The following is a 1,153,433-nucleotide window of genomic DNA, read 5'->3' as shown; positions in this document are numbered from 1 at the left end:
TTGCAAGTGTTGACCTGATTAAACACTTTACTCACAACGGCCTCAGAGAGCGAGATCCCCCAATCTTCTGGGTCTCACACCCGGCACAACGTTATTGTCAAAGCGTGCATAAAATGTATTGAGTTCGTCTGGTAGAGAGGCAATGTTGGGCAGATCACGGTTGGGTCTTCCTTCAAAACAAATCAAATTGTATTGGTCACATACAGTTGAAGTCGGAAGTTCACATACACCTTAGCCAAATACATTCAAACTCAGTTTCTCACAATTCCTGACATTTAATCCTAGTAAAAATTCCATTTTAGGTCAGTTAGATGACCACTTTATTTTAATAATTTGAAATGTCAGAACAATAGTGGAGAGAATTATTTATTTCAGCTTTTATTTATTTCATCACATTCCCAGTGGGTCAGAAGTTTGCACACACTCAATTAGTATTTGGTAGCACTGCCTTTAAATTGTTTAACTTGGGTCAAACGTTTTGGGTAGCCTTCCACAAGCTTCCTACAATAAGTTGGGTGAATTTTGGCCCATTCCTCCTGACAGAGCTGGTGTAACTGAGTCAGGTTTGTAGGCCTCCTTGCTCGCACACGCTTTTTCAGTTCTGCCCACAAATTTTCTATGGGATTGAGGTCAGGGTCTTGTGATGGCCACTCCAATACCTTGACTTTGTTGTCCTTAAGCCACAACTTTGGAAGTATGCTTGGGGTCATTGTCCATTTGGAAGACCCATTTGCAACTTCCTGACTGATGTCTGGCGGTGTTGCTTCAATTTAGCCACATAATTTTCCTGCATCATGATGTCATCTATTTTGTGAAGTGCACCAGTCCTTCCTGCAGCAAAGCACCCCCACAACATGATGCTGCCACCCCCGTGCTTCACGGTTGGGATGATGATGTTCTTCGGCTTGCAAGCCTCCCCTTTTTCCTCCAAACATAACGATGGTCATTATGGTCAAACAGTTCTATTTTTGTTTCATCAGACCAGAGGACATTTCTCCAAAAGGTAAGATCTTTGTCTCCATGTGCAGTTGCAAACCATAGTCTGGCTTTTTTATGGCGGTTTTGGAGAAGTGGCTTCTTCCTTGCTGAGCGGCCTTTCAAGTTATGTCGATATAGGACTCGTTTCACTGTGGATATAGATACTTTTCTACCTGTTTCCTCCAGCATCTTCACAAGGTCCTTTGCTGTTGTTCTGGGATTAATTTGCACTTTTTGCACCAAAGTACGTCATCTCTAGGAGACAGAACGTGTCTCCTTCCTGAGCGGTATGACGGCTGCGTGGTCCCATGGTGTTTATACTTGCGTATTATTGTTTGTACAGATGAACGTGGTACCTTCAGGCATTTTTGAAGGTAGGCCTTGAAATACATCCACAGGTACACCTCCAATTGACTCAAATTATGTCAATTAGCCTATCAGAAGCTTCTAAAGCCATGACATCATGTTCTGGAATTTTCCGAGCTGTTTAAAAGCACAGTCAATTTAGCGTATGTAAACTTCTGACCCACTGGAATTGTGATACAGTGGATTATAAATTAAATAATCTGTCTGTAACCAATTGTTGAAAAATTACTTGTGTCATGCACTTGCCAAAACTACAGTTTGTTAACAAGAACTTTGTGTAGTGGTTGAAAAATTAGTTTTAATGACTCCAACCTAAGTGTATGTAAACTTCCGACTTCAACTGTACTTAGCAGATGTTATTGTGGGTATAGCGAAATGCTTGTCCTTTGTAATCCGTAATGGATTGTAGCATCTGCCACATGCGGCAGGCATCAGAGCCTGTGTAATATGATTCCACCTTATTCCTATATTATACTTTTGCTCGTTTGATGACTCTGCGGAAGTCATAGCAGGACTTCTTGTACTTGTTCCTGTCCTCAGCCATAGCCTCAGGGTTGTCTGTGATAGCCCAGTGTTGATATAGGTCTTTTGATTGGGGAAGCAGCAAACCTTAACTGAGGGGATAACGTAGCCGATGCAATTCATAGTGAAACCGGTGAATGAGGTTGTTAGCTCGATGTTATCGGCGTTGTCCCAAAACATATTCCAATCAGCGCTACAAAGCAGTCCTATAGGATCATCTCTGATTCTGGAGACCATTTCTCAACGGAGCGAGTCATGAGCAATTCCTGTATGAGCTTCTGCTTGTAAACAGGAAGCAGTAGTACGGAGTCATGATCTGATTTGTTGAATGACGGACGAGGGAGGGCCTTGTATGCTTGCTTGTGGGTAGAATAACAGTGGTCTAGGAATGTATCACCACTAGTGGCGAGGGAGACGTGTTGATGGAAGTTCAGGCATCACGTGTCTTAATGATGCAGAATTAAAATTGCCAGCAACTGGAAAAGCAGCCTCTGGATGTATGTTTTCCTGCTTGGTTATAGCCTCGTACAGTTCGTACCATAGGGGGTACCTTGTCCGAGAACCATGTTTCACAAAAGCAGAAAATATTGAAGTTTCGAGAGTCCCTTTGGTAGCAAATCCGCAATCGGAGGTCATCCATCATATTATTGAGTGCATGGAGATAAGATGGAGGGAGGAGAATGGCTTGTTCTCCTTTTGCCTTAATCTTGCTAGAATCCCCCCTCTCTTGCCTTTGTAACGTTGGCATTTCCTCTTGGGTAGCCCGGAAATTGGGTTTGAATTACTGAAAGAGCCAAGGACGAGTCATGAGTCGAAGTTGAAACTAGTATTGTGGTAAGTAACTGCCGATCTGATGTTCAAAAGTTGTTGTTGGTTGTAAGAAATGACACGGCCATTCAGTACGGCGCCATCTTTAAGTCAATTGCTCAATTAACTCAGGAACCACACCTGTGTGGAAGCACCTGCTTTCAATAGACTTTGTATCCCACATTTACTTAAGTGTTTCCATTATTTTGGCAGTTAAACTGTACTTCAATCATATACCTTTGAATAATCACATTTTTGGGGGGATCGAAACATTTCTAAAATAATGTCTAAACTGTAATCCTTAACGGTGAAACTGCCACTTCCGTTTGGGATAGGCTATTACAACAACAAAGTTATTGAAAACAACACACTTTTTTCTTTCGACATCATTGCACGCACAATAGAACAGCAGAATATGCACTGTAATTTCTTAATTTTTTTCGCTGCACGACACCTCACCGCTGTTTCGTCAACAAAACAAAAACAATAAAAGGTGCTGGGCAAACGGTGCCGCTGTTTCCCCTAATGTGGATTCCATCTTTAGAGGCGATTGTAAGATCAATACCTGAATAAACAGACTAGATTACTTGTAAAAGACGGAAACCTCTCCAGGTACTTATTTTAAAAGGGAACACGCCATTCCCCCACAATTCATTGCCAGCCAGGTATTGTAGCACTGGTCTTTCAAAGGCACTGCCATGACAGACAGAACACAACGATCAGAGAGAGATAAGAGCTCACCTGGCTGTGTGTGTGTGTGTGTGTGAGAGAGTGTGGGGGGTAAGCCAAACCCTCACTTCCTTCCAGGTAGTGAGGTTTTCGCTTGGCTGCCAAATGCTGGTGCGTGTGTGTGTGTGTGTGTGTGTGTGACCTCCTGCAAAGAGAAAACAGACGACTGACCACACACAGCTTTGTCCACACCTTTGAACGTGGCGTGCATGTGTGTGTATGAGCATAGAACCCTCGGCATGGCCAGAGCTAGACAGGTGGTCCTCCAGGGAAAACACAACCCATCCCACAATCTACCACTACCTACAGCAGTCCACTAACACATAATGGGCTATTCTAGAATTGGCTATTTCATCTTTGGTGGGACTACAAGTCAAGAAAAAAGTTATTTCTACTACCACCTGTTTTCTTTCACCAGCACCCAATGTTAAATCATTTACCTTCTAATGTACTACTATAAATAATGTCCGCATCACACAGGATCTTAGAAAGCTGTTCATTATAATATAGGGTCAACACACACAAACGATAACCCAACCCCCCAGGAGAGAGATAGAGAGAGACATGGGCTTGAAAGACGGACTTGGCTGAGGAAGGAGACAGAGAGATGGGCTTGGCAGAATTGGCTAGCTGAGTATGAACATTATGTGTGTGTATGTGTGCGTGCGTCCGTGACCGATGTTTGGGGTGGGGAATTCTGATTCCAGCGGTCTTTCTCCACAGCATACAAGGAATGCTGCTGAAGCCACAGTGTTTAGGTGTGTGTATGTGTGTGTAACCCTATCGTCTGGCCCAAGTCCAGTCCAGCACAATATCCAGTACAGTAGTCTACAATACAAGCCTCCTGTCTGGGCCAAGCCTCTGAACCCCTACGTGCAACCCAACTCTCTTCGGAGACTAGGGCCCCTCTCTGTGCCTTATCGATCACCCACTCCCCCTGCCTCAGACACGGACCCTGAAAATGAGTACACATGCTAACAGAGTGTAATCCAGTCCAGCTATGAATCAAACAAGATGAGGTGAAAGATGAGTAGAACTGGAAAGTGATAGGGAGAGAGCCATGCAAAATTATTGCATTCCTTTCTGACTGATTGGAGAATAGTCTGGGTGCATCTCAATAGTCTAGTTGATTCCTCTTCTACTCTCCTTTCCTTCATTGTACTGATATAAAATAACCTGGGTATGTACAGTTGGTACATCCAGTAGGCATGACCCCACTATACCTTGCTCCACTTTCCTGTCTTTGTGGGTCAGCACACATGAAGGAAACAAGAAGACGAGGGGAGAAGGCTACTTTAAGCCATCGAGACATGTCCCATGCCTATATCTGCCACTAGCTCTGAACACTGGAAAGCACAGTGTTCTTGAACAGCCTCTAGGAGCAGTGTGGGTTGACAGATCCTTCCTCTGGCCTAGCCAGTCACTCTCAGCCTGCTGAGTCTGATCTCAGACTGAAGGGAAACGTGTAATAAAATGGGACTACTCCATCAAGGCAAACTGTAACTCACTTTATGGGCTCAGAGTGAGGCTGGATGAAAAGAGCAGATAGGGAGACCCACACAGATCCAATGTCCACCATTAGAGCCATAAAGAAAGCCATCTACAGGGTTCAAACATTTATAGTAAAAAGAATAACTGGAATGCATCTTGTCAATTCTCAATGGCTTCTAGGGATGGGCATGGTTAATAGAATATCCAGATATTTGAACGGATGTTAATATTCATTTGTAAATCATTTTTGAAGGCCTATTTTAACAATGCAAAACCTTTGTCTCAATTAAATTCAACGTTTATGTACGGCGCTCTGAGATACTGCTGCTTAAGATGTCACGTGGCTTTGACAGTACATTTTTTTTAGTTACTGTAAGTAGCCTACGAACTGAGGACGCACAAAGTGGTTGTATTATTTTCAAGCTCATTTTCTCTCTCATGGGCTACGGGATATGGGTTGCATTTTACATGAAAAGGCATTTTACTATCATAGATCATTTAGCCCTCCAGTCAGCCCTGACAACTGTCTACTATTTTCCCCACTTTAAATAGCAATTAGCCTAGTACAGGCGTGCACCAATGGAGGGTCCACAAGACCTGACACAGATCAATGCAAAACACTCACCAGAAAACGTATTTTAAACATTTTAAACATCAGACCACTCTTTCACTGTTGCTGTTAGCCTAGGCTACTGTTAGCCAAAGACTACCGATATAGCACCCTGAAAACAACTACGCACTGTCTGCTGTTGTGGCATTTTTTATTTTTATTTTACTATCCGGATATCTGGAAAAAAATGCAGGATATTATTCGAATATCTAAATAATTTCAAATACCCATCCCTAATGGCTTGTAATGAAAAGTGCAGAATGGCCATGTAGATATTGTGTAGAAGAGCCAGCAAGTCCACATGTTCCATAACAATAAGACTTTAGTTCACGACATGGAGCTCGTTACATTTGAAAATGTCTGAGTTTGCCAATATAGTAGAGTTTGTATTTATTTATTTTTATTTCACCTTTATTTAACCAGGTAGGCCAGTTGAGAACAAGTTCTCATTTACAACTGCGACCTGGCCAAGATAAAGCAAAGCAGTGCGACACAAACAACAACACAGAGTTACATATGGAATAAACAAACATACGGTCAATAACACAATAGAAAAGTCTATATACAGTGTGTGCAAATGAGGTAAGATAAGGGAGGTAAGGCAATAAGTAGGCCATAGTGGCGAAATAATTACAATTTAGCCATTAAACACTGGAGTGATAGATGTGCAGAAGATGAATGTGCAAGTAGAGATACTGGGGTGCAAAAGAGCAAAAAAACTAAAACAGTATGGGGATGAGGTAGTTGGATGGGCTATTTTAGATGGCTATTTTAGATGGGCTATGTACAGGCACAGTGATCTGTGAGCTGCTCTGACAGCTGGTGCTTAAAGTTAGTGAGGGAGATAAGTGTTTCCAGCTTCAGTGATTTTTGCAATTCGTTCCAGTCATTGGCAGCAGAGAACTGGAAGGAAAGGTGTCCAAAGGAGGAATTGGCTTTGGGGGTGATCAGTGAAATATACCTGCTGGAGTGCGTGCTACGGGTGGGTGCTGCTATGGTGACCAGTAAGCTGAGATAACACAGGGCTTTATGTATGGCTTGCAATAGGGCATTGCCATCAGTCCAACACTGACCTATAAAATAATTGTCTCAAACAAGCACGCATACACAAACACTTGAGCACACACACACACACACACACACACACACACACACACACATCCTGTCTGTGGGAAGTCTTGTTCTGAAGAACAAGACTTCCCTCAGCAGAATGTGACTGGCTATAAGACGCCGCCTTAAAATGACCAATTTGTCATCATCCACCATGTTGTCACCCTGTCCTTTCTCCAGACACTGGAGAACAACATCCTAGAAGTTGCTAGTAGTTCCTAGAAGTTGCTAGTAGTTCCTAGAAGAGTTTGGGCCTGGGTCAAACATGTGTTTCAGCCAGGGAAGATTTTTAGGGCGATTCATTCTGTCCACAAAACAGTCTTCACAGTGCGTTAAGATGGACAATAGATGGCTGTTTTGTAGACAGATGATGTGACACTTAGTAGCTCAAGATTGATTGGTGTGGGTTTTAAGAGTCACAAACGCACACACTCAAACGTGCAAAATTGCACGTGTGAGACACACAACAACAAAACCAACATTAAATTGTTGACTTGAAGGCAAGACCATGCTAGAACCGAAGCGGACAACCTGTGGTTGTGGTTGAATTCTCTCCCTCTGGCTCCTTTTTGGAAAGAGAATAAAACAGAAAACACAGACCCCTCCATTCAGTGTGATTTATCCGTATGGCCGAGCCCTCTTTACCGGCTGCAAAGGCCCCCTTCCGGGGTGCCCAGCGGGATGCCTGAAAGTGGTGTGTGAACCTCTCCTGTCTCCTTTAGCTGAAAAGGGAGGGATGAACAATGGCCCTCGCTAGGCACTCATTCCGAACAATCGCTCTTTTTTCCTCTAGCTCTCCTTCTCATTTATTACTCATTCCTCATACCTCACTCCATCAGAGTATCATAGTTAATAAAAGTACTTCCTTTGCTACCACCACCCTCTCCCTTCTTTTTCTCACTCCGTATCTCTCCTCTCACTGGTTCTTTCTCCTTTCCCATGTCCCACTCGCTCTCCTATGCCACCCTTTCCCCTCTCTCCCTGCTCCCACTGCCTTTCGTTGGCAATAGCGAGGAAAACAGACTGAATCGAAAGGAGGAACAGGAGAATAGAGGAAGGAGAGACTATGAGAAAGCTGCGCCTCACATTTTTCGGGGTTCTCAGGACCCCAAATGACCCTCCTATTTCCCAAATTGTCAAAAAGTGGATGACCACCCCTCCCCCACAAGCTCCATATGTCCCCCCTACCCAATCCTGTGAAAAGTCCTCTGCTGCCTCAAAGGTTTGGACCGAGCAAATGAGCGAGAAATATTTTAGAGAACTAATAACATAATTGTCATTGCTGCTATAATGACATCAACGTTGATTTACGATGAGGCCCAATGTGCGATTTTAATTTATGAAAACAATCAACTAGGCCTAAAGTGTGCACGCAGAGTTGGCTGTATGAATCATGATGGTCCACATTCACATCTCTCCCCCAGTGCAAAAGCTACTAGTGACCACACAGTCTGTGTGGAATGTGTAGCTAATCTGTTAGCACGGCGCTCTCCCAACCAGGCCAAGCCAGGAGACACCAAACCAAAGGCACCCACGCACGCGTACGGGCACACACACACCTGGCATCAACAGCAACCATTACTTATTTTAATTCTCCCCTTATATCACTGCAATCCTCACTTGGCCCCTTCTGTTGAAGGCTCCGGAGAGAGGACAGTTTAGACACAGGAAGTTACCACTGGAGGCCATTTTGTCCATTCACCGCTGGCTCCTACAGAGCTATTGAGCATTCACTCCGCACCTCCACATCCCCGACAGGCACAACAAAAAGCATTTTAACGAAAACCCTCCCTGTGGTTCCCACACTATTTCACCTGTCAAACACTCACAAAACAGGAGGGGAATGCCAAACACTCCTCTGGGGCACCTCAAGCGCACCTCCCGCCAGCCTAGGACCAATAGAGACATTGTGGTCCCTCTTTCAGACCAGGGACACTATATCTTTGGACCGCCATACCTCCCTTTTCTCCAGGGTCCAAACAGCAAGGCCTGAAAGGGGCAAACGTTCTTTAGCACCGCTGTGAAGGGCATGACCACAACTGGCAGGATGTTGGGGGGAAGTTGGTGGGAAGTAGTTCTTTCCAAATAGAAAAGGATGAAAGAATAAGAGGAGTCTTCTGGAAAGAGGGATAGAATAGCTTTAGTGGGCAAACAATCCAAATACAGGAATGACTATGTAAGACGGGAGAGAGATCGTGAAAAAGGAGGGAGCAAAGCAGGAGATATCCGCTGTTTAAGACAGTTCAGTAATCCCCTGCAAAGTCCAGGTCCGTCACAGATGCTGTGTGTGATCATTCCTTTAATCCCATAGAGCTTCAAAGCATATAGAGTTACCTGGAAATACATCCATAAAACACAGCACTGAGCCATTTTCACAGAATCTCAGTGCAATCAGTATGAAAATAGAGGTTACAATTTGTTCTATTTGTCCTTCAACTAGGGTTAGGCGATGTCAACCTTTGATTTAAGTTCGTCCTAAATCATGATAGGACAAACTTAAATCAGCTTTACCAATTTTTTACCAGCATGTCACATGCAACCAGGGGGGAAAAAAACTCTAGACCACCTTCACTCCACACACAGAGATGCATACAAAGCTCTCCCCCGCCCTCCATTTGGCAAATCTGACCACAATTCTATCCTGATTCCTGCCTACAAGCAAAAACTAAAGCAGGAAGGACCAATGACTTGCTCAATATGGAACTGGTCTGATGATGCGGATGCTAAACTACAGGACTGTTTTGCTAGCACAGACTGGAATATGTTCCGGGATTTATCCAATGCCATTGAAGAATACACCACCTCAGTCATTGGCTTCATCAATAAGTCCATCGACGATGTCGTCCCCACAGTGACTGTACGTACATATCCCAACCAGAAGTCATGGAATACAGGCAACATCTGCATCGAGCTAATTGCTAGAGCTGCCGCTTTCAAGGAGCGGGAGACTAATCCGGACACTTTAAGAAATCCTGCTATGCCCTCAGACGAACCATCAAACAAGCAAAGCGTCAATACAGGATTAATATTGAATCCTACTACACCGGCTCTGACGCTCGTCGGATGTGGCAGAGCTTGAAAACTATTATGAACTATAAAGGGAAACCAAGATGCGAGCTGCCCAGTGGTGCGAGCCTACCAGATGAGCGAAATGCCTTTTAGGCTTGCTTCGAGGCAAGTAACACTGAAGCGTGCACGAGAGCACCAGCTGTCCTGGATGACTGGGATAATGCTCTCGGTAGCCGATGTGAGCAAGACCTTTAACCTCTTCACTATAGGGGGAAGTATTTTCACGGCCGGATGAAAAACGTACCCAAATTAAACTGCCTCCTACTCAGACTCAGAAGGTAGGATATGCATATTATTAGTAGATTTGGATAGAAAACACTCTGAAGTTTCTAAAACTGTTTGAATGATGTCTGAGTATAACAGAACTCATATGGCAGGCAAAAACCTGAGAAAAATCCAACCAGGAAGTTGGACCTCACATGGTTGTAGTCATTTCAAATTATGTTCTATCTAAACTACAGTGTCTGTGATGTCATGTTGCACTTCCTAAGGCTTCCACTAGATATCAACAGTCATTAGAACATTGTTTGAGGCTTCTACAATGCAATTTGATTGAATAATACCCGGAACAGTAAGTGGTCGACCTGGTGTCATTGACTTACTTTGTGCGTGCTCACGTAGGGCTAGCCATTTTTATTTTTGTTCTGTAATGAATCTGCTATTGTCCGGTTGGAATATTATCGAAATTCTACGTTAAAAACACCCTAAAGATTGATTGTGAACATGGTTTGACATGTTTCTACAAACGCTGAGGGAACTTTAGAACTTTTCGTTGACGGTGGATAGATGCATTTTGGAATGGTGATCTAGACGCACCATCAAAACGGATTTATTTCGACATAAATTATGGACTTTATCGAACAAATGAACATTTCTTGTGGAAGTGGGAGACCTTCCGAGTGCATTCAGCCAAAGATCAGCAAAGGTAAGATAATATTTTTAACATATTTCAGCGTTTTGTGGATGCCGTGGCTGGACGCTAACTGAATAGCTTGGGGCTCAGTACTCAGAATATTGAACAATATGCTTTCTCCATAAAGTTATTTTGAAATCTGACAAAGCGGTTGCTTAAAGGAATAGTTCATCTATACTTCTTTAATTAATTGTTATTTATTTTGTCAACGTTTATGATGAGTATTTCTGTAAATTATGGTGCCCATTCACCGTAAATTTTGGGGTGAATACCTTTTCTGAACGTCACGCGCCAATTTAAAATGTTTTTTTTTTGATATAAATATGAACTTGATGGAACAAAAAATGCATGTATTGTCTAACATAATGTCCTTGGAGTGTCACCTGATGAAGATTGTCAAAAGGTTAGTGCATAATTTTTGCTGGTTTTGTGCTTTTGGACGGCTACCCTTGCTTGGAAAATGGCTGTCCTTGCTAGGAAAATGGCTGTGTTGTTTTTTTTTTTTGCTGTGGTGGTATCCTAACATAATCTAATGTTTTGCTTTCGCTGTAAAGGCTTTTTGAAATCGGACAATGTGGTTGCCTTCAAGAGAGGTTTATCTTTCAAATGGTGTAAAATAGTCGTATGTTTGAGAAAATTGAATTGAGGTATTTTAGTCGTTTTTGTATTTCGCACCATGCGATTCCATTGGCTGTTGGCTAGGGGTTTCACTGGCGGAACAGGGTTCCGCTAGCAGAACGCCTAGATGTAAGAAGTTAAACAGGTCAACATTCACAAAGCCGCTGGGCCAGACGGAAGACTAGGATGTGAACTCAAAGCATGCGCGACCAACTGTCAAGTGTCTTCACTGACATTTTCAGCCTCTCCCTGACCGAGTCTCTGTGCCCAAGGAAGCGAAGGTAACCTGCCTAAATCATTACCGCCCCGTGGCACTCACGTCGGTAGCCATGAAGGGCTTTGAAAGGCTGGTCATGGCTCACATCAACACCATCCTCCCGGATACCCGAGACCCACTCCAATTTGCATACCACCCCAACAGATCCACAGATGACGCAATCTCAATCGCACTCCACACTGCCCTTTCTCACCTGGACAAAAAGAACATCTATGTGAGAATGCTGTTAATCGTACAGCTCAGCATTCAACACCATAGTGCCCACGAAGCTCATCACTAAGCTAAGGACTCTGGCACTAAACACCTCCCACTGCAACTGGATCCTGGACTTCCTGACGGGCGGCCCCCAAGTGGTAAGAGTAGGCAACAATACGTCTGCCACGTTGATCCTTAACACTAGTGCCCCTCAGGGGTGTGTACTTAGTCCCCTCCTGTATTCCCTGTTCCCCCACGACTGCATGGCCAAACACGACTCCAACGCTATTATTAAGTTTGCTGACGACACTACAGTGGTAGGCATGATCACCGACAACGATGAGACGGCTTATAGGGAGGTCGTCAGAGAACTGGCAGTGTGGTGCCAGGACAACAACCTCTCCCTCAATGTGAGCAAGACAAAGGAGCTGATCTTGTACTACAGGAAAAGGCGGACCGAACAGGCCCCCATTAACATCGACAGGGCTGTAGTGGAGCGGGTCGAGAGTTTCAAGTTCCTTGGTGTCCACATCACCAACGAACGATCATGGTCCAAAATAACCAAGACAGTCGTGAAGAATGCACGACAAAACCTTTTCCACCTCAGGAGACTGAAAAGATTTGGCATGGGCCCCCAGATCCTCAAAAGGTTCTACAGCTGCACCATCGAGAGCATCCTGACCGGTTCCATCACCGCCTGGTATGGCAACTGCTCGGCATCTGACCGTAAAGGCGCTACAGAGGGTAGTGCGAATGGCCCAGAACATCACTGGGGCCAAGCTTCCTGACATCCAGGACCTATATAGTAGGCGGTGTCAGAGGAAAGCCCATAAAATTGTCAAAGACTCCAGTCACCCAAGGTATAGACTGTTTTCTCTGCTACCACACGGCAAGCGGTACCGGAGCGCCAAGTCTAGGACCAAAATACTGCTGAACAATTAATACAAATCACTACCGGACAATTTACATCGACACCCCCTCCCTTTTGTACACTGCTGCTACTCGCTGTTTGTTACCTATGTATAAATCACTTCGCCCCCACCTACATGTACAGATTACCTCAACTAACCTGAAACCCCGCACACTGACTCGATAACGGTACCCCCTGTATATAGCCTCGTTATTCTTATTGTGTTACTTTTTATTGTTACTTTTTATTTTAGACTACTTGGTAAATATTTTCTTCTTCTTGAACTGCACTGTTGGTTAAGGGCTTGTAAGTAAGCATTTCACAGTAAAGCCTACAAACCTGACTCAGTTACACCAACTGTCAGGAGGAATGGGTCAAAATTAACCCAACTTATTGTGGGAAGCTTGTGGAAGGCTACGCGAAATATTTGACCCAAGTTAAATAATTTAAAGGCAATGCTACCAAATACTAATTGAGTGTATGTAAACTTCTGAAAACTGGGAATGTAATGAAAGAAATAAAAGCTGAAATAAATCATTCTCTACTATTATTCTGACATTTCACATTCCTAAAATAAAGTGGTGATTCTAACTAGCCTAAGACAGGGAATTTTTACTAGGACTAAATGTCAGGAATTGTGAAAAACTGAGTTTAAATGCATTTGGCTAAGATGCATGTAATCTTCCGACTTCAACTGTACATTTAAACAATTCCTGACATTGAGTCCTAGTAAAAATTACCCGTCTTAGGCCAGTTAGACAGTACTTACCGCTAGACAGTATTTGAGGTGTTTTTCCAGTCTCTCTACATAATTATGAGTGATGAGACAGTGTTTCAGAAATATTTATGCACTATTGCTGTATTTTAGAATTATTGCGTCGGCAGAGTTTAATGAAGTCATTGGTTGACTGAACCTGCTGTCCAGTGTTGTGTTCGAGACCACCTAAAACGAGACCAATTCAAGACCAAGACCAGAGCAAATCGAGTCTGAGTCAAGACAAAAACCAGGGGGGGGGGGGGGGGGGGCGAGTCAAGACCGAGACCAGAAGGGGGACAAGGGTCCGAGACCAGAAAAATGCGAGTCCAATTCAAGACAATGATTGTAATTTTGTCAAATCACCACCATAGTAAGAGTTCAGGCCTTCTACGGGCTAAGGATTTATAAAATATTAATAATTGTTATTATTAATTTCAATGATGTTCTGATTTAATCTCTTCAGTTTTTGTTGCAAAGGAAAGGGTAACACTGAAGTCTCTGGGGAGATAAATCTAGCTAGCTAAGTCAGTCATTAGTCAGTCATTGGCTAGGCCATCAGAAGCTAGATGAAGGCATCGGTCATTCAACTGTATTATGGCAACATTTTGGAGTGACAGTGGAATCAACTAATCACATTTTGACTTAATGGGTGGGACCATTTTTACAAAAAAGTATGGAAACTTCTGCCTTCTTGAAGGCCAACAGGTCACTGCGCAATAGCGAGCAGTAGTTTTCCCAGTCTAGCTAGCTAGCTTTTGTTGTCGGCTAGTTTGCAGCGGCTGCAGCAGGTGTTATCAAAGAGGATGTTGTTACAAATTAGTTAGCTTTTCCCTTTAAGAATAACTTTCAACAAGAAGCTAAGTTTTAAATGATCATCATCTGGTGAGTGGAACTGTTTTTTTATTTCAGCACGCATGCTGTTGTTGGCCATCTTATTGAAAATAACTTCTGTGTGAAACATTGTTGCATTTAAAGTGGAACTGAAAGCATTCTAGCAACATGAAATCTTACTAAAATCTGGTCATTTACATCCCCAGGAAGAATGACACTTTAAACATTTTCTGACAAGTGACCACTTAGATATGGTCATTTTCATGTTTTCATAAATCCTTAGAAAGTTTGGGAAAAACGTATACTAAGACATTTGTGAAAATTCTATAGCAATACAAAGTGGGAAAGCAGCCGTTTGGAGAATTAATAGACACTGCAACAAATAAAACCGAGTCTACACAGACCAGTGCCAATCAGAGCTACAGTAGGCCTTTATACAAACAGTTATGCACATCAACATCTAATGCTAGCCAAAGCAAGATAAGCTAAACTCTAACAAAGATAAAAGATATACCCTCTCAAACTTGTTCAGCTCATTGTCCGTCCAAATTACATTGCTAAATGATGGGGAACAGTAGCCTCTCGTTTTTCTGCAGCTTACCTGCCAATGCATGCTTGTCCCAACCAAGCGAACTGGCTAAAGTTGGCTAGCTTACTAGATAGCTACTTCCAAACACACGTGAGAGAACACCATTTTACTCACCGCAGCAGAGCTGGTAAGGCTGTTTACATGTTATATAGAGCGTTTCTTGACTAACTATCACTTTTTTTGCCTATGTTTACTGACACTAGCCATATTCAGCGGGTGTTGCGCATTTGTAAATTCATCAGTTTTGAGCTCTGGCACAATCAGATGAGATTGCTCTGAAATCGGAGTAGATAGCCAGAGTGAATTTGCAAACGCAAGAGATATTCTAACTGGATAATAGTTGTACAAGTTCTTGCTAGTTAACCAAATGACACCTGCATCTCTAGCTGTGTATAGCCACCAAAAAATGATGAGGAGAAAAAGTCAGTCACTCACCCACTCCTCCAATGGCATGACATCCTCCAAGTAGCTAGCTAACGTTAAGCTCTGAGTTTTTTGCTTGCTGCATAAATAGATACACTAGCCCTGCCACATTATGATTGACTTGTGATCAATGCCCTTGCTAGTTTGATTGTATTGACATTCCCAGCCTTAGTTACATTTGTCAGGTTTTGTCCAGAATATTGAGTCATTGAAACAAACAGTGCATCCCGAATGGAGGCAGCAAACAATGTTCCAGGCCAGCTGTGATTGACAACCTGATAGCAATAGTGTTTGAACTACCAAGGTAATGTATTGGTGAATTATATTAATCATGCATTGAACATGAACAATGCCTTAGTGTACGTCATGGAACGTTGAGTAAAATATAACCAATTTTTATAATCTCTTATAAAGTTGTTTTTGTAGCATAAACTGGGAATTTACATTTTTTGACTGATATAACGATTGACTGTTTGTTTCATATCTGAAAATGTGTTAAAGCGCCGTCAGTTCCACTTCAGGTCACCGGTTACGTTGTGTGCTAAACGTGAAATGTTTTTTTTGCAATTGGAAGTAACAGTTGTACATTTTTATTGGGAAATGCTTAATGGTTGTGTTTTTGTATTCTTATGATTGGGACTTACTGGCTTATGTCTGAGTTTATGGACAGCTTATATTTTAACATCATGCTGAGTGTTTCCAATACATAGACTAGGGAGGTTTTCCAATGCCTCGAAAAGAAGGGCACCTATTGGTAGATGGGGAAAAAAAGTATATGTACACTACCGTTCAAAAGCATGAGGTCACTTAGAAATGTCCTTGTTTTGAAAGAAAAACATTAAAATAACATCAAATTGTGTAGACATTGTTAATGTTGTAAATTACTATTGTTGCTAGAAAAATAGATTTTTTATGGAATATCTACAGAGGCCCATTATCAGCAACCCTCACTCCTGGGTTCCAATGGCACATTGGGTTAGCCAATTTTATAATTTTAAAAGGCTAATTGATCATTAGAAAACCCTTTGCAATTATGTTAGCACAGCTGAAAACTGTTGTTCTGATTAAAGAAGCAATAAAACTGTCCTTCGTTAGACTAGCTGTGTATCTGGAGCATCAGCAATTGTGGGTTCGATTACAGGCTCCAAATGGCCAGAAACAAAGAACTTTCTTCTGAAACTTGTCAGTCTATTCCTGTTCTGAGAAATGAAGGCTATTCCATGCAAGAAATTGCCAAGAAACTGAAGATCTCGTACAATGCTGTGTACTACTCCCTTCACAGAACAGCTCAAACTGTCTCTAACCAGAATAGAAAGAGGAGTGGGAGGCCCCGGTGCACAACTGAGCAAGAGGACAAGTACACCAGAGTGTCTAGTTTGAGAAACAGACGCCTCACAAGTCCTCAACTGGCAGCTTCATTAAATAGTACCTGCAAAACACCAGTCTCAAAGTCAACAGGGAAGAGGCGACTACGGGATGCTGGCCTTCAAGGCAGAGTTGCAAAGAAAAAGCCATATCTCAGACTGGCCAATAAAAGGAAAAGATTAAGATGGGCAAAAGAACACAGACACTGGACAGAGGAACCCAGCCTAGAAGGCCAGAATCCCAGAGTCCCCTCTTCACTGTTGAGGTTGAGACTGGTGTTTTGCGGCTACTATTTAACGATCATCCTTGAGGTGTTTCTACAACTTGGAGTCCACCTGTGGTAAATACAATTGATTGGACATGATTTGGAAAGGCACACACCTGTCTATATAAGGTCCCACAGCAAACCAAGCTATGAGGTCGAGGGAATTGTCCGTAGAGCTCCGAGACAGGATTGTGTCGAGGCACAAATCTGTGGAAGGGTATCAAATCATTTCTGCAGCATTGAAGGTTCCCAAGAACACAGTGGCTTCCATCATTCTTAAATGGAAGAAGTTTGGAACCACCAAGACTCATTCTAGAGCTGACCGCCTGGCCAAACTAAGCAACCGGGGGAGAAGGGCCTTGGTCAGGGAATTGACCAAGAACCTGATGGTCAATCTGACAGAGCTCTAGGGTTCCTCTGTAGCGATGGGAGAACCTTCCAGAAGGACAACCATCTCTGCAGCACTCCACCAAATCAGGCCTTTATGGTAGACTGGCCAGACGGAAGTCACTCCTCAGTAAAAGGCACGTGAGAGCCCGCTTGGAGTTTGCCAAAAGGCACCTAAAGACTCTCAGACCTTGAGAAACAAGATTATCTGGTCTGATGAAACCAAGACTGAACACTTTGGCCTGAATGCCAAGTGTCACTTCTGGAGGAAACCTGGCACCATCAGTACGGTGAAGCATGGTGGTGACAGCATCATGCTGTGGGGATGTTTTCCAGAGGTAGGTACTGAGAGACTAGTCAAGATTGAGGCAAAGATGAACAGAGCAAAGTACAGAGAGATCTTTGATGAAAACCTGCTCCAGAGCATTCAGGATCTTAGACTGGGGCGAAGGTTCACCTTCCAACAGGACAACAACCCTTAGTACACAGCCAAGAGAATGCAGGAGTGGCTTTGGGACAAGTCTCAATGTCCTTGAGTGACCCAACTAGAGCCCGGAATTGAACCCCATCGAACATCTCTGAAGAGACCTGAAAATAGCTGTGCAGCAACGCTCCCCATCCAACCTGACAGAGCTTGAGAGGATCTGCAGAGAAGAATGGGAGAAACTCCCCAAATACAGGTGTGCCAACCTTGTAGCGTCATACCCAAGAAGACTCGAGGCTGTAATCGCTGCCTACGGGTCTTAATACTTAAGTACATTTTATATTTCAATTTATAACTTTTTATACATTTGCAAAAATGTAAAAAAAACTGTTTTTGCTTTGTCATTATGGGGTATTGTGTGAAGATTGATGAGGAAAAAAATATAATTTAGAATAAGGCTGTAACATAACTGTGGAAAAAGTCAACGGGTCTGAATACTTTCCAAAGGCCCTCTATATAGTGAAATGGAGCAGCGGTTAAATTTCCCTTTAAGATCATTTGACTACACCCAAACCAGATAAAAAATTGCAATCTGAGGAACTGTGAGGTATTGAACGGTAGTGTGTGTAATATAATAATGTAGGCCTAATAATAGATTGAACACAGCGCTCCTCCTTCTGTCTGGTCGGTATTAGAGATATAACGCTTCAGTGGCTTTCTCTGTTACTGCTCTCTGTCTGATTTGCTAGATCTGTAGCACACGCACACTTCCCATTTTCCACTACGGGGGTGGGGAGTGTGTATGCGTTTTATAGACTAGTAGCACTAACTGCAACTACATCGAAGAGAGGACAAAATACACTGCCGAAAGCTTACGAGCTTTACAAATTAAAAAACATACTCAAACTTTAACAGCACTGCAAAACAAAATACACTTCAGCTCCTCTCCAAACCCACGTTAGCTAAACACTCCCACAGTATTGGGGCAGAGGGTGAGTTCTCGCTCTGTATTCTAACTGGCTTTCTATACCATTTACTCTAACACAGCCTTTCAAAACGACTCAACAACTGACACCGAAATGCAGTCAAACACTGTTTCAAAAGGATATTAAATCAGTGTTTCTGTCTCTAGTTGCTTGTGTTATGATTGAGATTTCATGTCACGGTGATGATATCCACACACTCAATGTGAGGGATTAATTACATTTGGATGTCATTATGACTGTTTAGAGAATAGAAACATCTATGAGGAGATAGCAACACACTGCTCATTAAAGTTGCATTAGAGACCTCAGCCTGCTAATCATTCAGTCATACCCTTCCTACAGCCCTAACCCCACAAGCCTCATCAAAATGATCTTACAAGACAACCAAGATCAGCTTTACCAGCTTTTTGTGGGTACGTGTGTGTTACAGGTCAGTTTGGAGACTAATGAGTGTGTGCCTTCCATAAGGCCTTTTCTCATTGGCAATCTGGTTGAGACATTAATAACATGAATCAGGATTATAACTCAATGGAGGTAATTTGGCCCACGGCATTATGGTCATCCATTATTGTGTGACGTGTGTCATTGTAGAGCTTTACTATGGGGAAACACCATACAGAGAGAGAGAGGAGGGTGGAAAGCAGTAGGTGAACAAAGAACAGCAATGTTTATCCAATTTTTTATTCAGAACTCTTCACACACACACACACACACACACACACACACACAGACAAGTCATTTGAAATCCTTGTAAAAAAAAAAAAAAAAAAAAAAAGAATAATATATACATCATTATTTCATTCAGACACACACTTAACCAACCAATCAAATCAAATCTTATTGGTCACATACAAATGGTTAGCAGATGTTATTGCGAGTGTCGTGAAATGCTTGTACTTCTAGTTCCGACCGTGCAGTAATATCTAACAAGTAACCTAACAATTTCACAACAACTACCCTATACACACACAAGTGTAAAGGAATGAATAAGAATATGTACATATAAATACATGGATGAGTGATGGCAGTGCGGCATAGGCAAGATGCAGTAGATGGTATAGAATAAAGTATATATGAGATGAGTAACGTAGGGTATGTAAACATATACAAAGTCGCATTGTTTAAAGTGACTAGTGATACATTAATTACATCAACAACAAAAAATATGATTAAAGTGGCTAGAGATTTGAGTCAGTATGTTGGCAGCAGCCACTCAATGTTAGTGATGGCTGTTTAACAGTCTGATGGCCTTGAGATGGAAGCTGTTTTTCAGTCTCTCAGTCCCAGCTTTGATTAACCTGTACTGACCTCGCCTTCTGGATGATAGCGGGGTGAACAGGCAGTGGCTCGGGTGGTTGTTGTCCTTAATGATCTTTTTGGCCTTTCTGTGACATTGGGTCGTGTAGGTGTCCTGGAGTGCAGGTAGTTTGCCCCCGGTGATGGGTTGTGCAGACCTCACTACCCTCTGGAGAGCCTTGCAGTTGTAGGCGGAGCAGTTGCCGTACCAAGTGGTAATACAGCCCGACAGGATGCTCTCGATTGTGCATCTGTAAAGGTTTGTGAGTGTTTTTGGTGACAAGCTAAATTTCTTCAGCCTCCTGAGGTTGAAGAGGTGCTGTTGCGCCTTCTTCACCACGCTGTCTGTGTGGGTTGACCATTTCAGTTTGTCCGTGATGTGTACACCGAGGAACTTCAAACTTTCCACCTTCTCCACTACTGTCCCGTCGATGTGGTTAGGGTGGTGCTCCCTCTGCTGTTTCTTAAAGTCCATGATCATCTCCTTTGTTTTGTTGACGTTGAGTGTGAGGTTATTTTCCTGACACCATACGCCAAGGGCCCTCACTTCCTCCCTGTAGGCCGTCTCGTCATTGTTGGTAATCAAGCCTACCACTGTAGTCTCGTCTGTGAACTTGATGATTGAGTTGGAGGCGTGCATGGCCATGCAGTCATGGGTGAACAGGGAGTACAGGAGAGGGCTGAGAACGCACCCTTGTGGGGCCCCAGTATTGACGATCAGCGGGGTGGAGATGTTTCCTACCCTCACCACCTGGGGGCGGCCCATCAGAAAGTCCAGGATCCAGTTGCACAGGGCGGGGTCGAGACCCAGGATCTCGAGCTTAATGACGAGTTTGGCGGGTACTATGGTGTTAAATGTTGTAATCGATGAACAGCATTCTTACATAAGTATTCCTCTTGTCCAGATGGGTTAGGGCAGTGTGCAGTGTGATTACGATTGCGTCGTCTGCGAACCTATTGGGGCGGTAAGCAAATTGGAGTGGGTCTAGGGTGTCATGTTTGTGATAAAGGTGACCAAGACATTTCCTATTTTCTTGCCAACTAAATAAAAAAGGTTTAGACGTAAGAACGCATCAACAGAACTGACCTAATTCAAAGTGCCACACTCTCCCCTCTGCCCTTTCTCTTTGTAGAATAGAACCAATCCCTCCCCCACCCCTCCATCTCTGTGGTCTATCCTCGCCCAAACAGTGATGCCCCAACAGTGATTAACAGCTCTTCCCGAACCAGGCTGATGTTTACCTCCTGGCTGTTAACAGGCAGATGTGATTAAAAGGCTTGGCCTGTCTTTGTCTGTCTGTCTGACACACACACACACACACACACACACACACACACACACACACCTCACCATGCGGGCAGAGCAGACACCCGTGGCAAGGCAAGGAGATTGGAGAGAGAAGACACACATAGGGAATGGCTGAGTTGTGGGTGTAAACACTGGGACACTGGGCTCATGCTTAGGGCCTGTTAGGACTCGTACCTTAGCTACCTAGCAGACACTACAAGCATGTAGGTATAACTACGACCTCAGGGAACCCAAGCCCTAGGCCCATGGGTGAGGAGTGAGTCTGGGAATTTTTATCTTTCAATTCAGCTTTCTTTGATACAATCACTTAATCAATCAAAGAAATCCATTTACTGTCCGAGACAGGAAATCCAGAGGCACGATCAACATACTAAGGTTTGAGGAGAGGGAGGAAGATGAGAGAGCAGAGACAAATTTGATAGAAAGAGGGAAGGTCGATCCAGTGGTATTGACAACCATAATAGAATTTGAACGTACACTATAGAGTTGAAGTTGGAAGTTTACATACACTTAGGTTGGAGTCATTAAAACTCATTTTTTCAACCACTCCACCAATTTCTTGTAAACAAACTATAGTTTTGGCAAGCCAATTAGGACATCTACTTAGTGCATGACACAAGTAATTTTTCCAACAAGTGTTTACAGACAGATTATTTCACTGTATCACAATTCCAGTGGATCAGAAGTTTACATACACTAAGTTGACTTTGCCTTTAAACAGCTTGGAAAATTCCAGAAAATTATGTCACGGCTTTAGAAGCTTCTGATAGGCTAATTGACATACTTTGAGTCAATTGGAGGTGTACCTGTGGATGTATTTCAAGGCCTACCTTCAAACACACTGCCTCTTTGGGAGCAATTTCCAAATGCCTGAAGGCACCACGTTCATCTGTACAAACAACAGTACGCAAGTATAAACACAATGGGACCACGCAGCCGTCATACCGCTCAGGAAGGAGACGTGTTCTGTCTCCTAGAGATGAACGTACTTTGGTGCGAAAAGTGCAAATCAATCCCAGAACAACACCAAAGGACCTTGTGAAGATGCTAGAGGAAACAGGTACAAAAATAATCTATATCCACAGTAAAACGAGTCCTATATCGACATAACCTGAAAGGCCGCTCAGCAAGGAAGAAGCTACTGCTCCAAAACCGCCATAAAAGCCAGACTACGGTTTGCAACTGCACATGGGGACAAAGATCGTACTTTTTGGAGAAATGTCCTCTGGTCTGATGAAACAAAAATAGAACTGTTTGGCCATAATGACCATCGTTATGTTTGGAGGAAAAAGGGGGAGGCTTGCAAGCCGAAGAACACTATCCCAACTGTGAAGCACGGGGGTGGCAGCATCATGTTGTAGGGGTGCTTTGCTGCAGGAGGGACTGGTGCACTTCACAAAATATATGGCATCATGAGGCAGGAAAATTATGTGGATATATTGAAGCAACATCTCAAGACATCAGTCAAGAAGTTAAAGCTTGGTCGCAAATGGGTCTTCCAAATGGACAATGACCCCAAGCATACTTCCAAAGTTGTGGCAAAATGGCTTAAGGACAACAAAGTCAGGGTATTGGAGTAACCATCACAAAGCCCTGACCTCAATCCTATAGACATTTGTGGGCAGAACTGAAAAAGCGGGTGCGAGCAAGGAGGCCAACAAACCTGACTCAGTTACACCAGCTCCTCAGTTACACCAGCTCTGTCAGGAAGAATGGGCCAACATTCCTAAAGAAAATAATTTATTTTTTATTCCATACATTTTCTCTGACAGCCAAAAGTACTCGTTACATATTGAATGCTTAGCAGGACAGGAAAATGGTCCAATTCATGCACTTATTTTTATTTAGTTTATGTCACCTTTATTTAACCAGGTAGGCCAGTTGAGAAAAAGTTCTCATTTACAACTGTGACCTGGCCAAGATGAAGCAAAGCAGTGTGACAAAAACAACACAGAGTTACACATAAACAAACATATAGTCAATAACACAATAGGAAAAAAAATTGATTTAGTTTTTCGAAAAATCTATGTACAGTGTGCCTGCCCATAAGAAATTAAAGTTAGATGGGGAGATATAAGACTCCAGCTTCAGTGATTTTTGCAATTCGTTCCAGTCATTGGCAGCAGAGAACTGGAAGGGAAGGCGGCCAAAGGAAGTGTTGGCTTTGGGGATGACCAGTGAAATAGCACGTGCTCCAGCAGGTATACGGGTGGGTGTTGCTATGGTGACCAGCGAGCTGAGATAAAGTGGGGCTTTACCTAGCAAAGACCACCAGGAGCCAATGGGTTTGGCGACGAATATGTAGTGAGGGCCAGCCAGCGAGAGCATACAGGTCGCAGTGGTGGGTAGTATATGGGGCTTTGGTGACAAAACGGATGGCACTGTGATAGACTACATCCAATTTGCTGAGTAGAGTGTTAGGGGCTATTTTGTAAATGTCATCAAAGAACATGTGGTCATCCCTACTGCCTCTGATCTGGCAGACTCACTAAACACAAATGCATCATTTGTAAGTTATGTCTGAATGTTGGAGTGTACCTCAGCCTATGCGTAATATAAAAAACAAGAAAATGGTGCCATCTGGTTTGCTTAATATAAGGAATTTTGTTTGATTTACACTTACTTTTGATACTTAAGTATATTTATAACTAATACTTTTAGACTTGTGCTTAAGTAGTATTTAACTGGGTGACTTTCATATTTACTTGAGTAACTTTCTATTAAGGGATCTATACTTTTACTCACTTTTTCCACCCCTGTCGTCGGGAGCTTCATGAAACACGTTTCCATGGCCAAGCAGTCGCACACAAGCCTAAGATCACCATGCGCAATGCCACGCAACGGCTGAAGTGGTGTAAAGCTCAACGCCATTGGACTCTGGAACAGTGGAAACGCGTTCTCCGAAGTTATCAATTACGCTTCATCATCTGGCAGTAAGACGGATTAATCTGGGTTTGGCGGATGCCAGGAGAACGCCACATAGTGCAAACTGTACAGTTTGGTGGAGGAGGAATAATGGTATGGGGCTGTTTTTCAAGGTTCGGGCTAGGCCCCTTAGTTCCAGTGAAGGGGAATCTTAACGTTAGAGCATACATTGACATTCTAGATGATTCTGTGCTTCCAACATTGTGGCAACAGTCTGGGGAAGGACCCTTTCCTGTTTCAACATGACAACGCCCCCATGCACAAAGCGAGGTCCATACAGAAATGGTTTGTTGAGATCAGTGTGGAAGAACTTGACTGGCCTGCACAAAGCCCCGACCTCAACTCCATCTAACACTTTTGGGATGAATTAGAATGGCGACTGCAAGCCAGGCCTAATCGCCCAACATCAGTGCCCAACCTCACACATGCTCTTGTGGCTCAATGGAAGTAAATCCCCGCAGCAACGTTCCAATATCTAGTGGAAAGCCTTCCCAGAAGAGTGGAGGCTATTATAGCAGCAAAAGGGGGGACCAACTCCATATTAATGCCCATGATTTTGTAATGAGTTGTTTGATGAGCAGGTGTCCACATACTTTTGGTCCTGTAGTGTAGCTGTAATTACACTCCTTAGGAACGAAACAGCCAGCAAGTCATCACTCCATAAAAAACTGTCAATAATAAGTGTGCAATACATTCCCCAAACTTCTTCTCAAAGTTCTTACACTCCGTGTGAACAACAAAATATAGAATAGAATGGCGCTGGAGGAAATAGCGACTGTTTTACGGGCTCCTGACAAATTGTGCAATAGTTTTTTGTTTTTTTTACAATGTTTCAGCTGTTGTTTCTTCTGGACATCAGAAGTGCTATCACTAACCTCAATTTGGACGAGGACTTCTACTTCAATGAGTCAGAGGTGAAAGACATTGATTATGCCGGACCAGGCCTAAATCCCCGACACTCGAAGGAGGCGGCGGCGCTATAGCATGCGGGACACCTTACGAGACACTATCGGTGAGTGGATAAATCACCTCCACCCTACCCTTTGTTCTATTGGTGAACGTGCAATCACTGGAGAATAAACTGGATGAGCTCCATTCGAGACTATCCTGTCAACGTGATCTTAAGTATTATAATATCCTATGTTTCTCTGAGTCATGGCTGAACAAGACATGGTAAATATGAACCTAGCTGGCAGGACAGAACCGCAGCATTAGCCCCAGTGGTGAGCTGGTTCTCTATCATTTCTATTTTTTCCCCTGCATTGTTGGGAAGGGCCCGTAAGTAAGCATTTCACTGTTACTCTACACCTGTTCTTTGAGGCATGAGACGAATACAATTCTGCAAACTGGATCAGCTTCTCTCCCCCAAATCCCCCTCTCTCACTGTCTTCCACATCCTGATCCACTGACGTTTACTACCACTATGCCTTTAAAAAAAAAGAGTGAGGGAGGGAGAGGACCAGAAACAGAGAGCAAGAGGAAGAGGGTGAGAGAGACAGAAAGAGAAGGGGGTGCAGAAGGATAAAAGAGACACAGAAAGAGCTAAACTGTCCTACTTCGGAGAGAACCTCAACCTCTTACCCTTTTTTTTGTTTTGCCTAAAATGACATACCCAAATCTAACTGCCTGTAGCTCAGGACTTAAAGCAAGGATATGCATATTCTTGATACCATTTGAAAGGAAACACTTTGAAGTTTGGAAATGTGAAATTAATGTAGGAGAATATAACACAGATCTGGTAAAAGATAATACAAAGAAAAAAAACATGCGTTTTCTTATGCTTAATATGGTTTTAAGATTTTGGCCACTAGATGGCAGCAGTGTATATGCAAAGTTTTAGACTGATCCAATGAACCATTTCATATCTGTTCAAAATGTTTTATCAAGTCTACCAAAATGTGCCTAATTGGTTTATTGATACATTTAAATACATAACTGTGCACTCTCCTTAAACAATAGCACGTTATTCTTTCACTGTAATAGATACTGTATTTTGGACAGTGCAGTTAGATTAACAAGAATTTAAGCTTTCTGCCCATATAAGACATGTCTATGTCCTGGGAAATGTTCTTGTTAGTTACGTCATGCTAATCACATTAGTGAACGTTAGCTCAACCGTCCCGCAGGGGGGACACCGATCCTGTAGCGGAAGAGAAGTGCCCCCCCCCCCCCCAATAAATAAATAAATGACGGAATATTCCAGACTTTGATTAAAGAGGGATCAGAGAGGACTCCCCCACCATCCCTCCCTCACTCACTCTCCACTCCACAGGGCAGGGGGGGTGAGGTGGGTGCCAGCCCTTTAGAGATGAAAGAGGAAGGCTTTCATGACACGGCATTAGAGCAATAGAACGTGTGGCACGCCGATTGATGTGTCTTAGCAACGGCGTGGTAAAACAAGGTTAGGAGCAGGCACTAGGTAGAGCAGGAGAGGCAGACAGAGAGAGAAATGAGGAGGGGCGGAGGGTAATAAACTCACTTTCTTTCAATGCTCTTGTTGTTCCTTTTCCTTTCCAAATGAGGCCTTTCAGAGATATTTTTGGAAAAGCAGCTTTGAAAAAAGAAAGAAAATAAGAAAAAAACGGATATGCTTCAGCAGCATGGTAGCTCCAGCAGTAGTTGTGCCACAGCCTCCCTGTAGCTGTGCCACACACACACACACACACACACACACACACACACACCAGAAGAAGAGCGGCAGTGTCTTTAAGATCAGGAGGGAACAATTAAGTGGGATGAGATGTAGAGTGATGTAGTGTGAACTCCCCGCTGTTCCTTCTCGGTCCTTCCCCCCCTAACAGCCTCCTAAAGAGAGACAGATCAAGCCTCAAAGCTTTAGAGATGTTCCCGGCTCCCCCCTCTGCGGCTCCCCCTCTGACAGCGCAGATGAAGAGGATCTGTAACAAAACACCCCATTGTCCACACAAGATAATTCCTTAACTTAGAGACACCTAGTTAGGCTACTGTGCTACTGCAACTATGAATGAATGATGGAGGGCCTTTTGTTGATCATATGCAGATTGGGGGATAGAGTCGTTATTACTGGACCTTTCTTACTCGTCTGTCCGTAAAATCTTTCTGTCAGTCTCTTTTCTCTGTCAATCTCTCACTTTATCTGCCTCAGTCTTTTCTCCGTCTCTCCCTGTGCAGTTGTCCCTGGAGATGCTGATCTTGGGTTTAGCATTTTCCCCACTAATAGTTAAGTTTCTATTGGGGGAGGGGACGTTAATCCTAGATCTGTACCTATGGGAAATTTAGAGAGCCATAGACAGGCCCTGGGGTTATTTTCGTTGTCGCTCTTTCTTTGGGTGAATAAGTAAAGTGAAGTGGTTTCTGTTAAGAAAGGAGGGAACAAGAAGACTAGGATGTCTATGGTGTAGTCCAGTATATGAAGGGACATTTTAAAGGAAGTTCAGGATTTTGGAAATTAAGCCCTTTATCTTCTTCCCCAGTCAGATGAACTCATTGATAGCATGCTAGCTATTCCTGTAAGCTTCCAGTCATTGCGCTAACACTAGTTAACTATCTACAACTTTCTTCATACTAGACCAGATACATAAAAATGGTATCCACGAGTTAACTTTACTCTCAGAGCTGTTCCAAAGGTTCAACGATTCTTTGACTCACATACCGCCGTCCCTCACTCCCTCCTCAGGGTTTTGTATGAGTGTGTGTGTTGTACAGTAAATAGCTCACATTATCAGCTGTTGGGCTGGCAGTGTTTGCTCATGAGAATGTGTGTCAAAGGACAATCATGCACACACGTACACTAACACATACAAACGCTAAAATGGACAAATACTAACATTTCTTCAGGTCTACATCTTGACGATCTCTGGCACATTGAACCCACAATATTGGTATTGCCAGTACTGTAACCAATTGAGCAATATGGAAAACACAAGGCAACAACACAAGGCAACAATATCTCTTGCACTCGCACACACACATACAGACTTAGATGTTCAGATGTTTATGGCCCCTCCTAGGATAATCCCCCTCCTCATGTCCAGATATACCACTCCTAAGGATTACCCACACAAAGCAGAGAGCTCCTTTATCCAGCAAAGGTATTACCCTGCCCAGTCCTGTACAGACAAACACACACCGCTGTAGCTGGAAGCAATTAGGTGCGTATCTCTCTCTAGTGGGACACACATTTTCACACACACACACATACTCTCTGCCCACATACGTGTACACACACACCCACCTCATAGCTATCCCATTACATTTTGGGATAGGGATTATGGTCAGGGGTTGGTTGCTGAAATGCACCTAACAGAGAGCAAGGGACCCCTCTCCAACTCTAATTACTGCTCCTCCCCCTCACCTTCACTGCCCTTCGCTCCGTTCTTCCCCCTCTACCCCCCACCAGAAACCATTCTCTTCCCAATGAACTTGAGCTGAAGTTAAACGCGTGGTCGCTCTAATAGGCAGCCATGGTTGTGTGTGATCACTAACCACAACAGCCCATCCCCCTAAAGCTGCTCTCCTCTTCCCTTCTTTCCCTTCCTCCTGGCATTCCGAACTCAGAAGGGAACATCTTGGGCCACTGGGCTGGGACTGGATAAACAGTATCTCTCTCTCACACACACACACACACACACACACCTCACTGTCTCAACATTGCAACATAATAATTAGGGATGCAGCAATATGCCATTTTTGGCCGATACCGATATCTGATATTTTCCTTGCCAAAAAAACTAAACTAACCGTCTAAAAAAAAATTGCGGCCTTTTAAGTATTCTAGTACAGTTAAATTGTTAACACACACACAAACAGATGCAGCGGTCTAAGGCACTGCATTTCAGTGCAAGAGGCATCACTACAGTCCTTGGTTCGAATCCAGGCTGTATCACATCCAGCCGTGATTGAGAGTCCCATAGGGCGGCGCAGCGTCGTCCGGGTTTGGCCATCATTGGAAATAAGAATTTGTTCTTAACAAGCAGGATTTCATCATAAATGTCAAGCAGTGAAGTTTCAGCTCTGTCTGTCCGTGGCCTCTCTTCCTCGGTGCGCACTGTCACTGTGTCCATTTCCATCTTGTCCAGCTGTGTATGTAACATTTCACGTAAACCCTGTTTCTTGTCTGCGGTCCTTGTACCTATCACCGAGAATGGGGGCGACACAGTCAAGAGGCTCACAGAGAATGCCACCGAATCGCTTGTTCACAGCTTCGAATACGTTTTAACCCCACGGTCTGTATCACGTCTGCTGCAGATGCAGTTGATGAGCTTATTTCTCGAATGAGTTGTTCGAATGGTGCTAGGGGTGTGTTCATGTTTCCAAGTTTTGAAACATGTTCTCAAATGCCATTGAAATGACAGCAGTGGCATGAGAACCAGCACCTGTGTAATGATCATGCTGTTTAGTCAGCTTCTTGATATGCCACACCGGTCAGGTGGATGGATTATCTTGGCAAAGGAGAAATGCTCACTAGCAGGGATGTAAACAAATTTGTGGACAAAATTTGAGAGAACTAAGCTTTTTGTGGGTATCGAACATTTCTGGAATCTTTTATTTCAGCTCTTGAAACATAGGACCAACGCTTGACATGTTGCATTTAGATTTTTGTTCAGTATACTTCTATGCAAATTAAGTTTAGTAGGTTTTCCTTAACTTCTTGCGGCTCATTGGGACGCTAGCGTCCCATCGGGCCAACATCCGGTGAAATTGCAGAGTGCGAAATTCAAATTAATTTCCTATAAATATTTAACTTTCATGAAATCACAAGTGCAATACATCAAAATAAAGCTTAGCTTGTTGTTAATCCAGCCGCCATGTCAGATTTCAAAAAGGCTTTACGGCAAAAGCAAACCATACGATTATCTGAGGACAGCGCCCAGCACACAAATGCATAACAAATCATTTTCAACCAGGGAGTTGCAACACGAAAGTCAGAAATAGCGATATAATATATGCCTTACCTTTGAAGATCTTCTTCTGTTGGCACTCTAAAAGGTCCCAGTTACATTACAAATGGTCCTTTTGTTCGATAATGCCCTTCTTTATATCCATAAAAACTCAGTTTAGCTGGCGCGCATCAGTCAATAATTCCCTCGGTTTCCCTCCTTCAAAATGCATACAAAATGAATCCCAAACGTTACCAATAAACTTATCCAAACAAGTCAATCAACGTTTATAATCAAAGCATACGTACCCTAATACCCAAATAAACGATAAAATTTAAGACGGAGAATCGTTATTGTCTTTACCAGAGATAAACAAAAAGAACGCGCTCTCTCGGGCATGCGCTTGGAAACACTACAGCCAAAATGGGAGCCACTAAGAAAAACTACAACTTCTCCCTCATTTTTCCAAAAACCAGCCTGAAACTCTTTCTAAAGACTGTTAACATCTTGTGGAAGCCCTAGGAACTCCAATCGGGGACGATTTCGCCCTATTATAAAAGTGCCAGCCATTGAAATCAGTGGTATGCTGATTTGTTGTTGTTGTTGTTGGATTGTCATCGGGGTTTCACCTGCCATTTCAGTTCTGTTATACTCACAGACATTATTATAACAGTTTTAGAAACTTTAGAGTGTTTTCTATCCAAATCCAATTATATGCATATCCTAGCTTCTGGGTCTGAGTAGCAGGCAGTTTACTTTGAGCACGCTTTTCATCCGGACGTCAAAATACCGCCCCCTATCCCAAAGAAGTTAAAAATGGTGTATGTTTTAGCACCACAAGAGAGACAGGACACTCTACAGCTGCTGCCAGCTGCCAAACGAGAGAACAGTGTATTGTGTTTTGTGCTTAACTCTACGTGCAGAAACACACTTTTGTGAGAAAAAAAACATTTTATGCAATTAAATGCGTAAAAATAAAACAATTCAAAAGTGTAATTAACGCGTCAACTTTGACACCTTTGTATATAGACACCATATTAGAATCCTGTGACAGTCTACACAGATCCAGTTCTTTATATGATCCTTTACTGGATTCCAGTCTCTAGCGTCCCCTCTGCTGGGTCCAGTTTTTCCCACTGCTCAGTGCCTGGCTGGGGTCCCTGGAGTCCATGTTTGTGCTCTGGCCCTTTCATTTGTCAGCCCAGGCAACTGCTGGGCCCACAGTCTTTCTCACAATCCATCGCTGCTCTGCACCAATTCCACAATGCTCCGCAGGGGACCGCAGGACCCAAACAAAAGCCCCTGGGCAGCCCGGACCGCAGTTAAACATGTAAAAAAAAAAAAAAAGTGGAGAATTGTTCCTTTTTTTATATCCTGGCTTCCTCCTCCCCATCTACTCACTCACTTCACAGGAGGGAGAAGAGAAGAAAAAAGTCTTACCCCAGAAATATGGAAGGAAGAAGAAAAACAGGCAGGAAAGAGACGTTTTGATTGATTAGAGTCTGGGGCAGAAGAAATGCTACCGTCTCGCATGAAACACTGAGGCAGAGAGAGACAGATCTTTCAGTCTAGTTTAGGAGATTTCTTAAAAGCCAGCCAGCCTCTTTATAGACACACACCTCTACAAGGCACTCTGTCAGTGATTCAACAGTGTGTGCTTTTCTGTAAACAGTTGCTGTGTCCCAAACATCCCGAACCAGTGTCTGCCACCGACCAAGAGAAACAAAACACACAGCAATGCTAGTGAGTCACTGTGATTGCAGTAAAGCACCCAATCCACGCGGTTTCCCCCCTTTTAGTTGATCATAACCCAATGAACCCTTAAAAGGACAAAGTACTTTTAAGGGACCTTTCGAGCCCTTTTGCCAACTGTTTTTCAGTTGGCAGCAACTGGATGATGGTTACGCTGCACCTAACCAAAACAACTTGGGTGCAACACTGCTTTTGAACGTCTAAACACAGGGACAACAGAAAATTGTGAAGTTAACCCTGGCCCTGTGCATTGGTGATAACAGAGGCGTGACCCCTCACTCTCCCCCCCTCCCTCTTTCCTCCCCGCTGCCTGTCGTCCCCTTTTGATGATGAAGGAATGGGAACAGGTGGTGCAGTGGCTCCAGACACACAGACACGTGTGTAATTGTCATGACAGAGGGATTACTGGGCCTGGCCATGTCACCTGTCGTTGAAACATTAGCCCCCATGACTCATACTGACTGGACACACACCAGACACTGGTCTGAAGACATATTGGACACACACACCAGACACTGGTCTGAAGACATTTTGGACACACACACATACCATACACTGGTCTAAAGTGCATCCTTTTCTGAATCTCCATGGCTTACTGTGATGTCCATGTGAGAAGGTTTGCCTGCTTGCCATGATCATGTAGCACAGTATTTCTGAAGGATGTTGCTGACAGGTTCCTCGATTTAGTCATTTCTCAACTTAAGTGCTAGTTTTAAGTGGCCATCCAAGAAGGAAGAACCATAGCTTGTCAGTACCTGTATCAAACCCTTGATAAACCCTGATGTAGTACATATACATCAGGGAATATGCTTCACAACCAGATATCTGCAGGAAAGAGTTATCGCCAGGACTCTATCCTATAACCCCAGGTGTGGGTTATGTAATTTGCCTGACCCTTCAGGTCTGTATCCCCCATCTAGTGTAGAGCTCTGGGGGTCTGTAAGCATTGCTAACTGAGATGCCAGAGATCTTGTGTAATCCGGTTTGCAGCTAAAGGCCAGCTTTCCCTCTCCTAATCTACTACTAATAACCCTGCCAGATAACCACCACCTCTGTCTATTAGCCTAACCCTTTTCCTCACTCACACCATCTTTTCTCCTTCCTTCCCTCTGTGTCCCTCACTTCTGTTCTAACACCTTGCCTTCTGTCCCGACCTCTCAATCTTGGTTTCTCTTGTCCTGTCTCTCAGCTGTTATCACACTTCTACCTTGCCCTCTGCTCTGTGTTAATCTTTCCCCTGCCTTTCACTTCGCCTCTCATTCTCTGTATGCCTATCTCTCTCATCTATGCACACCATTTTCCTGCTGTGGATGATTTTTCTTTTTTTTTTACTCTAGCCGATCTCTCTCTCTAACACACACACACACACACACATAGGACAGACAATTGTTAAACCAGAGCCCAACAAAAATCTGCCTTCTTTACAAAGAAAGCCAGTTTCCTCTGCTCAACTGGACTACATGGGCCATAGAAATAGAATTACTAGAACGGACATTCTCATTCAATTAATTTCCACAATGGGGGTGACTGGCGCCGACATTGAGTGTACCTATAGGGGTAAAGCAGCAAGTAAAACTGCATTTTCATAAAATAGGGCAATTAATTTACATGTCTTTTCTACAACACTATATTTACATAACATCAAACTATACCTCTGCCTCACTCCTGTCCTCGTGCTTTGGAAGGGGACTGTTGTGTTTTTGTAATGGAGATATAATAGTATCATTTTGGGGAGGGCCCAGAGGCTGAGAGAACAGCCTGATTGTATGTGATGTTGTCGTCCATCATGTCTATTCCTGTCCACAATATCTATATCCTGTGAGGTGAATGTGCCAGGTTAGGGGTGAATGTTTATTGGTCAAGTACACAGATTTGCAGATGTTGTTATCGCAGATGCAGTGAAACGGTTGTGTTTCTAGCTCCAACAGTGCAGTAATAATACAAAACAATTCAAACAAAATCCAAAAGCAAAAAAGAAAGAAATTAAGAAACATCAGAATGAGCAATGTCAGAGTCCGGAATATACAGTACATACGGGAAGCTGTTGAGCATGAAAAACCAGTAACGTTGCAGTTCTTGATACACTCAAACCGGCACGACTGGCACCGACAACCATACCCCGCAAAAGCACTTAAATCTTTTGTCTTTCCCATTCACCTTCTGAATGGCACATATACACAATCTATGTCTCAATTGTCTCAAGGCTTAAAAATCCTTATTTAACCCATTTCCTCCCCTTCATCTACACTGACTGAAGTGGATTTAACAAGTGACATCAATAAGGGATCATAGCGTTTACCTGGATCCACCTGGTCAGACTATGTCATGGAAAGAGAAGGTGTTCCTAAGGTTTTGTACACTCAGTGTATATACACTCAATGGACAGTGTATTAGGTACATCTCCCCGCTCACGAAAATGGTTAGCTCCTACAGACAGTGAGTCACATGGACGTGGCTTTCTATACAACGCATGCATGCAGGCAGAAGCATTCAGATACTGTTTGATTGAACGTTTAAATGGGCAAAACGATTGACATAAAAATTTGAGTGTGGTATGAACATCTGTGCCAGGTGCGCCGTTCCAGTATCTCAGAAACTGGCAGGCCTCCTGGGCTTTTTAGGCACGACAGTGTCTAGGGTTTACAGAGAATGGTGGACAACAAAAATAATCCGGTCAGTGGCACTCCTGTAGGCGAAAACAGCTTGTGGATGAGAGAGGTCGAAGGAGAATGGCAAGAATTGTGCAAGCAAACAGGCGGGTCACAAACAGGCAAATAATGGTGCAGTACAACAGTGGTGTGCAGAACAGCATCTCGGAACATATAGCTCATCGGTTCGGTCACGGGTGGGCTATTGCAGCAGACGACTAAACCAGGTTACACTCTTATCAGCTAAATACAAGAAGAAGCGGCTCCAGTGGGCAAGCAATCGCCAACACTGGACAATTGAGGAGCGGAAAAACATTGCCTGGTCCGGTTCCGGTTGCGTCATGCTGATGGCAGAGTCAGGATTTGGCGTAAGCAGCATGAGTCCATGGCCCCATCCTGCCTGGAGTACAGGCTGGTGGCGGTGGTGTAAATATTTTTTTCCTGGCACACGTTATGTCCTTTGATACCAATTGAGCAACGTTTAAATGCCACACCTTGTAGAATCCGTGCCCCAAAGAATTCAGGTTGTTCTGGAGGCAAAGGGGGGTCCGACCCGGTACTGTATGGGTGTACCTAATAAACTGGCCATTAAGTATACAATGGTGTGAATACACAGTATATGAATAGGGTGGTCATCCAAGAAGGAAGGACCATAGCTGTGGCTCAGAGCACCTGTCTCCGGACACAAGAGCAAAGGGACTTTAACTCTGATCTTATTTACAGGCGCACAAGGGGTCCTACAGCTGGGGCTGTTCAAACAGAAGGCCGGTGCAGAATGCCCTTTGAGGGGGCCGGGCTGCATTGACTCTGGGGAAGAGAGAAGGGCTGACAGGTCAGTCTTAAAGCAAAAAAAATGGGGCCAGGATCAGAGAGAACTGAGAGAGGGGGTCTAAACACCCTGTTCCCCCCCCACTATCTCCTCAGGGAATAGCATTTTGTAGAGACAATGGCCCTCTGCTGTTGAATTGAGGGAAGAGGAGTGAGAGCTGGCTAGGGGGAAGTTGAGGGAGAGAGGTGAAGAAAAGGGGGGGGGCTCTCCCAGCTGTCACAGAGCATAGCAGAAGCGTGTATCTCTCTTCCACCTCTTGCCCCCATCCCCACTGGTGGAGGAAAATGTGCTAAATCAGGGAATTATACAGCCCCGTTCTGAGCTCGGGGGCCAGGGGGGATGATGGGGATCAAAGCCCTCTGGAGGGGAACACAACAGTTCCATCCAGCTGGAAGCTTCCCTCTTGTTAGCTCTTAGAAGGGGTGGAAGGGTATGGGGTACAGGCCATGAGAGGTATGGCAGCGTAGGGGGTAAAGTCAGATGTGATGTCGTTTGAGCCAAAGAGCAGATCTGTCACGCCTGTCACGGTTGCTTAGGGATGAGGCGGACAGAGAGGAGCTGATGAGCTGAGAAAGAAGGAAAGACAGAAGACTAGCTACAAAGAGAGCTGAGGAAGGAGACAGGAAAGGACTGGAAAGTGTCAAGAGAAAAGGACAAAGGGGTAGAGGTGTAAAAGGGTAGAGAGAGGCGTGAGTGTGTGTGTGTGCCATTGCACGTGTGTGTTGTGTGCACATTTGTGTTTTCAGACCCTGTGCAGACTGACCATCAGACTTCAAACACCATTAGAACAGCAGAAAAAAAGACACCCGGTCATCCAATTTATGGTCAGCATGACCCCGCCGTGGCCTTTCACTCCTTGTCCACTGACCTGGATGTTATGTCCATTTGGGGCGGCCATTTCCTGACTATAAAGCGGGGAGCGGAACTGAGGGAGACTAAGGGGGTGTGTCGGGGTGGGAGATGGAGGAGTAGAATCATCAGCTACCAACAATGACAACAACTGTGTCCAAGTACAGCTCAAACTTTCACAGAGGTCAAACTCTGCACAGCTCGTAAAGACCCCATGTCACGGTTGTCTTCGTCCTCTGACGAGATAACGAAATCGTCATCGGAAAATGTGGACCAATACGCAGCAGGTTCGTGAATGCTCATCTTGATTTTTATTCACTACAAAAATGAACATACAAAAATAACAAAATACGAACAACTAACAGTCTGTCAAAGCATAGTGCTTACACAGAACAATCACCCACAAAACACAAACACAAACACACCCTCATTTATGAGACTCTCAATCAAAGGCAGATAGAAAACACCTGCCTTCAACTGAGAGTCCCAACACCAATTCACCAGACATAGAAACAGACATACTAGACTCCACATAGAACTACCTAGACATAAACCAAACCCCGGACATACTAAATCAAACACCCTTTACACAAACACACCACCCCGAACCACATAAAACAAATACCCTCTGTCACGCCCTGACCAAACTACAAAACAATTAACCTTATATACTGGCCAGGACGTGACAGTACCCCCCCCTTAAAGGTGCTACCCCAGAAGCACCTTAACACAAAAAAAATTACCCCCAAACAATACCCAAAAGAAAATTCCCCCTTACTAAAGGGAGGGAAGGGAGGGTGGCTGCCGTCAACGACGGCACTGTGCTACACCCCCCCTCCCCAACCCACCTATATTGGAGGCGGCTCCGGCTCAGGCCGTTCCAGGCTGTCTGGGCAGTCTGGCAGCTCGGGACGGTCAGGGCAGTCTGGCAACTCGGGACGGTCAGGGCAGTCTGGCAACTCGGGACGGTCAGGGCAGTCTGGCAACTCGGGCAGGTCAGGGCAGTCTGTCAGCTCGGGGCAGTCTGGGCAGTCTGGCCACTCCGGCAGTTCAGGGCAGTCTGGCCACTCCGGCAGTTCAGGGCAGTCTGGCCACTCCGGCAGTTCAGGGCAGTCTGGCCACTCCGGCAGTTCAGGGCAGTCTGGCCACTCCGGCAGTTCAGGGCAGTCTGGCCACTCCGGCAGTTCAGGGCAGTCTGTCAGCTCGGGGCAGTCTGGGCAGTCTGGCCACTCCGGCAGTTCAGGGCAGTCTGGCCACTCCGGCAGTTCAGGGCAGTCTGGCCACTCCGGCAGTTCAGGGCAGTCTGGCCACTCCGGCAGTTCAGGGCAGTCTGGCCACTCCGGCAGTTCAGGGCAGTCTGGCCACTCCGGCAGTTCAGGGCAGTCTGGCCACTCCGGCAGTTCAGGGCAGTCTGGCCACTCCGGCAGTTCAGGGCAGTCTGGCCACTCCGGCAGTTCAGGGCAGTCTGGCCACTCCGGCAGTTCAGGGCAGTCTGGCCACTCCGGCAGTTCAGGGCAGTCTGGCCACTCCGGCAGTTCAGGGCAGTCTGGCCACTCCGGCAGTTCAGGGCAGTCTGGCCACTCCGGCAGTTCAGGGCAGTCTGGCCACTCCGGCAGTTCAGCGCAGTCTGGCCACTCCGGCAGTTCAGCGCAGTCTGGCCACTCCGGCAGTTCAGCGCAGTCTGGCCACTCCGGCAGTTCAGCGCAGTCTGGCCACTCCGGCAGTTCAGCGCAGTCTGGCCACTCCGGCAGTTCAGCGCAGTCTGGCCACTCCGGCAGTTCAGCGCAGTCTGGCCACTCCGGCAGTTCAGCGCAGTCTGGCCACTCCGGCAGTTCAGCGCAGTCTGGCCACTCCGGCGACTGTTGACTGACGGGCAGCTCCGACGACTGTTGACTGACGGGCAGCTCCGACGACTGTTGACTGACGGGCAGCTCCGACGACTGTTGACTGACGGGCAGCTCCGACGACTGTTGACTGACGGGCAGCTCCGACGACTGTTGACTGACGGGCAGCTCCGACGACTGTTGACTGGCGGGCAGCTCCGACGACTGTTGACTCGCGAGGCTGGGTTTACGCACTTGCCGTTTAGTGCGGGGAGCGGGAACAGGACGAGTCGGACTGGGTGGATGCACTTCCGGGTCCGCACGAGAGACAGGAGCTGGAAACCCAGGGCTATGGAGGCGCACAGCCGGTCTAGATCTTACCTCCTGCACAACCCGCCTTGGCTCGATGGAACTAGTAGCCCTGCACGAGCGGAGTGCTCGTACAGGGCAGACTGGGCTGTGCAGGGGCTTGATGGTAGCCGTGCGTAGAGCGGGAGTTGGGTAGCCTGGTCCTCGGAGGCGTACCGGCGACCAGATGCGCTGCGCAGGCATCCTCCTACCAGGCTGGATGCCCGCTCTAGCACGGCACCTGCGAGGGGCTGGAATAACTCGCACCGGACTGTGCGTGCGTATGGGTGAGATATTGCGCTTCTCAGCGAAACATGGCGCTCCCCACCTCATACGCTCCTCCATATAACCACGGGTAGCTGGCTTCCGGCTCTTCCTTCGCCTAGCCAAACTACCCGTGTGCCCCCCCCCAAAATTTTCTTGGGGGTGCCTCTCGTGCTTCAACGCCAGTCTTGTCCCTCGGAAACGTTCCCGGTCCATACCAGCCTTACTCCTATCCTCTCTCTCGCGTACCACCTGTTTCCAAGGAAGGCGATCTTTCCCTGCTTGGATCTCCTCCCAAGTGTAGGAGCCTTCTCCCTCCAAGATCTCCTCCCAAGTCCATCTCTCTCGTTTGTCCTCTTCGAAAATCCTCCGCTCCTTCCTCTGCTGCTTGGTCCTTTGGTGGTGGGTGATTCTGTCACGGTTGTCTTCGTCCTCTGACGAGATAACGAAATCGTCATCGGAAAATGTGGACCAATACGCAGCAGGTTCGTGAATGCTCATCTTGATTTTTATTCACTACAAAAATGAACATACAAAAATAACAAAATACGAACAACTAACAGTCTGTCAAAGCATAGTGCTTACACAGAACAATCACCCACAAAACACAAACACAAACACACCCTCATTTATGAGACTCTCAATCAAAGGCAGATAGAAAACACCTGCCTTCAACTGAGAGTCCCAACACCAATTCACCAGACATAGAAACAGACATACTAGACTCCACATAGAACTACCTAGACATAAACCAAACCCCGGACATACTAAATCAAACACCCTTTACACAAACACACCACCCCGAACCACATAAAACAAATACCCTCTGTCACGCCCTGACCAAACTACAAAACAATTAACCTTATATACTGGCCAGGACGTGACACCCCAAGCTCTACAGCCCCCAAACAGATTTTTTTTAATTCTCCCTTTATTTTACCAGGTTATTCTCATTTAGATTAACAATCTATTTTACAAGAGACACCTGGCCAAAATATCAGCACACAAAGTTGCAGACACATTTACAACATAAAACACAAAGCACTACAATTAAAAAAAAAAACATACATTTACACATTGAACAGCAAGATGGTTTGAGAAAGTGTGGTGCAACTAGGGGTCAAAACATTGACAGCCCCCCACTTAATTTTCCAGCATAGGTTAAGCACTATCTTTAAATTAATGTAAAGGGACAAGCTCCTGTAATTTCAGGACCTTTGAAACTTGTTCCAAGTGGAAGGGGAAAAGAACTGGAAACCTTTTTTCCCTAGCTCTGTATAGGCCTTAGGCACAATCAACAAAACACAGTCATGTGAGCGCAGGCTATAGTTGTCATTTGTCTGCGGGACAATGTAGTTGCACAAGTAAAATGGGAGCAGTCTCAATATGGCCTTACGTTTTTATTCATACCAAAGATTTAATCTCCGAACAGCTAAGGAAGGCCAGCCCACTCTCATATAGAGAGTACAGTAATGAGCGAGGGCTTTGGAGTTAGTAACAAACCTCAGTGCCCAATGGTACATGGTGTCCAGCATACGTAATGATGGCACAGGGGGATATATGTACACGATCTCACCATACATCAATTACAGGAACAAAAGTACCTCATTACGAAGAGAAAAAAAGCTTTTTCACAAGACCTTCGATGTGGGGTTTAAGGTGACAATAGTCTATCAAGAAACAAGTACTTGTAAGTTGCTACTATTTCTATTTGCTTATCCTGCATAGTGACTACAGTCATGGCCAAAAGCTTTGAGAATGACAAATATTCATGTTCACAAAGTCTGCTGCCTCAGTTTGTATAATGGCAATTTGCATTGCATTAATTGCAAAGTCCCTCTTTGCCATGCAAATGAACTGAATCCCCAAAAAACATTTCCACTGCATTTCAGACCTGGCACAAAAGGACCAGCTGACATCATGTCAGTGATTCTCTCGTTAACACAGGTGTGAGTGTTGACGAGGACAAGGCTGGAGATCACTCTGTCATGCTGATTGAGTTCGAATAACAGACTGGAAGCTTCAAAAGGAGGGTGGTGCTTGAAATCATTGTTCTTCCTCTGTCAACTGCAAGGAAACACGTGCCGTCATCATTGCTTTGCACAAAAAGGGCTTCACAGGCAAGGATATTGCTGCCAGTAAGATTGCACCTAAATCAAACATTTATCGGATCATCAAGAACTTCAAGGAGAACGGTTCAATTGTTGTGAAGACGGCTTCAGAGCACCCAAGAAAGTCCAGCAAGTGCCAGGATTGTCTCCTAAAGTTGATTCAGCCGCGGGATCGGGGCACCACCAGTACAGAGCTTGCTCAGGAATGGCAGCAGGCAGGTGTGAGTGCATCTGCACGCACAGTGAGGCAAAGACTTTTGGCGGATGGCCTGGTGTCAAGAAGGGCAGCAAAGAAGCCACTTCTCTCCAGGAAAAACATCAGGGACAGACTGATATTCTGCAAAAGGTACAGGGATTGGACTGCTGAGGACTGGGGTAAAGTCATTTTCTCTGATGAATCCCCTTTCCGATTGTTTGGGGCATCCGGAAAAAAGCTTGTCCAGAGAAGACAAGGTGAGCGCTACCATCAGTCCTGTGTCATGCCAACAGTAAAGCATCCTGAGACCATTCATGTGTGGGGTTACTTCTCAGCCAAGGGAGTGGGCTCACTCACAATTTTGCCTAAGAACACAGCCATGAATAAGGAATGTTACCAACACATCCTCCGAGAGCAACTTCTCCCAACAATCCAGGAACAGTTTGGTGACGAACAATGCCTTTTTCAGCATGATGGAGCACCTTGCTATAAGGTAAAAGGGATAACTAAGTGGCTCGGGGAACAAAACATCAATATTTTGCGTCCTTGCCAGGAAACTCCCCAGACCTTAATCCCATTGAGAACTTGTGGTCAATCCTCAAGAGGCGGGTGGACAAACAAAAACCCACAAATTCTGACAAACACCATGCATTGATTATGCAAGAATGGGCTGCCATCAGTCAGGATGTGGCCCAGAAGTTAATTGACAGCATGCCAGGGCGGATTGCAGAGGTCTTGAAAAAGAAGGGTTAACACTGCAAATATTGACTCTTTGCATCAACTTCATGTAATTGTCAATAAAAGCCTTTGACACATATGAAATGCTTGTAATTATACTTCTGTATTCCATAGTAACATCTGACAAAAATATCTAAAGAAACTGAAGCAGCAAACTTTGTGGAAATGAATATTTGTGTCATTCTCACATTTTTGGCCACGACTGTCCATGGAAGAGTCAGTTATACATCTTAGATTTTGTGAAAACTATCAACCTTGTATTTTCAGCATTAAAAAGCAACTTCAGCTGACTGAGCCGAGTATGGAAAATAGTAAACGCTCTTCAAAGGCCTTATTCAGTGTTGCTGCGCAACAATAAATAACTGTCACCAGCATAACAATTTAAACTAGCATGACACATTTCTACCAACATTATTAATATAGACAGTAAACAACAGTGGTCCATGAACAGAGCCCTGTGCCACCCCATTCTGGAAAGTTAACATATCAGATGACTTGCCATCAGTTCTATCTGACAGGTAGCTTTTGAACCATGAGAATACCTGACCATCCAATTCTATGATGACAAGTCTTTGAAACATTATGCCATGATCAATGGAAAGGGAAAGGAAAAGCGGGATAGGGGAACAGTGGGTTCAAATGCCCTTGACAGATCGATGAAAGGGCAGACACAGTGCTTTTTCTTGTCCATGGTATCAATTATATCATTCACAACTTTTGTTGCTGCAAAAAAAAGTGTCATGCCATTTTCTGAAACCTGATTGAAAATAAGATAAAATGTAATTGACACATAATTTGTTCAATTTATTTGATATAAGGGTCTCCAAGATTTTAGCTAGGACCGGTATCTTAGAAATAGGCCTGTAGTTATTCAGGTCAGAGGTTTCTCCTGCCTTTAACAGGGACAGAACGTATGCCAACTTCCAAACATTAGGGATGACATTTAGCTCAAGGGTGAGATTAAAGAGGTTAGGGTTTAGGGCTCAGCAATAAAGTCAGCTGCAAGTTTCAATAGATTTTGATCTAGTTTGTCAGGACCAGCTGCTTTTTTGAGTCAATACCTTTATGTACCTCAGAAACAGAAAATGGGGAAAAACTAAACCTCCGGTCATTTTTCACTTCTACAACAACAAATGCATGATTATCTGCGTTTGACACGGTCTTAAAAAAAAACTGAAGAAACAAAATTATCATTAAAACAGTTTCAACATTTCAGCTCTGTCAGATACAATTTAAATAAAAGGTAAAAAAGTACAACATTATTTGAGTCCTTAGTTACACATGGTGGCAAATCATAGTTACAGTTTACATTCAATTACTTTCCAAAAAGCGTCATTAAGGTTTTCACTTCTTGTTAAGAGCTGTACATGTGTTTCTTAAGAACCTCAACCTGGAGCAATCAGGATCAGAATTTGTTCTCCGAGCAGTGGCCCATCCTTGGTTCATTTCATGTATAAGCTTAGACAGCTCCTCAGAGTACCAGGGGTTGTCCCTTCCTTTAACTTTGTAGCTCTTTAAAGGGGCATGTTTATTGGTTATTTCCAGGAAATTGTCACAAAAAAAACTCCAAGACAATTCAACATCAGGAATAGAAGCCATCCTGCTCCAATCCTAATAATACATACATTTGAAGTCGGAAGTTTACCTACACTTAGGTTGGAGTCATTAAAACTTGTTTTTCAACCACTCCACAAATTTCTTGTTAACAAACTATAGCTTTGGTAAGTCGGTTAGGACATCTACTTTGTGCATGACACATGTAATTTTTCCAACAATTGTTTACAGACAGATTATTTCAATTATATTTCACTGTATCACAATTCCAGTGGGTCAGAAGATTACATACACTAAATTGACTGTGCCATTAAAAAGCTTGGAAAATTCCAGAAAATTATGTCATGGCTTTAGAAGCTTCTGATAGGCTAATTGACATCATTTGAGTCAATTGGAGGTGTACCTGTGGATGTATTTCAAGGCCTACCTTCAAACACACTGCCTCTTTGGGAGCAATTTCCAAATGCCTGAAGGTACCACATTCATCTCTACAAACAATAGTATGCAAGTATAAACACCATGGGACCACGCAGCCGTCATACCGCTCAGGAAGGAGACACGTTCTGTCTCCTAGAGATGAACGTACTTTGGTGCAAAATGTGCAAATCAATTCCAGAACAACAGCAAAGGACATTGTGAAGATACTGGAGGAAACAGGTACAAAAGTATCTTTATCCACTGTAAAACGAGTCCTATAATCGACATAACCTGAAAGGCCGCTCAGCAAGGAAGAAGCCACTGCTCCAACACCGCCATAAAAAAAGCCAGACTACGGTTTGCAACTGCACATGGGGACAAAGATCGTACTATTTGGAGAAATGTCCTCTGGTCTGATGAAACAAAAATAGAACTGTTTGGCCATAATGACCATCGTTATGTTTGGAGGAAAAAGGGGGAGGCTTGCAAGCCGAAGAACACCATCCTAACCGTGATGCACGGGGGTGGCAGCATCATGTTGTGGGGGTGCTTTGCTGCAGGAGGGACTGGTGCACTTCACAAAATAGATGGCATCATGAGGCAGGAAAATTATGTGGATATATTGAAGCAACATCTCAAGACTTCAGTCAGGAAGTTAAAGCTTGGTCGCAAATGAACAACAAAGTCAAAGTATTGGAGTGGCCATCACAAAGCCCTGACCTCAATCCTATAGAAAATGTGTGGGCAGAACTGAAAAAGTGTGTGCGAGCAAGGAGGCTTACAACCTGACTCAGTTACTATACTAATTGAGTGTATGTAAACTTCTGAACAATTGGGAATGTGATGAAAGAAATATTTTTTTTTATAAATAATTCTCTACTATTATTCTGACAATTCACATTCTTAAAATAAAGTGGTGATGCTAACTGACCTAAGACAGGGAGTTTTTACATGGATTAAATGTCAGGAATTGTGAAACTGAGTTTAAATGTATTTGGCTAAGGTGTATGTAATCTTCCGACTTCAACTGTATCATGTAAAAACACTTGTTCAGAGAAGTGTTCAAAAAAATTGTGGGAGAAAACAAGGCCTGGTCTTAGGGACCTTAGTGTTTCTTAGCATAGTGGTTACTCACAACATTAGAAAAGACACCAATGGCAACATATTTGCGTGGGACATTAGTCAAGAAGAGCTTAATAAGGTTTGATTTCTCAGGACACTACAGATTAGGACGTGTCAAGGCATTTATCAATTGAGTTACACAGTAAGCCTTGACATTGTCAGAGGCAGGCTTTAACCAATCCCAGTCTAGATCCCCACCAATAATTATTTCGCTGTACTTTAGGTTCGCCATGCAATTTGTGAAAGATACCATGGACTCGCTCAGGGCTGATGGAGGTCTATAACATCCTACCACAGTAAGGTGGCAGTCTTTCAATACCTCAACATTGACCGCAATCATTTCAAATTGTTTGCACACAGATTGAGAGCAGCAATACATTTGAAATAAATAGCATACCTTTAGCGGGGACAGATTTACTCAGCCAAGTTTCAGCTATTACAAATGTTACCGTGCTTCTACACCTGCATTGCTTGCTGTTTGGGGTTTTAGGCTGGGTTTCTGTACAGCACTTTTGAGATATCAGCTGATGTAATAAGGGCTTTATAAATAAATTTGATTTGCATTAGTAGTCTCAACCCCAAACAAGCTTTGAACATTAAAATGGACTATACCCAGACCAGTCCTACTTTTTAAAATCAGACTGCATTTGCAAACATTGTAGACTCCTGCCAGGACCAGGGTTTGGTTGAATGTTCTCAGATATCAACAACAATAAAACAACCAAACATCTCAGTTTAGAGTCTTTACACAGTCACCTTCTTAGCATTTAGTCTACTGAAAAAGTCAGAAACAGTGTCCCCCGATACAACTAAATAAATCATTCAGCAACAAGCTGTGAAGATGTTGTAGGATAACCAAGTGCTTTGTAGACAGGAGAGAAGGGACTTGGCCATAGTGAAGCAGTGTCCGTGGCGGTCGTTGGAGAGATTCTCTGCGGTGATCGCACAGGGTTTATGGATTTAGTCACCCAACTCTGCTAACCACAGAAGGTGAGTAGATTGGCTACTGGTGATATACTTTCCATTTTGACCATTGTGGATAAAGTTTACTGGATAAAACCACAAGAAAGGTCGGCAGTCTAGCCAACTACTGTCGGCACAGCTCTGATTGACATGTGTATTGGGTTGCAAGGTAGGTGACTATCGAACACTGTGCGAGAGGCCAGGCAGACGAGTGGAGGCCACTTGAGTGCGGGGAAGAAGAGATTCCACGTAGACTATGGGATGTGAGGATGGGCACTGGTGCCCAGTACGGGTAGGGGTTTGGAGAGAGTTTTATCCCCGCTTGGTAGTCCACTGGTAGATGGAGCCGAACAGAAACAGCTCCTGCACTGTGTAGACTGGTGCCTACTCCATAGGAAGAGTGTAGGATGACTCAGGTTACCAGATAGCTCACAGAAGCAGGACTAGACCCAGGTATCAGCAGATCGCCATCCAGGCCCAAAGTTCACAGAAGGGCCACATGAAAGTACACTGGAAATTTCAGAATGTTTTTGTAGCCCTTTGGATTCCTAGTTTTCTTGCCAAATCAAGACCATGAGATATAGGCCTCATTCAGTGGTGTGTTTCCATGTGACTGCATTCAGCAAAAAGTCCAGAAATAAAAAATGCATCCGTCTTGGCCTTTCAATGTATAAAATATATTTCTACCCTCTACAATAAAATACAATTTTGGGTTAGGGTGACTTTAAAAAACAGACACATTTTACTTAAACACCGGATAACAAACATTCCCAGTCAGTCTGTGTGGAAAAAAAACATCTCCCTTAGATTAGCTGAAGACAGACGGGGCTGAAAAACAGCTGGGCCTGTTCACAAACAAAAACAACCAGGGTCCTGGATAAAATCGGATACGATATGGAAACATGTAACCACAGAGAGGAAACTACTTCTACTACATCAAGTGATGTTTTCTGACCGGATATGTAGGCTACACCCTACTAGTTTCTTCATCGTGCCATTGTTATCAGTTGCAGGCACTCTGTGGTTTCTAGTCTAGCTCCAGGGGCCATCAGAATAGTTGTACCCACGAGACAGAGCTCTAAATTGGAAACGGCTGGATGACACAGTGGCCCTAGTCTGGAGCCGGTCTGAAGCCTGCCGTCATTTGAGGCTTTGATCTCGAATCCTGTCAAGGTCAAAGTGGGCGACCAAACAGAGTCAAAACCAGAGATTGAGAGAGAACCAGACAACATGTAACAAAAAAAAAATCAGGGAGAGAGCATTTAGAGTGTAGGTGAGTGTTTGGGAGCCTTCCAGTATCAAGTGCCCTCCATCCCTTATCTTCCAGCCCCATACCAGCTCCCCATAATACAGCCTCAAAAGTTCAGCCCAGGAGATAACACTCATGCCACACTATCATTGGAATGGTATCAAATACATCAAACACATGGTTTCCAGGTGTTTGATGCCATTCCATTTGCTCTGTTCCGGCCATTATTATGAGCCGTTCTCCCCTCAGCAGCCTCCACTGCTGGACACGCATAAAAATGGTATTCACAAGTTCATCTGACTCTGGGGAAATAGATAAAGGGTCTCATTTCCAAAATCCTGAAGTATCCCTTTAAACAAGGGCAACAGTGTGATTTACCAATGGAACTGTGTGTGTGTGTGTGTGTGTGTGTGTGTGTGTGTGTGTGTGTGTGTACACACGTGTGTACATGGTGAATTACAGGACTACTTCACTGGATGTGGGAGTGTGGCCTTCACTGAAGAGTGAGTGGGTGAATGAGTGAGTGGGTGACAAAGACCAGTGAAAGAGTGATTAGATTCACACAGGAAAACACTATGTCTACTGATTGTCTGGCTCCTTCTACTCCACTTCTTTTCTTTTCCTCCCCCCTCTAGAAACGTGTCTATCCTACAGGACATGGGTTCAGTAAGTGGGTTGGATGTCCCCCTGGTCCCCACTGAAGTCTAAGAGAGACTGGGACTTGGTCCATGACTGAGACTCAAGTCTATTAGATCCAAGTGTAAGCGTGTGTGAGTGGACTCACTTTAGTAGATGGAGAGAGGAGCAGGCATGGCACAAAAGGTGGCAAGTGACAGCATTGGATGACTGTTTTGTTCAAGAACACAATGACAATGAAAACCTTGGCAAAAACTGAACCAGTTACTTGTGTAGACAAAGATGCAGCAAGTGATGTATTGGAGGCTTATATTTATCATTCTTTCATTTGATGTTCTCCTCTATTTCCCTCTTCCTACTCCTCTCTAGCTGCCTTTCACACATGTTTCTCTCTCTCAATGAGGAGGAGGCATCAGGGTGGTAACGGCATAAACAGGGCAAACCAAATATCTCACTACACCACCCAAACCACTGATAAAAGTCCAATCGACTACAGTGTGTGTGATGGGTTGTTGGGAATAGTATAATATGCCTATATAAACCTGAACATGGAGATATTCAGAAACTGAGTCAACAAGAATTGATTTGAATAAGGACAGGTAAACTGTTCAGGTAAACTGACCCTATTCAACTGACTTCAGTCTGACTTTTTTTATATGGCCAATAGATTTCCAATCAAGACTCAGCCAGAAGAGGCACCGACTGGAACAGGAAATGTGTGTGTTTTGAGTATGCTGTATTTGTGAATGACAGAGCTAGCTACTGTTTAGGGCCTGTCTCTCCCTGTAGTGAATGATGTCTCTGTGCTGGGTCTGTGTGTCTTCTGGCTGATCAGAAGCACGAGGCCAGGCAAGGTCTCATTGACTTAGCTCTGGGTCTTGTTGAATGAGGTGCTTCATAGAGAAAGTTGATGATAGAAATGTAATGTATAGAGCTGACATGATTCCCTACACAAGAAAGAGATGCATTACAATGTATGTCTATCTGGGAATAAGGCCCTAACATTTCACCAATCATGTGATTTTTTCAGGTGACATGTCTGTGGATCCTTCGCTGTGATTTGTGCCCTAAAGGGTAAGGGGTTATCAGACAATGGCATGTGATTCGACAATGAGTGTGTGTGTGTGTGTGTGTGTGTGTGTGTGTGTGTGTGTGTGTGTGTGTGTGTTTGTTTGTGTGGCATGAACAGCAACATTCACTCGTGACAAACCACAGTCACAAGGCGAAATCGCCCAGACCTTTACAAGAGGCTCCTTTCAACAGGAGTCACACACGCACTTTCATAGGTACTTGGAGGTAAATAGGGGTGGTTGAGCTATAGATAGATCTAAACTGGGTGTACTATCCAAAATGACTCCTAAAAACAAATGCTACCCTGCTGAACAGAAAATAGTTGTTTGTGCAAGGAGCTAGCGTTCTGGAAATGAGGCTTGTCATCATGGTGAGCTGCAGGTGTCAGTGACAACCTCAACACACACACAGACATAGGTGGTCAGCTTTAGTTCAAGGGTATGGGGATAGTTTGCATTCCAGTCCTCTCCACTGCATAACCAGACACTATTTATCTTTGTGTCCCTGCGTCCCCTCCCAGAGCAGTTGGTCCAGGGATGCCGCACAGTGAAGGGCTAAAAACCATCCCCTTCTGACAGTAAAGAGTGTGATGGGGGGAACAGAACTGACCTACCAGGCTAAGAATAGCTTTCACCCAAAACCACCACAGGAGGAAGAGCATTGACATCAGCTTCCAATAATTGTCATACTAGCCAGGTATTAGCATATATATATATATATATATATATATATATATATATATATATATATATATATATATATATATATATGTGTGTGTATGAGAGATTGAGTGTGTGTGTGTATTGTATTAGAAAAGCAACCAGCATAGCTAAATAAATTAGATTTCTGTTTTACAGGCCATAAATCCAATTATATCAGGCCCTGGCACCAGTCAGGCAGTGGACTGTCTACCTTATACCCCCAGAGGGTAAGAGCAGGGTCAGAGGTGCCAGCATCAGCTGTGGGAGGGTGTGTGTGTGAGACGGCCTGCCAGGGAGACCTACACTACAAGACCAAAAGTATCTGGACACCTGCTCATCAAACATCCCATTCCAAAATCATGGGCATTAATATGGATTTGGTCCCCCCTTTGCTACTATAACAGTCTCCACTCTTGTGGGAAAGGTTTCCACTAGATATTGGAACATTGCTATGGGGACTTGCTTCTATTCAACCACAAGAGCATTAGTGAGGTCGGGCACTGATGTTGGGCAATTAGGACTGGCTCGCAAGTCGGTGTTCCAATTCATCCCAAAGGTGTTCAAATGCGGTTGAGGTCAGGGCTCTGTGAAGGCCAGTCAAGTTCTTCCACACCGATCTCAACAAACCATTTCTGTATGGACCTCTCTTTGTGCACGGGGACATTGCCATGCTGAAACAGGAAAGGGCCTTGCCCAAAATTTTGCAACGAAGTTGAGAGCACAGAATCGTCTAGAATGTCAATGTATGCTCTAGCGTTAAGATTTCCCTTCACTGGAACTAAGGGGCCTAGCCTGAACCATAAAAAACAGCCCAAGACCATTATTCCTCCTCCACCAAACTTTACAGTTGGCACTATGCATTGGGGAAGGTAGCGTTCTCCTGGCATCCACCAAACCCAGATTCGTCCGTCGTACTGCCGAATTACTTTTATTTAAGTACTTCACACCACTGCCCAACGAACAATGCTTCCACAGGCAGTTTGGAACTAAGTAGTGAGTGTCGCAACCGAGGACAGACAATTTTCACACGCTACACGCTTCAGCGGTCCCGTTCTGTGAGCTTATATGGCCTACCACTTCGTGGCTGAGCCGTTGTTGCTCCTCGACATTACTACTTCACAACAGCACTTACAGTTGACCAGGGCAGGATAGTCATTTTAAGAAATGGCTGGTTGGAAAGGTGGCAGACTATGACAGTGCCACATTGAAAGTCACTGAGCTCTTCAGTGAGGCCATTCTACTGCCAATGTTTGTCTATGGAGACTGCATGGCTGTGTGCTCAATTTTATATACCTGTCAGCAATGGTTGTGGCTGGGACCCATAAGTCCACTAATTTGAAGGGGTGTCCATATATATATATATATATACACACACTGCTCAAAAAAATAAAGGGAACACTTAAACAACACAATGTAACTCCAAGTCAATCACACTTCTGTGAAATCAAACTGTCCACTTAGGAAGCAACACTGATTGACAATAAATTTCACATGCTGTTGTGCAAATGGAATAGACAACAGGTGGAAATTATAGGCAATTAGCAAGACACCCCCAATAAAGGAGTCGTTCTGCAGGTGGGGACCACAGACCACTTCTCAGTTCCTATGCTTCCTGGCTGATGTTTTGGTCACTTTTGAATGCTGGCGGTGCTTTCACTCTAGTGGTAGCATGAGACGGAGTCTACAACCCACACAAGTGGCTCAGGTAGTGCAGCTCATCCAGGATGGCACATTAATGCGAGCTGTGGCAAGAAGGTTTGCTGTGTCTGTCAGCGTAGTGTCCAGAGCATGGAGGCGCTACCAGGAGACAGGCCAGTACATCAAGAGACGTGGGGGAGGCCGTAGGAGGGCAACAACCCAGCAGCAGGAACGCTACCTCCGCCTTTGTGCAAGGAGGAGCAGGAGAAGCACTGCCAGAGCCCTGCAAAATGACCTCCAGCAGGCCACAAATGTGCATGTGTCTACTCAAACGGTCAGAAACAGACTCCATGAGGGTGCTATGAGGGCCCGACGTCCACAGGTGGGGGTTGTGCTTACAGCCCAACACCGTGCAGGACGTTTGGCATTTGCCAGAGAACACCAAGATTGGCAAATTCGCCACAAATTCGCCACTCTTCACAGATGAAAGCAGGTTCACACTGAGCACATGTGACAGACGTGACAGAGTCTGGAGACGCCATGGAGAACGTTCTGCTACCTGCAACATCCTCCAGCATGACTGGTTTGGCGGTGGGTCAGTCATGGTGTCGGGTTGCAATTTTTTTGAACGAAAACATGTGCTCGCCAGAGGTAGCCTGACTGCCATTAGGTATCGAGATGAGATCCTCAGACCCCTTGTGAGACCATATGCTGGTGCGGTTGGCCCTGGGTTCCTCCTAATGCAAGACAATGCTAGACCTCATGTGGCTGGAGTGTGTCAGCAGTTCCTGCAAGAGGAAGGCATTGATGCTATGGACTGGCCCGCCCGTTCCCCAGACCTGAATCCAATTGAGCACATCTGGGATATCATGTCTCACTCCATCCACCAACGCCACGTTGCACCACAGACTGTCCAGGAGTTGGCGGATGCTTTAGTCCAGGTCTGGGAGGAGATCCCTCAGGAGACCATCCGCCACCTCATCAGGAGCATGCCCAGGCGTTGTAGGGAGGTCATACAGGCACGTGGAGGCCACACACACTACTGAGCCTCATTTTGACTTGTTTTAAGGACATTACATCAAAGTTGGATCAGCCTGGAATGTGGTTTTCCACTTTAATTTTGAGTGTGACTCCAAATCCAGACCTCCATGGGTTGATAAATTGGATTTCCATTGATTATTTTTGTGTGATTTTGTTGTCAGCACATTCAACTATGTAAAGAAAAAAGTATTTAATAAGATTATTTATTTCATTCAGATCTAGGATGTGTTGTTTAAGTGTTCCCTTTATTTTTTTGAGCAGTGTATATATATATATATATATATACATACATACATACACACACACACACACACACACACACACACATATATATATACATACATACATACATACATACATACATACATACATACATACATACATACATACATACATACATACATACATACATACATACATACATACATACATACATACATACATACATACATACATACATACATACATACATACATACATACATACATACATACATACATACATACATACATACATACATACATATACACACAAAAAAGTATCTGAGTAGAGGACTATGGGTGCCTGGCGCCAGCAGAGCCTCTATTCTGCCCGCCGCTATGGCTACCCGGCAACTGGACTGAGCTCTACCACCTGTCACACACACACCCAAGGATATAAACACTGACGCGTGCACACAAATCAACACAAACACACCGGCAGAATATCAACTTTGGGACGACCTTCAAGAGCAGACCAGCGAAGCAGAACTCACAGTTTAAATATTACCCTATCCATGACACTATCCCTGACCTTGAATGCTATCCTAAACAGAGCCGTAACAGAAACGCTGTAGGAGGGAGGCTGCACCAAGGAGGTAGCAAAAACAAAATAAGCAAATGTGCTATTAGTGTCCCCTCTGCAACACTTATGAGACTGGGCCCACAAAGCATCCCTATTAAATGAGCAATTTCAGAACAAGGGTTTCCCAAACCCGGTCCTGGGGGCCCCCCTGGATGCACCTTTAGTTTTTTTTTCATAGCACTAAACAGTTTATTCAAATAATCAACTCATCATCAAGCTTTGGTTATATAAATCATATGTGTAGTGCTAGGGTAAAAACCAAAAGGTGCACCCAGTGGGGGGCCTCAGGACAGATCTCTAGCAGAGAGAAAGAGAGGGACCACTAACTGACATTGTCCAGGGGTGTGAGAGTGTGAGAGCAAGTGATCAAGCAAGTGTGTGTGAGTGGACACATGTACACGAGTGCATGAGAAAGTGTGCATTTGGTTTAATTTCAGGGCGTGGGGTACACATGCCAAAGCCTTCAATACATGCCAAAGCCTTCAACAGCCATCAAAGTCACCTTACCTAACCTCCAATGCTACAATCCTGTGACCCCAGCATCAAATGAGTCACGGTTCCAATAGAGAACCACCTCTGTGCATCGCATCCAGCTTTAAAGATGCAGTCCGGCATCATAAGCACTTACAAAGCATGTTAAAAATTCCAATTCATACAACATCATAAGAATTACTTCAAATTATCAAATTGCTCTGAGCATCACTCTAACCCGGTGTTTCTCTGCATCACAACACCCACAAATCCCCACCCCCTTTATCAGCCCAATGAAAGCTGGAGATAAGAGCCTGGGATAATTATAAAAGAGTAGGGAGGGCCATCTCTCCACACTGTAAAAAATTAAATAAGCTTATATATTTTTTTAATCCCCTGCTTGCCTGCCATTCCCTTCCTCTCCATGCTAGATAAGTGCAGGAACAGAGAACCACTGTGCTGCTTTGTTCTGCATCACCTGGCTGATCAGTATGCCAGTGTCTCTACCCAGGGCTGTGCTAAATATGCCACTACTACCCCACCACAGCGAGACAGCGAGACAGCGAGACAGCGAGACAGCGAGAGAGAGAGAGAGAGAGAGAGAGAGAGAGAGAGAGACAGCGACAGCGACAGCGACAGCGAGAGAGAGAGAGAGAGAGAGAGAGAGAGAGAGAGAGAGAGAGAGAGATGATTTGCCTATATGATTCAGGGCTCTCTGAGGTTATAAGAGCGATGGCTTGGCAGTGGCAAGGAGTGGAAATAGGAAAGGGAGAAGGAGCAGATGGATGGTGGATGAAGAGAAGATGGATAGAGAGTGGCAGAGAGTGAGACAGACGCTTGCTAGAGCCCCCCTATTCTTTGCCCCCACCTCCTCACGCCCCTGCCTTGGTGCCTTCTCTGGTCCGCTCCGGGCTTTGATCAGGCCTGTTTCTGATTAAGCTTTGCCCCAGATTTCCTCTCCCTCCCGGGCTAACACCTGGATGGGATCTCCGACCAGCAACAGCCTCCAGGGCCTAGAAAACAACATCCCAGCCAGCCCTAGTCCACTTGGAACAACAACCTTCACCCCTTCAAACCCTTAATCTGATAGGTAAAAGTAGAAAACATGCCCTTAATCCGGCAGCAACTCAAAAAAGGAGTAAGGATTGGGTGCTTTAATGTCTCATGGATTTCATCCAATGTTTGTAACTGACTTGGGAAAGGCGACTTCTATGAGGTAAAATATTGAAATTATTTGCCTGCATTAAATGCTAAATGTATAGCCTATAAATTTCTCAATATAGCGAGTCCATTAGCAGCAACTCCATTAGCTTCAGAAGGCCTCTTGACTGCTATGCACTTGCTACTGAACTCAAGAGGCCGTCTACACTACGTCTTCCAAGAAAACAATTATCCCCACATGAGCATGTGGCAGCCCTGTTGTGTGTGACTGTGACAGTAAGCAGACACATGGGGCCAAGGCCTCCCAGTTAAACACATTAATTCACATTACTCACAGAGCAGAGGAAACTAGCCTCCCAGAGAAGCCATTCTAGCTCATTACAGAGAATTTGAGTGGGCTCTCTGGACTAAAGGAAAAGACAATTAGGCTAGCATTTTCAAGTGGGCTTCACTAAAATAAAATAAATTCAAATAGTGTTTTGAGAGGGCTAAATGTGTACAAAGACTAAATGCAGCATAGCCTCAATTTAGTGGATCTCAGGAGAAACCAAAATGACTAAAATGGTTTTATATCATCATCATCGTCAGCACACAGCAACAACAACTACATCACCATGCTGCAATAACAAGAGTGTTGCAGGTCACACTGCGACCTGATTACATCTCTCGCTCTCTGTATCCTCTCCAAGTTTGGGCTGTGTCCCAAATGGCACCTTATTCCTAATATAGTCAGAGATCTGTATATAATGACGAGATGTTCTCCCCCCTAACAATGGGAGTCCTTGTCCCAAAAGGCGGGAAGGCAGGTGGTCTGCTTGGTCTGCTTATTAAACCCATAGAAACGCATTGAATAACACTGTATTCCCCGTGTGGACAGACTTTGACAAGAGTATTTGTATTTTGCATTTATTATGGATCCCCATTAGCTGCTGCAAAGGCAGCAGCTACTCTTCCTGGGGTCCCCTACTCTACTACCACATATCTACAACACAACATCCATGTGTGTAGTATGTTATTATGTGTGTATGCATGTGTCTGTGCCTAAGTTTGTGTTGCTTTACAGTCCCCACTGGAGGAGGAATAATGGTATGGGCTGTTTTTCATCTAACACCTTTGGGATGAATTGGAATGCCGACTGCGAGCCAGGCCGAATCGCCCAACATCATGCCCGACCTCACTTGTGGCAAGTCCCCGCAGCAAATGTTCCAGCATCTAGTGGAAAGCCTTCCCAGAAGAGTGGAGGCTGTTATACGGACCAACTCCATATCATTTTTTTATTTAACTAGGCAAGTCAGTAAAGAACAAATTCTTATTTACAATGACGGCCTACCAGGGAACAGTGGGTAAACTGCCTTGTTCAGGTGCAGAACGACAGATTTTTACCTTGTCAGCTCGGGGATTAAATCCAGCAACCTTTTGGTTACTGGCCCAAAGCTCTAACAACTAGGCTACCTGCCGTCCCATATTAATGCCCATGATTTTGGAATGAGATATTCAACGAGAACACATACTTTTGGTTATGTAGTGTATGTGTGAAGCTAATGCGTCTTGAGTATAATATATAAATAAATGCTGAGACAAGAAGAAGGGGAGGGGTGTGTGGTGAAGATGTGCAGTGCTTTCAGAAAGTATTCATAACCCTTGACTTATTCCAAATGTTCTTGTGTTACTACCGGAATTCTAAAATGTATTAAATTGTATTTTTCTTCCTCACTCATCTACACACAATACCCCATAATGAGAAAGTAAAAACATACTTTTAGAAATGTTGGCAAATGTATTGAGAATGAAATACAGAATCTCTTTTACATAAGTATCCAAGTATTGAGTCAATACCTTGAAGAAGCACCTTTGGCAGTGATTACAGATGTGAGTCTTTCTGGGTAAGTCTCTAAGAGCTTTCCACACTTGGATTTTTTGCAGTGTTACTTTAGTGCCTTGTTGCAAACAGGATGCATGTTTTGGAAAATGTTTCACCCTGTTAATTAGGTTAGTATTGTGGAGTAACTACAAATGTTGTTGATCCATCCTCAATTTTCTCCTATCACAGCCATTAAACTCTGTAACTGTTTTAATTGGCCTGATGGTAAAATCCTGAGTGGTTTCCTTCCTCTCCGGCAAGTGAGTTAAGGACACCTTTGTGAGGCATCGGAAAACATCCCTGGTCTTTGTACCCCACACATACAATTATTTGTATGTGTGGGGTACAAAGATAAGGTAGTTATTCAAAAATCATGTTAAACACTATTACTATTGAAGCTAATTTTTACTCCTGAACTTATTTAGGTTTGCCATAACAAAGGGGTTGAATACTTATTGACTCAAGGCATTCCAGCTTTTCATTAATTTGTACAAATTTCAAAAAACATAATTCCACTGACCTAATTGATTATTGTGTGTAGGCCAGTGACAAAACACCTCAATTTATTGTATTTTAAATGCAGGTTGTAACACAACAAAATGTGGAAAAAGGTCAAGGAGTGCGAATACTTTCTGAAGGCACTGTAAATTATCTAGCTTGCAACTGTATGTCTTACCGTTTCAGCAGAAGAAATGCAAACTCTGGGCTGGTTTTGAATCCCTTAAACTCCCGTAGTTCTTTCCAATGTGTGAACGCAAATCCAAGGCTTACTCTCGTCTTGGCCCGGGCTCGATCGCTTTCCCTTTTTGCTTGTCTGTTCTCCAAATTTCTGTTTCTTTGGCTTAGATGGAGTAGTTGCTGCTGGGTCAGGTTGTTTGCCCCTGGCATCTGACATGTCTGTAAGCTAGCTATCTAAGATAGCCAAGTATAGGCCATAGACCTGCTGTCCATGTGGCAGGTGATCTCACATTCGTTGACTTAACTTTCTATTATTATTTTAATTCAGATTTTATGATTAACCATGTGACAATGATTTTGAGAAATGAAAACATTATTATTGAAATTAAACTGTTCAACAAAAATGTGCATATGAAAAGCATAACTGGCACGCAGAATGGTAGGCTAAATTGTAAGCTTACCCAAACTGTAAGTTCACCACCGATGAAGTCTTTGTAAAATAATTGCCTCCACATTTCAGTGGTCGGATTTTGCGAATAGGCTACTTTGAAGCAAGGTAAGACATGCCTCATAATATGAAATAAAACATCCCAGGTTACAAACAATTAAGTATGTTTTCAAAATGCATACTGCCTGCAGCTCACATTGTAAAGTGGTGGGTGACGCACTGATAGCCTGATGCCTGTACTTCAATGGTGAATGGGAGGCGAGCATCAAATACTACACTATAGTTGAGAAATAAAAACAGTATCTCTTTTTTAAATTGTGCGTAATGAATGGGCTTATGAAAGCACGTTTTACTCCAGCAACAACCAGCTGAGGAGCTGCAGGTGAAATCCCACTCAAAATAGGCTCTGTATGCTGTGCCCGTATGATAGTTGTTGGAAAAATAAGACACATAACCAACAAAAATACACACAGGCCAATATAATTGTTCAATTATTCAAATGAACCTATAGACCGATAAGCATGACGGTCAAATGTATTTACATCAACTGAAATTTCCATCAATAAATAAAAAGCATTATTTTGTAATGGGATTTGTTTTTCTCCCAGTCATTTTGGCCAGGAACAGTTTAGTTTATCATTGGCTTTTCATGTATTTGTTTAGTTTTTTTTGGGGGGGGGGATGGGGGGCAAAAGCTGGCAATTGGCGGCTAACAGAAACCCTTGCTACCCAGCGCTCTTTACTTCTACATTGCCATCTACATCCCTCTTTTTCTTTCTTCTTCTCTATCTTTCGCTCTTTCTCTGGCTTTTCTCCTCGTTTATAGGCCAGAGATGTCACCATTGTAGCCTCTAGTCTACTGCTCTTAGCAGGGCTGACACACAGACCTGTGGCCATTTGTCACCATGGTGAAGTGACAGAGTGTGAGAGATGAGAGGAAACACATTTAGCATTTCTGCTCGCCAGTGTAGAGAGCGCAAGAACAACAGAGGAAATGCAGAGATGGCAAGAAAGGATAAAGACAAAACTGTCACAGTCTCTGTCATGGACAAATGCAAGCCAATCTAGGGACAAATCATGTGTTTAAAAAAGGTGAAAACAGTAACATGATCGGCACTTGCTAAGACTACTACAGCAGCACACAGAGAGTAGAGATAGTAGCATAACATTTCACCACATTTCCAATCACACCATCATAGACAAAAGTGACTAAGTAACACTATCTGCTAGTGGATTCCGTTGGCAGTGTTATGAAACAAGCGGGTGGACGAGTGATGTAGTATTGTAGTCTCCAGTCAAGGCCAACTCTAATCAGTCAGTGTAATTGCTGGGACGGACTTTGAGATGCAGAAATATTTGTCTTTGCTCTTCATCCAGCGTTCAACAAAAGCGGGGCGAGTCGATCTGGGGGCGGGCAGTGTTCTGCCCTCGCCCTCTGAGCAGCCAAGCAGAGAGGAGCAACAGAGGGGTCACAAACAGAAGAAAGTTTCAGCTGGAGGGGGAGGGTGACATGATGGTACACAAGTCCCTGGTGGCAGACTGAGTGCTGTGAGTACACCGAATGGGGCTCTCCTCTGATTACTAAGACCCTCTCGTAAGAACAACAACCACTACAGAGACAACTCTAAACCAGTTCCTTTGAGACCCCTTAATATATTGGGCTTCAACCACTCGCCCAAGAGTGCCTCTAATTGGCAGTAGTGGCGCTGCCAGGATTGGGGGAGTAGAGGAGGCGAGAGGAGGGGAGGGAGAGGGAAAGAGGAGGGAGGGTGCTTCATTTCAATTTGAGAGTCCCATTGTTTTAATAAGTACATTCCGCCACCCCCCTCTTTTCAACTCCTGGAGTCCCCTTCAGAAAGCCCACACTCCGCCAAGTCAAAAGGCGGTGTTTTGCCCGTGAGAGCGGCGAGGGGTTGGGGTTGTTTTGATACTTTGTCCTCCCCATCTCCTGTGAAAGGCATGTCTGGATGGGCCACTCCAGTTCATTAGGGAGTGTATGCCTTTCAGCCGTGTCCCCACTCCAAACCCAGGCCTCAATGGGGCCTCCAGACAGAGCCCCCTCATTGTTTGTTTAATAGAGCTTGTTGCTCAGGGCCCCCAGCCCTCATCCAGAGTAATGCTGGTTCATTTAGTGTTCGTGGGGTGAGTGTCAAATGACTGCGGACGCGCAAGGAGAGAGGCAGACACCAATAACTTGCATGCATTTTTCAAGGCTACCAAAGCCCTCTACGGCCCATCAAAACAGGGCCTTGCACCACTCCAGTCAAAGGACAGGACCGAAATCTTTAAAAACAAGGATACAATCAACTCCTACTGACAAGGACACCATGACGATGCGGTAGATGATTCTGTCTTCAGTGACATCCGCGAACACCCTACTGCTGAAGAACCAACCAATCTTGAAGTGGCCAAAGCTGTCAAGCAGATGAAAGAGAACAAGGCCAGCGGGCCAGACCAGATACCTGCTACAGACATAGAGGAGAATGTCTACTAGAACACCTGCATGTCAGGATTTGGAATGAAGACCTTCCCAACGAACTGTAAGAAACCATCATTGTTACCATCTTCAAGAAAGGGGACAGGTCAGAATGTGGCAACTACAGGGGAATCTCAATCATTTCTAACGCATGCAATAACCCCCTTGACAAAATACTCCTCCCTGAATCCCAGTAGACCTGGCCTGTGCACCAGCCAGACAGTTGTTTGGCTAGCTGAGTTTCTACAGCACACGGGATAGAGTTTTCAAAACAAGTGGCCATTGATGCAAATAATTATGCAAATAATTATGATTCTGCCATGTAGGTTACTTTGTATGTACCTTTTAATTGCCTTTCAATTTGCCAGAAAGGCAATCATTAGTAGTCCTAGGCCCTACGCGCAACGCACACAGCAGGGCTCGACATTCAGGTAAATTTGCTAGTGGCACACCGGACCAGTGCCAACTGAAAACTACTGTCTCGAATAAAAAATATATATATACTGGCAGGGGTCAAGATCTGACAGGAAAACAAATGATAAGTGCATCATTTCAATAGCAGGTGATTTTATCTTTCATTTTAGAGCTGAGAAAGTAGCCTATACAGGGTTCATTTTAGAGGTCGACCGATTAATCGCCATGGCCGATTAATTAGGGCCGATTTTCAAGTTTTCATACCAATCGGTAATCGGCCGATTATGGCTGATTACATTGCAATCCACGAGGAAACTGCGTGGCAGGCTGACCACCTGTTATGTGAGTACAGCATCAAAAGGACCTTGTGGCTGCAAGGAGCCAAGGTAAGTTGCTAGCTAGCATTAAACTTATCATATGAAAACAATCAATCTTCACATAATCAATAGTTAACTACACATGGTTGATGATATTACTAGGTTAACTAGCTTGTCCTGCGTTGCATATAATCAAAGCGTTGACTGTTAATTTATCATAGAATCACAGCCTACTTCAACGTCGCCAAACAGGTGAGGATTTAACCTGTTTGGGATAGGGGGCAGTATTGAGAATTTTGGAAAAAATATGTGCCCATTTTTAACTGCCTCCTACACCAACTCAGAAGCTAGAATATGCATATTATTGTTCGGGTTTGGATAGAAAACACTCTGAATTTTCTAAAACTGTTTGAATGGTGTCTGTGAGTATAACAGAACTCCTATGGCAGGCAAAAACCTGACAAGGTTTCAAGCAGGAAGTACCCTGTCTGACAAGGAGTCGTGCGTCTTGCATCTGTTTATTGAAAAGTAAGGATCTTAGCTGTAACGTGACAATTCCCAGGGCTCCGATAGGCTCTCAGAACCCGGGAAATACCTGAAGGTTGATGAGGCAGCCTCAGGCTGAAACACATTATCGCCTTTGGTAAGTGGCGGCTCAGAGGACCTTTGAATGAGGCGCGTGCACGATTCGCTCCTGAGGAGAAATTTTATTCGGCTGTTTAGGCTCAATGCATATTCCCGGTCGGAATATTATCACTTTTCTACGAGATAAATGGCATAAAAATTGGTTTTAAACAGCGGTTGACATGCTTCGAAGTACGATAATGGGATATTTAGACATTTTTTGTCACGCCAATGCGCCATGCGCGAGACCGTGATGTAGCATTCTGATAGTGTCTAGAACTCACGAACAAAACGTCGATGTTTGGATATAACGATGGATTATTTGGGACCAAATCAACATTTGTTATTGAAGTAGAAGTCCTGGCAGTGTATTCTGACGAAGAACAAGCAAGGTAAGAACATTTTTCTTATAGGAAATGTGATTTTGGTGGAGGCTGACCTGGGTGGGTGTCTAAATAGCTAGCCCTGTGATGCCGGGCTATGTACTTAGATTATTGCAAAATGTGCTTCATCCGAAAAGCTATTTTAAAAATCGGACATATCGAGTGCATAGAGGAGTAATGTATCTATAATTCTTAAAATAATTGTTATGCTTTTTGTGAACGTTTATCGTGAGTAATTTAGCAAACTGTTAGTAAATTCCCCGGAAGTTTGCGGGGGTTATGCTTTTTCTGAACGTCACATGCTAATGTAAAAAGCTATTTTTTGATATAAATATGAACTTGATTGAACAGACATGCATGTATTGTATAACACAATGTCCTAGGTGTGTCATCTGATGAAGATCATAAAAGGTTAGTGCTGCATTTAGCTGTGGTTTGGGTTTATGTGACATGATATGCTAGCTTGAAAAATGGGTGTCTGATTATTTCTGGCTGGGCACTCTGCTGACATAATCTAATGTTTTGCTTTCGTTGTAAAGCCTTTTTGAAATCGGACAGTGGGGTTAGATTAACGAGATTGTCTTTAAATAGCTGTAAAATAGTCATATGTTTGAGAAATTGAAGTAATAGTATTTCTAATGATTCAAAAATCGCGCCACTGGATTTCAGTGGCTGTTACGTAGGTGGGACGAGTTCGTCCCACATGCGCCAGAGAGGTTAACAAAAGCGCATTCGCGAAAAAAGCACAATCGTTGCACAAATGCACCTAACAAAAACATCAATGCCTTTCTTAAAATCAATACACAGAAGTATATATTTTTAAACCTGCCTATTTAATTAAAATAAATTAATGTTAGCAGGCAATATTAACTAGGAAAATTGTGTCACTTCTCTTGCGTTCTGTGCAAGCAGAGTCCGGGTATATGCAACAGTTTGGGCCACCTGGCTCGTTGCGAACTGTGTGAAGACCATTTCTTCCTAACAAAGACCGTAATTCATTTGCCAGAATTTTACATAGTTACGACATAACATTGAAGGTTGTGCAATGTAACAGCAATATTTACGGAAACAGTTCCGTATTTCACTGAAAGAATAAACATTTTGTTTTCGAAATGATAGTTTCCGGATTTGACCATATTAAAGGACCAAAGGCTCGTATTTCGGTGTGTTTATTATAATTAAGTCTATGATTTGATATTTGATAGAGCAGTCTGACTGAGTGGTGGTAGGCAGCAGCAGGCTCGTAAGCATTCATTCAAACAGCACTTTACTGCGTTTGCCAGCAGCTCTTAGCAATGCTTGATCCACAGCGCTGTTTATGACTTAAAGCCTATCAACTCCCGAGATTAGGCTGGCAATACTAAAGTGCCTATAAGAACATCCAATAGTCAAAGGTATATGAAAAGTCAAAATGGTATAGAGAGAAATAGTCAACGCGCCATAATTCCGATAATAACTACAACCTCAAACTTCTTACTTGGGAATATTGAAGACTCATGTTAAAAGGAACCACCAGCTTTCATATTTTCTAATGTTCTGAGCAAGGAACTTAAACGTTAGCTTTTTCACATGGCACATATTGTACTTTTACTTTCTTCTCCAACACTGTGTTTTTGCATTATTTGAACCACATTTAACATGTTTCATGATTTATTTGAGACAAAATGTATTTTGATGTATTATCAGGCCACTGATGGGGATGACTAGCCCGGAGGGTTTCCAAAACCTCCCCTGTATGTTGAGCCCTGACACACACAGACAGAGGCATTCCCGAGCCGTTGTTGCCTCTTCAGAAAGTTGGTTGTGAACCAAAAACAAACGTGACCAGTTAAAAAAATGTTCACTGGCACTCTTGCGACCAATTAAAAATGTGTCGCACTGCCAAGTCAAACTTTTGGTCGCAGTATCGAACCCTGCATGGCCGCTATACATGGCCTTCTTCGATCTGACAAAGTTATTTGACTCTTAACCGTGAGGATTTGTGGAGCTTCCTCCTGAGATAGGGCTGCCCTACTAAATTTGATAACATCCTCCGCCTCTTGCATGACGGTATGAAGACTGTCAATCTCTCTGGTAGTGAAACCACAGAGCCAATTGAGATAAGGACTGGAGTAAAGCAAGGCTGCATCATTGCACCAACCCTCTTCTCCATCTTCCTGGCAGCAATGTTCCACCTGACAGAGACCAGACTATCCAGAGGCATGCATATCACCTACAGGACAGATTATATCAACTATTTCAGAGCCAAGTCAAGAACCACAACCACTTCTGTTGTAGAATTTCAGTATGCAGATAATTCCCAAGTGAGTCCCTGCTCAGAAGCTGATCTCCAGGCCATGGTTAACATAGTTATAGAAGCATACAGCAGGATGGGTCTAACACTCAACACTCAACACCAGCAAAACAAAGATCCTCTTCCAGCAAGGTCCGGGAGCACCCCTGCCATCTCCCAAAATCACTGCCAACAATGCATTACTTGAAAACGCCCCCAGTTTCACATACCTAGGTAGCCACCTTTCCACCAATATCCTAATCGATGAAATCCAACACGGGATTGATGGAGCTAGGTCTGCCTTTGGCAAACTCAGAAACAGGGTCTTCGAGGACCACAACATTACCACCAGGAGATGGATGTGCAACAACGCCGTGATCACCCCTATCCTGCTATACGGTGTAGAAACCTGGACCGCATATCGAAAACACATCAAACCCCTTGAAAAATTCCACCAACGCTACCTCAGGAAAATACTTATCAGCTGGGAAGACAGACAAACCAACATCAGTGTCCTGGAACAAACCAACTCCTCCAGTATAGACGCCATTGTAATGAGAAATCAACTCCTATGGGCAGGTCACCTTATGAGGATGAGCGACTCAAGGCTTCCTAAACAGATCTTCTACTCCCAGTTCAGGGATGAACCCTGTGCCCCTAGTGGTCAGAAAAAGTATTTCCATGGCAACCTCAAAGGACACCTCAAGATTTTTATTTCATTATTTTATTTAATCTTTATTTAACCTGACAAGTCAGTTAAGAACAAATTCGTATTTACAATGACGGGCTACTTGTAAAGCCCCCCCAGCCCAACCCTCCCCTAACCCGGACAATGCTGGGCCAATTGTGTGTCGCCCTATGGGACTCCTAATCACGGCCGGTTGTGATACAGCCCGGGATCAAATCCGGGTCTGCAGTGACGCCTCTAGCATTGCGATGCACTGCCTTAGATCGCTGCGCCACTCTGGACCCTAAGAAATGCCATATGAATCCAAATAACTGGGAAATCCATGCCCTTGACAGATCTTCATGGAGGTCCAAAATCATCAACAGAACTCAACGCTGAGGCCTAAAGAAGAGAACTAACAGCCGAAAAGAGAGCACGCCGCAAAGCACAAGACATCCCTGCCCCCACTGAGACAAGATCTGCAAGTCACGGATCGGCCTGTTCTGCCATCTCGTGTGTGTGAGAAATAGGAGGGAGAGAGGGAAAGAAAGAGAGAGACAAAGAGAGAAAGAAAGAGAGCGAGCGCAGAGCTGTCCCGTCCCATTTACAATTAACAAAAATATAAACACAACATGTAAAGTGTTGGTCCCATGTTTTATGAGCTGAAATGAAAGATCCCAGAAATGTCCCACACGCACAAAAATATTATTTCTCTCAAATGTGGTGCACAAATGAGTGTACATCCCTGTTAGTGAGCATTTCTACTTTGCCAAGATAATGCATACACCTGACAGGTGTGGTATATCAAGAAGCTGATTAAACAGCATGATTAGTACACAGGTGCACCTTGTGCTGGGGAAAATAAAAAGGCCACTCTAAAATGTGCAGTTCTATCACAGATGTCTCAAGTTGAGAGAGCGTACAATTGGCCTGCTGACTGCAGGAATGTCCACCAGGGCTGTTGGCATAGAATTGAATGTTAACTTCTCTACCATAAGCCGTCTCCAACATCATTTTAGAGAATTTGGCAGTATGTCTAACCGGCCTCACAACCGCAGACCATGTGTATGGCTATGGCGTTGTGTGGGCAAGTGGATTGCGGATGTCAACTTTGCCACTGAGTGCCCCATGGTGATGTTGGCGATATGGCATGGGCAGGCATAAGCTACAGACAACGAACACAATTGCATTTTATCGATTGATAATTTGAATGCACAAAAATACCACGACAAGATCCTGAGGCCAATTGTGAGGCCCATTTTTTTGTAAGGTATCTATAACCAACAGATGCGCATCTGGATTCCCAACCATGTGAAATCCATAGATTAGGGCCTAATGAATTTATTTCAATTGACTGATTTCCTCATATGAACTGTATCTCTGTAAAATCGTGTTAGTTGCATGTTGCGTTTGTATTTTTGTTCAGTATATTTCAATTAATACATTAATACTGGACCTAACTTTTTCCACATAGCACACTTTCTCTAACCACACAAATCCTCCTCCCTTTCTGTCATCCGCACGCACGCACACATGCACACACACGCCTCAAGGCTTAGGGTCAGTCCTACATACCCAATGTTGCATGCCTCCTCGCCATTTCACCCCTTAAAGCGGATCCCAGCTATAATGATATTATTCACCTACCGGGTTCCTGCGAGAGGGAGGGAGGGAGAGCGAGGGTCCTAGAGGGATGAAAGATGGGTCCTTCATCCTCAGATAAACACTAGTCTTATATTAACCTCAAACTCCAGAGGCGTGAAAGAAACCCTCTATTTCAGCACAATTTGCAGGCAAGTAGAGAGACTGCTGTATCCATGTCAGGACTCCTGCAGGGTAGGGGGCAAAGATTGTGCATGAAGCAGCAGGAATACTTCTAGGTGAATAGGCAACAGAAAGACCTTCGGTTGATATGAAGAGGGGTTCACAGGAGTGAGGAGGAGAGGTGCAGAAAAAGGGATCCACAAGAGATGAGAGTAACAGAATGGGGTATGACGGAAAGAATGATAAGGTTCAGACATTTATTGGGATATGATGAGGTAGGGTACACATAATATTAAAGAGGACACTTTATGGGTTAAGCAGTGGAGGTAGAGGTAAATAGCAGTGTGTGTGTGTGCGGCCAGCGCTGGCCCAGTCATCAAGGAGCAGAGGAACTGCCCTGACACCAAATAAAGGAGAAAAATACTTATCCCTCTCTTTCTCTACTTCTCACTATCCCTTTCTATCCTTATGGGACTGACTATAAGGGGGGAATGTTTGTAAACAGTCACGCAGAGTGCACAGAGCCACACACTCACCCTGCCATCGTCGGGCTGTGTCCAGTCACCCAGTCTGTTAAAGGGGCCGTCTAGCTCTTGGTCTCTCCAGAGTTATTTATATACTGACCTCTTAACCTATTTGCTGTATGGCTCCACTGTATGGAGAGAGTTAGAGATAGCCAAACCCACCCCCCTCCCCCAAATCCCTGTTCCCCTGGTCCTGTCTAATGTCCCCTACAGGGCCCCTGGCTTGTAGAATGCCCCTCACCCCCTCCTTGGATACCCCACCTCACGTGACATGTGGGGTGACCACATGTGACAGTGTTCCTGCGCTGACAAATTGGTCTGATGTTTTTATTTCCCTTTCACAAGGCCAATTTCCATGGCATGCCTGTGTGTGTGTGTGTGTGTGTGTGTGTGTGTGTAGCCCCCACTGTGTCAGTTAACTGAGTTCATTGGACACAATGATACACAATCTCCTGTACTTTCACGAGACAGACAGAGAGAGAAAGACAGAGACTTAGAAGGACACTGGCATCAGACATTGCTCAATGTGTCTTGTTTCTGTCTCGTCCGGGGGTCCCATGATGTTTTTTTATATGCTGTGACAATGCCAAGGCATAAGTAGATTCCTTTCAATGCGTGGTCGAAATGTGATTGAGATGCAGAGACGCCTTTTACCGCAACAATACGCCAATGTCCCTATCGTTTCACACAAATGTCTTCATCTGACACGCACAGCATAATGGCTGGACAATAATTACATTTTCTGCACCATACCACCGTGGGAGAGAGAAACAACACCGAAGAGAAAAGGAAAGAAGTGCGTCATCCAACTCTCATGCGTTCTCTCTAAATCAGAGACACAGAAATGAAGCGCCTCCAGAATTCAATTACCTCGCATGTGTGCTTATGTCTCCCTTTCTCTCAGTTCTCCTCTCCTACCCAAGCCTCTCTTCTACTCTCCTTGTCTCTTCTACCCTCTCATCCACCCTGCCTACCCTCTCATCCACCCTGCCTATCCACCCATCACATTCACCCACGCAGGCCAGGCCACAAGTACAATATAGGGCAGTGCTTGATATCCACTGTTGGGGTTAGCTGTTAAGTTAATTAGGACAATATTCCCAATAGCTCACTCATAGTGACCAGGGTTAGCCTGTATTTCTGTCTGAGAGTGTTGTGTCTAGCTGTTTGCTTGTGTCCTCCAAAAGGGGGACATATGTGAAGCGCTCCTAGACTGCCCCTGCAAGGGGTAGTAATTGAAATACGCCCGGGGGCGGGTGTTGTGCAGCGGTGTGTACCGAAACCAGACACCACAGAAGAAGAGACTCTCAGAGAGGGAGCACGGCATCGCAGGGAACCCAGGTGATTTATGGGAAGGTGGAGGAATGGGAGAGGGTTTAAGGGGGGAGGAAGGAGGCATTAATACACACAATGTGCAGCAGTCTAGGGGTGTAGTTTACACACCCTCTTCCCCCCCTTGCCCTCAACCTCAAAATCAGGAGAAGGAACATGGCCCCTGGGGCAGGTGGGGAGCAAAGGGAAGGGGGTGTGCTGTGTAGCTCTGAATCGTGAAATCATAGGCTACCTCTATACTACCTCCGGGGTGCAATTCCAGAAAGCACACAGGGGGTATCAAATACCCCATTCTACTTTCCCCTAGTGAAAGCTAAACCCAGGACTGCACCAACCTAACCAGCTAGACCAGCAGGGAATGCGCACACACAAACAAACCAGACTTGGGTGCAAATACATAGTACTTGTTATTTAAATAGTTATTTTCTGAGTATTTGAGTATGTTCAAATAATGTGGCCAAAACAACTACTTCTATTTGAGATATTTGTAAATATTTTCAAATACTTGTATCTAAATACATCATTTCAAAACCCCCCTAGGACCAAACAGACCTGGGTTCAAATGCATGAGTATTGAAAAAATAACAGATAAATAAAAATATATTTTTTTTTTATATTTTGAACTGAGTACTTTTCAAATACATATATTTAAAAGGCTAGGGGGCAGTATTCGGAAGTTCGGATGACTGACGTGCCCAAAGTAAACTGCCTGTCACTCAGGCCCAGAAGCTAGGAGATGCACATAATTGGTAGCATTGGATGGAAAATACTCTGAAGTTTCTAAAACTGTTACAATAATGTCTGTGAGTATAAGAGAACTGATATGGCAGGCAAAAACCTGAGGAAAATCCATCCGGAATGTATTTGTTATTTTTGGGGGTCACAGTTCTTTCAAATGCTTGTCTATGGGATATTCAAAAGGAATACCTACCAGATTGCAGTTCCTATGGCTTCCACTAGATGTCAAAAGTCTTTAGAAAGGGCTTCAGGCTTGTTTTTTGAAAAATGAGTTAGTAGTTGTAGTTTTTCAAGGCGGTTCTCATTTGGACTATAGTCTTGTGTCGTGTGTGGATGAGTGCGCACACTTCGTTATTTATCTCTGGTATTGAACATATTACATTCCGTCTTAAATTGTATCATTTATTTACATATTAGGGTACCTGAGGATTGATTAGAAATGTTGTTTGACTTGTTTGGACGAAGTTTATTGGTAACTTTTGGGATTCCTTTGTCTGCATGTTGAACGAGTGGATTACTGAATCAAACGCGCCAAGTAAACTGACTTTTTTGGGATATACAGAAGGACTTTATCGAACAAAACAACCATTTGTTGTGTAGCTGGGACCCTTGGGATTGCAAACAGAGGGAGATCTTCAAAGGTAAGTGATTTTATTTTATCGCTATTTCTGATTTTTGTGACGCCTCTGCTGGTTTGGAAAATGTTTAATGCTGGTGTATGCGGGGCGCTGTCCTCAGATAATCACATGGTATGCTTTCACCGTAAAGCCTTTTTGAAATCTGACAAAGTGGTTGGATTAACAAGAAGTTAAGCTTTTAAATGACGTAAGACACTTGTATTTTCATGAATGTTTAATATTACGATTTTTGTATTCTGAATTTCGCGCTCTGCAATTTCACCGGATGTTGTCGAGGTGGGTGCTAGCATCCAAAGAGGTTGACTACTTGTATTTTCAAAGAAAAACATGCCAAAATACTGACTTTGAAATGTCGTAAAGTAATTAAATGTATCCTAAATAGTATTTGAACCCAGGTCTGACACACACACACACACACACACACACACACACACACACAGAGTATCAGACATACTCCTGTGACTCTGAAAACCTGGGATTAAGATCCAGTAATAAAACCCTTTCTAGCCGTTTCTGTGGGAAAATCTAAAAGGAGTCGTTTTAAATAAAAGCGTCAAAGTGGGAGGGCAACCTGCATGCAAACTCTGCCGTGGACACAGCCTCAATCACCGCGCAGAGTTCCATATCCCCACCGCTTTGTGTGTGCAAATACAATCACAAGATATACAGAAATCATAGGTCACAACTGAAAGAATAAGAAATGTGGGTATCAAAATGCGTAATTTTACTATTCCGTTTTCTTTCTTATCAAAATAGTAGTAGCCTTCCTTTCCAGAGCCCGTTTTCATGATAGCAATGGAATTTAGGCTTACGAGTGTTTTCAACGATGCATCTTTCCCACAAAGGCAAACACCATGCGGAGAGAACGTTCGCTAAATGCGTCATTGAGACATGTGTCGATACTTGAAAAGGCAGCGCTGCTCTCGGATTAGCTTTCCCCATTCAAATCTTACCTTAACATTGGAATTATTCCACAATACTGACGATGGATCAGCTCCTAGAGAGACCACCTATGGCTGCAAATATTGAGGCGGCTTATTCTAATACTTACCCTTTAATAATATACAAAATCAAGATTTGGAACATTATAGCACACGTTAGGCTACACATCATGAAATATATTGAGGCAGTAGCCAAATAAAACTCAATTGAACGATCATGAAATTGATTTCAATATAATTTAAATATATAGGCCTATACTGTAGGTAGGCTATTTATATATTTGAATGCAGTCATCTTTTCATTCTTCGCTTGATTGTCACAATTGCAAAGACATTGGCAACTTTGTATTTGGAGTCATCCTCATTGTGAAGTTATCGGTGGTCACTGAGACAGATAAACAACTTTATTCTGTTTAGCGGAGATCTTCTGTGTATAAAGTGACGCAGTAGGACAAAAACGCATATAACGACGTACTTATCTGTTCTACGAGTGGTCTGAGGCAGTCTGTAAATAACGAGTGTTTTCATGTGCAACTTTAGTAACGATGGTTTTGCGAAACAGCTCAGAGATTTAATGATGCTCCTACGAAGTTTCTAACAATGAACTTAGCCTTAAGATGCATTTGGGAAACCGGGCCCAGTCCGATATGGGATGTAGCCTAAAGCCCAAATCAAACGAAAAGCGTATGTTTACGCGCATGAATGAGCGTGTACATGCTGGAATTAGAATGCACAGTAGTGAACAAAGCTGATAAAGTGAGAGGATAAATTGCCAGAAATAGACTGTTTGTGCATTATGTCTGGAATTGTGAAATGTAAAGTTAAGTGTCTATTTAGTGTTGATATGTTTAGCTGCCAGTGGCAATAATACATATTTGAGAACACTAACTTTATGCTTACCTTTGCTGATTTCATGTCCTACGGCTAGGGAACTCCGTTCAAGAGAAAATACTGTTATGTAGAAAGACTAGCTAAATTGTTTATAAACTGCTAGGTGTATTAGCGACAACTCTCCTCACGTTCGTGAGCCAACATAACAGGAAGCAGGTACAGTGGCTCCAACAGGACATACCAGGTGAGTCAAAAGGAGCACACCCTTGTGAACAGTAGTTCACAAGGGCTGCACAGCGAACATAACAAATACGTTTTATTATGGATTCTCATGACAATTAAGTTGGCATATGCTACGCAGTGTATGTGTATTGACGCTCTCTACTCTCGCATGCATATTGACGCCGTTTCGGCTTAACTGCTATTTTCAAACCCAGTACACCTGAAATTCTACCACGGGTGTTATTAAAGACTTTGCATGACTTTGAGCTGTGGTGTTGTCATATGTTACAGGCCAGGGAGTAATCAGACACACGCACGGGACACTGGGGTTGAGGGGAGCAGACATAATGAAAAGGTCTAGCTGCCCCAAACCCCAGAGGACTGATCAGAACCAGTCAGGCAGCCTAACATTTCTTTAACTGCTCTCCTCTCACTCAATTTCTTCTAACCGCTTGGTTATTCCTTTCCAGTTATCTCCTCCCCTTTCCTCCCTCCGAACATTTATAATCCTCTCCCCTTACACATTCACTCTTCCTCCCCTTCCATCGTCTAATCACTAACTAAAATATGGCAGAGAAAATTACTTAATCGATCAATATATTTTCATATCAATTGGCCTCCTGATACTATTAGACCAATCCAGACTGAGGAAGAGGACTTCTTGATACACAGAGAGAGGATTAATTAACCTCGGCCCTACCCACTTCATATGTATATACCGTATTCTAGTCTAGGCCTATCCTATTTAACTATTTCTGTACATATACTATTCTACACTACGTATTCATAAACAGTTGAAGTCGGAAGATTATATACACCTTAGCCAAATACATTTAAACTCCGTTTTTCACAATTTCTGACATTTAATCAGAGTAAAAATTCCCTGTCTTAGGTCAATTAGTATCACCCGGTTTTAAGAATGTGAAATGTCAGAATAATAGCAGAGAAAATAATTTATTTCAGCGTTTATTTCTTTCATCACATTCCCAGTGGGTCAGAATTTTACATACACTCAATTGGTATTTGGTAGCATTGCCTTTAAATTGATTATCTTGGGTCAAACGTTTCAGGTAGCCTTCCAGAAGCTTCCCACAATAACTTGGGGGAATTTTGGCCCATTCCTCCTGACAGAGCTGGTGTAACTGAGTCAGGTTTGCAGGCCTCCTAGCTCGCACATGCTTTTTCAGTTCTGCCCACAAATTTTCTATGGGATTGAGGTCAGGGCTTTGTGATGGCCACTCCAATACCTTGACTTTGTTGTCCTTAAGCCATTTTGCCACAACTTTGGAAGTATGCTTGGGGTCATTGTCCATTTGGAAGACCCAAGCTTTAACTTCCTGACTGACGTCTTGAGATGTTGCTTCAGTATATCCACATAATTTTCCATCCTCATGATGCCATCTATTTTTTGAAGTGCATCAGTCCCTCCTGCAGCAAAGCACCCCCACAACATGATGCTGCCATCCCCGTGCTTACTTCGGCTTGCAAGCCTCCCCCTTTTTCCTCCAAACATAACAATGGTCATTATGGGCAAATAGTTATATTTTTGTTTCATCAGACCAGAGGAGATTTCTCCAAATAGTACGATCTTTGTCCCCATGTGCAGTTGCAAACCGTAGTCTGGCTTTTTTATGGCGGTTTTTGAGCAGTGGCTTCTTCCTTGCTGAGCGGCCTTTCAGGTTATGTCGATATAGGACTCGTTTTACAGTGGATATAGATACTTTTCTATCTGTTTCCTCCAGCATCTTCACAAGGTCCTTTGCTGTTGTTCTGGGATTGATTTGCACAAGCATCATGTCTGGAGGAAACCCGGCACCATCCCTACAGTGAAGCCTGGTGGTGGCAACATCATGATGTGGGGATGTTTTTTAGTGGCAGGGACTGGGAGACTAGTCAGGATCGAGGAAAAGATGAATGGAGCAAAGCACAGAGTGATCCTTGATGAAAACCTGCTCCAGAGCGATCAGGACCTCAGACTTGGGCGAAGGTTCACCTTCCAACAGGACAATGACCCTAAGCACGCAGCCAAGACAACGCAGGAGTGGCTTCGGGACAAGTCTCTGAATGTCCTTGAGTGGCCCAGCCAGAGCCCGGACTTGAACCTGATCGAACATCTCTGGAAAGACCTGAAAATAGCTGTGCAGCAACGCTCCCCATCCAACCTGACAGAGCTTGAGAATATCTGCAGAGAGGAATGGGAAAAACTCCCCAAATACAGATGTGCCAAGCTTATAGCATCATAGCCAAAAATACTCGAGGCTGTAATGGACTGGCAAAGGTGCTTCAACAAAGTACTGCGTAAAGGCCTGAATACTTATGTAAATGTTATATTTCCATTTTTTATTTGTAATTCATTTGCAAAAAAAACTCTAAAAGCCTGTTTTTGCTTTGTCATTATGGGGTATTGTGTGTAGATTGATAAGGGGATTTTTTTTTTTTTTATAATTTTAGAATAAGGCTGTAACCTAACAAAATGTGGAAAAAGTCAAGGGGTGTGAATACTTTCCGAAAAGCACTGTATATTTATACTCCGGACTCTATATTACTTAATACTTTTTAGATTTGTGTGTATTGTTGTGTACTGTTAGGAACACAGGCATTTCGCTACACCCGCTATAACATCTGTTAACCTGTTGGGGATAAGGGGCAGTATTTGCACGGCCGGATAAAAAACGTACCCGATTTAATCTGGTTACTATTCCTGCCCAGTAACTAGAATATGCATATAATTATTGGCTTTGGATAGAAAACACCCTAAAGTTTCTAAAACTGTTTGAATGGTGTCTGAGTATAACAGAACTCATATGGCAGGCAAAAACCTGAGAAGATTCCTTACAGGAAGTGGCCTGTCTGACCATTTCTTGCCCTCCTCCTATCCAGAACAGGGGATCTCTGCTGTTACGTGACACTTCCTACGGCTCCCATGGGCTCTCAGAAGGCGGGAAAAAGCTGAACGATGTAATTCCATCCCCAGGCTGAAACACATTAGCGCGTTTGGCAAGTGCTCTATCAGAGGGCCATCAGACTGAGGCTCGTGCATGAGGGGATAGCATGCTTTTACTTTCACTCTCTTTGTATTAAAAAAACAATTTCCCAGGTCGGAATATTATCGCTTTTTTACGAGAAAAATGGCATAAAAATTGATTTTAAAACAGCGGTTGACATGCTTCGAAGTACGGTAATGGAATATTTAGATTTTTTTGGTCACGAAATGCGTCGTGCTCGTCAACCTTATTTACCCTTTCGGATAGTGTCTTGAACGCACAAACAAAACGCCGCTGTTTGGATATAACAATGGATTATTTGGGACCAAACCAACATTTGTTATTGAAGTAGAAGTCCTGGGAGTGCATTCTGACAAAGAACAGCAAAGGTAATAACATTTTTCTTATAGTAAATCTGACTTTGGTGAGTGCTAAACTTGCTGGGTGTCTAAATAGCTAGCCCTGTGATGCCGGGCTATCTACTTAGAATATTGCAAAATGTGCTTTCACCGAAAAGCTATTTTAAAATCGGACATATCGAGTGCATAGAGGAGTTCTGTATCTATAATTCTTAAAATAATTAATGTTTTTTGTAAACGTTTATCGTGAGTAATTTAGTAAATTCACCGGAAGTGTTCGGTGGGAATGCTAGTCACCTGCTAATGTAAAAAGCTGGTTTTTGATATAAATATGAACTTGATTGAACAAAACATGCATGCATTGTATAACATAATGTCCTAGAAGTGTCATCTGATGAAGATCATCAAAGGTTAGTGCTGCATTTAGCTGTGGTTTGGGTTTATGTGACATTATATGCTAGCTTGAAAAATGGGTGTCTGATTATTTCTGGCTGGGTACTCTGCTGACGTAATCTAATGTTTTGCTTTCGTTGTAAAGCCTTTTTGAAATCGGACAGTGTGGTTAGATTAACGAGAGTCTTGTCTTTAAAATGCTGTAAAATAGTCATATGTTTGAGAAATTGAAGTAATAGCATTTCTAAGGTATTTGAATAACGCGCCACGGGATTCAACTGGCTGAGGTTAAATATGTGTATGTAACCAATACAATTTGATTTGCGAAGACATACCCAGGACAGTGTGGGTTATATTGAACTTAGTTCAATAGGTTCTCCATAATAAAGTGCTTAGCGTGATGGAGCTTTGATATTCATCAGAATCATCACCACATCACTGTGATTCACTATGCAGTCATAAAATCAAGTACAAACAATATTAAACTGGCGGGTGGGGTGATTAACTAAAATCTGAAATACAAAGAAAACGGCCTCCCGAGTGGCGCAGCGGTTGAAGGTGCTTGAGGCAGCACTACAGCCCCGGGTTCGATCCCAGCCTGTGTGACAGCTGGCCGTGACCAGGAGACCCATGAGGCTGCGCACAATTGGCCCAGCGTCGTCCAGGTTTGGGGAGGGTTTGGCAAGCGAGCAGTGTGTCAAGAAGAAGTGCTTGGCAGGATCGTGTTTCAGAGGACACATGGCTCTCGACCTTCGCCTCTCCCGAGTCCTATGGGAGTTGCAGCGATGGGACAAGACTAACTACCAATTGGATATCACACATTTTTAAATGCTAAGAAACAAAAGAAAATAATATTCAATCACTAGGCCTACTTAGAGCCATGGAAATTAGAGGTCGACCGATTATGATTTTTCAACGCCGATACCGGTACCGATCATTGGAGGACCAAAGAAAAGCCGATGCTAATTAATCTGCCGATTTTTTTATTTTTATTTGTAATAATGACAATTACAACAACACTGAATGAACACTTATTTCAACTTACAATACACCAATCAAATCAATTCAGCCTCAAATAAAATAATGACATGTTCAATTTGGTTTAAATAATGCAAAAACACAGTGTTGGAGAAGAAAGTAAAAGTGCAATATGTGCCATGTAAAAAAGCTAACTTTCAAGTTCCTTGCTCAGAACATGAGAACATATGAAAGCTGGTGGTTCCTTTTAACATGAGTCTTCAATATTCCCAGGTAAGAAGTTTTAGGTTGAGGTTATTAAAGGACTATTTCTTTCTATACCATTTGTATTTCATACCTTTGACGATTGGATGTTCTTATATGCATTTTAGTATTGCCAGTGTAACAGTATAGCTTCCGTCCCTCTCCTTGCCCCTACCTGGGCTCGAACCAGGAACACATCGACAACAGCCATCCTCGAAGCATCGTTACCCATTGCTCCACAAAAGCCGAAGCACTTGCAGAGCAAGGGGAACAACTACTCCAAGTCTCAGAGCGAGTGACGTTTGAAACGCTATTAGCGTGCACCCCGCTAACTAGCTAGCCATTTCACATCAGTTACACCAGCCTAATCTTGGGAGTTGATAGGCTTGACGTCATAAACAGCGCAATGCTTGAAGCATTACGAAGAGCTGCTGGCAAACGCACGAAAGTGCTGTTTGAATGAATGCTTACGAGCCTGCTGCTGCCTACCATCGCTCAGTCAGACTGCTCTATCAAATCATAGACTTAATTATAACATAACACACAGAAATACGAGCCTTTGGTCATTAATATGGTCGATTCCCGAAACTATCATTTCGAAAACAAAACGTTTATTCTTTCAGTGAAATACGGAACCGTTCCATATTTTATCTAACGGGTGGCATTCCAAAGTCTAAATATTTCTGTTACATTGTACAACCTTCAATGTTATGTCATAATTATGTACAATCTGGCAAATTAATTACGGTCTTTGTTAGGAATAAATGGACTTCACACAGTTCGGAACAAGCCAGGCGGCCCAAACTGCTGCATATACCCTGACTGCTTGCACAGAACGCAAGAGAAGTGACACAATTTCCCTAATTATAAGAAATTCATGTTAACAGGTAAAATTAACTAAATATGCAGGTTTAAAAATGTATACTTGTGTATTGATTTTAAAGAAAGGCATTGATGTTTATGGTTAGGTTTGGTGCAACGACAGTGCTAAATCATCACCCGTTTGGCGAAGTAGGCTGTGATTCGATGAGAAATTAACAGGCACCGCATCGATTATATGCAACGCAGGACACGCTAGATAAACTAGTAATATCATCAACCATGTGTAGTTAACTAGTAACAACTTACCTTGGCTTCTTGCTGCCCTCGCGTAACAGGTAGTCAGTCTGCCACGCAGGCTCCTCGTGGAGTGCAAAGTAAGGCAGGTGGTTAGAGAGTTGGACTAGTAACCGGAAGGTTGCAAAAACAAATCCCCGAACTGACAAGGTAAAAATCTGTCATTCTGCCCCTGAACAAGGCAGTTAACCCACCGTTCCTAGGCCGTCATTGTCCAAAAATACCGATTTCCGATTGTTATGAAAACTTGAAATCAGCCCTAATTAAATCTGCTATTCCGATGAATCGGTCGACCTCTAATGGAAATGTCAACAATAGACACAATGTCTGTAAATGAGTTACAAGATATGGGGCTCGTAGATTTCATAGTTTTATGATAGTCAATAATCAAGCAAAGCATGACCTGAAACCTCCCTACCCAAAGATAATGGAATAGACCACAGTTGACATTGACAACGTCACTCTGTAAGGACAGCAGACTTCACTATAAATAGGAGAAGGCTCATCCGAGGGGCCTTTGTTTTCAGCGAGATATCAAATCTTATCTGGCTGGCATTTGGGAGCCAGTCTGCCGCTGACATTTAGAATTCTGTCACAATTACTGCCGGGTCGCATATCAGAGCACAACATGAGCAACAGCTGTAGAGGCACACTTTTTGCCATTTTGTCAGATGAATAGATTCATGTCAGCAGAACGATACATACATAAACAGCTGCCTGCAGTGTATGTGTGTATGTGTGTATGTGTGTGTGTAATAGAGACAGAGAAAGTGACAGAGAGCGAGAGAGAGATTCCTGCCATGGCCTAGAGTTTCTTTAAAAAGGAGTTCCCGGCATGTCGGTGAGGTCCTCACACATTCCAGCCCGCAAGGCGGCTGTTCTGACATGTTGTAAGCTAAGGTGTTCGTGGAAACTTGGATGACGAAAAAAAAGCACTGGCCAAACCAATTACTGGTGGTCTGACAGGGGGTGGGGGTGTAGCCTAAAAATGCTAACAATCACAGCAAGGCACTGAATTGTTACCCAGAAACAAAAAAGCAACCCAGAAAATGGCTAAAAATAGCCAACATTAAGAAAGCAATTGATGTTTATGGTTAGGTACACATTGGTGCAACGACAGTGCTTTTTCGCGAATGCGCTTGTTAAAATCACCCGTTTGGCGAGGTAGGCTGTGATTTGATGATAAATTAACAGGCACCACATCGATTATATGCAATGCAGGACAAGCTAGATACACTAGTAATATCATCAACCATGCGTAGTTAACTAGTGATTATGTTAAGATTGATTGTTTTTTATAAAATAACTTTAATGCTTGCTTGCACCTTACCTTGGCTCCTTGCTGCACTCGCATAACAGGTTGTCAACTTGCCACGCAGTCTCCCCGTGGAGTGCAATGTAATCGGCCATAATCGGTGACCAAAAATGGTGATTACCGATTGTTATGAAAACTTGAAATCGGCCCTAATTAAATCGGCCATTCCGATTAATTGGTCAACCTCTAATTTTTAGGATATGAAAAATTATTTTATCTAACAAAACGACACTTCATGTTATCTCTGGGACCCTTTGGATGATAAATCAGAGCAAGATTTCAGAATGTAAGTACACATTTCACCTTCAGAGGTGAATTTATCAAACCTATCGCGCTGAAAAAAAGTGTTTTGTTGTTCGCTCTCCTCAAACAATAGCATGGCATTTTTTCGCAGTAAGAGCTACTGTAAATTGGACAGTGCAGTTATATTAACATGAATTTAAGCTTTCAGCCGATATAAGACACTTACATGTACCGACATTTGTTGTTTCTCTAAAATCTGCAATCGTGACACAAGACGCTGCATGATTTACAACTGTCCCGTACCGGAGCGCCACATGTACTGATCACATCTTAACTAATGTTTCAGAAAACTGCTCTAAAGCATTATCCATGCCCATTGGATGTAGTGATCCTAATATAGTAGCCATATCTTGGAAAACCAAAGTTCCAAAGGCTGGGCCTAAAATAGTGTATAAGATATCATACAAGAGGTTATGTAGTGAATCAAGGTTGAAAGAATATTTACTGGTCTGTTGTGTATAATGAGGAGCAACCAGACGCCACAATTGACGCTTCTTCCAGGTACTAATGAGTATGCACCCATTAAGAAAATTACTCTAAAAACTGCTAAATCCCTGTGGTTTGATGAAGAATTTAAAAATGGTTCTGGTTGAGAGGGGCGAGGCAAAGGGAATGGCAAATAAGTCTGGCTGGACAGCCGATTGGCATACGTACCGTAAATTGAGAAATCATGTGACTAAACAGAACAAAAAAAAGAAACTGTACTATGAAACAAGGATAATTGATATGAAGAATGATAGTAAAAACTTAAGCACCTTAAATGAAATTGTCAAAAAAGCAAACTAAGCTCAAGCCATTGAGGCTGATGGCTCATTCATCACAAAACCCTCTGATATTGCCAACTACTTTAATTACTTTTTCCATTGGCAAGATTAGGAAATGTAGGCATTACACGCGAACAAACTCTGAACCTTCACATTCATGCATTACCGACCAAATTATGAAAGAAAAGTATTGTTTAACAAATAATCAAAGCTTGATCATTAGTTGAATATTTGAATCAGCTGTGTAGTGCTTCGGAAAAAAACAAAAAGGTGCACCCCTTGGGGTCCAGAGGAAAAGAGTTTGGGAAACACTGCTGTAGGCTTTGATTAAAGAGATGGAAAATACGAGTGCTACTCAGAATTAAGATTCAAAGATGTCTGCAGAAACAATGGGGCTATGACATGGTACCTTGAGTTTAAAAAATATATATTTTGGTTATTGAACTACAGTAAGTGAAGTGGATTTACACTCAATAACTGAATTACACGATGGGTCCCTGATCTGTACTACAAAGAAATGCATTATTATGGATATGAATGTCATTCTCCTCATGTTTCACAAGTTTGGACAAGTTTGGACATCGCAGCGCAGCAGACCAGAGCACAGTCGTTTTTGCCCTAGCAATGTTTTTTTGCCCCAGTACAATACAGCACAACAGAGCAGTGTAGAGTACAGTGCAGAAGAGTAAAGTAGGGTTCAGTAGAGTATAGTAGAGTACAATCTACTGTACAATCTACTGTGCTCTACTCACTCAATTGTCCTATCCTGTACTAACTTGTGAAACATACAGTACCAGTCAAAAGTTTGGACACACCTACTCATTCAAGGGTTTCTTTATTTTTACTATTTTCTACATTGTATAAGAATAGTGAAGACATCAAAACTATAACACATATGGAATCATGTAGTAACCAAAAAAGTGTTATAAAAAATACATTTTGATTTGTTTTTGAGATTCTTCAAAGTAGCCACCCTTTGCCTTGATGACAGCTTTGCACACTCTTGGCATTGGCATTCTCTCAACCAGCTTCATGAGGTAGTCACCTGGAATGCATTTCAATTAACAGGCGTGCTTTGTTAAAAGTTAATTTGTGGTATTTCTTTCCTTCTTAATGTCTTTGAACCAATTAGTTGTGTTGTGACAAGGTAGGGGTGGTATACAGAAACTAGCCCTATTTGGTAAAAGACCAAGTCCATATTATGGCAAGAACAGCTCAAATAAACAAAGAGAAATGACAGTCCATCATTACTTTAAGACATGAAGGTCAGTCAATGCGGAAAAGGTCAAGATGTTTGAAAGGTTCTAGTGCAGTCGCAATAAATATCAAGTGCTATGATGAAACTGGGTCTCATGTGGACTGCCACAGGCACACTTAACCAGCATGGCTACCACAGCACTCTGCAGCGATATGCCATCCCATCTGGTTTGCGCTTAGCGGGTCTATCATTTCTTTTTCAAAAGGACATTGACCCAACACACACCTCCAGGCTGTGTAAGGGCTATTTGACCAAGGAGAGTGATTGAGTGCTGCATCAGATGACCTGGCCTCCAATATCACCCAACCTCAACCCAATTGAGATGGTTTGGGATGAGTTGAGCGAAGGAAAAGCAGCCAACATGTGCTCAGCATATATGGGAACACCTTCAAGACTGTTGGAAAAGCATTCCAGGTGAAGCTGGTTGAGCATGAAAATGGCGCCGACAGAGAGGGCCGCCTCAATTCTAGTCCTTAGGAACCTAACACATCACTGGGGGCAAACTACCTGCCCTCCAGGACACCTACAGCACCCAATGTCACAGGAAGGCCAAAAATATCATCAAGGACAACAACCACCCGAGCCACTGCCTGTTCACCCCGCTACCATCCAGAAGACGAGGTCAGTACAGGTGCATCAACGCTGGGACCGAGAGACTGAAAAACAGCTTCCATCTCAAGGCCAACAGACTGTTAAACAGACATCACTAGCACAGAGAGGCTGCCTACATAGACTTGAAATCATTGGCCACTTTAATAATGCCACTTTAATAATGTTTACATATCTTGCATTACTCATCTCATGTATATACTGTATTCTACCCTATGTATTCAGTCTCTCCAGGAGTCCACGATTCTGCGACCGCATAATTCAATGCATAATCAACCAATCAGCGCATATTACGCGAGAGCTCGCAATTTTGACCAATCCCCGCACTTTTAGCGCATAAAAGGGTCCAATCAAAAGCGGGTTCATAATGTTGACCAATTACTGCACTGTTACTGTAGAAAATGGCCCAATCCAATCACACGTCAAAAGTTTTTTCCCCCTGGCCTGTTAGCGTATTCACGTGCGAAGATGATGGCTGATTGGCAGTGTAATGAACAGAAATCATTTGCCAACAAAAATAACAGCTAAAGACCGTGCAAAACTATTTCCAAATGTTTTACATTAAAGTTTTGTTTTGCACTCCGTGCAACGTTCTTCTGGAACACAAGAGAAAGTCGACAATCAGTCACTTCGAATCAGCAAAGCATATGAGAATGTCAGAACAGTACCCACAGCAGCGGCAGATCACCATGACTGAAGAGGTAGCTGGGAAGACTGTGGCAAGTGCTGAAAGAATCAATGTGAGTAGCGTTTCACTCAAACTTTTGTTCCACTAACCTTGGCTTTAGTAGGGTGGCCGGCACTCTGCTCTCCTCAGTCTGTCTATGGAGTGCGCTGCTCAAAGCACTGAGTGCAATTTGTCAGCTTTGCCGTTTTAAACTCTTTAAAACTTAATGTACCACAACCAACGACTCTGCAGTGGAGCAATTGATATGGAGGAGGATAGGGAGGATGAAATGGATGATTACATTGAGATATAGGCCTAGATGAGCTAGGCCCTTGGTCACCCCCCCCCCCCCCACGGAGGGACCGTCTATTGCATCTTAGCCTATGCCGCTCTGACATTGCTCATCCATATATTTATATATTCTTATTCCATTACTTAGATTTGTGTGTATTAGGTATTTGTTGTGGAATTGTTAGATATTACTTACTAGATATTGCTGCACTGTCAGAACTAGAAGCACAAGCATTTCACTACTCGCAAAAACATTTTCTAACCATGTGTATGTGACCAATAATATTTAATAATGCCAAGAGTGTGCAAAGCTGTCACCAAGGCAAAGGGTGCCTACTTTGAAGAATCTAAAATACACTTTTTTGGTTATTACATGATTCCATATGTGTTACTTCATAGTTTTGATATCTTCACTATTATTCTACAACGTAGAAAATAGTAAAAAATTAAGACAAACCCTTGAATGAGTAGGTGTGTGCAAACTTGACTAGTACTATACATCTATGATATGTTCAGATTTGGTCCAGTACGGTCTGTCTGTGGATGTTAAAAAAGTGATTTTCCTGTGTTTTATATATATTTCCACACTATGTAATTGGAATAATAGTGTGAAATTGTGAAAATTATGATAATGCCCTTTTAGTGCAAGAGCTGTTTGAAAATACTTTTTTTGTGGGATGGAGTTTTGGCATGCCTGGCGACAATCACCAGGCGGTATAAGTAAATAGACCAATAATAAATAGCTAAACCGCTCTGCCAATAACAGCTAGGTTTCAGGTTCCATATCCCTCCCATTAGGCTTGTCCAATTAGGCCCCTCACTCAGACCAGTCCCAGACAGTCCTAGGCAAAATTCTTGCTTGAGAAATGGATCTTTGCTAAGAAGCTATTTTTGTTTATTTTTGCCCATTTTAATTGAAAACAATCACAGTAAGATACTTCAATTGTTACCCATAAATTTGATAGACAAAAACGGCTACATCGGACCTTTAACATCAAAGGTAATGTGGACTGACCAAATTTCAACTACTTCCATGGACGTCCGATGTCGATCGGTGCTCAGTGGGTGAGGATGCTGGTTACAGTAAATGGAACGAGAGGGCATGGGTAGCTGTCAGTAAGAGCTAGAGCTCCGTTAACTGGAGAGAGAAGCAGAGAGAGAGAGAGAGATGTGTGGGCGGTCCAAAATAATTGTAACACTCTTGGTTTAACCACCAGATGACAGAAAGAGAAAGAAAACAGTTATGAGCGGCAGGTAGCCTAGTGGTTAGAGCGTTGGACTAGTAACCGAAAGGTTGCAAGATCGAATCCCTGAGCTGACAAGGTAAAAATCTGTCGTTCTGGCCCTGAACAAGGCAGTTAACCCACTGTTCCTAGGCCGTCATTGAAAATAAGAATTTATTCTTAACTGACTTGCCTAGTAAAATAATAAATAAATAAAACAGTATGCCAGTGGAAGCAGGAAGCAGGTGACTATTATGACTTCACAGTGTAGCCAATTCAGCTGCAGTAATACTTTTTTTGTAATTACGTTACTAATTTGGTAACAGAATTAGGGTTGGGTGGTATGCAGATTTTCATATCATCAATCTGGGATTGATGGGATTGACCAGGTAGAGTCTACCAGAATGATAACAAAATTAGCACAAGTAATAGCAAATTTCCATAGAGGCTGCTAGCTAAATATGCTAATGAGCGATACTTATTTAAACAAATTGCAAAGACAGACAATACAGCTCATAAAGTTATACATATATATCCAGGACATACCACATTTCTTTTTTTGAGTTGACATTTACAAGTGAATGTGAACGAGAGACATGTGACCTACAGTATTTCTGATACCTTTAGGACTTTTTCGAGTATTTTTTTTCAAGATGACTTTTCCATCTGTTTATCCAGAAAACAAATCCTTAATTTTTAAGATGGAAATGAATCTATGCCTTCATTTCCCAAAAATATAGACTCTTAGCTTTTATTTGACATGCTCCTATGAATTTCATATGTTGGTGCTCAAGATTCCTTCTCAATGGAAATGCCCAGAAGCAAAAGTGATTCCGTTACCCAAGAATAGCAAAGCAACCTTTACTGGTTTAAACAGCCGACCAAGCAGCCTGCTACCGAACAAGCAGCCTGCTAAACAAAACAAAAAATGGTGTTTGACCAGAGACAATGCTTTTTCACAGTAAACAAATTAACTGGCTTTCAGCACTCTTATAGGGAAGGGCATTCAACATCCACAGCACTAACACAAATGACTGATGATTGGCTGAAAGAAATTGATAATGAAATGTTGTGGAAGCTGTTTTGTTAAGATTTCAGTACAGCTTTTGACATTATCAATAATAGTCTGCTGCTGGAAAAAACATGTGTTATGGCTTTACATCCTATGCTATGTCGTGGAGCGAGAGTTACATATCTAACAGAACAGCGGGTGATCTTTAATGGAATCCTCTCTAACATAAACCAGGTAGAGTCTGGCATACCTCAAGGTAGCTGTCATGGCCCCTTACTTTTCTCTATTCTTAATAATTACCTACCACTAGCACTGAGTAAAGCCAATGTGTCTACAGTATGTACGATGATGACTCAGCATTATACACATCAGCTACCACAGCAAGTGAAATCACTGCAAAAAGAGCTGCAGTTGGTTTTAGAATGGATGGCAAGTAATAGCCTATGCTAGTCCAAAATACACTATATATACACACACAAAAGGTATGTGGACACCCCCTCAAAATAGTGGACTCGGCTATTTCAGCCTCACCCATTGCTGACAGGTTTATAAAATCGAGCACACCGCCATGCAAACTCCATAGACAAACATTGTCAGTAGAATGACCTTACTGAAGAGCTCTGTGACTTTCAACATGGCAATGTCATAAGATGCCATCTTTCCAACAAGTCAGTTCATCAAATTTCTGCCCTGCTAGAGCTGCCCCGGTCAACTGTAAGTGATGTTATTGTGAAGAGGAAAAGTCTAGTAGCAACAACGGCTCAGCTGCGAAGTGGTAGGCCACACAAGCTCATAGAGCGGGACCGCTGAGTACTGAAGCTCATAGCATGTAAAAATCGCCTGTCCTCGGTTGCAACACTCACTACAGAATTCCAAACTGCCTCTGGAAGCAACGTCGGCACAAGAACTGTTCGTCGGGAGCTTAATGAATTGGGTTTCCTTGGCCGAGCACCCGCACACAAGCCTAAAATCACTGTGGGCAATGCCAAGGGTGGCCTAGAGTGGTGTAAAACTCACCGCCATTGGACTCTGGAGCAGTGGAAACAAGTTCTCTGGATTGATGATTCTCGCTTCACCATCTGCCAGGAGAACGCTACCTGCCCCAATGCATAGTGCCAACTGTAAAGTTTAGTGGAGGAGGAATAATGGTCTGGTCTGTTTTTCAACATCAGTGCCCGACCTCTAATGCTTGTGGCTGAATGAAAGCAAGTCCCCAGCAATGTTCCAACATCTCGTGGAAAGCCTTCTCAGAAGAGTGCAAGATGTTATAGCAGCAAAAGGGGGACCAACTATATTAATGTCCATGATTTCGGAATGAGAAGCAGGTGTCCACATGGTGATGTAGTGTATATCCAAAACTAAAAGTCAAATAATTGTATTTGGGATAAACATTAGTTAAACCCTAAACCTAGGGCTGACCCCCATCTGATTTGCACCTGTCTCAGTGGACTAATCCATTGAGGAGGCCGCGGGGATGCTATGGTCCAAGAAGAAGGAGAGTGTGGCTAAGATGAACAAGACACTTCTCTCTCCAGAATGCTCTCTCTCCCGCCATTTTGTTCACATTCATTGTTTCATAACTTCATTGCGTGAATTGTTAGATTGATAGACAGTAACAATTCCCCATTCCATATACTGTATCACCAGTAGTAGCCTACACTTACCGTTAATTCCCATTATTTCTCATCTACAATGTTTGTTTGGTTATGGTAATTCCTGTTAATGTATTCAATACATTATTAGTCATTTACCGTTGTCATTATTTGAGTGGACACATTGTTTGCAGAGCTCACAACCTATGCTACACTTGTGAGAAACAAGTTTTGGTTTATTTCATTCCATTTACGAGTTGTCAATTTATTCATTGCTTTGTGTTTGGAGTGCTCCTGTCAATGTTGAGTAAGGATGTGCACTTGATTACGCATATAGAAGTAGGCCTAGGCTATCTGGCCTGCGTGCAAATGTAGGCCTATAAATGTGCCCATTTGGGGATGTCTGATAGTATTTCAGATTTTCTTAACTCACCACAACTAATGAGTTATGGAACTTCTAAAATTATATATATTTTTTGCCTCAAAACAGCAAGTAAACAAAGTTTATTTTTAGAATGACAATAGTTCCTCAATGTATTTAAAAAAATATGTTCAACTCTTTCCCTTTCGATAACCATTCGTCATGAAAGGGAAAAATGTAATGCTCTGATCCAACGGAAACATCATAAAATACCCGATTACTTCTTATCCCTTGCAAAATAACCTTCAGCTGTGTCTGTCCCGAGCTCACTGGTGTGGGACAACTCTGAGGGCCCAGAAAATGTTATACAACGTGGCAAGTTTGCTCGCGTGGTCGGACCGGACACAGTTGATAGTTGATACGTTTCAAGTTCGTTGCACAGGCCATGCATAGCCAATGTGATTTATCGGATATGTATTCTTATCAAGATATGTTCTACCTGCAGGCTGCAATTTTTTACATCCTAGGCAATGGCAATATTTTTGTATCATTTTCATATAGATTTAGATAGAATTTAGATTAACCACATGATAATGATTTTTGAGATACAAAGACTATTATAAATTAAAATGTTCCATGAAAATGTGCATATGTAACCATTGTGAAATGGCTAGTTAGTTAGCGGTGGTGCGCGCTAATAGCGTTTCAATCGGTGACGTCACTCGCTCTGAGACTTGAAGTAGGGTTTCCGCGGCTTTTGTGGCGCGATGGGTAACGATGCTTCGTGGGGTGTCAGTTGTTGATGTGTGCAAGGGTCCCTGGTTCGAGCCTAGGTTGGGGCGAAGAGAGGGACGGAACCTACACTGTTACACATACGCAAATCAGTAGAAATGGTAAAATAAATTGGCACTCCCCCTGGTGCAGCCTATTTCCACACAGTAACGGCAGAATCTGCAAAGGCCAGCAGCTGCGGGGGGGGGGGGGGGGGGGGGGGGTACAGGTTATTTTCTTCTGGTTAGGCTCTCTCTGGATCCCTTGAGTCATTTCTGTGTCTTAATTATTTAATCAAACAGCATGCTTAAAGCATCAGACAATCTCAGGACATATAGTTTATTTCCTTAAAACACATAGGGTTAAAATGTAATGTTAAAATACAGCTTTGAACATTTCGACCAATTGATTGGTTGAAAGAAAAGACGACTCTCAGTCTACAAAGATTTTTTGTAGTCGGGGACAGCTCTACCTAAACCTCAACTAAATATTGTAATGAATAATGTGGCAATTGAGCAAGTTGATAGTAAACTGCTTGGTGTAACCCTACATTGTAAACTTACATGGTCAAAACATATTGATGAAAAGGTAGCTAAGATGGGGGAGGTCTGGCCGTGATAAAGCACTGCTCTGCTTTCTTGACATCACAATCAACAAAACAAGTCCTACAGGCCCTAGTTTTATCAGACCTGGACTACTGCCCAGTCATTCTGCCACAAAGAAAGGCAAACAACAGTTGTCCCAGAATAGAGCAGCACGGCTGCCCCTTAAATGTACACGAAGAGCTAACATCAATGACATGCATGTAAATCTCTCCTGGCTCAAAGTAGAGGAGAGATTGACTACATCCCTGCTTGACTTTGTGAGTGGTATTGACGTGTTGAACACTTAAGACACAGTTCAGACACCCATACATAACCCACAAGACATGGTCTCTTCACAGTCCCCAAGTCCATAACAGACTCTGGGAAACACACAGAACTACATAGAGCCATGACTACATGGAACTCTTCCACATCAAGTAACTCAAGCAAGCAGTAAAATCAGATTTTTTTTAAACAGATAAAACAACACCTCATGGCACAACGTGGGCTGTGACACACACACACACACAGTAATATTGGTGTATTGTAGTATTGTACATATTATATAGTACATTTGTAATAATAGAGTAATAATGTAATAAATGTCTTGCTTGATGATTTAAAAAAAAAAATGATGTAGACTGTTATGTTTCGTCGTGATGTAGGCCTACTTGTTTTAATCCTGTTTGGACCCCAGGAAGAGTAGCTGCCGCCTTGGCAGCAGCTAATGAGGATCCTAATATATATAAATACAAATACATTATGTTCTGTAGAAGGTTAAATATGATACATTCTAAACATGTCCCTCATTCAGACATCCACAGTCATATGATCGGTATGCGGCTGATTGTACATGTAGAAGGTATTAGCTTCTGCTGCTTTAAACAGCGGCTGTCCGGAATTTAAGGCAAATTGAAGACGTGCATACTCTCGTTAAATTAAACCTGTGCGGAGGATGAGTAGGTCCGTGACAAGGATTTAATCTTTGCTCAAGTATAGGCTAGCGGTAATGTGTAAACCGACAACAAAAACATTGACAGACTGTAAACAATGCGAGTGATGCAGAAAAAAAAAGTCTGCAATAGCCTATAATAGGCTAGTTATTGGTCTTTCAAAAACAAAGCAAGCAAATATCACTATTCCACCAATGGCCTAAAATGTACGTATTTGCCTTATTGTCAGGCTAGAAGGCTAATGTGACGCCTGATTGACGGACCTATCAGTCTTTGTGCAATGAGATCCATTATTCCGACTGTATTTTGATAGGGCTGCATCATGTCACATAAAAAAAAGTTATCCCCACAATTATTCTGTCTACATTTATGCAAAACATTAACTTTTGTTATGAAACTCATGCGTATTTCAAAGCAATGGACTAGAATTGAGGGCTGAAAGAAAACAAAAAACGACACGGTTGTTTGGATATCATAACATTCACTCTTCGAATCATCCTCCCGCAGACGGATATTAAACAGTGGATCCAAGATACGAGGACGTTTTTTACGAGATGACATGTTAAAATGCAACTTACCTTGACTGCGAAGAAAGAAAGTTATCATGCTACACAGCACCACAGAGACCTGCATCTTTGATTCCCTTCTCTCGCTCGCTCTGTCTTTTTCTTTCTTATTTGCTGCAAATATTTCGGTATTATCGAAATATCAAAGAAGAGCCTTCAAATCAACAAAGACTAAACTCATAACTATGTTCATAGCATGGCTGTATTTTGGTATTTAGTCCCCGCTGATACGACGAGCCAAAGTTAAAGTTTCGCTCTGCGCCCTGGAACATACGGTCTTCAACATGTTGTACTGTGCTCTAGATCCGATACTGGAGTGATCAAAAGGAGCAGTGGACTGTACCAAACGCAACAAGGGGGAGGTTCGGCTAGAAAGCGCACCGTTTCGACAAGAAACAGACAAGCTAGTTCATTTTACTTTGATATAAGATATGCTTTCATTTCAGCAACAGTATTTCGGTGTGTGTGTCCTCCGAAATGTAACTGTGTTCCCTAAGCGAACACTATATTGTTGCAAATCAACCCAGTGATTTGTAGTTTGCGTTGCCCTTGGTTTCTCCTCGGTGTGTCATTTCTAAAGTTACAATGTATTTTTAAAGGTTGGTGGTCAGCAAATCAAAGGGTGCTTTCAAGTAACCTAGAAAGGAACTGGACGCATGAGTAGCCTAACTGTGCGCCCCATTTGCAGCACATGTTTCTCTCGGTTGAAAATGCAGACGAAAACTTGAGGCTATGGGAAATCTGGTCAGCTTCCTCTTCGATGTTGCCAAAAGGATTGCAACCCCAAAATGGTCAGGAGCCGGTAGGCTCTAGGAAGTTTGGAAGTCATATGCAGCGTGTTGCAATACCACGCACACAATGTTTAGTTTGAATGGAACTTAACAGTTCACCCCGGAAGGCAAAAACAGCATGCGTTGGCTATAAAACTCAACTCCATGGTTAAGGAAGTTTACATTAACTCTGGAGTCGAGCAGTGGCGAAGGTTTGTGGAATTCATATAGAGCCAGATAGCTGCCAAAAGGTCGAACGTACATATCGTTAGGATCATAAGAAAAGCCATGCATGAAACGTTTAAATTAGATCTGTAAAATGTGCAAACCCTAAGTTATTAACAATTATACGTTAAATTCTTACATCTCCCTTTAATCAGTTACAGATCTTTTTTTATGTTTATTTAACTTGGCAAGTCAGTTAAGAAATTCTTATTTACAATGACGGTCTACCCCAGCCAAACCCTCCCCTAACCTGGACAAATGTGCGCTGCCTTATGGGACTCCCGGTCACAGCCAGATGTGATACAGCCCGGGATCAAACCTGGGTCTGTAGTGACGCCTCTAGCACTGCAGTGCAGTGCCTTAGACCGCTGAACCACTCGGTCCCCAAACTATGTACAAACTTTTGTCAGGAATGTGGCATCTGCAAAGGACATGAACCGAACGTAGCTTGTCAATCAAGCAACTCAAGCCCAGACGTTAGAGTTGCTTTGCAGCTCCCGGTTTCATTTCCAAAATAAATGTCCAGAGCTTGTTTCAGATTGGCATTCGATAACAACGTTATACCAGTAGATGGCATAGTATAGGCTTGGGCCAAATTACTTGTGTGAGAATAATACTATAACGACCCAGAAAAGCCTTGTCTTGAATAACCACCTGAGCTGCAAAATAGAAAGTAAATATGATTTAGGCTAATTTCACTATCTAAATATGCCATGCTGTTGTGTTATTTAATGGCAATATAATTGCATCATTTATTTTTATAGCAGCGTCAGGCTACTGTGGTGATCGTGTAACCTAATGAATCACACTTTTTCCTGTATTTGGGAGCACGGACTGTAGGCCTTTTTTTTAGGCATTTTGACTGTTGTATTTGCAAATTCCACTCCGTATGTAGGCTTGTTATAGCCAAATGAAACATTGAATTATTAAAGTGATAGGCTAAAGAACTTTGGAGAATTTAGATCATTTTTAATACACACATGGATTTCACTAAACAAATGGATAAGACTGTTCTATTCTCTTTGATTTAGTTCCTATTGCATCTCAGACAAATGACAGAATAACCACTGCAACAGAGTTATTGTAAAGCGTGAGAATAAACTTATGCCAGACTTAGCCTATGTTTAACCTTGCCCTTGTTAATTTCAAAGTCCAAATGTTCATGACCCGATTCATATAAATCATGTCAAATTATTTTAAATTAATATTAACCCCCCTTACAGAATATGCTTTGGCAAGATTTTGATAATGAAATTCACCTGTCTGGACTAGGGGGCAGTATTTTCACGGCCGGATTAAAAATGTTCCCAATTTAAACAGGTTACTACTCTGGCCCAGAAACTAGAATATGCATATCATTAGTAGATTTGGATAGAAAACACTCTGAAGTTTCTAAAACTGTTTGAATGGTGTCTGTGAGTATAACAGAACTCATATGGCAAGCAAAAACCTGAGAAAAAGTCAAGCAGGAAGTGGAGGATCTGAGAATTGTAGTTCTTCTTTCTAGTCCCTTTCGAAACAACAGTATCTGTGGGGTTGCGTTGCACTTCCTAAGGCTTCCATTGGCTGTCAAAAGCCTTCAGAAAGTTGTTTCAGCCTTCTCCTGTTACTGGGCAGATAATAGGAGCTCAGTTACTGAGTGGACTGCCTGTGGACAAAGGGATTAGATATGCGCTGTCACGCGAGTGTGTCGTTCCTTCTTTTTCTCCTTGAATGAATACACTATTGTCCAGTTGGAATATTATCGCAATTTTACGTTAAAAATACCATAAAGATTGATTTTAAACAGCGTTTGACGTGCTTCTAAGTATGGTAATGGAATATTTTTACTTTTCGTCTCTGGTACCGCGCTCGCGCGTTATGCCTTTGGATAGTGCTCTTAACGCACAAACAAAACTGTGGTATTTGGACATAAATATGTATTATTTCAAACAAAAACAACATTTCTTGTGGAAGTAGCAGTCCTGGGAGTGCATTCTGACGAAGATCAGCAAAGGTAAGATAATATTTCTAATACTAATTCTGAGTTTAGGTTGCCCCGAACTTGGCGGGTGTCTGTATAGCTCGCTGTGATGGCTGAGCTATGTACTCAGAATATTGAAAAATGTGCTTTCTCCATAAAGCTATTTTAAAATCTGACAAAGCGGTTGCATCCAGGAGTAGTCTATCTATAATTCTTTAAATAATTGTTATATATTTTGTCAATGTTTATGATGAGTATTTTTGTAAATTGATGTGCACATTCACCGGATGTTTTGGTGGGAATACATTTTCTGAACGTCCCGCGCCAATGTAAAATGCTGTTTTTGGATATAAATATGAACTTTATCGAACAAAACATACATGTATTGTGTAACATAATGTCCTAGGAGTGTCATCTGATGAAGATCGTCAAAGGTTAGTGCTTCATTTAGCTGTGTTTTGGGTTTTATTGACATGCCCTTGCTTGGAAAATGCGGTGTGATTATTTTTATCTATGTACTCCCCTAACATAATCTAATGTTTTGCTTTTGCTGTAAAGCCTTTTTGAAATCGGACAATGTGGTTACATCAAGGAGAAGTGTATCTTTAAAATGGTGTAAAATAGTTGTATGTTTGAGAAAGTTGAATTATGACATTTTGTTGTTTTTGAATTTGCCGCCCTGATATTTCACTGGCTGTGTCCCGCAGGTGGGACACTAGCGTCCCACTTAGCCCATAGAAGTTAATTGAGAAATATTCTATAAAAAAAATATTTTGAGTGGCAAAGACTCCAGTGGTCATACATAATTCATATATTCACCAAACATTATTATTATATGTTTCATTATTCCTGCTATATACTACTGGTTATGATTGCAGACAGAGCCCTGAGAATTGGATTGTGCAATATTGAATTAGTCATATTTTGATACGGTGCATGCATGGGGATGTCCACGTCACCCAGAGATATTCCCATGCTGTAGAGATGCACCTAGCGGACTGAAACTTCACTGTTGTAGGCATCATACAGAACGTGCTATCCAGACGTGCACTGGCAAGCAAATCAATTACATTAGCTACCGAAATTTGAAGTAAACTCAACTGAGGAGTAATAGAGAATGGAGACTTTAACTTGGAAAAAGTGCAGAATACCTTTTTCCGGTTTCACTGACTTTCAGGTTTTTGATACTGTGTTATGCTTGTTTGTGTAGCACTCCTCACAGGGAGCTTGGTGTACATTGTTTTGTGTGTGAGATGAAACTGTCAAAACTCTGAAAGGTATTATTGTACGTCAGAATTGCAACAATTTCAAATATTTTACTGAGTTACAGTTCATATAAGGAAATCAATCAATTGAAATAAATGAATTAGGCCCTAATCTATGGATTTCACATGACTGGGAATGCAGATATGTATCTGTTGGTCACAGATAAAATAAAAAAAATTAAGGAAGGGGATCAAAAAACCAGTCAGTATCTGTGACCACCATTTGCCTCATGCAGCGCGACATCTTCTTAGCATAGAGTTGATCAGGCTGTTGATTGTGGCCTTTGGAATTTTGTCCCAATCCTCATCAATTGCTGTGCAAAGATGCTGGATATTGGTGGGAACTGGAACACGCTGTTGTACACGTCGATTCAGAGCATCCCAAACAAGCTCCATTTTTTATATTGTTTTTTTAACCTTTATTTAACCAGGTAGGCTAGCTGAGAACAAGTTCTCATTTACAACTGCGACCTGGCCAAGATAAAGCCAAGATAAAGCAAAGCAGTGTGACACAAACAACAACACAGAGTTAAACATGGAATAAACAAACATACAGTCAATAACACAATAGGAAAAAAGTCTATATACAGTGTGTGCACGTGAGGTAAGGTAAGGGAGGTAAGGCAATAAATAGGCCATAGTGGACAAATAATTACAATTTAGCAATTAAACACTGGCCAGCTAACGAGAGCATACAGGTCGCAGTGGTGGGTAGTATATGGGGCTTTGGTAACTGGCACTGTGATATACTGCATCCAATTTGCTGAGTAGAGTGTTGGAGGCTATTTTATAAATGACATCGCCAAAGTCAAGGATCGGTAGGATAGTCAGTTTTACGAGGGTATGTATGGCAGCATGAGTGAAGGATACTTTGTTGCAAAATAGGAAGCCAATTTTAGATGTAATTTTGGATTGGAGATGCTTAATGTGAGTCTGGAAGGAGAGTTTACAGTCTAACCAGACACCTAGGTATTTGTAGTTGTCCACATATTCTAAGTCAGAACCGTCCAGAGTAGTGATGCTGGACGGGCGGGCAGGTGCTGGTAGCGATCAGTTGAAGAGCATGCATTTTGTTATACTTGCATGTAAGAGCAGTTGGTGGCCACGGAAGGAGAGTTGTATGGCACTGAAGCTCTTCTGGAGGTTAGTTTATACAGTGTCCAAAGAAGGGCCAGAAGTATACAGAATGGTGTCGTCTGCATAGAGGTGGATCAGAGAATCACCAGCAGCAAGAGCGACATCAGAGAAAAGAGTTGGCCTGAGAATTTAACCCTGTGACACCCCCATAGAGACTGCCAGAGGTCCGGACAACAGGCCCTCTGATTTGACACACTGAACTCTGTCTGAGAAGTAGTTGGTGAACCAGGCGAGGCAGCCATTTGAGAAACCAAGGCTGTTGAGTCTGCCGATTTAAGAATGTGGTGAATGACAGAGTCAACAGCCTTAGCCAGGACGATGAATACAGCTGCACAGTATTGTCTCTTATCGATGGAAGTTATGATATCGCTTAGGACCTTGAGTGTGGCTGAGGTGCACCCATGACCAGCTCGGAAACCAGATTGCATAGGGGAGAAGGTACGGTGGGATTCGGAATTTTCGGTGATCTGTTTGTTAACTTGGCTTTCGAAGATTTTAGAAAGGCAGGATAGGATAGATATAGGTCTGTAGCAGTTTGGGTCTAGAGTGTCTCCCCCTTTGAAGAGGGGGATGACCGCGGCAGCTTTCCAATCTTTGGGGATCTCAGACTATACGAAAGAGAGTTTGAACAGGCTAGTAATAGGGGTTGCAACAATTTAATCTGATCATTTTCGGAAGAGAGGGTCCAGATTGTCTAGCCCTTCTGATTTGTAGGGGTCCAGATTTTGCAGCTCTTTCAGAACATCAGCTATCTGAATTTGGGTGAAGGAGAAATGGGGAGGCTTGGGCAAGTTGATGTGGGGGATGCAGGGCAGTTGACCAGGGTAGGGGTGACCAGGTGGAAAGCATGGCCAGCCGTAGAAAAATGCTTATTGAAATTCTCAATTATCGTGGATTTAATCAGTGGTGACAGTGTTTCCTAGCCTCAGTGCAGTTGGGCAGCTGGAAGGAGGTGCTCTTATTCTCCATGGACTTTACAGTGTCCCAGAACTTTTTGGAGTTTATGCTGCAGAATGCAAATTTGTTTGAAAAAGCTAGCCTTTGCATTCCTAACTGCCTGTTTATATTGGTTCCTAACTTCCCTGAAAACTTGCATGTCGCGGGGGCTATTCGATGCTGATGCAGTACGCCGCAGGATGTTTTTGTGCTGGTCAAGGGCAGTCAGGTCTGGACTGAACCACGGGCCATATCTTTTCCTGGTTCTACATTTTTTTGAATGGGGCATGCTTATTTAAGATTGTGAAGAAAGCACTTTTAAAGAATAACTAGGCATCTTCTACTGACGGAATGAGGTCAATATCTTTCCAGGATACCCGGGCCAGGTCTATTAGAAAGGCCTGCTCACTGAAGTGTTTTAGGGAGCGTTTGACAGTGATGAGTGGTGGTCATTTGACCGCAGACCCATTACGGACACAAGCAATGAGGCAGTGATCGCTGAGATCCTGGTTGAAGACAGCAGAGGTGTATTTGGAGGGCAGGTTGGATAGGATGATGTCTATGAGGGTGCCTGTGTTTACGGATTTGGGGTTGTACCTGGTAGGTTCATTGATCATTTGTGTGAGATTGAGGGCATCAAGCTTAGATTGTAGGATGGCCGGGGTGTTAAGCATGTCCCTGTTTAGGTCACCTAACAACACGAGCTCTGAAGATAGATGGAGGGCAATCAATTCACATATGGTGTCCAGGGCACAGCTGGGGGCAGAAGGTGGTCTATAGCAAGCGGCAACAGCAAGCGGCAACACCTTTCCAGACTTGTTTCTGGAAAGGTGGATTTTTAAAAGTAGAAGCTCAAATTGTTTGGGCACAGACCTGGATAGTAAGACAGAACTATGCAGGCTATCTTTGCAGTAGATTGCAACTCGGCCCCCTTTGGCAGTTCTATCTTGTAGGAAAATGTTATAGTTAGGGATGGAAATTTCAGGGTTTCTGGTGGCCTTCCTAAGCCAGGATTCAGACACGGCTACGACATCCGGTTTGGCAGAGTGTGCTAAAGCAGTGAATAAAACAAATTTACGGACGAGGCTTCTAATGTTAACATGCATGAAACCAAGGCTTTTATGGTTACAGACAGAAGTCAACAAATGAGAGCACCTGGGGAATGGGAGTGGAGCTAGGCACTATAGGGCCTGGATTAACCTCTACATCACCAGAGGAGCAGTGGAGGACTAGAATAAGGGCACGGCTAAAGGCTATAAGAACTGGTCGTCTAGTACGTTCAGAACAGAGAGTAAAAGGAGCAGGTTTCTGGGCGTGGTAGAATAGATTCAATGCATAATGTACAGACAAAGGTATGGTCGGATGTGAGTACAGTGGAGGTAAACCTAGGCATTGAGTGACGATGAGAGAGATATTGTCTCTCGAGACATCAATTAAACCAGGAGAGTTCACCGCATGTGTAGGAGGTGGGACAAGAGGGTTAGCTAAGGCATATTGAGCAGGGCTGGAGGCTCTACAGTGAAATAAGACAATAATCACTAACCAAAACAGCAATGGACAAGGCATATTGACATTAGGGAGAGACATGCGTAGCCGAGGGATCATAAGGTTCAGTGAGAAGCTGGGCAGGCTGGAGACCTGTTGTTTTGCCTGCCCGCTGTTCAAGTAATAAACTTTTGTTACTTCGACACTGTCTGTATCTGGGTCTTCCCTGAACCGTGATACACTTAACCAGCATGGCTAACACAGCATACTGCAGCGATATGCCATCCCATCTGGTTTGCCCTTAGTGGGACTATCATTTGTTTTTCATTCCATTAAACTGTTGAAACCAATGATGTAAACACAGTCTACAAATTATTAAGAACACCTTCCTAATATTGAGTTTGGATTTCACATCCCACCAAAGCAAAACATGATTGTTAGCTTCTGGTCTGTGTCCTGGTGTAGCTAGCTATGGATGGAGACAGGGATCTAGCGTTTCTAGTTCAAAATGATTGAGTAAAATTGTCATTTGAGCAGCTGCTGAAAATCAAGGAGAATTGGAGGCGGACTCCAAAATTGTGCAGGGGAGAGTAGCCGCGGGGTGGGTCACAATCTTTCAACACTGAGAATAGTGGGGCTAGCTGGGAGTAGTAAGTTAACCTCTCTGGGCCAGTGGGACGCTTGCGTCCCACCCTAATCAACAGCCAGTGGAATCGCGTCGCGCGAAATGCAAAACCTCATAAATGCTATAACGTCAATTTCTCAAACATATGACTATTTTACACCGTTTTATAGATACACCTCTCCTGAATCGAACCACGTTGTCCGATTTCAAAAAGGCTTTACAGCAAAAGCAAAACATTAGATTATGTTAGGAGAGAACCCAGCCAGAAATAATCACACAGCCATTTTCAAAGCAACTAGATGCATCACAAATACCCAAAACACAGCTAAATGCAGCACTAACCTTTGACAATCTTCATCAGATGACACTCCTAGGACATCATGTTACACAATATATGCATTTTTTCAATAAAGTTCATATTTATATATAAAAACAGCATTTTACATTGGCGCGTGACATTCAGAAAATCTTTTCCCTGAAATGCTTCCGGTGAATTAGCGCTACAATTTACAAAATTACTATTCGAAAACATTGTTGAAATTTAATATTGTCATTCAAAGACTTATAGATTAACATGTCTTCAATGCCACCGCTTTGCCAGATTTAAAAATAACTTTACTGGGAAATCACACTTTGCAATAAACAACGTGGTATGCCCAGCAAAATAGGCTAGGCTATACATGTTGGAGCCATCTTGGAACGATCAACCATCAAAAATACTATTGTAAATAAAACCTTACCTTTGATTATCTTTATCAGAAAGCACTTCCAGAAATCCCAGGTCCATAACAAATGTAGTTTTGTTCAAAAAAGTTAATCATTTATGTCCCAATTGTTAGCGCGCTCCGAAGGCTACTGAAAATGTACCGTGGTGAGTCGGACTTGTCGTCACGAATGTACAAAAAAAAAATATTTAAGTTCGTTCAAACATGTCAAACGTTGTATAACATAAATCTTTAGGGCCTTTTTCAACCAGAGCTTCAATAATATTCCATGGGGACGGTTGCATTGTCTTTCAAAACGTTTCGAAAGGGGAGGGTAGCCATGGGCAGCCGCATCATAATGGTAAATGGCCCTCCACCTGTGACCACTTTCCACAGCCTCTCTTTCAGTCAATTTTGATAGTAGGAGACTCAAACCACTTTGTAAAGACTGGGGACATCTAGTGGAAGCCTTAGGAAGTGCTAAATGATTCATAAGCCCCTGTGTGTTTCAATGGCAAATGTTTGAAGTGATATCCACACATCAGATTTCAGTTTCCTGTCAGGATTTGTCTCAGGGTTTTGACTGCCATATGAGTTCTGTTATACTCACAGACACCATTCAAACAGTTTTAGAAACTTAGGGTGTTTTCTATCGAAATCAAACAATTATATGCATATTCTAGTTACTGGGCAGGAGTAGTAACCAGATTAAATCGGGTACGTTTTTTATCCGGTCGTGCAAATACTGCCCCCTATCCCCAACAGGTTTTAAAGATGCTGTTTTTCTGGCCATGCCTTCTATTTGACGAGAGCACATATTTGCTCAACAACCCTGAAATTAAAGCTCTTTGGTCGAGTCCGGATCAACAAGGTTTTCGACCAGGCCGCAGTAATCAGATGCGCAACGAACAGGTGAAGAAACATTCTGTTTAGCTCACATAATATAATTGTAAAGTATGCAGTAAGGTCTGTAATTATATTAACGTGGCGAAACACATGTAGACATTAATAAATTCAATTCTATAGCTTCCCAAAACATTTTTACTCTGGTGGGGGAGTGCCAAGATGGAGGCGCGGTGGCTTCAAAACAGCACGTGCCAAACATTTTATAGGAATCTTCTCCGTAAATAGAAAATATTAATTCATCACATGCATGAATCGATTCTAGATCCAGATTACCCCGGCCCTGCGCCTAGCTTCAGATTATTTGAATAACCGTAACAAAGACAGTACAGTATGAAGATAGGCAGAAATGGCCTCTCCAATAGAAATCCTTGTTCACACTTGCCATGGCAACGTTGGCTAGCTAAGCTCATGCACAGAAACACGTCATTGGGTCTAATGGTCGTCTTACATCAAACTGCACATGTGCAGGCTGTCAAATCAAAGGCACTCCTTCAATTTAACTTGGTTGTTAACCTCTTGGGCTCACCCTAGGATAGGGGGCGCCACAGCGCATTTTGAAAAAATTTGTGCCCATTTTCAACGGCCTACTAATCAAACTCAGAAGCTAGGATATGCCTATAATTAATACTTGTGGATAGAAAACACCCTAAAGTTTCTAAAACTGTTTGAATGGTGTCTGTGAGTATAACAGAACTCATATGGCAGTCAAAACCCAGAGACCGATTGAAACAGGAAGTGGAATTCTGAATTGTTTACTCAACTTCACATCTTTGCCTATTATTCACACCGTGAGCTATCGTTCATTGAGCACTTTCTATTGCTTCCACTAGATGTCCCCAGTCTTTACAAAGTGTTTGGAGCCTTCTACTGTCGAAACTGAATGAATGAGACGCTGTGGAAATTGGTCACAGTAGGAGGGCCATCACCATTGTGACGTCGGCGGCCCTGTCTACCCCCTCCTTTCGAAACGTTTTGAAACACAATACAATCGTCCCCCTCGAATCTTATTGGCTCTCTTGTTGAAACAGGCCCTGAAGATTTATGTTTTTACAACGTTTGACATGTTTGAACGAACCTAAATGAGGAAAAAAAGTTTTTTTTTCGAAAATGCTGTCCCGCACCCGACGGAGCAGTTGGATACAGCCTTCAGACGCGCTAACAACAGCAAGCTAATGGAACATAAAGGATGGACTTTTTCGACCGAAAATACATTTGTTGTGGATCTGGGATTCCTGGAAGTGCTTTCTGATGAAGACAACTAAAGGTAAGGGATTATTGACAATAGTATACAAGATTAGATGTGATATGCGATTGTTCCAAGATGGCGCCGAGCTAGGTTTACCAGCTAATTTTCTGAGTATCGCATCCCCTTTTATCGCAAAGTGTGATTACCCAGTAAAGTTATTTTTAAATCTGGTATGACAGGTGCTTTCAAGAGATATTCATCTATAATTCTTAGAATGACAATATTACATTTTAAAAATGTTTTCGAATAGTAATTTAGTAAATTGTAGCACTGTTTCCCGGGATGCATTTGAGGGAAAATAGTTAGTCAACGTCAGGTGCCGATGTAAAATGCAGTTTTTATATATAAATATGAACTTTATTGAACAAAAGAATGCATGCATTGTGTAACATGATGTCCTAGGTGTGTCATCTGATGAAGTTTGTAAAAGGTTAGTGCTGCATTTAGCTGTTTTTTGGTTATTTGTGATGCATGTGGTTGGTCGGAAAATTGCTATGTTGCTACTTTTACCATGTACTCCTCTAACATAATCTAATGTTTTGCTTTTCCTGTAAAACCTTTTTGAAATCGGACGACGTGGGTCGATTCAGGAGAGGTGTATCTATAAAACGATATGAGACAGTCCTATATTTGAAAAAATATATATTACATTTTGTTATGCTAATGTCGCTAGGAGTTTTTCGCTGGATGTTGATCCCGCTTGCAGGACGAGGCGCTCAAGAGGATAACATAATGTCCTAGGATTGTCATCTGATGAAGATCATCAAAAGTTAGTGCTGCATTTAGCTGTGGTTTGGGTTTATGTGACATTATATGCTAGCTTGAAAAATGGGTGTCTGATTATTTCTGGCTGGGTACTCTGCTGACATAATCTAATGTTTTGCTTTCGTTGTAAAGCCTTTTTGATATCGGACAGTGTGGGTAGATTAACGAGAGTCTTGTCTTTAAAATGGTGTAAAATAGTCATATGTTTGAGAAATTGAAGTAATAGCATTTCTAAGGTATTTGAATAACGCGCCACGGGATTCCACTGGCTGTTGAGTAGGTGGGACGATTTCGTCCCACATACCCTAGAGAGGTTAACTCCTGGACTCTGATCTGGTTTTGACCTTTTGCCTGTCCACAACTATTCTCTTGCCTACCCCTTTGGATTAATAAACATTGTAAGACTTCAACCATCTGCCTTCTGTGTCTGCATCTGGGTCTTGTCTTGTGCCTTGATAGTACGAACTGGCCATGACAGACCCAGCAGACTTGGACCAGCACCGCCACGCTGTCTCCCTGCAGGGAGCCACCATTAGGAGACATGAGGAGTTGGTACAGGGCCTTTTGGAAGTGCTCAGGTCCTTGACGGAACGCCACGACCATGGGTTAAAGCCTATTATGGAGAAAATCAGGGAGTTAGCTCAGAGGCTGCCTGCCACCTCTGCAAAATTCCAATCACCCCATTAATTTTTCCACTATTTGTGGAATTTGTACAGCCTATCCCGGCTCCCCAAGAACCCCGCTTACCACCTCTGGAGTGATATTGGGGGAATCCTGGTACCTGCCTGGGTTTTCTTTCTCATTGCACGCTTATCTTTGAGATATAGCCATCTTCGTTTCCTTCAGACCGATCGAAGATGGCGTATATAATTATGCTAATGTCGGGAAGGGTGCTCTTCTGGGCTACGGCAGTTTGGGAACAGCAATCTGCCATTTGTGGTCATCTGGAGGAATTCATGACAGAAGTGAGAAAGGCATTTGAATCTCCGGTTCCCGGGCGAAAGGCGGCCAGTAAACTGCTTGTCATGCATCAAAACTCCCGTAGTGTGGCAGACTATGCGGTGGACTTTCGCACGCTGGCCGCCGAGAGTGCCTGGAATCCGGAGTCTCTTTTCGATACTTTTCTGCACGGATTATCTCAGGAGGTTATGGATGAGCTAGCTGCTCAGGAACTGCCGGTGGACCTCGACTCCCTTATCCCCTTAACCATTCAAATTGATGGACGCCTAAGGGAACGCAAGAGTGAGAGGAGATCTGGTCTCGGGCACACTCGTGCACCCGATAAGGCGCGTTCACCTCCTATGGAATCCGGAAGTTTCTGAAGGCAGCTCTTCCGAGATGAGTCGAAGCCACCCGAGCTCTCTCGTAAATCTACGACAGGTGAGTTGGATACTCCTGAGCCTATGCAGTTGGGAAGAACTAGGCTATCAGTTTGGGGGCGTTCACGGAGGATGACTAATGACTGTTGTCTGTACTGTGGAGGGGCAGAACATTTTATAGCTACCTGCCCTATTAGGAAACCCCTGTCTGTAGTGGGTACCAGTACTATGGTGAGTCAGACTGGTAATTCCCATCACCCGCACACCCCTTTTTGCTCTTGTGCTGTGGGGAGACCAATCTAAGTCTCTCCAAGTGCTCGTTGACTCTGGGGCTGATGAAAATCTTATGGATGCCACGATAGCTTCGGCGCTTGATATTCCCACTCAGCCTCTCTCTGTGCCCATGGATGCTACGGCACTGGACGGCCGCTCTACAGGGGAAGTCACCCATAGTACTGTGCACGTTCAATTACGGGTTTCTGGTAACCACAGTGAGACAGTACAGTTCCTCCTCATTACCTTCCCCATTTTCCGGTGGTTTTGGGATTTTCCTGGCTTCAAAAGCACAATCTGATGATTGGACCACAAGCTCCATCCTGCGTTGGAGCCCATTTTGCCATTCACACTACCTTCAAGCAGCACAGCCTTCCTCAAGTCATCTTCCTCAGGATGTTAGCAAGACTGTGGAGGTCTTTGCTATTCCCACAAAATACCATGACCTCCTGGAAGTGTTCAGGAAGGCACGTGCTTCTTCCCTTGCCCCGCACCGTCCTTATGATTGTGCCATTTGATCCAGGCACTACACCACATTGGGGCTGATTGTATTCTCTGTCTGGACCAGAGACCAAAGCTATGGAGGAGTACATAGAGGAGTCTCTGGCCGCTGGGGCCGTCCGTCCATCTGCATCTCCTCTTTGTGGAGAAGAAAGACAAGACCCTGCGTCCGTGCATTGACTACCGGGGACTTAATGACATTACTGTCATTAAGTCCCCCACATTACCACCATATTTTCCAAGTTGGACCTTCAAAATGCCTACCACCTGGTTCGGGTATGCGAGGGGGATGAGTGGAGGACAGACTTCAACACTGCCAGTGGACATTATGAGTACCAGGTCATGCCATTTGGACTCACCAAAACCCCCGCTGTTTTCCAGGCTTTGGTCATTGATGTGCTTCGGGACATGCTAAACCGGTTTGTGTTTGTGTACCTTGACGACATCTGTGGGTTACAAAAGAAAGAAACAGGGAATTTAGTCTTATGACCACAAGTATTAGCATGCTCACGAAGTGACCGGAGACAAGACACACCATAATGAACGTTGGCCATGCATAATAGATCACCTGTAGATTCGTCACGAAATAAAAGTAAAATTAATGCCAATGTTCTATGGTCAGAGGCGATAGGACAGCCATCCTTTGCTTTTAACTGTTCATCGGCACGTTTTGTCCTTAACTTCCACAATCAGTCAGTGTACAGATGTAGGATCTTAATTTCATCACCCTGTTGCAGGAAAACACTAGAAGAGCAGCCTGCTGGTGTTAGTGGGTGGATAGGGACATTAACCTGATTAAGGAGGGATATCACACATGGCAAAAAATGTCTAGTCCAGTTTCTTCTGCAAGCAGTTGCCCTAAAACTGCCCCCGGAGGGGAGTAGTTCAAAGTCAAGGTGCAGGCGGTGGCTTGGGTCTGAAATGGTTTTGTGAGTCTTGCTGAGGGCCCTAACCTTGAAGATTTCATCCAAGCCTGTCTGACTCCAAATACCTTGCTTACTGTGGTGATAATCTTTCTCAGCATGTTCTTTTGGCTCACAGTGGCATTACCAAACCAATGCAAAATGTAAAAATACTCTCAATGAAAGATTTGTAAAAGTCCGTATAGTACAGTCAATATAGAATGAGATCCATGAAAAGAGACTGGTGCACAGAGCTTGCTATAGATGTATGACTGCTTTATCGTGTTTAGAGGGCTGGTGTGTAATATATATGACCTTTTCTGCATCGACTTGCAAAAGTACATTCCTCCCTGGGGTCGCCTATTAACACAGGAGCTTTTTCATTTCCTGGGCTTGAGCAGAGAGGTAGCTAAAGTAAATAAGACTCCGCACACACACATTGGAATTGCTGAAAGTTGATTAGCACTAAATGGTTTTCAATTCTCACTAGTCTTGCTCAGTATAATAACGCGTTTATTGAATGATAGTTGAGATCATGTTCTAATTTGCCATATACCTGATGAAAAAGAGTGCCACCAACTCGTGATCGACTCAGAGGTGCCAGTTTAGAATAGAGACAATCAACCCCGGTGTCCCTGCTCAGAGGAATAATGACATAACAGGAGACATACTCAAGTCAGTCATTTATTGCCTTAATAAAACACACACACACACATAGCATTGAACAGTAGATAGCGATGGTGATAATGGTAAAGGTGGTAGAGCATGGTGTGTGCAATGCCAGGGTTGTGGGTTCGATTCCCACGGGGGGCCAGTACAAAAAAATGTATGCATTCACTTCTGTAAGTCGCTCTGGATAAGAGCGTCTGCTAAATGACTAAAATGTAAAATGTAGAAGTAGTTGTGATAGTGGTAAGAATACACAGGCTGTACTTACAGTGATTACTAAAGCAGTGTAGACTTGTATGCTAATGTATTAGCAGCAATGTACATAAGGTGCTATACAACGAGCAAAGCAATGGAACATAGCCTCTAATAAGGTGATTAGCATAGCATACACAGTTGATAAGAAGGAATAAATAATCAATAGCAGTGCAATTGTAACTGGTGTGAAATGGCTAGCTATTTAGTGGTGCACACAAGTAGTGTTTCAATCGATGACGTCATTCGCTCTGAGACCTTGAAGTTGTTGTTCCCCTTGCTCTGCAAGGGCTGCAGCTTTTGTGGAGCGTTAGGTAACGATGCTTCGTGGGATGCAGTTGTTGATGTGTTCAGAGGGTCCCTGGTTCGAGCCCAGGTTGGGGCAAGGTTAGGGATAGAAGCAATACAATTACACTATGTTAACAGTAAACAGTAGATAAATACCAATAAATAGAGTAGAAAGTGCAGTAAGCAGCTAATAGCAAAGGCACACAAAGCTGCAGTAATAATATTTAGCAGACACTTTTATCCAAAGCGACATACAGACGTGTGCATAAAATGTACAAATGCGTGGTCCCGGGAATCAAATCCACTACCCTGGTGTTACAAGCGCCATGCTCTGTAAAGGACCACAGTAAATAAGCACTATACAATACACACTATTTACAAAGGTGAGTTGGCATTCTAACAATGCTAGCCTGTTGTTAACATGAGCTGACTGGTGCCCAATATCGGGGGCCAAACTATATTTTTTTATATATTTATAAAAAAATAATCGTTGATTAAAGCAAACACTATACAGTACATCTGACTGCATCAAATAAGGTATCATTCGATAGGCCTCAGTCCTGTGCTTCAAATTAGTGATCTTTGCTACACCCAACTTTACTACATAGCAAAATGACATCACCGTCCATGTTAAAGTTTATTTGGCTCATGAGATTTAAACGTCTCTATATGGACTTCCGCATTGCTGTCTTAAACCCTTAAATTTGGTACCAATGTTTTCATCTTGAGCAGGGGATTATAAAAAAACTACTTTCGGCACTGTAGGTCCTGACAACAGCTTACCAGACCTGAAAGTTAAAAATACAAGAAATGTTTTAATAGATATGTGTGTGTTTGTCTGATTTAGACACAGATTATATCAAATGAAAAGGATGATCAATACATGTCTTTGGTGTATTGTTTGTCCGTGTCCAACAGAAGGGGCCACACCACAGTCACATTCATGTAAGTAGTACATGTAAGGGTTCCATGTGGTTCAGTTGGTAGAGCAAATACGAAAATACAAAATGTAGGAGTAGTACTGCAATTTGCAGATTTTGTTTTACCATTGCTCATAATTTCATGATACATTTGAACAAGAACAAGTAAACCTTCTTGTGCTGTCATGCACCCTCTGTTTGAAACAATAGTTGGAAAGGATTCACAGGGTGAAAAGACAAGTTCATTCACAAATTACATTTTCATAAACAAAATTATATGATTCAAAAGATTTTGTAAAGCAAAAATAATATTTGTATGATGTATTTGAGCCTGTGCTATGCCAATTGAGTAAGTCTGACATGGAAGTGAGGAACCGCTGCGACTATTTGTAGTCTTTTAGTGGTTCTGGAGGCAGAGGCCAGTTTAGCTCCAATAACATCCTATGTTATGGTGATACCACATGAAATGACTGAAAACTCTAAGATCATTAATGTAATGGGTAAACTAATAGAACCCACTAACAATATGCAAAGCACAAAAGAGGGCCATATCAATAGTTTACTATCACACATAGTTGTAACACAATAATAACACTGTAACACTATCATACAGTATAATAGCGAAAATATTTGCTAATTACACAAACATTGCAAGCATGACATGGTTGGCTGGAATAGGGCTCTTATATGTCATGCAATAGCACAACACCATGTTGGTGAAAAGTGTCCAGTTTATAGTCCAGTGTTGTACTCTTCGGCTGAAGTATAATCCACCTGTCTGAAGATCTTGGCCTGTGGCCAGGTGGGCCGGGTCAAATGTGGTGACGGACAGGTCAAGAGTTCCAATGAGAGGTCACTGGGGAGACCTGCCCCATGGCAGGCCATCTAATAGAGATGGAAAGAGGCCTCATCATTGTATCTGTGCCATTGTGGTGTCTGTGACAGCATGGGCAGCGCCATTGAGGCAGAAGTAGTCAATTTTCTTCTTCACGATTGGCTGATCCCTCCTGATGACAGGGACAACAGGAGGGATCAGCTAATGAAGTTGTAAGTCCCACCCAGTTGACTACATTAAAATGATGGACGTCCTCAATGGCTCTGCCTATGCTAAAACGGCCTTTTGGCCACTAGAGGCCTCCATTTGTATTTGTATTTATTAGGGATCCCCAAGGCCACACTACTGAACAGTAGTCTAGGTGCGACAAAACTAGGGCCTGTAGGACCTGCCTTGTTGATAGTGTTGTTAAGAAGGCAGAGCTGCACTTTATTATGGACACACTTCTCCCTATCTTAGCTACTGTTGAATCAATATGTTTTGACCATGACAATTTCCAATCCAGGGTTACTCAAAGCAGTTTAGTCACCTCAACTTGCTAAATTTCCACATTATTCATTATGAGATGTAGTTGAAGTGTAGCGTTTAGTGAAGGATTTGTCCCAAATACAATGCTTTTAGTTTTGGAAATATTTAGGACTAGTTAATTCCTTGCTACCCATTCTGAAACTAACTGCAGCTCTTTAAGTGTTGCAGTCTTTTCAGTCACTGTAGTAGCTGATGTGTATAGTGTTGAGTAATCTGCATACATTGACCCAGTGGCATGTCGTTAGTAAAGATTGAAAAAAGCAAGGGGCCTAAACAGCTACCCTGGGGAATTCCTGATTCTACCTGGATTATGTTTGAGAAGCCTAAACAAATATATTAAATTGCCTAAATAAACTAGTACATTTTATAAATAAATGTCTTGAAAATATGGGAAACCTTTTTCCCCTCCATATCCTCGCTGGAATCTTTCATTCAGTTTCTTCTTCACATCAGCAAAGAAGGACTCCATGCTTCAGAAACTCACTTTATATAGAGGGGCTATCACTCTTTCACACTGTGGTAAATAAAGCCAGTTTGCTATTTATAATTATTTCTGTCGGTTTTTAAAGGGAGAGAAACCGAAAGCCCACGTGCCTATTTTTTTGAAAATCGCCAGTTCACATGTCAAGTGTAATCAACTTCGGGACCACCCGTCAGCAATTTACCACAATCTGCCACCTCATCACAAATGGTCGCGGCATAAGCTCAAAACTTTTAATTGAGGAACCACTGTTAGTCAGAAGGATCTGTGTAGGGGCAGGACGTGTGCCGCTTTCCAGATCTTAGGGATAACACAAGAAACAATTGTCAAGTTAAAAATACAGGTTTAATATTCAACATTGAGTAGGGCAGAGAGCTGTAGTAAGGGATCAAGTGAATCAGCCCCTATGGATTTATATCGATCTTTAGCAAGGCCCTTAGTACATCATAGACATAAAACGGTTGGAATGAAAATAAAGAATGTGTATCTGGGAGTATATCATTCTCTACAATATGTTTCAAGCTGAATAAAGGACTCCCTCTAGTGGAATTCTAACCCCTTTAAACATTGTGTCTTTGAGCTACAGACCTCTGTGTGATTAACGGGGGCTGAACTAGAGTGATGTTTGTGAGACAAGGGCGGGGCCCTGGGCAGGGACTTTTTACAAAATGGCTGTTGAGTCTGGTTTGAGCTACAAACTATTAAATGCTATCTATGAATCGCTGAGACTCTCATGAACACACACATTGTCATGCCCTGACCTGAGAGAGACGGTTTATTTCTCTATTTTGTTAGGTCAGGGTGTGGGGTGGGCATTCTATGGTTTATATTTCTATGTTTTGGCCAGGTATGGTTTCCAATCAGAGGCAGCTGCCTATCGTTGTCTCTGATTGGGAACCATACTTAGGCAGCCCTTTTTCCCTCTGAGTTGTGGGATCTTATTTTTGTACTGCTCGGTAAAGCCTGCAAGACGTGACGGTCGTTTACCATTGTTTATTATTTTGTTTAAGTGTTCTGAGTAAAAATAAATATCAAGATGAACACTTACCACACTGCACCTTGGTCTACTCCTTTGGACAACCGTTACACATGTGTAATATGTTTTGCTCTATGACGCTCACAAGCTACACAAGAGCCATTAGAAGGTAAGGGGTTCTTCTACATACAAGATCATAGAAAATCCCAGGACATAGTGTTTATAATAAGCTCACATAGTCGCTGCCACAAACTCCAAACTCAACACAGTTGTCACTGACTAGTTGGATATTCATTTCCAGGGAGTAAACCATTTCTGTACTTACGGCATTCATATAAATTCATTTTTATCAGGTTTTGCTTCTGCTGACCTTATGAATGCAACTATTTATGTAAAAAAAAAAATCTACTTGTAGCCCTGGTTATCCTGAAAAGAAAATGGTAAAACACATCATTGTGAGGCTAATTATAAGGGCTGGACATGCAGATAAATGAAAATCTGATTAATGAAAAGTCTATTTTAGCTGGGGTCTAGGGGCTGGTAGTGTTAAAAACACCACACATTTATATTTTGTCTATTATGGGAATGGAGGCTGTAATAACCTTCTGGAGCAATAAGGGGGGTGGAGTTTTGTTTCAAAGATTTGACCACTTTCCAGAAGTTAGCTGGATTTAAATGACTGTCAGATACACAATTCAAGAAGTACTGTATGTCGATTTTGCTTTTCTAACCAGAGTTAGACCTTTATTTCTCAAATGTCTGAAGGATGGCAGTCAGATGTAGAATCAGTCAATCTTGCCTTAGCCCAAGCTACATTTCTTTGCCGCTAAGCTAGCTTTGCTATGTAGAGAAGTTTTGAAGTTGAGGACCCTACTCCCCTCCTGACTGACTCGCAATCTCAAGATGGTCAGCCAATTCAGTTCTAGGCATAAGCTGACAGTAACAGCAGCTAGCTAGCATAGTTTGGGATAGCTGTGGCTGGCTAACCTATCAAGCAAAATTATAGTTCTCTGTCAAATCACAGTTATGCCAAGTTAGCAAGAACCAATGTGTTTCATGACACTCGTTCTACAACACTTTGCTATGAAAGTATCTTGCAACTTAGTTTCAAAGTTTCATCATGTCATGTAAAGACATGTTGCCGTGGAAACGAACTGCAAGTTGAATGCTCCAGTCTTCAGTCAGCTCAGCTGTCCTACAACACAATATTCTAATTCTATAACTTGCTAGTTTTGTCTCGTCTCATCCCAGGGGACAAATCCCAGAACTACTAATATCCCTACAGGTGTAGGCTACATGTGGACATTGCACAAACGTTGCCCAGCTTGAGTGTACATTTATTAACTACAAAAAATTTATGGATGTGTTTGTGTTACAAAGAAAACATTATCTGCTGTAAATATATTGATGTGCTTAAAGACAATATGCTGTTTATTATCTATGCATCGTCACTTTACCCCTACCTACATGTACAAATTACCTCGACTAACCTGTGCCCCCGCACATTGATTCGGTACCGGTACACCCTGTATATAGCATTGTTATTGTTATGTGATTTTTATTTTAAAAAATGTACATTTGTTTATTTATTAAATATTTTCTTAACTCTTTTTCATGAACTGCATTGTTGGTTAAGGGCTTGTAAGTAAAAATTTCACAGTTTTATTTTTATTTTATTTCACCTTTATTTAACCAGGTAGACTAGTTGAGAACAAGTTCTCATTTACAACTGCGACCTGGCCAAGATAAAGCAAAGCAGTTCGACACATACAACTACACAGTTACACATGGAATAAACAAACATACAATCAATAATACAGTAGGAAAGAAAAGTATATATACAGTGTGTGCAAATGAGGTAAGATAAAGAAGGTAAGGCAATAAAATAGGCAATAGTGGCGAGGTAATTACGATATAGCAATTAAACACTGAAGTGATAGAAGTGTGCAGAAGATGAATGTGCAAGTAGAGATACTGTGGTGCAAAGGAGCAAAATAAATAAATAAATACAGTATGGGGATGAGGTAGTTGGATGGGCTATGTACAGGTGCAATGATATGTGAGCTGATCTGACAGCTGGTGCTTGAAGTAAGTGAGGGAGATGAGTCTCCAGCTTCAGCGATTTTTGCAGCTCATTTCAGTCATTGGCAGCAGAGAACTGGAAGGAAAGGCGGCCAAAGTAGGAATTGGCTTTGGGGGTGACCAGTGAGATATACCTGCTGGAGCGCGTGCTGCTATGGTGACCAGTGAACTGACATAAGGCGGGGCTTTACCTAGCAAAGACTTGTAGATGACCTGGAGCCAGTGGGTTTGGCAACGAGTATGAAGCGAGGGCTAGCCTACGAGAGCGTACAGGTCGCAGTGGTGGGTAGTATATGGGGCTTTGGATTCGAACCAGGGTGTCTAGCACTGAGATGCAGTGCCTTAGAGCACTGCGCCACTCGTGATGAATGTGCCATCTGATTCAATTAATTATGGAGCCGAGTTGGCTTTTTGCTTACTTTTAAATAGATACGGCATATTGAATTGTGTAAAAATGCAGGAAATTAGCTTTAGATGCCCAAAACTGTTTTTATTCTGTCAGAGCAGCTTACCAATCACTGTACCTGTACCACAGCCAATCAATAAATAGCACACCCAACTACCTCATCCCCATATTATTACTTACCCTCTTGCTCTTTTGCACCCCAGTATCTCTACTTGCACATCATCATCTGCACATCTATCACTCCAGTGTTAATGCTAAATTGTAATTATTTTGCCTCTATAGCCTATTTATTGCCTACCTCCCTACTCTTCTACATTTGCACACACTGTACATAGATTTTTCTATTGTGTTATTGACTACGTTTGTTTATGTGTAACTGTGTTGTTGTTTGCTGCTTTGCTTTATCTTGGCCAGGTCGCAGTTGTAAATGAGAACTTGTTCTCAACTGGCCTACCTGGTTAAATAAAGGTGAAATAAATACATAAAAAAAGAAGCAAAGAGGCAAAATACAAGTTGGTTTGTTTTTTTCTCTGTTCTTTTTTGTTGTTGTACTTTAACCATAGGAATTTTGTTTGCATAGAGTTTGCATAGACCCTGTGATTTTTTTGGGAAAATAGTAAGCTAGAATATCCATTCAGACTGTTCAGCTAATTGGGTCATTGTAGAATAAACAGTTCACAGAGTCCATTTACACAACAGGTGTTGCAAATCACTCAACAGGTATACACACAGACATTTTCACACACGCACGTGCACACAAACACAGCCACAGATACTCACACACACACACTTAGGCACACATGCACATGCACAAGCATACCCACACATGTAAGACTTTTAAAAGAGAGTAATCATGCAAATCCAAAGAGCAAATACCCTGTTCATTTTAGCCAGAAGCTGAACATAAATGGCTGTAGCCAAGGTTTGGAGGCTGCTTTATTACTGCACGGTAGCGTATTGACACAGCTGCAGGCCCCACCCTCTACAGATGTCCATATCGCTAACAGAAAGGAGGGTTGCATTAAAAGGAAACCTGCACAGCAACCAACCGGGGAGACATTATGGGGGCCCCTATAGAAAAACAAGCAGGCCTCACACGATAGCGTGTACTGGGCTATTGTGTGTATTGTTGTAAATGTACATGGTGGAAGAAAAATATAAATAAATGCCGTGTGTGTGTGTGTGTGTGTGTCACAGCTCTCTGGCTGTTGCAGGGTGGGGAGTGTCATTGCCTGGAAAGATGCATAGCAATTCCAAGTTATATTTTGGAGAATATAAAGAGTGAGAGACGGGTGGAGAGAAAGAGAGAGCAGGGGACAGAGCAGAGAAATAAACGTCTGCCTATTTATGGAGACTCGCTGTGAGAGACTGACTGGCTTTGTGTTTGAGATGGAACATGTGGATGAGAGAAATTGTCACATTATGCCTTGTGAAGACTCTGGCTTGTCATTTTGTCATATTCAGACAGCAGCATTTTTTAAAGGAGAAAGCCTTGGGCTGAAGTCAAGCACACATCAATCAGTGGGTGATTCAGAGAGTAAACACTCAGGTGTGCAAACATGCACACATGGACAAACATACGCCCATACACACACAGCCATACACACACACATGCACCTACCTCTTAAAAGGTATTGATTTTCAAATCAAGAAGCAAAGTGTGTGGAGGGTTCACAGAGTGACCTTGACCCCTCTTTTCTTATTTTCTTTCAAATAAACACTTGAACGAGGGAGAGAGGGAGTATGTGAGGTAGAGAAAGAGAGGTATCCAGCAGAGAAAATTACAGATTATGTTTTGGAGAGACCAAATCGACAGTTAGACGTGGAACTGTCGCCAGAAGTCCTTAAATTCAATGGTGGACAATCTGCACTGGAGTGGCATTACAACGAACACCCCCTGGCAGATGAAGTGGCATTGCGAATTTGAGAAACATGCATAGAATTTGTCCAAACGGACAATGGAACAGGAAGTTACCAAAACACAGTAGAAGATGGTTTTCGCCGATGGCTTTATGGGATATCAACTTGTAAACGATTTCAGTACCCATTCCTATAAATGAGTACTATTTTAATAGTAATGTTGAATAATTCAACATAGAATGTGAAGTCCATTGTGTAATGGTAATGACGTTTGTTTATGATGAATTATTATTAGGGTTAAGGTCGCTACAGTATTTTTAACCTAGGTTTTAGCTAGCTAGCTGCTCTGTGTAAGATAGATTGACTTACTAGAAAGTAAGAGAAACAAGTTGAGGAAGAATAACCGAAATAAACATGTTTTATTATCGCCTAAAACAATATGTTTCTCTTGTCTTGAATGAAAAGGTCATATTTGCAATCTCCCAAAATAATTGCGATCTCTTTGACGAGAGACAAGCGCTCCTCCATCTTGCGTTACGACACACTAGGCTTGTTCTATCAGTGGGGAGGGAAATTGTGTTGAAAATTACGTAAGGCAAACAGAATGGAATTTAATTGTGAACAGGGAGTTAGTGCCAACATGGCGCACATTCGAATAGTCAAACCAAGTTTGCCAGTCTCTGTGTATCTAGGGCTTCAGTCCCTCTTTCACTCCTTCAGTTCAACAATGCTGAGAGGTGCCATGTCTCTCCTTTGTACTCCTCTCTTGTCTCTTCATAGAGTTCTACACCAGACAATCATCTGGCATTTACAGTTGAAGTCGGAAGTTTACATACACCTTAGCCAAATACATTTAAACTCAGTTTTTCACAATTCCTGACATTTAATCCTAGTAAAGATTCCCTGTCTTAGGTCAGTTAGGATCACCAGTTTATTTTAAGAATGTGAAATGTCAGAATAATAGTAGAGATAATTATTTATTTCAGCTTTTATTGCTATCATCACATTCCCAGTGGGTCAGACGTTTACATACACTCAATTAGTTTTGGTAGCATTGCCTTTAAATTGTTTAACTTGGGTAAATCGTTTTGGGTAGCCTTCCACAAGCTTCCCACAATAAGTTGGGTGAATTTTGGCCCATTCCTCCTGACAGAGCTGGTGTAACTGAGTCAGGTTTGTAGGCATCCTTGCTCGCACACACTTTTTCAGTTCTGCCCATACATTTTCTATTGGATTGAGGTCAGGGCTTTGTGATAGCCACTCCAATACCTTGACTTTGTTGTCCTTAAGCCATTTTGCCACAACTTTGGAAGTATGCTTGGGGTCATTGTTCATTTGGAAGACCCATTTGCGACCAAGCTTTAACTTAAAGTTAAATTGAAAAAGAATAATGGGTCTGTACATGTCAGGGCCAACTGAAATACAGAGGTCAGATTTACGAGGCTCAGCATTGATCTAGAATGATATTTAAATACAAGTATCACACGAGATCAGTAGACCAGTTAGGGATAGATGGGCCTCTAGGTTGTAAGAACGTGAATGGAGGAACAGTAAATCACAGTAAGGGTTTGGTAAACATGGCAGTGTTTCTAACTGGTCAGGCTGGAAGGGGTGGATGTCAATATTTGTGGTCTGTGCTATGACACGTTCTAGCCAAGGAATGGTTGTAAACAACAGTTTTTGAGAACGGCCTAAAATCAGATAAGTGTCCATAATCCATAATCATGTAAACAACATAAGTGAGTTTTAAAAGCTCAAATATGGTGTGTCTCTCAAATGGTCGGATAGAGCTTTCCATAGGCGAAGGGCAAGGGAGCAGAACGCTCGGTCCCCCATGGTCGGGTGATGTGTCTTGGGCACCTGAAGCAGAGGGGAGTGGCTTGTGGATTGGGGTAATGTGGGCTGACTCCTTTATCTTGGTCAGAAGTCTGGCAGCACTGTTTTGGATTAACTACAATTTGTTAACTGATTTGTCTGTTTACCAAAACAAGTGACGGGCAGACGGTTTGCTGTTTTTAAAATCCCAGACTGTAGCTTTAATGTCTGAGATACATAAAACATTGGGTTCCCGCTTCAGGGTACCAGTACTGAGTCAATGTGCGGGGGTACAGGTTAGTCAAGGTAATTTGTACATGTAGGTAGTGGTGGAGGGGCGGTGTCAATGTAAATAGCCCGGGTGGCCATTTTGATTAATTGTTCAGCAGTCTTATGGCTTGGGAATAGAAGCTGTTTGGAGCCTATTGGACCTAGACTGATCGCTCCGGTACCGCTTACCGTGTGGCAGCAGAAAGAACAGTCTATGACTTGGATGACAGGAGTCTTTGACAATTTTGGGGCCTTCCTCTGACACTGCCTAGTATATAGGTCCTGGATAGCAGGAAGCTTGGCCCCAGTGATGTACTGGGCCGTACGCACTACCCTCTGTAGCACCTTATGGTCGGATGCCAAGCAGTTGCCATACCAGGCAGTGATGCCACCGGTCAGGATACTCTTGATGGTGCAGCTGTTCAGCCCTCCTTTTCCTGAAGTCCACAATCATATCCTTTGTCTTGCTCACTTTGAGGGAGAGGTTGTTGTCCTGGCACCACACTGCCAGGCCCCTGACCTCCTCCCTATAGGCTGTCTCTTCGTTGTCAGTGATCAGGCCTACCACCATTGTGTCATCAGCAATCTTGATGGTGTTGGAGTCATGCTTGGCCTTGCAGTCGTGGGTAAACAGGGAGTACAGGAGGGGACTAAGCACGCACCCCTGAGGGGCCCCCGTGTTGAGGCTCAACGTGGCAGATGTGTTGTTAACTACCCTTATTACCTGGGGGTGGCACATCAGGAAGTCCTGGATCCAGTTGCAGAGAGGGGTGTTTAGTCCCAGGGTCCTTAGCTTAGTGATGAGCTATGTGGGCACTATGGTGTTGAACGCTGAAGTCAAAGAACAGCATTTTCACATAGGTGTTCCTTTTGTCCAGGTGGGAAAGGACAGTGTGGAGTGCGATTGAGATTGCATCATCTGTGGATCTGTTGAGGCAGTATGCGAATTGGAGTGGGTCTTGAGTTTCTGGGATGATGGTGTTGATGTGAGCCATGACCAGCCTTTCAAAACACTTCATGGCTACCGACGTGAGTGCTACGGGACGGTAATCATTTAGGCAGGTTACCTTCGCTTTCTTGGGCACAGGGACTATGGTGGTCTGCTTGAAACATGTAGGTATTACAGACTCGGTCAGGGACATGTTGAAAATGTCAGTGAAGAGACTTGCCAGTTGGTTTGAGCATGCTCAGACTACACGTCCTGGTAATCCGTCTGGCTCCATATCCATAGCCTTGTGAATGTTGACCCTTTTCTCAGTACTTTGTTGAAGCACCTTTAGCAGCGATTACAACCTCGAGTCTTCTGGGGTATGACAAGCTTGGCACACTTGTATTTGGGGAGTTTCTCCCATTCTTCTTTGCAGATCCTCTCACGCTCTGTCAGGTTGGATGGGGAGCGCCGCTGCACAGCTATTTTGAGGTCTCCAGAGATGTTTGATCGGGTTGAAGTCCACTCCTGCGTTGTCTTGGCTGTGTGCTTAAGGTTGTTGTTCTGTTGGAAAGTGAACTTTCACCCCAGTCTGAGGTCTGGAGCAGGTTTTCATCAAGGATCTCTCCATACTTTGTTCATCTTTCCCTCGATCCTCACTAGTCTCCCAGTCCCTGCCGCTGAAAAACATCCCCACAGCATGATGCTGCCACCACCATGCTTCACTGTAGGGATGGTGCCAGGTTTCCTGCAGACGTGACGCTTGGCATTCAGGCCAAAGAGTTCAGTCTTGGTTTCATCAGACCAGAGAATCTTGTTTCAAATTTGTTGCCAAACTCCAAGCGGAATGTCATGTGCCTTTTACAAAGGAGTGGCTTCTGTCTGTCCACTCTACCATAAAGGCCTGATTGGAGGAGTGCTGCAGAGATGGTTGTCCTTCTGGAAGGTTCGCCCATCTCCACGGAGGAACTCTGGTGCTCTGTCACAGTGACCATCAGCTTCTTGGTCATCTCTCTGACCAAGGTCCTTCTTCTCCGATTGCTCAGTTTTGCCAGGCGGCCAGCTCTAAGAAGAGTTTTGTTGATTCCAAACTTCTTCCATTTATGAATGATATACGCCACTGTGTTCTTGGGGACCTTCAATGCTGCAGCCATTTTTTGATACCCTTTCCTAGATCGGTGGCTCGACACAATTCTGTCTCGGAGCTCTACAGACAATTCCTTCGACCTCATGGCTTGGTTTTTCTCTCTGACATGCACTGTCAATTGTGGGACATTATATAGACAGGTGTGTGCCTTTCCAAATCATGTCTAATCAACTGAATTTACTACAGGTGGACTCCAACCAAGTTGTATAAACATTTCAAGGATGATCAATGGAAACAGGATGCACCTCGGCTCAATTTCGAGTGTCATAGCAAAGGGTTTGAATACTTATGTAAATAAGGTATCTGATTTTTATTTTTAATACGTTTGCAGAAATTTCTGAACCTTTTTTTGCTTTGTCATTATAGGGTATTGTGTGTAGATTGATGAGGAAAATGTTTTATTTAATCCATTTTAGAATAAGGCTGTAATGTAACAAAATGTGGAGAATGTCAAGGGGTCTGAATACTTTCCGAATGCACTGTACAGTCACTCTGGGGATGATGTCGTTGATGCACTTATTTATGAAGCCGGTGACTGAGGTGGTATACGCCATTGGATGAATCTCAGAACATATTCCAGTCTGCGCTAGCCTGTAGCATAGCATCCGCGTCAACTGACCACTTCCATATTGAGCGAGTCATTGGTACTTCCAGCTTTAGTTTTTGCTTGAATCAGAATCAAGAATAAGGAGGATAGAGTTATGGTCAGATTTTTCAAATGGAGGGCGAGGTAGAGCTTTGTACTCGTCTCTGTGTGTGGAGTACTGTTATTGCCAAATAGACACACACCCCCACCCTTCGTCTTACCGGACGTAGTTGTTCTGTCCTGCCGATGCACTGAAAACCCAGCCAACTGTATATTATCTGTGTCGTCATTCAGCCACGACTCAGTGAGACATAATACATTACAGTTTTTAATGTCCCATTGGTAGGATAGTCTCGAACGGAGCTCATCCAGTTTATTCTCCAGTGATTGCACGTTGGTCAATATAATGGATGGTAGAGGCGGGTTACTCACTCGCCAAGAAATTCTCACAAGGCACCCTTATCTGCGCCCCCTGTATTTCCTTCTTTTCTTCATGTGAATGACTGGGATTTGGGCCATGTCTGGGAGCAACATTATATCCTTTGTGTCAGACTCTAAATACAGTTTGAGGTGAGAAATCGCTGTTCTGATATCCAGAAGCTCTTTTCAGTCATAAGAGATGGTAGCATCAACATTATGCACAAAATAAGTTACAAACAATGCAAAAAACCACACAAAATAGCACAATTGGTTAGGAGCTCGTAAAATGTCAGCCATCCCCTCTGGCGCCATTCTATTCTGATGTCTCGGCGATGTGCAAAACGCTCTCCACACTACATATTCCCAACACATTTTGATATGTCAGCCACATATTCAAATTACTGGGAAAGGAGCACTTTGTAGCACAAGCACAAAAAAGCTTGTGATTTTACATGAACTACTTTTATTGTATGCTGGCAGTGGCAATGTTACCAAACAACATGGTTATAATGAAGTTGATAGTGACAACCTATCTCACATTCCATATGACAACCAGCCCTAGCAACTGATCTCACTTTTAAATCTTAATCTCGCCCTGAGAGGTAATTCTACTCTACAAAGCCATATCAAAGGGTTTCTTCTGTATATACATTTCACTGGGATTTTACCAAGAGCACAACTCTCACCCCCACCCCGCCCCAACCAGAACCCTCAGAGCCACCCCAGCGCCTCGTGCTCTCTCTCTCTGGGTATGCTCTGGAAGTTGTGGCTCTCTGAGCTTGGAGCCTCTGGCGATGTGAGTCATGGAAGATCTAATGGCTTTCTCTCATCGGCTTCTCTCTCACGCTGTAAAGTTCAAAGACAAGATGCCAATGGACCAGGTGCTGGAGTGTGTTTTTTTAAAGGAGTAAGTGTATATAGGTGTGTGTAAAGGAGCGTAAGTATATGTGTATGGTGTGTGTGTGTGTCTACACTGTACTGTAAAGGCGAATGTTTTTGTCTGTTTGCAGTGTTGAACAAGTCCCGTGAAAGAGTAGCATGTGTGTGTGTGTGTGCGTGCGCGTGCGTGCGTGCGTGTGTGTCTCTTGAAAATACAATTGGAAACACTGGCTATTTTAGAACACTAAAGTTGTTTTGGACTGAAAAATACAATGTACAATTTCAGAGAAAGCCCTTCTCATTTTTGATGGAACAACCCTGCTATCAAAACCAGTCTTCAAACTTCAAACAGCATGCGACACAAGCAGAGACCCGGAGGCGGCAAAGCTGTGTGTGTGTGTGTGTGTGTGTGTGTGTGTGTGTGTGTGTGTGTGTGTGTGTGTGTGTGTTTGATTGTGCGTGTGCATTTTTGTGTATGTGTGTGTGTCCATATGTAAATGAGGCCATTGTATGAGAAGAACATATAGAGCTGAGCATCCACAAAATTAAACCCTAGACAGAAAAGCACTGTACTTAGCCAACCCACATGCCAGCCTCCGGAGCCCAGACACACACCACACTAGTGTGTGTGTGTGTGTGTGTGCGTGCATGTGTGCGTGTGTGTGCGGAACAGCCCTGCACCAAGTTGCTGGGCCGAGATCCAGAACTAACCAGCACTAGAGAAACCGTAGAAGTAAAATAGTATAGAATATGCTGTTATAGCCCAGACTATGAGTTCTTCTGTCATTGCAACGCAATACAAAAAACAGCATAGTTATGGTAAGCAACTTATTTCTACAAAAACAGCGTATGTAGCATTGATAATGACTGAAACATTTATTCTAGTGTCAAAATTGACTACAAAGTGTAAATAGGATAATTTTGGTCATAAAGTCAGAATCGTCCAAAACTAAATTTTGTGAGATTTGTAAACAAGTTAAAGGGAAATTTCACACTGGCTCTGCATATAGTCATTACTATATTAACAACATTATGTTTTTGTCATAAACATTATGTTTTTGTCATAAACATCAACATTATCCAAATCCCAAGCTATTACGAGCGCATTTTCATTTCACTGGTAGAAGTGGGATGTTTCGACTTACTGTGTATTCTTCTGATCATAGTGAACCACAAAGTCCGGCATTCATAGCGAATGCAGATACCACCTCGCTAGGTAGATGGGGCGTGCCCACAAACTTAGTTGGTGGCATTTACTTCGATCGACCAACACACAGTAATCTCAAAATTTCTATATTTTTTTATTTACGTTTGCTTTTCGCTAATGTTTGTCATCATACCAGTGTGGTGTTCTGTGTCTGGCTGTGCTAATTACAAAGTAGTGTGAAAATTATCTTTCACCGTTCTACCTACCAGAGATTTACCCCGATGCTGCCAGTGGCTTGTGGCTATCAAGAATGATGCTTACGGTGACCAAAGATCATAGGGATTTTCAGGCTGACTAGATGGGGAATCCATTTAGACGACAGCTGAGAATTGATGCAAAACAATCGTTTTTTCACTTCACAACAACACTGAAGATTCTCGATTAGAGGTAATGTAACATTAGCTAGCTTGCTAACCTAGTTGGACTAGGCAAGTTATCTCGCTAGCTAACATTAAAGTCCTGTATTGAACTTTGAAAGACATCAGATAAATCAAAGAGCTAGCTACCTATCTTTTGGATACACTCTGTCAATCAATTCTGCCTATGCCATGGTAGTGTCAAGCACCCAAGCTAACTGGCTAACATTGACTAGCTTGCTAGCTACTTCCAGACACAAATGAGAGAATAGCTCACTCTGACCATTTTACTTGCCCTAGCTGAGCTGGTTAGACTGTTTTTATGTTATCAAGAGGGTTGGTGACTGCAACTGTGCTGCTGGAAACAATTGAATTACTCTTTTTTTGCTAACGTTTACTGACACTGGCCATATTCAACGGGTGTTGAGCGTTGCTAAATTCATCAGAGAGAAAATCAGGCGTGAGAGAGAAGCTGATGAGAGAGCCAGTAAAAGTGAATTAACCAGCTACATGTATCAACAGTTGTCACATTGGCATCATGAACATTCTATTGAAATGGTTACTTGCATAGTAGAGTATTTTGTTCAGACATGTAGCTTGCTATTTATCTAAACAATGAACCATAATCCCAACTCATGACGTTACTACCCTGCATGAATCTGTAGGTAGCTAACCAACCAGGTTCAATGTTAGCTAGCTAACATTAGGCTATAACTAGCAAAGCAAATGGCTCTGAGATACGAATAATAATGCTACACAGATCATACACAAAACATTAGCTAGCGAGCCAGCCAGCTAACGTTAGCTAGCTAGCTAACAGTACGCTTTAACTTGAAAATGGAAAAGATGGCGCCGAAGAACATGGCTGACGTTTTACATTCTCCCAACCAATTGTGCTATTTTGTTAGTTTTTTTGCGTTTTGTGTAACTTATTATTTTACTTATTTTGTACATAATGTTGCTGCTACTGTATTAGGGCAAAACTAGGCCTTAAAATAAGATCTTATAAGATATGTAATGTATTTTAATTTGCGTAAGAACTCACTTGGTGAGGGACACACAGAACTGCCTCTTCCTATACACAGACTACGTGCTGAAACTCAGTCTGGGCACAATTTAGAAATTTGGTAGTGCATTTGCAGTTTTCCATCCGTTATGTCAGTCAGCCCATGTCAGATAAGCATATTTTTTGTATGGCCAGGTAAGATAGTATGGCCAGCTATGTAAACCTTGTAGTAGGCCTAATCATCACCAAATTACCGACCGGGTCAATAACAGGGTGTGTCACAGCCGGTCTTGCACAACCGGTCGTGAACAACTTCTGGTTTAGGGGAGGGGTAGATTGGCAGGGCATTCCTCGTCTCATCACGCTCTAGCGTCTCCTTGTGGCGGTTCGGGCCCCTGCAAGCTGACTCAGGTGGACAGTCGAACAAGTGTTTCTTCCGATGCGTTGGTTCGGCTGACTTCCTGGTTAAGCGAGCAGTGTGATAAGAAGCAGCACAGCTTGGCAGGGCATGTTTCGGAGGACACATGTAAAGATCTTTGACTCTCCCGAGCCCGTTGGGTGACAAGGTCAAAACTACAAATTGGATACCATGAAATTGAGAGAAAAAGGGGGTAAAAATAACCAACCGGGCACACAGGGCATGTGCTCAGGGGTTCTGACCTTCAGGGGCCCCCATTAGTTTTGTTAGTCACTTTCACACATATATCATGTGAACATGGCATTAGTCATGGTAAAATGTGTAGAATTGAAGGAAATTAGCTTTAAAACTGCAAAACCTTCTCTCCCCCCATGGCAAAATATGTAGATTTGCAGGAAATTAACGTTAACACTGCAACAACAACAAAAATATCCACTGCCAAGACGGGGGAAACTAAAATGTTTTGCCCGTAAGGTGGGGTGGGGGCAATCTCGCTTAGGGTCCCCCTTTGGACATGCAGTATGGGGAGATAAGATTTCACAGTGGAACAAAGAAGCTGTTCCCACAAACTCCTACACCCCCAAAATGGGTGAATTAAACAATATTTATATTTTTGAGAATGTGTAACCGGTTGATGGGGAAGCAAAGCATGACCATGTCGAATTTGTTTCATTTGGTGACCTCATAAAAGACAGCAGACACACATTACTGATTCTTTGTTTGTATACACTTCTCAATTATGGGGTTTGCATCTGAATGTTGTATAAAATAAATGATTGAGTATAGGAATATTTTTTGGAAAGATAGCAATGTGATCTTAGTCTTCTAAAAATGAGAATTGTTTTTCATAGTAGCTTAGGATCAGTCAGTGTTCACACCCCCACGAGCACAGATATTTACATCTTCGTTATGGAACGCCCTCTTTTCTACTCTAGTATAAAACCCACTTCCGTCAAAATTTACATCAGATCAGAAAACATGGAGCTGTCGCTACATGTTGAAATGGTTGGCAATTTAAATATAGTCAGGATAACATAGGGACGAGGTCCCCACATTGGAATGGCTATCACTCTATACACCAAGCAGACTAACGCATGAGCCGGATGTTGCAAAATGGTTTAAACTACAACTCTACAAAAGCACAAAACCAGAGAACGTGGAGATCATCTCCACACTGAAACGGTGAAGAAATCTACAAACTAAAGACCAATTATTCAGGCTGCAGCTGTTTAAATACTTTAGTCTGGTAAACGCATACGATCTAAGAACGACCGAATGGTACTCTGACGTATTCATTATAACAAGCTACAACTCTGAAAGACTTTGATCTCTGGTGGACAAACCAGAGACTTTCTGTTGACAATCTATCCAGCAGACGGACCGGTGATCGCAGAGAGGGACAACAAAGTCATACACTCATAAATATGTAAATTGCTATTTATTTTCGAATGAGCAGTTGTTCATGTTCAAAGTATAAGCATTTCCATGAGTGTAGTGTATGTACAGGGGTCCACTCTGAATTTCCTGCTCTTGAGCTGGGCCCACCCCTTTCCTTTGTCTACCAAGACATTATATCGGCTTAGCCCACTAGGGACTTTTCAGTGTATCATGTCAATAACCAATGTATAACTATTGTGTGTGTGTTTATGTAATTCTGTGATTGATTAGTTAGTTTATAAAAAAATAAGCCAATTTGTATATCGCTGATTCATGATTTATGATGCTAGGGTTCGTGCAGATATCCAAAGGTTTGCGACATTCAGGAATGAGATTGATGAGGTAATAATACATTACTAGAAGACTGTAATCGATAAGATATGAAAGAGTTAATTTGGGAAATAGAGACTCTATAAACATTTTCCCGTGGTGCCCCGACTTCCTAGTTAATTAAAATTACATGATTAGTTTAATCACGTAAGGAATAATTACAGAGAATTACAGAGAATTTTTGGTAATATAACAGTCTTCACATTTAATGACAGCAAGCGCTATGACAGTGGTAACACTACAATTCACTCAAAAAGGGAAAGCACAATGGGAAATATGCAAATTAGGCTTTACACCATACAGTGTTAAAACCCCACCCAAAACACCAATGTAGCAAATTCGTGGGGTATCCTCAACTGAGACTCAAACATGGGTCCAGCAACTGTCAATCCATCAACTTAACCATTACACCAAGAGTTCCGTATCTCTTAACAAGGTTGCTCAGTGTTGGTTTAACGATGCAACAATATTACCTACAGCGCTTAATAATTATAGTCACATGCTGCTTTGTAAGCCTTTAAAAAGACTTCAAATAAAATCGAATAAAATTGTATTGGTCACATACTGTCAGGTGCGTCATAAAAGGTGGACCAAAACGCAGCAGGTATATGAATACTCATCTTCTTTTATTAGAAGAAAAAAAAACACTTATACAAAAACAATGACGAAAAACTGTCCTGTAAGGCTACACAGCTATACACGGAACAACTACCCACAAAACCCATGGAAAAACACCCCAACTAAATAGGACCTTCAATTAGAGGCAACAAGGAACAGCTGCCTCCAATTGAAGGTCATCCCAATAAACTAAACATAGAAATATAAGAACTAGAACAAACATAGAAATATATTAACATAGAACATAACCAAAAAAACCGAAACACACAAAACAAACACACTCCTGCCACGTCCTGACCAACTACAATAACAAAATGACCCCTTTTCTGGTCAGGATGTGACAGTACCCCCCCCCCCCAAAGGTGCAGACACCGAATGCACCTTAACCATAAGACACAAATAAAACCCCACAACAAAAACCCCAAAACTACAGGGAGGGAAGGGAGGGTGTGCAAACCAATACTCCCCCCTATGGAGGTGGCTCTGGTTCTGGCCCTAGTCCCCAACCTAACCTGTCCACCCCCGCTGAAGGCTGAGGCGCGTCGCTGGAGACCTCGGGCTGAGGTGCGTCGCTGGAGACCTTGGGCTGAGGCGCGTCGCTGGAGACCTTGGGCTGAGGCGCGTCGCTGGAGACCTCGGGCTGAGGTGCGGCGCTGGAGACCTCGGACTGGAGGGCGACTCTGGCTGTGCCGGTTCCGGACTGGAGGGCGACCCTGGCTGCGCCGGTTCCGGACAGGAGGGCGACCCTGGCTGTGCCGGTTCTGGACTGGAGGGCGACCCTGGCTGCGCCGGTTCTGGACTGGAGGGCGACCCTGGCTGCGCCGGTTCCGGACTGGAGGGCGACCCTGGCTGCGCCGGTTCCGGACTGGAGGGCGACCCTGGCTGCGCCGGTTCCGGACTGGAGGGCGTCTCTGTCGATTCCGGACTGTAGGCCGTCTCTGTCGGTTCCGGACTGTAGGACGTCGCCGGAAGCACTGGACGGGGAACTGTCGCCGGAAGCTCTGGACGGGGAACAGTCGCCGGAAGCTCTGGACTGGACAGGCGCACTAAAGGCCTGGTGCGTGGGGCTGGCTTTGGAGGTGTCAGACTAGGGACACGCACCTCAAGGCTAGTGCGAGGAGCAGGAACAGGACATACTGGACTGGGCTGACGCACTGGAGGCCAGGTGCGTGGGACTGGCTTTGGAGGTGCCAGACTGGTGACACGCACCTCCAGGCTAGTGCGAGGAGCAGGAACTGGAAACACGGGGCCTTGACTACGCACTGGAGGTCTAGAGCGCATAACCTGCACAACCCGTTCTGGCTGGATTGTTACCATAGCTTGGCATGGGCGGAGTGCTGGCACAGGGCGAACTGGGCTGTGCTGAGGCATGAAGGCTGCCGTGCGCATAGCTCGGTGCCTTCATGATCCGTTGCTCCCCATAATAAGCACGGGGAGTTGGCTCAGGTCTACGACCTGACTTAGCCATACTACCCGTGTGCCCCCCCAACATTTTTTTGGGGGACTGCCTCTCGGGCTTTCTTGCCAGCCGTGTTCCCACATAACACTCCCGGTCCTCTCCAGCCTTCCTCCATGGTCCTTCTCCAGCTAGTATCTCCTCCCAGGTCCATGACTCCCTATAGCTCCTTTGCTGCTCCTTTCTCCGCTGCTTGGTCCTCGTTTGGTGGGTAGTTCTGTCAGGTGCGTCGTAAAAGGTGGACCAAAACGCAGCGGGTATATGAATACTCATCTTCTTTTATTAGAAGAAAAAAACAAAACAAAACACTTATACAAAAACAACGACGAAAAACAGTCCTGTAAGGCTACAGAGCTATACACGGAACAACTACCCACAAAACCCATGGAAAAACACCTCAACTAAATAGGACCTTCAATTAGAGGCAACGAGGAACAGCTGCCTCCAACTGCAGGTCAGCCCAATAAACTAAACATAGAAATATAAGAACTAGAACAAATATAGAAATATATTAACATAGAACGTAACCCAAAAAACCCTGAAACACAAAACAAACACACCCCTGCCACGTCCTGACCAACTACAATAACAAAATTACCCCTTTTCTGGTCAGGACGTGACACATACACATGGTTAGCAGATATTATTGTGAGTGTAGTGAAGAGCTTGTGCTTCTAGCTTCAACACTGCAGCAATATCTAACAAGTATTATCTAACAATTCCAAAACAAATATCTAATACACACAAATATAAGTAAGGAATGGAATAAGAATATATAAATTTATGGATGAGCAATGTCAGAGCGGCATAGGCTAACATGCAACAGAGTGTAGAATACGGTATATACATATGAGATGAGTAACGCAAGATGTGTAAACATTATTAAAGTGACGAGTGTTCCATGTATTAAAGTGGCCAATGATTTCAAGTCTGTATGTAGGCAGCAGCGATGGCTGTTTTAACAATCTGATGGACTTGAGATAGAAGCTGTTTTTCAGTCTCTGGGTCCCAGCTTTGATGCACCTGTACTGACCTCGCCTTCTGGATAGTAGCGGGGTGAACAGGCAGTGGCTCGGGTGGTTGTTGTCCTTCATGATCTTTTTGGCCTTCCTGTGACATCGGGTGCTGTAGGTGTCCTAGAGGGCAGGTAGTTTGCCCAGGGTAATGCATTGTGCAGACCGCACCACCCTCTGGAGAGCCCTGCGGTTGTGGGCGGTGCATTTGCCGTACCAGGCGGTGATAAAGCCTGACAGTATGCTCTCAATTGTGCATCTGTAAAAATATGTGAGGATTTTAGGTGACAAGCCAAATGTATTCAGCCTCCTGAGGTTGAAGAGGTACTGGTGCGCCTTCTTCACCATACTGTCTGTTTGGGTGGACCATTTCAGTTTGTCAGTAATATGTAAGCCGAGGAACTTAAAACGTTCCACATTCTCCACTGCTGTCCCGTCGATGTGGATAGGGGGGTACTCCCTCTGCTGTTTCCTGAAGTCCACGATCATCTCCTTTCTGTTGACGTTGAGTGAGAGGTTATTTTCCTGACACCACACTCCGAGAGCCCTCCCTCCTCCCTGTAGGCTGTCTCGTCGTTGTTAGTAATCAAGCCTAGTACTGTTGTGTGATCTGCAAACTTGATGATTGAGTTGGAGGCGTGCATGGCCACGCCTATCATGGGTGAACAGGGAGTACAGGAGGGGGCTGAGCACACACCCTTGTGGGTCCCCAGTGTTGAGGATCAGCAAAGTGGAGATGTTGTTTCCTACCTTCACCATCTGGGGGCGGCCCGTCAGGAAGTCCAGGACCCAATTGCACAGGGCGGGGTTGAGACCCAGGGCCTCAAGCTTAATGATGAGCTTGGAGGGTACTATGGTGTTGAATGCTAAGCTATAGTCAATGAACAGTATTCTTACATAGGTATTCCTCTTGTCCAGATGGGATAGGCCAGTGTGCAGTGTGATGGCGATTGCATCGTTTGTATACCTATTGGGGCGGTAAGCAAATTGAAGTGGATCTAGGGTGACAGGTAAGGTGGAGGTGATATGATCCTTGACAAGTTTCTCAAAGCACTTTGTGATGACAGAATTTAGTTCTAAAGTGCGATAGTCATTTAGTTCAGTTACCTTTGCATTCTTGGGTACAGGAACAATGGTGGCCATCTTAAAGCATGTGGGGACAGCAGGCTGGGATAGGCAGAGCCACCTGTCTGCGCATGCTCTGAGGACGCGGCTAGAGATGCCGTCTGGACCAGCAGCCTTGCGAGGGTTAACATGTTCAGAACTGTCAGCAGACATGCTCAAACTTAATTCACATAACCATAGACCAGCTAAACTGGTACAACACTTCCACTGATGGGTGGCCTAAAATAACTAACTGAAAACCGCGTGCCCCCCACTAAGCCACACCTCCAATATAATGAGACCTCAAAATATCCTGTCAGTAAGATGGCACAGGTGGATTCAATATTATACACAGCAAATTCTCCAGTGTTGAATCAACACTGAGTGTTACATTTAAGACTGTTCCAGTGTCACGGTTGTCGTGGGTTAAGGAGGACCAATATGCAGCAGGACTGGTTTTGTTCATTCTGAACATTTATTAACTCAAAATGATTACCAAAACAACAAAACAAACTCACGAAATACTGACAGTCTTCTCAGGCTCATACATGCTAGACAAAGAACAATCTCCCACAATTAAACAGACAAACACACCCAACTAATATAGGACTTCCAATCAAAGGCAACACCACACAGCTGCCTTCAATTGGAAGTCCACCCCAATTAACCAAACATAGACATACAACTAACTAGATCAACATAGAAATACGTAAACAAGGAACAGTGCCCAAAAACCCCGGAATACTTAAATCAAATGCCCTACAACAAACACACCACCCCTAACCACATAAAACAAATACCCTCTGCCACGTCCTGACCAAACTACAATACCAATTAACCCTTATACTGGCCAGGACGTGACATCCAGTGTCTATACGGGTCCACACTTTTCATTGTTAAATGATAACTTAGTGGTGATGTGGTTACACTTTCTCAGTGTTCAGAAATTAACACCTGTAGACTGTATGTAAGAAAGGCACTATTGTGTTCCCTAAGGTCCATTACAGGCTCTTTTAAGGTACAAATGGCAAGGGTACAATTATGTTTCTATAACTAAATGTACAATGGAACAGTGGGACTCCTCAGGGGAGGAAAGGGAGGACCATCCTCCTCAGTGAATGTCATTAAAAATGTTTTTGTGAAACATTGAAAAAGTTGTCCTTTTTAGATAAAACTATACTAAATATATTCACGTCACCAAATAATTGATTAAAACACTGTTTTGCGATTAAGATCTACAGAAGCCTCAACAGCACACTCTGGGGTAGCACCATGGTGTAGTCGGAGGACAGCTCGTTTCCGTCCTCCTGTGGGTACATTGACCTAGGAGGATCTTGGTTTTCACCCCCTACCCCATACTTACACAGTAATTATAAAAATTTCCGGAGGACGTCCACAAAGCTCTTGCAGAATTAACTGGCATGGTGTCCACCCATAAATCTAGTACTGAAATTATGAGCTACAGCTAGCTAGCACTGCAGTGCTTAAAATGTGGTGAGTAGTTGACTCAAAGACAGAGAAAGACAATAGTTGAACAGTTTTTAACTAATTAATTTCTTCAAAAATGAGGGAGAAGCGAGAGAGATAGCTATATTTCATTTTTTTTACGGACTTCACTTACTTAGCGAGCGAATGCAGCTAGCAAGTTCAGCCTACTCAAACACCCGGCTTAAACAGAGAGGGATGCTACAGTATGTTAGCTAGCTGGCTTTGGCTATCCAAAACTGTAACTCTTTCAAGTCAAGGTAAGCTTTTGGTTGTATTAATTTATTGCTACCAAGGCAATCTCTCAGTGATGTTCTATCTATTCTCTGGGTCATTTCATTTTTTCATGTGTATCTGAGTTATTGGCGTTCAAGCAGGCAGAAATCTGGTCAGTTTGACGTGATAAAGTTGCTCTAGCTAAACTGGAGGTTAATAGCAATATGACTTTTAGATCGCAAAAACATCTATCATATGTGTCAGATTTCAATACTGGCCGATGTCATAACTCGGGAGGATGTCTTCTCTCGAATGAGCCATTGATCATATTTTTGCGATATTCCTACCTCTATAAATTTGTAATTTAACAGAGGGTCTAGCACAATTTTCCAATTTGTCTGCCTCTTTAGTCCAGGGTGCATACATGGTGCTGTTGCCAGAGACATTATAGAAAGGAGATAGGAATGCAATGAATGAAGGAATGCATAACTTCCCAACCCAACAGACTGTCGACCAATCGTGTTTACTATGTTGCATGAAGCGGTTGCTGAGCCAATTGTCACGCCATTGTGTCTCAAAGTCAGTGTATATGTCGAAAAATGTGCCTATTTTCCTCGAGAGTACGTAATGTCATTATTCCAAAGCTATAAGATACTCCAGAGAGCAAGTTAATTATGTCACATCTTCGAAAATATTTGTAATGTTGTTAACGAAATTTGTGCTAATGGTTGGGTTTTTGAGCTAGCGCCCAATCGACTCCCATTCACTCCTTAAAGGAGAGCGCTCTTTTTCCCAGAATCGCTTAGAATTCAATAAAAAATGTATCTCTTTTTATTTTACCACTACAATCTGTTCGTTGGGCGAAACTGGAAAAAAACTACTTGTAGAAAGTAATCATCCGCACCTCAATGGTGTCAACTGTGCTTATATCTGCGTAATGAAAAAGTAGGGAAAAAGTGTAAACTTCGGACTATTTCTGTTCTAGCGATCGATGACAAACGAGCTCGCTGCCCAGACTTACATAATTACAAAGAAGAAACTCTCCTGATTAAAATGGTGCCCATGTAACAGTTTTTTGTTTCCGTCCCTCTCCTTGCCCCAACCTGAGCTCTAACAAGGGACCCTCTGCAAACAGACAATAGCCAATAGAAAAAATCTAAATATACACATTGCGAGATATTTGGCAAAATAGACAAACATGCCTATATTTCCCCCATAGGAAACAATGGGAAGACCGCAGAGTTACAATATTATTTTTGTTGTTTACATTTTGTTGTTTACATTTTAACTATAAAACAACGTGAGCAGGTCTCATTGCCAACAATTGCGAAGCAGGCATTATGACGTTGAACAATAAGCTGGGAATAGAACGTTCGGAAGGCGATTTGATGCCACGGTGCTCAATAGAACTAATTGGAGCTGGCAGGGTGAAAAATGCACTAAAATAAGGCCTGTTTTTTTGTGATTACTTCAAAACGACGGCAAGCAGCTGGGAAATATGGTCATATTATGAAACTGGGCTCCACGGGGGATGCAATGAACTAGTTTTTATCAGAATGTGTCCAGCCTACTATCTACACGGATTTCATAGCACTCTCGTCTGAGTGTACCAGAGCGCAGAATAATTACTTTACGAGCGCTCAACACCCTTTGAATATGGCCGGTGTCAGTAAACATCGGGAAAAAAGCGTAATTAAATTGTTTCCAGCAGCACATTTACAGTCACCAACACTCTGGTTAACATGAAAACTGCCTTACCAGCTCTGCTAGGGTGAGTAAAATTGTCAGAGCAGGTCTCATTTGTGTCTGGAAGTACCTAGCCAATGTTAGCTTAGGTGCTTGACTGCCGTTGTAAGGCCAGAACGCTCAAATCAACCCTGCTCCTCGGCCCGAACGTCCAGTGTTCGGTCCGAGAGCGAAACGGTCGGAATTTGCAAACTGACAATTTTTCTCTGAATGGAAACACCATAATATTAATCAAATTAATTAAGCCAAATTTCTTAAACTCAATCCCATATACTATGTTATTACAAAAAAAGGTTTTAAATTCTCTGGTAATGCCAATACGGAATACTATTAAATGCTTCTCAAAGATACCCTCTGGTGGTCAAACTAGAAGTTACTTGCAGTAACAGAAGAAATGGCTGAGAATTAAATGACGTGCCACAGAATGCTGCAGCAGCACGCAGGGTGTGCCGCAGTATGACGCAACTTTCAAAGGAGGAACCACAGTAGCTAGCCAGCCAGCCCATAGAGAGAGCATTGCATTGTGGATTTTGTAGTGGACATGAGCTGCAACAGATTTTCACAACGATTTTCCATGTTTCTACCAACCTTATTATAACCCCAAAATTCAAAATGTGTTCACAAAAAAATATTGTTCTCACATATTAGTGTTATTTAACACTGTAAATTAAAGGAATGAGTGGTTTTTGGTGTATTTTTCCTTTAAGTAAAAATACTTTAAAGTACTACTCTTTTAAACTTTATTTTACTATTTATATTTTTGGCAACTTCTACTTTTACTTGAGTCATTTTCTATTAAGGTATCTTATAAAATTAATCTTTTACTCAAGTATGACAATTGGGTACTTTTTCCACCACTGAATGGATGTACTGTTCCAATAGCGTACCACTACAATGACAGCCGTTTGCACCCCTTTAAGTACAATTCGCAACCTTTTCGTCTGAGAGACCATTTAGACTGGCGAGAGAGGCACATGCTTAACTGCTATCCTTCATTTTCTTTCTCTCTCTCTCTCTCTCTCTCTCTCTCTCTCTCTCTCTCTCTCTTTGTCATGGTTAGCTGCTCTGGCACCACTGGCCTGTGGTATTCGTTTGGCTTTCAGTGTTTTCATTTGATGCTGAAATATTAATTAGAGAGAGGTAGCCATATGAAAGAGAGAACAGGGAACTAAAATGGTTGGCTCTCATAATAATAATAAGGGAGAAAAGAGCTGAGGGAACATCAATGATACAGACAGGCAGGGAGAAAAGAGCTGAGGGAACATCAATAATGCAGACAGGCAGCGAGAAAAGAGCTGAGGGAACGTCAATGATACAGGCAGGCAGGGAGAAAAGAGCTGAGGGAGGGAGCATCAATGATACAGACAGGCAGGGACAAAAGAGCTGAGGGTGCATCAATGATACAAAAACATCAGTCAGATACTGGTAAACAGGCCCGGAACTCTTAATTGGGCACGGCGTCTCCTCCTCTTTAGTTAGGCTGGATAATCCACAATCAAAGTGTAGCGTCCACCTGGGTGATGCTTCGACGGCTGTAAAACTCAGAGCCAGAAAAGACCACCACACCTTGACAGTAGTCTGGAACAGTCCCCTACAAGGCAAGCCTCTGCCATTCCCTCAGACTGCAGTCCATATCTTTCCAGGAACAAAAAGCCGGTGATGTGATGCATCCTTTCAAATACCATTAGGCAGCTACCTAGCTAGGTAGCCAAGCCAAATAAACTGACTTGCCGTCATCAGGCCTGCAACTCCGGGGGTTACCACCAGATATTTCAGATCTACCCTCAAGTTAACAAGACAAAAGAAGTTCATTTAAAATGCAATTAAAAACACTTGAAAATATGAACAATATTTACAGTGCTCTCTGCCTAGGCGACCTACCAGCGCCATGGCAACCAAGGAAATGTCCTATTACAATATTTACTTTCATTCTTGCTTTTCTTATCCAGCTCCTGTTCCACATGATAATTATTCTCTTTTCATTGTGTGAATGAGCCTCACATTTTAACGCTTTGTATGTATCCTGAATTTTGGGGAAGGAGGAACTATGTGTGTGCCCTGAAAACACCACTTAGAAAAGGTTCATATGACAGCTCCTCCTTTTTGTCATTCCTACACACATACGGGGACTATGAAGAGACACACACAAAGGTACAGACACATGCATACACACACGTTGTGATATTGTTGTATGGTGGTATTGAACATTTTGTGTTGTGGATATGTGGTGGTGTAGGGAGGTTATATGATGTACTGTTTTATCTTTAGCTCATTCAGTACAAACATAGTTCATTGTTTTATCTTTTGTTTTATATGTAATGTGGGTGCTTTGGTGTGTTTGGACCCCAGGAAGAGTAGCTGTTGCCTGGGCAGCAGCTAATGGGGATCCCTAATAAATACAAATACAAATATACAATATACACACACACACTCACAGATTATTTTGTTATTCCTAACCTGAAGCCATTGCACTTCCCTCCTGTGACATGCCAAAAGTGTGTCCTGACTCGTGTACATACAACGTTCGAACGCATCTGTGTTTTTTTGGTAACTTTAGAGTGTTTCTTAATGCATGCTATACCGTTTCAGATTCACCCTGGAGTCTAATAGATTACAAATATATTAAACCGTGAACAACATGTGTTGTAAAATTTTTCCTTGGTTATGGACAAGATGGGTGGGCCATTCATTCCATCCTATTTGGAGAAACAAAAACTGTTTATAGATGGTTTCATATTGAATATGGATTTATTTCATTAAAAGGCAGCGGACTTTGACTTATTTGGTATTTACAGTGGAATTTGGTGTGGACAGCCAAAACATTGCCCTGAGTTTTGTCTCTCGAAATAAGACTCTTCCTACAGCTCTCTCTCTCTCTCTCTCTCTCTCTCTCTCTCTCTCTCTCTCTCTCTGTCCTCCTCTCAGGAGTAGGATTATGTTTTTCTGAAGGTGAAAACGAACAAAAGCAACAGAGCCCTGCAAGCAACTGAGCGTCCACTGCCAACACATTTCGCATCACAAATTTAACAGATGTAAAAGAGGTCTTAGATAACTTTCACGAGCAAACACACACACACGCATACATACACACATACATACATACATACATACATACATACATACATACATGCACACACACGCACGCACACGCAAACACAAACAGAAAACTCACTCAGTTTAAACCAGGGTCTAGCATATGTTAAATTAAGCTAAGTTTGCCTTTTAGCCGTTTCTCATTGGAGACTATAACCAGGTTGCAAGCCGCAGACTGCGTTATTGGACTGCGTTAGTGTCCTATATGCAGTTAATTTATTTATGAAAAAATATATAAGATTGACCTATAATTATTTACAATATGAGTAAAATAGTTTTCCTTCCAAAAATGGTAATTTAGTATGTTTAAAATCAGCTTTTCTGTACGCCCTTGCTTGGGCCTGTTCACAAACAATAGAATGCTATGCCCCATGTGCTGTATTTTTTTTAAACCAAAGAAGGCAGAAGCAGGCTGCAGCTTTCAAAACAAGTCAGGTGTGGATGGACTTCGGAGTAAACTCATGATGGAACTACTAGGGCACTTTACTAGAACAACAATAAATACAGGCCAGTATTTAATGCAAATCAAATCAAATACATTTTTATTTGTCACATGCGCCGAATACAATACAACTTTACCGTGAAATGCTTGCTTCCGAGCCCTTCCCAAAGATGCAGAGTTAAAAAATAATAATACAAATAAAATAGTAACACAAGATAAATAAAATACCCAAGAATTAAGCTATATACAGGGAGTACCAGTACCAGATCAATGTGCAGCGGTACAAAGTATTTGAGGTAGATATGTACATAAAGGCAGGATAATGTGACTAGGCATCGGAATAGATTATAATAAGAGTAAAATAGAAAACAGAGTAGCACCAGCAAATGATAAGTGTAAAAGTGAGTGTGCGTGTGTAATGTGTATGTACAGTGGGGGAAAAAAGTATTTGATCCCCTGCTGATTTTGTATGTTTGCCCACTGACAAAGAAAGGATCAGTCTATAATTTTAATGGTAGGTTTATTTGAACAGTGAGAGACAGAATAAAAATAACACACTCTTAAAGGGAGTGCTCCGAACCGCAGCTTGTTACCTGTAAAAAAGACACCAGTCCACAGAAGCAATCAATCAATCAGATTCCAAACTCTCCCACCATGGCCAAGACCAAAGAGCTCTCCAAGGATGTCAGGGACAAGATTGTAGACCTACACAAGGCTGGAATGGGCTACAAGACCATCGCCAAGCAGCTTGGTGAGAAGGTGACAACATTTGGTGCGATTATTTGCAAATGGAAGAAACACAAAAGAACTGTCAATATCCCTCGGCCTGGGGCTCCATGCAAGATCTCACCTTGTGGAGTTGCAATGATCATGAGAACGGTGAGGAATCAGCCCAACTACACGGGAGGATCTTGTCAATGATCTCAAGGCAGCTGGGACCATAGTCACCAAGAAAACAATTGGTAACACACTACGCCGTGAAGGACTGAAATCTTGCAGCGCCCGCAAGGTCCCCCTGCTCAAGAAAACATATACATGCCCGTCTGAAGTTTGCCAATGAACATCTGAATGACTCAGAGGACAACTGGTGAAAGTGTTGTGGTCAGATGAGACCAAAATGGAGCTCTTTGACATCAACTCAACTCACCGTGTTTGGAGGAGGAGGAATGCTGCCTATGACCCCAAGAACACCATCTCCACCGTCAAACATGGAGGTGGAAACGTTATGCTTTGGGGGAGTTTTTCTGCTAAGGGGACAGGACAACTTCACCGCATCAAAGGGATGATGGACGGGGCCATGTACCGTCAAATCTTGGGTGAGAACCTCCTTCCTTCAGCCAGGGCATTGAAAATGGGTCGTGGATGGGTATTCCAGCATGACAATGACCCAAAACACACGGCCAAGGCAACAAAGGAGTGGCTCAAGAAGAAGCACATTAAGGTCCTGGAGTGGCCTAGCCAGTCTCCAGACCTTAATCCCATAGAAAATCTGTGGAGGGAGCTGAAGGTTCGAGTTGCCAAACGTCTGTCTCGAAACCTTAATGACTTGGAGAAAATCTGCAAAGAGGAGTGGGACAAAATCCCTCCTGAGATGTGTGCAAACCTGGTGGCCAACTACAAGAAACCTCTGACCTCTGTGATTGCCAACAAGGGTTATGCCACCAAGTACTAAGTCATGTTTTGCAGAGGGGTCAAATACTTATTTCCCTCATTAAAATGCTAATCATTTTATAACATTTTTGACATGCGTTTTTCTGGATTTTTTTGTTGTTATTCTGTCTCTCACTGTTCAAATAAACCTACTATTAAAATTATAGACTGATCATTTCTTTGTAAGTGGGCAAACGTACAAAATCAGCAGGGGATCAAATACTTTTTTCCCACACTGTATGTGTGTTTGTGTTGTGTCAGTAAATCCGTCGTGCCTGTTGACAATGCTCCATTTCAAGGTAATTTCAGATTAAGCCGACACCTGCAGTGTTTTACCGTGGCATTTACTGTGTTGATGACAACCTGCGATGGGATTAGATCCCAGCTTAATTATTCCCCAAATGTGAGTTGTTTCTGTCTATTGCGTTGTCATTTAGCCTGCCATATTTTGTTGTTTGGTTAGCTAATTAGTTAGCCACAGTTGCTAGCAAGTAAGCTAATAACTGCTGAAATATCAACCAGCAGGCTAGCCAAAAATCCAACTCTAGGTTCAGATTGTTCTCTTCGAGTCAGAGCAGGCTGTAGCCAGGATTAAGCCAGTGCTGAGCCAGTGCAGAATAGGGCTTGAAAATGTACCACAATCCAGGGATGCAATATGGCACTGTACTCCGAAGGGCAACAGTATCCCAACTGACAAATCGAAGAAAGAAAAATACTGCTCATGTTTAATTAAAGTGCCATTTTTGTCCTCATGCTAGCTAGTAGAATCAACCACAGCCATTTTGGAATGACACGTTGCGTTGAACAACGAAGGATAGTCAGCCAATCAGCTCGTTTGTTGTTCAACACGATGTGTCATTCCAAATGTCTAACCTCTGCGCAACAAAGTTTTGATAAATAATGTGGAAAAAAACATCCATATGAACATCAAAAGCTGCTATTTATTGCTGACCAGTAATGAGCATTGTGTTAAAAGCTCTGAGTAATGGGCCTCCCGGGTGGCTCAGTGGTCTAAGGCTGTGCCACCAGAGATTCTGGGTTCAAATCCAGGCTCTGTCGAAGCCGGCCGCGACCGGGAGGACCATGGGGTGGCGCACAATTGGCCCAGCGTCGTCCGGGTTAGGGAGGGTTTGGCCGGCAGGGATATCCTTGTCTCATTGCGCACTAGCGACTCCTGTGGCGTGCTGGGCGCAGTGCATGCTGACCAGGTTGCCAGGTGTATGGTGTTTCCTCTGACACATTGGTGCGACTGGCTTCCAGGTTGGATGGGCATTGTGTCAAGAAGCAGTGTGGCTTGGTTGGGTTGTGTTTCGGAGGACGCGTGGCTCTTGACCTTCGCCTCTCCCGAGTCCATACGGGAGTTGCAGCGATGAGACAAGACTGTAACTACTACCAATTGGATACCATGAAATTGGGGAGATTTTTTTTTTTTAAAGCTCTGAGTAATGAACTGTTTTTGGCACAATTAAGTTGAAAGCCCCAAAGGCCTCAGAAAGTCTTGTTTCCCCATCACTAGTTATTGTGACGACCCTCCCGCTCTGTCTGCTGTATTTTCTCTCTTTGCTCTTGTTCCTTATTAGGATGCCAGTGGGCGGAGTTGGAAGGGTCGTCAGCTTGATGGGAAACACCTGGGCTCGGGTGTGTCCCAGGATAAAGACAACTCTTCCACAGTCATTGAGGAGACTCTCTCCATGCAGACACCTTGTTTTTGGTTGTGCTAGTTATGGTATCTAATAAATATATATTTTTGATACTCCTTGTCTCCACGTTGTCTCCCTTTTGTTGCGAACTCTGAGCCGGTCCTCAGACCAATGTCCCAACAGCAAGTAGAACAAGCGTTTCCAGGGTGGGCAGGGCCTGGAAACTAACCAAGAGACTCTCTCCACACAGACACTTTGTTGATTTTGGTTGTGTAGTTTTGTGGCTTTTTGGTTATTTGCTTTGGCACCTTTCAACACAATGCATTATTACATTCAGGTATGCAAAACACTCACTTACACTACTGATTACTGATTACACACACCATTGTTAATTATTTAGTTACTTTATTTAATAAATATATATTTTGATACTCCTTGTCTCCACGTTGTCTCCCTTTTGTTGTAGTGTCTATGAAAGTCAAAGTCATTCTTTCATGTCACTGGAAAAGTTCAAGTTGCACTTCAAATCAAATTTTATTTGTTACATGCTTAATAAATAACAGGTGTAGACTAACAGTGAAATGCTTACTTTCGGGTCCTTCTCAACAATGCAGAGGGAAAACATTTTAAATAATAGAAAAATTATGCAGCGAGGAATAAATACACAATGAGTAACGATGTCTTGGCTATATACTGTACATATACTGTAAATCCTTTCCGCCTGCTGAGGGGGAAGAGGCGTTGTTGTGCTGTCATGGAAATTCAACACAGGGGACACTCAAAGTTAATCTTCAATGAATCATTGTTTAACAGCAAGTTGGAGAGGTCACAGTCAAACTTAGATGCTTAAAGTACTGGTCTTAAGTGAGCTCCACTGAGACAGTCCCGTTAGTTCTCTAATATACTGCTTACACAGACAAGTTATTTTACATTATTCATCATTAACTTTATTTTACATTTTTAACCTTTATTTAACTAGGCAAGTCAGTTAAGAACAAATTCTTATTTACAATGATGGCCTACCCCTGCCAAACCCGGACGACGCTGGGCCAATTGTGCGCCGCCCTAGGGGACTTCCAATCACGTCTGGTTGCGATACAGCCAGGAATCGAACCAGGGTCTGTAGTGACGCCTCTAGCTGTTCTAGCAGGGACTGAATACCTCCCTCTGCAACTGGATGCTGGACTTCCTAGCTGTTCTAGCAGGGACTGAACACCTCCCTCTGCAACTGGATATTGACGCTGAGAACGTGCCATTGATATACCCTCGGTCCCTGCGGCCTTGCAGAATGGATTTCTACCTGCCTCCCCAGGTAGCCTAGTGGTTACCTTACATCGGTCTCTGAGAACGAGATCACCCAATCCTCATGCGTGGCAGGGGGACCACGTGTCTTAATGACGCGGAATGAAAATCGCAGGCATCCAGAAAAGCAGTTTTCCTGCTTGTTTATAGCCTCGTAGAGTCAGTTAATTATTGTTATTATTGTGTTATTACCATGTCATAACTTTTACCCACTTTTAAACCACTGCTTATACTCCTGCTTATATTTATTTTAAGAACACTCTACATTGAAAAAGTATACTTACCTTATTTTACCTGGAGTGAACTTTTAATACATGCATACTGACCTGGAGGGAATTCTCAAACATAATCTTTATTTTTTAATTTTGTTTTTTATAATAAACAAAAAAACATGTATACTTACCCAGAAAAGCCTTAAACAGAAATAACTTTACCCGAATACTTAACTGAGGCAAAATTGCTTTGGTGCCCACTGTGTTGCTGCTATGGAGAGGACCTGTGCGTAATCCTCTCTGCCTGCTCCTATTGGACAATGGAGACATAAACAACATCAACAACCACAACCAAATACTCACTATCACAAAGAACCACCTAATCTCCTATTTTTTTTATTTCTAATAAAGATATTCAATTCCTCCCCAAACCCAAACCCTTAACAAATCAAATCAAATTATATTGGTCACATACACGTGTTTAGCATATGTTATTGTGGGTGTAGCGAAATGCTTGTGTTTCTAGCTCCGACAGTGCAGTAATATTGAACAACTTAACAACATATACCCAATACACACAAATCTAAGTAAAGGAATGGAATGAATAATATATAAATATATGGACGAGCAATGTCAGAGCGGCATAGACTAAGATACAGTAGAATAGAACAGAATAGAGTATATACATATGAGATGAGTAATGCAAAATATGTAAACATTATTAAAGTTACTAGTGTTCTATTTATTAAAGTGCCCAGTGATTCAAGTCTATGTATATAGGCAGCAGCCGCTAATGTTCTAGTGATGACCATTTAACAGTCTGATGGCCTTGAGATAGAAGCTGTTTTTCAGTCTCTCGGTCCCAGCTTTGATGCACCTGTACTGACCTCGCCTTCTGGATGATAGCGGGGTTAACTAGCAGTGGCACGGATGGTTGTTGTCCTTGATCTTTTGGGCCTTCCTGTGACATCGGATGCTGTAGGTGTCCTGGAAAGCAGGCAGTTTGCCCCCGGTGATGCGTTGGGCAGACCGCACCACCCACTGAAGAGCCCTGTGGTTCCGGGTGCTGCAGTTGCCGTACCTGACGGTAATACAGCCCCACAGGATGCTCTAAATTGTGCATCTGTAACAGTTTGTGAGTGTTTTAGGTGCCAAGACAAATTTATTCAGCCTCCTGAGGTTAAAGAGGCGCTGTTGCGCCTTCTTCACTACACTGTCTGTGTGGGTCGACCATTTCAGTTTGTCAGTGATGTGTACGCTGAGGAACTTGAAACCGGTCCGTATCCTACTCCCAACCCTACCCCCTAAATCTAAACATTTTTAATCGGGTTCACATCCCCTATCCAACTCCTCCCTCAATTAGATGAAGACAAAAGGAGAACTCCAACACCCCTCCCCCTTATCCCTTGCCAAACCTTATCCTCAACTGGACAGACACACTGAGAAGAGGGGTAGAAAAGGGCTGGAAGCCCTGAGCTATCCCTACAAGACCCAAGTCTCTTTACTTTACTACAGGTTATAGAAAAGAGAAGAACTGGGTCCTACCTACAGTGCTATTAGAAAGTATTCATACATCTTGACTTTCCACATTTTGTTGTGTTACTGCCGGAATTATAAATTGATTACATTTGTCACTCATCTACACACAATACCCCATAATGACAAAGTGAAAAAATGCTTTTAGAAATGTTAGCAAATTTATTGAAAATGAAATACAGAAATACTGTGTATCTTTTACATAAGTAGTCACACCCCTCAGTGAATACTTTGTAGAAGCACCTTTGGCAGCGATTACAGTCTGTTTGGGTAAGTCTCTAAGAGCTTTCCACACTTAGATTTTTTTGCAGTATTACTTTAGTGCCTTGTTGCAAACAGGATACATGTTTTGGAATATTTTTCACCCTCTTAATTAGGTTAGAATTGTGGAGTAACTACAATGTTGCTGTTCCATCCTCAGTTTTCTCCTATCGCAGCCATTAAACTCTGTAACTGTTTTAAAGTCACCATTGGCCTCATGGTGATGAGTTTTCCTTCCTCTCTAGCAGCTGAGTTAGGAAGGACACCTGTATCTTTGTAGTGACTGGGTGTATTGATACACCATCCAAAGTGTAATTAATAACTTCACCATACTCAAAGGGATATTCAATGTCTGCTTTTTTTTAACCCATATAACAATAAGTGCCCTTTTTTGCGAGGCATTGGAAAACCTCCCTTCTCTTTCTGGTTGAAATTCAATGCTCAACTGAGGGACCTTACAGATAGTTGTATGTGTGAGGTAGAGAGATGAGGTAGTCATTCAAACATCAGCAAATTTTTACTCCTGAACTTATTTTGGCTTGCCATAACAAAGGGGTTGAATACTTATTGACTCAAGACACTTAAACTTTTCATTCCACTTTGACATTTTGGGGTAATGTGACACAAAATCTCAATGTAATTCATTTTATATTCAGGCTGTAGCACAACACAATGTGAAAAAAATCAGGGGGTGTGACTACTTTCTGAAGGCACTGTACTGTCACAAGCAGACAGTGCCCAATCCAAATCGACACATAGACCCTGTGCACTTGTGTAGATCTGAGACGATTTGATTGGTATAAGCAATATGGTGAAACTTCCACAGGGCAGATTGAAGCTATCATCATATTCTTTCCTAACAAATCATTGTCTAGAGGCCAATAAGGGATTATTGGGCCATTTACTTAGTGTACACTCTGTCATGACGTTGCCCTCTCTCTGGGAACAGGGAGCACAGTTGACCCCCTCCCCCTTGCACCATCCCCCTACCTACCTCTCCCTACCCAGGCCCTGTGAAAACGGTTGTAAAATTCGAAAGGAGAATGTCCTGCCGCAGGGCCCAGTTGAGACACAGAGGGGTTTCATAGAGAGACAAAGAAAATTCTTCCAACTCACAGAATTGGGGAACCGAACAACATTTATTTTCTGGAGAAGGTATAAGAGATCGGTGAAGAATCCAGCTACGACTGGTCCGCTTGGTACAATTTTGTGATACTCAGAAGAGACAATATAGCCATATTACCATAATACTGTTTATATAATAGCCTCAGCTATGGGACTTGCACAGACAGACAGGACCAGGCGTCATGTGACAAGCCTGTTCTATGTTCACGTATAAAAACCCCACCCTGATTTTCTTTCATCAGACCAGGCCTCCCCTCCATTACGAGTTGGCCAATAGGTTTGACCATCCAATTCCTCTACTGAAAGTTAACTACACCACGTGGTTAACTTTTAGACTATCGATAGTCTAAAGAATAAGAACAAGTCTTTGATATTAATTATTAGTCTGCAGCTAAGTACTCGATATCATCGAACGCGAAGACCGACGAAACATCCATTCTATAACGACATTAATGAATGTCGCTTTGAAAGATCCATTCTAACCGAGAGAGAGAGAACGAGAACAAAACTCTCCAACAGAACAGAACTCTCCAACAAGGATCCCGACGACACACTGAGCGTAAATATATATTGATTGCAATTGTTCCCGAATTAGTGAGCGTTCATGTGCAAAGTATTAGCATATCAATTGTTAATATTAATGAACTCTGTGTGCCTTCTCAGCTGCCCTTTATGACCCTTTGATTAACAAGACACCAGCCATGCCTGTTTTGCCCACTAGGGCACATTCCTCTACCATTTCTTTGTAACGATAACTACTGTTTGTATGCTTTCTGTGAATTACTTAGTTTAGTAAATAAATGATTTTAAGACAATTGATGTATGGATGACTTTTAGTAAAGGCTGGATTCATGCAGATACAACAATTTACGACATTTGGAATGAGACTGGAAGCGAGGTAAAATACACCATTTAAACCAGAAGATAATCGGCCTATACTATAATATAATATATAATGTTATAATATAGGAAAGTTATATTAGGAAAATTATAACTTTGTAATGTGAATATTTTCCTTGGTGCCCCGATCTCCTAGTTAATTACAGTTAATCAGTTTAATCGCGTGATAATAATTACAGTGAGTTATTTTGATAAACATGTCTTCAGTTTAGTGGTGCCCAAAGACACGACAACTCCTTATCACCTATCCTGCATCAACCAGTACATGCCTCATAGCAGAAGTCCAATCCCACCACAGTCCAATCTCCAACACAATGGGGTGGTAGTCCTTTCTTGCAGTCAAATTACCTAGTGGCCTCATGGTTGAAATGTTATTAATATTTTTCACAATTGCATAATTAATAAACACATAGTTTTAACACCGAAATTCGGTGTTTCTATGTCAAACCTTTTAAAAATATATATTTTTTGTCTTCAGTGATGTACTGTATATAAAGTGTAATAAACCAAATGTAATACATTTAAACTCTGACATGGTACATAACCATGTGTTTGAGGTGTATAGTTTTCTTTCAAAGTAGATTTGTTTAAGACTATCAAGAAACACTCCGTGTGACACTGATTTAGCCCACTGCAGTAAAAGGTTTTAAGACAGGCCACACAACAACAACAGAGCAATGGGGACTGGGGAAACTTCAACGGGGACACATTTCAAAGTATTACAGTACAGTTCACATTTTCAAATATTTCGACCAATGGCTATTTTTTAGCCTATTTTCTTGCCAAGGTATATAATAAAATTGGAATGTGAAGTTTTATTTACCCTGTACCTATTTGTTTATCTTTTATTCCACCTTGATTTCTGCTCTTATTATTTAATTCCCTCTTGAATAAAACAGGATGATTTTGCTCAGTTCTACATCAGTTCAGTGTCATACACTCTGATTGGTCCATGATGTGGGTAGTTGTGGAGTGTCAGGTGGGTGTGACATAGTCCACTGACATCCACACAAGAAAGAGAGAGGACAGGAGACAGACTGTGTAAGGGAAGGTGAGGAAGGGGTGAAGGGGGAGTCATTCTTTGAAAGCCCAGCCACAAAGTAATTTTCTTCTTCAATTCAATTATTTTTTAAGGCCAAATCTCAGAGGTTAAAAATCTACCCGTGCTGGAAGGATCTGTAGGAAAAACAGAGGGTGAAGCCCTGAGCTCAAATTAAAATATCACTTAGTTAAATTCTCTGGGTTTCATCCTGTGGTTGCACATACCTCTCGCTCTATCACATCCCTGACCTTCTCATCCCAACCAACCTCTCTACGGCTCTAAGCAGGGTCAAGGGGAGTGGATGTCCCCAGTACTCCTGGAAATTCATTAATGAGCATTTATGTACTGCATATACTGTGTGACCTCCAACATAACTGCAAATGCCTCTTAACCTCAAATATCCCCTTTTTATGTTTGTTTAAAAAAATACAGTTCTGTCACATTCATATGTAGTTTAATGTATAATGCATACAACATGAATAATGTAAATGTCATGTCCTGACCAGTAAAAGGGGTTGTTTGTTATTGTAGTTTGGTCAGGGCGTGGCAGGGGGTGTTTGTTTTGTGTGTTTCGGGGTTTTTGGTGTATTTTCTATTTCTATGTGTTTATCTGGTTTTTCTATTTCTATGTTGGGTTTTGGAACGACCTCCAATTAGAAGTAGCAGGTTGTCGTTGCCTCTAATTGGAGGCCATATTTAAGTGGTTTAATTTTCTCTTGTGTTTGTGGGTGGTTGATTCCTGTTTAGTCTATACACCTTATGGGACTGTTTCGTCGTTTGTTTTGTGTAAGTGTTTTTGGTTTTCCTTCGAATAAAAGAAGATGTTCAATATACCCGCTGCAGTTTGGTCCACTCCATACGACGAATGTTACAGTGACATATGTAGCATTGTGTTTTGTGGTAGGCAATATTCCATTATCTGACAGGTGTACCCGTGTGTATATATGTTCAACCAGCTGACTTACTCCTAATTACTTTAATTTGATTTAAATCAACCCTTTCTTTTTTGGGGGATTATCCATGACATCCATTAACAATAGCATCCTGACACTACAGGTCATCTGATTGTGCGTCCTATCTTGACAGGTGATTTAAAGGAAGCCAGAATGTGTGTGTGTGTGGGCGTGCACATGCCGGTGCATGTGGCGTTGCCTGAGGCTAAATAGTTTGATTGACACATACTGCAGCTGAGCACACCCTAATCAGTCCAGAGGTAGCATGTCTCCTGAGTAATGTTTGACAGGACTGTTTTCATCAACATCAGTTTAGACTCGGTGCTGATTCCTGATATTGTATAGTATTGTTCCATTTGATTTGCAGTAATGCCTTTGTTGAAACACAACCTGGTGTTTACATCCAAGTCAAAAACATGATAAATATTAAAGAGGCTAGCCAGGATATTGAAAATTATGTTGGTATTTTTAAACCTGTTTTGGAAGGTTTAAAAATATGTATGGCTAATATATGCACATTAAACCATCTGTATTTTATATTTATATTTATTATGAATCTCCATTAGCTGTTGCCAAGGCCCCTACTCCACTAACACATATCTACAACACAAAATCCATGTGTACGTCTGTGTATAGTGTGTATGTTATCGTGTGTGTGTATGCATGTGTCTGTGCCTATGTTTGTGTTGCTTCACAGTCCCCGCTGTTCCATAATGTGTATTTTTATTACCATATTAAATCAAATTTTACTGCTTGCATGAGTTACCTGATGTGGTCATGGCTCTATGAAGTACTGTGCTCCTCTCATAGTCTGTTCTGGATTTGGGGACTGTGAAGAGACATCTGGTGGTATGTCTTGTGGGGTATGCATGGGTGTCTGAGCAGTGTACAAGTCGTTTAAACAGACGGTTCGGTGATTTCAACATGTCAGTTCCTCTTACAAATACAAGTAGTGATGAAGTCAATGCCTCCTCCACTTTGAGCCAGGAGAGATTGACATGCATATTATTCATGTTTGCTCTCAGTGTAAATCCAAGGGCCAGCCATGCTGCCCTGTTCTGTGCCAATTGCAATTTTCCTAAGTCCCTCTTTGTGGCACCTGACCACACGACTGAACAGTACTCCAGGTGCGACAAAACTAAAGCCTGTCAGACCTGTTTTGTTGATAGTGCGGTTAAGGTAGAGCAACACTTTATTATGGAAAGACTTCTCCCCATCTTAGCTACTGTTGTATCAATATGTTTTGACCATGACAGTTTACAATCCAAGGTTACTCCAAGCAGTTTTGTCACCTCAACTTGCTCAATTTCCACATATTTATTACAAGATTTAATTGAGGTTTAGGGTTTAGTGAATGATTCGTCCCAAATACAAAGCTCTTAGTCCTAAATATTTAAAAAACAAACTTATTCCTTGCCACCCATTGTGAAACTAACTGCAGCTCCTTGTTAAGTGTTGCAGTCATTTCAGTCACTGTAGTAGCTGATGGGTATAATGTTGAGTCTACCCCATACGTAGACACATGGCTTTACTCAAATCCAGTGGCATGTCACTAGTAAAGATTGAAAAAGTAAGTGGCCTAGACAGCTGCCCTGGGGAATTCCTGATTTTACCTGGATTATGTTGGAGAGGCTTCCATTAAAGAACACCCTCTGTATTCTGTTAAACAGGTAACTCTTTATCCACAATATAGCAGGGGATGTAAAGCCATAACAGATAAGTTTTTCCAGCAGCAGATCATGATCGATAATGTGAAAAGCTGCACTGAAGTCTAACAAAAGAGCCCCCACAATCTTTTTATCATCAATTTCTCTCAGCCAATCATCAGTCATTTGTGTAAGTGCTGTGTTTGCCTTGAATAGAACAGACTATATGGGATTGATTTTTAGAAATGTAGCTTAATTAATTTGATAATATATTGGATAACAGATCGGCTCTCGGAACTCATTGAGGTGGTTTCTAAATGAAAATACTTGCAGATCAATAAAATGTCCCTGTAGATCTAATTCAATTTAGAGGATTGGAGGATTCTAAATTAATATCTAAGGGGCATTTTTTGTTAGGGAAAATCTGGTCTGTGATATTGAGTTAAAAATGTAAAACCTTACAGAGAATATTTAAGGGGCTTTTATAGAATTATAATGCAGGGTTAATAATAATAATAATAATTGTTGGATAACAGATCGGCTCTCGGAACTCATTAAGAGGTGGCTTCTATCTTCAATATAATCATTCATTCAGAAGGTTAAACTCATAGGTTTTAGGCCTGCAGTAGGTTATAATAATCTATGCCTCCTGGGAATGTTAAAAAGTTAAAAAGTTATGGGTGGAGTTATGTCTGTCAGAAGTATTAAAATCGACTAATGTTAGCCTTTAAATGCTTTATTACCCAAATGATTAAAGTGTGTGTGGGCGCCGGAGAGAAACAAAATGGTGCAGTTTGAGGCCATGAGGCGGAGAGTGATGAAGGCGCTGGAGATGGGGGGTGTGAGCAGGTGCGTCTTGGCAGGTGTGATGTAGTTGTCATTTGTATGTATATGTTTTGTATTGTCAAAAAATATCAAATAAATTAGTACAAAAAAAGAATAAGGAAAAATAAAGCGCATAACACGCATCTGATTATTCATTATGTATAGGATTTGTTTTGTTTACATTCTTCATTGTAACCACAATGTCACAAGTAATTGAACATAGACAACATGAGGAGATTAACTTGGTCAAAACATTTCTTTATTAATGACTATCAGAAATTATGTTGGTTCTTATTTATTTCATTCTGTTTCTTCTTATCATCAGCAAAGAAGGACTCCGTGTTTCAGAAACTCACTTTATATAGAGGGGCTATCACTCTTTCATGCTGTGGTAAATAAAGCCAGTTTGTTATTTAGAATTATTGATTTCTGTTTTTAGAGGGAGAGAAACCAAAAGCCCACCGTGCCTATTTTTCGAAAATCGTCGGTCCACATATCAAGTGTGATTTCCACATTGTATTTACCTAAGTTCTCTCTTAAGTCCAGGACCACCGACAGTTTTTGTTGTTGTTGCCTGATGCAGGACTAGTGCCAGAGAAGAGAGACTCTCAGACTGAAAACACCTCCATTAATTTACAAAAAGATAGTCAACTTGTGCCACAGTTTAGACTAATGATAGATTAGCGTTCTAACTCCCAACTGTGATAGTGTGGTGCAATGACAGAATGCCACCATCTAAAACTAATGGTCGCATCATAAGCTCAAAACCTTTAAAAGGAAGAACTACTGTACATTCGGGAGCAGCTTAGTAACATCATTTACTCAAGCTCCAGGATAGGAACAGTCACATTTCTTAGCATGGAGCTGCCCTAAATCACGGCTGGCGAGAAGGACGAGGAAATCCGCCCACTCCCATGCTTCACAGGGTTCTGAGAACCCTTTAAGGATGGGTGAAAGGCAGGATAACTTGAGCCTGGAGCAGGCCTCCGACAGATGGAGAAGCCCCGCTCGATCCAGAGCAGGGACGGAAGGTTGCCGATGTCAACTTCGAAATCGTAGGGAAAGGAGTAGGCACAGCGGCCGCAGACAAAGGTACCCCCAGTAACGGAGTTGTAGTAAGATCAGGCTCCAGAGCGGTGAAACAATTCATTGTTTGTATCCGCTCTGGGCGTCTCGTTGGGAGTGTAGACTGCTTTGCGGGAGGCCGCTGTCTTCGGCTTCCACGGCTCGTGACATGCGACCATCGTTGATTGCCATGCTCCTCTTGCTGTGCTCCTTCGATTCCGCTATCAGGTGATGAGAGGCAGCAGATGGCTCCCCTGGCGAACGACCTTCGGGAAACACCAACCAGTCGGATAACAAAGTATCAGGTATGGGGTTCTTTCCTGCTCATGCGTTCTCATTTCAACACCAAACCCACCACTGGTGTGATTGGCCAAAAAGCTCTATTTTCATGTCATCTGACCAAGGCACTGATTCAAATCCAAGTGCCAATGCTGTTTAGAAAACTTCAGGTATTCACATTTGTTGGATGCCATGAAAACAGAGCTCTTTGGCCATGCACACCAGCTGTGGGTTTGGTGTCGAAATGGAACCTACTGGAAAATATGGTGGTGGAGCTTTGATGTTATGGGGCTATTTTGCCTCCACTTGTCCTGGGGCCCTTGTTAACCTCTTATGGCTAGGGGGCAGTATTTTCACAGCTGGATAAAAAACGTACCGGATTTAATCTGATTATTAGTCCTGCCCAGAAACTAGAATATGCATATAATTATTAGCTTTGGATAGAAAACACTCCAAAGTTTCTAAAACTGTTTGAATGGTGTCTGTGAGTATAACAGAACTCATTTGGCAGGCAAAAACCTGAGAAGATTCTGTTCAGGAAGTACCTTGTCTGACCATTTCTTCCCCTTGTTGATTCTCTCTATCTATTACAAGGGATCTCTGCTGTTACGTGACACTTCCCACGTCTCCAATGGGCTCAGAGCCCGGGAAAAACCTGAATGACGTAATTCAAAGCCCTGGCTGAAACACACGAGAGCTTTTGCTAAGTGGTCTATCAGCAGACAAAAGACTTAGGCGCGTGCACTGCCCGCCCCCGCCTTTCTGTTTTTCCCTCTATTTACAGACAGGCAGATTCCCGGTCGGAATATTATCGCTTTTCTACGAGATAAATTGCATAAAAATTGATTTTAAACAGCGGTTGACATGCTTCGAAGTACGGTAATGGAATATTTTGAAATGTTTTGTCACGTTATGCGCCATGCGCACGACCGTGATTTAACCTTCTGATAGTGTCTAGAACTCACGAACAAAACGTCGCTGATGGAACATAACGATGGATTATTTGGGACCAAACCTACATTTGTTATTGAAGTAGAAGTCCTGGGAGTGCATTCTGACGAAGAACAGGAAAGGTAAGACCATTTTTCTTAAAAGAAATATGATTTTGGTGAAGGCTAAACTGGGTGGGTGTCTAAATAGCTAGCCCGTGATGGCTGGGTTATGTACTTAGAATATTGCAAAATGTGCTTCACCCGAAAAGCTATTTTAAAATCGGACATATCGAGTGCATAGAGGAGTTCTGTATGTATAATTCTTAAAATAATTGTTATGCTTTTTGTGAACGTTTATCGTGAGTAATTTAGTAAATTCCCCGGAAGTTTGCGGGGGTATTCTAGTTCTGAACGTCACATGCTAATGTAAAAAGCTGTTTTTTGATATAAGTATGAACTTGATTGAACAGACATGCATGTATTGTATAACATAATGTCCTAGGTGTGTCATCTGATGAATATCATCAAAGGTTAGTGCTGCATTTAGCTGTCTTCTGGGTTTTTGTGACATTATATGCTAGCTTGAAAAATGGGTGTCTGATTATTTCTGGCTGGGTACTCTGCTGACATAATCTAATGTTTTGCTTTCGCTGTAAAGCCTTTTTGAAATCGGACAGTGTGGTTAGATTAACGAGAGTCTTGTCTTTAAATAGCTGTAAAATAGTCATATGTTTGAAAAATGGAAGTTTTCGGATTTTAGAGGAATTTGTATTTCGCGCCACGCCCATCATTGGATATTGGAGCAGACGTTCCGCTAGCGGAACATCTAGATGTAAGAGGTTTTAAGGTCAACAGCATTATGAACTTTTACCATATATACAGTATCTAATGAAGATATGTTATGTTTTATGTTCCATAAATAAATACATTTAAATAATTTGACTTTGACTTTAGAGTATTTTGTAACACAAAATGTGAAGAAGGTCAACGGGTTGAAGAGGTGTTCACGAGTCCAAAATTTGAACCTGACCCAAACGGAATAAATAATAATAATAAATAATAAATTCACCTTATTAGCGTGAAATAATACTGAATTCAATCTTCCATAAAACAAGAGGCTAAAGATGCAAAATGTGTCACAACATCGACGGAAGGTGGCGCCCCTCGGCAGTCGTCGTCGCCGGCCTACTAGCTGCCACCGATCCTCTGTTTATTTTCTGTTGGTCAGGTCTAGTTTAGGTTTGCACCTGTTTAGTACTAGTTCATTAGTGGGGGGGGGGGGGGGGGGGGGGGGTATTTAGTCTTTCTGTGTAGGTTTGTTTTTGTGCGTGATTATTTTTCGTCAGGTTGTACGTCTGGGGAACAGGTGTTTTTCCCCTCTGCCTGTGGGTTTTGTGGCAGCGGGTTTTGGGCTGCGTCCCTACGCTGTGTTCAGGCTGTTTATGGGCATTTGTTTTACTGTGCCCTGCCCTACCTGTTTTTGGCAAGTGTGGATTATTTATTAAACGTTCACGGACTTGTGTCTCCTGCGCCTGACTTCAACCCTCATGCTTCCTTGAGCATTCTGACAAAATGTAAAAATAAGTAAGTCAGTCTGCATCTGACACACTGTACCTTGAGGTGCCTAAACACATCACAGACTGAGAACTATAGTGTTGTCCAGAAAGGTCCTGTTTATAACTAACAAAACCCCCCAATCCAGGGCAGCACTAGCTCCAGACCTCTAAGCCTCTTCTGGTGGCCCCCAAAAAAACTGAACTCTGGAAACTGAACAACAAACTATATCATCTGTTCAGCGTTACAGCCAGACACAGATCAATATTTTCACTGTAATTCACTCAACTGTGTTATTACTGCTTCAACACTAGAGAGGGAGAGGAAGGAGGGAGAGAGAGAGTGGGAGGGAGAGAGGAGTTAGAGAGAGAAGAAGATGAGGGGAGGGTGAGAGGGAGGTTGGAGGGACACCTGTGAGAGAAGAATAGAGAAGACGAATGCCAGATTGTGAAAAAGTGTTAAAGAAGAGTTTGTAATACTGTTATTTTTCAGATATTTTTCTGCTCAAGAGGAGAGTTTGTGGGAAGTCTTGTTCCCACTGCGCTCATTTGCAGCCCATCTAAAAAGTAAATGCCTCATGCATTGTTTGTTTTTATTTGGAAACTGCGTGGGCCGCTGGTAAAGAAATCTCACCTTTGCTGTTTTGGCAGTACACAGTACGATTTCTGAAGCAGCCCTTATGGCTTATAAAAGGGTCAATAAAGAGACTGGGATGGCAATGAAAACACTTGCATTTTACTAATATATACAGTACTCATAACACACAACATCTGGCTCTGATCTGTGTGGCCTGGCTGATAAAGAAGGAAAAGGGGGGTGAGAACAGAAGCAGAAAGAGAGAATAATCTACACTGAGTGTACAAAACATTAGGAAAACCTTCCTAATATTGAGTTGCACCCCCTTTTCCCCTCAGAACAGCCTCAATTTGTCGCGCCGTGGACACTACAAGGTGTCGAAAGCGTTCCACAGGGATGCTGGCCCATCTTGCCTCCAAGCCTTCCCAATGTTGTGTCAAGTTGGCTGAATGTCCTTTGGGTGGTGGACCATTCGTGATAAACACAGGAAACTGTTGAGCTTGAGAAACCCAGCAGCGTGGCACTTCTTGACACACTCAAACCGGTGCACCTGGCACCTACTACCATACCCCGTTCAAAGGCACTTAAATATGTTTTCTTTCCATTCACCCTCTGAATGGCACACATACATAATATGTCTCAAGGCTTAAAAATCCTTCTTTAACCTGTCTCCCCCCCTTGATCTACACTGATTGAAGTGGATTTAACAAGTGACATCAATAAGCGATCATAGCTTTCACCTGGATTCACCTGATCAGTCTACACTATGTCATGAAAAGAGCAGGTGTTTCTAATGTTTTGTACACTCAGTGTATGTAGCCTCTTTGAAATCACAGGGAAAAAGAAAAGGGAGAGAAAGGGAGAGAGTGAGTGTACATTGTATGTGAGAGAAAGAGATTAGGAGAAACCTGGGAGAGCGAAAGAAAAGGAGAGGACTTTGTATTTATCCTCTGGTCTCTAGTATGTGGGCTTCATAGGACAGTGTGCAGAAACACATAAAGCTTCACCCTCACTCTTTGGAGCAGTCTAGGCTCGCACACACAGGTATGCATGCACATGTTAAAACACACAGACACACTCACACCAGCATGTGCACACACATGCATGCAAGCTGGCACTACTCATGCAGAGCTATGCACTTTATCATTTCAGTACATAACCCAACCCACCCCTGGAGTGTTACCCCTACGATTTACAGCTAACACACAGTGGGCACGGACGCATGCATGCACACCCACACACACTCCACCACTAGTATAATTTACTACAGTCTGATGGGGTGTATGCATACATTCTCCCTGTCCTGCTCCATGGCACACTTTTGCTGTCCTCCCAGGCCCTACTTAATTTACTGCCGTGGGCTAAACCAGAGTCGCACAGTGTTTCTTGGTAGTCTTAAAAAAATCTACTTTGAAACAAAAGTATACACCTCACACACATGGTTGAGGCTTAAAAAAAGAAGACACCTGTACCATGTCAGATATAGAGTTGAAATGTATTAAATTTGGGTTTGCATTCCAATGTTACACTTACATATATCACAGAAGACTGAAATATAACAAAACTGCTTGACAAAGAAACACTGGATTTTCAGCTGGCTTTTTAAAATAGTGTATAATTATAAAAAATATTAATTGCATTCCAATTGCAGTTGTGTGACAATGAGTGTTTTTGATGAGTGTGTCCACATGAAAACGGTTGTATGTTAAATGTGTCCGGTTAAAATGTTTTCAGCAGGGTTTAGAACCCGTTCAGGGAACAGAAGCGAAAATAGGAAAATAATGACATTTTCTGAGTTAGGAAACAGAACGAAAGTAATCTCTAGTGTTATGGAACAGAACCATATTTATTTTTTCAAATGTTGAGAACCGGTTAATAATGTTATTTTTTGTTGCAAAAATATTCCTAAAATGTAGAATATCTACCACAGTATTGTTGAATACTAATTTCTGATTGGCTAGAAGGGCATTCTAGAATGGACATTAAAACCAGATAACGGGACAGTTGGAAAAGAACTCGGGACACCTTGCAATCATGACACAATATGCGCCTACACATGCAGACCGTAATTGCTACAAAGTTACAGAAAGCTAAACCAACAACTACACAAACTGAAATTGGATACATTGTAAATGCAGGTCCAACGATGAAAAAACTTAGCTAGCTATCTATCTAGCTAGAATTGATTTTTTTTTCTTCCAATTTTTTTGTTGTTGGAGCATCTGATGACCTAACGGGCGAGTGATGAACATGAATTTCTCTGGTCCCCTCTGCCGCTAAAGCTGTCAAATCCTCCAACGTTTCTAGTTTGACCAGCTGTGTTCAGAAACTGATATTTTTGAATTCGGTTGTCATACTGTATTGGCAGGTTTGCTAGCAATTAACTATTTAGCTAGCTTCTAGCCTAGTGTTTGATATGCAATGTAATGAACAGTCAGTGTTGATGAGTTTCCTGTGTCGTCCATTATTTCCAAGGTAATGTACATACGTTGGCGTATGCAAAACACCAGTCTCAACGTCAACAATGAAGAGGCAACTCCGGGATGCTGGCCTTTGGATGTACACACCGAGCTATCTGTTTGAACTACTAGCACACAGCTCGGACACCCATGCATACCACACAAGATATGCCACAAGAGATCTTTCACAGTCCGCAAGTCCAGAACAGACTATGGGAGGTGCACAGTACTACATAGAGCCATGACTACATGGAATTCTATTCCACATCAAGTAACTGATGCAAGCAGTAAAATTATATTTAAAAAAACAGATAAAAAAACACCTTATGGAACAGTGGGGATTGTGAAGCATCACAAACATAGGCACAGACACATGCATACACACACGATAACATATGCACTATACACACACGTACACATGGATTTTGTACTGTAGATATGTGGTAGTGGTGGAGTAGGGGCCTGAGGGCACACAGTGGGTTCTGAAATCTGCGAATGTATTGTAATTTTTTTATATTGTATAAACTGCCTTAATTTTGCTGGATCCCAGGAAGAGTAGCCGCTGGGGATCCATAATAAATACAAATACAATTCATAATAATTGTTTGCCAAAATAATTTATTGTCAAAAATTTACATTTTGTAATGCCAATCCTGGTAACAATCTAGGTAGCAATCCTTTGTAGGAACAGCCAACATTATTATGTGTATAATACGTTAATTGTGGAAATAAATTGTGACTAGTTTCAGGAAACTAGGCGTATGTCGCATGTCACTACTTCACAGGAGCAGCATTCGAACATAATCATTTTCTTTTTAAAATCTAAATTAGTTTTTTGGCCAGAAATGCCTTCTGGAACTAAATAACAAACTTGTATCGCATCCATAAATAGATTAAAGCAGACATCAAGGCAAAGGGTGGCTATTTTGAAGAATCTCAAATATTGTCACGACTTCCGCCGAAGTCGGTTCCTCTCCTTGTTCGGGCGGCGCTCGGCGGTTGGCTTCGCCGGTCTTCTAGCCATCATCGAACCACTTTTCATTTTCCATTTGTTTTGTCTTGTCTTTTCACACACCTGGTCTCAATTTCCCTCATTACATGTTGCGTATTTAACCCTCTGTTCCCCCCATGTCTTTGTGCGGAATTGTTATTTGTAAGTGCAAATGTACCCATTTGTTTGTTGTTCTGGATTCCGGTGGGTTTTATGAATAAAACTGCTCCGTTGATTTCCCAGTTTTGCTCTCCTGCGCCTGACTTCCCTGCCGCCAGTTACGCACTCCCTTACAGAATTCCGCACCGCTATGGAGTCAGCAGGAGCAGGTGCCCCTGGTATAGGGGTGGAGGAGCGCTTCCAGGAGCACGCGGCGATGCTCCACCATCTTGGCACTGCCATGGACCGCGTTGTCCAAACAATGGACCGCTGGGAGAGGCAGGGAGTTCTTCCAGCGCCTCCACCAGCACAACCGGGGTCTCCACTACTCGCCCCCCATTCTTCTGGTCACAATGGGATTTGTCTCGCCCTTCCCCAGGAATACGATGGGACGGCTGCACGCTGCCAGGGGTTCCTGTTGCAGCTCGACCTATACCTGGCAACCGTCCAAGAGGGTGTCCGCCCTCGTCTCGTGCCTATCTGGGAAAGCCCTGGAGTGGGCCAACGCCATGTGGGGAGAGGGAGATGCGGTGTTGGACCATTTCGAGGAATTCACCCGCCTCTTCGGGCAGTCTTCGACCACCCGCCCAAGGGTAGAGCGGCGGGTGAGCGCCTCTTCCATCTGAGGCAGGGGACGAGGAGCACCCAGGAGTTCGCCCTGGAGTTTCGGACCTGGCCTCCGGCGCGGGATGGAACGACAGGGCCCTGATTGACCATTATCGTTGCAGTTTGCGTGAGGACGTCCGTCGGGAGTTGGCCTGCAGAGACACCACCCTCACCTTCGACCAGCTGCTGGACCTGTCCATCCAGCTGGATAACCTGCTGGCTACCCACGGACGTCCAGATCGGGGTCTGTCGGTTCCATCCCCCCGGCACCATTCTCACCCAGAGCCCTCTGTTGCACATATGTTTTTGTATGTTACTTTTTCTGAGTTTTCCCCGCATTCCCAGCATAAGGCGCTCATCGATTCAGGTGCGGCTGGGAATTTTATAGATAGATCGTTCGCCCATAGTTTAGGGATCCCCATTGTTCTCATGGCTGTGCCCTTCCCCGTTCACGCCTTAGATAGTCGACCATTAGGGTCAGGGTTGATTAGAGAGGCCACCGCTGCTCTGGGCATGGTGACGCAGGGGGGTCACAAGGAGAGAATTAGTTTCTTCCTCATTGTCTCTCCTGCGTTTCCCGTGGTGCTAGACCTACCCTGGTTAGCTTGTCATGACCCCACAGTTTTTTGGCAACAGAGGGCTCTCACGGGGTGGTTGCGAGAGTGCTCGGAGAGGTGTTTAGGGGTTTCTGTTGGTGCTACCACGGTGGAAAGTCCAGACCAGGTCTCCACCATGCGCATTCCCCCTGAATATGCCGATTTGGCTCTCGTCTTCTCCAAAAAGAAGGCGTCTCAATTACCACCCCATCGACGGGCGATTGTGCAATAAATCTCCTGGTAGACGCTGCACTTCCCAGGAGTCACGTGTATCCCCTGTCTCCGAATCCCTGCGTCAGGGGTACTTTCGGTCCTCCACTTCACCCGCCTCCTCGAGTTTCTTTTTTGTGAAGAAGAAGGAGGGAGGTCTGCGCCCGTGTATTGACTATCAAGGCCTGAACTAGATAACTGTGAGGTTTAGTTACCCACTACCGCTCATAGCCACAGCGATTGAGTCAATGCACGGGGTGCGCTTCTTCACCAAACTAGATCTCAGGAGCGCTTACAACCTGGTGCGTATCCGGGAGGGAGACGAGTGGAAGACGGCTTTCAGTGCCACCTCAGGGCACTATGAGTACCTCGTCATGCCGTAAGGGTTAATGAATGCGCCATCAGTCTTCCGAGCCTTTGTAGACGAGATTTTCAGGGACCTGCATGGGCAGGGTGTAGTGGTGTATATTGAGCAAAACATTTAAACGTGTTAACCTTCGCAAGGCTGCAGGCCCAGACGGCATCCCCGGCCACGTCCTCAGAGCATGCGCAGACCAGCTGGCTGGTGTGTTTACAGACATATTCAATCAATCTTTATCCCAGTCTGGTGTCCCCATATGCTTCAAGAGGGCCACCATTGTTCCTGTTCCCAAGAAAGCTAAGGTAACTGAGCTAAATGACTACCGCCCTGCAGCACTCACTTCCGTCATCATGAAGTGCTTTGAGAGACTAGTCAAGGACCATATCACCTCCACCCTACCTGACACCCTAGACCCACTCCAATTTGCTTACCGACCCAATAGGTCCACAGACAACGCAATGGCCATCACACTGCACACTGCCCTAACCCACCTGGACAAGAGGAATACCTATGTAAGATTGCTGTTCATCGATTACAGCTCAGCATTTAACACCATAGTACCCTCCAAACTCGTCATTAAGCTCGAGACCCTGGGTCTCAACCCCGCCCTGTGCAACTGGGTCCTGGACTTCCTGACGGGCTGCCCCCAGGTGGTGAGGGTAGGTAACAACATCTCCACCCCGCTGATCCTCAACACTGGGTCCACACAAGGGTGCGTTCTCAGCCCTCTTCTGTACTCCCTGTTCACCCACGACTGCGTGGCCTTGCACGCATCCAACTCAATCATCACGTTTGCAAACGACACTACAGTGGTAGGCTTGATTACCAACAATGACGAGACGGCCTACAGGGAGGAGGTGAGGGCCCTCGGAGTGTGGTGTCAGGAAAATAACCTTGCACTCAATGTCAACAAAACAAAAGAGATTATCGTGGACTTCAGGAAACAGCAGAGGGAGCAGCCCCCTATCTACATTGACGGGACAGTAGTGGAGAGGGTGGAGAGTTTTAAGTTCCTCGGCGTACACATCATGGACAAACTGAAATGGTCCACCCACACAGACAGCGTGGTGAAGAAGGCACAGCAGCGCCTCTTCAACCTCAGGAGGCTGAAGAAATTCGGCTTGTCACCAAAAAAACTCACAAACTGTTACAGATGCACAATCGAGAGCATCCTGTCGGGCTTTATCACCACCTGGTACGGCAGCTGCTCCGCCCATAACCAGAAGGCTCTCCAGAGGGTAGGGAGGTCTGCACAACGCATCACCGGGTGCAAACTACCTGCCCTCCAGGACACCTACACCACCCGATGTCACAGGAAGGCCAAAAAGATCATCAAGGACGGAAACCACCCGAGCCACTGCCTGTTCACCCCGCTAACATCCAGAAGGCGAGGTCAGTACAGGTGCATCAAAGCTGGAACCGAGAGACTGAAAAACAGCTTCTATCTCAAGGCCATCAGACTGTTAAACAGCCATCACTAACATTGAGTGGCTGCTGCAGACATACTGACTCAACTCAAGCCACTTTAATAATGGGAAAATGTATGTAATCAATTTATCACTTGCCACTTTATATTATTTATATTAGATCATGTTTACATAACCTACATTATTCATCTCATATGTATATACTGTACGCCATACCATCTACTGCATCTTGCCATCTTGATATAATTAGATGTATCACTAGCCACTTTAAACAATGCCACTTTATATAATGTTTTCATAACCTACGTTACTCATCTCATATGTCTATACTGTACTCTATACCATCTGCTGCATCTTGCCATCCTGATGTAATGTATCACTATCCACCTTAAACAATGCTGCTTTATATGTTTTCATACCCTACAATACTCATCTCATATGTATATACTGTACTCCATACCATCTACTACATCTTGCCTATGCCATTCGGCCATCAATTATTTATATATTTTTTATGTACATATCCGTATTAATTCCTTTACACTTGTGTGTACAAGGTAGTTGTTGTGGAATTGGTAGATTACTTGTTAGATATTACTGCATGGTCGGAACTAGAAGCACAAGCATTTCGCTACACTTGCATTAACACCTGCTAACCATGTGTATGTGATAAATAAATTTGATTTGATTTGATGACATTCTGATATACTCCGCTGCACGTGCCGAGCATGTGTCTCTGGTGCGCAGGGTGCTTGGTCGCCTGTTGGAGCATGACCTGTACGTCAAGGCTGAGAAATGCCTGTTCTTCCAGCAGTCCGTCTCGTTCCTAGGGTATCGCATTTCCACCTCAGGGGTGGAGATGGAGAGTGACCGCATTTCAGCTGTGCCTATTTGGCCAACTCCCACCACGGTAAAGGAGGTGCAGCGGTTCTTAGGGTTTGCCAACTACTACCGGATGTTTATCCTGGGTTTTGGTCAGGTAGCGGCTCCCATTTCCTCACTGCTGAAGGGGAGCCCGGTACGTTTGCAGTGGTCGGCTGAGGCGGACAGGGCTTTTGGTCACCCGAGGGCTCTGTTTACCTTGGCTCCCGTGCTGGCCCATCCGGATCCCTCTTTGGCGTTCATAGTGGGGGTGGACGCGTCCGAGGCTGGGATAGGAGCTCTCTCAGCACTCGGGTACGCCACCGAAACTCCGCCCCTGTGCCTTCTTCTCGAAGAAGCTCAGCCCGGCGAAGCGAAACTATGACGTGGGGGACCGGGAGCTGTTGGCTGTCGTCAAGGCCTTGAAGGCGTGGAGACATTGGCTTGAGGGGGCTAAACACCCTTTTCTCATCTGGACTGACCACCGCAATCTGGAGTACATCCGGGCAGCGAGGAGACTGAACCCTCGTCAGGCAAGGTGGGCCATGTTTTTCACCCGTTTTGTTTTCACCCTGTCCTAAAGACCAGGCTCCAGAACGTGAAGTCAGATGCACTGTCTTGGCTGTATGACCCAGAGGAGCGGCCCATGGATCATACTCCCATACTTCCGGCCTCCTGCCTGGTAGCGCCGGTGGTGTGGGAGCTGGACGCGGACATTGAGCAGGCGTTGCGTGCAGAGCCCGCTCCCATCCAGTGTCCTGCTGGGCGTCTGTACATCCCGTCTGCTCTCCATGACCGGTTGATCTATTGGGCCCATACATCACCCTCCTCTGGTCATCCTGGGATTGGTCGGACAGTGCGCTGTTTGAGCGGGAGGTACTGGTGGCCTACCTTGGCTAAGGATGTGAGGGTTTCACCCCGAGAGTAATGGGCAGGTGGAGAGAGTAAACCAGGATGTGGGCAGGTTTCTGCAGTCTTACTGCCAGGACCGGGGGAGTGGGCGGTGTTCGTGCCCTGGGCCGAGATGGCACAGAACTCGCTCCGCCACTCCTCCACTAACCTCTCCCCCTTCCAGTGCGTACTGGGGTACCAGCCAGTTCTGGCGCCTTGGCATCAGAGTCAGACCGAGGCTCCTGCGGTGGACGACTGGTTCAGGCGTGGGAAGCTGCCCGTGTTCACCTTCAGTGGGCCGTGCTGTGCCAGAAAAACAGCGCAGACCATCACCGCAGTGAGGCCTGGCTCTCGACCCGAAACCTGCCCCTCCACCTGCCCGGCCGGAAGCTGGGCCCGTGGATTGTGGGGCCATTTAACCTCTTACATCTAGACGTTCCGCTAGCGGAACACCTGCTCCAATATCCAATGATGGGCGTGGTGCGAAATACAAACTCCTCTAAAATCCGAAAACTTCAATTTTTCAAACATATGACTATTTTACACCATTTTAAAGACAAGACTCTCCTTTATCTAACCACACTGTCCGATTTCAAAAAGGCTTTACAGCGAAAGCAAAACATTAGATTATGTCAGCAGAGTACCCAGCCAGAAATAATCAGACACCCATTTTTCAAGCTAGCATATAATGTCACAAAAAACAAAACCACAGCTAAATGCAGTACTAACCTTTGATGATCTTCATCAGATGACAACCCTAGGACATTATGTTATACAATCCATGCATGTTTTGTTCAATCAAGTTCATATTTATATCAAAAACCAGCTTTTTACATTAGCATGTGATGTTCAGAACTAGCATACCTACCGCAAACTTCCGTGAATTTACTTAATTACTCACGATTAACGTTCACAAAATACATAAATTATTTTAAGAATTATAAATACAGAACTCCTTTATGCAATTGCGGTGTCAGATTTTAAAATAGCTTTTCGGCGAAAGCACATTTTGCAATATTCTGAGTAGATATCACGGCTAGCTAATTTGACACCCACCAAGTTTGGCCCTCACCAAACTCAGATTTACTATAAGAAAAATTGGATTACCTTTGCTGTTCTTCGTCAGAATGCATTCCCAGGACTTCTACTTCAACAACAAATGTTGTTTTGGTTCGAAATAATCCATAGTTATATCCAAATACCTCCGTTTTGTTTTTGCGTTCAGGTCAGTATCCGAAGGGTGACGCGCGAGTGCATTTTGTGACAAAAAATGTCTAAATATTCCATTACCGTACTTCGAAGCATGTCAAACGCTGTTTAAAATCAATTTATATGCTATTTTTCTCGTAAAATAGTGATAATATTCCAACCGGGCGACGTTGTATACATTCAAAGAGAGAAAGAAAAACATGGAGAATTCACATGAACGCGCATCTCCAGTGTCACTGTTCTCAGCCTGACCACTCACAAACTCTGTTGTATTTTCGATAGAGATGCCGCAGAAGGAGAACAAATTGTCAGACAGGGCACTTCCTGTATGGAATCTTCTCAGGTTTTGGCCTGCCATTTGAGTTCTGTTATACTCACAGACACCATTCAAATAGTTTTAGAAACTTTAGAGTGTCTCTGCATTCGAAAACTTCCGGTGAATTTACAAAATTACTCACGATAAACGCTCACAAAAAACATAATTATTTTAAGAATTATAGATACAGAACTCCTTTATGCAATCGCGGTGTCAGATTTTAAAATAGCTTTTCGGCAAAAGCACATTTTGCAATATTCTGAGTAGATAGCTCGCCATCACGGGCTAGCTAATTTGACACCCACCAAGTTTGGCGTTCACTAAACTCAGAATTACTATAAGAAAAATTGGATTACTTTTGCTGTTCTTCGTCAGAATGCACTGCCAGGACTTCTACTTCATCCACAAATGTTGTTTTGGCTCAAAATAATCCATAGTTATGTTCAAATATCCTGTTTTGTTCTTGCGTTCAAGACACTATCTGAACGGTGATGCGCGGACGCATGTCGTGACAAAAAAAATTCAAAATATTCTATTACCGTACTTCGAAGCATGTCAAACGCTGTTTAAAATCAATTTTTATGCAATTTTTCTCGTAAAATAGCGATAATATTCCGACCGGGAGACGTCTTTTTCGTTCAAGGACTGAAAATGTAAAACGGACTCTTCACATGCACGCGCACCCCCGTCTCATTGTTCTCAGATCGACCACTATCCAAATGCCCTACTGTTTTTCAGCCTGGGACTGCAAAGTCATCATTCAACGTTCTGGCGCCTTCTGAGAGCCTATGGGAGCCTTAGAAAGTGTCACGTTACAGCAGAGATCCTCTGTTTTCGATAAAGAGGGTATAGAAGGCCAAGAAATGGCCAGAGAGGGCACTTCCTGTACAGAATCTTCTCAGGTTTTGGCCTGCCATATGAGTTCTGTTATACTCACAGACACCATTCAAACAGTTTTAGAAACTTTAGGGTGTTTTCTATCCAAATCAAACTATATGCATATTCTCAAATTATATGCATATTCTAGTTTATGGGCAGTAGTAATAACCAGATTAAATCGGGTATGTTTATGTGAAAATACTGCCCCCTACCCTAGAGAGGTTATTAAGAAGCATTTTATAGTCTTCAATATTGTCTGTACTAGATAATTTAAAACATTTTTGTAAGAACATAGTATATGGGATTGATTTTAAGAAATTTAGCTTAATTAATTTGATTAATATTCTATTGTTTTTATTCCAAGAGAAACGAAACCCTCAGGGTTTCCTTTAGGAAAATATGGCCCATTACAACGTGGTGGTCGGTAGTATGCTACAGTACTAAGAGAATAACATTTCCACACCCTAATTGTAGTCTAACCAATACCCAAACGGAGCTTCAGTGAAAATAAAAAATTATTTATCAAGACCAGTCACCATGTTTGTCTCAGATCAGCACGAATCAGTACTGAAATAGTTGACCACAGCGGGTAGGCTATTGATTCAAATCCTATTACTTCTAACTTCAATATGCTTTTTAAATAAATAAGACCTACACCACTTGTAAAAGCACATTACTAAACACTAGAGACTCATGTCGCCTATGGTAGGCCTACAGTTTGTTTTTCAATAACGTGACTCTCCGCCAATAATTATATTTAGAGGATTGGAGGATTCTAAATTAATATCTAAGAGGCATTGTTCGGTTAGGGCAAATCTGATCTGTGAGAATATCTGAGGGGCTTTTATATAATTCTAAATTAATTAATAATAATAATCGCTTTGTTTAAAAAATAACAATATTTTGGAGATTATTTTGTTTTCAAATAACCTAAAGCGAGTGAGAAAATGGCCATTCTTGAACATGGGGTGAGACATTCTTACTAATTTGTAAATAAAGACAGTTTGTTATTTAGCATGATTTATTTCTGTTTTTAGAGGGAGAGAAACCAAAACCCCACCATTGCCTCATGGGTCTCCCGGTCGCTGCCGGCACGGGTATCTAACCAGCATCTGTAGCAATGCAGTTTGCAAACTGATGCAGTGTCTTAGACCGCTGTGCTACTCAGGAGGCCCCATCCACAAAATGTTTAATGCTGATCAATTTCATTTCACAAAGTATCAAAATACAGAGAGGTGTTGGCAAGAGTCTATTGTCCTGCAAACAACCCATAATGGGCCATTATAATACATGTTGTCCAGGTCAGGATAACCAAAACATTTTTTTATTAAAGACTGTCAGAAAGAATGTTGGTACTTACAGGATTTATTTAGATTCAAAGCCATGAATGAGTGAGTCACTCAGCTTTATGTAGGTGCCGAGGCAATATGTCTGCGAAATCAACTTGATTATTTAGCAGACATCACTTGCTTATATTCAGTCAACACATATATCTTAAGAATATCTTGGAATATAATTGAACATTTTCGTTTTCTCTTTGAATAAAAACCTTAGCGTAAACAACAGTTTTAATAAGTAATACTGACGAGTAGAAACAAAAAAAAGAAGTGTATTTTTCAGGGTGTGCGCGGGCAGGACAGAGGACTAGCAATTCATACACTATTGTAATAAATTCAATCATCCTCATCATTCAGTTCACTGAAATGCAATTTTGATGTCGTGCACAATTATCAGTTGCTATTTGGTTTATGTCGCCCATTCATTGTCAGTTAGAGACACAAAATCATAATCAGTGCTCTAAATCCCCCTTGCGCTGGTCTTGAGCAATGAAGCAGTGACGCAGGTTACCATACTAGATTTCTTCAACTGCAGTCGCAAAAACCATCAAGCACTATGATGAAACTGGCTCTCATGAGGACCACAGTAGGAAAGGAAGACCCAGAGTTACCTCTGCAGCAGAGGATAAGTTCATTAGAGTTTACCAGCCTCAGAAAACAGCAGCCCAAATAAATAATTCACAGAGTTCAAGTAACAGACACATCTCAACATCAACTGTTCAAAGGAGACTGCGTAAATCAGGTCGAATTGCTGCAATGAAACCACTACTAAAGGACACCAATAATAAGAAGACACTTGCTTGGGCCAAGAAACACAAGCAATTTACATTAGACCAGTGGAAAACTGTCCTTTGGTCTGATGAGTCCAAATTTAAAAATGTTGGTTCCAATTACCGTGTCTTTGTGAGACGGAGATTAGGTGAATGGATGATCTCCGCATGTGCAGTTCCCACCGTGAAGTTCCCACCGTGGAGGAGGAGGTGTGATGGGGTGTGGGGGTGCTTTTCTGGTGACACTGTCAGTGATTTATTTCGAATTCAAGGCACACTTAACCAGCATGGCTACCACAGCATTCTGCAACAACATGCCATCCCATCTGGTTTGCGCTTAGTGGGACTATCATTTGTTTTTCAACTCATCCCAAACCATCTCAACTGGGTAGAGGTCGGGTGATTGTGGAGGCCAGGTCATCTGATTCAGCACTCCATCACTCTCCTTCTTTGTCAAATAGCCCTTAAACAGCCTGGAGGTGTGTTGGGTAAACTCCTTGGTCAAATAGCAGCCAACAAGTGGACAGCATATGTGGGAACTCCTTCAAGACTGTTGGAAAAACCTTCCAGGTGAAGCTGGTTGTGAGAATGCCAAGAGTGTGCAAAGCTGTCTTCAATGCAAAGGCTGGCTACTTTAAAGAATCTCAAATATAAAATGTATTTTTAATTTTACCCAATTGGTAGTTACAGTCTTGTCTCATCGCTGCATCTCCCGTACAGACTCGTCGGGAGAGGCGAAGGTCGAGAGCCGTGCATCCTCCGAAACACAACACAGCCTAGCCGCATTGCTTTTTGACACAACGCCCACTTAACCCGGAAGCCAGCTGCACCAATGTGTCAGAGGAAACACTGTACACCTGGCAACCATGTCAGCGTACATTGCACCCAGCCCACCACAGGAGTTGCTAGAGAGTGGTGGGACAAGAATATCCCTGCCGGTCAATCCCTCCCCTAACCCGGACGACGCTGGGCCAATTGTACGCTGCCCCATGGGTCTCCCAGCTGCTCACGGCTGCGACAGAGCCTGGACTCAAACTAGGATCTCTAGTGGCACAGCTAGCACTGCGATGCAGTCAGTGCCTTAGACCACTGCACCACTCAGGAGGCCTTATTTTGATTTGTTTAACAGTTTTTTGGTTACTACATGATTCCATGTGTTATTTCATAGCGTTGATGTCTTCACTATTATTCTACAATGTATAAACTAGTAAAAATAAAGAAAACACCTTGAATGAATAGGTGTGTCCAAACTTTTGACTGGTACTGTAATTCCACTTTGACTCAGAAGTCCCTCCTTGGGATAATGAGGTATTGTGTGTAAAACAGCGACACAAAATCTAATCATAACCCATTTTAAATTCAGGATATAACACAACAAAATGTGGACAAAGTTAAGGGGTGTGAATACTTTCTCCAGGATATGTAACTGTGTTTTACTTTTGAGTCGTTAGGACCTCCCCAGGACGTCATAAAATGGTCTCCTAAAGTCGTCAAGATGTTGTGACATGGTCCCCTGAAGTTTTTGTCTAGTTCCCTGTTGATCCCAGGGATGTCCCCGAGGATGTTTTAAGGACATTCTTTGGATGTTGTGTCATGATCCCCTCAACTTACATATTTGACACTTTACATAAATTATAGCATTGTGTATGCTTATTCATACTGTCATAATTATTTATCATGTCCTTATCTGGGATTTGGACTCACAACCACTTGGTTCAGGGCATTCCGATCTTCATGCTAAGGACACCTTGGACCATCATGTGACAAAATCCTCCAGGGGACCATGACACAATGTCCCAAAAATGTCCTAAAAACCTCTCAGGGACAAACCAGGAACTATAAAAAGGTCCCTCAGGAAACGCTCCCTTGGGACCATCACGTGACATCCTGAGAACTAGTAAAATGGAAGTCCTGAGAATGTCCTAAAAAGGGATTGACATGGTCCTCAGTCAATCCCTGGGAACGTACAGGGAACTAGACAAAAGTCCCTCCTTGGGATCATCATGCAAAATTCTTAGAATGTTCTCAGAACGTCAGTGGAATAACATCACGCCGAAACCCATAAGGGTCTTAACTTCTTGCGCATATCATCCCGTTAGCGGGATCATTTTCCAGCGAAAACTCCTAGCGACATTAGCATAACGAAATTCAATATTTTTTTTTTCAAATATAGGACTGTCTCATATCGTTTTATAGATACACCTCTCTTGAATCGACCCTCGTTGTCCGATTTCAAAAAGGTTTTACAGGAAAAGCACAATATTAGATTATGTTAGAGGAGTACATGGTAAAAGTAGCATCATATGAATTTTCCGACCAAGCACACGCATCACATATAACCAAAAAACAGCTAAATGCAGCACTAACCTTTTACAAACTTCATCAGATGACACACCTAGGACATCATGTTACACACAGCATGCAATCTTTTGTTCAATAAAGGTCATATTTCTATATAAAAACAGCATTTTACATCGGCACCTGACGTTGACTAACTATTTTCCCATAAAATGCGTCCCGGGAAACAGTGCTACAATTTTATAAATTACTATTCGAAAACGATTTTTTTTTATATTGTCAATCTAAGATTTATAGATGAATATCTCTTGAAAACACCCGTCATAACAGATTTTAAATTAACTTTACAGGGTAATCACACTTTGAGATAAAAGGGGATGCGATACCCAGAAAATGAGCTAGAAAGCCTAGCTCGTCGCCATCTTTGAAAAATCGCACATCACATCTGATCTTGTATAATATTGCCAATAATCCCTCACCTTTAGTTGTCTTCATCAGAAAGCACTTCCCGGGATCCCAGGTCCACGACAATTGTATTTCCGGTCAAAAAAGTCCATCCTTTATGTTCCATTAGCTTGCTGTTGTTAGCGCGTCCTAAGGCTGTAATCAAATGTTGATACGGGCGCGGGACCTGCCTAACGAAAAATGACTTTTTTGACTGCTGTAGGTTCGTTCAAACATGTCAAACGTTGTATAACATTAATCTTCAGGGCCTGTTTCAACAAGAGAGCCAATCAGATTCGAGTGGGACGATTTCATTGTGTTTCAAAAGGTTTCCAAAGGTGGGGGCAGACACGGCCGCCGACGTCACAATGCCCACTGACGAAGAACATCAAAGGTAATCAAACTTTTCTAATAGTAAATATGATTTTGGTGAGTGCTAAACTTGGTGGGTGTCTAAATAGCTAGCCCTGTGATGCCGGGCTATCTACTGAGAATATTGTAAAATGTGCTTTCACCGAAAAGCTATTTTAAAATCGGACATATCGAGTGCATAGAGGAGTTCTGTATCTATAATTCTTAAAATAATTGTTATGTTTTTTGTGAACATTTATCGTGAGTAATTTAGTAAATTCACCGGAGGTTTGCGGGGGGTATGCTAGTTCTGAACGTCACATGCTAATGTAAAAAAGCTGTTTTTTTTATATAAATATGAACTTGATTGAACAAAACATGCATGCATTGTATAACATAATGTCCTAGGGTTGTCATCTGATGAAGATCATCAAAGGTTAGTGCTGCATTTAGCTGTCTTCTGGGTTTTTGTGACATTATATGCTAGCTTGAAAAATGGGTGTCTGATTATTTCTGGCTGGGTACTCTGCTGACATAATCTAATGTTTTGCTTTCGCTGTAAAGCCTTTTTGAAATCGGACAGTGTGGTTAGATTAACGAGAGTCTTGTCTTTAAAATGCTGTAAAATAGTCATATGTTTGAAAAATTGAAGTTTTCGGATTTTAGAGGAATTTGTATTTCGCGCCACGCCCATCATTGGATATTGGAGCAGGTGTTCCGCTAGCGGAACATCTAGATGTAAGAGGTTATTAACAGAAAACTAAGAGTCTCAGAGTGGTTCCACCCAACCTGTAGTAGAATGGGCTTGGTCTGATATTCCACCTGACCAGAGCCAATGGGGCTTCCATCGAAGGGTTGAATCTGCAGAGGGATGGGACATTTCACGCAGGGGATCTGTAACTCTCTGGCGAAGTCTTGAATCAATTAAATAATCTGTGGCCCTGGAGTCCACAAAGGCTTGAATCTGGTGCTGATGGTTGTCCCAGTGGAGGATTGCGGGTAGTAACAGATGGTGACTGGGTAGCCGGAAGGTAACTGCACAGCTCGTCAGGGTCTCCCCCTGTCCTGGCGAGCCCTGGCATTTCGTGTCAACCTTGGGCAGGTAGCACGGAGGTGGCCGAGAACGCCGTAGAGGCAGCAGCCTTCGTGCATGTGCCTGTCATGCTCCTGTGGGCTCAGACGTGTGTGACCCAGCTGCATGGGATCCTCCAAGCTGGGCTTGGTGGGCTTGGAGTGCTCAGGAAACTGGAATGCTGAATGGTGTCAAAAGGGCGCTGTCTCACCCGTTCAGGGACTCAAGGTCCTTTCCCAGTTCCCAAGTGGCCAGTTCATCTTAGATGGAGTTAGACAGACCCTGGTGGAAAGCGGTGACCAGTCCCTCCATATTCCACCCACTCTCGGTGGCGAGGGTCCGGAACTCAATGGTGAAGTCAGCCACTGGTCTGGCCCCTTAGCGGAGGTTGAACAGTTAGCTGGCCACTTCTCGTCCGCCGACTGGGTGGTCAAAGACTCGTCCCAGCTCGGCAGTGAAGGCTACTATGGATCTGCAAGATGGTGGCTGCTGTTCCCACACAGCTGTTACCCACGCCAGGGCCTTGCCCAAGAGATTATGTAGGCCAGGTATTCCCAAACAGTTTTTCTCCACATCTTCAAACTGTCCATTTATATTTTCCAACAGGGCTAAACATTTGGGTGAGGTTTTTTTCTCGTCTGAGTAGCCTCGTTTCACTGCCACAAATAAAATTAAACCATCTAGTGTTCAGTGAAATAACAACACAATGTCAAATACAGGTAGCCTAGTCAAATCATTAACATCCAATCACATTAACTGTTACTCTCTCGCGGGAATTCCACTAACATTCCGTATGTAGCCAAACATAGCTGCTGCTCATTCCGTTTGCTCAAAAAATTATAAATGGTTAAAAAAAAGTATGGCCTGCATCCATAGAGACACATACCAGCTCTACTGGTGGTACTACCACTAGTACTACACCTGCACCTGTCGACGACACAAGTTGTTCTGCTTCCACGAGCACATCCAAAGCTAGCATCAGTAATTCTACATTTGTTGTTAGCCCAGCTAGCATGGACACTGACTGTTGTGAATCTGATGCAGCCGAAGAGCTACTGCCCCCTTACCCGGGAAAGCACCGAACAACAGACATGGACATTGGACCATCGAAGAGGCGCAAATATGATGAGAACTACATTGATTTGGGGTTCACTTATATTGGGAGTAGTGCTTTTCCTCAGCCACAGTGTGTTATCCTGTTGAGGACATGATCCCAGTATTGGGATTTATTGTCAAGAGACCATGGCGGGAAATTCAAAACTGCAAGAATCTAATAATTTCAATTTCTCAAACAATCAACTATTTTTCACCATTTGAAAGATAAACATCTCCTAAATCCAACCACATTGTCCGATTTCAAAGAGGCTTTACGGCGAAAGCATAAAGTTAGGTTATGTTAGGAGAGTACATTGAAAATAGCTGTGTGTAATGTTTTGTCAATTCAAAGACAGGCGTCACCAAAAGCAGAAAACCAGCTAAAATTATGGACTAACCTTTGACAATCTTCAGCAGATGACACTCCTAGGACATTATGTTATACAATACATGCATTTTTTGTTCCATCAAGTTCATATTTATATCCAAAAACAGCATTTTACAGTAGCGGTGAAATTCAGAATTTTTTTCTCCCTGAAATGCTTCCGGTGAATCAGCGTTACAATTTACAAAATTACTATTCGAAAACATTGGTAAATTAGAATATTGTCATTCAAAGAATTATAGATTAACATCTCGTAAATGCTACCGCATTGCCAGATTTCAAAATAACTTTACTGGGAAATCACACTTTGCAATAAACAAGGTGCTAAGCTAAGAACAATAGGCTAGGATATACAGGTTAGCACCATCTTGTAACCATCTAATATCAATAATAATATTGTAAACAATCCCTTACCTTTGATTATCTTCATCAGAAGGCACTTCCAGGAATCCCAGGTCCACAACAAATGTGGTTTCTTTCGACAAAGTTCATAATTTATGTCCAAATAACTCCAAGTTGTTCCATGTTGTTAGCGTTCAGTAGGCTCCTCAAAAGTAGGGCGTGGGGGGAAAGTCACGACGAAAAGTAAAAAAAAAATCTATATCCGTTCGTTAAAACATGTCAAACGTTGTTTAGCATCAATCTTTAGGGGCATTTTTAACGTGAAACATCAGTAATATTTCAACCCGACCTCTCCTGTGTCTTGAAAAACGTTTTGAAAAATGTCTCGCCTTACATGAACGCGCAGGTGCGCGCAATAATGAAGTGACGACATCGCAGGGACGTCAACTTCTCTTCCTTGTCATCTGGTCTCTGTTCATCATAGACGCTTCAAACAACTTTATAAAGATCATTGACATCTAGTGGAAGCCGTAGGAAGTGCGAAATGTATCCTTTGTCACTGTGTGATCTATTAGCAATGACTCGAAAATAGTACAGCCACAAAATTCTCATTTCCTGGTTGTATTTTTCTCAGGTTTTTGCCTGCCATATGAGTTTTGTTATACTTACAGACACCATTCAAACAGTTTTAGAAAATTCAGAGTGTTTTCTATCCACATCTGTTAATAATATGCATATCCTAGCTTCTGAGTTGGTGTAGGAGGCAGTTAGAAATGGGCACATATTTTTTCAAAATTCTCAATACTGCCCCCTAGCCCGTAGAGGTTAAATGTGTAAAAGTATTATCTCACAACTCGATGAAACCTTCACTCTTGCGCAGACATTTAGAAACAAAACATGCCAATTTGAAAAATAAGCCACAGGAGTTTTTTTTCGAGAATTACCTGGTTAAATAAAGGTGAAATAAAATAAAAATAAACCCCTTTTGTTATAACAAATATCGGAGCTCAACCACCTGCCTCCTGTGTCTGCATTTGGGTCTTGCCTTGTGCACTTATATTATGGGGGGTCAATTAAGGAAGACATCCTCTTCTGCAAACCACTGGAAACCAGGACAACAGGAGAGGATCTTTTTAAAGTACTGGACAGCTTTGTGACATCAAATGGACTTTGTTGGTCAAGATGTGTTGGTATCTGTACTGATGGTACAAAAGCCATGACAGGGAGACTTGGTGGAGTGGTAACGCACATGCAAGCAGTTACTCCCGATGCCCCTTGGGTACACTGCAGCATCCACCGAGAGGCACTTGCAGCCAAAGGAATGCCTGACAGCTTAAAAGACGTTTTAAATACTAGAGTAAAAATTTTCAACTATGTAAAAGCAAGGCCCCTGAACTATCGTGTATTTTCTGCACTATGCAATAATATGGGCAGCAACCATGTACCGCTTTTACAACATACAGAAGTGCGTTGGTTATCAAGGGGCAAAGTATTGACACATTTTTTTGAATTGAGAAACGAGTTTAAAGTATTCTTTACTTTATTCTTTATTTTCACTTGTCTGACTGCTTGCATGATGACGAGTTTCTCACACAACTGGTCTTTCTGGGTGATGTTTTTTCTCGTCTGAATGATCTGAATCTAGGATTACAGGGACTCTCCGCAACTATATTCAATGTGCGGGACAAAAATGAGGCTATGATTAAGAAGTTGGAGCTCTTCTCTGTCTGCATTAACAAGGACAACACACAAGTCTTTCCATCATTGTATGATTTTTTGTGTGCAAATGAACTGAAGTTAACGGACAATGTCAAATGTGATATAGCGAAGCACCTGAGTGAGTTGGGTGCGCAATTATGCAGGTACTTTCCCAAAACGAATTACACAAACAACTGGATTCGTTATCCCTTTCATGCCCTACCTCCAGTCCACTTACCAATATCTGAACAAGAGAGCCCCATTGAAATTGCAACAAGCGGTTCTGTGAAAATTGAATTTAATCAGAAAACACAGACAGATTTCTGGATTGGGCTGCGCTCAGAATATCCTACCTTGGCAAATCGCGCTGTTAAGACACTGATGCCCTTTGCAACCACGTACCTACGGGAGAGTGGATTCACGACCCACACTAGCATGAAAACTAAATACAGGCACAGACAGTGTGTGGAAATTTATTTAAGACTGAGACTCTCTCCAATACAACATTGCAGAGTTATGTGCATCCTTTCAAGCACACTCTTCTCATTAACCTGTGGTGAGTTATTCACAATTTTTGATGAAAAAATAAGGTTTTATATGTAAGATGGTTAAATAAAGAGCAGAATTATTGATTATTATTATGAAATTATTATTTGTGCCCTGGTCCTATAAGAGCCGGGTTGTGACAAAAACTCACACTCATTCTTATGTTTAATAAATGTATTGTTTAGTGTGTGTGTGATGGCAGGCTTACAATGATGGCAAAAAACAACATTTGAGAGTGCGTTGACCCTAGTGCTAGAGGGGGTACGCAGCTAGAAGTTGAATGTTTTAAGGGGTACGGGACTATAAAAAGTTTAGGAACCACTGATGTAGGCGATCATTGCCCGATGGCTGTGGAACGAGGAGGACTGTAGCTCGAACACCAGAGAACACTGAGTGAGGAACCCCTTGCATTCTCCCGGGTGGCCGTCATACCGCTCAGGGGCTGGGATCTTAGGTTCCTGGTGCAGGTTCCCTGGAGGTGAGACCTGGGCATTGGCTCCTCCTGAGTTGGGGGCATGCCGTGGTTGGAGGGACTCAGCAAGTGCTCGAAGAAGAGCTGTTCTTACTGCCGTCCTAACAGTGCTCTTTGGTGGGCTACCACATTCCGGATCTGGGTGATCTCTGCTGGGTCCATGTTGTGGCAGAAACTTGCTGTGACATGGTGAGGTTGGACCCAGGTGCAGAGAAGAGACCAGACGAGGAATCAGTGGTTAAGGATAAACATAAATACTTTACTGAGAAACTGTAGTCGCAGGATTGCAGTATACTAGAAAAACAACAAACACTAAGTCTCGCAAACTCACTCAGGAAACAACCACACACGGATAACAATTCAAGCTTCTTCAATGGACCACAGAAAACACACCTCTTTTAACAGGGACACAATTGTGAAATAATAAGACACACAGTCCAATAAAAGTCTCTAGGGAGGTCTTTGCCGCCCTCTGGTGCCAGGAGGAACCATGACAGACAGCCGTGATAATCACGGATGAGAACTCTCTATCATGTCAACAATCTGCATATATAGCTTTAGCTAGCTAACCTGAGCTAGTTGAAATAAAGGCATTGGGCATCTTGTGGGGTTTATGCGGTGTAGCTACATGATGCTATCGTTAGATTCCATTAGTACAAAGAAGTTAGACTACAGAAGATGTTAGCTAATTAGCCTTGTTAGCTAGCTTGAACATTGAACACACTAAGGTTAGCAGCTAATGTAACTAGCAGGCTAAAAATGTATCTCAATACTGACCAGTCCATGAGAACTGTTGCCATTTTGGTGTCACTCTTCCACCATTCAAAATTAATTCTAATGTTAATCCGGTTTATGGATTGCTCATGGACAGTCTTTTTCTCTTTTGGGATCGAGTTCATTAAAATCCAATAAGAGAGAATGATGCTTGTTGGCTTCGTCTGCATGCTCTTTTTGTTTCTGGCAGATGTTAGGATAGGTTGCAAGTGACTTTCAGCTCCTCTCCAGCTGCAGGGCAGCAGAGTCAATTGAGTATGCGTGATAACGTAAAGATACACCTAGCCCAGATGTCCACCCCAAAGCGGCTCAGGGCTCAACCCCCTTGTTTTTGTTCAAAGTAAAAACATTACAGAAGAAGAAGAGCGGCATGCGGTCACCGACGACCTGCGGATTCCAGCTTTAAGCCTACCGTTTATGTTTCACAAAGCTATAGACCTAAGGTGTCATAATGCTGCTGTTTAGAATGCAGGCTGTCGGCAATAATATGTGACTCACCACCTGGATTCGTGCTTATGTAGAAAAACATTTAAATTGGATTTTTTACATTGGTTAAATGTAGAGACTCAGAGCTACAAAATCGTATATCATATACTGCATTTTTGAGGAACAATGGGAAAGTTATTCTGCTTTGAAAGTTGATACACTTGTAAACTCACTTTTGAGAAAAGGGCCTTTGAATGTTTTGGTACCTACTGGAGAGCTCTACATCCATTCAGCATTGTTAAGCCAGTCCCACCCATCTCTTAAGGATTCATATTTGAGGTCATGTGCTAAACTCCTCCTTTGGTCGTCTCTCCTTCCAGTTCTCAGCTGCCAATGATTGGAACGAACTACAAAAATCTCTAAAACTGGAAACACTTATCTCCCTCACTAGCTTTAAGCACCAGCTGTCAGAGCAGCTCACAGATCTCTGCACCTGTACATAGCCCATCTTTAATTGAGCCCAAACTACTACCTTTTCCCCTACTGTATTTATTTATTTTGCTCCTTTGCACCATATTATTTATATTTATATTTTAACTTTAACTTTCTTCAAACTACAAATCTACCATTCCAGTGTTTTTTCTTGCCATACTTTATTTACTTTGCCACCATGGCATTTTTTTGCCTTTACCTCCATTATCTCACATCATTTGCTCACATTGTATATAGTCTTATTTTTTTCTACTGCATCATTGATTGTATGTTGTTTTACTCCATGTGTAACTCTGTGTTTTTGTATGTTGTCGAACTGCTTTGCTTTATCTTGGCCAGGTCGCAATTGTAAATGAGAACTTGTTCTCAACTTGCCTACCTGGTTAAATAAAGGTGAAATAAATCAATAAAATAAATAAATAAACAGTAGGTAGTGTAGTAAAGATTAAGACTAAAAGTGGTAGTAGCCTACAATAAGGAATAATTCCAGGTAAACAGAAAGTGTCCAGATGTCACCCAGTAAAATATTACTTGAGTAAAAGTCTAAAAGTATTTGGTTTTATACTTAAGTATCAAAAGTATCAAAAGTAAATGGAATTAAGTTTCAAAAGTAAAAGTATAAATAGTTTCAAATTCCTTAAACGAATAGCCAGTGGCACACTCCAACACTCAGACATAATTTACAAACGAAGCATTTGTGTTTAGTGAGTCTGTGTGGTATGTCACAAAATCATGTTACGACCACACATATCAATATTTATTTTACATATCAATATTTTGCTAAGTCTTGCTAAGTGGATAGATCTCTACAGAAGGTGTAAACTCTACCGCCAAAGGGTTATTAGCATAGTAGCAATATCAGAAATAGATAGTGTCAATATAAATAAAATAATATACAGTATGTACACAAACAATATCAATAACGATAGTGATAGACGAGGTAATTGTTTGGATAAAATCATGGGTAAAGTGGCTGAGCAACAGGATAACAAAAAAATTGTAGCAGCAACGTATGGCGTGTGTGTTAGGAGAGAGTCATTTGAATAGAGGCACTGCAAATGCTGATGACTGGTCCGTCAGAACCACGCATGAACAAGGGAGTCTATATTCGGAGAGCCTGTTTCTGTCCTGCCCTTGACTTTGGTGCAGGGCATGTGATGTCGCAAAACTCCCTGATCTTCTCAAAAATATATGTTGTCTAGCTGTGTTCAGTCGCGCAGCAGCTGGCTCCCCAGAGAAAACTGCAGGTCTTGACTGGTGGTCTTGCAGTCAGCAACCATCTTTTGGTAGACAGACCGCTCAGTCTGAACAAGCAGGAGATGCTGCTCTTGCTTCTTCAACTTGGCTGACTTAACTTTTGATGGGAGCCATTAGACCATTATCCTTGTATGACTGGTGGAGGAGAGTCAGGTGTGTTCTACTGATGCTGAAAGACAAATTCCAGATATTAACGTCACACACACTTCATACATATAAGTTAATGTTAGCTAGCAAGCCAGCCATCTAATCTCCGCTAACGTTAGCTAGCTACCAGCAAGCTTTAACTTGGGGTGTTTTGTTTAGACATGTAACATTAATGTTAGCTAGCTTGCTAAAAAATTAACTAAAATCCCAGTCCATAAAGTAACGTTAGCAAGCCAGCCATCAAACTCCAGCTGGCTAGCTAACAGCAAGCTTTAACTAGCAATACAAACCAATAGTCATAGCTAGCTAAAGTTAACCAAACAGGTTCAATGTTAGCTAACAAGCCAGTCATGTAACCTCCACTGACATTAGATAGCTAACAGCAAGCTTTAACTTCGGGTCTTTTGTTTAGACATGTAACATTAACGTTTGCCAGTTAGCTAAAAAATGAACTGAAAGCCCAATCCATAGAGTAATGTTAGCAAGTCAGCCACTGAACTCCAGCAGGCTAGCTAACAGCAAGCTTTAACTAGCAATACAAACCAATAGTCATAGCTAGCTAAAGGTAACCAAACAGGTTCAATGTCAGCTAGCAAGCCAGCCATCTAACTTCGTTAGATGCTCAGCCCCCTCCTGTACTCCCTGTTCACCCATGATTGTGTGGCCACACACTCATCCAACAATATTTATGAGATGAGTCTCATAAGTATATACTATATTCTATTCTACTGTATCTTAGTCTATGCCGCTCTGACATTGGCCGTCCATATATTTATATATTCTTAATTCCGTTCCTTTACTTAGATTTGTGTGCATAGGGTATATGTTGGGAAATTGTTAGATATTACTTGTTAGATATTAATGCACTGTCAGAGCTAGAAACATAAGCATCTCGCTACACCCGCAATAACATCTGCTAAACACGCAACCAATAACATTTGATTTGATATACAAAAGTATGTGGACACAGCTTTAAATTAGTGGATTCGGCTATTTCAGCCACACTCTTTGCTGACAGGTGTATACAATCTAGCACACAGCCATGCAATCTCCATAGACAAACATTGGCAGTACAGTGGCTTTACTGAAGAGCTCAGTGACTTTCAATGTGGCACAGTTATAGGATGCCACCTTTCCAACAAGTCAGTTCGTCAAATGTCTACCCTGCTAGAGATGCCCTGGTCAACTGTTAGTGCTGTTATTGTGAAGTGGAAATGTCTAGGAGCAACAACAGCTCAGCCGCAAAGTGGTAGGCCAAACAAGCTCACAGAACGGCACAACCGAGTGCTGAAGCGTGTAACGCGTAAAAACCGTCTGTCCTCGGTTGCAATACTCACTACCGAGTTCCAAACTGCCTCTCGATGCAACATCAGCACAATAACTGTTTGTCAGGAGCTTCATGAAATCGGTTTCCATGGCTGAGCAGCCGCACACAGCCTAAGATCACCATGCGCAATGCCAATTGTCAGTTGGAGGGGTGTAAAGCTCACCACCAATGGATTCTGGAGCAGTGGAAACGCGTTCTCTGGGGTGATGAATCACCCTTCACCATCTGGCAGTCCAACGGACAAATTTGGGTTTGGCTGATGCCGGGAGGACGCTACCTGTCCCAATTCATAGTGCCAACTGTAAAGTTTGGTGGAGGAGGAATAATGATCTGGTGCTGTTTTTTGTGGTTTGGGCTAGGCCCCTTAGTTCCGGTGAAGGGAAATCTTAACGCTACAGCATACAATGACATTCTAGATGATTTTGTGCTTCCAACTTTGTGGCAACAGTTTGAGGAAGGCCCTTTCCTGTTTCAGCATGACAATGCCAACATGCACAAAGCGAGGTCCATACAGAAATGGTTTGTTGAGATTGGTGTGGAAGAACTTGACTGGCCTGCACAGAGCCCTGACCTCAACCCTATCGGACACCTTTGGGATGACTTGGAACGCCGACCATAAGCCAGGCTTAATCGCCCAATATCAGTGCCCGACCTCACTAATGCTCTTGTGGCTGAATGGAAGAAAGTCCCCGCAGCAATGGTCCAACATCTAGTGAAAAGCCTTCACAGAAGAGTGGAGGCTGTTATAGCAGCGAAGGCGGGACCCTCTCCATATTAATGCCTATGATTTTGGAATGAGATGTTCGGCGAGCAGCTGTCCATGTACTTTTGGTCATGTAGTGTATATTATTATAGCAAAGACATACTGTATGAATGTAAAAGCTAGATTTCCACAATGTTTGCCGCAATGAGAGAAGTTAGTTGTACTCATTCTTTATACTCTCCTGTTTTTATTAAGTTCTGTCCAGGATTTCTAGGATTGTAAACTCAAATGTACTTTTAGTTTAGAATCATTACTGGGATGCTTTGTTGAAGCAGTAGCAAACAGATACATAATTGACACACACACACACACACTCTCTCTCTCTAGGACATGTGAATGTTATGAATAACGATTACCATATGTGAGACAGGTGGTTGGGAGGCTTGCATCTGGCTGTATCTGTCTCTGTTACATGTCCCTGTTATCCCTCCTTGCTCCACGTTCCCAAGTCCCACTGGGAGGAAGCATCCCGATTCTGTCAGGGTACCTGGCTGACAGGAGGATTCAAACCGCTACCGGAGAGAGTTCAGAAGACAGAACCATGAGGGAGTGAGGGAAGGAGGGAGGGAAGGAAGGGAAGGAGAGAGAGAGAGGAAGTGACATAGATAAGTGAGAAGGAGGGGGAGAGAAAGAAAAGAGGAACATGGAGATTGAGGCTAAAGACGGGGGGCAGGAAAAAAGAAAGCAACAGAGGGAGACAGAGGTAAAGACAATATTATAAACAGTGTTAAATGTAAAGTCATCTTCCAGTTAGTATTTTAGATGTCCAAAATGACCAATGAAATGGGATGTAGCTAACAACATATCTGCGTCCTAAATTGACAGATTTTCTCTGGAACAGTTACTGCATGGATGATTCTGAAGATGCTACACCAAGAAACACGTGTCAGAGAGGGATTCCAATGGCAAACAAATCCCTTTTAGTCTCTTTTGGGTACAAACACTCATATTTTTAAAGAATAACACTGCCTTATATAGCCATGGCTGTCTGTGTAGTGGACAGCATAGTACAGTAACTCCACTGCTGTTCGTAATTTATTGACTTACTGACAAGCCAGCATGTTTATGGAATAAGTGAAAGAGTGAGAGAACTCAGTAAACAATTAATTAAAAAGGGTAATAAAAGAGAGAGAGACAGAGAGTAAGAGGTGTGTGTGTGTGCTTGCGTGTGTGTGTGTGTGTTTGCAGTCTGTCTATCTTTCTGCAAGTCTATCTGTGCGTGAATGTGTCTGCCTACCCATGTTACATGCCCTGAAGTAGCTGTCTCAACCTGACCTTAGAAGCCAGCTTAGATATACAATACCAGTCAAAAGTTTGGACACACCTACACATTCAAGGGTTTTTCTTAATTTTTACTATTTTCTACAATTTAGAATAATAGTGAAGACATCAACACTATGAAATAACACATATGGAATCATGTAGTAACCAAAAAAGTGTTAAACAAATCAACAAAGGGCTATTTGACCAAGAATGAGAGTGATGGAGTGCTGCATCAGATGACCTCGCCTCCACAATCACCCAACCTCAACCCAATTGAAATGGTTTGGGATGAGTTGGACAGCAGAGTGAAGGAAAATCAGCCAACAATTGCTCAGCATATGTGGGAACTCCTTAAAGAAAGTTAGAAAAACATTCCAGGTGAAGCTGGTTACTACATGATTCCATATGTGTTATTTCATAGTTTTGATGTCTTCACCATTATTTTACAATGCAGAAAATAGTAAAAATAAAGAAAAACCCTTGAATGAGTAGGTGTGTCAAAACCTTTTACTGGTACTGTATGTTTCATGATTAACTACTCATGGTGTGATTGTGATAAGTTACAGAAACTCAAGTTATTTTGTTCACCGACCTAGAATACCTCACAATCAAATGCCGACCGTCTAACCTTCCAAGATAATTCTGTTTGATTATAGTCATTGAATCAGATGGCTCATTCATTACAAAACAGACTGATATTGCCAATTACTTTAATGATTATTTCCATGATTAGCAAACTTAAGCATAACATGCCAGCAACAAACACTGACACTACACATCCAAGTATATCTGACCAAATTATGAAAGATAAGAATTGTAATTTTGAATTCCGTAGTGAGTGTGGAAGAGGTGAAAAATGTTGTCTATCAACAATGACAAGACACCGGGGTCTGACAACTTCGATTGGAAAATTACTGAGGATAAAAGCGGACAATATTGCCACTCCTATTTTCCATATCTTTATTTTAAGCCTACTAGAAAGTGTGTGCCCTCAGGCCTGGAGGGAAGCAAAAGTTATTCCGCTACAAAAATAGCCGACCAATCAGCCTGTTACCAACCCTTAGTTAAGTTATGGGAAAAATTGTGTTTGACCAGACACAATGCTATTTTACAGTAAACAAATTTACAACAGACTTTCAGCACGCTTATAGGGAAGGACATTCAACAAGCACAGCACTTACACAAATGACTGATAATTGGATGAAAAAAATTGATGATAAAAAGATTGTGGAGGCTGTTTTGTAAGACTTCAGTGCTGCTTTTGACAGTATCGATCATAGTCTGCTGCTGGAAAAACGTTTGTGTTATGGCTTTACACCCTCTGCTAAATTGTTGATAAAGAGTTACCTGTGTAACAGAACACAGATGTTGTTCTTTAATGAAAGCCTCTCCAATATAATCCAGGAAGAATCAAGAATTCCCCAGGGCAGCTGTCTAGGCTCCTTACTTTTTCAATCTTTACTAATGACATGCCACTGGCTTTCGTTAAGGCAAGTGTGTCTATGTATGCGGATGACTCAACACTATACAAGTCAACTACTACAGCAACAGAGATGACTGCAAAACCTAAAAGCTTTGTATTTTGGACAAACCATTCACTAAACCATAAACCTCATGTCACGTCCTGACCAGTTTAGGTATATTTTGTATTGTAGTTCGGTCAGGACGTGGCAGAGGGTATTTGTTTTGGTTGGTTCGGGGTGGTGGTTTGATTAGAAGGGTGTTTGTTTTATTATTTCCGGGTTATGTTCTATGTTTTTCTGTATTTCTATGTTCTCTAGTTTATATTTCTATGTTAGGTAATTGAGTGTTGGACTCAATTGGAGGCAGGTGTTTGTAGTTGCCTTTGATTGAGAGTCCTATATATAGGTATGGGTTTTGTTTGTATTTTGTGGGTAGTTGTATTTCGCACTGCTAGTTGTCGTAGCCTGTCAAACTGTCGTCTGTCGTTCTCTTTGTTTATTGTTTTTTCCGTGTTCACATTTATTTAATAAATAATAAAGATGAACATGCAACCCGCTGCTCCTTGGTCCTCTCTCTCCTACGACAGCCGTTACACCTCAACTAAATGTTGACATAAATAATGTGGAAATTGAGCAAGTTGAGGTGACTGTCACGGTCAAAACATATTGATACAACAGTAGCTAAGACGGGGCAAAGTCTGTCCACAATAAAGCGCTGCTCTACCTTCTTAACAGCACTATCAACAAGATATGTCCTACTCGCTCTAGTTTTGTTGCACCTGGACTACTGGTCAGTCATGTGGTCAGGTGCCACAAAGAGGGACTTAGGAAAATTGCAATTGGCTCAGAACAGGGCAGCACGGCTGGCCCTTGGAGTGTACACAGAGAGCAAACATAAATAATAATCATGTCAATCTCTCCTGGCTCATCACTACTACCTCCACTCTTCAGAGGACAAATATATTTTAGTTTTTTCCAGCTTTTCTGCTACATATACATACATTTTACATATACATTTTGCATACACATTTTGCATACACATTTTACGTACATGGTACTTTTATATAAAGCAGTCACATAACAATAATACATTACCAAACAAACTCTTTAATCCCAACCCTCAACCATTCTCAGCCCATCCCACCTATCAGCATAGACTGCCCTCGTTTGCTTTCCATGTGCCATATCTTTTTCAATTGTGCTGTGATGTTTTACATACTTTTAAACCTTTCTAATCGTATAGTATCCACAGATTGTGAGCTAAAGATGAAAACCATTCCTATGAGTATTATTATATTATTTATTGACTGGCTGACTATGTTTTTCCAAATCACCCAACACTGCTATTTGTAAGGTTAATTTTAAGGGTATGTTGTGATTTTTATACCATTCCTGAACCTATGACCAGAAACAAGCTACATAGGGGCAATACCAGAATAAATGATCTACTGATTCTGTCTCTTCGCAGCAAAATGTACAGAGCTGAGATTGTTCTATGCCCCTATATATAGCATTCTGTTGGTGACAAGAATTTTACATAATAATTTATGTAAAAAAGTGTTGAATCAAGTGTAGTTTTTTGTACCAGTTCATAAACCATGTGCCATGGATTTGGTACGTTGAAAATCTCTTCCCTTTTATTTTGCAACCTGTATGGCACAGCTGTCAACATTTTTGTTCTCAAATGAAACTGGTATATTTTTCTATTTATGCCAGTTCCTTTCAGCCAATTTGTATCTTTAATATATGGCAGGCAAACAAGTCCCTACCTTGTCCCTTTTCCACTTCCATTTTTGTGGTAATGCTGCAATCACTTGGTTGTAAATTTGGATTGAGCAGATTTTCACATATATTTCCCATAGCTGCATATGTGACATAACTCCTCCATTTCTATTCCAAATATAATTAATACATATAGTACACTTTTTTAAAACAGTTTTTACATAAATATTTTTTTTAAATGAATCAGTATATTTGAGTTTAACATTTGTTGTAATATTTGTTCTATCTTTTCTGGAGGATAAAACTGAAATTGGAACCAGCTTTGTATGTCTTGTTTAAGAAAGAGCGATAATTTAAACAAAATTTCATTTTCAATTAGACGGAAATGAGAAGTTGCAATCTGTATGAAGGCAAAAAGGCAATTTCTGAACAAAGGATGAGACTTTCTTAATAATCTACTGGAGAACCATTTTTGGTTTAAGTCTAACTTATGTATGAGTGATGCTTTTGGTGAGAGGTTTAAAGCTTTAATATTTAATATTTTTAGCTCCCCCAAACTCCTATTCATTATATAAATAGGCACGTTTAATTTTGTCTGGTTTAGCATTCCAAAGAAAATTTCATATTTTTTGCTCATAGGATTTAGAAAACCAGTCATCTGGAGTAGGAAGTGCCATTAGTAAGTAAGTAAACTGTGATTATCAAGAATCAAGGTAAGACCCAGATGCAGACACGTCGAATTGACAATGGTTTAATATTCCAACAGGGGCAGGCAATAGACAGGTCAAGGCAGGCAGGAGTCAGTAAACCAGAGGTGGGGCAACGGTACTGGACGGCAGGCAGGCTCAGGGTCAGGGTAGGCAGAGGTCAACAATCCAGAGGTGGGGCAAAGGTACAGGTCGGCAGGCAGGCTCAGGGTCAGGCAGGCGGGCTCAGAGTCAGGACAGGCAAGGGTCAAAACCAGGAGGGCAAGAAAAAGAGAGACTGGGAAAAGCATGGGCCGAGAACAAAAACGCTGGTTGACCTGAAAAACAAGACGAACTGGCAACTGACAAACAGAGAACACAGGTATAAATACATAGGGGGTAATGGGGAAGATGGGCGACACCTGGAGGGGGGTGGTGTCAATCACAAGGACAGGTGAAACAGATCAGGGTGTGACAGTGATAGGACCAAATAGTTAATCAATGTGATTTTTCCATAAATAGACAAGAATTTACCTCTCCATGGTTGCACAATCATATCTATTTTTGCTAACTTTCTATTGAAATTGATTGTGGTAAGTTCATTTATATTTTTTGAGATGTGAATACCAAGTATATCGACTTCACCATCCGCCCATTTTATTGGTACACTACAAGGTAGTTTAAACACTGTATTTTTTTTACGATCCAATACATAATATGGTACACTTGTCATAATTATGTTTTAATCCAGAGAGGCTAGAAAAGTGATCAAGATCTTCAATGAGACTGTGCAGGGATCCAGATTGTGGAATTGTGGGCATACATTGACACTTTTATCCCCTGGATTTCTAACCCCTTGATGTTCTTGTTGGATCTAATTTTAATAGCTAGCATTTCAATGCCCATAATAGATAGATATGGAGACAACGGACGTCCTTGTTTAACTCCTCTTAAAAGCTCAATACCTTTTGAGAAGTAACCATTATTTACTACTTTACATCTGGGGTTGCTGTACATAACTTTAACCAATTGTATTTTTTTTATTTCACCTTTATTTAACCAGGTAGGCCAGTTGAGAACAAGTTCTCATTTACAACTGCGACCTGGCCAAGATAAAGCAAAGCAGTGCGACAAAAACAACAACACAGAGTTACACTTTAACAAACGTACAGTCAATAACACATTAGAAAAATATATGTACAGTGTGTGCAAATGTAGAAGAGTAGGGAGGAAAAGCAATAAATAGGCCATAGAGGCGAAATAATTACAATTTAGCATTAACACTGGAGTTATAGATGTGCAAATGATGATGTGCAAGTAGAGATACTGGGGTGCAAAAGAGCAAGAGGATAAATAACAATATGGAGATGAGGTAGTTGGGTGTGCTATTTACAGATTGGCTATGTACAGGTACAGTGATCGGTATGCTGCTCTGACAGCTGTTGCTTAAAGTTATAAAGGGAGATATAAGACTCCAGGTTCAGTGATTTTTGCAATTCGTTGCAGTCATTGGCAGCAGAGAACTGGAAGGAAAGGCGGCCAAAGGAAGTGTTGGCTTTGGGGAAGACCAGTGAAATACACCTGCTGGAGCGCGTGCTACGGGTGCGTGTTGCTATGGTGACCAGTGAGCTGAGATAAGGCAGGGCTTTACCTAGCAAAGACTTATAGATGACCTGGAGCCAGTGGGTTTGGCGACGAATATGTAGTGAGGGCCAACCAACGAGAGCATTCAGGTCGCAGTGGTGGGTAGTGTTTGGGGCTTTGGTGACAAAACGGATGGCACCACGTGCTCTCACCACTGGTGTCCCCCAGGGCTCTGTCCCCCAGGGCTCTGTTCTAGGCCCTCTCCTATTCTCACTATACACCAAGTCACTTGGCTCGGTCATATCCTCACATGGTCTCTCCTATCATTGCTACGCAGATGACACACAATTAATCTTCTCCTTTCCCCCTTCTGATAACCAGGTGGCGAATCGCATCTCTGCATGTCTGGCAGACATATCAGTGTGGATGACGGCTCACCACCTCAAGCTGAACCTCGGCAAGACGGAGCTGCTCCTCCTCCCGGGGAAGGACTGCCCGTTCCATGATCTCACCATCACGGTTGACAACTCCCTTGTGTCCTCCTCCCAGAGTGCTAAGAACCTTGGCGTGACCCTGGACAACACCCTGTCGTTCTCCACTAACATCAAGGCGGTGACCCGATCCTGTAGGTTCATGCTCTACAACATTCGCAGAGTACGACCCTGCCTCACACAGGAAGCGGCGCAGGTCCTAGTCCAGGCACTTGTCATCTCCTGTCTGGATTACTGCAACTCGCTGTTGGCTGGGCTCCCTGCCTGTGCCATTAAACCCCTACAACTCATCCAGAACGCCGCAGCCCGTCTGGTGTTCAACCTTCCCAAGTTCTCTCACGTCACCCCGCTCCTCCACTCTCTCCACTGGCTTCCAGTTGAAGCTCGCATCCGCTACAAGTCCATGGTGCTTGCCTACGGAGCTGTGAGGGGAATGGCACCTCCGTACCTTCAGGCTCTGATCAGGCCCTACACCCAAACAAGGGCACTGCGTTCATCCACCTCTGGTCTGCTCGCCTCCCTACCTCTGAGGAAGCACAGTTCCCGCTCAGCCCAGTCAAAACTGTTCGCTGCTCTGGCACCCCAATGGTGGAACAAGCTCCCTCACGACGCCAGGACAGCGGAGTCAATCACCACCTTCCGGAGACACCTGAAACCCCACCTCTTTAAGGAATACCTGGGATAGGATAAAGTAATCATTCTAACCCCCCCCCCCCAAAAGATTTAGATGCACTATTGTAAAGTGGTTGTTCCACTGGATATCTTAAGGTGAATGCACCAATTTGTAAGTCGCTCTGGATAAGAGCGTCTGCTAAATGACTTAAATGTAAATGTAAATGTAAATGATAGACTACATCCAGTTTGTTGAGTAGAGTGTTGGAGGCTATTTTGTAAATGACATCGCCGAAGTCGAGGATCGGTAGGATAGTCAGTTTTATGAGGGTATGTTTGGCAGCATGAGTGAAGGAGGCTTTGTTGTGAAATAGGAAGCCAAATCCAGATTTAATTTTGGATTGGAGATGCATAATGTGAGTCTGGAAGGAGAGTTGACAGTCAAACCAGACACCTAGGTATTTGTAGTTGTCCACATATTCTAAGTCAGAACCGTTCAAAGTAGTGATGCTAGTCGGGCGGACAGGTGCGGGCAACAATCAGTTGAAGATCATGTATTTAGTTTTACTAGCATTTAACAGCAGGTGTTAGAGTGTTGTATGGCATTGAAACTTGTTTGGAGGTTTGTTAACTTCTTGAGGCTACCTGGGACGTTAGCGTGCCCCCCGTGGCGCACCCTATCAACAGCAGGTGCATTTCAAGAGCGGCAAATTTGAAACCAAATAAATGTACAAATTCAAATTTCTCAAACATACAACTAACTTACAGCCTTTGAAAGATAAACATCTTCTTAATCTAACCACGTTTACTGATTTCAAAAAGGTTTTACGGGGAAAGCATAAAGTTAGGTTATGTTAGGAGAGTACATTGACAATAGCGGTGTGCAATGCATTGTCGATTCAAAGACAGGCTTCACCAAAACCATACAATCAGCTAAAATTATGCACTAACCTTTTACAATCTCCATCAGATGACACTCCTAGGACATTATGTTAGACAATGCATGCATTTTTAGTTCTATCAAGTTCATATTTATATCTAAAAACAGTGTTTTACTATGGCGTTGATGTTCAGGAAATCGTTTCCCTCCAATACCGGCAGTCAAGTCATGACAACAAAATAATTAATTAATATTAGAAAACATTGCTAAAATATTATATTGTCATTCAAAGAATTATAGATTTACATCTCTTGAACGCAATGGACTTGCCAGATTTAAAATTAACCTTACTGGGAAATCACATTTTGCAATAATCTGAGCACTGCGCCAGAAAAATACGCATCGCGATACAGACTAACCGCCATGTTGGAGGAATCTAAAATCGAAAATACTATATAAATAATCCATTACCTTTGATTCTCTTCATCAGATGTCACTTCCAAAGAGTCCCAGGTCCATAACGAATGTAGTTTTGTTCAAAAAAGCTCATCATTTATGTCGAAAAACCTCCGTGTTGTAGCGCATGATCTAAGCCAGCCGGACTTCACTTCACTTCAAGAACGGAAAAAATATATTTCCGTTCGTTCAAACATGTCAAACGTTGTATCGTATAAATCATTAGGGCCTTTTTTAACCAGAACATGAATAAAATTCAAGGCGGACCATTGGGTTTTCTTTTAAAACGTTTCGGAATGAGAGTACCCACCATCAAATCGCGCGCCAGATGTCTAATGGACCATCACGTTCCATGGCTCTTATTCGGTCAGATCTCACTGTAGAACACTCAAAACACTTTGTAAAGGCTGGGGACATCTTGTGGAAGCAATAGGAAGTGCCAGAATATTCCTCACCCCCTTTGTTTTTCAATGGCATAGGCTCAAAGTCAATTCAACACATCAGGTATCCACTTCCTGTCAGAATCTGTCTCAGGGTTTTGCCTGCCAAATGAGTTCTGTTATACTCACAGACACCATTCAAACAGTTTTTGAAACTTTAGGGTGTTTTCTATCCATATATAATAAGTATATGCATATTGTAGTTACTGGGTAGGTGTAGGCGGCAGTTAAAAATGGGCACATATTTTTTCAAAAAATTCTCAATACTGCCCCCTATACCCTAACAGGGTAACCCCTTTACAGGCGAATCCCGTTAGCGGGATCAATTTGACAACAGCCAGTGAAATAGCACAGCGCCAAATTCAAAAAACAGAAATCTCATAATTCAAATTTCTCACACATACAAGTAGTATACATAATTTTAAAGATAAGATTCTCGTTAATGCAACCGCTATGTCAGATTTTTTAAAATAGCTTTTCGGCGAAAGCACATTTTTCAATATTCTGAGTACAGAGCTCACCATCAAAGCAAGCTATACAGATACCAGCAAAGTTCTGGAGTCAACTAAACTCAGAATTAGTATTATAAATATTCACTTACCTTTGCTGATCTTCATCAGAATTCACTCCCAGAATGCATTCCACAAGAAATGTTCATTTTGTTCGAAATACTCCATATTTATGTCCAAATACCTCCGTTTTGTTCATGCTTTCAGATCCCTATCCAAAGGCATAACGCGCGAGTGTAAATCCAGACACGAAAAGTCAAAATGTTCTATTACCATTTGTAGAAACATGTCAAACGTTGTTTACAATCAATCCTTAGGGTCTTTTTAACATAAAACGTTGATAATATTCCAACCGGACAATAGCGTAATCATTCAAGAAGAAAAAGAATGAGCGGCGCGCTCGCGGGCTCACGCATAACCAAGTCCTTTGTCCTTAGGCAGTCCACAAATTGACTGAGCTCCTATTTTCTGCCCAGTAACAGGAGAAGGATGAAACAAGTTTCTAAAGGCTGTTGACAGCCAATGGAAGCCTTAGGAAGTGCAACGTGACCCCACAGACACTGTAGTTTCGATAGGGATTCAAAGGAAGACCTACAATTCTCAGATTTCCCACTTCCTGGTTGGATTTTTCTCAGGTTTTTGCCTGCCATATGAAGTCTGTTATACTCACAGACATCATTCAAACAGTTTTAGAAACGTCAGTGTTTTCTATCCAAATCTACTAATAATATGCATATCCTACCTTCTAAGTCTGAGTAGGAGGCAGTTTAATTTGGGCACGTTTTTCATCCGAATGTAAAAAATACTGCCCCCTATCCTTAACAGGTTTTAAGCATGCCTTGAATTCTAAATAAATCACAGACAGTGTCACCAGCAAAGCACCCCCACGCCATACCACCTCCTCCTCCATGCTTTACGGTGGGAAATACACAGGTGGAGATCATCCGTTCACCCATACCGCTTCTCACAAAGTCACGGCGGTTGGAACCAAAAATCGCAAATTTGGACTCCAGACCAAAGGACACATTTCCACCTGTCTAATGTCCATTGCTTGTGTTTCTTGGCCCACACAAGTCTCTTCTTATTATTGGTGTTGTTGGTTCCACTTTTCTGGGCTCTGTTATTTACTTAACAAATAAGGAACACTCAAAATGTGCACTTATAAATCATTTTATTTTTTAGCAAAATACAGCTCTAGACAGAAGTCAAAGACATACAACTGATGTCTCTCCTGAGTTCTGCCCTGAACAAAAGAAAGACAGGATCTTACATACCCAAGATTGCACCTTATGGTGTGATCTCCTATGTCAAAACCTGCATTTGCAGCTAAAAGAACAAGTTATTCTTAACACAAGGTTTCTGAGAACCTGTCTCAGTGGCATGCAAATCTGCCCTTGTTTCAGAGAAAAACAGACACTGTCTCTCTGTGTCTCGCTATCACCCTCAGTCCCTTTTTTCACCTTTTATCACTGAAAAAGCTGCGGGTTTTGGCAGAGAGCTAGACACAGACAGAGGCCTCAATATTCAGCTATACATTGAGCATAAGTACAATGGCACGTAAGCAAACTAAAAACAACATAATCAATGGTGGGGGTCTTTAGAAGACCCCCATAATCAATTTTAATCCTTCAGTGTCCTTTAGTAGTGGTTTCTTTGCAGAAATTTGAACATGAAGGCCTGATTCACACAGTCTCCTCTGAACAGTTGATGTTGAGATGTGTCTGTTATTTGAACTCTGTGAGGCATTAATTAATTTGGGCTGCAATTTCTGAAGCTGGTAAGTCTAATGAACTTATTCTCTGCAGCAGAGGTAACTCTGGGTCTTTCATTCCTGTGGCAGCCCTCATGAGATCCAGTTTCATCATGATGGTTTTTGCGACTGCACTTGAAGAAACTTTCGAACTTTTCCGTATTGACTGACCTTCATGTCTTAAAGTGATGATGGACTGTCGTTTCTCTTTGCTTATTTCAGCTGTTCTTGCCATAATATGGACTTGGTCTTTTACTAAATAGGGCTATCTTCTGTATACCACCCCTACCTTGTCACAACACAACTGATTGTCTCAAACGAATTAAGAAGGAAAGAAATTACACAAATTAACTTTTAAGAAGGCACACCGGTTAATTGAAATGCTTTCCAGGTGACTACCTCATGAAGCTGGTTGAGATAATGCCAAGAGTCTGCAAAACTGTCATCAAGGCAAAGCGTGGCTATTTGAAGAATCTCAAATACAACATATATTTGTTTAACACTGTTTTTGTTACTACATGATTCCATATGTGTTATTTCATAGTTTTGACATCTTCACTATTATTCTCAATGTAGAAAATAGTAAAAATATAGAAAAACCCTTGAATCAGTAGGTGTTCTAAAACATTTGACCGGTAGTGTATAATAATCTATTGAGCTCACAAGCTACAAATTAATCTATTATTATGGTGGGAGATTATAATACGGTTTTAAGTACCTCAATGGATCGTAAAGGAAATCACTCTTCAAACTATCACCCTCAAGCACAAAAGGAGATCATGAAGATCATGGATACATTAGAACTAGTGGATATATGGAGGCTGAAAACCCCTGACCTAGTGAGATATACATGGAGGCTTAATCAAGCTAGCCGTATTTATTACTTCCTAGTCTCATTCTTGCTGGCATCAAAAGTAAAAAAATATTAATCGGAAACCAAATGAGATCGGACCACCTAGCTGGCCTCCATATAACTCTTCCACCTGGATGGGGATTTTGGAATTTTAATCAAAGCTTATTGGATTTGTTCCTAACTAAGACAAAATAATTCATAATTTACTTTTTTTGCACAACATTCTGTAGGTACAGCACATCCCCTTATTGTATGGAACACTTTTAAATGTACTTTTAGAGGCCATTCAATACAATACTCATCATTAAAACAAAAGCAGTTTAGGTCAAAAGAGATTAGACTAATAAAGGAAATAGAGGAAGAAACAGCGGAGGTACATGGCAGTGGACACTGTACTATATAGGCACAAAATAGGTTAGAGGAAAAACAAAAAGAAGTGGAGGTACTTATTCAAGAACGATCAAGTGTAATGTATTACAAAAATAAAGCGAATTGGAAGGAAAATGGTGAAAAATGCATGAAATTGTTCTTCAACATAGAAATGATACCAAAAATAATTATTACAAATGATCCATGATTCACCAAATTACATTTTGAAAGAGGAAGCAAAATATTTTCAGAATATGTATTTTTTTCAGTCGCCTCCATTTCCACTGAATGATGTTAACTGTAAGGATTTCTTTCCTAATAATAATATTAATGTAAAATTAACACATTTACAGAAAGACCTGTGTGAAGGCCAACTTACAGAAGAGGAACTTTGAGGCAATAAAATATTTTCAGTCTGGAAAAACACCAGGGCTTGACGGAATACCAGCAGAGGTATATCAGACCTGTACTCAAAGATCCATTATTAGCATGTTTTAATTACTCCTATACAAATGGTAGACTTTCAGGTACTCAACAAGAAGGTCTGATTTCATTACTACTAAAACAGGACCCATGTGGTAAGTATATAGATCTAGTCCGTTTAAAAAACTGGAGGCCTCTAAAACTTCAATGTAGTGATGCAAAGATTCTAGCGAAATGCATAGCATATCGAATAAAAAAAGGTTTTACAAGATATTGGTCATCCTGATCAGACTGATATACGACAATTATTTGAAACAATTGATCATTATGAAACATCAAAGATATCAGGCCTGGTCTTCATAGCAGATTTTGAAAAGGTGTTTGATAAAGTACGACTGGAATTTATATATAAATGCCTGTATTACTTTAATTTTGGTGAATCTCTTATACCACGCTCAAGGTCCTAAATAAGATCATAACCACCATCGATAAAAGACAGCACTGTGCAGCGGTCTTCATCGACCTGGCCAAGGCTTTTGACTCTCAATAACCGCATTCTTATCGGCAGACTCAATAGCCTTGGTTTCTCAAATGACTGCCTCGCCTGGTTCACCAACTACTTCTCAGACAGCGTTTAGTGTGTCAAATCGGAGGGCCTGTTGTCCGGACCTCTGGCAGTCTTTATGGGGGTGCCACAGAGTTCAATTCTCGGGCCGACTCTTTTCTCTGTATATATCAATGATGTCGCTCTTGCTGCTGGTGATTCTCTGATCCACCTCTACACAGACAACACCATTCTGTATACATTTGGCCCTTCTTTGGACACTGTGTTACTAAGAGGTTTACCAGCATGGCAATGAAAGCATTCTGCGGCGACACTTCATTCCATCTGGATTGCACATAGTGGGACTATCATTTGTTTTTCAACAGGACATTGACCCAAAACACCTCCAGGCTGTCAGGGCTATGTTACCAAAAGGAGAGTGATGGAGTTCTGCATCAGATGACCTGGCCTCCACAATCCCCCAACCTCAACTAAATTGAGATGGTTTGGGATTAGTCGGACCGCAGAGTGAAGGAAAAGCAGCCAACAAGTGCTCAGCATATGTGGGAACTTCTTCAAACTGTTGGAAAAGCATTCCAGGTGAAGCTGGTTGAGAGAATGCCAAGAGTGTGCAAAGCTTTCATCAAGACAAAGGGTGGCTATTTAAGGAGTTTCAAATATAAAATATATTTTGATTTGTTTAACACTTTTTTTCTTACTACGTGATTCCATATGTGTTATCTCAGTTTTGATGTCTTCACTATTATTCTACAATGTAGAAAATAGTATAAATAAAGAAAAACCCTTGAAGGAGTAGGTGTTCTAAAACTTTTTACTGGTAGTGTATATATACTGCTCAAAAAAAATAAAGGGAACACTTAAACAACACATCCTAGATCTGAATGAAAGAAATAATCTTATTAAAAAAAAATCAATGGAAATCCAATGTAACAACCCATGGAGGTCTGGATTTGGAGTCACACTCAAAATTAAAGTGGGAAACCACACTACAGGCTGATCCAACTTTGATGTAATGTCCTTAAAACAAGTCAAAATGAGGCTCAGTAGTGTGTGTGGCCTCCACGTGCCTGTATGACCTCCCTACAACGCCTGGGCATGCTCCTGATGAGGTGGCAGATGGTCTCCTGAGGGATCTCCTCCCAGACCTGGACTAAAGCATCCGCCAACTCCTGGACAGTCTGTGGTGCAACATGGCGTTGGTGGATGGAGCGAGACATGATGTCCCAGATGTGCTCAATTGGATTCAGGTCTGGGGAACGGGCGGGCCAGTCCATAGCATCAGTGCCTTCCTCTTGCAGGAACTGCTGACACACTCCAGCCACATGAGGTCTAGCATTGTCTTGCATTAGGAGGAACCCAGGGCCAACCGCACCAGCATATGGTCTCACAAGGGGTCTGAGGATCTCATCTCGGTACCTAATGGCAGTCAGGCTACCTCTGGCGAGCACATGGAGGGCTGTGCGGCCCCCCAAAGAAATACCACCCAACACCATGACTGACCCACCGCCAAACGGGTCATGCTGGAGGATGTTGCAGGCAGCAGAACGTTCTCCACGGCATCTCCAGACTCTGTCACGTCTGTCACGTGCTCAGTGTGAACCTGCTTTAATCTGTGAAGAGCACAGGGCGCCAGTGGTGAATTTGCCAATCTTGGTGTTCTCTGGCAAATGCCAAACGTCCTGCACGGTGTTGGGCTGTAAGCACAACCCCCACCTTTGGACATCGGGCCCTCATACCACCCTCATGGAGTCTATTTCTGACCGTTTGAGCAGACACATGCACATTTGTGGCCTGCTGGAGGTCATTTTGCAGGGCTCTGGCAGTGCTTCTCCTGCTCCTCCTTGCACAAAGGCGGAGGTAGCGGTTCTGCTGCTGGGTTGTTGCCCTCCTACGGCCTCCTCCACGTCCCCTGATGTACTGGCCTGTCTCCTGGTAGCGCCTCCATGCTCTGGACACTACGCTGACAGACACAGCAAACCTTTTTGCCACAGCTCGCATTGATGTGCCATCCTGGATGAGCTGCACTACCTGAGCCACTTGTGTGGGTTGTAGACTCCGTCTCATGCTACCACTAGAGTGAAAGCACCGCCAGCATTCAAAAGTGACCAAAACATCAGCCAGGAAGCATAGGAACTGAGAAGTGGTCTGTGGTCCCCTCCTGCAGAACCACTCCTTTATTGGGGGTGTCTTGCTAATTGCCTATAATTTCCACCTGTTGTCTATTCCATTTGCACAACAGCATGTGAAATGTATTGTCAATCAGTGTTGCTTCCTAAGTGGACAGTTTGATTTCACAGAAGTGTGATTGACTTGGAGTTACATTGTGTTGTTTAAGTGTTCCCTTTATTTTTTTGAGCAGTGTATTTTCAAAGAAGTGTGGATCATCATTATTTGGCCCATATCAATTAATTAGCCAGATCTGTTTTTGGTCCAATAGCATATTTAAAATAATCCATCTTCCTTGCGGATCTGTTTGCACAGTTTGAACAATCGGATCAACATTTGTATTAATTAGTTTAATCACCCCTTTTGAGTTTCTTTGCCAATGATAAAAATATATTTTGCCCTCCCAGTCCTTTTTCTTGTGGAATGAGTTTTCTATAAACTATATATATTATATTCTTTCACTTTTAGCCATGTAAAAATGTATGTTCTTGACTGTAAGTAAAAATGTGTCTTCACATCACAATGCCCATAAAGGAATACCAAAGTTTAACCTGTCTGGGCTAGGGGGCAGTATTGAGAATTTTGGAAAAATATGTTCCCATTTTTAACTGCCTCCTACACCAACTCAGAAGCTAGAATATGCATATTATTGTTCAGGTTTGGATAGAAAACACTCTGAATTTTCTAAAACTGTTTGAATGGTGTCTGTGAGTATAACAGAACTCCTATGGCAGGCAAAAACCTGACAAGGTTTCAATCAGGAAATATCATGTCTGACAAGGGGTCGTGCGTCTTGCATCTTTTTATTGAAAAGTAAGGATCTTAGCTGTAACGTGACAATTCCCAGGGCTCCAATAGGCTCTCAGAGCCCGCGAAAAACCTGAAGGTTTACGAGGGAGCCTCAGGTTGAAACAGATTATCGCCTTTTGTAAGTGGATGCTCAGAGGACCTTTGAATGATGCGCGTGCATGAGTCGCTTCTGAGGAGAAATTTTATTCGGCTGTTTAGGCTCAATGCATACTCCCGGTCGGAATATTATCACTTCTCTACGACATAAATGGCATAAAAATTGGTTTTAAACAGCGGTTGACATGCTTCGAAGTACGGTAATGGAATATTTAGACATTTTTGACACGCCAATGCGCCATGCGCGAGACCGTGAAGAAGCATTCTAGAACTCACGAACAAAACGTCGCTGTTTGGATATAACGATGGATTATTTGGGACCAAACCTACATTTGTTATTGAAGTAGAAGTCCTGGCAGTGTATTCTGATGAAGAACAAGCAAGGTAAGAACATTTTTCTTATAGGAAATGTGATTTTGGTGGAGGCTGACCTGGGTGGGTATCTAAATAGCTAGCCCTGTAATGCCGGGCTATGTACTTAGATTATTGCAAAATGTGCTTCATCCGAAAAGCTATTTTAAAATCGGACATATCGAGTGCATAGAGGAGTAATGTATCTATAATTCTTAAAATAATTGTTATGCTTTTTGTGAACGTTTATCGTGAGTAATTTAGCAAACTGTTAGTAAATTCAACGGAAGTTTGCCGGGGGTTATGCGTTTTCTGAACGTCACATGCTAATGCAAAAAGCTGTTTTTTGATATAAATATGAACTTGATTGAACAGACATGCATGTATTGTATAACACAATGTCCTAGGTGTGTCATCTGATGAAGATCATCAAAGGTTAGTGCTGCATTTAGCTGTGGTTTGGGTTTATGTGACATTATATGCTAGCTTGAAAAATGGCTGTCTGATTTTTTCTGGCTGGGCACTCTGCTGACATAATCTAATGTTTTGCTTTCGTTGTAAAGCCTTTTTGAAATCGGACAGTGGGGTTAGATTAACGAGATTCTTGTCTTTAAATAGCTGTAAAATAGTCATATGTTTGAGAAATTGAAGTAATAGTATTTCTAACGATTCAAAAATCGCGCCACTGGAATTTCAGTAGCTGTTACGTAGGTGGGACGAAATCGTCCCACATACCCCAGACAGGTTGACTCTGACACAGCCATGGCACAATAGCAAAGAATACATGCAGTACTGACAATCCAGAGCGAGTAAATCTGTAAAACCAATCCTCTCTCCACCCACACAGATTTTTTTTTTATTCCAGGGTCGTTGCTCTATCACCTCGGCTGTTTTACACCTAGGCATATATCATTAGGATCAATAATATAAACGGTAGCATAAATAGCTTATATAGAAATATATAATATACCTCTCTCTCGCTTAGAGAAGTGCTTCCATAAGCCAGTTATTGTGTTACTTTCTACTGTTAACTTTAATCAGTTTATCCCAGTCCGCCACACACTAATAGATACAACTACCCTGTTGACAATACCTAATCAATTTGCCGGTGTGTATCGGAACAATAATCATCCTTTACATTTTTTATATTGAGATACATTTTTTAAATGTTTAAAATTATCTTAAAAGCTAATTGTTACGATTCACATCTGCGAACAAGGACCGCACTATATAACAGCTTTTAAGTCATAATATACCCGACCTCTACCATTAGCCCATATCATATCAAACAAAACAAAAAACAACCTTGGTATATATAATGTACAATCTTCAAATTAAATAAATAAACAATCATAAAGAAAAAAGGCGAGCCTTACCCATCTTCACCTTCCCAAAATCAAAACCTGATATTAAGTCCATATAGACCAAAGTTCCATATTGCCTAAATAGAAAAAGAATAAGTTCATCATACCCATTCTGCATTACCATAAGTCCAACCTTATTTTAAGTCCACATAGTCCATGGTTCCATACTGCATTAATTTAAAAAAGGCAAAAAAAATTGAGGGTAAAAACAAATCCAATTTGTAAGTCGGTCTGGAGAAGAGCGTCTGCTAAATTACGTAAATGTAAATGTAAATTAATCCATATTTGTACTGTGTAATGCAGTGCAAATATGTATCGGGGACTACTTCAACAGGAGGTAGCTGTCACTCATAGCCACGTTGTAATCTTCGAGTCCTTGAACATTTGGTTGTTAACCTGTCTGGGGTATGTGGGACGATTTCGTCCCACCTACGTAACAGCTACTGAAATTCCAGTGGCGCGATTTTTGAATCGTTAGAAATACTATTACTTCAATTTCTCAAACATATGACTATTTTACAGCTATTTAAAGACAAGAATCTCGTTAATCTAACCCCACTGTCCGATTTCAAAAAGGCTTTACAACGAAAGCAAAACATTAGATTATGTCAGCAGAGTGCCCAGCCAGAAAAAATCAGACAGCCATTTTTCAAGCTAGCATATAATGTCACACAAACCCAAACCACAGCTAAATGCAGCACTAACCTTTGATGATCTTCATCAGATGACACACCTAGGACATTGTGTTATACAATACATGCATGTCTGTTCAATCAAGTTCATATTTATATCAAAAAACAGCTTTTTGCATTAGCATGTGACGTTCAGAAAACGCATAACCCCCGGCAAACTTCCGTTGAATTTACTAACAGTTTGCTAAATTACTCACGATAAACGTTCACAAAAAGCATAACAATTATTTTAAGAATTATAGATACATTACTCCTCTATGCACTCGATATGTCCGATTTTAAAATAGCTTTTCGGATGAAGCACATTTTGCAATAATCTAAGTACATAGCCCGGCATTACAGGGCTAGCTATTTAGATACTCACCCAGGTCAGCCTCCACCATAATCACATTTCCTATAAGAAAAATGTTCTTACCTTGCTTGTTCTTCATCAGAATACACTGCCAGGACTTCTACTTCAATAACAAATGTAGGTTTGGTCCCAAATAATCCATCGTTATATCCAAACAGCGACGTTTTGTTCGTGAGTTCTAGAATGCTTCTTCACGGTCTCGCGCATGGCGCATTGGCGTGTCAAAAATGTCTAAATATTCCATTACCGTACTTCGAAGCATGTCAACCGCTGTTTAAAACCAATTTTTATGCCATTTATGTCGTAGAGAAGTGATAATATTCCGACCGGGAGTATGCATTGAGCCTAAACAGCCGAATAAAATTTCTCCTCAGAAGCGACTCATGCACGCGCATCATTCAAAGGTCCTCTGAGCATCCACTTACAAAAGGCGATAATCTGTTTCAACCTGAGGCTCCCTCGTAAACCTTCAGTTATTTCGCGGGCTCTGAGAGCCTATTGGAGCCCTGGGAATTGTCACGTTACAGCTAAGATCCTTACTTTTCAATAAAAAGATGCAAGACGCACGACTCCTTGTCAGACAGGGTACTTCCTGCTTGAAACCTTGTCAGGTTTTTGCCTGCCATAGGAGTTCTGTTATACTCACAGACACCATTCAAACAGTTTTAGAAAATTCAGAGTGTTTTCTATCCAAACCTGAACAATAATATGCATATTCTAGCTTCTGAGTTGGTGTAGGAGGCAGTTAAAAATGGGAACATATTTTTCCAAAATTCTCAATACTGCCCCCTAGCCCAGACAGGTTAACAAATAATTTATCGACCACTAGACAAACATTCTGCTTCTCATGGGGACATTGTTCATTAAGTCACTCATAGCCACGTTGTAATCTTTGAGTCCTTGAACATTTGGTTGTTAACAAATAATTTATCGACCACTAGACAAACATTCTGCTTCTCATGGGGACATTGTTCATTAATGGAGAATGGGGTGCTCTTCAATTTCCTACCCTGTTGTAGCAAGGCAATTTTCATTTTGTAGTGGGTTAGCATAGCTACAATCGGACGTGGCCTTCCCTCTGCTCTGTCACCAAAATGGTGAGCCCTTTGAAAATCAATTGTTTTCACCTGTTCGTCCGTCATCTTGAGATTACGTTTCATGAACACCTTCACTTTTTCCTCCATTGACTGATAGTTTTAATTTTCATCCTCCTTTATTCCCATTATAACAATATTATTTTTCATACTTCCGCACTTTAGTTCAAGTAATTCGGCTTTCATTGTTTTATTATCATACCGTAGCCTCTCTGTAGTGTCTTTTTGGGAGTCCACGGCAGTTTTCAATATGTTATTTTCCACTCGTATTTCTTCCATAATTTTATTACTATAATCCATTCCTGTTTTTAAGCCCTCAACCTCCCCCAGTAGCCCAGTGTCGTGTCTTTGGGCACCATTAAACTGAAGATATGTTTATCAATTAACTCCCTGTAATTATTATCACGCGATTAAACTGATTAATCGTTTAATTGTAATTAACTAGGAGATCGGGGCACCAAGGAAAATATTCAGATTACAAAGTTATAATTTTCCTAATATAACTTTCCTATATTATAACATTATATATTATATTCTATTATAGTATAGGCTGATTATCTTCTGGTTTAAATGGTGTATTTTACCTCGCGTCCAGTCTCATTCCAAACGTCGTAAATTGTTGTATCTGCACGAATCCAGCCTTTACTAAAGTCATCCATACATCAATTGTCTTAAAATCATTTATTTACTAAACTAAGTAATTCACAGAAAGCGTACAAACAGTAATTATCGTCACAAAGAATTGGCAGAGTAATGTGCCCTAGTGGGCTAAACAGGCATGGCAGCCTGTTAAACAAAGGGTCATAAAGGGCAGCTGAGGAGGCACACAGAGTTCATTAATATTAACAATTGATATGCTAATCCTTTGTACATGAACGCTCACTCATTCGGGAACAATTGCAATCAATATATATTTACGCTCAGTGTGTTGTCGGGATCCTTGTTGGAGAAATTTTGTCCTGTTGGAGAGTTTTTGTCCCGTTCTCTCTCTCTCTCTCGGTTAGAATGGATCTTTCAAAGCGTCATTCATTAATGTCGTTATAGAATGGATGTTTCGTTGGTCTTCGTGTTCAATGATAGAATTTCTAGCTGCAGACTATTAATTAATATCAAAGACTTGTTATTATTCTGTCGGTCTCGATAGTCTAAAAGTTTAACCACGTGGTATAGGTAACTTTCAGTAGAGGAATTGGGTGGTCAAACCTTGGCTCTCTCTTCTGAGGTAAGCTGGTCTGAAGAAAGTAAATCAGGGTGGGGTTTTATACGTGAACATAGAACAAGTCCCATAGCTGAGGCTATTATATAAACAGTATTATGGTAATATGGCTATGTTGTCTCTTCTGAGTATCACAAAATTGAACCAAGCGGACCAGTTCGTAGCTGGATTCTTCACCAATCTTTTATACCTTCTCCAGAACATAAATGTCGTTCGGTTCCCCAATTCTGTGAGTTTAAGAATTTCCTGTGTCTCTCTATGAAACCCCTCTGTGTCTCAACTGGGCCACGTGGTAGGAGATTCTCCTCTAGAATTTTACAACCCCTTCACACAGGGCCTTGGTGGGGGAAGGTAGGTTGGGGGATAGTGCAAGGGGGGGGGGGGGGGGGGGGTCAACTGTCTTCCCTGTACTCAAAGAGGGCAACGTCATGACACCAGGCAATAGATACCGTTTTTTAAGCTGCTCGCTCATGCTTGTAAGCAATGCTCTATCTTCTGGAGACGTAGTTATAAAAACGTCTCCCTCCAATATTACATTTGTAATTTTAGATGACGGCTTCTCTTCAGTTTAGCTCACAGAACTCAAGGAAAGGTCTTCTCTTGTTCTCTTCAATGCATCTGTTTCTTTTTTGAGCATATCAAAATGCTGATCAATAAATAGTTCCAGATTTTCTATATTGTCCAGAATGTTTGTTTTCGCAGTCCTCAATTTTTATGATTAATTCATGGGACAAGCTGTGCCTAACACGCTACCACCTGCCACGTCATGCCACCTGCCCAGACCAGAGCAGCACGGCTGTCCCTTAAATGTATACGGAGAGCTACCATCAATGACCTGCATATCAATCTCTCATGGCTCAAAGTAGAGGAGAGATTGACTGCATCACTACTTGTTCTTGTGAGAAGCATTGACATGTTTAAACGACTATCACACAGCTCAGACACCCATGCAAACCCCACAAGACATGCCACCAGAGGTGTCTTCACAGTCCCCAAGTCCAGAACAGACTATGGGAGGTGCACTGTACTACATAGAGCCATTACTAAATGGAACTCTATTCCACATCAGGTAACTGATGCAAGCAGTAGAATCAGATTTTAAAAAACTGAAAAAGAATACACCTTATGGAACAGCGGGGACTGTGAAGCAACACAAACAGGCACAGACACATGAGTACACACACATGATAACATACACACTATACACACACGTAGACATAGATTTTGTGTTGTAGATATGTGGTAGTGGAGTATGGTCCCGAGGGCCCACACTTAGTGTGTTGTGAATTCTGTAATGAATGTATTATGTTTTTAAAATTGTATAACTGCCTTAATTTTGCCGGACCCCAGGAAGAGTAGTTTCTGCCTTGGCAGCAGCTAATGGGGATCCATAATAAATACAAATAAAACAGTCACAGCCGTGTATATTCCCCCTCAAGCCGACACCATGACGACCCTCAGGGAACTACACTAGACTTTGTGCAAACTGGAAACCACATATCCTGAGACCTAATTTATTGTAGCTTGGGATTTTAAGAAAGCAAATTTAAGGAAAACGGTACCGAAGTTCTATCAACACATTGACTGTAGTACTCATGCTGCTAAAATGCTCAACCACTGTTACTCCCCCTTCCGGGATGCCTACCAGGCCCTCCCCTCAAATCAGATCATGACTCCATTTAGCTCCTCCCTACCGAGAGGCAGAAACTCAAACTCAGCATTGAAGGTTTATTCAATTCTGGTCTGACCAATCGGAATCCATGCTTCAAGATTGTTTTGATCACGCGGACTGGGATGTGTTCCGGGTAGCCTCTGAGAATAACACTGACATATACACGGACACGTGACTGAGTTCATCAGGAAGCGTATAGGGGATGTTGTTCCCACTGTGACTATTAAAACCTACCAAAACCAGAAACTGTGTATAGATGGCTGCAATTACTCTGAAATAACACGACATACACACAAAGGTCAAATAACTGGGAGCTAAGTCTTTATTTGATTCATTCATCTCTTTAAGACATTAGTATCCGACTTTCGGTTGTCGCAGATGCACCTCTCCTGACTTTACTTCTTGACATTGGTCTACAGTCAGTTGCTTTAGCCTTACCTAGCTGCCATAGACCACCAAGTGATAACAGACAAGTGTTATCTCTAGCAATCAATTACCGGCACCAGTGGGCAAATTGTTTGTTTGTATATCAATATTATTTGTTTGTATATTGCAAATAGCCAGAGGTTTTGCTTTCTGATTTATTCTACAATTCAAACATGGAAATGATCCCAAACTCCTGTTCCACCTACACCGAAAGAGGACAACGTGTCCAATCTACTATGCTTAACCTGTTGAGGATCTTATCCCGATCTTATCCCGGTATTGGGATTCATTGTCATGTGACCATGGCGGGGAATTCAAAACTGCAAGAGTAATCATTTCAAAAAATCAAATAATCAACTATTTTCCTCCATTTGAAAGATATATCTCCTAAATCTAACCACGCTGTCCGATTTTCAGAGGCATTACGGAGAATGCATAAAGTTAGGTTATGTGAGGAGAGTACATTGACAATAGCTGCGTGTAATGTTTAGCCAATTCAAAGAAGGGCATCAACAGACAGAAAACTAGCTAGAATTATGCACTTACCTTTGACAATCTGCATCAGATGACACTCATAGGACATTATGTTATACAATACATGCATTTTTAGTTCCATCAAGTTCATATTTATATCCAAAAACAGCATTTACAGTCGCGGTGAAATTCAGAATTTTTTTCGGCTCGAATGCACCCAGTGAATCCAGCATTACAAATCACGGAATTACTATTCGAAAACATTGGTAAATTATAATATTGTCATTCAAAGAATAATATATTATCATCTCGTAATTGCTACCGAAGGGCCAGATCTCAAAATAACTTTACTGGGAAATCACATTTTGTATAAACTGGGTACTATGCTAACAACAATAAGCTATATGCTAAGCTAAGCTAAGCTATACCGTTAGCATTAGCATCATCTAATATCGATAATAACATTCTAAATATCCCCTTACCTTTGATTATCTCCATCAGAAGGCGCTGCCAGAGATCCCAGGTCCAGAACAAATGTGGTTTCTTTTGACAAAGTTCATAATTTATGTCCAAATAGTTAGCGTTCAGTAGGCTCCCACAAAATGAGGTGGGCAGTGTAAAGTCACGTCGAAAAACTAAAGAAAACCTAGTAAATAATCTATTTACGTTTGTTTAAACATGTCAAACGTTGTTTAGCACTAATCTTTTGTTCCATTTTTAACGTGAAACATCAGTAAACATCAGTAATATTTTCACACAACCTATCAAGTGTCTAGAATAAACGATAATGACAAAGGCACTCTTCTCAGATTCATGCGCAGGCGCAAAAAATGAAGTGATGACGTGTCAACTTGTAAGCTTTCTAATTCGGTGTGTATTTATCACAGATGCTTCAAACAACTTTCTAAAGATCGTTGACATCTAGTGGAAGCAGTAGGAGTTGCGAACTGAATCCTTTCTCACTGTGGTATCTTTAAAACAATGACACTAAATAGTACAGTCACAAAATTCTCTTTTTTTTATCTATTTTTCACAGGTTTTTGCCTGCAATATGAGTTTTGTTATACTTACAGACACCATTCAAACTGTTTTAGAAAATTCAGAGTGTTTTCTATCCGAATGTGTTAATAATATGCATATCCTAGCTTCTGAGTTGGTGTAGGAGGCAGTTAAAAATGGGCACATATTTCTTTCAAAATTCTCAATACTGCCCCCGTGGCCCGTAGAGGTTAATGAGCACAAACAAAGCAACTGGGATGGATAACCTTCCTGCAAGATTCATAAAGAATAGTGCTTGTGTCACTGATAAAATCATAACGCATATTGTAAACCTTTCTAATAGTAGTGGTACATTTCCCAAGGATCTCAAAACAGCTCGGGTGGTTCTACTCCACAAGAAGAGCAGTAAAACAAATGTTGGAAACTACAGGCCTGTGTCAATCCTCAGCACCTTATCCAAAGTTGTTGAGAGATTCGTTTTTAATCAACTCGAGGGATACCTTCTTGAACACAAACTTCTTTATGAACTACAATCTGGCTTTAGAACAGCTCACTCCACTGATACATGCCTTATCCACCTTTTTGACCACATTAAGCAGGAAAGTGAGAAGTGGAACTATATAGGTCATGTTAGACTTGCAGAAAGCTTTTGACACTGTGGACCATTATATTCTCCTGATGAAACTGAAATGCATGGGTCTAAATTATGTAGCAGTGAATTGGTTTAGATCTTATCTGACCAACAGAACACAAGTACGTAATGTTGGTGATGTTCTGTCAGAGGCCAAATAAATATCCTGTGGAGTACCGCAGGGATCAATTTTAGGGCCTCTCTTATTTCTTACATACGTTAATGATATGCCAGATAAAGTAAAGTGCAAACTCTTGCTTCATGCTGATGATTCAGCCATACTGGTATCAGGGAAGGATACAGTTTACATAGAGGAGACCCTGAGTAAGGAATTGCATTTTGTTAGAGATTGGTTGTCTGACAACAAATTGTCACTACTTTTGGGAAAAACTTTATCGATTATGTTTGAAACAAAACGTAGATTGCTTAGGGCTGACAAGATAAAGGATAAATTGTGCATGCAAGGAGATTGAATCTAAAACAAGTGTACCTTTTCTTGGTGTGTCCCTAGATCAATCCCTTTCTAGAGACCTGATTGCTGCTAAAATTCTTTCTAAAATGGCAAGCAAATGTAAATGTTTATATCATAACACGAGATATGTTAACATTAAAGTTAAGAAACTGCTTGTCTCAACCTTGATTTAGTGTCAATTTGATTATGCCTGCTCTGCTTGGTATAGTGGGCTATCAAAAAAGCTGAAAAAGAGAATGCAGGTCATGCAAAATAATGTTATCAGGTATATGCCGAATGTCCCCCCTACGACACACATAGGGGTACAGGAGTCCTGGGAGGTGGGCTTGTTGCCATTGGAGTCCAGAGTGGACCAACTTAAATGTATTCATATGTTTGACATTTTAAATGATCGTGCCCCAGGTTACATGAAAAACCACATTGACAGGGTCTATAACCAACACAGTCACAATACCAGAGCTAGTGTTATGTCTTGTAAAATCCAAAGAGTAAACAGTACTGCGAGGAGCACATTTTTCCATACAGGCATTTGTCTATGGAATAGCCTTTCCTTGGAGATCAAGCAAATAAAAAGTTAAAATAGCTTTAAAAAGCAGGCAAAGTCTTTCATTTGAACAAGGTTTCCTAAGTAAGGGAAACCCCTTCACTGCCCCTTGTGCCCCGTACTGCTGGTCAGGTGTATTAATTTTAAGGATCGGTATGATGTGCAATTAATAGATTGTTTTAATGTGAAATGAATATGGTTGATTTTTTAGGTAAGGGAAAAGTGCAGTGAATAGTGCCCCTTTTTAGGATGTCAATATAGATTAATGTATTTATGGTTGTTTGTAATTTTGTCTTGTCTTTTAATCATTGTATGTGTTATTGTTTTTACCATCGATACCACTTTGGAAACAATCGTTTTAATTAATACTTTGAAGTGATATCCTCTGGGTCCACATTGTTGTGCATTTTGTTGTATATGTCTGTTGCCCAAAATAAATGTAATTAAATTTGTACAAAACTGAAAGCTCGAACCACCGCATTTAACCATGGCAAGGTGACTTGGAATATGGTTGAATACAAACAGTGTAGTTATTCTCTCCGTAAGTTAATCAAACAGCCAAAATGTCAGTACAGAGACAAAGTAGAATCACAATTCAACGGCTCACACACAAAACGTATGTGGCAGCGCCTACAGACAATCCCGGATGACAAAGGGAAAACCAGCCATGTCGCGGACACCTACATCTTGCTCCCGGACAAGCTAAATACCTTCTTCACCCGCTTTAAGGATAACAGAGTGCCACAGACGCGGCCCGCTCCCAAGGACTGTGGGCTCTTGTTCTACGTAGCAGATGTGAGTAAGACATTTAAGTATGTTAACCCTAGCAAGGCTACCGGCCCAGACGGCATCCCTAGCCTCGTCCTCAGTCCTCAGAGCATGCGCAGACCAGCTGGCTGGTGTGTTTACAGACATATTCAATCTCTCCCTATCCCAGTCTGCTGGGATAGGGAGATGTCCACTCAAGATGTCCACCATTGTTCCTGTACCCAAGAAAGCTAACTGAACTAAATGACTGCTCTGAGAGACGAGTTAAGGATCATATCACCTCTACATTACCTGACACCCTAGACCCACTTCACTTTGCATACCGCCCCAATAGATCCACAGACGATGCAATCGCCATAGCACTGCACACTGCCCTATCCCATCTAGACAAGAGGAATACCTATGTAAGATTGCTGTTCATTGACTACAGCTCAGCATTCAACACCATAGTATCCTCCAAGCTCATCATTAAGCTCGGGGCCCTGGATCTGAACCCCGCCCTGTGCAACTGGGGCCTGGACTTCCTGACAGGCCGCCCCCAAGTAGTGAAGGTAGGAAACAACACCTCCACTTTGCTGATCCTCAACACAGGGGCCCCACAAGGGTGTGTGCTCAGATGCCCCTCCTTTACTCCCTGTTCACCCATGACTGCGTGGCCTCGCACACCTCCAACTCAATCAACATCTCCAACTCAATCCAATAATCCAAGATGGCGTAGCAGTCAGACGTCTTTGTCTTTGTCCTGTCGTGTCCATTGTATATATCTTTTTACATCTTTTTAAAATATTTTCCTAAACCTCAACTTCTAAATACTCTCCTGCAACCCGCCTCACCCAATGTGGCGTGGATCAGTTTTTTTTCAAAAGTATTTTTATTCACTTCGGATCTGGAATCCCTCAACTGAAGCTAGCCAGCTAACTACCTACCAGCTATCAGTCAGCAAACCATTGCTAGCGGTCATCAGCTAACCTTTAGCTCGGAAAGCTCTTGCCAGTTCAAGCAACGTGACTCAAACCAGAGCATAACAGACCAATTATTATTTTGATTTTTTTTCCCCCCATATCCCCGGATTCCTACCGCAAACTCTGAACATTTTCATCTGGATCTTCGCAACTAGTTATCCGCAATCCTGGGTGACTACTCCTGGCTAGCGATTCCATCCCGGAGCAAGCACCAATTAGCCTGAAGCTAGCCCAGCCAGGGCTCCTGTGCTACCACCGAAGCCCACTCCTGGGCTACAATATCCGGACCCCTTCTACTGCCGGTATGGGGCAAGGAACCCCGCCGATCCTCTACGACTGGAATACCGACATAATCTGCCCGAGGATTCTAACAGGCCCCACAGGCGCGACGTCCGCTGAAGACCCATTCTGCTAACCGCTGCCTACTAGCTACCTAGAGCTACTTGGAACCCTACTAATTCCACGACTGGTCTATCGACGTCACCGCACGAAGAGGCAAAAACAGACTTATCCCCATCGCAACGATCCCCAAAGGCTAACTTGCTAGCCTCGGTCTGTTAACTGCTAGCTTGCTTGCCCCGGTCTGCTAACTGCTAGCTTGCCTCCCCCAGCCTGCTAACTGCTAGCCCCAGTCTGCCAACTGCTTGCTTGCTAACCCGGTCTTCTAACCGCTAGCTTGCCAGCCCCGGTCTGCTAACTGCTAGCTTGTTTAGCCCCGGCCTACTAACTGTTAGCTTCTTAGCATCAGCCTGCTAACTGTATGAATCGCCGTGTCCCCAGTCAGCCCAACCACTCACTGGACCCATATGTTCACTTGGCTACGCATGCCTCTCTCTAATATCAATATGCCTTGTCCATTACTGTCCTGGTTAGTACTGTCTTATTTCACTGTAGAGCCTCTAGCCCTGCTCAATATGCCTTAACCAACCATGTTGTTCCACCTCCTACATATGCGATGACATCACCTGGTTTAAATGTTTCTAGAGACTACATCGCTCTCATCATTACTCAATGCCTAGGTTTACCTCCAATGTACTCACATCCTACCATACATTTGTCTGTACACTATGCCTTGAATATATGCTATCGTGCCCAGAAACCTGCTACTTTTACTCTCTGTTCCGAACGTGCTAGAATGCCAGTTCGACAGCCTTGTTTTCTCAAATGATTGCCTCGCCTGGTTTACCAACTACTTCTCTGATAGAGTTCAGTGTGTCAAATCGGAGGGCCTGTTGTCCGGACCTCTGGCAGTCTCTATGGGTGTGCCACAGGGTTCAATTCTCGGACCGACTCTCTTCTCTGTATACATCAATGATGTTGCTCTTGCTGCCGGTTATTCTCTGATCCACCTCTACACAGACAACACCATTCAGTATACTTCTGGGCCCTCTTTGGACACTGTGTTAACTAACCTCCAGACGAGCTTCAATGCCATACAACTCTCCTTCCGTGGCCTCCAACTGCTCTTAAACGCAAGTAAAACTAAATGCATGCTCTTCAATTGGTCACTGCCCGCACCTGCTCGCCCGTCTAGCATCACTATTCTGGACGGCTCTGACTTAGAATACGTGGACAACTACAAATACCTGGGTGTCTGGTTAGACTGTAAACTCTCCTTCCAGACTCACATTAAGCATCTCCAATCCAAAATTAAATCTAGAATCGGCTTCCTATATCACAACAAGGCATCCTTCACTCATGCTGCAAAATATACTGTCGTAAAACTGACCATCCTACCGATCCTCGACTTCGGTGATGTCATCTATAAAATAGCCTCCAACACTCTACTCAACAAACTGGATGCAGTCTATCACAGTGCCATCTGTTTTGTCACCAAAGCCCCATACACTACCCACCATTGCGACCTTTACGCTCTCGTTGGTTGGCCCTCGCTTCATACTCGTCACCAAACCCACTGGCTAGAGGTTATCTACAAGTCTCTGCTAGGTAAAGGCCCACCTTATCTCAGCTCACTGGTCACCATAGCAGCACCCACTCGTAGCAGGTATATCTCACTGGTCACCCCCAAAGCCAATTCCTCCTTTGGTCGTTTTTCTTTCCAGTTCTCTGCTGCCAATGACTGGAACGAACGGCAAAAATCTCTGAAGCTGGAGACTCATATCTCTCTCACTAGCTTTAAGCACCAGCTGTCAGAGCAGCTCACAGATCACTGCACCTGTACATAGCCCATCTGTAAACAGCCCATCTATCTACCTACCTCATCCCCATACTGTATTTATTTATTTATCTTGCTCCTTTGCACCCCAGTATCTCTACTTGCACATTCATGTTCTGCACATCTACCATTCCAGTGTTTAATTGCTATATTGTAATTACTTCGCCACCATGGCCTATTTATTGCCTTACCTCATTTGCACTCACTGTATATAGACTTTTAGTTTTCTTTTGTTTTACTGTATTATTGACTGTATGTTTTGTTTATTCCATGTGTAACTCTGTGTTGTTGTATGTGTCGAATTGCAATGCTTTATCTTGGCCAGGTCACAGTTGAAAATGAGAACTTGTTCTCAACTAGCCTACCTGGTTAAATAAAGGTGAAATAAAAAAAAATCTAAAATTAAACGTTTGTAGACGACACAACAGTATTAGGCCTGATTACCAACAATGACGAAATAGCCTACAGGGAGGAGGTGAGGGCCCTTGCGGAGTGGTGCCAGAAAAATAACCTCTCCCTCAACGTCAACAAAACAAAGGAGCTGATGGTGGACTTCAGGAAACAACAGAGGGAGTACGCCCCTGTCCACATCAACAGGACCACAGTAGAGAAGGTTAAAAGCTTCAAGTTCCTCTGTGTCCACCCACACAGACAGTGTGGTGAACAAGGCGCAACAGTTTCTCTTCAACCTCAGGCGGTTGAAGAAATTTGGCTTGGCCCCTAAGACCCTAACAAACATTTACAGATGCACAATTGAGAGCCTTGTTGGGCCATATTACCGCCTGATACGGCAACTGCACTGCCCGCAATTGCAGGGCTCTCCAGAGGGTGGTGCGGTCTGCCCAACTCATCACCGGGAACACACTGCCTGCCATCAACCACCCGAGCCACGGCCTGTTCACCCCGCTACCATCCAGAAGGCGAGCTCAGTTCAGGTGCTTCAAAGCTGGGACCGAGAGACTGAAAAACAGCTTCTATCTCAAGGCCATCAGACTGTTAAATAGCCATCACTAGCCGGATACCACCCGGTTACTCAACCCTGCACCATAGAGGCTGCTGCCCTATATAGACATGGAATCACTGGTCACTTTAATAATGGAACATTAGTCACTTCAATACTGTTTACATTGCTGCTTTACTCATTTCATATGTATATTCTGTATTTTATTCTACTCATCCTAATATTGATATATTTCTTAATTCCATTCTTTTACTTTTAGATTTGTGCATATTGTTAGATACTACTGCACTGTTGGAGCTAGGAACACTAGCATTTCGCTAAACCTGCAAAAACATCTGCTAAATATGTGTATGTGACCACTAACATTTGATTTGAACAAGAATTTCCTACTAATAGTTGGGGCTGTTTGTTTACTTTCCTCAATGTGTTTTGGATCATTTGTCTATTTGATAATAAGTAAATCCTTCAAGCCTCTATATCTTCTGGCTGGTAATTGGGCTTCAATAGGATCGCTTACTTTTCTGAACAGATAGACTAAACATGTAAATATTATACTGAAGATCTATCTATCTGAAGAGTGAAAAAGACAAAAAGAATTACTGAAATTCTTAATATTATAACTCCTAACAACAAATCTAACGACCGCGTTGTAGGCCTCATGACAGGTAGCACTTTATTTCACGCTCAGAAATGATCACCCACTGGACACAGAAGTCAGTTCAACGTCTCCCAGTGGGCATACGACATGATAAAGACGTCTTTCAATGGTTAATATCTGGTCGGGACGTCTTATAACCAGATCACAACAAGATTAAGTTGTATTTTTCATAACGTCTTTTTGACATCATGAAAAAGACGTCTTATTTTGGTTGAAATCTGATTGAACTACTGACCAGTTATCTAAATGCTACTCAATTAATATACACTAATCTACACTGAGTGTACAAAACATTAAGGACACCTGCTCTTTCCATGATAGACTGACCAGGTGATTCTAGGTGAAAGCTATGATCCCTTATTGATGTCACTTGTTAAATCCACTTCAATGAGTGTCGATGAAGGGGAGGAGACATGTTAACTTCTTACATCTACACGTTCCGCTAGCGGAACGTCTGCTCCAATATCCAATGATGGGCGGGGCGCGAAATTCAAACTCCTCTAAATCCGAAAACTTACACTTTTCAAACATATGACTATGTTACAGCTATTTAAAGACAAGACTCTCCTTTATCTAACCAAACTGTCCGATTTCAAAAAGGCTTTACAGCGAAAGCAAAACATTAGATTATGTCAGCAGAGTACCCAGCCAGGAATAATCACACAGCCATTTTTCAAGCTAGCATATCATGTCACATAAACCCAAACCATATCTAAATGCAGCACTAACCTTTGATGATCTTCATCAGATGACACACCTAGGACATTGTGTTATACAATACATGCATGTCTGTTCAATCAAGTTCATATTTATATCAAAAACCAGCTTTTTACATTAGCATGTGACGTTCAGAACTAGCATTCCCACCGAACACTTCCGGTGATTTTACTAAATTACTCACGATAAACGTTCACAAAAAGCATAACAATTATTTTAAGAATTATAGATACAGAACTCCTCTATGCACTCGATATGTCCGATTTTAAAATAGCTTTTCGGATGAAGCACATTTTGCAATAATGTAAGTACATAGCCCGGCGTTACAGGGCTAGCTATTTAGACACCCACCCAGTGTAGCCTTCACCAAAATCACATTTCCTATAAGAAAAATGTTCTTACCTTGCTTGTTCTTCATCAGAATACACTGCCAGGACTTCTACTTCAATAACAAATGTAGGTTTGGTCCCAAATAATCCATCGTTATATCCAAACAGCGACGTTTTGTTCGTGCGTTCTAGACACTATCCCAACGCTAAATCTCGGCCACGAGCATGACGCAAAATATGACAAAAAATTTCGAAATATTCCATTACCGTACTTCGAAGCATGTCAACCGCTGTTTAAAACCAATATTTATGCAATTTATCTCGTAGAGAAGCGATAATATTCCGACCGGGAATCTGCCTGTCTGTAAACTGAGGAAAAAACCAAAAGCCGGGGGCGGGGCGTGTCACGCGCCTAAGGCTTAGTCCATTGACTGACCACTCAGCATTTGCTCTCGTGTGCTTCAGCCAGGGCTTTGAATGACATCATTCCTGTTTTTCCCGGGCTGTGAGACTCCATTGTTGACGTGAGAATTGTCACGTAAGAGCAGAGATCCTTTGTAAACGACAGAGATAATAAAGAAGGGCAAGAAATGTTCAGACAGGGTACTTCCTGAACAGAAGCATCTCAGGTTTTTGCCTGCCATAGGAGTTCTGTTATACTCACAGACACCATTCAAACAGTTTCAGAAACTTTGGAGTGTTTTCTCTCCAAAGCTAATAATTATATGCATATTCCAGTTTCTGGGCAGGACTAATAATCAGATTAAATCGGGTACGTTTTTTATCCAGCCGTGAAATTACTGCCCCCTAGATGTAACAGGTTATACCCCTAGATTCTAAATCTAAGTAACATAATAAAAAAATCCCCATCAAAATATTTCTAAACACTTCTACATTCATGTGGATGGTACCATGATTAATTGATTGGTGGGTCCCCTGCGGGACGGTTGAGCTAACATAGGCTAATGTGATTAGCATGAGGTTGTAAGTAACAAGGAAATTTGCCAGGACATAGACATATCTGATATTGGCAGAAAGCTTCAATTCTTGTCAATTTAACTGCACTGTCCAATATACAGTAGCTATTACAGTGAAAGAATACCATGCTATTGTTTGAGGAGAGTGCACAGTTTTGAACATGAAAAGTTATTTATAAAAAAATGAGGCAGTCTTGATACAAAATTTTGAACAGAAATGCAATGGTTCATTTGATCAGTCTAAAACTTTGCATATACTCTGCTGCCATCTAGTGGCCACCTGGGCTGGAATAATACATTATGGCCTTCTCTTGCATTTCAAAGATGATGGTACAAAAAAGTTTTTTTTTTTCTTTGTATTAACTTTTACCAAATCTAATGTGTTATATTCTCCTACATTCCTTTCACATTTCCACAAACGTCAAAGTGTTTCCTTTCAAATGGTACCAAGAATATGCATATCCTTGATTCAGGGCCTGAGCGACAGGCAGTTAGATTTGGGTATGTCATTTTAGGCGAAAATTTAAAAAAAGGGGCCGATCCTTAAGAGGAATGAATCGTGAACATTGATGATTCAGAAAGTTACATGCTAACCTTTCAATATTACAATAACAGGGGAGGTTAGCATGTCTTGTTGGTATGGTCTTTTACCCTCTATAACTGCACCGGCAGCATAGAGAAGAAAAATACATGATTAGAATTGATCATTGATCGCATGGTGCAAAAATGAATGCAATTAATTGATTATTGAATGTTATTGATGGACACACAGCTTTGTAGAACCAAGGTTACCAAGAACCAAGGCTAGAACCAAGAACCAAGACTACACAGCCTGCCTCTGCTCAACACTTGTGAAAAAAATCGTTTTGGGGGGCTCCTGCAGTTCAGAATGATATTGTCTTATCTCCCTCGCGGCTGTCAAGTTATCCTGCTGAGTCATTCACAATGCTCCCAAGTGGTGCAGTGGTCTAAGGCACTGCATCTCAGTATAAGAGGTGTCACTACAGTCCCTGGTTCATATCCAGGCTGTATCACATCCAGCTGTGATTGGGTGTCCCATAGTGCAGCGCACAATTGGCCCAGCGTTGCCGGGGTAGGCGTCAAAATAAATATTTTTTTCTTAACTGACTTGCCTAGTTAAATAAAAAAATATATAAATATATATCAGTAAAAGGTATCAATAAATGTTATTTGTATGGCTAGCAATCACAAATGTACATTGTTTGAAGCACACATTTATAAGTCTCAGTCCCAAATGACAGCTCCAATAAGCCTGCGGGGAATGAGAATCATAACTCTTTTGAGTTTTCAGTTCATCGTTTGGTGGGAGGGGATCCTGCGTGCTCTGGCCATTACTCAGTCCCTCCAGGATTTTGCATTTTTTTGTGTGATTTCTGCAACCAAAAATGCTTGATTTTGCGGCAGCTTTTCTGAAATTCTGCGATACATTTTGCAATGTTGTTTTCATGTTAATTTCATATAAAGCAATAAAAATCAAATGTGCTCAGTTTTAGGATGATTTTAAGCAGAATACATAATACAAAAACAATTAGAAACATTTGAAGTGCTACATTTTGTTTATTTTCCTGAACAAACAGCTATTTTTCTGAACAAAAAAGGGGTGGAAGCTAGCTCAAAGTCCCAACATAAAAAAATGCATGCCGCCATAATCTGTAGGCACTAAAAAAGTTTAAACTAGGACAAAAGAAACACCTAGGGTCCAATCTGCAATTAAGACATATTATATCTCAAGTTAATCTTACATGAAAACAATTAGAGACAAAGTGCTCTTTTGGGCTCTTTCTTTTTTTGAACAAACACAGCTCTTTTTCTGAACATAACGAGAGGTGTGAGGTGACCTAGCGAGGGCCAAGCTCATCTAGGCCTATATCTCAATGTAATCATCCATTTCATCCTCCATTTCATCATCCCTATCCTCCTCCATATCAATTGCTCCACTGCAGAGTCGTTGGTTGTGGTACATTAAGTTTTAAAGAGTTTAAAATGGCAAAGCTGACATATTGCACTCAGTGCTTTGAGCAGCGCTCTCCAGAGACAGACTCATGAGAGCAGAGTGCCGACCACCCTACTAAAGCCAAGTTTAGCGGAGTAAAAGTTTGAGTGAAACGCTACTCGCCTTGATTCTTTCAGCGCTTGCCACAGTCTTCCCAGCTACCTCTTCAGTCATGGTGATCTGCCGCTGCTGTGATAACTGTTCTGACATTCTCATATGCTTTGTTGATTCGAAGTGAATGTTGATTGTCGACTTTCTCTTGTGTTCCAGCACAACGTTGCACGGAGTGCAAAACAATTTCCCCCCACTTTCATGTAAAACATTTGGAAATTGTTTTGCATGGTCTTTAGCTGTTATTTTTGTTGGCAAATGATTTCTGTTCATTATACTGCCTATCAACAATCAGCCATCAAAAATGACGAACCCGCTATTGATTGGACCCTTTTATGCGCTAAAAGTGCAGGGATTGGTCAAAATTGTGAGCTCTCGCATAATATGCGATGATTGGTTGATTTTGCATTGAATTATGCGATCGCAGAATCCTGGAGGGACTGATTACTGAATCAAATGAATGAAATGAGTTGAAAGATTCATTATTTTTATAGAATGTTGACTGAATAGGTGTCCTAATTAATGCTCTTAAGTAAATGCGGGTCCTGATGCACTGGCCATATGCACGCATGAATATTCATGATGATTCTGAACAAGCCCTGCCTGCTCTGGCCTAAACACTGCCTTTCTTCTGCCCTCATTATTCTGATGCGCTGAAAAAGAGCAACTAGGCAAAGAACAAAAGGGGAGTGCAAAGTCACACTACAGCAGAGAAACTTCGGACTCCCTGCGACCAAGAAGGCAACACAAGCAAAATGAACTTAAGGGCATTAAAGTATACACTGCAACATATTTTAATGAATGTCAGACCTACTGAAACTAATTGCAGAATGGAAGAGGAACAGAAGTAAAGCTTTAAAAATGAGCATTTCAAACAAGGAAGTTGAGTGTCTACATTCTAACGCATACTGAATGTCACTCTGTTACAGACTTCATTATCCTGCCTTCTATGGCAAGAGTCCAAAAACAGGAGGGCTTTGTCACTCATCAAATGAACCAATGTGTGTGTGTTGTGCGTGCGTGCGTGCGTACATTCTTGCTTGCCTGCTTGAGGGTTCATCCGTGTTTGTGTGTGTGTGTGTGCGCACACACGGTCTGACTATGTGTGTAACCAGGTTTCGCTACGTGTGTGTGGCACACATAGTTGCACTTTTCTGTGCCTTGTTTTTTAGTATATCGTTATCATGATATGTCACTGATCACTAATCTCTCAGACTGAATAAGCCACAGCATGTCCTGTGAAACCAGCTCTTCCAGTCTAGCATACCAGAGAGACATCAAGGGAATCAGCCTGAGGCTGCAGCTATAGACCCCTGTGCATACATACACAACACATATAGCTAAAAAATTACTTTAAAAAAACACATATAGCTACGCTGCTCAACAAGTTCTCCTTTTATGGCAGCAAGCACAATTGATTTTCTTGTTACACTGCAAGACAATGGAGTGACAAAGTCAAAGGAGCATCAACGGGTAACAAATAAAGCAGTGCTGTTATACACAGTGTGCCAGAGTAAGTCTGTTGCGGTGACCGTATTACAGCAACACTGGTGGTCACGAGTCACGAAGGCAGTCAAATTCCACGTGACCATTTAGTTACTGTAATTAAGCTTCTCCAAGCTCTGATGGTGCTGATGGTCATTAGTAGCCTACCAAAATTACTAACTACCTGGTACTCAGCACTCTATTGTCCCTCTAATCACTCTGACATCAATGCAAATGTAATCGAAAATCTAATCAAACACTTCACGAGAACCCATGAGCTTATGTTGCCCAACATTTCAGTAGGCTCTGCAATTGCGTGAGAAAACAGAGTGATGGCCTCTATAAAAAAGAGGAGGATCCCATCAGTGTTTTTATAGGCTAGGCCTACTATATTTATTTCTCAACATTCCTAATATTAAGCACATTGCTTTTCTTTACAACAGGAGTATAGACTACCTGGCTGGCATGAAAATGAACCATGGGAAAGGTGTCCTCCATTCACTATTTAAGTGCAGAGATTACATTTATTTTTAACCCCTGTTTCGAGACAGGTGTATATTCTAAAACAAAACAAATTCCACACGTATATTATTAAATCAAGAGAAGTCTGATGGGTGACAATATTAGCCTATCACTTGTGAATGATATATTATCACTTATGAATACTGATGCCCGGCGTAATTGTACCGATCATAATCTGCTGCTGGAAAAACATATGTGTTATCACTTTACATCCCCTGCTATATTGTGGATCGAGAGTTACTTGTATATCAGTCCACAAAGTGCGTTCTTTAATGGAAGCCTCTCCAACATAATCCAGGTAGTCAGGCATTCCCCAGGGCAGTTGTCTAAGCCCCTTACTTTTTTCAATCTAATGACCTGCCACTGGAAACGAGTAAAGCCTGTGTGTCTACGTATGCAGATGACTCAACATTACAAACATCAGCTACCACAGCAAGTGAGAAACAACGTCCATGAAGTGACTAACTTGCTTGTAACAGATTACATTCATATTCTGACTATCTCTGAAACTCACTTAGATAATACATTTCATGATACAGTGGTAGCAATACATGGTTAAAACATCTACTGAATACAGAAATGCCAATGGGGGCACTGTTGCAGTCTATATTCAGAAACACATTCCTGTAAAATTTAGAGACAATCTAATGTTAAATACTGTTGAAGTAATATGGCTACAGGTTCATCTGTCTCACTTAAAGCCCATTCTTGTGGGAAGCTGCTATAGACCACCAAGTGCTAACAGTCAGTATCTGGATAATATGTGTGACATTTTTGTATGTATTTTTTTAGAGGGTGGATCAGCTTTATTATTGCGGATAGATTTTTGCTTCCATCAATGTAATTATCTGCATCATTTCCAATCCCCAATATCTTTTTTGGTAAATATATACATACATACACACACATGTGTGAATATATATATATATATATATATATATATATATATATATATATATATATATATATATATATATATATATATATATAGTTGAAGTAGGAAGTTTACATACACCTTAGCCAAATACATTTAAACTTTTTAATCCTAGTAAAACTTCCCTGTTTTAAGTCAGTTAGGATCACCACTTAATTTGAAGAATTTGAAATGTCAGAATAATAGTAGTGTACAGAGAATTAATTATTTCAGCTTTTATTTCTTTCATCACATTCCCAGTGGGTCAGAAGTTTACATACACTCAATCAGTATTTGGTAGCCTTGCCTTTAAATTGTTAAACTTTGGTCAAATGTTTCGGGTAGCCTTCCACAAGCTTCCCACAATAAATTCGGTGAATTTTGGCCCATTCCTCCTGACAGAGCTGGTGTAACTGAGTCAGGTTTGTAGGCCTCCTTGCTCGCACACACTTTTCAGTTCTGCCCACAAATTCTCTCTAGGATTGAGGTCAGCACTTTGTGATGGCCACTCTAATACCTTGACTTTGTTGACCTTAAGCCATTTTGCTACAACATTGGAAGTATGCTTGGGGTCATTGTCCATTTGGAAGACTCATTTGCGACCAAGCTTTAACTTTCTGACTGATGTCTTGCAATGTTGCTTCAATATCATCCATATCCCTCCCTCATGATGCCATCTATTTTGTGAAGTGCACCAGTCCCTCCTGCAGCAAAGCACCCCCACAACATGATGCTGCCACTCCCGTGATTCACGGTTGGGATAGTGTTCTTCGGCTTGCAAGCCTCCCCCTTTTTCCTCCAAACATAACGATGGTCATTATGGCCAAACAGTTCTATTTTTGTTTCATCCGACCACAGGCATTTCTCCAAAAAGTACGATCTTTGTCCCCATGTGCAGTTGCAAACCATAGTCTGGCTTTTTTATGGCGGTTTTGGAGCAGTGGCTTCTTCCTTACTGAGCGGCCTTTCAGGTTATGTTGATATAGGACTCATTATACTGTGGATATAGATACTTTTGTACCTGTTTCCTCCAGCATCTTCACAGGGTCCTTTGCTCTTGTTCTTGGATTGATTTGCACTTTTCGCACCAAATTACGTTAATCTCTAGGATACAGAACGTGTATCCTTCCTGAGGAGTATGATAGAGGCGTGGTCCCATGGTGTTTATACTGGCGTACTATTGTTTGTACAGATGAACGTGGTACCTTCGGGCATTTGGAAATTACTCCCAAGGATGAACCAGACTTGTGGAGGTCTACAATTCTTTTTCTGAGGTCTTGGCTGATTTCTTTTGATTTTCCCATGATGTCAAGCAAAGAGGCACTGAGTTTGTAAGGTAGGCCTTGAAATACATCCACAGGTACACCTCCAATTGATTCAAATGATGTTAATTAGCTTATCAGAAGCTTCTAAAGCCATAACATCATTTTCTGGAATTTTCCAAGCTGTTTAAAGGCACAGTCAACTTAGTGTATGTAAACTTCTGACCCACTGGAATTGTGATACAGTGAATTATAAGTGAAATAATCTGTCTTTAAACAACTGTTGGAAAAATTATTTGTGTCATGCACAAAGTAGATGTCCTAACCAACTTGCCAAAACTATAGTTTGTTAACAAGAAATTTGTGGAGTTGTCGAAAAACAAGTTTTAATGGCTTCAACCTCAGTGTATGTAAACTTCCGACTTCAACTGTACATAGGCGTACAGAGGCCCATTATCAGCAACCATCACTCCTATGTTCCAATGGCATGTTGTGTTAGCCAATCTAAGTTTATCATTTTAAAAGGCTAATTGATCATAGAAAACCCTTTTGCAATTATATTAGCACAGCTGAAAACTGTTGTGCTAATTAAAGAAGCAATAAAAACAAAACTTCTTTAGACTAGTTGAGTATATGGAGCATCAGCATTTGTGGGTTCGATTACAGGCTCAAAATGGCCAGAAACAAAGATCTTTCTTCTGAAACTCGTCAGTCTATTCTTGTTCTGAGAAATGAAGGCTATAAATCCATGTAATATAGCCTACACCTTCACAATAAATTCATTATTTATTATAGACAGGTCTAAAGAAACATGATATGAAGAAAATGTGGTCTATTTCAGAAGAACAGAATAGCATACTCTGAGTTGTCCTTATATTAGGTCCTGATCTGGCTGTTGACTACACTAGTTCATTTAGCAGACAAGATTTGCTTAGAATTCCGTGGCAGTATTTTATAGTATGAAGAATCCAACTGAACAAAACTGAATAAAATAGAAAGGATGTTTTCTGCAAACGATTTGAGTGACTACGCACATGTGGCTATCCTGTGTTGAGCGGTTAACAAATAAATAGGTATTCCTATATGCTTAATTTAGAATTATTAATATAACTTTAGTTGTTCTATAAACATTGTGCTAGATTTTTTGATTTTTCAGACATTGTAAGGCTGCATGATGCGACTCTAATGATGATTTGAAAAAAGTCACTTGAAAGGCATGAGCTCTGCTTTGTTTTTTTGTGCAGGCTTTACACACTTCATCAGTCTCTCATTCACAATTTCACAAGCACTTGATAATGCCTTGAATTTCCCGGTGGCATCCCATTGTGTGGCTGCAATGCCCCCTAAAAAAATACATGCCTTTTGCAGTCAGTGGACATTGTGACCTTCAACCTGATTGCTGCACGCTCCATCACACAGGTCTTTCTCACAGGCTCCAAGTGAAGACAAACACATCGGGGACACAACTGCATGCATCCTTATCCAATTCTGAAATGCATGTTGAAGATATTGGAAGAACTGTCTACATTTACTTTTCGTCCGCCAACAAGATGATTAGGCCTAACGAACAGCAAAAGCACTAGCCCATGTCAATCTACTATCCCACATAGTACAAAGGTCGACCCATTCTATTCTGTTCGAGAAATAAATATTCCAAACATTGCCTAGGACAGTTGTTGGATGCGATAGATCCCAAATTAATACAACCACTAGCATTAAAAAAACGATTTTAAGAACTTATTTGGCCACTATGGCTAGACTACTATGATTAGAAAAAGTTGCAAATAAATGCATTGTTTCTTATGCTGGGGATCATTCGTAAGTGCTAATATATAATTCACATGTGATAGGCTAATATTGTCACCCAATATACGTGTGAAATTTGTTTTGATTTAGAATGGACCATTATCATGCACCTCTATTGAAAAAATACATGTCATCTATGCACTTAAATAGTGAATTGAGGACACTTTTCCCCATGGTTTATTTGCATGCCAGCCAGGTAGGCTATACTGTTGTAATATAAACAATGTGCTTAATATTAGGAACTTTGAAAAGTAAATATAGAAGGCCTAGCCAATAGAAAGCTGATCCTCCTCTTTTTAGTAGAGGCCATCACTCTGTTTTCTCACGCAATTGCATAGCCTATTGAAATTTTCCGCAACATGGGCTCTGATTAAGTATTTGATTACATTTTCAAAAACATTTGCATTGATGTCAGGGTGATTAGAGGGACAATAGAGTGCTGATTACCAGGCAGTTAGCAAGTTTGGCAGGCTACTAATGAACATCAGCAGCATCAGAGCTTGGAGAAGCCTAATTACTGTGCCTGAACGGTCACATGGAATTTGACTGCCTTCATGACTCATGATCGCCGGTGTGGCGGTAATACAGTCACCACAACAGCCCTACTATATACAAAACAAGTCCTACAGGCCCTAGTTTTGTTGCACCTGGACCACTGCCCAGTCATACGGTCAAGTGCCACAAAGAGGGACATGGGCAAATTACAGTTGGCCCAGACCAGAGCAGCACAGCTGTCCCTTAAATGTATACGGAGAACTACCATCAATGACATGCATATCAATCTCTCCTGGCTCAAAGTAGATGAGAGATTGATTGCATCACTACTTGTCTTTGTGAGAGGTATTGACATGTTGACAGCACCGAGCTGTCTGTTCAAACGACTAACACACAGCTCAGACAACCATGCATACCCCACAAGCCATGGTCTCTTCACAGTCCACAAGTCCAGAACAGACTCCGGGAAACATACAATACGACACAGAGCCATAACTCTATTCCACATCAAGTAACTCAGGGAAGCAGTAAAATCTGATTTAAAAACAGATAAAACGACACCTTATGGAACAATATGTACTGTGAAGGGACACACTAACAAGCACACAGACACGCATGTGCACACACACGCTAGCACATGTACTCTACACACATACATCGTAATATTGTTGTATGGTGGTTTTATCAATTTTGTCATGTGTAATAATGTTATATGTTGTACTGTTTTGTTTTAATTTTTTGTGTGATGGAAGTACCGTACACTGGTTCCTCCTTTAAAAGTTGCAGCGTACTGCAGCACAACTTGCGGGCTGCTGCAGCATTCTATGGCACATTATTTAATTGTTAGTGCTAGTGTGACCACCAGAGGGCATCTTTGAGAAGCATTTGATAGTCTTCCATATTGACATTACCAGAGAATTTAAAACCATTTTTGTAATAACATAGAATATGGGATTGATTTTAAACAACAAAATGCACAACAATGTGGACCCAGAGGATATCACTTCAAAGTATTAATTAAAACGATTGTTTCCAAAGTGGTATCGATGGTAAAAACAATAACACATACAATGATTAAAAGACAAGACAAAATTACAAACAACCATAAATACATTAATCTATATTGACATCCTAAAAAGGGGCACTATTCACTGCACTTTTCCCTTACCTAAAAAATCAACCATATTCATTTCACATTAAAACAATCTATTAATTGCACATCATACCGATCCTTCAAATAAATACACCTGACCAGCAGTACGGGGCACAAGGGGCAGTGAAGGGGTTTCCCTTACTTAGGAAACCTTGTTCAAATGAAAGACTTTGCCTGCTTTTTAAAGCTATTTTAACTTTTTATTTGCTTGATCTCCAAGGAAAGGCTATTCCATAGACAAATGCCTGTATGGAAAAATGTGCTCCTCGCAGTACTGTTTACTCTTTGGATTTTACAAGACATAACACTAGCTCTGGTATTGTGACTGTGTTGGTTATAGACCCTGTCAATGTGGTTTTTCATGTAACCTGGGGCACGATCATTTAAAATGTCAAACATATGAATACATTTAAGTTGGTCCACTCTGGACTCCAATGGCAACAAGCCCACCTCCCAGGACTCCTGTACCCCTATGTGTGTCGTAGGGGGGACATTCAGCATATACCTGATAACATTATTTTGCATGACCTGCATTCTCTTTTTCAGCTTTTTTGATAGCCCACTATACCAAGCAGAGCAGGCATAATCAAATTGACACCAAATCAAGGTTGAGACAAGCAGTTTCTTAACTTTAATGTTAACATATCTCGTGTTATGATATAAACATTTACATTTGCTTGCCATTTTAGAAAGAATTTTAGCAGCAATCAGGTCTCTAGAAAGGGATTGATCTAGGGACACACCAAGAAAAGGTACACTTGTTTTAGATTCAATCTCCTTGCATGCACAATTTATCCTTTATCTTGTCAGCCCTAAGCAATCTACGTTTTGTTTCAAACATAATCGATAAAGTTTTTCCCAAAAGTAGTGACAATTTGTTGTCAGACAACCAATCTCTAACAAAATGCAATTCCTTACTCAGGGTCTCCTCTATGTAAACTGTATCCTTCCCTGATACCAGTATGGCTGAATCATCAGCATGAAGCAAGAGTTTGCACTTTACTTTATCTGGCATATCATTAACGTATGTAAGAAATAAGAGAGGCCCTAAAATTGATCCCTGCGGTACTCCACAGGATATTTATTTGGCCTCTGACAGAACATCACCAACATTACGTACTTGTGTTCTGTTGGTCAGATAAGATCTAAACCAATTCACTGCTACATAATTTAGACCCATGCATTTCAGTTTCATCAGGAGAATATCATGGTCCACAGTGTCAAAAGCTTTCTGCAAGTCTAACATGACCTATATAGTTCCACTTCTCACTTTCCTGCTTAATGTGGTCAAAAAGGTGGATAAGGCATGTATCAGTGGAGTGAGCTGTTCTAAAGCCAGATTGTAGTTCATAAAGAAGTTTGTGCTCAAGAAGGTATCCCTCGAGTTGATTAAAAACGAATCTCTCAACAACTTTGGATAAGGTGCTGAGGATTGACACAGGCCTGTAGTTTCCAACATTTGTTTTACTGCTCTTCTTGTGGAGTAGAACCACCCGAGCTGTTTTGAGATCCTTGGGAAATGTACCACTACTATTAGAAAGGTTTACAATATGCGTTATGATTTTATCAGTGACACAAGCACTATTCTTTATGAATCTTGCAGGAAGGTTATCCATCCCAGTTGCTTTGTTTGTGCTCATTAAGCATAGTAGATTGGACACGTTGTCCTCTTTTGGTGTAGGTGGAACAGGAGTTTGGGATCATTTCCATGTTTGAATTGTAGAATAAATCAGAAAGCAAAACTTCTGGCTAGAGCCATAATAGTATTGCGCATTGCGTGTTGCAATATACAAACAAATAATATTGATATACAAACAAACAATTTGTCCACTGGTGTCGGTAATTGATTGCTAGAGCTAACACTTGTCTGTTATCACTTGGTGGTCTATGGCAGCTAGGTAAGGCTAAAGCAACTGACTGTAGACCAATGTCAAGAAGTAAAGTCAGGAGAGGTGCATTTGCGACAACCGAAAGTCGGATACTAATGTCTTAAAGAGATGAATGAATCAAATAAAGACTTAGCTCCCAGTTATTTGACCTTTGTGTGTATGTCGTGTTATTTCAGAGTAATTGCAGCCATCTATACACAGTTTCTGGTTTTGGTAGGTTTTAATAGTCACAGTGGGAACAACATCCCCTATACGCTTCCTGATGAACTCAGTCACGTGTCCGTGTATATGTCAGTGTTATTCTCAGAGGCTACCCGGAACACATCCCAGTCCGCGTGATCAAAACAATCTTGAAGCATGGATTCCAATTGGTCAGACCAGAATTGAATAGACCTTCAATGCTGAGTTTGAGTTTCTGCCTCTCGGTAGGGAGGAGCTAAATGGAGTCGTGATCTGATATGCCAAAGGGAGGGGAGGGCCTGGTAGGCATCCCGGAAGGGGGAGTAACAGTGGTTGAGCATTTTAGCAGCATCAGTACTACAGTCAATGTGTTGATAGAACTTCGGTACCGTTTCCTTAAATTTGCTTTCTTAAAATCCCAAGCTACAATAAATTAGGTCTCAGGATATGTGGTTTCCAGTTTGCACAAAGTCTAGGGTAGTTCCCTGAGGGTCGTCATGGTGTCGGCTTGAGAGGGAATATACACGGCTGTGACTATTTTATTTGTATTTATTATGGATCCCCATTAGCTGCTGCCAAGGCAGAAACTACTCTTCCTGGGGTCCGGCAAAATTAAGGCAGTTATACAATTTTAAAAACATAATACATTCATTACAGAATTCACAACACACTAAGTGTGGGCCCTCGGGACCATACTCCACTACCACATATCTACAACACAAAATCTATGTCTACTTGTGTGTATAGTGTGTATGTTATCATGTGTGTGTACTCATGTGTCTGTGCCTGTTTGTGTTGCTTCACAGTCCCCGCTGTTCCATAAGGTGTATTCTTTTTCAGTTTTTTAAATCTGATTCTACTGCTTGCATCAGTTACCTGATGTGGAATAGAGTTCCATTTAGTAATGGCTCTATGTAGTACAGTGCACCTCCCATAGTCTGTTCTGGACTTGGGGACTGTGAAGACACCTCTGGTGGCATGTCTTGTGGGGTTTGCATGGGTGTCTGAGCTGTGTGCTAGTCGTTTAAACATGTCAATGCTTCTCACAAGAACAAGTAATGATGCAGTCAATCTCTCCTCTACTTTGAGCCATGAGAGATTGATATGCAGGTCATTGATGGTAGCTCTCCGCATACATTTAAGGGGCAGCCGTGCTGCTCTGGTCTGGGCAGGTGGCATGACGTGGCAGGTGGTAGCGTGTTAGGCACAGCTTGTCCCATGAATTAATCATAAAAATTGAGGACTGCGAAAGCAAACATTCTGGACAATATAGAAAATCTGGAACTATTTATTGATCAGCATTTTAATATGCTCAAAAAAGAAACAGATGCATTGAAGAGAACAAGAGAAGACCTTTCCTTGAGTTATGCGAGCGAAACTGAAGAGATGCCGTCGTCTAAAATTACAAATGTAATATTGGAGGGAGACGTTTTTATAACTACGTCTCCAGAAGATAGAGCATTGCTTACAAGCATGAGCGAGCAGCTTAAAAAACGGTATCTATTGCCTGGTGTCATGACGTTGCCCTCTTTGAGTACAGGGAGGACAGTTGACCCCCTCCCCCTTGCACCATCCCCCAACCTACCTTCCCCCACCCAGGCCCTGTGTGAAGGGGTTGTAAAATTCTAGAGGAGAAACTCCTACCACATGGCCCAGTTGAGACACAGAGGGGTTTCATAGAGAGACACAGGAAATTCTTTCAACTCACAGAATTGGGGAACCGAACGACATTTATGTTCTGGAGAAGGTATAAAAGATTGGTGAAGAATCCAGCTACGAACTGGTCCGCTTGGTTCAATTTTGTGATACTCAGAAGAGACAATATAGCCATATTACCATAATACTGTTTATATAATAGCCTCAGCTATGGGACTTGTTCTATGTTCACGTATAAAACCCCACCCTGATTTACTTTCTTCAGACCAGCTTACCTCAGAAGAGAGAGCCAGGGTTTGACCACCCAATTCCTCTACTGAAAGTTACCTATACCACGTGGTTAAACTTTTAGACTATCGAGATCGACAGAATAATAACAAGTCTTTGATATTAATTAATAGTCTGCAGCTAGAAATTATATCATTGAACGCTAAGACCAACGAAACATCCATTCTATAACGACCTCCTCAGCTGCCCTTTATGACCCTTTGTTTAACAGGCCGCCATGCCTGTTTAGCCCACTAGGGCACATTACTCTACCAATTCTTTGTGACGATAATTACTGTTTGTACGCTTTCTGTGAATTACTTAGTTTAGTAAATAAAGGTTGAGGCCTTAAAAACAGGAATGGATTATAGTAATAAAATTATGGAAGAAATACGAGTGGAAAATAACATATTGAAAACTGCCATGGACTCCCAAAAAGACACTACAGAGAGGCTACGGTATGATAATAAAACAATGAAAGCCGAATTACTTGAACTAAAGTGCAGAAGTATGAAAAATAATATTGTTATAATGGGAATAAAGGAGGATGAAAATTAAAACTATCAGTCAATGGAGGAAAAAGTGAAGGTGTTCATGAAATGTAATCTCAAGATGACGGACGAACAGGTGAAAACAATTGATTTTCAAAGGGCTCACCATTTTGGTGACAGAGCAGAGGGAAGGCCACGTCCGATTGTAGCTATGCTAACCCACTACAAAATGAAAATTGCCTTGCTACAACAGGGTAGGAAATTGAAGAACACCCCATTCTCCATTAATGAACAATGTCCCCATGAGAAGCAGAATGTTTGTCTAGTGGTCGATAAATTATTTGTTAACAACCAAATGTTCAAGGACTCGAAGATTACAACGTGGCTATGAGTGACAGCTACCTCCTGTTGAAGTAGTCCCCGATACATATTTGCACTGCATTACACAGTACAAATATGGATTAAATTACATTTACATTTACGTAATTTAGCAGACGCTCTTCTCCAGACCGACTTACAAATTGGATTTGTTTTTACCCCCAATTTTTTTTGCCTTTTTTAAATTAATGCAGTATCGAACCATGGACTATGTGGACTTAAAATAAGGTTGGACTTATGGTAATGCAGAATGGGTATGATGAACTTATTCTTTTTCTATTTAGGCAATATGGAACTTTGGTCTATATGGACTTAATATCAGGTTTTGATTTTGGGAAGGTGAAGATGGGTAAGGCTCGCCTTTTTTCTTTATGATTGTTTATTTATTTAATTTGAAGATTGTACATTATATATACCAAGGTTGTTTTTTGTTTTGTTTGATATGATATGGGCTAATGGTAGAGGTCGGGTATATTATGACTTAAAAGCTGTTATATAGTGTGGTCCTTGTTCGCGGATGTGAATCGTAACAATTAGCTTTTAAGATAATTTTAAACATTTAAAAAATGTATCTCAATATAAAAAATGTAAAGGATGATTATTGTTCCGATACACACCGGCAAATTGATTAGGTATTGTCAACAGAGTAGTTGTATCTATTAGTGTGTGGCGGACTGGGATAAACTGATTAAAGTTAACAGTAGAAACTAACACAATAACTGGCTTATGGAAGCACTTCTCTAAGCGAGAGAGAGGTATATTATATATTTCTATATAAGCTATTTATGCTACCGTTTATATTATTGATCCTAATGATATATGCCTAGGTGTAAAACAGCCGAGGTGATAGAGCAACGACCCTGGAATAAAAAAAAATCTGTGTGGGTGGAGAGAGGATTGGTTTTACAGATTTACTCGCTCTGGATTGTCAGTACTGCATGTATTCTTTGCTATTGTGCCATGGCTGTGTCAGAGTCAATTGTAAGTTAAACTTGGGTATTCCTTTATGGGCATTGTGATGCGAAGACACATTTTTACTTACAGTCAAGACGATACATTTTTACATGGCTAAAAGTGAAAGAATATAATATATATAGTTTATAGAAAACTCATTCCACAAATATAGATGAGGTTGGGTGGAAAAAGGACTGGGAGGGCAAAATATATTTTTATCATTGGCAAAGAAACTCAAAAGGGGTGATTAAACTAATTAATACAAATGTTGATCCGATTGTGCAAACTGTGCAAACAGATCCGCAAGGAAGATGGATTATTTTTAATATGCTATTGGACCAAAAACAGATCTGGCTAATTAATCTATATGGGCCAAATAATGATGATCCACACTTCTTTGAAAATATATACACTACCAGTAAAAAGTTTTAGAACACTTACTCCTTCAAGGGTTTTTCTTTATTTATACTATTTTCTACATTGTAGAATAATAGTGAAGACATCAAAACTGAGATAACACATATGGAATCACGTAGTAGGAAAAAAAGTGTTAAACAAATCAAAATATATTTTATATTTGAGACTCCTTAAATAGCCACCATTTGTCTTGATGAAAGCTTTGCGCACTCTTGGCATTCTCTCAACCAGCTTCACCTGGAATGCTTTTCCAACCGTTTGAAGAAGTTCCCACATATGCTGAGCACTTGTTGACTGCTTTTCCTTCACTCTGCGTTCCGACTAATCCCAAACCATCTCAATTTAGTTGAGGTTGGGGGATTGTGGAGGCCAGGTCATCTGATGCAGAACTCCATCACTCTCCTTTTGGTAACATAGCCCTGACAAACTCGAGGTGTTTTGGGTCATTGTCCTGTTGAAAAACAAATGATAGTCCCACTATGTGCAATCCAGATGGAATGAAGTGTCGCCTCAGAATGCTTTCATTGCCATACTGGTAAACCTCTTAGTAACTACCTAACATTAGGGTCTAACGAACAAAGCAAACAGCTGTGGGATACCAATAATAACGTCAGCTAGGGAGCCAGCCAGCTAACATTAGCCAGCTAGCTAACAGTACACTTTAGCTTGTGTTCCTGTTAGGAGAGAATACCTTTTATATACCAGCTTTGTTGAGTGGAACAAACTACCACAACAACTCAAAGCCATACCAACCATAACCACTATGTTGTGAAATACATTACCTTTTTCTGGCCCGCAAATAGATTTTGATGACAAATAAGCCCAAAACGAAATATGTGCAGCCCTCTGTTGAATTTTGAAAAATAGCGACGTGGCCCTTGAGCAAAAACTATTTCCCTCTCTTTAAATTATGCATAAAATGACATTAAAAAGAGAAGAGAAGCAAGGAGGTGTCATCAAAAGAAACCGAGCCTGGATTATACCCCTGGGATATTAATGTGCTGTGTTTTCCAGTTCCTCTTCCTCTTTCCCTAATTCCTAAAAAAATTAAGGTAAATTCCAACTCGTTTTGCTGACACTTCGTGACACACCTATGTTTCTCAGTGTGTGTATGTCTGTTTGTCTGTGTCTTATATGATTATCTCTCCTTGCTTCTCTTCTCTTTTTAATGTCATTTTATGCTTAATTTATAGAGATTGGGGTAATCTCTGGATTTCAGATTAGCTCACCACCGTGCCAGTGCTAAACAATATGATCCTGTCAACCATGGCTCAGGGCAGCCAAGTTGTCAAAAAATCCTGAATAATTCATGAATAAATAAAGTGAAGGAATTTACACCGCAAGCTGAGATGTTAGTATAGGCCATGACAAAAGCCTGGGGGCACAGTGGAGGGCTAGCCTCCTCTCGCTTCTCCTAATCAGCTGCTGTCCATCACATTGTCCCCTGATCTGGTGGATCAGTTCAACTGGTGAACAGGTGGGCTACCTCCAGCCCCCACTTGCACTAAACAGACACAAATTATCTGCTTTAGCTAGGCTACCTCCAGGGTACCATTTAATTGGTAGTCACTAGCAGACACCCTCAACATTGTTTTTCTGCAAACAATTCTGAGACAGAGATGGGGCTTCTGGAAGTCACCTTCCCCCAAACTCGGGTGTTTGCAAGTTTCCGACGGATTAGTTAATCCACACATGCACGCACATACACAAGTACACACACACACAGCCCTCCTCACAAAACCTATCATTTAGCAGGGCGAGTGTTGAGAAGTCTGTCACTCCTAGATAAGATAAATAAGCGGTAGTTAGCTAACTGTAGGACACAGACCCCAGGGTGAGGCAGATTGGGGATTGCTGTGTGTGTGTGTGTGTTTGTGTGTATGTCAGTGTGTGTGAGTCATTGAGTGTGTGTGTGATGTTGCAGTGCTGGTGATCTGTTTCCAATTAGTCTCCTCTCTCTCTGGTAGCGTGACCAATGTCCCTGTCGGCCAGAGCAGACACAATGTGCTGGACCTTGGTGCCCTGAGACAGTAGACACTGGGGACAGGGAATCGGAGGCAGGGAATCGGCTACACTGGAAACTGGGAATCGGCTACAAAGAACACTATAGGGTTAAAATACGGAATGGGGACAAACACTATTAAGGATAACTGATGCTGGGGTCGACCATCAGGAATGGTTCATGAATAATTCTATGGGGGTCCCATCAGGCAAAAACATACTCATTCTCACACAAACATCCACAGATGTACACACAAACCCATGCACACACACAGATGCATGCACACCAGTTGAGGCTATTCAAAGGAGGAAGGGGAGGATCCTCCTCCTAAGTACGTTTCATAAAAATAGTAAAACAATTTTAAAAAATATATCCTTTTTAGGTAAAACTATACTAAATATATGTCACCAAACAATTGATTAAAACACACTGTTTTTTAATGAAGGTCTACAGTAGCCTCAACAGGACTCTGTAGGGTAGCACCATGTGGTAGCCGGAGGACAGCTAGTTTCCATCCTCTGGGTACATTGACTTAAAATACAAAACCTAGGAGGCTCATGGTTCTCACCCCCTTCCATAGCCTTTCACATTAATTATAACCTCCGGAGAAAGTAGCTCCAACCTATCAGACATGTTGTCCACCGAATCAAAGGATCAGAGAATTAATCTAGTACTGAAAGCATAAGCTACAGCTAGCTAGCACTGGAGTGCATAAAATGTGGTGAGTAGTTGACTCAAAGAGAAAGACAATAGTTGAACAGTTTTACACAAATTAATTTCTTAAAAAATGAAGATGAGGCAAGAGAGGGAGCTGGATATAGTTTATATTTTTTTCCCCTTTAACTTACTTAGCGAATGCAGCTTGCTAGTTTAGCCTCCTCAAACACCCAGCTCAAACTGAGAGGGATGCTATGTTAGCTAGCTGGCTATCCAACACGGGAACTCTTCCAAGTCAAGGTTAAGCTTTGGGTTTTATACATTTTATTGCAACCGGGGCCTGCCGGTGTAACTGCTAAACTGCTTGCTGACTATACTGTACTGCATGATTGTTGCGGGTTTAATATAGTACCTATATTGATTATGATGTTAGCTAATAACGGTGCCAATGATGTAGGCCATGTGTAGTGGTTAGTGGTTACATGAAAATTTGGCTTTGAAATATTTTTTCTCCTGGTCACAGAAAGCTGATGTGTGGTGCAAATACGAGAAGGAATTTTAGCTACAACATTCAAAGTGATCCTGCTTGTCGTATGTGGCTGCTATGAAAGTGAACTGTGTTTGTGTGTGTGATCAGGGGTGTATTCATTCTGCTGATTCTGTTGAAAAACTCTTAAACAGAACGAAACGGGGATAAACTTACCAGAAAATGTCCAATGGAAACTCGTTTGAAACTGTTGGACTAATGATTACACCCTTGTTCAGCTAGATGCAGGCAAGAGTGTGCAAGGCGGTATTGAATGTTCACTGTCGGTCACCTTGATTACTCAAATTTCTCTCAACCTGTGTTGTAAACTTTCATTCATTGGCAGGTTGTAGCAACCTCATGATGGTTATAGAGAACATCTTTGTATCATGTAGTAGCCTAAAACTATCAATGTTACATTTAGCTGGGTGAATGGAATATGAATGGCAGTCATCCAATATGCTGTAATAGAAATAAGGCCATGCTCATTAAACAATATCTCTGTCATTTTAAATGGCACCGACCATCCCTGATGCACACACATTAAAAACACATACACTCACGCAGACTGTTATGCACGCCTCTTGGACGGAAAGCAACACCCTGCTACACTCAACTCCCCGTGGAGTGAAAGAGGTATGGGATTGCAGGTGCGGGTAAAGATGACAGAGGCAGAGAATTTTACTGTTAACAGGGAATTTATTTCCTTCACATGGTAAGGTGGGGAAAAGGGGCTGGACGGAACCAAAGAAAATAAAGTAAAGTTAGAGCCCCCTCTCCTACCTTACCTATCTTAGCACCACCTGGCACGCTAAACAAAATACAGGAGATGGTCCACCCAGGTCTTACCTAGTGTGCATAGACATAGTAAATACTACAGGTATATGTATGCCTGCAGGCCTCTTGCCTAAACACTCCCAAAGTGCCTTCCCCCTGGGAACAAAAAAATTGAATAATTACCAACGTAAGTAAACAATTTTAATAAACCCCCACAAAACAAAGTCCTATACACAAACCTCTGCAGGACCAGCTACAAAATACTGGCAACAAATTATACTAACCACAACAGGACATACCAAGAAGCTCTCTTTCCTAACAAAGGAACATTGGCTTATGAAGCTGAAGAAGGAGTCTGTAATTGAAGACAGCTGTATCCCCTGACGAGAGGGCGGGGTCAGAGCTCCAATTAGCAATGGGGCCGACCAATCAGCTGCTTTGGACTTCAGGAAGCCATTTCCTGAAATACACACATAAACACATACAAACCCACAACAACACAGAATCTGGGGAACGTAACACACACACACACACAAGCGCCCTCAGTTTCAATGGGCCTGATGCCACTGATGTTCACCTTGCCTAGGAGCTTTTTAATGTGTAAGTATAATTGGTCTTCAGTAAAGAATTCCTTCTGTAGTTAAGTAACGTGTTGTTATTTTTCTGCATGTCTATATACAGTACAGAATCTATGTTCCCACAACCCTCTAGAACGACACAGGAGGCAGATGGTTAGAGTCTCTGATATTTATTAGAATACAAGGGGCAGGCAATAGGCAGGTCGAGGACAGGTAGAAGTTCATTAACCAGGTCAGAGTCCGAAAGGTATAGGGGGCAGGCAGGCTCGAGGTCAGGGCAGGATGAATGGTCAGGCAGGCAGGCAGAACAGGTCGGAACCAGGAGGGCTAGAAAACAGAGACTAGGAAAAACAGACGCACAGAAAACCACGCCGGTAGGCTTGACAAGACAAGGTGAACTGGCAACAGACAAACAGAGAACACAGGTATAAATACACTGGGGATAATGGGGAAGATGGGCGACACCTGGAGGGGGGTGGCGACAAGCACAAAGACAGGTGAAACAGATCAGGGTGTGACACACTATGTTTCTAAGTAACTAAGCAATTAGCAAGAGAAACACTTTTTTTCCCATTCAACCCTTAGGAGAGGAACTGAGGCAAGAGTGTGATCCTGCCTGGGATGAAGAGCTGTTGGGACTCACTACCTGCCACAAAAGGGGAGATTGATGTCCATCTGATCTGTGTATTTGGATTTATTAGAGATCCCCAGATCCCCCAGCTAAGCTTCCTTGGGTAAGGTAAAATGATGGCAGTTATACAATTTTAATAACATTACAATACATTCATTACAGATTTCACAACACACTGTGTGCCCACAGGCCCCTACTCCACTACCACTCAACTACAGTGGGGGAAAAAAGTATTTGATCCCCTGCTGATTTTGTACGTTTGCCCACTGATAAAGAAAAGGATCAGTCTATAATTTTAATGCTAGGTTTATTTGAACAGTGAGAGACAGAATAACAACAAAAATATCCAGAAAAACGCATGTCAAAAATGTTATAAATTGATTTGCATTTTAATGAGGGAAATAAGTATTTGACCCCCTCTCAATCAGAAAGATTTCTGGCTCCCAGGTGTCTTTTATACAGGTAACGAGCTGAGATTAGGAGCACATTCTTAAGTCTGTGTAAGCGTTCAACCTAGCTCTGCCAAGTTGCATCGGCTCCAGAAAAGGCGAGCCTGCAGACCTTGGAGACTCTTTGGGAAACTCTGGTATGCTCAGATTCTCCCAGTGACATAGACATGGGGGACTTCCGGGGTTCTTCGGAGACAAGGTGGGATCCTTGGGCGAGCGATTGGGACCAGAATCAGACCTCCTCTCCCTCCAACATTCCTGTAGCTGCCCATCGATCCGGATGGTCAAGGCGATGAGCGAGTCGAGATCCTTAGGCAGCTCCCGGGCTGTGAGCTCATCCTTAACCTCTTCCGATAATCCATGAAGGAATGTGTCAAACAGGGATTCAGGGTTCCAGGCACTCTCGGCAGCCAACATGCGGAAATCAACCGCATAGTCCGCCACACTGCGGAAGTTTTGGCAAAGCTGGAGTAACTTCCTGGCAGCCTTTCTCCCGGACAACGGAGAATCGAAAACCCTTTTTTACCTCAGCCACGAACTCCTCCAGGCTGAAACACATGGCAGATTGTTGTTCCCACACCACCGCAGCCCAGGCGAGAGCCCTCCCGGACATTAGCGTTATGAGATGTCCTATCTTCGAGCGATCCGAGGGGAAGGACGAGGGCTGCAGCACTAAGATGAGGGAACACGCCCGACAGGTTCCTGACCCTACAGCGAAGCGTTCCGGGGGAGGTAATCGGGGTTCTCGTGAAGCCGGGGTGGTCTGGAGAGACGCACTGCTGACAGCAGTGTTACTGAAGGGCTGGGCAGTTACTGTCGTGGCCGGCTGCCTCACAGATAATCCGCGGAATTGCTCCAGCAATGCATTCAAGGCACGGTCATTGCGTTCTGTCAAGGTCTGGAATTGTTCCATAAGACCTCAAAGTAACTCCTTGCACCTCCCAGACGGTGTTGTGGAGCTGGTTCGAGTCTGCTGGGTCAGTCATGGCCAGTTTGTACTATCAGGCCTCAGGATAAGACTCAGATGCAGACAGTTCGAAATAACAAGTGTAGTTACAAAACAGGGGGCAGGCAAATGACAGGTCAAGGGAAGGCAGAGGTCAGTAATCCAGGGCAGAGTCCGAAAGGTGCAGAACGGCAGGCAGCTTAGGGTCAGGGCATGCAGAATGGTCAAGAACCGGGAGAACTAGAAAACAGGAACTAACGAGAAACAGGAGCACGGGAAAAAACGATGGTAGGCTTGACAAGACAAGACGAAATGGCAACAGACAAACAGAAAACATGTATAAATGCACAGGGGATAATGGGGAAAATGGGCAATACCTGAAGGGGGGTGGAGACAAGCACAAGACAGGTGAAACAGATCAGGGTGTGACAGTCGTCATGTATTCATTATCTTTAACTGGCTAGATATTTGCAGTTTGCATTTTTCAGTAATGATTAACATGGTTAAACAGTCCTAAATCTCTGCTTTATTTGGCATTTTGTATAATTTGAATTTTTACACATACAGTGACTTTTTCCCAAAAAATGTTTACGTTACAGCCTTATTATAAACTTGATTAAATATAATAATTTCCTCAGCAATCTAAACACAATACCCCATAATGACAAAGCAAAAACAGGTTTTTAGAAATTGTTGCACATTTATTAAAAACAAAAAACAGATACCTTATTTACATAAGTATTCAGACCCTTTGCTATGACACTCGAAATTGAGCTCCAGGGCATCCTGTTTCCATTGATCATCCTTGAGATGTTTCTACAACTTGATTGGAGCCAACCTGTGGTAAACTCAAATGATTGGATATGATTTGGAAAGGCTCACACCTGTCTATATAAGGTCCCTCATTTGACAGTGCATATCAGAGCAAAAACCAAGCCATGAGGTAGAATGAATTGTCCGTAGAACTCCGAGACAGGATTGTGTCGAGGCACAGATCTGGTGAAGTGTACCAAACCATTTCTGCAGCATTGAAGGTCCCCAAGAACACAGTGGCCTCCATCATTCTTAAATGGAAGAAGTTTGGAACCACCATGACTTTTCCTAGAGCTGGCCGCCCAGCCAAACGGAGCAATCGGGGGAGAAGGGTCTTGGTCAGGAAGGTGACCAAGAACCCAATGGTCACTCTGACAGAGCTCTAGAGTTCCTTTGTGGAGTTGGGAGAACCTTCCAGAAGGACAACCATCTCTGCAGCACTCCAACAATCAGGCCTTTATGGAAGAGTGGCCAGACCGATGCCACTCCTCAGTAAAAGGCAGATGACATTCCGCTTGGAGTTTGCCAAAAAGCAACTAAAGACTCTCAGACCATGAGAAGCAAGATTCTGGTCTGATGAAACCAAGATTAACTCTTTGACATGAATGTCATGTGTCACGTCTGGAGGAAATGTGGCACCATCCCTACGGTGAAGCATGGTGGTGGCAGTATCCACCACCACCAAATCCACAGATTTTCTATGGGATTAAGGTCTGGAGACTGGCTAGGCCACACCAGGACCTTAATGTGCTTCTTCTTGAGCCACTCCTTTGTTGCCTTGGCCGTGTGTTTTGGGTCATTGTCATGCTGGAATACCCATCCACGACCTATTTTCAATGCCCTGGCTGAGGGAAGGAGGTTCTCACCCAAGATATGACGGTACATGGCCCCGTCCATTGTCCCTTTGATGCGGTGAAGTTGTCCTGTCTCCTTAGCAGAAAAACACCCGCAAAGCATAATGTTTCCACCTCCATGTTTGACGGTGGAGATGGTGTTCTTGGGGTCATAGGCAGCATTCCTCCTCCTCCAAACACGGCGAGTTGAGTTGATGCCAAAGAGCTCCATTTTGGTCTCATCTGACCACAACACTTTCACCAGTTGTCCTCTGAATCATTCAGATGTTCATTGGCAAACTTCAGACGGGCATGTATATGTATTCTTGAGTAGGGGGACCTTGCGGGCGCTGCAGGATTTCAGTCCTTCACGGTGTAGTGTGTTACCAATTGTTTTCTTGGTGACTATGGTCCCAGCTGCCTTGAGATCATTGACAAGATCCTCCCGTGTAGTTCTGGGCTGATTCCTCACCGTTCTCATGATCATTGCAACCCCACGAGGTGAGATCTTGCATGGAGCCCCAGGCCGAGGGATATTGACAGTTCTTTTGTGTTTCTTCCACTTGCGAATAATCACACCAAATCTTGTCACCTTCTCACCAAGCTGCTTGGCGATGGTGTTGTAGCCCATTCCAGCCTTGTGTAGGTCTACAATCTTGTCCCTGACATCCTTGGAGAGCTCTTTGGTCTTGGCCATGGTGGAGAGTTTGGAATCTGATTGATTGATTGCTTCTGTGGACAGGTGTCTTTTTTACAGGTAACAAGCTGCGGTTAGGAGCACTCCCTTTAACTTCTTGGGGCTATGTGGGACGTTAGCGTGCCACCCGTGGCGCACCCTATCAACAGCAGGTGCATTTCAAGAGCGGCAAATTTGAAACCAAATAAATGTCAAAATTCAAATTTCTCAAACATACAACTAACTTACAGCCTTTGAAAGATAAACATCTCCTCTTACATCTACACGTTCCGCTAGCGGAACGATTGCTCCAATATCCAATGATGGGCGGGGCGCGAAATTCAAACTCCTCTAAATCCGAAAACTTACACTTTTCAAACATATGACTATTTTACAGCTATTTAAAGACAAGACTCTCCTTTATCTAACCAAACTGTCCGATTTCAAAAAGGCTTTACAGCGAAAGCAAAACATTAGATTATGTCAGCAGAGTACCCAGCCAGAAATAATCACACAGCCATTTTTCAAGCTAGCATATCATGTCACATAAACCCAAACCATATCTAAATGCAGCACTAACCTTTGATGATCTTCATCAGATGACACACCTAGGACATTGTGTTATACAATACATGCATGTCTGTTCAATCAAGTTCATATTTATATCAAAAAACAGCTTTTTACATTAGCATGTGACGTTCAGAACTAGCATTCCCACCGAACACTTCCGGTGATTTTACTAAATTACTCACGATAAACGTTCACAAAAAGCATAACAATTATTTTAAGAATTATAGATACAGAACTCCTCTATGCACTCGATATGTCCGATTTTAAAATAGCTTTTCGGATGAAGCACATTTTGCAATAATGTAAGTACATAGCCCGGCGTTACAGGGCTAGCTATTTAGACACCCTGCAAGTTTAGCCTTCACCAAAATCACATTTCCTATAAGAAAAATGTTCTTACCTTGCTTGTTCTTCATCAGAATACACTGCCAGGACTTCTACTTCAATAACAAATGTAGGTTTGGTCCCAAATAATCCATCGTTATATCCAAACAGCGACGTTTTGTTCGTGCGTTCTAGACACTATCCCAACGCTAAATCTCGGCCACGAGCATGACGCAAAATATGACAAAAAATTTCTAAATATTCCATTACCGTACTTCGAAGCATGTCAACCGCTGTTTAAAACCAATATTTATGCAATTTATCTCGTAGAGAAGCGATAATATTCCGACCGGGAATCTGCCTGTCTGTAAACTGAGGAAAAAACCGAAAGCCGGGGGCGGGGCGTGTCACGCGCCTAAGGCTTAGACCATTGAGTGACCACTTAGCTTTTGCCTTCCTGTGCTTCAGCCAGGGCTTTGAATTACGTCATTCCTGTTTTTCCCGGGCTATGAGACCTCATTGGAGACGTGTGAATTGTCACGTAAGAGCAGAGATCCTTTGTAAACGATAGAGATAATAAAGAAGGGCAAGAAATGTTCAGACAGGGTACTTCCTGAACAGAAGCATCTCAGGTTTTTGCCTGCCATAGGAGTTCTGTTATACTCACAGACACCATTCAAACAGTTTCAGAAACTTTGGAGTGTTTTCTCTCCAAAGCTAATAATTATATGCATATTCCAGTTTCTGGGCAGGACTAATAATCAGATTTAATCGGGTACGTTTTTTATCCAGCCGTGAAAATACTGCCCCCTAGCCATAACAGGCTAATCTAACCACGTTTTCCAATTTCAAAAAGGTTTTACGGGGAAAGCATAAAGTTAGGTTATGTTAGGAGAGTACATTGACAATAGCTGTGTGTAGTGTATTGTCGATTCAAAGACAGGCGTCACCAAAACCATAAAATCAGCTAAAATTATGCACTAACCTTTTACAATCTCCATCAGATGACACTCCTAGGACATTATGTTAGACAATGCATGCATTTTTAGTTCTATCAAGTTCATATTTATATCTAAAAACAGCGTTTTACTATGGCGTTGATGTTCAGGAAATCGTTTCCCTCCAATACCGGCAGTCAAGTCATGACAACAAAATAATTAATTAATATTAGAAAACATTGGTAAAATATTATATTGTCATTCAAAGAATTATAGATTTACATCTCTTGAACGCAATGGAGAGATCTAAAATCGAAAATACTATGTAAATAATCCATTACCTTTGATTCTCTTCATCAGATGTCACTTCCAAAGAATCCCAGGTCCATAACGAATGTAGTTTTGTTCAAAAAAGCTCATCATTTATGTCCAAAAACCTCCGTGTTGTAGCACATGATCTAAGCCAGCCGGACTTCACTTCACGAACGGAAAAAATATATTTACGTTCGTTCAAACATGTCAAACGTTGTATCGCATAAATCATTAGGGCCTTTTTTAACCAGAACATGAATAAAATTCAAGGCGGACCATTGGGTTCTCTTTTAAAACGTTTCGGAATGAGAGTACCCACCATCAAATCGCACGCCAGGTGTCTAATGGGCCATCGCCGTTCCAAAGCTCTTCTTCAGTCAGATCTCACTGTAGAAGACTCAAAACACTTTGTAAAGGCTGGGGACATCTTGTGGAAGCAATAGGAAGTGCCAAAACATTCCTCACCCCCTTTGTTTTTCAATGGTATAGGCTTAAAGTCAATTCAACACATCAGGTATCCACTTCCTGTCAGAATCTGTCTCAGGGTTTTGCCTGCCAAATGAGTTCTGTTATACTCACAGACACCATTCAAACAGTTTTTGAAACTTTAGGGTGTTTTCTATCCATATATAATAAGTATATGTATATTGTAGTTACTGGGTAGGATTAGTAACCAGATTAAATCGGGTACATTTTTTTATCCAGCCGTGAAAATACTGCCCCCTATACCCTAACAGGTTAACACCCAGAGTTGTCTGTATTGCGGAACTGCCGGTCAGTATGTGTATGTCTACCTGTCCATTAAAATACCAGGCTCATCAGTAGGTACGAGTACTCTGGTGGGCCATATGGATAATTTTTCTTCTCCCCTTACTCGCACCCTCTTCATACCATCCTGCTGTGGGGCGACAGTTTAAATCTCTCTGGGTTCTCATTGACTCTGGGGCCGACGAATGTTTCAAGGACGCCACCCTGGTGTCTGAGCTGGGCATCCCCACTTAGCCCCTCTCCATTCCCATGGACGTTAGAGCACTGGATGGGTGCTCTATAGGTAGGGTCACCCACAACACTACTCCTATCCACCTGTGTGTGGGAACCACAGTGAGTCTTTACAGTTTATGCTCATCAAGTCTCCTCAGGTTCACATGGTACTGGGGTTTTCTTGGCTCCAGCTCCACAATCCCCTTATCAACTGGACTGCTGGTACTATCATGGGATGGAGCCCGTTCTGCCATGCCCATTGCCTGCAGTCGGCACAGCCTGCCCCGGGACGTCTTCCTGTGGGCTCGGAAGAAGCCTCTGAACTCTGACGTTCCCGCGGTGTACCAGGACCTCTGGGAGGTTTTCAGCAAGGCCCGGGCCACTTCGCTTCCTCCTCATCGACCCTATGACTGCAGGATCAATCTTCTCCTGGGCACTACACCACCCCAGGGGGACGGCTGTATTCACTGTCGGGTCCGGAGACCAAGGCTATGGAGACGTACATCGAGGACTCCCTGGCTGCAGGGGGGTATCCGTCCTTCTGCCTCACCTGCTGGCGCAGGGATCTTCTTTGTGGAGAAGAAGGACAAAACCCTGTGCCCATCATCGACTACCGGGGGCTCAATGACATCACAGTTAAGAACCGCTACCTGCTATCACTCATCTTATCGGCTTTCAAGACGCTCCAGGGGGCAACCATCTTCTCTAAGTTGGACCTGCGGAATGCCTACCACCTGGTACGGATACGGGAAGGTGACGAGTGGAATACAGGATTCAACACTAAAAGCGTACACTATGAATACCTGGTGATGCCATTCGGTTTGACCAATGCTCCTGCTGTGTTCCAGGCCCTGGTTAATGATGTTTTCTGTGACATTGTTTGTTTACCTCGAAGACATCTTCATTTTTCCCGCTCAGTACAAGAACACGTTCTCCACCTCCGACAGGTCCTCCAGCGTCTCCTGGAGCACACGCTTTTTGTCAAAGCCAAAAAATGCAAATTCCATCGCACCACCATCTCCTTCCTTGGATCCATAATCGCTGCTGGGAATGTGCAAATGGATCCCGGACAGGTGAGAGCGGTGGTGGATTGGCCCCAACCCACGTCCAGAGTGCAGCTGCAACGCTTCTTAGGATTTGCCAATTTCTATTGCAGTTTTATCCGGGGTTACAGCACCCTGGCTTCCCCCCTGTCAGCACTCACCTCTCCCAAGGTCCCGTTCACTTGGTCCCCAGCTTCTTACTGGGCGTTCCTGGACCTTAGGGCTAGGGGGCAGTATTTACACGGCCGGATAAAAAACGTACCCGATTTAATCTGGTTACTACTCCTGCCCAGTAACTAGAATATGCATATAATTATTGGCTTTGGATAGAAAACACCCTAACGTTTCTAAAACTGTTTGAATGGTGTCTGTGAGTATAACAGAACTCATATGGCAGGCAAAAACCTGAGAAGATTTCATGCAGGAAGTGGCCTGTCTGACAAGGTGTTGTTGTTCTTGCCTCTGTTTATTGAAGACTCAGGATCTTAACTGTAACGTGACACTTCCTACGGCTCCCATAGGCTCTCAGAGCCCGAGAAAAAGCTGAACGATATCGAGGCAGCCCCTGGCTGAAACACATTATCGCCTTTGCCAAGTGGCCGATCAGAGGACAAAGGGCTTAGGCGCGTGCCCGAGTTCGACCCCATGCTGTATTTTCTTACGTCTGTTTACCTAATTGCAGATTCCCGGTCGGAATATTATCGCTTTTTTACGAGAAAAATTGCATAAAAATTGATTTTAAACAGCGGTTGACATGCTTCGAAGTACAGTAATAAAATATTTAGAAATCTTTTGTCACGAAATGCGCCGTGCGCGTGACCCTTATTTACCATTCGGATAGTGTCTTGAACGCACGAACAAAACGCCGCTGTTGGAACATAACTATGGATTATTTTGGACCAAACCTACATTTGTTATTGAAGTAGAAGTCCTGGGAGTGCATTCTGACGAAGAACAGGAAAGGTAATCAAACTTTTCTAATAGTAAATCGGAGTTTGGTGAAGGCTAAACTTGCTGGGTGTCTAAATAGCTAGCCCTGTGATGCCAGGCTATCTACTTAGAATATTGCAAAATGTGCTTTCACCGAAAAGCTATTTTAAAATCGGACATATCGAGTGCATAGAGGAGTTCTGTGTCTATAATTCTTAAAATAATTGTTATGCTTTTTGTGAACGTTTATCGTGAGTAATTTAGTAAATTGTTAGTAAATTCATCGGAAGTTTGCGGGGGGTATGCTAGTTCTGAACGTCACATGCTAATGTAAAAAGCTGGTTTTTGATATAAATATGAACTTGATTGAACAAACCATGCATGTATTGTATAACATAATGTCCTAGGTGTGTCATCTGATGAAGATCATCAAAGGTTAGTGCTGCATTTAGCTGTCTTCTGGGTTTTTGTGACATTATATGCTAGCTTGAAAAATGGGTGTCTGATTATTTCTGGCTGGGTACTCTGCTGACATAATCTAATGTTTTGCTTTCGTTGTAAAGCCTTTTTGAAATCGGACAGTGTGGTTAGATTAACGAGAGTCTTGTCTTTAAAATGCTGTAAAATAGTCATATGTTTGAGAAATTGAAGTAATAGCATTTCTAAGGTATTTGAATATCGCGCCACAGGATTCAACTGGCTGTTACGTAGGTGGGACGATTTGGTGCCACCTGCCCTAGAGAGGTTAAGCACCGCTTCACCACAGCTCCCATATTGATCCATCCGGACCCGTCCCATCAGTTTGTGGTGAAGGTAGATGCATTGGATGTCGGAGTGGGGGCTGTCCTGTCCTAGCGTTCTGCCCTGGACCTTAAGCTGCATCCCTGCACCTTCTTCTCCCATTGTCTTAATGCCACGGAGAGTAATTATGATGTATGGAATCGAGAACTACTCGCAGTGAAGAGGGCATTGGAGGAGTGGAGACACTGGTTAGAGGGGGCGGAACTTCCATTCATAGTGTGGATGGACCCCAAAAACCTGGAATATCTCCGTACCGTCAGGCGTCTCAACTCCAGGCAAGCTCGATGGGCCCTGTTGTTCACACCACCCTGGGTCAAAGGATCCACTCCGCTATAGCCCTGCATCTACACCCTCTGACCCTGAGACAATCCTTCCTACCTCGTGCCTAGCGGCTACCCTCGTCTGGGGAATAGAGAACCAGGTCCATGAGGCACAGCTTCCCAGAAAGACCCCGGGGGGGGTGTATTTTCTTAAAACTGCATTGTTTGTTAAGGGCTTGTAAGTAAGCATTTCACTATAAGGTTGTATTCGACGCATGTGACAAATAAAATCTGATTTGATCTAAGCAAAGAGAAATGACAGTCCATCATTACTTTAAGACATGTAGTTCAGTCAATGCGGAAAATGTCAAGAACTTTGAATGTTTCTTCTAGTGCAGTCGCAAATACCATCAAGTGCTATGATGAAACTGGCTCTCATGAGGACCGCCACAGGAAAATTAAGACACTGAGGTACCTCTGCTGCAGAGGATAAGTTCATTAGAGTTACCAGCCTCAGAAATTGCAGCTCAAATAAATGCTTCACAGAGTTCAAGTGACCGACACATCTCATCATCAAATGTTGAGTTGTGTGAATCAGGCCTTCATGGTCGAATTGTTGCAAAGAAACCACTACTAAAGGACACCAATAAGAAAAAGGAGTCTTTGACAAATTTTGGTGCTTTCCTCTGACACCGCCTAGTATATAGGTCCTGGATGGCAGGAAGCTTGGCCCCATTGTACTGGGCCATACGCACTACCCTCTGTAGCGCCTTACGGTCAGATGCCGAGCAGTTGCCATACCATGCCGTGATGAAACCGGTTAAGATAATTTTGATGGTGCAGCTGTATTACTTTTTCAGGATCTGGGGACCCATGCCAAATCTTTTCCATCGTCGGTGGATCTATTGGGGCGGTAAGCAAATTGAAGTGGGTCTCGGGTGTCAGGTAAGGTAGAGGTGATATGAACCTTGACTAGTCTCTCAAAGCACTTCTTTATGACAGAAGTGAGTGCTACGGGGCTACAGCCAATTAGTTCAGTTACTTTTGCTTTCTTGTGTACAGGACTGTCATGACGTTGGCCTGTGGGTAAGGTTTATGACCCCCCCATAAATACCTTTCTCCCTTCCCCTCTCTTACTGACCCTACTGAAGGACTGCTGTCCTGTTAAATATAGAGAGTCTGGGAACATCAAACAAATGGGGAAAGGAACCATCTTTTGATAATAAAACCAGTTGGAAATATGCTTGATAACGTAATGAGTATGTATGTCAGTTCATTGTTATCTGAGACATTATGATTGATGACAGGACGACAAACTGTACCTGAGAAAGTATACACCCTCTAGTTATCAGAGTCACATGGAATTGTTATGCAATTGAAATGTTTGATATTGAAATTGTTTGTTAGGAGATTAAATGTAATTTTAGCTTCCAAATGAGAGAATTGGGTTTTCATAAGGAAAGTGCCCTGCCCGATCAGTGGCCAACCCTGTGAAGTGACAGGGGTTATAAACGATGAAACACCTCCTTCCCTCCTCTCCACTATATAAGCCTTTGACGAAAAGACATTCACATGTTCCAGTACGGGAGGTCTGCAGCCTCTATGTCAGAAGGACACACATGTTAACTAAACCATATCAAGGACAGAACTAAGCCAACCTCGGCGTGAGCTTTGATGGCGAATGGTATGAACTTTGAGCTTATTCACTACAGAAGTGATACTTCCTAGCCGTTGAGTTAGCCGCTGCTAACGTGGGCTAGGAAAGGACGGACGACGGATCCAGTCTAACAACCAGACGAAGATACCACCACGTATCCAATTTACCACCATTGACATTCTTCCACTACAGGAAGATCTGTTGGCCAACCCGGCCAGCATCTACGACCAATCTACCGAAGCGCAGCTCAGAGTAAATATTTATTGCATTTTCCTTTTCCAAATGGGCGGTAATTTAGAATGCATAAGATAATGTATTTACGATAGCATAGCTGCTGTTTCTTTGTTCCTAAGTCTTCCCGTCCTTTCATTCAAGCCCAACCCCCCTTTCTTTGTGTAACCAGCTTTCATACAGGTTCCGTTCACCAGGGGTGAATTCTGTATGACATCATTGTATTCTGTGTATTTGTAATTCTGTGTGATTAGTTAGGTATTTAGTAAATAAATAATTAAACCCAATTTTGTATTGCTGATTCAACTTGTTAGCCAGGGTTCGTGAAGATAACCAAGAATTTACAACTTTCATTATGAGACTGAAAATAAGATAAGGGTTAATATTGACTGCTATCGATGTAAAATATTACTAAGTATTTTAAGAGTTTATTCGGAAGATAACAGCTCTATAAACGTTCTTCTGTGGTACCCCGACTTTCTAGTTAATTACATTTACATGATTAGCTTAATCAGGTAATATTAATTACAGAGAAATAATTTTATAAGTTAGCATGTCATATCACTTAATCCGGCATAGCCAAAGACATGACAGGAACAATGGTGGCCATCTTGAAACATGTGGTGACAGCAGACTGGGATAGGGAGAGATTGAATATGTCCCATAAACACTCCAGCCAGCTGGTCTGTGCATGCTCTGAGGACGCGGCTAGGGATGCCGTCTGGGCCCGCAGCCTTGCGAGGGTTAACACGCTTAAACGTCTTACTCACGTCGGCTACGGAGAAGGAGAGCCCACAGTCCTTGGCAGCGGCCTGCATTGGTGGCACTGTTATCCTCAAAGCAGGTATTGAAGATATTTTGCTTGTCCAGAAGCAAGACGTCGGTGTCCGCGGCATGGCTGGTTTTCCATTTGTAGTCCTGGATTGTCTGTAGACTCTGCCACATACATCTCGTGTCTGAGCCGTTGAATTGTGACTCCACTTTATCTCTATACTTACGTTTTGCCTGTCTGATTGCACTGTTTGTATTCTGCCATATTCCCAGTTTCCATGCAATGGTTAAATACGGTGATTTGCGCTTTCAGTTTTGTGTGAATGCTGCCATCTATCCACGGTTTCTGGTTAGGGTAGGTGTTACTAGTCACAGTGGGTACAACATCTCCTTTACACTCCCTGATAAACTCAGTCACCGTATCAGTATATTCATCAATGTTAATCTTGGAGGCTACCCGGAGCATATCCCAGTCCTCGTAATCAAAACAATCTTGAAGTGTGGATTCCGATTGGACAGACCAGCGTTGAATAGTTCTTAGCACAGGTACTTCCTGTTTGAGTTTCTGCCTATGGGAAGGGAGGAGCAAAATGGAGTCGTGATCAGATTTGCGATGAGAATTCAGGGGAGGGCCTTGTAGGCATCCCGGAAGTTGGAGTAGCAGTGGTCAAGTGTTTTAGCAGCGCGAGTACTGCAGTCAATATGTTGATAGAACTTCAGTAGCGTTTTCCTCAAATTTTCTTTGTTAAAATCCCCAGCTACAATAAATGCGGCCTCAGGATATGTGGTTTCCAGTTTGCATAACATCCAGTGAAGTTCTTTGAGGGCAGTCATGGTTTGATTGTAAGGTATTCTAGGTTGTTTGAACTAAAGGACTTGAGTTCCTGTATGTTATCACAATCACACCATGAATGATTGTCAGAGAGTCAGCATGGCACAATCATCCTCCAGAGCATTTTCTCACTGACCTTTGTGCATAGCGCTATTACCTTCAGGGCAGCAATGTTGAGAGCAGTAGCAAAACTTTTTCAGTTTTTCATGATACCTTTAACCTCTCTTGTGTATGTGGGACGCTAGCGTCCCACCTGGCCAACAGCCAGTGAAATTGCAGAGTGCTAAAATTCTAAATACACTATTCGTAATATTAAACATTCTTGTAAATACATGTGTCTTACATCATTTAAAAGCTTAACTTCTTGTTAATCCAGAAGCTGTGTCAGATTTCAAAAAGGCTTTACGGCGAAAGCAAACCATGCAATTATCTGAGGAGAGCACCCAGCTAACAAAAGTATTACTAGCATTTTCCAACCAAGTTTTAGCGTCAGAAATAACAATAAAATAAATCACTTACCTTTGAAAATATTCCTCTGGTGGCAAGGCCAATTGTTCTAGCTCCACAGTGAATGTTAGTTTTGTTTGATAAAATCTATTTTTATTGCCTAACACAAAACATTTGTAAACCACTTGCATCGTGATTTCCGTCTCATTCAACTATGGACGAAACATTCGGGTTAAATACAGACACTAAACACACGTTTATCCAGTCATGGTTGGTTTCATTGCAATCCTCTGTTTATTAGTAACACAATCACACTTGATGGCTCTTTTCCTGGGACGTATTGACCGAAACAAACCGATTTGAAGACACCAATCAATGACCTCATTGGGCACCAATGGTAGGAGCGGTCTATCGTTGATTGACTGTATTTTGGCCCAATGACCACTGATCATCTTGAAATCTAGCTTGGGAGATAGCCAATGAGCTGAGGTAAACGGCAATATGTAATGGTTATACGTTCGTAGACCAGCCTTTGTCATAAAAGAGGTTCATTCACCATTGCAAATCCAACTTGACGAAGCCACGAGTGTTACGCATATCAGTACATAGTGAAGAGCATTTTCAGCAATTTTATATATTTAAATTATGGCGAATAAATCAGGAAAAGCTAAAACAAAGTCTAGATATACAGATGTAACCCAAATTATAGAGGAAATTGACAGAGAAAGTGAGACCGAGTTGCTTCAGGAAGATGAATCTTTCAGCGAGGCAAGTTTTGACTCCCAGGCGGAAGACATGTTTCTGCACCGAGAGGATGCCATGCTGGACTGGTAAAATCTAATCATGCTAATGTCGTTGTTTGAAATGAATATCAAATATTATTCATTTGAGATTTTTGAGATTTTCTTATTTTATTTGCAATATATAAAAATATCATCAGTAATGAAATTTGTAATGAAATGTGTAAGGTATACATTGGCTATACATTGTGTGTGATATTTTTTTACATTTATGTTATGTAAACATGGAATGGAACAGCACTTCACCATAGTGATTATGTTCCCTGTACTCTATATAATACATCTGTTTATTTTACGTGTTGATACAGGGCTCATACGTGAAAGTATTCTTACTGAAACTATTTTTTTCCCACAGTGGCAGTGATTCTGATTATGCGCCACCAATGTCTAGGTGTCCATCCCCCTCTGAAGCTTGTTCATCCAGCCGGACCCCTGCTGTCTCTGGCTCCACACCTACCCGGCCATCTTGAGGTTTGAAGTCAGTGACAAAGAAGTGGAGGTGGGGAAGACAGAAACCTGCAGACAGAGGGCCAGAGGGTCGTTGGCAGTCTGTGTTGGAAGATGATGTGGAACCAATTCTACCAGTTTTTAGACCAAAAAGGCAGCCAGGACCTCAACTAGACATGACTGCAAAGTACAGCCCCCTTCAACCTTTTCAACTGTTTTTCACCTCATCAGTTGTTGATTCCCTGGTGTCGAACACCAATAAGTACGGGGCTAAGAAGCAGGCAGGAAAGAAAGCGTCATGGAAGCCCATTTCCATGTCAGACCTTTTCTGCTTTCATTCACTGGTCATTTACATGGGGCTGGTGAAGGGACTACTGGAAAACGTCAGCTCTCTATCAACTGCCTTTCCCCACCACTGTCATGTCTTCTAAAAGGTTTCTGACTATCTCACGGGCGCTTCACATCAGTGACCCAGAAGTTGATGGGGAGAATGACAAGAAGAGGCACAGCAAGGTTTAATAGGCTCTGCAAAATCAAACCTCTCTACCCCAGCATCGTTGAGGCCTGCAAGACCTATTTTCAGCCTGCCTAGAACCTGTCCATCGATGAGAGGATGGTAGCCTCAAAGGCCAGAATCAGCCTCAAACAATACATGCGTAACAAACCAACCAAAAGGGGTTACAAACTGTTTGTTTTGGCTGATTCTATGTGTGCCTACACTTGCAATTCTTTTGTTTATGAGGGGAAAAACAGTTTTGCTACCGGTAATGGACTGAGTTATGATTCCGTTATGGAGTTATTGGATTTTCAACTGCTGGGGAAGGGCTACAAACTGTATGTGGACAACTTCTACACAAGCCCTACCCTATTTACAGACCTGAGGAAGCGGGATGTGTGGGCTTGTGGCACCATTCGGACCAACAGAGTGGGCTTTCCGAAAACAAAGGTGAACGACATGCCTAAGCGGGCTGAGCGGGGTACCATGCGATGGATTCGTGAAGATGGCCTGCTCTTTGTAAAGTGGATGGATACCAGAGAGGTGGTCATGTGCACAACTATCCACAAGTCCTTCAGTGGCGATCACGTTGTCAGGCGTGTGAAGGTCGGTAGCGGGTTATGGACCACAAAAAAATGTCCCCATTCCAGCTGCTGTGAAGGACTACAACAAGGGCATGGGAGGTGTGGACCTGTCAGATGCACTGATAGGATACTACAATGTTCTCCACAAGACCATGAAATGGTACATGACATTTTCCTATCATTTCATTGACATAGCTGTGGTGAATGCCTTCATCCTCTAGAAGGAAATGGCCAAGAGCTGTGGACAGCCCCCCATCTCACAGCTAGCCTTCAGCGAACTGCTCATCCAGGAGCTTGCTAGCTACAGCAAGCCCACTGTAGCACCTTCTGTCCCCTCTACCTCTGTCCCTTCTGCTCCAACCAGTGGTGTTCACCTGCCCAGATTCATCTCTGCAGGCATGAATGTGCCTCAGGGTAAAAAGGGCACAGTAGGGAGACGTCATTGTGTCCTTTGTCACAGGAAATGCCCCATTACCTGCACCACCTGTTCAGTAAGCCTCTGCTTTACAGCAGAAAAAGACTGCTATGGGCCATGGCACCAGCATCACAATATTGTGTAGAGGACTGAGGGTCTTCACAATATTGTAAATAGAAAATGTGTAAATAGTTACCCTTGTAATTTTTGATTTTTAAATATACTGCTCAAAAAAATAAAGGGAACACTTAAACAACACAATGTAACTCCAAGTCAATCACACTTCTGTGAAATCAAACTGTCCACTTAGGAAGCAACACTGATTGACAATACATTTCACATGCTGTTGTGCAAATGGAATAGACAACAGGTGGAAAGTATAGGCAATTAGCAAGACACCCCCAATAAAGGAGTGGTTCTGCAGGTGGTAACCACAGACCACTTCTCAGTTCGTATGCTTCCTGGCTGATGTTTTGGTCACTTTTGAATGCTGGGAGTGCTTTCACTCTAGTGGTAGCATGAGACGGAGTCTACAACCCACACAAGTGGCTCAGGTAGTGCAACACCGGCCCGTCGGATAACGACAAACCTCAAGACCGAGATGCATCCAACAAGCGAGAATGCCGTCCAGCCACCGGCGTAGAAAAGGTAAACATCCCACTCCGCGTTTTCCCAAGTTTCTTACATAGGCTGGCTACCTGCGTGATCAAGGAAGCCACCTCAAGCCTATAATCCTCGGCAAGCAAACAATTGCCACATTGGAACCCTGACTGATCCAGTTTGTCCGAAAAACAAAGCGCAGTAGACACAGCACTGGAACCATTCATTTACATCCTCAGACATAGAGGGCTCCATTGGAAAACTAATCTGGGACTAACTTTGTTAGCTTGATGGCTAACGTTAGCAGCTTAGCTAGGTTAGCGGCTCTTTCAAGCAGACTTTAACTCTCAATGGCACACACACACAATCCATGTCTCAATGCTTAAAAATCCTTCTTTAACCTGTCTCCTCCCCTTCATCTACACTGAGTGAAGTGGAATTAACAAGTGACATCAATAAGGGATCATAGCTTTCACCTGGATTCGCCTGGTTAGTCTATTTCATGATAAGAGCAGGTGTTCCTAATGTTTTGTACACAGTGTATATGTTATGGAGGTGTGATAGCGTGCTGTGTTTGTTACTTTGCATGTTTTTTGGCAGCATAAATGTCTGAGTTTGTGTGTATGTCTTACTGTGTCTGTTATGTTTGATGTAGAGGTGTGTGTGTGTGTGTGGTGTGTGTGTGTGTGTGTGTTTGTTTCCAGAGAGAGTCTGGCTGAGGGTTTATTGAAAATGTGAGGTCTACTAACACACTGAAATATTTTGGGTAGCTCATCCAGGCCATCACACACATTCCTGACTGAAAGGCGCACAAAGGAGCATTGTGCCTCAAAGCTGGATCTGAGTCATATCCTCACAAAAAGTAACTTACGCACGCACACACACACACACAATTGGCCTGAAGCCATACATTGTGAAGCTTATTGAATGACAGGTTTAATACCAGCTGTAAATGCTTCTAGACTGTATATCCAGAGAGGGGGTTGCAGAGATAAATGACTGACTCTCACAATGGACAGGTGTGAACTTCAAAAGGATGAGATGAGAGAGGTGAGAAAGAAGGGTGCTGTGGTAGTTCTCCACTGTTATGTGACGCTAGTTGTGGCCGTGTGTGTGTGTGTGTGTGTGTGTGTGTGTGTGTGTGTGTGTGTGTGTGTGTGTGTGTGTGTGTGTGTGTGTGTGTGTGTGTGTGTGTGTGCGCACACATCCGAGTGTACACATCTGTGTGCGAGTCACACTCCAAACCTGTCAACTCTTCACACAGCCACTACATCTTTGAATGTCTTCAAAAGCATTGAGAACACGGGCTACCTACAGTTGAAGTCGGAAGTTTACACACAATTAGGTTGGAGTCATTAAAACTCGTTTTTCAACCACTCCAGAATTTTGTTGTGAACTAACTATAGTTTTGGCAAGTCAGTTAGGATATTTACTTTGTGCATGACACAAGTAATTTTTCCAACAATTGTTTACAGACAGATTATTTCACTTATAATTCACTGTATCACAATTCCAGTGGGTCAGAAGTTGACTGTGCCTTTAAACAGCTTGGAAAATTCCAGAATATTATGTCATGGCTTTAGAAGCTTCAGTGCCGCTTTGGTTGACATCATGGGAAAATACAAATAAATTAGCCAAGACCTCAGAAAAATAATTGGAGACCTCCACAAGTCTGGTTCATCCTTGGGAGCAATTTCCAAATGCCTGAAGGTACCACGTTCATCTGCACAAGCAACAGTACGCAAGTATAAACATCATGGGATCATGTAGCCGTCATACCGCTCAGGAAGGAGACGCGTTCTGTCTCCTAGAGATGAACGTAATTTGGTGCAAAAAGTGAAAATCAATCCCAGAACAACAGCAAAGGATCTTATGAAGATGCTGGAGGTAACGGATACAAAAGTATCTATATTCACAGTAAAACGAGTCCTATATTGTCATAACCTCAAAGGCCGCTCAGCAAGGAAGAAGCCACTGCTCCAAAACCGCCATAAAAAGCCAGACTACGGTTTGCAACTGCACATATCGTTCTTTTTGGAGAAATGTCCTCTGGTCTGATGAAACAAAAATAGAACTGTTTGGCCATAATGACCATCGTTATGTTTGAAAGAAAAAGGGGGAGGCTTGCAAGCCGAAGAACACCATCCCAACCGTGAAGCACAGGGGGTGGCAGCATCATGTTGTGGGGGTGCTTTGCTGAAGGAGGGACTGGTGCACTTAACAAAATAGATGGCATCATGAGGAAGTAAAATTATGTGGATATATTGAAGCAACATCTCAAGACATCAGTCAGGAAGTTAAAGCTTGGTCGCAAATGGGTCTTCCAAATGGACAATGACCCCAAGCATACTTCCAAAGTTGTGGCAAAATGGCTTACGGACAACAAAGTCAAGGTATTGGAGTGGCCATCACAAAGCCCTGACCTCAATCCTATAGAATATTTGTGGGCAGAACTGAAAAAGTGTGTGCGAGCAAGGAGGCCTACAAATCTGGCTCAGTTACACCAGCTCTGTCAGGGGGAATGGGCCAAAATTACCCAATTTATTGTGGGAAGTTTGTGGAAGGCTACCCAAAACATTTGACCCAAGTTAAACAACTTAAAGGCAATGCTACTAAATACTAATTGAGTGTATGTAAACTTCTGACCCACTGGGAATGTGATGAAAGAAATAAAAGCTGAAATAAATAATTCTCTCTGCTATTATTCTGACATTTCACATTCTTAAAATAAAGTGGTGATCCTAACTGACCTAAGACAGGGAATTTCCACTAGGATTAAATGTCAGGAATTGTGTAAAACTGAGTTTAAATGTGTTTGGCTGAGGTGTATGTAAACTTCAGACTTCAACTGTACATTAGGTCAGATATCTAATCATTGTTGAAATTATTAGAAAGTTTCTGTTTGTGGACTGTCAAGAATAAGCTATTTTAAAACATGTGTTATCTTTTATTTCTATGACCACCAGAAAAGTGATTCACAGTGATCAAGATATTTCCGGAAGGCGAACCATAAAACCTAGAAAACGTTTCCCCTGCTGGGAAGACGGGTTCTGGATATGCTCTATATGGGGGGAGTATACTGTACACCTGTTGTATATGGCAATACCATAAAAATATAACTTATATTTTTCCCCCATGGGCTGCTCAAGAAAAAGGTTTGAAGTACGTGTGATAGTAAGCAATGCCCCCTCAAGTGCTTGACAGAGCCTGTGATTTTGCCTGTGACATAGAACTAGGTCAGTATTCTGGAGCTGACTGGGAACAACATCTGGAGAAGAAGCCAGTTCTACAAACAAGTACCTATTACTCCTCAGCCTATACTAGAATAAAGCCAAAACAAGGCAACATTAAACATGTCGTCCCCCATGAATGATGCAGTGCCCCCCTTGGACCAATCAGTGTAAATATGTAAATTATGTTTCTCTGTGGCAAAAGACCCATCATTCACCCAAGTTTTATCAAAATTGGGCCTGTGGTGTCTGAGATATTGTGTGTAAGGTACTGTCGTGTCTTTGCTATGCTGGATTAAGTGATATGACATGCTATTCTATAAAATCATTTCTCTGTAATTAATATTACCTGATTAAACTAATCATGTAAATGTAATTAACTTGAACGTCGGGGCACCACGAAATAATGTTTATAGAGCTGTTATCTTCCGAATAAACTCTTAAAGACCTGGTAATCTTTTACATCAATAGCAGTCAATTAATAATTCTCACCTTATTCAGTCTCATCTGAAGTCGTAGACTTCTTGGTTATCTTCACGAACCCTGGCTAACAAGTTGAATCAGCAATACAAAATGTGATTTATTTATTTATTTACTAAATACTTAAACAATCACACAGAATTACACATACACAGGATGGGTCATACATTGATTACTAATTATGTCATAAAAGAAAACGTCACTAGCAGACGGAACAGATTTGACGGCTGGTTACACAAAGAAAGGGGGTTGGGTTTTGAATGAAAGCGCGGGAAGACTGAGGAACAAAGGAATTTGGTCTCTGATCGGACCTTGTAAAGCTATGCTATCGTAAATACAGAATATTATGCATTCTAAATAACCGCCCATTTGGAAAAGGAAAATGCAAGAAATATTTACTCTGAGCCGTGCTTCAATAGGTTGGTCGTAGATGGAAGGCTGTGTTGCCCAACAGAGATCTTCCTGTCGTCGTGTGTTTGGTAGAAGAGATACTTTGTCCATCCTTTCCTTGCCCACGTTTACAGCTGCTGCTGCTCACTCAACGGCTAGGAGGTATCACTTCTTTAGTGAATAAGAGTTCAAAGTTCATACCAAGTTGCCATACTTTAACCTGTTTAGGATAGGGGGCAGTATAAAAAACGTACCCGATTTAATCTGGTTATTACTCCTGCCCAGAAACTAGAATATGCATATAATTATTTTATTTGGATAGAAAACACCCTAAAGTTTCTAAAACTGTTTGAATGGTGTCTGTGAGTATAACAGAACTCATATGGCAGGCCAAAACCTGAGAAGATTCCATACAGGAAGTGCCCTCTCTGACCATTTCTTGGCCTTCTATAGCCTCTTTATGGAAAATAGAGGATCTCTGCTGTAACGTGACATTTTCTAAGGCTCCCATAGGCTCTCAGAAGGCGCCAGAACGGGGAATGATGACTCTGTAGTCCCTGGGCGAAAAACAGTAGGGCCTTTGGAAAGTGGTCGTTCTGAGAACAATGACACGGGCGCGCGTGTGCATGTGAAGACTCCATTTTCTATTTTCAGTGTTTGAACGAAAACAAGGTCTCCCGGTCGGAATATTATCGCTATTTTACGAGAAAAATCGCATAAAAATTGATTTTAAACAGCGTTTGACATGCTTCGAAGTACGGTAATGGAATATTTTGAAATGTTTTGTCACGATACGCGCCGGTGCGTCACCCTTCGGATAGTGTCTTGGACGCAAGAACAAAACGCAGCTATTTGGATATAACTATGGATTATTTGGAACCAAAACAACATTGGGTGTTGAAGTAGAAGTCCTGGGAGTGCATTCTGACGAAGAACAGCAAAGGTAAATCCAATTTTTCTTATAGTAAATCTGAGTTTGGTGAGTGCCAAACTTGGTGGGTGTCAAAATAGCTAGCCATGATGGCCGGGCTATCTACTCAGAATATTGCAAAATGTGCTTTCACCGAAAAGCTATTTTAAAATCGGACACCGCGATTGCATAAAGGAGTTCTGTATCTATAATTCTTAAAATAATTATGTTTTTTGTGAATGTTTATCGTGAGTAATTTAGTAAATTCACCGGAAGTTTTCGGTGGGTATGCTAGTTCTGAACAAAACATGCTAATGTAAAAAGCTGTTTTTTGATATAAATATGAACTTGATTGAACAAAACATGCATGTATTGTATAACATAATGTCCTAGGAGTGTCATCTGATGAAGATCATCAAAGGTTAGTGCTGCATTTAGCTGTGGTTTTGCTTTTTGTGACATTATATGCTAGCTTGAAAAATGGGTGTGTGATTATTTCTGGCTGGGTACTCTCCTGACATAATCTAATTTTTTGCTCAGTGACTTTCAACTGCGGGTCAAGCGGGTAGAGGTGAGGAGGAGGATTATTTAAGAAACTGTTTGAAAAGGTGGGGTTTCAGATGTTTTCGAAAGATGGACAGGGACTCTGCTGTCCGAGCTTTAGGGGGAAGCTGGTTCCACCATAAGGGTGGGAGGGCCATGAGAACTGAGGTGGCAGAACTGAGTGCTCTGGTTGGGGTGTAGGGTTTTGAGCATAGCCTGAAGGTAGGGAGGGGCAGTTCCTCTTGATGCTCCGTAGGTAAGCACGAAGGTATTTACTTGGATGCGGCTTCGACTGGAAGCCAGTGAAGTGTGTGGAGGAGCGGGCTGACAAGCTTGGCCTGTTGAGGAGTGACGGAGTCCATCCTAGCTGGAGGGGTGCTCTGATCGTATCTACAAACATAGACAGGGCTCTAACTCCTCTAGCTCCACAATGAGATAGGGTGCAGGCCAGGCAGCAGGCTGTTAGCCAGCCTGCCAGCTTAGTGGAGTCTGCCACTAGCACAGTCAGTGTAGTCAGCTCAGCTATCCACATTGAGACTGTGTGTCTGTGCCTCGACCTAGGTTGGGCAAAACTAAACATGGCGGTGTTCGCCTTAGCAAACTCACTGGAATAAAGACCTCCTCCATTCCTGCCATTATTGAAAGAGATTGTGATACCTCACATTCTTGTGGGCCGGTGGCAGAATTCGGTATTTTTGATGACTGACGTGCCCAAAGTAAACTGCCTGTTACTCAGGTCCAGAAGCTGAGATATGCATATAATTGGTAGTATTGGATAGAAAATATTCTGAAGTTTCCAAAACTGTTAAAATAATGTCTGTGAGTATAACAGAACTGATATAGCAGACGAAAACCCGAGGTGAATCCATCCGGGAAATGTTTTTTGGAGCTCACCACTCATTATAGTGACTGTCTATGGGAATATCAAAGGAATACCTCCCAGATTGCAGTTCCTAGGGCTTCCAGTAGATGTCAACAGTCTTTAGAAAGAGTTTCAGGCTTGTTTTCTGAAAAATGAGCTAGAATTTGTAGTTTTTCTAAGTGGCTCCCATTTTGGCTGTAGTGTTGTGGCGCTCGTCGGTGAGGGTGTGCACTTCGTTATTTATCTCCATAATGAACATACTACATTCTCTGTCTTAAATTTGATCATTTATTTACATATTAGGGTACCCGAGGATTGATTAGAAATGTTGTTTGACTTGTTTGGACAAAGTTTATTGATAACCTTTGGGATTCATTTGTATGCATTTTGAACGAGGGAAATCGGAACTGAATCCAGCGGGCCAACTAAACTGACATTTTGGGGATATAAAGAAGGACTTTATCGAACAAAAGGACCATTTGTTATGTAGCTGGGACCCTTGGGATTGCAAAAAGAGGAAGATCTTCAAAGGTAAGTGATTTATTTTATCGTTATTTCTGACTTTCGTGATGCCTCTGCTTGGTTGGAAAATATTTGTAATGCTTTTTTATGCGGGCACTGTCCTCAGATAATCGCATGGTGTACTTTTGCCGTAAAGCCTTTTTGAAATGCTGTCGTTTCCAACTACAATAGTCATTTACAACATTAACAATGTCTACACTGTATTTCTGATGAATTTGATGTTATTTTAATGGACAAAAAAAATTGCTTTTCTTTCAAAAACAAGGACATTTCTAAGTGACCCCAAACTTTTGAACAGTAGTGTATATATATGGTGAGGAGCCTGTGATTTTAGTATGGGAACTGGTAGAAAGATATATATATATATATATATATATATATATATATTTATATATATTATAATTTGTAGAAATAAGTAGATAAGTAATTGGAACATTTGTGAGAAGAAAATAGTAACAAATAAATAAAAATAAAAGATGAATTCAGAAGTTCCAATTGCTAAGGTAATAGAGTTATTGAGTGATGGTGTTTGGTATTTTATTAGGATCCCCATTACCTGTTGCAAAAGCAGCAGCTACTCTTCCTGGGGTCCACACACAACATGAAACATAATACATAATTATATAATACAGAACATCATTAGACAAGAACAGCTCAAGGACAGAACTACATATATTTTTAAGGCACACGTAGCCTACATATCATTGCATACACACAAACTATCTAGGTCAAATAGGGGAGAGGCGTTATTTGAGCAATATGAGATGGAAGGAAGTTCTATGCAATAAGGGCTCTATATAATATTGTATGTTTTCTTGAATTTGTTCTGGATTTGGGGACTATGAAAAGACCCCTGGTGGCATGTCTGGTGGGATAAGTGTGTGTGTGAGAGCTGTGTGTAAGTTGACTATGTAAACATTGTGGGATTTTCAACACATTAATGTTTCTTATAAAAAGAAGAAGTGATCAGTTTATCAGTCTCTCCTCAACTCTTAGACAAGAGAGACTGGCATGCATAGTATTTATATCAGCCCTCTGATTACAATGAAAAGCAAAACATGCCGCTCTGTCTCCTAAACTTGTTGACCCAAGTATTGTAGGTTTTTCTCTAAAAACAGTACAATGTAACCCTACTTTGGGGATTAAAGTCATTTTAGAAGAAGCTGCTACTCCCTATTGGGAAAAATCCAGGGTTCCAGTTTATGAGTGGGAGGGGGAACAAAAACACTGTGTTGAAGTGAGTAACATATATTCAGTGTACAGAACTTATATTTTCAGCACTCGGGAGGTAATTTTTTGTAAAAACTGGTGGAGACAGGGTAAAAGAGCTTTGTGGTAACATGGTTACTTCACCTGAAAACTCCACAGATTGGTGGGCACAAGCAGTAAAGCAGTTTGGTGAGGATGCTGTGAAGAGAGCAAAAGCATGAATATGAGTTGTCACCATAAGTTTCCAGTATTTCCAGATACAGGGAAAGACGTCCCTCAGGACATATTGAGGGAGGTAATTATGGGATGTTTTGCACCAGGGCTGAAAACACGTAGTCAAAAGTCTCTGAAACAAAACACTCTGGTACAGAAACATAACCATGTTACTAAAGAATTAACAGAGGCCAAGAAAAAGCTTGAATGGACTCAAAGAGCTAGGAAAGGTGGTTAAGGAGGCTAAAATATTGACTTGTGAAATTGAGGACATGCAAAGAGATATGTGGGGGGAAATTGAAGAGGGAAGGAATGCACTACAGGCTGCTGAGAGAGCAAGGCCTAATTATGCTCAGCCTCTCCAGTATCCTGACTTAACAGCTCTTAAGGTAAAATATGGGCTAGCCCAAGCAGATATGGCCGAGGCAGAGCCCCAGGCCTTATAGAGAGCAAGTCCACATGTCCTCACATTGATGGGAGAGGGTTATTTTGAGGAGAATCAAAGACGTAAAAACCAATCCCTGTATTGTAAACTGAAAACCAGTGCATTAAGGGGGGAAATGAGCGGGAGGGGGCGGCAGTACGCCTAATACGATACACAACAGAAGTATCGTCAACCAATACGGTACCATCCTCATCAGGGGGCATTGTACCAACCATTTAAACCTAGTGATGTCAAAGATATATGTAAAGAGGCACCTTCCCCAGTAAAATTTCCATTCGAATATTTGGAGTGTATACGAAAAATTTGTGCTGCAGACGCATTACATCCTTATGATGGATATATCATTCACAGAGCCTGTCTTCCTAGAGAGATGGTGCTTCAGATTCCTGTACGGTTTGTTAACGTGGGTGACAATGGATATAATCAACCAAGACCAGTGGGCTGATACAGCCACAGCGCTAGAAGTTGCTGTAAAAAATCTGTTGTGTAGGCCTGATCCGAACAATGTCACAGCATATGTAGAGAGGAGGGAGGAACGGGTGCGCGAATATGCACTAAAACTGAAGGAGACCTCGAGCACATATCTCCAAATTGATGATCCAGATACTGTAGTAGGGAGACTGCAAATCCTGGTGGGTCTTCTGCTAAATGTCAAATCTGCTGTATTGGGAGTGGTAGATGCCCATGGTGCATGGACAGCCATAATTTCAGCAGTGGTGCGGGCAGAGTCAGGGCTAGAACAAGTGGGGGGCCAAATCAGAGGAGTGGGGATAAGTCCCCAGCTGGTGGGGGGGGGGATCCCAAGATAAGGCAAATTGGCAGCCTAGCATGAAGAGGGAGAGAAACTATAAATCTGGAAAGCCTGCCAGGGGTGAAGAAATTGGTTGTTTTAAGTGTGGGAGTATGACACACTGGATAACAAAGTGTCCCAAATGGACTGGTGGAGCAATTTGCCAGTCTAACAACAGGGCAGAAAAAGGCCCTGATAGGAGCAGCCAGAGGGAGGAAGGATGATTCTGAAGCATAGGGGTGGTTGACCTCTGTGCGGTCAGTGGTAATAAAAGGCATTGATGGGTTTTATATGGAAGGTACCGTTGGAGGTCGCAGGACATTTAACTTTCTTATAGATACTGGTGCTGAAATGTCACTGATTCTTTTACTCTATCACAGAACATTTTGAATTTGAGGTTGAAGCACCCTATCATGGAATTTCAGGAGTGCAACAAACAGCACGTGTCACTATTCCAAATCTGTAAATATTTATACTGATTCAAGATATGCGTTTGGGGTTGTACATGATTTTGGGGGTAATTTGGCAACAAAGTGGCATGATGACAGCTGCCGGTACTCCCATAAAGATTGGCACAGAAGTGTTACAAGTTTTAGAGATGTGTCTGGAACCACAAGATATAGCAGTCATCAAATGTAAAGCTCCCCAAGTAGGTGAGGATAAGGTTACAAAAAGGTAACAGGCGTGCCGATATCGCTGCTAAAGAAGCAGCAGGACAGCCGGACCCAAAGGTGCGAATGTGCACGGTCCACGTACATAAGAGATGTCCTGCAATGAGAGGACAGAGCTGTCTGTTGTGCGATACAGTGGACCGCACACACAACTATCATATAGATCCAAAATATTGTGTCATATGTCAGAGGGGAGATTGTGCAGTGTGTGCGGGACATCCATGTACAATAGTGGGGGACAAACAAAGAGAGCTGCTGGAAATGCAGGAAGCCACTCCTGGCAGAGTTAAATGGCAGTGGTTAGAGAGACGAGCAGAGGTGACACCGGAAGGCCTGTGGCGCATAAAAAGTGGGGACAGCTGGTGGCTCCACCAGCCATCTGAGGGACACTAGCAGAGCTATATCATGGGATCATCCATGATAGCCCTTCCAAAATGATGCATAAATTGAAACAGACTTGGTGGGCGCCCAAAGCGTTTGAGGATTTCACAAGGAGGTGTGTTGTATGTGGTCAATGTAATGCAGCACCCGCATTACCCACACCACACAAACATATTCCTCTTCCTGAAGAGCCGTTTTTCAACTGGCAAATAGATTTCATAGGGCCACTACTGGCAAGCCAGGGAAAGAAATACGGTGTTGACACATTCACAAAGTGGGTAGAGGCATTTCCGACAGCTGCAGCCACTGCAGGGAATGTGGTGAAGGCCCTATTGAGGGATATCATTCCCAGATGGGGGGGGGGGGGTGTCTGAATCTGTAGATTCAGACAGAGGGACTAATTTTACCTCAATGGTGGTACAGGCCATGTGTAAGGCTTTTTAAAGATGAAACAATCCTTCCACACTCCATACCACCCTATGGGAGAGGCAATTGTTGAACGCAGCAATAAAACGTTGAAGGAGAAACTCACCAAGGCATTGTTGTCGGAGCAAGGCTCATGGGTAGACCATCTACCCGCAGTTCTGATGGCTACCAGGGCGGCGACAAATGCTAGGACTCACTTGTCTCCATTCGAGATAGCCATGAATAGATCCATGAGGGTACCAGGGGTGCCAATATTTCAGTTGGAGCTAAGTGATCTTCAAGTGATGGGACACAAACTTCTAAACTATTGTAAACAACTTACACTTCTGTTGAGTTCTGTATCTTCCCAGGTGAAAGAGGTCCACCGAAGACTCCCTCAGGATTGGAAAGCACACTCACACCAGCCGGGAGACAAGGTGTACTTGAAGGTCCATCAACCGGGTAACTTTTAGCCCAGGTGGACCGGACCCCACACTGTCCTACTAGTGACTGACACAGCAGTGAAGGTGTTGGGAAGGAAGGCCTGGATCCACGTGTCCCAGGTGAAAGCTACACCAACACCTACTGACTTGGGAAAGGCCGAGCAAGATGGGGAGAATAGTGCAGGTTTTGATAGAGGAGATGATGGAAAAGAAGCAGGAGTGTAGATCACACTGTGAAAGGGCAATAATCTGTGGCATAGGGCCATTTTTAGTTGGGGTAGTGTTTGTGGCGGCTGCTATGGGGGGTATGGCTATGCTGCAGGATGAGAGATGTGATCCAGATCTGAGTAATGGTAATTATTACCCACCAGTCCCTACTGTAGCACAACATAAGGAGGCAATAGATAAGCTGGCCAGGAAAACGTTAGGAGAGGACTGGAAAAAAGGCAGAGAATATCTCAAACTCAATCATAGATCTAACGGTAAAGCTGGTGACGAAAGTCCCTGACAGTGACATTGTTAAAGCGGTAACAATACTTACTGCTGTTACCTTGGGGGTAATAACAAGAGAGACTTTTAAGGTTGTGGGAGGTGCTGTAGGAGCAGCATGGTATTGGACTATTGATCACATAAGGTGTATTTTGGAGTATGCAACATGGACATTGTTGGCAGTTACGGGGTTAGCTCTGATGGCATTGTTAGGATTCCATATAGTAAAAGCTTTGCTGTTGAAATGCATCTATAGTGCGGATCTGCCACAAGAGGAGGTGAAATTGATTCAGGCTACAGCTCGTGTCTTTAGGGTAGCTTTAGGAGGTGAACGCAGTGAGGAGGACTTGGCTGAAAAACCTCTCTTGTGATCCTGTAGCCCTTGATGGAAGACTGAGGAAAAGCATAATGGAGATATTTAGAGCCCTACTTTTTGTGGACCTAAGCAGAAAAGTATATCAGTGGGCATAGGGTTCAGGGGTAGCAGGAGATCGTGTCAGTCGGGTTTCTCAAGCTGTGTTCAGAGATTTCGTTTATAAATGTATCTACATCGAAGCTTTGGATAATCAGTAGAATATAGGATTGTTTTAACTCATTCGTGTTTTTTGTATTTGTTTTGTGTTTTCTAGTATTTTCTATTTTCTCTATCTATCAAGTCTATCACACTCTCAAGTCTGGAGAAAACCTTAAGAAGAACAAAGTGTACAGCAGGCAGTTGAAATTATTGTTTAGTGATATGAAACAATAAGAAGTGTTTATGGTTTAATAGGGGGGACTGATGGATTATGTTAAAATGTAAAGTTGTTCGAAGTTAAACTATAGTTTGTTTGTATACTGTTTAGTGAATTATTACTGAGAGTATTAATGGAGTTTAGGCCATGAAACTGTGTAATTTGGAAAGGTTGACCTAATCAGATGAGGAAATTGCCTAGGATCAGAGAGCAGGGTCAGGCCCAGGACAAGAGAGGACAATGGACATTCCAGAGGGGAGATATGGGAAACTCATTGGGGTCATAAAATGTATAGCTGGGGAGGTGACTAAAAGGCGGGAAGAGTATAAGATGTGTTGTGAACTTTCTAAATGGATGCACTCAGCTGACGGCATCCTTGGTAATAAACACTTGAGCTTTTGTTCTCAATTCGTTATTGCAAAGAGGTTGCAATAGCCAAGGACTAGATAAAGTACTTTTTACCACTACATTCACCACTTTCTCAAAAGTGGGGTTACAAGTTTATCAACTGTCAAAGCAGAATAACTTTCTCATTTTCCTCAACTGCAGTCTATGATATACCAGTCTCTACTTTTATCCAATGTAAAAGAGAATCAAAAGCAATGTAAAAGAGAATCAAATGCAATTACAGTGAACTCCAGGGCAGGGCCCATCTGTCTATTTTAATTTCTGAAATGTAATCAGTGGGGAAGAGAATCCACTAGATTGGTATTTGAGAAATTATATTTATTCTGGACATTATAACTTTGTGTTTGGGAAAAACACACCAACTCAATCAATACAAATCACTTAGCGATCAGAGAGCTTTATCAAATGCTAATTATTGAGTGTGTGTGTGTGTATAAGCCCCCGACAGCTGAATCAGAACTTTAGCAGCACACCTCGTATGCCATCTATTCATAGTGCCCTTCGTTTTGTTTCAGGTTACAGTTTTGATACCCATCACTACATCCTGTTTTAAAAGGTTGGCTAGACATCGCTATAGACCCATAGATCTCTACATGACTCCCATTGTGTTTACAAGGCCCTACTTCATAAGCGTCTGTCTTATTTAACTTTGCTGTTGAAGTATAGACACCTGAGTTGCCTAACCCGTTCACAGGATTGGTTAACTCTTGAGGTTCCTAGGGTCTCCACCAAGCTAGGTAAATCTGCTTTTAGTTTTAATGCCCCGTATTTCTGGAACAAAATTCAAAATACATTTCATCTTGATGTTCTGGTGCTGTTCGGACAATTTAAAGTATTGATTAGGGACTTATTTGTGGAGGAATGTAACTGTGCTTCTGGGTGACTTGTGATGTTTTATTTGAGCTTACCAGGACTGTTTTTGTATTTTAATATATACTACCAGTCAAAAGTTTGGACACCTACTCATTCAAGGGTTTTCTTTCTTTTTTATTATTTTCTACATTGTAGAATAATAGTGAAGACATCAAAACTATGAAAATAACACATATGGAATCATGTAGTAACCAAAAGGTGTTAAATCAAAATACATTTTACATTTGAGATTCTTCAAAGTAGCCACCCTTTGCCTTGATGACAGCTTTGCACACTCTTGGCATTCTATCAACCAGCTTCATGAGGTAGTCACCTGGAATGCATTTCAATTAACAGGTGTGCTTTGTTAAAAGTTAATTTGTGGAATTTCTTTCCTTCTTAATGAGTTTAAGCCAATCAGTTGTGTTGTGACAAGGTAGGGGTGGTATACAGAAGATAACCCTGTTTGGTAAAATACCAAGTCAATATTTTGGCAAGAACAGCTCAAATAAGCAAAGAGAAATGACAGTCCATCATAACTTTAAGACAAGATTTTCAGTCAATCTGGAAAATGTCAAGAACTTTTAAAGTTTCTTCAAGTGCAGTTGCAAAAACCATCAAACGCTTTGATGAAACTGGCTCTCATGAGGACCGCCAGCTGAAAAAAAAGACCCAGAGTTACCTCTGCTGCAGAGGATAAGTTCATTAGAGTTACCAGCTTCAGAAATTGCAGCCCAAATAAATGCTTCAAAGAGTTCAAGTAACAGACACATCTCAACATCAACTGTTCAGAGACTGCGTGAATCAGGCCTTCATGGTCGAATTGCTGCAAAGAAACCACTACTAAAAGATACCAATAAGAATAGACTTGCTTGGGACAAGAAACATGTGCAATGGACATTAGACTGGTGGAAATCTGTCCTTTGGTCTGATGAGTCCAAATATGAGATTTTTGGTTCCAACCACCGTGTCTTCGTGAGACGCGTAGTAGGTGAACGGATGATCTCCGCATGTGTGGTTCCCACCGTGAAGCATGGTGGAGCAGGTGTGATGGTGTGAGGGTGCTTTGCTGGTGATACTGTCAGTGATTTATTTAGAATTTAAGGCATACTTAACCAGCATGGCTACCACAGCATACTACAACAATATGCCATCCCATCTGGTTTTGAATGTTTTTATTGAACCTTTATTTAACTAGGCAAGTCAGTTAAAAATAAATTCTTATTTACAATGACGGCCTACATCTGCCAAACTCGGACGACGCTGGTTTGCGCGTAGTGGGACTATCATTTGTTTTTCAATAGGAGAATGACCCAACACTGTCTGTGTTGGTGGACCATTTCAGTTTGTCAGTGGTGTGTATGCCGAGGAACTTGAAGCTTTCCACCTTCTTCATTGCGGTCCCATTGATGTTTATATTGGGGGTGCTCCCTCTGCTGTTTCCTGAAGTCCACAATCAGCTCCTTTATTTTGTTGACGTTGGGTGAGAGGTTATTTTCCTGGCACCACACTCCCAGGGCCCTCACCTCCTCCCAGTAGACTGTCTTGTCATTGTTGGTAATCATAATAACATCTGCTAAACATGTGTATGTGACAAATACAATTTGATACATCTCCAGGCTGTGCAAGGGCTATTTGACCAAGAAGGAGAGTGATGGAGTGCTGCAGTAGTAGACCTAGCCTCCACAATCACTCGACCTCAAACCAATTGAGATGGTTTGGGATGAGTTGGACTGCAGCGTGAAGGAAAAGCAGCCAACAAGTGCTTAGCATATGTGGGAATTCCTTCAAGACTGTTGGAAAAGTATTCCAGGTGAAGTTGGTTGAGAGAATGCCAAGAGTGTGCCAAGCTGTCATCAAGGCAAAGGGAGGCTACACTTAAAGAATGTCTAATATAAAATATATGTGACCCGATTCAGGAAACTAGGTGTATGTCGCAAGTCACGACTTCACAGGAGAGCAGTTTTAACGGTTTTTTTTATTTTTATCAAAATGTTTTTTTTTGTTGCAGAAATGCCTTCTCAAACATGTGAACTTTCATGTGCCTTAATATCAAACTTGTATGGCATCTATAAATACGAATAAAATTGTTAAATTACGAGCCCTGTTGGTTGGCTGAGATAATGAGTGAGCTGGACATGCCAAGAGATCAGTTTGGATTGGTCTTCCATATAGCACGTGTCTGTCTATTGGAGCTTGTCAGTATGTCTAAGTAATTGTGACGAACGTGGCTTTTACATTTTTTTTACCACAGAGTAAAACTGCATAAACCTAATGTCAAATTAAAGTGTACTGTTAGCTAGCTAACGTTAGCTGGTTGTTTTGTTAGCTAACTTTATGTGTATGCTCTCCACTTTCTGGAGGACCGAGTTTTGAAATCAGTGGAATTCAAGTATGATAGCTAAGGAGATGGAGAAAACACCAGTCTGGATTACATCTTCAAACTAAGGGCAACCATGCATGGTATCAGACAGGAGACGTGTCCAACCATGGTAGTCTAGCGAGCTACATTTTCAAATGTTACACATTTCTAATTTTGACAGAAAGTCATTTAATTTCAATTGTACTGTTAGCTAGTGTCATGGAATTATTCAGTCAAATACTGGAGCATGTGCGTTCAAATAGACTTTTAATAATTAATATAACAAAAGCCAAGCTAATTCATGAAGTAACTCCCTTCCAGTCTTGGCACAGGCTTCTTATGCATTTGTCCTCCTTATGTCATACTCATAGTAACTCCTCTTAATGGCTCATCCCCTCTGGCATTTAGCCACCATTATCATATTGCCTTCATATTAGGAAATGGAACATGTAGAGCCACAGAAATAGTTTTCATGCATGTAGGACCATAGCAACAGACCTTGGCACTCTACAAGAATAACCATACATGTCATCCTGCTAACTCCTCTGAAAGGGACACCCCTGTTCTGGAAAAGACCCAAGAGGTGTAACAATAGCAACAGTACATAGTTGGCCATAACAGTTACAGGAGTAACCGTGTCCAACCCCCAGGTCTAATGGTGTCTAATGACCCAGAGCACAAAACTAGTGCACTAGTTTTGCTGGCTCTTTCTGAAATAAATAATTGCCACATATGTACTGAAAAATTCACAAGATTAGCAAACATTAGCTGGCTGGGTCGCTAGCTAACGTTATGTGTATGATCTTATTATTTATAGATCAGACTTTTGCTTGACTAGTCACAGCCATGGAACTGGTTGGTTAGCTACCTGCAAATTCATGCAGGGTAGTAACGTCATGAGTTGTGATTATGGACCATTGTTTAGCTAGCTAGCTAGCTACATGTCTTAACAAAAGACTCTATGCAGGTAACGTAAACTAACTCACTTTTGTACATCCCGCAATTCCATACAATTGACCTTATTTTATGGCCATAAAAACGTAATACTTCCAGGTCAACTGTAATATGAATACCACTGTAAAGCACAATTTCTTCCCTTTCCAACAAAATCAAAGAGGAGACCGCCACGCTGCATGTTTCTGCATGATTTACGTAGGTGATGGAGCTTCGCCGGGCCTTTTTAAAAATGGCGGATGGAGATCGAAGGCTACGAAGTGATAGTGAAAGGGGGAAATATGTTGTGTAGGGAAACAGGTTTTTTCACCCAATTTGTCCAACTAATTGACTTTAAAATGTAAATAAAACAATATAGAGTTTATGTAATGTCTCATTGCATACCTGTTGAAGGTTTGCGTCTAATTTGAAGAGGTGTTTAGGGCTGCGCTAACGTTAGCCTCACAAGTAAACTGCAGCTGTTCCGGCATTTGAGTCTCATGATGACGCGCAAAATGAACCATTGATTGAATGAACTATTGATGAACTCAAGAGTAATTAACTTACACTCACCATTGATTATGTCTTGATAAGTAAATAAATCCGGTTAAATAAACAATATTAATATAAAAAAGAAATAACTAACAACAGTTGTAACACCAACTCACCTCTGTCCTCTCCCTCCATCCTAACTTAACATACAAGAAATTATGCTCTTTCCATGACATACGTATGCAATAACATTATGTTGGATTACATGGAAATGTTATCCAAATTTGTGAGTCCATTTCCTTGGAAATATGTTAATTAATTATGTTGCATGAACACCCAAAATACTCCTTTCATTTTATTTTGACAGGAAATGTCTGGAAAGGGAAAGGCCCAACAAGAGCAAAAGAAACCGTGCCGCTACACTCCCGAACAGCTACAGGCTGCTGTCAAGGAGGTGAAGGCAGGGAGGAGCCTGAGGGAGGTGGCTCGTGAGTTTGGTATACTTCACACCACTATCCAGGACAAAGAAAAAAAATGCCAATGCCCCTCACCCAAACCTTGCAATCACCCCAGATGAGGAGGCCCAGCTGCTATCCTATATCCTGTGAGCGGGCGCCCTCCTCCTCGCGCGCCGAAAGACTGAAAAAGTGTGTGCCAGCAAGGAGGCCTACAAACCTGATTCAGTTACACCAGCTCTGTCAGGAGGAATGGGCCAAAATTCACCCAACTTATTGCGGGAAGCTTGTGGAAGGCTACCCGAAACGTTTGACCCAAGTTAAACAATTTAAAGGCAATGCCACCACATACTAATTGAGTGTATGTCAACTTCTGACCCACTGAGAATGTGATGAAAGAAATAAAAGCTGAAATAAATCATTCTCTCTGCTATTATTACTATTATTCTGACATTTCACATTATTAAAATAAAGTGGTGATCCTAACTGACCTAAGACAGGGAATTTTTACCAGGATTAAATGTCAGGAATTGTAAAAAACTGAGTTTTTAAATGTATTTTTAAATGTATTTGACTAAGGTGTATGCAAACTTCCAATTTCAACTGTATGTGTGTGTGTGTGTGGTGTGTGTGTGTGTGTGTGTGTATGTGTATATAAATATATAAATATAAATATATATATATACACAACAAGGAGTCATCAGGCCAGGTAGTCTCTTTTACAAATGTGCCCTGTATAATATAAAAAAACACAATACACACATTTTATTATATACACTGCTCAAAAAAATAAAGGGAACACTTAAACAACACAATGTAACTCCAAGTCAATCACACTTCTGTGAAATCAAACTTTCCACTTAGGAAGCAACACTGATTGACAATAAATTTCACATGCTGTTGTGCAAATGGAATAGACAACAGGTGGAAATTATAGGCAATTAGCAAGACACTCCCAATAAAGGAGTGGTTCTGCAGGTGGGGACCACAGACCACACACACACACACACACACACACACAGAAACACACACGCACAATTTCTGTAGGCCGTCATTGTAAATAAGAATTTGTTCTTATTAACTGATTGGCCTAGTTAAATGAAGGTTAAATAAAAAAATAAAACAATTCTACATGCATCCAATTCGGACCTCAGAAATCTTCCTGCTACCATGTGAATGCAGGGAGATATCTGGGGTGAGATACGTGAAAGACATGCACCTGATGCACGTGCACCTGCTTACATATTTGTAGAATATTTTTACTCCAGAAAGGATATGTGTCAACATGCTGACATATCTAAGCCTTTATACTCTGGCATGAACGAATCCACATACTTTCAGAAATGTCTCATATCTGTAGTCATTACCTGATCAATTTATTTATTTATTTTTACCTTTATTTAACTAGGCAAGTCAGTTAAGAACAAATTCTTATTTTCAATGACGGCCTAGGAACAGTGGGTCAACTGCCTTGTTCAGGGGCAGAACGACAGATTTTTACCTTGTCAGCTCGGGGATTCAATCTTGCAACCTTTCGGTTACTAGTCCAGCACTCTAACCACTAGGCTACCTGCTGCCCCAGCAGGTATCCGTATAATAAAAAATGTATAAAAAAAATCAATAGATATCCTTACATGATATGAAATATTCATCCTTGTATGTCTGATAAAAGGGACCGCCCTGTTTGTTATAGACGATGAATTCAATGGGTCAAGATTTGGTCGTCAGCGGCGGTCCCTCGCAGTCCAGACCCAACGTGTTGGTTTGTGATCCACTTCAAACTGTCAATGCATAAATCATGAATCAATATTGTGTCGATATTGAAAGAAAATATTGTCATTTCACTAACCATACAACCAGGTAGCTACTCTACCTGCTTCCTTCATGACGAGAACAAGCTAGGTAGACAAGTTGCTAGCTAGCCAAGTTACTAAGTTAGCTAGCTAGCTTATATTAACCTGTAATACAAAATACGGCTAAACTTTTTAAAACGTTAGCTGTCACCACATAGCTTGATAGGGGGTAAAAAAAAATCCCTAAAGGGAAGGCAATGTCATTATTTGTTGGCTAGCTAGGCTACCAGTTAGCCTTTACTGTTGACTAACCCCATTCCGTACAAATTTGGGTAATCGTGGCATTCAAACAAGGCTGCAATGAAAACTAATGGGACTGTAGCGACTGTGTTGGCATCAAAATTCAGGGTGTGAACTATGTTTCTATTCAAGCGTTGATTGACATGGTAATGGCCCGATAGTATTGGAGAAAAGTTGAAAAAACTGACCCCTCTGACGCTGTACGTTAAATTGTGACGTGTCATGACGTAACGTACAGCGAGCATAATGCAACTCATTCTGTGTCGTACAGCCTCTCTCCACCAGGTGTAGCGCTTCACTCAGATTAAAAACAAGAAAGGGCCGGTGTCAGTAAACGTTGGCAAAAAAGCGTAAATTGTTACAAACAAAATAGTTGCAGTCACCAACGCTCTGGATAACATAAAAACAGCCTAACCAGCTCTGCTAGGGTGAGTAAAATGGTCAATGAGCTGTTCTCTCATTTGTGTCTGGCAGTAGCTAGCAAGCTAGCCAACAACTGCTGTTGTTAGGACAGAACGCTCAGATCAACCCTTAAATAGATGGGTGGGCTAAAGCTTAACCTCTCTGGGCCAGTGGGACGCTTGCGTCCCACCTACTCAACAGCCAGTGGAATCCCGTGGCGCGTTATTCAAATACCTTAGAAATGCTATTACTTCAATTTCTCAAACATATGACTATTTTACAGCATTTTAAAGACAAGACTCTCGTTAATCTAACCACACTGTCCGATTTCAAAAAGGCTTTACAACGAAAGCAAAACATTAGATTATGTCAGCAGAGTACCCAGCCAGAAATAATCAGACACCCATTTTTCAAGCTAGCATATAATGTCACATAAACCCAAACCACAGCTAAATGCAGCACTAACCTTTGATGATCTTCATCAGATGACAATCCTAGGACATTATGTTATACAATACATGCATGTTTTGTTCAATCAAGTTCATATTTATATCAAAAACCGGCTTTTTACATTAGCATGTGACTAGCATGTGACTAGCATTCCCACCGCACACTTCCGGTGAATTTACTAAATTACTCACGATAAACGTTCACAAAAAACATAACAATTATTTTAAGAATTATAGATACAGAACTCCTTTATGTACTCGCTATGTCAGATTTTACATTTTGCAATATTCTGTGTAGATAGCCCAGCCATCACAGGCTAGCTATTTTGACACCCACAAAGTGTGGTACTCACCAAACTCCGATTTACTATTAGAAAAGTTTGATTACCTTTGGTGTTCTTCTTCAGAATGCACTCCCAGGACTTCTACTTCAATAACAAATGTTGGTTTGGTCCCAAATAATCCATAGTTATATCCAAATAGCGGCGTTTTGTTCGTGCGTTCAAGACACTATTCGAAGGGTAAATAAGGGTGACGCGCCCGACGCTTTCGTGACAAAAAAATTCTAAATATTCCATTACCGTACTTCGAAGCATGTCAACCGCTGTTTAAAATAAATTTTATTTGCCATTTTTCTCGTAAAAAAGCGATAATATTCCGCCCGGGAGTGGTTGTTTTCGTTCAAAGAGAGAGAAAGTAAACATGGTGTCAGCTCGGGCACGCGCCTCCAGTCTCATTGTCCTCAGATCGACCACTTACAAAATGCGCTAATGTTTTTCAGCCAGGGCCTGCAAAGCCACCATTCAGCTTTCTGGTGCCTTCTGAGAGCCTATGGGAGCGTTAGAAAATGTCACGTCATGCCAGAGATCCCCTGTTTTGGTTAGAGATGATCAAGAAGGCCATGAAATGGTCAGAGAGAGCGCTTCCTGTTTGGAATCTTCTCAGGTTTTGGCCTGCCAAATGAGTGCTGTTATACTCACAGACACCATTCAAACAGTTTTAGAAACTTTAGGGTGTTTTCTATCCAAATCAAACAATTATATGCATATTCTAGTTACTGGGCAGGAGTAGTAACCAGATTAAATCTGTTACGTTTTTTATCCGGCCGTGCAAATACTGCCCCCTATCCCCAACAGGTTAACCTGTTAGGGTATAGGGGGCAGTATTTTCACGGCTGGATAAAAAAATGTACCCGATTTAATCTGGTTACTAATCCTACCCAGTAACTACAATATGCATATACTTATTATATATGGATAGAAAACACCCTAAAGTTTCAAAAACTGTTTGAATGGTGTCTGTGAGTATAACAGAACTCATTTGGCAGGCAAAACCCTGAGACAGATTCTGACAGGAAGTGGATACCTGATGTGTTGAATTGACTTTAAGCCTATACCATTGAAAAACAAAGGGGGTGAGGAATGTTTTGGCACATCCTATTGCTTCCACAAGATGTCCCCAGTCTTTACAAAGTGTTTTGAGTCTTCTACAGTGAGATCTGACCGAATAAGAGCCTTGGAACTGTGATGGCCCATTAGACACCTTGCGCGCGAGTTGATGGTGGGTACTCTCATTCCGAAACGTTTTAAAAGAGAACCCAATGGTCCGCCTTGAATTTTATTCATGTTCTGGTTAAAAAAGGCCCTAATGATTTATGCGATACAACGTTTGACATGTTTGAACGAACGTAAATATATTTTTTCCGTTCGTGAAGTGAAGTCCGGCTGGCTTAGATCATGTGCTAACAACACGGAGGTTTTTGGACATAAATGATGAGCTTTTTTGAACAAAACTACATTCGTTATGGACCTGGGATTCTTTGGAAGTGACATCTGATGAAGAGAATCAAAGGGAAACGATTTCCTGAACATCAACGCCATAGTAAAACGCTGTTTTTAGATATAAATATGAACTTGATAGAACTAAAAATGCATGCATTGTCTAACATAATGTCCTAGGAGTGTCATCTGATGGAGATTGTAAAAGGTTAGTGCATAATTTTAGCTGATTTTATGGTTTTGGTGACGCCTGTCTTTGAATCGACAATGCATTACACACAGCTATTATCAATGTACTCTCCTAACATAACCTAACTTTATGCTTTCCCCGTAAAACCTTTTTGAAATCGGACAACGTGGTTAGATTAAGGAGATGTTTATCTTTCAAAGGCTGTAAGTTAGTTGTATGTTTGAGAAATTTGAATTTTGACATTTATTTGGTTTCAAATTTGCCGCTCTTGAAATGCACCTGCTGTTGATAGCGTGCCACCCGTGGCGCACCCTAACGTCCCACATAGCCCCAAGAAGTTAAGAGGGTGTGAACGATGCTGAATGGGTGAAGACGAAGAGCTCTCCAGTAGTAGTACCAAATATTCAAAGGCCATTTTCTAAAAAGTGAGGTTACAACTTTAACAACTTCCAAAGCAGAATTACTTTCCCATTGTTCCTCTACTGTAGAATATTATATATCATTTTCTAGCTCCAAGTCTCTACTTTTGTCAAATGTAAAAAACACAATTTCAAATGTTGCTACATAAGACCGAATCGAGCCGGTCGGTCAACAGTTTTCGTAGTGACATTAACATTCTATTGAAATGGTTACTTGCATAGTCGAGTGTTTTGTTAAGACATGCCACTGGCTTTGAGTAAAGCCAGACTCAACACTACACGTCAGCTTCTACAGCAACTGAAATGATTGCAACACTTAACAAAGAGCTGCAGTTCGTTTCGGAATGTGTAGCAAGGAATAAGTTAGTCCTAAGTATTTCCCAAACTAAAAGCATTGTATTTGGGACAAATCATTCACTAAACCGCAACTACATCTCATAATGAATAATGTGAAAATTGAGCAAGTTGAGGTGACTAAACTGCTTGGAATAACCCTGGATTGTAGTAAACTGTCATGGTCAAAACATATTGGTAAAACAGTAGCTAAAATGGGGAGAAGTTTCACTATAATAATGCACTGCTCTGCCTTAACACTATCAACAAGGCAAGTCAGACGGCAGACACAGGATGGTGGCGGAGAAGATTGCAGGCGTTTTACGTGCCTCCAGCCGATTAGTTTTTTTTGTTTGCTTATTTGCGTTGTTTAACTTATTCTTTGACTTATTTTGTACATAATGTTGCCGCTACCGTCTCTTATAACTTCTAGACATCAGGACTGCGATTACTCACCACGGACTAGCAGAATCCTCTTTTTCCTTTCACAACTCTGACGAGCCCGACGTGAAGGATACGCTGCTTCCTTGGGAACAGGCCCCGATCCCCGTGATCTGCGTGAAGAGGAGGCGGAGGAAGAGGGGCCGAAGGTCCGGCTGCTTTCTGAGAATTCACAGGCGATCGAATAAACCCCACTTCCCTCCATTCTGCTAACAAACGTGCAATCTTTGGACAATAAAATCGACGAGTTACGCGTAAGATTAAACTACCAATGGGACATTTAAAAACTGTAACAGCTTATGCTTCACGGTGTCATGGCTGAACGACGACAACTACAACATACAGATGGCTGGTTATACGATGTACCGGCAGGATAGAACAGCGGCGTCTGGTAAGACAAGAGGCGGCTGTCTATGTGTTTTTGTAAACAGCTGGAGCACGATATCTAAGGAAATCTCAAACTATTGCTCGCCTGAGGTAGAGTTTCTCATGATAAGCTGTAGACCACACTACCTACCGAGAGAGTTTTCATCTGTATTCTTTGTAGATGTTTACATACCACCACACAGTCAGAGGCTGTCTCCTGGAGGCGCTACCAGGAGACAGGCCAGTACATCAGGAGACGTGGAGGAGGCCGTAGGAGGGCAACAACCCAGCAGCAGGACCACTACCTCCGCCTTTGTGCAAGGAGGAGCAGGAGGAGCACTGCCAGAGCCCTGCAAAATGACCTCCAGCAGGCCACAAATGTGCATGTGTCTGCTCAAACGGTCAGAAACAAACTCCATGAGGGTGGTATGAGGGCCCGACGTCCACAGGTGGGGGTTGTGCTTACAGCCCAACACCGTGCAGGACGTTTGGCATTTGCCAGAGAACACCAAGATTGGCAAATTCGCCACTGGCGCCCTGTGCTCTTCACAGATGGAAGCAGGTTCACACTGAGCACGTGACAGACGTGACAGAGTCTGGAGACGCCGTGGAGAACGTTCTGCTGCCTGCAACATCCTCCAGCATGACCGGTTTGGCGATGGGTCAGTCATGGTGTGGGGTGGCATTTCTTTGGGGGGCCGCACAGCCCTCCATGTGCTCGCCAGATGTACCCTGACTGCCATTAGGTACCGAGATGAGATCCTCAGACCCCTTGTGAGACCATATGCTGGTGCGGTTGGCCCTGGGTTCCTCCTAATGCAAGACAATGCTAGACCTCATGTGGCTGGAGTGTGTCAGCAGTTCCTGCAAGAGGAAGGCATTGATGCTATGGACTGGCCCGCCCGTTCCCCAGACCTGAATCCAATTGAGCACATCTGGGACATCATGTCTCACTCCATCCACCAACGCCACATTGCACCACAGACTGTCCAGGAGTTGGCGGATGCTTTAGTCCAGGTCTGGGAGGAGATCCCTCAGGAGACCATCCGCCATCTCATCAGGAGCATGCCCAGGCATTGTAGGGAGGTCATACAGGCACGTGGAGGCCACACACACTACTGAGCCTCATTTTGACTTGTTTTAAGGACATTACATCAAAGTTGGATCAGCCTGTAGTGTGGTTTTCCACTTTAATTTTGAGTGTGACTCCAAATCCAGACCTCCATGGGTTGATAAATTGGATTTCCATTGATTATTTTTGTGTGATTTTGTTGTCAGCACATTCAACTATGTAAAGAAAAAAGTATTTAATAAGATTATTTCATTCATTCAGATCTAGGATGTGTTATTTTAGTGTTCCCTTTATTTTTTGAGCAGTGTATATATAATAATAATATATATATATATATATATATATATAATAAAATATGTGTATTGTGTTTTTTGGACTGGTTAGTGCATTGGTGGGAGACTTGTTCAAATTTGAGTGTACATGTTTTTTGTAATTGACTTCTGATGTCTTGATTGGATGGGGAAACTGTTGGGGATACTAGGGATACTGTTTGATTGTATTATTATTGATTGATTGAATTTAGTCCCTCGGTGGCTCAGTTGGTAGAGCATGGTGTTTGCCACGCCAGGGTTGTGGGTTCGATTCCCATGGGGGACCAGTATGGAGAGAAAATGTATGAAGTGTATGCATTCACTACTGTAAGTCGCTCTGATAAGAGTGTCTGCTAAATGACTGAAATGTAAAGTGTATTTAATGTGTATTTTTGCATGCAGGGCTAATTTGTAAAATAGACTTGGGTCTCAATATGACTGCCTGTTAAAATACAGGTTAAATTAACATGATAGATATGTTGTAGAATATTACCTTTGATTGCGGTGAAAGAGCGGACAGTGGACCGCTGGCTTGTGTACTTGACTAAGGGGACTAGTGTCCTCAAGTGGTGAAAGAGTGATGTGATCCTCTTGTGTGGATTTTAAACATGGAACACACTTATTAAAATCCCCCCCAAGAAATCATCAAACATTCTTTACACCTTGGTATAAAATACATGTTTTGGCCATAGTTTCATATGTCATAAGAGTCCTTTTAGTCAAGTTGATTTGTGTCCATATTACACGCCATCTGTTGTGTTGATGCATGCATCAGACTTGATTTTGGGGTGAAATACTATCTTTAAGTGCCTGCTCAGATAAGAAACCTCAGTGTCTGCCTCATACATAGGTAAAGCAGGGATGGTGAGATGGCAGCCTGCTCTGATAGGACCAGATGGTGAAGGTGTATGAATAATGCAAGACTGTCTACATTCAGACAGGACCTGGCTGATCCGAGGTCAGATGAAAGACACAGCTGGCTTCTGCTGAGTGTTAAACGTTGTGTGCCCTCAACCTGTCTCCCCCATTTTGTCTCCACCCCCTGTTGTGTCATCGCTCAGTACCACACACTGAGGGCCTGACAGGGATACCTGGAGGTGAGGGGGGGAGTAAATTAAGATACTTTTCAAGCTCTATCTCTGACTCTCGAGGTGACCCTTCAACTCTCGTGGACAGACTGCGTAAACATAAATGGTACTGTAGATCTGTCATGATACAGGATGCAAGAGATAACAAGCAGCATTAGTTCCGGTGCTTTTGACAAATGATGATTTCTCAGGTGTTAGTATCTTTTGAATTTCGAAACGGGAGTTTCAACATTTTTGCCTAGCAAAAACAGAAGAATCCTTGATAAATTCTCAGCTATGATCTTTCTTATCTACAAACTGTATTCAAAATGTTCATCAGTCTAGTTTTAGACCAGGACATCTCTGCTGCATGTTATAGTAAATTATGTAGTACATTTTAATGGATAAGAAACGGGTTGGAACTGAAGTTTATTTTCCAATCATTTCGTTCTGTACAGAACAATTAATTTTTTTGTTCAGTTCCACTTTTCCGACCTGGAAAATAAAGTTCTGAACTGGTTCTAACCCTAAAAAAGTACTGGTTTCTATGGCGGAACTTTAAATGTGTGAACTTCTGGGATTTGGACCAGAGCGAAGCTTGTGTGTGCAGAGCGACACTAGAATTTTAAAACATGTCCGTTTTGTAGTTAATAAATCCAATGTGAAATGCGATAACTATAGTATCCGTTACTAGCATTGAAAAAGTATATCCACTCTTCTTTAATAAAATCATTTCTGAATCATGCTTGTAATGTCTGTAAGCTACAGTAGCCTAAGCTTCGGGAAGGGGAGTGGCACATTGCATACACACGCGCACACACACTGGCAAAGATTATAGTTAGCTAGCTAGGTAGTCTTGTTATGTTAGCTTCCAAGTCAGCTAGCTATCTATGCAGGTTCTTAGCTTGCATAACTTATGTGTGTATAATTATAAGGGATAATTCTGTCAAAATAGTTACGTTTACAGAATGGGTAATTCCGGACAGGCTGATCAGATTCAACAGCAGCCTCAGAGGCTGGTAAATCAGGATGCTGCCTTTTAGGCTGTTTCATAAGCAAAGCTCTTTGCAGACAGTTTAGCAGTCAGTGCCTTATAGGCTGATGCATATATGATCCAGTGTGTTTAGCTTAATTCCCGGCAGGCTGATAAGATTCAATAGCAGCCTCAGACATTGATAATTCAGGATGCTGCCTTCTAGGCTGTTTCATAAAGCTCATGGCAAGCATGTCCACATCCCCAGCTACCATGTCCACCTCCCCAAAATGAACCGAACTGAGACTATCTCTAGAGGTGGTCTGAGTCTGGTTGGCTTGAATTCCGTGGTCTGGTTTCTTTTTTAGGGCAATGTGAACACAAAGCTCCCCAGGTCCGCTTGTCATTATTACTGCACCACACACTAGAGTACTGCAACACCGTTTCCCTTGCCATAACCCCTCACACTGGTGCCACAAAAGAGAGATGATGATGTGCAGGTTCGGAAAAAACATGTACTGTTTTTGCACATTGATTAGTGATTGTCAAGTATGCACAGAAATTCCAAAATATGTGTGGTTTTTAGTTCAATATTACTTGTTTGCAATATGTGATCTATACTGTAGGCTAAGAGGGCTTCATAAGCTGTTTATTTGATTGTGGGGTTTAAACACTGTGAGAAGACAACATATTTTGTGAGAATTACAACTTAAGGTAGAAAATCAATTATAGCTCTTAAAGGAGGAGTAGCCTACATTGGGTGTACAATTTTCAATTACAACATTATTTAATCAGCAGTTATTGTTCTATTTATTCTGTTACCAATAGTATTTACATGTTAATATTATCTTCTGATTACAAGTATTATGTCTCATATTTTAACTAAATGCAATCTATTTGCTTCCAAAATACAATATCTAGCTGTCCAATAACACGTTCTGATGGAATGGCTTGTCCTGCACTTTGTAAAAACCCAGAGTGCATTGAGTGAATGTTGGGAAAAAGATCTTGGTTCCTTTCTAAACATAGCAATGTGAATGCAAAGATGACTTGAACCACAAAATAGGTGAAGTGAGATGGCAAATGAGTTGAGTCCACATTCAAAGGTTCCTTTTAAAGAGGACTACAGTGCCCTCTGTAATTATTGGGACAGTGACCCTTTTTTTGCTGTTTTGGCTCTGTACTCCAGCACTTTGGATCTGAAATGATACAATGACTATGAGGTGTTGTTGTCAAGTACAGACTGGCACTTTAATTTGAGGATATTTTCATCCATATCGGGCGAACCATTGAGAAATTACAGCACTTTTTGTACATAGTCCCCCCATTTTAGGGTACCAAAAGTATTGGCACAAATTAATTTATATGAGTATTAAAATAGTCAAAAGTTTAGTATTTGGTCCCAAATTCCTGGCACGCAATGATTACACCAAGTTTGTGACTCTATAAACTTGTTGGATGCATTTGCTGTTTGTTTTAGTTGTGCTTCATATAATTTTGTGCCAAATAGAAATCCATATCAAATAATGTATTGGGTCATTTTGGAGTGACTTTTATTCTAAATAAGAATATAATATGTTACTTATCACTTGTACATTAATGTGGATGCTACCATGATTACGGATAGTCCTGAATAAATCGTGAATAATGATGAGTCAAAGTTACAGACGCAGAAATGTCATACCCCCAAGACATGCTAACCTTTCACCATTACAATAACAGGGGAGGTTAGCATTTTGGCGATGGTATGATATTTGTGCGTCTAACTTTCTCACTCATCATAATTCACGATTCATTCAGGACTATCCGTAATCATGGTATCATCCACATTAATATAGAAGTGTTTAGAAACACATTCTATTCTTATTTACAATAAAAGTGACTCTAAAATGACACAATGCATTATTAAAAAGTGCTGTACTTTCTAAATGGTTCACCCAATAGGGATGAAAATACCTTCAAATTAAAGCTCACTGTCTGCACTTTAAATCCAAAGTGCTTGAGTACAGAGCCAAAAGAAGAAAACATGTGGGTAATACACAAGCAGGAGTATATATATGGAGTAATTGCTAACATTAATCATGTTACAGTGTTCTACAATGTTTTCCTTGTATGTAATGAGGCACATGAGTGTCAAAATAAGACCTAATAAACTTTGTTTACACATTGGAATTAGCTGAAGCTGTTGATCTAGGGGCCAACATGGGGAAGTTTGCTGCCACCCACATCCCCTCCAACTTCATGCTGTTGGACAACAGCAACAAAGAGGTTGCCATCAGCAGACCTGCCGATTTCAAGTAAATATACAAGATGTAGAATGATGGGTAGACAGTAGAGCATGAATAATCACCTTTATTGATCACATATATTGAAGTTCCTTCTGCAAGGAATTTGACTTGGTGTCTTTGATGCCACATACAGTTACATAATGATACACATGGTACACATGGTACATTGGACAAACAGGACCTCATAGTGCAGATGAACAACAAGTGCAACAACATAGACAATAGACTGTACACAGTATTTGCAGCAGTTTGTGGTGGAGGTAAGTTGCAGAAAGTGTCCAAGAAAGTAGTTTCTAGAGGTATCATGATATGAGAGGAGTGAGTGTGTAGCAAGCATTAAAATACTACATATACTGTAGGTGGGGTAGGTGTAGACCAGGAGGAAATGTCATATTTTAGGGGTGCAGGGTGTTTTGTCTATGTGGTTCTGTAGAACAACTCTGCCAACGAAGTTGTTGGGTGGTTCTGGTAGACTGGTTTTGTTTTCCTGAGTAATTGCAACAACAAAAAACAATTATGAGTAGCACCAATACACTGAGGCAGCTGACCGTGGCGCCAGCCTGATGTACTCTGTCTGCAAGTGAGCAGTAATACACACACAAACACACATACCAAGCCTGGTTTTAATGTTGCACACAGACCAGGCTGTGCAAGTTTTAATTTGAGATCTCTAAACTGGACGTGCTACGTTGTCCTGGACTCACTCACACTCTCTCGGCCTTGGCCTGCAAATGTTCAGGATCTGCCGCTCGATTCTTGAAAGGGCGGCAGACTCTGAAATATAAAAATGTAGTGGGCCAGCACAGGGCAATCCGTAAAGATCTGAGGGATGGGACTGGAGAAATGTAAGCAGTGTTGGTTTACTGTACATATACTTTGTTTACAAACAATGGAGTTAAACAGGTGTATATTTTGGGTTCTGATATGAGGTATGACAGTTGAACTACACCCATGAGGCATTTAAGTTATATTCTTCAAGAATCAATGGGTACATACCATTCATTTGTAAGTGTTCTTTCTTAAATATTCTGTTCTTTGTTCTTAAAGAAACATTTTTGATCAAGCTAATCTTCTCATATTTTGTGTGGTAAACTGCTAGCCTATGCCTATATATCTAATGAAAATATTGTAGCATAATGTTGAAAGGCTGCCGATGTATTGGTTTTAATGCATTTGATGAACCATTTAGCACTAGCCTGCCCAGCCCTGTAACATTTGCACCATTGATGACAAATTTTAGTGATATGCAGGTTGACAATGGGAAGACCTTAATTGCATACTCCTCACAGATCAGAATAATTCAGTGTGCAGTGTCACTTTTGCATGCCTGATATTTACCTGAGGGAGTCAGGAGGGTAACCTACCTGAGCGGAGGCTCTATTGTGTTGACACAGTCCGGGAAATTGTGCAGTCTGCCATGGGAGGTTGGGAAACGGGCTCCGATCCATGTTAACTCATGAATTTAAAATAAAACTTACCTTGCACATACTTACCTGTCCTGGTCTTCTGTGTTGGGGTTGTGTGTTGGATAACATTAAATCCTGTGTTGGTTGGAGTTAAAAGGGGTTCACACTAAACTGTGACAGCTCCTCAAAGAACCAAATTGAAAACGACACTCCTTCAGGCGCTGTATGATTAGACTCAGCAGCTAAACTATGTAATTCAACAGTATTATTCTTATAGACTGCATGTTGTAAGTTTTATTGGAAAATGGACCTACTATTATGTAGCCTACCATACATAATATGCAATTTTGTACAGGTTTCATGAAGTATATAGTTTCCCACATAGTATTCTAGCAGCAAACAATATAGGTTATTTTCCTGTTTGTCACCAGATATCCCTTCTTGATGGATAAAATGGGATCTGGTTATGTAAGTGCAGAGAAATACAGCATGTATGTTTCATAATGTACAAAAACTAAATTCATTTCAGTATCACCAAGTTAACTAGTCTTTGGTTATAGGACGCTTTGTATCGGACTTTGAAAAATCGATTTAAGAAGGAAAGGTGCCCACTGATCCATGACGAGAAGGTGCATGAAGTGAGGGCCAAGTTTGCTGTGACGGTCTGGCAGGAAGCGCCACATGTCACATCCGCCGACGGAGCCGAGCCAACTTGAACATATACAGTTGAAGTCAGAAGTTTACATACACTTAGGTTGAAGTCATTAAAACTCGTTTTTCAACCACTCCACAAATTTCTTGTTAACAAACTATAGTTCTGGCAAGTCAGTTAGGACATCTACTTTGTGCATGACACAAGTAATTTTTCCAATAATTGTTTACAGACAGATTATTTCACTTACAATTCAATGTATCACAATTCCAGTGGGTCAGAAGTTTACATACACTAAGTTGACTGTGCCTCTAAACAGCTTGGAAAATTCCAGAAAATCATGTCATGGCTTCAGAAGCTTCTGATAATTTATTTGTCCAACGGTACACCTCCAATTGACATCATTTGAGTCAATTGGAGGTGTACCTGTGGATGTATTTCAAGGCCTACATTCAAGCTCAATGCTCTTTGCTTGACATCACGGGAAAATACTAAAAAATCAGCCAAGACCTCCACACGTCTGGTTCATCCTTGGAAGCAATTTCCAAATGCCTGAAGGTACCACGTTCATCTGTACAAAGAATAGTACACAAGTATAAACACCATGGGACCTTTGGTGCGAAAAGTACAACTCAATCGCAGGACAACAGCAAAGGACCTTGTAAAGATGCTGGAGGAAACGGGTACAAAAGTATCCACAGTAAAACGAGTCCTATATCGATGTAACCTGAAAGGCCGCTCAGCAAGGAAGAAGCCACTGCTCCAAAACCACCATACAAAAGCCAGACTACGGTTTGCAACTGCACATGGGGACAAATATCGTACTTTTTGGAGAAATGTTCTCTGGTCTGATGAAACACAAATAGAACTGTTGGCCATAATGACCATCGTTATGTTTGGAGGAAAAAGGGGGAGGCTTGCAAGAACACCATCCCAACCATGAAGCACGGGGGTGGCAGCATCATGTTGTGGGGGTGCTTTGCTGCAGGAGGGCCTGGTGACCTTAACAAAATAGATGGCATCATGAGGAAGTAAAATTATGTGGATATATTGAAGAAACATCTCAAGACATCAGTCAGGAAGTTAAAGCTTGGTCACAAATGTGTCTTCCAAATGGACAATGACCCCAAGCATACTTCCAAAGTTGTGGCAAAATGGCTTAAGGACAACAAAGTAAAGGTATTGGAGTGACCATCACAAAGCCCTGACCTCAATCCTATAGAAAATGTGTGGGCAGAACTGAAAAAGCGTGTGCGAGCAAGGAGGCCTAAACCTAACTCAGTTACACCAGTTTTGTCAGGAGGAATGGTCCACAATTCCCCAACTTATTGTGGGAAGCTTGTGGAAGGCTACCCAAAACGTTTGACCCAAGTTAAACAATTTAAAGGCATTGCTACCAAATACTAATTGAGTGTATGTAAACTTCCGACCCACTGAGAATGTGTTTTTAAAAGGATTAAATGTCAGGAATTGTGAAAAACGGAGTTTAAATGTATTTGGCTTAGGTGTATGTAAACTTCAGACTTCAACTGTATATAAGGTAGTTGTTGTGGAATTGTTAGATTACTTGTTAGATATTACTGCACTGTCGGAACTAGAAGCACAAGCATTTCGCTACACTCGCTTTAACATCTGCTAACCATGTGTATGTGATCAATAAAATGTTATTTGATTTGATTTGTACTGTCTTAAATTCTATTTCTGTATATATGAATTACAAATCAGCCTTTAACTATTTAAATCATGTTTCTAGTAGATTGCATAGTTACAATGTGTAACCATTGATGTCCCAGGACCAAAATTGGTAAACACTGTTGAAGTGTATAATTCTAATACATACATGCAGACACAGCATAATTCAAAGACTGGAATTTGATACTCCTGGTATTGGATATGACTGAAAAATAATCTCAAAGACATTCATACCTAAACTGCACCTTTATTTGCCAAGGTAGAATACATAATCAGTGAATATATTAAATGTACAGGCTACAATGTGGGGATCCCATGCATAATAACTACATGTATATGGCTTGCATCCTTGGCACAAAGTTTTATTATACTCTACTCAACCATAGGTTTCATTAATGTAATTCAGACTGTTTTGAAGTTGACAACTGGCTATGGTAGCTGAGGTTCATAGTTAGGTTCTGAACTAATATATATACCTAATGTTTTAGGGTCCATACACAGATCAGCTACATAGCTAGCTACACATCCATTGGCATACAGGTATTTTTATCCTCCACTGCACAATAAGCAAGAAAATAGCTAGCTAAGTTACTTAATCTGCATTGCATGGCAAATATCAGCAAGGCAAGTTTACAAAATTGTACATTCAATTTGCAGTAAATGCTTTAGCTAGCTAGATTCTTTACATCCACTGTTTCACAAGACGACCGCCGGGTTTGCTGGTTGTTTCAGGAGTCCCTAAAACAGGTGTGCCCAACCTTCTTTGACATGAGATCTACTTTTTCATTTGCCAGCCTGATGAGATCTACCAGTCTCTAAATCTAAACCAACCAACACAAGTATAAAACGTAACCCACCACAGAGTATGGACCTGTGTAACAGTCGTCCTACGTACGTAGTGGACCAAGGCGCAGGGGTTGAGTGCTCATAGTGACTTTATTTAACACTGAACAAACAAAACAATCGCTCGAACATGATTGCAGGCTAAACACACAGCTATGCAACAACAACTTCCCACAAAAGGACAGGTGAAAACAGGCTACCTAAGTATGACTCTCAATCAGCAACAACGATGTACAGCTGTTCCTGATTGAGAGCCATACCAGGCCAACAAAGAAATACACAACATAGATAGAGCATAGAAATACGAAATATAGAACATAACCCAAAACCCCCGGAATACTCTAACCAAACACCCTTGTAAATAAACACATATACTAACAAACCCCGAACCACATAAAACAAATACCCCCCTGCCACGTCCTGACCAAACTAAAATAACAAATAACCCCTTTACTGGTCAGAACGTGACAACCTGCCGCTATGATACCTATTTGAAAAAAGTCAGTCCGGGAAAGAATCATCCCATTTGCACAATGCAATGAACCCACTAATGCGGCCTATCATAGCGGGTGCCCCATCGGTAGTAATGGAGATAAGTTTACAAAAGTTGGAATTTGTTAGCAAACTCCATAACAGCATGAAAAATATCTTCGCCCCTTGTATCTCCTTTCAGTGGCAAAATGGCGAGTAGTTCCTGCTTTCTACTCACACTGTCAAATACCATTCTGATGAAAAATGCATAACTGTGCCACATCTACTATATCTGTGGACTCGTCAAACTGGATGGAATAACACTCGCAGTTGTCAATATCCTTCTTCAGTTGATCCTCGAGGTTCTCCGCTATTCTCTCACATCTTCTTGTCACCGTATTTCTGGACAACTGAATGTCATTGATGGCAGCCATAATTTCAGTCTTATTCTTAAAATCCCCAAACAGCGAGTCTGCAGCCTCAATAACTACTTCCTTGATCATCTCCCCCTCTTTGAACATATTTTTATGCTTAGCAAGAACGTGACTCAAACGATAAGATGCTATGGTTGCCGCCTTCCCTTTGGTCACAGGCCTTGTGAAAATTGACTGCTGCGCTGCCAGTTGATTTTTCAATTCTTGTACCTTCCTTCTTTGTAATTCAGTCTTTTCTGGAAAATCTCTTTCCTGGGTTTTGTGTGTGGTTTTAAAATGTTGTTCTGTTACCTTTCTTTGGGATAGCGATGCTATTATGGCAGATGAGGTACACACATTTTGAGTTTGACATGACAAAAAAATGATCCTCCTTGTGGAAATGATTCGTTTTCATTTTTTTTGTATCCTTCCCTTCACTCATTATTTCTGCTGTCGACCACACAACTTAAGAACGAATCTGACTACAAAGTTAGCTAGCTACCTGCCTGGCATCACGATGACTTGGAGTTGGCGGGCGGCATCTGACCGTGCTAACTAGGCATATGTCAATAAGTGGGTCATATTTTATGTAAATCACGTGACTTTTCAGACATTGCTGTGAATGGAGCACTGTCAAACGTTAAAACAGACAGAGATTATAGGCATTGATTTGTGTGGCTGAATTTTAGTAGATGTATAATCATCTCACAATCAACTGGCAAGCACTCAGCGATCAACCAGTAGATCGACTGGTTGGGCACCCCTGCCCTAAATGACTAAACAACCAGAATTACAATTGTATACTCATGTCACAACACCCATAAAGCTAGCCAGCTAGCTGGCTAATGTTAGCTAGTCAGCTAGCTTGCTAAATCGCGATTTTTGTAAACTGACTTGATGATAAAAAAATATGCATAATTGTTTGTCTCTACATTAACTAACATATTCCTCTTAACTGTTCTTTTTTTGCATGATTCGTTATGACGTTATAATCACTTACATTTACTTCCATCCTAGTATTTTTGTCAGCCATCTTTGCTGAAGAAAGTCTCCAGCCTTGGGTTGTTTAATGGTTTAGGGACTCCTGAAACAACCAGCAAACCAGGCGGTCGTCTTGTGAAACAGTGGATGTAAAGAATCTAGCTAGCTAAAGCATTTACTGCAAATGTAATGTACAATTTTGTAAGCTTGCCTTGCTGATATTTGCCATAACGTAGCTAGCTAACTATTTTCTTGCTTATTGTGCAGTGGAGGATAAAAATACCTGTATGCCAATGGATGTGTAGCTAGCTATGTAGCCGATCTGTGTATGGACCCTAAAACATTTGGTATACATATTAGTTCAGAACCTAACTATGAACCTCAGCTATCATAGCCAGTTGTATCAACCTTAAAACAGTCTGAAGGACATTAATTAAGCCTATGGTTGAGTAGAATATAATATAACTTTGTGCCAAGGATGCAAGTCATATATACATGTAGATATTACCATGCACGGGATCCCCACATTGTAGCCTGTACATTTAATATATTCACTGATTATGTACTCTACCTTGGCAAATAAAATTGCAGTTCAGGTATGAATGTCTTTGAGATTATTTTTCAGTCATATCCAATACCAGGAGTATCAAATTCCAGTCTTGGAATTATGCTGTGTCTGCATGTATCTTTACCAATTTTGGTCCTGGGACATCAATGGTTACACATTGTAACTATGCAATAGACTAGAAACATGATTTAACTAGTTAAAGGCTGATTTGTAATTTCTATATACAGAAATAGAATTTAAGAAACAGTACACTACACTTCCTATGCATCATGTAAATACTCAAAACACATTCATCTCAATATCTAATTTCCATCATATGCATTGATCTGATAAACACAGGATAGGTGTAGTATTTCATCAAATGAGACTTAATTTGAACCAGTAGAGAATGTGAAACGCTTTATTGAAAGAAGTTCATTATCCAAGTGTTATAAATACATGCATTATAAATATTATAATTGTAATATATTATAAATGCAAGTTCAATCTTTACTTCAATGCACAGCTGTTGTGCATTATAAAAACAGAGAAAGAAAGAGGTGGCGAGAGAGGTGTAAAAGACAGAAAGGGAAAGAACAGAGGAGCAGGGAAGGCAGAATATGATTAATGAGTCACAGTGCTACCCTAATATTCTCTCAGTTCATCACAGTTACATAATAGTTTCTCTAGTCAGCCCGAAGGTTATCTTAAGAACGGGTAAGGTGGCGATGACGGGACTGGGGGTTGGCATCCTCTCTTACATCAAAACATTCCTACAGACAAGAGACAGATGGAGAGAGAGAGAGAGAGCATGTTTAAGCCTTGTGTTTAAAAAAAACACTGACAGTCATCATAATCATGAGATGAAATGCAAAACTGACCTTGGATCATTAACTCTGGGACTACTCCATCTCTATCTGTATTTCAATGTAAAGCATCTCTTTAATAATACTTCCTGTTGGCCTGACCAAGTGACCTCTCACCTCTGATCATGCTGTGCCCTCTATGTAGCCAGTTCAGATGCAGGAGGGATTCACCGACACAGCTGATAACCTAGAGGATTTAGGGAGAAGGGGAGAGAGGGATGAAGTGAAGGAGAGAGACTGTTATTGAGAAAAAAAAGATTGTTAAAGAGACAGTGTTCAACAGGAATCTGTGTGTGTGGCCTCACCTGGTGTCCACACTAAGTGGCTGGAGAGTACTTTATACTGAAATACATGCACAGACACACAAGGACAAACAATATAGCATAGTTATAGAAATAATGAAGTGTTTTACTATTCTCCATGGTTGGCCCTCTTGCCTATTCTTTGAAGGTGGAAGTAGCCACCGTTATACACGTTAGCCTGCTTACTGCACAACACAATCCATCAATCACATTGATACATCAGTGTGTAGGTGTGGGTTATAGGGTGTCTAATTGTTTAAAATAGTCTGTTTTGTTTTTGTACAGACAGCACACCCTTACCTAAACAGCACCCTCACCTGAGAAGTAGAAATCAAAAGGGAGAGTTACTGGGAATTGAATAACTGCAGTTGACATAGCTAAGTAAATGGAAGAATACTCTAATTGCAATGTGGATGGCTCTTAAAAGAGCCTTTGGTTGTGCATAGTGTAGTCTAAGGTGTTGCCAGGGAACAGCACCCTCTTCGAAGAAGTTGGAGGTGAAGATCTCACGCACAAAGATTGCCTCTCTTGCTGTGTTGTTGGACCCCATCCTTGACACATCCTGCTGAGCACCAGACTTTCTCCTCTGGCACACAGTGGCGAGCTGCAGATCCCCTCCTGTTCCTCATGTCCATCCTCATGAAGTTATGCAAGACACAAGTAGCCTTCACACGCCTGAATTCCTCCAGGAGGCAGTCCCAGATGGCCCTGGTCACCCAACCTTGCAGTGCCCTACACAGTAACTGTAGCCAATCGTTTTGAAAGAATCTCCAGTTACAAGGTATCTATAGGAATATGGAAGATAGTGTCATTATTAGACTTTTACATCACCAGGTAATTGTGGATTACTAAAGTATAATATCCCTTATAACAAATCATGATAACATTGGATTGATAGATGCATGTGCACACACGTGCATGTGCAGCATGTGTCAATAACAGGATCATATCAAGGATAGCATCACAAATGAATACATAAATGTCACTTGAAGCTTGATGATGAGTTGATCATTTGAATCAGCTGTGCAGTGCTAAGGCAAAAACTAAAATGTGCACCCCTTTGTGTCCCCAGGACTGAGAACCACTGCTCTTCATTGGGACCTCTTCATCTGTAGACAGGCTTTCATAGCTCTCTTTATCTTTATCTGAGGACAGAAAACCTCACAAGAAACAGACTTCATTATACTCAAATTACACTGCACTGAATATTATGTTACTATTATCTCGGTCCTCACTTCTAGGGACTGGAACTATGCAAAAGTTACTCCCCGATCCAGAATAGCCTACTCTCTCACTTTGACAGTTGGAGCTGCTAACATTATCCTTTCACCCGCCTCCATGGCTGTTAGCTAGCTACCTACAAATGCATTTGGAGTTTGTTTTTTACAGTGATAAATATATCAATATAGCTAACTAATATGAAGTTAGTTTGCTGGTGATATTTAACTACTTAGCCAGCTATCTATACAGTATGTAAAGTTGGCTAGATAGCTAGCTAGCTAACGAGCTAGCTCATTTAGCAGCTCATTTGAGTTAGCCTGCACTGTAGCTAGTTAGCTAATAACACATAGTTTCTTTACATTTTCAAAATGTATTTACTTACTTGAATAAGTTCTCCCAGTCATGTGGACAATTGTGATCAGGGCAGCAAAGTTTGTTTGTCACCAGAGTGTTTTAGAGCATATTACTATTTACCAATTTAATAACCAGGCCTACATACAAATGCTGCTATATGCTGCCAGCACGCCCACAAAGGAGTTACAATTGGTGGCCTTAGCAGCACACAGCAATTTACCGCTTGCTACATGCCACATTTGCACCGCCCAAAGGTCCCACGCCCTCTCCGCTTCTCACCGCTTTCCTTCCATTGAAAATGAATGGGAAGCTAGTGTACATGGGGCAAGGGAAATGGAGTCCCTAGAGAAAACAAGAACAAGATGGGTGTCAGGAGTGGGGCAGCAGTATTATCATAAGGAGATTTATACTTGGAAAACGGAGGAGGAATGGAGGGAAAAAGAGAGTGAGAAGAGGTCAAAGAGAGAGAGGGAAGAAGAGGGTGAGCTTGAGTCAGATAAAAATGGTGGAAAAGGGGGAGATGGTTTGTTAAAGAAGAATGGTGGAAAGTGTAAGCAGAGGGAGTTGAAGACAGGAGGAGAAATGGCAGTGAATGAGGGTGTATCGGAGGTGGTAGGTGTGCTGAAGTTATCGGAGACCTAGGTATGCACCAAGGATCAGGAAAAAGAAGAGTGTATGACAGTAGGAGTAAAGTTTATGGAAAAAGTGGACTCTTGCCTTTTGGCTGATCCATTTGTGGTTTCACGGTGGGTGAAAAAAGAGTTGGGTCATGTGGAATCGGTGAGGGTAACCAGAAGTGGTCTAGTGATAATTGTTTGTGTTTCTGTTGGGCTGAGGGAGAATGTGCTCTGAGTAAAACGAATGGGGGCAAGAAAAGAGAATTGTTTCGTTCTCAAGAAAAGGGCACGAATGAAAGGAGTGATAACTGGGGTAGCAGTAAATATAAAAATTGGCCAGCTGAGGAGAAAGATTCCCGGTGTATGTGATGCTCGTCGTTTGATGCAACGCAGACAGGGTGGCGGGAGTGGGGAAACAGAAGAGTTGAGTCTTTGCCCGACAAAGTGAAGTTAGGATATATAACTTATCCTGTACAAGCGTATGTGCCGAATACATTACGATGTTACAGGTGTCAAGCTTATGGGTATGTGGCAGCAGTGTGTAGGAGGGAGGGTCCAAGGTGTGAGAAATGTGCAGAAGGGCATGAGACAAAGGAATGTGTACAGTGGTTCCTCCTTTTAAAGTTTCGTCATACTGCAGCCCACCTTGCGGGCTGCTGCAGCATTCTATGGCACGTTAGTGCTCGTCTGACCACCAGAGGTGTAGACCTTACAGTGAAATGCTTACTTACAGGGTCTAACCAATAGTGCAAAAAGGTATTAGGTGAATAATAGGTAATTAAAAAAATAAAACAACAGTAAAAAGACAGGCTATATACAGTAGCGAGGCTATAAATGTAGCGAGGCTACATACAGACACCGGTTAGTCAGGCTGATTGAGGTAGTATGTACATGTAGATATGGTTAACGTGACTATGCATATATGATGAACAGAGAGCAGCAGTAGCGTAAAATAGGGTTTGGCGGGTGGTGGGTGGCGGGACACAATGCAGATAGCCCGGTTAGCCAATGTGCGGGAGCACTGGTTGGTCGGCCCAATTGCGGTAGTATGTGCATGAATGTATAGTTAAAGTGACTATGCATATATGATAAACAGAGAGTAGCAGCAGCGTAGAAAGAGGGGTTGGGAGGGGGGGGCACACAATGCAAATAGCCTGGGTAGCCATTTGATTACCTGTTCAGGAGTCTTATGTCTTGGGGGTAAAAACTGTTGAGAAGCCTTTTTGTCCTAAACTTGGCAGTCCGGTACTGCTTACCATGCGGTAGTAGAGAGAACAGTCTATGACTGGGGTGGCTGGGGTCTTTGACAATTTTTAGGGCCTTCCTCTGACACCGCCTGGTGTAGAGGTCCTGGATGGCAGGCAGCTTAGCCCCAGAGATGTACTGGGCCATACGCACTACCCTCTGTATTGCCTTGCGGACAGAGCCTGAGCAATTTCCGTACCAGGCAGTGATGCAACCAGTCAGGATGCTCTCGATGTTGCAGCTGTAGAACCTTTTGAGGATCTCAAGACCCATGCCAAATCTTTTTAGTTTCCTGAGGGGGAATAAGCTTTGTACTGCGCTCTTCACGACTGTCTTGGTGTGTTTGGACCATTCTTGTTTGTTGTTGATGTGGACACCAAGGAACTTGAAGCTCTCAACCTGCTCCACTACAGCCCTGTCGATGAGAATGGGGGCGTGCTCGGTCTTGGTTACGTTGAGGGATAGGTTGTTATTCTGGCACCACCCGGCCAGGCCTCTGACCTCCTCCCTATAGGCTGTCTCGTCGTTGTCGGTGATCAGGCCAACCACTGTTGTGTCGTCTGCAAACTTAATGATGGTGTTGGAGTCGTGCCTGGCCATGCAGTCGTGGGTGAACAGGGAGTACAGGAGGGGACTGAGCACGCAACCCTGGGGAGCTCCAGTGTTGAGGATCAGCGTGGCAGAAAGGTGTTGCTACCTACCCTCACCACCTGGGGTAGGCCCGTCAGGAAGTCCAGGATCCAGTTGCAGAGGGAGGTGTTTAGTCCCAGGATCCTTAGCTTAGTGATGAGCTTTGAGGGTACTATGGTGTTGAACGCTGAACTGTAGTCAATGAATAGAATTCTCACACAAGTGTTCCTTTTGTCCAGGTGGGAAAGGGCAGTGTGGAGTGCAATAGAGATCATCTGTGGATCTGTTTTGGCGGTATGCAAATTGGAGTGGGTCTAGGGTTTCTGGGATAATGGTGTTGATGTGAGCCATTACCAACATGGCAAAGCACTTCATGGCTACGGACATGAGTGCTATGGGTCTGCAGTCATTTAGGCAGGTTGCCTTTGTGTTCTTGGACACAGGGACTATGGTGGTCTGCTTAAAACATGTTGGTATTACAGACTCAATCAGGGACATGTTGAAAATGTCAGTGAAGACACCTGCCAGTTGGTCAGCACATGCCCGGAGCACACGTCCTGGTAATCGGTCTGGCCCCGCAGCCTTGTGTATGTTGACCTGTTTAAAGGTCTTACTCACATCGGCTACGGAGAGCGTGATCACACAGTCGTCTGGGTCAGCTGATGCTCTCATGCATGCCTCAGTGTTGCTTGCCTCAAAGCGAGCATAGAAGTGGTTTAGCTCGTCTGGTAGGCTTGTGTCACTGGGCAGCTTGTGGCTGTGCTTCCCTTTGTAGTCTGTAATAGTTTGCAAGTAATGCCACATAAGACGAGCGTCGGAGCCGGTGTAGTTTGATTCAATCTTAGCCCTGTATTGACGCTTGCCTGCTTGATGGTTCGTCGCAGGGCATAGCAGGATTTCTTGTAAGCTTCTGGGTTAGAGTCCTGCACCTTGACAGCGGCAGCTCTACCCTTTAGCTCAGTGCGAATGTTGCCTGTAATCCATGGCTACTGGTTGGGGTATGTGCGTACAGTCACTGTGGGGACGATGTCCTCGATGCACTTATTGATAAAGCCAGTGACTGATGTGGTGTACTCCCCAATGCCATCGGAAGAATCCCGGAACGTGTTCTAGTCTGTGATTGCAAAACAGTCCTGTAGTTTAGCATCTGCTTCATCTGACCACTTTTTGATAGACCGAGTCACTGGTGCTTCCTGCTTTAATTTTTGCTTGTAAGCAGGAATCAGGAGGATAGAGTTGTGGTCGGATTTACCAAATGGAGGGTGAGAGAGAGCTTTGTACGCGTCTCTGTGTGTGGAGTACAGGTGATCTAGAATTTTTTGCCCTCTGGTTGCACATTTAACATGTTGATGATTTTGGTATAACTGATTTAAGTGTCCCTGCATTAAAGTCTTCGGCCACTCTGGGTGAGTGGTTTTCTGTTTGCTTATTTCCTTATGCAGCTGACTGAGTGCGGTCTTAGTGCCAGCATCTGTCTGTGGTTGTAAATAAACAGCCACGAAAGATATAGCCGAAAACTCTCTAGGCAAGTAGTGTGGCCTGCAATTTATCACAATATACTCTACTTCAGGCGAGAAAAATCTAGAGACTTCCTTAGATTTCGTGCACCAGCTGTTGTTTACAAATATGCACAGACCTCCCCCCCCCCCCCGTCTGCTGTTCTATCTTGCCGGTGCAGCGTATATCCCGCTAGCTGAATATCCATGTTGTCATTCAGCCACGATTCTTTGAAACATAGGATATTACAGTTTTTGATGTCACGTTGGTAGGATATTCGTGATCGTACCTCGTCTAATTTATTGTCCAATGATTGCACGTTGGCGAGTAGTATTGTCCTGACCAGGCGTCCGGCTCTTTGTCCTCTGTACCTGCGTCGCTTCCTCTTGCAAATAATAGGGATGTCGGCCCTGTGGGGTGTTTGGAGAATTGGAGAATGTCTTGTGCGGCCTCCTTGTTAGCCTTGCAATAACCAAGTGGTGAGACACATAGCCCTCTATATTTAAATGTTACATGTACACTCAGATAGGTGTCTGCGTCACATACAGTCAGAAATCACTCACAGAGGCACACACAACTTGCATTTCTATGACCATCGGATCCACCTCAGTGTTCACTATTCATGGAGGAAGACCACAGGACCACAGATATTAGGTTCCTCCCCGCCGCAAAACCATTTATTTCTCTCTGTTAGAGTGGAACGCTTATGGAGAGATGTTTGGATTGCTGTGACATGTCAGTACAACAACTTGCTGCACAGTTTGGAGGAAGAAGGCTACCTTGACCTGTCGAATTCTATCCACCTCTTCTGTGTGGTATATGTGTTCCTACCTTGTCTGTGGGCAGATCTGCAGCATTTCAGAGAGAGTTGGAATAATCACCCTTTAAGTACAGAGGCGAACCTGACACCTCACCAGCGGTTGCCTTAGCACTACACAACTGATTAAAATGATGAACGAACTCATCATCAAACTTCAAGTGATATTTATGTATTCATTTGTGATCTGGTAATGTAAAAGTCTAATAGTGACATTATCTTCTATTGTTTGTCCTCATGTGTCTGTTTTTCAGCATAAAGTACTCTGTAGCCACCAGGTGAGACTACACACACACAGATTCCTGTTGAACACAGTCTCTTTAACTACCTTATTTTCTCAATAACAGTCTCTCTCCTTCACTTCATCCCTCTCCCCCTTCTCCCTAAATCCTCTAGGTTATATCAGCTATGTTGGCATCTGAACTGGCTGACACAGAGGGCACAGCATGATCATAGGTGAGAGTATTATTAAAGAGATGCTTTACATTGAAATATAGATAGAGATGTAGTAGTCCCAGAGTTAATGATCCAAGGTCAGGTTTGCATTTCACCTCCTGATGACTGATGGTGTTAGAATAAAAAAAAATGCAAGTCATTTTATAACATTTTTGACATGCGTTTTTCTGGATTTTTTTGTTGTTATTCTGTCTCTCACTGTTCAAATAAACCTACCATTAAAATTATAGACTGATCATTTCTTTGTCAGTGGGCAAACGTACAAAATCAGCAGGGGATCAAATACTTTTTTCCCTCACTGTAAGTGAAATAATCTGTCTGTAAACAATTGTTGGAAAACGTACTTGTGTCATGCACAAAGTAGATGCCCTAACCGACTTGCCAAAACTATAGTTTGTTTACAAGAAATGTGTGGATTGGTTGAAAAACCAGTTTTAATGACTCCAATCTAAGTGTATGTAAACTTCCGACTTCAACTGTATATACGACTTGCATCCTTGGCACAATAAAGTTATTATATTCTACTCATTCCATAGGCTTCATTTATGCCATTCAGACTTGAAGTCGATACAACAACCAGGATAGCTGAGGTTCATAGATGGGTATGAATATTAGTTCAGAACCTAACGTTTTAGAGTCCATACACAGATCGGCTACATACTGTAGCTAGCTGCACATCCATAGGCATACATTTATTTTTATCCTCCACTACACAATAAGCAAATAAACAGTTAGCTAGCTATGTTACTTCAGCTGCATTGCATGGCAAATATAAGCACTGCAAGTTTACACAATTGTACATTCAATTTGCAGTAAATACTTTAGCTAGCTAGATTCTTTACATCCACTGTTTCACAGGACGACAGCATGGTTTGCTGGTTTTCTCAGGAGTCCCTAAAACATTAAACAACACAAATTCCAATTTCATACTCATATCATAACACTAGTCAGCTAACTTGCTAAATAGCGACATTAACATATTTCTCTCAATTGTAATTATTTTGCTTGATTCGTTATGACGTTACAATTACATTTGCTTCCACCATAATGTTTTGTTAGCCATTTTTGCGAAGAAAGTCACCAGCAACGGATGGCTCGCGTCAAATTCATCATTGGACCACTCGATTTGATTGATCATATAAAACCTTGGGACCCAAATGCATAATGAGTTCTCTAACTCCCCCTTGCGGTGGTCTGGAGCAATGAAGCCATGACGCTGGGTACCTCTAAGTCCCGTGGTATAAGCTCACAACTTTTAAAGGAGGAACAACTGTAGTATGGGGGAAAGTAGTAGAATGTGTTAATTGTAGGGGTGCCCATGGAGCTGGAGATCAGCAATGTCCCGTGCGAGAGAGGCAGGTTGAGGTTTCCAGGGTTAGAGTAGTGCAGAAGTTGTCATATTGCAATGGTTATCAATTGTACTGCAGGGATGTACCGAAAGTCTTAAGGTTGTGGTGGCAGCTGCAGAGAGGTATTTGGATGTGCGAGACTTGACATCAGAAGAGTTACAGGGTGATGGCATGAGGTAGAGTAAATACATTTAATTAGTGGAGTAGGGTGGTGTTCATTTTATTTTCTATAATTTTGAAACGAGTGAGTGTAGTGTTAGATGGTAGGGTATTTATTTAGTACATTTTTATTTTTCAAGCAAAGTATAAGGGAGTTGTACCCCAGTCTTAGTAGGTGGCGGTAATGCAACAAATTGGATGCCAACCGCCGTTAAATCTCATAGAAGAAGAAGTACACACACGCTGCGGCGGCGGGGGGGGGGGGGTGTCACGTTTAAATCATCCAATAATCGAGCGCGTTCTACGTTTACACTTTCACAACCAATCACGGGTAAGCTTTGTGAAACTGACATTTTCAAATTAGATAATTTCTCACTGTGGTGGGTGTTCAGGCAGGGCAGCTGTTGTGCAGAGAATTAATACATTTTTTCCCCATTGCCTTTCATTTCGCAAACGATTAGCTACATATAGCACAGACGAGTGAGGTAAGATTGGCATTGCTTGAACTAACGTCCCTAGTTTTAGGTTGGTGTTTCATTATGCGTTTAACTAGCCTGGTAAAGTCGACCCGGTAGTTTACGTTAGCTAACAGTAGCTAGGTTATAAGACTACAGTAGATGTGAAGTGTCTTAATGTTACAATACTTAACTTGTGAGCTAGCACTACTGCTGTCTAACGTTAGCTAACTAATTAACTTAAGTAACTACTATCTAACGTTACGTTAACAGCAGCACAATTACCGTTCACTAAAGTTCTTAACGCCGGTGTTGTGCCGAAAATCTCCCTCCCCCGCCTTTCGCGTTCTTCATTGCTGCGACTTGCTTGCTAGTTGAGAATTCTGATCTTCATTCCGTTGTCAGTTTAGCCTACATTTCACTGATCTTAGAAAGCGTTTTTGTCGGTTTGGCCAATTGTATGTGGCGGTTCTAGCTTGTATGGCCCCCTTGGCGCCGCTGCCCATGTCGCCCGTACCCAAATCCACTACAGTATTTTGTATTAGTCTATAAATAAATCTCTCTGCCGAAATTCGTCATCTCTCCCATTTCTTATTCGACTAGTATTTTTGAAAGTGTAAGGATAATTCAACCATAGTAGTTCTGAAATGTTTGCTTGCCAACATGTTACTCCCTTCTCTATGTTTAATATAACACATACATGAATTATTCATTTCGGTTGCCTATCCTGACGTGAAGTTTGTTCTATAGAAAGTATTTGACTGATGTGTGCCACAAAGTATTTGACTCTTGCCGCAAAATTAAGGAAATTAGAGGGGGGGGGGGTAATTCTGTCAGGGGGGAGATTTTCGGGCACAACACCAAGGTCCTCTACTCTGACAATTATTCCACTGATGAATTACTAGATACGACCTGTGTTTACTCTAATCTAGTCAGCATTGTAAATTAGGCCATTTTTATTAAGCAGGGCAAACCCGTTGGCAAGTTTTATTAAGCAATCAAACCGGTTTTGGTTATTTGTGATTCATTTTGATATAGCAATCGCAGCACGTTTTGTCATATCACTTTTTGCCTGATCAAGTACAATGCCATTGGAAATTACTCTGAACATACATTGCATTTGGAAAGTTTTCAGACTCCTTGACTTTTTCTAAATGTTTACTTTACAGTCTTAACCTAAAATTGATTAAATTGTTTTGATATGTTGGTAATACTGTAAATCCCAGGATGCGAGAAGGATGGTATGACAATGTGAAAATCTGCATACCACCCAAGCCTACTGTCAACATTAATTTACAATGGCGTTGTACTTAATCAGGTAACCGCTGAATGACTCCAAAAACATAATTTGACTTTGATATACCAGAAATCATCAAAATGGGTTTGCCCTGCCTACAACTGTTGGCCAGTGTTGGAATCTGGCTTGTTTTTGTCAAATGACAAAATGCATGCAAACTAGTCTGATAAGTCTTCATACTAGCCATGTCAGAGAAATGAATATTTCTGGCTAACTATTCTAGCTAAGGCCCTTACAATCTTTATTTGTTGCAATGAATATGTGCAAGTGTTTTCTCCTTTCCAACAGTATCTAGCTAGGTTATATCATTTTGAAGTGAATCCACACAAATCATCATGGGAGACGACAGTGACTGGATGAAGTTACCAGTCGATCAGAAATGTGAACACAAGGTGATTCTCATCAGTTATTCTTTGGCATCTTCTGCTCCTTTATGGTCCCTTTTGTGATACAGGTTGAAGGTTGGATTTCAGTTGGTTGTTGGTAATGCACCATAAAAGCAAATTCACAACATTAGCTCTGCTTTATAGCTAACGTTACTCTAGCACCGTTCCACTTTTAACCCCTTATTGGCCCTCCTTGCTGTCCCAGGTATGGAAGGCCAGGCTGAATGGGTATGAAGAGGCCCTGAAGCTCTTCCAGAGAATTGATGATAAGAGTCCAGAATGGGCCAAGTACCAGGGAATCATCAAGAACTTTGTGACGGACTCAAACTCAGTGGCCCAGCTCAAGGGACTGGAGGCTGTTCTGGCTTTTGTAGAGAACGCACACATGGCTTCTAGGTAAGCGGATGAAAAAAAACTAAATATTGTGTAGGACTAGGTTATTATGAATTAATCATACAGAAATATCAACTCCACTTTCAACAACTCCAAAGCAATTGTCTGTCTATGGTGTGGGAAGTGCTGACTCGTTGTCTTTTTCTATTATCAAGACATCTGTTGGTTACTAACTGGTTTATCTGTCGACTAGAACTCATGACTAAAGAGGCTTCATGCATAGCTTTTATTTTTACCAATAAGACTAGGAGTAAAATGTCCCTTGGCTCTTAGGACCAATATTCTACTCTGAGATGTTTTGTGGATACGGCACAGGGAGTTTTTCCTGACCAACTAGGCCTATGACCTGGATTATTTCCATCTGGTCAGGTAGAACTCCTGTATCCTAGTTCTTGAGAAATATTTTTGTTTTAACCTATCTATTGTTGCTCTACAGGACGGTGGGTGAGGTGTTGTCAGGTGTGGTGTGTAAGGTATTCAACCAGCCTAAGGCGCGGGCCAAAGAGCTGGCCTCAGACATCTGCCTCATGTACATAGAGATTGAGAAAGCCGACATCGTACAGGAGGAGCTCATTAAAGGATTAGAGAACAAGAACCCTAAAGTAGTCGTCGCTTGTGTGGAGACCATACGCAGAGCACTCTGGTGAGACACAGCGCTGGAGTAGTAGAGAAGGAATGTGTTTTTCTCCCTTATCCTGGATAAGCACTAAATACTGGTACTTTTAAATACTGGTGGTGATTGAGGAGACATGACATGTTGGATCTTTTACCAAAGACTACACACGCCCAATTTTGGCATTAAGACCTGCTCATGTTTTGCATGTACCACCTGCTTTGATTAGATGTAACTCAAAACAACAATGAAACTTCATTAATGTGCTTGTCTGCTTCCTTAGTGAATTTGGATCCAAGACTGTGACCCTAAAGCCCATAGTTAAAGTGTTGCCAAAACTCTTTGAGTCCAGAGAAAGGGCAGTCCGACATGAGGCCAAACTGCTGGCTGTGGAGGTCTACAGGTGGATCAGGGACTCATTACGACCTCCTCTTCAAAACATCAACTCTGTACAGGTGAGGGTTAAGGGTTGATCCAAACATGGTATTTCATTACCTGAATGCGAAGAGCGGATCAGCGTTGTTGCTGTGCATTGGAAAGTCTTCCACGAAGATGTCTTTGAAGAGTGCTTTGGACAGAATCTCCCAGGTCATCTTTGCTCTAGGGCAGGGATTCCCAAACTCAGCCCTGGGGCCCCTCCTGGGTGCATGTAATGTTTATTTTCCATAGCACTACACAGCTTATTCAAATAATCAAAGCTTGTTGGAGAGTTGGTTATTTGAATCAGTTGTGTAGTGCTAGGGCAAAAAACAAAATGTGCACGGGGGGGTCAGGTCAGGTTGTTAAAAGCTGCTGTGTGTATGTATGTAACCTGACCAAATTCTTAGAAATTTAGTTAAAGATCTGCCATTCTCATTGAAAGCATGTCTAAGAAACGGTAGATCTGTTCTGTGCACTTTCTGTTTCCCGTTAAGTATTGTTTTTGCTTCATACTTTCGGTATTGTATACCAGCTGAAAATACAATATTTTTGATTATAGAAAAGAGATTTCACAATGATTCTCTACGCAATGACTGCTTGTTTTGTCACAAACTGAAATTAGGCAAACTTAGTATTTTAGCAACCAGGAAATAGCGGTGATGTATGCGTATTGCACTTTTTAAAAAAAATGTTTTTGTCTTGGTTACTCACTATGCTGGGGAATTCAGACTGCAAGGCCCTTTTGCTTTTGACAAACTTGATCATTCTTGTGGGTGGTGTCTTTATACAGGAGCCCTTTTTTTGTAAACAAGCATATCCCACTCTACCTGTGTATATGTAAGCCAATGTCTCTCTCCCCACATGTCCCCAGTTGAAGGAGCTGGAGGAGGAGTGGGTGAAGGTGCCGTCATCGGCCCCCAGACAAAGTCGTTTCCTACGCTCCCAGCAGGACCTGAGGGCCAAGTTCGAGGAACAGCAGGCCGTGGCAGGGTCCGACGGAGACTGGGAGGACGTAGCAGACTCTGCTCCTCAGGTGGACCCCTATGAGCTTCAGGACCCAGTGGAGATCCTCTCCAAACTGCCCAAAGACTTCTTCGTGAAGATTGTAAGCACATACCTTACTGAGCATGGCCGTTATTTGGGCGGTATCCAGATTCTCATACCGTCCTTCTCATCCTGGCATTTATGGTATTATCGGTTTAGTACACATGGGTGCGCTAATGCACGACACTAGAATATACACAGACAAGTCATTTGCTAATACAACACCTTCAAGTAAACATTTTAGATCACATCCAGCAGTCAATATATTTCTGAGGCAGCTATTTTCCATTTTTCATGAGTGCTAGGACTGGCTTTATTCATACGGCAGTGGAAAACTCAACATTATTACCTCCTGAAAGTATGCTAGCCATTTACATATGACGGTCATGTGGCGGAAACTAGCGCTGAACAAGTTTTTATTTATTTTTTGGCAGCAGTCAACCCAGCCAGCCAAACATTTCGCTCTTTCTCATTCAGCTGCATACCTGTCTCATCGTTATGCAACAGCATAATTGGTTCTAGGGGTACAGTCATGTCCGAGAGAATATACAACACTTTCCTTCAACTCATAATCCACAGGACAATCCCATAGCATATGTTTGTATATGCCAAGTGAATTGAGGTTACATAGGTCACAGTATGGGCTTTGAGCCTGTTTTGCATGAAATAATTTTGCCAATCTTAAAAAATAATGAAAAAATCTGTTTTAGGCTAAGGCTCTAACATAACAATGTGGAGAAAGTAAAGGGGTTTGAATACTTTCCGAAGGCTGTGTGTGTATATAGGAGAATGTCATCTGCATATACAGTGGTTCTTACTTTAAAATGTTTGACTTTATGCCACAACCATTTTTGATAGATGGTGGCAGATTGTGGTAAATTCTGTCATTGCACCACACTATCACAAGGGGGAGTTAGAACGCTGATCTATCAGTAGTCTAAACTGGCACAAATTAACTGTCTTTTTGTCTTTTAAGTCAGTTCCTCTTCTCTGGCACTAATGCCCTGAGAGTACAATGGGGGAGTTACACTTGACACGGAATGACAGTCCAGCGAGGATTTGTCAGCATAAAGCTGTGGGACTCATTCATGGGGATATGAGAGGAAGATTTAATCAGTATAGGAGAAGCAATTACATTCTGATGTTGTGCTAAAGGCTTTAGCAACAAAATGAATAACGTTGGGGATACATAGGGAAGGGACTTGAGTGTATGCCATTTGTAGAAACCATCGCAACACGGTTAGCATAACACAAACCATATCGATGACATTATTTCCCAAACCAAATTTCTACAAGACCACAACTACTGCCTGTCAAAAGCCTTCTCAGCTTCTAGAGACAGCACAATGTGTCCTGCTGTTTTGATTTAATGTATTACATGCATTAATCAACTGACATAGTCAACTGCAAGGTGACGTTTCATACAACCTGACAGGTCGATTTGAATCAACTTATCCAAACACTTTTCCATCCGTAACGCCAAGACAAGATATCGGATGATAATTTGCACATTCTGTGATCTTTCTTTGTCAGTAGAGGGCTTCCGAGTGGCGCAGCGGTCTAAGATTCTACATTTCGGTGCAAGAGGCGTCCCTGGTTTGAATCCAGGCTGTATCAGATCCGTCTGTGGTTGGGAGTCCCATAGAGCGACGCACAATTGGCACAGCGTTAGCCGGGGTAGGCCGTCATTGTAAATAGTAATTTGCTCTTAACCTACTTTCCTAGTTAAATTAAATTGAGATTAATGCAGAGTTGGTATGCTCTTGAAAAAAAAAAAAAAAAACTTGTCAATGTCCGACTCCAATAATACCGTTCCTAAAATCCCCAAAATCTAGTAACACTTCAGGTGGAATGCCATTTGTTCCAAGTGACTTACCCTTTTTTTTTTCTTTTTTTTTTGGCACCTTTCAGTGCTGCCTCCAGTTCTTGTAATGAGAGAGCTCGGCTCAGATCCGCAGATTGCTTCTTATACAATACTGACAAATCAAGATTATGTAAAAACGGCTTGCTTTTGTCTAGTTCCAACTGGATAGAAGATTTATGTAACTCCTGGTAAAAACACTGAAATGTTGCATTAATTTCCTGTGGAACAGAAAGTAAGCCTTTTGACGGGGATTGAATATTCTATAGAAGTACAAGATTCACTTTGTTTAAATTAAGGCTAGAAGCTTGTTTTGGTTGCTCCCATTTAAAATAATAGTCCTACCTCCCTCTATGCATGAACTCAGCTCTCCTCTTTTTAAATCATTCAGTTCCAGTTTAACCACCTTCAAATCATTGACATTATTTGAGTAATTCCTTTTTGGGGTCTTTTTTCAAGTGATTTACATTTTACTTGATTCTGTGATTCCTGGCTTTGAGGTGAGATGCCAAATATTATGTAGTCTGATAAACCCTTTAGTAGCCGTCCATGTAAACCTTGGGTCCTCTACAGAGTCCTTGATAAACTTTTTTTAAAGAATTCAACTATTTTGGCTTAATTCAGCCACAAACGATTTGTTTTGAGGAAGGGTTGTATTAAAACGGCAATGTTTTATTCACTTTAAAGCTCACATCCACTTGTGTAACCAGGGGATTATGATCTGAAATAGTCGCAGGCAATATTTCATTTGGCATGACGCACATGCATAGAGTGCGCTTGAATAGAAAACAATCAATTCTACAGCATGATTTGTGATATGCAGGAAAAACATGCCTGGATTTAATGCCCGGATTCTAAACTCGCCACTCATCAGCGATATTGAGATGTTCTGTCATTGCATTCAACGCTAATGATGCTGATTGTTGGGCATGTGAAAGTTTGCGTGGATCTATCAAGCTTGAGATTGAAAACTGCATTCATACCTGCCCTTATGACCAATTCGCATTGAAAGTGGTAACAATTCTTTGGTAAGCCCAGGGAAAAAGCTGTCCTCAAACAGCAGGTGCATAGATACACACATGCTACTTTCTTGCCCTATATAGACGTGCAAATGTAAGCTAAGCGGCCTGAAGTGTCCTTGCCAGTCTTTTTGTTAACTAAAGTTAATTCCTTTTAATAAAAATAACTGCGCCTTTGGACTTAGAGGCTCCACTAATCGAAGCAGCAACTTTACACACCTTATCCTGTAAGTGAGCGATATCTTCTACTCGCAAATGACATTCCTGGGTAAAGGCATTAAGTCTAAACATTTAGTTCTCTTTTTATATTCGCATTCAAACCAGACATTCAGGCATAGGAGACAGCTTAACCATTGTCAAAAACAAACCTGACAATTACAGGTTGAACTAAGTGGTTCAGATTTGCCTTCGATAAGCAGTGACATGTAACCGAGATAAGTACCCACCCACCGCCAGACATCCTCTCTGTTTCTGAGAAATGAAACATCCACATAACGTATGTCTTCAGAACTCAGGCCTAAATTAAAGGCCATATAACCAAGCGAAATTACACTTGTGAAGCTGTGCAGCCAAACTTGAACACAAACTGTCTACAGTGGTTTAGGGAAATGGATACACAATGAGGTGATAAACATTAATCACCCCAAAAGCTAGCAACATCAACCCCCCCTACTAATCACGTTCCAACTTCAACATGCCTCCATTTCAGTATCGTTGAAACATTAGGTAGCCCAATTTGCTACAAATCCATGAGTTCAAACAGTGAACCATATTTTTTATAATCCGGTACTAAGTAATGAAATCCAATAGTCAACCGGTTGAACCAGCCTCCAGCTCCGCTAGTGACCTAATATTAAGCCTTATCTCCAACCGTGAAAGAAAGCGTCCTACATATTTTGGGGTCCCGGTACTAGAAGTTCTTTTCCAAAACAAAGATAAGTTGCGTATTCAAATTAACATTTGGTTCATCTTTACCTCCCAGTTGCTCCCGTTTCATGGGGGCTGTAGACCTGTTGCTGGGCAGACTTCTCTGAAATTCCTGCATCTTTTGCTGAGATGGAGAGCTGCTAACTATTGAAAGTAAGTCACAGGGTGGTGGGATAGATCATAAAAGAGGGCTTGCCCTGCAATGTATGGTTCTCCTGGCATTTTGGATGGAGGCATTCTTTCTTGCTTCACTCGCTCCTTGTAGAATAGCATTGGTGTCTGAGAACCTTGAACACCATGGTCTGGGGGTTGTCCTTTGCATTTTGGTTGTAGATCCTGTGGGCCATTTACATTTGAATCGAAGTAGTACCAAGTGATGGAATTCATTTGGGAAGGATTTCTTGCGTGAAAGCAATTGCATCACCTCCCGGTCTGTAGCAATCCCCGTGACCATCACGTTATTATGTCTGTCTTGATCCTCAAGCGATGTAATTTTGAACCGCATCTTCTCAAGTTCCAAAGTGCAGAAGTTCACATCCCTTTTTAAGCCCCTTGCCTCGGTCTGAATGTGTTTCACCTTTTCTATTAGCGCTCAGACTCATCCCATGGGGTGTCCAACTTTTCTTGCAAGGTAGCAACTTGTTCCCTCACTCCTTGAATTGCTGCACCAATAGCACATGTAACCACCGCCTCCATCTGGTCTTGTTCAGCTAAAGCTAGCATCGGTGGTAACTTCAGTTTTCTGGTGTTTAGTTGCCATTTTGGTGTTTCTTGACCCTAGACTTTTCTACTGACATTTAAACTAGAAAGTATAAAAAGTTGAAGTAGATAACCTGAGTAAAATGAGGACTTGTCGGCAGGAGCTTCAGTCTTCTGATCTTTGCAGGTCATGTGAGCTGGTGTACACGCTGTTTGTGGAGTATTGAGTCGCTAGGGCAACGGGCCTGCTTGCTCTGATTGTAGAAGATGGCGGAGGAGTAGATGGGCTGACAGGTGGGGGGGAAAAAAAAAAAAAAAAAACGCAAGGACATCAAGATGCAGAACTCATCCAAATGGCTTTGACCTCTCAAACGCGGCAGAAAGCCAACGCAATATGATGCCCCATCTTATTAATTCAGCCACTTACTTAGATAACTAGCAAGTTAAACTTAGGTTGTTATTCTGCATATCGCGCAGGGAAAGAATATCTCATATCTTGATGCGTTTTGTAAACGCAGATCTAAAATGCTTAATGTAATTTGTGCTTGGCATCAGAATAATTTTGTGCTTGTTGCACTTTTCCACTCAGATAAGAATTTTCGGTGTAGCCAGTCTACTCTTCTCTGGTAAAATGTTAAATTAACTTTAAGCAAAACCATTAGGAAATGTAGCTGACTACATTCTTTCTATGATAAACATAAATATGATGGCAACGCATCGTTTTTGCAACAGGACCTTGCGTGCTCATTTTACTTGTGGCTGCCGGCCAAATAGTTGTACTTCCATTGTCATCTGATAAATTCAGCTATTTTTCTGCCTAATGTGTTGTGCTAATATATTTTCTGTGAAGGGAAACTGTAGTTGCATGTCCCCGATCACTATTGATGCAAAAAAACGCTTGGCTTTCAATGTAAAATGCGACCCCTGGTCTATACATAGCTGGACTCACCTGCTCCTGCTTTCTCTCATTGTGCTATTTACAAACACGTGATTGTAAGCTTCATAATGTGACTGGTGAAGTGATGAACGCAATCTGCTTCATCTAACATATTGCAAAATTTGACTGCAGGTATTTACTTAAAGTAGGTACAAAATATTACTTTTTAGCTAACGTCAAATAGTTTTGACTGTTGGAAAAACCATCCTGTGGCTATTTCCAAATATTCCCAAGCCTCAATGGCCGTGTCCGGATTCCCATACTTGTGGCCTAAATAGTAGGCCAAAATGTTTGCCAGGATGTCGTATGCATTTTGGCTTTTCATCTAATATGAATTCGCTCTTGAGGAACCGAATCTTCTTTGGACAACCGCTGATAATCAGATAAAGGGACGGGCTGTATCAAAATGAATGAATAGCGGGACGCGCATTTAGATGACACATTTGCAGTATGGGTGAGCCTAGTATGTTATTTGTTGCTTACCTGCGCAAAGCTTACACAAACTAAAGCTGTGGAGCTGATACTCAATTTGTCATTGTTGTGTATTGGATCTGTGACTGAGTCTCCCTCTGTCACTGTAGGAGGCAAAGAAATGGCAGGAGAGGAAAGAGGCCCTGGAGGCCTTGGAGATACTGGCTAAACACCCCAAACTGGATAATGGAGACTATGGCGATGTGGTTCGAGCACTCAAAAGGGTAGGCAACTCTGAGTGAGTGAAGTTGCAGTATGTATACAGTGCACTGACTACCCACTTAAACTCTCAATTGTTTGTCTATTTGTAGGTCATTGGTAAAGACACCAATGTCATTCTGGTGTCACTAGCTGCAAAATGCCTGGCTGGATTGGCCCTCGGTCTCAGGAAGAACTTTGGGACGTATGCAGGCAATGTAAGTTCTACATTTAGACGGTTACTGAGAAACTAGAGATGCTTAAGATATTGCTTTACTGTGTAAGACTTCACCGGAAACGGTTTGCTAATCTCCAATTTTGACGGATTTCGTTATTTTTAAAATGTTTATTTTCCTCAAGGTGGTGCCAACTATTTTGGACAAATTTAAGGAGAAGAAACCTGCTGTGGTCCAGTCCCTGCAAGAGGCCATCGACGCAGTCTTCTTGACGGTGAGTAGGCAGATTATTCAAACTGATTATCCTTTTGGTTCATAGCTTACTATGCACTTTAAATCTGTGTTAATGCTGTGTGAGCCTGTGTTATTGAAGGATCTGCACCAAACACAACATATAATTGACTGTTAATAAGGTGAAATCTGTTTGTTGCTGGTCTCTTTGGTCCTTTGTATAGGCCTTGTGCTAATCAGGTTAATTTTTTCCTTTCTATAGTTGCCATTTGAGAAGCAGATGTATGCTAGTCTACATGGTCAATGCATGTGATTCTCTGTGGGCAGCATGTACACCTATTACAGAATTTCCTACAATTTACTCCAGCTTTTTAATGTGGATCGATGTTTAATTAGTCAAATGTAATTAAGACTCCATTAGAGTAGCAAATCCAACCTTGATCCATGTTCATTGGTAAGAGTTAAGCTATTTGCTTTTTGAATGTGTCTGAAGTTAGCCAAATGTCATTTGTGTGATTTCTAAGATGACAGACAAGCCAGCATATCTTTCATATCACTTTACCCACAAATTGATGAAGGGTAAAACAAAAAAGTGAAATAGAAAAACAGGGTAATGGTTTTGCTCTCTTCAGACCACTCTCCAGAACCTGAGCGAGGACATGCTGGCCGTGATGGACAACAAGAACCCGTCCATCAAGCAGCAGGCCTCTCTGTTCCTGACCAGGAGTATCCGTCTTTCAACCCCTTCCACCCTGCCCAAGAGCCTGCTCAAACCCCTCTGTGCTGCCCTGCTCAAGGTTGGTGTCACCCATCCTGTAGGCCTGTAACTGTACATGTCCACTGGGGGGAAATATTATGTGAACATGCAATGTTCCGAGTTAAACTTGACAAATGTTCACAAAATAAAGGAATATTAAGGTTATTGGTCAGTCGGGTGAAGAATTATACACCACTAACATAGGGCTGGGCAATATGGCCAAAATATCATAAGTATTTTGTTTTTCAATAATACAAGTTCTAAATTTGCTTTGAATAGTTCGTGACCCTAGGGTGGCAACACATGCATTCAATGGTCTTTCTCCATTCTGATTGTTTTTTTCTGTTAAATTATTTTGGGTTGAAGTTGAATTAATCAATTCCTGCACTCATTTGAGAATTTCCATACTGCTATGTAGGGCTGCATGATATGTGTGAACAATGTAGGCCTTATTTTTAGCCAAACACTTCGGTGAACTGTTGGAATCATGGAAATAGAATGATTATTCTATAGTTAGAACATAGTAGTGGGGACTTTGCCATGTTAAAACACTGTATTCAATGAAAAATGCCAGGGAGGAGTTATTGTAACAGGGTATGAACCTGTGTTTTCTAGGGGACCCTATAATCTTTGGCTACATTGAATGTTTTCTCTTAGCTACTTCATGTAGCTAACATATTCATGCTTTGTGTAGTCCTCTTTGATTTTAGAAGATACTCTTGCACAAACATGCAGATTTAGGTCTACAGCACCGCTGAAGTTTAAAGGCTGTATAGCTAATAATTGCTCTGACTCAGCTAGCTAATAAACGTACTAACTAGTGATTAGCATTAGCGGGTAACACAATTTTGGTCAAATTTGCTAAGAAAAGACATACTAGTGGTTTGCAGATGTAAGAAACACGAACTAATAGTGTAATTACAGACCGCTAGTGGATTTATATTAAGAAAAGTGAAAAGCATTGTCAACAATGTTGCATGTGCTGCATTGACCATGCACACTGAACACAAGTGTCATGTTTGAGGAACAACAAATGCACTCCTTGAGGGGCGGGGCTAGGTCTGTGTGGAAAGCGGCATGTTTAGAGTGAGCGGAGCGAGGTGACTTAAGTAGCGAAGTAAACTATAAAAACGGACGTTACACACGGCGTATCCCATTAAACAAATCAAACATTTAAATACAGTTATAGAAGGTAAAGTTTAAACACATTACCGGTATATCGTAAAATACGGTATACTGCCCAGCCCTATCCCCACACTTATTTCTATAAATTCCCATTTAAATATGGCTCTGTCTGGATGTATGACATATTGTGGGTTGTTTCTTCATGGCAGCAAGTGAATGACCCAGCTCCAGAGGTGAGAGATGCTGCGATCAAGGCTCTAGGCACGGCCATGAAGGTGGCTGGAGAGAAAGCTGTTAACCCCTTCCTAGCAGACCTCGACAAACTCAAGGTTGACAAGGTGAGGTGTGTGTGTGTGTGTGTGTGCATACAGTTGAAGTCGGAAGTTTACATACACCTTTGCCAAATACATTTAAACTCAGTTTTTCACAATTCCTGACATTTAATCCATGTAAAAATTCCCTGTCTTAGGTCAGTTAGGATCTCCACTTTATTTTAAGAATGTGAAATGTCAGAATGATAGTAGAGAAGGATTTATTTCAGCTTCTATTTCTTTCTTCACATTTCCAGTGGGTCAGAAGTTTACATGCACTCAATTAGTATTTGGTAGCATTACCTTTAAATTGTTTAACTTGGGTCAAACGTTTCGGGTAGCCTTCCACAAGTTGGGTGAATTGTGGCTCATTCCTCCTGACAGAGCTGGTGTAACTGAGTCAGGTTTGTAGGCCTCCTTGCTTGCACATGTATTTTCAGTTCTGCCCACAAATTTTCTATGGGATTGACGTCAGGGCTTTGGCCACTAATACCATGACTTTGATGTCCTTAACTAGTATGGGCTATGCGGGACACAGCCAGTGATGTAGCATTGCGGAAAATTCAAAACAGCAAAAATCTCATAATTCAAATTTCTCAAACATACAACTATTTTACACCATTTTAAAGATGCACCTATCCTTAACCCAAACACGTTGTCCGATTTCAAAAAGGCTTTATGGCGAAAGCAAAACATTAGAATATTTTAGGACAGTGCCTAAAAAATAAAAGCCACACAGCCATTTTCCAAGCAAGGACAGGCGTCACAAAAACCAGAAATAAAGCTAAAATTAAGCACTTACCTTTGATCTTCATCAAATGGCACTCATAGGACTTCATGTTATACAATACATGTATGTTTTGCTCATATTTATATCCAAAAATCCAAGTTTTAGAAACTTCTGTGTTTTCTATCCAAATCTACTAATAATATGCATATCCTACGTTCTGAGCCCGAGTAGTAGGCAGTTTAATTTGGGCACATCATTCATCCGAATTTCCGAATAATGCCCCCTGTCACTAAAAAGTTAAACCATTTGGCACACCTTTGGAGTATGCTCTGTCAGGATGGATGGGGAGCGTTGGTGCACAGCTATTTTCAGGTGTTTCCAGAGATGTTCATTTGGGTTCAAGTCCGAACTCTTGCTGGGCCACTCAAGGACATTCAGACATTTCCTGAAGCCACTCCTGCGTTGTCTTGGCTGTGTGCTTAGGGTCGTTGTCCTGTTGGAAGGTGAACCTTTGCCCCAGTCTGAGGTCCTGAGCACTCTGGAGCACATTTTCATCAAGGACCTCTGTACTTTGCTCCTTTCATCTTTCCTTTATTCCAGACTTGTCTCCCAGTCCCTGCTGCTGAAAAAGATCCCCGCAGCATAATGCTGCCACCACCATGCATCACCGTAGGGATGGTGCCAGGTTTCCTGCAGATGTGACGCTTGGCATTCAGGCCAAAGAGTTCAATCTTGGTTTCATCAGACCAGGGAATCTTGTTTCTCATGGTCTGAGAGTCTTTAGGTGCCTTTTGGCAAACGCCAAGCTGGCTGTCGTGCCTTTAACTGAGGAGTGGCTTCCGTCTGGCCACTCACCATAAAGGCCTGGTTGGTGGAATGCTACAGAGATGGTTGTCCTTCTGGAATGTAATCCCATCTCCAGAGCAACTCTGGAGCTCTGTCAGAGTAACCATCGGGTTCTTGGTCACCTCCCCGACAAGGCTCTTCTCCCCTGGATTTCTCAGTTTGGCTGGGCGGCCAGCTCTAGGACGCTGTAGGGGTGGTTCCAAACTTCTTCCATTTTAGAATGATGGAGGCCACTGTTTTTGGGGACCTTAAAGGCTGCAGAAATATTTTGGTACCCCCCCAGATCTGTTTCTCAACGCAATCCTGTCTCGGAGCTCTACAGACAATTCCTTTGAACTCATGGCTTACTTTTTGCTCTGACATGCACTGTGAACTGGTGTGTAGACAGGTGTGTGCCTTTCCAAATCATGTCCACTCAATTGAATTTACCACAGGTGGACTCCAAGTTGAAGAAAATCAAGTACAATCATACATTTGCAAAAAAGAAATACCCATTTTCGCTTTGTTATAATGGACTATTGTGTGTGGATTGCTGTGATTATTTTTTTTTAAATTTAATTTTTTAATCCAGTTTAGAATTAGCCTGTAACGTAACAAAATGTGGAAATAGTCAATATTTGAATACTTTCCGAAGGCACTGTGTTTGTTATCTCCACTGTTAGTATGGATAAATGGTTTTACTCTTTTCAGGGCTCCAGAATGTTTTTCCCTCTGGTGCCACTAACATTTTCAGTTGGTGGTACCAGGCCATGATTTGGTCGCACCAAATTTGTGGTGTTACTCAATTAAAAAATGCAACTTATTCACAGTGCTACTGAGATGTTATGATTCAAGAAATACGTTTATTTAAGCAAGCAGGAATACATGATCAATGTATTTTGATTTGCACCCCAAAAATGTAAAGCTTTGAATTAAGTGACATTTTTGAATTGGCAGCTCGCAATTTAAAAGAATTGTCCCAAGTGAATGGATGCAAAACAATCACTTTGGAGCCCTGCTTTTGGCCAACTTCAAATAAAATGGCTGTTTTCAGAGCCAGTTTATTGTGAAAATGTTTGTTGTTTACATAAATCAGAATTCTGTTTTAGATAATCATTGTTATTGACGTTGGGCCATCCTGTTGCTCAGATTGATAATATCCAAGTGTGTTCTCTTAATGCTTTTTTCCTCTCAAAGATTAAAGAGATTGCATCCAATGTGGAGCTGGCAGGAGGAAAGGGAGGAGCGGAGAAAGGGAAACCTGTCCCCAAGGCGCTGCCACAGTCTGAGGCCCCAGCCAAACCCTCAGGGCCCCCGAAAAATGCCCCTGTGTATAAGGTGAGACGGCATGACCTGGCTCTTATTGTATGTTTCATGTCTCCGTAGTGGGTTTGCATGTCACGGTGGTCCTTGTCAGGTTTGTTACACAATGTTTGAAGGTCTCTTAGAGGGGTTCAATTGAACTTTAATCATTTGGACAATATAAACTACAGTAGAGGAGCTTGTTTTTCACTCAAACCAATAGAGCTTGAAAACCAGTGAAATCCATGGGAAAGATGCTAGATCCACTAAACCAGTGACTACCTAGTACCCGGAGCCCCAGGGACAGTTTATTTTTGTTAAGCACAGAGCTTCAATATAAGGCTGTGGTCAAAACCATGACAGGTGGGGTTAGTTTAATGTTGAAGCTGGACTTAAGGACAACCTCCTGTTAATGTTAGTGCAATGAATACAGTGTGGGACAATAATCTCTGACTATGTGGTCATCTATGCTGTTCTATTCCACAGCAGTGGCTCCTAAATGGTGGGTTGCAGCCTGTGTTTGGTCATTGCTAACGGCTGGATTGTGGTTTTCCTCTTTAAATTGCTCTCAATGTGCTTTTTAATTGTTTCCCTAATGTGTTATTTCCTGAATGTAAAATACAATGATCAGTTTATTCTGAAATCTGGTTTCATCTGTTGTCTCGGATGTTGGCGTTGCTAAGAAAGGGAAGCCTGGGACAGAAGGTGGAACAGGAGCCAAGAGTAAGAAGCCTGCCGAAACCAAAGAGATCGTGGAGACTGAGCTCTCGGTGAGTACTCACATCTTACTGATTTTGAAAAAATTAATTACTCAATATTAAATAGATAAAAGTTGCAAATGACAGCCCATCCCCCCCTATGGTGCACTAATATTTAGCTCTGGAATAGGGTACAATTTGAAACTGAGCTCTAGTCAAAAGTACGTGTTGACTGTGTTCTTAGGTGGAGGTGTGTGATGAGCTGGCTGCAGCAGTGCTGCCTGCCTCCTGCGTGAAGATGCTGGACAGCTCCAACTGGAAGGAGAGGCTGGCCAGCATGGAGGAATTTTACCAGGTCAGCAGCATTTGTTTTCATGTTCTCTTTGTTTCTCCCTCTACTCTATTTCAACATTTGTTCTTGCATTGTAAGTCACTTGAGTAGCCTTGCACCAGCCTTGGCTTGTGTGAGTAGGAATGGCTCATAGGAGCATATCTCTTGTTTCTGAGTCGTGAGGCAGCTAGATGTACAAGTACACCTCCTGGACAGGATGCTAATCTATCACCCCCAATCCATCTCCTTAATGCTGAGTGCCAGGCAGACTCATCAGATCTAGGATTTAATATTTTACAAATATTCCTTCTTGAGAATAAATCTATTTTTCTCCCGGGTAACCCGGTATTTCCCACAGACTAGAAGTGTCATTCTAAAGCATATAAAAATACAGAACAAACAATTATCCTAGAAACCGTAGACATTCCAATTTGCATACCGCCCCAACAGATCCACAGATGATGCAATCTCTATTGCTCTCCACACTGCCCTTTCCCAGCTGGACAAAAAGAACACCTATGTGAGAATGCTATTTTGACTACAGCTCAGTGTTCAACAACATAGTGCCCTCAGCTCATCACTAAGCTAAGGACCCTGGGACTAATCACCTCCCTCGGCAAATGGATCCTGGACTCCCTAACGGGCTGCCCCCAGGTGGTGAGGGTAGGTAGCAACACATCGGCCATGCTGATCCTCAACACGGTTGCATGCTCAGTCCCCTCCTGTACACCCTGTTCACTCATGACTGCACGACTCCAACACCATGTTTGCCGATGACACAACAGTGGTAGGCCTGATCACCGACAACAATGAGACAGCCTACAGGGAGGAGGTCTGAGACCTGGCTGTGTGGTGCCAGGACAACCTCTCCCTTAACGTGATCAAGTCTAAGGAGATTGTGGACTACATGAAAAAGAGGACCGAGCACACCCCCATTCTCATCGACGGGGCTGCAGTGGAGCAGGTTGAGAGCTTCAAGTTCCTTGGTGTCCACCACCAACAAACAAACATGTTCTAAGCACACCAAGACAGTCGTGAAGAGGGCACGACAACGCCTACCCCCCCCCCCCCCCCCCCGGAGACTAACGTTTTGGCATGGGTCCTCAGATCCTCAAAAGGTTCTACAGCTGCACCATCGAAAGCATCCTGACTGGTTGCATCACTGCCTGGTATGGCAACTGCTCGTCCTCCGACTGCAAGGCACTACAGAGGGTAGTACGTATGGCCCAGTACATCACTGGGACAAAGCTTTCTGCCACCCAGGACATCTATACCAGGCGGTGTCAGAGGAAGGCCCTAATAGGCTATAGCCACACTAGTCATAGACTGTTCTCTCTGCTACTGCACGGCAAGCAGTACCGGAGTGCCACGTCTAGGTCCAAGAGCCTTCTAAACGGCTTCTACCCCCACATCAAGACTCCTGAACATCTACTCAAATGGCTACTCAGACTATTTGCATTGCCCCCACCCCCTTATTTTACACAGCTGCTACTGTTATCAATGCATATTCACTCTAATAACTCTACCTACATGTACACTACCCTTCAAAAGTTTGCCGTCGTTTCGAAATGTCCTTGTTTTTGAAATAATCATTTTTTGTGCATTAAAATAACATCAAATTTATCAGAAATACAGCTTAGACATTGTTGTAAATTACTATTGTAGCTGGAAACGGCAGTTTTCTTTTGTTTTTTAACCATCACTCCTGTGTTCTAATGGCACGTTGTGTTCGCTAATTCAAGTTTATCATTTTAAAAGGCTAATTGATCACTAGAAAACCCTTTTGCAATTATGTTAGCACAGCTGAAAACTGTTGTGCTGATTTAAAGAAGCAATAAAACTGTCCTTTAGACTAGTTGAGTATCAGGAACATCAGCATGTGTGGGTTCGATTGCTGGCTCAAAATGGACAAAACAACTTTTTTCTGAAACTCGTCAGTCTATTCTTGTTCTGAGAAATTAAGGCTATTCCATGCAGGAAATTGCCAAGAAACAACGCTGTATACTACTCCCTTCACAGAACAGTGCAAACTGGCTCTAACCAGAATAGAAAGAGGAATGGGAGGCCCCTGTGCACAACTGTGTAAGAGGACAAGTACATTAGAGTACATATTACCTCAACTAACCGGTACCCCCTGTACAGTGGTTCGTCCTTTAAAAGTTGCAGCGTACTGTGGCGCAGCTTGCATGTTGCCGCAGAATTCTATGGCATGTTATTTAAGTGTGATCCACTGGTACCAGTAATGCTAGTTAGTGCTAGTTTGACCACCCAGAGGGCATCTTTTGAGAAGTATTTGATAGCCTTCAATAATGGTTGTACAAGAGAATGCGGGCACGTTGGAGACCGGGGTTCAATTCCCCAATGGGGAGGAAGGAGAAGGCTGTCCTTGTTATTAACTGACTTGCCTAGTTAAATAAAGGTCACACACAGAGCATATAATTTCTACACCCTAGTTTTCTAGTCTAACCACTACCCAAATGGAAATTCAGTGAAAATAAAAATCTCATTGATTTAGCAAGACCAGACCCCGTGCTTGTCTCAGAGTAGCGCGAAACAGTGCTAAAATAGGTGTAGGCTATTGCTTCTAACTTAATATTCTCTTTAAATAAGACCTAATCCACTTAACAGCACATTACTCAACACTTGTGAGACTCATGTCGCCTACAGTATATCGAAATATGACATGACTCCCTGCCAATAATTAGAGGATTGGAGGATAATTTATTCCCATAGTAATTTATGAATCATAACTAAATAAACATCGGCATTTTGAAAGATTATTTTATTAATGAATGCGTAGAGATGCCATTATTAGTTACAATGTTTTAGATTGGGTATTGAACCAGCATCTGTAGCAACAGCTTGAACTGCTATGCCGTGTCTTAGACCGTTGCGCCACTCAGGCGCTGTACGTGACCGGTCAGGAGTGGCCTTCAGTAAGAGCAAAATATTCCTAAAAGAATAATAACCTTAGTGTAACAACAGTTTTAGTAAGTAATACTGAAGTCGTGCACAATTCAGTTTCTATTTAGGTTTGTCACCCATTCATTGTCACACAGTAGGACCCAAAAGCGTAATTGGTGCTCTAACTCCCCCTTGCGCTGGTCTGGAGCAATGAAGTGGTGACGCAGGGTACCATAATAAACCACAAATTGCCTCTAAGTACTGCAGCATAAGCTCGCAACTTTTAGAGGAATCACTGTGTATATAGCCTCGCTATTTTTGTTTTACTGCTGCTCTTTAATTATTTGTTTGTTTTTTCTTAACTGCATTGTTGGATAAGGGCTTGTAAGTAAGTAAGCATTTCACTGTAAGGTCTAGACGTTGTATTTGGCGCATGTGACAAATAAAATTTGAACTGGCTATGCCATATTGCTGTGGGCTACACTAGTTAATTTAGCAGACAAGATTTGCTTAGAATTCCGTTGCATTATTTTATAGTATGAAAAATACAATTGAACAAAGCTGAATAAAATAGAAAACGTCCTTTCTCCAAACGATTTGATGGCGTGTGCACATGCGGCTTTTCTGTGAGCGGTTAACAAAGTAACAGGTTCTCCTATATGCTTAACTTAGTTATTTATTCAACTTTAGTTGTGTTGGGCTATATGTTTGGATTTTGAATACATTCTAAGGCTGCATGAAAGGCATGTGCTCTGCTTTGTTTCTTGCACATAGTTCATCACCCTTTAACAATTTGACAAGCACATGATAATGCTGTGAATTTCCCAGCGGCATCCCCCTAGTGTGGCTGTGATGCCCCCTAAAAAATCCATGCTGTTTGTAGCCATTGGCCATTCTGCCCTTGGGCTGATTATAATGATTAGAATTCCCTTCTCCCGGCTGTGTGTTCCGAAGTGCCTCACTCACATGGTTCTTCTCTCAGGCCTCTATCTCTGTTCCGAAGTAGGCTACAAGTGAAGACTGACACATTGGGGATGCAACTGTGTGCATCCTTATTGAATTCCTGGCAACAAGATGAGTAGGCGTAACGAACAGCAAAAGCACTAGCCTACGTCCAGGGATGCAAACCTTTCAGTGGATTTCACTGTTTTGAAACCAAAATAGGTGACCTACGTGATTTATGTAGATGAGAAAAGTATATAGAACGAGTGATTCGCGTTTGGACCAATACTGGCTATATCTAAGGCTCAGCCAATCGTTCACATAACAGAATGCAGCACGCGACTGAAGAGACAATTTGCTAGTTACAGCATCAGCGAGTGGAATGGCAGTTTGCCAGATACATCAGCGTGTCCCCTGAACGATAAAGAAAAGGTAACATTAGGTGAGAAGCCTGACCGCGGAGATGGGGGTGTGACGGTATTGAATGAGCTGTAACCGAAAAACTACTGGCATTTGAAACGTTTGAGGTGAAGGAGAAAGTGTGTTGGAACGTTGAGCAGCATTAACCAAAATTATCTGATCAGTTAAATTGCCTATGGTATTGTGTAAAAATTAGCTGGCTAATAGTCAGATAACTAACATTGGCTAACTAACGTTACATCAGATTAGCTAACGTTAGTAACCTAACCAATTTGATATAGTATTAACTGGTATACGACTCCTTGCTGTTCCTCTAGTTAAAATGCGTTCGTTGCTTACTGGACCCTGGCAATCTGTGAAATGTTACCTAGACAACGAGCTATCTGAACTGTTTTTCCTCTACAGTACTATGTGGTTAATTTTCTAAATAAGAGAATTAGGTCAAAATGAGGTGTTGCTTGTTAAACGAGTGGATTCAGGGATCAAGTGTAGCTGGAGCTGGGCCTGGCTTTGACTTAAGCTGGATGCCACTAGATAGGTTGGACAATTTTTAACAATGCTTTTTTTTCTGATAACTAGTTCATTGCATCCGCAGTGAAGCCCATTTTCATAATATTACCATATGTCCCAGCTTCTTGCCGTAATTTTGAAGTAATCACTACTAAAATGGCCTTATTTTAGGTCGTTTTTAACCCTGCCAGCTCCTATTACTCCTCTTTTGAGCAACGTGGCACCAACTCGACTTCCGAACGTTCTATTCCCAGCCCATTGTAAAACGTCACAATGCCTGCTTTGCTATTGTTGGCACTGAGACCTGCCCACGTTAAACTCGGAGGCTTATTATTAAACGTTTACTGCTACTTTGTGAGCCAGCTCACTGTTCGCCTGGGTACACGTTGTTGTGACCCATAGGATTAACAATGGCTGGCGCATAGCCATCAAATGTTAAACATTTTCTGATCATAGTTAACCATATTTTCTTTAAGCAAAAGGTGTAAACCTAAACAAAACACGAGTCCTTGTTGTTTTTCAAGATTTGGCTGCTTTTTAAACAGCTAAAAATAAGAAATAACACATTTTTTGGATGTGTTGTTTCTAAATGGCTGCTGGGTAATTTGATATGCGTTGAAATTTGTTAAGTAGGCATTGAATGGAGCGAATGCTAGCAGGCTCATGGCGTTGCAAACGAAATGGATAGGTCTAGCTCCTTGATCAGCATCTGACGCATTTGCTACCTCAGCTTATGAACCTAACGTGTCACGAATGAGTTATGTAGTACCCACAGAAGGCCACAGGGAGGAGCAAGAGCTATAAACCCATACTGTTTTTTGCCTTTAAATCCCAAAATCTTGGTATAACCTATTTTAGCCCCAACCCTGACTTGTAACACAATACACCTAAAGCTGTGCCTTAGGCATGCTGCAAGGAGGCATGAGGACTGCTGATATGGCCAGGGCAATACATTGCAATGTCCGTACTGTGAGATGCATAAGACAGTGCTACAGGGGGACAGGACGGACAGCTGATCGTCCTCGCAGTGGCAGGCCACGTGTAACAACACCTACGCAGGATCGGTACATCCGAACATCACACCTGCGGGACAGGATGGCAACAACCGCCCGAGTTAGATCAGGAACGCACAATCACGCCATCAGTGCTCAGACTGTCTGCAATAGGCTGGACTGAGGGCTTGTAGGCCTGTTGTAAGGCAGGTCCTCACCAGACAACACCGGCAACATTGCCTATGGGCACAAACCGACCGTCGCTGGACCAGACAGGACTGGCAAAAAGTGCTCTTCACTGACGAGTCGCGGTTTTGTGTCACCAGGGGTGATGGTTGGATTCGCGTTTATCGTCGAAGCAATGAGCGTTACACCGAGGCCTGTACTCTGGAGCGGGATCGATTTGGCTGACTTCCTGCAAGACAGGAATGTCAGTGTTCTGCCATGGCCAGCGAAGAGCCCGGATCTCAATCCCATTGAGCATGTCTGGGACCTGTTAGATCGAAGGGTGAGGGCTAGGGCCATTCCCCCCCCCCAGAAATGTCTGGGAACTTGCATGTGCCTTGGTGAAGAGTGGGGTAACATCTCACAACAAGAACTGGCAAATCTGGTGCAGTCCATGAGGAGATGCACTGCTGTACTTAATGCAGCTCGTGGCCACACCAGATACTGACAGTTCATTTTGATTTTGACCCCCCCCTTTGTTCAGGGACACAATTCCATGTCTGTGGAACTTGTTCAGTTTGTCTCAGTTGTTGAATCTTATGTTCATACAAAAAATACACATGTTAAGTTTGCTGAAAATAAATGCAGTTGACAGTGAGGATGTTTCTTTTTCTATGTGTGTATGTTGAAGTCGGCAGTTTACATACACCTTTGCCAAATACAGTTACACCCAGTTTTTCACAATTCCTGACATTTAATCCTTGTAAAAATTCCCTGTCTTAGGTCAGTTAGGATCACCACTTTTTATTTTAAGAATGTGAAATGTCAGAATAATAGTGATTTTATTTCTTTCATCACATTCTCAGTGGGTCAGAGGTTTACATACACTCAATTAGTATATGGTAGCATTGCCTTTAAATTGTTTAACTTGGCTCAAACGTTTCAGCAAGCCTTCCATAAGCTTCCCACAGTGAATTTTAGCCAATTCCTCCTGGCAGAGCTGGTGTAACAGTCAGGTTTGTAGGCCTCCTTTCTTGCACACGTATTTTCAGCTGTGCCCACATTTTATTTAGGGTTGAGGTCAGGGCTTTGTGATGACCACTCCAATACCTTGACTTTGTCCTTAAGCCATTTTGCCACAGCTTTGGAAGTATGCTTGGGGTCATTGTCATTTTGGAATACCCATTTGCGACCAAACTTTTACTTCCTGACTGATGTCTTGAGGTTGCTTCAATATATCCACACAATTTTACTTCCTCATGATGCCATCTATTTTGTGAAGCGCACCAGTCCATCCTGCAGCAAAGCACCAACATGATGCTGCCACCCCCGTGCTTCACTGTTGGGATGGTGTTCTTCGGCTTGCAAGTCTCCCCCTTTTTCCTCCAAACATAACGATGGTCATTATGGCCAAACAGTTCTATTTTTGTTTCATCAGACCAGAGGACATTTCTCCAAAAAGTACGATCTTTGTCCCCATGTTCAGTTGCCTTTTTTTATGGCAGGTTTGGAGCAGTGGCTTCTTCCTTGCTGAGTGGCCTTTCAGGTTATGTCGGTATAGAACTCGTTTTGCTGTAGATATAGATACCTTTGTACCCGTTTCCTCCAACATCTTCACAAGGTCCTTTTGCTCTATTTCTGTAATTGATTTTCACGTTTTGCACCAAAGTACGTTAATCTCTAGGAGACAGAATGCGTCTCCTTCCTGAGCGGTATGACGGCTGCGTGGCCACATGATGTTTATACTTGCATACTATTGTTTGTACAGATGAACGTGATACTTTCAGGCGTTTGGAAATTGCTCCCAAGGGTGAACCAGACTTGTGAAGGTCTACAATATTTTTTTCTGGGGTCTTGGTCTATTTCTTTAGATTTTTCCCATGATGTCAAGCAAAGAGGCACTGAGTTTGAAGGTAGGCCTTGAAATACTTCCACAGGTACACCTCCAATGGACTCAAATGATGTCAATTAGCTTATCAGAAGCTCCTAAAGCCATGACATAATTTTCTGGAATTTTCCAAGCTGTTTAAAGGCACAGTCAACTTAGTGTATGTAAACTTCTGGCCCACTGGAATTGTGATACAGTTAAATAATCTGTCTGTATACAATTGTTGGAAAAATGACTTGTGTCATGCACAAAGTAGAGGTCCTAAACGACTTGCCAAAACTATAGTTTGTTAACAAGACATTTGTGGAGTGGTTGAAAAACGAGTTAATGACTCCAACCTAAGTGTATGTAACCTTCTGACTTCAACTGTATATATATATCGTATTTTGCCTGTTTCTTTTGGGAGGGAATGCGCTAACCTCAACTCTAGTATACATATATTATGTAATCATCTTAATATCTCATAACAGTAATAGAAAACACAGAGACTGCCTCAACAGCCTGTGAATAAATTACACCATGCAACCCTCGGAGTTAACAAATGTACCTCATGTGCCCTTCGTTTGCGCGAGAAGGCAGAGTGATCGCTGCCGCTGACAGCACAAGCTTTTGGCAGAGCTTGTGGAGCTGGCTACTTGTGCGAGAAGGCAGAGTGGCTAGGTCATGGTTGATGAATTTGACAGTGAATGTAATAGGAAAATACGTTTCTCGACCAGAGGTGACTGAATTAATGTTCAGGATTATTGATAGTAGTTATTGGAATAGTAATCTAGTATAATTTCAAAACATGAGCATGAAAATAATGATCTTGAATCATAGTAATTCAGTCATCTGTTAATGCTGTTTCGGTCCTTCTCTTGCATTAGCAGTGTGGAAAGGGACAGGAAAGTGCGTGTCGGGAGTTTTTCTGAGGGTGTGGGAATTTGTACATGCAGGAAGAACTGATCTTCTTAAATGTCATTTGTGGTCTTATGCTCATCTATTGGGTTGATTTAGTTACTGCAGTCAATTTGTTTAAAAAAAAAACTGATCATATGATCAAACTTCATATACCTAAGGTCACTGAATAAGGTGTATATCATTACTGAAATGGTAATTACTCAAATGCTTAATAAAAAATATTTGCTAGTTCATTTAATCAATTACGATCAAAATAAAACATTTACAGCATAACAATTAAACTGATGGTCCATACGCATATACAAACACCATAGATTAAGTTAAAAACAATTTTTAAAACACTTTCTTTACATAAATACCATTATTTGAGCTCCCCCCATTAATCCGCATACTCTTCTTTCTAATTATGTAAGGCTGGGCAGTGTATTTCGTTGTTATCGATCGCTATCCCCGAAATACTATTTGCCCTTGGAACGCTGAACTCCCCCCATTTGTTTTCCTATGGAGAGGCATGCTGGTATATTTCGCCAGTTATCTCTCAATGTGTATATTTAGATTATTTTTTTTCAAGTTGGACACCATTTTCATCTATTCTTTCTAATTGTGACTGTTGTAAATGAGAACTTGTTCTCAACTGGCCTACCTGGTTAAATAAAGGTAAAAATAAATAATTACACTGCCCAGATTTACGTATCTCATTATCATCGATCGCTAGAAACAAAAATAGTCCTAAATTGCAATTTGTTTCCTACTTCCTCCTTATGCAGACATAAGCGCTTTTGACACCATAGAGGTGCGTATGTTTACTTTCTACACAAGTATTTATTTCAGTTTCGTCCTTAAAACAAATTGTAGTGGTAATATAAGAAGGAATCACTTTTTTTTGTGCCTTTTTTAGGCTAAATGGATTTCTAAGCATAATTCCAGTCAAAATAGGCTCAATGTTCGATTCAATTAATTTTGCTTTGGGCTCGCTAGTGTTCCAGCTTAGCCAATGTTCTATTGCCATTTTTTCAGCCTTGGGTTAATTTGGACTCGTTCTATTGTCCAGCCTACTATAGTTGAAAGAAACACCACACACTTTACCTCTTTTTCTCACTTTTTCAATACAGTGGATAAAAAAGGGTATGCCAGGTGTACTCTGCCTGAAAGAGATTATGCCATCAAAGGGTATCATGTTCTGCTGGCATATTGTAGAACAGATGTCCACAGGCAGAAAGTGTACAATGTAATGTGCAGTGTAGCCCAAATATTGTTTCTGTTGTATTGAACTTGACAGTAACACGTGAGGGGGCATTATTAAATGTTTAACTCGGTGAACATTGTTTTTGAACACGTATCCTTGTGCACTTGCTCGATGTCTACTATAATAGAGCAAAAATAGGATGCCTGTTTCATTCCGTTTCTACCTAAAGATTTTTTTCCCACAAGTGCAATATTTAGATTGTGTGGTCACAAGCATTCTATTATAAAGGCTGTCACGGCTAACTGCAATATTAGTGTATATTTGGTGTCATTTACAGTAAAGTCTAGGCAACAAATAACATTGGATTGCTTTCTTTTCACTTTTTAGCTATGAGTTAGGCTCACATGAACCACTTATTGTACACAGACTGATCATGTAGATCATATTCTTTGTTTTATTAGTTAACCTGCATTTCCCCGTAGCAGGGATTTATTTAATTTTTTTGCATTTTTCAGTGCAAAAAAAATACTAACCTTTTTGGGCCCTCACCAGTTTACATCTACTATCCCCCATAGTACAACATTTGACCTATTCTATTGGTCAACTTGTCCTTCTGTATGAGAAAAAAATATTCCAAACATACTTTGGGATGCCATAGATCCCAAATTGATACAACCAATTAACCAAAAAAAAATTAAAAGAAATGAAGGTGACGCAACAGATCAGACTGTTTTAGCTTAAAATGTTGATAAACTATTTGGCTATTTCTTCACATAAAGTGCAGCAATGCGCATGTAGTAGTAGGCTACAAGCGCTAATGTTCCAATATGCAACCAATTAGCGGGCAAACACCATTCTCAAGTGATAGGCTAATATTGTCACCCATCAGACTATTCTTGATTTTAATCTTTACATATACTAAATAATATGTGAAATCAGTTTTGATTTAGAATGGACCATTATCATGCCGCTGTCTCAGGGTAGGGGGAAAAAAATGCACGTCATCTATGCACTTAAATAGTGAATGAACGCTTTTAGTTAATTTTCATGCCGGCCAGGTAGGCTATAGTCCTGTTGTGAAGAGGAGCAATGTGGTAGGCCTAGCCTATAGAAATTTGACATCCTCTTAAAAATAGAGGCCAACAAAACCTATTTTCTCACACAATTGCATAGCCTATAGAAATGTTGCCTAACATGAGCTCTTGGGCTCTCATGAAGTGTTTTGATCTGATAACATGTGTTGTCAGAGTGATTAGAGGGACAATAGAGTGCTGACTAACAGGCAAGTTTGGTAGACTAATAATGACCATCAGAGCTTGGAGAGCCTAATTACCGTGACTAAACAGTCACGTGGAATTTGACTGCAGTCAGGACTCTTGACTGCCGGTGTGGTGGTAATAGTCACCGTAACAGCCCTAGGTGGTACCATCATTTGACTCATGCAGCGTGACACGTCTCCTTCGTATAGAGTTGATCAGGCTGATTGTGGCCTATGGCAGGTTGTCCCACTCCTCTTCAATGGCTGTGCGAAGCTGCTGAATATTGGGAGGAACTGGAACACTCCGTCGATCCAGAGCATCCCAAACGTTTTCATTGGGTGACATGTCTGGTGTGTATGCAGGCCGTTGAAGAACTGGGCCATTTCATCTTCCAGTAATTGGGTACAGAGCCTTGCGACATGGGGTCATGCATTATCATGCTGAAACATAAGGTGATGGCGGTGGATGAATGGCACGATAATGGGCCTCAGGATCTCGTCACAGAATCTCTGTGCACTCATATTGCCATCAATGTATTGCAGTTGTTTGTAGCTTATGCCTGCCCATACCATAACCCCACCGCCACCATGGAGCACTCTTCACAATGTTGACATCTGCGAAAGTGTACGCCATACACGTTGTCTGTGGTTGTGAGGCCGGTTGGAAGTACTGCCAAGTTCTTAAACAACATTAAATTCTCTGGCCATAGCTCTGGTGGACATTCCTGCAGTCAGCATGCCAATTGCACGCTCCCTCAACTTGAGACATCTGTAGCATTGTGTTGTGACACAACTGCATATTTTAGTGTCCTTTTGTCCCCAGCACAATGTCCACCTGTGTAATGACCGTGCGGTTTAATCAGCCGATATTGAGGTGGAAAGTGGCAGAGCTGCAGCTCTTGTCAGACCAGGAGATTTTCCGTAAAATGTCTAATCACAAAAACGTCTGTAGTGTTGACTGGTGTGCCCTACCACAATAGGGGAGACTCACGAACACGATCGTGTTCTCCGTTTTGCTCTACGACCCCCACAAGTGTCATGGGACTTGTCTGAAGGTAACCCATACAAATGAATGGTAATTTTATGTTAACAAAAATAAGGGGTTAAATGTGTAAAAAATAATTACTTCTTGGGCCTAGGATAGACACATGAATAAATGGCAAGACACCAAGGAATATATATTTTTTCTCTCCATTTAACTTAAAAAAAAATTTTTTTACTTTTTTTACATTTATTTTTTTGAATGTGCTATTCAATCTGTTTCTATGGGCCACAGTAGTAATGGCCAAATTCAATATTTTATCCCAAAACATTTTGGGGATTTGTTGAGGGGTCCTAAAATACAAAATCAAATGGCTAAATGATCCATGGTATGACCTTAAAACAATTCCATATGTCAGCTTAAAACAGCATCTTCAGTTTAAAGATGCACTATGCAGAAATCTCTCCGCCATTTCCTGGTTGCAAAAATTCATAGTTCACCTAATTTCAGTTTGACAAAACTAGCAAGTATAGTGGAGTCATTGTTCAATCTAAACTGATGTGAAATATTGTATTTTCAGCTGTTTTGAAGCTGGTGTACAAAACTGAAAGTAAGACACACATTTTTACTGAAATAGCACACATAGAACAGATATACCCCTTAGACTTGTTTTAAATGAGTGACAGATCTATAACTCACATTTCTATATGAATTTGGTAGGGTCGCCCCCAAAAAGTTACATTTTAGCTTAAAACAAATCCAGATGGAGATGTAAATTAGTCCTTTATTACTGTAACATAAGCGATGCTGCAGCAAATGTAGACCTACCTGTCACAATAGTACATTTTTTGTTTGGTATGAGATGCATTGTGATTAACAATGCAAATAGAGAGAAGGCTATAGAAGCCAGCCTAACATTTTTAAGTTCCATTTCACTTCCTGATGTTCATAAATAATTTACCCGTTACTCACATTTATCCTGGGAAATGAGTAGGTTTGACCGGGAGATCTCAGTAACCCGGTTCCCACTATTAAACCATAATTGGGTCCCATTTTTACCGTTTTTGCTATGACTCGATCAAACTCCTAACCTAATCTCATTGCGGACACTACCCACAAGGCCACTGAGTTGGTACAAGAACAGCCCTTAGCCATGGGGTACAGTATATTGGCTATATACCCCACACCTGCTGGTCTTAATGCTTAATTGAGAGCCACACCAGGCGCTACACATTCAAAGACATCCTTTATGAGTGCATGATGCTAACCCCTCTGTTCTGACTTCTCCCCTCCAGGTTGCGGAGCAGATGGACATCAGTGTGATGCCATGTCAGGCTCTGGTCCGCATGCTGGCCAAGAAACCTGGCTGGAAGGAGACTAACTTCCAGGTACCTAACAAACCTACCACGCTCAACTGGGGGTTGTCCATAGACAGTAGATTTGGCTCTCCATAAGAGCCAAGTGTTTTGGCTCTCTATAATTGTTTACCGTGCCTCTTGCCAATGCAAGATTATATTTAATGGTATAGTAGTTGGCTAGTGATAAGACCCACTGCAGGCGATCAAAACTATCTATTTTATAATACACATTCACAATATCAACTGTCCAAACATGGCAACAGGATGACTTCACCTCCATACTGGATTTAAAATTTGGTTCATGTGCGCTTATACAGGCTACAAAATGTTCAGTGTTGTGACATGCCTCCAGGTGATGCAGCTTAAGCTCCAGGTGGTGGCAGTGGTGGCCCAGAGGGGCAGGTTCTCTACGACGTCTGCCTCTGTGGTGCTGGATGCCCTGGTGGAGAAGATGGGAGACGTCAAGTGTGGAGGGAAGGCCAAGGATGCCCTAACGGCCATAGGAGAGGCCTGCTCTCTGTCCTGGATTGCTGAACAGGTAATAGACTGGATATACTGAACATGGCCAGGGTCATGTTCATTAGGGAACACAACAAAATGTTTTGTAACTAAAGGAAAATGAATGTATTGTCCACGTCTGTGAATGCCAAGTAGTTGAACTGGAACCAATGGCTTGCTTCAAAATGTGCTTTTGTTTTGGTCAGTGATTATTTCAAGAAAGGAGGGAAGGATTCTGGTGAACTCTGCTTGGATAACAAACTGTTACCAACTGATGCAGTTTGTTGATTTTGTTTTTTCTCACTGGTATTACCTGAAACCATTGATTAAGTTTGAACCAAACTGCAGACAAATCCACTAACCACTCTGACCACTCCAGGTTAAAGGTCGACCGACTATGATTTTTCAATACTGATTATTGGAGGACCAAAAAAAAGCAGATATCCTATTAATCGAACCATATTAAAAAAATAATAATAATGATGACAATTACAACAATGCTGATTGAACAATGAACACTTATTTTAACTTAATATAATACATAAAATCTTTTTAGTCTCAAATAAATAATGAAACCTTTTCAATTTGGTTTAAATAATGCAAAAACAGTGTTGGAGAGGAAAGTAAAAGTGCATTATGTGCCATGTAAAAAAAAAAAAAAACAGCCAACGTTTAAGTTCCTTGTTCAGAACACGAGAACATATGAAAGCTGGTGGTTCAATATTCCCAGTTTAAGAAGTAGTAGTTATTATAGGAATTATGATGCATCGAGTATTTCTCTCTATACATTTGTATTTCATATACTTTTGACTATTGAATGTTATTATAGGGACTTTAGTATTGCCAGCCTAATCTTGGGAGTTGATGGGCTTGAACTCATAAACAGCGCTTTGCTTCAAGCATTGCTAAAAGCTGCTGGCAAACGCAGCGAAGTGCTGTTTGAATGAATGCTTTCGACCCTGCTGGTGCTTACCACCGCTCAGACTGCTCTATCAAATCATAGACTTAATTATAATCAACACACAAATACGAGCCTTTGGTCATTTAATTTGGTTAAATTTCAAAAACAAAACCATTTATTCTTTCAGTGAGATACGGAACCGTTACGTATTTTATCAAACGGGTGGCAACCCTGTCTAAATATTGCTGTTACATTGCACAACCTTCAATGTTAGCCAGAATTTTACATAATTATGACATAATTAGTCTTTGTTAGGAAGAAATGGTCTTCACACAGTTCGCAACGAGCCAGGCGGCCCAAACTGCTGCATATACCCTGACTCTGCTTACACAGAATGCAAGAGAAGTGACACAATTTCCCAAGTTAATATTGCCTGCTAACATGCATTTCTTAACTAAATATGCAGGTTAAAAGAATATATACTTTGTGTATTGATTTTAAGAAGGCATTGTTTATGGTTAGGTACATTTGTGCAATGATTATGCTTTTTTTGCGAATGCGCTTTTGTTAAATCCTCACCTGTTTGGCGACGTTGAAGTAGGCTTTGATTCTATGATAAATTAACAGTCAACGCTTTGATTATATGCAACGCAGGACAAGCTAGTTAACCTAGTAATATCATCAACCATGTGTAGTTAACTAGTGACTGTGGTGATTGATAAGATACGTTTAATGCTAGCTAGCAACTTACCATGGCTCCTTGCAGCCACAAGCTCCCTTTGACGCTGCACTTGTGTAACAGGTGGTCAGCCTGCCATGCAGTTTCCTCGTGGATTGCATTGTAATCGGCGTCCAAAAAGTCTGTTATGAACTTGAAATCTGTCCTGATTATTCGGTCGACCTCTACTCCAGGTTGTGTCATTGGCCTTTGCCCAGAAGAACCCGAAAAACCAAGCTGAGACACTGAACTGGCTGGCCAATGCCATGAAGGAATTTGGCTTCACAGGGTAAGTTATCACTCAGGTCTTATATTCCATTGGAGTGTTGTCAGTGCTTTCTTGTCTCATTCATGGTATTGAATCAATCAAGCATGTCCTCCTCTCCTTTTCCAGAATCAATGTGAAAGCTTTTATCAACCACGTCAAGACTGCTTTGGGTGTCTCCAATCCTGTGAGTGTTACTGCTGATTTCTATTTGTTGAGTCTGTCTTGCTTTATTTGTCTGCTGCTATTTGGAAGCAGTCAGTCAGTTTGTATGGATTATTGTTCAAAACATTTTTACTTTAACGTTTCCTTAGATTGACATTTTTGGGTCCTCATTCCTTGATCTTATAGAGCTCTCTGGTAGATGAATTGGTTCACAATTAAGATATTTAAAAACGGTGAAACAAATGACTGCCTTTTTAACTTTTCACAGGCTATACGAGCAGCAGCCATCTCTCTGCTGGGGGTGATGTACCTGTACATGGGCGCCTCACTGCGTATGTTCTTTGAGGACGAGAAGGCAGCACTGCTCGCTCAAATTGACGCAGAGTTTGAGAAGGTAGTATTTTAGTTGACATCTTCATAAATATCTCTAGCTTACTTGACACTTGGAGTACCTGGTATGTTGTATCTATCCTTACATGTATCTACCAAATAATGTGCCTTTTCTATCAAATACTTTTGTTGTTGTGAAATTGAATTATAGCCTCTTAAATGCCTACAATAATTTCACATGAGATATTATCAGTGCAAGAATGCCTACTTGTTTATTTTACACTGTTTCCAGGCGTAACTTAGTTTCCATATTGGCTCTGTGATTGACTCATCTTGGTTCTGCTGCGTCACAGATGCAGGGCCAGACTCCCCCTGCCCCAACTAGAGGCTCCATCAAAAGGACAGGGGGGCAGGAGGAGGGAGAAGAGGCCAAGGAAGAGGGGGGTGCAGGTGACATCATGGACCTCCTGCCTCGCACTGACATCAGGTTAGCACATCGATGTACTAGAGCAGTATTTCCAACCTTATCCTTGGGGACCACCAGAACTTTTTGTTTTAGCCCTAAACTGGCACATCCAATTTCAATTAGTCAAGGGGTTGATCATTAGTAGACTAATTGAATCAGGTGGGCCAGTGTAAGGCTGCAACAAAAATGTGTAACATCTGGTGGTCCCTGATAAGAGGGTTGGGAAACACTGTACTAAAGAACTTCTCTAGCTTTGCAATAGCTGCTTCTGTGAGTGCATGAGTAGCACCATTTATTTAACTGTATGGGTTAGCGTCACACCAGATGCCCCATCTAAAATTAGGTGGTGCACCTGAGTTTTTTTTCTTCTGTTAAGCAAACATTTAAATAAAAAATAATAATAAAAAGCCCCGGGTAGAATGATACCAAGACTGTCAGAGGTATTGTCCTTCAGGCAGCCATTGTTCTAAGGTTAAAGTAATGTGGTGGCATTTATACTGTTGCTTTCACAAATCCAATCTTGTCAGATCAGTTCTTAGATGAGAACTGAAAGAACTGGGTGCATTTCATCACGGTCAAAGAAATGGCTCTTCTGACATGTTCTGTTTCTCTGTAGTGATAAGATCACAGAGGACATGGTATCGAAGGTGGGCGATAAGAACTGGAAAATCCGTAAGGAGGGTTTGAATGAGGTGGCTGCAGTGCTCTCTGAGGCCAAGTTCATCAAGCCCAGCGTGGGAGACCTACCCATCACACTGAAGGGACGCCTCAGTGACTCCAACAAGATCCTGGTGAGTGTTACATCCTGAGTGTTTCTCTAAATGGGAGTGTTTAAGGTTTACATTGCAGAGATGCGGGACGACTACCGTACCGTCGCTTAGGCCTAAATGTGAATTAGAGTTTAGAGCAGTCTGACCACATGTCAGTTTCCCTTCTCTGATTCTCCAGGAGAATCTTGTTGTGCAATGTGCTGTGACTTTACATTGGTGGGTGCTGCGGATGATCATTAATCTCACCAGTATAAATTGCATGTCAGACGTGTGTGTGTGTGGGGGAGGAGTACTGCTGGGACTGTCATTTCCGTGTCTCCAGAATTGACACATGAATTTAAAAAATAATAATCCGTGCTTCGTCATTACTGCCTTGACGGGATCATCATGTGACCAGTTAAATGATTCTGCGTGTGTGTGTGTGCGTCTTTCTGTTTCAGGTCCAGCAGACCCTGTCGATTATGCAGCAGATGGCCATTGCCATGGGCCCTGCCCTCAAACAGCATGTCAAGACCCTGGGCATACCAGTCATCACTGTGCTGGGGGATATTAAGGTACACACGTCACAAACACCCCTTCTCTCTATCAGACTGAAACGCGCACACACGTATGGTCAAACCCACACTTCTCATTGTCTTTCCCCAGAACACAGTGCGTGCTGCGGGCATGGCCACCCTGAACTCCTGGGTGGAGCAGACGGGTATGAAGGTGTGGCTGGAAGGAGAAGAGCTGTCTGAAGAGCTGAAGAGGGAGAATCCTTTCCTTAGACAGGAGGTGTGTGTGGGGGGGTGTTATGGATAGGGTTTGTGATTTGAAGATTTTAGTACACATTATCATTATGTCAGTAATACAGCTGTTACATTTGTTGCCCTGTATTTCTTATTTGCAGCAGGTCATTTCAAAGTGAATGGTCAGAGGTGCCCTCTAAAACAGCCAGTTAAAAAAGCGTGAGTGACACCTGATTTAATCTCCCGCTCCTTCCTCCCTCAGTTACTTGGCTGGCTGGCAGTGCATCTGCCCACCATGCGCTCAGTGCCCTCCGATCTCATGCTGTGTGTACCCCCCCTGTTGGGCTGCCTGGAGGACCGCAACGTTGACGTAAGGAAGCGAGCCCAGGATGTCCTGCCTGTCTTCATGATGCACCTGGGCTTCGACAAGATGAACAAGGCCACAGGCAAACTGAAGGTAGGGGACTAAGGAGAGCAACTGCATGTCTTGTTTTTATTCTACTGTATGTACAGTGCATTTGGAAAGTATTCAGACCCCTTCACTTACTCTAAAATTGAATAAATTGCTTTTTACACACACTACCCCATAATGACAAAGCGAAAACAGGATTTTAGACAATATTGCAAATAAAATAAATACCTTATTGAAAATTGAGATCAGGTGCATCCTGTTTCCATTGATCATCCTTGATGTTTTTACAACTTGTTTGGAGTCCATCTGTGGTAAATTCAATTGATTGGACAGGATTTGGAAAGGCACGCCTTTTTATATAGGGTCCCACAGTTGACAGTGCATGTCAGAGCAAAAACCAAGCCATTAGGTCGAAGGAATTGTCTGTAGAGCTTCGAGACTGGATATTTTCAAGGCACAGATCTGGGGGAGGGTAGCAAAAAATGTTTGCAGCATTGAATGTCCCCAAGAACAGTGGTTTCCATTCTTAACCTGTTTAGGATAGGGGGCAGTATTTTCACGGCCGGATAAAAAACGTACCCGATTTAATCTGGTTATTACTCCTGCCCAGAAACTAGAATATGCATATAATTGTTTGATTTGGATAGAAAACACCCTAAAATTTCTCAAACTGTTTGAATGGTGTCTGTGAGTATAACAGAACTCATATGGCAGGCCAAAACCTGAGAAGATTCCATACAGGAAGCGCCCTCTCTGACCATTTCTTGGCCTTCTATAGCCTCTTTATCGAAAACAGAGGATCTCTGCTGTAACGTGACATTTTCTAAGGCTCTCAGAAGGCGCCAGAACGGGGAATGATGACTCTGCAGTCCCTTGGCGAAAAACAGTAGCGCATTTGGATAGTGGTCGATCTGAGAACAATGAGACGGGCGTGCACGTGAAGACACCATTTTCTTCTTTAAGTCTTTGAACAAAAACAACGTCTCCCGGTCGGAATATTATCGCTATTTTACGAGAAAAATCGCATAAAAATTGATTTTAAACAGCGTTTGACATGCTTAGAAGTACGGTAATGGAATATTTTGAAATTTTATCACGCTATGCGCCGGCGCGTCACCCTTCGGATAGTGTCTTGAACGCAAGAACAAAACGCCGCTATTTGGATGTAACTATGGATTATTTGGAACCAAAACAACATTGGGTGTGAAGTAGAAGTCCTGGGAGTGCATTCTGACGAATAACAGCAAAGGTAATCCAATTTTTCTTATAGTAAATCTGAGTTTGGTGAGGGCCAAACTTGGTGGGTGTCAAAATAGCTAGCCTGTGATGGCTGGGCTATCTACTCAGAATATTGCAAAATGTGCTTTCACCGAAAAGCTGTTTTAAAATCGGACACCGCGATTGCATAAAGGAGTTCTGTATCTATAATTCTTAAAATAATTATGTTTTTTGTGAATGTTTATCGTGAGTAATTTAGTAAATTGTTAGTAAATTCCCCGGAAGTTTGCGGGGGGTATGCTTTTTCTGAACGTCACATACTAATGTAAAAAGCTGGTTTTTGATATAAATATGAACTTGATTGAACAAAACATGCATGTATTGTATAACATAATGTCCTAGGAGTGTCATCTGATGAAGATCATCAAAGGTTAGTGCTGCATTTAGCTGTGGTTTTGTTTTTTGTGACATATATGCTAGCTTGAAAAATGGGTGTCTGATTATTTCTGGCTGGGTACTCTGCTGACATAATCTAATGTTTTGCTTTCATTGTAAAGCCTTTTAGAAATCGGACAATGTGGTTAGATTAACGAGAGTCTTGTCTTTAAAATGGTGTAAAATAGTCATATGTTTGAAAAATGGAAGTTTTGGGATTTTTGAGGAGTTTGTAATTCGCGCCATGCCACATCATTGGATATTGGCGAGGCGTTCCGCTAGCGGAACATCTAGATGTAAGATGTTAAGAATCGTACTACACCGGCTCCGACGCTTGTCGGATGTGGCAGGGCTTGCAAACCATTAGACTACAAAGGGAAGCACAGCTGAGAGCTGCCCAGTGACACAAGCCTACCAGATGCGCTAAAGTACTTCTATGCTCGCTTTGAGGCAAATAACACTAAAACGTGCATGAGGGCACCAGCTGTTCCGGAAGACTGATCACGCTCTCCACAGCCGACGTAAGACATTTGAACAGGTTACCATTCACAAGGCCGCAGGGCCAGACGGGTTACCAGGAAGTGTACTGTGCACATGGGCTGACTAACTGGCAAGTGTCTTCACTGACATTTTCAACCTCTCCCTATCCGAGTCTGTAAAGCCAACATGTTTCAAGCAGACCACCATAGTGCATGTGCCCAAGAACACGAAGGTAACCTGCCTAAATATTGTATGTTTTTTTTAGTTGAGAACAAGTTCTCATTAACAACGGCGACCTGGCCAAGATAAAGAAAAGCAGTTTGACATGTACAACAACAGTTACACACTTTCTACTGTATGTTTATTCCATGTGTGTGTGCAAATGAGGTAAGGCAAAAAGTAGGCCATGGTGGCGAAGTAATTACAATATACCAATTAAACACGAGTGATAGATGTGCAGACGATGAATGTGCAAGTAGAGATACTGGGGTGACAAGGAGCAAGATAAATAAATACAGTATGGGGGTGAGGTAGTTGGATGGGCTATGTACAGGTGCAGTGATCTATGAGCTGCTCTGACAGCTGGTGCTTAAAGCTAGTGAGGGAGATATGTCTCCAGCTTCAGTGATTTTTGCAGTTCGTTCCAGTCATTGGTAGCGGAGAACTGGAAGGAAAGGCGGCCAAAGGAGGAATTGGCTTTGGGGGTGACCAGTGAGATATACCTGCTGGAGTGCGTGCTACGGGTGGTTGCTGCTATGGTGACCAGTGAGCTGACATAAGGCAGGGCTTTACCTAGCAAAGACTTGTAGATGACCTGGAGCCAGTGGGTTGGTGACGAGTATAAATCGAACGCCAGCCAATGAGAGTGTACAGGTCACAGTGGTGGGTAGTATATGGGGCTTTGTTGACAAAATGGATGGCACTGTGATAGACTGCATCCAATTTGTTGAGTAGTGTTGGAGGCTATTTTATAAATAAAATCGCCAAAGTTGAGGATTGGTAGGATGGTCAGTTTTACGTGGGTATGTTTGGCAGCATGAGTGAAGGATGCTTTGTGACCCGTAGCACTCACGTCTAGCCATGAAGTGCTTTGAAAGGCTGTTCATGGCTCACATCAACACTATTATCCCAGAAACACTAGACCCACTCCAATTTGCATACCGCCTTAACAGATCCACAGATGATGCAATCTCTATTTTACTCCACACTGCCCTTTCACAGCTGGTCAAAAGGAACACCTACAGTGGGGAGAACAAGTATTTGATACACTGATTTTGCATGTTTTCCTACTTACAAAGCATGTAGAGGTCTGTAATTTTTATCAGAGGTACACTTCAACTGTGAGTTGAATCCAGAAAATCACATTGCAAATTATTTACTTAAAATTCATACATTTTATTGCATGACATAAGTATTTGATACATCAGAAAAGCAGAACTTAATATTTGATACAGAAACCTTTGTTTGCAATTACAGAGATCATACGTTTCCTGTAGTTCTTGACCAGGTTTGCACACACTGGAGCAGGAATTTTGCCTCACTCCTCCATACAGATCTTCTCCAGATCCTTCAGGTTTCGGGGCTGTTGCTGGGCAATACGGACTTTCAGCTCCCTCCAAAGAATTTCTATTGGGTTCAGGTCTGGAGACTGGCTAGGCCACTCCAGGACCTTGAGATGCTTCTTACGGAGCCAATCCTTAGTTGACCTGGCTGTGTGTTTCGGGTCATTGTCATGCTGGAAGACCCAGCCACGACCCATCTTCAATGCTCTTACTGAGGGAAGGAGGTTGTTGGCCAAGATCTCGCGATACATGGCCCCATCCATCCTCCCCTCAATACGGTGCAGTCGTCTTGTCCCCTTTGCAGACAAGCATCCCCAAAGAATGATGTTTCCACCTCCATGCTTCACAGTTGGGATGGTGTTCTTGGGGTTGTACTCATCCTTCTTCTTCCTCCAAACACAGCGACTGGAGTTGAGACAAAAATAGAGCTTTTTGGTCTAATCAGACCACATGACCTTCTCCCATTCCTCCTCTGGATCATCCAGATGATCATTGGCAAACTTCAGACGGGCCTGGACATGCGCTGGCTTGAGCAGGGGGACCTTGCGTGCGCTGCAGGATTTTAATCCATGACGGCATAGTGTTACTAATGGTTTTCTTTGAGACTGGTCCCAGCTCTATTCGGGTCATTGACCAGGTCCTGCCGTGTAGTTCTGGGCTGATCCCTCACCTTCCTCATGATGATTGATGCCCCATGAGGTGAGATCTTGCATGGAGCCCCAGACCGAGGGTGATTGACCGTCATCTTGAACTCATTCCATTTTCTAATAATTGCGCCAACAGTTGTTGCCTTCTCACCAAGCTGCTTGTTTATTGTCCTGTAGCCCATCCCAGCCTTGTGCAGGTCTACAATTTTATCCCTGATGTCCTTACACAGCTCTCTGGTCTTGGCCATTTGTGGAGAGGTTGGAGTCTGTTTGATTGAGTGTGTGGACAGGTGTCTTTTATACAGGTAATGAGTTCAAACAGGTGCAGTTAATACAGGTGATGTGTGGAGAACAGGAGGGCTTCTTAAAGAAAAACTAACAGGTCTGTGAGAGCCGGAATTCTTACTGGGTGGTAGGTGATCAAATACCTATGTCATGCAATAAAATGCAAATGAATTACTTAAATCAGAAAATCACATTGTATGATTTTTTTTTTTAGATTCCGTTTCTCACAGTTGAAGTGTACCTATGATAAAGATGACAGACCTCTACATGCTTTGTAAGTAGGAAAACCTGCAAAATCATCAGTGTATCAAATACTTGTTCTCCCCGCTGTATGTGAGTGTTATTCATTGACTACAGCTCAGCGTTCAACACCATAGTGCCCTCAAAGCTCATCACTAAGCTAAGGACCCTGGGACTAAACACCTCCCTCTGCAACTGGATCCTGAACTTCCTGATGGGCTGCCCCCAGGTGGTAAGGGTAGGTAACACATCTGCCACGCTGATCCTCAACACGGGCCCCTTGGGTGTGTGCTCAGTCCCCTTCTGTACTCCCTGTTCACTCATGACTGCATGGCCAGGCACGACTCCAACACCAAGTTTGCCGATGACACAACAGTGGTAGGCCTGATCAATGACGAAACAGCCTATAGGGAGGAGGTCTGACCTGGCCGTGGGGTGCCAGGACAACGTCTCCCTCAGTGTGATCAAGACAAAGGAGATGATCGTGGACTACAGGAAAAAGAGGACCGAGCACGCCCCCATTCTCATCGACAGGGCAGTAGTAGATCAGGTTGAGAGCTTCAAGTTCTTTGGTCTCCACATCACCAACAAACTAACGTGGTCCAAGTACACCAAGACAGTCGTGAAGAGGGCACAACAACCTATTCCCCCTCAGGAGACTGATTTTTTTTTTTGGCATGGATCCTCAAGGTTCTACAGCTAAACCATCGAAAGCATCCTGACTGGTTGCATCACTGCCTTGTATGGCCACTGCTCGTCCTCCGACCGCAAGGCATTAGAGGGTAGTGCGTACAGCCCAGTACATCACTGGGGCCAAGCTTCCTGCCATCCAGGACCTCTATACCAGGTGGTGTCAGAGGAAGGCCCTAAAAATAACCAAAGACTGCAGCCACCCTAGTCATAGACTGGTCTCTCTGCTACTGCATGGCAAGCGGTACAAGAGCGCCACGTCTAGGTCCAAGCGGCTTCTCAACAGCTTTTACGCCCACGCCAAAAGACTCCTGAACATCTAATCAAATGTCTACCCAGACTATTTACATTGCCTCCCCCCTCTTTTACACTGCTGCTACTCTGTTATCTATGCATAGTCACTTTAACTCTACCTACTGTGGCAAACCTCTTCAAAGCTAGGAGCGTTTGTCACAAATTAAGTGAGAAACTGTCACCAAAGTCAGCCCAGAATTAAAGTTCTTTCGAACATGACAGTACCTGTGTGTTTGTTTCTCTGTCCTGGTCCACCCAGGCCGCAGGTAAGGTCAAGGATAGCAGGGTTCGGTACACAAATCTGGTTCTCGGTAGGTCCAGGTCTAAACGCCAACAGGTAAGTCCAAAACAGTCCAGCTCGTACACGGTAAATCCAGCCAATGTAGAATGTCTCTCTCTCTATGGTTCATAGATCCTTCCCGCTCTCTCTCCCTCTTCCTGGTTTTTCTTGACCTTTTATCTGTGGGTCGGCTCCACCTTCTGAGGGTTCCCCTTGCTTCTGGGAATTGTAGTTTTGGCAGTCGGCCATTTTGTGATCTGTAGTTCTGATCGGGGTGGCCATTTTAGTGATCGGGCAGAGCCCGTTTATTAGTTCTGCCCTCACATATCTGCCATTTATCACTCGACCCCCTTCTTTGCCACACTACATGTACATATTACCTCAATTACCTCGACTAACCGGTGCCCTCGCACATGGACTCTGTAGCGGTACCCTGCATATAGTCTCGTGATTTACATTTTTCTGCTGCTCTTTAATTACTTGTAACTTTTTTTTATTTCTTATTCCTATTTTTAAATGTTTAACTGCATTTTTGGTTAGGGGCTTGTAAGCATTTCACATTTCATGTGTTTTTACGCGATATTCCAAATACCTGTATCGCAAGAATCAAGGATAATTTTTTTATGGGCATTTGTCTGCTTGTTCTCATGTTATATTTTCTACATTGTAGAATAATAGTGAAGACAACTATGAAATGACACATGGAATCATGTGGTAACCAAATAAATATATTTGTTTTTGAGATTCTTCAAAGTAGCCACCGTTGACGACTGCTTTGCACACTCTTGACCTTCTATCAAACAGATTCATGACATAGTCACCTGGAATGCATTTCAATTAACAGGTGTGCCTTAAAGTTAATTTGTGGCATTTCCTTCCTTAATGCGTTGGAGCTAATCAGTTAGGTAGGGGTGGTATACTGAAGATGGCCCGATTTGGTACAAGACCAAGTCCATATTATGGCAAGAGCAGCTCAAATAAGCAAAGAGAAATGAAGGTCAGTTAATCTGGAAAATATCAAGTACTTTTTAAGTTTCTTCAAGTGCAATTGCAAAAACCAAGCGCGATGATGAAACTGGCTCTCATGAGGACTGCCACAGGAAAGGAAAACCCAGTGTTACCTGTGCTGCAGTGGATAAGTTCATTAGTTACCAGCCTCAAATTGCAGCCCAAATAAGTGTTTCACAGGGCTTAAGTAAGACACCTCTCAACATCAGCTGTTCAGAGGGGACTGCGTGAATCAGGCCTTCATGGTCAAATTGCTGCAAACAAATTTCTACTAAAGGACACCAATAAGAAGAGGAGACTTGCTTGGGCCAAGAAACACGAGCAATGGACATTAGACCGGTGGAAAGCTGTCCTTTGGTTGGAGACCAAATGTGAGATTTTTGGTTCCAACTGCCGTGTCTTTGAGACTCAGTTTAGTGAACGGATGATCTCCGCACGTGTGGTTCCCACTGTGAAGAATGGAGGTGTGATGGTGTGGCGGTGTTTTGCTGGTGACATTGTGATTTATTTAGAATTCAAGGCACACTTAACCATCATGGCTACCACACCATTCTGCAGCGATACACCGTCCCATCTTGTTTGCGCTTAGTGGGACGATCATTTGTTTTTCAACAGGACAATAACCCAACACACCTCCAGGCTGTGTAAGGGCTATTTTACCAAGGAGTGATGAAGTGCTGCATCAGATGACCTGGCCTCTACGATCACCTGAACTCATTCCAAACCATCTCAATTGGGTTGAGTTGAGTGAAGGAAAAGCAGCCAACAAGTGCTCAGCATATGTGGCAACTTCTTCAAGACTGTTGGAAAAACATGCCAGGTGAAGCTGGTTGAGAGAATGCCAAGCTTTCATCAATGCAAAAGGTGGCTACTTTGAAGAATCTCAAATAGAAAATATATTTTAATGTTACATTTTTTTGGTTACTACATGATTCCATATGTGTTCATAGTTTTGATGTCTTCACTATTCTATAATGTAGAAAATAGTAAAAAAATTAACTCTTGAATGATACTGTATATTCTGAATCACATAAATCATTTAGATTTTAATCAAATTTTAGGCCATATCACTCGACTTTTAAAAAGGCTTTTTCCATCAACAAAACACCAAATTATGGAATTTCTCATGGAGATTGACACTTGTAGAATCTAAGCCAAGGCGCATTGATGCTATTCTGGTGGCTTGTGGTGGCACAACAACCTATCAAGACAATGTTGGTGTCTTCTTTATTTTGGCAGTTACCTGTATCTTTAAATCCACTCCCAATGTGCTTGCAATTAACACGGTCTTGAAGTTAATTGATGATTAATACATTTCTTGTCTAGCCTGCCTCTAAGGACCAGGTGGTGGCCATGCTGGACAAGGCCAGGGATGTGATGCCTGCTAAATCAGCTGGTCCTGCTAAAGCTGCCCCCACCAAGCCTGTATCCAGCGTCCACCCAGCCAAAGCCCTTGCAGGTGGGTTCACATACAGCACTAAAGGAATTATATAATCCAGGGAGGGGCCAAAGGCGGACGGAATGAGGTCGTGGTGAATTACGTGACTGTTTAGTGTTCTTTATGCTGCCTTAGTGTTTCATTTTGAAGTACTAATGTGGCCCTCGAGCCTTGATGTTGGCCATCACTGAGCAATAAGTAGAAATTGATTAGCTTTCTTTCCTTCAATCCGGACCTCAAATATAGCTAACACTAAAAGCAAAACAACTCCACTTGTACTGACCCATAGGCATCTCTAACAAAATTGCAAGTTTTTTTGTGCGAAAAGCCTCTTCTTTAAAGCCGTGTTTCTCTCCCTCGCATCCCCTTTAGCTTTGAGCAAAACCCAGGCTCCCTTTGAAGAATATGCAATTGCCGACCCAAAGAAAGCCAAGCCAGGGGCACTACCGGCCAAAGGAAAGGTGAGTGAGTCAAAGCTGTTCTCGTGTTCACCATTTTAGGAGCGTCACCAATAGCCATATTTGTGTTACATGTACTGTACATTATATCTCAGGTAGTTAGATCATGGTGCTAGAACATGCCAAAGTTGCACTTTAATTCTCCCTTGGATGATGGCCACCTAGGCAGTGTGCTTGTTTTATATTGATCATAGCAGTTTTAATCAACAATTTATTTTTGAAGAATCAGTCACTTAAAGCTGTGGTCATCCAGAATGGAGGGGTTTCTTTACAATGTTTATTAGAGCACGCTGTAGCAAATCTAGCCTTTGTTGTACTGCAAGTCCAGGTACTCTCCATTTTATTAGTTATGTTCCATTTCATGCCAAATGAACACGACCCTAATGTTTTGTGTGGCTGGTGGAGGACGCCACTCGTTGGCTCCGCAGGAGCATTAACATCAGTCTGGACAAGGAGCCTAGTGCCAGTCAAGCTAAAGACTCAGCCAGGGGGAATAACTGTAAACAGCAGGTACCTCAGGCCTCTGCCTGAAAGGAAATGCACTTGTAAGGGTACTCGTACTGTACTATCTGCTACTGTTGATGACATGCATGTTTCTTTTCGACAGGGACATGGATTTCTTTTTATGGCACACACACTGTCATTAACGGAATCGTGCACACATCTCCACGATCATCTCTTTTTCCAGGCACACATTGTTAGAGGTGGACACACAACTGTGCTTATTTGGTGCATTCTTGCCTATTAGTCAACTGTTCTCACCCCCCCAAATTCCTTTAAGGGTCAGTTTCCAGTCCCCCATCGCCCTGCTTTGATGCTCCTTTGAACCTATATCCCCCACCTCTAGGCTGCTGTTGGGAAGAAGGGTAAAGAAGAGGAGGACAAGTCTGGTCCCATCTTCACCATGGTGCCCAACGGCAAGGATCTACGTGTCAAAGACGAGAAGAGCTTGAAGGTGTGTATGTAATAGAGCTGTCCCCGACCCCAAAAAAGATCTTGGTTGACCGAGAGTCGTCTGTTCTTTCAACCAATCGATATGGTCAATTTTTTTTACATTTTCCAGAGACACACCCTGTTTTTAATAAACTATATGTACTGAGCTTGTTTTGTGAAATAATTAAGACACAAATGACTCGAGGGAGCCAAAGATCAAGAGCCTTTTTTTATTTTTCTTGTTAACTTAATGTTCAATTGGTTTGTCATATTCGTTATCAAACTATTGTATGCAAACCGCTGTTTACAGTTTGTTCCATTTTATTTGGTGTCATCCTTTACATCAATGAAATGCTGCCGTACTGCAGACCTTTAGACATTTTGTCTTAAGTAGGCCTTATAAACAACTACCGGTAGGTAAGTGTTAGGCTACAATTAGGCTAATTTGTGTGTGTAGTCTACAAAAAAAATCTGGTTGGTTCAGCAAAAGGAAGTTGCCACGAGCAGCACCACAGATGTTGAGATGAGTGAGATGCAAGAATTCGCTCTGTCATTCACAGCTTGGTTAGCCAGGGCACCAAAACAGCAGAAGTTGATCATCATGCCCACTATGCTGTCTACTTTCTGCATCTACGTCATATCGCTGAGTGCCTTTAAATGAAAGTGAATGCTGGGCATTAATGTTAATACTGTACAAAAATATAAACGTAACATGTAAAGTCTTGGTTTCATGAGCTTATTTCTCAAATTGTGCACAAATTTGTTTAAATCCCTGTTGGTGAGCATTCCTTTGCCAAGATAATCCATCGACCTAACCGGTGTGGCATTTCAAGAAGCTGATTAAACAGCACGATCATTACACAGGTGCACCTTGTGCTTGGGGCAATAAAAAGCCACTCTAAAATGTGCAGTTATCACACAACACAATGCCCCAGATATTTTAAGGGAATGTGCAATTGGCATGCTGACTGCAGGAATGTCCAGTGGATGTTAATTTCTCTACATTACGCCGCCGCCTCCGTCGTTAGAAAATTTGGTAGTGAGTCCAACCGGCCTCACAACCACAGGCCACGTGTATGGCATTGTGTGGGTGAGCGGTTTGCTGATGTCATCTTTGTGATGACATCAGTGCTCCGCGGTAGGGTTTTGTTATGGGCAGGTATAAACTGTGGTCAACTAACATCTATGGCAATCTGAATGCGGAGATACCGTGACGAGATCCTGAGCTACGTTGTGATGCCCTTTTTTTAAAAATGTTTTTAAAGTGTCTGACCAGATGCATATCTATATTCCCAGTTGTGAAATCCATAGATTAGAGCCTAATTCATTTTAATTGACGGATTTCCTTATGAACTAACTATAGAATCTTAATGTTTGTTTATTTTTTTCAGTATAGTAAACCATACAATTCTGATAACACATTTATAATATACTTATTAGATTTGCACCTTTGTCTTAAATAATATAACCATATACAATTTCAATAGCACATGTCTTGGTGTGCTATGGATTATTCAGTTGGCTGAGACAGGCGCAACTCAGATGGGTGTTGTGTGCCTAAAATAAATATTTCCAATGTCTGTCAATTAAATGTGGTCAGTCCTAGTGTGTGTGCATCTATGGGCAAAAGTGCTTGGTGGTGAATATTCAGAAGTGTAGTTCACGTTTGCAATTTGAATAAACTGAGTTAAATCTATCCCCTGTGTTGTAGACGCTAAAGTGGAACTTTGGTTCTCCTCGCGATGAGTATGTGGAGCAGCTTAAAGTTCAGATGGCTCCCTGTGTGGCCAAGTGGCTTCAGGAGGAACTCTTCCACTGTGACTTCCAGCACCATATCAAGGCCATCAACTCCATGATAGAGGTGAGACCATATGCATACATAGACTTCTAGTACCAACTCTGAGCTTTCACTGCCAACAGGTGAGCTACATTCTGACCCAGATATAGTAGAATTTAGTCGGGGCACCCTTAGTCGGGGCTGCTAGCAGGGGCACAGGTGTCCCGTACCTCTCTGGGGACAGCAATGTGCAAATGGGCCGTCTGGCTCACCCCCAATAAACACACCACCACCAAAACACACAGACGTACTCCAGCATCACGATAAATCAATCAATGAGTACAATTACATGCAGTGTATGCTTGTGCAATATACCTGGGAACACTATGCATACAAAAGTATCTGGACACTCCTTCAACTTAGTGGATTTGGCCATTTCAGCCACACTCGTTGCTGACAGGTGTATAAAATCGAGCACAAAGCCTCAATCTCCAAACATTGGCAGTAGAATGGCCAATACTGAAGAGCTCAGTGAATATCAATATGGCACCGTCATAGTATGCCACCTTTCCAACAAGTCAGTTTGTCAAATTTCTTCACTTCCGCAAAGTGGTAGACCACACAAGCTCACAGAACGGGACCGCCGAGTGCTGAAGTGCATAAAATTGCCTGTCCAAACTGCCTCTGGAAGCAATGGCAGCACAATAACTTTTCCTCTGGAGCTTCATGAAATGGGTTTCCATGGCCAAGCAGCCGCACACAAGCCTAAGATCACCATGCGCAATGTCAAGCATCGGCTGGAGTGGTATAATGCTCCTTGCCATTGGACTCTGGAGCAGTGGAAACGCATTCTCTAGAGTGATGAATCACACTTCACCATCTGGTAGTCCGGACGAATCTGGTTTTGGCTACCTGCCCGAATGCATAGTGGCAACTGTAAAGTTTGGTGGAGGAATAATGGTCTGGGGCTGTTTTTGTGGTTCGGGCTAGGCCCCTTAGTTCCAGTGAAGGGACATCTTAATGCTACAGCACATTGACATTCTAGACGAGTCTGTGCTTCCAACTTTGTGGCTACAGTTTGGGGAAAGCCCTTTCCTGTTTCAGCATGACAATGCTCCTGTGCACAAAGCGAGGTCCATGCAAAAGTGTATTTTTTTCTGAGATTGGTGTGGAAAGACTTGACTTGCCTGCACAGAGCTCTGACCTCAACCCCCATCAGTTTTGGGCTGCGAACCAGGCCTAATCGCCCAACATCCGTGCCTGACCTCACTAATGCTCTTGTGGCTGAATGGAAGCAAGTCCCTGCTGCAATGTTTCAACATATAGTGGAAGACCTTCCCAGAAGACCTTCCCAGGCTGTTATAGCAGCAAAGCGGGGACCAACTCCATATTAATGCCTATGATTTTGAAATGGCATGTTTGACCAGCAGGTGTCCACATACTTTTGGTCATGTAGTGTATTTCGAAATGCCAACGGTATAATTTTCAATATAACGTTGAAAAAGCAGTGGCGTTACTTCATAGTTAAAACAAATGTAGTGTATGTATAACTAAGACATCTAAGGTGTCATTATATGCCACTCGGGCTCCAGCTTTGCATTTGTTTTGCTAGCTAAGGGGCTAGATGTCAAGATCACGGTTCTTGGTTACAGCAGAGACAATTCTTGCCTGAGGACCAGTCTGATTAGCTAACATTCTACTCCTTCTCATTGCCAACGAGACTGTTCATATTTGGAGATGGCAGAAAGGCCATTCTATCATTAATGAGCTCGGAGTTGATCCTGATTCGATAATCCTCACCGCTTTCCTCCAATCACAACGATTATCCATGTAATGGAACGCTCACTTTTTTTCTCTCTCCGTAGGAAACGTTAATATCTGGTTTGCTAAGCAAGTTTTATTTTTTATCCAGTCTGTCAAAAATAACTGGCTCATGTAAATTCCCAAACTAAATAAATACTGCAATTCCACCCACAAAACCTCCTTTTTGCTTTGATTTTAAACCTCAAAATACAACTTGCCTTGTTTACAGCTAAGTGTTCCTTTTTGTCATTGTTATAATTGGAATTATAACACAGCATGGCAGCAACACATGATGACAACATGGTAGCAGCACAAAACAGGGTAAAAACATTGTTGGGCACAGACAACAAAACAAAGGGCAATAAGGTAGCGATGACAATACATCACGCAAAGCAGCCACAACTGTTAATGAGTGTCCATGACCTGAGTCCTTGAGTGGAGATAAAACTGTCTAATTAGAGTGTTTTGTTGCAGCTCGATCCAGTTGCTAGCTGCAGCGAACTGAAAAATGAGCGAACCAGGGATGTGCTTTTTGGGACCTTTTAACAGAATGTGACTGGCAGAACGGGTGTTGTACTCAGCTGCCCCCTCATTCTCCACATACAAGACTGTATCTGCATATAAATGGATGAGAGCTTCCTACTGCCTGAGCTATGTTGATGTCAATTGAGAAGTGATGTGCCTAGGATCAAGTCTTGGGGTACACTCTTTTTTTGGGGGGGGGGGCTCAAGTTTAAGGAGTTCCTTTATGAATGAATAAAGTTAACCCTCTACCTTTCTCTCTTTCCTCCCATCATCCCTTGGGCAGTGTCTGGAGGAGGAACACGAGGCAACGGTGGCCTGCCTAGACCTGGTCCTGAAGTGGTACACGCTGCGCTTCTTTGACACAAACACCAGTGTGCTGATGAAGGCCCTGGAGTACCTGAAGCTCCTTTTCCTCAGCCTCAGCAAGCACAACTACCACCTCAGTGAACAGGAGGCCAACTCCTTCATCCCCTACCTCATCCTCAAGGTCCGTCACTGGGGGATCAAAGCTAAGTCCCAAATTACACCCAATACCTATATAGTGCACTACTTTTACCAGAGCCCTATGGGCCCTGGTCAAAAGTAATGCGCTACATGGCGAATAGGGTGGCGTTTGAGACTCAACTTGTTTCACTGATAACTTTTTCACGGAGCTGTGCTGGCCTGGGTATAGATCTGTTATATACTATAAGGGGTTGTTTATTCGCTACCAACATATGTAATTAGCTGTGGTGGGGTGTGAGTGATAAATTGCACTCTGGCGTGGCGCTGGTTGCAGTAGCACAGGCGTCTCGTCCCGCACTTCGCTAGGGACACCATGTGCACAGGGGCCATCTGACTCACCACCCAACATTTTTTTTTCTAGTTAATCAACTCTAATCTGACAAGTATTCCTACAATTGGGCGGCGCACAATTGGCCCAGTGTCGTCCGGTGTAGACTGTCATTATAAATAAGAATTTGTTCTGAACTGACTTGCCTAGTTAAATAGGAGAGGGGGAAACAGTCCCAGATTGCACTTGAACTGCTCTGACTGGTCTTTAACTCTAACCCTCCTGAGTGTTTACTTATTTGTTTGCTCTGTTGCCCCCCCCCCCCCCCCCCCCTCAGGTGGGGGAGTCTAAAGACGTGGTTAGGAAGGACGTGCGAACCATCATGGGCATGCTGTGTAAGGTCTACCCTGCCAGCAGGATGTTCCCTTTTCTCATGGAGGGAACCAAATCCAAGAACTCCAAACAGAGAGCCGGTGAGATGACATAATACTCTGGGCATGGAATGAGAGCATCACCCCTTGTATTAGAATGTTTCTCTAGCTTTATCTGTATTTTGGTCTTGTAAGTCTTTCTAAAATGTATTAAGACACACTGGGTACATACGACATCTGGCTTAAACCACCGGGTTAAACCTTACGGAACTTCTTTGGGCATGCGCAGTTTTATTTCCGGTAACAGGATGTGATCGAATAGCTTCAGTACCTTGCTCATCATTCCATGCACGCTTTCATGACCTAATTGATTGCGTCGATAACAACTGGCCTGGTGGCTCACTGTGGGGAGGGTGGCTAATGGCTGTAGAATATTTTCGCAGCTTGAATCTCAAATTAGTTTTTTTTTTTTTTTACTTTCTGATGTATACTGAAGAAAAATAAATGCAATATGCAACAATTTCAAATATTTTACTGAGATACAATTCACATTCATCGTTCTGCCCCTGAACAAGGCAGTTAACCCACTGTTCCTAGGCCATCATTGAAAATAAGAATTTGTTCTTAACTGACTTGCCTAGTTAAAGGTAAAATAAAAAAATATTAGGAAATCAGTCTATTGAAATAATAAATTCATTAGGACCTAATCTATTGTTTTCTCATGACTGGAAATAATTATGCATCTGGTCACAGTATATTTAAATTAAATAAAAAAATAAAAAAGTGCCTCTCAATGGGCCTCAGGATCTCATGGTATCTCTGTGCATTCAAATTTCCATGGATAAAAAAAATGCAATTGTGTTTGTTGTCTGTAGTTTATGCGCTGACAGACATGGCAGCTTTGCTTCTAGCTTCTAAGCAGTATTTTGTTTTTGTGTGTTTTTTATTACATTAGTAGCCCAGGAAATGTTTTATTACATACAGCCGGAAAGATCTTTTGGAGATCAGAGAGGTGGTAACTCACCAGCATTACGACCAGGAATATGACTTTCCTAAATTGGATCCTTTGTTCATACCCCCCAAGGCAATTGAAATTATATCAGAGGCTGCTCCAAGATGCCATCTGTGGAGAAGAGGTATTCAGAGTGGACTTCTAGTCTGACTCAAGACATGCACACCATCAACCGCTTCCGAGTATATTACTCGCTAATGTTCAGTCTCTGCACAATAAAGTAGATGAGCTCAGGGCGAGGATCTCCTTCCAGAGAGACATCAGGCATTGTAACATAGCCATGTTTCAGTGAAACAGAGTATCTCGGGATATACTGTCCACGTCCATACAGCCAGCTGAGTTCTCAGTACATCGCGCAGAAAGGAATAAAGAACTCTCCGGGAAGAAGAAAGGCGGGGGTGTATGTTTCATGATTAACTACTCATGGTGTGATTGTGATAACATACAGAATCTCAAGTCCTTTTGTTCACCTGACCTAGAATACCTCACAATCAAATCCCGACCGTAATATCTCCCAAGAGAATTCTCTTCGGTTATAGTCAGCCGTGTATATTCCCTCAAGCCGATACCACGACGGCCCTCAAGAAACTACGCTGTTCTTTGTGCAAACTGGAAACCACATAACCTGAGGCCGCATTTATTGTAGCTGGGGATTTTAACAAAGCGCTTTCAGCAAATTTGCGATCTAAGTTCTACCAACACATTGGCTGTAGTACTTGCTCCGGGTTGACCTACAAGGCCCTCCTCCGCTCTTCCTTTGGCAAATCAGATTACAACTCCATTTTGCTGCTGCCATTCTATTGGCAGAAACTCAAAGGAAGTACTCGTGCTAAGGTCTATTAAATGCTGGCTAGACCAACTGGAATCCATGCTTACTTTGATCACTTGGACTGGGTTATGTTCCGAGTGTCCTCTGAGAATAACATTGACGTTTACACGGACATGGTGATTGAGTTCATCAGGAAGTGTATAGGTGATGTTGTTCCCACTGTGGCTAACACCTCCCCAAACCAGAAAATGTGGATAGATGGCAGCATTCGTGCAAAACTGACAGCGTGAACCACCGCATTTAACCATGGCAAGGTGACTGGGAATATGGTTCAAAACAGTGTGTTTTTCCCTCCGTAAGGCAATCACAGGCAAAACGTCAGTACAGAGACAGTGGAGTCGCAATTCAGCGGCTCAGACACGAGACGGACTACAAAGGGAAAACCAGCCACGTTGCAGACACCCCGTTTTGCTCCCGGACAAGCTGAACACCTTCCTCCGCTTTAAGGATAACACAGTGCCACCAACGCGGCCCGTTTTCTGTGGTTCTTTGTGGCTGACGTGAGTAAGACATCGCAAGGCTGCCGGCCCAGACGGCATCCCTAGCAGCGCCCTCAGAGCATGGGCAGACCAGCTGGCTGGCGTGTTCACGGATATATTCAATCTCTCCCTGTCCCACTCTTCTGTCCCCACTTGCTTCAAGATGTTCACCATTGTTCCTGTTCCCAAGAAAGCAAAGGTCACTGAACTGACTATCGCCCCGTAGCACTTTTGTCATCAGGAAGTGCTTCGAGAGGTTACTTTACGTGACACCCTAGACCCACTTCAATTTGCATACCGCCCCAATAGATCCACAGACGATGCAATTGCCATCGCACTGCCCGATCCCATCTGGACAAGAGGAATACCTATTGAGGATTGCAGCACTCATCACTCTCTCTTGGTCAAATAGCCTTTACACAGCCTGGAGGTGTGTTGGGCCATTGACCATTTGAAAAACAAATGATAGTCCCACTAAGCGCAAACCAGATGGGGTGGTGTATTGCTGCAGAATGCTGTGGTAGCCATGCTGGTTAAGTGTGCCTTGAATTCTAAATAAATCAGTGTCACCAACAAAGCACCATCTCACCTCCATGCTTCAATGGTGGGAACCACGCATGCAGAGATCGTCCGTTCACCCTACTCTGCGTCTCACAAAGACACAGCGGTTGGAACCAAAAATCTCATTTGGACTCATCAGAACAGGACAGATTTCCATTGCTCGTGTTTCTTGGCCCAAGCAAGTCTTTTAGTAGTGGTTTCTTTGCAGCAATTTGACCATGAAGGCCTGATTCACACAGGTTCCTCTTAACGGTTCATGTCTGTTATTTGAACTGATTAATGTATTTGTGCTGGAATTTCTGAGGCTGGTAACTCATAATGAATTTATCCTCTCCAGCTGAGTTAACTCAGGGTTTTCCTTTCCTGCGGCGGTCGTCATGAGCCAGTTTCATCATAGCGCATGATGTTTTTTTTTGACTGCACTTAAAGTTCTTGAAATTTTCCGATTGACTGACCTTGTCTTAAAGTAATGATGGACTGTCATTTTCTCTTTGCTTATTTGACATCTTGCCATAATATGGACTTGGTCTTTTACAAAATAGGGCTATATTCTGTATACCACCCCTACTTTGTCACAACACAACTGATTGGCTCAAATGCATTAAGAACAAAAGAAATGACACTAACTTTTAGAAGTTAATATGCATTATGATTTAAAATGCAAACATTTTATACAGTTTCTCACTTAACTATACAAGTAACTCGTTTGCTGCACGGACATAACAAATAGCCAGCAAGGCTATTGATCCTGGAAGAGATTCTCTGCTGTCACCAAGCGAATGCTTGATTTTGGAAGAAGCTAACCACTTAGCTAGATAGCTAACAAGCTACTAAATTAGTAAGTCTTAAATGTTTTTTTTTTGTCAAATACTTTTAAAAATAACTTTAAATGCCTTAACCTAGGACTACATACCACAAAGTTCATCTTCAAAGGCAACGTTAGCTCATTTTATTTCAAAGATGGTGTTCTCTATCAGTCTAACTCCCTGGAATTATGTCTCTCCCGTCCTCAGAGTGCTTGGAGGAGCTGGGTTGTCTCATTGGATTTTACGGCATGTCTGTCTGCCAGCCGACTGCCGCCAAGTCCCTGAAAGAGATTGCTGTACACATCGGAGACCGAGACACGTCCGTCCGCAACACAGCCCTCAACACCATGGTGACGGTCTACAACGTCTGCGGCGAGCAAGTCTACAAACTCATCGGCCATGTAGGTTTCACTCCGGAGTCTCACTCTTTAACGCGTTATATGGGTGTAGTTTATCTAGGGATGTGAGACGACACACATACACATTGTCACTTCCAACGACAGATCACGTCTATCAACGGCATAAGAGTTGCGCTAGTTCTGTATGTACACGGGCCATCTGACCCGCCATCCACCATCAAGATAGACTTGTCATGTTCAAGCAATGGTATTAAAGATGAGGCCCGCGTCACAAGTCGTTTCAATGCAGCACGTTGGTGATTTGAGTAAAACAAAAACGTATATAAATGTAGGTCCATTATCATTTCTACATGGTCTATTTTTCTATCCTGCTTGCTAACAATTACCAAAATGAAAGCTAGACAGTCAGGAAGCATAAAATTCCAAGAACGATGGATAGAGGAGTATTTTTGGCAACTTGACGGTGAGGAAATGTAAGCAATTTTGAAGTCCTTGATTTGAAAATAACAGCACTCGTCCAGCCTGACTTAACTGTCTCTCCCTTGAATGTTTAGAGAAGCCGTTGCTCATGTGCTAGCAAATGCATACCAACATTGTTCATGCTGTCCATTTTATGTTCTTGTGTCAGAAGTCAGAAGTTTACATACACTGAAGTTGAAGTCATTATTAACTTGTTTTTCAACCACTCCACAAATTTCTTGTTAACAAACTATAGTTTTGCCAAGTCAGTTAGGACATCTACTTTGTGCATGACAAGTAATTTTTCCAACAATAGTTAGACAGATTATTTGACTTATAATTCACTATCACAATTCCAGTGGGACAGAAGTTTACGTTCACTAAATTGACTGTGCCTTTAAACAGCTTGGAAAATACCAGAAAATGAGGTCATGGCTTTAGAAGCTTCAGATAGGCTAATTGACATCATTGGAGTCAATTGGAGGTGTACCTGTGGATGCATGTCAAGGCCTACTTTCAAACTCAGTGCCTCTTTGCTTGACATCATGGGAAAACCAAAATAAATCAGCCAAGACCTCAGAAAAATAATTGTAGACCTCCACAAATCCTTGGGAGCAATTTCCAAACGCCCGAAGGTACCACATTGATCTGTACAAACAATAGTACGCAAGTTTAAACACCATGGGACCACACAGCCGTCATACTGCTTAGGATGGAGACGCGTTCTGTCTCCTTGAGATTAATGTACTTTGGTGTGAAAAGTGCAAAGGACCTTGTCAAGATGCTGGAGGAAACGGGTACAAAAATAATCTATATCCACAGTAAAATGAGTCCTATATTGACATAACCTGAAAGGCCACTCGGCAAGGAAGAAGCCACTTTCTCCATACTTTTTGGAGAAATGTCCTCTGGTCGAATGAAACAAAAATAGAACTGTTTGTCCATAATGACCATGTTTGGAGGAAAAAGGGGGACGCTTGCAAGCCGATGAACACCATCCCAACCATGAAGCACGGGGGTGGCAGCATCATGTTGTGAGGGTGCTTTGCTGCAGGAGGGACTGGTGCACTTCACAAAATAGATGACATCAGGTTGAAAATGATGTGGATATATTGAAGCAACATCTCAAGACATCAGTCAGGTAGTTAAAGCTTGGTCGCAAATGGGTCTTCCAAATGGACAATGACCCCAAGCATACTTCCAAAGTTGTGGCAAAATGGCTTAAGGACAACAAAGTCAAGGTATTAGTGGCCATCAAAGCCCTAACCTCAATCCCATAGAAAAGTTGTGGGCAGATCTGAAAAAGCGTGTGCGAGCAAGGAGGCCTACAAACCTGACTCAGTTACACCAGCTCTGTCAGGAGGAATGGGCCAAAATTCTCCCAACTTATTGTGGGAAGGTTGTGGAAGGCTACCCGAAACGTTTGACCCAAGTTAAACAATTGAAAGGCAATGCTACCAAATAATACTAATTGAGTATGTAAACTTCTGACCCACTGGGAATGTATTGGAAGAAATAAAAGCATAAATAAATAACTATCTCCACTATATTATTTTGAGATTTCACATTCTTAATATAGTGGTCATCCTAACTGACCTAAAACGGGGAATTTTTACTAGGATAAAATGTCAGGAATTGTGAAACACCTTAGCCAAATACATTTAAACTCAGTTTGTGTCAACTTCTGACTTAAACTGTATAGAAAACAAAAAATCAGTGCAGCTGGGCTTGCTTGCGCTTTCTCTTCTGTGTGTGTTTTTGGTCTGTTGCGTGTAATATATCTTAGCCTATTCATTGATGATAAGCCTTCCTTTACTGAAGTTGCAGTACATTCCAAACCAAGAAATTGTTAATGCAGCATTCAATTGCGAGACAACTTTTGATTGTTTATTTAAATGGGACTTGTGCACGCTTCTGCCTGGTGGCTGTCCTGCCTCCATTGTGCCCTGGCCCTCGCTAGCTCGCTATGAAGATGCAAGTGTTCTGTGTTGGAAGTACTAATCGTTTTTCTCTTGTTTCAAAAATACTGAATCTTAGAGGAGTTGATTCCTAGCAGATGTTTTCTTTATTCTAAATGTTTTAAGTCACAGTATTTAACAAACTTTAAACTACTTTTTTAGGAGAGAGTGGCCTGTGCGCAAGCAGCTCTATTATTTGATTGACAATTCTGGTCACCTAGTGATGGACGTTAAATGTCGCTTCTGCAGCGGGACTTCGTGTCATTTAAAAAGCTGCGGTGTACCCTTGCAGACAAACATGCCGTAGCCAAGCCAATTTCAAGGGTAAATGACTGCGGTGGGTAACTTAATTGCCTAGCCCTGGTGGTCATATATGAAATGGGACCATTATTCTGCCTTGTGAATTGACATGGAATTTTATGGCGGTTTAAACCTCACGCAAAGTTGTACATTTGTCACATCTCTGTCAAATTATGTGCATACAAGTGTTGGTGTCATATCCTACTAAGTGTTTCTGAGGGGATCGGTTGGTGCAGGGCTCTGCACAGATTTGTGTTTTGTCAATGTTTCTGCACAGTCCAACTGCTATGTAGCCATTGTCGATCAGTCCGACTGAGCTTCGTCCTCTTTAGCTGTCGGAGAAGGACATGAGCATGCTGGAGGAGAGGATCAAACGCTCAGGGAAGGCCTCCACAGCCCCTACCCCCAAACAGGGGGAGGAGAAGGCTCTGCCCGCTCACCCCAATGCCAGCCTCCTTCAGAAGCCCTCCAACAGAGCGCAACCCCCTGTAAAACTCAGGTACGCAACCTTCCCCTCAATTAATCTGTACCGAGAATACATCATTTGTATCTCTAACTGTATTCGCTTCACCCTCCTTTTTTTCACTTATGTTTCCACTACCTTATTTGACTGTTCCTTTGACATTGAAATATTTTCACAAAAAGATGAAAGCTTTCAGTGGGTTAATTTAAGTAATACTGGCACAGACATGATTTCAAATGTTTTGCTTTTTTTGTCTGCCATTATGTTCTCTTCCCCCCCTTCCAGTCAGATCCGTCTGAATGCCCTGGTCCAGTCCCAGCAGGCTGAGCCCTCCCATGTTTGCCCTGTTGGGGAGTTCCATCTGGACCTGGATCTGCTGGAGCAGCTGGAGAGTGACCAAACCTCTGTTGTGCTGCCTGATCTGGTTAAACACAAACTAGGGGACTTGCTAGAACCCGTTATCATCCCAGAGCCGAAGTAAGTTTACTACACACCCCTTTGTCAGCAAGCTGGTTGACCTGGTGCAACATAAACACACAGGTACACTATATATACAAAAGTATGTGGACACCCCTTTAAATGAGTGGATTAGGCTTTCAGCCAGTGCCCAACCTCACTAATGCTCCTGTGGCTGAATGTAAGCAAGTCCTAGCAGAAATGTTCTAACATCTAGTGGAAAGCCTTTCCAGAAGAGTGGAGGCTATTATAGCAGCAAAGAGGGGACCAACTCCATATTAATTAGAGGTTGACTGATTAATCAGAATGGCCGATTAATTCGGGCCGATTTCAAGTTTTCATAACAATCGGAAATCTGTATTTTGGACGCAGATTATAAAAAAATTTAAATATTTTTTTATTTAACTAGGCAAGTCAGTTAAGAATATTCTTATTTTCAATGAAGGCCTAGGAACGGTGGGTTAACTGCCTTGTTCAGGGGCAGAACGACAGATTTTTACCTTGTCAGCTCGGGGATTCAATCTTGCAACCTTACGGTTAACTAGTCCAACGCTCTAACCACCTGCTTTACATTGCACTCCACGAGGAGACTGCCTGTTACGCGATTGCAGTAAGAAGTCATGGTAAGTTGCTAGCTAGCATTAAACGTATCTTATAAAAAAAAAATCAATCATAATCACTAGTTAACTGCACATGGTTGATGATATTACTAGTTTATCTAGCCTGTCCTGCGTTGCATATAATCGCTTAGGTACATGTTGCTCCAACCATAAACATCAATGCCTTTCTTAAAATCATTACACAAGTATATATTTTTAAACCGGCATATTTAGTTAATATTGCCTGCTAACATGCATTTCTTTTAACTAGGGAAAATGTGTCACTCCTCTTGCAAACAGAGTCAGGGTATATGCAGCAGTTTGGGCCGCCTGGCTCGTTGCGAAGACATAATTCTTCCTAACAAAGACAACCGACTTCGCCAAACGGGGGAGGATTTAACAAAAGCGCATTTAAATCAATACACAGAAGTGTATATATATTTAAACCTGCGTATTTAGCTAAAAGAAATCCAGGTTAGCAGGCAATATTAACCAGGTGAAATTGTGTCATTTTGCGTTCATTGCACGCAGAGTCAGGGTATATGCAACAGTTTGGGCCGCCTGGCTCGTTGCGAACTAATTTGCCAGAATTTTACGTAATTATGACATAACATTGTAGGTTGTGCAATGTAACAGGAATATTTAGACTTAGGGATGCCACCCGTTAGATAAAATACGGACCGGTTCCGTATTTCACTGAAAGAAAACTTTTGTTTTCGAGATGATCGTTTCTGGATTCGACCATATTAATGACCAAAGGCTCGTATTTCTGTGTTATGTTAGACTTAATTATATTTGACAGAGCAGTCTGACTGAGCGATGGTAGGCAGCAGCAGGCTCATAAGCGTTCATTCCAACAGCACTTTTGTGCGTTTGCCAGCAGCCCTTCGCAATGCATTGCGCTGTTTATGACTTCAAGCCTGTCATCTCCCAAGATTAGGCTGGTGTAACCGATGTGAAATGGCTAGCTAGTTAGCCAGGTGCGCGCTATCAGCGTTTCAAACGTCACTCGCTCTGAGACTTGGAGTAGTTTTTCCCCTTCCTCTACATGGGTAACGCTGCTTCGAGGGTGGCTGTTGTCGATGTGTTCCTGGTTCGAGCCCGGATAGGAGCGAGGAGAGGGATGGAAGCTATACTGTTACACTGGCAATACTAAAGTGCCTATAAGAACATCCAATAGTCAAAGGTATATGAAATACAAATCGTACAGAGAGAACTAGTCCTATAATAACTACAACCTAAAACTTCTTACCTGGGAATATTGAAGACTCATGTTAAAAGGAACCACCAGCTTTCATATGTTCTGAGCAAGGAACTTAAACGTTAGCTTTTTTACATGGCACATATTGCACTTTTACTTTCTTCGCCAACACTGTTTTTGCATTATTTAAACCAAATTGAACATGTTTCATTATTTATTTGAGGCTAAATTGATTTTATTGATGTATTATATTAAGTTAAAATAAGTGTTCATTCAGTATTGTTGTAATTGGCATTATTACAAATAAAACAAATCGGCCGATTAATCGGTACCGGCCTTTTTGGCCCTCCAATAATCGGTATCGGCGTTGAAAAATCATAATCGATCAACCTCTAATATTAATGCCCTTGATTTTGGAAAGAGATGTTAAACAAACAGGTGTCCAAATACATTACCAAAAGTATCTCATAACCCAGGTCTGAGTTGACAAATGCTGCAACTCAGCAAGTAAGTCTTGCCAAAGTAAGTTAGATACACACTCACCCACTGCATGTCAGAGCCCAAGCACTCCACTACACTTGTCGTCCTGTGCCTCTGTGACGATGTCCTTCCTCCACAGGCTTCACCCAGTTCCCACCCACTTTGATGAGCTGCATGCAGGCCCCTCTACCATCAACCTGGTTATCTCCCAGGTGGCCTCTGGTGATATTAACACTAGCATGCAGGCCCTTGCACAGGTACACACACAATCTTTCTGCTACAACTCCAATGTCCAACGCCAAAGTTTTATTTGTGTACACAGATGTGCGAGCCTGGCTGTGGCTATACACACATGAATGCACCCACATGCTCACCCATATCTCTTTTTCTCTCACCCTCACTTACACAGTTGTATTTCTATTACCTTCTCTCCTCGCCCCCTGTAGATAGATGAGGTGCTTCGTCAGGAAAGCATTGCGGAGGTGATGGTTGGTCACACAGATCAGTTCCTCATCGCTACCTCCCTCCAGCTCCGTCTGGCCCACAGCACACACATGGCTGACACACGCCTTCCCAGGGAGGACATCTTCAAACTCTACAGCTGTGCCATTGGAAACATGCTTACAGTGAGTATGGGACGAAAGGTGTGTGTTAGGGCTGTCATAAAATAAATAAATGAGTTGTGTTAAAAGCATGATTTGCTGTAATTGAGATCTTAATTTGAGATTGTTCATATTTGGCCCTGAAGCTGTTTCAATTAAACAAATATTTCATTGAGTTGTAGGTACTATATATACAAAAGTATGTGGACACTTCTTCAAATGGGTGGATTTGGCTAGTTCAGCCACACTTGTTGGTGTATAATAGCATGGCTGTGTGCTCTATCTCCATAGACGAACTTGGGCAGTAGAATGACTTTACTGAAGCGCTCAGTGACTCAACGTGGCATCGTCATAGGATGCCACCATTCCAACAAGTCAGTTCATAAAAATTCTGCCCTAGAGCGGAACCAGTCAACTAAGTGCTGTTATTGTGAAGTGGAAACGTCTAGGAGCAACAACTGCTCAGCCGCAAAGTGGTAGGCCACACAAGCTCACAGAACGGGACTGCCATGTGCTGAAGAGCGTAAGGCATAAAATCGGTCCTCAGTTGCAACAGTCAGTACAGAGTTCCAAACTGCCGCTGGAAGCAACGTCCGCACAAGAACTGTTCGTTGGCAGCTGCACATGAGCCTAAGATCACCATGTGCAATGCCAAGCGTCGGCTGGAGTGGTGTATAGCTTGCCGCCATTGGACTGTGGAGCAGTGGAATCGAGTTCTCTGCAGTGATGAATCACGCTTCACCATCTGGCAATCCAGTGGATGACTCTGGGTTTGACGGGTGCCAATAGAACGCTACCTGCCCGACGGCATCGTACCAAATGTAAAGTTTGGTGGACGAATAATGTTCTGGAGCTATTTTTACATGGTTCGGGCTAGGCTCCTTAGTTCCAGTGAAGGGAAATCCTAATGTTACAGCATACAATGACATTCTGTGCTTCCAACTTTGTGGCAACAGTTTGGGGAAGGCCCTTCACTGTTTCAGCATGAAAATGCCCCCATTCACAAAGCGAGGTCCATATAGAAATGGTTTGTCAGGGCCTCATACTTTTGGTAATGTATTTTTATTATAGGGGTTAGAAAACAAAATAAACTGTGTTCTAAGACAAGTCTGATAGAAAATGTCATACAGCTATTATAGGTTATCCGTTTTCTTCAACTTGTACTAGTTACAAGCTGCTACTATACTACAATTGGAATAATTTGCCTAAAGGGTTGGAGGTAGAGGAGGCCTCTCCGTCTCGTTACGTAGGAGGGGTGCTCTGATTTTGCATATGGGGAATTAGTGATTTACTGAAGCCTTGCATCACTACAGGGGTCCTGGCTGCTCCCACTTATCTAGCCTTCACATGTCCCTAGGTCGTTTGTCAACTGCTGCTTTAGACTGCGTACTATTTGATTATCTTCATAGTATTCTGCCATTTCGTAGTGAATTGCTGAAAAGAGAACGAGCAAATGCTCTCAAATGATGAGAAAATAACCTTACATTGCTATTTTGACTGCTTGTTTGATATGCTTGCCTAAATATCTGCATGTAACTCAGCAGCTAAGAAGACTGCCTGGGTAAAAGTTCTCCGTCACTGTGCTGGCTTTCCGTCATGGATTCAGGTGGTTGTTTTTGAGACCAGTTTAGATCCGCAATGAAAATCATGTTCTACGAATTGTATTCCCAACAGCGATGTGTAGCCTGCTGGCAAAGTCATTCAAAGGCTATGCAACTTTGCAGTTCCATTTTTTTCCCCATGTTATTAAAACAAAATCAGACAACCCTATAGTAGAATAGTTAACCTACTTGCCTAGTCGGCAGGTGTTTTCATGCAAGTTAAATAATCCTCCAGAGGCGTATTCAAGTTGCGAGAGCCATAGGGAGGGAAACGTATTCTGACAAGCAGTCAGGGGAAATGATTCTTAATGAAATCGTGAGAACACTTAAAAGCTGTTTTCTCTGTTTTCCATTGCTGACTTATTTACTCCAATTGTGCAAATGGCATTGTTTTACAAATTCAGTTAGAACTGGAGTTTCAAGCATGGTTTAGACTTAGAGATTGTAGTTAACCTCTCTAGGGTATGTGGGACGAAATCATCCCACCTACTCAACAGCCAGTGGAATCCCGTGGCGCGATATTCAAATACCTTAGAAATGCTGTACTTCAATTTCTCAAACATAACTATTTTACACCATTTTAAAGACAAGACTCTCGTTAATCTAACCACACTGTCCGATTTCAAAAAGGCTTTACCACGAAAGCAAAACATTAGATTATGTCAGCAGAGTACCCAGCCAGAAATAATCAGACACCCATTTTTCAAGCTAGCATATAATGTCACAAAAACCAAAACCACAGCTAAATGCAGCACTAACCTTTGATCTTCATCAGATGACACTCCTAGGACATTATGTTATACAATACATGCATGTTTTGTTCAATCAAGTTCATATTTATATCAACAACCAGCTTTTTACATTAGCATGTGACGTTCAGAACTAGCATACCCACCGCAAACTTCCGGTGAATTTACTAAATTACTCACGATAAACGTTCACAAAAAACATAATTATTTTAAGAATTATAGATACAGAACTCCTTTATGCAATCGCGGTGTCCGATTTTTAAAATAGCTTTTCGGCAAAAGCACATTTTGCAATATTCTGAGTAGATAGCTCACCATCACGGGCTAGCTATTTTGGCACTCACCAAACTCAGATTTACTATAAGAAAAATTGGATTACCTTTGCTGTTCTTCGTCAGAATGCACTCCCAGGACTTCTACTTCCTCCACAAATGTTGTTTTGGTTCAAAATAATCCATAGTTATGTTCAAATATCCTCTGTTTTGTTCTTGCGTTCAAGACACTATCTGAACGGTGACGCGCAGACTCATATCGTGACAAAACATTTCAAAATATTCCATTACCGTACTTCGAAGCATGTCAAACGCTGTTTAAAATCAATTTTTATTCGATTTTTCTCGTAAAAAAGCGATAATATTCTGACCGGGAAACCCTGTTTTCGTTCAAAGACTCAAAGATGAAAATGGAGTCGTCTCGTGCCCGCGCACCCCCGTCTCATTGTTCTCAGAACGACCACTTTCCAAATGCGCTACTGTTTTTCAGCCATGGGCTGCAAAGTCATCATTCAAGGTTCTGGCGCCTTCTGAGAGCCTATGGGAGCCTTACAAAGTGTCACGTTACAGCAGAGATCCTCAGTTTTCAATAGAGTGTAGAAGGCCAAGAAATGGTCAGAGAGGGCACTTCCTGTACAGAATCTTCTCAGGTTTTTGCCTGCCATATGAGTTCTGTTATACTCACAGACACCATTCAAACAGTTTTAGAAACTTTAGGGTGTTTTCTATCCAAATCAAACAATTGTATGCATATTCTAGTTTCTGGGCAGTAGTAATAACCAGATTAAATCGGGTACGTTTTTTTTTTATCCGGATGTGAAAATACTGCCCCCTATCCTAGAGAGGCTAAGTGAGCGGTAGTTGCAGAAATCGCATGAGCTACGGCAAGAAAATCTGGAACGGCAGCCACTGTCAATACATTTTTATTAAACTGTAACCTAGACAGCAATGAATATCACAAACATGGTTGTAGCTATTTAATTATATCATTGCCCATTCCTGTTTTTTTTTTTTTTTTTTTTTTTTTTTTTCATATTTAATATTCAGTCTGTTTAGATATTTCATAGACTTATGTGATTGTAGTTGAGTAATTTGGCTGTGTTCAGCCACAAATGAATACACTGCATTTAAGGTGATTGAGAGTAAGACTAAGACAATGTATTTGCACCTTATTTCCGTCTGGGTCTACTTATATAATAGTGTACATTATACCATCTCTCCCTAGTTGTTTGGTGTGGCGCGGCTGGCAAGGGAAGCCTCCATGGGGGTGCTTAAGGACCTTGTCCAGGGTCTGGTGACAGTTCTGCTGGATCCCCGGATAGAGGAGAGCCAGGAGGGACAGCAGCTCATCCGCTCAGTTAACATGCTGCTGAGACGAGTCTTCGAGGCCTCAGACCAGACCAACATACTCAGGTGTGTGTCGGGAGAATTCTCACTATTTGAATTTCATAAACTGAGTAAACATTAAGTTTCCTTTTTTTAGATAACTATAGTAAATATATTCACGTCACCAATTCACTGATTAAAACACTGTTTTGCAGTGAAGCTCTACAGTAGCCTCAACAGCACCCTCTAGGGTAGCACCATGGTGTAGCCTCAGGACAACTAGTTTCTGTCCTGGGAACATTGACTTCCATACAAAACCTAGGAGGCTCATGGTTCTCACCCCCTTCCATTGACTTAGCGATTTTATAATGACTTCCGGGAAAAACTTAAGGACAAGCAGCAGCACTTAGCTAATGCAGCTAATTTGGCCTACTCAACAACCAGACTCAGAAATTGTATTTGTTAGCTATCAAACACTGCAACTTCCAGGTTAAGATAAGCTTCTGGTTTTATGAATTTATTGTTAACAGGGCCGGCCAGTGTAACTGCTTGCTGTACACTACTGCGTGATTGTACACATGGATTGGATTGTGGGTTTACTAACGCGTTCTAGTTTGTTGACGAAGATTAATACGGTGACAATGTAGGCTGGTTAGCCATTATGGTATGAATGTTTGGCTTGGATAGGTTTTTGCGCCTGCTCACAGACGGTTGTGTTGTGCACTGAAGACCAAGCGAAGGGTAAAGGTGAGAAGAGGGAAGCGCGTAGATGCAAGTAGTGATGCTGTATGTGGCTGCTATGGAAGTGAACTGTGTGTGCGGGTGATCAAGGGTGTATTCATTCCGCCGATTCAGTTGCTAAACGGAAGGAAACAAAACGTGAAGGGACCTACCTGTATTTGTCCAATAGAAACTCGTATTTGCAGCTGTTGGGACAAATGATTACACCTCAGATCAGCTAGATGCAGGCTTGTGTGCAAGGCGGTATTGCATGTGTCACTGTCGGTCACCTTAACTACTTACATTTCTCTCGACCTGTAACATAACATTATACGTTATAACACATCCAATATGCTCAATTGGAAATAAGGCTATGGTCGTCTCTTCCCCCCCAGTGTGTTTACTGCACACTGGAGAAAACGGACTTGTAACAATCTAATTGTATTAGTGTATTCACTTGTATGATGCAGAATTGAAGAGGACTGATCAGATAGTCTTCTGGCAGTTACTGTTGTGTTTATTAATGTGCTGTCACCTCTTTCTCTCCAGTGCTCTTCTGGTGTTACTGCAGGACAGCCTCCTGTCCTCTGCTGGCTCCCCCAAATTCTCTGAACTCATCATGAAGGTAGAACTGTGTGGTCCAATTTGTGAAAAACATACAGTTGAAGTCCGAAGTTTACATGCACCTTAGCCAAATACATTTAAACTCAGTTTTTCACAAATCCTGACATTTAATCTGAGTAAAAAGTCCCTGTTTTAGGCCAGTTAGGATCACCACTTTGTTTTAACAATGTGAAATGTCAGAATAATAGTAGAGAATTATTTATTTCATCACATTCCCAGTGGGTCAGAAGTTTACATACACTCAATAGTATTTGGTAGCATTGCCTTTAAATTGTTTAACGTGGGTCAAATGTTTCGGGTAGCCTTCCACAAGCTTCCCACAAAAAGTTGGGAAAATTTGGGCCCATTCCTCCTGACAGAGCTGGTGTAACTGAGCCAGGTTTGTAGGCCTCCATGCACACACATGCTTTTACAGTTCTGCCCACAATGTTTTTTGTGATGACCACTCCAATACCTTGACTTTGTTATCCTTAAGCCATTTTGCCACAACTTTGGAAGTATGCTTGGGGTCATTGTCCAGTTGGAAGACCCATTTGCGACCAAACTTTAACTTCCTGACTGATGTCTTGAGATGTTGCTTCAATATATCCACTTAATTTTCCTACCTCATGATGCCATCTATTTTGAAGTGCACCAGTCACTCCTGCAGCAAAGCACCCCCACAACATGATGCTGCCACCCCTGTGCTTCGCGGTTGGGATGGTGTTTACATTTACATTTAAGTCATTTAGCAGACGCTCTTATCCAGAGCGACTTACAAATTGGTGCATTCACCTTATGATATCCAGTGGAACAACCACTTTACAATAGTGCATCTAAATCTTTTAAGGAGGGGGGGTTAGAATGATTACTTTATCCTATTCCAGGTATTCCTTAAAGAGGTGGGGTTTCAGGTGTCTCCGGAAGGTGGTGATTGACTCCGCTGTCCTGGCGTCGTGAGGGAGCTTGTTCCACCATTGAGGTGCCAGAGCAGCGAACAGTTTGGACTGGGCTGAGCGGGAACCGTGCTTCCTCAGAGGTAGGGGGGCCAGCAGGCCAGAGGTGGATGAACGCAGTGCCCTTGTTTGGGTGTAGGGCCTGATCAGAGCCTGAAGTTACGGAGGTGCCGTTCCCCTCACAGCTCCGTAGGCAAACACCATGGTCTTGTAGTGGATGCGAGCTTCAACTGGAAGCCAGTGGAGAGAGCGGAGGAGCGGGGTGAAGTGAGAGAACTTGGGAAGGTTGAACACCAGACGGGCTGCGGCGTTCTGGATGAGTTGTAGGGGTTTAATGGCACAGGCAGGGAGCCCAGCCAACAGCGAGTTGCAGTAATCCAGACGGGAGATGACAAGTGCCTGGATTAGGACCTGCGTCGCTTCCTGTGTGAGGCAGGGTCGTACTCTGCGAATGTTGTAGAGCATGAACCTACAGGATCGGGTCACCGCCTTGATGTTAGTGGAGAACGACAGGGTGTTGTCCAGGATCACGCCAAGGTTCTTAGCACTCTGGGAGGAGGACACAAGGGAGTTGTCAACCGTGATGGCGAGATCATGGAACGGGCAGTCCTTCCCCGGGAGGAAGAGCAGCTCCGTCTTGCCGAGGTTCAGCTTGAGGTGGTGATCCGTCATCCACACTGATATGTCTGCCAGACATGCAGAGATGCGATTCGCCGCCTGGTTATCAGAAGGGGGAAAGGAGAAGATTAATTGTGTGTCGTCTGCATAGCAATGATAGGAGAGACCATGTGAGGATATGACGGAGCCAAGTGACTTGGTGTATAGCGAGAATAGGAGAGTGCCTAGAACAGAGCCCTGGGGGACACCAGTGGTGAGAGCGCGTGGTGCGGAGACAGATTCTCGCCACACCACCTGGTAGGAGCGACCTGTCAGGTAGGACGCAATCCAAGCGCGGGCCGCGCCGGAGATGCCCAACTCGGAGAGGGTGGAGAGGAGGATCTGATGGTTCACAGTATCAAAGGCAGCAGATAGGTCTAGAAGGATGAGAGCAGAGGAGAGGGAGTTAGCTTTAGCAGTGCGGAGAGCCTCCGTGACACAGAGAAGAGCAGTCTCAGTTGAATGCCCAGTCTTGAAACCTGACTGATTAGGATCAAGAAGGTCATTCTGAGAGAGATAGCAGGAGAGCTGGCCAAGGACGGCACGTTCAAGAGTTTTGGAGAGAAAAGAAAGAAGGGATACTGGTCTGTAGTTGTTGACAGACGAGGGTTCGAGTGTAGGTTTTTTCAGAAGGGGTGCAACTCTTGCTCTCTTGAAGACTGAAGGGACGTAGCCAGCGGTCAAGGATGAGTTGATGAGCGGGGTGAGGTAGGGGAGAAGGTCTCCGGAAATGGTCTGGAGAAGAGAGGAGGGGATAGGGTCAAGTGTTCTTCGGCTTGCAAGCTTCCCCCGTTTTCCTCCAAACATAGCGATGGTCATTATGGCCAAACAGTTCTATTTTTGTTTCATCAGACCAGAGGACATTACTTCAAAAAGTACGATCTTTGTCCCCATGTGCAGTTGCAAACCATAGTCTGGCTTTTTTATGGTGGTTTTGGAGCAGTAGCTTCTTCCTTGCTGAGTGGCCTTTCAGGTTATGTGGATATACTTTTGTACCTGTTTCCTCCAGCATCTTCACATCTTTGCTGCTGTTCTGGGATAGATTTGCATTTTTCACACCAAAGTACGTTCATCTCTAGGAGACAGAAAGCGTCTCCTTCCTGAGTGGTATGACGGCTGCGTGGTCCCATGGTGTTTATACTTGTGTACTATTGTTTGTACAGATGGACGTGGTACCTTCAGGCATTTAGAAATGGCTCCCAAGGATGTGGCGGTCTACAAATATTTTTCTGAAGTCTTGGCTGATTTCTTTTCATTTTCCCATGATGTCAAGCAAAGAGGCACTGAGTTTGAAGGTAGGCCTAGAAATACACCTCCAATTGACTCAAATGATGTCAATTAGCCTATTAGAAGCTTCTAAAGCATGACATAATTTTCTGGAATTTTCCAAGCTGGTTAAAGGCACAGTCAACCAAGTGTATGTAAACTTCTGACCCACTGGAATTGTGATACTGTGGAATAATCTCTGTAAACAATTGTTGGAAATGTTACTTCTGTCATGCACAAAGTAGATGTCCTAGCCGACTTGCCAAAACTATACTTTAACAAGTAATTTGTGGAGTGGTTGAAAAACGAGTTTTAATGACTCCAACATAAGTGTATGTAAACTTCCGACTTCAACTGTACCTATTTGTGTCAACTTAATATTGCTTCCTTTTTCTCCACTGTCCTGTTTTTTTTTTTAGTTATTGTCACATGGACTAGTATATTGAAATGCCTTTCTTGCTCTTTCCCAACAATGAGGTTATGAAATTTCAGTACTCTTATAAAAAAAATTAAGTAAAGTAGAACAAAAACACAAGAAATAAAAATAAGAGCACAAAGTAAGCTAAATACAGGGTCAGTGCCAATACAATATTTTCAATGTGCAGGCATAATGGAGTGGTAGGGTAGACATGTATAGGGGTAAAGTGACTAGGCATCACAGTGTACACCGTACAAAACATTAGGAACACCTGCTCTTTCCTTGACATAGACTGACAAAGTGAATCCAGGTGAAAGCTATGATCCCTTATTGATGTCACCTGTTAAATCCACTTCAATCAGTGTAGATTAAGGGAAGGAGACAGGTTAAAGAAGGATTTTTAACCCTTGAGACAATTGTGTGTGCCATTCAGAGGGTGAATGGGCAAGACAAAATATTTAAGTGCCTTTGAACGGGGTGTGGTAGTAGGTGCCAGGTGCATTGGTTTGTATTTATTATGCCAAGGTAGCAGCTACTCTTCCTTGGGGTCCTACAAAATTAAGGCAGTTACACCATTTTAAAAACATAATACATTCATAACAGAATTCACAGCACACTAAGTGTGCGCCCTCAGGCCCGTATTCCACTGCCACATATCTACAACACAAAATCCATGTCTGTGGCGCAGCGGTCTAAGGCACTGCATCACAGTGCAAGAGGCGTCACTACAGTCCCTGGCTCGAATCCAGGCTGTATCACATCCGGCCGTGATTGGGAGTGTCATATGGCGGCGCACAATTGGCCCAGCGTCTTCCGGGGTAGGCCGTCATTGTAAATAAGAATTTGTTCTTTACTTAAACTAGGCAAGTCAGTTAAGGTTCATATATAAATAATATTCACTCAGCAAAAACAGAAACAGACCTTTTTCAGGACCCTGTCTTTCAAAGATAATTCGTAATAATCCAAATAAGTTCACAGATCTTCATTGTAAAGGGTTTCCCAAGCTTGTTCAATGAACCATAAACAATTAATGAACATGCACCTGTGGAACGGTTGTCAAGACAGTCACAGTTTACAGACGGTAGGCAATTAAGGTCACAGTTATGAAAATTTAGGACACTAAAGAGGCCTTTCTACTGACTCTGGAAAAACACCAAAAGAAAGATGCCCAGGGTCCCTGCTCTCTGCGTGAACATGCTTTAGGCATGCTGCAAGGAGGCATGAGGACTGCAGATGTGGCCAGGGCAATAAATTGCAATGTCTGTACTGTGAGATGCCTAAGACAGCGTAACAGGGAGACTGAACGGACAGCTGATCGTCCTCGCAGTGGCAGACCACGTGTAACAACACCTACGCAGGATCGGTACATCCGAACATCACACCTGCGGGACAGATGCAGGATTGCAACAACTGCCCGAGCTACACCAGGAACGCACAATCCCTCCATCAGTGCTCAGACTGTCCACAATAGGCTGAGAGAGGCTGGACTGAAGGCTTGTAGGCCTGTTGTAAGGCAGGTCCTCACCAGACATCACCGGCAACATTGCGTATGGGCACAAACCCACCATCACTGGACCAGACAGGACTGGCAAAAAGTGCTCTTCACTGACGAGTCGTGGTTTTGTCTCACCAGGGGTGATGGTCGGATTCGCGTTTATCGTCGAAGGAATGAGCGTTACACCGAGGCCTGTGCTCTGGAGCGGGATCAATTTGGAGGTGGCAGATCCGTCATTGTCTTGGGCATTGTGTCACAGCATCATCGGACTGAGCTTGTTGTCATTGCAGGCAATCTCAAAGCTGTGCGTTACAGGGAAGACATCCTCCTCCCTCATGTGGTACCCTTCCTGCAGGCTCATCCTGACATGACCCCTCCAGCATGACAATGCCACCAGCCATACTGCTCGTTCTGTGTGTGATTGCCACTGGAATGTCAGTGTTCTGCCATGGCCAGCGACGAGCCCGGATCTCAATCCCAGTGAGCACGTCTGGGACTTGTTGGATCGGAGGGTGAGGGCTAGGGCCATTCCCTCCCCCCAGAAATGTTTGGGAACTTGCAGATGCCTTGGTGGAAGAGTGGGGTAACATCTCACAGCAAGAACTGGCAAATAGGGTGCAGTCCATGAGGAGATGCAGTACTTAGTACAGCTGGTGGCCACATTAGATACTGACTGTTACTTTTGATTTTGACTCCCCCCCCCCCCCCCCCCCCTTGTTCAGGGACACATTATTCCATTTCTCTTAGTCACATGTCTGTGGAACTTGTTCAGTTTGTCTCAGTTGTCTTATGTTCATACAAATATTTACACATGTTAAGTTTGTTGAAATTAAACGCGGTTGACAGTGAGAGGACGTTTTTTTTTGCTGAGTTTATATATATTAGTGTGTTTGCACTTATGTTTGTTGCTTCACAGTTCCCGCTTTTCCATAAAGTTTATTATTAAATCTGTTTCTACTGCTTGCATTACCTGATGTGGAATAGAGTTCTTTGTAGTCATGGCTCTATGTAGTACTGTGTACCTCCCATAGTCTGTTCTTGACTTGGGGACTGTGAAGAGAGCTCTGGTGGCATGTCTTGTGGGCTCTGCATGGGTGTCTGAGCTGTGTGCTAGTCATTTAAACACACAGCTCAGTGCTTTAAATGTTTCAATACCTCTCACAAATATAACTAGTGATCAAGTCAATCTCTCCACTTTGAGCCAGGAGAGATTGACATGTATATTATTGTTTGCGTTCTGTGTACATCCAAGGGCCAGCTCTGCTATCCTGTTCTCAGCCAATTGCAATTTTCCTAAGCCCCTCTTTGTAGCACCTGACCACATGACTGAACAGTCGTCAATGTGCCACAAAACTAGGGCCTGTAGGACCTGCCTTGTTGTTAGTGCTGTTAAGGTAGAGCAGCGCTTTATTATGGACACACTTTTCGCCATCTTAGTTTCTGTTGTATCAATGTTTTGACCATGACAGTTTACAATCCAGGGTTACTCCAAGCAGTTTATTCACCTCAATGTGCTCATTTTCCACATTATTCATTACAAGATTTAGTTGAGGTTTAGGGTTTAGTAAATGATTTGTCCCAAATACAATGCCTTTAGTTTTGGAAATATTTAGGAATAACTTATTCATTGCCACCCATTCTGAAACTAAGTGCAGATCTACGTAGTGTTGCAGTCATTTCAGTTGCTGTAGTAGCTGACTCGTATAGTGTTGTCATCCGCGTACATGGACACACTGGCTTTACTCAAAGCCAGTGGCATGTCATTAGTGAAGATTGAAAAAAGTCATCTACCTGGATTGTTGGAGGCTTATTAAAGAACACCCTCTGTTGTTTAATCGACAATATAACAGGCTGACTACACCCCTCGTGTCGTGTGCGTGAGCATTTCAAAATAAATTGAGAAATCTGTATTAAATGATTGCACCCACACTGCTTGCGTGCGCCAACGAGCGTCTGCGTTGCCATGGGCTAAAATAGAATTAAGTTCTATTTGTGACGCAGATCGCGCTGCAAGTCCAGCCTCTCCCATCTCATTGATTTATAGAAGCAGATACCCACGTGCCATCTCATTGGTTATACCCACGTGGGTGACAAAGACGAACGAGGTCAGTGGCGGTAATGCACCTAATTTATGAAAGTTGCCAATCGCAATATAAAGTCAAGAGAAGAAAAGTCCTGGAAGGAGGAGAGATGACTAGAAAATATTTGGTTGACCTTTTTATGTGTGGATTAATTGGTGGAGTAGAGGACCTTGTGCATTTCAGGTAAAATAACTCAATGTTTATATCCTAGGACAAGTTAGCTAGCAACAGCAAGCTAGCAAGTGCAAACTAGCTAACTAAATTGCCATAAATGTTTAATGCTTTTTGACCTGCCCCCAAATTAATGTAATTGGTTCAGTTTGTTTTGATATTTTAACCTGCGTGTCGTGATCGCGTTTGGTGTGGGGGGACAAAATAAATGTATGCACGATGGCGCACGCGTGCAGCCAGTTTGGGTTCCGTGTTTGGGGATGTAAAGCCATAACACACAGGTTTTTCCAGCAGCAGACAATGCTGGATAATGTCAAAAGCTGCACTGAAGTCTAACAAAACAGCCCCCACAATCTTTTTATTAATATCTCTCAACCAATCAGTCATTTGTGTAAGCGCTCTGCTTGTTAATTGTCTATCGCAATTAGAGGTCGACCGATTTAATCGGAATGGCCGATTTAATTAGGGTCGATTTCAACGCTCTAACCACCTGCCTTACATTGCACTCCACGAGGAGCCTGCATGGCAGGCTGACTACCTGTTACGTGAGGGCAGCAAGAAGCCAAGGTAAGTTGCTAGCTAGCATTAAACTTATCTTTAAAAAAACTATCAATCTTAACAATCACTAGTTAACTACACATGGTTGACGATATTACTAGTTTATCTAACGTGTCCTGCGTTGCATATAATTGATGTGGTGCCTGTTAATTTCTCATCGAATCACAGCCTACTTCGACAAACGGGTGATTTAACAAGCGCATTTGCGAAAAAAGCACTGTCGTTGCACCAATGTACCTAACCATAAACATCAATGCCTTTCTTTAAAATCAATACACAAGTATATATTTTTAAACCTGCATATTTAGTAAATTTTTGCCTGCTAACATGAAATTGTCACTGCTCTTGCGTTCGTTGCCTAGCTCGTTGCAAACTAATTTGCCAGAACTTTACGTAATTATGACATAACATTGAAGGTTGTGCAATGTAACAGGAATATTTAGACTTAGGGATGCCACTCGTTAGATAAAAATACGGACCGGTTCCATATTTCACTGAAAGAAAAACCGTTTGTTTTCGAGATGATAGTTTCCGGATTCGACCATATTAATGACCTAAGGCTCGTATTTCTGTGTGTTTATTATAATTAAGTCTATGATTTGATAGAGCATTCTGACTGAGCGGTGGTAGGCACCAGCAGGCTCGTAAGCATTCATTCAAACATCACTTTCGTGCATTTTGCCAGCAGCTCTTCGCAATGCATTGCGCTGTTTATGACTTCAAGCCTGTCAACTCCCAAGATTATGCTGGTGTAACCGATGTGAAATGGCTAGCAAGTTATCGGGTGCGCGCTAATATCGTTACAAATGTCACTCGCTCTGAGACTTGGAGTAGTTGTTCCCCTTCCTCTACATGGGTAACGCTGCTTCGAGGGTGGCTGTTGTCGGTGTTCCTGGTTCGAGCCCAGGTAGGAGCGAGGAGAGGGACGGAAGCTATACTGTTACACTGGCAATACTAAAGTGCCTATAAGAACATCCAATAGTCAAAGGTATATGAAATACAAATTGTACAGAGAGAACTAGTCCTATAATAACTACAACCTAAAACTTCTTACCTGGGAATATTGAAGACTCATGTTAAAAGGAACCACCAGCTTTCATATGTTCTGAGCAAGGAACTTGAACGTTAGCTTTTTTGCATGGCACATATTGCACTTTTACTTTCTTCAACACTTTGTTTTTGGATTATTTAAACCAAATTGAACATGTTTCATTATTTATTTGAGGCTAAATTGATTTTATTGATGTATTATATTAAGTTAAAATAAGTGTTCATTCAGTATTGTTGTAATTGGCATTATTACAAATAAATAAAAAATATCGGCCGATTAATCTATCGGTGCTTTGGCCCTCCAATAATCGGTATCGGCGTTGAAAAATCATAATCGGTCGACCTCTAATCGCAATAAGCATGATGAAAGTCTGTCAATTTGTTTACTGTAAAATAGCATTGTATCTGGTCAAACACAATTTTTCCCATAACTTTAAGGGTTGGTAACAAGCTGATTGGTCGTCTATTTGAGCCAGTGAAGGGGATTTACTATTCTTAGGTAGCGGAGTGACTTATGCTTCCCTCCAGGCCTGAGGGGGCACACTTTCTAGTATGCTTAAATTGAAGATATGGCAAATAGGAGTGGCAATATTGTCCTCAGTAATTTTCCATCCAAGTTGTCAGACCCTGGTGGCTTGTCATTGTTGATAGACAATTTTTTCACCTTTACCACATTCACTTTATGGAATTCAAAATTACGGTTCTTGTCTTTTCATAATTTGGTCTGATATATTTGGATGTGTAGTGTCAGCATTTGTTGCTGCCATGCCTAATTTTGCTAATCTTGGCAATGGAAAAAAAAAAAAATATATATATATATATATATATAAAAGTAGCCTTCTGATTCAATGGAGCTGAGTTTGCCTTTTTTCCCAAAGTAATTTCTTTGTTTCATTGGGTAGTTTATTCTTCTTAAGTTTAATCACGTTAAGTGATTAGTATGTTTGCCAATCGGTTGTGCAGCCAGACTTATTTACCGTTCCTTTTGCCTCATCCCTCTCAACCATAAAATGTTTAAATCCTCGTGGATTGATGAGGAATTGAAGTTTTTAGTTTTCTTAATGGGTGCATCCTTATTAGTAACTGTTTGCTAGGTATTGTCTAAGTGAGTTTCAGAGATGGTCAGAATATCAATGTCATCTATTACTAGAAAGTTATTGATTTCATGAACCTTGTTTCTTAAGCTACGTATGTTAACGTGGTTTATTTTGAGAACTTTTCTTGCATGCTTGCTTGTTTTCATTGCTTTACTGGGAAGCTAAGCAGAAGTAGATATTCTCATGTTATTTATGTTAGTGGAAGGTGAGTTACACAGTGGACTTCCTGCTTTTGCACTCTGCCTCAGTGCTAAAAGCATAAATCTGGTTCATAGACACATGATTGCTCCATACAATAGCTGTAGGATCAGCAGAGGCATTTAGGGAAGTTAGAGGGACAAATGAGGTTACTTACATTGTCTACCAATGTCCCTGGTATAATGTACATTTGCTAAAGCATTATGATGACTCAGCGACACAATGGTAGGGATTAATGCAGCCTTAATGCTGTGAAAGGATCCAGGAACCCAAATGATTTGGTTGGATCCCATCCTCCTTCTAAAATGTATTGAAATTGTCAACAAAAGTTGCACCCATCTGACCTGCAATTGTCACAGCCAATTGTGAAGAGAATTTTGCTAAAGCGTTCAATTCCACGATTGAGGGCACAGTGCCAGATATGATGGGTCTTTAGTGTCTAGCGGAGAGACAATCAGCTCTCAGGTTTGAGTGTCAAGAACTTCAACACAGCTGGGTTTTATCACGCTCAACGAATTCCATGTATGTAAGAGTGGTCCACCCACCCAAAAGACGTTCAGCCAACTTAACTGTGGGAAGCTTTGTCGTCAACATGGGCCAGCATCCCTGTGGAATGCTTTCGACCCGTTGCCATGTCAAATTGAGGCTTTTCTGAGGGCAAAAGGGAGGGGTTGCGCAAAACTAAATTCAATATTAGGAAGGTGTTAATGTTTTGTATACTCAGTGTATGATAAACAGAGTAGCAGCAGCATAGATGACTGTGTGTAAGCACATTAAGTGTGTGCATAGTGAGTGTTTGTGTGCCAAGAGATGGTTAAAAAATGAAATGGAACGTCATTTCTGATGGTCCGTTTTTTTGTTTTGCTATTTAGTAGTCTTATGACTTGGGGATTGAAGCTGTTCAGGGGTCTGTTGGTGTTAGACTTGATTCTCCGGTACCGCTTGCTGTGCGGAGGTTGAGAGAACAGGCTATGGCTTGGGTGGCTGGAGTCTTTAACAATTTTCTGGGCCTTCCTTTCACACTGCCTGAGATGGAGGTCCTGGATGGCAGGGAGCTCAGTCTGTGATGTGCTTGGGTGTCCGCACCACCAAGTACATCACTGGGGCCGAGCTCCATGCCATCAAGGACCTGTGTATGATTATGTGTATGTAATCTAAACCTCTCTCTCTCTCTCTCTCTCTCTGTGTGTAGTGTCTGTGGCGTTTGATCAAGTTCCTGCCAGACACCATAAGCAGTCTTACTCTGGACAAGATCCTGCTGGATGTGCACAACTTCATGAAGCTCTTCCCCAAAGACCGCCTACGGCAGCTCAAGACTGACATGCCCCACCGCACGCTCCAAACTCTGCTACACACACTCTGCCGCCTGGCAGGGCCCACGGTTGGCACACACACTATTAGATTCCCCTTTGCATCCTCATACTTTTGTGTGTGTATATAGTGTATGTGGATTTGTCTATTTCAGCCACACCTGTTGCTTAAAAGTGTATAAAATCGCGATTAACATTGGTAGCAGAATGGCCTTACTGAAGAGCTCAGTGACTTTCAATGTGGCACCGTCATAGAATGCCACCTTTCCAACAAATCAGATGACCGGGGCAGCTCTAGCTGGGCAGAAATTTGATGAACTAAGTGCTGCTGTTGTGAAGTGGAAACGTCTAGGTGCAACAACGGCTCAACCGCAAAGTGGTGGTCCGCACAAGCTCACAGAACGGGGATGTTGTAGTGGTAAAAATCGTCTATCCTCTGTTGCAACACTCACTACCGAGTTCCAAACTCCCTCTGGAAAAAACGTCAGCTTAAGAACTGTTTGTTGGGAGCTTCATGAAATGGGTTTCCATGGCCAAGTAGCCGCACACAGCCAAGCGCCGGCTGGAGTGGTGTGAAGCTCACCACCATTGGACTGTGGAGCAGTGGAAACACATTCTCTGGAGTGATGAATCGTGCTTCACTATCTGGCAGTCTGACGAACTGTAAAGTTTGATGGAGGAATAATGGTCTGGGGTTGTTTTTCATGGTTCGGGCTAGGCCCCTTAGTTCCAGTGAAGGGAAATCTAATGTTATAGCACATTGACACTCTAGACGTGTCTGTGAATCCAACTTTGTGGCAACAGTTTGGGAAGGAACTTTCCTGTTTCAGCATGAGAATGCCCCCGTGCACAAAGCAAGGGCCATACAGAAATGGTTTGTCAAGATCGGTGTCAAATAATTTGACTTCCCAGAATAGTGGAGGCTGTTATAGCAGCAAAGGGGAGAACAACTCCATACTAATGCCCATGATTTCAGAATGATATGTTCGCATGTGTCCACATACTTCTGGACATGTACTGTAATTTGCTTATTTAAACACCATTGGATTCTCGTTTGGATCCTCATAATTTGCTTATTGAAAATTTCTGTGCCTTACACCCTAACTGCAATTTAACGTGTTATTCATTGCATGTACACTGCTTGCTCGTGTCAGCAACCATCTGTTGCAAAACACTGAAATATATCTTGGTTCTATTTGAGACACTCGAAGCACTGCAAGTCCCGCCTGTCCTATCTACTCATTGGTTTTCACGTGGGTGTTTGGAAGATGAACGAGGATATTAATCAAAGATGACTAACTAGGTTTCCCCTTATCTGTGGCTTAATTGTTGGATTAGAGAAACCCATGATTTTGTTTGACCGAGTCAAAATTCTACAAAGGACCAAATGCATTTCAGGTAAATTAACACCCCAATGTTTCTCCCAGGACACAATCTAGCTAAATGTCCATTTGATGTTTCATGCGTGTTTCCACCTGCCCCCAATTTAATATAATTGATTCTCAGATATTTTAACCTGTCATTATGGTAGATGGACAAAATCATCATAAACGTGATGGTGCACATGCAGACAGTTTACTCAGGTTGTTGGCTTTCGTGATTGCCCAATTATGTCATGATTACATGCGTGTTCACGGACTTGGCTCGATACCTTTTACTAAAATTTGATTTCAACATTTATCCCAGTAGTTTTGATTTTTGTTTGTGTTGAATGTTTCTTTTCCATGAACAGATCCTGGATCACCTGTCACTGATTGAGGACAAGAGTGAGTCTGAATTGGAGGCTCATCTGAAGAGGGTTGTCAAGTCTGCCAAGACAGACAGAGAGACTGCACACACGGTACACTCCTACACATCTAGTTTGTTCACGGGCTCTCTTTCCCTCATGACAGATGGTTCTACATTTTCATCAAGGACACTCTGAATGCTGCTTGTTACTGAGTATAAAGCCGCATATCTTCTATTTGTCGTCTCCTAAAAGGTTCCCAAATCAAAGGATGCAGAGGTGTTGGGGGAGATCTTCAAAAAGATCTCTTCCAAGGAGAACAGCAAAGAGGTGAGGTTCAGATTCCCATGTAATTACTGTCAGACAATCTAACCCAATGGCAAACTAGCCAAGAACGTTATCTACAAAATATAGGCCTTAGGGATGATTTGGTTTGTCATCAGCCGTGTGTGTGAGAGAGCGGGTCTTCCTACCCAGTGTGATTGGTCTGGGTTTTTCCATGCTCTGCCATAGTGTTTTCCTGACAGCGTGACTCTCTTTAATTGTGTGTGTAGGGTGTGTCTAAGCTGTGGGAGTTTAAGCAGAGACACCCTGAGGTGGACCTTGCCTCCCACCTGAAGAAGCTGCCACAGACATTTCAGACCTTTGTAGAGCACAGCCTGAACACACTCTGTTTAGAGAGAGGAGACAAGGCCAGGACACCATACCCAACCACAGGTACACACAACAGAGAGGGTCGGCATAGAGGATATAGCCCCTCACCACAGGTCTACACACATGCTTCTCAACACCACCTGTTCTAACCTATTATTTATCCTCATTAGGTGTGGGTCTGGACCCTACTCCTGGCAAAGACGAGCTCAGACCCTCAGTCTACCAGGAGCGACTCAAGATACTCCGACAGCTGCATGGCCTGGAGAACAACAAGGTACAGTATTTGCAAGAAGGGATGCGAATTCCGGTAAATTTTGCTGCTGACTAATCGACCCCCATTAACCGGTGAATTTTTCAGTTTAAAATGGGGGGGGTTGTCTGAACTGCATATGGAATTATTTTATTTGACAAATTCTGTCAATTAAAAAAATATATTACACAAACTTCCTGTTTCCAACCCATCTGTGATTTTATTAAAATTGTATGTACAATATGACTTCACTTAAATGAACTGTGGATGGAAATGTGGTTACTGAAACATTTTTTTGTTCTAGTTTGTTCCTGTTATTGTAAATAGTTAGTGGATTTCTCTCCTTTTCCCCCTCTCCCGTGTAGCCTCAGCAGAGGGAGGGTGAGGACGAGCGCACCGCTCTTATCTCCAAGCCCCCCGTGGCCCCCTCTATGGATGTGCTCCAGAGCAAAATGTCTCAGATCCTCCACAACCGCCGCCCACAGAGCCCCGCCCGGCCCGCTGACTCCGGTTCCACAGGCAACCTAGCTGAGCTCATGAAGAGACTAGAGAAGATCAAGGGCAACCAACAATAAACTAGCCTGGGTGCCAATCTGTTTCTGCTCTTGTCAACTCCTTATGAAATTGTCATGCCAAACATCACGTTTGGCTTGACAATGACAAAATAGTTCAATAAGGGTGCAATCGTCAAAACAGACGTCTACTCCACCAGCATCCCTTATTAAGAGGGCAAAGGACAAATGCACAAATGGAGTGTTTGTGAGGTGTACGCGATCAGTCATTGCTAATGAAGGTGAGGTGTGTGGTGAATGTGATGCAATGTTTGTATGTATTTTTTGTATTTTATAAATAAAGTTTGACATATCTTCAATTGTTCTTCATGTTCAAGGCTGAAAAAGGTAGGAGTGAAGGTCAAACCGAGTGACCGTTTTTATTTTTGTACTCCTTGTAGCAAGAGATCTTACGTTTTCAGCTGCATTTGACCACATTCTTATAGTTCTTTAAGCGCTATCAGTGGGCAATTCCAAAATAATTATGTGCGAAGGAATAATTATATGAATGTATACATTTTTGTTGTGAAAGGATCAACTTGGGCGACGGACAAATTCAGCCTTTAGGCAATATTGGGGTTTGTCTGTCAGTCAGGGTTTTGCTATACAGTACATTTTGGTGGTGTGCCCCTGCCCAGTAGTGATGGGAAGTTCGGCGTGTTTTACTGACTCGGATCTTTGAAAAGAACAAGTCTTTAGGCTCATTTAGAGGCCATAATGCGCAATGAACTGAACTTCAAATAATGTTCAAGCCTCTCGTTCACCATAAGGGGCTTATTGAAGCGGCCGTTTGTGACACTTGTAAAAGCGTGCTGTTTGTTAATTGCTTGGAATATAAGGTCTAGTGGCTGCAACCGGACCAGATTGTACGTTGAAAAATATAAATGCAACGTGAAGTGTTGGTTTCATGAGCTGAAATAAAAGATCCTAGAAATGTTCCATACGCACAAAAAGCTTATTTCTTAATTTTTGTGGATAAATGTTTACATCCCAGTTAGTGAGCAGTTCTCCTTTGCCAAGATAATCCATCCACCTGATAGGAGTGGCATATCAATTAACTGATTAAACTGCATGATCATTACAGATGCACCTTGTGCTGGGGACAAAATGCCACTAAAATGTGCAGTTTTGTCACAACACAATGCACACGTCTCAAGTTGAGGGAATGTGCAATTGGCATACTGACTGCAGGAATGGCAACCAGGGCCCTGTTTCAGAAAGCGGGTTTAGTGAAAACTCAGAGTTGAAGGGAACTCTGGGTTTTTGGTTTCACAAAGCCAGTTCAGCTTAACTCTGAGGTAGTTACTATGGCAACATACGCCGTGAAGCTAACCTGCTTGCTGGCAGGTTTTCGACTAACCCGGAGTTTCTCCTCTTTAGCTAAAGCCTGCAGACTGAAGGTGTCAGACATGGCGTGCCCTTTTCTTGAAGAGCCCAGTTGATATTGAAGCACGAAATCACCGTCAGAAGAGTGATCAGACCCCGCTTGGATGTTTTATTCCCTGATTATCTGTTTGAGCGTTCATGTTTTTCTGCATAATCGATCATTCACCTGAACAATATTCTCAGCCCTCATAACGTTCATATGACACATCGTGGACATGCTCTCAGTTCGGAACAAATTCTTTGTTGCACTTTGTTTTTTGGACAACGGGAGTTTTCTATATAACATCCGTGACGCTAAGCATATTTCCAAGGCAACCGTCTTTGACTGCCAGAAATGTGACTCTTCCACTGAACCGTTTACTGTACACTTGTGTGGTGTTCCCAAGTCACAGACCCACAAGAATTGAAGAATTCCACAGAATTGCAGGGATCAGTCCAATTATTTATTTATTATCAAGCTTTGAGATTTGAAGCACTAATCACTTGATTTTATATATTTTAGGGTTTCCAGGTGTGATTGGCTGCATAGTTGGCACTCATATTCCTGTCACAGCTCCTTCAGTAAATGGAGATTGTGAATAGGAAGTCTTTCCACAGCATTAATGTGCAGGTAGGCCTAAATAGTAGCCTTTAACATTCCAAATGAAAGATACTTCACAATACAGCTACTGCAGCTAATTACTGTTCTGCACTGAAGATCTGTGTTATGTGATGCAGCCCACATCAGCAACGTGGAAGTAAAGTGGCCTGGGTCTGCATGACTCGCAAGTTTTTTGTGAGTGTACTGAGCTCTAGATTTGCCCGTGGTGAGTTTAAATAGCTATATCCTATTAAAATCAATATTGTTTCCTGCTATTGCAACTGAAACTTTAAACTGTATTATCATAGTTTGATGGTTACCTGCTCAGTGACAGGGTACCCCTGCCGAGACGAGCATTCAATGCCACACAGCTCTCCTTCCGTGGCCTCCAACTGCTCTTAAATGCATGCTCTTCAACCGATTGCTACCCGCACAACTAGCATCACTACTCTGGAAGGTTCTGACCTAGAATATGTGGACAACTACAAATACCTAGGTGACTGGTTAGACTGTAAACTCTCCTTCCAGACTCACATTAAGCATCTCCAATCCAAAATTAAATCTAGAATCGGCTTCCTACTTCACAACAAAGCATCCTTCACTCATGCTGCCAAACATACCCTCGTAAAACTGACTATCCTACCAAACCTTGACTTCGGCGATGTCATTTACAAAATAGCCTCCAACACTACTCAGCAAACTGGATGTAGTCTATTACAGTGCCATCCGTTTTGTCAACAAAGCCCCATATACTACCCACCACTGCGACCTGTATGCTCTCGTTGGCTGGCACTCGCTACATATTCGTCGGCAAACCCACTGGCTCCAGGTCATGTCTTTGCTAGGTAAAGCCCCGCCTTATCTCAGCTCACTGGTCACCATAGCAACACCCACCCATAGCACGCGCTCCAGCAGGTATATTTCACTGGTCATCCCCAAAGCCAACACCTCCTTTGGCTACCTTTCCTTCCAGTTTTCTGTTGCCAAAGACTGGAATTAATTGCAAAAATCACTGAAGCTGGAGACTTATCTCCCCCTCTAACTTTAAGTATCAGCTGTCAGAGCAGCTTACCGATAACTGTACCTGTACACAGCCAATCTGTAAATAGCACACCTAACTACCTTATCTTCATATTGTTAGCTTTTTCCTCTTTTGCACCCCAGTATCTCTACTGGCGCATCATCTGCACGTCTATCACTCCAGTGTTAATGCTAAATTGTACATTTCACCTCTGGCCTATTTTTTTTCCTTACCTCCCTAATCTTCTACATTTGCACACACTGTACATAGATTTTTATATTGTGTTATTGACTGTACGTTTGTTTGTAACTCTGTTGTTTTTATCGAACTGCTTTGCTTTATCTTGGCCAGGTCGCAGTTGTAAATGAGAACTTGTTCTCAACTAGCCTACCTGGTTAAATAAAGGTGATTTATTTTTTTCATTTTTTTAAGTAATGTGCAAGTACCTTTGCAAGCTCCTTGTAGTTGCCCTTGTCGGCAGAACTTTCCTCGTCGTGTCCTCTAAAAGCAAATTCATGCATGCCCAAAAAGGCAGGGCTGTTGATAAGCCGCTTGAGAGCATCCCTGTTTATTCTTACTTTCTCGTTGTGTTCCACAGTTTGAATATTCAGAGCTTCATCCTAGTCGATGCAGCTTTTTCCCAGAAGCTTGAATCTGATGTGGGCATTTATATGCTCCCTGCTTTTGTTTTGCCGTTTAGCTAAACGATTGATGTTCTTCGTGTCACTGTACTCACCTTTCAAACCAACCAAGGCTGACTTTCCAAAAAGCAGGCAAGGCCAGCAATACAGGCGGCTTGATGAAAAGCTCCCTGTTAACCAGCTATACTTTTGATACCAGTTAGTATTGAACGCCCTCACCTTTTCATCCTTCATGAAACTGATCTCAGGCAAAGGTTGACCCTCACTTTTGATTCGCACATTTTCCGTGTACCCCAGAAAATGAAATGGGTTTTTCAACAAGTCCACAACATTTTTGGCAGTGTTGGCCATTCTACCATTCTAGTGGAGGAAACTGGACACAAAAATAGTTATAAAACCAAGAAAATAATTCATAATATACCTCCTCAGTCTCCTGTAATTTGAATAATATCCCCCAAAATGCTCAATTATCACTTATCACTTTTCATTCTTAATCTTTATCCAACAATGTAACCAAGCTTCTCAACACACAGAACCCCCATAATGCTCTGTGGCACAATCCCAATACAACTCACTAGGTTCATTCTCTGATCCTAATTCTATGATTGGATGGACAACATGTCAGTTCATACTGCAAAAGCTTTGATTGGTTGGAGGACATCCTAATTGCAGTGGTCATAATTACCATGTATGTCTATGGAAAGGGGTGAGGCCTACGAGTCTCCTACGTTTTGTATTGAAGTCAATATAGCCAGAGGAGGACGGAAGCTAGCTGTCCTCCAGCAGCAACATGGTGCTACCCCAGACAGTGCTGTTGAAGTTACTGTAGACCTTCATTGCAAACAGTGTATTTTAAATCAATAATTACATTTCACTGAAGAGGATGGTTCTTCCTCCTCTGAGGAGCCTCCACTGCTTCGCACGGACACTTTCTGTTTGAGTTTCTGCCTATAGGAAGGGAGTAGCAAAATGGATTCGTGATCAGATTAGCCGAAGGGGGGTGGGGGGGGCCTTGTAGGCATTTCCATAAGTTGAGTAGTAGTGGTCCAACGTTTTTTCAGAGCGAGCAACTACAGTCAATGTGTTGGTAGAACTTCGGTAGCGTTTTAATCAAATTTGCATTGTTAAAATCCCCAGCTACAATAAATGCAGCCTCAGGATATTTGGTTTCCAGTTTGCATAAAGTCTAGTGTAGTTTTGAGGGCCATTGTGATATCAGCTTGAGGGGGAATGTACACTGCTGTGACTAACTGAAGAGAATTCTCTTGGGAGGTAATACGGTCGGCATTTGATTGTGAGGTATTCTAGGTCGGGTGAACAAAAGGACTTGAGTTTCTGTATGTTATCACAATCACACCATGAGTAGTTAATCATGAAATATACACCCCCGCCTTTCTTCTTCCCGGAGAGTTCTTTATTCCGGTCTGTGCGATGTACTGAGAACCCAGCTGGCTGTATGGACGTGGACAGTATACTCTGAGAGCCATGTGTCTGTGAAACAGAGTACTTTACAATGCCTGATGTCTCTCTGGAAGGAGATCCTCGCCCTGAGCTCGTACTTTATTGTGCAGAGACTGAACATTAGTGAGTAATATACTCAGAAGCGGTGGATGTTGTGCACGCCTCCTATGTCTGACGAGAAGTCCACTCCGGAAACCTTGTCTCCGCCAGTGGTGTTTTGGAATAGCCTCTGGAATAAGTTAAATTGCCCTGGGGGGTACGAACTAAGGATCCAATTCGGGAAAGTCGTATTCTTGATCGTAATGCTAGTGAGTTACCGGCACTCTTATATCCAAAAGTTATTTCCGGCTGTATGTAATAACACAAAACATTTCCTGGGCTAGTAATGTAATAAATAACCCACAAAAAAAACAATAACTGCAAAGTTGCTTAGGAGCTAAAAGCAGAGCTGCCATCTTTCAGATACAGTATCTGATGGCAAACATTTAGGTTAACTTTATCAGGTCTATTGCACCGCACAATAGAGACTTGCAGATGGATATAGAACACTATGGACTCAAACAATGTGCGTTGAGAGTCGGGAAGCAGTTAATAAATAAATGAAACAAACACGTAACACAAACAACACACAGACTTGACCCAGGAACAGAAACAGTAAAGCCTGGGAAAGGAACCAAATGGAGATGAACATTCGATGCCATACAACTCTCCTTCCGTGGCCTCCAACTGCTCTTAAATGCAAGTAAAACTAAATGCATGCTCTTCAACCGATCGCTGCCCGCCCATCCAGCATCACTACTCTGGACGGTTCTGACTTAGAATATGTGGACAACTACTAATACCTAGGTGTCTGATTAAACTAAACTCTCCTTCCAGCTTCCTATTTCGCAACAAGGCATCCTTCACTCATGCTGCCAAACATACCCTCGTAAAACCGACCATCCTACCGATCCTCGACTTCAGCGATGTCATTTACAAAATAGCCTCCAACACTACTCCAGAAATTGGATTCAGTCTATCACAGTGCCATCTGTTTTGTCACCAAAGCCCCATACACTACCCACCATTGCGACCTGTACGCTCTCGTTGGCTGGCCCTCGCTTCCTACTCGTTGCCGAACCCACTGGCTCCAGGTCCTCTACAAGTCTCTGCTTGGTAAAGCCCCGCCTTATCTCAGCTCACTGGTCACCATAGCAGCACCCACCCGTAGCACACGCTCCAGCAGGTATATCTCACTGGTCACCCCAAAAGCCAATTCTTCCTTCGGCCGCCTTTCCTTCCAGTTCTCTACTGCCAATGACTGGAACGAACTGCAAAAATCACTGAAGCTGGAGACATCTCCCTCACTAGCTTTAAGCACCAGCTGTCAGAGCAGCTCATAGATCACTGCACCTGTACGTAGCCCATCTGTAAATAGCACATCCAACTACCTCATCCCCATACTGTTTATTTTTCTTGCTCCTTTGCACCCCAGTATCTCTACTTGCACATTCATCTTCTGCACATCTACCAAGCCAGTGTTTAATTGCTATATTGTAATGACTTTGCCACCGTGGCCTATTTATTGCCTTACCTCCCTTGTCCTCCCTCATTTGCACAGGCCAGGTCTCAATTGTAAATGAGAACTTGTTCTCAACTTGCCTACCTGGTTAAATAAAGCTGAAATAAAATAAAGTTTTTTTAAATGTTTTATTTCACCTTTATTTAACCAGGTAGGCCTTTTTTTTGCCTTTACCTCCCTTATCTCACCTCATTTGCTCACATTGTATATAGACTTATTTTTCTACTGTATTATTGACTATGTTTGTTTACTCCATGTGTAACTCTGTTGTTGTGTGTTGAACTGCTTTGCTTTATCTTGGCCAGGTCGCAGTTGCAAATGAGAACTTGTTCTCAACTAGCCTACCTGGTTAAATAAATGTGAAATAAAAAATAGAATAACATTTTATTTATTTATTTTATTGGGACGCAAACGTCCCACCTTGCCCAGGAAGGTTAAGATTATCATTTAGGACCTTGAGCGTGGCTGAGGTGCACCCATGACCAGCTTTGAAACCAGATTGCATAGTGGAGAAGGTGTGGTGGGATTCGAATGGTCTGTAATCTGTTTGTTGACTTGGCTTTCGAAGACTTTAGAAAGGCAGGGTAGGCTAGATATAGGTCTGTAGCAGTTTGGGTCTAGAGTGTCACCCCCTTTGAAGAGTGGGATGACCGCAGCTGCTTTCCAATCTTTGGGATTCTCAGGCCACACGAAAGATGTTGAACAGGCTAGTAATAGGGGTTGCAAAAATTTCGGCAGATCATTTTAGAAAGGGTTCAGATTGTCTAGCCCAGCTGATTTGTAGGGGTCCAGATTTTGCAGGTCTTTCAGAACATCAGCTGACTGGATTTGGGAGAAGGAGAAATGGGGAAGGCTTGGGCAAGTTGCTGTGGGGGGTGCAGTGCTGTTGACCGGGGTAGGGGTAGCCAGGTGGAAAGCATGGCTAGCCGTAGAAAAATGCTTATTGAAATTCTCTATTGTGGATTTATCGGTGGTGACAGTTTCCTATCCTCAGTGCAGTGGGCAGCTGGGAGGTGCTCTTATTCTCCATGGACTTTACAGTGTCCCAGAAATTTTTTGAGTTTGTTGCAGGAAGCAAATTTCTGCTTGAAAAAGCTAGCCTTTGCTTTTCTAACTGCCTGTGTATATTGGTTTCTAACTTCCCTGAAAAGTTGCATATCATGGGGGCTGTTCGATGCTAATGCAGAACGCCACAGGATGTTTTTGTGTTGGTTAACTTGTTATGGATAGGGGGCAGTATTTTCACGGCCGGATAAAAAAGTACCCGATTTAATCTGATTATTACTCCTGCCCAGAAACTAGAATATGCATATAATTATTAGCTTTGGATAGAAAACACTCCAAAGTTTCTAAAACTGTTTGAATGGTGTCTGTGAGTATAACAGAACTCATTTGGCAGGCCAAAACCTGAGAAGATTCCAAACAGGAAGCGCCCTCTGACCATTTCTTGGCCTTCTACACTCTCTTTATAGAAAACTGAGGATCTCTGCTGTAATGTGACACTTCCTACTGAGAGCCTATGGGAGCCGAAGGCGGCAGAACGGTTAATGATGACTTTGCAGGCCATGGCTGAAAAACCGTAGCGCATTTGGATAGTGGTCGATCTAAGAACAATGAGACTGGGGTCGCGTGCACGAGCCGACACCATGTTTTTATTTTTTCGTCTTTGACCGAAAACGACTCCCGGTCGGAATATTATCGCTTTTTTACGAGAAAAATCGCATAACTGATTTTAATCAGCGGTTGACATGCTTCGAAGTATGGTAATGGAATATTTTGCATTTTTTGTCACGAAATGCGCCGGGCGCGTCACCCTTCGGATAGTGTCTTGAACGCACAACAAAACGCCGCTATTTGGATATAACTATGGATTATTTGGAACCAAACCAACATTTGTTATTGAAGTAGAAGTCCTGGGAGTGCATTCTGACGAAGAACAGCAAAAGTAATCAAATTTTTCTTATAGTAAATCTGAGTTTCGTGAGGGCCAAACTTGGTGGGTGTCAAAATAGCTAGCCCGTGATGGCCGGGCTATCTACTCAGATTATTGCAAAATGTGCTTTCACCGAAAAGCTATTTTAAAATCGGACATAGCGATTGCATAAAGGAGTTCTGTATCTATAATTCTTAAAATAATTTGTTTTTTGTGAACGTTTATCGTGAGTAATTTAGTAAATTCACCGGAAGTGTTCGGTGGGTATGCTAGTTCTGAACGTCACATGCTAATGTAAAAAGCTGGTTTTTGATATAAATATGAACTTGATTGAACAAAACATGCATGTATTGTATAACATAATGTCCTAGGAGTGTCATCTGATGAAGATCATAAAAGGTTAGTGCTGCATTTAGCTGTGGTTTTGTGTTTTGTGACATATGCTAGCTTGAAAAATGGGTGTCTGATTATTTCTGGCTGGGTACTCTGCTGACATAATCTAATGTTTTGCTTTCGCTGTAAAGCCTTTTTGAAATCGGACAGTGTGGTTAGATAAAGGAGAGTCTTGTCTTTAAAATGGTGTAAAATAGTCATATGTTTGAAAAATGGAAGTTTTCGGATTTTCGAGGACGTTGTATTTCGCGCCACGCCCATCATTGGATATTGGAGCAGGTGTTCCGCTAGCGGAACGTCTAGATGTAAGAGGCTAAGGGTAGTCAGGTCTGGAGAGAACCAAGGGCTATATCTGTTCCTGGTTCTACATTTCTTGAATGGGGCATGCTTATTTAAGATGGTGAGGAAGGAATTTAAAAAAATAACCAGCCATCCTCTACTGATGGGATGAGGTCAATATCCTTCCAAGATACCCGGGCCAGGTCGATTAGAAAGGCCTGCTCGCTGAAGTGTTTCAGGGAGCGTTTGACAGTGATGAGTGGAGGTCGTTTGACCGCTGACCCATTACGGATGCAGGCAATAAGGCAGTGATCGCTGAGATCTTGGTTGAAAACAGCAGAGGTGTATTTAGAGGGCAAGTTGGTTAGGATGATATCTATGAAGGTGCCCGTGTTTACAGCTTTGGGGTGGTACCTGGTAGGTTCATTGATAATTTGTGTGTAATTGAGGGCATCAAGCTTAGATTGTAGGATGGCTGGGGTGTTAAGCATGTCCCAGTTTAGGTCACCTAGCAGCACAAGCTCTGAAGATAGATGGGGGGGGGGGCAATCAGTTCACGTATGGTGTCCAGAGCACAGCTGGGGGCAGAGGGTGGTCTATAGCAGGCGGCAACGGTGGGAGTCTTGTTTTTAGAAAGGTGGATTTTTAAAAGTAGAAGTTCAAATTGTTTGGGTACAGACCTGGATAGTAGGACAGAACTCTGCAGGCTATCTCTGCAGTAGATTGCAACACCGCCCCATTTGGCCGTTCTATTTTGTCTGAAAATGTTGTTGTTAGGGATGAAGATTTCAGAGTTTTTGGTGGTCCTCCTGAGCCAGGATTCAGACATGGCAAGGACATCTGGGTTGGCAGTGTGCTAAAGCAGTGAATAAAACAAACTTAGGGAGGTGGCTTCTAATATAAACATGCATGAAGCCAAGGCTATTACGGTCACAGAAGTCATCAAAAGAGAGCGCCTGGGGAATAGGAGTGGCGCTAGGCACTGCAGGGCCTGGATTCACCTCTACATCGCCAGAGGAGGAGTAGGATAAGGGTACGGCTAAAAGCTATTAGAATTGGTCGTCTAGGACATCCGGAACAGAGAGTAAAAGGAGCAGGTTTCTGGGGGCGATGTAGTAGCCTCAAGGTATAATGTACAGATGTATAATTCACATCCTATGGTAGGATGTGAATACAGAGGAGGTAAACCTAGGCATTGAGTGATGAGAGAGAGATTGTCTCTAGAAACATCATTGAAACCAGGTGATGTCATAGCATGTGTGGGTGGTGGAACTGAAAGGTTGGATAAGGTATAATGAGCAGGGCTAGAGGTTCTACAGTGAAATAAGCCAATAAACACTAACCAGAACAGCAATGGACAAGGCATATTGACATTAAGGAGAGGATGCTTAGCCGAGTGATCATAAGGGTCCAGTGAGTAGTGAGGTTGGTTGGGGTCACGGCGATTCAGACAGCTAGCCGGGCCATGGGTAGCAGGCTGGCAGAAGATGGTCTGTTTTTAGCCACCTCGTGCGTTTCCATCGGTAGAATAGTGGGGTTCCGTGTGGTAGAGGGGACCAATCCAATTGGCAAAATAGTTAGTGGCCCAAGAAAATTGTCCGATAGACCTATTCAGATGGCTGCTAACGATTAGCGGGCCGCAGATGGGCGTTCAGGTTACGTTGCGACGGAGGGGCCAGTTGGAAAACTTCCATATATAGGGAACGTAATCAGGGAAGTGATGGAGTCCAGGTGAGTCTGATGATGCACAGGGGTGTGTAAATATGGTGACAGGTGTATGCCATAACGAGTAGGCTGGTGACCTAGAGGCCGGAGAGGGAGCACCTGTGACAGTACCCCCTCGCGGACACGCGGCTCCAGCCGCAGGACACTGATCAAAATGACAATCCCGGGGATCAGGAGCGGACCGGTCACCGCTGAAGATGCGCGGGAGCCTGTCGCCAGCTGGGGCACGGGAGCCTGTCGCCAGCTGGGGCACGGGATCCTGACAGACCGGCTGAGGCAGGGGAGCCTGGCGATCCAGCTGAGGCATGAGAGCATGACGAGACGGTGGAAGCAGGGGAGCCTGGCGTTCCGGCGACGGCATGAAAGCCCGTCGAGCCGGCTGAGGCAGGGGAAGCCTGGTAATATGTCTGAGACATGAGAGCCTGTAGCAGCTCCCGGACCTGACGTCATTCCCCCGAAACAAAAAAAGCTTCAAATGTAAAGTAAAGTGACAGATGAAATGAAGTACGCAATCTATTTTATCTCCTAATGTATTGCACTGCAGGTATTTACTTACAAAGTATCTACAAATGCTAAAATGTATACCCCCGTTATAAGGTATAAACGCTGCCCAAGCCTACTGTAGATGCATAGCCGGGAGAAGATGTTTTAAATTGGCTGTCCTTCCACGACCCAGGAGCAGTGGTGTAAAGTACTTAAGTAAAAATACTTGAAAGTACTACTTATGTCATTTTTTGGGGTATCTGTGCATTATTATTTATATTTTTCACATCCAAAAGTACTCGTTACGTTATAAATGCTTAGCAGGGCAGGAAGTGGTTTAATTCACGCATTTATCAGGAGAACATCTCTGGTCATTCCTACTGCCGCTGATCTGGCGTACTGACTTATCAATGCTTTGTTAGTCAACACTCAGACATAATTTACAATCAGTAAATAAAAATGTCAAAAAAAGTGCCATCTGGTTTGCTTAATATAAAGAATTTTGAAATGATTTATACTTTTACTTTTGATACGTAGTATATTTTAGCTATTACATTTACTTTTCATACTTAAGTATATTTAAAACCAAATACTTTTTGACTTTAACCCAAGTAGGATTTTACTGGGTTACTTTTACTTGAGTCATTTTCTATTAAGGTATCTTTACTTTTACTCAAGTATGACAATTGTGTACTTTTTCCACCACTGCCCAGGAGGGAGGCTCGGACACTGGCCCTCAGCGCCACTTTCTCCTTCCTCGTCACACCCCTACCCAGTAGCTGTCCTGGAGGCTTTTGTTCCACCCTAGCAGTACCAGAAATAGCAACCCCTAACCCCAATGAGCCTTTTCATTAAATAATACTGCTCCTGTAAGGTAATATTTTCGTAACTGATATATTGCACTGGCTTCCTAAAGGTTTTCAGATTCAGATTTTAATAATCGCATATACAGGGATGCAGGTTTGATTGCAGGGTACAGTGAAAATGTTAGGCTTCGAGCTCCAACATGCAGGACTAGTGAAATAAAATAATGAAAATGGTAATAAAACAATAGAAATAGCACTATATACATAATAGTAACTGTGGCAATGATGAATAAATACATTTCAATAGGGGTGGATGCAGAGAAAAGACTTGAGGGGGTGTGGTGGAATGTCCATAGGGGGAGCAGCAGCATGATCATTAAGTGAAATAAAACCCCAAAAGTAATTATATATAGGGGGGGGGGGAGTAGCATGGTCAGGGGGGAGCAGGTAGCTGACTAGTGGTGGTGATTCAGCAGCCTCATGTTCTGAGGGTAGAAATTATATCAGTTTTTGCCATGATGCTCCTATACTGCTTGGGTCTGAGTGATATTGGTGATATTTATTACCCCTCTATGGGAAGAGGCTCTCACGAACACGTACATGTCAGTTGTTTTGCCACAGGCCTCACAAGACTCGTCTGAAGGTCCCCCGGTACCAGTTGAACAAATGAATGGAAATATGTGTTTGGAAAAATTTTAATAAATTCCTCATCATTCATATATCTCTCAGATATAGGACAGACACTTTAGAACAAACTTCCTTTTGATGCTATTTTGGGACAATTTGTTCCATGTAGTGAATCAGTTATTCAGTTATGCATTTGTATGGGCTAATCGCGGTAAGGCCAAAACACATTTTTCATCAAATACATTTTTTACATATTCTTTTTGATACTTCAAGTGGTCTTAAAATTCTAAATCAAATAGCATCCAAAAATCTGGAAAGCCGCATACGTCACGCCTCTGCATAAAGCTGGAGATCTGTCCCAAGTTGGATAATTATCGCCCTATATCTAAACTTCATGTGCATGTTAAAGTTCTGGAGAACCTGGTGAATTCCCAGCTGAAAGACTTTCTCTAAAATAATTGTTCTATCCCCAAACCAGTCGATTTAAAGTTGTCGATATCCAAAAACCTGACATTTAAGTTGGGTTTTTAATTCAGGAATAAATAGTGTTTCTCTGTCAGTCACCTTGTCCAAGGGATTTAAAAAAAATCTGTGCTTGATTATAGTGACATTGTTTACATGCCAGCGCCCTTACAGCCAGTGCCCTTAACATACTTAACACTGTATATCACGGGGCGCATAGATTTCTAACAAATGCCAGACCACTCATTATGATCTATACGACATGGTGAAGTGTCCCTCCCTTCTGACAAGAAGGCTAAAACATTGATACATCTTGGCGTACAATGCAGTGCTTGGACTATTGCCTACTTTTCTGTGCTCCTCACTTATACAGTATATCCTTGGTCTTGAAACAAGCTGCAAAATACTTTAAAACTGGAGGAGAGGGTATCACTTGAGTTTAAAGCTCTGATAGAGGAAAATATTGACCATTGTGATTGTTTTTAATGTATTGTATTGTGTCCGTGTTTAATGTACACGCTGACTGCTTCCTGCTGACCTCTTGCCAGATCCCACCCCTAAAGGTTAAATTAAAAAAAACACACACCACCACCAACACTCCCATGCATGCACAAACACTTACATGCACACACACACCACCACAATATTGGATGTGGAAATGCCTTTAGTAATGTTGTATTGAATAGTGGAGAGCCTTGGTAGTGCTCAGAGCTGTACTAATCTTCCCTGTTCTCCTCTGCCATGCTCTAGAGTACAGTCATGATGGATGACCTTCTATTCCTTGTGTCACACACTCCCATGCATGCACACACACACCACCACCACCACCACGTTGGTTTCCAATTAATAACTTATCCTTATAAATGGACCTAGTCGAGAACCAGGCTTCCCTAATACGAGAAAGCCTGGGGAAATTCATGGCAGAAATATAGCAAAATAGGGGTGGAGACCCAGTGTTAATCTTTTTACAGTCTTTGGTGAGAATGGCTAGCAAATCACTGATTTAAAACCACATCAAAATATGTTGTTATGTCTAAGAAAAAAAGATGATCTACAACCAAAAAGGTTTCTTCAGCTGTCCCCATAGGAGAACCCTTTGAAGAACCCCTTTTGGTTCCAGGTTGAACCCTCTCCACAGAAATATTGACCATTGTGATTATTTTTAATGTATTGTGTTCTTGTGTTTAATGTACACGCTGACTGCTTCCTGCTGACCTCTTGCCAGATCCTCCTTGAAAAAGAGGTTTATAACCCCAAGGCTATTTTCCTGGTTAAATAAGGGTTCTCCTATGGGGACAACCTCAGAACTCCTTTGGAGTGTGGAGCACACTTCTGGCAGAACATAATTACCTTTTACCTCCAGGTTTTCTGCAATGTTGCAAACTAGCATACGGAACAACTCCGCAGAATGTGTCCTTCCCGGTCTGAAAACAGTGACAAACATAATACGTAGCACCAACGGGCATGTGGGGGAGGGTTCTTGAAATGTAACATCCACTCAAAATATTGCTGCTGGGAGCCAGCGGACTATTCAAACCAATTTTGCAATACAAAATTCTCCAGACCTCCAAGGGATGTGTGACAACGACGTGATTTTGGAGGTATGGCAATGTGAGACTTGGACCAGTCGAATCCAGTAATGGAAACTTTCCCAACCTTATCCCCTAATCTCCCGCACAACATATTTTCTACTGATCAATCTTAGTTTGAACGCCTATGAGGTAAAGTAATTCTGAATGTCATTGAGGGGTGGGGTGGAGGGCGGTAGTGTTAGGTGTCAGATTCATTTGTCAAACTTTTTTTGACGCAGATCCTTATTGTGTGGAGGCGGGGTAGGTCGGGGTGGGGGGACATTAGTTATCTTTGAAGGGTGTTGCATCTGTGATTTATTCCGTGCTGCAGTAGAGATTGCGCAAGAGCATTATAACGTCATTATTGCTTGAAGTGTGACCCAATTTCTTTTTTCATCCTCCCTTTCATTCTCCTCCTCTTCTATTGTCACCCAAATCCAGATGAAGTGTAGCTGAGCATATGGGGCTTTATCTGACTTTTCATTACAGGTTATCTAATCAGACTCAGCCACCATAACACGCCTGTCACAGCCGCTCTGTCTGAGAGTGGGAAGGAATCAACAGACTGGAGGAGGGAGAGAGGAAGGAGAGAGAGAGAGAATAGTAAAATACAGAGGGGAGAATGGGAGTCGGGAGGGAGACAGGAGTAAGGGAAGTGAGAGAAGATAGGAAGAACAGAGAGTAGAAGGGAGGTCAAGGAATGGAGACAATTGTGAGACAAAAGGAGAGGGAAGGGAGGAAGATGAGAGGAAAAATATAGAAGGGAGGGAGACAGAGGGGATCGAGGGAGATCGGAAGAGAAGGAGACATGACAGAGATGGTAGTGGGATGGGAGAGACAGGAGAAGCAAGGGAGGAGGGAGAACAGAGGAGCGAGAGAGGGAGATGGGAAGAGAAGGAGACATGAGAGAGACCGTAGTGAGATGGCAGACAGGAGAAGGGAGGGTGATATGGGAAACTGGAGGAAGATGGGAGTCGGAAAGGAGACAGGAGCAAATCAAAGTGGGATCGTTCTTTGTGGGAAGAGCATGCAGCGGACATCATACAGGAATCACTTGACTTTTGGCTGGCAGCCAACACACACGCATCTAAGACACATACAGGGTCGCACTCTGACAATCGGAGAGGGGGCAGAATACTGTGGGCTGACTGCACAGAGGTGCCAGGGCAGAAGGTTCTCCATGGGGGACCAGGGTGTGTGTGTGTGTTGGGGGGAAGGGGGTATCCAAGCTCCATTAGCCAGGTATAGACATTGAGTTATCAGATCTTCCCATCCCTGCTCTATTTTGGCTCACCTCTCAAAAGCTACAAATATATACGCATTCACATAGCAAATCTACTCTTGAGTTGGGCTCGGGAATGGAATAACTATTGAACAACTGAGCTTCAAATCGTATTGGCCACATACACATGGTTAGCAGATGTTATTGCGAGTGTAGCAAAATGCTCTCAAATGTGCATCTGTAGAAGTGTGTTAGGGTTTTAGGTGACAAACCACATTTCTTCAGCCTCCTGAGGTAGAAAGAGGTGCTGTTTCGCCTTCTTCACCACACTGTGTCTGTGGGTGAACCGTTACTTTAAGCACACTGTTTGTCTATTGTTGTGACTTTGATGACCAATTTATGCAGAAATCCAGGTAATTCCAAAGGGTTCACATACTTTTTCTTGCCACCGTACGTATCATTTAGCTATTTGATTTTAAGTTTTAGGACCCCTTTAGGAATAAAAAAAATGCATAAAGAAATTATTTGATGAAATATTGATTTTGGCCTTTACTACTAAAGCCCATAAACGCATTGAATAACATGCATAAATGGCTAAAAGGACAATAAAAACAAATCTATAGAAACAAGGTTCTGAATTGTCTGTCCTAAATCTAGGATATATAAAAAAAACTCTGGAAATATATATATTTAACCCCTTTTTTGGGGTAGGCTCAAAACTACCTTCATTCTTCCCTTTGTTGTTTTAAAACCGGTACTAGTTACCTTCAAACAAGTCCCGTGACACTTGTGGGGGTCGTAGAGAAAAACGGAGAACATCGTGTTTGTGAGAGTCTCCCCTTCGTGAGAGTGGTCGTAATAGTTTGTAGGTCAAACCATTCAGACGCTACAGACGTTTACATGAGAAGACGGATTTTCGGGATGACTCTTGGTCTGACAAACATCACTCTAGCTCTGCCACCTTTAACCACAGAGTGAGACAAGTACACAACACATTCAGACAAAAAAAGCTGTGAACGAATGACTTTAGTCCAAGCAGGGAGTAAAATAGATGTACAGTACCAGTCAAAGGTTTGGACGCACCTACTAATTCCAGAATACATCAAAACTATGAAATAACACATATGGAATCATATAGTAACCAAAAAAGTGTTAAACAAATCAGAATATGTTTTAGATGGGAGATTCTTCAAAGTAGCCACCCTTTGCATTTGACAGCTTTGCACACTCTTGGCATTCTCTCAACCAGCTAAACCTGGAATGCTTTTCCAACAGTCTCGAAGGAGTTCCCACATATGTTGAGCATTTGTCTGCTTTTTCTTCACTCCACGGTCCAACTCTTCCCAAAACATCTCAATTAGGTTGAGGTCGGGTGTTTGTGGAGGCCAGGTCATCTGATGCTGCACTCCATCATGCTCCTTGGCGTCAGGACGTTATTGTTAATGTGATGACAAGCTATTCATCGTATAATTAACTATGTTTATAATTACTTGATTAAATGAATCATGTAACCATTAACTCAGTAAGGGGCACCACGGGAAAAGTTTGTTTAATGATTTACCATTTCCCGATTTATCTCAAAGAATATCAGAATATCGATTTCATAGCAGTCACTAATTACTTCACTTCATCAGTGTCATTCTGAATGTCGCATAATTGGTAAATCTGCACAAAACCAGGTCTCACTAAATAATTCCGTACCACAGAAATTGAGTTAATTATTTATTTACTAACAAGCTAAATGATAACATAAGACATACACAAACACACACGCAGTCTAGGCTAATAATTAGGACTTAATACAATGGCAACAGGTCCCTACCGGACCAACACAATTTGACACGTGCTACACAAGATGGAGATTTAAAGAAAGAGAGAAAGTGCACGAGAGAAAAGCACACTTGGAAACATTTGTAAACAATGCCTTGTTTAGCCCTAACACCTTGCCTCGAAGTACCGCTGTCATGGGTCAGAATTATAATGAATGTATTTACGTGTTGAAGGTCTCCATTGGGTATCTCTTCGTGAACCGAGTTCCGCTTAGTGGGATCGGTTTGGCTGACGCCCTTTTCTTTCGATGGCCGTGTCTCCTTCGTTACCGGGTGAAAGTCTCTGATTGTCCATACGATGTCACAATGTCCTTGCTCTTGGTTGTCTGTTTCCTTGCACTTGTTCTGTGAGAGTAGTCTTCTTATGACGCTAATCAGCCGTGTCGACGCTCCCAGCTTGGGTAGGAGGGCTGTGTAGACAACCGATGATTTGAAGAGAATAACCGGTTGGTCCTCCTTGAATTCACCTTCTTAGAAACATACATTTTCTTTGTCTTCAACCTCGTGTTGCGTTTCGGGGTCACGACTAGTCGTAAACCTCGGCTGCAGTGCATGGTAAACTAAGTATGCATGTAAATTCTTAACTCGCATGTTTTATACCCTTGGGTCACAAAGGGGCATTTCCGTCTTTATGACATGTTATCTGGGTTCCCTGGGGCGTAGCTCGTTACAAGGCAAGGTATTAGAACTTACTATGATCTCGTTTAGACAACTACAATCACAGTTCATCGTTACAAAACATTATCTTTGATCTGAATATTTTCTATACAACGCACAGTATATAAACATCATGTACATATTATGAAAACTTCAAGTTACAATGTTTTAGTTATAATGTCGTCATTTAACTTTTAATAACATAACAAAAACGACATTCATTTTCATATTCCATGCATCATTGTTACTACCATTATCGCTGATGAAATATACTGCTCAAAAAAATAAAGGGAACACTTAAACAACACATCCTAGATCTTGAATGAAAGAAATAATCTTATTAAATACTTTTTTCTTTACATAGTTGAATGTGCTGACAACAAAATCACACAAAAATAATCAATGGAAATCCAATTTATCAACCCATGGAGGTCTGGATTTGGAGTCACACTCAAAATTAAAGTGGAAAACCACACTACAGGCTGATCCAACTTTGATGTAATGTCCTTAAAACAAGTCAAAATGAGGCTCAGTAGTGTGTGTGGCCTCCACGTGCCTGTATGAACTCCCTAAAACGCCTGGGCATGCTCCTGATGAGGTGGCGGATGGTCTCCTGGGGTTCTCCTCCCAGACCTGGACTAAAGCATCCGCCAACTCCTGGACAGTCTGTGGTGCAACGTGGCATTGGTGGATGGAGCGAGACATGATGTCCCAGATGGGCTCAATTGGATTCAGGTCTGGGGAATGGGCGGGCCAGTCCATAGCATCAATGCCTTCCTCTTGCAGGAACTGCTGACACACTCCAGCCACATGAGGTCTAGCATTGTCTTGCATTAGTAGGAACCCAGGGCCAACCGCACCAGCATATGGTCTCACAAGGGGTCTGAGGATCTCATCTCGGTACCTAATGGCAGTCAAGCTACCTCTGGCGAGCACATGGAGGGCTGTGCGGCCCCCCAAAGAAATGCCACCCCACACCATGACTGACCCACCGCCAAACCGGTCAAGCTGGAGGATGTTGCAGGCAGCAGAACGTTCTCCACGGCGTCTCCAGACTCTGTCACGTCTGTCACATGTGCTCAGTGTGAACCTGCTTTCATCTGTGAAGAGCACAGGGCGCCAGTGGCGAATTTGCCAATCTTGGTGTTCTCTGGCAAATGCCAAACGTCCTGCACAGTGTTGGGCTGTAAGCACAACCCCCACCTGTGGACGTCGGGCCCTCATACCACCCTCATGGAGTCTGTTTCTGACCGTTTGAGCAGACACATGCACATTTGTGGCCTGCTGGAGGTCATTTTGCAGGGCTCTGGCAGTGCTCCTCCTGCTCCTTCTTGCACAAAGGCGGAGGTAGCGGTCCTGCTGCTGGGTTGTTGCCCTCCTACAGCCTCCTCCACGTCTCCTGATGTACTGGCCTGTCTCCTGGTATCGCCTCCATGCTCTGGACACTACGCTGACAGACACAGCAAACCTTCTTGCCACAGCTCGCATTGATGTGCCATCCTGGATGAGCTGCACTACCTGAGCCACTTGTGTGGGTTGTAGACTCCGTCTCATGCTACCACTAGGGTGAAAGCACCGCTAGCATTCAAAAGTGACCAAAACATCAGCCAGGAAGCATAGGAACTGAGAAGTGGTCTGTGGTCCCCACCTGCAGAACCACTCCTTTATTGGGGGTGTCTTGCTAATTGCCTATAATTTCCACCTGTTGTCTATTCCATTTGCACAACAGCATGTGAAATTTATTGTCAATCAGTGTTTCTTCCTAAGTGGACAGTTTGATTTCACAGAAGTGGGATTGACTTGGAGTTACATTGTGTTGTTTAAGTGTTCCCTTTATTTTTTGGAGCAGTGTATAATGTTCCAAAGTTAATTTATTGCATGTTACAGTTATGAGGTAGATTCTCCATAAGGCACACACATTCCAGTCTCTCACATCAGAGACGAGGAAGGATTTGGGCTGCTGCCTTATGATTTACAATGGGTGTGAGGTCATAAACCCCTCCACCCCATCAATCCCTCTATACCTCTTTGCCTCTGCGGGATGGAGGCATATTTCTATAGAACCGCGATCCATTGTAACCTGATCCTCACAGGCTAGTCATGACATTGGTCAAGTAGCCCTTACACAGCCTGGAGGTGTGTTTTGGGTCATTGTCCACTTGAAATTACACTAAGTGCCAACAAAACAAAGGAGATGATCGTGGACTTCAGGAAACAGGAGAGGGAGCACCCGCCTATATATATCGAAGGGTTAGCAGTGGAGAAGGTGGAAAGTTTTTTAAGTTCCTGGGCGTACACAGACAAACTGAAATGGTCCACCCACACAGACAGTGTGGATTTCTGTATTTCTGCATAAATTGGTCATCAAAGTCACAACAATAGACAAACATAGTGTGCTTAAGACAGTGTGGTGAAGAAGGCGTAACTGCACCTCTTCAACCTCAGGAGGCTGAAGAAATGTGGCTTGTCACCCAGAACACTGACAAACTTTTCCAGATGCAAAATCGAGAGCATCCTGTTGGGCTGAATCACAGCCTGGTATGGCAACTGCACCGCCATCAACCGCATGGCTCTCCAGAGGGTGGTGTGTTCTGCCCAATGCATCACCGGGAGCAAACTACCTGCCCTCCATGACACCTACAACACCCGATGACACAGGAAGGCCAAAAAGATCATCAAGGACAACAACCACCCGAGCCACTGCTTGTTCACACCGCTAGCATCCAGAAGGCGAGGTCAGTACAGGTGCATCAAAGCTGGGACCGAGAGATTGAGAAACAGCTTCTATCTCAAGGCCATCAGAATGCTAAATAGCAATCACTAACTCAGAGAGGCTGCTGCCCACATTGAGACCCGATCACTGGACACTTTAATAAATGGATCACTAGTCACTTTTAACAATGTGTCATGACGTTGGCCTGTGGGTAATGTTTATGACCCCCCCCCATAAATACCTTTCTCCCTTCCCCTCTCTTTCTGACCCTACTGAAGGACTGTTGAATAGCCTTTGTTAAATATAGAGAGTCTGGGAACATCAAACAAATTGGGAAAAGGAACCATATTTTGGTAATAAAACCTGTTGGAAATATGCTTTGGAACTTAATGAGTATGGATGTCAGTTCAGTTGTCACCTGAGACATTATGACTGATGACAGGACGACATAAACTATACCTGGGAAAGTATACACCCTCTAGTTATCAGAGTCACATGGAATTGTCATGCAATTGAAATGTTTGATATTGACATTGTTTGTTAGGAGATTAAATGTAATTTTAGCTTCCAATTGAGAATTGGGTTTTCATAAGGAAAGTGCCCTGCTTGATCAGTGGCCCGCCCCTGTGAAGAGACGGGGGTTATAAACAATGAAACACACCCTCCTCCCCTCGCCACTATATAAGACAATGACACAATGTAACCAGGGAGTTCCACTACGTGAGGTCTGCAGCCTCTGCATTACAAGGACACACATGTCAAGTACAGAACTAAGCCAACCTCGGCGTGAGCTTTGGTTGTGAATGGTATGAACTTTGAACTTATTCACTACAGAAGTGATACTTCCTAGCCGTTGCGTTAGCAGTGGCCGCTGTAGACATGGGCTAGGAAAGGACGGACGGCGGATCCAGTCTAACACAGACGAAGATACCACAACGTATCCAATTTACCACCAGAGACATTCTTCCGAGGACAGGAAGATCTCTCTTGGCCAACCCGGCCTACTATCTACGACCAATCTACCGAAGCTCAGAGTAAATATTTATTGCATTTTCCTTTTCCAAATGGGCGGTAATTTAGAATGCATAAGATAATGTATTTACGATAGCAAAGCTGTTTCTGTGTTCCTCAGTCTTCCCGCTCTTTCATTCAAGCCCAACCCCCTTTTCTTTGTGTAACAAGCCGCCATGTCGGCTCCGTCCACCAGGGGCGTTTTCTGTATGACATCATTTGTATTCTGTGTATATGTAATTCTGTGTGATTAGTTAGGTATTTAGTAAATAAATAATTTAACCCAATTTTGTATTGCTGATTCAACTTGTTAGCCAGCGTTCGTGAAGATAACCAAGAATTTACAACTTTCATTATGAGACTGAAATAAGGTGAGGATTGAGATGACGGTTATCGATGTAAAATATTACTAAAGCTTTTAAGAGTTTATTCGGGAGATAACGGCTCTAACGTTCTTCCGTGGTGCCCCGACTTTCTAGTTAATTACATTTACATGATTAGCTTAATCAGGTAATATTAATTACAGAGAAAGGATTTTATAGAATAGCATGTCATATCACTTAATCCGGCATAGCCAAAGACACGACAAATGGCACTTTAAATAATGCCACTTTAATAATGTTTACATATCTTAGTACCCATATCACATGTATATACTGTATTTTATACCATCTACTGCACCTTGCCTATGACCGCTTGGTCATCGCTCATCGATATATTTATATGTACATATTCTCATTCATCCCTTTAGATTTGTGTGTATTAGGTAGTTGTTGGGGAATTGTTAGATTACCTTTTAGATTTGTGTGTATTATTAGGTAGTTGTTGGGAATTGTTAGATTATTTGTTAGATATTTCTGCACTGTTGGAACTAGAAGCACAAGCATTTTGCTCCACTTGCATTAACATCTGCTAACCATGTGTATGTGACCAATACAATTTGATTTGTGGTACTTCTACATGGTACACCTCATTTAAAGCTGTATAAACATCATCCCAATACACTTTCAACTTTGGACATGACCAGCATGTATAATGTCTCACTTGTTCCTCCTAGAGAATGAAGGATCCATTTTACCTGTTATATGTGGTGTTCTGAAGAATCTTGTAATAATCTTTCATTTAAATTCCCTCCAGGTAGTTTGAACATAGCATGAAATTTGCTCTGAGGCCCACTATGTCTCTACTGATATTTCCTGCTGTATTTCAGCTTCCCACACATTACACCGGTTTTAAGGTCTCTGCACTGGCTGCCTATGAGTTTTAGAATTAATTTGAAGATTCTTCTATTGGTTTTTTAAAATCAATCCACAATTGTGCACCCCAATATGTCAGACATGCTTTTAAGTTATGTACCCAGTAGGTCCCTCAGGTCCTCTGGCACTAATGTGATCTTAAAACATATTTTTAGCTTTGCTTTTTCTTAGAGTGATTTTTAGTTGTTCAGTTTGTGTCATTCTTTAGTTTATCTTATGTTTGTTCCTCTGTCCAGTGTCTGTGTTCTTTTGCCCATCTTAATTTTTTATTTTTATTGGCCAGTCTGAGATATGGCTTTTTCTTTGCAACTCTGCCTAGAAGGCCAGCATCCTGGAGTCACGTCTTCACTGTTGACGTTGAGACTGGTGCTTTGCGGGTACTATTTAATGAAGCTGCCAGTTGAGGATTTGTGAGGCGTCTGTTTCTCAAACTAGACACTCTAATGTACTTGTCCTCTTGCTCAGTTGTGCACCGGGGCCTCCCACTCCTCTTTCTATTCTGGTTAGAGCCAGTTTGCGCTGTTCTGTGAAGTGAGTAGTACACAGCATTGTGCGAGATCTTCAGTTTCTTGGCAATTTCTCGAACGGAATAGCCTTAATTTATCAGAACAAGAATAGACTGACCAGTTTCAGAATAAAGTTATTTGTTTCTGGCCATTTTGAGCCTGTAATCGAACCCACAAATGCTGATGCTCCAGATACTCAACTAGGCTAAAGAAGGCCAGTTTTATTGCTTCTTTAATTAGAACAACAGTTTTCAGCTGTGCTAACATAATTGCAAAAGGGTTTAGCTAACACAACATGCCATTGGAACACAGGAGTGATGATTGCTGATAATGGGCCTCTGTACGCCTTTGTAGATATTCCAGCTACAATAGTACAACATTAACAATGTCTACACTGTATTTCTGATCAATTTGATGTTATTTTAATGGACAAAGAAAATAGCTTTTCTTTCAAAAACAAGGACATTTCTAAGTGACCCCAAACATTTGAAAAGTATTCTATATAAAAAATGATTTGATAAAATATGGAATTTGGCCTTTACTACTACTACTACTATAACCTCCCCTTTCCATAGTGGGGTCATATTAGTTTGTAGCTCAAATGGTTCAGATGCTACAGACAACTTGGCACATCAGCGTAACCAACTTCAGACAAATCCTGTGACACTTGTGGGGGTTGTAGAGCAAAACGGAGAACACCATCGTGTTCGTGAGAGTCTTTCCTTTCCATAGACTGATAGTTTTGTTGTAATAGTTTGGTCGCAGGGTGGCCAAACCGTTCGGACGCTACAGACCCTGCTGAGCTCGGCCACCTTATATCTCTAGATTAAACTGACGGATTTTGATGGGGATTTTTGTATCATGTGCGTCAATAGACTCGTAATAAGATATATTGATTTAGTTGCTGGTTTTCTATGATATTTTTCAAATATGAGAGGGCTACTCACAGTGTAGGGAAGGGATCACAACAGTGTTTGAATGAGGGTATGAGGCAAGACTTGATATCCTCAGAGTCTTGACTTCAGGATAAGACAGGGGTTGATGTCTTCAGAGGCTTGACTTCAGGACACGATAGGACAGGGGTTGATGTCTTCAGAGGCACGACAGATTCATTATGGATGGAGGGTGTTGGAGAAGAGCTCAACTCTTCTGCTGAGGGCAGGACAGGATTTGACTGGGAACACAAAAAAACAGTACACAACACAGTTAGACAAAAGAGCTATGAAGTAATGATTTCAGTCCAAGCAAGGAGTAAAATCTCATTTATGTGTAGTAATGTGATTGTGTTAGTGAATTTCACTGACTGTTCATACAGTAATGAAAGAAAATTGACAGGGCTATGCACAGCTCTTGGAGAGGAAACATTAAATTCTCCATTGGATGAGGGCATATGGGACATGGCTTCAGGTCATGTTAGGAGAGAGTTGACACTGGTAGTAGAGTGGTCACCACTTCTTAATCAGGGAACATGAGGGGTATTAGCTGTGAAAACACAAATAGCAGATGCATGGACTTACACATTAATCTGAACTGAAAATGTAATCTAGTCTACATACAGTAACGAAGAGGGGTTTTCAATTATAATTTTTTGCTTATGTTCTGATTTAGTAGGGGGGGGCAAGACATTTACATTTTAGTCATTTAGCAGACGCTCATATCCAGAGCGACTTACAGTAGTGAATGCATACATTTCATTAAAAAAAAAATTCTCCCATACTGGTCCCCCGTGGGAATCAAACCCACAACCCTGGCATTGCAAACACCATGCTCTACCAACTGAGCCACACAGGACAAGTTTGGGAAACATTTTTGGGGAAATCCTTTTGTCCAGGTGGGAAAGGGCAGTGTGGAGTGCGATTGAGATTGCGTCGTCTGTGGATCTGTTGACCCGGTATGCGAATTGGAGTGGGTCTAATGTTTCCGAGATGATGGTGTTGATGTGAGCCATGACCAGCCTTTCAAAGCACTTCAAGGCTACCAACGTGAGTGGTACAGGGCGGTAATCATTTAGGCAGGTTACCTTCGCTTCCTTGGGCACAGGGACTATGGTGGTCTGCTTGAAACATGTAAGTATTACAGACAAGGTCAGGTAGAAGTTGAAAATGTGTTCAGTGAAGACACTTGCCAGTTGGTCCGCGCATGCTTTGTGTACATGTCCTGGTAATCCGTCTGGCCCCGTGGCTTTGTGAATGTTGACCTGTTTAAAGGTCTTGCTCATATCGGCTATGGAGAGCGTGATCACACAGTCGTCCGAAACAGCTGGTGCTCTCATGCATGCTTCCGTGTTGCTTGCCTCGAAGCGAGAATTTAGCTTGTCTGGTAGGCTCGCGTCACTGGGACGCTAGCGGCTTGGTTTCCGTTTGTAGTCCATAATAGTTTTCAAGCCCTGCCACATCCGATGAGCGTCAGAGCCGGTGTAGTATGATTCAAACTTAATCCTGTAATGACACTTTGATGATTTTTCTGAGGGCGTAGTGGAATTTCTTATAAGCGTCCGGATTAGTGTCTCGCTCCTTGAGAGCAACAGCTCTAGCCTGTAGCACGATGCGGATGTTGCCTGTAATCCATGTCTTCTGGTTGGGATATGTGCGTACGGTCACTGTGGGGTCGACTTCGTCGATACACTTATTGATGAAGCTGGTGACTGAGGTGGTATACTCCTCAATTCCATTGAATCCCGGAACATATTCCAGCATGTGCTAGCAAAACAGTCCTGTAGTGTAGCATCTGCGTCATCTGACCACTTCCGTTTTGAGCGAGTCACTGGTAATTCCTGTTTTAGTTTTTACTTGTAAGCAGGAATCAGGAGTATATAATTATGTTCAGATTTGCCAAATGGAGGGTGGGGGAGAGCTTTGTATGCATCTCTGTGTGGAGTAAAGGTGGTCTTTTGTTTTTTCCCCTCTTGTTGCACATGTGACATGCTGGTAGAAATGAGGTAAAATGGATTTAAGTTTGCCTGCATTAAAGTCCCTGGCCACTAGGATCTTCTGGATGAGCATTTTCTTGTTTGCTTATGGTTTTATACAGCTCGTTGAGTGCGGTCTTAGTGCCAGCATCAGTTTGTGGTGGTAAATAGACGGCTATGAATAATATAGATTTTAACTCTCTTGGTAGTGTGGTCTACAGCTTATCATGAGGTACTCTACCTCAGGCGAGCAATACCTCGAGACTTCTTTAATATTAGACATCACGCACCAGCTGTTATTGACAAATAGACACACACCTCCGCCCCTCGTGTTACCAGATGTAGCTTCTCTGTCCTGCCAATGTACAATAAACCCAGCCAGCTCTATATTATCTGTGTCGTCATTCAGCCACAACTGAAGTTTTTAATATCCCGTTGGTAGGATAGTCTTAATCGTAGATCATCCATTTTATTTTCCAATGATTGCATGTTGGGCAATAGAATGTATGTTAGTGGAGGTTTACTCACTCACCTATGAATTCTCAGAAGGCAGCCTGACCTCCACCCCCTTTAACTTCATCTTTTCTTTACGCAAATGACGAGGATTTGGGCTTGTTCTCGACAAGGCTATATCCTTCACGTCGGACTTGTTAAAGAAAAATCATTGTCCAGTTCGAGGTGAGTAATTGCTGATCTGATGTCCAGAACCTCTTTTCGGTCATAAGAGTTGGTGGCGGCAACATTATGTACAAAATAAGTAAAAAAATAAGTTAGACAAAGCGAAAAAAATGAACAAAATAGCACAGCTGGTTAGAAGCCCGCAAAACGGCAGCCATCACTTCCAGCGCCATTATACAATCAATATTGCCACACAAACAGTATGCTGCTGCTGCTACTCTGTTTATTATATATTCTGATTGCCTCACTTTTACCCCTACCCACATGTACAGTGGCTTGCAAAAGTGTTCACCCCCCTTGGCATTTTTCCTATTTTGTTTCCTTACAACCTGGAATTAAAATATATTTTTGGGGGGTTTGTATCATTTGATTTACACAACATGCCTACCACTTTGAAGATGCAAAATATTTTTTATTGTGAAACAAACAACAAATAAGACAACAAAACAGAACTTGAGCGTGCATAACTATTCACCCCCCCAAAGTCAATACTTTGTAGAGCCACCTTTTGCAGCAATTACAGCTGCAAATCTCTTGGGGTATGTCTCTATAAGCTTGACACATCTAGTCACTGGGATTTTTGCCCATTCTTCAAGGCAAACTGCTCCAGCTCCTTCAAGTTGGATGGGTTCCACTGGTGTACAGCAATCTTTAAGTCATACCACAGATTCTCAATTGGATTGAGTTCTGGGCTTTGACTAGGCTATTCCAAGACATTAGGGCTAGGAGTCCCGCTGGCGGGACAACTTCCGGGGGAAACTGGAGGGCACGCAATTCAAACAAATAATCATAAATAATATGGATTTGAAACATTTATGTACATATAAGTGTCTTATATTGGCTGAAAGCTTAAATTCTTGTTAATCTAACTGCACTGTCCGATTTACAGTAGCTATTACAGCGAAAACATCCCATGCGCCAAATGAGTAATCCACTCATTCAACATGCAGAGAAAGGAATCCAAAAATCTACCCCAAAAATTTGTTTCAAGAAGTCAAAATACGTTTCAATGTACACCTCAGACACCCTAAAATGTAATCAGACTATAATATTTCTTACGAAAAGAAGTATGTTCAATCGGAAACCGATTTTAGCAGGTGCGTAATTTCTTCAGGGGGCGGCCAAACACAAATTTCCAAGACTGTGTCCTTCTGCTAAAACTGATATTTATTAATTTTTTTTCAAGTTACAAGCCTGAAACCTTGAACATAGACTGCTGACACCCTGTGGAAGCCATAGGAATTGCATCCAGGGAGCTAATTTTCAATATGACCTTTTACTTGCAATTCTAAGAGGATGGTCTCTCTCTCAAAATAAATTTTTTCTTTGGATTTTCTCCTACCATATCTATTGTGTTATATTCTCCTACTTTATTTTAAAATTAATACAAACTTCAAAGTGTTTTCTTACAAATTGTACCAATTATATGCATATCCTGGCATCAGGGCCTGAGCTACAGGCAGTTTACTTTGGGCACGTCATTCAGACAGGAAGTGGATAAAAAAAGGGGCCTAGCCCTAAGAAGTTTAAATTACAGGTTGTAATGCAACAAAATAGTTCAAACACCAAGGGGGATGAATACTTTTGCAAGGCACTGTACATGCTCTATTTACCTCAATTACCTCGTACCCCTGCACATTGACCCGGTATTGGTACTCATTATTGTTTTTATTGTGTTACTATTACCTTTTTATACAGCAAATATTTGGCTTACTTTTTTAACTCTGCATTTTTGGGACTGGTAAGTAAGCATTTCACTAAAGTCTACACCTGTTGTATTTGGCACATGACCAATACAATTGTATTTGATGATTTGTATTATTCACCCAATTTCAAACATTTTGAATAATATAATATATTTTAGGGAAAAATTATTATACACCAACAAACCAACTATTAACACATCTCAGTGCTGACTCCACACTACAGCGTGTGACAACTATAATAATACATTATTTTGACCAGCAGGTGCCGCTAGTGTACCATGTCTTGATCAAAGCCTTGGGTAATGAACCTATTTTCCACACAATTGGCTAGAAAGCTTCCATGCTTCATTTCGCCATCATTATTTTGCAACCCTACCTGCAAGTCATATTATGCTGGCTTGCAAAGTGATGCTTAGGCTCTATTGGAATCCAGACAGATTTAGGATATCTCAGAGTTGGAATTTGTATTAACTTGCAATCTGCTTTCAGAACGACTACCAGAACATTGTGAGGACAACCAATTCAGCAACGGATGCGAAAAAACGAATTAACTAATTGTATTATTATAGAAAGAATTATGTAATTTATCTTTGAGTAGCATAACATTAACCAATCAATTAAAGATATTAAAAACAATCCTAAAAAAAAATCTACCTGCAGTAGAGCATGATAGGAAATATGATAATGATGCGTGGGAACGTTTTAATCTCCACAGAGTAAAATTGACACAATCACACTCTCAACACTGGTTGTTAAAACCAACTTTGAGGTTATTTTACACCAATGAGTGTTAATTTAACACCTTAATCAACACTAAACATTTGCTGTGCATGAAAAGTAGTGCACCTAACCTAAGATCTGGTGTTTGGAGGGTGTTTGAATGTAAACCCAATGTAAGTGTTATGATAAACAGAAAGTGTTTTAAAACATAATTGAAGTACTCTGAAACACCCAAATTGGTTCTTCAATCTGAATATTGGTGCTGTTAAACACTTTTTGGGGTTTCAGTGCATGGTTTATATCCTAAATATTGAATCTTACTTAATATGTTGCTCAAAATGTTTTATTGATGTGTTTGACAGGTCATCATTGTAAATAAGATGGTCTTAACTGACTTACCTGTATAAAAATAAAGGTGACATTTTTTAAGAAATTGGAGAGGGAAATGGAGTGCACTGCAATGCTTGCTGTAAAACCTCTAGTTACTGCTGGTGGATTGAGCACTGAAGCTTCATTGTGACCTACTATATACTAAACTCAGCAAAAAAGAAACGTCCCTTTTTCAGGACCCTGTCTTTCGAAGATAATTCGTAAAAATCCAAATAACTTCACAGATCTTTATTGCAAAGGGTTTAAACACAGTTTCCCATGCTTGTTCAATGGACCATAAACAATTAATGAACATGCACCTGAGGAACGGTCTTTAAGACACAAACAGATTACAGACGGTAGGCAATTTAGGTCACAGTTATGAAAACTTAGGACACTAAAGAGGCCTTTCTACTGACTCTGGAAAAACACCAAAAGAAAGATGCCCAGGGTCCCTGCTCATCTGCGTGAATGTGCCTTAGGCATGCTGCAAGGAGGCACAAGGACTGCAGATGTGGCCAGGGCAATAAATTGCAATGTCCGTACTGTGAGACGTCTAAGACAGCGCTACAGGGAGACCGGACGGACAGCTCATCGTCCGCAGACTGTCTGCAATAGGCTGAGAGAGGCTGGACTGAGGGCTTGTAGGCCTGTTGTAAGGCAGGTCCTCACCAGACGTCACCGGCAATAACGTCACCTATGGGCACAAACCCACCGTCGCTGGACCAGACAGGACTGGCAAAAAGTGCTCTTCACTGACGAGTCGCGGTTTTGTCTCACCAGGGGTGATGGTCGGATTCGCGTTTATAGTCGAAGGAATAAGCGTTACACCGAGGCCTGTACTCGGTGTAGCGGGATCGATTTGGAGGTGGAGGGTCCGTCATGGTCTGGGACGGTGTATCAAAGCATCATCGGACTGAGCTTGTTGTCATTGCACGCTGTGCGTTACAGGGAAGACATCCTCCTCTCTCATGTGGTACCCTTCCTGCAGGCTCATCTTGACATGACCCTCCAGCATGACAATGCCAACAGCCATACTGCTCGTTCTGTGCGTGATTTCCTGCAAGACAGGAATGTCAGTGTTCTGCCATGGCCAGCGAAGAGCCCGGATCTCAATCCCATTGAGTATGTCTGGGACCTGTTGGATCGGAGAGTGAGGGCTAGGGCCATTCCCCCAAGAAACTTGCAGGTGCCTTGGTGGAACAGTGGGGTAACATCTTATGGACTGCAAATCTGGTGCAGTCCATAAGGAGGAGATGCACTGCAGTACTTAATGCAGCTGGTGGCCACACCAGATACTGGCTGTTACTTTTGATTTTGACCCCCCCCCCCCTTTGTTCAGGGACGCATTATTCAATTTCTGTTAGTGTCTGTGGAACATGTTCAGTTTATGTCTCAGTTGTTGAATGTTGTTATGTTCATACAAATATTTACAGTTTGCTGAAAATAAACGCAGTTGACAGTGAGAGGACGTTTCTTATTTTGCTGAGTTTATATTAGGCCCAGCCTTTGGAATTTTGGTTTTGCTAGATATGGCTACTATACTGTGATCACTACATCCAGTGGATCTGGATATTGCTTTCAAGCACATTTCTGTAGCATTTGTAAAGATGTAATCAATACATGTTGATGATTTCATTCCTATGCTGTTTGTAACTACCCTGGTAGGTTGAGTGATAACCTGAACCAGGTTGCAGGCACTGGTTACAGTTTGAAGCTTTTTTTTGAATGGGCTTCTTGTCAATACTTAAATCACCCAGAAAATATACCCCTCTGTTGATATCACATACATTATCAAGCATTTCACCCATATTATCCAGATACTGACTGTTAGCACTTGGTGGTCTATAGCAGCTTCCCACAAGAATGGGCTTTAGGTGAGGCGGATGAACCTCTAGCCATATTACTTCTCACACCCTGATCTGTTTCACCTGTCTTTGTGATTGTCTCCACCCCCTTCCAGGTGTCGCCCATCTTCCCCATTATCCCCTGTGCATTTATACCTGTGTTCTCTGTTTGTCTGTTGCCAGTTTGTTTTGTTTGTAAAACCTACCAGCATTTGTTTCCCTGCTTCTGCCTGTTTCTTGCTCCTGTTTTCTAGTCCTTCCCGGTTTTAACCGTTCTGCCTGCCCTGACCCTGAGACTGCCTGCTGATCTGGACCCTTTACCCCTTCTCTGGATTATTGACCCCTACCTGCCTTGACCTGTCATTTGCCTGCCCCTGTAATACACTTTTGTTACTTCAACACAGTCTGCATCTGGGTCTTACCTTAATGTGTTAACTTCAACAGTATTTAACATATCCTCTCTAATCTTTACAGGACTGTGGTTCTAAACAGTGACACCTCCACCACTGTCATTTCTGTCTTTTCTTTAAATGTTATAACCTTGTATGTCTACCACTTTATCATCAAATATATTATCTGAATTTCAGAGATGGTCAGAATATGAATGTCATCTGTTACTAGCAAGTTATTAACATGGGTCATTGCTTGTTTGCATTGCTTTACGGGGAAGCTTAGCAGCAGTAGATATTCTCATGTTATTTATGTTAGTGCAGGGTGAGCTGCACACGGTGGACTTCCTACTAGGGCACACCGCCTCAGTGCTAACAGCATAAATCTGGTTCATAGGCACATGATTGCTGCATACAATAGCTGTAGGATCAGCAGAGTTATTCAGGGAAGTTAGAGGGACATAAATTAGGTTACTTTTACATTGTGTCTTCCAAGCCCCTGGTATAATGTACATTTGCTAAAGCATTATGACGACTCAGCGACACAATGGTAGAGATTAACTGAGGTGGGCTTGGGTCATTGATAAGTCATTGTCTCAATGCAGCATGATAATGCTGTGAAAGGATCCATGAACCCAAATGATTTGGGAGGATTCCATCCTTATAGAATGTGTTTTCTTTCTAGAAGGAATCAACATTTTCAACAAATTGAGCTGCAACGATCACATAGTCAGTTGTGAAGAGAAAGAATCATGTTAAAGCGTTCAATGCCACGATTTACAAAGGATATGATGTATCTTTTATCAGTGTCTAGCAGGCCTCTGACAGATGGAGAAGCCCCCCCCCCTCATACCAGAGCAGGGATGGAAGGTTGCAGACGTCAACTTCAAAATTGTAGGGGAAGGAGTAGGAGGCACAGCTTCCGCAGACACAGGAACCACCAGTGACGAAGGTGCAGGAAGATCAGGCTCCAGTGTGGCGAAACTATTAGTTCTTTGTGTCTTCTCCGGGCCTTCGTTGGGAGTGTAGACTGCTGAAGGCCTCTGTCTTCGGCTTCCACGGCTTGAGACATGCAACCATCGTTGATTTCCATGCTCCTCTTGCTGTGCTCCTTCGACTCCACTATCAGATAGGGGAGGAGAGGCAGGAGATGGCTCCCCTGGCGAAAGAACTCCGGGCAGCACCGGCCAGTCAGATAATGTAAAACAACAACGTGGAGATGTGCGAACGCTGTCCAGGCACCAGCGTAGAAAAGGTAAACATTCCATTCTGCATTTTCCCCAGTATCTCACGTAGGCTGGCGACCTGCGTCATCAAGGAAGCCACCTCAAACCTATATTCCTCGGCAAGCAAACAATTTCTGCATTGGAACTGTGAGTGATCCAGTTTGTCCCAAAACAAAGCGTAGTAGCTACAGTGGGCTCCATTGTAAAACTCATCTTCAACTAACTTCATTAGCAGCTTAGCTAGGTAGTGCTCCCCGTCCCTGGTAAGGTGATGCAAAATACTTGATTAAGAGCTCTATTCAATCAGATCTGTTTTAGCCGACATCTGCATAGAGGTTGTTTTAGTGGTGTCAGAGGTGGAACAGCTTTAGAGCTGTTAAATCCACAAGTGGCTCCTGGCATTATACCTAAAGTGGACATTACCATTGGCTGAACAGAGTTCCATTAAGAGAAATCCCATGCAGCCTTGTTTACAAGTTCGAACACTAGAATGTGAGATGTACACCTCGGTTAGGATGATAGAAATCCTCATTATTTTAGTTGAAATATTTTTCAATTTAAACATAATTATTTCTATATAGCCTACACTTTCTCATTCTGAACTTCTAACATGAGTGGAGCGGGTGTGGCTTCATGTCTATGATCGCAAGACCAGCTGCTCATTGATTTGACATCTCCAAAGAAGTTCCAAGTTATCTTTACTCCTTGTGTATTTATTATTACGACATGTTGTCACAGGTGTCGTAGGGTGTAGACCAAAACGCAGCGGGAAAATGTACACTCTTCTTTTTATTAGTGAAGAAGGAAAACACAAACAACGTATACAAAACAAACGAACTAGACAGTCTCGTCAGGCACACAGCAAAACAAGAAACAATCTCCCACAAAATCCCATGACAAACACTCCTAAATATAGGACCTTCAATCAGAGGCAACGATAGACAGCTGCCTCCAACTGAAAGCCCCAATCCCCATTAACAAAACATAGAAATACAAATGCCTAGACAGAATATAGAAATAAACTAACAGAATGATAACCCAAAAATCCCGGAATACATAAATCAAATACCCCTCTACAAATACAACCACCCCGAACCATATAAACCAAATACCCCCTCTGCATGAACACATACACAAACACACCCTGAACCACATAAAACAAATACCCCCTGCCACGTCCTGACCAAACTATAAAAACAAATTACCCCTTTACTGGTCAGGACGTGACAGTACCCCCCCCCCCCCCTCCCAAAGGTGCATATCCCGGATGCACCTTACAAAAAAAACTACACAAATAAACCCTTAAACTAAAGGGAGGGAAGGGAGGATGGCTGCCGTCACCGACGGCTCCCGTGCTACACCCCCCTCCCCAAACCTCCTACAGTGGAGGTGGCTCAGGCTCAGGCCTTAGTCCACTACCTGACCAATCCACCCCCACTGAAGACCTCTCCCTGAAGCCAGTCACTGCAGACCCTGGACTGTACTCTGGGAGCGCCGGGCTGTAGGGCGACTCTGGGAGCGCCGGGCTGTAGGGCGACTCTGGGAGTGCCGGGCTGTAGGGCGACTCTGGGAGCGCCGGGCTGTAGGCCGTCTCTGGGAGCGCCGGGCTGTAGGTCGACTCTCTTGGTTCCGGACACTCTGGATGAGGCACTGTTGCCGGACACTCTGGACGAGGCACTGTTGCCGGAAGTTCTGGACGAGGCACTGTTGCCGGAAGCTCGGGACTGGGCTGACGCACTGGAAGCCTGATGCGTGGGGCTGGTAGTGGAGGTACCAGACAGGGGACACGCACTTCAGGGCTAGTGCGGGGAGCAGGAACAGGTCGTACTGGACTGGGCTGACGCACTGGAAGGCTAGTGTGTGGTGCTGGTACTGGAGGTATCAGACTGAAGACACGCACTTCAAGGCTAGTGCGAGGACCGAGAACAGGACATACTGGACTGGGCTGATGCACTGGAAGCCTGGTGCATGGTGCTGGCTTAAGATGTGCCAGACTGGAGACACACACCTCACGGCTAGTGCGAGGAGCAGGATACACTGGACCGTAGAGGCGCACTGGCGGTCTCGAGCGCAGTTCTGGCACCGCCCGTACTGGCTGGGTGCCCACTTCCCCCTGGCAAATGTGGGTGCTGGCACTGCGCACACCGGCCTGAAAATACTTGGCCTCGCCACAGTACGCATTAACCCGAAGCACGGGACCTGTCCAGTCATAGGTTGCTTAACAAAAGCATGGGGATTTGGCTTGGGGCTTAATCCTCGCCCAGCCAAACTACCCGTGTGCCCCCCCAAAAAATGTATTGGGGCTGCCTCTCCGGTTTGAACGCCAACCGTGTTCCCCTGTAACATTCCCGGTCCACTTTCACCTTCCTCCATGGGCCCACCCCGGCTTTAATCTCCTCCCAGGTCCATGACTCCCGACAGTCTATCTGTTGCTGCTCCCTCCTCCGCTGCTTGGTCCGTGTTTGGTGGGAGATTCTGTCACGGGTGTCGTAGGGTGTAGACCAAAACGCAGCGGGAAAATGTACACTCTTCTTTTTATTAGTGAAGAAGGAAAACACAAACAACGTATACAAAAACAAACGAACTAGACAGTCTCGTCAGGCACACAGCAAAACAAGAAACAATCTCCCACAAAATACCATGACAAACACTCCTAAATATAGGACCTTCAATCAGAGGCAACGATAGACAGCTGCCTCCAATTGAAGGCCCCAATCCCCATTACCAAAACATAGAAATAGAAACGCCTAGACAGAACATAGAAATAAACTAACATCGAACGTTAACCCAAAAAACCCCGGAATACATAAATCAAATACCCCTCTACAAACACAACCACCCCGAACCATATAAACCAAATACCCCCTCTACATGAACACATACACAAACACACCCTGAACCACATAAAACAAATACCCCCTGCCACGTCCTGACCAAACTATAAGAACAAATAACCCCTTTACTGGTCAGGACGTGACACATGTTTTACTTTTTATTTATCTCTGCATTGATGGGAAGTAAGTAAGCATTGCACTGTTAGTCTACACCTGTTGTTTACAAAAGCATGTGACAAATCAAATTTGATTTCTCAGTTGGCACTAGTTTTGGTGTCATAAGGCATTCATACTGTTTCATATATTTCCGAATCAATGGGTAAATATCAACAATTTAAATGACAATTGAACAACATCCAGACTGTAGATTTAAAGTTTGTCTATAGTTCATTGAACTTGTTTCAACACCTTTCAAATGCACAGTGTGACTGGAGTAACTACAGGATAAATGCCTGCATACATTTCAGATGCCACTAATAATACTGTATAAGCAACACATATGTGGTTTCTAGCAACATTAAAATGACATGGGCTTTTACATGATATAAAATAAAGTGTGGAGTGCAGCTGCCAGGGCATGTGGACATTAGACTGTACTATTTAATATTCAGTCACCTCCCACAGGCTTAAATGCCCCAGAGAGGATGTTACACTATTTTCAGCTTTTCTCTCAAATGTGTTACACCTGGCACAGGGACACATTTGTTTTTCCTGTTGTCTGGGCTTAAAATACTGAGGAGGTGATCTTCTAGTATTGTCTTCTGAGTGTGTATGTGGGGGGTGGGAGCAGGGGTTTAAAGTGTAGTGAATAGAACAGGAGCAGTCTATTGTATACCAGTAGTTGTCATGTTGTACTCAATTTGTGAAGATAAAGCATGCATTGCCAGGTGTTTTTCCCCTGTTCACCAGCAAACCCATCCATAAACGGTAGATACTGTGCTTGGTCATGACTGTTTATGGTAAACTGAGAATAAAGAAAGAGAAAGGAGAATGTCTGTTTTGAATTTCTCTATGGTTACATGATTTCCTCTTTCTTCATTATTTTACTCTCATAGCCTTGCTCAGGGGTACTCTCATCCAAGCCTTGAGATCCGCACGTAGCACTGGTTTCCATCTTTTCCCTCTAATCAGTAAATAATTCAAGCCTGTGTCACCAGGTCAGTGAACTCTGGTCAATCAATGACATCAATTCATAGTTCAATTCAAATTTTATTGGTTGCGCACACATACACTACAGCAAAGGTGGACACCTGCTCGTCGAACATCTCATTCCAAAATCATGGCCATTAATATGGATTTGGTCCCACCTTTGCTGCTATAACAGCCTCCAGACTTCTGAGAAGGCTTTCCACTAGATGTTGAAACATTGCTGCTGGGACTTCCATTCAGCGAAAGAGCATTAGTGAGGTCGGGCACTGATGTTGGCTGATTAGGCCTGGCTCGCAGTCGGTGTTACAATTCATCCCAAAGATGTTCGATGGGGTTGAGGTCAGTGCTCTGTGCAGGACAGTCAAGTTCTTCCACACCGATCTCGACAAACCATTTCTGTATGGACTTCGCTTTGTGCACGGGGACATTGTCATGCTGAAACAGAAAAGGGCCTTCTCCAAACTGTTGACACAAAGTTTGAAAGCACAGAATCGTCTACAATGTCATTGTATGCTGTACCATTAAGATTTCCCTTCACTGGAACTAAGGGGCCGCGCCCGAACCGTGAAAAACAGCCCCAGACCATTATTCCTCCTCCCCCAAACTTTACAGTTGGCACTGTGCATTGGGGTAGGTAGCGTTCTCCTGGCATCCACCAAACCTAGATTCATCAAACGGACTGCCACATGCTGCTCGGCCATAGAAACCCATTTTATGAAGCTCCCGGCAAACAGTTCTTGTGGTGACATTGCTTCCAGAGGCAGTTTGGAACTTGGTAGTAGGTGTTGCAACCAAGGACAGAACATTTGTACATGCTTCAGCATGCGGTGGTCCCGTTCTGTGAGCTTGTGTGGCCTACCACTTTGCAACTGAGCCGTTGTCACAGGTTAGAGGTCATCATGGAGTGTTGTCCCTGAGGGTGCCACTGGAGGGTATCCTTATGTTTCTAGTGTCCAGGTGAGCCTGATTGGGATTATTGGGTTCACCTGATTTATGACTATTTAGGTTCCTCTATGGAACTGGGCCGGTTGCTCAGGTCTCTTGTCTTGTTTTGTGTTGTGCACTTGCTTTGTTGTTTTTCCTGTGAATACTTCAGTAAACATTCTGGATTTACCCTCACCTCTGCTCTGCCTGCTGTGTTTCTCTGCACCTGCGTCCGAGTTTGTATCAGAGTTATTGTCACACGTTGTTGCTCCTAGAAGTTTCAACTTCACAATAACAGCAGTTACAGTTGACCGGAGCAGCTCAAGCAGGGCAGAAATTTTACGAACTGACTTGTTGGGAAGGTGGAATCCTATGACGATGCCACTTTGAAAGTCACTGAGCTCTTCAGTAAGGCCATTCTACTGCCAGTGTTTGTCTATGGAGATTGCATGGCTGCGAGTTCGATTTTATACAGGCTGAACTAGCCAAATCCACTAATTTGTCTACATACTTTTGTATATATAGTGTATTTTGCAGATATTACAGCTGGTGCATTGAAATGCTTATGTGCCTAGCTCCAACAGTGCAGTAATACCTAACAATACAAAACAATATACACAAATCCCGAAGGAAATATTAGAACTAGCAATATCTGATTCTGGACTAGAAATATACACTACCGTTCAAAAGTTTGGGGTCACTTAGAAATGTCTGTTTTTTTCATTTACAACATTAACAATGTCTTCACAGTATTTCTGATCAATTTTATGTTATTTTAATCGACAAAAAATGTGCTTTTCTTTCAAAAACAAGGACATTTCTAAGTCACCCCAAACTTTTGAACGGTAGTGTATATGATGGTGTATATAGACATTATTGACAGAATATGAATAGAAAAGTGTGTACAGCAGTAGTTATTAATGATGAGCCTGACTAGAATACAGTATATGCATATGAATTGGGTAAAACAGTATGTAAACATGATTAAAGTGACGAGTGTTCAATAACTATGTACATAGGGCACTCTAAGGTGTAGGGTTGAGTACCGGGTGGTAGTCACCTACTAACAGTGACTAAGGTTTAGGGCAGGATACTGGATGGAGGCTGGCTAGTGGTGACTCTTTAACAGTCTGAAGCTGTTTTTCAGTCCCTCGGTCCCAGCTTTGATGCACCTGTACTGACCTCGTCTTCTGGATGGTAGTGGGGTGAATAGGCCGTGGCTCGGGTGGCTGAGGTCCTTGATGATCTTCTTGGCCTTCCTGTGACACCAGATGCTGTAGATGTCCTGGTAGGCTGGCAGTGTGCCCCCAGTGATAAGTTGGGCATTTTAAGGGCTAGATTGTCCCCATTTGGAAAGTAATTTTGTACAGGGGTATAGCTCAGCACAAAATCCCAGGTTCTATCATTATACTAGGACATACTGTACTTATTAATCCAGAGACCCAACTTTGAATAGCCCAGGCCTAGTTCATATATCACCAAACATGGAGTGAGTATTAACCTTTGAAAAATAAGAATTCCCCTGAATTCACTTATTGGATCTTGGCTAGTTCTTCACATCAGGAGTCATCTTCTCCATCAATGGAGAATGATCTGTCTGAAAACAGGCAATGCATCTATAATCCTTTTATTACTGGCCTTTTCAGCAGCTGCTTTCTCTATCTGCCACCACTATCTTCAACTAACTTTCTCAACTATGACTGAATGGCCCCTGTAGGAATTGAATCCACAGTTGAATTGTCACCACATTCGTTTCTTGGGCATTTGCAGATGAATTTCATCAGCGAGTGCAAAGATCAATTTAAGATTACTATAGACTGGGAATGTGTGTTGGTTATGTAAGTGACTGAGAGAGAGTTTAGCTTCTGATTTTTGGCTTAGTATTTTCCTGACAAAGGGTTGCATTTCACACAGTTTTACTAAATTGTTAACATTTTTAATATGACGTTTCATCTCTTTGACTTGCTCTTTATACTTGTTGGCATTTGCTTGATGTAAATGCTGTACATAGCCAGGAGTGTTTGTGCATGTAAGAATTCTGTAGAAGAAAATACCAACACCAACTCATCCTATCAAGGGTTCTTTTCAAAAGAAAACGTCTTGGAAAATATAGATTTTCTATCCTTCTACCACTGGAGGCAATTAACCAGAGAGACACAGGTGCGTTGGTATGTACAGTATGTGTGTGCAGGTAGAAGATGTGGCTTGTTGGTCACAGATACCTTAAAAAAAAGTAGTGGATCAGAAAAACAGTATCTGGCGTGACCTTATGCAGCGTGACACATCCCCTTCGCATAGAGTTGATCAGGCTGTGGAATGTGGCCTGTGGAATTTTGTCCCACTCTTCAAAGGCTGTGTGAAGTTGCTGGATATTGGCTGGAACTGGAATGCGCTCTCGTCCATGTCAATCCAGAGCATCCCAAACATGCTCGATGGGTGACATGTCTGGTGAGTATGCAGGCCATGGAAGAACTGGGACGTTTTCAGCTTCCAGGAATTGTGAACAGATTGTTGCGACATGGGGCCTTGCATTATCATGCTGAAACATGAGGTGATGGCGGCGGACCTCGTCACGGTATCTCTGTGCATTCAAATTGTGTTTGTTGTCCGTAGCTTCTACCTGCCCATACCATAGCCCCACTGCCACCATGGGGCACTCTGCTCACAACGGTGACATCAGCAAACCGCTCGCCCACACAACGCCATATGTGTGGTCTACGATTGTGAGGCCATTTTGACGTACCGCCATAATCTCTAAAGTGGCATTGGATGTGGCTTATGGTAGAGAAATTAACATTCAATTATCTGGCAACAGCTCTGGTGGATATTCGTACAGTTAGCATGCCAATTGTTCGTTCCCTTGAAACTTGAGACATCTGTGGCATTGTGTTGTGTGACAAAACTGCACATTTTAGAGTGGACTTTCATTGTCCCCAGCACAAGGTGCTTATGTGTAATGATCATGCTGTTTAATTAGCTTCTTGATATGCCACACCTGTCAGATGGATGATTATCTTGGCGAAATGCTCACTAACATGGATGTAAACAAATTCCTGCACAAAATTTGAGAGAAATTATATTTTTGTACATATTTTATTTCAGCTCATGAAACATGTTGCATTTATATTTTTGTTCAGTGTAGATCAAGTTAGATCAAACAAACTTAATTAAAGGTCAACTGCCCCTTAGAACCAACTTCTCTGGTTTTAAACTGCCTATGTGACATTGATATGAGTGAGAAACATTCATTAGTGTCAAAATTGACTAGAAAGTGTAAATAGGATAATTTTGGTCATAAAGTCATAACGTTTTGTGAGTTCATCACGACTTACTGGAGGCTATGGATTACGTTCATGCCCGATTGCCTGGTGACCACTATTAAGAGAGAAACAGATGTGCTGATTGCGCTCTGTAATCTGCACGCTCTCTATTGAATCATAGCAGCCCAGAACCTCCAGACAGTGAGACAGACCTGCCCAAGACTTGTTTACATAAGACAACACATCGCCAATGTTATGCTGAAATTACCCTTGGCTCTAAGCCCTTTATGGAGTGGCCACTTGCTGATGTGTTTGATAATGTCAATCACTCGAGTCTGCCACTTTTTTGGGCATAATGAGAATTAAGACGATCAGAGCGCAATTGTATCCCAACTGCAAGTTGTCAATATTCCAAAACCCATTCGTGACCTGTTTTGTATCATGATTCCCAATGAAACACTGCCAGACAGATGCACACTCTGGTAATAGATAGTGATAAAAGTAGAAAAAAACTAAACTGCACCGAAGCACACACATCGGCACACGCCATTGACCTGATAAACTGATTGTGGCCTGGCTGCTCAATGTGCCTGCTAGTTATTACTTGCTTGCTTCATTGACAAATACAGAGTTGGTGATTTTGGGCACTGATAAACAGTGTGTAGCTTGTGTGTTATTTACGATAGTTTGACTGCTTGCAGATGACAAAGTTGTAGACATGTTATTGTTCTCATAAATCAGTCCTGAGCTCGCAGCCAGACTTTCCCAACTCGATAGACTGTACAAGGTGTTGGAAACGTTCGTTGCTCAATTGGTATCAAGGGACATCATGTGTGCCATTAAAATATTCCCCACACCAGTACACCACCGCCACCAGCCTGTACCAAGCAGGATGGGTCCATGGACTCATGTTGCTTACTCCAAATCCTGACTCTGCCATCAGCATGACGCAACAAGAGTCTTTCTTGAATTTGTTCTGAATTTTGGGACTGTGAAAAGACCCCTGGTGGAATGTCTGGTAACGCCAAGAAATGTAGTCTCCTCAACTTGTTCAACAGTCACAGCATTCATTACCAGATTCAGCTGAGGTCTAGAACTTAAGGAATGATTTGTACCAAATACAATGCTCTTAGTTTACAAATTGCCCCCAAGGATAAACCAGACTTGAGGTCTGGGCTGATTTCTTTCGTTTTTCCCATGATGTTAAAGACAGTCATCTTAGTGTATGTAAACTTCTGACCCACTGGAATTGTGATACAGTGAATTATAAGTGAAATAATCTGTCTGTAAACAATTGTTGGAAAAATTACATGTCATGCACAAAGTAGATGTCCTAACCAACTTGCCAAAAGTATAGTTTGTTGAAATTTGTGGAGTGGTTGAAAAACAAGTTTTAATGATTTCAACCTAAGTGCATGTAAACTTTCGACTTCAACTGTATGAATGGTATGTGATGTTAGCAAGTTATTGATTTCATAAACCCTATTTCTAAGGCTACATATATTAATATGGACTATTTCCAGCCCTTTCCTGTGTAGCGTATCAGAGATATAATACTGAAAAGAGTAAACAAAGCAAGAGAAAAATATATACATTCAGTCCATAAATCAATTTGTGTGTGTGCGTGTGCGTTGCGGGGTTGAAGCTACGAACCCATAGGCTTGGCTCTCATCCCTTCCAGGCTTCTGGGAGGGAGGGTGGACAATGAGCCTGTCATAGCGGATGTAAGCAATGTCCTCACGCGCTCTGGCAGCTTTCATGGCTGGGATCAGTTCTTCCCTCTTCTGGCACAGCTCCACCTCAATCTTCCTGTGGTCCATCTTCAATTTCTCAGAGATAATTTCCCTCACTTTGTCCTCAGACTCCGTCCAGGTTTTGTGGAGATTCTGCAATTCCGTCCACAACCATGTTGTTCCGCCTCGAATGGTCACTCGAGATTTATCAGTCATTGTTATCATGGATTCACACACAGAACTGATGTCTTCTCTCAATGACTTACAGATTGCTGTCATCTTGCCGTTCTCCTGTTTCAACCCATCAAGCTAACCCTGGGAGAACTGCAAACTGTTCTTCGGGTCCTCGATCTCTCTGGTCAGGTCGTCCATTTTTTTATTAGTAGAATCCACGTAGATTTGGACAAAACACTTGAAGCTATTTTCTTGTTGTTGTAACAACTGCTTGTACAGTGGTTGCTCTACTAAAAGTTTTGAGATTATACTGCGGGACTTAAAGGTAATTTGTGGTTTAGTACGGTACCCTGTGTCACTGTTTCATTGCTCCAGACCAGTGCAAGGGGGAGTTAGAGCACTTATTATGCTTTTGGGTCCCAAGGTGCTAATGTGTCTCTAACTGACAATGAATTGGTGACATAAACCAAATAGAAACTAATAATTGTGCAGAACTTAAACATTTAATTTCAATTAACTGAATGATGAGGATGAAGAAGGTGATTGAAATTAGAACAATAGTGTAGGAATTGCTATTCCTCTGTCCTGCACGCACACCTGGAAAAATACACTTATTTTTTTGTTACTAATCAGTATTACTTACTAAAACTATCGTTACACTAAGGTTTTATTCTAAGAGAAACAAAAATGTTCAATTATATTGAACTCCCGACCGGTCACGTTGTGTGCTATTAGCAGGGCAATAGACTCTTGCCAACTCCTCTCTGTATTTTGATACTTTGTGCAAGGCAATTGATCAGCCGCGACCGGGAGACCCATGAGGCGACGCACATTTGGCCCAGCGTCGTCCGGGTTAGGGGAAGGTTTGCCGGCCGGGATGTCCTTGAAAACAAAATCATCTCCAAAATATAGTTATTTTTTAAACAAACAATTTAGAATCCTCCAATCCTCTAAATGTAATTATTGGCGGAGAGCCATATAGATTGCTAAATAGTTGGATAAGAGATTTTCGATGGCTTATGGAATTGACAATTTTCCATTCCTCCTGAACAATAGTGTAAGAATTGCTATTCCTCTGTCCTGCACACACACCCAAAAAAAGACATGTATTTTTTTTGTTCTACTTGATCAGAACAAGCTGTAACTGGACTGTAGCACATTACTTACTAAAAATTACATGAAAAGCGCACATTTGTAAATCCCAAACTCTAAAAGTAATTGGAAAGGTACATACAAATTATTTGTGACATTGTGGTTGCAATAAAGAATGTAAACAAGATATAAACAAGATGCTGTGTTTTATTTACAGTAGTGATGGACAGCTGGAGGCATTTTGAAAACAGGTTTTCATAGCCCATCATGCAAACAATGTTTCCTATTAACAGGACAATAGACGCTTCACAGCCCGGCTACTGTAGGTGTGAAAATACCCCAATTTGCAATGTATTCGATGCTTAAATACTATAAAGTGTTACATTTCTAACTCAAGACCTCATGCATCCGCAAAACGTCGGAGAGCCATATAGATTGAAAAATAGTTGGGAAGACATTTCAATGAATATGGTTTATGAATTGACACGAAACTCTTCATAACCCGGCTACTGTAGTTGTGAAAATCCCCCAATTTTGCCCTAACAGTTCTTCATCAACATCTTTATGCTTTAATTAATAAAATAATGAGATAAAAGACATTAAAAATGTAGATGTTTATTTAAACTACATTTTAGTTGCACTTCCCCCCAGCTCCACGAACACAGGTAAAACCTTGCTGAGATGATCAATGCATTTTTTGCCTTGGTGTAGCATCAATTTCTCAATCCAAAATGTATTGATGGACTTAACCAGTTAATCTTTGCTTGTAGGCTTGGTAGAGTTGCAGATTAATGTTTTCAGTTGATGCCAAACAAGTTCGATCGGGTTTAAATCAGGAGACCTATACATGTAGAGATGAAAAAAAATAATCTCGAGCCATAATACCTGAAAAAGGAGGCAACAGTGAATTATTGTGGAACACCTAGCAGTCCGTGAGAAGTAGGCTACAATATTGTATGTACCTTAGCATTATTAGGCCTACTTTACAGTATTGTAGCCTACTGTACCTGTTCTTTTTCCCGGGCTTTCGCGTTCGGTGTAACACAGGCATCTGATGATAGTGTTTGCGAATAGCACTGTACGTTACCAAAATCCCCAAGTCTACCAGTAATTTTGAAATGTCTCCAGCAGATTTTCCGTTCCTCCTGAAAGCCCCAATCTGCTCACTTAAATGAATAGAGATCCTGGTCATGGTGCTACAGTATGTTGTTACAGCATAATCAAAGTAATCAAAGGTATTTTTGTTTCAGTGCATTTTCTTTCAAATAAATGTATATAGCCTATCAATGTGTTGGCATACTGTGTAATAAAATCGCTAATTAAATAAAGGTTAAATAAAAATAAAAATGGTGTACTAAAAACGTGAATGTGTTTTTGCAGAGCATACAACCATCTGTGGAGATCAGTGGACAAAGGGCTGGACAACGGGCCGCACCGAAAAAACTCATGCTTGCCAAGAAAGTGGTTAGTTTTGCTAGATTTTTGATATGTGTACGCAGCATTTGTGTGTTGGAGTCACTTTTAATTCTTAATTGATCTACCATTTCAATCATAGGCCACTGTAATCGATGGGGGCTCAAGGCGGTACCATTCTACTCATCTGATGAAGGTGCACATGAATCATCAGATTCAAACTTTGAAGACCGAGATCGAGTCATTAAAGGCAGACCAGCAGAAAGAAAAACATTATCTGAGGGCAGAGATATGGGTGACAGCTGATGCATTGGTCCAGAGCCAGGTGGTATTGTCAGAGAGTCACTAGTCATTGGCAGAGAGGGCGAGGAACGAGATGGAGTCACAATCCATGCCAGGCACACCTGCGAGCTCTGGAACTCCACCTCCGACAGGCAGAGTCAGCATACGTGACGGGTTCATCAGGTTGTCGATTCACCCTGACATTTCCATTCCTCTTCTGACAACAGAACTTGACGAACTGCTCACCAGGCACAGCAAGAGCCGTCCAGACCGTTATGCTGTTCTGCTATTCCAAGGATGTGTAACCGAAGAGAGATACCACGAGTTGACACAGAATACCAACTGGGATGGATCCCGAGGCAAATGTGGCTTACCAGTGAACCTCCGTGTGTTCCTCATTAATACTGTGTCTCAGAAGTTTCTGTCCATGACTGATACAAACCGAAAAAAGCCTTAAAGACAGAGTTAATGAGTACTTGAGGTCACCGAGAAAGTCTGGACATGGCCTGCTCTCCCTTATGTAAGGAATTAGGCACTTTACCGTGTTTACTACAGTATGTACTGGAGGCTATGTTTACTTGTCAGACTGCACAGTAGCCTAATAAACAAATGCAGGCGGCTTCTATCTTCAAAATGCTTTAAATGCTTTATTATCCAAATGTTTAAAGTGCATGTGGGCGACCTCCTGCATCCGCAAAATTTCGAATAAACCATATACTGTACAGTACTGTATTTCTTCATCAGCATCTTTATGTTTTCGTTAATTAATAAAATAATTATAAAAATACTCTTTCAAAATGCAGATGTTTATTTCCTTATGGATACATAACGAATTACTATGGGAATAAATATCACTGAATGACAGAAATATTGGAACAAAGTAGGCTAATGAAGGTAAACAAATTGTTGCTTACTGGAAAATACTCTTTCAAAATTAATGGAAGACAGCGCTGCTCTGAGACAAGCATGGGGACTGGTCTTGATAAATTAACAAGATTTTTTTATTTTCACTGAATTTCCGTTTGAGTATTGGTTAGACTACAATTAGGGTGTGGAAGTGTTAGGATTATTTTGCTCTTACTGTAGTACTGTAGCCTACGCCCGACCGGTCACTTTGTACAGCACTATTATGGGCTATATTATGGGTACAATAGACTCTTGCCAAAAAGGAGGTTAGGGGAACTGTATCGTCAAATGTATTTCTTAGTTAGGCTGGCTGTATTACAACTGGCTGTGATTGGGAGTCCCTTAGGGCGGCGCACAATTGGCCCAGCATTTGTTCTTAACTGACTTGCCTAGTTAAATAAAGGTCACATTGTACAGCGCCATATTTTCCTGACGGAAACCCTGAGGGTTTCGTTTTTCTTTTTTTCTTGGAATAGAAACACCATAGTGTTAATCAAATTAATTAAACTACATTTCTTAAAATCAATCCCATATACTATGTTCTTCCAAAAAACGATTTATGAGGCGATGGTGGCTTTCGTTTCTCTCCCTCTAAAAACAGAAAAAAAGAATTCTAAATAACAACCTTGCTTTATTTACAAATTAGTAAGAATATCTCACCTCATGTTCAAGAATGGCCTTTTTCTCGCTCACTTTTGTTTATTTGAAAACAAAATAATCTCCAAAATATCGTAATTTCTTAAACAAGCCATAGAAAGTTGGTTGCAATTTCAGTTTAATCCACCCTTAAAGACAGAACAAATAATACAACAAATATTGTGGTTAAACTCAAATATACTAATTGATAAAAAAAAATGTTATCAATTGGAACCTTTAAAATGTGGAAGGGGAAAAAAGCATTATTATTATTAACCTGTTGGGATAGTGGGCAGTATTTTCACGGCCGGATAAAAAACGTACCCGATTTAATATGGTTACTACCCCATGCCCAGCATATAATTAGTAGATTTGGATAGAAAACACTCTAAAGTTTCTAAAACTGTTTGAATGGTGTCTGTGAGTATAACAGAACTCATATGGCAGGCCAAAACCTGAGAAGATTCCATACAGGAAGTGCCCTGTCTGACAATTTGTTCTCCTTCTGTGGCATCTCTATCGAAAATACAGCATCTGTGCTGTAACGTGACATTTTCTAAGGCTTCCATTGGCTCTCAGAAGGTGCCAGAAAGTGTAATGGGGTGTCTGCAGTCTCTGGGCGAAAAACAGCAGGAGTATTTGTGAGTGGTCAGGCTGAGAACAGTGACACTGGAGATGCGCGTCCACGAGACGACTCCATTTTTTTCTTTCAGCCTTTGAATGAATACAACGTCGCCCGGTTGGAATATTATCGCTATTTTACGAGAAAAATAGCATAAAAATGGATTTTAAACAGCGTTTGACATGCTTCTAAGTACGGTAATGGAATATTTTGAATTGTTTTGTCACGAAATGCGCTTGCGCGTCACCCTTCGGATAGGGACCTGAAAGCACGAATAAAACGGAGGAATTTGAATATAACTATGGATTATTTGGAACCAAAACAACATTTGTTGTTGAAGTAGAAGTCCTGGGAGTGCATTCTGACGAAGAACAGCAAAGGTATTCCAATTTTTCTTATAGTAAATCTGAGTTTGGTGAGGGCCAAACTTGGTGAGTGTCAAATTAGCTAGCCATGATGGCCGGGCTATGTACTCAGAATATTGCAAAATGTGCTTTTGCCGAAAAGCTATTTTAAAATCTGACACCGCGATTGCATAAAGGAGTTCTGTATCTATAATTCTTAAATAATTGTTATGTTTTTTGTCAACGTTTATCGTGAGTAATTTAGTAAATTCACCGGAAGTTTTCCGTGGGTATGCTAGTTCTGAACATCACATGCTAATGTAAAAAGCTGTTTTTTGATATAAATATGAACTTGATTGAACAAAACATGCTTGTATTGTATAACATAATGTCCTAGGAGTGTCATCTGATGAAGATCATCAAAGGTTAGTGCTGCATTTAGCTGTGGTTTTGGTTTTTGTGACATGGGTGGGACCAAAATGGGTGTCTGATTATTTCTGGCAGGGTACTCTCCTGACATAATCTAATGTTTAGCTTTCGCTGTAAAGCCTTTTTGAAATCGGACAATGTGGTTAGATTAACCTGTTTGGGATAGGGGGCAGTATTGACAATTTTGGAAAAAATATGTGCCCATTTTTAACTGCCTCCTACACCAACTCAGAAGCTAGAATATGCATATTATTGTTCAGGTTTGGATAGAAAACACTCTGAATTTTCTAAAACTGTTTGAATGGTGTCTGTGAGTATAACAGAACTCCTATGGCAGGCAAAAGCCTGACAAGGTTTCATGCAGGAAGTACCCTGTCTGACAAGGAGTCGTGCGTCTTGCATCTGTTTATTGAAAAGTAAGGATCTTAGCTGTAACGTGACAATTCCCATGGCTCCGATAGGCTCTCAGAACCCGGGAAATACCTGAAGGTTGATGAGGCAGCCTCAGGCTGAAACACATTATCGCCTTTGGTAAGTGGCGGATCAGAGGACCTTTGAATGAGGCGCGTGCACGATTCGCTCCTGAGGAGAAATTTAATTCGGCTGTTTAGGCTCAATGCATATTCCCGGTCGGAATATTATCGCTTTTCTACGAGATAAATGGCATAAAAATTGGTTTTAAACAGCGGTTGACATGCTTCGAAGTACGGTAATGGAATATTTAGACATTTTTTGTCACGCCAATGCGCCATGCGCGAGACCGTGATGTAGCATTCTGATAGTGTCTAGAACTCACGAACAAAACGTCGCTGTTTGGATATAACGATGGATTATTTGGGACCAAACCAACATTTGTTATTGAAGTAGAAGTCCTGGCAGTGTATTCTGACGAAGAACAAGCAAGGTAAGAACATTTTTCTTATAGGAAATGTGATTTTGGTGGAGGCTGACCTGGGTGAGTGTCTAAATAGCTAGCCCTGTGATGCCGGGCTATGTACTTAGATTATTGCAAAATGTGCTTCACCCGAAAAGCTATTTTAAAATCGGACATATCGAGTGCATAGAGGAGTAATGTATCTATAATTCTTAAAATAATTGTTATGCTTTTTGTGAACGTTTATCGTGAGTAATTTAGCAAACTGTTAGTAAATTCCCAGGAAGTTTGCGGGGGTTATGCTTTTTCTGAACGTCACATGCTAATGTAAAAAGCTGTTTTTTGATATAAATATGAACTTGATTGAACAGACATGCATGTATTGTATAAACACAATGTCCTAGGTGTGTCATCTGATGAAGATCATAAAAGGTTACTGCTGCATTTAGCTGTGGTTTGGGTTTATGTGACATGATATGCTAGCTTGAAAAATGGGTGTCTGATTATTTCTGGCTGGGTACTCTGCTGACATAATCTAATGTTTTGCTTTCGTTGTAAAGCCTTTTTGAAATCGGACAGTGGGGTTAGATTAACGAGATTCTTGTCTTTAAATAGCTGTAAAATAGTCATATGTTTGAGAAATTGAAGTAATAGTATTTCTAACGATTCAAAAATCGCGCCACTGGATTTCAGTGGCTGTTACGTAGGTGGGACGAGTTCGTCCCACATGCGCCAGAGAGGTTAACGAGAGTCTTGTCTTTAAAATGGTGTAAAATAGTCATGTTTGAGAAATTGAAGTTAAAGCATTTATGAGGTATTTGTATTTCGCGCCATGCTCTACCATTGGATATTGGTGAGGCGTTCCGCTAGCGGAACGTCTGTCCCTAATTAACCCTGTTTTTCACAAGCATAGAAGGCTGTGAATTCTGAAAGCAATGTTTCTAGGATGGGCTATTAGCAGGACACTATATATTGTTCATATTGGTCATGGCTCCCGGGGGGCGCAGCAGTCTAAGCCACTGCATCTCAGTGCAAGAGGCATCACTACAGTCATTGGTTCGAATCCAGTCTGTATCACATCCAACCGTGATTGGGAGTCCCATAGGGTGGCGCACAATTAGCCCAGCGTCGTCCTGGTTAATAGCACCATTATGGGCTATTAGCAGGACAATAGGTACTTTGTGCAAGGCAATTGATCAGCATTAAAAACTTTGGAGTGGCGCAGCGGTCTAAGACAATGCATCGCAGTGCAAACTGCGTTGCTACAGATGCTGGTTCAATACCTGTGCCGGCCGTGACCGGGAGGCCCATGAGGTGACGGTGGGCTTTTGGTTTCTCTCCCTCTAAAAACAGAAATAAATAATTCTAAATAATAAACAGGCTATATTTACAAATTAGTAAGAATATCTCACCCCGTGAATAAGAATGTCCTTTTTCTCGTTCACTTTCGGAAACGAAATCATCTCCAAAATATCGTAATTTTTTAAACAAAGCTATTATTATTATTACTGTTATTATTATTAATTCGTTAATTTAGAATTATATACAATTATTGGCGGAGAGTCACATCATTGATGTAGGCCTACCATAGGTGACATGAGTCTCACTAGTGTTGAGTAATGTGCTGTTAAAAGTGGTGTAGGTCTTATTTATTTAAAAAGCATATTGAAGTTAGAAGCAATAGGAGTTGAAGCAATAGCCTACCTGTGTGTGATCAACTATTTCAGCACAGTTACGCACTGCTCTGAGACAAGCATGGGGACTGGTCCTGATAAATCAATTAGATTTTTTTTTCACTGAATCTACGTGTATTGGGTATTGGTTAGACTATTGGGTATTGGTTAGACTACAATTAGGGTGTGAAAATGTTATGCTCTTAGTGCTGTAGCCTACTCCCGACCATCATGTTGTGCAGCGCCATTTTCCTAACGTATAGTTTCGTTTAACATTTTTCTTGGAATAGAAACACCATAATATTAATCAAATTAATTAAGCAAAATTTCTTAAAATCAATACCATATTCCATGTTCTTACAAAAAAGGTTTTAAATTCTCTAGTACAGCCAATATTGAAGACTATCAAATGCTTCTCAAAGATGCCCTCTGGTGGTCAAACTAGCATTAACTAGCATTAATGGCAACAATAGCTGACAATTAAATAATGTGCCATAGAATTCTGCAGTAGCCCGCAAGGTGTGATGCAGTATGACTCAACTTTTACAGGAAAAACCATTGTAGGTATCTTTTTGTTTGTTTAAAAGATCCTTCACATGTGATAGAGAGACACCACTGTCCTCAACGGTACTCCCGCCGGCTTTGGTCATTGTCATGGTAGCTAGCAACGTTGGTTGCACTCTTACTCCTCGCAGTTGCAGACAGGGCAGGTCACGGGGAAGATTGAAAACAAACAAACAGCAGGGATCTAGACAGCCACAAACCTGGGACAATCCGTGTTCCCAGCCACAATGGCTAACCACATCGCAGGCTGCGTTCAAGAAAACCATGCTAGCTTGATATGCCGCTAGCTAGCAGCTAGGCTAGCTGCGACGCCAAATAGCTCCTCAGACCTGTCCTTGGTTGGCAGGATCACTGGAAAGGGACAAGCAGTCCCAGCAACTGATGCCAACTGCGTTGCGGGATCCAAAATAAGAAGCTAGCTAGCTAGCTACCAATAACTTTGTATAGCAAGCTACGGCCATGTGACTCACTATCTTTAGGAGCGATCCATTTCGTAAATAGGGTGGTGTACCTAATAAACTGACCGTTGAGTGTATGTTCTAATTAGAGAATGCCCCATTGATCTTGTAAGACAATGGGAACTGAACATTAATACGTTGCACTCTCTCTCAACCAGTGGCATCTAAATCCATTGCACCATATTCCCCCAGACCACAAACATCTCTTTCTCTTAATCCTATCCCTTTATTTTTTCAATTGAAATGATCAAGATAGAGAGAATTGGACCAAGACTAAGAAGACTATTGGCCATTACCAGATAATATAATGCGCATATGTTTGGGGGTGAAAGCTGTTCAATAGAGATAGGCCCCAGTGTTTGTAGAATGAGCTTTTTTATTGCTCAGGATGTGGGGCTGTGATGGGAGAGATAACATCCAATCCCATAAAAGATGAGGGTAGTGTCCCTCCCAAGTATAGGAGCCCAAGGGACAGACCTTAGGCTGCATCTCAAACAACACCCCATTTTCCATGTAGTGCACTACCTTTGAGAAGAGCCCCATGAAGTACCCTCATTATGTATGTCCCAAATAACACCTTATTCCCCTTATAGTGCCTTATGATTGGCCAATATATTGATCCACATGGGGAAATAGGGTCATTTGGTGAGCAGCAACAGAAGAGAAGGATAAATCAATGGGCATCACCTCCAGTGATGAGGGGGGAAAAGGAGATATACTTAATGAGGGTAATTCATCACGTCACAGGTCGGATAAAGTGGGATTACATGCTGCCTTGGAATCTCTGTCCATTTCCTAGGAGACATGGTTAAATTGACCTATGATCTCATCGTCTTTATTCAACGTGACATGTTGATTGTGTGCAAGTGTGTGTGTGTTTGTGAATCATCTGATTGATTTGATCATACATGAAATGAAGGGCAATTATTAGCGCATTATTTTGCAAAGTTCTCTTGTATACTGTGTAAATTAAATCAACTGAAATGTTTCATTTTGTTTACGCATCTGCCAACCAGGGGAACTGTCACATAGAAAAACAGCCTGCGGTACAGAGGCCAACATCTGTCTGCCTCTGTGTGGGCCTTTGATTTGTGTTTGCTCCAGATGGCCCATCATGTATTGCTGTTTAACACCGCAGACCCTGGATTACACAGAGGATTCCTGCCTCCAGTCAATGGGAAGACTTTACAGCTGCACAACATTGAACGCCAGATAAATTAGAACTCCTCAACATGGTTACAATGCACCAACAGTCTCTCCTGAGAATTACTCCCCCTGCCCTATACGTAGCCTAATGAAAGAAAACTCTAAATGTTAAATTGAAATAATTTTGTACTAAACTAAAATATGGGAACATAGATATGCATCTGTTGGTCACAGATACAGTATCTTAAAAAAATGGGCCTCACAATGGGCCTCGGGATCTCATCACAGTGTTTTTTTGCATTCAAATTGCCATCAGGTAAATGCTACGTTGTCCGTAGCTTATGCCTGCCCATACCATAACCCCACCGCCACCATGGGGCACTCTGTTCACAACGTTGACATCAGCAAACCGCTCTCCCGGTTTGCGGGTGTGAGGCCGGTTGGACATACTGCCAAATTCTCTAAAACGACGTTGGAGGTGGCTTATGGTAGAAAAATTAACATTCAATTATCTGGCAACAGCTCTGGTGGACATTCCTGCAGTCAGCATGCCAATTGCACGCTCCCCTCAAAACTTGAGACATCTGTGGCATTGTGTTGTGTGACAAAACTGCACATTTTAGAGTGGACTTCTATTGTCCTCAGCACAAGGTGCATTTGTGTAATGATCATGCTGTTTAATCAGCTTCTTGATATGCCACACAAGTCAGGTGGATGGATTCTCTTGGCAAAGGAGAAATTCTCACTAACAGGGATGCAAATACATTTTTGCACCAAGTTTGACAGAAATAAGCTTTTTGTGTGTACAGTAACTTTCTGTTTTATTTCAGCTCATGAAACATGGGACCAACACTTTACATGTTGTGTTTATATTGTGGCATTAGCAGGTCCACTCCTTAGCTAGGTAATTCATTTGATCAAAGAGGAGCCGGTTGAACCAGAGAACTGGGTTTTATTGTCCTCGGAATACAGGCTAATACAGGGTTAGGGGGCTTGCCCAAAACAATAACTGCTGTATCTGGCTCACTAACCAGCTAATACATTTGTTTCCATGGAAGTTGTGGGAAAGTATGTTTTTGGTTTCACATTGGTTGTGGAATGAAGTCATACGTTTCCTGACCGTTCTGAGAACAGAAGTGAAAATGTTGCCTATTTTTAGGTTGCAGGGAGGTTCTGAGAATGTTTTCATGAGAGGTTTTGTTAACGCTCTATGGAAATTAGAGGTTATTTTGAGATTTTTGAAAAACGTTTTTAATTAAAACGTTCACTGAATGTTTAATAACACTGCTAGCTTATTTTGGGTTAACTTTTTTGAACTACAAGCAAAGATAGGACAAATGGAAATTAATTTCCTGAGGCATTAGTCATGCAAACACATGTATTTTTTTATTGTGACATGTGACGTGACTATCATTAATGCGATGACGATTATTTTATCATATCAATTAACTATGTTTAATTATTACGATGATTCAATTAATCATGTAATAATTAACTTATTAGCAATCTTGGGGCACCATGGAAAAAGTTTGTTTAACCTCTCTAGGGCAGGTGGCACCAAATCGTCCCACCTACGTAACAGCCAGTTGAATCCTGTGCGATTTTCAAATACCTTAGAAATGCTATTATTTCAATTTCTATTTTACAGCTATTTAAAGACAAGACTCTCGTTAATCTAACCACACTGTCCGATTTCAAAAAGGCTTTACAGCGAAAGCAAAACATTAGATTATGTCAGCAGAGTACCCAGCCAGAAATAATCAGACACCCATTTTTCAAGCTAGCATATAATGTCACAAAAACCCAGAAGACAGCTAAATGCAGCACTAACCTTTGATGATCTTCATCAGATGACACACCTAGGACATTATGTTATACAATACATGCATGTTTTGTTCAATCAAGTTCATATTTATATCAAAAAACAGCTTTTTACATTAGCATGTGACGTTCAGAACTAGCATACCCCCGCAAACTTCCGATGAATTTACTAACAATTTACTAAATTACTCACGATAAACGTTCACAAAAGCATAACAATTATTTTAAGAATTATAGATACAGAACTCCTCTATGCACTCGATATGTCCGATTTTAAAATAGCTTTTCGGTGAAAGCACATTTTGAAATATTCTAAGTAGATAGCCCGGCATCACAGGGCTAGCTATTTAGACACCCAGCAAGTTTGGCACTTACCAAAGTCAGATTTACTATTAGAAAAGTTTGATTACCTTTGCTGTTCTTCGTCAGAATGCACTCCCAGGACTTCTACTTCAATAACAAATGTAGGTTTGGTCCAAAATAATCCATAGTTATGTTCCAACAGCGACGTTTTGTTTGTGCGTTCAAGACACTATCCCAATGGTAAATAAGGGTCATGCGCACGGCGCATTTCGTGACAAAAGATTTCTAAATATTTCATTACTGTACTTCGAAGCATGTCAACCGCTGTTTAAAATCAACTTTTATGCCATTTTTCTCGTAAAAAAGCGATAATATTCCGACCGGGAATCTGCAATTATGTAAACAGCTGAAAGAAAATCCAGCACAGGGTCGAATCGGGCACGCGCCTAATTCCTTTGTCCTCTTATCGGCCACTTGGCAAAGGCGATCATGTGTTTCAGCCTGGGGCTGCCTCGTCATCGTTCAGCTTTTTCCCGGGCTCTGAGAGCCTATGGAAGCCGTAGGAAGTGTCACGTTACAGCTAAGATCCCCACTCTTCAATAAACAGAGACAAGAAGAACGACTCCTTGTCAGACAGGCCACTTCCTGCATGAAACCTTCTCAGGTTTTTGCCTGCCATATGAGTTCTGTTATACTCACAGACACCATTCAAACAGTTTTAGAAACTTTAGGGTGTTTTCTATCCAAAGCCAATAATTATATGCATATTCTAGTTACTGGGCAGGAGTAGTAACCAGATTAAATCGGGTACGTTTTTTATCCGGCCGTGTAAATACTGCCCCCTAGCCCTAACAGGTTAATGAGGTACAGTTTCCCGAATTAACTCAAGAATATCAGAATATATCGTCATCATATCAGTCATCCATGAATTATTATTACCTCATTCTGAACATCACATAATCCGTTAAAACTGCACGAACTGTAGTCTACATGATGACTCAGCGATACACAAATTGGCTTAATTATTTATTTACTAACTAAATAATCACACAGAATTACATAAACACACACACACAGGATAGATTATACATTGATTACTAACATAATGCGATGAAAAGTCCCTAGTGGACTAACCCAATATGATGGCTTGTTACCCAATGAAAGGGGTGGGAAAAGAAAGAGCGGGAGAAGGAGAGACAAAGGAACTATCGTACATACAGTTGAATAATACGCTCATTGTAAATATGGATTTTTAGCATCCTAACAACCGTTCATTCGGATTTAGAAAAGCTACACATATTTACGCAAGTATGTGTTTGTTGTGTCTCTGTTGAAATCGCCCGGTCCGTCTATGGGAGTAATTCGACAGAAATGCTCAGGTAGTTTAAGTCTCTGGTTGTCCGTTAGATTGGATCCTTCAGACGTTCCAATGTTCATTTCACGGGATCTCCCTTGTGTTTTTGGTCAAAGTTCTAGACTACTTTACATTACAGCTGCAGACTTTGAATGTCTAGTCTTCACCTTCACACTGTTGGTCATGCGGGTCTTCACGTTCTCTGGTCTGTTAGAGTCTAACCATTTCCACGGGTAGCCTACGCTCCATGCTTTCTGGTCTAGTGGTTGATTATTTAGGGTACAGCTAAGACCACTTTCCACACCGGCAACAACCCGGCATGTTTTGGTCTGTATTTAAATTGCAACCATTTCAATGTGTAGCTACCGCTCCATGTTTTCTGGTCTAATGTAAATTTTGTTAGGAGTCATTTTAAAGGCCCTCTGGAAAAAGGGGCGTTCCATCCTTTTGGCATAATGTCTGTGCTCATGTGGGCGTGGTTACTTACTGGGTAAAACTTTACATGAAAAACAATTATATAATTTAGAAGGCTAAAATCACATTTCATCTTCTCACAAATAGTTTCATATTTAATCATGGAAGTTTTACAACATTTAGATGTAATTCTGACATATACATTGTGAAATCTCTTAAAGTTACAATGTTTCTGTTATAACATCTTTAATGATATCACCAAACAATACATTATCTGACATTATTGTTCTTTAAGTCCCACCGACCATTTCCCACATTCTTTGTGCTATGAATATTGTTTCATTATCCACTTTTGGATGTTGTAGTTTTGGAAGGAAGAATCTCCTTGTAACAAAAGGGTTCTTTCCCCTCAATACTAGATGGACAGGGAGAGACAGTTCCTGCAAAAACTGGCCAACTCCCCCAGGAGAGGGGGGTCTTGAAACCTTTGGTTAGCCAGCTGCCAGTTCGACTTGTCTCATCAAGCCGACCAGCATTTTTCTCATACTCCTGTTTTTCTCCGTGTTTTCTAGTTTTCCCGGTTTTGACCATACTGCCTGCCCTGACCCTAAGCTTGCTTGCCGTTCTGGACCTTGTGACACAGCCCTGGATTACTGACCTATGCCTGCCCTGACACTGCCTGACGTTCTGTACCTTTCGGACTCTGCTCTGGATTACTGACCTCTGCCTGCCCTTGACCTGTTGCTTGCCTGACCCGTTTTTGTAATAAACATTTGTTACTTCGAACTGTCTGCATCTGGGTCTTATCCTGAGGTCTGATACCTTCATGGTAGAGTGGCCAGATAGAAGCTACTCCTCAGTAAAAGGCACGTGAAAGCCCACTTGAAGTTTACCAAAAGGCACCTAAAGACTCTCAGACCATGATAAACAAGATTCTCTGGTCTGATGAAACCAAGATTGTCTCTGAATGTCCTTGAGTGGCCCAGCCAGAGCCTGAAATTGAACCTGATTGGACATCTCTGGAGAGACCTGAAAATAGCTGTGCAGTGACGCTCCCCATCCAACCTGACAGAGCTTGGGAGGATTTGCAGAGAAGAATTGGAGAAACTACCCAAATACAGGTGTGCCAAGCTTGTAGCATCAAATCCAAGAAGACTCGAGGCTGTAATCACTGCCAAAGGTGCTGTGTAAATGGTCTGAATACTTACACTACCGTTCAAAAGTTTGGGGTCACTTAAAAATGTTCTTGTTTTTGAAAGAAAAGCACATTTTTGTACATTAAAAAAACATACATTTGATCAGAAATATAGTGTAGTCATTGTTAATGTTGTAAATTACTATTGTAGCTGGAAATTGCAGATTTTTACTGGAATATCTACATAGGTGTAGAGAGGCCCATTATCAGCAACCATCACTCCTGTGTTAGCTAATCCAAGTTTATCATTTTAAAAGGCTAATTGATCATAAGAAAACCCTTTTGCAATTATTTTAGCACAGCTAAAAACTGTTAGACTAGTTGAGTATCTGGAGCATCAGCATTTTTGGGTTCGATTACAGGCTCAAAATGGCCAGAAACAAAGACCTTTCTATTGAAACTCGTCAATAGATTCTTGTTCTGAGAAATGAAGGCTATTCCTTGTGAGAAATTGCCAAGAAACTGAAGATCTCATACAAGACTGTGTACTACCATCACAGAACAGCGCAAACTGGCTCTAACCAGAATAGAAAAGGAGTGAAAGGCCCCGGTGCACAACTGAGCAAGAGGACAAGTACATTCGAGTGTCTAGTTTGAGAAACAGATGCCTCACAAGTCCTCAACTGGCAGCTTCATTAAATAGTACCCGCAAAACACCAGTCTCAATGTCAACAGTGAAGAGGTGACTCCGGGATGCTGGCCTTCTAGGCAGAGGTCATCTGTCCAGTGTCTGTGTTCTTTTGCCCATCTTAAACCTTTTCTTTCTGAGATATGGCCTTTTCCTTGCAACTCTGCCTAGAAGGCCAGCATCCCGGAGTCGCCTCTTCACTGTTGATGTTGAGACTGGTGTTTGCGGGTACTATTTAATGAAGCTGCCAGTTGAGGACCTGTGAGGCGTCTGTTTCTCAAACTAGACACTCTAATGTACTTGTCCTCTTGCTCAGTCTTGCACCGGGGCCTCACAAATGCTTACTTACCCTTAACCAACAATGCAGTTCAAGAAATAGAGTTAAGAAAAGATTTACTTAATAAACTAAACAAAATTTTTTAATTAACAGTAAGACAATAAAATAACAGTAACGTGGCTATATACAGGGGGTACCGGTACCGAGTCAATGTGAGGGAGTATAGGTTAGTCCGCCCACAGTTGCCATGTGTTGTGGACATGTTGTCAAGTCTGCATATGGGTGGAACGTATGCACACTTGCTCGGCATCGGAGTGAAAATGGGCTTACATAAAGTTAGGTGCAAACATGTAATGCATTCAACTATATTGCACAAGATGGAAAGAAATGGATTACATACAACAAACGTACAACATGATGGTTGTGACTGGTGTGTGGTGAGTAGCTAGCTAGCTATGATACCATGATGTAACTAGCTCAATACATCGCCTCTCCCTAATGTGATGTAATGTCATAGAGTTGTTTGGGTTAGCACTTGCTCTCGATAACTCAGGGCAGAATTCTGCGCAGTGGTGACCCGTCATTTTTTTTGGCTTGCCTGTTTTGCATGTCATTTTGGCATTAAAACATGTCACATATCAGTTTGCAAACAATGTTAAAAAAAAAGAATAATAATTGAGTTAATAAAGCCACGTACAAACATGGTCTGTTTTTTGTTTTCTTGTGTAAGGCAGCTCCAAAATGCAGGTGTTTCAGCCTAGCTCAGTGCTTTCTGTGGGGGTGGGACAGCTAGCGGAAAATACGGAGCATAGGGGTTGGTAATGTTTTCTAGCTGCGTCGTGATTGGCTCAGTTTTCTTTCACTCTTGGAGACACTACGTCACCCCCAAGTCTAAGGGTAGAGCTTGAAAATTCAAGCCCCTTGGGTGCTGCCATAGAGTTATATTAGAAGTGCCCATCCAAGAAGGCTCAAGGTCATTGGCCACAGATAAAATGATGTCAAACAACGTTATATCTACAGTAGCTTTGATTGCACTGATCATGTCAACATCATACTTTCAATATCTTAGCTAGCAGTCATCATCATGAATCAAGTCGACAATCTACTGGCAAATCCTTTTTAATTCTTGTCATGTGAAAAAACAACAATGAAGCGAAATTATAGTTAAAACGTATTGGTGCTCATTGGCCATTGGACATAAACATTACAATAGAAGTTGGAAATCGCAAATTCAACAATGAGTGGTTTGGAAGGAATCAGTGGCTAACTGCAAGCATTGCAAAGCAATCACTAGCCTGCTATTTAGTGGCTGTGTGGTCCCAAGTCTGGGTTTAAGGGTTTCTTTTCTAAGCTTAAAATGATAAACATTCAACATTGGCCTTTCTGTCAATGAAGCATGATTTGTGTGGCGCTCAAAACAACTCTTACTCGGAACTGGGAAATCTGACTTCAGTGACTTTAAGACAACTGGAAACTTGGGGAAAAACGAGCGCTAATTGGGAAAATATGTTTTGAATGGTCATCCAACTTGGAATTGTAAGTCGGGAACTCGGGCCTCTATCTAGAGCTACGACCTGAAGATAACTGATGTCAGCATGATTGAAAGCACCATAAATTCAGAGAATGCCAGACTTTGATGACAAAGCTTGATGACAAGATTTGCCCACTGTCCTGTTGAAATGAGCACAGCACATTGGAACAGGGTCCAAAAATGTCTTGTATGCTGCTGTATAAATTATGTAACATGCCATGGAGATATGTATACTGTAACTAAGAAAGTAATACTAAGTGTACGTTGTCTCGTAAGCTGTTAGTAGCCCATGTGCCTCACCCTAGTAATTTGGTCTATTTTCCCCTTAAATTCACCTACTGTTCTGACTTGGTGGTGCACATGTAGCCTATAGCCTGTTTTAGAGAAATGTAATCATTGAAAATTGTAAGAACTTTCATTGTCGGCTTATATGCTCCCTGTATTTATCCTACGTCCCCATTAACAATCCCCATTAACAAAACATAGAAATACAAATGCCTAGACAGAATATAGAAATAAACTAACAGAATGATAACCCAAAAATCCCGGAATACATAAATCAAATACCCCTCTACAAATACAACCACCCCGAACCATATAAACCAAATACCCCCTCTGCATGAACACATACACAAACACACCCTGAACCACATAAAACAAATACCCCCTGCCACGTCCTGACCAAACTATAAAAACAAATTACCCCTTTACTGGTCAGGACGTGACAGTACCCCCCCCCCCCCCTCCCAAAGGTGCATATCCCGGATGCACCTTACAAAAAAAACTACACAAATAAACCCTTAAACTAAAGGGAGGGAAGGGAGGATGGCTGCCGTCACCGACGGCTCCCGTGCTACACCCCCCTCCCCAAACCTCCTACAGTGGAGGTGGCTCAGGCTCAGGCCTTAGTCCACTACCTGACCAATCCACCCCCACTGAAGACCTCTCCCTGAAGCCAGTCACTGCAGACCCTGGACTGTACTCTGGGAGCGCCGGGCTGTAGGGCGACTCTGGGAGCGCCGGGCTGTAGGGCGACTCTGGGAGTGCCGGGCTGTAGGGCGACTCTGGGAGCGCCGGGCTGTAGGCCGTCTCTGGGAGCGCCGGGCTGTAGGTCGACTCTCTTGGTTCCGGACACTCTGGATGAGGCACTGTTGCCGGACACTCTGGACGAGGCACTGTTGCCGGAAGTTCTGGACGAGGCACTGTTGCCGGAAGCTCGGGACTGGGCTGACGCACTGGAAGCCTGATGCGTGGGGCTGGTAGTGGAGGTACCAGACAGGGGACACGCACTTCAGGGCTAGTGCGGGGAGCAGGAACAGGTCGTACTGGACTGGGCTGACGCACTGGAAGGCTAGTGTGTGGTGCTGGTACTGGAGGTATCAGACTGAAGACACGCACTTCAAGGCTAGTGCGAGGACCGAGAACAGGACATACTGGACTGGGCTGATGCACTGGAAGCCTGGTGCATGGTGCTGGCTTAAGATGTGCCAGACTGGAGACACACACCTCACGGCTAGTGCGAGGAGCAGGATACACTGGACCGTAGAGGCGCACTGGCGGTCTCGAGCGCAGTTCTGGCACCGCCCGTACTGGCTGGGTGCCCACTTCCCCCTGGCAAATGTGGGTGCTGGCACTGCGCACACCGGCCTGAAAATACTTGGCCTCGCCACAGTACGCATTAACCCGAAGCACGGGACCTGTCCAGTCATAGGTTGCTTAACAAAAGCATGGGGATTTGGCTTGGGGCTTAATCCTCGCCCAGCCAAACTACCCGTGTGCCCCCCCAAAAAATGTATTGGGGCTGCCTCTCCGGTTTGAACGCCAACCGTGTTCCCCTGTAACATTCCCGGTCCACTTTCACCTTCCTCCATGGGCCCACCCCGGCTTTAATCTCCTCCCAGGTCCATGACTCCCGACAGTCTATCTGTTGCTGCTCCCTCCTCCGCTGCTTGGTCCGTGTTTGGTGGGAGATTCTGTCACGGGTGTCGTAGGGTGTAGACCAAAACGCAGCGGGAAAATGTACACTCTTCTTTTTATTAGTGAAGAAGGAAAACACAAACAACGTATACAAAAACAAACGAACTAGACAGTCTCGTCAGGCACACAGCAAAACAAGAAACAATCTCCCACAAAATACCATGACAAACACTCCTAAATATAGGACCTTCAATCAGAGGCAACGATAGACAGCTGCCTCCAATTGAAGGCCCCAATCCCCATTACCAAAACATAGAAATAGAAACGCCTAGACAGAACATAGAAATAAACTAACATCGAACGTTAACCCAAAAAACCCCGGAATACATAAATCAAATACCCCTCTACAAACACAACCACCCCGAACCATATAAACCAAATACCCCCTCTACATGAACACATACACAAACACACCCTGAACCACATAAAACAAATACCCCCTGCCACGTCCTGACCAAACTATAAGAACAAATAACCCCTTTACTGGTCAGGACGTGACACATGTTTTACTTTTTATTTATCTCTGCATTGATGGGAAGTAAGTAAGCATTGCACTGTTAGTCTACACCTGTTGTTTACAAAAGCATGTGACAAATCAAATTTGATTTCTCAGTTGGCACTAGTTTTGGTGTCATAAGGCATTCATACTGTTTCATATATTTCCGAATCAATGGGTAAATATCAACAATTTAAATGACAATTGAACAACATCCAGACTGTAGATTTAAAGTTTGTCTATAGTTCATTGAACTTGTTTCAACACCTTTCAAATGCACAGTGTGACTGGAGTAACTACAGGATAAATGCCTGCATACATTTCAGATGCCACTAATAATACTGTATAAGCAACACATATGTGGTTTCTAGCAACATTAAAATGACATGGGCTTTTACATGATATAAAATAAAGTGTGGAGTGCAGCTGCCAGGGCATGTGGACATTAGACTGTACTATTTAATATTCAGTCACCTCCCACAGGCTTAAATGCCCCAGAGAGGATGTTACACTATTTTCAGCTTTTCTCTCAAATGTGTTACACCTGGCACAGGGACACATTTGTTTTTCCTGTTGTCTGGGCTTAAAATACTGAGGAGGTGATCTTCTAGTATTGTCTTCTGAGTGTGTATGTGGGGGGTGGGAGCAGGGGTTTAAAGTGTAGTGAATAGAACAGGAGCAGTCTATTGTATACCAGTAGTTGTCATGTTGTACTCAATTTGTGAAGATAAAGCATGCATTGCCAGGTGTTTTTCCCCTGTTCACCAGCAAACCCATCCATAAACGGTAGATACTGTGCTTGGTCATGACTGTTTATGGTAAACTGAGAATAAAGAAAGAGAAAGGAGAATGTCTGTTTTGAATTTCTCTATGGTTACATGATTTCCTCTTTCTTCATTATTTTACTCTCATAGCCTTGCTCAGGGGTACTCTCATCCAAGCCTTGAGATCCGCACGTAGCACTGGTTTCCATCTTTTCCCTCTAATCAGTAAATAATTCAAGCCTGTGTCACCAGGTCAGTGAACTCTGGTCAATCAATGACATCAATTCATAGTTCAATTCAAATTTTATTGGTTGCGCACACATACACTACAGCAAAGGTGGACACCTGCTCGTCGAACATCTCATTCCAAAATCATGGCCATTAATATGGATTTGGTCCCACCTTTGCTGCTATAACAGCCTCCAGACTTCTGAGAAGGCTTTCCACTAGATGTTGAAACATTGCTGCTGGGACTTCCATTCAGCGAAAGAGCATTAGTGAGGTCGGGCACTGATGTTGGCTGATTAGGCCTGGCTCGCAGTCGGTGTTACAATTCATCCCAAAGATGTTCGATGGGGTTGAGGTCAGTGCTCTGTGCAGGACAGTCAAGTTCTTCCACACCGATCTCGACAAACCATTTCTGTATGGACTTCGCTTTGTGCACGGGGACATTGTCATGCTGAAACAGAAAAGGGCCTTCTCCAAACTGTTGACACAAAGTTTGAAAGCACAGAATCGTCTACAATGTCATTGTATGCTGTACCATTAAGATTTCCCTTCACTGGAACTAAGGGGCCGCGCCCGAACCGTGAAAAACAGCCCCAGACCATTATTCCTCCTCCCCCAAACTTTACAGTTGGCACTGTGCATTGGGGTAGGTAGCGTTCTCCTGGCATCCACCAAACCTAGATTCATCAAACGGACTGCCACATGCTGCTCGGCCATAGAAACCCATTTTATGAAGCTCCCGGCAAACAGTTCTTGTGGTGACATTGCTTCCAGAGGCAGTTTGGAACTTGGTAGTAGGTGTTGCAACCAAGGACAGAACATTTGTACATGCTTCAGCATGCGGTGGTCCCGTTCTGTGAGCTTGTGTGGCCTACCACTTTGCAACTGAGCCGTTGTCACAGGTTAGAGGTCATCATGGAGTGTTGTCCCTGAGGGTGCCACTGGAGGGTATCCTTATGTTTCTAGTGTCCAGGTGAGCCTGATTGGGATTATTGGGTTCACCTGATTTATGACTATTTAGGTTCCTCTATGGAACTGGGCCGGTTGCTCAGGTCTCTTGTCTTGTTTTGTGTTGTGCACTTGCTTTGTTGTTTTTCCTGTGAATACTTCAGTAAACATTCTGGATTTACCCTCACCTCTGCTCTGCCTGCTGTGTTTCTCTGCACCTGCGTCCGAGTTTGTATCAGAGTTATTGTCACACGTTGTTGCTCCTAGAAGTTTCAACTTCACAATAACAGCAGTTACAGTTGACCGGAGCAGCTCAAGCAGGGCAGAAATTTTACGAACTGACTTGTTGGGAAGGTGGAATCCTATGACGATGCCACTTTGAAAGTCACTGAGCTCTTCAGTAAGGCCATTCTACTGCCAGTGTTTGTCTATGGAGATTGCATGGCTGCGAGTTCGATTTTATACAGGCTGAACTAGCCAAATCCACTAATTTGTCTACATACTTTTGTATATATAGTGTATTTTGCAGATATTACAGCTGGTGCATTGAAATGCTTATGTGCCTAGCTCCAACAGTGCAGTAATACCTAACAATACAAAACAATATACACAAATCCCGAAGGAAATATTAGAACTAGCAATATCTGATTCTGGACTAGAAATATACACTACCGTTCAAAAGTTTGGGGTCACTTAGAAATGTCTGTTTTTTTCATTTACAACATTAACAATGTCTTCACAGTATTTCTGATCAATTTTATGTTATTTTAATCGACAAAAAATGTGCTTTTCTTTCAAAAACAAGGACATTTCTAAGTCACCCCAAACTTTTGAACGGTAGTGTATATGATGGTGTATATAGACATTATTGACAGAATATGAATAGAAAAGTGTGTACAGCAGTAGTTATTAATGATGAGCCTGACTAGAATACAGTATATGCATATGAATTGGGTAAAACAGTATGTAAACATGATTAAAGTGACGAGTGTTCAATAACTATGTACATAGGGCACTCTAAGGTGTAGGGTTGAGTACCGGGTGGTAGTCACCTACTAACAGTGACTAAGGTTTAGGGCAGGATACTGGATGGAGGCTGGCTAGTGGTGACTCTTTAACAGTCTGAAGCTGTTTTTCAGTCCCTCGGTCCCAGCTTTGATGCACCTGTACTGACCTCGTCTTCTGGATGGTAGTGGGGTGAATAGGCCGTGGCTCGGGTGGCTGAGGTCCTTGATGATCTTCTTGGCCTTCCTGTGACACCAGATGCTGTAGATGTCCTGGTAGGCTGGCAGTGTGCCCCCAGTGATAAGTTGGGCATTTTAAGGGCTAGATTGTCCCCATTTGGAAAGTAATTTTGTACAGGGGTATAGCTCAGCACAAAATCCCAGGTTCTATCATTATACTAGGACATACTGTACTTATTAATCCAGAGACCCAACTTTGAATAGCCCAGGCCTAGTTCATATATCACCAAACATGGAGTGAGTATTAACCTTTGAAAAATAAGAATTCCCCTGAATTCACTTATTGGATCTTGGCTAGTTCTTCACATCAGGAGTCATCTTCTCCATCAATGGAGAATGATCTGTCTGAAAACAGGCAATGCATCTATAATCCTTTTATTACTGGCCTTTTCAGCAGCTGCTTTCTCTATCTGCCACCACTATCTTCAACTAACTTTCTCAACTATGACTGAATGGCCCCTGTAGGAATTGAATCCACAGTTGAATTGTCACCACATTCGTTTCTTGGGCATTTGCAGATGAATTTCATCAGCGAGTGCAAAGATCAATTTAAGATTACTATAGACTGGGAATGTGTGTTGGTTATGTAAGTGACTGAGAGAGAGTTTAGCTTCTGATTTTTGGCTTAGTATTTTCCTGACAAAGGGTTGCATTTCACACAGTTTTACTAAATTGTTAACATTTTTAATATGACGTTTCATCTCTTTGACTTGCTCTTTATACTTGTTGGCATTTGCTTGATGTAAATGCTGTACATAGCCAGGAGTGTTTGTGCATGTAAGAATTCTGTAGAAGAAAATACCAACACCAACTCATCCTATCAAGGGTTCTTTTCAAAAGAAAACGTCTTGGAAAATATAGATTTTCTATCCTTCTACCACTGGAGGCAATTAACCAGAGAGACACAGGTGCGTTGGTATGTACAGTATGTGTGTGCAGGTAGAAGATGTGGCTTGTTGGTCACAGATACCTTAAAAAAAAGTAGTGGATCAGAAAAACAGTATCTGGCGTGACCTTATGCAGCGTGACACATCCCCTTCGCATAGAGTTGATCAGGCTGTGGAATGTGGCCTGTGGAATTTTGTCCCACTCTTCAAAGGCTGTGTGAAGTTGCTGGATATTGGCTGGAACTGGAATGCGCTCTCGTCCATGTCAATCCAGAGCATCCCAAACATGCTCGATGGGTGACATGTCTGGTGAGTATGCAGGCCATGGAAGAACTGGGACGTTTTCAGCTTCCAGGAATTGTGAACAGATTGTTGCGACATGGGGCCTTGCATTATCATGCTGAAACATGAGGTGATGGCGGCGGACCTCGTCACGGTATCTCTGTGCATTCAAATTGTGTTTGTTGTCCGTAGCTTCTACCTGCCCATACCATAGCCCCACTGCCACCATGGGGCACTCTGCTCACAACGGTGACATCAGCAAACCGCTCGCCCACACAACGCCATATGTGTGGTCTACGATTGTGAGGCCATTTTGACGTACCGCCATAATCTCTAAAGTGGCATTGGATGTGGCTTATGGTAGAGAAATTAACATTCAATTATCTGGCAACAGCTCTGGTGGATATTCGTACAGTTAGCATGCCAATTGTTCGTTCCCTTGAAACTTGAGACATCTGTGGCATTGTGTTGTGTGACAAAACTGCACATTTTAGAGTGGACTTTCATTGTCCCCAGCACAAGGTGCTTATGTGTAATGATCATGCTGTTTAATTAGCTTCTTGATATGCCACACCTGTCAGATGGATGATTATCTTGGCGAAATGCTCACTAACATGGATGTAAACAAATTCCTGCACAAAATTTGAGAGAAATTATATTTTTGTACATATTTTATTTCAGCTCATGAAACATGTTGCATTTATATTTTTGTTCAGTGTAGATCAAGTTAGATCAAACAAACTTAATTAAAGGTCAACTGCCCCTTAGAACCAACTTCTCTGGTTTTAAACTGCCTATGTGACATTGATATGAGTGAGAAACATTCATTAGTGTCAAAATTGACTAGAAAGTGTAAATAGGATAATTTTGGTCATAAAGTCATAACGTTTTGTGAGTTCATCACGACTTACTGGAGGCTATGGATTACGTTCATGCCCGATTGCCTGGTGACCACTATTAAGAGAGAAACAGATGTGCTGATTGCGCTCTGTAATCTGCACGCTCTCTATTGAATCATAGCAGCCCAGAACCTCCAGACAGTGAGACAGACCTGCCCAAGACTTGTTTACATAAGACAACACATCGCCAATGTTATGCTGAAATTACCCTTGGCTCTAAGCCCTTTATGGAGTGGCCACTTGCTGATGTGTTTGATAATGTCAATCACTCGAGTCTGCCACTTTTTTGGGCATAATGAGAATTAAGACGATCAGAGCGCAATTGTATCCCAACTGCAAGTTGTCAATATTCCAAAACCCATTCGTGACCTGTTTTGTATCATGATTCCCAATGAAACACTGCCAGACAGATGCACACTCTGGTAATAGATAGTGATAAAAGTAGAAAAAAACTAAACTGCACCGAAGCACACACATCGGCACACGCCATTGACCTGATAAACTGATTGTGGCCTGGCTGCTCAATGTGCCTGCTAGTTATTACTTGCTTGCTTCATTGACAAATACAGAGTTGGTGATTTTGGGCACTGATAAACAGTGTGTAGCTTGTGTGTTATTTACGATAGTTTGACTGCTTGCAGATGACAAAGTTGTAGACATGTTATTGTTCTCATAAATCAGTCCTGAGCTCGCAGCCAGACTTTCCCAACTCGATAGACTGTACAAGGTGTTGGAAACGTTCGTTGCTCAATTGGTATCAAGGGACATCATGTGTGCCATTAAAATATTCCCCACACCAGTACACCACCGCCACCAGCCTGTACCAAGCAGGATGGGTCCATGGACTCATGTTGCTTACTCCAAATCCTGACTCTGCCATCAGCATGACGCAACAAGAGTCTTTCTTGAATTTGTTCTGAATTTTGGGACTGTGAAAAGACCCCTGGTGGAATGTCTGGTAACGCCAAGAAATGTAGTCTCCTCAACTTGTTCAACAGTCACAGCATTCATTACCAGATTCAGCTGAGGTCTAGAACTTAAGGAATGATTTGTACCAAATACAATGCTCTTAGTTTACAAATTGCCCCCAAGGATAAACCAGACTTGAGGTCTGGGCTGATTTCTTTCGTTTTTCCCATGATGTTAAAGACAGTCATCTTAGTGTATGTAAACTTCTGACCCACTGGAATTGTGATACAGTGAATTATAAGTGAAATAATCTGTCTGTAAACAATTGTTGGAAAAATTACATGTCATGCACAAAGTAGATGTCCTAACCAACTTGCCAAAAGTATAGTTTGTTGAAATTTGTGGAGTGGTTGAAAAACAAGTTTTAATGATTTCAACCTAAGTGCATGTAAACTTTCGACTTCAACTGTATGAATGGTATGTGATGTTAGCAAGTTATTGATTTCATAAACCCTATTTCTAAGGCTACATATATTAATATGGACTATTTCCAGCCCTTTCCTGTGTAGCGTATCAGAGATATAATACTGAAAAGAGTAAACAAAGCAAGAGAAAAATATATACATTCAGTCCATAAATCAATTTGTGTGTGTGCGTGTGCGTTGCGGGGTTGAAGCTACGAACCCATAGGCTTGGCTCTCATCCCTTCCAGGCTTCTGGGAGGGAGGGTGGACAATGAGCCTGTCATAGCGGATGTAAGCAATGTCCTCACGCGCTCTGGCAGCTTTCATGGCTGGGATCAGTTCTTCCCTCTTCTGGCACAGCTCCACCTCAATCTTCCTGTGGTCCATCTTCAATTTCTCAGAGATAATTTCCCTCACTTTGTCCTCAGACTCCGTCCAGGTTTTGTGGAGATTCTGCAATTCCGTCCACAACCATGTTGTTCCGCCTCGAATGGTCACTCGAGATTTATCAGTCATTGTTATCATGGATTCACACACAGAACTGATGTCTTCTCTCAATGACTTACAGATTGCTGTCATCTTGCCGTTCTCCTGTTTCAACCCATCAAGCTAACCCTGGGAGAACTGCAAACTGTTCTTCGGGTCCTCGATCTCTCTGGTCAGGTCGTCCATTTTTTTATTAGTAGAATCCACGTAGATTTGGACAAAACACTTGAAGCTATTTTCTTGTTGTTGTAACAACTGCTTGTACAGTGGTTGCTCTACTAAAAGTTTTGAGATTATACTGCGGGACTTAAAGGTAATTTGTGGTTTAGTACGGTACCCTGTGTCACTGTTTCATTGCTCCAGACCAGTGCAAGGGGGAGTTAGAGCACTTATTATGCTTTTGGGTCCCAAGGTGCTAATGTGTCTCTAACTGACAATGAATTGGTGACATAAACCAAATAGAAACTAATAATTGTGCAGAACTTAAACATTTAATTTCAATTAACTGAATGATGAGGATGAAGAAGGTGATTGAAATTAGAACAATAGTGTAGGAATTGCTATTCCTCTGTCCTGCACGCACACCTGGAAAAATACACTTATTTTTTTGTTACTAATCAGTATTACTTACTAAAACTATCGTTACACTAAGGTTTTATTCTAAGAGAAACAAAAATGTTCAATTATATTGAACTCCCGACCGGTCACGTTGTGTGCTATTAGCAGGGCAATAGACTCTTGCCAACTCCTCTCTGTATTTTGATACTTTGTGCAAGGCAATTGATCAGCCGCGACCGGGAGACCCATGAGGCGACGCACATTTGGCCCAGCGTCGTCCGGGTTAGGGGAAGGTTTGCCGGCCGGGATGTCCTTGAAAACAAAATCATCTCCAAAATATAGTTATTTTTTAAACAAACAATTTAGAATCCTCCAATCCTCTAAATGTAATTATTGGCGGAGAGCCATATAGATTGCTAAATAGTTGGATAAGAGATTTTCGATGGCTTATGGAATTGACAATTTTCCATTCCTCCTGAACAATAGTGTAAGAATTGCTATTCCTCTGTCCTGCACACACACCCAAAAAAAGACATGTATTTTTTTTGTTCTACTTGATCAGAACAAGCTGTAACTGGACTGTAGCACATTACTTACTAAAAATTACATGAAAAGCGCACATTTGTAAATCCCAAACTCTAAAAGTAATTGGAAAGGTACATACAAATTATTTGTGACATTGTGGTTGCAATAAAGAATGTAAACAAGATATAAACAAGATGCTGTGTTTTATTTACAGTAGTGATGGACAGCTGGAGGCATTTTGAAAACAGGTTTTCATAGCCCATCATGCAAACAATGTTTCCTATTAACAGGACAATAGACGCTTCACAGCCCGGCTACTGTAGGTGTGAAAATACCCCAATTTGCAATGTATTCGATGCTTAAATACTATAAAGTGTTACATTTCTAACTCAAGACCTCATGCATCCGCAAAACGTCGGAGAGCCATATAGATTGAAAAATAGTTGGGAAGACATTTCAATGAATATGGTTTATGAATTGACACGAAACTCTTCATAACCCGGCTACTGTAGTTGTGAAAATCCCCCAATTTTGCCCTAACAGTTCTTCATCAACATCTTTATGCTTTAATTAATAAAATAATGAGATAAAAGACATTAAAAATGTAGATGTTTATTTAAACTACATTTTAGTTGCACTTCCCCCCAGCTCCACGAACACAGGTAAAACCTTGCTGAGATGATCAATGCATTTTTTGCCTTGGTGTAGCATCAATTTCTCAATCCAAAATGTATTGATGGACTTAACCAGTTAATCTTTGCTTGTAGGCTTGGTAGAGTTGCAGATTAATGTTTTCAGTTGATGCCAAACAAGTTCGATCGGGTTTAAATCAGGAGACCTATACATGTAGAGATGAAAAAAAATAATCTCGAGCCATAATACCTGAAAAAGGAGGCAACAGTGAATTATTGTGGAACACCTAGCAGTCCGTGAGAAGTAGGCTACAATATTGTATGTACCTTAGCATTATTAGGCCTACTTTACAGTATTGTAGCCTACTGTACCTGTTCTTTTTCCCGGGCTTTCGCGTTCGGTGTAACACAGGCATCTGATGATAGTGTTTGCGAATAGCACTGTACGTTACCAAAATCCCCAAGTCTACCAGTAATTTTGAAATGTCTCCAGCAGATTTTCCGTTCCTCCTGAAAGCCCCAATCTGCTCACTTAAATGAATAGAGATCCTGGTCATGGTGCTACAGTATGTTGTTACAGCATAATCAAAGTAATCAAAGGTATTTTTGTTTCAGTGCATTTTCTTTCAAATAAATGTATATAGCCTATCAATGTGTTGGCATACTGTGTAATAAAATCGCTAATTAAATAAAGGTTAAATAAAAATAAAAATGGTGTACTAAAAACGTGAATGTGTTTTTGCAGAGCATACAACCATCTGTGGAGATCAGTGGACAAAGGGCTGGACAACGGGCCGCACCGAAAAAAACTCATGCTTGCCAAGAAAGTGGTTAGTTTTGCTAGATTTTTGATATGTGTACGCAGCATTTGTGTGTTGGAGTCACTTTTAATTCTTAATTGATCTACCATTTCAATCATAGGCCACTGTAATCGATGGGGGCTCAAGGCGGTACCATTCTACTCATCTGATGAAGGTGCACATGAATCATCAGATTCAAACTTTGAAGACCGAGATCGAGTCATTAAAGGCAGACCAGCAGAAAGAAAAACATTATCTGAGGGCAGAGATATGGGTGACAGCTGATGCATTGGTCCAGAGCCAGGTGGTATTGTCAGAGAGTCACTAGTCATTGGCAGAGAGGGCGAGGAACGAGATGGAGTCACAATCCATGCCAGGCACACCTGCGAGCTCTGGAACTCCACCTCCGACAGGCAGAGTCAGCATACGTGACGGGTTCATCAGGTTGTCGATTCACCCTGACATTTCCATTCCTCTTCTGACAACAGAACTTGACGAACTGCTCACCAGGCACAGCAAGAGCCGTCCAGACCGTTATGCTGTTCTGCTATTCCAAGGATGTGTAACCGAAGAGAGATACCACGAGTTGACACAGAATACCAACTGGGATGGATCCCGAGGCAAATGTGGCTTACCAGTGAACCTCCGTGTGTTCCTCATTAATACTGTGTCTCAGAAGTTTCTGTCCATGACTGATACAAACCGAAAAAGCCTTAAAGACAGAGTTAATGAGTACTTGAGGTCACCGAGAAAGTCTGGACATGGCCTGCTCTCCCTTATGTAAGGAATTAGGCACTTTACCGTGTTTACTACAGTATGTACTGGAGGCTATGTTTACTTGTCAGACTGCACAGTAGCCTAATAAACAAATGCAGGCGGCTTCTATCTTCAAAATGCTTTAAATGCTTTATTATCCAAATGTTTAAAGTGCATGTGGGCGACCTCCTGCATCCGCAAAATTTCGAATAAACCATATACTGTACAGTACTGTATTTCTTCATCAGCATCTTTATGTTTTCGTTAATTAATAAAATAATTATAAAAATACTCTTTCAAAATGCAGATGTTTATTTCCTTATGGATACATAACGAATTACTATGGGAATAAATATCACTGAATGACAGAAATATTGGAACAAAGTAGGCTAATGAAGGTAAACAAATTGTTGCTTACTGGAAAATACTCTTTCAAAATTAATGGAAGACAGCGCTGCTCTGAGACAAGCATGGGGACTGGTCTTGATAAATTAACAAGATTTTTTTATTTTCACTGAATTTCCGTTTGAGTATTGGTTAGACTACAATTAGGGTGTGGAAGTGTTAGGATTATTTTGCTCTTACTGTAGTACTGTAGCCTACGCCCGACCGGTCACTTTGTACAGCACTATTATGGGCTATATTATGGGTACAATAGACTCTTGCCAAAAAGGAGGTTAGGGGAACTGTATCGTCAAATGTATTTCTTAGTTAGGCTGGCTGTATTACAACTGGCTGTGATTGGGAGTCCCTTAGGGCGGCGCACAATTGGCCCAGCATTTGTTCTTAACTGACTTGCCTAGTTAAATAAAGGTCACATTGTACAGCGCCATATTTTCCTGACGGAAACCCTGAGGGTTTCGTTTTTCTTTTTTTCTTGGAATAGAAACACCATAGTGTTAATCAAATTAATTAAACTACATTTCTTAAAATCAATCCCATATACTATGTTCTTCCAAAAAACGATTTATGAGGCGATGGTGGCTTTCGTTTCTCTCCCTCTAAAAACAGAAAAAAAGAATTCTAAATAACAACCTTGCTTTATTTACAAATTAGTAAGAATATCTCACCTCATGTTCAAGAATGGCCTTTTTCTCGCTCACTTTTGTTTATTTGAAAACAAAATAATCTCCAAAATATCGTAATTTCTTAAACAAGCCATAGAAAGTTGGTTGCAATTTCAGTTTAATCCACCCTTAAAGACAGAACAAATAATACAACAAATATTGTGGTTAAACTCAAATATACTAATTGATAAAAAAAAATGTTATCAATTGGAACCTTTAAAATGTGGAAGGGGAAAAAAGCATTATTATTATTAACCTGTTGGGATAGTGGGCAGTATTTTCACGGCCGGATAAAAAACGTACCCGATTTAATATGGTTACTACCCCATGCCCAGCATATAATTAGTAGATTTGGATAGAAAACACTCTAAAGTTTCTAAAACTGTTTGAATGGTGTCTGTGAGTATAACAGAACTCATATGGCAGGCCAAAACCTGAGAAGATTCCATACAGGAAGTGCCCTGTCTGACAATTTGTTCTCCTTCTGTGGCATCTCTATCGAAAATACAGCATCTGTGCTGTAACGTGACATTTTCTAAGGCTTCCATTGGCTCTCAGAAGGTGCCAGAAAGTGTAATGGGGTGTCTGCAGTCTCTGGGCGAAAAACAGCAGGAGTATTTGTGAGTGGTCAGGCTGAGAACAGTGACACTGGAGATGCGCGTCCACGAGACGACTCCATTTTTTTCTTTCAGCCTTTGAATGAATACAACGTCGCCCGGTTGGAATATTATCGCTATTTTACGAGAAAAATAGCATAAAAATGGATTTTAAACAGCGTTTGACATGCTTCTAAGTACGGTAATGGAATATTTTGAATTGTTTGTCACGAAATGCGCTTGCGCGTCACCCTTCGGATAGGGACCTGAAAGCACGAATAAAACGGAGGAATTTGAATATAACTATGGATTATTTGGAACCAAAACAACATTTGTTGTTGAAGTAGAAGTCCTGGGAGTGCATTCTGACGAAGAACAGCAAAGGTATTCCAATTTTTCTTATAGTAAATCTGAGTTTGGTGAGGGCCAAACTTGGTGAGTGTCAAATTAGCTAGCCATGATGGCCGGGCTATGTACTCAGAATATTGCAAAATGTGCTTTTGCCGAAAAGCTATTTTAAAATCTGACACCGCGATTGCATAAAGGAGTTCTGTATCTATAATTCTTAAAATAATTGTTATGTTTTTGTCAACGTTTATCGTGAGTAATTTAGTAAATTCACCGGAAGTTTTCCGTGGGTATGCTAGTTCTGAACATCACATGCTAATGTAAAAAGCTGTTTTTTGATATAAATATGAACTTGATTGAACAAAACATGCTTGTATTGTATAACATAATGTCCTAGGAGTGTCATCTGATGAAGATCATCAAAGGTTAGTGCTGCATTTAGCTGTGGTTTTGGTTTTTGTGACATGGGTGGGACCAAAATGGGTGTCTGATTATTTCTGGCAGGGTACTCTCCTGACATAATCTAATGTTTAGCTTTCGCTGTAAAGCCTTTTTGAAATCGGACAATGTGGTTAGATTAACCTGTTTGGGGATAGGGGGCAGTATTGACAATTTTGGAAAAAATATGTGCCCATTTTTAACTGCCTCCTACACCAACTCAGAAGCTAGAATATGCATATTATTGTTCAGGTTTGGATAGAAAACACTCTGAATTTTCTAAAACTGTTTGAATGGTGTCTGTGAGTATAACAGAACTCCTATGGCAGGCAAAAGCCTGACAAGGTTTCATGCAGGAAGTACCCTGTCTGACAAGGAGTCGTGCGTCTTGCATCTGTTTATTGAAAAGTAAGGATCTTAGCTGTAACGTGACAATTCCCATGGCTCCGATAGGCTCTCAGAACCCGGGAAATACCTGAAGGTTGATGAGGCAGCCTCAGGCTGAAACACATTATCGCCTTTGGTAAGTGGCGGATCAGAGGACCTTTGAATGAGGCGCGTGCACGATTCGCTCCTGAGGAGAAATTTAATTCGGCTGTTTAGGCTCAATGCATATTCCCGGTCGGAATATTATCGCTTTTCTACGAGATAAATGGCATAAAAATTGGTTTTAAACAGCGGTTGACATGCTTCGAAGTACGGTAATGGAATATTTAGACATTTTTTGTCACGCCAATGCGCCATGCGCGAGACCGTGATGTAGCATTCTGATAGTGTCTAGAACTCACGAACAAAACGTCGCTGTTTGGATATAACGATGGATTATTTGGGACCAAACCAACATTTGTTATTGAAGTAGAAGTCCTGGCAGTGTATTCTGACGAAGAACAAGCAAGGTAAGAACATTTTTCTTATAGGAAATGTGATTTTGGTGGAGGCTGACCTGGGTGAGTGTCTAAATAGCTAGCCCTGTGATGCCGGGCTATGTACTTAGATTATTGCAAAATGTGCTTCACCCGAAAAGCTATTTTAAAATCGGACATATCGAGTGCATAGAGGAGTAATGTATCTATAATTCTTAAATAATTGTTATGCTTTTTGTGAACGTTTATCGTGAGTAATTTAGCAAACTGTTAGTAAATTCCCAGGAAGTTTGCGGGGGTTATGCTTTTTCTGAACGTCACATGCTAATGTAAAAAGCTGTTTTTTGATATAAATATGAACTTGATTGAACAGACATGCATGTATTGTATAACACAATGTCCTAGGTGTGTCATCTGATGAAGATCATAAAAGGTTACTGCTGCATTTAGCTGTGGTTTGGGTTTATGTGACATGATATGCTAGCTTGAAAAATGGGTGTCTGATTATTTCTGGCTGGGTACTCTGCTGACATAATCTAATGTTTTGCTTTCGTTGTAAAGCCTTTTTGAAATCGGACAGTGGGGTTAGATTAACGAGATTCTTGTCTTTAAATAGCTGTAAAATAGTCATATGTTTGAGAAATTGAAGTAATAGTATTTCTAACGATTCAAAAATCGCGCCACTGGATTTCAGTGGCTGTTACGTAGGTGGGACGAGTTCGTCCCACATGCGCCAGAGAGGTTAACGAGAGTCTTGTCTTTAAAATGGTGTAAAATAGTCATGTTTGAGAAATTGAAGTTAAAGCATTTATGAGGTATTTGTATTTCGCGCCATGCTCTACCATTGGATATTGGTGAGGCGTTCCGCTAGCGGAACGTCTGTCCCTAATTAACCCTGTTTTTCACAAGCATAGAAGGCTGTGAATTCTGAAAGCAATGTTTCTAGGATGGGCTATTAGCAGGACACTATATATTGTTCATATTGGTCATGGCTCCCGGGGGGCGCAGCAGTCTAAGCCACTGCATCTCAGTGCAAGAGGCATCACTACAGTCATTGGTTCGAATCCAGTCTGTATCACATCCAACCGTGATTGGGAGTCCCATAGGGTGGCGCACAATTAGCCCAGCGTCGTCCTGGTTAATAGCACCATTATGGGCTATTAGCAGGACAATAGGTACTTTGTGCAAGGCAATTGATCAGCATTAAAAACTTTGGAGTGGCGCAGCGGTCTAAGACAATGCATCGCAGTGCAAACTGCGTTGCTACAGATGCTGGTTCAATACCTGTGCCGGCCGTGACCGGGAGGCCCATGAGGTGACGGTGGGCTTTTGGTTTCTCTCCCTCTAAAAACAGAAATAAATAATTCTAAATAATAAACAGGCTATATTTACAAATTAGTAAGAATATCTCACCCCGTGAATAAGAATGTCCTTTTTCTCGTTCACTTTCGGAAACGAAATCATCTCCAAAATATCGTAATTTTTTAAACAAAGCTATTATTATTATTACTGTTATTATTATTAATTCGTTAATTTAGAATTATATACAATTATTGGCGGAGAGTCACATCATTGATGTAGGCCTACCATAGGTGACATGAGTCTCACTAGTGTTGAGTAATGTGCTGTTAAAAGTGGTGTAGGTCTTATTTATTTAAAAAGCATATTGAAGTTAGAAGCAATAGGAGTTGAAGCAATAGCCTACCTGTGTGTGATCAACTATTTCAGCACAGTTACGCACTGCTCTGAGACAAGCATGGGGACTGGTCCTGATAAATCAATTAGATTTTTTTTTCACTGAATCTACGTGTATTGGGTATTGGTTAGACTATTGGGTATTGGTTAGACTACAATTAGGGTGTGAAAATGTTATGCTCTTAGTGCTGTAGCCTACTCCCGACCATCATGTTGTGCAGCGCCATTTTCCTAACGTATAGTTTCGTTTAACATTTTTCTTGGAATAGAAACACCATAATATTAATCAAATTAATTAAGCAAAATTTCTTAAAATCAATACCATATTCCATGTTCTTACAAAAAAGGTTTAAATTCTCTAGTACAGCCAATATTGAAGACTATCAAATGCTTCTCAAAGATGCCCTCTGGTGGTCAAACTAGCATTAACTAGCATTAATGGCAACAATAGCTGACAATTAAATAATGTGCCATAGAATTCTGCAGTAGCCCGCAAGGTGTGATGCAGTATGACTCAACTTTTACAGGAAAAACCATTGTAGGTATCTTTTTGTTTGTTTAAAAGATCCTTCACATGTGATAGAGAGACACCACTGTCCTCAACGGTACTCCCGCCGGCTTTGGTCATTGTCATGGTAGCTAGCAACGTTGGTTGCACTCTTACTCCTCGCAGTTGCAGACAGGGCAGGTCACGGGGAAGATTGAAAACAAACAAACAGCAGGGATCTAGACAGCCACAAACCTGGGACAATCCGTGTTCCCAGCCACAATGGCTAACCACATCGCAGGCTGCGTTCAAGAAAACCATGCTAGCTTGATATGCCGCTAGCTAGCAGCTAGGCTAGCTGCGACGCCAAATAGCTCCTCAGACCTGTCCTTGGTTGGCAGGATCACTGGAAAGGGACAAGCAGTCCCAGCAACTGATGCCAACTGCGTTGCGGGATCCAAAATAAGAAGCTAGCTAGCTAGCTACCAATAACTTTGTATAGCAAGCTACGGCCATGTGACTCACTATCTTTAGGAGCGATCCATTTCGTAAATAGGGTGGTGTACCTAATAAACTGACCGTTGAGTGTATGTTCTAATTAGAGAATGCCCCATTGATCTTGTAAGACAATGGGAACTGAACATTAATACGTTGCACTCTCTCTCAACCAGTGGCATCTAAATCCATTGCACCATATTCCCCCAGACCACAAACATCTCTTTCTCTTAATCCTATCCCTTTATTTTTTCAATTGAAATGATCAAGATAGAGAGAATTGGACCAAGACTAAGAAGACTATTGGCCATTACCAGATAATATAATGCGCATATGTTTGGGGGTGAAAGCTGTTCAATAGAGATAGGCCCCAGTGTTTGTAGAATGAGCTTTTTTATTGCTCAGGATGTGGGGCTGTGATGGGAGAGATAACATCCAATCCCATAAAAGATGAGGGTAGTGTCCCTCCCAAGTATAGGAGCCCAAGGGACAGACCTTAGGCTGCATCTCAAACAACACCCCATTTTCCATGTAGTGCACTACCTTTGAGAAGAGCCCCATGAAGTACCCTCATTATGTATGTCCCAAATAACACCTTATTCCCCTTATAGTGCCTTATGATTGGCCAATATATTGATCCACATGGGGAAATAGGGTCATTTGGTGAGCAGCAACAGAAGAGAAGGATAAATCAATGGGCATCACCTCCAGTGATGAGGGGGGAAAAGGAGATATACTTAATGAGGGTAATTCATCACGTCACAGGTCGGATAAAGTGGGATTACATGCTGCCTTGGAATCTCTGTCCATTTCCTAGGAGACATGGTTAAATTGACCTATGATCTCATCGTCTTTATTCAACGTGACATGTTGATTGTGTGCAAGTGTGTGTGTGTTTGTGAATCATCTGATTGATTTGATCATACATGAAATGAAGGGCAATTATTAGCGCATTATTTTGCAAAGTTCTCTTGTATACTGTGTAAATTAAATCAACTGAAATGTTTCATTTTGTTTACGCATCTGCCAACCAGGGGAACTGTCACATAGAAAAACAGCCTGCGGTACAGAGGCCAACATCTGTCTGCCTCTGTGTGGGCCTTTGATTTGTGTTTGCTCAGATGGCCCATCATGTATTGCTGTTTAACACCGCAGACCCTGGATTACACAGAGGATTCCTGCCTCCAGTCAATGGGAAGACTTTACAGCTGCACAACATTGAACGCCAGATAAATTAGAACTCCTCAACATGGTTACAATGCACCAACAGTCTCTCCTGAGAATTACTCCCCCTGCCCTATACGTAGCCTAATGAAAGAAAACTCTAAATGTTAAATTGAAATAATTTTGTACTAAACTAAAATATGGGAACATAGATATGCATCTGTTGGTCACAGATACAGTATCTTAAAAAAATGGGCCTCACAATGGGCCTCGGGATCTCATCACAGTGTTTTTTGCATTCAAATTGCCATCAGGTAAATGCTACGTTGTCCGTAGCTTATGCCTGCCCATACCATAACCCCACCGCCACCATGGGGCACTCTGTTCACAACGTTGACATCAGCAAACCGCTCTCCCGGTTTGCGGGTGTGAGGCCGGTTGGACATACTGCCAAATTCTCTAAAACGACGTTGGAGGTGGCTTATGGTAGAAAAATTAACATTCAATTATCTGGCAACAGCTCTGGTGGACATTCCTGCAGTCAGCATGCCAATTGCACGCTCCCCTCAAAACTTGAGACATCTGTGGCATTGTGTTGTGTGACAAAACTGCACATTTTAGAGTGGACTTCTATTGTCCTCAGCACAAGGTGCATTTGTGTAATGATCATGCTGTTTAATCAGCTTCTTGATATGCCACACAAGTCAGGTGGATGGATTCTCTTGGCAAAGGAGAAATTCTCACTAACAGGGATGCAAATACATTTTTGCACCAAGTTTGACAGAAATAAGCTTTTTGTGTGTACAGTAACTTTCTGTTTTATTTCAGCTCATGAAACATGGGACCAACACTTTACATGTTGTGTTTATATTGTGGCATTAGCAGGTCCACTCCTTAGCTAGGTAATTCATTTGATCAAAGAGGAGCCGGTTGAACCAGAGAACTGGGTTTTATTGTCCTCGGAATACAGGCTAATACAGGGTTAGGGGGCTTGCCCAAAACAATAACTGCTGTATCTGGCTCACTAACCAGCTAATACATTTGTTTCCATGGAAGTTGTGGGAAAGTATGTTTTTGGTTTCACATTGGTTGTGGAATGAAGTCATACGTTTCCTGACCGTTCTGAGAACAGAAGTGAAAATGTTGCCTATTTTTAGGTTGCAGGGAGGTTCTGAGAATGTTTTCATGAGAGGTTTTGTTAACGCTCTATGGAAATTAGAGGTTATTTTGAGATTTTTGAAAAACGTTTTTAATTAAAACGTTCACTGAATGTTTAATAACACTGCTAGCTTATTTTGGGTTAACTTTTTTGAACTACAAGCAAAGATAGGACAAATGGAAATTAATTTCCTGAGGCATTAGTCATGCAAACACATGTATTTTTTTATTGTGACATGTGACGTGACTATCATTAATGCGATGACGATTATTTTATCATATCAATTAACTATGTTTAATTATTACGATGATTCAATTAATCATGTAATAATTAACTTATTAGCAATCTTGGGGCACCATGGAAAAAGTTTGTTTAACCTCTCTAGGGCAGGTGGCACCAAATCGTCCCACCTACGTAACAGCCAGTTGAATCCTGTGCGATTTTCAAATACCTTAGAAATGCTATTATTTCAATTTCTATTTTACAGCTATTTAAAGACAAGACTCTCGTTAATCTAACCACACTGTCCGATTTCAAAAAGGCTTTACAGCGAAAGCAAAACATTAGATTATGTCAGCAGAGTACCCAGCCAGAAATAATCAGACACCCATTTTCAAGCTAGCATATAATGTCACAAAAACCCAGAAGACAGCTAAATGCAGCACTAACCTTTGATGATCTTCATCAGATGACACACCTAGGACATTATGTTATACAATACATGCATGTTTTGTTCAATCAAGTTCATATTTATATCAAAAAACAGCTTTTTACATTAGCATGTGACGTTCAGAACTAGCATACCCCCGCAAACTTCCGATGAATTTACTAACAATTTACTAAATTACTCACGATAAACGTTCACAAAAAGCATAACAATTATTTTAAGAATTATAGATACAGAACTCCTCTATGCACTCGATATGTCCGATTTTAAAATAGCTTTTCGGTGAAAGCACATTTTGAAATATTCTAGTAGATAGCCCGGCATCACAGGGCTAGCTATTTAGACACCCAGCAAGTTTGGCACTTACCAAAGTCAGATTTACTATTAGAAAAGTTTGATTACCTTTGCTGTTCTTCGTCAGAATGCACTCCCAGGACTTCTACTTCAATAACAAATGTAGGTTTGGTCCAAAATAATCCATAGTTATGTTCCAACAGCGACGTTTTGTTTGTGCGTTCAAGACACTATCCCAATGGTAAATAAGGGTCATGCGCACGGCGCATTTCGTGACAAAAGATTTCTAAATATTTCATTACTGTACTTCGAAGCATGTCAACCGCTGTTTAAAATCAACTTTTATGCCATTTTTCTCGTAAAAAAGCGATAATATTCCGACCGGGAATCTGCAATTATGTAAACAGCTGAAAGAAAATCCAGCACAGGGTCGAATCGGGCACGCGCCTAATTCCTTTGTCCTCTTATCGGCCACTTGGCAAAGGCGATCATGTGTTTCAGCCTGGGGCTGCCTCGTCATCGTTCAGCTTTTTCCCGGGCTCTGAGAGCCTATGGAAGCCGTAGGAAGTGTCACGTTACAGCTAAGATCCCCACTCTTCAATAAACAGAGACAAGAAGAACGACTCCTTGTCAGACAGGCCACTTCCTGCATGAAACCTTCTCAGGTTTTTGCCTGCCATATGAGTTCTGTTATACTCACAGACACCATTCAAACAGTTTTAGAAACTTTAGGGTGTTTTCTATCCAAAGCCAATAATTATATGCATATTCTAGTTACTGGGCAGGAGTAGTAACCAGATTAAATCGGGTACGTTTTTTATCCGGCCGTGTAAATACTGCCCCCTAGCCCTAACAGGTTAATGAGGTACAGTTTCCCGAATTAACTCAAGAATATCAGAATATATCGTCATCATATCAGTCATCCATGAATTATTATTACCTCATTCTGAACATCACATAATCCGTTAAAACTGCACGAACTGTAGTCTACATGATGACTCAGCGATACACAAATTGGCTTAATTATTTATTTACTAACTAAATAATCACACAGAATTACATAAACACACACACACAGGATAGATTATACATTGATTACTAACATAATGCGATGAAAAGTCCCTAGTGGACTAACCCAATATGATGGCTTGTTACCCAATGAAAGGGGGTGGGAAAAGAAAGAGCGGGAGAAGGAGAGACAAAGGAACTATCGTACATACAGTTGAATAATACGCTCATTGTAAATATGGATTTTTAGCATCCTAACAACCGTTCATTCGGATTTAGAAAAGCTACACATATTTACGCAAGTATGTGTTTGTTGTGTCTCTGTTGAAATCGCCCGGTCCGTCTATGGGAGTAATTCGACAGAAATGCTCAGGTAGTTTAAGTCTCTGGTTGTCCGTTAGATTGGATCCTTCAGACGTTCCAATGTTCATTTCACGGGATCTCCCTTGTGTTTTTGGTCAAAGTTCTAGACTACTTTACATTACAGCTGCAGACTTTGAATGTCTAGTCTTCACCTTCACACTGTTGGTCATGCGGGTCTTCACGTTCTCTGGTCTGTTAGAGTCTAACCATTTCCACGGGTAGCCTACGCTCCATGCTTTCTGGTCTAGTGGTTGATTATTTAGGGTACAGCTAAGACCACTTTCCACACCGGCAACAACCCGGCATGTTTTGGTCTGTATTTAAATTGCAACCATTTCAATGTGTAGCTACCGCTCCATGTTTTCTGGTCTAATGTAAATTTTGTTAGGAGTCATTTTAAAGGCCCTCTGGAAAAAGGGGCGTTCCATCCTTTTGGCATAATGTCTGTGCTCATGTGGGCGTGGTTACTTACTGGGTAAAACTTCCATGAAAAACAATTATATAATTTAGAAGGCTAAAATCACATTTCATCTTCTCACAAATAGTTTCATATTTAATCATGGAAGTTTTACAACATTTAGATGTAATTCTGACATATACATTGTGAAATCTCTTAAAGTTACAATGTTTCTGTTATAACATCTTTAATGATATCACCAAACAATACATTATCTGACATTATTGTTCTTTAAGTCCCACCGACCATTTCCCACATTCTTTGTGCTATGAATATTGTTTCATTATCCACTTTTGGATGTTGTAGTTTTGGAAGGAAGAATCTCCTTGTAACAAAAGGGTTCTTTCCCCTCAATACTAGATGGACAGGGAGAGACAGTTCCTGCAAAAACTGGCCAACTCCCCCAGGAGAGGGGGGTCTTGAAACCTTTGGTTAGCCAGCTGCCAGTTCGACTTGTCTCATCAAGCCGACCAGCATTTTTCTCATACTCCTGTTTTTCTCCGTGTTTTCTAGTTTTCCCGGTTTTGACCATACTGCCTGCCCTGACCCTAAGCTTGCTTGCCGTTCTGGACCTTGTGACACAGCCCTGGATTACTGACCTATGCCTGCCCTGACACTGCTGACGTTCTGTACCTTTCGGACTCTGCTCTGGATTACTGACCTCTGCCTGCCCTTGACCTGTTGCTTGCCTGACCCGTTTTTGTAATAAACATTTGTTACTTCGAACTGTCTGCATCTGGGTCTTATCCTGAGGTCTGATACCTTCATGGTAGAGTGGCCAGATAGAAGCTACTCCTCAGTAAAAGGCACGTGAAAGCCCACTTGAAGTTTACCAAAAGGCACCTAAAGACTCTCAGACCATGATAAACAGATTCTCTGGTCTGATGAAACCAAGATTGTCTCTGAATGTCCTTGAGTGGCCCAGCCAGAGCCTGAAATTGAACCTGATTGGACATCTCTGGAGAGACCTGAAAATAGCTGTGCAGTGACGCTCCCCATCCAACCTGACAGAGCTTGGGAGGATTTGCAGAGAAGAATTGGAGAAACTACCCAAATACAGGTGTGCCAAGCTTGTAGCAATCAAATCCAAGAAGACTCGAGGCTGTAATCACTGCCAAAGGTGCTGTGTAAATGGTCTGAATACTTACACTACCGTTCAAAAGTTTGGGGTCACTTAAAAATGTTCTTGTTTTTGAAAGAAAAGCACATTTTTGTACATTAAAAAAAACATACATTTGATCAGAAATATAGTGTAGTCATTGTTAATGTTGTAAATTACTATTGTAGCTGGAAATTGCAGATTTTTACTGGAATATCTACATAGGTGTAGAGAGGCCCATTATCAGCAACCATCACTCCTGTGTTAGCTAATCCAAGTTTATCATTTTAAAAGGCTAATTGATCATAAGAAAACCCTTTTGCAATTATTTTAGCACAGCTAAAAACTGTTAGACTAGTTGAGTATCTGGAGCATCAGCATTTTTGGGTTCGATTACAGGCTCAAAATGGCCAGAAACAAAGACCTTTCTATTGAAACTCGTCAATAGATTCTTGTTCTGAGAAATGAAGGCTATTCCTTGTGAGAAATTGCCAAGAAACTGAAGATCTCATACAAGACTGTGTACTACCATCACACAGAACAGCGCAAACTGGCTCTAACCAGAATAGAAAAGGAGTGAAAGGCCCCGGTGCACAACTGAGCAAGAGGACAAGTACATTAGAGTGTCTAGTTTGAGAAACAGATGCCTCACAAGTCCTCAACTGGCAGCTTCATTAAATAGTACCCCGCAAAACACCAGTCTCAATGTCAACAGTGAAGAGGTGACTCCGGGATGCTGGCCTTCTAGGCAGAGGTCATCTGTCCAGTGTCTGTGTTCTTTTGCCCATCTTAAACCTTTTCTTTCTGAGATATGGCCTTTTCCTTGCAACTCTGCCTAGAAGGCCAGCATCCCGGAGTCGCCTCTTCAACTGTTGATGTTGAGACTGGTGTTTGCGGGTACTATTTAATGAAGCTGCCAGTTGAGGACCTGTGAGGCGTCTGTTTCTCAAACTAGACACTAATGTACTTGTCCTCTTGCTCAGTCTTGCACCGGGGCCTCACAAATGCTTACTTACCCTTAACCAACAATGCAGTTCAAGAAATAGAGTTAAGAAAAGATTTACTTAATAACTAAACAAAATTTTTTAATTAACAGTAAGACAATAAATAACAGTAACGTGGCTATATACAGGGGGGTACCGGTACCGAGTCAATGTGAGGGAGTATAGGTTAGTCCGCCCACAGTTGCCATGTGTTGTGGAATGTTGTCAAGTCTGCATATGGGTGGAACGTATGCACACTTGCTCGGCATCGGAGTGAAAATGGGCTTACATAAAGTTAGGTGCAAACATGTAATGCATTCAACTATATTGCACAAGATGGAAAGAAATGGATTACATACAACAACGTACAACATGATGGTTGTGACTGGTGTGTGGTGAGTAGCTAGCTAGCTATGATACCATGATGTAACTAGCTCAATACATCGCCTCTCCCTAATGTGATGTAATGTCATAGAGTTGTTTGGGTTAGCACTTGCTCTCGATAACTCAGGGCAGAATTCTGCGCAGTGGTGACCCGTCATTTTTTTTGGCTTGCCTGTTTTGCATGTCATTTTGGCATTAAAACATGTCACATATCAGTTTGCAAACAATGTTAAAAAAAAGAATATAATTGAGTTAATAAAGCCACGTACAAACATGGTCTGTTTTTGTTTTCTTGTGTAAGGCAGCTCCAAATGCAGGTGTTTCAGCCTAGCTCAGTGCTTTCTGTGGGGGTGGGACAGCTAGCGGAAAATACGGAGCATAGGGGTTGGTAATGTTTTCTAGCTGCGTCGTGATTGGCTCAGTTTTCTTTCACTCTTGGAGACACTACGTCACCCCCCAAGTCTAAGGGTTAGAGCTTGAAAATTCAGCCCCTTGGGTGCTGCCATAGAGTTATATTAGAAGTGCCCATCCAAGAAGGCTCAAGGTCATTGGCCACAGATAAAATGATGTCAAACAACGTTATATCTACAGTAGCTTTGATTGCACTGATCATGTCAACATCATACTTTCAATATCTTAGCTAGCAGTCATCATCATGAATCAAGTCGACAATCTACTGGCAATCCTTTTTAATTCTTTGTCATGTGAAAAAACAACAATGAAGCGAAATTATAGTTAAACGTATTGGTGCTCATTGGCCATTGGACATAAACATTACAATAGAAGTTGGAAATCGCAAATTCAACATGAGTGGTTTGGAAGGAATCAGTGGCTAACTGCAAGCATTGCAAAGCAATCACTAGCCTGCTATTTAGTGGCTGTGTGGTCCCAAGTCTGGGTTTAAGGGTTTCTTTTCTAAGCTTAAAATGATAAACATTCAACATTGGCCTTTCTGTCAATGAAGCATGATTTGTGTGGCGCTCAAAACAACTCTTACTCGGAACTGGGAAATCTGACTTCAGTGACTTTAAGACAACTGGAAACTTGGGGAAAAAACGAGCGCTAATTGGGAAAATATGTTTTGAATGGTCATCCAACTTGGAATTGTAAGTCGGGAACTCGGGCCTCTATCTAGAGCTACGACCTGAAGATAACTGATGTCAGCATGATTGAAAGCACCATAAATTCAGAGAATGCCAGACTTTGATGACAAAGCTTGATGACAAGATTTGCCCACTGTCCTGTTGAAAATGAGCACAGCACATTGGAACAGGGTCCAAAAATGTCTTGTATGCTGCTGTATAAATTATGTAACATGCCATGGAGATATGTATACTGTAACTAAGAAAGTAATACTAAGTGTACGTTGTCTCGTAAGCTGTTAGTAGCCCATGTGCCTCACCCTAGTAATTTGGTCTATTTTCCCCTTAAATTCACCTACTGTTCTGACTTGGTGGTGCACATGTAGCCTATAGCCTGTTTTAGAGAAATGTAATCATTGAAAATTGTAAGAACTTTCATTGTCGGCTTATATGCTCCCTGTATTTATCCTACGTCCCCATTAACAATCCCCATTAACAAAACATAGAAATACAAATGCCTAGACAGAATATAGAAATAAACTACAGAATGATAACCCAAAAATCCCGGAATACATAAATCAAATACCCCTCTACAAATACAACCACCCCGAACCATATAAACCAAATACCCCCTCTGCATGAACACATACACAAACACACCCTGAACCACATAAAAACAAATACCCCCCTGCCACGTCCTGACCAAACTATAAAAACAAATTACCCCTTTACTGGTCAGGACGTGACAGTACCCCCCCCCCCCCCTCCCAAAGGTGCATATCCCGGATGCACCTTACAAAAAAAACTACACAAATAAACCCTTAAACTAAAGGGAGGGAAGGGAGGATGGCTGCCGTCACCGACGGCTCCCGTGCTACAACCCCCCTCCCCAAACCTCCTACAGTGGAGGTGGCTCAGGCTCAGGCCTTAGGTCCACTACCTGACCAATCCACCCCCACTGAAGACCTCTCCCTGAAGCCAGTCACTGCAGACCCTGGACTGTACTCTGGGAGCGCCGGGCTGTAGGGCGACTCTGGGAGCGGCCGGGCTGTAGGGCGACTCTGGGAGTGCCGGGCTGTAGGGCGACTCTGGGAGCGCCGGGCTGTAGGCCGTCTCTGGGAGCGCCGGGCTGTAGGTCGACTCTCTGGTTCCGGACACTCTGGATGAGGCACTGTTGCCGGACACGTCTGGACGAGGCACTGTTGCCGGGAAGTTCTGGACGAGGCACTGTTGCAGGAAGCTCGGGACTGGGCTGACGCACTGGAAGCCTGATTGCGTGGGGGCTGGTAGTGGAGGTACCAGACAGGGGACACGCACTTCAGGGCTAGTGCGGGGAGCAGGAACAGGTCGTACTGGACTGGGCTGACGCACTGGAAGGCTAGTGTGTGGTGCTGGTACTGGAGGTATCAGACTGAAGACACGCACTTCAAGGCTAGTGCGAGGACCGAGAACAGGACATACTGACTGGGCTGATGCACTGGAAGCCTGGTGCATGGTGCTGGCTTAAGATGTGCCAGACTGGAGACACACACCTCACGGCTAGTGCGAGGAGCAGGATACACTGGACCGTAGAGGCAGTCACTGGCGGTCTCGAGCGCAGTTTCTGGCAACCGCCCGTACTGGCTGGGTGCCCACTTCCCCCTGGCAAATGGTGGGTGCTGGCACTGCGCACCACCGGCCTGAAAATACTTGGCCTCGCCACAGTACGCATTAACCCGAAGCACGGGACCTGTCCAGTCATAGGTTGCTTAACAAAAGCATGGGGATTTGGCTTGGGGCTTAATCCTCGCCCAGCCAAACTACCCCGTGTGCCCCCCCAAAAAATGTATTGGGGCTGCCTCTCCGGTTGAACGCCAACCGTGTTCCCCTGTAACATTCCCGGTCCACTTTCACCTTCCTCCATGGGCCCACCCCGGCTTAATCTCCTCCCAGGTCCATGACTTCCCGACAGTCTATCTGTTGCTGCTGCCCTCCTCCCGCTGCTTGGTCCGTGTTTGGTGGGAGATTCTGTCACGGGTGTCGTAGGGTGTAGACCAAAACGCAGCGGGAAAATGTACACTCTTCTTTTTATTAGTGAAGAAGGAAAACACAAACAACGTATACAAAAACAAACGAACTAGACAGTCTCGTCAGGCACACAGCAAAACAAGAAACAATCTCCCACAAAATACCATGACAAACACTCCTAAATATAGGACCTTCAATCAGAGGCAACGATAGACAGCTGCCTCCAATTGAAGGCCCCAATCCCATTACCAAAACATAGAAATAGAAACGCCTAGACAGAACATAGAAATAAACTAACATCGAACGTTAACCCAAAAAAACCCCGGAATACATAAATCAAATACCCCTCTACAAACACAACCACCCCGAACCATATAAACCAAATACCCCCTCTACATGAACACATACACAAACACACCCTGAACCACATAAAACAAATACCCCCTGCCACGTCCTGACCAAACTATAAGAACAAATAACCCCTTTACTGGTCAGGACGTGACACATGTTTTACTTTTTATTTATCTCTGCATTGATGGGAAGTAAGTAAGCATTGCACTGTTAGTCTACACCTGTTGTTTACAAAAGCATGTGACAAATCAAATTTGATTTCTCAGTTGGCACTAGTTTTGGTGTCATAAGGCATTCATACTGTTTCATATATTTCCGAATCAATGGGTAAATATCAACAATTTAAATGACAATTGAACAACATCCAGACTGTAGATTTAAAGTTTGTCTATAGTTCATTGAACTTGTTTCAACACCTTTCAAATGCACAGTGTGACTGGAGTAACTACAGGATAAATGCCTGCATACATTTCAGATGCCACTAATAATACTGTATAAGCAACACATATGTGGTTTCTAGCAACATTAAAATGACATGGGCTTTTACATGATATAAAATAAAGTGTGGAGTGCAGCTGCCAGGGCATGTGGACATTAGACTGTACTATTTAATATTCAGTCACCTCCCACAGGCTTAAATGCCCCAGAGAGGATGTTACACTATTTTCAGCTTTTCTCTCAAATGTGTTACACCTGGCACAGGGACACATTTGTTTTTCCTGTTGTCTGGGCTTAAAATACTGAGGAGGTGATCTTCTAGTATTGTCTTCTGAGTGTGTATGTGGGGGGTGGGAGCAGGGGTTTAAAGTGTAGTGAATAGAACAGGAGCAGTCTATTGTATACCAGTAGTTGTCATGTTGTACTCAATTTGTGAAGATAAAGCATGCATTGCCAGGTGTTTTTCCCCCTGTTCACCAGCAAACCCATCCATAAACGGTAGATACTGTGCTTGGTCATGACTGTTTATGGTAACTGAGAATAAAGAAAGAGAAAGGAGAATGTCTGTTTTGAATTTCTCTATGGTTACATGATTTCCTCTTTCTTCATTATTTTACTCTCATAGCCTTGCTCAGGGGTACTCTCATCCAAGCCTTGAGATCCGCACGTAGCACTGGTTTCCATCTTTTCCCTCTAATCAGTAAATAATTCAAGCCTGTGTCACCAGGTCAGTGAACTCTGGTCAATCAATGACATCAATTCATAGTTCAATTCAAATTTTATTGGTTGCGCACACATACACTACAGCAAAGGTGGACACCTGCTCGTCGAACATCTCATTCCAAAATCATGGCCATTAATATGGATTTGGTCCCACCTTTGCTGCTATAACAGCCTCCAGGACTTCTGAGAAGGCTTTCCACTAGATGTTGAAACATTGCTGCTGGGACTTCCATTCAGCGAAAGAGCATTAGTGAGGTCGGGCACTGATGTTGGCTGATTAGGCCTGGCTCGCAGTCGGTGTTACAATTCATCCCAAAGATGTTCGACGGGGTTGAGGTCAGTGCTCTGTGCAGGACAGTCAAGTTCTTCCACACCGATCTCGACAAACCATTCTGTATGGACTTCGCTTTGTGCACGGGGACATTGTCATGCTGAAACAGAAAAGGGCCTTCTCCAAACTGTTGACACAAAGTTTGAAAGCACAGAATCGTCTACAATGTCATTGTATGCTGTACCATTAAGATTTCCCTTCACTGGAACTAAGGGGCCGCGCCCGAACCGTGAAAAACAGCCCCAGACCATTATTCCTCCTCCCCCAAACTTTACAGTTGGCACTGTGCATTGGGGTAGGTAGCGTTCTCCTGGCATCCACCAAACCTAGATTCATCAAACGGACTGCCACATGCTGCTCGGCCATAGAAACCCATTTTATGAAGCTCCCGGCAAACAGTTCTTGTGGTGACATTGCTTCCAGAGGCAGTTTGGAACTTGGTAGTAGGTGTTGCAACCAAGGACAGAACATTTGTACATGCTTCAGCATGCGGTGGTCCCGTTCTGTGAGCTTGTGTGGCCTACCACTTTGCAACTGAGCCGTTGTCACAGGTTAGAGGTCATCATGGAGTGTTGTCCCTGAGGGTGCCACTGGAGGGTATCCTTATGTTTCTAGTGTCCAGGTGAGCCTGATTGGGATTATTGGGTTCACCTGATTTATGACTATTTAGGTTCCTCTATGGAAACTGGGCCGGTTGCTCAGGTCTCTTGTCTTGTTTTGTGTTGTGCACTTGCTTTGTTGTTTTTTCCTGTGAATACTTCAGTAAACATTCTGGATTTACCCTCACCTCTGCTCTGCCTGCTGTGTTTCTCTGCACCTGCGTCCGAGTTTGTATCAGAGTTATTGTCACACGTTGTTGCTCCTAGAAGTTTCAACTTCACAATAACAGCAGTTACAGTTGACCGGAGCAGCTCAAGCAGGGCAGAAATTTTACGAACTGACTTGTTGGGAAGGTGGAATCCTATGACGATGCCACTTTGAAAGTCACTGAGCTCTTCAGTAAGGCCATTCTACTGCCAGTGTTTGTCTATGGAGATTGCAATGGCTGCGAGTTCGATTTTATACAGGCTGAACTAGCCAAATCCACTAATTTGTCTACATACTTTTGTATATATAGTGTATTTTGCAGATATTACAGCTGGTGCATTGAAATGCTTATGTGCCTAGCTCCAACAGTGCAGTAATACCTAACAATACAAAACAATATACACAAATCCCGAAGGAAATATTAGAAACTAGCAATATCTGATTCCTGGACTAGAAATATACACTACCGTTCAAAAGTTTGGGGTCACTTAGAAAATGTCTGTTTTTTTTCATTTACAAACATTAACAATGTCTTCACAGTATTTCTGATCAATTTTATGTTATTTTAATCGACAAAAAATGTGCTTTTCTTTCAAAAACAAGGACATTCTAAGTCACCCCAAACTTTTGAACGGTAGTGTATATGATGGTGTATATAGACATTATTGACAGAATATGAATAGAAAAGTGTGTACAGCAGTAGTTATTAATGATGAGCCTGACTAGAATACAGTATATGCATATGAATTGGGTAAAACAGTATGTAAACATGATTAAAGTGACGAGTGTTCAATAACTATGTACATAGGGCACTCTAAGGTGTAGTGGTTGAGTACCGGGGTGGTAGTCACCTACTAACAGTGACTAAGGTTTAGGGCAGGATACTGGATGGAGGCTGGCTAGTGGTGACTCTTTAACAGTCCTGAAGCTGTTTTTCAGTCCCTCGGTCCCAGCTTTGATGCACCTGTACTGACCTCGTCTTCTGGATGGTAGTGGGGTGAATAGGCCGTGGCTCGGGTGGCTGAGGTCCTTGATGATCTTCTTGGCCTTCCTGTGACACCAGATGCTGTAGATGTCCTGGTAGGCTGGCAGTGTGCCCCAGTGATAAGTTGGGCATTTTAAGGGCTAGATTGTCCCCATTTGGAAAGTAATTTTGTACAGGGGTATAGCTCAGCACAAAATCCCAGGTTCTATCATTATACTAGGACATACTGTACTTATTAATCCAGAGACCCAACTTTGAATAGCCCAGGCCTAGTTCATATATCACCAAACATGGAGTGAGTATTAACCTTTGAAAAATAAGAATTCCCCTGAATTCACTTATTGGATCTTGGCTAGTTTCTTCACATCAGGAGTCATCTTCTCCATCAATGGAGAATGATCTGTCTGAAAACAGGCAATGCATCTATAATCCTTTTATTACTGGCCTTTTCAGCAGCTGCTTTCTCTATCTGCCACCACTATCTTCAACTAACTTTCTCAACTATGACTGAATGGCCCCTGTAGGAATTGAATCCACAGTTGAATTGTCACCACATTCGTTTCTTGGGCATTTGCAGATGAATTTCATCAGCGAGTGCAAAGATCAATTTAAGATTACTATAGACTGGGAATGTGTGTTGGTTATGTAAGTGACTGAGAGAGAGTTTAGCTTCTGATTTTTGGCTTAGTATTTTCCTGACAAAGGGTTGCATTTCACACAGTTTTACTAAATTGTTAACATTTTTAATATGACGTTTCATCTCTTTGACTTGCTCTTTATACTTGTTGGCATTTGCTTGATGTAAATGCTGTACATAGCCAGGAGTGTTTGTGCATGTAAGAATTCTGTAGAAGAAAATACCAACACCAACTCATCCTATCAAGGGTTCTTTTCAAAAGAAAACGTCTTGGAAAATATAGATTTTCTATCCTTCTACCACTGGAGGCAATTAACCAGAGAGACACAGGTGCGTTGGTATGTACAGTATGTGTGTGCAGGTAGAAGATGTGGCTTGTTGGTCACAGATACCTTAAAAAAAAGTAGTGGATCAGAAAAAACAGTATCTGGCGTGACCTTATGCAGCGTGACACATCCCCTTCGCATAGAGTTGATCAGGCTGTGGAATGTGGCCTGTGGAATTTTGTCCCACTCTTCAAAGGCTGTGTGAAGTTGCTGGATATTGGCTGGAACTGGAATGCGCTCTCGTCCATGTCAATCCAGAGCATCCCAAACATGCTCGATGGGTGACATGTCTGGTGAGTATGCAGGCCATGGAAGAACTGGGACGTTTTCAGCTTCCAGGAATTGTGAACAGATTGTTGCGACATGGGGCCTTGCATTATCATGCTGAAACATGAGGTGATGGCGGCGGACCTCGTCACGGTATCTCTGTGCATTCAAATTGTGTTTGTTGTCCGTAGCTTCTACCTGCCCATACCATAGCCCCACTGCCACCATGGGGCACTCTGCTCACAACGGTGACATCAGCAAACCGCTCGCCCACACAACGCCATATGTGTGGTCTACGATTGTGAGGCCATTTTGACGTACCGCCATAATCTCTAAAGTGGCATTGGATGTGGCTTATGGTAGAGAAATTAACATTCAATTATCTGGCAACAGCTCTGGTGGATATTCGTACAGTTAGCATGCCAATTGTTCGTTCCCTTGAAACTTGAGACATCTGTGGCATTGTGTTGTGTGACAAAACTGCACATTTAGAGTGGACTTTCATTGTCCCCAGCACAAGGTGCTTATGTGTAATGATCATGCTGTTTAATTAGCTTCTTGATATGCCACACCTGTCAGATGGATGATTATCTTGGCGAAATGCTCACTAACATGGATGTAAACAAATTCCTGCACAAAATTTGAGAGAAATTATATTTTTGTACATATTTTATTTCAGCTCATGAAACATGTTGCATTTATATTTTGTTCAGTGTAGATCAAGTTAGATCAAACAAACTTAATTAAAGGTCAACTGCCCCTTAGAACCAACTTCTCTGGTTTTAAACTGCCTATGTGACATTGATATGAGTGAGAAACATTCATTAGTGTCAAAATTGACTAGAAAGTGTAAATAGGATAATTTTGGTCATAAAGTCATAACGTTTTGTGAGTTCATCACGACTTACTGGAGGCTATGGATTACGTTCATGCCCGATTGCCTGGTGACCACTATTAAGAGAGAAACAGATGTGCTGATTGCGCTCTGTAATCTGCACGCTCTCTATTGAATCATAGCAGCCCAGAACCTCCAGACAGTGAGACAGACCTGCCCAAGACTTGTTTACATAAGACAACACATCGCCAATGTTATGCTGAAATTACCCTTGGCTCTAAGCCCTTTATGGAGTGGCCACTTGCTGATGTGTTTGATAATGTCAATCACTCGAGTCTGCCACTTTTTTGGGCATAATGAGAATTAAGACGATCAGAGCGCAATTGTATCCCAACTGCAAGTTGTCAATATTCCAAAACCCATTCGTGACCTGTTTTGTATCATGATTCCCAATGAAACACTGCCAGACAGATGCACACTCTGGTAATAGATAGTGATAAAAGTAGAAAAAAAACTAAACTGCACCGAAGCACACACATCGGCACACGCCATTGACCTGATAAACTGATTGTGGCCTGGCTGCTCAATGTGCCTGCTAGTTATTACTTGCTTGCTTCATTGACAAATACAGAGTTGGTGATTTTGGGCACTGATAAACAGTGTGTAGCTTGTGTGTTATTTACGATAGTTTGACTGCTTGCAGATGACAAAGTTGTAGACATGTTATTGTTCTCATAAATCAGTCCTGAGCTCGCAGCCAGACTTTCCCAACTCGATAGACTGTACAAGGTGTTGGAAACGTTCGTTGCTCAATTGGTATCAAGGGACATCATGTGTGCCATTAAAATATTCCCCACACCAGTACACCACCGCCACCAGCCTGTACCAAGCAGGATGGGTCCATGGACTCATGTTGCTTACTCCAAATCCTGACTCTGCCATCAGCATGACGCAACAAGAGTCTTTCTTGAATTTGTTCTGAATTTTGGGACTGTGAAAAGACCCCTGGTGGAATGTCTGGTAACGCCAAGAAATGTAGTCTCCTCAACTTGTTCAACAGTCACAGCATTCATTACCAGATTCAGCTGAGGTCTAGAACTTAAGGAATGATTTGTACCAAATACAATGCTCTTAGTTTACAAATTGCCCCCAAGGATAAACCAGACTTGAGGTCTGGGCTGATTTCTTTCGTTTTTCCCATGATGTTAAAGACAGTCATCTTAGTGTATGTAAACTTCTGACCCACTGGAATTGTGATACAGTGAATTATAAGTGAAATAATCTGTCTGTAAACAATTGTTGGAAAAATTACATGTCATGCACAAAGTAGATGTCCTAACCAACTTGCCAAAAGTATAGTTTGTTGAAATTTGTGGAGTGGTTGAAAAACAAGTTTTAATGATTTCAACCTAAGTGCATGTAAACTTTCGACTTCAACTGTATGAATGGTATGTGATGTTAGCAAGTTATTGATTTCATAAACCCTATTTCTAAGGCTACATATATTAATATGGACTATTTCCAGCCCTTTCCTGTGTAGCGTATCAGAGATATAATACTGAAAAGAGTAAACAAAGCAAGAGAAAAATATATACATTCAGTCCATAAATCAATTTGTGTGTGTGCGTGTGCGTTGCGGGGTTGAAGCTACGAACCCATAGGCTTGGCTCTCATCCCTTCCAGGCTTCTGGGAGGGAGGGTGGACAATGAGCCTGTCATAGCGGATGTAAGCAATGTCCTCACGCGCTCTGGCAGCTTTCATGGCTGGGATCAGTTCTTCCCTCTTCTGGCACAGCTCCACCTCAATCTTCCTGTGGTCCATCTTCAATTTCTCAGAGATAATTTCCCTCACTTTGTCCTCAGACTCCGTCCAGGTTTTGTGGAGATTCTGCAATTCCGTCCACAACCATGTTGTTCCGCCTCGAATGGTCACTCGAGATTTATCAGTCATTGTTATCATGGATTCACACACAGAACTGATGTCTTCTCTCAATGACTTACAGATTGCTGTCATCTTGCCGTTCTCCTGTTTCAACCCATCAAGCTAACCCTGGGAGAACTGCAAACTGTTCTTCGGGTCCTCGATCTCTCTGGTCAGGTCGTCCATTTTTTTATTAGTAGAATCCACGTAGATTTGGACAAAACACTTGAAGCTATTTTCTTGTTGTTGTAACAACTGCTTGTACAGTGGTTGCTCTACTAAAAGTTTTGAGATTATACTGCGGGACTTAAAGGTAATTTGTGGTTTAGTACGGTACCCTGTGTCACTGTTTCATTGCTCCAGACCAGTGCAAGGGGGAGTTAGAGCACTTATTATGCTTTTGGGTCCCAAGGTGCTAATGTGTCTCTAACTGACAATGAATTGGTGACATAAACCAAATAGAAACTAATAATTGTGCAGAACTTAAACATTTAATTTCAATTAACTGAATGATGAGGATGAAGAAGGTGATTGAAATTAGAACAATAGTGTAGGAATTGCTATTCCTCTGTCCTGCACGCACACCTGGAAAAATACACTTATTTTTTTGTTACTAATCAGTATTACTTACTAAAACTATCGTTACACTAAGGTTTTATTCTAAGAGAAACAAAAATGTTCAATTATATTGAACTCCCGACCGGTCACGTTGTGTGCTATTAGCAGGGCAATAGACTCTTGCCAACTCCTCTCTGTATTTTGATACTTTGTGCAAGGCAATTGATCAGCCGCGACCGGGAGACCCATGAGGCGACGCACATTTGGCCCAGCGTCGTCCGGGTTAGGGGAAGGTTTGCCGGCCGGGATGTCCTTGAAAACAAAATCATCTCCAAAATATAGTTATTTTTTAAACAAACAATTTAGAATCCTCCAATCCTCTAAATGTAATTATTGGCGGAGAGCCATATAGATTGCTAAATAGTTGGATAAGAGATTTTCGATGGCTTATGGAATTGACAATTTTCCATTCCTCCTGAACAATAGTGTAAGAATTGCTATTCCTCTGTCCTGCACACACACCCAAAAAAAGACATGTATTTTTTTTGTTCTACTTGATCAGAACAAGCTGTAACTGGACTGTAGCACATTACTTACTAAAAATTACATGAAAAGCGCACATTTGTAAATCCCAAACTCTAAAAGTAATTGGAAAGGTACATACAAATTATTTGTGACATTGTGGTTGCAATAAAGAATGTAAACAAGATATAAACAAGATGCTGTGTTTTATTTACAGTAGTGATGGACAGCTGGAGGCATTTTGAAAACAGGTTTTCATAGCCCATCATGCAAACAATGTTTCCTATTAACAGGACAATAGACGCTTCACAGCCCGGCTACTGTAGGTGTGAAAATACCCCAATTTGCAATGTATTCGATGCTTAAATACTATAAAGTGTTACATTTCTAACTCAAGACCTCATGCATCCGCAAAACGTCGGAGAGCCATATAGATTGAAAAATAGTTGGGAAGACATTTCAATGAATATGGTTTATGAATTGACACGAAACTCTTCATAACCCGGCTACTGTAGTTGTGAAAATCCCCCAATTTTGCCCTAACAGTTCTTCATCAACATCTTTATGCTTTAATTAATAAAATAATGAGATAAAAGACATTAAAAATGTAGATGTTTATTTAAACTACATTTTAGTTGCACTTCCCCCCAGCTCCACGAACACAGGTAAAACCTTGCTGAGATGATCAATGCATTTTTTGCCTTGGTGTAGCATCAATTTCTCAATCCAAAATGTATTGATGGACTTAACCAGTTAATCTTTGCTTGTAGGCTTGGTAGAGTTGCAGATTAATGTTTTCAGTTGATGCCAAACAAGTTCGATCGGGTTTAAATCAGGAGACCTATACATGTAGAGATGAAAAAAAATAATCTCGAGCCATAATACCTGAAAAAGGAGGCAACAGTGAATTATTGTGGAACACCTAGCAGTCCGTGAGAAGTAGGCTACAATATTGTATGTACCTTAGCATTATTAGGCCTACTTTACAGTATTGTAGCCTACTGTACCTGTTCTTTTTCCCGGGCTTTCGCGTTCGGTGTAACACAGGCATCTGATGATAGTGTTTGCGAATAGCACTGTACGTTACCAAAATCCCCAAGTCTACCAGTAATTTTGAAATGTCTCCAGCAGATTTTCCGTTCCTCCTGAAAGCCCCAATCTGCTCACTTAAATGAATAGAGATCCTGGTCATGGTGCTACAGTATGTTGTTACAGCATAATCAAAGTAATCAAAGGTATTTTTGTTTCAGTGCATTTTCTTTCAAATAAATGTATATAGCCTATCAATGTGTTGGCATACTGTGTAATAAAATCGCTAATTAAATAAAGGTTAAATAAAAATAAAAATGGTGTACTAAAAACGTGAATGTGTTTTTGCAGAGCATACAACCATCTGTGGAGATCAGTGGACAAAGGGCTGGACAACGGGCCGCACCGAAAAAACTCATGCTTGCCAAGAAAGTGGTTAGTTTTGCTAGATTTTTGATATGTGTACGCAGCATTTGTGTGTTGGAGTCACTTTTAATTCTTAATTGATCTACCATTTCAATCATAGGCCACTGTAATCGATGGGGGCTCAAGGCGGTACCATTCTACTCATCTGATGAAGGTGCACATGAATCATCAGATTCAAACTTTGAAGACCGAGATCGAGTCATTAAAGGCAGACCAGCAGAAAGAAAAACATTATCTGAGGGCAGAGATATGGGTGACAGCTGATGCATTGGTCCAGAGCCAGGTGGTATTGTCAGAGAGTCACTAGTCATTGGCAGAGAGGGCGAGGAACGAGATGGAGTCACAATCCATGCCAGGCACACCTGCGAGCTCTGGAACTCCACCTCCGACAGGCAGAGTCAGCATACGTGACGGGTTCATCAGGTTGTCGATTCACCCTGACATTTCCATTCCTCTTCTGACAACAGAACTTGACGAACTGCTCACCAGGCACAGCAAGAGCCGTCCAGACCGTTATGCTGTTCTGCTATTCCAAGGATGTGTAACCGAAGAGAGATACCACGAGTTGACACAGAATACCAACTGGGATGGATCCCGAGGCAAATGTGGCTTACCAGTGAACCTCCGTGTGTTCCTCATTAATACTGTGTCTCAGAAGTTTCTGTCCATGACTGATACAAACCGAAAAAGCCTTAAAGACAGAGTTAATGAGTACTTGAGGTCACCGAGAAAGTCTGGACATGGCCTGCTCTCCCTTATGTAAGGAATTAGGCACTTTACCGTGTTTACTACAGTATGTACTGGAGGCTATGTTTACTTGTCAGACTGCACAGTAGCCTAATAAACAAATGCAGGCGGCTTCTATCTTCAAAATGCTTTAAATGCTTTATTATCCAAATGTTTAAAGTGCATGTGGGCGACCTCCTGCATCCGCAAAATTTCGAATAAACCATATACTGTACAGTACTGTATTTCTTCATCAGCATCTTTATGTTTTCGTTAATTAATAAAATAATTATAAAAATACTCTTTCAAAATGCAGATGTTTATTTCCTTATGGATACATAACGAATTACTATGGGAATAAATATCACTGAATGACAGAAATATTGGAACAAAGTAGGCTAATGAAGGTAAACAAATTGTTGCTTACTGGAAAATACTCTTTCAAAATTAATGGAAGACAGCGCTGCTCTGAGACAAGCATGGGGACTGGTCTTGATAAATTAACAAGATTTTTTTATTTTCACTGAATTTCCGTTTGAGTATTGGTTAGACTACAATTAGGGTGTGGAAGTGTTAGGATTATTTTGCTCTTACTGTAGTACTGTAGCCTACGCCCGACCGGTCACTTTGTACAGCACTATTATGGGCTATATTATGGGTACAATAGACTCTTGCCAAAAAGGAGGTTAGGGGAACTGTATCGTCAAATGTATTTCTTAGTTAGGCTGGCTGTATTACAACTGGCTGTGATTGGGAGTCCCTTAGGGCGGCGCACAATTGGCCCAGCATTTGTTCTTAACTGACTTGCCTAGTTAAATAAAGGTCACATTGTACAGCGCCATATTTTCCTGACGGAAACCCTGAGGGTTTCGTTTTTCTTTTTTTCTTGGAATAGAAACACCATAGTGTTAATCAAATTAATTAAACTACATTTCTTAAAATCAATCCCATATACTATGTTCTTCCAAAAAACGATTTATGAGGCGATGGTGGCTTTCGTTTCTCTCCCTCTAAAAACAGAAAAAAAGAATTCTAAATAACAACCTTGCTTTATTTACAAATTAGTAAGAATATCTCACCTCATGTTCAAGAATGGCCTTTTTCTCGCTCACTTTTGTTTATTTGAAAACAAAATAATCTCCAAAATATCGTAATTTCTTAAACAAGCCATAGAAAGTTGGTTGCAATTTCAGTTTAATCCACCCTTAAAGACAGAACAAATAATACAACAAATATTGTGGTTAAACTCAAATATACTAATTGATAAAAAAAAATGTTATCAATTGGAACCTTTAAAATGTGGAAGGGGAAAAAAGCATTATTATTATTAACCTGTTGGGATAGTGGGCAGTATTTTCACGGCCGGATAAAAACGTACCCGATTTAATATGGTTACTACCCCATGCCCAGCATATAATTAGTAGATTTGGATAGAAAACACTCTAAAGTTTCTAAAACTGTTTGAATGGTGTCTGTGAGTATAACAGAACTCATATGGCAGGCCAAAACCTGAGAAGATTCCATACAGGAAGTGCCCTGTCTGACAATTTGTTCTCCTTCTGTGGCATCTCTATCGAAAATACAGCATCTGTGCTGTAACGTGACATTTTCTAAGGCTTCCATTGGCTCTCAGAAGGTGCCAGAAAGTGTAATGGGGTGTCTGCAGTCTCTGGGCGAAAAACAGCAGGAGTATTTGTGAGTGGTCAGGCTGAGAACAGTGACACTGGAGATGCGCGTCCACGAGACGACTCCATTTTTTTCTTTCAGCCTTTGAATGAATACAACGTCGCCCGGTTGGAATATTATCGCTATTTTACGAGAAAAATAGCATAAAAATGGATTTTAAACAGCGTTTGACATGCTTCTAAGTACGGTAATGGAATATTTTGAATTGTTTTGTCACGAAATGCGCTTGCGCGTCACCCTTCGGATAGGGACCTGAAAGCACGAATAAAACGGAGGAATTTGAATATAACTATGGATTATTTGGAACCAAAACAACATTTGTTGTTGAAGTAGAAGTCCTGGGAGTGCATTCTGACGAAGAACAGCAAAGGTATTCCAATTTTTCTTATAGTAAATCTGAGTTTGGTGAGGGCCAAACTTGGTGAGTGTCAAATTAGCTAGCCATGATGGCCGGGCTATGTACTCAGAATATTGCAAAATGTGCTTTTGCCGAAAAGCTATTTTAAAATCTGACACCGCGATTGCATAAAGGAGTTCTGTATCTATAATTCTTAAAATAATTGTTATGTTTTTTGTCAACGTTTATCGTGAGTAATTTAGTAAATTCACCGGAAGTTTTCCGTGGGTATGCTAGTTCTGAACATCACATGCTAATGTAAAAAGCTGTTTTTTGATATAAATATGAACTTGATTGAACAAAACATGCTTGTATTGTATAACATAATGTCCTAGGAGTGTCATCTGATGAAGATCATCAAAGGTTAGTGCTGCATTTAGCTGTGGTTTTGGTTTTTGTGACATGGGTGGGACCAAAATGGGTGTCTGATTATTTCTGGCAGGGTACTCTCCTGACATAATCTAATGTTTAGCTTTCGCTGTAAAGCCTTTTTGAAATCGGACAATGTGGTTAGATTAACCTGTTTGGGATAGGGGGCAGTATTGACAATTTTGGAAAAAATATGTGCCCATTTTTAACTGCCTCCTACACCAACTCAGAAGCTAGAATATGCATATTATTGTTCAGGTTTGGATAGAAAACACTCTGAATTTTCTAAAACTGTTTGAATGGTGTCTGTGAGTATAACAGAACTCCTATGGCAGGCAAAAGCCTGACAAGGTTTCATGCAGGAAGTACCCTGTCTGACAAGGAGTCGTGCGTCTTGCATCTGTTTATTGAAAAGTAAGGATCTTAGCTGTAACGTGACAATTCCCATGGCTCCGATAGGCTCTCAGAACCCGGGAAATACCTGAAGGTTGATGAGGCAGCCTCAGGCTGAAACACATTATCGCCTTTGGTAAGTGGCGGATCAGAGGACCTTTGAATGAGGCGCGTGCACGATTCGCTCCTGAGGAGAAATTTAATTCGGCTGTTTAGGCTCAATGCATATTCCCGGTCGGAATATTATCGCTTTTCTACGAGATAAATGGCATAAAAATTGGTTTTAAACAGCGGTTGACATGCTTCGAAGTACGGTAATGGAATATTTAGACATTTTTTGTCACGCCAATGCGCCATGCGCGAGACCGTGATGTAGCATTCTGATAGTGTCTAGAACTCACGAACAAAACGTCGCTGTTTGGATATAACGATGGATTATTTGGGACCAAACCAACATTTGTTATTGAAGTAGAAGTCCTGGCAGTGTATTCTGACGAAGAACAAGCAAGGTAAGAACATTTTTCTTATAGGAAATGTGATTTTGGTGGAGGCTGACCTGGGTGAGTGTCTAAATAGCTAGCCCTGTGATGCCGGGCTATGTACTTAGATTATTGCAAAATGTGCTTCACCCGAAAAGCTATTTTAAAATCGGACATATCGAGTGCATAGAGGAGTAATGTATCTATAATTCTTAAAATAATTGTTATGCTTTTTGTGAACGTTTATCGTGAGTAATTTAGCAAACTGTTAGTAAATTCCCAGGAAGTTTGCGGGGGTTATGCTTTTTCTGAACGTCACATGCTAATGTAAAAAGCTGTTTTTTGATATAAATATGAACTTGATTGAACAGACATGCATGTATTGTATAACACAATGTCCTAGGTGTGTCATCTGATGAAGATCATAAAAGGTTACTGCTGCATTTAGCTGTGGTTTGGGTTTATGTGACATGATATGCTAGCTTGAAAAATGGGTGTCTGATTATTTCTGGCTGGGTACTCTGCTGACATAATCTAATGTTTTGCTTTCGTTGTAAAGCCTTTTTGAAATCGGACAGTGGGGTTAGATTAACGAGATTCTTGTCTTTAAATAGCTGTAAAATAGTCATATGTTTGAGAAATTGAAGTAATAGTATTTCTAACGATTCAAAAATCGCGCCACTGGATTTCAGTGGCTGTTACGTAGGTGGGACGAGTTCGTCCCACATGCGCCAGAGAGGTTAACGAGAGTCTTGTCTTTAAAATGGTGTAAAATAGTCATGTTTGAGAAATTGAAGTTAAAGCATTTATGAGGTATTTGTATTTCGCGCCATGCTCTACCATTGGATATTGGTGAGGCGTTCCGCTAGCGGAACGTCTGTCCCTAATTAACCCTGTTTTTCACAAGCATAGAAGGCTGTGAATTCTGAAAGCAATGTTTCTAGGATGGGCTATTAGCAGGACACTATATATTGTTCATATTGGTCATGGCTCCCGGGGGGCGCAGCAGTCTAAGCCACTGCATCTCAGTGCAAGAGGCATCACTACAGTCATTGGTTCGAATCCAGTCTGTATCACATCCAACCGTGATTGGGAGTCCCATAGGGTGGCGCACAATTAGCCCAGCGTCGTCCTGGTTAATAGCACCATTATGGGCTATTAGCAGGACAATAGGTACTTTGTGCAAGGCAATTGATCAGCATTAAAAACTTTGGAGTGGCGCAGCGGTCTAAGACAATGCATCGCAGTGCAAACTGCGTTGCTACAGATGCTGGTTCAATACCTGTGCCGGCCGTGACCGGGAGGCCCATGAGGTGACGGTGGGCTTTTGGTTTCTCTCCCTCTAAAAACAGAAATAAATAATTCTAAATAATAAACAGGCTATATTTACAAATTAGTAAGAATATCTCACCCCGTGAATAAGAATGTCCTTTTTCTCGTTCACTTTCGGAAACGAAATCATCTCCAAAATATCGTAATTTTTTAAACAAAGCTATTATTATTATTACTGTTATTATTATTAATTCGTTAATTTAGAATTATATACAATTATTGGCGGAGAGTCACATCATTGATGTAGGCCTACCATAGGTGACATGAGTCTCACTAGTGTTGAGTAATGTGCTGTTAAAAGTGGTGTAGGTCTTATTTATTTAAAAAGCATATTGAAGTTAGAAGCAATAGGAGTTGAAGCAATAGCCTACCTGTGTGTGATCAACTATTTCAGCACAGTTACGCACTGCTCTGAGACAAGCATGGGGACTGGTCCTGATAAATCAATTAGATTTTTTTTTCACTGAATCTACGTGTATTGGGTATTGGTTAGACTATTGGGTATTGGTTAGACTACAATTAGGGTGTGAAAATGTTATGCTCTTAGTGCTGTAGCCTACTCCCGACCATCATGTTGTGCAGCGCCATTTTCCTAACGTATAGTTTCGTTTAACATTTTTCTTGGAATAGAAACACCATAATATTAATCAAATTAATTAAGCAAAATTTCTTAAAATCAATACCATATTCCATGTTCTTACAAAAAAGGTTTTAAATTCTCTAGTACAGCCAATATTGAAGACTATCAAATGCTTCTCAAAGATGCCCTCTGGTGGTCAAACTAGCATTAACTAGCATTAATGGCAACAATAGCTGACAATTAAATAATGTGCCATAGAATTCTGCAGTAGCCCGCAAGGTGTGATGCAGTATGACTCAACTTTTACAGGAAAAACCATTGTAGGTATCTTTTTGTTTGTTTAAAAGATCCTTCACATGTGATAGAGAGACACCACTGTCCTCAACGGTACTCCCGCCGGCTTTGGTCATTGTCATGGTAGCTAGCAACGTTGGTTGCACTCTTACTCCTCGCAGTTGCAGACAGGGCAGGTCACGGGGAAGATTGAAAACAAACAAACAGCAGGGATCTAGACAGCCACAAACCTGGGACAATCCGTGTTCCCAGCCACAATGGCTAACCACATCGCAGGCTGCGTTCAAGAAAACCATGCTAGCTTGATATGCCGCTAGCTAGCAGCTAGGCTAGCTGCGACGCCAAATAGCTCCTCAGACCTGTCCTTGGTTGGCAGGATCACTGGAAAGGGACAAGCAGTCCCAGCAACTGATGCCAACTGCGTTGCGGGATCCAAAATAAGAAGCTAGCTAGCTAGCTACCAATAACTTTGTATAGCAAGCTACGGCCATGTGACTCACTATCTTTAGGAGCGATCCATTTCGTAAATAGGGTGGTGTACCTAATAAACTGACCGTTGAGTGTATGTTCTAATTAGAGAATGCCCCATTGATCTTGTAAGACAATGGGAACTGAACATTAATACGTTGCACTCTCTCTCAACCAGTGGCATCTAAATCCATTGCACCATATTCCCCCAGACCACAAACATCTCTTTCTCTTAATCCTATCCCTTTATTTTTTCAATTGAAATGATCAAGATAGAGAGAATTGGACCAAGACTAAGAAGACTATTGGCCATTACCAGATAATATAATGCGCATATGTTTGGGGGTGAAAGCTGTTCAATAGAGATAGGCCCCAGTGTTTGTAGAATGAGCTTTTTTATTGCTCAGGATGTGGGGCTGTGATGGGAGAGATAACATCCAATCCCATAAAAGATGAGGGTAGTGTCCCTCCCAAGTATAGGAGCCCAAGGGACAGACCTTAGGCTGCATCTCAAACAACACCCCATTTTCCATGTAGTGCACTACCTTTGAGAAGAGCCCCATGAAGTACCCTCATTATGTATGTCCCAAATAACACCTTATTCCCCTTATAGTGCCTTATGATTGGCCAATATATTGATCCACATGGGGAAATAGGGTCATTTGGTGAGCAGCAACAGAAGAGAAGGATAAATCAATGGGCATCACCTCCAGTGATGAGGGGGGAAAAGGAGATATACTTAATGAGGGTAATTCATCACGTCACAGGTCGGATAAAGTGGGATTACATGCTGCCTTGGAATCTCTGTCCATTTCCTAGGAGACATGGTTAAATTGACCTATGATCTCATCGTCTTTATTCAACGTGACATGTTGATTGTGTGCAAGTGTGTGTGTGTTTGTGAATCATCTGATTGATTTGATCATACATGAAATGAAGGGCAATTATTAGCGCATTATTTTGCAAAGTTCTCTTGTATACTGTGTAAATTAAATCAACTGAAATGTTTCATTTTGTTTACGCATCTGCCAACCAGGGGAACTGTCACATAGAAAAACAGCCTGCGGTACAGAGGCCAACATCTGTCTGCCTCTGTGTGGGCCTTTGATTTGTGTTTGCTCCAGATGGCCCATCATGTATTGCTGTTTAACACCGCAGACCCTGGATTACACAGAGGATTCCTGCCTCCAGTCAATGGGAAGACTTTACAGCTGCACAACATTGAACGCCAGATAAATTAGAACTCCTCAACATGGTTACAATGCACCAACAGTCTCTCCTGAGAATTACTCCCCCTGCCCTATACGTAGCCTAATGAAAGAAAACTCTAAATGTTAAATTGAAATAATTTTGTACTAAACTAAAATATGGGAACATAGATATGCATCTGTTGGTCACAGATACAGTATCTTAAAAAAATGGGCCTCACAATGGGCCTCGGGATCTCATCACAGTGTTTTTTTGCATTCAAATTGCCATCAGGTAAATGCTACGTTGTCCGTAGCTTATGCCTGCCCATACCATAACCCCACCGCCACCATGGGGCACTCTGTTCACAACGTTGACATCAGCAAACCGCTCTCCCGGTTTGCGGGTGTGAGGCCGGTTGGACATACTGCCAAATTCTCTAAAACGACGTTGGAGGTGGCTTATGGTAGAAAAATTAACATTCAATTATCTGGCAACAGCTCTGGTGGACATTCCTGCAGTCAGCATGCCAATTGCACGCTCCCCTCAAAACTTGAGACATCTGTGGCATTGTGTTGTGTGACAAAACTGCACATTTTAGAGTGGACTTCTATTGTCCTCAGCACAAGGTGCATTTGTGTAATGATCATGCTGTTTAATCAGCTTCTTGATATGCCACACAAGTCAGGTGGATGGATTCTCTTGGCAAAGGAGAAATTCTCACTAACAGGGATGCAAATACATTTTTGCACCAAGTTTGACAGAAATAAGCTTTTTGTGTGTACAGTAACTTTCTGTTTTATTTCAGCTCATGAAACATGGGACCAACACTTTACATGTTGTGTTTATATTGTGGCATTAGCAGGTCCACTCCTTAGCTAGGTAATTCATTTGATCAAAGAGGAGCCGGTTGAACCAGAGAACTGGGTTTTATTGTCCTCGGAATACAGGCTAATACAGGGTTAGGGGGCTTGCCCAAAACAATAACTGCTGTATCTGGCTCACTAACCAGCTAATACATTTGTTTCCATGGAAGTTGTGGGAAAGTATGTTTTTGGTTTCACATTGGTTGTGGAATGAAGTCATACGTTTCCTGACCGTTCTGAGAACAGAAGTGAAAATGTTGCCTATTTTTAGGTTGCAGGGAGGTTCTGAGAATGTTTTCATGAGAGGTTTTGTTAACGCTCTATGGAAATTAGAGGTTATTTTGAGATTTTTGAAAAACGTTTTTAATTAAAACGTTCACTGAATGTTTAATAACACTGCTAGCTTATTTTGGGTTAACTTTTTTGAACTACAAGCAAAGATAGGACAAATGGAAATTAATTTCCTGAGGCATTAGTCATGCAAACACATGTATTTTTTTATTGTGACATGTGACGTGACTATCATTAATGCGATGACGATTATTTTATCATATCAATTAACTATGTTTAATTATTACGATGATTCAATTAATCATGTAATAATTAACTTATTAGCAATCTTGGGGCACCATGGAAAAAGTTTGTTTAACCTCTCTAGGGCAGGTGGCACCAAATCGTCCCACCTACGTAACAGCCAGTTGAATCCTGTGCGATTTTCAAATACCTTAGAAATGCTATTATTTCAATTTCTATTTTACAGCTATTTAAAGACAAGACTCTCGTTAATCTAACCACACTGTCCGATTTCAAAAAGGCTTTACAGCGAAAGCAAAACATTAGATTATGTCAGCAGAGTACCCAGCCAGAAATAATCAGACACCCATTTTTCAAGCTAGCATATAATGTCACAAAAACCCAGAAGACAGCTAAATGCAGCACTAACCTTTGATGATCTTCATCAGATGACACACCTAGGACATTATGTTATACAATACATGCATGTTTTGTTCAATCAAGTTCATATTTATATCAAAAAACAGCTTTTTACATTAGCATGTGACGTTCAGAACTAGCATACCCCCGCAAACTTCCGATGAATTTACTAACAATTTACTAAATTACTCACGATAAACGTTCACAAAAAGCATAACAATTATTTTAAGAATTATAGATACAGAACTCCTCTATGCACTCGATATGTCCGATTTTAAAATAGCTTTTCGGTGAAAGCACATTTTGAAATATTCTAAGTAGATAGCCCGGCATCACAGGGCTAGCTATTTAGACACCCAGCAAGTTTGGCACTTACCAAAGTCAGATTTACTATTAGAAAAGTTTGATTACCTTTGCTGTTCTTCGTCAGAATGCACTCCCAGGACTTCTACTTCAATAACAAATGTAGGTTTGGTCCAAAATAATCCATAGTTATGTTCCAACAGCGACGTTTTGTTTGTGCGTTCAAGACACTATCCCAATGGTAAATAAGGGTCATGCGCACGGCGCATTTCGTGACAAAAGATTTCTAAATATTTCATTACTGTACTTCGAAGCATGTCAACCGCTGTTTAAAATCAACTTTTATGCCATTTTTCTCGTAAAAAAGCGATAATATTCCGACCGGGAATCTGCAATTATGTAAACAGCTGAAAGAAAATCCAGCACAGGGTCGAATCGGGCACGCGCCTAATTCCTTTGTCCTCTTATCGGCCACTTGGCAAAGGCGATCATGTGTTTCAGCCTGGGGCTGCCTCGTCATCGTTCAGCTTTTTCCCGGGCTCTGAGAGCCTATGGAAGCCGTAGGAAGTGTCACGTTACAGCTAAGATCCCCACTCTTCAATAAACAGAGACAAGAAGAACGACTCCTTGTCAGACAGGCCACTTCCTGCATGAAACCTTCTCAGGTTTTTGCCTGCCATATGAGTTCTGTTATACTCACAGACACCATTCAAACAGTTTTAGAAACTTTAGGGTGTTTTCTATCCAAAGCCAATAATTATATGCATATTCTAGTTACTGGGCAGGAGTAGTAACCAGATTAAATCGGGTACGTTTTTTATCCGGCCGTGTAAATACTGCCCCCTAGCCCTAACAGGTTAATGAGGTACAGTTTCCCGAATTAACTCAAGAATATCAGAATATATCGTCATCATATCAGTCATCCATGAATTATTATTACCTCATTCTGAACATCACATAATCCGTTAAAACTGCACGAACTGTAGTCTACATGATGACTCAGCGATACACAAATTGGCTTAATTATTTATTTACTAACTAAATAATCACACAGAATTACATAAACACACACACACAGGATAGATTATACATTGATTACTAACATAATGCGATGAAAAGTCCCTAGTGGACTAACCCAATATGATGGCTTGTTACCCAATGAAAGGGGTGGGAAAAGAAAGAGCGGGAGAAGGAGAGACAAAGGAACTATCGTACATACAGTTGAATAATACGCTCATTGTAAATATGGATTTTTAGCATCCTAACAACCGTTCATTCGGATTTAGAAAAGCTACACATATTTACGCAAGTATGTGTTTGTTGTGTCTCTGTTGAAATCGCCCGGTCCGTCTATGGGAGTAATTCGACAGAAATGCTCAGGTAGTTTAAGTCTCTGGTTGTCCGTTAGATTGGATCCTTCAGACGTTCCAATGTTCATTTCACGGGATCTCCCTTGTGTTTTTGGTCAAAGTTCTAGACTACTTTACATTACAGCTGCAGACTTTGAATGTCTAGTCTTCACCTTCACACTGTTGGTCATGCGGGTCTTCACGTTCTCTGGTCTGTTAGAGTCTAACCATTTCCACGGGTAGCCTACGCTCCATGCTTTCTGGTCTAGTGGTTGATTATTTAGGGTACAGCTAAGACCACTTTCCACACCGGCAACAACCCGGCATGTTTTGGTCTGTATTTAAATTGCAACCATTTCAATGTGTAGCTACCGCTCCATGTTTTCTGGTCTAATGTAAATTTTGTTAGGAGTCATTTTAAAGGCCCTCTGGAAAAAGGGGCGTTCCATCCTTTTGGCATAATGTCTGTGCTCATGTGGGCGTGGTTACTTACTGGGTAAAACTTTACATGAAAAACAATTATATAATTTAGAAGGCTAAAATCACATTTCATCTTCTCACAAATAGTTTCATATTTAATCATGGAAGTTTTACAACATTTAGATGTAATTCTGACATATACATTGTGAAATCTCTTAAAGTTACAATGTTTCTGTTATAACATCTTTAATGATATCACCAAACAATACATTATCTGACATTATTGTTCTTTAAGTCCCACCGACCATTTCCCACATTCTTTGTGCTATGAATATTGTTTCATTATCCACTTTTGGATGTTGTAGTTTTGGAAGGAAGAATCTCCTTGTAACAAAAGGGTTCTTTCCCCTCAATACTAGATGGACAGGGAGAGACAGTTCCTGCAAAAACTGGCCAACTCCCCCAGGAGAGGGGGGTCTTGAAACCTTTGGTTAGCCAGCTGCCAGTTCGACTTGTCTCATCAAGCCGACCAGCATTTTTCTCATACTCCTGTTTTTCTCCGTGTTTTCTAGTTTTCCCGGTTTTGACCATACTGCCTGCCCTGACCCTAAGCTTGCTTGCCGTTCTGGACCTTGTGACACAGCCCTGGATTACTGACCTATGCCTGCCCTGACACTGCCTGACGTTCTGTACCTTTCGGACTCTGCTCTGGATTACTGACCTCTGCCTGCCCTTGACCTGTTGCTTGCCTGACCCGTTTTTGTAATAAACATTTGTTACTTCGAACTGTCTGCATCTGGGTCTTATCCTGAGGTCTGATACCTTCATGGTAGAGTGGCCAGATAGAAGCTACTCCTCAGTAAAAGGCACGTGAAAGCCCACTTGAAGTTTACCAAAAGGCACCTAAAGACTCTCAGACCATGATAAACAAGATTCTCTGGTCTGATGAAACCAAGATTGTCTCTGAATGTCCTTGAGTGGCCCAGCCAGAGCCTGAAATTGAACCTGATTGGACATCTCTGGAGAGACCTGAAAATAGCTGTGCAGTGACGCTCCCCATCCAACCTGACAGAGCTTGGGAGGATTTGCAGAGAAGAATTGGAGAAACTACCCAAATACAGGTGTGCCAAGCTTGTAGCATCAAATCCAAGAAGACTCGAGGCTGTAATCACTGCCAAAGGTGCTGTGTAAATGGTCTGAATACTTACACTACCGTTCAAAAGTTTGGGGTCACTTAAAAATGTTCTTGTTTTTGAAAGAAAAGCACATTTTTGTACATTAAAAAAACATACATTTGATCAGAAATATAGTGTAGTCATTGTTAATGTTGTAAATTACTATTGTAGCTGGAAATTGCAGATTTTTACTGGAATATCTACATAGGTGTAGAGAGGCCCATTATCAGCAACCATCACTCCTGTGTTAGCTAATCCAAGTTTATCATTTTAAAAGGCTAATTGATCATAAGAAAACCCTTTTGCAATTATTTTAGCACAGCTAAAAACTGTTAGACTAGTTGAGTATCTGGAGCATCAGCATTTTTGGGTTCGATTACAGGCTCAAAATGGCCAGAAACAAAGACCTTTCTATTGAAACTCGTCAATAGATTCTTGTTCTGAGAAATGAAGGCTATTCCTTGTGAGAAATTGCCAAGAAACTGAAGATCTCATACAAGACTGTGTACTACCATCACAGAACAGCGCAAACTGGCTCTAACCAGAATAGAAAAGGAGTGAAAGGCCCCGGTGCACAACTGAGCAAGAGGACAAGTACATTCGAGTGTCTAGTTTGAGAAACAGATGCCTCACAAGTCCTCAACTGGCAGCTTCATTAAATAGTACCCGCAAAACACCAGTCTCAATGTCAACAGTGAAGAGGTGACTCCGGGATGCTGGCCTTCTAGGCAGAGGTCATCTGTCCAGTGTCTGTGTTCTTTTGCCCATCTTAAACCTTTTCTTTCTGAGATATGGCCTTTTCCTTGCAACTCTGCCTAGAAGGCCAGCATCCCGGAGTCGCCTCTTCACTGTTGATGTTGAGACTGGTGTTTGCGGGTACTATTTAATGAAGCTGCCAGTTGAGGACCTGTGAGGCGTCTGTTTCTCAAACTAGACACTCTAATGTACTTGTCCTCTTGCTCAGTCTTGCACCGGGGCCTCACAAATGCTTACTTACCCTTAACCAACAATGCAGTTCAAGAAATAGAGTTAAGAAAAGATTTACTTAATAAACTAAACAAAATTTTTTAATTAACAGTAAGACAATAAAATAACAGTAACGTGGCTATATACAGGGGGTACCGGTACCGAGTCAATGTGAGGGAGTATAGGTTAGTCCGCCCACAGTTGCCATGTGTTGTGGACATGTTGTCAAGTCTGCATATGGGTGGAACGTATGCACACTTGCTCGGCATCGGAGTGAAAATGGGCTTACATAAAGTTAGGTGCAAACATGTAATGCATTCAACTATATTGCACAAGATGGAAAGAAATGGATTACATACAACAAACGTACAACATGATGGTTGTGACTGGTGTGTGGTGAGTAGCTAGCTAGCTATGATACCATGATGTAACTAGCTCAATACATCGCCTCTCCCTAATGTGATGTAATGTCATAGAGTTGTTTGGGTTAGCACTTGCTCTCGATAACTCAGGGCAGAATTCTGCGCAGTGGTGACCCGTCATTTTTTTGGCTTGCCTGTTTTGCATGTCATTTTGGCATTAAAACATGTCACATATCAGTTTGCAAACAATGTTAAAAAAAAAGAATAATAATTGAGTTTAATAAAGCCACGTACAAACATGGTCTGTTTTTTGTTTTCTTGTGTAAGGCAGCTCCAAAATGCAGGTGTTTCAGCCTAGCTCAGTGCTTTCTGTGGGGGTGGGACAGCTAGCGGAAAATACGGAGCATAGGGGTTGGTAATGTTTTCTAGCTGCGTCGTGATTGGCTCAGTTTTCTTTCACTCTTGGAGACACTACGTCACCCCCAAGTCTAAGGGTAGAGCTTGAAAATTCAAGCCCCTTGGGTGCTGCCATAGAGTTATATTAGAAGTGCCCATCCAAGAAGGCTCAAGGTCATTGGCCACAGATAAAATGATGTCAAACAACGTTATATCTACAGTAGCTTTGATTGCACTGATCATGTCAACATCATACTTTCAATATCTTAGCTAGCAGTCATCATCATGAATCAAGTCGACAATCTACTGGCAAATCCTTTTTAATTCTTGTCATGTGAAAAAACAACAATGAAGCGAAATTATAGTTAAAACGTATTGGTGCTCATTGGCCATTGGACATAAACATTACAATAGAAGTTGGAAATCGCAAATTCAACAATGAGTGGTTTGGAAGGAATCAGTGGCTAACTGCAAGCATTGCAAAGCAATCACTAGCCTGCTATTTAGTGGCTGTGTGGTCCCAAGTCTGGGTTTAAGGGTTTCTTTTCTAAGCTTAAAATGATAAACATTCAACATTGGCCTTTCTGTCAATGAAGCATGATTTGTGTGGCGCTCAAAACAACTCTTACTCGGAACTGGGAAATCTGACTTCAGTGACTTTAAGACAACTGGAAACTTGGGGAAAAACGAGCGCTAATTGGGAAAATATGTTTTGAATGGTCATCCAACTTGGAATTGTAAGTCGGGAACTCGGGCCTCTATCTAGAGCTACGACCTGAAGATAACTGATGTCAGCATGATTGAAAGCACCATAAATTCAGAGAATGCCAGACTTTGATGACAAAGCTTGATGACAAGATTTGCCCACTGTCCTGTTGAAATGAGCACAGCACATTGGAACAGGGTCCAAAAATGTCTTGTATGCTGCTGTATAAATTATGTAACATGCCATGGAGATATGTATACTGTAACTAAGAAAGTAATACTAAGTGTACGTTGTCTCGTAAGCTGTTAGTAGCCCATGTGCCTCACCCTAGTAATTTGGTCTATTTTCCCCTTAAATTCACCTACTGTTCTGACTTGGTGGTGCACATGTAGCCTATAGCCTGTTTTAGAGAAATGTAATCATTGAAAATTGTAAGAACTTTCATTGTCGGCTTATATGCTCCCTGTATTTATCCTACGGTTCTGACTTGGTGTACAGGGAAAACACTATAATAATGGCCCATGTTCTGAAGTCTGTCGTTGGACATTTCAAAAGTGCTGAACAAATAGCTATATTGACTATGTCTGTCCTAGCTCGCTCATTAATGTCTTAATCGAAATTATGGATTACCTCTTATTCGCTTGTGGTCCCCTTATGTCATAGTTTGTACATCTCAATTGTCAGTAGAAACCACATTTGTTTATGCAAGTTATGTTTTTTTAAAAGGCAGTTAATGAGGCTGAATGAACTGGTTCGCTGCCAGACAAGGCTCCGCTGATAGTCAGGTGTAGCAGTGGTAAGATGTTGGGACTGCTGTTGGGACAGCTTTATGTAGGCCCTAACAGTTTGTGGGCACTGTTTGTCACCGTTATAGTGCAATTAATGTATTGTTTAGTGTTGTGTTGTGTAGTGGCTTTGCTGGCATGCATCCCACATTTTTGTTTTTTGTTTGTATTTCAATGAGATACTTAATTTCAACCAGTGGAGAATGTGAAACACTTTATTGCCGTGTCTCCTAACCAACCTTGGGCCCCTAGTTGGCCCGAATGTTATCTTAAGAGCGGGTGAGGTGGCGATGACGAGACTGGCTTCCTCTCTCACATCAAAACATACCTGCAGACGAGAGAGCATGATTAAGCCTTGTTTTTTTTTATTCTAACACGGTCAGTCATCAACTTCTTAGGGCTAGGGTGCAGTATTGAGAATTTTGAAAAAAATATGTGCCCATTTTTAACTGCCTCCTACACCAACTCAGAAGCTAGAATATGCATATTATTGTTCAGGTTTGGATAGAAAACACTCTGAATTTTCTAAAACTGTTTGAATGGTGTCTGTAAGTATAACAGAACTCATATGGCAGTCAAAACCCTGAGACAAATTCTGACAGGAAGTGGATACCTGATGTGTTGAATTACCTTTAAGCCTATGCCATTGAAACACACAGGGGCTTATTAATTGTTGAGCATTTCCTATGGCTTCCACTAGATGTCACCAGTCTTTACAAAGTGTTTTGAGTCATACTGTGAGATCTGACCGAACAAGAGCCATGGAACGGTGGTGGCCGATTAGACTCTGGCGCGCGAGTTCATGTTGGGTACTCTCGTTCCAATACGTTTTAAAAGAGAATGCAATCGTCCGCCTTGAATATTATTCATGTTCTGGTTAAAAAAGGCACTAATGATTTATGCTATACAACGTTTGACATGTTTGAACGAACGTAAATATTTTTTTCCCCCTCGATCATGAAGTGAAGTCCGGCGGGCATAGATCATGTGCTAACAACACGGAGCTTTTTGGACATAAATGATGAGCTTTTTCGAACAAAACTACATTCGTTATGGACCTGGGATTCCTGGAAGTGACATCTGATGAAGAGAATCAAAGGTAATGGATTATTTACATAGTATTTTCGATTTTAGATCTCTCCAACATGGCGGTTAGTCTGTATCGCAAAGCGTATTTTTCTGGGCGCAGTGCTCAGATTATTGCAAAGTGTGATTGCCCAGTAAGGTTATTTTTAAATCTGGCAATCCGGTTGCGTTCAAGAGATGTAAATCTATAATTCTTTGAATGACAATATAATATTTTACCAATGTTTTCGAATAGTAATTATTTAATTTGTTGTGCTGATTTGACTGCCGGTTATTGGAGGGAAACGATTTCCTGAACATCAACGCCATAGTAAAACGCTGTTTTTGGATATAAATATGAACTTGATAGAACTAAAAATGCATGTATTGTCTAACATAATGTCCTAGGAGTGTCATCTGATGGAGATTGTCCAAGGTTAGTGCATAATTTTAGCTGGTTTTCTGCTTTTGGTGACGCCTGTCTTTGAATTGACAAAACATTACACACAACTATTGTCAATGTACTCTCCTAACATAATCTAACTTTATGCTTTCGCCGTAAAGCCTTTTTGAAATCGGACAACGTGGTTAGATTAAGGAGATGTTTATCTTTCAAAGGGTGTAAGATAGTTGTATGTTTGAGAAATTTGAATTATGACATTTAATTATTTTCAAATTTGGCGCTCTTGATATTTCACCTGTTGTTGATAGGGTGTACCAGGGGTGGCACGCTTGCGTCCCACATAGCCCCTAGAGGTTAAATCAGGAGGTGAAATGCAAAACTGTCCTTGGATCATTAACTCTGGGACTATTACATCTCTGTGTGTATTTCAATGTAAAGCATCTCTTTAATAATACTTCCTGTTGACCCGACCAAGTGACATCTCAGTTAGCTGTGCCCTCTGTGTCAGCCAGTTCAAATGCGGGAGGGGTTCACTAAAACAGCTGATATATATATGCCATCATCAGAGTCCTTCTTCGTAGGTGTCCGCTATGACTTCCTTTGTATCGGAAAAAAGTTGCTTTAAGAACAATTATTTTTGATTGAAAATAAAAAAAGTTTTGCTTTCAACAAAAAGACACAAATGTACCTCCATAGCATATAACAATTTTCCTGTGAATAACCACACCTTCATACAAACGTGCTATTGTATGCAGAATTCTTGACGCACAACTGAAGATGCTGCCATATCCTGCCAGCACGCCCACAAGCGAGCCACTCAGGAGCAGAATGATGAGGAGGGCTAATAGCTGAACAATAGACTATTCAACCTTTACTAAATAGCCGAGCTAAGTGTGAAAAATCCCCCCTCCTATCACAGACCAGATTTGCCCTAACGACCAAAGGGTAGCTTGCTACTCAATGTAATAAAGTAATGACTTTTCAAATAAGGTACCTTACACGTTATGTTGCCTGACAATTCGTTAGCTACGCTGTCCTTACGAACCACATAGAATATCATTACAGCAGTATGTACCGGTATGTTAGCTAGCTACCTAACGTTAGTAGTTATACATAAAAACTTGCCAGTATATTAACTATAGGCTATCTAACTACCCAACGTTTATTGACTTGATTATTCTCGTCATTCTTAGCTTAGCTAAATGGTAGAGTTGTTGTGCTTTCTAAATGGACATTCGGGTGCTTTTGTAAATTCGCTCTGGCTATCTATAGGCTGGACAATAGATCAAGTCAAAATTCACCCAAGGCTGAGAAACGGCTTAAGAACGTTGGCTACACTGGAACACTAGCGCGAGCCCATAGCACATTTATGGAATCGAACGTTCGCAGAGCCTGTTTTGACTGGAGTGATGCTTTGAATTCCATTAAAAATGTATCCCTTCTTATTTTACCACTACAATCTGTTCGTTGGACGAAACTGGAAAAAAACTACTTGTGTAGAAAGTAAACATCTGCACCTCGATGGTGTCAACAGTGCTTATGTCTGCGTAATGAAAAAGTAAGGAGAAAATAAAAACTTCTGACTATTTCTAGTCTAGTAATCGATGACAAACGAGCTCGCTGCCCAGACTTACATAATTACAAAGAGGAGATTCTCCTGATTAAAATGGTGCCTGTGTAACAGTTTTGCTTCTGTCCCTCTCCTCGCCCCTACCTGGGCTTGAACCAACGACCCTCTGCACACATAGACAACAGCCACCCTCGAAGTATCATTACCCATTGCTCCACAAAAAAACCCACCCTTGCAGAGCAAGGGGAACAACTACTTCCAGGTCTCAGAGCGAGTGATGTCACCGATTGAAATGCTATTAGCGCGCACCCCACTAACTAGCTAGCCATTTCACACCGGTTACACCTGACTTGAAATTTTTTAAAATATACACATTGCCAGATATTTGGCGAAATAGACACACAATCCTATAAAACTGCACATTTTAGAGTGGACTTCTATTGTCCTCAGCACAAGGTGCATTTGTGTAATGATCATGCTGTTTAATCAGCTTCTTGATATGCCACACAAGTCAGGTGGATGGATTCTCTTGGCAAAGGAGAAATTCTCACTAACAGGGATGCAAATACATTTTTGCACCAAGTTTGACAGAAATAAGCTTTTTGTGTGTACAGTAACTTTCTGTTTTATTTCAGCTCATGAAACATGGGACCAACACTTTACATGTTGTGTTTATATTGTGGCATTAGCAGGTCCACTCCTTAGCTAGGTAATTCATTTGATCAAAGAGGAGCCGGTTGAACCAGAGAACTGGGTTTTATTGTCCTCGGAATACAGGCTAATACAGGGTTAGGGGGCTTGCCCAAAACAATAACTGCTGTATCTGGCTCACTAACCAGCTAATACATTTGTTTCCATGGAAGTTGTGGGAAAGTATGTTTTTGGTTTCACATTGGTTGTGGAATGAAGTCATACGTTTCCTGACCGTTCTGAGAACAGAAGTGAAAATGTTGCCTATTTTTAGGTTGCAGGGAGGTTCTGAGAATGTTTTCATGAGAGGTTTTGTTAACGCTCTATGGAAATTAGAGGTTATTTTGAGATTTTTGAAAAACGTTTTTAATTAAAACGTTCACTGAATGTTTAATAACACTGCTAGCTTATTTTGGGTTAACTTTTTTGAACTACAAGCAAAGATAGGACAAATGGAAATTAATTTCCTGAGGCATTAGTCATGCAAACACATGTATTTTTTTATTGTGACATGTGACGTGACTATCATTAATGCGATGACGATTATTTTATCATATCAATTAACTATGTTTAATTATTACGATGATTCAATTAATCATGTAATAATTAACTTATTAGCAATCTTGGGGCACCATGGAAAAAGTTTGTTTAACCTCTCTAGGGCAGGTGGCACCAAATCGTCCCACCTACGTAACAGCCAGTTGAATCCTGTGCGATTTTCAAATACCTTAGAAATGCTATTATTTCAATTTCTATTTTACAGCTATTTAAAGACAAGACTCTCGTTAATCTAACCACACTGTCCGATTTCAAAAAGGCTTTACAGCGAAAGCAAAACATTAGATTATGTCAGCAGAGTACCCAGCCAGAAATAATCAGACACCCATTTTTCAAGCTAGCATATAATGTCACAAAAACCCAGAAGACAGCTAAATGCAGCACTAACCTTTGATGATCTTCATCAGATGACACACCTAGGACATTATGTTATACAATACATGCATGTTTTGTTCAATCAAGTTCATATTTATATCAAAAAACAGCTTTTTACATTAGCATGTGACGTTCAGAACTAGCATACCCCCGCAAACTTCCGATGAATTTACTAACAATTTACTAAATTACTCACGATAAACGTTCACAAAAAGCATAACAATTATTTTAAGAATTATAGATACAGAACTCCTCTATGCACTCGATATGTCCGATTTTAAAATAGCTTTTCGGTGAAAGCACATTTTGAAATATTCTAAGTAGATAGCCCGGCATCACAGGGCTAGCTATTTAGACACCCAGCAAGTTTGGCACTTACCAAAGTCAGATTTACTATTAGAAAAGTTTGATTACCTTTGCTGTTCTTCGTCAGAATGCACTCCCAGGACTTCTACTTCAATAACAAATGTAGGTTTGGTCCAAAATAATCCATAGTTATGTTCCAACAGCGACGTTTTGTTTGTGCGTTCAAGACACTATCCCAATGGTAAATAAGGGTCATGCGCACGGCGCATTTCGTGACAAAAGATTTCTAAATATTTCATTACTGTACTTCGAAGCATGTCAACCGCTGTTTAAAATCAACTTTTATGCCATTTTTCTCGTAAAAAAGCGATAATATTCCGACCGGGAATCTGCAATTATGTAAACAGCTGAAAGAAAATCCAGCACAGGGTCGAATCGGGCACGCGCCTAATTCCTTTGTCCTCTTATCGGCCACTTGGCAAAGGCGATCATGTGTTTCAGCCTGGGGCTGCCTCGTCATCGTTCAGCTTTTTCCCGGGCTCTGAGAGCCTATGGAAGCCGTAGGAAGTGTCACGTTACAGCTAAGATCCCCACTCTTCAATAAACAGAGACAAGAAGAACGACTCCTTGTCAGACAGGCCACTTCCTGCATGAAACCTTCTCAGGTTTTTGCCTGCCATATGAGTTCTGTTATACTCACAGACACCATTCAAACAGTTTTAGAAACTTTAGGGTGTTTTCTATCCAAAGCCAATAATTATATGCATATTCTAGTTACTGGGCAGGAGTAGTAACCAGATTAAATCGGGTACGTTTTTTATCCGGCCGTGTAAATACTGCCCCCTAGCCCTAACAGGTTAATGAGGTACAGTTTCCCGAATTAACTCAAGAATATCAGAATATATCGTCATCATATCAGTCATCCATGAATTATTATTACCTCATTCTGAACATCACATAATCCGTTAAAACTGCACGAACTGTAGTCTACATGATGACTCAGCGATACACAAATTGGCTTAATTATTTATTTACTAACTAAATAATCACACAGAATTACATAAACACACACACACAGGATAGATTATACATTGATTACTAACATAATGCGATGAAAAGTCCCTAGTGGACTAACCCAATATGATGGCTTGTTACCCAATGAAAGGGGTGGGAAAAGAAAGAGCGGGAGAAGGAGAGACAAAGGAACTATCGTACATACAGTTGAATAATACGCTCATTGTAAATATGGATTTTTAGCATCCTAACAACCGTTCATTCGGATTTAGAAAAGCTACACATATTTACGCAAGTATGTGTTTGTTGTGTCTCTGTTGAAATCGCCCGGTCCGTCTATGGGAGTAATTCGACAGAAATGCTCAGGTAGTTTAAGTCTCTGGTTGTCCGTTAGATTGGATCCTTCAGACGTTCCAATGTTCATTTCACGGGATCTCCCTTGTGTTTTTGGTCAAAGTTCTAGACTACTTTACATTACAGCTGCAGACTTTGAATGTCTAGTCTTCACCTTCACACTGTTGGTCATGCGGGTCTTCACGTTCTCTGGTCTGTTAGAGTCTAACCATTTCCACGGGTAGCCTACGCTCCATGCTTTCTGGTCTAGTGGTTGATTATTTAGGGTACAGCTAAGACCACTTTCCACACCGGCAACAACCCGGCATGTTTTGGTCTGTATTTAAATTGCAACCATTTCAATGTGTAGCTACCGCTCCATGTTTTCTGGTCTAATGTAAATTTTGTTAGGAGTCATTTTAAAGGCCCTCTGGAAAAAGGGGCGTTCCATCCTTTTGGCATAATGTCTGTGCTCATGTGGGCGTGGTTACTTACTGGGTAAAACTTTACATGAAAAACAATTATATAATTTAGAAGGCTAAAATCACATTTCATCTTCTCACAAATAGTTTCATATTTAATCATGGAAGTTTTACAACATTTAGATGTAATTCTGACATATACATTGTGAAATCTCTTAAAGTTACAATGTTTCTGTTATAACATCTTTAATGATATCACCAAACAATACATTATCTGACATTATTGTTCTTTAAGTCCCACCGACCATTTCCCACATTCTTTGTGCTATGAATATTGTTTCATTATCCACTTTTGGATGTTGTAGTTTTGGAAGGAAGAATCTCCTTGTAACAAAAGGGTTCTTTCCCCTCAATACTAGATGGACAGGGAGAGACAGTTCCTGCAAAAACTGGCCAACTCCCCCAGGAGAGGGGGGTCTTGAAACCTTTGGTTAGCCAGCTGCCAGTTCGACTTGTCTCATCAAGCCGACCAGCATTTTTCTCATACTCCTGTTTTTCTCCGTGTTTTCTAGTTTTCCCGGTTTTGACCATACTGCCTGCCCTGACCCTAAGCTTGCTTGCCGTTCTGGACCTTGTGACACAGCCCTGGATTACTGACCTATGCCTGCCCTGACACTGCCTGACGTTCTGTACCTTTCGGACTCTGCTCTGGATTACTGACCTCTGCCTGCCCTTGACCTGTTGCTTGCCTGACCCGTTTTTGTAATAAACATTTGTTACTTCGAACTGTCTGCATCTGGGTCTTATCCTGAGGTCTGATACCTTCATGGTAGAGTGGCCAGATAGAAGCTACTCCTCAGTAAAAGGCACGTGAAAGCCCACTTGAAGTTTACCAAAAGGCACCTAAAGACTCTCAGACCATGATAAACAAGATTCTCTGGTCTGATGAAACCAAGATTGTCTCTGAATGTCCTTGAGTGGCCCAGCCAGAGCCTGAAATTGAACCTGATTGGACATCTCTGGAGAGACCTGAAAATAGCTGTGCAGTGACGCTCCCCATCCAACCTGACAGAGCTTGGGAGGATTTGCAGAGAAGAATTGGAGAAACTACCCAAATACAGGTGTGCCAAGCTTGTAGCATCAAATCCAAGAAGACTCGAGGCTGTAATCACTGCCAAAGGTGCTGTGTAAATGGTCTGAATACTTACACTACCGTTCAAAAGTTTGGGGTCACTTAAAAATGTTCTTGTTTTTGAAAGAAAAGCACATTTTTGTACATTAAAAAAACATACATTTGATCAGAAATATAGTGTAGTCATTGTTAATGTTGTAAATTACTATTGTAGCTGGAAATTGCAGATTTTTACTGGAATATCTACATAGGTGTAGAGAGGCCCATTATCAGCAACCATCACTCCTGTGTTAGCTAATCCAAGTTTATCATTTTAAAAGGCTAATTGATCATAAGAAAACCCTTTTGCAATTATTTTAGCACAGCTAAAAACTGTTAGACTAGTTGAGTATCTGGAGCATCAGCATTTTTGGGTTCGATTACAGGCTCAAAATGGCCAGAAACAAAGACCTTTCTATTGAAACTCGTCAATAGATTCTTGTTCTGAGAAATGAAGGCTATTCCTTGTGAGAAATTGCCAAGAAACTGAAGATCTCATACAAGACTGTGTACTACCATCACAGAACAGCGCAAACTGGCTCTAACCAGAATAGAAAAGGAGTGAAAGGCCCCGGTGCACAACTGAGCAAGAGGACAAGTACATTCGAGTGTCTAGTTTGAGAAACAGATGCCTCACAAGTCCTCAACTGGCAGCTTCATTAAATAGTACCCGCAAAACACCAGTCTCAATGTCAACAGTGAAGAGGTGACTCCGGGATGCTGGCCTTCTAGGCAGAGGTCATCTGTCCAGTGTCTGTGTTCTTTTGCCCATCTTAAACCTTTTCTTTCTGAGATATGGCCTTTTCCTTGCAACTCTGCCTAGAAGGCCAGCATCCCGGAGTCGCCTCTTCACTGTTGATGTTGAGACTGGTGTTTGCGGGTACTATTTAATGAAGCTGCCAGTTGAGGACCTGTGAGGCGTCTGTTTCTCAAACTAGACACTCTAATGTACTTGTCCTCTTGCTCAGTCTTGCACCGGGGCCTCACAAATGCTTACTTACCCTTAACCAACAATGCAGTTCAAGAAATAGAGTTAAGAAAAGATTTACTTAATAAACTAAACAAAAATTTTTAATTAACAGTAAGACAATAAAATAACAGTAACGTGGCTATATACAGGGGGTACCGGTACCGAGTCAATGTGAGGGAGTATAGGTTAGTCCGCCCACAGTTGCCATGTGTTGTGGACATGTTGTCAAGTCTGCATATGGGTGGAACGTATGCACACTTGCTCGGCATCGGAGTGAAAATGGGCTTACATAAAGTTAGGTGCAAACATGTAATGCATTCAACTATATTGCACAAGATGGAAAGAAATGGATTACATACAACAAACGTACAACATGATGGTTGTGACTGGTGTGTGGTGAGTAGCTAGCTAGCTATGATACCATGATGTAACTAGCTCAATACATCGCCTCTCCCTAATGTGATGTAATGTCATAGAGTTGTTTGGGTTAGCACTTGCTCTCGATAACTCAGGGCAGAATTCTGCGCAGTGGTGACCCGTCATTTTTTTTGGCTTGCCTGTTTTGCATGTCATTTTGGCATTAAAACATGTCACATATCAGTTTGCAAACAATGTTAAAAAAAAAGAATAATAATTGAGTTAATAAAGCCACGTACAAACATGGTCTGTTTTTTGTTTTCTTGTGTAAGGCAGCTCCAAAATGCAGGTGTTTCAGCCTAGCTCAGTGCTTTCTGTGGGGGTGGGACAGCTAGCGGAAAATACGGAGCATAGGGGTTGGTAATGTTTTCTAGCTGCGTCGTGATTGGCTCAGTTTTCTTTCACTCTTGGAGACACTACGTCACCCCCAAGTCTAAGGGTAGAGCTTGAAAATTCAAGCCCCTTGGGTGCTGCCATAGAGTTATATTAGAAGTGCCCATCCAAGAAGGCTCAAGGTCATTGGCCACAGATAAAATGATGTCAAACAACGTTATATCTACAGTAGCTTTGATTGCACTGATCATGTCAACATCATACTTTCAATATCTTAGCTAGCAGTCATCATCATGAATCAAGTCGACAATCTACTGGCAAATCCTTTTTAATTCTTGTCATGTGAAAAAACAACAATGAAGCGAAATTATAGTTAAAACGTATTGGTGCTCATTGGCCATTGGACATAAACATTACAATAGAAGTTGGAAATCGCAAATTCAACAATGAGTGGTTTGGAAGGAATCAGTGGCTAACTGCAAGCATTGCAAAGCAATCACTAGCCTGCTATTTAGTGGCTGTGTGGTCCCAAGTCTGGGTTTAAGGGTTTCTTTTCTAAGCTTAAAATGATAAACATTCAACATTGGCCTTTCTGTCAATGAAGCATGATTTGTGTGGCGCTCAAAACAACTCTTACTCGGAACTGGGAAATCTGACTTCAGTGACTTTAAGACAACTGGAAACTTGGGGAAAAACGAGCGCTAATTGGGAAAATATGTTTTGAATGGTCATCCAACTTGGAATTGTAAGTCGGGAACTCGGGCCTCTATCTAGAGCTACGACCTGAAGATAACTGATGTCAGCATGATTGAAAGCACCATAAATTCAGAGAATGCCAGACTTTGATGACAAAGCTTGATGACAAGATTTGCCCACTGTCCTGTTGAAATGAGCACAGCACATTGGAACAGGGTCCAAAAATGTCTTGTATGCTGCTGTATAAATTATGTAACATGCCATGGAGATATGTATACTGTAACTAAGAAAGTAATACTAAGTGTACGTTGTCTCGTAAGCTGTTAGTAGCCCATGTGCCTCACCCTAGTAATTTGGTCTATTTTCCCCTTAAATTCACCTACTGTTCTGACTTGGTGGTGCACATGTAGCCTATAGCCTGTTTTAGAGAAATGTAATCATTGAAAATTGTAAGAACTTTCATTGTCGGCTTATATGCTCCCTGTATTTATCCTACGGTTCTGACTTGGTGTACAGGGAAAACACTATAATAATGGCCCATGTTCTGAAGTCTGTCGTTGGACATTTCAAAAGTGCTGAACAAATAGCTATATTGACTATGTCTGTCCTAGCTCGCTCATTAATGTCTTAATCGAAATTATGGATTACCTCTTATTCGCTTGTGGTCCCCTTATGTCATAGTTTGTACATCTCAATTGTCAGTAGAAACCACATTTGTTTATGCAAGTTATGTTTTTTTAAAAGGCAGTTAATGAGGCTGAATGAACTGGTTCGCTGCCAGACAAGGCTCCGCTGATAGTCAGGTGTAGCAGTGGTAAGATGTTGGGACTGCTGTTGGGACAGCTTTATGTAGGCCCTAACAGTTTGTGGGCACTGTTTGTCACCGTTATAGTGCAATTAATGTATTGTTTAGTGTTGTGTTGTGTAGTGGCTTTGCTGGCATGCATCCCACATTTTTGTTTTTTGTTTGTATTTCAATGAGATACTTAATTTCAACCAGTGGAGAATGTGAAACACTTTATTGCCGTGTCTCCTAACCAACCTTGGGCCCCTAGTTGGCCCGAATGTTATCTTAAGAGCGGGTGAGGTGGCGATGACGAGACTGGCTTCCTCTCTCACATCAAAACATACCTGCAGACGAGAGAGCATGATTAAGCCTTGTTTTTTTTTATTCTAACACGGTCAGTCATCAACTTCTTAGGGCTAGGGTGCAGTATTGAGAATTTTGAAAAAAATATGTGCCCATTTTTAACTGCCTCCTACACCAACTCAGAAGCTAGAATATGCATATTATTGTTCAGGTTTGGATAGAAAACACTCTGAATTTTCTAAAACTGTTTGAATGGTGTCTGTAAGTATAACAGAACTCATATGGCAGTCAAAACCCTGAGACAAATTCTGACAGGAAGTGGATACCTGATGTGTTGAATTACCTTTAAGCCTATGCCATTGAAACACACAGGGGCTTATTAATTGTTGAGCATTTCCTATGGCTTCCACTAGATGTCACCAGTCTTTACAAAGTGTTTTGAGTCATACTGTGAGATCTGACCGAACAAGAGCCATGGAACGGTGGTGGCCGATTAGACTCTGGCGCGCGAGTTCATGTTGGGTACTCTCGTTCCAATACGTTTTAAAAGAGAATGCAATCGTCCGCCTTGAATATTATTCATGTTCTGGTTAAAAAAGGCACTAATGATTTATGCTATACAACGTTTGACATGTTTGAACGAACGTAAATATTTTTTTCCCCCTCGATCATGAAGTGAAGTCCGGCGGGCATAGATCATGTGCTAACAACACGGAGCTTTTTGGACATAAATGATGAGCTTTTTCGAACAAAACTACATTCGTTATGGACCTGGGATTCCTGGAAGTGACATCTGATGAAGAGAATCAAAGGTAATGGATTATTTACATAGTATTTTCGATTTTAGATCTCTCCAACATGGCGGTTAGTCTGTATCGCAAAGCGTATTTTTCTGGGCGCAGTGCTCAGATTATTGCAAAGTGTGATTGCCCAGTAAGGTTATTTTTAAATCTGGCAATCCGGTTGCGTTCAAGAGATGTAAATCTATAATTCTTTGAATGACAATATAATATTTTACCAATGTTTTCGAATAGTAATTATTTAATTTGTTGTGCTGATTTGACTGCCGGTTATTGGAGGGAAACGATTTCCTGAACATCAACGCCATAGTAAAACGCTGTTTTTGGATATAAATATGAACTTGATAGAACTAAAAATGCATGTATTGTCTAACATAATGTCCTAGGAGTGTCATCTGATGGAGATTGTCCAAGGTTAGTGCATAATTTTAGCTGGTTTTCTGCTTTTGGTGACGCCTGTCTTTGAATTGACAAAACATTACACACAACTATTGTCAATGTACTCTCCTAACATAATCTAACTTTATGCTTTCGCCGTAAAGCCTTTTTGAAATCGGACAACGTGGTTAGATTAAGGAGATGTTTATCTTTCAAAGGGTGTAAGATAGTTGTATGTTTGAGAAATTTGAATTATGACATTTAATTATTTTCAAATTTGGCGCTCTTGATATTTCACCTGTTGTTGATAGGGTGTACCAGGGGTGGCACGCTTGCGTCCCACATAGCCCCTAGAGGTTAAATCAGGAGGTGAAATGCAAAACTGTCCTTGGATCATTAACTCTGGGACTATTACATCTCTGTGTGTATTTCAATGTAAAGCATCTCTTTAATAATACTTCCTGTTGACCCGACCAAGTGACATCTCAGTTAGCTGTGCCCTCTGTGTCAGCCAGTTCAAATGCGGGAGGGGTTCACTAAAACAGCTGATATATATATGCCATCATCAGAGTCCTTCTTCGTAGGTGTCCGCTATGACTTCCTTTGTATCGGAAAAAAGTTGCTTTAAGAACAATTATTTTTGATTGAAAATAAAAAAAGTTTTGCTTTCAACAAAAAGACACAAATGTACCTCCATAGCATATAACAATTTTCCTGTGAATAACCACACCTTCATACAAACGTGCTATTGTATGCAGAATTCTTGACGCACAACTGAAGATGCTGCCATATCCTGCCAGCACGCCCACAAGCGAGCCACTCAGGAGCAGAATGATGAGGAGGGCTAATAGCTGAACAATAGACTATTCAACCTTTACTAAATAGCCGAGCTAAGTGTGAAAAATCCCCCCTCCTATCACAGACCAGATTTGCCCTAACGACCAAAGGGTAGCTTGCTACTCAATGTAATAAAGTAATGACTTTTCAAATAAGGTACCTTACACGTTATGTTGCCTGACAATTCGTTAGCTACGCTGTCCTTACGAACCACATAGAATATCATTACAGCAGTATGTACCGGTATGTTAGCTAGCTACCTAACGTTAGTAGTTATACATAAAAACTTGCCAGTATATTAACTATAGGCTATCTAACTACCCAACGTTTATTGACTTGATTATTCTCGTCATTCTTAGCTTAGCTAAATGGTAGAGTTGTTGTGCTTTCTAAATGGACATTCGGGTGCTTTTGTAAATTCGCTCTGGCTATCTATAGGCTGGACAATAGATCAAGTCAAAATTCACCCAAGGCTGAGAAACGGCTTAAGAACGTTGGCTACACTGGAACACTAGCGCGAGCCCATAGCACATTTATGGAATCGAACGTTCGCAGAGCCTGTTTTGACTGGAGTGATGCTTTGAATTCCATTAAAAATGTATCCCTTCTTATTTTACCACTACAATCTGTTCGTTGGACGAAACTGGAAAAAAACTACTTGTGTAGAAAGTAAACATCTGCACCTCGATGGTGTCAACAGTGCTTATGTCTGCGTAATGAAAAAGTAAGGAGAAAATAAAAACTTCTGACTATTTCTAGTCTAGTAATCGATGACAAACGAGCTCGCTGCCCAGACTTACATAATTACAAAGAGGAGATTCTCCTGATTAAAATGGTGCCTGTGTAACAGTTTTGCTTCTGTCCCTCTCCTCGCCCCTACCTGGGCTTGAACCAACGACCCTCTGCACACATAGACAACAGCCACCCTCGAAGTATCATTACCCATTGCTCCACAAAAAAACCCACCCTTGCAGAGCAAGGGGAACAACTACTTCCAGGTCTCAGAGCGAGTGATGTCACCGATTGAAATGCTATTAGCGCGCACCCCACTAACTAGCTAGCCATTTCACACCGGTTACACCTGACTTGAAATTTTTTAAAATATACACATTGCCAGATATTTGGCGAAATAGACACACAATCCTATATTTCCCCCATAGGAAACAATGGGAAGACCGCAGAGTTCCAATATTATTTTTGTTGTTTACATTTTATTGTTGACATTTTAACTATAAAACAACGTGAGCAGGTCTCATTGCCAACAATTGTGAAGCAGGCATTGTGACGTTGAACAATAAGCTGGGAATAGAATGTTCGGAAGGCGAGTTGGTTCCACGGTGGACCCCCACCCTGCCACACTGGGTAGCACAGAGCAACACTTTAAGGGGCATTGCACTAATAATGGCACTGACTAGGGAAACGTTCCCTCTGTTCTTAGTGCTAGTCTGCACGTTCAAACTAAAACAATGTAACTAATAATGGCATCTTTATGCTTTCGTTAATAAAATAATGATAAAAATACTCTTTCAAAATGCTGATGTTTATTTAGTTATGGATCCATAACGAATTACTATGCGAATAAATATCACTGAATTAGAGAAATATTGGAACAAAGTTGTCTAATGAAGGTAAACAAATTGTTGCTTACTGGAAAATATTATTTCAAACAAACACGATCACATTGTACAGCACCATTATGGCTATTAGCAGGTAGCTGGACAGTAGACTTGCCTAGAAGGAGGGTAGGGGGAGAATTCTATTGTCAAATGTATTTATTTGTTAGGTTGGCTATATCAAAACCGGCCGTGATCGGTTGCAATTTCAGTTTAATCCACCAGAAAAGACAAAACAAATAATACAACAAAAAGTATTATTATTATTATTATGTATCACATCCGACCGTGATTGGGAATCCCATAGGGCAGCGCACAATTGGCCCAGTGTTTCTCTCCCTCTAAAAACAGAAATAAATGTTTTGGCCCTTACAAATATTATTTTGCCCATTATTCAGATTACAATCACTCACTTTTGTTTTTTGAAAACGAAATAACCTCCAAAATATCGTTATATATTATCAAGTTGATGGCACAGTCATATAGCGGCACATACATAAAGCTGAGTGACTCACTCATTCATGGCTTTGGATCAAAATAATTAAGTACTAACATTCTTTCTGATAGTCTTTAATAAATAAATATTTTGGTTATCCTGATCTGGACGCCATATACAGTATTATAATAGCCCATTATGGACTATTAGCAGGACAATATACCTTTACGAACAACTCTCTGTATTTTAATACTTTGTGGATGGGGGCTCCGGAGTGGATGGGTGCTCCCGCAGTGCAAAAGGCTTTGCAAAATGGTTTTCATTTAGGATCCTCCAATCCTCTATATGTAATTATTGGCAGAGAGTCATGTCATATTTTTCGATGTACTGTAGGCCTTATTTATTTAAAGAGCATATTGAAAATAGAAGCAATAGGATTTGAAGCAATAGCCTACAACTATTTAAGCACCGTTTTGCGCTGCTCTGAGACTAGCATGGGGACTGGTCTTGATAAATCAGTGAGATTTTTATTTTCACTCAATGTCCATTTGGGTATTGGTTAGACTACACTTATACAATTAGGGTGTAGAAATGTTATGTTCTTAGTATAACCTTTATTTAACTAGGCAAGTGAGTTAAACCTTCCCAAGGTCTATGTTGTACACAGTTGTCTGTATGAAGGTGTACATGTTGCGCAGCAGTGTATTGTAAGCAGTAGCAAAAACAAAGTGAGTCTTGAAAAGCTCATCGAAGGCATCAAGAGCGCTCATTGACTTGCAAGGCTCGCTTGTCCAGGATGATGAAGTAAGCATGGATGCCGTTCTTCCTGGTCCCGACTGCAAGAAGATATGTTGGCTGCTCTGGTCAATCACATCAAGGAGCTCCTGGATACTGGTTCCTGCCTGAAGATGACAAAAACAAACACCATCATTAGTTCATCATAACGGCTGCAGCACTGTCCATGAATAAGAATACCAATACAAACCTTTTGGAATATCACAAGATGATGTTCAGCTTGGGATGCAGACATCTTTCCTGGTCTTTTGCGGCCTTGTGATGAAGGAGGAGTCAAATGGAGCAGGAGAAGGATGGAGGAAATGTCACCGTCCCATCCTAAACAAAGAGATCCCGATTAAAATGGTAAATTCCATCAGTGACATTAACATTTCAGAGTTATTTGAAATATAAATGACAAATTATGATCATCTAACCATCAGCATTTGTGTCAGCTCCCTCATCAACTGCAGATTCTGCCATCTGGATCAGCTCCTGAAGTTCAGCTCCCTGAGTAGTCTTGCTTAGGGTCTTGCTTGGCATGATGATCTTTTGCTTCAATGTAGTTGGCCACCTCTCCAAAACCTTGGCTGATGTTCCCTCTTCAAACAGCAGCACAAAATCCTGTTCAATCTGAAACAAATAAGACAAAAACATTAATTATATGCATATTCTCGTTTCTGGGCAAGAGTAGTAACCAGTTTAAATCGGGTACGTTTTTTATCCGGCCGTGAAAATACTGCCCCCTATCCCAGACAGGTTAAACTTACCCATGAGTCTCTGTCATCGGCGAAACAAGAATGTTGATCATCTTTTGTCTGGTGCAGTCAGTCAGGCTTTTAGTTTTGGAGTATTCCTTGATGACAACCTCTCCACCAGGCTTTTTCTTCAGTATGCTCTCTATTAGCTGTTAAAAAACAGCAGTTAAAAATCCATTTAATGCCACTTGAATTGAAGAATGAGTTACAAACGTAAATGTTTTGCTTTGTCATCAGATCTTTGATGCTTTCGTGAGGGGCTTCCATCCTTGCTCAAAATGATTGTATCAACTGACTCATGGTTTGAACCACCCATCACAGAACTGGCAGAGACAGGACTCATCAGGGAAGATTCTGAAATACACAAAGATGACAATACAGGCATGTCAAATGTATGGTTATATTAAAAGTGATGCCACAAGTAACTAAGACTTGAAAACCAGCACATACCTTTAGCATCATTGTTCAGTGTGAGCTTGAAAACACCAAGATCTGGCCATGTCACCACCACCTCAAACATATCAGCTTTGCCTCTGATAAACTAGTAAGTGGGATCTATACATTTCAGGAAAGCTGTGACAAACATTAAAACAACAACCTACAATTATAATTGCAATCGTAATGGTAAGAATAATCAGACTGACTGGTATGAAAACAATACGTTTATTTCCAATCACAAATTAAAAGTTTACCTTCAATCAAAAGGTCTTCAAGTGTCAGGTCAATGATCTTGACATAGTTTTGTTCACCATTGAATTTCATCCTGATCAGCATGACTAGGTCTGAAAGCAGTTAATGGTATGAGATAAGACCAACATGGATGAAAAAGCATAGCTTAGTTCCAGTGAAGGGAAATCTTAACACTAAAGTATACAATGACATTCTAGACAATTCTGTGCTTCCAACTTTGTGGCAACAGTTTGGGGAAGGCCCTTTCCTGTTTCAGCATGACAATGTCCCCATACATAAAGCGAGGTTCATACAGAAATGGTTTGTCGAGATTGGTGTGGAAGAACTTCACTGGCTTGCACAGAGCCCTGACCACAACCCCATTTTACACCGTTGGGATGAATTGGAACGTCGACTGCGAGCCAGACCTAATCGCCCAACATCAGTGCCTGACCTCACTAATGCTCTTGTGGCTGATTGGAAGCAAGTCCCCGAAGCAATGTTCCAACAACTAATGGAAAGCCTTCCAAGAAGAGTGGGCTGTTATTGCAGCAAAGGGGGACCAACTCCATATTAATGCCCATGATTTTGGAATGAGATGTTCGGTGAGCATACTTTTGGTTATGTATATATATGTATGTGTATGTATATATGTGTGTATATATATATATATATATATATGTATGTGTATGTGTATGTATATATATATATATATATATATAATGTATGTATGTGTATATATATATATATATATATATATATATATATATATATATATATATATGTATATATATGTATATATGTATACACACATATACACATATATATACATTTTGTCATATTTATGTGATAAAAATGTCTGCCATTTACAGGGGCGGTACACCAACATTTGAAATGTACTTCATTTTATTGACAAAAACGGATGTATACATTGATCTTGAGAGACAATGTCCAATATAGCTTAATTTTATTTATTTACTTACCCCACAGCCAGCATTAGCATCATTGCAGGTGCAACAATGGGAGTGGCATGGCTTATGGCAGGATGATTCAGAAAGCATGCCCAAATCCTCAAAGTCACTTTAAACCTAATGTTATAGTAACCCAAATACCATAACAAGTTGCACATATAGACTATTGGAGGATATTATATGATTTTTGGTATTTATATAACATTTCCTGCAGATTTAAAATGTTTTATTGAAAAATACACACCAATACAACAATATGTGTACATTGAGGGTAGCTGGTTTCTGTTAGCAGAGTTCTGAGCTGTTCTGACTCCAAGTAAGCATATATGTAAGGTCATACCTAGTTACAGTATAACCATTTATAATCATAGTCGGAACATAAGGTGCTCCATCTCTGCAGGTGATCTGTTTATCTGACCATTCTTGATAGACACGGTTCTTGACACACTCAAATTGGTGTGCCTGGCACCTACTACCATACCCCATTCAAAGACACTTAAATATTTTGTCTTGCCCATGAATGGCACACATTCACAATCCATGTATCAATTGTCTCAAGGATTAAACATCATTATTTAAGCTGTTTCCTCCCCTTCATCTACACTGATTGAAGTGGGTGACATCAGGTGACGTCTATAAGGGATCATAGTTTTCACCTGGATTCACCTGGAAAGAGCTGTTCTTGTGTTATTACATTCTTAATGTTTTGTACACCCAGTGTATGTTGGTAGTATGAAGGTTGCAAAGTTTTCTCTCCACCAACATAAGGCAAGAGGGGTGTGAACAGTTTGGGGTCGCCTGGGTTGCAAAGTAGGGGGTTGTTATTACGCTGATAAATGACAATATCAATCCGGACCTTTGCCACCTACAAAATGTGTGTGATTGGACCTACTCAAATAGTAGTTGAGTACCCCTGCTCTAGCCTATAAGCAATATAGATGTTCCTTCCCAGTAGATCAGAGTTTGTATCCCAAATGGCACCCAATTCTCTATTTATTGCACTACTTTTGACCAGGACCCATAAGGCTTGGGTAAAGAATAGTGCACCAAATAGGGAATACAGACAATGTGTACCTGTTGTAAGCAGACTCTGCTTTGCAGTGTATGTGTGCATGCGTGTGTAGTTGTTTGTATGTGTGTTGGTGAGTGTATGTGTTTCAATGCATGTGTTTCAATATGTGTATGTGTGTGCATCAGTTTCTTTACTCCAGTTGGTGTGTTTGTGTGTGCCACTGTGTGTTTTTCCTTATGTTTGTGGCGCTGTTTATTCCAGTGTCACAGTGTGTGTTCTGGGATTTTGGGGCTGGAGGCGATTCTATTCTCCCACAGCAGCTGTGATTGGAGCTCCCAAACAGGCCAGTGTGGGCTCCCAGCACTACACCCCTGAATGGGAGGCAACAGCAGGTGCCCAGAGAGAGGGGAAGGCAGACGAGCCTGCTTCCACAGATAAACTTCACCAGTTCTGGTCAACAATGGGATCTGCACAATACAACTGCTAATGCACTACTGTAGGCTGAAGCACTGAGATTTAACTGAATCTTCGCCTCAAGATCACACATGCCCTGATCAGATGCCTTTATCTGTGATTGCCTTGGTTATGTACACAAATGGGATTATAGCGGTCATCAATGTGGTATCCATCTCCAGAGTGCTGCAAGTGTGTGGAAGTCCTTATTTCTATATCCATTTGGAGAAATAAGACAGTGGGGGCGTCGTGAGGGAACAAACTGTTGGCCATCTTTCCTCCGATGCTGCAAGTCCCTTTTGTTTCTGCTGATGGGAAATGTCATTGCTTAAAGCCCAGCCTGCATGGCAGAGTTGTAGAATTGATTTCTGTGAAGGTCACTGAATGTGTTATCCTAATCAGGAAGACACAGCTGCCTTTAGTCATCCGCTGGGTAGGCCGGCACAGCCAGTGGTGGAACTACAAATGTTCAATTCACAGACTCTGCTGTTCCGCTACAATGAGAATGTGGCCGGAATGCTGGTGTTTTTCTTTTTCACTTGAGAAGAGCTGGGTCGTTTGCTTACGGCATAGTAATATGTCAGCTATTCAGCAAAGACATAGGAATGCGAAAGCTATTGCCTTACCAACAGTATTGGGAGGAAATTGCCCCTTAGTTCCAAAATGCTGTAGAATGGCAGGAAATAGACATTTGGGAAAAATTACCACCTCTTAACACTTGGGGAGCAGGTAATATGTGAATACCCATCCCGGACAAGCAATTTGTCCTGCTGTCTCGCTAAACAATATTGTAAATCAAATGTTTTAGGTTAGACTTTGGCCCAGTTTAAGTGAAATTAATTCAAAGTGTATTAAAATGATTTTAGGTCTGCTAGTTAACATTTCAAACTGCCTGCATTTTTGTGACCTTTTTGTTAGAGAACATTTAAAATAAGGTGGAATCTTCATTTTGAAGGCCATTACACCCCAAAAAAATGTGAAATAGAAAACTATACTCCCTCATTCCTCACATCACTTTTATGAGTTTAGTTGAAATAGAAGCACCTTTGTATTAAGTCTTGCTAACACACTGATTTATCGGCTTTACATGATCAAAGTTGGGTGCAAAGAACTGATATTGTTTATAATTTACGGAAAGTTGTGGACATTTCTACCTCATAAAGCAAGAAGCATTGCTCTATATTTATGAGTATAGCAACAGGGAAAAGCATTTAATTTTATTCCTGAGGATAGTCTTGGTACCCTGTCGCATTACCTTTGCATTTAGATCGATGACAAGTTGCCATTTAAAACACATGTACATGAGCTAACGAAGAAACTGATCATTAATAAACTGGGCTTCTTCTACAGAAATAGATTGTGCATTACACTTGAAAGTAAGAAAAACATTGTTTAATCGATTTTCCTGTAAGCCTTAGACTATGGCGACAATCTATATGAACACAGCTGCCACTTCTTTAAAACCATTGGGTGCTGTTTATCATAGCGGACTCCGATTTATTACGGGTGACCGATTTTGCACACATCACTGTGATCTGTATCAGAAAGTTGGCTGGCCATCTCTGGTAATGCAGAACACAACATTGCCTTCTGTTTATTTACAAATCGCTCATGCAAAAACTACCATATTACCTCACATCACTCCTAACCTATAGAGGTAGAAAATAGCTCACAGGAATGGCTAACTCTTGAAATTCCTTTTGTCGCTACCAATTCAAATTCATGGCGCCAGAGGAGATGGCTGCCATTTTACGGGCTCTTAAGCAATTGTGCTATTGTGTGTTTTTTCGCGTTATTTGTAACTTATTTCGTACATAACGTTTCTGGCACCGTCACTTATGACCGAAAAAAGCTTCTGGACATAAGCACAGCGATTACTCACCTCGTACTGGACAAAGACTCGTTAAAGAAAGCTTTAATGAGTCAGACGCAATGGATTTACTTCAGACACCCAACAAGGCCCTCATCCCCGTCATTTGCAGAAAAAAGAAAAAAAGATATTGGGGACATAGGTCGGGGTGCCTTGTAAGGATACAACGGCAAGTGGGTAATCTGCCTCTAACACCAGTCCTATAAGCCAACGTACAATCATTGGATAACAAAATGGATGACCTACGATTATCCTACCAACGGGACATTAAAAACTGAAATATCTTATGTTTCACCGAGTCGTGGCTGAATGACGACCGAACAGGCACATCCCAGAACACAAGGGCATTGACAAGGGCAAGGGCAAGACCTCAGCCCAGTGACCCGTCAACTTCAACTGGACCACAGTCAAACTCATGACTTACCGCTGCTGAAGAGGCTACTCATTCAGGATTTTAGATGGTTCATATTATGCTTTTTATCCAGGATAAAATACAGCTGGCATGGTTTATGCTGCATCGGCAACACAGAACAGCTGCCTCCGGTAAGACAAGGGGTGGCGGTCTGTGTATATTTGTAAACAACGGCTGGTGCACGAAATCTAATATTAAGGAAGTCTTGAAATTTTGCTCGCCTGATAAGCTGAAGACCACACTATTTACCAAGAGAGTTTTGATCTATATTTTCTGTAGCTGTCTATTTACCACCACAAACTGATGCTGGCACTAAGACTGCACTCATCGAGCTGTATAAGGCCATAAGCAAACAAGAAAATGCTCAACTAAAGGCAGGGCTCCTAGTGGCTGGGGACTTTAATGCAAACTTAAATCAGTTTTACCCAATTTCTACCAGCATGTTACATGTGCAACCAAAGGGAAAATAAACTCTAGGCCATCTTTACTCCACACACAGAGATGTGTACAAAGCTCTCCCTCGCCCTCCATTTGGCAAATCTCAGCATAACTCTATCCTCCTTATTCCTGCTTACAAGCAAAAACTAAAGCAGGAAGTACCAGTGACTTGCTCAATACGGAAGTGGTCAGATTACGCAGATGCTAAGCTACAGGACTGTTTTTCTAGCACAGACTGGAATATGTTCTGGGATTCTTCCAATGGAATTGAGGAGTACACCACATCAGTCATTGGCTTCATCAATAAGTGCATTGATGATGTCGTCCCCACAGTGATCATACGTACATACTCCAACCAGAAGCCATGGATTACAGGCAACATCCACACTGAGCTAAAGGGTAGAGCTGCCGCTTTCAAGGAGCAGGACTCTAACCCGGGCGCTTATAAGAAATCCCGCTATTCCCAGGACTAAGAATGAATCGAATTACATCGGCTCCGACGCTCGTCGGATATAGCAGGGCTTGCAAACTATTACGGACTACAATGGGAAGCACAGCCACAAGCTGCCCAGTGACACGAGCCTACAAGACGAGCTAAATTACTTCTATGCTTGCTTCGAGGCAAGCAACATGAGAGCATCAGCTGTTCTGGACAACTGTGTGATCACAATCTCCGTAGCCGATGTGAGTAAGACCTTTAAACAGGTCAACATTCAAAAGGCCGCAGGCCCAGACGGATTACGTGTACTCTGAGCAAGCACAGACCAACGAGCAAGTGTCATCCCTCACTGACCATTTTCAACCTTTCCCTGACCAAGTCTGTAATACCAACATGTTTCAAGTGGACCACAATAGTCCATTTACCCAAGAACACCAAGGTAATCTGCCTAAATGACTACTGACCTGTAGCACTCACGTCTGTAGCCATGAAGTGCTTTGAAAGGCTCACAGCAACACCATTATCCCAGAAACCCTAGACCCACTCCAATTTGCATACCGCTCCAACAGATCCACAGATGACACAATCTCAGTCGCACTCCACACTTCCCTTTCCCACCTGGACAAAAGGAACACCTATGAGAGAATGCTATTCATTGAATACAGCTCAGCATTCAACACCATAGTGCCCTCAAAGCTCTTCACTAAGCTAAGGACCCTGGGACTAAACACCTCCCTCTGCAACTGGATCCTGGATTTCCTTACGGGCCGCCCCCAGGTGGTAAGGGTAGGTAACAATACATCTGCCACGCTGATCCTCAACATGGTGGCCGTTCAGAGATACGTGCTCAGTCCCCTCTTGTACTCCCTGTTCACCCATGACTGCATGGCCAAGCACGAATCCAACACCATCATTAAGTTTCCCGACGACACAATAGTAGTAGGCCTGATCACCTATAACGATGAGACAGCCTATAGGGAGGAGGTCAGAGACCTGGCAGTGTGGTGCCAGGATAACGACCTCTTCCTCAATTTGATCAAGACAAAGGAGATGATTGTGGACTACAGTAAAAGAAGGACTGAGCATACCCCCATTCTCATCGACAGGGCTGAAGTGGAGCAGGTTGAGAGCTTCAAGTTCCTTGGTGTCCACATCATCAACAAACTATCATGGTCCAAACACACTAAGACACTCGTGAAGAGGGCACGACAGCACCTATTCCCCCTCAGGAGACTGACAAGATTTGGCATGGGTCCCAGACCCTCAAAAAGTTCTACAGCTGCACCATCAAGAGCATGCTGACTGGTTACATCACTGCCTGGTATGGCAACTGCTCGGCCTCCGACTGCAAGGCACTACAGAGGGTAGTGTGTACGGCCCAGTACATCACTGGGGCCAAGCTTCCTGCCATCCAGGACGTCTATACCAGGCGTTTTCAGAGGAAGGCCCTGAAAATTGCCAGACTCCAGCCGCCCTAGTCATAGACTTTTCTCTTTGCTACCACACGGTAAGCGGTACATGAGCGCCAAGTCTAGGTCCAAAAGGCTTCTTAACAGCTGGAGAATCCCCAAGCCATAAGACTCCTGAACAGCTAATCAAATGGCCACCCGGACTATTTGAAATCTCCCCCCCACCCCCATTTTTACACTTCTGCTGCTACTTTATTATCTATGCATAGTCACTTTACCTCTACCAACATGTACATGTTACCTCAATTACCTTGACTAACCTGTGCACCGCACATTGACTCTGTACCGGTACCTCCTGTACATAGCCTCGCTACTGTTATTTTCTAGTTGCTCTTTAATTATTTGTTATTTTTCCATTTTCTTCTTTTGTTATTTTGTATTTTTCACATTTTTTTTTTACTTCAGTTTATTTTCATAAATACTTTCTTCACACTTAATTTTCTTAACTGCATTGTTTGTTAAGGGCTTGTAAGTAAGCATTTCACTGTAAGGTCTACACCTGTTGTATTCAGCACATGTGACAAATAGAATTTGGTTTGATTTGATTTGATTTCCACTGGTTACTATAGTCTTTAGAATCCCATCTCAGTTCACGCACTCCACTCACAATGATATACAGTACATTCGGAAAGTATTTAGACCCCTTGACTTTTCCACATTTGGCTACGTTACAGCCTTATTCTAAAATGTATTAAATAAATAAAAATCCTTGTCAATATAAACACAAACCCCATAATGACAAAGTGAAAACAGTTTTTTTTAAATGTTTGCAAATGTATAACAAAAAAAGAAATATCACATTTACATAATAATTCGGACATTTTACTCAGTACTATGTTGAAGTCTTTAGCATTTTGTGTTCCAGATTTTTTTGGTGTAGGCTACTGCCAAACAGTCCCATACCGAAGACTAGTTTTAAAATATGCTTTACTATGTGTGTCATCTGTCCGGGACAATTTGTGCCGGCTCTACGCATCAGACCTCCAGTACGCCCCCACAGTCCGTTACGTCTTGTGCCTGCTCCTCGCACTCGCCCTGAAGTGGGTGTCCCCAGTCCAGAGCTTCCGGCGACGGTTCACAGTCCAGAGCTTCCGGCGACAGTTCACAGTCCAGAGCTTCCGGCGACGGTCCCCAGTCCAGAACCTCCCGCGACGGTCCACAGTCCGGAACCTCCCGCGACGGTCCACAGTCCGGAAACTCCCGCGGGGGTCCACAGTCCGGAGCCTCCAGCGGGGGTCCCCAGTCCGGAACCTCCCGCGACGGTCCATAGTCCGGAACCTCCTGCGACGGTCAACGTTCCGGAGCCTCCAGCGGGGGTCAACGGTACGGAGCTTCCAGGCAAGGCGTCCAGTCCTGCTCCAGGGCAGGAGCCTCCCTCTGCGCCGGTGCCCAGTCCAGGCACGGCGGCCAACTCAGCTCCATGGCCGGAACCTTCCCCTGCGCTGATGCCCAGTCCAAGCACGGCATCCAGTCCAGCTCCAAGGCCAGAGTCTTCTTCTGCGCCGGTGGCCAGTCCGGGCATGGCGTCCAGTCCAGCTCCAAGGCCGGAGCCTTCCTCTGCGCTGATGCCCAGTCCAGGCACGGTGGCCAACTCAGCTCCATGGCCGGAGTCTTCCTCGGCGTCAGTTCCCAGTCTGGGTGCGCCGTCCAACCCAGCTCCATGGCCAGGGCCCTCCTCTGCGCCGATGCCCAGTCCGGGCACGGCGTTCTACCCGGCTCCATGGCCGGACCCGTGGTCTGGGCGGGGGCAAAGACCCACACCGGAGCCGCCACCAACACTAGTCACCCCCCCCTACCCTTCCCAGTTGGTTTCAGGTTTTGTGGCCAGAGTCCGCACCTTTGGGGGGGGGGGGTACTGTCACACCCTGACCATAGAGAGCCTTTTTATTCCCTATTTTGGTTAGGTCAGGGTGTGACTGGGGGGTGTTTCTATCTAGGGTGTGTATTTCTTTGTTGGCCTGGTATGGTTCCCAATCAGAGGCAGCTGTTTATCGTTATCTCTGATTGGGAATCATATTTAGGCAGCCATTTCCCCACTGTGTTTTGTGGGATCTTGTTTTGAGTTAGTGCATGTAGCACCTCTGAAGTTACGCATAGTTGTTTGTTTCCTTTTGTTTTTTGTAAGTTTCACTAAATAAAATATGTGGAACTCAGAGCACGCTGCGCCTTGGTCCATCTCTCCACACAGCCGTGACACCTTTGATATTTTTTGGGGACTATCTGTTCAATTTAGTGAATCTGTTATTCATTGTGCTTGTATGGGCAGTAAGGCCAAATATAATGTTAGACAGGGCTTAGACTGTTTCGTACCAAACATACGGGATTAAATGCATGTTCAAAATAACAACAAATGCATCCTGATCTTTATTATACCTCTCAGAAATAGGACAGACACTTCAGAACAAACTTCCTTTAGATTTGTTTAGGACGATCTGTTTTCCATGTAGTGAATCTGTTATTCAATGTGTTTGTATGGGCAAATAGCAGTAAGGCCCAAAACATGTTTTCATAAAAAAGACATGTTGCTAGCTAGCATGCTTGATACATTATTTTATTTTCTTATTTAACTAGGCAAGTCAGTTAAGAACAAATTCTTATTTACAATGACGGCCTACCCAGGCCAAACCCTAACCCGGACGATGCTGGGCCAATTGTGCGCCACCCTATGGGACTCCCAATCACAGCCGGTTGTGATACAGCGTGGATTCAAACCAGGGCCTGTAGTGATGCCTCTAGTACTGATATGCAGTGTCTTAGACCACTGACCCACTCAGGAGCCCCAAAAATACTTCAGTTTAAATAGTGGATGCTGGTACTAACAGTTTTGCCTGTAGTTTCAGTAGAAAAGTGGGTCAGATTATTTAAAAAGAGGGATTCATCAACCACGTCAAGGCCAACCTCCTCTGGCTCAACATAACCCTCATTCAACCACACTGATGTGGTTGGTTGTCCTGTTGAGCAGCCCTTATCTATTCGAGACACAAGACCTAAAGGTGGATATTACTTTATGCCCATCCTCTAAATGGGCATGCGATTTCCAGACCCTCTTTAATGTGAGATACCAAATGAGAAATAAAAGTGATCCAGTCTTCACATCTGACTTGATCAAGTATAACTTCACATGTCAAGGATGTGTCCAAACCTCTAAATTGAGAGTCTCTCATGGTCTAAACACACAAGAGCATTCAGGTGCAACACATTGAATGCCAGTGTTGGGTGCATTACTATGCAATTTCATATTCTGGGAAAATTCTAAGATGGTATTACTCTCACGTTCACAAGATTTACAATGATCTTTTCTTTTACATGTTCCTTTTCAAATGCTATACATTTCCAAGCTAGGATCAATTTAAATTACAACATTTTGTGAGATTAAGCTAGAAGCAATAGGCTTATTAGAAAAATATAAATCAAGAGTAAACCTGCAAGAAATGAAAAAAAGCCTGATAAACAATGTAGCTTGGTGATTGAAAGTAGGACATCACGGTTCTGTTGAACTCCAAGCTAAAGCAGCAGTAAATTAGTTGTGGGACTGCTTAAATACAGTGAGCTGTTGTGCGTTTGTTTTAGCAAACAATGTTAGTTGTCTGTCGACTTCGGCTACTATAGGCAAAAAGACAAGCACACACTTTTGGTACAAAATGTTTATTTGTCGTGGTGTTATGAATATAATGTGATTGGGAACACAAGGACAGCTTGTGCTAGTAAGTTTGTGACTGCACCCAGGAGTCATGTGCGCTCAGTTGACCTGAACACTTTATCCCTCCTTAAGGTGCAAGTGAAATCGGGTTAATAAAAAACATAATATTCCCATTGGAAGGTGACTACTTTTACGTAGCTAACGAGTTGAATGAACAGAAATCCATTCATTGAGTATCCGTTTCACGCTGCTCTGTCCCAAGTTAGCTGGCTAACTGTAAAATATAGTTATGGATCCGCTTTTTTACAACATGCTAATGTGGCAATGAGTTGAAAAGTCAGGGCTAGAAGCAGAACTAATGTGCAATTTCATGGCATGTACTGAATCAAATCCAAGATTTGACTCACACGTTCACAAAATGACTGCAACATTTCCCTTTCCCCAACTAGCTATGCATTTCAAAGTGAGGAGAATGACACTGACAGAAAATAATCTATTACAGATTTAGCTAAGAGGCAATGTTAGAAAATATTCAACAAGTAGTCTAGACTAACATTAATTTAAAAAATCTGTCCAACATATGAAAAAGCCTGATAAGAAATCTAAAAAAGTATAGCAGGTTTCGTTTCACGAGCCTGTTGAACAGTTTTCACTAGATACCATAGCTACAAAGTCAATTTTATACATCATAAAAATTTATGAAAACCAAAATTAGTTTTTGGTCTTAATTTAAGGTTAGGCATAAGGTTAGCAGTGTGGTTAAGGTTAGGGATACAGTTAGGGTTAGATTTTAAATCACATTTTAAGAAGAGAAATTGTATAAATATATATTTTTTTATACCGAAAGCAGTAATATACTGACTGTCATTTAGTATTGGAACAGCTTATAATGCAATGAGCTATTGCGTTTAGCCTAGCCTAGCTAACATTACTAGCTAGTACTATTTGCAAAAAATACAATGATTTTATTCACAACATTTAAGACCCGATTCCACTGGCACTTAAAATTAGGGCCACATTTGAGCTGGCTTGAATGGAATTCGAGCTGAGTCGAGGGAAACCCGGGTCAGCGCAGCCCAGTTTCACAACCCGGCTGGTGATGCCGTTACTATGTAACCACCAAGCTGATTTCTGCTGGATGCTGACACATCGTTTAGCTTGTCTGGGCTTGTTGCTGTTAGCTAGCACATGGACAAGCAGTAGTGCAGTAGTCAGACATGACATGAATTAACACCATAGCTGGAGCCTTCATTCATTTTTGCACGACACAAACATTTATGAGAACAGTCAGCCCTCAAATGCTAGCTACCTAACTTATCTAGCAATCAGAGATGAAACAAGCTAGCTAGCTAGCTAATGTGTGCTAGCAGTAATGTGTTCTGGCCAGGTAGTATTGAAAGCTAGCTAGCTACATCTTATCAAACCTGTCGTCTGGTTTGCTTGGTTAGCTAGTTTGTTAGGGATCAGTGTACCATCTACAGTTGTAAATCATGTAGCGCAATGTGTTAAGAACGTAGTTGGTACATATAAGTGTCTTATATGGGCAAAAAGTGTAAAATCTTGTTAATCTAACTGCATTGTCCAATTTACAGTAGCTATTACAGCGTAAAAATGCCATGCTATTGTTTGAGGAGAGTGCAGAACAACAAACACTTTTTTCACCGCGACAGGTTTGATACATTCACATCTGAAGGTGAAATATTTACTGACATTCTGAAATCTTGCTCTGATTTGTCATCCTCAGGGTCCCAGAGATAACATGTAGTGTCGTTTTGTTAGATAAAATCATTTTTCATATCTTAAAAAGGTCCATATAGTATGCACGATCGATTTTGTATCTCCGCTCGTTCAACTTGCAAAGTCAGAAATCTGTGAAAATCGAACGCTAAATGTTGTTTCAACCAGTCAAATTACGTTTGTATATATTCCTTAGACACTCTAAAAAGTAACCAGCCTTTGCTAGATCAGTCTGCATTCAGTCAATCCATTGGGAAAATTTTTTAGCTAGGAAGGCGTCATTCGGCATCATTACGCGCTGATGACACAGGCGGTGTCCACTTGATTGACTGTATCTTTGTTAAATGAGCACCTAGCATTTTCAAACCAAGCTAGCTAGATAGCCAATGAGCTGTGCTTTACGGGAGTATGCGGAAACCCTTTGTCCGTTGCACAATCTCTCAGCTAATCTAGCGTGCCAGGAGGCTAATTCCATTTGGACATTTATGAAAGAATATGTCGAAGCGCGTTACGCATATCTGTGAGTTATGAAAACTAAGTGTTTTGCACATTTTGAACCTACAATATGGCTACTAATACTGGAAAAGCTAAATCAGTCCAGGTATACAGATTTTGGATGATATTCTATCAGAAATCTACCAGGAAAATGGCATAGACAATAGCTAAAGGAGAGGATGCTAATGTTACCTTAGACTGGTAACTGGTATATTTATATTATTTTATATTGTAAATCCGAAAGCCACAACATATCAAAGTCAACATACACTGCTCAAAAAAATAAAGGGAACACGTAAACAACACAATGTAACTCCAAGTCAATCACACTTCTGTGAAATCAAACTGTCCACTTAGGAAGCAACACTGATTGACAATAAATTTCACATGCTGTTGTGCAAATGGAATAGACAACAGGTGGAAATTATAGGCAATTAGCAAGACACCCCCAATAAAGGAGTGGTTCTGCAGGTGGTGACCACAGACCACTTCTCAGTTCCTATGCTTCCTGGCTGATGTTTTGGTCACTTTTGAATGCTGGCGGTGCTTTCACTCTAGTGGAAGCATGAGACGGAGTCTACAACCCACACAAGTGGCTCAGGTAGTGCAGCTCATCCAGGATGGCACATCAATACGAGCTGTGGCAAGAAGGTTTGCTGTGTCTGTCAGCGTAGTGTCCAGAGCATGGAGGCGCTACCAGGAGACAGGCCAGTACATCAGGAGACGTGGAGGAGGCCGTAGGAGGGCAACAACCCAGCAGCAGGACCGCTACCTCCGCCTTTGTGCAAGGAGGAGCAGGTGAAGCACTGCCAGAGCCCTGCAAAATGACCTCCAGCAGGCCACAAATGTGCATGTGTCTGCTCAAACAGTCAGAAACAGACTTCATGAGGGTGGTATGAACGCCCGACATCCACAGGTCGGGGTTGTGCTTACAGCCCAACACTGTGCAGGATGTTTGGCATTTGCCAGAGAACACCAAGATTGGCAAATTCGCCACTGGCACCCTGTGCTCTTCACAGATGAAAGCAAGTTCACACTGAGCACATGTGACAGACGTGACAGTCTGGAGACGCCGTGGAGAACGTTCTGCTGCCTGCAACATCCTCCAGCATGACCGGTTTGGCGGTGGGTCAGTCATGGTGTGGGGTGGCATTTCTTTGGGGGGCCGCACAGCCCTCCATGTGCTCACCAGAGGTAGCCTGACTGCCATTAGGTACCGAAAGGAGATCCTCAGACCCCTTGTAAGACCATATGCTGGTGCGGTTGGCCCTGGGTTCCTCCTAATGCAAGACAATGCTAGACCTCATGTGGCTGGAGTGTGTCAGCAGTTCCTGCAAGAGGAAGGCATTGATGCTGTGGACTGGCCCGCCCGTTCCCCAGACCTGAATCCAATTGAGCACATCTGGGACATCATGTCTCGCTCCATCCACCAACGCCACGTTGCACCACAGACTGTCCAGGAGTTGGCGGATGCTTTAGTCCAGGTCTGGGAGGAGATCCCTCAGGAGACCATCTGCCACGTCATCAGGAGCATGCCCAGGCATTGTAGGGAGGTCATACAGGCACGTGGAGGCCACACACACTACTGAGCCTCATTTTGACTTGTTTTAAGGACATTACATCAAAGTTGGATCAGCCTGTAGTGTGGTTTTCCACTTTAATTTTGAGTGTGACTCCAAATCCAGACCCATGACTTGATAAATTGGATTTCCATTGATTATTTTTGTGTGATTTTGTTGTCAGCACATTCAACTATGTAAAGAAAAAAGTATTTAATAAGATTATTTAATTCATTCAGATCTAGGATGTGTTATTTTAGTGTTCCCTTAATTTTTTTGAGCAGTATATAATACACATTGGGCTCCCAACTGGCACAGTGGTCTAACACACTGCAGTACCTGGTTCAAATCCAGGCTGCATCACATCCGGCCTTGATTGGGAGTCCCATAGGGCGGCGCACAATTGGCCCAGCGTCGTCCGGGTTTGGCCAGGGTCATTGTAAATAAGTCATTGTAATAAGAAATAAGTCATTGCGTCATTGTAAATAAGAATTTGTACTGACTTGCCTAGTCAAATAAAGGTTAATTTAAACAAAGTATTAGTTCACACACTCCACCACAGTGTTATCCACTCTATATAATATATGTTTATAGATGCTTTGTTGTTTATTTGATGTATTGCTAAAATAAAGGTTTAATAAAATAAGTAATAAACTTGAGTTCTTACTGATTTTTGTTGTGGTAAAGACTGACTTCAAAGAGACCACATTCAAGTCCTCCATCCCCCACTTATTCTGATTGCTGCTCTTTCTGGCTCCACATCAAACCCCCTCCCGGCCATCTAGAGGTGTGAATACCCAGCCAGCATACAAGTAGAGGATGGTAAGTGCTTTACAGCAGAAAAAGACTTGGGACTTGGGACCAGCAGCACAATGTTGTGTAAAGCGGGTTCTAGATTCTGTAATTGTAAATAGTGTTTTTTTGTATTACTTTTACTTTGTGTGGTTTGTGGTGTGTTCACTTATGACATTAGATCAGTGTCGGCTGTTAACTTGGCCCTTATCTTAAATATTTCACTTCTGTGTTTGGAGACATTGGATCAGCATTCTTTTTGCGTTTCCTGTTAGTACATTTTATGTAGGGAAGCTAAGGATTCATAATGTATGACATTCCTGGGAGTGTGTAAACTTGTATTTTCTATTAGCATAGCATTTTTGTATGTTTTCTATAGTTATATTCTTGAAAATCTATCAATTTACCAATTCGGCCACTTGGGTATATTTGAGCAAATCGTGAAGGACACCTAGGTGACTTCATACTAAATGTCATGTAGCTTGCTCATTCTTTAAGTTATCAGTCTGAAACTTTGCACATATACTGGTGCCCTCTTGTGGACACCATCTAAATTACCATTCCAGCTTCCTTGCTGAATGTATGACCTTTCTCTTGCATTTCAAAGATGATGGTACAAAACAAAATACAAAAACACCGTTGGTTCTTTCTTTATATTTTCTTCTACCAGATCTAATGTGTTATATTCTCCTACATTCATTTCACATTTCCAAAAACTTAAAAGTGTTACCTTTCAAATGCTATCAACAACATGCATATCCTTGCTTCAATGCCTGAGCTACAGGCAGTTAGATTTGGGTATGTCATTTTAGGTGAAAATTGAAAAAAAGGGTCTGATCTTTAAGAGGCTAGCTAGCTAGCTATTTGCAATACCATGGAAAGCAAGGGATTAATCTAGATAGCCTGTTATGCTAGCAACCACGCTAACCATTTAGCTAGCTAACATCAGCAAGCTAAATACATGGCTCTGAGTCTGGCGGGCACTGGCAGGAGTATGAGGTAATGTTAGTTACAGCATGGTGGGGGTGAATTAAATTAGCTAGCTAACAAGCAACATTAGCAAACCCAGCTGCAGTCACATATTGGCTACCTAGCAACATGACATAATTTCTCATTTCTGGAGGCAGTGGAAATCCAATTTGAGCTAGCCCACCAAGGCCAGCCCAACCTGAGTTGACCTCAAAGTGCCAATGGAAATGGGGCTTTAGTCGTAGTGAACATCATACGAAAGGCCGTTATGTGCCATTAGCTTGCTCTAGTAGTATGCCTGCACCCTCGTCACATTCGCTATACACTGAACACTTTACCCCACTCCTTCACAAGGTACAAGTGAAATCTTGTTAATTCATAATACAAAATATTTCCATAGATAGGAAGCTAAGTATAAGTATTGTTAAACTGTCACTAACCAAGCTGGTATCTGAATGTGAATTTTTGGCTTAAAAATGTGTTCCACCAGCTTGCTGTCAACATGCAGTAGTTCCCAGTTCCCACAATGCTGTGTGATTAGCATTTTTACTGTAGAAGCAAAACCCCAAACTATCCAAAGTGCATTGCGATTTATAGTAATTCACAGCTTATCAGTAAAACTGTAATTTATTGTTACGTTTTACTGTATAAATACATCATTTTGTTATACACTAGGGTGCCATTGAGGATTTCCTAAACTGGACAAATTGTTACAGCTGTTGATAAATCATTGATAATAATCTGCCATTTTTTTTTATGTCATTACATTAAGACATACGGGGGGACCATAGCTATATTCAATAAAATTAAGGAGTTGATATAAAACCTATTTTTAACCCTTTATCATGGTGGGTGTCTTGACAGATTTGTCTAAAATCGTGTGCCATAAAACATTACTTTTCTGTCCTTCCATTTATGGCAGTGTAAATTGTATTTACATCATATATTAAAAGCATTAATCCCTTAATTATTTAGCTAAGAAGTGCTAAGATGACATATGGAATTATTTTAAGATGGTAATACTATGGATCGTCTAGCTATTTGATTTTGAATTTTAGGACCCCTTTAGGCATCAAAAATAGAAAAATAATTGGATAAAATATTGATTTTAGCCCTTACTGCTAAAGCCCATAGAAAATCATTGAATAACACATTCATAAATGGCAAAAAGGACAGTAAAACAATAAATCATAAGAAACAAGGTTTTGAAATGTCTGTCCTTAAAACCTGTTGGGGCTAGGGGGCAGCATTGAGAATTTTGGAAAAAATATGTTCCCATTTTTAACTGCCTCCTACACCAACTCAGAAGCTAGAATATGCATATTATTCAGGTTCAGGTTTGGATAGAAAACACCCTAAAGTTTCTAAAACTGTTTGAATGGTGTCTGTGAGTATAACAGAACTCCTATGGCAGGCAAAAACCTGACAAGGTTTCATGCAGGAAGTACCCTGTCTGACAAGGAGTCGTGCGTCTTGCATCTGTTTATTGAAGAGTAAGGATCTTAGCTGTAACGTGACAATTCCTAGGGCTCCAATAGGCTCTCAGAACCCGGGAAAACAGGAATGGCGACGAGGTGGCCTCTGGCTGAAACATATTATCGCCTTTTCCAAGTGTCCCATTAGGTGTCAATGCAATGAGGCGCGTGCACGATTCGCCCCCGTGGAGAAATTTCAGTCGGCTGTTTAGGCTCATTGCAGATTCCCGGTCGGAATATTATTGCTTTTCTACGAGATAAATGGCATAAAAATTGGTTTTAAACAGCGGTTGACATGCTTCGAAGTACGGTAATGGAATATTTAGAAATTATTTGTCACGCCATGCGCAATGTTCATGACCGTGATTTAGTATTCTGATAGTGTCTAGAACTCACGAACAAAACGCCGCTGTTGGAACATAACGATGGATTATTTGGGATCAAACCTACATTTGTTATTGAAGTAGAAGTCCTGTGAGTGCATTCTGACGAAGAACAAGAAAGGTAATAACATTTTTCTTATAGGAAATGTGATTTTGATGAAGGCTAATCTTGCCGGGTGTCTAAATAGCTAGCCCGTGATGGCTGGGCTATGTACTTAGAATATTGAAAAATGTGCTTAATCCGAAAAGCTATTTTAAAATCGGACATATTGAGTGCATAGAGGAGTAATGTATCTATAATTCTTAAAATAATTGTTATGCTTTTTGTGAACGTTTATCGTGAGTAATTTAGCAAACTGTTAGTAAATTCCCCGGAAGTTTGCAGGGGGTAAACTTTTTCTGAACGTCACATGCTAATGTAAAAAGCTGTTTTTTGATATAAATATGAACTTGATTGAACAGACATGCATGTATTGTATAACATAATGGAAGTGCTGATATCTCTATCTTAAACTGATGGTCTTGATGGGGATTTTGTTGTTACGTACATTAACTTAGATTGGCAGTAGAATGGCCTTACTAAAGAATTCAGTGACTTTCAACGTAGCACCGTCATAGTATGCCACATTCCCTACATAAGGAACGCGAATGGCATTCCCCATATGATTGATGAGGATCTCCATATTGCAAATGTACGGTCCCTTACTAGACATTCACAGGTATTATTAAAATAGGCCGATGGACTCAGGTTGTCCCCCAGGGCCCGGTCTTCCGGGAAGTTATCAAATAAAGTATCTAGGACATTTGGATTCCGCGGTATAAAATTGTACTTTTTTTGCATTTTTCTGCTGTACCAGAAAATTCTGTATATTGTGTGTGTATATATACAATATCTTGTATATTGCAAATCGACAAAACATTACCAAATGGACATGGCCGTTTCTCGTAAATGGAAAAGACTTTGAAGACGAAACTCGGTGAGCACAGGTTTGGCTAAGTGTACTTTTAGCCCAGAAACAATATAGCATTGAGGTCTCAACGCTCGTTGAGTTAATGCACATTTTCTGGGATTAAATGTCGAAATCGGTAATACAGCGCAAATTTGACCACTTCATGTCAAAGTACATAAACCTACAGTGTGCGGAAAAATAAAACCAGCCATTTATATATCGTAATTTACGAGAAATTGTACAACGTCCGTTTGATGATGGTTAAACAAATGTGTTATTTTCCCCCAAATAAGTTATAAATCCAGTTGCAGCGTGTTAAGGCGGGTTATGGAGCTCTAAGTGATTTATGTGCTTTTCTGTACTCACACACACACGCAGTCAATGTGGAGTGACACAGTTTGTCGTGAGTAATTTAGTAAATTCACCGGAAGTGTTCGGTGGGAATGCTAGTTCTGAGTTTGGTATATTTATATCAAAAACCAGCTTTTTACATTAGCATGTGACTAGCATGTGACTAGCATTCCCACCGAATACTTCCGGTGAATTTACTAAATTACTCACGATAAACGTTCACAAAAAACATAACAATTATTTTAAGAATTATAGACACAGAACTCCTTTATGCACTCGCTATGTGCGATTTTAAAATAGCTTTTCGGTGAAAGCACATTTTGCAAAATTCTGAGTAGATAGCCCGGCAGTCACAGGCTAGCTATTTTGACACCCACCAAGTGTGGTACTCACCAAACTCCGATTTACTATTAGAAAAGTTTGATTACCTTTGCTGTCTTCGTCAGAATGCACTCCCAGGACTTCTACTTCAATAACAAATGTTGGTTTGGTTCAAAATAATCCATAGTTATATCCAAATAGCGGCGTTTTGTTCGTGCGTTCAAGACACTATCCGATGGGTAAAGAAGGGTGACGCGCCCGACGCGTTTCGTGACAAAAAAATTCAAAATATTCCATTACCGTACTTCGAAGCATGTCAACCGCTGTTTAAAATACATTTTTATTCTATTTTTCTCGTAAAAAAGCGATAATATTCCGACCGTGATTCGTTGTTTTCGTTCAAAGAGAGAGAAAGTAAACATGGTGTCGGCTCGTGCACGCGCCTCCAGTCTCATTGTACTCTGATCGACCACTATCAAAATGCGCTAATGTTTTTCAGCCAGGGCCTGCAAAGCCACCATTCATCGTTCTGGCGCCTTATGGGAGCGTTAGAAAATGTCACGTCATGCCAGAGATCCCCTGTTTTGGTTAGAGATGATCAAGAAGGCCATGAAATGGTCAGAGAGAGCGCTTCCTGTTTGGAATCTTCTCAGGTTTTGGCCTGCCAAATGAGTTCTGTTATACTCACAGACACCATTCAAACAGGTTTAGAAACTTTAGGGTGTTTTCTATCCACATCAAACAATTATATGCATATTCTAGTTACTGGGCAAGAGTAGTAACCAGATTAAATTGGGTACGTTTTTTATCCGGCCGTGCAAATACTGCCCCCTATCCCCAACAGGGGACGCTGTGAATTCTGGGCCGGGCTCTGAAATATGTGATAGTTGGCTTCTAAACGAGTTGGACAAATTGGGTTTGGTTTCAGTATGTATCAGTTTGGTGTCAGAGGGATATCTTATTGACTGGTTGACACTGACTTGATGGCTGACTTTTGTCCATTTCCAATAAGTTTAAACAGTGATGAACCATCACCAAATGGACAGGCTGAAATCAACACTGAAAGTGTTGGCAAATGGCATCACCGTATTCTCTAGGCCGTGCCGAGTTCAACGAGGTGCCCCACTTGACAGTAGCTCGCTCTGTCTGACTGCAGCGACCGTCCAATAAAGTAGCCCCAAAATGAAGCATGACCTAAATTTGAGGTGCTTTTGGGTGACAGCGGCAGAACCGCTGATGCTAGAAACACAATTCAACCACAGGAACGTTCCTAAGGTCCTCCTGATCTGTGCAAGCCTAACATTGACCGTGTGGAATTAACCCTTAACAACGTAACGTGTTTACATTTTTTAATGGTTTTAACAGAAGGCACGATTAATTTTGGGCCGGCACTGAAATATGTGAAAGTTGGCTTCTAAAAGAGTTGGACAAAGTGAGTTTGGTGTCAGTATGTATACGTTTGGTGTCAGTATGATATCTTATTGATTAATGGCTGACTTGATGGCAGTATAATATATTGGCATTGTACATTTTATATTGCAAATGGACAGTGTACATTTCCAATGTATTTATTGAGGGATTTACCATCTCCAAATGGACAGGCTGAAATCAACACCAACGAGTGATGGAGAGGAACCACTATCGCTGCTTGGGTATCCCGAGTTCAATGAGCCAGTCAATTGGGTATTTCTGCATTAAATTAGAACATTACCAATTCGTGTTGGTAAATGCTCATTGAAAGACATTGCAAATTCACAGTGTAGATTTCCAATGTATTTAATGAGGGATTTACCATCACCAAATGGACAGGCTGAAATCAACACCAACGAACGATGGAGAGGAACCACTATCACTGCTCGTCCAACCAGAGTTCAACGAGCCAAACAATTGGGCATTTCTGCAATATATTAGAGCATGTCCAACTCGTGATGGTAAATGCCCATTGCAAGACATTGCAAATAGACAGTTTACATTTGTCCATTTCCAATGTATTTAATGAGGGATTTACCATCACCAAATGGACAGGCTGAAATCAACACCAACGAGCGATGGAGAGGAACCACTGTCACTGATTGGCCATCCCGAGTTCAAAAAGCCAGTTAACTGGGCATTTCTGCAGTATATTAGAGCATGTCCAATAAGGTAAATGCCCATGGTAAGACATTGCAAATGGACAGTGCACAATTGTACATTTCCAATGTATTTAATGAGGGATTTAACATCACTAAATGGACAGGCTGAAATCAATACCAAAGAGAGATTGGACAGTGTCCATTACACATATGCTGCATAGTCAGTGTGAACATGCTCTTCTTCAAGTTGACTGTGTCCATTGCCAATGTATATCCATAAGGACTTCACATTACGAAATAGACATGCTGAATCAACATCAGCGAGAAATTCTTACTTCCTATGACTTCATATGATCAAACATGGCAAATATACCTTCTAGGTTGATTCAGGGCTTAACATAGTGAAATATATCTCTTGGTCAGTATATATGCCATTTGGACATTTCTTATGCCATTTGGACATGGTTCACTGACTTCTGGGTTTGGAAGCCGACTTCCTATGATCATATATGGCAAATGGGCATATCATCCTGATTTGGTACTTTCAATACTTATATATGCCATTTGGACTTTTCTTATGCCATTTGGACATGGTTCACTGACTTTTGGGTTTTCGGAAGCTGTCTTCCTATGATCATATATGGCAAATTGACATAACATCCTGATTTGGTACTTTCAATACTTATATATGCCATTTTGACATTTCTTATGCCATTTGGACATGGTTCACTGACTTTTGGGTTTAGAAGCTGACTTCCTATAATCATATGGCAAATGTACAAAACATAGGCCTTATGGACAAACTCAGTAAAATAAGACAAATGTATGTCCATACGGATACTACATATGTGTAATTGAGAAATATTTTGTTCAGATTTTGACATTTTCACCCTTGGGACCAGACTTTGTGACCATTTCCCATATGAAAATCTACAGTGGAGCGCGCTCGCCATCTTTGGAGTATGACACATGTTCCATTTCAATTTTTTTTTTACCTTTTATTTAGCTAGGCAAGTCAGAACACATTCTTATTTACAATGATGGGCTAGGAACAGTGGGTTAAATGCCTTGTTCAGGGGCAGAATGACAGATTTTTACCTTGTCAGCTCGGGGATTTAATCTAGCAACCTTTTGTTTACCGGCACAATGCTCTAACCACTAGGCTACCTTTCGCCCCTATACAATACTGACCTAGTATTGACCACTTGAAATGTGTTTTTGATGAACTGCCGTCCATTTGAGTGGTATTTGCGATTGTGTATATGGTTCGCCCAATGCCAATAAGATGCCATACATTTTTGTCCATTTCATGGGGGTCTTCCCTTACCAACAAGTCAGTTTGTAAAATTTCTGTCCTGCAAGAGCCGGCCTGGTAAACTGTAAGTGCTGTTATTGTGAAGTGTAAACATCTAGGAGCAACAACGGCTCAGCCTCAAAGTGGTAGGCCACACAAGCTCACAGAATGGGACAGCCACGTGCTGAAGCGCGTAGCATGTACAAATCATCTGTCCTCAGTTGCAACACTCACTACCGAGTTTCGGAAGTGCCTCTGGAAGCAACAACAGCACAAGAACTGTTTGTCAGGAGCTTCATGAAATGGGTTTCCATGGCCGATCAGGCGCACACAAGCCTAAGATCACCATGCGCAATGCCAAGCGTCGGCTGGAGTGGTGTAAATGCCACCATTGGACTATGGAGCAGTGGAAACGCATTCTCTGGAGTGATGAATCAATTCCAGAAAGATGGTTTAACAAATTCTGGATTTCTGGCTTTTCTTAACCAGATAAGGTAGTCCAGGATTTCTTTCTTTCATAATGGCTGCTCGTTGAAGTTATTGGGCTAAGCGAAGCGCACATTGGTTGATCTGACAACTGGCGCATGCACGCAACATTCAAAATGTCCTCACGTCGAAGGCAAAATAAACTATAGTTATGGAGTCAAAAGACTTAGCCCAATAAGTCTAGAACAACAACATACAACGAATATGTTCACATTTTTACCCCAAAAAAGAATACATCCAACTCCGGAAAAGCCAGAGAGGTGTGATGGAACATTTTATTTTGGTCGTTTTCTATTTTATACATTTCTGTGTTCTATGTTTGTGCTTTTCTAATAACCGTTTTCTTTCTTCATGCAAGTTACTCATTGAACGAACCCTCACTATTGGTATCTGCAATTTGGCAGTACGTCCAGACCCTTGTTTTGAGAACGATATCTCAGTTTCAAGGTCTCAGCTTAGAGAGAAGAAGCCTTGTGAGGTATTGGTCTGTCACATGCATGACCCAGTATTGGTCGGTCACATGAATGAAGTGGATGTTAATGATTAATTAATTATGAATAAGCTAAATCATGCAAATATGACTTGTCTGCAGTATATAAGAGAACTAACAGAACTGCCCCGTTAGAGCTCACTTCAGACCAGTACTTTATGCATCTACGTTTGACTGTGACCTCTCCAGCTTGCTGACAATTAAGAGTGATCCATTTACGATTGACTTCGAGTGTCCCTGTTTAAGAATTTCCACAACAGAGGGAGCCTGGCAGAAAATTGCAGACAGAGTAAATGCTCAAGTAAAGTGGCACGATTCCAATATCGAATAGGCCTAGCTTACACACATGGGTGATTAGTAATAATGCTTTCACTTTATAGAACACTTTTATTGCAACGCTGGTAATATTAAGTGTCAAGGCTATGGCCTAATATGTAAATTGTAGTAACAATGTCATAATTGTAATGGTATGCCCATTCCATAGCATATATAGGATGAATAATAATTTATTTAATTCTCGGGCAACTGTGGTCTATGTTTAGTTGCAACCCCATGGGAGTCACAGGTCATCTGACAAAATAAGTAAGGAAGATCATAGAATTAAATGTGTTTCTGAAAATGATTTGGTTTGGTGAAATTGTAGGCTACAGTAACCTGTTACTTAATGCAGTGAAAATAGCCTCCTTCATTTGGCCCAGAGCAACTTTGAATTGGAGATATGTGTCCCATCTATAGCACCAATGACATTTGGAAAATGTATCATGTTATCATGTTTATTAATGTCAGGCCCTGATCTGTTTCACCTGTCTTTGTGCTTGTCTCCACCCTCCTCCAGGTGTCGCCCATCTTCCACATTATCCCCTGTGTACTTATACCTGTGTTTTCTGTTTGTCTGTTGCCAGTTTGTCTTGTTTGTCAAGCGTACCAGCGTTGTGTTCCTGTCAGCTCCTGTCTTTCCCAGCCTCTCTTTTTCTTGCCCTCCTGGTTTGTGACCCTTGCTTGTCAGGACCCTGTACCTGCCCACTTGACCACTCTGCCCATCCCTGAGCCTGCCTGCTGTCTTGTACCTTCGCTCCACCTCTGGATTACTGAACTCTACCTGTTCCTGACCCTGAGCCTGCCTGCTGCCCTGTACCTTTGCTCCCACTCTGGATTAACGACCCCTGCATGCCTTGACCTGTCGTTGCCAGCCTCGGTGGTTACAATAAACATTGTTACTTCACACAGTCTGCACTTGGGTCTTACTTTGATTCCTGATAATTCATTTGCAAAGCATCGCTGGTGGTCAACTGACCGCAGCCTACTGTACCTAGTTCAACGTCGCCCACACATAAGAAAACTTCCAGTGGCAAAAAATTGCTAAGAAGCAATACACAGAGTTTGTATAGCAGTCAAAGCAAAACCGCGTAGGGTTACATTTGCTATATATGGGTTGAGTAAATTGACCAGCTATATGAGTGATTGTGCGGAAAAACAATAATGTCAAGTGGATTTTCCAAGAAGGGACAGGCCATAGTGACGAATAAGAATCTTATTGGCGGAGACGTCCTGTATTTATTCATCAGGACAGGCTAAATCTTGTTAAATCACTAATCCGGCTTTCTGGAATACCCCTCGGATCCCATGTTTCATGAGCTGCAGTAATATGCACAAAAATCATATTTCTCTCCAATTTTGTGTACTAAATTGTTTACTTCCCTGTTAGTGAGAATTTATTTCTCATTTGCCAAGATAATTCACCCACCTGACAAGTGTTGCATATCATAAAAGGGATTGATCAAATCAAATTGTATTTGTTACATGCGGCGAATACCACAGGTCTAGATCTTACAGTGAAATGCTCACTTACAAGCCCTTAAGCCCTTAACCAAAAATGCAGTTTTAAGAAAAAAATAAGTGTCAAGAAAGTGTTTACTAAATAAACTGAAGTAAACAATAAATAAAACAAATAAATAAGAGAATAGAAAAATAACAAAGAATTAAAGAGCAACAATAAAATAACCGTAGTGAGTCTATATACAGGGGGTACCAGTACAGAGTCAATGTGCGGAGGCACAAGTTAGTCGAGGTAATTGAGGTAATATGTACATGTGGGTAGAGTTATTGAAGTGACTATGCATAGATAATAACAGAGAGTAGCAGCAGTGTAAAAGAGGGGGGAGGGCAATGCAAGTAGTCTGTGTAGCCATTGGATTAGATGTTCAAGAGTCTTATGGCTTGGTGGTAGAAGCTGTTTAGAAGCCTCTTGGACCTAGACTTGGTGCTCCGGTACCGCTTGCTCTGCAGTAGCAGAGAGAACAGTCTATGACTAGGGTGGCTGGAGTCTTTGGCAATTTTTATGGCCTTCCTCTGACACCACCTGGTATAGAGGTCCTAGATAACAGGAAGCTTGGCCCCAGTGATGTACTGGGCCGTACGCACTACCCTCTAGTGCCTTGCGGTCGGAGGACAAGCAGTTACCATACCAGGCGGTGATGCAACCAGTCAGGATGCTCTCGATGGTGCAGCTATAGAACTTTTTGAGTATCTGAGGACCCATGCCAAATCTTTCCAGTCTCCTGAGGGGGAATAGGCGTTGTTGTGCCCTCTTCACGACTGTCTTGGTGTGTTTTGAACATGATAGTTCGTTGGTGATGTGGACACCAAGGAACTTGAAGCTCTCAACCTGTTCCACTACAGCCCTGTCGATGAGAATGGGGGCATGCACGGCCCTCCTTTTCCTGAAGTCCACGATCATCTCCTTTGTCTTGATCACATTGAGGGAGAGGTTGTTATCCTGGCACCAGACTTCCAGGTCTTTGACCTCCTCCCTACAGGATGTCTCATCATTGTCGGTGATCAGGCCTTCCACTGTTGTGTCGTCGGCAAACTTTATAATGGTGTTGGATTCATGCCTGGCCATGCAGTGATGGGTGAACAGGGAGTACAGGAGTGGACTGAGCACTCACTCCTGAGGGCCCCCGTGTTGAGGATCAGCGTGGCAGATGTATTGTTACCTACCCTTACCACCTGGGGGCGGCCCGTCAGGAAGCGCAAGATGCAGTTGCAGAGGGAGGTGTTTAGTCTCAGGGTCCATAGCTTAGTGATGAGCTTTGAGGGCACTATGGTGTTGAATGGTGATATCCTTTTGTCCACGTGGGAAAAGGCAGTGTGGAGTGCATTAGACATTGCGTCATCTGTGGATCTGTTGGGGCAGTATGCAAATTGTAGTGGGTCTAGGGTTTCTGGGATAATGGTGTTGATGTGAGCCATGACCAGCCTTTCTAAGCACTTCATGGCTACAGACGTGAGTGCTACGGGTCTGTAGTCATTTAGGTCTGTAGTCATGTACCTTGGTGTTCTTGGGCACAGGGACTATGGTGGTCTGCTTGAAACATGTTGGTATTACACACTCGGTCAGGAACTAGTTCAAAATGTCAGTGAAGACACTTGGTCAGCGCATGCTCGGAATACATGTCTGGTAATCCGTCTGGCCCTAGGGCCTTGTGAATGTTGATCTGTTTAACTTCTTAAAGTGTAGGGGGCAGTATTTTCACGGCCGGATGAAAAACGTACCCAAATTAAAACTGGTTAATACTCTGGCCCAGAAAGAATATGCATATTATTAGTAGATTTGGATAGAAAACACTCCTAGCTTCTAAAACTGTTTGAATGATGTCTGTGAGTATAACAGAACTCATATGGCAGGCAAAAACCTGAGAAAATCCAACCAGGATGTGGGAGATCTGAGAATTGTAGTTCTTCTTTTGAATCCCTATCGAAACTACAGTGTCTGTGGGGTCACCTTGCACTTCCTAAGGCTTCCATTGGCTGTCAAAAGCCTTCAGAAAGTTTTTTCATCATTCTCCTGTAACCGGGCAGAGAATAGGAGCTCAGTCAATGAGTGGACTGCCTGAGGACCAAGGACTTGGTGATGTGCGAGCCGATAGCGCGCCCCTCCTTCTTTTTCTTCTGGAATGAATACGCTATTGTCCGGTTGGAATATTATCGCATTTTTACGTTAAAAATACCATAAAGATTGATTGTAAACAACGTTTGACATGCTTCTACTAAAAAAGTCAAAACGAACATTTTGACTTTGTGTCTCGAATTACGCTCGCGCATTATGCCTTTGGATAGTGACCTGAACGCACTAACAAAACAGAGGTATTTGGAGATAAATATGGATTATTTCGAACAAAAACTACATTTCTTGTGGAAGTGGAGTTATGGTGACCCCAGAACTTGGCGGGTGTCTGTATAGCTTGCTTTGATGGCGAGCTATGTACTCAGAATATTGAAAAATATGCTTTCGCCGAAAAGCTATTTTAAAATCTGACACAGCGGTTGCATCAAGGAGTACTGTTTCTATCATTCTTAAAATAATTGTATGTATTTTGTCAACGTTTATGATGACTATTTATGTAAATTGATGTGCTCATTCACCGGAAGTTTTTGGTGGGAATACATTTTCTGAACATCATGCGCCAATGTAAAATGCTGTTTTTGGATATAAATATGAACTTTATCGAACAAAACATACATGTATTGTGTAACATGATGTCCTAGGAGTGTCATCTGTTGAAGATCGTCAAAGGTTAGTGCTTCATTTAGCTGTGTTTTGGGTTTTTGTGACATATCTCCTTGCTTGGAAAATGGCTGTGTGGTTATTTTTGTCTATGTACTCTCCTAACATAGTCTGTTTTGCTTTCGCTGTAAATCCTTTTTGAAATCAGACAATGTGGTTACATTAAGGAGAAGTGTATCTTTAAAATGGTGTAAAATAGTCGTATGTTTGAGAAATTGAAATTATGATATTTTTGCTGTTTTTTATTTCGCGCCATTCTATTTCACTGGCTGTTGAATAGTGTGGGACGGTCACGTCCCACCTAGGCCAAAGAAGTTAAAGGTCTTACTCAAATCGGTTAGAGAGTGTGATCACACAGTCATCCGGAACAGCTGGTGCTCTCATGCATGCTTCAGTGTTGCTTGCCTCGAAGTGCACATAGAAGTTATTGAGCTTGTTTGGTTCGCTCGTGTTACTGAGCAGCTCATGGCTGTGCTTCCCTTTGTAGTCCGTAATAGTTTGCAAGCCCTGCCACATCGGACGAGCGCCGGAGCTGGTGTAATAGTATTCAATCTTAAGTTCTGTATTGATGCTTTGCCTGTTTGATGGTTCGTCGGAGGGCATAGCAGGATTTCTTATAAGCGTCCAGGTTAGAGTCCCGCTCCTTAAAAGCGGCAGCTCTACCCTTTAGCTCAGTGCGGATGTTGCCTGTAATCCATGGCTTCTGGTTGGGGTATGTAGGTACGGTCACTGTGGGGACGATGTCATCGATGCACTTATTGATGAAGCCAGTAACTGATGTGGTGTACTCCTCAATGCCATCAGAATAATCCCAGAACATATTCCAGTCTGTGCTAGCAAAACAGTCCTGTAGCTTAGCATCTGCGTCATCTGACCACTTCCGTATTGAGTGAGTCACTGGTACTTCCTGCTTTAGTTTTTGCTTGTAAGCAGGAATCAGGAGGATAGAGGTCAGATTTGCCAAATGGAGGGTGAGGAAGAGCTTTGTACGCATCTCTGTGTGTGGAGTAAAGGTGCTTTTATGTCGCACATCCACTTCTGCGGTGAAAAGTGACAGAGCTGGAGCGGTGTTTGTCAGGACATGAGACATCCCGAAAATCCATCTTCTCACAAAATTGTCTTGACAGTTTTGCCTAACAGTCCTACAAAAGCGATGTTGTTCTCCACTTTACTCTACAACCCCCACGAGCGTCTTGGGACTCATATGAAGAGGGTACAGCCAATCTTCCATCTTCTGTCTGTTGCGTCCGAACAGTTTGGATTACACACTAATATTACCCCTCTGTGGAAGTTGAGACTCTCATGAACATGTATATACCCTCACAAGACTCGTCTGAAGGTCCCCGTACCAGTTGAAAAAAATTATAAAATACAGTATATATGGAGACTGTTAAGTGACAAAAATAAGGGGTTAAACACATGTAAAAAAATAAATAAAAAGGAACAAATGCTTCCTTATCTGTCTTATATCTCTCAGTTATAGGACAGACACTTCAGAACAAACTTCCGTTACATTTTTTGGGGGGACAATCTGTTGTTCCATGTAGTGAATCTGTTATTAAATGCATTTGTATGGGCTAATAGCAGTAAGGCCCAAAAATGTAATAAAAAAAAAAAGATATCCATATTTTTGTAAACTTCAAGGGGCCTTTAAATTCCAAATCAAATTGCTAAATGCTATGTCCTTCTGAAAACATTTCCACATATCTTAGTAGACCGGTTTAGACATAATGCATATCTGTATTCCCAGTTATGTGAAATCCATAAATTAGGCCTCAATAAATTCATTTTGATTGACTCATTTCCTTTATATGAACTGTAACTTAAATTGTTGCATGTTGCGTTTATATTTTTGCTCAGTGTAGCTTTTGTTTTGATGACTGTTAGCAAGATGGACAGACTATAATGTAGGTCCATAATAATTTCTACACAGTTTGTGTGGAAAACTCTACTTCTTCCAGTCAGATCTGGCCTTGTTTTCGGATGGCAAAACTGCTGCAAGGTGGCAGTGCTCCACCCCACTCCTCAGAAGTGTAATTTTCCAGTTACACCTCTAATCTCTCACAGGACCCCCTGATCTGTCAATTGTCACCTCTGACCAAGGGCCCACTTTGGCCCTTGGCCCATTACAAGGCCGGCACCAGTATATAAGAGGTGATCAGGCCCAGGCCGGGCCAGATTCAGTATACCTCTTTTTTTTTAACTTTTACCCCAATTTCATGGTATCCAATTGGTAGTAGTTACAGTCTTGTAACTCCCGTACGGTCTCGGGAGAGGCGAAGGTCAAGAGCCATGCATCCTCCGAAACACAACCCAACCTAGCCGCACTGCTTTTGGTGACGCCTGACCTTGAATTGAAAATGGATGTTTGTACTTTTGTGGCTATGTACTGTCCTAACATAATCTAACTTTATGCTTTTGCCGTAAAGCCTCTTTGAAAATCGGACAATGTGGTTAGATTAAGGAGATGTTTATCTTTTAAATGGTGTAAAATAGTTGATTGTTTGAGAAATTGAAATTATTAGATTTTTGATGCTTTGAATTTCCAGCCTTGCTAGCAATCCCGTCTCAGGGTTCATTGCTAACCCGTGGCCTCAACAGGTTAACCTCTTATGGCTAGGGGGCAGTATTTTCACGGCTGGATAAAAAACGTACCCGATTTAATCTGATTATTAGTCCTGCCCAGAAACTAGAATATGCATATAATTATTAGCTTTGGAGAGAAAACACTCCACAGTTTCTGAAACTGTTTGAATGGTGTCTGTGAGTATAACAGAACTCCTATGGCAGGCAAAAACCTGAGATGCTTCTGTTCAGGAAGTACCCTGTCAGACCTTTTATTTTCTTTCTTTGACATCTCTTCCAAAAACTAAGGATCTCTGCTGTTACGTGACACTTCCCACGTCTCCAATGGAGTCTCAGAGCCCGGGAAAAACAGGAATGACGTAATTCAAAGCCCTGGCTGAAACAAAGGAGAGCAAAAGCTAAGTGGTCACTCAGTGGACTAAGCCTTACGCTCGCGACCCGCCCCGCCCCCGGCTTTCGGTTTTTCCCTCAGTATACAGACAGGCAGATTCCCGGTCGGAATATTATCGCTTTTCTACGAGATAAATGGCATAAAAATTGGTTTTAAACAGCGGTTGACATGCTTCGAAGTACGGTAATGGAATATTTAGAAATTTTTTGTCACATTCTGCGCCATGCTCGTGGCCGAGATTTAGCGTTGGGATAGTGTCTAGAACGCACGAACAAAACGTCTTGATGGAACATAACGATGGATTATTTGGGACCAAACCTACATTTGTTATTGAAGTAGAAGTCCTGGGACTGCATTCTGACGAAGAACAAGCAAGGTAAGAACATTTTTCTTATAGGAAATGTGATTTTGGTGAAGGCTAAACTGGTTGGGTGTCTAAATAGCTAGCCCGTGATGGCTGGGCTATGTACTTAGATTATTGCAAAATGTGCTTCATCCGAAAAGCTATTTTAAAATCGGACATATCGAGTGCATAGAGGAGTTCTGTATCTATAATTCTTAATTAAATAATTGTTATGCTTTTTGTGAACGTTTATCGTGAGTAATTTAGTAAAATCACCGGAAGTGTTCGGTGGGAATGCTAGTTCTGAACGTCACATGCTAATGTAAAAAGCTGGTTTTTGATATAAATATGAACTTGATTGAACAGACATGCATGTATTGTATAACATAATGTCCTAGGTGTGTCATCTGATGAAGATCATAAAAGGTTAGTGCTGCATTTAGCTGTGGTTTTGTTTTATGTGACATGATATGCTAGCTTGAAAAATGGGTGTCTGATTATTTCTGGCTGGGTACTCTGCTGACATAATCTAATGTTTTGCTTTCGCTGTAAAGCCTTTTTGAAATCGGACAGTGTGGTTAGATAAAGGAGAGTCTTGTCTTTAAATAGCTGTAAAATAGTCATATGTTTGAAAAATGGAAGTTTTCGGATTTTAGAGGAGTTTGTATTTCGCGCCCCGCCCATCATTGGATATTGGAGCAGACGTTCCGCTAGCGGAACATGTAGATGTAAGAGGTTAAACTCAAGGCCCTAGCCTATGAGCCCATTCAATCCATCCCCCGGGTGGTTTGATGTTGTTTTTTTTATCTCAGGGAAAAACAATCTCAATCAACATTGAAATGACTCAAATCTAATCAAAACTAACTCCATTAAAGCAGTCCAGTGGTTTGTGTGTTAATCCTTTCTCTAAAATAAGTTATACTGCCTCCCGGGTGGCGCAGTGGTCTAAGGCACTGCATCACAGTGCTAGATGTGCCACCAGAGATTCTGGGTTCCAGCCCAGGCTCAGTCGCAGCCGGCTGTGACCGGGAGGCCCATGGGGCGGTGCACAATTGGCCCAGTGTTGTATGGTGTTTCCTCCGACACATTGGTATGGCTGGCTTCCGGGTTGGACATGCATTGTGTTAACACATATCCTCTATAGCCTCTCTTCCTGTCTCAATAGTCCTGCTCACAGTGGGGTGGAGCACTCCCACCATCTCTCCCCTTTCCTCATGTCTCTCCATGGTCTCTCCTCACCTCTCTCTATTTTCTATCTTCTATCTATTTCCTATTTTCTATCTCCAGAGTCTCCTCACATCTCTCAATATTCTCCCCTCATTCTACCACCTCCTTAATCTCAGCACCCAACTCCTCCCAGTCTCTCCTACAGCACACTCAAGGCACCATGCTCAAGGCATCTGTTTATGCCTTGCCGTACTGTAAGATTCCCACATTGTACTCTCTCACCTTCTGTCTCCTTTTACTTTAGTCTCTGACTCTATCTCTCTACCATCCAATCCACGCAGACATTATCAGCCCCTGATAAACTGCAGCTCGGCTGAGTGGTTCTAATTGACACAGAATCCTCTTGTTCCCCGCTATCTGACATCCAGCAAAATATGCAATGAGGAGAACAGAGATGAGAGCTGGAGTTGTATAGGGTGGCCATATTTACAACTACAGTGTGACCTGTGTGAAAACTGGCTCCATCTTATCTGTATTAGGTGTGATTAAAGGAACGGCATGCCTCGTACAGGATTGCAGGTCACTGATAAAAGGCTTCCATCTCCAGAAGTCATGTGAAAATTAACTGTCACCTGCTACCACATTCTCTGAGGCTGCTATCTGATATGACAAGGACATTTTTAATACGATTGATTGAGTCTTATTTGAAAGGGAAAGGGCTCATTGATACATTTTCAGTTTTACTGGCGATGGGAGAGTGTGTGTCTGTTGACTGTGAGGGGAAAGGAAGGAGGTGGAGGTTATTACTTTGTGACAGTCCCAATCCTCTATGATCCCTCTAAGCACTCACCTGCTTCATTTGGAAAGGATAAAGACTCCCCTACACTCTTGAGAGACTGGAGGTATACCACTGTCAGTACCCTATTCTGCCTCTCAAACAAAGAGTTCTCTGGAGAACCCTGATAAACTACTGTGGATCCAAGTCATACACTGTGATTAAGTGAGGGTTTGATGCTTCTATAATTACTAAGTCATTATCTATTAGATTAAATCTTGGCTGGTGAATATTTAAAATTGTATCATGAGGCTATCTTTGGAAGATTATCTTCATTATGACCTCTTCGGATGACGCAAATATTTTTTGTTCTTAACGCCCATGTTAAGAATGTTAAACAAGTGTTCCAAAACTTTTTGGGCCCACGATCCCATTTTGATATCAGAAAAATGTTTGCAACCCCACCATGTTAAAAAAGGGATATAATCAACACAGCCAGTGTTACTTTTTTATTTGAGTCTATGACAGTCTATTGACAGTATTTAAATCTGAATGAAGTATGGTTTGAATTGACTGAAATTCATCAGAGGTATTGGGAAGTTCAGCAAGACATCAGGGAACATCAGGGAAGATCAGGCAATAAATGTGTATGATCTTCCATTTAGAAAAAAACAGTCATTGCTTTCCCCCCAGTAATTTTGTGCTGATTTGGTGCCAAGTCACGTCCACTCTGTTCTAACGAGTCCTGCACGTCTTGTTGAGGTGAACAGAAGACACATACAGTGCCTTCAGAAAGTATTCACACCCCTTTTCCCACATTTTGTTGTGTTACAGCCTGAATTTAAAATAGATTGGTCACGGGCCTACACACAATACCCCATAATGTAAAAGTGGAATAATGTTTTAGATGATTTTTTTTACAAATTAATAAAAAATAAAAAGCTTAAATGTTTTGAGTCAATAACTATTCAACGCCTTTGTAATGGCAAGCCTAAATAAGTTCAGGAGTAAAAATATGATTATCAAGTTAAATAATCAGTTGCATAGACTCACTCTGTTTAAAATAATAGTGTTTAACAAAGTTTTTTTCATGAATACCTCATCTCTGTACCTCACACATAAAATTATCTGTAAGGTCCCTCAGTTGAGCAGTGAATTTCAAACACAGATTCAACCACAAAGACCAGGGAGGTGTTCCCATGCCTCGCAATAAAGGGCACCTATTGGTAGATGGGTAAAAATAAGGAAAGCAGACATTGAATATCTTTTTGAGCATGGTGAAGTTATAAATTACACTTTGGATGGTGTCACTACAAAGATACAGGCATCCTTCCTAACTCAGTTGCTGGAGAGGAAGGAAACCGCTCAGGGATTACACCATGAGGCCAATGGTGACTTTAAAACAGAGTTTAATGGCAGTGATAGGAGAAAGCCTAGGATGGATCAACAACATTGTAGTTACTCCACAATACTAACCCAATTGACAGAGTTAAAAGAATAAAGCCTCTATGGAATACAAATATTCCAAAACACACATCCTGTTTGCAACAAGGCACTAAAGTAATACTGCAAAAAAATGTGGCAAAGCTATTCACTTTTTGTCCTGAATACAAATTGTAACGTTTGGGAGTACCACTATCCATATTTTCAAGCATAGTGTGGCTGCATCATGTTATGGGTATGCTTGTAATCGTTAAGGACTGGGGAGTTTTTCAGGATAAAGAAGAAATGGATTGGAGCTAAGCACAGGCAAAATCCTAGAGGAAAACCTGGCTCAGTTTGCCTTCTACCAGACACTTGGAGATTATTTACCCTTTCAGCAGGACAATAATCCTAAAACACAAGGTTGCTTATCAAGAAGGCAGTGAATGTTCCTGAGTTTCTGAGTTACAGTTTTGACTTAAATCTATTTGAAAATCTATGGAAAGACCTGAAAATGGTTGTCTAGCAATGATCAGCAACCAATTTGACAGAGCTTGAAGAATTCTGAAAAGAACAATGGACAAATGTTGCACAATCCAGGTTTGGAAAACTCTTAGAGACTTACCCAGAAAGACTCAGCTGTTATCGCTGCCAAAAGTGCTTCTTCAAAGTATTGACTCAGCGGTGTAAATACTTATGTAAATGAGATATTTCTGTATTTTATTTTCAATACATTTGCAAAAATTCCCAAAAATGTTTTCACTTTGTCATTATTGGGTATTGTGTGATAAACTTTGAATTCAGACTAACACAACAAAATGTGGAATAAGTCAATGGGTATGAATACTTTCTGAAGGCACTGTACATGTTCCTAATAGCTACAACTCAATCAGCTCTATTTGTCGCAACAGATAGAGGTTACTCACATAACCGTGGTTCTATGAATTAAGCGAATTCAGTTGACTTCAGATTTGATTCGATTTTTTTGTTAGTTTCTCTTACGGACCCATTTCCAAATCAAGCCACCCAACCCCAATTTTGGTTAATGCTGATGTAAAGCCTACCAACTTGTTTTACTTGTGTTTGTCTGACAGAGAACCACCCATGCATATGTATATTGAAAAGACCTGCTACATACTGTAGACCTACTAGAGAAGTTCTGAGTTTCCACCCAGAGAAAAATATCCTGGAGCTGCAGGAGATAAGCTTGGCTTCACTTCCTTCCTCATTGACTGAGGTGTGTGTGTGTGTGTGTGTGTGTGTGTGTGTGTGTGTGTGTGTGTGTGTGTTTGTGTGTGTGTGTGCGCGCATGTCCATTTGTGTGTGTCTGATTGCATGAACACATTGTGTGTGTCTGTGAGCTCGGCTTCCCTCGTCTCTCTTTGATTAAGGAGGACTTGCAGGGCCTCAGCCTTTGAAGTGGAGCCAGACCCATACAGGGGAGTCCTGGTGCTACCTGTGTGTGAAAGGTTAGGTACCAGAAGGGTATCAGGGCTACTTGTGGGGAAGCTGCTTAAACCCTCAGGGGCATCAGGCTACAGGGACTAAGCCAGAATGCATGTGGAATGGCATCCAGCCAAAACATCTGGTCAATCAACTCTCCAAAAGAGATACAGAAAACAACGAGGCGGAGGAGTGAAATGAAACGACAGTATATAAAGTGGTCTACATACCTTTGTTTTGAATATATAAGAAGATATTATGGTAGTACCTGCACGAGTTGTTGCTGAAGCACCTTATAATCTCCAAGATTAATTTGATGTTTAAAGATGTACCTAGGTGATGGAGAGGCTGTTTAATATGTTCAGTCAGGATTAATTCCGGTGCTTTCCTAACCCAGCTCCAGTCTTTTATGTTGTGTGTCTCCTGGACTAATAGAATGGCCATTCTTCCATTGATGGAACATCTCCCATAAGATTTGGGAGGGCTTCTCTCCTTTTAAATCATTCCCATAGCAGGGCCCAAGACTGTCCGGGCATATTATTGGGAATGACTTAAAAGGAGAGAAGCCCTCCCAAATCTCCTGGGAGATGTTTCATCAATGGAAGAATGGCCATTCTATTAATCCAGGAGACGCAGGTTCCCACCTCATTTAGACCCTTTCATTGTTTCCATATAAAACTCACAACAGCAGCCTCCTGTGGATTGAATCTGGGGCATGCTGATTTTCCTCAAAGATACAGTCTTCAAAGGCTTTTTTTGTGCTTGATTCATTATTCCCATGCATCAGCTGTCTAACATGGCAGTCAGTGAAAAACAAAACAAAAACCAGCCATAGACCATTCATTTCTATGTATTTTGTTCAACAACTGAGGTGTAGTTCTTGGGCATTCATAGTCTTTTCGGTGAGCTGCATCACTTTGCTCCGTTCATATAAAAGAGACGCATCATTTGGCCGCCAAAAGGCTCTTCATTCAAAATGCTTGTAAATCGACCAAGAATCATGACCAAAATGCAAATCTCTAATGTATACCAAAATAAGTAGGCTACCATTATGTCAGATCGTGATGTGCACTTTAAAATACATCTACCTGGTTAAAAATGGAATATAACTTTGCCATTCCTTAAAAGGACATATTTGGGTGTTTTTGGAGCCTTTGTTCATGTTTTTTGAGGGGGGCGCCATACTACACAACAAGGATTAGGAAATGATTTGCTGTTTGGGGGAAATTTCTGAAACGTGAAATTACAAAAAAGGTGTCTGGAGATTTGATTGTAAAAAATAACATTTACTCACCATAGTCTAGGAGTAAGGTAGGAACGTTGACTGAAGGATCCGCTTTCTACTTAACACATTTAATCCCATCGGTCACAATAGGCTCAAAAGAAGTTAAAGTTGTAATTATTTACAAATAAGTAATACAGTGAGGGAAAAAAGTATTTGATTCCCTGCTGATTTTGTACGTTTTCCCACTGACAAAGAAATGATCAGTCTATAATTCTAATGGTAGGTTTATTTGAACAGTGAGAGACAGAATAACAACAAAAAAACAGAAAAACGCATGTCAAAAATGTTATAAATTGATTTGCATTTTAATGAGGGAAATAAGTGGAGGTGGAGAGAGCAGGTGGAGAGAGTAAATCAGGATATGGGTAGGTTTCTGTGGTCATATTGCCAGGACCGGCCGGGGGAGTGGGCAATGTTCATCCCCTGGGCAGAGATGGCCCAAAACTCACTCCGCCACTCCTCCACTAACCTCTGTCCTTTCCAGTGCGTACTGGGGTATCAGCCGGTTCTGGCACCGTGGCATCAGAACCAGATCGAGGCTCCTGCGGTGGACGAATGGTTCAAGCGCTCGGAGGAGACCTGGGACGCCGCCCATGTGCACCTACAACAGACCGTGAGGCGGCAAAAAGCGAGCGCCAACCGTCATCGCAGCGAGGCCCCGGTGTTCGCACCGGGGGACAGGGTCTGGCTCTCGACCGGAAACCTGCCCATCCCCCTGCCCTGCCGGAAGCTGGGTCCGCGGTTTGTGGGGCCATTTAAAGTCCTGAGGAGACTGAACGAGGTATGCTATAGATTACAGTTTCCCCCAGATTATCGCATTAATCCCTCGTTCCATGAGTCTCTCCTCAGGCCGGTGGTGGCTGGTCCACTCCAGGAAGCTGAGGTGCGGGAGGTTCCTCCACCCCCCTGGACATCGAGGGGAACCGGCGTATGCTGTTCGAGCCATCCTGGACTCGAGGCGTCGGGCGAGGGGCCTTCAGTACCTCATGGAGTGGGAGGGGTACGGTCCGGAGGAGAGATGCTGGGTGCCGGTGAAGGACGTCCTGGACCCTTAGTTGCTGCGGGATTTCCACCGTCTCCATCCGGATTGCCCTGCGCCTCGTCCTCCGGGTCGTCCCCGAGGTCGGTGTCGGCGCGTGGCTCCAAGGGGAGTACTGTCACGACTTCCGCCGAAGTCGGTCCCTCTCCTTGTTCGGGCGGCGTTCGGCGGTCGACGTCACAGACTTTCTAGCCACCGCCGATCCACTTTTCATTTTCCATTTGTTCTGTCTTTGTCTTATCACACCTGGCTTCACTCACCAATCACTTGTTTATGATTTAACCCTCTGTTCCCCAAGTTGTATTTGTGAGTGATTTTTATTTGTTACGTGGATGATTGTCAGGCGGTGCACTTTTGTTTTAGACTGTGCTTTTGGCACTTGTATGTGTTATGTGCTGTAAGTTGGTAACCGGTATTAAAGTGTGCCTGTTTATGATACTCCGCTCTCCTGCCCTTGACTTCGCCTCCCATATACACGCACTACAGTACACTACTGTTCAAAAGTTTGGGGTCACTTAGAAATATCCTGGTTTGAAAGAAAAGCACATTTTTGCCCATTAAAATAACATCAAATTGATCAGAAATACAGTGTAGATGTTGCTAATGTTGTAAATGACTATTGTAGCTGGAAACAGCTGATTTTTAATGGAATATCTATATAGGCGTACAGAGGCCCATTATCAGCAACCATCACTCGTGTGTTCAAATGGCACATTGTGTTAGCTAATCCAAGTGTATCATTTTAAAAAGGCTAACTGATCATTAGAAAACCCTTTTGCAATTATGTTAGCACAGCTGAAAACTGTTGTCCTGATTGAAGAAGCAATAAAACTGTCCGCCTTTAGACTACTATCTAGTATCTGGAGCATCAGCATTTGTGGGTTCGATTACAGACTCAAAATGGCCAGAAACAAATAAATTTCTTCTGAAACTCGTCAGTCTATTCTTTTTATGAGAAATGAAGGCTATTCCATGTGAGTAATTGCCAAGAAACTGAAGATCTCGTACAATGCTTTGTACTACTCCCTTCACAGAACAACTAGAATAGAAAGAGGAGTGGGAGGCCACGGTGCAAGACTGAGCAAGAGGACAAGTACATTAGTGTCTAGTTTGAGAAACAGACACCTCAGAAGTCCTCAACTGGCAGCTTCATTAAATAGTACCCGCAAAACACCAGTCTCAACGTCAACAGTGAAGAGGCGACTCCAAGATGTTGGCCTTCTGGGCAGAGTTCCTCTGTCCGGTGTCTGTTCTTTAACCCACCTTAATCTTTTATTTTTATTGGCCAGTCTGAGATTTGGCTTTTTCTTTGCAACTCTGCCTGGAAGGCCAGCATCCTGGAGTCTCGATTGTGCATCTGTAAAAGTTTGTGGGTTTTAGGTAACAAGCCAAATTTCTTCAGCCTCCTGAGGTTGAAGAGGCGCTGTTGCACCTTCTTCACCACGCTGTCGGTGTGGTTGCACCATTTCAGTTTGTCCGTGATGTGTACGCCGAGGAATTGAATAAAATGTTCCACCTTCTCCACTACTGTCCCATCGATGTGGATAGGGGGGGTGCTCCAGTAGGCTGTCTCATCATTGTTGGTAATCAAGCCTACCACTGTAGTGTCGTCTGCAAACTTGATGATTGAGTTGGAGGTGTGCATGGCCACGCAGTCATGGGTGAACAGGGAGTACAGGAGAGGGCTGAGAACGCACCCTTGTGGGGCCCCAGTGTTGAGGATCAGCTGGGTGGAGATGTTGTTTCCTACATTCCCCACCTGGGGGCGGCCCATCTGGAAGTCCAGGAAATGTTTGCTCAGGGCAGGGTCTCAAGCTTAATGATGAGTTTGGAGTGTACTATAGCGTTGAATGCTGAGCTGCAGTCAATGAACAGTATTCTTACATAGGTGTTCCTCTTGTCCAGATGGGATAGGGCAGTGTGCAGTGTGATTGCATCGTCTGTGGACCTATTGGGGCGGTAAGCAAATTGGAGTGGGTCTAGGGTATCAGTTAGAGTGGATATGATCCTTGACTAGTCTCTCAAAGCACTTCATGATGACAGAAGTGAGTGCTACGGGTTCAGTTACCTTAGCTTTCTTGGGAACAGGAACAATGGCGGCCATCTTGAAGCATGTAGGGACAGCAGACTGGGATAGGGTTTGATTGAATATATCCTTAAACACACCAGCGAACTGGTCTGCGCATGCTCTGAAGACGTGGCTAGGGATGCCGTCTGTGCGTGCAGCCTTGCAAAGGTTAACACGTTTAAATGTTTTACTCATGTTGGCCACGGAGAAGGCTAGCCCACAGTCTTAGCGGGCCATGTCGGTGGCACTTTATTGTCCTCAAAGCTCAATAAGAAGTTGTTTAATTTGTCTGGGAGGAAGACATCGATGTCCGCGACTGGGCTGGTTTTCTTTTTGTAATACGTGAATGTCTGTAGACTCTGCCACATATGTCTCGCGTTTGAGCCATTGAATTGTGACTACTTTGTCTCTGTAGTGATGCTTTGCTTGTTTGATTGCTTTACAGAGGGAATAACTACACTGTTTGTGTTCAGTCATGTTTCCAGTCGCCTTGCTATGATTAAATGCGGCGGTTCGCGCTTTCAGTTTGGCGTGACTGCTGCCATCAATCCACGGTTTCTGGTTAGGGAAGGTTTTAATAGTCACAGTGGGTACAACATCTCCAATTCACTTCCTAATAAACTCACTCACCGAGTCAGCGTATACATCGATGTTATTGTCTGTGGCTACCCAGAACATATCCCAGTCCACGTGATTGAAGCAATCTTGAAGCGTGGAATCCGATTGGTCAGAACAGTGTTGGATAGACCGAAGCACTGGCGCTTCCTGTTTTAGTTTCTTCCTATAGGAGGGGAGCAACAAGATGGAGTCATGGTCAGATTTGCCGAAAGGAGGGCGGGTGTTTGGCCTTGTATGCATCGTGGAAGTTAGAGTAGCACTGGTCCAGTTTTTTGCTCGAGCGGGAACAACAATCAATGTGAATTCATACCCCTTGACTTATTCCACATTTAGTCGTGTTACAGCCTGTTCAAAATGTATTAAATAGAAAACAAATGTTTACCTCACCCGTCTACACACAATACCCCATAATGACAAAGTGAAAATATGTTTTTAAAAATGTTTTCATATTTATTGACAATGAAATGCAGAAATATATCATTTACATACATTACCAGTCAAAAGTTTGGACACCTACTCATTCAAAGGTTTTTATTTATTTCTGCTACTTTCTACATTGTGTAATTATTGTAAAGACATCTGTCACGTCCTGACCAGTAAAGGGGTTATTTGTTCTTATAGTTTGGTCAGGACGTGGCAGGGGGTATTTGTTTTATGTGGTTCAGGGTGTGTTTGTGTATGTGTTCATGTAGAGGGGGTATTTGGTTTATATGGTTCGGGGTATTTGATTTATTAGTCCAGGGTTTTGGTTATTGTTCTATGTTAGTTTAGATCTATGTTCAGTCTAGTCGTTTGTATTTCTATGTTTAGTTAATTGGTGTTGCGGCCTTCAGTTGGAGGCAGCTGTCTATCGTTGCCTCTGATTGAAGGTCCTATAAATAGATATGTGTTTTGTCATGGGATTTTGTGGGAGATTGTTGCTGTGTATAGCTTTGTGCCTTACCGGCCTGTTCTTTGTCGTCGTGTTTTTTGTTACGTGTTTGTTTTGGTTTTTCCTTCTTTGTCCGTTAATAAAAGATGAGTATACATTTTCCCGCTGCGTCTTGGTCTAAACCCTACAACACCCGTGACAACATCAAAACTAGGAAATAAAATATATGGAATCATGTAGTAACCAAAAAAGTGTTCAACACATCTAAATGTATTTTATATATGAGATTCTTCAAAGTAGCCACCCTTTGTGCAAAGCTGTCATCAAAGCACTTGGCATTCTCTCAACCAGCTTCATGAGGTAGTCACCTGGAATGATTTTCCAACAGTATTGAAGGAGTTGCCACATATGCTGAGCACTTGTTGGCTGCTTTTCATTCACTCTGTATTCCAACTCATCCCAAACACTCTCAATTGGGTTGTCGGGTGATTGTGGAGGCCAGGTCATCTGATACACCACTCCATCACTCTCCTTCTTGGTCAAATAGCCCTCACACAGCCTGGAGGTTTGTTTTGGGTCATTGTCATGTTGAAAAACAAATGATAGTCCCACTAAGTGCAAACCAGATGGGATGGCATATTGCTGCAGAATGCTGTGGTAGCCATGCTGGTGAAGTGTGCCTTGAATTCCAAATAAATCACTGACAGTCACCAGCAAAGCACCCCACACCATCATACCTCCTCCATGCTTCTCAGTGGGAACCACACATGCAGAGATCATCCGTTCACTTACTGTACTCTGCGTCTCACAAAGACACGGCTGTTGGAACTAAAAATCTCAAATTTGGACTCATCAGACCAAAGGACAGATTTCCGCCGGTCTAATGTCCATTGCTTGCGTTTCTTGGCCCAAGCAAGTCTCTTCTTATTATTGGTGTCCTTTAGTAGTGGTTTCTTTGCAGTAATTCGGCCATGAAGGCCTGATTAACGCATTCTCCTCTTAACAGTTGATGTTGAGATGTGTCTGTACTTGAACTCTATGAAGCATTTATTTGGGCTGCAATCTGAGGTGCAGTTAATTGGTGATTTCTGAGGCTTGTAACTCTAATGAACTTATCCTCTGCAGTAAAGGTAACTCTGGGTCTTCCTTTCCTGTGGGTCTTCCTATCCTTCATGAAAGCCAGTTTCATAGTAGCTTGATGGTTTTTGAGAATGCACTAGAAGAAACTTTTAAAGTTCCAGAAATGTTCCACATTGACTGACATTCATGTCTTAAAGTAATGATGGATTGTCATTTCTCTTTGCTTATTTGAGCTGTTCTTGCCATAATATGGACTTGGTCTTTTACCAAATAGGACTATCTTCTGTATACCAAACCTACCTTATCACAACACAAATTAACTTTAAACAAGGCACAACTGTTAGTTTAAATGCATTCCAGGTGACTAACTCATGATACTGGTTGAGAGAATGCCAAGCGTGTGCAAAGCTGTCATCAAGGCAAAGGGTAGCTACTTTGAAGAATCTCAAATATTGTCACGACTTCCGCCAAAGTCGGTTCCTCTCCTTGTTCGGGCGGCGCTCGGCGGTTGGCGTCGCCAGTCTTCTAGCCATCATCGATCCACTTTCCATTTGTTTTGTCTTGACTTCTCACACACCTGGTCTCAATTTCCCTCATAACATGTTGTGTATTTAACCCTCTGTTCCCCCCATGTCTTTGTGCGGAATTGTTTATTGTAAGTGCATGCGCACGTTTTCTCTGGTGCGCGACGGGTTTTGTACTCATTTGTTTGTTGTTCTGGTTTCCGGTGGTTTTATGAATAAAACTGCACCGTTGATTACCCAGTTTTGCTCTCCTGTGCCTGACTTCCCTGCCGCCAGTTACGCACTCCCTTACAAATATAAAACATATTTCGATTTGTTTAACACTTTTTTGGTTATTTCATGATTCCATGTTTTTTGATAGTTTTGATGTCTTCACTATTATTATACAATGTAGAATATAGTAAAATGAAAAAAAACCCTGGAATTAGTAGCTGTGTCCAAACGTTTGACTGGTACTGTAAGTATTCACACCCCTTTGCTTTGGCGCTCCAAATTGAGCTCAGGTGCATCCAATTTCCTTTGATAAGTAGTGAGGCATATACATATTTAGGGAAGGGTATAAAACAATTTCTTGAGTCTTTTTAATTTCCAAGAGCACAGGGAAATTGAAAACATATGGAACTACCAAGACTGCATTAGAGCTAGCTGTCACAGCAAAGTGAGCAAGAAGGACCTCAGTCAGGGAGCTGACCAAGACCCCAATGACCACTCTGACAGAACTGCAGAGTTCCTTGGATGAGATGGGAGAACCTGTCATAAGAACAACAGTCTCTACCGCACTTCACCAATCTGGGCTTTATGGGAGTGTGCCCAGATGGAAGCCACTCCTGAGAAAAAGCACATAACAGCATACCTGGAGTTTGCAGAAAGGCAGAGACACAGAGCTACAAAATGGTATATCAAACACTGCATTTTTAGAAACAATGGGAAGTAATTCTGCTTTGAAAGTTGATAATCTTGTAACCTCACTTTTGAGAATATGACCTTTGAATGTTTTGGTACCTACTGGAGAGCTCTTTGTCTACACCCATTCAGCATCGTTCACACCTTGTTAAGCTTTAGCCCCATCCATCTCTTTAAGGGTTGACCCGAGCGTTCTGTCCTAACAGCAGTCAAGCACCCAAGCTAACTGGCTAACATTAGCTAGCTTGCTAGCTACTTCCAGAAAGAAATGAGAGAACAGCTCACTGACCATTTTACTCACCCTAGCAGAGCTGGCTGTTTTTACAATTTACTCTTTTTTGAAAACGTTTACTGACACAGGCAATATTCAACAGGTGTTGAGCATTCGTACGTTCATCTGTTGTTCTGCGCTCTGGCACACTCAAACGAGAATGCTCTGAAATTGGAGTAGATTGCCAGAGCGAATTTACCAGCTACGTCTATCAACAGTTGTCGCAGTGACATTCTATTGAAATGGTTGTTTGCATAGGAGTCTTTTAAGAATGTTTTATTTAACTAGGCAAGTTAGTTAAGAACAAATTCTTATTTGTGATGACCCGGACAACGCTGGGCCAATTGTGCACCACCCTATGGGATTCCCGATCACGGTTGGTTGTGACAAAGCCTTGGAACGAACCAGGGTCTGTAGTGACGCCTCTAGCACTGCAATGCTGTGCTTTAGAACACTGTGCCACTTGGGAAGCCATGTAGATAGCTAGCTATGTAGACAATGAACCATAATCCCAACTCATGATGTTATTACCCTGCATGAATCTGCAGGTAGCTAACCAACCAGTTTCAATGTTAGCTAACTAACATTAGACTATAACTAGCAAAGCAAATGGCTCTAACATACGAATAATACGATCATACACGTAACGTTACCTAGCGAGCCAGCCAGCTAACATTAGCTAGCTAGCTAACAGTACACTTTAACTTGAAATTAAAACAACTTTCTGTCAAAATTAGAAACGTGTAATATCTGAATGTTATTAAGGCACATGAAAGTTAACATGTTCCATAAGGAATTTCTGCCCAAATGTTTTTTTTTCAAATTGCATTTTATGTTCAAATATCTCTCCTGTATAGTAGTGACCCATGACATGCACCTAGTTTCCTGAAACAAGTCACATATGGCAAAAGATCCTGTGGTCTGATGAGACAAATTGTACAATTTGGCCTGATTGCAAAGAACTGTCTGGAGAAAACCAGGCACAGCTCATCACCCGTCTAACACCATCCCTACCGTGAAGAATGGTGGTGGCAGCTTCATGCTATGGGGATGCTTTTCAGGCACAGGGACTGGGAGACTGGTAAGGATAGAGGGAAAAATGAATGAACGGAGCCAAATGCAGGCAAATCCTTGATGAGAACCTGCTTCAGGGTGTATATGACCTTAGATTGGGCGTCCCATAGGGCGGCGCACAATTGGCCCAGCGTTGTCCGAGTTTGGCTAGTGTAGGCCATCATTGTAAATAAGAAATTGTTCTTAACTGACTTGCCTAGTTAAATAAAGGTTACATTTTAATAAAGGTTACATTTAAAAAAATCTTTACTTCTACTCAAGTATGACAATTGGGTACATTTTCCACCACTGAGCAAAACTACCAAAACTCTTTCTGATGGTAAACCTGAGCAATTGAAAAAAAATCTAAATGATGTTGCCCTTGGTCTGGGATTTTGGAAAATATTTAAGTCCAAATAGCGCTCCTGTTTAACAGTTCGGACAACACAGTGAGGGAAAAAAGTATTTGATCCCCTGCTGATTTTGTATGTTTGCCCACTGATAAAGAAAGGATCAGTCTATAATTTTAATGGTGGGTTTATTTGAACAGTGAGAGACAGAATAACAACAAAAATATCCAGAAAAACGCATTTCAAAAATGTTATAAATTGATTTGCATTTTAATGAGGGAAATAAGTATTTGACCCCCTCTCAATCAGAAAGATTTCTGGCTCCCAGGTGTCTTTTATACAGGTAACGAGCTGAGATTAGGAGCACACTCTTAAAGGGAGTGCTCCTAACCACAGCTTGTTACCTGTAAAAAAGACACGTCCACAGAAGCAATCAATCAATCAGATTCCAAACTCTCCACCATGGCCAAGACCAAAGAGCTCTCCAAGGATGTCAGGGACAAAATTGTAGACCTACACAAGGCTGGAATGGGCTACAAGACCATCGCCAAGCAGCTTGGTGAGAAGGTGACAACATTTGGTGCGATTATTCGCAAATGGAAGAAACACAAAAGAACTGTCAATATCTCTCGGCCTGGGGCTCCACGCAAGATCTCACCTTGTGGGGTTGCAATGATCATGAGAACGGTGAGGAATCAGCCCAGAACTACACGGGAGGATCTTGTTAATGATCTCAAGGCAGCTGGGACCATAGTCACCAAGAAAACAATTGGTAACACACTACGCCGTGAAGGACTGAAATCCTGCAGCACCCGCAAGGTCCCCCTGCTCAAGAAAGCACATTTACGTGCCCGTCTGAAGTTTTCCAATGAACATCTGAATGATTCAGAGGACAACAGGGTGAAAGTGTTGTGGTTGGATGAGACCAAAACGGAGCTCTTTGGCATCAATTCAACTCGCCGTGTTTGGAGGAGGAAGAATGCTACCTATGACCCCAAGAACACCATCCCCAACGTCAAACATGGAGGTTATGCATTGGGGGAGTTGTGGACATTATGCTTTGGGGGAGTTTTTCTGCTAAGGGGACAGGACAACTTCACCGCATCAAAGGGACGATGGATGGGGCCATGTACCGTCAAATCTTGGGTGAGAACCTCCTACCCTCAGCCAGGGCATTGAAAATGGGTCGTAGATGGGTATTCCAGCATGACAATGACCGAAAACACATGGCCAAGGCAACAAAGGAGTGGCTCAAGAAGAAGCACATTAAGGTCCTGGAGTGGCCTAGCCAGTCTCCAGACCTTAATCCCATAGAAAATCTGTGGAGGGAGCTGAAGGTTCAAGTTGCCAAACGTCAGCCTCGAAACCTTAATGACATGGAGAAAATCTGCAAAGAGGAGTGGGACAAAATCCCTCCTGAGATGTGTGCAAACCTGGTGGCCAACTACAAGAAACTTCTGACCTCTGTGATTGCCAACAAGGGTTTTCCCACCAAGTACTAAGTCATGTTTTGCAGAAGGGTCAAATACTTATTTCCCTCATTAAAATGCAAATCAATTTATAACATTTTTGACATGCGTTTTTCTGAATTTTTTGTTGTTATTCTGTCTCTCACTGTTGAAATAAACCTACCATTAAAATTATAGACTGATAATTTCTTTGTCAGTGGGCAAACGTACAAAATCAGCAGGGGATCAAATACTTTTTTCCCTCACTGTATTTCCTTTTTGTCGCTGGTTCAGCTAGCAGAGAGATTTACTGACATAGGCCATTGTGGGAAGAAGGTAATATTGTTTTCGATTTCCTTTTATTGCTGGCCTTCTGTTAACTACAGCTTGGCCAGTGGATACCTAACCCACACATGCCCAAATGAACACCAAGATGCCCTGGCGGACTCAATCACAGAAACCAGGACAAGGCTTTCACCCATTGACTCATGTTTATTTATTTTACCTTTATTTAACTAGGCAAGTCAGCTAAGAGCAAATTGTTATTTACAATGACAGCCTACCCCAGCCAAAGCCTGACCCGGACTCCCAATCACAGCTGTTTGTGATACAGCCTGGAATCGAACCAGTGTCTGTAGTGACACCTATAGCACTGAGATGCAGTGTCTTAGACCGCTGCTCCACACAGGAGCCCATGTAATGGCTGTTATCTCTTAGACATATTTTATTGTTGATGAATATGTTGAACATTTTATCTGAAATATTGCAATGTTTCCATCACTACACCCCAACAACTACAGTATTCCTAACATTTGACCAGAGCCCTATGGCCTGTATAGTACACTACTTTTGAATGGGCTGCCATTTGGGAGGCAGGCACTGCATTCCCTGGTCAAAGTAGTGTACTATACAGGGAATAGGATGCCATTTAGGAGGCAAACACTGCATTCACTGGGCCTGAACTTCATCAATGAAACATACTGTGCCTTGTCATCTGCTCTGCCATAGGATTCAACAAACGATCTGCCTACTCCTCAAATGCCGCTACCACTCAATGACATAATTCCACTGCAAGCAAGACACTATGTTTCCATCCACAGTTTTTATTGGAGTAAAGTCATAGAATATTTTTAAATGCCAATAGATCATTTTTGTTCCACATGGTGGGACCTTTACTGTCGGTAAAATTAATTATGCGAGAATTTGTAGTGGAAATGCCATTAGGCGCACATTTTGATATAATAACCATCATATCGAAGTAAACTTGGAGTCACACTATGATATGTTGTGTGGTCCTCCCTAGGGCTGTGGCGGTCATTTTGTCAGCCAGGGAATATCAAGCAAATAATGGCCGGTCTCACGACAATTAACCATTAATCAGCATAAACATGTTTAGCATCTTCTGGCTTCCACGCATAGACTACAATCCACTGATGCAGACCTTTGGAACATCTACATTTTAAAAAGTCTAATAAATCCATTTAATATAGCCTACACCATCACAATAAATGCATTATTTATTTTAAACAGGTCTAAAGAAACATGATATGAAGAAAATGTAGTCTATTTCACAAGTACAGAATAGCATAGTTGTCCTTATGTTAGGCCCTGATATGGCTATGCCATATGGCTGTGGGCTACACTAGTTAATTTAGCAGACAAGATTTGCTTAGACATTATTTGTATTTTATAGTATAAAGAATACAGTTGAACATAGCTTAATAAAATAGAAAGGATATTTTCTCCAAATGATTTCAAAGGAAGTGCACACATTAACAAAGAAACTGGTCCTCCTATATTCTTCATTTAGAGTTTTTTATGCAACTTTAGTTGTGATACAAATGTTGGGCTACATTGTTCGATGTTTAATACATTCTAAGGCTGCATGATGGGACTCTAATGATTTGAAAAAAGTCGCAAGCTGCACACACTTCATCAGTCTCTCATTCACAATTTGACAAGCACTTGATAATATTCTCACCGGGCCTCAAAATTCCTGGCGGCATTCCCTTGTGTGGCCATAATGCCACCTAAAAAATCCATGCCCTTTGCAGCCAAAGTGTCAGTTGTGCCCTTGGGCTGAATATAATAGGCTAATTATAAATACCTTCTCCCTGCTGCCATTCTCCGAAGCACCTCTCACTCACATGGCTCTCTCAGATGTGGCCAATGCCCATCATGTGATTGGTTCCTCTTATCGAATTCCGAGGGGCATATTGTTATTACACATTTAGCCTACTTTTCGTCAGCGAACAAGATGAGTAGGCCTACTGAACAGCAAAAGCAATAGACTATGTGAATCTACTATCCCCCATAGTACAAAAGTTGACTTAACTTCTTTGGGATAGGGGGCAGTATTTTCACGGCCGGATAAAAAAACGTACCCAATTTAATCTGGTTACTACTCCTGCCCATAGAATATGCATATAATTAGTAGATTTCGATAGAAACCACTCTGAAGTTTCTAAAACTGTTTGAATGGTGTCTGTGAGTATAACAGAACTCATATGGCAGGCCAAAACCTGAGAAGATTCCATACAGGAAGTGCCCTGTCTGACAATTTGTTGTCCTTCTGTTGCATCTCTATCGACATTACAGCATCTGTGCTGTAACGTGACACTGTCTAAGGCTCCCATTGGCTCTCTAAAGCCGCCAGAAAGTGGAATGGGGTGTCTGCTGTCTCTGGGCATAGTACAACAGCTCTGTTTGTGAGTGGTCAGCCTGGGGACAGTGAGACTGAGATGCGCATTCAGGAGACTTCTCCATGTTTTTCTTTCTCTCTCTGAATGAATACAACGTTGCCCGGTTGGAATATTATCACTATTTTACGAGAAAAGTAGCATAAAAATTGATTTTAAACAGCGTTTGACATGCTTCTAAGTACGGTAATGGAATATTTTGACATTTTTTGTCACGAAATGCGCTCGCGTGTCACCGTTTGGATAGTTACCTGAACGCATGAACAAAACGGCGGTATTTGGATATAACTATGGATTATTTGGAACCAAAACAACATTTGTTGTTGAAGTAGAAGTCCTGGGAGTGCATTCTGACGAAGAACAGCAAAGGTAATCCAATTTTTGTAATAGTAATTCTGAGTTTAGGTTGTCCCAAACTTGGTGGGTGTCAAATTAGCTAGCCGTGATGGCCGAGCTATGTACTCAGAATATTGCAAAATGTGCTTTCGCCGAAAAGCAATTTTCAAATCGGACATAGCGATTGCATAAAGGAGTTCTGTATCTATAATTCTTAAAATAATTGTTATGTATTCTGTCAACGTTTATCGTGAGTAATTAAGTAAATTCACCGGAAGTGTTCGGTGGGTATGCTAGTTCTGAACATCACATGCTAATGTAAAAAGCTGTTCTTTGATATAAATATGAACTTGATTGAACAAAACATGCATGTATTGTATAACATAATGTCCTAGGAGTGTCATCTGATGAAGATCATCAAAGGTTAGTGCTGCATTTAGCTGTGTTTTGGGTATTTGTGATGCATGGTAGTTGCTTGGAAATGGCTGTGTGTTTTTTTTGTGACTGTACTCTCCTAACATAATCTAATGTTTTGCTTTCGCTGTAAAGCCTTTTGGAAATCGGACACCGTGGTTCGATTCAGGAGAAGTGTATCTATAAAATGGTGTAAAATAGTCCTATGTTTGAGAACTTTGAATTATGACATTTTGTGTTTTTAAATTTGACACTGATTTGTCACTGGCTGTTGAATAGTGTGGGACGATTTCATCCCACCTCCCCTAGAGAGGTTAATCTATTGGTCAACTTGTCCTTCTGTGCAATAAATAAATATTGCAAACATACTCTGGGACAGTATGGGATGCGATAGATCCCAAATCAATACAACCACACACATCAACAAAAACTTTTAAAAGCAATGAGGCTGACCATTTAGCTTAAAAAGTTGATAAACTATTAGGCTATTTTTCACATAAGCGCAACAATGCACACAAGGCAGTAGGGTATAAGTGCAAATGTTTAAAAATGCAATCAATTAGCGGGAAAACACTGTTCTCGAAAGTAACGGTAAATGCGATTTTGCATGTAATGCTTTATTATAAAGGTGCATTTTATGGTACAAATTATCTTCCCCAAACTCCTCCCACTAGACTCGGGAAACCATGCAGTTTATTAGGCTACAGATTAAATAAATTATGATGAACTTCACAATTTGGTGAAAGTGAACAGTGATCTTGATGCTTCTTTACAATAAATATTGAAGGTGATATTCTGGTGACTTGATGCTTGACTGCTGTTTGACAAATACAAATACTCTTGCTTTTATACATAATAATGTAGAGTAGCCTACACGCACAGTATCTGCCAGCTGTTGATTAGAGCGCACATGCCAAAACCAGAGGAGGCACATTTGCTATTTAATGCAACAGTGTTTGTGTCAAAGCTATTGGTAGAATTGAAAATGGGATGGAAAAACACTGAACTTAAGATTTTTATTCGGTACATGAAAACTTAAGCGAAAAACTACATTTATCTTCACTATGTCATCACACTCTAATATTTATCTGCAACAAGTCCGTTGGCTGGAAACACACCACTAGTGGGAAAATGCTAATATTTTCTTTATTCAGATTCTAGAATATTTGCATGAAATTCTGTTGCTAATTGGATGGAAACCTAGCTACTGATTGGGAATGCGAGCAGTTCCCTTTTGCAACAGTATATAGGTTTCCATCCAATATTCGAAAATCTGCATAAAAACAATATGGCATTTTCGCACCAGAGATGTTTCCATCAAATTGACTTGTTATGGATAAAATGCTGTGGATGATGACGTAGTGCACATAAAAATTACTTTTACAGTTACCAAATAAAAAATACAAGTTAACCTCTATGGGCTACACCTACTCAACAGCCAGTGTAATCCCGTGGCGCGATATTCAAATACCTTAGAAATGCTATTACTTCAATTTCTCAAACATATGACTATTTTACACCATTTTAAAGACAAGACTCTCGTTAATCTAACCAGACTGTCTGATTTCAAAAAGGCTTTACAACAAAAGCAAAACATTAGATTATGTCAGCAGAGTACCCAGCCAGAAATAATCAGACACCCATTTTTCAAGCAAGCATATAATGTCACAAAAACCCAGAAGACAGCTAAATGCAGCACTAACCTTTGATGATCTTCATCAGATGACAACCCTAGGACATTATGTTATACAATGCAAGCATGTTTTGTTCAATCAAGTTCATATTTATATCAAAAACCAGCTTTTTTACATTAGCATGTGACGTTCAGAACTAGCATACCCCCGCAAACCTCCGGTGAATTTACTAAATTACTCACGATAAACGTTCACAAAAAACATAACAATTATTTTAAGAATTATAGATACAGAACTCCTCTATGCACTCGATATGTCCGATTTTAAAATAGCTTTTCGGTGAAAGCACATTTTACAATATTCTCAGTAGATAGCCCGGCATCACAGGGCTAGCTATTTAGACACCCAGCAAGTTTAGCACTCACCAAAATCAGATATCCTAGAAAAGTTTGATTACCTTTGATGTTCTTCGTCAGAATGCACTCCCAGGACTTCTACTTCAATAACAAATGTAGGTTTGGTCCAAAATAATCCATAGTTATGTTCCTTCAGCGACGTTTTGTTAGTGCGTTCTAGACACTATCCCAATGGTAAATAAGGGTCATGCGCATGGCGCATTTCGTGACAAAAGATTTCTAAATATTTCATTACCGTACTTCGAAGCATGTCAACCGCTGTTTAAAATCAATTTTTATGCCATTTTTCTCGTAAAAAAGCGATAATATTCCGACCGGGAATCTGCAATTAGGTAAACAGCCGAAAGAAAATACATCACGGGGTCGACTCGGGCACGCGCCTAAGCCTTTTGTCTGCTGATAGACCACTTAGCAAAAGCGCTCGTGTGTTTCAGCCAGGGCTTTGAATTACGTCATTCAGCATTTTCCCGGGCTCTGAGGGCCCATGGAAGCCGTAGGAAGTGTCACGTAACAGCAGAGATCCTTTGTAATGGATAGAGAGAATCAACAAGGGGAAGAAATGGTCAGACAGGGTACTTCCTGAACAGAATCTTCTCATGTTTTGGCCTGCCAAATGAGTTCTGTTATACTCACAGACACCATTCAAACAGTTTTAGAAACTTTGGAGTGTTTTCTATCCAAAGCTAATAATTATATGCATATTCTAGTTTCTGGGCAGGAGTAATAATCAGATTAAATCGGGTACATTTTTTATCCGGCTGTGAAAATACTGCCCCCTAGCCATAAGAGGTGAAATAAAGGTGAAATAAATAAAATAAATAAATAAATACATTTGAAAGTATGTGCATTGCACAATACAATACAAATTGATTTTAACCTGAGATGAATCTGCCAGCAGTTTGATGGTATATTTGTTTTCTTTATAATGAGGAATTAGTCGTAGACTCATCACACACATAACAACGAGAATATTTCACCTAGGGCTCGGAGTCCTGTCCACACCGTGCATAAATGCCATAACCGCTGAATAAACGTAGTTGTTTCAATGTTAGCGCATGCTTGTGTCGATGCAGGTAACCTGACAATTTTAACACTGCACATATTGGGTTCATCCCAAATGACAATCAATTCTATACATAGTGCACTAATTTTGATCAGAGCCCTATCACAGCCCCGTGCGCAAAAGTAGGCACAGTAGGGAACAGGGTGCCATTTGGGATGCGAAATTACCTGCACTGGAGAAGCAAGGAGCGTGATTAATGGTATCCAACAAGGACAGCTCCCAGGAAGAAGATGGGTTGGAGTGCTTATAAGAAGCCCTCAGTATCCCAGTGGTGAGGGCGAGATGGAGGGACAGATTGATCGAGTTAGAGGGAAGGGAGGAGAGCGAGGAGACGGACACATGTCAGGGGTTTATGAGTTGAATGTAGGCTAACAGCGTGAAGTCCCGAAAAAAATACACATTCATGAGGACCTGACTATGATTTAGCTGGTTAAAGAAATCCGCCTGATTCAATTAATCTTAGCTTCATTATCATAGACCTTTTCTGTTGTGAAAAATACTGCATCTGATTATCTGCAAAAAAGAGCAAAGGCTGTGTAAGAGAGGATGATTCGTAACAAATAGGCTATGTAATTACATGTAGCCTACTTGTTAGAATCCCAACTCTTATTACAGGTCCCCAGCGTCACCTCCAGAATTGGACGTGTCTATCGTCTCTGAAAGGGGAGGATGAGGTTCATTTTCGCCGCGCAAACATATCGTCTATAGATTAATTTGAATCCAGGAGGATGGCTAATGTGGACTTCGTCAAGGTTTGTGAATAATATCGCCTATTGAATAGATGGCAATAGTATTTAGAGTAAATTCAAGATAATTTACGTGCGCGCCGAAAGAACCCCTATTTCCACGATGTGGAACGCTCCGAGCCTCTGCACCCAGCAACCGTGAGACGAGCGCAGTTTGCAGACAGACCCGATCAAGTGGATTGCCAGCGAAGCGATCGACAGCGGATATTTCTGAGGAAACTGTACAGTTCAACTTCACACAAATGGATATTTACGTGGCTTTGTTATCCGTAGTGCTCATTGCGAAACCAGGTAGGTGTCACACTGGGACATATGCAGTTAGTTTACCTATTTTTTAGGTATCATTATCAGCTCTGTCAGCAATAGCTTTTTAATGCGCACCCACCCTTTCCTTCTCCGTAGCCTAATTAGCCTAATTAAGCTTCTCGATCGTTATTTTGTCTCTCAAAGGTTTTTTTATTCATAATTTTTTTTTTTTATCAATTTGCCCCTCATCGATTTTTTTAAATAAATCACATGTTTTTTTAATTCGTTTTATAGTACAGATAAATAGCATAGTTATAATCTTCTAAATCGTAGGGTTTGTTGTTGTGTCAGACCACATCTGTATAACGCGCAAAAGTCTCTACAGAAATGACAGGTGTCGCACAGGTTGATGCAGCAGTCAATTTGTTCCCACGCAACAATAAGCCTAACATTTGGATTATGTAGACTTTCATTTAAAATTATCTGTCACTATATGGTATCTGATGTCTAGTGCCATGCAATTTACGCGTTTTGTCTCTGATATGATTGCCACTGTACCTTGGTGAAGGTGCTTTGAAATCGCATGGATTCAATCCCCATGTATTTGACTGTGTTGCAGTTCGTTGTGTCATGCAGACGCTGAAGTTTGATTCTCAAACTCAATCATTAAAGAAGTGCCTTGCTTATATACGTTATACACATCATATAGGTGGGAGGATGTGTGATAGTAACTGTGCACCCAATGTGTGACAATGTCTAAAGAATATTTCCCCCCTACAGTTATCGGCTTTGGAATAGATCCCGATTACCAGATAGATATCATCAATGAACTTGACTTCGCAAATGCAATTTATGGAATTACCCAAGTGGCAGGGCTTCACAACAATAGCAAAGCCTTCTTATTTCGAGGTAATGTATACATCCTTTCTCTATTTGTGAATTAATTGATTGCTAGATCACTGTTTGATTTATCAGTGAAATGTGTTTTAATTTGTCGTGGAATCCTGAGAACGTTTGGTAAACTAATTTCATTTGTAAAATGTAGGTTACCCAAGCTCGGACTCATGGTTGTAGCATTATGCAGAATATGTTAGGTAAAATGTTGGTAACAAATGGTGAACTAATCATCATCACATCACCAATGTATTGTAACAATCCTCACGATATGAGCCATATTATAATTCCTAACAAGTGGCCCAATGTGTAGGGTGCTTGCCTTTCACTGCACTGCCTCGCCGTTCGCTACATTGGTGTCAGAAGTTGGATGGCAGCCGAGAGGTCATCGTAACGCACAGCCCGGACATATGAAGGGACTGAGAAGTCAAAATGCTTGGCTCGTTTGCCTTTGTATTTTGCATTTGTATTTATTAGGGATCCCCATTAGCTCCTGACAAGGCAGCAGCTACTCTTCCTGCGGTCCAAACACATTAAGGCACTTACACATAAAACAAAAGATAAAACAGTACATCATAACATTATTACCCAACTATATATCTACAATACAAAATGTATGTGTGTGTAGAGTGAGTGTGCTAGCGTGTGTGTGTATGCATGTCTGAATCTGTGTGTGTGTCTCTTCATAGTCCCCACTGTTCCATAAGGTGTATTTTTGTCTGTTTTGTTTTTATCTGATTCTACTGCTTGCATTAGTTACTTGATGGGGAATAGAGTTCCATGTAGCCATGGCTCTACGTAGTACTGTGCGCCACCCATAGTCTGTTCTTGACATGGGGATTGTGAAGAGACCTCTGGTGGCATGTCTTGTGTGGCATGAATGAGTGTCGAGCTGTGTGCTAGTAGTTTAAACAGACAGCTCGGTGCATTCAACTTGTCAACATTTCTTACAAAAACAAGTAGTGATGGAGTCAATCTCTCCTCCACATTGAGCCATGAGAGATTGACATGCTAGCTCTCAGTGTACATTTAAGGGCCAGCAGTGCTGCCCAGTGCTGCCCTCAGTCATTTTCCATCTAAGTTCTCAGACCGGTGGCTTGTCATTGTTGATAGAAATAAATATAAAAATGAACGTCTTCCACACTCACTTTATGGAATTCAAACTTACAACGCTTTCATAATTTGATTAGTTACACTTGGATGTGTATTGTCGGTGTTTGTTGCTGGCATGTCATGCCTAAATTTGCTAATCTTGCCAATTAAAAAATTATTAAAGTAGTTGGCAATATCAGTGGGGTTTGTAATGAAATTCAATAAATGATGCAGCTGAGTTTGCATTTTTGCCCAACATGTAATTTAAGGTGCTCCAACACTTTTTTACCATCATTCTTTATAAAATGTATCTTTGTTTCATAGTATAGTTTCTTCTTCTTTTTATTCAGATTAGTCACATGATTTCTCAATTTGCAGTACATTTGCCAATCAGTTGTGTAGCCAGACTTATATGCCATTCCTTTTGCCTCATCCCTCTCAACCATACACTTTTTCAATTCCTCATCAATACAAGGGGATGTAACAGTTTTGTAAATGTAATAAGCATTTTCCTAAATGTGTCAAGTGCAGTGTCTGGTTGCTACTCATTACACACCACAGACCAACAAATATTATTTACATCAATAACATAGGAATCACTACAAAACATATTGTATGACCTCTTATACACTATATTAGGCCCAGCCTTTGGAACTTTGGTTTTCCTAGATATGGCTACTATATTATGATCACTACATCCAATGGATTTGGATACTGCTTTAAAGCAATTTTCTGCAGCATTAGTATAGATGTGATTAATACATGTTGATGATTTCATTTCTGTGCTGTTTGTAACTACCCTGGTAGGTTTGCTGATAACCTGAACCAGGTTGCAGGCACTGGTTACAGTTTGAAGCCTTTTCTTGAGTGGGCAGCTTAATGAAAGCCAGTCAATATTGAAATCCCCAGAAAATATACCTCTCTGTTTATCACATACATTATCAAGCATTTCACACATACAGTATTAACCAGATACTGACTGTTAGCACTTGGTGGTCTATTGCAGCTTCCCACAAGAATGCGCTTTAGGTGAGGCAGATGAACCAGTAGCCATATTACTTCAACAGTATTTAACATGATATCCTCTATAAGCATTAAAGGAATGTGGTTCTGAATATAGACCACAACACCGTCCCATTGGAATTTCTGTATTTTCTGTAGCTGTTATAACCATGTATTGCTACCGCTGTATCATCAAAGGTATTACCTAAGTGAGTTCTGACCTCACGTGCATAAAACTCACGCTGGGCCGACCATTTGAGATATTTGGATCTCACGTATGAAAAGGTTAACCAGGCCTCCTATTCAGACTTGAGTTTGTTAAGAATGGAAACAGAAACTGTCTCCTTTACCTAGAGCTAGCAGCAGGATCACACCTTCTGGTTTCATAGTGTTATTCTTATCATTGCATGTGTGTGTGTGTCTGTGACAGCAGGATCACACCTGGTATATCATGGTGTTATTCTTGGTGTTGAACAAGGAAGCTCCAGGGAGCATCGTTCTGATAATTACTCCCCATTTAATTTGTCCCTGGCAGCAGATGCTAATCCCAACCTGGTTCGCTGTGGTTCAGCCGAGCTGGGTTCAAAAACTATCTTAAATTGTTCAAATACTGCTACTGTTTACTTGAGAATGCAAGATGGGCGGGTTTGCACATTCACAACTATTCTATTGGTTCCATTGAGCATTGCAAGCTTAATCAAGCCCAGCTAAAGTATTTTAAATGATTTTAAATAGTATTTGAACTCAGGTCTGTGGCTCAACAGTGCACGATTGGTGCGGCACTGCTCCATCCAAGCGAAATAAGGTCATGACAACCAGAAGCTGGTTGAAGTGATGTCATTATGATGTAATTTCAACCTGTTTTGTAAACTGAATTCCTGCTTAGTGTTACCAACATTACTGTCTCAAAGAATTGGATTGGTGCAATATTAACATTACTTTTTAACTATCTAATCATGGCATGGGGTTGTTCAATGACTGACATTTTTTGTTGTTGATTAAAATCTATCACTTCATGTTTTCAATTAAGAGAGACAAATAATCATGTTGTTTTGCAAAACTCTATATATCCGACTCACTCTCAAGGAAATAAGTGGAACTGCTAGGTTGTACACTGTCAAATGTAACAAAAAACTACATATTTAATAAAGAACTGTAAAAATGATACATTTGTGACAAAAATCTACAAAGTTATATGAGATCTATATGTAAAACATTTACATTTCACATTTTAGTCATTTAGCAGATGCTCTTATCCAGAGCAACTTACAGTTAGTGCATTCATTTTAAGATAACTAGGTGGGACAGCTACATATCAGAGTCAAATATACAAGGATACAAAAATTCCATTCCAGCTAAACAAAGGATATATAGCATTTAGTAAAAAACTCATTTGAATTCCTATCTAAAGTCTATTAATTAAAAATCTAAGATCAGTAATACAGTCGGAAGTTTACATACACCTTAGCCAAATACAGTTGAAGTCGGAAGTTTACATACACTTAGGTTGGAGTCATTAAAACTCGTTTCTCAACCACTCCACAAATTTCTTGTTAACAAACTATAGTTTTGGCAAGTCAGTTAGGACATCTACTTTGTGCATGACACAAGTAATTTTTCCAACTATTTTTTTCAGACAGATTATTTCACTTATCTCACTGTATCACAATTCCAGTGGGTCAGAAGTTGACATACACTAAGTTGACTGTGTCTTTAAACAGCTTGGAAAATTCCAGAAAATGATGTCATGGCTTTAGAATCTTCTGATAGGCTAATTGACATCATTTGAATCAATTAGAGGTGTACCTGTGGATGTATTTCAAGGCCTACCTTCAAACTCAGTGCCTTTTTGCATGACATCATGGGAAAATCAAAAGAAATCAGCCAAGACCTCAGATTTTTTTTTTTAGACCTTCACAAGTTTAGTTCATCCTTGGGAGCAATTTCCAAACGCCTGAAGGTACCGCGTTCATCTGTACAAACAATAGTACACAAATATAAACACCATGGGACCACACAGCCGTCATACCGCTCAGGAAGGAGACATGTTCTGTCTCCTAGAGATGAAAGTACCTTGGTGCGAAAAGTGCAAATCAATTCCAGAACAACAGCAAAGGACCTTGGAAAGATGCTGGAGGAAACAGGTACAAAAGTATCTATATCCACAGTAAAACGAGTCCTATATCGACATAACCTGAAAGGCCGCTCAGCAAGGAAGAAGCCACTGCTCCAAAACCGCCATAAAAAGCCAGACTACGGTTTGCAACTGCACATGGGGACAAAGATCGTACTTTTTGGAGAACTGTCCTCTGGTCTGATGAAACAAAAATAGAACTGTTTGGCCATAATGACCATCGTTATGTTTTTAGGAAAAGGGGGGAGGCTTGCAAGCCGAAGAACACCATTCCAACCGTGAAGCACGGGGGTGGCAGCATCATTTTGTGGTGGTTCTTTGCTGCAGGAGGGACTGGTGCACTTCACAAAATAGATGGCAGGAAAATTATGTGGATATATTGAAGTAACATCTCAAGACATCAGTCAAGAAGTTAAAGCTTGGTCGCAAATGGGTCTTCCAAATGGACAATGACCCCAAGCATACTTCCAAAGTTGTGGCAAAATGGCTTAAGAACAACAAAGTCAAGGTATTGGAGTGGCCATCACAAAGCCCTGACATCAATCCCATAGAAAATTTGTGGGCAGAACTGAAAAAGCCTGTGCGAGCAAGGAGGCCTACAAACCTGACTCAGTTACACCAGCTCTGTCAGGAGGAATGGACCAAAATTCACCCAAATTATTGTCGGAAGCTTGTGGAAGGCTACCTGAAACGTTTGACCCAAGTTTAACAATTTAAAGGCAATGCTACCAAATACTAATTGAGTATATGTAAACTTCTGATCCACTGGGAATGTGATCAAAGAAATAAAAGCTGAAATAAATCACTCTACTATTATTCTGACATCTCACATTCTTAAAGTGAAGTGTTGATCCTAACTGACCTAAGACAAGGAATTTTTACTAGGATTAAATATCAGGAATTGTGAAAAACTGAGTTTAAATGTATTTGGCTAAGGTGTATGTAAACTTCCGACTTCAACTGTATGTAATCATATAGTGCTTTGAAAGGCTGGTCATGGCACACATCACCGCCATCATCACAGACACCCTAGACCCACTCCAATTTGCATACTGCCCCAACAGATCTACAGATGATGCAATCTCAATTGCACTCCACATTGCCCTCTCCCACCTGGACAAGAGGAATGCCTATGTGAGAATTCTGTTCATCGACTACAGCTCAGTGTTCCGCACAATTGTCCCCTCCAAACTCATCACCAAGCTTAGGACCCTGGGACTGGGCACCTCCCTCTGCAACTAGATCCTGAGCTTGCTGACTGGCCGACCCCAGGTGGTGATAGAAGGCAACAACGCCACGCTGACCCTCTTTCAATGTCAACAAGAACAAGGAGCTGATAGTGGACTACAGGAAACAGGGGGGGTGCACAGCTAATGGCAGCAGCTAATGGGGATCCATAATAAATACAAATACACCCCCATCCACATCATCGGGGCCACAGTGAATAGGGTCAAAAGTTTCAAGTTCCTAGGTGTCCACATCACTTAACATGGTCCTCCTACACCAGAACAGTTGTGAAGGCATGGCAACACCTCTTTTCCCTCAGGAGGCTGAAACCATTTGGCATGGCCACTCAGATTCTGAGAAACTTCCAGCTGCACCATTGAGAGCATCACTGTCTGGTATGGCAACTGCACCGCCAGTGCCCGGAAGGCCCTACAGAGGCTGGTGTGGATGGCCCAGCGCATCACTCCTGCTATCATTCACTTTTCACTTTTCAACTTGTATATCCTACTACCACTTTTTGTGTATAAACCCACCTCAACCACTCCAGTACCCCTGCCAATTGAATAAGGTACTGGCACTGACCTGTATATACTTTTTTATCCATTGTCACTCCATTGTTGGGAATTAGCTCTCAAGGTAAGAATTTCACTGTACTGTTTTGACCTGTTGTACCCTGTGCACGTGGTGAATACATTCTGAAACTTGAAACGTTATGTCTTTATAATACGCTCACTGCTGACCTGGAAGGAGAAGGCTATAACGTATACACGCACACGCAGCCTCACATACTTACTCCCTATGGACCCTGGTCAAAACTAGTGCACTATATAAGGAATATGGTGTCATTTGGGAAGCAGACCTGTTCTCCGCGGGCCAAGGCTCCACTCCTGTTCCTCATTGCAAATTAAAAGGGCCATCTGTACCATTGAGTAGAGACAGGAAGGATGTGCCAGTGTGTGTGTGTTAGGGTTGGGCGATTTTACAATTGCATCGTCTATCGGTGATGTTTGACAGCCGTCGTCGATGGTGATGACATCATGAAGTCACAAATGATGGTTTAGCATATTTGAACTTGACTGCACCGCCGGAGTCTGGCAGCACATAACAGCGCAGCACAGTGAGTACACAGCAGGGTGGCATGCCAGATGGTCTATTCCCTATTTGCCATAGCCTGAATGTTCAATAAATACGGACTATTAACATTGTTCTCTTGCACTATGTAAATTGTAAAAAGAGTGGAGAGCATTGCATGGCCTAGGCATTGCCTCCTCTTCATGATCAACCATCGAAGGAATCTATATGCGGAGTTCCATCTCAGAAAGTTGTTTGCGAATAACCTAAATAAAAACATATTACAGTTAAAATTACACTGCACCAAATCCCCTAGTTTCAGACTCCTAATTATCTCCACCGGGAAAAAAAATAAGCACAAGTGTTCGAAAGCTAAATAATAAAAATAAAACATAAGTAAAAAATAAATCCCAAACCCCCTTCCAAAACATAAGTAATGAAATAACTAAACAAACAAACAAAAAAATATTGCAAGCTCTCCTCAACAGTGCAATACATACATATATAACAATAATACACAATATTTATTTTGTTACTATAAGTTATAAAGATTAGTAAAAAGTCAGGGTGGGTGAGTGAGTTGGAGTCGGTGAAAAAAGTCTCTTGAGAAGCAGGTGTGAAGAGTCAGTGAAAATAGTCTCTAAGGTGCAGGTGATTGTCTGTGGTCAATTGCACAATCAGATGTTCTGGGTAGGGCTGCGGTGAAAGTGGACGGTTGCTCCGGTTTTTGTTCTGATGGCACTTTTCTCCCCAGAAGCGTGTTTGGCCCATCTTCTCTGGTCTGTTGATGGAATCGGGTCCTCAAACACATGGGACCGCAAGGGTGGGGAGGTTATTAAAAATGCATCCAGGTCCTCTGGGTCTGTTTCCACATCAGACATCATGTCTTCAGTTGTCTCTGCAAATTACTACTTCTCTTCAGCAGAGAGTTATTTTGACCGACTGCCCAGAGCCTGTGAAATTACAGGAGACAATAAATGATTCTGCCCAATAAACAAACGGTCTTGAATACTGGCATCTCAAAGCTAAAAAGCTGGTGCTTCTGGCATCAGTCTTTCATTCATATCAGCCATCGTGTTGTAGTCCAGCATCTGATTCAGCCTGACCATGACATCAGTGCTAGCTAGCTAGATTGCTTTGTTGAAAATAATATGACTGCTTCTTACTTTGTTACGGAGTCGCATTTGGAAGGTTGTGGCAGTGGGGTGTAGAGTATTGCATAATCTGAGTATCGTTATAAACTTTATCCGAAACCATTTCCATGGCTTGGTTCAACGAGTAGAAATTCCAGGAGTTGTTCATTGTTAGCTACAAGAATATATACAGTGGGGGAAAAAAGTATTTGATCCCCTGCTGATTTTGTACGTTTGCCCACTTACAAAGAAATGATCAGTCTATAATTTTAATGGTAGGTTTATTTGAACAGTGAGAGACAGAATAACAACAAAAAAATCCAGAAAAACGTATGTCAAAAATGTTATAAAATGATTTGCATTTTAATGAGGGAAATAAGTATTTGACCCCTCTGCAAAACATGACTTAGTACTTGGTGGCAAAACCCTTGTTGGCAATCACAGAGGTCAAACGTTTCTTGTAGTTGGCCACCAGGTTTGCACACATCTCAGGAGGGATTTTGTCCCACTCCTCTTTGCAGATCTTCTCCAAGTCATTAAGGTTTCGAGGCTGACGTTTGGCAACTCAAACCTTCAGCTCCCTTCACAGATTGTCTATGGGATTAAGGTCTAGAGACTGGCTAGGCCACTCCAGGACCTTAAGGTGCTTCTTCTTGAGCCACTCCTTTGTTGCCTTGGCCGTGTGTTTTGGATCATTGTCATGCTGGAATACCCATCCACGACCCATTTTCAATGCCCTGGCTGAGGGAAGGATGTTCTCACCCAAGATTTGACGGTACATGGCCCCGTCCATTGTCCCTTTGATGCGGTGAAGTTGTCCTGTCCCCTTAGCAGAAAAACACCCCCAAAGCATAATATTTCCACCTCCATGTTTGACGGTGGAGATGGTGTTCTTGGGGTCATAGGCAGCATTCCTCCTCCTCCAAACACGGCGAGTTGAGTTGATGCCAAAGAGCTCCATTTTGGTCTCATCTGACCATAACACTTTCACCAGTTGTCCTCTGAAGCATTCAGATGTTAATTGGCAAACTTCAGACGGGCATGTATATGTGCTTTCTTGAGCAGGGGGACCTTGCGGGCGCTGCAGGATTTCAGTCCTTCACGGCGTAGTGTGTTACCAATTGTTTTCTTGGTGACTATGGTCCCAGCTGCCTTGAGATCATTGACAAGATCCTCCCGTGTAGTTCTGGGCTGATTCCTCACCGTTCTCATGATCATTGCAACCCCACGAGGTGAGATCTTGCATGGAGCCCCAGGCCGAGAGATAGACAGTTCTTTTGTGTTTCTTCCATTTGCGAATAATCGGACCAAATGTTGTCACCTTCTCACCAAGCTGCTTGGCGATGGTCTTGTAGCCCATTCCAGCCTTGTGTAGGTCTACAATCTTGTCCCTGACATCCTTGGAAAGCTCTTTGGTCTTGGCCACGGTGGAGAGTTTGGAATCTGATTGATTGATTGCTTCTGTGGACTGGTGTCTTTTTTACAGGTAACAAGCTGCGGTTAGGAGCACTCCCTTTAAGAGTATGCTCCTAATTTCAGCTCGTTACCTGTATAAAAGACACCTGGGAGCCAGAAATCTTTCTGATTGAGAGGGGGTCAAATACTTATTTCCCTCATTAAAATGCAAATCAATTTATAACATTTTTGACATGCGTTTTTCTGGATATTTTTGTTATTATTCTGTCTCTCACTGTTCAAATAAACCCACCATTAAAATTATAGACTGATCCTTTCTTTATCAGTGGGCAAACGTACAAAATCAGCAGGGGATGAAATTATTTTTTCCCCCACTGTATATATGTTTTAATTACCACCAGTAGAACCCTCCAGTGCCTTGAAGTGTTATGCAGAGTTTTCAAATTGCGTTCATTTGATTTTGTCATTTTCAACATTCATGCCCTCACTTCTGGTTTTGTTTGTTTGATTGGATTGTTTACTTTTCAAACACTACACCCTCCCTTCTATTCCCAAGCATTTGATTGGCTGATGAGTTTGTGCCAGTGTTGAAAATACACTTCCTGTCCCATCAAAACAGAAACGATATGGTCGCTCCATATACTTGAGTAAAAGTAAAGATACCTTCATAGAAAATGACTCAAGTAAAAGTTAAAGTCACCAAGTAAAAAACTACTTGAGTAAAAGTCTAAAAGTATTTGGTTTTAAATATACTTAAGTATCAAAAGTAAATGTAATTGCTAAAATGTACTTAACGATCAAAAGTAAAACTATAAATCATTTAAAATTCCTTATATTAAGCAAAGCAGACGGCCACATTTTCTAGTTTTTATTTATTTACGGATAGTTTCCACTGGATATCATAAGGTGAATGCACCAATTTGTAAGTCGCTCTGGATAAGAGCGTCTGCTAAATTACTTAAATGTAAATGTTAGGGGCAATCTCCAACTCTCAGACATAATTTACAAATGCAGCATGTGTTTAGTGAGTCTGCCAGATTAGACGCAGTAGGGATGACCAGGGATGTTCTTTTGATAAGTTTGTGAATTAGACCATTTTCATGTCCTGCTAAGCATTCAAAATGTAACTTTTTGGTGTCAGGTAAGATGTTTTGAGTAAAATGTTCATAATTTTCTTTAGGAATGTAGTGAAGTAAAAGTAAAAATTGTAGTGAGTTAAAAGTAAAAATAGTTAAAAATATTAACAGTAAAGTACAGATACCCCATAAAACGACTTAAGTAGTACTTTAAAGTATTTTACTTTACACCACAGCTTTAACACTAGAACTGCCTGACCTTTCAGCCTATACGTACCTGCTAGAGAATGTTATGAAATGCGTCACTTTTAGCATAAACTTCTGATGCATATCAATCCATAATGTGCACAAACATAAGCACCAAGGCTAGATAAATAGTGCATAAACAATTGTAAAGCATGAATTGCATGAAGAAATATTAGTGGAAATATATCCATGTAAAAATATAACAATTGTTGTTTATTTAGATAGAGTCAAGGATATGTTTCACAAAGTCCTAGTGAAAATGTAGGCCTAATGCAAATTTTCGACACTTCCAGCCAATAACGCATCAACATTCTAACAATCTAATAAATCCATTTCATATATGCTATCGGAAGAATAATAATGAGGTTGGGTTTATAAAAGGCTTAGCTAACATGGGCCTATGGCAGTTCGAGTGTTAAAGAGGTCAAGTTGGGGCCTCCCGAGTGGCGCAGTGATCTAAGACATTGTATCGCAGTGCTAGCTGTGCCACTAGAGATCCTGGTTTGAGTCCAGGCTCTATCGCAGCCAGGCCGTGACCGGGAGACCCATGGGGCGGCGTACAATTGACCCAGCATCGTCCAGGTTAGGGGAGGGTTTGGCCGGCAGGGAGGTTCCTGTCCCATCGCGCACTTGCGACACAGCATATTGGATGACTCTCATTCATATTCCATATACCAGTTCAATGTAACAGCAATAGGTTTAGGCTCCTAAATGATACTCACATTTTTCCTATACCCATCATGAGGTTGCTACAACCTAGCCTATGAATTAAAGTTTACAACGTAGGTGCACACAGGTCGAGAGACAAATTTGAGGAGAAACATGGAGACAGTGACACTCATTACCACCTTGCACACTCTTGCCTGCAACTGGCTGATATAAGGTGTAATCATTAGTCCAACAGTTGCAAACTAGAGTTTCTATTGGACAAATTCAGCTATGTTTATCCTCGTTTTGTTCCATTTGCTTCCGTTTAAGGAACGTTTTTCAACAGAACCGGCGGAATAAATACACCCCCTGATCACGCGTAAACACAATTCACTTTCATAGCAGCCACATTGTATTCCTTCTCGCATCTTTGCGCTCTCCTCGTCTCACCTTTTCCCTTCTCTTGAGGACTTCCCTTCTCTTGTGCACAACACATCAGCTGTATGTGACCAGGCGAAAAAAGATATGCTGGGAGAGGTTATAAGCACTGATCAAAGTAGAGGTTTAAGCTCTTCATTTTTATTTTACATTTTTAATTTCACCTTTATTTAACCAGGTAGGCCAGTTGAGAACAAGTTCTCATTTACAACTGCGACCTGGCCAAGATAAAGCAAAGCAGTGCAACAAAAACAACAACACAGAGTTACACATGGGATAAACAAACATACAGTCAATAACACAATATAAAAATCTATTTACAGTGTGTGCAGATGTAGTAATATTAGGGAGGTAAGGCAATAAATAGGCCATAGTGGCGAAATAATTACAATTTAGCATTAACACTGAAGTGATAGATGTGCAGATGATGATGTGCAAGTAGAGATATGGGGTGCAAAAGAGCAAAAATAAATAACAATATGGGGATTAGGTAGTTGGGTGGGCTATTTACAGATGGGCTGTGTACAGGTGCAGTGATCGGTAAACTGCTCTGATTGATGATGCGTAAAGTTAGTGACGGAGATATAAGTCTCCAACTTCAGTCATTTTTGCAATTCGTTCCAGTCATTGGCAGCAGAGAACTGGAAGGAAAGGTGGCCAAACGAGGAGTTGGCTTTGGGGATGACCAGTGAAATATACCTGCTGGAGCGCGTGCTACGGGTGGGTGTTGCTATGGTGACCAGTGAGTTGAGATAAGGCGGGACTTTACCTAGCATAGACTTATAGATGACCTGGAGCCAGTGGGTTTGGCGACGAATATGAAGCGAGGGCCAGCCAACAAGAGCATACAGGTCGCAGTGGTGGGTAGTATATGGGGCTTTGGTGACAAAACGGATGGCACTGTGATAGTCTACATCCAATTTGCTGAGTAGAGTGTTGGAGGCTATTTGTAAATTACATAGCCAAAGTCAAGGATCGGTAAGATAGTCAGTTTTACGAGGGTATGTTTAGCAGCATGAGTGAAGGAGGCTTTGTTGCAAAATAGGAAGCTGATTCTAGATTTAAGAGTAGTTGGAGGCCACAGACAGAGTGTTGTATGGCATTGAAGCTCGTCTGGAGGTTTGTTAACACAGTGTCCAAAGAAGGGCCAGAAGTATACAGAATGGTGTCGTCTGCGTAGAGGTGTATCAGAGAATCACCAGCAGCAAGAGCGACATCATTGATATATACAGAGAAAAGAGTCAGCCCGAGAATTGAACCCTGTGGTACCCCCATAGAGACTGCCAGAGGTCCGGACAACAGGCTCTCCGATTCATGTGTACTATAAAGTGTTAGGCCACTGACAGACAGATGGGCGCATTCAACCAGATGTAGAGCTAACACCAGGCATAGTAACACAGTTGTTCTCTTGTAATGTGCTTGTTGATCTAGCACATGAAAACACACACATTTCTCATATCATGGCTCATGTAAATTGGTTCCTGAAACATCTGAATCAATATAATTTCAAGCCCCCTGTTGAGGTTTGGGGCAAGGCACAGTTTATTCCAGTTCAGAGAATTATGAAGCGCATTGCATATTGCTGGTAAAAAGTGGAATTTGCCAGGATTACAGAGACAGTAACTGTGGTAGTACCAGTTTCAAGAAGGGCTGCTTTTTAGGGATTTTGTATTTGTGTTTGTTTTATTAATGATCCCCATTAGCTGCTCTCAAGGCAACAGGTACTCTTCATGGTGTCCAAACACATTAAGAAACTTACGTCACACAGAAAACCAAAAATAGGGTAACCGTTGCCTTGGCAGCAGCTGATGGGGATCCGGAAAAAATACAATTACACCACAACATATCTACAATGCAAAATGTATAATACAAACATACAACAATATTACAATGTATGAGTGTGTGCTAGCGTATATGTGTGTGTGTGCCTTTGTGTGTGTGTGTGTGTGTCTCCTCACAGTCTGCGTTCCATAAAATGTAGTTTTATAAAAATGTTATCTGATTTGACCTCTTACATGAGTTACTTGATGTGGAATAGAGTTCCATGTAGTCATGGCTCTGTGTGGTACAGTGCGTTTCCCGGAGTCTGTTTTGGACTTGGGGATGTGAAGAGACACCTTGTGGCATGTATTGTGGGGTATGCATGGGTGACTGAACTGTGTGCTAGTCGTTTGCACAGACAGCTCGGTGCTTCAACATGTCAATACCTCTAATATAGACAAGTAGTGATTCAATCTCTCATCTACTTTGAGCCTGGAGAGATTGACATGCATGTCATTGATGTTAGCTCTCCATGTACATTTAAGGGCCAGCCATACTGCTTTGTTCTGGACTAACTTTAATTTGCCTATGTCCCTCTTTGTGGCACTTGACCTGACTGGGTAGTAGTCCAGATGCAACAAAATTAGGGCTTGTAGGACTTGTTTAGCCTACTTGGAGGTGAAACTATGAGAAGTAAAGGGGGCTAGCATTGGGAATTTGCGAGCAAAGCAACTGTTTATTTCTTAAATTGTAGCGATACATTTTTTTTGAGTTTTCATCATTGTTTGTGTTTCATACTTTTTATATGTTTTATTGTCCGTTTTTTTTATACAGAACTTTGCATTGTACTGTGAAACTGCTTGAGGTGTTAAAATCACATTTGTAAACCAGCCTTTTTAGCTTGGACATTAATCAATGACGCCTTTGTGTTTTATATTCTTTCATAACATTTGATGTCTTTTATTGCCATACTTGTGTTTTTCATTTTATTGTTTTAAGTGTGTTGCTATTTTAAATACACTTCAAGTAAAGTTTGATGTTGGATCTTTCATTGATGATTGTATGAATTAACTTTATAATCTATCATTCTTAAGACATTTTTTAAATGTCTGAACTTGGTTGTAGGACTACTAAATAAATGTTTGGAGTAGATTGCCTGCTGAGGTGAACTGAACTGGGGCGTGATATGAGTACAATAGACAAGGTGTTAGAGGCTATTAGCATGTGTAAAGAACTATTACCTTCCCGAGCCGACTAATCAAGACTGGTCAAACTCTGTTTTTATTCTGACTTCTCAATACTGAGCTTATACTTCTTATCATTTAAAGATAATCTGATTTACATGTTCATACTCGGAAACAGGCTATTTTACGCAGTGTGAGTGAGAGAACAAACAATTCCAGGATAGACTAATCAAATAGGAAGTTTAAACAGCTGCTTAACTTGACCAAAGTGTTTGCAAAATAAGTTGTGCCATCGGAAAATCCCTCTTTGCAAATCAAATAGTGTAATGGCCGTCGAAGGGAGTAGACCAAGGCGCAGCGGGTTGAGTGCTCATTTTTAACTTTTATTGAACACGTAAACAAAAACAAGAAATGAACGACAGCTTAACAGTTCCGTCAGGTACAAAACGCTAGACTGAAAACAACCACCCACAAACACAAGCTGAAAAACCTCTACTAAATAGGACCTCCAATCAGAGGCAACAAGAAACAGCTGCCTCCAATTGAAGGTCAAACAAAAACCCTAAACATAGAAATAGAAAAACTAGACACAGACATAGAAATATTCTAACATAGAACATATACCAAAACCCCTGAAACACAAAACAAACACCCCCTGCCACCCCCTGACCAAACTACAATAACAAACAACCTCTTTTACTGGTCAGGACGTGACAAATAGTCAATAATAAAGGCCTACATATAGGCTTCTGTCAATAAAAGTTGCAGTAAATGTTACTTTGACAATTTAAACTTGTAAACCAATATTTATAATATTGTCTAAGTGTTTATTAATGTCCTTGAATTGCTCAAAGGGCAATTTAGCCTATAACATTCTTTATAACACTTGAATGAACATTGGCTTAGGCTAAAAACGAGTAGGTCTATTATCCTTAGGCTATGCCTTTTGCTTATCGAACTGTAAAAATCCTAAATATAAAAGAAGAAAAAAACAAATTATTATTTATATAATTCTTTATAACACTTAAAAATTATAAAAATTAATAGGCCTATTAGGATATGACTTTTGCCAATCGTACTGTACAAATCCAACATTTTGGCCTACAAGTTACAAAATAAAGTAGCCATAACAAAATAAGTATGAAAATAATATTTCAAAAAAGGTGCATCAAGAATTAAATATATGCTACATTTCAAATTAAATTAAAAAGTGCAATGAGGAAATATTAGGTCTCGTATTTTTTCTTTTTTTTTTACCATGTCTTAGGCCTACCTAAAGATTTCTCTCATATTCATCTTTCCTACCCCCGAGTAGCTAACTCAGCAGGATGATGGACTTGTAAATGTTGACAGAGGTTTATAGTCCATCCATCCTTTTCCCTGATAATATCTTTGCATAATCTGCAATTGACACCTTTATTAGCATTTGGCCTGAAACCGAAGAACTGCCAAACAGACAGACAGGCTTTTCTTTCCCACCAGTCAGGCATAGTTTTTTTTCCTTACAGATTTAGCGTAAAGCATGCTATACTATCAATCTGATCTCATAGTTTCACTTTGTAATTTTCCGTAATTGGATGAATGTTTTTTTTTTTTTTACACATTAATTCTGCGTGGTGTCGTGACGTTGTATTAGTTAATGTGACGACTGTTGCTCATCGAATGATTAACGGTTTATAATTACGTGATTAAATGAATTAAGCAATGAATCAAGCAATTATTAACTCATTAACCTGGGGCACCATGGGAACATTGTTTTGATTGAGTTTCTATTTCCCAAATTAACTCAAAGGATATCAGAATATCGATTACAACAGTCGCTAAATTAATCAATTTCCTCTACAGTCTCATAATCTGAACGTCGTATAATCCGGGAATCTGCACGGACCCGGGCTTTACCACTGAATTTACCACACCAATCTTAGTTGATTATTTATTTACTAGCAAGCTAAAATGATGATAAAAATGCACATACACAAAACACAGTCTAGCTATTGATTAGGACTTAGTATAACGGGCCAACACACTATGGCGCTTGTTACCCAAAATGGGGATTTTAAAGAGAGAGAAAGAAAGGAAGTACACGAGAGAAATATACATTTGGGTTCATTTGTCAGCCATGCTTATTTAAAATTAGCCTTGCCCCGAACTGCCGCTCTTATGGGTCAGAATATAATGATGTAATTACGTGTTGGAGATCTCAGGTGGGAAGCTCCGCGTGGGTCGTTTAGGCTTCTAAATGACGCAGTTCTCCGGCGCAACTCTCTGGTTGTCCTCACGATGTCAGTGTCCTTCTTGGCTAAGTGGTCTGATCCTCACCCTTGATCGGAAAGGGGTCTTCTGAGGACAGACAGCTCTGTAGCACAGAGCTCACAGCTTCGGCTCGAATGGTGTCGATACCACGATTCAATGGAGAGTGGAGGCTGGGTGGTTCGGCTTGAATTCACCCGCTTAGACACAGCTACTCGTCCGTAGCTCGTGTAGAAAAATATTTCTTTGTCTTCAACCTTGTGTTTCGTTTTGGGGTTCGTCGACTTTGTTAGACCTTAGCTGCAGCTTGGGGTCAATAGTCTCCTATGTTAATTCTTCACTCTCCTGTCTTATACCCTCGGGTCAGAAGTGGGTGTAACCGCCTTTAGGGCAATTCTCTGGGCGGACCAAGTAAAGAGGGCAAGGCTTAGATTTGGCTAAAAATCCGATTTTAGACACTAACTTCACATTTCATCTTTACCAAAACATTCTGTTTGATTTGGATATTTTCCAAACAGCGTACAATGTATAAACATCAGGCATATACTGGGAAAACTCTTAAAGGTACAATGTTTTCATAATAACGTCATCTCTTAACCTTTAAAAACAATACAAAAGTTACATACATTTTAATATTCCACCTCTCGTCATGACCACCATTGTGGCTGACGGAAACCATTGTTCCAATGTCCCTTTATTGCATGTTTAATGTTCTGAGGCCAGTTCTCCATTGTTAGGACAAAGGAATTTCTCTGTGGCCTAAGTTTTATTATGGGCGTGAGGTGTCATAAACCCCCACATCTTCAGACCCCTAGATCTCTCCTCCTCTGTTGGGGGTTTGGGAGATAATCTGTAGGGTGGTGGTCTCCTGTACCCTGACCTGATCAGGACAGTCATGACAGTGGTTACATGGTTAATTCTGAGTGATTAAGGTTAGGGCTATGTGTTGGGGAAGGCTTAAAACAAAATAATTAAAAACAATGCACTGTTTTGATTAAGTATCATTAAGTACTCTCCCTGCTCACTAGAGAATTGTGAACTGCTGTGGCACAATGGTCTAAGCAGCACACTCTGTATCTGAGTATTTCTATGGACAAGAGAAACATAGCCCTACCAATTTGAAAATCATTCTGCAGCCTAGACTAGAAAATAAAATAACTAGGCCGAACACATCTTTGTTTTGAACAATGATTTAATTACATTTTTTGTGGCAAATTAAATAAGAATAATGACATTATGCACCAAATCACAGTTCTGGTATAACCAATGTGTCCTTATATGGCATTCTTCCCGCAAATTGACCCTCCATGCGCAACACGTGACTTCCACTGTTAAGGTTGGAGTGGCAGAGGATTTGACCAAAATCAAATCAAAGTTTATTTGTCACGTGCGCCGAATACAACAAGTGTAGACCTTACAGTGAAATGCATACTTACAGGCTCTAACCAATAGTGCAAAAAAGGTATTAGGTGAACAATAGGTAAGTAAATAAATAAAACAACAGTAAAAAGACAGGCTATATACAGTAGCGAGGCTATAAAACTAACGAGGCTACATACAGACACCGGTTAATCAGGCTGATTGAGGTAGTATGTACATGTAGATATGGTTAAAGTGACTATGCATATATGATGAACAGAGAGTAGCAGCAGCGTAAAAAGAGGGGTTGGGGGGTTTGAGGGGGCACACAATGTAAATAGTCCGGGTAGCCATTTGATTACCTGTTCAGGAGTCTTATGGCTTGGGGGTAAAAACTGTTGAGAAGCCTTTTTGTCCTAGACTTGGCACTCCGGTACCGCTTGCCATGCAGTAGTAGAGAGAACAGTCTATGATTGGGGTGGCTGGGGTCTTTGACAATTTTTAGGGCCTTCCTCTGACACCGCCTGGTGTCGAGGTCCTGGATGGCAGGCAGCTTAGCCCCAGTGATGTATTGGGCCATACGCACTACCCTTTGTAGTGCCTTGCGGTTAGAGGCCGAGCAATTGCCGTACCAGGCAGTGATGCAACCAGTCAGGATGCTCTCGATGTTGCAACTGTAAAACCTTTTGAGGATCTCAGGACCCATGTCAAATCTTTTTAGTTTCCTGAGGGAGAATAGGCTTTGTCGTGCCTTCTTCACGACTGTCTTGGTGTGTTTGGACCATTCTAGTTTGATGTTGATGTGGACACTAAGGAACTTGAAGCTCTCAACCTGCTCCGTCGATGAGATTGGGGGCGTGCTCGGTCCTCCTTTTCCTATAGTCCACAATCATCTCCTTAGTCTTTGTTACGTTGAGGGATAGGCTGTTATTCTGGCACCACCCAGCCAGGTCTCTGACCTCCTCCCTATAGACTGTCTCGTCGTTGTCGGTGATCAGGCCTACCATTGTTGTGTCGTCTGCAAACTTAATGATGGTGTTGGAGTCGTGCCTGGCAATGCGGTCGTGGGTGAACAGGGAGTACAGGAGGGGACTGAGCATGCACCCCTGGGGAGCTCCAGTGTTGAGGATCAGCGTGGCAGATGGGTTGCTACCTACCCTCACCTGCTGGGGGCAGCCCGTCAGAAGTCTAGGATCCAGTTGCAGAGGGAGGTGTTTAGTTTCAGGATCCTTAGCTTAGTGATGAGCTTTGAGGGTACTATGGTGTTGAACGTTGAGCTGTAGTCAATAAATAGCATTCTCACATAAGTGTTCCTTTTGTCCAGGTGGGAAAGGGCAGTGTGGAGTGCAATAGAGATTGCATCATCAGTGGATCTGTTTGGGCGTATGCAAATTGGAGTGGGTCGAGAGTTTCTGGGATAACGGTGTTGATGTGAGCCATTACCGACCTTTCAAAGCACTTCATGGCTACGGACATGAGTGCTACAGGTCTAGTCATTTAGGCAGGTTACCTTTGTGTTCTTGGGCACAGGGACTATGGTGGTCTGCTTGAAACATGTTGGTATTACAGACTCAATCAGGGACATGTTGAAAATGTCAGTGAAGGCACCTGCCAGTTGGTCAGCACATGCCGGAGCTCACGTCCTGGTAATCCGTCTGGCCCCGCAGCCTTGTGAATGTTGACCTGTTTAAAGGTCTTACTCACGTCGGCTACGGAGAGCGTGATCACACAGTCGTCCAGAACAGCTGATGCTCTCATGCATTCCTCAGTGTTGCTTGCCTCGAAGCGAGCATTGAAGTGATTTAGCTCATCTGGTAGGCTCGTGTCACTGGGCAGCTCGTGGCTGTGCTTCCCTTTGCAGTCTGTAATAGTTTGCAAGCCCTGCCACATAAGACGAGCGTCGGAGCCAGTGTAGTATGATTCAATCATAGCCCTGTATTGACGCTTTGCCTGTTTGATGGTTCGTCGCAGCTTCCGGGTTAGAGTCCCGCCCCTTGAAAGCGGCAGCTCTACCCTTTAGCTCAATGCGGATGTTGCCTGTAATCCATGGCTTCTGGTTGGGGTATGTACGTACAGTCACTGTGGGGACGACGTCCTCGATGCACTTATTGATAAAGCCAGTGACTGATGTGGTGTACTCCTCAATGCCATCGGAAGAATCCCGGAACATGTTCCAGTCTGTGATAGCAAAACAGTCCTGTAGTTTAGCATTTGCTTCATCTGACCACTTTTTTATAAACTGAGTCACTGGTGCTTCCTGCTTTAATTTTTGCATGTAAGCAGGAATCAGGAGGATAGAGTTGTGGTCGGATTTACCAAATGGAGGGCAAGGGAGAGCTTTGTGCGCATCTCTGTGTGTGGAGTACAGGTGATCTAGAATTTGTTTTCCCTCTGGTCGCACATTTAACATGTTGATGGAAAGTTGGTAGAACTGATTTAAGTTTCCCTGCATTAAAGTCTCCGGCCACTAGGAGCTCCGCCTCTGGGTGAGTGGTTTCCTGTTTGCTTATTTCCTTATACAGCTGACTGAGTGTGGTCTTAGTGCCAGCATCTGTCTGTGGTGGTTAATAAACAGCCACAAAAAGTATAGCTATCTTGCCGGTGCAGCGTATCCATGTCGTCATTCAGCCACGATTCTGTGAAACATAGGATATTACAGTTTTTGATGTCCCGTTGGTAGGATATTCGTGATCGTACCTCGTCTAGTTTGTTGTCCAATGATTGCACGTTGGCGAGTAGTATTGACGGTAAAGGCAGCTTTCCCACACGCCTTTTCCGAGTCCTAACCAGGCATCCAGTTCTTTGTCCTCTGTACCTGTGTCGCTTCCTCTTGCAAATAACGGGGATGTTGGCCCTGTCGCGTGTTTGGAGAATGTCCTGTGCATCTTGCTTGTGGAAGAAACAATCTTTGTCTAATCCGAGGTGAGTGATCGCTGTCCTGATATCCAGAAGCTCTTTTTTGCCGTAAGATACGGTTGCAGAAACATTATGTACAAAATAAGTTACAAATAACAACAACAGAAAACACATAATAGCACAATTGGTTGGGCGCCCGTAAAACTGCTGCCATTTCTTCCGGCGCCATTTTAACCTCTCTAGGGTATGTGGGACGAAATCGTCCCACCTACTCAACAGCCAGTGGAATCCCGTGGCGCGTTATTCAAATACCTTAGAAATGCTATTACTTCAATTTCTCAAACATATGACTATTTTACACCATTTTAAAGACAAGACTCTCGTTAATCTAACCACACTGTCCGATTTCAAAAAGGCTTTACAACGAAAGCAAAACATTAGATTATGTCAGCAGAGTACCCAGCCAGAAATAATCAGACACCCATTTTTCAAGCTAGCATATAATGTCACAAAAACCCAAACCACAGCTAAATGCAGCACTAACCTTTGATGATCTTCATCAGATGACACTTCTAGGACATTATTTTATACAATACATGCATGTTTTGTTCAATCAAGTTAATATTTATATCAAAAACCAGCTTTTTACATTAGCATGTGACGTTCAGAACTAGCATACCCACCGCAAACTTCCGGTGAATTTACTAAATTACTCACGATAAACGTTCACAAAAAACATAAATTATTTTAAGAATTATAGATACAGAACTCCTTTATGCAATCGCTATGTCCGATTTTAAAATAGCTTTTCGGCAAAAGCACATTTTGCAATATTCTGAGTAGATAGCCCAGCCATCACGGGCTAGCTAATTTGACACCCACCAAGTTTGGCCCTCACCAAAAAAGAATTTGATTACCTTTGCTGTTCATCTTCAGAATGCACTCCCAGGACTTCTACTTCAATAACAAATGTTGGTTTGGTTCAAAATAATCCATAGTTATGTTCAAATATCCTCTGTTTTGTTCATTCGTTCAAGACACTATCCGAAGGGTGACGAAGGGTGACGCGCCCGACGCGTTTCGTGACAAAAAATGTCTAAATATTCCATTACCGTACTTCGAAGCATGTCAACCGCTGTTTAAAATAATTTTTTATGCGATTTTTCTCGTAAAAAAGCGATAATATTCCGACCGGGAAACCCTGTTTACATTCAAAGACGAAGAAATAAAAACATGGTGTCGCCTCGTGCACGCGCCTCAGTCTCATTGTTCTTTGATCGACCATTATCCAAATGCGCTACTGTTTTTCAGCCAGGGCCTGCAAAGACATCATTCAGCGTTTTGCCGCCTTCTGAGAGCCTATGGGAGCCGTAGGAAGTGTCACGTTACAGCAGAAATCCTCAGTTTTCAATAAAGAGAGTGTAGAAGCCCAAGAAATGGTCAGAGAGGGCGCTTCCTGAAAGGAATCTTCTCAGGTTTTTGCCTGCCATATGAGTTCTGTTATACTCACAGACACCATTCAAACAGTTTTAGAAACTTTAGGGTGTTTTCTATCCAAAGCCAATAAATATAAGCATATTCTAGTTTCTGGGCAGTTGTAATAACCAGATTAAATCGGGTACGTTTTTTTATCCGGCCGTGCAAATACTGCCCCCTACCCTAGAGAGGTTAAGACAAAGGGCAGGATGTAGATAATAGGGCCCAGCATAGCTCTTTACACGTACCCTTATACAGGTTGAAAATGGCAGATTTGGACACTGATGTTTGATGTATAGTTACAAGATGACGTGGTGTTATACTCTGGGTTGTCCTGAACAGAATTAGCCTAGGTTTGTTGTATTGTGAGTACAATTTGCTGCGGACCACGCATCTGAATACACTCATGACTCCATTCTATGCTCACCAAAATTATGATCTGCTTCTGTGAATTGCCTTGTGAAAGCCTAACATAGTAAGATCATATTTTATATTTAGCTAGACATGTTGGCAATAGAACAAGCTTTCAAATTATGCCCACCTGACCCAGATTGTGATTTCCAATGGACCGTTTTGGGATTGCGTAAACAACAACAGTAATTGTGTAAAGGCGGGGAAGCAGGGCTGTGTTCTAAACAAAACAACCACAATTGTGCTTGCTCTAGTTCTTCAATGGCACAGCTCGAAGAGCTCAAAAAAGCACCTTATAGTTGAAGACTCTTCTTTGAGTCATAAAAGTGTATTGAAAGGTGTGTGGCTACTTGGAAACACTAATTAGGCCTCTCACTCAAACCCTTGAATATTTTTGTTGTCTTATGTTGCACATTGAACATTTTCCAAAGATATTCTTATCACGTTACTAAGTGTATCCAGTGTATTTTCAGATTTCGTTATCAACAAATGCTGCAAAAAGAACACAAGATGTAAAATGCACATAAAATCAGTTTGGATTCAGTCTTGTGTCAGGTGAATTTTTGTGTCATCTTTAATCTAATAATTTTCACAATCCAAACTGCTCCCTTTTAATTGCTACCATGGTTATGCATATGCTTTTGCATATCTCTTCTGTAAGAAACATTTCAATTTAGCCCTATCCATTTAGGCCAATTCCCACAAGTGTAAGGGGTTAAGGGAGATGTAGTGGGACCAATACGTGAGGTAGGATTGTATGTGATGAAATGTTTGCAATCACGTTCAAACTGGCTGACATTTGTGGTGGATTTGGGATTACAGTATATTCAATCTGACACTGCCTCACTCTCCATTCCTCTCAGAGTTGGATTCCTTGTTTAGTTTACTTGTCTCACAGATATTCATTGACTAAAGGACCAGGGGCCGTATGTATCAAGCTGGTTTAGCATCAACTCCCCCTGTCCATTTAATCTTATTCATTGTGATCTTAAAGGCTAAACTGATCCTAAATCAGCACTCCTCTGAGACGCTTGATACATATGGCCTCAAATTAGTGATACATTATTATCTGCTATGAAGTGAATCTGGCCAGCTGGATTGGTATGTGTTGGTGGTGACTCAGACAGTGGCCTAAAAAGAAGGGACTCCATCGGTCAGCCAGTTTCTCACTACATTGGCAGGATTCCTTCTCTTCTCCTTGACTCATCCTTCCACCAGGGCACCATAGCAGTAGACACTATGTAGGGGGACACACTGGCCATATCCAAAATCTGTCTTGCCTACTACTTACTAAAACTACATAGGCCTATTATGTAGTAATCGTACTACATACCATTTAGAACGTAGCCTACTGTTTAGTAAAAACGAATGCAGTGGACCACAAATATCAACACCCGTCATGAGAATGGATAATCTAATGCACAATTGTGTTGATTCACACCATTCGTTCATTTATGTTCAGCGAGTTTCCTTATCTGATTATCAGATGATTATCAGCTGTTGTCAAACACAAGTGACTCAGAAAAGACAATTTTCTTCCTAAAAAGTGTGCAGTGAATTCTACTAGATAAAAAGTTGAAATGAGTATAACATCCTGGCATTTAAAGCATACTCGATTTTCACATACTATAAAACAATTTTTGCATACATTATTATATTCCTACTATTTAGAACGCACATATTGGTATTTGGACACGGCCACTATCTGTCTCAAATTACACCCTATTCCCTATATATAGTGCATTAATTTGACCAACGAGGAGGCTATTTAGCTAAACTGGGCAAAAGAAATTGCATTAAAAAGAGTGCACTATAGAGAATAAGGTGTCATTTGATATTTGAACAAAGCGAACCACCACATTTAACCATGCGAACCACCACATTTAACCGTGGCAAGGTGACTGGAAATATGGTTGAATACAAACAGAGTACTTATTCCCTCCATAAGGCAATCAAACAGGCAAAACGTCAGTACAGAGACAAAGTGGAGTCGCAATTCAACGGCTCAGACTCGAGACATATGTGGCAGGGTCTACAGACAATCATGGATTACAAAGGGAAAACCAGCCACGTCGTGGACACCGACGTCTTGCTCCCGGACAAGCTAAACTTCTTCTTTGCCCTCTTTGAAGATAACATAGTGCCACTGACGTGGCCCGCTCCCAAGAACTGTGGGCTCTCGTTCTCCGTGGCCGACGTAAGACATTTAAATGTGTTAACCCTCGCAAGGCTGACGGCCCAGACAGCATCCCTACCCGTGTCCTCAGAGCATGCGCAGACCAGCTGGCTGCTGTGTTTACGGACATATTCAATTTCTCCCTATCCCAGTCTACTGTCCCCACTTACTTCAAGATGTCCACCATTGTTCCTGTACTCAAGAAAGCAAAGGTAACTGAACTAAATGACTATCTATCATGAAGTGCTTTGAGGGGCTAGTTAAGGATCATATCACCTCTACCTTACCTGACACCCTATCCCATCTGGACGAGAGGAATACCTATGTAAAAATGCTGTTCATTGAATATAGCTCAGCCTTCAACACCATAGTACCCTCCACGCTCATCATTAAGCCTGGGGCCCTGGGTCTGAACCCTGTGCAACTGGGTCCTGGACTTCCTGACCGGCTGCCCCTAGGTGGTGAAAGTAGAAAACAACACCTCCACTTCGCTGTTCATCAACACAGGGCCACAAGGGTGCATGCTCAGGCCCCTCACGTACTCCCTGTTCACCCATGATTGCGTGGCCACGCATGTCTCCAACTCAATCATCAAGTTTGCAGATGACACAACAGTTGCAGGCCTGATTACCAACAATGACAAGACAGCCTAGAGGCAGGAGGTGAGGGCCCTGGCGGAGTGGTGCGAGGAAAATAACCTTTCCAACAACGTCAACAAAATGAAGGAGCTGATTGTGGACTTTAGGAAATAGCAGAGAGAGCATGCCCCTATCCACATCGACGGGACAGTAGTGGAGAAGGTGAAAAGCTTCAAGTTCCTCGGGGGACACATCACCGACATTCTGAAATGGTCCACCCACACAGACAGTGTGGTGAAGAAAATGCAACAGCGTCTCTTCAACCTCAGGAGGCTGAAGAAATTTGGCTTGGCCTCTAAGACCCTCATAAATGTTTACAGATACACAATTGAGAGCATCCTGTCAGGCTATATCACCGCCTGGTACGTCAACTGCAGTGCTTGCAACCGCAGGGCTCTCCAGAGGATGGTGCGGTCTGCCCAACGCATCACCGGGGGCACACTGCCTGCCCTCCAGAACACCTACTGCACCCGATGTCACAGGGATGCCAAAAAAATAATCAAGGACATCAACCACCCGAGCCATGGCCTGTTCACCCCGCTGCCATCCAGAAGGCGAGGTCAGTACAGGTGCTTCAAAGCTGGGACCGAGAGACTGAAAAACAGCTTCTATCTCAAGGCCATCAGACTGTTAAATAGCCATCACTAGCCGGCCTCCGCCCGGTTACTCAACTCTGCGCCTTAGAGGCTGCTGCCCTATGTACATGGACTCACTGGTCACTTTAATAATGGATAATAATTGATTTTATTTGTAGTATACTATAGTAAATACCACAGCATACTACAGTCTGCAAAAACACTACACTAAATATAACTGTATTATTTGTTTATGTGGGTCAGTCAGTGCCTGGTCCTGTGCCAGTGATAGCGTGGAGGCTGAGTGGAGCGGGAACGGTGGATGCGGATCACACCGGCAGGACTCTGGCACCAACTGAGAGAGGTTTACAAGCCTGCCATGGGGGGCAGCCACTATCTGAACTTGTCCAATTATACTGAACAAAAATATAAACACTAAATGCAACAATTTCAAATATTTTACTGCGTTACAGTTGATATAAGGAAATCAGTCAATTTAAGTAAATTCATTAGACCCTTATCTATGGATTTCACATGACTGGGATTACAGATATGCATCTGTTGGTAACAGATACCTTAAAAAAGGTAGGGGCGTGGATCAGAATATCATTCGGTATCTGGTGTGATCAGCATTTACCCCATGCAGTACGACACATCTCCTTTGCATAGATTTGATCAGGCTGATGATTGTGGCCTGTGGAATGTTGTCCAACTCCTCTTCAATGGCTGTGCGAAGTTGCTGGATATTGACGGGAACTGGAGCACGATGTCGTACACGTCAATCCAGAGCATCCCAAATATTCTCAATGAGTGACATGTCTGGTGAGTTTGCAGGCCATGGAAGAACTGGGACATTTTCAGCTTCCAGGAATTGTGTACAGATCCTTGCGACATGGGGCTATGCATTATCATGCTGAAAAATGAAGTGATGGTGGCAGATGAGTGGCTTTTTAATGTCCTCAGCACAAGTTGCACCTGTGTAATGATCATGCTGTTTAATCAGCTTCTTCATATGCCTCACCTGTCAGGTGGATGGATTATCTTGGCAAAGGTGAAATGCTCACTAACAAGGATGTAAACAAATTTGTGCATAACATTTAAGTGAAATAAGCTTTGTGTGCGTATGGAACATTTCTGGGATCTTTTATTTCAGCTCATGAAACATGGGACCAACACTTTACATGTTGCGTTTATAGTTTTGTTCAGTGTAGAAACCCTCGATTTGGTGTTCCATTGCACTACGCTTTGAAACATTTCGTTACGATGTGCCCTAATGAACACGTCCATGACCTGTTTTGTGTGTCTCGTGCCTCATGGATGGAGATTTTGCTTGTGTACTTGCAAAACGAGTTTGAGTTTGTTAGTGGACATATCCTCCTAATGTTTCAAAGATTTGCTGTGTTGAACGCACCTCTGGGTTGGGACCACATCCAGGTAAATGGGTGACATAATTTTTCTTGCTTAATACTGAGTGTGTTTTAGTGTTAATCTTTACATTGAATAATGCTTACGATGCTATGCCTTTCTTTGTCATTAGAGAAGGCATTCATTTAAAAAGAGAATCATATTGGTGAACAGTACTGTTTTGGTGAAAGTCGGCAGTGTTTCAGGCCGTGCCTCAGACATTGTGTGTCCCAAATGGCCCTATGCGCCCTGGTCAAACGTAGTGCACAACATTGGGAACAAGTTGCCATTTGGGACGCAGACACTTTTCTGTCATCTTTTCCCCTGCTAGCTGATGCCTAAACCTTAGCAGGCAGACAGGATGTCGACTGTGAAAGCGGCGAACATGCCGTTCCCTGATTGCGTTCTTTCTCTTTCATTCCCCAGATGTGGGGAGAGCAGTCCACGCGCCCGCCCACATCACAGAGAAGGTGGTGGAGCTCTTCAGGAGTAAAAGTGAATTTACCTTCCTGGCCTCCATCCAGCAGAAGTTATCTACGTCAGGAGTCATCTTCTCCATCCATGAATCTGAACACAGGTAATGCATATTTAATCATTTTATTACTGGCCTTTTCAGCAGCTACTTTCTCTATCTGCCACCACTATCGTCAACTAACTTTCCCAGCTGTGACTCTGAATGGCCCCTGTTGGAATTGAACCCACAGATTACTTCTTGCAGCATTCATTGAGCATTTGCAAGACGAATTTGATCAGCCCGTTGAAAATATCAATGTCAGATTACTCTGCTTTTGTGAGTGATGGAGGGAAAGGAGTGGGAGATGTGTAACTTTCTGACTGCATGCTTTTCTGCTTGCATGAATTGAAAAGAAAAAATGAGTTGCCCGCTTAAACTGGTAAATGACAGAAGGAAAATCATACTTGAAGGATGAACAGACAATGTAGTCATTGATAATCCAGCATTTGTACAAAGTGCACACTGACATGTTGCTTTAACCTTAATTCCCCCTCCAGCCATTTCAAATAACTTCAGTCACAAACGTATATTATCTCTGTATTTTGTGTGTATTTGTGTCTGTTTGTGAGTTGTGCCCTTATTACAGTCAACACACATATACAGTAAGCTCCAAAAGTATTGGGACAGTGACAAATGTGTTGTTATTTTGGCTCTGTACTCCAAAACTGTGGATTTGAAATGATACAATGAATGAGAACGTTACAGAGGCATAAATATCATCCCCCACAAAAATACTAACCTCCCCTCATATTGTAATGGTGAGAGGTTAGCATGTCTTGGGGGTATGATATTTGATTCATTCAGGATTATCCATAATCATTGTAGCATCCACATTAACGTAGAAGTGTTTAGAAACATATTATATTCTTATATACAATAAAAGTGTCTCCAAAATGACACAATACATTATTTACCATTCATTTCTATTGGACACAAATAGACAATACCCTCAAATTAAAGCTGGCAGTCTGCACTTTACCCTCAAAGTCATTATATCATTTAAAATCCAAAGTGCTGGAGTACAGAGCCAAAACACCAACAAAAATTGGAGCTCACTATATTTTATCTTGAGAAGAATATATTGGAATATAACACGATAACATAGAAAGGATATTTTTCACAAAGTATTGCTGAGTGTGCATGTGTGAAACCATTTGGCAGCAATTACAACTGTCTGTCTTTTTGGGTAAGTCTCTAAGAGTTTTGCACACCTGGATTGTGCAATATGTGCACTTTATTATTTTCAAAATTCTTCAAGCTCTGCAAAGTTGTTGTTCATTGCTATACAGACATTTTTAAGTCTTGCCATATAGCAGATTTAAGTCAAAACTGTAACTCAGACAATCAGGAACATTCACTGTCTTCTTAGTAAACAACTCCAGTGTAGATTTGTTCTTGTGTTTTAGGTTATGGTCCTGCTGAAAGGTGAATTTCTCTCCCAGTGTCTGGTCAGAAGGTTTTCCTCTAGGATTTTGACTGTGCTTAGCTCCATTCCATTTCGTTTTATCCTCACTCTAAAAAATGCTGGGTTACGGGCCTCCTGAGTGGCGCAGTGGTCTTAGGCACTGCATCGCACTGCTAGCTGTGTCACTAGAGATTCTGGGTTCGAGGTCCGGCTCTGTCGCAGCCGGGCGTGACCGGGTGACCCATGGGACGGCGCACAATTGACCCAGCGTCATCCGGGTTAGGGGAGGGTTTGGCCGGCAGGGATGTCCCTGTCCCATCGCACACTAGTAACTCCTGTGGCAGGCTAGGTGCATCGCACGCTGACACGGTCGCCAGGTGTAAGGTGTTTCCTCTGACACATTGGTGCAGCTTGCTTCCGGGTTAAGTGGGCGTTGTGTCAAGAAGCAGTGTGCCTTGGTTGGGTTGTGTTTCCAAGGACGCACGGCTCTCAACCTTCGCCTCTCCCGAGTCTGTATGGGACAGATACTGGTGGACAAGGAGGCATACAAGCAAAGGATGGAGACGACCCTCTCTTCAGGGAACTCAAGGGTGGCCTGGCAAGGGATTAAAAAGACTGATGTTTTGAAGTTGTTCTGGGGATGTAAGGCACACAAAAGCCCAGGTACGAAGAGTTGAACAATTAATTTAGCACAGACATGGAACAGGACAGGAACATGGTGAGCACCGGGTAACAATGACATACAAACGTTAACTTGTTATGGATAGGGGGCAGTATTTTCACGGCCGGATAAAAAAACGTACCCGATTTAATCTGATTATTACTCCTGCCCAGAAACTAGAATATGCATATAATTAGAAAAAACTCCAAAGTTTCTAAAACTGTTTGAATGGTGTCTGTGAGTATAACGGAACTCATTTGGCAGGCCAAAACCTGAGAAGATTCCAAACAGGAAGCGCCCTCTCTGACTATTTCTTGGCCTTCTTGATCATCTATATCCAAAACAGGGGATCTCTGCTGTAACGTGACATTTTCTAACGCTCCCATAGGCTCTCAGAAGGCGCCAGAACGTTGAATGATGACTTTGCAGGCGATGGCTGAAAAACAGTAGCGCATTTGGAAAGTGGTCGATCTGAGAACAATGAGACTGGGGCGCGCGAGCACAAGAAGACTCCATGTTTTTATTTTCTGTCTTTGAACGAAAACAGGGTTTCCCGGTCGGAATATTATGATTTTTTTACGAGAAAAATCGCATTAAAATTGATTTTAAACAGCGTTTGACATGCTTCGAAGTACGGTAATGGAATATTTTGAAGATTTTTGTCACGAAACGCGCCGGGCGCATCACCCTTATTTACCCTTCGGATAGTGTCTTGAACGCACGAACAAAACGCCGCTATTTGGATATAACTATGGATTATTTGGAACCAAACCAACATTTGTTATTGAAGTAGAAGTCCTGGGAGTGCATTCTGTCGAAGAACAGCAAAGGTAATCCAATTTTTCTTATAGTAAATCTGAGTTTGGTGAGTGCCAAACTTGGTGGGTGTCAAAATAGCTAGCCATGATGGCCGGGCTATCTACTCAGAATATTGCGAAATGTGCTTTCACCGAAAAGCTATTTTAAAATCGGACACCGTGATTGCATAAAGGAGTTCTGTATCTATAATTCTTAAAATAATTGTTATGTTTTTTGTTAACGTTTATCGTGAGTAATTTAGTAAATTCACCGGAAGTGTTCGGTGGGAATGCTAGTTCTGAACGTCACATGCTAATGTAAAAAGCAGTTTTTTGATATAAATATGAACTTGATTGAACAAAACATGCATGTATTGTATAACATAATGTCCTAGGAGTGTCATCTGATGAAGATCATCAAAGGTTAGTGCTGTATTTAGCTGTGGTTTTGTTTTTTGTGACATTATATGCTAGCTTGAAAAATGGGTGTGTGATTATTTCTGGCTGGGTACTCTGCTGACATAATCTAATGTTTTGCTTTTGCTGTAAAGCCTTTTTGAAATCGGACAGTGTGGTTAGATAAAGGAGAGTCTTGTCTTTAAAATGGTGTAAAATAGTCATATGTTTGAAAAATGGAAGTTTTCGGATTTTCGAGGACTTTGTTTTTCGCGCCACGCCTATCATTGGATATTGGAGCAGGTGTTCCGCTAGCGGAACGTCTAGATGTAAGAGGTTAATGCAGAAGCTGGGAACAGAGCGTTGGAACAGACAGATATAGGGGAGGTAATAACACGGGTGATTGAGTCCAGGTGAGTGTAATGAATCGCTGATGCGTGTGACGAGGGAAGCAGGTGTGCATAATGATGGTGGCAGGAGTGCGCAATGCAGGGCAGCCTGGTGCCCTCGAGCACCAGGGAGGGAGAGCAGGAGCAGGCGTGCCAGTACCCCCCCCCCCCCCCCCCTCTAGGGGCGCCACACGGCATCCCACCTGGACGAGCATGACGGGCCGGCCAAGGCATGGGCGCTGGACCAGCCGGCTGGAGCGTAGAAGCCAGACGAACCGGCAGAGGCATAGGAGTCTGGCGAACTGGCAGAGGCATAGGAGCCTGACGATCCGGTTGAGGCGTGCCAGCCTGATGACCCCGCTGGAACGTGGGAGCCTGGTGAGCCGGCTGTGGCGTAGACGCCTGGCGAGCCGGCTGAGGTGTAAAACCCTTGCCACCTGCTGAGGCTTGACGTGGGATGGGCGCTTTTCTTCAGCCCTAGCTGGCTGAAGAAAACCTCTTCAGCCAGCTAGGGCGTGGAAGCCAGACGAGCTGGCATAGGCACCCCCGGTTTCATCAGCCCAGCAGAGGAGTTGATGATGTCATTCTTACTATCCTCAACATGGTACTTCCTGAGCCATCAGTCACAGCGGGTCAAAGTAGGTCCCCACGTGTCAGAGATACACACCACCAGCACAGGCTCTCCTCAGGGATGTGTCCCCACTCCTGTACATCTTGTACACTAATAGTTGCACTAGTTCCCATCCTGGCACCTCGTTAAGTGTGCGGATGACACTGCCTTGATCCGCCTGTTGTATGATGACGAGGAAAACCATGGCCCGGTCCTAAATGACTTTGTAGAGTGGTGTGACGAATCACACTTGGTCCTCAATATCAACAAGACCAAAGAGATGTGCATAGACTTCAGGAAGCGTACAACACCTACCTCTGCAACATCTATCAGAGGTCAGAACATTGAGATTGATGGGGAATACAAACATATGGGTGTCCTCTTGGACAATAAGCTTCAGTGGAGTAAATGTACAGATCTGATATACAAAAAGAGTCAACAGAGACTGTACTTTCTTGAAAAGTTGTGATCTTTTAATGTTCACTGTACTATACTGACTTGCTTTTGCAAATCTTTCATTGAGAGTATTTTAACTTTATGTTTTTGTTGTTGGTTTGTCAATGCCAATGTCAGCCAGAGAAATATGCTGAGAAGAATTAACACCACAGCAAGCAAGGTACTTGGAGTCAAACAGACAGGCCTGGATGAGATCTTTAAGTTCAGGGCCCTCTGCAAGGCTCACAAGCCACCCCCTGTATCCTGACTTTGAATTACTCCCCCCTGGGCACAAGTATGGGAAAAACAGAACTAGACAATAATTTGTGCCAGGTGTGATAAGTTAAGTACATGTGCTCTTGGATAGCACAACATTTTTGCTCCAGGGACTGAGACGTTTCTCACCATTGAACTGCCCAATACAACGGCCGGAGAAGGGGATGGAGAAATCCACCCAATTCTACCCCTCACACATTTCATGGAACCTTTCACAGGCCCACGAGAAGCAGGATAGCGTACGCCTGCAGCTCCCGGCAATAGGTCCAGACTTCCCACAGCAGGAAGAGCCCCGTCAGATCCAGACAGAGGGAAAGGAGACAAACTCGACGACGAGGCCGCTGTTGGAGTCAGCACAGATGTCACAGATACAGGCAGACCCAGCAATGAAGGCGGAGGTAGATCAGGCACCAGGGCGGCGAAGCTAGTCTTCATCTCTATCTGTTCCGGACCTCTCGCAGACACTCTAGTCCATATAGCAGCGTGCTGCTGCCTTCGGTTTGCACGACTTGTGACATGGGACCAGCACTATTGGAACAAACCTCTTGATGTTCTCCATCTACTCCTCCACAAGATGGAGGAGGAGAAGCAGATGGAGATGACTTCCTTGGCAGGCAAGTTCCAGGTAGCACAGGCCATTCGGATAGGGACAGACGACAAGGCGGTGACCTGTATAAAAATCTACACTGAGTATATCAACCTGCCTTATGATTTCATGCCCTTACAACTGGTACAAGGTTCACATGTTACGATTATACTGAACAAAAATATAAACGCAAGATGCAACAATTTCAATGATTTTACTGATTTACAGTTAATAAACTCAGCATAAACTCACTGTCAACTGCGTTTATTTTCAGCAAACTTAACATGTGTAAATATTTGTATGAACATAAGATTCAACAACTGAGACATAAACTGAACAAGTTCCACAGACATGGGACTAACATAAATGTAATAATGTGTCCCTGAACAAAGGGGGGGTCAAAATCTAAAAGTAACAGTCCGTATCTGGTGTGGCCAACAGCTACATTAAATACTGCAGTGCATCTCCTCCTCATGGACTGCACCATATTTGCCAGTTCTTGCTGTGAGATGTTACCCCACTCTTCCACCAAGGCACCTACAAGTTCCCGGACATTTCTGGGGGGAATGGCCCTAGCCCTCACCCTCCGAACCAACAGGTCCCGGATGTGCTCAATGGGATTGAGATCCGGGCTCTTCGCTGGCCATGGCAGAACACTGACATTCCTGTCTTGCAGGAAATCAAGCACAGAATGAGCACTATGGCTGGTGGCATTATCATGCTGGAGGGTCATGTCAGGATGAGCCTGCAGGAAGGGCACCACATGAGGGAGGAGGACGTCTCCCCTGTATCGCACAGAGTTGAGATTGCCTGCAATGACCACAAGCTCAGTCTGATGATGCTGTGACACACCGCCCCAGACCATGACGGACCCTCCACCTCCAAATCGATCCCGCTCCAGAGTACAGGCTTCAGTGTAACGCTCATTCCTTCAACGATAAACGCGAATCCAACCATCACCCCTGGTGAGACAAAATTGCAACTCATCAGTGAAGAGCACTTTTTGCCAGTCCTGTCTGGTCCAGCGACGGTGGGTTTGTGCCAATAGGCGATGTTGTTGCCGGTGATGTCTGGTGAGGACCTGCCTTACAACATGCCTACAAGCCCTCAGTCTAGCCTCTCTCAGCCTATTTCGGACAGTCTGAGCACTGGTGAAGGGATTGTGCATTCCTGGTGTAACCCGGGCAGTTGTTGTTGCCATCCTGTACCTGTCCCGCAGGTGTGATGTTCGGATGTACCGATCCTGTGCAGGTGTTGTTACACGTGGTCTGCCACTGCGAGGACGATCAGCTGTCCGTCCTGTCTCCCTGTAGCGCTGTCTTAGACGTCTCACAGTACAGACATTGCAGATGTGGCCAGGGCAATAAATTGCAGTCTTCATGCCTCCTTGCAGCATGCCTAAGGTACGTTCACGCAGATGAGCAGTGACCCTGGGCATCTTTCTTTTGGTGTTTTTCAGAGTCAGTAGAAAGGCCTCTTAAGTTTTCATAACTGTGACCTTAACTTCTTATGGGCAGGTAGCGTCCCACCTGGCCAACATCTGGTGAAATTGCAGAGCGCGAAATTCAAACTACAGAATTATAAATATTTAACTCTCATAAAATCACAAGTGTGATACATCAAACTAAAGCTTAATTTCTTGTTAATCCAGCCGCTGTGTCAGATTTCAAAAAGGCTTTACGGCGAAAGCACACTATGCGATTATCTGAGGACAGCAACCCACATACAAAGGCATGAAAAACATATTTCAACCAGGCAGGTGCGCCACAAAAGTCAGAAATAGCAATATAATAAATGCCTTACCTTTGATGATTTTCTTCTGTTGGCACTCCAAAAGGTCCCAGATACATCACAAATGGTCCTTTTGTTCGATAATGTCCTTTATATCCATAAAAACTCAGTTTAGCTGGCGCACTTCAGTGAATAATCCACCCAGTTTCCCTCCATCAAAATGTATACAAAATGAATCCCAAACGTTACTAATAAACTTTTCCAAAGAAGTCAAACAACATTTATAAACAAACCTCAGGTACCCTAATACGTAAATAAATGAAAAAATTCAAGTCAGAAAATCGTTATTGTCTTTCCCGGAGAAAAATACCAAAGAACGCGCTCTCTTCCACGCATTTGGAGACACTACAGTCAAAATGAAAGAAACTGAAAAACTGCAATTTCTGACTCATTTTTCCAAAAACCAGCCTGAAACTCTTTCTAAAGACTGTTGACATCTTGTGGATGCCCTAGGAACTGCAATCTGGGAGGACTTCACCTTATAATAAAAGTGACAGCCATTGAAAATAGTGGTAGGCTGAATTTTTCTTTTTTTGGGATGGTTTGTCCTCAGGGTTTCGCCTGCCATATCAGTTCTGTTATACTCACAAACATTATTTTAACAGTTTTAGAAACTTTAGAGTGTTTTATATCCAAATCTACCAATTATATGCATATCCTAGCTTCTGGGCCTGAGTAACAGGCAGTTTACTTTGGGCACGCTTTTCATCCAGATGTGAAAATACTGCCCCCTACCCAAGAGAGTTTAATTGCCTACCGTCTGTAAGCTGTTAGTGTCTTAACAACCATTCCACAGGTGCATGTTCATTAATTGGTTGTGGTTCATTGAACAAGCATGGGAAACTGTTTAAACCCTTTACAATGAAGATCTGTGAAGTTAATTCGTAAAAATACAAATATCTTTGAAAGACAGGGTCCTGAAAAAGGGATGTTTCTTTTTTTGCTGAGTTTATAAGGAAATCAGCCAATTTAATTAAAATGATTAGGCCCTAATCTATGGAGTTCACATGACTGGGAATACAGATATGCATCTGTTGGTCACAGATACCTTAAAAGGTAGGTTTGTGGATTACAATACCAGTCAGTATCTGGTGTGACCACCATTTACCCCATGTAGCGCTACGCATCTCCTTCACATAGAGTTGATCAGGCTGATGATTGTGGCCTGTGGAATGTTGTCCATCTCCTCTTCAATTGGTGTGCAAGTTGTTGGATATTGGCGGGACACACTGTCATACACGTTGATTCAAAGCATCCCAAACATGTTCAATGGGTGACATGTCTGGTGAGTATGCAGGCCATGGAAGAACTGAGACATTTTCAGCTTCCAGGAATTGTGTACAGATCCTTGCGACACGAGGTGATGGCGGCAGATGAATGGCATGACAATGGGCCTCAGGATCTCGTCACTGTGCATTGAAATTGTGATCAATAAAGTTTGAGTTCGTTGTACGTAGCTAATGCCTGCCCATACCATAACCCCATCGACACACCATGGGGAACTCTGTTCACAATGTTGACAATCGTCAAACCGCCTGCCGCATAACACCATACATGTGGTCGGCGGTTATAAGTCCGGTTGGACGTACTGCCAAAGTCTCTAAAACGATGTTTGAGGTGGCTTATGATAGGCAATTGAACATTAAATTATCTGGCAACAGCTCTGGTGGACGTTCCTGCCCTCAAAACTTGAGACATCTGTGGCATTGTGATGTGTGACAAAACTGCATATTTTTTAATGCCTTTTATTGTTCCCTGCACAAGGTGCATCTGTGTAATGACCATGCTGACTCGACTCGACTTGGCTTGGTCTTAGAATGCACGACTTGGAATATATTTCCACCCCGCCCATCTGAGCGCAAATGAGCTGATATAAGACAGGTAAATTGCCATACATGGCGTTAGGGCTGGAAAATGCCAGTGTGCCAGTTTTTACGTGACAACATTGCTAACTAATATGGGTTTGACAATAGCGCCTTAATTAACGCCAGCCAAAAATAGAGCCTTATGTGTTAATTTGTGTGTGTTAGTAACTGCTGGCTGCAACTCCTAATGTGTGTTTGTTTGTGTTACAACGGCTGGCCCCAGTGACAAAACTATACAGGTATCTTATCCAAGTCATCTCAAGAACAGGAGGCTGCAATTACAACAGGTATGAACTGATCAAATATGCTTGGAAAGTGGAGACCTCATAGAACGTTAAAAAGTAAACAGTACTGGAGACAACTTGCAGTTTTAGAGACACGTTGCGTTGACTAACAATAAATATTTGTGGTGGCTAATTAATGGTGAATAAGTTAATTGTTTCCTCCACAGCCAAGGTGATTACCTAGCCAGCTTAATTTGTTTACATTTAGTTAGCGATTCTAGAGTTTGTACACAACTTTACTAGCTACAGTAGTGCTGCCGTGTCCGACCTGGGTTAAAAAACGTACATATTTAAGTCTTATTTTATTTGCGTTTGAGTATTTTCAAATAATGTGGCTGAGTCAACTATTTCTATCTGTAAAATTTGAAAGTGTTTTTTATTTCCTATAAATACTATATGTAGTAGAATGTAAAAATGTAATCTGTTTTGTTTGCATTCAACTTTGCATTCAATGCAAATGACTCGACCGGATGACAAGTACCAACAGTATATTCATGTGCCTGTATGGTGTACATTTTAGGGACAGTCTCACCCCTCCTACACTAAATTGTCAACCCATCCTCACAGCTATCTCCTCCTTGATGCTGAGGGTAAAAATAATCCTAAAATGTACACTGTACTCTTATATTTTGTTTAATTCTTTTGATACATTTTCTTTTTTTCTTTTTAGAGGGTAGATCAGCTTTAATATTGCAGATATAGTAGATTGCAGCAACCATCAATGTAATTGTCTGCATCACTTCCAATCCACCATATATTTTTTTGCATATATATATATATATATATATATATATATATATATATATATATATAGGACCAGTCAAAAGTTGGACACACCTACTCATTCAAGGGTTTTTCTTTATTTTACTATTTTCTACATTGTAGAATTATAGTGAATACATCAAAACTATGAAATAACACATATGGAGTCATGTAGTAACCAAAAAAAGTGTTATACAAATCAGCTTTGTACACTCTTGGCATTATGTCAACCAGCTTCACCTGGAATGCTTTTCCAACAGTCTTGAAGGAGTTCCAACATATGCTGAGCACTTGCTGACTGCTTTTCCGTCACTCTGCGGTCAAACACATCCAAAACCATCTCAATTGGGTTGAGGTCAGGTGATTGTGGAGGCCAAGTCATGTGATGCATCAATCCATCACTCTACTTCTTGGTCAAATAGCCCTTACACAGCCTGGAGGTGTGTTGGGTCATTGTCCTGTTGAAAAACTAATGATAGTCCCACTAAGCGCAAACCAGATGGGATTGCTGCAGAATGCTGCGGTAGCCATGCTGGTTAACCTCACTAGGGTAGGGGGCAGCATTTGGAATTTTGGATGAAAAGCGTGCCCAAAGTAAACTGCCTGCTACTCAGGTCCAGAAGCTAGGATATGCATATAATTGGTAGATTTGGATAAAAAACACTCTAAAGTTTCCAAAACTGTTGGAATAATGTCTGTGAGTATAACAGAACTGATTTGGCAGGCGAAAACCTGAGGACAATCCATCAAGGAAGTGCTATTATTTTGAAATGGCTGTTTTTCCATTGAAAGCCTATCCACCATACAAAGACTTATGACCCAGTTCATGATCCCTATGGCTTCCACTACATGTGGCCAGTCGTTAGGCATTGTTTCAGGCTTTTACTATGAAAAATGAGGGAGAAACACCACTTTCAATGAAAGGACAGTGGAAATTTCCAGACATGAGTCCAGCTCGTGACCAGGAGCGTACCTTTCTTGTTTCTCCTTTTCTATTGATGAAGCTATTGTCCGGCTGAAATATGATCGATTATTTATGACAAAAACAACCTGAGGATTGATTATAAACATCGTTTGACATGTTTCTACGAGCTTTTATGGTACTTTTTAGATTTTTCGTCTGTCTGTTGTGAACGCGCTTTGTTCCAATGGATTACTGAACAAAACGCAACAACAAAACGGAGGTTTTTGAATATAAAGAGGGACTTTATTGAACAAAACTAACATTTATCGTGTAACATGGAGTCTTCAGAGTGTAACCATATGAATATGATCAAAGGTAAGTGATTAATTCTATCGCTATTTCTGACTTTTGTTACTCTTCTACTTGGCTGGTTACTGTTTGTAATGGTTTGTCTGCTGGGCGCTGTTCTCAGATAATCGCATGATTTGCTGTCGCCGTAAAGTCTTTTTGAAATCTGACATGGTGGTTGGATTAACAAGAAGTTAATCTTTAAACCAATGTATAACACTTGTATGTTTCATGAATTTTTATAATGAGTATTTCTGTTTTTGAATTTGGCGCTCTGCAATTTCACTGGATGTTGGCCAGGTCCCACACCCCCTAGAGAGGTTAATCTGCTGACTGTTATTTATTTTATCAACTAACTATGTTTAATTGATACTCAATTATATTAATCTTGCAACAATTAACTCATTAGGAATTTGGGGCACCACAGGAAAAGTTATTTAATAAGTTACCGTCTCCCGAATATATAGATATCATAAGTCACTAATTAACCTGTCTGGACTAGGGGGCAGTATTTTCACGGCCGGATGAAAAACGTACCCAATTTAAACAGGTTACTACTCTGGCCCAGGAACTAGAATATGCATATTATTAGTAGATTTGTATAGAAAACACTCTGAAGTTTCTAAAACTGTTTGAATGGTGTCTGTGAGTATAACTCATATGGCAGGCAAAAACCTGAGAGAAATCCAAGCAGGAGGTGAAAGTCTGAGAATTGTAGTTCTTCTTTTGATTCTCTATCGAAGCTCAGGTGTCTGTGGGGTGACATTGCACTTCCTAAGGCTTCCATTGGCTGTCTAACGCCTTCGGAAAGTGGTTTGAGCATTTTCCTGTCACTGGGCAGAGTATAGGAGCTCAGTTACTGAGTGGTCTGCCTGGCAACAAAGGGATTGGATATGCGCGTTCCCGCGAGCGCGCCCCTCCTTCTTTTTCTTCTTGAATGAAAATGCTTTTGTCCGGTTGGAATATTATCATAATTTTACGTTAAAAATACCATAAAGATTGATTTTAAACAGCGTTTGACATGCTTCTAAGTACGGTAATGGAACATTTTGACTTTTCGTCTCTCGTTCTGCGCTCGCGCGTTATGCCTTTGGATAAGTGATCTGTATGCACGAACAAAACAGAGGTATTTGGACATAAATATGGATTATTTGGAACAAAAACAACATTTATTGTTGAAGTAGCAGTCCTGGGAGTGCATTCTGACGAAGTTCAGCAAAGGTAATACAATATTTCTAATACTTATTCTGAGTTTAGGTTGCCCCGAACTTGGCGGGTGTGATGGCTGAGCTATGTACTCAGAATATTGAAAAATGTGCTTTCTCCGTAAAGCTATTTTAAAATCTGACACAGCGGTTGCATCCAGGAGTAGTCTATGTATAATTCTTAAAATAATTGTTATGTATTTTGTCAACGTTTATGATGAGTATTTTTTGTAAATTGATGTGCACATTTACCGTACGTTTTGGTGGGAATACATTTTCTGAATATCCCGTGCCAATGTAAAATGCTGTTTTTGGATATAAATATGAACTTTATCGAACAAAATATACATGTATTGTGTAACATGATGTCCTAGGAGTGTCATCTGATGAAGATCGTCAAAGGTTAGTGCTTCATTTCGCTGTGTTTTGGGTTTTATTGACACATGTCCTTGCTTGGAAAATGGCTGTGTGATTATTTTTGTCTATGTACTCTCCTAACATAAACTAATGTTTTGCTTTCGCTGTAAAGCCTTTTTGAAATCTGACAATGTGGTTAGATTAACGAGAAGTGTATCTTTAAAATGGTGTAAAATAGTCGTATGTTTGATAAAGTTGAATTATGACATTTTGTTGTTTTTGAATTTTCCGCCCTGAAATTTCACTGGTTGTGTCCCGCTAGCGTCCCATCTAGCCCATAGAAGTTAATCATTTCCTCATATCAGTCTCAATCTGAACGTAGTAGACTTCGTAAATCTGCACAAACCCGGATCTCACTGATCATTCCGTACCACACAAATTGAATTGATTATTTATTTACTAACAAGCTAAATGATAACATAAGATATATATAAATATATATACACACACACACATACACATACACATACACACACACACACACAAGGCAGGGTAGCCTAGTGGTTAGAGCGTTGGACTAGTAAGTAAAGGTTGCAAGATCAAATCCCCGAGCTGACAAGGTAAAAATCTGTCGTTCTGCCCCTGAACAAGGCAGTTAACCCACTGTTCCTAGGCCGTCATTGAAAATAAGAATTTGTTCTTAACTGACTTGCCTTGTTAAATAAAGGTAACAATAAAATAAAAAAATATATGGTATAGGTTATTGATTAGAAACTTAATACGATGACAACGGGTCCCTAGTGGACCACGACAGCATGAGATTTAAAGAGAGAGAAAGAGAAGCAACACTTGGATACGTTTGTATACTACACTTAGTTTAGCCCTAATACCTTGCACCGAACTGCCGTTCCTTTGGGTTAGAAGTAATGTAATGTTGTATTTATGTGTTGAAGGTCTTCCTGTGTTGGGCCCTCTTCGGATGGCCTTGTCTTTCGTTCTCAGGTGTAAGTCTCTGATTGTCCACAAGAGGTCACAATGTCCTTCTTCTTAGTTGTTGGTTTTACTTGCACTCATTCTGGAAAAGTGGTCTCCTGAAGACGGCTAATCAGCCTTGTCGATGATCCCAGAGTGGCGATGAAAGCAGTGTAGGACACAATGATTTGAAGAGAATAACCAGATGGTCCTACTTACATTCACCTTCTTAGATACAGTACTTAGAACAGCTACTCAACCGTAGCATTGAATGTTAAGAGGTTCCTTTGTCTTCTTCTACCTCGTGTTGCAGTTTGAGGTCGTGACTAAGGTGGACCAAGCTGCAGTTTATGGTCAGTCTAGTCTGGTATGTTAATTCTTAACTCAATCCTTTTATACCCTCGGGTAGAAAGGGAGTTTACATCATGCTGACACACTCTCTGGGCTCCCTGGGGAGTGGCTAGTTATGAGGCAAGGTATCATATTTTACTATAAACTCTTTAGAGAACTAAAATCCCAATCTTATCGGCACAAAAACATTCTCTTTATCCTTGATATTTTCTACACAACGTAAAGGGTGTAAACCTGATATTCACTGTGTAAAACCTCTTCAAGTTACAATGTTTTCGTTATAACATCTTTATAATAATTTTAATGGCATCACAAAATAGACATTCAATTTCCATATTCCATCTCTCATCATTCCCAATATTCGGATGTTGAAATATATTGTCCCAGTGTCCATTGTTTTATGTTGAAGTTTTTGGGCGGCAAGAGTCTTTAGGTCACAAAGAGATTTTTACCTTCTCAATACTACAATCACTGCTGACCCGGAGCGAGTAGTCGTGCTGCACTTCGCTCCGCAGGTAATATTACATTTCATTACATTACAACGGTTTGATTTGTTTGATCTGAGCAATTTTTAGCTAGCTACATAGCTGTCTTTGTATCAAAGACAATTGTGTAGTTTAGAGTAATTATCGAGGTTAGCTAGCCAGCTATTTTCGTCCGCCGCGACGCCGTTCTCCAAACTTAGTCAACACTGCTAGCTAGCCAACCTTTACCGACTAGCAGCACTGTAGAAACTAATACATTACAACGGAACGATTTGAAATAGTGTAGTGTTAGCTAGCTACATAGTTGTCTTTGTCATAGTTTGATAATTGTGTAGTTTAGAGTAATTATCGAGGTTAGCTAGCCAGCTATTTTCGTCCTCCGCGATGCCATTTTCCAAACCTAGCCAACTTTTACCGACGAGCAGCATTGTAGAAACTAAATACATTACAAAGGAACGTCTTGATTAGTGTTATGTTAGCTAGCTACATAGTTGCCTTTGTATCATGATAAAGGTGTAGTACTGAAACTATCGAGGTTACCTAGCCAGCTACACTTTCAAACAAAGTCAACAACGCAGCCACTGCTAGCTAGCCTACTTCACCAGCCAGCAGTACTGTATCATTTTAGTCATTTTAGTCAATAAGATTTTTGCAACGTAAGCTTAACTTTCTGAACATTCGAGACGTGTAGTCCACTTGTCATTCCAATCTCCTTTGCATTAGCGTAGCCTCTTCTGTAGCCTGTCAACTATGTGTCTGTCTATCCCTGTTCTCTCCCCTCTGCACAGGCCATACAAACGCTTCACACCGTGTGGCCCCTGCCATTCTAATTTGATGGCCCTCGCGTTCACAACCCACGTGGAGTTCCAGGTCTCCGGCAACCTCTGGAACTGCCGGTCTGCGGCCAACAAGGCAGAGTTCATCTCAGCCTATGCTACCCTCCAGTCCCTCGACTTCTTGGCGCTGACGGAAACATGGATTACCACAGATAACACTGCTACTCCTACTGCTCTCTCCTCATCTGACCACGTGTTCTCGCACACCCCGAGAGCATCTGGCCAGCGGGGTGGCGGGACTGGAATCTTCATCTCTCCCAAGTGGACATTCTCTCTTTCTCCCCTGACCCATCTGTCTATTTCCTCCTTTGAATTCCATGCTGTCACAGTTATCAGCCCTTTCAAGCTTAACATCCTTATCATTTATCGCCCTCCAGGTTCCCTTGGAGAGTTCATCAATGAGCTTGACGCCTTGATAAGTTCCTTTCCTGAGGATGGCTCACCTCTCACAGTTCTGGGTGACTTTCACCTCCCCACGTCTACCTTTGACTCATTCCTCTCTGCCTCCTTCTTTCCACTCCTCTCCTCTTTTGACCTCACCCTCTCACCTTCCCCCCCTACTCACAAGGCAGGCAATACGCTTCACCTCATCTTTACTAGATGCTGTTCTTCCACTAATCTCATTGCAACTCCCCTCCAAGTCTCCGACCACTACCTTGTATCTTTTTCCCTCTCGCTCTCCTCCAACACTTCTCATTCTGCCCCTACTCGGATGGTATTGCACCGTCGCAACCTTTGCTCTCTCTCTCCCGCTACTCTCTCCTCTTCCATCCTATCATCTCTTCCCTCTGCTCAAACCTTCTCCAACCAATCTCCTGATTCTGCCTCCTCAACCCTCCTCTCCTCTCTTTCTGCATCCTTTGACTCTCTATGTCCCCTATCCTCCAGGCCGGCTCGGTCCTCCCCTCCTGCTTGTGGCTTGACGACTCATTGCGAGCTCACAGAACAGGGCTCTGGGCAGCCGAGCGGAAATGGAGGAAAACTCGCCTCCCTGCGGACCTGGCATCCTTTCACTCCCTCCTCTCTACATTTTCCTCTTCTGTTTCTGCTGCTAAAGCCACTTTCTACCACGCTAAATTCCAAGCATCTGCCTCTAACCCTAGGAAGCTCTTTGCCACCTTCTCCTCCCTCCTGAATCCTCCTCACCCCCTTCTCCCTCTCTGCGGATGACTTCGTCAACCATTTTGAAAAGAAGGTTGACGACATCCGCTCCTCGTTTGTTATGTCAAACGACACCGCTGGTCCACTTTCTACCACTGGTCCTGCTCACATTGCCCTACCCTATGCTTTGACCTCTTTCTCCCCTCTCTCTCCAGATGAAATCTTGCGACTTGTGACGGCCGGCTGCCCAACAACCTGCCCGCTTGACCCTATCCCCTCCTCTCTCCTCCAGACCATTTCCGGAGACCTTCTCCCTTATCTCACCTCGTTCATGAACTCATCCTTGACCACTGGATACGTCCCTTCCGTCCTCAAGAGAGCGGGAGTTGCACCCCTTCTCAAAAAACCTACACTCGATCCCTCCGATGTCAACAACTACAGACCAGTATCCCTTCTTTCTTTTCTCTCCAAAACTCTTGAGCGTGCCGTCCTTGGCCAGCTCTCTTGCCATCTCTCTCAGAATGACCTTCTTGATCCAAATCAGTCAGGTTTCAAGACTGGACATTCAACTGAGACTGCTCTTCTCTGTGTCACGGAGGCTCTCCGCACTGTTAAAGCTAACTCTCTCTCCTCTGCTCTCATCCTTTTAGACCTATCTGCTGCCTTTGATACTGTGAACCACCAGATCCTCCTCTCCACCCTCTCCGAGTTGGGCATCTCCGGCGCGGCCCACGCTTGGATTGCGTCCTACCTGACAGGTCGCTCCTACCAGGTGGTGTGGCGAGAATCTGTCTCCGCACCACGTGCTCTCACCACTGGTGTCCCCCAGGGCTCTGTTCTAGGCCCTCTCCTATTCTCGCTATACACCAAGTCACTGGGCTCTGTCATATCCTCACATGGTCTCTCCTATCATTGCTATGCAGACGACACACAATTAATCTTCTCCTTTCCCCCTTCTGATAACCAGGTGGCGAATCGCATCTCTGCATGTCTGGCAGACATATCAGTGTGGATGACGGATCACCACCTCAAGCTGAACCTCGGCAAGACGGAGCGGCTTTTCCTCCCGGGGAAGGACTGCCCGTTCCATGATCTTGCCATCACGGTTGACAACTCCATTGTGTCCTCCTCCCAGAGTGCTAAGAACCTTGGCGTGACCCTGGACAACACCCTGTCGTTCTCCACTAACATCAAGGCGGTGACCCGATCCTGTAGGTTCATGCTCTACAACATTCGCAGAGTACGACCGTGCCTCACACAGGAAGCGGCGCAGGTCCTAATCCAGGCACTTGTCATCTCCCGTCTGGATTACTGCAACTCGCTGTTGGCTGGGCTCCCTGCCTGTGCCATTAAACCCCTACAACTCATCCAGAACACCGCAGCCCGTCTGGTGTTCAACCTTCCCAAGTTCTCTCACGTCACCCTGCTCCTCCGCTCTCTCCACTGGCTTCCAGTTGAAGCTCGCATCCACTACAAGACCATGGTGCTTGCCTACGGAGCCGTGAGGGGAACGGCACCTCCGTACCTTCAGGCTCTGATTAGTCCCTACACCCAAACGAGGGCACTGCGCTCATCCACCTCTGGCCTGCTGGCCCCCCTACCTGTGAGGAAGCACAGTTCCCGCTCAGCCCAGTCAAAAATGTTCGCTGCTCTGGCACCCCTATGGTGGAACAAGCTCCCTCACGACGCCAGGACAGCGGAGTCAATCACCACCTTCCGGAGACACCTGAAACCCCACCCCTTTAAGGAATACCTAGGATAGGATAAAGTAATCCTTCTAACCCCCCTAAAAGATTTAGATGCACTATTGTAAAGTGGTTGTTCCACTGGATATCTTAAGGTGAATGCACCAATTTGTAAGTCGCTCTGGATAAGAGCGTCTGCTAAATGACTTTAATGTTAATGTAAATGTACTGCTGGGCAAGAGAGAGAAAGTTCTCTCTAAATTTACGACCGGCTATTAAGTCATAAAACCAGCCAGAGAGAGGGGGGTCTGGCTATCTGTCAGCCATTGCCAGTTCATCTGGAACCTTTGATCCTCACCAAGGAGAGGGAGTCATGACACTCTTATTGGTGTCCTTTAGTAGTGGTTTCTTTGCAGCAAATCGACCATAAAGGCCTGATTCACGCAGTCTCCTCTGAACAGTTGATGTTGTGATGTGTCTGTTACTTGAACTCCGTGAAGCATTTATTTGGGCTACAGTTTCGGAGGCTGGTAACTCTAATGAACTTAACCTCTGCAGCAGAAGTAACTCTTTGTCTCCCTTTCCTGATAACCAGTTTCATCTTAGCGCTTGATTGTTTTTGCGACTGCACTTGGAGAAACTTTCAAAGTTCTTGGAATTTTCCGTATTGACTGACCTTCATGTCTTGAAGTAATGATTCTTGCAATAATATGGACTTGGTCTTTTACCAAATAGGGCTATCTTCTGTATACCACCGCTACCTTGTCACAACACAAATGATTGGCTCAAACCCATTAAGAAGGAAAGAAATTCCACAAATACATTTTTAACAGGGCACACCTGTTAATTGAAATGCATTCCAGGTCGCTACCTCATGAAGCTGGTTGAGAGAATGCCTAGAGTTTGCAAAGCTGTCATCAAGACAAAGGATGGCTACTTTGAAGAATCTCAAATATACTTTTTTGGTTACTACATAATTCCATTTGTCTTATTTCATAGTTTTGATGTGTTCACGATTTTTCTACATTGTAGAAAATAGTAAAAATAAAGAAAACCCTTTAATGAGTAGGTGTGTCCAAACATTTGACTGATACTGTATATATACATATACATACACATATTATACATACATACATACATACATACATACATACATACATACATACATACATACATACATACATACTTATACAGTACCAGTCAAAATTTGGACACACCTAGTCATTCAAGGGTTTTTCTTTATTTTGACTATTTTCTACATTGTATAATAATAGTGAAGACAACAAAACTATGAAATAACACACATGGAATCATGTAGTATCCAAAAAAGTGTTAAACAAATCTAAATATATTTTATATTTGCGATTCTTCAAATTAGCCACCCTTTGACTTGATGACAGCCCCATGGGTCTCCCGGTCGTGGCCTGCTGCGACAGAGCCTGGACCTGAACCAGGATCTCTAGTGACACAGCTATTACTGCGATGCAGTGCCTTAGACCACTGTGCAACTTGGGAGGCCCTCCGCACATGGAATCAATCATTCTGTTGTTGACGCCAAATTGTTGTGGAAAAATTCTCATATAGGGACACTCAGTCAATCTCTAATGAATCATTGTTTATTGTCAGCGCGCTGGAGAGGTTCCAACCAACTCGATGCACCATAGTACACATGTCAATCAGGAGCTCTCCTGGGGCAGTCACAACTGTTGTCTTATATACGGCTATACACAGACAAGTTATATTTGCATGATTTAGCATAATTAATTAATCAATACCGTTTTGTTTCATTCATGTGACTGACCAATACTGTGTCATAACATGTGACAGACCAACACCTCACGAGGCTTTTCCTCTCTAAGCTGAGACCTTGACACTGAGATATCTTTTGTTTGTTATCAAAACAACATTTGGGCGTACTGCCAAATTGCAGCTACTGATAGGTGTGATTTTTACAGTCAGCCACTTGCATGAACACAGAAATTGGTTTATAGAACAACATATAAATAGCACAAACATTAAAATTCCTATTACACAGCTTTGCACACTCTCGGCATTTTCCTAACCTGCTTCATAAGGTAGTCACGTGGAATGCATTACAATTAACAGGTGTGCCTTGTTAAAAGTTAATGCGTTTGAGACAATCAGTTGTGTTGTGACAAGGTAGGGGTGGTATGCATAAAATAACCCTATTTGGTAAAAGACCAAGTCCATATTATGGCAAGAAGAGAAATGAAAGTCCATCATTACATTATTAAGACATGAAGGTCAGTCAATATGGACATTTTCAAGAATTTTAAAAGGTTCTTCAAGTGTAGTTGTAAAAACCATCAAGCGCTATGATGAAACTGGCTATCATGAGGACCGACACAGGAAAGGAAGACCAGAGGTAACTCTGCTGCAGAGGATAAGTTCATTAGTGTTAACTGCACCTCAGATTGCAGTCCAAATAAATGCTTCACAGAGTTCAAGTAACAGATACATCTCAACATCAACTGTTCAGAGGAGACTGTGTGAATCAGGCCTTCATGATCAAATTGCTGCAAAGAACCCACTACTAAAGGACACCAATAAGAAGAAGAGACTTGCTTGGGCCAAGAAACACGATCAATGGACATTTAACTGGTGGAAATCTGTCCTTTGGTCTGATGAGTCCAAATTTGAGATTTTTGGTTCTAACCGCCATGTCTTTGTGAGACGCAGAGTAGGTGAACGGATGATATCTGCATGTGTGGTTCCCGCCGTAAAGCATTGAGGAGGAGGTGTGATGGTGTGGGGATGCTTTTCCGGTGACATTGTCTGTAATTTATTTAGAATTCAAGGCACACTTAACTAGCATGGATACCACAGCATTCTCCAGCGATACGCCATCCCATCTGGTTTGTGCTATCATTGTTTTTCAACAGGACAATGACCCAAAACATACCTCCAGGCTGGGTAAGGGCTATTTGACCAAGAAGGAGAGGGATGGAGTGCTGCATCAGATGACCTGGCCTCTTATAAGCTTTCGGGTTAGAGTCCCGCTCCTTGAAAGCGGCAGCTCTACCCTTTAGCTCAGTGCAGATGTTGCATGTAATCCATGGCTTCTGTTTGGGATATGGCCAGTGACTGATGTAGTGTACTCCTTTTATTCCTTGTGTCACTATATATATATATATATATATATATATATATATATATATATATATAACATCTATTGTATCTTTATCTTGAATTCTGGAAAATGACCTGTAAGTAAGCATTTCACTGTTAGTCTACACCTATTGTTTACGAAACATGACAAATAACATTTTAGTTGATCTGATTTAGATTTTCTGTATATACACTATACAAACCACTGGCCTATATTCAGACAATCCCGCTGATTGAATCAGAAACCCTGTCTTTGATGTCTGTAAATGCAGAATAATAACACTCTCCAGTAATGCTAGTTCATTTGCTCTGACTTAATTGTTTAAGGGTAACACGATTTCTCACACAGGAGGGAGCAATGGTTGCTATGGAAACAGTTGAAGAGGAACAGGGGTCATTCATTCGATAGTGATGATGGGTTTTGAAGTTTCTCCTTCATCTCCTCTTTTATTCATCTTCTCCATTTAGGAGCATACCTTTAGTGGTTATATAATGTATGGGCTTTTAAGATTAGCATGTAGTGAAATTAAATACAAATTAGCACCTCACAGTAAAGGCTATAGTTATATACTGTTGAAAAAGCTTATTCATGAGAAAGGTCCTAAACTGTATGTCGGCTATTGTGTTTATGTCATAGTCGTGTTTGTAGGTGGCAGGGAAGTCAGGCGCAGGAGAAACCAACTTGGTTAAACTGGAGTATTTTAATTAACAAAAAAACTAACTCCAAAACCAAAGTACACAAATAACATGGGTAAAAATAACCCGTCGCACACCGATACAAAATACACGCGTACATAACTCACAAACAATCACTGACAAGAACATGAGATACACAACATGTAATGAATGGGATTGGAACCAGGTGTGTAGGAAGACAAGACAAAACCAATGGAAAATGAAAAACTGATCAATGATGGCTAGAAGACCGGTGACGTCGACCGCCGAGCACCACCCGAGCAAGGAGGGGCATTGACTTCGGCAGAAGTCTTGACAGTTTAAATAAATATACTCATTTTGTGCAATGTATCTCCCAACGGGTACAATCTTTTTAAATAATGTCATTGTGACATATTTTATAATCTCTCATGGCCAGACTACGTACCATAACTGGTATCGTAAAGGTATCGTAGGGCCCTATAAAAAGAATGAGAACAGAATGATGGAATCCAGACATTGAAACCGATTTCAGCAATATTCAAAAATATGAATTTATAAGATTAATTAAATATTTTGACCTTAAAAGAAAATGTATTGATTTGTTCAAGTTTCTCACAAGATATGAAAATAATGCATCAGTGATTCGTATTTCCTGCAACTTTCTAACAAAGCAATGACATGGGATGCCCCTGTCTGTGGAGTGCGCACATTGTCTATCACTGTAGCCAGTTAGCGATGCTAATGATAATGGTGTGATAATAGTTCTACCAATCTGTTTTACGGCCTCTGCATTATAATACATCATGACTGATCCTATATCTCTGAGCCTCTCTAGCCTCTCTCTATACCTGGATTCCACCAAATGCTGCACTGTGTTCTCCCCCACAATTACAGCACTTAACCTTCACATTTCTTCCACATTCACCGTAATCATGTGCCCCTCCACACTTGGCACATATTTTCTTTCCTTTACACTGAGCAGCTACGTCCATTCTTTGGCATTTAAAACACTGCAGTGCATATGGGACTAATTCTCTAACATTGAAACTAAGGAATCCTATCTGTGCTTTTCCCGGCAAGACTTTCTCAAACCTCAGCATCACTGATAAGCTTTCACTTCTTTGACCCTCTTTCCTACTGATCAACCTTTTGGCCTCAATCATTCTGCCTCCCTTCACATTTTCTTTGATATCATATGTGGAGATAGATATTGGGACCGCAGTGATGACTCCTCTCAATCTACCATAAGCACCAGGGACATGGCTTTTAATCTTCTTCCCTCTAAGCTTTTCCATTTTCAGATTCTTCTCTTGCTGAGCCTGGCTACCACACAATATTAACAATATACCATTTCCAATGAACCGAGCTCATTTCACTTCACCTACCTCTTTCTTTACACCATTATCTAGTCGGATAGGGTGTAAGTGAGGCCCTGTGGTCTCATCAAACACTATCACCACTTTCCACTCCAACACATCATTACTCTTGCTTCCTACCTTGGCCCTCTTTATGCTTTCTTTACTAGATGCTCTACTGCTTTCTGTATCATGATCTCTCTTCTTCCTATGTCTTTCCATTACCAACCATTCCGGTCAATCTGGTTGTTGGGCAGTTGATTAAACTTAATAAATTTTCTGCCTCTATTGTTCAAACAAAACGTCCCGCAACAGCTTTTCGACATCTAAAAAGTAGTATTAGTTGAAGAAAGTGAGTTGGAATCGGCTCTTTGGCTGATAATCGTGACGTACATTCCATGCGACAATCTGTTCATGCAAAAAATAACAAAATAAACGCTTAGAAAGTGTTTTTAGGTAAAAAAGATTGGACACACCTATTCATTCAAGGGTTTTTCTATATTTTTGGTACTGTATTTTAGATTCTTTAAAGTAGCCACCCTTTGCCTTGATGACAGCTTTGCACACTCTTGGCATTCTCTCAACCACCTTCACCTGGAATGCTTTACCAACAGTCTTGAAGGAGTTCTCACATATGCTGAGCACTTGTTGGCTGTTTTTCCTTCACTCTGCGGTCCAACTCATCCCAAACCATCTCAATTGGGTTGAGGTCGGGTGATTGCGGAGGCCAGGTCATCTGATGCAGCAATCCATCACTCTACTTCTTGGTCAAATAGCCCTTACACACCCTGGAGGTGTGTTGGGTCATAGTCCTGTTGAAAAACTAATGATAGTCCCACTAAGCGCAAACCAGATGGGATGGCGTATCGCTGCAGAATTCTGTGGTAGCCATGCTGGTTATTAAGAGTGCCTTGAATTCTAAATAAATCACTGTCAGTGTCACCAGCAAAGCACCCCCACATCATCACACCTCCTCCTCCATGCTTCACGGTGGGGACCACACATGCGGAGATCATCCGTTCACCTACTCTGCATCTCAGAATGACATGGCAGTTGTAACCAAAAATCTCATATTCGGACTCATCAGACCAAAGGACAGATATCCACTGGTCAAATGTCCATTGCCCATGTTTCTTGGCCCAAGCAAGTGTTTTCTTCTTATTGGTATCCTTTAGTGGTGGGTTCTTTGCAGAAATTTGACCATGATGGCCTGATTCACGCAGTCTCCTCTGAACAGTTAATGTTGAGATGTGTCTGTTACTTGAACTCTGTGAAGCATTTATTTGGGCTGAAATCTGAGGTGCAGTTAACTCTAACTAACTTATCCTCTGCCGCAGAGGTAACTCTGGGTCTTCCTTTCCTGTGTCGGTCCACATGAGAGACAGTTTCGTCATAGCACTTGATGGTTTTTGCCATTGCACTTGAAGAAACTTTAAAAGTTTTGGACATTTTCTGTTTTGACTGACCTTTATGTCTTACCAAATTGGGCTATCTTCTGTATACCACCCCTACCTTGTCACAACACAACTGAATGGCTCAAATGCATTAAGAAGGAAAGAAATTCCACAAATTAACTTTTAACAAGGCACACCTGTTAATTGAAAGGCATTTCTGGTAACTTCCTCATGAAGCTGGTTGAAAGAATGCCAAGAGTGTGCAAAACTGTGGAAGTTTTGCTAATGTCTGTGTAGCAACCAGATAACCAAAAGATGATATCTTTCCCAAGACGTCTTGATAGCGAAAAATGCATCTATACCCGGTTGTAATGGACCAGTTGGTTGTAATCTGGTTATATGATGTCTTGTCAGACAGAAAACCAGTTTAGGGAATGGAGGATACCTAGTCAGTTGTACAACTGAATGCATTCAACTGAAATGTGTCTTCCGTATTTAACCCAACCTCTCTGAATCAGAGAGGTGCGGGGGGGCTGCCATAATCGGCATCCACGTCTACGGCGCCCGGAGAACAGTGGGTTAACTGCCTTGCTCAGGGGCAGGAGGACAGATTTTTACCTTGTCAGTTTGGGGATTCAATCCAGCAACCTTTCGGTTACTGGCCCAATGCTCTAACCGCTAGACTATCTGCCACCCCTTTTACCAGACATAATTAAGACATCACATGTCAAACGTTGCCCGCTGGCCTTGTGAATGAATGTACTCTATTTACAAACAGCTCATATTGTAAAGGGACAACAGAAACCTGGATTAGGCAGGTTCTGGTTCTGATTAATCCGTTCATGAATAGATGCCAGCTGCGAATGAAAATGCAGGCAGATTTGCATGCATGTGAATGGTTGTTGTAATGCCCAGCATTGAGGTTGGTGATCTCTGAGAGGTGGCAGTTGCCTGAGTACAGAGTACATGTGTTGATTTAATGGTGGCTCTTAAACGTTGAGGTCTGCCTGTCTGTCTGTTTCTCTGGAACAGCTCCTGAACATTAAAGTGAGAACAGGTTCATCACATGACCTTGGAAGTGTTCAGTCACACGGCTTACGTCCCAAATGGCACCCTCTTTCCTATTTAGTGCACTTCCTGTGGGCCCTGGTCAAAAGTAGTGTGTTATATAGGGAATAGGGTTCCATTTAGGATGCAGGAACACGCTCTGAGGGTTTACAACTTAATTAATTCACGTCATATTTGAGTTAATCTCCCTTCGTTTGATCCACGGCCCATTGAAACCACGGCCATATACATTCTTTTTCTGTGCGTCGCATGCCAGTACTGTTTGGGATAGCTATCACGAGCTGCTCTCAGTTTTTTGGCAAACTGAGAATTGGGAGAGGGATAAATCCAGCTTCCCAGAACGGAGCCTCACTTGGTATTCTACATAGCGGGTTGGTTGTATCCTCACTGGGAATAAATATGGATGGGGTCTGGCTGGGCTGATGTGTGTGTGCGAGTTGGGACACTGTGTGTGTGTATGTGTGCGTGTGTGTGTACATATGTGCATTTGCGTGTGTGGTGGACTCTGAGGATTGGAAACGGGAAAATGGTGGTTGTTTCAAGGGGCCAGTGTGCAGAAGTTTTTGAGGAAACAGAAATGTCACGGCTGGCTGGCTACGGTTCCCTGGGTGCTGGCTGTGGCATCCTGGCTCTTAATTTAGCGCAGCTGATCAGAGCCTGAGTGCAGGGGGTAAGGAGATGTCTGGGCCTTGGTCATTACGCCCCATTGAAGGTTTATGGTGCCGCTCCTCCCTGTGTGTGCAATGCTGGACAGGTTTAGAGACAGATTGCTTTAGAAACACACTCCCACACTCCTCCTCTCATTCTCCTCTGGGTGCTGACTCTCTCTTCTGCTTTACCTCTGCACCTCTCCTGCTGTCCTTTTAAATGTTTTTCTTCTAATTTTCTTGTTCTTCAGACAGGCAGCAGACTCTTCTCGTCAGTTCTCTTCAGACCATTTGTTTTCTTTGGTTCTGTTCTCTTTGGTTCTCTTCTCCTCTTCTCTCCTGTTCTTTTCTCTACTTTCGTCTTCTCCTGTCAGTCGAACCGCGAATGTCTTTTTAGATTATTATTTTGCCATACGCGTTATTACCTGGCTTGTTTTCCTTTTGATTTTTGTATCAAAGACTTTATTCACATGTTTTAAATCAGGCATTATGATAACAAACAGCTCCAAGATGCCCATTACCCCATTGCCTTCACAAAAATATTGCATACAGTTGAATGTAAACTACAGGTCAAAAGTTTTAGAACATCTACTGATTCAAGGATTTTCTTTATTTTTACTATATTATACATTGTAGAATAATAGTGAAGACATCAAAACTATGAAATAACACATATGGAATCATGTAGTAACCAAAAAAGTGTTAAACAATTCAAAATATATTTTATATTTGAGATTCTTCAAATAGCTACCCTTTGCCTTGATGACAGCTTTGCACACTTTTGGCATTCTCTCAACCAGCTTCACCTGGAATGCTTTTCCAACAGTCTTGAAGGAGTTCCCACATATGCTGAGCACTTGTTGGCTGCATTTCTTTCACTCTGCGGTCCGACTCATCCCAAACCATTTCAATTGGGTAGAGGTCGGGGATTGTGGAGGCCAGGTCATCTGATGCAGCACTCCATCACTCTCCTTCTTGGTAAAATAGCCCTTACACAGTCTGGAGGTGTGTTGGGTCATTGTCCTGTTGAAAAACAAATGAAAGTCCCACTTAGCCATGCTGGTTAAGTGTGCCTTGAATTCTAAATACATTTCAGACAGTGTCACCAGCAAAGCACCCCCAAACCACAACACCTCTTCCTCCATGCTTTACGGTGGGAAATACACATGCGGAGATCATCTGTTCACCCACACCGCGTCTCACAAAGATACGGCGGTTGGAACCAATAATCTCCAATTTGGATTCCAGACCAAAGGACAAATTTCCACCAGTCTAATGTCCATTGCTTGTGTTTCTTGGCCCAAGCAAGTCTCTTCTTATTATTGGTGTCCTTCTATTAGTGGTTTCTTTGCAGATATCAACCATGATGGCCTGATTCACACATTCTCCTCTGAACAGTTGATGTTGAGATGTGTTACTTGAACTCTGTAAAGCATTTATTTGGACTGCAATTTCTGAGGCTGGTAACACTAATGAACTTATCCTCTGCAGCAGAGGTAACCCTGGGTCTTCCTTTCCTGTGGCGGTCCTCATGAGAGCCAGTTTCATAATAGCGCTTGATGGTTTTTGCGACTGCACTTGAAGAAACTTTCAAAGTTCTTGAAATTTTCCGTATTGACTGACCTTCATGTCTTCAAGTAATGATGGACTGTCATTTCTCTTTGCTTATTTGAGCTGTTCTTGCCATGATATGGACTTGGTCTTCTACCACATAGGGTTACCTTCTGTATACCCCCCCTACTTTGTCACAACCAAACTGATTTGCTCAAACACATTAAGAGGGAAAGAAAATCCATAAATTAACTTTTAAGAAGGTACACCTGTTAATTGAAATGCATTCCAGGTGACTACCTCATGAAGCTGGTTGAGAGAATGCCAAGAGTGTGCAAAGCTGTCATCAAGGCAAAGGGTGGCTACTTTGAAGAATCTCAAATATAAAATATATTTTGATTTGTTTAACACTTTTTTGGTTACTACATGATTCCATATGTGTAATTTCATAGTCTTGATGTCTTCACGATTATTCTACAATATAGAAAATAGTGAAAATAAAGAAAAACCCTTTAATGAGAAGGTGTTTTAAAACTTTTGACCTGTATGTTGAATATTAACACACCACATTCCCCCATTGCATCACCTCATGGCCCCATGCTAAATCCTTCTCCATTTTCCTCAGGGGCTGTAAGCACTTCAGTGATCTCTGAACTCTGCCTGTAACCTTTGCCCTCTCCTCCCTTGCAGTTACTTTGAGCTGGAGAGCAGTGGGCTGAGGGAGGAGATCCGCTACCACTACCGCTACAAAGGCAAGCCTCGCTCAGAGTCCTTCCCCTACCGACTAGCCGATGGCCAGTGGCACAAGATAGCCCTCTCCATCAGCGGTACACATCTATTGCTGCATGTCGACTGCAACAGGTAAAAGACACACACACAGGCATAAACAAATGCATGCGTATGCATGCACACACACCTATTGGTTAACATACAATCTAGCCATCTCCATTAGGGCTACAAGTACACTCCATACTACCTACAAGTACAAGCAGTAATACAGACTGAAAGTCAGGCAATGGAAGCATCAGCTTGAACCAGCTTGAACCTTATATAACTGGCAACACTCGTGTCACCTTTAGCCTAAAATGGCATCTTTGCTAGCAGGATGTTACCAGAGGTGAAACCCCTGATACTGCTGTGAACTAACACTGTAGAAACTCACAGGTGGATGCACACACACCTACACACGTACACTAATGCACTTGTGCACATGCAGTAGGTCACACACACACGCACACATACGTATACACACAAGCACCGCAGCTTCCACCACACACAAAAACACACACACACACACACACACACACACACTCAAGGCAGTTAACCCACTGTACCCTGGGCGCCGAAGACGTGGATGTCAATTAAGGCAGCCCCCCGCACCTCTCTGATTCAGAGTTCGGGTTAAATGCGGAAGACACATTTCAGTTGAAGGCATTCAGAGTTACAACTGACTAGGTATCCCCCTTTCCCTTTCACTCACTCACTCACTCACTCACTCACTCACTCACTCACACACACACACACACACACACACACACACACACACACACACACACACACACACACACACACACACACACACACACACACACACACACACAGGGGCATGTTGAGAGGCTGTGATATTTCCAGCTGTCTCCCATTGCCACGTTCCCTTTGAGCATTCGCCGAGTGTCACAAGTTTCCCTGAGAAGTGACACCACTGATAAGCTCTGTGAGCTCATCAAGGTAAATATTTGTAAACACCTATTGTTGCTCTGGTGACAGGCTGCAGACAGTATGGGGTAAGCGAGGCAAGCGGTAGACTGTAGGGTTCTGTATTTGTGTCACATCTACACATGCACATACTTATGCATGCACATGCGTGAGCACACACACCCACACACACACACATTTCCCCCCCCAAGTTGTCAGATTTAAAAAAATATATATATATATATATATATATTTCATTGTTGGACATAAAACACCAGGAAATGAGCTCCAAGTGATTTTAATGTAAAAAAAACATTTTCAAATGTATTTCCACACATAATAGAGAGGTTTGAAGTAATTATGTTTTAGTCAAACATTATATCTGTTTGGGCTTTTTGCAATCAATTTGCAGTCTACAAATCATTTCTAATTATGAACTGGGTGCTTCGAGCCTTGAATGCTGATTGGCTGACAGCCGTGGTATATCACGGGTATGACAAAACATTTATTTTTAAAATGGCGCCGAAGAGGATGGCTGACGTTTTATGGCATCTTACCATGAGGTGCTACAGAGGGTAATGCGTACGGCGCAGTACATCACTGGGGCCAAGCTTCCTGCAATCCAGGACCTATATAATAGGCGGTGTCAGAGGAAAGCCCATAAAATGGTCAGAGACTCCAGTCACACAAGTCATAGACTGTTTTCTCTGCTACCGCACGGTAAGTGGTACCGAAGCACCAAGTCTAGGACCAAAAGGCTCCTTAACAGCTTCTACCCCCAAGCCATAAGACTGCTGAACAATTCATCAAATGGCCAACTGACTATTACATTGACCCCCCCATCTCCATTTGTTATGTACACTGCTGCTACTCGCTGTTTATTATCTATGCATAGTCACTTCACCCCTACCTACATGTACAAATGACCTCTAACCTCTACCTCCGCACACTGACTCGGTACCAGTACCCCCTGTATATGGCCTTGTTATTGTTAATTTGTGTTACTTTTTATTATTTATTACTTTAGTTTATTTGGTAAATGAACTGCACTGTTGGTTAAGGGCTTGTAAGTAAGCATTTCACGGTATGGTCTACACTTGTTGTATTCGGCGCATATGACAAATAACGTTTGATTTGATTGTAATTATATTGGTAACTAGTTCATAATAACAATAAGGCACCTCAGGTGTTTGTGGTATATGGCCAATATACCACGGCTATTGGCTGTATCCAGGCACTCCGCGTTGCCCTGAATGCCAAGCGTCACATGTGGAGGAAACCTGGCACTATCCCTACGCTGAGGCATGGTGGGGGAAGTATCATGCTGTGGGGATGTTTTTCAGCTGCAGGGACTGGGAGACTAGTCAGGATTGAGGGAAAGATGAGCAGAGCAAAGTTGTATATTTTATTTAACATTTATTTAACTAGGCAAGTCAGTTAAGAACAAATTATTATTTACAATGATGGCCTACTCCGGCCAAACCCAGACGACGCTGGGCCAATTGTGCGCTGCTTTATGGGACTCTCAATCACGTCCGGATGTGATGCAGCCTGGATTCGATCCAGGTCTTAAAAATGAGGATATTCTGGGAGAGAGAGAAAGAGATAGAGAGAGCGCATGGGAGAAAGTGAGAGAGTAAGGGAGAGTCAGAGACAGAGTTGGGTAGAGCAACAGCAATGGTATTGTAGTGTGTCTGATAAACGCCTCTTGCACTGACATGCAGTGTCTTAGACCACTGCACCACTCGGGAGCTCAAGTACAGAGACACGCTTGATGTAAACCTGCTCCAGAGCGTTCAGGACCTCAGACTGGGGCTAAGGTTTACCTTCCAACAGGACAACGACCCTAAGTACACAGCCAAGACAACGCAGGAGTGGCTTCGTGACAAGTCTCTGAATGTCCTTGAGTGGCCCAGCCAGAGCCCGGACATGAACCCGAACAAACATTTCTGGAGAGACCTGAAAATAGCTGTGCAGTGACGCTCCCCATCCAACCTGACAGAGCTTGAGAGGATCTGCAGAGAAGAATGGGAGAAAATCCCCAAATACAGGCGTGCCAAGATTGTAGTATCATAGCCAAGTAGACTCGAGGATGTAATCGCTACCCAAGGTGCTTCAACAAAGTACTGAGTAAAGTGTCTGAATACTTATGTAAATGTGATATTTAAGTTTTTAAAAACCTGTTTTGCTTTGTCATTATGGGGTATTATGTGTAGATTCAATCCATTTTAGAATAAGGCTTTAACGTAACAAAATGTCGAAAAAGTGAAGGGGTCTGAATACTTTATTTGTGATCTTGTTATTTTTTGTCCCACCATTCAGCTCCACGAAACCCTTCCCATCTATCCCTGAACACCATCTAGTTTTGATTTTTATTTGCCATGTATTTTTAATCTGTGCTGTGATGTTTCACAAAACTTCTGAACCTTTCTATTTTTATAGTATCTAAAGATTGTAAATTAAAGAAACATTTTTGCTAAGAGTATTATTGATTGTAGAGGTCAACCGATTATGATTTTTCAACGCCGATACCGATTATTGGAGGACCCAAAAAAGCCGATACCAATTAATCGGCCGATTTTTATATATATATTTGTAATAATGACAATTACAACAATACTGAATGAACACTTTTATTTTAACTTAATATAATACATCAATAAAATCAATTTAGTCTCAAATAAATAATGAAACATGTTCAATTTGGTTTAAATAATGCAAAAACAAAGTGTTGGAGAAGAAAGTAAAAGTGCAATATTTGCCAAGTAAAAAAGCTAACGTTTAAGTTCCTTGCGCAGAACATGAGAACATATGAAAGCTGGTGGTTCCTTTTAACATGAGTCCTCAATATTCCCAGGTAAGAAGTTTTAGGTTGTAGTTATTATAGGAATTATAGGACTATCTCTCTATATACCATTTGTATTTCATATACCTTTGACTATTGGATGTTCTTATAGGCACTATAGTATTGCCAGCCTAATCTCGGGAGTTGATAGGCTTGAGGTCATTAACAGCGCAATGCTTGAAGCACAGCGAAGAGCTACTGGCAAATGCAGGAAAGTGCTGTTTGAATGAATGCTTACGAGCCTGCTGCTGCCTACCACCGCTCAGTCAGACTGCTCTATCAAATATCAAATCATAGACTAAATTATAATTATAATATAATAGCACACAGAAATACGAGCCTAAGGTCATTAATATGGTCAAATCCAGAAACTATCATTTCTAAAACAAAACATTTATTCTTTCAGTGAAATGCGGAACCGTTCCGTATTTTATCTAACGGGTGGCATCCCTAAGTCTAAATATTGCTGTTAACATTGAAGGTTGCGCAATGTATGTCATAATTATGTACAATTCTGACAAATGATTATGGTCTTTGTTAGGAAGAAATGGTCTTCACACAGTTCGCAACAAGCCAGGCAGCCCAAACTGTTGCATATACCCTGACTCTGCTTGCACAGAACGCAAGAGAAGTGACACAATTTCCCTAGTTAAAAGAAATTCATGTTAGCAGGCAATATTAACTAAATATGCAGGTTTAAAAATATATACTTGTGTATTGATTTTAAGAAAGGCATTGATGTTTATGGTTAAGTACACATTTTTTATTCATTTTTATTTCACCTTTACTTAACCAGGTAGGCTAGTTGAGAACAAGTTCTCATTTCCAACTGCGACCTGGCCAAGATAAAGCATAGCAATTCGACACATACAACACAGAGTTACACATGGAATAAACAAAACATATAGTCAATAATACAGTAGGAAAAAAAAATCTATACAGTGAGGGAAAAAAGTATTTGATCCCCTGCTGATTTTGTATGTTTGCCCACTGACAAAGAAATGATCAGTCTATAATTTTAATCGTAGGTTTATTTGAACAATGAGAGACAGAATTAGATTTTTGCTACATATACAGTCATTGCCAAAAGTTTTGAGAATGACACAAATATTAATTTCCACAAAGTTTGCTGCTTCAGTGTCTTTAGGTATTTTAGTCAGATGTTACTATGGAATACTGAAGTATAACCACAATCATTTCATAAGTGTCAAAGGCTTTTATTGACAATTACATTAAGTTGATGCAGAGTCAATATTTGCAGTGTTGACCCTTCTTTTTCAAGACCTCTGCAATCCGCCCTGGCATACTGTCAATTAACCTCCGGGCCTCATCCTGACTGATAGCAGCCCATTCTTGCATAATCAATGCTTGGAGTTTGGCAGAATTTGTGGGTTTTTGTTTGTCCACCCGCCTTTTGAGGATTGACCACAAGTTCTCAATGGGATTAATGTGTGGGGAGTTCCCTGGCCATGGACCCAAAATATTGATGTTTTGTTCCCCAAGCCACTTAGTTATCAGGAGCTTCATCATGCTGGAAAAGGCATTGTTCATCACCAAACTCTTCCTGGATGGTTGGGAGAAGTTGCTCTCGGAGGATGTGTTGGTACCATTCTTTATTCATGGTTGTGTTCTTAGGCAAAATTGTGAGTGAGCCCACTCCCTTGGCTGAGAAGCAACCCCACACATGAATGGTCTCAAGATGCTTTACTGTTGGCATGATACAGGACTGATGGTAGCGCTCACCTTGTCTTCTCCGGGCAAGCTTTTTTCCGATTGCCCCAAACAATCAGAAAGGGGATTCATTAGAGAAAATGACTTTACCCCAGTCCTCAGCAGTCCAATCCCTGCACCTTTTGCAGAATATCAGTCTGTCCCTGATGTTTTTCCTGGAGAGAAGTGGCTTCTTTGCTGCCCTTCTTGACACCAGGCCATCCTCCAAAAGTCTTTGCCTCACAGTGCGTACAGATGCACTCACACCTGCTTGCTGCCATTCCCGAGCAAGCTCTGTACTGGTGGTGCCCCGGTCCCGCAACTGAATCAACTTTAGGAGACGGTCCTGGCTCTTGCTGGACTTTCTTGGGCACCCTGAAGCCTTCTTCACAACAATTGAACCGCTCTCCTTGAAGTTCTTGATGATCCGATAAATGGTTGATTTAGGTGCAATCTTACTGGCAGCAATATCCTTGCCTGTGAAGCCCTTTTTGTGCAAATCAATGATGACGGCACGTGTTTCCTTGCAGGTAACCATGGTTGACAGAGGAATAACAATGATTTCAAGTACCACCCTTCTTTTGAAGCTTCCAGTCTGTTATTCGAACTCAATCAGCATGACAGAGTGATCTCCAGCCTTGTCCTCGTCAACACTCACGCCTGTGTTAACGAGAGAATCACTGACATGATGTCAGCTGGTCCTTTTGTGGCAGGGCTGAAATGCAGTGGAAATGTTTTTTGGGGATTCAGTTCATTTGCATGGCAAAGAGGGACTTTGCAATTAATTGCAATTCATCTGATCACTCTTCATAACATTCTGGTGTATATGCAAATTGCCATCATACAAACTGAGGCAGCAGACTTTGTGAAAATTAATATTTGTGTCATTCTCAAAACTTTTGGCCACGACTGTGCATACATGTTATATATACATTTAACAAATATATTTTACATACACATTTTACATACATGGTACTTTTATATAAAACAATCACATAACAATAATACATTACCAAACATATGCTCTTTAATCCCAACACTCAGCCACTCTCAACCCATCCCACCTATCACCATAGACCACCCTTGTTTGGTTTCCATGTGCCATATATTTTTCAGTTGTGCTGTGATGTTTGACAAAATGTTTGAACCTTTCTAATTGTATATTATCCACAGACTGTGAGCCAAAGATGAAATCCTTTCATATGAGTATTATCATATTATTTATGGACTGACTCTGGCTTTCCAAATCGCCCAACACTGCTATTTGTAAGGTTCATTCTTATTGCATGTTGTGATTTTTTAACCATTTCTGAACCTGTGACCAGAAACAAGCTACATAAGGGCAATACCAGAATAAATTATCTATTGATTCTGTCTCTTTGCAGCAAAATGTACAGAACTGAGATTGTTCTATGCCCCATATATATAGCATTCTATTGGTGGCAAGAATTGTATATAATAATTTAAATTGAAAAACTCTAAGTGTTGAATCAAGTGTAGTTTGGATGTAATGATTGTGTGCTAGGTATATGGGACCAAATATTAAACTTTTGACTACAGATTTGTCCCAATACTTTTGGTCCCCTAAAATGGGGGGACTATGCACAAAAAGTTATGTCATTTCTAAACAGTTCACTCGATATGGATGAAAATACCTTAAAATTAAAGCTGACAGTCTGAACTTTAACCTCATAGTCATTGTATTATTTCAAATCCAAAGTGCTGGAGTACAGATCCAAAACAACAAAACATGTGTCACTGTCCCAATTTTTTTGCTCCCTGTATGTGCATACTGTATATGCTCATATGGTGCCTGGTCTTAAATATTTATCCAGTCATTGTAAGATCTGACATGCGACTGCAATATAGTTAGGCAGGAACTCCACCAGTGTGTGTTGATTTGGTGAATGCACTCAAGGTCCAACCTAATCTATAAACGGGACTGCCAGAAGGTCAGATTGAGATAAAATTATATGTCGTAATTGCTCTTCTTCCTCGCAAGCATCCCTATCCCACCCAAAAATCTGTCTCTTTTGTTGCTAGGAATCCGTTTCGCTAATTTAGAAAATAACATTGGCTAAGCCGGTCACATGGTGGTCCTTCTAAACTGGAGAAGTGTCTTCATTTACCCTTGTTGCTCCGAAGGTCACATTAGTTTTGGCTTAACATCTTGCAAAAATATTAGAATCCTTGATAAATTCTCAGCTACGATCTTTCTTATCTTCGAACTGTATTCTGAATGCTCATCAGTCTGGTTTTAGACCAGGACATAGCACCATCTCTGCTGCATCACTTGTAGTAAATTATATAGTAAATGCTATGGATGAGAAATAACATTGTGCTGCCCTCTTTATAGACTTCTCCAAGGCCTTTGATACTGTTGATCATACGCTGTTAATACAGAGGTTATTTTCTATTGGTTTAGATCACGCCACTTGCAATTTGTTTCAGAACTACATAGCTGATAGATCACAATGTACATCTGCTGACAGGTCAAGTTTCCTTCACAGAACAAAAGGTGTTTTGCAAGGTTCCATTCTGGGCTAGGTACTTTTTAATATTTTCACATCAACAATATTGCACAATATTTCACCTTTATGCAGATTTTACTGTTATCTACTATATTGTCTCCTCTGTGAACCAGGCTTTATCTGACTGCTTTTAATGTCATAGAAAAAGCACTTGTTGACCTTAAATTACTATTGAATCAGAGAAAAACAAACTACTGTATTTTGTTTTCTAGAGCCCACAACATTGACTCCACAGATAAAAAAATCTGCACCTTGAATAGAGCCCAAATTGAGCATATCCCTTTTTACAAATACCTGAGGATTTTGGATCAACTGTAAGTTATCTTTTAAAACGCATATAGATTAGTTAATTAAAAATTACTTTTGCAAGGCACTGTATCTATCCTAGATTATGCCAACATTATCTACATGAATGCAGCTGCCACTTCATAAAAGGAGTTAAATGCTGTCTAAACAAACAACAAAGAGGCCAAAGATAACCCTGAAGGAGCTGCAAAGCTCCACAACGGATATTGGAATATCTGTCAACAGGACCACTTTAAGCCGTACACTCCACTGAGCTGTGTTCTATGGAAGAGTGGCCAGAAAAAAGCCATTGCTTAAAGAAAAAATTAAGCAAACACATTTGGTGTTCGCCAAAAGGCAAGTGGGAGACTCCCCAATCATATGGAAGAAGGTACTCTGGTCAGATGAGACTAAAATGTAGCTTTTTGGCCATCCAGGAAAACACTATGTCTGGCGCAAACTCAACACCCCTCGGACTGGGAAACTGGTCAGAATTGAAGGAATGATGGATGGCGCTAAATACAGGGAAATTCTTGAGGGAAACCTGTTTCAGTCTTCCAGAGATTTGAGACTGGGATGGAGGTTCACCTTCCAGCAGGACAATGACCCTAATCATACTGCTAAAGCGACACTCGAGTGGTTTAAGGGGAAACATTTAAATGTCTTTGAATGGCCTAGTCAAAGCCCAGACCTCAATCCAATTGAGAGTCTGTGGTATGTCTTTAAGATTGCTGTACACCAGCGGAACCCATCCAACTTGAAGGAGCTGGAGTAGGTTTGCCTTGAAGAATGGGCAAAAATCCCAGTAGCTAGATGTGCCAAGCTTATAGAGACATACCCCAAGAGATTTGCAGCTCTAATTGCTGAGAAAGGTGGCTCTACAAAGTATTGATTTTGGGGGGGTGAATAGTTATGCACGCTGTTTTTTGTCTTATTTCTTGTTTGTTTCACAATAAAAAATATTTTGCATCTTCAAAGTGGAAGGCATGTTGTGTAAATCAAATGATACAAACCCCCCAAAAATCTATTTTACTTCCAGGTTGTAAGGCAACAAAATAGGAAAATTGCCAAGTGGGGTAAATACTTTCGCAAGCCACTGTACATGTTGAATGCCTTCGTTCGTTGTCTATCTCAGTCAGGACTAAGCCCTCTCGGAAAGTTGTTTCGATGGGCTCTCCCGGGAGTGTAAGTCTCTGATTGTCCACCAGAGGTCACAATGTACTTCTTAGTTGTCTGTGGCTTCAATGATTCACCAGTGATCGTCTGAGGTGAGCTTCTCGCCTCTTTTCTTCCTCAGGTAGATAGTCAAAGTTCCACACCACTTTACACACGTAGCTGCAGACTGGCAGTGTTTCTGGTCTGGTAGGTGAGGTTATCTTCTTCATCTAGTTTTGAGGTTGAGAGCTTTAGAGTTTCTAACCATTTCAACGTGTGGATCACAGTCTCACATCTTTTGGTCTAAAGGGGTTATTCTACATTCAGCTCCCGACCACTTTACACGCCAGAAGCCACCCGGCAATGTTTTGGTCTGGTGTGAATTTTGTTACCTAGTCCTTTTAACCTGTTAGGGTATAGGGGGCAGTATTTTCACGGCTGGATAAAGAAATGTACCCGATTTAATCTGGTTACTAATCCTACCCAGTAACTAGAATATGCATATACTTATTATATATGGATAGAAAACAACCTAAAGTTTCTAAAACTGTTTGAATGGTGTCTGTGAGTATAACAGAACTCATTTGGCAGGCAAAACCCTGAGACAGATTCTGACAGGAAGTGGATACCTGATGTGTTGAATTGACTTTAAGCCTATGCCATTGAAAAACAAAGGGGCTGAGGAATGTTTTGGCACTTCCTATTGCTTCCACTAGATGTCAGCAGCCTTTACAAAGTGTTTTGAGTCTTCTACAGTGAGATCTGACCGAACAAGACACTTGGAACGGTGATGGCCGATTAGACCCCTGGCGCGCAAGTTGATGGTGGGTACTCTCGTTCCGAAACGTTTTAAAAGAGATCCCAATCGTCCGCCTTGAATTTTATTCATGTTCTGGTTAAAAAAGGCACTAATGATTTAAGCTATACAACGTTTGACATGTTTGAATGAACGTAAATATATTTTTTCCCCTCGTTCATGAAGACAAGTCCGGCTGGCTTAGATCATGTGCTAACAACACGGAGCTTTTTGGACATAAATGATGAGCTTTTTTGAACAAAACTACATTCGTTATGGACCTGGGATTCCTTGGAAGTGACATCTGATGAAGAGAATCAAAGGTAATGGATTATTTACATAGTATTTTCGATTTTAGATCTCTCCAACATGGCGGTTAGTCTGTATCGCAAAGCGTATTTTTCTGGCGCAGTGCTCAGATTATTGCAAAGTGTGATTTCCCAGTAAGGTTAATTTTAAATCTGGCAAGTCGATTGCGTTCAAGAGATGTAAATCTATAATTCTTTGAATGACAATATAATATTTTACCAATGTTTTCTAATATTAACCTCTCTGGGCTATGTGGGACGATTTCGTCCCACCTACGTAACAGCCACTTCAATCCAGTGGCGCGATTTTTGAATCGTTAGAAATGCTATAACTTCAATTTCTCAAACATATGACTATTTCACAGCTATTTAAAGACAAGAATCTCGTTAATCTAACCCCACTGTCCGATTTCAAAAAGGCTTTACAACAAAAGCAAAACATTAGATTATGTCAGCAGAGTACCCAGCCAGAAATAATCACACAGCCATTTTTCAAGCTAGCATATCATGTCACATAAACCCAAACCATATCTAAATGCAGCACTAACCTTTGATGATCTTCATCAGATGACACACCTAGGACATTGTGTTATACAATACATGCATGTCTGTTCAATCAAGTTCATATTTATATCAAAAACCAGCTTTTTACATTAGCATGTGACGTTCAGAACTAGCATTCCCACCGAACACTTCCGGTGATTTTACTAAATTACTCACGATAAACGTTCACAAAAAGCATAACAATTATTTTAAGAATTATAGATACATTACCCCTCTATGCACTCGATATGTCCGATTTTAAAATAGCTTTTCGGATGAAGCACATTTTGCAATAATCTAAGTACATAGCCCGGCATTACAGGGCTAGCTATTTAGATACCCACCCAGTTCAGCCTCCACCAAAATCACATTTCCTATAAGAAAAATGTTCTTACCTTGCTTGTTCTTCATCAGAATACACTGCCAGGACTTCTACTTCAATAACAAATGTTGGTTTGGTCCCAAATAATCCATCGTTATATTCCAACAGCGACGTTTTGTTCGTGAGTTCTAGAATGCTTCTTCGCGGTGTCGCGCATGGCGCATTGGCGTGTCAAAAATGTCAAAATATTCCATTACCGTACTTCGAAGCATGTCAACCGCTGTTTAAAACCAATTTTTATGCCATTTATGTCGTAGAGAAGTGTTAATATTCCGACCGGGAGTATGCATTGAGCCTAAACAGCCGAATAAAATTTCTCCTCAGAAGCGACTCATGCACGCGCATCATTGAAAGGTCCTCCGAGCAGCCACTTACAAAAGGCGATAATATATTTCAACCTGAGGTTCCCTCGTAAACCTTCAGTTATTTCGCGGGCTCTGAGAGCCTATTGGAGCCCTGGGAATTGTCACGTTACAGCTAAGATCCTTACTTTTCAATAAAAAGAGGTAAGACGCACGACTCCTTGTCAGACAGGGTACTTCCTGCTTGAAGCCTTGTCAGGTTTTTGCCTGCCATAGGAGTTCTGTTATACTCACAGACACCATTCAAACAGTTTTAGAAAATTCAGAGTGTTTTCTATCCAAACCTGAACAATAATATGCATATTCTAGCTTCTGAGTTGGTGTAGGAGGCAGTTAAAAATGGGAACATATTTTTTCCAAAATTCTCAATACTGCCCCCTATACCAAACAGGTTAATTAATTATTTTGTTGTGATGACTTGACTGCCGGTATTGGAGGGAAACGATTTCCTGAACATCAACGCCATAGTAAAACGCTGTTTTTAGATATAAATATGAACTTGATAGAGCTAAAAATGCATGCATTGTCTAACATAATGTCCTAGGAGTGTCATCTGATGGAGATTGTAAAAGGTTAGTGCATAATTTTAGCTGATTTTATGGTTTCGGTGACGCCTGTCTTTGAATCGACAATACATTACACACAGCTATTGTCAATGTACTCTCCTAACATAACCTAACTTTATGCTTTCCCCGTAAAACCTTTTTGAAATCGGACAACGTGGTTAGATTAAGGAGATGTTTATCTTTCAAAGGGTGTAAGTTAGTTGTATGTTTGAGAAATTTGAATTTTGACATTTATTTGGTTTCAAATTTGCCGCTCTTGAAATGCACCTGCTGTTGATAGGGTGCGCCACGGGTGGCACACTAACGTCCCACATAGCCCCAAGAAGTTAAGCAGTGGTCGGAAAGGGGCGGTTCCATCACACTTACACTATTTCTGAACTCATTCAGGGCGTGGCTTGTTACTGTGCAAGGTATTCTCAGAAACAATTATCTTATTAGAAAACTAAAATCACATTCCTATCTTAACCTGTTTAGGATAGGGGGCAGTATTTTCACGGCCGGATAAAAAACATACCCAATTTAATCTGGTTATTACTCCTGCCCAGAAACTAGAATATGCATATAATTGTTTGATTTGGATAGAAAACACCCTAACGTTTCTAAAACTGTTTGAATGGTGTCTGTGAGTATAACAGAACTCATATGGCAGGCCAAAACCTGAGAAGATTGCATACAGGAAGTGCCCTCTCTCATTTCTTGGCCTTCTATAGCCTCTTTATGGAAAATATAGGATCTCTGCTGTAACGTGACATTTTCTAAGGCTCCCATAGGCTCTCAGAAGGCGCCAGAACGGGAATGATGACTCTGCAGTCCCTGGCAAAAAAAACAGTAGCGCATTTGGATAGTGGTCGATCTGAGAACAATGACACGGGCGTGCGCGTGCACGTGAAGACACCATTTTCTACTTTCAGTCTTTGAACGAAAACAACGTCTCCCGGTCGGAAATATTATCGCTATTTTACGAGAAAAATCGCATAAAAATGTATTTTAAACAGCGTTTGACATGCTTCGAAGTACGGTAATGGAATATTTAGAATTTTTTTGTCACGACATGCGTCCGCGCATCACCGTTCGGATAGGGACCTGAACGCACGGACAAAACGGAGGATATTTGAACATAACTATGGATTATTTTGAACCAAAACAACATTTGGGGTTGAAGTAGAAGTCCTGGGAGTGCATTCTGATGAAGAACAGCAAAGGTAATCCAATTTTTCTTATAGTAATTCTGAGTTTAGTGAACGCCAAACTTGGTGGGTGTCAAATTAGCTAGCCCGTGATGGCGAGCTATCTACTCAGAATATTGCAAAATGTGCTTTTGCCGAAAAGCTATTTTAAAATTTGACACCGTGATTGCATAAAGGAGTTCTGTACACAATATAATTCTTAAAATAATTGTTATGTTTTTTGTGAACGTTTATTGTTAGTAATTTAGTCAATTCACCGGAAGTTTTCGGTATGTTTGCTAGTTCTGAACGTCACATGCTAATGTAAAAAGCAGTTTTTTGATATAAATATGAACTTGATTGAACAAAACATGCATGTATTGTATAACATAATGTCCTAGGAGTGTCATCTGATGAAGATCATCTAAGGTTGTGCTGCATTTAGCTGTGGTTTTGGTTTTTGTGACATTATATGCTAGCTTGAAAAATGGGTGTCTGATTATTTCTGGCTGGGTACTCTCCTGACATAATCTAAAGTTTTGCTTTCGTTGTAAAGCCTTTTTGAAATCGGACAATGTGGTTAGATTAACGAGAGTCTTGTCTTTAAAATGGTGTAAAATAGTCATGTTTTTTTTAAATGGAATTTATAGCATTTTTAAGGTTTTTGAATATCGCGCCACTCGATTCCACTGGCTGTTGACTAGGTATACCCGAGAGAGGTTAACAAAAATTGTTTCATAATTTCAGACTTCATACCTGTAGTGTAAATACTTTTCAAGTTACAGTATTTCCTTTATAACCTTACTCATCACAAAATGAAAAACAATATGACATGATTATTCTTTAGGTCCCCACTGACCATTCTTAATATTCTAATCTTAGAAACATTGCTCCAATATTCACTTTTTTGGATATTATAGTTTTGGCGGCAATAGTCTTCTGGGGGACAAACGCACGCCTTAACAGAGTGTTAAGGTGTCAAAACCATTATTGAAAAAAATATATATTGAAAAAATGAACTTGCTATGGCTTTGCATCTCTTGCCATCACATGGTTGGAGAGTTATTTATCCAATAGAACCCAGAGAGTGTTCTTCAATGGAAGCTACTCTAACGTCAGATATGTATAGTGTGGTGTCCTTCAGGGCAGTTATCTAAGGCTGTTCATCTTCTCTGTTTTACAAAGGATTTGCCACTGGTCTTACACAAAGCTAGAATGACTATGTATGCAGATTATCCCACACTCTACATTTCAGCACCCAATGCCAGTGAGCTCACTGAAATTTTAAATAAGGAGTTACAGTCAGTATCAGAATGGGTGATTGGTAATAAACTGGTCTGAAATACATCTAAAACTAAAAGCATTGTATTTGTTTCAAAACATTCTCTCTAAGACCTAAACCTCAACTGGAGTTGTGCATAAAGGGTGTGACCATTGAGCAAGTTGAGGAAGCTAAACTCCTTGGTATAACATTGGATGGTCAATTATCATTGTCAAGTCATATTGACAAAAATGTTGAGAAGATAGGGAGGAGTCGGTTATAAAAATATGTTCTACGTTTTTGACACAAAAATCACTGTACTACTTGTTCAGGCTCTGGTCTCATCTTGATTATGTCTGCTAAAATGGTCAAGTGCAGCAAAGAAAGAACTAGCAAAGCTAGTCTGCATGCCAATCTTTCCCGGTTGAGGGTTGATGAGAGATTAACTGCTTCTCTTCTAGTTTTTATGAGAAATATTACTATGAAGAAAATGACTGAATTATCTGTGTAATCAAATAACATTCAGCTCAGACACCCATACTGTCACACCCTGATCTGTTTCACCTGTCTTGTGCTTATCCCCACCCTCTCCAGGTATGCCATTTTCCACATTATCCCCTGTGCATTTATACCTGTGTTTTCTGTTTGTCTGTTGCCAGTTCGTCTTGTCTCTTCAAGCCTACCAGCGTGTTTTTCGGTACTCCTGTTCACTTTAGTCCCTGTTTTCTAGTTCTTCCAGTTTTGACCATTCTGCCTGTCCTGAGCCTGCCTGCCATTCTGTACCTTTTGACACTGCCCTGGATTACTGACCTCTGCCTGCCCTGACCCTCAGCCTGCCTGCCGTTCTGTACCTTACGGACTCTGCCCTGGATTACCGACCTCTGCCTGCTCGTGACTTGTCATTTGCCTGTCCCCTGTTTTGTAAATAAACATCTGTGCTTCGAACTGTCTGCATCTGGGTCTTACCCTGAGTTCTGTTAGTACGAACTGGCCATGACTAGCCCAGCAGACTCGGACCAGCTCCGCAATGCCGTCACCTCCTAAGGAGCCACCATTGAGATACACAAGGAGTTACTTCAAGGTCTTATGGAAGGATTCCAGAACTTGGCGAAACACCATGACCGTGCCTTGAATACATTGCTGGAGCAATTTCGCGGATTGTCTGTTAGGCAGCCAGCCATGACATTAACCTCCCAGCCCCCCAGTAATCCCGCTGTCAGTAGGGCATGCCACCCCAGCTTCCCGAGGACTCGGCTTCCCTCCTCCGGAATGCTCCGCTGGAGAATCAGGAACCTGTTGGGTGTTTCTCTCTCTGTGCATACCGCATACTGCTGATGTCCAGGAGGGCCCTCGCCTGGGCTATGGTTGTGTGGGAATAACAATCTGCCGTGTGCTTCAGTCTGCAGGAGTTCGTGGCTGAGGTGAAAAAGGTTTTTTGATTCTCCGTTGTTCGGGAAAGAGGCTGCTTGGAAGTTACTCCAGCTTTGTCAAGACTCCCGCAGTGTGGCAGACTATCGTGTAGATTTCCCCATGTTGGCTGCCGAGAGTGCCTGGAATTCGGAATCCCTGTTCAACACGTTCCTCCACGAATTATCGAAGTAGGTTAAAACCTGTTAGGGTATAGGGGGCAGTATTGAGAATTTTGGAAAAAATATGTGCCCATTTGTAACTGCCTATTACACCAACTCAGAAGCTAGAATATGCATATTATTGTTCAGGTTTGGATAGAAAACACCCTAAAGTTTCAAAAACTGTTTGAATGGTGTCTGTGAGTATAACAGAACTCATTTGGCAGGCAAAACCCTGAGACAGATTCTGTCAGGAAGTGGATACCTGATGTGTTGAATTGACTTTGAGCCTATGCCATTGAAAAACAAAGGGGGTTAGGAATATTCTGGCACTTCCTATTGCTTCCACAAGATGTCCCCAGCCTTTACAAAGTGTTTTGAGTATTCTACTCTGAGATCTGACCGAATAAGAGTCATGGAACGTGATGGCCCATTACTCACCTGGCGCGCGAGTTGATGGTGGGTACTCTCATTCCAAAACGTTTTAAAAGAGAACCCAATGGTCCGCCTTGAATTTTATTCATGTTCTGGTTAAAAAAGGCCCTAATGATTTATGCGATACAACGTTTGACATGTTTGAACGAACGGAAATATATTTTTTCCGTTCTTGAAGTGAAGTGAAGTCCGGCTGGCTTAGATCATGTGCTACAACACGGAGGTTTTTGGACATAAATGATGAGCTTTTTTGAACAAAACTACATTCATTATGGACCTGGGACTCTTTGGAAGTGACATCTGATGAAGAGAATCAAAGGTAATGGATTATTTACATAGTATTTTCGATTTTAGATCTCTCCAACATGGCGGTTAGTCTGTATCGCAATGCGTATTTTTCTGGCGCAGTGCTCAGATTATTGCAAAGTGTGATTTCCCAGTAAGGTTAATTTTAAATCTGGCAAGTCCATTGCGTTCAAGAGATGTAAATCTATAATTCTTTGAATGACAATATAATATTTTAGCAATGTTTTCTAATATTAATTAATTATTTTGTTGTCATGACTTGACTGCTGGTATTGGAGGGAAACGATTTCCTGAACATCAACTCCATAGTAAAACGCTGTTTTTAGATATAAAAATGAACTTGATAGAACTAAAAATGCATGCATTGTCTAACATAATTTCCTAGGAGTGTCATCTGATGGAGATTGTAAAAGGTTAGTGCATAATGTTAGCTGATTTTATGGTTTTGGTGACGCCTGTCTTTGAATCGACAATGCATTACACACAGCTATTGTCAATGTACTCTCCTAACATAACCTAACTTTATGCTTTCCCCGTAAAACCTTTTTGAAATCAGAAAACGTGGTTAGATTAAGGAGATGTTTATCTTTCAAAGGCTGTAAGTTAGTTGTATGTTTGAGAAATCTGAATTTTGACATTTATTTGGTTTCAAATTTGTCGCTCTTGAAATGCACCTGCTGTTGATAGGGTGCGCCACGGGGGGCACGCTAACGTCCCACATAGCCCCAAGAAGTTAAATACAAAGCTGCCTACGGATCTCGACTCGCTCATCGCCTTGACTATCCAGATCGATGTGTGGCTACGGGAATGTAGGAGGGAGAGGAGGTCTGATTCGGTCCCACTCGCTCGCCCAAGGATCCCACCTCGCCTCCGAGGAATCCCGGAAGACCCAGGCATCTAAGTTTCATAGAGAATCTGAGGTTACCCGAGTTCCTCCGAGAATCTCCGAGGTCTGCCGACTCGCCTCTTCTGGAGCCGATGCAACTCGGCAGAGCTAGGTTGTCTCCAGCCGAACGTTTACGCAGACTTAACACCAAGAGTTGTCTGTATTGCGGGACTACTGGTCATTACGTGTCTAACTGTCCATTAAAAGACCGGGCTCATCAGTAGGTATGAGTACTCTGGTGGGCCATATGGATAATTTTCCTTCACCCCTTACTTGTACCCCTCTCCATGCCATCCTGTGGTGGGGTGACCACTCTAAATCTCTCCGGGTACTCATTAACTCTGGGGCCGATGAGATTTTCATGGACACTACCCTAGTGTCAGAACTGGGCATCCCCACTCAGCCCCTCTCCATTCCCATGGACGTTAGAGCGCTGAATGGGCGCTCTATAGGCAGAATCACCAACAATACCACTCCTATCAACCTGCGGGTGTCAGGGAATCCCAGTGAGACTATGCAGTTCATGCTCATCAAGTCTCCTCAGGTACCTGTGGTTTTGGGGTTTACATGGCTCCAGTGTCACAATCCCCTTATCAACAGGACAGCTGGTGCAATCATGGGCTGGAGCTTGTTCTGCCATGCTCGCTGTCTGAAGTTGGCGCAGCCTGGCCCGGGAAGTCTTCCTGTGGGCTCGGTAGAAGCCTCGAACCTCTCCACCGGCGCAGTACCAGGACCTCCGGGAAGTTTTCAGCAAGGTTTTCAGCACTTTGCTTCCTCCGCATCTACCCTATAACTATGTGACCGACCTTCTAATGGGCACTACACCACCCAGGGGATGGCTGTATTCACTGTCGGGTCCGGAGACCACGGCTATGGAAATGTACATCGAGGACTCCCTGGCTGTAGGGTGTATCCGTCCTTCTGCCCCCCCACCCGCTGGCACAAGGTTCTTCTTTGTGGAGAAGAGGGACAAAACCCTGAACCAGTGCATCAATTACCGGGGCCTCAATGACATCACGGTTAAGAACTGCTACCCGCTACCACTTATCGCCTCGTCTTTCGAGCCGTTCCAGGGGGCTACCATTTGGATCTGCAGCACACCTACCATCTGGTGCGGATACGGGAAGGTAATGAGTGGAAGACAGCCTTCAACACGTCTGGCGGACACTATGAATACCTGGTGATGCCATTCGGTCTGACCAATGCTCCTGCTTTGTTCCAGGTCCAGGTTAACAATGTTCTCTGGTTCGTGATTGTCTACCTCGATGAAACCCTTGTCTCTTCCTGCTCAGCTCAAGAACACGTTCTCCAAGTCCGCCAAGTCCTCCAGCGTCTCCTGGAGAACCAGCTTTTTGTGAAAGCAGATAAATGCGAATTCCATCGCTCCACCATCTCCTTCCTTGCATACATCATCTATGCAGGTAATGTGCAAATGGATCCCGGAAAGGTGAGAGCGGTGGTGGCCCCAACCCACATCCAGAGTGCAGCTGCAATGCTTTCTGGGATTTGCCCATTTCTATCATCCTTTTATCCGGGGTTACAGCACCCTGGCTTCCCCCCTTTCAGTTCTCCCCTCCCCCAAGGTCCCGTTTGCGTGTTCCCCAGGTGCTGACTGGGCGTTGCTGGACTTTAAGCACCGCTTCACCACATCTCCCATATTAATCCATCTGGACCCGTCCCGTCTGTTCGTGATGGAGATCGATGCTTCAGACGTCGCAGTTGGGGCTGTCCTGTCCCAGCGTTCTGCCCTGGACCTTAAGCTGCATCCCTGAGCCTTCTTCTCCCATTGTCTTAACGCCATGGAGAGGAATTACAATGTGGGAAATCGAGAACCACTCGCGGTGAAGATGATGTTGGAGGAGTGGAGGCACTGGTTAGAGGGGGCGGAACATCCATTCATTGTGTGGACGAATTACAAGAACCTGGAATATCTCCGCACCGCCAAGCATCTAAACTCCAGGCAAGCTCGATGGGCCTTACTTTTCACTTGGTTCAACTTTACCATCTCCTACAGCCCGGGGTCCAAGAATGTTAAGTTAAATGCTCTTTCACGCCGCTATAGCCCTCTGCTATGGCGGGTTTCACACCCAGTCTAATGGCTAGTTGGAGCGAGCCAATCAGGACCTGGAGACGACTCTTCGATGCCTCGTCTCTGCCTCGTCTCTGCCAATACGCCCGCAACACCCTCCCCTGCTCAGCCACTGGTCTTTCACTTTTCGAGTGTTCGATGGGTTATCAGCCCCCGCTCTTCCCTGAGCAAGTGTTAGGTATGCGTAACTGGCTGTAAGGGAGTCAGGTGCAGGAGAGCAGAAGTTGGGTAGCCAAAGGAGCCTTTTATTTTGGCGAACAAAACACATGGAACTAAGAACACTAAACACAATATGGGTTGACCTAACCCAGCGTAAACCAGTCTAGCGTGCACATACACGAAACAACAAACAATTCCACACATAGACATGGGGGTTATATACATGTCTAAAACTGAGGGAATTGAAACCAGGTGTGTAGGAAAACAAGACAAGACATATGGAAAAATTAAAGGTGGATCGGCGATGGCTAGAAAACCGGTGACGTCGACCGCCGACTGCCGCCCGAACAAGGACAGGAACCGACTTCGGTGGAAGTCGTGACAGTACCCCCCCTTGACGCGTGGCTCCAGCAGTGCACCGACACCGGCCTCAGGGACGACCCGGAGGGCGAGGTGCAGGGCGGTCCGGACGGAGACGGTGGAACTCCCGCAGCATTGAAAGGTCCAACACGTCCTCCACCGGAACCCAGCATCTCTCCTCCGGACCCTCCCACTCCATAAGGTACTGAAGGCCCCCCGCCCGATGCCTCGAATCCAGTATGGAGCAAACGGCATACGCTGGGGCCCCCTCGATGTCCAGAGGGGGCAGAGGAACCTCCCGCACCTCAGACTCCTGGAGCGGGCCAGCCACCACCGGCCTGAGGAGAGACACATGGAACGAGGGATTAATACGGTAATCGGGGGGGGGGGGGAGCTGTAACCTGTACCACACCTCGTTTAGTCTCCTCAGGACTTTGAATGGCCCCACAAACCATGGACCCAGCTTCTGGCAGGGCAGGCGGAGGGGCAGGTTTCGGGTAGAGAGCCAGACCCGGTCCCCGGGTGCGAACGACGGAGCCTCACTGCGGTGACTGTCTGCGCTGGCTTTCTGGCGCAGCACGGCGGGCTGAAGGTGAACATGGGTGGCGTCCCATGTCTCCTCCGTGCGCCGGAATCAGTCGTCAACCGCAGGAGCTTCGGTCTGACTCTGATGCCAAGGTGCCAGAACCGGCTGGTACCCCAGTACGCACTGGAAGGGGGAAAGGTTAGTGGAGGAGTGGCGAAGTGAGTTCTGGGCCATCTCTGCCCAGGGCACGAACGCCGCCCACTCCCCTGGCCAGTCCTGGCAGTAAGACCGCAGAAACCTACCCACATCCTGTTTAACTTTCTCCACCTGCCATTTACTCTCAGGGTGAAAACCCGAGGTAAGTCTGATCAAGACCCCCAGATGTTCCATGAATACCCTCCAGACCCTCGAAGTGAACTGGGGACCCCGATCAGACACTATATCCTCAGGCACCCCGTAGTGCCGGAAGACGTGCGTAAACAAGGCCTCCACAGTCTGTAGGGCCGTAGGGAGACCGGGCAGAGGAAGGAGACGGCAGGGCTTAGAGAAACGATCCACAACAACCAGGATCGTGGTGTTTCCCTGTGATGGGGGAGATCGGTCAGGAAATCGATCGACAGGTGCGACCATGGCTGTTGTGGAACGGGTAAGGGGTGTAGCTTACCTCTGGGCAGGTGCCTAGGAGCCTTATACTGAGCGCACACCGAGCAGGAGGAAACATAAACCCTCACGTCCTTGGCCAAAGTGGGCCACCAGTACTTCCCACTCAGACAGCGCACCGTCCGACCGATGCCCGGATGACCAGAGGAAGGTGACGTGTGGGCCCAATAGATCAGCCGATCACGGACAGCAGATGGAAGGTACAGACGCCCAGCGGGACACTGGAGGGGAGCAGGCTCTGCACGTAACGCCTGCTCAATGTCCGCGTCCAGCTCCCACAGTACTGGTGCCACCAGGCAGGAGGCCAGGAGTATGGGAGTGGGATCCATGGGCCGCTCCTCTGTGTCATACAGCCGGGACAGTGCATCTGCCTTCATGTTCTGGGAACCTGGTCTGTGAGAAAAGGTGAAAACAAAACGGGTGAAAAACATGGCCCACCGTGCCTGGCGAGGGTTCAGTCTTCTCGCTGCCCGGATGTACTCCAGATTGCGGTGGTCAGTCCAGATGAGAAAAGGATGTTTAGCCCCCTCAAGCCAATGTCTCCACACCTTCAGAGCCTTGACGACAGCCAACAGCTCCCAGTCCCCCACGTCATAGTTTCGCTCCGCCGGGCTGAGCTTCCTCGAGAAGAAGGCACAGGGGCGGAGCTTCGGTGGCGTACCCGAGCGCTGAGAGAGCATGGCTCCTATCCCAGCCTCGGACGCGTCCACCTCCACTATGAACGCCAAAGAGGGATCCGGATGGGCCACCACGGGAGCCGAGGTAAACAGAGCCCTCAGGTGACCAAAAAGCCCTGTCCGCCTCAGCCGACCACTGCAAACGTACCGGTCCCCCCTTCAGCAGTGAGGTAATTGGAGCCGCTACCTTACCAAAACCCAGGATAAACCTCCGGTAGTAATTGGCAAACCCTAGAAACCGCTGCACCTCCTTTACCATGGTGGGAGTCGGCCAATTACGCACGGCTGAAATGCGGTCACTCTCCATCTCTACCCCTGAGGTGGAAATGCGGTACCCTAGGAAGGAGACGGACTGTTGGAAGAACAGGCATTTCTCAGCCTTGACGTACAGGTCATGCTCCAACAGTCGACCAACCACCCTGCGCACCAGGGACACATGCTCGGTGCGTGTAGCGGAGTATATCAGAATGTCATCAATATACACCACTACACCCTGCCCGTGCAGGTCCCTGAAAATCTCGTCTACAAAGGCTTGGAAGACTGATGGAGCATTCATCAATCCGTACGGCATGACGAGGTACTCATAATGCCCTTAGGTCGTACTGAACGCCATCTTCCACTCGTCTCCCTCCCGGATACGCACCAGGTTGTAAGCGCTCCTGAGATCTAATTTGGGGAAGAAGCCCACCCCGTGCATTGACTCAATCGCAGTGGCGATAACTGTACCTCACTGTGATCTGATTTAGGCCTCGGTAGTCAATACACGGGCACAGACCTCCCTCCTTCTTCTTCACAAAAAAGAAACTCGAGGAGGCAGGTGAAATGGAGGACCGAATGTACCCCTGACGCAGGGATTCCGAGACATATCTTTCCATAGCCGCCGTCTCTGCCTGTGACAGGGGATACACGTGTCTCCTGGGAAGTTCAGCATATACCAGGAGATTTATCGCACAATCCCCCCGTCGATGGGGTGGTAATTGAGTCGCCTTTTTTTTTGGAGAAGGCTAGAGCCAAATTGGCATATTTGGGGGGAATGCGCACGGTGGATACCTGGTCTGGACTTTCCACCTTAGTCGCACCAACGGAAACCCCTAAATACCTCCCTGAGCGCACTCGCGACCACCCCGTGAGTGCCCTCTGTTGCCATGAATTGGTGGGGGTCATGACGAGCTAACCAGGGAAGGCCTAGTACCACGGGAAACGCAGGAGAGTCAATGAGGAAGAGACTGATTCTCTCCTCTTGACCCCCCTTCGTCACCATGCCCAGGGGGATGGTAGCTTCCCTAATTAACCCGGACCCTAATGGTCGACTGTCCAGAGCGTGAACTGGGAAAGGCCTATCCACTGGAACAATAGGGATCCCTAACCTATGGGCGAATGCTCTGTCGATAAAATTCCCAGCCGCGCCTGAATCAACGAGCGCCTTATGCGGGGAAAACTCAGGAAAGTAAACATACACAAACAGGTGTACAATAGAGGCTCTCTAGATGAGAGTGGTGCAGGCTGACCTGGGGCGACGCCAGAGTGCCCTGCCTGCTGCCTTGACCCCTAGATGAACCAACCCGGCACCGACCAGCAGTGTGACCTCTGCGGCCACAGATGGTACACGTGAAAGCCCCTCCTCTGGCCTCCGAGTGCAGCACCTCCGTAGGCACCGGAACGGTGGTGCTGGGAGAGGGAATCAACAGAGCCATCTCTGGACGTCCGCGGGTGACCAGCAGGTTATCCAAATGAATGGACAGGTCCACCAGCTGGTCGAATGTGAGGGTGGTACCCCTGCAGGCCAACTCCCGACGGACATCCTCGCGCAGGCTGCAACGGTAGTGGTCGGTAAGGGTCCTGACGTTCCATCCCGCTCCTGCGGCCAGGGTCCAAAATTGCAGGGCGAACTCCTGGACGCTCTGGAAGCGGGTGAACTCCTTGAAGTCGTCCAACACCGCATCTCCTTCTCCCCACACAGCGTTAGCCCACTCCAGAGCTCTCCCTGAGAGGCACGAGACGAGGGCGGACACCCTCTCCTTCCCGAGGGAGCCGGGTAAACTGTGCCCAGGTATAGGTCCAGCTGTAGCAGGAAACCCTGGCACCATGCCGCCGTCCCATCATACTCCCCGTGAAGGGCAAGTTGCATCCCACTGGGACCGGGTACAGGAGGGACGAGTAGTGGTAACCCCTGTTGTGCTGGTGGAGGCGCTGGAGGGACTCCCTGTCTCTCCCTAGCGGTCCATGGTCTGGACGACGCAGTCCATCGCGACGCCGAGATGTTGTAGCATCGCTGTGTGTTCTCTGACGCGCTCCTCGACTCCTATAACTGGGGTACCTGCTCCTGCTGACTCCATGGTGTGGTGTGGAATACTGTTAGTTATGCGTAACTGGCTGTAAGGGAGTCAGGCGCAGGAGAGCAGAAGTTGGGTAGCCAAAGGAGCCTTTTATTTCGGCGAACAAAACACACGGCACTAAGAACACTAAACACAATATGGGTTGACATAACCCAGCGTAAACCAGTCTAGCGTGTACATACACGAAACAACAAACAATTCCACACACAGACATGGGGGGAACATATACATGTCTAAAACTGAGGGAATTGAAACCAGGTGTGTAGGAAGACAAGACAAATGGACAAATGAAAGTTGGATCGGCGATGGCTAGAAAACCGGTGACTTCGACCACCGAATGCCGCCCGAACAAGGAGAGGAACCGACTTCGGCGGAAGTCGTGACAGCAAGAGGTCAGCATATCCTCGGCCCAGATGTTCATCCGCCACTGTCGCCATACCTGGAAGAGAGCCTGGTCTGCTCTTCTCAAACCACCTAAAGGAATCGACGACAGGCGGCCTGCCACCGGACCCCTGTCCACTCGGGATCTGCCCCTCTGGGTGGAGTCCCGCAAAATTTTCCCTCTGTTTTATCAGCCCTTTCCCCATCTCTAAGATTCTTAGCCCCTCTGCTGTTCATCTTCTGTTGCCTAGCACCTTCCGTATTCATCCCACTTTTCATGGATTAAACCTCTGTCTCACAGCCCCCTGTCTCCTGAGCCTGCCCGCCGTTCTGTACCTTACGGACTATGCCCTGGATTATTGACCTCTGCCTGCCCTTGACCTGTCGTTTGCCTTCCCCCTGTTTTGTAAATAAACATCTGTGATACGAACTATCTGCATCTGGGTCTTATCCTGAGTTCTGAGTTCTGTTACATACATACCTGGTGCCATGTCTTGTGGTGTGTCTCCTCACAGTCCCCAAGTCTAAAACGAATTCACAGAAATGCAGTTTTATAGAGAGCCATGATCGCATGGAACTCCCTTCCATCTCCAATTACTCAAGCAAACAGAAAAAATACCCTTAAAAAATGTATTAAACAACAACTCATGGAACGGTTGGGACCGTCAAATCAAATCAAATGTATTTATATAGCCCTTCTTACATCAGCTGATATCTCAAAGTGTTGTACAGAAACCCAGCCTAAAATCCCAAACAGCAAGCAATGCAGGTGTAGAAGCATGGACTGTGAGGGGACACACACAAATACATGGACACACAGACACACTAACACATAATAATTTTTGTTGTATTGTTTGTATAATTATTTTTGTTCTATTGTTTGTATATCACTATCTGTGTATCAATGTTTTGTTACTTGTCTTTTTTGTTGTTGTTGCCGACTCCAGGAAGAGTAGCTGCTGCTTCTGCAAAATGAATATCGGTCCATATAAACACATACAAATGCAGAAGTATGAGATACCATACCTGCTACAGATTTAGTTTAAACAGCTTTTAGTTTTTACACAATCTTCAGGATACCCTAGAGTTGGATGCACTGGTGCCTTTCAGGCAGTTCAGTGTTGGTGGAAGACCTTTTCACAGAGGAATGTACTTGTTTTTGTACTTTTGTGTTTCCTGTACACCTTGATTGTATTTGTTTCTCTAATTTGTTAATATGTAATTGCTTGCTGCTTTTGTGATGCAGGTCTCCCTTGCAAAAGAGCATTTGGTCTCAATGCCACTAGGGATGAGTTGGACCGCAGAGTGAAGGAAAAGCAGCCAACAAGTGCTCAGCATATGTGGAAACTCCTTCAAGACTGTTGGGAAAGCATTTCAGGTGAAGCTGGTTGAGAGAATGCCAAGAGTGTGCAAAGTTGTCATCAAGGCAAAGGGTGGCTACTTTGAAGAATCTAAAATGTAAAATATATTTTGTTTTGTTCTAATATGTATATTTATACAACATAGAAAATAGTAAAAATAAAGAAAAACCCTTGAATGAGTAGGCATGTCCAAACTTTTGACTGGTACTGTACTTGCAAAATCATAAATATTCAAATAAAATAAAATCTACCTGCAATAGAGCATGCTGGGAAATATTATAATGATGGGCATGCTTTTGGTTCAACTCTGATTATTAACACCAACACTGCGGTTATTTTACACCACTGTGAGTTAATTTAACTCTTGAATTAACACTAGAAATGTTACACTGAGATATCACTAGTTAACACTGGGCATTTTGCTGTGTAGGGTTGTGCTAACACTGTGCAGCCAGCCAACACTAACATTCAGTACAGCTGGGAAACAAAATAAAAAATAAAATCCCACTGAGAACCAAGCTCCAGCTAACTGAGACAGCATAACCACCTATGCACTGGTACGTTGTCCATTTTAAGACAGAGTTGTGTGACTTTGTCCTAATATGGACACCATATGCAGGTGCTGCTCACACGGACACATGCACAATCCAAAGCATCTCTCAGTCTATCCATATTTATTGGAGCAGATGCTCCAACAGCATGAGGACATTATAATGAAGAGGCATTTACGTGGCCTGAATTAACCATATGCTTGGCTAGCAACACAGACATCTCCACATTATTAATCTATGTATATCTGATCTATGAATCATAGTTTTCTCAATTGTGATGCGGAAAAGATACTACATCCTTTTTTTGTATTTTTGAGTTTGGTATCACTTTACTTATAGTGTTGATAATGTAGCGTTCAGCATAAGGAGTCTTAACGAATGGGTTGGTAGGACAACATCTCTAGCTTTAAAATTGAAGTATGCCAGATATACCCAGAAGATTGAGGTTTGAGTATTTGAAATTAATACCTCTTAAATGTAATAGCAAAGTATATTGATTTTCGCCTAAATAGACATAGCCAAAAGTAACTGCTATTCATGTGTAATTACATGATTCTGATATGCAAAAAAATGGGTATATTTGGAAAGAAGACATCTGGGAGATTGAGGAAATTATCAGAAGATAGATAGGAGTTACATACTTCAGAATACACAAGATCCAGCACACAAACAGTTTTTTATTTTGAAAGACATCTTTCATTGACAAGCTATAAGTGAATTTTTGATGACTAGAGCTGGAAACACATCAGATGGCTTCCACAACGTGAACAATATCAGCTAAAAACAATGGGATTGATAGATCTAACAACTAGAAATGGGCAGATGTTTTAGTAAGTGATGTCAGGTGTGGTCACGGGATGTTTCCAAGTGTCCCTGAACCTCTCCAAAGTGGCATATGTCTGTAAAACTGATAATTCCAGTGATATTACATATTTGCAATCCCTAAACGCTATTTGTTCAGTATAAAAACACAATTTCTACCATATCAACCTCACTCAAACAGTGTGGTGGTGTTATGGAGTATCCAGGGTACATTCAAGTGTCCTTTCAACCTCTAAAGTGTCTGAATGTGGTAATTGCACTGTTTTTGCACACTGGATGTTCTAAAAGTTATTGTTCACTATAAAAACTACATTTCTACAACACCAACCTCTCTCAAACATTGTGTTGGTGTTGGGGGAAATACAAGGGATATGGATGCCTACAGCACGTAAGCAGGCAACATCATATTTTTGATGCGCAAAGATATAGTCACTCGGTGGACATTTGTTCCTACCAACCTAAGGATTCATTTGATACCCCCCATGTAGCTATAGCTCAAACACAGACCAAATTGAAGCTAACCTTGTAAGATGTTTGCTGTTTGTTGAAAACATTGTCTAAAATAAAAATGTTGACTCTCGGAGCTGGTGATCAATAACGGTAGGTCACAGGCAGACAAATAAGAAATCCTCATGATCTGTGGAGTCCCGGCTTTCTGTGTGTATCAGCGTATTCTGTGTTTATTTCGTTAATGCTTCACAACACTAACTGGAACGTAGGTAGCTGCCATCTTGAAATGAGGTCATCGGCTGGGCCTGCCCTTATAAATGTATATGCCCATATATGGTAGTAAGTCTTACCAAAGATTTGAAGGCAGCCAAGATACGCAGCTTTCCTCAGACAGCCTGCTTTTGCAGATAGGGTCTACCGTTCTCATATCAGACTGAATTGAATAAAAACAATCCAATAGGCTCTTCAAATATGGGGACTTTACATTTAATGTTGCTAGGGTGCCATTAATCTTCATATTGACATTCAAAGGCTAGGTACAGTACATGAATTCATTTTAATGAATGAATGGAATGAATCATAGTGTAGCTTCTCTCTCTCTCTCTCTCTATCTATCTCTATCGCTATCTTCCAAACTTGCATCTCTCTGTGATTTGTGATATCAGCCCCTCGCTCTCTCTCTGTAGTGGGTAGTAGAGTTGTATGCCTGCAGGCCCTGTCGCATGACCAGGTCATTCTTTTATTACTGTGAATTACCATTCATTACACGCATACACATACACACACACACCACCACCACCGTTCAGGGATGCAGACGGCATCAGTATCAGTATGCTAGGCTGCTGTGAGCTGTACTGAACGATGACATGCATGCTGAGATGATCAGAGATGGTTTAGATTGGGGTAGGCTTCACTAATCTAGGCTGGATTGGAATATACTTTGCAAAACTGAAGCAGCTGGACTGATCTGAGGTATAGCTTCCTCAGGTAGTTGACTGAGGTAGCTAACAGGTTATACTGTGCTGAGGTACAGTATAACTGAGGTAGCTTGACTGCTCTGGATTGGACTGGAGTTTTGAGGATACCAGCAAGGCACTAAGTGACTCTTATCGCCATCTGCATATTTGTATACTATTCTACTTAGGTGGTAAAATATTGTCTGCTTTGTACAAGCATTAAGGTAATGAGGTATAGCAGACATTGGAACATTCACCAACTGAAAGATCCCCTAATGGTGGTAATACGATAGTCCGCTTTTGTCTCGAGCAAGAACAGAATGACATTGGGCTTTGTTCATTAAAGAAATCAGTGGGGTGTAAGATGTCTATGTGGTGCTTTATCTTCACCTGCTAACAAGATCGTCTGATAGGAACAGGACACAGTTCTGCCTGGACAAAACTACTATTAGGACAAGAGTGGAGGCATTACACAGGATAATGGGGCGTTGGATTAATGAAACTTCAATCTGTGACACTTAAGGCAGTGTGTGTGTGTGTGCTTGTGCAAGCTCATACTGGGCACAAATGTTCCTGTAATGTGATATGTGATTGCTGTGTGACTGTTGGTGGACCAGGTGTAGGGATTTATTTTCTGTGAAGGACAGTCACAGTTAGTTTCTTTAGAGCAGCATGCATGCTTCATCACTTAAATTCTACAGCAGCTGGGTCACAAAATATGAGTGCAACTACGAAGAATAATAATGAGATTTCATCCATAACATTGGCACCAGTTGTCCTTGGGAACCCAAGGACGGGAGTTCTTCAGGGAACAGTTCTTTCCTCGCTATATTAATAAAAGCCCATTGTGAAGCTCTCATTTGACAGAGAGCACAATACTAAGCACTGAAATAACACATTATGTGCGGTCACCTCAGGTCCGCAATCAATGGCCGACTTCAGCAGAACAACTTCAACAAGATCAATGATAGCTCCTCCTACACCAGCAATCTCTCCTGATAATGACTCCCCCTGCCTTACGCAGAGCCTAATGAAGGAAAACTTTAAATGTCAATGACTTTTACATTTAAAACCCTTTTTCTGCTATTGGTTTTGCGTTTGTGCGCCACATGCCAGGTCAGAAGGGCACTGCTGGCCCCTCGCTTGCCTTGACGAACCAAGTAACACAAAACCACTCCATATCCTGCATCCCCAGCCTGACTGGCTCCCTTGTGAGGAGGAGAGAGGTGATGTCTTGGAGGAGGAGATGAGAAAAGCATGAGGTCCTGGAGGAAGAGAGTAGAGAGGGATGAGGTCATGGAGGAGAAGAGTAGAGAGGGATGAGGTCCTGGAAGTGGAGAGAGGGATGAGTTCTGGGAGGAAGAAAAGAGGAATGAGCCGAGGTCTGGGAGGAGGAGAGGAGAGAGAGATGAGATTTGAGCGGAAGGAGAGAGGGATGAGCCGAGGTCTGGGAGAAGGAGAGGAGAGAGTTTGAGGTCCGGGAGTGTGAGTGTGTTACGGAGATAACGTGTTGCAAGCTCACTCCACATCTAGCTCTGTCACATGCGTTTGTGATGAGAGTACCACTGGTTCGAGCCCTGTAAGGGGACAGGGACAGTGGAGGAAGCGATGCTGTTAGCATCACATTGACGTCAGTTTCACATGCATACACACACACACACACACACAGTATTTATGTTAAATGTATTTAAAATACATATTTCAATAATCTTTTGTCATTTGTATTTCATTTTCCTGAACTACAATTCAATGTATTTTGTAACAAGAAACTTGAGAGCTGTAATTTGTATTTAAAAATAAAATAATAATAATCTATATGTTTTCTGATTCAGCTTTTAATGACGTTCAGCTTAAAATGTCTTCATAAAGCATCATAAAGTGTTACAAAGCATCTATAAACGTACAGTATGTCATACTTTATGAAGGGTTCATAAATGTGGCCTAACTATGTGACATAATCACCCGTATCAAATGTGATAACTCACTAAGTCAGAAATGATAAACATGAGCTTTATAATGGGTAACATGTTGTGCTGAAGGATGGCATATGCTTCAAAGTGATGTCAAGACAAAGGAGATGATTGTGGACTACAGCAAAAGGAGGACAGAGCACGCCCCCATTCTCATCGTAGCTGTAATGAAGCAGGTTGAGAGCTTCAAGTTCCTTGGTGTCCACATCATCAACAAACTAACATGGTCCAAGCACAACAAGACAGTTGTGAAGAGGGAAGACAAAACCTATTCCCCCGCAGGAGACTGAAAATATTTGGCATTGGTCGTCAGATCCTCAAAAAGTTCTACAGCTTCACCATCGAGAGCATCCTGACTGGTTGCATCACTGGGTCCAAGAGGCTTCTAAACAGCTTCCACCCCCAAGTCATAAGACTCCTGAACATCTAATCAAATGGCAACCCAAACTATTTGCACTGCCCACCCCCATTTACACTGCTGCTACTCTCTGTTTATTATCAATGCATAGCCGCTTTAATAACTCTACCTACATGTACATTTTACCTCAATTACCTCAACTAACCAGTGCCCCCTGCACATTGACTCTGGACCGGTACACCCTGTATATAGCCTCGCTACTGTTATTTTACTGCTGCTCTTTAATTTGTTGTTCCTTTTTTTTTTTAACTATATTGTTGGTTAAGGGCTTGTAAGTAAGCATTTCACTGTAAGGTTTGTGACAAATAACATTTTATTTGTTTAATTTCATGTTAGTCACATTACACCTTATCTCGTTCCCAGACGTTTCCGCCCAAATGCGCGGAAGGTCTAGTGGACAAACGCATCAAACTTGGCCTTCATTAGTTATTGTTAGGTTTAAAATCTAATTTAAGAAGATAAATTGTGGTAATGGGCACGGTTAAAATCAAATTTTAAGGAGATAAATTGTGGAAATGGAATGTATATATTGTGTATATATTGTGTCATTTCATGGGGCTCTGAATAATACAAAGTATTGCTGGCCTTTTACTTCACCCATTCCATCAGCGACCGTATCAAATCACATGTGCGCTTACTGCACTACAGAAAACCCGCTAACCAAACAACAGTGCAGGGCATGCACACTGAATTAAAGGGCAACTACACTCAAAAATCAAAGTTTCTTAGAAGTTTCCCAAACCTCAAAAGGCATCCCCTTATGTGGTTTAAGCATTGTTGTGAACACAAAAATCAAATGTTGTTTTTCTATTAAAAAAATGGGGCACACCCGAAACCTAGAAAGAATCTAAACAAGAAAACAGAATTTGGGGGAAAAAACAGAAGTAGGCAAAAAATAAAAAACGATTTTAAAAGGCCCTACCAAAGTTTTTTTTTGCTGTGCATGACTTCATTTTAGAATGTGTGCCATCTTGCAGCACAGCATTTTGGGGGAAGTTGAAGTCAGGTTCAATATTGACTATGCACCCAAGAGGGAAAGAGGTTGGGCCATCCTAGAAATGTTGATATATAATGTAATGTATAACATATAGCAGACACTTCTATCCAAAGTGACTTAGTCATGCGTGAATGCATTTTTAAGTATGGGTGGTCCGGGAATCGAACCCATTATCCTGGCGTTGTGATGCTATTCCAAGATGCATGACAGGGTTATAAATGCTTTTTTGAAACCTCAATTTAATATGTTTTATAAGGCCTTAATTAATCGATACTTATACCACCATTTATAAAGCACAGGGTTATGTCGACATCGGTGGTTGTCACACAGTTATGCCACACTTATGAACCCTTTATAAAGCATGTCATATGGTTACAGATTATTTCTAATACATTTATGTAGTGTTTATGAAGGCTTTATGAAGCCCCCCCAAAAACAAGGCCCCCCCAAAAAACTGTGTGCTTAGTTGTTCATTTTCACATTTACCTTTTGGTCATTTAGCAAACACTCTTATGCAGAGCGACTTACAGGCAGTGAATTCAACTAAGGTAGATAAAAAACACATCACGGTCATAGCAAATAAAACGTTTCTATAACCATTACTGAGAATGTTTTGGTTGTTAAGGGCTTAAGGGCTATTTGCTTATGTATTTTAATTAAATACAACACTTTGCAAATGTAAGATGTAATTTTTGGATACGTTGGTCTTTATTTTATTTTGTAATTGTATTTTGTGATTTTTGTTAATCCCTACGCACGAACACACACAACAGCCTCTCCATCGTCCACACGTTCACAGCAGTAGCTAGCACAGAGCAGAAATCATCCAGTAATCCAGAGAGGACAGGAGCAGATTAGGTCATTTTTCAGGTGAAGTAATTAAAGATGTGGTTGACAGCAGAGGCAGGGCCTCAATGTCCCTCAGGAGTATGTTGACAAAGCCACGTTATGCTGTATCTCGAACTACATGGCCAAAACCAAACCTGCCTCCTGTACAGAGATAGATATGGAGAAGGAGTGGGGGCGGTGGGATTTGGGTAATTTTATTCATTAAACATGATACATCTGACATCTTTTAGGATGTGCTCTAGTTTTAGGGGAATATCTTTTCTGCTTCCCATCTTCAGTGAAGATGTGTTGGTCCTCAGGTGGGAATGTTTTGAAAAACTATTTTCTCATTGGGGTCTAGTACAGAACCCTGATCCCACCAGTTTGGCAGAAATAGAAAAAAGTTCCTTTGCCCCGAAGCAGGGCTATTCAATTTCAGGGCCAAAACAGCTTTGGAGTTCATCCAGTTTTTATTTTTTATTTCTCTTCTTCTAACCAGGGACTGATTCAGATCTGGCACACCAACTGAGTGAACTGAGTGAACTCTCTGGCCAATCAGTGACATGAATCAATCAATTTACGACCGGGTAGAAAATATATCTAGCAGTACTTCATTTGGCCCTCCAGGCCTGGAGTTGAATTGCACTGTCCAATAATATGATATCTAATTATGTGCTCAGAGATTGTGCAACTGTATTGTACAGAACAAACACAGGGAGCGGTAGAAGCTGGGAACATTTCAGACATGACGAGTTCAAGGGGAATGTGATTGTTTCACCAAAGTAAACACCTCTATTGAATCCCATCAGTCCTGTTTCCCTGGATCCTGCGATAAATGTTATTGTTATCATTTGTTTACCACAAATAAAAGTTCAAGGAAAATGCTACCTGGGGTAAAGCAACATTCCATTTAGTGAATTCATGACTGCCTCCTTCCCAACCACTATCCACAACTATCTTTCAGTGGTGTTGCCCCCTTTCAATTTGAATGACTGGCAGGGCAGAGGCAAAGCCTTCTCATAGTGCACCACTTTGCCAGTCCTCTAGGCATTAGGCAGAGACTGACAGATTCCCTTTTTGGGAGAAGTGGCTGCTTGTGAGATTGCTGCACCAGCTAAAATGTCTGGGAGCGCTGCACCTTCCTCGAGACACAGAGCACTTTGACAGAGAGACTAGGGCTGCATCCCAAACTCTATGTGCCCTAGTCAAAAGTGGTGCACTAAATTGGGAATAGTGTGCCATTTGGGATGCTGACCAGGCACTGAGAGGCAAAGTGCAATTACACCAGCACCTCTGCAGAGAAAGCACTCAACCCCCATAACTTAGTTGTCAGTGTTGTGTACGATCAGGAAATTGTTCCTTGGGTTCATGAAGGTGAATGTTTGATATATGTGACCCGATTCAGGAAACTAGGCGTATGTCGCAAGTCACAACTTCACAGGAGATCTGTTTGAACGTAAAAACTTTTTTTTTTATCAAAATGCCTTCTCGAACATGTGACCTTTCATGTGCCTTAATATCAAACTTGTATGCCATCTGTAAATACGAATAACATTGTTAAATGACAAGCCTAGTTGGTTTAGCTACAGAAAAAGTGAGCAACCTTAACCACTAGCCATGATTGGCTGAGATAATGATTGGGCTGGACATGCCGAGAGATGAGTTTGGATTGGTCTGCCATATAGCACACGTCTGTCTACTGGAGCTGGTCAGTATGTCTAGGTAATCGTGTCAAACGCGTCTTTTTTAAATGTATTGCATAGTAAAACTGCATAAACCTAATGTCAAGTTAAAGTGTATAGTTAGCTAGCTATCTTTAGCTGGCTGGCTTGCTAGCTAATGTTATGTGTATGCTCTCCACTTTCTGGAGGACCGAGTTTTGTCAGTGGAATTTGAGTATGATAGCGATGGAGATGGAGAAAACATCAGTCTGAATTACATCATCAAACTAAGGGCAACCATGCATGGCATCAGACAGGAGATGCCTAGTTTCAAACCATGATGTATACTGGTAACATAGTCTAGCTAAATATTACACTTTCAGATATTACATGTTTTTAATTTAAAATGTACTGTTAGCTAGCTAACGTTAGCTGGCTGGGTGGCTAACTAACGTTATGTGTATGATCTTATTCTTCGTATCTCAGACACATTTGCTTGACTAGTTATAGCCATAGAACTTGGTTGGTTAGCTACCTGCAGATTCATGCAGGGTAATAATGTCATGAGCTGTTTAGCGAGCTAGCTAGTTAGCTACATGTCTTAACAAAAGACTCCACTCTAATTTTGACAAAGTATTTTCATTTCCAGTTAGTGTACTGTTAGCTAGCTAACATTAGCTGGCTGGCTCACTAACTAACGTTACGTCATGCATTGGGATTCATTGTTTACGCCCAGTTGTGCTAAAATAATTGCAAAATTGTTTTCTAATGATCAATTAGCCTTTTAAAATGGCTAACTTGGATTAACTAACGCAACGTGCCATTGGAACACAGGAGTGATGGTTGCTGATAATGGGCCTCTGTACGCCTAAGCGTTCGAACAGTAGTGTATGTATATGGATATATATTTACCCCAAAAATATATGGGGGTTTGGAAATTATGCAGACAATTACATTGATGGAAGCAACAATCTATTCACTTTTCTTTCAAAAACAAGGACATTTCTAAGTGTCCCCAAACTTTTGAACGGTAGTGTACTGTATATAGAAAAGCTATTTTTTGCTGTTGTATTATTACAATCCATAACAGGGCTAGAATTGTATGTTTCATTATTTGCCTCCTCTATGAGAACTTTGTAATTTTTTAGAATAGCCATGGAGTAGTCTTTGTGTCTCTGAACAACTCGTTATCAATATACAGTTTATCTACCACGCGAACTACGCGTTTCCCTTTCAATCAATTTTCCTTGAAAATTGGTTACAGAACTTTGCGATGTTCCACAATTTCCTTCGGGAACTGGTCATTCATGCCTATTTTCGTGCCAGCAAGTCTTTTACCCAGGCATTTAACCATTATTTTATCTTTAAAGAAAGCAAATTTGGCAACAATTGGGCGTTCATACCTCTGCCCTCTCTGTCCGAAGCGGTGTACACGTTCAAGTTGGATTTTGTCAATAGCTTCCCGTGGGATCTGAAGTGCAGTAAGGAGGAACTCTCTAAATACAGATTTAGGAACTTCTCTTTCTTTCTCTTGGATACCTGCATGTACCAGATTCTCTCTCATGGATCTAGTCTGTATGTCAAGTAAGGCTTCTCTCAGAACGACGTTCTAATTTTTAAGTTCATTAACTTCGGTTTCAATCTTATTTTTTTTATTTTTTTTTTACTTTGTTTATTGCATTTTCAATACCATCATTTAGAAAATAATTGCACTTGTAAGTTATTTGGTAGTAGTATAAAACAACACATCAAAGACAACAATACTGTCATGGGGGTCGTAAGGAGTGGACCAAAATGCAGCGGGTAAAGTGCTCATCTTCTAATTTATTTAAAGAAAACACTTAATCACAAAATAAACAGACGACAAAAACAGTCCAGTAAGGTGCACAGACTATACTGGAAACAAGCACCCACAAACACAAGTAAAAACGAACACACTTAAATATGGCCTCCAATTAGAGACAACAACAACCAGCTGCCTCTAATTGGAGGTCATTGAAAAACACAACATAGAATTTGAAAAGCTAGATAAACACATAGAATTAGAAAATATAGAACATAAACCAAAAACCCCGAAACACACAAAACAAACACCCCCTGCCCCGCCCTGACCAAACTACAATGACAATTAACCCCTTTTACTGGTCAGAACGTGACAAATACAGCAAAACATAGAGAGACTGATGTAAAAAATACAAAAAAATTAAATTTAAAAATACAATAGAAAAAATAAAAATAAAAAAATAATAAGGAAAAATATCTATTTTTATACAATTGTTATGGGTCAAATAGTACAGATAATACTGTCCTTAACATCCGAGATGTCGTGTATGCACATACCTGGCCTCTTATGTCACCAATATATAAATATACATCACTCTGGAACTGCAGGGAAATGTATTCGTTTAACATAAGAAAAGAAGGGAGCCCACATTGCAGAGAATTTGTCTACAGACCCATTGAGTGTGTGTTTAATTTTTTCCAATTTTATGTAATTCAAAACAGATTTAATCCAAAGAGCATGAGAAGGGGCTGCAGAGGATTTCCATCTAAGTAAAATTAATTGTCTCGCTAACAAAGTGACAACGGCAATTATATCCTTATTAACCTCTCTTGGGTAGGTGGGACGTGACACACTATTCAACAGCCAGTGAAATAGCAGGGCGCCAAATTCAAAACGACAAAAATCTCATAATTCAAATTTCTCAAATATAGAACTATTATATCCCATTTTAAAGATAAGATTCTCGTTAACCTGTTATGACTAGGGGGCAGTATTTTCACGGCCGGATAAAAAACGTACCCGATTTAATCTGATTATTACTCCTGCCCAGAAACTAGAATATGCATATAATTATTAGCTTTGGATAGAAAACACTCCAAAGTTTCTAAAACTGTTTGAATGGTGTCTGTGAGTATAACAGAACTCATTTGGCAGGCCAAAACCTGAGAAGATTCCAAACAGGAAGTACCCTGTCTGACCATTTCTTGGCCTTCTTGATTATCTCTATCCAATACAGGGGATCTCTGCTGTTACGTGACACTTCCTACGGCTCCCATGGGCTCTCAGAAGGCGGCAAAAAGCTGAATCGTGGCTTTGCAGGCTCTGGCTGAAAAACATTAGCGCATTTGGATAGTGGCCGGTCACAGTACTATGAGACTAAGGCTCGTGCACGAGTCGACTCCATGTTTACTTTCTCTCTCTCTTTGAACGAAAACCACCACTCCCGGTTGGAATATTATCGCTTTTTTTACGAGAAAATTGGCATAAAAATTGATTTTAAACAGCGGTTGACATGCTTCGAAGTACGGTAATGGAATATTTGGAATTTTTTTGTCACGAAATGCGTCGTGCTCGTCGCCCTTCTTTACCATTCGGATAGTGTCTTGAACGCACGAACAAAGCGCCGCTGTTTGGATATAACTATGGATTATTTGGGACCAAACCAACATTTGTTATTGAAGTAGAAGTCCTGGGAGTGCATTCTGACGAAGAACAGCAAAGGTAATAAAAATTTTCTTATAGTAAATCTGACTTTGGTGAGTGCTAAACTTGCTGGGTGTCTAAATAGCTAGCCGTGATGGCTGGGCTATCTACTGAGAATATTGCAAAATGTGCTTTCACCGAAAAGCTATTTTAACCATAGCGAGTGCATAGAGGAGTTCTGTATCTATAATTCTTAAAATAATTGTTATGTTTTTTGTGAACGTTTATCGTGAGTAATTTAGTAAATTCACCGGAAGTTTGCGGTGGGTATGCTAGTTCTGAACATCACATACTAATGTAAAAAGCTGGTTTTTGCTATAAATATGAACTTGATTGAACAAAACATGCATGTATTGTATAACATAATGTCCTAGGGGTGTCATCTGATGAAGATCCTCAAAGGTTAGTGCTGCATTTAGCTGTGGTTTGGATTTATGTGACATTATATGCTAGCTTGAAAAATGGGTGTCTGATTATTTCTAGCTGGGTACTCTGCTGACATAATCTAATGTTTTGCTTTCGTTGTAAAGCCTTTTTGAAATCGGACAGTGTGGTTAGATAAAGGAGAGTCTTGTCTTTAAAATGGTGTAAAATAGTCATATGTTTGAAAAATTGAAGTTTTTGTATTTTTGAGGAATTTGTCATTCGCGCCACGCCCATCATTGGCTATTGGAGCAGGTGTTCCGCTAGCGGAACGTCTAGATGTTAACCTGTTGAGGCCAGGGGGCAGTATTGAGAATTTTGGAAAAAAATATGTGCGCATTTTTAACTGCCTCCTACACCAACTCAGAAGCTAGAATATGCATATTATTGTTCAGGTTTGGATAGAAAACACTCTGAATTTTCTAAAACAGTTTGAATGGTGTCTGTAAGTATAACAAAACTCATATTGCAGGCAAAAACCTGTGAAAAATAGATTAAAAAAAATGAGAATTTTGTGACTGTACTATTTAGTGTCATTGTTTTAAAGATACCACAGTGAGAAAGGATTCTGTTCGCAACTCCTACTGCTTCCACTAGATGTCAACGATCTTTAGAAAGTTGTTGGAAGCATCTGTCATGAATACAGACCGAATAAGAAAGCTTACAAGTTGACACGTCATCACTTCATTTTTTGCGCCTGCGCATGAATCTGAGAAGAGAGTCTTTGTCATTATCGTTTATTCTAGACACTTGATAGGTTGTGTGAAAATATTACTGATGTTTACTGATGTTTCACGTTAAAAATGAAACAAAAGATTAGTGCTAAACAACGTTTGACATGTTTAAACAAACGTAAATAGATTATTTACTAGGTTTTCTTTAGCTTTTCGAAGTGACTTTACAGTGCCCACCTCATTTTGTGGGAGCCTACTGAACGCTAACTATTTGGACATAAATGATGAACTTTGTCAAAAGAAACCACATTTGTTCTGGACCTGGGAACTCTGGCAGCGCCTTCTGATGGAGATAATCAAAGGTAAGGGGATATTTAGAATGTTATTATCGATATTAGATGATGCTAATGCTAACGGTATAGCTTAGCTTAGCTTAGCATATAGCCTATTGTTGTTAGCATAGTACCCAGTTTATGCAAAATGTGATTTCCCAGTAAAGTTATTTTGAGATCTGGCCATTCGGTAGCAATTACGAGATGATAATATATTATTCTTTGAATGACAATATTATAATTTACCAATGTTTTCGAATAGTTATTCCGTGATTTGTAATGCTGGATTCACTGGGTGCATTCGAGCCGAAAAAAATTCTGAATTTCACCGCGACTGTAAATGCTGTTTTTGGATATAAATATGAACTTGATGGAACTAAAAATGCATGTATTGTATAACATAATGTCCTATGAGTGTCATCTGATGCAGATTGTCAAAGGTAAGTGCATAATTCTAGCTAGTTTTCTGTCTGTTGATGCCCTTCTTTGAATTGGCTAAACATTACATGCAGCTATTGTCAATGTACTCTCCTCACATAACCTAACTTTATGCATTCTCTGTAAAGCCTCGGAAAATCGGACAGCGTGGTTAGATTTAGGAGATATATCTTTCAAATGGAGGAAAATAGTTGATTATTTGATTATTTGAAATGATTACTCTTGCAGTTTTGAATTCCCCGCCATGGTCACATGACAATGAATCCCATTACCGGGATTAGATCGGGATAAGATCCTCAACAGGTTAACCCAACCACATCGTCCGATTTCAAAAAGGTTTTACGGAGAAAGCATAGCATTAGATTATGTTTGCACATCACCTTGACAAGAAAAACCACACAGCCATTTTCCAAGCAAGTAGAGAAAAACCAGAAATACAGCTAAAATTAAGAACTAACCTTTGATCTTCATCAGATGGCACTCATAGGACTTCATGTTACACAATACATGTATGTTTTGCTCGATAAAGGTCATATTTATATCCCAAAAAAAACATTTTACATTGGCCCGTAATGTTCAGAAATGTTTTTCCTTCAAAAACTCATCATAAACGTTGATAAAATATTAAAATGTTATTCAAAGAATTATAGATAAACATCTCCTTAATGCAACCGCTGTGACAGATTTCAAAAAAGCTTCACGGGGAAAGCACACTTTGCAATAATCTGAGTACGGCGCTCAGAAAACAACATCAGGCAATACAGATACCTGCCATTTTGGAGTCATCTAAAATTATAAATATTCACTTACCTTTGATGATCTTCATCAGAATGCACTCCCAGGAATCCCAGGTCCACAATAAATGTTGTTTGTTCGATCAAGTCCATAATTTATGTCCAAATACCTCCTTTTTGTTAGCGCGTTCGGTAAGCTACTCCAAATGTAGGAAGTGCGCCGAAAATTTCACTACCAAAAGTCAAAAATAGTTATATTTACGTTCGTAGAAACATGTCAAACGATGTATAGCATCAATCTTTAGGGCCTTTTTAACATAAATCTTCAATAATATTCCAACCGCACGATTCCAATGTCTTCAAAAATGTAATGGAACACAGCTAACTCTCACGTGAATGCGCGCCACTAAACTGATATTCTTTTCTGAGTCACCAACTTCCCGGCCTTCTCGTTCACTCTCTGTTCACTGTAAAAGCCTGAAACAACGTTCTAAAGACTGTTGACATCTAGTGGAAGCCTGAGGAAGTGCAAAATGAACCCTAAGTCACTGTGTACTGTAAAGGCAATAACTAGCCTCAGATTTCCCACTTCCTGGTTGGATTTTTCTCAGGTTTTTGCCTGCCATATGAGTTCTGTTATACTCACAGACATCATTCATCATTCATCATTCATAACATGCATATCCTACCTTCTGGGCCTGAGTAGCAGGGAGTTTAATTTGGGCACGCTTTTCATCCAGAATTCCGAATGCTGCCCCCTACCCTAGAGAAGTTAATTTTGGTCAATTGTAAGGAAACCCCAAATAGTGCAATAAAAGGGTCTGGCTCGATCTGTGTGCCGCTTAATTTTGAAAGTGTATTAAAGAGGTCTTTCCAGACAAGAGATGGGCAACACCAATACATGTGTACATGATTAGCAGGAGACTGATTACATCATACACAATTAGGGTTCACGTCATTGTAAATTTTGGATTATCTTGCTTTGGTCCAGTGGGCCCTATGAATGAGTTTGCATTGACTGAGGCCGTGTCGAGCGCAAATAGAAGAGCTTTGTACCCTTTTGAGTGCCCCTTCCCATAGTTCATCAGATATTTCCTCACCCTGTTCCTCCTCCCATGAGGACTTAATATTGTTTAATGAGATGACTTGTACTGAGCAAATTTGACTATAGATTATTGACAAAGTGCCTTTCAGAGTAGGAAGTGGGACAAGAAATGTGTCGAACTGGGTTTCACCAGGAAGGGTGGGGAATCCTGGATCTATGCTGCGGATGTAACTCCAGACTTGTAAGAACCTAAAAAAATGATGTCTGGCGAGACCAAATTTAGCTGATAATTGTTCAAACGTACTAAATGTATTGTTAATATACAGATCTCTGAATCTTTTAATACTGAGACTAGACCATGTTGAGAAAGCACCATCAACCATAGATGGGGGAAAAGCTGGGTTTGAGGCTACCGGAGCCAAAGAGAGGTTGTTTGAAACCCAAAGTGGTACCTAAATTGATTCCAGATCTTGAATGTTGTTTTGACACATATATTTTTGGTGAATGAGGAGTAAGGGCCTGTAACGGAGGAGTGAGCGAGGGAAGACAATGATGCCTTTATAGACGAGGCAGCCTATATCTCTAGCCAAATTGGGGGTGGGAATATCTCTCTGCTCTGCAACCAGTAGTGAATGATCCTAAGGTTAGCGGCCCAATAATAGATTCTGAAATCTGGTAGAGCTTGACCGCCGTCTGGTTTGGGCCTCTGCAAAAGCTGTTTTCGCATCCTGGGGGGCTTTTTGTCCCATATAAAGTGTAGTATTAGGCCATCAATCTTTTTGAAAAATGTATTGGGAAGAAAAATCGGAAGGCACTGATAAAGATATAAGAATTTAGGGAGAGTATTCATTTTAATAGAGAGTTGTAGCAAAGACCAGCGTTCCAAATCGTCCTTAGTACGGGTTAAAAGAGGAGCGAAGTTGGTTTGAAAAAGGTTTTCAAATCTGATTGTGACATGTACCCCGAGATAAATAAAACTATTGTGAGCAATTTTAAATGGCAAGTTATGTAAAGGGATTCTTTTGCGGCCATATCCAGCGGCATCAATTCGCTTTTACTGAGATTCAGTTTATACCCTGATAAGTGACCGAAGGATGCAAAAGTGGCAAGGGCAGCAGGAACAGAGACAGAAAAGTTGGATGTGTATAATAATAAATCATCTGCATATAAGGACAGTTTGTGTTCGTGTCCGTATCTGACTATACCTTTGATGATGGGGTTGGAGCGAAGTGTTATTGCAAGTGGTTCTACGGCGAGGGCAAACATTAAGGGACTTAAAGGGCAACCCTGGCGTGTCGATCGTTGCAAAGGGAAGCAGTCTGATTGAGTGTTATTAGTCCTGACAGAGGCTTGAGGGGTTGAGTACAGAAGTCTTATCCAAGCCATGAATTTGGAACCAAAGCCGAATTATTTAGAGTGTAAAAAAGGTATTTCCATTCCACCCGATCAAACGCTTTCTCCGCATCCAGGGATATAATGGCTGCAGAGGTATTGACGGCAGAAGGATTATATATAATATTAAATAATCGTCGAAGATTGAAGAATTAGTGTCTATTTTTAATAAATCCTGTTTGATCTGGTGAGATAATTGATGGGAGGACTGTTTCCAGACGCGTTGCCAGAAGTTTGGCTAGAATTTTATAGTCAACATTTAGCAGGCTAATTGGACGGTATGATGCAGAATAAGACAAATGGTTGCCTGAGTGAGAGTCTGTGGAAGAGCACCATTTACAAATGCTTCATTGTACATTTCAATTAGAATAGGGGCTATTTTGGAGATAAAGTTTTTATAAAACTCTGCTGAGTAGCCGTCAGGCCCTGAACTTCTCCCAGATTGAAGGGATTTGACAGCATTAGACAATTCTTCAACAGGGATCGGCTGCTCTAATTTTTTTTACTAAATCCCGGCTGACAGAAGGCACAGCAAGAAATCATCCAATTCCATTGTGTCCGCTTTACTTTTTTGTGTCCGCTTTACTTTCAGAAGTATATAGTGACTGGTAAAATCTCTTGAACTCATCATTGATCCCCCTAGGATCTAATGATATCCCAGATGATGTACGAATTTTAGGAATCTGAAATGATGATGATAGTTGACGTAACTTGTGAGCTAATAATTTACTGGATTTATCTCCTTGTTCATAGTAAGTGTTCCTAGACTTGACAAGCAGTTCAGTAACCTGGTCTGTAAATAATGTGTCAAATTTTGCTTGCAGAGTTAAACGTTCCTTATAAATATCCGGGGATGGTGAAACGGCATGAATGTCATCTAATTGGGCAATACAGCGTGTTAACATAGATAGCCTATCCTTTTTCCGTTTTTTCTCATGTGCGGTGTAAGAAATTATTTCACCTCTGATATAAGCTTTCAAAGTTTGCCAGAGAGTAGACTGTTACTACTTCCATAGTAACAGGAGCGTGGTCAGATACAACAATTGGATTATATGAATATGAAGATATGGAATGGAGGAGCCTGTCATCTACAAGGAAGTAGTCTATGCGCGTAAAAGTGTGGTGAACTGATGAGAAAAAAAAGAGTATGCTTTTCCAGCTGGATTAAACATTCTCCAAGGATCTGAAACTGCAAAATTCAGACATAAAGGTTCGGACAACTCTAGCTGAGGTTGATAAGTTTAGTGGAGGATTGATACAAATGTGGGTCTAACCAACAGTTAAAGTCACCACCTAAGATCAACATACGGGAAGACATATCTGGGAGTGTAGAGAAAACCAATTTGAAAAAAAAATCACCATTGTCCCAATTAGGAGCATAAATATTAACAAGAAGTACCTTTGTATTGAGCAGCCTACCACCTACAATTATGTATCTACCATGGGGATCTGCAATCACATTAGAACATGTAAAAGGTACTGATCTGTGAAGTAAAATAGCCACCCCTCTTGCCTTACTCTGAAATGAGGAATGGAACACCTGACCCACCCATCTGCACCTAAGACTTGAGTGTTGTGATACCTTCAGATGAGTTTCTTGGAGAAAGTTGATGTGAGCTTTCAATTGATGAAGGTGGTGTAGCACCTTACTACGTTTAACTGGGTTATTAATGCCCCTACAGTTCCAAGTGAGAAAATTAAAGCCATTCCCTCCAGCAGGATGGGCTAAACTAGGCTGTTTTAAGAGAGAGAGGACGTGTAAAGGACAAGGTACAATGTAAACTGAAGATCTTAGTTGAACCTAAAAGCGCAAATTTAAAAAACAAAGACAAGCGACGAGGCACAAAAGACATATAAAAACTATATACAAATAAAGAGGGAAAACCCCTTCCCTCACACCCTCCCTTGCCGAAGCATCTCCCCAACTGAGATGCAAGCAAAACCCTAAATACCAACATTTTTTAGAGCAAAGCATTTATAACTCTTACTCCGTGCTACCTGAGATTTGTGACCATTTAACTAGAGTAAGCCAAACATACATAGATTGCTCATTGGCGAAAATCTGATATCAACTTTGGAGGGGACAATTACATGACATTTTCTCAAGAGCAATTCCTGAGGGGGACACCAAAAGTAGTGCTGTAACACATAGCCTACATTGTAATATGGTAAATGTATATTGAGGAACCAAAGAAATAAGGTGTTTGCCGTACTCCTAACTACCGGTACCCAAAACTACACAACTAATCACAACAGCAATACCATTGCCTTTAACAAATCTTAGTTCAGTCACCAGTTTAAGTTGAGAGTCGGGGGTATCCATGGCATTTTCCAATTATGTTCCTATTTTACAAGTAAAAAAAATGGAGAACCTTTCATAATGTTGCCAAACAAAGACTTACCTGAGACTCCCTGTCTCTGCCAGTCTGTCCCTGCATATCTGTCCCCAACTCTGCTGTCTGTGTGCCATCTGTTGCCTGCTCTGCCTAATGACATCATTGTGAAACATTTCCATTAGAATTTCATTTCTTTCTTATGAACATTTTATCAACTAGTCTTTGAGATATTAGGCTACTAGGGTTCTTACTATGCGTTTTGGTGTATTGAAAAATACTCTGATGTCCGTCTTTTATTTTTCTGTCATTTTTCTACCTGGCTGGCTGGCTGGCTACACACACACACAGTGTGTAGGTTATTTACAGTAGGAGATGGGCTTCTATCATCTTCAATCATTCTATTTGGGCTTCGATCTAAAAGGTAGCTAGCAAATGTGAAACGGATTAAAATGACAAGAGTTGACAGCTGTATGAGTTCACCATTTACACAACATATGCTGCAACCTTTTGTAATTTTAATAGTTTGTTTCATATTGTCTGGCTTCCAACAATAGCTGAATTTGCAAAGCTAGCGAGCACCAATTCAGTTTCAGTGGTGTTTGCTATAATCTTTGCTACCCGGGTTAAATAAAGGTGAAATAAAATAAATAAATAAAAGTTCACTTGCGACAATTTAGCTTTTGCAACGAGACCATTAAATATATTTAAGACAATGGTAGAAGAGAGTGTAGTTCTGTTCAGTTTGGATTTCAGTTTATCGCTAACCTTATCACAGGGACTTTGAAGCACTAACTTACATCATCTGCATGCTGATTCCATCTTTGACGACACCACATAAATGGAATAGGTACTAGCTAGCTTAATAGTTAATATTTGCGCGCTAGCTCTGCATATTCAGCTAGTGTGTGTGCGCGATTGACTGGATTAACCTCACGTCAGTTACGTAGCAAGCTAAGGAACTGGCAGTGGATCAAACCATTGTGAGGCAAAGGGTGGGGGGTTGCAATCTTTTGAAACTTAAAAACGCGCTATTAAGTGTCTATAATCAGCACAATTGCTTTCATTGCGTATTATTAATATTATTTAAATTACATAGTTATGTTTCAGTGATATATTGGGGGACAAATCATATTTTTCCCAGGATGGGGGGGGGGTCGTGTCCCCCCCGTCCCCCCCGGGATTTCCGCCCCTGAGATTGGTCCTTAACTGAGTCTGAGGAAAACTAACCTTGGTTAAGAGAGGTTTAACAGCAATACAGATGGTAAAACTATGACTGAACCATGAAAACAACCAGATATTGGCATTAGAGGCGGCAACCTGGGTTAGAAATGTTTATTTTTTATTTTTTTAAGAATGACATTCAAATTGGCTTCATTAGCAAACCATTCGGCCTGCTAACTAGCCTGCTAACCAATCATTTGTTCCACACCATGCGGTACAACAGCTGCTTTCACGTTCTTGTTGATGAAATCTGCCGCTAAAGCCAGGTCCTCGAATCTGTGCGTGGAGCTGTCCGATAAAGTCAGTCTCAGAACCGCAGGATAGATGAGGCCGAACTTCGCGCCCGGGCAGGCGCGTAGCTGGCGCTTCACAGCTCTTAGGCTTCTTAGCCACGTCTGTGGTGTAGTCCGCAAATATCGAGAGTCTTTTAACCTTATAGAGGAGAGGGGATGCTTCTCCCGATCTCCTCAGTATGTCATTGCGGACGTGAAAGAAATGCTCGGCTACGCAGAATGCAGTGGGCCCAGTCTAGCAGTGGCTTCTCCTCCAGACCGAGCAGCTCCTGAAGCAGCTAGGCCATGAACTCCGTGGGTCTTGGGCCTTCCACTCCCTCTGGTATTCCCAGTAGACAAATGTTGTTCCTCCGCATTCTACTTTCCATATCTTCGCATCTATTGTCGAGGTATGCCACCTTAGTTATCAATGAGCCAACGTTAGCCTCTAGCTCGCTAATGCGAGTGCTGTGGTCTGTAGCACCTTGTTCCAAATCCAATAAGGCCACTCCGTGTGCGTCGAGCTTATTCTGTATATTCTCGCTAGATTTTTTTAAGCTCGTCTTTGACCATTGATATCTCTGACCTGAGATTGGTAGAGAGAGAGTCAATTTTGCTGAAAATATTGGTTTTGATGGTGCCTATCAGGGATTGTAGCATCTCCACAGTCAGTGTTTCCGTGGGGCTGGCATTAGCAGCGTCCGGTGCGGGGGTGAATCAGGAGAGGGCACGGGCTTGCTGCGGCCTGCTCTCGCTCTTCGACCTTTACCATTCCCGGTGGTGAAAATATTAAATCGTCTGTGTCTGTAGAAGAGTCACGTTTTTGTTTGAAATAGGTTCCCCTGTCTTACTCTCCATCATGTTTGGGTGTTGCTTGTTTTCGTAATATTTGTTGATAAATTTCTCCAGTCTTAAGATTTGTTTTGTGTTGTTATCCAGATTGAAGGTTATTACCCACCAGATTGTGTAGTGCTAATATTTAGTCTAACCTACAGATATTGAATATTATGTTTTTATCTTGCGGTATCTACATAGCTGTGTTCCTCCATCTGATTATTATTGTTGCATTTATTTGCATATGGAAATGGTACTAGGTTTTAAATCAGCCTACAATCCTGGCTGTCCCGACTAGTGACCACTCTGCAGAGTTGCCTCCGGAAAAAGTCACCTGCTTTTGTTGGACACGATCCATCTGCATTTAATAAGAGAAAGAGAGAGAAAGAGAGAGAGAGCACAGGGCTTTTAGATCTACATTTGTAGCATACTCTAATGAGAGAGGTGGCAAATAGAGAGACAATAAACAATTATTTTTCACTGGATGAGGGGCAGGTCTGTGGTGGAATTATTGTAATCAAAAGGAGAATCTTTTAGATTTCTTCAAAACAATCAAACTTTATTATTTAATTACTGCAGTAATGGAGCTGGTCGATAATCACCCCTGGAGGTGATCACTGAGAACTCAACCAGCTGGTTTGAGCCACAGCATTTTATAGCAAAGTCCATCCTCCTTCAGTCTACATGACAAACAACAGATGTATGGAATGGGTCACAGGGTTAAGATTTGTATGAAAGATACTTATATATTTCGCAGCAGACAGTATCTCATTGTGTGGAGACCAGGGTCTGGCCCTGGAGTTATCTCTCCCTGGTACTGTATAGAACAGAAACATTAACTCATGCTCTGGAATGTGGTATCAACCAAAGACATCGTAAATCCTCTTGAGGCCCATCCTCAGTAGAACACACACAGATGAGCGTTCTAACAATCCCTTATTCTGTTGCATAAAACAACCATTTGATGCAATAACAGCATTATAACATAATCTTGTAATTTCCACCATAGGTCGCAGGGGATATACAGTAGGGGTGCATCCCAAATTACAACTTATTCCCTATTTAGTCCACTAGCTCCCAACATACTGTACATTATTTACCACAGCAACAGCGATTGGGCTAAACATGAAGCAGCAATCAGCAGCATCGAGCTACTGCTGCGACACACACGCACACGAGCGTGCGCACACACACACACACACACACACTTGTTATGTCTGACAGGAAACTAAGAGGTTTTCGCTGTGCATTACAGGTGAAAGAGTTCCTAAAACTAATTGTAATTTTCTACTGTTTGTTAATCTGGTCACTCTTACTGATCATTCTGTCCATATCAAAGGCATATGAAAGCCAAAGTACTAGCTCAGACAGACAAGCCATATTTGTTCAAGATCTTTTATCGTAACCACATTCAAAATGTATCATTTAGCTGACAATTCACTGTCAAAATGGAATGGACTTCCAAGTCTTTACTACAAACCATTATTTGGCCATGTCACCCTGGTGCTCTGTTTTAATTGTGAAAACTGATGGACTGCTCCTTTAAGCCCAGAAGAGACCGTCTGTCAGGGAGCTCACAGCTTTAGTTAACAACCTCTTGGTGACTGGGAGGGGGAAGTGGAGCTGAATGGCTCTGGATGTTTGGCTTGATAATGCTTAACTCCGTTTGTGTCTCCAGTCAGCAGACAGAGCAGAAATCCAGCACAGAGCCAGGGTACAGGTATCAATAGTGTGCGTTACGAAGCTGTGGGGTGAGACTGTCTGTCATGCTTGAGGAGAGCTGCTCTGCTCCACATGTCTACTCTCTGATTTCCCCTGGAGGAAGAGAAGGGTGCCAACATATACACACTCTCGCCTCTCAACTATTAGATTAGCTCAGTGTTATTCACCCTTATTGGATCAGTGTTCATGTCCAGACCAGAATAGCCTCACGCTTTCCCTCTGTGTGTGTGTGTGTGGGCGTGTGTGCGTGTGTGTGTGCGTGTGTGTGTGTGTGTGTGTGTGTGTGTGTGTGTGTGTGTGTGTGTGTGTGTGTGTGTGTGTGTGTTTCAAGTTTTATAAGTTGTATGTACGAGGTACACATGGTATACACCATCCAACGAAATACTTACTTTCAGGTTCTTTCTCAACAATGCAACAACAATAACAAATATTAAAAGTTAAGAATTCAAACATAAAATGTGATGTGTCCATGTCTGTGTGGGTGTGTGCGTGAGTGAGTGCATGTGTGCCAAGGTGCAGGAGAGTCAGAGCAGGTGATCAGTCCAGTTCAAGTGTTCAGCAGTCTGATGGCTTGTAGATAGAAATAGTCTCTGAGCCTGTTGGTATCAGACCTCATGCTCCGCTACCATCTGCCCAACTGTAAAGGAGTGAACAGAGCAATTCCCATACTAGGCCATGATGCAGCCGGTCAGGACGATCTCGATGGTGCAGTAGTAGTATTTGCAGAGGTCCCGGGGTGGCATGCCAAATTTCATCAACCACCGTAGGAAGTAGAGATGCTGTAGCGCCCTCTTGACACGAGTGGTGGTGTTGTTGGTCCATGTCAAGTACTCAGTGATGTGGATGGCGAGGAACTTAAAACGACTGACTCTCTCTACTGCAGTTCCGGTAATGTGGATTGGGCATGTTCCCTTCTCTGCATTCTTAAGTCAACAATCAACTCTGACGTTGAGGGAGAGGTTGTTGTCCTGGCACCACAATGCCAGTTCACTTAACTCCTCTCTATAGGCTGATACGTCGTTGTTGGTTATCAGGCCTACAACTGTGGTGTCGTCAGCAAACTTGGTGATGGAGTTGGTGTTGTGCAAAACCATGCAGTCGTGGGTGAACAGGAATTACAGCAGAGGGCTGAGGACCCCCTAGGGGGCCCGTGTTACTGACAGTTGTGGCTCCTTTGCGTGATGTATTGTTGTCTTTACCTTCTTGACCTTTGTGCTGTTGTCTGTGCCCAATAATGTTTGTACCATGTTTTGTGCTTCTACCATGTTGTGTTGCTACCATGTTGTTGTCATGTTGTGTTGATACCATGCTGTATTGTCATGTGTTGCTGCCTTGCTATGTTGTTGTCTTAGGTCTCTCTTTATGTAGTGTTGTGTTGTATCTCTTGTCGTGATGTGTGTTTAGTCCTATATTTATATTTTATTATTATGATCTTTTTATATTCCAGGCCCCGGCCCCGCAGGAGGCCTTTTGCCTATTGGTAGGCCGTCATTGTAAATAAGAATTTGTTCTTAACTGACTTGCATATTAAATAAAGGTTAAATTAAAATAAAAAATAGTCAGTGTGGAGGAGGTGTTGTTGCCAATCCTCACAGCCTGTGGTCTGCCCATCAGGAAGTCCAGGATCCAGTTGCAGAGGGTGGTGTCCAGACGCAGGGCTCTGAGCTTGGTGTCAAGCTTGGAGGGAACAATAGTGTTCAATGCTGAACTGTTGTCAATGAACAGCATTCTCACATACAGTGCCTTCAGAAAGTATTCATACCCCTTGACTTATTCCATCGTGTTGTGTTACAGCCTGAATTCCAAATGTAAAGTTTCACCATCTACACACAATACCCCAAAATGACAAAGTGAAAATATGTTTTTAGACATTTTTGCAAATGTATTGAAAATGAATACAGAAATATCAAGTATTCACACCCCTTTGCTATGACACTCCAAATTGAGGTCAGGTGCATCCAATTTCCTTTGATATGAAACACTAAAGCATGCATGAGAGCACAAGCTGTTCCGGACGACTGTGTCATCATGCTCTCAGTAGCCGATGTGAGCAATACCTTCAAAAAGGTCAACATTCACAAGGCCGCGGGGCCAGACGGATTACCAGGATGTGTACTCATAGCATGCGCGGAACAACTGGCAAGTGTCTTCACTGACATTTTCAACCTCTCCCTGACCGAGTCTGTAATACCTATAGACCACCATAGTCCCTGTGCCCAAGGAAGCGAAGGTAACCTGCCTAAATGACTACCGCCCCGTAGCACTCACGTCGGTAGCCATGAAGTGCTTTGAAAGGCTAGTCATGGCTCACATCAACACCATCATCCCGGAAACCCTAGACCCACTCCAATTTGCATACCGCTCCAACAGATCCACAGATGACACAATCTCAGTCGCACTCCACACTTCCCTTTCCCACTTGGACAAAAGGAACACCTATGTGAGAATGCTGTTCAATGACTACAGCTCAGCGTTCAACACCATAGTACCCACAAAGCTCATCACTAAGCTAAGGGCACTGGGACTAAACACCTCCCTCTGCAACTGGATCCTGGACTTCTTGACGGGCCGCCCCAAGTTGGTAAGGGTAGGCAACAACACATCTACCACGCTGATCCTCAACACGGGGGTGCATGCTTAGTCCCCTCCTGTACTCCCTGTTCACCCACGACTGCGTGGCCAAGCTCGACTCCAACACCATCATTAAGTTTGCTGACGACACAAGGGTGGACAACAACCTCTCCCTCAACGTGAGCAAGACAAAGGAGATGATCGTGAACTACAGGAAAAGGAGGGCCCCCATTCACATCGACGGGGCTGTAGTGGAGCAGGTCGAGAGTTTCAAGTTCCTTGGTGTCCACATCACCAACAAACTATCATCGTCCAAACACACGAAGAACGTCGTGAAGAGTGCATGACACGTTACATCCATGCAGAAATGCATGACAGGAGACTGAAAAGATTTGGCATGGGTCCCCAGATCCTCAAAAAGTTCTACAGCTGCACCACCACCTGGTATGGCAACAGCTTGGCATTCAACCATAAGGTGCTACATTTACATTTTAGTCATTTAGCAGACACTCTTTTCCAGAGCGACTTACAGTAGTGAATACATACATTTCATTTGATGCATTTGTTTTTGTACTGGCCACCCATGGGAATCGAACCCACAACCCTGGCGTTGCACACACCATGCTGGCGTTGCAAACACCATGCTCTACCAACTGAGCCACAGGGAAGACAGAGGGTAATGCATACAGCCCAGTACATCACTGGGGCCAAGCTTCCTGCCATCCAGTACCTATATACTAGGCGGTGTCAGAGGAAGGCACACACAATTGTTGTTTTTACAGTGTTGCTATTCGCTGTTTATTATCATTGCATAGTCAATTTACCACTACCTACATGTACAAATTACCTTGACTAACCTGTACCCCCACACATTGACTCGGTACAGGTATCCCTTGTATGTAGCCTCTTTATTGTTCTTTTATTGTGTTAAATATTTACTAAATAAATAAAATAAAAAGTAACTATTTCTTGAACTGCATTGTTAGTTAAGGGCTTGTAAGTAAGCATTTCACGGTTAGGTCACCTGTTGCATTCAGCACATGTGACAAATAAAATTTGATTTGATCATACTTGAGCGGTCACAACAACTTGATTGGCAAATGTAATTGTTTCGACATGATTTAGAAAGAAACACACCTGTCTATATAAGGTCCCACAGTTTACAGCGCATGTGAGAGCAGAAACTATACGATGAAGTTGAAGGAACTGACCATAGATGTCCGAGAGAATTGGGATGAGGCATATATCTGGGGAAGGGTATAAAACTATTTATTGAGTGTTGAAAGTTTCCAAGAGCACAGTGGTCTTCATCATCACCCTAGGAAGCTCTTTGCTACCTTCTCCTCCCTCCTGAATCCTCCTCCCCCCCCCCCCCCCTCCCTCTCTGCGGATGACTTCGTCAACCATTTTGAAAAGAAGGTTGACGATATCCGATCCTCGTTTGCTAAGTCAAATGACACCGCTGGTCCTGCTCACACTGCCCTACCCTGTGCTTTGACCTCTTTCTCCCCTCTCTCTCCAGATGAAATCTTGCGTCTTGTGACGGCCGGTCGCCCAACAACCTGCCCACTTGACCCTATCCCCTCCTCTCTTCTCCAGACCATTTCCGGAGACCTTCTCCCCTACCTCACCTCGCTCATCAACTCATCCTTGACCGCTGGCTACGTCCCTTCCGTCTTCAAGAGAGCGAGAGTTGCACCCCTTCTGAAAAAACCTACACTCGATCCCTCCCATGTCAACAACTACAGACCAGTATCCCTTCTTTCTTTTCTCTCCAAAACTCTTGAACGTGCCGTCCTTGGCCAGCTCTCCTGCTATCTCTCTCAGAATGACCTTCTTGATCCTAATCAGTCAGGTTTCAAGACTGGGCATTCAACTGAGACTGCTCTTCTCTGTGTCACGGAGGCTCTCCGCACTGCTAAAGCTAACTCTCTCTCCTCTGCTCTCATCCTTCTAGACCTATCTGCTGCCTTTGATACTGTGAACCATCAGATCCTCCTCTCCACCCTCTCCGAGTTGGGCATCTCCGGCGCGGCCCACGCTTGGATTGCGTCCTACCTGACAGGTCGCTCCTACCAGGTGGCGTGGCGAGAATCTGTCTCCGCACCACGCGCTCTCACCACTGGTGTCCCCCAGGGCTCTGTTCTAGGCCCTCTCCTATTCTCGCTATACACCAAGTCACTTGGCTCTGTCATATCCTCACATGGTCTCTCCTATCATTGCTATGAAGATGACACACAATTAATCTTCTCCTTTCCCCCTTCTGATAACCAGGCGGCGAATCGCATCTCTGCATGTCTGGCAGACATATCAGTGTGGATGACGGATCACCACCTCAAGCTGAACCTCGGCAAGACGGAGCTGCTCTTCCTCCCGGGGAAGGACTGCCCGTTCCATGATCTCGCCATCACGGTTGACAACTCCCTTGTGTCCTCCTCCCAGAGTGCTAAGAACCTTGGCGTGATCCTGGACAACACCCTGTCGTTCTCCACTAACATCAAGGCGGTGACCCGATCCTGTAGGTTCATGCTCTACAACATTCGCAGAGTACGACCGTGCCTCACACAGGAAGCGGCGCAGGTCCTAATCCAGGCACTTGTCATCTCCCGTCTGGATTACTGCAACTCGCTGTTGGCTGGGCTCCCTGCCTGTGCCATTAAACCCCTACAACTCATCCAGAACACCGCAGCCCGTCTGGTGTTCAACCTTCCCAAGTTCAACCTTCCCAAGCTGTCATCAAGACAAAGGATGGCTACTTTGAAGAATCTCAAATATACTTTTTTGGTTACTACATAATTCTATTTGTCTTATTTCATAGTTTTGATGTGTTCACGATTTTTCTACATTGTAGAAAATAGTAAAAATAAAGAAAACCCTTTAATGAGTAGGTGTGTCCAAACATTTGACTGATACTGTATATATACATATACATACACATATTATACATACATACATACATACATACATACATACATACATACATACATACATACATACATACATACATACATACATACATACATACTTATACAGTACCAGTCAAAATTTGGACACACCTAGTCATTCAAGGGTTTTTCTTTATTTTGACTATTTTCTACATTGTATAATAATAGTGAAGACAACAAAACTATGAAATAACACACATGGAATCATGTAGTATCCAAAAAAGTGTTAAACAAATCAAAATATATTTTATATTTGCGATTCTTCAAATTAGCCACCCTTTGACTTGATGACAGCCCCATGGGTCTCCCGGTCGCGGCCTGCTGCGACAGAGCCTGGACCTGAACCAGGATCTCTAGTGACACAGCTATTACTGCGATGCAGTGCCTTAGACCACTGTGCAACTTGGGAGGCCCTCCGCACATGGAATCAATCATTCTGTTGTTGACGCCAAATTGTTGTGGAAAAATTCTCATATAGGGACACTCAGTCAATCTCTAATGAATCATTGTTTATTGTCAGCGCGCTGGAGAGGTTCCAACCAACTCGATGCACCATAGTACACATGTCAATCAGGAGCTCTCCTGGGGCAGTCACAACTGTTGTCTTATATATGGCTATACACAGACAAGTTATATTTGCATGATTTAGCATAATTAATTAATCAATACCGTTTTGTTTCATTCATGTGACTGACCAATACTGTTTCATAACATGTGACAGACCAACACCTCACGAGGCTTTTCCTCTCTAAGCTGAGACCTTGACACTGAGATATCTTTTGTTTGTTATCAAAACAACATTTGGGCGTACTGCCAAATTGCAGCTACTGATAGGTGTGATTTTTACAGTCAGCCACTTGCATGAACACAGAAATTGGTTTATAGAACAACATATAAATAGCAAAAACATTAAAATTCCTATTACACAGCTTTGCACACTCTCTGCATTTTCCTAACCTGCTTCATAAGGTAGTCACGTGGAATGCATTACAATTAACAGGTGTGCCTTGTTAAAAGTTAATGCGTTTGAGACAATCAGTTGTGTTGTGACAAGGTAGGGGTGGTATGCATAAAATAACCCTATTTGGTAAAAGACCAAGTCCATATTATGGCAAGAAGAGAAATGAAAGTCCATCATTACATTATTAAGACATGAAGGTCAGTCAATATGGACATTTTCAAGAATTTTAAAAGGTTCTTCAAGTGTAGTTGTAAAAACCATCAAGCGCTATGATGAAACTGGCTATCATGAGGACCGACACAGGAAAGGAAGACCAGAGGTAACTCTGCTGCAGAGGATAAGTTAGTTAGAGTTAACTGCACCTCAGATTGCAGTCCAAATAAATGCTTCACAGAGTTCAAGTAACAGATACATCTCAACATCAACTGTTCAGAGGAGACTGTGTAGTACGACCCTGCCTCACACAGGAAGCGACGCAGGTCCTAATCCAGGCACTTGTCATCTCCCGTCTGGATTACTGCAACTCGCTGTTGGCTGGGCTCCCTGCCTGTGCCATTAAACCCCTACAACTCATCCAGAACGCCGCAGCCCGTCTGGTGTTCAACCTTCCCAAGTTCTCTCACGTCACCCCGCTCCTCCGCTCTCTCCACTGGCTTCCAGTTGAAGCTCGCATCCGCTACAAGACCATGGTGCTTGCCTACGGAGCTGTGAGGGGAACGGCACCTCCATACCTTCAGGCTCTGATCAGGCCCTACACCCAAACAAGGGCACTGCGTTCATCCACCTCTGGCCTGCTGGCTCCCCTACCTCTGAGGAAGCACGGTTCCCGCTCAGCCCAGTCCAAACTGTTCGCTGCTCTGGCACCCCAATGGTGGAACAAGCTCCCTCACGACGCCAGGACAGCGGAGTCAATCACCACCTTCCGGAGACACCTGAAACCCCACCTCTTTAAGGAATACCTGGGATAGGATAAAGTAATCCTTCTAACCCCCCCCCCCTTAAAAGATTTAGATGCACTATTGTAAAGTGGTTGTTCCACTGGATATCATAAGGTGAATGCACCAATTTGTAAGTCGCTCTGGATAAGAGCGTCTGCTAAATGACTTAAATGTAAAAATGTAAATGTATCATTGGGAAATTGAAAAATATTAAACTACCCAGACTCTGCCTATAGCTGGCCGTCTGACCAAACTGAGCAACCGGGTAAGGACCTTGATAAGGGAGGTGGCCAAAAACCCAATGACCACAGAACTACAGAGTTCCTTGCCTGAGATGGGAGAACTTGCCAGAAGGACAACATAAGATAAGAAACTACTTCAGAGTGTAAACTACCTTAGACTGGGGGCGAAGATTAACGTTCCCACAGGATAATGACCCCAAGTAGACAGCCAAAGCAATGCTGGAATGGCTTCAGAACAAGAATGTGAAAGTTCATGAGTGGCCCAGACAAAGTCCAGACTTGAATCCCATTGGAAATCTGTGGAAAGGCTTGAAGATTGCCTTTCACCACCGCTCCCCATCTAATTTAACAGAGCTTGAGAAAATCTGCAAGTAAGGAATCTAGATGTGCAAAACTGATACAGATATACCCAAGATGAGTCAAAGCTGTAATCGTCGCCAAAGGTGCTTCTAGTGGTGGTTATGTAAATGAGATATTTCTGTATTTCATTTTCAAAACATTTGCAAACATTTCTAAAAACATGTTGTCACGTCCTGACCAGTATAAGGGGTTATTTGTTATTGTAGTTTGGTCAGGGCGTGGCAGGGGTGTGTTTGTTTTGTGTTGTCAGGGTTTTTGGGTTGTGTTCTATGTTTTCTATTTCTATGTTCTATTTTCTAGTTTTTCTATTTCTATGTCTAGTTTATTGTTTTGACCTTCAATTAGAGGCAGCTGTTCCTTGTTGCCTCTAATTGAAGGTCCTATTTAGTAGGGGTGTTTTTCATGGGGTTTTTGTGGGTAGTTGTTCTTTGTATAGCCTAGTAGCCTTACAGGACTGTTTCGTTGTTGTTTTTGTATACATGTTTATTTTTGTTTTCCTTCTTCAATAAAAAAGATGAGTATACATATTCCCGCTGCGTTTTGGTCCAATCCCTACGACACCTGTGACAGAACTACCCACCACAAACGGACCAAGCAGCAGAGGAAGGAGCAGCAGCAGAGCTCTGTGGAGTCATGGACATGGGAAGAGATTTTGGATGGGGCAGGACCGGCGCCCAAAGGAGGAGCTGGAGGCAGCCAAGGTGGAGCGGCGCTATTATGAGGCATTATACGCACCGAGAGGCAAGTGCGAGAGGCAGCCCCAAAAGATGTTTTGGGGGGGGCACGCGGGTAGTTTGGCTGGGCCTAGGGTAAGCCCTAAACCAACTTCCCGTGTTTATTATGGGGAGCGTTTGGCAGTGAGAGCACCGGTGTATGCGGAAGTGCCCACGATCTCGCCCATGCGCACAAACAGTCCGTTGCGAGCGATCCCAGCTCCTCGCAAGTGCCGCGCTAGAGTGGGCATCCAGTCGGGTAGGAGTATGCCTGCACAGCACATCTGGCCACCAGTGCGCCTCCTAGGCCCAGGCTACCCTACGCCTGCTCTACGCACGGCAGCCATCAGGCCTCTGCACAGCCCAGTTCGCCCTGTGCCAGCACTCCGCTCGTGCAGGGCTACTGTTACCATCCAGCCAGGACGGGTTGTGCAGGCGGTGCGCTCCAGACCTCAGGTGCCTACTCATGGCCCGGTGTATCCAGTTCCTGCTCCTCGCACTAGCCCTGAGGTGCGTGTCTCTAGTCTGGCGCCTCCAAAGCCAGCACCACGCACCAGGCCTCCAGTGCGTCAGCCCAGTCCAGTACGTCCTGTTCCCACTCCTCGCACTAGCCGTGGGGTGCGTGTCTCCAGGCTGGTACCTCCAGTACCAGCCCCACGCACCAGGCCTCCAGTGCGTCAGCCCAGTCCAGCTCGTCCTGCTCCTGCTCCTCGCACTAGCCCTGTGGTGCGTGTAAATAGTCTGGCGTCTCCTAAGCCAGCCCCATGCATCAGGCTTTCAGTGCGCAGTCCCCGTCCAGAGCTTCCGGCGACAGTTCCCCGTCCGGAGCTTCCGGCGACAGTTCCCCGTCCGGAGCTTCCGGCGACAGTTCCCCGTCCGGAGCTTCCGGCGACAGTTCCCCGTCCGAAGCTTCCGGCGACGTCCTACAGTCCGGAACCGAGAGAGATGTCCTACAGTCCGGAACCGAGAGAGACGGCCTACAGTCCGGAACCGAGAGATACGGCCTACAGTCCGGAACCGAGAGAGACGGCCTACAGTCCGGAACCGAGAGAGACGGCCTACAGTCCGGAACCGAGAAAGACGGCCTACAGTCCGGAACCGGCGCAGCCAGAGTCGCCCTCCAGTCCGGAGCTCCCAGAGTCGCCCGCCAGTCCGAGGTCTCCAGCGATGCGCATCAGCCCGAGGTCTCCAGCGACGCGCCTTAGTCCAGAGACTTCGGGAGGGGTAATATATAATAACCAGTTAGCGGGGGTGGATAGGTTAGGTTGGGGAGTAAGGCCAGAGCCTGAGCCACCTCCTTAGTAGGAGGTTGGGGAGGGGGTGGGTGTAGCACAAGAACCGTCGGTGACGGTGGCCACCCTCCCTTCCCTCCCTTTAGTTTGGGATTATTTTTGTTTTGGGTTTGTTTTTGTTTAAGGTGCGTCCGGGGTCTGCACCTTTGGGGGGGGTACTGTCACATCCTGACCAGTATAAGGGGTTATTTGTGGCCTCCCTGTGGCTCAGTTGGTAGAGCATGGTGTTTGCAATGGTGTTTGCAACGCCAGGGTTGTGGGTTCGATTCCCATGGGGGGCCAGTATGAGGAAAAAAATAAAAAAATGTATGAAATGAATTGAAATGTATGTATTCACTACTGTAAGTCACTCTGGATAAGAGCGTCTGCTAAATGACTAAAATGTAATTTGTTATTGTAGTTTGGTCAGGGGTGTGTTTGTTTTGTGTTGTCGGGGGTTTTGTTCTATTTTCTAGTTTTTCTATGTCTAGTTTATTGTTTTGACCTTCAATTGGAGGCAGCTGTTCCTCGTTGCCTCTAATTGACGGTCCTGTTATTTAGTAGGTGTTTTTCATGGGGTTTTTGTGGGTAGTTGTTCTTTGTGTAGCCTAGTAGCCTTACAGGACTGTTTCGTCGTTGTTTTTGTATACGTGTTTATTTGTGTTTTCCTTCTTCAATAAAAAAGATGAGTATACATATTCCCGCTGCGTATTGGTCCAATCCCTACGACACCCGTGACACATGTTTTCAATTTGTCAATATGGGGTATTGTGTGTAGATAGTTGGGGAAAAAAGTAGATTTAATACATTTGGAATTCAGGCTGTAACACAACGAAATGTGGAATAAGTCAAGGGGTATGTGTCTTTTTGTTGAACAAACATTTTGTGGAAGGTACTACACCATGCACAGACCCCCTCGCACACTCTGTTGTCGAGATACGTTGAGTTTCCTTGTAGCTCTATTTGGCGGCAAAACTGTGAAGCCAGCTGTATAGCCTATTTCTGTTTATGAGTCTTTTATTAAAGAATGTGAAACAATGTTGTTTCTGTTTGATCATCTTCATTAAGTCATGCATAGCTTTTCTTTATATGGCCTAAAATAAAATGTGTTCATATGGGAACAATATTATCTCTAGGTTATAGCATACCGAAGTATGATCAGTTAGGAAGAAAAAAAAGATTTAATGCGGAAAAAATTGATCTGGTAAAAGGCTGACATTTCATTTAAAAAAGATTCTCACATGACTATAGAAATGAAACCATTGTGATTTTAAAGACACAAAATAACAATAGTTTATGATTAAAGGATTAGGCTATACTGGGCTCTCACCGTCATTATTATTATTCACATCATTCCAATGCAATCAAGTCACAATTATCAGCTTTGGTATAGACATCAATGACGACACTTTCCGAGTGATGAGAGACACATTGGTAGGCCTACCAGCGGAAAATGAAAATGATTATGCAATTTCAACCAGAGAAATCCAATGTTTATATAAAATGTCTGCCTTATCCCCTACATTTTAACAGTCTTAAAAGTATATTTAACAAAGGACAACATCACAAAATCTATTTGGCCTATGTCATTTCATTTAGTCTCATTATGATACTGAAAATGTTGAGTATTTCAAAAGAACAGAATACCATATTTTGAGTTGACAGTATAGGCTATTATGCTAAATATCTATCTGAGGTACAACTTTAAGGCAAGGGCATCTTTTAAAATTGTTTTGATGCTCACCTCATGTCTTTATAATATGAATAAGGACCCTGTTTTGAAATCAGTATTTGTCCTTCATTTCCATCTGTTCCCATTGTCAATTAAAAAAAAATATGCATGAGAGATTCACAAGATTATAACATTGGAACATTGTATTGTTGTAAAATGCTTCCCTGCCCTGTCTGGAAACACACATTCAAATAACGTTCACTTCTCATCGCTCTCATTGTTCCCATTTTCAATAAAAAAAATTGCATGAGTGATTCACAAGACTATAACATTGGAATGTTGTAAAGTGCTGCCCTGACTGCCCTGACTGGCGAGGACACTCAGTTGAAGCCATTGAATAAAATGAATTACAAGGAATTAAAGCTTATTTTCTTTTGAACCTGTATAAAAAATTCTATAGGCTTACATTTTTACCCTTTCGACTATCCTTTTCGTAACATATGAGACATCAAAACATTCTAAAAATACTTTGTGCGCTATCACAATAGCTGTTCACTTTACTGTCCTTCTGAAGCTTATTTTCTGAATCAGCTGATGATAGTCAAAACAGGGTTAAATTCAATGTCAAATTTTTATTATATTATTACGTATCTAGGCCAAATTAATTACCTTTGAAACTATCCTCTTTGAAATGCCGGATCTGAATAAATGGGTTGAATGGGTTGCTTCGATAGTCCAGCAATCTAATTTCAAGTCGTTCATACACTAATAATCCTAATATTCTGATTAAAAATATCTGCTACCCTCAACATTCATTATTCTCAGAGGAGCAGAGCAAGCAATGGAACCCGAATATATCTTCTCTGTGCGTGGAAAAAATATCCTTGCGCATGAAGGCTACACATACAGACAGGAACTACAGACCACAAATAAGTCCTTCCCGAAGTGCACCGAATATGATGCTTTTGAATGCCAAGGTCACACTGACGGGGTTATCTTCAAGTTATCTGGAGAAAACAACCATAACCCGGACAATGCTCGGATTCGGATCCGAACGCTGATGAATGGCCAGAAGAAGAGAAGCCTGGAGACCCAGGAAGAAACTGACCAAGTTGTGGACCGTGGTACACATGGATTGCCTGCATATATTTGGGGAGGCATGTATGAATATGAAGAAGTTGATGCAGAGGCACCCCCTGTACTTAAATCCCTCTCTGAACTCATCATCCCTGACAGCTAAAAGGGCTACGAAGAAGAGATGTTCCTCCTGCATGACAGTGGACCCAGGCCAGACAGAGTTCTGATCTTCACCCTGGTTCAGAAGAACACCACAACTGGACACTTCTTTGTGACACTTATCCATTTCAACCCTTTCAATGACTCCAAAATCCATGGACATGGACATTTGTTCTTGAACATGGTTTTTATGCAGCTGTCTTGTCATTGGAAATAAATGTTTTAGGCCTACTTATTTTTGCCCTTTATTTTTTTTTTAATTGCGACAATTTTTTGTTGACAAATTAAGGTTTTATAGTGAATGGTTGGTGTAAACATGTTTAGGCCTACTTATTTTTGACCCATATTTCTTGGTATTTTGCAAAGCTTTTTCGTTAATAAATATATGTTTTATAGTGGTTGGTGTTAATGGATGGTGTAAAACTAGATAAAACGAAAAAATATAGGCTGTTTTCAGCCTTCAGCCCTGATTAACAAATTTAAATAGGCCTAGGCTACAAAATTCTGACCATATGAACAACCTTCATTTTAGGCCATAACTGAATATTAAATATTCTGCCCATATGAACAAATGTATTTAACATATTTATAGCTAAACATGATTTAATGAAACTCCGTAAACATCCACATTTAATAACAAATGAACACAATAATATGAACACAATAATAGTTAACATACACAACATTGTTTCACATTCTTTAACAACAGACTCAAACACAATCACACAATAGGCTACAGCTGGCTTCACAGCTTCTCCAGCGCTTCACAGCTTCCCTGTATTGTAGCCTCATGCAGACAAAAGAGTAGCGGAGTTTGTTCTGCTGCAGTGTTCGCAGTAAAATATTGTAGGTGTGCTTCGAGGGGTATGAATACTTTCTGAAGGCAATGTAGCTGTTCCTTGTCTCTGTGAATAGCGATGGAAATGGCATGTTCTGTGGATCTGTTGGATCGTAGGCAAATTGGAGTGGGACAAGTGTCCCTGGCATGCTGGCCTTGATGTGGGCCAAATCAACAGTGAAATGCTTACTTAAGTGTAGGCTTTGGCGGTCTACCATATATACTGTTTACCAGGGTATTTGGAAATAGTCAGGGGATGGTTTTTCAATACCGTCAATAGTGTCAAGACATGAAAGTATTAATATGTAGGCTATGTGCGCTGTTTTTAATTTATGTAGTTCTGTCCTTGAGCTGTTCTTGTCTATTAATGTTCTGTATTATGTCATGTTTCATGTTTTGTATTAGCTGCTGAGTAGCTGCCGCTTTCGCAACAGCTAATGGCGATCCTAATAAAATACCAAAATATTTCTTTGAAGTTTTTAAAAGAAATGTGAATACGTATTTGTAGCAACTTTTTAAGTAAATGCCTGCAGTCAACTTGTGCATCACTTCACCTGTTCATAATGAAGCTTACTGGTAGTCCCTAGTCACGTGGTATTTGTTTACAAGCACACAATGACGAGCAACTAGAGCCTTGTGAGTCACTCACTGTTGTGCAGCCAGGTGATCTAGGTGATCTAGTTACAGTATGGAATTCACAACTAAATGTTTGCCAGCTAGATATCTTATAAATATTAAGTTAACTGTCTAAAATGTGGTAAATTCTCTGCAGTTGTGCATTTGGTTAATAATTTAGTAGCTTGTTGGCTATCTAGCTAAGTCGCTAACCCTAGCTTCTTCCAAAATCAGGTTTAGCTTGGTAACAGCACAGAATCCCGTCCTGGATCAAGAGTACCAGTACCAAGTCGATGTGCGGGGTACATTGTAATTGAGGTAGCAACATACATACAGTGGCAAGAAAAAGTATGTTAACCCTTTGGAAATACCTGGATTTCTGCATAAATTGGTCATACAATTTGATCTGATCTTCATCGAGGTCACAACAATAGACAAACACAGTTTGCTGAAACTAATAACACAAACAACTATACGTGTTCATGTCTTAAATTGACGGACAGACAGCCTTACATTCTCCTGCAAATATCTTGATAAACTTGGGAATTCATTTTCCCGTCGATGATAGCAAGCTGTCCAAGTCCTGAGGCAGCAAAGCAACACCAAACCATGATGCTTTCTCCACCATACCACCATTCCTCCTCCATCCACCAAAACCAGTTGGAATGAGGTTTTGATGTTGGTGTGCTGTGCCTTTTTTTCTACACACATAGTGTTGTGTGTTCCTTCCAAACAACTCAACTGTAGTTTCATCTGTCCACAGAATATTTTGCCAGTAGCACTGTGGAACATCCAGGTGCACTTTTACAAACTTCAGACATGACATGCAGCAATGGTTTTTTTTGGACAGCAGTGGCTTCTTCCGTGGTGTCCTCCCATGAACACCATTCTTGTTTCGTGTTTTACTTATCGTAGAGTCGTCAACAGAGATCTGAGCATGTTCCAGAGATTTCTGTAGGTCTTTAGCTGACACTATAGGATTCTTAACCTCATTGATCATTCTGCGCTGTGCTCTTGCAGTCATCTTTGCAGGATGACCACTCCTAGGGAGAGTAGCAACATGCTAAACTTTATTCATTTATAGACAATTTGTCTTACCTTGGACTGATGAACATCAAGGCTTTTAGAGATACTTTTGTAACCCTTTCCAGCTTTATGCAAGTCAACAATTCTTAATTGCTTGTTACTTTTATCTCTTATTCTTATCAATATGTATTTTTAAACTGCATTGTTGGTTAGGGGCTCGTAAGTAATCATTTCACTGTAAGGTCAACACCTGTTGTATTCGGCGCATGTGAGAGGCGCATGTGACTAATACAATTTGATTTGATTTGATCAAGCGTCACAAATAGAATCAAGTTCTATTTTAGCGCCTGGCTATGCAGACACTTGTTGACGCATGCGAGTAGTGTGGATGCAATGATTGAATAACAGGTATGTGTACATTTATTTTGCAATGCTCACGCACGCGGCACGAGTGGTGTGGTCAGCATGTAAACTGCTTGGAGTAACCCTGGATTGTTAACTGTCATGGTCAAAGCATGTTGATACAACAGTAGCTAAGTCTGTCTATAATAAAGCACTGCTCTCCCTTTTTAACTGGTGACTGGTGCTTCCTGTTTGAGTTTTTGCTATTAAGCAGGAATCAGGACGATGGACTTATGGTTGGATTTGCCAAAGGGAGAGGTCCTTTTATACGTTTCTGCGTATGAAGTAAAGGTGATCTAGAGTTGTGTTGCCTGTAGTTGCACAGGTGACATGCTGGTAAAAATTAGTTTAAAACGGATTTCAGTTTTCCTGCATAAAATTCACTTGCTACAAGAAATACCGCCTCTGAATTTGCATTTTCTTGTTTGCTTATGGCCCTGTACAGCTCGTTGAGTGCGGTGTTAGTGGCAGAATTGGTTTGTGGTGGTAAGCAGACAGCTACGAAAAATATGGTAAATAGTATGGTCTGCAGCTTATCAAGAGGTACAGTGGGGGGAAAATAATTTGATCCCCTGCTGATTTTGTACGTTTGCGCACTGACAAAGAAAGGATCAGTCTATAATTTTAATGGTAGGTTTATTTGAACAGTGAGAGACAGAATAACAATAAAAATATCCAGAAAAACGCATGTCAGAAATGTTATAAATTGATTTGCATTTTAATGAGGGAAATAAGTATTTGACCCCTCTCAATCAGAAAGATTTCTGGCTCCCAGGTGTCTTTTATACAGGTAACGAGCTGAGATTAGGAGCACACTCTTAAAGGGAGTGCTCCTCACCGCAGCTTGTTATCTGTAAAAAAGACACCTGTCCACAGAAGCAATCAATCAGATTCCAAACTCTCCACCATGGCCAAGACCAAAGAGCTCTCCAAGGATGTCAGGGACAAGATTGTAGACCTACACAAGGCTGGAATGGGCTACAAGACCATCGCCAAGCAGCTTGGTGAGAAGGTGACAACATTTGCTGTGATTATTCGCAAATGGAAGAAACACAAAAGAACTGTCAATATCCCTCGGTCTGGGGCTCCATGCAAGATCTCACCTCGTGCAGTTGCAATGATCATGAGAACGGTGAGGAATCAGCCCAGAACTACACGGGAGGATCTTGTCAATGATCTCAAGGCAGCTGGGACCACAGTCACCAAGAAAACAATTGGTAACACACTACGCCGTGAAGGACTGAAATCCTGCAGGGCCTGCAAGGTCCCTCTGCTCAAGAATACATATACATGCCCGTCTGAAGTTTGCCAATGAACATCTGAATGACTCAGAGGACAATTGGGTGAATGTGTTGTGGTCAGATGAGACCAAAATGGAGCTCTTTGACATCAACTCAACTCGCCGTGTTTGGAGGAGGAGGAATGCTGCCTATGACCCCAAGAACACCATCTCCACCGTCAAACATGGAGGTGGAAACATTATGCTTTGGGGGTGTTTTTCTGCTAAGGGGACAGGACAACTTCACCGCATCAAAGGGACGATGGACGGGGCCATGTACCGTCAAATCTTGGGTGAGAACCTCCTTCCCTCAGCCAGGGCATTGAACATGGGTCGTGGATGGGTATTCCAGCATGACAAGGACCCAAAACACACGGCCAAGCAACAAAGGAGTGGCTCAAGAAGAAGCACATTAAGGTCCTGGAGTGGCCTAGCCAGTCTCCAGACCTTAATCCCATATATAATCTGTGGAGGGATCTGAAGGTTCGAGTTGCCAAACGTCAGCCTCAAAACCTTAATGACTTGGAGAAGATCTGCAAAGAGGAGAGAGACAAAATCCCTCCTGAGATGTGTGCAAACCTGGTGGCCAACTACAAGAAACGTCTGACCTCTGTGATTGCCAACAAGGGTTTTGCCACCAAGTACTAAGTCATGTTTTGCAGAGGGGTCAAATACTTATTTCCCTCATTAAAATGCAAATAATTTTATAACATTTTTGACATGCGTTTTTCTGGATTTTTTTGTTGTTATTCTGTCTCTCACTTTTCAAATACACCTACCATTAAAACCTGTTAGGGACAGACGTTCCGCTAGAAGAACGCCTCACCAATATCCAATGGTATAGAGTGGCGCGAATTATAAATACCTCAAAAATGCAAAAACTTCAATTTTTCAAACATATCACTATTTTAAAGACAAGACTCTCCTTTATCTAACAACATTGTCCGATTTCAAAGAGGCTTTACAACGAAAGCAAAACATTAGATTATGTCAGGAGAGTACCCAGCCAGAAATAATCACACACCCATTTTTCAAGCTAGCATATATGTCACAAAAACCAAAACCACAGCTAAATGCAGCACTAACCTTTGATGATCTACATCAGATGACACTCCTAGGACATTATGTTATACAATACATGCATGTTTTGTTCAATCAAGTTCATATTTATATCAAAAAACAGCTTTTTACATTAGCATGTTTTGTTCAGAACTAGCATACCCACCGAAAACTTCTGGTGAATTTACTAAATTACTCACGATAAACGTTCACAAAAAACATAACAATTATTTTAAGAATTATAACCAGATTAAATCGGGTACGTTTTTTATCTGGCCGTGAAAATACTGCCCCCTATCCCAAACAGGTTAAAATTATAGACTGATCATTTCTTTGTCAGTGGGCAAACGTACAAAATCAGCAGGTGATCAAATACTTTTTCCCCCACTGTATTCTAAGGTGAACAAGATCTTGATACTTCCTTAACATTAGAGATTGCGCCTCAACTGTTGTTAACAAAGAGACACACCCTCCCCCTCTCACCTTAACCGAGTCTAACGTCTGATCTTGACGATGCATAAAATTATTTGGCAGTTGTATATCCATGCCCTCGTTCAGCCACACCTGCCTCCTCTGTCCAGAACCTCACTATTCTCTGTGTTGGTGGTACAGGACGGCAGGCAGTGTTCAGGGGCAGGCAGAGTGGTCAGGCAGGCGGGCTCAGGGTCAGGGTCAGGACAGGCAAGGGTCAAAACCAGGAGGGTGAGAAAAAAGAGAGATTGGGAACAGCAGGAGCTGAGACACAAAAATGCTGGTTGACTTGACAAACAAGATGAACAGGCAACAGAGAACACCGGTATAAATACACAGGGGAAGATGGGTGACACCTGGAGGAGGGTGGAGACAATCACAAAGGCAGGTGAAACAGATCAGGGGGTGACACTTCTTAATGCATTTGAACCAATCAGTTGTGTTGTGACAAGGTAGAGGTGGTTAACAGAAGATTACCCTATTTGGTAAAAGACCAAGTCCATATTATGGCAAGAACAGCTCAAATAAGCAAAGAGAAACGACAGTCCATCATTACTTTAAGACATGAAGGTCAGTCAATACGAAACATTTCAAGAACTGTAAGTTTCTTCAAGTCCAGTCGCAAAAACCATCAAGCGCTGTGATGAAACTGGCTATCATGCGGACCGCCACAGGAAAGGAAGACCCAGAGTTACCTCTGCTGCAAAATATATGTTCATTAGAGTTAACTGCACCTCAGATTGAAGCCCAAATAAATGCATAACAGAGTTAAAGTAACAGACACATCTCAACATCAACTGTTCAGAGGAGACTACGTGAATCAGGCCTTCATGATCAAATTGCTGCAAAGAACCCACTACTAAAGGACACCAATAAGAAGAAGAGACTTGCTTGGGCCAAGAAACACGATCAATGGACATTTAACTGGTGGAAATCTGTCCTTTGGTCTGATGAGTCCTAATTTGAGATTTTTGGTTCCACCCTCCGTGTTTTTGTGAGACATAGAGTAAGTTAACAGATCTTCGCATGTGTGGTTCTTACCGTGAAGCTTGGAGGAGGAGGTGTGATGGTGTGGGGATGCTTTGCTGGTGACACTGTCTGTGATTTATTTGGAATTCAAGGCACACTTAAACAGCATGGCTACCACAGCATTCTGCAGCGATACGCCATCCCTTCTGGTTTGAGCTTAGTGGGACTATCATTTGTTTTTCAACGGGACAATGACCCAACACACCTCCAGGCTGTGTAAGGGCTATTTTACCCAGAAGGATAGTGATGGTGCTGCATCAGATGACCTGGCCTCCACAATCACCCGACCTCAACCCAATTGAAATGGTTAGCTATGAGTTGAACCGCAGAGTGCTCAGCATATGTGGGAACTCCTTCAAGACTGTTGGAAAGGTGCCTCAGATGAAGCTGGTTAAGAGAATGCAAAGAGTGTGCAAAGCTGTCATCAAGGCAAAGCTTTGCTACTTTGAAGAATTTAAAATGCTGGTTACTAGATGATTCCATATGTGTTATTTCATAGTTTTGATGTCTTCACTATTATTCTACAATGTAGAAAATAGTAAAAATAAAGAAAAACCCTTGAATGTGTTGCTGTGTCCAAACTTTTGACTGGTCAAAAATCACAAAATGCATTTTCCAGTGATTGGACATTAGCCATCAGGATACTAGGAAGAGGAGGCCATGTAGCCCGTCTTTTCAGCCTATCTTGGAGTTCCCCTTTCCTTCCTCGACGGTGTAATTATTGCACAAGCATTCTGAACAAAGTCATAATTAACGCAAAAATAGCAATAAAAAAGCAGTCGAGCAGGAACCAGCAAGACGCACGCCCAAGACGCATTCCTGTGTGTGTGTGTGTGTGTGTGTGTGTGTGTGTGTGTGTGTGTGTGTGTGTGTGTGTGTGTGTGTGTGTGTGTGTGTGTGTGTGTGTGTGTGTATATGTGTGTGTGTGTGTGTGTGTGTGTGTGTGTGTGTGTGTGTGTGTGTGTGTGAGAGAGAGATTTCAGAATCTGACTGTCTCTCTGTTGATTGTTTGTTGTTGGCAGGATTTATGAGCGAGTGATAGACCCACCTCAGATGGATCTGACCCTGGGCAGTGGAGTGTGGCTGGGTCAGCATAGCCACAAGCATGGCCTCTTCAAGGTAAAACAAACCTACTTTCACCACCATATACACGATCACTGTAACCATATAACCTCAACCACGCAAAGGTAACAGTCTTCACTATCTTGTCATTCTATGGACGAAAGTACCATGCTTTCTCTCCGAAAGTAAGATTTTTCTAGCCTTACCCTGAATTAAGAGTAAATAGCGCATTTACATTTAGCATTTTAGAATCTGAGAGTAAATAGAGCCGAATACATTGATAGAAATCCCTTTGTCCATGAGAGATTTACATGGTTATTAAAACTTCACGCCAGGGTAAGCCTACACGAAACATAGCCCTTATTTTAAGTGTTTCTAAAATCCCATATGGGGAAAAATGAATGGTGGAAAAATGATTGGAACCATTTCCCTCTTTGACCGCTAGGTTTTATGGGTATTATAATACCTCCACTGTGGGGCTCTATTTATCACCATCAATAACAACACTATGCTATGGTAAGACTATATAATGCAACCTCAACATAGCCTTATTATTGAGAGAGGGGTAGGGAGAAAGAGGAAAGGGATGTGGGGACAGAGAGAAAAATAGGGAGGGGTAGAGAGATCAACTGACCAATATTCCTCCATCTTACACCCGCCCGCTGAGCAGTCGATGGCCTCTCTTCTATCTTTATTTCGTCTCATGTATTGATCAGCAATACAGCGTAGAGCCTGAATAGATGATCCCATGCCTCCCAGGCCACCCACAGTCTGTCAGTGCCTGTGTCCATTTTGGACACAGCCAGTGTCATCTTCTATTCTCCACAGCATCTGTAGTACCCATTCCTTGTAGTATGCTCTCTCTACCCATATGATGATTACTGGGCCCAATCAAAGCATAAAGAACTCCCCTTCTCTTTCTCGGAGGACAAAAAACTCAGTTTTTAAAGAATTCTCTCTGTAATCTTGCTTTCAGGCAGTCTGCCTGAAACCAAGGTTGAAGCAGTAGCTGTCTAGCTCCAGTCTAAGGTTCAGCAGCGTTTAAGTTAGAGTTGATGGGAAAAAAGAGCAGAGACAGATGGCCTAGAAACCTAGAAACGTTCAAGGTGTGACTGTGGATGAGAGAGGAGGGGATTTGTTTTGCTGTGTTCAGAGTTTGATTTGGTGCAGGAAATGTGCTGGAAATTCAATCATACCTATATTTTTATTACAAACACTTATTCACAGCTCATGCTATAGCTTTTTTTAAAGCATTAATTAAGGCCATATTATGCATTCCTAATCCATTACACACAGCTGTTTCTAAAATCAAATAAATTGGCTTTACAGTAAAAAAGTAAATAACAGGCCTCCCGAGTGGCACAGCAGTGTAAGGCACTGCATCGCAGTACAAGCTGCGTTACTACAGATGCTGGTTCGATACCTGACTGTGTTGCAGCCAGGAGACCCATGAGGCGACGCACAATTGGCTCAGCGTTGTACAGTTTAGGGGAATGTTTGGCCGGCCGGGATGTCCTTGTCCCATCGCGCTCTAGCGACCGACTACTGTGGTGGTCTGGGCGCATGCATGATGACACGGTCGCCAGGTGTACAGTGTTTCCTAACCACACATTGGTGCGGCGGGCTTCTGGATTAAGCGTGCATTGTGTCAAGAAGCAGTGCAGCTTGGTGGGGTTGTGTTTTGGAGGATGCATGGCTCTCGACCTTCACCTCTCCCATGTCCGTACGAGAGTTGCAGCGATGGGACAAGACTTAACTACCAATTGTAGTTCTTAACCGGTTGGCTATACCCGTTCCGCCAGCGGAACATCTAGCCAAAATCCAATGGAACAGCAGGGCGCGAAATACAAAACATCAAAAATCGAATAATGTCAATTTCTCAAACATACGACTATTTTACACCATTTTAAAGATACACTTCTCCTTAATGTAACCACATTGTCCGATTTCAAAAAGGCTTTACAGCGAAAGCAAAACATTAGATTATTTTAGGAGAGTACATAGACAAAAATAACCACACAGCCATTTTCCAAGCAAGTATATGTGTCACAAAAACCCAAAACACAGCTAAATTAAGCACTAACCTTTGACGATCTTCATCAGATGACACTCCTAGGACATCATGTTACACAATACATGTATGTTTTGTTCGACAAAGTTCATATTTATATCCAAAAACAGCATTTTACATTGGCGCATGATGTTCAGAAAATGTATTCCCACCAAAACGGCCGGTGAATGACCACATCAATTTACAAAAATACTCATCATAAACGTTGACAAAATATATAACAATTATTTAAAGAATTATAGATAGACTACTCCTGGATGCAACCGCTGTGTCAGATTTTAAAATAGCTTTACGGAGAAAGCACATTTTTCAATATTCTGAGTACATAGCTCAGCCATCACAGCAAGCTATACAGACACCCGCCAAGTTCGGGCCCACCTAAACTCAGAATTAGTATTAGAAATATTCTCTTACCTTTGCTGATCTTCGTCAGAATGCACTCCCAGCACTGTTACTTCCACAAGAAATGTTATTTTTGTTCGAATTAATCCATATTTATGTCCAAATACCTCCGTTTTGTTCGTGCGTTCAGATCATGTTCCATTACCATTCATAGAAACATGTCAAACGTTGTTTGCAATCAATCTTTAGGGTACTTTTTACGTAAAATTGCGATAATATTCCAACCGGACAATAGCGTATTCATTCCAGGAGAAAAAGAAGGAACGGCGCGCTCGCGGGATCGCGTATACCCTAACCCTTTGTCCATAGGCAGTCCACTGATTGACTGAGCTACTATTATCTGCCCAGTAACAGGAGAAGGCTGAAATAACTTTCTGAAGGCTGTTGACAGCCAATGGAAAGCCTTAGGATGTGCAACGTGACCCACAGACACTGTAGTTTCGATAAGGATTCAAAAGAAGAACTACAATTCTCAGATTTTCCACTTCCTGGTTGGATTTTTTAAAGGTTTTTGCCTGCCATATGAGTTCTGTTATATTCACAGACATCATTCAAACAGTTTTAGAAACTTCAGAGTGTTTTCTATCCAAATCTACTAATAATATGCATATTCTAGTTTCTGGTTCAGAGTAGTAACCAGTTAAAATTGGGTACGTTTTTCATCCGGCCGTGAAAATACTGCCCCCTATAGCGAAGATTAACACAACGTCCATTTCTTTATTTCTTGAGGCCCCCATTATTAGTCAAATAATTATAATTTTGTGCTCAAACCACAACTTAGACAGTCCCAATGGGCTAAAGATCAACCCATCTGGCATTTGCTCGAACTGCCCTATGGCCATGGTTTAGATACAGTAGCTTATCTTATAGAGAACTACTACATGCTACTCCAAGGGAACATTATTGTAACACTCTCTACACTGTAAATGCTGACAAGTGTCCTAACCTAACTATATTTTGTACACTGTACAAAATATAGACATCGTTGTTCGTTGACGAGTAGAAGAATGGTCACACTTAAGTTCACTTTTCTAGATATTTGACTTAGGACAGCTAATCAGCCGTACCAGTGATTTTCTGGGAGGTGAGCTTCACACCTCCATCTCGTGTTGGTATTCAGGACCACTTCCAAACCACTTTACACATGCAGCTGCAGCCTGGCGATGTTCTGGTCTGGGAGGTGAGTTTATTTTCTTCACCTCGTGTTGAGGTTCAAAGTTCCAGCCATTTCAAACGTGTAGCTCCCATTTCATGCTTTTCTGGTCTAAATGTTAATTTCTTTACCAATCCTTTTATGCACTCTGGTCAGAAGGGATGATTCCGTCAGGCTGACACGCTCTCTGACCTCACTCTGGGCGTGGTAACTTACTGTGCAAAGTTAATAGGAGGCAAATCCTGTTATTGCTCCTAACGTTTAAGGGCCGCTGCCCCTTCAGGCAGTACATACCGTCTAAACCCACAAATATGGAATCAAGATCTGGGCTGCCTGTGATGTTGCTTCATCATGTGCTTGGAACTTGCAAGTGTATACGGGGAAGCCAGATGGAGGAGCCCCTGAGAAGAACCAAGGGATGTGGGTTGTCCTGGACGTGACACAGCGAGTCCGTGACCACAACATCACATGCAATAACTTTTTTACTTCGCACAAGCTGGGACAGGAGCACCTCAAGAGGAAGCTGACCATGGTAGGAACAGTACAAAAACACAAGCCAGAGCTCCCATCTTAGCTGTTTAACTTCCTTGGGATAGGGGGCGGTATTTTGACGTCGGGATGAAAAGCGTGCCCAAAGTAAACTGCCTGATACTCAGGCCCAGAAGCTAGGATATGCATATAATTGGTACATTTGGATAGAAAACACTCGACAGTTTCTAAAACTGTTAAAATTATGTCTGTGAGTATAAAATAACTTATTTGGCAGGCGAAACCCCTTGGACAAACCATCCAGGATTTTATTTTGGAGTTCACTGTGTTTTCGATTGGTTTTCTATGGTAAACTAGATTTATGAGCTACCTGGTTGCAGTTCCTATGGCTTCCACTAGGTGTCAACAGTCTTTAGAAATTGGTTGATGTTTTTACTTTGAGAAATGAAGAAGTATGGCTATTCAGAATGAGAGTCAAGCCAAGTGGACTGTTTTGTTTGGGGCGCGCGACCTGTAGCTCGCTCCACTTTGATTTTATCCGCTTTGAACACAGTATATTCCGTCTTAAATTTTATCGATTATTTACATTTTAGGATACCTAAGGATGGATTAGGAAAGTTGTTTAAAATGTTTGGACAAAGTTTACAGGTTATTAGATCATTTGTAGTCATGTTGGGCGAGTTGGAACCAGTGTTTTTCTGAATCAAACGCGCCAAATAAATGGCCATTTTGGAGATATAAAAAAGGAGTTTATCGAACAAAAGGACCATTTGTGATGTTTCTGGGACATATTGGAGTGCCAACAGAAGAAGATCTTCAAAGGTAAGGCATGAATTATATCGTTATTTCTGACTTTTGTGTCGCCACCTGCCTGGTTGAAAATGATTGTTATGCATTTGTATGGTGGGGTGCTGTCCTCAGATAATCCCGTGGTTTGCTTTCGCCGTAAAGCCTTTTTGAAATCTGACACCGCAGCTGGATTAACAAGTTAAGCTTTATTTTGACATATTGCATGTGTATTTTCAAGAATGTTAAATATTTACAATTCTGTAGTTTGAATTTGGCGCCCTGCACTTTCACTGGATGTTGGTCAGGTGGGACGCTACCGTTCCACCTAGCCTAGGATCGGCCCTTTAATTACAATTTTGCCTAAAATGACATACCCAAATCTACCTGCCAGTAGCTCAGGACCTGAAGCAAGGATATGCATATTCTTGAAACCATTTGAAAGGAAACACTTTGAAATTTGTGGAAATGTGAAATTAATGTAGGAGAATATAACACATTAGTTCTGGTAAAAGATAATACAAAGAATCTTTGAAATGCAAGAGAAAGGTCACAATGTATTTTTCCAGGTTAGGCGCAATTTCGAATTTGGCCACCAGATGGCAGCAGTGTATGTGCTACGTTTTAGACTGATTCAATGAACCATTGCATTTCTATTCAAAATGTTGTACCAAGTCTGCCCAAATGTGCCTAATTGGTTTATTGATATATTTACAAGTTCATAACTGTGCACTCTCCTCAAACAATAGCATGGTATTCTTTCACTGTAACAGCTACTGTAAATTTGACAGTGCAGTTAGATTAACAAGATTTTAAGCTTACTGCCCATATCAGACATATCTTTGTCCTGGGAAATGTTCTTGTTACTTACAACCTCATGCTAATCACATTAGTCTACGTCAATTATTCAATTTTTTATTTCTTCTTCTGTGACCTCAATGTGCAATGTCTGTAGAGATACATCAGATCAAGCTTGGACTGTGCTATGTAGTAGGGAGTTGTAGTTTCCAACAGGCCAATATTCTACATAGTTTAGCGCCAAAAATTTGGTAATTAACTACAATGACCATAACCCATTGCACAACCGCTTAAAGTTGTCCGGTCTGTGTGGAACAGACATGGAGACTGACCGCCTGTGTACACTACATTTACATTTACATTTTAGTCATTTAGCAGACGCTCTTATCCAGAGCGACTTACAGTAGTGAATGCATACATTTCATTTTTTTTTTTTTTTTTTTCATTTCATACATTTTTTTTTTTTCTTCGTACTTGGCCCCCCGTGGGAATCGAACCCACAACCCTGGTGTTGCAAACACCATGCTCTACCAACTGAGCTACGGGGAAGGCAGAGAAGGGAGAACGCGCAATTGCTAGCGATAGAAACCAGTTGCTTCAAGAGCCTGAAAATACATGATCTAAATGATTTATAGTTGATATTCAACAGTCATAAAAGTATGCCTAATTTACTTTGAAGAACTACTAAAATAGTGATTTTGTCAGACAGCATAGGCAGCAGCTCTATAGACATGAGATGCTGACTTGGAATTAAATAATAAAGTAATGAAATAAAACAAATATTTTGTTGAAGTAATCTGAATAAATAACGATTAATGAGTGATAAACAGTAATGGACAGTCACTATCATCATCGCATTTTTATTAATTGTTTTATTCTGTGTTACAGCATTTAAATGTGAAAATGTGATACTTTTTAATAATCGAACCGAAACTCTCTCTCTCTCTCACTCACTCACTCACTCACTCACTCACTCACTCACTCACTCACTCACTCACTCACACATATCTTCCCCACAGGGTACCATTCAGGACGTGAAATTCATTTTTGCTCCAAACGGCTACATCACACAATGTCCCAACCTCAATCGCAGTAAGTAGAGTAACTGTTGTTACCCTTAGCTCTCGGCCCGTATTTATAAAAGTAAGAGTGCTACTCTAGGATCAGTTTAGCCTTTTAGATAGTGATGAATACAATTGCATTGACAGGGGAGACCTGATCTTAGATCAGCACTCTTACTCTGATGTACTTTATGATTACAGGCTAGGTATGATTAGCTTGTTGTTGGGGATATATAACGGGTTATTCCAACATGTTCTTTGGTTATAACTGTTCCTGTAGTCTTCTTCATTTTGTATGAAAAGTGAAGAGGTACTGAGAGACAGTGGAGATGGCATCCTGAAATGTCTCATTAGCTCACTGAATAAGCCAGTGGAACTTCATTTCTGTTTTCGCTCTCCCTCTTTCTCTCACTCATTCCCTCTTTCTGTCTCTCTTTCTTTCTCTCTCGCACACACACACACACACACACACACACACACACACACACACACACACACACACACACACACACACACACACACACACACACACACACACCTTTTCCCTTATCTTTGTCATTATAACCTTCCTCCCTCTTTCTCTCTCTCTTTCTCTCCATCCCTCCTGTTTATTGTCAAACAAATGAAGATGCAGGGCTTGTGTTGTGCATTTGTGGCGATGCTACTGTCTCTGTTGCTGATCAATAAGGCATGTAATCATAGTCTGTCACTACACTCATCGATACTCTTGTGAACCAGCACTCGCGTCGCAGCCGAGAAGCCGATACAGCACTATTAGATACAGGACAAAAGCTGCTTAATATTAATATAGAAGTATACTTTTCTTTCTTCAAACATGCATACAACATTGTGTAAAGTGTAATTATCCACAATCCTCTAAAAACAGAGCCACGTGGCAAGATAGGAAGTGCAAGGAGATTAAAACCAGACTTCCAATTAGTTCAATCACTCAATTTTCTCTAGCTTTGGTTATTGTCATAAAATATAGTTATATTTTGAGCAACAATGTTTTGGTAAAATGTGTATAAATGTACCCCTTCTCTTTTTTTCTTCTTTTGCCTCCTCTCTACCTCCTTCCTTTTCTCTTGACCTTTACTCTTTTATCCCCTCTCCTACTCCTGTCTTTCTTTGTCCCTCCTTTTCTCCTGTTGAGCCTGTCCGACATGCAGTGATTTCCTGAGCCTGGTGCAAGGCATCATGGACCTTCAGGAGCTGCTGGCCAAGATGACCCTGAAGGTGAGAGTGACCACCCATAAAAAAATAGCATTTTGACCACAAACAAGCGACCTTATAAGTGATGTGGTGTGATGCTTTATGTCCAAACATTGTACCTGAGAGACCTTAGTCAGAGGACATGAACATGCACACACAAAGCCTCGTATCAAAGCCCTCTCTTCCTCCTCCAGAGGTCATACAATAGACACAGACACAGACACACACACACACACACACACACACACACACACACACACACACACACACACACACACACACACACAGGGTAAGTATGATCGGAGGTCACAGTGGTGTCATTAAATGGCAGCCGTCTCGGCCCTGCGGGACACTAACAGGTGCTGAACATTATGTTCCTCTCAGCACGACCCACAACAGTGTGTGTGTGTGTGTGTGTGTGTGTGTGTGTGTGTGTGTGTGTGTGTGTGTGTGTGTGTGTGTGTGTGTGTGTGTGTGTGTGTGTGTGTGTGTGTGTGTGTGTGTGAGAGTGTGTGAGAGTGTGTATGTGTGTGGGTGTGTGTGTGTGTGTGTGTGTGTGTGTGTGTGTGTGTGTGAAGCAAGGACAGCCCACCAGCCAGCCCTGGGCTTGGTGTCATCCCACTGTAAATAACCGTCTCCTTCATTTTAATTGACCCGAAGCTCTCATTTTGTCAATATCCCAATTGGCACCCTGTTCCCTATTTTGACTAGGGCCTATATGGTTCTGGTCAAAGGTAGTGCAATATATGGGGAATAGGGTGGCATTTGGGGCTACAGCCTGTCTGACTTCCCTGCTTATACAGCAACGCAGCCGGTAGAAATGGCACTTTCCTCCCCGTGTGTCTGTAGACGAGGGAGGGAGAGATAGAGAGGTGGAAGGGAAGAGGGTGATGAAGGTGGCAGATGAATAATTGCTAACCTCTTGGTTCCCGGCTGGCTGTATAATATAAAGTGTCACGGAGAGTGAGCTGAGAATAGAAGTTCCATGCATGAATTAGCAGTGTGTGTGTGTGTGTGTGTGTGTGTGTGTGTGTGTGTGTGTGTGTGTGTGTGTGTGTGTGTGTGTGTGTGTGTGTGTGTGTGTGTGTGTGTGTGTGTGTGTGTGTGTGTTTGTGAGAGATAGATGTCACGTCCTGACCATAGAAAGCTGTTAGAAACTATGGTAGAGTAGGTCAGAGCGTGACAGGTTTTTTTTTTCTAGTTTAGATTTTCTATGTTGTTATGTTCTAGTTTTGTATTTCTATGTTGGGCTTTGTTTGGGATGATCTCCAATTAGAGGCAGCTGGTCATCGTTGTCTCTAATTGGAGATCATACTTAAGTAGGTGTTTTTCCCACCTGGGTTTGTGGGAGATTGTTTTTGAGTAAGTGTGTTTTGTAACGCTGTTTTGTAACGCTTCATCACGGTTTGTTGTTTTGTGCATTTAGTTTATTTGTATGTGTTGCATAGTTTCACAGTTTAATAAAGAAAATGTGGAACGATACACGCTGTGCTTTGGTACGTGACAATAGAAGAGGTTGCAGAGGAGCTTAGTCAGAGCCTATATGCATATTTTGTGCTGTTGATGACATGAAATGGATGACACACACACTTTATGACAATCTTGTAGCATGTCATATCTTGCATAGAGTATACTGCAAGTGTAGTCTATTTTCTTACGTCTTCAATATATTTTCCCAGAGTACGTACGCATGCATATATGCTACTCACGCAGGCATGCACGCATGCACGCACGCACGCACGCACACAGATGATTGGTATGTCCCATCGTGCACCTATGATGCTGGTGCTATGGTGCTGGGGAAGCCAGCCTGTAGTGGTCTTGTATTTTAAAAATGTAATGTTAGGTAGTTCCTCACCCTGGAGTCCCCTCAGTCTATGGAGGAACGATCTAACATCAAGTTGTAAAATACTGAACTTGGCCTTTAAGCGTCACCATATTATTTTGAAATTGTGTTTCAAATATTGTGCTTTTGGACAGCTCCTGTCTCCAATGCTCACGGCTCAAATTCCTGTTCCGTCAGAACATGGAGCACCTTTCAATCGACGGGTTGATCAGAGCTCATGCCTTAATGACCTCATCCTCAGTGGATTAGTGTGGCCTGGAGCCTGGGGCATGAGATGTGTAAGGTCCCACTAAGGAGGATGGGCCCATCGTCTTACCCTATAGATGTTACGAGGTAGTAAAAGGGACGCAAACCATTCTCACCACTGAGTGTGTTGTTGACGAAACAGAGGAGAGACACGGAGGCTCGGCTGGCTTAACTAGCCTAGCTAGTCTGGAGCCTCAAATGGAGGACTCTAACAAACATTTTCAACACTGCAGGAGCTGTAATTATTTTTGCTTTATTCCGGGACAATGTCGACCGTCCGGATTTTCAATGTAGCAACTGTTTGCTTGCAGAGGACTACAGGAGCGAAGTGGCTACTCTTAGCAAACAAGTGGTGAACCTACATAAGCTACTGGGGAATCCACACCCGCCTACTTTTTCTTTCTCTTCTACCCAGTAGCCGGATGCAACTCTGGCCTGGTGGAAGTGTCGCCACCCTGTCGGCTCTCCACAGTCGTCTGGACGGTACTCTGCAGGGATCCCTCCCTGAAGGGGTCTCCCCATTCCGTGAGGAATGGAACTAGTAGGATGCTCCTGGATGACTTGGTGGATGTTCCTGTTCTCAATCCAACTAACCAGCCATGGAGATATGTCACTCACTGTGGAAGTCAAAAACAGTGTCCTCTGGCAACGGGGGCCTCCTTGGAGTTGTTAACCTATCTGGGGCATGTGGGATGCTAGCGTCCCACCCGTGGGACACACTATTCAACCGCCAGTGAAATAGAATGGCGGCAAATTCAAAACAACAAAAATCTCATAATTTAAATTTCTCAAATATACAACTATTATATCCCATTTTAAAGATACAGTTCTCGTTAATCCAACCATATTGTCCGATTTCAAAAAGGCTTTACCGCGAAAGCATAACATTAGATTATGTTAGGACAGCGCCTAAACAAGAAAAACCACACAGCCATTTTCCAAGCAAGGAGAGGCGTCACAAAAACCAGAAATACAGCTAGAATTAATCACTAACCTTTGACGATCTTCATCAGATGACACTCCCAGGACTCAATGTTACACAATACATGTATGTTTTGTTCGATAAAGTTAATATTTATATCCAGAAAACCCATTTTACATTGGCGCGTGATGTTCAGAAAATGTATTACCTCCAAAACATCCGGTGAATGAGCACATCAATTTACAAAAATACTCATCATAAACATTGATAAAATTTACAACAGTTATTGAAAGAATTATAGATACACTTCTCCTTAATGCAACCGCTGTGTCAGATTTCAAAATAGCTTTACGGCGAAAGCACATTGTTCAATATTCTAAGTACAGAGCTCAACCATCAAAGCAAGCTATACAGTTACCCGCCAAGTTCTGGAGTCAACAAAACTCAGAAAAAGTATTATAAATCTTCACTTACCTTTGCTGATCTTCGTCGGAATGCACTCCCAGGACTCCCACTTCCACAAGAAATGTTCGTTTTGTTCGATTAACTCCATATTTATGTCCAAATACCTCCGTTTTGTTCGCGCGTTCAGATCACTATTCCAAAGGCATAATGCGCGTGTGAAAAACCCGAGACGAAAAGTCAAATAGTTCCATTACCATTCGTAGAAACATGTCAAGCGATGTTTACAATCAATCCTTAGGGTCTTTTTAAGATAAATCTTAGATAATATTCCAACCGGACAATAGCGTATTCATTACAGAGGAAAAAGAAGGAACGTCGCCACGGTTGCCTGCGCAGTAAACAACTCATTGGTCCCAGGCTTGAGACAGCTCTTATTTTCTCCCCAGTAACAGTAGAAGCATGAAACAAGGTTCTAAAGACTGTTGACATCTAGTGGAAGCCTTAGGAAGTGCAAAATGACCCCACAGACAATGTAGTTTGGATAGGGAATCACTTGAAAAACTACAAACCACTTCCTGGTTGGATTGTTTCTCAGGTTTTTGCCTGCCATATGAGTTCTGTTATACTCACAGACATCATTAAAACAGTTTTAGAAACTTCAGAGTGTTTTCTATCCAAATCTACTAATAATATGCATATCCTACCTTCTGGGCCCGAGAAGCAGGCAGTTTAATTTGGGCACGTTCTTCATCTGAATTTCCGAATACTGCCCCGTCACCAAGAAGTTAAGACCAGACACAGACCAGAAACAGCTTCGCGGGCCTGGATCCAGAGGTTCCGGCACCTTCTTCCCTGGAGGCTTAAGATTCGAGATCAGATCCGGAGGTACCTGTGCCTTAGTCCTCTGTTCTGTCTCCCTCTCCGGTGGCTTCTACTTCGTGTTCAGATCCTCAGAGCTCCCACCCTCATCTGACCGTGAGGCTGTCTGAGGCTCCTGCCCATTCATCATCCACGATGGATACTACAGATGGCTCGAGTCCATCGGGCCCCAACTCCCTTCAGTCCTCAAGGGGTTTGCAAAACACTTGAGCTTTTCTCAGCATTTCTGAGAAAAAGAAGGTGCAAGTTTTATTATGGTACAACACTATCATCAACTGTTAGATGTTATTTTTAAGGTGTAAACCTCAAAAGGCCTCTCTGTATCTTCCCTCTCTGTGGCAGCTGACAGGGTGCCTTCATCATCCTCCTGTAATGAAAATTAACAATTTTGGTGTTCTCCTCTAATCCATTACGAAAAATCAGTGGAGTATTAAGAGTACTTACAACTGCATGGAGGTCTGTTATGGCAGAAGGCTCCACCAGACAGATTAACCCATCAGAATCTGGTAGAAGATGAAGATTAGACAGTTAAATTATAACTTTGCCCAGAAATGTACACCACCTAATTTGAATTTTGTTTTTACAACAGTGTGCATCACAATTTTTCAAATATACAGTGGCTTGCAAAAGTATTCATCCTCCTTGGCATTTTTCATATTTTGTTGCCTTACAACCTGGAATTAAAATAGATTTTTGGGGGGTTTGTATCATTTGATTGACACGTTGGAGATGCAAAATATTCTTTCGTGAAACAAACAAGAAATGAGACAAAAAACTAAAAACTTGAGCGTGCATAACTTTTGCCCCAAAGTCAATACTTTATAGAGCCACCTTTTGCAGCAATTACAGCTGCAAGTCTCTTGGGGTATGTCTCTGTAAGCTTGGCACGTCTCGCCACTGGATTTTTGCCCATTCTTCAAGGCAAAACTGCTCCAGCTCCTTCAAGTTCGATGGGCTCCGCTGGTGTACAGCAATCTTTAAGTCATACAACAGATTCTCAATTGGATTGAGATCTGGGCTTTGACTGGGCCATTCCAAGACATTTAAATGTTTCCTCTTAAACCACTCAAGTGTTGCTTTAGCAGTATGCTTAGGGCCATTGTCCTTCTGGAAGGTGAACTTCCGTCCCAGTCTCAAATCTCTGGAAGACTGAAACAGGTTTCCCTCAAGAATTTCCCGGTATTTAGCGTCATCCGCCATTCCTTCAATTCTGACCAGTTTCCCAGTCCCTGCCAATGAAAAACATCCCCACAGCATGATGCTGCCACCACCATGCTTCACTGTGGGGATGGTATTCTCGGGGTGATGAGAGGTGTTGGGTTTGCACCAGACATAGCATTTTCCTTTATGGCCTAAAAGCTCAATTTTTGTCTCATCTGACCAGAGTACCTTCTTCCATATGTTTGGGGAGTCTCCCACATGCCTTTTGGCGAACACTGAATGTGTTTGCTTATTTTAATTCTTTAAGCAATGGCTTTTTTTCTGGACACTCTTCCGCAAAGCCCAGCTCTGTGGAGTGTACCGCTTAAAGTGATCATATGACACTTAAATAAAGTCCACCTGTGTGCAATCTAACTAATTATGTGACTTTTGAAGGTAATTGGTTGCACCAGATCTTATTTAGGCTTCATAGCAAAGGGGGTGAATACATATGCACGCAACAGTTTTCAGTTTATTATTTTTTGATATTTTTTTAAACAAGTTATTTTTTTCATTTCACTTCACCAATTTGGAATATTTTGTGTATGTCCATTACATGAAATCCAAATAAAAATCAATTTAAATTACAGGTTGTAATGCAACAAAATAGGAAAAACACCAAGGGGGATGAATACTTTTGCAAGGTACTGTATAACTCAGAGTCACCTTAAAATAGATTATTATGTCTGAAGGACAACTAGGAATCTGAAAAGTAACAGCAGTCAATTACAAAGAATTGTACCGCTTCAAGAAAATCAGGGTGCCAAGTTGTGTTAAGATGGATGGGTGGGCGTTATTGAGGTAACACTGGCAAAAGGATGAATATACAGTGGGGAGAACAAGTATTTGATACACTGCTGATTTTGCAGGTTTTCCTACTTACAAAGCATGTAGAGGTCTGTAATTTTTATCAGAGGTACACTTCAACTGTGAGAGACAGAATCTAAAACAAAAATCCAGAAAATCACATTGTATGATTTTTAAGTAATTAATTAGCATTTCATTGCATGACATAAGTATTTGATCACCTACCAACCAGTAAGTGGCCATTTTAGTAATTATTCAGCAGTCTTATGGCTTGGGGGTAGAAGCTGTTAAGGAGCTTTTTGGTCATAGGTTTGGTGCTCCGGTACCGCTTTCCGTGCGGTAGCAGAGAAAAACAGTCTATGACTTGGGTGACTGGGGTCTCTGACAGTTTTATGGGTTTTCCTCTGACACCGCCTATTATATACAGTTGAAATCGGAAGTTTACATACACCTTAGCCAAATACATTTAAACTCAGTTTTTCACAATTCCTGACATTTAATCCTAGTAAAAATTCCCTGTCTTAGGTCAGTTAGGATCACCACTTTATTTTAAGAATGTTAAATGTCAGAATAATAGTAGAGTGATTTATTTCAGCTTTTATTTCTTTCATCACATTCCCAGTGGGTCAGAAGTTTACATACACTCAAATAGTATTTGGTAGCATTGCCTTTAAATTGTTTAACTTGGGTCAAATGTTTCGGGTAGCCTTGCACAAGCTTCCCACAATAAGTTGGGTGAATTTTGGCCCATTCCTCCTGACAGAGCTGGTGTAACTGAGTCAGGTTTGTAGGCCTCCTTGCTCGCACATGCTTTTTCAGTTCTGCCCACAAGTGTTCTATGGGATTGTGATCAGGGCTTTGTGATTTTTGTTTCATCAGACCAGAGGACATTTCTCCAAAAAGTATGATCTTTGTGCCCATGTGCAGTTGCAAACCGTAGTCTAGCTTTTTTATGGCAGTTTTGGAGCAGTGTCTTCGTCCTTGCCGTGCGGCCTTTCAGGTTATATCGATATAGGACTCGTTTTACTGTGCATATAGATACTTTTGTACCTGTTTCCTCCAGCATCTTCACAAGGTCTTTTGCTGTTGTTCTGGGATTGATTTGCACTTTTCGCACCAAAGTACACTCATCTCTAGGAGACAGAACATGTCTCATTCCTGTGCGGCATGACTGCTGCGTGGTCCCATGGTGTTTATACTTGTGTACTATTGTTTGTACAGATGAACGTGGTACCGTTAGGCGTTTGAAATTGCTCCCAAGGATGAACCAGACTTGTGGAGGTCTACAATCTTTTTTCTGAGGTCTTGGCTGATTTCTTTTGATTTTCCCATGATGTCAAGCAAAGAGGCACTGAGTTTGAAGGTAGGCCTTGAAATACATCCACAGGTACACCTCTAATTGTCTCAAATGACATCATTTTCTGTAATTATCCGAGCTGTTTCAAGGCACAGTCAACTTAGTGTATGTAAACTTCTGACCCACTGGAATTGAGATACAGTGAATTATAACTGAAATAATCTGTCTGTAAATAATTGTTTGAATAATTACTTGTTTCATGCACAAAGTAGATGTCCTAACCGACTTGCCAAAACTATAGTTTGTTAACAAGAAATTTGTTGAGTGGTTGAAAAAAAACTTCAACTGTATGTAATCAAGATATATTAGTGTTTTGTTTTTCATAATATTTTTTAAAAATGTTAGATTTGCGTTTGAAGGTAGGCCTTGAAATACATCCACAGGTACACCTCCAATTGACTCAAATGATGTCAATTAGCCCATCAGAAGCTTGCAAAGCCATGACATAATTTTCTGGAATTTCCCAAGCTGTTTAAAGGCACAGTCAACTTAGTGTATGTGAACTTGTGATACAGTGAAATAATCTGTCTGTAAACAATTGTTGGAAAAATGACTTGTGTCATGCACAAAGAAATTTGTGGAGTGGTTGAAAAACGAGTTTTAATGACTCCAACCTAAGTGTATGTAAACTTACGACTTCAACTGTAGGTCCTGGATGGCAGGAAGCTTTGCCCCGGTGATGTACTGGGCTGTATGCCCTACCCTCTGTCCAAAATGGCAGCATATTCCCTTTTCAGTGCACTGCTTTTGACCAGGACCCATTTTGGGACTCAACCTAAATCAATGGAGCACACTGTTTCTTAAGCACTGTGTGTGTGTGTGTGTGTGTGTGTGTGTGTGTGTGTGTGTGTGTGTGTGTGTGTGTGTGTGTGTGTGTGTGTGTGTGTGTGTGTGTGTGTGTGTGTGTGTGTGTGTGTGTGAGGTATATGCTGAGGGTACACCCTAAAAAATGCTGGCACTGGGTAAATATATGACAGAACACACAGTGGGTTATTTTGACCAAGCCAGTTGGTTTGCGTGAATTGGGTGGATTTTTATTAACTTTCATGATGGGTTCACGCAGCAGCTGTGTCTTTTTAAGGTATTCCATAGGCTATTTTCAGGAGGCATGACCTATTAGGGGCGTGGCTTTCAGATAGTTATTTTTGGCCACCCGTGAGAGGAAATGTTCCTGTTAAGGTTGTACACTGCAAATGTATAGTTCCCTTCAATATTTTTGCAAATTATTCCTTTAAATTTAAAATGAATAACATTACTATTTATATAATGTAACAAAATGGTATCATTTAAGATATGCAAAGGCTCTTAAAGAACTCATACACATGTGTAAGTCTCATTAAAGCTAGAAAAGTGTCAGTATTCAAACTTAGCATGTAATAATGATACAACAGAACAGATGAACTGGAATGACATTTACTCTCACGGGTGGCCAACAATAACAATCTGAAAGACACGCCCCTACTAAGCCCTCCCCCCACCCCTTCAATCTTGTGATCTGACCCACTGGGTCATATCTCACTAACCCAGTGTGAACAACCCAACCTTGCACTTTTTAAAGAAAACAACCCAGCTAAGTGACCCAATACCTTCAACCCAGAAGTTGGGTATTCCAAATATTCCAGAATTTTGTAAATTAAAGGTAGTGTAGATTAAAGGTAGGGTGACTAGAAAATAATAACGGTTAATTCTGAAACACTGGGGGCTAAACACACCAATGTCCATTTCTATGTGTAGTCGGTTGCTTTTGCATTTTTTGTCCTCTTGCTGGTTGAATTGGATTATAGTGCTGCGATATTTAAAATTATGATGATGTGTATTTATCTCTGTGTGTGTGTCATGTGTCTGTGTGTGTGTGTGCATGCATTTGTACGTGTCCAGCTGAACTACGCAGAGTCCAGGCTGACCCAGCTGGAGGCCTGCCGCTGTGAGAGGACGTGCAGTGACAACGGTGTGGTCTACAGAGACAAGGAGCTATGGGTGGAGCCAGAGAACTGCAGGAACTGCGGCTGCATGGTGGGCATCCCACAGATACAATAACTTTATCTTTCTCCTCACAATAGTAGATAACTTCACCTCACACTAGTCAATTTGTATATTTTTGGGATATTCATGTCAGTTCAATTTACAAAATAAAAAAACATTTAAACATGTACAATGTTTCAATTCACAAAACAAAAAATATACAAATAATGATAATGATGGTGTCACGGTTGTCGTCGGTGAAGGAGGACAAAAACGCAGCAGGTATGTGCAGGCTCATCTTGATGTTTATTTACTTTCCAAAATGAACATACAAAAATAACAAAAAACAAAACCACGAACAACAAAACAGTCTGACTAGGCACAAGGCTAAGCACAGAACAATCACCCACAAATAACAAACACACCCTAATATATGGGACTCTCAATCAAAGGCAGTTAGACAACACCTGCCTTCAACTGAGAGTCCCAACCCCAATTAACCAAACATAGAAACAGACATACTAGACTAAACATAGAATACCTGAAAACCAAACAGTGCCCAAAAACCCCGGAATACTTAAACCAAATGCCCCTTCAACAAAACACACCACCCTGAACCACATAAAACAAATACCCTCTGCCACGTCCTGACCAAACTACAATACTAATTAACCCTTATACTGGCCAGGACGTGACAGATGGGCAATAAATAACAATATTAACAATTAGTATTTCTTCTTTCTCTCATTTTTTCCTCTAGTTCCTCCCAAAGTTAATGAGCTTAATTGTGTCCACAACAAGGGCAATGTAATAGGGTTCAATATGATAAAAAAATTGATGTACTAAAATAGAATATAACCTAATATTGAACACATGTACAATACCTGCCTCAGAGTATACAGTATAAGTCTCTCTATCTCCCTGTCTCTCTCTCACCAATTCAATTCAATGGTCTCTATTGGAATGGCAAACATACAGTTTATGTTTACATTGCCAAAGCTAGTGAAATAGAGCAGAAACAAAAAAAGGGAAATAAACAATCAAAAATATTTTTTTCTCCCTTTTGTTTTTAGTTCCCAAAAGTTTAAAAAGAATATAGACATTTCAAATGTTATATCGTTGGCAATGTTGTAAACATGTGCAAATAGTTGAAGTATTAAAGGGAAAATAAATAACCAGATAAATATAGGTTGTATTTACAATGGTGTTTGTGCTCCACTGGTTGCCCTTTTCTTGTGGAAACAGGTCACAAATCATGCTGCAGTGGTGGCACACTGTTATTTCACCTAATAGATATGGGAGTGTATCAAGATTGGATTTGTTTTCAAATTCGTTATGGTTCTGTGTCATCTGAGGGAAATATACAGTATGTCTCTGATATAGTCAGAGTTGGCAGGATGTTAGGCAGTGCAGCTTGGTTTCCACCTCATTTTGCGGGCAGTGGGTACATAGCCTGTCTACTCTTGAGAGCCAGGTCTGCCAATGGCGGCCCCTCTCGATAGCAAGGCCATGCTCACAGAGTCTGTACATACAGTAGTCAAAGCTTTCCTTAATTTTGGGTCAGTCACAGTGGTCAGGTATTCTGCTGTTGTGTACTCAATTTAGGGCCAAATATATTTTTGTTGATGCTTTCCAATGAGCCAAGTATTTATCTTTTTGTTTTCTCATGATTTGTTTAGGTCTAATTGGGTTGCTTTTCTGGGGCTCTGTGGGGTCAGTTTGTGTTTGTGAGTAGAGTCCCCGTATCAGCTGGCAGATGGGACTCTTCTCCAGGTTCATCTCTCTGTAGGTGGGCTTTGTTATGGAAGGTTTGAGAATCACTTATTTTTAGGTGGCTGTAGAATTGAATCACTCTTTTCTGGATTTTTATAATTAGCGGGGGCAACATTGTTTAGGTGGAATGTGTATTTTTTGGAACACTGTTATTTTTGTCTTACTGAGATTAACTGTCTGGGCCTAGGTCTGACAGAATCTGTGCAGAAGATTTAGGTAATGCTGTAGGCCCTCCTTGGTTGGGGACAGACGCACCAGACAATCTGCAAACAGTAAACATTTAACTTCAGAGTCTAGTAAGGTGAGGCTGGGTGCTGCAGACTGTTCTAGTGCCCTAGCCAATTCATTGATATAAATGTTGAAGAGGGTGAAACATGTAACAAATTATGGAGTCACGCATGATTCACCGAATACTATTGTGAAAGAGGAAGTAAAGTACATTAGAATATGGTTTCATTTCAGGCTCCTCCATCTCCACTAACCTAAGATAATTGTATGGATTTTTTCCCTATTAATAATGTAAAATAACATCTGTACAGAAAGACTCATCTGAAGGCCAAATTACAGAGGAGGAACTTTTTGATGCAATTAAAGCCTTTAAGCTTGGGAAAACTCCAGGGCTGGATGGCATTATTAGCATGTTTTAACCACTCCTATATAAATGGTAGATTATCTGACATGTAACAAGAAGGTCTGATTGCATGATTACTGAAACAGGATCCAAGTGGTATATATAAAGATCCAGAAAAATTGGAGGCATCTAACACTTCAGTGTTGTGATGCAAAAATTTTAGCTAAATACTTGGCGCATAGAATAAAATAGGTATTGTCAGATATTATTCATCCTCATCAGACAGTTTTTTTACATGGATGATATATTGGAGATAATATAAGACAAGTACTGGGAACAATAGAATACTATGAAATATCTTGGAAACCAGGCCTGATTTTCATAGCTAATTTTGAGAAGGCTTTTGATAAAGTATGACTATGAGTTTATACAGTGGGGGAAAAAAGTATTTGATCCCCTGCTGATTTTGTATGTTTGCCCACTGACAAAGAAATGATCAGTCTATAATTTTAATGTTAGGTTTATTTGAACAGTGAGAGACAGAATAACAACAAAAATATGGAGAGAAACGCATGTCAAAAATGTTATAAATTGATTTGCTAATTGTGAGAAAGCTCTCTTAAAGGGAGTGCTCCTAATCTCAGCTTGTTACCTGTATAAAAGACACCTGTCCACAGAAGCAATCAATCAATCAGATTCCAAACTCTCCACCATGGCCAAGACCAAAGAGCTCTCCAAGGATGTCAGGGACAAGATTGTAGACCTACACAAGGCTGGAATGGGCTACAAGACCATCGCCAAGCAGCTTGGTGAGAAGGTGACAACATTTGGTGCGATTATTCGCAAATGGAAGAAACACAAAAGAACTGTCAATATCCCTCGGCCTGGGGCTCCATGCAAGATCTCACCTCGTGGAGTTGCAATGATCATGAGAACGGTGAGGAATAAGCCCAGAACTACACGGGAGGATCTTGTCAATGATCTCAAGGCAGCTGGGACCACAGTCACCAAGAAAACAATTGGTAACACACTACGCCGTGAAGGACTGAAATCCTGCAGCGCCCGCAAGGTCCCCCTGCTCAAGAATACATATACATACCCGTCTGAAGTTCACCAATGAACATCTGAATGATTCAGAGGACAACTGGTGAAAGTGTTGTGGTCAGATGAGACCAAAATGGAGCCCTTTGGCATCAACTCAACTCGCCGTGTTTGGAGGAGGAGGAATGCTGCCTATGACCCCAAGAACACCATCTCCACCGTCAAACATGGAGGTGGAAACATTATGCTTTGGGGGTGTTTTTCTGCTAAGGGGACAGGACAACTTCACTGCATCATTTGACGGGGCCATGTACTGTCAAATCTTGGGTGAGAACCTCCTTCCCTCAGCCAGGGCATTGAAAATGGGTCGTGTATGGGTATTCCAGCATGACAATGACCAAAACACACGGCCAAGACAACAAAGGAGTGGCTCAAGAAGAAGCACATTAAGGTCATGAAGTGGCCTAGCCAGTCTGTGGAGGGAGCTGAAGGTTCGAGTTGCCAAACGTCAGCCTCGAAACCTTAATGACTTGGAGAAGAGGAGTGGGACAAAATCCCTCCTGAGATGTGTGCAAACCTGGTGGCCAACTACAAGAAACGTCTGACCTCTGTGATTGCCAACAAGGGTTTTGCCACCAAGTACTAAGTCATGTTTTGCAGAGGGGTCAAATACTTATTTCCCTCATTAAAATGCAAATAATTTGATAACATTTTTGACATGCATTTTTCTGGATTTTTTTGTTGTTATTCTGTCTCTCACTGTTCAAATAAACGTACCATTAAAATTATAGACTGATCATTGCTTTGTTAGTGGGCAAACGTACAAAATCAGCTGGGGATCAAATACTTTTTCCCCCCATTGTGTATAAATGCCTTGAATATTTCAATTTTGGATAATCTCTTATAAAATGGGTTAAAGTCATGTATAGTAACCCTAGGTGTAAAATAGTAGATAATGGCTACATCTCAGAAAGTTTTAAACTGACAGGAGGAGTAAAACAAGGTTGTCCACTATTGGCATATCTATTTTTTATTGCCATCGAAATGTTAGCTGTTAAAATTAGATCCAACAATAATATTAAGGGATTAGAAATCCGTGGCTTAAAAACAAAGGTGTCATTTTACTCTGATGATTTGTGTTTTCATTTAAAACCACAATTAGAATCCCTCCACAGCCTCAAAGAGGATCTAGATACTTTTGCTAATCCCGAAAGAAGGAAATGATCTCACTCCAATAAATGTTCATAGAAAGTTAGCAAAAATAGATAAGATCTTGCAACCATGGAATGGAAAATACCTGTCTATTTGTGGAAAAATCACCCTGATTAATGCTTTAGTCACATCACAGTTTACCTATTCGCTTAAGGTTTTGTCTACACCTAGTGACCTGCTTTTTAAATGACATGAACAAAAAATATTACGCTTGCGTCCCACCTACTCAACAGCCAGTGTAATCTCGTGGCGCGATATTCAAATACCTTAGAAATGTTATTACTTCAATTTCTCAAACATATGACTATTTTACACCATTTTAAAGACAAGACTCTCGTTAATCTAACCACACTGTCCGATTTCAAAAAGGCTTTACAACGAAAGCAAAACATTAGATTATGTCAGCAGAGTACCCAGCCAGAAATAATCAGACACCCATTTTTCAAGCTTGCATATAATGTCACATAAACCCAAACTACAGCTAAATGCAGCACTAACCTTTGATGATCTTCATCAGATGACAATCCTAGGACATTATGTTATACAATACATGCATGTTTTGTTCAATCAAGTTCATATTTATATCAAAAACCAGCTTTTTACATTAGCATGTGACTAGCATGTGACTAGCATTCCCACCGAACACTTCCGGTGAATTTACTAAATTACTCACGATAAACGTTCACAAAAAACATTAATTATTTTAAGAATTATAGATACAGAACTCCTTTATGCACTCGCTATGTCCGATTTTAAAATAACTTTTTGGTGAAAGCACATTTTGCAATATTCTGAGTAGATAGCCCGGCCATCACAGGCTAGCTATTTTGACACCCACCAAGTGTGATACTCACTAAACTCCGATTTACTATTAGAAAAGTTTGATTACCTTTGCTGTTCTTCGTCAGAATGAACTCACAGGACTTCTACTTCAATAACAAATGTTGGTTTTGTTCCAAATAATCCATAGTTATATCCAAATAGCGGCGTTTTGTTCGTGCGTTCAAGACACTATCCGAAGGGTAAATAAGGGTGACGCGCCCGAGCGTTTCGTGACAAATAATTTCAAAATATTCCATTACTGTACTTCGAAGCATGTCAAACGCTGTTTAAAATCAATTGTTATGCTATTTTTCTCGTAAAAAAGCGATAATATTCCGACCGAGAGTTGTTTTCGTTCAAAGAGAGAGAAAGTAAACATGGTGTCGGCTCGTGCATGCGCCTCCAGTCTCATTGTCCTCAGATCGACCACTTACAAAATGCGCTAATGTTTTTCAGCCATGGCCTGCAAAGCCACCATTCATCGTTCTGGCGCCTTCTGAGAGCCTATGGGAGCGTTAGAAAATGTCACGTTATGCCAGAGATCTCCTGTTTTGGTTAGAGATGATCAAGAAGGCCAAGAAAAAGTCAGAGAGAGCACTTCCTGTTTGGAATCTTCTCAGGTTTTGGCCTGCCAAATGAGTTCTGTTATACTCACAGACACCATTCAAACAGTTTTAGAAACTTTAGGGTGTTTTCTATCCAAATCAAACAATTATATGCATATTGTAGTTACTGGGCAGGAGTAGTAACCAGATTAAATCGGGTACGTTTTTTATCCGGCCGTGTAAATACTGCCCCCTATCCCCAACAGGTTAAAGGGCCTATTTATACACTGCTCAAAAAAATAAAGGGAACACTTAAACAACACAATGTAACTCCAAGTCAATCACACTTCTGTGAAATCAAACTGTCCACTTAGGAAGCAACACTGATTGACAATACATTTCACATGCTGTTGTGCAAATGGAATAGACAACAGGTGGAAATTATAGGCACTAAGCAAGACACCCCCAATAAAGGAGTGGTTCTGCAGGTGGTGACCACAGACCACTTCTCAGTTCCTATGCTTCCTGGCTGATGTTTTGGTCACTTTTGAATGCTGGCGGTGCTTTCACTCTAGTGGTAGCATGAGACAGAGTCTACAACCCACACAAGTGGCTCAGGTAGTGCAGCTCATCCAGGATGGCACATCAATGCGAGCTGTGGCAAGAAGGTTTGCTGTGTCTGTCAGCGTAGTGTCCAGAGCATGGAGGCGCTACCAGGAGACAGGCCAATACATCAGGAGACGTGGAGGAGGCCGTAGGAGGGCAACAACCCAGCAGCAGGACCGCTACCTCCGCCTTTGTGCAAGGAGGAGCAGGAGGAGCACTGCCAGAGCCCTGCAAAATGACCTCCAGCAGGCCACAAATGTGCATGTGTCTGCTCAAACGGTCAGAAACAGACTCCATGAGGGTGGTATGAGGGCTCGACATCCACAGGTGGGGGTTGTGCTTACAGCCCAACACCGTGCAGGACGTTTGGCATTTGCCAGAGAACACCAAGATTGGCAAATTCGCCACTGGCGCCCTATGCTCTTCACAGATGAAAACAGGTTCACACTGAGCACGTGACAGACGTGACAGAGTCTGGAGACGCCGTGGAGAACGTTCTGCTTCCTGCAACATCCTCCAGCATGACCGGTTTGGCGGTGGGTCAGTCATGGTGTGGGGTGGCATTTCTTTGGGGGGCTGCACAGCCCTCCGTGTGCTCGCCAGAGGTAGCCTGACTGTCATTAGGTACCGAGATGAGATCCTCAGACCCCTTGTGAGACCATATGCTGGTGTGGTTGGCCCTGGGTTCCTCCTAATGCAAGACAATGCTAGACCTCATGTGGCTGGAGTGTGTCAGCAGTTCCTGCAAGAGGAAGGCATTGATGCTATGGACTGGCCCGCCCGTTCCCCAGACCTGAATCCAATTGAGCACATCTGGGACATCATGTCTCGCTCCATCCACCAATCGCCACGTTGCACCACAGACTGTCCAGGAGTTGGCGGATGCTTTGGTCCAGGTCTGGGAGGAGATCCCTCAGGAGACCATCCGCCACCTCATCAGGAGCATGCCCAGGCGTTGTAGGGAGGTCATACAGGCACGTGGAGGCCACACACACTACTGAGCTTCATTTTGACTTGTTTTAAGGACATTATATCAAAGTTGGATCAGCATGTAGTGTGGTTTTCCACTTTAATTTTTAGTGTGACTCCAAATCCAGACCTCTTATGGGTTGATAAATTGGATTTCCATTGATTATTTTTGTGTGATTTTGTTGTCAGCACATTCAAATATGTAAAGAAAAAAGTATTTAATAAGATTATTTCTTTCATGCAGATCTAGGATGTGTTGTTTAAGTGTTCCCTTTATTTTTTGGAGCAGTGTATAATGAATCTGAATTTTCTTTTGGGGGGGCAGAAATTATTAAATATTAAAGCATTAGACCTCTCACTAAAGGCATCAGTCATACAGTGCCTTGTAAAAGTATTCATCCCACTTGTTGTTTTTCCAATTTTGTTGCATTACAACCTGTAATTTAAATGGCTTTTTATTTGAATTTCATGTAGTGGATATACACAAAATATTCCATATTGGTGAAGTGAAATGAAAAAAATTACTTGTTTCTAAAAATGTCTAAAAATAAAAAACTGAAAAGTGGTGCATGCATATGTATTCATCCCCTTTGCAATGAAGCCCCTAAATAAGATCTGGTGCAATCAATTACCTTCAGAAGTCACATAATTAGTTAAATAAAGTCCACCTGTGTGCAATTTAAGTGTCACATTATCTCAGTATATATACGCCTGTTCTGAAAGGCTCCAGAGTCTTCAACACCAATAAGCAAGGGGCACCACCAAGCAAGCGGCACCATGAAGACCAAGGCGCTCTCCAAACAGGTCAAGGACAAAGTTGTGGAGAAGTACAGATCAGGGTTGAGTTGTAAAATAATGTCAGAAACTTTGAACATCCCACGGAAAACCATTAAATCCATTATTAAAAAATGGAAAGAATATGGCACCACAACAAACCTGCCAAGAGAGGGCCACCCACCAAAACTCATGGACCAGGCAAGGAGAGCATTAATCAGAGAGGCAACAAACAGATTAAAGATAACCCTGAAGGAGCAGCAAAGCTCCACAGCAGAGATTGGAGTATCTGTCCATTGGACCACTTTAAGCCGTACACTCCACAGAGCTGGGCTTTGTGGAAGAGTGGCCAGAAAAAAAGCCATTGCTTAAAGAATAAAATAGGCAAACGCATTTGGTGTTCTCCAAAAGGCATGTGGGAGACTCCCCAAACATGGAAGAAGGTACTCTGGTCAGATGAGATTAAATTGAGTGTCATGTCCTGACCCTAGTAAGATGTCATTTCCTATAGTAGTGTAGGGCAGGGTGTGACAGGGGGTGTTTTTGGGCTGATCTATGTTTTCTAGTTCTGTTTAAATTCTAGTTTTCTATTTCTATGTTGGATTGTTTGGGGTTGATCTCTAATTGGAGGCAGCTGATCCTCATTTGCCTCTGATTAGAGATCATATTTAAGTAGGGTTTTTTCTCATTGTGGTTCGTGGGTTATTGTCTTTTGAGTAGTGTGTCGTCCTCTCTGCGTCACGGTTTGTTGTTTTCCTATTTTCCAGTTATTAGTGTATTGCATTCAGTTTCACTTTTAATAAATATGTGGAACTACGAAAACGCTGCATCTTGGTCCGCTCCTTCAAACAGCCGTGACTTTGAGCTTTTTGGACATCAAGGCAAACACTATGTCTGGTCCATCGGCAGGGACTGGGAAACTGGTCAGAATTGACGGAATGATGGATGGCGCTAAATACAGGGAAATTCTTGAGAGAAACCTGTTTCAGTCTTCAAGAGATTTGAGACTGGGACGGAGGTTCACCTTCCAGCAGGACAATGACCTAAGCATACTGCTAAAGCAACACTCGAGTGGTTTAAGAGGAAACATTTAAATGTCTTGGAATGGCCTAGTCAAAGCCGAGACCTCAATCCAATTGAGAATCTGTGGTATGACTTAAAGATTGCTGTACACCAGCGGAACCCATCCAACTTGAAGGAGCTGGAGCAGATTTGCCTTGAAGAATGGGCAAAAATCCCACTGGCTAGATGTGCCAAGTTTATGGAGACATACCGCAAGAGACTTGCAGCTGTAATTGCTGCAAAAGGTGGCTCTATAAAATATTGACTTTGGGAGGGTGAATAGTTATGCACGCTCAAGTTCTGTTTTTCTGTTTTTCTGTTTTTCTGTCCCATTTCTTGTTTCTTTTACCAAAAATATTTTGCATCTTCAAAGTGGTAGGCATGTTGTGTAAATCAAATGATACAACCCCCACCAAAATCTATTTTAATTCCAGGTTGTAAGGCAACAAAATAGGAAAAATTACAAGGGGGGTGAATACTTTCGCAAAGCCACTGTAAAAAAGTTACTTATATCCGAAATGTTTCTCTAGTAAATTAGTAAGAATGTCACACCCCGTGTTCAAGAATTGCCTTTTTCCCTTTATTCAGATTACAACTGCTCACTTTCGGTTATTTCAAAAAAAAATCTCCAACATATTGTTATTTTTTAAACAAGCCTTAGAAATTTGGTTGCAATTTCAGTTTAATCCACCTGAAAAGACATAACAAATAATACAACAAATATTGTGGTTAAACTCAAATATACTAATTGATTAAAAAAATTAAATAATTCAATGACGTTTTTAAGAAAGGTATAATTTTTGTAAATCATATCATAAATAGGACTGGTGGAGTTATGTCACACATGCAGCAACACAGACGTATGGAAATGTCTGCTCTACCCAAAATTACAACCAACTAATTGCAGCATTACCACAAAAATGGAAGAGGCATGTAGAAGGAGGGTAAAGTAAGGAACTTGTCTGTTGGCCCTGCATTAAAGACCATAATTGGTTAAAGAAAATTGTGATAAATTAAAAACATATACCAATTTCATTTAAGGACCAAAAAATGGACAGCTGTGCTGTATAAATTGCAAAATAGTTGGGAAGACATTTTCGATGTACCGATTCCATTGACATGCAAAACAATAACGGATTCAAAACTTCTAATTTTTCAATTTAAATTATTATTCAAAAATCTTGCAACCAATAGAATGTTAAATATATGGGGGATACAATCTTCTCAGCTCCACAGATTTTGCTGCGAGGTGGCAGAGTCATTAGATCATTTATTTTGGTACTGTCCATATGTAGCTCGTTTTTTGTCACAGGTCCAGGAATGGCTGAAGAATTGCAACATTTACCTGGAACTAACGCTGCAGATGGCAAAAGTGGGTGATTAGAAAAGTCATAGTCAATTAATCAATAATATAATAATTATTTTAGCAAAAAAGTTTCTTTAATTTACAATCTGTGGAAGCTATGAGAATAGGTGTGAAACATCACAGCACAGTTGAAAAATATATGGCAAATATAAATCCAATATGGATGGTGTTAAGAGACAGATGGGATTTTATTTACCTTTTATTTAACTAGGCAAGTCTGTTAAGAACAAATTCTTATTTTCAATGACAGCCTAGGAACAGTGGGTTAACTGCTTGTTCAGGGGCAGAACAACAGATTGGTACCTCAGGGATTTGAACTTGCAACCTTCGGTTACTAGTCCAACACCAACACACTAGGCTACCCTGCTGCCCCAGTTGAATGGAGTTGAATGGAGCTGAAGGGTGGGACTAATAACAACAAGATGACCAATGTAAAACATACGGGGTCTGTAAAATATAGGTTCAGAAGTTTTGTGATATAACACAGTTATGTAAAACATACGGGGTCTGTAAAATATAGGTTCAGAAGTTTTGTGATATAGCACAGTTACAAATAGAAGTCACACTGGATGGACATCAGAAATAGAGGACGGACTAAAAACAAAGAAAATATAACTATTGTAAAATAGATTGTGTCTGTAAAATGTGTATAATATGTTTAAACTGAAGGTAGAAGCCTAAGTGTTATTGTTTATTAGTTTACTCCAATTGGGGGATGGGTGGTAGTGTTTGCGGGGAGCAATAAAGGTATATTCTAAAAAATGTATGTGTGTATATGTATGAATGTTTGTGTATACATACATATATATATGTATATGGATATTTACCCCAAAAATATATGGGGGATTGGAAATGATGCAGATAATTACATTGATGGAAGCAACAATCTATCCGCAATATTAAAGCTGATCCACCCCTTAAAGAAAAGGTATTTGGTTTCAAATATACTTAACTATCAAAAGTAAATGGGAAATGTATAATTTAAAATTCCTTATATTAAGCAAACCAGACAAACATGTTCTTGTTTTTTTTTAATTGACGGATAGCCAGGGGCACACTCCAACACTCAGACATAATTTAAAAACGAAGCATTTGTGTTTAGTGAGTCTGCCAGATCAGAGGCTGTAGGGATGACCAGGTATGTTCTCATTATAAGTGAGTGAATTGGATAGTTTTCCTGTCCAAATGTAACCTGAACTTTTGGGTGTCAGTGAAAATGTATGAAGTAAAAAGTACATTATTTTATTTTGGAATGTAGTGAAGTAAAGGTAAAAGTTGGCAAAAATATAAATAGTAAAGTACATGTAATACCCTTGTTTGAACCAGGTATTGAGTTTATTTGTTATAATTAATTGGTTATATATTTAAAAGATGATTGGAAGAAATATTTATTTAATGTATAAGTGAATAGTTTGTTTTACTTTGAAGTGTACGTTTTGACCAATAAGGTCGCTTGTTAAGTTGTGGCCAATGGGAGTTGACCTGGTTAACGGGAGGCCTGGGAAAAAAAGAGAGGGAACAAGACGTTGATGAAAGGATGGACGTTTTACCTTAGGACGGTTGGTGAAGAAAAGCTATAAAAGAAGACGACAGAACTAGAACAAAACCCATACTTACTAAGACATGTTTTATTTTATAAAAGAGTTGTTATAATGTTGTTAAAACTTAGTAAAGACTGAAGCTACCGTCTTGTCGTGGAGGTATTTGCCAGCATTGAGGTTAGCCTAACATCGTGTGACACCGGGAGATAAGTGCTTGGGAAGCTTAACGAGTTCGTGTTCCCATGGGATATCGGTTACGGCTAAGCAGTACTCTCTGCATGGGTAGCTGTGCTTGCCTTGGACTTTGTGAGGAAACCTGCATGGAACTGCCATACTTCACTGAGGGAATATCTACCAAGTAGTGAGTAACCACAACGTGAGGTGCTTCAGGATATTTTTGGGTGTTGTCATTTTTTTGAGCTCCAACGCGCGCCAACGGTTTATTTAGGCAAACTTGAAATAATTTGGACACTGTGCATGACTCATTGGGGATTATTTTTTTTTTTTATTTTGATTTGTCTGAAAATGTATTTGTGTTTTAAAATGTTTTAATACACATATGGAACGTTATGTATATTGCCTTGGTGGAGTCATTGATTGTTTCAATTGAATTTAATGCATGGGATGGTTTATCCTGATTCAATAACAGAAACCTATAATCATTTCATCTGAAGTTAATACCCTATTGTCATAACCCTAGATAGTTTACAATAGGAATTCTTATTGGAGATGTCCTTCTCACCTAACATCCCATGCTGCTGAGATACTCTGCATAAGTTAATATTGTGAGAGTCTTTCGAGCCTGGTGAGAGGGTTACATACAGATACCCCCCAAAAATGACTTAATTAGTACTCTGAAATATTTTAAATAAGTACTATAAACCACTGTCAGAGTGGACAGGCTGTTCTCATTCTGCCCCCAGGATTCTGCCCCCAGGAAGAGAGAGAGACAAATTTTCTGTGAAACTGTGACAGATATTTTGATGTAAGAAATACATTATTTCCCACAATTACACAACAATACGAAGAATTAGAAAATTTAAACGATGAAGACAAACTTAAATACATAATTGGGGAAAAAAACTAAATGCTGTGTTTTTAGCAGCCAAATTTGTGGCCTCCTGCCACAACTTGAGGGACAGACAGTGAGAAGTATAGCGTAATTATTCATATTTGCTTATTCTTTATTATTATTTGTTATAAATGCTGTTAATATGAATATCAGTATCATCATTATTGCTTAATTACAATTTGTCTAGTATTTTCCGGGCTTTAACCATCAGAGATTACCACCATGACTTCCTGCTATGAGTCTATTACAGAGTCCGGTTTTTATGATTGAGTTTGATGGTTTGATTATGTGATTTGCACAAATAACAGATAAGTGAGGACTGCTAAATGAGGACATGATTTTTGAAAGCAGTATGTTTGTCTCTATGTTTTACACTCTGTTTTACAATCGTCTTGTTGGCAGTGCCACAGACACGCACACACACTGGGATGTTATCTGTGTGTTTTAGGGTAATCTCTTGTCTCTACAGAACGGAGTAGTGGAGTGTCGCAGGATATTCTGTCCCCCCGCCAACTGCTCAGAGGACTCTCTCTCCGTGCATGTGGAGGGCACCTGCTGCAAGAAATGCCGACGTGAGTACTGTCATCCATCCTTGACCACAGAGTGAGGAGACAATGTGCTGGAGGACGGCGCTCACATGGGTCTAGAACCAGGCTGTGTATCGTCTGAGAATAGGGACAGTGTATCCAGTGGAGTTATTGTTTTAGAGTGTGGCACACCTTAAGAAAAAAAAGGATTTGATTTGTTCCTAAAGGGATACAAACGCTTGTAACGGGGTGGTGCACTGTATGGTACTTCCTTTGTACCTTTAGTTATAGGTACTGTCGTGTCTTTGCTATGCCGGATTAAGTGATATGACATGCTATTCTATAAAATCATTTCTCTGTAATTAATATTACCTAATAAAACTAATTATGTCAATTTAATTAACTAGAAAGTCGGGGCACCACAAAATAATGTTTATAGAGCCGTTATCTTCCGAATAAACTCTTAAAGACCTGGTAATATTTTACATCAATAGCAGTCAATTATTAATCGTCACCTTATTCAGTCTCATCTGAATGTCGTAGAATTATTGGTTACCTTCACGAACCCTGGCTAACAAGTTGAATCAGCAATACAAAATTTGGTTTAATTATTTATTTACTAAATACCTAAATAATCACACAAAATTACATATACAGAGGATGGATCATATATTGATTACTAATTATGTCATACATGAAAACATCCCTAGATGACAGAACCAATATGACGGCTGGTTACACAAAGAAAGGGGTTTGGGTTTGAATGAAAGCGCGGGAAGACTGAGGAACAAAAGTTGTGGGTCTCTATCGGACCCAATGCAGCTATGCTATCGTAAATACAGGTTCTTCTGCATTCTAAATAACCGCCCATTTGGAAAAGGGAAATGCAAGAAATATTTACTCTGAGCTGTGCTTCGATAGGTTGGTCATAGATGGTAGGCCGTGTTGTCCAGCAGGGATCTCTTGTCCTCTGAAGAATGTCTGGTGGTAGAGTGGATACGTTGTAGTACCGTCATCGTGTGGTATAATAGATACTTTGTCTGTCCTTTCCTAGTCCACGTTTACAGCTGCTGCTGCTAACTCAATGGCTAGGAGGTATCACTTCTCTAGTGAATAAGAGTTCAAAGTTCATACCAAGTTGTCATACTTTAGGCTCATGCTATATTCTGGCTGGTATAGTCAAAATTCATCCTTCCAACGTGTCGATCGTCACCTCCACGTTGAAATGTGCCCTTTTTAACGTATGGACAGCAGTTTTCACGTCACCGGAAACATGATGCTAATTTTGTTAGGTTATTGTTGTTCAACCATTCGCAACCAGAGCTCACGCTGAGGTTGGCTTAGTTCTGTAGTTGATATTAGCCATTTTTAACGTATGGACAGCAGTCCTCACGTCCTCGGGAACAGAAATGTTACATTTTTGTAAAGGGGCTTATGTAGTAGGGAAGAGAAGGGCGTGTTTCATAGTTCACAACCAATGTCTGTGCACTTGGGCGGGGCCACTGAGTGAGCCAAGTTTTTACTTTATGAAAACAATTCTCTCATTTAGAAGCTAAAATTACATTTCATCTGTTCACAAGTAGTTTCATATTTAAACGTTTAAATTGCACAACAATTCCATGTGAATCTGATAACTAGAATGTGTAGACTTTCCAAGCTACAGTTTATGTCATCGTATCATCAATAATAATGTCTCAGATGACAACTGATCTGACATCATATTCTTTAAGTACCAATGCATATTTTCAACTGGTTGGATTACCGAAATATGGTCCTGTTTATCACCCTTTAGATGTTACCAGACTCTCTATTTCAACAAAGGGCTTTCCAAAAGTCACTCTGTAGAGTTGAGAGAGAGGAAAGGGGAAAGGTATTTATGGGGGTAATAAACCTCACCAACAGGCCAACGTCATGACAGTACAGTGCCTTCAGAAAGTATTCATATCCCTTGACTTATTTCACATTTTGTTGTGTTACAGCCTGAATTCAAAATTGATTAAATTGATGTTTTGTCTACACCTATCTACACACAATACCCCATAATGACCAAGTGAAAACATGTTTTTAGAACTTTTTGCAAACTTATTGAAAATGAAATACAGAAATATCTCATTTATAACCCTGAGTCAAGACATGTTAGAATCACCTTTGGCAGCGATTACAGCTGTGAGTTTTTCTGGGTAAGTCTCCAAGAGCTTTGCACACCTGGATTGTATAATAAACTCAGCAAAAAAAGAAACGTCCCATTTTCAGGACCCTGTCTTTCAAAGATAAGTCGTAAAAATCCAGATATCTTCATTCTAAAGTTAAACACTGTTTCCCATGCTTGTTCAATGAACCATAAACAATTGATGAACATGCACCTGTAGAATGGTCATTAAGTCACTAACAGCTTACAGACGGTAGGCAATTAAGGTCACAGTTATGAAAACTTAGGACACTAAAGAGGCCTTTCTGCTGACTCTGAAAAACATCAAAAGAAATATGCCCAGGGGCCCTGCTCATCTGCGTGAACGTGCCTTAGGCATGCTGCAAGGAGGCATGAGGACTGCAGATGTGGCCAGGGCAATAAATTGCAATGTCCGTACTGTGAGACGCCTAAGACAGCGCTACAGGGAGACAGGGCGGATGGCTGATCGTCCTCGCATTGGCAAACCACGTGTAACAACACCTGCACAGGATCGGTACATCCGAACATCACACCTGCGGAACAGGTACAGGATGACAACAACAACTGCCCGAGTTACACCAGGAAAGCACGATCCCTCCATCACTGCTCAGACTGTCCCCAATAGGCTGAGAGAGGCTAGACTGAGGGCTTGTAGGGCTGGTCTTCACCAGACATCACCGGCAACAACATCACCTATGAGCACAAACCCACCGTCGCTGGACCAGACAGGACTGGCAAACAGTGCTCTTTACTGACGAGTTGCGGTTTTGTCTCACCAGGGGTGATGGTCGGATTCGCGTTTATCGTCGATGGAATGAGCGTTACACCGAGGCCTATACTCTGGAGCGGGATTGATTTGGAGGTGGAGGGTCAGTCATGGTCTGGGGCGGTGTGTCACAGTATCATCGGACTGAGCTTGTTGCCATTACAGGTAATCTCAACACTGTGTGTTACAGGGAGACATCCTCATGTGGTACCTCATGTGGTCCCCTTCCTGCAGGCTCATCCTGACATGACCCTCCAGCATGACAATGCCACCAGCCATACTGCTCATTCTGTGTGTGATTTCCTGCAAGACAGGAATGTCAGTGTTGTGCCATGGCCAGCAAAGAGCCCAGATCTCAATCCCATTGAGCACGTCTGGGACCTGTTGGATCGGAGGGTGAGGGCTAGAGCCATTCCCCCCAGAAATGTCCGGGAACTGGCAGGTGCCTTGGTTGAAGAGTGGGGTAAAATCTCACAGCAAGAACTGGCAAATCTGGTGCAGTCCATGAGGAGGAGATGCACTGCAGTACTTAATGCAGCCGGTAGCCACACCAGATACTGACTGTTACTTTAGATTTTGACTCCCCTTTGTTCAGGGACACATTATTCAATTTCTGTTAGTCACATGTCACATGTCTCAGTTGTTGAATCTTGTTATGTTCATACAAATATTTACACATGTTAAGTTTGCTGAAAATAAATGCAGTTTGCTGAGTTTATTTGTACATTCATCTTTTAAAAAATTATTGGTTGTTGATCCTTGCTAAACAGCCATTTGCAAGTTTTGCCATAGATTTTCAAGACGATTTTAGTCAAACCTGTAACTAGGCCACTCAGAAACATTCAATGCCATCTTGGTAAGCAGCTCCAGTGCCTTCACACCCCTTAACTTTTTCCACATTTCCACTTCACACTGAGATTTTGTGTCACTGATCTACACACAATACCCCATAACATCAAGGTGGAATTTTTTTGATACATTTAAAGCTGAAATGTCTTGAGTCAATAAGTATTCAACCCCTTTGTTATGGCAAGCCTAAGTAAGTTAAGGAATAAAAATGTGCTTAACAAATCACATAAGTTGCATGGACTAATTTGGTTCTCAATAATAGTGGTTAACATGATTTTATAATGGCTACACTATCTCTGTACCCCACACATACAATTATCTGCAAGGTCCCTCAATCGAGTAGTGAATTTCAAGCACAGATTCAACCACAAAAAACAGGGAGGTTTTTCAATGCCTCAAAAAGAAAGTCACAGATTGGTAGATGTGTAAAACATTAAAAAGGCAGAACACTGAATATCCATTTGAGCATGGTGAAGTTATTAATTTCACTTTGGATGGTGTGTCAATACACCCAGTCACTTCCTTACTCAGTTGCTGGAGAGGAAGGAAACTGCTCAGAGATTCCATGAGGCCATTGGTGATTTTGCAACATTTACAGTGTTCAATGGTTGTGTTATGAGAAAACTGAGCATTATAGTTACTCCACAATACTAACCTAAATGACAGAGTGAAAAGACGAAAGCTTGTACAGAATCAAAATATAAACAAGGCACTTAAAGATGCACTATGCAGAAATCGCTACGCCATCTCCTGGTTGCTAAAATTCTAATAGTTCTCCTAATTTCAATTTATGTGACTAAAGAAGGAAGTATAGTGTAGAGAATCATTGTACCATCTAAACTGCTGGGAAATATATTTTCCATAACCAAAAATATTGTATTTTCAGCTGTTTGTAGTTGGTGTAAAAAAAACAAAGTAAAAACGGGAAACAGAAATAGTGCAAATAGAACAGACTATTCTTACACTTGCTTTCAATGTAACTCACATTTCTATGTGAATTTTGTCAGGTCGCCCAAAAAGTTACATATTGCAGCTTTAAGTAATACTGCAAAAAATGTGTCAAACTTTTGTCCTGAATACAAAGCGTTATATTTGGGGCAAATCCAACACAACACATCTCTGAGTACCATTCTTCACATGTTGGTTGTAGCTGCATCATGTTATGGGTGTGCTTGTCATCGCAAGAACTACAGAGTTTTTTTTAAATCAAAATAAACGGAATACAGCTATAAGCACAAGCAAAATCCTAGAGACAAACCTGGTTCTGTCTGCTTTCCAACAGACACTGGGAGAAGAATTAACTTTTTGGCAGGACAAGTCCAAATCTACATTGCAGTTGCTTACCAAGACGACAATGAATGTTCCCGAGTGGCCTACAGTTTTGACTTAAATCGGTTTGAAAATCTATAGGATGACTTAAATGGCTGTCTAGCAATGATCAAAAATTAAATGACAGAGCTTGAATAATTTAAAAAAGAATAATGGGCATATATTGTACAATCCAGGCGTGCAAAGCTCTTATGGCCCTATCCCGACTTCAGAATTTATGCCTTTCCTACACACACCTTTCCTACGCACTTCTCAGTATTTGGTATACAGACTTTCCTAATTAATTTGCGTAATGCACTCTGCAGGTGTGGCTAGCTTGCACGCTCTGAATAAATTTATTTCAACTGCTGAAAACCCTCCCACTTGTTGGCCAACAGATTTTCTCATGTTTTTTTCATTCAATAGGGTTTTCAGTACATTTATCTTAAGGCATCCCTTTAAATATGGTGCACCTTTGATTAGAATTTTGGTGACAAACTCAAATCAAATGTTATTGGTCACATACAAATGGTTAGCAGATGTTATTGTGAGTGTAGCGAAATGCTTATGCTTCTAGATATGACAGTGCAGCGGTATATAACAGGTAATATCAAACAAGTCCACAACATCTAACAAATTTCCCAAAAATACCTAATGCACACAATCTAGTAAAGGAATGGGATAAGAATATATAAGTGTAAAATATATGGATGAGCAGTGACAGAGAGGCTGGACTGCAATAGATAGTGAAGGATACAGTACACATTATATCCAGTTAAAGTCAGAGGTTTACATACACCTTAGCCAAATACATTTAAACTCAGTTTTTCACAATTCCTGACATTGATTCCTAGTAAAAATTGCCTGCCTTAGGTCAGTTAGGATTACCACATTATTTTAAGACTGTGAAATGTCAGAACAATAGTAGAGAATGATTTATTTCTGCTTTTATTTCTTTTAACACATTCCCAGTGGGTCAGAAGTTTACATACACTCAAATAGTATTTGGTAGCATTGCCTTTAAATTGTTTAACTTGGGTCAAACGTTTCGGGTAGCCTTCCACAAGCTTCCCACAATAAGTTGGGTGAATTTTGGCACATTCCTCCTGACAGAGCTGGTGTAACTGAGTCAGTTTGAAGGCCTCCTTGCTCGCACAGGCTTTTTCAGTTCTGCCCACAAATATTCTATGGGATTGAGGTCAGGGCTTTGTGATGGCCACTCCAATACCTTGACTTTGTTGTCATTAAGCCATTTTGCCACAACTTTGGAAGTATGCTTGGGGTATGCTTGGGGTCATTGTCTATCTGGAAGACCCATTTGCGACCAAGCTTTAACATCCTGACTGATGTCTTGAGATGTTGTTCCAATATATCCACGTAATGTTCCTGCCTCATGATGCCATCTTTTTTGTGAAGTGCACTAGTCCCTCCTGCAGCAAAGCACCCCCACTACATGATGCTGCCACCCCCATGCTTCACGGTTGGGATGGTGTTCTTCGGCTTGCAAGCCTCCCCCTTTTTCCTCCAAACATAACGATGGTCATTATGACCAAACAGTTCTATTTTTGTTTCATCAGACCAGAGAACATTTCTCCAAAAAGTACAATCTTTGTCCCCATGTGCAGTTGCAAACCATAGTCTGGCTTTTTTTAATGATGGTTTTGGAGCAGTGTCTTCGTCCTTGCTGAGCGGCCTTTCAGGTTATGTCGATGTAGGACTCGTTTTACTGTGCATATATATATACTTTTGTACCTGTTTCCAACAGCATCTTTACAAGGTTCTTTGCTGTTCTGGAATTGATTTGCACTTTTCGCACCAACGTATGTTTATCTCTTGGAGACAGAACGCGTCTCCTTCCTGAGCGATATGACGGCTGTGTGGTCCCATGGTGTTTATACCTGCGTACTATTGTTTGTACAGATGAACGTGGTACCTTCAGGCATTTGGGAAATGCTCCCGAGGAACCAGACTAGTGGAGGTACACAATTGTTTTTCTCAAGTTTTGGCTGATTTCTTTTGATATTCCCATGATGTCAAGCAAAGAGGCACTGTTTTAAGGTAGGCCTTGAAATACATCCACAGGTACACCTCCAATTGACTCAAATGATGTCAATTAGCCTATTAGAAGCTTCTACAGCTAGGACATCATTTTCTTGAATTTTCCAAGCTGTTTAAAGGCACAGTCAATTTAGTGTATGTAAATTTCTGACCCACTGGAATTGTGATACAGTGAATTATAAGTTAAATAATCTGTATGTTAACAAGTGTTGGAAAAATTACTTGTGTCATGCACAAAGTAGATGTTCTAACCGACTTGCCAAAACTATAGTTTGTTAACAAGAAATGTGTGGAGGGGTTGAAAAACGAGTTTTAATGACTCCAACGTAAGTGTATATAAACTTCCGACTTCAACTGTACATATGAGAAACGTAATGCGAGATATGTAAACATTCTTAAAGTGCCATTATTAAAGTGACTAGTGTTCTATTTATTAACCTCTATAGGGGGTGTGGGACGGTAGCGTCCCACCTGGCCAACATCCAGTGAAATTGCAGAGCGCGAAATTCAAAAATACTAAATTCAAATATTTAACATTCTTGAAAGTATATGTTATACATCAAAATAAAGCTTACCTTCTTGTTAATCCAGCCGTCGTGTCAGATTTCAAAAAGGCTTTACAGCGAAAGCAAACCATGCGATTATCTGAGGACAGCGCTCAGCACGCAAAACATTACGTACAGTTACCAGCCTAGTAGATTAGTCACAAAAGTCAGAAAAGCAATAATATTAATCACTTACCTTTGATCTTCGTATGGTTGCACTCACAAGACTCCATGTTACACAATAAATGTTTGTTTTGTTCGATAAAGTCCCTCTTTATATCCAAAAACCTCAATTTTGTTGCCGCGTTTTGTTCAGTAATCCAATGGCTCAAATGCGGTCACAAGAGGCAGACAAAAATTCCAAATAGTATCCGTAAAGTTTGTAGAAACATGTTAAACGATGTTTATAATCAATCCTCAGGTTGTTTTTAGCCTAAATAATCAATAATATTTCAACTGGACAAAAGCTTTGTCAATATAAAAAGGAAACAAGAAAGGCGTGCTCTCGGTCGTGCGCAGTAACCAGCTCTGAGGACATCCCAGTGTCCTCTTCCTCATTTTTCAGAATAAAAGCCTGAAACAATGTCTAAAGACTGTTCACAACTAGTGGAAGCCATAGGGAACGGAATCTGGGTCCTATCCCTTTAAATGGTGGATAGGCTTTCATTGGAAAAACAGCCAGTTCAAAGTAATGGCACTTCCTGGATGGATTTTCCTCAGGTTTTCACCTGCCATTTCAGTTCTGTTATACTCACAGACATTATTTGAACAGTTTTAGAAACTTTAGTGTTTTCTATCCAAATCTACCAATTATATGCATATCCTAGCTTCTGGGCCTGAGTAGCAGGCAGTTTACTTTGGGCACACTTTTCATCCGGAGGTGAAAATAGTGCCCCCTACCCTAATGAAGTTAAAGTGGCCAATGATATCAAGTCTGTCAGTAGGCAGCCGCCTCTCTGTGCTATTGGTGGCTGTTTAACAATCTGATGGCCATGAGATTGAAGCTGTTTTTCAATCTCTGTCCCAGCTTTGATGCACCTGTACTGACCTCGCCTTCTGGATGGAAGCGGGGTGAACAGGCAGTGGCTCGGGTGGTTATTGTCCTTGATGATATTTTTTGCCTTCCTGTAAAATCGGATGTTGTAGGTGTCCTGGAGGGCAGGTAGTTTGCCCCCGGTGATGCGTTGTGCAGACCGCACCACAGTCTGGAGAGCCTTGCATTTGTGGTCGGTGCAGTTGCCGTACCAGGCGGTGATACAGCCTGACAGGATCTCTCGATTGTGCATCTGTAAAAGTTTGTGAGTGTTTTTGGTGACAAGCCAAATTTTTTCAGCCTCCTGAAGAGGCACTGTTGCGCATTCCTCACCACGCTGTCTGTGTGGGTGGACCATTTTAGTTTCTGTGATGTGTACGCCGAGGAACTTAAGACTTTCCACCTTCTCCACTACTGTCCCGTCGATGTGGATGGGGGGGTGCTCCCTCTGCTGTTTCCTGAAGTCCACAGTCATCTCCTTTGATTTGTTGACGTTGAGTGTGAGGTTATTTTCCTGAAATCCTGAAATCCTGCATCACACGCAAGGTCCCTCTGCTCAAGAAAGCACATATATATGCCCGTCTGAAGTTTGCCAATGAACATCTGAATGATTCAGAGGACAACTGGGTGAAAGTGTTGTGGTCAGATGAGACCAAAATGGAGCCCTTTGGCATCAACTCAACTCGACGTGTTTGGAGGAGGAGGAATGCTGCCTATGACCCCAAGAATACCATCCCCACCGTCAAACATGGAGGTGGAAACATTATGCTTTGGGGGTGTTTTTCTGCTAAGGGGGCAGGACAACTTCACAGCATCAAAGGGACGATGGACGGGGCCATGCACCGTCAAATCTTTGGTGAGAACCTCCTTCCCTCAGCCAGGGCATTGAAAATGGGTCATGGATGGCGATTCCAGCATGACAATGATCCAAAACACACGGCCGAGGCAACAAAGGAGTGGCTCAAGAAGAAGCACATTAAGGTCCTGGAGTGGCCTAGCCAGTCTCCAGACCTTAATCCCATAGAAAATCTGTGAAGGGAGCTGAAGGTTCGAGTTGCCAAGCGTCAGCCTCGAAACCTTAATGACTTGGAGAAGATCTGCAAAGAGGAGTGGGACAAAATCCCTCCTGAGATGTGTGCAAACCTGGTGGCCAACTACAAGAAACGTCTGACCTCTGATTGCCAACAAGGGTTTTGCCACCAAGTACTAAGTCATGTTTTGCAGAGGGGTCAAATACTTATTTCCCTCATTAAAATGTAAATCAATTTAAAAAAAATTTGACATGCATTTTTTTCTGGATTATTTTGTTGTTATTCTGTCTCTCACTGTTCAAATAAACCTACCATTAAAATTATAGACTGATCATTTCTTTGTCAGTGGGCAAACGTACAAAATCAGCAGGGGATCAAATACTTTTTTCCCTCACTGTAGTTAAAGTGACTATGCATATATGATAAACAGAGAGTAGCAGCAGAGTAAAAGAGGGGTTGGGGGCACACAATGCAAATAGTCCGGGTAGCAATTTGATTACCTGTTCAGGAGTCTATGACTGGGGTGGCTGGGGTCTTTGACAATTTTTAGGGCCTTCCTCTGACACCGCCTGGTGTAGAGGTCCTGGATGGCAGGCAGCTTAGCCCCAGTGATGTACTGGGCCAGACGCACTACCCTCTGTAGTGCCTTGCGGTCGGAGGCCGAGCAATTGCTGTACCAGGCAGTGATGCAACCGGTCAGGATGCTCTCGATGTTGCAGCTGTGGAACCTTTTGAGGATCTCAGGACCCATGCCAAATCTTTTTAGTTTCCTGAGGGGGAATAGGCTTTGTCGTGCCCTCTTCACGACTGTCTTGGTGTGTTTGGACCATTGTAGTTTGTTGTTGATGTGGACACCAAGGAACATGAAGCTCTCAACCTGCTCCACTACAGCCCCGTCGATGAGAATGAGGGCATGCTTGGTCCTCCTTTTTCTGTAGTCCACAATCATCTCCTTAGTCTTGGTTACTTTGAGGGATAGGTTGTTATAATGGCACCACCCGGCCAGGTCTCTCACCTCCTCCCTATAGGCTGTCTCGTCATTGTCGATGATCAGGCCTTAGTTTAGTGATGAGCTTTGAGGGTACTAGGGTATTTGAATGCTGAGCTGTAGTCAATGAATAGCATTCTCACATAGGTGTTCCTTTTGTCCACGTGTGAAAGGGCAGTGTGGAGTGCATTAGAGATTGCATCATCTGTGGATCTGTTTGGGTGGTATGCAAATTGGAGTGAGTCTAGGGTTTCTGGGATAATGGTGTTGATGTGAGTCATTACCAGCCTTTCAAAGCACTTCATGGCTATGGATGTGAGTGCTACGGGTCTGTAGTCATTTAGGCAGGTTGCCTTTGTGTTCTTGGGCACAGGGACTATGGTGTTTGATGGTGTTTGATGGTTCGTTGCAGGGCATAGCAGGATTTCTTGTAAACTTCCGGGTTAGAGTCCCACCCCTTGAAAGCGGCAGCTCTACCCTTTGGCTCAGTGCGATTGTTGCCTGTAATCCATGGCTTCTGGTTGGGGTGTGTACATACAGTCGCTGTGGGGACAACGTCCTCGATGCCATTGGAAGAATCCCAAAACATGTTCCGGTCTGTGAAGCATCTGCTTCATCTGACCACTTTTTTTATAGACCGAGTCACTGGTGCTTTCTGCTTTAATTTTAGCTTGTAAGCAGGAATCAGGAGGACAGAGTTGTGGTCGGATTTACCAAATGGAAGGCGAGGGAGAGCTTTGTGTGCGTCTCTGTGTCTGGACTACAGGTGATCTAGGATTTTTTTTCCCTCTGGTTGCACATTTAACATGTTGATAGAAATTTGGTAGAACTGATTTAAGTTTCCCTGCATTAAAGTCTCCGGCCACTAGGAGCGCCGCCTATGGGTGAGTGGTTTCCTGTTTGCTTATTTCCTTATACAGCTGACTGAGTGCGGTTTTAGTGCCAGCATCTGTCTGTGGTGGTATATAAACAGCCACGAAAAGTATAGCTTAAAACTATCTTGGCAAGTAGTGTGGTCTGCAATTTATCACAGTATACTCTACTTCAGGAGAGCAAAATCTAGAGACTTCCTTAGATTTTGTGCACCAGCTGTTCGATGCTAATGCAGTACACCACAGAATGTTTTTGTGCTGGTCAAGGGCAGTCAGGTCTGGAGTGAACCAAGGGCTATATCTGTTCCTGGTTCTAAATTTTTTGAATGGGGAATGCCTTTTTAAGATGGTGAAGAAAGCACTTTTAAAGAATAACCAGGCATCCTCTATTGACGGAATGAGGTCAATATCCTTCCAGGATACCCGGGCCAGGTCTATTAGAAAGGCCTGCTCGCTGAAGTGTTTTAGGGAGCGTTTGACAGTGATGAGGGGTGGTCGTTTGACCGCAGACCCATTATGGATGCAGGCAATGAGGCAGTGATCGCTGAGATCCTGGTTGAAGACAGCGGAGGTGTATTTGGAGGACAGGTTGGTTAGGATGATATCTATGAGGGTTCCTTGATCATTTGTGTGAGATTGAGGGCATCTAGCTTAGATTGTAGGATGGCCGGGGTGAAAAGCATTTCCTAGTTTAGGTCCCCTAACATTACGAACTCTGAAGATAGATGGGGGGCAATCAATTCACATATGGTGTCTAGGGCACAGCTGGGGGCAGAAGGTGGTCTATTGCAAGCGGCAAGTGGCAGCGGCAGCGGTGTTTCTGGAAAGGTGGATTTTTAAAAGTAGAAGATCAAATTGTTTGGGCACAAACATGGATAGTAAGACAGAACTCTGCAGGCTATCTCTGCAGTAGATTGCAACTCTTCCCACTTTGGCAGTTCTATCTTGTCGGAAAATGTTATAGTTAGGATGGAAATTTCAGGGTTTTTGGTGGTCTTCCTAAGCCAGGATTCAGACATAGCTAAGACATCTGGGTTGGCAGAGTATGCTGAAGCGGTGAATAAAACAAACTTCAGGAGGAGGCTTCTAATGTTAACTTCTATGGGCTACGTGGGACGCTAGCGTGAAATGTCAGGGCGGCAAATTCAAAAACAACAAAATGTCATAATTCAACTTTCTCAAACATACAACTATTTTACACCATTTTAAAGATACACTTCTCCTTGATGTAACCACATTGTCCGATTTCAAAAAGGCTTTACAGCAAAAGCAAAACATTACATTATGTTAGGAGAGTACATAGACAAAAATAATCACACAGCCATTTTCCAAGCAAGGACATGTGTCAATAAAACCCAAAACACAGCTAAATGAAGCACTAACCTTTGACGATCTTCATCAGATGACACTCCTAGAACATTATGTTACACAATACATGTATGTTTTGTTCGATAAAGTTCATATTTCTATCCAAAAACAGCATTTTACATTGGCGCGTGATGTTCAGAAAATGTATTCCCACCAAAACGTCCGGTGAATGTGCACATCAATTTACAAAAATACTCATCATAAACGTTGACAAAATATATAACAATTATTTAAAGAATTATAGATAGACTACTCCTGGATGCAACCGCTGTGTCAGATTTTAAAATAGCTTTACGGAGAAAGCACATTTTTCAATATTCTGAGTACATAGCTCAGCCATCACAGCAAGCTATACAGACACCCGCCAAGTTCGGGCCCACCTAAACTCAGAATTAGTATTAGAAATATTCTCTTACCTTTGCTGATCTTCATCAGAATGCACTCCCAGGACTGCTACTTCCACAAGAAATGTTGTTTTTGTTCGAAATAATCCATATTTATGTCCAAATACCTCTGTTTTGTTTGTGCGTTCAGAGCACTATCCAAAGGCATAACGCGTGAGTGCGGTACCAGAGACGAAAAGTCAAAATGTTCCATTACCGTACTTGTCAAACGCTGTTTAAAATCAATCTTTATGGTATTTTTAACGTAAAATTGCGATAATATTCCAACCGGACAATAGCGTATTCATTCACGGAGAAAAAGAAGGAACAGCGCACTCGCGGGATCGAGCATATCCAATCCCTTTGTTGCCAGGCAGTCCACTCAGTAACTGAGCTCCTATTATCTGCCCAGTGACAGGAGAATGCTCAAACAACTTTCTGAAGGCTGTTGACAGCCAATGGAAACCTTAGGAAGTGCAACGTAACCCCACAGATACTGTAGTTTCGGAAGGGACTAGAAAGAACTACAATTCTCAGATCCTCCACTTCCTGGTTGACTTTTTCCTCAGGTTTTTGCCTGCCATATGAGTTCTGTTATACTCGCAGACACCATTCAAACAGTTTTAGAAACTTCAGAGTGTTTTCTATCCAAATCTACTAATATTATGCATATTCACGTTTCTGGGCCAGAGTAGTAACCTGTTTAAATTGGGTACGTTTTTCATCCGGCTGTGAAAATACTGCCCCCTAGCCCAGACAGGTTAACATGCATGAAACCAAGGCTTTTATGGTTACAGAAGTCAACAATTGAGAGCACCTGGGTATTGGGAGTGGAGCTAGGCACTCAGGGCCTGGATTAACCTCTACATCACCAGAGGAGGAGAAGGATAAGGGTACGGCTAAATAACTGGTTGTCTAGTACATTTGGAACAGAGAGTAAAAGGAGCAGGTTTCTGGGCACGGTAGAATACATTCAAGACATAATGTACCGACAAAGGTATGGTAGGATGTGAATATAGTGGAGGTAAACCTATGCATTGCGTCACGATGAGCGAGATATTGTCTCTAGAAACATAATTTAAACCAGTTGAGGTCACCACATGTGTTGGAGGTGGAGCTAAAGGGTTAGCTAAGGTGTATTGAGAAGGGCTAGAGGCTCTACATTGAAATAAGGCAATAATCACTGACCAAAACAGCAATGGACCAGGCATATTGACATTAGGGAGAGGCATGCGTAGCCGAGTGTTCATAGGGGTCCAGTGAGTAGCTCGGCGGGCCGGAGACGCGCCGATTCAGACAGCTAGCAGGCTGCTGCTAGCAAGCTAGCAGATGGGCCTTAGAGGGACGTCGCAACGGAAGAAGTCTGTTGTAGCCCCCTCATGCTGTTATGTCGGCAGACTAGTCGTGATGGATCAGCAGGGCTCCATGTGGTAAAAGGGTCCAGGCCAATTGTCAAAATAGGTATAGTGGCCAAAGAATTTGTCCGAAGGGCCTCTTCAGCTAACAGTCCGATATGCTCTAGACAGCTAGCAGGCTAGCAGATGGATATTCAGGGGATGTCACGAGGGAGGAGCCAGTTGAAAAAAACCCTTGTGCAGATTACGTCGGTAGTCCAGTCGTGATGGAATCGGCGGGGCTCCATGTCGGCAGTAGAAGGTGTCCAGGCCAATTGGCAAAATAGGTATTGTAGCCCAAGGAGTGGCTGATTAAGCCCAAGGAGTTATTAATTGCACCATCCACAGTGTAATTAATAAATTCACCATGCTTAAAGGGATATATTTAGTGTCTGCTATTTTTATTTCTAATCATCTACCCCATAGGTGCCTTTCTTTGGGCTCCCGAGTGGCGCAGCGGACTAAGACTCTACAGACATCCTAGTTCAAATCCAGGCTATATCACAACCGGCTGTGATTAGGAGTCCCATAGGGTGGCGCACAATTGGCCCAGTGTCGTCTGGGTTTGGCCAGTGTAGGCCGTCATTGTAAATAAGAATTTGTTCTAAACTGGCTTGCCTAGTTAAATAAAGGTTCACTTTTTTTTTAAATTACAAAAATAATAAATAAATAAATAGTGAGGAATTGGAAAACACTCCTTGTTTTTGTGATTGAAATTCACTGCTCGACTGAGAGACCTTGCAGATAATTGCATGTTATTGCACACAGAGTGAATCCATGGAACTTATTATGTGACTTGTTAAGCACATTCTTACTTCTGATTTTATTTTTTACATAATTATATTTTGACATACTGGCGGCCATTGACACAAAATCTCAGTTTAATCAATTTTAAATTCAGGCTGTAAAACAGCACAATGTGGGAAAACTCAAGCGGTATGAATACTTTCTGATGGCACTACTGTCACGAGCGGAATGAACAGTTTAACCTCTACGGGCCACGGGGGCAGTATTGAGAATTTAGAAAAAAATATGTGCCCATTTTTAACTGCCTCCTACACCAACTCAGAAGCTAGGATATGCATATTATTAACACATTCGGATAGAAAACACTCTGAATTTTCTAAAACAGTTTGAATGGTGTCTGTAAGTATAACAAAACTCATATTGCAGGCAGAAACCTGAGAAAAATAGATAAAAAAAAATGAGAATTTTGTGGCTGTACTATTTAGTGTCATTGTTTTAAAGATACCACAGTGAGAAAGGATTCAGTTCGCAACTCCTACTGCTTCCACTAGATGTCAACGATCTTTAGAAAGTTGTTTGAAGCATCTGTGATAAATACACACCGAATTAGAAAGCTTACAAGTTGACACGTCATCACTTCATTTTTTGCGCCTGCGCATGAATCTGAGAAGAGTGCCTTTGTCATTATCGTTTATTCTAGACACTTGATAGGTTGTGTGAAAATATTACTGATGTTTACTGATGTTTCACGTTAAAAATGGAACAAAAGATTAGTGCTAAACAACGTTTGACATGTTTAAACAAACGTAAATAGATTATTTACTAGGTTTTCTTTAGTTTTTCGACGTGACTTTACACTGCCCACCTCATTTTGTGGGAGCCTACTGAACGCTAACTATTTGGACATAAATTATGAACTTTGTCAAAAGAAACCACATTTGTTCTGGACCTGGGATCTCTGGCAGCGCCTTCTGATGGAGATAATCAAAGGTAAGGGGATATTTAGAATGTTATTATCGATATTAGATGATGCTAATGCTAACGGTATAGCTTAGCTTAGCTTAGCATATAGCTTATTGTTGTTAGCATAGTACCCAGTTTATACAAAATGTGATTTCCCAGTAAAGTTATTTTGAGATCTGGCCCTTCGGTAGCAATTACGAGATGATAATATATTATTCTTTGAATGACAATATTATAATTTACCAATGTTTTCGAATAGTAATTCCGTGATTTGTAATGCTGGATTCACTGGGTGCATTCGAGCCGAAAAAAATTCTGAATTTCACCGCGACTGTAAATGCTGTTTTTGGATATAAATATGAACTTGATGGAACTAAAAATGCATGTATTGTATAACATAATGTCCTATGAGTGTCATCTGATGCAGATTGTCAAAGGTAAGTGCATAATTCTAGCTAGTTTTCTGTCTGTTGATGCCCTTCTTTGAATTGGCTAAACATTACACGCAGCTATTGTCAATGTACTCTCCTCACATAACCTAACTTTATGCATTCTCCGTAATGCCTCTGAAAATCGGACAGCGTGGTTAGATTTAGGAGATATATCTTTCAAATGGAGGAAAATAGTTGATTATTTGATTTTTTGAAATGATTACTCTTGCAGTTTTGAATTCCCCGCCATGGTCACATGACAATGAATCCCAATACCGGGATAAGATCGGGATAAGATCCTCAACAGGTTAAGGAGTGAGTCAAGCGCAGGAGACGGAGGTCCGTGACAACAAACTTAATTTAATAAGTCCACGGGCAAGATTCATATACAGCTGGGAGCATAAAAGTCAGAAAGAATGACTAAACGAAGCTCCGCGCAAAAGGCAGACGGGGCACAGCCCGACAACCCTAATGCCTAGATAATATACGTAACACCACACGTAACAACGAACAATCCCGCACAAATCCTAGCTAAACACAGACAGACTAAATAACCCCCCCACTAATGACAAACACAAAACAGGTGCAAACAAAAACAGACATAACTAATAGACACTGAAACACAGATCGGTGGCAGCTAGTAGGCCGGCGACGACGACCGCCGAGCGCCGCTCGACCGAGGAGAGGCGCCCCCTTCTGTGGATGTTGTGACAAATACACATAATTGTACCCCAGTTCATACATCAGATAGTACCTTTCTTCCAAAAGCTGGCTTTTAGAAAAGGTACATTTGGCCTTTATAGGGAACCACCAACATGACAAAACCATGTGTTCCTTGAAAGTGGGAGAAACATACCTCTAACAAAGGCCACATAAACTGGTCAACACTTCCTCTGATGGGTGGCCTAAAACAGCCAACTGAAAATCTCACCCCCACTAAGCCACGCCTCCAATATAATTTCCAGGTGTGCCTTGCCTTTGAGTAAATTGTAGAGTTATTGTAGAGTTATACTCTATTTGTTAGTGACAGAGACATGGTTGTAGTATACATTCATTTTCAGTCCTGTGGCCTTCACCAAGTGAGTTCCTACGTGAATGCTACCATTACAATTAAACTCTATGACAATACATACAGGGCATTCAGAAAGTATTCAGACCCCTTCCATTTTTTCACATTTTGTTACGTTACATATTTTGGTACCCTTTGCGATGAGACTCGAAATTGAGCTCAGGTGCATGCTGTTTCCATTGATCATCATTGAGATGTTTCTACAAATTAATTGGAGTCCACCTCTTGGAAATTCAATTGATTGGTAATGATTTGGAAAGGCATACACCTTTCTATATAATGCCTCACAGTTGACAGTGCATGTCAGAGCGAAAACCAAGCCATGAGGTCGAAGGAATTGTCCGTAGAGCTCTGAGACAGGATTGTGTCGAGCCACAGATCTGGGGAAGGGTACCAAAAAATGTCTGCAGCATTGAAGGTCACCAAGAACACAGTGGCCTCCATCATTCTTAAATGGAAGAAGTTTGAAACCACAAGACTCTTCCTAGAGCTGGCCGCCCAGCCAAACTGAGCAATCGGGGGAGAAGGGCCTTGATCATGGAGGTGACCAAGAACCCGATGATCACTCTGACAGAGTTCCAGAGTACCTCTGTGGAAATGGGAGAACCTTCCAGAAGGACAACCATCTCTGCAGCACTCCACCAATCAGGCCTTAATGGTAGAATGGCCAGACAGAAGACACTCCTCAGTAAAAGGCACATGATGGCCCACTTGGAGCTTGCCAAAATGCACCTAAAAGACTCTCAGACCATGAGAAACAAGCTTATCTGGTCTCATGAACCAAGATTGAACTCTTTGGCCTGAATGCCAAGTGTCACGTCTGGAGGAAACCTGGCACCATCCCCACTGTGAAGAATGGTGGTGGCAGCATCATGCTGTGGGGATGTTTTTCAGCAGCAGGAACTGGGAGACTAGTTGGGATTGAGGGAAAGATGAACGGTGCAAAGTACAGAGAGATCCTGCTCCAGAGCGCTCAGAACCTCAGACTGGGATGAAGGTTCACTTTCCAACAGGACAACGACCCAAAGCACACAGCCAAGACAACGCAGGAATGGGTTCGGGATGAGTCTCTGTATGTCCTTGAGTGGCCCAGCCAGAGCCTGGACTTGAACCTGATCGAACATCTCTGGAGAGACCTGAAAATAGCTGTGCAGCGACGCTCCCCATCCAACCTGACAGAGCTTGAGAGGATCTGCAGAGAAGAATGGGATAAACTCCAAATACAGGATTGCCAAGCTTGTAGCATCATACCCAAGAAGACTCGAGGCTGTAATCGCTGCTAAAGGTGATTCAACCAAGTACTGAGTAAAGGGTCTGAATACTTATGTAAATTTCATATTTCCGTGTTTTTTTTAAATGACAACTTCCTTAACATTTTAAAAACCTGTTTTTGCTTCGTCATTATGGGGTATTGTGTGTACATTGATGAGGGGAAAAAAAAGTTAATCCATTTTAGAATAAGGCTGTAACGTAACAAAACGTGAAACAAGTCAAGTGGTCTGAATACTTTCCGAATGCACTGTGTCTCATGAGGGCCTTATTTTGAGGCCTAATTTTACCCTAATACAGTTGCCTGAACCTAATGATTTACACATCGAACATGCCAGTAGGGTAGAAAAATGTTGGAAGCTTTCCCAAATTTCCCAGAATTCCTGGTTGAAGGATTCCCTGCTTATTCACTCCCAATTCCAGGAACTTTCCACCTGGGATTTCTGGAAAACCTGGTAAATGTACAATTATTTTGCAACCATACCTGCAAGTCACATACTGGTTTGCAAAGTGATGTGTAATTCCTATCAGACTCCAGCCACAGTTAGGATAACCAACAGCTGGAAATTTGTTCACCCTTAACCTGCATTCAGATTGACTACCAGTAATATAAATATTGTGAGGAGACTACCTAAGCCATTTACACTGGAACAATTATTTCGCTAACGGGTGCAACAAATCTAACTAAGTGATAGGATTAGTTTACAAAAATGTTATTCATTTTTGTGTGGCATAAGATTAATAAATCAATGTACATGCAAAAACACAAATTAAAAACAATTCATAAAAACCAACCTCTTTTAGCATGCTGGGAAATATGATAATGATTATGGTACAGATTAGCCTTTCTAGGGTACCAGTAACAAACCCATTAGTTCCTTTTATGTGGCAATAATTCATCAGTGTACCTTATGGTGGGTACAAATATTTACCTTTTTTCAATACATTGCTTTTCCACTAAACAAAGGTACAGATCAGTATGATCAATAATTGAGGGTACACAAAATATGTTTGTACCCAGGGAAACAGGAATGTACCTTACCTGTATGTTGTGAGTGAGTATGATGACTGTACCCCAGGGAACAATACCGTACCTTTATTTCTAAGATTGCAGGGCTACTGTGATACTGAACACAATCAACTGGGCTAGTAGACACAAACTGCCTCACTTTCTATTTATGTCCCTTTGCTTAAGGGATATGCAGAAATGTTTCATCTCTTGCATTCTTAATGGGATGTTTATTTTCCCTCCAACTACACTCACTCACATTTGCCTTTTTTTTTCCTTCACAGAATAAAAAATGTAGGACATTTGAACCTCAAACTTTTTTGTAGCCACCTCAAGTCTTTCAGTACCCTTTGCAATCTGTGAATTACCATGGAAAGACAGTGAATCATCTGAACAATAAATATCATCTGAACGTCACATATTCCTTCCTAATTAGTATATTAGATAGGGTTACAAAATTCCAGTAACTTTCCTCAAATTCCCAGGTTTTCCGGGAATTAAACTTTAATTAACCTGAAAGCATCGCTGTATCTAGGTTAAAATTGACACATTTAATATGTCTCATTGGGTGGAACAAATTAATTTGGTCTTTATCCAAATGATCAACCTCGTAAAAAGTTTTGTTTGGCAATTTAACTTCCTTGTTAAATCGAATAAGACAATAATGTTGAGATTGGTTGGATATTATTAAAGTGAAACCAGTTGTAACAAATGTGAGAAGACATTGGGCCTCACAATGGCTTTTTTTCCCAAAACAAATATGGCATTTTTTCACCACAAGGGGTCCATTACCCATGAAAGCTGAAAACACACAGGATTCCCGCGAAGGCGGGACTTCCGTCAATACTGGATCAGTACTGTGGGAATGAGGCTTCAATGAACTTGCAAAAGCAAATTTAATTGATGAATCAATGTTAATGATGAATCATACCTGTATAGGCTATCTGGGTATTACACTTTAATTAACCTGAAAGCATTGCTTTATCTATGTTAATGTAGAAACATTTAAAATGTCTCATTGGTTGGAACAAATTAATGGTCCTTATCTAAATGATCAACCTGGTAAAAGGTTTGTTTGGTAAATTAACTTCCTTGTTAAATTAAATGAGGCAACAATATCGAATCAGTTGAGATTGGCTGGATATCATAAGTGCAACCAGTTTTTACTATTGTGAGAAGATGTTTTGCCCTGACGTTGTTGAATAATACTTTTTTTACCACAAGGGGCCACTTGCCCCTGAAAGCTGAACGCACAAGGGATTTCAGCAGAGGCGAGACTTCCATCGCCCAAGACACAGGGTGTCGCCCTGAAAGCTGAAATCACATGGGAATCCTGTGAAGGCGGGATTTTGCAATGAACAAAGGAGAATGACTGCTCTTTCTTTGTTAGCTTAGCATCAAATGCAGAACTAGCTGAAACGCGAGAGACAGAGAATTTTGCTTTGGCCAAACAAATATATATTATTTTATTTCCGTCATCGGCTGGCCCATATGTCCTAACCCTGGAAATGTAATACCATAATTCAACCTACACTGATCCTTACTCAGTATACAAGACCGGAGGGGAATATTTCTAGTATCTAGTTCAAATGGAAAAACACATACCCAACAACTAATCCTGCTACGGCTCTGATGGTGTATAACGTAATCTGATACACAATTCATATTGACTGAATTCAACAGCAAGGCCTACTTTTGTCTTAGATTCCTTGCACGGGGGCTCCAATATGTCGTGACGTGACTTTCATTAATGTGATGACTGTTATTTATTCAATCCACTAGCTATGTTTAATTTTTACCTGATTAAATTAATCATCTAACAATTAATGCATTAGGAATTTGGAGCACAATGGAAGAAGTTGTTTAACGAGTTACCATCTCCCAAATTAAACTCTAGAAGATATAAATATATCGACAACAGTAACTTATTAATCATTACCCACATCAGTTCTCATTCTGAACAGTCGTGACCCTCTTGGATCTGAAAGAACCTCCACCTTTGCTGATTATTCAGTACTACACAAATTGGTTTAATTATTTATTTACTAACCAACTAAATAATAACACAGAATACACATACACACTCGCATGAGACAAACATCCCTTGTGGACTGACAAGATATGACGGCTTGTTACAACATGAGGTTAGATGGAGAGGGGTTAACATCTATGGGCAAGCGTCCCACCTACTCAACAGCCAGTTTAATCCCGTGGCGCGATATTCAAATACCTTAGAAATGCTATTACTTCAATTTCTCAAATATATGACTATTTTACACCATTTTAAAGACAAGACTCTCGTTAATCTAACCACACTGTCCGATTTCAAAAAGGCTTTACAACGAAAGCAAAACATTAGATTATGTCAGCAGAGTACCCAGCCAGAAATAATCAGACACCCATTTTTCAAGCTAGCATATAATGTCACATAAACCCAAACCACAGCTAAATGCAGCACTAACCTTTGATCTTCATCAGATGACACACCTAGGACATTATGTTATACAATACATGCATGTTTGTTCAATCAAGTTCATATTTATATCAAAAACCAGCTATTTACATTAGCATGTGACTAGCATGTGACTAGCATTCCCACCGAACACTTCCGGTGAATTTACTAAATTACTCACGATAAACGTTCACAAAAAACATAATTATTATAAGAATTATAGATACAGAACTCCTTTATGCACTCGATATGTCCGATTTTAAAATAGCTTTTCGGTGAAAGCACATTTTGCAATATTCTAAGTAGATAGCCCGGCATCACAGGGCTAGCTATTTAGACACCCACCAAGTTTAGCCCTCACCAAAGTCAGATTTACTATAAGAAAAATGTTATTACCTTTGCTGTTCTTCGTCAGAATGCATTCCCAGGACTTCTACTTCAATAACAAATGTTGGTTTGGTCCCAAATAATCCATAGTTATATCCAAATAGCGGCGTTTTGTTCGTGCGTTCAAGACACTATCCGAAGGGTAAATAAGGGTGATGCGCCCGACGTGTTTCGTGACAAAAAAAATGCTAAATATTCTATTACCGTACTTCGAAGCATGTCAACCTCTGTTTAAAATAAATTTTTATGCCATTTTTCTCGTAAAAAAGCGATAATATTCCGACCAGGAGTGGTTGTTTTCGTTCAAAGAGAGAGAAAGTAAACATGGTGTCTCATTGTCCTCTGATCGACCACTTACAAAATGCGCTAATGTTTTTCAGCCAGGGCCTGCAATGCCACGATTCAGCTTTCTGGCGCCTTCTGAGAGCCTATGAGAGCGTTAGAAAATGTTACGTCATGCCAGAGATCTCCTGTTTTGGTTAGAGATGATCAAGAAGGCCATGAAATGGTCAGAGAGAGCGCTTCCTGTTTGGAATCTTCTCAGGTTTTGGCCTGCCAAATGAGTTCTGTTATACTCACAGACACCATTCAAACAGTTTTAGAAACTGTAGGGTGTTTTCTATCCAAAGCAAACAATTATATGCATATTCTAGTTACTGGGCAGGAGTAGTAACCAGATTAAATCGGGTACGTTTTTTATCCGGCCGTGCAAATACTACCCCTAGCCCCAACAGGTTAATTAAGAGAGAGAGACAGAGAAAAAGGGACAAAGAGAATACTTATCGTACATTTTGAAACGATGCTCACAGCAACCATTTACTTTGCACACGAACCACTGCCCATTTTGGGATAAGAAGTAGTGCATGTATTTACGTGTGGATGTCTTTGTTCGTCGTATGTCTCTGTTGAAACCAATCAATCCTTTTATGGGAAGGGGCCGATGGGTGTAAGGACCTGGTTGTCCACCAGAGGTCACAATGTCCTTCTTCTTAGTTGTCCTGGCTTGTTGTGAAGTGTTTTCAGAGCAGATACTCAGATGCTTGACTGAGATGGGATATTCTCCTTATTTCCTCGGGTAGATAGTCAAAGTTCCAAATCACTTTACACGCGCAGCTGCAGACTGGCATTGTTTCTGGTCTGGTAGGTGAGGTTATCTTCACCTCGTGTTGAGACTAAGTTCTAAGCATTTCCAACATGTAGCTAACTCTCCACACTTTACTGGTGTAAATTAATTATTCAGGGTTCAGCTCCCGACCACTTTACACGCCAGTAGCAATCCTGCAATGTTTTAGTCTATGTTAATTCTTAGCCAGTCCTTTTAAGCACTCTGGTCGAAAAGATGGTTCCATCACGCTGACAAGGTCTATGACCTAATTCGGGGCATGTCTAGTCACTGTGCATAGTTTATATGAAAAACAATGACCTCATTAGAAAACTAAAATCATGTTCGTATCTTAACCTGTTATGGCTAGGGGGCAGTATTTTCACGGCCGGATAAAAAAACCTACCCGATTTAATCGGATTATTACTCCTGCCCAGAAACTAGAATATGCATATAATTATTAGCTTTGGAAAGAAAACACTCCAAAGTTTCTAAAACTGTTTGAATGGTGTCTGAGTATAACAGAACTCATTTGGCAGGCCAAAACATGAGAAGATTCTGTACAGGAAGTACCCTGTCTGACCATTTCTTGCCCTTCTTGATTATCTCTATCCATTACAGTGGATCTCTGCTGTTACGTGACACTTCCTACGGCTCCCATGGGATCTCAGAAGGCGGCAAAAAGCTGAATCGTGGCTTTGCAGGCTCTGGCTGAAAAACATTAGCGCGTTTGGATAGTGGCCAGTAACAGTACTATGAGACTCAGGCTCGTGCACGAGGGAATAGCATGCTTTTATTTTCTCTCTCTTTGTACGTATACACGCTTTGCCGGTTGGAATATTATCGCTTTTTTACGAGAAAATTGGCTTAAAAATTGATTTTAAACAGCGGTTGACATGCTTCGAAATACGGTAATGGAATATTTAGAAATCTTTTGTCACGAAATGCGCCATGCTCGTGACCCTTATTTACACTTTGGATAGTGTCTTGAACGCACGAACAAAACGCCGCTATTTGGATATAACAATGGAGTATTTTGAACCAAACCAACGTTTGTTATTGAAGTAGCAGTCCTGGGAGTGCATTCTGACGAAGAACACCAAAGGTAATCAAACTTTTCTAATAGTAAATCGGAGTTTGGTCAGGGCTAAACTTGATCGGTGTCTAAATGGCTAGCCGTGATGGCTGGGCTATCTACTGAGAATATTGCAAAATGTGCTTTCACCGAAAAGCTATTTTAAAATCGGACATATCGAGTGCATAGAGGAGTTCTGTATCTATAATTCTTAAAATAATTGTTATGCTTTTTGTGAACGTTTATCGTGAGTAATTTAGTAAATTCACCGGATGTTTGCGGGGGGTATGCTAGTTCTGAATGTCACATGCTAATGTAAAAAAGCTGGTTTTTGATATAAATATGAACTTGATTGAACAAAACATGCATGCATTGTATAACATAATGTCCTAGGGTTGTCATCTGATGAAGATCATCAAAGGTTAGTGCTGCATTTAGCTGTGGTTTTGTTTTTTGTGACATTATATGCTAGCTTGAAAAATGGGTGTCTGATTATTTCTGGCTGGGTACTCTGCTGACATAATCTAATGTTTTGCTTTCTTGGTAAAGCCTTTTTGAAATCGGACAGTGTGGAGAGTCTTGTAACGAGAGTCTTGTCTTTAAAATGGTGTAAAATAGTCATATGTTTGAGAAATTGAAGTAATAGCATTTCTAAGGTATTTGAATAACGCGCCACGGGATTCAACTGGCTGTTGAGTAGGTGGGACGCAAGCGTATACATTCACATATCACTAATGATAATGTACTTTTCCTTTGTCCCCACAGCAAAATGCACCTACATGGCCCAGACTTTGTCAGAGGGCCAGCGTCTGCTAACGAAGAGGTGCACAGAATGCAAGGTAACAACAGATCCGTCCCTCCCTAACAAACAACATTAGGGTTGTCATGATACCATTATTGTGATACTCAGAACTATTGTGAAGTATCGTGATACTATGAAGTATTGTGAAGTATCATGATAGTCATGGCAAGGAAACAAGGCATGAAGCAGACTTCATGTATTGAGGATAACGGTCCTAATGTTGGAAACAAAGACACGAACAACAATACGTGTAACCCAGAGTCACATTTGTATATATTCAAAGCTATTACACACAAAATATTTACATGAAGCAGGTTTTCAAAGAGTTGAGTGTGCTTCCTGTTTTCCTTCCTTCAATCGAGTATCATATTATTGTGATACTAGTATTGTGACAAGGAAGTTGTACAACTCAGTTCTGTAGATTGATCTCTGTGTTATTTAGTTATCCAACTGGCTTTATTAGTTCTCAGAGCCCAGACACAATCTGTTCAATCTTTCTTTTTTTATTTCTCATCCATGGGTGAGATATGAGGGTAATTGAGAGTAATTTATGAATATAGAAACAAAGGGCCCTGGTCAAACAGGATCCTATGGGCCCTGGTCAAAAGTAGTGAACTATTGGGAATACATTGCCATTTGGGTCGCAGGTTAAATTTAAGGAGCAGGCAGCACAGAGACCGTATTGCATTGAGGTAGACTGTAATTAAAGTCATTATTCCGCTGAGGGAAAAAAGGACTCTCTTCTCTATGTGCTGCCATTTATCTTAAAAGGCACTTTTAAGAGGGAAAGTGTGTTTTACTGGTGTAATTGGTTACAAAGAGACTAGCCAGGCAGACAGGCAAAGGATTTTAAGGCCCCCTTTAGACTTTACATTGGTATTTAGTGCTCTGTAGGTAGCTTTCCTTCAGACAGAGATTACAGTCTCAATCATCTGCCATCATAGTTGTTAAAGGGGAGAACTGCCCAGTTCAATGACATATAGTACCAGTCAAAAGTTTGGAAACACCTACTCATTCAAGGGTTTTCTTTATTTGTACTATTTTCTACATTGTAGAATAATAGTGAAGACTTCAAAACTATGAAATAACACATATAGAATCATGTAGTAACCAAAAAAGTGCTAAGCAAATCTCTTCAAAGTAGCCACGCTTTGCCTTGATGACAGCTTTGCACACTCTTGGCATTCTCTCTACCAGCTTCACGAGGAATGCTTTTCCAAAAGTCTTGGAGTTCCCACATATGTTTAGCACTTGTTGGCTGCTTTTTCTTCACTTTGCAGTCCAACTCATCCCAATCCATCTCAATTGGGTTGAGGTCAGGTGATTGTGGAGGCCAGGTCATCTGATGCAGCACTCCATCACTCTCCTTCTTGGTCAAATAGCCCTTACACAGCCTGGAGGTATGTTTTGAGTCATTGTCCTGTTGAAAAACAAATGATAGTCCCACTAAGTGCAAACCAGATGGCATGGCGTATCGCTGCAGAATGCTGTGGTAGCCATGCTGGTTAAGTGTGCCTTGAATTCTAAATAAATCACAGACAGTGTCACCATCAATACAACCCCAAACCATCACACCTCCTCCTCCATGCTTCATGGTGGGAACCACACACGCAGAGATCATCTGTTTATCTACTCTGCATCTCACAAAGACACAGCAGTTGGAACCAAAAATCTCAAATTTGGACTCGTCAGACCAAAGGACATATTTCCACCGGTCTAATGTCCATTGCTCGTGTTTCTTGGCCCAAGCAAGTCTCTTCTTCTCATTGGTGTTGTCATGACTTGCCCTGTTTGGGTGAGGATCATAGGCACCAGATTCCCCCCCCTCTCTCTTTCTCCCCCACCAGTTTTATGGCCGGTCGTAAATACTATGTAGAAACTTTACGTTTGGCAGGATTGAGGGGAAAGAAACCCTTTTGTTACAAGGAGATTCTTCCCGCCAAAATGGTAACATCAAAGGTTGAATAATTAAACAATATTTCTGTATTCCAAACAGTTGGAGTTGTCCGTGGTTACTTAAAGAACAATCCTGTTGAATTCATTACTAATTGGTGATGTAACTAAGGACAGTAGAACAACAACTATCTCTGAATGTGTATTTCTGCCAGTGATAAGATTCACATCTAAATGTTGGGGAACTAATATGATTAAATATGAAACTATTTATGAGAAGATGTAATGTGATGTTGGCCTTCTAAATGAGAATTGTTTTTCATATGAAGTCTTAACCAAGTCAGTGGCCACGCCCACGTGAGCACAGACATTACGACAAACGGAGGGAAATCCCCTTTTCCCAGAGTTCTTAAATAGGACTCGTAACAAAATATATATAGACCAGAGGATGTGAGGACACAGTCCACACACATGAATAGTTAAGAAATCTACAAAACTAAAGACCAGAAAACATGGAGCTGTGGCTGCTTGTTGGAATGGTTGGCAATTTAAATATAGACCAAACAGCGTGAAGCGGTGGCTACATGGCTGAGAAATGGTTTAAAACTAAAGACCGAGCAGGGTGACGGTGTGAACCGGACGTAATGAATGATTAAGAAACTTTGAAACACTCTGAAACTTTCTCGAGTGAAGAGGAAGACTATACAGGAAAATTCAGTCTGCAGCTGTTTAAGTACTTTAGTCTAGTAACCTGGACCGAGAACATTTCCCTATCAAACGACCATTGGTACCTCTGACATATCCATTTAGCTACAACTGCGAAATAAATTGATCTCTGGTGGACAAACCAGAGACTTTGTCAAATTACTCCCCAGACGCATCGAGTGTATTCAACGGAGAGACAGCAAAGACATACACACACGTAAATATGTACATTGCAATTATTTCGAATGAGTGGCCATTCATGTGCAAAGTATTCACATTTACAATTTACATGAGCATAGTTCTCAGCTGTATGTATGTAGTGGGTCCATTCTGTCTTTCCCGCTCTTTATCTGTCCCCACCCCTTTTCATTGTCTACCAAGCCATCATATCGGGTTTAGTCCACTAGGGATTTGAATTGCATTGTGTTAGTAACCAATAACTATATTGTTTGTGTAATTCTGTGTGATTTATTTAGTTAGCTAGTAAATAAATAATTAAGCCACTTTGTATATCGCTGATTCATCATTTATGCTAGGGTTCGTGCAGGTTTCCAAGGATTTTGCAACATTCAGAATGAGACTGGTAGAAGATAATTAATTAATGATTAAAATGTAAGAGATATTTCTATCTTTTGAGTTCATTCAGAAAACGGTAACTCATTAACCTTTTCACAAGCATCTCGGAGTCGCCTCTTCACTGTGTACTTTGAGACTGGTGTTTTGCGGGTACTATTTAATGAAGCTGCCAGGTGAGAAATTATGAGGCGTCTGTTTCTCAAACTAGACACTAATGTACTTGTTCTCTTGCTCATTTGTGCACCTGGGCCTCACACTCCTCTTTCTATTCTGGATAGAGCCAGTTTCCCTGTTCTGTGAAGGGAGTAGTACACAGCGTTGTATGAGATCTTCAGTTTTTTGGCAATTTCTTACATGGAATTGCCTTCATTTCTCAGAACAAGAATAGACTGAGTTTCAGAAGGAAGTTCATTGCTTCTGGCCATTTTGAGCCTGTAATCGAACCCACAAATGCTGATGCTCCAGATACTCAACAAGTCTAAAGAAGGCCAGTTTGATTGCTTCTTTAATAAACACAATAGTTTTCAGCTGTGCTAACATAATTGCAAAAGGGTTTTCTAATGAACACTTAGCTAATCCAAATGTATCATTTTAAAAGGCTAACACAACGTGCCATTGGAACACAGGAGAGATGGTTGCTGATAATGGGCCTCTGTACGCCTATGTAGATATTCCATAAAGAATCTGCCGTTTCCAGCTACAGTAGTCATTTACAACATAAACAATGTCACCACTGTATTTCTGATTAATTTGGTTTTATTTTAATGGACCAAAAAAATGCTTTTCTTTCAAAAACAAGGACATTTCTAAGTGACCCCAAACTTTTGAAGGGTAGTGTACATACTGTATGTGCCGTCAGTAGAAACGACAACACGATATACAAAAATAAGGAACTTACTTTGATAGGAACGCACACATGGCCAAAGTTATTATGTGTAAGGAAAACAACAAGGAAGGCAAAGCGTGCACCAGCAAGAAAGTGTTCCAATTCTTGCAAGACTTGCAAATAAATGCATATTTCATCTGCGCAAACATGAGTGAAGTGCAGTGGGTTCAACTGGAAAAGAGAAGTTTATCCAGCTCAATAAAGCCTCAAGCATAAATTGTCCGCAATGCTGAAATGGACTAATTCTATTTGAATTCATGAGGAGGCGGAACACACCTCAATTCAAACTTGTTCGAAAATACAACTTGTTCGAAAATAATTAGAAATGTATAAGTTGAAACATAGCCTATAGATAATTAGAAGGCAGCGCGTGTTAAAACTTCTTCGGGATCGGTGTCCCTTGCACGGGACGGTTGAGCTAACGTAGGCTAATGCGATTAGCATGAGGTTGTAAGTAGCACATCTGATATTGTCAGAAAGCTTAAATTCTTGTTTATCTAACTGCACTGTCCAATTTACAGTAGCTATTACAGTGAAAGAATACCATGCTATTGTTTTGAGGAGAGTGCACAATTTTGAACATAAAGTTATTCATAAACAAATGAGGCATATTTGAGCAGTCTTGACACAAAATTTTGAACAGAAATACAATGGTTCATTGGATCAGTCTAAAATGTTGCACATACGCTGCTGCCATCTATTGGCCAACATCTAAATTGCACCTGGGCTGGTATAATACATTATGGCCTTTCTCTTGCATTTCAAATATGATGGTACCAAAGAATACAAAGAACGGTTGTTTTTTTATTTGTATTATCTTTTACCAGATCTATTGTGCTATATTCTCCTACATTCTTTTCATATTTCCACACACTTCAAAGTGTTTCCTTTCAATTGGTACCAATAATATGCATATCCTTGCTTCAGGGCCTAAGCTACAGGTAGTTAGATTTGGGTATGTCATTTTAGGCAAAAAATAAATAAAAAGGGGCGGATCCTTTAACTGTCCTGTTGTGTAATAACCTCATTTTGAAACACTGAGCGCATTCTGACATCACGTGTATAAAACAACTCCCGCTGGGGCGACCGTTGGAAATATTTGGAGCTCACCTTTGAAAAGGTTAATTATGGTGCCCCAAGATTGCTGATGAGTTAATTGTTACATGAGTAATTTAATCATCGTAGTAATTAAACATAGTTAATTGATTTGATAAAAGAATTGTCATCACATTAATGATCGCCAAAGACATGACAGTGTCCTTTAGTAGGGGTTTCTTTGCAGCAATTCGACCATGAAGCCCTGATTCACGCAGTCTCCTCTGAACAATTCATGTTGAGATTTGTCTGTTACTTGAACTCTGTGAAGCATTTATTTGGGCTGAAATCTGAGGTGCAGTTAACACTAATGAACTTATCCTCTTCAGCAGAGGTATGTCTGGGTCTTCCTTTCCTGTGGCGATCCTCATGAGAGCGACTTTCATTATAGCGCTTCATGGTTTTTGCGACTGCACTTGAAGAAACTTTCAAAGTTCTTGGAATGTTCCGGATTGACTGACCTTCATGTCTTTAAAGTAATGATGGACTGTCGTTTCTCTTTGCTTTTTTTTCAGCTGTTCTTGCCTTAATATTGAGTTGGTCTTTTACCAAATAGGGCTATCTTCTGTATACCACATCTACCTTGTCACAACACAACTGATTGGCTCAAACACACTAAGAAGGAAAGAAATTCCACAAATTAACTTTTAACAAGAAACACCATGTTAATTTAAATATATTCCAGGTGCCGAGAGTGTGCAAAGCTGTCATCAAGGCAAAGGGTGTCTACTTTGAAGAATCAAAAATATAAAATAAATTTTGATTTGCTTAACACTTTCTTTGGTTACTACATGATTCCGTATGTGTTATTTCATGTGTTTGATGTCTTTACTATTATTCTACAGTGTAGAAAATAGCAAAAATAAAGAAAAATCATTGAAAGATTAGGTCTGTCCCAACTTTTGACTCGTGCTGTAGGTGTACATACGTCCTTTTATCAAATTACAGCAAACAGAGAGTTTAAATGGGAAATTTGGACATTACATTTAGAAAGTTGCCCCTATCACTCCCATTGATTTGTAGCTATTAGTCGCTTAAGTTACCTGAAGCTTGTAGTGGCTGTATAACCTTTTATAGCAGTGGGCTAAATCAGGGTTCCACAGAGTGTTTCTTGGTCTTACAACCTCTCTAGGACATATGGGACGGTAGCGTCCCACCTCGCCAACAGCCAGTGAAATAGCAGAGCGCCAAATTCAAAACAACAAAAATCTCATAATTCAAATTTCTCACACATACAAGTATTATACACCATTTTAAAGATAATCAACTTTTTAATCCAACCACATTGTTCGATTTCAAAAAGGCTTTACCGCGAAAGCATAGCATTAGATTATGTTAGGACAGCACCTAGACAAGAAAAACCACACAGCCATTTTCCAAGCAAGGAGAGGCGTCACAGAAATCAGAAATACAGCTAGAATGAATCACTAACCTTTGATCTTCATCAGATGGCACTCATAGGACTTCATGTTGCACAATACATGTATGTTTTGCTCGATAAAGTTAATATTTATATCCAAAAACCCCATTTTACATTGGCGTGTAATGTTCAGAAATGTTTTGCCTCCAAACCTCCGGTGAATGAGCACATCAATTTACAGAAATACTCATCATAAACTTTGATAAAAGATACAAGTGTTATGCACAGAATTATAGATAAACTTCTCCTTAATGCAACCGCTGTGTCAGATTTCAAAAAAGCTTTACGGCGAAAGCAAACTTTGCAATAATCTGAGTACAGCTCTCAGATATCAAAGCAAGCCATACAGATACCGGCCATTTTGGAGTCAACAGAAGTCACAAATGACATTATAAATATTAATTTACCTTTGATGATCTTCATCAGAATGCACTCCCAGGAATCCCAGTTCCACTATAAATGTTTGGTTTTTTCGATAAAGTTCATATTTGTCCAAATACCTCGCGCACATTTAGTCCAGCACTCCAAATTCATTAAGCGCGTGAGTTTAGTCCAGACGAAAAGTCAAAATAGTTCCATTACAGTTCGGAGAAACATGTCAAACGATAATCTTTAGGATGTTTTTATCATACATCTGCAATAATATTCCAACCGGACAATTCCATTGTCTTTAGAATTGAAAGGAAATACAGCTCGCTCTCACGGCCATGCGCATGTTTGAGCTCATGCAAGTTTTCCAGACACACGACTGAATCAGCTCTTATTCTCTTCCCATTCACAGTAGAAGCCTGAAACAAGGTTCTAAGGTCTGTTGACATCTAGTGGAAGCCTTAGGAAGTGCAATATGACCCCACAGACACTGTGTATTAGATAGGCAATCACTTGAAAAACTACAAACCTCAGATTTCCCACTTCCTGGTTGGATTTTTCTCAGGTTTCTGCCTGCCATATGAGTTCTGTTATACTCACATACATCATTCAAACAGTTTTGGAAACTTCAGAGTGTTTTCTATCCAAATCTACTAATTACATGCATAGTCTAGCTTTTGTGCCTGAGTAGCAGGCATTTTACTTTGGGCATGCTTTTCATCCAAGCTACTCAATACTGCCCCCCTTTCCTCAAAAAGTTAAACAAATCTACTTTGAATCAAAAGTATACACCTCACACACAGACTTTATAAAATGTCAAATATAGAGTTCAAATGTATTACATTTTGTGTTTGCATCCCATTATTACACTTTATATATCTCAGAAGACTGAAATATAACAAAACCGTTTGACATAGAAACACTGCATTTTCGGAGGCTTCCAACTTTGCAACAGTTTGTGGAAGGCCCTTTCCTGTTTCAACATGACAATGCCTCCTGTTCACAATGTGAGGTACATACAGAAATGGTTTGTTGGGATCGGTGTGGAAGGACTCTGACCTCAACCCCATTGAACACCTTTGGGATGAATTGTCCTGTGAGCCAGGACAATCGCCCACATCATGTAACTCAGTCAAGCAGTAAAATCAGAACAGCACAGACTGTGAAGAGACACACACACAGCACAGGCACACACACTGCATTCTCAAACACATGCTAACACACACACTCTACATACACATAATTTTAATATTGTTATTTTGCTGTATTATTGATTTTGTATTGTAGATATGTTATGGTAGAGTAGTGTGTTATGTATTGTTTTATTGCCTTGGCAGCATCTATTCGGGATCCGGAATAAATAAAATATAAAAAATAGTACACTACTTTTCACCAGGGGCAATAGGGCTCTGGTCAAAAGTAGTGCACTATAAAGGGAATATGGTGCCATTTGGGACACAGATCCAGTTGGTGTCGCACCTGGAAGAGGGTGACTTTGAAGTAACTTTGAAAGAGAGAGTTGTCTAAGGGGTCTGAGTCGATGCCTCACACTTTGAGAGGCACACAGGGATCATGGGGGAGCGGAAACTGAGACAGATTGACGCGTGTAACTACTTGTAGCTATTTATTTCGAAAGCCCTTTGCTGGATGAGGAAGACCGTTTTATAGAGGCGAGAGCCTGCGTTCTCTCCCTTTCTTTGTGAATCTGTGTATATCCCTGTCTCTATGCATTTACATTCATGTTGTGGGTAATGTGCCTATATTCTGTAGTTTGTTTCTGTGTGAGGATCAGTCTAAAATATAATTCTCCTTCTGCTACGTGGATGCAAGCACACTAATTTACTCAAACAACCAACTTACATACAGTATAACACTGTACATTTAATATGAAAATGTTTTATTTTTGACTTCCTGGTCATATTCAAAAAGGGTCTGTTTCTCGTTTGCATCTGTGCTTTTCCATATGCTACGAAAGTCAATAATTTGTTGACATCATGTAATTATTGGAAACAACCTATCGCTAACATGCTAATTCTAATCTATTGTTAATTGCCCCTGAGGGGACAAATAAAGTTGTATTGAATTTATTTGCTTGAATGTGTGTATTTGGGTTGTGTTTGCAGAACGGGATGATGGTGAGAGTGACAGAGAACTGTCCAGACCTCAACTGCACCCTCAAGGAACAGATCCTACCTGACAACAGGTGCTGTAACATCTGCAAAGGTTGGTCCTTCAAATATAAAGTTGCTTGCTATTGGTTCAGCCCTCATTCCCTCTCCCCTTGCAGTATCTCATTGGCTGAGCCATCATCTTCCGCTGCCCAACATTTACTGAGTATGAATCATTCCTCATCGTCGTCTATCATTGGTCCCACTCTTACAACCCTTTGTCTTCCATTGGACCAGCCCAGTGATTAAAAGGCCCTGGCACCAATCATGAGCGCATGGAGAAGATAACAGCCAATCCCGGCCTGCTGCTTGTTCGAGTGGAGCCAGTTTATGTGTCCCAAATGGCACCATATTCCCTATATAGTGCACTTATAATGTATAGTGCACAAATTTTTACCAGGGCCCATACGGCAAAAGGACATCATGGGTAATTTTGTAAATAGATTGAATACACACAAACCGTTAGAGGTAGGTGACTGTGAATAAGAGAGATATGTGGAAAAAATATGCCCATCTTGGAGATTAATATGGTCAATTTCACCTGAACAAATTCTAATTTGTTAAACAAAGCCTTATCATTTGGTCTATGTATTTGGCCATTAAGTCAAACATCAGTGCAGTGCAGAGGAGAGGATTATTTTCCCTTTCAGAACATCTCCCACTCATAACCTGCCATTATCTCCTTGGACGAGACCTTTTATATTGGATATATTGGATTGTCATTAAATCGGCATATTCTACCTTTTCCATTGCACTGGGATTGGATGATGTGTGTGCACGCTGTACAGTGGTTGCTCAACTAAAAGTTTTTAGATTATGCTGTGAGATGTAGAGGTAATTTGTGGTTTATTATGGTACCCTACAGATGCTGGTTCGATACCCATGCCGGCTGCGACCGGGACACCCACGAGGTGACGCACAATTGGCCCAGTGTCGTCCGGGTTAAGGGAGGGTTTGGCCAGCCGGGATGTCCTTGTCCAAAAAATAGGCACGGTGGGCTTTTTGTTTCTCTCCCGCTAAAATCAGAAATAAATCATTCTTAACAACAAACTGGCTTTATTTACAAATTAGTAAGAATGTCTCACCCCATGTTCAAGAATGGCCTTTTTCCCTTTATTCAGATTACAATCGCTCACTTTAGGTTATTTGAAAACAAAATAATCTCAAATATTGTTATTTTTTAAACAAAGCAATTATTATTATTAGTATTAACCCTGCATTATAATTATATAAAAGCCCCTTAGATATTCTCACAGATCAGGTTTTTCCTCACAAAAATGCCCCTTAGATATTAATTTAGAATCCTCCAATCCTCAAAATGAAATTATTGACGGAGAGTCACGTCATTGAAAAACATTTTTTGGGATATACTGTAGGCCTATTGTAGGCGACATGAGTCTCACTAGTGTTGAGTAATGTGCTGTTAAAAGTGCTGTAGGTTTATTTATTTTATTTAACCTTTATTTTACTACATATAGGTCTACTTACTCTGTTGACATCTTGACCCAGTTTATTCCCTCATTTGCAATGCAAACCATCACGAATTACTATGGGAATAAATGGAAGAGGCAAGTGGAAGGGGGGAAAGTAAGGAACTTCTGTCAGCCCTGGAGGCCTTTTGAAAACATGTTTTCACAAGGGCTATTAGCAGAAAAACAGACACAATGTGGTCCCAAAAACACCTCTCTGACATAGGGTCCAGCATATCTCTTGATGATGATCGGGCTCGGGCCGACATGAGCTGCTTTATATAATTAACATTTCATTAATTATTTATTTTTCCATATTTTCTCATTGTTTTGTGATCAAAAAATAAATTCTTTAAAAGTCCTGTTTAAGTAGTATTTTAGTATTTTGATACTTTGTGCAAGGCAATTGATCAGCATTAAAAACTTTGTGGATGGGGCCTCCTGAGTGGCGCAGTGGTCTAAGACACTGCATTGCTACAGATGCTGATTTGATACCCGTCCCGGCCGCGACTGGGAGACACATGAGGCGACACACAATTGGCCCAGCGTCGTCCGGGTTAGGAGAGGGTTTGGCTGGGCGGTGGGCTTTTGGTTTCTCTCCCTCTAAAAACAGGGAGAGAAAACAACCGTAGCAAACTGAATTCTGGCGCACCCCCTTTCCCCGTTAGGCACGGCCACATGGCTCACCCCCAATATCAAGGTGAACATGGGCCTATTTATATAATGAGTATGAATTTGGTGGGAAGAAATTATTAAATATTAAAGCATTAGAGTTTTAAGAATTGTGTGTGTTCAATTATTTGTGACATTGTTGCATTTAAGCATATTGAAGTTTGAAGCAATAGGATTTGAAGCAATAGCCTACCAGTGTGTAGTCAACTATTTCAGCACCGTTTCGCACTGCTCTGAGACAAGCATGGGGACTGGTCTTGATAAATGAATGAGATTTTTATTTTCACTGAATCTCCATTTGAGTATTGGTTAGACTACAATTAGGGTGTGGACATGTTATGCTCTTAGTGCTGTAGCCTACTCCCGACCGGTCAAGTTGTACAGCGCCATATTTTCAGAGGGTTTCATTTTAAATTTTTCTTGGAATAGAAACACCATATATTAATCAAATTATTTAAGCTAAGTTTCTTAAAATCAATCCCATATACTATGTTCTTACAAAAAAAGGTTTTAAATTCTCTAGTACAGCCAATATTGAAGACTGTCAAATGCTTCACAAAGATGCAATCTGGTGCTCAAAATAACACTAACTAGCATTAATGGCAACAATGGCTGACAATTAAATAACATGCCATGGAATTCTGCGGCAGCCTGCAAGGTGTGCTACCATATGACACAAGTTTTACCTGAAGAACAACTGTAGGCCTGCAAGTGCATGTCCTTTTTATCTCCCTCGTGGCATCAGCCAAACTAACACCTCTGAGGTTCTGATTCTTTGTACATGTAAGACCTCTTCTGAGAAAAATGGAGAGGGAGGGAGGGAGGGAGAGAAAGAGAGAATATGACAGAGAAAGAAAGACAGAGGGAGGGAGAAAGAGAGAGAAATGTCAGAGACAGAGAGTATATGCAGAGCTAGAGGGAGAGAATAGAGAAGGAAAGAGAGGGATAAAGAGAGAAAAACATGTCAGAGAGAGAGGGAAAGAAAGAGAGACTTTTTGTCTTTAATGATATATACTCATTTAATTAAAACCTCAACCACCATCGCCCCATCCCCCCCCACTCCCCCTTTCAAAAATAAATATCACCTTGCCCTCTACCGCTTGATACAAAACAACATCATACATCACAATAACCAAAACCTCACCACTTCTACAACCGTACAGTGAGGGAAAAAAGTATTTGAGCCCCTGCTGATTTTGTACGTTTGCCCACTGACAAAGAAATGATCAGTCTATAAATTTAATGGTAGGTTTATTTGAACAGTGAGAGACAGAATAACAACAAAAAAATCCAGAAAAACGCATGTCAAAAATGTTATATATTGATTTGCATTTTAATGAGGGAAATAAGTATTTGACCCCCTCTCAATCAGAAAGATTTCTGGCTCCCAGGTGTCTTTTATACAGGTAATGAGCTGAGATTAGGAGCACACTCTTAAAGGGAGTGCTCCTAATCTCAGCTTGTTACCCGCATAAAAGACACCTGTCCACAGAAGCAATCAATCAATCAGATTCCAATCTCTCCATCATGGCCAAGACCAAAGAGCTCTCCAAGGATGTCAGAGACAAGATTGTAGACCCACACAAGGCTGGAATGGGCTACAAGACCATTGCCAAGCAGCTTGGTGAGAAGGTGACAACAGTTGGTGCAATTATTCGCAAAGGGAAGAAACACAAAAGAACTGTCAAGATCCCTCGGCATGGGGCTCCATGCAAGATCTCACTTCGTGGAGTTGCAATGATCATGAGAACGGTGAGGAATCAGCCCAGAACTACAGGGGAGGATCTTGTCAATGATCTCAAGGCAGCTGGGACCATAGTCACCAAGAAAACAATTGGTAACACACTACGCCGTGAAGGACTGAAATCCTGCAGCGCCCGCAAGGTCTCCCTGCTCAAGAAAGCACATATACATGCCCGTCTGAAGTTTGCCAATGAACATCTGAATGATTCAGAGGACAACTGGGTGAAAGTGTTGTGGTCAGATGAGACCAAAATGGAGCTCTTTGGCATCAACTCAAATCGCCGTGTTTGGAGGAGGAGGAATGCTGCCTATGACCCCAAGAACACCATCTCCACCGTCAAACATGGAGGTGGAAACATTATGCTTTGGGGGTGTTTTTCTGCTAAGGGGGCAGGACAACTTCACAGCATCAAAGGGACGATGGACGGGGCCATGCACCGTCAAATCTTGGGTGAGAACCTCCTTCCCTCAGCCAGGGCATTGAAAATGGGTTGTGGATGGCGATTCCAGCATGACAATGACCCAAAACACACGGCCAAGGCAACAAAGGAGTGGCTCAAGAAGAAGCACATTCAGGTCCTGGAGTGGCCTAGCCAGTCTCCAGACCTTAATCACATAGAAAATCTGTGGAGGGAGCTGAAGGTTCGAGTTGCCAAACGTCAGCCTCGAAACCTTAATGACTTGGAGAAGAGGAGTGGGACAAAATCCCTCCTGAGATGTGTGCTAACCTGGTGGCCAACTACAAGAAACATCTGACCTCTGTGATTGCCAACAAGGGTTTTGCCACCAAGTACTAATTCATGTTTTGCAGAGGGGTCAAATACTTATTTCCCTCATTAAAATGCAAATCATTTTATAACATTTTTGACATGAGTTTTTCTGGATTTTTTGTTGTTGTTATTCTGTCTCTCACTGTTCAAATAAACCTACCATTAAATTTATAGACTGATCATTTCTGTCAGTGGGCAAACGTACAAAATCAGCAGGGGATCAAATACTTTTTTCCCTCACTGTATATCCAACCCATCTTCCCAGCTATACAGACGGCCTCACCAACACACCATATCTCCTGAAACATCTCCACACTTTTTATCATTTTATAGAACTCAAATTCCACTCTAAGGTGCGCAGAGACCATCCCATTAAATAATAGTAAAGGGTCTGTTATCCCCCCACCTTTGACTCTGTTCCTCCTTGTTAGCCAAATAACCAACTTTGCCTGAGCAAACAAAAATTCAAACACACATTTGGCCTTTTCCTTATTCGAATACCTGTACTCCACCCCCTACCTCTCACACAGACAATCCAACAGACATGAATGCCATTAACCTGGCACACACACAAAACACATGATGCACAGTTTCACTCATGACACAGAAAAGAGACACCTGTCCGACTCCTGGGTCGCCCCATGCCAACCAGCTATTAGTGGCCAGGTCTCCATGCAGAACCCTCCACTGGAGGTCCCCTGATATCTTTGGTACTGGGAGTTTGTAGAGCCTTTCCATCTAAAACCCACCACGCTCTCCGCCACACATATCCCCTGCCACTGATGTGCCTTCACTCCTGTTAGGCTCCTAATGTTCCTCACTTTAATGCAGCGGTTGTAGAGGGCTTTACCTCCCACCCCCTCAAACTCCCCCAGGGCTTGGAGTGTTAAAATGTAACAAGTCCTCCATACCCCCTTGCCAGTTCCCAGTCTCTGCTGTCATCTGCAGTGGCGGAAACATTGTGTCCCCTCCCCCTTTGGCTGCTCCAACACCCCCCTTACCGGCTCAGACAGTGCCTCCTGGACCTCCCCCAGGAATTTCTCCAGCAGCCTAAGAGATGTTAGTCCTGTATGTTGTGTCAGGACTTCCGGGGCTTTCCACCCCTCCTCCCGCCGCAGCCGAAGGTCACCCAGTAAACCCGCTATAATCAGTCGCTTCTGAACCGATCTCAAAAGGATGTCTGGATTGTGGAAGATAGGCTCCTCCTACACCCACAGCACAGGCTCCAAAGCGCCTTCTCGTGTGGTCCTTAGCAGCTACCAGGCCCTCAGCACCGCAGAGTAAAAATCAGAGAGACCTGCTGTACTCAGCCTTTCCAGCCTCATGAGGAACAGCTGCTGGTCCAACCCTAATCCATCAGCACGCATTCTGGTTCCCTCCAGCCGACATCAGTATGGTACAGCAGTCTCTGCGCCACCTTTAGTTGTAATGCAGCCACCCTGCTCTCCAGTTCTACCAGGCCCTGTCCTCCTTCGTGGACAGACATGTACAACACTGCCTGACTAGAAAAAATCCAGCAGCTTGCGTTGCAGGTCTGTGAGCAGACCGGCGGGGGTGTTGAGAACAGCCAGTTTATGCCACAGGAAGAATGCCGCCAGGTAGTTGATTATCAGTACCCTCCCTCTATATGACACTTGGGACAGAAGCCACCTCCACCTGGCCAGTCTTGACACCACTGCCTGTGACAGCCCATCTCAGTCCTTACTGACCCACCTCTCCGAGCCCAGGTACACCCCCAAAATGTTAAGCCCTTCACAACTCCACTGGAAACCCCCTGGAAGTAGAGGGGGGCCCTATCTCTTCATGCTATGCTTAACAGAGTTTTGCTCTGTTATAAGTAAGGACAGAGCCCTCCATATGGCATCTCAACTACAAAAACCTTTCAGAATGCACTGAAAGAGAGAGAGGGAGAGAGAATGTAGAATGCTAATGGATCCCTAAGCACTGAGGTTCAGAGGGGGGTTTCACCGAGAGTTGGACTGGCGCTACTCATTACTGGGAATGAAGGGATAGATGGGTTCAGATCAAGAGAGGAGACTGAGTCGTCTACTGTACATGCAGGCCTGTGTCTGCCTGTCTGTGTCTGTCAGTCGTCTGTCTGTCTGTGTCTGTCTGTCTGGTTGTCTGGTAGATTGGCTGTCTGTCTGTGTGCACCTGTTTGATGGATTACACTCGCTCTTCTCAGCAGGCATTTTTCCTGTAGATTATTTATTGTATATGTGTGTTTATCTGGGGAAAGCTACAAACTCAAAGCGTTCCACAAAATCATAGCGTTTCCATGCCCCATTCTTTGCTCTTGATACTATAGTTTTGTGAACTTTGAGTTTGTTAGAATATGGTGATTGATCAACAACAACAACAAATTCTCAAATTCCTGAAAATTTGATTTTGGGTTACAAGCTTTTTCCAGGAATGCCGGCTCATTTTTTACCTCACCACTTTGCCCAACCCCACTGTCAGCACCCTGTGTGATCTCAGTCAAACCCAGACTGTTGAATCAGAAGTTTGTCCCCCTCTCTCCCAGGCTACGACTTCTGCTCAGAGGGACTCATTTGTGGGGAAAATTCGGAGTGTAGAAACCGGAATACCAGAGCGGAGTGTGAGTGCAAGAGCGGCTTTGCCTCCATCCACGGGGACTCCACATACTGTGAAGGTAGGCAGCTATGAACTATTTGACTGGGTCTTTGGGTAGAAGACTCTGAACTAGCTGGGTGTATGACGGGTAGACTTAGAGCTTGTTTTGTGTATGTGGAAGTTGTATTTCTTTATTGCAAAGAGGACTTGGAGTAGAGTGAAGTTGCCCCTGCATGCTGATCTTGGGTCAGTTTAGCATTTGCCCCACTAATGGTTAAGGTTGTGGGAGGGGAAGCTGATCCTAGATCTGTACCTAGATTCCTGAATTATAGTGAATTATATTATCTCTATGGTTGAGTGGATATGTGGGTATGTGAGATGCCTGGCCCATTCCATACAGTAGATGACTGAGAGAGAGCTTGGCTGATAAGATTTTCAACTACCTCTGGCTTTAGCAGGACATTTAATAAACAAAATGTATTTGTTCAGTATTTGTATTTAAGTCCCGTGTAGCTCAGTTGGTAGAGCATGGTGTTTGCAACGCCAGGGTTGTGGGTTCAATTCCCACGGGGGATGAGTATGGAGAAAAAAATGTATGAAATGTATGCATTCACTACTGTAAGTCGCTCTGGAAAAGAGTGTCTGCTAAATGACTTTAAAAAAAATACAAAAAAAGCACCAGCTACTCTTCCTAAGGTCCAAAAACGTTAAGGCAATTACATATAAAACAAAATATAAAGCAGTTCATCATATAACATTATTACACCACTATATATCTACAATACAAAATGTATAATACCACCATACAACAATATTACAATATGTGTGTGTAAGTACCTTTGTGTGTGTCTCTTCACAGTCCCTGCTGTTCCATAAGGTGTATTGTTACCTGTTTTAAAAAAAAATCTGATTCTACTGCTTTCATCAGTTACCTGATGTGGAATAGAGTTCAATGTAGTCATGGCTCTATGTAGTACTATGCGTCTCCCATAGTTTGTTATGGACTTGGGGATTGTGAAGAGACCTCTGGTGTTATGTCTTGTGGGGTGTGCATGGGTGTCCGAGCTGTGTGCTAGTAGTTTAAACAGACAGCTCGGTACATTCAACCTGTCAACACTTCTTACAAAAACCAGTATTGATGAAGTCAATCTCTCCTCCACTTAGAGCCATGAGAGATTGACATGCATATCATTGTTAGCTCCCAGTGTACTTTAAGGGCCAGCTGTGCTGTGCTGCCCTGTTCTGAGCCAAATGTAATTTTCCTAAGTCCTTCTTTGTGGCACCTGACCACACTACTGAACTGTAGTCCAGGTGTGACTAAACTAAGGCCTGTTGGACCTGCCTTGTTGATAATGTTAAGAAGGCAGATCAGCGCTTTATTATTGACAGACTTCTCACCATGTTAGCTATTGTTATATCAATATGTTTTGACAATGACAGTTTACAGTCCAGGGTTACTCCAAGCAGTTTAGTCACCTCAATGTGCTCCTTTTCCACATTATTCATTACAAGATTTAGTTGAGGTTTAGGGTTTAGTGAATGATTTGTCCCAAATACAATGCTTTTAGTTTTTGAAATATTTTGCAATAACGTATTCCTTGCCACCCATTCTGAAACTAACTGCAGCTCTTTAAGTGTTGCAGTCATTTCAGTAGCTGTAGTAGCTGATGTGTATAATGTTGAGTCATCTGCATACATACAGTGCTGTGAAAAAGTATTTGCCCCCTTCCTGATATCTTATTTTTTTGCACATTTGTCACACTTAAATGTTTCAGATCATCACACAAATGTAAATATTACACAAAGATAACCAAAGTAAACACAAAATTCTGTTTTTAAGTGATTTTATTTTTTAAGGGAAAAAAGCTATCCGAACCTTCATGGCCCTATGTGAAAAAGTAATTGCCCCCTAAACCTAATAACTGGTTGTGCCACCCTCAGCAGCAACAACTGCAATCAAGCGTTTGCGATAACTGGCAATGAGTCTTTCCTATCGCTGTGGAGGAATTTTAGCACTAAGGGAGTTGGATTACGGGTATAAGAGTCTCTAGGCTGTTTTAGTTGTCATGGATTCAGGGGTATGAGACACTTGGCCTTTCTATGGGCTTATTGGGTTGTACCAGAGGGCTCATTGGCGTAGGAGACTAGTGCCGATTCATTTGGCTTAATATGATTACAGTATGTTGAGCCTATGGCAACAGTAGGAGGGCCCTTTGAGTGGGCCTACTGGTGTGGAGCTTTGGACACTGATGGGCTCTTGTTTACTGGGAACAGGTGTGGGATCTTAATTTGATCACCCTGTTACAGGAGAACTTGCCTGCAATGCAGGGAATTTAAAACGTGTAGTGTTTTTGAGGTTTAAAAAGGCTTCTGAAGTTTGCGATTTCCACTTAGACATGTTTCCTTACGAGGAATATAGCAATCCTTACAAAAATGACCATTCATTATGATCCACATAAAAATTCTACTTTCCTTTTGCTGCAGGATTATTTTCCTGCTTTAGCAAACTGGCTCAAATTAAGATCTTACATCTGTAGAAGTGAGAGCCTGCTTCCTAATCAGTTGTTTCAAAACTATGGGCACCATAGAGTGGATTTATGGCATACCAGGACCAGTCCTCAGTGGCTGATGTCACACTATCTATTTCTTGCTCCCTCTAACTCTGTCTTTCTTTCTTTCTGTCATTCATTCAATCAATAAATCAATCAAATGTATTAATAAAGCCCTTCTTACATCAGCTGATGTCACAAAGTGCTGTACAGAAACCCAGCCTAAAACCCCAAACAGCAAGCAATGCAGGTGTAGAAGCACGGTGGCTAGGAAAAGCTCCCTAGAAAGGCCAGAACCTAGGAAGAAACCTTGAGAGGAACCAGGCTATGAGGGGTGGCCAGTCCTCTTCTGGCTGTGCCGGGTGGAGATTATAACAGAACATGGCCAAGATGATCAAATGTTCATAAATGACCAGCAGGGTAAAATAATGATAATCACAGTGCTTGTAGAGGGTGCAACAGGTCAGCATCTCAGGAGTAAATGTCAGTTGGCTTTTAATAGCCAATCATTCAGAGTATCTCTACCGCTCCTGCTGTCTCTAGAGAGTTGAAAACAGCAGGTCTGGGACAGGTTGCATGTCCGGTGAACAGGTCAGGGTTCCATAGCCGCAGGCAGAACAGTTGAAACTGGAGCAGCAGCATGGCCAGGTGGACTGGGGACAGCAAGGAGTCATCAGGCCAGGTAGTCTTGAGGCATTGTCCTAGGGCTCAGGTCCTTCGAGAGAGAGAAAGATAGAGAGAGCATACTTAAATTCACACAGGTCACCGGATGAGACAGGAGAAATACTCCAGATATAACAGACTGACACGAACCCCCCGACACAAACTTCTGTAATATAAATACTGGAGGCTGAGACAGGAGGGGTTGCGACGATACCCCCGGACAGGGCCAAACAGGCAGGATATAACCCCACCCACTTTGCCAAAGCACAGCCCTCACACCACTAGAGGGATATCTTCAACCACCAACTTACCATCCTGAGACAAGGCCGAGTATAGCCCACAAAGATCTCCGCCATGGCACAACCCAAAGGGGGGCGCCAACCCGGACAGGAAGATCACATCAGTGACTCAACCCACTCAAGTGACGCACCCCTCCTAGGGATGGCATGGAAGAGCACCAGTAAGCCAGTGACTCAGCCCCTGTAATAGGGTTAGAGGCAGAGAATCCCAGTGGAGAGAGGGGAACCAGCCAGGCACACAGCAAGGGCGGTTCGTTGCTCCAGTGCCTTTCCGTTCACCTTAAGACTCCTGGGCCAAACTACACTCAATCATAGGACCTACTGAAGAGATGAATCTTCAATAAAGACTTATAGGTTGAGATCGAGTCTGCATCTCTCACATGGGTAGGCAGACCATTCCATAAAAATGGAGCTCTATAGGAGAAAGCCCTGCCTCCAGCTGTTTGCTTAGAAATTCTAGAGACGGTAAGGAGGCTTGCGTCTTGTGATCGTAGCATACATGTAGGTATGTACGGATGGACCAAATTGGAAACATAGGTAGGAGCAAGCCCATGTAATGCTTTGTAGGTTAGCAGTAACACCTTGAAATCATCCCTTGCCTTAACAGGAAGCCAGTGTAGAGAGGCTAGCAATGGATTAATATGATCACATTTTTTGGTTCTAGTCAAGATTCTAGCAGCTGTGTTTAGCATTAACTGAAGTTTATTTAGTGCTTTTTTGGGGTAGCCAGAAAGTAGAGCATTGCAGTAGTCTAACCAAGAAGTGACAAAAGCATGGATTAATTTTTCTGCATAATTTTTGGACAGAAAGTTTCAGATTTTTGCAATGTTATGTAGATGGAAAAAATCTGTCATTGAAACAGTCTTGATATGTCCGTCAAAAGGGAGATCAGGGTCCAGAGTAACGCCAAGGTTTTTCACAGTTTTATTTGAGACGACTGCACAACCATCAATTTACAGTTGATTTGTCAGAGGACAAACCATCCACAAAGACAAATTGATATCTTTCCGACAGATAAGATATAAAGCAGGCCAGAACTTGTCCGTGTAGGTCAATTTGGGTTTCCAATCTCTCCAAAAGAAGGTGGTGATTGATGGTATCAAAAGCAGCACTAAGGTCTAGGAGCACGAGGACAGATGCAGAGCCTCGGTCTGACACCATTAAAAGGTAATTTACCACCTTCACATGTGCAGTCTCAGTGCTATGATGGGGTCTAAAACCAGACTGAAGCGTTTCGTATACATTGTTTGTCTTCAGGAAGGCAGTGAGTTGCTGCGCAATAGCTTTTTCTAAAAGTTTTGAGAGGAATGGGAGATTCGATATAGGCCAATAGTTAAAAAAAATATTTTCTCGGTCAAGGTTTGGCTTTTTCAAGAGAGGCTTTATTACTGCCACTTTTAGTGAGTTTGGTACACGTCCGGTGGATAGAGAGCCGTTAATTATGTTCAACATAGGAGGGCCAAGCGCAGGAAGCAGCTCTTTCAGTAGTTTAGTTGGAATAGGGTCCAGTATGCTGCTTGAATGTTTAGAGGCCGTGATTATTTTCATCAATGTGTCAAGAGATATAGTACTAAAAAACTTGGGTGTCTCCCTTGATCCTAGGTCCTGGCAGAGTTGTGCAGACTCAGGACAACTGATCTTTGGAGGAATACGCAGATTTAAAGAGGAGTCCATAACTTGCTTTCTAATGATCATGATCTTTTCCTCAAAGAAGTTCATGAATTTATCACTGCTGAAGTGAAAGCCATCCTCTCTTGGGGAATGCTGCTTTTTAGATAGCTTTGCGACAGTTTAAAAAATCCATTCTTATTTTCCTCAATTAAGTGTGAAAAATAGGATGATTGAGCAGCAGTGAGGGCTCTTCGATACTGCATGGTACTGTCTTTCCAAGCTAGTCGGAAGACTTCCAGTTTGGTGTAGCGCCATTTCCGTTCCAATTTTCTGGAAGCTTGCTTTAGAACTCAGGTATTTTCTGTATACCAGGGAGCTAGTCTCTTATGACAAATGTTTTTTGTTTTTAGGGGTGCGACTGTGTCTAGGGTATTGCGCAAGGTTAAATTGAATTCCTCAGTTAGCTGGTTAACTGATTTTTGTCCTCTGACGTCCTTGGGTAGGCGGAGGAAGTCTCGAAGGGCATCTAGGAATCTTTAGGTTGTCAGAGAATTTATAGCACAACTTTTGATGATCCTTGGTTGGGGTCTGAGCAGATTATTTGTTGTGATTGCAAACGTAATAAAATGGTGGTCCGACAGTCCAGGATTATGAGGAGAAACATTAAGATCCACAACATTTATTCCATGGGACAAAACTAGGTACAGAGTATTACTGTGGCAGTGAGTAGGTCAGGAGACATGTTTGACTAAACCCACTGAGTCAAAAGCCTTTTGGAATAGGTCTGTGGACTTTGCCATGTGAATATTAATGTCACCAAAAATGTGAATATTATCTGCTATGACTACCACGTCCGATAGGAATTCAGGGAACTCGGTGAGGAACGCAGTGTATGGCCCAGGAGGCCTGTAAACAGTAGCTATAAAAAGTGATTGAGTAGGCTGCATAGATTTCATGACTAGAAGCTCAAAAGACGAAAACGTCTGGGTTTTTTGTAAATTGAAATTTGCTATCATAAATGTTAGCAACACCTCCGCCTTTGTGGAATGCGCGGGGGATATGACCACTAGTGTAACCACGAGGTGAGGCCTCATTTAACCTCTTGAGCGTCTCGTCCCGCAAGCGGGATCAACATCCAGCGAAAAACTCCTAGCGACATTAGCATAACGAAATTTAATATTTTTTTTTCAAATATAGGACTGTCTCATATCGTTTTATAGATACACCTCTCCTGAATCGACCCACGTCGTCCGATTTCAAAAAGGTTTTTACAGGAAAAGCAAAACATTAGATTATGTTAGAGGAGTACATGGTAAAAGTAGCAACATAGCAATTTTCCGACCAACCACATGCATCACAAATAACCAAAAAACAGCTAAATGCAGCACTAACCTTTTACAAACTTCACCAGATGACACACCTAGGACATCATGTTACACAATGCATGCATTCTTTTGTTCAATAAAGTTCATATTTATATATAAAAACAGCATTTTACATCGGCACCTGACGTTGACTAACTATTTTCCCTCAAATGCATCCCGGGAAACAGTGCTACAATTTACTAAATTACTATTCGAAAACATTTTTAAAATGTAATATTGTCATTCTAAGATTTATAGATGAATATCTCTTGAAAGCACCTGTCATACCAGATTTAAAAATAACTTTACTGGGTAATCACACTTTGCGATAAAAGGGGATGCGATACTCAGAAAATTAGCTGGTAAACCTAGCTCGGCGCCATCTTGGAACAATCGCATATCACATCTAATCTTGTATACTATTGTCAATAATCCCTTACCTTTAGTTGTCTTCATCAGAAAGCACTTCCAGGAATTCCAGGTCCTCAACAAATGTATTTTCGGTCGAAAAAGTCCATCCTTTATGTTCCATTAGCTTGCTGTTGTTAGCGCGTCTGAAGGCTGTATCCAACTGCTCCGTCGGCGCGGGACAGCAATTTCGAAAAATAACTTTTTTCCCTCATTTAGGTTCGTTCAAACATGTCAAACGTTGTATAACATTAATCTTCAGGGCCTGTTTCAACAAGAGAGCCAATAAGATTCGAGGGGGACGATTGTATTGTGTTTCAAAACGTTTCGAAAGGAGGGGGTAGACAGGGCCGCCGACGTCACAATGGTGATGGCCTTCCTACTGTGACCAATTACCACAGCGTCTCATTCATTCAGTTTCGACAGTAGAAGGCTCAAAACACTTTGTAAAGACTGGGGACATCTAGTGGAAGCAATAGAAAGTGCTCAATGAACGATAGCTCACGGTGTGAATAATAGGCAACGATGTGAAGTTGAGTCCACAATTCAGAATTCCACTTCCTGTTTCAATCGGTCTCTGGGTTTTGACTGCCATATGAGTTCTGTTATACTCACAGACACCATTCAAACAGTTTTAGAAACTTTAGGGTGTTTTCTATCCACAGGTATTAATTATATGCATATCCTAGCTTCTGAGTTTGATTAGTAGGCCGTTGAAAATGGGCATTAATTTTTTCCAAAATGCGCTGTGGCGCCCCCTATCCTAGGGTAAGTCCAAGAGGTTTTAACACAGTAAATTCATCAGGCTTAAGCCATGTTTCAGTCAGGCCAATCACATCAAGATTATGATCAGTGATTAGTTCATTGACTGTAACTGCCTTGGAAGTGAGGGATCTAACATTAAGTAGCCCTATTTTGAGATGTGAGATATCACAATCTCTTTCAATAATGGCAGGAATGGAGGAGGTCTTTATTCCAGTGAGATTTCTAAGTCGAACACCGCCATGTTTAGTTTTGCCCAACCTAGGTCGAGGCACAGACACGGTCTCAATGGGGATAGCTGAGCTGACTACACTGACTGTGCTAGTGGCAGACTCCACTAAGCTGGCAGGCTGGCTAACAGCCTGCTGCCTGGCCTGCACCCTATCTCATTGTGGAGCTAGGGGAGTTAGAGCCCTGTCTATGTTTGTAGATAAGATGAGAGCACCCCTCCAGCTAGGATGGAGTCCGTCACTCCTCAACAGGCCAGGCTTGGTCCTGTTTGTGGGTGAGTCCCAGAAAGAGGGCCAATTATCTACAAATTCTATCTTTTGGGAGGGGCAGAAAACAGTTTTCAACCAGCGATTGAGTTGTGAGACACTGCTGTAGAGCTTTTCACTCCCCCTAACTGGGAGGGGGCCAGAGACAATTACTCGATGCCGACACATCCTTCTAGCTGATTTACACGCTGAAACTATGTTGCGCTTGGTGACTTCTGACTGTTTCATCCTAACATCGTTGGTGCCGACGTGGATAACAATATCTCTATACTCTCTACACTCACCAGTTTTAGCTTTAGCCAGCACCATCTTCAGATTAGCCTTAACGACAGTAGCCCTGCCCCCTGGTAAACAGAGTATGATCGCTGGATAATTAGTTTTCAGTCTAATACTGTTGGTAATGGAGTCGCCAATGACTAGGGTTTGCAATTTGTCAGAGCTAATGGTGGGAGGCTTCGGTGCCTCAGACCTCGTAACGGGAGGAGTGGAGACCAGAGAAGGCTCGCCCTCTGACTCCGATTCACTGCTTATTGGGGAGAACCGGTTTAAAGTTTCTGTCGGCTGAATGAGCGACACCGGTTGAGCATTCCTACAGCATTTCCTTCCAGAAGCCATGAGAAGGTTTTCCGACTGCGGGGACTGTGCGAGGGGATTTATACTACTATCTGTACTTACTGGTGGCACAGACGCTATTTCATCCTTTCCTACACTTAAATTACCCTTGCCTAACAATTGCGTCTGAAGCTGGGCTTGCAGCACAGCTATCCTCGCCGTAAGGCGATCGTTCTCCTGTATATTATGAGTACAGCGACCGCAATAAGAAGGCATCATGTTAATGTTCCTACTTAGCTTCGGCTGGAGGAGGTCCTGACGAACCACGTCCAGATAAAGCGTCTGGAGTGAAAAAAGTTACATGAAAAAAAGTTGAGTGAGGGAAAAACTAAAAATGTAAACGGTAATTAAAAAGTAAAAACCGTAAAGTTGGTAGGTAGCAAAGTAAGGTTAGCAACAAAACGCACAGCAGCACGTAAACAAGTCTACAAGTTGTGACTGAAAATGACGTCATTCTCTTTCTCTCCATCTCTCTTTTTCTCTCACTATCTCTCTCTGGTTGTGTTTAATTTGCACAGTGAAGAGATTTACCCAAAGTTCCTCTCCAGTCCACGACATCCCAAACCATATGAGATATGAATGAGAGAGAGACTGACTTTTTTACCCCCCTATTTAAATTATTGAACCATGCCTTCTTTGAGTATGGCGGTATTATCAATGTTTGGGGTTGGGTACTCTTAAGGCTGCTCAAAGACATTTATCAAATGGATTAACTTGATATATCCTGCAGTAGGTTATAATAAACGGAAAATTGTGTGTCAATTCATAAACCATGTTTCATGGATTTGGTACATCGAAAATCTCTTCCCAACTATTTTGCAATCTATATGGCATAGCTGTCAATTTTTGGGTCCTTAAATAAAACTGGTATATATTTTTATTTATCACAATTTTCTTGAACCAATTTTGGTTTTTAAAAAACTTCTTGGGGCTCGGTGTCCCGCTAGCGGGACAACTTTCGGTGAAACTGGAGGGCGCGCAATTCAAATAAATAATCATAAATTATGGATATTAAACATTTAGGTACATATAAGTGTCTTATATCGGTTGAAAGCTTAAATTCGTGTTAATCTAACTGCACTGTCCGATTTACAGTAGCTATTAAAGCGAAAACATGCCATGCGATTGTTTGAGGACGGCAACCCACATGACAATATTTTTCCATTGGCAAAGGTTTCATAAATTCACAAATAGCTAATTACATTTTCACCTACTTTTTGAAAATCTTCCTCGGATTTGTCATCCAAAGGGTCTCAGCTATAACATGTAGTATTGTTTTGTTAGATAAAATCCTTCTTTATTTCCCAAAAAGTCAGTTTAGTTGGCACCATCGATTTGAGTAATCCACTCGTTCAACATGCAGAGCAAGGAATCCGAAAATCTACACCTAAACTTTGTTTCAACAAGTCAAAATACATTTCTATTTACTCCTCAGATACCCTAAAATGTAATCAAACTATAATATTTCTTACGGAAAGAAGTATGTTCAATAGGAAACCGATTTTAGCAGGTGCGTCCTGTCTTCATGTCGTGCGCAAACACGAATTTCCAAGACTGCGTCCCTGTACTAAAACTTATATTTCTTATTCGTTTTGGAAGTTACAAGCCTGACACCTTGAACATAGACTGCTGACATCCTGTGGAAGCCATAGGAATTGCATCCTGGGAGCACATGTTTGCCCTTATAAGAGGATGGTCTCTAAAAAAGAATTCTGGTTGGTTTTTCTTTGGATTTTCTCCTACCGTATCTGTTGTGATTTTCTCCCACCGTGTCCTACATTATTTTAACATTTCTACAAACTTCAAGTGTTTTCTTTCCAATGGTACCAATTATATGCATATCATGGATTCAGGGCCGTAGCAAAAGGCAGTTTACTTTGGGCACGTCCCTCAGGCAGAAATTGAGTAAAAAGGAGCCCTAAGAAGTTAATTAATGCAGGGCCGACAGACAAGTTCCTTACTTTTTACCCCTTCCACTTGACAAAGGTTCCAATTGATATAGTGTTGTTTATCAATTAGCATATTTGAGTTTAACCACAATATTTGTTGTATTATTTGTTCTGTCTTTTCTGGTGGATTAAACTGAAATTGCAACCAACATTCTATGGCTTGTTTAAAAATAACGATATTTTGAAGATGATTTTGTTTCAAATATCAGAAAGTGAGCGGTTGTAATCTGATTTAAAGGGAAAAAGGCCATTCTTGAACAGGGGGTGAGACATTCTTACTAATTTGTAAATAAAGCCAGTTTGTTATTTAGAAAGATTTATTTCTGTTTTTAGAGGGAGAGAAACCAAAAGCCCACCGTGCCTATTTTACAAAAATCGTCAGTCTACAGGTCAAGTGAAATTCCCCCATTGTATTTATCCAAGTTCACTCTTAACTCCAGGACCAACAACAGTTTTTGGTTGCTTGATGCAGGACTCTAGTGCCACTTATGCTTTAATCATTATGTCAGCTGAGTAATTGCCTATAAAAATAAATAGTGCATTACTTCCAGTTCTTAACCTGTTGAGGATCTTATCCCGATCTTATCCCGGTATTGGGATTCATTGTCATGTGACCATGGCGGGGAATTCAAAACTGCAAGAGTAAACATTTCAAAAAATCAAATAATCAACTATTTTCCTCCATTTGAAAGATATATCTCCTAAATCTAACCACGCTGTCCGATTTTCAGAGGCATTACGGAGAATGCATAAAGTTAGGTTATGTGAGGAGAGTACATTGACAATAGCTGCGTGTAATGTTTAGCCAATTCAAAGAAGGGCATCAACAGACAGAAAACTAGCTAGAATTATGCACTTACCTTTGACAATCTGCATCAGATGACACTCATAGGACATTATGTTATACAATACATGCATTTTTAGTTCCATCAAGTTCATATTTATATCCAAAAACAGCATTTACAGTCGCGGTGAAATTCAGAATTTTTTTCGGCTCGAATGCACCCAGTGAATCCAGCATTACAAATCACGGAATTACTATTCGAAAACATTGGTAAATTATAATATTGTCATTCAAAGAATAATATATTATCATCTCGTAATTGCTACCGAAGGGCCAGATCTCAAAATAACTTTACTGGGAAATCACATTTTGTATAAACTGGGTACTATACTAACAACAATAAGCTATATGCTAAGCTAAGCTAAGCTATACCGTTAGCATTAGCATCATCTAATATCGATAATAACATTCTAAATATCCCCTTACCTTTGATTATCTCCATCAGAAGGCGCTGCCAGAGATCCCAGGTCCAGAACAAATGTGGTTTCTTTTGACAAAGTTCATAATTTATGTCCAAATAGTTAGCGTTCAGTAGGCTCCCACAAAATGAGGTGGGCAGTGTAAAGTCACGTCGAAAAACTAAAGAAAACCTAGTAAATAATCTATTTACGTTTGTTTAAACATGTCAAACGTTGTTTAGCACTAATCTTTTGTTCCATTTTTAACGTGAAACATCAGTAAACATCAGTAATATTTTCACACAACCTATCAAGTGTCTAGAATAAACGATAATGACAAAGGCACTCTTCTCAGATTCATGCGCAGGCGCAAAAAATGAAGTGATGACGTGTCAACTTGTAAGCTTTCTAATTCGGTGTGTATTTATCACAGATGCTTCAAACAACTTTCTAAAGATCGTTGACATCTAGTGGAAGCAGTAGGAGTTGCGAACTGAATCCTTTCTCACTGTGGTATCTTTAAAACAATGACACTAAATAGTACAGCCACAAAATTCTCATTTTTTTTTATCTATTTTTCTCAGGTTTCTGCCTGCAATATGAGTTTTGTTATACTTACAGACACCATTCAAACTGTTTTAGAAAATTCAGAGTGTTTTCTATCCGAATGTGTTAATAATATGCATATCCTAGCTTCTGAGTTGGTGTAGGAGGCAGTTAAAAATGGGCACATATTTTTTTCAAAATTCTCAATACTGCCCCCGTGGCCCGTAGAGGTTAATTTTATTTGTTTTTAATTTGGATGAGTGCAGAATGAAGCACCTCTGAGTTGACATAGTAACTGCTCATCTTCCCATCCACTCTGGTTCATCTAATGTTCCTCTAACATTCTACTTCAGATGTACATGCCAGGCTCTAACTCACAGAGATGCAGAGCTTTTATCCATGCGCTTTCACCAAACCACCATCTGCTATGCTTGTTCTTCAAATCATTAGGGATCACCTGTTAATAAGTCTCAACAGACATGCTACAGTACATAGAACTAGATCAACCCAGAGAAGAACAGAGACTTTTCCTTCTTCTGTATTTCGCTCTTATTTTAAGAATGTAGAAAATGGCCAATATATGATTGATAGACTGCACCACGCTGAGAGCACAGCATTGGAGTCATATTAAATTGACCTATTCGTATGAAATGGACAACCCAGAGTTGGACAAAGTTACCAGCATCTCATTATGAGAGAACAGAGCAGCCGCTCCACACGCCGGCCTTGGAGACCCATCCGAATCCCAGGGAAAAGCCTAGGAGAACACCACAGCTGTGATTAATTGGTCGTGTCGGTCAACACTCAGCACTTCAAAGACTCCCAACAAGGCGTACAGGCGTGATCACTGCCTAGGTGGCTAAGCCTTGCAGACAGCCTGGACATGTGTATCAAGATAGACAAGGCATCAGCCCCATTGTATTTTTCCCTTAGATTACAGTATTTGTCGATAAGAGAGGCTCATCTTTTCTGCAATGTCCTCCCCACTGCAGCCTGGAAATTACGTTTCCTACTTATCCCCCCATTCCTATCCCTCAGACAGAATTTTATTCCCCAAAAAAACAACAACAAGACCAAAAAAAATCCAGATCTAGTCAGGACATACTGGTTTGTCCTTTTACTTCCTTTGCTTAGGAAAACACGTAAGGCAGAATTACTGAAATAAATCGCTGTGGAGTTATCATTATGCTGCAGCTTTGAATGCATCTTAATGTGCATCTAAAGATGGCATATCCTGGGAGAAGTAGTTTTATTAATATATTTATTGACAGGAAAATCACATAGGGACCCAGGTCTTTTTTACAATTTAGCCGACAATTGAACACATACAAAATACACATTAAATATACATTTCATGAAGGAAAGTGTGTACTCCTCTGTGAGAAAGTCTGCAATTTAGGTCTGAAAACAGCCAAGTGTTCTAACTTAAGACTACATAACATGCTATGTGACAGGGAAATTCAAATCCGAGCCTGGAGGTCTGGAGTACTGCTGGTTTTCCGTTCTATCTGATCACAAGGTCTAAATCAGTCTTTCATTGAGGGAAGAATGGGTAAGAATGAAAATCGGCTGTGGATCTGGCTTCAAGGCTATGAAAAATGTGTCCCTTGGTTTGACTGTGATGTAGCAACAGTATACTGTCTTCTCCACAGCCTAGTTGGTACCTATGTGCCCCTTGGCATGACCTACAACTGCTCTGGGGAATCACACGGGGTCATGTTCAGTTAGAGTCGAGGTCAATTAGCATAATATAATTAGCATAATAAAATTAGCATAATCCCCATATACAACTTTTTGTTAAACTGGAGATATCTGGATTTTTGCATTGGATTTTTGCACGTGTCAAGGGTTTGATATCTGCTCCATGGTGGGTCCTAATCTCAAGTTTGTATTTATTTTATAAACTTTGATTTATTCAGAGGAACCCAATTGAGACCAGTGTCTCATTTATAATGGTCCCCTGAGGACAAAAATCACATCAATATAGCATAAACAAAAATATTTAAAAAACTACAAGACTGCTACAAATACATTACATCAGGTTATTTCAACAAGTTCTAATAATTAATTGAAACAATTGCACACTTCAGAGAACTTATTTAACAACAGAGTTTTAAACTGCCCAATCGGCACCAGGGAAATCAGGTGTAATTTGTTTTGTAGGGTATTCCGTAACGGTGGTGCATTAAAACTAAAGGCGGATTTACCAAACTTTTTGGAGTCAAGCGGGACCTTAAGAGTTAACCAACCCTGCGAATGGGTTTGGTATCTCATATTTTTATATTTCAATGGGGAAGTAAGGTATGCTGGAAGTTTGTGGAGCAGAACTTTGTAAACAAGATAGGAATGATGAAGTGATATACTGGACTTTAGTGAGGTCCAGCCGACATTCTGATACAGGAGGCAGTGATGAGTATTAAAACACTCACCTTTAATAAAGAGAATGGCGCTATCGTAGGTGGCGTCCAAAGGTTTAAGAGTAGTGGCTGCTGCATTCTGGTAAATGGTGTCGCCATAATGAGGAATTGGCAGGAAAGTTGACTACCATTTGCTGCATGCTGTTCATGGAAAGGCAAGATCTGTTTAAAAAAAATAAGGCCACTTTCAATCTTAGCTTTTTAACTAGCTCATCAATATGTTTTTTTAAACGTTACATCTTTATCAATCCAAAAGCCCAGATATGCATAGGCGGGAAGCCGCTCGATGAGTGAACCGTCCAGATATGTGGTAGTTGAGTGGGCCCTGAGGGCACACATTTAAAGTGTTGTGAAATCTGATGAATGTATTGTCATGCTTTTAAAATTGTATAACTGACTTAATTTTGCTGCCTTGGCAGCAGCTAATGGGAATCCATTTTAAATACAATATACAAGTGAGTAAATACGTAGCCCATCTGAGAAATGTTTCTGTGAATTAGACAACAACATGTAATTCGCTTTGCCCGCATTAAGTACAAGTTTGAAATCAACAAGGTCTTTCTGCAATGTAACAAAATCTGATTTCATCTCTAACATGGCTTGGACAACAGTCGGTGCATTGGCATAGATAACCGTATTGTCTGCATACAGATTAATATTGCAGGATTTAATACATAGACCAATATAATTTACAGTGCCTTCGGAAAATATTCAGACCCATTTACCTTTTCCACATTTTGTTACGTTACAGCCTTATTCTAAAATAGATTAAATAAATAAAAATCCTCAGCAATCAACACACAATACCCCATAACGACGAAGCGAAAACAGGTTTTTATACATTTTTGCAAATATATTCAAATATAAAAACAGATACCTTATTTACATAAGTATTCAGACCCTTTGCTATGAGACTTGAAATTGAGCCCAGGTATGTCCCGTTTCCATTGATCATCCTTGAGATGTTTCTACAACTTGATTGGAGTTGACCTGTGGTAAATTCAATTGATTGGACATAATTTGGAAAGGCACACACCTGTCTATATAAGGTCCCACAGTTGACAGTGCATGTCAGAGCAAAAACCAAGCGATGAGGTCGAAGGAATTGTCCGTAGAGCTCTGAGACAGGATTGTGTTGAGGCACAGATTTGGAGTAGGGTACCAAAAAAATGCTGTAGCATTGTAGGTCTCCAAGAACACAGTGACTTCCATCATTCTTAAATGGAAGAAGTTTGGAACCACCAAGATTGTTCCTAGAACTGGCCGCCTGGCCATACTGAACAATCGGGGGAGAAGGGCCTTGGTCAGGGAGGTGACCAAGAATCCGATGGTCACTCTGACAGAGCTCTATAGAACCATCCAGAAGGACAACCATCTCTGCTGCACTCCACCAATCAGGCCTTTATGGTAGAGTGGCCTGACGGAAGCCACTCCTCAGTAAAAGGCATATGACAGCCCACTTGGAGCTTGCCAAAAGGCACCTACAGACTCTCAGACCATGAGAAACAAGATTCTTTGGTCTGATGAAGCCAAGATTGAACTCTTTGGCCTGAATGCCAATTGTCACGTCCGGAGGAAACCTGGCACCATCCCTCCGGTGAAGCATGGTGGTGGCAGCATCATGCTGTGGGGATGTTTTTCAGTGGCAGGGACTGTGAGACTAGTCTGGATCGAAGCAAAGATGAACAGAGCAAAGTACAGAGAGGTCGTTGATGAAAACCTGCTCCAGAGAGCACTCAGGACCTCAGACTGGGGTGAAGGTTCATCATCCAACAGGACAATGACCCTAAGCACACAGCCAAGATAATGCAAGAGTGGCTTTGGGAAAAGTCTGTTTTTGCTTTGTCATTATGGCATATTGTGTGTAGATTGATGAGGACCAAACAACAATTTAATACATTTTAGAATAAGGCTGTAACCTAACAAAATGTGAAAAAAGTCAAGGGCTCTGAATACTTTCCGAAGGCACCGTATATAACTGGTAAAGAGAACAGGTCCCAAAATTGACCCCTGCAGTACACCTTTTGTAATATTGAGGAAACTACACTTGACACCATCACAAAGCACACATTGTGTCCTCTCTGGAAAATACACTGCTCAAAAAAATAAAGGGAACACTTAAACAACACAATGTAACTCCAAGTCAATCACACTTCTGTGAAATCAAACTGTCCACTTAGGAAGCAACACTGATTGACAATAAATTTCACATGCTGTTGTGCAAATGGAATAGACAACAGGTGGAAATTATAGGCAATTAGCAAGACACCCCCAATAAAGGAGTGGTTCTGCAGGTGGTGACCACAGATCACTTCTCAGTTCCTATGCTTCCTGGCTGATGTTTTGGTCACTTTTGAATGCTGGCGGTGCTTTCACTCTAGTGGTAGCATGAGACGGAGTCTACAACCCACACAAGTGGCTCAGGTAGTGCAGCTCATCCAGGATGGCACATCAATGCGAGCTGTGGCAAGAAGGTTTGCTGTGTCTGTCAGCGTAGTGTCCAGAGCATGGAGGCGCTACCAGGAGACAGGCCAGTACATCAGGAGATGTGGAGGAGGCCGTAGGAGGGCAACAACCCATCAGCAGGACCGCTACCTCCGCCTTTGTGCAAGGAGGAGCAGGAGAAGCACTGCCAGAGCCATGCAAAATGACCTCCAGCAGGCCACACATGTGCATATGTCTGCTCAAATGGTCAGAAACAGACTCCATGAGGGTGGTATGAGGGCCCGACGTCCACAGGTGGGGGTTGTGCTTACAGCCCAACACCGTGCCGGACGTTTGGCATTTGCCAGAGAACACCAAGATTGGCAAATTCGCCACTGGCGCCCTGTGCTCTTCACAGATGAAAGCAGGTTCACACTGAGCACGTGACAGACGTGACAGAGTCTGGAGATGCCGTGGAGAACGTTCTGCTGCCTGCAACATCCTCCAGCATGACCGGTTTGGCGGTGGGTCAGTCATGGTGTGGGGTGGCATTTCTTTGGGGGGCCGCACAGCCCTCAATGTGCTCGCCAGAGGTAGCCTGACTGCCATTAGGTACCGAGATGAGATCCTCAGACCCCTTTTGAGACCATATGCTGGTGCGGTTGGCCCTGGGTTCCTCCTAATGCAAGACAATGCTAGACCTCATGTGGCTGGTGTGTCAGCAGTTCCTGCAAGAGGAAGGCATTGATGCTATGGACTGGCCCGCCCGTTCCCCACACCTGAATCCAATTGAGCACATCTGGGACATCATGTCTCACTCCATCCACCAACGCCACGTTGCACCACAGACTGTCCAGGAGTTGGCGGATGCTTTGGTCCAGGTCTGGGAGGAGATCGCTCAGGAGACCATCCGCCACCTCATCAGGAGCATGCCCAGGCGTTGTAGGGAGGTCATACAGGCACGTGGAGGCCACACACACTACTGAGCCTCATTTTGACTTGTTTTAAGGACATTACATCAAAGTTGGATCAGCCTGTAGTGTGGTTTTCCACTTTAATTTTGAGTGTGACTCCAAATCCAGACCTCCATGGGTTGATAAATTGGATTTCCATTGATTATTTTTGTGTGATTTTGTTGTCAGCACATTCAACTATGTAAAGAAAAAAGAATTGAATAAGATTATTTCTTTCATTCAGATATAGGATGTGTTGTTTAAGTGTTCCCTTTATTTTTTTGAGCAGTATAGTTCTTAAACTATTTGCAAGACTCATTATCCAGGCCCATTTCAGACAGTTTTTGAATGAGTAGGGAATAGTCAACTTTGTTGAATGCCTTAGAAAGCTCTATAAATAAGACATCACAAGGATTTTTATGATTTAGGCAATTTAACGCATAACTAAAACAAGCATAGTGTCCGAAACAGTGCTATGTCTAGATCTAAAACCAGATTGTTGCATATTTAGAATAGGGTAAGAAGTTTTAAAAAGTTCTTAGCTGGGAGTTGGTCAAGGATACTACAAAACAAAAAAATAAATTTGAAATGTAGTGTGTTGGTCCCATGTTTCATGAGCTGAAATAAAATATTTTCCTGGGATCTTTACTAGAGGGAGTCCTTTAGCTTATTTCTCTCAAATTTGTTACACAAATTTGTTTACATACCTGTTAGTGACCATTTCTCCTTTTGCCAAGATAATCCATCCACCTGACAGGTGTGACATATCACGAAGCTGAGTAAACAGCATGATCATTACAAAGGTGCACCTTGTGCTGGTTACAATAAAAGGCTACTCTAAAATGTTACACAACACATTGTCACAAATGTCTCATGTTTTGAGGGAGTGTGCGATTGGCATGCTGACTGCAGTAATGTCCACCAGAGCAGTTGCCAGAGAATTGAATGTTAATTTCTCTACCATAAGCCGCCTCCAACATCGTTTTCAGAATTTGGCCATTCGTCCAACTGTCCTCACAACCGTAGACCACATGTAACCACACCAGCCCAGGACCTTCACATCCGGCTTCTTCACCTGCGGGACTGCCCCGAGACCAGCCACCCAGACAGCTGATGAAACTGAGGAGTATTTATGTCTGTAATATAGCTCTTTTGTGGCAAGAAACTAATTCTGATTGGTATTATACTGAACAAAAATATAAATGCAACATGCAACAATTTGAACGATTTTACTGAGTTACAGTTCATATAAGGAAGTCAGTCATGGGTGGGCCTGGGAGGGCATAGGCCCACCCACTGGGGAGCCAGGCCCACCCATGAGTGATTTCCTTATATGAACTGTAACTCAGTAAAATCATTGAAATTGTTGCATGTTGAGTTTATATTTTTGTTCAGTTTAATACCTTGTCTAGGCAAGATAACTAATGTCCAATCTTCAAGTTATCTAAGTTAGAAGGATCTCAGCCTTTGTGCAGGAGGAGAACATGTTCTGCTTTCCAAATCTTAAGGATAACACCAATAGCAATTGTCAATTAAAAAATAGAGGTTAAAGCATCATTCTCTACAATCTGTTCTGAGGTGATTAAGTACTCCCTCTAGTGAAATTCATTACATTTTCATAGACTTTCCTTTCAAAGTAATGGCCAGCTGAAGCAAAATGGTTATTAAAATACAAATTTAGTCTAGTATGGGACCAGAGGCTGTCAAAACCTGCTGTGGCAATGAGGGGGTGGAGTTTGGTTTCAAAGATATGACCACTTTCCAGAAGTTGGATGGATAACCACCACTCTCTAATACACAATTTAAGAAATATATTGATTTTGCTTTTCTAGCAACTGTCATTGCTATAAGAAAACACACCCCATTCAACATTTTAAAATGAGGCGAGGTTGACTTTGAGCAGAGAGGCACTCACTAAAAACAATGTCAAGAACCGAGGATGTTAACACTAACAATATTGCATTGTGGGATATAATGACTAACATGGGGTGCTGAGAATGGACTGACGCCGTAAATTTTAAATGACACAAATGCGCACACAATGACGATGGGCTGAGTATAATGGAGCATAGTCAGTGGAGGATATTACTCCCGCCGTCGTGTAGGAGAGGCACTTGAGGTGTCATAAAGTCGTGAAGCCGTGAGAAGAGAGAGCACGGAGTGCAAAGTGAGTGCAGTCTATTTGCGACTATCAGCGTTAGATGTTGAGGGCGATGCATATTAAGCTAAAGCACACATAGCAGGCTGATATCAGTGGCTATAAAAAGCAGGCCCTCTCTGATCCAGTCCCCGTGTGGAGGGGTAGATGAGAACTCAGCTGGCCAGAACAGTCTTCATTGTATTCAAGAGACCAGAACCCTGAGGTACCAGGTCTCAACAGCAGCCACTGCAGTCACTCTGGTAAAACCTGTGGTGGCCAGGAAATTACTTTGTTTACGTAGAGATCTGACATAATGATCTGGCACAGTTACAGCTGGACACATATACAGTCCTCTATTTGGACAGTGAAGTTAAAACGTTTAATTTGGCTCTATACTCCAGCATTTTGGATTTGCACCGTATTTGCACCCTATTCTCTACATAGTGCACTACTTTTTACCGGAGCACTATGGGCCATGCTACAAAAATAACAGGTTATCATTTGGGACTCAGAGAGTGATAGTCCCTCCACCTTGAGGGAGAGAACACAGTACATTGCCAGTTAACCATTGTGACTGGTAATATGGCAGAATACAAAATGTCAGTACGGAGACAAAGTGGATTCACAATTCAACAGCTCAGACACGAGATGTATGTGGCCGGGTCTACAGACAATCACAGAATACAAAGGGAAAACCAGCCACTTCACGGACACCAATGTCTTGCTTCCGGATAAACTAAACACCATTTTCGCCCGCTTTGAGGATAACACAGTGTCACCGACGCAGCAAGCTACCAAGGACTGTGGGTTCTCCTTCTCTGTGGACGACGTGAGTAAGACATTTAAGCATGTTAACTCTCGCTAGGCGGCATCCCTCTCATCCCAGACGGCATCCCTAGCCGCGTCCTCAAAGCATGCCCCGGCCAGCTGCCTGGAGTGTTTAAGGACATTTTCAATCTCTCTCGAGAGCAGTTCACACCAGACATCCCAAGAATATTGCTGAACTGAAACAGTTTTGCAAAGAGGAATGGGCCAAAATTCCTCCTGACCGTTGTGCAAAAAACGTTTGGTTGCTGCCAAAGGAGGGTCAACCAGTTATTCAATCCAAGGGTTCACACACTTTTTGCACCCTGCACTGTGAATGTTTACACGGTATGTTCAATAAAGACATGAAAACATATAATTGTTTGTGTTATTAGTTTAAGCAGACTGTGTTTGTCTACTGTTGTGACTTAGATGAAGATAAGATCAAATTTTATGACCAATTTATGCAGAAATCCAGGTAATTCTGAAGGGTTCACATACTTTTTCTTGCCACTGTATATGTATGCTTACTCAGCTGTGCCTCACAAGTAATACCACAACTGATCTATTACCGCTGTGATTATATAGCCTACCTCAAATTTTGAAATATAATTTTATAACAATGCGTTGGGCAGGGCAATTCAAGCAAAGCCAATATGTGGTGATAATTTATTGGGTCTATACTGCACAAACCTCATTGCTACAGTACTGTTTTAATAGTACTCTGACAATTAGGTTAGTAATGCGGAGTAACTACACTGAATAAAAATATTAATGCAACATGTAGAGTTTTGGTTCCATGTTTCATGAGCTGAAATTACATTTTACATATGCAGAAAAAGCTTATTTCTCTCAAATGCTGTGCACAAATCTGATTACATCCCTGTTTGTCAGCATTTCTCCTTAGCCAATGTTAAACATCCACCTGAAAGGTGTAGCATATAAAAAAGCTGATTCGACAGCATGATCATTACACAGGTGTGCTTTGTGCTGGGGAAAATACAAGGCCACATTAAATTGTGCAGTTTTGTCACACAAGACAGTACCACAGATCTCAAGTTTTGAGGGAACATGCAATTGTCATGCTGACTGCAGGAATGTTCACCAGAGCTGGTGCCAGAGAATGTAATGTTAATTTCCCTTTACCCACCTCCCTCCCTCCTGTATTGTGTCCAGTAATGCCATTTCCCTTTACACCACTTTCCCCTTCTGCATTGTTTCCTGTGGCGCAATTTACCTTTACTCCACTCTCTTCCTCCTTCTGTATTGCGTCCTGTGGTGCGTTTTCCCTTTACCCCACTCCCTCCTCCTATATTGTCTACACTGTGGTGCCATTTCACTTTAACCCTCCTCCATCCTTCTGTATTGTGGTGTCATTTCCCTGTATTGTGTCCTTTGTTGCCGTTTCCCTTTACCCCCCTTCCTCCTTCTGTATTGTGTCCCCATTGTGCCATTTCCCTTTACTCCCCTTCCTCCTTCTGTATTGTGTCCCCATTGTGCCATTTCCCTTCACCGCCTCCATCTCTCATTTTGTATTGTTTCCTGTGGTTCCATTTCCCTTAGCCACCCTAATTCCTACCGTCTGTATTGTGTCCTGTGGTTCCATTTTCCTTTACCCCCTCCCTCTTTCTGTTTTATTTCCTGTGGTGCCATTTCCCTTTATCCACCTCCTTCTGTATTGTCTTGTGATGCCATTTCCATTTCCCGCCCTCAATTCTTCTGTATTGGGATGCCATTTCTATTTCCCACCCTCAAACCTGCTGTATTGTGTCCCTGTGGTGTCATTTCCCTTTACCCACCTCCCTCTTTCCTTCTGTAGTGTGTCCAGTAGTGCCATTTCCATTTCCCTTTACCCACCTCCCTCCTTCTGTATTGTGTCCTGTGGTGCCATTAACCTTTAACCCCCTACCTCCCTACTTCTGTATTTTTTCATATTGTGCCATTTCCATTTACCCTCTTCCTACCTTCTTCCGTATTGTGTTATTTGGTGCCATTTCCCTTCCCCCTCCTCCCTCCCTCCTTCGGTATTGTCTTTTTGTACCATTTCCCTTTAACCTAATCCCGCCCTCCTTCTGTATTGTGTCCTGTGGTGCCATTTCCCTTTACCCCCTACCTCCCTCCCGCTATCGCTACTGTTTCCTGTGGTGCCATTCCCTTTCACCCTCTCCCTCCTTCTGCATTGTGTCTTATGGTATAATTTCCCTTTACCCCAATCTCTCTGTCCTTCTGTATTATGTCCCCATTGTGCCATTTCCCTTCACCCCCTCCATCCTCATTCTGTGTTGTTTAATGTGGTGCCATTTCCCTTAGCCACGCTAATTCCTTCTTTCTGTATTGTGTCCTGTGGTTCCATTTACCTTTACACCATCCCTCCGTCTGTATTGTGTCCTGTGGTACCATTTTTATTCAGCCCGCTCCCTCCTACCTTCTGTATTGTGTCCTGTGGTGCCATTTCCCTTTACCTCCTCCCTCCTTCTTTGTTGTGTCCTGTGGTGCCATTTCCATTTACGCCCCTCCCTCCTTCTGTATTGTGTCATGTGGTATAAGTTCCCTTTACCACCTCGCTCATTCTGTATTGTATCCTTTTGTGCCATTTCTTTTCACCCCCTTCCCAACCTCCTTCTGTGTTGTGTCCCTGTGGTGCCATTTCCCTTTACCCACCTTCCTCCTTCTGTATTGCGTCCTGTGGTACTTATCCCTTTACCCCCTTCCTTCCTTCCTTCCGTATTGTGTCCCTGTGGTGCCATTTCCCATTACCCACTTCCCTCTTTCCTCCTGTATTGTGTCCTGTGGTGCCATCAACCTTTAACACCCTACCTCCCTACTTCTGTATTGTTTCATGTGGTGCCATTTCCCTTTACCCCCTCCCTTCCTTCTTCTGTATTGTGTTCTTTGGTGCCAGTTCCCTTTCCCCACCTCCCTCCCTCCTTCTGTATTGTGTCTTTTTGTACCATTTCCCTTTACCCAAATCCTTCCTTTTGTATTGTGTCCTGTGGTGCCATTTCTCTTTACCCCCTCCCTACCTCCATCTACTATTTCCTGTGGTGCCATTCCCTTTCACCCTCTCCCTCCTTCTGTATTGTGTCTTATGGTATAATTTCCCTTTACCCCAATCCATCCGTCCTTCTGTATTGTGTCCCCATGAGGCCATTTCCCTTCACCCCCTCCATCCCTCATTGTTTATTGTTTTCTGTGGTGCCATTTCCCTTAGCCAACCAAATTCCTTTCTTCTGTATTGTGTCCTGTGGTGCCATTTCCATTTGCAACCCTCCTTCCATCTGTATGTTGTCCCTGTCGTGCCATTTCCTTATACCCAACTCCCTCCTTCTTCACTGTGTCCCTGTGATGCCATTTCCCTTTACCCCCTCCCTCCTTCCTTCTGTATCAGTATCTTTTGTTGCCATTTTCCTTTAGCACCTCCTTCCTTCTGTATTGTGTCCTGTGGTACCACTTCCCTTTACCCCAATTCCTCCTTCCTTCTGTATTGTGTTCCTGTGGTGCCATTTCCCTTTACCCCCTCCCTCTCTCCTTCTGTATTGTGTCAGGTGGTGGGATTTTGCTTTACCCCACCCTCCCTCCCTCCCTCCTTCTGTATCGTGTCATGTGGTGGAATTTCCCTTTACCCCCCTCCATCCTTCTGTATTGTGTCCTTGAGGTGCATTTTACTGTTACCTTTACCCTCCTTGTTTGTGTCCTGTAGTGCCATTTCCATTTACCCACCCACCTCCCTCCTTCTGTATTTTGTCATGTGGTGCAATTTCCCTTTACCCTCCTCACTCCTTCTGTATTGTGTCCTGTGGTACCATTTCCCTTTACCCTAATTCCTCCATCCTTCTGTATTATGTCCCTGTTGTTTCATTTCCCTTTACACCCCCTTCCTCGTACTGTATTGTGTCCCTGTGGGTTTTTTTCCTTCACCCCCTTCTTTATTGTGCCGCTGTGGTGCCATTTCCCGTTAGACTGCTCTCTCCCTCTATCTGTATTGTGTCCTGCGGTTCCATTCCCCTTTACTCCCCTCCCTTCCTCCTCCTGTATTGTGTCCCTTTGGTGCCATTACCCTTTACTCACCTCCCTCCCTCCTTCTGTATTGTGTCCCTGTGTTGCCATTTCACTTTAGACCCCTCTCTTCCTCATTCTGTATTGTGTTCCAGTGGTGCTATTTCCCTTTACCCACATCCCTGTCTCCTTTTGTATTGTCATGTGGTGCCATTTCCATTTACCTCCCCCCCCTTCTGTATTGTGTCATGTGGTGCCATTTCCCTTTACCTGCCTCCCTCTCTCCTTCTGTACAGTGTCCTGTTGTGCCATTTCCCTTTATCCCCTTCCTCCTACTGTATTGTGTCCCGGTGGTACCATTTCCCTTTACCCCAATCACTCCTTCCTTCTGTATTGTGTCTCCATGGTGCCATTTCCCTTCACCCCCTCAAACCCTCTTTCTGTATTGTTTCCCGTGGTGCCATGTCCCTTAGCCACCCTAATTCATTCCTTCTGTATAGTGTCCCTGTTGTGCCATTTCGCCTTTACCCCCCTCCTTCCTAACGCATTGTGTCCCATTTCCGTTTATTTCCTCTCTCCCACCTTCTGAAATGTGTCCTGTGGTACCATTTCCCTTCACCCCAATTCCCTCCCTCCTTCTATATTTTGTACTGGGGTGTTATTTCCCTTTACACACCTCCCTCTCTCTTTCTGCATTGTGTCCCTGTGGTTCCATTTCACCCCTCCCTCCCTCCTACTGTACTGTGTACTCTGGTGTCATTTCCCTTTACCCTCTTTCTTCCCTCCTTCTGTATCGTGTCCTGTGGTGCCATTTCCCTTTACCCCCTCCCTCCTTCTGTATTTTGTCCCTGTGGTACCATTTCCCTTTACCCCTTCACTCCTTCTATACTGTGTCCTGTGGGGTCATTTCCTTTTACATCGGCGGACAGAAAAGGGACACAAAGAGATGTGACAGAAAATGATGGGTCTAAAATGACGAATCTACAGAAAGACATATTTTTGATATACTCAGAGGACCGTTATTAGCATATTTTAACCACTCCTACAAAAATGGTAGATTATCAGATGCTCAACCAGAAGGTCTGATTTCATTTTTACTGAAACAGGATCCAAGTGATAAATATAAAGATCCAGTCCTTTAAAAAAATTGGAGATCCCTTACACTTTAGTGTTGTGATGCAGAATTCTAGCAAAATACATTGTTTATAGAATTAAAAAGGTATTGTCGGATATTATTCATGTTAATCAGACAGGTTTTTTTACATGGACCATACATTAGAGATAATATAAGAAAAGTACTAGAAACAACAGAACACTTAACAATCTGGGAAATCATGCCTGGTATTCATAGCTGACTTTGAAAAGGCTTTTGATAATGTACGACTGGCATTTATATAAAAATGCCTGGAATATTTCAATTTTGGAGAAACTCCTATAAAATGGGTTAAATTGATATATAGTAACCTTACGTGTAAAATTAGTAAATAATGGCTACTACTCAGAAAGTTTTAAACTGTCAAGATGAGTTAAACAAGGTTGTCCACTATCGGCATGTCTATTTATTATTGCCATCGAAATGTTGGCTATTAAAATCAGATCCAACAATAATATCAATGCATTAGAAGTGTAGGGCTGTCACGTCCTGACCATAGAAAGCTCTTATTTTCTATGATAGAGTAGGTCAGGGCGTGACTGGGGGTTGATCTAGTTTATTTATTTATATGTGGGGTTCTAGGTTTTATTTTCTATGTTGGTGATTTGTATGATTCCCAATTAGAGGCAGCTGGTAATCGTTGTCTCTAATTGGGGATCATACTTAAGTAGCTTGTTTTTCACTTGGGGGTTATGGGATATTGTTTATATGTAGTTGCATTGTTAGTCACGGTTCGTTTATTCTTTATTTGTTTAGTATTTTTTCTAAAGTTTCACTTTGTAACAAATTATGTGGAACGCTACTCACGCTGCGCCTTGGTCCGATCATTATTATGACGAACGTGACAAGGGTGTACCATGGAAAGGAAAAATAGACATGATTCTGCTACCATGAAAGGAAAATATCTGTCTAGTTGTGAAAATACCTGTCTGTTTGTGGAAAAATCACTTTGATTAACTATTTAGCCATATCCCAATGTACCTATTGTCTTGCCTACACCTAGCAAGCTTGTTTTAATTATATGAGCAAACAATATTCCATTTTATTTGAAACAGAAAAGCAGACAAAATTAAACTGACCTATTTATGTAATGAATATGAATTTGTAGGGCAGAAATTATTAAAGCATTAGACATCTCACTAAAGGTGTTAGTCATACAAAAGTTATATTTAAATTCAAACTGGTTCTCAAGCAGATTTGTAAGAATGTCTCACACCATGTTCAAGAATGGCCTTTTTCCTTTATTCAGATTACAGCCTCTCACTTTTAGTTATTTGAAAATGAATTAATCTCCGAAATATCTCTATTTTTAAAGCAAGGCATAGAATTATGGTTGCAATTTCAGTTTAACCCACCAGAAAAGACAGAACAAATAATATCATAAAAAGGACTGGTAGAGTTATGTCACACATGTAGCTAACAAAAATATATGGAAATGTTTGCTTTACCCAAAATTACAACCAACTAATTGCAGCATTACCGCAAAAATGAAAGATTCAAGTGAAAGGGATGAAAAGGTAAAGAACTTGGCTGTTGGCCCTGCATTAACCCTTTGACACATACAATCACGTATTTGTGATCATTGTTGAGTGGTCCCTGCAGCGTACGATATCAAATATGTGATTGGAACAGTAGCAACAGAACGTATGACGCGACAAATGCATAGAGGACAGCATTGTTCTCTGAACAGCATCTAAATATATTTTTGTACTGATGGAAAATAAAGTTCTTAAACTTTGTTCCTTAATTTTACCTTCTATTGTAAAAGATAAATGCAAACTTCATCATCCAAGCATCACATGGAACACATCCACAACCAAATTTGATGCAGGAAATATTACTATGATGGGGGATTTATCAATAAATGGGGGGCAAACACAAGATACATTTATACGCTAAATAAAAATAGAACCCCTGGAAAGAGGGGTCTGAGCTGGCAACCCTGAGGTACCAAAGTTACAACTGGAAAATCTCAGACTTCTGACTTCAGTGTGTTCAAGAAAACTGGGAACACGGGGGAGTAACGAGTTCAGACTGGGAATTTTTTTTGAACAGTCATCCAACTTGGAATTCCAACTCAGGAACTTGGGCCTCTTTCTAGAGCTCCGACTTTCCGACCTTGACGTCATGATTTTACTTAGTATTTTTCCATTTTCACAGTTGTCTTGAAAGCACTATAAGTCAGTTGAGTGAACTATCCCTTGTTATAACATCTTTGGTCTGACAGACGCTTACGTGACAACCAGAATGCATTGTTTGATGTCAACAAACAGGGTGCCAATCATATCCGGCAAATAGCTTAGCATTAGCTCATCATAATCAGTACAACATTCAAACATTCAACATTACAATCTATGCAAGAATCGGAATGCATGATATGTCCTAGCGCTAACTGAGGAAAGATTGCGGTCATATTTTAGAACTCTCGGCTGACATAAACTACAATATGAATTAGCTAATAGCATTTACTATTTATAATTAGTCACATCACAGGTGAGCTCACCATTGATCAAAATAATTGAGTAAAGCACTTTCTAGAAATCGAAAGTAATCCGACGATTAGTTTCAGTGTGCCGACGTGCTTTTTTTCCTCACAAAAACCAAAGATAAGAGAGGACAAGATTAGTTTGGTCTGTTGATAGTATGCATGTTGAAGGGGTGTGTCGTCTACCATCGTTCACATCCCACCATTCACTTCCTGAAGTTCTCAAATGAGTGAACACTTACTCACCTCATTTTGTTATAGCATCTTTGGTCCGACAGACGATTACGTGAAACCCAGAATGCATTGTATGTCAACAAACATGGCTCCATAAATAGCTGGAATTAGCTTAGCTCATTATAATCAGTACAATCTTCAAAAAAAGTATTTTACACAGATAATATGTGCCCATTACAATCTATTCAAGAATCGGAATGCATGATTTATCACCGGAACTTGAAGAACGTGAATAAAACAGTGAATATATCAATAATTACCATACAAAACATTTTCTGATAGTGATTTGACACAAATGGCGTGTGCAGGCAGTCAATCACGTAACCTCGTACTCCCACTCTGAGCCATTCAGTGTTGTTGTTTATGTATTTAGCCAGTGAGCGAAGCTGTAGTATTAGCAATGTCTTTCAAAAGGAGACAACTCACAAATGCGGAAATTCTGGGGATTTTTTTAAATTCTGACAATGAGTCTGAAAGTCAATAATCAGATTCTGACAGTGACAGTGGGGAGCGGGCCCCCAGCCATTGAGAACCCTGAGTCTGAGGGCGCCTTGATCACTGACAAAGTCCCGGTTCCCTTTGAAGATGCTGGTGGTGATGGAGGCAGACCGACAGTGGATGAAGTACAGGAGTTCTGTGGTAGCTGGAAGGCTGCCAGCCATTTCACCCCTCCTGGCCCTGCTGTTTGCTTTGATGAGTCCCAGTCTGGAGTGCAACGTCCCTTGCCATTTCCATCTGAGGCAGAGTGCTTCAAGTTGTTTCTGACAGAGGAGCTGGTGGGAGACATAGCAGAGACCAATCGCTATGCCTTGGAGCTACAGGAGAAGAGAGAGCCAGGAGTGGGGGGGACAACCACAATTAGTGAAATGTATACCTTCCTGGTGACAGTCCTTCTCATGGGGATAGTAAAGAAGAACTCCCTAAGAGAATACTGGAGCACAGATTCTATGTTTGCAACTCCCTTCTTTGCCACCCTCTTTTCCCAAGACTGCTTCCTAGTTCTGCTGCGATGACTGCATTTCATCAACAATGCTACTGCCATCCTAAACGACCCTTTATACAAAATATGAAATGTCAACAGCTGGCAGTAAAGTGGCATGACAAACGAGACATCCATGTCTTCTCCACTGTCCATACAGCAACCATGTCGGCCACAGGGAAGGTGGACCACCTGACGGGAGAGAGAAAAATCAAACCAGACTGCGTGCTTGACTATAACCTCAAAATGGGGGCAGTGGATAAGGCGGACATGATAAACAGCTTTGTGGAATGCACTCAGAAAGCGACCAAGTGGTTTAAGAAGATATTTTTCAATTTTTCCTGGGTAGCTTCAAAATACAACAAGCCAATACTTCTGATGCAATTAGCATTGTTTTACAGAGCTAATAGAATAATGTAGCTAGCTACATAAGCACGATTGAATATAACACCACAACGGTTATGATATGATTAACATTACCTCGCATGTCCGCAGTTATAAGGAATAAACACAAATATATTATGCTCCATACACACAGTGAGCTACAGTAGAAACGGTATAACACGAAATACAGAAACTATTATAAAGTAATAAGGCACTAAATTTGATTGAAATGCAGTCTGGATTTGAACATGGGTGTCTGTAGTGACGCCTCTAGCACTGAGACACTGCCTTAGACAGCTGCGCCACTTGGGAGTCATAAGGCCAGGGTAGCTTGAAAATACAACACATGCTAATACTTCTCTGACACAATTAGCATTGTTTTCCAGAGCTAATAGAAGAATGTAGTTAGCTACCTACTCATTGAGCTTAATAGGCCAGAAGCCTAGGAAATTATAATTGATCACACAACTTTCACCCATGGACTGGATACAGGATAAGAGAGATTTAATTCCATTAAGCACAAACCAGATGGGATGGCGTATCGCTGCATAATGCTGTGGTAGCCATACTGAATAAGTGTGCCTTGAATTCTTAATAAATCACTGACAGTGTCACAAGCAAAGCACCCCCACACCATAACACCTCCCCCTCCGTGCTTCACAGTGGGAACCACAGAGGAGACTGTGTGAATCATAGTCGAATTGATGCAAAGAAACCACTACTAAAGGATACCAATAAGAAGAGACTTGCTTGGACCAAGAAACACGAGCAAAGGACACCAGGGAAATATGTCCTTTGATCTGATGAGTCCAAATTGGAGATTTTTGGTGTCTTTGTGATGTATATTTTCCTTTATTATTTTTCCCTAAACCTACCTTCAGTTACCATCAACCCCTCCCATCCATCTCCAAAGCTTATCCAGCTTGATTTCGACCATTTTTTAACTGTGTTGTTTCACAAAAGTTCCGAACCCATATACATTTTACGGACCCAGCAAATGTTTCATGAGTTATCTTGTTGTTTTTAATCCCACCCTTCAGCTCCACTCATCCACTCCCATCTATCCCACCAACACCATATTTTTCAACTGTGCTGTTTCACAAAAGTTTTGAACATTTCTATTCTCATAGTTTTTACAGATTGTAAATGAAAGATTAACACTTTTGCTAAAATTATTATTATATTATTGATCCAACTGATAATGCTTTTCAAATCACCCAGTAGTGTTATCTGCAGAGTTAGCTCCAGGTAAATGTTGCACGTCTTCAAACATTCCTGGACCTGTGACCAAAAACAAGCTACATATGGACAGTACCAAAACAAATATTCTAATGATTCTGTCTCTTCGAAGCAAAATATGCAGAGCTGGGATGGTTGTATCCCCTATATATATGAAATTATATTGACTGCAATAATTTTGAATAACAATTTAAATTGAAAAATTCAAAGTTTTGAATCCGGCGTTGTTTTGAGTATCAGTTCATGAACCATGTGCCATGGAATCGGTACATAAAAATCTCTTCCTAACTATTTTGCAATCGAAATGGCACAGCTGTCAATTCTTTGGTCCTTAACTTTCATGCGTGAGTTCCAAATCTCTCTAACGGTTGCCCCAACATGAGTTTTTTTATGCACGTGATGTTAGAACGTTCTCTCCATTCCAGAATGTGATTGTTACGCAACAGTACATTTAATCTGCGCTGCCCTCAAACCAAGGCACGCAGCCTGTTTTTATTTATAGGCTATTTTGAGTTTGTCAATTTCAAATTATTTTCGAACCTTTTTTTTTTTTTTTCAAAGAACAGTTTGAATTGAGGTGTGTTCCGCCTCATTCATTCACATAAAAGTAGTCATTTTTACTTTTGCCGACCAATTAATGCCGACCAATTAACACTTCCCAATTGTTTATGCTGTTCAAGTTTGGAGACATTTGCTCATCTCCCATCCTGCACACACAGGTTTTCACATTTTCCGTCTGTTGCCTGCATCGCAGTCATAGTTGTTGTCGTTATTAATAATAACTTTGGAAATGTGTGCGTTTCTATCAAAGTAAGTTATTAAGTTATAATAGTTTCTGCATGTTGTTTCTACTGTAGCATAATATTTTTGTGTATATTCCTTATAACCGCGGACACGTGAGGTAACGTTACTCATTTCATGACCTTTATGGTGTTAACCTGTTGGGGCTAGGGGGCAGTATTGAGAATTTTGAAAAAAATATGTGCCCATTTCTAACTGCCACCTACACCAACTCAGAAGCTAGGATATGCATATTATTGTTCAGGTTTGGATAGAAAACACTCTGAATTTTCTAAAACTGTTTGAATGGTGTCTGTAAGTATAACAAAACTCATATGGCAGGCAAAAACCTGAGAAAAAAAAGAATTTTGTGGCTGTACTATTTTTCTCTTTGTTCATGCTTTGTCTTGTAAGTAACCTTAGGATCTATATGCTTAGAATAATGCATTGTAATGCTTGTTAATGCTTTGTAATTTAAGGTTTATGCCTTCTATGTGAATCCAGTCATTTTACAAAGTAATTAAATATACTTGCAATTAGAATTCCATTCTCAGACATTTATTTGCCTATTACTGTGACTCAACCATAGTCTCTTGCATATTGTTAATTATCCTTATGGAGTCAGGTACACATTTTAATAGGCTAATTGCTTATTCTTATTTTCAGTCATATATGATGTATATATAATATACTGTATATTCACATATAACATATTACTGCCCACTACATAATAATAATAAGTGATGAGTAGGACTATTAGGCATATAGGCAACAGATCTTGATGAGTTTTATTTTGAACGATGGGAGTGCCCTACATGGTTCTAAAAGGACAACACCACTTTAACATTGTCAATGATAGTTGTGCCCGTCTGTGCGCTCTTGATCGCTTGTGTTGGATGAAAAAAGGTTGCAGCGATTTCAGCTGTGTGATCAATCAAATGTATTTATTAAGCCCTTCTTACATCAGCTGATGTCGCAAAGTGCTGTACAGAAACCCAGCCTACAACCCCAAACAGCAAGCAATGCAGGTGTAGAAGCACAGTGGCTAGGAAAAGCTCCCTAGAAAGGCCAGAACTTAGGAAGAAACCTTGAGAGGAACCAGGCTATGAGGGGTGGCCAGTCCTCTTCTGGCTGTGCCGGGTGGAGATTATAACAGAACATGGCCAAGATGTTCAAATGTTCATAGATGACCAGCAGGGTCAAATAATAATCAGTGCTTGTAGAGGGTGCAACAGGTCAGCACCACAGGAGTAAATGTCAGTTGGCTTTTCATAGCCGATCATTCAGAGTATCTCTACCGCTCTTGCTGTCTCTAGGGAGTTGAAAACAGCAGGTCTGTGTCAAGGTAGCATGTCCGGTGAACAGGTCAGGGTTCCATAGCCGCAGGCAGAACAGTTGAAACTGGAGCAGCAGCACGACCAGGTGGACTGGGGACAGCAAGGAGTCATCAAGCCAGGTAGTCCTGAGGCATGGTCCTGCAGCTCAGGTCCTCCGAAAGAAAGAAATAAAGAGAGAGCGAGAGAGAGAGAAAAAGAGAGAGAATTTGAGAGAACATACTTAAATTCACACAGGACACCGGATAAGACAGGAGAAATGGTCCAGATATAACAGACTGACCCGAACCCTCCGACACACAAACTATTGCAGCATAAATCATGGAGGCTGAGACAGGAGGGGTCGGGAGACACTGTGGCCCCGTCCGACGATACCCCTGGACAGCGCCAAACAGGCAGGATATAACCCCACTGACTTTGCCAAAGCACAGCCCCCACACCAGTAGAGGGAAATCTTCAAAGACCAACTTACTATCTTGAGACAAGGCCGAGTATAGCCCAGAAAGATTTTCCCCACGGCATGAACCCAAGGGGTGGCGCCAACCCGGCGAGGAAGTTCACGTCAGTGATTCAACCCACTCAAGTGATGTACCCCTCCTAGGGATGGCATAGAAGAGCACCAGTAAGCCAGAGACTCAGCCCCTGTAATAGGGTTTGAGGCAGAGAATCCCAGTGGAGAGAGGGGAACCGGCCAGGCACAGACAGCAAGGGTGGTTCGTTGCTCCAGTGCCTTTCCGTTCAACTTCACACTCCTGGGCCAGACTACACTCAATCATAGGACCTATTGAAGAGATGAGTCTTCAATAAAGACTTAAAGGTCGAGACCGAGTCTGCGTCTCTGACATGGATAGGCAGACCATTTGGCAGACCATTTGACCATGGATAGGCAGGGGGTTTCTTTTGATCACTCGACTGTACTTTTTGGGGTCTCATCCGTAGACTCGCTCCGTACTGTTTCACATGATTCTTGCGTAGGTGGTAAAAGAGGTTAGTGGTGTTTGAGCCTGTTGTCGGGACCGGCCTGCGGCATGTTTTGCAGAGGACGGTTTTCTGGTCCGCGTCAGACTTTTAATACCCAAACCACGTCCATGCGACCGAAGTAGCCCATCGTTTAGGGACGAGCTCCGTGTCTCCGTGCTCTGTCACGTTCACTCTGCTCCATGTTTGTTTGTGCCGCAAAGTGCCGTGTGGAAGAACGGAAAGCATCGTCCAATTTACAAAAAATATTGCCGTAAAGAGTGTGATTTGCGACACAACAAAATAAACGATAGAGCATAATATGAAACGATAAAAGTTTTTCTATTGTCACACAATATTTATCGTCATTCTAGGAGCTCAGAAGCAAAAATATTTATGTCCAACGTTTCGACAGACAAGCTGTCTTCATCAGGGTATAATGACAAAAAGCAAGTCAATATTGAATGTGTCACTGTCTTGTCAGCTTGATTTCAAAAAATTATTATCTCGACATGTGCACCTACGTTGTAAACTTTTATTCATAGGCTAGGTTGTAACAACCTCATGATGGGTACATGAAAAATCTGAGTATCATGTAGTAGCCTAACCTATCGATGTTACATTAAGCTGGGTGAATGGATTATGAATGACAGACATCCAATATGCTGTAGAAATAGAAAGGCATTGTTCATAAAAAAAAAATCTTCCCTTACAGGGCCTTGCAAAAGTATTCATCCCCCTTGGTGTTTTTCCTATTTTGTTGCATTACAACCTGTAATTTTAATGGATTTTTATTTGGATTTCTTGTAATGGACAGACACAAAATAGTCCAAATTGGTGAAGTGAAATGAAATAACTTGTTTCAATAAATTCTAAAAAATAAAAAAATGGAAAGTGGTGCATGCATATGCATTCACCCCCTCTGCTATGAAGCCCCTAAATGAGATCTGGTGCAACCAATTACCTTCAGAAGTCACATAATTAGTTAGATTGCATACAGGTGGACTTTATTTAAGTGTCACATGATCTCAGTGTTTATACACCTGTTCTGAAAGGCCCCAGAGTCTGCAACACCACTAAGCAAGCGGCACCATAAAGACCAAGGAGCTCTCCAAACAGGTCAGGGACAAAGTTGTGGAGAAGTACATATCAGGGTTGAGTTATAAAAAAATATCAGACACTTTGAACATCCCATAGAGCACTATTAAATCCATTATTAAACATGGAAAGAATATGGCACCACAACAAACCTGCCAAGAGAGGGCTAACCACCAAATCTCATGGACCAGGCAAGGAGGGCATTAATCAGAGAGGCAACATAGAAACCAAAGATAACCCTGAAGGAGCAGCAAAGCTCCACAGTGGAGATTGGAGTATCTGTCCATAGGACCACTTTAAGCCGTACACTCCACAGAGCTGGGCGTTACGGAAGAGTGGCCAGAAAAAAGCCATTGCTTAAAGAAAAAAATAAGCAAACACGTTTGGTGTTCGCCAAAAGGCATGTGAGAGAGTCCCCAAACATATGGAAGAAGGTACTCTGGTCAGATGAGACTAAAATTGAGCTTTTTGGCCATTAAGGAAAATGCTATGTCTGACGCAAACCCAACACCTCTCATCACCCCGAGAATAACATCCTCACAGTGAAACATGGTGGTGGCAGCATCATGCTGTGGGGATGTTTTTCATCGGCATGGACTGGGAAACTGGTCAGAATTGAAGGAATGATGGACGGCGCTAAATACAGGGAAATTCTTGAGGGAACCTGTTTCAGTCTTCCAGAGATTTGGGACTGGGACAGAGGTTCACCTTCCAGCAGGACAATGACCCTAAGCATAATGCTAGAGCAAGGAAACATTTAAATGTCTTGGAATGGCCTAGTCAAAGCCCAGCCCTCAATCCAAATGAAAATCTGTGGTATAACTTAAAGATTGCTGTACACCAGTGGAACCCATCCAACTTGAAGGAGCTGGAGCAGTTTTGCCTTGAAGAATGGGCAAAAATCCCAGTGGCTAGATGTGCCAAGTTTATGGAGACATACCCCAAGAGACTTGCAGTGTAATTGCTGCAAAAGGTGCCTCTACAAAGTATTGTCTTTGTGGGTGGGGGGAGTGAATAGTTATGCACGCTCAAGTTCTGTTTTTTGTCTTATTTTTTGTTTCACAATAAAAAATATTTTGCATCTTCAAAGTATGAATGATACAACCACCCCCCCCAAAAAAAAAAAATCTATTTTAATTCCACGTTGTAAGGCAACAAAATAGGAAAAATGCCAAGGGTTATGAATACTTTCGCAAGCCACTGTACCTTACACTGACCACAACTGATATCATCGCATGGTAGCAGGCCTATTGGTGCTGTGGGGTACCATCTGCGAGGAGAGGAGCTCTCCTGTCGTCTGAGGGAACCGAGGTAGCTGAGGTAGTGGTGGGATTGGTAGCTGAGGACGTGTGGGGATCGATAGCCGAGGTGTTGGCATGCTGTAAGTACATTAGCTGAGGTGGTGTGATCACGAGCTGTCAGTGTTTTGGAGATCGGGCCTGGACCCGGAGACTGGGAGGGAGCCATCTATGTCAAGGTCGTGGTGGGGGCTGCCATGCTCAGTTCATCCATGTCTAAGGATGTCGGGAGATGACGTGGAAAGCGGCCTCTAGGGGTAAGAGTCACTGGACTCTACCTCTGATTCCAAAGGTTACAAGTTTGAATCCAGCGGTAGAAAGTTGTTATTGATATTTTTGTTTTAAGTCTATCTCAAACCTTAACCCTTAAGAATTTGGAGTTAACCTCTATGGGCTAGGTGGCACCAAATTGTCCCACCTACGTAACAGCCAGTTGAATCCTGTGGCGCGATTTTCAAAACGTTTGAAATGCTATTACTTCAATTTCTCAAACATATGACTATTTTACAGCTATTTAAAGACAAGACTCTCGTTAATCTAACCACACTGTCCGATTTCAAAAAGGCTTTACAACGAAAGCAAAACATTAGATTATGTCAGCAGAGTACCCAGCCAGAAATAATCAGACACCCATTTTTCAAGCTAGCATATAATGTCACAAAAACCCAAACCACAGCTAAATGCAGCACTAACCTTTGATGATCTTCATCAGATGACACACCTAGGACATTATGTTATACAATACATGCATGTCTATTCAATCAAGTTCATATTTATATCAAAAAACAGCTTTTTACATTAGCATGTGACGTTCAGAAAAAGCATACCCCCGCAAACTTCCGGGGAATTTACTAACAATTTACTAAATTACTCACAATAAACGTTCACAAAAAGCATAACAATTATTTTAAGAATTATAGATACAGAACTCCTCTATGCACTCGATATGTCCGATTTTAAAATAGCTTTTCGGATGAAGCACATTTTGCAATATTCTAAGTACATAGCCCAGCCATCACGGGCTAGCTATTTAGACACCCGGCAAGTTTAGCCTTCATCAAAATCATATTTCCTATAAGAAAAATGGTCTTACCTTTCCTGTTCTTTGTCAGAATGCACTCCCAGGACTTCTACTTCAATAACAAATGTAGGTTTGGTTCCCAAATAATCCATCGTTATGTTCCATCAGCGGCGTTTTGTTCGTGCGTTCTAGACACTATCTAGACACTATCAGAATGGTAAATCACGGTCGTGACAAAAAAATTCTAAATATTCCATTACCGTACTTTGAAGCATGTCAACCGCTGTTTAAAATCAATTTTTATGCAATTTATCTCGTAGAAAAGCGATAATATTCCGACCGGGAATCTGCCTGTCTGTAAATAGAGGGAAAAACAGAAAGGCGGGGGCGGCCAGTGCCCGCGCCTAAGCCCTTTGTCCTCTGATAGACCACTTAGCAAAAGCGCTCGTGTGTTTCAGCCAGGGCTTTGAATTACGTCATTCAGGTTTTTCCCGGGCTCTGAGAGCCCATTGGAGCCGTAGGAAGTGTCACGTAACAGCAGAGATCCTTTGTAATGAATAGAGATGACAAAGAAGGGGAAGAAATGGTCAGACAGGGTACTTCCTGAACAGAATCTTCTCACGTTTTGGCCTGCCAAATGAGTTCTGTTATACTCACAGACACCATTCAAACAGTTTTAGAAACTTTGGAGTGTTTTCTATCCAAAGCTAATAATTATATGCATATTCTAGTTTCTGGCCAGGGCTAATAATCAGATTAAATCGGGTACGTTTTTTTATCCAGCCGTGAAAATACTGCCCCCTAGCCATAAGAGGTTATTAAGTGTTCCCTTTATTTTTTGGAGCAGTGTATAATACATTTTTCCAGAAATAATTTTACCAGTGTTGTATATTCTCTAGTTGACTCTCCCAGCACTACACACCTGGTCCCCTACCTCTGTGTCCTATCTTTCAATTGGTATAAGGAAGTCAGGTGCAGGAGAGCAGAGATGAGTGAACAGGCACACTTTATTCAGGCAGAGGAAAACAGCCGGACGCAACTGCGTCACAACACTCCGGCCCAAGGAAAAAAGCGATAGAGCACAAATCACACAAATAGGTACAAATAACAAAACCACGGGTTACAACAATACCTGGCGCAAAACCAGCCTGTAGCGTCACACACATAAAGAACGAACAATACCACACACAGACATGGGGGGAACAGAGGATAATATACACGTAGAATAATGAGGAGATGTAAACCAGGTGTGCGGGAAAACAAGACAAAACAAATGGAAAATGAAAGATGGAGCGGCGATGGCTAGAAGACCGGTGACGTCGACCGCCGAATGCCGCCTGAACAAGGAGAGGGACCGACTTCGGCGGGCGTCGTGACACTGTCACTCTGTCCTAAATAATCCTGCTCTGTCCTATGTCTTGTGCATCTGTGTCCCCTACCTCCGCATCCTGTCACTCTATCCTAAATAGTCCTGCATTGCTAATGGCTTGTCCCCCTGTGTCCTGTCCTCTTGTCACCCTGATTCATATTGCTCTGTCCTTTCCTCTGGTAATGTAATGCTCTATAGCTAAAGCGGTACATAGCTGAACATAGACCACACGACAAGGCTTTTAAGGACACCTTGTCCCAATGGCAACCTATTCCTTATGTATTGCACTACTTTTCATCAAAATTAGACCACTATATAGGGAATAGGGTGCCATTTGGGAGGCAACACTTGGCTTTTTCACTGGACTCTTCTCCAAACTGTTAACTACTCAAACAATTTGAGGGAATAATTATCTTGTTCCACAGGGTGGGTAATGAGAGAGCAATTAGGGACATCAGTCATTTTCACTTAGCCAGCCTCTGCCCTTGGCTTGGCCCGAACGAACACAGAGGCACACACACGCCGGGCGCGCACACAGACGAACATAGGCACACATACGTATACACATACTCAGGCACACACACACAGGCAGGCCCACATAAATACACACATATGCAGGCACACACACACACACACAGACACACTTAAGTACACACACACTTAGCAGAACGGTGACGCAATAAACACTCAGCTGAGACACAATCTTATTACACCAAATTAGTTCATCACAGAAAAATACAGAAGTGAAGAAAAATGGGGCATTTAGGAGGAAAATAAGGAATTAGCATACAGTGTGAGGAAGATGGATGAATTGGAAAAAGTTTTACCCACCATTCCATCTAAGTGACAGAATGTGGGGGGCAAAAAACGTTGACTTTCTTTTTTTCCCACTGAACTGTTTATCCCACCACCGATTCCTATTGTCAGTTCTGACCGGGGATTGATTTGAGATGCCTGTGTCCATGCCCAGTCTTATCCCAACAGTTCTGCTGAAGGCCCGAAAGAACAGAATGCTTTATGATGGGACGCTCCCCAAGCACTGCCATACATTCACGTCATAATTTACCGTTGACAATTAAACATGCCAATGAATTTTCATTCTGACTGGTGTAGGTGTAATTTAATGCTCCACATGAACCAAGACAATTTGTGGCATTACAATAAAGTATGGTGGTGTTAAATCATGGTGCACACCGTGCCAATACTTCAGACTCTTAGATCATAAGTGATCTTAAAGATTATGTGTGTGAGTGTGCATGTTTGGGTGATTTATGATTACCATGACGTATAATTGCCATCCACAGGAGTGTACCGCCCTCCTTCAGGCTTGGATTCGCCATGCCAAAGGTTTTTTCCCAGATGCATGAACAATGAGGACATTTACTGCGTCGTTCTCATCGACATTTACATGTCGATGAGAACCTATAGCCAAATGCTCAAGAAAGGTTTAATAGAAACTAGTACCTGCTAAACATTATTCTTTCATTTATTTAATTTGTTTAATTTGATTACAGTACACCTATGTTGTAATTATATCTGAACAATAAATGTATTCTTTGCATCAAAGATTGTGCAAGATGTCTTCAACGATCACACCTTTGATCACATATGGGTAGAAATTATGGACATTTGATGTTCAGTAAATTTTAGTGGGTACTGTATTGCCTAATGTGAAAGCAGTGTAATGTGCTCTAATTTACAATGCTGTAGCATATTACATTCAAAGGGAAATTTTGGAACATGTATCTTGCATTTTTTTCTATTGGATTAACTGGTTTTAAAATAACTAAATTGAGAAGATATTATCATGGTTTGTTTTGGTGATTAAATACATTTTCTCATGGTATTTCACAGTAAACTTGTATTTTCGATCAATGTGATGAAAGATGTCTTCAAGCAAAAACAATACACAATAAAACATTTTTAATAGACTTCCTGCTTTACAAGTGTTACTAGTTTGGAGTTTTGTACTAAGAGTTTTGAAAATTCTACCACATACTTGTGAAAATAGTATTCTTTATTTCCCGATGGCTGCGTTCAGAACTGTAACCTGGTGTGTATGCACAATTGTATGTGTGTATCCACTTGTGAGTGTGTGCTTATCTCAGTGCAGATCCTTGAAAGCTCACCGCCTGTGAGAGCTGCACCTGAGAATTGTTTGAGAGTGTGTGCATTATGTGTCTGTGTGTCAGAGAAAATAGTTCAGTTATACAGAGCAGACTCCAAAGCCCATACCCCAACCTCCAGCCCTAGTCCCAGACCAATACCCCCAGGCCCGTACCACCAGCTCCAAACCCACAGTCCCATACCCACAACCCCATAGGAAGCCCAGTGGCTACGGAGTTGGACCTGTAGCCGAAAGGTGGCCGGTTTGATTCATGGTCCGGGCGCTGGAAATAGAGGGGAATTGATCGGGCAACTGGAAGGCTGCTGGGTTCACATCCAAATGACATTCCCCCACAGTCGGGCCCTTGAGCAAGGCCCTTAAGTCCTCAACATGTTCTCCATCCAGGGGTGCTGTACTGCAGTTTAACTCTGTGCTTGTCTCAATTGAGTGTGATGTGTGCTGTCGAGAATGGAGCAGAAAAGTTTACACGATCAAACCTGTTAGAGAAGCACTGTTATCATTCATAATTTAGGGAAATCAAGAACAAAAACCTCTGTGTTCTATTGGTCAGAGCAAACCTCTCTCTGTGCTGTAATCCTGAGAAGGAAGGGAGGGAGGCAGGGAACAAGGGAAAGCGATTTCTATTCCACAGGAAGTGCTAATCGGTCATGCAGGTTGAAGGAATAGGTTTGATACTGGAATAGGTTTGATACTGCTGTTTGGTGTAATGAAATGCAATCATCGCTTACATCTGTTACATTACCACAGCTAAAAGCCTCAAACGTCTTTTAGTGGGTGTGTGTGTGAGTGTGTGTCTAAGCTTAATATACTGCTGCATATACAGTATTACACACACATGTATGGGCGCACACACACACCCACACACACAATGTCAGGCACTCCGTAGTAATTGGCTGAGAGGTGTGTTGACACAACGATATGTAAATGACAGAATCGTTAGTTAAAATGTTTCATTGCTTGATCAAGCGCTATTGAATGCATTTGAATAATGACAGAAATAGTGTGTCCAAGTATTGCTGTAGAAGTCGTCTACATCTTAACCTTGTAACACAAATGTACCCTGCAACACTAATTAAAACCCTATAACACTGCGTCTTAACCCTTAAGACTAATCATTTTCTGCATGATATAGAACAAAGATTTGTTTTAAGATGGTTCATATCATGGCCCATCAAGCTATTAGATTCTCTATTTTTATCTGTCATCTTTTTTTCTGCTGATGTACAGAATTTAGTAATGCCTGTACTTGTGTCTGATATTAATATGCAGTGTTACAGGGTCAATTTGTGTTAGAAGGTTAAGATGTAGAGGACTTCTACAAAAATATTTTAAACTTCATACATATGCCGGTTAATTATGTAATCATTTAATAACTCTGTGTCAATAGCATGCTGCTATTCCATGACAGAATGTCTGTGTCCCAAGTGGCACCCTATTCCCTATGTATTGTCCTACTTTTGAGCAAGGCCCATAGAGCTCTGGTCAAAAGCATGTTGGGAATAAGGTGCCATTTGGGACTCAAACAAGAGATTTAAGCCTTACGTTGCACATTATTACACACTATTGTTAATGTCATTACTCAAATGCAATCAATAAGGCTTGATCAAGCAATCAAATATCTTAAATAACGACGGTCACCTGACATTTACATATTGTTGTGTCAACGCACCTCTTGGCCAATGACTACGGAGTGCCTGACATTGGGTGTGTGGGTATGGGTGTGTGTTGGCATGCTCCCTTACATGTGTCTCATAAGATATGAGAAAACTGTGTTCAAAATCAAAGATGACATTCCCTTCCAACTCAGAACAAGATTATATAAGCAATGCAATATCAACACTCAAGTAGCTTTTAATTTTTCTTCAGGTATTAAAACGTCTCTCCTGCACTTGCCACTGATTAGTAATTACAGATGAAAGGAATACCAAATAAGGGCATCACTGTGATTGGCAGAAGGTTAAACACTTTCTTATCTGCAGAGACACGGAACAGAAATTCTTTGGGGTATTCACACATCGCCACCATGGAATCTGACGAGACCACTAAGCTATAGCAAAGAGAGCTATCACACTATTAATCAACAGAAAAACAATGCTTTACCTGTCACCTGGCTTGTAATCAAGTAGTGCACAATAAGGGGAGTAGGGCGCTATATGGGACGCAGACCTGGTTTATCTTCAGTGGGACCGAAGACCCAGAGAGGCCAGCTCAGGGTTTTCTATCACGATCTTTACAGTTTATCGAAGCACTTGCTCTCTCTTCACGGAAATTGTTAAAGATAAGTTAGAACATAAGTTGTGTTGCAGATAAATTCACTTATAAATAAGTTGGCTATGGGATTCAAATCAGCAACCTTTCATTACTGTCCCAACACTCTTAACTGCTAGGCCACCTGCCGCCCATAATAGACAATGTATGTAGTATTGTCCCTGTCTGAGACCTTAAGCTACTTTAAGTTGGATGTATTAGTTGTTCTTCTTGACTTAACTATCGTATGTACTGTAGGGTATACTGTGAAGGTTCCTGTAATATGTATTACTATTATCTTCCGCTAAAATATATGTAGCATGTAGCCAGGCTTGTGAAAGATGGATGTAGTGGTTTTCTTCCACTCTACCCTCTCCACCCCCTCTCTCACGATCCCACCATTTGTAGAAAATCATTCTCAGATTTTGTACTGCATCTTTCGCTATCTCTCCCTCTATTCCCCCTCTTTCTTCCTCTCTTTCCCCCGCTCTATCACCACCTCACCTCTCTCTTTCTACCCCCTCCTCATCTCTCTATTCCCCTCTATCTTTTTAACCCAGAGAGAGAGAGAGAGAGAAATGGCAGGCAGTAAGCTTGTTGAAAGGGGACAAGGTGATATGGGGAATGTCACATGCTCTCTGTGGGAAGCCACGGAAGCTCGGCTGTTTTTAGCTGCTGTGAATTGAAAATCTCTCTTAATGTTTAATTTCCCCTTGACAGTCACCTTGAGAGAGCGGCAGAGAGGGAGGGAGAGAGAGAGATAAGGTGAGATACAATAAATGTAGGGACAAAGAGAGAGTTATGTACACTCTTAGAAAAAGAGGTGCTAAGTGCAACCATACAGGGATCTTCGGTTTGTCCCCATAGGGGAACCCTTTTTGGTGCTAGGTAGAACCTTTTACAGAGGGTTTTACCTATAACCCTTCTATGCAGAGTTCTTCATAGAGCCCCCTGGAAATGGTTCTACCTAGAACCCATGAAGGGTTATGCCGAGACCTCTGTATGAACGGTTCTACCAAGAACCCTTTTATCCTCTAAAGGTTCTTTCTATAATCCTTTATGAAGAGTTCTACAAATAACCTTTTCATCCTAAAGGTTCTTCCTGGAACCATCTATGAAGGGTTGTACCGATAACCCTTTTATATTTGAAGGCTTCTTCCTAGAATCCTCTATGAATGGTTCCATCAGCCTTATAAGCCTTTAAATTGTAACTTTTTACAACATAAGGCCTTTCTTTGATGGCCTAGTTATACCCTAACACAGTGATGTTAGGAAGCCCCATGTTTACAGGGCACATCAGGCCTGCAAATCACATTATGCTGGCTGCAAAGTGATGTGTAATTCCTAGTGGAATCCAGCCAGAGTGAGGATATCCAATAATTAGAACTTTTAATCACCTGGAACCTGCATTCAGAATGACTGCCACATTCATTAATGGGATGACCTAAATCATCTGAACTGGAGCAACTATCTCAGTAATGGGTGCAATAAGTCCAACTATTAACAGATTGGATTAGTTTAGAAAAATGTGTTATTTATCTTTATGTAACGTAAGATTCATCAACCAATCAAAACACAGATATTGAAACAACTAATTCTGAAAAGTAAAAAGTGAAGAGTAAAAATGACACAATCAAACATTGGTTATTTTTTCATTTTTAATTTAACCTTTATTTAGCATGGCAAGTTATTAACTGTTGTAATTTTACTCTTTTGAGGGTTAATTTAACTCCTGATTCAACATAAGAAATGTTACACTGAAAAATCATGGCAAAGATATTAGCTATTTACTGTATGTAAATGTACCTAAAATGATTAAGGGAATACCAGATACATGCACAAATATTCCCATATAGTTTAAAACGTTCTCACACCTTTAAATGTATCAGATTATTCAAACTCCTGATGTTAAAGTTTAAACACTGAGGTAAACACTAATGCTCAGGCACTATTTACAGTAAAAAAAAATAAAAAAAATAATACAATTAAAAAACATTCAGAAATGTTCTATGCAGAACCCTTCTTGCCTTCCAAAGAATCCTTCTTGCTTTCCAAACAATCATCACCCTTTATTCTATAACATTGTTATTTGGATGAAAAAGGGTCTAGATAGAACTCTTTGCCTTACAATGAACCCTTGTCTTCCAAAAAGGATTCTTCAGATTAAAACAGTTCTTTGTTTAACCTTATCCCTCCGCATACAACCCTTTTTTAAGAGTGTAGGGACACAGACAGCGAGCGAGAAAGAGAGAAAGAGAAAGAAAGCACAAAGACCCAAATAATGGTGAATTACACCTTCATTACTGTGAGACTTTAAAACTCAATAAATGTACACTCAGTACCAAAAAAGCACATGTACAACAGAAATCAAATGACAGTAATTGAAGAGTCCATAATCACAAACAACTTTGTCCATAAACACAAACAACTGGCAAAATTGGAAAAACCTCTTGGAAGAAAATTGAAACAAGAGGAATTAGCAATACAAAATGGTGATATGGACAACCCATTTTTAAACATTCTACAACACCATTCAAATCGATGCAAATGTAGAACAATGTAAAAGTTATGAGAAGTTCAATGGATTTGAAAAAGTTAAAGGACAATCAAAGTCCATTGACTCCCCAAATACTGACCAGGAGCTCAATAAGAAATTTCAGGCCCTCAAAATATAAAAGCATGCGGACCTTATTGCATCATAAATAAGATACTCAATTCACTAGTGCAAAATATCAATTGGCTATATTAAAACTGTTTAATTTGATCCTGAGTGTAGGTTATTTCCCTGACATCTGGAATCAAAGACTCATAACCCCAATCTTTAAGAACGGAGTCAAATTTGACCCTAACTATTATGGAGGCATTTGTGTGAACAGTAACCTGGGGAAAGTTTTCTGTAGTATTATAAATGTAAGAGTTCTACATTTCCATAATAAGCACAATGTAATGAGTTAAAGCCAAATTGGATTTATACCAAAACATCGCCCGACCGATCATATTTATACCCTACACACTCTGATAGATAAACACGTCCACCAAAATAATGTCAAAATTTACACTGCTTTATCAACTTCCTGTCACGGGTATGTAGGGTAGGAGGAAGGAGCGAGCAGAGTCAAATGCAGGATGTGATAGTTCAGTAGGCCGAAGTTTAATGGCACTCAACACGCTAGGTGTATCAACAACACAGAGATCGCAGAAAACCCCAAAAGGGAAACAGGTAATCCAGATGAAGAGGCGAAAATACGCACGGGGCGCAGCCCGGCTTAAATCGATACTCCAAATAATGAAATGCTGGAGCAACATACAAAGTACAACCACACTGCCCGCTGACAATCAAAAATAATCCCGCACAACACACAACACCCACAGGAACAAACTAAATACCCCCCCCCCCCACTAATGACAGAAACGAAAACAGGTGCGGACTTAGACAGACAAAACATAACGAACACAGAAACATAGATCGGTGGCAGCTAGTAGACCGGCGACGACGACCGCCGAGCGCCGCCCGTCCGAGGAGGGGCACCATTTTCTGTGGATACTGTGACACTTCCAAAAAGCATTTGATCCTATTTGGCATACAGGACAATTCTACAAAGTTATTGAAAGCCATGGAGGGGGTAAAAGTAATGACATAATTAAATCAATTTACAGTATTCTGGCAATATGTGCAACATCAAAATTGGCAAGAAAATAACATAATTCTTTAACCAGGGGCGAGGCCTTCACCAGGGTTGCAATCTGAGCCCCGTGCTCTTCAATATTTACGTCAAGGAATTGGCCGCTATTTTAGAAAAATCGCCAAAATTCAGAGGTTAAATGTTGAACAAGTTGAGGAGACTACACTTTGTGTTACCTTAGATTTTAAACAGTCATGGTCAAAAATATAGATTCAATGGTTGTAAAGATGGGGAGAGAGTAATAAAGAGATGCTCTGCTTTTTTGACACCACACTCCACCACACAAAGCAAGTCCTGTAGCCTCTAGTTTTATCTTATCTTGATTATTGTCCAGTCATATGGTCAAGAGCTGCAAAGAAAGACCTAGTTAAGCTACAGCTGGCCCAGAACAGAGCCGTACGTCTTGCTCTTCATTGTAATCAGAAGGCTAATATTAATACTATGCATACCAGTCTCTCTTGGCTAACAGTTGAGGGAAGACAGACTCCGTCACTTCTTGTTTTTATAAGACATGCATGTGTTGGAACTTCCAAATTGTTTGCACTTTTAAAAAAATTACCACTTTTTCGTGGTATCCAATTGGTAGTTACAGTCCTTTCCCATCGCTACAACTCCCTTATGGACTCGGGAGAGGCAAAGGTCGAGAGCCGTGCATCCTCCAAAACACAACACAGCCAAGTGCTTCTTGACACAATGCCCACTTAACCCAAAAGCCAGCCACACCAATGTGTCGGAGGAAACACCGTACACCTGGTGACCGTGTCAGCATGCATTGCACCCAGCCCGCCACAGGAGTCTCTAGTGTGCAATGGGACAAGAACGTTCCTGCCAGCCAAACCCACCCCTAGCCTGGACTCGAACCAGGATCTCTAGTGGCACAATGCACTGCGCCACTCCTGAGGGCTTGCATAGTCAACTTACACACAGCACTGACACACACACACTTAACCCACCAGGGGTCTTTTCACAGGCCACTGGTCAGAACAAATTCAAGGAAACTTACAGTATTATACAGAGCCATGAGTGCATTGAACTCCCTTCCATCTTATATAGCGCAAGTGAACAGCAAACATGGTTTAAAAAAACAAATAAAGCAACACCTCACAGCCAGGGTTGGGTAGGTTACTTTCTAAATGTAATCAATTACAGTTACTAGTTACCTGTCCAAAATTGTAATTAGTAACATAACTTTTGGATTACCCAAACTCAGTAATGTAATCTCATTACATTCCGTTCCTTTTAGAGTACTTTCCCCTTAAGAGGCATTAGAAGAAGAGAATGTATGTTACCAATTGAACGACATCTATTTCAGGATAAATCAATGTTAAAGTTTACATAGCTGGCTATATATTGATGTTACATTTTACTTTATGGGTTGGTTATGTAGGCTTCTTCTAACCCATCGCCTTCTATTACATATAATAATACAATTAAGTTATATCTTTACATTACAAACCAAAGTCTATCAGAATTCCAGTCATTCCAATAAATGTTATATTCAAGAATAGGACTTGGAAGTATAGATGAGCCAAATTGTTTTACCTGAGCTTAACTCAAAAACGAAGGACTTATTAGCCAGACCTGCTCTGTTGTTTATGATTTTGTTGACTGATTGCGCTCATATACTCGAGTTAAAAAATAAATGCTGCGCTCATGGAATGGAATGCTCTGAGTACTACTGAAAAGTGATATTTACATGTGAAAAATGAATGCCATTTGCTGCATTTGCTATAGGCCTATTGTTTACCTTTTTGTTGGTGACACTTTGATATCATGATAATATGCAGCTGGTTAAATGGCAAATCCACAGATGAAACAATAACAAAATTGTCGCCCCGCCTTTGTTTTGGTAAAATGCTGAGGGATGTGCCTGGAGAAATGTAACCACTCTCAGATTAATAGACAGAGCTATGGATTCAAAGACTGACCATCCATGATATCAAAATTATTGTTTTAGCAATGTTTGGAGGCTATACAGTGTTTGTTTACATTTACAATTGTGTTCAAATACACATTTAGATTTGTAAACAGCCATCCACAACAACCACAATCTGTAAGGCGCATGAGAGAGCAGTAGTGGGATTCACATCAATGCGCTATGTAGATATCAATAATAAGTGATATTCTTATCGCCATAGGTTACACCACTGCTGTCGTCCTTACCTCCAAGCATTTATTCAAGTTGGATAATCTTTGGATGCCGACAGCAGTCGCACCATTGGAAGACATAGCATGGACTGTAGCCTACGAAAGCCTATTCTTGCTCTTTTCCCGCGATCCATCAAACCCATTTGGTGTGTCTTCATAGTGGTCTCTGACTTGTAGTCAGACTCGCTTAGGTGGAACAAACTTAAACTTGCGCCTTTCTTCAATGCTGATTTGAATTTCATTGAGAAAACAGAGGTGTGTGAAATATTTTGTTTTTCCGCAAACATCCTTTCTGAATTTAAAAGTAGTCATCGAAGTCATCATCTAGTTTTTCAATCAATGTAGCTCAACTGGACACCTAAATGATGCAGAGAATGAACTTAGAGAGAAAGCACACAGGATATTCTAAGCCATTAAAAACATATTCAAAATCAAATACCTTGCTAAAAAAGAATTGAATGTCTCATTGAACCAATTGCACTTCAGGGCAGCGAGGTGTGGGGTCCACTTGCAAAACAAGATCTCACCCAATGGGACAAACACCCCATTGAAACCCTGCATGCATAGTACTGTAAGATTATCCTTCATGCCCAAAGGAAACCTACAAACAATACATGCAGGGCAGAATTAGGCCAATATCCACTAATAGTACAAACTTAAAAACCGAGCAATTAAGTTTTCAAACATCTAAAATACATTTATCCCCTCTTATATCATTACCAAGCCCTTCAATGCCAAGAGTTGAGCAAAGAAAAGCGTACCCTCATCCAGCTGGTCCTGGGGCTGAGTTCACAAACCTGTTCTACTAACACACTGAAGCCGCAGAACCAGAACCTCCAATCAATCAGAGTACACCAAATTAAATCACAGTCAAAACAAAACTACATTACCTATTGGAAAACACAAGCACAAGAACAAAATGCAGTGATATCTGGCACTAAATCGACAGTACTTTTTGACCATGGTTACTGATCAAACACTTAGAAACAATTTGACAAAGTACAGGCTCAGTGAGCACAGCCTTGCCATTGAGAAGGGTAGACACAGGAAAACGTGGCTCCCTGTAGAGGAAAGGCTGTGCAACCACTGCACCATTAAAAAAAATAAACCTTAACCTTTATTTAACCAGGAAGGCCAGTTGAGAACAAGTTCTCATTTACAACTGCGACCTGGCCGAGATAAAGCAAAGCAGTGCGTCAAAAACAACAGTTACACATAATCAAACGTACAGTCAATAACACAATAGAAAAATCTATGTACAGTGTGTGCAAATGTAGACGAGTAGGGAGGTAAGGCAATAAATAGGCCATAGAGGTGAAATAATTACAATTTAGCATTAACACTGGAGTGATAGATGTGCAGATGATGATGTGCAAGTAGAGATACTGGGGTGCAAAAGAGCAAGAGGATAAATAACAATATGGGGATGAGGTAGCTGGTTGTGCTATTTACAGATTGGCTGTGTACAGGTACAGTGATCGGTAAGCTGCTCTGACAGCTGATGCTTAAAGTTAGAGAGGGAGATATACGACTCCAGCTTCAGTGATTTTTGCAATTTGTTCCAATCATTGGCAGCAGAGAACTGGAAGGAAAGGCGGCCAAAGCAAGTGTTGGCTTTGGGGATGACCAGTGAAATATACCTGCTGGACCGTGTGCTACGGGTGGGTGTTGTTATGGTGACCAGGGAGCTGAGATAAGGTGGGGCTTTACCTAGCAAAGAGTTATAGATGACCTGGAGCCAGTGGGTTTGGCGACAAATATGTAGTGAGGTCCAGCCAACGAGAGCATACACGTCGCAGTGGTGGGTATTATAGGGGGCTTTGGTGACAAAACGGATGGCACTGTGATAGACTACATCCAGGTTGCTGAGTAGAGTGTTGGAGGCTATTTTGTAAATGACATCGCCGAAGTCAAGGATCGGTAGGATAGTCAGTTTTACGAGGGTATGTTTGGCAGCATGAGTGAAGGAGGCCTTGTTGCAAAATAGGAAGCCGATTCTAGATTTAATTTTAGATTGGAGATGCGTAATGTGAGTCTGGAAGGAGAGTTTACAGTCTAACCAGTCACCTAGGTATTTCTAATTGTCCACATATTCTAAGTCAGAACCTTCCAGAGTTGTGATGCTCGTCGGGCGGGCGCGTGCGGGCAGCAAATGGTTGAAGAGCATGCATTTAGTTTTACTGGCATTTAAAAGCAGTTGGAGGCAACGGAAGGAGTGTTGTATGGCATTGCAGCTCGTTTGGATGTTTGTTAACACAGTGTCCAAAGAAGGGCCAGATGTATATAGAATGGTGTCGTCTGCGTAGAGGTGGATCGGAGAATCACCAGCAGCAAGAGTGACATCATTAATATATACTGAGAAAAGAGTCAGCCCGAGAATTGAACCCTGTGGCACCCCCATTGAGACTGACAGAGGTCCGGACAACAGGCCCTGCGATTTGACACACTGAACTCTATCTGAAAAGTAGTTGGTGAACCAGGCGATGCAGTCATTTGAGAAACCAAGGCCATTGAGTATGCCGATAAGAATGCAGTGATTGACAGAGTCGAAAGCCTTGGCCAGGTCGATGAAGACAGCTGCACAGTACTGTCTTTATCGATGGCGGTTATGATATTGTTTAGGACCTTGAGCATGGCTGAGTTGCAGCCATGACCACCTCGGAAACTAGATTGCATAGTGGAGAAGGTATGGTGGGATTCGAAATGCTCGTTTATCTGTTTGTTAACTTGGCTTTCGAAGATTTTAGAAAGGCAGGGCAGGATAGATATAGGTCTATAACAGTTTTTGTTTAGAGTGTCTCCCCCTTTGAAGAGGCAGATGACCGCGGTAGCTTTCCAATCTTTGGGGATCTCAGACAATACGAAAGAGAGGTTGAACAGGCTAGTAATAGGGGTTGCAACAGTTTCTTCTGATCATTTTAGAAAGAGAGATTGTCCAGATTGTCTAGCCCAGCTGATTTGTAGAGATCTAGATTTTGCAGCTCTTTCAGAACATCAGCTGTCTGGATTTGGGTGAAGGAAAAGTGTGGGGGGGGGGGGGGGGGGGGCTTGGGCAAGTTGCTGCGGGGGGTGCAGAGCTGTTGGCCGGGGAAGGGGTAGCCAGGTGGAAAGCATGGCCAGCCATAGAAAAATGCTTATTGAAATTATCGATTATCATAGATATTATCATAGCCTTATCGTAGCCTCAGTGCAGTGGGCAGCTGGGAGGAGGTGCTTTTGTTCTCTATGGACTTTACAGTGTCCTAAAACATTTTGGAATTAGTGCTACAGGATGCAAATTTCTATTTGAAAAAGCTAGCCTTAGCTTTCCTGACTGAATATATTGGTTCCTGACTTCCCTGAAAAGTTGCATATCGCGGGGCCTATACAATGCTAATGCAAAACGCCACAAGATGTTTTTGTGCTGGTCAAGGGCAGTCAAGTGTGGGGTGAACCAAGAGTTATATCTGTTCTTGTTTCTACATTTTTTGATTGGGGCATGCTTATTTAAGATGGCGAGGATTGCACTTTTAAAGAGCAACCAGGCACCCTCTACTGACGGGATGAGGTCAGTATCCTTCCAGGATACCTGGGCCAGGTCGATTAGAAAAGCCTGCTCACTGAAGTGTTTTAGGGAGCGTTTGACTGTGATGAAGGGTGGTTGTTTGACTGCAGATCCATTACGCACGCAGGGAATAAGTCAGTGATTGCTGAGATCCTGGTTGAAGACAGCAGAGGTGTATTTAGAGGACAAGTTGGTCAGGATGATATCTAAGAGGGTGGCCATGGTTACGGATTTAGGGTTGTACCTGGTAGGTTCCTTGATAATTTGTGTGAGATTGAGGGCATCTAGCTTAGATTGTAGAACGGCCGGGGTATTAAGCATATCCCAGTTTAGGTCACCTAACATTACGAACTCTGAAGATAGATGGGGGGCAATCAATTCACATATGGTGTCCAGGGCACAGCTGGGGTATGAAGGGGGTCTATAACAAGCAACAACGGTGAGATACTTGTTTCTGGAAAGGTGGATTTTTAAAAGTAGAAGCTTGAATTGTTATGGCACAGACTTGGATAGTATGACAGAACTCTGCAGTAGATTGCAACTCCACCCCCTTTGGCAGTTCTATCTTGTCGGAAGATGTTTTAGTTAGGGATAGAAATTTCAGGATTTTTGTTGGTCTTCCTAAGCCATGATTCAGACACAGCTAGGACATCAGGGTTGGCTGCTAAAGCAGTGAATAAAACAAACTTAGAGAGGAGGCTTCTAATGTTACCTTGCATGAAACCAAGACTTTTACACTTACAGAAGTCAACAAATGAGAGCGCCTGGCGAATGGGAGTGGTGCTGGGGGCTGCAGCGCTTGGGTTAACCTCTACATCACCAGAGGAGGAGCAGGATAAGGGTTCGAGTAAAGGCTATAAGAACAAAGAGTAAAAGGAGCACATTTCTGGTCGCGGAAGAATAGATTCAAGGTGTAAAGTACAGACAAGGGTATGGTAGGATGTGAGTACAGTGGAGGTAAACCTAGGCATTGAGTGATGATGAGAGAGGTTTTGTCTCTAGAGGCACCAGTTAAGACAGGTGAGGTCACCGCATGTGTGGGGGGTGGAACAATAGGGCTATCTAAGGCATATTGGGCAGGGCTGAGGGCTCTACAGTGAAATAAGACAATAATCACTAACCAAAACAGCAATAGACAAGGCATATTGACATTAGGGAGAGGCATGTGTAACCGAGTGATCATAGGGTCCAATGAGTTGCACTAGATGAGTCAGGGAGCCAATTCAGTAGTCGCTACTACGCTAGGCAAGCTGGAGACACGGTGATTCAGACAGCTTGTGGGCCGGGGATAGCAGATGGGCCTCCGGCCACGTCGCTACGGAAGAGCCTGTTGAAACCAACTCGGACAGTTACGTTGGCAGACCCATCGTGATGGATCGGCGGGGCTCCGTATCGGCAGTAAAGGGTCCAGGCCAATTGGCAAAAGAGGTTTTGTAGCCCAAGAATTGGCTGGTGGACCTCTTTGGCTAGCTGGGAGATGGGCCTAGCTCGAGGCTAGCTCCAGGCTAACTGGTGCTTGCTTCGGGACAGAGACGTTAGCCAGGAGTAGCCACTCGGATATAGCTAGGTAGCTGCGATGATCCGGTGTAAAGGTTCAGAGCTTGCGGTAGGAATCCGGAGATGTGGTAGAGAAAAAGCAGTCCGATATGCTCTGGGTTGATATCACGCTGTGCAGACTGGCAGGAATTGACCGGGTTGAGGCTGGCTGATGTCCGAGTTAACGGTGAGGACCGCTAGCAGTGGCTAACTGACTAGTAGCTAGTTAGCTGGCTAGCTTCTGATGGGGGTTCCGGTTCTAAAGTATAAAAATAGCAGATCCGTACCACATTGGGTGAGGCGGGTTGCAGGAGAGTATATTCAGTCCATCGATGGAAAGTGAGATTAAAATATATACGAAGTATATATGAAAAAAACGATATATACACAGGACAGGACGGAACAAGACAAAACACACGCCTGACTTCTACGCCATCTTGAAATATTGTTCCATCACGTATTCATACTTCAACCTACTGTAATTGTGTTATTCAGAGGATGTATTCTGTTTTTCTTTCTGTTCTTCTCCTGAGTTTGGTTTTAACTGTCCTGTATTCCCACTCTGTCCTCCCCTTCCTGTCCTTGTATCTTTCTGTCTGACTTTCTTCCTCACGGTGTGGGCTTGCTCCAGGCCAGGAAGTCTAGGCCGCTTCTCTGGCTTGCTGCCCAGCACGACAGCAGGAACTGAGACAGAGCTGCATCTACTGACAAAATGTAAAAATATAAAACAATTAGTGTCATTTCCCCAAATTTGAAGCCTTTATTGAAGGTTTCAAAGACCTCTCTGATGAGAAAAGACTACCCGTCCTGGTGGGGAAGCCGCAGAGAGCTGTGGGTTGGCAGCGCGTTACATTGCTGCCTGCAATAAGATGAGGGACAGTGTCTGACAGACCAACCTGCACATGTCCTCTATGCTTTTGTTATTGTCCATTGTATGGTTATTTTTACCCTTGATTATTGTTGTTACTGATTGTCCCGTTGACAATATTGATTATTATTATTATGTTAATATTGTAAATAAATCACAAAATCTCCTAAGTACGCTTTGGCAATATGTAAACTGTCATGCCAATTTAATTGAATTGAAATATTGAGAGAGAGAGAAATAGATAGAGATACATTTATATATATATAATCCTCAAATTAGTGGATTTATACAGGTGTATAAAATCGAGCACACAGCCATACAATCTCGATAGACAAACATTGGAAGTAGAATGGAAGAGATCAGTGACTTTCAACGTGGCACGGTTATAGAATGCCAGTTTTCCAACAAGTCAGTCTGTGAAATTGCTGCCCTGCTAGAGCTGCCCTGGTCAACTGTAAGTGCTGAAGTTGAAACGTCTAGGAGCAATAACGTCTCAGCCGCAAAGTGGTAGGCCACACAAGCTCACAGAACGGGACCGCCGAGTACTGAAGCTCGTAGTGTGTAAAAATTGTCTGTCCTCGGTTGCAACACTCATTACCGAGTTCCAAACTGCCTTTGGAAGCAAAGTCAGCACAAGTACTGTTCTTTGGGAGCTTCATGAAATGGGTTTCCAATGGCCGAACAGCCACACACAAAACCTAAGAACACCATGAGCAATGCCAAGCGTCGACTGGAGTGGTGTATAGCTCGCTGCCATTGGACTCTGGAGCAGTGGAAACACATTCTCTGCAGTGATGAATCACGCTTCACCATATCTGACGGACTAATCTGAGTTTCGGCCGATGCCAGGAGAACAGTACCTGTCCCAATGCATAGTGCCAACTGTAACATTTGGTGCAGGAGGAATAATGGTCTGGGGCTGTTTTTCATGGTTCAGGCTAGGCCCCTTAGTTCCAGTCAAGAGAAATCTTAACACTACAGCATACACTTCGATTTTAAACGATTCTGTGCTTCCTACTTTGTGGCAACAGTTTGGGGAAGGCCTTTTCCTGTTTTAGCATGACAATGCCCGCGTGAACAAAGCGAGGTCCATACAGAAATGGTTTGTGGAGATTGGAGTGCAAGAACTTGACTGGCCTGTACAGAGCACCGACCTTAACCCCATCGAACACCTTTGGGATGAATTGGAACGCCGACTGCGAGCCAGACCTAATCGGCCAACATCAGTGGCTGACCTCACTAATGCTATTGTGGCTGAATGGATGCAAGTCCCCCAGCAATGTTCCAACATCTAGTGGAAAGGCTTCACAGAAGTGTGGAAGCTGTTATAGCAGCAAAGAGGAGACCAAATCCATATTAATCCCCATGATTTTGAAATGAGATGTTCGACGAGCAGGTGTCCACATACTTCTGGTAATGTAGTGTATGTATAAAACACAGAGAGATTCTTAGGGATGCAGAGGGAAAGAGAGAGATACGTATGCATACATAGAGAGATAGAAAGAGAGTGAGTTACGTACTGCAGGGACAAAGAGAGATAGAAATGCAGTGCAAAATCTGAGAAAGATTTGAGTTCCACAGAGGAGATTTGAACTGCGACAAAAATAAAAGGACTTTTGACTTTTTCCCTCTGATGAAAAATGTCTTGTATGATGCATATTGCATCATTTGGGATGCCTTGCATGTGTGGTTTTCAAAAGCTTTGTAACTGTCTGATAGGGAACTTCACCAGAAAAACATATTCAGGGGAGTGTGAGCACCTCCTACTGAGCTCATGAAAATGTGATGCCCTCAGACGTTCAAGTGCGTAGGTGTGTGTGTGAATATGTGCATGTATAGTACCAGTCAAAAGTTTGGACACCAACTAATTCAAGGGTTTTCCTTTATTTTTTATTATTTTCTACATTATAGAATAATAGTGAAGACATGAAAACTATGAAATAACACATATGGAGTCATGTAGTAACCAAAAAAGTGTTAAACAAAAAATTAATCCAAAATGTATATTTTAGATTCTTGAAAGTAGACAGCTTTGCACACTCTTGGCATTCTCTCAACCAGCTTAACCTGTCTGGGGTATGTGGGACGATTTCGTCCCACCTACGTAACAGCTACTGATATTCCAGTGGCGCGATTTTTGAATCGTTAGAAATACTATTACTTCAATTTCTCAAACATATGACTATTTTACAGCTATTTAAAGACAAGAATCTCGTTAATCTAACCCCACTGTCCGATTTCAAAAAGGCTTTACAACGAAAGCAAAACATTAGATTATGTCAGCAGAGTGCCCAGCCAGAAAAAATCAGACAGCCATTTTTCAAGCTAGCATATCATGTCACATAAACCCAAACCACAGCTAAATGCAGCACTAACCTTTGATGATCTTCATCAGATGACACACCTAGGACATTGTGTTATACAATACATGCATGTCTGTTCAATCAAGTTCATATTTATATCAAAAAACAGCTTTTTGCATTAGCATGTGACGTTCAGAAAACGCATAACCCCCGGCAAACTTCCGTTGAATTTACTAACATTTTGCTAAATTACTCACGATAAACGTTCACAAAAAGCATAACAATTATTTTAAGAATTATAGATACATTACTCCTCTATGCACTCGATATGTCCGATTTTAAAATAGCTTTTCGGATGAAGCACATTTTGCAATAATCTAAGTACATAGCCCGGCATTACAGGGCTAGCTATTTAGATACCCACCCAGTTCAGCCTCCACCAAAATCACATTTCCTATAAGAAAAATGTTCTTACCTTGCTTGTTCTTCATCAGAATACACTGCCAGGACTTCTACTTCAATAACAAATGTTGGTTTGGTCCCAAATAATCCATCGTTATGTTCCAACAGCGACGTTTTGTTCGTGAGTTCTAGAATGCTTTTTCACGGTCCCGCGCATGGCGCGTTGGCTTGTCAAAGCATGTCAACCGCTGTTTAAAACCAATTTTTATGCCATTTATGTCGTAGAGAAGTGATAATATTCCGACCGGGAGTATGCATTGAGCCTAAACAGCCGAATAAAATTTCTCCTCAGAAGCGACTCATGCACGCGCATCATTGAAAGGTCCTCTCAGCATCCACTTACAAAAGGCGATAATATGTTTCAACCTGAGGCTGCCTCGTAAACCTTCAGGGTTTTCGCGGGCTCTGAGAGCCTATTGGAGCCCTGGGAATTGTCACGTTACAGCTAAGATCCTTACTTTTCAATAAAAAGAGGTAAGACGCACGACTCCTTGTCAGACAGGGTACTTCCTGCTTGAAGCCTTGTCAGGTTTTTGCCTGCCATAGGAGTTCTGTTATACTCACAGACACCATTCAAACAGTTTTAGAAAATTCAGAGTGTTTTCTATCCAAACCTGAACAATAATATGCATATTCTAGCTTCTGAGTTGGTGTAGGAGGCAGTTAAAAATGGGAACATATTTTTTCCAAAATTCTCAATACTGCCCCCTATACCAAACAGGTTAACTCTACCGACATGTACATATTACCTCAATTACCTCAACTAACAGGTTAACCTGTTTGGGATAGGGGGCAGTATTGAGAATTTTGGAAAAAATATTTGCCCATTTTTAACACTCTGAATTTTCTAAAACTGTTTGAATGGTGTCTGTGAGTATAACAGAACTCCTATGGCAGGCAAAAACCTGACAAGGTTTCATGCAGGAAGTACCCTGTCTGACAAGGAGTCGTGCGTCTTGCATCTGTTTATTGAAAAGTAAGGATCTTAGCTGTAACGTGACAATTCCCAGGGCTCCGATAGGCTCTCAGAACCCGGGAAATACCTGAAGGTTGACGAGGCAGCCTCAGGCTGAAACACATTATCGCCTTTGGTAAGTGGCGGATCAGAGGACCTTTGAATGAGGCGCATGCACGATTCGCTCCTGAGGAGAAATTTAATTCGGCTGTTTAGGCTCAATGCATATTCCCGGTCGGAATATTATCGCTTTTCTACGAGATAAATGGCATAAAAATTGGTTTTAAACAGCGGTTGACATGCTTCGAAGTACGGTAATGGAATATTTAGAAATTTTTTGTCACGCCAATGCGCCATGCGCAAGACCGTGATGTTGCATTCTGATAGTGTCTAGAACTCACGAACAAAACGTCGCTGTTTGGATATAACGATGGATTATTTGGGACCAAACCAACATTTGTTATTGAAGTAGAAGTCCTGGCAGTGTATTCTGACGAAGAACAAGCAAGGTAAGAACATTTTTCTTATAGGAAATGTGATTTTGGTGGAGGCTGACCTGGGTGGGTGTCTAAATAGCTAGCCCTGTGATGCCGGGCTATGTACTTAGATTATTGCAAAATGTGCTTCATCCGAAAAGCTATTTTAAAATCGGACATATCGAGTGCATAGAGGAGTAATGTATCTATAATTCTTAAAATAATTGTTATGCTTTTTGTGAACGTTTATCGTGAGTAATTTAGCAAACTGTTAGTAAATTCCCCGGAAGTTTGCGGGGGTTATGCTTTTTCTGAACGTCACATGCTAATGTAAAAAGCTGTTTTTTGATATAAATATGAACTTGATTGAACAGACATGCATGTATTGTATAACACAATGTCCTAGGTGGGTCATCTGATGAAGATCATAAAAGGTTAGTGCTGCATTTAGCTGTGGTTTGGGTTTATGTGACATGATATGCTAGCTTGAAAAATGGGTGTCTGATTATTTCTGGCTGGGCACTCTGCTGACATAATTTAATGTTTTGCTTTCGTTGTAAAGCCTTTTTGAAATCGGACAGTGGGGTTAGATTAACGAGATTCTTGTCTTTAAATAGCTGTAAAATAGTCATATGTTTAAGAAATTGAAGTAATAGTATTTCTAACGATTCAAAAATCGCGCCACTGGATTTCAGTGGCTGTTACGTAGGTGGGACGAGTTCGTCCCACATGCGCCAGAGAGGTTAATCTGGAATGCTTTTCCAACAGTTTTGAAGGAGCACTTGTTGGCTGATTTTCCTTCACTCTGCAGACCAACTCCTCCCAAACCATGTCAATTGGGTTGATGTTGGGTGATTGTGGATGCCAGGTCATCTGAGGCAGCACTCAATCACTCTCTTTCTTGGTCAAATAGCCCTTACACAGCCTGGAGGTGTTGTCACATTTGTTTGTAGGAACGGACCAAGGCGCAGCGTGAGTATCATTCCACATCTTTTATTTGAATGTGAAACTTCGCAAGACAAACAATAGACTATAAACAAAACACAAACCGTGACGACAGAGGTGCAACATGCACTTACTCAAAAATAATCTCCCACACACACAGGTGGGAAAAACAACTACTTAAATATGATCCCCAATTAGAGACAACGATGACCAGCTGCCTCTAATTGGGAATCATACAAAAACCCCAACATAGAAAAAGAAACTAGAACACAACATAGAAAAAATAAACTAGATAAACCCCCCCAGTCACACCCTGACCTACTCTACCATAGAAAATAAGAGCACTCTATGGTCAGGACGTGACAGGTGTATTTTGGGTAATTGTCTTGTTGAAAAACAAATGATAGTCCCACTAAGCGCAAACCAGATGGGATGGCGTTTTGCTGCAGAATGCTGTGATAGCCATGCTGGTTGAGTGTGCCTTGAATTCTAAATAAATAACAGAGTCTCACCAGCAAAGCACCCCTACTCCATCACACCTCCTCCTCGATGCTTCACGGTGGGAACCACACATGCAGAGATCATCCGTTCACCAACTCTGCATCTCACAAAAACACCGGTTGGACCCAAAAACCTAAAAGACCAAAGGATAGAGTTCCACCAGTCTAATGTCCATTGCTTGTGTTTCTTGGCCCAAGCAAGTCTCTTCTTCTTATTGGTTTCCTTTAGTAGTTGTTTCTTTGCAGCAATTCGACCATGAAGGCTTGATTCACACAGTCTCCTCTGAACAGTTGATGTTGAGATGCGTCTGTTACTTGATCTCTGTCAAGCATTTATTTGGGCTGCAATTTCTGAGGCTGGTAACACTAATGAACTTATCCTCTGCAGTAGAAGTAACTCTGGGTCTTCCTTTCCTGTGGCTGTCCTCATGAGAGGCAGTTTCATCATAGCGCTTGATGGTTTTTGCGACTGCACTTGAAGAAACTTGACTGACCTTCATGCCTTAAAGTAATGATGGACTCTCATTTCTCTTTGCTTATTTGAGCTGTTCGTTCCATAATATGGACTTGGTCTTTTACAAAATAGGGATATCTTCTCTATATCAAATCAAACTTTATTTGTCACATGAGGAGAATACAAGATGTGTAGACCTTACCGTGAAATGCTTACTTACAACCCTACTTGTCACAACAAAACAACAAAACTAATTGGCTCAAATGCTTTAAGAAGGGAAGAAATTTCACAAATGAACTTTTAACTTCTTGCGGATCAGTGGGATACTAGCGTCCCATTTCGACAACTTCCAGTGAAATTGCAGAGCGCCAAATTCAAATTAAATTACTATAAATATTAAACTTTCATGAAATCACAAGTGCAATACATGAAAATAAAGCTTAACTTGTTGTTAATCCAGCCGCCGTGTCAAATTTCAAAAAGGCTTTACGGCGAAAGCAAACAATGCGATTATCTGAGGACAGCGCCCAGCACACAAATGCATAACAAATCATTTTCAACCAGGGAGTTGCGACCCGAAAGTCAGAAATAGCGATATAATATATGCCTTACCTTTGAAGATATTCTTCTGTTGGCACTCCAAAAGGTCCCAGCTACATCACAAATGGTCCTTTTGTTCGGTAACGTCCTTCTTTATATTCATAAAAACTCAGTTTAGCTGGCGCGCTTCAGTCAATAATCCACTTGGTTTCCCTCCTTCAAAATGCATACAAAATGAATCCCAAACGTTATCAGTAAACTTATCCAAACAAGTCAATCAACATTTATAATCAAACCTTAGGTACCCTAATATGCAAATAAACGATACAATTTAAGACGGATAATCGTTATTGTCTTTACCGGAGAAAAATACCAAAGAACGTGCTCTCATTCACGCGCTTGGAAACACTACAGCCAAAATGGGAGCCACCTAGAAAAAGTACAATTTCTGGCTAATTTTTCCAAAACCCAGCCTGAAACTCTTTCTAAAGACTGTTGACATCTAGTGGAAGCCCTAGGAATTGCAATCGGGCACGATTTCACACTATTATAAAAGGGCCAGCCATTGAAATCAGTGGTAGGATGAATTTTCTTTTGGGGGGATGGTTTGTCCTCGGGGTTTCGCCTGCCATTTCAGTTCCGTTATACTCACAGACATTATTTTAACAGTTTTAGAAACTTTAGAGTGTTTTCTATCCAAATCGACCAATTATATGCATATCCTAGCTTCTGGGCCTGAGTAGCAGGCAGTTTACTTTGGGCATGCTTTTCATCTGGATGTCAAAATACCGCCCCCTGTCCCAAAGAAGTTTAACAAAGCACATCTGATCATTTAAATGCTTTCCAGGTGACTACCTCATGAAGCTGGTTGAGAGAATGCCAAGAGTGTGCAAAGCTGTCACCAAGCAAAAGGGTGGCGACTTTGAAGAATCTGAAATATAAAATATATTTTGATTTAGTTTAACTTTTTTGGTTTCTTCATAGTTTTGATGTCTTCACTATAATTCTACAATGTAGAAAATAGTAGAAAAAAAAGAAAAACCCTTGAATGAGTACATGTGTCCAAACTTTTGAATGGTACTTTATGTTTGCGTGTACAGTATGTGTATGTTTATGTCTGTGTGCGTGTGAGCGTGTGCATGTGTGGGCTTGTGTACCTTAGTCCTATTTATTTATTCATCTATCAGGGGATCCCTATTACACAGTGTAATTGGAACAGTAAGGTCTCTGACAGAGAGCTCATATTTGCACACAGGGAAAACAGCTATGTGGTTACTGAGACTTCATTAAATCTAAAGGAAAATTAATGATTCACTCACAGCAGCAGCAAAATCTCTCTACTGCTCCACTTCCTCGGCTTCTCTCCTCATCGAAAACTATTGATTAATTTTTTTCACTCTATTTTATTTTCTCTCTTTCTTTCTTTTTTACTCTCTCTCTGTCATTCATCTCACACTGTCTCACCCCTCCTCTCTCTCTCTCTTTCCCCTTCCCTCTGGTACTTTCGTGGAGATAAGGAAGGCTAACAATAGGACTGAGAACAATCACAGGGGCTTTGAACTGACTTAAGAGCTTCCAGACCCATAGAGCTACACCCACATTTATTTCTCTATTTTTATTTAACCAGGCAAGTTAGTTAAGAACAAATTCTTATTCATAATGATGGCCTACCCCGGCCAAACCCGGACGATGCTGGGCCAATTGTGCCTTAGACCACTGCACCACTCGGGAGCCCAACATCTACTGTATACTGGAGCTACTGTAGGTCTACATATTTGCAGTACAGGTTAACCTTTTCATGTGCAGAACTGTCCTCCCAAAACCCTTTTCCTGTTATGGATCTCTGTGTAATTACAACATCTCCAGGCTGTGTAAGGGCTATTTGACCAAGAAGGAGAGTGATCGAGTGCTGCATCAGAGGAGGATGCCATCCCTCTCTTCAATATTCCCTGTCCCATGTCCCTCTCTCTCCTCCATCCCTCTCTCCCATACCTTGTTGTTGCTCGTCCCTCACTCCAATCCCCTCTTGCCTGATTCTATATTATCCATATTTTCCTCTCTCCCATCCCTTCCTCTCTCTCTTTCCTCTTTCCTCTCTCACTCCCATCCCTCTCTCTCCTCATCCTCCTCATTTCCCAGCCCTCTATCTTCCTTGCTCCCATTCCTCTCTCCTCCAGCCTCTCTCTCCCACCTCCTCCCTGTGAATCCACATTCTGTGGCTCCCCCATATGCTCTGCTGTCCTACGTTATTGATGGGGCCCTATGGGGCGGACTGCTGGAACAACACAGACCCTTTATTATCCAGACAAAATACAATTTATTTTGGTTGCTGATAGCACGCCACAATAGCACATCCAAGAAAGTTTGGTTAGATATTTATAATGTTGTCCATATGTTGGTACGTACTGTCATCGTCAGCCCAGCAACAATTCTCCCTCAAGGCTAAATAAAGTTTAAGTTTATGGAAACTTGCATAGTTCAGAGAGTCATTGGGACACGTGTAGTTCAGAGAGTCGGAGGCATCCGAGACGCCGCTAAATGGCCATCAACGATCAAAGGGTGCTTGTATTTGGTTGTAGTTTTTTTTTTTTAAACGCATGAAGTAATCACCGTCATTTTCCTTTTGCTCGCCGGCTAGAGAACAAATCTGTATCCAAGTCCCCACTCATTAGCGATGCATCATGCGCTGCCGGGTGGGCTGCGTTCGTCAGACGGCTCGCTTTCTATTTTAAGTGCTGTTGTGTTGTTCGTTTAAACAGTTCATACAGGGTGTTGCTGGTACTTTGTTATTCTCATTGCCTCATAATGACTATGTGTGATACACTGTGTGTTTTCTGTGTTAAACTTTGGAAGGAAAATTGCAGAGAGGAGTAGGATGCTTGTACACTCTTAGAATTAGTGGTGACGCGAGGAACCCTGGTGTTCCTCAAGGAACCATTGCTAGTCAATGGTTCATATTTGCACCTTCGCTTAGTTGAGGGTTCTTGGAGGAACCTCTCCTGGTTCAACGTAGCAAAGGGTACCTGGAGGAACCCTGGAGTGGAGGCATGGCTCAGTAGGGGCGTAACTTTAATATCAATATTTTTTGGGCCGCCTGTTAGGTAAATGCCATTCCTGTTCATCTGTTCTATTGTATTGTCATCAGATGTTAAGGTTGAATAAAGATAGCCTCATTGATGCAACAAAACTAACAGAGATGTATGAGTTCCTCAAGAGCCTATGCAAATCTCAAGTTGGAATAGTTACCAATTTATTACTGTCAGCAATGTTAATAGTATTAATATTATATTAGATTATTTAAGATGCATAAATATTCAAGGAACATTTTAGTTTGCAGTGTACAAACTAATCTGAAATCAAATCAAATGTTATTTGTCACATGCGCCGAATACAATTTCACCTTACAGTGAAATGCTTACTTACAAGCCCTTAACCAACAATGGTTTAAGAAGTTAATAAAAAAGTGTTAAGTAAATAATTGAAAATAAAAGTAACAAATAATTAAACAGCAGCAGTAAAATAACAAGCGAGGCTGTATACAGGGGGTACCGGTTAATGTGCGGGGGCACCAGTTAGTTGAGGTAATTGAGGTAATATGTACATGTATGTAGAGTTAAAGTGACTATGCATAGATTATAAACAGAGAGTAGCAGCAGCGTAATTAGGGTTCTGGGTAACCCTTTGATTAGCTGTTCAGTAGTCTTATGGCTTGTGGGTAGAAGCTGTTAAGAAGCCTTTTGGAACTAGACTTGGTGCTCCGGTACTGCTTGCCGTGTGGTAGCAGAGAGAAAAGTCTATGACTAGGGTGGCTGGAGTCTTTGACAATATTCAGGACCCTCCTCTGACATCGCCTGGTATAGAGGTCCTGGATGGCAGGAAGCTTGGACCCAGTGTTGAGGATCAGCGTGTCGAATGTGTTGTTACCTACCCTTACCACCTTGGGGCGGCCCGTCAGGAAGTCCAGGATCCAGTTGCAGAGGGAGGTGTTTAGTCCCAGGGTCCTTAGCTTAGTGATGAGCTTTGAGGGTACTAGGGTGAACGCTGAGCTGTAGTCAATGAATAGCATTCTCACAAAGGTGTTCCTTTTGTCCAGGTGGGAAAGGGCAGTGTTGAGTGCAATACAGATTGCATCATCTCTAGATCTGTTTGGTAGGTATGCAAATTGGTGTGGGTCTAGGGTTTCTAGGACAATGGTGTTGATGTGATCCATGACCAGCCTTTCAAAGCACTTCATGGCTACAGGCTTGAGTGCTATGGGTCGGTAGTCATTTAGGCAGGTTACTTTAGCATTCTTGGGCACAGGGACTATGGTGGTCTGCTTGAAACATATTGGTATTACAGACTCAGCCAGGGACAGATTAAAAATGTCAGTGAAGACACTTGCCAGTTGGTCAGCGAATGCTTGGTGTACACGTCCTAGTAATCCGTCTGTGAATGTTGACCTGTTCAAAGGTCTTACTCACATCGGCTACAGATAGCGTGATCACACAGTCATCCGGAACAGCTGGTGATCTCATGCATGTTTCAGTGTTACTTGCCTCGAAGCGAGCACAGAAGTAATTTAGCTCATCTGGTAGGTTTGTGTCACTGGGTAGCTCGTGGCTGTGCTTCCCTTCGTACTCTGTAATAGGTTGCAAGCCCTGCCACACCTCCAATAAGCCATGCCTCCAATCTGATAGGCTGTCACCTCTACAAAATACTATTAAAATGTTCTAAATTCGCAAAAAGGTTCACTGGGTTTCCTCAAAGACACTTGTCAAAGGGGTTCCTCAAGGAACCTTTTTCAAATGAAAGGTTCCGCCAGTGTGGCAACCCAAAAGGTTCTTACAGGTACATTTACTTTGAATAGTATAAGCCAAGGTCAGATTTCCATATTTATCGCCAAAACAAGTTTGCCATAGACTTCCACCTGCATTTAAGATAAGTAGGATGAAGACTGAGATAAGGGACCTGTTCGAAGACTTTACATTTAATTTACTTTAATTTCATGAAATGTAAAATGTAAGACTTTAGAAATACATCCTTCTTTACTGCTTGCCTTTAAGTCATTAGTGATCTAACATGATTGGTTAGGCCATAGAAAGGTGTCCACTACGTTGTGTCCACCAGTCATGCCATGTCAGATCAGTGATTAATTTGATGAAGAAAGGAAGGACAAAAACAAACAAAGCATTTTAGGAAGTGAGTAGTCTGACAATCTGTGGTATCATAGACAATGGCTGTCCTCCAATTTGAACAGTGGCTTTTCAGCTTCTTTAACCGTGTCTGTGTGATTGTCAGGTTTATTGATGACGTTAATGAGGGGCTGATGGTCTCTAACTCTGCTGACAGTATGTGTATTAATGCTCAAACAATGGGCTCTCCTCGGCCTGTCACACACATTTTTACTACTGTCTCTGTAGCTATAGTTCTGAGATAGAAAGAAACGGGAGAGGGGGGAGTCTATGCCAATATGGGGAGGTAGAGAAAGAGAGAGTATCCAGTGTGTGTGTGTGTGTGTGTGTGTGTGTGTGTGTGTGTGTGTGTGTGTGTGTGTGTGTGTGTGTGTGTGTGTGTGTGTGTGTGTGCGCGTGAGTGTGTATGTGTATGTGTACAGTCGTGGCCAAAAGTTTTGAGAATGACCCAAATATTAATTTTCACAAAGTTTGCTGCTTCAGTGTCTTTAGATATTTTTGTCAGATGTTACTGTGGAATACTGAAGTATAATTACAAGCATTTCATAAGTGTCAAAGGCTTTTATTGACAATTACATGAAGTTAATGCAAAGAGTCAATATTTGCAGTGTTGACCCTTCTTTTTCAAGACCTCTGCAATCCGCCCTGGCATGCTGTCAATTATCTTCTGGGCCACATCCTGACTGATGGCAGCCCATTCTTGCATAATCAATGCTTGGAGTTTGTCAGAATTTGTGGGTTTTTGTTTGTCCACCCGCCTCTTGAGGATTGACCACAAGTTCTAAATTGGATTAAGGTCTGGGGAGTTTCCTGGCCATGGACCCAAAATATTGATGTTTTGTTCCCCGAGCCACTTAGTTATCACTTTTTCCTTATGGCAAGGTGCTTCATCATGCTGGAAAAGGCATTGTTTGTCACCAAACTGTTCCTGGATGGTTGGGAGAAGTTGCTCTCGGAGGATGTGTTGGTACCATTCTTTATTCATGGCTGTGTTCTTAGGCAAAATTGTGAGTGAGCCCACACCCTTGGCTGAGAAGCAACCCCACACATGAATGGTCTCAGGATGCTTTACTGTTGGCATGAAACAGGACTGATGGTAGTGCTCACCTTGTCTTCTCCGGACAAGATTTTTTTCCGGATGCCCCAAACAATCGGAAAGGGGATTCATCAGAGAAAATGACTTTACCCCAGTCCTCAGCAGTCCAATCCCTGTACCTTTTGCAGAATATCAGTCTGTCCCTGATGTTTTTCCTGGAGAGAAGTGGCTTCTTTGCTGCCCTTCTTGACACCAGGCCATCCTCCAAAAGTCTTTGCCTCACTGTGCGTGCAGATGCACTCACACATGCCTGCTGCCATTCCTGAGCAAGCTCTGTACTGGTGGTGCCCCGATCCCGCAGCTGAATCAACTTTAGGAGACGGTCCTGGCGCTTGCTGGAGTTTCTTGGGCGCCCTGAAGCCTTCTTCACAACAATTGAACCGATCTCCTTGAAGTTCTTGATGATCCGATAAATGGTTGATTTAGGTGCAGTCTTACTGGCATATGCCTATGAAGCCCTTTTTGTGCAAAGCAATAATGATGGCAAGTGTTTCCTTGCAGGTAACCATGAGTGACGGAGGAAGAACAATGATTCCAAGCACCTTTTGAAGCTTCCAGTCTGTTATTCGAACTCAATCAGCATGACAGAGTGATCTCCAGCCTTGTCCTCGTCAACACTCACACCTGTGTTAACCTCTATGGGCTAGCGTCCCACCTACTCAACAGCCAGTGTAATCCCGTGGCGCGATTTTCAAATACCTTAAAAATGGTATTACTTCAATTTCTCAAACATATGACTATTTTACACCATTTTAAAGACAAGACTCTCGTTAATCTAACCACACTGTCCGATTTCAAAAAGGCTTTACAACGAAGCAAAACATTAGATTATGTCAGCAGAGTACCCAGCCATAAATAATCAGACACCCATTTTTCAAGCTAGCATATAATGTCACAAAAACCAAAACCACAGCTAAATGCAGCACTAACCTTTGATGATCTTCATCAGATGACACACCTAGGACATTATGTTACACAATACATGCATGTTTTGTTCAATCAAGTTCATATTTATATCAAAAACCAGCTTTTTACACCTCCGGTGAATTTACTAAATTACTCACGATAAACGTTCACAAAGAACATAACAATTATTTTAAGAATTATAGATACAGAACTCCTTTATGCAATCGCTATGTCCGATTTAAGAATAGCTTTTCGGTGAAAGCACATTTTGCAATATTCTGAGTAGATAGCCCGGCATCACAGCTAGCTATTTTGACACCCACCAAGTGTGTCACTCACCAAACTAAGATTTACTATAAGAAAAATTGGATTACCTTTGCTGTTCTTCGTCAGAATGCACTCCCAGGACTTCTACTTCAATAACAAATGTTGGTTTGGTTCAAAATAATCCATAGTTATATCCAAATAGCGGCGTTTTGTTCGCGCGTTCAAGACACTATCCGAAGGGTAAAGAAGGGTGACGCGCCCGACGCGTTTCGTGACAAAAAAATTCAAAAATATTCCATTACCGTACTTCGAAGCATGTCAAACGCTGTTTAAAATCAATTTTTATGCGATTTTTCTCGTAAAAATAGCGATAATATTCCGACCGGGAAACCCTGTTTTAGTTCAAAGACGAAAAAATAAAAACATGGTGTCGCCTCGTGCATGCGCCTCAGTCTCATTGTCCTCAGATCGACCACTATCCAAATGCGCTACTGTTTTTCAGCCATGGCCTGCAAAGTCACCATTCATCGTTCTGGCGCCTTCTGAGAGCCTATGGGAGCGTTAGAAAATGTCACGTTATGCCAGAGATCCCCTGTTTTGGTTAGAGATGATCAAGAAGGCCAAGAAATAGTCAGAGAGAGCGCTTCCTATTTGGAATCTTCTCAGGTTTTGGCCTGCCAAATTAGTTCTGTTATACGCACAGACACCATTCAAACAGTTTTAGAAACTTTCGGGTGTTTTCTATCCAAATCAAACAATTATATGCATATTCTAGTTACTGGGCAGGAGTAGTAACCAGATTAAATCGGGTACGTTTTTTATCTGGCCGTGCAAATACTGCCCCCTATCCCCAACAGGCTAACGAGAGAATCACTGACATGATGTCAGCTGGTCCTTTTGTGGCAGGGCTGAAATGGAGTGGAAATGTGTTTTGGGGATTCAGTTAATTTGCATGGCAAAGAGGGACTTTGCAATTAATTGCAATTCATCTGATCACTCATCATAACATTCTGGAGTATATGCAAATTGCCATCATACAAACTGAGGCAGCAGACTTTGTGAAAATGTATATTTGTGTCATTCTCAAAACTTTTGGCCACGACTGTATGTGTGTGAGTGCGTGTATGTGTGAGTACTTGCCTGCCTGCATGCCTATTTGTGTGTGTGTTTGTGTGTGGGAGAGAGAGAGTTTGTAGAAACTCAGCATGCCCCAGATTCAAACCACATTGTTCAATCCAGGTTGTCGTTATGCTTTTTATTTGACAACAATGAAAGGGGCCTGTCATGATGTTGCAATCATTTCATGCGTGAGTTCCAAATATCTCTAACGGTCACCCCAGCGTGAGTTTTTTATGCACGTGATGTTAGAATGTTCTCTCCATTCTAGAATGTGATTGTTACGCAATAGTATATTTAATCCGAGCTGCCCTCAAACCAAGGCACGCAGCCTGTTTTTATTTATAGGCTGTTTTCAATTTGCCAATTTCAAATTATTTTCAAACAAGTTTTTTTTCTAAGAACAGTTTCATTCACATAAAAGTAGTCATTTTTGCTTTTGCGGACCAATTCATTTATAGACATTGCTGACCTGGACAAAATTCCCCAAACACTTCCCAAATGTTTGTGCAGTTCAAGTCGGCAGACATTTGCTCATCTCCCGTCCTGCACACACGTGTCACATTTTCCATCTGTTGCGTATATCGCAGTCATAGTTGTTTTCGTTACCAATAATAACTTTGGAAATGTGTACAATTCTATCAAAGTAAGTGCCTTATTAGGTTATATTAGTTTCAGCATGTCGTGTTATATCGTTTCTACAGTAGCATAACATTTTTGTGCATACTTCTTATAACCGCGGACACGCGAGGTAACGTTACTCATTTCATAACCTTTATGGTGTTACACTCAAAATCAAATCAAAATTATTTATATAGCCCTTCTTACATCAGCTGATATCACAAAGTGCTGTACAGAAACCCAGCCTAAAACCCCAAACAGCAAGCAATGCAGGTGTAGAAGCACGGTGGCTAGGAAAAACTCCCTAGAAAGGCCAAAACCTAGGAAGAAACCTAGAGAGGAACCAGGCTGAGGGGTGGCCAGTCCTCTTCTGGCTGTGCCGAGTGGAGATTATAACAGCACATGGCCTAGATGTTCAAATGTTCATAAATGACCAGCATTGTCAAATAATAATAATCATAGTAGTTGTCGAGGGTGCAACAAATCAGTAACACAAGAGTAAGTGTCAGTTGGCTTTTTCATAGGTCAGGGTTAGGTCAGGGTTCCACCAGGTCTGGGACAACAGGTCTGGGACAGGTAGCACGTCCGGTGAACAGGTCAGGGTTCCATAGCTGCAGGCAGAACAGTTGGAACTGGAGCAGCAGCACAGCCAGGTGAACTGGGGACAGCAAGGAGTCATCAAGCCAGGTAGTCCTGAGGCATGGTCCTAGGGCTCAGGTCCTCTGAGAGAGAGAAAGAAAGAAAGAGAAAGAGAGAATTAGAGAGAGCATATTTAAATTCACACAGGACACCGGAAAAGACAAGAGAAATACTCCAGATGTGAAAGACTGACCCTAGCCCCCGACACATAAACTACTGCAGCATAAATACTGGAGGCTGAGACAGGAGGGGTCAGGAGACACTGTGGCCCCATCCGATGAAACCCCCGGACAGGGCCAAACAGGTAGGATATAACCCCACCCACTTTGCCAAAGCACAGCCTCCACACCACTGGAGGGATATCTCCAACCACCAACATACCATCCCGGGACAAGGCCGAGTATAGCCCACAAAGATCTCCGCCACGGCACAGCCCAAGGGGGGGGCGCCAACCCAGACAGGAAGACCACGTCAGTGACTCAACCCACTCAAGTGACGCACCCCTCCCAGGGACGGCATGGAAGAACACCAGTAAGCCAGTGACTCAGCCCCCGTAATAGGGGTAGAGGCAGAGAATCCCAGTGGAAAGAGGGGAAACCGGCCAAGCAGAGACAGCAAGGGCGGTTCGTTGCTCCAGCCTTTCCGTTCACCTTCACACCCCTGGGCCAGACAACACTTAATCAGTAAAGACAGTAAAGACTTAAAGGTTGAGACTGAGTCTGTGTCTCTCACATGGGTAGGCAGACCATTCCATAAAAATGGAGCTCTATAGGAGGAAGCCCTACCTCCAGCTGTTTGCTTAGAAATTCTAGGAACAATTAGGAGGCCCGCGTCTTGTGACCGTAGCGTACGTGTAGGTATGTACGGCAGGACCAAATTGGAAAGATAGGTAGGAGCAAGCCCATGTAATGCTTTGTAGGTTAGCAGTAAAACCTTAGGTAGCTAGCTACATGCTTAGGTAGCTAGCTACATTCTTCTATTAGCTCTGGAAAACAATGCTAATTGCGTCAGAGAAGTATTAGTATGTGTTGTATTTTGAAGCAACACTGACCTTATGACTCCCAAGTGGCGCAGCTGTCTAAGGCACAGTGTCTCAGTGCTAGAGGCGTCACTACAGACACCCAGGTTCAAATCCAGACTGCGTTTCTATCAAAGTAAGTTCCTTATTACGTTATAATAGTTTCTGTATGTCGTGTTATACCGTTTCTTCTGTAGCTCAATGTGTGTATGGCATAATATATTTGTGTATCTTCCTTAAAACGGCGGACACGCGAGGTAACGTTACTCATTTCATAACCTTTATGGTGTTATATCCAATCGTGCTTATGTAGCAAGCTACATTCTTCTATTAGCTCTCTAAAACAATGCTAATTGCGTCAGAGACGTATCGGCTTGTACCACTTGGTTGTTTTCTGAGTGCATTCCACAAAGCTGTTTATCATGTCCGCCTTATCCACTGTCCCCATTTTGAGGTTATGGTCAGGCACGCAGTCTGGTTAGATTTTTCTCTCTCCCGTCAGGTGGTCCACCTTCCCTGTGGCCGACATGGTTGCTGTATGGACCGTGGAGAGGACATGGATGTCTCGTTTGTCATGCCACTTTACTGCCAGCTGTTGACATTTCATATTTTGTATAGCGGGTCGTTTAGGATGACAGAAGCATTGTTGATGAATTGGAGTCATCGCAGCAGAACTAGGAAGCAGTCTTGGGAAAAGAGGGTGGCAAAGAAGGGAGTTGCAAACAGGATCTGTGCTCCAGTATTCTCTTAGGGAGATCTGCTTTTACTCTCCCCATGAGAAGGACTGTCACCAGGAAGGTATGCATTTCACTAATTGTGGTTGTCCCCCCCACTCCTGGCTCTCTCTTCTCCTGTAGCTCCAAAGCATAGCGAATGGTCTCTGCTTTGTCTCCCACCAGCTCCTCTGTCAGAAACAACTTGAAGCACTCTGCCTCAGATGGAAATGGCCAGGGGTGTTGCACTCCAGACTGGGACTCATCAAAGCAAACAGCAGGTCCAAGAGGGGTGAAATGGCTGCTAACACAGAACTCCTGTACTTCATCCACTGTCGGTCTGCCTCCATCACCACCAGCATCTTCAAAGGGAACTGGGACTTTGTCAGTGGACAAGGGGTCCTCAGATTCAGGGTTCTCAATGGCTGGGCGGCATCTCCTCACTGTCACTGTCAGAATCTGATTCCTGACTTTCAGAGTCATTGTCAGAATTGTAAAAAATCTCCAGAATTTCCGCATTTGTGAGGTGTATTCTTTTGAAAGACATTGCTAATGCTACAGCTTAGCTCACTAGCTACGTACATAAACAACAACACTGAAAGGCTCAGAGTGGGAGTGAGAGGTTACGTGATTGACTACCTGGACACGCCATTTGTATCAATAAATCACTATCAGAAAATGTTTTGTATGGTAATTATTGATATATTTACAGTTTTATTCACGTTCTTCAAGTTCCGGTGATAAATCATGCATTCCAATTCTTGCATAGATTGTAATGGGCACATATTATGTGTGTAAAATACTTTTTTTTAAAGATTGTACTGATTATGATGAGCTAAGCTAATTCCAGCTATGTGTGGAGCCATGTTTGTTGACATATAATGCATTCTGGGTTTCACGCAATCATCTGTCGGACCAAAGATGCTATAACAAAATGAGGTGAGTAAGGGTTCACTCATTTTTTGAGAACTTCAGGAAGTGAATGGTGGGATGTAAACGATGGTAGACAACACACCCCTTCAACATGCATACTATAAACAGACGAAACTCATATCTTATTATCTTTGTTTTTTTTGTGAGGAAAAAAAGCATGGCTATGCGCTGAAACTAATCGCCGGATTACTTCCGATTTCTAGAAAGTGTTTTACTCAATTATTTCGATCAATGGTGAGCTCACCTGTGATGTGATTAATTATAAATAGTAATTGCTATTAGCTAATTCATATTGTAGTTTGTCATCCGAGAGTTATAAAATATGATCGCTTGTGTTGTGTCAATCTTTCCTCAGTTAGCGCTAGGACAAATGTAGCATACATTTTCCCGGTTTGGATGTTTGTGTTATGTTATAGATACTTCTGTGAATATCTGAACATTGCATCCAAAAATAAACTGCTCACTTTCTGGCCATAACTTTGTATGGACTGTGTTCGTGTAAATAGTTTCTGAAAAAGTGTGGCCAGCTCAAATGCAAATTGTTGCGTCATTCGAAACTGTCCATTCTAAATAAGCGTTCTAATCACACGGGTGTGATCGTACGCTTCAGAGACAGCACACCCGTGTGATGGTACGTGTGAAAGGGTTAATACGATGACATGCTATTTATCGAATAATTTTCCATCTTTGATCATTACGTGATTAAATGAATCATGTAACAATCAACTCATTAGTAATCTGGGACACCACCGGAAAAGTTTGTTTAATGAGTTACCGTTTCCCGGATTAAATCAAGAATAAATCACAATCTCGAAATCATAGCAGTCAATCATTTCCTCATATCGGTCTCATTTTGAACGTCGCATAATCCTTTCAATCTGCACAAACCCGGGTCTCACTAATCATTCCGTACCACACAAATTGAGTTGATTATTTATTTACTAACAAGCTAAATGATAACATAAGATACACACACACACACACACAGTCTAGGTTATTGATTAGAACTTAAGACAATGAAAACAGGTCCCTAGCAGACCAAAACAATATGACACGTGTTACACAAGATGGAGATTTAAAGAGAGAGAGAGAGAGCAAGAGAGAAAAGCAACACTCGGATACATATGTAAACTATGCTTAGTTTAGCCCTAACACCTTGCCCCGAACTGCCGCTCTTATGGGTAAGAATTATAATGCATGTATTTACGTGTTGAAGGTCTCCGTTGGGTATCTCTGTTGGGTATCTCTGTTGGGCCCAGGCTTTGGTGGGCCGAGTTCCACTTAGTGGGAGAGGTTCAACCGATGCCTGGTTCTTTGGATGGTGGTCTCCTTTGTTTTCGGGTGTAAGTCTCTGATTGTCCACAAGATGTCACAATGTCCTTTGTCTTAGTTGCCTGTTTCCTTGCACTCGAGATGGGGTCTTCCGAGGACGGCTAATCAGCCGTGTCGATGATGCCAGTGTGGGAATGGAAGCCGTGTAGACAACTGATGACTTTGAAGAGACTAACCGGGTGGTCCTGCTTGAATTCACCTTCTTAGATACAGTACTAAACCGTAGCATTGATTGTTAAGAGGTTCCTTTGTCCTCTTCAACCTCGTGTTGCATTTTGGTGTTGGCTGCAGCGTGTGGTCCTCTAGTTTAGTATGTTAATTCTTAACTCACATGCTTTATACCCTCGGGTCAAAAGGGGGCATTTCCGTCTTTATGACACGCTCTCTGGGTTCCCTAGGCGTAGCTCGTTACATGGCAAGGTATTAGGATTTACTATGATCTCGTTTAGATAACTAAAATTACAGTCTTTTCATCACAAAAACATTCTCTTTAATCTGAATATTTTCTACACAATGCACAGTATGTAAACATCACGTACATATTATGAAAACTCTTCAAGTTACAATGTTTTCGTCATCACGTCCTCATTTAACTTATGACATCACAAAATCGACATACATTTTTCATATTCATCTATCATTGTTAACACCATTTTGGCAGATGAAATATACTGTCCCAAAGTCCATTTGTTGCATGTTACAGTTCTGAGGTAGACTCTCCATAAGCCAAACAGACATTCCAATCCCCAATACTAAAGAAAAAAGGAATCGTCTGCTGCCTTAAAATTTACGATGGTCGCGAGGTGTCATAAATCCCGCAACTCCATACCTCTCCCCCTCTGTGGGAGGGAGAGATGTCTCTGTAGAGCTGATCCTCACAGGTCAGTCATGACAGGCCTAAATGATGCACCAAGCTGAGGTGGGAACCTTATGTGATCAATAATGTGCCATGCTAGGGAATTAAATGCAGAGGAGCCCTCCCAAATCCTCTGGGAGATGTTTAATCGGGTGAAATATTCCATCAAAGGAAGAAAGGCCATTATATTAGTCTAGGATACACAGCGAAAAGGTTAGGAAAGCAATAGGAGTAATGCTGACTGAACATGGCAACTTGATGGAAAGGGCCTTCTCTTTAATTTGTTTGTTTGTTTTTGAAGGGGCATTAAAAGCCTCAACTACAATATGTCACTAAACTAACATGCAACTACACAAGACACAGAAATATCTTAGTAAAATTCACCCACCGGGCAAAAATATGTTGACCTAATGTTTTATCAATGTCATCTGTCAACATACTAGTATTGAACGTCAGTGAAATCTTGGATTGAAATCAGCAGCGGCTCGACTGCAAGGGCATTAGGGGCGGCGCCCCACTTGTGATTGGTCAAATAAATATATATATATATATATATAAAAACTAATTTATATACAGTACCAGTCAATAGTTTGGATACAAACTATGAAATAACACATATGAAATCATGCAGTAACCACAAAAGTTTTAAACAAATCTAAATATGTTATATTTGAGATTCTTCAAAGTAGCCACCCTTTGCCTTGATGAAAGCTTTGCATACTCTTGGCATTCTCTCAACCAGCTTCATGAGGAAGGCTTTTCCAACAGTCTTGACAGAGTTTCCACATGTGCTGAGCACTTGTTGGCTCAGGTGACTACTTCATGTAGCTGGTTGAGAGAATGGCAAGAGTGTGCAAAGCTGTCATCAATGCAAAGGGTGGCTACTTTGAAGAATCTCAAATATACACTTTTTTTGGTTTCTACATGATTCCATATGTATTATTTCATAGTTTCAATGACTTCACTGTTATTTTACAATGCAGAAAATTAAAAAAAATAAAATAAAGAAAAACCCTTGAATGAGTAGTTGTGTCCAAACTTTTGACTGGTACTGTATTTTATATAATTCATGGGTTATGTTTTAAATGCTCATAAAAGTGCAGTAAATGTTCCTGTTTCAAAAATATATTGTTCAAAACAAGCTTTTCAATTACTTACTACTCTACCCCTCAGTGACTGCCACCTCGCGCCCCGGGTATTCAGCCAATCAGCGGCCAACGTTGGTTGAAATGCAAAAAGTGGTCAGCGATTTTTTTTATTTTTTTTATTTCACCTTTATTTAACCAGGTAGGCAAGTTGAGAACATGTTCTCATTCACATCTGCGATCTGGCCAAGATAAAGCAAAGCAGTGCAACAAAAAACAACAACACAGAGTTACACATGGGATAAACAAAAGTACAGTCAATAACACAATAGAAAAATCTATATACAGTGTGTGCAAATGGAGTAAGGAGGTAAGGCCAATAGTAGCGAAGTAATTACAATTTAGTAAATTAACACTGGAGTGATAGATGTGCAAGTAGAAATACTGATGTGCAAAAAAAGTAAATAAAAACAACATGGGGACGTGGTAGGTAGTTGGATGGGCTATTTACAGATGGGCTGTGTACAGCTGCAGCGATCGGTAAGCTGCTCAGATAGCTGATGTTTAAAGTTAGTGAGGGAGATATAAGTCTCCAACTTCAGCGATTTTTGCAATTCGTTCCAATCATTGGCAGCAGAGACGTGGAAGGAAAGGTGGCCAAAGCAGGTGTTGGCTTTGGGGATGACTAGTGAGATATACAGTGAGGGAAAAAAGTATTTGATCCCCTGCTGATTTTGTACGTTTGCCCACTGACAAAGAAATTATCAGTCTATAATTTTAATGGTAGGTTTATTTGAACAGTGAGAGACAGAATAATAACAAAAAAATCCAGAAAAACGCATGTCAAGAATGTTATAAGTTGATTTGCATTTTAATGAGGGAAATAAGTATTTGACCCCCTCTGCAAAACATGACTTAGTACTTGGTGGCAAAACCCTTGTTGGCAATCACAGAGGTCAGACATTTCTTGTAGTTGGCCACCAGGTTTGCACACATCTCAGGAGGGATTTTGTCCCACTCCTCTTTGCAGATCTTCTCCAAGTCATTAAGGTTTCGGGGCTGACGTTTGGCAACTCGAACCTTCAGCTCCCACCACAGATTTTTTATGGGATTAAGGTCTGGAGACTGGCTAGGCCACTCCAGGACCTGAATGTGCTTCTTCTTGAGCCACTCCTTTGTTGCCTTGGCCGTATGTTTTGGGTCATTGTCATGCTGGAAAACCCATCCACGACCCATTTTCAATGCCCTGGCTGAGGGAAGGAGGTTCTCACCCAAGATTTGACGGTACGTGGCCCCGTCCATCGTCCCTTTGATGTGGTGAAGTTGTCCTGTCCCCTTAGCAGAAAAACACCCCCATAGCATTACATTTACATTTAAGTCATTTAGCAGATGCTCTTATCCAGAGCGACTTACAAATTGGTGCATTCACCTTATGATATCCAGTGGAACAACCACTTTACAATAGTGCATCTAAATCTTTGGGGGGGGGGGGTTAGAAGGATTACTTTATCCTATCCCAGGTATTCCTTAAAGAGGTGGGGTTTCATGTTTCCTCCTCCATGTTTGACGGTGGGGATGGTGTTCTTGGGGTCATAGGCAGCATTCCTCCTCCTCCAAACACGGCGAGTTGAGTTGATGCCAAAGAGCTCCATTTTGGTCTCATCTGACCACAACACTTTCACCCAGTTGTCCTCTGAATCATTCAGATGTTCATTGGCAAACTTCAGACGGGCAAGTATATGTGGTTTCTTGAACAGGGGGACCTTGCAGGCACTGCAGGATTTGAGTCCTGCACGGCGTAGTGTGTTACCAATTGATTTCTTGGTGACTATGGTCCCAGCTGCCTTGAGATCATTGACAAGATCCTTCTGTGTAGTTCTGGGCTGATTACTCACCGTTCTCATGATCATTGCAACTCCACGAGGTGAGATCTTGCATGGAGCCCCAGGCCGAGGGAGATTGACAGTTATTTTGTGTTTCTTCCATTTGCGAATAATCGCACCAACTGTTGTCACCTTCCCACCAAGCTGCTTGGCGATGGTCTTGTAGCCCATTCCAGCCTTGTGTAGGTCTACAATCTTGTCCCTGACATCCTTGGAGAGCTCTTTGGTCTTGGCCATGGTGGAGAGTTTGGAATCTGATTGATTGATTGCTTCTGTGGACAGGTGTCTTTTATACAGGTAACAAGCTGAGATTAGGAGCACGCCCTTTATAAGAGTATGCTCCTAATCTCAGCTCGTTACCTGTATAAAAGACACCTGGGAGCCAGAAATCTTTCTGATTGAGAGGGGGTCAAATACTTATTTCCCTCATTAAAATGCAAATCAATTTATAACATTTTTTACATGCGTTTTTCTGGATTTTTTTGTTGTTATTCTATCTCTCACTGTTCAAATAAACCTACCATTAAAATTATAGACTGATAATTTCTTTGTCAGTGGGCAAACGTACAAAATCAGCAGGGGATCAAATACTTTTTTCCCTCACTGTACCTGCTGGAGCGCCTGCTACGGGTGGGTGTTGTTATGGTGACCAGTGAGCTGAGATAAGGCAGAGCTTTACCTAGCAAAGACTTATAGATGACCTGGAGCCAGTGGGTCTGACGACGAATATGTAGCGAGGGCCAGCCGACTAGAGCATACAGGTCGCAGTGGTGGGTGGTATATGGGGCTTTGGTGACAAAACGGATGGCACTGTGATAGACTGCATCCAGTTTGCTGAGTAGAGTAATGGAGGCTATTTTGTAAATGACATCGCCGAAGTAGAGGATCGGTCGTATAGTCAGTTTTACGAGGGTAGGTTTGGCAGCGTGAGGGAAGGAGGCTTTGTTGCGAAATAGGAAGCAGATTCTAGATTTAATTGTGGATTGGAGATGCTTAATATGAGTCTGGAAGGAGAGTTTACAGTCTAGCCAGACACCTAGGTATTTCTAGTTGTCCACATATTCTAAGTCAGAACCGTCCAGAGTAGATCGGTTGAAGAGCATGCATTACGTTTTACTAGCGTTTAAGAGCAGTTGAAGGCCACGGAAGGAGTGTTGTATGACATTGAAGCTCGTTTGGAGGTTTTTTAACACAGTGTCCAAAGAAGGGCCAGATGTATACAGAATGGTCTGCGTAGAGGTTGATCAAGGAATCACCAGCAGCAAGAGCGACATCATTGATATATACAGAGAAGAGAGTCGGCCCGAGAAAAGAACCCTGTGGTACCCCCATAAAGACTGCCAGAGGTCCAGACAACAGGCCCTCCGATTTGACACACTGAACTCTATCTGAGAAGTAGTTGGTGAACCAGGTGAGGCAGTCATTTGAGAAACCAAGGCTGTTGAGTCTGCTGATAAGAATACGGTGATTGACAGAGTTGAAAGCCTTGGCCAGGTCGATAAAGACGGCTGCACAGTACTGTCTTTTATCGATGGCGGTTATGATATCGTTTAGTACCTTGAGCGTGGCTGAGGTGCACCTGTGACCAGCTCGGAAACCGGATTGCACAGCGTAGAAGGTATAGTGGAATTCAAAATGGTCAGTGATCTGTTTGTTATCTTGGCTTTTGAAGACTTTAGAAAGGCAGGTCAGGATGGATATAGGTCTGTTTGGGTCTAGAGTGTCACGGTTGTCGTAGTGATAAGACCAAAATGCAGCAGGTATGTGTATACTCATCTTCTTTATTATGAGGAAAGAAGGTAAACCCTTAATAAATACGTATACAAAAAGAAACACATCGACAATAAACAGTCCTGTAAGGCTTGACGCTATACACGGAACAATCTCCCACATATGACAAACACAAACACACCCTATAATATGGGACTCTCAATCAAAGGCAAATAGACAACACCTGCCTTCAACTGAGAGTCCCAACCCCAATTAACCAAACATAGAAACAGGCACACTAGACTAAATCAAACAGTGCCCAAACACCCCGGAATACTTATATCAAATGCCCCTTCAACAAACACACCACCCTGAACCACATAAAACGAATACCCTCTGCCACGTCCTGGCCAAACTACAATAACAATTAACCCTTATACTGGCCAGGACGTGACAGTACCCCCCCCCCCTAAAGGTGCTAACCCCGGAAGCACCTCAAAAATAACAAAAACCCCAAACAACAATAACAAATCCCCCTAAACTAAAGGGAGGGAAGGGAGGGTGGCTGCCGTCACCGACGGCACTTGTGCTACACCCCCCCTCCCCAACCCACCTATGCAGGTGGTGGTTCAGGCTCTGGCCTATTGTCCTCCAGAGTGCCGACCGACCCGATCAGCCTCGGAACGTAGGCAGACTCCCCCTGCTCCAGATCATGGACAGACCTCCACCTCTCCACCCTGTATGTAGACAGTTAATTTCTTTAAGTTCTGAATTGTCAGGCTTACTTAGTTCAAGGTTGCTGCTAGACTCCCTTGGGTTTTGGTCATCTGCAGACTCTGGGCAGATGGGCCACTCTGGCTGATCCTGGCCGCTGGGGCAGTCTGGCAGCTCTGGGCAGTCTGGCCACTCTGGCAGCTCAGGGCAGTCTGGCCACTCTGGCTGATCCTGGCCGCTGGGGCAGTCTGGCAGCTCTGGGCAGTCTGGCCGCTCTGGCAGCTCCGGGCAGTCTGGCCACTCTGGCAGCTCCGGGCAGTCTGGCCACTCTGGCAGCTCCGGGCAGTCTGGCCACTCTGGCAGCTCCTGACTAGTGGGCGGCTCTGGCGGCTCCTGACTGACGGGCGGCTCTGGCGACTCTTCACTGACGGGCGGCTCTGGCGACTCTTCGCTGACGGGCGGCTCTGGCGACTCTTCACTGACGGGCGGCTCTGGCGACTCTTCACTGACGGGCGGCTCTGGCGACTCTTCACTGACGGGCGGCTCTGGCGACTCTTCACTGACGGGCGGCTCTGGCGACTCTTTACTGACGGGCGGCTCTGGCGACTCTTCACTGACGGGCGGCTCTGGCGACTCTTCACTGACGGGCGGCTCTGGCGACTCTTCACTGACGGGCGGCTCTGGCGACTCTTCACTGACGGGCGGCTCTGGCGACGTCGGACTGGGATGACGCACTTGAAGCCTGGTGCGTGGTGCTGGTACTGGACGTACCAGACTGGGAACACGCACCTCCAGGCTAGTGCGGGGAGCGGGAACAGGACGAGTCGGACTGGGCTGACGCACTTCCGGGTCCGCACGAGAGACAGGAACTGGAAACCCAGGGCTATGGAGGCGCACAGGCGGTCTTGATCTTACCTCCTGCTTGTAGCCCTGTACGAGCGGGGTGCTTGTACAGGGCGGACTGGGCTGTGCAGGGGCCTGATGGTAGCCGCGAGTAGAGCGGGAGATGGGTAGGCTGGTCCTAGGAGGCGTACCGGCAACCAGATGCGCTGCGCAGGCATCCTCCTACCAGGCTGGATGCCCACTCTAGCACGGCACCTGCGCGGGGCTGGAATGGCGCGCACCGGACTGTGCGTGGGTATGGGTGAGAGAGTGCGCTCTTCAGCGAAACATGGTGCCCTCCACCTCATACGCTCCTCCATATAACCACGGGTAGCTGGCTTCCGGCTCTTCCTTGGCCTAGCCAAACTACCCGTGTGCCCCCCCCAAAAGATTTCTTGGGGGTGCCTCTCAGCGCGTCCAAGGCCTCGTACCTCCGCCTCTCTGCCTTGGCTGCCTCAATCTCCTCCCGTGGGCGACGGTACTCCCCAGCCTGGTGCCAAGGTCCAGCCCCGTCCAGAACTTCCTCCCAGGTCCATTTCTCCCGCCAGTCCAACTCGAAATCTCTTTTACTCTGCTGCTTGGTCCTTTGTTGGTGCGAGGTTCTGTCACGGTTGTCGTAGTGATAAGACCAAAATGCAGCAGGTATGTGTATACTCATCTTCTTTATTATGAGGAAAGAAGGCAAACCCAAAATAAATACGTATACAAAAAGAAACACACCGACAATAAACAGTCCTGTAAGGCTTGACGCTATACACGGAACAATCTCCCACAAATGACAAACACAAACACACCCTAATATATGGGACTCTCAATCAAAGGCAAATAGACAACACCTGCCTTCAACTTAGAGTCCCAACCCCAATTTAACCAAACATAGAAACAGGCACACTAGACTAAACATAGAATACATGAAAATCAAACAGTGCCCAAACACCCCGGAATACTTATATCAAATGCCCCTTCAACAAACACACCACCCTGAACCACATAAAACGAATACCCTCTGCCACGTCCTGGCCAAACTACAATAACAATTAACCCTTATACTGGCCAGGACGTGACATAGAGTGTCACCCCTTTAAAGTGGGGGATGACCACGGCAGCTTTCCAATCTTTAGGAATCTCGGACGATACGAAAGTGAGGTTGAACAGACTAGTAATAGGGGTTGCAACAATGGCGGTGGATAATTTTACAAAGAGAGGGTTCAGATTGTGTAGCCAAGCTGATTTGTACGGGTCCAGGTTTTGCAGCTCTTTCAGAACATCTGCTATCTGGATTTGGGTGAAGGAGAAGCTGGGGAGGCTTGGGCAAGTAGCTGCTTGGGGTGCGGAGCTGTTGGCCTGGTTGTGGTAGCCAGGAAGAAAGCATGGCCAGCCGTAGAGAAATGCCTATTGAAATTCTCAATTATCGTGGATTTATTGGGGGTGACAGTGTTTCCTAGCCTCAGTGCAGTGGGCAGCTGGAAGGAGGTGCTGTTATTCTCCATGTACTTTACAGTGTCCCAGAACTTTTTAGAGTTAGAGCTACAGGATGCAAATTTCTGTTTGAAAAAGCTAGCCTTTGCTTTCCTAACTGACTGTGTGTATTGGTTCCTGACTTCCCTGAGAAGTTGCATATCGCGGGGACTAATCGATGCTAGTGCAGTATGTAGCCAGGTGATCATTGGGTCCAGTGAACAGCAATAGATGAAACAGGGAAGCCGTTAGGTAGTCGTTAGTACGCTAGCAAGCGGGGGACACGGCGTTCATAAAGTTAGCAGGCCGGGGCTAGCAGAAGCGTCTTCACCGACGTCCGACAAAGGCCAGTTGAGGGCACATCGGACGTCGGCGGACCAGTCGTGATGGATCGGCGGGGATCCGTGTCGATAAATTCATTTTAAACAGATTTCAAACACAAATCAATGCAGTTGGTTTTATTTTAAGTAGAACTCGCGTTTGTTGACAACTCAAACAAAAATTGACATTGATATTACGATATGACAGCTTTTTGCCTGGAGGGCATATGAACCATAAAATAATCCCAGTGTAGCAGAAACCCAAACCTCCACTGCCATTACTGGCTCTCCTAGTACAGAGGATCTCCATTGCCTCTTTGTGTCATGTCTCAGTGTCCACATATCCCTCTTCCATGGTCTCTTCAGTGTAGAGTGTCTTGGCGGTGAGGGGATGAGAGCAGCTGAGAGAGGGGGGGAGCTGGCTCCCTGGAGTTGTTGGCAGGGAGTACTGTCTCCAAGTGCCAGATGGTGAGGCTGATCCACAGTTCTTCCAGGCTCAACCAGACTCTAGGTTCTATCTTTGTATCACACTGCTGGAACAACACAGTCAGAACAACATTGCTATAACCACATTGCTGGAACCACACAGAAGACACAGTTACAAGCACTTTTCTAGAACCTACTGTTACAAACACACTGTACTCAAAAAAAGCATCTCTATGCTCAATAGAGGTCTTCACCACCCACTCCCAATAATTAATCCATACCACCCGAATGCATAAACGCAGCCAAACTGCTTGGTTTTTCAAACCTTCACATTCAACGCAATGTGTTCTCCATTGTAAAGCATATTGGACTGATTTAGTTGTAATATCTGATCAATCTTTTGCATTGTTATTGGATTTGACTCGAAGCCCATTGTTCAGCAAAGTACGTTATATAATTATCATAATAACAAAGGAATTGTGTTTTGTGTGGGTTTTTTCCCACCGTAGGCAGTTGGCATCAGCCAAAATTATCTTTGTCCTTATGTCTGATACTGTAGCTCAGTATGGTGTGCCCCGCTCAGTCAGCAAGGCCTCTCTCACACTCACACTGCCACTCAGCTGTGGCAGCGCACACACGCACGCACGCACGCACACACACACACACACACACACACACACACACACACACACACACACACACACACACACACACACACACACACACACACACACACACACAGCTGATGTCTGCTGATACCTTCCACTTAGCGCTCCTTCTTTACTCTGTGGCAGCAGCTGCCAACCAGCAGCCAGCTGGTCAATGGGCTGAGACCACCGCTGTCATCATCATCTCTCTGTGTGTCAACAGCAGGGAAACACACGTACAAAAACAAGCAAATATACAACCAGTAAAAACACAGATAAACCACACACAGTGGCACACACTCACACACGCCTATATTCCAGTTGAGTGATAACACACCGAACTGCATTCAACCGTTGACAACACACACACCACACACACACACACACACACACACACACACACACTCAAGCAAAAAACAACCAGTAAAAACACAGATAAACGTCACACAGTGGCACACACACACACACACACAAACAAACACACCCACACACACAATCCTATATTCCATTTGAGTAGCGTGATATTAGACCCTGCAACAGAAATGTAACACACCCAACAGTATTCAACCATTGACAACACACAAACACACACACAACACACAGGCAATATACAACCAGTAAAAATACAGGTAAATCTCATACAGTGGTAAATACACACACAAATACACACACACACCCTCCCCTCATCCTTCCTTCTCCTATTCCCCTTCTCCTCCCCATCCCCGTTAGTGGCTTTGTAAGATATTTATAAGCATTTTTATAGTTTTCTTTCAGTTTGTATCATCCAAGGTGAATGCTGTCATGTCATATTACCATGAGATACCTGCCATGGCTTTCATACCATCCTCCAAAGATTCCCATACACTGGCAGGTCTCTACGTCTCAAATGGTTTCCTATTCCCTATGTAGTGCACTACTTTTGACCAGGGGCCATAAGGCTCTGGTCAAAAGTTGTGCTCTACATAGGGAATAATCTCTGTGTATATTCTTCTTGATCAGGCTCAATTCTTAATTGTCATCATGTCATTAGGTGTGTGTGTGTTTTTCCCTGCACACTTTGTGTGTGTGTGTGTGTGTTGGGGGGGGGGGGGGGGAGTTGTTGCCATAGTGTTTCTATGCTTTGTGATGAGGATGTTACTTTGAGAAATAACAGTCGTGGCCAAAAGTTTTGAGAATAACACAAATATGAATTTCCACAAAGTTTGCTGCTTCAGTGTCTTTAGATATTTTTGTCAGATGTTACTGTAGAATACTGAAGTATAATTACAAGCATTTCATAAGTGTCAAAGGCTTTTATTGACAATTACATGAAGTTGATGCAAAGAGTCAATATTTGCAGTGTTGATCCTTCTTTTTCAAGACCTCTGCAATCCGCTTTGGCATGCTGTCAATTATCTTCTGGGCCACATCCTGACTGATGGCAGCCCATTCTTGTATAATCAATGCTTGGAGTTTGTTAAAATGTGTGGGTTTTTGTTTGTCCACCCGCCTCTTGAGGATTGACCACAAGTTCTAAATGGGATTAAGGCCTGGGGAGTTTCCTGGCCATGGACCCAAAATATTGATGTTTTGTTCCCCGAGCCACTTAGTTATCACTTTTTCCTTATGGCAAGGTGCTCCATCATGCTGGAAAAGGCATTGTTTGTCACCAAACTGTTCCTGGGTGGTTGGGAGAAGTTGCTCTCGGAGGATGTGTTGGTACCATTCTTTATTCATGGCTGTGTTCTTAGGCAGAATTGTGAGTGTGCTGAGAAGCAATCCCACACATGAATGGTCTCAGGATGCTTTACTGTTGGCATGACACAGGACTGATGGTAGTGCTCACCTTGTCTTCTCCGGACAAGCTTTTTTTCCGGATGCCCCAAACAATCGTAAAGGGGATTCATCAGAGAAAATGACTTTACCCCAGTCCTCAGCAGTCCAATCCCTGTACCTTTTGCAGAATATCAGTCTGTCCCTGATGTTTTTCCTGGAGAGAAGTGGCTTCTTTGCTGCCCTTCTTGACACCAGGCCATCCTCCAAATGTCTTCGCCTCACTGTGCGTGCAGATGCACTCACACCTGCCTGCTGCCATTCCTGAGCAAGCTCTGTACTGGTGGTGCCCCGATCCCGCAGCTGAATCAACTTTAGGAGACGGTCCTGGTGCTGGACTTTCTTGGGTGCCCTGAAGCCTTCTTCACAACAATTGAACCGCTCTCCTTGAAGTTCTTGATGATCCGATATAAATGGTTGATTTAGGTGCAGTCTTACTGGCAGCAATATCCTTGCCTGTGAAGCCCTTTTTGTTCAAAGCAATGATGACAGCACGTGTTTCCTTGTAGGTAACCATGGTTGACAGAGGAAGTACAATGATTCCAAGCACCACCCTCCTTTTGAAGCTTCCAGTCTGTTATTCGAACTCAATCAGCATGACAGAGTGATCTCCAGCCTTGTCCTGGAGATCAACACTCACACCTGTGTTAACGAGAGAATCACTGACATGATGTCAGCTGGTCCTTTTGTGGCAGGGCTGAAATGCAGTGGAAATGTTTTTGGGGGATTCAGTTCATTTGCATGGCAAAGAGGGACTTTGCAATTCATCTGATCACTCATCATAACATTCTGGAGTATATGCAAACTGCCATCATACAGACTGAGGCAGCAGACTTTGTGAAAATGTATCTTTGTGTCATTCTCAAAACATTTGGCCACGACTGTACACTTTAAATTGTAATTTTTATTTTTTTAAATGGAGAATACTGAATCGTTCACAGCAACAACAACAAAAATCTGAGTAGGGTTTGTGTGTATGTGTGTTTGTTTGAATATTTGTTTGTTCGTGCATTCTTGCGTGCGTGCATGTGTGCCTGCACATGCAGAATACAGAGTAGCTATATGACGCATATGCACACATGGTGCCGGCAGGAAATGGATTTTGTCAACAACAATAAGAGATGAATGGAGCAGTGCACAGTCTTGCATGGTGATTTCAATGATAAAATAGAGCGATAAAAAGACAGAGTGTCACACCCTGACCAGAGAGAGACGGTTTGTTTCTCTATGTGGTTGGGTGTGGGGTGGGAATTCTATGGTGTCTATTTCTTTGTGTTGAGCCGAGTATGGTTCCTAATCAGAGGCAGCTGTCTATCGTTATCTCTGATTAGGAATCATACTTAGGCAGCCTTTCCCCACCTGTAGTTCTGGGATCTTATTTTGTACTGCTTGTTAAGCCTGCAAGACGTTACTGTCGTTATCATTGTTTATTATTTTGTTTTTAGTGTTCTGATTTTAAATAAATACAACGATGAACACTTACCACGCTGTGCTTTGGTCCCCTGCTTTTGACGATCTTGACAGAAGATCCCACCACCAAAGGACCAAGCAGCGTGGGCCAATGGACTGGACCTGGGAGGAAATCCTGGATGGAGCAGGACCCTGGACAAGGCCTGGGGAGTATCGCTGCCTGCAGGAGGAGATAGAGGCAGCGAAAGCGGAATGGCGATACTGGGAGGAACAGGCAAGGAAACAACGGAAGCCCGAGATGCAACGGCAAGATTTTTTTGGCGGGGGGCACACGGGGAGATTGGCGAAGTCGGGGTTGAGACCTGAGCCAACTCCCCGTGCTTACAGTGGGGAGCGAGTGACAGAGCAAGCACCATGTTATGCGGTGATGCGCACTGTGACGCCAGTGCGCACTCAGCCCGGTGCGCTCGGTGCAAGGTCCTCACCGTTGCCGTGCTAGAGTTGGCCGCCAGCCAGGAAGAAGTGCACCAGCTCAGCGTATCTGATCTCCAGTGCGTCTCTACGGCCCAGGTTGTCCTGCGCCTGCTCTACGCACGGTACCCCTCGTTCACCAGCACAGCCCAGTTCGTCCTGTACCAACTCTCCGCCCTTGCTGGGCTAAAATAACCATCCAACCAGGACGGGGTGTACCAACCCTAAGCTCCAGACCTCCAGTGCGCCTCCACGGCCCAGTATACCCTGTGCCTGCTCTGCGCACCCAGTCTCCTGTGCGTCTCCCCAGTCCGGTGAGACGAGTTCCAGCTCCACGTAGGAAGCCTCCAGTGATGATCAATGGTCCGAAGCCTCCAGTGATAATCCATGGCACGAAGCCTCCAGTGATGATCCATGGCCCGGAGCCTGTAGGGATGATCCATGGCACGAAGCCTCCAGTGATAATCCATGCCACAAAGCCTCCAGTGATGATCCATGGCGCGGAACCTGTAGTGATGATCCATGGCACGGAGCCTGCAGCGACGATCCCCGGTCCGGAGCCTCCAGCGACGCTCTCCAGTCCGGAGCCTCCAGCGACGCTCTCCAGTCCGGAGCCTCCAGCGACGCTCTCCAGTCCGGAGCCTCTAGCGACGCTCTCCAGTCCGGGGCCTCCAGCGACGCTCTCCAGTCCGGAGGCTCCAGCGACGCTCCCCAGTCCGGAGGCTCCAGCGACGCTCCCCAGTCCGGAGGCTCCAGCGACGCACCCCAGTCCGGAGCCTCCAGCGACGCACCCCAGTCCGGAGCCTCCAGCGATGCTCCTCAGTCCGGAGCCTCCAGCGACGGCGTGCAGCCCAGAGTCTTCAGCGGCGATCTGCAGCCCAGAGTCTTCAGCGGCAATCTGCAGCCCAGAGTCTTCAGCGGCGATCTGCAGCCCAGAGTCTTCAGCGTCGGTCTACAGCCCAGAGTCTTCAGCGTCGGTCTGCAGCCCAGAGTCTTCAGCGGCGGTCTGCAGCCAAGAGTCTTCAGCGGCGGTCGGCAGTTCAGAGCCTCCGGCGATGATCCACGATCTGGTTCCTCCGGCGACACAAAAGCGGGGGGATCAGCGAGCGGTGTGGGGGCTATGCCCCGAACCAGAGCCGCCGCCAAGTATAGATGCCCACCCGGACCCTCCCCTATAGGTTCAGGTTTGCGGCCGGGAGTCCGCACCTTTGGGGGGGGGGGTACTGTCACGCCCTGACCTGAGAGAGACGGTTTGTTTCTCTATGTGGTTAGGTCAGGGTGTGGGGTGGGGTGGGAATTCTATGGTGTCTATTTCTTTGTGTTGAGCCGAGTATGGTTCCTAATCAGAGGGAGCTGTCTATCGTTGTCTCTGATTAGGAATCATACTTAGGCAGCCTTTCCCCACCTGTAGTAGTGGGATCTTATTTTTGTACTGCTTGTTAAGCCTGCAAGACGTTACGGTCATTATCATTGTTTATTATTTTGTTTTTAGTGTTCTGATTTAAAATAAATACAACGATGAACACTTACCACGCTGCGCTTTGGTCCCCTCCTTTTGACGATCTTGACACAGAGAGATCTTTCTCTCCCTCTCTCGCTCTGTCTCCTATTCATCATGCCATCATAATGATGGAGAACACGGCTGTGTGTGTGTGCGTGTGTGCGTGTGTGGGTGTGTGAGAATAAACACAAAGGTTGAATAAGCTTAAAGAGCGACCGCACCTAAAAAGCAATTTCTCATTTTGAAAATGGCCTATGTGGCATCAATATGATCAGAAACATTTATTCCCTTGTAAAAATGTCGTACAAAGTGTAAATGTGACCGACTGGCTCAAATTGGTCTTATGTAGCAAAATTTGAATTTGTGTTTTTTACATTAGATAAAAGTAGAAACTCAGAGCTAGAAAATGATATATCATACACTACAGTTGAGGAACAATGGGAAAGTTATTCTGCTTTGAAAGTTGATAAACTTGTAAACTCACTTTTGAGAAAATGGCCTTTGATTATTTGTGACCCGTTTCAGGAAACTAGGCGTATGTCGCAAGTCACGACTTCACAGGAGAGCCGTTTCAACTTAAAAACATTTTTTTTATGAAAGTGCATTTTTTGGCAGAAATGTCTTCTTGAACATGTGAACTTTCATGTGTCTTAATTAATAACAAACTTGTATGCCATCTGTAAATACGAATAAAATTGTTAAATTGTGAGCCTTCTTGGTTAAACCACAGAATAAGTGAGCAACATTCCCACTAGCCATGATTGGCTGAGATAATGAGTGGGCTGGACATGCCGAGAGAGGAGTTCTGATTGGTCTGCCATAGAAGCTCGTCAGTCTGTGTTGGTAATCCTGTCGAACGCGGCTTTTTAAAAATGTATTGTGTAGTGGAGCTGCATACGTGTGGCTCTCCACTTTCTGGAGGATCAAGTTTTGAAATCAGTGTAATTAGAGTATGATAGCTAAAGAGATGGAGGAACCTGTCTCCAGATTACATCTTCAAACTAAGGGGAACTGTGGCAAGGCATTTCTGACAGGGAGACGCGTCCATGCACAATGATGTATACAGGTAAGATAGTCTAGTGTCAGCTAGCTAAATTTTCAGATATTACACATTTTATAATTTTGACAGAAAGTGGTTTCATTTCAAACTAAAGTGTACTGTTAGCTAGCTAACATTAGCTGGCTGGCTCCCTAGCTGATGTTATTATTTGTTTCCCAGAGCCATTTGCTGTTCTAGTTAGAGCCTAATGTTAGCTAGTTAAAACCTCTTACATCTAGACGTTCCGCTAGCGGAACACCACTCCAATATCCAATGATTGCGCGTGGCGCGAAATACAAACTCCTCGAAAATCCGAAAACTAAAATTTTTCAAACATATGACTATTTTACACCCTTTTAAAGACAAGACACTCCTTTATCTAACCACATTGTCCGATTTCAAAAAGGCTTTACAGCGAAAGCAAAGCATTAGATTATGTCAGCAGAGTACCCAGCCAAAAATAATCAGACACCCATTTTTCAAGCTAGCATATAATGTCACAAAAACCAAAACCACAGCTAAATGCAGCACTAACCTTTGATGATCTTCATCAGATGACACTCCTAGGACATTATGTTATACAATACATGCATGTTTTGTTCAATCAAGTTCATATTTATATCAAAACCAGCTTTTTACATTAGCATGTGACGTTCAGAACTAGCATTCCCACCGAACACTTCCGTTGAATTTACTAAATTACTCACGATAAACGTTCACAAAAACATAACAATTATTTTAAGAATTATAGATACAGAACTCCTTTATGCAATCGCGGTGTCCAATTTTAAAATAGCTTTTCGGTGAAAGCACATTTTGCAATATTCTGAGTAGATAGCTCGCCATCACGGGCTAGCTATTTTGACACCCACCAAGTTTGGTACTCACCAAACTCAGATTTACTATAAGAATAATTGGATTACCTTTGCTGTTCTTCATCAGAATGCACTCCCAGGACTTCTACTTCAATAACAAATGTTGGTTTGGTTCAAAATAATCCATAGTTATGTCCAAATAGCGGCGTTTTGTTCGTGCGTTCAAGACACTATCCGAAGGGTGACGCGCGGACGCGTATCGTGACAAAAAAATTCAAAATATTACATTACCGTACTTCGAAGCATGTCAAACGCTGTTGAAAATCAATTTTTATGCGATTTTTCTCGTAAAATAGCGATAATATTCCGACCAGGAGTCGTTGTTTTCGTTCAAGGACTGAAAAAGTAAAATGGACTCTTCATGTGCATGTGCGCATCCGTTTCATTGTTCTCAGATCGACCACTTACCAAATGCACTACTGTTTTTCAGCCAGTAACTGCAGAGTCATCATTCAACGTTCTGGCGCCTTCTGAGAGCCTATGAGAGCCTTAGAAAATGTCACGTTACAGCAGAGATCCTTTGTTTTGGATAGAGATGACAAAGAAGGCCAAGAAATGGTCAGACAGGGTGCTTCCTGTACAGAATCTTCTCAGGTTTTGGCCTGCCATTTGAGTTATGTTATACTCACAGACACCATTCAAACAGTTTTAGAAACTTTGGAGTGTTTTCTATCCAAAGCTACTAATTATATGCATATTCTAGTTTCTGGGCAGGAGTAATAACCAGATTAAATTGGGTACGTTTTTTATCCGGCCCGTGAAAATACTGCCCCCTATCCATAACAAGTTAACATTGCACATGGTTGGTTAGCTCCCAGCTCTGTGGCATTGTTGGCACTCTTCATTGTTGTTTAACTAGCTAACGTTAGCTGGCTGGCTCGTTAGCTAACATCATGTAATGTGTGTGAACTTACTTTCTTTACCTAGCTAGGTAACAGTTACATTGTTTACCTAGCTAGCAAGCTATATGTCTTAAGCTAAAGTGTGCTGTTAGCTAACGTTAGCTGGCTGGCTCCCTAGCTAATGTTATTATTTGTTTCCTAGAGCCGTGTGCTGTTCTAGTTATAGCCTAATGTTAGCTAGCTAACATTGAACATGGTTGGTTAGCTCCCAGCACTGTGGCTTGTTGGCACATTTTATTGTTTAACTAGCTAATGTTGGCTGGCTGGCTCGTTAGCTAACGTTACGTGACGTGTGTACAACACCCGTCGAATATGGCCAGTCTCAGTAAACGTCTGCAAAAGGCTATTTTCATGTTTTCCAGAAGCAAACAAATCATCGGCCAGAGCATCAAGTGTGCGCTTCGAGAGCGATACGAAATGGGTGGGGCTAAAGCTTAGGGTGAGGGTGTGAATGGTGCTGAATGGGTGTAGACAAAGAAGAGCTCTTCACTAGATAGCAAAATATTCAAAGGTGATTTTCTCAAAAGTGAGTTTACAAGTTGATCAACTTTCAAAGCAGAATTACTTTCCCATTGTTCCTCAAATGCAGTGTATGATATGTCATTTTGTAGCTTTCAAATTTTGCTACATAAGACCGAATCCAGGTGGTGAGTCACATTTTGGTACTACTACTGGAGAGCCCCTCTTTGTCTACACCCATTCAGCATCATTCACACCCTCTTAAACTTTATCGCCACCCATCTTTTTAAGGGTTGATCCGAGCGTTCTGTACTAACAACAGCAGTCAAGCACCAAAGCTAATTTGCTAGCTACTTCCAGACAAAAATGAGAGAATAGCTCACTGAACATTACTCACCCTAGCAGAGCTGGTTAGGCTGTTATGTTATCCAGAGTGTTGGTGACTGCAACTGTGCTGTCAGATTGTCCGTTCCTAAATACAGAGCGTTTCGCTCTCGGAGCGTTCAGAAAGCACACTGGACGATCTGGCCGATGAGTAGGGTTGATCCGAACTTTCTGACCTAACAACAGCAGTCAAGCACCCAAGCTAACTGGCTAACATTGGCTAGCTTGCTAGCTACTTCCTGACGCAAATGAGCGAACAGCCCACTCTGACCATTTTACTCGCCCTAGCAGAGCTGGTTAGGCTGTTTTCATGTTATCCAGAGCGTTGATGACTGTAACTGTGCTGCTGGCAACATTTTAATGACACTTTTTTGCCGACGTTTACTGACACCGGCCATATTCAACGGGTGTTGAGCGTTCGTAAATTCCTAATTTATTCTGCGCTCTGGCACACTCAGACGAGAGTGCTCTGAAATCGGAGTAGATGGCCAGACTGAATTTACGAATGCACCCGAAATGGTTACTTGCGTAGTGGAGTCTTTAGTTAAGACATGTAGCTAGCCAGCTAGGTAAACAATGAACAATAATCCCAACTCATGACGTACTACCCTGCATGAATCTGCAGGTAGCTAACCAACCAGGTTCAATGTTAGCTACCTAACATTAGGCTATAACTAGCCAAGCAAATGACTCTGAGAAACGAATAAAAAGATCATACACATAACGTTACTAAGCAAGCCAGCCAGCTAACATTAGCTAGCTAGCTACCAGTACACTTTAACTTGAAATTAAAAGACTTTATGTAAAAATTAGAAACGTGTAATATCTGAAAATATAGCTATCTGGACTATCTTACCAATGGTCTGAAATTGGAATAGATAGCCAGAGCGAATTTACCAGCTATGTTACGTCTATCAACATTTGTTGCAGTGACATTCTATTGAAATGGGTACTTGCATAGTGGAGTCTTTTGTTGGATCCTGGACTTCCTGACGGACAGCCCCCAGGTGGTAAGGGTAGGCTACAACACATCTGCCATGCTTATCCTCAACACTGGGGCCCCTCAGGGGTGTGTGCTTATTCCCCTCCTGTACTCCCTGTTCACAGACGACTGCGTGGCCAAGCACGACTCCAACACCATCATCAAGTTTGCTGACGACACAACAGCGGTAGGCCTGATCACCGACAACGATGAGACGGCCTATAGGGAGGAGGTCAGAGGCCTGGCAGTGTGCCAGGACCACCCAACCTCTCACTTAATGTGAGCAAGGCAAACGAGCTGATCGTGGACTATAGGAAAAGGAGGGCCAGACAGGCCCCTATTAACATCGTCGGGGCTGAAGTGGAGCGGGTCGAGAGTTTCAAGTTCCTTTGTGTCCACATCACCAACAAACAATCATGGTCCAAACACACCAAGACAGTGAAGAGGGCACGATAACATATTTTCCCCCTCTGGAGATTGAATAGATTTGGCATGGGTACCCAGATCCTCAAAACGTTCTACAGCTGCACCATCGAGCGCATCCTGACCGGTTGCATCACTTCCTGGTATGGCAACTGCTCAGCATCTGACCATAAGGCATTATAGAGGGTAGTGCGTACTGCCCAGTACATCACTGGGGTCAAGATTTCTGACATCCAGGACCTATATACTCGGCAGTGTCAGAGGAAGGCCCAAAAAATTGGCAAAGACTCCAGTCACCCAAGTCATAGACTTTTCTCTCTGCTACCGCACAACAACCGGTACCGGAGCACCAAGTCTTAAGACTGCTGAACAATTAATCAAATGGCCACGCACACTACACTGCTGCTACTCACTGTTTATTATCTATGCATAGTCACTTTACAAATTACCTCGACTAACCTGTACCCCTGCAAATTGACTTGGTACCGGTGCCCCCTGTATATAGCCTCGTTACTGTTATGTAATTTTCTTTTTTTTTTACTTTAGTTTATTTAGTAAATTTTTCTTAACTCTATTTCTTGAACTGCATTGTTGGTTAAGGGCTTGTAAGTAAGCATTTCACAATAAGGTCTACACCTGTTGTATTCGGCGCGACAAATACAATTTGATTTGATTTCAAAGAGGTTTTCTAACAAAACAGACTGTCCAGACCGAACCATTGGCGCAACAAACTAATATGTCACCAATATCGAAATGGGAACACGAAGGTGTCGGTTGTTCTGCTCTATGATGCATACACATTTCAGGGGAGTCGTCTGAAGATAACCCAGTACCGAGCTGTAAAAATGAAAAAGTACATAGGGGTAAAAAGTGCCACGAATAACATGACGAAACATGGGTAATATTTTCTAAACATTTTTATTTATTTTTTGACTGTATGTTTTGCCATGTACAAATGTGTTATTCAGTGTGTTTATATGGACTATGTAAAGGCCAAATTCAATGTTTCATTTTTTTTTAAATAAATACAGTGGTCCAAAAATTCTAATGGCTAAATGATCCCTTTTATGATAGTCTTAAAATAATTCCATATGTTCTCTTAGTAGATATTGCGATCTAAGGGCTTAGACCTACAGGAATTTAAGGGGAATGGAAACAATAGGATTTAGAACGCTAGCTAACTGTAACTGTAAACTGTAAATCGTCATATTGGCATTGTTGTGTCACTGGCAGGAGAGAAAATGTTGGAACTCTCAAAAATGACTAGCTCCGAGTCTGAGAATGAGTTTATTACAAAGAATGAAATAATGTTAGTTACTGAACCAGTACATGTTTGAACCGATCGTTGCCCCAGATCAAAGAGTTCGTTCTCATAGCAGTAACAACATAGATATGCCGTCTGAAACACCTCGGCTAGAGGGTCACCATAGCGGTGACACAAAGTGGTGTGAGTGTGGATGCTGCCAGATAATGGCTAGAGATTATGAGTGTGTGTGTTGTAGAGAGATGGTGGTGATACAGCACAAAATCCCAGCGGATGGTGGCTGTATTACATCCAGTCAGAGGTTCCAGTAAGTCTGTCTGGATGGCAATGTATTTATTGGATGTGTCACTAATCCTTATGAAGGACTTCCTGGCAGAAGAGGTTACTCAACCAGTCAGCAGCCGGTATGCCAGTTAAATAATTGTTGAAATTGTGCTTGATTATAAATTGTTTAAGGTTAAAATCAGTAGTGGGTATGTGCTCAATATATATAATAACTATCCTGGGCTCCCGAGTGATGCAGCGGTCTAAGGCAAAAGGCGTCACTGCAGTCCCTGGTTCGGATCCAGGCTGAATCACATCCGGCTGTGATTGGGAGTCCCATAGGGCGGTGCACAATATGCCCAGCGTTGTCTGGGTTTGGCCGGGGTAGGCCGTCATTGTAAATAAGAATTTGTTCTTAACTGACTTGCCTAGTTAAATAAAGATTAAATAAAAAATACATATAACAATGTTTATCACCAGTGCTGTTTGGCGCAATGGTAACACATTCACCTTTTGAATAGACAACCGGAGTTCAAATCGCAGACAGCATCATGATTCATGTAATCTCATTCTGATCAATAATGGGGTGTGCTCATTATAAATACATTGTGATTTAGTTTCGGTATCAGACTTACTTTTCTTATGATTTTGTTTGCAGAGCATTCAGGCTGGTAGTTTTTGACCAGTTCACCCTATGGGGCACAAGGGAGAATTGGACGACGTGTACAGCGTGTCATCCCTGCGTGTCGTTTCTTCCATTAGGCGTGCATACCCAGTTAATTTAGTAAATCTAGCCTGCTGTAATTTATTTCAAGACTTACAGTGCCTTGCAAAAGTATTCATCCCCCTTGGTGTTTTTCCCAATTTGTTGCATTTTAAACTGTACTTTAAATTGATTTCATGTAATGGACATACACAAAATATTCCAAATTGGTGAAGTGAAATGAAAATAAAAAAAATAAAAAAAACTGAAAAGTGGTGTGTGCATATGTATTCACCCCTTTGCTATGTAGCCCTTAAATAAGATCTGGTGCAACCAATTACCTTCAGAAGTCACATAATTAGTTGAATAAAGTCCACCTGTGTGCAATCTAAGTGTCACATGATCTCAGTATATATACATCTGTTCTGAAAGGCCCCAGAGTCTGCAACACCACTAAGCAAGTGGCACCACTTAGCAAGTAGCACCATGAAGACCAAGGAGCTCTCCAAACAGGTCAGGGACAAAGTTGTGGAGAAGTATAGATCAGGGTTGAGTTATAAAAAAATATCAGAAACTTTGAACATCCCACGGAGAACTATTAAATCCATTATTAAAAAATGGAAAGAATATGGCACCACAACAAACCTGCCAAGAGAGGGCCGCCCACCGAAACTCACAGACCAGGCAAGGAGGGCATTAATCAGAGAGGCAACATAGAGACCAAAGATAACCCTGAAGGGGCTGCAAAGCTCCACAGCGGAGATTGGAGTATTTGTCTATAGGACCACTTTAAGCCATACATTCCACAGAGCTGGGCTTTGCGGAAGAGTGGCCAGAAAAAAAGCTATTGCTTAAAGAAAAAAATAAGCAAACATGTTTGGTGTTTGCCAAAAGGCATGTGGGAGAGTCCCCAAACATATGAAAGAAGGTACTCTGAGCTTTTTGGCCATTAAGGAAAATGCTATGTCTGACACAAACCCAACACCTCTCATCACCCCGAGAATACCATCCCCACAGTGAAACATGGTGGTGGCAGCATCATGCTGTGGGAATGTTTTTCATCGGCATGGACTGGGAAACTGGTCAGAATTGAAGGAATGATGTATGGCGCTAAATACAGGGAAATTCTTGAGGGGAACCTGTTTCAGTCTTCCAGAGATTTGAGACTGGTACGGAGGTTCACCTTCCAGTATGACAATGACCCTAAGCATAATGCTAAAGCAACACTCGAGTGGTATAACAACAGGTTCAAGCGTGACCAGATAAACTTGCTATAAAGATAAAACAACTTTCAACGCGCACTAAGCCCGTATCTCTGTCCCTAGAGTTGTGACAACAACTAGCTTTGGCTGCCATCTATTGGACAGGAATGGTAACTACACTGGGCAGCTAGTTGGCAGAGTTAAAAGTGACTTTAATAATACATGCCATTAAGCAGACAACTTTATCCAAAGCGAACTGGGTACATGGTTGTGGAAACAGATTATAGAAAAAGGATTACAAAAATACATAGTCAATATCAGGGTTATTAAGCTGTTTTTACAAGTTCCAATGAAACAAGAACAGGATTCACATGAGTTTTTATTAAAGATCCCCATTAGCTGCTGCCAAGGCGACAGCTCTTCTTCCTGGGGTCCAAACATATTAAAGCACTTACGTTACATATAAAACAAAAGATAAAACAGTACATCATATAACATTATTACACCACTACATATCTACAATACAAAATGTTTAACACCACCATGAAGCAATATCACAATGTCTGCGTATGTATGTGTCTGTACTTTTGTGTGTCTCTTCACAGTTCACGTTGTTCCATAAGGTGTTTTTTTACATGTTTTTTAATCTGATTCTGCTGCTTGCATCAGTTACTTGATATGGAATAGAGTTCCGTGTAGTCATGGCTCTATGTAGTACTATGCACCTCCCATCGTCTGTTCTGGACTTGGGTTACTGTGAAGAGACCTCTGGTGGCATGTCTTGTGGGGTATGCATGCGTGTCCGAGCTGTGTGCTAGTATTTTAAACAGACAGCTCGGTACATTCAGCCTGTCAATACCTCTCACAAAAACAAGTAGTGAGGAAGTCAATCTCTCCTCCACTTTGAGCCATGAGAGATTGACATGCATGTCATTAATGTTATCTCTCTATGTACTTTTAAGGGCCATCCGTGCTACACTGTTCTGAGCCAATAGCAATTTTCATAAGTCCCTCTTTGTGGCATCTGGCCACACTACTGAACAGTAGTGTAGGTGTGACAAAACTAGGGCCTGTACAACCTGCCTTGTTGACAGTGTTGTTAAGAAGGCAGAGCAGCGCTTTATTATGGACAGACTTCTCCCCACCTTAGCTACTGTTGTATCAATATGTTTTGACCATGACAGTTTACAATCCAGGGTTAAGCAGTTTAGTCACTCCAAGCAGCTCTTTGTTAAGTGTTGCAGTCATTTCTGTTGATGTAGTAGCTGATGTGTATAGACACTCAAAGCCAGTGGTATGTCGTTAGTAAAGATTGAAAAAAGTAAGGGGCCTAACTAGCTACCCTGGGGTATTCTTGATTCTACCTGGATTATGTTTGAGAGGCTTCCATTAAAGAACACCCTCTGTGTTCTATTAGACAAGTATTGCTTTATCCACATTATAGCAGGGGGTGTAAAGCCATAACACATACGTTTTTCCAGCTGCAGACTATGATTGATAATGTCAAAAGCTGCACTAAAGTCTAATAAGAAGGCCACCACAATCATTTTATCATCAATTTCTCTCAGCCAATGATCAGTCATTTGTGTAAGTGCTGTGCTTGTTGAGTGTCCTCTATAAGTGTGCTGTCAATTTGTTTACTGTGAAATAGCATTGTATCTGGTGTCGTGTCTTTGGCATCATTAAACTGAAGATGAATCTTTATCAAAAATTCTCTGTAATTATTACGTGATTAAACTACTTAATCATGTAACTGTAATTAACTAGGAAGTTGGGGCACCAAGGAAAATATTCAGATTACAAAGTTATAATTTTCCAAATATAACTTTCAGATATTTTAATATCTGATCACTTAGTCTTCTGATTAATGAATTATTCTTTACCTCACGTTAGTCTCATTCCAAACGTCGTAAATTGTTGGTTATCTGCACAAACCCAGTCTTCACTATGAGTCATCCATACATCAATTGTCTTAAAATAATTTATTTACTAACTAAGTACTCACAGAAATGCATAACACAAACAAACAAAGTAGATATGGTTACAAAGAAATGATAGGGGAATGTGCCCTAGTGGGCTAAACCGGCATGGCGGCTTGTTAGACAGAGGGACTGATAAGGGCACGAAAGATAAAAGACACTACAAAGTTGATAATTATAACCATTGAAATGCTAATCCTTTGCACATGAACGCTCACTCATTCGGGAATAATTGCAATCAATATACACTGCTCCAAAAAATAAAGGGAACACTTAAACAACACAATGTAACTCCAAGTCAGTCACACTTCTGTGAAATCAAACTGTCCATTTAGGAATTGACAATAAATTTCACATGCTGTTGTGCAAATGGAATAGCCAACAGGTGGAAATTATAGGCAATTAGCAAAACACCCCCAATAAAGGAGTGGTTCTGCAGGTGGGGACCACAGACCACTTCTCAGTTCCTATGCTTCCTGGCTGATGTTTTGGTCACTTTTGAATGCTGGCGGTGCTTTCACTCTAGTGGTAGCATGAGACAGAGTCTACAACCCACACAAGTGGCTCAGGTAGTGCAGCTCATCCAGGATGGCACATCAATGCGAGCTGTGGCAAGAAGGTTTGCTGTGTCTGTCAGCATAGTGTCCAGAGCATGGAGGCGCTACCAGGAGACAGGCCAGTACATCAGGAGATGTGGAGGAGGCCGTAGGAGGGCAACAATCCAGCAGCAGGACTGCTACCTCCGCCTTTGTGCAAGGAGGAGCACTGCCAGAGCCCTGCAAAATGACCTCGAGCAGGCCACACATGTGCATGTGTCTGCTCAAACGGTCAGAAACAGAAACCTAGTCCAGGTCTGGGAGGAGATCCCTCAGGAGACTATCCGCCACCTCATCAGGAGCATGCCCAGGCGTTGTAGGCAGGTCATACAGGCACGTGGAGGCCACACACACTACTGAGCCTCATTTTGACTTGTTTTAAGGACATTACATCAAAGTTGGATCAGCCTGTAGTGTGGTTTTCCACTTTAAGTTTGAGTGTGACTCCAAATCCAGACCTCCATGGGTTGATAAATTGGATTTCCATTGATTATTTTTGTGTGATTTTGTTGTCAGCACATTCAACTATGTAAAGAAAAAAGTATTTAATAAGATTATTTCTTTCATTCAGATCTAGGATGTGTTGTTTAAGTGTTCCCTTTATTTTTTTGAGCAGTATATATATATATTTACGCTCAGTGTGTCGTCGGGATCTCTGCTGAAAAGTTTGTTTCTGTTGGAGAGTTTGTCCGCCCTCTCTCTCTGTCGTGGTTAGAATGAATAGTTCAGAGTGACATTCAATCATGTCGTGATAGAATAGAGGTTTCGGCGGTTGTCGGTCTTCGCGTTCAATGATACCGAATTCCTAGCTGCTGACTAGTAATTCATATCAAAGACTTGTTCTTATTCTGTTGGTATCGATAGTCTAAGAGTTTAACCACGTGGGATGGTTAAAAGATTCAGCAATCTACTCAAGCCTTATTTCCCTCTGTGATAGAGGTACTGGTCTCGTCTCAACTCTTAGCCCTCTCGTAATTGAGGTAAGCTCAGTCTGAAGTGGGAAAACCCAGGTGGGGGTATTATTCGGAACATAGAAAAGGGCTGTCCCCTGACGCTAGGTCATAACTGTGCTCATGGGCGGTCCTCTGATTTAGTTAAAGTCCAAAGGGAATTGGAGTTTCCTTCATTAAACAGTCTAAAATCACATTAAATAATTTCACAAATAGTTTCATCTTTACTCATTCATTTTATACAACCATTAGATGTAAGCCTCATAACGGAGACACTTGTATAAACATGGTTATGGTAATGTGGCTGTATTGTTTCTCATGAGTTTCACAGAATTGTACCAAACGGACCAGTTCGTAGCTGGATTCTTCACCGATCTTTTATAGCTTCTCCAGAACAGGAATATTGTTCGGTTCTCCAGTTCTGTGAGGTGGAAGAAATTCCTTTGTTCTCTCTATGAAACTCACTCTCTCTATACTGTCTGGCCATGAGGCATTCCTCCAGGAATTTACGATCTGAGGTCGCAGCAGCCTGGGTGTAGGAGAGACAGAGAGAGGAGGATGGTGCAGAGGGAGGGGGAATAGTGCTCGACACTGGTCAAACACAATTTTTCCAGAAGTTTACAAAGGGTTGGTAACAGGCTGATTGGTTGGCTATTTGAACCAGTAAAGGGGGCTTTACTATTCTTGGGTAGCGGAATTACTTTAGCTTCCCTGTAGGCCTGAGGGCACACACTTTCTACTAGGCTTAAATTGAAGATGTGGCAAATAGGAGTGGCAATATAGTCCGCTAATATCCTCATTCATTTTCCATCCAGATTGTCAGACCCCTGTGGCTTGTCATTGTTGACAGACAATACTTTTTTCACCTCTTCCACAGTGACTTTACAGAATTCAAAAGTACAATTCTTGTCTTTCATAATTTGGTCAGATATACTTGGATGTGTAATGTCAGCGTTTGTTGCTGCCATGTCATACCTACGTTTGCTTATCATGCCAATGGAAAAGTCTTTCAAGTAGTTGCCAATATCAGTGGGTTTTATTATGAATGAGCCATCTGATTCAATGAATGATTGAAAGGCTTGTGATTGCAAGTCTGCCTCATGCACACGATCAATAGACAAACAACAGTAGCATACCTTAAAGGGGCAATCAGCAGTTGCTACATCAATTTTTGCACTTATATATTAATGATATGTAACCATTGATTCTTGAAGAATCTAGCTTATAAATGCCTGAGCTTAATATGTTACAGATACTATAAAAATGTCCCATCACTAAGACAGTTAGTGAATACACAGCGTCCAGCACAGCAAACAATCCATCAAATGTATTTTACAAAAGCCCCTTTTACATCAAATAATAACCACAGTGGTTATAGAGGATGCAACAGTTCAACACCTCAGGAGCAAATGTCAGGTGGCTTTTCATAGCTGAGCATTCATAGGTTGAGAGAGAGAGCCGAAACAGCAGGACTGGGACAAGGTAGCACATCTGTTGAAATGAGTAAAAAAAAAAATGTGGAAAAACAATTCCACTCCAATTCCCTTTATGGATGGATGTATCTTTGAATTCGCTGTTGAATGGCCTGCTCATTCTCCATTTTCGGAACACCAGCCCGCTCCCCCAAAGTGATCGATAGTATATCTTGGCTCGCACTGTGATTGTGATTCTGAGCTCTCAGTTTCATACAGCGAGTTATGGTCTTCACTGATCTCACTCTTTGTCAGTTCCCTCTGTGGAGTATAGGGCCAGGACTCGGTTGTATACTGATGGTCGTGAGCGCAATCTAGCTGGGCCCCGAGCTCTTTAGTGATGGTCCCGGTGGACCTCTTCTCCACCGCAGCACAGGAACACTCTGGCACCCAGGGGTCAGTTTGGCATGCTGTATTAACCGTTCTTTCCTGTTGGTAGAAAACAATTAAGGCATCTATTAGGCTATAGTTATATTTTGAGCACCTGCCCCGTGAAAGGTCTGTGCACGGCTCTGCTCTCTGTGTGTCTCTCCATTCTCACCCCCTCGCTCCATTATCTCACTCTATCTTTCTCGCTTTGCATTCTCTCTCTGTCTCTCCATTCGCACACACTGTCCCTCTGTCTTTCTCTCTCTCTCCTTTCCCCCATTGTAATTGTGAGTTCTTGTCCCTCTCATCAGTCTCTGATGGTTCCCTTGAGCTCTTTGTCCTTGCACCAAGGTACAGAAGGGTACAGGGCAGTGATGACATACGACATACACACGCGCAGTCTCTCTCTCTCTCTGCCTCCATCTTTCTCTCTCACACTAACACCTGCTTCACATTCACACTTACTCACAATGGATCCTGTGCACACTCCCACATTCTCTCCTGCAGCTGAGAGTATGCAAAGTGGACCATGAAAAAAAGATGGATGAATGGCTGACCCAGTGGCCCACTGGATACGCTCCCCTTTTCCACGTACAGCTGTCTCAGAGGGGGCACCTTTGGCTCACCTCTGTAGTTGGGAGAGCGGCTGGGGCACAAGGCTATATCTATTTTTTCTATTGCCGTGGTTGTGTTTTGGTTGTATCTTGACCTCAGACGCTAGACCAAGCTTTTACAGTACTCTGCTCAGTCCAGTATTTGGCATTCCTCGGATGGTTCTTAGATTTCTTACACTGGAGCAGAGCTGGGGAGAGAGGTCTGTGAGAGCGGATCATGGCACAAGGCAGGAGCAGAGCTGTGGAAAAATGCTGGGGCTGATACGGGTGGGAACTGGGAATTCTTCTACCAGGATTTCTGGAAAAAGAGCTTATCTGCGAGTGTCAGTTCCCTTTATGCTGTTTGTGTAGGCGTGGATGTGCAGCTGTTTTGGTGTTATCAGGCATGTGGTGCCTCATGCAGTCACTGCCACTCTTCTTTAATTGCTCTTAAGCAGATCACATTAAAAGAGTGCCTCTGTCTCTTGTTTAGGCTTCCGGCATATTCCATTATATCCTTTTTATTTTCCTAGCTGTCCTTCAATCTGCTCTGAATGTCAGGCACTCGCAGTGTCTGGAATTTGTATAAATTATAAGTGTGGTTCAGCACGTCAGAGTTTATCAGGGAATGATATGTGGATGGGATGAAAGAGAGATGAGGGCAGAGAGGCTGAGACTAGAACATACAGAGGGACTGGACACTGTTGGAATCAGATGGTATGGAAAATAGTCTGTAAGAGATTCTATGGAGGTATACTAGATGGGGAAACTGTGAAGAGAAACTAGAGAAAAGACTAGGAGAAATCTCTGATGAACTGATATATTCGAGCGGGAAACTATGGAAATGTTTGAGGAAAGTTTTTTGAAAGAAACTGGGAGAGACTGTATAGCAATGTTGGAGGAGATGAGGAGAGACGATGGAGAGAAACTAAAGGGAACACGTGTGTAAAAGTAACAGCAACAGTAGATATATTATAATATATAATGGTTAAAATACCTTGAAGATTAAACTGATGAATAAACTATGGAGATACCTGGAGCAGAAAATGCCTATGTAGTGAATTAGAGTTTAGAGAGGAGAGAATGTGAGGAGATAAATGTGTAGACTGGAATGAAAACTAGAGATGTGGATTAAGCATTATTGTGGACTTTGAACATTGAATTTCTTTTTAAAAAAGTGTGATTTTGAGAGTGAAAACCTGAAAAATATGATTCCTGGGAAAACAAAATCGAGAAAAGGGGATTTTGGAAAAAAAATATTCAGAATATGGCAACAAAAAATATATTTTATAGGGCCCTATACTGTACATTTATGTAGTGAGATCACAATATCTTCACCCTAGCATATGTTTTCAAATGCAGATAAATCTAACCCTGCTCTCCGTCTAGACTTAAACCATGCTCACTCCACACCCCAGGTTCCCTGGAAAAGTGGATGTACCAGCTTGGAACTGATGTTGATATGAATTACGAGTACTGTAATTTCCAGGTAGTGCTTTTTGGGGTATAAATAGCAGCTGGCAGAGCGCAGGACGGCCGTCAATCGCATCATTAGCACTCAGGACCCGAGTAAGGACTTTTGTCTGGCTGACTGATGTGAGACGACTGAATATCTGTCACCATATCGGTTGCCATCTTATCTGGAAGGAGTCTAAAACAGGCCCAAATAAAAACTTGTCATTTTGACAGCAGGTGATGTTCTTTTATTTGTCAAATGTTTCAACTGCTAGTATCATGTGATCTTTTTGTATACCTGGTGACAGTTGTACTGGCGGGCGCTAAGTGGTGTCAATTTATCTTGTGTCATGTTGAGCTAAATTGATTATTTGTGGCTATAAATGATACCAGGCTGATATCTTTTAGATAAAACGTACGCTAACCCCATTCCGTACAAATGTGCGCAACCACGACATTCAAACGAGGCTGCAAAGAAAACGAATGGGACTGCAGCGACATCAAAATCTGGGGTGTGAACTGCATTTCTATTCAAGCGTTGATTGACATGGTAATGGCTCTATAGTATTGGAGAATAGTTGAAGAAACTGACTCCTCCGACGCTGTACATTACATCGTGACATGTCATGGCATAACGTACAGCACGCATAAAGCAACTAATTCTGTCTTACAGCCTCTCTCCACCAGGTGTAGCACTTCTCTCACCATTTAAAAACAAGAAAGGGACAGGATAAGGGGGGATAGCTAGTCATTTTTTGCGTCATCACTGTAAGCTATCATGACTCTCAAAAGCCGCTGTTTACTTCTGAAGATCACTTTAGCACCGCCCTAAAAGCCCGATTCAAATTCGACACAAACCTTCAAATAGGTATGTAATGACACATTATATAAACTCTTTGTAGTTTTATTTACATTTTAGAGGCAATAAGGTGATAAGTTGGACAGATCGAGTAAAAAAAGCATTTTCCCCACCTGACAATTCTCCTTCTCACAATCACGCAATAGGTTTTGCTTCCCCACCCGCCATTTTTAAAAAGACCCGATGGAGCTCATAGCCTTGAATCATGCAGAGATGGGCATCATGAAGGTCTCGTAATTGATTTTGTTAGAAATGGGAGAAATTGTGCTTTACAATGGTGTTGATCTGGAAGTATTATGTTTTTTGGGTGCTAAAATAAGGTAAATTGTACGGACCAGCGCGATGTACAAAGTGAGTTAGTTTACGTTAGATATAAATAACAATGATGGCTGTCTTGGGAATTGAGTGTGCAGTTGAGATGTGCAGTGTGGGTGTATTTAATTTCCTACAGAAGTGTGTATCCTCATAATGAAAATGTTAAATGTGTGTAAGACATCATTATCCCACTGCGTTATTTAATGTCTGTCCTATTTACCGCATATGTCGAATTTGACTGATTCCGGCAGAAATGCCTAATTATGAATTCAGGCTCGTCCATAATTATGACAAGAGTTCGTAAAAATTAATACTTCAATGACACAAGAACCCTGAAAATGTAACATTTAGGCAACTCGCCTCTCTCCTCTCGCCTCCTCTCCACTCATTCTCTCATCTCCTACAGCTGCTCTCGCTCAGGTGGAACCATAGAGGGCCAGTCTTAATTAGGGGAAGAGGTTCAGTGTGAATCAGGATGTACACTCACCACCCCGAGAAGGTCCCTCTCTAGTCTAGGGTTGGAAAGGGTTCCCCCTTTCAATCAACCAGAGTATCTTTAATCAGGCCAACCATCTGCTGCTGCTTCCCTACCAAAGGCCCGGGAGACACACACACACGCGCGCATGTCCGAAGAGAAAAGAACATGATCCATTCTGCTCCCCTCTCTTCCCACTGGCCTTGTCCTCCTCACCTCTCCTCCCCAATTTCTTCCCCCTTTCCCTCCCCCTCATCGATCCATCCTGCTGGACTACAGTGATATGTACCTGTTAGAGGATTTGGACCTGAGTGCTCTCTCTAATCACCTGCCCTTATTAGGCACCTACAGTATCTTTAGAATTAGTATTTACACACACACGCACTCCCAGTCAACATCTGCTTGGGCTGGAAAGCTCCTCACTTGAGAGAAATAACAATGGGAAATAGTGAAGCAGTCTCACAATGTTCTTGGCTAAATCAGCCCATTTTCAGAATCAAAGCATCATCCTGTGATGTTTTTGCAAAAAGTTAGGCTTCAACCAATATATGTCAATTATGTCAATTGGCCATGCTCCATCAGGCTTTGCGGTGCAAATGGGAAAAGATGAGCATCAACCAATTGATGCTTATTTCAATACATTGCATTCAATGGCAATGAAAAGTGTCAACCAATTGGTGCTTATGTCAATAAATGTGAGGTCAATGGGAAAATATTAATGTCATAGGTTTAATGCTTATGTCAACACTTTGCATTTAATGAGAAGTGTGTCAACCAATTGATGCTTATGTCAATACATTTTGCAGTCAATGGGAAAGGATGAATGTCAACGGCCCAGTACATCTCTGGGGCCAAGATCCCTGCCATCCAGGACCTCTATACCAGGCGATGTCAGAGGAAGGCCCTATACATTGTTAAAGACTCCAGTCACCCAAGTCATAGACTGTTTTCTCTGCAGTCGCACAGCAAGCGGTACCGATGCACCAAGTCTTGAACCAACAGGACCCTGAACAGCTTCTTCCCCCAAGCTATAGGACTGCTAATTAGTTCATCAAATAGCTACCCGAACTATCTGCATTGACCCTTTTTTTGCACAAACTTTTTTGGACTACAGAATAGTATTAGGGCCAAGTGAAGAAACGGTGGTGGTCCTTGTATTATTATTTGTACAATAGTACTTTAAAAAAGTAGCAATATTTCAATAATAAAAATGCAATATTTAGAGAATAAAGTTGAAATTACATTTTGTGAATAAAGTGGCAATATTTCGAGAATAAAGTGACAATATTTCGAGAATAAATTCAACATTTAATTTTTAGTTTAAAGTCTCAGTTATATTTCAAGATTAACATAAAGGATGTGGTTAAGTGCATCTCTCCCTGGCTCCCTTTTGCTAGGTGACATGGTGAAACTATACTTTGGAATTGGGTTTAGTACCAAGGAAATCCTCTCTCTTTTAGCAGATAATAACCATATTATTATAAGTATTAGGACCTAGAAAAGGTTGTGCCACAGATTATTTTCAGAAAGAGAAACAGTGGTTACATACATAGGTAGAGACGGGTGGGTTGTGTGTATGCAGGTGTGTGTGTGGGAGATAAAAAGTAGGGGCAAAACAAACAAATGGCCATCAACCTAATGATCTAATACACTCATTCAAACAGGTGTCACCGTGCACTCACCGTTATCAATCCAATGGTCAAATATCATGCAGGCTCACACACACCAAATTCCCCCCTGGCAATTTCAGACTATAGGCATGCATTCTTGTAATGGCCATGGTGCGTATTGAACACAAACACTAAACCTTTTTTGGCACTGTCACTGAACACGAAGAGAACTGGGGCTGAGTCCCTGTCAGTCTGTCATCCGAATTCGCTGCAACGTTCTGCTGCTTAGCTTAGGCGAACACCTTTCAAAACGTCTGTGCATAATGGCAACTATTACCTTATCCATCGTGCTTTAATAACAGTAGTATTTCCCCCTTATGGCAACTATCCACACCCCAAAAAAGAACGTTATTCTCAAAATATTGCCACTTTATTTCACAAAATGTAATTTAGATTTTATTCTCGAAATATTGTCACTTTATTCTCGAAATAGAATAATTATAATTCCAAGTACCTCCACCCGTCGCCGTTAACTTTTTTTACGTACATGTCTATGTCAATCGGTACTGGTACCCATTTTTTATTTTTTTTTAAACTTTATTGTAGCAGGGAAGACATTGAGACAGTTCTCTTTTTCAAATGTGCCTTGCACAATACAACACCAAATGTGCCTTGCACAATGGCCACTCCAATACCTTGACTTTTTTGTCCTTAAGCCATTTTGCCACAACTTTGGAAGTATGCTTGGGGTCGTTGACTATTTGGAAGACCCATTTGCGACCAAGCTTTAACTTCCTCACTGATGTCTTGAGATGTTGCTTCAATATATCCACATCATTTTCCTTCCTCATGATGTCATCTATTTTGTGAAGTGCACCAGTCCCTCACGCAGCAAAGCACCCCAACAACATGATGCTGCCACCCTCATGCTTCACGGTTGGGATGGTGTTCTTTGGCTTGCAAGCATCCCCCTTTTCCTCCAAACATAATGATGGTCATTATGGCCAAACAGTTGTATTTTTGTTTCATCAGACCAGAGGACAGTTCTCAAAAAGTACGATCTTTGTCCCCATGTGCAGTTGCAAACAGTAGTCTGGCTTTTTTTAATAATGCCGGTTTTGGAGCAGTGGCTTCTTCCTTGCTGAGCGACCTTTCAGGTTATGTTGATATAGGACTCGTTTTACTGTGGATATAGATACTTTTGTACCTGTTTCCTCCAGCATCTTCACAGGGTCCTTTGATGTTGTTCTGGGATTGATTTGCACTTTTTGCACCAAAGTACGTTCATCTCTAGGGGACTGAACGCCTCTCCTTCCTGAGCGGTATGCCGGCTGCATGGTGTTTATACTTGTGTACTATTGTTTGTACAGATGAACGTCGTACCTTCAGGCATTTGGAAAGTGCTCCCAAGGATGAATCAGACTAGTGGAGATCTACAATAATTTTTTGGAGGTCTTGGCTGATTTCTTTTGATTTTCCCATGATTTCAAGCAAAGAGGCACTGAGTTTGAAGGTAGGCCTTGAAACACATCCACAGGTACACCTCAAATTGATTCAAATGATGTCAATTAGCCAGTCAGAAGCTTCTAAAGCCATGACATAATTTTAGGAATTTTCCAAGCTGTTTAAAGGCAGTCAACTTAGTGTATGTAAACTTCTGACCCACTGGAATTGTGATACAGGGAATTATAAGTGAAATAATCTGTCTGTAACAATTGTTGGAAAAATTACTTGTGTCATGCACAAAGTAGATATCCTAACCGACTTGCCAAAACTATAGTTTGTTAACAAGAAATTTGTGGATGGTTTAAAAACAAGTTTTAATGACTCCAACCTAAGTGTATGTAAACTTCCGACTTCAACTGTATGTATGCACGTATGTATGTATGTATATATATTACACATACAGTACCAGTCAAAAGTTTGGACACACCTACCCATTCAAGGGTTTTTCAAAATGTGTTATATTTTCTAAATTGAAGAATAATAGTGAAGACATCACAACTATGAAATAAAACATATGGAATCTTGTAGTAACCAAATGTGTTACACAAATCAACATGTATTTTATTTTTGAGATTCTTCAAAGTAGCCACCCTTTGCCTTGATGACAGCATTGCACATTCCTGGCATTCTCTCAACCAGCTTCATGAGGTAGTCACCTGGAATACATTTCAATTAACAGGTGTGCCTTGTTATAAAGTTAATTTGTGGAATTTCTTTCCTTCTTAATGTGTTTGAGCTAATCAGTTGTGTTGTGACAAGGTAGGGGTGGTATACAGAAGATAGCCCTATTTGGTAAAATACCAAGTACGTATGGCAAGAACAGTTCAAATAACAGCTCATCGTTACTTTAAGACATGAAGGTCAGTCAATGCAGAAAATTTCAAGAACTTTTAAAGTTTCTTCAAGTACAGTTGCAAAAACCATCAAGCCCTATGATGAAACTGCCTCTCATGAGGACAGCCACAGGAAAGGAAGACCCAGAGTTACTTCTGCTGCAGAGGATAAGTTCATTAGTGTTACCAGCCTCAGAAATTGCAACCCAAATAAATGCTTGACAGAGATCAAGTAACAGACACCTCAATATCAACTGTTCAGAGGAGACTGTGTGAATCAAGCCTTCATGGTTGAATTGCTGCAAAGAAACTACTAAAGGAAACCAATAAGAAGAAGCGACTTGCTTGGGCCAAGAAACACAAGCAATGGACATTAGACTGGTGGAAATCTATCCTTTTGTCTTTTAGGTTTTTGGGTCCAACCGCTGTGTTTTTGTGAGACGCAGAGTAGGTGAACGGATGATATCTGCATGTGTGGTTCCCACCGTGAAGCATCGAGGAGGAGGTGTGATGGAGTAGGGGTGCTTTGCTGGTGAGACTGAGTCGCAAAAAACAAGCGCTATGATGAAACTGACTCATGAGGACCGCCACAGGAAAGGAAGACAGCATTACCTCTGCTGCAGAGGATAAGTTCATTAGAACTACCAGCCTCAGATATTACAGCCCAAATAAATGCTTCAGAGTTCAAGTGACTGACACATCTCAACATCAACTGTTCAGAGGAGACTGCATGAATCAGGCATTAATGGTCAAATTGCTGCAAAGAAACCACTACTAAAGGATACCAATGAGAATAAGACACTCGCTTGGGCCAAGAAACAAGAGCAATGAGAAACAAGAGCAATGAAAACTTGTGTGTGTTTCCTTCTCAACCATCAGCAGTAAGAATAAGGAAGTGTTGTAACGACTGCCGTAGAGAGGGGACCAAAGCGCAGTGTGTTGAGTGCTCATAATGACTTTTTATCTTAACACAGAACACTAAAGAAAATAACAAAAGCAAAAACGATCAGCTCACAGTTCTGTCAGGTACTGAAGACTAAACAGAAAACAACGCCCCCACAAACACAGGTGGAAAAAAACCCTACTTAAGTATGATCTCCAATTAGAAACAACGAGGACCAGCTGCCTCTAATTGGAGATCATCCCAAGAAATAGAAAACTAGAACTAAACATAGATATAGAAAACATAGAAAAACACAAAACACCGCCTGTCACGCCCTGACCTACTCTACCATAGAAAATAACATCTTACTATGGAAGTGTACTGTGGGAATATGTGCTCTCGGCGTAGTTGCGTTTGTCAAACTGTCCACATAGGAAGCAACATTGATTGACAATAAATTGCACATGCTGTTGTGCAAATGGAATAGACAACAGGTGGAAATTATAGGCAATTAGCAAGACACCCCCAATAAAGGAGTGGTTCGGCAGGTGGAAACCACAGACCACTTCTCAGTTCCTATGCTTCCTGGCTGATGTTTTGGTCACGGTTGAATGCTGGCGGTGCTTTCACTCTAGTGGTAGCATGAGACGGAGTCTACAACCCACACAAGTGGCTCAGGTAGTGCAGCTCATCCAGGATGGCACATCAATGCGAGCTGTGGCAAGAAGGTTTGCTGTGTCTGTCAGCGTAGTGTCCAGAGCATGGAGGCGCTACCAGGAGACAGGCCAGTACATCAGGAGACGTGGAGGAGGCCGTAGGAGGGCAACAACCCAGCAGCAGGACCGCTACCTCCGCCTTTGTGCAAGGAGGAGCAGGAGAAGCACTGCCAGAGCCCTGCAAAATGACGTCCAGCATGTGCATGTGTCTGCTCAAACGGTCAGAAACAGACTCCATGAGGGTGGTATGAGGGCCCGACGTCCACAGGTGGGGGTTGTGCTTACAGCCCAACACCGTGCAGGACGTTTGGCATTTGCCAGAGAACACCAAGATTGGCAAATTCGCCACTGGCGCCCTGTGCTCTTCACAGATGAAAGCAGGTTCACACTGAGCACGTGACAGACGTGACAGAGTCTGGAGACGCCGTGGAGAACATTCTGCTGCCTGCAACATCCTCCAGCATGACCGGTTTGGCGGTGGGTCAGTCATGGTGTGGGGTGGCATTTCTTTGGGGGGCCGCACAGCCCTCCATGTGCTCGCCAGAGGTAGCCTGACTGCCATTAGGTACCGAGATGAGATCCTCAGACCCCTTGTGAGACCATATGCTGGTGCGGTTGGCCCTGGGTTCCTCCTAATGCAAGACAATGCTAGACCTCATGTGGCTGGAGTGTGTCAGCAGTTCCTGCAAGAGGAAGGCATTGATGCTATGGACTGGCCCGCCCGTTCCCAATTGAGCACATCTGGGACATCATGTCTCGCTCCATCCACCAACGCCACGATGCACCACAGACTGTCCAGGAGTTGGCGGATGCTTTAGTCCAGGTCTGGGAGGAGATCCCTCAGGAGACCATCCGCCACCTCATCAGGAGCATGCCCAGGCGTTGTAGGGAGGTCATACAGGCACGTGGAGGCCACACACACTACTGAGCCTCATTTTGACTTGTTTTAAGGACATTACAAAGTTGGATCAGCCTGTAGTGTGGTTTTCCACTTTAATTTTGAGTGTGACTCCAAATCCAGACCTCCATGGGTTGATAAATTGGACTTCCATTGATTCTTTTTGTGTGATTTTGTTGTCAGCACATTCAACTATGTAAAGAAAAAAGTATTTAATAAGATTATTTCTTTCATTCAGATCTAGGATGTGTTGTTTAAGTGTTTGTCACGGTTGACGTCGGTGAAGTACGACCAATACGCAGCAGGTACGTCTATGCTCATTTTGAGATTTATTAACTTTCCAAAATGAATACAAAAATAACAAACCACGAGAATGAACGAACAACCAACAAACAGTCTGGCAAAGCCTAAGGCTCAACACAGAACAATCACCCACAAATAACAAACACAAACACACCCTCATATATGGGACTCTCAATCAAAGGCAGATAGACAACACCTGCCTTCGACTGAGAGTCCCAACCCCAATTAACCAGACATAGAAACATACATACTAGACTAGACATAGAATAACTGAAAACCAAACAGTGCCCAAAAACCCCGGAATACTTAAACCAAATGACCCTTCACCAAAACACACCACCCCGAACTACATAAAACGAATACCCCCTGCCACGCCCTGACCAAACTACAAAACAATTAACCTTATATACTGGCCAGGACGTGACAGTACCCCCCCCCCCCCCTTAAAGGTGCTACCCCGGAAGCACCTTAACAAAAAATAACCCCAAACACCCAAAATAAAAATTCCCCCTTACTAAAGGGAGGGAAGGGAGGGTGGCTGCCGTCAACGACGGCACTGTGCTACACCCCCCCCCCCCCCAACCCACCTATTTCTGGAGGTGGCTTCGGCTCAGGCCGTTCCAGGCTGTCTGGGCAGTCTGGCAGCTCGGGACAGTCTGGGCAGTCTGGCAGCTCGGGACAGTCTGGGCAGTCTGGCAGCTTGGGACAGTCTGGCAACTCGGGGCAGTCTGGCAACTCGGGACAGTCTGGCAACTCGGGACAGTCTGGCAACTCGGGACAGTCTGGGCAGTCTGGCAACTCGGGACAGTCTGAGCAGTCTGGCCACTCCGGCAGTTCAGGGCAGTCTGGCCACTCCGGCAGTTCAGGGCAGTCTGGCCACTCCGGCAGTTCAGGGCAGTCTGGCCACTCCGGCAGTTCAGGGCAGTCTGGCCACTCCGGCAGTTCAGGGCAGTCTGGCCACTCCGGCAGTTCAGGGCAGTCTGGCCACTCCGGCAGTTCAGCGCAGTCTGGCCACTCCGGCAGTTCAGCGCAGTCTGGCCACTCCGGCAGTTCAGCGCAGTCTGGCCACTCCGGCAGTTCAGCGCAGTCTGGCCACTCCGGCAGTTCAGCGCAGTCTGGCCACTCCGGCAGTTCAGCGCAGTCTGACCACTCCGGCGACTGTTGACTGGCGGGCAGCTCCGACGACTGTTGACTGACGGGCAGCTCCGACGACTGTTGACTGACGGGCAGCTCCGACGACTGTTGACTGACGGGCAGCTCCGACGACTGTTGACTGGCGGGCAGCTCCGACGACTGTTGACTGGCGGGCAGCTCCGACGACTGTTGACTGGCGGGCAGCTCCGACGACTGTTGACTGGCGAGGCTGGGTTTACGCACTTGCAGTTTAGTGCGGGGAGCGGGAACAGGACGAGTCGGACTGGGTGGACGCACTTCCTGGTCCGCACGAGAGACAGGAGCTGGAAACCCAGGGCTATGGAGGCGCACAGCCGGTCTAGATCTTACCTCCTGCACAACCCGCCTTGGCTCGATGGAACTAGTAGCCCTGTACGAGCGGAGTGCTCGTACAGGGCAGACTGGGCTGTGCAGGGGCCTGATGGTAGCCGTGCGTAGAGCGGGAGTTGGGTAGCCTGGTCCTCGGAGGCGTACCGGCGACCAGATGCGCTGCGCAGGCATCCTCCTACCAGGCTGGATGCCCGCTCTAGCACGGCACCTGCGAGGGGCTGGAATAACTCGCACCGGACTGTGCGTGCGTATGGGTGAGAGTGCGCTTCTCAGCGAAACATGGCGCTCCCCACCTCATACGCTCCTCCATATAACCACGGGTAGCTGGCTTCCGGCTCTTCCTTCGCCTAGCCAAACTACCCGTGTGCCCCCACCAAAAAATTTCTTGGGGGTGCCTCTCGTGCTTCTCCCTCAGCGCGTCTCTGGCCTCGTACCATCGCCTCTCCGCCTTGGCTGCCTCAATTTCCCACTGCGGCGCTGATAATCCCCAGCCTGATGCCAAGGTCCGGCCCCGTCCAGAATTTCCTCCCAAGTCCACTTCTCCCGCCAGTCCAGCTCGAACGCCGTCTGCTCCTTCCTCTGCTGCTTGGTCCTTTGGTGGTGGGTGATTCTGTCATGGTTGACGTCGGTGAAGTAGGACCAATACGCAGCAGGTACGTGTATGCTCATTTTGAGATTTATTAACTTTCCAAAATGAATACAAAAATAACAAACCACGAGAATGAACGAACAACCAACAAACAGTCTGGCAAAGCCTAAGGCTCAACACAGAACAATCACCCACAAATAACAAACACAAACACACCCTCATATATGGGACTCTCAATCAAAGGCAGATAGACAACACCTGCCTTCGACTGAGACTGAGAGTCCCAACCCCAATTAACCAGACATAGATACAGACATACTAGACTAGACATAGAATAACTGAAAACCAAACAGTGCCCAAAAACCCCGGAATACTTAAACCAAATGACCCTTCACCAAAACACACCACCCCGAACTACATAAAACAAATACACCCTGCCACGCCCTGACCAAACTACAAAACAATTAACCTTATATACTGGCCAGGACGTGACAGTGTTCCCTTTATTTTTTTGAGCAGTATATTTATGTGTGTTGTTTACATTGTGTTTATCGAGTGCATATGTGTGACAGCACATATTTAGACAGCAGCAGATCTTGGGCTTCCTGCAGCGTGATATTGCCTGTCACAACTGTGTGTGGATGACATTGTTGCTGTCAGAACTGTATGTGCAGCCTGTCAAGCTCTCAGAACACTGCCCCTCAGGCTGCATCTGCCCCGCACCCACAGAAAGTGGAGGTCTGTGTGAAGGTTCCATATATAGTCACAACTGTGTGTGTGTGCGTTCATGCGCACATGGGGGGGCTCCATGTGTGAACGTGTTGGAGTTTGTTTTTCCCCTAAACCCCAAATAATAATTAAAACAAAGTGGACAGTAGAAAAAATGCCTACCATTTACCCTCACTCCTAGGACAGACCAGAGTCTTAGATATGCAGTTTTAGAAACTTTATTTTGTAAGAATTACATGGCAATGTTGTTGAAGTGCTGTTATTGATGTGTTGTTGAAGTGCTGAGCGCTCCTGCCAGCCTGTAGTGTGTCACAAATGCTTCACAGTAGATTTCTTACCTCACTGCAGTGGGCTAAATCAGGGTCACAGAGTGTTTTTTGGTGGTCTTAAATTTACTTTGAAACAAAAGTATACACCTCACACACATAGTTATGGGCTTAAAAAAAAGAAAACATCTGTACCATGTCAGAGTTGAAATGTATAACATTTTCAGTTTTCATCTCAATATTACACTTTATATACACATCACAGAAGACTGAAATATAACTAAACTGTTTGACATAGAAATACTGGATTGTCGGTATTTAAAAATTAAACAATGTTTATTAATTATGAAATTATGAAAAATATGAATAACATTCTACCCATGAGGCCACTAGGTAATGCGCCTGCTAGAAAGGACTATATGGCAGTTTTTAACCTCGAAATAATAATAATATAGCCTAAATAATAAATGTTCATTCCTTCTTAGGCTACCTGGCTTTCTCCTGACTGATTTAGAGTTAGTATGCCATTTAATAGCCTGTTTAAATGTTAAATGTCAATTGATAGTGACACAATCACACATTTCTTCCCAAGCAAAGTACTTTTTTTGTCTCTTCGGCTATAGAAGGTTGTAGTGCAGCCTCTGAATGTCATAGAGACAAATCAATTAAATCCCATATGCATTGGAGTCACGTCTTTCCCCAAAATTGTGCAGCTTTGCATCGTTATAGATGGCTTTATGTAATCAGTTCCGTTAAAGGATATATCTAGGCCTATGCTTTCAGCCATTTTCTTTAACAAAAGCCACAATACCCTCACATACCTCCACAATTCGAGCCCTGGTTTTAACTTAACACACCAAGCCATTCACTGACACTGATATTTAAAGAGTGCATGGTGACTGAAGGAATTGGCTGACAAAATCTGGGATAGTAGACTATAATTTAATCTGTCAACCAGGTAGGCCTAACTCTTATTTCTTGAATAGGAAGAAATAGGCTCTAACACAAACCCCCTCTTCTTGTTAGTAGCCTAAAGTCAAATTTAAAATGAAGACTGTTTAAATTAGGCCATCTCGAATTAGTTTACTTTCAACACCCATGCGCTGTCCATCTCCACAGCTGCCGCTTCATAGTAATGTAAGTTATGTAAATAATATAATATAGCGTATTGTGAGGTTAATAATGCTTTTAAATAGCTTCATTATGGGCAACAAAACATATTGTTTTTATTCAAATCAATTATAGCAGTAGGGTCCTCATCTTTGCGCTCTCCCTCTCAAACTGAACCGGACATCAGTAGGCCTTGTCAGTGCGCACAGAGAGACAACAATTTTGGAAGAAGCCTTCAACACAAGATAACATTTCAGTTCCACTGTAATATATGGACAATAATGTTGTATTGTATTATTTGTATTGAAGTTAAGTTTAGTAGATGCCATCTAGCCATGTTGTTCAATTCATCTACCACTGTATCAGTTTGAATTCAAGATAGCGCTGTGCTTTTACTTGCATGTATCTTATCCAGTATCTCTGCCTCCATGCCGAGTCATTTAGCAGGCGGACTGTGAGATGTGATTTGATCTAACTGTCTGTTCCAGTGGATTGTATTGTGTCCTTCCAGTGTAATGTGCATCTAGCCACCCTTAAGTGAGTCAATTCAATTTGCATACAGGTTTTTACCAATAATGTTTTTTTTTTATTTTACCTTTATTTAACCAGGTAGGCCAGTTGAGAACAAGTTCTCATTGACAATGGCGACCTGTCCAAGATAAAGCAAAGCAGTGCGACAAAAACAACAGAGTTACACATAAACAAATGTACAGTCAATAACACAACAGAAAGATCTATGTACAGTGTGTGCAAATGTAGAAGAGTAGGGAGGTAAGGCAATAAATAGGCTATAGAGGTGAAATAATTACAATTTAGCATTAACACTGGAGTGATAGATGTGCAGATGATGATGTGCAAGTAGAGATACTGGGGTGCGAAAGAGCAAGAGGTTAAGTAATAATATTCGAATGAGGTAGTTGGGTGTGCTATTTACAGATTGGCTGTGTACAGGTATAGTGATCGGCAAGCTGCTCTGACAGCTGATGCTTAAAGTTAGAGAGGGAGATATAAGACACCAGCTTCAGTGATGTTTGCAATTCGTTCCAGTCAATGTATTTCAACAATAAGAGAGGCAATCCTGTGGATTGTGTGGATGGATAGACACATACCGCCGCCTCGTTCTGAATACATGAGGATTTATATAAGACTAAGTAAGTGTGTGTGTGTGTGTGTGTGTGTGTGTGTGTGTGTGTGTGTGTGTGTGTGTGTGTGTGTGTGTGTGTGTGTGTGTGTGTGTGTGTGTGTGTGTGTGTGTGTGTGTGTGTGTGTGTGTGTGCATGTCTTGCGTGTCAGATTACGTCTTCCAGTGCTCATCAGTCTGTGAGTAGAAATAGTACAAAGTCGTCACTAGCTTAGCATCAGGTAAATTTGAACGCCATGCCTTACGCTTTAAACTACACTGTCTCCCCATGCTTTTGGGTATGACAGCTGTGCTGTTTGTCTGTGAAGAAGAAGGGTGGAATTGCTCTCTATTCTTCTCTCTAGTCGTGGTTTGTGTCCCAAATGGCACTCTATTCCCTATAGCTCACTACTTTTGACCAGAGCCCTATGGGTTCTGGTCAAAAGTAGTGCACTATATAGGGAATAGGGTGCCATTTGGAATGCATCCTTGTTAGTCATTTCAGAAAAAGTGTGATAAGAGCCTGTAACAAGACAGACGTCGGCAACACAGCACGTTCCTTTAGAAGGCCCCTAAATCTCTATACGGAGGACATTTCCTGCACCACGGCTTCCCCTTAGATGAGAAGAAAGGAGATAAGAGGGGGCCTGCATTCTAAATCCCCCTAATTAAATGCACCACTGGTTATTGGTCATTTGGTATTGTGTTAAGTGTGTGTGCTTGTGTGTGTTGATTTGGTGATTGTGCTTGTGTTAGTTCATGTGTTAGGGTGAGTGTGTGTACAGTATATTATTGTTGTGGGTGCCTGTGTGTGGTGGGCGTGCGTGTTGTGTCCGTACGTGTGCACATGCGTGTGCGTGTGGAGTAATTGTGAGATAAGGGAGGGGATTTAGTCACAGTGTTCAGTCGCCTCCAGTGGCATGATCAAGATGAAACACAGAAACACATGTCACACAGATGAAAGGACCAGGGTGGAATCCATTTGGCCCTCTGCTTGTTACACTAAACTCTCAGGCTCCGCATACCACTCAGCATCACAAAAAGGCCTAGTGCAATTCTGGAAGAACACCTGCTCTTTCCATGACATAGACTGAGCAGGTGAATCCAGATGAAAACTATGATTCCTTATTAATGTCACTTGTCAAATCCACTTCAATCAGTGTAGATGAAGGGGAGGAGACAGGTTAAATAATGATTTGTAAGCCTGGAGACAATGATGGACATTGAATGTTTGGTATACCCAGTGTATATAGTAAAATTAAAATAAATAATAATAATAAATAAATACTACCCGTTTTACAAAGGTAATACTTGCATGTGGTACAATGAGGTTGAGTCACTTTGATACAAGGGGAGATTGTTATAGGACCTTTCACATCTCCTCTTTAGAGTCATCAACGTCTTTGTATCCAAGAGGTATTGTCTGTGAGAGAAAGACGAAACCGCTGTTACACATTCATGGGCAATCGTTGAGTACTATCTGTAGTAGCATGTTGTAGATTATGAGACATCTCACATATTAAGCCTCAGTGCCTTTCATTAGGAGCAAAACTGGAGAAATGTATTGTATTTCTATTTATTATGGATCCCCATTTCCTGGGGTCCAGCCAAATTAAACACACAGTTAAACACATTTTTAAATATTGCAAGCCATTCACAACAGATTTCACAACACATTAAGTGTGTGCCTTAAGGCCACTACACTACTACCATATATACACACACACACAACACATAATCCATGTGTTCATGTGTGTATAGTGCATATGTTATCGTGTGTATGTGTGTATGCATGTGTCTGTGCGTGTGTGTGTCGCTTTTCAGTCCCTGCTGTTCCATAAGGTACAGTGGCTTGCGAAAGCATTCACCCCCCTTGGCATTTTTCCTATTTTGTTGACTTATAACCTGGAATTAAAATAGATTTTTTGGTGGTTAGTATCATTTGATTTACACAACATGCCTACCACTTTGAATGCAAAACATTTGTGAAACAAACAAGAAATAAGACAAAAAAAGAGAACTTGAGCGTGCATAACTATTCACCCCCCCAAAATCAATACTTTGTCGAGCCACCTTTTGCAGAAATTACAGCTGCAAGTCTCTTGGGTATGTCTCTATAAGCTTGGCACATCTAGCCAATGGGATCTTTGCCCATTGTTCAAAGCAAAACTGCTCCAGCGCCTTCAAGTTGGATGGGTTCCGCTGGTGGACAGCAATCTTTAAGTCATACCACAGATTCTCAACTGGATTGAGGTCTAAGCTTTGACTAGGCCATTCCAAGACCTTTAAATGTTTCCCCTTAAACCACTCGAGTGTTGCTTTAGCAGTATGCTTAGGGTCATTGTCCTGCTGGAAGGTGAACCTCCATCCCAGTCTCAAATCTCTGGAAGACTGAAACAGGTTTCCCTCAAGAATTTCCCTGTATTTAGTGCCATCATCATTCCTTCAATTCTGACCAGTTTCGCAGTCCCTGCTGACCAGTTTCCCAGTCCCTGGGATGGTGTGCGGGGTGGCGTTGGGTTTGCGCCAGACATAACGTTTTCCTTGATGGGCAAAAATCTCCCTTTGAGTCTCATCAAACCTTTTGGCAAACACGAAACATGTTTGCTTATTTTTGTTCTTTAAGCAATGGCTTTTTTCTGACTACTCTTCCGTAAAGCCCAGCTCTGTGGAGTGTATGGCTTAAAGTGGTCCTATGGACAGCTACTCCAATCTCCACTGTGGAGCTTTGCTGCTCATTCAGGGTTATCTTTGGTCTCTTTGTTGCCTCTGTGATTAAGTAGGGGCCCCCATAGACAACTGATTGTCTTGACAGGTGGTCTTGCAGTCAGCAACCATCTTTTGGTAGACAGACCGTTCACTCTGAACAAGCAGGAGATGCCGCTCTTGTTTCTTAAGCTTGGCTGACTTAACAGCTTCTGGAAAATACAGAACTAATGTGAGATCAATAAAAGTAGTGCCAATCACGTTGGAGGTAAATTAAATAATCAAAATGTGTGTCCTGGCCGGCGTCCTGGTAATACTATTGCATTATCCACTGTGTAGTTGTTGATGAAGTTCACCACTCGCTGCAAGTCCTCATGCTTCATATGCCTCCCTAGGCACAACTACGACAACATAACCAACAAGAACGGGTCACAACTCCTGCGGCTCTGTCACACGCTGGGTATGTATATACTCAATGGTAGGCTTCGAGGGGACACCTAAAGTAGGTACACCTATAGCTCATCTCTTGGCAGTAGTACTGTAGACTACTTTATCACTGACCACAACCCAGAGTCTCTCACTGCTCATTGTCAGCCCACTGACACCCCTATCAGATCACAGCAAAATTACAGTCTATTTGAACAGAGCAATACTCAATCGTAAGGCATCAAAGCCAAAGGAACTGAATAATATTAAGAAATGGTATAGCTGGAAGGAAAGTAGTGAGGAAACCTACTAAAAAACAATTAGGCTACAACGAATTCCATCCTTGTAACGCTTGTCGTGTGTGGAGGACCAAGACGCAACAGGGAAGTGTATACTCATCTTTTTTAATATTGAAGGAGAAACAAATGAAACACGTACACAATTAACGGAAACGACACTAACAGTTCTGTCAGGTGATAAGCACAAAACAGAATACAACTACCCACAATCCACAATACAAACAAACCCCTAATTATAGGACCTTCAATCAGAAGCAATGAGGAGCCGCTGCTTCCAATTGAAGGTCAAGAACAAAACTGCACATAGAAACAGAGTGACTAGAATAAACATAGAAAATGCCCTAACAGAACTTATACCAAACCTCTAGACCACTCTAATCAAACACCCCTTGTCTATACACAGACTAACAATCCCCGAAACATATAAACGAAAATACCCCCTGCCACGTCCTGACCATACTAAACACTAACAAGTAACACCTTTACAGGTCAGAACGTGACAGTACCCCCCCCTCCCCCCCAAAAGGTGCAAACCCCGGATGCACCTAACAAAAAGAAAATACTAAAATAAACCCCAAAACAAAAAAATCCCAGCTTATATGGGAGGGAAGGGAGGGCGGCCACCGTCACCGACGATGCCTCTGCAACGCTCCCCCCTTCCCGCATACTCGTCCCTACGGAGGTGGCTCTGGAGCGGAACGTATCCCTTGCTCCGCCACTTGCTCACCCCTCTTCTTGGCAGACTCTGGTTGCCCTGGACTGTCGTGTGACTCTGGCCGTGGACTGTGGGCCACTTCTCTCGGGCATAGGTGCCGGACACTCGGGCTGAGGCACTGTCGTTGGACACTCTGACTGAGACGCTGTTGTCTGCCACTCTGGGTTATGCGCTGTCGCTGGGCACTCTGTGCGAGACGCTGTCGCTGTGCCATCTGGGCAAGGCGCGTGCACTGAAGGCCTGGTACGTGGGGCTGGCGTAGGGAACGCCGGACTAGGTCCACGTACCTCAGGGCTAGTGCTAGGGGCAAGAGTAGGATGAGTTGGACTGAGCTGCCGCTCGGGAAGCCTGGTGCGCGGTGCTGGCTTCGGAGGAGCCAGACTGGAGACACGCACCTGTAGGCTTGTGCGGGGAGCCGGAATAGGTCGAGCTGGACTGGGCTGCTGTCCTGGAAGCCTGGTGCGCGGTGCTGGCTTCGGGGGAGTCAGACTAGAGACACGCACCTGTAGGCTTGTGCGGGGAGCAGGGATAGGTCGAGCTGGACTAGGCTGCCGCTCGGGAAGCCTGGTGCGCGGTGCTGGCTTCGGAGGAGCCAGACTGGATACACGCACCTGAGGGCTTCTACGAGGAGCAGGAGTAGGATACACCGGGCCTTGGGTGAGTACTAGAAGTCTCGAGCTCACCTCCTGCACAACCCGTCCTGGCTGGATGGCAGTAGTAGTCCTGTACGTTCGGGGTGCTGGTACAGGGCGGACTGGGCTATGCAAGGGCCTGATGGTCACCGTGCATAGAGGAGGTGTCCTGTAGCCTGGACTTCGGAGGCATACCGGTGGCCAGACGTATTGGGCTGGCATCCTCCTTCCAGGCTGGATGCCCACTCTAGCACGGCCTTTGCTTGGGGCTGAGATCACATGCACCGGACTGTGCGTGCACATGGGCGAGATCTTGCGTACCTCTTCGTACTTCGGTGCTCTCCACTCCATGTGCTCCCCATAATAAGCACAAGGTGTTGGCTTCAGGGACATCCTTTGCCCAGCCACCCACCCCGTGTGCCCCCAAAACATTTCTCAGGCTTCCTTGCTAGCCGTGTCCCAACGTACTTCTCCCGGTCCTCACCGTTCCTTCACCACGGACCTTCTCCCGCCAGGATTTCCTCCTATGACCACGATTCCCTGTAATCCTCCTGCTTCCTTGGCTGCTCCCTCTTCTGTTGCTTGGTCCGGTTCTGGTGGGTAGTTCTGTAACGGCTGTCTTTGGAAGAAGAGGACCAAGGTGCAGCGTGGAATTTGTTCATCTTTTATTTTGGATGAAAAAGGCACTTCACAAAGAACCACAAACGACAGCCAAACAGTCCTGTCACGTATCCTAACACACTAAACAGAAATGAACTACCCACAATCCACAATACAAACAAACCCCTAATTATAGGACCTTCAATCAGAAGCAACGAGGAGCCGCTGCTTCCAATTGAAGGTCAAGAACAAAACTGCACATAGAAACAGAGTGACTAGAATAAACATAGAAAATGCCCTAACATAGAACATATACCAAACCTCTTGACGACTCTAATCAAACACCCCTTGTCTATACACATAGACTAACAATCCCCGAAACATATAAACAAAAATACCCCCTGCCACGTCCTGACCATACTAAACACTAACAAATAACACCTTTACAGGTCAGAACATGACAAAAGTCACTGATTGAAACGCTATTAGCGCACCCCGCTAACCAGCTAGCCATTTCACACCGGTTACACCCGACTTGAAAAAAACAAAATATCCACATTGCGAGATATTTGGCGAAATAGACAGATATGCCTATATTTCCCCCATAGGAAACAATGGGAAGACCTCAGAGTTCAAGTATTATTTTTGTTGTTTACATTTTGTTATTTACATTTTAACTCTAAAACAACGTGAACAGGTCACATTGCCAACAATAGCAAAGCAGGCATTGTGACGTTGAACCATAAACTGGGAATAGAACGTTCAGAAGGCGAGTTCTTGCCACGGTGCTCAATAGAACTAATAGGAGCTGGCAGGCTGAAAAATGCACAAAAATAAGGCCTGTTTTTTCGCAATTAATTCAAAACGACAGCAAGCAGCTGGGAAATATGGTCATATTATGAAACTGGGCTCCACGGCAGATGCTATGAACTTGTTTTTATCAGAAAAGAACGTTGTTAAAAATGTAATGTGTCCAGCCTACTATCTACACGGATTTCAGAGCACTCTCGTCTGAGTGTACCAGAGCGCATAATAATTACTTTACCAGCACTCAACACCTGTTGAATATGGCCGGTGTCAGTAAACGTCGTGAAAAAAGCATAATTAAATTGTTTCCAGCAGCACATTTACAGTCACCAACGCTCTGGTTAACACGAAAACTGCTTTACCAGCTCTGCTAGGGCGAGTAAAATGGTCAGAGGGGTCTCATTTGTGTCTGGAAGTAGCTAGCCAAGGTTAGCTTGGGTGCTTGACTGCTGTTGTAAGGCCAGAATGCTCAAATCAACCCTACTTCTTGGCTCGAACGTCCAGTGTGCGCTCCGAGAGGGCAACGGTCTGAATTTATAAACTGACAATTTTTCTCTTAATGGATACACCATAATATTAATCAAATTAATTAAGCCAAGTTTCTTAAAAGTTGCGGCACACCCTGCGTGCTGCTGCAGCATTCTGTGGCACGTCATTTAATTCTCAGCCCATTTCTTCTGTTACTGCAAGTTATTGCTAGTTTGACCACCAGAGGGCATCTTTGAGAAGCATTTGATAGTATTCCGCATTGGCATCACCAGAGAATTTAAAACCTTTTTTTGTAATAACATAGTATATGGTATTTCACCCAATATATGTGGGAGTTTATCAAAATTGGGTTTGTTTTCAAATGATCTGTGGGACTGTTTAATCTGAGGGAAATATGTGTCTCTAATATGGTCATGCATTTGGCAGGAGGTTAGGAAGTCCACCTCAGTTTCCATCTCATTTTGTGGGCTGTGTGCACGTAGCCTGTTTTCTCTTGAGAGCCAGGTCTGCCTATGGCAACCTTTCTCTATAGCAAGGCTATGCTCATTGAGTCTGTACATAGTCAAAGCTTTCCTTAACTCAATCAGTGTTTTAATGCTTATAACGATGACTTTCAAGGTACATTAGCAGAGGAAAAATTATGTGCTTAGCATGGTTGTAATCTACCATGATACAGTATTACCTGGGTATTATTGTGTCAGAATCTCTCCCGGGCTTGGTGTGTGCCTTTAATCTTTTCTCTCCTCTCTCTCTCGCTCATCCCTCTCCCTCTTTTCCTATTTCTGTAAAAATGGGACAGAATGTGTCTCTGCTTGGCACTCAGCATTAAGGAGGTATATTGGGGATAAGGCCCTGCTATAGACTAACATTCTGTCTAGGGTGTGTACTTGTACATCAGCTGCCTCACGCTACAGAAACAAGAGATCCTGCTCCCATTAACCATTCCGGCTACCACAAGCCAAGGTTTGTGCAAGGCTATTTACTTATACAGTATTGTACCATTCCCGACTACTGTTTAGGGCCCACATGCAATACAGCTTGTACAGTACAGCCCACCTTTAGCTAAAACATTTTTACATACAGTGCCTTAAGAAAGTATTCGTACCATTTGACTTACTCCACATTTTGTTTTGTTAGCCTGAATTCAAAATGGATTAAATCGATTTTTTCTCTCACTGTTCTACACGCAATGCCCCCTAGTGACAAAGTGAAAACATGTTTTTAGAAATGGTTGCTAATTTATTGAAAATGAAATACAGAAGAATGTAATTTCCATAAAGTTCCAGTCAAAAGTTTTGACACACCTAAACCTCCAGGGTTTTTCTTTATTTATACTATTTGCTGCATTGTAGAATAATAGTGAAAACTATGTTAAATAAATCAAAGTATATTTTAGATTTTAGATTCTTCAAAGTAGCCACCCTTTGCCTTGATGACAGCTTTGCACACTCTTGGAATTCTCTCAACCAGCTTCACCTGAAATACTATTCCAACAGTCCTGGAGGAGTTCCCACATATCCTGAGAACTTGTTGGCTGCTTTTCCTTCACTCGGCGGTCCAACTCATCCCAATCCATCTCAATTGGGTTGAGGTTGGGTGATTGTGGAGGCCAGGTTATCTGATGCAGCACCGTCGCTATCCTTCTTGGTCATACAAATCCTGGAGGTGTGTTGCGTCATTGTCCTGAGGTGCAGTTAATGAACTTATCCTCTGCAGCAGAGGTAACTCTGGGTCTTTCTTTCCTGTGGCGGTCCTCATGAGAGTCAGTTTCATCATAGTGCTTAATGGTTTTTGCAACTGCAGTTGAAGAAACTTTCGAAGTTCTTGAAATTTTCAAGATTGACTGACCTTCTTGTCTTAAAGTAATGATGGACTGTCGTTTCTCTTAGCTTTTTTTAGATGGACTTGGTCTTTTACCCAAACTGGGCTATATTCTGTATACCACCCCTACCTTGTCACAACAAAACTGAACTTAAAAAAAAATGGAAATGCATTCCAGGTGACTACCTCATGAAGCTGGTTGAGAGAATGCCAAGAGTGTGCAAAGCTGCCATCAAGGCAATGGGTGGTTACTTTGAAGAATCTCAAATATAAAATATATTTTGATATTTTTAACACTTTTTTTATTTCTACATAATTCCATATGTGTTATTTCATAGTTTTGATGTCTTCACTACTATTCTATAATGTCGAAAATAGTGAAAATAAAGAGAGGTTTGTGTCCAAACTTTGGACTGGTACGTTACATTTTCACACCCTTGAGTCAATACTTTGTAGAATCACCTATGGCAGCGATTACAGCTGTGAGTCTTTCTGGGTAATTCTTTTAGAGCTTTCCACACCTGGACTGTGCAACATTTGACCATTATTCTTTTCAAAATACTGAAAGGTGAATTCATCTCCTAGTGTCTGGTGGAAAGCAGACTGAACCTTTTCTTTTAAAATGTAATTTCTAAAAATAAACAACATAAAAAACATAATTCCACTTTCACATTATGTGTTATTGTGTCGGCAGTGACAAATCTCAGTGTAATCCATTTTAAATTCAGGCTGTAACACAATTTTTTTTTATCTGAATGCACTGTATGCACACACATACACACACACATTTAACTCTATATTTTTTACACACACACACACTCTACCCAACTCCTACAGCTAATATAATCACCCAGTGGAATCATTTATTGGCCCTTGTAAGCAGACTGCTTTTAATTTCAGTAATGATGACTTACTACTTCACAGTGTGTCAAGGGCACTTCCCAGCACCAAGTTGCTGGTGACAGTGAAGTGCAGAGTAATTGGTGAGCACTTAATTATCCACTCACGACGCATTTCGCTTCAATGTATTTGTGTCTAGGCTTCTTCATGTCTTCCTGCACGATGGTCGCAACGGGCAATTGCTCGACTCATCGGAGATGTTTGCAACGTGCTGAGTTTACAATTCAATTGGTTCTAGTTGGCTGCACCAAAGAGAGCATCTTGACTGGCTGCATCACCGCTTGGTATGGCAACTGCTCGGCATCCGACAGCAAGGCGCTACAGAGGGTAATGCATACAGCCCAGTACATCACTGGGGCCGAACTCTCTGCCATCCAGGACCTCTTTACCAGGCGGTGTCAGAGGGAGGCCCTAAAAGTTGTTAAAGACTCCAGCCACCCAAGTCATAGACTGTTCTCTCTGCTACCGCACTGCAAGCAGTGCCAGAGCGCCAAGTCTCTGAACAAAAGACAGCTGAACAGCTTCTATGCACAACCCATAGGACTGCTGAACAGTTAACTATATGGCTAACAGGACATTTTACATCGACCCACTTTATTTTTTATTTATCTTAATTGTTTTGCATTGCATTGGCTCTATGCACACTCACACATACTAAAAGGACACTCCAAAACACACACATACAAAACATACACACGCACACACATGCATATTGAAGCCACACACACACATAGACACACTTTCACGCTTCACATACGCTGCTGCTACTATGTTTACTCTACACTGAGTGTACAAAACATTAAGAACACCTTCCTAATATTGAGTTGAACCCCCCAAGGCTTTAAAATAATTCTTTAACCTTTCTCCTCCCCTTCATCTACACTGATTGACGTGGATTTAACAAGTGACATCAATAAGGAATCATATATTTCACCTGAATTCACCTGGTCAGTCTATGTCATGAAAAAAACAGTGTTTAGTAGACAGCGTATATTCTATTGCCTAGTCACTTTAACCCCGACCCACATCTACTGTACATACTGCATTACGTAAATGATCTCAACTACGTCGTACCCCTGCAAATTGACTCAGTACTGGTACTCCTTGTATATAGCTTGGTTGTTTTTTAATTGTGTTACTATTTCCTTATTTATTCAGCAAATAAATATTTCCTTTTTAACTCTGCATTGTTGGGAATGGGCTTTTAAGTAGACATTTCACTGTAGTCTACACCTGTTGTATTCGGCGCATGTGACCAATAAAATTTGATTTGATTGGTTGGTGCTAATTTCGATGTTCTTCTTGACACGTGTTACTTTCCCGTTGTAGGATGAATCATGTTTAGGTGTGACTGTTCTCACTGTAACTCCTCCTTCAGAGAGATGACTCCTATAATAATAATTATATACAGAATAGTGCCTTTCCACGTGCTCAGAGTGTTTAAATAATAATAACTCTCTAACCTTGAAGCTACCTGACTTGCCTAGTTACAGTGAGGGAAAAAACGTATTTGATCCCCCCTGCTGATTTTGTACGTTTGCCCACTGACAAAGAAATGATCAGTCTATAATTTTAATGGTAGGTTTATTTGAACAGTGAGAGACAGAATAACAACAACAAAAATCCAGAAAAATGCATGTCAAAAATGTTATAAAATGATTTGCATTTTAATGAGGGAAATAAGTATGGTCATCCCCAAAGCCAACAGCTGCTTTGGCCGGCTTTCCTTCCAGTTCTCTGCTGCCAATGACTGGAACGCATTGCAAAAATCACTGAAGTTGTGGACTTATATCTCCCTCACTAACTTTAAGCATCAGCTATCTGAGCAGCTTACCGATCGCTGCAGCTGTACACAGCCCATCTATAAATAGCCCATCCAACCAACTACCTACCTCATCGCATGTTTGTTTTTGTTTTTCTGCTTTTTTGCATACTAGTATTTCTACTTGCACATCCTCATCTGCACATCTACCACTCCGGTGTGAATTGCTAAATTGTAATTACTTCACCACTATGGCCTATTTATTGCCTTACCTCCTTACTTCGTTTGCACACACTGTATACAGATTGTTCTATTGTGTTAATGACTGTACGTTTGTTTATCCCATGTGTAACTCTGTGTTATTGTTTTTGTCACACTGCTTTTGCTTTATCTTGACCAGGTCACAGTTGTAAATGAGAACTTGTTCTCAACTGGCCTACCTGGTTAAATAAAGGTTAAATAAAAAAATTAAGGGAAGAGGGTGTCACTTGGGATGCTCTCCGAAGGAGTGAACTCCACTTCTTTTTCCAAACTTAAAAAAAAAAATGTTTTACATTCGTGGAGGGGTAGTGGGGTAAAATAGGATATGAGAGTATCAAAAGGTAGTGGGACAGATTTGAACCCACACCGATACAGGTACATGTGGCCTGGGGTTTAGAACACTAACCACTAGACCAGGGTTTCCTCAACTCGGTCCTGCCCCCCCCCCCCCCCCCGCTGGCGACAGAGTTATATATTCCTCCTCGGCCCCTACTCTCTATTTCCCTTTGTATCTGTCCCCCTCTCTACATTCCAACTGTCACTATCCATAATCAATATATATATTGACAACTCCTCTGTGTGGGTTCTACTCTCTCAGATATCGATGAGTGTGCCACCCAGATGCACTACTGCCAGGCTAACACGGCGTGTGTGAACCTACCCGGCAGCCATCGCTGTGACTGTCTACCTGGCTTCATCAGAGTGGATGACTATTCCTGCACAGGTAGGCCAAATATGCGCATACACACACACACTTCGAACATTTCGGTAGGCCAACACAAGCACACACAAGAACACACACACCCACACATACACATCCTAATTTTCCGTACCACCTTGTACCTAACCTAAGGATTATCGGTCATTTCAAATCAAATTTTATTTGTCACATGCACCGAATACAACAGGTGTAGGCCTTAAAGTGAAATGCTTGCCAACCTTGTGTATTGTATCTTGGTAAACACAGAGTGCACTCACTTCTCACAGTTAACACACAACTCTCACAGTGTCAAAGTAGGCCAGATTGATCCTCTCAGTTTGTTTTAGTCTGAGATTTGTACAAAACTACAGAACAGGGGCAGTACAACGTTTCTCAGAGATGGAGTACTGATTTAGGATCAGTTTAGCCCTTTAGATCACAAGGAATAAGATTACATGGACCCAGAGAGCTGAACCTATATCAGCACTCTGAGAAGCTTGAAACAGAGTTTTATAGTTTTAACCAATGCTGGTTGAGAGAAGCAACACATTGCAGCTCATGGTGACTTGAGCATCTTTCTCTCTCTGCCTCTCAGAAGACCGTGAGTGGTTATGTGAGCCATTTGACCTCAGGTTTGTGTACTCTGGAGCCACACACACTGTCCTTCAGCTGGAAAGGGGTCAGGACGCAGCTCCACACTGTTGTCAAACTGGGGTCAGGACGTGGCTACTGTCATGGAAATTCAGTACTGAGAGAGACTTGGTCATTTTTTCAAACAATCATCTTTATTTAATATTGATTAATTATTGCAATTATGAGGCTGGTCGACCCCACACCCTTGAGTGTTGGACCGAGTAACCTAACCTTTACACAAATGCAGAGTACTATATATAGCTGACACCAACAATGCTCAGCCATGGTTGGTTCAACCCCCCTCATGCAGACCAAGGAGCATCATAACGCACTCTGGGTTCATCCTGTCATTATCTGCACGTTGTCTTAACCCCACCCTGGCTTAGTTTAACAGATGCAAGGATGATTTTGAGACAAGGAGGGATTGTTCTACTCCTAAGCTATCTCTAGTAAAACACATTCTTGTCTATGTAACGCAGTCTTTAACTCATTTGTCAACTCAAGCCATCTCCAGTGACCATACGCCCAGATTAGCTGCAGGGAACTAGAGTGGAGCCCATGAAGACACAGACACTAGTAGGACAGCAATGTCTTACTATTAGTTAAATATTAATTGTTAACCATTAATATCAAATAGATCAGTTAAATACGTATTTTTTTATCACACTACACACTGCAGTTAAACTGGGGCTGTCAGGTCAAGATAATTTCAAGAGACCGTTTTAAAAAGGTGAGAAAGACGTGAGAGGAAGTTGGAGATGCAGATCTTATATCAGATAAACAAACTAGCAAATTAAGTTTAAGGCCCAAATCCTGAATCAGAAAAACATCAAAATGGAAGCCCCCACACCACTTGGTTTACCATCTGAGGGATGTGGCTGGAGAAATGTAAGAATTCTCAAATTAGATAGATCAAGCTTTAGATGCAAGGATTGATAGTCTGTGAGGTGAAACCATATTTTAAGGCTATACATTGTTTCCATATCACAGATTGGGCCTTTGAATTATGGAAATGTGCAAATCTACTGTCTGTTGACATTGGCTGGGATTCTTCATCTGATTCAAACAAGCCAAGCTTGTGTTTATTTCCGATACTTTCTGATTTAGTGAAATCAAACTGCTTGCCACATTCCTCTGGGCATGCAATGCCTCCAATTAGGTTTTTTTGTGGTGGATTATTTTATGTATGTGTATCCGATGTGAAATGGCTAGCTAGTTAGCGGTGGTGCGCGCTAATAGCGTTTCTATCGGTGACGTCACTCGCTCTGAGACCTGAAGTAGTAGTTCCCCTTGTGCGACAAGGGCCGCGGCTTTTGTGGCGCGATGGGTAACGATGCTTCGGTGGGGTGTCAGTTGTTGATGTGTGCAAGGGTCCCTGGTTCGAGCCCGGGTTGGGGCGAAGAGAGGGACGGAACCTACACTGTTACATTGATGCTGTTGACCCGGATCATTGGTTGCTGCAGAAAAAGAGGAGGTCAAAGGGGGGGTGAGTGTAACCGATGTGAAATGGCTAGTTAGTTAGCGGTGGTGCTCGCTAATAGCATTTCAATCAGTGACGTCACTCGCTCTGAGACTTGAAGTAGGGTTTCCCCTTGCGTTGCAAGGGCCGCGGCTTTTGTGGCGCGATGGGTAACGTTGCTTCGTGGGTTGTCAGTTGTTGATGTGTGCAAGGGTCCCTGGTTCGAGCCCGGGTTGGGGCGAAGAGAGGGACGGAACCTACACTGTTACATATGCATGCTAAATGGCACCCTATTTCCTACAGTATATAGTACACTACTTATGACCAGGGCCCATAGGGAATAAGGCAACCATTTGGGATACAGACTATGCATTTAGTGGTGTGCAGATTATCAACAGAATAGCTAATCAGCAACAGTGTTTTCGAGAATGTAATAATGCAAAAACCAACTGAATACTGCCATTGATATTTTCTACATTGTAGAATAATAGTGAAGACATCAAAACTATGAAATAACACATATGGAATCATGTAGTAACCAAAAAAGTGTTAACAAATCGAAATATATTTGAGATTCTTCAAATAGCCACCCTTTGACTTGATGACAACTTTGACTGGTGTCCTTAATTTTATTGAAGGCCTCAATCTGTATTTTTGCAAAAATATGATAGCTAACATTACCTAGCTAAGCACTTGCTAGTCAGTGGCACAGACAGATTGAAACTGGTATCAACAAAATGTGTTTCATTCTATCCCATAACACATGGCATCATTTAGCTAATAAAAGTTTATTAGGAAGTTGAATTAATAAGTTAGATGCTCCCCGGACAACTTTGGTAGGTAGCTAGCTAGAAAGTTGGTTTCAATTTTCCAACAGATTTTTAGAATCCCCCTGATTGGACATTACCGATTACTGGTCTTGGAACTCATGTGTTCACCAGAAACGGCTTCTGGTAAACTGTTTGCCACTAGTGGCAATACATGTTATTGCCACAGGTTGCCACAGATTCACCACTAGTAGCAAACGTCTGAAAACTCCTGCCAACATTTTGTGGCACACTATTTAGTTTGCAGCAAATTTGCCACAAATTTGTGGGAAGTTTGCCGCAACAAATACATTTTTGTAAGGGAGGTCAGGTGGTTCAGACACTGGATTTGTATCATGATGTATGTACGTACACGTGTACAATTCATACGTGTACAAATTGTGTTTGTCTAAAAAAACATGTGTATGCTGTACATGACAGTGGCAGGTGCGTGGGGGTGTGAGTCTAAAGCCAAACAAGCCCACATCCAGGCTCTGTGGTCTTGGGGGTAGGAATAGCACTTATTCCCGTGATGATAGTGTGTGAGAGTAGTTCCTACAAAACAGGTCATTGTTCTCTTGGGAGTTTACTACATAACTGTTTGTTCAAACCCTTTTGAAAGTGACTTTGCCCACCATATCCATAGACAAAGTGTTGCTGTCAGCCTGCAATTAGTGTTGCTATCTTTAAGCCTATCCAAATAGTATACTAGACTTTAAGCTGTTTTCTACACCAGAAAGATGTTTAATGGGATACTTTGGGATTTTATCAATGAGGCCCTGTATCTACAAGTCAGATGACTTTAGATGCACTATTGTAAAGTGGTTATTCCACTGGATATCATAAGGTGAATGCACCAATTTGTAAGTCGCTCTGGATAAGAGCGTCTGCTAAATGACTTAAATGTTAAATGTAATGACCTTGTGGATAACATTCATGGGATATTTTATTTCAGCTCATGAAACATACAACAAACCAAAATATAAATGCAAAATGTAAAGTGTTGGTCCCATGTTTCATGACCTGAAATAAAAGATCCCATAATTGTTCCACCTGCACAAAAAGCCTACATCTCTCATAATTTGTGCACAAATTTGTTTACATCCCTGTTAGTGAGCATTTCTCCTTTGCCAAGATAATCCATCCATCTGACAGGTGTGGCATATTAAGAAGCTGATTAAACATCATGATCATTACATAGTTGCACCTTGTGCTGGGACAATGAAAGGATACTCTAAATTGTGGCGTTTTGTCACACCTCTCAATGCCACAGATGTCTCATGTTTTGAGGGAGCGTGCAATTGGCATGCTGACTGCAGGAATGTCAACCAGATCTGTTGCCATATAATTTAATGTTAATTTCTCTACCATAAGCCCCCTCCAACATCATTTTAGAGAATTTGGCAGTACTTCCAACCGGCCTCATAACCGCAGACAAAGTGTATGGTGTCATGTGGACGAACGGCTTGCTGATGTCAACATTGTGAACAGAGTGCCCCATGGTGGCGGTGGGGGTTATGGTATGGGCAGGCATAAGCTACCAGCACAATTGCATTTTACCAATAGCAATTTGCTATGCACAGAGATACCATGATGAGATCCTGAGGCCTGTTGTCGTGCCACTCATCCGCCGCCATCACCTCATGTTTCAGGATGACATTGCACAGCCCCATGTCGCAAGGATCTGTACACTGAAAATGCTGAAAATGTCCCAGTTCTTCCATGGCCTGCGTACTCACCAGACATGTCACCCATTGAGCACGTTTTGGATGCTCTGGATCGATGTGGACGACAGCATGTTTCAGTTCCCACCAATATCCAGCAACTTCACGCAGCCATTGAAGAGTGGGACAATATTCCACAGGCTACAATCAACAGCCTGATCAACTCTATGTGAAGGCAAATGCATGAGGCAAATGGTGGTCACCAGATACTGACTGGTTTTCTGATACCCTAAAAAAGGTAGGGGTGTGTATCTGTGACCAACAGCTGCATATCTGTACATTTTTACATTTTAGTCATTTAGCAGACGCTCTTACCCAGACCGACTTACAGTAGTGAATGCATACATTTCATTTCATGCATTGTTTTTTTTTTGCACTGGCCCCCCGTGGGAATCGAACCCACAACCCTGGCGTTGCACACACCATGCTGGCGTTGCAAACACCATGCTCTACCAACTGAGCCACAGGGAAGGCCTGTTCACAGCCATGTGAAATCCATAGATTAGGGCCTAAAACTATAAATGCATTTCAATTGACTGATTTCCTTATATTAATTTTAACTCAGCAAAATATTAGCAATTGTTGAATGTTGTGTTTATATTTTTGTTCAGTACATTAAAATACAAAAAAACAGTCGTGTGAAGTACAAATAAAAAAAAAATCACAAAATACCGAGAAAAGTTCCTCCACAAATAAGTCCTCAATCAATACTTTAAAATTGCCCGAACTGCACTGGAACATCAAAGATGGAGGAGATCCTTGCCGAGTGTGATCAAGCAACCCAACTTCAGGAGGCAATGTGTCACCACCTCTGTCTCCTGGCTACCCCTGACTGTGAGGTGTGTAAGAAAGCAGAGATACTAAGCTATGTGCAATTGTTTTAAAAAGGTCATGCCACGGATCAATTAGCTAGTTGATTTTAAGAGTGAAGTATCCCATATATACATACACACACATACACACACACACACACAGCCGTTCAAAAGCTTGGGGTCACTTAGAAATGTCCTTGTTTTTGAAAGAACACATTTTTTTGTCCATTAAAATAACACAATTGATCAGAAATACAGTGTAGACATTGTTAATGTTGTAAATTACTATTGTAGCTGGAAACGGTAGATTTGTAATGGAATATCTACATAGGCGTACAGAGGCCCATTATCAGCAACCATCACTCCTGTGTTCCAATGGCACGTTGTGTTAGCTAATCCAAGTTTATCATTTTAAAAATGCTAATTGATCATTAGATAACCCTTTTGCAATTATGTTAGCACAGCTGAAAACTGTTGTGCTAATTAAAGAAGCAATAAAACTGGCCTTCTTTAGACTAGTTGAGTATCTGTAGCATCAGCATTTGTGGGTTAGATTATAGGCTCAAAATGGCCAGAAACAAAGACCTTTATTCAGAAACTTGTCAGTCTATTCTTGTTCTGAGAAATGAATGCTATTCCATGCGAGAAATTGCCAAGAAACTGAAGATCTCGTACAACGCTGTGTACTACTCCCTTCACAGAACAGCGCAAACTGGCACTAATCAGAATAGAAAGTGGGAGGCCCCGTTGCACAACTGAGCAAGAGGACAAGTACATTACAGTGTCTAGTTTGAGAAACAGACACCTCACAAGTCCTCAACTGGCAGCTTCATTAAATAGTACCTGCAAAACACCAGTCTCAACATAAACAGTGAAGAGGCGACTCCGGGATGCTGGCCTTCTAGGCAGAGTTGCAAAGAAAAAGCCATATTTCAGGCTGGCCAATAAAAAGAAAAGATTAAGATGGGCAAAAGAACAGACACTGGACAGAGGAACTCTGCCTAGAAGGCCAGCATCCCGGAGTCGCCTCTTCACTGTTGACGTTGAGACTGGAAATTGTGTCATGAAGAAGTGTTCAAGTATGCTAGTTGCTCCAGCCGTTCAGTCGTGGTGTACTTCTGAACCATTGACTTAAGATCCTTCTGTTGCTTGCAATAACAGGGTCTTTGCCATGGCAGAGAAACGCCAGCAAGTTGCTGCTCCATTCTCATTTCACCTATTTGATGCGGTCATTACAATGCCTCAAACTTCCAAATGGTGGGTTGAGTAGTGCCAAGATTCGGCAAAAACTTTTAATGTCAGCCCTCCGCTCCGTTGTTGGTCTTCGCCAAGTCTTGCAAGACAGCATTGTAGCAGTTCCATAATTCTGAAAAAAAGAGAGAAAAGTAGATTAGCAACCATGTTATTGGCCTTGGGCATGCTGTCATCAAGAATAAGAATGATAAAGACATTATTATGTTAAGACATACAGTACCTATGGGAAACGTCCGACCTTGCCCCTGACCCATGTTACCTGAAAGTATGTCAGGAGCTCCTTCAGATGATGTTACAGGTGCTGAAAGAACCGCGTATCCAGCAAAACTTGGAGTGAGCATTCTGACATTGGCTTTCGAAAGCATCATATTCGGTGCACTTCCAGAAGGACTTATTTGCGGTCTGTCATTCCTCTCTGTAGGTATAACATTCATGTGCCAATATATTGTTTTGAAGCACATTCTGTTTCCATTGCTTGTCAGGGACATCACCAGGACCTTGGATTGGTGAGTGCCACTAGAAAGTTGGTGGACTATAGTTTCCTCCTCATATTGTAGGCGGATAGTACATAGTGTATCTACTCTTTTCATTGGCCTATGCTATTGGATGCATTTAAGACATGGGTCATTTGTTTTATTGATCTCAGTATGTCAATGTCAGAGTATCTTGTCATTTTGGTCATTTGTAGTATAAAGAAATATTATTGTAATGTCTCCAGTCATGTAAAATAACATAGCCTTTTCTAAAATAATTCTTTAAATTCTATGTTTTTCTCAGACGTGCAAATACACGATTTGCATATCCCCCGTCAGCCCCTGGTCTTCAGGACTGAGCCCCTGGTTATGAAACTCTGTTGCTTGTTCTGACCTCTACAGTGAGGGAAAAAAGTATTTGAACCCCTGCTGATTTTGTTCGTTTCCCCACTGACAAAGAAATGATCAGTCTATAATTTTAATGGTAGGTTTATTTGAACAGTGAGAGACAGAATAACAACAACAAAAATCCAGAAAAACGCATGTCAAAAGTGTTATAAATTGATTGGCATTTTAATGAGGGAAATAAGTATTTGACACCTCTGCAAAACATGACTTAGTACTTGGTGGCAAAACCCTTGTTGGCAATCACAGAGGTAAGTTATTTCTTGTAGTTGGCCACCAGGTTTCCACACATCTCAGGAGGGATTTTGTCCCACTCCTCTTTGCAGATTTTCTCCAAGTCATTAAGGTTTCGAAGCTGACGTTTGGCAACTCGAACCTTCAGCTCCCTCCACAGATTTTCTATGGGATTAAGGTCTGGAGACTGGCTAGGCCACTCCAGGACCTTAAGGTGCTTCTTCTTGAGCCACTCCTTTGTTGCCTTGGCCGTATGTTTTGGGTCATTGTCATGCTGGAATATCCATCCACGACCCATTTTCAATGCCCTGGCTGAGGGAAGGAGGTTCTCACCCAAAATTTGATGGTACATGGCCCCGTCCATCGTCCCTTTGATGCGGTGAAGTTGTCCTGTCCCCTTAGCAGAAAAACCCCCAAAGCATAATGTTTCCACCTCCATGATTGACGGTGGGGATGGTGTTCTTGGGGTCATAGGCAGCATTCCTCCTCCTCCAAACACGGCGAGTTGAGTTGATGCCAAAGAGCTCCATTTTGGTCTCATCTGACCACAACACTTTCACCCAGTTGTCCTCTGAATCATTCAGATGTTCATTGGCAAACTTCAGACGGGCATGTATATGTGCTTTCTTGAGCAGGGGGACCTTGCGGGCGCTGCAGGATTTAAGTCCTTCACGGCATAGTGTGTTACCAATTGTTTTCTTGGTGACTATGGTCCCAGCTGCCTTGAGATCATTGATAAGATCCTCCCGTGTAGTTCTGGGCTGATTCCTCACGTTCTCATGATCATTGCAACTCCACGAGGTGAGATCTTGCATGGAGCCCCAGGCCGAGGGAGATTGACAGTTCTTTTGTGTTTCTTCCATTTGCGAATAATCACACCAACTGTTGTCACCTTCTCACCAAGCTGCTTGGCGATGGTCTTGTAGCCCATTCCAGCCTTGTGTAGGTCTACAATCTTGTCCCTGACATCATTGGAGAGCTCTTTGGTCTTGGACATGGTGGAGAGTTTGGAATCTGATTGATTGATTGCTTCTGTGGACAGGTGTCTTTTATACAGGTAACAAGCTGAGATTAGGACCACTCCCTTTAAGAGTGTGCTCCTAATCTCAGCTCGTTACCTGTATAAAAGACACCTGGGAGCCAGAAATCTTTCTGATTGAGAGGGGGTCAAATACTTATTTCCCTCATTAAAATGCAAATCAATTTATAACATTTTTGACATGTGTTTTTCTGGATTTTTGTTGTTGTTATTCTGTCTCTCACTGTTCAAATAAACCTACCATTAAAATTATAGACTGATCATTTATTTGTCAGTGGGCAAACATACAAAATCATCAGGGGATCAAATACTTTTCCCCCTCACTGTAATAATAACAATAAATGCTGAGGTTAGCAGTCTTTTTAAGATGAAAATGTTGATTATTAACACATAAACGACTTGCAAGTCGATTGCTGGACAATCGAAGCCATCCATCCAACCCATTTATTCAGATATGGCAGTTCAAAGAGGATAGTTTCAAAGGTAATCGATTGGGCCTAGTTATTGTTCATTAGCAGCATTCATTATCTTAAATCTCTTAAAATAGCTTACACACTTCTTGTGCAATGTATCACCTACTGTACTGTTTGTCTGTCTGCCTGTTTTGGTGTAAAATACAAATTTAGTTTGTGGTACTGTTATTAATCACCGGAGTGTCCTCGCCAGGGTAGTGCAGCATTTTACACCATTCCAATGTTATAGTCTTCTGAATCGTTCAGGCATTTTTTTTAATAGAACATAGGACCAATGGGATGATGGACAAATACTGATTTCAAAACAAAATGGACTAAATTCTCATTCATTTTAAAAGCTGCCCTTGCCTTAAAGTTCAACCTCCGGTAGATCTTTAGTATTAATAGCCTATCAACTCAAAGTATGGTATTCTGTTCTTTTGAAATAGTCTCATTATAATATGGAAAATGTAGGCTAAATGAAAAGACATAGGTCATATTGATTTGCCAGATAATATTCTGCCCATATGAACACATTTATTTTAGGCCACATAAAGAATAGCTTTGCATGATTTAATGAAAAGCAGCAAACGGACAAAACATTGTTTCACATTATTTAATAAACGACTCATAAACAGAAACAGGCAATGGGCTATACAACTGGCTTCAATTTCCCACCAAATAGCCCGCCTACAAGGAAACTAGGCATATCTCAACGATGTTACGTGCACGAGGGGGTCTGTGCGCTGTGTAATACCTTCCACAAAAAACTTTGCTCTACAAAAAGACACGTAAGTGTTAAATCCTGTTTTTGAATTCTTCAACTTTTGAACTGTTATTGGATCATGCGCATACATTTATCTTTGTCTGACATTAAATGCAACTACTCCCCATTTTTTGTCATCGTTGGACTTTCCCTAATTTCTGATTTCATTGTTGGGTGTAGCTGGGTTACAGTGGCTTGCAAAAGTATTCACCCCCCTTGGCATTTTTCCAATTTTGTTGCCCTACAACCTGTAATTAAAATAGATTTTTGGGGGGGTTTGTATCATTTGATTTACACAACATGCCTACCACTTTGAAGATGCAAAATATTTTTTTAATGTGAAATAGACAAGAAATGAGACAAAAAAAACTGAAGAATTGAGGGTGCATAACTACTCACCCCCCCAAAGTCAATATTTGTAGAGCCACCTTTTGCAGCAATTACAGCTGCAAGTCTCTTGTGGTATTTCTCTATAAGCTTGGCACATCTAGCCACCGGTATTTTTTCCCATCCTTCAAGGCAAAACTGCTCCAGCTCCTTCAAGTTGGATGGGTTCCGCTGGTGTTCAGCAAGCTTTAAGTCATACCACAGATTCTCATTTGGATTGAGGTCTGGGCTTTGACTGGGCCATTCCAAGACCTTTAAATGTTTCCCCTTAAACCACTCAAGTGTAGCTTTAGCAGTACGCTTAGGGTCATTGTCCTGCTGGAAAGTGAATCTCCATCCCAGTCTCAAATCTCTGGAAGACTGAAACAGGTTTCCTTCAAGAATTTCCCTGTATTTAGCGTCATCCAACATTCCTTCAATTCTGACAAGTTTCCCAGTCCCTGCCGATGAAAAACAGCATGATGCTGCCACCACCATGCTTCACTGTGGGGATAATGTTCTCGGGGTGATGAGAGGTGTTGAGTTTGCACCAGACATAGCGTTTTCCTTGATGGTCAAAAAGCTACATTTTAGTCTCATCTGATCAGAGTACCTTCTTCCATATGTTTGGGGAGTCTCCCACATCCTTTTTGGAGAACACCAAACGTGTTTACTTATTTTTTTCTTTAAGCAATGGCTTTTTTCTGGCCCCTCTTCTGTGAAGGCCAGCTCTGTGGAGTTTATGGCTTAAATTGGTCCTATGGACAGATACTTCAATCTCCGCTGTGGAGCTTTGCAGCTCCTTCAGGGTTATCTTTGGTCTCTTTGTTGCCTCTCTGATTAATGCCCTCCTTGCCTGGTCCATGAGTGCTGGTGAGCGGCCCTCTCTTGGCAGGTTTGTTGTGGTGGCATATTCTTTATGCAAATGAATTACTTAAAAATCATACAATGTGATTTTCTGGATTTTTGTTTAGATTCCGTCTCTCACAGTTGAAGTGTACCTATGATAAAAATTACAGACCTCTACATGCTTTGTAAGTAGGAAAACCTGCAAAATCGGAAGTGTATCAAATACTTGTTCTCCCCACTGTATATATATATATATATATATATATATATATATATATATATATATATACTGCTCAAAAAAATAAAGGGAACACTTAAACAACACATCCTAGATCTGAATGAAAGAAATAATCTTATTAAATACTTTTTTCTTTACATAGTTGAATGTGCTGACAACAAAATCACACAAAAATAATCAATGGAAATCCAATTTATCAACCCATGGAGGTCTGGATTTGGAGTCACACTCAAAATTAAAGCGGAAAACCACACTACAGACTGATCCAACTTTGATGTAATGTCCTTAAAACAAGTCAAAATGAGGCTCAGTAGTGTGTGTGGCCTCCACATGCCTGTATGACCTCCCTACAACGCCTGGGCATGCTCCTGATGAGGTGGCGGATGGTCTCCTGAGGGATCTCCTCCCAGACCTGGACTAAAGCATCCGCCAACTCCTGGACAGTCTGTGGTGCAACGTGATGTTGGTGGATGGAGCGAGACATGATGTCCCAGATGTGCTCAATTGGATTCAGGTCTGGGGAACGGGCGGGCCAGTCCATAGCATCAATGCCTTCCTCTTGCAGGAACTGCTGACACACTCCAGCCACATGAGGTCTAGCATTGTCTTCATTAGGAGGAACCCAGGGCCAACCGCACCAGCATATGGTCTCACAAGGGGTCTGAGGATCTCATCTCGGTACCTAATGGCAGTCAGGCTACCTCTGGCGAGCACATGGAGGGCTGTGCGGCCCCCCAAAGAAATGCCACCCCACACCATGACTGACCCACCGCCAAACCGGTCATGCTGGAGGATGTTGCAGGCAGCAGAACGTTCTCCACGGCGTCTCCAGACTCTGTCACATCTGTCACGTGCTCAGTGTGAGCCTGCTTTCATCTGTGAAGAGCCCAGGGCGCCAGTGGCGAATTTGCCAATCTTGGTGTTCTCTGGCAAATGCCAAACGTCCTGCACGGTGTTGGGCTGTAAGCACAACCCCCACCTGTGGACGTCGGGCCCTCATACCAACCTCATGGAGTTTGTTTCTGACCGTTTGAGCAGACACATGCACATTTGTGGCCTGCTGGAGGTCATTTTGCAGGGCTCTGGCAGTGCTTCTCCTGCTCCTCCTTGCACAAAGGCGGAGGTAGCGGTCCTGCTGCTGGGTTGTTGCCCTCCTACGGCCTCCTCCACGTCTCCTGATGTACTGGCCTGTCTCCTGGTAGCGCCTCCATGCTCTGGACACTACGCTGACAGACACAGCAAACCTTCTTGCCACAGCACGCATTGATGTGCCATCCTGGATGAGCTGCACTACCTGAGCGACTTGTGTGGGTTGTAGACTCCGTCTCATGCTACCACTGGAGTGAAAGCACCGCCAGCATTCAAAAGTGACCAAAACATCAGCCAGGAAGCATAGGAACTGAGAAGTGGTCTCTGGTCCCCACCTGCAGAACCACTCCTTTATTGGGGGTGTCTTGCTAATTGCCTATAATTTCCACCTGTTGTTTATTCCATTTGCACAACAGCATGTGAAATTTATTGTCAATCAGTGTTGCTTCCTAAGTGGACAGTTTGATTTCACAGAAGTGTGATTGACTTGGCGTTACATTGTGTTGTTTAAGTGTTCCCTTTATTTTTTGAGCAGTGTATATAAGATACTTAGATTGCACACAGGTGGACTTTATTTAACTAATTATGTGACTTGAAGGTAATTGGTTGCGCCAGATCTTATTTAGGGGCTTCATAGCAAAGGGGGTAAATACATATGCACGTACTTAATATTTTTAAGTTCACCAATTTGGACTATTTTGTTTATGTCCATTACATGAAATCCAAATAAAAATCTATTTAAATTACAGGTTGTAATGCAACAAAATAGGAAAAACGCCAAGGGGGATGAATACTTTTGCAAAGCACTTTATTGAGAAAGAATGAACATTTCCCGTAGAATTGCCCCATGAACCCAGTATGTGTGTTAACTATTGTTTAGTGTTCAGTGTTATACATTCAGTGTTGTAAATGGAGATAGGAAACTGAATGCTTTTTTATTTTATTTTTGGAAACTGAATGTCTACTAATCCGTAGGTAACTATCATGTCTGCGATAAATGTACACACATCATCATAAGTACACTCTATCTTCGGTGAACCCCCCAAAAAAATCTCCTGTTCTAAAACAGCCTGACCTACATTAAGGGCATACATGTACATGTGACCTTTGACATTTAGGAAATAAATCAGGGACAAACACCAACCGATTTGCTGTTACTACCTTCTACTGAGCTGTATACAACCAAGATCAAACACATAGTAAATACAGTGCCAAAGAGCACTGCTGTTGCATGGGTGAAATAAGAACTCTTTAATTAGCTGAGAGCTGGCAGCAGAGCAGGAATGGGTGTCAATGGACAATCAATCCATTCTACTGCTTGTAAACTGTTTTGGCTGCTGCCAGGCCTAGCCCAGGCCAACCAGAGGATCAGCCATGGACAGATTCAGCTACATACAGTATATATTATATAAACAGTTGCAGTCAAATATATTGCACAATTCACTATTTCTTTTGAAATAACTTTTTGTTAACCTTTGGTGTTTACATGTGTTTTTGATTAATTTACAACTGCACAGGACCAAGAAAAGAAATACTGAAATTGAGATTTTTCACAGTAAATAAATATGTCTTGGAGTAAATTATTAAAAATCCAAATGAATTTGGTTGGAAGCAAGATATCTGTTTACTTTGTAATTTCTCTCACCTGTGGTAAGTTGCAGGTGCCTACAGGATAAAAAAAAGCCATTCAACCAGTTATGAAAAGAGAACTGAAAATTCTGCTCCATTTCACTGCATTGTAAAGAGCAAGGGTTCCAATATACTGTATTTGACTGCAACTGTATGACATTTAACAGATACTTTTATCCAAAGCGTGAGTGCATACATCTTCATATGGGTGGCCACAGCAGAAATCAAACCCATGATTTACAACTGTCACGCATCTGGTGTGACACTCCCGCTTTCCTTTCATTCCTCTCCTGTCAATCCACCTCTCCTGTCACTTACTCCTCCTTTCCTCTTATTCTAACTCTGATTTCTTTCTACCTCTCCTCTCTTTCCATCCTACATCCCCTCTCATGCTCTCCCCCAATTCTCTGATGTAGGCTGTGGATCCTGAGCCCTATGGGCCCTGGTCAAAAGTAGTGCACTATAAACAGAATAGAGTGCCAGTTTGGATGTAGCCAGGGTCCATAAGGTAGAGTTAGTATTTCAGACGTAATTGACATCATTTGAGTCAATTGGAGGTATACCTGTGGATGTACACTGCTCAAAAAAATAAAGGGAACACTTAAACAACACATCCTAGATCTGAATGAAATAAATAATCTTATTAAATACTTTTTTCTTTACATAGTTGAATGTCCAGACAACAAAATCACACAAAAATAATCAATGGAAATCCAATTTATCAACCCATGGAGGTCTGGATTTGGAGTCACACTCAAAATTAAAGTGGAAAACCACACTACAGGCTGATCCAACTTTGATGTAATGTCCTTAAAACAAGTCAAAATGAGGCTCAGTAGTGTGTGTGGCCTCCACATGCCTGTATGACCTCCCTACAACGCTTGGGCATGGTCCTGATGAGTTGGCGGATGGTCTCCTGAGGGATCTCCTCCCAGACCTGGACTAAAGCATCCGCCAACTCCTGGACAGTCTGTGGTGCAACGTGGCGTTGGTGGATGGAGCGAGACATGATGTCCCAGATGTGCTCAATTGGATTCAGGTCTGGGGAACGGGCGGGCCAGTCCATAGCATCAATGCCTTCCTCTTGCAGGAACTGCTGACACACGCCAGCCACATGAGGTCTAGCATTGTCTTGCATTAGGAGGAACCCAGGGCCAACCGCACCAGCATATGGTCTCACAAGGGGTCTGAGGATCTCATCTCGGTACCTAATGGCAGTCAGGCTACCTCTGGCAAGCACATGGAGGGCTGTGCGGCCCCCCAAAGAAATGCCACCCCACACCATGACTGACCCACCGCCAAACCGGTCATGCTGGAGGATGTTGCAGGCAGCAGAACGTTCTCCACGGCGTCTCCAGACTCTGTCACGTCTGTCACGTGCTCAGTGGGAACCTGATTTCATCTGTGAAGAGCACAGGGCGCCAGTGGCGAATTTGCCAATCTTGGTGTTCTCTGGCAAATGCCAAACGTCCTGCACGGTTTTGGTCTGTAAGCACAACCCCCACCTGTGGACGTCGGGCCCTCATACCACCCTCATGGAGCCTGTTTCTGACCATTTGAGCAGACACAAGCACATTTGTGGCCTGCTGGAGGTAATTTTGCAGGGCTCTGGCAGTGCTCCTCCTGCTCCTCATTGACGAATGGGTAACCCGCCTCTACCATCCGTTCTAGTGGCAAACGTGCAATCACTGGAGAATAAACTGAATGATCTCCGTTCCAGACTATCCTACCAACGGGACATTAACCTCTATGGGACCGGCGGGACGAATTCGTCCCACCTACGTAACAGCCAGTTGAATCCAGTGGCGCGATTTTTAAAACGTTTGAAATACTATTACTTCAATTTCTCAAACATATGACTATTTTACAGCTATTTAAAGACAAGACTCTCGTTAATCTAACCACACTGTCCGATTTCAAAAAGGCTTTACAACGAAAGCAAAACATTAGATTATGTCAGGAGAGTGCCCAGCCAAAAATAATCAGACACCCATTTTTCAAGCTAGCATATAATGTCACAAAAACCCAAACCACAGCTAAATGCAGCACTAACCTTTTATGATCTTCATCAGATGACACACCTAGGACATTATGTTATACAATACATGCATGTCTGTTCAATCAAGTTCATATTTATATCAAAAACCAGCTTTTTACATTAGCATGTGACGTTCAGAAAAAGCATACCCCCGCAAACTTCCGGGGAATTTACTAACAATTTGCTAAATTACTCACGATAAACGTTCACAAAAAGCATAACAATTATTTTAAGAATTATAGATACATTACTCCTCTATGCACTCGATATGTCCGATTTTAAAATAGCTTTTCGGATTAAGTACATTTTGCAATATTCTAAGTACATAGCCCAGCCATCACGGGCTAGCTATTTAGACACCCGGCAAGTTTAGCCTTCATCAAAATCATATTTCCTATAAGAAAAATGGTCTTACCTTTCCCAGGACTTCTACTTCAATAACAAATGTAGGTTTGGTCCCAAATAATCCATCGTTATATCCCAACAGCGGCGTTTTGTTCGTGCGTTCTAGACACTATCAGAATGCTAAATCACGGTCGTGCGCATGGCGCAGAACGTGACAAAAAATTTCTAAATATTCCATTACCGTACTTCGAAGCATGTCAACCGCTGTTTAAAATCAATTTTTATGCAATTTATCTTGTAGAAAAGCGATAATATTCCGACCGGGAATCTGCAATGAGCTAAACAGCCGAAGGAAAATACTCCACGGGGTCGAATCGCGCACACGCCTAATTCTATTGTCCACTGATGCTACACTTGGAAAAGGCGATAATGTGTTTCAGCCTGAGGCTGCCTCGTCATCGTTCAGGTTTTTCCCGGGTTCTGAGAGCCTATTGGAGCCCTAGGAATTGTCACGTTACAGCTAAGATCCTTACTCTTCAATAAACAGAGACAAGAAATACGACTCCTTGTCAGACAGGCCACTTCCTGCATGAAACCTTGTCAGGTTTTTGCCTGCCATAGGAGTTCTGTTATACTCACAGACACCATTCAAACAGTTTTAGAAACTTTAGGGTGTTTTCTATCCAAACCTGAACAATAATATGCTTATTCTAGCTTCTGAGTTGGTGTAGGAGGCAGTTACAAATGGGCACATATTTTTTCCAAAATTCTCAATGCTGCCCCCTAGCCCGTAGAGGTTAAATACTGTAATATATGTTTCACAGAGTCGTGGGTGAACGACGACACTAATAATATACAGTTGGCCGGGTTTTCCGTGCATCGGCAGGACAGAACAGCTACGTCAGGTAAGACGAGGGGTGGGGGTGAATGTCTATTTGTCAATAACAGCTGGTGCACCAATGTCGAATATTAAGCTAGTCTCGAAGTATTGCTCGCCTGAGGTAGAGCACCTCATGATAAGCTGTAGACCAAGAGAGTTTTCATCTATATTATTCGTAGCCATCTATTTACCACCACAAACCAATGCTGGAACTAAGACCGCACTCAACGAGCTGTGTAAGGCCATGAGCAAACAAGAGAATGCACATGCAGAAGCAGTGATCCTAGTGGACGGGGACTTTAATGCAGGCAAACTTAAATCTGTTTTACCTCATTTCTACAAGCATGTCACATATGCAACCACACACAGAGACGCGTACAAAGCTCTCCCTCGCCCTTCAATTGAAAACTCTGACCATAATTATATCCTCCTGATTCCTGCTACAAGTAAAAACTAAAGGAGGAAGTACCAGTGACTCGCTCAATACAGAAGTGGTCAGGTGACGTGGATGCTACAGGACTGTTTTGTTAGCACACACTGGAATTTGTTCCGGGATTCATCCAATGGCATTGAGGAGTATACCACCTCTGTCACCGGCTTCATCAATAAGTGCATTGACGACGTCGTCCTCACAGTGACCGTACGTACATATCCCAACCAGAAGCCATGGAATACAGGCAACATCCACACCAAGCTAAAGGCTAGAACTGCCGCTTTTAACCCTCCCGTTTACACCCCGTGTTCTCCGGGTCAGTTTGACCCGCCTTGACTAAACCCCCAATGAGCACAGGTGTGGCAGTATGCATGTGCACAGCCTTTGCAGATATATTTCTTACACCTGCAGCACACAGTATGTGTCTTAGAGTCCTTCTTCGGTGGGCATATCTGACACCTTTTCCTCTTACTCGCCCCTGCTGGGGCAGTGCCTGGGACAGCTGGCTCCTCAGGTTGCTCACGAGATGTAGCCCTGTGAACAGCTTTGACATAGCTAGACATAGCTAGCTAGCTAGCTAGATACACTAACTCTGAATGGAACCAGTTGCTCATCCACTGTCACGTCAGGCCCTGGGTTGTAGAGGAGCGGCAGCCGCGCGACCCACTCGTCCCAGACATCTCGTATGGCTGCCAGTTTGTCCGAGGCACGTCTCGCGGGTCTTGTTTACCCCTCGGGGTCAGTCTACGACAGCAGGGCTCTACATGTCTGGACATGTACATAGGTGTACTTGTTTACACCGGGGGTCAGTCTAGGACAACAGGCCACGCTATTTCTCAGGTTGAATAATATCCCCGAGGCCATTCGGTTCACCGATCCACATGTGTGGACATGTACGGACGTGTAATTCACTTGTTTACCCCGGGGGTCACTGGACATGTACGGGGTGTAATTTACTTGTTTACCCCTGGGGGTCAGTCTAGAATAACAGGGTGCCACATATATGTTACCCCTGGGGTCAGTCTACGACAGCAGGGCTCCACATACATGGACATGTCTGGACATGTACGGACATGTAATTCACTTGTTTACCCCTCGCGGTCAATCTACGATAGCAGGGCGCCACATGTATCAGCAGGGCTCCACATACATGGCCATGTCTGGACATAATTCACTTGTTTACCCCTGCGGGTCAGTCTAGGATGGGGCGCGCCATTTTCAAGTTCAATAATATCCCCCAGGCCATTGGGTTCACTCATCCACGTGTCTGGACGTGTACGGACATGTACCCATGACCATTGCTACCCTTTTCTTTCCTACAGCTTACACATGGGTACACAAATAAAGGCACCCGTTCAATTGTGTACTACTCCAGTCAGTCTACCACAGGTTCGACACAGCGGCCTGGGGTCACAATGACCCGAGGACAGCAGGAGGGTCGAGCACAAGGGCGGGTCACAATGGCCCCAGGACAGCGGGAGGGATAAAGGCACCAGTTCACCCGTGTACTACTCCAGTCAGTCTACGGTGCAGTTCAGCACAGTGGCGCGGGGGGGTCACAATGACCCGAGGACAGCGGGAGGGTCCATAACAAGGGCCGGGGTCATTTTGACCCCAGGACAATGGGAGGGTTAAGGAGCGGGACACTAATCAGGACTCTTATAACAAATCCTGCTATGCCCTTTGATGAACCGTCAAACAGGCAAAGTGTCAATACAGGACTAAGATTGATTCCTATTACACCAGCTCTGATGCTCGTCGGATGTGGCAAGATTTGCAAACTATTACAGATTACAAAGGGAAATCCAGCCGAGAGCTGCCCAGGCCTTTAACCTTTTAGGGACAGACGTTCCGCTATCCAATGGTAGAGCATGGCGCGAAATACAAATACCTTAAAAATGCTACAACTTCAATTTCTCAAACATATGACTTTTACACCATTTTAAAGACAAGACTCTCGTTAATCTAACCACATTGTCCGATTTCAAAAAGGCTTTACAGCGATAGCAAAACATTCGATTATGTCAGGAGAGTACCCTGCCAAAAATAATCACACAGCCATTTTCAAAGCAAGCATATATGTCACAAAAACCAAAACCACAGCTAAATGCAGCACTAACCTTTGATGATCTTCATCAGATGACACAGATGACATTATGTTATACAATACATGCATGTTTTGTTCAATCAAGTTCATATTTATATCAAAAACCAGCTTTTTACATTAGCATGTGATGTTCAGAACTAGCATACCCACCGCAAACTTCCGGTGAATTTACTTAATTACTCACGATAAACGTTCACAAAATACATAACAATTAATTTAAGAATTATAGATACAGAACTCCTTTATGCAATCGCGGTGTTAGATATTAAAATAGCTTTTTGGCGAAAGCACATTTTGCAATATTCTGAGTAGATAGCTCGGCCATCACAGGCTAGCTAATTTGACACCCACCATGTTTGGGACAACCTAAACTCAGAATTTCTATTAGAAAAATTGGATAACCTTTGCTGTTCTTCGTCAGAATGCACTCCCAGGACTTCTACTTCAACAACAAATGCTGTTTTGGTTCCAAACAATCCATAGTTATATTGAAATAGCTCCGTTTTGTTTGTGCGTTCAGGTCACAATCCGAAGGGTGACGCGCGAGCGCATTTCGTGACAAAAAAATTCAAAATATTCCATTACCATACTTCGAAGCATGTCAAACGCTGTTTAAAATAAATGTTATGCTATTTTTATCGTAAAATAGCGATAATATTCCGACCGGGTGAAAGAAAAGGCTGAAAGAAAAAAATGGAGTAGTCTCGTGGACACGCATCTCCAGTGTCACTGTTCCCAGGCTGACCAGTAACAAAATCTCCTGCTGTTCTTCGCCCAGAGACAGCAGACACCTCATTCCACTTTCTGGCGCCTTCTGAGACCCAATGGAAGCCTTAGAAAATGTCACGTTACAGCACAGATGCTGTATTTTCGATAGAGATGCAACAGAAGGAAAACAAATTGTCAGACAGGGGACTTCCTGTATGGAATCTTCTCAGGTTTTGGCCTGCCATATGAGTTCTGTTATACTCACAGACACCATTCAAACGGTTTTAGAAACTGTAGAGTATTTTCTATCCAAATCTACTAATTCTATGCATTTTCTAGTTTCTGGGCAGGAGTAGTAACCAGATTAAATCGGGTACGTTTTTTATCTGGCCGTGAAAATACTGCCCCCTATCCCAAACAGGTTAAACAAGCCAACATTCACAAGACTGCGGGGACAGACGGATTACCAGTATGTGTATTCAGAGCATGCGCCGATCAATTGGCAGGTGTATTCACTGACATTTTCAACCTCTCCCTAACAGTCTGTAATACCTACATCTTTCAAGCAGACCACCATAGGTTACCTTTGCTGTCTTTGGCACAGAGACTATTTAAATGACTACCACGCTGTAGTACTCACGCCGGTAGCCATGAAGTGCTTTGAAAGGCTGATCATGGCTCACAACACCATCATCCTGGAAACGCTAGACCCACTCCAATTCAGTAGGACAGAACATTGAAGATGGCGCCAGAGGGGAGGGTTGCCGTCTTATTGTCTCTTAACCAACCATGCTATTTTGTTTTGGTTTTTTGCGTTGTTCGTAACTTGTTTTGTACACAATGTTGCTGCTACCGTCTCTTATGACCGAAAAGAGCTTCTGGACATTGGTACGAGAAGTTCTTCAATTGGACGAGAAGTTATTCTTCAATGAGTCAGACGTGAGGGATATTACCACAGACACCCAAACCAGCCCAGATCCCCATGATTGTCTGGAATAGAAAACGTAGGTTTCGCGGAAAGAGATAAGGATTCCTTGTGAGGATCAGGCGACAAGTAGCTAATCTACCCTTGCATCCGTTCTGCTAGCTAACGTTCAATAGCTGGAAAATAAATGGGACGAACTGAAAGCACGTATATCCTACCAACGGGACATTGAAAACTGTAATATCTTATATTTCACAGAGTCGTGGCTGAATGACGACATTAAGAACATACAGTTGGCGGGTTATACATGATCGGCAAGACAGAACAGCAGCCTCTGGTAAGACACGGGGCAGGGTCCAATGCATATTTGTAAACAATAGCTGGTGCACGATATCTAAGGAAGTCTCAAGGATTTGCTCACCTCAGGGAGAGTATCTCATGATAAGCTGTAGACCACACTATCTACCTAGAGAGTTTTCATCTGTATTTTTCGTAGCTGTCTACATACCACCACAGACTGAGGCTGGCACTAAAACCGCACTCAATTAACCATATTCCGCCATAAGCAAACAGGAAAACGCTCATCCAGAGACGGCGCTCCTAGTGGCCGGGGACTTTAATGAAGGGAAACTTAAATGAGTTTAACCTAATTTCTATCAGCATGTTAAATGTGCAACCAGAGGGGAAAAAGATTCTAGACCACCTTTACTCCAGACACAGAGACACGTACAAAGCTCTCCCTTGCCCTCCATTTGGAGAATCTGACCATAACTCTATCCTCCTGATTTCTGCTGACAAGCACAAATTTCAGCCAGAGGCACCAGTGACTCGGTCTATATAAAAGGTGGTCAGATGAAGCAGATGCTAAACTACAGAACTATTTTGCTAGCATAGACTGGAATATGTTCCGGGATTCTTCCGATGGCATTGAGGAGTACACCACATCAGTCACTGGCTTTATCAATAAGTGCATCGAGGACGTCGTTCCCAAAGTGACTGTACATACATACACCAAATAGAAGCCATGGATTACAGGCAACATTCGCACTGAGCTAAAGGGTAGAGCTGCCGCTTTCAAGGAGCGGGACTCTAACCCGGAAGCTTATCAGACGAACCATCTAACAAACCATCAAACCGGCAAAGAGTCAATACAGGACTAAGATTGAATCGTACTACACCGGCTCCAACGCTCGTTGGATGAGGCAGGGCTTGCAAACTATTACGGAAAACAAAGGGAAGCACAGCTGAGTGTCACGAGCCTACCAGATGAGCTAAATAACTTCTATGCTCGCTTTGAGGCAAGTAACACTGAAACATGCATGAGAGTATCAGCTGTTCCGGACGACTATGTGTTCATGCTCTCTGCAGCCGATGTGAGTAAGACCTTTAAACAGGTCAACATTCACAAGGCCGCAAGGACAGACGGATTACCAGGACAAGTACTACAAACATGCGCTGACCAACAGGCAAGTGTCTTCAATGACATTTTCAACCTCTCCCTGTCTGAGTCTAATACCAATATGTTTCAAGCAGACCACTATAATCCCTGTGCCCAAGAACACTAAGGTAACCTGCCTAAATTACATTTACATTTACATTTACGTCATTTAGCAGACACTCTTATCCAGAGCGACTTACAAATTGGTGCATTCACCTTATGATATCCAGTGAAACAACCACTTTACAATAGTACATCTATATATTTTTGGGGGGAGGGGGGGGGGTTTAGAAGGATTACTTTATCCTATCCCAGGTATTCCTTAAAGAGGTGGGGTTTCAGGTGTCTCCGGAAGGTGGTGATTTACTCCGCTGTCCTGGCATTGTGAGGGAGCTTGTTCCACCATTGGGGTGCCAGAGCAGCGAACAGTTTTGACTGGGCTGAGCGGGAACTGTGCTTCCGCAGAGGTAGGGAGGCAAGCAGGCCAGAGGTGGATGAACGCAGTGCCCTTCTTTGGGTGTAGGGACTGATCAGAGCCTGAAGGTTCGGAGGTGCCGTTCCCCTCACAGCTCCGTAGGCAAGCACCATGTTCTTGTAGCAGATGCGAGCTTCAACTGGAAGCCACTGGAGTGTGCGGAGGAGCGGGGTGACGTGAGAGAACTTGGGAAGGTTGAACACCAGATGGGCTGCGGCGTTCTGGATGAGTTGTAGGGGTTTAATGGCACAGGCAGGGAGCCCCGCCAGCAGCGAGTTGCAGTAATCCAGACGGGAGATGACAAGTGCCTGGATTAGGACCTGCACCGCTTCCTGTGTAAGGCAGTGTCGTACTCTGTGAATGTTATAGAGCATGAACCTACAGGATCGGGTCACTGCCTTGATGTTAGCAGAGAACGACAGGGTGTTGTCCAGGGTCACGCCAAGGTTCTTAGCACTCTGGGAGGAGGACACAATGGAGTTGTCAACTGTGATGGTGAGATCATGGAATGGGCAGTCCTTCCCCGGGAGGAAGAGCAGCTCCGTCTTGTCGAGGTTCAGCTTGAGGTGGTGATCCGTCATCCACACTGATATGTCTGCCAGACATGCAGAGATGCGATTCGCCACCTGGTTATCAGAAGGGGGAAAGGAGAAGATTAATTGTGTGTCGTCTGCATAGCAATGATAGGAGAGACCATGTGAGGATATGACAGAGCCAAGTGACTTGGTGTATAGCGAGAATAGGAGAGGGCCTAGAACTGAGCCCTGGGGGACACCAGTGGTGAGAGCACGTGGTGCGGAGACGAATTCTCGCCACGCCACCTGGTAGGAGCGACCTGTCAGGTAGGACGCAATCCAAGAGTGAGCCGCGCCGGAGATGCCAACTCGGAGAGGGTGGAGAGGAGGATCTGATCGTTCACAGTATCAAAGGCAGCAGATAGGTCTAGAAGGATGAGAGCAGAGGAGAGAGAGTTAGCTTTAGCAGTGCGGAGAGCCTCCGTGACACAGAGAAGAGCAGTCTCAGTTGAATGCCCAGTCTTGAAACCTGACTGATTTGGATCAAGAAGGTCATTCTGAGAGAGATAGCAAGAGAGTTGGCCAAGGACGGCATGCTCAAGAGTTTTGGAGAGAAAAGAAAGAAGGGATACTGGTCTGTAGTTGTTGACATCAGAGGGATCTAGTGTAGGTTTTTTGAGAAGGGGTGCAACTCTCGCTCTCTTGAAGACGGAAGGGACGTAGCCAGCGGTCAAGGATGAGTTGATGAGCGAGGTGAGGTAGAGGAGAAGGTCTCCGGAAATGGTCTGGAGAAGAGAGGAGGGGATAGGGTCAAGCGGGCAGGTTGTTGGGCGGCCGGCCGTCACAAGTCGCGAGATTTCATCTGGAGAGACAGGGGAGAAAGAGGTCAAAGCATAGGGTTAAGCAACGTGAGCAGGACTAGCGGTGTCGTTTGACTTAACCTCTATGGGACCGGCGGGACGAATTCGTCCCACCTACGTAACAGCCAGTTGAATCCAGTGGCGCGATTTTTAAAACGTTTGAAATACTATTACTTCAATTTCTCAAACATATGACTATTTTACAGCTATTTAAAGACAAGACTCTCGTTAATCTAACCACACTGTCCGATTTCAAAAAGGCTTTACAACGAAAGCAAAACATTAGATTATGTCAGGAGAGTGCCCAGCCAGAAATAATCAGACACCCATTTTTCAAGCTAGCATATAATGTCACAAAAACCCAAACCACAGCTAAATGCAGCACTAACCTTTTATGATCTTCATCAGATGACACACCTAGGACATTATGTTATACAATACATGCATGTCTGTTCAATCAAGTTCATATTTATATCAAAAACCAGCTTTTTACATTAGCATGTGACGTTCAGAAAAAGCATACCCCCCGCAAACTTCCGGGGAATTTACTAACAATTTGCTAAATTACTCACGATAAACGTTCACAAAAAGCATAACAATTATTTTAAGAATTATAGATACATTACTCCTCTATGCACTCGATATGTCCGATTTTAAAATAGCTTTTCGGATGAAGCACATTTTGCAATATTCTAAGTACATAGCCCAGCCATCACGGGCTAGCTATTTAGACACCCACCCAGTTCAGCCTTCACCAAAATCACATTTCCTATAAGAAAAATGGTCTTACCTTTCCTGTTCTTCGTCAGAATGCACTCCCAGGACTTCTACTTCAATAACAAATGTAGGTTTGGTCCCAAACAATCCATCGTTATGTTCCATCAGCGACGTTTTGTTCGTGCGTTCTAGACACTATCCCAATGGTAAATCACGGTCGTGCGCATGGCGCAGAATGTGACAAAAAAATTCTAAATATTCCATTACCGTACTTCGAAGCATGTCAACCGCTGTTTAAAATCAATTTTTATGCAATTTATCTCGTAGAAAAGCGATAATATTCCGACCGGGAATCTGCAATTAGCTAAACAGTCGAATTAAATTACTCCACGGGGGCGAATCGCGCACGCGCCTAATTCTATTGTCACCTGATGGGACACTTGGAAAAGGAGATAATGTGTTTCAGCCTGAGGCTGCCTCGTCATCGTTCAGGTTTTTCCCGGGTTCTGAGAGCCTATTGGAGCCCTTGGAATTGTCACGTTACAGCTAAGATCCTGACTCTTCAATAAACAGAAGCAAGAACAACAACACCTTGTCAGACAGGGTACTTCCTGCATGAAACCTCAGGTTTTTGCCTGCCATAGGAGTTCTGTTATACTCACAGACACCATTCAAACAGTTTTAGAAACTTTAGGGTGTTTTCTATCCAAACCTGAACAATAATATGCATATTCTAGCTTCTGAGTTGGTGTAGGAGGCAGTTAAAAATGGGCACATATTTTTTCCAAAATTCTCAATGCTGCCCCCTAGCCCGTAGAGGTTAACAAACGAGGATCAAATGTCGTCAACCTTCTTTTCAAAATGGTTGACAAAGTCATCCGCAGAGAGGGAGGAGAGGGGGGAGGGGGAGGAGGATTCAGGAGGGAGGAGAAGGTGGCAAAGAGCTTCCTAGGGTTAGAGGCAGATGCTTGGAATTTAGAGTGGTAGAAAGTGGCTTTAGCAGCAGAAACAGAGGAAGAAAATGTAGAGAGGAGGGAGTGAAAAGATGCCAGGTCCGCAGGTCGGCTAGTTTTCCTCCATTTCCGCTCGGCTGCCCGGAGCCCTGTTTTGTGAGCTCGCAATGAGTCGTCAAGCCACGAAGCAGGAGGGGAGGACCGAGCCGGCCGGGAGGATAGGCTAAATGACTACCGACCCATAGCACTCACGTCTGTTGCCATGAAATGCTTTGAAAGGCTGGTAATGGTTCACATCAACACCATTATCCCAGAATCCCTAGACCCACTCCAATTTGCATAGCGCACCAACAGATCCACAGATGATGCAAATTCTGTTGCACTCCACACTGCCCTTTCCCACTTTGACAAAAGGAACACATATGTGAGAATGCTATTCATTGACTACAGCTCAGCGTTCAACATCATAGTGCCCTCAAAGCTCATCACTAAGCTAAGGACCCTGGGACTAAACACCTCCCTCTGCAACTGGATCCTGGACTTCCTGACGGGCTGTCCCCAGGTGGTAAGGGTATGTAAAACATCCGACGCGCTGATCCTCAACACGGGTGCCCCTCAGGGATACATTCTCAGTCCCCTCCTGTATTCCCTGTTCACTCATGACTGCACGGCCAGGCACGACTCCAACACCATCATTAAGTTTGCTGATGCAACAGTGGTAGGCCTGATCACCGACAATGATGAGACAGCCTATAGGGAGGAGGTCAGAGACCTGACCTTGTAGTGCAAGGACAACAACCTCTTCCTCAACGTGAACAAGACAATGCAGATGATCGTGAACTACAGGAAAAGAAGGACCGAGCATGCCCCCATTCAAATTGATGAGGCTGTAGTGGAGCGGGTCGAGAGTTTCAAGTTCCTTGCTGTCCGCATCACCAACAAACTCATGGTTGAAAGACACCAAGAAAGTCGTGAAGAGGGCACAACAATGCCTTTCGCCCTTAGGAGACTGAAAAGATTTGTCATGAGTCCCCAGATCCTCATCAAGAGCATCCTGACGGGTTGCATCACCTCCTGGTATGGACTTTTCTCTCTGCTACCACACGGTGAGCTGTACCGGAGTGCCAGGTCTAGGTACAAAAGGCTCCTTAAGAGCTTCTACCTCCAAGCCATGAGAATGTTGAACAACAAATAAAATGGCCACCCAGACTATTTGCATTTGTTTTTACACTGCTGCTATTTGCTGTTTATTGTCTATGCATACATGTACAAGTTACCTCGACTAACCTGTACCCCCACTTATTGACACGGTACCAGTACCCACTGTTCATAGCCTTATTATTGATATCTTATTGTGTTACTTAAAAGTTACTTTATTTAGTCAATATTTTCTTAACTCTATTTTCTTAATACTGCGTTGTTGGTTAAGGACTTGTAAGAAGTATTTTAGGGTAAGGTCTACACCTGTTGTATTCGGCGCATGTGACAAATAAAATGTGTTTTGATTTGAGAGAGAGAGAAATACTAGTCCCGTGTGAAAAGGACTATAGAGAAGATTCGACTACTATGGCCAAAAACGTTTAGAGTCTCACAGCTGTGTTCCAATATGGCACCCTATCACCTACATAGAGCACTACTTTTGACCAGAGCCCTATGTGTCCTGGTCAAAAGTAGTGCACTATATAGGGAATAGGATGCCATTTGGGAGACAGACATGGTTACTGTGCAAACCAACAAATAAGGGTTTGTTTTCTTCCAGCTGTATTTGGGTGAATATAAGCTGCACTGGCTGTCATGGGTAATTGGTGCCGGGGCCAGGGAATAGCTATCCGACTCTTATCTGATCCTCTTGGGGTTTTGGAAAATGTTTTGGTGTTTAGCAGCCAGTGATAAGGGTTTACTAGTCTGTTGGAGATGAGCGTATTAGAGAGACTGAAAGAGGACTGAGAGAGGGGAGTGCAAGACCTTTCGGCTATCTATACATTTTCATTGCTGCTGAAGCTGTATGCAGTAGATTACAGTTGAGACTACAATCAGTGTGTGCGTGTGTGTTTGTGCACCCTGATCAACCCCTAAGCCCAGACACATCGAGCAGATCTGAAAGAATTGGATGGATGTAAGCAATATGCCGGACCAAGCCATTTCCAGGTAGTTACCAATTGTGATGAATTATTCAAAGTAAGTACCAGAAAGCACTCTACTTTCTTAGAAAAGGTAGATGGTAACTAGTTGAAAGTAAACAGTTGGAAGGTAAACAGTTAAAATTGAATTTTAGATTAATGGCTTATCTGTAATAGGAGAAGCTGTATGCACCTACAGTAGAATGTTTGAGGGTTTATGCCTGAGGATATTGGGCTTGTCTACCCTGCCGCAGGAAAGGACTGGGTCCAGAAACCAGTCAGAGCATTTCTAACACCCCAGACCACTTTTTTCTATTTGAGGCCCCCCACACTGGCCCATTGTTCCTCAAGGCCCCCATTATTAGCCAATTATTGATAATTCTGTGCAGAAACCCCAATTTAGACAGGCCAACATTGCTAAAGATGGACCAGCACAAGTGGCATTTGCTCAAACTGCCCTACGGCCCGTCCGATTCTGCCCTGTTTTGACTGATACCATTAGCCTTTCCATAGTATCCTGCAGTCTTAGTCCAAAAACCTCAAACTGGAATGCACATGATTTTTTAAATGATTTTATTTAACCTTTATTTCGACAGGGATTCAATTCTGACACCAAGGTCTTTCTTCCAGATGAGCCCTGTATAGCACCTGAATACACATCAAAATACAATAAACACATTAAACTACACATTCATATACACATTAAAACCTCTTTGGGATAGGGGGCAGCATTGGGAAGTCTGGATGAAAAGCGTGCCCAGAGTAAACTGCCTGTTACTCAGGCCCAGAAGCTAGAATATGCATATAATTAGTGGATTTGGATAGAAAACACTCTAAAGTTTCCAACACTGTTAAAATAATGTCTGTGAGTATAACAGAACTCATATGGCAGGCAAAAACCAGAGAAAAATCCAACCAGGAAGTGGCAATTCTGAGGTTTGTAGTTTTCAAGTGAATGCCTATCGAATATCCAGTGTCTGTGGGGTCAGATTGCACTTCCTAAGGCTTCCAGTAGATGTCAACAGTCTTTAGAAGTTGTTTCAGGCTTCTATTGTGAAAGGGGAGCGAATAAGACCACTCAGAGTAAGTGGCTCAGCTGAAAGGCATGAGTTGTTTATCGCGCATGGCCGTGAGCGCAAGCTCCGTTCCCTTTCCTTTCTAATGAAAACAGTATTGTCCGGTTGAAACATTCTTGAATATTTATGATAAAAACACCCTATGGATTGATTAGAAACATCGTTTGACATGTTTCTACGAACTCTAACAAAAGGAGGTATTTGGACATAAAGATTAACTTTATCGAACAAAACAAACATTTATTGTCTAACATGGAGACCTGGGAGTGCCAACAGATGAAGATCAAAGGTAAGTGATTCATTTTAATGCTATTTCTGACTTTTGTGACACCTCTCCTTGGCTGGAAAATGGCTGTATGGTTTTTTGTGGCTAGGCGCTGACCTAACATAATCGCATGGTGTGCTTTCGCCGTAAAGCCTTTTTTGAAATCGGACACAGCGGCTGGATTAACAAGACGTTTCTTTAATCCTATGTATAACACTTGTATCTTTCATCAATGTTTATGATGAGTATTTCTGTAATTTGATATGGCTCTCTGCAATTTCACCGGATGTTTGTTTGAGACAATGCATTTCTGAACATAACGCGCCAATTTCAAATGAGGTTTTTGGACATAAAGATTAACTTTATCGAACAAAACACATTTATTGTGTAACATGGAGTCCTGGGAGTGCCACCAGATGCAGATCATCAAAGGTTAGTGATTAATTGTAATGCTATTTCTGACTTTTGTGACACCTCTCCTTGGCTGGAAAATGTCTGTATGGTTTTTTGTGGATAGGCGCTGTCCTAACATAATCGCATGGTGTGCTTTCGCCATAAAGCCTTTTTGAAATCGGACACTGTGGTTTGATTAACAATAACTTTATCTTTAAAATGGTGTATAATTCTTGTATGTTTGAGGAATTTAATTATGAGATTTGTTGTTTGAATTTTGTGCCCTGCAATTTCACTGGCTGTAGGCCAGGTGTTCCGCTAGCGGAACCACCTTCCCGGAAAGGTTAAAATACAAGTTATTATACAAAACAATACACGAAAAGCAAAACACAATCATAAAAAAAAGACACAATCTTCTGTAAATAAGTCCCCTAACAACCTAGAGGCAAAAATTCCTCAAATCTTTAAGTGCATTGTAGATCAATCCACATGTACGGTGTAAAAAAAAGATCTAGCCAACTATGGAACAGATCTCCAGACTTAACCATCCCTGAGCCCAGGTCCAGTAGCCCATACATCTATAGGTTAACAAGGTAAGGTATGGTGGAAGTTTATGCAAAAGAGTTTAGACAAAAAGAGTGCAATGCATCAATCTACAAGACTTTGAGGGTCAGCGCACATTCTGATACAAAATGCAATGATGTGTACTGAACCTATCACCCGTAATAAAGCACAATTTGCTATGATAAACTGCATTCAATGACTTCAATACAGTGGCAGCTGCATTCATATAGACGATACTGCCATAGTCAATAATCGGAATCTTGACTGAATGATTTGTTTTCAGCTATTTAAAAAAAGACAAGACCAGTTCCTATAGAAGCCCATTTGAATTCTTAATTTCTTAACTAACTCAACAACATGCTTTTTGAAAGATAGCTTTTTGTCAATCCAGATGCCCAGATATGTATAGGTGGCGACACGATCAACGAGGACACCATCCAAAGTACGTATGCATAAATCAGATTTTTTTTAATGATTTGGTAAATAACATGTACTTGGTTTTACCTGCATTAATTAACATGTTAACTCTGTATTGATTTAAAATAAGTTGACAATTGAATTGTTTTTCTACGGCTGGGAGCTCCCATAACTGGCTAGCACTTTAGGCTCTCTGGTCAAATGGTTGCGATCACGTTTCGTACGGTGTGATCTACCAATGCAAATGCCTCAGCCAAATCACTACTCACTCAACCAATCCATATGTCCAATTGCTTGGGGGTTTATTTAGTTATAATTTATAGATTTGCAATATCAAGGCACACTGTGTTGTAGCCCGACAATACGCGATTTGCGGTAATCCACTGCAAGATACATTTTATGCAACAGTTGGCACATTTATTTTTCAGAAATTCTAGAGATGGAAAGGATTATATTTACCCCAGATACATTATATGTATAATGAAAATGTAAGAAAATCCAATTATACAAGTAATGAATGTAGAGCTCAGGTGTGACGGGCGTGGGAACCTTGGCAACCCCACCAGTATACATTAACTCTTCAAAATGGAGGTCACGCCAGCAGGCTAGCTCGTTACTAACACAATTAGAAAGACCCATAAAATACAATACAAGAGGGAAAGTTCAGCAGACGCTCTGAGTTTCACTCCGAGCTTGCACATCGCAGATCTCATCCATCCGTAATTGGCTTTGAGAATATAGCATTTCTATTTAGCTCCTCTATAAAGATTTAATGTACGAATCATGTCCCCAGTGTCTGTCACTACTCGGCGTCAAAGCATACCGCCATCAGGACTGATGTTTATCTCCCATAATATGCTGCTTATTCAAAAGACTTTCTGCTCTGTGTGGGTTTGTGTGTATGTGTGTGCGCGCATGTTTGCTGCTGCTGCTGCTGCATGCTGCTTTTTGATGCATAGCCTCTCTTCCTCTGCCTTAATACATGAAGGGAGTAGTACACAGCGTTGTACGAGATCTTCAGTTTCTTGGCAATTTCTCGTATGGAATAGCCTTCATTTCTCAGAACAAGAATAGACTGATGAGTTTCATTAGAAAGTTCTTTGTTTCTGGCCATTTTGAACCTGTAATCAACCCCACAAATGCTGATGCTCCAGATACTCAAGTAGTCTAAAGAAGGCCAGTTTTATTGCTTCTTTAATCAGGACAACAGTTTTCAGCTGTGCAAACATAATTTCATAAGGGTTTTCTAATGATCAATTAGCCTTTTAAAATGATCAACTTGGATTAGCTAACACAACGTGTCATTGGAACACAGGAGTGATGGTTGCTGATAATGGGCCTATGTAGGTATTCCATAAAAGATTTGCCGTTTCCAGCTACAATAGTCATTTACAACATTAACAATGTCTAAATTGATCAGAAATACAGTGTAATGTTATCTTAATGGACATATGTGTTTTTCTTTCAAAAACAAGGACATTTCTAAGTGACCCCAAACTTTTGAATGGTAGTGTATATACAGTTGAAGTCGAAAGTTTACATACACCTCAGCCAAATACATTTAAACTCAGTTTTTCACAATTCCTGACATTTAATCAAAGTAAAGTTAGGATCACCACTTTATTTTAAGAATGTGAAATGTCAGAATAATAGTAGAGAGAATGATTTTATTTCAGCTTTTATTTCTTTCATCACATTCCCAGTGGGTCAGAAGCTTACATACACACAATTTGTATTTGGTAGCATTGTCTTTAAATTGTTTAACTTGGGTCAAACGTTTTGGGTAGCCTTCCACAAGCTTCCCACAATAAGTTGGGTGAATTTTGGCCCATTCCTCCTGACAGAGCTGGTGTAACTGGGTCAGGTTTGTAGGCCTCCTTGCTCGCACATGTTTTTTCAGGTCTGCCCACAAATGTTCTATTGGACTGAGGTCAAAGCTTTGTGATGCCCACTCCAATACCTTGACTTTGTTGTCCTTAAGCCATTTTACACTAACTTTGGAAGTATGCTTGGGGTCAAATGGCTTAATTACAACAAAGTCAAGGTATTGGAGTGGCCATCACAAAGCCCTGACCTCAATTCTATCAAATGTGTGGGCAGAACTCAAAAAGCCTGTGTACAAACCTGACTCAGTTACTCCAGCTCTGTCAGGAGGAATGGGCCAAAATTCACCCAACTTATTGTGGGAAGCTTGTGGAAGGCTCCCTGAAACATTTGACCCAAGATAAATAATTTAAAGTCAATGCTACCAAATACTAATTGAGTGTATGTAAACTTCTGAAAACTGGGAATGTAATGAAAGAAATAAAAGCTGAAAAAAATTCTCTGTACTATTGACATTTCACATTCTTAAAATGAAATGGTGATCCTAACTGACCTAAGACAGGGAATTTTTACTAGGATTAAATGTCAGAAATTGTGAAAAACTGAGTTTAGATGTATTTGGCTAAGGTGTTTGTAAACTTCCGACTTCAACTGTACACACACTTACTCGCGGCCAGTTTTTTAGGTACAACACCCCATTCACGAAAATGGATGTCTCCTACAGACAGTGAGTTGCATGGCCGTGGCTTGCTATATGAAGCAGGCAGACAGGCATCCAGTCACTGTTCGATTATAAGTGGGGAAAACGAGTGACTTAAGCAACTTTGAGCTTGGTATAATCGTCGATGCCAGGCATGTTGGATCCAGTATTTTAGGAACAGCTGCCCCCGCTGGGATTTTCACGCATGAAAATGGTACGACAAAGTAAAAACATCCAGTCAGCGCCAGTCCTGTGGGCGAAAACAGCTTGTTGATGAGAGATATTGATGGAGAATGGCAAGAATAGTGCAAGCTAACAGGCAGGGCACAAATAGACAAATAACGGTAACGTGATTATATTTAACATAGTTTTATCTAAAAGAGAACTTTTTAAATGTTTTACAATTGTTATTTTTATGAAATTCACTAAAGGAGGATGATTGTCCCCTTCCTCCTCTGAGGAGCCTCCACTGATATACACATACAGTACCAGTCAAATGTTGACACATACTCATCCTAGGGTTTTTCTTTGTCCAGAGGGTTTATCTTTTTTCTAGTTTTTCCAGAAACTTTTATCCAATGTTTCCCAACCTTTTCTGAAGATCATGTTCCCTGTCAATTTTGTATAGGTTGCATTACGATAATTTTACAAGCCCCAATTCCAAATGTATTAGACATATTGAAATCATGTATTTACATTGGCCTACATATTTCCCTTTATCCCTTTAACTATCTTTTTAATGTTGTCATGACTGTCCTGGGAGAATGCGTCTGAATACAGTACCAGTCAAAAGTTTGGACACCTACTCATTCAAGGGTTTTTCTTTCATTTTAATATTTTCTACATTGTAGACTAATAGTGAAGACGTCCAAGATGTAGTAACCCAAAAAGTGTTAAACAAATCAAAATATATTTTCTATCTGAGATTCTTCAAATTGGCCACCTTTTGCCTTGATGACAGCTTTGCACACATTTGTCAATCTCTCAACCAGCTTCGTGAGGTAGTCACCTGGAATGCATTTCAATTAACAGGTGTGCCTTGTTAAAAGTTCATTTGTAGAATTTCTTTCCATCTTAATGTGTTTGAGCCAATCAGTTGGGTTGTGACAAGGTAGGGGTGGTATACAGAAGATAAGGCTATTTGGTAAAAGTCCAAGTCCATATTATGACAAGAACAGCTCAAATAAGCAAAGACAAATGACAGTCCATCATTACTTTAAGACATGAAGGCCAGTCAATCCGGAAAATTTCAAGAACTTTTAAAGTTTCTTCAAGTGCAGTCGCAAAAACCATAAAGCCTTATGATGAAACTGGCTCTCATGAGGACCGCCAAAGGAAAGGAAGACCCAGAGTTACCTCTGCTGCAGAGGATAAGTTCATTAGAGTTACCATTCTCAGATTGCAGCCCAAATAAATGCTTCAGAGTTCAAGTAACAGACACATCTCAACATCAACTGTTGAGAGGAGACTGTGAATCAGGCCTTCATGGTCTAATTGCTGCAAAGAAACCTCTACTGACACCAATAAGATGAAGACACTTGCTTGGGCCAAGAAACATGTGCAATGGACATTAGACCGGTGGAAATCTGTCTTTTCGTCTGGAGTCCAAATTGGACATCTTTGGTTCCAAACGATGTGTCTTTGTGAGACGCAGAATAGGTGAACAAATGATCTCTGCTTGTGTGGTTCCCACCGTGAAGCATGGAGTAGGTGGTGTGAGGGTGCTTTGCTAGTGACACTGTCAGTGAATTATTTATTATTCAAGGCACACAACCAGCAAGGCAACCACAGCATTCTGAAGCGATACACCATCCCATCTGATTTGCGCTTAGTGGGATTAACATTTGTTTTTCAACGGGACAATGACCCAACACACCCCCAGGCTGGGTAAGGACTATTTGACCAAGAAGGAGAGTGATGGAGTGCTGCATCAGATGACCTGGCCACAACCCAATTGAGATGGTTTGGGATGAGTTAGACCACAGAGTGAAGGAAAAACAGCCAATAAGTGCTCAGCATATGTGGGAACTCATTCAAGACTGTTGGAAAAGCATTACTCATTAAGCTGGTTGAGAGAATGCCAAGAGTTTGCAAAGCTGTTATCAAGGCAAAGGGTGACTATTTTGAAGAATCTCAAATGTATTTTGATTAGTTTAACACTTTTTTGGTTACTACATGATTCCATATGTGTTATTTCATAGTTTTGATGTCTTCACTATTATTCTACAATGTAGAAAATAGTAAAAATAAAGAAAAACCCTGAATGAGTAGATGCCCCAAACTTTTGACTGGTACTGTAAGTATTCAGACCCTTTACTCAGTACCTTTGGGAGCCTCGGGTCTTTTTGTGTATGACACTGCAAGCTTGGCACACCTGTATTTGGTGAGTAAATCTAAAGATATCCTCATGTTAAGACATTAAAGGCACCGACTTAAGTTGGCGATATACTTCAGGGTGACTACAGAGGATATGGGGTAAACTTGACTGACAGACGGAAATATGTTTAACCTTCGAGGCATTTTTCTGGAAGTGTATAAGCGCCGTGTCTTGTCGTGTATGCCATTCTTTGATGCAATCCAGTGAAATGTTATCTTGTTTGTGGCAGGAAATCGAGACGGGCACAGGTTTTTGCTCCATGCGAATGGATCTGCCTTCACAACATAGTTAACATCTATGTGATGTGACATTGAATTAGACTACCCGGGAAAACTCAGGGCTCCAGACTAGGGATGGGCACTGTTAATCAAATATCCAGATATATGAATGGACGTTAGTGTTCAGTTACTTAAGTGAGTAACAGGGTTTCTACAATACCTGACACATCAATGCAAAACACTCCCCAGAATTTTTTTGTAACAAAATCAGTTGTATCATGGAAAATATCAGACTTGACTTTCACTGTTGCTGTTAGCCAAACTACCAGAGAGATGCAGAATGTCCACTGTTGGCCTACTGCTAGTAGCCATGTATTAATCTAACAGTAAATGTAATGTTCTAAAAGTAGCTATACTACCCAATGATGCCTATGTACATGCGATGGCCGATGCACATTTTGCACGCTCTATATCTCAAAGTCACAGATACTTTTGTTGTAAAACAATGTGCTTACAGTGCCAAATTCTCTAAAACAAGGTTGGAGGCGGCTTATGATATGAAAATAAAAATATTTGGCAACATCTCTGGTGGACATTCCTGCAGTCAGCATGCCAATTGAACGCTCCCTCAACTTGACATTGGTGGCATTGTGTTGTATGACAAAACTGTACAATTTAGTGGCCTTTTATTGTCCCCAGCACAAGGTGGACCTGTGTAATGATCATGCTGTTTAATCAGCTTCTTGATATTCCACACCTGTCAGGTGGATGGGTTGTCTTGGCAAATGAGAAATGCTCACTAACAGGGATGTAAACAAATTTGTGCAAGAAATTAGCTTCTGGGTTCTTTTATTTCAGCTCATGAAACACGGGACCAACACTTTGCGTTTATATTAATCCAAGATGGCGTAGCAGTCAGACATCTTTGTCCTGTCGTGTCCCTTGTATATCTTTTTACATCTTTTTCTTTGCATATCTTTTTAAAAAATATTTTCCTAAACCTCAACTCCTAAATACTCTCCTGCAACCCGCCTCACCCAATGTGGCGTGGATCTGTTTTTTTTCAAAAGTATTTCTATTTACTTCGGATCTGGAATCCCTCAACTGAAGCTAGCCACCTACCAGTCAGCAAACCATTGCTAGCGGTCATCAGCTAACCTTTAGCTCGGAAAGCTCTCACCAGTTCGAACAACGTGACTCAAACCAGAGCATAACGGACCTATTAATATTTATAATTTTTTTCCCCCATATCCCCGGATTCCTACCGCAAACTCTGAACATTTTCATCTGGATCTTCGCAACTAGCTAACCGCAATCTCGGGTGACTACTCCTGGCTAGCGTTTCCATCCCGGAGCAAGCACCAATTAGCCTGAAGCTAGCCCGGCCAGGGCTCCTGTGCTACCACCGAAGCCCACTCCTGGGCTACAATATCCGGACCCCTTCTACTGCCGGTACGGGGCACGGTACCCCGCCGATCCTCTACGACTGGAATACCGACATAATCTGCCCGAGGATTCAAACAGGCCCCTCAGGCAAAAACGTCCGCTGAAGGCCAATTCTGCTACCTAGAGCTACTTGGAACCCTACTAATTCCATGACTGGTCTATCGACATCACCGCACAAAGAGGCAAAAACAGACTTACCCCCATCGTGACGTCCCCCAAAGGCTAACTTGCTAGCCCCGGTCTGCTAGCTTGCTTGCCCCGGTCTGCTAACTGCTAGCCCCGGTCTGCCAACTGGTAGCTTGCCAGCCCCCGTCTGTTAACTGCTAGCTTGTTTAGCCCCGGCCTACTAACTGTTAGCTTGTTAGCATCGGCCTGCTAACTGTCTGAATCGACGTGTCCCCAGTCAGCCCAACCACTCACTGGACCCATATGCTCACTTGACTACGCATGCCTCTCTCTAATATCAATATGCCTCGTCCATTACTGTCCTGGTTAGTGATTACTGTCTTATTTCACTGTAGAGCCTCTAGCCCTGCTCAATATGCCTTAACCAACCATGTTGTTCCACCTCCTACATATGCGATGACATCACCTGGTTTAAACGTCTCTAGAGACTATATCGCTCTCATCATTACTCAATGCCTAGGTTTACCTCCAATGTACTCACATCCTACATTACCTTTGTCTGTACACTATGCCTTGAATCTATGCTATCGTGCCCAGAAACCTGCTACTTTTACTCTCTGTTCCGAACGTGCTAGAATGCCAGTTCGTATAGCCTTTAGCCGTACCCTTATCCTACTTCTCCTCTCTTCCTCTGGTGATGTGGAGGTTAATCCAGGTCCTGCAGTGCCTAGCTCCACTCCAACTCCCCAGGTGCTGTCATTTGTTGACTTCTGTAACCGTAAAAGCCTTGGTTTCATCCATGTTAACATTAGAAGCCTACTCCCTAAGTTTGTTTTACTCACTGCTTTAGCACACTCTGCCAACCCGGATGTCTTAGCCGTGTCTGAATCCTGGTTTAGGAAAACCACCAAAAACCCTGAAATCTCCATCGCTAACTATAACATTTTCCGCCAAGATAGAACTGCCAAAGGGGGCGGTGTTGCAATCTACTGCAAAGATAGCCTGCAGAGTTCTGTGTTACTATCCAAGTCTGTACCCAAACAATTCGAGCTTCTACTTCTAAAAATGCACCTTTCCAGAAACAAGTCTCTCACTGTTGTCGCTTGCTATAGACCTCCCTCTGCCCCCAGCTGTGCCCTCGATACAATATGTGAATTGATTGCCCCCCATCTATCTTCTGAGCTCGTGCTACTCGGTGACCTAAACTGGGACATGTTTAACACCCTGGCCATCCTACATTCTAAGCTTGATGCCCTCAATTTCACACAAATTATCAATGAACCTACCAGGTACAACCCCAAATCCGTAAACACGGGCACCCTCATAGATGTCATCCTAATTAACTCGCCCTCCAAATACACCTCTGCTGTTTTAAATCAAGATCTCAGCGATCACTGCCTCATTGCCTGCATCCGTAATGGGTCTGCGACCAAACGACCACCCCTCATCACTGTCAAACGCTCCCTAAAACACTTCTGCGAGCAGGCCTTTCTAATCGACCTGGCCGGTGTATCCTGGAATGACATTGACATCATCCCGTCAGTAGATGATGCCTGGCTATTCTTTAAGTGCCTTCCTCACCATCTTAAATAAGCATGCCCCACTCAAAAAAGGTAGAACTAGGAATAGATATAGTCCTTGCTTCACTCCAGACCTGTCTGCCCTTGACCAGCACAAAAACATCCTGTGGTGTACTGCATTAGCATCGAATAGCCCCCGTGATATGCAACTTTTCAGGGAAGTTAGGAACAAATATACACAGGCAGTTAGAAAAGCTAAGGCTAGCTTTTTCAAACAGAAATTTGCATCCTGTAGTACTAACTCAAAAAGTTCTGGGACACTGTAAAGTCCATGGAGAATAAGAGCACCTCCTCCCAGCTGCCCACTGCTCTGAGGCTAGGAAGCACTGTTACCACCGATAAATCCACTATAATTTAGAATTTCAATAAGCATTTCTCTTCGGCTGGCCATGCTTTCCACCTGGCTACCCCTACCCCGGTCAACTGCCCGGCACCCTCCACAGCAACCCGCCAATGCCCCCACCATTTCTCCTTCACCCAAATCCAGATAGCTGATGTTCTGAAAGAGCTGCAAAATCTGGACCCATGCAAATCAGTCGGGCTAGACAATCTGGACCCTCTCTTTCTAAAATTATCTGCCGAAATTGTTGCAACTCCTATTACTAGCCTGTTCAACTTCTCGTATCGTCTGAGATTCCCAAAGATTGGAAAGCTGCCGCGGTCATCCCCCTCTTCAAAGGGCATGACACTCTAGACCCAAACTGCTACAGACCTATATCTATCCTACCCTGTCTTTCTAATGTCTTCGAAAGCCAAGTTAACAAACAGATTACTGACCATTTCGAATCCCACCGTACCTTCTCCGCTATGCAATCTGGTTTCAGAGCTGGTCATGGGTGCTCCTCAGCCACGCTCAAGGTCCTAAACGACATCATAACCGCCATCGATGAGACATTACTGTGCAGCCGTATTCATCGACCTGGCCAAGGCTTTCGACTCTGTCAATCCCCACATTCTTATTGGCAGACTCGACAGCCTTGGTTTCTCAAATGATTGCCTCGCCTGGTTCACCAACTACTTCTCTGATAGAGTTCAGTGTGTCATATCGGAGGGCCTGTTGTCCGGACCTCTGGCAGTCTCTATGGGTGTGCCACAGGGTTCAATTCTCGGGCCGACTCTCTTCTCTGTATACATCAATGATGTTGCTCTTGCTGCTGGTGATTCTCTGATCCACCTCTACGCAGACGACACCATTCTGTATACTTCTGGCCCCTCTTTGGACACTGTTAACTAACCTCCAGACGAGATTCAATGTCATACAACTCTAATTCCGTGGCCTCCAACTGCTCTTAAACGCAAGTAAAACTAAATGCATGCTATTCAATCGATCACTGCCCGCACCTGCTCGCCCGTCCAGCATCACTACTCTGGACGGCTCTGACCTAGAATACGTGGACAACTACAAATACCTAGGTGTCTGGTTAGACTGTAAACTCTCCTTCCAGACTCACATCAAACATCTCCAATCCAAAGTATAGACTGTAAACTCTCCTTCCAGACTCACATTAAGCATCTCCAATCCAAAATTAAATCTAGAATCGGCTTCCTATATCGCAACAAAGCATCCTTCACTCATGCTGCCAAACATACCCTCGTAAAACTGACCATCCTACCAATCCTCGACTTCGGTGATGTCATCTATAAAAAAGCCTCCAACACTCTACTCAACAAACTGGATTCAGTATATCACAGTGCCATCTGTTTTGTCACCAAAGCCCCATACACTACCCACCATTGCGACCTGTACGCTCTCGTTGGTTGGCCCTCCCTTCATACTCGTCGCCAAACCCACTGGCTACAGGTTATCTACAAGTCTCTGCTAGGTAAAGCCCTGCCTTATCTCAGCTCACTGGTCACCATAACAGCACCCACTCATAGCACGCGCTCCAGCAGGTATATCTCACCGGTCACCCCCAAAGCCAATTCCTCCTTTGGTCGTCTTTCCTTCCAGTTCTCTGCTGCCAATGACTGGAACGAACTGCAAAAATCTCTGAATCTGGAGACTCATATCTCCCTCACTAGCTTTAAGCACCAGCTGTCAGAGCAGCTCACAGATCACTGCACCTGTACATAGATGGGCTGTTTACAGATGGGCTATCTACCTACCTCATCCCCATACTGTATTTACTTATTTATCTTGCTCCTTTGCACCCCAGTATCTCTACTTGCACATTCATCTTCTGCTCATCTACCATTCCAGTGTTTAATTGCTATATTGTAATTACTTCACCACCATGGCCTATTTATTGCCTTAACTTACCTCATTTGCTCTCACTGTATATAGACTTTTTTCTTTTGTTCTACTGTATTATTGACTGTATGTTTTGTTTATTCCATGTGTAACTCTGTGTTGTTGTATGTGTCGAATTGCTATATTTTATCTTGGCCAGGTCGCAGTTGCAAATGAGAACTTGTTCTCAACTAGCCTACCTGGTTAAATAAAGGTGAAATAAATAAAAATAAAATGTATCGCGAGAGTGAGAGAATAGTCAGGTACATGGAAGGCGATTTGAACGCTAATGTACAGATGAAGTGGTTATACTTGATATGTTGCTGTATTTCTTATTTGTCATTTAATGACAATGCCTCCCCTACTATTTAAGGTTTTCAACATTATTAGGACTTCTGTATGGCTCTTTTTTGTGTGTGGATAGAACAGGTAGAAAGGAGTGAGTGTGCTGAAATAGCAGTGAGCTGGATTTGACCCCGTGCTGCAGCAGTATATGAGAGACAGTAGCTTAGAACGTTAAACTATTCTAGGCAACCATACCGTCTTTTATGAATAAAAGGTTAACTGTTTTACTGGCTAAAGATGCTCAGCAACCGCTATTCACTACAGTCCATTCTTGATACAGAATTTTGTCTTAGGTCTGTTGTAAATGCATTAAAATGCACTAAACCGGGGCCTGCAGAATTCAGATATCCAACACAAATATAAATGTATGTATTAGGATTGGGACAAGCGAACTGCTAGCAAACTATTTTATCGGATGTGCACTTATCAGGACTGGAATGCCCTGTCCCCATGCTAAACAAAGCTAGCAAACAAAATCAGCTGTGTCCTGTGGAATAGACCTGTGTGTCAGTGTGTGTGTCCTGAACTCTGGATGGATTATCTTGGGAAATCACAATTTTGCCCCTACGAATCTAATTGAAATCTTCGTCCTTTAAGCTAAATGACACGACTGTCAGTCAATATCACTCAGGTTGTTTCTCTCCCTGTGACTCCAGCCCAAATCTCTGTCGACTTAAATCATCATCGACTGGGAACAAGGACAAAACCGCTCTCCCATCTCCAATTCTGTATATGCATAAGCCTGCTCCAAAATTATTACTGTGTACTGTGTTCTTTTTTATGGACTTGTCACTGGCCATTCAATTTGAAATTACGGCACTGTACTGCACGATGTTCAAGAGAAGGACTACCGTTGGAGCAATGAGAGGGATATGAACGTAGCAGCAGTAATTTATGAAAGAAGTTAAAGTTAATCAAAGTGTTAGTTTTGGAGTGGCAGGTAGCCTGGTGCTTAAGAGTGTTGGGCCAGTAACCGAAAGGTCGCTGGTTCAACTCCCTGAGCTGACTAGGTGAAAAATCTGTCAATGTGCCCTTGAGCAAGGCACTTAACCCTAATTGCTCCTGTAAGTCGCTCTGGATAAGAGAGTTTGCTAAATTATTAAAATATATATTTTTAAATGTAGTCAGGGACAGGACTGACGCAGGGTGATTATTTCTCCCTTTAATCCCTCTTTCACTCTTTGCAAAGAATAGTAACTCGATCTCTTAAAATACAGAACTGGATATGAAACGGGGATTGGCTTGAAAAGTATAAGGTATACACAGACAGATAACACAGATTGAATAGCGCTCATAATCTCACTCACAGTACTTCTCTTTAAAAGTCTATCTCCCTCTCCTGTGAGTGACATTCAGTACATAATGCCCTGTCTGACATACAATAACTACTAAAAACTGCAGGACTCCAATTCATTTGGATGCTGTATTATTTCCCCTCATATATTGTTCATGATTTTGTTCTTGTTCTTTACCCCGCTTATAAGCATAATGCCTTCCTCTCCCTTGCCCATCCCTGACTGACAGTGATGAACCCTTTGGTAGAATAGCTCTTATTGTAGTCTAGCTTCCCCCAGCACATGTCTACATCAGACCGTTATAATGGTAGATAACTTAAATCCTTAAGGGGAATTTGCGTAAGTCGGGTGCTGATCTTAACAAAACTCCATTCATGGCATGGTATTGGAGATCCTGATTGCTAAATACCACAGACTCTGACACCCTGTCATTATGCATATCCTGGCGCTCCGGGGTCGTCTCAGACAAGTCCACAATGAGACGGACAACACTCCCTAATCATCCTTGATGGATGGGACGGATATGGAGCTGTATGTTAAAGCCAAGAGGTTGTCGTCAGGACCTCTGGACTGTGTTTGAAGCACACAAGTAGAAAATGAGTTGAGCCATCAAAAATAAACTCTCTGTCCATCTATTCATCTGTATAGGACAGACCGTCCACCCACCTAGGGCTACGGCCACACTTAGACACATGAACATGGATGAAATCGTATATGATGTATATCATTGTCCTTTTTTGTCTGTCAAAAGTACAACTCAAGTCAACTATTGTCAGACGAGTTGCATACAGGTAAGTGAAAAGATGGACCGTTTGTGCGTTTTTTTTGTCCCATTGAAAAATCATTGGCTCCACCCAAAATGTTCTGTGTGCCGATTGCCTAACTATAACCAACTGTTCATTACTGTCCCCCACCTATCCATCCATCTGTATCCTGAGCATTGCTAATCTGGTGTTTGAAAATGGCAAGAGAATAGCTGCCTACAGTATAGTAGAAGCCTTTACCCTTTTACATGCGCAGCTCTGCGATTGCCATGATATTGCTCCGCCATCTATCAGCTCACCCACACTGATGCAAAGACACAGGTGTAAACTCACTAACCGTGTAACTCTTCATTTACGATATGATAAAGGCCCCCTTTTTCATATCTCCTCCATAAACTCTTACAAATCCCATCCTCGGTGTTGACATTCACCTTCACTTTATAGTTCAGCTCGAAGTGGAAATCCTTGGGAGAAAAGTGCTAAATAATGTGTTCTGGTTCTTTTAGGGCTCCATAAGCACGACAACTTGTTAATTAAGGTAAAATACATTAGTCATAACTTGCCATGGCTGTTGCATATTTATGAATGGAGTGTGTGGAGAGAACTCAGGGCCTGTGACTGGCTCAGCAAATGGAAGGAGGGATATGGGAGTAGGAATAGTTAAAGGATAGTTTGTCCAGAAACGTTTTTTTCTAAAGCTCATGTTCCATGTCAATTTTGTATAGGTTGCATTACGATAATTCTCCAGGCCCCAATTCCAAATGAATTATAAAGATTGAAATCATGTATTTACATTGGCATACATACTTTCCTTTATCCCTTTAACTATCTTTTTAATGGTGTCATGACCGTCCTGGGAGGATGAGTCTGAATAGAATTCCAGTCAAAAGTTAGGACACCTACTCATTTGTGGGTTTTTCATTCATTTTAATATTATCTACATTGTAGAATAATAGTAAAGACATCAACACTATGAAATTACACATATGGAATCGTGTAGTTACCAAAAAGGTGTTAAACATATCAAAATCTATTTCATATTTGTGATTCTTCAAAGTAGCCACCCTTTGCCATGACAGCTTTGCACACTCTTGGCATTCTCTGAACCAGCTTCACCTGCAATGCTTTTCCAACAGTGTTGAAGGAGTTCCCACATATGCTGAGCACTTGTTGGCTGCTTTTCCTTTACACTGTGGTCTAACTCATCCCAAACCATCTCAATTGGGTTAAAGTTGGGTGATTGTGGAGGCTTTGTCATCTGATGCAGCACTCCATCACTCTCCTTCTTGGTCAAATAGCCCTTACACAGACTGGAGGTGTGTTGAGTCATTGTCCTGTTGAAAAACAAATGGTCCCATTAAGCGCAAACCAGATGGGATGGCGTATCGCTGCAGAATGCTGTGGTAGCCATGCTGGCTAAGTGTGCCTTGAATTCTAAATAAATCACTGACTGTCACCAGCAAAGCACCCCCACAGCACCTCCTCCATGCTTCGCGATGGGAACCTCATATGGAGATCATCTGTTCACCTAATCTGTGTCTCACAAAGACACGGCGGTTTGAACCAAAAATCTCAAACTTGGACTCATCAGACCAAAGGACAGATTTCCACCGGTCTAATGTCCATTGCTCATGTTTCTTGGCCCAAGCAAGTCTCTTCTTATTATTGGTGTCCTTTAGTAGTGGTTTCGTTGCAGCAATAAGACCATGAAGGCCTGATTCACACAGTCTCCTCTGAACAGTTGATGTTGAGCTGTGTCTGTTACTTGAACTCTGTGAAGCATTTATTTGGGTTGCAATCTGAGGTGCAGTCAACTCAAATGAACTTATCCTCCGCAGCTGAGGTAACTCTGGGTCTTCCTTTCCTGTGGCGGTCCTCATGAGAGCCAGTTTCATCATAGCGCTTGATGGTTTTTGCAACTGCACTTGAAGAAACTTTCAAAGTTCTTTGACTGACCTTCATGTCATAAAGTAATGGACAGTCGCTCACTTTGCTTATTTCAGCTGTTCTTGCAATAACATGGACTTTTACCTAATAGGGCTATCTTCTGTATACTACCCCTACCTTGTCACAACCCAACTGATTGGCTTAAACACATTACGGAAAGAAATTCTACAAATGAACTTTTAGCAAGGCACACTTGTTAATTGAAATGCATTCCAGGTGACTAACTCATGAAGCTGGTTAAAATAATGCCAAGAGTTTGCAAAGCTGTCATCAAAGCAAAGGGTGGCTACTTTGAAGAATCTCAAATATATTTTGATTTGTTTACCACGTGATTCAAGTTGTTATTTCAGAGTTTTGATGTCTTCATTATTATTCTACAATGTAGAAAATATTCAAATGAAAGAAAAACCCTTGAATCAGTAGGTATGTCAACTTGACTGGTACTGTATATCTATATACAGTGCATTCTGAAAGTATTCAGACCCCTTAACTTTTTCCAAATGTTGTTACGTCACAGCCTTATTCTAAAATGGATTAAATAAAAAAAATGTATCTCAATCTACACACAATACCCCATTAGGATGAAGCGAAAACTGTTTTTTAGACATTGTTGCAAGTGTATTAAAAACCAGAAAAACCTTATTTAAAAAAAGTATTCAGCCCCTTTGCTATGAGACTCGAAATTGATCATCCTGTGAAAAATTGATTGGACATGATTTGGAAAGGCACACACCTGTCTCTATAAGTCCCACATTTGACAGTGCATGTCAGAGCAAAAACCAAGCCATGAAGTCGAAGGAAATGTCCGTACATACATAAGTATTAGGACCCTTTGCTATGAGACTCGGAATTGAGCTCATGTGCGTCCTGTTTCCATTGATCAATCAAGTTGTCGAAACATCTCAAGGATGGAGTCCACCTGTGGTAAATTCAATTGATAGGACATGATTTGGAAAGGCAAACACCGGCCTATATGCATGTCCCACAGTTGACAGTGCATGTCAGAGCTAAAACCAAGCCATGAGGTTGAAAAAATAAATTCTTAGAGTGCCGAGACAGATCTGGGGAAGGGTACCAAAAAATGTCTGCATCTTTGAACGTCCCGAAGAACACAATGGCCTGCATCATTCTTAAATGGAAGAAATTTGGAACCACCAAGACTCTTCCTAGAGCTGGCCTCCGGGCCAAACTGAGCAATAAGGGGAGAAGGAGCCATGGTCAGGGTGGTGATCAAGAACCCAATGGTCATGCTGACAGAGCTCCAGAGATTCTCTGTGGATATGGGAGCAACTTCCATAAGGACAACCATCCCTGCAGCACTCCACCAATCAGGACTATATGGTAGAGTGGCCAGACGGAAGCCCCTCCTCAGTAAATGGCACATGACAGCCCACTTGGAGTTTGCCAAAAAGGCACATAAAGGACTCTCAGACCATGAGAAACAAGATTATCTGGTCTGATGAAACCAAGATTGAACACTGATCTGAATGCCAAGCGTCATATCTGGAGGAAACCTGGCACCATCCCTACGGTGAATCATGGTGCTAACAGCATCATACTGTGGGGATGTTTTTCAGCAGCAAGGACTAGGAGACTTGTCAGGATCAAGGGAAAGATGAACAGAGCAAAGTACAGAGAGATCCTTGATGAAAACCTGCTCCAGAGTGCTCAGGAAATCAGGCTGGGTCGAAGGTTCACCTTCCAACAGGACAACGACCCTAAGCACACAGCCAAGACAATGCAGGGATGGCTCCGGGACAAGATTCTGAATGTCCTTGAGTGGCCCAGCCAGTGCCCGGACTTTAACACGATCGAACATCGTTGGAGAGACCTGAAAATAGCTGTGCAGCGACACTCCCCATGCAACCTGAGACAGCTTGAGAGGATCTCAAGAGACGAATGGGAGAAACTCACCAAATACAGTTGGACCAAGCTTGTAGCGTCATACCCATGAACACTTGAGGCTGTAATGGCTGCCAAAGATTCTTCAACAAAGTACTGAGTAAAGGGTCTGAATACTTAAATGTAATATTTTAGTTTTGTAATTTTAATACATTTGCAAATATTTTTAAAAACCTGTTTTTGCTTTGTCATTATGGGTTAGTGTGTGTAGATTGAGGGATAAAACAAACAATTGAATACATTTTTGAATTAGGCTGTAACATAACAAACTGTGGGAAAAGTCAAGGGGTCTGAATACATTCCCAATGCATTGTATTTCTTCACATTTATCGATTCAAAGTTCACCTTTTATCTGTTAGAGTGTCGTTCATTGTCCTATTCGTATCCCTCACATCAAATCCTACCGGTCTGTTGGAGGAGTCATCAGCAACATGTCTAATTATTTCCCTCTGAGGTAGCCGGTGACTGTCCACATCCTCCCAATCGCCAGTCAGCCAAGTAAAGGTCCAGCCAGCCAAATCGGACAGCTTTGTCTGGATCCCCAGGTGTTTGATGCCATCTGCAGCCTCCCAAGTAGAGGGGTAGGTCACTGTGCCGGTATCTAGGAACACTTTCAGAGTGGCAGGGTGGATAGACTTGAACTTAATGTTTTTCTGCAATAATTGTGCCTTTAGTTCTCCATACTGTTTCCTCTTGCGTTGTATTCAGCTGACCAATGACACTCACTTTCCTTGGTATTCTAGTCCCTGCATTCCCAATTCCTTGAGCAGTATTCGTTGCTTTGTGTGGTAGAGTAAGAACTTGACCAGGATTGATCTCGGGGTTGTATTCTCATCCAAGCGCTCGTGGATGAGGGAATGGTGCTCCCTTTGGTGCTCCGGAGGTAATTGCAGTAGGCCCTTCAATAGATTCTCTTTGAAGCTGATCATATTCTCATTCTTTTCAGAATTCTCAGCTATTCCCTAGATGCGAATGGAAGATCTCCTTGAGTAATTCTCCAGCTAGTTGCAGGTTGCGTTGGCATCTTTCTTTCAGTGCGATGATTCTACTTTCAGCCTCATTATTTTATCAAGTCTAAGTTTTGCTGTCCATTGACTCACTAAGTTGTCTAGCTTCTCATTCATTGCTGAACTTAACTTTCTGAGCTCTGCTAGAACTGCCATTGCCTTTGTTTCTTCCTCTAATGGGTTGTTTGTTCCTCGGGTTGTTTTTATACACCTAAGATCATGATTTATGGTTGTATCAATTTAATTATTAGTTTTTAAAATGTTTGTTAGGGGTAGATCAGCTTTAATAGTGCAGATACATTGATGGAATCTACAATCTACATTTTCTGCATAATTTCCAATCCCCCATATATTTTTTTGTAAATGTGTGACCCATTTCAGGAAACTAGGCGTATGTCACGGGTCACTACTAGGAGAGCCGTTTGAACGTAAACACTTTTTTAAATCAATGCCTTTTTTCGCGGAAATGCCTTCTTGAACATGTGAACTTTCATGTGCCTTAATAACAAACTTGTATGCCATCTGTAAATCCAAATAAAATTGTTAAATTACGAGGCCAGTTGGTTTAGCTAAAGAAAAAGTTGCAACCTTCCCCGTAGCCATGACTGGCTGAGATAATGAGTGGGCTGGACATGCCGAGAGATGAGTTAGGGTTAGTCTGACATTTAGCACTCTTCTGTCTATTTGAGCTGGTAAGTACATCTAGGTAATCCTGTCTAATGCGGATTTGTTTTATTTTATGTATTGTGTATTAAAATTGCGTAAGTGTTGCTCTCCACTTTCTGGAGTACTGAGTTTTGAAATCAGTGGAATTTGAGTATTAAAGCTTCCGGATTACATCTTAAAACTAAGGGCAACCATGGCATCGGACAGGAGACACGTCCAACAATGAATGATGTATACGAGTAAGATAGTCTGTCTAGATACATGATCAGATATTATATGTTTATAATTTTGACAGAAAGAGCCATTTACTTGGCTAGCTATAGCCTAATGTTAGCTAGCTAACATTGAACCTGGTTGGTTAGCTACCTGCAGATTCATGCAGGGTAATAATGTCATGAATTGTGATTATGGTTCATTGTTTACCTAGCTACATGCCTTAACAAAAAAGACTCCACTTTTGCAAGTAACCATTTCGGGTGCGTTCGTAAATTCAGTCTGGCCATCTACCTTGATTTCAGAGCATTCTCGTCTGAGTGTGCCAGAGCGCAGAATAACTGATGAATTTACGAACGCTCAACACCCGTTGAAAATTGCCGGTGTCAGAAAACGTCAGTAATCGCATCGGCCAGAGCGTCCGCTGTGCACTCTGAATGCGGAATGCTCTGAATTTACGAATGGACAATCTGACAGCAAAGTTGCAGTCTGGATAACATAACTGCCTAACCAGCTCCGCTAGGGCGAGTAATGTTCAGTGAGTAATGTTCTCTCTCACTTAGATGTCTGGAAGTATCTAGCAAGTTAGCTTGGGTGCTTGACTGCTGCTGTTAGTACATTCGGGTCAACCCTTAAAGAGATGGGTGGGGCTAAAGCTTGAGTGTGAACGATGCTGAATGGGTGTAGACAAGGAAGGGCTCTCCAATAGTATTACCAAAACATTCAAAGGCCATTTTCTCAAAAGTGAGTTTACAAGTTTATCAACTTTCAAAGCAAAATTGCTTTCCTATTGTTCCTCAACTGTATTGTATGATATACCATTCTGTAGCTCTCAGTCTCTACTTTTAACCAATGTAAATAATTCCAAATTTGCTACATAAGACTGATTTGAGCAGGTCGGTCACACACACACAGTACCAGTCAAAAGTTTGGACACCTCATTCCAGGTTTTTTATTTTTTTACATTGTAGAATAATAGTGAAGTCATCAAAACTATGACATAACATATCAAATAATGTAGTAACCAAAAAAGTGTGAAACAAATTAAAATATATTTTATATTTGAGATTCTTCAAAGTAGCCTTAATGACAGTTTGGCACACTATTGGCATTCTCTCAACCAGCTTCATGAGGTAGTCACCTAGAATGCGTTTCAATTAACAGGTGTGCCTTAAAAGTTAATTTGTGGAATTTATTTCCTTCTTAATGCATTTGAGCAAATCAGTTGTGTTGTGACAAGGTTGGTATGAAGAAGATAGCCCTATTTGATTAAAGACCAAGTCCATATTATGGCAAGAACAGCTCAAATAAGCAAAGAGAATCAACAGTCCATCATTACTTTAAAACATGAATGTCAGTCCATCTGGAAAATTAAGAACTTTGAATGTTTCTTCAAGTGCAGTTGCAAAAACCATCAAGCACGATGATGAAACTGGCTCTCATGAGGACTGCCAAAGGAAAGGAAGACTCAGAGTTAACTCTGCTGCAAGGATAAGTTCATTAGAGTTTACCAGCCTTCAAAATTGCAGGCCAAATAAATGCTTCACGGAGTTCAACAGCCACATCTCAACATCAACTGATCAGAGGAGACTGCAAGAATCAGGCCTTCGTGGTCGAATTGCTGCAAAAAATAAATAAAACACTACTAAAAAGGACACCAATAAGAAGAGACTTGCTTGGGACAAGAAACATGAGCAATGGACATTAGACCCGTGGAAATTTGTCCTTTGGTCTGGAGTCCAAATTGGAGATTTCTGGTTCCAACCTTCTTTGTGAGACACGGTGTGGGTGAATGGATGATCTCCGCATTTGTATTTTCCACCGTAAAAGCATGGAGGAGGAGGTGTTATGGTGTGGGGGTGCTTTGCTGGTGACACTGATTTATTTAGAATTCAAGGCATACTTAACCAGAATGGCTACCTGTCATGGGAATTTTTCTATCCCAATGATAATAATTAACAATCAATAAGCCTTGTCTAATACTTCCCTCTCCTTACATACAAAGAGGCCCAACCCACTTTGAAACAAAACACAATGGTGAGTTCCATAACAATCACTGGTAATAAACCTAAGGGCACATTTGAAAACAGCATCTAGTGGTTTAAGTGTAGATGTTACTACATGCATATAGGTAATATCACCATAATCTAAAATAGACAATTGACAAAAGTCAGACATGCTGTGTTTCTGTAAACACTATCAACCTTGAACTTCAACTTCTTCACCAGCTCAGTGACATGTTTTTTTTTTTTAAATGACAGTCATCAAGCCAGCTACCAAGATATTTGTAGGAAGGAACTCGCTCAATTTGTGTACAGTTCTAACTAGTCATTACAAATTAAATCCGCGTTATGAGACCTAGAAAAAAAAGCATGCTTTATTTTTTTGTTGCATTTAGCACAAACTTTAGATCCAATAGTGACCTCTGCGGTGCTAGAAAATCTGATTTCAAACCGATTGAACAATAGAATACGACACTATCTGCATACAAATTAATATATATTTTACAGAATTATCAATGTTATTTATATTAATTGTAAACAGTAGTGGGCTGAGTATCAAACCTTGGGGGACCCCTTCATGTAACTCGAGGAACTCAGATTTGACCGTCTACCTTCTGTCATTGAGATAATTATGAAACAATCGGCAAGCATCAGTACCCAATCCTATCGAGGACATCTTATTCAATAGAAATGTCGTGAGAGTAGGGGCGTTAAACCTAGTGTCCTGTCTAAATTCCCAATTTGGCCCTCATACCATCAGGGCCCCCTAATCACCCACAGATTCCAATTGGGTAATTTATCCCCCCCTTCCCTCCCCTGTAACTATTCCCCAAGTCGTTGCTGTAAACGAGAATGTGTTCAGTCAACTAACCTGGTAAAATGTATCTATTAAATGGTCTATAGTATCAAAAGCTTTTGACAAGTCTACAAAAATGGCAGAACAATTCTTTATTATCTAAGGCATTTGCAATATCATTTACAACAAGCATGGTAGTGTTAGGTTGTCTTTTCTTGGGCTTTTTTAAAATATTGAATACTCAAAATGTGCACTTATAAATCATATCAATTTTAATCAAAATACAGCTGTAAACAGAAGTCAAGGATCAAACATACAAATGATGTCTCTCCTGAGTTCTGCAAAATAGTAAAGGTCCAAGTCGCTTTAATATGCTTGCAGTCAACCCCTAGTGCTGTAACTGCCTACATCAATACCTACTCATGAGACCAAGCCCATGCATATACAGTTATACAAACTTGCAGGAGAGAACAATAGTTCCAGTGTTTTCTGAGGGCTCAGCAGTAATTTTCCACTCCCGTGTGGCTTTATAGTGGTATGTCTGACATGTCTCTTATCTCTTTCACTCCCCTGCAGGGTTCTGTGTTTATGAATAGTTTAGCCTTGAGGCGCTTTCTCACAGACACCCTGTTTTGACTGCAATAACACAGCTCTCAGATCGTTTCTTATAAGAGGCTGAGACTAAAGAACATATATGTTCTTTATATTATATGTTCTTTATATATATATATATATATAATCTGTAGTCCAGGACCCTATAAATGTAGTGGGGGAGGGGTCTTATAGCCCTTCCCCTACTATTAATACAACATAGGTGTAATCAATTATTATAATACATCAAACATTTGGTGCAGCCCCTATCATGACCCCAAGGTGACCCCATCAGTAGCATCCCCCCCAAAAAAATCATCCACATATAGGCTGAAAGGCTGTTCCAATTGTGGGACAGACAAAAGAGTCAGAGCTAAGAAGCAGTTTCACATTTTCAAAGCACTCTGACAACAGGAAGACCAGATGAAATCAGCCCTCTTCTACAGATTAGTCAGAGGTGCTACAACCATGGAGAAATTTCAGCAAAACCGCGATAATACCCAACCAGACCTAAAAGCGTTGCAGCGCCTTCTTGGTGGTGGGCGGTGGAAACAGATGGATAGCGACCACTTTGCTGAGGTAGGTCACTGTTGCCTGGGCAAACTCAGTGAGATAAGCCTCAGCCTAACACTAACAGAGTCCGCACACAAGCCTCAGCCTAACACACAAGATGTCGCTCCCAAGTGCCAGTATAAAAACAACCACATCATCTAGATGAACAGCACAGCCTTCAAGGCCAGAGATCACCCTATTCATAAGACTGAAATGTAGCAGGACAGTTGCGTAGGCCAAAACTCATGACCGTATAGGAGAAAAGACCTGAGTAATAAAAGCAGACATTTCACGAGCTCTTGATGACAAAGGTACCTGCCAGTAACCCTTCAGCAAATCAAACTAGCTGACAAATCAGGCAGCACCAACCTGGTCAACACAATCTTCCATCCGTGGGAGTGGGTAACAGTCAGGTTGTCACACTTACCTTCCGGTAGTCAGTGCAAAATCTAAGAACCATTTGGCTTGCTCACCAAGAGACATGGGAGGCCCAACTGGAGAATGATGGTACAGCGATATCATCAACTAGCATGTACTTCATCTCTGAGTACAAGTGACATAGCTTCTCCAATGAGACACGATAAAAACAGTGTTTAATAGGGACAGCATCCCCAACATCAATATCGTGCACTGCCAAATGTGTACGAGAAGGTGTGTCAGCAAACAAATACTGAAAGTCTAATCAAATCTGATTTGTCTGATTGTCTGCTTGACAATCAGACAGGTGAGACTGAATTCATCAACGTACCCTGCAAAATACCATCAGGGCCCGGCACCCCCTCTTCATCACACTGCCACTGTATGTGAAGGTGGAGTGACTGTCCTCAGATCAACAGATTCCACCAAAAGAACAGGACTAACCATGTCAGTTTTAGGACATTTCTCGTTTAGACAATTCAGAAGACAAAGAAGCATAATAGGGCTTTAACAAATTGACATGGCAGAGCTGATTCGCCTTTCTGCGCTCAGGGGTAGCAATCAGATAGTTCAGAATGGACAATTGGCGAACCACAGTGTATGGGCTGCTGAATTTGTCCTGAAAAGGAGAACCGACAATGGGCAGCAGGGCCAGAACCTGGTCCCCTGGGCTAAATTGTCACAGCTCAGCTTCCTGGTCAAACAACCTTTTCATCATCACCTGAGAGGATGCAATTTTTTTTGTTGCCATTTCACAAACTACATACAACCGGTGTCAGAAACCACTAACATGATGACACATTTGGGGGAGGCTCAACCACCTTCCAATCCTCCTTTAATACAGCAAGGGGATCATGCACAGTATGTCCAAGAACAAGGTCATTAGGACTGAACCCAGTGCTCTCGTGATACTTATTTAACAGCGAGTAGCAAACATGGTAACCCATCTTCCCAGTCACGTTCTAATTCAGTACAGTACGCACATAACAGTGACTTCAAAGTCTGATGAAAATGCTCAAGGGCCCCTTGACTCTGTGCATGATAAGCACTGGCCTGATTGTGTTTTATATGCTATTGTCGCAAGACTTGTGCAAATATGTGCAAAGTGAAGTTGGAACCCTGATCGCTCTGAATCACCTTAGGTATTCCAAAAATTGAGATGAACTGTGACAAAGCCTTCACAACAGACTTAGTGGTAATGTTGCGAAGTCGATAGGCCATGAGATATCCAGCAGCTTGACACATCAGTTAACATGTAGGTGCTACCATCATTAGAACGGGTTAAAGGTCCAACACAATCAATAATCAAATGCTCAAGTAGCTGGCCTGTAACAGGAATAGGTTGTAGCGAGACTGGCCTTAACATCTGATTAGGCTTCCCAGTCAGCTGACAAACATGGCATGTTTTGATGTAAGCGGTAATGCCTCTTTAAACGAGGCCAATAAAAATGGCGCAAAATTCGATCATATGTTTTACTAACCCCTAAGTGACCAAAAACATCAGATGTTTTCAAAACTAGATCTGGAAGCTTAGAAGGAACCACGATCTGAAGAATAGCATCATCCACAACTTTTGCTGTGAGGTGTCCATTTCCTCACCAACAACTGATCTTGAATGTAGTATCTCTGGGCAGCACTCCTTACCTCAACTGGAAATACTTGATCAAATAAACCTTAAGGTAGGATCAGTGGACTGCTCCATCACAGGACATAGTCAAAGGTAAATAATTTAATGGATTATCAAACTGTTCGGCTATGTGTTATGTAAATTCCGTTTTGACTGTAGTGTCAGCAAGGCTCATAGCACGAGTCACAGTGCATGCAGAGAACACCTCCAGGAATCTCTGCACATTTTCATTGATAATCCTTACATGGGATCGGGTATGAGAAACCACCAGAGGAGATAAATCACGCCAGACATAACTACCGGCTAAGTTGTTACCCAAAATCACATGAACACCGTCAACGGGAAGAAAGGGACACACCCCAAGGGAAACCTCAACTTGCACTAGGTCAGATATAAGTTTGATTTTGTGCAAGGGTACAGACAATGTATTCAAACCTATCCCTTGAATCAGGACACTGGTTCCTGTATACAGACTCCAAAACAAGTGATTCGCAGGTACCAGTGTCTCGCAGAATCTTATCTGGCACATCACTTCCCAATCACTTCCCAATAGTGAAACAAAGTGTCTCTAGACAGTACAGGAAGAGAGACGTCGTGGTCTTCGCTCCACCAAATCAGAACCTGTAATAAACAAGTCATCAAACCGATACCCTAGAAGGCAATTTCTCTAAACCAATTGAAGTGTGATTAAACACACAACTTCAACAAGTCAACATGTAACTCCCAATATACAATAGCACATACAAAATGGCCAAATAGCCATAAAGGCTTCTGGGACAATACCAGAACTAAGAAAACCACAAGACCCACCAAAGAGTCACCAATTAGCACTAACCAATTACCATATATACTAGGGATAATGTCAAAATAGCCAAGGCAAGATCCCAGATAGCCCCCCATTTGTCACAACCTGGCTCTTAGATGGTGACAAGCAAGAGAGTCCACACATTAGCAGTTAAGGATTAACAAAAATATTAAATAACTAACAAAGTATAAAACTACAAAGGAAAGCTAACCTGTGAAGTGTGTGAGGCGTGTAATGGAGATGCATGGATGAAGGTCAAATGTGTGTAAGTGTTGAAGGGTGCACCTAATTTAAAAACTTAATCAACCAGATCACAAAACAAAATGGTGTTTGAGGAGTGAGAGAGCCAGGATTGGGCAACAGGAACATGTATCTCCTAGTTGATCCCAAATCCAAGTGCAACTTGTCACCTTAGCGACCCTATCAGCTCCACCTGTCCCCAATTTGCAAATAAAAGCACAAACACAGAGAAGGAGGCAGAGAGAGTGTAACGCAGTTGTCTTTAATCAGTTGACGTTGAGATGTGGCTGTTACTTGAACTCTGTGAAGCATTTATTTGGCCTGCAATTTATGAGGCTGGTAACTCTAATGAACTTATCCTCTGCAGCAGAGGTAACTCTCGGTCTTCCTTTCATTTGGTGGTCCTCATGAGAGCCAGTGTCATCATAGTGCTTGATGGTTTTTGCAACTGCACTTTCAAAGTTCTTGAAACGTTGCGGATTGACTGACCTTGTCTTAAGTAATGATGGACTGTCATTTCTCTTTGCTTATTTGAGCTGTCCTTGCCATGATATGGACTTGGTCTTTTACCAAATAGGGCTGTCTTCTGTCTACCACCCCTACCTTGTCACAACAACTGATTGGCTCAAATGCATTAAGGAAAGAAATTCCACAAATTAATTTAACAAGGCACACCTATTAATTGAAATGCATTCCAGGTGAGTACCTCCTGAAGCTGGTTGAGAGAAAGCCAAGAGTGTGCAAAGTTGTCAAAGGTGGCTACTTTGAAAAATCTCATATAAAATAAAAAATGTTGGTTACTACATGATTCCATATGTGTTATATCATAGTTTGTCTTCACTGTTATTCTACAATGTAGAAAATAGTAAAAATAAAGAAAAACCCTTGAAAGAGTAGGTGTGTTAACTTTTGACTGGTACTGTAAGTATTCAGACCCTTTACTCAGTACTTTGTTGAAGCACCTTTGGCAGCCATTACAGCCTCAAGTGTTCATGGGTAGGATGCTACAAGCTTGGCCCACCTGTATTTGGTGAGTTTCTCCCATTCGTCTCTTCAGATCCTCTCAAGCTCTGTCAGGTTGAATGGGGGAGCGTTGCTGCACAGCTCTTTTCAGGTCTCTCCAGAGATGTTCAATCGCTTTCAAGTCCGGGCACTGGCTGGGCCACTCAAGGACATTCAGAGACTTGTCCCAAAGCCATTCCTGCATTGTCTTGGCTGTGTGCTTAGGGTCATTGTCCTGTTGGAAGGTGAACATTCGCCCTAGTCTGAGGTCCTGAGTGATCTGGAGCAGGTTTTCATCAAGGATCTCTGTGCTCTGTTCATCTTTTCCTTGATCCTGACTAGTCTCCCAGTCCCTGCCACTAAAAAACATCCCCACAGCATTATGCTGCCACAACCTGGCACAATCCCTCTGGTGAAGCATGGTGTCCTCCAGACGTGACGTTTTTCATTCAGACCCAAAGAGTTCAATCTTGGTGTCATCAGACCACATGCACACCTGTCACCATCATTACGTGCATCTGCGCTCATTGGACTCACCTGGACTCCTTTACTTTTTGATTGCCACTCTATATCGGTCTGCTCCTAAGTTTGTTCCCTGTGTCAGAATTGATGTCGTTACATTTTTCCCTGTCCAGACGCTGACCTTGTTTATTTCTTGTCTGTTATCCATTAAATGTTCACTCCCTGTACTTGCTTCTCGTCTCCCAGCATTGGTCCCTACAGAATGCTGACCCCACTATTTGAAGCATCAGGGAGTTCTTGTTTTTTGTTGTTGGTTTTGACATCGGGTCTGGGTACCGCCACCGATGGAACCAGGGGTGCCTCAGCTGGCTCGTCAGGCTTCCACGCCTTAGCTGGCATGAGAGATTTCCTTTCCTTGGTTGGCTTGGCAGGCTCCCATCCCACATCATGCCCCAGCTGGCTCACTGGGCTCCTACACCTCAGCCGGCTCATCAGGCTCCCATCCCACGTCATGCCTCAGCCGGCTCGGCCTACTCGTCGGGCTCCCACGCCTCGGCCTACTCGTCGGGCTCCCACGCCTCGGCCGCATCGTCGGGCTCCCACGCCTCGGCCGCATCGTCGGGCTCCCACGCCTCGGCCGCATCGTTGGGCTCCCACGCCTCAGCCGGCTAGTCCAACGCCATACCTCGGCCGGCCCGACAGGCTTTCCCAGGTGGGATGCCTAGCTGGCTCACTGGGCTCCTACGCCTCAGCCGGCTCAGGCTCCAATCCCACGTCATGCCTCAGCCAGCTCGTCGGGCTCCCACGCCTCAGCCGGATCGTCGGGCTCCCACGCCTCAGCCGGATCATCGGGCTCCCACGCCTCAGCCGGTTATCCATTAAATGTTCACTCCCTTTACTTGCTTCTCGTCTCCCAGCATCAGTCCCTACAGTTCGTCATGTTTCCTATTATTTGACAGCTTGCTTAACTGTCATGTTATGTTAAGAGCCAGCACAGTGGAGCTCAAGTTGTATTGAGTTGCAGTGATCTTTTCTTACATAGCTGCTAAGAAGTTCCTGTTTCTACTGGTGCTATTAATTTGGAAATTGTCCCATCTTTGTTACTAATCAACGAACATTATCTAACTCTGTAGATGTCCGTCAGGCAACAAAATGCGAGTTGAGCAACATTGTGCTTTGCTCGCAACGCTGTTCCGGGTATCTTCTGAGAATAAAATTGACAAATACACGGATACGGTGACTGAGTTTATCAGGAAGTGTATAGGAGATGTTGTACCCACTGTGATTATTAAAACCTACCCTAATCAGAAACTGTGGATAGATGGCAGCATTCGCACAAAAATGAAAGTGCGAACCACCACATTTAACCATGACAAGGTGACTGGGAATATGGCAGAATACGGCTCAGACACGAGACATATGTGGCAGGAACTACAGACAATCACAGACTACAAAAGGAAAACCAGCCATGTCGCGGACACCGACGTCTTGCTTCCGGACAAGCTAACACCTTCGCCCGCTTTGAGGAAAACACAGTGCCACCGACACGGCCCGCTACCAAGGACTGTGGGATCTCCCTCTCCGTGGCCAACGTGAGTAAGACATTTAAGCTTGTTAACCCTCGCAAGGCTGCCGGCCCAGACGGCATCCTTAGCAGCGTCCTCAGAGCATGTGCAGACCAGCTGGCTGGAGTGTTTAGGGACATAATCAATCTCTCCCTAGCCCAGTCTGCTGTACCTACTTGCTTCAAGATGCCCACCATTGTTCCTGTATCCAAGAAAGCAAAGGTAACTGACCTAAATGGCTATCACCCCGTATCACTCACTTCTCTCCTCATGAAGTGCTAGTAGGCCTGATTACCAACAATGATGAGACAGCCTACATGGAGGAGGAGAGGGCCCTGTGAGTGTGTTGCCAGGAAAATAACCTCTCATTCAATGTTGAGAAAACAAATGTGCTAATCGTGGACTTCGGGAAACAACAGAGGGAGCACGCCCCTATCCACATCATCGGGACCGCAGTGGAGCAGGTGGAAAGTTTCAAGTTCCTCGGCGTACACATCACTGGCGACCTGAAAAGGTCCACCAACACAGACAGTGTGGTGAAGAAGGCGCAACAGCGCTTCTTCAACCTCAGGAGGCTGAAGAAACGTGTCTTGGCACCTAAAACCCTCAAAAACTTTTACAGATGCATGATTGAGAGCATCCTGTCGGGCTGTATCATCGCCTGCTATGGCAACTGCACCGCCCGCAACCGCAGGGCTCTGCGGGCGCAAAACTGTGGGCAAACTACCTGCCCTCCAGGACACTTACAGCACCCAATATCACAAGAAGGCCAAAAAGATCAACAAGGGGAAAAAAACACTGCCTGTTCACCATGCTATTTATTTATTTTTATTTAACTAGGCAAGTCAGTTAAGAACAAATTCTTATTTACAATAACAGCCTAGGAACAGTGGGTTAACTGCCTTGTTCAGGGGCAGAACAACAGATTTTTACCTTGTCAGCTTGGGGATTCGATCTAGCAACCTTTCAGTTACTGGCTCAACGCTCTAACCACTAGGCTACCTGCCACTATCATCCAGATGGTGAGGTCAGTACAGATGCATCAAAGCTGGGACCGAGAGACTGAAAAACAGCTTCGATCTCAAGGCAATCAGACTGTTAAATAGCCATCACTTGGTGACTTCCGCCCGGTTACATAACCCTGCACCTTAGAGGCTGCTTATATATACATAGATCACTGGCCACTTTAATAATGGAACACTAGTCACTCTAATAATGTTTCAATATTTTTGCTTTACTCATCTCATATGTACGTACTCTATTCTACTGTATTTTAGTCTATGCCACTCCGACATTGCTCATCTTAATATTTATATATTCCTTACTTCCACTCTTTTAATTTTAGAATGTGTGTATTGTTGTGAATTGTTAGATATTACTGCACTGTTTGAAGCTAGAAACACAAGCATTTTGCTACACCCGCAATAACACCCGCAATATCTGCTAAACATTTTTGATTTGTATTTGTCACTTGATCGTCTCACTCCCCCCCATACAAAGACAACCAGCTAACTAAGTAATTTGACCATGGGTCTTGAAGTGTGTGTACCAAATATAGCCTTTACGGTTATAATCTAATCCTGCTGGCCATCTATGAACGTCTTTTTGTGTGCTCTATCCATCAGTCTGACAAACACACAATGAATAGAGAAACAATCTCTCCACTAAGGGATTTATTAAATCATTTTGATTGATGATTGATTGAATGCAAGTGCTGTATAGCTTTATGATGATACTGTATATGTGTATGTGTGTGTTTGTGTGAATGGGATTTTGTTTTACTGAATGAAAGTGACGTATAGCATCATGATTTAGTTTATTATAAACTCCTAAAAGGTGACTATTACAGAGTAGGTGTAAGACTGAGAAAAATAAAGCGAGGAAGGGAGAGTGAGAGAGTGTGTGAAAAGGGAGGGAAGTGATGCGGAGAGTTAGGCCTCAGCAGCAAAAGCTTGGAGGGATAGAGATGTGGAACAAGGAGGAAGAGGAGGATGGTGTGGAGCGAGAGGAGAGTGGAGGGAGATAATAAAGAGGAGGAAGAGGAGAGTGGAGTGAGAGGAACATGGAGAGGAAGATCAACATGGAGAGGAGGAGGAAGAGGGAGAGCACACTAGAGAGTGTTTCTGTGCCAAGTCTCACCATTCACACAGCTTGCTTTGTAAAATTTGTCTGTTTCATTTGTTGAATATACAGTACATACAAATCAAATAATTTGTCACATCTCCAGAATACAACAGGTGTAGACCTTACCGTGAAATGCTTACTTACAAGCCCTTGACCAACAGTTCAAGAAATATAGTTAAGAAAACATTTACTAAATACACTAAAGTAAAAAATGTAATAAAAAGCAACAATAAAATAACAATAACGAGGCTATATACAGGGGGTACCGGTACTGAGTCAATGTGCGGGGGTACAGGTTAGTCAAGGTAATCTGTACATGTAGGTAGGGGAAAGGTGACTAGGCATAGATAATAAACAGCGAGTAGCAGCGGGGGGGTGTAAATAGTCCGGGTGGCCATTTGATTAATTGTTCTTTAGTCTTATGGCTTGGGGGTAGAAGCTGTTAAGGAGCCTTTGGGATCTAGACTTGGCGCTTCGGTACCACTTTCCGTGCGGTAGCAGAGAGAACCGTCTATGACTTGGGTGACTGGAGTCTTTGACAATTTTTTGGGCCTTCCTCTGACACTGCCTAGTATGTAGGTCCTGGATGGCAGGAAACTTGGCACCAATGATGTACTGGGCCGTATGCACTACCCTCTGTAGCGCCTTACGGTCGGATACCAAGCAGTTGCCATACTAGGTGGTGATGTAACTGGTCAGGATGCTCTCAATGGTGTAGCTGTATGACTTTTTGAGGATCTGGGGACCTATGCCAAATCTTTTCAGTTTTCCGAGGAGGAAAATATGTTATTTTGCACTCTTCACGACTGTCATGGTGTGTTTGGACCATAATAGTTTGTTGGTGATGTGGAAACCTGTCACGACTTCCACCGATGTCGGTCCCTCTCCTTGTTCGGGCGGCGTTCGGCGGTCGATGTGATTGTTTTATGTATGTTTGGTCCGTTATTGTGGGCTCGGTATTACGACATGTTATTGGAATATTTGAGTAAAGTTACTTGTGTTACTCATCTCTGCTGTCCTGCGCCTGACTCCTCTGTACCAGCTACACCCAGACCACTACAACACAAGGAACCTGAAACTCTCAACCCGCTCCACTACAGCCCCATCGATGTGAGTCCACGATCAGGTCCTTTATCTTGCCCACGTTGAGGGAGAAGTTGTTGTCCTGGCACCACACTGCCAGGTCTCTGACCTCCTCCCTAAAGGCTGTCTCATCGTTGTCGGTGATCAGGCCTACCACTGTTGTGTTCATCAGCAAACTTAATGATGGTGTTGCAGTCGTGCTTGGTCACACAGTTGTGGGTGAACAGGGAGTACAGGAGGGGACTAAGTATGCACCCCTGAGGGGCCCCCGTGTTGAGGATCAGGGTTTCCGGGATGATGGTGTTGATGTGAGCCATGATTTTTCAAAGCACTTCATGGCTACCGACGTGAGTGCTATGGGGCGTTAGTCATTTAGGCAGGTTACCTTCACTTTTTTTGGGCACAGAGAATATGGTGATCTGCTTGAAACATGATGAAAATGTCAGTGAAGACACTTGCCAGTTGGTCTGTGCATGCTCTGTTGACAGTTCCTGGTAATCCGTCTGGCCTACATTGGCTACGGAGAGCGTGATCACAGTCGACCGGAACAGCTGGCGCGCTCATGCATGCTTCAGTGTTGCTTGTCTTGAAGTGAGCATAAAAGGCATTTAGCTCATCTTGTAGGCTCGCGTCACTGGGCAGGTCACAGCTGCATAGAGGTATTTCTGGGCATAGCGGTATTTCTTATAAGCGATCGAATTAGTGTCCCACTTCTTGAAAGCAGCAGCTCTAGCCTTTAGCTCGGTGCGGATGTTGCCTGTAATCCATGGCTTCTGGTTGGAATATAGCTGCTCAAAGCGGTTACGTGGCATATTGCTTCCTATGTATGTATGGTACCCTGACGGCGGCGTTAGTAGACCAGCGTAGAGGACCCTGCAAAGGCCTCTTCCCAGAAACCACAGGCGCTGGTCCCTGAAGGCATTCAAAATGCAGCTTGTGCAGTCACTTTGTTATGGCTACAGTGGCAGGAAGTGGGGAGCCAAGAGTGTGGCACCAAGGGGTGTGGACCAAGTTCTTACTCATAATTTGACAGTAGGTCACTTCCTGGTGAAGTTTGAAGGGCACAAGAGCTAGAAGCACAGTTCAAACTTTAAAACGTGTTGACTGGTCTTCATATCATTTATACTTTTTAAACTATTCAACTTTTTGTCCTCCATCCACTTTCATGGGATTTCCTCAACATTCTAAAGGTCCCATTGTGACATCATCACTTCCAACATTCCATTCACTGTAATTGTAAAAATGCTACTTTTGACACAAGTCAGCTACAGCTGACATCTTCCACTAATTCAAATCTGAACTTGTAATTGTCATTTGCTCTTTGTTTTTGAGCTATGTCTGTTTGTTTGACATGTGTGAGAAAAGTTGCTTTATATTGAAAATTCTCAGTAATCTACAGCAGCATTCTACAATTCTATTGGGGTCTACAGGGTTAAACGGTGTAAGAGGAGTAGTTTGCAGAAGAATATAAATAATTAAAAGTCAGAAGTATGAAGATTTAAAATGTGTACTGTTGCTTCACAAGTTATGCTAATACATGTGTTATTCAAATACAATTACAACATAGGTGTACTGTAATCAAATTAAACAAATTAAAGGAATGAAAGAAACAATGTTTAGCAGGCACTAGTTGGCATCAAGCCTGTCTTTTGGCAAAGGTTAAAACCTATTAGCATTACAAAACGAAGCCTGACATACTGTAGGTCTGGATTGTTGTCATTGCATGTCTGAATGAGGGCCATACATTCCTGGGTATAGAAATCATACATCTTCCACCTGTATGGTAATAATGTATTGTATTTTACAGTAGCATGAACAACACCAACACTAGCAACGCCAGAGTTGTGGGTACACTTCCCACTGGGGTCACATACCAAAATGTGTGGACTCACTGTTGTCACTCTGTGAAATAGAGTATTGATATGTCATCAGAGCGAGTAGCTAAGTGGTGAATGTTAGTCACACTCGGTTTGTTGTTTTTATGAAATATGTTTTTAAGAAACAGCTACGGATTCAGCGATGCAGTTAGCTTTTACTGCTGGGAATGCACGTTTGTGTCCCGGGATCCCACTAAATAGCTTAATAGTTGGCTGGTAGCCATCAAGCTAATGGCTTAGGCTAGCAGTGCTAGCCCACTGGTGCTTCTATCCATGGCTGGGCACAAATGTGATAGGTGCAAGATGATTTCCATAAAAGAGGGAGAAAAAGTGGAACTGATAAATTGACTTGTGTTTCTCTGGCCTAAATGCATCACCATCAAGCAGCTTCGGGAAGAGATTCTGCGGTTGCTAGCTCAGCTGTGGCAAAAGCAGGACCTGTTTTCAAGTTCATCGACCTGGCTGCAACTCAGGCAAATTGCATCTGTCTTGAGTGCCTCCAACAGTAAAGGTGCTGATGAGTCTGTTCGAACAGTGCGTTACTCTGTTCCAATCCACTGGACAGCTCAACTTCACTGAGCAAGGGTGGCTGGACACTGGCCAGGCGTAGGAGGCTGGGAGGGAGGCAGTTGGCCATCTCCATCTGTCCTGGAAGATCCAATCTAGTTGTCCCGCTGAAGGAGGACCTACCGGTCCCAAGAGTCAGCCATGATCCTGGGAGTGTACCAATAGCCGGTAGCCAACCAGTGGCACCCTCCCCCACGGTTACCACTGTTCAGCAGGTCACTGACTCAAGCCAGAAGGGTCTCGGGTCATCCTTCACCTTCCTGGGGCTTCCGAAGTCATCCACTGCTGCTGGTGCAAAGAGTCTGGCTAGCCTGGCTAGAAGGCTCCATCCCCCTGCCCGATGCAGTCCCATCCCACTCCCCCTTTTCCTTCCCCTTTGGATTCCATCATGTCCATCATTGTGGGCAGCTCGATGGTGAGAGATTTTGGCCTGCCTATGGTCTGTGGACTAACCAAGGTCTACTGTTACCTGGGAGCCTGTGTCGAGACCAATTCCCTCCTGCCTAAGGTTCTGGCCAACTACTCTAATATTGACACCATCGTCACTCACATAGATTTTAACAACCTTCCCTTTAGGCAATCTGAGGGATGACTACAACAACAAAAAATCCCACCCTCACTAGCACAAGGAAGAGAATAATTATCTCTGGCTCCCTCCCATGCTATCGAAGGGGTTCGGAACATTTCAGCCACCTCATTGCCCTAAACGAGCACCTGAAGAAATGACAGGATTTGCTATGAGAGCATTTTTAAACAAGACTGGATTTACCCTAACCACAGGGGTTCAAGGATTATTTTCAGAAACATTGCAAACTGTTTTAGAGACTGACGGCCTGTGTCAGGTAGTGCTCCAGTCCTCCCTGTCATAATTAGCAACAGAGGACATGGAAAGCATATTAGGTCCCGTAGTGCGTTAAATGTAAGTAACCTAATATATGTTCCTCTAACTCCACTGAATACCTCTGTCAATCTGGCAGCTATCCATGTCAAGATCGGTTTATTGAATGTAAGATTTCTAAATAAGAAGTCGTTCATATGCAATGATTTTATCATTTTCAATGACATTGATATGTTAATGCTAACTGAAATTTGTCGTAAACCAGAGGATTGGATTTTAGTCCTCTAAATCATATCAAATCACATTTTGTTGGTCACATACACGTGTTTAGTGTGGGTGTTATAAAATGCTTGTAAAAAAAAAAGGTGATATGATCCTGGACTACTCATTTAGGGCAGTTACCTTTGCTTTCTTGAGTACAGGAACAATGGTGGCCATCTTGAAGCATGTGTGGACAGCAGACTGGGATAGGGAGAGATAGAACATGTCCGTAAACACACCAGCCAGCTGGTCTGCACATGCTCTAGGGACGCGACTAGGGATGCCGTCTGGACCGGCAGCCTTGCAAGGGCTAACACGCTTGTCTTACTCACATTGGCCACGGAGAAGGAGAGCGAACAGTCCTTGGTAGCGGGCCACATCAGCACTGTGTTATCTTCAAAGCGGGCAAAAAAGGTGTTTAGCTTGTCCGGAAGCAAGACGTCGGTGTCCACGACGTGGCTGGTTTTCCTTTTGTAGTCCGTGATTGTCTGTAGACCCTGCCACATACATTTCGTGTCTGAGCTGTTGAATTGCGACTCCACTTTGTCTCTATACTGACGTTTTGCCTGTTTGATTGCCTTGTAGAGGGAATAACTACACTGTCTGTATTCTGCCATATTCCCAGTCACCTTGCCATGGTTAAATGCAGTGGCAGTTTTGCCTGAATGCTGCCATCTATCCACGTTTTTAAAATGTATTGGTATTTAACCTTCATTTAACTAGGCAAGTCAGTTAAGAACAAATTCTTATTTACAATGACGGCCTACCCCGGACAACGCTGGGCCAATTGTGCACTGCCCTATGGGACTCCCAGTCACATCCGGATGTGATACAGCTTGGAATCGAACCAGGGACTGTAGTGAGGCCTAAGGCACTGAGATGCAGTGCCTTAGACCACTGCGCCACTCGGGAGCCCCTGGTTAAGGTAGGTTTTAATAGTCACAGTGGGTACAACATCTCCTATACACTTCCTGATAAACTCAGTCACTGAATCAGTGTATTCGTCAATGTTATTCTCGGAAGTCACTCAGAACATATCCCAGTCTGCATGATCAAAACAATTTTGAAGAGTACATGTATATTCCGATTGGTCAGACCAGCGTTGGATAGTCCTTCTCACGGGTACTTCCTGTTTGAGTTTCTGCCTATAGGAATGGAGGAGTAAAATGGAGTCATGGTCACATTTGCCGAAGGGAGGGCGGGGGAGGGCCTTGTAGGCATCCTGGAAGTTGGCGTAACAGTGGTCGAGTGTTTCGGCAGAAGGAGGTCTACAGTCAATATGTTGATAGAACTTCGGCAGCATTTTTCTCAAACTTGCTTTGTTAAAATCCCCAGCTACAATAAATGCCGTCTCAGGATATGTGGTTTCTAGTTTGCATAAAGTCCAGTGGATTTCTTTGAGGGCTGTCGTGGTATCAGCTTGAGGGGGGATATACAAGTCCGTCACTATAACCGAAGAAAATTCTCTTGTGAGATAATACGGTTGGCATTTGATTGTGTGGCATTATAGATCAGGTGAATTAAAGGACTTGAATTCCTGTATGTTATCACAATTATACCATGAGTCATTAATCACGAAACATACACCCCCGCCCTTCTTTCTGGAGAGATATTTATTCCTGTCTGCGCGATGAACTGAGAATCCCACTGGCTGGACCGATTCAGACAGTTTATCCCAGGAGCCATGTTTCCGTGAATGTTACAATCCCTGATGTCTCACTGGAAAGAGGCCCTCGCCCTGAGCTTGTCAACTTTATTATCCAGAGACTGAACATTAGCAAGTAATATACTCGGAAGTGGTGGGTGGTGTGCGCGCCTCCTAAATTGGACTAGAAGACCACTCCGAATACCTCTCCTACGCCAGCATTGTTTTGGGTTGGCTTCTGGAATTGCCCAGGGGGTGCGTATTCCTTGTCGTAATGATGGTAGTGCTGGTGAGTTCGCGTCGCTCTGATATCCAATAGTTCTTCCCGGCTGTATGTAATAACACCAAAAAAAAATTGGCCTAACAATGTAAGAAATAATACATAAAAAAATAAAAATACTGCAAAGTTTCCTAAGAGCAAGAAGCGAGGCAGCCCTCTCTGTTGGCGTCATCTTTCACTTTTGAAACTACCCTTCCAGCCTTTTCTTATCTACAGAAATCCAGGCTGTCTCGCTGTGGTGGTGGGGTAGCCATCATTCATAGAGACAAGTTTATATGTAGCCCTGTGTCATGTGGTGAATCTTCCTCATTTGAGAGGCTTATCTTTAGCTTGAACCAGAAACAGCCCATCTTGTATATGTTAGTGTACCACCCTCCTAAACCTAATATTTTGTTCATTGCAGAATTCTCTGACAGGGTTAATATTCTTAGAGACCTAAACATTCATATGTGTTGCCCAAACAATGCACTAGTTGAAAATGGTTTTATCATGTTAGAATCCTTTAACTTTGTGCTACATGCCACAGGGCCTACACACAACAAAGGCCATACTTTTGATCTTGTGCTGTCCCATGGTCTGAATATTGAAACTTGGAAAAACTATTGATGTGTGTCTCTAACCATCTCAGTATTGTTTTTAGAATGCTTTCTCCTCATCCTCCTAAAAAAGTGGCAGTCCCAACTCGCTCTTGCATCATTAACTCCACAACTGCTAGAAAATTCCTGAATGCTTTTTTGTCCTCTACCACTGATCCTGTTCTCGGTCTTCACACCGATGATTTGGTGAAAAGTCTCAATGACATACTGTATGTCAGGCTACTTTAGACTCAGTGGCACCAGTTAAAATCAAGAATAAATTGTCTGGCATAGTCTCACCCTGGTTTAATGACCACACTCGTGCTTTATAAAGTGAACGTAACAAATGGTCGTGTACAGGCAAAAGGTCAAGTCCAGTAGGTACCGAAGGGTGGGCAGGCAGGCGGGAATGGAGTCCAGAAAACAGGCAAGGGTCAAAACCGGGAGGACTAGCGAAGAGAAGCGAAAAAGGAGTACGGGAAAAAACACACTGGTTGACTTGACAAACATGCAAGACGAACTGGCACAGAGAGACAGGAAACACAGGGATAAATACACTGGGGAAAATAAGCGACACCTGGAGTGGGTGGAGACAATCACAAGGACAGGTGAAACAGATCAGGGTGTGACAGTGCCATTTAGCTGAATGTAAATGGAAGGCCAGCAAACTTTAAGTATTCTATGAGAAAATAAAGGATCTGATGAGAAATTACAATGTTTCAGTAAAAGATGCAAGAGCGAAACACTTCTCTACCCTGATCTCTGAGAAATCCCTCAACTGGAAAATTCTGTTTAAGACAATCGAGTGTGTTGCTGGTGCCAACCCGAACAGTGACATGCTTGCATCCCCTGATCTCTGTGAAAAGTTTTACGATTCTTTATAGAAAATATTAGATCCCAGATTGATAGAAGCCGGCTCCATACCAGCATTTCTGGTCAGGAAACACTTGAGGCAACTACTCTGAGACTGTCTACTGCATGGTTCTCCAACTTGCGGATCACAGGCCGAATTTGGCCTGCGGATGATTTTATTTGGCCCCCCAAATACGTTTTTATTTTACATTTGTATTCTTGGACATAAAAGACTGCAGTCTACAAGTTATTTTTTATTATGTTACAGCCCTAACAGGCCCTGCATATCAACCAATTGCCAATATTGGCTAAAGATCTCAAGCAGGGATACAGCAACTTCCAGAGACGGTCAGGCTCTTGGGCTTTACATTGGCCGCTCTGGTTTGGGTGTCCTTTGCAGAACCATGTCGTTGTAACCAAGTGGTCACATATCATTCTGGGTTCCACTGCGGAAGAGCAGGTCAGTGGAGTTTTATGAACATTAAGGCAGAGGTGAATATATTTTTTTTTAACTTTCTGACGTTGTCAAGACTCCGATGGGCCTATTCAGTGCACACATGTAGCCTACAGTTCTTCCTCCTTCGCCAGAGATAAGACAGGGAAGAAACCACCATTTACCTACCTCTAGGCTGCTGTAGCCTAAATATTTATTTGTTTTGTCATTCAATAGTTTTTCGCTCTCCCCCAGCACTACACCCCTGATTTCTTGTGTAGTGCTGGGGGAGCGCGAGGGAGCATGCACTGCACTATTTCATCAATAAAAAATTAACTAAATAGCAGAACCCCCACCCCCAAACTACTTCCCACAGCTATGGGAGTAGCTAGCCTCCATTACTATAATAATGATAGCGATAATCAATTTTAAAAAGTACAATAGACCTACTAATAACAGGCTACAGCCCACAACCTTATTATGAATATAATCAGCAATAGCAATGGCATAGAATACATACAAAACATAATTGCATAGAATTCTAAACATCATAAACTTTGATCTTGTATTTTTCAAGTAAATGTATTGAGCTTTCAAAAGTTTTCTTGTTGCTATCCCATAAACACATACTGTAGTTGAACACTACACATTTGCAACATCTTCGGTGGTTAATCCACTTATGTTTCAAAGACCACAAGGCAAAGCAACATACAAGTTGTAACATTTTATTGAAGTACACACTGTACTTACCGGAGCCGAGTCCAGCAGATTGGAAGCAGCAGTATGGATTGCCTCCCATTGAAATTAATGAACTTCCACCGGAACGCATACAGTTTACCACAGTTGGTTTTTACACAGTGTAAGATCAAGTGTGTGGCGAAGTTTGAATCGTTAACTGTATTCAAGATAACTTTTGGCTGTGTTTGTGTTACACAACCTGTCATGGATTCCCAGAAGTAGGCGAGTAAATGAGATTTTTTTTGCAGTCGTGAGCGGCTACAGATGGTGTTTGATCATACACTGCCTGTGGTGCAAACCCACTCCCTATTCCCTGAGGCTAAATTCTCAGACCAGCCCCTCAGTAAAGCAGCTCAGATCTGGGAGGGAGATAGTCGACAGTACACTGTTGAATGAAAACAACTGACAGTGACCCTACAGGAGGGATGCATGTGCGACATACAAACAGACATGAACAAAAACATTAAAAAACACAAACATGCATTCATGATACAAACACACTCTCACACTGCTGAGTAGTCTATACGCTTACAGACAGACAAACAGACAGACACTACCACACAGTCTGACCCTGCTGCATCTCTCCCTCAGAACATGATGAGTGTGCCAGTGGGCAGAGCTCCTGTGATGACAATGCCATCTGCACCAACACCATCAGAGGCCACCTGTGCTCCTGTAAGCCTGGCTATGTGGGGAACGGCTCCATCTGCACAGGTAAGGCCTCACCCTCCACGCCTCTCTACCCCCTCTCTCTACCCTCCTGAGCTCCATCGAGACCCCTACCCCATACTCTGGACATCCACAACCCCCTCCCTTTTTACTATTCTCTCCTCATCTGCAGAGGAATGGTCTCCTCTTCCTTGCCCTCCCTAACCCTCTACACCAGGGGTGTCAAACTCATTTTGCCCAGCTAGCCAGATCCAGTCTTCAACCAAGGTCCGGAGGGCCAGAATTTCAAAGCACCCTGATTGTCTAGCTTTTGTTTTATATACATACAGTTGAAGTCGGAAGTTTACATACACCTTAGCCAAATACATTTAAACTCAGTTTTAAAAATTCCCTGTCTTAGGTCAGTTTGGATCACCACTTTATTTTAAGAATGTGAAATGTCAGAATAATAGTAGAGAATTATTTATTTCAGCTTTTATTTCTTTCATCACATTCCCAGTGGGTCAGAAGTTTACATACACCCAATTAGTATTTGGTAGCATTGCTTTTAAATTGTTTAACTTGGGTCAAAAGTTTTGGGTAGCCTTAAACAAGCTTCCCACAATACGTTGGGTGAATGTTGGCCCATTCCTCCTGACAGAGCTGGCGTAACTGAGTCAGGCTTGTAGGCCTCCTTGCTCGCACACACTTTTTCAGTTCTGCCCACAAATTTTCTATAGGATTGAGGTCAGGGCTTTGTGATGGCCACTCCAATACCTTGACTTTGTTGTCCGTAAGCCATTTTGCCACAACTTTAGAAGTATGCTTGGGGTCATTGTCCATTTGGAAGACCCATTTGCGACCAAGCTTTAACTTCCTGACTGATGTCTTGAGATGTTGCTTCAATATATCCACATAATTTTCCTACTTCATGATGCTATCTATTTTGTGTGCACCAGTCCCTCCAGCAGCAAAGCACCAACACAACATGATGCTGAAACCGCTGTTCTTCACGGTTGGGATGGTGTTTTTCGGCTTGCAAGCCTCCCCCTTTTTCCTCCAAACATAACGATGGTCATTATGGCCAAACAGTTGCATTTTTGTTTCATCAGACCAGAGGACATTTCTCCAAAAAGTACGATCTTTGTCCCCTTGTGCAGTTGCAAACCATAGTCTGGCATTTTTATGGCGGTTTTGGAGCAGTGGCTTCTTCCTTGCTGCGCGGCCTTTCAGGTTATGTCAATATAGGACTCGGTTTACTGTGGATATAGATACTTTTGTACCTGTTTCCTCCAGCATCTTCACAAGGTCCTTTGCTGTTGTTCTAGGATTGATTTGCACTTTTCGCACCAAAGTACGTTCATCTCTAGGAGACAGAACACGTCTCCTTCCTGAGCGGTATGACGGCTGCATGGTCCCATGGTGTTTATACTTGCGTACTATTGTTTGTACAGATGAACGTGGTACCTTCAGACGTTTGGAAATTGCTCCCATTGATGAACCAGACTTATGGAGGTCTATAATTGTTTTCTGATGTCTTGGCTGATTTCTTTTGATTTTCCCATGATGTCAAGCAAAGAGGCACTGAGTTTGAAGGTAGGCCTTGAAATACATCCACAGGTACACCTCCATTTGACTCAAATGATGTCAATTAGCCTATCAGAAGCTTCTAAAGCCATGACATCATTTTCTGGAATTTTCCAAGCTGTTTAAAGGCACAGTCAATTTAGTGTATGTAAACTTCGGACCCACTAGAATTGTGATACAGTGAATTATAAGTGAAATAATCTGTCTGTAAACAATTGTTGGAAAAATAACTTCTGTCATCCACAAAGTAGATGTCCTAACCAACTTGACAAAACTATAGTTTGTTAACAAGAAATCTGTGGAGTGGTTGAAAAATGAGTTATAATGACTCCAACATAAGTGTATGTAAACTTCCGACTTCAACTGTATGTACACTATCGGTCAAAAGTTTCAGAACACCTACTTATTCAAGGGTTTTTATTTATTTTTACTATTTTCTACATTATAGAATAATAGTGAAGACATCAAAACTATGAAATAACACATATGGATTCATGTATTAACCAAAAAAGTGTTAAACAAATCAAAACATATTTTATATTTGAGATTCTTCCAACAGCCACCCTTTGCCTTGATGACAGCTTTGCACACTCTTGGCATTCTCTCAACCAGCTTTACCTGGAATTCTTTTCCAACAATCTTGAAGGAGTTCCCACATGTGCTGTGGACTTGTTTGCTGCTTTTCCTTCACTCTGCGGGTTCGACTCATCACCAACCATCTCAATTTGGTTGAGGTCGTGGGATTGTGGAGGCCAGGTCATCTGATGCAGCACTCCATCACTCTCCTTCTTGAGAAATTAGCCCTTACACTGCCTGGAGGTGTGTTGGGTCATTGTCCGGTTAAAAAACAAATGATAGTCCTACTAAGCCCAAACCAGATGGGATGGCATATCTCTGCAGAATGCTGTGGTAGCCATGCTCGTTAAGTGTGCCTTGAATTCTAAATAAACCACAGACAGTGTCACCAGAAAAGCACCCCCACACCATAACACCTCCTCCTCCATTCTTTACGGTGGGAAATACACATGCGGAGATCATCCGTTCATCCACACCGCATCTCACAAAGACACAGTGTTTGGATCCAAGAATCTCAAATTTGGACTCCAGACCAAAGGACAAATTTCCACTGGTCTAATGTCCATTGCTTGTGTTTCTTGGCCCAAGCAAGTCTTTTCTTTTTATTGGTGTCCTTTAGTAGTGGTTTCTTTGCAGCAATTTGACCAGGCCTGATTCACACAGTCTCCTCTGAACAGTTGATGTTGAGATGTTTCCGTTATTTGAACTCTGAAGCATTTATTTGGGCTGCAATTTCTGATGCTGGTAACTCTAATGAACTTATCCTCTACAGTAAAGGTAACTCTGGGTCTTCCATTCGTGTTGCGGTCCTCATGAGATCCAGTTTCATAATAGTGCTTGATGGTTTTTGCAACTGCACTTGAAGAAACTTTCGAAGTTCTTGAAATGTTCCATATTGACTGACCTTCATGTGTTAAAGTAATGATGGACTGTCGTTTTTCTTTGTTTATTAGAGCTGTTCTTGCCATAATATGGACTTGGTCTTATACCAAATAGGGCTATCTTCTGTATACCACTCTACCTTGTCACAACACAACCTATTGGCTCAAACGCATTAAGAAGGAAAGAAATTCCACAAATTAACTTTTAACAAAGCACACCTGTTAATTCAAATGCATACCAGGTGACTACCTCATGAAGCTGGTTGAGGGAGTGCCAAGAGTGTGTAAAGCTGTCATCAAGGCACTTTTATGGTTACTACATGATTCCATATGTGTTATTTCATAGTTTTGATGTCTTCACTATTATTCTACAATGTCAAAATAGTAACAAAAAATGAAAAACCCTTGAATGAGTAGGTGTTCTAAAACTTTTGACCGGAAGTGTATATGATGGGATGTATAGACATTATGGACAGTATGTAGATAAAATATGTAGGATAGAATAAGGGCAGCAGCCTCTAAGGTGCAGGATTGAGTAACCGGGTGGTAAGCGGCTAGTGACAGTGACTAAGTTCAGGATAATGTACTGGGAGGAGGCCGGCTAGTGATGGCTATTTAACAGTCTAATGGACTTGAGATAGCAGCTGTTTTTCAGTCTCTCGGTCCCAGCTTTGATGCACCTGTACTGACCTCTCCTTCTGGATGAAAGCGGGGTGTACAAGCCGTGGTTTGGGTGGCTTGCTATGACACCAGGTGCTATAGATGTTCTGGAGGGCAGGCAGTGTGCCCCCGGTGATGCATTGGGCAGGCCGCGCCAGGTGTGTGCCTTTCCAAATCATGTCCAATCAATTGAATTTACCACAGGTGGACTCCAATCAAGTTGTAGAAACATCTCAAACATTTCAAGTCTCATAGCAAAGGGTCTGAATACTTATCTAAAAAAGTTTTTTCTGTTTTTTGTTTTTTTATATTTGCAAAAATGTTTAAAAAAAACAGTTTTTGCTTTGTCAATATGGGGTATTGTGTGTAGATTGATAAGAACAAACTTGAATCAATTTTAGGATAAGGCATAACAAAATGTTAAAAAAGGGAAGGGGTCTGAAAACTTTCCAAATTCACTGTATGGGTGTTTTTATAAAGTGGCGACCATGAGTTTCAGGCAAGGAAAACACCTCTCCTCTTCTCATCATTTTCCCTTTTTCTTAACTCTCCTCTTTTAATCTCGCTCTATTAATCTTGTTCTGTTTCCCAGGAAAAGAAACATAGTTGTCTCTTCTCTTCCTCTATTGCTCTAGTACTGTCTTGCTGTCTGTCCCCCGTGTCGCCAAAATAAGTGTGGATTAGAGTGCAGAATAGAGGGAATTCTCTTTATTTGGGAGTGAGACAGGTGTGTGTGTGTTTGTGCGCGCGTGTGTGTGTATCACACCTGTCGTCTCACCACCACCTCCCCGTGTCCCTCTGTAATAGAGAGGCATTAGGATGGGAAGCAGGTGGAAGGCAGGTCTAGGGAGAGATCAATGCAATTTGCAAAGTGCCTTCCAGACAATTTCTATGCTGGATTGTCTCTAACACCAGGCACACAGCAGCCACTGAATAAAAATAGGGAAAAAAAGTGCCATCGAACAACTTTACTGCCACCTCCACATTTTTCACTCTGGAAATCATGAGTAATATGCAAATGATCCAACTGTTTGTTGCTCAGAGAAAAACGCAGAAAACAATTACTTGAATATGAAATTCACATCCTACCAGCTCAGAGAAAGAGCATTCCAACCACACACTCTGATAATATCTATGTTTGTATTTACGATAAATCACGTCAAATATGCTTCAAATGGCCCCGTATTGTATATAATGAGATTAAAGCTATTGCTACATCTCAATTAATTCCCCAGCCAATTAGTATTCCATGGAGACAGAGTTATAGGAATTATTCCCCATTTTCACAGTCCGCTCCGGGAATTCATTAATGATTGTTGGCCAATCGACCAGGAGTGTCTCTCCTCAGTCTAATCATACATCATCACTGTGCTCTTAGAAATAAAGAAATGAGTCACAGATCTGGGCTAGGTCCGGAGTCTGTCCCTGCTAATATTGTCCGTCATTGTGTAGCCAATGTGAAATGGTTGTCGGAGTGTTAGTAGTATTCAATCTGAGACATATCCCGCACTGAGACCTAGAAGTAGTTGTTTCCCTTGTTCTGCAAGAGCCACAGCTTTTGTGGCGTTACTGGTAACATTTCTTCATGGTGACATGTTCAGAGGTTCCCTGGTTTGAGACCAGTTAATATAGAAGAGGTAACCATGTAATTAGGGAAAGGGTGTACCTAGTCAGTTGCACAACTGAATGCATTCAACTGAGATGTGTATTCCACATATAATGTCATTGGCACCCAGGGAGCAGTTGTTGGGGGTTAACTGCTTGCTCAAGGGCAGAACGGCAGATTTATTCCCATCTTTCCAGCTCTGGGATTCAAACCAGCAACCTTTCGGTTACTGGCCTGATGGTCTTATCTGCTAGGCTACCTGCCGCCCCTGTTACTGCTAATGCAAAAGAGTTATACTGGTAGTAATGTAGCTAACAAAGAGGTAAGCTGGTAGTACTGTAGCTAGCTAAGCCTCGTGCTGTGACGCCACCTTCCCTGTGTCTAACGATAGAGGTGTATGAATAGGGGAGGTAAAGTGGTTAACTAAAGAAAGAATATTCATCAACTCTTGGAGGACAATGGAAGACTATTTCAGAAGGCAGAGCCTGCACGACTGGATCAAACCGCCCCATCCTGTCCCCCCCCCCCCCCCCCTTTTCTCAAACCTTATAACATTCTGGGCATGTACCAACTTAACCCACTACATGCCAACCAGTTCATGGGAATATGCATTTAGATCTTCTTGAATTATGTACAGTGTTTTTTCGTGGGCAAATGTTTGAGTAGATTATGTCAACAAACTGTAGCCTACCTGTGTTTCGTTTCAAACAAAGCGCATATTTTGCCTAGTGGTGCGCGCTGTTGAGAAGCTATTTCTATGAGGACAACGATCTTGAACAGCAATGAATGTCATATAGGAGACGTGGACATATTATGGAAGCCAGAGGTGCCATTATCTATCCATGATTCCATAAAATTTTCTATTATAACATTTTTGCACTATATGACATCATTGGTCCCTCCTTTTCATCTATAATGTCTAGGATCAGACCAGGATAACTCTGTACAGACGGAGATTTGTGGTCCATGAACTGAGTGGGTAAAAAGCACTCGGCTCCATCTCATTCTTATACTTATCTGCAGCTCTTACAGCTGCAGCCTTTTCTTCAGCTATTCTCAGTGAGTATTGTTGAATACAGTATACTCTTCTTTCCTCTTGCTTTGGTTCACAAGATAAGGCAGAGACCAGGCCACGATATCGATTTACATTCATATTTCACCATAAGTACACAAGGCTACTGCTTCCCATATCTTGTCAACCCATTCTGTCTCATCATTAGAAAACCACCATTCTCTGGTAAAGGCTTGATTTGTGCACGGCTGAGTACCATAGGGATTGCCCGCAGAGGCCAACCTATTAGATTTCCCCAGAAAGCACAGAGCTGCCTGCCTGTCTGCCGGTGAGGTGTAATGTAGCTCCACAGTAAAGCAGGCTGGACTTATTTCCTCCTTCTGCAGACTCTTCTTGGACCTTTGCCGCTAAGGTCTCAGGGGAGCTAAGCGTGCAGTCTCACTCTAAATAAGGCAGATGTGCTCTGCAGAATAAATCTGTCTGCCTTCATTGGCCCAGTTCTGCTCCCAGACACTGCATGGTGATTACATTGCACCTCAGATCCGTATTACTGGAGAGTAATTATGAATTGTATTGTTGGTCTCCCTAGTGACTCTACCAGCACAATTGATTTTTTCAGCCAGCGGATATGATGTGATTGACAGAATAGGGAGACTGTAGAGACTATAGCAAGTGTATGAACTAAACCAATGCAATGCCTTAAGCATGGCTATGGGCAAGGCTTATGTGTGTCTGTGAAAGAAAAAGATAAAAGACAGTTATGCAGAGGTTGTTTACATATGCATGCACACACACAAACACGCAAGTACACACAGAAATTGCCCCTCCCTCTCATACCCACTGTCACAGAGATGATTGCTGGTTCACATGAAGCCTGCATGGAAATTAGAAGCTTGAACTTGTCCCATGTGACTCAGTTGATAGAGCATGGCACTTGCAATGTGAGGGTTGTGGGTTTGATTCCCATGGTGAAAAAGTAAAATAGATGTATGCACTCATTAATGTATGTCTCTGGAAAACAGTGTTTTCTCAAATGTAATGTAAATGTTGAACTCCTTCTCTGTCTATCACCCTTTCTTTCTCTATTCTTCCTTCTCTCCATCGTCATGATATCCTCAGAGGAGCAGCGAGTGTACCATTGCGTGAAACCCCAGCACACAACAATAGGCGGGCCACAGAAGTTCAATCAGACCCCAGCTAAAGATTATAGATCAGTATTGTCACCCGCTTCCTGCTTAATGAACATTGTAAATCCTTTTGTCGCCTGCAAAATGAGCTCCCTAATCTTGTTAATGGTATTTTTTTCTCTTTCTCTAGGACCGGTTTGTTGTACACAAAAGAGGTTTTTAAAAAGAGGATTTCAGCGAGGCCTAAACACTGGCTTAGAGAACAATGGGAGATGCCTGCTCTTTTCTCATCTTTCTGAGCTAATAATGTGCGACTGTGTTAGAATAGTCTAACCGCGTGCCGTAGTGGTTTGATACTGAGGGTAATGATGTTTGCTGCATTGGAGGAAATGGAGTGAGGGAGGAGGAGGAGGGAGGGAGAAAGGGATGGAGGAGGAGTGTCGGAATTGGAGATGATGCTGTTCTTGTTTCCCTGCAATATTTATTTTTCCAAATTTCGCAGGACGGTAGGAAAACACTAAGTTCTGCTGTTCAGAGCCGCGCTGGAGGCCATGGTGGTATTGTCTCAACATTTAAAGGTCATAGGAGGAAAAAGCATGTATGATTAATTGGAAAATGTAAAAAAAAAAAAAAAAAAAAAATTGTTTCTGCATGTGGTACTAATTGTCAAAGCAATTGTTTTTTGCCTTGTCCTGCTATTGGATTTAGCTGCGGTAGAGTAAAAAAGAAAGTGTCTTCAGTCATTTCAGATCCTATTCCTCACAGAATGGCAGTTGCATCCCAAATGGCACCGTATTCTCTATATAGTGCACTACTTTGGACCAGGTTCCCATCGGCTTTGGTTAAAAATAGTGCGCTATATAGGGAATACGGTGACATTTGGGACCCAGTCAGCATCAGAGGGGAGCTTCTTGTGTGCGTGCATGTGTGTGTGTTTGTGTGCACGTGTGTGTGTGTACTGTGTGTGTCTGGATCTTGAGGTTAAGCCCTCCCAGGCCCACCCATGGCTTTGTCCCTGCCCAGTCATGTTAAATCCATAGATTAGGGTTTAATTCATTTATTTCAATTGATTTATTTCCTTATGACTGTAAATGACTCAGTAAAATCTTAAATTGTTGCATGTTGCGTTTATATTTTTGTTCAGTATAAAACAATTCCATAGCACCCCCTTTAATAATTAAAGAATTAAACACCCAATATATAGAGTCCTGTGTAAACCTCAAGATCCAGACACACACGTACAGAGTACAAACACACGCGCCTTTTGTTGTCCCCAGCACAAGGTGCACCTGTGTAATGATCATGCTGTTTAATCAGCTTCTTGATATGCCACACCTGTCAGGTGGATGGATTATCTTGGCAAAGGATAAATTCTCACTAACAGGGATGTGAACAAATGTGTGCAAACAATTTTAGAGAAATAAGCATTTTGTGCATATGGAACATTTTTGGGATCTTTTATTTCAACTCATGAAACATGGGACCAACACTTTTTATTTGAGGTTATATATTTTTGTTCAGTGTAAGATGTTCATACTATGGATCATTTAGCTATTTTAGTTAGAATTTTGGACCCCTTTTAAGTATAAACAAAAATATATATTAAAAAATGATTATGTTTTTGTGGCTTTAAGTTCAGTGAGATACATCTGAGATTTCCTTATAAGTGTTCACAGAATGTTACTTCTGTATAAAACAGTTTAACAGTCTCTACGATGTAATGCATAGCCTGTAGTTACCAAACACACCATGGGTAAAATCTATACATTTGATGTTACAGCAAAATACCCATTATAAACATTTTAATGGTATAGGAAAGAAGAAGAAAAATGTCACAGTATGCTTCAAGAATAGATCAACATGGCATGAGTTCTTCAGTTTGATATATTGTCCAGAAAACATGTTTAAATGTCTTCTTTGGGATCTGGGGGCAGTATTGAGTAGCTTGGATGAATAAGGTGCCCAGAGTAAAAGCTAGAATGTGCATATAATTAGTAGATTTTGATAGAAAACACTCTGAAGTTTCTAAATCTGTTTGAATGATGTCTGTGAGTATAACAGAACTCATATGGCAGGCAAAGACCTGAGAAAAAATCCAACCAGGAAGTGGGAAATCTGAGGTTTGTAGTTTTTCAAGTGATTGCCTATCCAATATACAGTGTCTGTGGGGTCAGATTGCACTTCCTAAGGCTTCCACTAGATGTCAACAGTCCTTAGAACGTTGTTTCAGGCTTCTACTGTGAAGGGGGAGAGAATAAGAGCTGTTTGAATCAGGGGTCTGGAAGAATGCCATGAGCTAAATCACGTGTGCAGCCGTGAGCATGAGCTGCGTTCCCTTTCATTTCTAAAGACAAAGGAATTGTCCGGTTGGAATATTATTGAAGATTTATGATAAAAACATCCTAAAGATTGATTCTATACATCGTTTGACATGTTTCTACAAACTGTAATGGAACTTTTTTGACTTTTCGTCTGGACTTAGTGCCTTGTGCATTTGGAATAGTGAACTGAACGCACAAACAAAGCAGGTATTTGTACATAAAGATTAACTTTATCGAACAAAACAAACATTTATTGTGGAACTGGGATTCCTGGGAGTACATTCCGATGAAGATCATCAAAGGTAAGTGAATATTTAAAACACTCTTTCTGACTTTTGTTGACTCCACAACTCAGATTATCGCAAGGTGTGCTTTCGCCGTGAAGCTTTTTTGAAATCTGACACAGTGGTTGCATTAAGGAGGGTTTATCTATAATCCTATGCATAACACTTGTATCTTTCATCAAAGTTTATGATGATTATTTCTGTAAATTGATGTGATTCTCTGCAAAATCATCGGATGTTTTGGCAGGCAAAACATTACTGAACATAACGCGCCAATGTAAACTCAGATTTTTGGATATAAATATGAACTTTATCGAACAAAACATACATGTATTGTGTAACATGAAGTCCTATGAGTGCCATCTGATGAAGATCATCAAAGGTTAGTGATTCATTTTATCTCTATTTCTGCTTTTTGTGACTCCTCTCTTTGGCTGGAAAATGGCTGTATGTTTTTTTGTGACTAGGGGCTGACCTAACATAATCGTATGGTGCGCTTTCACCGTAAAGCCTTTTTGAAATCAGACACTGTGGCTGGATTAACCTCTAGGGTATGTGGGACGAAATCGTCCCACCTACTCAACAGCCAGTGGAATCCCATGGCGCGATATTCAAATACCTTAGAAATGCTATTACTTCAATTTCTCAAACATATGACTATTTTACACCATTTTAAAGACAAGACTCTCGTTAATCTAACCACACTGTCCGATTTCAAAAAGGCTTTACAACGAAAGCAAAACATTAGATTATGTCAGCAGAGTACCCAGCCAGAAATAATCAGTCACCCATTTCTCAAGCTAGCATATAATGTCACATAAACCCAGAAGACAGCTAAATGCAGCACTAACCTTTGATGATCTTCATCAGATGAGACACCTAGGACATTATGTTATACAATACATGCATGTTTTGTTCAATCAAGTTCATATTTATATCAAAAACCAGCTTTTTACATTAGCATGTGACGTTCAGAACTAGCATACCCCCCGCAAACTTCCGGGGAATTTACTAACAATTTACTAAATTACTCACGATAAACGTTCACAAAAAGCATAACAATTATTTTAAGAATTATAGATACATTACTCCTCTATGCACTCGATATGTCCGATTTTAAAATAGCTTTTCGGATGAAGCACATTTTGCAATATTCTGAGTAGATAGCCCGTCATCACAGGGCTAGCTATTTAGACACCCACCAAGTTTAGCCTTCACCAAAATCACATTTACTATTAGAAAAGTTTGATTACCTTTCCTGTTCTTCGTCAGAATGCACTTCCAGGACTTCTACTTCAATAACAAATGTAGGTTTGGTCCCAAATAATCCATAGTTATGTTCCATCAGCGACGTTTTGTTCGTGCGTTCTAGACACTATCCCAATGGTAAATAACGGTTGTGCGCACGGCGCATTTCGTGACAAAAGATTTCTAAATATTTCATTACCGTACTTCGAAGCATGTCAACCGCTGTTTAAAATCAATTTTTATGCCATTATTCTCGTAAAAAAGCGATAATATTCCGAACGGGAATCTGCAATTAGCTAAACAGCCGAAAGAAAATACTGCACGGGGTCGAATCGGGCACGCGCCTAATTCCATTGTCCTCTGATAGACCACTTGGCAAAGGCGATTATGTGTTTCAGCCTGAGGCTGCCTCGTCATCGTTCAGGTTTTTCCCGGGCTCTGAGAGCCTATTGGAGCCGTAGGAAGTGTCACGTTACAGCTAAGATCCTGACTCTTCAATAAACAGAAGCAAGAACAACAACACCTTGTCAGGCAGGCCACTTCCTGCATGATATCTTCTCAGGTTTTTGCCTGCCATAGGAGTTCTGTTATACTCACAGACACCATTCAAACAGTTTTAGAAACTTTAGGGTGTTTTCTATCCAAAGCCAATAATTATATGCATATTCTAGTTACTGGGCAGGAGTCGTAACCAGATTAAATCGGGTACGTTTTTTATCCGGATGTGAAAATACTGCCCCCTAGCCCAAAGAAGTTAAATAACACACACAACCTGAACCATATGAAACAAATACCCCTCTGCCACGTCCTGACCAAATATAATACAATTACTCCCTCTGCTGGTCAGGATGTGACAGTTTGCTTATGGCCTTATACAGCTCGTTGAGTGTGGTCTTAGTGCCAGCATTGGTTTGTGGTGGTAATTAGACGGCTACGAATAATATACTTCAGAACTCTCTTGGTAGATATTGTGGTCTACATTTTATTATAAGGTACTCTACCTCAGGCGAGCAATACCTCGTGTTGAAAATGTTTAATTTATCCACTTCTACTCTGTTTTCCCTGGAACACGCAGTAATTTACAGAAGTGGTCATTTCGAAAGTGGGAACCATCCTTTCCTACAGACGATAGGTAAATTGAGTCTAGGCTATTTCTGCTAGCAAAATGTGTTTAGACTGGAACAAGTAGTTCAAAATGAATTAATTCAATTCCAAACGGGTTTTCCTGGAACACGCAGTAATCTTACAGAAGTGCTATTTTTTGAGTGGGAATGCTTCCTATCCTACAGCCGATAAGAAAAAAAAAAGCAGCTATAAAAACCTATTCCATAGAAAGTAAAGTAAAAAGTGACCTTGTCAAAGGGCAGACAGAGGATCTGGTAGGACAGGTCAACATCCAGTTCACACAGACTCCCATCTGGAACATCAAACGTTTCTTCTTCTTTCTATGGTCCCAGTGGCCACAATAGGCGTATGAGAAATTCAAGCAATATGCACTTAACTGGAGCACGCATTTTCTCATTAGGACACTAATTCAACTTAAGTTCTCCAAGTAAAACCACAATTATGTCTAGTACAGTCAGTTTGCAACACAGACAATGTTTAAAAAACTTTCTTTTAATTAGACAAGTCAGTTAAAAACAAATTCTTATTTTACAATGCCGGCCTACCCCAGCCAAACCCTTCCCTAACCCAGACGATTCTGGGCAAATTGTGCGCCACCCTATGGGATTCCCAATCTCCTTGTTCCTTCAGACTTATGGAAAAAACACACTACTTTCACTGATAAGCTCTGAGTTATGGACTATGAATCTTAAGTGTAATAATTTGTCCATTGAATTCTAAAAGCAAGTGAAAATGTCTCTATTAATTCCTCTCACGGGGTACCAAAATACAGTGCATTTGGAAAGTACTCAGACCCCTTAACATTTCCCACATTTTGTTACGTTACAGCCTTATTCTAAAATTGATTAAAGTTTTTTTCCCCTCATTAATTATATACACAATACCCAATAATGAAAAAGCAAAAACAATTTTTGCAAATGTATGAAATAAAAAAAACTGAAATATCTAAATACTGCACTTTTTCTTGTGACTTATGGCTAATTTAAATTCTACAAAATGTACTGATTAGCTGAGTAATAAATGTATCTGAATTATTTGATGAAGAGGGGCACCTTTAAGGGCTGGATATAGAGAAATCCTTGAATTAACTATATCAGTAGTTAACATTAACCATTATATCATTAATCCTATATAAATAATAGTCTTAATCAACAGTTAATTTACTATATTCTCATTCTGAACAGTCGTCAAGCTCTAGTACCTGAAGAACCAAATTGCTTGTAAATGAACTCAATGCCACAAAGAATTTATTCAAGGTTTTATTTACTAAACTAAATAAATTGGAAAATTAGGTAGTTAATAGATACAATAAAAAGGCAGAATATAATGGGATACGACACAGTGATTAAGGTGAGAGTCTCCACATGTTCATATGAATGGCTTCCATACACAATTTAGGCAAATACATTCACAGGACTTTGAGAATGATATGATCTTATTCATTGAAAGTGAAAATGTGAGAGGCTACACTGACACAGGCTTTCACAACAGCAAAATGACTCCTGCGTGATTTGTTGACTATGAACTTGCACGTTTACCCGACCATGGGACAGATAAGACAGACTGACTGTATATGTGACCGACTGGCTCAAATAGGTCATATTTTGCAAAATTTGAAATTGTTATTTTTTTTACATTGGATAAAAGTAGAGAATCTAAGCTACAAAATGATATATCATATACCACAGTTGAGGAACATTAGGAAAGTTATTCTGCTTTGAAAGTTGATACATTTTGTAAACTCACTTTTTAGAAAATTGCCTTTGAATGTTTTGGTGCCTAATGAAGCTCTTCTTTGTCTACACCCATTCAGCATCGTTCACACCCTCTTAAGCTTTTGCCCCACCCATCTCTTTAAGGTTTGATCCGAGCGTTCTGTACTAACAACAGCAGTCAAGCACTCAAGGTAACTTGCTAGATACTTCCAGATACAAATGAGAGAACAGCTCACTGAACATTACTCGCCCTAGCAGAGCTGGTTAGACCTTTATGTTATCCAGAGGGTTAGTGACTGCAACTGTGCTGTCAGATTGTCCTTAGTAAATTCAGATTGTTTTGCTCTCGGAGCGTTCAGAGCGCACACTGGACGCTCTGATGAGTAGGGTTGATCCGAACGTTCTGACCTCACAACGGCAGTCAAGCACCCAAGCTAACTGGCTAACATTGGCTAGCTTGCTAGCTACTTCCAGACACAAATTAGAGAACACCTCACTCTGACCATTATACTCACCCTAGCAGAGCTGGTTAGGCTGTTTTCATGTTATCCAGAGCGTAGATGCCTGTAACTGTGCTGCTAGCAAAACTATTTAATTACGTTTTTTTGCGTTTACTTACACCGGCCATATTCAATGGGTGTTGAGCGTTCGTAAATGATTCAGCGCTCTCGCACACTCAGACTAGAGTGCTCTGAAGTCGGAGTACATGGCAAGACTGAAATTACAAACGCACCCTAAATGGTTACTTGCATAGTGGAGTCTTTTGTTAATTAACTTCTTGGGGCTATGTGGGACGTTAGCGTGCCACCCGTGGCGCACCCTATCAACAGCAGGTGCATTTCAAGAGCGGCAAATTTGAAACCAAATAAATGTCAAAATTCAAATTTCTCAAACATACAACTAACTTACAGCCTTTGAAAGATAAACATCTCCTTAATCTAACCACGTTTTCCGATTTCAAAAAGGTTTTACGGGGAAAGCATAAAGTTAGGTTATGTTAGGAGAGTACATTGACAATAGCTGTGTGTAGTGTATTGTCGATTCAAAGACAGGCGTCACCAAAACCATAAAATCAGCTACAATTATGCACTAACCTTTTACAATCTCCATCAGATGACACTCCTAGGACATTATGTTAGACAATGCATGCATTTTTAGTTCTATCAAGTTCATATTTATATCTAAAAACAGCGTTTTACTATGGCGTTGATGTTCAGGAAATCGTTTCCCTCCAATACCGGCAGTCAAGTCATGACAACAAAATAATTAATTAATATTAGAAAACATTGGTAAAATATTATATTGTCATTCAAAGAATTATAGATTTACATCTCTTGAACGCAATGGACTTGCCAGATTTAAAATTAACCTTACTGGGAAATCACACTTTGCAATAATCTGAGCACTGCGCCAGAAAAATACGCATTGCGATACAGACTTACCGCCATGTTGGAGAGATCTAAAATCGAAAATACTATGTAAATAATCCATTACCTTTGATTCTCTTCATCAGATGTCACTTCCAAAGAATCCCAGGTCCATAACGAATGTAGTTTTGTTCAAAAAAGCTAATCATTTATGTCCAAAAACCTCCGTGTTGTAGCACATGATCTAAGCCAGCCGGACTTCACTTCACATCACGAACGGAAAAAATATATTTACGTTCGTTCAAACATGTCAAACGTTGTATCGCATAAATCATTAGGGCCTTTTTTAACCAGAACATGAATAAAATTCAAGGCGGACCATTGGGTTCTCTTTTAAAACGTTTCGGAATGAGAGTACCCACCATCAACTCGCGAGCCAGGTGTCTAATGGGCCATCGCCGTTCCAAAGCTCTTCTTCAGTCAGATCTCACTGTAGAAGACTCAAAACACTTTGTAAAGGCTGGGGACATCTTGTGGAAGCAATAGGAAGTGCCAAAACATTCCTCACCCCCTTTGTTTTTCAATGGTATAGGCTTAAAGTCAATTCAACACATCAGGTATCCACTTCCTGTCAGAATCTGTCTCAGGGTTTTGCCTGCCAAATGAGTTCTGTTATACTCACAGACACCATTCAAACAGTTTTTGAAACTTTAGGGTGTTTTCTATCCATATATAATAAGTATATGCATATTGTAGTTACTGGGTAGGATTAGTAACCAGATTAAATCGGGTACATTTTTTTATCCAGCCGTGAAAATACTGCCCCCTATACCCTAACAGGTTAAGACATGTAGCTAGCTAGCTAGGAAAACAATGAACCATAATCTCAACTCATAACATTACTACCCTGCATGAATCTGCAGGTAGCTAGCCAACCAGGTTCAATGTTAGCTAGCTAAAAATAGGCTATAGCTAGCCAAGCAAATGGCTCTGAGATACGAATGATAAGATCATACATGTAACGTTAGCTTGCGAGCCAGCCAGCTAATGTTAGCTAGCTAACAGTACACTTTACCTTGAGGAGAAACCACTTTCCGTCAAAATCAGAAACTTGTAATATCTGAAAATATAGCTAGCTAGACTATCTTACTTGTATACATCATTCATGGATGGACACGTCGCCTGTCGGATCCCATGGTTGCCTTTGAAGATGTAATCCGGAGACAGGTGTTTTCTCCATCTCCTTAGCTATCATACTCAAATTCCACTGATTTCTAAACTCTGTCCCCCAGAAAGTGGAGAGCAGCACTTATGCAGTTTTACTACACAATACATAAAAAAGATGCATTAGACAGGATTACCTAGACATACTGACCAGCTCAAATAGACAGAAGCCTGCTATATGGCAGACCAATCCAAACTCATCTCTCGTCATGTCCAGCCCACTCATTATCTCAGCCAATCATGGCTAGCGGGAAGGTTGCTGACTTTTTCTGTAGCTAAACTAACTAGGCTCATAATTGAACAATTGTATTTGTATATACAGATGGCATACAAGTTTGAAAGTTCACATGTTCGAGAAGGCATTTCTGCCCCCCCCCAAAAAAACACATTTTGATAAAAAACAGTTTACCTTCAAACAGTTTACCTTCTCTCCTGTGAATTAATGATCCACGACATACGACTAGTTTCCTGAAATGGGTCACATATCGGTTACAGACTCTTGGCCTCCCATCCTATTATAACCACCTCTCGCAGGATTTGTATTCATGTTACCCAATGAAATTGCTGTATGATATTGTTACCATCTGATGCACATTGGAATGTCATAAAAAATGAACACTGCAGAGCTCTCCCTGTCCTCTGCCGTGCCCTGAATGTATTTCGGCTGACGATATCTGTAAATGTGCATGTACACCCTGGCCCGTGTACTGTTGCTAGCCCCAATTCTGACTTGTGCTCTGATTTCTGCTTTCATAAAAGCCGGAGTTTTCTGCACATTAACACTAAAGCTTATTACCTCAAATTGATCAATTGAAAGTGTTGGTTCAAAGCTCCAATCCAGATGTGTTGGTCATTACTGAGATGTGGTTAAGAAAGAGTGTTTTGAACACTGATGTTAACCTTTCTGGTTCTAACCTTTTTCGGCAAGACAGATCTTCCAAAGGTGGTGGAGTGGCAATCTTTACCAAGGAACACCTTCAGTGCTCTGTTGTCTCCACCAAGTCTGTCCCCAAACAATTGCATTTGCTGTTTTAAGCATTAAGCTTTCAAATAGCTCTTTATTGACTGTTGCAGGGTGTTTTCTTCCACCATCAGCAATGGCCTGTACCCTACCTGCCCTACGCTCTTTCCTAGCCCCTTACACTAAGTCTGAATTTGTTCTGCTAGGTGACCTAAACTGGAACATGCTTAAACCACCTGACCAAGTCCTAAAACAATGAGACTCCCTAAATCTCTCTCAGATTATTACCAATCCCACAAGGTATGATTCCAAACACCCAGAAAAGGCTACTCTCCTTGATGTTATCCTCACAAATAATTCTGATAGATATCAGTCCTGTGTTTTCTGTAATAAACTTAGTGATCACTGTTTTGCAGCTTGTGTTTGTAATGGCTGCTCAGTTCATAATGGCTGCTGTTCTGATTTGTCATAGTGTTTTCTGAAAAACTGAGTAAGCCTTCCTTCATGACCTGGCCTCTGTAAATTGGTAAAGAATCAGCAGGACATCTATTTGACTCATACATGCCTTCTTTCCCATCCAACATTTCCTCATCTCCCAGCCCTTCTAATGCGACAAGCCCCTATGCTCCTCCCTCTTTTTCCCCTGCCCCACTACACAGTTTCTCCCTGCAGACAGTCACTGAGTCTGAGATGCTAAAGGTGCTCCTTAAACTTGACTCCAAAAAAACAAGTGGGTCAGATGGTTTAGATCCTTTCTTCTTTAAGGTTGCAGCCCCAATCATCGCCAAGCCTATCTCTGACATTTTTAACCTCTCTTCTCTCTGGGGAGGTTTCAATTGCTTGGAAGGCAGCCACGGTGCATCCTTTATTTAAAGGGGGAGATCAAGCTGATCCTAACTGTTATAGGCCTATTTCTATTTTGCCCTGTTTATCAAAAGTGTTGAAAAACTTTTCAATATTCAAATTATTCACTTTCTTGATGTCTATAGTATTCTCTCTGGTATGCAGTCTGGTTATGGATGTGTCACTGCAGCCTTAAAGGTTCTAAATGAAATCACCATTGTCCTTGATTCCAAGCAATGTTGTGCTGCCATTTTTATTGACTTGGCTAAAGCTTTTGATACGGTAGACCATTCTATTCTTGTTGGTCGGCTAAGGAGTATTGGTGTCACAAAGGGGTCTTTGGCCTGGTTTGCTAACTACCTCTCTCAAAGAGTGCAGTGTATAAAGTCAGAAAATCTGCTGTCTCAGCCACTGCCTGTCACCAAGGGAGTCCCCGACGGCTCGATCTTAAGCCCCACGCTCTTTTCAATTTACATCAACAACATAGCTCCGGCAGTAGAAAGCTCTCTCATCCATTTATATGCAGATGATACAGTCTTATACAGTGGGGGGGAAAGTATTTGATCCCCTGCTGATTTTGTACGTTTGCCCACTTACAAAGAAATGATCAGTCTATTATTTTAATGGTAGGTTTATTTGAACAGTGAGAGACAGAATAACAACAAAACATTCCAGAAAAACGCTTGTCAAAAATGTTATAAATTGATTTGCATTACCCTTTGGATAGTGACCTGAACGCACAAACAAAACGGAGGTATTTGGATATAACTATGGATTATTTGGAACAAAAACAACATTTCTTGTGGAAGTAGCAGTCCTGGGAGTGCATTCTGACGAAGATCAGCAAAGGCAATACAATTTTTCTAATACTAATTCTGAGTTTAGTGTGCCCCGAACTTGGCGGGTGTCAAAATAGCTAGCCGTGATGGCTGAGCTATGTACTCAGAATATTGCAAAATGTGCTTTTGCCGAATAGCTATTTTAAAATCTGACATAGCGATTGCATAAGGAGTTCTGTATCTATAATTCTTAAAATAATTGTTATGTATTTTGTATTTTGTGAACGTTTATGATGAGTAATTTAGTAAATTCACCAGAAGTTTTCAGTGGGAATGCATGTTCTGAACATCACACACCAATGTAAAAAGCTGTTTTTTTATATAAATATGAACTAGATTGAACAAAACAATGTCCTAGGAGTGTCAGCTAGCGGAACGTCTGTCCTCAACAGGTTTAAAAGTACATTTACTCAACAGGCTATACAGCTACGCGCCAAGTTCTGGCATCAACAAAACTATGAATTAGTGTTATAAATCATTCCTTACCTTTGCTGATCTTCGGCGGAATGCACTCCCAGGACTCCTACTTCCACAAGAAATTTTCGTTTTGTTCGAAATACTCCATATTTATGTCCAAATACCTCCATTTTGTTCGTGCATTCAGATCGCTATCCAAAGGCATAATGCACGAGCGTAAATCGAGACACGAAAAGTCAAAATGTTCCATTACCGTCCGTAGAAACATGTCAAACGTTGTTTACAATCAATCTTTAGGGTATTTTTAATGTAAAAATGCGATAATATTCCAACCGGACAATAGCGTATTTATTCCTGAAGAAAAAGAAGGAACGGCGCGCTCGTGGGCTCGCGCATAACCAAGCCCTTTGTCCATAGGCAGTCCACTCATTGACTGAGCTACTATTCTCTGCCCAGTAACAGGAGAAGGAGGAAACAAGTTTCTAAAGGCTGTTGACAGCCAATGGAAGCCTTAGGAAGTGCAACGTGACCCCACAGACACTGTAGTTTCGATAGGGATTCAAAAGAAGAACTACAATTCTCAGATTTCCCACTTCCTGGTTGGATTTTTCTCAGCTTTTTGCCTGCCATATGAGTTCTGTTATACTCACAGACATCATTCAAACCGTTTTAGAATTTCAGAGGGTTTTCTATCCAAATCTACTAACTATATGCATATCCTACCTTCTGGGCCCGAGTAGCAGGCAGTTTAATTTGGATACGTTTTTCATCCGGCCATGAAAATACTGCCCCCTATCCTCAACAGGTTTTAACAAGAAACACCTGTTAATTGAAATGCATTCCTGGTGACTACCTCATGAAGCTGGTTAAGAGAATGACAAGAGTGTGCAAAGCTGTCATCAAGGCAAAGAGTGGCTACTTCGAAGAATCTCAAATACAAAATATATTTTGATTTGTTCAACACTTTTTTGGTTACCAAGGCCATAAAAACTAAAAGCATTTTCCGCAGGTAAGTGGAGGACCACGGACATTCAGAACCAGCCAGTCCGTTTACATTTTAGTCATTTAGCAGACGCTCTTATCCAGAGCGACTTACAGTAGTGAATGCATACATTTCATACATTTTTTTCTCCGTACTGGAGACTAAAGGCTGGTTTATGCAACGGGTGTATTTGTGAATTCAATCTGGAGTGCCAGAGGGCGCTCTGGGCGTTCGGTAAATTCATACCTTTGCCAATTGTCCGTTAATAAATTCAGAACGTTTTGCTCTCGGAACGTTCAGAGCACACACTGGACCCTCTTTTCGAGGAGTAGGGTTGATCCGTGCGTTCTGTCCTAACAACAGCAGTCAAGCACCCAAGCTAACTGGCTAACGTTGGCTAGCTTGCTAACTACTTCCAGACATAAATGAGAGAACAGCTCACTCTGACCATTTTACGCGCCCTAGCAGAACTGGTTAGGCTGTAACTGTGCTGCTGGCAACAATTTAATCATGCTTTTTTGCCAACGTTTACTGACACCGGACATATTTAACCAGTGTTGACTGTTCGTAAATTCGTCAGTTATTCTGTGCTCTGGCGCACTCAGACGAGAGTGCTCTGAAATCGAAGTAGATAGCCAGAGTGAATTTACCAGCTACCTCTGTTGACAGGTGTTGCATTGACATCATGAAAATTCTATTGAAATGGTTACTTGCATAGTGGAGTCTTTTTGTTTAGACATGTAGCTAGCTAGCTAAACAATTAACCATAATCCCAACTCATAACGTTACTGCCCTGCATGAATCTTCAGGTAACTTACCAACCAGGTTCAATGTTAGCTACCTAACATTAGGCTATAAATAGCAATGCAAATAGCGTCTGAGATACGAATAATAATACTAAAGTACACAGATAATGCACGTAACATTAGCTAGCGAGCCAGCCTACTAACGTTAGCTAGCTACCTAACAGTACGCTTTAACGTGAAATGAAAAAGACATTCTGAAACAAATTGAAATGTGTAATTTCTGAAAATGTAGCTAGCTAGACTATCTTACCAGTATACATGGATGGACCTTCTCCCTCTCTTTCACGGATGCCATGGTTTCCCTTAGTTTGAAAATGTAATCCGGAGACAGGTGTTTTATAAGATGGTGCCGGAGAAGAAGGCAGACACTTTAAGTTCCCCTAACCGATTGTGTTGCTTTGTTCATTTATTTGCATTGTTTGTAACTTTTATTTTTTACTTGTTTTGTACATAATGTTGCCGCTACCGTCTCTTATGACCGAAAATAACTTCTGGACATCAGGACTGCAATGAATCACCACGGATTGGCAGAATCCTTTTTTTCCATTAGCGAGTCTGACGAGGCCGACAGGAACGATATACTGCTTTCCTGGGAACAGGCCCAGATACCCGTCATTTGCGTGAAGAGGAGGTGGAGAAAAAGGGGCCGGAGGACCGGCTGCCTTCTGAGAATTCGTAGGCAATCGAATAAACCACCTTCCTTCCATTCTGCTAGCAAACACGCAATCTTTGGACAATAAAATAGATGACCTACGCGGAAGATAAAACTACCAACGGGGCATTCAAAACTGTAATATCTTATGCTTCATGGAGTCATGGCTGAACGACAACATTATCAACATACAGCTGGCTGGTTATACGCTGCACCGGCAGGATAGAACAGCGGCGTCTGGTAAGACAAGGGGCGGCGGACTATGCATTTTTGTAAAAATAGCTGGTGCACGATATCTAAGGAAGTCTCGAGCTATTGCTCAACTTAGGTAGAGTATCTCATGATAAGCTGTAGAACACGCAAACTTTATTTTTCGTAGCTGTTTACATACCACCACAGTCAGAGGCTGGCACTAAGACAACATTGAATGAGCTGTATTCCGCCATAAGCAAACAAGAAAACGTTCACCCAGAGGTGGCGCTCCTAGTAGCCGTGGACTGTAATGCAGGGAAACTTACATCCGTTTTACCTCATTTCTATCAGCATGTTAAATGTGCAACCAGAGGAAAACTGTTGACCACCTTTACTCCACACACAGAGACGCATACAAAGCTCTCCCTCGCCCTTCATTTGGCAAATCTGACCATAATTCTGTCATTTACATTTACATTTAAGTCATTTAGCAGACGCTCTTATCCAGAGCGACTTACAAATTGGTGCATTCACCTTAAGTTATCCAGTGGAACAACCACTTTACAATAGTGCATCTAAATCTTTTGGGGGGGGGTAGAAGGATTACTTTATCCAAAACCAGGTATTCCTTAAAGAGGTGGGGTTTCAGGTGTCTCCGGAGCTTGTTCCACCATTGGGGTGCCAGAGCAGCGAACAGTTTTAACTGGGCTGAGCGGGAGCTGTGCTTCCTCAGAGGTAGGGAGGCGAGCAGGCCAGAGGTGGATGAACGCAGTGCCCTTCTTTGGGTGTAGGGCCTGATCAGAGCCTGAAGGTACGGAGGTGCCGTTCCCCTCACAGCTCCGTAGGCAAGCACCATGGACTTGTAGCGGATGCGAGCTTCAACTGGAAGCCAGTGGAGAGAGCGGAGGAGCGGGGTGACGTGAGAGAACTTGGGAAGGTTGAACACCAGACGGGCTGCGGCGTTCTGGATGAGTTGTAGGGGTTTAATGGCACAGGCAGGGAGCCCAGCCAACAGCGAGTTGCAGTAATCCAGACGGGAGATGACAAGTGCCTGGACTAGGACCTGCGCCGCTTCCTGTGTGAGGCAGGGTCGTACTCTGCGAATGTTGTAGAGCATGAACCTACCGGATCGGGTCACCGCCTTGATGTTAGTGGAGAACGACAGGGTGTTGTCCAGGGTCACGCCAAGGTTCTTAGCACTCTGGGAGGAGGACACAAGGGAGTTGTCAACCGTGATGGCGAGATCATGGAACGGGCAGTCCTTCCCTGGGAGGAGGAGCAGCTCCGTCTTGCCGAGGTTCAGCTTGAGGTGGTGAGCCGTCATCCACACTGATATGTCTGCCAGACATGCAGAGATGCGATTCGCCACCTGGTTATCAGAAGGGGGAAAGGAGAAGATTAATTGTGTGTCGTCTGCGTAGCAATGATAGGAGAGACCATGTGAGGATATGACCAAGCCAAGTGACTTGGTGTATGGTGAGAATAGGAGAGGGCCTAGAACAGAGCCCTGGGGGACACCAGTGGTGAGAGCACGGGGTGCGGAGACAGATTCTCGCCACGCCACCTGGTAGGAGCGACCTGTCAGGTAGGACGCAATCCAAGCGTGGGCCACGCCGGAGATGCCCAGCTCGGAGAGGGTGGAGAGGAGGATCTGATGGTTCACGGTATCAAAGGCAGCAGATAGGTCTAGAAGGATGAGAGCAGAGGAGAGAGAGTTAGCTTTAGCGGTGCGGAGAGCCTCCGTGACACAGAGAAGAGCAGTCTCAGTTGAATGCCCAGTCTTGAAACCTGACTGATTAGGATCAAGAAGGTCATTCTGAGAGAGATAGCAGGAGAGCTGGCCAAGGACGGCACGTTCAAGAGTTTTGGAGAGAAAAGAAAGAAGGGATACTGGTCTGTAGTTGTTGATATCGGAGGGATCGAGTGTAGGTTTTTTCAGAAGGGGTGCAACTCTCGCTCTCTTGAAGACGGAAGGGACGTAGCCAGCGGTCAAGGATGAGTTGATGAGCGAGGTGAGGTAGGAGAGAAGGTCTCCGGAAATGGTCTGGAGAAGAGAGGAGGGGATAGGGTCAAGTGGGCAGGTTGTTGGGCGGCCGGCCGTCACGAGACGCGAGATTTCATCTGGAGAGAGAGGGGAGAAAGAGGTCAAAGCACAGGGTAGGGCAGTGTGAGCAGGACCGGCGGTGTCGTTTGGCTTAGCAAACGAGGATCGGATGTCATCAGCCTTCTTTTCAAAAATGGTTGACGAAGTCATCCGCAGAGAGAGAGGAGGGGGGGAGGGGGAGGAGGATTCAGGAGGGAGGAGAAGGTAGCAAAGAGCTTCCTAGGGTTAGAGGCAGATGCTTGGAATTTAGAGTGGTAGAAAGTGGCTTTAGCAGCAGAGACAGAAGAGGAAAATGTAGAGAGGAGGGCATGAAAGGATGCCAGGTCCGCAGGGAGGCGAGTTTTCCTCCATTTCCGCTCGGCTGCCCGGAGCCCTGTTCTGTGAGCTCGCAGTGAGTCGTCGAGCCACGGCGCAGGAGTGGAGGACCGAGCCGGCCTGGAGGATAAGGGACAGAGAAAATCGAAGGATGCGGAAAGGGAGGAGAGGAGAGGAGGGTTGAGGAGGCAGAATCAGGAGATATGTTGGAGAAGGTTTGAGCAGAGGGAAGAGATGATAGGATGGAAGAGGAGAGAGTAGCGGGAGAGAGAGAGCGAAGGTTGGGACGGCGCAATACCATCCGAGTAGGGGCAGAGTGAGAAGTGTTGGAGGAGAGCGAGAGGGAAAAGGATACAAGGTAGTGGTCGGAGACTTGGAGGGGAGTTGCAATGAGATTAGTGGAAGAACAGCATCTAGTAAAGATGAGGTCAAGCGTATTGCCTGCCTTGTGAGTAGGGGGAAGGTGAGAGGGTGAGGTCAAAGGAGGAGAGGAGTGGAAAGAAGGAGGCAGAGAGGAATGAGTCAAAGGTAGACGTGGGGAGGTTAAAGTCACCCAGAACTGTGAGAGGTGAGCCATCCTCAGGGAAGGAACTTATCAAGGCATCAAGCTCATTGATGAACTCTCCAAGGGAACCTGGAGGGCGATAAATGATAAGGATGTTAAGCTTGAAAGGGCTGGTAACTGTGACAGCATGGAATTCAAATGAGGAGATAGACAGATGGGTCAGGGGAGAAAGAGAGAATGTCCACGTGGGAGAGATGAGGATTCCAGTGCCACCACCCCGCTGGCTCGATGCTCTAGGGGTATGCGAGAACACGTAGGCAGACGAGGAGAGAGCAGTAGGAGTAGCAGTGTTATCTGTGGTAATCCATGTTTCCGTCAGCGCCAGGAAGTCTAGGGACTGGAGGGTAGCATAGGCTGAGATGAACTCAGCCTTGTTGGCCGCAGACCGGCAGTTCCAGAGGCTGCTGGAGACCTGGAACTCCACGTGGGTCGTGCGCGCTGGGACCACCAGGTTAGAGTGGCAGCGGCCACGCGGTGTGAAGCGTTTGTATGGCCTGTGCAGAGGGGAGAGAACAGGGATAGCCAGACACATAGTTGACAAGCTACAGAAGAGGCTACGCTAATGCAAAGGAGATTGGAATGACAAGTGGACTACACGTCTCGAATGTTCAGAAAGTTAAGCTTACGTTGCGAAAATCTTATTGACTAAAATGACGAAAATGCTAGCTAACTAACACAACACTACACTAATCAAGTCGTTCCGTTGTAATGTAATAGTTTCTACAGTGCTGCTAGTCGGTAGAGGTTGACTATTATACAAAAGCAACTTTGTAGCTAGCTAACATAACATAACACTAATCAAGACGTTCCTTTGTAATGTATTTAGTTTCTACAATGCTGCTCGTCGGTAATAGTTGGCTGGGTATGGAACAATGGCGTCAAGGGGGACGGAAATAGCTGGCTAGCTAACCTAGCTAACCTAGCTAGCCTCGATAATTACTAAACTACACAATTATCAAGCTATGACAAAGACAGCTATGTAGCTAGCTAGCTAACACTGCACTAGTCAAATCGTTCCGTTGTAATGTAATAGTTTCTACAGTGCTGCTAGTCGGTAGAGGTTGGCTATTATACAAAAGCAACTTTGTAGATAGCTAACATAACATAACACTAATCAAGGCGTTCCTTTGTAACGTATTTAGTTTCTACAATGCTGCTCGTCGGTAATAGTTGGCTGGGTATGGAACAATGGCGTCGCGGGGGACGGAAATAGCTGGCTAGCTAACCTAGCTATTACTAAACTACACAATTATCAAGCTATGACAAAGACAGCTATGTAGCTAGCTAACACTGCACTATGATGTGTCCTCCTGATTCCTGCTTACAAGCAAAAATTCAAGCAGGAAGCAGCAGTGACTAGATCAATAAAAAAGTGGTCAGATGAAGCAGATGCTAAGCTACATGACTGTTTTGCTAGTACAGACTGGAATATGTTTTGCGATTCCTCCGATGGCATTGAGGAGTACACCACATCAGTCATTGGCTTCATCAATAAGTGCATCGATGATGTCATCCCCACAGGGACCGTACGTACATACCCCAACCAGAAGCCATGCAACATCTGCACTGAGCTAAAGGCTAGAGCTGCCGCTTTCAAGGAGCGGGACTTTAACCCGGAAGCTTATAAGAAATCCTGTTATGCCCTCTGACAAACTATCAAACAGGCACAGCGTCAATACAGGACTAAGATCGAATCGTGCTACACCGGCTCTGAAGCTCGTTGGGTGTGGTAGGGCTTGCAAACCATTACAGACTACAAAGGGAAGCACAGCCAAGAGCTGCCCAGAGACACGAGCCTTCCAGACGAGCTACATTACTTCTATGCTCACTTCGAGGCAAATAACAATGAAACATGCATGAGAGCAACAGCTGTTCCGGAAGATTGTGTGATCACGCTCTCCGCAGTCGATGTGAGTAAGACCTTTAAACAGGTCAACATTCACAAGGCCACAGGGCCAGACAGATTACCAGGATGTGTACTACGAGCATGAGCTAACCAACTGGCAAGTGTCTGCCCTGACATTTTCAACCTTTCCCTGTCCAATTCTGTAATACCAACATGTTTTAAGCAGACCACCATAGTCCCTGTGCCTAAGAACACTAAGGTAACCTGCCAAAATAACTACTGACCCATAGCACTCACGTCTGTAGCCATGAAGTGCTTTGAAAGGCTGGTCATGGCTCACATCAACACCATTATCCCAGAAACCCTAGACCCACTCCAATTTCCATACCGCCCCAACAGATTCACAGATGATGCAATCTCTATTGCACTCCACACTGCCCTTTCCCACCTGGACAAAAGGAACACCTATGTGAGAATGCTATTCATTGAATACAGCTCAGCGTTCAACACCATTGTGTCCTCAAAGCTCATCAATAAGCTAAGGACCTTGGGACTAAACACCTCCCTCTGCAACTGGATCCTGGACTTCCTGACGGGCTGCCCCCAGGTGGTAAGGGTAGGTAACAACACATCCGCCACGCTGATCCTCAACACAGGGGCCCCTCAGGGGTGCATGCTCAGTCCCCTTCTGTACTCCATGTTCACTCATAACTACACGGCCAGGCACGACTCCAAAACCATAATTAAGTTTGCCGATGACACAACAGTGGTTGGCCTGATCAACGACGAGACAGCCTATAGGGAGGAGGTCAGAGACCTGGCGTGTGGTGCCAGGACAACAACCTCTCCCTCAACGTGATCAAGACAAAGGAGATGATTGTGGACTACAGGAAAAAGAGGACCGAGCACGCCCCCATTGTCATCGATGGGGCTGCAGTCGAGCAGGTTGAAAGCTTCAAGTTCCTTGGTGTCCTCATCAACAAACTAACATGGTCTAAGCACACCAAGACAGTCGTGAAGAGGGCATGACAAAACCTATGCCCCCTCAAGAGGCTGAAAAGATTTGGCATGGGTCCTCAGATCCTCAAAACCTTCTACAGCTGCACCATTGAGAGCATCCTGACTGGTTGCATCACTACCTGGTGTGGCAACTGCTCGGCCTTCGACCACAAGGCATTACGGAAGGTAGTGCGTACAGCCCAGTACATCACTGGGGCCAAGTTTCCCGCCATCCAGGACCTCTATACCAGGCGGTGTCAGAGAAAGGCCCTATAAATTGTCAAAGACTCCAGCCACCGTAGTCATAGACTGTTCTCTCTGCTACCGCACGGCAAGCGGTACCAGAGTGCCAAGTCTAGGTTGAAGAGGCTTCAAAACAGGTACCCCCAAGCCATACGACTCCTGAACACCTAATCAAATGGCTACCCAGACTATTTGCATTGCCCCCCCCCCTATTTTACACCGCTGCTACTTTCTGTTGTTATCATCTATGCATAGTCACTTTAATAACTCTAGCTACATATTACCTCAGCTAACCAGTGCCCCCGCACATTGACTCTGTTCCGGTACTCCCCTGTATAAAGTCCTGTCATTGTTATTTTACTGCTGCTCTTGAATTACGTGTTAATTTTATTTCTTACTTTTATCCGTATTCTTTAAAACTGCATTGTTGCTTAGGGGCTCGTAAGGAAGCATTTCACTGAAATGTATTCGGTGCATGTGACTAATACAATTTGATCTGATTTATATAACAGCCTTCTGTGTTCTCTTTTCGACTCGTGCATATTTGCAATCAAACGCCATCATTTTCTCCATCTCCTTAGCTATCATACTCTAATTCCACCGGCATTCCACTGATTTCAAAACTCAGTCCTGTGGATAGCAACACTTTTGCAGTTTTACTACGTGACGTCTTTTTTTTAAAGCTGCATTAGAAAGGATTACCTACACATACTGACCAGCTCATGTCATAGACAGAAGCGTGCTACATGGCAGACCAATTCGAACTCATCTCTCGGCATGTTCAGCCCATCCATTATCTCAGCCAATAGTGGCTAGAAGGAAGGTTCCTATCTTTTGCCGTGGCTAAACCAACTAGGCTCGTAATTTAACAATTGTATTCGTATTTACAGATGCCATACCATTTTTTATTAAGGCACATGAAAGTTCACATGTTCCAGAAGGCATTTATGCCAGAAAACGCGTTTTAATTAAAAAATAAAGTTTACGTTCAAATGGCTCTCCTGTGAAGTAGTGACGCACGACATACGCCTAGTTTCCTGAAGTGAGTCACAATTATACAAGGGTCAAAGTGTTTCAATTAGGTGTCTCTAATGTAAGCAATAGGCAGTGGTCACTAATTCATTTGCAAAAACACCACTAGCCAAATACGTATGGGGATGGTTTGTCAGGATAAGCTCAATTAGTGACCACGTTTACATGCACACAGTATCCCGGATAGTTGCTCGTATCCTACCTTTTGATATCCGGCTCACGAGTATCCCTGTATCCATAAATAAACAGAATATTCCTCATACATGGAATAGTAACCGAAATATAGACACTGACTGTAGGCCTATAACCTCTCACATGTAACGTAATATAATATTAACTCCCGCAGAAGGATGTATTTCTTGCCGTGAAATGATACAACAAATGTTCATAATTTTGTCTCGGGAACAGGAGTGAAGAAATACGATTTCTTTCAGCATCCCTTGAGAAAATGTGAATGTGCATGTAATGTGTTATCTTTGATACTGCAGACAGTATTTCAGTATTTCAGACAAACTGAAGTCTTATCATAAATGTGTTTCATCGGTTTCTCAGCTTTTCATTTCCTTGAAACCAGTCAAACTGATGACATTTGGACATTTTCACAGGACAATTTTTTTCACTGTTTTTGGATTTAACGTTTTCTCGCTGGCCCCTAGAAAAATTTTGCGGTGTTAAATAGATTACTAATCCATTCATTCTATCAATGTAAGACATTATTCTGGTGAGCACTACTTTATTTAGTCTTCTGGGGCGACAAATTAGGACAGAAGAGAAGCTGCATGTATCTAACTATAGTTGACAAATGGCCTACCAAATGTCGGAAATTATAATATGCCCTACCAAATGTTAGAAATTATGAGCAGAAATGTGTCTAAATTAGGGGTGAAAGTAGCCAGTATGGTATACGGTCCAGTACGGAGTATCAGCAAAATACATTTGAATGGAATTATGGTGGATCGAACTGCATAAGAAGCCTACTTTTTGAAGTGATTTGTTTGACAATCAGATGAAAGCATCATCACACAACACCCATGATATGTGAAACTGAGCCTGCGTAGACTGCAAAAACCAACAGTAAACATGATAAGATGTTTACATGCCAGGCATCGTATAAGGGTTTCTCATAACCGGGATAGAAACTTTTTCGGGTTATTGTAAACGGGATATAATGTTTATATGTGTCAACTCAAAAACAGAACATTTGAGTAGCCTGAATAATAACATGATGTTGGTGTGCATGTAAACGTGGTCAGTGAGGAGTTTGCTAAGTTTTTTACATTAATCCAAGTGGGTTTCGTTATCAGCCGAGTCAAGTTGAACTCAATACAGATATTATTATACTGACCTGTGTAAGCCAATCAAGATTTCGATCTCGCTAAAATAGCGTTTAAATTGGTGACGTCACTCGCTCTGTGACCTTGAATTAATTGTTCACCTTGCTCTGCAAGGGCCGTGGCTTTTGTGGAGTGATGGGTAATTATGCTTCGAGGATGGCTGTTGTCGATGTGTGCAGAGGGTCCCTGGTTCGAGCCCAGGTAGGGGCGAGGAGAGGGACGGAAGCTATACTGTTACACTGACACAACCATTTAGGATACCAGAAAGGGTTTTAAATAGTCATACATAATACCAACAGTCTCCACTGAAGCGGCTGGGGGGCAGTAGACCGCAGCAATAAATAGATGCATATTTTGGCTTATGGCCACTTTTATAACCAACAGCTCACACATTTTGGGGACAGAGATGCTAAGAGAGCATGATGCCATAAGAGAAGATCTTACATAAATAGTCACCCTCCTGCTTTTTTTTGTCTATCACATTTCAAAATGTTGTAATCCACAATGGAACCATCCTTATCCATAATGAAATTACTCAACCAGGTCTCTAAGATAACCAGAACATCTGGGCTAGTGTCATACACCCAGACATCCAGAAAGTCCAGTTTAGACATCACGCTTTGTAAAATGTATATGTAACAGTCCAAGGCCTCTGTGAGAGACAGCAGGAGTATCACAAGAATCTATAGAACTTGATGAGCTAGCCACAATAGGCTTCCTGATTTGGATTCAAATTGCAGAGCTAATAGTAGAATTCAGGTAAATGTGAGCAAAATTACTTGCTAGGCAGGACTTTAGTGGTGACTGTTCTTTCTTACTTCATCTGACCTGACCTCGGACCGCATTCCTCACTCCTCTGTAACTCACGGTTGTCCTACCTTATCTGTTGACTAAAGCCAGACTGTGGCCTTTCTTCTCTCCATAGGATATATGAGATTTAATAATAACATGTTCTGACAGAATGTAAACTTTCTGCACTCCCCTCTTTCACTCAGTAGATTCAGTTCTCATATGGTAACATGAATAAGGATATTTCAAATTTGAAGTTAGAATCCAACAGTCCCCCTTTTTAACAGTAACTCCATACTGTTCAAAATTATATAAACTTGGAAATTACTTATTAATTAACAAAAAATAAAACATGATTAACATTCATAGTTGATTTGTATATTATGGCCTCTGATCTATAACCACACTATGCACACTCGTACAAATAATGGCATTTCAGCTGAAGCTTTTGACTCTCCATTTCCTCCTTCGGGTTCCTAACACAGTGATAGCACAAGACTTGAAAAGCAAAAAGAAACACAAAACCTAGCAAGTAGTAATAATGCGTGAAGCTATACATAATTATATATGCTGTCACGCCCTGACCTTAGAGAGACATTTAATTTCCTCTAGTTTGGTTAGGTCAGGGTGTGATGTGGGGTGGGCAATCTAGTTTTTGTATTTCTTTGTGTTTGGCCGAGTATGGTTCCTAATCAGAGGCAGCTGTCTATCATTGTCTCTGATTGGGAATCATACTTAGGCAGCCCTTTTTCCCACCTTCAGTTGTGGGATCTTGTTTTGTACAGCTCATTGAAAGCCTGCAGAACGTGACGTTCGGTTTCCTTTGTTTGTTATTTTGTTTAGTGTTCTTAGTATAAATAAAATGTAATCATGAGCACTTACCACGCTGCACCTTGGTCCCCTCCTTACGAAGATCGTCACATATGCAAAGAAAAAACGAAGTTTGATAACATGACGATTCCCACTCTCTCTTAGACTGCTTTTGGATACTTTTCTACTGGGTTCCACAAAAATGAAGGCCCTAAAAAACCTCCTCATGCTTTCACCCAGTCTTCCCTGTTAGTCACAGGTTACAAAAGGTGTTGCCACACCATATAATCCCATCGGACCCCATCTCCTTCATCCTCCATGGCCACCCGATATACATGTGCAGTGACCTTAATCAACTTTACCTCCTCTTGAGGTAAATCAGCACTGTAAATACGTTTCAACAGCAATGCTCATGATGTAACCCTTGCTACCACTAACACTGCTTCTTCAGTTGCTGTCCCTACAGCGGGTGCCATGAGAATAGCTATTGCATTGACTCTGTCTCCTGTTCCTGGTCTCCTATTGCTTTTGTGGTTCACTGATCTAGGGCTGAATCTTTCAGATACTCCCTACCTGGGTTTTCTAGCCACCAACATCTCCAACTGACATGCTATGTTCTGCTACAGTCAGTATCTGTGGATAATACTTCCCTGTGCTCAGGTTAGGTACACATCTCTCATCCCAAGGCCAATCTACACCCCTTTGTGAACACCCTCATTAGAGTAAACTTTTGGTCCCAACGATTGATTATCAGCAACCTTCTGACACTTTACTGTTACCATCACTCAGTCCCACTGCTGGTGGTTAGGAATGAGGGAGACATTAGTGCCGTTGGAAGAACATCCAACCTTACAAAATTCTGAGTCACGTGTTTCTTAATCACACGCTGCAGGAGATGTGATGCTATTATTACATCGAACTTCCCTTCCGGTCAGCTGGCCTCCTGTATAATGGAATCTGTAGCTAGTCTTTCAAGAGTTGTACCTTCTTTGATGAACTTGTTAATGTTAACACTATCTCTGCTACTCCCAGCATGATCTGGGTATGCGTGAAGTTCAACTAGTCGTCATAGTAGTCTCTATATTGTGCACAATTAACTGTCCTTCCATTACTATGAGCTATCCCCTGTATTACTCTACACAGAAGAGTGGTATCATTCCACAGACACTCTATTACCCACTTCCTTAATCTAACTGCACTGTCTGATTTACAGTAGCTATTACAGCGAAAACATGCCATGCGATTGTTTGAGGACGGCGCCCCACATCAAAATATTTTTCCACCGGCACAGGTTTCATACATTCCCTTTTTGAAAATCGTCCTCTGATTTGTCATCCAAAGGGTCCCAGCTATAACATGTAGTGTTGTTTTGTTAGATAAAATCATTTTTTATATCCCAAAAGGTCTGTTTAGTTGGCACCATTGATTTGAGTAATCCACTTGTTCAACTTGCAGAGAAAGGAATCCGAAAATCTACCCCTAAACTTTGTTTCAACAAGTGAAATACATTTCTATTTACTCCTCAGACACCCTAAAATGTAATCAAACTATAATATTTATTTCGGAAAGAAGTATGTAGAATAAGAAACAAGTTTTAGCAGGTGCGCAACTTCATTATGGCGCACAAAGACACGTATTTCCAAGACTGTGTCCTCATACAAAAAGTTATTTGTTTTTGAAGTTACAAGCCTGACACCTTGAACGTAGACTGCTGACACCCTGTGGAAGCCATAGGAATTGCATCCAGGGAGCTATTTTACTATATGAGCTTTCACTTGCATTTCTAAGAGGATGGTCTCTCTTTTTCTTTGGATTTTCTCCTACATTATTTTAACATTTCTACAAACTTCAAAGTGTTTTCTTTCCAATAGTACCAATTATATGCATATCCTGGCTTCAGGGCGTGAGCTACAGACAATTTACTTTGGGCAAGTCATTCATGCGGAAATGGAGAAAAAGGGGCATGATCACAAAGAAGTTAATTTATGAGATGCACAGATCTCCACCCCAATCAGATTTGATTCCGCTCTCCCAATTTCCTGTAACGTTAACGCTTAGTTTTTTGGGACTCCATTGAATACACTGATATCGGTCCTGCTTGAACACCCTTATTCTGTCTCAAACACAGGTCCCCTATGTACTTTGCCTCCGGCCACAAATCCGTTTGTACATAAATCATTCCATCTCACCGATAACACGTTCGTCACTACTGCTAGTCAACTTATATAGGTATAAACATACAAAAACATGGTCAAGTCAATTAGTCAATTTCCAGCAATCCCTCATCTGGAACAATGATCACTTCATGTTCCACAACACCTAGAAAACAATGATTTGAACAGGGAAGAGAGAACATACATGTTTACTTTAAAGATGGTCCCGTGTGGCTCAGTTGGTAGAGCATGGTGTTTGCAATGCCAGGGTTGTGGGTTTGATTCCCATGGGGGACCAGTACAGAAAAAAAATATATGAAATGTATGAAAAGTATGCATTCACTACTGCAAGTTGCTCTGGATAAGAGCGTCTGCTAAATGACTAAAATGTAAATGTAATCATTTCACACCACCCTTAGTGAGAATGAGTTTGGGGCAAGAACCGTCCATCCATTCTGTTCTATACCAATGGGATGATAGTGTCCATCATCCTCTGGTGTCAAAGCAAGACACCGTGAAAAAGCCGACTAGGTGAAAAAGCTGTCAATGTGCCCTCGAGCAAGGCACTTAACGCTATTTACTCCTGTAATTCGCACTGGATAAGAGCATCTGGTAAATGACTAAAATGTAAAATGTCCTATAATTTTTCTTTCACTTTGAACATATGGAGTAGGTTGTGTAGGTCAGTAAGAAAAAAATCTAATGTAATCCTTTTTAGATAATATTTTAAGGCAGAAAAATGGGAAAACTGTGCAAGGGATGTATAGACTTTCACTAGGCACTGACTGTATGAAGCAACTGATAGAACCCCTTTTGGTAATACAGTGCACCTCCAGGCTGTGTTAGTGCTATTTGACCAAGAAAGAGAGTGATGGAGTGCTGCATCAGATGACCTGGCCTCCACAATCACACAACCTCAACCCAATTGAGATGGTTTGGGATGAGTTGGACCGCAGAGTGAAGGAAAAGCAGCCAACAAGTGCCCAGCATATGTGGGAACTCCTGCAAGACTGTTGGAAAAGCATTCCAGGTGAAGCTGTTTGAGAGAATGTCAAGGCATCAAGGCAAAGGGTGACTATTTGAAGAATCTCAAATAAACAATATATTTTATAACACTTTTTTGTTACTGCATGATTCCATATGTGTTATTTCATAGTGTTGATGTCTTCACTATTATTCTACAATGTAGAAAATAGTAAAATAAAGAAAAACCCTTGAATGAGTAGGTGTGTCCAGAATTTGTTAGTGGAGTGCCACCACCACTACTGAGGTGTCAACCACCAAAGCATGTAGGCTAAGAGTAAAGAGAACTTAACGTCCATTATCTAAATCAGTGTTGGAAAAAGTACCCAATTGTCATACTTCAGTAAAAATTATAGATATCTTTTTAATAGAAAGTTACTCAAGTAAAAGTGAAAGTCGCCCAATAAAATACTACTTGGGTAAAATTATTTGGTTTTACATATACTTAAGTATCAAATGTAATTGCTAAAATATACTTAAGTATCAAATGTAGAAGTAAAATTATAAATTATTTAAAAGAAAACTACCATTTTTTTTGTTTTTAGGGATAGCCAGGGGCACACTCCAACACCAAGACATTATTTACAAAAGATGCATTTGTGTTTCGTGAGTCTGCCAGACCATAGGCAGTAGGGATGACCGTGTGTGAATTTCACCATTTTCTGGTCCTGCTAAGCATTGAGAATTGAACAATTACTTTTGGTTGTCAGGGAAAATGTATAGAGTACAGTATTTTCTATAGGAATGTAGTGAAGTAAAACTTGTCAAAAATATAAATAGTAAAGTACAGATAAGTAAAAATACTACTTAAGTAGTTTTTTGGGGTAAGTACTTTATACCACTGATGTAAATGACTACTGACACGCCTCCATTACTACTGACGAATGTATTTATGATAATGTATCTGGGACCACTCTATAAAATGTGACCGTGCTCTCCCTGCTCTCCTCCGACATTAATTTGTGTTTGAACAGAGCGAGTCGGTCGGGCTTGGCTTTCCCCTCTCCGTCTGCCCCCCTAATTTATGCTTCCAATTAGAGATAAGGATCATAAGGAAGAGGGCTGACAATCTCTTAATACAGCACATTAAAGGGATGTGCAACAGTCATCCCAGCACTAATTAAGTCAATTCCATTTCCTAGCGTGGAATCGTAATGCAATTATTTGTTTGGTGGATTTGGAGGAACTCGGAATTACAGGAATTTCCATTGGTCGCTCAACAAGCATGAACGGGCCAATTTTCAGGGAGCCGTGATGATTCAGTCGGTTCCTACACCACCCGGTGCTGGAAAGCAATCTAGGACTCTAATCGAAAGTCAAATAGCAAAGCTGTGTATATAAGCGTGTCTCCAAAAGTAGTGAATCAGCAACAGGCTCAGGTAGGCAGTGGGATGGTTGAGCTGGAGGTCACTGGAGCTGCTGTGGGGGAGGGAATCTCTCCCTTACACCCCATTTATGCTGATTGCAGTAAAATGATAATTAGACACGTAGATACACTGAGTCAATATAAGTGTAATTAATTCTTAAGTGCGAGGTGTATTAGTACAATCAGGCTCTTAATGAGGGGCCTGATATAACTTATTTCTAAGGGGATCCAGTCAAATGAACAGCACTAATGGGTTTTGGCACAGTGCTGCATGGTTGTTTATTGCACTGATGCATCAGTTTGTATATTTAGAATGCTTTTATACCAAAACCGGGGTGATCATTATGTGAGCAAATGGATGGTGAGGGGTGAGGGGGCCTGTGTGAGGAGGCCTGTGTGTTTATGTAGTGTGTGTGTACACGCACACATGCAGTAAAACGTGTACACACACAACACTATAAAGAGTTTTTTTCCCATTTAGACTCATCCTTCAAATCCTGTCATTAATTAAACTTACTGAAAGAAATTGAGACCTGCACACTGTCAAACTTTTCTCCACTAACTTTTTGGGCACAATGGTGTCACTAAGTGCTTACAGAACCCAGCCTTCCCTTGCTCTACCATGCCCTTTTTCTATCTAGCTCTGATTGATTGGATCTTCTGGTCCTGAGACTTCAGTGTGTTAGTAGAACAGGTTTGTGAACTCAGCCCCAGGACCAGCTGGATGAGAGGATGTCACGATTCCCACCGACGGTGGCGCCCCCTCCTGCTCGGGTGGCGCTCGGCGGTCGTCGTCACCGGCCTATTAGCTGCCACTGATTCCCCTTTTTGGTTTTCCCTTTTTTTGGTTTTGTGCACCTGGTTTGAGTGTGGTTAATTAGCGGGGCTATTTATGTGAGCTGGTCCGCTTCCGTGTTGTGCGGGATTATTTCATGTTAACGTTTCATGTTCGTGTCGGCGCTAGTCTACGCCGTGTGTACTTTCTCCCCTGTGTTTGGGAATATTTTGTTTCAGTAGTGAGTCTACATTAAATACGCCACTACCCTGTGCTCGCTGCTTCCTGTGCCTCATTCCTTCACCACGACTGCCAATCCGTTACAGAATCCCGCACCACCTAAAAAGGCATGGAATCAGCAGGAGCAGCGGCCACCCCTGTCCCCTCGATGGAGGAACGCGTCCTCCACCACACTACGGTCCTCCACCGCATAGGATCCGCGATGGACCAGATGATGGAGAGGATGGACAGATGGGAGAGAAGTGGTCTCCTCTCTCCACCTCCGGCTCCTCCGATGCAGCCACCTCCTCCTCCCACTACGTCTGGCTCAGGCGCGCTTCGTCTGGCGCTCCCGAGGGAGTACGATGGGGCGGCGGCTGGGTGCCAGGGATTTCTGCTCCAGCTCGAGCTGTACCTGGCCACCGTCAGACCTGCTCCCTCGGGAGAGGAGAGCGTGAGTGCCCTCGTTTCCTGCCTGACGGGCCGAGCTCTGGAGTGGGCTAATGCGGTCTGGAATGGCCCAGACTCGGCGAGGGACCATTATCCAGAGTTCACCCGCCGCTTTCGGGCCGTGTTCGATCACCCTCCGGAGGGAAGAGCGGCGGGTGAACGGCTGTTCCACCTCAGGCAGGAGACGAGGAGCGCTCAGGACTTCGCGTTGGAGTTCAGGACCTTGGCTGCTGGGGCGGGGTGGAACGACAGGGCCCTCATAGACCACTATAGATGCAGTCTCCGGGCGGACGTCCGTAGGGAGCTGGCCTGTCGAGATGCAGCTCTATCCCTGGACGAGCTCATCGACATGTCCATTCGTTTGGACAATCTGCTGGCTGCCCGCGGGCGTTCGGAGAGGGTCCTGCCCGTTCCACCTTCGTGCACCCCCGCCCCTACCCCTATGGAGGTGGGGGGGGCCGTGCCAAGGGACACCGGAGGAGCTGGCTCCTCCTGCCCCAGCTGTGGTCGGAGAGGACACACGGCCGACCGGTGCTGGAGGAGCCAGTCTGGGAGTCGAGAGGGCAGGCAGAACACTTCTCGGTCACCCCAGGTGAGTCGGCACCAGATTCACCCAGAACCCCCTGTTGGTCACGTGTTCTTACCTGTTTTGTTTCCTAATTTTTTTCCCTCTTCCCAGCATAGGGCGCTAGTCGATTCAGGCGCAGCTGGGAACTTTATGGATCGTGGACTTGCCATTAAGCTGGGCATTCCGCGGGTGCCGTTAGATTCCCCCTTCCCCGTGCACTCCCTAGATAGCCGACCATTAGGGTCAGGGCTAGTCAGGGAGTCTACGGTGCCACTGGACATGGTAACGCAGGGGAATCATAAGGAACGCATTAGTTTTTTCCTTATTGATTCGCCTGCGTTTCCGGTGGTGCTGGGGGTCCCCTGGCTGGCTGGTCACAATCCCCGTATTTCGTGGAAACAGGGGGTTCTCCAGGGGTGGTCAGAGGAGTGTTCAGGGAGGTGTCTAGGAGTTTCCATAGGTGCCACGTCGGTGGAGAGTCCAGACCAGGTGTCCCCCGTGCGCATTCCCCCTGAGTACGCCGATTTGGCGATCGCCTTCTGTAAAAAGAGGGCGACTAAATTACCACCCCATCGACAGGGGGATTGCGCGATAGACCTCCAGGTTAACGCTGCACTTCCCAGGAGTCACGTGTACCCCTTGTCACAGGAGGAGACAGCGGCTATGGAGACATATGTCACTGAATCCCTGGGACAGGGGTACATTCGGCCCTCCATCTCACCCGCCTCCTCGAGTTTCTTTTTTGTGAAGAAAAAGGAGGGAGGTCTGCGTCCGTGCATTGATTACAGAGGTCTAAACGCTATCACGGTGGGGTTTAGTTACCCACTACCTCTCATCGCTACGGCGGTGGAATCATTTCACGGAGCAAAGTTCTTCACAAAACTGGATCTTAGGAGCGCGTATAACCTGGTGCGTATCAAGAAGGGAGACGAGTGGAAAACAGCCTTTAGTACCACATCGGGCCATTATGAGTACCTCGTCATGCCGTATGGGTTGAAAAATGCTCCAGCCGTCTTTCAATCCTTTGTTGACGAGATTCTCAGGGACCTGCACGGGCAGGGCGTGATAGTCTATATCGATGACATTCTGATATATTCCGCCACCCGCTCCGCGCATGTGTCCCTGGTGCGCAAGGTGCTTGGTAGACTGCTGGAGCATGACCTATACGTTAAGGCTGAGAAGTGTGTGTTTTCCAAACGAGCCGTTTCCTTTCTGGGTTATCGCATTTCCACCACGGGGGTGGTGATGGAGTGTGACCGCGTTAAGGCCGTGCGTAATTGGCCGACTCCAACCACGGTGAAGGAGGTGCAGCGGTTCTTAGGCTTTGCCAATTACTACCGGAGGTTTATCCGGGGTTTTGGCCAGGTAGCGGCTCCCATTACCTCACTGCTGAAGGGGGGGCCGGTGCGTTTGCGATGGTCGACGGAGGCGGAGGGAGCCTTAAAGAAGTTGAAGACCCTGTTCACCGACGCACCCGTGTTGGCGCACCCGGACCCGTCTCTAGCATTCATAGTGGAGGTGGACGCATCCGAGGCTGGGGTGGGTGCCGTGCTATCACAGCGCTCGGGTACGCCATCGAAACTCCGCCCCTGCGCTTTCTTTTCGAGGAAGCTCAGTTCGGCGGAGCGTAACTATGATGTGGGGGACAGGGAGTTGCTAGCGGTGGTAAAAGCTTTGAGGGTGTGGCGGCACTGGCTTGAGGGGGCTAAACACCCCTTTCTCATCTGGACCGACCACCGAAACCTGGAGTACATCCGGGCAGCGAGGAGACTGAATCCGCGTCAGGCAAGGTGGGCCATGTTCTTCGCCCGGTTTAGGTTCACTATCTCCTATAGACCGGGTTCCCTTAACACTAGAGCCGACGCGCTGTCCCGTCTCTATGACACGGAGGACCGGTCCATCGATCCAACTCCCATCATTCCAGCGTCTAGGCTGGTGGCACCGGTGGTATGGGAGGTGGACGCGGACATCGAGCGGGCATTAGTGTTGGAACCTGCGCCTGCGCAGGTTCCCGTGGGTTGCATGTATGTGCCGCTCGGTGTTCGTGATCGTTTGATTCGATGGGCGCACACGCTACCTACGGCGGGTCATCCTGGTGTGGCGAGGACAGTGCGGAGTCTCAGGGGGAAGTACTGGTGGCCCACCTTGGCTAAGGACGTGAGGTCCTATGTCTCTTCCTGTTCGGTGTGCACTCAGAGTAAGGCTCCTAGGCATCTACCGAGAGGGAAGTTACAGCCCCTCCCCGTTCCACAACGGCCATGGTCGCACCTGTCTAAAGATTTCTTGACAGATCTTCCCCCCTCTCAGGGGAACACTGCGATTCTGGTGGTTGTGGATCGGTTCTCTAAGTCCTGCCGTCTCCTCCCATTGCCCGGTCTCCCTACGGCCCTGCAGACTGCGGAGGCCCTATTTACCCACGTCTTCCGGCACTACGGGGTGCCGGAGGACATTGTCTCTGATCGAGGTTCCCAGTTCACATCCAGGGTCTGGAGGGCGTTTATGGAGCGGCTGGGGGTCTCGGTCAGTTTGACCTCCGGTTTTCACCCCGAGAGCAATGGGCAGGCGGAGAGGGTGAACCAGGAGGTGGGCAGGTTTCTGAGGTCGTATTGCCAGGACCGGCCAGGGGAGTGGGCGAGGTACATTCCCTGGGCTGAGTTAGCCCAGAACTCACTTCGCCACTCCTCTACTAACATGTCACCCTTTCAGTGTGTTTTGGGTTACCAGCCGGTCCTGGCACCATGGCACCGGAGTCAGACCGAGGCTCCTGCGGTGGAGGACTGGGTACAGCACTCCAAGGAGACCTGGAGAGCCGTCCAGGACTCCCTAAAGGAGGCCAGTGGACGGCAGAAGAGGAGTGCTGACCGCCACCGCAGTGAGGCACCCGTGTTCGTACCGGGAGACAGGGTCTGGCTCTCGACCCGGAACCTGCCCCTCTGCGTGCCCTGCCGGAAGCTGGGGCCGCAGTGTGTGGGGCCATTTAAAGTCCTGAGGAGGATAAACGAGGTGTGTTATCGGTTACAACTCCCTTCCTATTACCGTATTAACCCCTCGTTTCATGTGTCTCTCCTCAGGCCGGTGGTAGCTGGTCCCCTGCAGGAAGGTGAGGTGCTGGAGGTCCCTCCACCCCCTCTGGACATCGGGGGGTCCCCGGCGTACAGCGTACGGGCCATTCTGGACTCGAGACGCCGGGCGAAGGGCCTGCAGTACCTCGTGGACTGGGAGGGGTACGGCCCGGAGGAGAGGTGCTGGGTGCCGGCGGAGGACGTCTTGGACCCATCCATGTTGAAGGATTTCCATCGCCTCCGTCCGGATTGCCCTGCGCCTCGCCCTCCGGGTCGTCCTCGAGGCCGGTGTCGGCGCGCTGCGGGAGCCGCGCGTCAGGAGGGGGGTACTGTCACGATTCCCACCGACGGTGGCGCCCCCTCCTGCTCGGGTGGCGCTCGGCGGTCGTCGTCACCGGCCTATTAGCTGCCACTGATTCCCCTTTTTGGTTTTCCCTTTTTTTGGTTTTGTGCACCTGGTTTGAGTGTGGTTAATTAGCGGGGCTATTTATGTGAGCTGGTCCGCTTCCGTGTTGTGCGGGATTATTTCATGTTAACGTTTCATGTTCGTGTCGGCGCTAGTCTACGCCGTGTGTACTTTCTCCCCTGTGTTTGGGAATATTTTGTTTCAGTAGTGAGTCTACATTAAATACGCCACTACCCTGTGCTCGCTGCTTCCTGTGCCTCATTCCTTCACCACGACTGCCAATCCGTTACAGAGGACTATTTTCTTTGCTCAGCTCTGGGCATTGCAGGCCTTGGTAATGATATGAGAGGGGGTCACTGTATTTGAGATGTTTCCAAAAATGAATTGCTCTTTATTGAGTTTTTATTATAAGTGGATATTGGCCTAATTCTGCCCTGCATGCATTGTTTGTAGGTTTCCTGTAGCAGAATCTTACAAAACTCTGCATGCAGGTTTTCAATTGGGTGTTTGCCCCATTGTGTGATATCTTGTTTTGCAAGTGGACCCCACATCTCACTGGCATAAGTTGCAATTGGTTCAATGACACATTCAATTAGTTTTAGCCAAATTTGAATAGGTATTATCATTTCAATGTGTTTTTTAATGGCGTAGAATGCCCTTCATGCTTTCTCTCTCAGTTCATTCACTGCCTCATTAAGGTGTCCAGTTGAGCTTATTTTTAAACCTAAGTAATTGTAGTGTGTGCAGTACTCTCTGTTTTTTGTAGCAATTGAGAACTTTGTCCTAATTCCCTGAGATCTGGACCTTCTCTGGAAAATTATTATTTTTGTCTTTTGGGGGTTTACTGCCAGTACCCAGGTCTGGCAGTACTGCTCTACCAGGTCCAGGCTCTGCTGTAGGCCATGTGCTGTGGGTGACAGCAGGCACAAGTCATCTGTGAAGAACAGGCATTTAACCTCTGAATTGTGGAGACTAACACCAGGGGCTGAGGATTTTTCTAGAAAAGTGGCCAATTCATTGATGTAAATATTGAACAGTACATTGATTTAATTGTCATATGTTTTACCACCTACACCATTTTCAATAACTTTGTAGAACAGTCCTGTATGCCAAATAGAATCAAATTGTTTTTGGAAGTTGATAAAGCAAGCGTACATTTTGGTGGACATGTTTAACTATCAGGGTGTGTAGGGTGTAAATATAATCGGTCGTGGGATGTTTTGGTATAAATCCAATTTGGTTTTTACCCAAGATATTGTGCGTATTAAGGACATTTAGAACTCTTACATTTATGATACTACAGAAAACCTTTCCCAGGTTACTGTTCACACAAATGCCTCCATAATAGTTAGGGTCAAATTTGACTCCGTTCTTAAAGATTGGGGTTATGAGTACTTGATTCCAGATATCAGGGAAATAACCTACACTCAGGATCAAATTAAACAGTTTTAATATAGCCAATTGAAATTTTGCACTAGTGAATTTGAGCATCTCATTTAGGATGTCATCAGGTCCGTAATTGGGGAGTCCAATAGATTTTGATTGTCCTTTATAGCTTTTTGTAAGCCATTCAACCTCTCATGAATTTGGCATTGTTCTGCGTTTGCATCAGTTTGAACGGTGTTGTAGTGTTTTAATATGGGCTGTTCATATGTCACCATTTTGTATCGCTAATTCCTCTAGTTTCGATTTTTTTTTAGGTTTTAAAAATTTGGCCAGAAGTTGTTTGCGTTTATGGTCTTTCCAATTAGTGTCAGCTGCTTGCTGTTGTACTGTGCTTTTTTGTTTCTGACTGTACATTTATAGAGTTAAAGTTTAACAGTAATTAAGGTGTAATTCACCATTATTTGGGTCTCTGTGCTTTTGGTTTGATAGTGTTCCAAGTTTTTTCCTCATAATTTTACAATCTGCATCAAACCAGTTGTCATCTGTGGTCTTTAAAAAAAAAATGTTTTTATCAATTGCAGTTGTGCTTCTTTTGCCGTTAGCCTGAATATATTGTTGATGTTTTATACTGCTTCGACAGAGCTGCAACAGATCCCTTCCGCTGTTGTTTCTATGGGGAAGATTAAAACAGTTAGAAACAGTATGGCCTGCAATAAAGCTGTTCCCTCGTGTGGTCGTTAGGACAAGTAGTGTTCCTGTGCGCGCATTTGTGTCCCCACAGATGAGCATATTTCCCTGGGCCTGGAAATGGCATGTCTCTTCCACAAGGGTGGGGAATATCTCCTCTGAGTAATATGGGGATTCTGAGGGGGGATATATATATATATATATATACCAATTTTGAGAATCAATTCGATTTTGTAGTTCGGATTTGTACCAAATGATCAACACTCCAGAGACTGCTTCTATTTACAGCCGTGTTTCTGTAATGGCACAATTACCTCTCTGTAGCCTATGGAACAGTGAGTGACAATGTCTACCTTTGTTACGGCTTGGTAATCGTGGAGGAAGAATGAGGTGCAGGAAGCAGCGAACACAGGGTAGTGGTGTTTTTAATATACACTCACACAAAAAACAGGCCAGCTAAACTAAATAGCCCCTCTAATGGCTAATTGACCACAGGTGTCACAAAATAAAAAAAGGGAAAAGCAAAAGGGAATCGGTGGCAGCTAATAGGCCGGTGACGACGACCGCCGAGCGCCACCCGAGCAGGAGGGGGCGCCACCGTCGGTGGGAATCGTGACAGTACCCCCCTCCTGACGCGCGGCTCCCGCAGCGCGCCGACACCGGCCTCGAGGTCGACCCGGAGGGCGAGGCGCAGGGCGATCCGGACGGAGGTGGTGGAACTCCCTCAACATAGATGGGTCCAGGACGTCCGCCGCCGGCACCCAGCACCTCTCCTCCGGGCCGTACCCCTCCCAGTCAACGAGGTACTGTAGGCCCCTCCACCGGAGTCTCGAGTCCAGTATGGCCCGTATGCTGTACGCCGGGGACCCCCCGATGTCCAGAGGGGGCGGAGGGACCTCCGGCACCTCATCTTCGTGAAGGGGACCAGCTACCACCGGCCTGAGGAGAGACACATGAAACGAGGGGTTAATACGGTAATAGGAAGGGAGTTGCAACCGATAACACACCTCGTTTATTCTCCTCAGGACTTTGAAGGGCCCCACACACTGCGGCCCCAGCTTCCGGCAGGGCACGCAGAGGGGCAGGTTCCGGGTTGAGAGCCAGACCCTGTCTCCCGGTGCGAACACGGGCGCCTCACTGCGGTGGCGGTCAGCACTCCTCTTCTGCCGCGCACTGGCCTCCTTTAGTGAGTCCTGGACGGCTCTCCAGGTCTCCTTGGAGTGCTGGACCCAGTCCTCCACCGCAGGAGCCTCGGTCTGACTCCGGTGCCATGGTGCCAGGACCGGCTGGTAACCTAACACACACTGAAAGGGTGATATGTTAGTAGAGGAGTGGCGAAGTGAGTTCTGGGCTAACTCAGCCCAGGGAATATACCTCGCCCACTCCCCTGGCCGGTCCTGGCAATACGACCTCAGGAACCTGCCCACCTCCTGGTTCACCCTCTCCGCCTGCCCATTGCTCTCGGGGTGATAACCGAAGGTCAAACTGACCGAGACCCCCAGCCGCTCCATAAACGCTTTCCAGACCCTGGATGTGAACTGGGAACCTCGATCAGAGACAATGTCCTCCGGCACCCCGTAGTGCCGGAAGACGTGGGTAAATAGGGCCTCCGCAGTCTGCAGGGCCGTAGGGAGACCGGGCAATGGGAGGAGACGGCAGGACTTAGAGAACCGATCCACAACCACCAGAATCGCCGTGTTCCCCTGAGAGGGGGGAAGATCTGTCAGGAAGTCGATGGACAGGTGCGACCATGGTCGTTGTGGAACGGGGAGGGGCTGTAACTTCCCTCTTGGTAGATGCCTAGGAGCCTTACTCTGGGCACACACCGAACAGGAAGAGACATAGGACCTCACGTCCTTAGCTAAGGTGGGCCACCAGTACTTCCCCCTTAGACTCCGCACTGTCCTCGCCTCACCAGGATGACCCGCAGTGGGTAGCGTGTGCGCCCACCGAATCAAACGATCACGAACACCGAGCGGCACATACATGCGCCCCAAGGGCACCTGCGCAGGCGCAGGTTCTAACACCAATGCCCGCTCGATGTCCGCGTCCACCTCCCATACCACAGGTGCCACCAGCCTAGACGCTGGAATGATGGGAGTTGGATCGATGGGCCGGTCCTCCGTGTCATAGAGACGGGACAGCGCGTCGGCCTTAGTATTCAGGGAACCCGGTCTATCGGAGATGGTAAACCTAAACCGGGCGAAGAACATAGCCCACCTCGCCTGACGTGGATTCAGTCTCCTCGCTGCCCGGATGTACTCCAGGTTTCGGTGGTCGGTCCAGATGAGAAAGGGGTGTTTAGCCCCCTCAAGCCAGTGCCGCCACACCCTCAGAGCTTTGACCACTGCTAGCAACTCCCTGTCCCCCACATCGTAGTTACGCTCCGCCGAACTGAGCTTCTTCGAAAAGAAAGCGCCGGGGCGGAGTTTCAATGGCACACCCGAGCGCTGTGATAGCACGGCACCCACCCCAGCCCCGGACGCGTCCACCTCCACTACGAACGCTAAAGACGGGTCCGGGTGCGCCGACACGGGTGCGTCGGTGAACAGCGTCTTCAACTTCTTGAAGGCTCCGTCCGCCTCCGTCGACCATCGCAAACGCACCGGCCCCCCCTTCAGCAGTGAGGTAATGGGAGCCGCTACCTGGCCAAAACCCCGGATAAACCTCCGGTAGTAATTGGCAAAGCCTAAAAACCGCTGCACCTCCTTCACCGTGGTTGGAGTCGGCCAATTACGCACGGCCTTAACGCGGTCACACTCCATCACCACCCCCGTGGTGGAAATGCGATAACCCAGAAAGGAGACGGCTCGTTTGGAAAACTCACACTTCTCAGCCTTAACGTATAGGTCATTCTCCAGCAGTCTACCAAGCACCTTGCGCACCAGGGACACATGCGCGGAGCGGGTGGCGGAATATATCAGAATGTCATCGATATAGACTATCACGCCCTGCCCGTGCAGGTCCCTGAGAATCTCGTCAACAAAGGATTGAAAGACGGCTGGAGCATTTTTCAATCCATACGGCATGACGAGGTACTCATAATGGCCTGATGTGGTACTAAAGGCGGTTTTCCACTCGTCTCCCTTCTTGATACGCACCAGATTATACGCACTCCTGAGATCCAGTTTTGTGAAGAACTGTGCTCCGTGAAATGATTCCACCGCCGTAGCGATGAGAGGTAGTGGGTAACTAAACCCCACCGTAATAGCGTTTAGACCTCGGTAATCAATGCACGGACGCAGACCTCCCTCCTTTTTCTTCACAAAAAAGAAACTCGAGGAAGCGGGTGAGATGGAGGGCCGAATGTACCCCTGTCCCAGGGATTCCGTGACATATGTCTCCATAGCCGCAGTCTCCTCCTGTGACAAGGGGTACACGTGACTCCTGGGAAGCGCAGCGTCAACCTGGAGATCTATCGCACAATCCCCCTGTCGATGAGGTGGTAATTTAGTCGCCCTCTTTTTACAAAAAGCGATCGCCAAATCGGCGTATTCAGGGGAATGCGCACGGTGGACACCTGGTCTGGACTCTCCACCGACGTGGCACCTATGGAAACTCCTAGACACCTACCTGAACACTCCTCTGACCACCCCTGGAGATCCCCCTGTTTCCACGAAATACGGGGATTGTGACCAGCCAGCCAGGGGACCCCCAGCACCACCGGAAACGCAGGCGAATCAATAAGGAAAAAACTAATGCGTTCCTTATGATTCCCCTGCGTTACCATGTCCAGTGGCACCGTAGACTCCCCTGACTAGCCCTGACCCTAATGGCCGGCTATCTAGGGAGTGCACAGGGAAAGGGGAATCTATCGGCACCCGCGGAATGCCCAGCTTAATGGCAAGTCCACGGTCCATAAAATTCCCAGCTGCGCCTGAATCGACTAGCGCCCTATGCTGGGAAGAGGGAAAAAAATTTGTAAACAAAACAGGTAAAAACACGTGACCAACAGGGGGTTCTGGGTGAATCTGGTGCTGACTCACCTGAGGTGACCGAGAAGTGTTCTGCCTGCCATCTCGACTCCCAGACTGGCTCCTCCAGCACCGGTCGGCCGTGTGTCCTCTCCGACCAAAGCTGGTGCAGGAGGAGCCACTTCCTCCGGTGCCCCTTTGCACGGCCCCCCCTACCTCCGTAGGGGTAGGGGCGGGGGTGCACGGGGGTGGAACGGGCAGGACCCTCTCCGAACGCCCGCGGGCAGCCAGCAAATTGTCCAGTCGTATGGACATATCTATGAGCTCGTCCAGGGACAGAGCTGTGTCCCGACAGGCCAGCTCCCTGCGGACGTCCGCCCGGAGACTGCAGCGGTAGTGGTCTATGAGGGCCCTGTCGTTCCACCCCGCCCCAGCAGCCAAGGTCCTGAACTCCAGCGCGAAGTCCTGGGCACTCCTCGTCTCCTGCCTGAGGTGGAACAGCCGTTCACCCGCCGCTCTTCCTTCCGGAGGGTGGTCGAACACGGCCCGAAAGCGGCGGGTGAACTCTGGGTAGTGGTCCCTCGCCGAGTCTAGACCGTTCCAGACCGCATTAGCCCACTCCAGAGCTCGGCCCGTCAGGCAGGAAACGAGGGCACTCACGCTCTCCTCCCCCGTGGGAGCAGGTCTGACGGTGGCCAGGTACAGCTCAAGCTGGAGCAAAAATCCCTGGCACCCAGCCGCCGCCCCATCGTACTCCCTCGGGAGCGCCAAACGAAGCGCGCCAGAGCCAGACGTCATGGGGGGCGAAGATGGCTGTATCGGGGGAGGTGGAGGTGGAGAGAGGATACCACTTCTCTCCCATCGGTCCATCCTCTCCATCATCTGGTCCATTGCCGATCCGATGCGATGGAGGACTGTCGTGTGGTGGAGTACGCGTTCCTCCATCGAGGGCAGAGGAGTGGCCGCTGCTCCCGCTGATTCCATGCCTTTTATCTTGGTGCGGGATTCTGTTACGGCTTGGTAATCGTGGAGGAGGAATGAGGCGCAGGAAGCAGCGAACACAGGGTAGTGGTGTTTTTAATATACACTCACACAAAAAACAAATGTTCCCACACACAGGGGAGAAAATACATACGGCGTCAAACAACGTCGACACGAACATAAGCCGTCTGTCAAAGAAACAATCATTAATCCCGCACGAACAGGAGCGGGCCAGCTAAACTAAATAGCCCCTCTAATGGCTAATTGACCACAGGTGTCACAAAATAAAAAAAGGGAAAAGCAAAAGGGAATCGGTGGCAGCTAATAGGCCGGTGACGACGACCGCCGAGAGCCACCCGAGCAGGAGGGGGCGCCACCGTCGGTGGGAATCGTGACAACCTTACACCATATCTCCTGAAGAATGATTAATTCAACATCGTTAAATAGTTTTTTAAACTCCATTCCAAAGGTTGAGTTCATGCCCTGAATGTTGCAAAAAGAAGGAATAGCAGAAATACAGTAACTACTAACTACTAAGTTGTTAAGAGTGAGAGAGAACAAATGTTTGCTGTTATCCATTGTTACAGTTTTTTTTATTCATTGAACAAGTCAACTTTTAGTACAATAGCTGTGTCCGTGCATGCGTGCAGTGTGCGTTTAGAGCAGATGTACTGGAGGAGCTGTTAAATCTCACTCAATCCTACAGAATTCTCCTGTCCTCTGAGGGCCTCCGCATAGCTGCACTGGTCCTGCTGTTGGGCCCTGTGGAGGGGAGGGGGGCCAGGTCTGGGCCGGGGTCTGCCTCTCTGGTCTGGTAGAGGTGGTGGTCTGGTGTGGGGTAGTAAGCTGGGCCTGCTCCAGTCTGACTGCGCCGATGGAGGTGGTGATGCTCTGGTGGTGGGTGGGGCCTGTGGGGTGCTCTGGGTCTGGTGGGGCGTTGAATGGGCCTGGGGCTCCTTGGTGGTGCATTGGTCTGGTAGGGGTCTCTGGGTGGTCCTCTGTCTAGTGCGGTATGGGGTGTGGTCTACCAAGTGCTACTTCCTTTAGAGACATGGCAACCATCGCTACTGTCTGCTTCCTCAGGTGGGAGTGGTCGTGGAGGTGCTCTGGGGTGATTGTTGGGTGGTGAAGAACTTGCATGTTCGTGAGTAAGCCACACCCTCTGGTGATGTCAGCATTGACTTTTTGAATGGTACGGGGATGAAAGTCTTTGCCGGGCAGCAGAGGAGATGGTGATGTGGGAGTTGGGGAACTACTCAGAGGCCCTCTCTGCTACTCTGTTGACCAGGCTGCCTACTCTCTCCTGCTCCTCTCACAGGTTGTTTGTGCCGGTGTGAATAATAGTGTGGCCTGGTGTGCCAAAGTCATCCTGCGTTTCTGGGCACCATATTTTGGACACCTTGTAGTGGTGGAAGAGTTTATCCTTTTGGATGAATTTCCCATTTGAGTCAATGAGGATGGCCTCCTCAGTGGGTTTTTACCAGAGTAGTGGGTTTACGGTGTAGGGCTGGGGCTGGGGTACACAGGTCCTGTGTACAAGGAGGGGTGTGTCACGGGGGGCTAGAGAGCTTATCTCTGTAGTAAGTGTCCCCATGTGAGCCTCCTTGCTGACTGGGGTGTGGGTAAAGGGCGGTCGGTATGGGGGGTGGTGAGGGGCTGCAGCTTCTCTCTAGGAGTCTCTATAGTCTGTTCTCTGTGCTGCAGCCCCCTGTTATTGACAGAACTCCTTTGCCATCTCTTCCTTTACCTGCACTAGCTCTCTCCTCATGGTGGCTTTTACCTCCTCGAGCGCTGTGGTAAGGCTCTCTCTCAACTCCTGGACAGAGTTCTTCAGTTGGGTCCTGCGCTGGTTGATCTGGTCCTGTAGAAGCTCTGTGTCTGGGCTGGAGGTGGTGTAGCTGGGATGCTGCTCCTTTAGCTCAGTAACTCATTCCTCTAACAGAGCCAGCCTGTCTTTCAGTAGCCTGATGCTGGTGCTTCTCTCTCTCGCTCTCCCTGCTTCTTTCTCTATCTCACTCTCTACTTTCTCTCTCTTTCTTTCCAGCATTCTGTGAGGAGGGGTGTAGGAGCGGAGGTACCTGTGTGTCGCCCAACACCTGTGTCTGCCCCTCAGGCTTTACGGGACTCTACTGTGAGACAGGTATGACTGTAGTAGCACACTGTAAAAATATATATGTATGTTGATTGAACATGCAATTGTATGGCAACCAGCTGCAATAGGATTGTGAGTTTGCTCAACAAAATAGTAGTGACTTTGATTCAACGTACGACTGTAAGTGTAAGGCAACCAGCTGCAATAGGTTTGTGAGTTTGCTCAACATGTGGCCATATAGCTGAACCTACATACATTCTCAAGTTGAATTGTATGTTCACTCAACTTTGAATTTTAGGTTGAGTGAACATGGAATTCAGTTTAAGAATCAAGTCTACCTTATTTGCATATTTCCCAGAGTGCCTTGCATTTATAGTGAATTGTAGTTACCATTTGTTAGCAACAGAGACATCGTTTTTGTATGGTTTTCAAAGTGATTGTTATCTTTAAACTCTATATGACAATACATTACATACACAGTGTACAAAACCTTAGGAACACCTTCCTAATATTGACTTGCACCCCCTATTGCCATCAGAACAGCCTCAATTTGATGGAACATGGACTCTACAAGGTGTCGAAAGCATTCCTCAGAGATGCTGGCTCATGTTGACTCCATTGCTTCCCGAGTGGCACAGCGGTCTAAGGCACTGCATCTCAGTGCTAGTGGCGTCACTACAGACCCTGGTTCCCGGGCTGTATCACAACCGGCCGTGATCGGGAGTCCCATAGGGCGGTGCTGTTCTTGACATACCAAACTGTGCGCCTGGCACCTACTACCATACCCGTTTCAAAGGCACTTAAATCGTTTGTCTTGCCCATTCACCCTCTGAATGGCAAACATACACAATCCATCTCAATTGTCTAAAGGCTTAAAAATCCTTCTTTAACCTGTCTCCTCCCCTTCATCTACACTGATTGGATTTAACAAATGACATCAATAAGGGATCATGGATTCACCTGGTCAGTATTTCATGGAAATGTGTTCCTAATGTTTTTTACACTCAGTGTATATCAAAAGGCCTTTATTTAAGGGCCTAGTTACACCCTAGCAAAGGGGTCTTGAACAAGCCACATCAAGCCTACAAGTCACATTATGCTGGCTTGCAAAGTGATGTGTAATTCATATTGGAGTGAGGATATCCAACAATTTGAACTTTTAATCACCTGCAACCTGCATTCACTGCTGTCGTTTTTGAACGACTCTTTTTACTGACTCATGATTCATGATTCATTTTTCAGAGCGACTTGTTCACTTTAGTCATTCGTTTCACCTGCTGGCCGAAATAAATTCTACAGCAGGATTAATACGTGCTTCTCCAGCTCAGTGGCTCTGGAGATGTGCTCCGACCAGCAACTGCGTATTATGTGCACAATGGAAAATAGTAGATCATGCTGCAGGCAGAATAGAGAAGAAAAAGACATGTTTAGAACTGATAATTGATCGCATGGTGCAAGAATTAATGCAATTAATTGAATATTGAATGTTATGTGGACACAGCTTGGTAGAACCCAAACATACCCAGCCTCTGCTCAACAAACGCGAACTTGAGAATGAATCGTTTGGGGGGGCTGCAGTTCGACACTGTGCATATCACTCTCACGGCAGTCATGTAGTGGAAGAATGAGAGAAGTTGATACTCGCGACTGGTGACTGGCTGGTGTGGGAGCACAGCGTGATGACTAAATCATGATTTATGACATTGTTTGGATGACTGACCATTTGTGACCAACCGCCTTAATTCAGTCTTATGTAACAACATTTGAAATTGTGTTTTTTACATTGGATAAAAGCAGAGACACAGAGCTACAACATGGTATATCATACACTGCATTTGAGGAACAATGGGAAAGTAATTCTGCTATGAAAGTTGATAAACTTGGAACCCTGCTTTTGAGAAAATGGCCCTTGAAAGTTTTGGTACCTACTGGAGAGCTCTTCTTTGTCTACACACATTCAGCATTGTTCATACACTCTTAAGCCAGCCCCAGCCATCTCTTTAAGGATTCAGAGCAGGCTGTATTCCAACCGGCTGTGATTGGGAGTCCCATAGGGCGGCGCACAATTGGCCCAGATTTGGCCGGGGTAGGCCGTCATTGTAAATAAGATTTTGTTCTTAACTGACTTGCCTAGTTAAATAAATAAAACATATTTAAATTTCATTAATGTAAATGCCAGAAGTTTGATTTTAAAATATATATTTTATTTATATTCTGGCTTCTCAATCCAAAATTGACATTACGGTAATTTCTGAAACTTATTTGAATAATTGTATGCTGAATTCTGTGTCTCTCTCTGGTTATAATGTTTAAAGATTGGACAGAATTGACAGAGGTGGGGGTGTTGCCATATTTACAAAGGACAATTTAAATATTTCTTTATCTCTTGCTACCTCTGTCCTTAAGCAGTTTGATTGTCTCGTTCTTAATGTGGGCATTGGTCATATTAACCAGCTGGCACTAATAGGAGTGTATTGCCCTCCCTCTGCTCCCTTATTTGCTCTTAACAATTTATCTGAATCACTATCTAAATATGGCAAATCTGAACTATTAATTAAGAGGGATTTTAATATTGATTGGAGGATGCCAGTGTTTGATACGCTGAAAGACATTTGCCCTGAAATAAACCTGTCTCAGCTGATAACTGAGCCTACACGGCCGAATCCTAAAGATCCATCCATCTACCCTGATTGATTTTGACAAATACTCCAGATAAATACAGTATGTTGCTAGTGGGGTTTTCCCAATGGATTTTTGACCATTACCCAGTTATCGGTGTCAGAGATGTGAAAATGCATAAATCTAAGCCTCGCTCTTGCTGCGGGTGATTCTTTGATCCATGACACCATACTGTAAACATCTGGCCCTTCTTTGGGACATTGTGTTAACAAACCTCCAAACGAGCTTCGATGCCATACAACACTCCTTCCGTGGCCTACAACTGCTCTTAAATGCAAGTAAAACTAAATGCATGCTCTTCAACCGATCGCTGCCCGCGCCCGCCCGCCTAGCATCACTACTCGGTACGGTTCTGAATTAGAATATGTGGGAAACTATAAATACCTAGCTGTCTGGCTTGACTGTAATCTCTCCTTCCAGACTCATATTAAACATCTCCAATCCAAAATTAAATCTACAATCGGCTTCCTATTTCACAACAAAGCCTCCTTCACTCATGCTGCTAAACATACCCTTGTAAAACTGACTCTCCTGACGATCCTTGACTTCGGCAATGTAATTTACAAAATAGTCTCCAACACTCTACTCAGGAAATTGGATGCAGTCTATCACAGTGCCATCCGTTTTGTCACCAAAGCCCCATATACTACCCACCATTGTGACCTGTATGCTCTCGTTGGCTGGTCCTCGCAATACATTCACCGCCAAACCCACTGGCTCCAGGTCATCTATAAGTCTTTGCTAGGTAAAGCTCCGCCTTATCTCAGCTCACTGGTCACCATAGCAACACCCACCCGTAGCACGCGCTCCAGCAGGTATATTTCACTGGTTGTCCCCAAAGCCAACACCTTCTTTGGCTGCCTTTCCTTCCAGTTCTCTGCTGCCAATGACTGGAACGAATTGCAAAAATCACTGAAGTTGGAGATTTATATCTCCCTCACTAACTTCAAGCAGCTTACCGATTGCTGCAGCTGTACACAGCCCATCTGTAAATAGCCCATCCAACCTACCACCTACCTCATCCCCATATTTGTTTTGTTTTTTCTGCTCTTTTGCACACCAGTATTTCTACTTGCACATCCTCATCTGCACATCTATTACTCCAGTGTCAATTGTTAAATTGTAATTACTTCGTCACTATGGCCTATTTATTGCCTTACCTCCTTACTTAATTTGCACACACTGTATACATATTTTCTATTTTGTTATTGACTGTATGTTTGTTTATCCCATGTTGTAACTCTGTGTTGTTGTTTTTGTCGCACTGCTTTGCTTTACCTTGGCCAGGTCGCAGTTGTAAATGAGCACTTGTTCTCAACTGGCCTACCTGGTTAAATAAAGGTCAAATAAATAAAAGATGTAATGTCATCACTGTGAGGAACTTTGAAAAATCTTGTGAACATTTTTTTTTGTACATGATCTTTATTTTAGTGACCTTGATTGTATCTCAGCTATCCCTGAACCTGATTTTAGCTTTAAGCTTTTTTGTACATTTCTAGTTTTTTTGCAAATGTCTTCAATACTCTTGTAGATAATCATGCCCCCTTAAAAACCCGGAGAGTTTTTCGAATGCCTGGTTCATTCCTGAATCATCCTAAGTCATTCATCAGGGAAATGTTGCCTGGGTCAAGGCCAGGAACACAGGTTTATGCCTAGATTGGCAATCTGAGGAATCAATGTAGAAGACTGATCAAAAAGGCTAAATCGTATTATTATGTAACCACTCTTTCTGATTTTAAGGGGAACCCGGCTAAATTCTGGAAAACTGTAAGGGTTGCACTTCCTCCTCTCTGCCCCAACAAATCAATTCAGCTTCTGGCCCCAAGGACAAAAATGACATTGATGAATTTAATCCACATTTTATTTCACTGGGCGACCTTTTTGAAAGAGCGTCTAACCCTTCTCTAATAGTGGTCTAAACGCCGATTTGGGAATTTTGCAGATTGACTCGGAAAATGGTATTGAGGTTTTTGCATTTTGGCAATTCAAAAGAAAAATAAGTACTTGATGCCTTAATTGCTATAGATACCAAGAAATCCACAGGGTCTGCTCAAGTGTGCTGCCCCCTCATTTGCTGGCTGAGTAACCCATATCTTAAATCTAACATTGTTATCAGGAAATATTCCTAACGAATGGAAAACAGTTTATGTGCTGCCACTCCATAAGGTTTAGGCCAGGACACAGCACTATCACAGAAACTATTGTGCTGCCTTGTTTGTGGACCTGTCAAAAGCGCTTGATACTGTTGATCATGCAATGGCCTGGTCTCTGACACCTGTTTTATGATTATCTGTTGAAGCATTATCGATACCAGGACCTGTTCTTTTCACTATTTATATAAATGCTATTGAACAATCTGTAAAAAAATAAATAATTCTATGTATATGCAGATGATACTATTATGTATGCAATTACCCCGACTGCTGACCTGGCTGTGACAAGGCTACAGTCCGATTTTGCAGGAAGCCCTTACTTATTTTAAAACTCGTGTTTACGGTCACCTGAACACGTTGTTTTCAAGTTCTCATAAGATTGTATCAGATGGATTCCATATTCACTCATCGGATGGTTCTGTAATCGAACAGGTCCCTGCATACAAATACCTTGGTATTTGGATTGATAATGATTTATTGTTTAAAAAACATGAGCTTGTTTAAGAAACTAAGATTTATATATATATATTTTTTTTACAGAAACAGATCTTGTGTCTCTCTAGTCAGCAGGAGGCAGATTGTGCAGTCAACCTTTCTATCGGTTCTTGATTATGGTGATACTATTTATCAAAGTGCAGGAGACAGTTTTATTACTCATCACTGTATTCTTTACCGAAAGGTTTGCTGGACCTCTTTGAAGTCACGTAGATCACATCATTATGCCCTTTTTTGTTTGAAAAGCCCTGCTCCACAAGCTACCGACTTACCTAACTTCACTGTTAATAAGAATCGATCGACAAGTTATCAAACCTGTTGGTTGGTTAACTCTGGAGACTCCTTTGGTGTTCATGGCTATGTTATCAATGGATGAGCTGACCTCACGAAGGAAGTCCCCCATTACCATTCTTACCTGCACACGGGCTTAATCATGATTCATGACCTCTACCAATTTTCCTACTGAGTGGAGGGTTCTGTTCACACCAGAACCACCTGGCCTTTCAGCATAAAGTACCCACTAGGGAATGTTGCCGGGCAAGGTGCGAAAACATACTTGATAAATAAATGCTTGATAAATAGTGTCTAAACTATTGTAAAGTATTAATTGCATAAAGAAATATTCATGGGAATATATAAATAAATAAAAATAACAACAATAGTTATTTGTTTAGATAGTCAAGTCTATTTTTTGGATGATTCTACAAAGTCCTAGAAAAAACATAGGCCTATAGCCTATTTTTGTTTCCCTTACAAGAAAAACATTACAGTGTAATCCATTTGATCAACTTTATTTGTTATTTCTTTTGACTAAGTAGAAACAACAAAGATGATGATAATAAATAATAATAATATAACCAGCCAGGTGTGCAGGTGACATTTTTTGCTGTATTCCTCAGCAAAATAACCAGTGCATGAACAATTGTAAAGGGTTAATTGCATAAAGAAATATGAGTGGACATATATTCATGACAAGATATAAAAACAGTTATTGGTTGATCGTATCAGACACTGTATTGTAACCTTATACCTGTGCCTTTACACATGAATCAATCGTGTCTTCTCTTTATGCTTCGGGTCCACTGTTAGCACACAGCTTCAACAAATCGGTTGCACTGCACACCGTTTTCATGGGCCTTGTTTCGTGTGCACCTGTCGACTTGACATTGTGTCTTGGCGGCCTGAATGGCGGCTGTAGCTTCTTTCTTGGCGTGCATGTGGTTCTCACGAAGCTCACGTGCCAGATCCAGTGGGATGCATGGCGCTGAGGATGCAAACACTCTTAAATAAAACAGTCCTGTAACAGCTTATTTTTACAAAGTAAAACGTAAACGAGAATGTTATCAACCTGCAAGGCGCGAGGTGAAATTGTTCAAATGAGCGCCATGCTGATAAATAGGCATAACACAAACTCATCATTACAGTATTGTTGTTCTAAATTAAATGAACGTCTTTACCCTCCTTATCACTCAGTTAGGCCTAATTGAATTCAATTGTGAAGTAAGGTGTCCAATTATCACCCATTCATCCATTTGTCATTCATTCAGTGAGGAGAGAGAGACGCATTAGCGCCTTGCTGTGTAACAACGTCCTACAGCACATTGTCTTGGCGGATTAAGTTATTAATAGGTGTGAAAAAAAACAGGTAAAAAGGCTCAATACTTTAATGTTTGTGATTTCAATATTCTGACAAATGAGCAGTGTAAAATATAAACATTAAGGAAAAGTCAGGGTTGGAGCAGGACATAGTTTTTTGGGGGGGGGGCAGATTAGAATTGATTTACAAGATCAAATGTCAGTGGCCAGTGGCGTTTCTAGTGTTAATTAGAGTAGAGTGTGTGTGTTAGCCACCAGTAGTTACAATCTAAGTGCCTATGTTCAGAAATGGGCAGACCAGCATGAGCCCTTGGTCCTAGGATGGCAACATGAGTGGGAAACATGTTTGCTAAAAACATCTGTTTAAATGCTAAGCGATCTTCCATGCCTGGTTTGGTAAGATTATCAAAGTAGGCTGTATGATTTTGACTTATTAGGATCCCCATTAGCCGACGCCAATTGTGACAACTAGTCTTACTGGGGTTCGACACAATGAAAAAGACATTACAGACAAAATAAAAGAGTTTACAATTTACATACATTAAAAAACATTGACATGAAGTGTGTGTGTGTGTGCACCTATCAGTTACACATACAGAAGACATCAAAACTTGGAAATAACACATATAGAATCATGTAGTAACCAAAAAAGTGTTAAACAAATGAAAATATATTTTATATTTGAGATTCTTCAAAGTAGCCACCCTTTGCCTTGATGACAGCGTTGCACACTCTTGGCATTCTCTCAACCAGCTTCATAATGTAGTCACATGAATGCATTTCAATTAACAAGTGTGCCTTGTTAAAAGTTAATTTGTGGAATTTCTTTCCTTATTGCGTTTCAGAAAATCAGTTGTGTTGTGACAAGGTAGGGGTGGTATACAGAAAATAGCCCTATTTGGTAAAAGACCAAGTCCATATTATGGCAAGAAGAGATCAAATAAGCAAAGAGAAATGACAGCATCATTACTTTAAGACATGAAGGTCAGTCAATCCGGAACATTTCAAGAACTTTGAAAGTATCTTCAAGTGCAGTTGCAAAAATCATCAAGCGCTATGATGAAACTGCCTCTCATGAGGACCGCCACAGGAAAGGAAGACCCAGAGTTACCTCTACTGCAGAGGATAAGTTAGACTTACCAGCCTCAGAAATTGCAGCCCAAATAAATTCTTCACAGAGTTCAAGTAACAGACACATTTCAACATCAACTGTTCAGAGGAGACTGTGTGAATCAGGCCTTCATGGTCGATTGCTGCAAAGAAACTCTACTAAAGGACACCAATAAGAAGAAGTGACTTGTTTGGGCCAAGAAACACGAGCAAAGGACATTAGACCGGCAGAAATCTGTCCTTTGGTCTGGTGAGTCCAAATTTGAGATTTTTGGTTCCAACCACTGTGTCTTTGTGAGATGCAAAGTAGGTGAACGGATGATCTCCCCTTTTGTAGTTCCCACTATAAAGCATGGAGGAGGAGGTGTGATGTTGTGGGGGTGCTTTGCTGGTGACACTGTCGGTGGTTTATTTAGAATTCAAGGCACACTTAACCAACATGGCTACCACAGCATTCTGCAGCGATACGCCATCCCATCTGGTTTGTGCTTAGTGGGACTATAATTTGTTTGTCAATAGGACAATGACCCAACACACCTCCTGGCTATGTTAGGGCAATTGACCAAGAAGGAAAGTTATGGAGTGCTGCATCAGATGACCTGGCCTCCACAATCACCCGACCTCAACCCAATTGAGATTGTTTGGGATGAGTTTATATTTGTATTTATTATGGATCCCCATTAGCTGCTGCCAAAGCAGCAGCTACTCTTCCTGGGGTCCAGCAAAATTAAGGCAGTTTATACAATTTTCAAGGTGCGACAAAACTAGGGCCTGTAGGCCTACCATGTTGATAGTCTTGTTAAGAAGGCAGAGCATCGCTTTATTATAGACAGACTTCTCCCCGTCTTAGCTACTACTGCATCAATATGTTTTGACCATGACAGTTTACTAGTGTTACTCCAAGCAGTTTAGTCATCTCAACTTGCTCAATTTCCACATTATTTCTTACAAGATTTAGTTGATGTTTAGGGTTTAGTGAGTGTTTGACAGGTCATCCCTGTTGCTCAGTTGGTAGAACATGGTGTTTGCAATGCCAGCATGGTGTGTGCAACGCCAGGGTTGTGGGTTCGTTTTCCACGGGGGGCCAGTACAAAAAAAAGAACAAGAAAAAAAATGCATGAAATGAAATGTATGCATTCACTACTGTAAGTTGCTCTGGATAAGTGTGTCTGCTAAATTACTAAAATGTAAATACAATGCTTTTAGTTTTAGAAATATTTAGGGCTAACTTATTCCTTGCCACCCACTAAAGGTATGTGGATACCTGCTCGTCCACTAATTTGAAGGGGTGTCCACATGCTTTTGTATATATTGTGTGTGTGTGTATATTGTCACGTCTGCTCCTGCTCTTCCCTCCCCTGGCTGCCCTGCATCACGCACTCCTGTCATCAATTACGCACACCTGCCTTCCCTCTTCACACGCTTCAGCGATATTGGACTCACCTGGACTCATCATCTGGTTATTACCTCCCCTATATTTGTCAGTTTCCCTGCTCTGTTCCCTGCTGATGCATTGATTGTTTTTTGTCTTTGTTTTCTTGTATGCTGACGCTGTTCCTGTCTCGTTCCATGTCCGTTATTTTTTAAATATTTTACTCCCCGTACCTGCTTTGTCTCTCCAGCGTCAACTCATGTGACAGAAGGCATCAGCCTTCACACGAAGCATCGGGGAGTACTGGCGTTTCAGTTGGTATGGTGGCATCGGCTCTAGGCCGCCACCGTTGGAACCGGAGGGGCCTAGCCAGCTCGTTGGACTTCCACGCCCTAGCTGGCTCAAGGGGTTTCCTTGCCCCGGTTGGCTCGGATGGCGCCCATCCCACGTCGGGCCTCAGCCAGATCGTCAGTTCTTGTTCGCCCAGCCGGTCCAGGACTTTTTTTTGTGTTTTTTGTTTTGTTGGAGACGTCAGGGTGGATTCCGCCGCCGATGGAACCGGGGTTGCCTAAGCCAGCACGTCGGGCTTTCACACCCTGGCTGGCTCGAGAGGTTTCCTTGCCTCGGTTGGCTCGGCAGCTTCCCATCCCATGTCACTCTCCACCGGATCATCGGGCTCTCTCGCTGCAGCAGGATCGACAGGCGTCTTGCCTCAGTCGGATTGTCTGGCTTCCATGCCTCAGCCGGCTCGCCAGGCTCTCACGCTCCTGCCGGTTCATTGGGTTCCCACACCACTAACCGGCTTGCCCAGCGCCCATGTCTCGGCCGGTTCGCCCAGGTGGGACGCCGGATGGCGCCCCTAGAGGGGGGGGGGGTACTGTCACGTCTGCTCCCGCTCTTCCCTCCCCTGGCACTTGAGGGCGCCAGGCTGCCCTGCATCACGCACTCCTGCCATCAATTACACACACCTGCCTTCCCTCATCACGCGCTTCAGCGATATTGGACTCACCTGGACACACTTATCATCTGTTTATTACCTCCCCTATATTTGTCAGTTTCCCTGCTCTGTTCTCTGCTGATGCATTGATTGTTTTTTTTGTCTTTGTTTTCTTGTATGCTGACGCTGTTCCTGTCTCGTTCCATGTCCATTATTCATTAAATGTTTTACTCCCCGTACCTGCTTCATCTCTCCAGCGTCAACTCATGTGACATATATACAGTATATATTTCCTGAGCTTTCTTATATCTCCTAAACATAGGACAAACACTTCAAAACATTGTTTCTTATGATTTATTTTTTGCAATTGTTGAATGTGTTATTCAATGAGTTTCTCTGGGCTATAGTAGTAAAGGTCAAATTCAATGTTATCAAAATAAATTATATACTTAAAATTCTGAATCAAATAGCTAAACGATCTGTAGTATAACCATTTAAAACAATTCCGTATGTCAGCTTAGAGCCCCTCCAATAGCTTAAACTTTTAAGAATTAAGAGTTCTATTAGCTTTTCAATGACTTTCCACTGATGCTGCATTAATTCACTTTGCTGTGTGATACAATTTACTAAGAACCTCTAGGTCAGAGAGCTTTTTTGAGATCATCACGGTCTCATATCATAGGTGTGATTTCCTCCAGAATCATAGGATCTCTAAAACATCACCTCCACTGTCCAGTTAGGCAGAGTCAGGTTGCCTACTTCTTCCTGCTGGTTATCATCAGCTGGGGAGAGGAAGCCGCAGGGTCTTAACATGTCACAGTGGAGGGTTCTTTCTGGCCCTCTCTCAAACCTCACCACAAACACTGGGATGTCATCTGATATCTTCCGCTCCACAATGTGCACTTCAGACTCCCAGTGATCAGAAAACTTGTGTTTCCCCAGAATGCACTTCTTCCTGATGAGCACTCTGTCACCTTCAGTGATTGTAGATGCTATCACTTTTTTGCAGTGGCGACCCGTCATTCAGGGCAGGCGGGGCATTTTTGGGCTTGTCGGTTTTGCATATTATTTTGGCATTAATACTTGTCACATATCAGTTTGCAAACAATGTAAAAAAATATATATATATAATTTGTCTCTTTTTTGTTTTCTTGAGTAAGGCAGCTCCTAAATGCAGGTCTTTCAGCCTAGCTAAGTGCTTTCTGTGGTGGTGGGGCAAGCCAGAAGAAAATATGGAGCGTTGCGCCATGATTGGCTCAGTGTTCAATCACTCATGGGGACACTACGTCACGACCAAGTCTAAGGTTAGACCTTGAAAATTCTAGCCCCTTGGATGCTGCCATAGAGTTACATTAGAAGTGCCCATCCAAGAATGCTCAAGGTCATTGGCCACAGATAAAATGACGTCAAATCACGTTATATGTACAGTAGCTTTGATTGGTCAAAATCTTAGCTAGCGGTCATCATGAATGAAGTCGACAATCTACTGGCGAACCCTTTTTAATCCTTGTCATATGAAGAGAAATAAGGAAGATAAAATGTATCAGCGCTCATCGGCCATTGGACATAAACATTACACAAGTTGGAAATCGCAAATTCAACAATGAGGGGTATATAAACATTATAAACATTCAACATTGGCCATGCTGGCAATGAAGCATGATTTGTGCCGCGCTCAAAACACTGTTAACTCGGAACTGCGAAAACTTGACCTCAGTGAGTTCAAGACAACTGGGAAGTCAGGAATAAACTAGCTCCGACTGGGAAAATACGTTTTGAACGGTCATCCAAATTGTAAATTCGTCCTCTTTCTGGAGCTATAACCTGAAGATCAATGGTGTCATCTTGTTTTTTTCCGAGTTGTTTTGAAAGCACCATAAATCCAGAGAATGCCAGACTTTGATGACAAAATTTGCCCACAAAGGACCACCATGCCACCTTCCTGTTCAAGTGAGCACAGCACAACAAGGTGAGTCTAAAAATGTATTGTATGCTGCTGCATAAATGATATAATATGCCAGGGAGATATGTATACTCTAGCTAAGAAAGTAATACTAAGTGTATGTTGTGTAGTAAGATGTTAGTAGCCCATGTGCCTCACCCTAATAATTTTGTCTATTTAACCCTCTTAATTTCATCCAAACTGTTCTGACTTGATGGTGCACATGTAGCCTATAACCTGTTTTAGATCAATTTTATAATTGAATATTGTAAGAGCTTTCATTGTCTGCTTATATGCCCTCTGTATCGGCTGTCGTATAGAGGGGACCAAAGCTCAGCGTGTTGAGTGCTCATGATGAAATGTATTAACTCAAAAACACTAATGACAAAATAACAAACGGAACACGATCAACTTACAGTTAGTTCTGTCAGGTACAGAGACTAAACAGAATGCAACTGCCCACAAACACAGGTGGAAAAAACCCTACTTAAATATGATCTCCAATTAGAGGCAACGAGGACCAGCTGCCTCCAATTGGAGATCAACCCAAAAAAAAACAACATAGAAATCGAAAAACTAGAAAACCACCCAAAACACCCCCTGTTACGCCCTGACCTACTCTACTATAGAAAATGACATCTTACAAGGGTCAGGACCTGACAGTACCCCCCCCCCCCAAAGGTGCAGACTCCGAATGCAAAAAAAAAAGGGAGGGTAGGGAGGGTGACAATTGTCTATGGCGGTTCCAGTGCAGTACCCAGAACCTTACCATCCAGCAGATCCTCCAGCAGCGGAGTTGGCTCCGGTACGGGGCGTAACCCCCGCTCCGCCCGCAGATCCCTCTGCTTCTGTACCACCGGACTGTAGATCATCGCCAGAGGTTCCGGGCTGCAGGCCGCCGGAGGTTCCGGGCTGCAGGCCGCCGGAGGTTCCGGGCTGCAGGCCGCCGGAGGTTCCGGGCTGCAGGCCGCCGCCGCCGGAGGTTCCGGGCTGCAGGCCGCCGCCACCGCCGGAGGTTCCAGGCTGCAGGCCGCCGCCGCCGGAGACTCCGGGCTGGGTAGTGTCGCCGGAGGCTCCGGACTGGGTACGCGCACTGGAGGTCTGATGCGTGGGACTGACTGGTAACACGCACCTCAGGTCGAGTGCGGGGAGGAGGCACAGGACGTACTGGGCTGTGGGAGCGCACTAGAGGTCTGACGCGTGGGACCGGTACAGGTGGCACCGGGCTGATGACACGCACGTCAGGGCAAGTGCGGAGAGGGGGCACAGGACTTACTGGGATGTAGAAGTGAACTGGAGTGTGAGGAGCAGGCACAGGACGTACTGGGCTGTGGAGGTGCACCGGAGGTCTGATGCGTGGGACCGGTACAGGTGGCACCGGGCTGATGACACGCACCTCAGGGCGAGTGCGAAGAGGAGGCACAGGACGTACCGGGCTGTTGAGCCGTACTGGAGACCTGGTGTGTATAGCCGGTATCACTTGTTCCGGAACTTCCACACACTTCTCAGGATGAGTACGGGGAGCTGACTCAGGTGGCACCAAACTGACGACACGTTCCTTTGGGAAAAACTTGTGCGTCCTCCACCAACTCAATAACTCTCCCATTTCTCCCTTCTCCAAATTTTCCCTCTTCTCCCGGATTGGCTCTGGTTTGCTCCTCGGCTCCGCCGACTGCTCCATGTGCCCCCCCCAAAAAAATGTTATTTGGGTTTCTGTAGCCTCTCGTGCCTCCCTGGCAGGCTTCTATATCTGTCTATTACTTGGCCCCAAGTCCAGTTTACCCTCTCTAGCCTCTCCTTCAGAGACCAGGTATCCATCTCCTCCCGAGCACGCTGCTTGATCCAGTTGTGGTGGGCAGTTCTGTAACGGCTGTCGTAGAGAGGGGACCAAAGCGCAGCGTGTTGAGTGCTCATTATATTTATTAACTCGAAAAACACTAAAGACAAAATAACAAACAGCAAACGAACAGAATACAGTTCTGTCAGGTACAGAGACTAAACAGAAAATAACTGCCCACAAACACAGGTGGGAAAAAGACCTACTTAAATATGATCTCCAATTAGAGGCAACGAGGACCAGCTGCCTCCAATTGGAGATCAACCCAAAAAGAAACAACATAGAAAAACTAGATCTTAAACATAGAAATAGAAAACATATAAAATCACCCAAAACACCCCCTGTCACGCCCTGACCTACTCTACAATAGAAAATGACATCTTACAAGGGTCAGGACGTGACACCCTCTTTATTTATCCTTCTGTTCTGACTTGGTGTACAGGGAGAACATTGTACAAACGGCCCATGTTCTGAATTCTGTCGCTGTACATTTCAAAAGTGCTAAACAAATAGTATTGACCTCCTCCGTCCTAGTTCGCTCATTAATGTCTTAATCAAAATTACGGATTGTCTCTTATACGCTTGTTGTCCCCTTCCAATCACATCTCAATAAGTTGCATGGACTGGGTAAAAAAAAACAGACACTGAATATCCCTTTGAGCATGGTGAAGTTACTAATTACGCTTTGGATGGTGTATCAATACACCCAGTCAATACAAAGATACAGGTGTCCTTCCTAACTCAGTTGCCGGAGAGGAAGTAAACTGCTCAGGGATTTCACCATGAGGTAATTTTAACACAGTTAGAGTTTAATTAATGTGAAAGGAGAAAACTGATGATGGATCAATCACATTGTAGTTACTCCACAATACTAACCGAAATGGCAGAGTGAAAAGAAGGTAGTCTGTACAGAATCAACATATTACAAAACATGGATCATGTTTGAAATAAGGCACTAAAGTAATATTGCAAAAACATTGGCTAAGAAATGAAATCTTTGTCCTGAATACAAAGCATTATGTTTAGGGCAAATCCAACACATCACTGAGCACCACTCTTCATATTTTCAAGCATGGTTGTGGCTGCATCATGTTATGGATATGTTCATGATTGGCAAGGACTAGGGATTTATTTTTAGGATGAAAGTAAACAGAATAGAGCTAAGCACAGGCAAGTTCCTAGAGGAAAACCTGGTTCAGTCTGCTTTCCAACAGCCACTGGGTGACAAATTCACCTTTCAGCAGGACAATAACCTAAAACTCAAGGTTTTCTTACCAAGTTGCTTACAAAGACAACAATGTTCCTGAGTGGCCTAGTTACGGTTTTGACTTAAATTGTCTTGATAATCTATGGCAAGACTTAAATGGCTGTCTAGCAATGATCAACAACTAACTTGATAGAGCTTGATGAGTTTAAATAAGAATAATGGGCAAATATTGTACAATCCTGGTGTTCAAAGCTCTTAGAGACTCACTTAAAAATCACTGCCAAAGGAGATTAACATCTATTGACTCAGGGGTTGAATACTTATCTAATCAAGATTCTGTATATTAGTGTTTTATTTTGCATTAATCTAAAACAAATCTACAAAAATATTGCACTTTGACAGAGTACTATTTTGTGTAGATAGATGAGAAGAAAATTCAATTAAATCAATTTGAATCCCAATTTGTAACACAGCAAAATGTGGAAAAAGTCAAGGGGTGTGAATACTTTCTGAAGGCGCTGTAGATAACTATCGTCCAATTTCCAAATGATTTTGCCATTACAAAGTTTTATAATCTCTGGCCAACTCTCAGCCAATAACTTTTTTAACCTCTCACTCTATTCTTAATGTGTACCAGTCTGGTTTTAGACCTGGACAGAGCACCGTTTCAGCTGCTAGGCTTGTTTCAGATGTGTTCAATTTCTTACATCATAAAAATAATTGTGCTGCCTTATAGACCTTTCCAAGGCCTTCAACACTGCTGACCATCACATTCTCATTCAAAGGTTGACTGAAATAGGCCTGGTTCAGGCTTCTTGTACATTTGTTGCTCCACTAAAAGTTTTGTGATTATGCAACGGGATTTAGAGGTAATTTGTTGTTTAGTACGGTACCCTATGCCACTATTTCATTGCTCCAGAGTAGCGCAAGGGGGACTTAGAGCACTGATTATGCTTTTGGGTCCTACCATGTCTCTAACTGACAATGAATGGGCGACATAAACCTAAATAGAAACTGATAATTGTGCAGGATTATTTTGCTCTTACTGTAGTACTGTAGCCCACTCCCAAACAATCACGTTGTACAGCGTCTAAATGGCGCATTGGTCTAAGACACTGCATAGCAGTGCAAGCTGTGTTGATACAGATGCTGGTTCAATACATGTGCTGGCCTTGACTGGAAGACCCTTAAACTGTAGTTTTTTTGTTTCTCTCCCTCTAAAAACATAAATAATTCTAAATAACAAACTGGCTTTATTTACAAATGGTTAACAATCTCTCACCCTATGTTCAAGAATGGCCTTTTTCTCGCTCATTTTACGTTATTTGAAAATGAAATCATCTCCAAAATATTGTTATTAAAAAAAAGATTATTAATTTAGAATTATATAAAAGCCCAATGGATATTCTCAGAGATATATTATTAACCCTGTTATTAGCAGGACAATATATATTGATCATGGCTCCCGAGTGGCGCACAATGGGATTGCCTTGCAGTTCTCCAGCTGTATCCACTGAAACAACGGTCGGTGCGCAAGCCCCAATGGGTAGCATAGAGCAACACTTTAAGGGGCATTGCACTAATAATGGCGCTGACTAGGGAAATGTTCCCGCTGTTGTTTGTGCCAGTCTGCACGTTCAAACTAAATCAATGTAGCTAATAATGGCATGAAAAATGCCCCTTACATATGAATTCGGAGGGCAGATATTATTAAATATTAAAGCATAGACCTCTCACTAAAGGCATCACTCAAAAGTTATACATAAATACAAACTGGATTTAACGAAAAATGTAATGTAAAGCACACATTTGTAAATCCTAAACTCTAAAAGTAATTGGAAAGGTAGATACAAATTATTGGTGACATTGTGGTTACAATAAAGAATGTAAACAAGATGTAAACAAGATCCTGTGTTTTTATTTACAGTAGGGATGGACAGCTGGTGTCATTTTGAAAACAGGTTTTCAAACCCTTGTAGCTCGACATTGCGACCAAAGATAACCGACGAAATGGACATCGTTTTCATCAAGCCAGCTTCTTTCTATGGTGCTACTGAAGGCCTACGTTCCAGGGTTAGGACCATAACCACGAGAGGACTTGAAAATGAGCCGGAGTTGAGAGGATCACCAAAACTAAAGGTATTTTGGTTTCAGTGCATTTTCTTTAAAAAGAAATGTATATAGCCTATCAATGTGTAGGCATACTGTGTTATAAAATTGATAATTAAATAAAGGTTAAATATTTTTATTTTAATATTGTGTACTAAAAACATGAATGTTTTTTTGCAGAGCATACAAACATGCCGACAACCATCCGTGGAGATCAGTGGACAAAGGGCTGGATAACGGGCCGCACCAAAAAAACGCATGGTTGCCAAGAAAGCAGTTCGTTTCGCTAGATTCTTAAAATGTGTACGCAGCATTTGTGTGTTGGAGTCACTTTTAATTCTTAATTGATCTACCGTTTCTATCATAGGCCACTGTAATCGATGGAGCCCAATATTGCTCATCTGATGAAGGTGCACATGGATCAGATTCAAACTTTGAAGACCGAGATTGAGTCATTGAAGCCAGACCAGCAGAAAGAGAAACATTATCGGTGGGCAGAGATACGGGTGACAGCTGATGCATTGGTCCAGAGCCAGGCGGCAATGGTGGAGAGACAGGCGGAGAATGACGCATTGAAGAGGGCGAGGAATGAGATGGAGTCACAATCCATGCTAGGCACACCTGTGAGCTCTGCCAACAGGTTGAGTCAACATCTGCATTGCTTGCTTTTGGGGGTTTTAGGCTGGGTTTCTGTATAGCACTTTGTGACATCGGCTGATGTAAAAAGAACTTTATAAATAAAGTTGATTGATTGATTGAACATACCTGGTTGGTTCATCACGTCGTCGGTTCACCTTGACATTTCCATTCCTCTTCTGACAACAGAACTTGACCAACTGCTCACCAGGCACAGCAAGGGCCGTATGGACCTTTACGCTGTTCTGCTATAGCCTAATAAACAAATGCAGATGGCTTATATCTTCAAAATGCTTTATTATCCAAATGTAAAAGCATATACTGTACAGTACTGTATTTCTTCATCAGCATTGTTATGCTTTCATTAATAAAATAATGATAAAACTACTCTCAAAATGCCGATGTTTATTTAGTTATGGATCCATAATGAATTACTATGGGAATAAATATCACTAAAGTACAGAAATATTGGAACAAAGTTATCTGCTGAAGGTAAACAAAATGTTGCTTACTGGAAAATACTTTTTCAAACACACACGGTCACGTTGTACAGCGCCATTATGGCTATTAGCAGGGCTATATTTTGGCCTTTATGGGCGGCTCACAATTAGCCCAGTGTTTCTCTACCTCTAAAAACATAAATAAATGTTTTGGCCTTTACAAATATTATATTGGCCTTTATTCAGATTATAATTGCTCACTTTTGTTTTTTTGAAAACGAAATAACCTACAAAACACCGTTATATATTATCAAGTTGATAGCACAGTCATATTGCCGGCACCTACATAAAGCTGAGTTACTCACCATTGTGGGCTATTAGCAGGACAATATACCTTTACCAACACCTCTCTGTATTTTGATAGTTTGTGTATGGGGGCTCCTGAGTGGATGGGGGCTCCCGCAGTGAAAAATGCATTGCTACAGATGCAGGTTGGATACCCATGTCGGCCGCCACCGGGAGACCCATGAGGTGGCTTTTTATGTAATTATTGGTGGAGAGCACGTCATATCTTTCAATATACTGTAGGCCTACCGTAGGCGACATGAGTCTCACTAGTGTTGAGTAATGTCCTGTTAAAAGTGGTGTTGGTCTTATTTATTTAAAGAGCATATTGAAGTTAGAAGAAATAGGACTTGAAGCAATAGCCCACAACTATTTTAGCACCATTTCACGCTGCTCTGAGACAAGCATGGGGACTGTTCTTGATAAATCAATAAGATTTTTATTTTCACTGAATCTTCGTTTGGGTATTGGCCAGACAACAATTATATAATTAGGGTGTAGAAATGCTATACTCTTAGTGTAACCTTTATTTAACTAGGCAAGTCAGTTAAGAACAAATTCTTATTTATAAGGACAGCCTACTCCTTCCTCCCCGTCGGGGAATTGAACACCGATCTTCTGCGTGCCCGCACGACACAGGGATTCTTTATCTTAATAGCCCATTACTGTAGCCTACTTCCGACCATCACGTTGTACAGTGCCATATTTTCCATTACATCCTAACGGAAACCCGCATAGAAATAGAAACTCCATAATATTAATAATATTACTCTAATTAATTAAGCAACATTTCTTAATCAGTCCCATATACTATGTTCTTACAAAAAAAATGTTTTAAATTATCTGGTACAGCCACTATCAAATGCTTCTCAAAGATGCCCTCTGGTGGTCAAACTACTGGCTGTACAGTAACATATCATACATGACGTTAAAGTTCTGGCTCTGTGCTATATGGGATTTGACTGACAGCCATTCTGAGCTTGAGCACTGCGTGCGACAAGAAGATGCCATCCCTCCCGCTAATTGGACAACTTTTGCATATTTACATTTTTTGGAGAGATGCTGTAAATTAAGATGACTCAGTGTCATTCAAGCAAGCCAAACACTTGTGAGTCCAAATGTGTACTTGACCTCTCCATTTCATAAAACTCATATACATTTTCATTGTTTATGATCACTATGTTGGATGTACAGTTACAAGATTAAATGTTGTCATACCCTGGGTTGTTTTGAACAGAATGTGTTAATTGTTAAGAAACTTGCGCTCATGACTCCTTTCTTTGCGCACCAAAATTACAATCCGTTTCTCTGAATTGCGTTGTGAATGCCTAACACTGTAAGATCATATTTTATTAGCTAGTTATATAAGCAATAGAACACTTGTAGTTGTTTCGTTTGGAACACAACCCTGCATCCCCGCCAGCACACAATTACTGTTGTTTACGCAATCACAATCTGGGTCAGATGGGCATGATTTGGGTGCCCATTTTATATATTAGCAGAATCTTTTTTAATAACACACAAACTACAAAAATTAGACTAAGAATGGACAGAGATAGGCCTGCGTGTTCATCTTATATTTATCTAATGAAAAATCAGTGTGTCTTGTTTGCAACGAGACTGTCCCTGTTTGAAAATCATTTAATCTGAGACATGATTAGGAATTTGAGCATGGTACTTTTAAAAGTTAGGCCTAACTTTCCATGACAGACAGTAGACCAACCGACACAGAAAAATGTAAGCTTTAACTGCTGGCTACTCTTCTTCCTTAACCCAATGAGAGTAAGTGTTTCCTTAAATGCTGTCTGGGTTTAAACATCTTCTATTTTACAGAAAGTGAATAGCTTAGTCAATTGATAGTGACAGAATTAGATTACTTCCCAAGTAAAGTCATTTTTTTCCCTCCTCGGCTATAGGTTGTAGCTCAGCCACTGAATGTCAAAGAAACGACACAATGCATTTTTCTTCAAAACCAAGCCCTCTTGTTCTTAGTAAAGTCTAATTAAAATGAAGACGTTGAAATTAATTATGCTAACTTAAATTTGCCTACTTTCAACACCGTGAGCTGTCAATTTCCAATTGATCATTTATTTCAATTGATTATTGAAATAAATGATATACTGAACAAAAATATAAACACAACATGCAACAATTTCAAAGTTACAGTTCATATAAGGAAATCAGTCAATTGAAATAAATTCATTAGGACCTAATCTATGGATTTCACATGACTGGGCAGGGTCACAACCATGGGTGGGCCTGGGAGGGCATAGGCCCACCCACTTGGGAGCCAGGCCTGCCCACTAGGGAGCCAGGCACAGCCAATCAGAATGAGTTTTTTTTACCACAAAATGGCTTTATTATAGACAGAAATACTGCTCAGTTTCAGACAATCCAGCAGGTGAAGAAGCCGGATGTGGGGGTCCTGGGCTGGCGTGGTTACATGTGGTTTGCAGTTGTGAGGCTGGTTGGACATTCTGCCAAATTCTCTGAAATGAAATTGGAGACAGCTTATGGTAGAAAAATTAACATTCAATTATCTGGCTACAGCTTTGGTGTACATTCCTGCAGTCAGCATGCCAATTGCATTCTCCCTCAAAACTTGAGACATCTGTGACAAAACTGCACATTTAAGAGTGGCCTTTTATTGTCCCCAGAACAAAGTGCACCTGTGTAATGACCATGCTGTTTAATCAGCTTCTTGATATGCCACACCTATCAGGTGGAGGGATAATTTGGACAAAGGAGAAATGCTCACTAACGGGGATGGTAACACATTTGTGCACAACATTTGAGAGAAATAATATACGCTTTTTGTGGGTATAGAACATTTCTGGGATCTTATTGATTCTCTGACATGCACTGTCAACTGTGGGACCTTATATAGACAGGTGTGTGCCTTTCCAAATCATGTCCAATCAATTGAATTAACCACAGTTGGACTCCAATCAAGTTGTAGAAACATCAAGGATGATCAATGGTAACAGGATGCACCTGAGCTCAATTTTGAGTCTCATAGCAAAGGGTCTGAATACTTATGTAAATAAGGTATTTTGCAAACATTTCTAAAAACCTGTTTTCGCTTCGTCATGATGGGCTATTGTGTGTTGATTGCAGAGGACATTGTTTTATTTAATCCATTTTAAAATAAGGCTGTAACATAAAAAAATGTGGAAAAAATCAAGGGGTCTGAATACTTTCTGAAGGCACTGTAGGTATATTCCCACCAGTGTAAATGCTTAAAGTGGGCTTTTTTCCTACCAGTTTTTGACTATGGTAACACATTTTACCAGAATGCAGCAGCCACTACTCTTAAACCTTCGGATGCCATAGTGTCCATCGCTTTATCACAGGTGATTAGTTTCAATAATAATAACTGCATCCCGTATCAAAAGGTTGGCTGGTCCTCATTAAAGTCCCGTAGATCAATTCACTATTCCCTTTTTGTTTACAAAGCTCTACTACAGAAGCTTACGACTTACCTAACTTTGTTGTTGAAATATAAAAACATGAGTTACCAAACCTGTTCACAGTGTTGGTTAACTCTCGAGGTTCCTCGGGTCTCGCCAAATTAGGTAAATCCGCCTTCAGTTTTAATGCCCCTCATTTTTGGAATAACCTGCAGAACTCCCTGCATCTTGATTCCCTGGTGTCCGTAGCACAGTTTAGGAATCTGTTGAATTTGTTAAATGAGAATTGCATTTGTTTTGATTAAATGTGAAAATGTATTGTGGTGTTGAAATTGTAGTAAAAAAATATATTTTATGAATTTGTTGTCCTCATGGCCCCATTGAAATGAGACCCATTTCTCAATGGGCTCCCCTGATTAAATAAAAGTTAAATAAATAAAAACGAATCAAGAAAATAATGAATTATGCTGTAGAACTAATGCTATATTTTGTAAAGTTGCATGAATATCACTTAAATCGAAACTATTAGACTTGTACAGTAAATGCATATAAAACATAACTTTTTCTGTTTAAAGATATATATACATATTGACACATTTATTACAAGCCTAACAATATTGTATATTTTGAATCCCAGATACTCATAGTTGCCCTTTGATAACTGCTTTAAAATCATTAAATATGACAGCCTTTCTGTTCTAATAACTCCTTTTGTCTTGTAATAGGCTGTGCGACCATAACATTTCAATAATCATGACGTGTGTTGTATGACTACGTCTACCTCCTGATTTGGCTCACTTGAACAGGAAGGTGGCACAGCGGCCCTTCTTGTGGGCAAATTGTGTCATCAAACTTTGTCATCAAAGTCTGGCATTCTATGGATTTATGGTGCTTTCAAGACAACTGGGAACTCGGGAAAAAAACAAGATTAAATCATGATGTCAGTGATCTTCAGGTCGGAGCTCTAGAAAGAGGCCCGAGTTCCCATCTTGGAATTCCGAGTTTTTCCAGTTGTCTTGAACTCACTGAAGTCTGAGATTTCCCAGTTTCAAGTTTCCAGTTGTTTTGAACGCGGCATAAGTAATGCTGAATTGACAGCATGGCCAATGTATTCAAACTTTTCTGTCCCATGGTGTTTCATGTGAATGTTTATCCTTTTAAGCTTGGAAAAGAGACCCTTAAACACAGACTTGGACCACACACCCACTCCACTGAATGTAAATGTAAATCTATGGCAGCACCCAAGGGGCTTGAATTTCCGAGCTCTCCCTGTAGATTTTGCTGTGATGTAGTGTCCCCATGAGTGACAGAACACTGAGCCAATCATGGTGCAACTAGAGAACATTACCATCCCCTACGCTCCGTATTTTCCGCTGGCTGCCCCACGACCACAGAAAGCTCTAAACTATGCTGAAACACCTGCATTTTGGAGATGCCATACTCAAGAAAGTAAAAAAGATGTTTGTATGCAGATTTATTAACTCCATTTTTAAAAATGTCACAATAACATGCAAAACAGGCAACCCCCCCCAAAAAAAAATGTATTCAATTTATTTTTGCTAAACAGGTGGGGCTCAAAACATGTGGGGCTTTGCTCCACCTGCCCTGATTGACAGCTCACCACTGATTGTAACAATCAGGAGACAGTTGGGATTGCCTTAAGTGCAAATGCTATAGAATTACATATAGATTAAGTAATTCATATGATCTTTGTGAAAAGATAATGTTGATGACATCAGATATACTGTGTTTCCACCAGACATTGACGAGTGTGCGGAGGTCCTGATCCAGTGCCACATTCACTCCCACTGTGTCAATCTGCCGGGTTGGTACCACTGTGAGTGCAGGAACGGTTTCCATGACAATGGCTCCTACCTGATTGACGGGAGCTCCTGCATCGGTTAGTATGCAGTCATTATATTCCACCTCTGTTGGTCGTCTCCATCTCTACTGCTCCTGTCCATCTTGGTCTTCTGTAGCTCAGTTGGTAAAGCTGTAAATTGCTTGGGATAAAAACTATGTCACACATTACAGGGGAGGGGGAGGGGGCTGTTTACATGGCTATGCAGATTTCTTTTGTGCTGCATGTTGCAGTCTTTTGTTGTGTAGTCTGAATGAATGAATGGAATTTCATTTGCACATCATGAGCACAGCAATAATAAAACATATATAAATAGTAGACACGGACTAACAATCAATGAGACTACAACATTAATGTATATATGAATCAATATCAAATACTGTTTAGTGCATTACAGCAACTGACGTAGGGAATCACATGTGATCCCAATCTCTGTCAGAAGAGCATGATTTCTCCATATAGCTCAGGATGTAGAGATGCATCAATCATGCAGAGATACAATGGTCAGGAATACATCACTAACATCACTAAGGTAAAAATGTACTTTGGCTTGTGAAAGTGTTCACCCCCTTGGCATTTTGTTGCCTTAAAACCTGGAAATAGAATGGATTTTTTGGGGGGTTGTATCATTTGATTTACACAATATGCCTACCACTTTGAAGATGCAAAATATTTTTTATTGGGAAACAAAGGAATAAGACAAAATAACTGAAAACTTGAGCGTGCATACCTATTCACCCCCCAAAGTCAATACTTTGTAGAGCCACCTTTTGCAGCAATTACAGCTGCAAGTCTCTTGGGGTATGTCTCTATAAGCTTGGCACATCTAGCCACTGGGATTTTTGCCTATTCTTCAAGACAAAACTGCTCCAGCTTCTTGAAGTTGGATGGGTTCCGCTGGTGTACAGCAATCTTTAAGTCATACCACAGATTCTCAATTGGATTGAGGTCTGGGCTTTGACTAGGCCATTCCAAGACATTTAAATGTTTCCCCTTAAACTACTCGAGTGTTGATTTAGCAGTATGTTTAGGGTATTTGTCCTGCTGGAAGATGAACCTCCGTCCAAGTCTCAAATCTCTGGAAGACTGAAACAGGTTTCCCTCAAGAATTTCCCGGTATTTAGCGCCATCCATCATTCTTTCAATTCTGACCAGTTTCCCATTCCCTGCCGATGAAAAACATCCCCACATCATGATGCTGCCACCACCATGCTTCACTGTGGGATGGTGTTCTCTGGGTGATGGGATGGTGTTCTCTGGGTGTTGGATTTGCGTCAGACAACGTTTTCCTTAATGGCCAAAAAGCTCAAATTTAGTCTCATCTGACCAGAGTACTTTCTTCCATATGTTTGGGGAGTGTCGCACATGCCTTTTGGCGAACACCAAACGTGTTTGCTTGTTTTTTTCTTTAAGCAATGGCTTTTTTCTGGCCACACTTCTGTGAAGTGTACGACTTAAAGCGGTCCTATGGACAAATACTCCAATCTCTGCTGTGGAGCTTTGCAGCTCCTTCAGGGTTATCTTTGGTCTCTTTTTTACGTCTCTGATTAATGCCCTCCTTGCCTGGTCCATGAGTTTCGGTTGGCGGCTCTCTCTTGGCAGGTTTGTTGTGGTGCCATATTCTTTCAATTTTTTAATAATGGATTTAATGGTGCTCGGTGGGATGTTCAAAGTTTCTGATATTTTTTTTATAACTCAACCCTGATCTGTTCTTCTCCACAACTTTGTCCCTGACCCTGTTTTGAGAGTTCCTTGGTCTTCATGGTGCCGCTTGCTTGGTGGTGCCCCTTGCTTAGTGATGTTGCAGATTCTGGGGCATTTCAGAACAGGTGTATAAATACTGAGATCATGTGAGATTGCATACAGGTGGACTTTATTTAACTAATTATGTAACTTCTGAAGGTAATTGGTTGCACCAGATCTTATTTAGGGGCTTCATAGCAAAGAGGGTGAATAGATATGCACGCACCACTTTTCAGTAAAAATGTTTTTATTTCAATTCACCAATTTGGACTATTTTGTGTATGTCCATTACATGAAATCGAAATAAAAATCAATTTAAATTACAGGTTGTAATGCAACAAAATAGGAAAAACACCAAGAGGGATGAATTCTTTTGAAAGGCACTTTACTATGGAAATCTGTTAATTAGATCAGAATATCTATTTTGATTATATTAGAAGATGGCTGCCGTCTTATCGGCTCTTAACCAACCGTGCTATTTTGTTTGTCTTTTCGTGTTGTTCGTAATTTGTTTTGTACATAATGTTGCTGCTACCATCTCTTATGACCGAAAAGAGCTTTTGGACATCAAAACTAGGATAACTCACCTCAAATTGGACGAGGAGTTCTTCTTAAATGAGTCGGATGCGAGGGATATACTACAGACACCTGACCAGACCCAGATCCCCGTGATACGCTGGAAAAGGAAACGTAGGTTTCGCGAAAAGAGATCAGGATGCCTTTTGAGGATCAGGCTAATCTGCCCTTGCCTTCCCTTCTGCTAGCTAACGTTCAATTGCTGGAAAATAAATGGGACGAACTGAAAGCACATATATCCTACTAACGGGACATTAAAAACTGCATGTTAAATGTGCAACCAAAAGGGAAAAAATTCTAGACCACCTTTACTCCAAACACAAAGAGGCGTACAAGGTTCTCCCTCGCCCTCCATTTGGCAATCAGACCATAACTCTATCCTCCTGATTCCTGCTTACAAGAAAAAATTTAAGCCGGAAGCACCAGTGACTCAGTCTATAAAAAAGTGGTCAGATGAAGCAGATGCTAAACTACAGGACTCTTTTGCTAGCATAGACTGGAATATGTTCCGGGATTCTTCCGATGACATTGAGGAGTACACCACGTCAGTCACTGGCTTTATCAATAAGTGCATCGAGGATGTCGTCCCCACAGTGACTGTATGTACATACCCCAACCAGAAGCCATGGATTACAGGCAACATTTGCACTGAGATAAAGGGTAGAGCTGCCGCTTTCAAGGAGCGGGACTCTAACCCGGAACCTTATAAGAAATCCTGCTATGCCCTCCGATGAACCATCAAACAGGCAAAGCATCAATACAGGACTCAGACCGAATCGTACTATACCTGCTCCGACGCTTGTCGGATGTGGCAGGCCTTGCAAACTATTACAGACTACAAAGGGAAGCACCACCGAGAGCTTACCAGATGAGCTAAATAACTTCTATGCTCGCTTCAAGGCAAGTAACACTGAAACATGCATGATAGCATCAGCTGTTCCGGATGACTGTGTGATCACGCTCTCCGCAGCCGATGTGAGTAAGACCTTTAAACAGGTCAACATTCACAAGGCCGCTGTGTCAGATGGATTACCAGGACGTGTACTCCGAGAATTCGCTGACCAACTGGCAAGTGTCTTCACTGACATTTTCAACCTCTCCCTGTCTGAGTCTGTAATATCAACATGTTTCAAGCAGACCACCATAGTCCCTGTGCCCAAGAACACTAAGGTCACCTGCCTAAAAATGACTACCGACACGTAGCACTCATATCTGTAGCCACGAAATGCTTTGAAAGGCTGGTCATGGCTCACATCTATGTGAGAATGATATTCAGCTCAACCCTCCTGTATACCCTGTTCACTCATGACTGCATGACCAAACACGTCTCCAACACCATCATTAAGTTTGCTGATGAGACAGCCTATAGGGTGGAGGTCAGAGACCTGACCGTGTGGTGCAAGGACAACAACCTCTCCCTCAACGTGATCAAGACAAAGGAGATGACTGTGGACTACAGGAAAAGAAGGACCGAGTATGCCTCCATTCTCATTGGCGGGGCTGTATTGGAGCAGGTTGAGAGCTTCAAGTTCCTTTGCGTCCACATCAGCAACAAACTAACATGGTCCAAGCACACCAAGACAGGCGTGAAGAGGAAACGACAAAACCTATCCCACCTCAGGAGACTGAAAAGATTTGGCATTGGTCCTCAGATCCTCAAAAGGTTTTACAACTGCACCATCGAGAGCATCCTGACAGGTTGCATCGCTGCTTGGTATGGCAACTGCTCGGTGTCCAATTGCAAGGCACTACAGATGGTAGTGCGTACGGCCCTGTACACCACCGGGGTCAAGCTTCCTGCCATCCAGGAACTCTATACCAGGCGGTGTCAGAGAAAGGCCCTACAAATTGTAAAAGACTCCAGCCACCCTAGGCATAGACTGCTATCTCTGCTACCGCATGGCAAGCATTACCAGAGTGCCAAGTCTAGGTCCAAGAGGCTTCTAAACAGCTTCTACCCCCAAGCCATAATGTTGTAAATGACTATTGTAGCTGGAAACGGCAGATTTATTATGGAATATCTACATAGGCTTACAGAGGCGCATTATCAGCAACCATCACTCCTGTGTTCCAATGGCACGTTGTGTTAGCTAAGCCAAGTTTATCGTTTTAAAAAGGCTAATTGATCATTAGAAAGCCCTTTTGCAATTATGTTAGCACATCTGAAAACTGTTGTCCTGATTAAAGAAGCAATAAAACTGGCCTTCTTTAGACTAGTTGAGTATCTGGAGCATCAGCATTTGTGGGTTCAATTACAGGCTCAAAATGGCCAGAAACAAAGATCTTTCTTCTGAAACTCGTCAGTCTATTCTTGTTCTGAGAAATTAAGGCTATTCCATGCGAGAAATTGCCAAGAAACGGAAGATCTCATACAGTGCTATGGGTGTACTACTCCCTTCACAGAACAGTGCAAACTGTCTCTAACCAGAATAGAAAGAGGAGTGGGAGGCCCCAATGCACAACTGAGCAGTAGGACAAGTACATTAGAGTGTCTAGTGCCTCAAGCCCTCAACCGACAGTTTCATTAAATAGTACCTGCAAAACACCAGTCTCAACGTCAACAGTGAAAAGGCGACTCTGGGATGCTGGCCTTCTTGGCAGAGTTGCAAAGAAAAAGCCATATCTCAGACTGGCCAATAAAAAGTAAAGATTACGATGGGAAAAAGAACACAGACACTGGACAGAGGAACTCTGCCAAGAAGGTCAGCATTCCGGAGTCGCCTCTTCACTGTTGACGTTGAAACTAGTGTTTTGCGGGTAGTATTTAATGAAGCTGTCAGTTGAGGACTTTTGTGAGGCAATTGTTTCTCAAACTAGACACTCTAATGTACTTGTCCTCTTGATTGCTTTGTTTGTACATTATGTTGCTGCTACAGTTTCTTATGACCAAAAAGAGATCTGGATATCAGAACAGCAATTACTCACCTATAACTGGACAAAGATTTTTTCTTTAATGAGTCTGACACAAAGGATATATTGTTGCTCCCGGACCACACCCAAATCCCCGTCATTCGCATGAAGAAAAGACGGAGATACAGGGGGCCGAGATCGGTGGGCCTTGTGAGAATTCGTCGGCGAGTGAGTAACCAGCCTCTACCATCCGTTCTATTGGCCAATGTGCAATCACTGGAGAATAAACTGGATGAGCTCTGTTCCAGACTATCCTACCAACAGGACATTCCAAACTGTAATACCTTATGTTTCACTGAGTCGTGGCTTAACGACGACGCGGATAATATACAGTTGGCTGGGTTTTCCATGCATCGGCAGGACAGAACAGCTACGTCCGTTAAGATTAGGTGTGGTGGTGTGTGTCTATTTGTTAAGGAATATTAAGGAAGTCTCTAGGTATTGCTCGCCTGTGGTAGTGTAGCTCATGAAAAGCTGTAGACCACACTATCTACCAAGAGGGTAGCCGTCTATTTACCACCACAAACCGATGCTGGCACTAAGACCGCACTCGACAAGCTGTAAAAGGCCATAAACAAACAAGGAAATGCTCATCCAAAAGTGGCGCTCCTGGTGGCCGAGGACTTTAATGCAGGCCAACTGAAATCTTTTTTTCCTCATTTCTATTAGCATGTCACATGTGCAACCAGAGGGAAAAAAACTATTGACCACCTTCACTCCACACACAAAGAAACGTACAAAGATCTCCTTCAACCTCAATTTGGCAAATCTGGCCCTAATTCTATCCTCCTGATTCCTGCTTACAAGCACAAGCTAAAGCAGGAAGTAACAGTGACTCGCTTAATACGGAAGTTGTCAGATGACGCAGATGCTACACTACAGGACTGTTTTGCTAGCACAGACTGGAATATGTTCCGGGATTCATCCTATGGCATTGAGGAGTATACCAGCTCTGTCACCTGCTTCATCAACAAGTGCATCGACGACGTCGTCCCCACAGTGACTGTACGTACATATCCTAACCAGAAGCCATGGATTACAGTCAACATCCGCTAGGAGCTAAATGCTGGAGCTGCCGCTTTCAAGGAGCGGAACACTAATCCGGATGCTTATTAGAAATCCCGCTATGCCCTCAGACAAACCATCAAACAGGCTCCAACACCATCATTAAGTTTGCTGATGACACAATGGTGGTAGGCATGATCACCGACAACGATGAGACAGCCTATAGGGAGAAGGTCAGAGACCTGGCATTGTGGTGCCAGGACAACAACCTCTCCCTCAACATGAGCAAGACAAAAGGAGATTATGGTGGACTCCAAACTCAACAAGACAGTCGTGAAGAGGGCACGACAATGCCTTTTCCCCCTCATGAGACTGAAAAGATTTGGCATGGGTCCACAGATCCTCAAAAAGTTCTTCAGCTGCACTGTCGAGAGCATCCTGACCGGTTGCATCACCGCCTTGTATGGCAACTGCTTGGCATCCGACCGTAAGGCACTACAGATGGTAATGCGTACGGCCCAGTACATCACTGGGGCCAAGCTTCCTGCCATCCAGAACCTATATAATAAGTGGTGTCAGAGGAAAGGCCATAAAATTGTCACCCAAGTCATAGACTGTTCTCTCCACTACCGCATGGCAAGCGGTACCGGAGCGCTAAGTCTAGGTCCAAGAGTCTTCTAAACAGCATCTACCCCCAAGCCATAAGACATCTACCCCCAGGCCCATCACAGCCCACCCCCCCATGCTGCTGCTACTCTCAAATTGATCAGAAATATAGTGTAGACATTGTTAATGTTGTAAATGACTATTGTAGGTGGAAACGGCTGAATTTTTTATGGAATATCTACCCACCACCACCCCCACCCCTCTAGACTAAACTGGAATATGGAGAGGGGAAAATGGCGTCACAAAGAAAGCCACACATTCTTGTTTTTGATAGGTAAAGCAGCTATTCTCTGTTTCAGACATTGACGAGTGTGCCATGCAGACACACACCTGCTGGAACGACAGTGTGTGTTTGAACCGTCCAGGTGGTTTTGACTGTATGTGCACATCTGGACTGGCCTGCAGTGGAGACTGTCTTTACGAGGAGGGCCTCAAAAACAACGGACAGGAGTGGAACCACAGCCTGGACCGCTGCTCCCTCTGCTCCTGCAAGGTAGGGCAAACACACACACACACACACACACACACACACACACACACACACACACACACACACGCACATTCTGCTCCCTCTGCTCCTAATGTAAGACTAACACACACACACACCACACCTACATGTGAGCCAACGCTCATCCAAGAATGCACTCACATTGACACATCTCCACCTCACAACTACTTTGTTAGTGGTTACTACCTAGTAAACAGGAACAAAGCAAGAAAATACAGAACGACACATACACAGTCACATAGATGAAACAACCATCTGCACACACACACTCACATCTCGGTTCCCGCTGTAACATCACACACACCTACTTCAAAGTCAAGACAGAGAATGAACACAGAGAACAACACACACTTCTACTCTGTCACACACACACATACACTCAAACTCCCTGCTGGTTCCTGCTCTTGCTGCTGAATATAATTGTCTCATTTCTCACTGTATGACTGTTTAGGGGTGTCAAACATATGGGCTGTTTTTTTTTGGGGGGGGGGGGGGGCAAATCTTAATCGAGATTAAAATTACTAAAACCAAATCGGAACCAGGTAGAAATTAAGATAAACCTACATTTACAGTGCCTTTACTCTGTCCAGCTTAAGTAAGTAAATATGAACAAGTGAGATTTTTTCAGAATCGTGCATGCTAATGATAACGATGGACTCTTCAGGAAACTTGCCAGGCTTTAGTATTAAGTATAGGCCTACCATTACCTAATCAAAGTATATATTTGTAGCTCCCATTGTTTACAATCTTACATTGTTATCAATCTCATTGGGAAAAAGGTGAACATGTTTGCAGCTTAGCAGTCAATCGCTATAGGCATGAGCATGAAAACCTCACATTGGAAACCCGGCCGGTAAGAATCTTATATTCTTTGAGATTTCAGTTGATATACGAAGGGCTATATAAATAAATTTGATTTATATTGATTGGAATTTTCTTCAGGATGGCTTATGCACAGCGGTGAGAATAATGTCAAGCTGAATAAAAGTATATTCAATTGAAAGATTATGCAATTTAACCTTAGGGCTACACACAGAGGTACTCCAGTCAACCTTAAGCGGTTTCTCAGATAGAGAGTGGGACAATTTCAAATCCTAGCAAGGGTGTTTTTTAGGGTGGTTACCCCAAAATGTATTATTCGATATTGAATTGGAGGTTGTTTGCATTATTGAAAGCTATGCATTTTTAACATTACAAACTTGGCATTTACTTGGTAAATTAAACAATGCAGCATTTGCTGTAAAATTCATAATTTCAAGGCTATTCCAAAGAATTGCTACAATGCAGACAATGGGAATGATATTACATGGCATTAGTCAACCACCCGAGCAAAATTAGTGATGCCTCTCATATCCATAGGCATAACATTAAAAGGCTAACACTAAAAAAGCTCTTGGATATTAGTACCATGAGAGATACTGGCTACTGTAGCGAGACAATACGCGCCAATAAGATATTGGCAACTCATTATGCGAGTTCATTTTATGTACCCTATACATTTTGCAACAACCTTTTATATAGGGTTTTTATATCTCCATTATTGTGCTCATTGCCAAGCTGGCAAGGGCTCAGTGTGGCCAGTAAAATGGATCATAAAGTTCTCACTGGTCGAGAGCCTGGAATCTCTGTAGAAAGAGTTACACCAATGGCCTTGACCAGACATCCAATGCAAAACCCTAACCCCATAAAAACACTCCTCTCAAAATGTTAATGACAAATAGTAGTCAGTATTGTTAGTAATCAAATCAAATTTATTTATATAGCCCTTCTTACATCAGCTGATATCTCAAAGTGCTGTACAGAAACCCTGCCTAAAACCCCAAACAGCAAGCAATGCAGGTGTAGAAGCACGGTGGCTAGGAAAAACTCCCTAGAAAGGCCAAAACCTAGGAAGAAACCTAGAGAGGAACCAGGCTATGAGGGGTGGCCAGTCCTCTTCTGGCTGTGCCGGGTGGAGATTATAACAGCATTATTGTAATGGCCTTGCTCAATAGAGTGCATTTTCCTCTATAATGTAAATGTAGATACTGTACATTGCAGTTACTATAGCCTTTCTGTAGGTAAGCTGTAGCCTTATCAATGTCTCTTTCTTACAGGATGGTTATATCTTCTGTAGGAGGAGTGAGTGTAACTGTTTAGATAAGACTGTAGGTAGCTAGGTAGGGTAGGAGGTGTGTGTGTGTGTGTGTGTGTGTGTGTGTGTGTGTGTGTGTGTGTGTGTGTGTGTGTGTGTGTGTGTGTGTGTGTGTGTGTGTGTGTGTGTGTGTGTGTGTGTGTGTGTGTGTGTGTGTGTGCATTCAAGCTAAATATTAAAATGGCAGTAATAAAACTGGAAAAGTATTTACAAGCAAAACCACTGTCACTGTCCTGATTTTAGTAGTTAATTAGCATTTTGGAAGAAAGGCCTCAAAGTTCCAGCTATGCTGGGATTGAGGGTTATTTGCTTGTAGAACTATTTTTTTATTTTGGGTCTGATTTGAACCCATTCTCGTAGCGGCACATAGTACGTGATAAGGAGTCAGCGGCTTAGACTGCTGGACCATCCCAGGCCATGGCCTTGACATTTCTTTGAATTCCTATGCATTTACCTTGTCCCCAGGATGGGCGCACCTTCTGCAGGAGGAGAGAGTGTCATTGTGCGGACCCCGAGGCAGACCTGTTCTGCTGTCCTGAGTGTGACTCCAGAAAGTCCAGCCAATGTCTGCACCAGAGTGGACACATACTGTACCGCAGCAGAGACTCCTGGATCTACAGCTGCCAGCAGTGCCGCTGCCTGGTATGTACACACACACGTGCATTTGCATGCATAGCATGCACATACACACACGCGCATGCTTGTGTACGTTATTGTACAAAAACACACACTCTTGTTCACACACGCACATTTTACACTTGTGCAACATGGATGAAGAGGATGTGTGTGTCTCCTCTGATCTTGATTGCGTGTCTTTCATGAGCAGCACCTAGCTAATTATTATGGCTACGAGGAAACAATGCAGATCCTTGCATGCTAATGAGACAGGCTGTGAAGAAGCAGATGATACCATCTTGATATGAAATACAATTAATTTTTTTGTGGCCTTGGCAGTGTGTCTGTGTGCGCACCTGCGTTTGTAAATGTGTGTGACGTCTTTGTGTGTGCATGTGCGAGGTGCATGACCTTACTCTGGTGGACCTGGTAATTAGCGGGCTCTGACAGCTGTGCAATTAGCTAAACGGTGCTGCCGTGGAAACACAAATCCCAGGATCAGCATGGCACCAACAATCACTCTAATTGGCCCAGGCAGCCTTCAGGTGTCATCAGAAAGGAAGAAAGACATTCTAAGGCCTTAGACACAGGTGCCACTACTGTAGCCTATGGCAAAACCTTCAAGTGATTCACACCAAGAGAGATAGAGAATTTACAGTGTGAGCCTGTGATATTAAACTGATATTATAAACTGGGTGTTTCGAGCCGTGAATGCTGATTGTCTGACGGGTATATACCACAAATCTCTGAGGTGCCAAATTGCTATTATAAACTGGTTACCACGGCTTTGACAAAACATGTATTTTTAATGCTCTAATTACGTTAGTAACCAGTTTATAATTGCAATAAGGCATCTCTGAGATTTGTGGTATATGGCGTTGTGTTGTGCCTAAGAACAGCCCTTGGTATATTGGACATATACCACTCCCCCTTGGGCCTTATTGCTTAAGTATACACTACCATTCAAAAGTTTGGAGTCACTTAGAAATGTCCTTGTTTTTGAAAGAAAATCACATTTTTTTGTCCATTAAAATAACATCAAATTGATCAGAAATACAGTGTAGACATTGTTAATGTTGTAAATGACTATTGCAGCTGGAAACAGCTGATTTTTTTATGGAATATCTACATAGGCGTACAGAGGCCCATTACCAGCAGCTATCACTCCTGTGTTTCAATGGCACGTTGTGTTAGCCAATCCAAGTTTATCATTTTAAAAGGCTAATTGATCATTATAAAACCCTTTTGCAATTATTTTAGCACAGCTGAAAAGTGTTGTTCGGATTAAAGAAGCAATAAAACTGGCCTTCTTTAGACTAGTTGAGTATCTGGCGTTATACCCACCCAAATTTAGTATTGCCAGTGTAACAGTATAATCAATCCCACAAATGCTGATGCTCCAGAAACTCAACTAGTCTAAAGAAGGTCAGTTTTATTGCTTCTTTAAATCAGCACAACAGTTTTCAGCTCTGCTAACATAATTACAAAATGGTTTTCTAATGATCAGTTAGCCTTTTAAAATGATAAGCTTAGTAGAGGTCGACCGATTATGATTTTTTTCTCAATGCCGATACCGATTATTGGGGGACCAAAAACTGATTCCGATTAATCGGCCGATTTATTTTTACTTTATTTATTTGTAATAATGACAATTACAACAATACTGAATTAACACTTATTTTAACTTAATATAATACATCAATAAAATCAATTTAGCCTCAAATAAATAATGAAACGTTCAATTTGGTTTAAAGTGTTCGAGAAGAAAGTAAAAGTGCAATATGTGCCATGTAAGAAAGCTAACGTTTAAGTGCCTTGCTCAGAACATGGGAACATATGAAAGCTGGTGGTTCCTTTTAACATGAGTCTTCAATATTCCCAGGTAAGAAATTTTAGGTTGTAGTTATTAGAGAAATTATAGGACTATTTCTCTCTATACGATTTGTATTTCATATACCTTTGACTATTGGATGTTCTTATAGGCACTTTAGTATTGCCAGTGTAACAGTATAGCTTCCGTCCCTCTCTTCGCTCCTAATAAACGTCATGAGTGAAAAACGCAATGAAATAGACCACTCCCTACCCGGTATCTTATTCTGCCGCTATACAACTTTGTATGCGTTGTTTTTTGGCAACCTTGTTATTTACGAAGTTTTTGGTATAGATTCCTGTTGGAACGTTCCACAAATTATACCCACCCGGCTTGAAGTCATAAACAGCGCAATGCTTGAAGCACAGCGAAGGGCTGCTGGCAAATCGCACTAAAGTGCTGTTTGAATGAATGCTTACGAGCCTGCTGGTGCCTACCACCGCTCAGTCAGACTGCTCTATCAAATCATAGACTTAATTATAATATAATAAACACACAGAAATACGAGCCTTAGGTCATTAATATGGTCGAATCCGGAAACTATCATCTCGAAAACAACAAACGTTTTTTCTTTCAGTGAAATACGGAACCGTTCCGTATTTTATCTAACGGGTGGCATCCCTAAGTCTAAATATTCCTGTTACATTGCACAACCTTCAATGTTATGTCATAATTATGTAAAATTCTGGCAAATTAGTTCGCAACGAGCCAGGCGTCCTGACTGCGTGCAATGAACGCAAGATAAGTGACACAATTTCATGTTAGCAGGCAATATTAACTAAATATGCAGGTTTAAAAATATATGCTTGTATATTGGTTTTAAAGAAAGGCATTGATGTTTATGGTTAGGTACATTGATGCAACGACAGTGCTTTTTTCGCAAATGTGCTTGTTAAATCAAAACCCGTTTGTCGAAGTAGGCTGTGATTCAATGAGAAATTAACAGGCACCCCATCCATTATATGCAACGCAGGACACGTTAGATAAACTAGTAATATCATCAACCATGTGTAGTTAACTAGTGATTATGTTAAGATTGATAGTTTTTTATAAGATAAGTTTAATGCTAGCTAGCAACTTACCTTGGCTTCTTGCTGCCCTCGCGTAACAGGTAGTCAGCCTGCCATGCAGGCTCCTCATGGAGTGCAATGTAAGGCAGGTGGTTAGAGCGTTGGACTAGTAAGGAAGGTTGCAAAAACAAATCCCTGAATCCCCCCTGAACAAGGCAGTTAACCCCCGTTCCTAGGCCGTCATTGAAAATAAGAATGTGTTCTTAATCTGACTTGCCTAGTTAAATAAAAGGTGTACATTTTTTATTATTTTTTGAATATTCCATTAAAAAAATCAACCGTTTCCAGCTACAATAGTCATTTACAACATTGATGTCTACAGTGTATTTCTGATGAATTTGATGTTATTTTAATGGACAGAAAAATTTGATTTTCTTTCAATAACAAGGACATTTCTAAGTGACACCAAACTTTTGAACGGTAGTGTATGTCGGTGATCAAAGCCATAGTACTGATCCCACTATGTCAGCCATCAGGTGATTCACATTAGAGAGCTGCTTAAACACTTGTCTCTCTACTCCTAGCTTTATCTTTCAATATGGTCTTACAATACCCCATAGTAGTCATCTCAGTGTCCAGCGCTTATAAGGACTGTTCCAAACTCTTATTTTCGTCCTTTGTTTTGCTTCTATTCTCCACCAATCCCTCTTGCCTTATCTCTATTTTTCTGTAGGAGGGAAAGGTGGACTGCTGGCCCCTGGCGTGTCCAGTGTTGGCGTGCAAATACTCTGCCTTGGTGGAGGGCGAATGTTGCCCGCACTGCGTCACTGACCCCTGCCTGGCAGACAATATTGCCAACGACATCAGGCAGACCTGCCAGGACCCCGCGGGCATCACCCGCCTCAGCAGTGCCACGTGGCCCATGCCAGGGTCACCCTGCACCACCTGCAAGTGCAAGGTAACAGCAACAACTCATATCTTATCTGACACAGACACACACAAACAAAAATGCATACACACACAGGAGCACGTAAAAACACACATACATATGTACATACACGCACACAGTGAATGGCAAGCTTTCCCTGCACCTCCTGCAAGTGCAAAGTACAGTATATTCGGAAAGTATTCAGACCCATTGACTTTGTCCACTTTTTGTTACGTTACAGCCTTTTTCTAAAATGTATTAAATAGTTTTTTCATCATCAATCTGCATTCAATACCCCATAGTCACAAAGCAAAAACACATTTATTTAAAAAAAAACGGAAATATCACATTTACATAACTATTCAGACCCTTTACTAAGTACTTTGTTGAAGCACCTTTGGCAGCAATTTCAGTCTTCTTGGGTATGACGCTACAAGCTTATCACACCTGTATTTGTTTGCAGAGCCTCTCAAGCTCTGTCAGGTTGGATGGGGAACGTCGCTGCACAGCTATTTTCAGGTCTCTCCAGAGATGTTAGGTAAGGTTCAAGTCCGGGCTCTTGCTGGGCCACTCAAGGACATTCAGAGACTTGTCCCGAAGCCACTCCTGCATTGCCTTGCCTATGGGCTTAGGCTCTGGAGCAGGTTTTCAACAAGGATTTCTTTGTACTTTGCTCCGTTCATCTTTCCCTCGATCCTGACTAGCATCCCAGTCCCTGCCGCTGAAAACATCTCCACAGCATGATGCTGCCACCACCGTGCTTCACCGTAGGGATGGCGCCAGGTTTCCTCCAGATCTGACGCTTGGCATTCATGGTCCTTCAGGTGCCTTTTTGGCAAACTCCAAGCGGGATGTCCTCTGCCTTTTACTGAGGAGTGGCTTCCGTCTGGCCATTCCACCATAAAGGCCTGATTGGTGGAGTGCTGCAAAGATGTTTGTCCTTCTGGAGCTCTGTCAGAGTGACCATCGAGTTCTTGGTCACCTCCCGAACAAAGGCCCTTCTCCCCCAATTGCTCAGTTTGGCCAGGCGGCCAGCTCTAGGCAGAGTCTTGGTGGTTCCAAACTTCTTTGATTTAAGAAAGATGGAGGCAACTGTGTTCTTGGGGACATTCAATGCTGCAGATAGTTTTTGGTACTCTTCCCCAGATCTGTGCCTCAACACAATCCTGTCTCGGAGCTCAATTCCTTTGATCTCATGGCTTGGTTTTTGCTCTGACATGCACTGTCAACTGTGGGATCTTATATCAAGAGGTGTGTGCCTTTCCAAATCATGTCCAATCAATTCAATGTACCACAGGTGGATTCCAATGAAGTTGTAGAACCATATCAAGGATGATCAATGGAAACAGGATGCACCTGAGTTCAATTTCGAGTCTCATAGCCAAGGTTCTGAATACTTATGTAAATAAGGTTTTTCTTATTTTCACTTTATCATTAAGGGGTATTGTGTGTAAATTGATGAGGGAAAAAAACGATTTAATCAATTTTAGAATAAGGCTGTAACGTAACAAAATGTGGGAAAAGTCAAGTGGTCTGAATATTTTCCGAATGCATTGTATTGTACAGGTTCCGCTGATATTGTGTCATACCTAGTGTCATACAGACACACCCTTTAGACACATAAACAATGCCAGAACCACCCTGTATGTGCCACCCTTGCCTGCATATTTACAGGAATACAAACACACACAGCTGTGTCACCTGAAAGAACAAAGCAAGCAACCCTAACCTAGGCCGGGATTCAATGCAAGGCGCATTATAGGGCAGCACACTATACAGACAATAATGGCGCAGTGGTCTAAAGCACTGCATCTCAATGCAAGAGGCATCACTACAGTCCCTGGTTCAAAATCCAAGCTGTTTCACATTCGGCCATGATTGGGAGTCCCATAGGGTGGCGCACAATTGGCCCAGCGTCATCCAGGTTTGGCCGGGGTAGGCCGTCATTGTAAATAAGAATTTGTTCTTAATAACTGACTTGTCTAGTTAAATAAAGGTTACACAATGCATTTTCCCCGATGTTCGCAGAGATCGTATACATGGTAATGCTGCACGTCGGTTCTATAGCGTAAATTACCTTTTAACGTTTATTGAATCCCGGCCCTAACCTCACCTTGCATCACTCACACATGGTAACATGCACAAACAGAATGGAACTAACTACCCGTCTCTTTTTTTCTTCATGTTCCCCTTATTTATCGTTGCTGTGGTCAGAATGGAAGTGTGTGTTGTTCGGTGGAGCTGGACTGCCTTCAGAACAACTAAGCACTCCTCTTTCGGATGCCGTACTACTCTCCTCCACTCCAATCACTCCATTCTGCCGATCCTAGACTGGTCATACTGTTTGAAGACCCTACCTTTGGACCTTTTACCACACATGCACACAAACACGCACATATGTACGCACACACACACACTCTGCCTGGTTTAGGGAAGTGGCTAGAGCTGTGCGTCCACACTGGATCTTAAAGTCACAATGTATTGCTGACAGACGGAGAGATGGAGTTTGTGTCTGCTAAACAACTACAGGATGAGACCAACCTACATATAACCGTTTCTCGCCTTTACTTGCACCCATATACGTGTGTGTCCTGTATGTTTGTGTGTGTGAGTGTGTGTGTGTGTGTGTGTATACCAGAGATTCCCAAACTTTTTTGGCCCGTGACCCCACCATGTAAAAAATGTATAATCAAGGGACAGTGTTTTTTAATTGGGGCTATGACAGTCTATTAGAAATTAGTCTGACTGTCCTTTTGACAGTATTTCAATGTGAAGGAAGTATGGTTTGAAGTGACTGAAATGCAACAGAAATGTGTTGGGAAGTTCAAAAGATCATCAGGCAATAATCTTGTTTGATCTTCTGTGTGGAAAAGAGCATCATTGTTGATGATGCTCTTTTCCCCCCAGTCTGATTTAGTGCCTGGTCTTGTCTAATAAGTCCTGTGTAGCATGTGGGCTTTGTAGAAGGAGACAGAAGAATCGTTTGATGGGGTCATAATATTTTGTAGCTTAAATGGATCAAAAGATTGAGCCACATTTGTAGGAAGAAAACAGAAACTGCTGTGTTTTTTGCATCGAGGGGCTACCAAAGCAATATTTTCCCACAGAGTTTATCTCAAATCAAATCCAATTTTATTGGTCGCATACACATATTTTGCAGATGTTATCGCAGGTGCAGTGAAATGCTTATGTTTCTAGCTCCAACAGTGCAGTAATACCTAACAATACAAAATAATACACACAAATCCCCCAAAATGTAAAGAAAAAGTAAGAAATATCAAGGACAGAGTCTGGAATATAAATGTATATAGTGGTGTATATAGACATTATAGACTGTATATGAATAGAACAGGTAGTAGTTATATAGGATGAGCCTTGACTAAAATCGAGTATATACTTTTTAATTTAACCTTTCTTTAACTAGGCAAGTCAGTTAAGAACAAATTCTTATTTACAATGTCGGCCTATCAAAAGGCAAAAGGCCTCCTGCAAGGACAAAACACACATCAAGACAAGAGAGACAACACTACAAAAAGAGAGACCTAAGACAACAACATAGCATGGCAGCAACACATGACAACACAGCATGGTAGCAACACAACATGACAACAACACAACATGGCAGCAGCACAACATGGTAGCAGAACAAAACATGGTACAAACATTATTGGGCACAGACAACAGCACAAAGGGCACGAAGGTAGAGACAACAATATATCACGAAAATCAGCCACAACTGTCAGTAAGTGTCCATGATTGAGTCTTTGAATGGAAAGATAAAACTGTCCAGTTTGAGTGTTTGTTGCAGCTCATTCCACTCACTAGCTGCAGCGAACTGAAAAGAGGAGTGACCCAGTGATGTGAATGCTTTGGGGACCTTTAACAGAATGTGACTGGCAGAATGGGTGTTGAATGTGGAGGATGAGGGCTGCAGTAGATATCTCAGATAGGGGGGAGAGAGGCCTAAGAAGGTTTTATAAATAAGCATCAACCAGTGAGTCTTGTGAAGGGTACACAGAGATTACCAGTTTACAGAGGAGTATAGAGTGCAGTGATGTGTCCTATAAGGAGCATTGGTGGCAAATCTGATGGCTGAATGTTAAAGAACATCTAGCCGCTGGAGAGCACCCTTACCTGCTGATCTATAAATTACGTCTCCGTAATCTAGTGTGGGTAGAATGGTCATCTGAAACAGGGTTAGTTTGGCAGCTGTGGTGAAAGAGGAGCGATTATGAAGGAAGACACCAAGTCTAGATTTAACTTTAGTCTGCAACTTTGATATGTGCTGACAGAAGGACAGTGTACCATCTAGCCATACTCCCAAGTCCTTGTATGAGGTGACTAACTAAAGCTCTAAACCCTCAGAGGTAGTAATCACACCTGTGGGGAGAGGGGCATTCTTCTTACCACACCACATGACCTTTGTTTTGCAGGTATTCAGAACAAGGTTAAGGGCAGAGAAAGCTTGTTGGACACTAAGAAAGCTTTGTTGTAGAGAGTTTAACACAAAATCCGGGGAGGAGCCAGCTGAGTACAAGACTGTATCATCTGCATATAAATGGATGAAAGAGCTTCCTACTGCCTGAGCTATGTTGTTGATGTAAATTGAGAAGAGTGTAGGGCCTAGGATCGAGCCTTGGAGTACTCCCTTGGTGACAGGCAGTGGCTGAGACAGCAGATGTTCTGACTTTATACACTGCACTCTTTGAGAGAGGGAGTTAGCAAACCAGGCCAAAGACCCGTCAGAGACACCAATACACCTTAGCCAGCCAGCAAGAATGGAATGGTCAACCGTTTCAAAAGCTTTGGCCAAGTCAATAAAATAGCAGCACAACATGGCTTAGAATCAAGGGCAATGATGACATCATTGAGGACCTTTAAGGTTGCAGTGACACATCCATAACCTGAGTGGAAACCAGATTGCAAAAGAGAGAATACTATAAACATCAAGAAAGCCTGTCAGTTGATTATTGACAAGTTTTTCCAACACTTTTGATAAACAGGACAAAATAGAAATAGGCCTATAACAGGTTGATCTCCCCCTTTAAATAAAGTACGAACAGTGGCTGCCTCCCCAGAGAGGAGAGACAGGTTAAAAAGGTCAGAAATAGGCTTGGCGATGATAGGGGCAGCAACCTTAAAGAAGAAAGGATCTAAACCATCTGACCCAGATGTTGTTTAAGGAGCTCCTTTAGCACCTCAGACTCAGTGACCGCCTGCAGGGAGAAACTTTGTAGCGGGTCAGGGGAAAAAGAGGAAGGAGCATTGGGGCTAGTCGCATTAGAAGGGGTGGGAGATAGGGACATTTTTGATGGGCAAGGAGGCATGGCTGAGTCAAATAGGAATCCTGACTTAATGAAGGGGTGATTAAAGAGCTCAGCCATGTGCTTCTTGTCAGTAACAACCACATCATCAACATTATGGGACATGGGCAGCTGTGAGGAGGAGGGTTTATTCTCCAGGTCTTTAACCGTTTTCCAGAACTTCTTGGGATTAGTAAGCAATTGTTTGGGGACAGACTTGGTGGAGACAACCGAGCACTGAAGGTGATCCTTGGTAAAGATTGCCACTTCCCCACCTTTGGAAGATCTGTCTTGCCGAAAAATATTATAACCAGAAATGTTAACATCAGTATTCAAAACACTCTTCCTTAACCACATCTCAGTAATGAACTGTGAACCCACACTTTCAATTGATCCATTTTAGGTAATGAGCTTCTAGTGTTAACGTGCAGAAAAGCCAGGCTTTTGCAATATCATTATTTAACTAGGCAAGTCAGTTAAGAACAAAATTTTTATTTTCAATGACAGTCTAGGAACAGTGGGTTAACTGCCTTGTTCAGGGGCAGAACAACAGATTTATACCTTGTCAGCTCAGGGATTCGATCTTGCAGCCTTTCAGTTACTAGTCCAACACTCTAACCACTAGGCTACCTCCCGCCCCACATCAGAGCACAAGCCAGAATTGGGGCTAGCAACAGTAGATGGGCCAGGGTGTACATGCACATTTCCAGATATCATCAACAGTAATACAATCAAGACATGGCAGAAGGCAGGGAGAGCTCTGCAGTGTTGATTTATGACATTTGAATGTGCGTTATATGGCAACAAGATCATATTGTACAGCAATTTCATCATGTAACATGAATACAAAGCCGGCAAGAGGTGGTTAGAATAGAATGGGTGGCCAAAAGTCTGTGTAGCCAATAGAGTCAGAGTCCCAAGTGTGGGAACAAACACAGTCTGTCCCACGGTTGGGTAAACAAGAAAGTTCATAGTCAACCAGGCATGTAGGAATCATGAAGCAAATAGCAAAATAGCGACTTGGGGCTAGCCATTGTAAGATCAGAGTCACTCACCCCAACAGTGTGTGTACTGGAGGCGAGCGAAAGCTTGGGAGAGGGGGAGTGTGGTGGGGGTACCAGTACCAGACAGGGGGAGACAAGCCAGGGCACACGGTGAACAGATTGTCAGCTGGAATCCAAGCAGCAGTGCAGCAGGCAATGGGAGTAGGTGTCACACCCACTTGGGAGAAGCTTTTATTTCTGGAGTCAGATTTCTTGTAGAAAATGGCAGTTGATGGTCTCTGAAAAGCAGGAGGGGGCTTCAAAGGCCTCTGGATTTGGGTGGGGTAGGCTGTGAGAGACTCCTGCAATTTGTTGGGCTCAAAGGCTTCGACGCCTCTCACTTCACACCTGATAATTAAAGTTGTATATGGTCTGTCCTAGCAAGCTTGGCAGCCTTAATTTAACATTCAGTCCCCATAAAGTAAAATATATAATTGTAATGTACTTTATTTTAAATTGTTCTTCTTCTTGGCTTTCAAAACAGCATCAGACAAAACATTACTCACTCAGATCCAGGTTGGATGGTGTCCTCAAGTCTCTGCTGTTTGTTTGCCAGAGCACCCTCTGTATAGTTTGAAAAAAGGAATCATTGGTAGTAGTAATCCTTCCAGGTACATTTGTCTAAAATTAGGTTGCAGGTTTGGCGTTTTGATCTGAAGTGAAGGTTATGCTGTGGAGGGCATATGAAGTGGGAAAAATGGTATGTAAACATAATTAAAGGGACCAGTGTTCGATGACTATATACATAGGGCAGCAATACGTATCTAAGGTGCAGGTAGAGTACCAGGTGGTAGCCAGCTAGTAACAATGACTAAGGTGCAGGGTACTGGGTGGAGGTGACTATTTAACAGTCTGATGGCATGGAGATAGAAGGAATTTTTCAGTCTCTGGGCCCCAGCTTTGATGCACCTTTACTGTCTACGCCTTCTGGATGGCAGCGGGGTGAACAGGCCGTGGCTCAGGTCCTTGATGATCTTCTTGGCCTGCCTGTGACACCAAGTGCTGTAGATGTCCTGAATGGCAGGCAGTGTGCCCCCGGTGATGCGTTGGGCTGATCGCACCACCCTCTGGAGAGCCCTGCAATTACGGACGGTGCAATTTCCATACCAGGTGGTAATACAGCCTGACAGGATGTTCTCAATGGTGCATCTGTAGAAGTTTATGAGGGTCTTAGGGACCAAGCCTAATTTCTTCAGCCTCCTGAGGTTGACGAGGCACTGTTGTGCCTTCACCACAGTGTCTGTGAATGGACCATTTCAGGTTGTCAGTGAAGGTGCCTCTCCACTGCGGCACCATTGATGTGGATATGGGCGTGCTCTCTCTGTTGTCTCCTGAAGTCCATGATCAGCTCCTTCATAACACGCTTAAATGTCTTACTCACGTCGGCCACAGAGAACGAGAGATTACAGTCCTTGTGTTTTCCTCGAAGTGGGCAAAGAAGGTGTTTAGCTTGTCCGGGAGTGAGGTGTCGGTGTCTGCGACGTGGCTGGCTTTCCCTTTATAATCCGTGATTGTCTGGAGTCCCTCCCACATACGTCTCATGTCTAAGCCGTTGAATTGCGACTCCACTTTCTCCATGTAACGTCGTTTTGCATCGTTGATAACCTTACGGAGGGCAGAGCTGGTCTGTTTGTACACGTCCATGTTCTCAGTCACCTGGCCGTGGTTAAATGCACTTTCAGTTTTGCATGAATGCTTCCATCTATCCACATTTTTTGGTTTGGATAAATTCTAATCGTCATAGTGGGAACAACATGCACTTCCTGGTAAACTCACCAAGTCAGTGTATACAGTTTTACTATTCTCAGAGGCAACCCGGAACATTTCCCAGTCCGTGTGATTAAAACAATATTGAAGCATAGATTCCAAATGGTCAGACCAATGTTGAACCTTTGTTACCACGGGTGGTTCCCATTTAAGTTTCTGCCTATAGGAGGGGAAGAGCAAAATTGAGGTGTGATCTGATTTGCCAAAGGGAGAGAGGGGAAATAGCAATGTTCAAGAGTACTTGAGTAAGCAAGTAGCACTGAAGATGTGTTGATAGAACTTCGGTAGTGTTTTCTTCAGATTTCCTTTGTTAAAGGCCACAGCTACAATAAATGTGGCGTCGGGATATGTGGTTTCCAGTTTGCGGAAAGTCCAGTGGAGTTCCTTGAGAGCTGTCGCAGGGTCTGCTTGGGGGAATATACACGGCTGGGAGGTAATGAAGTCGGTATTTGAAGGTGAGGTATTCAGATTGGGAGAGTAAAAGGACTTAGCCTAGCAAGAGAGAGAGTGGGGCTTATTAAGGTTGAGAAGTATGGCCCTCTTTCTGCTATTCAGAAGCTCACTCTCTCTTTTCTCACCCCCCCTCCCTCTCTCCCTTTTTCTATTTATTCACTGGGGATGGGAAATGCCAGGGACCTCTTGGTACGATATTATCATGATACTTAAGTGCGGAATCGATATGTATTGTGATTCCATTTGCATCACAATTGTGATTTTATACTGTATGTATCACAATTCTGTATGTATTGCAATTCGATACTGTGATTTTATTACGATTCAATGTGATGTTGTCTGCTCCAGAGGGACAAGAAAGAGCCATGACAAAACAAGTTTTGATCAGTCATGGAAACAAAAGTGCCAAAAACATGTTGGATCACCATTTAAAAAGAACATTGAGACCAAGCTATAAATCGTAAAAATAATATTGCAATACTCTACTGCATGGATCTCCAACCCTGCTTCTGGAGAGCTGCCGTCCTGTAGGTTTTCACCTCAAACCTAATCTAGCGCACCTGATTCTAATAATTTGCTGGTTGATAAACTGAATAAGGTAAGTAACAACTGGGGTTGAAGCGAAAGCCTACAGTAGGGTAGCTCTGCAGGAACGGGGTTGGAGAGCCCTGCTCTACTATATCGATTTTTCCCCCATCCCTACTATTCACCTGGTGTAACAGTGTCCCTCTCATTCCCCCACCTTTCTCTTTCTTACCTAGCCTCCAACACTGTCACTCTGTACTCTCTTTCTTCACAACCTCTTTATTTTTCATATCTCTGCCCATTGAAGGTCCCTTTCGCTCCCATCTCCCTCTCTCCTCCCTGACTTCGTCATTGCTAACGTTTGTCCTCCCGTATTTCCAGTGCTCACTGTCAAAGCAATCAGAGCAACATGTAATAGGGTGGGCGGGGGCTAGGAGACACACGATAGGTTGTCCAGGAGCTAGAGGGTATGTTATTGGTTTGGCAGGACCAATGACACTGCTGTGAGGTAGTCAACTATCCTGAAGCAAACCGTTTTGCAACAGAAAACATTTTGAAATGAAAATGTGTTTCTTATTGAACAAATTCAGGTAGTACCTCCCCGTTTTGGTCTATTTTCTTCTGTTTGGTTTTTACTGAATACGACCCAGGTGGATGAGATGAACCACCCTCCTTTAGAATAGAAAGCTTTTTGAGCTCTTTGAAAAGCGGCATAAAAATTCCTATCCAATATCATTATTGTCGTCATGTGTTAGCGTGAAATGCTGATCCTGATTGAGCACACAATGTGTTTGTCCCACCTGATCTGAGGTCAGCCCTGCTGTATAGTGGTACACTGGATGTGTTGTCTTCTCCTAGAGAGCCAAATCTACAGCATTTCATATGGGCACTGATGTCCCTGATGTCTTTTAGGTTCTACAAGGAGTATACATGAAGCTTTGTTTGTCATGGATGTGGACTTTCCTTGTCTTTGCGCTATAACAAGATGCACATTTATGGTTGACATTTTAGCAGTGTAAAAAACACAGCGCTATTGTCAATTGTCAAAAAAACACCCGCCTCGCAGATGCTATGTGTGGCATTGCAACTGCATGATGAATAAACAATCACCACAAACATTGCAGAAGAAAGGTTTTTAAATGTATTAATTGAAAATGTCAAAGTCACACTAACTTGATCGTTGTTTGGCGTTTACCAAATGGTACCCTTTGAACCAACCACAATATCTATGTTTTTTCATTTTGTTGTTGGTCTTAATTTGCACTGGGTGTCTTGTTTCTGATTAGGAAGCTTTGTGAATATTATAAACCACCTCACAATCCCAATCACACCAGTCCTGGCCTCTTGTACAAATTAAAATATAAACTGTGAAAGGAATACACAAGGAAATGTGGAAACTGAATATTTGTAAAAAAAATATATATATATATATAATAATGATAAAACAATTGCCATTGAAAACCATGTGGTAATACTTAAGAAGATAAGCAACCATTTAAAATTAAACAGTTTCTCCGGCACAAAAATTGAAGTCGTCAATATACTTGCATGTGACAGATCGCTAAATTGTAGCTGGTCCTATCATACAATGGCACACGTTAGCCCTATGCTAACCTCACCAGGTGGCAGTGATTATACCCTGGAACAAGTTCTGCATCAGCCAATTAAAATCGTTGACGTAATTGGAAATGTTCCAAACAGTTCAACAGCATCATTAAAGCAACAATCACATGTATTTGAGTGACTGGTCAAACTGCTCTCTATGTAAAGTGCCTAGTCCTTGAAATGTAGATTTACATATATTGTGTTAGTGTTGAAAAGGGATGTATGTAGTCATCTGCTTGAAAAGGAAGATTAAGAACTACTTTAATTAAGATTTGCATGCTAACACATTGGCCATATCCGAATACCCATACTTGCGTCCTAAATAGTAGGCTATTTGAATATTCGAAAAAATTAAGTTTAATAGTATTTAAGTTTAATAATTCATCATTTGAATTTACTTTAAATGCACAGATGTCATACTCGCTTCGGCTTTGACAAGAGCTGATCAATTAGATTTGGGGATGCGCTACCGAAATCAACAAATAATGGGAAACAACACAAATACGCATGACGGATTCTCAGTATGCAAAAATAAAACGTTTAATATGAGACATTTCAAAAATCGAGTATGGTTTAAATGCAAGGATGTTATACTCATTTCGGCTCTTCATCTACTGTAGTAGAATTCGACAAAGCATTGGAAAAGGTGGGTGATAGGCTGCAGTTCTCTTCAAGTACCAAAACTGGGCTATTTAATTGGGACAAGGCTCAAAGATTCTGAGGTAGTGTTCAAATGTAGGCTAAGTAGTTTTTGCTCTACTTAAAATGTTAATGTGTATGGCATCGTAGGCTACATCTTTGAAAACAGTGGCTTTCTGTTTTCTCACTGTAAAGTTTTATTGTCTTCTTGGCCTTCGTCAGAGCTTTTAAACAAAATACAAAACCATCTTTTGATTTCTGAATGTGTCAGCACCGGGGACTCGGGATGTAGCAGCATTATTGATGTCTTGTTAATCAGGCCTTTTGTTTTAGTTTTGAAATCTACACTACCTATTTAATGAATGGATCAAGCCTTAGCAGTCATTCTGATTTCGTTCCCAATTATCAGCGCTTTAATTTATTATGTTGCTGTCCAGCGATTCTAAATTTGCGATGCACCCGACTGTCCACATTTTCTGTACAATAGCTTTTTGATTTTAGCATTTGAAAAGTTTTGGTGTGTATACTAGGCTATTTGATTTAATTTATATATGTTACAGCACTTTGGTTTCACTAATAAATATGTTGAAATGGAACCAAATTATCTGTTTCTGTCTTCAGTCATTTTTAAATAGGATAGATGGACTATATGGTCTACTACGCTATAAATCAAATGTGATAGTCTGCTTATAACCAGCCTGAGTAGGCCTATAATTCTATTCCTAATCTATTCAGATTCTAGAGAAATTATTCAAATTGGAAATCAACTATTATCAGGCTGGTTAATGCAATGCATGTCTGTTGAATTTGGAAAAATCCACCCACACTCGACCCCGCCCCACCTACTCAGCCAATCAGGACCCATTTTTAAGTTGTGGCATACTGCATACTTTTTACTAAAGGGTACGCGCTAAATAGTATGTGACGATGAGTAAATAGTATGCAGTTTAAGTATGTAGTACACTAGTATGGGTATTTGGACACAGCCACTGCTAATAATCATATTGCATAGGCTATATTACATGGATGTGTACACCTAAATGTGTCATATTAATTATTTGACTTGAAGAGTATGAGCATTGTACAGTGAACAATAGGATTATATGTTGCACTCTCATTATCATCCTACAGAAGGCAGTATGGCAGTTCTTTTACAGAAGTTTATCGCGAGTCTGGAGGACTCGAATCAACAGTGTTAATGGAGGAAGACACTTGGCTTGATCAGTATCAGATGGTGAATTACTTCTATTTGACAGTCATCTAACATTAGTAGTAGCTAGTAGCCTAGTCAAGGATGCAGCAATGCAATATTGGCACATTACATTTTGTTACCAAAAGAAAACTTTGAAAATGTAGCTTTAAAATATCCCTCTAGTGGCCAGGGTTGACCTATTTTAATGGTAAACTGGTGTCGTGATGTTACTATCATTAAAATGATGCCTGTTATTTATCAAATCAATTAAATATGTTTAATTATTACTTGATTAAATGAATCGTGTAACAACTAACTCAGTAGGAATTTGGGGTACCACAGGAAAAGTTGTTTAACGAGTTACTATCTCCCAAATTAAACTCTTGGAAGATATACACTACCGTTCAAAAGTTTGGAAATGTCCTTGTTGTGGATAAGCATGTTGTTTGTCCATTAAAATAACATCAGATGGATCAGAAATACAGTGTAGACATTGTTAATGTTGTAAATGACTATTGTACCTGGAAACGGCAGATTTTTTATGGAATATCTACATAGGCATACAGCGGCCCATTATCAGCAACCATCACTCCTGTGTTCCAATGGCACGTTGTGTTAGCTAATCCAAGTTTATCATTGTAAAAGGCGAATTGATCATTAGAAAACCCTTTTGCAATTATGTTAGCACAGCTGAAAACTGTTGTGCTGATTTAAAGAAGCAATAAAACTGGCCTTTTAACTAGTTGAGTTTCTGGAGCATCAGCATATGTGGGTTCGATTACATGCTCAAAATGGCTAGAAAGAAATACTTTTTTCTGAAACTTGTCAGTCTATTCTTGTTCTGAGAAATGAAGGCTAATCCATGCGAGAAATTGCCAAGAAACTAAAGATCTCATGAGAAACAGACACCTCACAAGACCTCAACTGGCAGCTTCATTAAATATTGACCTAATTATTTATTTACTGACTAAATAATAACACAGAATACAAAAACACACATACACTGTCTAGATTATTGATTAGAAACGTAATACAATGAAACAGGTCTCTAGTGGACTAACAATAGCATGACTGCTTGGTTATAAAAGGGAGGGTTCAGGAAGAGAGAGGGACAAAGAGAGGCAAACTTATTGTACCTTTGGAACCTACACTCAAAGGAATAGTAACACTTTGCAAATGAACCACCACTCATTCGGATAAGAAATGCAATATATATATTTACGTGTAGCTGTCCATGATCGCGTCTCTCTGCTGAACCCAATCAATCCGTCTATGGGGAGTGGCTCAATGGAAGGCTCTGGTTGTACACCAGAGGTCATAATTTCCTTCTTAGTTGTAGAGCTTCTCTAGTCTTGGAATGTTCATTAGAATAGATACTTAAGATGTACCAACAATTGTCTGAGATGGGACTATTCCTTCCCACCTCAGGTCTTTAATCAAAGTTTTAGGACCACTTTTACATGCACAGCTGCAGACTGAATGTTTCTGGTCTCATAGGTGAGGTTGAGAGCTTCAGAGTTTTTAACCATTTCAACATGTGGACCACAGTCTCAAGTCTTTTGGTCTCAATGGTTGATTATTCAGGGTTCAGCTCCCGACCACTTTACACGCCAGTAGTAACCCGGAAATGTACTGGTCTCACCATTTTCAGCTGTGTAGCCACCACTCCACGCTTTCTGGTCTTGTAGTTTAAACCATTCGTGATGTCTGGCTTACATCGTCCGTCTGCTTGGTCTAATATCAATTTTGTTACCAAGGCCTTTATCCTCAGGTAATAAGGGGCCATTCCATCACGCTGACACAATGTCTGTGCTCACTTGGGCGTGGTTACTGACTGAGCACAAGTTTATATGAAAGACAATTATCTCATTTAGAAGGCTAAAATCACATTGCTATCTTCACAAAAGTATTCTCATATTTAAAGTTGATACATAGAATGCATATACTTTCAGAGTTAGTTACTTTGTTATACCATCCTTAATGACATCACAAAATAATAAACAATATGACATGATTATTCTTTAGATCCCCACCGACCATTCTTAACATTTGGATGTCAGGAATAATGTTCCAATGTTTACCTTTTTTTGAAATATGTTTTGGAGGCAAGAGTCTCTCTACACATAGCACATTCCTTTGGTGGAGGGAAAGACCCCCTCCCTCCTTTGGTGGAGGGAAAGTTCCCTCCTGCTTAAATTTACGACCCAGTGTTAAGATGTCTAGAGCAGCACAGCCGCCCTTCCCCTCTTCTGTGGGAGAGAGAGGGTCTGGCTATCTTCAAACATTTGCCTAGCTGATGGGTCCTTTGATCCACTGTCAGGAGAGGCATGACACTGGTGAATAATTTGTTCCAGTGTATAATCACTGCCACCTGGTTAGGTTAGCATTGTCTAATGTGCGCCGTGTTATCTGATGGGACCAGCTACAATTTAGCGTTATTGCCACGTGCAGTAAATCTACAATTTGAATTGGCTGATATGCATTTTAAGCCAGATAAACTGCTTCAATTTTAATGGTTGCTTATGTTCAAGTATGTCCCCCAAGATTGTAAGATTGTCATATTGATTGGTTTGTTATTGAATGAGTACTGTAAAACTATTTCCAAGTCTGTGTGTAAATGTTGTTACATACTGAAGTTATGTTAAGATTACCATTTTTTTTAAATCATCATTCAAATCGTCATTAGCCATGTTTGCATGACTGCTATTACTTATTTTGTTTGGGTCTGTTCTGTTTGGCTGTAAATATTGTGTAAAGTGAGGATTCTGCAAAAAGAGTAATAATGATTCTTCTTTCCACACCTTAAGACCTGAGCATTTTTAGTCAATGGTGTGAGAAAGCTATACTTTTCGATTGTTTTTCAACTTTCTTTTTGTATTATTGCCTTAACCCTTTTAAATAGTTGCCGTGGTGTATACATGTCACATCACCTCAACAGCAGAAAAACTCAGGGGAGAAGTTGCACAAATGCAGATCTAGGATCAGCTTACTTACCAAAAGCTGATCTTAATCATTAGAAGTGGAAAACACAAAACTGAACATAGATCAGCACCAAGATGCAACTTCATCCAACTCACGGAGGCTCTGCAGTGATCAAAAAGTCACAAAGCTAAACCACCATGTAAACAGAACAATCATGTCCGCACAATGTTTCCATGGACTGTTTCCATGGACTGAACTTATTTAAACCCAAGAGATGAAAGAAAGAAAGAAAGTGTAAACTTGTAAAAATGTTGTTCTTGATTAAATTCCTACTAGAAAAATTATATAAAAAGCAAACCCCTTGTGTTCTCCTTTTGTATTTGTGTTTATTATGGATCCCCATTAGCTGCTGCCAAGGCAGCACGTACTCTTCCTGGGGTCCAGGTAAATTAGGGCAGTTATACAATTTTAAAAACATTACATTCACAAGAGATTTTAATGTCTCATTTAAATATAACGTTGGATTCAAATTAGCTTTTTATTGTTTCTAATAGAGGATTAACAGAATATTCTATTCCAAACTCACCAACTAGCTTGTACTTATTTGGCCTCCTGAGTGGCACAGCGGTCTAAGGCACTGCATTGCAGTGCTAGAGGCGTCACTACAGACCCTGGTTTGTTCCCAGGCTGTATCATAACCGGCTGTGATCGGGAGTCCCATAGGGCGGTGCACAATTGGCAAAGCGTCGTCCGGGTTAGGGGAGGGTTTGGCCGGTGGGGTAGGCCATCATTGTAAATAAGAAATTTGTTCTTGACTGACTTGCATAGTTAAATAAAATACATTTGACTTGAAGGCTGTGTCATGACAAGAGTTTGCTGCACATTCCTAAGTTAATCATTATTTAAGTTGTGGACTTTGCTGTGGATGTTTTGGCAGTGCTTGGTAATGTAATTGGTTAAAACAAATGTGATTCATATCATGTGGATTATGCTGAGATTCAATCCAAGGTGCGTTATGGAGCAGTGCCATAGAGGTATAAATGTGGTAGCCTGTTGTTTGTAAATGGCTGTAAAGAGGGTCTGAATAGGCTGATTTCGCCTTGGTTTTCCTTCTCATTAAGAAATGAGACCTAAAATATGTGATTTGTGTCTTGCAGACGTGCTTTGATGTGGGTGTTTCTTGTGTGTGTCTTCACACGTGAGAAGCGTTTGAACATTCACTCTGGCAAAACAGCTGATGGGAAAAATCTGGTGGATGTGAGCTCGCAACCGGCGGGTTGCTGGTATCAAATCCTAGATACCCTTGCCTGTCGTTGTGACCACTGAACGAACCCCCCCCCACACACACACACACACATCAAGAACTCCACGGGTGCCAGTGTGGCAGCCCCCCGCTTCAACCTTTCCAACATGTATATGTGTCTTTCGGAGGGGTTGGAGTAAAGCGGAAGTAACATTTGAGTTGGACAATTAACAAATACACTGAGTGTACAAAGCATTAGGAACACCTTCCTAATATTGAGTTGTGCCCTCAGAGCAGCCTCAGTTCCTTGGGCCATGGACTCTACAAGGTGTCAAAAGCGTTTCACAGGGATGCTGGCCCATGTTGACTCCAATGCTTCAAACCCTGGTGTGACGTTTTGATAACCATGTAAATATTTGGCTGTATTTACCCCCCCAAAAATGAAATGCTAATTAGCTGCTAATGTGGCTATCGTAAAGAACTACATATGCCATGATGATCTGGACAAGACCTCAGTATCAAGGCAAAGGTAAGATTAACTATCTAATGTTTGCTAAATTTAGTAATGAATAAATTGGCAACATTTCTTTAAATTGAAAATGATGTGAACTGTCTTGTGCAAGTTTTAAATTGACTCTACCTGTTAGCAAAGATGTCAGCTAGAGATGAAGTGCAGGAGCTTGCAAGGATTTGTAGTCTTGCATGATGTTTATTTTGACGCTAATTGCATTTTCGAATCTGAGCGTAAAAAGAGCCAAAATCCCAAGCGAGATTTACATGGTTATCAAAAAGTCATGTCAGGTTAAGCCTACACTAAACACAGTCTTTATTTTAATTGTTTCTAAAATTCTCTATGGGAAAATTGAATGCTGGCAAAATGATTCTATAGTCTCAAAGCTTAAAAATCCTCCTTTAACATGTCTCCTCCCCTTCATCTACATTGATTGAAGTGGATTTAACAGGTGATATCAATAAGGAGTCATAGAGTTTACCTGGATTCACCTGGTCAGTCTATGTAATTGAAAGAGCAGGTGTTCCTAATGTTTTGTACACTGTGTAAAGTTATCTTAATCTTAACCAGTTCTGCCAGGGTGAGTGAACTGGTCAGAGTGAGGTGTTCTCTCATTTCTGTCTGGAATAAGCATCAGCCAGTGTGTGACTGTGGCAAAATTAGTTTGATGTTGGATATATCAATGGGGCTAGTAAAGGGACCGTCAATAAATTACGCAATGTACATGGGACAATATTTTTATGTTGCACACCTTTCAGTTTTCTCATTAAATGCTTTCAATGTTGTATATGAATTTTTACAATTTATAGTTGGTTTGAGGTTTTAAGTAATAGAAACAATTGCCACGTAGGTCATTTTTAATCAGAAAAGTTGAAAGCGCATCACATGATTTGTCCAGTGACACTTTGCTTCTTGACAGTCCAATATCTTGAAAATGTGACTGCAGACATGCTCAAAACATGAGTGAATTTTCTTTCACAGCTATCTAGTGGCCACAATATATGAATGACACACAATATTTGGTTCAGGACTCCAGCACTGCAGGTGGCGGTAAATCACCAATATTAACTTTACACTTTTTTCTAACAAAAAATTATAAAATTGACTATTTTAAAATGGAGATAGCCTCACTGGCACTGTCCATGCTTTCACATACACTGTAATGGCACAAATACAATGATTATTCCTCTTTCTATCTCTAAGACAGCTGGCAATGCGCCTTTGAAATACATTTTCCCAAACTTTCGCGAAGATCGCATTCACAGTAAACGTTGGCATGTCGGCCCAAGCATAAATTACCTGCTTCATACGGGCCCGATTTAGACCCGAATTAAAAGGAATTGAATTCTCTTTTTTGCACTTTTATCTCTACGCGTGTTCTGACCTTGAACATAGGCACGAGGTAACGGATGTTTCAGCCAGTTATTCGTTTGGGGTGGAGATTAGAGAAATGGAGGTGTGGCAGATGTGTCTACAGATATGCCATATTCTGACCTTGACTTAATTCCCATTATTATTCCACCACCTTTACACGCAATGAATACGTTTGAGCAACCTGACGGTTTCAAGTGGAACAACATCTACTACATTTTTTTTTATAGAAATAACACCATTCTCCATGCACTGTAATTTACAAATTGATAAGAGCTATTGAACATTTTTCCTTATGATGCTGGAGCCAAATGTGAAACCAGTCATATGACAGCAAACTGAAACATATCAACATAACTTTCCACAGTGTTTATGAAATGCTGGCCTTTTAACTTGCAGGGATGGCATTTGGAGACCCAAGCTATAGGCTTCTGTAGCCATGTGCAAATGACAGTATAGCGCAGATCGCCTTATCTCAGCTCACTTGTCACCATAGCAGCACCCACTTGTAGCACGCGCTTCAGCAGGTATATCTCTCTAGTCACCCCCAAAGCCAATTCCTCTTTTGGCCGCCTTTCCTTCCAGTTCTCTGCTGCCAATAACTGGAATGAATTGCAAAAATCACTGAAGCTGGAGACTCATATCTCCCTCACTAGCTTTAAGCACCAGCTGTCAGAGCAGCTCACAGATCACTGCACCTGTACATAGCCCATCAGTAAATAGCCCATCCAACTACCACATCCCCATACTGTATTTATTTATCTTGCTCCTTTGCACCACTGTATCTCTACTTGCACATTCATCTTCTGCATATCAATCACTCTAGTGTCTAATTGGTATATCGTAATTACTTCGCCACCATGGCCTATTTATTGCCTGTATATAGATTTTATTGCCTGTATATAGATTTTCATCAACTGTATTATTGACTGTATGTTTTGTTTATTCCATGTGTAACTCTGTGTTGTTGTATGTGTCGAACTGCTTTTGTCACGACTTCCGCCGAAGTCGGCTCCTCTTCTTGTTCGGGAGGCGTTCGACGTCACCGGCTTTCTAGCCATCGCCGCTCCACCTTTTCATTGTTCCATTTGTTTTGTTTTGTTCCCTGCACACCTGGTTTACATTCCCTAATTACACTGCATGTCTTTGTGTGAAATTGTTGTGTTACGTGTTTAGTGTGATGCGCCAGACTGGTTTTCTCCCGGGTATCGTATTTTGACCCGTTGTATGTATTTGTCATACATTTTGTGAGTGTTTTCGCTCTTGTTTACTTTTACCTGTGGCTGGAGGTTTTTGGACACAGTTGCGTCTGTCTTTTGTGCCTCTGCCCAATAAAGTGCACCTGATCACAACTCACTGTTCTCCTGCACCTGACTTCGTACCAGTAGTGCACAACCTTGACAGCTTTGCTTTATTCTTGGCCAGGTCGCAGTTGTAAATGAGAACTTGTTCTCAACTTGTGAAATAAAAATACAAATATAAAAAAATGACGGCTTAACAAGAGTCAAAATACACCCGGACTTCTCCGTTTTCTTAACAATTGGTAATGTGTTAAATATTAGCCACTATCGGTAGCTACCGTCAGTTATACAAACATCTATAACTGCAACTTTAGTGTTAGTTTCCTTACAATTTGGATAATTTTGTTATATCATTAGTTGTCCCCACAATAAAACCAGAGAAGGGACGGTGGATCTGTCTCCGTCCTTTCGTCACACGCGTTTGTTCTATTCCTTCAGGCTCTCTATATCTCATCTATAGAATGCAAGCCCAGTTAGACCGGAGACATGTCTCACATGCACCGCTAATGATAGAATGGAATGTGGCTGTAAAGTTTCATCACCCTCTAGTAAAATCCATTTCCACGACATCCAGACTAGCTGCAGGAAGCTGGAGTGGACGCATTAAAAACTCAGCCTTAGCAGGCCAGTCTTACTCTTAGTTAAATATATAATCGTTTACTATTAATATCAAACAAATCATTTTTCTATCACATTCTCCTTCAGCATCACATAATTATTGTTAACCATACATTGAAACAAACAAAATACATATTTCTACTGACATTTCATACATGGTACACAACCTTTCTTTGGGTTGCTGAGTTTTAGACCTTTCCTATCTAAACAGTCAATCTGGAACAGAAAATGAAACATAAAATAGAAATCACACACAAGCTTCATTACAACAAATAGGACAATCATCACACTGGCATCATACACAAAGGTAAGGGTCAGCATGATAAAAATGTCCACCCCATTTAGAACGAACCCTTCCTACACCAGTGAGACACCCCTCTCTGGGCACTTTGTACACTCAGTAGGAACATGAGCTCCACATCTGGGTCCTTATGCTCAGACTTGGGGTCCCCATCAGAGATGTAGTCAGTAATAGGTCAGGAAAATCATTCCATTTCCAAGTCATAATTAAAACCCAATTAATTATCCAACCAACATTTTGAATAAGCTTGCTCAGTGATTCACATTGGTTATATCACTCAAAATGAAAACCCTCAACTTAACATACATCAATATTGGCTAAACATACATTTATATTAACCATACAATATATTCATCTCATAATTCTACTATTAAGTTCCTCATCAGGGTTATAATTACAGATCAGTATCTCAATGCATTCTTAGCCTAAATAACTATACATTTAGCCGTGTAGACCTCCATCAACCAGATACCCCACAATAACATTTTCAGACAAGTCTAAATCAATTACAGGCACAGTTTACCAACCCCCTTCCTTTTCCGGCACTCAATCTTCTGGCATTTCTTCATTTTTCTTCTTCAGATAGCTTCGCAGTTCAAAATGGATGTCCCAATTTCAATGTCTCACCTGAACCCCACCACAACTCATTTTGTCTTGTCCATTTGCCAACCAGTATACCAGCAATATGAGAGAAGTTTTGGAATGGATCTCTCTCCATGCTCACTCCATGTAGACTTCTGTAGCACTCCAGAGAGAAAAAGGCAGTTGATAACTTCAACTGGATGCTATACACTGGTTGCTGGCTCATACTCAGGTCTCTCGATAGAAGTGGTGCAGGACATGTCCGTAGTGAGTTCTATTTCTTCAGTCAGTTAGAGAGCGTTTTGAGGTCCACACCGTTTGGTCAAAGTATCCCTTAAATGCATCTAGATACCATAACCTCAAGAAAGGACAGATCAGAACAACAATTCAGTTCAGTTCATTTCTGATTCAGGAAATCCAGACAAGCATTCAAGAAATCCAAACAAATGATCTACTGTATGACAAATTATTACTACTACCAATACTCTTAATGCAAATCTCTAAAACACATGTACAATTAAAAAAAAAAAACATCACATTCTGTTGAAACAATGTTTTAAATTAGTTTATACTCCCCTTATCACACTGTCAACCTCATCGCAGAGTCATAGGACCAGGAAATTATCCAGCAGACCCAATCTGGTGAGATTTATCAAAACAAAATAGAACAAACATCACACGCCTTCATACATCACTCAATACAGTTCTATATATCACTCAAGGTGTGTAAACTTCAACCCCCCCCCCCAAAAAAAGGTAATTCCCCCATTTTGACACAACTCACCATAGTGACTAATGTGTAAAAACAACAACATTGCAAATCAAATTTGAATTACTACCCTTAATAACTCCAACAACAACAAAAACATTTGTACCCATAACTTCATAGTAAAAATAGACTAGAGACAGGTCTATCCTTCTCGTGGTCCTATAGTTATAAAACTTCTCCATATTTATTAGTATTACAAATGACCTTCAAATCAGTATTAAATATGAAGTGTGGACAATTTGGGATTTTAAGAAACAAACATGCATGTAAATAATGATCTACTCAATGAGACATTAAATAAGAACAATACAATCATAGCAATTTCGAGTGAACGTCGAAATGAAAACCGTTATCCTATCACCATCCAACGTCTCTCAGCATTCCAGTGAGGGTGATCAAACCACACTAGAGGTCATTCAAACCCTTCAAAAAAATGCTTTCTCTATTAGACCAATTATCTAAAAACAGTCAAACATTTCATACAATTTGTATCCCAAGTTTACAGTAAGTTTCTTCAGTACATTTTTTATCAGAATAATTCACGTGGTCAATTAAAACTCAGAAAGAAATTCAGAAAATTCAATGTGTGTGTGTGCCCCTTTAAGATATCTAGGCACAAACCCATATTCATAACCAGTAAGTTGTGTGTGTGTTTGTGTGTGTGTGTGTGTGTGTGTGTGTGTGTATATATATATATGTGTGTGTGTGTGTGTGTGTGTGTGTGTGTGTGTGTGTGTGTGTGTGTGTGTGTGTGTGTGTGTGTGTGTGTGTGTGTGTGTGTGTGTGCGTTAAATCATATGGCAAAAACAAAAAAAATGGCCAGGCCTTATTTAATTTGGTAACTCCTCTTTACCACCGAATCCGGACACCTTTATACCTATAAAACTGCTGAATTTCACAAACTCCTCTCCCAATATCATAGCCTCAGGAAACATTTCAAAGTGAGAGAAAAATTACCACCCCCATTCTCCTGGAAGAGAAAGTGTCAATTTCTTTAGCATTCCATATACTAATATCATAATCAGCAACCCAAAAGGTTTTAACTACAAACAAAACATGATAATAATAAGCCCACTGTATTCCCTCAAATCATTAATTGTTTGTTTTAATCTACCCCAACGTTTATGTGCGCTTAATTTAGAAACAGCAAAATGTATCTCGCCACCGAGTCTAACAATTCGTATTATATGATTGGTCTCTCTTTTCCATAACCATGTAAAATTATCCTGGTATCATTACTAGACCAATGTCCAACAACATATGTAATAGCTGTTTCACCTTAGATTGTTTCTGTTAACCTTTAAGTCAGTTTAGAACAAATTCTTATTTAAAATGACAGCCTACCGGGGAACAGTGGGTTAACTGCCTTCTTCAGGGACAGAACAACATTTTTTACCTTGCCTTTTGGTTACTGGCCCAACACTCTAACCACTTGGCTACCTGCTGCCCCCTCGGGACTCTCAATCACAGCCTTAATAGTCAATACTCATTTCAATCTACTTTAAACAGATTATAATTTTATAATACCTTAACTTCCTGCTCAAATTCACTGGTGTTACCTAACTATAAAACCAAGCAACTGTCATAATGTTGGGTGTAGCTGGTGTATGCAGTCAGGCGCAGGAGAGCAGAGAATTGGGAGCAACGTAACTTTACTCAGAATAATGAATGGTGCAAGGTAAAACACTACACTTGCCCAAACAAACACATGAACATCAACTTTTACGCACGGGCAAAAAACAGCACCTGTTGAAATATCCAGTCACCAACATTACCGAACTTGACATATAACAATCCTGCACAACACCATGGGGGAAACAGAGGGTTAAATACATGAACAATAATTAGGGGAATGAAAAGTGGATTGGCGATGGCTAGTAGACCGGCGACGCCGAACGCCGCCCGAACAAGGAGAGGAACCGACTTCGGCTGAAGTTGTGACTGCAACAATAATCAGAAACCTTCAAACCTCTGCTAGAGGTCGACCGATTATGATTTTTTTTCAATGCCGATACCGATTATTGGAGGACCCAAAAACCCGATACAGATTAATCGGCCGATTTTTATTTATTTATTTGTAATAATGACAATTACAACAATACTGAATGAACACTTTTATTTTAACTTAATATAATACATCAATAAAATCAATTTAGCCTCAAATAAATAATGAAACATGTTCAATTTGGTTTAAATAATGAAAAAACAAAGTGTTGGAGAAGAAAGTAAAAGCGCAATAGGTGCCATGTAAAAAAGCTAACGTTTAAGTTCCCTGCTCAGAACATTTACATTTTAGTCATTTAGCAGATGCTCTTATCCAGAGCGACTTACAGTAGTGAATGCATACATTTCAATTCATTTCATAAATGTTTTTTTTCTTCCGTACTGGCCCCCCGTGGGAATCGAACCCATAACCCTGACGTTGCAAACACCATGCTCTACCAACTGAGCCTGTGAGAACATATGAAAGCTGGTGGTTCATTTTAACATGAGTCTTCAATATTCCCAGGTAACAAGTTTTAGGTTATACTTATTATAGGAATTATAGGACTATTTCTCTCTATACCATTTGTATTTCATATACCTTTGACTATTGGATGTTCTTATAGGCACTATAGTATTGCCAGTGTAACAGTATAGCTTCCGTCCCTCTCCTCGCCCCTACCTGAGCTCGAACCAGGAACACATCGACAACAGCCACCCTCGAAGCATCGTTACCCATCGCTCCACAAAAGCTGCGGCCCTTGCAGAGCAAGGGGAACAACTACTTCAAGGTCTCAGACCGAGTGAAGAAACCGATTGAAACGCTATTAGCACGCACCCCGCTAACTATCTAGCCATTTCACATCGGTTACACCAGCCTAATCTCGGGAGTTGATAGGCTTGAAGTCATAAACAGCTCAATGCTTGAAGCACAGCGAAGAGCTCCTGGCAAATGCACGAAAGTGCTGTTTGAATGAATGCTTACGAGCCTACTGCTGCCTACCACCGCTCAGTCAGACTGCTCTATCAAATCATAGACTTAATTATAACATAATAACACACAGAAATACAAGCCTTAGGTTATTAATATGGTAAAATCCGGAAACTATCATTTCGAAAACAAAGCGTTTATTCTTTCAGTGAAATACGGTACCGTTCTGTATTTTATCTAACGGGTGGCATCCCTAAGAGTAAATATTGCTGTTACATTGCACAACCTTCAATGTTATGTCATAATTATGTATAATTCTGGCAAATTAATTACGGTCTTTGTTAGGAATTAATGGTCTTCACACAATTCGCAATGTGCCAGGCGGCCCAAACTGCTGCATATACCCTGACTGCTTGCACGGAATGCAAGAGAAGTGACACAATTTCCCTAGTTAAAAGAAATTCATGTTAGCAGGCAATATTAACTAATTAATGCAGGTTTAAAAATATATATTTGTGTATTTATTTTAAAGAAAGGCATTGATGTTTATGGTTAGGTACACATTGGTGCAACGACAGTGCGTAATTCGCGAATGTGCTTGTTAAATCATCACCCGTTTGGTGAAGTAGGCTGTGATTCGATGAGAAATTAACAGGCACCGCATTGATTATATGCAACGCAGGACAAGTTAGATAAACTAGTAATATCATCAACCATGTGTAGTTAACTAATGATTATGTTAAGATTGATTGTTTTTTATAAGATAAGTTTAATGCTAGCTAGCAACTTACCTTGGCTTCTTGCTGCACTCGCGTAACAGGTAGTCAGCCTGCCATGCAGTCTCCTCGTGGAGTGCAATGTAATCGGCCACAATCGGTGTCCAAAAATGCCGATTACTGATTATGAAAACTTGAAATCGGCCCTAATTAATCAGCCATTCCGATTTATTGGTCGACCTCTAACCTCTACTTCCAATGTCCCACTGCCTGCTTACTTTCAACCGCAGCCTATCTTTTTTACAATCTCAAGACTCAATGCATCTACTCATCATTTAACCTTGTATTGAAACCTCCGCTTTGAAATTGTTAAAATATTGCATCAGAGTACCTATCAACAAAAAAACACTAATAACATATCACCATTCACATACTGTCAACACTCATTATGTTTACATCAATCCTCCTTATCAATATTACTCTATATGTTTAATACCAACCTCTGCTTTACACTCATTAAACGTGTATTATTTTAAGGTGAACCTGTAATGTGCCAAATGTAGAAAATACAGCAGACAATTCTTAATCAGTCCAAACAATTCAAATTCGAAATTCTTACTTTCCAATTGACTTACTCTCCTTTGTTACCTTCACTGGTCTACATCTCTTCCCTTAAACTCAGAAAGCCCTCTAGAATCTCAACTATACACTACCTCTGTCTTTCCGCTACCTCTGTCTTTCCGTCTAAATGTTACCAGGTGAACAATTTCTTTAATTGTAGTCAAAACAAACATCACTTCTGTTCACAGGGAGGACACTTTAATTACTCTGCTGTCTCTTCCTCCCTTCCGTTAATTCAATAAATCTATTTTAGAATAAAACGAAATAAAGTGTCTCAGAAGATTAAAACTACTAGGGTTTTCCTGAGTTGCATTGTTCTCGAAGCCCCCAAATATGTTCTCTTGTTACGCCGGTTGTACTTTACCATATAATACCTTGTGACCCTGCTCTACCAAATAGTTTACTAATGTGGCGATGTTAGGTATATGAGTATCTTTGTCTTTTCACACCAATAACAAATACACTACATATTGTATCAACACAGAACCCCCAAATCTACACTCTTTAGCAATTGTTTGCGTGATACAAAGTTTCACTATTTGTAACCATGATTCATGCTCTTGCCCATATATACTGCCAATTTTACTGTTACCTAATATCCAAGTCCTTGATTCTCACAAGGATTATTCCATCCCGAAATCTGCTAAGGAGCAGCAATGATCCAAACTCTCCGATTCATAAAATATACTGTAATAGTTTTCTTGCCTCACACCCAAGCTAACTGGCTAAAGTTGGCTAACTTGCTAACTAACGCTACTTCCAGACACAAACAAGGGAACACAGCTTCACTCTCCATTCTACTCACCTAGCAGAGCTGGTTAGGCTTTTTACATGTTATTCAAAATGTTGGTGACTAACTGTGCTGCTGGCAATAATTTCAATTATGTTATTTCCCTAACGTCTACTGACACCAGCCATATTCAACCGGTGTTGAGCATTCGTGAATTCATCAGTTATTCTGCGCTCTGGTACATTCAAACCAGTGCTCTGTAATCCGAACAAAAAAGCCTGAGCGAATTTACCAAGTACCCTATTTAACAATGTCCATACTCAAATTATGTCACATATAGTACGGTTAGTGCGATTACGCTGATAGAATGCTAACATTAAAACGCTGGTGTTATACCTCTTCCGTGAATTTAGTTCCACTCCTCTCTCCTCGCGGTTTTAATATATTGATGAAAAATCCTAAATTACACTTTGTAGTACATTATGTTATGTCGAAATTCCACCTTATTTTGCTCTAACTTCATGGGGAAAGGATTTATTCAATAATTATAGCAACTCATCTCTTACTGCGAAAAACACATTATCAGGCCTTAGGGGTAGTTTTATCTACATGTATTACCCTGACGGAAAAAAATTACATAACCGTTTAGACAGTCATTTGATGCTTTTAACCTTATCTCTATCAAATGATCCATAAAGAGAACACTCTGAACCTACGTACGTCTACATGTGGGTTGTTTAAGTTGCATCTCATTATATTACCAGTATAACTTTATCAAATCTCTAGTAATCAATTATACACATACAATTTCTCATTCATTCTTTTTCATGTCTTCACAGAATCAATATATAACGTAGGAAATCTTAGGTACTCACATGAATTAATCACTCCGTTTCCAACGACTCTTCATAGACTCACAGCGGAACTCAAAAACGTTCGTTTCTCGGACGCTGCTCTATGGGAATAATTCTCAACGGTTCTCTAGTCTTCCAGAAATGATAGAATAACATCTAGCACTTAATAATACCACTCCACGATATTCTGATGGGCAGTGTTGAACGGACCCCATATCTTATTATCCAAATGTAAGATTAACACTTATTTCTAGACTCACAAAACACTCATTCACATTCACACAGTACTTTTCCCAAAACATACTTCCCTCACACACTCTCGTATCACATTCACAGAAAACACAAACAAAAAACAGAGGGGAATGAGACAGACAAAAGGAAAACCGATTAGCGCTGTTTTTAGATTTCAAAACCTTGTCTATATGAACAGGGAAACCCATACCATTATCAAAATATTTCCTAATTAGTGGTCCCACAACGGGGTATTGTATCCACACTGGGATATCTCCTACTGTGATTACTATGGTATAGATTATTTTATGTCTATCCAAATGTGCAAAACTACCTACAGAGAAACCCATGTCTGCTATCTAATTATGAAAGCACGGTCCCAAAAATTCCAACCTTATTTTCTAAGTATCAGGAATAAAAAACATTTACAATAACACCTAACAACAGTAACCCAGGGCATACCTGTTTACCTCATTTAACAAAACATTTTATCAATTATATACACTTTAAAATTTGAACTTCAAGTCAGATGCCCTCACAAGGCGTCACCTGCACTGTAGTCCCTCATTCAATGAGCTTCACCAATCCGAGTTTTCTTGCAAGATTACACGTGCTCTAGTCCTTCACTCTACATTAACCTCACCAACCAATCCTACTGTGATCAAGTCAGTACCACGGATCTGGACTTTTGGTTGCAAGCAACTGGCTAATTACTTCACTTAATAAAAAATACAAAATCATCACTTATTGATAGATTGTCCAAGCCTACCTCTCTCAGTACTATGTCCGAGATCTGGTATCCACCCGTGCCCGCTACCTCTCACATCATAGGCGGGTCCAGTTTCTCAATAACACGCGTGGTTTACCCTGAGATCCCTATTTCTGATCCCCTGTGCACAATTTACCCAGAGCGGTCAACAGGTGAAGTTGCAGATCACCACCTCGTTGGCAAAAATGTTGTGGAAATTCAGTAATGAGAGAGACTTGGTAATTTCGTCAAACAATCATCTTTATTTAATATCAATTAATTATTGCAATAATTAATCCGTCAGCCCAACAGTCTTGACTGTCGGACTGAGAGCCTGAATCATTTGTGGGTGACGACATGTTTACTGTTTCCTTCTTTACCTTTCTTTTCTCTGTTACGTTTGTGTGGTTGTTCCTGAGGGTTGCCTGCAATAGTGGATCATATAGGCTAACATATTACAATAATTATGCAATAATTTGGGACATGTAGCTTATTTTGAATCATTATGGAACGCAGACCATATGTACAGTACTTTCAGAATGTATTCACACCCCTTGACTTATTCCACATTTGTTGTGTTACAGCCTATATGGATTAAAAAAAATCTACACACATAATGACAAAATGAAAACAAAAATATAAACACAACATGGTCCAATGTTTCATGATCTGAAATAAAATATCCCAGAAAATTTCCAGACGCACAAAAAGCTTGTTTCTCGCATATTTTTTGCACCCATTTGTTGACACCCCTGTTAGTGAGCATTTCTCCTTTTCCAAGATAATCCATCCACCTGACAGGTGTGGCATATCAAGAAGCCCTTTAAACAGCATGATCATTACACAGATGCACCTTGTGCTGGGGACAATGAAAGGCCACTCTAAAATGTGCAGTTTGTCACACAACACAATGCCACAGATGTCTCAAATTTATGGGAGCACGCAATTGGCATATTGACTGAAAGAATGTCCTCCAGAACTGTTGCCATAGAATTGAATGTTCATTTCTCTACCATAAGCAGCCTCCAAAGTCATTTCAGAGAATTTGTCAGTGGGTCCAACCAGCCTCACAACTGCAGTCCACGTGTAACCACGCCAACCCAGGAACTCCACATCCAGCTTCTTCACCTGCGGGATCGTTTGAGACCAGCCACACGGACAGCTGATGAAACTGAGTAGTATTTCTGTCTGTAATAAAGCCCTAATTGGCTGGGTCTGGCTCCCAAGTGGGTGGGCCACTCATTGCTGCGCCCCTGCCCAGTCATGTGAAATCCATAGATTAGGGCCTCCTGAATTTATTTAAATTTACTGATTTCTTATATGAACTGTAACTTGAAATTGTTGTTATTTTTGTTCAGTATTGAAATCTTTGCTAATTTATTGAAATGAAATACATTAGTATCTAATTTACATAAGTATTCACACCCCTGAGTCAATACCTGTTAGAATCACTTTTAGCACCATTTACAGCTGTGAGTATTTCTGGATAAGTCTGAGAGCTTTGCACACCTGGATTGTGCAATATTTGCACATAATTCTTTTTAACCCTTGACTGACCGGCGGAATGTAAATTTTTTTACTGGACCATGACCTCGGTGTAAATAAAAGAGAATAATTTGTTGGTGTCAAGCACATGAAAACATGATACATATTTTAAAAGCTGAGAAAGTTATTTCAAATTATATTACATACAACACACAACCACATCATTCAAATTGTAATCAGTCAATAAAAACACTTGTGAAAATGTGTATCTTACAAAATCTATGTTTTTCTCCCAAACAGCTACCATTTACAAAACTTGATACTTTTATTTTGACTTTGAAGACATATTGAGACCTAAATCTTTTTTCCAAATGGAGCCTGTATAATACAATTTAAAATACACACATACATATATATATTGTGGCAGACCAGGGGGTTTGGTGAAGACGTTTACACAGATCAGACACGGACAGAGTTGGATTAGCTCGGTTTCAAGGGTGTTTATTTAAATAACAAACGAAAAGAAAAGGTCTCTCCCAGGAGACCTTCTCCGGGACACCGTCTTCTGGGCTCCGGGTCTTGCTGTATCCTGTGGCGAACAAAACTGAGCTCCCTTCATTATCCCTGGGACTGTGCACGTGTATACAGACGTAACCTCCCTTCCTTCCTTCCTTCCTTCCTTCCTTCCTTCCTTCCTTCCTTCCTTCCTTCCTTCCTCCCTCCTTCCTTCCTTCCTTCCTTCCTTCCTTCCTTCCCCTATCGTGTGCTGCCCTTCTGGCAGCTTTATGGGACTCGTCCAGCTGGTGAGCAATCAGCGCCTTAATTACTCACCAACCACAATCAGCCCCAATTAGTCCTGGCCGGAGAGCCCGTCGAGACCTGGCACATCCAGCAGAGGGAGCCATCACCTCATGATGTAGACTCAGTCTGTCACCAGGCCTCGGTACACCACTATATATATATATATATATATATATATATATATATATATATATATATGGATATATTCGCACGGTTTTCACCCATGCCAATATATCCTCCAAACACCCGCTTCTCAGTCTTTATCAAATCAAATTTATTTGTCACATACACATGGTTAGCAGGTGTTAATGCAAGTGTAGCGAAATGCTTGTGCTTCTAGTTCCGACCATGCAGTAATAATATCTAACAAGTAATCTACCAATTCCACAACAACTACCTTGTACACACAAGTGTAAAGGAATGAATACGAATATATACATAAAAATATATAAATGAGTGATGGCCGAACGGCATAGGCAAGATGTAATAGATGGTATGGAGTACAGTATATACATATGAGATGAGTATCGTAGGGTATTAAAACATATAAAGCAGCATTGTTTAAGGTGGCTAGTGATACATTACATCAGGATGGCAAGATGCAGTAGATGGTATAGAGTACAGTATATTCATATGAGATGAGTAATGTAGGTTATGAAAACATTATATAAAGTGGCATTGTTTAAAGTGGCTAGTGATACATCTAATTACATTAAGATGGCAAGATGCAGTAGATGGTATGGCGTACAGTATATACATATGAGATGAATAATGTAGGTTATGTAAACATTATTTTACATTTGCATTTTAGTCATTTAGCAGACGCTCTTATCCAAATAATATAAAGTGGCAAGTGATAAATTGATTACATCAATTTTCTCATTATTAAAGTGGCTTGAGTTGAGTCAGTATGTTGGCAGCAGCCACTCAATGTTAGTGATGGCTGTTTAACAGTCTGATGGCCTTGAGATAGAAGCTGTTTTTCAGTCTTTCGGTTTCAGCTTTGATGCACCAGTACTGACCTCGCCTTCTGGATGTTAGCGGGGTGAACAGGCAGTGGTTCGGGTGGTTGCTGTCCTTGATGATCTTTTTGGCCTTCCTGTGACATCGGGTGGTGTAGGTGTCCTGGAGGGCAGGTAGTTTGCACCCGGTGGTGCATTGTGCAGACCTCACTACCCTCTGGTGAGCCTTCCGGTTATGAGCGGAGCAGCTGCCGTACCAGGCGGTGATACAGCCCGACAGGATGCTCTCAATTGTGCATCTGTAAAAGTTTGTGAGTGTTTTTGGTGACAAGCCGAATTTCTTCAGCCTCCTGAGGTTGAAGAGGCGCTGCTGCGCCTTCTTCACCACGCTGTCTGTGTGGGTGGACCATTTCAGTTTGTCCATGATGTGTACGCCGAGGAACTTAAAACTCTCCACTACTGTCCCGTCAATGTAGATAGGGGGCTGCTCCCTCACTTTTATACAATGAGTTACCAACATATTCAAATAATGATTGACATATTTTCATTTCGAACGAACGACCCAGTCGTTCACCCCAGTCTGTAGTCCTGAGCACTCTGGAGCTCTAGGAAGAGTCTTCGTGGTTCCAAACTTCTTCTATTTAAGAATTATGGAGGACACTGTGTTTTTGGGGACCTTCAATGCTGCAGAAATGTTTTGGTACACTTCCCCAGATCTGTGCCTTGACACAATCCTGTCTCAGAGCTCTATGGACAAGTCCTTTGTCTTCATGCGTTGGTTTTTGCTCTGATATGCACTGTCAACTGTGGGACCTGAAATAGACAGGTGTGTGCCTTTCCAAATCATGTCCAATCAATTGAATTTACCTCAGGTGGACTCTAATCAAGTTGTCAAAACAAAAAGCATGATCAATAGAAACAGGATGCACCTGAGGTCAATTTCGAGTCTCATAGCAAAGGGTCTGAATACTTATGTAAATAAGGTAGTTCTGTTTTCGCTTTGTCATTATGGGGAATTGTGTGTAGATTGCTGAGGATTTGTATTTATTTAATCCATCTTAGAATAAGGCTGTAACGTAACAAAATGTTGAAAAAGTCAAGGGGTCTGGATATTTTCCAAAGGCACTATATATATATATATATATATATATATATATATATATATATATATATATATATATATATATATATACACAAACATGTTACATAGGCTACATGTAACATAGCCTACATAACACAATAATAATAATAATACAGGGAATTATTATAACAACTACTAACAATATTAGACAAATAACAACAATAACCACTAGCTACTCACTTTTCACCACACACTCCATGAACACACTGCGGTAAATCCACCTCTGATCTGCACTGGAAGGCAATGGCAGTCGAGACTGGGTCCTATTTAAAGGGATGTAAGGGGTACCCATTAGACCGGCCAGACCAGTGCAGGACCAGGCTGCATAATCAGCATAATCAATCAATCATGTTCAGAGTGTAGCGTGTGGGACCAGCTGATTGGCTGATATCACCTCACATGAGAGCCAGGCTCAGCAGCACCAGCCGAATATAAACAAAATGCATACATAACTGCACATTGAACAACACAGTGAAATAGTGCCCTCTGCAGGGGAATTTTCGACAACGTTTTTGATAGAGATGCTTTTGTTCTTAAAACAATGGAGGAAGGAGTTGCAGAATGCTTGACATACAAGTGGTTTGATGGCACTATTGCAATGTATTTTTGTGAGATCCATGGTGACATTTACAAATGCTTACTGTAGCCTAAATCTGTAAATCATATGTTCATTTCAGATGCAATCTCAACTGACTGAGAAGACACAGAGATTCACTATAAACCCTAAACAGCGATCCAAGTGGATCTCGCACCATATGTAAGTCTGTATACCTTTTGGCCAATAGTCACAGAACCGGGACATGAACTGATTTGCCTCTCTAACCACTAGGCTACATGCACACCACACAGCTTGCACCAGATTTCTCTTAAAGTGTGTTTGCGCACAGAATTAACCAAACAAAATGAAATGTAATATACTGAATTAACCTTGGTCAGATGTTGTTTTACAGACCAAAGATAAGCCAACATTTTGGTTTATCGCTCAGCACTTTTAAAGGCACAATCATTCAAGGAGCTGTATTTGGCTACATTACTTATTAATATATACCCATTCTTCTTCAGTCTTCCAGGTCATCATCAAAGATGACTAACAACAACTACCGAATGGATTTAAATTAATGGAAAGCGCACGTGCCCGTGCTTCACTATCAAAAAGCTTGTTGATGGGTTCTATGAACCCATCGATCTGTACAGAAAGACAGCATTTGAGCTTGTAAGGAGCCAGATATGGAGGCTGTGAAATTGTCCTCAAATATTTAAATTACAGAATGCCCGTTGGAAGACTGTCCTCGATACAAAGCAATGAGCACACGCTAATACTACTGCTGAAGCATTTACTCCCAACAATTGACCACAATCATGGTTTTCCACATATGTTACCGACTGGCTCAAATCGGTCTTATGTAGCAGTTTGAAATTTTGTTTTTTACATTGGATAAAAGTAGAGACTATTTGTATATCATACAGTACAGTTGAAGAACAATGGGAAAGTAATTCTCATTTGAAAGTTGATAAATTTGTAACCTCACTTTTGAGAAAATGGCCTTTGAATGTTTTGGTACTATTACTTGAGAGCCCTTCTTTGTCTCCACCCATTCAACATTGTTCAAACCCTCTTAAGCTTTAGCCCCACCCATCTCTTTAAGGGTTGATCTGAGCGTTCTGCACTAAAAACAGCAGTCAAGCACCCAAGCTAACTGGTAACGTTGGCTAGCTTGCTAGCTACTTCAGACACAAATGAGAGAACAGCTCACTGACCATTTTACTCACCCTAGCGGAGATGGTTAGGCTGTTTTTATGTTATCCAGAGTGTTGGTGACGGCAACTGTGCTACGGGCAACAATTTATGCTTTTTTGCCAAAGTTTACTGACACAGGCCCTATTCAACGGGTGTTGAGTGTTCGTAATTTTGTCAGTTATTCAGTTATTTAAGAATTACAGATACAGAACTCCTTTATGCAATCGCTATGTCCGATTTTAAAATAGCTTTTCGGTGAAAGCACATTTTGCAATATTCTGAGTAGATAGCCCGGCCATCACGGCTAGCTATTTTGACACCCACCAAGTTTGGCACTCACCAAACTCAGATTTACTATAAGAAAAATTGGATTACCTTTGCTGTTCTTCGTCAGAATGCACTCCCAGGACTTCTACTTCAACAACAAATGTTGTTTTGATTCGAAATAATCCATAGTTATATCCAAATAGCTCCGTTTTGTTCGTGCGGTCAAGTCACTATCCGAAGGGTGACGCGCCGGCGCGTTTCGTGACAAAGAATTTCAAAATATTCCATTACCGTACTTCGAAGCATGTCAAACGCTGTTTAAAATCAATTTTTATGCAATTTTTCCCGTAAAATAGCGATAATATTCCAACCGGGCGACGACGTATTCGTTCAAAGAGAGAAAGAAAAAAATGGAGTTGTCTCGTGCACGAGCGCTCCAGTGTCATTATCCTCAGAAGGACCACTCTCAAAAACCCCTGATGTTTTTCGCCCAGACACTGCAGAGCTAGCATTCCACGTTCTGGCGCCTTCCTAGAGCCAATGAAAGCCTTAGAAAATGTCACGTTACAGCACAGAGGCTGTATTTTCGATAGAGAGGCTAAAGAAGGACAACAAATGGTCAGACAGGGCACTTCCCGTATAGAATCTTCTCAGGTTTTGGCTTGCCATATGAGTTCTGTTATACTCACAGACACCATTCAAACAGTTTTAGAAACTTTAGAGTGTTTTCTATCCAAATCTACTAATTATATGCATATTCTAGTTTCTGGGCAGGAGTAGTAACCAGATTAAATCGGGTACGTTTTTTATCCGGCCGTGAAAATACTGCCCCCTATCCCAAACAGGTTAAGGCTAAGGTGTTCAACCGCCAGGCGGTGACAGTCTATATTGGCTCGTATATTTGTTTTGTTGTTTTAAGAAATGTGGCACTTCTCTTAACCTCTTGATTGTCAAGCCATTTTTACTGAGAATTACACTTATTTTTAGGCTCCCGAGTTGAGCAGTGGTCTAAGGTACTGCATCTCAGTGCTAGAGGCGTCACTACAGACCCTGGTTCGATTCCAAGCTGTATCACAACCGGCTGGGAGTCCCATAGGGCGGTGCACAATTGGCTCAGCGTCGTCCGGGTTCTAGTTTGGCCGGGGTAGGCTGTCATTGTAAATAAGAATTTGCTCTTAACTGACTTGCCTGGTTAAATAAAATAAAAATAAAATGCTTTTAGGCATGTGAAGTACCACTGGCAACTGACCCCCCATTTGGGAAATACTGTGTTCAAAGAATCAACAGTTGAACCTGACTGCATTCAGTAGATAGACTCACAAATAGTTTCTGTCACTATGTATTCTAGTTACTGGGCAGGAGTAGTAACCAGATTAAATCGGGTACGTTTTTTATCCTGCCGTGAAAATACTGCCCCCTATCCCAAACAGGTTAAACCCTTTACAATGAAGACCTGTGAAGTTATTTGGATTTTTCGAATGATCTTTGAAAGACAGGGTCTTGAAAAAGGGATATTTCTTTTTTTGCTGAGTTTAGTTTCTGTATGTGATTTGTATGTGAACTGTACGTCCAATTACAATAAAGACCTTGTTCAGTAATCATCTCACCTGTTAGTTGGAGGTGAACTATGTGGCCATTGAGGGCAGCAGTGTCGATCAGATGGAAAAATATCTTCTTATATCACTTGGTTTCCTAGTGCATCCACAAGGACCCGGACACCCCAAGCCCCTCATAATGTTGGATGTCAGTGGTGGACCCTGTGTAAACTATAATATCCTGGTTAAATCCTGTCTTCACATCGCATATGACAAAGAACTTGACCCCAAACATCTGCCTTTTGGAGGGAATATATTGACGGAACGCCAGCCTACCTTTCCAGAACATCAGGGACTCATCAATGCACAGGTCCTTGTATGGCACAAAGACCCGTGCAAATGCTGATGTCAGGCTGGTAAGAACATTTCTTATTTTGTGTAACGGGTCATTTAGGATGGCAGTAGCATTGTTAACGAAATGCAGGCATCGCAGCAGAAATAGGAAGCAGTCTTGGGAAAAGAGGGTGGCAAAAAAGGGAGTTGCAAACATAGGATCTGTGCTCAAGTATTCTCTTAGGGAGTTCTTCTTTACTATCCCTATGAGAAGGACTGTCACCAGGAAGGTATACATTTCACTAATTGTGGTTGTCACCCATTTTGCGAGTTTCCCCCTTACTCCTGGCTCTCTCTTCTCCTGTAGCTCCAAGGCATATGTCTCCCACCAGCTCCTCTGTCAGAAACAACTTGAGGGCACTCTGCCTCAGATGGCACTCTGCCTCAGATGGAAATGGCAAGGGGCGTTGCACTCCAGACTGGGACTCATCAAAGCAAACAGCAGTGCCAGGAGGGGTGAAATGGCTGACGGCCTTCCAGCTACCACAGAACTCCTGTACTTCATCCACTGTCGGTCTGCCTTCATCACCACCAGCATCTTCAAAGGGACATGGGACTTCGTCAGTGGACAAGGAGTCCTCAGATTCAGGGTTTTCAATGGTTCCAAGGTTGGGGGGCAGTTCCTCACTGTCAGAATCTGATTCCTGATTTTCATACTCAAATCAAATCAAATGTATTTATAAAGCCCTTCTTACATCAGCTTATATCTCAAAGTGCAGTACAGAAACCCAGCCTAAAACCCCAATCAGCAAGCAATGCAGGTGTAGAAACACGGTGGCTAGGAAAAACTCCCTAGAAAGGCCAGAACCTAGGAAGAAACCTAGAGAGGAACTAGGCTATGAGGGGTGGCCAGTCCTCTTCTGGCTGTGTCAGGTGGAGATTATAACAGAACATGGCCAAGATGTTCAAATGTTCATAGGTGACCAGCAAGGCCAAATAATAATAATCACAGTGGTTGTCGAGGGTGATCCAGATCAGCACCTCAGTAGTAAATGTCAGTTGGCTTTTCATAGCTGATCATTCAGAGTATCTCTACCACTCCTGCTGTCTCTAGAGAGTTGAAAACAGCAGGTCTGGGACAGGTAGCACGTCCGGTTGACAGGTCAGGATTCCATAGCCGCAGGCAGGACAGTTGAAACTGGAGCACAGCACGGCCAGGTGGACTGGGGACAGCAAGGAGTCATCAGACCAGATAGTCCTGAGGCATGGTCTTAGGGCTCAGGTCCTCCGAGAGAAAGAAAGAAAGAAAGACAGCATACTTAAATTCACACAGGACACCGGATATGACAGGATAAATACTCCAGATATAACAGACTGGCCCTAGCCCCCGACACATAAACTACCGCAGCATAAATACTGGAGGCTGAGACAGGAGTGGTCGGGAGACACTGTGGCCCCATCTGACGATACCCCCAGACAGGGCCAAACAGGCAGGATATAGCCCCACCCACTTTGCCAAAGCACAGCCCCCACACCACTAGAGGGATATGTTCAACCACCAACTTACCATCCTGAGACAAGGCCGAGTATAGCCCACAAAGATCTCCGCCATGGCACAACCCAAGGGGGGGGCGCCAACCCAGACAGGAAGATCACGTCAATGACTCAACCCACTCAAGTGACGCACCCCTCCCAGGGACGGCATTGTCAGAATTCTTTAAATCTCCAGAATTTCCGCATTTGTAAGTTGTCTCCTTTTGAAAGACATTGCTTATGCTACAGCTTATCTCACTAGCTACATACATAAACATACATAAACATCAACACTGAATGGTTCAGAGTGGGAGTGAGAGGTTACATGATTGACTGCCGGAACGCTCCGCTTGTATCAGTAAATCACTATCAGAAAATGTTTTGTGTGGTAATTATTTATATATTTACTGTTTTATTCACATGTTTTCAAGTACTATTGACAAATCATGCATTCCGATTCTTGCATAGATTGTAATGGGCACATATGTGTGTAAAATACTTCTTTGAAGGTTGTATTGATTATGATGAGCTAAGCTAATTCCAGCTATGTGTGGAGCCATGTTTGTTGACATACAATGCATTCTGGGTGTCACATAATCGTCTGTCGGACCAAAGATGTTATAACAAAATGAGGTGAGTAACGGTTCACAAATTTTCTGAGAACTTCCGGAAGTGAATGGTGGGATGTGAACCATGGTAGACGACACACCACCTTCAACATGCATACTATAAACAGACCAAACTAATCTTGTCTTCTCTTATTATCTTTGGTTTCTGTGAGAGAAAAAAAAACATGGCGGATGATTGTGTAATGCTGTAGATATTTCTGTGAAAGTCTGAACATTGCATCCAAAAATAATCTGCTCACATTCTGGACATAACTTTGTAAGGACTGTGTTTGTGCAAAAATGTTTCAGAAAAAACAGTGTGGCCAGCTCAAATGCTGATTGTTGTGTTATTCAAAATTAGCCGTTCTAAATAAGCATTCTAATCACACCAGTTTGATCTTATGCTACAAGGACCACTGTAGCATAATCACTCATGTGTTGGCACGGGTGAAAAGGTTAATTGACTCTTAGAATCAAATTCCAGCACTCCTGTTTCCCTGTTCCATTTACCATATTAATGTTGCATCATTATTTCATCAAGCAAAATAGTATGAAATGTAGCAGTCCACAGGCATTTCTATAACTCTTTCTTTCATAATGTTAATATTGCGAAATAGAGTTTGCAGGTACAGTAAGAGTTATAGAAATGACTGTGGACTGGTACATTTCATACTATTTTGCTTGGGGTTGCAGTCACTTTACATGGGTTTTTCCTCTGTCTTCCCATGCAAGATAAAAGATTGAATTTCAATTTTGACAGAACAGAGCCCCTACTCTATTTCCTGCACCTTTTATTCTCCTCTCCTAAATCTCCGCTGTGATATCCGTTTACATTGGTTTGGACAGGAGAGAGCAATATGATGGAAACTTCATCTAAGGTTGTGAGTGAGTTACACCATACTGCTTGCACTCATTACAGATAAGGCAGAGAGGAAGCCACAGTAAAATTCCAGGAGAAGATATTGTCATTCGTATGGGATGTGTGAGGGACTACTTGGCCAATAAAATTACAATAAATCATTGCAAAACCTCTGATTTAACTATCTCTGTGGTCAGAGTGGAACATAGTGACAGAAACTATTTGTGAGTCTATCTACTGAATGCAGGCAGGTTCAACTGTTGATTCTTTGAACGCAGTATTTCCCAAATGGGGGGTCAGTTGCCAGTGGTACTTCACATGCCTAAAAGCATTTTATTTTTATTTTATTTAACCAGGCAAGTCAGTTAAGAGCAAATTCTTATTTACAATGACAGCCTACCCCGGCCAAACTAGAACCCGGACAACGCTGAGCCAATTGTGCACCGCCCTATGGGACTCCCAGCCGGTTGTGATACAGCTTGGAATCGAACCAGGGTCTGTAGTGACGCCTCTAGCACTGAGATGCAGTACCTTAGACCACTGCTCAACTCGGGAGCCTAAAAATAAGTGTAATTCTCAGTAAAAAAATGGCTTGACAATCAAGAGGTTAAGAGAAGTGCCACATTTCTTAAAACAACAAAACAAATATACGAGCCAATATAGACTGTCACTGCCTGGCGGTTGAACACCTTAGCCTTAACCTGTTTGGGATAGGGGGCAGTATTTTCACGGCCGGATAAAAAACGTACTAGATTTAATCTGGTTACTACTCCTGCCCAGAAACGAGAATATGCATATAATTAGTAGATTTGGATAGAAAACACTCTAAAGTTTCTAAAACTGTTTGAATGGTGTCTGTGAGTATAACAGAACTCATATGGCAGGCCAAAACCTGAGAAGACATACAGGAAGTGCCCTGTCTGACAATTTGTTCTCCTTCTAGGGCATCTCTATCAAAAATACAGCATCTCTGCTGTAACGTGACATTTTCTAAGGCTTCCATTGGCTCTCAGAACGCGCCAGAAAGTGGAATGAGAGCTCTCCAGTCTCTGGGCGAAAAACAGCAGGAGTTTTTGTGAGTGGTCAGGCTGAGAACAATGACACTGGAGTGCGCGTGCACGAGACAACTCCATGTTTTTCTTTCAGTGTTTGAATGAATTCAACGTCGCCCGGTTGGAATATTATCGCTATTTTACGAGAAAAATAGCATAAAAATAGATTTTAAACAGCGTTTGACATGCTTCGAAGTACGGTAATGCAATATTTTGAAATTCTTTGTCACTAAATGCACCCGCGCGTCACCCTTTTGATAGTGACCTAAACGCACGAACAAAACGGAGCTATTTCAATATAACTATGGATTATTTCGAACCAAAACTACATTTGTTGTTGAAGTAGAAGTCCTGGGAGTGCATTCTGACGAAGAACAGCGAAGGTAATCCAATTTTTCTTATAGTAAATCTGAGTTTGGTGAGGGCCAAACTTGGTGGGTGTCAAATTAGCTATGTACTCAGAATATTGCAAAATGTGCTTTCACCGAAAAGCTATTTTAAAATCTGACACCGCGATTGCATAAAGGAGTTCTGTATCTATAATTCTTAAAATAATTGTTATGTTTTTTGTCAACGTTTATCATGAGTAATTTAGTAAATTCACCGGAAGTTTGCGGTGGGTATGCTAGTTCTGAACATCACATGCTAATGTAAAAAGCTGTTTTTTGATATAAATATGAACTTGATTGAACAAAACATGCATGTATTGTATAACATAATGTCCTAGGAGTGTCATCTGATGAAGATCAAAGGTTAGTGCTGTGGTTTTGGTTTTTGTGACATATATGCTTGCTTTGAAAATGGCTGTGTGATTATTTTTGGGAGGGTACTCTCCTGACATAATCTAATGTTTTGCTTTCGCTGTAAAGCCTTTTTGAAATCGGACAGTGTGGTTAGATAAAGGAGAGTCTTGTCTTTAAAATGGTGTAAAATAGTCATATGTTTGAAAAATTGAAGTTTTTGGATTTTTGAGGAATTTGTATTTCGCGCCACGCTATACCATTGGATAGTGGTGAGGCGTTCTGCTAGCGGAACGTCTGTCCCTAACAGGTTTTAAAGACGCCCCTCTTATCCTTTGGTCCCTCCCTCCGCCAGGTCTTTCCATCTGTGTGGGGGAGCTTGTGCAGGCGATGCGATTCCATTTCCACAGCCAATTGTCCTCCATCAGATGCCACAGGATGTTATCAGCCTGTCCCAGGCTCATTCTCCCACAATGCTTCATTACTTTTACGCCCTCTCTTTGTCTCCCTAACACCTATATCTGACTCATTACCCAGTCAGAGCTGCTGTATCTGACAGGGCCATATTTACTGAAAAGACATGCATTCCCATGCAAACACACACATACACACACACACATCGAAACACACACACACACACACACACACACACACACACACACACAACTCTGCTTCATAGCTCCACTATCATGTCTGTTCTAAGCTATCTTTCTAAGCTGTATTTCCTTGTCTGTATGGGATGATTGGAGTTATTTTGGTGGGTTAAAGGCTTGATGTGGCCACTGAAAAGTTAGTTTACCTGACACCTCACCATGGTGGAAATGTGCAGACAGAGCTTTGTGTGGCACCAAGCACAATTGCAAGTTTTGATTATCTTCGAACATTGCAAGACATTTGCGTGAGTTATAGGCTTTCACATGACTAAAGAACATAGTCAAGTACAGTATCTGTTGGATTTGTATCAAGGATAATAAAACATTACACATTCCAACATTTATGCCGGGATTATATCCGATCGCGCATTTGGACAACATATGCAGCGTTTACTGTGAATATGGTCTCCGTGAACAGGTCCCAGCCTTAGAGAAAAACGATGACTTAATTGTTCTGCTATGGCACAACCTAGCTTTTCTATCCCCTAAACTGTAATTGAAATTGCTTACAATACAGTTTATTGCTAATAATTTTGTCTGAAAAGGATTCAGTTGAAAAGGATGATTGATGTCAGTTAGGACTAAGTCTGTCTTTGTCTGACATGTTGTGATTGCTGTCAAGATCTGAGACTCCATGGATAGTAGAGAGAAGGGGCACAGAGAGTGTATTCAAAGTCGGGGTTGGGGAGGAATTGGACTGAGGTCGCCGCATAAAACACTTTTAACATGTTTTTAATTCAGATTATTGTATGGGACAATATATAACCTTTTTGGAAATAGATTATTAGAATAAAAAATGTTGAGTAAAAATGTGTATTGGTTCTCCTAATTTTGATGAAGATTAATTGAAGGTTATTTATTGATGTAAAAATGACTGATGTTGTGTCATTCAATTTGTGGCGGGATGGGGTGAAAATAAATGATTGCAAAAAAAATGGGGCCCCTGCTGAAAAAGTTTGAACACCACTGACCAAGAGAATGTCAACACAAATGATTAGTGGTTTATACTCAGATATAAAATGCACATGTACAGTACATGATATAAGAAATATACTTCTATGATATTAGACACAGTTATAGTGTCACGGTTGTCGTCGGTAATGGAGGACCAAAACGCAGCAGGTACGTGCAGGCACATCTTGACTTTTATTAACTATCAAAACGAACACCAAAATAACAAATAGAAATACGATCGACAAAAAAACAGTCTGGTAAGGCACAAGGCTAAACACAGAACAATCACCCACGAATCACAAACACACCCCAATATATGGGACTCTCAATCAAAGGCAAAGAGAAAACACCTGCCTTCAATTGAGAATCCCAACCCCAATTAATCACCCATAGACATACACTCACTAGACTCCACATAGACATACATAAACCTAGACCATAAACCAAAACCCCGGAAATACTAAATCAAACACCCTTTAAACAAACACACCACCCTGAACCACATAAAACAAATACCCTCTGCCACGTCCTGACCAAACTACAATACTAATAAACCCTTATACTGGCCAGGACGTGACATATAGTGTATTATCATGACACAATGATGCTCTAATAAGTTTACATTATGAAACCACTCAATAACCAATACTTTCTCTTCCAACAGTTAAAAAACAACAAAAATGTTAATAATAAATCAATAATTAAAAACGATATCTTCAACTTTCAGTAACATTTCAAAACATCAACCGTTTCAAACATTTTCCCCTTTTCTCTAGTTTTTTCCCCAATTATTTTTTTCCCCCCAGTCAATGTTATAATAATTTATTACATGTATTTATATAGCGTCTAAGGTGGGGAACTCACCTCTTCCACCACCAATGTGTAGCCATTTGTGCCAGAATGCTCACCACAATACCACAAAACATTGCCCTTCGTGTGAATAAGCCTAAATCAGATGGATTATGTATCTATTTATTTAGTTTTGCTGTCTGTATGGATAAAGCTGGTCTATCATAAGCAGCGTTCCCTATCATGTAAGTACATTATATTATGCAAATGATATAAACTGAAGTTATTGAGGATACAAATAAGGTAGAAACATTAAACAATGTATTCCAATATATTTGCATACCATTCTTTAAGCTGAGATAGGGCTCAACTCAAATCTACATTGCAGTATTTACGCAATATATATTTTTCCTATGATCAAATTAACTCACAGACTGGTCTTGGGTACAACTACTACCAGGGCGACCTGTTGTAAATAATGACACTGTAAACATTGCTATGGCGGGTTTAAATGAATCCCAGCCTTAGGGCTCTATTACATCAGGTTGTTTTGGGGGTGTCAGAGTTGGAACTGTGTTATGTGATAGAAAAAGTAAGTATTTACCAGATCTATTTGATATTAATTATTAATATTTCATAATTAATATTTAAGAATTAAGAATTAATATTTAACTTATAGTAAGACATTTCTGTCCTACTAGTGTCTGTATTTTTATGCTCTCCACTCTAGTTCCCTGCAGCTAATCTGGGCATATGGTTACTAGAGATGGCTTGAGCTGACAAATGAGTTAAAGACTGCATTACATAGACAAAAATGTGTTTTACAAGAGATAGCTGAGGAGTAGAACAATCCCTCATTGTCTCAAAGTCATCCTTGCATCTGGGGAACGAAGCCAGGGTGGGGTTAAGACAATACACCCCTGTGCAGATAACGACAGGATGAACCCAGAGTGGCTTACGATGCCCCAATCTGCATGGGAGGGGTGGAACCAAACATGACTAAGCATTCTTAGTGTCAGTGTAATACCCTTGTTTGAATCAAGTATTGAGTTTATTTGTTATAATTAATTGGTATTATATTTAAAAGATGATTGAATTGCTCCTAAACTGTAATGTTGTTAATGCATTCTGCTTTTTGAAGAAATATTTATTTAATGTATAAGTGTATAGTTTGTTTTACTTTGAAGTTTAAGTTTTGACCAATAAGGTCGCTTGTTAAGTTGTGGCCAATGGGAGTTGACCTGGTTAACGGGAGGCCTGGGAAAAAGAGAGGGAAAAGACGTTGATAAAAGGATGGACGTTTTACCTTAGGACGGTTGGTGAAGAAAAATTATAAAAGAAGACGACAGAACTAGAACAAAACTCATACCTACTAAGACATGAAGGGAAATACCAATTTTATTTTATAAAAGAGTTGTTATAATTTTGTTAAAACTTAGTAAAGACTGAAGCTACCATCTCGTCGTGGAGGTATTTGCCAGCCTTGAGGTTAACCTAGCATCGTGTGACACCGGGAGATAATTGCTTGGGAAGCTTAACGAGTTTGTATTCCCATGGGATATCGGTTACGGCTAAGGAGTACTGTCTGCATGGATAGCTGTGCTTGCCTTGGACTTTGTGAGGAAACCTGCATGGACCTGCCATACTTTGCTGAGGAAATATCTACTAAGTAGTGAGTAACCACAACGTGAGGTGCTTCTGGATATTATTGGGTGTCGTCATTTTTTTTTAGCTCCAACGCGCGCCAACGGTTTATTTAAGCAAACGTGAAATAATTTGGACACGGGTTGTGCACAAAAAAAATAATAAAATAAAATAAAAAATAAAAAAAATGTATGAAAAAAATGTATGAAATTGTATGAAATGTATGCATTCACTACTGTAAGTCGCTCTGGATAAGAGCGTCTGCTAAATGACGTAAATGTTAAATGTTAAAAAAAATTGTTTTATTTCTTTTGATGTTGTGTCTGAAAATGTATTTGTGTTTGAAAATGTTTTAATACACATATGGAAAGTTATGTATGTTGCCTTGGTGGAGTCATTGAATGTTTCAATTTAATTTAATGCATGGGATGGTTTATCCTGATTCAACAACAGAAACCTATAATAATTTCATCTGAAGTTAATAACCCATTTGTCATAACCCTAGATAGTTTACAATAGGAATTCTTATTGGAGATGTCCTTCTCACCTAACATCCCATGCTGCTGAGATACTCTACATAAGTTAATATTGTGAGAGTCATATTCGAGCCTGGTGAGAGGGTTACATCTGCTATATAAAGAACTCTACGTTTGGGTGGAACCAACCATGACTAAGCATTCTTAGTGGCAACTATGTAAAGAACTCTGCATTTGTGTAAAGGTTTGGCTCTCGGCCCAACAGTGAAGACTGTTGGGTTGTCAGTTTCATTATTGCAATAATTAATTAAGATGATTGTTTGAAGAAATGCCAAAGTCTTTCTCACTTGATTAGAATATTCCACGACAGTTAGAGCTGTCAAATCAAGCGGCTCCTGGCATTATACTTAGTCAACGTTGCCATTGGCTGCACTTAGTCGCATTCACAGAAATTCCATGCAGCCTTGTTTACAAGTTCGAACACAGGAATGTAAGATGTAATCTAAATCTTGATTAGGATGATAGGAATCCTCATTTTGTTTAATGATTTTATAATTTGAGTGTAATCATTTTACATAGACTACACATTCTCATTCTGAACTTCTACCATGAGTGGCGTGGCGTGCTTCTGACAATGACGCAAGCTCAGCTGCTCACTGATTTAACACCTCCAACGCAGTTCCACCTCTAACACTGCCAAAATATCCGCTATGTGACTGTCTGCTATCTCCAGTTAACGCTTGATTTGATTGAATTTAGGCCATAGTCTCCATTTGAAAATGCTCATACATCCAACTCTACAGGTTCCAAGTATAATGCACATAAATTAATTCACATAAAACAAATACTGTATAAGCAGTGTTGTCATGACACCACAATGCCAGTTCAATTACCTCCTCCCTATAGGCTGACTCATTTTTGTTGGTTATCATGCCTACAACCGTGGTATTGTCAGCGAACTTGATGATGGTATTGGTGTCATGCAAAGCCACGCAGTCTTTGGAATAGGGGGCGGTATTTTGACGTCCGGATGAAAAGCGTGCCCAAAGTAAACTGCCTGCTACTCAGAAACCCAGAAGCTAGGATATGCATATAATTGGTAGATTTGGATATAAAACACTCTAATATTTCAACTATTGTCATGTTTAGCTTAGATAGTTATAGCAGCCAGTGTTTGTTTTTAACATGACTAGCGAGGCAATTTCGAGGTAATACGTTTTTGTGTGGCCTAAATGGTCTGCTGGAATAATCTACTGAGAATGGAGTCCTATTTGAGTCACTGAATCATGAACTGAACATATGCTAGACAACAATTGCAAGTGTTTGTTTTATTACCTGTAGTCTAATCAGAAGGGACTGTTACCTATATTTGATTAATTATAATAATAGTGGATAGGCAATGGCGATAGAGCTGAGACTATGATCTTAATTGTTACATACCTATATCCATCCTGCCCTGCCTTTCTAAAGTCTTCGAAAGCCAAAATAACAAACAGATCACCGACCATTTCGAATCCCACCGTACCTTTTCCGCTATGCAATCTGGTTTCCGAGCTGGTCACGGGTGCACCTCAGTCACGCTCAAGGTCCTAAACGATATCATAACCGCCATCGATAAAAGACAGTACTGTGCAGCCGTCTTCATCGACCTGGCCAAGGTTTATGACTCTGTCAATCATCGCATTCTTATCGGCAGACTCAATAGCATTGGTTTCTCAAATGACTGCCTCGCCTGGTTCACCAACTACTTCTCAGATAGAGTTCAGTGTGTCATATCGGAGGGTCTGTTGTCCGGACCTCTGGCAGTCTCTATGGGGGTGCAACAGGGTTCAATTCTCGGGCAGACTCTTTTCTCTGTATATATCAATGATGTCGCTCTTGCTGCTGGTGATTCTCTGATCCACCTCTACGCAGATGACACCATTCTGTTTACATCTGGCCCTTTGCACACTGTGTTAACAAACCTCCAAACGAGTTTCAATGCCATAGTTTCAATGCAACCTCCAAACACTCCTTCCGTGATCCCAACAGCTCTTAAAATGCTAGTAAAACTAAATGCATGCTCTTCAACCGATTGCTGCCCGCCCGCCTGACTAGCATCACTACTCTGGACGGTTCTGACTTGGAATATGTGGACAACTACAAATACCTAGGTGTCTGGTTAGACTGTAAACTCTCCTTCCAGACTCACATTAACCTCTCTGGGAAATGTGGGACGCTAGTGTCCGACCCGTGGGACACACTATTCAACAGCCAGTGAATTAGCAGGGCGGCAAATTCAAAACAACAAAAATCTCATAATTCAAATTTCTCAAACATACAACTATTGTATCCCATTTTAAAGATACACTTCTCGTTAATCCAACCACATTGTCCGATTTCAAAAAGGCTTTACGGCAAAAGCATAAAATTAGATTATGTTAGGACAGCGCTGAGACAAGAAAAACCACACAGCCATTTTCCAAGCAAGGAGAGGCGTCACAAAAACCAGAAATACAGCTAAAATTAATCACTAACCTTTGATGATCTTCATCAGATGGCACTCATAGGACTTCATGTTACACAATACATGTATGTTTTGCTCGATAAAGTTCATATTTATATCCAAAAACCCCATTTTACATTGGCGTGTAATGTTCAGAAATGTTTTGCCTGCCAAAACGTCCGGTGAAAGAGCACATCAATTTACAGAAATACTCATCATAAACGTTGATAAAATATACAACTGTTATTCGAAGAATTATAGATACACTTCTCCTTAATGCAACCGCTGTGTCAGATTTCAACAAAAACTTTACAGCGAAAGCACACTTTGCAATAATCTGAGTACAGCGCTCAGACGAAACCAAACCCGCCATTTTGTGGAGTCAACAAAACTCAGAAATAACATTATAAATATTCACTTACCTTTAATGATCTTCATCGGAATGCACTCCCAGGAATCCCAGTTCCCCAATAAATGTTCATTTGTTTTGATAAAGTCCATATAAATGTCCAAATACCTCCTTTTTGTTCGCACGTTCGGTAGAGTACTCCAAATGCACTGTGCTCGCGCAGTTAAGTTCAGACGAAAAGTCAAAAAAGTTATATTACAGACGATGTATAGAATGTCAAACGATGTATAGAATCAATCTTTAGGATGTTTTTATCATAAATCTTCCATAATATTCCAACCGGACGATTCCTTTGTCTTCAAAAAAGAAAAGGAACACAGCTAACTCTCATGTGAGTGCGCGCCACTGAACTCATGTCCTTTTCTCACTCATCTACTTCCAGGACCTCGTATTCTCTCCCTATGCACAGTAGAAGCATGAAACAACGTTCTAAAGACTGTTGACATCTAGTGGAAGCCTTAGGAAGTGCAAAATGACCCCAGACACACTGTATACTGGATAGGGAATCACTTGAAAAACTACAAACCTCAGATTTCCACACTTCCTGGTTGGATTTTACTCAGGTTTTTGCCTGACAAATGAGCGCACCACTGAACTCATGTCCTTTTCTCACTCATCTACTTCCAGGACCTCGTATTCTCTCCCTATGCACAGTAGAAGCATGAAACAACGTTCTAAAGACTGTTGACATCTAGTTGAAGCCTTAGGAAGTGCAAAATGACCCCAGAGACACTGTATACTGGATAGGGAATCACTTGAAAAATTACAAACCTCACATTTCCACACTTCCTGGTTGGATTTTACTCAGGTTTTTGCCTGCCATATGAGTTCTGTTATACTCACAGACATCATTCAAACAGTTTTAGAAACTTCTGAGTGTTTTCTATCCAAATCTACTAATAATATGCATATCCTACCTTCTGGGCCTGAGTAGCAGGCAGTTTAATTTGGGCATGTCATTCATCTGAATTTCCAAATACTGCCCCCTGTCACTAAAAAGTTAAGCATCTCCAATCCAAAATTAAATCTAGAATCGGCTTCCTATTTCACAACAAAGCTTCCGTCACTCATGCTGCCAAACATACCCTCGCAAAACTGACTATCCTACCGATCCTCGACTTCGGCGATGTCATTTACAAAATATCCTCCAACACTGTAGTCTATCACAGTGCCAAAGCCCCATATACTACCCACCACTGCGACCTGTTTGCTCTCGTTGGCTGGCCCTCGCTACATATTCGTTGCCAAACCCACTGGCTCCTGGACATCTATAAGTCTTTGCTAGGTAAAGCCCCGACTTATCTCAGCTCACTGGTCACCATTGCAACACCCACCCATAGCACGCGCTCCAGCAGGTATATTTCACTGGTCATCCCCAAAGCCGACACCTACTTTGGCCGCATTTCCTTCCAGTTCTCTGCTGCCAATGACTGGAATGAATTGCAAAAATCCCTGAAGGTGGAGTCTGATATCTCCCTCACTAACTTGCCGATCACTGCACTTGTACACAGCCCATCTGTAAATAGCCCACCCAACTACCTCATCCCCATATTGTTTTGTTTTTTGGCACTTTTTCACCCCAGTATCTCTACTAGCACATCATCATCTGCACATCTATCACCCCAGTGTACATGAAGCATTGTAATTATTTCGCCAGTATGGCCTATTTATTGCCTTACCTCCCTAATCTTACTACATTTGGGCTCACTGCACATAGATTCTTCTATTGTGTGTTATTGTCTGTACGTTTGCTCATCCCAACTCTGTGTTGTTGTTTTTGTCACACTGCTTTGCTTAATCTTGGCCAGGTCGCAGTTGTAAATGAGAATTTGTTCTCAACTGGCCTACCTGGTTAAATAAATGTGAAATAAATTAAAACATTTAAAAATAATAATAATAATTATAACATGGGTATTAGTTTTTGCATGATAAACTTAATGAGTGTTGACAGTATGTGAATGGTAATATGTTATTAGTGGGGGGTTTTGGATAGCACTTTAATTATGCAATGTTTTAGTAATTTGAAAAGCTGAGCTTTCAATAAAAGGTTAAATGATGATTAGAATGATTGAGCCTTGAGATTGTAAAATAGATCAGCAGCAGTTGAAAGCGAGCAGGCAGTGGGACTTTTGAAGCAGAGGTATGAGAAATGTTCTTTGACAGTTTCTGATTATTGTTGCTTGGTTTTGTAGTTTAGGTAACACCAGCAAATTGGAGGAAGAGGTAATGTCATTTAAAACGATAATCTGTTTCCATTATGTAGAACAGTGTCAAGTATTTACAGTTCATGTTTTAGTATTGAATATTAAGCTGATTAAATATTGAGCTGACGGGGCCAACTTTTTGTAGGTCCTAGATTTGTTAAGAGCAACCCACATCTCTCCCAAACAAGGGTCTTTTTGTTGCGATGGAGAAAGTTCCATAGTGCTCAATCTGGGCATTTGAGACTTCAGCATGCTCAGGTTCAGTATGCTTGAGGCACAGCATGCATAGAGGCTCCCACCTGATCAATCACTCTACCAGATGATCCAGGAGTTACTCTAACAACATTAGACATCTGGCACATGGCTCGGACACCAGATGCAGGAATGTCTCTCCAATCTTGTTCCACTGCAGATTGCTGATGAGAGCGGCCAGATAAAGCATTGGCATCTATGTTCTGCCTGCCGGGCCTGTACTTGAGACTAAAGTCGTAGGTAGACAATGCAGCTAGCCAACGATGACCAGTGGCATCCAATTTTGCGGACGTGAGGACATATGTCAATGGGTTGTTGTCTGTTCTAACCTCGAACTTGACCCCATACAGGTAATCATGTAGTTTATCAACCACAGCCCACTTCAACGCAAGAAAATCTAACCTATGAGCTGGGTAGTTGCATTCAGAAGCGGTCAGGCTTCGACTCACAAATTCCACGGGACGTAGACCCTCACCTTGATCTTGGTACAGTACTCCACCTAACCCTTCGCGGCTAGCATCTACATGTAGAACGTATGGCAACTGAGGATCAGCAAAAACCAACACAGGAGCTTTTGTGAGGCTTTCCTTCAATGTCTCGAATGCTAATTCACACTTCCCATCCCACCTTGATCCAAATGGTTCTGAGGGGTTGAGGTAGGCTTTTTCCTCTTCCTTGGACTTTCTTCCTTTCTTGGCAGAGGGAAAATATCCGCATAAGAGCTGATTAAGAGGGTTACTCACTTTAGAATAGTCTTTAACAAATCTTCTGTAATATCCACAGAATCCTAGGAAAGAATGCAGAGCAGTCACAGTTTCAGGCCTTGGCCACGTGGTGACAGCTTCAACCTTTGAGGGGTCTGTAGCCACTCCATTCTGGGATATGATATGTCCAACATAGTTGACAGATGTGCGGCAAAACTGACACTTGTCAAGGGACAGTTTTAAGCCTTCACTTTTCAAGCGGTCTAACACCTTGAGTAACCTCTGCTTGTGTTCCTCCAGTGTCCTTCCAAACACAATTAAGTCAGAGGTAAACAAGAACTTTGAGTAGGTTCATGTCTCCAACTGTCTTTTTCATGACACGTTGAAATGTTGCAGGTGCTCCGGACACACCCTGCGGCATCCTCTCAAATTGGTAAAATCCAACTGGACAGATAAATGCAGTCTTCTCTTTATCTGTATCACCCATTGGAATTTGATAGCATCTGCTTCTGAGATCTAACACATTGAACCATTTGCTCCCACTCAAACATGTCAGAGCATCCTACACACGTGGGACTGTGTACTGGTCTGGAACAGTGCGCTTGTTGAGGGTCCTGTAATCAACACACATGCGTACGGTGCATTTTTTTTCTCACCACAACAATAGGAGATGCATAGGGGCTTCTCGACTCAGATATGATTCCAGAACTTTTCAAGTTATTTAGATGCTTCCTCACATCTTCAACATCAGCTGGGGCCAAGCGGCGAGATCTCTCCCTAAACGTTTTGTCTTCAGTAACTCTGATGGTGTGGTGAGTACTCTTTGAACAATCCACTTCAAACTCATGTGTTGAGAACAGTTCTTTCCGTTCCATCATCTTTTCACATAACCTCTTCTTCCATCCCTCAGGCACTGAAGAATCTCCAAAGTTGAATGAAGAAGATGTCAGTCTCTCAGATGAATCCTGCTTACTTTTCAGTGGGACAACCGGAGCAACATCTACAGGAAACAGATGAGCAATAGGCGTACCTCGTTTCATTCAAGCAGAATGGTTTGAGTAGAAGGTATCCCAGGAAACTTTGGAATTCCAATAACTCTCGCCTGCCCACCAGGTGGCAGACTGACAGGTTTTGTCTGTGCGAACCAGACCGTTCCTCTCTTCTTGTCATCATCAGTTGAGCTTTCTATCATCCTCTCATATGCCTCTTTGATAGCAGGATGAACTTGTAGTGTGCTAAGGAAACCTTCACCTTCCTTTTCTTTGCAAGCAGTCATGAGTTTCTTCACTAAAGATGTATTGGTGCCGACCAGAATAGACACGTCATCTTTCAAGTAAGTATATAGCATATATAGCATATGTATCTGTCTTGTATTCAAAGAAACGTTTACAAGCATGTAAATAATTGTATTTTTTCCATTTGTTTGCTGGTAAATATTTGAAACTTGCTAAAATTGGCTGTAAATGTATACATTTGCATATCAAATGTATTCATTGCAAGTTACATTTTCAATTGACTGAAATTGACTGTTCAGTTGCCCAGTTCCTTACTGGTCCTTTACCCCTTCTCCCTAGCCATTAATCTTTTGTGTCCAAATCCAAATAAAATTTTAGGCCAGGGTTGGTATGGAATTGGAGATTGGTTTCTAGTTAGTGTTTGCATATCTGGAGGTTCTAGACTTGTGTATGTAATATGGCAGAAGTCTCCCGGAGTCCATTACACAGCAGGGTTGAGTAATCACCATAATGCTACACCTATCCACGCCCCATCAGGTCAAACACTACAAAGATAGTGCCTTAATTAAACTGGGTCAAAATAATATATTAATCCTTCTCTCCTTCTCTCGGCCTGTACCTTGACGTGGTGAGAGGGCTTCCAACTAAACCAGGCCCATGTTATTGAATCCCTGACTGAGACTGGCTGCCTGTCGAGGACACGTGACAGGAAGAACTAGCCGCAGCACCTGATCAAGCATCTCTTGATTCTGTCTCTTTCCTCTCTCCTCATCCTTTAACTCTTTCTCTCCGCTCCCTCTGCGTCTAGTGATGTCTGATTGCCTAACAATCTGCCCACTCATCCCATCCCCTCCTCCATGTCATTACATCACCTAAAGCTACTGTTATTGTCATGTTGTCATTATCTGCTAATAAAGTTTGCTAGCCGTATCATGCTGGGCATGTGAGATACACAGATGGACTAAAAACACTAGCACTGAAAACACTCAGAACAAAGAAAGCAGCTGTGCCTGGACTTCGCAGTCTCCCTCTTCAACTCCCCTTTCCGAGACTGCCTGTTTAGAACAAGTGACAGGCAGAACCTCCCAACCACACAGCACCCACCTCTTTATTCCACACACCAGAATTAAGTCAAAGTTTATGTACTAAAATCTTAAATATTGTCAGGTTGGTTTTCACAGCTGTTTCATAAGGTGTTCATTATTGTAAGGTGTAAGGTATCCTTTGATGGTATTTATTTGTTCCACATTATTCATTGTTGTATCCTAGGATCTACAATAGATACATATATATTCAACCACAAGGCTGTACTAATGAGCTATGCAAGATATCATTTTTTTATCATAATAGGAATACTGAAATTATACAATTTCAGTGTAGATAAGAGAAGGTCAGGTTAAAATAAAAACATGACAGGCAGAAAAGCCAGTGTTTGAATCAAATGGATTTGCATATGAATGGAGTGGAAGTGAGCTGACTTCGTGATCTGTAAGGTAAGTACCTTTAATGTGTCAAGCAAATTTTCTTTGCCATTTCCGAAACGTAGCAACGGTTAAGACATGGATTTCATGTTGTAATGTTAACAAGGTACCTAAAAATAGTTAGAATTAATGTTTTCATTTTATTAGCTACTTGTTTAAAGCGAAATTGTAGCGGAAATCAGCCTTGTTTGTAGAGCGAGGATGAAAAGAACGTCATTTAGTGTCACAACCGTCGTATAAATAATTGGACCAAGTCGCAGCGTGAGTAGAGTTCCACATTTTAATGATAGTGAAATTTCCAAAACAACAAAAATATAACGATCGTGAAATACGTAGCGCACATAGGCACTCATACAAAACAATATCCCACATCGCAGGTGGGAAAAAGAACACACTAAGTATGATCCACAATTAGAGGTAACGAGATTCAGCTGCCTCTAATTGGGAACCATACACACACACCAACATAGAAATGTAATACCTAGAAAACCTCCTAGTCACGCCCTGACCTAAAACACCATAGAGAACCCCGAGGGCTCTCTATGGTCAGGGCGTGACATTTAGGCTGTAATGATCTCCAAAGTTCTAATCATCAGGTCGTCACACCATTGATATAGTAACAGACGCGAACATGCTAACCAAACCGGAAGCATCGCGTGTGCGAGTGTTGCAAAATAAATGTACACATACATCTTATTTAATCATTGCACCCACATTGCACGCCCGCGCCAACGAGCATCTGTGTTGCAAAGAGCTAAAATAGAAGTTGCTTCTATTTGTGATGCCGAACGCGAATCAAGTCCTGCCTCTCCCATCTCCTCATTGGTTACACCCACGTGGGTGATTGAAAGATGAGGTCGGTCGGTCGGTTGTGGTAATACACCTTATTATGAAAGTTAGATGCCAATCGCCATATAAAGTCCAAATAAGAAATGCCTGGAAGGAGGAGAGATGACAAGAAATGATTCAGATGACCGTTTTATGTGTGGATTAATTGTCAGAGTAGAGGACCTTGTGCATTTCAGGTAAAATAACAACTCAAGGTTTATATCCCAGGACAAATTAGCTAGCAACAGCAAGCTAGCTAAATAGGACAAATTAGCTAGCAACTGCAAGCTACCTAGCTAAATTTCCATAAATCTTTAATGCTTTTTGACCTGTCCCCAAATTAATATAAGTGGTTCAGAGTTTGTTTTGATATTTCAACCTGCGTGTCGTGATCGCGTTTGGTGTGGGGGGGACAAAATCAATTTGCGAAAGATGGCGTGCGCGCGCACATCCAGTTTGGGCATGGTGTAATAGTTCATCGAATTCCATTGTGACGTAGAAGGGGACACTATTTGGCCGGGGGACATTTTTTGGCATGACAGGCCCTAAGGCTATACGGTGTTTGTTTACATATACTTTGTTAACAAACATTGGAGTAAAACAAGCTTATATTTTTGGTTCTAATGGTGTATGACAGTTGAACTAAGTTCATGAGGCATTTATAAGTCCTATTCTTCAAGAATCAATGGGCACATATTATTAATTTATAAATCCAGAGATGGATGTAGCAACTGATGATAAGCTGTTTAATGTGAATGAACAGAATGATTAAATGAAATATAACCCACCTCAAATTCCATTTGGGCTTTATAAGAAATATGATTAATATTTAAAGGTACTCAATGTCAAATGTGTTTCATTTTACTCCTGTCAGGTGTCAAATGTAGGGAGAGAATTCACAATGTGCTAAATTCATCAATATTGCTTTTAGGCTGGCTATAGAAGTTTTGTGTGCAAAGTTTGATATTCTTCAAGGTCAGTTGACTTCATAAACTGATAAGATTAAGAATGAATGATTTCCTTGTCAGAAGTATAGGAGTAATGGCAGCGATGTGCACAGCGTGGCCCACGTGTCTTCGCTCACTGACGTCCCAGAGAACTTAACTGATGTAGTCAGGGCAAGAGATCAGGGCAGGTTGCTGCGGTCAGAATGTTAAAGCTAGAATGACACTGAAAGCATAGAGGATACAAGCCCTGTTCAGAAACATCAAACGAGTCAATCCTTATTGCCCGCTCCCTTGATGAGATCGCTGATCCGACATGAGTTTGGTGAAAGCAAATGGGTGGAAATTGGGCTTTCATCCATTTGGGCTTGTGAGACAGGTGATAGCTTCAAGGAAGTAAGGATGCATGCTGAAGTAGTTATAGTACAATATGCAATATTTACAGGTGATCATTTTTAAATAATAATAGGCCTCTTACAATTGATTCTTGAAGAATATAACTTAGAAATGCTTCATGAGTTTTGTACAGTCACATCATACCCCATTGTCGCACCCGGAGAAGTTGAGCCTTGTGCTTCAACACTGCCACCTCAATGGTGCCACCTGTCAATAATTCTAGAAGGTGGGATAATTATGTCTACACTTAAAGTATCCTGAATTACTCTTGCAGTCCATCCACTTGGTTTGTCCATGAAGACAGTACTACATTTAAAGGAATATTTTTCTAGGGTAGATAACACTACCCAGCTACATTACCTCGTTTGCCAATTGGCCTGGTCCCTTTGTCTACAAGCCCCCCCCGCTGATCCACCACGTCTGCCGACGTAAGACGCTTTCTGCTAGCCCCGGCCTGCTAACTTTATGAACGCCGTGTCTCCCGCTTGCCAGCGTGGTAACGACTTCCCTGTTTCATCTATTGCTGTTCACTGGACCCTATGATCACCTGGCTACATAGCTGATGCCTGCTGGACTGTTCATTAACGGTACTCCATTTTGTTTGTTCTGTTTATCTGTCGGCCCCAGCCTCGGACTCAGGCCCTGTGTGTAGTTAACCGACCCTCTCTGCCCATTCATCGCCATTTTACCTGTTGTTGTTGTCTTAGCTGATCAACTGTTGCTGTCTTACCCGTTGTCTTAGCTAGCTCTCCCAATCAACACCTGTGATTTATTTATGCCTTGCTTTATGTCTCCATCTAATGTCAATATGCCTTGTATACTGTTGTTTAGGGTGGTTATCATTGTTTTATTTTACTGCGGAACGCCTAGCCCCTATCAACATGCCTCAGATACCTCCTTTGTTCCACCTCCCACACATGGGGTGACCTCACCTAGCATAACTAGTACATCCAGAGATCCAACCTCTCTTATCGTCACTCAATGCTTAGGTTTATCTCTACTGTACCCGCACCCTACTATACCCCTGTCTGTACATTATGCCCTGAATCTATTCCACCAAGCCCAGAAATCTGCTCTATTTATTCTCTTTCCCCAACGCACTAGACGACCAGTTTTGATAGCCTCATCCTACTCCGCCTCATCTTACTCCTCCTCTGTTCCTCGGGTGATGTGGAGGTTAACCCAGGCCCTGTGTGTCACCAGGCGCTCTCATTTGTTGACTTCTGTAACCGTAAAAGCCTTGGTTTCATGCATGTTAACATCAGAAGCCTCCTCCCGAAGTTTGTTTTACTTACTGCTTTAGCACACTCAACCAACCCTGATGTACTTGCCGTGTCTGAGTCCTGGCTTAGGAAGGCCACCAAAAATTTGGAGATTTCCATCCCCAACTATAACATTTTCCATCAAGATAGAATTACCAAAGGTGGTGAAGTTGCAATCTACTGCAGAGATAGCCTGCAAAGTTCTGTCATACTATCCAGGTCTATCCCCAAACAGTTCGAGCTTCTCATTTAAAAAATTAGAGATGGATGGAGAGCAATCAATTCACATATGGTGTCCAGGGCATAGCTGGGAGCTGAGGGGGGTCTATAACAGGCGGCAACAGTGAGAGACTTATTTCTGGGGAGATTCATTTTTAAAATTAGAAGCTCGAACTGCTCGATCCACACAGCAGACATAGTGGGCTAGGTTAGGAATGCTGTGTTGCAAGTATATCATTTCCGTTCACAACTTGCAGACTTGTTTACGTGCTGCTGTGCATTTTGTTGCTAACCTTACTTTGCTACCTGACAACTTTACGGTTTTTACATTTTAATTACGTTTAAATTTTTTGTTTTTCCCTCACTCAACTTTTTCACTCCGGACGCTTTATCTGGACATGGTTCGTCAAGACCTCCGACAGCCGAAGCTAAGAAGTAACATTAATATGATGCCTTCTAATTGCAGTCGCTGTACTCATAATATACAGGAGAACGATCGCCTTACGGTGAGGATAGCTGTGCTGCAAGCCCAGCTTCAGGCGCAATCGTTAGGCAAGGGTAATTTCAGTGTAGGAAAGGATGAAACAGCGTCTGTGCCACCAGTAAGTACAGATAGTAGTATAAATCCCCTCGCACGGTCCCCGCAGCCGGACAACTTTCTCATGGCTTCTGGAGGGAAATGATGTAGGAATGCTCAACCGGTGTCGCTCATTCAGCTGACATAAACTTTCAACCGGTTCTCCCCAATAAGCAGCGAGTCGGAGTCTGAGGCCGAACCTTCTCTGGTCTCTACTCCTCCCGTTACGGGGTCTGAGACGCCGAAGGCTCCCACCATTAGCTCTGACAAATTGAAAAGTCTAGTCATTGGCGACTCCATTACCCGTAGTATTAGACTTAAAACTAATCATCCAGCGATCATACACTGTTTACCAGGGGGCAGGGTTACCGACGTTAAGGGTAATCTGAAGATGGTGCTGGCTAAAGCTAAAACTGGCGAGTGTAGAGAGTATAGGGATATTGTTATCCACGTCGGCACCAACGATGTTAGGATGAAACAGTCAGAGGTCACCAAGCACAACATAGCTTCAGCATGTAAATCAGCTAGAAAGATGTGTCGGCATCGAGTAATTGTCTCTGGCCCCTCCCAGTTAGGGGGAGTGATGAGCTCTACAGCAGAGTCTCACAACTCAATCGCTGGTTGAAAACTGTTTTCTGCCCCTCCCAAAAGATAGAATTTGTAGATAATTGGCCCTCTTTCTGGGACTCACCCACAAACAGGACCAAGCCTGGCCTGTTGAGGAGTGACGGACTCCATCCGAGCTGGAGGGGTGCTCTCATCTTATCTACGAACATAGACAGGGCTCTAACTCCCTTAGCTCCACAATGAAATAGGGTGCAGGCCAGGCAGCAGGCTGTTAGCCAGCCTGCCAGCTTAGTGGAGTCTGCCACTAGCACAGTCAGTGTAGTCAGCTCAGCTATCCCCATTGAGACCGTGTCTGTGCCTCGATCTAGGTTGGGCAAAACTAAACATGGCGGTGTTCGCCTTAGAAATCTCACTAGAATAAAGACCTCCTCCATTCCTGCCATTATTGAAAGAGATCCTGATACCGCACATCTCAAAATAGGGCTACTTAATGTTAGATCCCTCACTTCCAAGGCAGTTACAGTCAATGAACTAATCACTGATCATAATCTTGATGTGATTGGCCTGACTGAAACATGGCTTAAGCCTGATGAATTTACTGTGTTAAATGATGCTTCACCTCCTGGTTACACTAGTGACCATATCCCCCGCGCATCCCGCAAAGGCGGAGGTGTTGCTAGCATTTACAATAGCAAATTTCAATTTACAAAGACGTCTTTTCAAATCAAATCAAATGTATTTATATAGCCCTTCGTACATCAGCTGAAATCTCAAAGTGCTGTACAGAAACCCAGCCTAAAACCCCAAACAGCAAGCAATGCATGTGAAAGAAGTGGCTAGGTGGCTAGGTGGCTAGGAAAAACTCCGTAGGAAAAACTCCCTAGAAAGGCCAAAAACCTAGGAAGAAACCTAGAGAGGAACCAGGCTATGAGGGGTGGCCAGTCCTCTTCTGGCTGTGCCGGGTGGATATTATAACAGAACATGGTCAAGATGTTAAAATGTTCATAAATGACCAGCATGGTCAAATAATAATAATCATAGTAGTTGTCGAGGGTGCAACAAGCACGTCCGGTGAACAGGTCAGGGTTCCGTAGCCGCAGGCAGAACAGTTGAAACTGGAGCAGCAGCATGGCCAGGTGGACTGGGGACAGCAAGGAGTCATCATGCCAGGTAGTCCTGAGGCATGGTCCTAGGGCTCACGTCCTCCGAGAGAAAGAAAGAAAGAGAGAATTAGAGAGAGCATATTTAAATTCACACAGGACACCGGATAAGACAAGAGAAATACTCAAGATGTAACAGACTGACCCTAGCCCCCCGACACATAAACTACTGCAGCATAAATACTGGAGGCTGAGACAGGAGGGATCAGAAGACACTGTGGCCCCATCCGATGATACCCCCGGACAGGGCCAAACAGGCAGGATATAACCCCACCCACTTTGCCAAAGCACAGCCCCCACACCACTAGAGGGATGCCTACAACCACCAACTTACCGTCCTAAGACAAGGCCGAGTATAACCCACAAAGATCTCCGCCATGGCACAACCCAAAGGGGGGGCGCCAACCCAGACAGGAAGACCACGTCAGTGACTCAACCCACTCAAGTGACGCACCCCTCCCATGGACGGCATGGAAGAACACCAGTAAGCCAGTGACTCAGCCCCTGTAATAGGGTTAGAGGCAGAGAATCTCAGTGGAAAGAGGGGAACAGCAAGGGCGGTTCGTTGCTCCAGCCTTTCCGTTCACCTTCACACTCCTGGGCCAGACTATACTTAATCATAGGAACTACTGAAGAGATAAGTCTTCAGTAAAGACTTAAAGGTTGAGTCTGAGTCTGCATCTCTCACATGGGTAGGCAGACCATTCCATAAAAATGGAGCTCTATAGGAGAAAGCCCTACCTCCAGCCGTTTGCTTAGAAATTCTAGGGACAATTAGGAGGCCTGCGTCTTGTGACCGTAGCGTACGTGTAGGTATGTACGGCAGGACCAAATCGGAAAGATAGGTAGGAGCAAGCCCATGTAATGCTTTGTAGGTTAGCAGTAAAACCTTGAAATCAGCCCTTGCCTTAACAGGAAGCCAGTGTAGGGAGGCTAGCACTGGAGTATGTCATGAAATCTATGCAGCCTACTCAATCACTTTTTATAGCTACTGTTCAAAGGCCTCCTGTGCCATATACAGCATTCCTCACTGAGTTCCCTGAATTCCTATCGGACCTTGTAGTCATAGCTGATAATATTCCAATTTTTGGTGACTTTAATATTGACATGGAAAAGTCCACAGACCCACTCCAAAAGGCTTTCGGAGCCATCATCGACTCAGTGGGTTTTGTCCAACATGTCTCTGGACCTACTCACTGCCACAGTCATACTCTGGACCTAGTTTTGTCCCATGGAATAAATGTTGTGGATCTTAATATTTTTCCTCATAATCCTGGACTATCGGACCACCATTTTATTACGTTTGCAATCGCAACAAATAATTTGCTCAGACCCCAACCAAGGAGCTTCAAAAGTCGTGCTATAAATTCTCAGACAACCCAAAGATTCCTTAATGCCCTTCCAGACTCCCTCTGCCTACCCAAGGATGTCAGAGGACAAAAATCAGTTAACCACCTGAGGAACTCAATTTAACCTTGCGCAATACCCTAGATGCAGTTGCACCCCTAAAAACTAAAAACATTTGTCATAAGAAACTAGCTCCCTGGTATACAGAAAATACCCGAGCTCTGAAGCAAGCTTCCAGAAAATTGGAACGGAAATGGTGCCACACCAAACTGGAAGTCTTCCGACTAGCTTGGAAAGACAGTACCGTGCAGTATCGAAGAGCCCTCACTGCTAACCTAATTGAGGAAAATAAGAACAATCCTACATTTCTTTTTGATACTGTCGCAAGGCTAACTAAAAAGCAGCATTCCCCAAGAGAGGATGGCTTTCACTTCAGCAATAATAAATTCATGAACTTCTTTGAGGAAAAGTTCATGATCATTAGAAAGCAAATTATGGACTCCTCTTTAAATCTGCGTATTCCTCCAAAGCTCAGTTGTCCTGAGTCTGCACAACTCTGTCAGGACCTAGGATCAATGGAGACACTCAAGTGTTTTAGTACTATATCTCTTGACACAATGATGAAAATAATCATGGCCTCTAAACCTTCAAGCTGCATACTGGACCTTATTCCAACTAAACTACTGAAAGAGCTGCTTCCTGTGCTTGGCCCTCCTATGTTGAACATAATAAATGGCTCTCTATCCACCGGATGTGTACCAAACTCACTAAAAGTGGCAGTAATAAAGCCACTCTTGAAAAAGCCAAACCTTGACCCAGAAAATATAAAAAACTATCGGCCTATATCGAATCTCCCAATCCTCTCAAAGATTTTAGAAAAAGCTGTTGCGCAGAAACTCACTGCCTTCCTGAAGACAAACAATGTATACGAAATGCTTCAGTCTGGTTTTAGACCCCATCATAGCACTGAGACTGCACATGTGAAGGTGGTAAATTACCTTTTAATGGCGTCAGAACGAGGCTCTGCATCTGTCCTCGTGCTCCTACACCTTAGTGCTGCTTTTGATACCATCGATCACCACATTCTTTTGGAGATATTGGAAATCCAAATTGGTCTACACGGACAAGTTCTGGCCTGGTTTAGATCTTATCTGTCGGAAAGATATCAGTTTGACTCTGTGAATGGTTTGTCCTCTGACAAATCAACTGTACATTTCAGTGTTCCTCAAGGTTCGGTTTTAAGACCACTATTCTATTATTTTCACTATATATTTTACCTCTTGTGATGTCATTCGAAAACATAATGTTAACCTGTCTTGGGTAGGGGGCAGTATTTTCACGGCCGGATGAAAAACGTACCCAAATTAAACAGATTACTACTCTGGCCCAGAAACTAGAATATGAATATTATTAATCGATTTGGATAGAAACCACTCTCAAGTTTCTAAAACTGTTTGAATGATGTCTGTGAGTATAACAGAACTCATATGGCAGGCAAAAACCTGACAAAAATCCAAGCAGGAAGTGGAAAGTCTGAGAATTGTAGTTCTTCTTTTGATTCTCTAGCGAAGCTACAGTGTCTGTGGGGTGACGTTGCACTTCCATTGGCTTCCATTGGCTGTCTAAAGCCTTCAGAAAGTGGTTTGGGCATTCTCCTGTCACTGGGTAGATAATAGGAGCTCAGTTACTGAGTGGTCTGCCTCGCAACAAAGGGATTGGATATGCGCAGTCACACGAGCACACCATTCTTTCTTTTTCTTCTTGAATGAATATGCTATTGTCCGGTTGGAATATTATCGCAATTTTACATTAAAAATACCATAAAGATTGATTTTAAACAGCGTTTGACATGCTTCTAAGTACGGTAATGGAACATTTTGACTTTTCGTCTCTCCTTCCGCGCTCGCGCGTTATGCCTTTGGATAAGTGATCTGTACACACGAACAAAACAGAGATATTTGTACATAAATATGGATTATTTTGAACAAAAACAACATTTCTTGTGGAAGTAGCAGTCCTGGGAGTGCATTCTGACGAAGATCAGCAAAGGTAAGAGAATATTTCCAATACTAATTCTGAGTTTAGGTGACCCCGAACTTGGCGGGTGTCTGAATAGCTCACCGTGATGGCTGAGCTATGTACTCAGAATATTGAAAAATGTGCTTTCTCCGTAAAGCTATTTTAAAATCTGACACAGCGGTTGCATCCAGGGGTAGTCTATCTATAATTCTTTAAATAATTGTTATATATTTTGTCAACGTTATGATTAGTATTTTTGTAAATTGATGTGCACATTCACCGGACGTTTTGGTGGGAATACATTTTCTGAACATCACGCGCCAATGTAAAATGCTGTTTTTGGATATAAACATGAACTTTATCGAACAAAACATACATGTATTGTGTAACATAATGTCCTAGGAGAGTCATCTGATGAAGATCGTCAAAGGTTAGTGCTTCATTTAGCTGTGTTTTGGGTTTTATTGACACATGTGCTTGCTTGGAAAATGGCTGTGTGATTATTTTTGTCTATGTACTCTGCTAACATAATCTAATGTTTTGCTTTCGTTGTGAAGCCTTTTTGAAATCGGACAATGTGGTTACATCAAGGAGCAGTGTATGTTTAAAAGGGTGTAAAATAGTTGTATGTTTGAGAACGTTGAATTATGACAGTTTGTTGTTTTTGAATTTGCCACCCTGATATTTCACTGGCTGTGTCCCGCAGGTGGGACACTTGCGTCCCACGTAGCCCATAGAAGTTAACTTTCACTGCTATGTGGATGAAATGTACAGCTGTACATTTCAATGAAACATGGTGAAGCCCCAAAATTGCCCTCGCTGGAAGACTGTGTTTCAGACATAAGGAAATGGATGGCTGCAAACTTTCTACTTTTAAACTCGGACAAAACAGAGATGCTTGTTCTAGTTCCCAAGAAACAAAGAGATCTTCTGTTGAATCTGACAATTCATCTTGATGGTTGTAAAGTCGTCTCAAATAAAACTGTGAAGGACCTCGGCGTTACTCTGGACCATGATCTCTCTTTTGACGAACATATCAAGATTGTTTCAAGGACAGCTTTTTTCCATCTGCGTAACATTGCAAAGATCAGAAATTTTCGGTTCAAAATTAATGCAGAAAAATTAATCCATGCTTTTGTTACTTCTAGGTTAGACTACTGCAATGCTCTACTTTCCGGCTACCCGGATAAAGCACTAAATAAACTTCAGTTAGTGCTAAATACGGCTGCTAGAATCCTGACTAGAACCAAAACATTTGATCATATTACTCCAGTGCTAGCCTCCCTACACTGGCTTCCTGTTAAGGCAAGAGCTGATTTCAAGGTTTCACTGCTAACCTACAAAGCATTACATGGGCTTGCTCCTACCTATCTTTCCAATTTGGTCCTGCCGTACATACCTACACGTACGCTACGGTCACAAGACGCAGGCCTCCTAATTGTCCCTAGAATTTCTAAGCAAACAGCTGGAGGCAGGGCTTTCTCCAATAGAGCTCCATTTTTATGGAATGGTCTGCCTACCCATTTAGAGACGCAGACTCGGTCTCAACCTTTAAGTCTTTATTGAAGACTCATCTCTTCAGTAGGTCCTATGATTGAGTGTAGTCTGGCCCAGGAGTGTGAAGGTGAACGGAAAGGCAGTGGAGCAACGAACCGCCCTTGCTGTCTCTGCCTAGCCAGTTCCCCTCTCTCCACTGAGATTCTCTGCCTCTAACCCTATTACAGGGGCCAAGTTACTAGCTTACTGGTGCTCTTCCATGCCGTCCCTAGGAGGGGTGCGTCACTTGAGTGGGTTGAGTCACTGACGTGGTCTTCCAGTCTGGGTTGGCGCCCTCCTTGGGTTGTGCAGTGGCGGAGATCTTTGTAGGGGTATACTCGGCCTTGTCTCAGGATGGTAGGTTGGTGATTGAACATATCCCTCTAAAGATTTAGATGCACTATTGTAAAGTGGTTGTTCCACTGGATATCATAAGGTGAATGCACCAATTTGTAAGTCGCTCTGGATAAGAGTGTCTGCTAAATGACTTAAATGTAATGTAAATGTGTGGGGGCTGTGCTTTGGCAAAGTGGGTGGGGTTATATCCTGCCTGTTTGGCCCTGTCCGGGGCTATCATCGGATGGGGCCACAGTGTCTCCTGACCCCTCCTGTCTCAGCCTCCAGTATTTATGCTGCAGTAGTTTATGTGTCGGGGGCTAGAGTCAGTCTGTTATATCTGGAGTATTTCTCCAGTGTCCTGTGTGAATTTAAGTTCTCTCTCTAATTCTCTCTTTCTCTCTTTCTTTTTTCTCTCTCTCGGGGGACCTGAGCCCTAGGACCATGCCTCAGGACTACCTAGCATGATGACTCCTTGCTATCCCCAGTCCACCTGGCCATGCTGCTGCTGCTCCAGTTTCAACTGTTCTGCCTGCGGCTATGGAACCCTGACCTGTTCACCGGAAGTGCTAACTGTCGCAGACCTGCTGTTTTCAACTCTCTAGAGACAGCAGGAGCGGTAGAGATACTCTCAATGATCGGCTATGAAAAGCCAACTGACATTTACTCCTGAGGTGCTGACCTGTTGCACCCTCGACAACTACTGTGACTATTATTATTTGACCATGCTGGTCATTTATGAACATTTGAACATCTTGGCCATGTTCTGTTATAATCTCCACCCGGCACAGCCAGAAGAGGACTGGCCACCCCTCATAGCCTGATTCCTCTCTAGGTTTCTTCCTAGGTTTTGGCCTTACTAGGGAGTTTATCCTAGCCACCGTGTGTCTACACCTGCATTGCTTGCTGTTTGGGGGTTTTAGGCTGGGTTTCTGTACAGCACTTTGAGATATCAGTTGATGTAAGATGGGCTATATAAATACATTTGATTTGATTTGATTCTGCAAGCCGGCCTTTCAAATCGACCTGGCCCGGGTATCCTGGAAGGATATTGACCTCATCCTGTCAGTTGAGGATGCCTGGTTGTTTAAAAGTAATTTCCTTAAATAAGCATGCCCCTTTCAAAAAATGTAGAACTAAGAACATATATAGCCTTTGGTTCACTCCAGACCTGACTGCCCTCGACCAGCACAAAAGCATCCTATGGTGTACCGCACTAGCATCGAATAGTCCCCGCGATATGCAACTTCTCAGGGAAGTCAGGAACCAATAAACACAGTCAGTTTCAAACAGAAATTTGCATCCTGTAGCTCTAACTCCCGAAAGTTCTGGGACACTTTAATGTCCATGGAGAATAAGAGCACCTCCACCCAGCTGCCCACTGCACTGAGGCTAGGAAACACTGTCACCCCCGATAAATCCACGATAATCGAGAATTTCAATAAGCATTTCTCTACGGCTGGCCATGCTTTCCTCCTGGCTACCCCAACCCGGCCAACAGCTCTGCACCCCCCGCAGTTACTTGCCCAAGCCTCCCCAGCTTCTCCTTCACCCAAATATAGATAGCAGATGTTCTGAAAGAGCTGCAAAACCTGGACCCGTACAAATCAGCTGGGCTAGACAATCTGGACCCTCTCTTTCTAAAATGATCCACCGCCATTGTTGCAACCCCTATTACTAGTCTGTTCAATCGCTCTTTCATATCGTCCGAGATTCCTAAAGATTGGAACGCTGCCGCGGTCATACCCTCTTGAAAGGGGGAGACACTCTAGACCCAAACTGTTACAGACCCTAGACCCAAACTGTTACAGAGCTATATCCATCCTGCCCTGCCTTTCTAAAGTCTTCGAAAGCCAAGTTAACAATCAGATCACCGACCGTTTTGAATCCCACCGTACCTTCTCTGCTGTGCAATCCGGTTTCCGAGCTGGTCATGGGTACACCTCAGCCACGCTCAATGTACTAAACGTTATCATAACCGCCATCGATAAAAGACAATACTGTGCAGCCGTATTCATCGACCTGGCCAAGGTTTTCGATTCTTATCGGCAGACTCAACAGCCTTGGTTTCTCAAATGACTGCCTCGCCTGGTTCACCAACTACTTCTCAGATAGAGTTCAGTGTGTCAAATTGGAGGGCCTGTTGTTCAGACCTCTGGCAGTCTCTATGGGGGTACCACATGGTTTAGCTGGGAGCTGAGGGGGGTCTATAACAGGCGGCAACAGTGAGAGACTTATTTCTGGGGAGATTCATTTTTAAAATTAGAAGCTCGAACTGCTCGATCCACACAGCAGACATAGTGGGCTAGGTTAGGAATGCTGTGTTGCAAGTATATCATTTCCGTTCACAACTTGCAGACTTGTTTACGTGCTGCTGTGCATTTTGTTGCTAACCTTACTTTGCTACCTGACAACTTTACGGTTTTTACATTTTAATTACGTTTAAATTTTTTGTTTTTCCCTCACTCAACTTTTTCACTCCGGACGCTTTATCTGGACATGGTTCGTCAAGACCTCCGACAGCCGAAGCTAAGAAGTAACATTAATATGATGCCTTCTAATTGCAGTCGCTGTACTCATAATATACAGGAGAACGATCGCCTTACGGTGAGGATAGCTGTGCTGCAAGCCCAGCTTCAGGCGCAATCGTTAGGCAAGGGTAATTTCAGTGTAGGAAAGGATGAAACAGCGTCTGTGCCACCAGTAAGTACAGATAGTAGTATAAATCCCCTCGCACGGTCCCCGCAGCCGGACAACTTTCTCATGGCTTCTGGAGGGAAATGATGTAGGAATGCTCAACCGGTGTCGCTCATTCAGCTGACATAAACTTTCAACCGGTTCTCCCCAATAAGCAGCGAGTCGGAGTCTGAGGCCGAACCTTCTCTGGTCTCTACTCCTCCCGTTACGGGGTCTGAGACGCCGAAGGCTCCCACCATTAGCTCTGACAAATTGAAAAGTCTAGTCATTGGCGACTCCATTACCCGTAGTATTAGACTTAAAACTAATCATCCAGCGATCATACACTGTTTACCAGGGGGCAGGGTTACCGACGTTAAGGGTAATCTGAAGATGGTGCTGGCTAAAGCTAAAACTGGCGAGTGTAGAGAGTATAGGGATATTGTTATCCACGTCGGCACCAACGATGTTAGGATGAAACAGTCAGAGGTCACCAAGCACAACATAGCTTCAGCATGTAAATCAGCTAGAAAGATGTGTCGGCATCGAGTAATTGTCTCTGGCCCCTCCCAGTTAGGGGGAGTGATGAGCTCTACAGCAGAGTCTCACAACTCAATCGCTGGTTGAAAACTGTTTTCTGCCCCTCCCAAAAGATAGAATTTGTAGATAATTGGCCCTCTTTCTGGGACTCACCCACAAACAGGACCAAGCCTGGCCTGTTGAGGAGTGACGGACTCCATCCGAGCTGGAGGGGTGCTCTCATCTTATCTACGAACATAGACAGGGCTCTAACTCCCTTAGCTCCACAATGAAATAGGGTGCAGGCCAGGCAGCAGGCTGTTAGCCAGCCTGCCAGCTTAGTGGAGTCTGCCACTAGCACAGTCAGTGTAGTCAGCTCAGCTATCCCCATTGAGACCGTGTCTGTGCCTCGATCTAGGTTGGGCAAAACTAAACATGGCGGTGTTCGCCTTAGAAATCTCACTAGAATAAAGACCTCCTCCATTCCTGCCATTATTGAAAGAGATCCTGATACCGCACATCTCAAAATAGGGCTACTTAATGTTAGATCCCTCACTTCCAAGGCAGTTACAGTCAATGAACTAATCACTGATCATAATCTTGATGTGATTGGCCTGACTGAAACATGGCTTAAGCCTGATGAATTTACTGTGTTAAATGATGCTTCACCTCCTGGTTACACTAGTGACCATATCCCCCGCGCATCCCGCAAAGGCGGAGGTGTTGCTAGCATTTACAATAGCAAATTTCAATTTACAAAGACGTCTTTTCAAATCAAATCAAATGTATTTATATAGCCCTTCGTACATCAGCTGAAATCTCAAAGTGCTGTACAGAAACCCAGCCTAAAACCCCAAACAGCAAGCAATGCATGTGAAAGAAGTGGCTAGGTGGCTAGGTGGCTAGGAAAAACTCCGTAGGAAAAACTCCCTAGAAAGGCCAAAAACCTAGGAAGAAACCTAGAGAGGAACCAGGCTATGAGGGGTGGCCAGTCCTCTTCTGGCTGTGCCGGGTGGATATTATAACAGAACATGGTCAAGATGTTAAAATGTTCATAAATGACCAGCATGGTCAAATAATAATAATCATAGTAGTTGTCGAGGGTGCAACAAGCACGTCCGGTGAACAGGTCAGGGTTCCGTAGCCGCAGGCAGAACAGTTGAAACTGGAGCAGCAGCATGGCCAGGTGGACTGGGGACAGCAAGGAGTCATCATGCCAGGTAGTCCTGAGGCATGGTCCTAGGGCTCACGTCCTCCGAGAGAAAGAAAGAAAGAGAGAATTAGAGAGAGCATATTTAAATTCACACAGGACACCGGATAAGACAAGAGAAATACTCAAGATGTAACAGACTGACCCTAGCCCCCCGACACATAAACTACTGCAGCATAAATACTGGAGGCTGAGACAGGAGGGATCAGAAGACACTGTGGCCCCATCCGATGATACCCCCGGACAGGGCCAAACAGGCAGGATATAACCCCACCCACTTTGCCAAAGCACAGCCCCCACACCACTAGAGGGATGCCTACAACCACCAACTTACCGTCCTAAGACAAGGCCGAGTATAACCCACAAAGATCTCCGCCATGGCACAACCCAAAGGGGGGGCGCCAACCCAGACAGGAAGACCACGTCAGTGACTCAACCCACTCAAGTGACGCACCCCTCCCATGGACGGCATGGAAGAACACCAGTAAGCCAGTGACTCAGCCCCTGTAATAGGGTTAGAGGCAGAGAATCTCAGTGGAAAGAGGGGAACAGCAAGGGCGGTTCGTTGCTCCAGCCTTTCCGTTCACCTTCACACTCCTGGGCCAGACTATACTTAATCATAGGAACTACTGAAGAGATAAGTCTTCAGTAAAGACTTAAAGGTTGAGTCTGAGTCTGCATCTCTCACATGGGTAGGCAGACCATTCCATAAAAATGGAGCTCTATAGGAGAAAGCCCTACCTCCAGCCGTTTGCTTAGAAATTCTAGGGACAATTAGGAGGCCTGCGTCTTGTGACCGTAGCGTACGTGTAGGTATGTACGGCAGGACCAAATCGGAAAGATAGGTAGGAGCAAGCCCATGTAATGCTTTGTAGGTTAGCAGTAAAACCTTGAAATCAGCCCTTGCCTTAACAGGAAGCCAGTGTAGGGAGGCTAGCACTGGAGTATGTCATGAAATCTATGCAGCCTACTCAATCACTTTTTATAGCTACTGTTCAAAGGCCTCCTGTGCCATATACAGCATTCCTCACTGAGTTCCCTGAATTCCTATCGGACCTTGTAGTCATAGCTGATAATATTCCAATTTTTGGTGACTTTAATATTGACATGGAAAAGTCCACAGACCCACTCCAAAAGGCTTTCGGAGCCATCATCGACTCAGTGGGTTTTGTCCAACATGTCTCTGGACCTACTCACTGCCACAGTCATACTCTGGACCTAGTTTTGTCCCATGGAATAAATGTTGTGGATCTTAATATTTTTCCTCATAATCCTGGACTATCGGACCACCATTTTATTACGTTTGCAATCGCAACAAATAATTTGCTCAGACCCCAACCAAGGAGCTTCAAAAGTCGTGCTATAAATTCTCAGACAACCCAAAGATTCCTTAATGCCCTTCCAGACTCCCTCTGCCTACCCAAGGATGTCAGAGGACAAAAATCAGTTAACCACCTGAGGAACTCAATTTAACCTTGCGCAATACCCTAGATGCAGTTGCACCCCTAAAAACTAAAAACATTTGTCATAAGAAACTAGCTCCCTGGTATACAGAAAATACCCGAGCTCTGAAGCAAGCTTCCAGAAAATTGGAACGGAAATGGTGCCACACCAAACTGGAAGTCTTCCGACTAGCTTGGAAAGACAGTACCGTGCAGTATCGAAGAGCCCTCACTGCTAACCTAATTGAGGAAAATAAGAACAATCCTACATTTCTTTTTGATACTGTCGCAAGGCTAACTAAAAAGCAGCATTCCCCAAGAGAGGATGGCTTTCACTTCAGCAAGATTTTAGAAAAAGCTGTTGCGCAGAAACTCACTGCCTTCCTGAAGACAAACAATGTATACGAAATGCTTCAGTCTGGTTTTAGACCCCATCATAGCACTGAGACTGCACATGTGAAGGTGGTAAATTACCTTTTAATGGCGTCAGAACGAGGCTCTGCATCTGTCCTCGTGCTCCTACACCTTAGTGCTGCTTTTGATACCATCGATCACCACATTCTTTTGGAGATATTGGAAATCCAAATTGGTCTACACGGACAAGTTCTGGCCTGGTTTAGATCTTATCTGTCGGAAAGATATCAGTTTGACTCTGTGAATGGTTTGTCCTCTGACAAATCAACTGTACATTTCAGTGTTCCTCAAGGTTCGGTTTTAAGACCACTATTCTATTATTTTCACTATATATTTTACCTCTTGTGATGTCATTCGAAAACATAATGTTAACCTGTCTTGGGTAGGGGGCAGTATTTTCACGGCCGGATGAAAAACGTACCCAAATTAAACAGATTACTACTCTGGCCCAGAAACTAGAATATGAATATTATTAATCGATTTGGATAGAAACCACTCTCAAGTTTCTAAAACTGTTTGAATGATGTCTGTGAGTATAACAGAACTCATATGGCAGGCAAAAACCTGACAAAAATCCAAGCAGGAAGTGGAAAGTCTGAGAATTGTAGTTCTTCTTTTGATTCTCTAGCGAAGCTACAGTGTCTGTGGGGTGACGTTGCACTTCCATTGGCTTCCATTGGCTGTCTAAAGCCTTCAGAAAGTGGTTTGGGCATTCTCCTGTCACTGGGTAGATAATAGGAGCTCAGTTACTGAGTGGTCTGCCTCGCAACAAAGGGATTGGATATGCGCAGTCACACGAGCACACCATTCTTTCTTTTTCTTCTTGAATGAATATGCTATTGTCCGGTTGGAATATTATCGCAATTTTACATTAAAAATACCATAAAGATTGATTTTAAACAGCGTTTGACATGCTTCTAAGTACGGTAATGGAACATTTTGACTTTTCGTCTCTCCTTCCGCGCTCGCGCGTTATGCCTTTGGATAAGTGATCTGTACACACGAACAAAACAGAGATATTTGTACATAAATATGGATTATTTTGAACAAAAACAACATTTCTTGTGGAAGTAGCAGTCCTGGGAGTGCATTCTGACGAAGATCAGCAAAGGTAAGAGAATATTTCCAATACTAATTCTGAGTTTAGGTGACCCCGAACTTGGCGGGTGTCTGAATAGCTCACCGTGATGGCTGAGCTATGTACTCAGAATATTGAAAAATGTGCTTTCTCCGTAAAGCTATTTTAAAATCTGACACAGCGGTTGCATCCAGGGGTAGTCTATCTATAATTCTTTAAATAATTGTTATATATTTTGTCAACGTTATGATTAGTATTTTTGTAAATTGATGTGCACATTCACCGGACGTTTTGGTGGGAATACATTTTCTGAACATCACGCGCCAATGTAAAATGCTGTTTTTGGATATAAACATGAACTTTATCGAACAAAACATACATGTATTGTGTAACATAATGTCCTAGGAGAGTCATCTGATGAAGATCGTCAAAGGTTAGTGCTTCATTTAGCTGTGTTTTGGGTTTTATTGACACATGTGCTTGCTTGGAAAATGGCTGTGTGATTATTTTTGTCTATGTACTCTGCTAACATAATCTAATGTTTTGCTTTCGTTGTGAAGCCTTTTTGAAATCGGACAATGTGGTTACATCAAGGAGCAGTGTATGTTTAAAAGGGTGTAAAATAGTTGTATGTTTGAGAACGTTGAATTATGACAGTTTGTTGTTTTTGAATTTGCCACCCTGATATTTCACTGGCTGTGTCCCGCAGGTGGGACACTTGCGTCCCACGTAGCCCATAGAAGTTAACTTTCACTGCTATGTGGATGAAATGTACAGCTGTACATTTCAATGAAACATGGTGAAGCCCCAAAATTGCCCTCGCTGGAAGACTGTGTTTCAGACATAAGGAAATGGATGGCTGCAAACTTTCTACTTTTAAACTCGGACAAAACAGAGATGCTTGTTCTAGTTCCCAAGAAACAAAGAGATCTTCTGTTGAATCTGACAATTCATCTTGATGGTTGTAAAGTCGTCTCAAATAAAACTGTGAAGGACCTCGGCGTTACTCTGGACCATGATCTCTCTTTTGACGAACATATCAAGATTGTTTCAAGGACAGCTTTTTTCCATCTGCGTAACATTGCAAAGATCAGAAATTTTCGGTTCAAAATTAATGCAGAAAAATTAATCCATGCTTTTGTTACTTCTAGGTTAGACTACTGCAATGCTCTACTTTCCGGCTACCCGGATAAAGCACTAAATAAACTTCAGTTAGTGCTAAATACGGCTGCTAGAATCCTGACTAGAACCAAAACATTTGATCATATTACTCCAGTGCTAGCCTCCCTACACTGGCTTCCTGTTAAGGCAAGAGCTGATTTCAAGGTTTCACTGCTAACCTACAAAGCATTACATGGGCTTGCTCCTACCTATCTTTCCAATTTGGTCCTGCCGTACATACCTACACGTACGCTACGGTCACAAGACGCAGGCCTCCTAATTGTCCCTAGAATTTCTAAGCAAACAGCTGGAGGCAGGGCTTTCTCCAATAGAGCTCCATTTTTATGGAATGGTCTGCCTACCCATTTAGAGACGCAGACTCGGTCTCAACCTTTAAGTCTTTATTGAAGACTCATCTCTTCAGTAGGTCCTATGATTGAGTGTAGTCTGGCCCAGGAGTGTGAAGGTGAACGGAAAGGCAGTGGAGCAACGAACCGCCCTTGCTGTCTCTGCCTAGCCAGTTCCCCTCTCTCCACTGAGATTCTCTGCCTCTAACCCTATTACAGGGGCCAAGTTACTAGCTTACTGGTGCTCTTCCATGCCGTCCCTAGGAGGGGTGCGTCACTTGAGTGGGTTGAGTCACTGACGTGGTCTTCCAGTCTGGGTTGGCGCCCTCCTTGGGTTGTGCAGTGGCGGAGATCTTTGTAGGGGTATACTCGGCCTTGTCTCAGGATGGTAGGTTGGTGATTGAACATATCCCTCTAAAGATTTAGATGCACTATTGTAAAGTGGTTGTTCCACTGGATATCATAAGGTGAATGCACCAATTTGTAAGTCGCTCTGGATAAGAGTGTCTGCTAAATGACTTAAATGTAATGTAAATGTGTGGGGGCTGTGCTTTGGCAAAGTGGGTGGGGTTATATCCTGCCTGTTTGGCCCTGTCCGGGGCTATCATCGGATGGGGCCACAGTGTCTCCTGACCCCTCCTGTCTCAGCCTCCAGTATTTATGCTGCAGTAGTTTATGTGTCGGGGGCTAGAGTCAGTCTGTTATATCTGGAGTATTTCTCCAGTGTCCTGTGTGAATTTAAGTTCTCTCTCTAATTCTCTCTTTCTCTCTTTCTTTTTTCTCTCTCTCGGGGGACCTGAGCCCTAGGACCATGCCTCAGGACTACCTAGCATGATGACTCCTTGCTATCCCCAGTCCACCTGGCCATGCTGCTGCTGCTCCAGTTTCAACTGTTCTGCCTGCGGCTATGGAACCCTGACCTGTTCACCGGAAGTGCTAACTGTCGCAGACCTGCTGTTTTCAACTCTCTAGAGACAGCAGGAGCGGTAGAGATACTCTCAATGATCGGCTATGAAAAGCCAACTGACATTTACTCCTGAGGTGCTGACCTGTTGCACCCTCGACAACTACTGTGACTATTATTATTTGACCATGCTGGTCATTTATGAACATTTGAACATCTTGGCCATGTTCTGTTATAATCTCCACCCGGCACAGCCAGAAGAGGACTGGCCACCCCTCATAGCCTGATTCCTCTCTAGGTTTCTTCCTAGGTTTTGGCCTTACTAGGGAGTTTATCCTAGCCACCGTGTGTCTACACCTGCATTGCTTGCTGTTTGGGGGTTTTAGGCTGGGTTTCTGTACAGCACTTTGAGATATCAGTTGATGTAAGATGGGCTATATAAATACATTTGATTTGATTTGATTCTGCAAGCCGGCCTTTCAAATCGACCTGGCCCGGGTATCCTGGAAGGATATTGACCTCATCCTGTCAGTTGAGGATGCCTGGTTGTTTAAAAGTAATTTCCTTAAATAAGCATGCCCCTTTCAAAAAATGTAGAACTAAGAACATATATAGCCTTTGGTTCACTCCAGACCTGACTGCCCTCGACCAGCACAAAAGCATCCTATGGTGTACCGCACTAGCATCGAATAGTCCCCGCGATATGCAACTTCTCAGGGAAGTCAGGAACCAATAAACACAGTCAGTTTCAAACAGAAATTTGCATCCTGTAGCTCTAACTCCCGAAAGTTCTGGGACACTTTAATGTCCATGGAGAATAAGAGCACCTCCACCCAGCTGCCCACTGCACTGAGGCTAGGAAACACTGTCACCCCCGATAAATCCACGATAATCGAGAATTTCAATAAGCATTTCTCTACGGCTGGCCATGCTTTCCTCCTGGCTACCCCAACCCGGCCAACAGCTCTGCACCCCCCGCAGTTACTTGCCCAAGCCTCCCCAGCTTCTCCTTCACCCAAATATAGATAGCAGATGTTCTGAAAGAGCTGCAAAACCTGGACCCGTACAAATCAGCTGGGCTAGACAATCTGGACCCTCTCTTTCTAAAATGATCCACCGCCATTGTTGCAACCCCTATTACTAGTCTGTTCAATCGCTCTTTCATATCGTCCGAGATTCCTAAAGATTGGAACGCTGCCGCGGTCATACCCTCTTGAAAGGGGGAGACACTCTAGACCCAAACTGTTACAGACCCTAGACCCAAACTGTTACAGAGCTATATCCATCCTGCCCTGCCTTTCTAAAGTCTTCGAAAGCCAAGTTAACAATCAGATCACCGACCGTTTTGAATCCCACCGTACCTTCTCTGCTGTGCAATCCGGTTTCCGAGCTGGTCATGGGTACACCTCAGCCACGCTCAATGTACTAAACGTTATCATAACCGCCATCGATAAAAGACAATACTGTGCAGCCGTATTCATCGACCTGGCCAAGGTTTTCGATTCTTATCGGCAGACTCAACAGCCTTGGTTTCTCAAATGACTGCCTCGCCTGGTTCACCAACTACTTCTCAGATAGAGTTCAGTGTGTCAAATTGGAGGGCCTGTTGTTCAGACCTCTGGCAGTCTCTATGGGGGTACCACATGGTTCAATTCTCGTACTGACTCTTTTCTCTGTATATATCAACGATGTCGCTCTTGCTGCGATGATTCCTTGATCCACCTCTACGCAGACGACACCATTCTGTATACATCTGGCCCTTCTTTGGACACTGTGTTAACAAACCTCCAAACGAGTTTCAATGCCATACAACACTCCTTCCGTGGCCTCCAACTGCTCTTAAATGCTAGTAAAACTAAATGCATGCTCTTCAACCAATCGCTGCCAGCACCCACTCGCCCGACTAGCATCACTACTCTGGACGGTTCTGACTTAGAATATGTGGACAACTACAAATACCTAGGAGTCTGGCTAGACTGTAAACTCTCCTTCCAGACTCACATCAAACATCTCCAATCCAAAGTTAAATCTAGAATTGGCTTCCTATTTCACAACAAAGCCTCCTTCACTCACGCTGCCAAACATACCCTTGTAAAACTGACTATTCTACCGACCCTCGACTTCGGCGATGTCATTTACAAAATAGCCTCCAACACTCTACTCAGCAAACTGGATGCAGTCTATCACAGTGCCATCCGTTTTGTCACCAAAGCCCCATATACCACCCACCGCTGCGACCTGTATGATCTCGTTGGATATTTGTAGCGAGGACCCACTGGCTCCTGGTCATCTATAAGTCTTTGCTAGGTAAAGCTCTGCCTTATCTCAGCTCACTGGTCACCATAACAACACCCACCCGTAGCACGTGCTCCAGCAGGTATATCTCACTGGTCATCCCCAAAGCCAACACCCACTTTGGCTGCCTTTCCTTCCAGTTTTCTGCTGCCAGTGACTGGAACAAATTGCAAAAATCGCTGAAGTTGGAGACTTATATCTCCCTCACTAACTTTAAGCATCAGCTATCTGAGCAGCTTACCGATTGCTGCAGCTCAGTGTTAATTTGCTAATTGCTAATTGTAATTGCTTCGCTACTATGGCCTATTTATTGCATTACCTCCTGACTCCATTTGCACACACTGTATATAGATTTTTCTCTTGTGTTATCGACTGTACTTCGTTCTGAACTTCTAACGTGAATGGGACGGGTGTGCCTTCATGACAATGCTCAAGAACAGCTGCTCCCCAATTTGACAGCTTCAACGCAGTTACACCTCAGACACAACCAAAACATCAGCTATGCAGGTGTTGCTATCGCTGGATATTGCTTGATCTGATTGAGAGCTCTATTCAATCTGCTTTAGTGGAGACTGCATTCACGGTAAATGCTGCATATGTCGACTCAATCTGAAATTACCTTTACATTTCCATTATGAAATCTGTAATGCTTCAGCTTAATCTAGGCCCAACTGTTTTACCCCATCAGAACCCGAAATAGAAGCTTGTTTTACACCATTATTTGAAACAATGTAAACAAACACTGTACAGCTTCAAAACGTGGTTGAAACTGTAATTTTGATCTCACAGATGGTCAGTCTTTACATCCATAATTCCATCTATAACTTTGAGAGGTTTCTCCATCCCGATATCTCAGCCCAAAAAAGTGGCTGGTGCTGCTTTGTTGTTGTTGAATCCCAGGTTGACCCTTTTAAGAAGACATGGGGATTTCAGTGATCCATATTCTCTGCAAGTTGGAGAATGTAGTATTAAAATCAATCCTTGCTTTTGAATACAAACTACTCCTTAACTTTTTAGTGACAGGGGGCAGTATTCGGAAATTCAGATGAATGAGGTGCCAAAATTAAACTGCCTGCTACTCGGGCCCAGAATGTAGGATATGCATATTATTAGTATTTGGATAGAAAACACTCTCAAGTTTCTAAAACTGTTTGCATGATGTCTGTGAGTATAACAGAACTCATATGGCAGGCAAACACCTGAGAAAAATCCAACCAGGAAGTGTGGAAATCTGAGGTTTGTAGATTTTCAAGTGATTCCCTATCCAGTATACAGTGACTTAGGGTTCATTTTGCACTTCCTGAGGCTTCCATTAGATGTCAACAGTCTTTAGAACCTTGTTTCATGCTTCTACTGTTACTGGGGAGAGAATAAGAGCCCATTCAACCAGTGGACTAGCCTGAGACCAATGAGTTGTTTACTGCATGGTCATGCATGGTGCGCCGTTCCTTCTTTTTCCTCTGTAATGAATACGTTATTGTCCGGTAGGAATATTATCGAATATTTATGATAAAAAGGCCCTAAGGTTGATTGTAAACATCATTTGACATGTTTCTATGAATGGTAATGGAACTTCTTGACATTTTTTGTCTCGGGTTTTGCGCTCGCACATTATGCCTTTGGAATAGTGATCTGAACGTGCGAACAAAACGGAGGTATTTGGACATAAATATGGAGTTTATTGAACAAAATGAACATTTCTTGTGGAAGTCGGAGTCCTGGGAGTGCATTCCGACGAAGATCAGCAAAGGTAAGTGAAGATTTATAATACTAATTCTGAGTTTTGTTTACTCCAGAACTTGGCAGGTAACTGTATAGCTTGCTTTCATGGCTGAGCTCTGTACTCAGAATATTGAACAATGTGCTTTCGCCGTAAAGCTATTTTTAAATCTGACACAGCGGTTGCATTAAGGAGAAGTGTATCTATAATTCTTTCAATAACTGTTGTAAATGTTATCAATGTTTATGATGAGTATTTTTGTAAATTGATGTGCTCATTCACCGGTGGTTTTGGACGCATTACATTTTCTGAACATCACGCGCCAATGTAAAATGTTTTTTTTTATATAAATATGAACTTTATCGAACAAAACATACATGTATTGTGTAACATTGAATCCTGGGAGTGTCATCTGATGAAGATAATCAAAGGTTAGTGATTCATTTTAGCTGTATTTCTGGTTTTTGTGACGCCTCTCCTTGCTTGGAAAATGGCTGTGTGGTTTTTCTTGTTTAGGCGTTGTCCTAACATAATCTAATGTTATGCTTTCGCCGTAAAGCCTTTTTGAAATCGGACAATGTGGTTGGATTAACGAGAAGTGTATCTTTAAAATGGGATATAATAGTTGTATGTTTGAGAAATTTGAATTATGAGATTTTAGTTGTTTTGAATTTGCCGCCCTGCTATTTCACTGGCTGTTGAATAGTGTGTCCCACAGGTGGGACGCTAGCTTTTCTGATTCCTTGACAATGGCATTGAAGATAAAAATAGCTCAATAAACATCTAAAGCATTTCTGCTTCCCCGCTTTGCAAAACAAGTCACTTCTTTGCTGCTGACTTAATTGCTGCGCTGCATGCCAATGCAATAATATTTGTAAATTGGTATGACGTAAATATACAAGCTTATGTTATACAGTGATAACTGTTAAGCAACATGCTTCGCCTCTTGTATGGCATATAGGCAAACAAAACAACAGCACCTTGAGAAGCAATCAATCATAGTGCTTAGGGCTCTGAAATGTGTCTACCGCATTTGAAGCGTTACAGAATCCGCAATAGAAATGTAAAGGTAATTTCCCATTGAGCTGACATGCAGGGTTTACCGTGAATGCAGTCTCCACTAAAGCGGAAACATTGCCTTTAAATTTCAATCACGCTGTAAAGCTTAACTTCAGTGACGCGGATTGTATAGAGCCCCTAATCTCCTCACCTTTGATCATGTATTTATTTTTCTTTAAATATACATGCCTTGGCACAGCTACACTCAAATTAGATATTTAGCATTTTTAAGTGTGAAAGTTGGAGAGGGGTAGAGAGGAAGAAGGAGAGAGAAAGAGATATAAACTTGTCCACTGGTATAGTGCCACCATGTGGCCAGCAGTACATGCAGCAGGTGAACCCACGTAGCTGGAGTTCCATTTCTGAAATCAGCATGCCAGCTTCATTGATAGTTTCACTTTAAATTCAAATTCATGGCTGTTCTTGTCTGTGGATTTTAAACAACAGATGTTGGCAGGTATATAAAATTAAATTAGAGCAATTAAACATAATGATTTTGGACACTGGTAAATTTAATCTAAAAAAAGCCACACAACACTTCAAGTTGAAAACAATGACATTTATAGATTTATAGGTTATACATTTCATGATATAATAGCGATATATTATTATTATTGGCAAAGATACTATACTCCAATTGCATTTCTATACATAAATACAAAATGTGAGGTAGGGCCTCAATGATTGATGACATTCAAAATAAATAATCCATTTCACATATAATATATATTTTTTATATCTGTCACAGAATTGAAAACATATATTTCTATTATATATCTATTCTCTATTTTCAAATCAAAGGATGGCATGGGCCATTGGAGGCACATGTCTATATCCATAGGCAGCAATACATAGAACACACAG

At 42.3% G+C, this 1,153,433-nt stretch overlaps 3 protein-coding genes and 1 non-coding gene across 6 annotated transcripts in view; 3 read left to right on the top strand and 1 right to left on the bottom strand.

Annotated features, from left to right (window-relative positions):
• LOC115167621 (low-density lipoprotein receptor-related protein 4) overlaps positions 1-90,241 on the bottom strand; it is a 233,644-nt gene extending 143,403 nt beyond the window's left edge. For all 3 annotated transcript variants that reach the window (XM_029722210.1, XM_029722211.1, XM_029722212.1), the window contains exon 1: positions 89,920-90,241. In XM_029722210.1, coding sequence (XP_029578070.1) covers positions 89,920-89,974 — 55 coding nt within the window. In that variant the 5' untranslated portion in view covers positions 89,975-90,241. The remainder of the gene's footprint in view (positions 1-89,919) is intronic.
• Positions 90,242-301,237: 210,996 nt separating this feature from the next.
• LOC115167616 (cytoskeleton-associated protein 5) lies at positions 301,238-382,644 on the top strand. The gene is made up of 43 exons (XM_029722205.1): positions 301,238-301,351; positions 302,907-303,010; positions 303,210-303,400; positions 303,834-304,040; positions 304,294-304,465; positions 305,302-305,535; positions 311,499-311,612; positions 311,700-311,804; positions 311,947-312,036; positions 312,626-312,790; positions 314,085-314,213; positions 316,939-317,079; positions 317,727-317,813; positions 317,986-318,096; positions 331,515-331,607; positions 331,930-332,115; positions 333,889-333,983; positions 334,089-334,146; positions 334,393-334,518; positions 334,808-334,941; positions 335,537-335,711; positions 336,131-336,244; positions 336,336-336,464; positions 336,681-336,875; positions 345,296-345,428; positions 345,780-345,868; positions 346,713-346,820; positions 348,510-348,659; positions 351,187-351,390; positions 352,013-352,148; positions 355,941-356,134; positions 359,142-359,308; positions 359,558-359,749; positions 362,148-362,265; positions 362,455-362,634; positions 366,458-366,645; positions 367,828-367,903; positions 379,021-379,209; positions 380,871-380,978; positions 381,120-381,194; positions 381,419-381,581; positions 381,689-381,792; positions 382,134-382,644. The coding sequence occupies exons 2-43, from the start codon at positions 302,954-302,956 to the stop codon at positions 382,341-382,343; spliced, it is 5,892 nt and encodes a 1,963-aa protein (XP_029578065.1). The 5' UTR covers positions 301,238-301,351; positions 302,907-302,953; the 3' UTR covers positions 382,344-382,644.
• Positions 351,639-351,747, top strand: LOC115167770 (small nucleolar RNA SNORD67). Its single transcript, XR_003870567.1, has one exon. It is a non-coding gene; the product is annotated as a small nucleolar RNA SNORD67 (small nucleolar RNA).
• Positions 382,645-573,536: 190,892 nt separating the features above from the next.
• On the top strand, positions 573,537-1,074,435 carry LOC115167609 (protein kinase C-binding protein NELL1-like). The gene is made up of 20 exons (XM_029722201.1): positions 573,537-573,720; positions 574,456-574,584; positions 602,569-602,719; positions 631,649-631,819; positions 702,521-702,617; positions 709,279-709,351; positions 710,474-710,556; positions 720,073-720,207; positions 733,980-734,082; positions 760,072-760,145; positions 769,176-769,275; positions 776,399-776,527; positions 909,437-909,562; positions 981,560-981,682; positions 1,033,113-1,033,208; positions 1,057,188-1,057,328; positions 1,064,489-1,064,682; positions 1,067,297-1,067,473; positions 1,071,060-1,071,284; positions 1,073,469-1,074,435. Exons 1-20 carry the CDS (start codon positions 573,672-573,674, stop codon positions 1,073,517-1,073,519), a joined length of 2,427 nt encoding a protein of 808 aa, XP_029578061.1. The 5' UTR covers positions 573,537-573,671; the 3' UTR covers positions 1,073,520-1,074,435.
• Positions 1,074,436-1,153,433: the final 78,998 nt, after the last annotated feature.

Source organism: Salmo trutta, chromosome 29, assembly GCF_901001165.1.
Source record: "Salmo trutta chromosome 29, fSalTru1.1, whole genome shotgun sequence".
Lineage (NCBI taxonomy): Eukaryota > Metazoa > Chordata > Actinopteri > Salmoniformes > Salmonidae > Salmo > Salmo trutta.
Note: the sequence above shows the minus strand (reverse complement) of the source record. Positions and strands in the feature narration are given on the sequence as shown.

Coding starts and splice junctions, on each gene's coding strand:
- LOC115167609 (XM_029722201.1), top strand. CDS start 573,672: ATGGATATTTACGTGGCTTTGTTATCCGTAGTGCTCATTGCGAAACCA. Junction 776,528..909,436: donor GGACTCCACATACTGTGAAG/GTAGGCAGCTAT, acceptor CTACTCTCTCAG/ATATCGATGAGTGTGCCACC. Junction 1,067,474..1,071,059: donor GCCAGCAGTGCCGCTGCCTG/GTATGTACACAC, acceptor ATTTTTCTGTAG/GAGGGAAAGGTGGACTGCTG.
- LOC115167616 (XM_029722205.1), top strand. CDS start 302,954: ATGGGAGACGACAGTGACTGGATGAAGTTACCAGTCGATCAGAAATGT. Junction 334,519..334,807: donor TTGACGCAGAGTTTGAGAAG/GTAGTATTTTAG, acceptor GCTGCGTCACAG/ATGCAGGGCCAGACTCCCCC. Junction 336,876..345,295: donor AGGCCACAGGCAAACTGAAG/GTAGGGGACTAA, acceptor TTTCTTGTCTAG/CCTGCCTCTAAGGACCAGGT.